The sequence below is a fragment of the Ambystoma mexicanum genome, chromosome 2p (genome assembly GCF_040938575.1).
Source record: "Ambystoma mexicanum isolate Mex_15411 chromosome 2p, UKY_AmexF1_1, whole genome shotgun sequence".
NCBI lineage: Eukaryota > Metazoa > Chordata > Amphibia > Caudata > Ambystomatidae > Ambystoma > Ambystoma mexicanum.
Window position 1 is genome coordinate 57,501,207 of NC_090923.1, and position 1,020,807 is coordinate 58,522,013.

General features: G+C 47.5%; 1 protein-coding gene across 5 annotated transcripts; it reads left to right on the top strand.

Annotated features, from left to right (window-relative positions):
• Positions 1 to 306,926: 306,926 nt before the first annotated feature.
• BRPF1 (bromodomain and PHD finger containing 1) lies at positions 306,927 to 858,244 on the top strand. 5 transcript variants are annotated; one of them, XM_069643245.1, is made up of 16 exons: positions 306,927 to 307,545; positions 316,329 to 316,385; positions 329,843 to 330,442; positions 373,859 to 374,818; positions 460,613 to 460,769; positions 474,215 to 474,313; positions 527,722 to 527,871; positions 587,918 to 588,064; positions 617,976 to 618,288; positions 656,796 to 657,104; positions 659,309 to 659,596; positions 661,556 to 661,703; positions 672,441 to 672,577; positions 746,013 to 746,149; positions 789,774 to 789,928; positions 857,128 to 858,244. In XM_069643245.1, exons 3-16 carry the CDS (start codon positions 329,853 to 329,855, stop codon positions 857,309 to 857,311), a joined length of 3,774 nt encoding a protein of 1,257 aa, XP_069499346.1. In that variant the 5' UTR covers positions 306,927 to 307,545; positions 316,329 to 316,385; positions 329,843 to 329,852; the 3' UTR covers positions 857,312 to 858,244. The 5 variants fall into 5 exon arrangements, with proteins under 5 accessions (XP_069499346.1, XP_069499348.1, XP_069499349.1 ...); XM_069643247.1 differs by having other exon boundaries at positions 746,013 to 746,131; XM_069643248.1 differs by having other exon boundaries at positions 527,740 to 527,871.
• The last annotated feature ends 162,563 nt before the right edge of the window (positions 858,245 to 1,020,807 follow it).

Consider the following 1,020,807-nt stretch of genomic DNA (forward strand, 5'->3'; position numbering starts at 1 on the left):
CGTAGTCTAGCAAAACTCCCGTTTACTCCTAAATTGGGGGAACTGATTAAAAAAGTAAAAAATAAATGGAAAACCAAAGCGCGTACACTAAAAGGAAAAATCTTGCAGAAGGATGCTGAAAGTATATTAGAGGCATTATCCAAAACAAATACGAGAAATTTTTGGACCCTGGTCAACAGAAGAGGTGAAACTCAAGTTAGAGAACACAGAGTGTGTATCTCCTCTGCTGTCTGGGAAGGGCACTTTGGTTCCCTATATTGTCACCAGCCTCCAACTGGCTGGTGCGGCTGATATTCTCACATGTCAATGGAACATCCCCTTTACATTGCTGGATATACAAAGACTTATATCTAGGTGCTCGTCTTCGCGGGCTCCAGGGCCAAACATGCTTGCTAATGTTGTTTTTAAGGGCAATTCGAATCTGTGGGCAAAAATGTTTTTTTCTTTTGTTTAAGGACATCGTCATATCCAAGGTTTTCCCAACTAGTTGGCACATGTCATATTTTGTACCCATCTATAAAAAGGGAGATAGGTCTATACCATCTAGCTATAGACCTATCGCCCTGCTGGAGGCCGATTCAAAAATCTTTGCGTCCTTAGTCCTGGAACACATCCACTCTTGGATGGATGGAGAGGCAGTACTCTCACCCCAGCAATTTGGTTTTAGGAAAGCCGTGGGTACTGACGCTGGGGGGCTACTATTGTCTATCATGCAGCACTAGACTAGGTTAAGAGGTAACCAACCAATATATAATTGGCGTCAATTGATTTGTGCTCCGCCTTTGATTTGGTTGATAGAGCCACATTGTGGCGTAAACTGTTTGCCCTAGATATGCCCGCACAGTTGTTAGCTATTACCTCCATGTTGAAACCAAAATTAGGGCCCGACTTAATACTGAGGGAATCCTCTCAGAGGAAATCACTACAAGTAATGATCTTAGACAGGGATGTATATTCGCGCCAACTATTTTTAATTTTTTCTATTGGATGTTGGCCCGTTTTTGGAAGATGCATCCTTCGCCGCTCCTAAAGTGGAGGGTACTAAGATTGTCTGGATCGCTTATGCCGACGATGTACTCCTATTTGACTTTACCCCCTTAGGCTTGCAACGTGTACTGTCTTCTTTTAAGAAATACACTATTGAAAACTCATTAGTCATTAATCGAACAAAAACTTTCATCATGCGATCAAGCTACAGGAAGTGTGCAATTAGATTTGCTTGGTTCTTAGATCATGCCAAACTCTCAATATGTCATGCCTTTCGTTATCGTGGCTACCCTATATTTGAGTTTGTAACCAGGGTAAACTTATGTACTTATTAGGATAAAAAAATCACTCCACTGATTTCCCAACTGCATAAAATTGATAACAAATATGGTAAATTTTCGCTGTTATCCTGCTTAAAAGTGTACCGCAGAAAATCTATTGCACAATTTTGCTATGGGATAGAACTGGTCCCCTCCTGGTTTAGAAGCGAATTCACTAAAGATGAGGCCTGCTTGCTAAGGTCTTTGGTCTGCTGCCTCCCGAAGTGGTCCCACTTGCGGCAGTACACTATGCACTTGGGTTATATTCTTTAGCAAGTATAATTGTCTGGCGTAGAGTAGCGCTTTACAGGAAATTGCTTGTTGGTAAAGACTCCAATCTGTATGAAATCCTGGGACTGTGCTTGGCTGCTGGCGAGGATTCGTCCACGGTATTGCAGGAATTGGAAAGGGAGGCTCAGGAAACCCTTGCAGAAGTTGGGGTTTCCAAAGAATTACTTATCATGAATCCCATGAAGGTTAAGACACTCTTACAACATGTGGACTGGAACTTGACGGTCAATCTAATTCACAGCAAAAAATTGTATGCGCATCTGGTCCACAATAACAAAAAAATGGGCACAACGGAACCTTATCTCATAAAATTCCCCAGCAAAGGGCTTAGACAGGAATTTATGAGATTTCGTTTCAACGTTTTGGCAACTGGCCAAATTATGAGTATAAGGCGAGGTCCGCTTACTGCAACGGCCAAATGCCGATTTTGTAACCTAGATACCAGGGACGTAACTCTGGAACACTTGTTGACTCAATGGGCCTCATTACATGGTAGGAGGTAACCATGCCGCCTTTAGCGGCATGGCTACGCCCTTACCGCATTCCGGGTCCGGGTAGGCGGTATGGGGACTTACCGGGTCATTCCAACCCTGGAGGACCCGGTAAGTCCCCATGCCAAATACCATTCCCCATTCCCATTTGAGCCCCCGTAGGGCTCAAATGGGAATGGGGAAGGAGCTAATAACGGTAACGCAATTTGCGGTACCGTTATTAGCTCTGAGGTCCCTCAGCGGGTCCCGTCAATAACGCCTGGTCAGACCAGGCGTTAAGGACGGGACCCGCTGAGGGACCTCGTAGTAGGGCGCTAAGGGATTACCGCACCAGTGACCTTACCGGTGCCGGTAATCCCTTACGCCTACCGTGTAATGAGGCCCAATGTGTGGGACTTAGACAAGCACGCATTGAATATTTTCTTAAATACGTGCCTAACCCAGAATGTGTCAACCTCAAAGCACTCTGGATAGATATGTTGCACGGCTTCAGGGTTAAACTGCAATTGGCGGTGTTATGCTTTTTAAAAACTAAATGTGAATTTCAAGAATTAATGCTGGTCACTGATTTAGGTTGCAACGGCAGAATTTGGTGTAGTAATTAGTCTGAGTGCTAAGGAAATGTTTTAAAAAAAAAGTATTAAGTGGTAATAAATTATGAAGATACGCAATATCTCAACGACAAAGATGCTAAGTCTTAACAGATATGTAACATGAAAAGTCATGGAGGAAGAAAAGTTATCAGATATGTAACATGATATTTTGCCTGTTTTTAGTCATATACAATGTGTATCGGTTTTTATCCATTGAAATTTTATGTATTTTTTCTGAGATTTCTATTTTTGTAAAGGTTGCTGTGTAGCCAAAACAAATTAAAAAAAATATTTAAAAAAAGAATATATTTACACTAAGCCCTTCAGAAATTTCACAGTCTCTTGTCAATGCAATGATCTCTACGCCTTGCGCAGAATTAAGCGGAATTCGTTTGATTTCCACAATAGTGCTTAATGTGGTGATTGCGTAAGCAGCAGTGGATGTACCATCCGGGAGTTTAAAGCAGGAGCCATCACAAAATAGCTCCCCTTGTGGATTCTTTAAGGGTGTATCACTTAAAATCAATTCTGCCCTTAGTTTCTTGTCCTGTGGTATAGAGGCAGTCATGTGACATCTTGTCACTACAATCCGTTTCTAGCGGAAGAGGCAATAGTTCGGCCGGATTTAATGAGTAACATCTCTGAATTTGGATATGCAGAGCAAATAGAACGAGCTTGTACCTTGTTAGTCGTGCTGATGTGAGATGTGGCATCTGCATTCTGTTTAATAGAACGTCTATGGAGTGGGGTACCATCATGGTTAAAGAATGACCTAAAACCATACCCTCACTTTGTTTTACAGAGTCAGCTGCAGCAGCTACATCTTTCATACATCTCAGCAAAGCGCATGTGACAGGGTCTAATGTGGAGGAAAAATAACTGCATGGTCTATTCTTGCCCCCATGTTCCTGTGTTAAAACAGCCAAAGCGCATCCCTCACATTCATGCATATATAACGCCAAGATCTTTTCGTAATTTGGTGTGCCAAAAACTGGTGCTGAACACAACGCAGCCTTGAGCAAATCAAAAGCATTCTGGCAATCCATGTACCACGGTAAAGGCAAAGAAATGCCCTTCTTTGTCAGTGCCAACATAGGTTGTATCATTGATGAAAAGTTTAGGATCCACTGTCTACAGTGTGAAGCCATGCCTATTAATGCACTGACCTCTTTCTGTGTTTTTGGGACAGACATGCTAGAGATGTTTTGTATCCGTTCAGGTGTCAGTCTTCTTCCCTCCTTCGACAGGAGATAGCCTAAATAAGCTACCTCCTGTTGACAATACTGAAACGTTTTTAATGAAGCCTTATGCCCATGCTCTGCTAAATGAATAAGCAGCAGCACGGTGCCCTCCTTGCATGCAACTTCAGAATCAGCAGCTAGAAGTAGATTGTCAACATATTGCAACAATGTGCAAGTAGAAGATAACTCAAGCGTATCAAGTTGTTCTTTCTATGCTCCACTATAGATGCTTGGACTCTCAGTGTACCCTTGTGGCACACGAGTGAATGTAAACGAGCGTCCCCCTAAGGTGAACACGAACAAATATCTGCTTTCAACATGTACAGGAATACTGAAAAAAGCATTTTTTAAATCCACAACACTAAAATGTGTAGCTGTGGCTGGAATCATGGTCAATATTGTAGTAACATCGGGTACAATCCGAAACTGTGGAGCAACAACCTTATTAACAGCGCGCAAATCAATAATGAACCGAAAAGGAATCGCATTATCCCCTTTTTTAAAAACTGGTAGACTCCAACTATTACACACGCTCCCTGCAATTTCCTCAATCACACCAATATGTGCAAAATTAGAAATAATACTCTTCAAAGCCTGTTCAACTTCAACCGAAATCTTATACTGCGGTATACGTGGCACTTTAACACCTGGTGGCAACACAATTTTAACTGGCTCAATTTGTAAAATGCCAACGTCATTGTCATTAACTGCCCATAGACATGTAAGAACCTTATTCAATTCAGGAGGTAAAGGTCTAGACAAAAATTGTGGAACGGAAGTTTGTTGAGGCGAAATCGTTAAGTGCACTCCATCCGGAGAACATTAAATCACAGCATTCAATTTCTTTAGTAAATCCAATCCCAACAAATTCTCACCACAATTTGTCGTCAGAAGAAATGGACATGAATCAGTAAATGGCCCCAGTGAAATCAGTACCGGCCGAGAGACCAGACTAACCACTGGTGTACCAGAGAACCCTACACTTCTGTGCTCCTGTATCTATCAAGAATAGATGCTCACTATTCCCCACCTTCATTTCAATGTAGGGCCATTTCTGATCGACAGGAATAGGTACCAGTTCCAGACTCTGCTTTGGGTTGTCCTAGCGGAACAGTAAATCGTGAAATGCAAGTTCCTCAGAAACATAGACAGTCGAAGGATTATTGAAAATGTTCCCACCATTAAAACCTTGTTGCTGAATGTCTTGTGAAGGTGTCTGTTGATTCTGAGCAAACTGACTTATACCATGACCCCCTATCCCAGGACGGCCTCTGGATCATCTACCCATGGCACCATATGTGCTATTCGATCTCTGCTGAAGGATTGGGCATTGTGCTCGCCAATGACCTTCATGTCTACAATATGCACATTGGTTCATGTGTACAGTACCCAGTTCTGCATTACTCTGTGGTGTAAATTGACCTCTAAACTGTGTATTCCCACCTCTGGCTCCTCTAGCAATCTGCTGCAACAATACTCTAGTTTGCAAGTCTCCCTTCTTCTTTTCCACTCTCTCCTGCTCTGTTTTAACTTTCTTCTTTTCTTTCCTCTCTCTTTCAGTATTGACCCTATTCTCATAATACTGAGCCATATGTAATACTTCAGGTTGTGCTTTTGCTTGCCAAGGGCTTTCAGAAGTCATTATCTGTGATTGGATTTCAGGCAACAACCCGCACACAAACCTGTGTACAAATAGCATTTTTCCTGAACCTGTACTTAAGTCTTGACCACTAAAATCTGAAAATACTTGCTCAAATCTATACAAATATTCAGTTGCACCCTCTGACTTCAATTCTATGTAAGCCGTAAGTTTATCCCATATGTTTTTTTTCTTAGGAATCAGAGTTTTTAATGTAACCACTATTCTATCTGGCAACATCAGTATCACTTGTGGCGGTTTCTCACCAGCATTCCTTTCCCCATCTATTCGTACTAAGTTATCCAATGTATCACCCATCACTGCCTGATCATCTACAGTTGTAAAATCTTCAAAATAATCCCCTGAAACAGGATGACAATTTCCCACGCATGTCAGAGTACTGGTTTTACCTGGCGTCGTTTGTATTCGCGAGTACAAATATGCAACCGATATCAGAATTCTTAGGAATCGGGCCATGACTCACCTGATTTCAAAGATACAAAGGGTCCGATCAGATTACAAATGATCATCATTGCTGGCAATTTCGGCAAAGAGCCCGCCTCAATATGGGGAACCACGTCAAGATGTGCTCTTGAACCGCATGCTCACCATCCAGGGATCGGATCATGAGGAACTGCTGAGGAGTTGTGTCTCTTGCAGGGGGCCCCTTCACTCTCCGAGCAACAACAGGAAGAGGAACAACAACAGGAAGAGGAGGAACTACAACAGGAGGAGGCATAACAACAGAAGGAGGCACATAAGGAGGAGGTGCAGTGGAAGCATTTCTATGTTCAGTTAACAATTTATTAATCAACTCATCTGAGGTATGAAAATCCTGAGGCGGATTTATCTTTTGCACATCAAGTGAAAAAGCCCTATCCATACTTCTAATAGATTCTGACTATTTCTGCTGATCATGCAATAATGCTTTTTCAGTATTTGTCATGTGTCTACGTGCATGCTTTTCTTTACTTTTAAGTTGCTGCATAGCTTCCTTTCTCCAATCTTTAATTGCATCAAATGATGCAGGCCTAGCCTTTTTCTTCAACAATATAGATTCTAAATACTCTAGACGGGCAATTTCGAAACTGCCATAGACTGGCCACTGAAGTTCAGAAACATGTCTAGTTTGTCTGTGCCAAATATCATTAAATATGATACTACTTAGGCCGTACTTAAACAAGCCGGCGATCCAACGGGTGGAGCCGGTGGCCTCATACCAAAGATTGGCTATCTCTGCGGAATAATACCCTGAAACAGGATGACAATTTCCCACGCATGTCAGAGTACTGGTGTTACCTGGCATCGTTTGTATTCGCAAGTACAAATATGCAACCAATAATTTCGGCAAAGAGCCCGCCTCGATATGGGAACCCTCGTCAAGATGTCCTCTTGAACCGCATGCTCACCGTCCAGGGATCGGATCATGAGGCACAGCTGAGTAGTCGCGTCTCTTGCAGGGGGCCCCTTCACTCTCCAATCCCAGTCCGGTAGCCGCGTCTCTTGTTCAGCAAGGTGACATCAACCTTGAGGGTCCATCTGAAAGACCAAAGACATATCGAGGCTTAATACCACCAAAATGAAATATGCCAATCACGAGTTCAGAGATACATGTATTATTTTTTTCTGTACAGATAGCTATCTGGCTCCCAACACCTCGCAGTGTGTACCAGCAGACACTGTGAGGGGAGAGAGTGCTGGACAATACAAAGCATGCATCTTTTATACACGATCCTGGTTACATTGCCCAGCCATTCTCCAAGTTAACAATTTACTAGGGTTCATACCCAGTTCACATGATAAATACAGTAATGTTGTCGTCAAAAACTGTTTTTCTGTACACAAAATACAATGGTAACGTTGGTTCTCCAGCTTAAAGTAAGTCCTGTTTAAAGAAACAGACATAATGGGTTTCTGCAAAGGCACACGGTTTTAGTTGTTCAGCATTCAGTTCTACTGTTTGAACTAGGGCTGTACCGAATAGCATATTTAGTATTCGGCCGGATACCGAATAGTTTGTCAACTATTCGGCCGGAGCCGAATAGTGAGCCGAATAGTGGCCCGACAAACACAACATTATTGCGGTGAGGCCGCGGGGGTTCCCTGTGGCCCCGCGGACTCACCGTGCTCAAGGGGTGAGGGGGGCACATTTCACAGCGAGGCCGCCGGGGTCGGCAAAGTGCCCCGGCGGCCTCATAACTCTGGGGGGGCCGCTCATGTAGGAGCTGCCCCCCAATGCAAAATAAACGTCGGGCCACCGGCTTTGCACCGGTGGCCTGACCAGCATACCTGCTGGTACTGCGGTGAGACCGCGGGGGTGCAGGGCACCCCCGCGGCCTCAGCGTGGTGAGGGGGATGGGGGGCACATTGGAAATCGAGGCCGCCGGGGTCGGCAAAGTGCCCCGGCGGCCTCATGAGTCTGGGGGAGCCGCTCCTGTAGGAGCGGCCCCCCAATGCAAAATAAACGTTGGGCCACCGGCTTTGCACCGGTGGCCCGACAAACACAACATTATTGCGGTGAGGCCGCGGGGGTTCCCTGAGGCCCCGCGGCCTCACCGTGGTGAGGGGGATGGGGGGGCACATTGGAAATCGAGGCCGCCGGGGTCGGCAAAGTGCCCCGGCGGCCTCATGAGTCTGGGGGGGCCGCTCCTGTAGGAGCGGCCCCCCAATGCAAAATAAACGTCGGGCCACCGGCTTTGCACCGGTGGCCCGACCAGCATACCTGCTGGTACTGCGGTGAGACCGCGGGGGTGCAGGGCACCCCCGCGGCCTCAGCGTGGTGAGGGGGATGGGGGGGCACATTGGAAATCGAGGCCGCCGGGGTCGGCAAAGTGCCCCGGCGGCCTCATGAGTCTGGGGGGCCGCTCCTGTAGGAGCGGCCCCCCAATGCAAAATAAACGTCGGGCCACCGGCTTTGCACCGGTGGCCCGACAAACACAACATTATTGCGGTGAGGCCGCGGGGGTTCCCTGAGGCCCCGCGGCCTCAGCGTGGTGAGGGGGATGGGGGGCACATTGGAAATCGAGGCCGCCGGGGTCGGCAAAGTGCCCCGGCGGCCTCATGAGTCTGGGGGGGCCGCTCCTGTAGGAGCGGCCCCCCAATGCAAAATAAATGTTGGGCCACCGGCTTTGCACCGGTGGCCCGACCAGCATACATGCAATTACTGCGGTGAGACCGCAGGGGTGCCAGGCACCCCCGCGGCCTCACCGTGATGAGGGGGTATGGGGGGGGTCACTTACCTGGTGATTTCTCTGGGTCCGGGTGCTGGCATCTGCTGGAATCCATCTGTTGGCATAGGAAGCGAGGGAAGGGAAGAACTGTTCCCTTCCCTCGCTTCCTATTTCAACACGTTAGGCTGGTTCCTCTGTGGTCAGACTGCAGAAGCCAATAGGCAAACAGCTTGTTTGGCTTCTGCAGCCTGAACACTGTCAAACATTCTATGATTGGCTGTCATCTCCCAAACAGGGAGAGGGCAGCTAATCATAGAAAGTGGACTTCGGCTTCGAGTCCCTAAACAGAAACTATTCTGCCGAAGCCGGATAGCTGTATTTCAGCCGAACTTCGGCAGAATAGGGACTCGAAGCCGAAGTTCGGTACAGCCCTAGTTTGAACAAGTATGAAGCTATTGGTGCAGACAACATCTAAATTGCAGTTCAGTTCAGCTCCAAGGTTTCTTAGTGCATGACAAACATTCTGCTTTCGGCAGCCTCAACATGTTGACATAGTCCAAAGTTCATTTTCTCAGCTCGAGCCAAAAACACAGTTTAACATGAGACAGACAACAGGAGTTTAATCAAAATGGCCGATGATTCTAAAATGGCTTTATTCAGGTTATTTTGGACATAGTTTTCAGTGCAATGCGAATGTGCTTAGGCCAATGTTCATTATCAGGCGGTATTATGTGAAATATGGTTTTACAAGCAGGCAGAGGAGATTGGCAAGCAACATGTCTAAGATGACAGAGCGTGTAATCACTCATCACAAAATGCATTCGGAAATCAATACAGAGTACCAACCAATACCCAGGCTATTACAGAAATACCATAAGGGATGTAGGGGGCTGGAGCAGGATTTAGAAGTGTGGATACCATCTTTAGTCCACCAAGAACCTCATCCACCATTTCCCTTAGAGATATATAAACAACCATGGCAGAATCAGAAGCCACACATGAATCATAACATGTGAATGGCTGTTCTCATTAACTGATCCATACATGAATCATAACATGTGAATGGCTGTTCTCATTAGCAGATCCATACATGAATCATAACATGTGAATGGCTGTTCTCATTAACTGATCCATACATGAATCATAACATGTGAATGGCTGTTCTCATTAGCAGATCAATACATGAATCAATACATGTGAATGGCTATTCTAATTAACAGATACATTAATGAATCATAACATGTGAATGGCTATTCTCATTAACTGATCCATACATGAATCATAACATGTGAATAGCTATTCTCATTAGCAGATCCATACATGAATCATAACATGTGAATGGCTGTTCTCATTAGCAGATCCATACATGAATCATAACATGTGAATGGCTGTTCTCATTAGCAGATCCATACATGAATCACAACATGTGAATGGCTGTTCTCATTAGCAGATCCATACATGAATCACAACATGTGAATGGCTGTTCTCATGAGCAGATCCATACATGAATCACAACATGTGAATGGCTGTTCTCATGAGCAGATCCATACATGAATCACAACATGTGAATGGCTGTTCTCATGAGCAGATCCATACATGAATCACAACATGTGAATGGCTGTTCTCATGAGCAGATCCATACATGAATCACGACATGTGAATGGCTGTTCTCATGAGCAGATCCATACATGAATCACGACATGTGAATGGCTGTTCTCATGAGCAGATCCATACATGAATCACGACATGTGAATGGCTGTTCTCATGAGCAGATCCATACATGAATCACGACATGTGAATGGCTGTTCTCATGAGCAGATCCATACATGAATCACGACATGTGAATGGCTGTTCTCATGAGCAGATCCATACATGAATCACGACATGTGAATGGCTGTTCTCATGAGCAGATCCATACATGAATCACGACATGTGAATGGCTGTTCTCATGAGCAGATCCATACATGAGTCACAACATGTGAATGGCTGTTCTCATGAGCAGATCCATACATGAGTCACAACATGTGAATGGCTGTTCTCATGAGCAGATCCATACATGAGTCACAACATGTGAATGGCTGTTCTCATGAGCAGATCCATACATGAGTCACAACATGTGAATGGCTGTTCTCATGAGCAGATCCATACATGAATCATAACATGTGAATGGCTGTTCTCATTAGCAGATCGCCACATTTTAGTGACAAATATAAAATGATCAACACGTACAACTAAAGTATGTTTCAAAACATGGAAAATGCAAAATGAAATCAACATGGCTAAACAATTCCAATCAGATCAGATAATAATTACCATGTTGTAGGGATACCATGAGCAAGTAATTACCTGTACTTATAATTCCCATGATAATTGGGAATTTGATACTTGGAAATTGGTGTTGGCCTGGTGTGCGCTAGAGCATACAATATTGGGAGGTGGTATGTGGAAAATATAACTCTACATTGAGCAAATGAATGATGTATCTAGATAAGAACATTTTTTTCTAAAAACAGATTAAATGGTTTTCGTTTTTTAAAATGAGAATAAATTAAGAGATTCAAAATGGCGTCCTTTATTTTTGGAATGAGGTCCAGAAAAAAAGGGGATCAATTAAAGCAGAGATGGCCAACTCCAGGCTCTGAGTGCCATAATCCTGACTGTTTTTCAGGATAGTCCTCCGAATGTTCATTGTTTGTTTGTTTTGTTTGTTTTTATTATTTATATTGTGCACCAGACCCAGAGGTATTCGGGCGCGAAGGCAGAAACAGGGTTATTCAACTTAGGTTACAGGTTACAGATGAAACATGGGGTACGGCTACGGTTACAGTGCTGTAGGCATGTTTACAAGTATACAGAATACAGAGTACAGATGTGACATATAAATAAAGCAGAACAAATATACAAGATATACATGAGATCACAGGTGTCAGTGGGGTGAGGTTAGGCATCATGTTCTTTTAGCCATTGAATCAGATTGGATCGGAATTGCCGCTAAGGGAGATCTTCCCATAGAGCAGGAGTAAGGGAGTTCCAATATTGTGCTGCTTTGACAGCAAAGCTACTCCCACCAGATTTAGTGAGTTTGAATCTGGGTACTAACAAAAGGTTGGAGTTAGCGTTTCTTAGGGGGCGAGAGGCAGTTTGCCTGGTGAATCTGTCTATAAGGTGTTGCAGGGCTGCGTGGTTAAGGCATTTGTGTGTAAGGGATGCTGTTTTGAGGAGGATTTTGTCTTTAGTGGAGAGCTAGTTAGTGGATCTCCTGCGGTCTGATATATGGGCGTTTTTTGGGAAGTTTAGGGCGGCTCTCAGGGCATTATTTTGAAGTGTCTGTATTCTGGCGGTTATGTATTTGTTACTGCCTATGTAGAGGGCATTGCAGTAATCTAGTTTTGACAGGATTAGTGCCCTTGCTAGAATGACGCAGTTATTAGGTGAGAGGAAGGGCTTGGCTGCTCTAATTAACTTGCGGGTGTAGGAGGTGGCTGAGGGCATGGCATTCACTTGTTTGTTAAAGGTAAGAGTGGAGTCTATGTAGAAGCCGAGGGTTTTAACTACTTTGGCCAGAGTAATGATGTTATTGTCAATTATGAAGGAGTCGTAGTTGGGTCCTAGTTTTTTGATGTTGGAGGAAGTGCCTAGAATGAGGAGTTCAGTTTTGTTATCATTCAGACATAGACCGTGGGAGGCCATCCATGCCTGGATGATGAGGTAGACTCTATTCACAAAGGCCAAATCCTTGTCATAATCTCCCGTCAACGGGATGAGGATCTGTGCATCATCTGCATAGTTAGTGTAGGTGATACCTAGACCGTCCAGATCATCGAAAAAGGGCTTTGTGGAAATATTGTAAAGGGTAGGAGAAACACATGATCCTTGGGGAACGCCGCATGAAATAGGTGCGGGGTCTGCGGCTGCTAGAGGAGAGAATACTCGCATTGTCCTGTTATCTAAGAAGGACTGGATCCATGCGACTGCTTCATGGGAGAAGCAGGCTGCCGTGACCAGATGATTGCTAAGTATTGCATGGTCTACCAGTTCGAATGCGGCAGAGAGGTCGAGGAGTAGTAGGAGTGAAGTCGTACCTTTATCTTGAGAAAGAATTGCATCGATTTAGAATCATTGTATGAAAATTTATCCCATGAATATTCATAAGTGTTCTCTTGAAAATCTGACATGTTTCTGGTCCTCGAGACCTGGAGTTGTAGGTTTCTGAAATTGTATTTCCTTAATGAGGACCTCCTCCAATATTCTAAAAACTAGGGAAAGAGATTCATAAGGTTGCCACATCACATGAGGTCTATTAATTCATCTGACACACCTGTGAAGTCAGCTGCAGATGGAAGTCACCACATTCCAAAAGATCTCTTGCTTCTTAGACAAACCAGATAAATTAAACTATTTATTTTGGTTGCAGAGGGAAATTTACCTCCGGCCAGACTTCCAGTATTCAAAATACACAATGGGGAGTGAGTTCACTTATGTTTTCAGTTGTTAAATAGAAGAACAAGTTACTTACCCCTGGTAACGTTCTTTCGACTGGCTGTTCCTCCAACATATTCCTCATCTTTGATATTCAATATCCAGCTACAGCTGCTTTGTAAAATTATTTTCAGCAGAGGGTGCTGTGCGTCGGTGCAGTCGACTTAATGTCCCTCGAGGGCCTCCGTCTCGAGGATTATGTCATTGAAGGGATATATAGCAAGCGCAACGCCCGTTGGCTTCAGTTCTGATTTTCTTAAAGTAGAAATACCTGCATAACCTTGGGCTTAACCATACTCATTTCTGAAGGGGGGAAAGCTGTAACAGCATGGGAAATTCTACTGAGGCGTAGGCTGGGAGGGAGATGAGGAATACGTGGGAGGAACATCTAGTCCAAAGAACGTTACCAGGGGTGAGTAACTTGTTCTTCAAATGGATTGTGTCCTTCCACATATTCCTCATCTTTGACAGACTCCCAAGGCAGTATTAGATTTGGTGGAGGGAGAAAGTATTTAGTTTTTTAATGGTTTTCAGGAACCGAGTGAAGGACAGCTTTCCCAAAGCTTCCATCCTGACTGAGGGAAGAATCAAGGCAGCAATGTTTTGGGAACGTGTGTTTAGTAGACCACGTAGCTGCCTCACAAAAGATTTTGATCGGGACACCTCTATGCAGAGCGGTAGAGGTAGCTATGCCCCAGGTGGGATGGGCCCTTAAACCTTCTGGAGGATCTTTACCCACCTGCCTGCAGCATTCTGAAATTGCTAGAATGATCGATCTGGATAAGGTCTGCTTTAACACAGCCTGACACAGTTTGTGACCTGTACAGCCTATGAAAAACTGATATTCTATATGAAGATTGGATAATCTAGAGATGTAGAAGCTTAAAGCTCTACGTGGATCCAATCTGTGTAATCTCTCCTCATCTTTGCCAGGATGAGGAGGAGGATATAAAGTGGGCAATACAATTTTCAGCCCTACATGAAAATCAGAAATTCATTTGGGTAAAAATGAAGGCTTAACTCTCTGGACAACCCTATCCTTGTGGAAGATAGTAAAGGGTGGCTTGGATGAAAGGGCCTGCAACTCACTCACTCTACAGGATGAAGTTAAAGCTACCAATAGAATGGCTTTAAAAGTTAACAACCTTAATGGACATGAGTTTAAAGGTTCAAAGGGTGCACACATTAGACATTTTAGTACCAGATTAAGGTCCCAAACTGGAACCTGGAAAGCAGATGGGGGGATACATTGGTGAGCTCCTTTAGAAATTGTGTCAGCAGTGGAATTTTAAAATATGAACATTCCTACGACGAGCACTTAAAGATGGACAGCGCTGCCAAGTAGCTCCTAATAGTTCCAACCTGGAGCCCCAGATTGGCTAAGGAAAGAAGAAAGGATAACACATTCAATGTTTTGCACAGAAAAGGGTCTACATTCTTCTCTTTGCACCAGTTGCAGAATTTGTTCCAACAGCAATGGTACAAGGACTTAGTTGCTGGCCTTCTGGCCAAAAGCAAAATCTCCATTACGTCTTCTGGGAGATCCCAATCCTTATATCTCAGCTTCTCAGAAACCATGCGTGAAGGCTGAGTGCCTTCACCTATTGATGGAGAACCGGACCTTCTTCTTGCGAGAGAAGATCCTCTCTTTATGGAATACAGGGCAGAAGGACATGTCCAGAAGGTCTGGGTACCACGTCCTCCTGGCCCAATTTGGAGCAATTAGGATTATGGTTTTCCTGAACTTTCTCAACCTCCTGATTACGCAAGGAATCACGGGGACTGGAGGAAATGCGTACAGGAGTGGAAACTCCCAGTCCACTAGGAACGCATCCCCCCGAGCTCCTCTTGGGGGAAATTCCCTGGAGCAGTACAGTTCGCACTTCCGGTTGGCACTGGTCGTGAACAGATCCACTTGAGGGGCTCCCCAAAGGGTGAAGATTTCTTGAAGGACTTCCGGAGCCAGTTCCCACTAGCAGGAGACTGTGCTTTGCCTGCTCAGAACGTCCGCCGCGTGTTCTCTTCTCCGGCTAGGTGAACTGCTCATAGAGAGATTCCTTCTTGAATTGCCCAGTACCAGAGCTGCATTACCTCTCTGCACAGTGGTAGTGACACTGTACCTCCTCTCTTTACATGGCCACTGTGTTGTCCGTCATTATCAGGACATTCTTTCTCTGTACAAAGGGCAAAAAGGCCTTCAGTGTTAGTCTTATTGCCCTAATCTCCAAAAGACTGATATGTAGTTTGGACTCCGAGGGGACCAATGACTGCTGACTGTCAAATCGTTAGTGTGGGATCCCCACCCCGTGAATGAGGCATCCGTCACTACTGTTATCTCCGGCCATGGTTACCAAAAAGGTTCTCCCTTCAGAATGTCGTCCTCGCAGGCCCACCACAGGAGATCCTGTGCAACCCTGCTTGGAGCCTGAAGTAGGTACGACATGTTTCCTGAGAACTGGGACCATTGTGTTCTGAGGGCCCATTGAAGGGATCTCATTCTCAGGCGGGCCTCTGGGAGAGGCTGGGAGATGCTGGGCACTCTGAAACATTGTGACCATCGGCAGATGTATCCAGTATCCAGTACAGCCCCGATGAACTGGAGACTTTGAGAAGGTGTCATATGGGACTTCTTGTACTTCAGGGAAAGCCCAGTCTGTGAAGGGAGTGGCAGGTCATGGTGAGACGATGCAGGACTTGTTCGGGAGAACGCGCCCTGATCAGCCAATCGTCCAGGTAGGGGTAGACGTGAATTTGCCCTCTCGTGAGACTCGCTGCCACCACCGCCATCAGTTTGGTGAAAACCCTCAGGGGGGAGGTCAGCCCAAATGGCAAAACTCGAAACTGATAATGCGATCTGCCAACAGAGAACCGCAGGTACTTCCTGTGCTTGAGATGGATTGGCACATGAAAATAAGCATCCCAAAGGTCCAATGACACCATCCAATCCTGGAGTTGGAAGGCCTGAAGGATCTGAGAAAGTGTGACCATCTTGAACTTGTCCTTCCTGAGGAACTTGTTCAAGTATCTCAAGTCCAAGATGGGTCTCAGTCCTCCGTCCTTCTTGGGAATTAGGAAATATGGAGAATACCATCCCTTGTTCCTCTCCGCTACAGGCACTGGTTCTATAGCGCCTTTCTCTAGCAGGGTTGATATTTCCTGCACAAGGAGCAGATCTGGAATCCTCAATGAGCGTTCTACCCAGTGGATAGCTCTGAGGTCTCTGAATTAAAGGAAGGCAGTACCTGTGGGCTACGTTATCTAGAGCCCAAGCATCTGAAGTAATGGCTCGCCATTCTTCTAGATGCCAAGACTGCTGCCTCCCACTGGTGAACTGTGACTGAAGAGCTCAGAGAGGTTTTGAGGCGGCTGATGCAGTGGTTGATGGCAAAGATCCCTGCTAGAGCAGGCTTAGCACCTCTCCCTCGTCCACCACAAGGGAATCTTCTTCAGCATCTTTGACCAGCCATTCCTCTCGCTTTTCCAACTGAGGAGTAATAGCCAAAAGATCTACCCCTCCAAGGTGGCGAAAGGGCTGAGGCTGCCTAATAGCGGCACCTAAAGATTTGGCTGCCGCCTTTGAGGTCTGCAACTTTCGTCACCCTTGTTGCCAAAAAGGTGAGATCCGTCAAAGGGCATGTTGAGGAGTCTGGATTGCACATCCTCAACCACGCAAATCTGCGTATTACAGTGCTAGTAGCCGTGGCTCTGCTGTCAGCAGAATCCAAGCCCAACTGAAGAGACTCACGCAACTTTTTTGCCGTCTCTTACAATAGCAAGGACCCATCTCTTCCCCCCGCCCCCCTCAGGAATGTGCTCTGCTGCCATGGAAATGCAGTCCCATAGAGTGGAAGAAAACTTTGCAAGGGCACATGTTGAGTTAGCTGACGTGAGCGCCATACTCCCTGCAGAAAATACCTTTCTTGCCCATCCATCTACTCTTTTGTCATCCGTATCTGGAGGGATAGTACGATATGCTTTCTGCTTGGAAGTTGCAGTAGCTTTCTGTATCACCAGACTCTCTGGGGTAGGGTGTCTAGGCAGGTAGTCGGGGTCACTACTGGAGGGACGGTATTTTTTGGTCAGATTTTTGTTCACTGCCGGATTAGTCGCTGGGGTCTCCCAATTTGCTGCCACCCTTTTTTGGAGAGCTGTATGAAAAGGCAATATAGGATTCATCTGTGGACCCTTATCCAGAATTTCCATCAGATCATCCTTTTCAAATGAGAGCTGGGTCTACTCCACCCCATATAATCTAATACCTTGGACTTTAGCTGTCTATATGAAGCATCAGTGTGCTCTCCAGCCACTGGACTTCCAAAATCTAGTTCAGGCGAGGTGTCTACCCCACTGGCCATCTGTAAATGATCATAAAAGTCTTTCAACCTTGATTACTCAGAAATAAAACTTTCAGGCACATTAGGTGTTTCAAATAAGAGACCAAAAGGTGCATCATTATCTGAAGGTTCATTCTTCTCAATATTGAGGTGAGAGACTTAAAATATTCTTTCCTTGGTATAGGCATCAAAGGTTTGAAAAGCTGTGGATTCGATGCTCAAGGAGTTGCCAAAGTGTTTTTGACTTCGATGGTGCGGGTCGCATCAATGGCACGGCTGGTGTCGCTGATGTGTCGCTGATATCAAGGCTTGGCTTGCATCGAGGGTGCAGCAGGCATCGATGGTGTTGATGGTTTCGATGACCTCGCCATATGTTTATGTTTTTGGCTCGAAGGAACCTTCAATGATTTGTCATCGTGTCGAGGCCTCGGCAGCTCGCGATGAGGATCCTATATATGGCAAAATATGAGGAGGACTATGTGTTTTCCCCACTCAACAACTGGCGAGACCAGGTGGGGCAGTGGCACAGGTACATAGATGGTGTGATCTTTATTTGGACAGGCCACTTGAACCAACTATTGCAATTCTGGGAATGGTTAAACACGTGCAACCATGATATCCAGTTCACCCTAGAACATAGCACGGCACAAGTTTCTTTCCTAGATCTGTGCATTCGCCACACAGGCGGCCGACTTACATGTGACCTTCACCGAAAGCCGACAGATAGAAACACGTTGCTACACCACACTAGCAACCACCCAACCCACACGAAAGAAAATGTGCCCTATGGGCAATTCCTACTTATTTGTAGGAATTATACTTCAATCAAAGATTTCAAAAGACACATGGCATCCCTCTCAAGTAGATTGTGGACCAGGGGTTATCCCAAAACACTACTAGACCAGTCGGTAAAGAGAGCACTTAACTCTAATAGAGAAGTGCTCCTGCAACCACTCAACACTACAATCACTAACAGTGAAGACCATTTAACCTGTGTTGTCACTCATGGTGTACACACAACACAGATTAAGAAGATCATTAACAAACACTGTCATACAGCCAGACGTAACTTACCAGAAGACTCCCCACCCAGGTTTGCATACAAAAGAGCGAAGAATATTAAACAACATTTGGTTCATTCTCTCTTTCAATTAGACTCAACATACATGGGGCAAAGAACACTACGCCCAATACATGGGCATCAGCCATGTGGCAACTGTGTGGCTTGTCAATTCACCAAAAAGATGAACACCTTCACAATTGGACAACGGGAATGGATACCCGAAGATCCGATGCAAGACCCTGACAGCACCATTAGTAACACATTTCCTAGAAGCCAGACATTCTCCAAATGACTTTACCTGGTGGGTATTGGAAAGAGTAAAAGGTGGGGCAGACTTTCAACATAGTCTGCTGCACAAGGAATCCAGATGGATTCATCGTCTGGACACGTGTCACCATGGCCTGAATGACATTGTTCAACTGGTAATACACTGAGACCCACTCCACTACCATGATTACAGCCTTCACAAATATACCCATTGTTCAAACGGGACAATTAAGAGATGCCCCCCACACATCAAGGTCCAGTTTTACTGCAAGCCTTACTCCAAACACAGGAATTCCCATTAACATACATATAGAGGGTACACAAGTTTATACAACATCACTAATTTTGCTGATAGCAGAACCTATAAATTGCCTGGGTGGGAACCCAAGTTCTATTGCTGCACCCTGCGCACCTGCGGTTGAAGTATCCACTTCACTAACAGCAGAGACACTCTGACAGCCGGTTCATCTCATGTGCATTCTACACGCAGGCCATATGAATACAAGCGCATGTTGGGACACACGCGGTGTACCAGTTACATACCGAGTATGCGTAGCAAGATGCGGGAATTCGTGAGACCTCGGCGCTTCGTACACACACTGTTGCTGTGACAACAACAGCAATGGAGTCCCTCGCCATTCCCAGGACCCTGCTTCCGCATCACGTGCACCAATAGGGAGCGGTATCCAGAGCATCATTTCCATGACGACCGCATTGGTATCAGGCAACCTGCCGCGCACGCACTCCTTTTGCTTGTGCTACACGCGGAGAACGAGAGAGCTCCTGCATCTGTAACTGATAGTAAGATGTAGGATTCCTCTTCAACCGTACCGAGTCGCGCACAGTAATGCTCCTGGAACCAATAAGTAATCTTGCGAGGGCCTTGCAAAGCTACGGATATACGACCAGGCTGCCACTGACCCTCTTCACATATCTTCTAACATTCTTCGGCGTTTAAGCCAATAACCTTTGATCTAATAGTCAGATTTCAGCTATAGTGTATTCTACTGCTGTTCCCCTTTGTGGATGATCTGATACACCACATCCTCTCTGTTCATTCCTACAGGAACAGAGACTGCCAGATTCAACACGTCTCTGAGTCAAAATCGTCAAGTATGAAACTTGGAACTTGACCCCACAGGTAATTACAAATGTTAGCCACCGTAACAGGTACTGCTAACATAACTATAATTAGTTGGCTAGTCCCGCCACATTAGTATACATTTATACAGACATATAATTGATTATTTTCTGCAGATGTGGTTGAGCGCTCCATTTACCTCCTAAAGTACGAAGAGGTGTTACTATAGCATGTCAACCAAACTCTGTTTGACCCGACTACAACCAGCTACGGGCCTCCACATCAACAGGTAAACATTGCAACAAGATCTTAGGGTTTGCCAAACACCTTAAGGCATTCAACCCTCCCCCTAACAGGCTATACACAATTTGTACTTATAGGAAGTCCAGAGGGGGGGCCAACACATGAGTACCCCAGATGGTTGGCAAGCACACAAGTCGCCAAAGACACAGCAACCACACAGCGACTAGCTTCAAGGATTGCTTTGTTCTCCACTCCAGACGCGACCCGACACTTGGGATCCAAGTACAGGCAGGTAAAATAATGGCCGCTCACTTAGAGTTTTAATTTATTTTGTTACTCTTTAATAACTATAGGCACGGATTGAAAGGATCTTTTCTGATTGCTCTTTATATATTCTCACACAGGGTCTCCAAATTGACACCCTGATGAAGGCGGCCCAATCGAGTCTAGTGACCGCCGAAAAGTGAAGAGTTTGGTTTGCCATCAAACACCATGTAGGCAAAGATATCTTTTACCAAAAGACCCAGACATAGGCCTAATACAGCCTCAGGACAAAATAGGACCACTTGGAAAATTCTCATAATAATAGCGAGCATTTCATACATTGGAACAGTCCTGCTTATTGTTGTAATTTCAGGACTCTATGCTATTCACTTAGCAGGAAACGGATGCTTGGTGACACTTTGTACACTGAAAGGCACTTTAACCAATGTGAACAATTAGGAATTTATGTGTGTCATTTAATTATTTTTCTTATGCTTCACAGTTTTGTTATTGTATTTGATTTATGATGATTTATTTTGCTTCATTTACTTTTGAGATTTAACTAACATGTAATATTGTGACTTTGTATTGTTTATTTTGTCAAAAAATATTCACTATTTACCGCACATGTTAATTAAACACTACATGATTTCTCATTGTATATTTTCTCATTTATCTTCTAGGTTTAGATATACAATAATTTAGTGAGCTTTATATAGAGTATTTTCCTCCATCAGCTTAAACTGTCCAAAGACCGTTATAAATAAGGAGTCTGGACAATAGAATACCAAATCAGACACCCGCAAAGAAAAGTGGGATAGTCTCACAACTAGTTTTATTTTATTTTGTTTTTCGGTTGGGATACATCAATATTAGCATATACTCGATGAAGACCAGGCCTTTGCCCCGTGCTCGAGAGCGTGCAGGATTTGGCTCAAGGCTTTTCCTTACCAGCTTCTTTGGAAGGCACGGTAGGAGCATTGCTTGGCGTGGGTTTTTGTTGTTCAGATATTTTCAGCATTTCTGCTCTAAAGGCTTCCCATTCGCCAGGTGTGGAGTTTTTAGTGGTGCAAGATACCCTCTCAGGGCAGGTGTCTTATGACGAAGTCGAAGAAGGCGTCATATGGTGCCTCTTCTTTGACTTCTTCGATAACGACGAGGAGTGGTGAGAGCCACTACTCGATCCTGATAACTTTCTTCCTCCACAGAGAGTCGTCTCTCGACACGTCGGTCAAAGGTTTTTTCATCGGGGTATATGAAGATTTTGTGGGGTTTCTACCTACCGCTAATTTCCCCTTTCGCTCATTCAGGGCCTTTCCCGGTCATGGACTGGCACTTGGGGCAGGCGGAGGTCTTATGCTCAACCCCGAGACACTATAGACATATACAGTGTGGGTCGGATAACAACATTTTTGAGTCACAATCTCGACACTTCTTAAACCCAGTCTTTGGGGTAGTCGGTGTCAATGAAGAAGACATTATCACGTAGATAACAATGAAGCACACTGTATTTCTCGAAGCGATAGATTACGTAGAAAATGAAATGAAGCCAACGGGCGCTGCGTGTGCTAAATATCCCTTCAATGACATCATCCTCGGATTATGGTCTTTCCAGCAAAGATTTTCCATCGAAGGTGAGTACCATGGAAATATTTCCATCAAAGAAATATGCATCGAATGCATGTTTTATTTTTATTTTTTTATTTTTTCGGGGGTCCCTCTGACCCCCTGTTTTTAACCCTTAAAAATACACCAAAAACAATATTAACCCTCTACCCCATCAAATATGCATTCGATGTATTTTTTCGATGGAAAGAATTTGATGGACTTACCTTCGATGGAAACTCTTTCAATGGAAAGTCCAGATACCATCACCCTCGAGACGGTGGCCCTCGTTAGACATCGAGTTGACTGCATCGATGCACTGCCCCCGCTGCCAAAAAAAGAATTCCGAAGCAGCTGAAGCTGGATATTGAATATAAAAGATGAGAAATGCGTGGGAGGACACAATCCATTCAAAATCTTTTACCTGAAATCTATTTCAGGCCTAAACCACTCTGAACCAGCTGTTGACGCTGTTCTATTTGTAGCAGGTGGTCACTGGACAACAGGTCATCTGGTTCCCTTTTTCAGCCCTTTGATCTAGGTAACAAGTTACCCTAAGCACTGTCCCCTTTCTTGCTCAATGTGAGAATTCTCCTGTGTGGATGGCCTCAGCTCCAAGTCTGGAAATAGGTATTTCCTTATAAGAATAGAATGCTCTCCCATCCGCATAGCTTTTTTATTCTCATTTCCTCCCACATCACTTTAATCTGTCGCAGCAATATTCGATTGAATGGGTCTTATGATGTGCTTCCTATTACCAATAAGCCCATAAACCTTCACAGAAATACAACTTCAATAGCGACACCTGTGTTTTCTTGCTAACCGAAGAGTATAAATTATGCCAAGAATTATGCCTATTTATTAAGTATAGTAAGTGCTTCTTCTTTGGTGGATATTTTCACCCGGTTATCTTTAACATAAAGTAATGAAAATTGAAGAATCTATATACAAATGACTGACATCCAGAAGAGAAAAAGAAACATTTGTGTTTTGTTTTTACAAACCTGGCAAATATTGGCATGATGTAACAGGCATTGAAATGGGTGGGGGAAATGTGGGAGGAGCTACTTAATGGTTTGGTGCCTTGAAGGCAGTTCAAGGGATAGAAAGGGATCATGGCTTCCTCAATTTCCATATCAGGAACAGCCTTACATGAGATCAAGGCAAGACCCACCTCTTGAAGGAGTCTCTCCTCCTCAACAACTGTGTCATCACGATGCCCATGTGCCTCCTAACTCGTTAGACACCGTCCCTGTACAGCTGTACCCCTCCACTGTTCACCTCTGTATCCTACCCCCTGTGCAGTAGCACCTGTGAGCATTCGCATGCACAGAATGGGATTACCACAATAAACGATCTCGGACCCAAATAACCGGACAGACTAAAAGCACATGGTAAAATACAACTTTATTATCAGCTCAATAAAGTAGCAACACCTGGAGAATAAAAAATCGTAGCTCACACACTCTAGACTACATTTCAGTTATGAAAAGGCTTTATACCTTGATGTGTGTCAGCTATGATGTCATCCTAACAGAGGGAATGGTTGGGAGAACATATCTGCTTATAGGGTCTAGAGTGTGTGTAACATCATTAGCTGCTCCTCACCTGGTAGGGATGCCTTGAACATCCGTCTAAATAAGTATAATACAGAGTATAGCAGAATAACAGTAGCGTATTGGTCCCTGCAACAATGTATGCTCACCATTGCATAGGCCCTCATGATTGATTGGCATTCTCTCTCATCTTTGGACATTCGGCTCGTTAGCAGCACGTAAGCAAAGCGAAACCCAGGTGCAGAGAACAATGTCAGAATACTGTTCACTTGCCTAATTATTCTACCATCTCCCATCAGCCAAGGCTTGTCAATTGTACTTGACCTTGCTGGATGTTCTCTGGTAATTTAAGGGGATTTAAGGTACATCGTTATCTTCACCTGGAGCTCATGAATAGGCCTGGTTTTCTGGTCTTACACCATGTGTGAAGACACCACGATTTTGTCCATCTTGCATTTCTATTTAGTGCTATTTTATTCAATTATCATGGATGTCATGACTCTCTTCGGCCTCCGGAGACTTGGTTGCTCCATCTCACATATACTTCCTGGATCTTTAATTGTCAATACTTGGCATTCACAAATATTCACTCATTTACTTAATCTAAGAGAAATATGCCCTCCGTACATTGCTTATCCTCGTTGACTCTCTTTGTACTTTACAATAGCTTCTTACTGTGGCCTCCTTGATCTCTGGCAAATGGCTATTCGTTGTTCATGCACAAATGTGCATGTCCAGCGTCTGTCAGCTCTGCAGCCCTGGTTTCTCTCCTTCAAGCTTTTCGCTTATTAGTATTCAGAGCCAATATCCATCTTTCCAACATGGCCTCTTCACCTGTGTTATGTTTTCTACTGCAGCAAGCTTCTACGTGGCTCATCTACCTTGCGTTTCTGCGTATATACATTCTCTCCTCATCTGGTTACTTATCTTTTGTAGATATATGGTGTCTTCTCACTTGTATGCAGGTTTACTCTTTTTTCTGCAGTTACATCTTTATTCTTTAAGTACTCTCATATCGTTTCAGTGCGTCATCGCATCTCCTCCTTATGACATCACTTCGAACCTGTCATATTTTCTTTACAGCTCTTCGATATTCAGTGGTGTCTGCAAATCCCCTGCTACCACCTCAGTTCAAGGGTACATTCGGTATAGTTTTCTGAGTGCACATGATGCCTGGTGTCATGCACAATGCCTTCTTGCTCTTCACCCAATATTTTGGAGGTGATGGGGCGGGTTCTATCAATGCTTCTCTACATTCCCCCCTCTGGTCGAGTCCTCGACCACCTCCACTTCATCAATTTTCTTCATTTTTCCTCCACAGAATGACTTCTTTGGGATCCATATCTTAGTTACCCTCCTCAGGTAACCTGCATTCTTTAAGTGTTCATGCACACTCCAGGTCCTATGGCATTCCCTAGTTGGTCGACAGAATACCCAATGCCCTACATAGTTCTTATGATCCTTGGGATCATAAATCTTTGTTCCTTGGGGGTGCCAGAGGACTTATCATGCGTGGTGTTTTTGGCATCTGTGTGCTTGTCAGCCACAGCATTCACATCGATGATTACCTTCATCCCAATTGCTTTCTTTGCTTTCTTCTTGCACTGTCGTTTAATTATTATTTTAAGGCAGAATCCCAGCAACATTAACACTAGTATTGCTCCAAGTAGTTTGAAAGCCTTTGCCAACCAGGTTGGAACCCATGAAAACACGGTCAAAAAACAATCTTCATCCTCAATCTTGTCTACTTCTTCCACCATCTTCATATTCAGTGTTGACAGCATAGTTATTGCTTCTGTCAGGGTTCCATTTTCTCCACCGTGGGCAGGTGTGTATGTACAGCAATAAGGCATGATCTTGGCGCACACGCCTCATTCCATTGCTAATATTAAGTCCAGGACATACCTGTTCTGGAGGACCATGTGTCTGATGACCCTCTGTTCTTCTCTGATTGCATTAAATCCTTTCATTGTCATGCTGATCGTTTGTAACAGCTACCATCTAGTGATTTGTAATCACTTGGCATTTACTGCGGTTTGAATTCCTAGCATGAATATAAAAGTAAATATTACTGCTGCTCTGCAGAACAATGTATGCTCGTCTGGAATGTCATTAGGCTTCTACTGATTTTGCCGAAAAGTAGTTCTCTCAATTCTGTCGTGTGAGACTAAGCAACCTCTTGCTCCTCTGGTGTGCATACATTTTTGGAAAGCTATCAATATGGAGATCGCTTTGTGGAATCACCAATGTAGGAACATGTATGATCATCATAGAACACATTCCTCCCTAATTTTTAGGCAATTGCATGTAGGCTTTAGATCCACAAACCAAATAATGGTCCATCAATATGGCAGTACCTCTATTAATTCCTGGTACATGCATTATTTTCTGCATTCACCACAACTCCTTCCTGTTGTCTTAACAATGCCTCAGGAGTAAGGACTGTTGCTTTGATTCATAGTTGGCCTCGTTCCTAGCATTCTGGTACTTCTTTCCCTTTGTTATCCTTGCATTGTAACATCCGATTTTCCTGCTCCATTTACTGCAGGCTGCTCATTTTGTACTATTCAGTCTCTTGCTTTGCTCTCAACGTCATCGCATGTACATAATTGTCTTCCCTTTGGGATGTCACTTTATTCACTCAGACTAATGATGCTGTCTTGACTTGGAATTGTCCTCTGGTGAGGAAAACTGAAAGGTGCGTCAGGCAGTGTGCCTTTTCTACTGGTACTTCTGTTGCTATGAATATTTTAGATGTTCCCATAGCATAGGGGACAAGGGAACATATGTGACAGTTTTCACCTGACAGGCTTCTCCCCACCTCTTTCACGTGTTGATACCACATGTTATTCATTAAATGGGCTAAATTATCAAGATATGAATTTATATCCTCATTATCCTCCCCAGCATCGACTTTAAGTCAGACAATTTGTTTAGAAATGTCAGGAAAAATATCACTTGTTTTTTTATCAGGGATAGAAAAAGCTGTCTCATTGTCAGAAACTACAGATGTATTATAAAACAATATATCACGAAATGTGATGAGCATAAGCAAATAAAGACAGCACATGAGGCAAAATGGAGTTGTAAGAAGTATTGCCATAGTATTCAGATGCCACATTATCTCTTTTGGAGCAGCTTGTCTTCATGTTAGCAATGTGAGTGTTATATAATGTAAAACTTCCATTTTCAAATCAATTGTTCACCTTCAATCACTTTTAGAATTTGCACTTTTTATGACAGAAACTGAGTTATAATTGCAATAATAACTCTGTGAGTAACAGAACTGTTTTTAGGGTTAGCAAAAATACAACAATGTCCACTTTTCGTCGCATTAGAGCTGGATATGTTCGGAGTATGTATACAAAAACAGCACGCAGAAATGCGTGCAACGTATAAGGCAACATAAAGTGTGTTGTGCAGTCTTTGTGTCTTATTTTCAATGTCTGTTTTTAGTTCAACTGAAAAAGTTCTGGAACTGTAGTAAGTTAATTTGTTTCCTTTTAAACTTAGGAAAAGTACATTTGTTCCACAATGTTTTTAGTCCATTTGTTTTTTGTCCTTGCTTTTGGTAGCCGATCTGGGCAGCATGTGCAGAATTTCTCCTGTTTCACTGTCAAGTGGTGCCGGAGGGGTTGTGGTCTCTCCTTTGTAGAGATTTATGTCATTCAAGTACAGCCAGGCTCTTCACCCTTGACGTTTCACAGAAGTGGGTATGACCTCCTCTGCTAGGTACGGTCCCTCAAATTGGGACTTGTTCCAAGTACAATCAAAGCTCTTTAGTAGTACTTGGTCCCCTGGGTAAAAACTAAGCTGCTTGAGCAGGTCTATAAAATCAGTTGGCTGACCATCTTCATCAACCCTTCTCTCTGATTTTTGATCTGTTGAGAAATAAAAGAAACACTAGCAGTAATATTTGTGAAATAATCATGCATCTCATCCCCTAATGTTGTCTCTACACTATGGGTATCAGTTTTTATTCGAGTGGGAGGAGAAAGGGGCATCCTGTTACCAACTCATGAGGATTTGGGTGGTGATCTGAACCAGGCTGCTTTCTCAGGGCAAATAAAGCAAGGGGTAGGCAATGTGGCCATTCCTTCTTCAGAATAATTTTAATCTTTGCTATCCATTCTTTGAGAAGTTGTTTTACCTCTCACATGCGCCATTCACCTGTGGGTGATAGGCAGAGAAAAACTTGTGTTTTATACCGAATATGGAACTATCTGTTCAAGTAACTCACTTACAAAATGCGACCCATTATAAGACCGTAGGACTTTGCACACACCCCATCTAGGAAACACCTCATGCATGACAAACTCAGCAGCACATGAGACATTGGGGTGCATGCATGGCCCTAGCTCGATCCATCTGGAAAGGGACATACTACCACTAGCACATACCTATGACCATTACAGACCTGTAACATATCCACATAATCTATATGCAGATGCTGAAATGGACAATTGGCTCTAGGTGATGTTCCTCTCATGGTTCATAAGGGGTGCACTGCTGTACATTTCTGTCACACAGTGCAATTTACAATAAACTGTGCAGCATGTTCTAACAAATTTGGTGTGAACCAATCTTCTGCAATCATTGCAGCCAGACTCTCTCTGGTGGTGTGCACAGGGTAATGAAGTTGCTCCAGCACCACCTTCCATAATACTAGAAGCATAACTAACTTTCCAGTGCTATCCTGTCTGCATATAGCCTCAGTGGGGGATAAGAAACAACCATGTCTCTTCCATAAATCCTGCTCTTCCTGTGGGACTCAACCTTGCAGATCAATTAAATGTCCAATGGACAACATATTAAAACCTTTCTGCATTAGCATGCGTAACCCAAAGCAGGCCCACCCTTAAAGAGTAAGTGCACACTTGTCCGTAAAGCATGTGTTTTATACACACAGCTGGGAGGAGTGATATGACATCAAAGAGTCAAACTAACCAGTCACCCTGAACCACACAAAAGAACACACATGTTATACAATGTGCAACAGTTAAAACACTCCTAGACATTTTGTTACAAAGTCAACCCCCACACATGATTGGTTAAGCCTATACAATGTAACCATATTCCCTTCAGTTCCCATACTTCTTATCAGATACATTCATATAAGCAAAATCCTCTTTAACTTAAAATTGCATGTTTCATATTTACACTGCACCCCTCTCTGGGTCCTTTCCATATTTGGTCATAGCTCCATCTCCTAGTTACACAGTTCAAACAACTTACAAACAATTTCAGTGATCACAGGTTCCATCTGTTTGGAAAACTTTACCCCTACTTGTGATGCATATGGCTATTCTATGGAAATTCAATTGATGAGGAGGGAAGCAAACACATTTCCTTTTGATCTATTGTTTCTGGTTATATCACCAAAACACGTAATTCTAAACTATGCAACTTACCATTCCTGCCCACATGGTCCCAACCCACACCTTGACAACTCAATTGAAAATCTATGATTTATCTGTGAACCTTTCCCCGCAAGCAACCCTCGCATCAGGATTAATTGTCCCACCCTAGAATCCAGCCCTACCAGGTGGCCGAAATCCATCCATGATTCAATAACAGACTCCCATATACTTACATAGATTGCATTTCCCCTTCACAATGCACCAATCCATAAAGAGGCCTGCCTGAATCTGACCATCTGATATTCATCACAACTGCTGCTGCCTTTCCTCAACCTTGTAAAACTAGTTTTTCAGTTACACAGAGTTCAATTGCCCAACCCAGGTTTTCAGCCAGCACAATTCCTAACTTATCAGAGAACTCTGCGGCAAAACAGATCTTTATATATCCCGCGCTCTGAAACACTTGTGTACGAGTGTGATACAAATAAATTATCATATCATATATTCATACTGCTCAAAACCGATTTCCCTAGAGACCCCCATGTATGTTCAGGACTACAACACCCTCTCACACTGATTTTCCCTTTGCAAATCACCTACTTTGCATGCACATGTGGAGCTACTCGCTGCTGATTGTTAGGCGCTAAGTGGCACGACCCACCTATATTACATTTATATTGCATCATCAATTTTGACATTTATCTTGCTGCGCACAAGCAATTCAAAAATGTATCAACTAAAACACAAGCAACATTACAAATAAAACATATCTCATTCCCATTAGCTACACTGGATTCATTCTAAATTTCAACATAATGTCAACATTGCTGTCACGCCAGTCACCAATATGGCACATGCAATACAAACTTCTCTTTACCCATGGGACCCTTATCAACTACCCTAACATCCCCCCCTTTAGTTAATGTATTAACTAACAAAACAATTTCCAGCTCATCGATCTCACCTTCTCGGGGGAATGGAACCTTGCAACCATCGCTCATACTAGTTCCCTCGTACCCATGTTCCTCTGCGGGACAATTCTAATTTTGCCCTTACACCAGTTCTGCAATCTACAAGCTGTTCCACATATTCACCCCAACCTGGTGGAGGACCAAAGACCACTCCAGCATTTATTTCAGAATCAGTCTGAGTATCCATGTGAGATGGGATGGCAGTGACTCTAGCTTTAAACAGGAAGGGGAAAATGTGCTCAGTGGGACTTCCACGGAGCTTCAGAGACGCCCTCTGTGTAGTAAATACTACTGCTACATTAAATATTTGTTTTTTCTTTTTTCAAAGTTATAGTTAATTCAACCATTAAAGGTTAAAATAACATAAGTCTAAAGGTCTTTGTGCAAACAATATCTTTTATTCTTTATTGTGGCATAGGCTCAAGCCGATGCATTTCGGACACTCTGTCCATCTTCAGGCCATGCTCTAAAATATATCAACAAACATAATATTATTTTAACTCCCGGTATACATTCATTATCCAAAAAAAACTCCAACTCATCTGCATTTCAACAATTTGTGGGCAACTTGCATACCTGTTCCAATAGAATCTGTGTGCAATGGCTTCTTCAGTCCCATAAAAGTATCAATCAAACACCAAGTTGTATCACGTTTGTTTGGCTAGCACTTCACTTACTTCACTTCACATATGCTGATTGATGACAAGTCCTCTCATTCTCATTCAATGTTTGAACAGTCAACTGAAAAACAATAATAAAACAATACCTCTCATGTAAAATGCATTTCTTTTTAAAAACAGGAAAATGTATCTGCTCAAATAGAAACGGCTATTAAGTTATGGTCCTGATAAGGTGTACCTTAATGTGGTCAAACCGTGATAACCTTCTCTGGGTCGAATACATGCGCGTGGCAAACCTACAGGTTCGTCTGCAAACTGCAGCTTTGATTGCAGATCATGTCCGGCAATCTGTAAACAGTATGCAGTGTGTAAATGGGGGAAACCCTCGGTCAATAATAATTAAGCATCCATCATTCGTTTAAATAATTGCCTGCTTGGAATGTAGGAAAGCGTATGGCTTCCGAGCTGAGTCTTCGTGGGTATCTGTATCCGCGTTGCTAATGGTAACAAGATGGTGCTCCAGTCTATTTCCTGTTTAAAGCCACACGTCATCACGTCTTGCGTGATGATGTGTTAACGAGTAAACTGGTTTAGGTATCATGGGTGTTGCAGTTCAAAGAATGACTTGTCACCTATACGTGAATTTACAACATTATGATCATCATCAATGATTGAATATCAACCATGGAATTGCCCTCAATCTGTGATCAAGTGATGTGCGCAATTACCTAGAGTAAACATTTACTATACATTGCTGCAAAGCGTAATGTTTACGTGAAAATTCATGTTCTGAAAACCGTGTTACAAAAAATGCTGATTAAAATTTTTCCATGTTACTGAGTGTGCATCATCACGTATAGCGCGGTGGTATATGGGTAAATAAACTGCCATAAAGGGTATTGTCATGGGTATTGTTGTTCGAGTCTACAGGAGGGAAAGAAGGATAATAAGGTAAAAATCATGACGCCCATGATTAATAGCGGTCAGTGTATACATGTATAATAGTAATGATGGACCCATGAGTTCAATACTCAAAAAGAATGTTGGTGCACTGGACCATTCCGCACTAGTACTATCAAGAACCAATCTCAGGTATATGCAGGGTGTTGACCACTTGCTATGTACTTTCTACAAATATCTACTGAAGAAGCCAATCTTAATGGTGTTGGATAGAAAACAGCTTAACAGTGACTACTTCCTAAATTGATTGAACAAACATCTAGTATACACCATAAACACAGCATCTGGTGAACAGCATCATAATTGGCATTTTTCAAAAATGTAAATGTCCACATTAGATTACACTTAGAGCATGCTATAAAAAACAGTGTAAGTCTAGTTCTTCGTTTAACCCAGACGGGGATACAGATTCAAGTTTATGAATCCAGAAGGCTTCTCGCTGTTCGAGTTTTTTGTTAGATGCTCATATTCAAATCTTTGCTGATGATGACATCTAGTATCTGAAAACGGATCTGTGATACTTGATGGTTGTGTTCTTGAAAATGTCTGGCTACTGGAGAGTGCTGATTATTAGTTCTGATGTTAGATTTGTGCTCATTCCACCTCAATTTAACTTTGCGGCTCATTTGCCCTACATATGTGAGTCTGCATGGACATTTGATGCCATAAATACAATTTGGGGTATCACACATTGCATGATCTTTCAGAAGTATTTTCTCGCCTGTCTTGGAATGAGTAATGGTGTTTCCTTTGGTAACATTATTGCAATTGTTGCATGAAAGACGGAAATGTTCCCGGATGTTTACTTGGTTTTTTCTTCATGCTTTCAGATTGTGTTTTCACCAATAAATCTTTGAGGTTGTGACTCCTTTTAAATGCAAAAAGCGGAGGCCTAGTAAACTGGTTCTTACATTTAATGTCACATGACAATATCGGCCAGTGTTTCAGAATAGTTTTTTTTATGTCTGGTTGTTTGTATGCTGTATTTGGTTATAAATACCAAAGGAGTTTTGGGCGTACTCTCCTTCTTTTTAGGTACCAACAAGTTGGTGCATTCTTGTATGCTAACTTGGGATCGTGCTTCAGCCAGTTCTGTGTCCTTATAGCCTATGTTTTTAAATGTATCCAACATTGCCTCTGATTCAGTTTCCCAATTGTCTGTGGTGTTGAAGATACATTTGACTCGTAACAGTTGGCTGTACGATAAGCTTTTAATCGTTGATGGTGGAAGAAACTCATGCGGTGCAAAGGGTTGTTGCGATCCGTTGGATTATGATATACATTGGTCTCAAAATTTGGTGCCTTAGGTGTAATTTGCAGATCCAGATAATGTAAACCTGGGTTCCCAATTTCAGAAATAAATTGTATTTGTGTATCAATACAATTGAGATATGCCAAAAATGAAGTAAAGTTTCTAGTGTATCATTCCAAATGTCGATATACCTTCCCCAGAGCTTCATGAATTTATCTGACAAATATTGGAGTAATGACGAGTGTCTGAAATATAATTCTCTAGCGTACTGGTAGCCAGTGAGAGTCACGTCTGGCGGTCGAGATATGGCTGGAGCATGGTATGTTCAAGGCACAGCAAAGCACAGTGAAGGGCATTGTTCTGGAGAACTTGTAATCTATTCAGGTTATGCGGGGAGGAACCAATGAATAGGGTGTTACAATAGTCCAGTTTGGACAATATCAAGGCCCTAGCTAACGTGAGGCAGCCGTTTGTGGATAGAAACGGTTTGCAGGCGTTGATTAGTTTATTAGTATATGCAGTGGTAGATGCTGTGAAATGTACTTGTTTTTTAAGTGAGTGAGTGGAATCTAAGTAAACGCCAAAGGTTTTAACCTCTTTGGTAACTTTGATGATATTGCCATCAATGTTAAAGGATTTGTACCTGTGGTCAAGTTTGTTCAGACGGGCTTGGGTGCCGACGATCAAGAGCTCCGTCTTGTTGTCATTTAAGCAAAGGCTGTGTGTGGCCATCCAGGCCTGTATTTCGTGATAGATTTAATTGAGCTTTACATAATCTCTCTCATAGCAACCAGTGAGGGTGATGAGCACCAGAGTGTCATCTGCATAGTTTGTTTAGGTGACACCTAGGTTATCAAGACGATCAAAGCTTAGTAAATATATTATAGAGCATAGGTGAAACACATGAGCCTTGGGGGACTCCACAGTGGATGGGTACTGGCTTGACAGCAGCAGTGGGGGCGAAGACTCAGGTTGTTCTATTTGTAAGTAAGGATTGAATCCAACTGGCAGCATGTGGTGAGAATGCTGCTGCAGAGGAGATGTTCAGTAAGGATTCGGCGGTCCACAGGGTCAAACGCTGCTGATAGGTCCAGCAGGAGCAGGATGGCCAAGTTGCCCTTGTCTTTGGCTTCGTCTATTTGGATCTTTAGATCCAGGAGGGCCGTTTCCGTTCCGTGTCTGGGTCTGAAGCCAGACTGCCGCAGGCCGAGAAGGTTGTTATCTTCCAGATGTTTTTGAATTTGGGGATAGGCTATTCTATCTATTATCTTTAACAGGAATGGGGCCATTGTTATAGGTCTGTAGTTTCTCGGTAGTTTGGATCTAGGTTGGGTTTTTTGAGTTTTTTGAGGAGAGGACCCATGCCTCTTTGAGGTTTTTGGGGACAACGCAGTCAAGGCGGAGTTATTCAAAGCCGTGATGAAAGGTGCTAATTTTTTTGCCCCTTCCTTAATGACTGAAGCAGGACAGGTGTCTCCCTTGCAGTTTGAAGGTTTGAGGCCTGAAATTATATTTGCCACTTCTTCACTAGATACTCGGGAGAAGTGGAAAGGAGGGCAGGGGGGCTGTTGAGGAGTAAGCAAGTTGGGTACATGGGTGTTGGAGGCGAGACTATTCTTCTTTGTCTCAATTTTGTTTTGTAGTTCACGTCACTACAATACTCTAGGCTAAAGTCAGCCTGCAAGAAGAAATGGCCCTCCTTTCCGGAAGCTCCACCCACTCACCCATTCTTAACTGATATTATGACACCAGCAGGCTTCACGGGTGGAATCTCTACCCTCTATGCAGCTGCCCAATGACATACCCCCTCCAAGAACCCAGCAAAAGCCAAATGGGAGAGAGATCTGGGGACCTCTATCGAGGAGGCCCAATGGGCGGAATACTGCCAATTCACAAAATCTGTTTCATTATGCACCAATTTTAGACTGATTCAATTTAAGATACTGAATCACCTGCATATTACGCCCGGTAAAATTGCCAAAATCAATCCCTCGCTAAAGCCAGGATGCCCAAAATGCAAAGCCCAGGGAGCGAACTACTATCATATGTACTGGAACTGTCCCCCGATCGAGCAATTCTGGAGCGTGGTGGCGGAAACAGTGAGTGACATTATAGGCCTCCAAATCCCAGCGTCTTCATTGAAATGCCTACTTGGCCACATTGGGAAGGTCCCAATCAAAGCAAGACGATTTGTTGCAGTAGCGGGGATGGTCTCTAAAAGGTGCATCCTACGTGCATGGAGGTCACAGGCCCCTCTCACCCAGCATGCCTGGCTAAAGGAATTAATATACGTTCAGGAAACTGAAGAATCATATGTCCAAAATGCTGTGTCCACCTGCAGACCAAAAGATATATGGGCTCCTCTGAGGAGATACCTGGAGACATCCCTCGACTCGTCTGATAATGATTCAACCGGTACTGCCGGTTAAATAACCACCTCGATAACAAAAACGAAGCAGACTCTGAAACGTCATAGCTTAATCTTTTCAATCAGTACACCTCAATACATGCCATTTATCTGTAATGCACTTGTCTCTTTTAAAATAAAGTTTTGTTTTTTTTAATGTTGTTTTGAAGTAAGACTAGTTTGTCTGATAAAGCTTTCTGGATGTTCCCACACCAAGCTTTGTCTTTAGTGCAATCCTCTGTGGGAGGTGCTGGAGATTCTAGTTCTCTTAGGATAGAGAAGAGCTCTTTGGTGCCATATTTGGCATCCTGGATCATGGTGTTATAGATCTCTCTTTTAGTGTCGGTGATGGCAGCTTTGTAAGTAGCTGCCGCAGAAGTGAATCTTTACTTGTTAGGGGTTGACATGGATTTTCTCCAACTAGCTTCAGATATTCTTTTGACGTTACGTGAAGCTTTAGGTCGGCGGTAAACCATTTGTTTAAATGGACAGCTGGTTTTGCCTTTCTGAGTTTCAAAGATGCAATTTGGTTTAGGGCGTGTTCAATGGTACCGTTGTACAGGTCGACCAAAGAAGAGGGATCCAGGTTTGAGTTGTGAGGAAGGTCAGTGATGGGTTGTAGCAATGGTAGGAGGTTGTCTAGTGTTACATTGTGTTTATTCATAGACAGAGATTGTGGACTGTGGACAGAGAAGTGTTGTTGTTCCTCCAGCCAGATCAGCGATGCGAAGCATGAGACTGCAGTTTCAATTCGTACCTACAGGCACTGTGGCATCGTCCCTTAAACACAGAGAAGAATGTGTAAGTAACTGTATCTTAACAGGTTTCTCTGGCTCCTTGTGTCATGTAAAAAAATAGTCAACATACTTTTCCCATACACTTACACATACTCAGTTTATTTGTGCTACCCCTTCTTCAGGAAGTCGTCCTGCTCTACAACTCTTCACCCCTTGCTCCCTTTTATTGTTCACGATAATTAGTCATTCAAGATTGAACTGTACTCTTTGCATGCAACGGACATCCATCTGTTTTTCCCCCTCTGCTGGTAAACATTCTTCTTGGACTAGAAGGGTCGAAGCTGCTACAGATTGCCCCTGAAACTGCCCTCGGTGCCTGCACAAGGCTAGGTGCACTAGACACAGTGCCTCCACTACCTCTACATCATCAGGAATAAATAATGTAGGGACATCAGAAGCATGGGTGATAAGAGAGCAAATATAACACTGTGGAGGAGGTGCTAAGTGCCTCTACCAGACGTCCCGCCCCCATTTTGCCTATATGTTGGGAACTAGAACTTGTGACATGCGCAACGCCAGTAATGGTTCCTATACCACGAAGAGTCCTTGAAACAAGGGATCCATTGAGAAAACCCTATATGATGTACCCGCAAAGAAATGACAGTCTTCTGAAGGAAATTCCGTAAGAAGTGTGAAGATGAATGAAAGAGAAGACTGGTGACGTCACATGAAGTAGAAATGATGCAACCAGAAGAGATGCTAATGTAGAGAGTACAAAGACCTTATAGAATCGGATGGTGAAGTAAAGAATTGTACAACATTTCATGAGCAACGCGCGGAGAGCACTGAAGAGAATGCAAAGCCGTTTTATAATTGTACATATGCAGTAACGCAAGCAGACTAAGTAATCATAAGTCTGGCTATACATAGTGAATAGACTGCAGGCGGTGCAGCCAATATATATATACATATGTGTGTATTGAATATGGATGTTCCACGACGTATTTTAGCAAACTTGGACTCCGTGAATAGAAGGGCTGAAAGTGTGGCACAGTTGAAGAAAACAGCTGATGTGAAGGCAGATTATAGAAGGCTTGTCTGGCCCGGTGTCAAGGGTTGGGGCAGCTAAGAAACTGGTTATCTATTCAAGGAGATACAATGAACGTGAGAAGCAAGATGGGCTCCTGTTGAAGTGTAATGGAAAAGCACTAGAAATGCCAGGTTTTATTCACTTGATAGTGTTAAATGCGTCCTGTCACTTGGTCAGATGAAAATAGACTTTGGGCAAGCTACACTGGGACCCTAAAATAAGGCCATGCTTACACTCCCTTTTATTCTCAGGCACAGTGATCCTTTGCAAGGCCGAGTTCAAAGGACTAATTGAATGGCAGACAGCAGGAGTGATGATGGATGTTGGGCTAATTGGGTGGGGAGACATGGTCAAGTACAACCCTCCAGCACCAGAGGTACCAGCTTGTGTGCTGCTAGTGAGTGGAATATTCCAGAAGGGTACAAGCCTGCCAACCAATTGTAGAGGGCCACGTAGCAAAGAGCCCTATAGTTTGAAAGCCAATGAAACATTGTGCATTTTTATGACACGGAAGATGACTTGCACTAGAGGTGGGCATAGCTTTCCACCTGATCTTAGGGATCCAATCACAAAGATACCCCCCATAGAAAGTATACCGAGATGTTCCCCTTAAGCCGATTACAACCCCAAGTAGGTTTTCTTATTTTGCCCCATAGCATGGCATCACGTATGACAAGTTTTTGCTATATAAACTGTGTTTTTTCATGTGAATCGTTGAGAGAGAATGCTTGTGCAGCGTCCGTTGATGCCCGTTGTACTCCCTGTTTGAGATCATTGTTAATACAACAGCTACAGTTTTGCCAACTTCCTGAGTCGGTCTGATTATTGGTGCGAAAGTAAGATATGCATCCCCGTACATCCATAAAGTGCTACCTCGCTTAAAAGGGCCTACGGGTTCCAAACGACTCTGTCGGTCTCTCCCCACCCTTTTCATATGATACTACGAATTATCTGATGTGAAGCTGTGTGCATTATTAACTGCTTCTAAATTGACATCATAATTATTATTTACAAAATAAATGTCAAGGTCTTATTGTGCTCATAATACTTTTTCTGCTTTATCCATAGTACTTGAGAACATATACCACAGAAATCAAGAGAGAAATAGATCTGCACATTCTCATATACATTTTTAAATGCATTCTTTTGTTTTGCAGTCTGAATAACAATTCTCGAGCTCCGCGTCTGCTCCTCCTTTGACTGGCATGACCTGCATCTCCTTTGGGCACACTTATCGGAAGACAGTACAACCAACATTTTCACAATTCACTACATAATTTAGAAAACTGCATTTTAAGCAAACCATTAATCCTTTCCACTATTCCATTGGCTTGTGAGTGATACACCGAGCACAACCTGTGCTTGATCCCCTCGCACCCATGTAATCTCAGCAAATAATTCATTAAAAAATAGGTCCCATTGTCTAATCTCAGGACCTCACTTATTCCCCGCCATGGAAATACCTCCCTCACTACAAGTTTAGATGGCAATTTTGCATCACAGGGTGCACGCAGAAACCAACCTCAAGCCATTGGGAAAATGGACATACAATTACAATTAAATCCCTGAAATTATTACACTTTTGTATCATAGCAACAAAGTCAATGTGCAGTTCTCTGAAAGGACCTGAATGCTGGGGAATTACCCATCTCACTGCTTTCATGGTATTACCGGGATTGAATTCTTCACAAACTATACAATTCACTACAAACCTACTTACCTGTTCGTGAATGTTTGGTATAAAACACTCCTCCTGGAGTTCTGTTGCTATTTGTTGTCAGGACATATGTGACGGGTAATGTAGTTGCCTAGAGCCACAAGAAGCAGTTCTACAGGTATTACTACCTTCCCTGTCAACTCCTGTCTCTACAACAAGTCTGTAGGTGAGAACATACACCCCCTCTTTGCCCAAACCTCCTTCTCCTCTTGAGGTACCTTTCCCTGCATTTCTACCATTTGAAGCAAAGAGACTGCAGTATATGGGACTGGCAATTGTACCTGTTGAGACAGCATTACCATTTTTGAAGGTTCGGAAAAGGGCAAATATGCGGCTTCCTTTGCCGCTCTTTCTGTGGCATCATTACCAAGCGCTATCAAATCAGTTCTATTGGTATGTGCCATGCACTTCACTATTCCTACCTCTAAGGGCAATGTTAGTGCTTTGATTAGTCGGGATAGCAGCGCGGCATGCAGGACTGGGGTCCCGTCCGAACTTTTAAACCCTCTTTTCTTCCATCTAGATAACCCAGAATGTTCCATGGAGGTGACATATGCAGAGTGAGAGTAGATGGTGACTGCCTTCCCCTTACTCATCTCTAGCGCCTCAAACAGTGCCTCTAGTTCTGTTGCTTGTGCAGAGCAATGGGGAGGCAGTCATTTCTGCACTCCAAACTGGCGTGCACCATCCACAAGAGCTACAACAGCTGCCCTTGGTGCCTCTCACCAGTGTCCTGATCAATTGTTCAGGGCCCGTCAACAAGGAATACCTTGCCTTCTTCCAAGGCATCCTCCTTAACATTCATCCTCTCTTCTTCTTCTCGCTCATAAGTTGTACAGTCGTGGACAACGTCATCAGGTTTCACTGGTTTGGCTAAGAATGTTGCCCAATTGACTAGGTGACACCTTACTGGATGTATGGAATCATTTGACAAAATAACTTTGTAGCGTGATACTCTTTGGGTTTTCAAAGTGGACTTAGCCTTTTCCAAGATAGCAAAAACTGCATGCTCCACATACAACATCACTGGGCAGCCCATAGTAATGGTTGAAGACTTTTCTATCACAAAATCTGCCGCCACAAGAGCTTGTTCACATGGGAACTGACCTTGCATAACTGAATCCAAATGTCTGCTGTAGTAAGCCAAGGGCTTGTACCCTAATGATGTTTTTTGAGCCAGGACTGCTATCATTACCTTTCCTTCTGTATGTGAAAATAGAAAAACCGTTTCTGGTAAATCAGGGTATACCAAAATTAGACCATTACTGATTGCAGTCTTAAGTTACATGTTCTCATTTCCTCTGACCATCTTATCGGACCCTTCTCCTTCTGTGCTTACTTGAGCGCTTGAAGTAAGTGCCTTGTGTAACTAGAGTAGTAAAAAATGCAGGACCTACAATAGTTACAAAGCCCCAGAAACTGCTGCATCTGTTTTACTGTAACTGGCTGAGGCGTATTCTGAACTGCTATGGCTCTCTCAGGCATCACCTTTCTCCCTGCAGACGATATTACCTGACCCAAATATACTTACTCTGTTGGGCAATACTGCAATTTATCTTTGTCCACTTTGTACCTCTTCTCTGCAAGCAGGGTGAGGAGTTTTATTGTGTCTCCTCGGCACTGCTTCTCAGAAGCACTACAGATCAATAAGTTGTTCATGTACTGAATTACAGTACTGGGCACTTGTAAGTTTCTCAAATCCATTTGCATGACCATGTTAAAAACACTCAGTGATTCACAGTACCCCTGGGGTAACCTTGTGTGCTCAAATCTCTGCCCACGATATGTAAACTCTGTGAGGTACTGGGAATTTAGGTGTAAGGGGACCGAGAAAAAGACATTTTTTAAATCAATTACTGTAAGATGATTCAACCCAGTAGGGATGTTACAGAGAATGGTGGCAGGATTTGGTACCACCGGAAACTCTGCTTCAACAATATTGTTCAGAGGTCACAAATCCTGGACCATCTACCAACAGGACCCCTTATAACATGAGGATACAGATGGTTGTGTAATACCTTGCTTTAACAATGCCATAATGGTCTCAAGAATCCCTTTGTCTGCCTGCCTAGACATGAATCAAAACTGCAGCCTAACTGGTGGCAATATTGCTCCTGGTTGTTATTTAATCTTACTGTTCCTACACTTTTCATCAACCCCACATCATGAGGACCGCTGTTCCACAGGTGGTCCGGCACTTTCTCCAAATCCTCCTTCCAATATGATGAAATTTTCCTAGCGACAAGCATGGTCTGTGATACTTCCCTTTGCTCTATCATTACATGGCAAGGAACCCCAATCTCAAAGACCATCTCTCCTGTGTCTTCTGCATCCTCAAGCAATTGCTCATTGGACACGTCTCTTAACAATGAGTCGTATTGATAGACAACCCTGTGTGCCATTTGCCTCCTTCCTCATCAGTGCTTGAAAGAACCACCCTGTCCTTCTTGATAACCACTGCTTCTAACAGAATAGTAACAATAGTCCCTTGCGCTATCTCCTGTGACTCAGCAGGCCAAAACGAAAATTCAAGAGGTATACACTGCCTTAAGATGGCCGCTGCCTCGAGTGTACCCTGCGCCTGACCCTGTCCACATTTCCTGCCTGACTTCCTTGCCTGCATCTACATGCTGATTGGTGGCTACTGCCTATCTAGGCCAATCACGCTTTGCCGGCAGGCGAGAGCCGGCCTACAAAGTAAAGACCTAGAAAGAAGGCTCCCTGCTGACACAGCTGACCGAGCGTGCCATGCTGCGTGTTGCCCACGGTCCCTAAACTCTGCCTCTATGTACTTTGATACCTTTGTCCAGCTTGCACGATGACCCACATGAAGCTGGGCCGCTCAACTTTTACATGGTGAGACTCTTACGCGCCCCACTACTACATAAGCCACTGTATCACCATACCTTGCACAAACCTTGTTATGAGACCTTCTTCTCTATTGCTACACTCGTCTGTTAATAGAACACTTCTACAATATAACTCGCCATTATAACTTTCCTGCCTGTACTTGTGCCCACTGTGGATTGCCCGCTTTTACATGCCTACTCACTCCATTGCCAATCTACTAGCATTAGCCCACCCATGTCAGCCTAAGTAGGCACCCCCCAGATATGCCCTTGCATAACTGAACTGCTTAGCACAGAACACTAGACAAACCCACTTGGTGCGACCACTGGCCGCCAGACGAAATTGCACCCTTAGTGCCTATTGTAAAATCGCATTTGATGGTCGCCTTGGGGTCTCCTGCTCAATGCTGTATCAAATGCACTCTTACCTGCCCACGCATAGCATCCCGTAGAGCACAATCCTGCATAATAGCAGCCCATAGCCCCTTGTTGCCTACTGCTATGCTAGCCACCAATAGCCCACTGCTAGACGTGTGCGCCTTCCTGTTGCCTATTGTTTGCTATTATATGCCAATTTGAAACAGCCCACTAATAGACCTGGGTGCCCTCCTGCTGCCCATTGTTTACTATTATGTGCCAATTTGAAACAGCTCACTACTAGACTTGTGCCAGCCACCCTCTACAATGCGCCTTAACAAGACACAGGCGGCCTCTCTACTGTGCCTTATCATATACACTATGACACTAATCATGTCATCCTCTAACTACGCACCTTGCCCAACTGTGGACAGAAACAACACACTGCGAGCTAGATTACCCCATCTCTACGAGCCTATATGTCATAGCAACAAGGACTCTAACCCCCAATATAAACCCACCTCACAGTACCCGAAGCCTTGCCCCAACATAACTATACTTTATTTTTATTTATTTATTTATTTATTTACATTTATAAAGCGCTCACACAGCCCACAGGCATCGAGGCGCTGTTACAGGAATTGTTAGTTTTTCTTAGTTGTGCAATTGTGTTTTTTTTTTTCTTTGTTTTAGTTACGTATTTATAACGCGCTTAAACACTCAGAGGTTTTTAAGCGCGGACCTGGGGATCGAACCTGTTGTTGCTTTGTGTCGTCTTGCTTCCAAGACGCGCACGCTGCCGCTGTGCTATCCTCCCGGGACATAGTAATAATATTACTCAGCCTAAACTCATTCCTATAAAAATTCAAAACACACCTAACTTCACCATATTATCTGGTGCCCTGATCAATTCCAGGTGCTTAGTGGCCCACGCCACTGAAATAGCTGACACCCTCACCTCCGACTACCTTGACCTCCTAGCAGTCACGGAATCATGGTTGCACGAAGCAGCAGGCCCAGCACTATCTCTAGCTATTCTTGAAAATTATCAATTAATCAGAATGGATAGACTTAACAGCAAAGGAGGTGGTCTAGCCATCATAGCAACAACCAACCTTGCCCTAAGATTAATAACCCAACCTCCTCTTAAATCATGCGATCTGCTCTTAGCCAAATTGCCTATCTCCAAATGCCATACATTAACCATCTACCTAATATATAGACCTCCTGGCCCCATTGGGACATTCGAGGAAGATCTATCCAGCCTCATAGCCTACAACACAAAGGATTCCTCCCAAATCCCTTACTAGGCGATCTGAATTTAGGATTTAATGACCCTGACGACAAACCAGCCCAATCCATAGCCACGATGCTAGCCGAACATGGTCTAAACTAAAAAGTGATCACGCCAACCCACATCAAAGGAAGGACCTTGGACTGGATCACTACCTTGAACTGCGATACCACTATTACCAAAATCCCCCGTCAACACTGGACAGACCACTACCTCATTGACTTTACATTAACTCTTAATAAGTTAAATACCAAAGAGAAAGTTATGGTACCACCCCTAACCACCAGAGCCAAAACAAACATAACCCCAGATAAACTTCTGCCGCTACTATTACCCACCATCAATGCTCTCCCCAATCATATGCATCCTGAGATCCTGATAGAAAGCTACAACAATGCCATGAAAAGAGCACTGGATACTATTGCTCATCTAAAACTTCAAAAAAGTAAACAACAAGCACACCTAAATGCTTGGTTCACCCCTCACCTAAAAGAATTAAGAATGCAAAAAAGGAAACTAGAATCTAAATGGCGTCATACCCCATCTGAAGAAAACAAACTGAAACTTAGAATCCTCGCCAATAACTATAAAAAAGAAATCCTCCTCACCAAAAAAAATCTCTTTAATGAAAGAATAAGTAATGCAAGCTCCAACACCGGGGAATTATTCACTATCCTAAGGGAGCTGGAAACTCCCATACCCCCATCTGACAACATTGCCAAAGACAAACAATGGTGCACTAGCATACAAAATGCTCTAACAAACAAAATTAAAACACTCCAAACCAAATTCACCCTAAAAAAAAGACATTCTAACTTCCAATGACATACCACCTGCCACCAGCCCCATAACAACGAACCTACCAGGCCCTAACCCATTAAAATTTGCCAAAATCTCCATTTTAGAAACTGAGAGGATCATCGCATCCTTCAAACCGTCCAACTGCAAGGGTGACAGCTGTCCAGCACAGCTAATTAAGGATGCTGCAAGGGACGTAGCCCCCTTCATAACCAAAATGATCAATGCATCCTTCTCCTCCAATACTATCCCAAGCAACCTAAAAGAGTCTTGGGTCTTACCTCTGCTCAAGAAGCAAACGCTAGACCCTGCAATTCCCACTAACTACAGGCCCATCACCACGGTGTCATTCCTTTTAAAAATAATAAAGTAGCATACCTACAAATCCAGCACTATCTTAAAAACTAATCAACTACTAGGCACCGGCAAATCAAGTTTCAGACCGCAGCACGGCATAGAGACAGCCTTAATTGATCTCAAAGTACAGATTGACGAACTTAATGACAAAGGAAACACCGCCATGTTACTTCTCCTTGATCTGTCGGCAGCCTTTGATCTGGTGGATCACACAGTCCTGTGTCAACACCTGGCATCGGCTGCCCACTTTTCAAACGAGGCCATAGCATGGATCCCATAGTTCTTGGATAACCGCACAATAAGACTCTTTTCCACAATTGCATCAGCAGACCCTATCAAAATAACCTGCGGTGTACCCCAAGGTTCTTGCGTCTTGCCAACCCTGTACAACATTTTACCAAGCCCCGATTTGACAAATTGGACAGACTGGGTGTCACCTACACCAACTACGCAGATGACACTCAGATCCTCATTCCCCTTTCGGGCAATTTCGACTCTTATACAGCCCTGGTTAACAAAATATATCTCATCATTCATGCATGGATGGCCACGCATGGCCTATGCCTGAATGATGACAAAACTGAAATCCTGCTGCTTGGCTCCTCTACCAACCTAAGAAAACTCAGCCCCAATTACTCGGCATTCAATATTGATGGCAACGTCATCACAGTTGCCAAAACAGGGAAAACACTAGGCTTTCACCTCGACTCGGCCCTAACACTAAAGAAACAAGTTAACTACCTAGCATCCTCTACGGCCTATACGTGCAAGCTTATCAGGGCAGGTAGAGCTTTTCTCACCCAAGCCAGCTGCATCGTCATTGCCAACGCCCTAATACTTTCCAAACTTGACTATTGTAATGCTCTGTATTTGGGAGACAACAAATACATCATTGACAAGATTCAAATATTGCTAAATAATGCCCTTAGAACGGACCTCAATTTACCCTCTAAAGAACACATCTCTAACAAAAGAAGAGAACACAAATGGCTCAAAATATGTGACAGAATCTCACTTAAAACAGCTTCACTTACCTTGAAATGTCTTAATAAAGCTGCCCGCGCTATCTGGCAGCAATAATAGTGAGAAAAACATCGACTCGCCCCACCAGAACTGCCAACTCCTACTGCCTACATGTACCAAAATTGAGACTAAAAAAAACAGGTGTCAGCAGCTTCCCAGTGAAGGCAGCCCTATACTGGAACGCTCTCCCACTTGACGTCAGAACAGACCAATCTTACTACAGCTTTAGAAGGAATATCCACACTTGGCTACAATCCAATGACCCCCCCCCAGATGAACCTTTGGTTTAATCAACACCTATCAATCGGACTGAATATATGTATATTCCTAACTGCTGTATATATGTATTCTCACTGCTGTATATATGTATTCTCTTTAACTGCTCGATCTTAATGTAATGCATCATATGTATATCTTGCCTTGTAACTAAGCTTTTAAGTAATCATGTTTTCCTGCTCTCTGTAGCGCCTGGTTACCGTTGGGTCTGGCGCGCCATACAAATTCAATAAACAAACAAACATAAACAAACATATACGCCATGTTCGATATTTTATTCCCAGGCCCCACTCAACACCATCCTCACTGCATTCAGAAACAAGGCTGAATGCACTGGCACCCCCCTGGTCCCACTATCACTGTAAAGGCGGGGGCAAGCGCTGCTTCTCTCACTGGGTACAATCCTGGAGTCGAGCATACTATGGAGTCTTTCTAAAAAGTAATCGACATATTAAGCCTGCTCAGGAGGTCTTTTCCCAAAAGATTTGTGCTGGGGTATTCTTACAGTATATACATCTTTAAAAACTAATTGGAGAATTGTAAAGAGTCACTCAGCGTCTTGGGCCTTCCTTTTATTACTGCCTGTTGCTCTTGAAGTATACCAGGAAGTATAACCCCCTCTTTCTTATAAATGAATAAGAAAAATGGTACTTCATAAGTTGCGCCAGGCACATTTATTAAGAATGAGTCCTTAGGTTTACACGTATTTCGTCCTTGGGTCTTTTTCAAAACCAGACCAGAATTAGATCATTCTAGATATATTAATAACAGAAATGTCAATTAGGTCCAGTCTGAAATAACTATGGCGAGTTTCCTAATAAAGAAAGTTCACAGATTTTGTGTTTTTTTGTTTGCAGCACCTTGCCCTTGAGTCACTGCGACTGGCCAGTGCTAATTAGACACTTTGGTGCGCTCCAAAAAGTTATTTTTAGTTTCAAATGATTTCTTGTTTACACTCTGTATTGCATTCATACAAGATATTTGTTCAGTTATACAAACTTCTTAACAGTCTTTAAACAATTCTTACTGTCCTTTTTGTTGCCATATTTACAAGTGATCAGTTCTGTATTGTATTCATACAGTGGATTTTTCTAAATTGTTCACAGTTTCGTTCAATCCTCAAGCCCAATTCTTGGCAATACAGATTTGCAGAGTATTTAATTTGCCAATATGCACATTGAAATCTTGATGCCTCCTCTTTATGACTCCCTCTCTTTTTGACTCCCTCTACACGTGTTTCTCCATCTCTTCAGATGCTTCATCAGGAGGGTACTATGGTCTGTTTTTAATTGTTTATTGCATTAGCTGCTTTTTCTGTGAAATAAGGGTACACGAGTTTTTGAATAAGAATCTTGTTCTAATATTGGGTCCATTGCACCTTGATAATATTACTTATATACATATCATACTCACTTGCAATGATCATTTCATTTGGCTCTAGTCTGTTGTGTTTTCCCCGGTTTCTGGTATTATTAATTAGGACAAACTATTCATTTGGCAAATCTCTCATGCCTGTATCATTGTTTTCACATGAATTGCCCATCTACTGAAAGAAGACAAAGGATTATGCATCCTATTGTATTGGCTGGCCCAATTACTGTATTCAATATACATTATAGCGAGTTGCTCATTCTTACCTTAAAAATGTATTCAAAATCATTTCCTGTGGTATTTCTTTTTCTCAAACTGCGTGAGAGATCCGATCGTTTTCTTCGATGCGGATCAAAAAAGAAAATGGCCGTATATATTTACATACGTCATCACGCTTTTGCGTGATGACATAATTGCGTACCCCGTCGTTAGTGCAGCATATGCGCGATGACGTTGCATCATAGAGCACACCGTAACGGCCTAATTTTTAGCGTGATGAATGTTGACGGACCCAAATGTGAAGTTAAATTGATTATGTATGGAGAGTATATCTCAAAGATACGGAAACAGGTGATAGGCTTGAGCCAGTGACATTTTTCTGATTCATCAATACACATTATGTAGACAAATGTGAAGGTTATGGAGGAAAAAATTATATAAGGAAAAGAAGAATTATTGTTTACATTCAATTGGATAATTAAACACATATGCATAACATTTTTCAATTGCTAATGATTTTTTCATCCCAACATTATAAGTTATAACAAAAGTTCTGTTATTTTATAAGAGTCACTATCCCATTTCTATGTAAATTTGCAGGCCACTTATGCATTAACTCATAGGAAATGTCCTAATTCTGTATCAAAGTTCAGGCCGCTATTGCAGCATTCTAGATTGCAAATCCTAATTGCTTCCCTCTGGCATAGTAATTTTACTCTGTTCCCTCCTCTGGGTGGAGGTCGAACAATTTCCAATCCATAGTATCTGATCTCATCTATATTTGCCTCAGCATGCTCAGTTTCAAAGTGTTTGGCAAGAGGATATCTATTGGCATGAATTATTATCGTTCTTAAATGTTCTGAAATTCTTGTTTTTAATGCTCTAATAGTGCTGCCCACATATAGTTTCTTGCATATACATTCAATTGCATAGATCACATGAATTGAATTACAGTTGATGAAATCCTTCATCTCATGTTGCTTTCCATTTGGTAAAATGATGTGCTTTTTTTCCATTTTCAGAATATTTACAGTAGTTGCACATGCCACATTTGTAGTTTCCTTTGCTTTTTTCGGTTGACCACAATTTGTTGCTTCCTTTTTGTGCTGATTCTTGTACAAAATGTGACGGGCATAGTATCTGTTTCAAATTCTTTGCTTTCCTATAGGTGATGCTTGGTTGGTCTTCTATGTGATTATTTAAGTCTTTGTCTAATTTTAATAGATACCAATGTTTCTTCAAAAAAATGCCCGGTCATGTGATCTGTGCTGTAGGATGATACAAATCGTGTGACTTTTTTGCTTTTTTCTTTGTGTCTCTGGATTTGTTTAGTAACAGCTCATTTCTCGGAAGTCTCTGTTTGGGTATATGCTTGAGTTAGTTGTGTTTTTTCATAGCCTCTTGCTTGGAATTTGTTGATGGCTGTTTCCACATGTTTGATCATTTCTTTCTGCTGGGTACAATTTCTTTTTATTCTTACGAATTCTCCATATGGTATATTGCGGATGATGTGTTGAGGGTAGTTGCTCGTTGCATGCAGTATGCTGTTCCCAGATGTGGGTTTGGTATAGAGTGTTGATTGTATGTTCTGGTTGTCTATGTATAATTCCAGGTCTAAGAAGTGTATTCTGTCTTTGCTTTCTTCCATTGTCAATTGAAGGTTGTATTCATTTGTGGTTAAGTACATATGGTATTCTTTCAGCGATTTTAAATCACCTTTCCATATGACTAGGACATCATCTATGTAGCGTCCCCAAAATACTGCATTGTTGTCTTCAGTAAATGCACGATTGGTCCAAGCATGTTTTAATTCAAAGTACTTCATGTACAAGTTCGTATGGGGGGCAAATTTTGCCCCATGGCAGTTCCTTGCCGTTTCTTGTATATGATATTGTTAAATAAAAAATAATTATTATTGAGTACAAAGTTTAGCATTTCAAGGATCATGTTGTTCTGGTCCAGGCATGAAATTGATCTTGCCTTCAGAAAGTAATTTGTTGATTCCATACCTTTTAGGTGTAGGATACTTGTATATAGTGCAGTGACATCAAATGTGACCAGTCTGAAGTCTTCCTGTTACGCTCACCTGGCTCCCACAGAGGCGTCGATCGGAACTGGACAGCTGCGGTCTCCACCAATGTGACGCGTAGGGCCGAGATGACAGACTGGACTGGCCCACCTAGCTTCGTTTGCTTGGCCCGTAGGAATATTCTTCTGCAAATGGAGAAAGGGAATTAACTACCCGTGGAGTTGAGCGTAAATCCCCCCACCCCTGCTGTTCTCCCCAGAGATCGCCTTTGATGTCCCCTCTTATAGTCTCACCTGATGGTTTGAAAAGATGAGCTCTCCATCCTGCATTGAGCGCAGGGGCGTCTTGATAACCAGTTGCTTCACTGGCTCGAAGGAATTGGTGAGTTCCAGAACAATATTGACTCCGAGATTCCCGGCAAGACGCCGTAAGTATAAAGTTCGTAAGAGTTCAAATGCCTGACTTTCACTCTTGTCCGATTCCTTGCAGGTTGCAGCTTGACCCTAATGAAGAGTTCCTCCGGGCAACCAGTAGTATTCTGGTAAAGATTTGTATTTTCAAACACAGTTCGATAAAATAAAGTCAATATGTAACCTGTTGCTTTCTCCCTTATTCAGGCGCTGAGAGAAAGTATGAAGTCTTGGGGAATAAAACCTCTGGCGGTAAAATCAGGTAAGTCTATTGTGTTAGTCCCTTTGTTTCACCTTGCTGTCCTTTTCTTTCCCCTTAGGGGCCGGGGTTCGGCGACGATGCAGTGGAAGCTGTGCCGACCCGTGAAGAGGAATAGTACCCCCGGTGGTAAAATCAGGTAAGTCTATGGGGGGGGTAACTAATATTCCTCTGTATATTCCCTTAGCTCGCCTTGCTGTTCTTGTCTTCTCCTTAGGTGTCGGAGTGCGGCGGGAACATGCAGGAGGATGCGGTGGAATGTGAAGATGCTGCGAAGGCCGGTGAGTTCAGCGCGGCGCTGCAGCAGGCGAGGCGACATGCATAAAATAACTTCTTTCTTCCAGCTCGAAGGCGCGATGGATCGGGAATTCAGGTAAGGATTAAAGGTATTGCTCTTGTTCTAACCTTTTCTCCTTCTTTCTCCCTTTTTCTAGGAGCTCCAAACTCGAGGCGGGCGTGGCAGAAGGCAGGATGCAGACTTGCAGGCACGGTGAGCGTTACGCTCCTGGATGCAGAATAACGCGAAGCGTGTGCTGCTCTTCGGGCGTGGTTTAAATAGCCTCCAAAGTAGTCCCAGGTAAGTATTCCTCCCCAACCTCGCCTGAGCAAAAAATAGTCCGTATGTAAAGTAGTCCCTTCCAAGCCTCTTTTGGCTTGGAGCTCTTGCAGCATGGTCTGCATCAGGTAAGTTTGCAGCATGGTCTGCATCAAGTAAGTTTTAATCTATGAGCCTGGCGCCTATGGCGCCAGGACTGACTCTCCATATGAACCTGGCGCCATAGGCGCCAGGACTGGACCCAAATAGCCCCTAGCAGGGGTTGTTGGGCTTGCTTAGGATAACTTGATGCCTGCTTCCGGGGTTGCTGGACGAGGTCTGGGTCGCTGGGGGTAGGCATCATGACAGCACTCCCCCCCAAGGCCCCTCCTAAAGTCGTTCTTCCCTGTGGTTTCGGTTTGTCTGGGAAATTTCGGTGGAATTTCTTCACCAATCGGGGTGCATGAACATGGTCACTATGTTCCCATGACCTTCCCTGTGGTCCGTAACCTTTCCAGTCGATTAAATAAAAGAGTTTTGACTTCATCAGCTTGGAGTCCAGGATGTTCTTAACTTCAAATTCAGGTTCTCTGTCTACAAAGATAGGGTCTAGTGGCTTGGTTAGTCTTGTCCCTGGTTGCACTGGCTTCAAAAGTGACACATGAAAGACAGGGTGAATTCGCATATTAGCAGGTAAGTCCAACTTGACAGCCACCGGGTTGATAATGGCTGAATAGAGTAAGGTCCCAAATATCTGGGGTTAAAGGTCTGTGTTCCCTTTAGAGGTATATGTTTTGTGGCTAACCATACTTGGTCCCCTATCTGGTATTGTGGAGTATCACTTCTATGCCGATCAGCATCTTTCTTGTATTTTTCTTTTGCCTGTTTTAAATGTGTAGTTGCTTCCTTAAAGGCTTGTGTAATCGTAGCGTGTAGATGGTCCACTGCGGGCATTTCTAAGTGTTGGGGTGAGTCAAGGTCTGAGGTTCGAGGATGGTGCCCATATAAGGTATAAAAGGGGCTTTGTCCAGTTCCAGAGTGTACTGAATTATTGTATGCATATTCGGCGATCCAAAGAATGTCTTTCCAATTACTCTCAGTCTGATGTAACATACAACGCAGGTATTGTTCGAGAGTCTAGTTGGTTCTCTCCGTTTGACCATCGGTCTGGGGGGGTGACTGGTCGATAACCTCACATCGATTTGCGCCAATTGACAGCATTTTTTCCAAAAATGTGAAATGAATTGACTGCCCCGGTCAGAGACCAATTCGGACGGAAATCCGTGTATGCGAACAATGTTTTCGAGGAACTCCTTGGCCAGGATTGAAGCTGAAGGTAATCCCTTTAAAGGAATAAAGTGGGCCATCTTGGAAAAAAGATCCACAATAACTAGAATGGTGTTAAATCCATTGCATGGGGGTAGATCAGTAATAAAGTCCAACGATAAGGTGTGCCATGGTGTAGGCGGAATGTCTAAAGGTTGTAAGAGTCCAGCTGGTTTTTTCTTTTGACTTTTGTTTTGGGCACAAATGCCACAAGACATCACAAATGATTTAATATCCTTTCGCCAGGTGGGCCACCAGAATTGTCTTTTAATTTTAGCTTCAGTTTTTGCAATACCTGGGTGCCCCTCCATTAGGGTATCATGATAACGGTAAATGACTAGCTCTTGTAGTTCCTTGTGTGGCAGAAATAGCCGCTCTTGGTAATAAGGCAGATCATTGTGACAGAGTAGTCCGGGCCTTTTTGTACACAGTCCTGCAGGGCTGTAGGATCAAAGAGTTGCTGGATCTTTACCTGAATGTCCTCTAGTGTCTGTAGAGTAGTCATGCCGAGAATTCTTTGCTCGGAAATTATAGGTACTGGTTCTGGGTTCACTTCTGCCTCTCCCATCCTTTTTCGGGATAAGGTGTCTGCTTTACCATTCTTACAACCTGGTCGATAGGTTATTACGAAATCAAACTCGGCAAAGAACAATGCCCATCGGAGTTGACGTGACGATTGGGCCTTGGCTGTCTTTAAATACTGTAAGTTCCGGTGATCACAGTAATGGTATGCCTGGCACCGAGAATAAAGTGCCGCCAAGCCTTGAAGGCGGATTTAATGGCTAATAACTCCTCGTCGGTAACCGCATAGTTTAACTCGGGTGCCGAGAACTTTCTGGACCAAAATGCTACTGGATGCAGCTGACCAGTTTCAGGGTCCTTTTGAGACAGGACAGCTCCCATGGCTAGACTGGATGCATCAGTTTCCACTATGTATGGAAGTTCAGGGCGCGGGTGCTTTGATACAGGTGCAGACGTGAATTTCACTTTCAGCTCCTGGGAGGCATTTTCACCTTCTTCAGTCCACATAAAGCATTTATTTTTTCGCAAGAGTGCTGTGATGGGATGTACGACAAGTGAAAAATCTGGGATGAATCTGCGGTAGAAATTGGCAAAGCCGAGCATGCTTTGTACTCCTTTAACTGAACTTGGTGATGGCCACTTAAGGATTGCGTCCACCTTTCGTGAGTCCATTCGGACTCCCTTTGGGGTCAGGATAAACCCAAGGAATTCAGCTTCTGTGGCATGAAAAACGCATTTTTCCAGTTTTGCATATAGTTTGTGCTGGCGCAACTTCTCAAGGACTGCTCGGACGTGCTTCACATGGTCAGATTCTGAAGAGGAATATACTAGAATATCATCGATATATGCGACAACACAAACGTCAATGAGTTCATGAAGGACATCGTTCATGAAGTATTGGAAGGCTGCTGGTGCATTGCACAACCCGAAAGGCATCACCTGGTATTCGAATAACCCATACTTAGTGCGGAAAGCAGTCTTCCATTTGTCGCCTTCTTTTACACGTACCAGATGGTATGCCCCCCGGAGATCTAATTTAGTGTATATACAAGGGTCCTTCACTTGGTCTAGTAGTTCAGGAATCAGAGGCAATGGGTATCGGTTCTTAACAGTTATCTGGTTCAATGCGCGGTAGTTTATGCACATTCTGAGGTCACCTTCCTTTTTGGGCACGAAGAACAAAGCTGAAGATGCAGGGGACTTGGATGGGCGAATAAACCCATTGGCAAAGTACTAGTCTAAGTATTGTCGTAGGTGAAAGTTCTCAGGTTCCGTAAGGGCATAGACCCTGCTACAAGGGGGTTGTGCACCGGGTATGAGATCGATTTGACAATCGTACGATCTGTGAGGAGGTAAGGTGTTTGCCTGTTCTTTTTGGAAGACATCCTGGAATTCTTGGTTTTCTGGAGGTAGTTGCATGACTGCTGTGGTTACTGTGGCCAGGCCTGCGTTCTGACTTTTCTTTGGGTAACAGTTTTGTGCACAATCCGGGAAGTTTATTCTCTTCTCTCGCCAATCAATACAAGGATTATGTGTTTCCAACCAAGGTATCCCCAGTATTATTTGGAACTGTGGGGCTTTGCTTAGATCAAACACAATAGTCTCTCGATGCCCATCCTGACCCAATAGTGTCATCTCTGTGGTGGAATGAGTTACAGGCCCAGAGGCAATTTCAGTTCCATCGACTGTGCTGATGACATCTGAGGTGGTTTTTCAGCAGAGAGGTAGATTCATCCTGGAAGCCAATTCATAGTCCACATAGTTTCCTATGGCCCTGCTATCACTGTATGCCCTTACTGCGTGCATACGCGATGGCTGCCCTGGATCTACGAGGACCATTGGTATGATGAAATGTGAGGTCTGAGTATCCTTCTTCAAGCTCGACAAGCGGACCTCTATGCTTGTCGGGCGTGGTCGTTTCCCGAGTCTGACTCCATATGGCTTTTATCAGCAGCTCCTACCACCTTCTTGGGTGGTTTTACAGGGCAATCCCGTAGAAAATTCCCAGAAGTTCCACAATATAGACACAATTGCATTTGCCGTCTCCTTTCTCTTTCCTTCTGGGTTAAGGATCCTTTAACCCCTCCGATTTGCATGGGTTCTGAAGCATCTGCTCCTTTGGGGTTAGCGTGGGTTTCGACCAACACCCGATTCTTAAACTTGGCTCGATCCGCCTTTCTGTTCTGAAGTCTGTGATCTAACTGGACCACTAAGTCTATATATTCAGCGCAGTCTTGAGGTGGGTTCACGACTTGAGCCAAGACATCCTTGAGTTCTCCTCGAAGCCCTCGATGAAATAACGTGATTCGTTTTACCTCAGGCCATCCAGTTTCCACTATCAACCTATTAAAGGTTGCGATGTAGGATAGAAGGTCCTGGTTACCCTGTCGTAGGGACAAAAGTTTGTTATCCAGGGCCTGTCCTTGGGAGTGCCGGGCAAATAGTCTTTCCATGCTCATTTGAAAGCCCTGAAAATCCCGAAGAATTGGGTCATCCTGAGTAACTAGTGGAATTCATCAATCAGCAGCACTGCCGCTGAGATATGACAATACAAAGTCTACCTTGGCTTGATCATTTTGGAAGGCTCCAGGTCTGCATAAAAAGTGCAAGCGGAATTGGTTCATAAACACAGCAAACCTTTTGGGATCTCCGCCAAAGCGTTCGGGTGGAGCTAATGGAATATTTCCTGGTAGGTTTATTTGCACAGGGTTACTCGATAACACAGGAGCTGGATTTCCCCCGGAACCAGGTAGGGGTGCTTGTCCAGCCTGGCTTTGCAATAGTTGCCTAGCAAGGTCATCAGTTCGCTCCTTTGACAAAATCAGTTCTCTCCTAAGAGCATTGGTTTCTTGACAGGCGGAATGAACTTCAGCCCTCAGTTCCCCTAGTAATTGGGCCAATTGGTCAGTCTCTGAGGTATCCATAACGCCTGGGTGGGAATTTGTGGGTAGGCTTTGCGTTCTGTTACGCTCACCTGGCTCCCACAGAGGGGTCGATCGGAACTGGACAGCTGCGGTCTCCACCAATGTGACGCGTAGGGCCAAGATGACGGACTGGACTGGCCCACCTAGCTTCCTTTACTTGGCCCGTAGGAATATTCTTCTGCAAATGGAGAAAGGGAATTAACCACCCGTGGAGTTGAGCGTTAATCCCCCACCCCCGCTGTTCTCCCCACAGATCGCCTTTGATGTCCCCTCTTATAGTCTCAACTGATGGTTTGAAAAGATGAGCTCTCCATCCTGCATTGAGCGCAGGGACGTCTTGATAACCAGTTGCTTCACTGGCTCGAAGGAATTGGTGAGTTCCAGAACCATATTGACTCCGAGATTCCCGGCAAGACGCCGTAAGTATAAAGTTCGTAAGAGTTCAAATGCCTGACTTTCACTCTTGTCCGATTCCTTGCAGGTTGCAGCTTGACCCTAATGAAGAGTTCCTCGTGGCAACCAGTAGAATTCTGGTAAGGAATTGTATTTTCCAACACAGTTCGATAAAATAAAGTCAATATGTAACCTGTTGCTTTCTCCCTTATTCAGGCGCTGAGAGAAAGTATGAAGTCTTGGGGAATAATACCTCCGGCGGTAAAATCAGGTAAGTCTATTGTGTTAGTCCCTTTGTTTCACCTTGCTGTCCTTTTGTTTCCCCTTAGGGGCCGGGGTTCGGCGAAGATGCAGTGGAAACTGCGCCGACCCGTGAAGAGGAATAGTACCCCCGGTGGTAAAATCAGGTAAGTCTATGGGGGGATAACTAATATTCCTCTGTGTATTCCCTTAGCTCACCTTGCTGTTCTTGTCTTCTCCTTAGGTGCCGGAGTGCGGCGGGAACATGCAGGAGGATGCGGTGGAATGTGAAGATGCTGCAAAAGCCGGTGAGTTCAGCGTGGCGCTGCAGCAGGCGAGGCGCATAAAATAACTTCTTTCTTCCAGCTCGAAGGCGCGATTGATCGGGAATTCAGTTAAGGATTAAAGGTATTGCTCTTGTTCTAACCTTTTCTCCTTCTCTCTCCCTTTTTCTAGGAGCTCCAAACTCGAGGCGGGCGTGGCAGAAGGCTGGATGCAGACTTGCAGGCACGGTGAGTGTTACGCTGCTGGATGCAGAATAACGCGAAGTGTGTGCTGCTCTTCGGGCGTGGTTTAAATAGCCTCCAAAGTAGTCCCAGGTAAGTATTCCTCCCCAGCCCCGCCCGAGTAGAAAATAGTCCCTAAGTAAAGTAGTCCCTTCCAAGACTCTTTTGGCAGCATGGTCTGCATCAGGTAAGTTTGCAGCATGGTCTGCATCAAGTAAATTTTAATCTATGAGCCTGGCACCTATGGCGCCAGGACTGACTCTCCATATGAGCCTGGCGCCATAGGCACCAGGACTGGACCCAAATAGCCCCTAGCAGGGGTTGTTGGGCTTGCTCAGGATAACTTCATGCCTGCTTCCGGGGTTGCTGGACGTGGTCTGGGTCCCCGGGGGTAGGCATCATGACACTTCCTCCCAGTGAATATGTTCGAGCTGTTGTATGATGTGCTTGGTATCCTGTACAAATGATGCTAGACTGGCTGCTAAGGGTTGTAGATGTTTGTCTATATATGCTGATATTGGTTCACATATTGAATCTATTCCATTGATGATTGGTCTGCTTGATGGGATTTTATTGTAATTCTTGTGAATTTTTGGAAGAACGTATATTGTGGCAAGTATTGGTTGTTTGTTTCTAATGAAGTCGAACTCATCATCCGTTAGTAGGTCATTCTCATGCCAATGTGTGCTCATGATATTCCATTCATCAAGGATGCGAGGCAGGGGGTTCTCTGATATTTTTTTGTAACAGGTTGCATTTTGAAGGTGTGTTTCTGCCATTAGTATATAGTCTGTTGTATTCAAGAGGATTCTTTTTCCTCCCTTGTCTGCCTCTTTTATGGTTATTTCATCATTATTTCTCAGTTCACGATTTGCTTTTCTCTCTTTGGTATTCAAGTTGTATAGGTTCCAATTCAGTTGTTTGTTTGATAGATAATTTTGTCTCATATCATGCTGTACAGCTTGTGCAAATATGTCAATTACATTTTCCATAGTTAGTTGAGGTGTGAATTTGGATTTAGTTTTCAATTTGGAGGTTTCTATTTGTCTAGTGTCAATGTTCAAATCTGATACAACTGTTTCCAAGGTATGGATGTCATCAATTTCTCCAATGTTAAGAAGACTGACTGTTTGTTCAGTGTCAAATACAGTTAGTTCTGAAGGTTTTTGATTTTTCAATGCATTATTTTTTTGTGGTTTCTATAAAAGCTGCAAAGTTTTTTTTCAATTTTAGTTCAACGTTATATAGCAGCCGGGAGTATTCAGATGTTTCATGGCCATTTCAATGTAGTCGTTCCCATCCACTATAACAATATTCCCTCTCTTGTCTGTTCCCTTGATGACAATTGAGATATCGTTTTTTTAGGTTGTTCAGTGCCATTATTTTGTGATGTGATAGATTTCCTGGTCTTTTGGATTTGGCTTTATTCCTATTCGGTCTGTAGACACGTTTATTGATTTTGTTTGTTACTGCTTTATAAAACGTGTCTATCACGTTATGTTGTGGCATTTGGGGTACAAATCTGGATTTCTCTGGTGTAATCCGTAATTCTTGGAATAAATTCCTAATTTCAAAATCTTGCGTCTCATCCAAGGACCTTAATAGAAAAGTGTTTTCAATATCGGTTATAGAGAGCTCAGTTGTTATAGACTACTGGATTCTTTCTTTGAATTTCTCTGCTTGCGTTGCAAAAAACCTCTTTAATTTTAGTTTGCGGATTAACTTGAACAGATCAATTTGAAGATATATCGGATCAAATGTTGAAGTCGGTGCAAAAACAAGTTTCTTGTTCAGAACAGCTAGCTCCTCCATAGTTATGTTTCTCTTGGAGAGGTTGACCACAAGTCTGTTCTTATGCGTCTGTTGGTCACTACTTTTATGCTGGCCCTTGTTATTCTTTTGCTTGGATTTTGGACGGAGTGTTTGTCATTTTAATTGTTTGCCCCCCTCTTTCCTCTCCTCTTGTATTCGGAGTTGCCATAATCACTTCAGGTGTAAGTTGAAAACTGACCTCTTTGGTCACATTGGTTCTGTTTCCTATTTTGAACCTGCAAATTTGGTTCATGTAGCCTTTATTGACAACAGCAATATTTCCTTCAGTGAGACTTGTGCCCACCTGATCAGAGTCGATATCTGAACTTTCAGTAGATGCATTTGGGGTGCTGACCCTAGATCCTGAAGGTCTTTTATGATTATCCTTGGTCTGAAACATATAGACACGATCTTCCCTATAATAACGTTCATCACAAAATATATTTCTCATTTTACGTAATTTCACTTTTTCCTGATAATCTTTTAATATATCATACATCTTCTGAAAAATCTTTTCCTTTGTGGTTTCTAGTGATTCCATCTCAGCAATCTCTTTCTTGATATTCTCCATTGATTCTTACAGTATAACAAGGGAGCAGATAACATTTGCTTACCTACCTTCATTCGCAGATCCTCGGTGTAAGGAACTGACAGGAAAGCCCCAGAAAATCCCTGTGTGTCCATTGTTTTGCCTGAAAGGGGAAACTCACCTTCTTTGATGCATGATTTCGTAGCCCCTCTATCGACCATAAATGAAAATGTCTGCTCACCTACCTTTACTCCTACCCGAGGCTCCTCTTCTGGATCAGTAGTGTAAGGAACTCATGGTGACAACATTAAAGACAGACGCAAGTGATCACAGTTCAAGGGTGTTTATTAAACTGTAAGTGCACGATGGAAAAACACATAACCTAAACCTAAATCTAAAATACATGTAAGCGTCGACCATCAATTGAAAAATAAGGCAGTCCTTGTGGAGTCTTGTAAAAGTAAAAAGCCTATACTTAAAAGATCTATTGCCAATTCCTTACAACTAATTACAGAAAGAGTGTGGAATAGGGTATTCAAATAAAGGAAACAATGTTCAAATAATGAGTCATGATGTGATTGCCTTGAGGTCTCCCTTCCCCACGTTTTTAGCACGGGATAAGGTGAGACTTTGGAGCACAGGACACGCTCGAGCCTTCCCAGCATTAGCTAACAGATCCATATCAGCTATCAGGTTCTTCGATGGTTAAGTCTCTTTTCAATAAAAGTCTCTCACCTTTGAGGCCTAATGCTCTCAACAAACAAACACAAAAGTTCTGTTCTACGAACTCTTTGGGTGATGGCTTCACCTCTGGGTCCCCCTCTTCTGGGCGCAGACCCCTCAGAAATTGTATTCAACAAATTCACAAGACAGCTCACTTCTCAGATTCACTATTCTACATCTAACAATTATGAATGCTGGAATTAAAATAATCACTTTGAATTGTGAGAAACCTGAAGGTGTCTCACCCGCTAGTCCCTGGGGATCTGTCATCCAGGTGACCAGGCCACGACCATCGCTATTCGATCCAGTTCCTGTGGGTGGACCAGTGCAGGAGGATCGCCTGGATGGTGTGTCTTCGGGTAGTGGGACACCGAAGGGAGAGGCGTGGTATCCATTCCCTTATAACACCTTTTCCCCATCCGACCAGGTAGGATACCTAGAAAGTCATCCCTCCCCTCCCCCTTTTCCGACACAAACACTTTCTCACGGACAGTACACCGTGAGCGACAACGGACTAAAGCCAGAGCTATATACCTGACATGTCTCAACACAAGGGTCAGGCAGAGTCAGGCAATTACTGATAATTACACACACCTGACTTCCATCACACTTCCCCACATAGATAAAAGGGGGAGCACGAAAGCACACTCTGGGCAATGATATACGCATGTGGAAGCAACAATCCTGAGATGGCAGTTTAAACCGAGGAGAAAGGCGGCAAGATCAGAGAGGACGACAAGGAGGGAATTACCTGTGCCCTTTCAACACAGAACTGTGACTTTCAAGAAGCCTCAAGGAAAAGAAACATAAGACCGGGAATTGCAGCGGATGAATGGTATAGCGTGTGTCAAATGTGCACGGGCCCTCCCGCATTGATGGCCAAGGCGGGAAGAACCGATTGCTACCGTGGTGCTGTCCTTGACTCCAACAGCATAACAACGCCAACAAATTCAGCACAGCCGGTGAGAGTTTGAGAATCTGATAGCAAGCCAGACTGTGTTGTGCTCAAGGATGCAAGCGGCAGCATTGTATGAAGAAAGAGAACTTGTATACAATCGAACTTTGTAAAACCGAAATAGGTACCAGGTACAGAGTGTTCCAGCACCATGTGGGTGCTCACTCCAAGGTCTCAGATTGGTGCCCTTTGCCCCCAGCATGGAAGAATTATTAAACTGTGAAATTGAAGTGGTCCTGCAGTGGTTTACGTTGAATCCCGTGCACATTCAAAAGTCTTTGATTATCTGTAAACTGAAATTGGTCTGAGCCTGGCTGAGGGAAACTAATTGTAGAAAAGGGGTCTGGGCCCGGAAGAGGAAATCCTGGGTGAACAGTAACACACCCGAGAAGATTGGTGTGGCAAATGTGAACCCGGCTGAGGGATGCCTACAAATTGAGGTTGGTCTGAACCCGACTGATGGAGGCTAATGATGAACGAAGGATCGGAGCCCGGCTGAGGGGGATCCAGGGTGAACAGTAAATCGCCCGATGTGAATATTGAGAAAGAAACTTTTCTTTGTTATACATCAAGTCCTCTGAGCCAAGACACTTTACACAAAAAAGACTTGTGCACAGATGGACCTGGTGTTGGTGAAAGGTACTGTGGCCTCGTGCCAGAGAAGCCCAGGAGTGTGCTATGCTTGAGTGACCCACCTTGTCCCGTGCAGAACATATGGGGAAGAGAGGCCAATGGCCTAAACATCCTGACTTGTGACATCCTGATCATCATTTTGTGAGCACTTCTTTCTTTCTGTGAACATTATCCTGCACTATTTTGTAGCATAGATGTAAGGATTGGCAATCGTTTTTTTTGTTGCATAGGCCTTTTTATTGGACTACACTAGGACTGTATTATTATTGTCTGATGGTCGTAGCTTGCTCTCATCTTAGATTTAGGCTTAGATAGGCATTTTTCACACCCCTGATAAAGTTCAATAAACACCCTTGAACTGTGTTCACTTGTGTCTCTCTTACTTGGATACCATACCTACAGAATGCAGGCACTCTTTGAGTAGTCAATGTACTTTTAGGTTTCTCCAAAATGGCAAATAGGGAATGCCCGACAAGTAACATTATTGAGCATCCCATTGTAATACTGGTAGCCATCTCAATCGTGAAAGCAGCAGCACCTAACACTTGTTTGGAAAGATAATGGGCCTCATTACAAGGTTACCAGTAAGAAATTAGATTTTCCGGCATGCCGGTATCACTGTGTCCGGCAACCCGTGATGCCGTAAACTCCGGCAGATTCCGTGTTGGCATACACGCGTATTCCGGCATGCTGGAAACAGCGGCACCAGCATGCCGGAAATACCAACAAAACCCTCCCAAAATGACAACACTGTCATCCTTGGTGCTGGTGACTCCAAATCCGGCGACACGGTTCTGGAGCCACCGGCACTGGTAACAACGGTGCCGCAAATACTCTCACCAGAAATACAATGTTTGCCGGAACAGCAAATCTTCCGGTGGCCATTACTAAAACACAATCCATTGCAATCCTGAAAGCGCAGTTGACATACCCCACTCTTGACCACAGAAACTCCACCCTTAACATGGCATCAAGGGCCTGTGAGACCCGGAGGCACAAGCCATGCTTCAGCGAGGCAGAGCTTAACATGTTGTCGGACACTAATTATGATAAGCTATTTGCAAATGACCAGCGCAGGCAGGCCCAGCTGTCGAAGAAGACCATCTGGGAGGAGGTTGCCCAGAAAGTCTCAGCAGTTGGCACAACCCGCTGCACTGTGCGAGACTGCCACAAGAGGTGTGACGACCTGCGCCTGAGGGTGAGCAACCTCCTCTGCGCCCAGCAGAGACAGGGCATGGCCACAGGTGGTGGAAGCGCATCCCCAATCCACCTGCTGCCCTTGGAGGAGGCGTGCAGCAGTGTGCTGCACCTCGAGGCGATAGAAGGTGTCGGTAATGTGGAGGCCAGAGCCAGGACACCTGAAGAGCCTGGTGAGTAGACATGGCCCCAATCAACCTCCCTGTTCACCCTGCAACCACTACTGCAGCAACATATGACATGAATGTCAAGTGCATCGTGCACAACACCAATAAAGTCTCAGGAGGATAGCTCAGCGGCAACGTGCTCGCCTTGGAAGAAAGACGACATGGAGCCACACAGGTTCGATCCCCGGGTCCGCGCTTAGAAACCTCTGGGTATTAAGCGCGTTATAAATAACCTATCATATCATATCATATCAAAGCCCGGCCTGCCTCCCCCAAGAGACCTGCAACCTGGGTGCACACACTGACATACACCCTCCCCCAAAACATTGCTCATACCATTAATACACCAAGAACTCAGCACATGCACCCTGTACTTCCAACAGAACATGCTTCTGCTGCCACTCAGACACACATCCACCTGCCACAGCTAAATTTGCATGTGCCCGCCATGCTTCCCCTGGCACTAAGTCACATCAGTGCTAAGCCCCTTCACCACCAACAAATGACCTCGTCCCAGCCAGCCTGACCCATGAGCAGAAATTGCCACCTATCCCTGTAAGTGCTACAGGCACATGGCCACCCCATCCAGGACTCCACAGCCTCAACAGGCACAAGTGCCACTGTGACCCCCGCTGCATCCACCAAGCCACCACCGGTCCCACAGGCTCAACCCATTCGGCCACCACTGGTCTGACAGGCTCAGCCCATTCAGCCACTACTGGTCCCACAGGCTCAACCCATTCAGCCACCACCGGTCCCACAGGCTCCACCCATTCAGCCAACACCGGTCTCACAGGCTCAACCCATTCAGCTCCCCCCGGGCCCACAGGCTCAACCTATTCAGCAACCACTGGTCCCGCCGTCGGCTCAACCCATTCAGCCACCACCGGCCGGCTCCACCCATTTAGCCAACTCCGGTCCCATAAGCTGCACCAACCCCGGCAGCCACAGCTGCAGCAGTACCACCACCGCAACCACAAGCACGTACACATGCACGCATTGTAGAGGACATAGCTGACGACGGTGCAGTGGACACAGGGGAGACCACCAACTACAGCACTGATGAGCTCTTGCTATTCAGCCCAATGGGCCCAATTAGCCCGCAACGCCCACCCGTTCCCAGATTAAGGAAAATTGATGGCAGACTCAGCCCTGTGGAACAACGCCAGGATGCCTTGAAAGCCCTGGTGCAGCAGCACCTCCAGTTGTGCAACATGGCACAGGCAAGGACTATATTTCCCACCTTTACAGGGCTATACATAAGTGCACCCCCAGTCTGCTCAGGGAGCGAAACCTAGCCTTTAACAGGCTAATTGTCTGTTCTATTGTACGGGTACGGATATGGGCACGGTTGTATCCCTGCTCCTGCTGGTTGAGTGGCTGCCTCACCGGGGTCATGAGCCATGGCATCAGGGGATAACCAGCATCACCTGCACGGGAGCAACAGAAAGTGTAGATACTGTCATACTTGTGCCCGTATCATGCTGGTACAGTCTGTATAGTGTTCACTAAACAATGCAAAATTACACATGTTAATTGCTGGTTACGTAGCATATGTCATATTCTGGGTAGTTGAAATGTGCATTGTGAGTGTGATGGGATGTCCATGCATTGTACAGACCATTTTGAGTATGATCAGGGTGATGTCAGGGATATATGTCTGCAGTCATCAATGTCAATAATGACAAGTGCTAAATGCAATTGTGGCTTCTCCAGGTGTAAGTGTGCAGGTGCCATCACCACGTGGCATTGTTTAATGGTCAGGAAAATAGTCTTCGGCCTGACACAGCCGGTGTGCCTGACACAGCAGACCCTGCTGGGTCCCGCAGACCTAGTAGGCATGGCTGACACGGGTAAGGACGTTAATCTGCGTTTATATGTGCTTCTACATTTATTTGAAATCTGCACATGCCTGAAGGCGTACTTGCATTCTGAGGTACATGATGTGCTGCATGGGAGTTTATGAACAGCTTCACTGATTATTGCAAAATGATGGATGTTGACATATTCACAGAGATACCATACAAAGAATTGGATAAATGGAAAAGGCGATGACAGCCTAATGATTGACATGAAGCAAATACGCCTTGTCAATATACGTGGTGGGTGTGTGGTGTGCAGTCGCTTTGACATGGCCCAATCACAGCAAGTATGACCTCTGCCCCTTTCACTACAAAACACACAAATGAGACTGGTGTGTTTTATTATTGTGTTCACATGCAATATTACTATGATGGGCATGTGTCACAATCATAGATATCTGTGGGTAATAATTTCAACTTTGGGTCACATGCATATGTGTATGTGCACTTCAAACAGGCAGATGACCTGGCTACTTGGTGTGTGGGACACTTTCGGTATGTAGGTGGGGTGTTCTGATTCATACGTTTTATCAGTCTGTGCATCAGGTGGTGTGGGTTTTGCTGATTGTGTTTGTGCTGGATTTTGGGAAATTGGTGTGATCCATTCTGGTACATGCAGTGCTTTTGATGTTGCTGTACGGATTTGATGTTGTTATGCATGTACATTATCAGTTTTGGTCAATTGAGACACGCCTGTCAAGGCCTTGTACTCAGGCATGATATTACTGTGTTGCACATTGAATTGCACACATCCACTGCTGATAGGTGTTGTACATGCCCCTTTTGAACCGTGCACATGCTCTGGTAGTTACACTCACTCAACAGTCAGGTACGCTATGGTGTTTTCCGCCCCACCCTCCCCTTAATTCAACAGCGCACATGCTCTGGTAGTTACACTCACCCAACAGCCACCTACGCTATGGTGTTTTCTGCCCCCTCCCCCACAATTCAACAGTGCACATGCTTTGGTAATAATACTCACCCAAAAGCCAGGTACGCTATGGTGTGTTCTCCCACCCCCAATTGAACAGTGCACATGCTCTGGTAGTTACACTCACCCAACAGCCAGGAACGTTCTCCATTGTGACCTGCCATGTACCCTGGCAGCGTGGAGTTCCGCAGCAGCATGTAGTGGTGGGTTGAACCGTGGAATCTGGCACAGCAGTTGGTGATGAGGTGGCGGGCATCACACATCATCTGCACATTGAGTGAGTGGTTGAGTTTTCTGCTCAGGTACACTGCCTTAAAGGCATGCCTGGCCACCAGCTCAACATGTGTGCAGTACAATGCACCTATCACATTGGGCATGCCTGCAAGAGCATGAAAGGTGATTTTGCTGGTACTGGCCTTGTCAGCTGTCCTGGGTAGGGTGATGTGATCTCCAACGTGACACAGAAGTGCGTTGATGACCTGAAACAGAACATGCGAGAAACAGGGTTGCGATAGCCCATGCAGTTCACCCACATTGTGTTGGCAGGGGCGCGTGACTAGGAAGTGTAGCACAGACGCTACCTTGAGCAAGGAGGGGATGGCTGTACAGAATTGTATGAGGCTGACCAGGTCATCATGGATCAGGTCGACTATGTAAGTGATGGTGTCCCTGTCTAGTCGGTACAGGGTGTAGATCTGGCTTTGGCTCAGGTTGAAGGGTGTGGCCCTTATGCATGGTATTGCTGGCTGCCTGCGGGCTGCAACTGCTGGCCATTGTTGTTTTGCTGGGCCATCCTTCTCCTCAAGTTCCTCAGCCTCATCCTCTGCCTCCCTGCCTCCTCAAGTAGTAGGCCTGCATGCAATGCCTCCAGCTCTAGTACTGTTATTGCTACTGCTAGCATGGTGGTGTGGGAGTGGGTGTGGGGTGTGGGAGCAGTCTTTTTGTGCTTTTGCTGTGCTCATTGGGGCCACCAGGGCTGAATTTGGGCACCTGTGGGGTGTTTCTGCACACCTGACTCTAGTTAACGCCTGGTCCGCGATGCCGGTGTTCCTGACGCGGTGTTCACAGTGATACCGGCAAGTCCATGCCAGTGTTTCTGTGTGCGTGGAGCTCGGAATATGCACTTACTAATGTCATGCCGGTGTCTCAGGCACGGCCGACGTGTCTTGTCTCAGATTCCGGTTACGGTGTTGTTGGATACGGTAGGTCACATGCGGTGACAGTGTTTGCGGCATCACGACTCAGAGTATGCCGAACCGGAAAAAGGTGGCAGTATGGTGTGACCGGTACTGATATTTCCAGACCGGCATTCTTGTAATGAGGCCCAATGTCCTCTCATTACAGGTTCTAGAATCCGACTATAATAACTTAATGGTTTGTATCCATGTCCTAATCTCGTCTTCTGTGTAAGTACTGCTGTCATCACTTCTCCATTTGAATGTGAGAATAATTAAAACTCTTCACTATAGTCTGGTATTCCTAATACAGGGACTGTGCAAATTGCCCTTCAGTCATATCATATGTCCATGTTTTCTTACTTTTACCTATCTATGCTTCCTTCAGAACTTTTAAAAGTGGTCGGCTCAAACATATGTACTGTAATCAAAAACTCAGGCCTTACAATAATTACATAGGCCTAAGAACTGTTGTATTTCCCTTACTGTCTCAGGTTTTGGAGTTCTCATGATTGCTTCTGCTCTTTCAGGTGTCACTTATCTCCTATGTACAGGACCTCATCTTGACAATAGTGTCGCTTTTCTTTGCCTACTTTGTATCCTTTTTCTGCTGTGCTCTAGCACCTTCAAGTCTCTCATGTGCTAGATAGAATTACCATTAATGATTTCGGACCCAAATAACTGGACAGACTCAAAGAATATGGCAAATTACTACTTTATTATCAGCATACAATGAAGTAGGGCAATCTGGCGAATAAGAGGCAGTAATTGTCATGATCTCTGCTTCCAAAAGGTCAGGGTTTTCCCAACTCCCTTGGAAGCAGATCCATAACCCAGGTTCCGAGTGCCAACCAGTCCCAATTGGGACCTTTTGGACCCAGTCCTGGCGCCAGTGGCACCAGGCTCATAAATATGCCCAGTCCCAGCGCTGGAAGCGCCGGGCTCATAATGCTTGGGTGGACTTACCTGCAGCAGACCATGCTGCTTACTTGCCTGCCAGTTGAGCCTCTTATCCTCTTCTGTTTGGAACTACTTTTCCTGTTGGGTGGGGCAGGAGCCACTCCCTAGATTCAGAACACTGGAACTCTTCTGGAAAGCAGGAACTCTTTTCTTACCTAGGCGTGGCTGTGGAAGGAGACACCTAAGCACTACAGGAGGCTATTTAAACCACACCCGATGGATGAATCTTGCTTTGCGTTATTCTGCATCCTCTGCAGCAGAACGCTCATCGTGTCTTCTGCATCTGATCCTGGGCCTAAGGAAAAAGGCTTACCATCCTGAATCCAGTGTCTTCAGCAACACCTATAAAGACAAGAAAGAACAGGTTAGCATTACGGTCTTCAGTGACCGCTCTTCACTTACCTGGTCCATCGGCTGTCACCAACACCTCGCGCTGCATTCCGGCATCTTAAAGACAAAGGCTTACCTACTCTTCGTGCGGTCCGGAGGTCTTCACACTGCATTCCGGCATCTGAAAGACAAAAGCTTACCAACTCTTCGCACGCTCCGGAGGCCTTCGGCGCTGCATCCCGCATCTGAAAGACAAAACAAGGTGCGTTTAAAGACATTGGGGAACTTTAATACTCACGTGCCATTACTCCTTTCCACATCTAACCCAGTGGGTATTCCGGCACCCTGCAGCCGCTCCGAACTTGTACCTGCAAAATAAAAAGACAGTTAGAGAGCATCGTGAAGCAGGCAACAAGCGCTTACTTACGTGCTTCCAGGCGCTTCTATTCATCACACGGGCTCCATCTTCAACTCACTTCAGCCCATCATCCGCCATCGCCGGAACCCTGCAAAACAAGAAACATCATTACTAAAGACTTTAAAGACATTAGAATTACTCGAAACTTACCGTTCGTGCAGTAAACGACGGACAGCAGTCCTCTGAAGTCAAGAGGCCTGCTCCCCTTATCCAGTGAAGAAACTGGTTACAGCACCCTGCCCCGAGGCAGATGGAGAGCACGGCGTTCACTTACCTAAGGTGAGAGCGTTAACCTTTGGGGTTCTACAGGAGAAGAGAAAGGGAAGAAGAGAGAGACATTCAATAACCCAGTTCCTTAATCCCATATTTTCTATCTGCAGACATCTTACCCTTCGAGTCAGACATACAGTGCACAGAGGTCCAGCCCAAAGAGCCAGCCGTGTGTTACACATCACCTTTGAAGATACGGTATACGCCCAGTCAAGACCGGCGCCTCTACGGGAATCAGGGGAGCGTTACAGAACGCAAAGCCTACCACAAAACTCCCGTCCAGGCACTATGGAAACCTCGGATACCGACCAGCTAGCCCAGTTACTTGGGGAACTAAGGGCAGAAGTGCATGCAGCCCGTCAGGAAACGAACGCTCTAAGAAGGGAACTGATTATTTCCAAGGAGCGAACAGATGATCTCGCTAGACAATTGCTACAGTCAGAAGCCGGACAGACCCCGTTACCCGCATCTGGGGGAAATCTTCCTTCTACATCCTCTATGAATCCAGTGCAGATCAACCTACCTGGGAATGTACCTCTGGCTCCGCCCGAACGATTTTCTGGTGACCCAAAGAGGTTTGCAGTATTTATCAATCAGTGCCGGTTGCATTTCTTATGCCGGCCAGCAGCCTTTCCAACTGATCAAGCTAAAGTAGCTTTCGTGCTTTCGTACCTTAGTGGCAATGCGGCAGACTGGTCGATCCCTCTAGTAAATCAAGATGATCAGGTCCTCCATGATTTTCAAGCTTTTCCGCTCAGTATGGAAAAACTGTTCGCAAGACATTCACAGGGGCAGGCCTTGGACAATGAGCTTCTTTCGTTGCGACAAGGTAATCAAGACCTTTTGGCTTATATTGCGTCTTTCAACAGACTGATAGTGGAAACTCAATGGCCTGAGGACAAAAGGATTACGCTGTTTTATAGAGGTCTACGTGGAGAGCTCAAAGATGTGTTAGCCCAAGTAGTGAATCCCCCACAAGATTGTTCGGACTATATAGACTTAGTCGTTCAAATAGATCACAGACTGCAGAACAGGAAGGCCGATCGTTCCAAGTTTGATGCTCGAGTATTTTCCAAACCGCCAACTCCTTCCAAAGGGGTAGACTCCGGGGAACCCATGCAAATAGGGGGTCTGAAAGGTCCTCTAACACAAAAGGAGCGGGAAAGGAGAAAAAAGTTGCAATTATGCCTCTATTGCGGAAACTCAGGGCACTTTCTTCGAGACTGTTCGGTGAAACCTGGCAAGAAGGCTGTAGGAGCTGCAGTTACCAAAGTTACAAACTCTGAGCAGGGAAACGACCTCGCCCAACAAGAATAGAGGTCCTCTTGCCGAGCGTGAAAACCAGTTCCGTGACCTCGCATTTCGTGATACCTATGGTCCTCATTAGCCCTGATAATCCGGATCGATTACATGCAATTGAAGCTTACGTCGACAGCGGTGCCATCAGCAATTATGTGGATCATGAAATTGTTTTGAGGATGAATCTAACTCTTTGTCCCAAGGCTGTAAAGGACGTCATTACTACGGTGGATGGTACGGAGATAGCCTCCGGGCCAGTAACGAATACCACTCAAGAGGTGACGCTAGTAAGTCAAGATGGACACCATGAGAAGATTGTGTTCGATGTGATCAAGGCCCCTCAGTTTCAGATTATTCTAGGAATACCTTGGTTAGAGAAACACAATCCTCTGATCGATTGGCGAGCAAGAACGGTCCAGTTTCCAGAATGTGTCTCTACTTGTCACCCTCCATCTGGTGTTGCACTGGCAGCAATTTCTTCAGAGACTCCCCAGTTACCTCCCGAATACCTAGAATACCAAGATGTTTTCCGGAAGGATCAGGCTAACTCTCTACCTCCTCATAGGCCTTATGACTGCCAGATAGACCTGATACCTGGATCTACTCCTCCTTGTAGTAGAATTTATGCCCTCACCGAGCCTGAGAACCTTCACCTTCGACAATACCTGGCAAATGGGTTTATTCGTCCTTCCAAGTCCCCTGCTTCTTCAGCTTTGTTCTTCGTTCCAAAAAAGGAAGGAGACCTTAGAACTTGTATAGATTATCGCTCCCTGAACCAGATCACCGTTAAGAATAGATATCCGTTACCTTTGATCCCTGAACTCCTGGACCAAGTCAGAAAAGCATGCATATATACAAAGCTGGATCTTAGAGGAGCTTACCACTTGGTACGAGTAAAAGAGGGCGATGAATGGAAGACGGCCTTCCGCACCAAGTATGGGCTATTTGAATATCAGGTCATGCCCTTCGGACTTTGCAATGCCCCGGCCGCCTTTCAATATTTTATGAACGATGTCCTCAGAGAGCTCATAGATGTGTGTGTTGTTGTTTACATTGACGACATCCTCGTTTATTCTTCATCGGAATCTGAACATCGGAAACACGTGAAAATGGTCCTCGAAAGACTGCGTCAACACAAACTTTTCGCTAAGTTGGAAAAATGTGTTTTCAACGTGACGGAAGTTGAATTCTTGGGATTCATATTATCACCTGGCGGAGTGCGTATGGATTCAAAGAAGGTCGATGCAGTTCTCAAATGGCCATCACCATCCTCCGTAAAAGGTGTGCAAAGCATGTTAGGCTTCGCTAACTTTTACCGCAGGTTTATCCCCGAATTCTCTAGAATAGTCCAGCCCATCACTGCCTTGTTAAAGAAAAACAAACGTTTTGAATGGTCTACCGAGGCGGAACAAGTTTTCCAGGATTTGAAGACTAAATTTATCTCTGCACCAATCTTAAAACACCCTCGCCCCGAACTCCCCTACATCGTGGAAACTGATGCTTCAAGCCTTGCCATGGGGGCAGTTCTATCACAAAAGGACCCGGTAACCAATCAGTTGCATCCCGTGGCATTTTGGTCCCGCAAATTCTCGCCTCCTGAAATCAATTACACGATTACTGACAAGGAACTTCTGGCTATCAAGTCTGCCTTTAAGGCTTGGCGGCATTATCTGCTGGGGGCCCGACACACCGTTACTGTGATTACGGATCACCGAAACCTGCAATATTTGAAAACCGCAAAAGCCCAATCCTCTAGACAACTCAGTTGGGCATTATTCTTTGCCGAGTTTGACTTCATAATTACCTATCGACCTGGTACAAAGAACGGTAAAGCTGATGCCCTTTCTCGGATGGGAGTGGAAGAACACTTGATCAACCCTAAACCTGTACCAATCATTCCCGAACAAAGAATTCTGGGTGTAATTGCCACAGAATCCATAGAGGAAGTTAAGGATAAAGCCAGGCAACTTGTAACTCCAGCAGACATACAGAATTGGCATCTGCAGGGAAAGGACTTTGCAGTAAAGGACAACTTATTGTATTTCCAAGAACGATTATACCTACCCAGCACAGATTTACAGAAAAAAGTAATCTCTTGTTATCACGATTCTTTAATGGAAGGACATCCCGGTATGGCCAAGACCTCAGAAAAGATCAAGCGCTACTTCTGGTGGCCGTCTTGGAAAAAAGATATCAGAGACTTTATAATGTCCTGTGGAGTATGCGCCCAAAACAAGAGTCAAAAGGAAAGACCAGCAGCCCTCTTATGCCCTATTGACATCCCACCTCGCCCTTGGCATACGCTTTCTATGGACTTCATCACCGATCTACCTCCATGCTCCGGATACAATACGATTCTAGTAATCGTGGACTTATTCTCCAAGATGGCGCATTTCATTCCGCTCAAAGGCTTGCCAACAGCAGCAACTCTGGCCCGAGAATTTCTCGAAAACATCGTCCGACTGCACGGTTTTCCTTTCGGATCGAGGTAGTCAATTTATTTCTCATTTTTGGCGAAGTTGCTGTCGGTCGGCTCAAATTGATGTGAGACTATCGACCAGTCACCACCCTCAGACCGACGGACAAACCGAGAGGACCAATCAAACTCTGGAACAGTATTTACGCTGCATGCTGCAACAAACTGAAAAAACTTGGAAAGACATCCTTTGGATAGCCGAATATGCCTACAATAACTCTGTCCATTCGGGAACTGGGAAAACCCCGTTTTTTCTTTTGTACGGCAGTCACCCTCGAACCTCGGAGTTGGATCCCCTCCAGGATCTTGAAACACCAGCAGTAGACTACCTGCATTCTACAATCACCCAAGCCTTTAAGGAAGCTGTTTCTCACCTTCAAAGGGCTAAAGAACAATACAAGAAAGGAGCAGATCAACATCGGAAGGAAGCCCCTCAATATCAAGTAGGGGAACAAGTCTGGTTATCCACCAAATATCTACCTCTAAAAGGGCCACGCACATTCAACCCAAGATACCTTGGTCCCTATTCCATCACTACCATAGTAAACCCAGTAGCGGTCAAGTTGGACTTGCCCCCGCACATGAAGATACATCCGGCCTTCCACGTCTCTCTATTAAAACCTGTGCAACCTCAAACCCGACTAACTAAATCTCCAAAACCTATCCTAGTTGATGGAGAACTCAAGTTTGAAGTCAAAAGCATTCTGGACTCCAAGATCTCCAAATCTAAACTATTTTACCTAATTGACTGGAAAGGCTACGGCCCCCAAGAGAGATCCTGGGAACCTGCTGAATATGTCCACGCTCCTCGCCTAATCAAAAGATTTCACCGAACATTTCCTGACAAGCCAAAACCCCCGGAGAAGCCCGGTTTGGGAGGGGCCTTGAGGGGGGGTACTGTCATGATCTCTGCTTCCAAAAGGTCAGGGTTTTCCCAACTCCCTTGGAAGCAGATCCATAACCCAGGTTCCGAGTGCCAACCAGTCCCAATTGGGACCTTTTGGACCCAGTCCTGGCGCCAGTGGCACCAGGCTCATAAATATGCCCAGTCCCAGCGCTGGAAGCGCCGGGCTCATAATGCTTGGGTGGACTTACCTGCAGCAGACCATGCTGCTTACTTGCCTGCCAGTTGAGCCTCTTATCCTCTTCTGTTTGGAACTACTTTTCCTGTTGGGTGGGGCAGGAGCCACTCCCTAGATTCAGAACACTGGAACTCTTCTGGAAAGCAGGAACTCTTTTCTTACCTAGGCGTGGCTGTGGAAGGAGACACCTAAGCACTACAGGAGGCTATTTAAACCACACCCGATGGATGAATCTTGCTTTGCGTTATTCTGCATCCTCTGCAGCAGAACGCTCATCGTGTCTTCTGCATCTGATCCTGGGCCTAAGGAAAAAGGCTTACCATCCTGAATCCAGTGTCTTCAGCAACACCTATAAAGACAAGAAAGAACAGGTTAGCATTACGGTCTTCAGTGACCGCTCTTCACTTACCTGGTCCATCGGCTGTCACCAACACCTCGCGCTGCATTCCGGCATCTTAAAGACAAAGGCTTACCTACTCTTCGTGCGGTCCGGAGGTCTTCACACTGCATTCCGGCATCTGAAAGACAAAAGCTTACCAACTCTTCGCACGCTCCGGAGGCCTTCGGCGCTGCATCCCGCATCTGAAAGACAAAACAAGGTGCGTTTAAAGACATTGGGGAACTTTAATACTCACGTGCCATTACTCCTTTCCACATCTAACCCAGTGGGTATTCCGGCACCCTGCAGCCGCTCCGAACTTGTACCTGCAAAATAAAAAGACAGTTAGAGAGCATCGTGAAGCAGGCAACAAGCGCTTACTTACGTGCTTCCAGGCGCTTCTATTCATCACACGGGCTCCATCTTCAACTCACTTCAGCCCATCATCCGCCATCGCCGGAACCCTGCAAAACAAGAAACATCATTACTAAAGACTTTAAAGACATTAGAATTGTTCGAAACTTACCGTTCGTGCAGTAAACGACGGACAGCAGTCCTCTGAAGTCAAGAGGCCTGCTCCCCTTATCCAGTGAAGAAACTGGTTACAGCACCCTGCCCCGAGGCAGATGGAGAGCACGGCGTTCACTTACCTAAGGTGAGAGCGTTAACCTTTGGGGTTCTACAGGAGAAGAGAAAGGGAAGAAGAGACAGACATTCAATAACCCAGTTCCTTAATCCCATATTTTCTATCTGCAGACATCTTACCCTTCGAGTCAGACATACAGTGCACAGAGGTCCAGCCCAAAGAGCCAGCCGTGTGTTACACATCACCTTTGAAGATACGGTATACGCCCAGTCAAGACCGGCGCCTCTACGGGAATCAGGTGAGCGTTACAGAACGCAAAGCCTACCACAAAACTCCCGTCCAGGCACTATGGAAACCTCGGATACCGACCAGCTAGCCCAGTTACTTGGGGAACTAAGGGCAGAAGTGCATGCAGCCCGTCAGGAAACGAACGCTCTAAGAAGGGAACTGATTATTTCCAAGGAGCGAACAGATGATCTCGCTAGACAATTGCTACAGTCAGAAGCCGGACAGACCCCGTTACCCGCATCTGGGGGAAATCTTCCTTCTACATCCTCTATGAATCCAGTGCAGATCAACCTACCTGGGAATGTACCTCTGGCTCCGCCCGAACGATTTTCTGGTGACCCAAAGAGGTTTGCAGTATTTATCAATCAGTGCCGGTTGCATTTCTTATGCCGGCCAGCAGCCTTTCCAACTGATCAAGCTAAAGTAGCTTTCGTGCTTTCGTACCTTAGTGGCAATGCGGCAGACTGGTCGATCCCTCTAGTAAATCAAGATGATCAGGTCCTCCATGATTTTCAAGCTTTTCCGCTCAGTATGGAAAAACTGTTCGCAAGACATTCACAGGGGCAGGCCTTGGACAATGAGCTTCTTTCGTTGCGACAAGGTAATCAAGACCTTTTGGCTTATATTGCGTCTTTCAACAGACTGATAGTGGAAACTCAATGGCCTGAGGACAAAAGGATTACGCTGTTTTATAGAGGTCTACGTGGAGAGCTCAAAGATGTGTTAGCCCAAGTAGTGAATCCCCCACAAGATTGTTCGGACTATATAGACTTAGTCGTTCAAATAGATCACAGACTGCAGAACAGGAAGGCCGATCGTTCCAAGTTTGATGCTCGAGTATTTTCCAAACCGCCAACTCCTTCCAAAGGGGTAGACTCCGGGGAACCCATGCAAATAGGGGGTCTGAAAGGTCCTCTAACACAAAAGGAGCGGGAAAGGAGAAAACAGTTGCAATTATGCCTCTATTGCGGAAACTCAGGGCACTTTCTTCGAGACTGTTCGGTGAAACCTGGCAAGAAGGCTGTAGGAGCTGCAGTTACCAAAGTTACAAACTCTGAGCAGGGAAACGACCTCGCCCAACAAGAATAGAGGTCCTCTTGCCGAGTGTGAAAACCAGTTCCGTGACCTCGCATTTCGTGATACCTATGGTCCTCATTAGCCCTGATAATCCGGATCGATTACATGCAATTGAAGCTTACGTCGACAGCGGTGCCATCAGCAATTATGTGGATCATGAAATTGTTTTGAGGATGAATCTAACTCTTTGTCCCAAGGCTGTAAAGGACGTCATTACTACGGTGGATGGTACGGAGATAGCCTCCGGGCCAGTAACGAATACCACTCAAGAGGTGACGCTAGTAAGTCAAGATGGACACCATGAGAAGATTGTGTTCGATGTGATCAAGGCCCCTCAGTTTCAGATTATTCTAGGAATACCTTGGTTAGAGAAACACAATCCTCTGATCGATTGGCGAGCAAGAACGGTCCAGTTTCCAGAATGTGTCTCTACTTGTCACCCTCCACCTGGTGTTGCACTGGCAGCAATTTCTTCAGAGACTCCCCAGTTACCTCCCGAATACCTAGAATACCAAGATGTTTTCCGGAAGGATCAGGCTAACTCTCTACCTCCTCATAGGCCTTATGACTGCCAGATAGACCTGATACCTGGATCTACTCCTCCTTGTAGTAGAATTTATGCCCTCACCGAGCCTGAGAACCTTCACCTTCGACAATACCTGGCAAATGGGTTTATTCGTCCTTCCAAGTCCCCTGCTTCTTCAGCTTTGTTCTTCCTTCCAAAAAAGGAAGGAGACCTTAGAACTTGTATAGATTATCGCTCCCTGAACCAGATCACCGTTAAGAATAGATATCCGTTACCTTTGATCCCTGAACTCCTGGACCAAGTCAGAAAAGCATGCATATATACAAAGCTGGATCTTAGAGGAGCTTACCACTTGGTACGAGTAAAAGAGGGCGATGAATGGAAGACGGCCTTCCGCACCAAGTATGGGCTATTTGAATATCAGGTCATGCCCTTCGGACTTTGCAATGCCCCGGCCGCCTTTCAATATTTTATGAACGATGTCCTCAGAGAGCTCATAGATGTGTGTGTTGTTGTTTACATTGACGACATCCTCGTTTATTCTTCATCGGAATCTGAACATCGGAAACACGTGAAAATGGTCCTCGAAAGACTGCGTCAACACAAACTTTTCGCTAAGTTGGAAAAATGTGTTTTCAACGTGACGGAAGTTGAATTCTTGGGATTCATATTATCACCTGGCGGAGTGCGTATGGATTCAAAGAAGGTCGATGCAGTTCTCAAATGGCCATCACCATCCTCCGTAAAAGGTGTGCAAAGCATGTTAGGCTTCGCTAACTTTTACCGCAGGTTTATCCCCGAATTCTCTAGAATAGTCCAGCCCATCACTGCCTTGTTAAAGAAAAACAAACGTTTTGAATGGTCTACCGAGGCGGAACAAGTTTTCCAGGATTTGAAGACTAAATTTATCTCTGCACCAATCTTAAAACACCCTCGCCCCGAACTCCCCTACATCGTGGAAACTGATGCTTCAAGCCTTGCCATGGGGGCAGTTCTATCACAAAAGGACCCGGTAACCAATCAGTTGCATCCCGTGGCATTTTGGTCCCGCAAATTCTCGCCTCCTGAAATCAATTACACGATTACTGACAAGGAACTTCTGGCTATCAAGTCTGCCTTTAAGGCTTGGCGGCATTATCTGCTGGGGGCCCGACACACCGTTACTGTGATTACGGATCACCGAAACCTGCAATATTTGAAAACCGCAAAAGCCCAATCCTCTAGACAACTCAGTTGGGCATTATTCTTTGCCGAGTTTGACTTCATAATTACCTATCGACCTGGTACAAAGAACGGTAAAGCTGATGCCCTTTCTCGGATGGGAGTGGAAGAACACTTGATCAACCCTAAACCTGTACCAATCATTCCCGAACAAAGAATTCTGGGTGTAATTGCCACAGAATCCATAGAGGAAGTTAAGGATAAAGCCAGGCAACTTGTAACTCCAGCAGACATACAGAATTGGCATCTGCAGGGAAAGGACTTTGCAGTAAAGGACAACTTATTGTATTTCCAAGAACGATTATACCTACCCAGCACAGATTTACAGAAAAAAGTAATCTCTTGTTATCACGATTCTTTAATGGAAGGACATCCCGGTATGGCCAAGACCTCAGAAAAGATCAAGCGCTACTTCTGGTGGCCGTCTTGGAAAAAAGATATCAGAGACTTTATAATGTCCTGTGGAGTATGCGCCCAAAACAAGAGTCAAAAGGAAAGACCAGCAGCCCTCTTATGCCCTATTGACATCCCACCTCGCCCTTGGCATACGCTTTCTATGGACTTCATCACCGATCTACCTCCATGCTCCGGATACAATACGATTCTAGTAATCGTGGACTTATTCTCCAAGATGGCGCATTTCATTCCGCTCAAAGGCTTGCCAACAGCAGCAACTCTGGCCCGAGAATTTCTCGAAAACATCGTCCGACTGCACGGTTTTCCTTTCGGATCGAGGTAGTCAATTTATTTCTCATTTTTGGCGAAGTTGCTGTCGGTCGGCTCAAATTGATGTGAGACTATCGACCAGTCACCACCCTCAGACCGACGGACAAACCGAGAGGACCAATCAAACTCTGGAACAGTATTTACGCTGCATGCTGCAACAAACTGAAAAAACTTGGAAAGACATCCTTTGGATAGCCGAATATGCCTACAATAACTCTGTCCATTCGGGAACTGGGAAAACCCCGTTTTTTCTTTTGTACGGCAGTCACCCTCGAACCTCGGAGTTGGATCCCCTCCAGGATCTTGAAACACCAGCAGTAGACTACCTGCATTCTACAATCACCCAAGCCTTTAAGGAAGCTGTTTCTCACCTTCAAAGGGCTAAAGAACAATACAAGAAAGGAGCAGATCAACATCGGAAGGAAGCCCCTCAATATCAAGTAGGGGAACAAGTCTGGTTATCCACCAAATATCTACCTCTAAAAGGGCCACGCACATTCAACCCAAGATACCTTGGTCCCTATTCCATCACTACCATAGTAAACCCAGTAGCGGTCAAGTTGGACTTGCCCCCGCACATGAAGATACATCCGGCCTTCCACGTCTCTCTATTAAAACCTGTGCAACCTCAAACCCGACTAACTAAATCTCCAAAACCTATCCTAGTTGATGGAGAACTCAAGTTTGAAGTCAAAAGCATTCTGGACTCCAAGATCTCCAAATCTAAACTATTTTACCTAATTGACTGGAAAGGCTACGGCCCCCAAGAGAGATCCTGGGAACCTGCTGAATATGTCCACGCTCCTCGCCTAATCAAAAGATTTCACCGAACATTTCCTGACAAGCCAAAACCCCCGGAGAAGCCCGGTTTGGGAGGGGCCTTGAGGGGGGGTACTGTCATGATCTCTGCTTCCAAAAGGTCAGGGTTTTCCCAACTCCCTTGGAAGCAGATCCATAACCCAGGTTCCGAGTGCCAACCAGTCCCAATTGGGACCTTTTGGACCCAGTCCTGGCGCCAGTGGCACCAGGCTCATAAATATGCCCAGTCCCAGCGCTGGAAGCGCCGGGCTCATAATGCTTGGGTGGACTTACCTGCAGCAGACCATGCTGCTTACTTGCCTGCCAGTTGAGCCTCTGATCCTCTTCTGTTTGGAACTACTTTTCCTGTTGGGTGGGGCAGGAGCCACTCCCTAGATTCAGAACACTGGAACTCTTCTGGAAAGCAGGAACTCTTTTCTTACCTAGGCGTGGCTGTGGAAGGAGACACCTAAGCACTACAGGAGGCTATTTAAACCACACCCGATGGATGAATCTTGCTTTGCGTTATTCTGCATCCTCTGCAGCAGAACGCTCATCGTGTCTTCTGCATCTGATCCTGGGCCTAAGGAAAAAGGCTTACCATCGTGAATCCAGTCTTCAGCAACACCTATAAAGACAAGAAAGAACAGGTTAGCATTACGGTCTTCAGTGACAGCTCTTCACTTACCTGGTCCATCGGCTGTCACCAACACCTCGCGCTGCATTCCGGCATCTGAAAGACAAAGTCTTACCTACTCTTCGTGCGCTCCGGAGGTCTTCACACTGCATTCCGGCATCTGAACGACAAAAGCTTACCAACTCTTCGCACGCTCCGGAGGCCTTCGGCGCTGCATCCCGCATCTGAAAGACAAAACAAGGTGCGTTTAAAGACATTGGGGAACTTTAATACTCACGTGCCATTACTCCTTTCCACATCTAACCCAGTGGGTATTCCGGCACCCTGCAGCCGCTCCGAACTTGTACCTGCAAAATAAAAAGACAGTTAGAGCGCATCGTGAAGCAGGCAACAAGCGCTTACTTACGTGCTTCCAGGCGCTTCTATTCATCACACGGGCTCCATCTTCAACTCACTTCAGCCCGTCATCCGCCATCGCCGGAACCCTGCAAAACAAGAAACATCATTAGTAAAGACTTTAAAGACATTAGAATTACTCGAAACTTACCGTTCGTGCAGTAAACGACGGACAGCAGTCCTCTGAAGTCAAGAGGCCTGCTCCCCTTATCCAGTGAAGAAACTGGTTACAGCACCCTGCCCCGAGGCAGATGGAGAGCACGGCGTTCACTTACCTAAGGTGAGAGCGTTAACCTTTGGGGTTCTACAGGAGAAGAGAAAGGGAAGAAGAGAGAGACATTCAATAACCCAGTTCCTTAATCCCATATTTTCTATCTGCAGACATCTTACCCTTCGAGTCAGACATACAGTGCACAGAGGTCCAGCCCAAAGAGCCAGCCGTGTGTTACACATCACCTTTGAAGATACGGTATACGCCCAGTCAAGACCGGCGCCTCTACGGGAATCAGGTGAGCGTTACAGTAATTCACACACTCACCCCTTAATGTGAATATATAAAGGTTTTATACCTCAAAGTGCATCATCTAGGATGTCATCCTACGTGGCAAACTAAAACCTATTGAAGGGAGGTTTTTGTAATTGGAACATATGTACCTGTAGTATACATAAGTGTGAATATCTTCAATGGCTGCCCCTTACCTGGTGGGCATGCCTCAAACTACCTCTAAATACGTACAATAATAATTATAGTGGAAGAAATGGCAACTGGTTGGTCGCTGCAACAATTCATAGCATATTGCTACATAGACCCTCTGATTGGTTGGCATGCGTTCCCAAACTTGGTCTTTCGGCTCTTTTGCAGCACGCAAGCAAAATGAAACTCAGATGTCTCAAAAAATGTCAGACTACTCCCCACTTTCCCAATTAGTCCACTATTATATTCATTTGGGGTTACTGAATAGCCCTTGTTTTCAACTTCTGAATCACGTGTGAGGAGACCACAAATTTGTCCATCTTGATCTTCTGTTTACTGCTATTTGATTCAATTGTGCTGGGTGTCATTACACTTCTCGGCCTCTGGAGATTTGCTCACTCCATCTTACATAGGTTTTCCAGATCTTTACTTGTCTAACACTTGGCTCTTGCAGATGTTTCTCCTTTGCTTAATCTAAGAGAAATATGTCTTACGTACATGGCTTTCCTTGTGCTTTGCAATTATTCCTTGAAATAGCATCCTTGATCCCAAGCCAACAGACTCCTCTTTATTCCTCACACAAAACTGTTTTACCAGCACCTCCTGACTCTGTAGCCCTTGTATCTCTCTGAGGTAGCTTGAATGGCATTAATACGAGTCCGATGTCCATCTTTCCATCATAGCAGCTGTAGCCATGTAATGCTTTCCTCTGCAGCAAGCTTCTATATATCTCATTTACCTTGCGTTTATGCGTATATACATTTATTAATCAGCAAGTTACTTTACCTTCTTTGCATATACAATTTCTTCATATTCGAATACATGTTTCTCTTGTTACTTCTGTTACATCTTCATCCTTTGAGTATTTGTATATCATTTCATTGAGTCTCAGTATCTCTCCTCGTATGACATCACTCTGCTCTCATCAGATTTCACTTATAGCTCTATGATATCCAATGGTGTGTGCAGACATCCTTCCACCCTCTTAGTGCAAGGGTACAATTGATACGGTTGTCTGAGTGCCACATAGGCTCTTCGCCTACTGTTCCATTATGACAGAGGTGAGGGGGCGGGAGCTGGGCATAACATGTCCACCTGCTCCCCTACATTCCTCCCTCTCGTCGAGTCCTCCACCACCTCCTTTTCTTCAATCTTCTTCATCCTCTCTTCACATCTAGGTTTTCTCAGGATCCATTCTTTATATGCTCATCCACACACAAGGTCATGTGAAGGAATTCTCCAGTTGGTTGACAAGATATCCACTGTCCTACATATTTCTTGTGATCCTTAAGGTAGTAAAACTTCATCACTGGGTGTGCCAGCAAACTCTTCTTTATGTTCTCACGGGTGGTGTCTTTGTTCGGTGGTATATGATCTCCATTCACATCAATCATTATCTTCATCTCAATAGCTTTCTTGCCTGTTTTTTGGCATTGTCCCAAGATGATTCTTAAGAGACAGAATCCTAGCAACACCAACACTAGTATTGCTCTAAGTAACTTGAAAGAATTTGCCAACCAAGGTGGAATCCATGAAAACAGGGATGAGAACCAATCATCTCCTGCCGTCTCATCAGCTTTGTCTTCCATTTTTGTATGCAGGGTCGTTAACATCGTTATTGCCTTTGTCATGGTTTCATTTTCTCCATCATGCGATGGTGAAATGTACAGCAAGAAGGCCCTGCCATGGCATAGATCCCTCCTTCCGTTGCTGTTATCAGATCCAGTACACACCTGTTCTGGAGATTCATCAGCCTGATGGCTCTCAATTCCTCTTCAATTGCATTGAATCCTTTTATTGTTGCGTTGATCGTGTGCAGCAATTCCCTCCTAGTGATCTGAAACCACTTGACGTTTACAGCAGCCTGAAGTCCTGGTATGAATATAGATGTCATTAACATGGCGGTCTTGCTGAATAGCTTGTATTCATCAGGAATGGCTTCATAAGCCTTTATTGATTTTGATGAGAAATAATTTGTTCTTTTCAGTCGGCGAAGATGAAATGATCTCTTCCTTCTGTTATATCAATTAATTTTCGGAAACTCCTTGATCTGGAGGTCACTTTTGGGAATCACTAGTGCTGAGACGAGGACATTTACAATGGAGCACACTTATCCCCAATCTTTAGGCAACTTCATATAAGCTCTGGATCCGCAGGCTCAATATCTATCCATCAGAACTGCAGTTCCTTCATTCATTCCTGGTACTTCAATTATTTCTCTGCAACCTTTGTTCCCCCCAACATAGATCTTGCCATCATTCTTGAAACAAGTTGTTGTGTTATTCAATTGAAATATATGCACTGGTCTTGCTTCGTTGGCAACGCAGGTAAATAGTTTTGCATACTTGGCCCATGATTCCAGGCATTCATCATTCACCTTTTGCACTCTCTGGGCTGTGTCTTTCTTCAATAGATGTGCAGGGCATGCTATTAGTCAATCTTCCCTTTCTGGTTGCTACATGCCCATACACCAACAGTTGTGCTGTCAGGTTTCAAGTTGCCCACGTAGTGTAGCTGAGGAATTCTTCTTCCCGATGTACCCCTCTGGTTTAGAGTCAAATAAGTAACCAGAGCGGTCAATCAGAGAAATGAAAGGATGCCAATGGAGTCTCAGGCACTGCGGATGATGCCAGATGCCACAGGAGAAGGTACGGGCGAAAATCGGATGAAACACCCAAACGGTGTAGGCGCTGGATCTGCAAGTGAAGTGGGTTTGTTAACACAACACTAATAGCATGGTCCAACCTACTTCTAGATGAGATAAAGAGCCAATTGCCCAGACAAAAACAAAGAGGCAGTCACAGTTTAGTGTGTTCCCCTAATTCTTGGTTTCTCAGGTTTGGTCATAAACCCCTCCTCTCCTTCCCATACACGTAATATTAAGGAATCTAGTAATGGCTTACCGTAGTTTTCCTTTCCTTTACCAAGACAGAATCCATGCAGCAAGAAGCAGGAAGGTCAAATGCAACAATCCAAAAGAACGAAATCCAGCAAGCTGTCCCGACGGCACAAGGACGCCTAAGTACACACTGGAAGTCTCTAGTCCTTGTACAGAACAAACAAGGAAGTCTCAAGTTTCAAAAAGTTCCAATAGTCCAAAAGAAGAACACACGATCCCAAAACACGATTCCAGAAGCAATCCAAAGAAATAAAGACAAAGCGGTGCGGCAGGCAGACAGGGTCCGGGAGCCGCCAAGGTAGCGTAGCTCAATGGGCGTAGGCAAGAGGAGATCCAATAGCGGTCTGAGGTCAAAATATGTGTCGGAGAAAAAACCAAGGCACAAAACGTTTCCAAAGGCAGTTCCAGGCAGCAGTCCGGGTCGAGGAGCCAAGATGCTTTCAGGGTCAAAGGGGGGGGGAGAAGAGAAAACAGCAACAGGGAACGAGGTACAAGGTAAACACAATACAATAGTTCATAGCGCCACTAATTCACAATCAGAAGCACCGGGGCAGAGTGAGGGAGGTGCTTATGAAGGACGGGTCACGTGACCACGATGCGCGTTGCTCGGCGTCGGCTGTAGGAAGGATAGAGGGGACGCCAGCGTTGCCATGCCAACTTCCAGGCACCTGGGTGCAGAGTCCTTAAAGGGCTCCCCGTGTCTTGGTAGTGCACGTACGCCCGTACATGACATGTGCTCTCTCCCATAATCCTGGCTCTCCTATTGTTTCAGTCATGTCTGTGCAGTTAATTTTCTTCATGTCAACAGTTTGTATCTTTTCTCCAAATTGGGATGGATACTTAAGTTTTTTGTTTGTCCACCCCATTCCAGTCTCCATTCTTTTTGTCTACACATATGTAAAAGTCTGTCTTGATCGCCATCTTAGAGTTGCCCATCTTCCTTCCAATTGTCCTCTTGTGGTGCATGCTGCTAGATGGCTGAGACATGTTGCATCGTGTGGGAACAAATCCCTTGCAATAAACGTTCTTGCTGCATTCATGGCATACAATATTAATTAGCACATGTAACATCTCTTTTACTATGTTCTCTCTCCCACCTCTTTCATGTGCTGGTACCATAGATTATATGCTAAATGAGCCTATAAATGAGTTTATACATTCACTGTCTTCCTCAGCATCTCTCTTTACTCTGGGAAAAATGTTTTTTTTAATATCAGAAGGCAGTGAGGGGGTTGGATTCTTAATAGGGACATTGGGGATAGTGGGAATAGTGGCGGATGTCTTGTTTTCTGGCTCCTCGCTGCTTATAACAAGTGTGAATACCAACATAATAAGGATAACAGTTAAAATCAAAATCCCACAGAACGCTCCAATAATTATCCTACGTTTGGTACATCTTTTTCGTGGGGCTACAGTTCTTACCTCTTGGAATATTTCCATCTCTCTGATTATGTTTGACATATACCAAATGTGCCAATTTATCAATTATTTATGACCTTATAGCAAAAATTGGAAAGTAATCGCCAATATAATTCTCAGAGCTAATGTATTACGTTCAGGGTTTCCAAGAAATGTCACTATATAGGTATTTCTTCTTATCAAAGGTGGGTAAGACTGCAAAATATATGAACAAACTGCAAGCAAGAATGAGTGTACAATGGGTAGCATAAGAAAATCAAGTATTCTTTTCTTCTGACTTCTACTGCTTATGTACCATTGTCTCTTGAATGTGTTCCCGAGATCACTGCATGTCCATCAGTACTTAAGAAACCCTAATCTAAAAATTGTGTTTCTTCTTCCTTTGTCTTGTCTTGATTTTTGGTCCATAGATCTGGTTTGCATTCGCTGAGGTTCTTCACTTGCTTCAGTAGGGGTAGCTGTAGGAGCAGCCAAGGTTTGTTCTTTATAGGGTTTAACGTTTAGCATAATTTAGCATAATTGGTCTTTTTTTTTTGGTCGAATGGTACATTTGACCGAATTTGGCCTATACCATTCGACCGAATAAAAACAAATGATTAGGCTAATACATACCGAACATGTGGAGCGGAGGTTGCGGGGGTGTCCCCCGCTTCCTATGATTGGTATGTTTTAGTCTTGGGTGTTTGCAGTGGTGTCCCAAGCTTTCTCGTCAGGGGAGACGGGGGACTGGAAAGAAAGAAGAAAAAGATAAAGGAACTCTGCAGCGTCAGATCCGACCCGCGTTAGAGGGACGGATCTGATGACGCAGGGCTGAAGTGGACCAGGCGGCGAGCAAACAGGTAAGTAGGTAAGGGGGTGGGGGTGTGAGTGGTGGTCTTTGATCATCCGATAATTGATCGCATGCGGGCTGTTTTTTCTAAACAGTTTGCTGCAATCAATTCTCAGACAACCAAACACCACCAAACTGGGTTTAACATCATGAAGATGTATCCATGCTCGTCTGGCTTGTAATTTCGCAGTAGTGGGGCTCACTTCATGGGGGCTGTCAAAACAGGCAGTGCTCCAGGTATGCACAAACATACTGTAGAGGAGGTCCCAGAAATGGCCTGCACTCCAGCCACCCATTTTGAGATACCAGCAACATACTCGCCGAGATATGTGATGTATGAGGAGCAAATAAACCAACAGAGAGCAGCACTAGGGCTCTGCCCAGTGCCCATCAGAAGAGCAATACTTGTTGAAGTGCCGATAACCAGACAACAATGGGCAGCATAGTACCCGTTGAGACAACCGTACCAGCAGCTGGCATGAAATGAAGACTACTTACAAACTGTCCCCGAAGAGACTCAAAGGGCCTTAATGGAAGGCGAATGGTGACGAGACAAGGGCCCGGACAGACGTACTCATGAACGAAATGACAAGCAAAGGATGACACGTAAAGACAATATATTAGGAATAATGATGTAATGGACTTAAAAGAAGAAGAAACGATGTTGCAACACAAAATACGTAACCATGAAAGAAAGATGAAAATATGCAACTAGCTAACGCCTGTAAATAGGCTTGGAACGCAAGAAGCTAAGAAAACAGTACGTCTTGCTAAGCTTAGTAGAAGAATAGAGCGGCAAGCGCCAAATATATTTCTACCTCAATGAAGCACAGCATACAAGTGCGACTCCATTTTACAAAAGCAGAATTAAGCCCAGGCTGATAGGGGTCAAACAGGCCAAGATTCATATTCCAGCTAAAGCTAGAAGGAACAGCGGAATCGAAACTTAGCAAAAAGCAGGTCATGCTTGGGAATTCTAGGTCAACCTAAGGAAGGGAGGAGAGCAGAAACTTCGAAGAATCGAAACTTAAGAGCATAGCAGCCTGCCCTGTGAAGGTCGAGATAAGGAGGCCCAGGCAGGTGGCGAGGCCGAAGGGGAATCAAATACGCAAAAAGAAGGAAATTCAAGCAGATTCACGGTGAACTAACACGTGACCATCCAAGCGCGAAGAGGTACCAACGTCTGATGTCACCCAGAACCAGAGGATGCCATAACTTTTCCTGATGAGAAGCTACAGTTTCGAGGCCAACCTCAGCCAACTAATTGACACATAGCCCTAAAGTACTGATTGATGGGAGGGAGGCAGTGTGAAACGTGGGGCACACTGCATCTGGGTGAACATTCTGCATGCTGCTAATTAAAGTGGAGATTTATGACTAGGGGTGTAACCAACCCAATCACAATGGACCAAATAATCTAGGGTCCTATAGATAGTAGAACCAATGAGACGTCGTACGTGTAGTGACGTCTACCACGAGTGATGTAGAGGGATGGGCGTAGACGGCCATCCGATAAGAGTTATCCAATCCCCACACTCCGTTACCATATACAGATATAGCACCTATACTCAAGTTACCTTTTCCCACCAATAGAATTGAATGACAAACTTTGGGTGTAACACGTCACCGATGACGAACATTCTCTATAACTATTGCTGTCTGAGTGAAGATTTTGGGAGTTGAAGCGAGACGGGTGATCGCATCACTGTTGATTTCCATTGTTTCCCCATTTTTTGTACTTGTCATTAAACAGACTTCCCTTTGCCAAACCATTGAGTTGTCCTTATCGATTGCTGTTGGAGTAAGAGAATCCTGCACCCCATCCTCCTCAAGGTGCAGCTCTCTTTTCTTAAAGTACTTGAGGGCGAGCTCTGATCCCATGGGCCCGTCAGAGTTTGCTCCGCCCTCTTGTACACTTGGTAGCAGAGGATGGTTTTGACCATCAATTAATGATTATTGATTATTGATAAGACACCTATTGAACGTCAACACGAAGTAACTCTAGGTCTTCGGCAATATCACAAAACCTTCGCCATTTGGCCAAGTAGACTGTGAAGCTTCCCCTGGACAATTATGGTTTAAATTTGTCCAAAGAACTGCAGTGGGTTTGAAGGGACCCATTTTATAAACATAAACCCTTCCATTCCTACGGGCAGTGGATCAGGCGAAAGACTAAAGGAGGCGGTAACGGAGGCGGTGATCCCAAGGATCCAGAGAGGAACGATGCGAGCGGTGAGTGAAACAAAAAACTGAATGCTTTGGCAAATGTTATAGGCATTAGAACAAGTAAGGGAAAAGGTAACGGAGGGAGGCGCAAAGAAAAAAAAACAAAATAGTCAGAAGTAGAGAAGACTGTATATATAAGGGGATAATGACTCAAGAATAATTGAATAAATAGTGGTTACCGGGGTAGACACCCGAGAAGAAACAGGTTACCGGGGTAGACACCCGAGAAGAGAGAGGATACCGGGATAGACACCCAAGAAGTAACAGATTACCAGGGCGGACACCTGAGAAGAGAGAGGATACCAGGGCAGACACCTGAGATAAAGTGAGAGGATTCGCCTTGTTCCTGCGCTTTAATATAGCGATCAGAAGAAACGTGAACTCATAGTCCCACATAATAGGGAATGACTAGGCTACTACCACGTTTACAGACGTCGTAAAAGTAGCTTGTTTATGTCGGGGTATTGATTAGAAGGCAGAGATATCTGTGTCCAGCTGGTGTCTGTCTAGTCTGTTTAATGTTTGTTGTACATGTTCTGTTGATGTGTCACATGTAAGGAATTTTGTCTCCTGTTTGTTTGAAATTGATTAGGGGTTTTACGCGATTCTATAGTTTAGAGAGAATCGCACATGAATTGATGTTCCTGAGTAAATTGGTGAAACAAAGGTTTTGGCGGGAAAAGATTGGATTGGAGCTTGCGATATTTGGTGCTCGCTCATATTTTTGGGAGTGTTGAAGTTACATGAAAGTATTGTTAAATACAGATTCAAGCATGGAAGACATTACTCCATTAGCACACTTATGTAAACAACTGCCAAGCTTAAGAAATACAGCACCAAGTGGGTAAAGTGTAACGTCCACAAGATGTTTATGCCGGGGCCACAGAATGGGTCCTTATCTAAAGCCGTCTTACAACATATGACGACATACTTACATGCCACATATTCAGGCAAGAAACTAGAAAAACACCTTGCTGTTCTAGAACTTTGGAAGATGTTCGAACAGTGAAAGGAGGAAGAGCCACCTGCAGACTGGATATTAAATGTATGCACGGAGGGGGGTGAGATGCCTACCGTGCCACCAGCCCCGCCTGAAACAGCAACCGAGCGAAATAAGCCTGAGGGACTCTACCCATTAAGAGAGCTTAAGGCAGCCACGGGGTACAGCAACCCCGCATATGAATCACCTACGTATAGTAGTGACGACAATAAAGGGAAGGAGCAGGAGAAGAATGTTACCTCTGCATTCCCGAGGGACAAGGAGAGACGCGACGATGAGAGAAAGGATGAGGCACTGACAAGTGCATCTCTTGATAGAGAGAGAGGGAAAGAAATGGATAGGAAGTGAAGACAGAACTGATGAGATAGCATTCACAAAAGACGAATGGATGGGAGGACACATATTGTTGAAACTCGATGGAAAAGGAGGTGATGATGTGAGACCTAAAGAGAGGTCAGACGAGGCACAGAGAAGGGAGAAGGAGAAGGAAAAGGAGTTAAAGGAGGAAAGGATAAGAAGGAAAGATAGGCTGAGGCGAGAGCAGCTATATCGCGAAGAGCAAGGAAAGCAGCTCAGTCGCAAACAGAGTGCAGCCAATGACCAGTACAGGCAGAACCTGCAAAGGTTGGAAGAAGAGCAAAGGGTACGTGAAAAAAGGATAAAGAGACGAGAAGATGAGGAAATTCGAAGGGCAGATGAACGTAGAGATGAAAGGAGGAGGGAGGAAGATAAGGTCAGAGAAGAGGCAAGGAAGCGCAAAGAATTGATGATGATATTGAACGTAAGTGTAGACAGAGGGCACGATTTTCTCAAATATCTGGAGCGGGAAGTTAAAAAACCCGATCCTGTTGTAGAATGCGAAGACAAAGAAGAATTCTTTCCTGCGTACGATTCAGTACCAGGCACGAGTGGGGCAAATATTGAAGATGACTTCGACACCAGAAGCATCGGGGAAACGATTGATAAAATCTATGATGAAATGGGGCTACAACAAATATCCCAAGGGGAAGACAAGCGCTTGGAAAGCTGTACGACACTGAGGACATCACCTGAAGTAGTGGGAGCAGGAGACTGTCCCTGAACAGGCTAGAAATCAGTAAGAATGACGATGACACAATAAGTTGCGTGAAATGAGAGCAATCAATGTCCGACTCTGGAGAGGAGATGGAGTGCCAAACAAATGAAGAAGGGAGACGGCACGAAAAGCGGCTCCCAAGGGACAAAGGGGTATGGTGGTCAGACACTAGCGAGTCCGCACCGAGGACATCAGAGTCTGCCACGCAGTCTGACCGGCATGAAGGAACAACCCATGGTCAGAGGGGGGTGTCAGCACCCGAATATGTAGACAGATTGAGGACATTGTGAGGCAGACGGCGATGCATGAATGTTACCTCAGCGATAGACAGGAGAGCTATGGGGAAAGAGAAAGAAGGCTACGCATTCCAATTTCCGCTATTAGAAAAGGGGGGAGCAAGACCGCAATATATTCCATGGCCGCACATGGATCGAGAAAACCTGAAAAACAAGCTTCCAATGCTGACATCGGGAGCTGGGAAGTGGATACACAAGTTAGAAAAGATGACAGGGGGTGTCACATTAGCTATAGGGGACATTAAAGGTCTCTTGATCACCATACTTGGTGAGAGAGCAGACGATGTGTGGAAACGAGCAGGGTACCCCGGTGTAACCATAATTAGCAATACCCACGATGGAGCACCATTTAACAATTGCAGAGGAGCAGTATTGAAAGCGCTACAAGTGCTGTACCCAGGCACTTCCGATATGGGAGCTATAATGACTCGAAAAATGAAGGAGTCAGAAGATCCATTGATTTACATTCAGAATTTCCAAGACGCGTGGGTGCTCGAAACGCATGAATCTTAGACGAAATCTATACTCGTATTTGACCACATATTATGCTAAGGGTTGCCAGAACCAGTGCAGAAACAGCTCAAGAAATTGGTAGGGGTAGAGGCTAAACCTTGGGCTGAATTACAGTTGACTATTGCACATTACTGTAGATTGTTGAAAGAAAAGAATCGAAAAAAGGAGGCAACTCGAAAGGGTGAGGAAGCGAAGCTGGTGCAAAAGAAATTATCAAAGTATGCTCTCGAAGGAGCCATGCTGACTAGCCCAGCTGAACAGAACATACAACAGGTGGCTAACCCACAGCAAAACAACCAGGGTATTGCAGGATTGTACCCGAGGGGAAGGGGATTTAGAGGAAGAGGATGGCTGAGTAATCAGTGAGGTTTCCAAAGTAATCAAGGAGGCTTTCAAAACGTGCAAATGGGCAATCCAGATATGTCAAATGGACAAATAGTCCGACCACTGCCAGTGTGTTGGCTGTGTGGAATGACAGGGCATTTGGCGCGCTCGTGCAGAAGCCAAGACGCGTGGCAAAATGGCCAAGGAATGGGAGCAGGCACAGTGAATCCACCTGCAATCTCACAACAGGGTGGTGCACAGAATCACACGGTGCAGTCGCAAGCACCAGGCATGCAGCAAGGTGCACAACAAGGGGTTCAACCCCTGAACATGGGGAATTTGCCACAAGGGCAATTCCAACAGGCACCACCGCAAACTTCTCAGAGCACAAACTCTGGAAGGGGAGGCAACCCTGGGAATGGAGAAAATCCACAAGTGTACGGTGGACCGAACCTTTACATGAACTAGGACAGCTCACTGGGAACTCTGATGTGCTCTATCCTATCAGTGACACCAGACCCTAACAGGGAACCAAGGGTGAATGTCGTCATAGGGGGTAAAGAATATTCCTTCTTAGTTGACACAGGTGCAACACGCTCGTGCATACGAGAAGGCAAGTTTTCCTTGTCCGGGAGGCCATAGATACTCAGAGTTTTACAGGAGCTCACAGTCGAGTTCCCTTTACAGACGCACTCCCAGTCTCCGTAGGAGAGTGCGAGATGAATGTACTTTTATTATATTCACGTCAGACCCCAGTAAACATTTTGGGTCGAGACTTAATGACAATATTGAACATGATGATCTCGTTCACAGAGGATGGCATAGTATGCTCCACTCCAGGAATGCATTATTCAAATGTGTGCAAAATGATCAGGGAATACTCAGGACACAAAGCCATAAGGGCCGTACCTCTAGAGCCAGAGGTCTTCGCATATGGCATGCGTGTGCTTATGGCAGGATTGCCAGGCCTCGCAGATAGAACTATGAGAACCCCTGATGAGTTTCGATTCAGACCAAGAATACCTATGCATGAAGAGGTGGGACAAGTATTTCCCTTGATGATACATGCTGCAGCAGTGCGAGGGAAAGTAGCATTGGACGAAGGATACGAAGATGAAGGCAGACAATGGTGCACAATTATCGCCATTGAAGAAGGGTATCGAGTGACTGACGTCACCGATGATGATCTGTTTGAAGAACAACCAGACTCAGAAGACGAGGGTGGAAGTGAGTCTCATATTTTGGGTAAAAATGATCAAAAGAGAAGTGCCTCAGAGAATGATGTTGGCACTGGTACGTCCGAAATACTTTGATGACGACATTGCCCAGGTGCCTGCCTCAGTATGGACTACAGGACCTTATGACGTAGGCCTCCTGAAGGGGGTGGGAGAAGTGAAAATTAAACTGAAACCAGGACCAATTTTACCAAGAGTGGAACAATATCCCATGTCCAGAGAGGTGGATGAAGGGATTGCGAAGACAATCTCTGCCATGATGGATCAGGGCATCCTAGTGACGTCAGAGTCACCCTGTAATATGGTGATTTATCCCGTCAAGAAATCAAAAGGAGGGTCTTGGCGTTTAATCCAAGATTTAAGAGCATTAAATGATATTGTTGAAGCCGAGTTCCCTCTAGTCCCTAATCCATCTACAATCCTATGTAACATACCCATTGAGACAAAATATTTCACAGTGATTGACTTGAAAAATGCCTTTTTCTCAATCCCTTTGCTCCGTGACTCTCAAGATCTGACGTCATTTACATTCAGACAAATGCATCTGAAAAGCACGAGATTGCCACAGGGGTACTGTGAGTCCCCGTCCATATTCAACAGAGTCCTACAGATGGACCTAAGCAACATTTTTGGCCTTTGTGAACAGAGTTTACCTCATCATCCAGGCATGGATGGCCTCTCACAGTCTATGGGCCTCATTACGACCCTGGCGCTAAGTGACAAACGATGGCGGTAAATGCTTACCGCCATCGTTTTCCGCCAGGTCCGATCATGACTCCTGACCGTAAACTACGATGCCAATAGCGGCATCGTAGTTAACGCTGCCGCTAACTGCGCTAAGGGTGCGCGCACGCGACCGCCCACACCGTACTTAGCGCCATGGCGGAAAGGCACGCAAATGCCGACCCAAGCGGACATGCACCTAACGCCATCACCGAGGCCGCAAAGTACCTTACCGCCATGGTGCAAATAACGCCATCGCGAACCAACCGTAAAGGGCCAATTCAAGTGAATGCAGCTGCCACAGGTGCACAGAAACAGCACAGGTGAAGGCAATACAGACTCAGGGGAGTACAAAAAGAGCACACCCCACCCCTACCCACACCCAGTCACACTCCACAATGATGCCAATACGACTAGCAATGTTGGGGCTGGAGGACCTGATAGCAATGCATGTGCTACTACAACAGCAACAACAACAACAACAACAGGCAGCACAGAGGAGACGCAGGAGGAGAAGGAGGGCAAGGCAGGCCCAGCAAGCCCCACCAGCACAGCCAGTGCCACCACGCAGGCAGCCCCCAATCCCACGCATCAGAGCCAATCCAAACAACCTCACTGCTGAGCAGATCCACACCCTGTACCGTTTGGACCGGGACACCATCACCGCCATCGTAGACATGATACACGATGACATCGTCAGCATGATAGAAAGTCCAACCGCCATCCCCCCCCTACTGAAGGTAGTGGCTGTACTCCACTTCCTGGCCACAGGCACCTACCAGCACACAGTGGGGCACCTGCATGGCATTTCACAACCATTATTCTCACGAACACTCATCCAAGTGCTCGATGCCCTCCTCAAGCACACAGACGACCACATCTCATTACCACGGACTGCCCAGGAGATTGCAAACACCAAAGTGGGTTTCCATGCACTAGCCAGCATACCCGGTTGCATTGGTGCCATCGACTGCACCCATGTGGAATTGGTGGTTCCACGTGCCATGGAGGTACCGTACCGCAACCGGAAACAGTTCCACTCTATCAACGTGCAAATGGTCTGTGACTCCAACAAGATCATCACACATTGTTGTGCCCGATTCCCCGGATCAACCCATGATTCCATGATCCTGAGGAACTCCACAATACCACGCTACATGGAGCGACATGCAGGCCCAAGATCCTGGCTACTCGGTGAGTGCTATGTCATGGAAGTGGGCATGGGAATGACGTACCAGTGCATACTCCACCTGGCAGAAAGGGGGGGGGGGATGCATACTCCACCTGGCAGAAAGGGGGGGGGGGATGATGCATACTCCACCTGGCAGAAAGGGGGGGGGGATGATGCATACTCCACTGGCCTGTGAGTAACACAGAGAACGGATACAGAGGAAGGGCACTCACAATGCACAAAACCCCTCTGCATACATAGGGTGATGGCATGCAAAACAGGCCATGGCAGCAATGAGCATATACTGGTTGCATAGTGTGAATCAATTAGTGCATGTAGAAGTGAGCCAAGGTAACAGTACCATGCCAGCCATGGTGGAACATCATGTTCCTGATCAGACAACATGACTGACACATACATTCTCGCCTACATACAGGTGATGCAGCCTACCCCCTGAAGAGGTGGCTCCTCACGCCAGTCCGGAACCCGCAGAACCAGCACGAGGAGGACTTCAACCGTGCACATAGAGCAGACATTCGGCCTCCTGAAGGCACGGTTCCGAAGCCTCAGCAGGTCTGGTGGGGCACTCCTGTATGGCCATGAGAAGGTGGCAAAGATCGTCATGGCATGTGTCATGCTGCACAATATGTGCGTCAGACGGAATGTGCCCCTGCCCCCTGACGCAGAACTGCAACCACCTGACGATGAGGATGAGGATGAGGAGGGTGCAGATGGGGCGCCACCACATGGAGGAGGCGATGTACAGGAGGGGCGTGCCATGCGCCAAAGTATCATCAACCACTGCTTCTAGCACACACGGCTGGTGTTCATCGCATGGAGACTGCACTTGGGGCACTGTGTGTCTCTGGGGCATGCACACTGTGGACTGTACACCAATAAAGCACACATACGCAATGAAAATGTCCACACATTTCCTTTTTTTGAAAGAAAAAAGTGTATTGGAACCATGAACTGTCGTGTCACACCCCCTCCCACCTCCCCCCTGCACACCCCAACACACCCCCTCCCACCTCCCCCCTCCCCCCTGCACACCCCAACACACCCCCTCCCACCTCCCCCCTGCACACCCCAACACACCCCCTCCCACCTCCCCCCTCCCCCCTGCACACCCCAACACACCCCCTCCCACCTCCCCCCTGCACACCCCAACACACCCCAAGTAGCTGTCAACAGATGCCTGTGACAGTGTCCACAGGCCGTCACAAGCCCCCTCTCCCGGCACCCGGGGCACCCCTGGCTGTGGAGCGCAGGTTGCGTCCGGAACGGCGCACGGGGCTGCTCTGCGCAGAACTGGCAGTGGAGGATGTCCCTGGCTGCTCCTGTGCATGCACGTCCTGTCGTGTGTGGGTGAGGCCAATGACCGCACGACGCAAGGCCGCAAGTTCTGCACAGATGTCCCTGGACATGGCCTGCATGGCATCCCTCAGGGTGGCAGTGCTCTGCGCCACTTCCGCCCTTAGTGTCTCCGTGGCCTGTTCAATGCTAAACCTAGCCCCCACACATTCCGCTGCATGCTCATCCAGCATTGCGGACAGTTGATGCTGCCGTTGAGTGATGTCCTCGAGGGACGGCTGGCCGTGCTGGCCCATGGCCAGTGCAGGTGGAGTGATGGAGGGGCTGGTCCCCTCCTGTGGAGTGTGGACAGGGCATGGGGTGGAAGGCCACTCCTCTGCCTCAGTGTGCCCCTGTGTGTCGCCCACATGGGGGCTGGCGTCTGAGAAACAGGGGGAATGTAGTTGGTCAGTGGGGCTTCTGACCTCCTGCTCCATGTCCGAGTCAGAACATGCAGCTGTTGCAGCTGTCTCCCCGATGTTGCTGCTGGCCGCTGACCCCCTGCCTTCTGTGGCAGGCAATGTCGGTGGAGGTGGAGCAGCAGCTGCTGGCCTGCTGCCAACAGGGGTGCTTGCCGGTGGGACCTCCGGTATGCCTGCAGTGGGACCTGCTTGTCATGGGGTCTGCCTCACTGCAGCTGAGGTTGAGGGTGCAGGGAGGTTGTTGGTGGACTTCGCCCTCTTCGGCGCAGGGGTCTCCTGGTCCTCTGGGTGTGATTCTGTGCCTGTGGTGGAGCAAAGGTGGGAGGGCGTTATTGATGGGTATACGGACTTTTGAATGACAATGGTTGACATTATTTTGGCCAGTGGATGAGGCAGATTTCAGGCAGTGCCATGCAGGTTGTCTCCTTTTGGTGTGGCATGTGGATGCAGGTGTGCGGGTGCCAGCAGTGTATGCAGGGTGGTGCTCGCATGTGGCTATGGGCAGTATTGATTTGTGTTGCATTTACACTCTAGGGCAACCTTGTGCTACACATGATTGGACTGCTGTGACTATGGCATGTCTTGTATGAGGCACCTACCTTCATCGCCTGATGTCGGGGCTCCCCTTTCCATCCCTCCAACGCCTTCGATGGATTCCATGCCGATGGTGGCAGCACAGATCTCCTCCCACGGTTGGAGTTTCAGGGGGGATTCTGACCCTCCACCGGTTCCCTGGGCAAGGTTGCGGTTTGCCGAGATGACGGCTCTGACCCGTATGCGCAGGTCATCCCAGCGTTTCCGGCACTGCTGTGGGGTGCGGGGTACGGTCCCCACCGCGCTGACGCGCTCAGCCACCAGGGCCCAGATGGCCTTCTTCTTCCCGATTGCTGTCCGGCTCATTTCAGGGGAGAAAACAACACCTGCGTTGTCCTGCAGGGTCTCCGCTAGCATGCAGAGTTCCTCCCGGCTGAATCGCTCCTGGCGCAGGCGGTCACAGGCCTTTTTCACGCATTTCGGCATTTTCGGGAACTTGGGTGGGTGGGTGTTTTGTCGGGACAGGTGTCAGGGTTGGGTCTGGTGTTGTTTGGTAGGATGGCGATGGATTGTGTTTTTAAAGATGGCCGACGGGCTGCTTCCCGTTCCGGCGCGATGACGCTATTTCCGGTTTGGCCTTTTACGGCCACCGTAAATTACGGTGGCCGTAAATTACGGTGGCCGCTACTTACGCTGGCGGATGGGCACCTTGCTCGCTTAGCGATGGCGGTAGGGGCCTTTTCCGCCATGGCGTTATTTGCATTACCACCATGGCGTAATGCTCGTGCGCGATGGGTCGTGATGTGGCGCTCTTTACGCCATCGTCCCACGGCGTAAACGCTCATTACGCCATGGCGTTAATGACGGGCGCTTACCGCCAGGGTCGTAATGAGGCCCTATGTCTGAATGATGACAAAACAGAACTCATCATTCTAGGTACACATCCAAAATAAAATAAATTAGGTCCTAACTACGCCTCCTTCATAATTGACAACAACATCACTGTGGCCAAGGTAGTCAAAACACTTGGCTTCTACATAGATTCCACGCTCTCTTTTGGTAAACAAGTAAATGCTATGGCCTCAGCCACATCCTATACCTGCAAGTTAATCAGAGCAGCCAAGCCCTTCCTCTCACCTAACAATTGTATCATTTTAGTGCAAGCCTTAATCTTATCCAAACTGGATTACTGTAACGCCCTATATATAGGCAGTAACAAATACATCATGTCCAAAATTCAGACTCTTCAAAACAATGCCCTGAGAGCTGCCTTAAGTCTCCCTAAAAATGGCCATATATCTGACCTTAGGAGATCCGTCAACTGGCTTTCCACAAAAGATAAAATCCTCCTTAAAACTGCATCCCTGACACATAAATGCCTTAACCACGCAGCCCCACAATACCTCACAGACAGATTCACTAGACAAACAGCCTCTTGCCCACTAAGAAAGGCCAACTCTAACCTCCTACTAGTAACTAGATTCCAGCTCACTATGTCTGGTGGGAGTAGCTTCCCCGTTAAAGCAGCACAATATTGGATTCCCTCCCCCCTGCCTTCAGGGAAGATCTACCCTACCTACAATTCAGATTTAGTCTCATTCACTGGCTAAAGGAACATGACGTCTGACCCTACCTCACATGGATCCATTTTGTACCTATTGTATATATGAGACCTCACTGCTTTTACTATATTTATGTGCTTCACACCTATCCATGCTACTTACTGTATATTTTCTTCTGCCCTTGCCTGTTGTTTCATGTATACAGCATTGTAACCCTAGCTGTATCTATTTCTGTACACTGTGTAACCTAAGCTTAACAACCCTCTCATGCTTTCGTGCCCGAATACCTCTGGATCTGGTGCGCAATATAAAATAAAGTAAATTAAAAAATTAAAAAAATAAATATTGCATTAGATAGTGTTGTTTTGCAGTATGTGGATGACATTCTAATCTGCAGCACCACTGAAGAGCAATGCAGGCGCAATTCTGTTCAGCTACTGACTATACTGGCTGAGAAAGGATATAAGGTTGACAAGGAAAAGCTACAATACTGTCAACAGGAAGGGCTGTACATTGGCCAACTCATCTCGCATGAGGGAAAAAAGGTGACCCCAGAAAGGGCTGAAGCTATCATGAACACGGCTAAGCCACTCACGATAAAGCAAATGCAGAGCTTTTTAGGCCTATGCAATTATGTTAGAGAATAGGTCTTTGATTACAGCTCGTATACTAAGCCCTTGCTCCAGGCTTTAAAGAAGGCCCAGGTGACAAAGGAAGAGATTGAATGGACTGAGGCAATGGAAAAGGGGTTCGCAGAACTCAAGAGAGCAATTTGTATGGCTCCAGTTCTCGGGATTCCTAATTATGCAGAGGAATTCTTTCTATTCTCATACACAGATGGCAGCGTCATGACAGCAGTGCTCGCTCAAAGGACCTCGTTGTGGTACAAGCCCCTGGCGTATTACAGTGGGAGCCTGGACCCAGTAATGAGAGGCCACTTCCCGTGCAAACAAAGCCTAGCTGCCGCAGCGTTCGCCATAGAGAAAGCAACAATCATTGTGACGGAATGTTCCATGACGTTATACGTCGAGCACTCATTATTCGCCATTTTAGAGAAACCAAAGGGTATGTTGACATCTCAAAGAGCTTCTGCCTATGAAATGATTATATCTAATCCATTGATCAAAATAGTTTGATGTAAAACAGTAAACCCAGCTACGCTCATAGCAGAGCCAGTCACTGAAGGAGAGCCGATACATGACTGTGCAAACTATGAGGAATTCGATGATGAAATCCCCAGGGTGAAAGAAAATGCCCTGGCGGGAGGAGAGATCATTTTTATTGACGGTTCTTCAAGAATCGACCAAGAAGACGAACAAAGATACACAGGAGTTGCCGTAATGAAACACATAGAAAACAGAGAATTTCGAGTACTCGTCAGTGCACAAATGTTTTCTCATTATTCAGCACAGGCTGCAGAATTATTGGCGCTGATACTCGCCATTGAGAATCACGCAGACCAGGAAGTTACAGTATACAGTGACTCTGCCAATGTGACACCCACAGTACATGTGGGCTTAGCGTGCTGGAAAAGAAGGGGCTACCTCCGAGCGGACGGCACGCTAGTGCAGCATGCAGCCTTATTGGACAGGCTGATTAAGGCACTACAGCTCCCAGTAGGCATAGCGGTCGTGAAATGCGCCGCCCAAACCAAAGGGACAGATTTCGTGTCACGCGGAAACCATGCAGCAGACACAGAAGCCAAGCGTATGGCATCTAAAAGTGAAACGATCATGGAAGTGGAAGTGGCATGTACCCATTATAGAATGATGGTGGCACGAACCACACCCGAAGCCTATAGTAATATGGGGCAGACGCAACAAATGGAGCTTCAAGGGAAGGCACTGCAGGACGAGAAGAACCTGTGGAAACGTCTAGGGTGTTCTTTAAACCCCTCTAATGGATTGTGATGGCAAAACAGCACTGGTAAACCAGTAATGCCTGTAGCCCTACTAAAAATAGCGTTGGAGCAATTGCATTACCCATTACACATGTCAAAAGAGAATCTAGCAGCAACGCTTGCAGAAGACTGGTTTATACCGAATTTAGCTGAGCATGTTGCAGTCTTTATGGTGAACTGCATAATCGGCCAGCAATACACCGCTGGGCACACATTAAAAGTAGTGAGAGGAGTCATCCCCCGGCCAAATGGGCCTTTTCAACACTTACATATCGACTATGTCGACATGATTCAAGTGTGTAACGGGCACAGGTACTTAATTGTAGTGGTGTGTCCATTCTCTAGATGGATAGAAGCAGGTCCATGTACACACCCAGACTCTACCTGTGCAGCCAAATTCCTGGTGGTGAGGGAAGTGTTCCCTAGATGGGCGGTGTGTGAGGTGATGAGATCAGGCAATGAGGCTCATTTTGTAAATACAGTCTTTGAACAGATTAGCTTGTTGCTTGGTATAAAGCACAAGTTCTCATCGGCGTATCATCCGGAAGGTAATGGTATCTGTGAGAGGCTCAATGGCTTGTTAATGGAAAGGATAGCCAAGTTGAAGCTTACTCTAAAGAGGGGATGGTTGCACTGCCTTCCACTGGCATTGTATGCTTTTCGGAACCAACCAGGCTCCAACCATCATCTTACGCTGCACAAGATAGTCACAGGAAGGAGAATGAATGCCCTCCTTACCCCCCGAGACAGAGCTAGATGTGATGCCCAGTCAACCTGAGAGGTCCTGGGAACCGAGTTGCAAGAATATCTGAACTGCCTTACTGTCATTTCAGACCAACTACAGCGACGACGAAAAGGGTGCAGCGCAGCACAAGACACAGCAGGAGATGCTGAAACAGACGCAGTTCAAGGTCTACGTGCTCCACTCATCTTCCCTGGAGACGCCATGTTGGTAAAAAAACCACACGAGAAAAAGGTGGGACGAGCCAAGATTCAATGGTCCTTTCATCGTGGAGGACTGCACTCCTTCAGCTGTGAAACTACAGGGCAGGAGAACATGGATTTTTCTCAATGACATTAAGCCCTATATCGGAGAAAGCCCTTTAGCTGCACACCACCCCGAAGAGACTATAGACAATGGGGAAGAACCTCAGTCTCATTCACTGGCTAAAGGAACATGACGTCTGACCCTACCTCACATGGATCCATTTTGTACCTATTGTATATATTAGACCTCACTGCTTTTACTATATTTATGTGCTTCACACCTATCCATGCTACTTACTGTATATTTTCTTCTGCCCTTGCCTGTTGTTTCATGTATACAGCAGTGTAACCCTATCTGTATCTATTTCTGTACACTGTGTAACCTAAGCTTAACAACCCTCTTATGCTTTCGTGCCCGAATACCTCTGGATCTGGTGCGCAATATAAAATAAAGTAAATTAAAAAATTTAAAAAATAATAAATATTGCATTAGATAGTGTTGTTTTGCAGTATGTGGATGACATTCTAATCTGCAGCACCACTGAAGAGCAATGCAGGCGCAATTCTGTTCAGCTACTGACTATACTGGCTGAGAAAGGATATAAGGTTGACAAGGAAAAGCTACAATACTGTCAACAGGAAGGGCTGTACATTGGCCAACTCATCTCGCATGAGGGAAAAAAGGTGACCCCAGAAAGGGCTGAAGCTATCATGAACACGGCTAAGCCACTCACGATAAAGCAAATGCAGAGCTTTTTAGGCCTATGCAATTATGTTAGAGAATGGGTCTTCGATTACAGCTCGTATACTAAGCCCTTGCTCCAGGCTTTAAAGAAGGCCCAGGTGACAAAGGAAGAGATTGAATGGACTGAGGCAATGGAAAAGGGGTTCGCAGAACTCAAGAGAGCAATTTGTATGGCTCCAGTTCTCGGGATTCCTAATTATGCAGAGGAATTCTTTCTATTCTCATATACAGATGGCAGCGTCATGACAGCAGTGCTCGCTCAAAGGACCTCGTTGTGGTACAAGCCCCTGGCGTATTACAGTGGGAGCCTGGACCCAGTAATGAGAGGCCACTTCCCGTGCAAACAAAGCCTAGCTGCCGCAGCGTTCGCCATAGAGAAAGAAACAATCATTGTGACGGAATGTTCCATGACGTTATACGTCGAGCACTCATTATTCGCCATTTTAGAGAAACCAAAGGGTATGTTGACATCTCAAAGAGCTTCTGCCTATGAAATGATTATATCTAATCCATTGATCAAAATAGTTCGATGTAAAACAGTAAACCCAGCTACGCTCATAGCAGAGCCAGTAAACCCAGCTACGCTCATAGCAGAGCCAGTCACTGAAGGAGAGCCGATACATGACTGTGCAAACTATGAGGAATTCTATGATGAAATCCCCAGGGTGAAAGAAAATGCCCTGGCGGGAGGAGTGATCATTTTTATTGACGGTTCTTCAAGAATCGACCAAGAAGACGAACAAAGATACACAGGCGTTGCCGTAATGAAACACATAGAAAACAGAGAATTTCGAGTACTCGTCAGTGCACAAATGTTTTCTCATTATTCAGCACAGGCTGCAGAATTATTGGCGCTGATACTCGCCATTGAGAATCACGCAGACCAGGAAGTTACAGAATACAGTGACTCTGCCTATGTGACTTCCACAGTACATGTGGGCTTAGCGCGCTGGAAAAGAAGGGGCTACCTCCGAGCGGACGGCACGCTAGTGCAGCATGCAGCCTTATTGGACAGGCTGATTAAGGCACTACAGCTCCCAGTAGGCATAGCGGTCGTGAAATGCGCCTCCCAAACCAAAGGGACAGATTTCGTGTCACGCGGAAACCATGCAGCAGACACAGAAGCCAAGCGTATGGCATCTAAAAGTGAAACGATCATGGAAGTGGAAGTGGCATGTACCCATTATAGAATGATGGTGGCACGAACCACACCCGAAGCCTATAGTAATATGGGGCAGATGCAACAAATGGAGCTTCAAGGGGAGGCGCTGCAGGACGAGAAGAACCTGTGGAAACGTCGAGGGTGTTCTTTAAACCCCTCTAATGGATTGTGATGGCAAAACAGCACTGGTAAACCAGTAATGCCTGTAGCCCTACTAAAAATAGCGTTGGAGCAATTGCATTACCCATTACACATGTCAAAAGAGAATCTAGCAGCAACGCTTGCAGAAGACTGGTTTATACCGAATTTAGCTGAGCATGTTGCAGTCTTTATGGTGAACTGCATAATCGGCCAGCAATACACCGCTGGGCACACATTAAAAGTAGTGAGAGGAGTCATCCCCGGGCCAAATGGGCCTTTTCAACACTTACATATCGACTATGTCGACATGATTCAAGTGTGTAACGGGTACAGGTACTTAATTGTAGTGGTGTGTCCATTCTCTAGATGGATAGAAGCAGGTCCATGTACACACCCAGACTCTACCTGTGCAGCCAAATTCCTGGTGGTGAGGGAAGTGTTCCCTAGATGGGTGGTGTGTGAGGTGATGAGATCAGGCAATGAGGCTCATTTTGTAAATACAGTCTTTGAACAGATTAGCTTGTTGCTTGGTATAAAGCACAAGTTCTCATCTGCGTATCATCCGGAAGGTAATGGTATCTGTGAGAGGCTCAATGGCTTGTTAATGGAAAGGATAGCCAAGTTGAAGCTTACTCTAAAGAGGGGATGGTTGCACTGCCTTCCACTGGCATTGTATGCTTTTCGGAACCAACCAGGCTCCAACCATCATCTTACGCTGCACAAGATAGTCACAGGAAGGAGAATGAATGCCCTCCTTACCCCCGAGACAGAGCTAGATGTGATGCCCAGTCAACCCGAGAGGTCCTGGGAACCGAGTTGCAAGAATATCTGAACTGCCTTACTGTCATTTCAGACCAACTACAGCGATGACGAAAAGGGTGCAGCGCAGCACAAGACACAGCAGGAGATGCTGAAACAGACGCAGTTCAAGGTCTACGTGCTCCACTCATCTTCCCTGGAGACGCCATGTTGGTAAAAAAACCACACGAGAAAAAGGTGGGACGAGCCAAGATTCAATGGTCCTTTCATCGTGGAGGACTGCACTCCTTCAGCTGTGAAACTACAGGGCAGGAGAACATGGATTTTTCTCAATGACATTAAGCCCTATATCGGAGAAAGCCCTTTAGCTGCACCCCACCGCGAAGAGACTATAGACAATGGGGAAGAACCTCAGCATGTGCAGACGAGATCCATGACGAGGAAGAAGGACTCATGAGCAACAAAGCCAAGACAAAAAGAACCCTTTTGCACGTTGTGGCTTAAACTGGACATTTCCTCTAAGCAAAAAGGGGATAAGGACATAACGGACACTGTGTGCATCCTAGTTGAAGGGTGAAGAAGAAAATTGCGCATCTAAGCCACAACACGTTCGTTGACACGAACTTGTAAATCGAACCACACTTAAGCGTTGTTGAGACACAAGACTCGAATAGACTGTGATGAAGGACTTTTGCCTTAAGAGCTAAACACAGTATCCTGAATCCTCAAAGATCAAGACTTCGTTTTGCAGCATTTATGGCGTCTCCCAGCAGAAATATCACAAGGGATGTGCTAACCTACTTCCAGTTAGTACTAGTCTCATATCCGTCACTTGTAGGGAGAGTCACAAGTGTCACAGACTTTATTCAAGATCCTGCCAACAAGAAAGTAATCTGGCAACTGCTTACTGTCATCGCGGAAGCCTTCATTGTGTTACCAGAATACAGTGATAACTACACAAATGCTTCCACCACAGGCGATACTGGATGAACTGGCAAATACGCTTTTCTTTTGCATCATAGAGGAGTGCCCAGCAATCGTCGGGAGAACCACTGACACTCTCACCTTTATTCGAGATCCAGCAAACTCTGAACAGTTGAGCCAGCTGTGGACTAAGCTCAGTTACTTAGTAGCAATCCACGCAGCAGGAAAGTGCAAAGACTGTTCACGTCAAGGGAAGGGCCCGTGATCCAGAACCCAATAAGGCAGGACAAATGGCCCTGTTGCCGGAAGACAGTAGATTTGCATACCACATCTTCTTTCACCTCATAGAGAACTTTCCAAGGCTAGTGGGAAGACCCACCAACGTTGACGTACTTACATTACTCGGAGATCCAGGGAAGAACGCACAGCTTAACATGCTCTTGCGGGCCATTGTAGCACAACACAGAAATAATAATGTCCATCGACTTCTGAGGAGATCCTGAAGAATCTTTCTGCCGAGGGACAGATCAAGAGACATAGTCAGAACACTTCATCTTTCCGCCGAGGGACAGATCGAGGGAGCAGAGAAAAGAACTTCACCTTTTTATTTTTTTTTATTTTGATTGATTGCCTCTTTTTCCATTTCTCCACATTGACCAGATTCCAGCATGTCCTCTGGGCTGAAGCAGATTCGGGGGGGGGTGGACTGGGAATTTGTCTACTTTGAGCATACTCAGTAAAAGGAACTTATCAAAATAGTCTTAGTCTAATCTATTTTCCATAGTCTAGCAAGGGAACTGTATCCAGACACAATCCCCACCCGCAAGAGGGGGAACACTTGCTAAGCACCAGACACTTTATGATACAAACTGTTCGAGAACAATAGTGGAGTGAGGGAAAAGAATAAAACGTTGACATTTTGTTATGAGCGAAATGGGGGCCCGGAACAGTAACCTGGTCCTCCCACATGCAGAGGGGCACCCCGCTTCTCTGGAAGGTAATGCTGCCATTTGACCTACCGTACCATCATGGGGTTATGCGTTGTGTTTATCATTATCGTGCTGTCTTTAACGATCAGAACTGCATTTTTTATTGGTGCACGAAGCGTTCCAATTTCAGTGCACCCACCAGATAATGTACCCATAAGTCCCACCAAAGCACCCAGACCCTATATAGTTATTCCAGTCCCGAGAAAATCTGATGGTAAGGTAAATGAACTGAAAATGAATGTAAATAGCAGTAATACATACACACTTGTGTTAACGAATGAAGAAAAAGGCTGGAGACAGGGTCAGCACGGAATGAATGAAAATATAGCAATGACAACTACACGCACCCACACACTGAATGCACACGAACCAGGGCAAGTGTCAATGGCCACAGAACCTCAAGCGAAGGCAACAGGGAGCACAAGACTGCCTACCGAACAACCAGTCCCAGCAAATAATGAAAGAGACCGAAAAGAATCAAGTGAAAGACCAACTAAAGCAGACATAGCAAAAGCCCTCAAGAAGACAGAAGCGGCTTCGGGAGAATTCACTGCAAGGACACAAATATTGATAGATCATTTATTCCCGTTTATAGCTAGAGCAAGTTACAACACAGGGAACAAGTACCATGTAAAAACAGCAGGAAGTTTGAAAGGAGTGATAAAAATTTGGACTCCAAAGAGACACTCCTTCACACCATCATGTACAAACCCAGAAGACGAAGAAATGGATGTGAAAGAACCAAGTAAGATGAACCCAAAAGAGGAAGCAGAAGTGGTCGATGAACCGACCAGAGGGGGGAGTGTAAAGGAGGTCCCAGAAATGGCCTGCACTCCGGCCTCCCATTTTGAGATACCAGGAACATACTCAGTGAGATATGTGAGGTATGAGGAGAAAATAAACCATCAGAGAGCAGCACTAGGGCTCTGCCCAGTGCCCATCCGGAGTGCAATACGTGTTGAAGTGCCAATAACCAGACAGCGATGGGCTGCACGGTACCCGTTGAGACAACCGTACCAGCAGCTGACACGAAATGAAGACTACTTACAAACTGCTACTTGTACTCATGTTCTGCTTTGTTCAGAGTGTGTCTCTAGGTTCTGGCTTTTATCTGTATGAGGAGAGATAATTGGTATCAAGTGTACATACTTAAAGTCAAGGGCCTGACTTTGCCTGACTTTGCCTGACCCGATTAACGGGACATGTCCAGTACAATGTATGAGAGTTTGTCTTGTTACTCTCAGTCACCCTCTTCCTCAGCCCAGTGTTTGTGTAAAAAGGGTAGGGGGTTGGGATCTCGGAGTATCCTAAAATATAGGATGGGTTAGGAGAACAAAAAAGGAGGGAGTACTGCATCTCACCATCGGCGGCCTCGCCCATACTCCCCAAAGACCCCTCACACAGGTCATCCCCCCGCACTGGACCACCCCCAGGAGCTGGATCCAAAAGTGATGGCTGGGTCCTGGCCACATCGATGACAAGTCCCAGAGGACACCCTTTGGTTTCTCACACAGCCAATATACTTGTAATCTTTGGTCTTCTGCTTCTTTTTGTTTCTCCTCTTCCAATCCCTCCTTCTCTTTTCTTATATCACACCTTTTTCGTTCCTCTCTTTGCTTACATTCTTTCTACCTTTCTTCTTTGTATAATCTCTCTTCTTCTTTCTCCTTCTCTCTTTTCTCTCACTTCTCCCTTTCCCCTCTTTCCCGTACTCCCTCAATGCCCTTATCATCTAGTTTGAGCAATATTTGTCCACCCATCCTTTCGTTCTGTAATATTGTCATGCCCTTAGCTGTATAATTTGTGTCCTTCTGTCTTTGTGCCCTTTCCTCTAACTCTGATTGGCTTGCCTATCTTTTCTCTCATCACGCTGATTATTATCATTGTGTGTTGATATATTTTGTCGTTCTCTATACCCGCTCTCTTTCATGTTATCATTGCTGTTATAATCAGGGGGCTGAAATATTGGATCAACATACCCCGTTGCTGCCTTTTATTCCTTTAAAGGATAACATCCCTTTTCTTCAACTTTTACACATTGCTTTTCAGGAGGTATAATAGGAGCCGATGGTATTACATCTTCTCCTTTATTCTTATTAAGCATCCACTCACTCTGAACTGGATCTTCTTTCTCACTCTGATACATTTTCCAGAGTTCTAAAACAGCCAACCTTTTCGCTAACTTTTTTCCTTTCTCAGTGGCTTGGAAGTATGTTGTCGGGCATACTGTGGATGTACTCATCAACTCTGACATCCCCATCTCTAACCCTCTCACCAGTCCTCTCTCTTGGACTGACCACTTTCTGCTCTTCTCTCATCTGAAACACTCTATCCATCAGGCAAAGCCCCTCCCCAGCACTGCCACCTTCCTTCTCGGTCATTCAGCCCATGTATTAGATGCTTCTCCAGGCAGAGAGTTTGGGGGTAGATCTCCCTCTTCGGCAGGTGCCTCCCTCTGAAATGGCCTCCCTGCCCCTCTCAAACTTGAGTCGGACCACCTGAAGTTCCGGAAGCAGCTAAAATGTTTCCTCTTTTCTGCTTTCTTTCTCTTCCTCCCCTGCTGACCTACCTGACTTACCTGTCTGCTGTACCAACTGGTTGCTTGGCTACCCTCAGAATCTCACTGGCTACCATGCTCTTTCTTGATCAGGCACCCTTGCACTGCCTCCGGGCCAATCATGCACTTAGGGGATGTAACTGTAGCCCTACAGTCCCTTGTTTTTCTTGCAATACCCAGAGCCGCGCTCCCCTGGCTGCACTTACTCAGAGCATTGCTGCCCTATTTTCCCCTCCCCTTTTCCTTGCACTTCCCCCCTCCCTTTCCCTTTGTACTTCTCATTCTCCCACATGCACAATCTGAATGACACAAGGCCTAGTAAGATTGTTTGTCTTGTCCTCCCTCTGTCTTCCCTCCCTTGTCTTGTTGCGCCTAGAAACACTTGTGTACAGGCACGTTATAAATGACATATCATATCATGTGACACAATATCGATTTTGATAATGAACCCTCTTGAGGCTATGACATAAGTGTTTTATTAGTTGTGCCCTTGACCCATTTCTAATGGTGTTTCCTAATTCTGGCTGTATATCTCGGCAATGTTCTGCATAGCTGTAAAAGCGGTTTGTCCTCCATGGTGACAAGTCAATTCAGACTGTCAATACTAACCCTGTCTGTTATTCCTCTTCCTAGGTTTATGAATATACTGTTTTAATCTTTTTGAGCAAGCACCATCAATCGCCGCTCATAATCTGTGAATCAAAATATTTTGAAAATGTTTTGCACCACTACACTTCTCGCTCCTTCGTTTACACTTTCTATCAATGATCGTTCTTGGTTTCTTAGTATTTTATGGGTCTCTTCTTTATGTACATATTAATTTAATCTGATTTTAACCTTCTGATTGACGTCAATCCTTTGTTTGAAAAGTGTACCAAAAATCGCTTTTATTTATTTATTTTTGTTGTTTTATTTCTATAGGTTTAAACATACTGGAAAATATACAGATACATATTATTCCCCATACACATGGGCACTTTAATTTATTCCCCTATGTACAGCTTCCTTTACTATTCTTAGTAAATGTATCTCATCTCTTATTGCCTCTGTCTCTGACGTTAATACACGCCCTTCTTTCAAGGCGCGACGTGGCAAGGGAGGGGGAACAAGGGAGACAGACAACGATCCTGCTAGGCCAGGTGTCATTCAGATCGCGCAAGTGCATGGGAAAGGGGGAGAGGGAAAAGTGTGTGGGGGAAGGGGAAAGTGCAGTACAAGGGATAGTAGAATAATAAGATAATAAAACAGCCAGCTGGTGGCAAGTGCAAGGTAAGTGCAGACCTAAGTGCTGGTAGGAGGACTGTAGGGATACAGAAAACAGTCCCCAGGTACAGGGGTTGCCAGGGAGGCAGTGCAGGTGGGCAACTGGCGAGTCCTGGGCCCGAGAATCAGAAAGGGTGGCCAGGTAACCAGTGCAGATTCTGTCAGGAATTCAGCAGGGGAGCGGGGGAGAGAAAGCAGAAGCAAAGAGGAAGGTTTTGAGGTGCTTCCGGAACGGGAGATGGTTCTCCTCAAGTTTCAGGGAGGCAGGAAGGCTGTTCCAGAGGGAGGCTGTTCCAGAAGAGAGAGATCTACCACCAAATTGTTGCTTGGAGAAGCGACTGACCCTGATGGAGTTGGAGGCGGATGAGCGAAGAGCTCGAGAAGAAAGACATTTAGGAAGAGTGAGTTGAAGGTATTACGGCCCCAGAAGGCCTTGTGGACAATGCAGAGGGTTTTGAACTTAATCCTCGCAGCCACTGGGAGCCAGTGCAGAGATTTCAGTCCTGGAGAGATACAATCACAGGTCTTGAGACCAAGGACAAGTCTCGCAGTCCTGTTCTGGATACGTTGCAGAGGGCAGAGAGTAGAAGCAAACAGATTTAGAAAGATGCTGTTGCAGTAGTCCAGCCTAGAGAGAATCAAGGCTCTGGAGACAGTGAGCTTCTGGGGGAAGGAGAGGAAAGGAAGATATGTATATATATTCAACACAATCCCCCAATGTTACTTTTTACCATATTCGATGGTCTACACACATCCGCTATTCAACTCGAGTCCCTCGGCATCGACTCTCCCACAATCGACTAGTTTTCCTTCAGTCCGTGGGGGGCCAGCAGAAAACGGACAGGAATGTCATCAAAGGTGGACCTACAAAACCAGATCTTGATCACATGATTTTTTATGCTCCATTCTCCGCAGGAAACTCTGCGATCATCTGGCTAGTGGTAGGTGCCAACAATTGTCTGGCGTCTGGATCTGGGCCTAGATCTAGGTTGTTAGACCCAAACCATCCTCTGCTACCAAAGGTGCTCTAGCACCTTGAAGTGTCTTCTCTATGCTAGATGGAAATAGCAGTAATTATCACAGAACTAATAATCAGACAGACCAAATGAAGATGGTAAAATACTGCTTTAATCTCAATGAAAGAAAGCAGTTAGAAATACAGCTATCAAGTAGATGCTCAATATGTTCACATCTACGTTTGCGTGCACAGAGTTTATTTACTTTTACATGCGTCATTCATAATGTCAGCCTACGTGGCATTTCATAAAAACCTTGCGCCAGGAGGGATTGGATTAGGGGACATACTTACTTATAGAATTTTATAAGTGTTCATATCTCATTGGATGCCTGTTGTCTGTAGGACACGCCCTGTCAATTACGTAAGAAACTGAGTGACTAGAAATGCAAACAGTGAGAACCCCACAATGTTCACCAACCTGAGACTGAGGTCCAAGTCGAGGGTGGATTGCAGAAAGGCCTCCCCATCCCCACTCAATCCCAAACCAAATAAACCGGAGATTAAAGTGAGGACAAAGAAACCCTCCTGGGGGAAAATAACAAGCACAGATACATGCTCTGTGAGGTTCTGATGAATCTTAGCAAAGGCTTAAGCAGACATCCATTCTGTGCGGGCAGATGGTAGGTAGTTTTGTACGGTTCTGAGAGCAGATTGGATTTGGAATGCTGCCATTTTTAAATTAACTAGACTGCTGAAGTAACTTCAGTTCTGTGGAACATATTTGATCCATTTTAGGAAGGGTGTGAATGTTCCTGGAATACCTCCTCTTCCATTTGTGCTATAAAGGCCAGAAGGGGGAGCGGGACATGACACGCCCTGAGCTACTTTTACTTAGGTCACATACTGATGATAGCAGAGAATATGGCAGTGAGCTAATAATTGCAACATTGTATATGAAAGTGTGTGGCAGGCCTTTCGATTTGGTTGGCAACCCTATCCAACCTTGGACTTTCGGTTAATCTTGGCAGCACGTGAACATAATGAAACCAAGGTGTTTGAGCTGCGTCAACTTGTTCTTTGTTTTCCCAATAAGTCCATCATATGTCATCGAACTGAACATTAGACAAGTTCTATCATTTCTAGTTGACCTTGTAGTCTGCTCACTGTTCTGGGACATTCGAGGGAGAGTGAGCACACCACTTTCTCATTTCAAAGCTCTAATGAATAGCCTTTGTTTTAAGCTCTTTATCACGTGTTAGGAGACTACAATTGTATCCATTTCACCATCTCCATTACTGCTATTTGATTTAAATAGGGTGCCATTATCCTCTCTGGCGTTTAGAGACTTGCTCACTCCACCTCACATAGGCGTTTGCCTTTGTGACTGTTCAATACTTGGCATAGGCAAATGTCCTTGCCCTCTTAATCTTAGCAGAAATATATCTTGTGCACATGATCTGTTCATTCGACTCCTTTGTGCCTTGCGCCCAACTCTCAAAATAGCCTCCTTGATTCAGGCCAACGTACTCCCTTATTCAGCACATGAAAACAGCTTCTCCATCAATTCTTCAATTTACAATCCTAGGCTTCTTTCGGAGGTAGCTGGGTTGACTCTTTAACACGGCCCTCATCCATTTTCTTCCAATGGCCGTCCTAAACATTATATATATATATATATATATATACCTCTTTTTAGCAAGCTTCCATATGCTTCTTCTACCGTGTGTTACAGCGTATTTACAGTCATGGTCAGCAAATTACTTCATCTTCTTATTTTCACGATAACTTCATCTTTTGGTACATGTTTCTCTTAGTGCTTCTGTTACATTGTTAGGCTTAAGTATTTTCATATTGTTTCAGTTTAGGCTTATATATCTTCTCTATGACATTATATTGCTCTCGTCAGACTTTTGTTTAGAGTCATCCATGATTCTTACAGCCGCTTCCTGGCACTTCGGCAGTGGACATCCTTCTTGATAACTTCCCTCCATTGTCTCAAAGTGAGGGTACTTCCTGAATGGCTGTCTGAGTGCATATTATCTTTCGTACAATCAACGCATAATGGACATGTCACATAAACGCGTGCATGAATTCCCAATTGTAGCCTTTCGTCTGCTACTCCAATAGGACTGTGGTGAAGGGGCGGGGACTAGGGAAGAGGCCTCCACCGGCTCCTCTACAGTTCTCATGCGCAGTATGGGATTACCATAATAAATGATCTTGGACACAAATAACCGGACAGACTCAAAGAATATGGCAAAATACTACTTTATTATCAGCTCAATAAAGTAGTTAAACCTGGCGAACAACAAATCGTAGCTCACACACTCTCGGCTACATTTCAGTTCCAAAAAGGCTTTATACCTCGATGTGCGTCAGCCATGATGTCATCCTACGTGGCAAATAATAAAACCTAGGAGGGCTATGTTAGGGGAACATATCTACTTACAGGGTCTATAAGTGTTAGTAACATCATTGGCTGCCCCTCACCTGGTAGACATGCAATGAACCTCCCTCTAACTACGTATAATACCGAGTATAGCAGAATAACAGCAGCGGATTGGCCCCTGCAACAATGTATGCTCACCATTGCATCGGCCCTCATGATTGATTGGCATTCTCTCCCAATCTTGGACATTCGGCTTGTTAGCAGCATGTAAGCAAAACAAAACCCGGGTGCAGAGAATACTGTCCTCTTGCCTAATTAGTCTACCACCTCTCATCAGCAAAGTCTTCAGCAAGGCTTCTCCTTTGTACTTGACCTTGCAGGATGTTTCCTTCTCTGGAACTTTAAGGGGAGTTAAGGTATATTGTTATCTTCGTCTGTAGCTTATGAATAGGCCTTGTTTTCTGGTCTTGCACCACGTGTGAAGAGATCATGATTTTGTCCATCGCGCCTTTCTGTTTAGTGCTATTTGATTCAATTATCCTGGGTGTCATTACCCTCTTGGGCCTCTGGAGACTTGGTTGCTCCGTCTCACATATGCTTTCTGCATCTTTAATTGTCAATACTTCGCAACCGCAAATGTTCGCTCATTTACTTAATAAAAGAGAAATATGTCCTGTGTATATTGCTTATCCTCATTAACTCCCTTTGTACTCTGCAATAGCTTCTTGCTGTGACATCTTTGATCTCTGGCCAACAGCTATTCTTTGTTTATGCACAAAATAGTATTTCCAGCGTCTGTCAGCTCTGCAGCCATGGTCTCTCACCTTCAAGCCTTTCACTTAGTTCTATTCGGAGCCAGCATCCATCTTTTCAATATGGCCGCTTCACCTGTGTTATATTTTCTACTGCAGAATGCTTCTATGTGACTCACCTACCTTGCGTTTCTGCGTATATACATTTACTACACATCTGGTTACTTATCTTCTTTGTATATATTGTTTCTTCAGTTACATTTTACAGTTACATCTGCTAGAGTGATTCCTGTCTTAAAAAAGTCCACTCTGGACCGCACGGTTCTGGCCAATTCTCGTCCCATTTCACTCCTTCCATTCCTTGCTAAATTACTGGAATCTTTGGTCTCTGCTTTACTCTCTTCCTACCTAGACTCATCTTCTCTTTCTGAACGGGTCAGCCGCTTCTCCAAACAACGAGTTGGGGGCAGATCTTTTTCCACTGCAGGGGCCTCCCTCTGGAACAGCCTTCCTACCTCCCTGAAACTTGAGGAGAACCACCTCCGGTTCCGGAAGCACCTCAAAACCTTCCTCTTTGCCTCCGCTTTCTCTCCCCCTCTCCCCTGCTAATACTACTGAAACTGCACTGAATCTGCAACTGGGCCATTCACCGTTCTCGGCCCAGCCACTCTCCCCTGCACTGCCTCCACAGCAACCCCTGCACTACGGGACTGTGTCTGTATCCATACAGCCCCCCTTCCCAGCACTTGTTTGCACTTACCTCGCACTTGCCACCAGCTGGCCCTTGTTATTTATCCTGTATGCTGTATGCTTATAACCCTGTACTGCACTTTCCCCTCTCCCTCTCCCCCATGCACTTTTCCCTTCCCCTCTACCCTTGCACTTGCGCGATCTGAATGACACCTGGCCTAGTAAGATCGTTGTCTGTCTCCCCTTGTTCCCCCCCCTGCCTCGTCGCGCCTTGAAACACTTGTGTATAGGCGCGTTACAAATGCCATATCATATCATAACCCGCGCAGGCCGGCTTTAGACCTGGCAGAGGCACAGAGAGTGTTCTGATCTCCGTCCAGGACGATATGGGCAGGCTGGTGGATTCAGGCAGGATGGGGGCCCTGATTCTACTAGATCTGTCAGCGGCCTTCGACACTGTCGACTACCCCATCCTGTTGTCCCGTCTTGCCCAGCTGGGTATATCTGGTCAAGTACTGGCATGGTTCACCTCGTTCCTGGCGGATCGTACTCAGACTCTCTCCATGCCTCCTTTTTTATCTACTCCATGCATTAGTCGGTCTCATCCGCTCCTTCGGCGTCAGGTGTTATTCGTATGCTGACGACACTCAGATTCTGATTCATTTAGATCTAGCTCAGGCTGAGATGGTGTCGTGCTTGCAAGAATGCCTGACGGCCGTGGGTAAGTGGATAAACCACAATTGGCTCAAATTGAACGGAGATAAGACTGAGGTTCTGGTGGTGGGGTGTCCCCCTGATCCGTCACTCTGGGTGTCTTCTTTCTGTCCTGCATCCTTGGGCAACCTTCCCACTCCCACAGGGAAGGCAAAGAACCTAGGTGTTACACTAACAGCTTCTGTCTCTATGGAGAGTCAGGTTGCTACTGTATGTTAAACTGGTCACCTGCAGCTGAAAGTTCTAAAAAAAAGTGCTGCCTTTAATCTCTGAACATCTTTGCCCCCCCAGTTGTAGCTGCCCTTATTCTATCACGGCTGGATTATTGTAATTCTCTATATTTAGCCCAACTGAGGGGCCTCATCCAGAGACTACAGCGCCTACAAAATCTGGCAGCTAGAGTAGCTACTGGCTCCCCTTATGGAGCACATATTTCCCCTGTTTTGCGCTCCCTCCTCTGGCTGCCAGTGTATCAGCGTATCAGATTCAAAGTTCTGTGCATCGTCCATCGAGCAATACACATTTTGGGAGCAGAGTTTCTGCAAGCCAAGTTTGTGCGCTATCTCCCTAGTCGCCAGCTTTGCTCTGCCCCTGCTGATCTGCTTCTGGTACCGCCATACCAACGCGCAAGGATAGGAGGTCGAACTTTCTCCGTAGCTGCTGCCATTGAATGGAACGAGCTGCCACCGCCTATAAAGAAACTATCTGGTAATCTAGCTTTTAGGAAAACGATAAAGACCCTTCTCTTTTAAATTTGTACTTGTTGGCTTTACCTTTCTATATGGATAGTTTGCCCTCTCTCTAGCGCCAAGATGCCCATGGGCGACCATTTGCGCTTAGGAAATTCCGAATAATAATATTAATAATAATCTTCATTCTTTAAGTATATTTTGTGCTATAGAGCAAAGTGGATGTAATTAATATGTATTAATTATGTGGAAACTATATATTCCTGGATATGCATTTTATATTGGTGTTAACCGGCATATTATGCAGATTCAGAAAATGTGCAGGATAATTCTGCCGCCCAGCTGGTGTCAAAGTTATCGGCATACTTGTAAATAAGTGGGCATTTCCAATGTAAGATTTCTTTTGTGCAAAATGCCTTAAAAGGGTGTGACCTTGTGATGTTAGTAAACCATCCACCTGGTATGAAAAAGAGGTTACAGGTCTCTCTAAACGCATGGTAGTGTGTGTGTTCCAGGTTTAAATAATATTTCAACTAATGTATCCATTTCTTCCAGCCATTAGCATCTTAACATGGCTTTAGACGTACATGGAAGACACTACTTTTACTCTACTTTTGACAGCAGGCCATCATCTTTCAGCTCATGAATGCACCCTGAAGGTCATCATGTCTTTTAGCACCATGTATTTTAAACCAGTTCCTCCATTTCTTTGCATTTCCTTCAGTAAGGTAAATGATATATGTGGCTTCCAGCATGCACATCACTGGCCATCCATCTTCCTTTCAGAGCCATGATGACATCATAATGTGGCTTGCGACTGTAGGTCAACAAAGGTTTGTTGGTTCAAGCTTAAATATATAATGTAGCTAAGTGCCACCTGCTTTCACCCTTGTTCACTTGCAGACATGCAGTGCATTTACCTGACATTCTCAACCAAGGGCTGGTTTGATCATTTTCTTTTAGACTTTAAAAGTGAACAAATGAACGCGTTACGTGTGATTTAAATACGTGAAGCCATTATTTGGTACATTTGAGCTGCTGCCAGCAGCTGAAATGTAAGAAAAGCATCAGCTTTTATCTGTGTTATCAATATTAGGGCATGGAGTGTACATCAAGAAGTGTTGCCTTGCCATGTAATGTGTAGGTAGTTGCAAGACTGATACACTCCGGTACTGTCAGTACAGCTATAACAGTCTTCTGGTATTTGACAAATGATTGGATTTGTTAGATAGACAAACAAATATTTGGAATCAATAGTCATTCCAATAGAGTAATCCAGAGGAAAATGATGCTTTGTGGATCATTATTGTCAACCATAATTTGAATGCTATTATCTTTCAGGGCGACTAATTGTGTTGGACGTAGTGGTAGTACTTGTTGCTGAAGAATGTTATTTAAATTAATGAAACGCTTTTTCCTCAGACAAGTTTTGTCCTTTCCTGATTTTAAAGGTAAAGGACATTGACTGGTATGTCCAGGGAATTATGTCAGCTTCTTTTATTTGGACTTCAACAGCATAAGGCAGAAATTGAGTGGACCGAACATTCTCAAGATTAATGAAATCCCTAAGGTTTCACTGTATTCAGGACCAGACCTTGCTGTTAATAGAATTCAAATGAATTGTTTATCAATGTAGTATGGCTTTACAAATAATACAATCATAAACAACATCATTCACAAGCCAGCAGTTGTGATTTATTGTTTAGGATCTATTTGTAATTTTCACCATACACCTGCTAGAAATAAGGGGTCCCATTATAAACAAGCCGGTCTGGAGATAAAGATACCGGTTACCGGCACCCATTCTGGATCACCTCACTTCGAGTCTGCCGTTAGTTCAAGCCGCTACCAGCAGGTTTTTCACTGAAGGATCGGCACTGTTACTAATGGTGCTGGTGCTTCTGGGTTCTATATTCCTCCACGGAAATTGAAACTTACCATTCCCCCGCCGTCTGTGACATCCCGGTAGCATCAGGATGTCAGGCGGCTGAAACGGTAAGGCGAGGTTGCCGGTAGGCTGCCGGTAATTCCGGTAATTCCGGTAATTCCAGCAACCTCGTAATGAGGGCCAAGATGTTTAGAATCGATAGTATCAAGATCAGATTTTCATTTAATTTACAAATAAAATGTGGCAATATTCAGATTTTTTTGTATTTTCTAAACAGTTTTGAACTAATTAAACTCTTTTCCTGGGACATAAATGTGAGAGAAGCAGGTCCATTAATTTGAATGGAGAATAACAACTGCACTCCTTTTGTTTAAATAGGAGATAGACTGCTTATTTCCATCTCTGAATTATCCATTGCTTGTCCTTGAACCTCCCTAGACGTCCGCCATGGATTCAACTTCATGTATTTCCATCCAAAGAGAAGGACCACTCATTATTGGTGGGAGGTTTATCTTTAAGGGTTCCATTGAAGCCCCCTCCCTATCATTATATTCCTTCACAGATATGATGATAATGATGATGATGCTACAGGAATGGTGATGTATGATTGCTCTGGCTGCTGTTCAATCAAGTCACAAGTACAGTTCAGGCAGACGTACTTGGCACTCCATTTTAGTTTGATCGGATGGTGGGTTTGGATCCGGGCTACTTGCTCTCCACTCAAATTCACTACTATCAACAGACACATAGGTCAGTGTCGCCATATTTTGATTTCAAATTCAGTAACTCCATCTATTGAAACTCCTACACATCAAATTTATTCAAGTCTCCATGGAGGGTAATGCAATGATTCTCACTCCTTCTTTCCTTCAAGGTGTTGAGTATTTCACGTGAGACCAAGATTGCCTGAGACACTGTATCTACGAAACCCAATAAAACACAGTGCCTGAACATGCATCGGTGAAACAAACCTCTTATCTTAAACTTCAAATTCACATAGGGCCTCATTACGACCCTGGCGGAAAGTGACTGACCGGACCGCAACAGCGTAAATAGCGTTTCCGCCATTGCACGAAGGAGCAAAGTGCGGCTAATTACGACCCATCGGGCACGAGCATTACGCCATGGCGGAATCCGAAAGGCTGCGATGGCGGAAATGACCCCAAAACGGCCCTTACCGCCGCCGTACGCTGCACCAGGTGCAATACCGCCACCCATCTTAGCGGTCACCGTAATGAGCGGTCACCGTAACGAGCGGGCACCGCAAATTACGGGCACCGTAAATATACGGAAACGGAAGTAAAAGCATGTGGCCGGAACGGGAAACAGCACGCCGCACAACTATAAAATCCGAATCCCAACACAACCATTAAAAATCCGACCCTGACACACATCCCAACCCGTTAGCAACCCCAGTTATAAAAATAAATATGGGAAAGGTAGCCAAGAAAGCGTGTGATCGCAAGCGGCAGGTACACTTCTCCCGAGAGGAACTGACCGTGCTCACCGAGACCCTCCAGGAAAATGCTGCCGTCGTCTTCTCCAGTCAAATGACCAGGACGGCCCTTGCCAACAAGAAGGCCATATGGGCCCTGGTGGCACAGCGCGTAATTGCGGTGGGGACAACACCCCGCACGCCACAGCAATGTCGCAAGCGGTGGGACGACCTGCGGATCCGCGTACGCAGCATACTTTCTGCGAACAGGAACATCGCCACAGCTACCGGGGGGGGTTCAGAGTCGCCCATCAAGTTGACCCCCTGGGAGGATATCTGCGCCTCCACCATAGGAATGGAGAGCATAGAGGGAGTCGGAGGGATGGAGAAAGGAGTGCCGACATCCGGAGAATCAGGTAGGTTGGCCAAGAGAAACAATGCGAAATCCACAAAACACGAACATGTGCAGTACCATGTGACCCCATAGTGCAATACATACTTTGCCCTGACAGCGCCCTCTAAAAGTCAGAATGAATAAACAAATCAATCAAGATGCCATAAACAACCCCTACATGTGCAGCATACACCCCCTAACTGCAGGCAGCCAAATGAATGCATCCTCAATCCACACGAAAATGAGACCACCTCCAAGGCCCAGTCCCAAATCAGCCTCATGTACCACCCCAATGCATTTGATACGTTGCCATTCCAAATCCGACAGACCCATAACTAACGCTCGCCCCTCTTTACTCCACCACAGGGTCCGATACCAACGACGAGCTGCAGGACACCCCTACCAGCACGCCTGCAAAGAGGGCCAGGACCAACGTCCCAAGAGCCTCCACCTCAGGTGCAAGGATCAAGACACGGCAGCAGCAGGAATCAAGTGGCAGCACACTGGAGGGGACTGCAACAGGCACCCCAGCAGCCAGCAAGTCCACAACCCCAGCACCACAGGTCCCCCCAAAGAACGTATCTGATGGCACTGCCTCTGGTGGTAGCAGCACCATAGGTGACACAGCTGTCATGCCAGCATGCTCCGACACGGAAAACAGTGCTGGCGACGTAGGTACCATCCATGACCTTTCCCAATCCCCCTGCATGTTCCATCCCCTACACCATGACGAAACCACGCAGGGGCACCCTGAAGACGACGACTGGCCAACCCCCACAAGTCCTGTGCCAAGGCAACATGTGTTGAGCAGCCCCCCTGTCACACCACCGCAAATGTCCATGGCCCAGCAGAGGCAACAGTCCCTCGACCTGCTGATCGAGCAACAGCAGGAAGTGTCCACGCTACTCAAGGACCATGCAAATGAATGCGGGGGTTCCAGGGCAGCCATGGAAACATCCACCGAGACACTCAGGGCCCAAATAGAGAAAAGTAGTGAGAGCCTCAGGGGAGAAATGGAGAAAAGCACCGAGAGCCTGAGAGCACAAATGGAGAAAAGCACCGAGAGCCTGAGAGCACAAATGGAGAAAAGCACCGAGAGCCTGAGGGGGGAACTGCATGCGACGTCCAAAGACGTTTGTGCTGAACTTGCTGCTGTGCGCCGTGTGCTCTCGGAGCTCTCACAAACCCTCAGAGACATGCATGGACGCGAGCAGGCAGAGACATCATCCGTGGCAAGTTCCGTCCAGGGCAGCCCCCAACGCAGATCTGGCAGGAACCTGCGCTCCACGGGCAGGGGTGCCCCTGATACCCGTAGGGGGGGCTTGCAATAGCGTCCAACCACGGACAGCATGCATATTTGGACACTGGTGTTGGGGGGGGAGGTAGTAGGGTGGAGGGGGTGTGTTGGGCTTCACTGGGTGGCGGGTCCATAGGGTGTATAAATCAAATCACATTAACAATACAGCACCTCATTATCATCCAATGACATGTGTGGACATTGATATTTGCGTACGAGGCCTTCATAGGCGTACAGTCCACAATGTGCCTGTACTACACACACACAGTGCCACAGGTCCCCTTTCCGTGTAATAGGCACCATGCGTGGTTGCTAGAAGCATGCATCTATGATGCTCTGTCGGATTGCACGTGCATCCTGTGCCTCATGGACTCCTTGAGGTGCCTCCACATCCCCACCCTCATCATCATCATCATCTTCAGGTGCATGCAGTACAGCGTCAGGGGGCATGGGCACATTCCTACGTATGCACATGTTGTGCAGCATGACACATGCCATGACCATCTTAGAAACCTTCTCATGGCTGTACATGAGTGCCCCGCCAGACCTGCTGAGGCTGCGGAAACGAGCCTTCAGTAGGCCGAATGCCTGTTCAATGACCACACGGGTACGTGAGTGGGCATGGTTGTAGTCCTCCTCATGCTCGTTCTGTGGGTTCCGGATTGGTGTAAGGAGCCATCTCTTCAGTGGATACCCGGCATCACCTGTATGAGACGAATAAAGGGTGTCAGTGGAATGATAGTGCTAAGTAGCCCCCCCCCCCTCCTGCAAGGTCATTGACGCATCAAATGGGCCACGATGTCATGCATGGAATGAGACTCACCGAGTAGCCAGGATCTGTGCCCTGCGTGTCGCTCCATGTAGCGTGGTATTCTTGTGTTCCTCAGGACCATAGAATCATGGGTAGATCCTGGAAATCTGGCACAACAATGCGTAAATATCTTGTTGGAGTCACACACCATTTGCACATTGATTGAATGAAATTGTTTCCGGTTGCGGTACTGGACCTCCATGGCATGTGGGACAACCAATTCAACATGGGTGCAGTCGATGGCACCAATGCAACCCGGGATGCCGCCAAGTGCATGGAATCCCACTTTTGCGTTGGTAATCTCCTGGTACGTGCGTGGTAGTGTGATGTGGTCGTCGGCGTGCTTCAGGAGGGCATCGTGCACTTGGAAGAGTGTCCGTGAGAACAGTGGCTGTGAAATGCCATGCAACTGTCCCACTGTGTGCTGGTAGGTGCCTGTGGCCAGGAAGTGGAGTGCAGACACCACCTTCAGTAGGGGTGGGATGGCGGTTGGGCTATCTATCATGCTCACGAGGTCAGCATGTGTCATGTCCACAATGGCGATTATGGTGTCCCGGTCCAAACGGTAGAGGGTGTGGATCTGCTCAGCAGTGAGGTTGAACGGATCGGCTCGGAGGCGTGGGATTGCGGGCCGCCTGCGTGGTGGTAGTGGCAGTGCTTGTGGGCCTTGCTGACCCTGCCTTGCCCTCCTCCTCCTCCTTCTCCTCCGTCTCCCCTGTGCGCCCGGTTGTTGTACCTGTTGTTGTTCGTCGTCTTCTTGTAGTTGTAGCACTTGCAGTGCTATCTGGTCCCCCAGGCCCAACATCGCTAGTCCTGCCGGTAGCATTTTGGAGTGGGAGTGGTTGTGGGAGGGGTTTGGGTCTGCTATATATGTGCTGTCGGCCTGTATGGCCTCCACCTGTGCTGATTGAATGAATCTGTGGCAGATGCAATCCCTTCTGGCCGAGCACGTCCCGCACGTAAGGCTGCATTTGGCCGCATGGCATCTTGGGATTGGAATCATGTATCAAATCCCGATGGCAGTGTGATGTACTTTGACTGATTTTCATGCTATGCTCCCATTGTTACACATGCTATGATTGCAGCCGCTTACATACCTGTGAAGAGTCAGTGGTATGTAGGGCTCGATCGATGGCCGACCCTCATGCAGCACAGTAACGTACTTCACCGACGGGCGTGGCGTCCCATTTGTGATTGCAGCCAGTTAGCATTATGACACACAGCCGCACTACATTGATGTAATTGTGAATGCAAGCGTTCACAGAAGCCTTTTCGACGTAATGTTGCAAGTGAGGAATTCGAAGGCCAGCATTTTTGGTTTTGAAGTAGCGGCGAGGATACGCCCACAGGTCTGGCTGGAAATGTAACGTTCTATTGTAGAATGTCCTTGGGACATGGCCCATAACGAGCAAGCAATGAATGATATGAATTGAATGGGATGCGCAATAGCGTAGTGGACGATAAGGCAGGACGTTCCCAAATCCATCTTGCTTCACAACACTACAGATCCGGCCAGGAGCACAGTGGTTTTTGCAGACTGCATTACGCACAGACGCGATGGAAGTTTCACATATTATGTGAGTGAATATTCATGCGTTTTCATTGCGGGATGAGGGAATGATGAATGGATGCATGGACAGATGATTCCGTTTAGGGTCTGCCATGTACATGGGTTTTTTGAATCACTCCCCTTCCCCTGCGCTATGTGATGCAAGGCTGCCATAGTGGGACTTACGTCTATCTGCCCTTGTCGGATCCTCCCTGTCTCGACGCGCCTTCATACACTTGTGTCTAGGCACGTTACTAATCCCATGTCATGGGTTCTATCTTGACGGACGCATGCACAGTAACCGACGTTGCCAATGGTGTATTTACCTCGATTGATTTCGTTATGAATCGATACTGATTTAGGGGTCTGTATATTCCTTTGGAGTGGGCTAGCATGCATATGGGTGTGGATTTGGTGTGTTGAATGAAGATTGTAATGCATCATGAGTCCCGTAATGCAATCGGTTAATTTGTGTTTCTTTTGGGTGACAGGTATCTCCTGCCCTATTGCAGATGCCATCTCTACGCCACTCCTCCAGATGGTTTTTACTCTCGACTCCTGCAGCTTCGGGTGAATCAGTGGAGCACCATTTCGATCTTATGGGACGATCGCCAATGGGCCACATGCCCTTACGCTGTACTGGTGGCTAGGTGCAACATTTCGGCCTTTCAGCTCGACTAGTGCCTGCCTCATGGGACGGACCTGCGGTTCTTGCCGCTTCCATGTTGCCTTTTGGAACGTTGATGTAGGCCCTGTGTGCCATGATGGTACAGGGCGTCACACAAGTGGAAGCTGGTCAATTATTGCAGATGCAGCCCTCGGTGATGATGGTTGTTTTGGTGTTATTTTGCAAATTGCTGTGGGGCCTTTGTCATTTGGATGTGCATTTAAATTGTATTCCGATATTTGTCGTGTTGCGTTGTTCTTTGCAGGTGATGTGGCGATTTTCGATTTGTGGCGGTATGTATTGCGAGATGATCTGCATTGTGTTCCGCCTTCTGAGTTGAGTTGTGTGGTACAGTACTGGCCGCGTTTGCCTACGTAGCACAGTATGGTCACGGATAGGGGCTGCCATTGTGACTGTTTACATGATGTGCTGTTCAGGGGCGGGGGATTGGCTTTTGGCCGACTGGTGCCTGTCAGCCAGGTCGATTGGTGGAATGATGGGATGTTCAGAATGTGGCTGGTCACAGGTGACTGTGTTTGCGTGCGTTTGTTGGAGGGGGACTGGGGTCATGTCCATTGGAATAGCTTCTGTATTGATGCCATCTGTGCCCTGCAGCTCCCATCGGTCCCTCTTGGGATGAGCCTGGCTGCTCAGTCACTCTGCCAACTTGTGTGGTACATGCTTCTGCTGATGGTTGGTTTGTTTACTGGCAAGAGTACAGGGCTGGTGCAATCCCCCTCAGGATGCTGTTTTGGATGTTGCCTTGCGCTGGTGGCAAGCGATGGGGGACTACTGTTGTTTTGTGTCATGTGTTCTTGATTTTCATTTTGATGTATTGTACCTTCACATGCCTGTGCTGCATCAGTACGGCTATGGTGACATGCCGTACATGGATGCCCACTCACGGGGCGCTTTGAGCCCCTGCATGCATTTCTACGTTGGCATGCATGGGTGATTTGTAGATTTCACTGGTTGCATAGTGTGAGTACATTGCGCCTGCCAGGAGTTGTGCAATGTGGCCAGGGAGTGGAGTACAGGCACTCAGTGGGCCATTTACGGTTGGTTCACGATGCCGTATTTCTCGCCATGGCGGAATGGTACTTTACGACGTGCTTGATGGCGTTCAGTGCATGTCCGCTAGGGTCAGAATTCGCGTACCGTTGCGCCATGGCGGTGATTCCGGTTTTGCAAGGCGCGCGTGCGCGTACTTGGTGCAGTTAGCGTTGCCGTTCACTGCGGTGTCGCTAATGGCATCGTACTTTACGGTGACGGGTCATAATCGCAACGAGCGGTGTTCGATGGCGGTATTGCATTTCCGCCATCATTTTTCCATTTCCGCCAGGGTCGTAATGAGGCCCATAGAATTATGATTTAATGGATGGTTTGCAATATAGTGTGTGCTGTGGTTTCATGAACCGTATCTTGAGTCGCCGTCATGGAGACTTCTTCCTTGAGATCAAGTTCAGGTGGCTAGTCAAGGACTAAGTAGGAATAAAAACATATTTATAAATATGAATGGACAGATGCCTTCTCCCTCTCCATAGGCACTATATTATAGCCACCACTCAGAGTGCAATATAGAGAATAATCTCGAAAGGAAGGTGGGTACATCCTAATTTGTTGTCGTTCAATCAGATCTATCTATCTATATATTTCTTTTATAGCACCATTCGCCCAAAGGCCTCAAGGCACTCACAAGACCAACAACAGAAAACATACAAAGGGGATGAAGAGAAACAAGGAAATCAGAAATTGAAATTTAACCTGTGCTCATATCAGAGAGATACGTTTTTAGAAATGTTTGAATTGAGTAGTCAACACTCATCCCTTGAGATCGGATGGTAATGAGTTCCAAAGATTCTGGGTCCAAGCATTGAAGCTTGAGCCACCAATCTTTTTTAGAAGAACTCGAGGTTGATAGAGTGAGATATCTTTATTGGAACGTAAAGTCCACCTAAAAGAAACCCTTGAGACTTGTGACGAAAGATCTGCAGCAGCATCGCCTGCCAAGCATTTAAACACCAAGATGGTGCCTTTGAACGGAACTCTTTGAATGTTCGAGTGCCAGAGCCATTTTCTACGAGCCTCGGGCACTTGGGACCGACGACCAATTCCACAAAACACTTGTGTATAGGCGCGTTACAAATGCCATATCTTAACATATATCAAACAGTGCGTAGTGCTCCATTTTGGATCACTTGTGGACTTTTCATGTTTGCTAGGGAGGTTCCAAAAAGCAAACTGCTGCAATAATCTAGTTTTGTGTTAATGATGGCTGCTGCAATCACGACCCTATTGGACTCTGATAAGTAAGGACGAATCTGCCAGAGCAGATGAACAAAATAAGAGCAGGACGACTTAAGGTAAGAAATGTTTTTCTTAAAAGATAGATGAGAGTTGAAGAAAACCCCCACTGTTTTGATAGAATCAGAGACCTTAATGGTATTGCCCGCGATAATAAAGCTATTGTAAGATACCTCAAGTTGAGTTAGTTTTTTGTGGCGTGCCTACAATGAGCAGCTCGGATTTCTTATTTTTTAAAGCCAGGGAGGCCATCCAAGACTGTACTGCCTTAAACAATTCATTGACCCTGTCTGATTCTTTACTGTAGGTACCAGATACTTCTATCACAATCTGAGCATCGTCCCCATAATTTATGAACTTTACACCGATAGAGGATAGCAGATCGAACAAAGGCCTGATGTACACATTAAACAATAATGGTAACAGGCATGAGCCCTGAGGTACACCACACAGAAGGGAGGTCTTTTGTGATTGCACACTACCCTTGGTCACAGATGCAGTTCTAGGGCCAAGAAATGTTCTGAAACAGCAGGCAGCAGAGGTCATCCGCCAACCTTAACCAATCTATCTGCCAGGAGAGCATGATCGACCAAATTTAAAGCAGCCGACAAGTCCAATAGTAATAGCAATGCCAGACCACCTCTGTCAATTATTTCTGCTGAATTGGATTTGAGATCCAATAGTGCAGTCTCGGTCTCATGATTCACATGGAACCCAGACTGTCCAGGAGCAAGGATATTGGTTTTTTTCCACAAAATCCTGATATTGAACATACGCCACTTTATCAGGTACTTTCAGCACAAAAGGGATATTCATGATGGGCTGGAAGTTACCATGGTCACTGGGATCCAAATTTAAAAGAGGTGTAATCCATGCTTCCTTAATTTTGCCTGTAACAGAGGCTTCAGAAAAGGAGCGGTTGACAAAAGTGGTCCTGCAAGGCACACGAAAACTCAGAAACTCTTGAAACAGAGAGGCTGGGAAACTATCCACTTTACACAAAGTTGGTTATATTTTAAGCACTATGTCACTAACCTCTCCTTCAGAAAGTTTGTGAAATGAAAAAAGGGAGATAACAGAACTGGTTGCTCTGGACCAAGAAAATAGGTTTCCGTGGATTTGAAGAGATATAAATTGATATGTTATACATTGTTGATGCAATTGAGTTTTCAGAACAAAACTGTCATGGATCAATTGACACCAATTGTTGTCATCCACAGGATGAGATTCCACAGGCCAGCCCTTTAGTTGCTGCCGAACTGCAAACAGTTCCCTGGGTTTAAATTATGCCACCTCAATCCTGGCGTTAATTTGGATTACCTTGGTTTTATACAAAGTGTCTTCAAAGACCTTCACTGCGGCCTTGTAGGCAAGAAGAGATGCATCAGACGGATGCTTGAGCCAATTGCGTTGGGCTTTACGTTTTTCTGTCCTGGCAGATAGAACATCAGATGAAAACCATAAATTATGTTGAACCCGTTTTTTCTAGGTTGGAATGTTTCAATGGTGCTAAAGATTCATAGGTCTGATTAACAGTGCGCCTAAACAGATAGACGAAATCAGCAATGGGAATGTCATTATCCAAAGAGGATAGTAGTGGGAGGATTAGGGAGGCAAAGGCCTCAGGAGCAACCTTCCTAGAATTCCTAGTAAGAATGGGTTGAGTGGATGGCTGGGTATGTTTCATAACAACAGGGGAGAGAGGGAACTCAAAGCCAAAATAGTGCTGGTGAAACCACATACAAGTTTGTGCTGCAGTCAATAGCACCTCCTGGTTTCTGGATAAAATCCAGTCAAGGGTATTACCACCAGTTAGGAAGAGATTTCATTTCTGTGCTAATTCCCTTCAACCTTAGAGACCTCCAGCTCTTTTGCTGGACTTAGGACTTTTTAATTATAACTCCTGAGTGAGTGGGACCTTTTTCTCACTCCCTCATGTGGTTTTACCTGATTTGGATTTTATGTTTCACTGTGTTAGAGTCTGACAAACTCCACAGTCATCTGCTTTTTGTATAGTGACACCTTCAGTGCAGTGCCACTGAGAAATCCTTGGGATGTCTCTTAAGGATTAAATACATTTTCTTGGGTGAACTACAGTTCCCAAGAATAGTCAGGTGAAATTGATCTCACTTACCTTTCTACATTGTAGGTCCAGCACACACCATTTTATGTGAGTGCTGGCGGGTTACTCAGTAGACCCTTATCCTACTTTTTCATGTAACATTTTTTGCTACCCTCACTATTTTAAATGGCTGGTGGCAGTGGTTTAATTTTTACTACCAGTGTGCTTTTTACTGCAGGCCGAACCCTCATCTGCAGTACAGCACCCAGGGGTGTCCATTTTGTCAAAATGGCCTCTGTCTTCTTTTTTCACCCTTTTCTGTTTGTGAGGTCTTTCTTGGCTTTTACTCTGTGCGTTGAGACAGATTTGAGCCCTATGTGTGTTTTGCCTTTGGCGGGCTTCAGCCCTGAAGCCCGCCCCTTGCTCCAGTGTGTCTGGAAGGACAGAATGTGATGGAGGGTCCCAAAACGCTCCTGTCCTTTGTCTCTAGGAGTGCCTGAACAAAACTAGTCCTGATTGGCTGGCTGTCCTCACAGGACAGCCACCATGCTGTGTGATTGAATGGGAAAACTTGAGCGTTTTGGGACTAGAGGCAGAATCGACCACTGGAAGAAACATCCAATGAAGAAACCATGAAGACAAGCCTGCTGCAACCTCCTGGACCTCAAATTGCCAGGTGAAGCCCTGCTGCTACACCAACCTCCTTTTTCACCTCGACAGAGAAGCTCCGGATGAAATGACTCCTCCCCCTTTGTTAGTGGGACCAAGTAACCCTGAGATGAACTCCACTTTGGTGAAATCCCCGACTTGCTGTGCCTCTCCGTTGCTGCCGAAGCCCAATGCCAGCGGTCGAGTGTCCATAGTCGAGTGCAACGTCTGCCGCAGAACAAATCTGGGCAAAAGCTCCAGGATCCTCCTAAGAACACTCCGGAAGCAGGAAATCCTGATACAGAGCCCCCTCACCAGAGTCAAGGACCGAGGGAGCAAGGAAAGTACAACCAGAGATATTCGATCTACATCAGTTCTGTTTGCGAAGCGCTGAAACCGCGAAGTGGCGCTGAACGAAGAGAACCCATAGCTGCCGAAGCCTTCTGAGTACTGTCGCAAGAGCCCTCCAGACATCCTCCCTCTTGTCTCGATGACTGAGGCTCAGGAACCAGGGTCTGCTTGGTTGAAGCAAGACAGAATCCAGCTAGACCACACTTCTACAACCAGATGTACTGTTTGGGCTTTGGGGTACTTACCTTCTCATCTTAAGTCATGCTGTTTCACTTGAGATTTGCACTTGCTTAACTTTCTCAGTTGATTTCAACTCCCCTTTGCACAGGCCTAACAGCTTCTGTGTCTTCAATGATTCTCCAGTGCTTTAGACGGAACAGAGGTTAAGTAATTCGAGAAAGAAATTATGCCACCATCGAATTAGAGGCACTGGCAATAAAGTGGGCCATAGGATACCTAAAATATTATCTAACAGGGAGAAAATGTAGGCTTATTGCTGATCATTCACCCCACACTTGGCTTAGTCTCCAAAAGGATAGTGTGAGACACCTGAGGGTATTCTCACTCCTTCCTCCCCTGGATCCTCTGCTCTGCTGGCCAGGGGACGGCCATCGCTGTTGGATCCAGAACCTGGGGGTGGACAAGCAGGGGAGGATCACTTGGGTGGAGGATCCTTGGGGATTAGGAGTGAGGTATCCCCTTTTCATTCGGACAGTAAATCTACCCTTATCCCTCCCAGTACCTCTTTAGGCTGTGGTAAATCTAGTCCCCTCATTTCCCCACATGTACCATTTACCAGCATTGAGGCATGGAATTCCCCTATGCCCAATTATCAATAACCCTACTCTCTCTCAGCCTTTGCAGAATATTGTAAATTCGATCCTGTCTCCCCCTCCCGAGTTTCAACTGGGACTAAGAAGAGGTGACCGAGAGTGCTGAGGATTACCCATAGGAAGAACACTCTGCAGGTAGAGGCCTAGGACAATCCACCATTAGGCTGTCCCGTAAATAGAGTCAGGCGAGGTCAGGCACTTAACAGCCATCCTACACACCTGCACTCTATTATACACCACTTCAGAATTGACAAGGAGAGAACGGGTCCTAAGGGTCAGCCATGTCTTATTCATTGGCTCAATGACAGTCAGGCAAGGGAGACCAAGGACTCAATCCAGAAGGCCATTAACAGGCATCATGTTTATAAAAGGGTGGGCATTCAACAATGCAGTGAGACGCTGCTGGGAGAGCAGAAGGGAGGCTACGTGGCTCTGAGTCCAGCAGGGGATCCCTTCTCAGTCCCATTCCAGATTTTGAAAACAAAGCAGAGCAAGCTGGGGGCGTTGTTTGGACCAGAGAAGCCAAGGAGCAGAGAGCAGCAGGATATACAGCCCAGAGGATAACTGTGTGCTGAGACACTGGCCCGATGTGTGCGAGGGGCTGCAGCGTGGCTAGAGAGCCATATCTCCAGAGAGTCGGGGTGAAGTATCCTGCCAGCTCCTGTTGGAGTTTGGAACATTTTTTGTTCCGTTGGGACCTGTGGCAGCCCCAAAGGTGTGTGAGAGACAGGTGGCGAGACCCTGACCTCAGGCCCACACAACCAGAACGGATCCCTTGTCACTGCGCTACTGCACGGGTGAGTCTTGTGAAAGTAAGAGAGAGAGAGAGACAGAGACAGAGAGACAGAGAGAGAGAGAGACTCGGGCATGCAGCTGACTGAAACAGAGTGGGTGAAAGGAATGCAGAAAGCGGCACGAAGCGGAAAAGAGGAAAGCAATGAAAGGAAACTAGTAAAGCAGTATAGATTGAAAAAGAGTGAAAAGATCAAGAGAATGTAAGTGGAAGCAAACAAAGCAGACCGTGCAAGGGGCGTGGATGTGAAAGAACTATAATAAAGAGGGCGCGATGGACACGAAACGAGATAGAAGGGTGCAAGCGACCCCGCAGAGTGGAAAGTGTTCAAGTGTGCACAGGAAAGTTGGAAAAGGTGCCAGTGGGCACAGAAAAGTAAAGAGTGCATGAGAAAGCTGGAGAAAGAGTCAGGGGGAACAAGAAGGACAAAGAAGGTGCGAGTGTGCACGGAGGAAGTTAAAGAAGGTGCCAGTGGGCACAAGAAGGAGAGGAAGGTGCAAGTGTTCAAGAGAAGGAAAGAAAGATGCCAGTGGGCACGAGAAGTAGAGGAAGGTCCAAGTGTACAGGAGAAGGAAAGAAAGATGCCAGTGGGCACGAGAAAGGAGTTCAGAAAACAGGGGGGAACCAGAAGGCGTGCAGAAAGTCCCTGAAGGCAAAAGGTTAAGAGAAGGAAGAGCAGGAAATAAAAGAGAGGGGTTAAAGCTCGGAGTGGTCACGCTTAGGAGGAGCAATGAACCTGGCATTTTTTTAAAGTCTCTGATGCTACCCCTTGAAAGAACTGCATATGGAAGAAACATATATCTATGGGAGGTAAAAACATCTATAGAATACTCGCTACTCTAGAGGGTAAGATAATTTGGGCAAAGTTAGACACCAGAAGCCAGAAATGTGCCTTCAGAACGGATTTGCTCTCTTGGGGATGGAAACAGGTTAGTGAGAAAAAAGTAGATTGCGCCCATGGTCACACTGAAGAATACCCACAGACCCAGGTTTACATCACTATCTTGGGTAGAAAGTTACATCTTAGCATGGCCATGATACCCAATTTACCATTCTCACAATACCAACCCTAGGGTCTTGTGCTGGTTCTTGGACCTACAGCTCTTCTGTTTTTGGATAGAACATAGGAGGGAAATAAATGGGGAAACATAGATGCCCTATCCCGTTTTCATATGGAAGTAGATGGGGAAGCGAGCAGCATTAGGGGAAGGGTATGTGACAAATCACTAGACGTCGTCCCTTCTTCCTGACGGAGAGCCCTTTCTAACGAGGCCAGGGAGGTGAGGGCGCTACCCGATAGTCCCCCTGGGGATGGCGGGAGGCTCTCATGGGGTGGAACTCCCCCCTAGGGAGAAGGACGACCATCTAGTTTATGCCCCTTATAAGAATATTAGATCCAAGCTCACCCTAGCCTCTCCTTCTTCTAACCTCTACGTAGACAGTAGACGTATGTACTGTTATAAGGAATACCTCAAAGTTCTGGAAAGTACTGAAACATGGAAGAAAATCAGGAACATAGGTAATCCAAGTACTGGGTGAGATGGGACACAGGAATAATGAAGAACAGTACCAAAATGGTCCTGCAGCGGTATAGGCTTCCACAGAGGCGTGGTTCCTCCTACGAGATAAAAACTAAAGAAGGACTGCCTATCAGCTAGATACAGCCAACCGGGACTAGAGGAAGTGTAGCCCGGGAGTGTAGCCCGGGAAGCAGGAAGGAGATGCAGAGAAGGCCTGAATGGAGCCGAGAGCAGTCTGTTCCCAGAGTTAGGCGGACAACACGACTCCTTTGCCCTAACAGGGTCCAGACAGTAACGGGAGGCCGGCAGATGGTGGAGCAATCAAATCAAAAATATTCAAGGGCACCCTTAGTCTCTCGCAAATATTTAGAAACATCGGAAGCTTGGTTTTCCCATATCATACTATAATAAAATCTTTATCACCATATGGGTCCAATTCTTCAATTTGTGCTCTGCGGATACATTTCGAGTCAGTCGGCCTTACGCATCAAGTCCCAACCCTATGGTGTAACCAGGCTAAACATTTGTTTCTCAATGCATCTCTGGGTTTCCTCTTTGCAGGTTCCCACATTAACGATGACACATTTCTTCTTGTCCTGAAGAAGATCATGAATGTTACCACTTCAAATTGATGGCATCTTGCTTTTACTAAGGCAGATATCCCCATTACTATATTTTGAAGAAGTTCAGCTACATCTTGCAGAGACGGTGGGCAACTTCTCAGGGGGACTATAGGAGCTAGTATACTTGACCGAGTTTCGGGCAAGCCAGCCTGAACTAAGGACAGGCTGGCAGCTGAAATTACGGATTATAAGGAGAAGGGAGTCATTCTCCTGGTAACTCGGACCAGGAGGAAGGCCCAACAGGCCTGGGGAAGGGTGTCATACCCCCAGGGTTTCTTTTAGACTGGCACAGAATGCCAGAAGAAGGGAGGCATTCTCCTGGCCTACAAAGTAAATATTGTTTGGAACTTTGTGGCCTGGGGAAGAGAGTCATTCCTCGGGCTGTCTGAAACTGAACGTCAGGAGAAGGAAGGCACTCTCCTGGCCCACCAAGGAAGCATGGTGTGGAGACTTGGACCATAACCCAGGAGAAGGGAGACATTCTGCTTTAATCAGAACAGTACTGCTTTATTCTTTCATTTCTAGTGTATGGAGCCCAGAGAGAGACAACTCATACCAACTGACTTTGTCTTAGAGCCCCCAAGGGAAACCCCTCTTAGGAATATGGAAAGGTTTTCTCTTGCTTGATTATTTAATAAAAGTCTTTAGACCCAAGCATGCCACCTTTTTGTCAGAGTCCTTCTTCTGCACCCTTATAAAGCACTTTGCTACTGTCTCAGTGTCATCTCTCTTAGAGGGATATGCTTTGACACATCCAGTGAAATGTCACCCACCAGAAGGATGTAGATGCATGAGTTCCCAGATGGTGACATGTGGTCAAAGTCAATATGAAGGGCACGGATTAGGCCAGCCAGGGGGTGGTGCCAACCCAAAGGGACCTTCTGGGCCTCCCCAGGGTTAATTGGTGGCATTTTGAACATTGACCAACAGGGTAACATGCTGTCGCTGGGAACCCTAGAGCTCACCATTGCGAATACACCTGTGACACCATGGCAAGTTCATTAACATGTGCTAAACTACTACTAGCTAACTGAAAAAGTACCGTTTGAGGCACCATAGGATTCCATTCCTGTCTCCAAATGCCTCCTGGATCCTTCACCGCTCCCTTCTTTTCCCATCTGGACTGTTCTTCTTTTGTGGCCAGTGTTTGTAACTTACTAAAATTGCTTGTCACATATACTTGACTGTCGTACACATATATGCTGACCATGGTGGGATTATCCCCAGTGGCACTCTCTGTGCTGTGTCATCAACTGCTTTATTACCTCTGCACACTGTGTCTTCTCCCTTTGTATGTGCAGAACATTTGACAATAGCGATGTTTGTGGGTAACAAGATAGCACCAATGAGGCCACAATATATGGCCCATTGAGGATTGGCGTCCCTGTAGAGGTTAGAAAGCCTCTCTCGTTCCAGATTTGGCTGAAATTATGAGTATATCAGCCATCTGTGTATATAAAACATCAGCGATATAAGATGACATTCGGATGATAATAAGCTCTGCAACTTGGGCTGAAGTAGAAACGTGCATTATTTGAGCCTTTAAAACAACAAATTTGTCAGTCAATTAATCAATAGCACCATATGCAGACGAGAGTGCACCAGAGGGGGGAAGGCAGAGGGCGGATCCATTCACAAAAGTAATGCGCCTTCTGTCCAAGGGGACCTCCTGTATGTCAGGCCTGATGGTAGTACATTGAGGAATCACAGTAACCCAAACATGCAAATCTTCTTCAGGCAGCGTAAGAACTAGTAGCAATGAGGCAATATTAAGAGGATCCATATGCTCTAAAGGGATGGAAGTATCATGAAAGAGCATTTCCTCATAGTGCAGCAAATGCTGCTGTGTTAGGTGTTGTGTTTTGCACAGCGTGTGAGGCTGTAACCATTAGAGGTGGCCCTAAAGCAATCGGAGCAACTTTTCTGGTGAGCAGTGCACATGCAGAGACTGCTCTAAAACGAGCTAGAAAGCCTTGAGACACTGGCCCTCATTACGACCCTGGCGGAAAGTGACTGACCGGACCGCCACAGCGTAAATAGCGTTTCCGCCATTGCACGAAGGAGCAAAGTGCGGCCCATTCCGACCCATCGGGCACGAGCACCACGGCATGGCGGAAGTGCAAAGTCCGCGATGGCGGAAATGACCCCAAAACGGCCCACACCGCCGCCGTACGGCGCCCTAGGTGCAATACCGCCACCCATCACAGCGGACACCGCAGTGTGCGCCTACCGGAAAGTACGGTGACCGGAAATATACGGAAACGGAAGTAAAAACATGGGCCCGGAACGGGAAACATCCCGCCGTACACCTATAAAACCACTAAAACCACACAACCACTAAAAACACTACCCTGAGACACACCCCAACCCGTCATCCACCCTAGCGAAACCAAGAAAAATGGGAAAAGTAGCGAAGAAAGCGTGCGACCGCAAGCGGCAGGTCCACTTCTCCCGTGAGGAACTCACCGTGCTAACAGAGACCCTCCAGGAGAATGCTGCCGTCGTCTTCTGCACACAAATGACCAGGACGGCACTTGCAAACAAGAAGGCCATATGGGCTCTGGTGGCACAGCGGGTAAGTGCGGTGGGGACCGCACCCCGCACCCCACAGCAATGCCGAAAGCGATGGGACGACCTGCGGATACGCGTCCGCAGCATACTCTCTGCCAACCGCAACATTGCCACAGCCACCGGGGGAGGTCCTGAATCACCCATCAAGTTGACCCCCTGGGAAGAAATCTGTGCCTCCACCATCGGAATGGAGAGCATAGAGGGAGTCGGAGGGATGGAGAAAGGAGTGCAGACATCCGAAGATTCAGGTAGGTGGGCCAGATAAAACAATGCCAAATCCACAAAGTCCATCCATGTGAAGTACCATGTGTCCACATAGTGCAACAGAAACACATGTCCAGGAGAACGTCCACACACATCGGCCTGATAGCGCACGTTAAAACCCACAATAAATACATAAATAATTAAAAACCCCTAAAACACGCACTACACGTGCAGCAGGCACACCCTAACTGCAGGCTGCCAAACAACTGCACCCTCACTCCACACACAAATGAAAGCACCTCCAAGGCCCCGACCCAAATCACCCTCAGGTACCACCCCAATGCATGTGATACAATGCCATTCCAATTCCCACAGACCCATCAATAACCCTCGCCCTCCTTTACTCCACCACAGGGTCCGATCCAAACGACGAGCTTCAGGACACCCCTACCAGCACACCTGCAAAGAGGGCCAAGACCAACGGCCAAAGACCCTCCACCTCAGCTGCACGCATCAAGACACGGCAGCAGCACAAATCAGGTGGCAGCACAGAGGAGCGAACATCAACAGGCACCCCAGCAGCCAGCATGCCCACACCACCACCACCACAGGTCCCCCCAACAGATGCCACAGAAGGCACTGCCTCTGGTGGCAGCAGCACCATAGGTGACACCCCATTGATGGCAGCATGCTCCGACACAGAAGACGGGGATGTCGAAGTCAGATCCATCCATGACCTGTCCCAATCCCCCAGTCTGTCCCATCCCGTACAACATGAGGATACCACGCAGGGGCACCCACAAGACGACGACTGGCCATCCCCCACAAGCCCTGTGGCAAGGCAACATGAGGTCAACAGCCCCTCTGTGACACCCCCGCAAATGGCCATGGCCCAGCAGAGGCAACAGTCCCTCGACCAGTTAATCGTGCAACAGCAGCAACTGGCCACGCTCCTCAAGGACCATGCCGATGAATGTGGGGGCACTAAGGCAGACATAGAAACATCAACTGAGACACTCAGGGCAGAAATGGAGAGAGGTACAGAGACACTAAGGGCACAAATGGAGAGAAGCACCGAGAGCCTGGGAGTCCAAATGGAGAGAAGCACCGAGAGCCTGAGGGGGGAACTGCATGCGACGTCCAAGGACGTATGTGCCGAACTTGCCGCAGTGCGCCGTGTGCTCACTGAGCTCTCGCAAACCCTTAGGGACATGCATGGACGTGAGCAGGCAGAGACATCATCCGTTGCAAGTTCCGTCCAGGGCAGCCCCCAACGTAGATCTGGGAGGAACCTGCGCTCCACAGGCAGGGGTGCCCCTGATACCCGCAGAGGGGGCTTGCAATAGCGACTGCCCACTGACAATGAGCATCTGTGGACACTGGTGTTCGGGGGGAGGTAGGAGGGTGGAGGGGGTGTGTTGGGCTCACTTGGGTGGCGGGTCGATAGGGTGTACAACATGATATCACATATGCCATAAACAGTGCTTGATCAACCAATGAGATGTGTGGACATTGATCTTTGTGTACTAGGCCATCATAGGCGTACAGTCCATATTGTGCATGTCCCAGACACACACGCACGAGTCCCGTGTCCATGTATCAGCCACCAGGCGTGAGTGCTAGAAGCATACATCAATGAGATGCTGACGAATGTCACGGCCCTCCGGTGCCTCGCAGACTCCTTGAGGTGCTGCCACCTCCCCACCCTCATCATGACCATCATCAGGTGCTTGCAGTTCTGCGTCAGGGGGCATGGGCACATTTCTACGTACGCACATGTTGTGGAGCATGACACATGCCATCACCATCTTTGCAACCTTCACATGGCGGTACAGGAGTGCCCCGCCAGACCTGCTGAGGCAGCGGAAACGACCCTTCAGTAGGCCGAATGCCTGTTCAATGACTACACGGGTACGTTAGTGGGCATGGTTGTAGTCCTCCTCATGCTGGTCCCGTGGGTTCCGGACTGGTGTGAGGAGCCATCTCTTCAGTGGATATCCAGCATCACCTGTATGTGGACGATAAACGTATGATGTGGAATGCCATTGCTACGTACGCACACCCCCCCCCCTTCCTGCCAGGTCATTGCCGAATCACATACCCCACATTATCATGCATGTAATGAGACTCACCGAGTAGCCAGGATCTGTTCCCTGCGTGTCGCTCCATGTAGCGTGGTATTGTAGAGTTCCTCAAGACCATAGAATCATGGGTTGATCCAGGGAATCGGGCACAACAATGTGTAATGATCCTGTTGGAGTCACACACCATTTGTACATTCAGAGAATGAAATTGTTTTCGGTTGCGGTACTGGGCCTCCATGGCATGTGGGACGACCAATTCCACATGGGTGCAGTCGATGGCACCAATGCAACCCGGTATGCCGGCAAGTGCATGGAATCCCACTTTTGTGTTGGTAATTTCCTGCTCCGAGCGTGGTAGGGAGATGTAGTCGTCTGCGTGCTGCAGGAGGGCATCGAGCACTTGCAATAGTGTCCGTGAGAACAGTGGCTGAGAAATGCCATGCAACTGTCCGACTGTGTGCTGGTAGGTGCCTGTGGCCAGGAAGTGGAGTACAGACACCACCTTCAGTAGGGGTGGGATGGCGGTTGGGCTATCTATCATGCTGACAAGGTCAGCCTGTGTCATGTCCACAATGGCGGCTATGGTGTCCCGGTCCAGACGGTAGAGGGTGTGGATCTGCTCATCAGTGAGGTTGAACGGATGTGCTCGGAGGCGTGGGATTGCGGGCTGCGTGCGTGGTGGTAGTGGCTGTGCTGGCGGCCCTTGCTGGCCCTGCCTTGCCCTCCTCCTCCTCCTGCGTCTCCTCCGTGCGGCCGGTTGTAGTTGGTGTTCGTCTTCTTCTTGGAGTTGGAGTACTTGCAGTGCTATCATGTCCCCCAGGGCCAACATCGCGAGTCCTGCCGGTAGCATTTCGGTGTGGTTGTGGGAGGAGACTGGCTGTGCAATTTATGTGTTTTCAGGCTGTATGGCCTCCACCTGTGGTGATTCATTCCACCTGTGCAAACTGCTCTCCCCTTTGGCCGAGCACGTCCCGCACACAACGCTGCAATTCGGGGAATGGCATCTTGCTATTGCAATCATGTATTTGTACCCGATGGCCGTGTAACATTGGTTGATATGTTCATTCTGCTGTGGTCCCATTGTTTCACATACTATCTGTGCAGTCGCGAACAGACTTGTGAAGGGTCAGTGGAACGTAGTACTCGAGTAACGGTGGACCCTCATGCATCACTGTACCGAGTTGCAACGACGGGCGGGGCGTCCCATTTGTGGGTGAAGGCAGTTGCCATTTTCACACACAGCCGCACTCGATGGATTAATTAGTGATTTCAAACGGCCACAGATGCCTCTTCGACGTGATGTTGCAAATGAGGAATTCGAAGGGCGGCGCTTTCGGTTTTCAGCTAGCGGCGAGGAAATGCCCACAGGTCTGACTGCAAATATAACGTACTATTGTTCAATGTCCTTGGGACAGGGGCCATGGCGAGGATGCAATGATTGATATGAATGGTTTGGGATGCGCAATAGCGACGTGGGCGATGAGGCCGGACGTTCCCAAATACATGTTACTTCACAACACTGGAATTACGGGCTGGGGCACTGTGGATTTTGCAGGCTGCATAACGCACAGACTCAATGGATATTTCTAATGTTATGTGAGTAAATATTCAGGCGTTTTAATCCCGGGATGAGGGAATGATGAATGGATGCATGGGCAGGTGATTTGATACAGAGTTTGCCATGTACAGGGCTTCTTGGAATCTATCCGCCTCCCCTACGCTATGTGATGCAGGGCTGCCATAGTGGGACCATCGTCTATCTGGCCTTGTTGAGCCCTCCCTGTCTCGACGCGCCCTCAGACACTTGTGTCCATGCACGTTACCAATCCCATCTGATGGATTCTGTTTTGACAGACGCATGCACAGGTACACTCGTTTGTGATGGTGTTTACACCTCGATATAGATAGTTATGAGTCGCAAGTGGTTTTTGGGTGGTGATGAACCTTTGGAGTGGGCTAGCATGCAAATGGCTGTGGATTTAGTGTGATCATTGAAGTGAGTTGTTCGAATGTAGTTCTGATGGCCATTCTGTTCTTTTTCTTTTCTTTTGGTTGACAGGTATCTCCTCCCCTTTTGCCACTGCCATCTGTATGCCACTCCTGCAGATGGCTTTTACTCCCGACACCTGCTGCTTCGTGTTAATCAGTGGAGCAGCATTACGATCTTATGGGACGATCGCCAATGGGCCACATGCCCTTACGCAGTACTGGTGGCTCGGAGCAACATTTCGGCCTTTCAGCTGGACTAGTGCCTCGCCATTGGGACGGCCCTGCGGTTGTGTGCGCTTCCATGTTGCCTTTTCGTACGTGAATGTGGCTCTGTGTACCATGATGGGACAGGGCGTCACACAAGTAGTGGCTGGTCATTTCTTGCGGATGCAGCCCACAATGGTGAAATGTGTTTTGGAGTTCATGGCCTGATGGCTGTATGGGCTTGGTGATTTTGTTGTGCATTAAATTTCTATTCTGATTTGGCCCGTGTAGCGTTCTTCTTTGCAAGTGATGTGGCATATTCCTATTTGGGGAGCGATGTATTGGGAGGAGATCTGCATTGGGTTCCAGCTTCGGAGTTTAGTTGCGTGGTACTGTACAGGGCGCGTTTGCCTACGAAGCCCGTGAGGTCAGGGATGGGGGCTGCCAATATGACTGTTTGAATGTTGTCATGCTCAGGGGCGGGGGATTGGGTTTTGTGTAACAGATGCCGGTCAGCCAGGTGGACTGGTGGAATGATGTGATTTTCGGAATATTGCTGGTCACAGGTGCCTGTGTTTGCGTGCGTTTCTTGGTGGGGGACTGTGGTCATGTCCATTGGGATGGCTTCTGTATTCGTGCCATCTGTGCCCTGCAGCTCCCATTGGCCCCTCTTGTGTTTCATTTGTTCGTTGGCATGCATGGGTGACTTGTACATTTCAATGGTTGCATTGTGACTTCATTGCACCTACGGGGAGTTGTACTTTGTGGGCAGGGAGCGGTGTACAGGCACTCAGTGGGGCCGTTTACGGTTGATTCGCGATGCCGTACTTCTCACCATGGCGGAATGGTACATTCCGCCATGCTTGATGGCGTTAGGTACATGTCCGCTAGGGTCGGAATTAGCGTACCCTTGCGCCATGGTGGTGTTTACGGTTTGGCATGGCGCGCGCGCGCGTGCTTGGTGCAGTTAGCGTTGGCGTTCACTACGGTGTCGCTAATGGCTTCGTACTTTGCGGTGACGGGTCATAGTCGCACCGAGCGCTATTCGATGGCGGTATTGCATTTCCGCCATCGTTTTCCGAATTCCGCCAGGGTCGTAATGAGGGCCACTGTATCTAGAGGTGCAGAAAAATAAGCAATGGGGCATGGATTGCCCCCATGATCTTGTGTAAGTACTCTAGATGTTACTCCTGAGCACTCATGACAATAAAGAACTACATTCTTCTCATACAATAGTAAGCCCGATGGCCAGGCAGTACATAATGCAGTTTACAATGCTGAGAAAACCTTCCTGAAACACTGGTGTCCAAACAATTTTATTTATTTATTTATTGTACATTTGTAAGGCGCTTATACAACAAGAAATTGTGTTTCAAAACGCCCCCAGGGCAACGGGGAGGGAACATGGGAACTAAAGGCAAATATAATAACAATGAAGAGAAGAAAGATGCAATCCAACTAGGCCTTGTGGGCATTCAGAATGTGCAAATGCAGAGAGAGAGAAAGTAGGCAGGAGGGGGGGTAAGTGCAATGAGTGCCACATAGGGGAAGTGCAAGGAAGTCAGTTGAAAGCAACAGTTAAGTGCCTGGCAGGGATCCCTTGGTAAGAGTGGTCACCTGCCAGTACAATACGTACTCATGTGGGGCGTCCTTCTTGCATGCACTTTGCAAATTCTGTGCCAGAATTGCAAAATATATTATCTAAGCCCGACAATACCCTACTACACCTATAAATTATCTTAATTCAACTTTTGTGTGTGGTGGAGACATATTCATTATGAAATTTACTCTGGAAAGATCTAAGTTAGAGGAAGAGGCATTAAGATGGGTCCCAGGCATTTTACTTAAGACTCACAAAAGTGCATCTTAGATGGAGCCACTGAGATGAATAGGGTAATGATTTGTCCCCGAAACCTGTCCTGGGTCCCTTCTCATGTGCCCAGGGAAAGGCAGGCGCTTCCTAAACCCAACCTTGGGGGTGGTGTACTATGGGAGGATCACACCGGGGGGAAACAGGCCACGAAGACTGGGAACCCCCCCTGTTTAACATTTCCCATAATCCCACACTGTTGATGGCTGTTTGCGAATCAGCAGAAGTTAAAAGAACTAACTTTGTTGCTGGGGACTACAAGTCCCATAATCCCATAAATACTGGGACGAGGAAGAGGACTGAAGAGGTATGCTGTGGTAGTAGTCAGGCAATTAAGCCTAATAGCCCACACCTGAAGGAACCTGAGAGGAATAAAAGGCACCCTCAGGGGCAGGCAATGAGAGAGAGAAGGAGCTGGTGTTAAACTGTATGAATATTGGCCTAAACCCATTCGCGTTGCACAGAAAACCGTGTTTGAAATGCTCCGATTTCTGATCAACTTTGCCGCCATTTTAAGAATCAACCGCCATTTTGATTTTAACTCTTGCTTTGTGTCCTAAAATGGTGGACTGTGTTTCCACTACAGCCGAGCGGAACAATCTTTGAGTTGTGTCAACATGTAGGCTGACCGAGAGCAGAATGTTTGTTGAAACCTTGTGACTCGTATGAACTGCAATACAAGTGTTGTTTGCGCTCACAAGCCTCATCCTCATATAAACGGTGGAACAATGTAGAGCAAAATCCAACTGTGTGCTTTGGTTGTAATAAATTGTGTTCTTTCTTGAAACTAGGCTTATTATGAGCCGGAGACCCAATACTGCCATTGCATCTTCATGGACAAGCAAACATGTTAAATCTGTTAAACAATATTGTCATATTTGTCATTTGAACTGGGCACGAACCCTAGCGTTTAAATTATTAGTTTGGAGAGGGGCTGGACAATGATTGCAGAAATGTATAAAAGAGCCCACATTAAGATGTCCAGCACTCTCACCCCTCACTGTGTCTGCTGGTACACACTGCGAGGTGTTGGGAGCCAGATAGCTATCTGTTTTGCTTTGAAATCTGAACAGAAATAAAGATACTTGTATCTTTCAACCCGTGATTGGCGTATTTCATTTTGTGGTAGTAAGCCTTAAAATTTCTTTGGTCTTTCAGATGGCGCCTGAATAGGGACCCTCAAGATTGATGTCAACTCACTGAAAAGAAGACGTGGCTATCAGACCGGGATCAGAGAGTGAGAAAAGGGGGTCCCTTTGTATGAGCCATGCACCTCGACAGTACTGCACGATCCGATCCCTGAACGGTGAGCATGTGGTTCAAGAGGGCATCTTGACAAGTGTCCCCATATCGAGAGGGGCTCTTTGCCGAAATCGCCAACCACAAGGATCCTTTGTAATCCGATCGGACCTCCTTAGGCTTTGAAATCAGGTGAGTCGTGCCCCCATTACTAAGAATCCTGGTATTGGTTGCAGTTTTGCACTCACGAGTACAAACGACGCCAGGTAACACCAGTAATCTGACATGCCTAGGAAATTGTCTACCTGTTTCAGGGGTTTATTCTGCAGAGACAGAGAATCTTTGGGACGAGGTCAACCGGCGCCACCTGCTGGCTCACCGGCTTGTTTAATGTACTGTAAGTACGGCCTCAATAGTATTGTATTCAACGATATTTGGCACAGACAAACTAGACATGCTTCTGAATTTCAGTGGCCAGTTCATAGTAGTTTTGAAATTGCCCGTATAGAATATTTAGAGTATATATTATTGAAGGCTAGACCTACAGTACTTGATGTGATTAAGGATTGGAGAAAGGAAGCTATGCAACAATTTAAGAGTAAAGAGAAACACGCACGTCGACATATGTCTAACACTGAAAAAGCATTATTATATGATCAACAGAAACAGTCGGAATCTATTAGAAGTATGGATAGGGCTTTTCAACTTGGAGTACATAAAAATATATCTGTCTCAGGATTTTCATACCTCAGACAAACTGATCAATAAGCTATTGAGTGAGCGTAGGACTGTTGCCACTGCACCACCTCCTTATGTGACTCTCCCTGTTGTTTTACCTCTTCCCACTGTTGCACCTCCTCCCATTGTTGTTCCTTTTCCTCCCGTTGTTGCTCATCCTCCAGTTGTTGCTCCTCTTCCTGTTGTTGTTTCCCCTTCTGTATCCTCGCCCTTGCCGACAGTTGTTGTTCCCTTAATTCTGCATTTACAGTCAGCGGTAGTGTCTCCACTGCCGATTGAACAAGATTTGTCTGAACTTTCTTTTCCAAGTGGTTCTGCTCCGCTTGTAGTGATTGAAGGGGTGAGTGCTGATTCAAGAATAGTGACTCGTAATACAGTATCTAAAGCTACAAAAAGAGAATTGTATGCATGGGCTAAGAAATCTATAGAAGAAGGTGAAAAATCAGCTGTCTTAACTTCAATATCTGACCAAGAAAGTATTCCCGAACAGAATATTTTGATAGAGGGGATGGGAATGCATTTGGCTGATGTCTGGAGTGATTTGATGGACATGAATGTTCCACAGGGGTTGACGAATTTGAATGTCCTAGCTCGCTCAAGGGACACTGGAGAGAAAGTACATGAGCATGTTGAGAGGGTTTTTGAGTTTAAGAGGGAGTTAAAACAGTTACAGAATGATGAAACAGATGGTAATAGAGTGGAAGCAGCCTTATGTGCTGAAACAATTTCTTCCTTCATGTAAACCAATGAGTGAAGAGACGCGTATTTGCACAAGAGACGCGCTTAGATGGATTTCAGTTGTTTCAATTCCTCCCATTGAAGTGTATGACACGTTTAGTCAGTATGCTACGGCAATGCAAAGGAAAGTGTTACAGGTAATGGTAGAGTACCTGCAGGATGACTTTATGAAGAAAAAGGTTTGTTGTCCCACAGATTTGATGGTCATTTATAAGAGAGCATTTTCGCCCGATACTGCTTTAACTACTTTGTCACTCGATTTAGCTTTGTTGCTTAATGAACGTTCAGAATTGCCTACTCCTCAATTGGCAATTAGGGAGGTTCCTCCGACATTTGTTCCTAAAGTAGAAATTCTGGCTAATGCTGCAACAGGCGCAGCGGCCACTACTATTGAAGCTCATTATGTCTCACAGTTTGTTCATTTCCCATTATATAATAATAATAATAATAATAATAATAATAATAATAATAATAATAATAATAATAATAATAATAATAATATAGACAGGAAGTGAATACCATTCGACAAACGATTCCAGATATTAGGAAATATCCAACAGGATTTTATAAAGATTTTGAATCTGTCTTGCATTCGTCAGTTTTCACACTGGGGGATATAGATTTCATGTTCCCTGTGATCCTACCTGCTGATTTATGGAAACAGATTAGAACTGAATATGATCAGGCAGGGCTGGGAGACACATGGGTTAACTTGATACGGATAGATGGAGAAAGGAATGCTGGTGAGAAACCACCACAGGTAATATTGACACTGGCAGACAGAATAGTAACTAAATTGAAAACTTTGGTTCCAGAGAGAAGAATAGTTTGGGACAAACTTACAGCTTGCAACCAGGGGAAATCTGAAGGCGCTACCAAATTTTTTAATCGGTTCGAACAAGTGTTTTCAGATTTTAGAGGTCAGGACTTAAGTACTGAGTCAGGGAAAAGGCTGTTTGTAGACAAATTTGTGTGTGGATTGTTGCCTGATATCCAATCACAAATTATGACTTTTGTGAGTGCCTGGCAAGTAAAATCGCAGTCTGAAGTATTGCATATGGCTCAGTATTATGAGAATAGGGTCAATACTGAAAGAGAGAGGAAAGAAAAGAAGAAAGGGGACTTAAAATCAAATGTTTTGTTGCAACAAATAGTAAGAGGAACCAGAGATGAGATGGGAATACACAGTTTAGAGGTCAGTTTGCACTACAGAGTAATGCGCAAATGGGTCCTGTACACATGAACCAATGTGCCTATTGCAGACAAGAAGGTCATTGGTGAGCACAATGCCCGATCCTTTAGCAGGGATCGAATAACACGTATGGTACCATGGGTAGATGATCCAGAGGCCGTCCAGGGATAGGGGTTCTGGTAGAAGTCAGTTCGCCCAGAATCAACAGTCATTTTCACAGGATAGTCAGCAGCATAGTGTTAATAATGGGAACATTTTTGATAATCATTTGACTGTCTATTTTTCTGAGGATCTTGCATTTGATGATGTACTGTTCCGTTAGGACAGCCAGAAGCAAATTCTGGATCCAGTACCTATTCCCGTCAATCAGAAAGGGCCCTACATTGAGATGAAGGTGGGAAAAAGGAAACATCAATATTTGATAGCTACAGGAGCAGCGAAGTGTTCCGTTGATCATTTGCGGGTTCCAGATATTCCACTGCCAGGGCAGAACAACATTTTTGTAGGGTTCTCTGGCTAGTCCGGTTTCTCAGCTGGTACCGATTTCACTGGGACTATTTACTGATTCATGTCCATTTCTTTTGACAACGAATTGTGGCGAAGATTTGTTGGGGTTGAATCTATTGAAAGAATTGAAAGCTGTAATTTACTGTTCTCCGGTTGGAATACATTTAACGATTTCACCTCAACGAGCTTCTATTTCACAATTCTTGACTAGGCCTTTACCGACTTAATTGGATAAGGTTCTGGCATGTTTATGGGTGGTTGATGATAATGACGTTGGTATTTTACACATTGAGCCTGTTAAAATTGTTTTCAAACCAGTTGTTACACTGCCACGTCTTCCACAGTACAAGAGTTCAGTTGACGGTGAACAGGTTTTAAAGAGTATAGTTTCTGATTTTGTACATCGATGAGTGATTGATGAAATTGCAGGAAGTTTGTGTAATAGTCCGATTCTACCGATGTATAAGAAAGGGGATAATGCAATTCCTTTCCATTTTATTATCGATTTACACGCTATCAATAAGATTGTTGCTCCAAAATTTCCGATTGTGCCCGATGTGACTACGATATTGACAATGATTCCAGCTTCAGCTACTCATTTTAGTGTTGTGGATTTAAAGAATGCTTTCTTTAGTATTCCTGTACATGTTAACAGTAGATATTTGTTCGCGTCCACCATAGGGGGATGCTCGTTTACATTTACTTGTGTGCCACAAGGGTACACTGAGAGTCCGAGCATTTATAGTAGAGCTTTGAAAGAGCAGCTTAATACACTTGAGTTGCCTTCCACTTGTACGTTGTTGCAGTATGTTGACAATAGCTGCAGATTCAGAAGCTGCTTGCAAGGAGGGCACTGTGTTGCTGCTTATCCATCTAGCAGAACATGGGCATAAGGCTTCATTAAAAAAGTTTCAATATTGTCGACAAGAGGTCTCCTATTTAGGCTATCACCTGTCAAAGGAGGGAAGAAGACTGACACCTGAACGGATAGAAAGCATCTCTAGCATGTCTGTCCCAAATACACAGAAAGAGTTCAGAGCCTTGATAGGCATGGCTTCATACTATAGACAGTGGATCCCTAACTTTTCATTAACGATAAAAAACAATGTTGGCATTGACAAACAAGGGCATCTCTTTGCCTTTACTGTGAAACATGGATTGCCAGAAAGCTTTTGATCTGCTCAAGACTGCGTTGGGTTCAGCACCAGTTTTGGACACACCAAATTACGACAAGGCCTTTGTGTTGTATGTGCATGAATGTGATGGATGCGCTTAGGCTGTTTTGACACAGGAACATGGGGGCAAAAATAGACTGTGCAGTTATTCTTCCTCCACGTTAGACCCTGTTGCATGCGCTTTGCCGAGATGTTTGAGAGCTGTTCCTGATGCCGCTGCATCTGTAAAACAAAGTGAAGGTATGGTTATAGGTCACTTTTTAACCGTGATGGTACCTCACTCTGTAGACATTCTATTAAACAGAACGCAGACGCAATCTCTCACACCAGCACGACTAACAAGGTACGAGCTGATTCTATTTGCACCGCATATCCAAATTAAGAGATGTTGCTCATTAAATCCGGCCGAAGTATTGCCTCTACCGCAAGAAATTGATTGCAGTGACAAAATGTCACATGACTGCCTCTATACCACAGAACAAGAGACTAAGGGCAGAATTGACCTAAGCGATACACCTTTAAAGAATCCACAAGGGGAGCTGTTTTGCGATGGCTCCTGCTTCAACCTCCCGGATGGTTTATCCACTGCTGCTTACGCAATCACTACATTAAGCACTATTGTGGAAACCAAAAGAATTCGGCATAACTCCGCACAAGCCGCAGAGATTATTGCATTGACTCGAGCTTGTGAACTTTCGAAGGTTTTAGTGTGAATATATTTACAGACAGTCAGTATGCCTTTGGGGTGGTTCATAATTTCAGTTGATTATGGGCAGAGAGAGGTTTCTTGACCTCACATGGAACTAAGATACAACATGGTACCCTGATAGTTCGGCTACTTTCAGCACTTGCGCTTCCTGCTCAGTTAGCAATAATGAAGTGCGCAGCACACCAGAGAGTAACAGATGATGTGGGGAAAGGAAACGCTTTTGCTGATGGAATAGCCAAACAGATTGCCACCGATTTGCAATCCAAAATGTATATAACGAAAGAGGTCACTAACCCTTGTGTGATAAGACGTAGGAATTGATTGCACAAAAAAGAATTCAGGCTGATGCCACTCCAGACAAAATTAAACAGTTGGCTGAGGGTTCAGCAAGTTTAGCCAATGAAGTTTGTTGGGTAGATAATGGAAAACAAAAATGGATGCTGCCCGATGCTTATGTCACCGCTATGGTTATGATGGCTCATGGTCCAACTCACATATGTGCCAAAAAGATTTGTAAATTGTTAGAACCTGTGTGGGTTAAAGTAAATATTTCAAAAACTGCTGAGCGTTTTATTCTAAATTGCATGGAATATTTACAACATAATGTTGGGAAAGGTACATCGACACCGAGGGGTAGTTTTGGCCCCCCGCTCTATGCCTTCTGAGATTATGCACTTTGATTTTATTTAAATGGATTGTCAGAATTAATAGGTATGTTCTAGTAGTTAGGATGGGAGATCCGAATACAGCTGTGTGGTTTTGAAACTACAATTTTTATTTCAAACCAATTTTTTGCACAGATGATTTTTCAATTATTTACAAGACTTTCGATAAGCACGAAAGTGACACGGACAGGTTTGATTATATACATAGGAAATACAGGTAAGTATCAACCTCTGAAATATCGAGGTAAAATTTCCAACATAGAGCACAGGCAAAAATGACAGTTGGGTGAAAACACGACTGAACAAGGTGCTACCCAGGATTGTAATTGGTCCGGGGGTAATCAACAAACAGACAAACAGTGTACACAACACTATCTACAGAACATACAATGTGGGCTAAACAGTTGTGTCACAAATTATCGACACTGCAGTGTTTCTGCCATAGAGGGCTGTGTTCAAGCCCGTCATAGTGGTGGCCTTCATCAGGATGCACGCAAAGTGTAGTTCTGTCCGTCTTATCTGTGGGGGAAAGGGTAGCTGTGAGGTTCTCAAATCATTTAGTGTTTTATTTAGGAATTATTAAATAATGGCTGATTGGTGCCACAAGGATACATTGAGGGGTGTATCGAAGTACAGTTTACCGTCTGCTAGGATTGCAGTGGTGACGCTGTGTATTTCAAGTCCTTAATTGAATGCAGGACTGTGGATTGCTCAATGCACTGAGATGGACCGTGGGTTCCCGAGTGAGTGGCTTGCTTCAGGGTCCCGAAGGCTGGAGGTAGGCCTTGGTAGGTCTCAAATCTATTACAGGGAAGACCACAATGTGTCAGTCTAACGTAGTATAGATGGTGATAGCAGCAACGGATGGTGCTCGTGCAGGCTGGTGAAAGGCAGCATGTGTCTCTGATCCATGTGGAGGGAGGCAGTGGGTGTCAGAATACATGGCCATACATTCAATAGTTTGTGGTTTCAGGTGGTGATGGTGGTATCACTGCGTGCAATTTTCTCATCATACCTGTCACATTCTGTAGTGCTCTTTCACTATTACTATTTAGGATCTGTACATGTGTCATGGTTTTACAATCTGTTATGCAACATCACGTTGTTTTTCTTATACTTTGGCATCAGCAACCATATGTGTAAAGCACTACATTTCCCAGAACTCCCCTTGCATTCCGGAGTCCTTTTGCAATCAGGTCGCACCACCTCTTTCCCAACACAGGGCCCAGTAACATAGCTGCTTGTTCGCAACCTACTTTTACTTTTGGTTTACGGCCGCTCCATTATTGGACACACGGTTGGTCACGTGTGTCCAACTCACAGCGATTGGCACCGCTTGAACCTGCAGCTGTGACATGTCAGCCGACGCGCACACCCCTGACTCCATTGGTCCACTACTCCCCCGTGGGCGGACTCTTATACCCCCAGCGTCCCGAGCTCCACAGCAACCATTTCATGCTGCGTGAGCTACAGGATCGTACCAGCTTCGAAAATCGGTAAGTGTCTGTGCTTGCCTAGGTACACACCCCGCTTTCCACGCTTAGAACGATTATCTGGGGTCTCACGAACTTATGAACTAATGCACTGAGCCCTATGCCATCAGTATTACTTTTTGCATTTTCGTTTTTTTGGCATGTCATGCTACCCGCAATACCAGCACATTCACAGCACTGCCTGATTAGTCTGACTTCTGACTTGCACCTCCAGGTCAGCACATAGTACTGGATCACGCTCCCACAGAATTGATCTTTAGTTTGGGACCACGCATGTATTAATTTCACTCGAGTTAAGAATCCTCTCTCACACACGCTTGCTTAGACACCCAGATTCACCTGGCACAGGCATACTGTGGTACGCTCTTCAGGATACCACCATCACCACCTGAAACCACAAACTATTGGACGTATGGCCATGTATTCTGACACCCACTGCCACCCTCCACATGGATCAGAGACACATGCTGCCTTTCACCAGCCTGCACGAGCACCATCCGTTGCTGCTATCACCATCTATACTAGGTTAGACTGACACATTGTGGTCTTCCCTGTAATAGATTTGAGACCTACCAAGGCCTACCTCCAGCCTTCGGGACCCTGAAGCAAGTCACTCACTCGGGAACCTACGGTTCATCTCAGTGCATTGAGCAATCCACAGTCCTGCATTCAATTAAGGATTCGAAATACACAGCTTCACCACTGCAATCCTAGTAGACGGTAAGCTGTACTTCGATACACCCCTCGATGTATCCTTGTGGCACCAATCAGCCATTATTTAATAATTCCTAAATAAAACACTAAATAATTACAGATCCTTACAGCTACCCTTTCCCCCACAGATAAGACGGACAGAACTACACTTTGCGTCCATCCTGATGAAGGCCACCACTATGACGGGCTTGAACTCAGCCCCCTATGGCCGAAACACTCCAGTGTCGATAATCTGTGACACAAGTGTTTAACCCCCCATTGTATGTTCTGTAGATAGTGTTGTGTGCACTGTTTGTTAATTACCCCCGGATCAATTACAGTCCTGGGTAGCACCTTGTTCAGTCGTGTTTTCACCCAACTGTCATTTTTGCCTGTGCTCTATTTTGGAAATTTTACTTCGATATTTCGGAGGTTGATACTTACCTGTATTTCCTATGTATATAATCAAACCTGTCCGTGTCACTTTCGTGCTTATCGAAAGTCTTGTAAATAATTGAAAAATCATCTGTGCAAAACATTGGTTTGAAATAAAAATTGTAGTTTCAAAACCACACAGCTGTATTCAGATCCCCCATCCTGATTCCTTTTATATTAATACATGTACCCTCCTGGGCATATCAGGATCTCGCCAGGGACCCTGTAGATTTACTTGTTCTAGTAGTTATTTGCGCTTTCAGTAAATGGGTCGAAGCTTTTCCTCTAAAAGATGTCACAGCAATGATGACGGCAAAAACCATGCTGAAGGAATATTTTCCTAGGTTTGGTTTGCAAAGAGTCATTTGGTCGGACAATGGTCCACATTTTATCGCTGCTGTTATCCTGCAAGTATGGTTGGGATTGCAGATCGATAAACAGTTCCATTAGGCCAGACACGCTCAGAGTGCCAGACTTGTAGAACACCACAACGGTATATTAAAGAATAAAATGGCAAAGATCTTTGCGGATAGCTATTTGAAATGGCCAGATGCCTTACCGATAGCTCTATTGTCAATGCAGATGACCGCACAAGCAAAAACGGGGTTCTCTCCCTATGAGATAATCATAGGGAGACCAGCCAGTATTTGGAATTTACCTAAACCCAAGCGGCTAAAAGATGTAGAGCATTTGCTCCTTTCTGAGTACTGTGACCAATTAACTCAAAACTTGTATTTGATTTATCAACAGGTGCGAGAATCCCTCGCAGTAAAATACGAGGGTCCAGGTCATCGACTGGCAACTGGGTGCTCATTAAATTGTGTGAAAGAGCCTCCTGTCTTGCACCTCGCTGGAGAGGACCGTACCAAGTCCTCTTGGCCACACAGACCACTGTACGAGTGGAAGGGAAACAACACTGGATCCACGAAACACACATCAAGAAGATACCTTTTCCTGTGCCCTATGACAAAGGGGAAGAGAAGGAAATTGATCACTTTGATGCTCACCACAAGCCTGTTTTGCCTACGGAAATCCTTCCTGTGTCCATGTGGCCTGGGGAAACTGATGCTTTGCCTTCAAATTCTTCTGTGTCTCTTTCTTCACCATTGGGCAATCTTGCTTTCCCTTCATCGCAGATCACACTGTGCCTGGAGTCTTGAGGTATGATCTGCGTCCGAGACACCGGACATACAGCACAGCATCGGCTGTGCCCACAAGGAATCATCATTGAGCCAGTCCCTTGTCACTCTTTCACTGACAAATAAATAAGAGGCAGGGACCGGCAAAGTTACCTTCAAGCAAGATAGGCCACGCGGTCAGGAGCCACCGATGGATGAACTAAAAGAGCCTAACGGAGAGGCTTCTAAACGGACTCTGAGAAACAATATCCCTTCCTAAATCCACTCATGCGGAGCAAGCTATTGGTCTTGTGGCTGATAAAGAATCTATTCATCAAAGATCATGGTAGTTGAGGACGCACTGTTTTGTAATCGTAGTACTGGTCTGCTTAATAGTTATATTTGTGGCTATTTCTGGTACATGGAAAGAGTGCATCCACTTGAGACTTTGTTACCCACTGAAATTATCTCCACTGTGTCTCCACCTTTTGTGCATCCGCACACTCTTCCACCTCAAGTCTCCCAACAAAGACAGGGTTATCATAATAACACTCTCGTAATGATCAAGAATGCGACCCATGCGATCCTGAACAGGACGAACTGCTGGGTGTGTTCACACTTGCCACAGCACGGGGAAAAGGGACTGGGCTGGTATATTCATCCTCTTCCTTTAACTACTGCATGCTATGCCTCGCTCAGGGCATTATTCTTTGGTCTTTGGAATGATAGTATTTCAGGGAACTTCGATAGGACTAATCTGAATGAATTCGAAAAGTGGGTCTTAACACCTCTGGAATTTTCTCTCTTTGCAAATAGAAGCAAACTCAATGTTGCGTCTATTAGGCCTTCTGATAGACTCTCTAGTCCTTTTCAGTCATTGATTTCCTTCAAGATGGCTCCCGTAGGCAACCGGGATGTCATGCCACCTTCCTATACAGTTAACCATAGCCCCACCTCTGTTTATTTCTGTATATAAAAGCAAGGTTCTCAGCCAATGGGAACATTTGAGGGTTGTACTAACATTGCGAATCTAACCAGTGAGGACAGACCTCTGTATGTAGGAGATCCCGTTTACGTTGTTTGTAGCAATGAAGCTTGTCCTTGGTTACCCAGCAATTGGCAGGGTACTTGTTACTTGGGTATCTTGTTACCAGGGGTATATGTGGCTACCACCCTTGAAGTTTCTAGAGCTCGTCCAAGGCGGGACGAGAATGGTGAAACACCTTCACAAGTCATGGGTGATGTAGCAAAATCCTTTGTGCCATTTTGGGGACAGATAATGAATTCAGAGGATATCAGAAGACTAGCAAGGGTATTGGAAAAAAACATCAATAGGACCACCGATATTCTGTACAACATGACGCTGGACTTATAATGATCATGGGGTTGGAAACTCTTTGCAGTCATAATGATAGTTCTTGGTATTCTTGGTATTCTATTGTTTTGTTGTTGTTGTGTACAATGTCTCCCTGCCATATGTTCGATGTTAGGAGGATGTCGTGCATGGACGATAGGTACGCTAGGACCAAGGGTAAATACGCCCAAGAAAACTACTAATGCTTTAGTAATGAAGGATATTACTATCAAGGAACTCATGGCGATTGACATTTCTGAAGAATGTGATTCAGGATGTACGGACATTGAGAGTGGGTTTTTGAGTAAAGCGAATGTTTGAGTAATACTCTTGTTTTAGGACAAAAGGAGGGTTTGTTAAACTGTATTTGTATAATACTGCCTTGTTATGAATATTGGCCTAAGCCCATTCACGTTGCACAGAAAACCATGTTTGAAATGCTCTGATTTCTGATCAACTTCGCTGCCATTTTAAGAATCATCCGTCATTTTGATTTTAACTCTTGCTTTGTGTCCTAAAATGGTGGACTGTGTTTTCAACTACAGCCGAGCCGATCGACCTTTGAGTTGTGTCAACATTTAGGTTGATCAAGAGCAGACTGTTTGTTCTGTGCAAAGAAACCTTGTGACTCATATGAACTGCAATCCAAGTGTTGTCTGCGCTCACAAGCCCCATCCTCATATAAACAGCAGAACAATGTTGAGCAAACTGAAACCGTGTGCTTTGGTTGTAATATATTGTGTTCTTTCTTGAAACTAGATTACTATGAGCCAGAGAGACCCCATGTTGCCATTGTATCTTCATGGACAAGCAACTTGTTAAATCTGTTAAACAATATTGTCATATTTGTCATGTGAACTGGGCACGAACACTAGCATGTAAATTATTAGTTTGGAGAGGGGCTGGACAATGATTGGAGAAATGTATAAAAGAGCCCACGTTAAGATGTTCAGCACTCTCACTCCTCACTGTGTCTGCTGGTACACACTACGAGGTGTTGGGAGCCAGATAGCTATTTGTTTTGCTTTGAAATCTGTACAGAAATAAAGATACTTGTATCTTTTGACCCGTGATTGGCTTATTTCATTTTGTGGTACTAAGCGTCGATATTTCTTTGGTCTTTCACTAGAACTGGGGCTGGAGTTCGTGCAGTTGCAGAGGCAGAAAGAAGAACGAATGGTGTTGGCAATTCAGGAAGACCGGACGGAGCCACCTTCAATGTGGAAGGGTGTGGGTCTTGAGTAAAGCCAGCAGCAGTAGATGTGTACACGAAGTAGAAGTTGTGCAATGAGTGGAACAAGGATCACAGAAGCCGGTGAGTCTAACCTGGCATTCTGATTCCCTACACGAGTCCTGCTGGCAACAGTATCCAGCGTAAACTTTCACTTGCGTAGAAGCAGAGCGAGCTGAAGTTTTTCGTAAAGTTATTGACAGTGGTACATGGAAAATGTAGCATTTGTGTGTGAATGAGCATTGTCCCAGTCACTAGCGTGAGCGTGAGAAGCTTGTAATCCATTGTCCAAATACTTAAAAACAGTGGTCGCGTGTGAACAAAAACGATTCTCAAGTGAAACACATTGTGTATAGGCGCTATATGAATAAACTATCATATCATATCAAGTTAACTTGAGAATCCATTGTTGGATTAAAAACACTGTAGCACTGAATTATTAGGAAAGACTATTCCTTACCGTGGTTGGAGAAAGAGCAAGTGTTGCCCAAGCCAAGAGTATTCCGGTATTAAGACTGACAGCAGATTTTCTTAAAGCCATAAAACCATCTAAAAAATAATGTGAGCCCACTAAAGGTTTAGCCTTGTCTAAAAAACAAGAGTGCAAGCATTACCTGAAGTCAAGAGTAGCACCAAGGCTTCTGGGTAATTATATTGGCTAATAGTTAGCAGCGAGATGAAGGCAAAGTTGGGGAAGGGAAACTTGCTGCTCATAAATGTCATTTGAAGTGGACACAACCTATATTGCCAAAGACTGTCAGAGAAAGAAAGAAGTGGATCCTAAAGAAAAATGTAGGTTGTTGTTGTGGCAGACAGACAGAAAGGCAAAAAAGCTTCCCCTTCAAAAGAGAGGTATTCAGAGGAAGAGTGCCTTGCCTATTTGAAGGTGTTGATGTGCCTTAAAGTTAATCTTGTAAAAACTAAAACCTATTTTGAGTCACAAGGTACTGAAGCTGGGGTTGAATCACAAAGTGCCGAAGCAGTAGCAGTATATCTAGTTGTCAGACTTCAGTAGAGTGGAGTACTATGAGACGAGGGAGAATGTTCTTGAGGTAAACTGTGGTAGAAGTGAAGTTCTTGAAGTAGATCTACACTAAGAAGTCATCCTGACAAAGATATCTATTGTGAATCCTAATCTTGTAAAGAGAGACATTATAACTGATGACCCAGAACTGTGTTCCACTAACATTTGCAGAAGTTGTATTCCCTGGGAATTGTGATAATACCTCTTGAGCATTGTGGAAAGTCCCATCACCAAGAGGAGAAGCTTTGTTGTTGTTGGGACTTTGGTTAACACAACTTTCCTTTGACATTGGAACCTCAAGAACTGAATTGAGACTGTTCTATGTACAAGGATTTCTGTGGCTCTTTTCATTGAACAATGGAGCTGAAGTGTCTTTAAATCCTGGGGTAGGGAGTTCACCCAGGTTACTAAGAGGTCATCAAGGAACTGTATAAGCAACAGTTGATGTTAATTGAAATGCCCTATATTTTCTTTGCGTTTGAATTATTTTATTTATTTATTTATTTATTTGCATTTTTAAAGTGCTCACACAGCCCGGGGGCATCGAGACGCTATTACAGGAATATGTCTCTTAGTTGCGTATTTATCACACGCTTAATACCCAGAGGTAACTAAGTGCAGACCCAGGGATCGAACCTGTGTTGCTTCGTGTCGTCTTCTTTCCAAGGCAATCACGTTGCCGCTGAGCTATCCTCCCGGGACGTTTAAGTTGATGTTTAAGTGTTAGGGACAGATGTCCTATGTTAAGTGTTTCTCTGTAGTTTTGTTAGGCAGGGAAATCCTCGACAGAGTAGGGATAGTGAGGCATTTAGTGATTGGTTATAATTTAATAAAATGACAAATGCTAAACATACCTACAAAAGTTGTCCGCCTCGCATTGCTGAACCCTCACACCACCTTATGGCCTGAGATGGCCAAATTAGTCCACTAATAATGAGCATTCCTTTGTGCTACTGCCTGATCAGGTGAGCATAGTAATAGATCATCATTTTATTGAATGATCATGAAATCTCCCGGGAAACAATGGAATGCTGTTGAGCATGCAATATTAAAGAAACGATGATAGAAGGGTGTATAAAACCCCAGGGGAGCCTATTTCAATTGATTTGGCAATTCGGGTATTTGTCCTCCCCCACCCTGGAAGGAGAAGGCAAATAGGATCTGAAACTGGAGTGCAACAGGCACTGAGAAAAATGCTGAACATCGGTCAACTAGACTGTAAACACTGGTGCTTCACGGAATTGCACAGAAGATCGTATGTGGGTTGGGCAACACAGGGACCACAATCTCATTAATTGACCTCAAGTCCTGAACTACCCTCCCTCTTAACTCTGTAGTTGCCCCGCCCTTTCACAGTGGGAAAATGGGGTACTGAAGGGAGATACAGGATAAACAAGTATACCTTGTATCAGTAGGTTGTGGATAAAAGATTCAATGCCTTGTATTTCCTGAGGTGTAAGGTGGTATTGTTAGACTTTGGGAAAGGTGACGTTTTCTTTTAACGGTTTCACTACTGGTCCCAAAGAAGTAATGAGCCCTACATCATTTGAGCCTGTGGACCATAATTGTTTTGAAACATCTTAAAGTCAATTTGGGTAATGTGTCTGAAGTTGCGAGCACCTCAGTATGTATGGCTAGAGTTTATGCTTCTACTGCTGTGGGGAAATCCACCGCCATGGCAGGATCTTGAGGTAGATGAATGTATGAGCCATTTGGTCTGCAGTAAATTGTTATGCCCATGGCACTGAGTCAGCCCAAACCCAAAAGATCTCTAGTGGTAGTTGGGCTGAGCAGACATGCCTGTGTAGTGGGGAGGGGCCCCAGGGTTAACGCGGTTGGGGGTCGTTAAAGGTAGGCATGTAGTGACACCCTCCACTGCTGTGGTAACTACAGCTTTCCCTGAATGTGGTAAGGGAAGGTTGTATGCTTTAAGGGTACTTTTTGAAGCTCCTGTGTCTACTAGGAGGTTTGTGTGGTGCTCCTGTATTCTAGCTGGCAACAACGGATTGGATGTGTCCAATTTGAATGTGGGTGCAATAATGTGCGGCCTTGGGGCATCCTCGTGTCAACCTGAGTGGTCTTGGTATCCAGTTGGGAAGGGAGCTGCTTGTGGATTTCATTCGGTCTTCTGATGTTGGAGTTTCCTTTGCATGTTAGTATTGTTAGGTGGTCCTTGTTGCTGTTGCTGCAGTACTAGGCGCCTGTTGCATTTGGATTGTCCATCCGTATGCATTGGGAGGGGCCTGTGTCATGTATGGTGTATACCATCCGGGCATTCTGCTTTCCAGTGTCCAAAACCTTGACAGTATTAGTCGGTCAATTTGAGCCAACCTTAGAGCAAGCAGCTTTTCTATCTTCTGATCTGTCTTTTGTAAATTCAAACTGTACATGTGCACAAACGTTGGCATTATTTATGATATCTCCTTACACTTCCAATCAATAACAGCCAATTTAACATCTCTTATTTTGCTGGGAGATGGCCGCTGTGAGAAACCTGAAGGTGTCTCACCCGTTAGTCCCCGGAGATCTGTCATCCAGGTGGCCAGGACAAGGTCATCGCTATTGTATCCAGTTCCTAGGGGTGGACCAGTGGGGGAGAATCACCTGGATGGGGGGCATTCGGGGAGTGGAAGTGGGACACTGACAGGTGAGACACGGCACCCCCTTCCTTATAATACCTTTCCCCCCATCCTCACACTAGAGCCATTTACCTGACTTGTCCCAACACACTGGTCAGGCAGAGTGAGGCAATTGACAATAACTACACACACCTGACGGCCCTTTCCCTTCCCCACAGGGATAAAAGGCAGAGCATGAGAGCACACTTTGAGCAAGGACAAACGCACAAGGAGGTGGCTATTCCAGGACAGCAGTTCAAACGGAGTAGAAAGGCAGTGAGACCGGAAAGGACAACAAGGAGGGAAGTGCCCTTGCCCTTTTCGACCCAAGCCTGCAAAGCGTCCGTGAAAGGAATCATAAGACCGGAAACTATAGCCAACGTGTTGTGTAACAGATGTCCACAGTACACAGGACAATCCCGCACTCATAACCGAGGCGGGGAGGCACGCTTGCTACCGTGGTACCGTCCTTGACTCCCGAGACAAGAACCGGCGAGGAGGTCAGCACAGCCTTTGAGATGGATGGAGAACCGATAGTAAAACTAGACCGAGTTGAGCGAAGGTTGCAAATGGCAACTTATTATGAACAAAGAACTTGTGTGCTACTGAACTTTTAAAACCAAGGGAAAAACCAGCTCCAGAGAGGTCTGGCGCCCTGTGGGCGTCCATTCGAAAGACTCTAGCTAGTCCCCTTTTCTTGCGAATAATATAATAACCAGAGGCCATAGGCAAAGGCTGACATACAGAGTTAAGGTGGTCATACACGGGATGAGCAAAAATCCCTTGTACACTTGAAAGTCCTTAATACACCAACAAAGTTGTGACATTGTAAAAATGGCATGTGTGCCCGGCTGAGAGAAAACGCTTTATGAACGATAAATGTGGAAAGCCTGACTGGGGGTTTGAGAGAAAGCCTGACTGGGTGCTAGAAAAAGCTAAGGGAAATGAATCCTGCAAGGTATTTAGAAAACGAGAACTGTGTTAAACTCGCAATTGTGAACCCAGCTGAGGGATGCTCGTGAATGGGAGCAAAGCGTAACACCCCGTAACCATTGTGTCGGCAAGCATGAAACCGGCTGAGTGATGTCCGCAATGAACGGTTGCTTAAACAAACATTGAGACACTTGAACGTTACAAGTTGCTGAGATCTTGAACGAAAGGCTGTAGTAAACCCGACTGAGGGAGGCCAACGTTGCAAAAGGATTGGAGCCCGATTGGGGGGGCTCCACGGTTGAAGGCAAATCACCCGACGGGAAGATAACTGAAAGGAACTCTTTATTTTGTTGTTTATAGTGCATCAGGTCCTCTGACGCAAGAGACTATGGGCCTCATCATGAGTTGGACAGTAGCCCCGGCGCTATTAGTGCAGGGGCTATTAGCGCTACTGCCAAACCCCCCGGTGCTATTAGCGCTGGATCACGGGTGTGGCTGAGCGGTTATTTCCCATTCCCCATTGGGCCCATTCGGGAATCCCTCATTCCCCATTTGGCCCAATGGGAGGAAATTTTCGTGCTATTACCGCTGGTGGATTTCTATGATCAGTTCCAGCCTGATTCCCAAATAATGGGTCTTTAAAGTTTTGGGGCCACTCTACCTTTTCTCTAACTGTTTTAAGCTGCTCTGGGGTAAGGATTTGATTAAGTAATCCTGCTAAATCTGCAGTAGTAGGGCTGTGGGAATCTATAATGCTTTCTAGCTCCCTGACAAACTTTTTAAGATGTTTGCAAAGTGGCAGGGATGCATCTTTGAAGGACTGTATTTGATTTGGTGTCCATGCTTCGTGGTATGGAACAGTTTGGAACCCCTCGGGTGCGGGTATTATTCTGACTGGGAACACATGTTCTCGCCTGTCTGCCCCCTCCAACTGTGGTATGTGTTTTTTTTTAATAAGTGGTGGTGCACCTAACCCAATGTCTTTCTCTAATTCATTTATAGCATCATGCAGTAATTGTGCATTGAAGAAACTGTAAATGTTGTTTTTTCCATTGTGCCTTAAAAAGTGTATAAGTATTTCCATCTTTGCCACCTCGTGGCTCCGTTAGTTAAGCTATCAACTCCCTCCCTCTTTAGCCCTCTTCTGGCTCCCGCCATCTGTCCTCCCCAAACCCTGATTGGGCACAAGACCTCGTTAGCTGAAGCATCCAGGCCAGCCACACTGCCTGTTGTGGCCCCTCCGGCAAAGGGCCCCAAGGCAAAGGACAGCTCAGGACGGCTCCCAAAGAAGCAGCTCCAGATGGTCTCTGCCGGTGTCAGCCAGGGAGGCAAGAAGCCTGCAGCTAGCAACCTGCTGTGACTGACAAAGTAGGTGTGGTAAGGACACGGGGTTCAGCAATCATTGCACCCCACTAAACTGACCTACCCCTCTTATTACTCTTATTTCTCTTATCACACCACCCATAGGCATTTCATGAACTGTATTGCTTATCCAACTCTCACATCTCTCGAGTAAAGTCTAATTTCTTGCATTGCTGTTGTGTTAAAACTAGGCCTTTCTCCCTCCTTTTAGGTAGGTTGAATCTGGGTCTTTTTGCATTGGTGTTGTGTTAAAACTAGTCCTTTATACCTCCTTTTAGGAAAGTTGAATATGGATGTTCCTCGCAGTGCGCTCCCTTCGCCCCTCCACAAGGTTCCTGCATTCCCCTCCTGTGCCTCTTGTGTGAACCCTCCCCCTGCGGTGCTTCCTGTGGTGTGTGGCTCTGGGCTGTGCCTCTTTTCCTCCCTCACTCTCCCCTCTTGCTTCCTCACACCTTCTATGGTGCACTCAATCTCTCCCATCTTCTCAACTGCTACTCTATCTCCTATCCCATTCTTCTAACCAGATCTGGAAGGAAAAAGTTCAAGAGGGATATCCTGGTCTCCAACCCAGGCCTCACTATCACTGATATCCACATCAGTGCTTCCTCCAGACAGACACTAACCAACATCCTCTTTATCATTCCCTCTTCAGACCTCTAGACCCCGCTTGTGGCCTCTGTTCTCTCTCTTTTCTACTCCTCTTCCATTAATGGTAGCACCGGTGGGATGTCCTCTTGGCCTCCTTCAAATTCTCCAGGACCATCATCAATGTCTGTCTAAATGATACCATTATTGTCCAGGGCTCTCAGCCCAATCTACTCCTTCTTGATAGGCATCTTCCATGTCTCATCAACTTCCTCCCTTGTCCTGCAACTCCTTCAAACACCTCTCTGGCTCCTCTGATACCTCCTTCCTCCTCTGCCTCCTCTCTGGCACCTACCTCCTCCTCTATCCTGGCCCCTATGCCACTTCCGTCTACTGCTACTGCCTGCTCTCGGGCCTTTCTACCACCTACGCTGGGTGTACTTCACCCCTGCACCCCACCCCAGATGCTTTTCAAATGTGGCAAAATGCTCCACATAGCTATTCTCAGCTATTGCTCTGCTGTCAAACACTCCTCTGACATCTGCCACCTCCTTGAAGACCTTGACCTCGACATTCTCGCTCTCACCAAGACATGCTTCACGGCCAGCTCTGTCAAGAGTTTTGACTGTCTCCTCTCTAAAGGCTACAAGATCCTCTCCAATCCCAAAACCAACTGGCTCGGCGGTGGAGTGGCCCTGATCCTTCCGGAGTGGGTCCCTGCATCTGTCATTCCCATGCAGTCCTACTCCTCCTTTGAATGCCTAGTCTTCAGGCTCACTATCTCTTCTGGCTGTGGTCTAAAGGTCACCTGGCCAGGTTGCCCTCTTCCTCTCAGAACGGGCTGACCTCCCTTCTTCTCTCCTTGCCTTGATATCTCAACTTCTTCTCCTCAGAGATCTCAACATCCACCTGGATGCTTTGAATCCCTCCACTGGGCTCTTACGCAACCTATGCATCTCTCTCTCCCTTTCCATTCTACCATCTGGGCTGATACACTCTGCGGGTCACACCTTGGATGTTCTCATCTCCTCGGACATCTCCCTCTCTAACCCTCTCACCAATCCTCTCTCTTGGACTGACCACTTTCTGCTCTCCTCTCACCTGAAGCTTCTTGCCCCTCAAGCAATGCCTACCCCAGCACTGCCACCTTCCTTCGCGTCATTCGGCCATGTAGCCAGTGTCAGTGGACACCTTTACCTCTACTTTCTCTGCTCCTTCTACTCCTACAACTGACTCGCACTCCGACACAGCCCTCCTTAACCTGCATCTTGCTATCTCAAAACATTCTGGACATCCTTGCCCCTGTCATGAGAATCCGTCTGAAGTCTACCTCCAAGTGTAACTCTTGGTACGACTCTGACCTCGCCGCCCTGAAACGCAAGTGCAGGGTGGCTGAGAGGAAGTGGAGGGCTCCGGGCACATCCTCTGACAAATTGACCTGCCGCCTGCACCAAAGGCATACAGACTCTCTGTTCTTCCCAAAAAGAGGGCCCATATCCAAGCCTGCGCCTCTGCGGCCTCTAACAACACGGCCAAACGCTTTAAAATCTGCAAAGAACTGGCCAGTCCTACTGCAGTTTCCCTCTCCTGTTCCCTCCCAGTCCCTCTGTATGGCTCTGAACTCTCATTTCACCACTAAAACTCAGGGCAGCCTGTCCTCGGTTTCCTCTTCCTCTCCCTCTATCTCTCTCAGGCCCCCTTTGTAATTGTAATTGGCTGCCTCTCCCTCTTCTCTTCCTTTATCCTCCTTCTCTCTGACAGCACCTGACGAAGTATCCATACAAGTCCAATGTATGAAAGTGTTGTCCAAACAGGTGCTCCCTACTCCTCCAGAACCATCAAGGACCACATTGCCACCCTCTCTACAGTCTTGGACAACTTCTGCAATCACTCTTCACCACTGGGTCTTTCCCCTCTCTCCTCAGGCACCCCCTTGTGCACCCACTCCTGAAAAAACCTTCTGCCGGTCCTATATATCCGGATACCTATCCCCCGATTTCTATCATTCATTTCCTGGGCAAACCCCTGGAAAAGCTGGCCATCTCCCGTTTTACCCTCCACACTAAATCTGTTGGCTGCCTCCGTGACCATCAGTTTGGCTTCAGAGCAGCCAGAGGAACAGAAACTGCTCTCCTTAACACCCGTGAAGATCTGCTCTCTAACCTCGACTGCAGCTCTCCCTCTGTGCTCAGCCTCCTTGATGTTTCCTCTGTTTTCGACACGGTCAATCATGCCACTCCGATCAACTGACTCTCTGTGAACCTGGGCTTTATTTATCAGGCCCTGGCGTGGCTGGCTTCCTTCCCCCTGGACCGTCCCTCCCAATTCCAACTTGGGTACTTTTTGACAAGTTTACACAAGGACAAAGTATCAACACTCCCCCCGAACCACAGAAGCCGAATGGATTCGACCTGCGCCACTGGGTTGGCATGGGCACCTGATTATCAAGACCACAGATAGCCATGTGGCAGCCAATGGGGGGAAGGTTATGGATAGGATGGGGGAAGTTAGGAAAACCGGAAAGAGGAGTAGGGAAATCTTGTTGGGATAGTTAAGGGGAAGCACAGGGAAAAAATACTTACACATACCAATAACCTATCACACTCCTGTGATCCTGACCCCTCCTTAACCTTTCTCTCCTGTACCCTAAACTTACCACAACATGTTCCTACTTTCCTATGGCATGTGCATATCTTGGTAAATACAAACATGTAACGTGAAACAAGATGAGCGTGGTATTAAAGCACACGCGTCCGAGCCGTAACTCAATTCCCCTGTCCCCCTACAAACAGAACAACCTATTATAGTCTGTCTTCCTTCCTCCCCCCGAATGTAATGGTTTTCATTCACACAACTGCCTTTGCCAACAAAGAAATAGCGCGTTCCTCCTCGCAGCGTATTAAGTTCCCAATCACTGAATTATACTTTCATCGTAATGAGTATTAGCAGGAAAAAGAAACAAGTATATCCCTCAGTTTTGAGATGTGGTGGCGAAACTGCTTCAGGCAGCCGGTACACCGACTGCAATACAAACATCCAGAATCAAACAAGCACTCTGTACTTTGCTTTTTGTCCGGGAGCCCCCACGGGACTACCCGGACCAGATGGCATTCAGTGTTAGGAGAGGGCTGTTCATCACCGCATGGCCTGGAGTCCTCTTTTGCGTTCCCAGTCCTTCGGCGTGCCGTTGCTGCATCAGAGATCCTCTGCATACTCGCCGTCACCACCCGTGCATACAAAATAATCCACACCTGGCACGAGCAGTTGATGGCTAATAAACCGTCTATCATTAGTGTCAGCTGCATCAGCAGAAAATGCGCTCAACTACAAAAAGGTCCCAAGTGCTGCTGGGAATTGCAGTTCCAAGGCTGATACAGTCTAAACACCCTTTCCCTTGCCAACTAGTTTATCTCCTACGCTGCACAACCCCTGGTCTGCCCCAGCCTCCGAATACTGACCTCCACCTCTCTCTCCACTTGTGGTGTCTCCAGGGCTCTAGCCTCTCACCCTGGCTCTTCAATGTCTATCTGGCACTTTTGACCCATCTGATCTCCACCTTCTGTTATAACTTTCAGTGTTATGCGGATGACTCTCAGCTCTCATTCAGGACTCCCTCAGACTCCTCTCCTCCCTCGCTTATTCCTGACTGTCTATCTATGATGCAGGATTGGTGTGCCTCCAATGATCTTTGCCTCGATGCCAGTAAAACAGAGATCCTTCTCATTGGGACCCCTGCTCCTGCTTTCCCTCTCTCACTCTGGCTGCCCTCCTTGAGCCCTCTATCCTTGCCTTCCTGGAAGGCAAAAAACCTTGGTGTCATCTTCAACTCCACTCTCTCCTTCCTCTACCCTTGCCTTCCTGGGAGGCAAAAAACCTTGGTGTCATCTTCGCCTCCACTCTCTCCTTCTCTCCTCACATCATGGAGCTTGCCTAAAAGGCCTATTTCCAGCTGCACCTCCTCAGAGGTAGTCTGCCTTTTCTCACTTTCCCCGAGAATCTCACTGTCTCCAGAGCCCTGGCTCTCTTCAGGCTGGACTACTGCAACAGCCTCTTTCCCAATGTTCAACTAATCCAGAACGGGACTGCAAGCCTCAAGCTTAGGGACTGTGGGCCTCATTACGAGTCCGGCTGTAACCGAGGTGGTAAAACTGCCTGGTTACCGCCGGACTCGTATTACCATTCCGCCTCCGTGACTCCTGGTATTACCGGGGCATTACAACCCCGCTGTCCCGGGAATTCCGGAGGCGGAATGGTGTTAATCCCCATTCCCATTGAGTCCTATAGGACTCAATGGGGATGGGGAGCATGGAAACATCGGCACCATCTCGTGATGGTGCCGGTGTTTCCTCGTCCGCCTGCAGGCGGGTGGTGTTAAACCAGCCAGGGTTTACCGCCACCGTTGTTTCCATACCTGGCGAGTTATGAGGCCCTGTGTCTCTCCAGTCCTGAAACCTCTCCACTGGCTCCTGGTGGCTGCAAGGATCAAGTTTAAGACCCTCTGCACCATCCACAAGGCGTTCTGGGGCCTAAGCCTGCATTACATCCAAATCTCTCTTCCAAAATATCTTTCTCTTAGAGCCCTTCGCTCAGCTACCTCTAACTCTGTGAGGGTCAGACGCTTCTCCAGGCAGCGCATGGGGGGTAGATTTCTCTCCATTGTCTCCCTCTGGAACCGCCTTCCTGCTCCTCTCAGACTTTAGCCAGACCACCTGAAGTTCCTGAAGCAGCTGGAGACCTTCCTTTTCTCCTCTGCCTTCTCTCTCTCGCTCCCTGCTAACTTACCTATCTGCTGCACCGAATGGTTGCTTGGTTCCCTCAGAGTCTCACGGGGTACCAGGTTTGCCTCCTGGCCTACTTCACAATCATGGGCTGTAATTGTGACCCCTACCTCCTCTCCTGCCTCCTTGCACTTACTCAAAGCCATGCTGCTCTGATTGCACTTCCCCCATCCTTTCCCTTGCACTTCCCCCTCTCCTGCCCCTCGCACTTGTTTGTCACACTTGCACGATCCGATTGACAAAAAGCCTAGTAGGATTGTTAGTCTAGTCCCCCTTTGTCTTCCCACCCTTGTCTTGTGTCACCTAGAAACACTTTTGTATAGGTGTGTTATAAATGCCATATCATACCATATCAGTCTCTATTAATGCTTGTACCAATGTACAACACAGCTTCCCTTAGCTCTTCTTCAAAATCATTATATCTATTCAATATTGTTATCCCCCTATTTTTACTGTACTCTCTTAACTCTCAAGGAGTCTTTGCGAAGAGAGAGACAACCCTATAAGGGCTCTGCAAATAATTCTGTATTCTCTGTACTGCACACAGCACTCGGGTGGAGTTGCCGGAAAGCTGAGTAGTGCTGTCAGGCAATGCTCCAGATGTGTGGGTTGATGGTGAAGGTGGAGAATGAAGTAGTGTTGGGGCTGAGGGAAGTGCATAGTTTTGCCGTTCTGCCGGGGATAATAGATAGCCGAAGGATCATCATCCTTGATAGGGGGTGCACTAAGGGGTGTGAGGACCGGGTAAAGAGCATGCACATTGTTCTCAGTTTCTGATTAATCCAGTGGAGTTATCACGTATTCTCCGGCGGTGACCCTCACCCATGTGGCATGGGGACGGGAGCCACTACCTGCTCCTGACCCTGCGGGTGGATATATGAGGGAGGATCACATGGAAGAGGACAACTACCGGGGAGACGTTTTGACTCCATTGAAGAAGACGCAGTATTCCCCCCTTCCCTATGAAGAAGGCCAGCTGACAACAAATACATCAAAGGCCTATTGTTAATTAACAGTACCCGCTGTTAGGAAGTGTAGAAAGCTATTCTCTAAACTTCTTTGGCATGAACTTCACCGTTGACCCAACCACCCACAACCCACAAATGTCACCCTTTGTTTCCTTTGTATCAAAAGTCCAGAAGAAAACCACTTAAGAATCAACATCATCTTTTTCTAATGTACCTTTATGTGAGAACCCTAAGAAAAATCACTTAAGAGTTAACACAAACATAACACCTTTTTCTAATATACCCTGATGTGAAAACCTGATGAAAAACCAGATGAGAGTTGAGAATTCAATGTCATCTTTGGACTCCAACTCCCATAATCACTCAGGTACCGAGACGAGGAAGAGGAGTAAGTAGTTTGTGCAAAGGAACAGGAACTCGAAGTCTCACATGCAGACTAGTTGTTTTGCCGTACCTGCAGTGCATGGGTCATTTAAAGATGGAAACTGCACTATGGCCAGTGAGCTGTGCAGGAGAGTATGGTAAGGCCCAGGTCGGGTCTCGTGAAGATGGAGAAGGCCGCCAAAATGGAGGAAGAGAAGGCGTGTGCGAGCAAAGAGTGTCATGGAGATGAGATGAGCCGTGATGGTGCTCCTATAGGTCAGACCGCTCGCTGAAGCAGCACTCTTCGTTCCCATACTAAAAGAGAAGCGGGCGAGTCACTGCAGAGCCACGTAAGCAGCTACAAGAACTTCTGCGAACTTCTGCACACTTCCCAATGGAAAGCAGATGAAAGAGATATCCCGGAAAGTGCAAAGAGTATCTGAAATGCTGGAAAAGCCCAGTGAGTCTACCCAAAGCAGTTGAGGAGCCTGGAGCAGTCCAACAAGTGCAAAAACACAGGCTGTTTGAATGGTACGAAACTGCAAATGTGGGCAAATTCCAAAGTTTACTAAATCAATACCCAACAAGAAGAATGTTTGAATGCAGCCAATACAAAGTAAGAAGAATGTTTGAATGTTGTCAAGACAAAGTCTAAAGGCAAACCCAACCTCATATAGAAGTGTGGGATGCCTATGTGGGGGAGAGGTTTGAAAAAGCATTGCCAAAGATAGATATACCAAGCACCTCATGGCATATGCTATTTTGAGAAATACAAAGTAGACCCGGCAGGCGAGTATACCAGGCATTTAAGATGGAACCAAAATGTATGGCAGGAGAGTATACCAGATAATCTGAAAACATACAAAAGAAGCCCTGGCAGGCAAGTATAGCAGGCAATTGAGAGTGAACTAAGATTCCTGGCAGGGCAGTATACCAGGCAATCTACAACACTACAAGAAGATTCACAGAACAACTTATCCAGAGTTGCTCCTTAAACAAGAGCTTTGAGAGTCCAAAGCATGTCTAAAGGAATTGTTACTTAAAGCAACATTTTTGCAATCCTATTTGAAGAATCTATGGGAAGGGAAACATCCTTTGGGTCGAAGGTCCTTTTACCTTGGTTAACATTTTCGTTGGAGTTATTATTTTTAGGTTCTTGAACACTTTTGCCATCATCAAGACAAAGACATTTCCTTGCACCCTTTATTATTTTATTTATAGTGTTAGGGCCAGGATAGGATGTTTTGGACACACGGACAGATAATTTACGGACTTCCTGGCACAGACAGATCCTTAGTTTTGCTTTCTGGGTTAGCAAATTCCTCTTAAGAATAGGGCTGGAAAGCCATTTCCCCAACATCCTTTTCACGGAAACATGAACACCTTGTGTCCGTCTCTCATTGCAGACCCCACGCATAGTATTCTTTTTATCGTGCAATTTCTTTTCTAACTTTACCTTTTCTTTCCTGTGTTTTTGTAAAAGTGCCTCTGCCTTATGTGATGATTCTTTAGCCCAAAGTGCAAAGGTTCACCATTCCTTTTGGTGAGCTTTATATCCCTTAGAGTCCAGTAGGACACAATATGAATTCAATTCCCCATGGTCAAAGGTCCCCATTTGTGGAAATTCCTTAATCCCCTGCATGGTAGCAGTATATTAATGCTATGTAACCCCACATTTCACTGATTCTGCTTCATAGATTGCTTCCATTTTGCCCACAGGTGTGTCAGCTCCGTATTCAACTTAACGTATGTGTGACCAGGTGTTACTGTCAGATCTGTGAGACGGTAGGCTAGAACGTACTAAATCCGCCTCCTGGGTGTCATAGAAGTATTGCCCTCCACTCCCCATGAAAGTGAGACCCTCTTGAGAGATGGATACCCTTCTCAAGGTTCTCACTCTTCCATGGGCAGAAGCGGCTTATCTCATGCACCTCTTAGTGGTACGCCTGGTACAATGGGCAGAGTGCGTCACTGCCAACGTCATCCTATGTGGCAAACTACTAAAACCTATCGGGCAGCGAGATTGGTTCTAAGTGAATAACTAAGCATAGGTTCTATATCTGTATGGAGTAATTGTATAGTTAACATCAGGTGGGGCAACTAAGCCCTCCCTTCAAATTGGCCACAATGAACATAACTAAATGTACGACGTTTCATTGGCTACACATACTATAGGACCCTCAACTACGTGGTCCCCTACAATTGGTTGGCTCTAACACCGTCAGTAGTTTTCCTACCTACGTTAGCAGCATGCAGACTGAACGGCCAGGTGGGGATAAGCTCGTCTTTGCACCAGCTTCCCACCAATTAAAATATCATCCATCATCACCTCAATGGGCCAGTGTTAATTAGTACTTTGAAGTTGGCATTGACTTTGTACTGTTCTCTGAGAAATTTTAAGGTCTATGGGCACGAGCCGGCTTCCGTGCGTAGCTGTGATCATCTTGCTTGTCCAACTTCCCTCTATCACATGACTGGACACCAGGAAATGTAGCCTTTTCGTGTATTTTATTTTATTTTCAATAGTCCTCTGACGTCTTTTGTTTTTGCTTGACCTTTCTGAACAGGAGCTTCTGTTCTTTCACGTTAATTGTACCCAAAGTCAGCCAACTCCAGTTTGTTAAGACGTTGGCTTTCTTGGCTCTGTGAACACCTTAGCTGAGCTCTTATTCTGTTTAATTCAATCGATTTTCTCAACTGCAACACTGAATGAGGCCTTCTTGTTTGTTCAGTACTGCTTAGTGGAAACATTTATTCTTCATTTGTCCATATGTATCTATTGATGTATATATGAATATATTGGCGCTTTCCGCGGTCTACTCTATTTAAAAGCATGTGGCTATCTTCATGATTGCTTTGCTGCTTGTGTTTCATTGCATCTGTACACGTTTAGACTATCTAAGTATCTTCATCAGGTCTGTGGCATAAGTCTTGTCATCTTGATCCCAAGATGTCACTTATCCTTTATAAATCGTCTGCCTCTCTGGTCTGGTTATCTTTCTGTATGGGTGTCGATTCAGCTTTGTATGACGTCACCATTCATCCTTGTCATTTAGTTCCTTTGCTTCTTCAGGAATCTCTTCTTGCGATTTCGCTCTGCAACTGCCCTTTCTCACTCAGGCGGCAAATGCGTATCTACCTATAATTGTGCCTATGGTCACTAGCAGACCACTATGTTGTGCCTTATGGTCACTAGCAGACCACTTTTTAGACTGTCTTGTGCCTTATGGTCACTAGCAGACCACTGTATTGTGCCTTATGGTCACTAGCAGACCACTTTTTAGACTGTGTTGCGCCTTATGGTCACTAGCAGACCACTGTGTTGTGCCTTATGGTCACTAGCAGACCACTTTTTAGACTGTGTTGTGCCTTATGGTCACTAGCAGACCACCACTTTCAGACTGTGTTGTGCCTTATGGTCACTAGCAGACCACTGTGTTGTGCCTTATGGTCACTAGCAACTGCCCTTTCTCACTCAGGCGGCAAATGCGTATCTACCTATAATTGTGCCTATGGTCACTAGCAGACCACTATGTTGTGCCTTATGGTCACTAGCAGACCACTTTTTAGACTGTCTTGTGCCTTATGGTCACTAGCAGACCACTGTATTGTGCCTTATGGTCACTAGCAGACCACTTTTTAGACTGTGTTGCGCCTTATGGTCACTAGCAGACCACTGTGTTGTGCCTTATGGTCACTAGCAGACCACTTTTTAGACTGTGTTGTGCCTTATGGTCACTAGCAGACCACCACTTTCAGACTGTGTTGTGCCTTATGGTCACTAGCAGACCACTGTGTTGTGCCTTATGGTCACTAGCAGACCACTTTTTAGACTGTGTTGTGCCTTATGGTCACTAGCAGACCACCACTTTCAGTCTGTGTTGTGCCTTATGGTCACTAGCAGACCACTGTGTTGTGCCTTATGGTCACTAGCAGACCACTCTTGGTGTTGTGCCTTATGGTCACTAGCAGACCACCACTTTCAGACTGTGTTGTGCCTTATGGTCACTAGCAGACCACCACTTTCAGACTGTGCTGTGCCTTATGGTCACTAGCAGACCACTGTGTTGTGCCTTATGGTCACTAGCAGACCACTTTTTAGACTGTGTTGTGTCGTATGATCACTGCCTTGGTCACTGACCATAGTCCACTGCCAAACACTGCATTCTACTGCACCATTTCCTCACAGTGCAACCTAGGCATACTGCCATTGCACTTGCTATGTACTCGCTACCCGTCCTCACATGCTTATTTAGCACACTACTCACACTCATGACCACACTACACCCTTCTATATCAAAACGCAGCCCCACCATCAAATCAGCCTGCGTCATCGAACTCACACGATGGGCCTCCTGCCCGTGCCATCACACATTCCAAATAACACTACACTAACACCCAACCTCCGCCTCAGACTAGACAGACTCAGAATCCGCACCATTCATATACACCACCCAGCATCACCTGCACACTTACTACTCAGAAACTGCAGACTCAGCTCACGCACACCCAAAGTGCACACACCTCACCACTGTGATAATACCTCCACACGTAACATACTTCAACCCACTCGTACAACACAGAACGGAAACCCCTACCCTCAAGTTACTACTGCACATAAAATAGACGCTCATACTATACCCACAAAAATCCCTTGCCCTCGCCCTGCACTATGCAAATGTGCATTAATCAATGTACGATCTCTCAATGCCCACGCATTAGAACTAAATGACCTAATAACTACGCAAAACTTAGACCTACTCACAATCACAGAGACATTGCTCAACGAAGCTTCCGGCCCAGCCATCTCACTAGCCCTACCTCAAGGATATGCCATCCTTAGACAAGATAGGACAGCTAGAACAGGAGGGGGAGTAGCCATTATCTACAAAGACTCTCTCTCTATCAGAACCGTACCCCACCAAGAGGAAGAGAATATTGACATCCTATCAGTCAAATTAGCACTCTCTCCAAACAGCACAATAAATATTCATACCATTTACCGTCCACCAGGCCCAACAGTTAATTTCTTAAATCAAATCAACCACCTCATAGGAAACAACCTAAAAAAATCCACAAAAACACTACTTATAGGTGACTTCAACCTGGGGTTCAACGATCCTAAGAACAAAACCGCTATCTCCCTAACCAAAGACCTCCAGGACCTAGGTTTCTCTCAAAAAAGCACATCGCCTACTCATGCTAAAGGACGCATCCTAGATTGGATTGCAGATCACAACTGTAACACAGCCATCACCTCAAATACCAGCCTCCCATGGACTGACCATAACCTTCACCTATTTGACATCCCTGTCTCACTAGGCGTTAAAGTGCCTTCTAAAGCACCTGCGACCATAGCCAGAAGTGCCAAAAAACTCACCGCAGACAACATCAGTGCACTCCTCAACCTACCTTGCCTAGCACCCCCATTCTCCGATGACCCTAACACCCTCGCAGAAATATTCAAAGACACTATCACTATGGCTGTCAACACTGTTGCTCCATTGGAAAACAAAAAAGAAAAAAAATCCTTCCACTCCAACTCATGGTTCACAGAGGAACTACAGACACTCCGCAAAGAGAAACGCTTAGCCCTAAAAAACTGGCAGCGTAACCCATGCGATACCACAAAAGCTAACTTCAAATCCTTAGCAATAAAATACAAAAACGCAATCTTCCTTGCCAAATCTGAAGCCTACAACCATCGCATCGCTAATGCCAACTCCCACTCTAAAGAACTCTTCAAAATATTCAAAGAGCTAACTGTACCTCTTTCATGCCCTGATGAGATTGTCAAAGATGAGGCATGGTGTACAAGCATTCAATCAGCCATGCTTACAAAAATAAACCTCCTCCAAAACAAAATATCCCATCACTTCAACACACTACCAAAGCAAAGTGCCAATGCACAGATAAGACCTAATGCAAATGTAAAAAATGTGCCCAAATTTGCATTTACTGAAATCTCTGAAACAGAGGTCACTGACATTCTCAGACACCTCAAACCTTCTCAATGTAAGGGTGATATATGCCCCCCTAAAATCATCAAAGATTGCGGAGAAACACTCGCACCTCTTCTCACCGCCTTCCTCAACGCCTCCTTCAAAACGGGCATTGTCCCAGACAGCCTTAAAGAGGCTTGGGTACGCCCTCTCCTAAAAAAACCATCACTTGACCCTGCTAACCCCAACAATTACCGACCCATAACCACAGTCCCTTTCCTCCTGAAACTACTCGACAAGGCCGCCCACAAACAGATTCAACTATTCATTGAATCTAATGCAATCCTTGGTAAAAGACAATCCGGGTTCCGTAAGGGACACGGAACGGAAACCGCCCTTCTAGACTTAAAAAATGAAATCGCCAACATCCTAGACAAAGGTAAACCCGCCCTCCTCCTTCTCCTTGACCTATCAGCTGCATTTGATCTGGTAGACCACTCTACCCTTACCAGTCACTTGACACACTCTGCACATTTTTCAAAGGGCGCAGCATCCTGGGTAACATCCTTCTTAGAGGGAAGAGCAATGAAAGTATTCTCCAACACAGCACATGCAGCACCATCCATCATCCACTGTGGTGTTCCACAAGGTTCCTGTACTGCCCCCACGCTCTACAATCTTTTTACGAAGCCACTATTTGATAAACTAGATTCACTGGGGATCACTCACACAAACTACGCCGACGATACCCAGGTTCTTCTCCCCTTGACAGGGAATTATCACCAAGACACCAACACCATACAGCAAATCTACGCTACCATACAAGCATGGATGGCCATTAACGGCCTCTGTTTGAACGGGGATAAGACCGAAATCCTCATTTTGGGTCAGAAATCTACCCTCTCCAACCTCAACCCCCTATACACCAATTTTAACATCGACAACTGTATCATCCCAGTCCTTTCTTCAGTCAAAACACTGGGGGTCCACATAGATGCAACACCATCCATGGACAAACAAGTAAGCGCAATAGTCTCGGCCGCAGCATTGAATATTAAACTTATTAACGCAATAAAACCCTTCCTAACCAAGGATGGCTGCCTGTCCATCGCCCGAGCAACTATTGGAGCCAAATTAGACTATTGTAATGCACTCCTAGCTGGCACTTCCCAAAAAAATTTATCTAGGCTCCAAACAACCCAAAACAATGCTCTCAGAGCAGCCCTCAGCATACCCAAAAGAGAACACATCACACAAGCCAGAAAGGCAGCGCACTGGCTCCCAGTCAAAGACCGTATATCCTTCAAAATCCTCACAATCGCTCATAAATGCATCAACCTCACAGCTCCCTCTTATCTATCTGACACAATAGGTAGATCTCAACCCACAAGACCTAGAAGAGTCCAATACACGAACCGGCTATCAATACCTCGCATCAACAGAACTAAAGCAGGAGGCATAGGCTTCCCCTTCCTCGCACCTAAGCTATGGAATGCCCTACCTACTGACCTCAGAGCGGATGCCTCTCTCTTCTCTTTCCGAAAAAAGCTCAAAACTGCCCTTTTCAACTGAACCATTTCTCACTTGCTCTCCTGCTGCTCATGCATATATGAAAAAAGTATATCTCGTCCAATGTAACCTCACGGACATATACTCACGGATATTAGCTGTATGTAACTAAGAATAAGCAACACTGTAACTAGCGCCACGATGCCTTCGGTCTGATGTGCGCTCAACAAATGTGAATAAATAAATAAATAAATCTCGTTCAAATGGCCATCATATTGTCTTGAATGTAAGTATGGTTTCCTCAATGGGTACTTAACCTCCCATATTCTCTTAGGTATAGGTATTCTTATGGGTACTGCACAGAGCCCACACTCTTCTCTTTGCTGATTTAACTTTTCAGTATACGTCACATACTTTGGTTCATACGTTTCAGGTAATGTAGGCGGGGCAGTTGGAGTCGGGGTACTTGGCTCCACCTCTACACTTGCCCCTCTGGGCGATTTATCGACCACTCTCACATCATCTTCCACATCCAGACATCCTGGTATGAAGAAATGCTTCTTAGGGATCCATATCTTTATGACCCCCTTCAAGCATCCAGCTGTTTTCACATGCTCATTCTTGTTCCATGTCATGAGCATGCACTGTCCATTTAGACTGCAGTATTTGTATTTGTTTTATTTGTATAGCGCAAACCAGGTCCGGATGCAACCGGGAGCATGTCTTCAAGAAATAGTTACAACATTACAGGAGCATAGTACAAAAGCCTAAGCATACAGGAACTATACAAGTGCAAGATATAAAGCATATGCAAAAAGGACGGGTGCAAGTTAGTTAGGCATACATAACCAAATCTGGGAAAACAACTATTCAGAAGACAGTTGGGCTCCCCGGGAACCAAGGTAAGGCCATGCATTCCAATGGGCACAGACGGGCAGTGCTCTGCGGGCCCCGGGCCCGCCTGGCAAAGGACCGAGGGCCGGCAGGTGCCCAAGGGCAGGCATGGGCCAGCACCGGCAGGGCCTCCCCGAGCTCCGGCCAGGCCCCGCCTCAGAGCTTTTCTCCCGCCGCATTAGAGCTTTTCCCTGCGGGGAGGGACGGGGACCCCGCCGGGCCTGGGGACCTTTGTAGGACCCAAGGCCGGCCTCGGGCGCCTGCCTGGAGCTCTGGCCCGGGCCGCCTTAGAGCCTCCCCCGCTCTGCATTAGAGCTTCTCCCTCCTGGGAGGGACGGGGACCCCTCCGGGGCTCCCCGGGCTGGTCCGGGGTTGCGTCGACAGGCGCCCAAGGCCGGGGTGGTCGCAGTAGCCTGGGGCCCCGGCCCAGGCCGCCTTGGAGCCCCACTCCGCATTAGAGCTTCTCCCTCCGGGGAGGGACGGGGACGCCGCTGGGGCTCCCCGGGAACCGCTGCCGAGCCCGGGGGATGGGACCGACGCGGCGCCCAGGGCCGGGGTGGTTGCAGCAGCCTGGGGCCCCGGCCCGGGCCGCCTTAGAGCCTCCCCCACTCCGCATTAGAGCTTCTCCCTCCGGGGAGGCCGCCGGGGCTCCCCGGGAACCGCCGCCGGGCCCGGGGGGACGGGACCGATGCGGCGCCCAAGGCCGGGGTGGTTGCAGCAGCCTGGGACCCAGGCCCGGGCCGCCTTAGAGCCTCCCCCACTCCGCATTAGAGCTTCTCCCTCCGGGGACGCCGCCGGGGCTCCCCGGGAACCGCCGCCGGGCCCGGGGGATGGGACCGACACGGCGCCCAGGGCCGGGGTGGTTGCAGCAGCCTGGGGCCCCCGGCCCGGGCCGCCTTGGAGCCTCCCCCACTCCGCATTAGAGCTTCTCCCTCTGGGGAGGCCGCCAGGGCTCCCCGGGAACCGCCGCCGGGCCCGGGGGACGGGATTCATGGGTACGGAAAAGGGGGGAATACTGTATCTCACCATCGGTTGCCTCACCCCCACTCCCTGAAGATGCCTCACCCAGGTGATCCACCCGCACTGATCCACCCCGAGGGTCTCAATCCAACGGCGATGGCAATGCTCTGGCCACCTGAGAGAGAGATCCCCGGGGACTGGTAGGTGAGACACCCTTCCCCTATGCTATTTAGTCACATTTGTTTCACAGGGAAATCAAGAAAGGAAATTGTCATTCCCCTGTTTTTTACCTTTTTGGTGTTCCTCAGTTAATCAGTAGAGTTGCAGGTCTAAGAACCATTGCATGACTTGAGGGTTAGAGTCCTTTCGTTGACTTATCCATACCAAAGGTGAGTGGTCAGTGAAGAGTGTGAATTTTCTCCCTAGAAAGTAGTACCTAAAATGGACAATTGTCCATTTGATGGCAATGGCTTCCAGTTCCAACACAGAGTAGTTATTTTCATGGGGGGAGAGTTTACGACTAGTGTATAGAATGGGGTGTTCTAATACATCATGCATTTGCGATAGTACTGGTCCTAACCCTGTGAGGGAGGCATTGGTCTGTAATGCAAATTCCTTTGAATAGTCTACTATTTTTAATATGGGATTTTGGCATAAGGTTTGTTTCAGGTTAGTGTAACTAGCATCGTCCTCATCCGTCCAATGAATTTTTCTGTGGTTCTGTGTTTCTTAGCTTGTCTGTTAGTCTGGTTGTTCTATCGAAACATTTGGGATAAAACTACAATAATATCCAATCAGTCCTAGGAATGTTCTGAGGTCTCTCTTGGTCTTGGGTGTGGGAGCATCTAGGACGGTTTTCACTTCTTCCTGTTGGGGCTGAACACTTCCATTCCCTACAAGGAAGCCTAGGTATTTCACTGCTGACTGAGGTAGCTTACATTTTGATGGATTGGCAGCTAAGCCGGCCTCTCAGAGTTGTTCTCATAATAGTGGACAGATGGAAAAGATGGTCTTCCCACGTTTTACTATAAAAGGACTATGTCGCCAATATAGGCCCCACAAAAATCGGAAAAAGGCTGTAATATCCTGTCCATGAGTCATTGGAAAGTTGCTGGTCCCCATGCAGTCCAAAAGGGAGGACTTTAAATTGGAATAGTCCTATTGGCATTCAGAAAGCTGTCTTTTCCTTATCAGGTTCTGCCAATATCCCTTGGTTAAATCTAAGGTTGAGAAGAATGTGGTGTTTCCATGTTTATATTTTAAATCATTGATACGTGGCAAAGGTTAGACATTGCAGGCGGAGATGGCATTGACCTGCCTAAAGTCTATGCAAAACCTCCAAGAGTGATCGGTTTAGTCACCAACACAATAGGGGAGGACCATGGACTCGAACAGGGTTCAATGATGTTTGCTTTTAACATTTTTTAACCTCATCAATCACTACCTTTCGTGCTTCTGGGCGTCTGTATGGCTTTAAATGGACCTCTTTTCCTTTTGGGGCTCTGTTATAGTAGTACGTACCATGTACTCTCCCTGGTTTTTCACAGAATACATCAGGCAATGCCTTAATAGGGTGGTTCAAAATATCTTGCTTATGTTTAGATAGTTCTTGGGGAATAAGTTCAGAGTTGTCTATGTCCTTGGGTACCAAACAAGAAAATATAGAAGATAACATTGCTTGGCTCTCTCCCCTAGAGTATTTCGAAAGAGGAGAAACTGGTGGATGCCTGAGGGGTCTTTCTCACTGCAAATATGGCCCACAGGATCATACAAACCCATCCCTTCCCATCCTCATCTACTAACTTTCTCAGAATCAATTTGAGGGTCTTATCTCTCTACCAATCCGTCCATTTGGGGGCGGTACAGTGAGGTTCTTAAGGTGGTAATCTGTACTAATTCCTTAACTTCACCCATTAGTTTACTTGTGAAATTGGATCCAGGATTCATTTGAATCTCCTTAGGGAAACCAACCCTAGAAGAAAATGGCAACAGGTGTTTAATATTTTCTGGGATGTGTTGTTTCCGCATGGGAAGCCTTCTGGGTACCGGGTAGCGTAATCAACGATTACAAGGACATATTTATTACCCAGTGTTGAAGTTTCCAACGGTCCAATGATATCCATCCCGATTCTATTAAAGAGGACTAATATTATCGGTAATGGGTTCAGAGTAGTAATAAACATGCATTATTCGCGATTTTAGAGAAGCCCAAAAGTACATTGACCACACAACGAGCACCATGATGAGGTGATTATTAACACGAAGCATGTTCTGCTGTTTGGGTGTGGTTTAAATAGCCCAGGTAAAGTAGTTCCAGGCCAAGTAGTTCCAGCCCAGCCACACCCAAAACACTAGACTGCATGGCTTGGTTCTAAAGAACTGAGCTGTGTAATAGGCCTCCATGTTGGATTAAGGTCCAAAACTGGTATTGCTTTATTCCTGATAATGAGCCTGGCACCAAAGGCGCCAGGACTGACTTCATGTACGTTTCTGATGGAGTTCTAAGGCCCTTGGGGCTAGTGTGAAGGGCTTTAGCCTCACTGCTGCCGGGGGGCTGTTATACCTGAGGGGGTCAGGGGCATGGATCGTGACAGAGAATTTGAAATAGTGATGAGTATGAGATTGTCGTCGAATTTTTCAGCACAGGCTGCAGAATTAGTGGCACTCATTGAAGCTCTGCAGAGATTTGAGGATGAGGAAGTGACAGTGTACTCTGACTCCACCTATGTGATGTCAACTGTACATGCAGGTTTGTCACGCTGGCAAATGAGGAGCTTCCTCTGTGCAGACGCCACTCCAGTGCAACATGCAGCCCTACTGAATAGGCTATAGAAGCATTAAGTCTCCCATTGACCCTAGCAGTCATAAAGTGTCCAAAGGACAGATTTAATCTCCTGTGGAAATGAAGTCACTGATTTAGAGGCTAGAAAACAGCCTATTTATTATCCACCCATATCTAGTATGGAAATAGAAGATGTTAAATAGAGGACAGGACAATGCATGTTGATAAAGGACATGCTGCCTATTGTCCAGTTCATTGAGATACAAGGTCGAGCCTCATATGAAGTACAGGATTTATGGAGCAAGCCGGGTGCGCTTTATCCCCCACTGAGGCAATTTGGAGACGGAATAGCACTGAAAAGCCAGTTATGCCTCTAGCATTATCGAGAGTAGTATTGGTGCAGCTTCACTACCCAGCACAAACGATTCGAGAGTCTTGCTGCTACCACTGCAGAACAATGGTTCTCGCCCAATCTATTAGAGCATGTGGCACGGTTTCGGCCAAAAATACTGAAACCAAATGACCTACCCATCTAAAAGTTTGAAAATAGGTTCCACCAAATGTTCTACCTACCAAATGTTCGAATTTTGGTAAGTAGAACATAAAAAGGACTGTGGAGGCTGCAGGGGTGCCCCCTGCACCACCCACACACTATACTGTAAAGTCGATTTAACCTTACATTCTCTGGGAAACAGTAGTTGATCCCTGATAAGGTATTTAAACCTTTTGGAAGTCTAAAACGACATCCCAGTGTCACTGCACTGAGGGTGCTGTGTAACACACATGAAAAGATGATGCCTATGGAGTTATATAAAACTCCATAATTAAAGAACACAAGAGTAAAACACACATCAAAAAAGTCCTCAAAATACAGCAAAGTTTCTGGGGGTCTCTAAGGTGAAGCGAATTAGCACATTTATGAGAATTCTCCCTAACAGTGATGACCGGCACGGCGGCCTGCCACTCGCCCACAGAACGGGATTCAGACATTCAGAAGCTGCAGCATCCCGCTCCTCCCCCCCCCCCCCCCCCAGCTGCCACATTAATACGCTCTGCCTCTGCTGCCATCGCCCCAGGTCCGCTGCAGAGGCGGGGAGACCCTCCCTCTCTGGAGGGATCATGTAAATACCAGTTCGGAGGAACACAGTGTTACCCACATACAGAAACACTACCCCTGTTTGGGGGCCAGCATAGAGAGGCAGCCAGTCGGGGCAGGCCTGCTGAAGAATTCTGAGCCACACTGCAATTCCCTGGATCGGCAGAATACGACATCAAACAGGCATAGTTGCACAAGACAAAAAAGCGGCGCCTGGGCACATGCCGAGAACTAGCACAAGGGCAATCATGGCAGATAAGTACTGCAGCGCTGCTATATGTTAACCCACCAACACAACTGTGCCCACAGTCCGCAGGCCTCCCATTACGAGCCCAAAGAGTGCAACAGGGGATTCCAAAGATGGTAACAAATGGTGTGCTTGACAAAAGGAATGCTGGGTTAATACAATGCTGCCTTGGTACCATAGTTAGTTACACTTGTAAAGCACATCACAGGGGAGCTACAGCCTGTGCCGAGGTGAATGAACAGGCTCCAACCGGACCGAGCAGAGACATATGATGCCCCACTGCTCTCACAGACCCCCAGGGCACCCATGCAGATACTTGTCAACAGGTGGACCGAAGGAGGACCCACCAACCCATGATCCCGACGACCAATATATCAACTTTATGAGGGGGCGTATGGAGGAACAGCGACCAGTACATCATCGGAGCACCAACAAGTCTCCCACAACACCCGTGTTTGAACCCCATGGAGCGCCTTCCACTCTCGGAACCGGCCTACAACGGCAAGTGTAACAATACACAAATTCACAAAACCTACGCCTAAACAAACGAACACTAACAGTGAGGATACTGGTGGACAAGAGATGGCAACATCGGCACCTCCCACAGATCTGCAAGGAGTCATCACTGTCATGCAACAGGGATTTGCTGCAATGAATGATAAGTTGGATGGCATTAATATCAACATTAACACAATGCGGGCACAAATGGAAAAAGCAACACAGCGTATTACTGAATCTGAAAAACGGATTGGTACAGTGGAAGACACTGTGGAAACCCTACAGAATACAGTGACAACCATGGCGAAGGACCTGGGCACCGTCAAATTAAAATGTGAAGATTTAGAAGCCAGGTTGAGGAGAAATAACATATGCATCGTGGGAGTCGCCGAGGATGCCTTGAAGGGCCCCATGGAACAGGCAGTGGAAGACTTCTTGAAAGACACTGGGAGACCCAACTTGGTCACCAATGTTTGTGGTCGAACGCACACATAGATCACTTTCAGAGAGACCAAAGCCAGAAGCGTTCCCTCGACCTATCATAGCTCACTTAATGAACTACAGGGACAGAGACCTGATATTGAAGGCAGCCAGAGAGAAGCGCAAGCACCGGCTAAGATCCAAAGTAATACGTATGTGCCCGGACTACATGCTGCGGTTCAACAAGAGCGGCGAACATTTATAGGGGTGAAGAAATTGCTGAGAAAACATCATATCCCTTACGCCATGTTATACCCGGCGAGACTACGTATGCAGTTCAAGAACAAGACCTATTTTTTTACATTCCGGGAGGAAGCAGCCTCTTTGTAGAGGCCAAAATTCCCCTGCCAGAGACCCGACCTTCTGGGGAAACAGAATAAAGGCACGACAAAGGTGCGCTCTGTCTGCGGTACCACCCGACAGGACCGGACAGAATGTACTGTAGCAGTGAGCAGCCCTTGCGGACGCTACGCTTGTAACTGAGCAGTAACCTGCAACCAGACCATTAAGTGTGTATTATATAGGGGGTTCCGGAGGATTGAACATGATGGTTGGGAAATGCATCCATGTATGAAGATCTCTGAAACCTGTAACACCAAAAGGTATTCATAATTGGTTTTTGAAATGCAGGACTATGCTGGTAAGGTGGTAAGCCTAGGAAAGTTAATCTTTGAGATGACAGCCGGTACTCCCGGATGCAACGGAAACAGAAGTCCCCAATGTGAGTGCATAGTTTAGTTAATTTTGTTGGGAGGGGGAGGGGCAACGAATGGAGGGTATCACATAGTCGAAGTTTGGGGCACTATGAGGGTGTGGGAGGGGAAGAAGTTGGGAATTGGGGTGATAATGTTAAAAAATTTAACAGACAGGGCACTACAGGTAACGACCAGGGTACACACAGGCACAAACTTGCGGAACCCAGCTGCCGATATATAAGGGGCAATGGATGACACTAGGTGCACTGGAATTAAATTACTGAGTTGGAATGTCAGGGGCCTTGGCCTCCCTATGAAAACACATTTCCAAGACTACCACGCACACACATGTTTGCCACTGGCTGGGGCGTACGCCGCTACTATACCTCCTACTCCACCAAAGCCAGAAGAGTCAGGGGCCTCATTACAAGGTAGGCGGTCCGGTAATAACGATACCAGTAAGTGAATACCGGCATTGCATACCGGACTGGTGCATTAAGACCCGCGATGCCGGTGCTACCGGCAATCGTAGGGATCCGCAGTGACTGGGTAGCACCTAGCCAATATGGGCGTGGGCACGCGGTAGCTGTGCCAGTAACACTGGCATGCCGCAAGGAAGCGATCATTACGAGCTGCACGGACATGCACCTACCGGCATCCAGATGCCAGTAAGAACGGTCACCATGATGCCGGCAATACTGGCATCATGGGACAGGCGTTAATAGCAATCTGCTGTTTTCCAAACTGCCACAGGTGCACACAATCAGCACAGGTGGAGGCAATGGAGTCAGGCAAAGCACAAAAGGAGTACACCCACACACCACACCCCTTCCAAGTCCAAAATGATACCACTAGCAGTAGCCATACAGGGGCTGGAGGACATGCCTGCACTGCTACTACTCCAGCAGGCACTAAACCAGGGGATGCAGAGGAGGCACATTAGGAGAAGGAGGGTGAGACTGGGCCAGCACATACCACCAGTGCAGGCAGTGGTACCCCGCAGGCAGCCACCAATCCCTCGCATAAGGGCCAGTCCATTTGACTTGCACAGACCCACACCCTGCACCGCCTGGACAGGGACACAATACGCACAATTGTGGATCTCATTCACGATGACCTGGTCAGCCTGATCAACATCCATACCGCCATCCCCCCTCTGCTGAAGGTAGTGTCTGTTCTCCATTTCCTGGCCACATGCACCTACCAGCACACAGTGGGGCAGCTGCATGGTATCTCACAACCATGTTTCTCCCGTGTGCTCAACCAGGTGCTGGATGCACTCCTGAAACACTCAAGGGCCCACATATCGCTACCACGGACCGCGGATGAGGTGAATGCCACCAAAATTGCATTCTATGCACTGGCAGGCATGCCAAACATCATTGGTGCCATCGACTGCACCGATGTGAAGCTGGTAGTCTGGCATGCCGTGGAGGTAGTGTACCACAACTGGAAGTTCTACCACTCCCTGAATGTCCAAAAGGTGTGTGATGAAGGCAAGATAATAATGCATTGCAGTGCCAGATTTCCGGGATCCACACATGATACAATGGTGCTGCGGAAATCCACGCTTCCCTGCTACATGGAACGACACTCTGCATGACGTGCCTGGCTGCTGGGTAAAACCAACCACAGGGCCATGGGGGTTATTGTTGGGGTGGACCACAAGCATACGTAACCTGTCTGCTGGCTGGGACATGTGGTTTGTTGTTGGGGGGCCACAAGCATACGTAACCTATCTGCTGGCTGGGCCATGGGGGTTGTTGTTGGGGGGAGGGCCACAAGCATATGTAACCTGTCTGCTGGCAGGAAAATGGGGGTTATTGTTGGGGGGGACCACAAGCATATGTAAGCTGTCTGCTGGCTGGGCCATGGGGGTTGTTGGGAGCGGGGGGAACACCGTCCTGGGTGCCAAACACTGTGACCCCAATGATTATGACGGGATGCGTGAGACTGACAATGGATGCAGACGTGCCATGACCTCACAGCCATGTGTAAATGGTATCTACGAACACAGCACCCACCCCTGCACATGCACAAGGTACATCATCAGACCTCAGCCACAGGTATCACAATCCACCAACCTGCAGTCACAATGCATACTTCACATGAGCGCAGCAAAGTACAGCGCAGGTCATGCAGACATGACAGAGCCTAATCCAACTGCCTCTCAGGGAATCCTCTGTCACTGCCCCTGCCCTGCCCGACAAGTACACCGCACACCACCATGCCATACACAACACCTTAAGGAACACCAAAAAACGAATGGGACATGGATGTACAAAATAGATTTCAGCAAGTGGAGAACACCACTGACACATGTGCGACTGCTGCAGGACCAATGCACAGTACCTCACTTCCACCATGCCAGTTGACACCCAGCACCATCACAGAATTGTCTCCGTACACTAGCGGACCATACCACCAAATCTATTGTGCCATGGTCACATGGGTGAAGGCGTTGACGGACATGTACATGGCGTCATTGTGTATATGGAAGCATGATTGGCAAAACAACGTGTATCATGTTGCACATCAGGGAAATCCATCATCCATTGCCCTACATGCATACTGGAACTTCCACTGCAACACAGTTATCACACGTGAGCACATCATTGGCCTACAGACATCATCCGTGTGAGTGCTGTATCGGGTGTCAAGGTCCCTAGGACCTGTATGTTACCCACGCTCCCCTACCGTGAATCAACACCGACCTGTGTGTTGCTCTAATTAAATGGCAATAGCTGGCAGTGAAGATCTCCTGCATTCGACCACGAACAATGTACAGCCAGTGTACACAAGGAATGCCAAAAACCCTCACAATGAAAATCTCAATTGCTCCTAACCAGGTGATGCTGGGTATCCCCGGAAGCCGTGGCTCCTCACCCCTGTCAGGCATCCACTCACCAGGCACCAAGAGGACTACAATCGTGCGCATGCACGCACTCGTGTGATGATTGAGCAGACTTTTGGGCTGTTGAAGGCACGGTTTCGCTGCCTCAGCAGGTCAGGTGGGGCACTCATATACGGCCCTGAAAAGGTGGGGAAGCTAATATTGGTATGTGCCATGCTGCACAACATGTGCATCCGGCGCAATGTACCCCTGCCGGTTTATAGTGATAATGTCGAAAACAAAATGTCGAAAGTCATTATTTCGAAGAAAAAAAAAATGTTGAAAAAAAAAATGACATTTTATTTTCGATATTTTTGTCATTCGACATTTTTTTTTCGAGATTATGACTGACCACCACCCCTGCCACCTGACATGGACCAAATTCCACCGGAAGATGAGGAGGATGATGGGGAAGATGCTGCATATCGGCCACAGCAGAATGAGCCTGAAGGACGTGCTCTACGCCCATCTTTGATTGCACAATATTTCTGATGTACTGGGTTACACAAGGCACTTGGAATGTTGAACACTGGGCACTGTTGACAAACAAATTCACAAACACACTCAATAATCAATGTCCAGTCAAGTGTTCTTCATATGCACACCAGTTGTATTAAGGAAATGTGAACTATACAAAAAACAGGCATTAATGTGGACCAAACCCATTTGTCGTCCTACAAAGTGCCACCCTGCCACCACCCCACATCCCTCGACTCCCCCACACACCCACGCCCACCACCCACCACCCCCCATCCCTCAACTCCACCACACACCCACGCCCCTGCACCAAATCCAAGACCAACCAGACTCACTCCTACATGTATGTACGGCTACTGACGGCCCCTTTTGGATGGAGGGTGTTGCCCCTCTGGCCGGCCGCATGTTGCGTAGCGACCTACGCACCGGGCTCATCTGGGTTGAACTTGCTGGGGTTGTGCTCGCCGATGGTGGGGGTTGTGGTTCGGCCGGTGCAGCATACTATTGGGCCATGATGGTGGCCAACTGTGTGAGCGCCTGCGTCACAGATTCCATGCCTTCGCGCACCCGCCTGGCCACGCGGTACACAGCACGGGTAACTGCCTGGGAGTTGTCCTGTTGGGCCTAGCGTGTGGCTTCCCCATCTGCGAGGTATTGTCTCACCATATTGTGCATGGCCTGCTGGCGCTGCTCCATGCGGCCCTCTAGGTCCTGTAAGGTGGGTCCAGCTGGTGGTTGCACGGGAGGTGGAGTGGGACTCCTTTGAGGGCTGAATACATCTTCAGGCATCTCCTCCCCAGAGCTGCGACCACCAGACTCATGTCCCAAGAAGTGCTGTGGTGTGGGCGGCAGGGATGGTATTGCCTCAATGTCCTCAGACATGCATTGGCCTGCTTTGTCCGCCTCGTCCCGTTGCCCGTCCTCCTCCGCGCTATGTAGGGCAGATTGAACCGCCTCACCTAGGTCACTTGTGGCCGCTGACTGTGGCCCCTCCACATCGCTGCCCGCTGGTGAACCCTCCTCATCCACATGAGGTGTCTGAAGTGGTACAGGGGTTTTCTTGTCCGTGGCCTTTGGGGCCGGTGTGCCTTTTGGCATGTGTGCCATGATGGCACCAATGTTTCCTGGCTGGGGCACATTACCAGGTGTCGAAGCTGGCTGCTCCTCAGGTTCTCTGGCCTGTAGGCCCTGGTTGCCGGGCTGCTGTGGCTTGGGGGTGGTGGTTCGCCTCGGGCCATCCCTTGACGTGGATGGCCTGGTGCCATCATCATCCCCTCTGCTCCTGTGTGCTGGTTTTGGCTTGGTTTTTGAGGTGTGTCCGGCATCACTGTCTGATCCTGTGTCTGTGGGGGATGGAGAGGCAGGGTATAAGTCATGGGTGAAGGTACATCCTACATACATTGATGTCTGTACATTTTGAGTCCTGTGCATTGTCGTGTGCATGTTGGAGGGGCAGCCATGGTGCTTACAGGAGTTGGGGGTGGGGTGCAGTTTCTGTGCATCCTTCTGGTGCAGCCATGCTGTCTGTTGGGTGGCCTGCGGGTGTGTCATGGATTGCGTGCGGCAGACATGCCTCAGGGTTTGCGTGACATGTGCTGTGTGGTTGGGGCTCAGGTGTGCACTCGGTAGTGGAGATGGGTGCACCATGCAATGAGATGTCACAGTGGTGAGGCCTGTATCTCTAAGGTGATGCATATGTGTGTGTCTGCATGCAGATGGTGCATGTGTTTACAATTGAGGACTCATGTGGTTTGTGTCAGTGGGGTTGGTTGTGTGTTTCCGAAACAGGGATGTGGCATTTCTGTTAGGATAGACTTTAGGTGGGAAGTGATGAGCGATCTATCTGCTGTCATCTACTTGCCATTTGGACTCCACCATTGTATTTGGGGTGTTGTCTGTGTGTTCACTTTTGTATTATGCTAACGGTGACTCACTGTCATCAGCCGATGATGGTACTCCCATCTCAACATGCCCGACTCCTTCGATGGCCTCCATGTCAATCACAGAGCTGCACGTTTCCTCCCACCGTGCTCACAGATTCTCATTGGTCACAGCTGTACGGCTTCATGAAACTGGTATCTCTTAATTCCAGGTTCAGGATGATCCACTTTAAAATACTAAACAGAGTGCACCTCACCCCAGCTCGCTTGAGGAGAATGTATACAACAGCTACAGGGAAATGCCCTAGGTGCGGGAGTGGGGAAGACGACCTGAAACATATGTTGTGGTCATGTGTGAAGCTCTCTGAGTACTGGAGTGGGGTCTGTCAGGCACCTGAGGCTATGGTGAACTGGGAACAATCTATGTGCATATTCGGCTATGTACTTAAAATGAATGCAGCGAAACTTAATATTGGACTGCTACTGGCTAAGCGTGCCATATTAATGAAGTGGAAAAAGGGGACGCTCCCTACAACAAAGGAATGGGTAAATGATATGGTATGGGCGAATGACCAAGAAGAAGTATACTCAAGCTTACTTCCCTGCACCAGCAGACCAAGGGATATGTGGGAAGGATTCCGTCAATACCTAAGCAACAGAGTTGATACGGACAATAGTGAAAACAAAACAGTGTGAATGCTTGCTATAACTGTCACAGGTTTCCCCCTTTCTCACCTGACTTTGATGTTTGCTGGAATTCTTAGAAGGAGTCTTCTTGCGTACGGTTCGGGTTTTATACAGCCCTGTGCGAGCGTCTTCGGTTTCCAGCATGCGTTCAGCGTTTTACATCCAGGAACACTTGGAATCTCCGGGAAGTCCAGGAAACGAGGAGGTGTACTCGGAGGCGGTACACTAGATCCGGGATAAAGCAAGATAAGGAGGAAGGGGAAGATAGAGGAAGGAAGCAAGGGTCCAGGAACCAGGAATTAAAGAGTTCAGCGACGGCGAACTACGGGGCACACGTCTAGCCACTGCAAGCGGTAGCGTTGAGAAGAACGGGCCGCGGGGGTGTGGCCTCTTTATAGTATGTGCTACGTCTGACGTGGAGGCTGGTGGAGAGCGTTCCATGTTGGACGGCATGTTGGAAGTACTAAGGAGTGCAAGCCCCGTTGCGTTGAGGACCAGGAAGTCCAAAAGGGACGCATCCTACGGATCATGACAATAGCATGCCTGTAAACTGTTTATATAATACTACCTGTGTAAAAACAAATCTAATGTACTAATGTTTTATGGCACCTACTGTGCAACTTAAATAAAGGTTTTAAAAAAAGAAAACAAAAAAAAAGAACTTGGCCATACAAAGTATCCTTGTGTCTGAGAACACATGGGAGTTCGGGCATTAACTATCATGTTCTAGGACTCCAAGTATCCACTTTATTTTCATCCTTGGCCCACGTGACAGGAGACCACAATTTGATACATTTTGCAGGTTTTAAATGCTCTAAATGAATAAAACTTGGCACTCTTGAATGATGTTCTTTCTTTGCACCTTAACAAGAGATGATTCATCCTTTGCACATTCACTCCTTTCCAGAATAAATAGCCAACATTGACTACTCCAATCTTGACAGCCTCGCCATGCAACTCCACAGTTCATCGTATTCTTGCTGCGACGCAATTCTCCCTCTCTTCTTCATGGGTCCTGGCTTACTCAAATTCATGATACCGATATCCAGCACCTGTATAATGGTGGCTCCGCCAGCATTCTTTTTACTACGTACAGAGCTAGCTTCTATGACGACTTAGTGTACGTTGCGTTTCAGCGTATGTACAATTCTTGAACGGTTGATTCTTTGCAACACTTGGTGCATGTGTAATCTTCTTTCTCATATTTAAGAGTTCACTCGATTCTTTACTTCATCATTAGTTTCTGTAGGATCCATACATCCTCTTTAGACAATATTCTGCGACGTCGTTCATACTCCCTTAAGACGTCACAGACTTCTTTCCTTGCTCTTTTTATATTCCTTCAGGGATTTCCTCCCTCGGATTGTTGTCTCTTCGGGGATACATTCGATAGGTTTGTCTCAATAGGTATCTTCTTTCAGATATACGCTGCGGTATTGGCACAACTGCTGGTGTCAAACACGGCACAATCTCAGGCTTCCAACATATTGGAGGTAGGGGGGGTGGGATTTCCTGCAGAGGCATTCAGCTGCTCCTCTACAAAGGTGCTGAGACCAGAGAGGACAATAAGGAGGGAAGTGCCCTTTGCCCTTTTGATCCAGACCCGCAAAGCCTCCATGAAAGGAATCATAAGAACGGGAACTACAGCTGACGTATGGTATAACAGATGTCAACGGTGCAAAGGACCCTCGTGCACTTATAACCAACGCTGGGAAACGCACTTGCTACCGTGGTACCATCCTTGACTCCAGAGACAAGAAACAACAAGGAGTTCAGCACAGCCGGTGAGTCGGAGGGAGAACTAATAGTAAACCGGACGGTGTAGAACGAAGGTTACAAACGGCAACATGATATGAACGAAGAATATGTGTGTTACTGAACTTTTACAGCCCAGGGAAAGACGAGCTGCAGAGTGGGCACTCATTTGAAAGACTCTGGCGGGTCCCCTTTTCTTGTGAACACTATAGTAACAAGAGGCCATAGGAAAGGCAGGCATGGAGGGTTAAGGTGGTCATATAAGGGTCAAGCCAAAATCCCTTGCACAATCGAAAGTCCTTAAACCATTACTAAAGTTTTCACATTCGGAACAGGCGTGTGCACCCGGCTGATTAGTACGCTATGCAAACAGTAAATGAGTGAAGCCTGACTAGGGGCTATGGTGAAGCCTGAATGGGTGCTAAAAGAAAGCCTGACTGTGTTAAACTGGCAAATGTGAACCTGGCTGAGGGATGCTCGTGAATGAGAGCAAAACATAACATCCCGTTAACATTGTGTCGATAAGTGTGAACCCGGCTGAGGGATGTCCACAGTGAACCGTTGTTTAAAAGACATTGAGACTCTTAAATGTTACAAGTTGCTGATATCTTGAACGAAAGGCCATAGTGAACCCGACTGAGGGAGGCCAACGTTGCAAAAGGATCGGTGCATGGTTGAGACGGATCCATGGGTGAAGGGAAATCACCCAAAGGGAAGATTACTGAAAGGAACTTTTTGTTTTGTTGTTTATAGCATATCAGTCCCTCTGAGGCAAGAGACTTTGTATAAAAGAGACTTGGCCATAGAAGGCCATGATTTTATGGAAACAACCTGTAAGCTTGTGCTGAGAAGCCCAGAAGTGTGCAGTGCTCGAGAGTACCTCCTTAAACTGTGCTAAAAACGTGGGAAAGGGACACCCCAGTTATGCCATCCTGACTTATTATTTTGTGAACACTTCTTTATTTTCTGGTGAACGCTATCCCACACTTTTCTGATGAACACTATCCCACACTATTTCGTAACTTAGCAGTAAGGATTGGCAACAGTTTTTTTTTTGTATAGGCCCTTTTTATTAGACCAGACGCCACTAGGACTGCCTTATTATTATTTGATGGTTGTAGCTTGCTGTGATGCTGGAAATGCATTGGAGGGACAGGGCCTCCATGTCCTTGTCCTATAGTCCTTTTATCATGTGTGTTCTGTGTGTCCATGCGGGACTCCTGGAAGTGCACCTCTTCCTCTTTTTGGTTTGGTGAACCGACCCATGGGACACCCTTATGGCACCCATGGGTGGGGGTACAACCCTGTACTTATAGTTTATGTTTTTGGGCACCTGTGTGTGGCCCACAGAGCAGGGTATGGGCTGGTGGCAACTCCATGCTGAATTTGACAGGTGCTCCGAGTATCCTCCATTTTGGGATACCCAGGCCCTGCCATTGGAATTATTTTATTCCTGATAGGAGACAAGATGGCTCCTGTTACTTTGTTTTCCCAAAGTCCTGGGAAGCCCTGACTCTGTCCCTTCCCCTGACTACCTGTTGGGTGGAAGATCCATATATGGTATTGTGGGGAAGTCCAGGCCAGTCTGGCTGGAGCCTTCCGAATGACTGTCTGTTGTGGGTACGCCCGTGGGGCAGGACCCGGGTGAATGGAGAGTGTGACCAATATGCATTTCATGTTATCGGCGTCTGGTTTCTGGTATGTGACACAAAGATTGAGACAGCCCTGACCGAAACCGGTATGAATGCAGTGTGGAGTGCTGAATGGCTGGGTAATTGTCCCAATCCAGATACCCTGTTGTGAGTGTTTGGATGGAGAAGAAGGGCCTGAATGCACTGTGAGCCTGATTGGCTGCCTGCCTGCATGAAAGCCCTTCTGAATGATTGGTTGCCTGAGTGTGACCCAGCAGAGTAAATGAGAGACCAAACAGTATATCTGGGGACCTCTCACTGATAGAAATCATTCAGAAGCTGAAGTCCAAACTTGATGCTTACTCTCGAAGCCGAGCCAGAAGAAGAAGGTTAACTGCTGTTTCCCTTCGATGCAATCTGAAAGCTGCTGTGCCTTCAAGAAACTGATCCAAGAGAGGACCTGGCTAGGAGACCTCTTCCCGAGCTACGAGGGAACATCGTGCACCAGCTAACCTTCACCAAGGCTCCCTAGAGGTCAGTCATCGAAAGGCTGCCAACCGGAGACCGGGACCGCCGAGGAATCTGAAGCAAAGCGCCCGGACATTGAAGACCGGAGCCGCAACGCTCAATCGACTAAGACATTTGAATCAAGGACTCCATTGCTCACCACCATCGACCGCTTTGTCCGGCCAGAGAAAGTCAAGGTCGCCGACGAACCGAGGAGAATCCGCTGGTGAGCTTCTCGCCACTCGAAGTCCTCAAAGACGCAGAAGATACAAAAGCCAGCCGTGGTCGAGTCCCAATCGCTGATGCCAGCCGCCGACGACCCAACGCCCTTGCTGGGCCAAAGTTCTTCATTGACTCTTTGCAGCAACAAACTATCGTCGCCGAGGTGAACCGCACATCTCATCTTCTCAGGACGCCCACGACTGATTGTCAATGAGCACCGCAAGGACCGAGCTGCTGCCTCGACGCCACTGTTCACCTTTTCTTCGAGGAATCTCAACGATTCGCGGCTCCTGCCTTAAAGGGAGTTCACTCAAGAAGGAGCCGTCGACGACCAGTCATTGAACTCTACTAAACCAGGTACATTGGGGTAGTAGAACAGACTCTGCTGAACAATATATGGACTGGGCTTGTCAATATTCTTTATTTACACGTTGCCCAGGTGGGGGGATCCTCACACAGAACTGTGTCTATTGGTAGGGGCCAGAATTCTGCCAATTGCTTAGCCAGCTTGTGTTCCTCCTCAAGTCTATTGTTGGTTCACTTTATTAATTGATTTGTATGCCATTGTGAAACTGTCTACAGTTGATGCATTCTAATGGAATCAAAGGCGTAATTGTGGTACCACGTAGAGACTGTATATATTTATCATTTTAGAATTGCCTGAGCACTAAGTGTGTTATTGTATGTGTACATAATCAAAGCCTTATTTATATAAAGAACAGTGTTTTCACTAACATAGTATGAGGGCATTCCTTTGTGGGTGCTTGGCGACTACACTGTACTTAGGAACCAGCCTGCATCACCTCCTGAGAGCTTAACCCTTGGTTGCTCGTCCACATTTACCAAATAGAGAATCTTGGTTGGGGTGCTTTGTGCCTCTACTTTGCCATATAGAGAGCAGGAGTACAGATACACACCTCCAGTCTTTACATGTGCTCCCATCTTAGATTTAGGTTTATAATAGGTGTTTTATCACCCTTTTATACAATTTCATAAAGACCCTTGAACTGTGATCACTTGTGTCTGTCTTTACTGTTGCCACCATGAGTTCCTTACAGTTGGAATACCATGTTTTGGACAGAAGATCGGCTTTCTTTAATAATTAACATCCTGCCACAGACTCCTAGTTTTAGTTTCTAGGTAGGGAAGTCTCTCTTTAGAATAGGACTAGAGTGGTATTATGCCAACCTCTTTTTGTTTAATAAAATGTCTGCTTTTTAGAAAAAGATACCTTTGTGTCCGGCTCTCCTTTCTGACCTCTCACACAACCTGAGAGTGTCTTGCAGTGTTGATCACTGAGGACTTGTTTGTTCCAAACCAGACAGAGCATGTTGCCGAATTTGTAGTGAATTGTTTAGCATGCCAGCAGTAGGTGTCCAGTCAAAGTTTTGAAAAAATAGTTTACAATAGTTTAGAATGACAAAAGTTCCAAAACAAAATTTTCAAAAAAAAAGTTTCAAATGTTTTTTTTAAAAATATTAAAGGGTTTATTTTATGTTTGTATGGTAAAATAAGTGTTTAAAAAATAAAACAGGGGTTGGGGGGCCCTCATAAAATAAATGTAAAACAAAATCCAAACTTTTGTTTTCGACACTTTTGTGTCAGAACTTTTGTCATTCGAAACTGTGACTGTCGAAACAGTCACTATGAACCCCAGCAGTTTACTGGGCACACTTTGCGAGCAGTGAGAGGCGCAATACCCTGTCCTACTGGACCATTTCAGCATTTGCACATAAACTATGTAAATATGCTCCAAATTTGTAATGGTTACAGACATATGCTAGTAGTCGTGTGCCCCTTTTCCTTATGGATTGAAACAGGTCCATACACACATCCGGAGGGCACATGTGCAGTGATGTTCTTCGTACGTGAGGTCTTCCCAAGGTGGGGAGTGTGCAAAGTGTAGACAAGAAAATAAAGTTCCCAAAGGTATGGGAATTCCCGTCCCCTACACACTATCTAAGGCCTATATACGCCAAATAATTTCATACAAGATATACTTATATGTTTACATAGAGATAAGCATGAAGTACATTATTCTTTGACAAACGTTCCTGAAAGAAATTCTTATGAGCATCACATTTTCTTTTGCCATGAGACAGACAAGTTTATTTATAAAAAATAAGTTTTGAAAAATAATTCGCTTCTTCAGGGGTACATTCCTCAAAAAGTGCTGAAAATAATCTGATAAAACTGATACCAGTAACTAATCATTGAGATATCACAGTGATTGTTTATAGCATATACAATATCACAAAGGCTGATATACCATAGGCTTGATATGTCATCTCACATATGTGTAGTTCCTTCCAGTGCTATGCTGATGACACCCAACTCATTTTCAGGCTTCCTTCAGCCTCCTCCTCTCCTTCCCTCATATCCCATTGTCTAATCGCCATTCAAAATTGGTGTGCCGCCAATGATCTATGTCTAAATGCCAACAAGACTGAGATCCTCCTTATTGGTATCTCTCCTTTCCTCTCACTCTCTGGCCGTCCTCCCTTGGCCCTCCTCCCACCCCTACCTGCGTGGCTTAGAACCTTGGGGTCGCCTTTGACTCTACACTTTCCTTCTCCGCACACATCTCTGATGTCTCCAAAAAATCAAACCTTTTACTTCACCTCCTTAGAGGTACTCTGCCTTTCCTCTCCTTCCCTCAAAAGCTCACTGTCTCCCAAGCTCTGGTTCTTTGCAGACTGGATAACTGTAACAGCCTCTTTCTAAAACTACCTGCCTCCACTCTCCGCCCTCTACAACTAATCCAGAACAGGACTGCGAGACTTGTCCTTGGCCTCAAGGCCTAGGATCGTATCTCTTCAGCCTTGAAATCCCTTCATTGGCTCCCAGTGGATGCAAGGATTAAATTAAAAACCCTCTGCATTGTCCACTAGGCTTTCTGGGGTCTGGGTCCAAAATACCTTCAACTGCCCCTCCGTAAATACCTCCCCTCTCGAGCCCTTTGCTCTTCTACTTCTAACTCCCTCAGGGTTAGTCGTTTTGCAAAAAATCGAGCTGGGGGTAGATCTCTGTCTTCGGCTGGTGCCTCCCTTTGGAACAGCCACCCGGCCCCCTTGAAACTTGAGGAAAAACATCTTCGGTTCCAGAAACTTCTCAAGACCTTCCTCTTTGCCTCTGCTTTTTCCCGCTTCTCCCCTGTTGATCTGTTTCTTCTCTTGGCACTGTGCACCTGGCCACCCTCTGTTCTTTCGGGCCCAGGTACCTGCTCACCATGCCACCCTCCTGCACTGCCTCCAGGCCACCATCTGCAGTAGGGTTCTGTATCTGTACCCATACAGTCCCCCTCCCACGTTTCTTCTGCACTTATCAGATATACCTTTCTGACTAACTTTCACCTGCCACTTGCTGGCTGCACTACCATGGTTTATCAACCTTATTTATTATTTATTCTATTTAATATTTATTTATGTTTTCTCTCCTCTGCCTCACACTTTCCACTCCCCCTTTCCATGCACTTTTCCCCCATTTTCCTTTCCTATGCACTTGCGCTTTCTTACATATCACTTCTCCTAGTAAGATCGCTGTTTTGCTGTTTTTTCTCCCTTGTTCCCCTCACTTTTTGCCTGGTCGCGCTCTGAAACACTTGTGTACGAGCGCAATAGAAATAAAATATCATTTAATTTCATGGGAATCTTGTAAGTGAGTGTCAAATCAATGGTCAATTCATCTATATTTCATCAACTAAAGCCGATGAGTGTGCGAAGTGCTCAGATCTGACAATGGACCACATTTTGTAAATGAAGTGTTTGAGCACATCACAATTCTGTTAGGTAGTAAATATAAACTCTCTTCCGATTACCTCCCACAAGCAAACTGTATTTGCAATGCCTCAATGGTCTCCTCGAGGAGCGCATTGCCAAATTAAAAGTAACCCTGAAAAAAGCATGACGTCATTGCCTACCTTGAGCCTTATTTGCATTACACAATCAGCCCAGCTCAGACCATCACTAGACTCCACGTGAGCTGGTGACGGGACGCAGTATGCGTGTATCTCTTGCTCCTTCTTCTCAAGCACAACATGGCACACATAGGGGGTCATTACGAGTTTGGCTGCCTCCAAACCCGTGTCCGTGGTGTTGGAATGGGGACTTACCAGGACATTCCTACCTTTGCGGACCCGGTAAGTCCCCATTCTGAATACCACTCCCCATTCCCATTCGAGCCCCCATAGGGCTCAATGGTAATGGGGAAGGAGCAAATAGCGGGCCCGCTATTAGCTCCCTGGTCCCTTAACGGGTCCCGCTAAGGGCAGCTGGTAAAACTAGACAGCCCTTGTGGGACCCGCTAAGGGACCTCGGAATGCGGCAGTAGGGGGTTAACGGCACCGGCATCCTTACCGGTGCCGTTAACCCCCTACCGCCGTACTCGTAATGAGGCCCATAGGGTTTTAAATGTATTGGGAACTGAAAGGCACAAGTATTTGACTGCTATTACAGAAATTGTTAATTTTATGTCTCGACAGCTTTGTGCGTAGCAGAGGAGATCGAAGAAGATTGATGAAGACAATCAAATTGATGCTGCAACAGTTCCGAAACCTTTTGCTATATACTAAGGGGATAAGGTCGTCTGTAGAAAGGTTACTTGCTGTTGGCACCAGCCATGGTTTGAGGGTCCTTTTTTAATGGCTGAAGTAACACGAATGCCTGTGAAGGTGCAAGGATGAAGGGATTGACTACACCTTGGTGACAAACCCTACAACGGAGAGATCCCCTGCTACAACCCCCTGAATCTGAAGATGAAGAAGAGATGAGATGAGTACAGACGAGAACAATGACGAGAAACAAGCATCCAGAATTATAGAGGGACAGGGTTTATTTTGTCTATATCTCCAAATATCTAAACAGCAACAGAGGAGATTTAATGAACACTTTTTCAATTGTACCTGCATGAAATAAGGAGAAGCCGTTTAATAGTAAAAAATTAAGAAAAAGAATATATACACTAAACACTTTCTCTAACCATTATATTTCTCATGGCTTTACCTTAATTAGTAAATATTTATCCTGCTCTAGGAGTGCAAAATATAACCCTCACTGTGTTGTGGGTAAACTGGAAAACGCATTTTATTTTGTAAAGAATTTTTCTTGTTGTATTAACACACTTTTTCTGTGAACACTGACCTTTTGAAAAAACAGAAAGGAACTTTTTGGGGGCATGGGGAAATGGGGCTTTTTAATTTTGTTAGATATTCGATTCTGGTGAATAGAAGAAATAATAATCCTAGCTATTATGGCTTTGATAGAGCTGGTCCTATATAATATAGCTAAACTAGTATATGGAAATATATCTACAATTACAACAAATGAAACTTCTACAAATGAATTTCCTATGGGAAACACACATGTGAAAAGATTGAAAAGAAGATGATTTTGGGCACATGAATAAATATATGATAGATTCAGCTCATGTTGCCAATAATTTATGGTATCAGCACATGAGCAAAGTGGGGAGGGAGACGTCTAAAGAGGGCTGCTACATCTGTCCCTTATCCCCTACACCATGAGTGCTTCCAGAGTGTTTATAGCAACATAAGTTCCCGCAGACGAAGCACATTGCCTAACGCACCTTTCACTTTGTCTGACTGGAGAGCAATTCCAGGGTCAGGTGGTTTCGCTGGTATGGGTAATGTGAAGAATCCTACAGATACCTCACTGAAACCCTACCCAAAGTCTCCTCCCAGGTGGCAAAGGAAAGGCTGATGCTTCTTGACCTTGTGAAGGATCACCTGGGAGGTGATAAGACCCAGGGTGGTGAGGAGAACCCGTGGGATGAGGCACAGTGTTTGTCCTTTAAAAGGGTGAACCTTTTAAAATTACCAGAACAGGTAATGGCCTATTGTCATTATGATGTATCTGACCTGTAAGGTATTTCAGGATAGAAATCCCCCCTTCTCCCGAAGTTATAATGAAAACGGAATCAGAAACAGACCATTTTCCTCTGTAACAATGAGTTTGAATGGTTCATCCTTAATTGACTTTAAGGGAAATAAATCTACCCTTAAAAATAAGAAATTGTTAAAAAGAACTAACTTTGTTGTTGGGGACTACACGTCCCATATCCCACAAGTACTGGGACAAGGAAGAGGGATGAAGAGGTAAGCTGTGGTAGTAGTCAGGCAATTAAGCCCACACCTGGAGGAACCTAAGAGGCAAAAAAGGCCCCATCAGCTGCAGGCAATTAAAGGAAGGAGAATGAGCTGGAACTGTGGCTGGGGTTCATGCAGTAGCAGAAACAGAAAGCAGAAGACACAGTGCTGGCAATCCCGGCAGAAGTGGGAGAACCAAAGGGACTCCGGAACATTGATGCAGCAGATTTCGCCTGCTTGTACTGGGAGGGTCCTGTTCCCCCCGAACTCTGAGTGCAGAGCTTGTGCAACAGAAGGAGTGCAGGAAGGATGCCTTTCCCCATGTGAGCCTAATTGTGGAGATTGCCATGCCAGAAGTGTGTCAGCGACCGAGGCAAGGAGCTGTTGGAAAGCTGTGGGTCTCAGGAGCAAGAGGGGCTCTTTTATTGAGTGGCTGGACCGGAGACAACTTCAGCGAGGAAGTGTGTGGGTTACAGTGAACTCAGAAGCAGTAGAAGTTGGACCAGAAACTGTGGAAGTTGTGCAGCCCGCAGAACAAGAATAACAGAAGCCGTTGAGTCAAACCTGGCATTCTGATTCCTTGCGCGAGCACTGCCGGCAACAGTATCCAGCTTAACATTCACTTGTGTATAAGCAGAAGCGAGTTGAAGTGGTTTTTGAACTTTTAACAATGGGACAATGGAAAAGTAGCACTCGTGTGTTTTTGGTAATTTCTGTTTCAGTCAAGTGAGAGCAAACGCTGCAGAAAGCCACTGTTAAACACTTCAAAACTCTCTGAATCTTATGAAGAAGTTGGCGCATGTGTTTAATTTTGCTTTGCAGAGGAAGAGTGATCTTTACATCTTTATTCACGCAAACAACAATTGTTAATAAAAGAAGTTAGGTGTTCGATTGTTGTTTGTATAGTGGAGAGAGAGCAAGCATTGCCCAAGCCAAGAGTATTCCCATATTAAGACTTGAAGTATCCTCTTTTAAAGCCAGAAAACCATCTAGCCAATACTATGATTCCAATAGAATTTTAACCTTGTCTAACATACAAGTGTGCAAGCATTATCTAAAGCCAAGAGAGTGGAACCAAGGTTTTAGGGTAATAGTTAGGCTAACAGCAGAGAGATGAAGGCGTTATTTGAAGTTGACACAACCTATATTGCTAAAAGACTGTCAGAGAAGGAGAGAAGTGAGTCCTAAAGGGAAACCTATGTTGTTGTTATGGCAGACAGACAAGAGAGGCAAAGAGGCTGCCACTTTTGAAGAGAGATATTCAGAGGAAGTGTCCCTTGCCTACTTTAAGTTGATGTGCGTTGAGGTAAATCTTGTCAAAACGAAAACCTACTTTGAGTCACAAAGTCCTGAAGCTGTGGTTGTATCACAAAATACCAAAGCTGAAGTTGTATATCTGGTTATCGGTAGATGCAAGACTTCAGTAGCATAAGTGGAGTAGAGTACTATGAGACTCAGGAGAATGTTCTCATGATAAAATTTGGTAGTAGTGAAGTTGTTGAAGCAAAAATAGCAGCACTGTGAAGTCATCCTGACAAAGATATCTATTGAAAATCCTAACCTTGTAAAGAGAGACATTATAACTGTTGACCGAGAACTATGTTTCACTGAAATTTACAGAATCTGTGTTTCCTTTGAATTGTAATAATTCTTCCTTATTGACTGGATGTTGTGGAAAAGAATTGTGGCCAGGAATAACATTGATGCTATTGTAGTGAAGTGGAAAGTCTTATCACCAAGAGGAGAAGATTTATCATTGTTTGTATTTTGGTTAACAAATCTCTGCTTTGACATTGAAACATCAAGAGCTGAACTGAGACTGTTCTATCAATAGGTGTTTCTTTGTTTCTTTTTGCTGAACATTGAAGCTGAAGTTTCTTTGAATCCTGGGGAATTCACCCAGGTTACTAAAAGGTTATTAAGAAACTGTAAAAACAATTATTGATGTTTGTAATGATAGGCTGGACAGCTGATGCCTGAACAAAAAAGGTAGTCTTTATTGACTCAGTAAGAAAAAAAATAAAGGTTCAGAAGAAAGGAAATCTGGTATGCAATCAGAAAATACAGTTCCTTGTCTCTCCTTTGCAGTTCTTCAAGGTATAGGGGTGGACTCTGGTCCTAGTCCTCATCCGCCCAACGGTGTTCAGCTCCTCTCTCCTCGATCTCCGAGCTGTTCTGAAACAGGCCAGAGAAACTCTCATTAGTCCCTCTTCAGTTTCGGGCTTGTATGTGGGCTGGAGTGACACCAACCAATACCATGCTTCCATGCTCAGAGGTCCAGATAAACCCCCAAAACCCCGCCCCCTTTCTTCCCCGATGAAGACAACCCTAATGCCATTTTGCCCAGCTGCTGCTTGGTTATGGTGTTCGGGTCGGCCCCTATGGAGTCTGTGGGTCAGTCAGGGCACCTGTGGTTTGTTTTTATGGGCGCGGGTGAAGCCGCGATTGTTGTCAGCTTCTTGCTACATGTGTTTTCCATGGAGCAACCGTCATCCATTGTGGCGTTGTTTCCTCCGTTATCAGCGTGGATACGCCGTGCCAGTAGAAAGCGGCCCCATTACCTGCATTCTGAACATCGGGGCTGTTACCGCAGCCCCACCACCCATCGTCCTCTTCTCTGTCTGTACCCTTCCCTGTTCCTTCTGTGGCTGTCCAGTCAGGCAGGGGAGGTCAGCTCAGACCTTCGCCGCTCAAGGGATAAGAGCCCACGTGGCCATTGACATAATCCCCCATCAGTGGAGCTATTCCGACTCAAGCCTGTTTCTCTGTAGCTCTTACAATGTTATTTGAAATGCCATACACTTTCTTTTTGTTTCTTAAGCGTGAAGGCCAGATATTCTGTGTTAGAGTGTGCTTCTTAGTTTTGATTAGGCAGGGACATTCTCGTCTGAGTAGGGATAGTGATGCATTTGCTAAGTCATTATAATTTTATAAAATGGCAAGTGTTGAACAAACATACAAAGGTTGTCCGCCTCACATTGCTGACCCCTCACAGCAAACAGAGCAAAGTCCCCATGGGAAAAGTGTTACATACAAGAGATGAAGATGATGACAAAGGCTGAGACACAGAACAGGGTGATACAATATATACCATGTGAAACAAAGAGCAGGGATCAGAATAGAAGAAACTAAAATGCTGCAGTGAAACGATCAGAAGGGGAAGGAAATATCCGGATGTTGGGAAAGGGGCCAATTACAAATAAAGGGAACTGCACTCACACCCAAGGGATAGACTGAAGGATTGGTGGTGTGAAAAGCACTAGCCCTCTTTGAGCAATGGGAAGAGGTTCTGTTGAACATAAATGCAGCATGTATCGGCCTATGGCCCAAAATCACAAGGTTACTGACAATGGTCAAAAATGAGGGGGACCAGTATACATACTACCACTGAAAAATGCCACTGTATGCTTCTGAAATAAGGATACAATAGATATTGGAAAGTGGGTGTTAACGCATTTTTTGATTTAACAGTCATGGAACAGATGGAACAGCAGTGTTAATGGATCACTATTGAGCTTGTGGTTCAAAAGCATATATGCAATTGCTCCAAAATTGGGGAGATCTGTGTTCCATAGTAACAATAGGGACACCAGCCCTGGTAGTACCTCAGAGTGACTTACAAATTGGCGACTTTCCCCGAACGAACACACACCTGAAAAACAGAAATGTCTCTTACCCTTCAGCGTAGGAGGAGGAGAAATTCTTTTTCCCCCAAATCAATGAAAGCATTAGATGACATAGCAGATGAGCATTAATTGTTCAATTGAGCAACAGCATTCTTTACGTCCCTCTTTTATCCTGGGTTGTATGCAAATATAAATGCAAAGTGGTTACAAATACCCAGGAGAGAATTGTTGCAAACAATTAATGCAAGTGGGAAAGGCTTCAATGCCATAAAAGAAGAGGTGAGGGCCATTTGACTGATTACTCTCCAAAGCAGGTACGTCCTTCATCTGATGACAGGCATAGAAAGGGGCATGTGTGCAAAATGTGGGCCTTTTTGCTGCACATATACCATCCCACGATGATTAGAGTGGGACCCTCTCAGAGGCCAAAGCCACATTAACAGACTTGCACACGGAAATGGTGGAGGAGGTAGATGTAACTGAGAATGATGATTGGTTAACTGATCTGGTCTCATGTATTCACACCTGGCTGGTGAATGCGTTGAGAATATGCATAGCAATTGTAATATTCAACCTAGTGGCATTTTGTGTTGCAAGAGTGGCAAAAAGTGGGTGCAAAAGGATAACAGAAAAAGGCAATTGGTATAGAAGTAGTAACAAAACGTGGACACTCACATAGCATACATGAATACACACAAACCGACAATCTACCTCATATCCACGTGAAAGAAAGCCTTTTTTTTCCTCCAGAATCCAAATGCACTTATCCCCAGAACCCTCACAATTACATTGGATGATGGGTATTATGAAATTTCAATGGGGAGTGTTGCTACATGACCTGGAGTGTGGATGAACACATAAGATGTGCAGGTGACCTAGGAGGGGGGTGTGACTCAAATATGGACACCCAAAATATCTTATGCATAGGAGGACAAGAACAAGGGTGTGGTTGAGTATTCAACCAGAGGGGGGAATGTTGAGGGACAGATGAATATGTCATCAATCGCTAATGCCCCTCTCCTGGCCCAACACCACTCAAGTGAGAAACGTTATTCACGTAGGCAACCATACCGGCCATATCCCAAGCAGGTGCCGCAAATGATGAGCATGATGTGAGCTAAAGATGGTGAGAATGGCCAGACAAACGATATAACCATACACACGCGTCCACTAGACATGAAGCTAAATTGCACACAACACGAAGAAAACATACTAGGACAAATAGGCATTTATACACAAAGAATATTGATTGCATACATTTAGACATGAACAATGTTAGCATAAACCATGTATAAGCTGAATACAAGACAAACGACACGCGAGTATAGCTCACTAACACAGAAATGAAACAGTGACGGCAGCCATAATTTTCTGAAATAGAAGCAGAATCATGCTTCTAAAGTGAACGAAAGGCCTCAAGGTATCACAAGAGTTCAAATGCTGAATAACAAAATGAAGATCCGTGCAGAGCACAGCCAGTAGCTCAGAGCCTCAGCCCAAGGTTACGAAGAATTTAGGGAGGGACTGTACACTGCAGAGGAGACACCAGATAAAGATTCCCAGAATGCAAGAATTATACTCCCGAATTAATCAAGGTCTGGAAAAGTACAACCAGCTGTTGTGAGCCAGATGTAAGATAATTATAGATTAAAACATTTTATGAAGAGAAAGCTCCAGCAAGCTCCTAGTGGTAGAGAAAACTATAGCACTTCAATTAATATTAGCTAAAATACTAATACATGCAGGATGAAGTAATTTAAAATGCGCTCCTCTCACACATGACCTACAATTGAAGATCACTGTCTATTTATTAGTACAGACACAAAGTATATGCCTGCTATGCCCCGCACATGTCATTCCAGACACATGGCGCCGTACAAGGTTAACTATAAAGCTGATCACTCTCGCTCATGGCCTAGGAGATGAGGGATGGTATTCTTCTTGAAGGAAATAAGCAACTTGCAGACTTTTCTTCCCCTACTTCCAGTGTGGCTAATGTTTTGATGACCTGTCTGTTGCTCAGGGTTGGTCAGCAAGATGACAACCAATGAAAACTCCCTATGCCAGGCTGCCCAATAAATATTAAACTAACCAATCATTAGCTGTAAAGGTGATGTGTTATGATGGTTATCACTTTACAGGTGGTTCCAGGAGGAGTTAGTAGATAAGTGTTACCCAATTAGAAGGTTAACCCTTATTGAAATATACATGTAGTTTATACCCCAACCAATCCCCTCACCCCATAGGTTTTGTATTTTGATATTGTCATCATGATGTGTTTTTGGTTTAAAATATGATGTTTTGCATGAAGAGCTCCAAGAGTCCCAAGATTTGATGCTTGTATGCTATACCTGCTTTATGTTGGATCGTTAATAACACAGGTTTTGCCTTTCACTTTGACTATTTCCATTATTGAGTTCAGGATTCCCGGCCTGTTATTCCTGCTTAAACTGTGGTTTTCCAAACCATCTTAATAATGTGATCATTTGGATCTCTGTCATCAGCATATAAAAACGTTTTCCTTATGCAAGTATATTTCTCATCTTAGAAGCAAGCAGCTAAAATGGCAAAGTATATGACAAAATGACATCCCCACCTAGCCAGAAACCAATGGTGATAGAGTACTTTAGTCGCCGTGCATGCACCATGGCCTCCAGTGTATTTTATGAAAGACTTTCCAAACATAAGAGAAGAACCAAGGCAATTTCCAGAGGAACTTTATATGACAATGCAGTGTTACAATCCATCCTGGGGAGGATGATATTTCTGCATAATAAATAATGAATTAAGTAATTCACTTTCTGCAGTTATGGGTAGCGTGCACCATTAAACCATGCAAGAAATAATTTATTGGCATCAATCCCTAAACTGTTCCCAAGGAAAACTGGCTGTTGAGACAAATCCCTGGATGTTGTCACTCCTCCCCTAGTGGGCGTCCCGTTCCATGAGGCTAGGCAGGTGAGGCCTTTACCCAATAGTCCCCCGGGGGATGGTACTCAGTGGGTAGATCTAATAGGGAGGGAAGCCCCCTATGGGATTAGTGACAATCTGGGGAGAACATGGTATCGCCATAGCCCACCTAATCCTAACCAGCCATCCTCTCTAACTCCCTACAACACCATCCATAGTGTTCCCATCTGTTTCCTTAAAACCAGGAAGGTAGGGAGAACTGGGATGAGGAACAGTCCAACTGACTCATTAGGATCAGGATCAGTACATAGACGAGAAGGAGGTGTGTAAGCATAGAGCACCACTGGGAATCACACTGAGCAGTCTAGTCTTTGTGGATTTCCTATTGGTCAAGACAAGAGTGAAATAGAAGATGGAAGTTCAAATTCAGTGAGAGATCCTCCCTGGAGGAGTTGGGGGCTGTGGAGCCAGCGGTCAGGAGCAAAGCAAAGCAATCACAGATGGGGCACTGACTGGTCTCAGAGACGCTCCAGAGAGCTTCACCATGGCCTAACTGTGTCTGGAAGCAGGAAACCGAAATGCCAGCTGATCAAGAGAGTTGGAGAGCCTGGTCGCAGAAAGCTGCTGCGGAGCCACTGAAGAAACTCAAACTTAGGAGGAGGTCTCCGAACAGGGGTGGGAGGCCCAGAAGCAGCCTCAGAGAACAGTGTGCAACCAGAGATGTGCTGGAAAACAGGAAGGCTTGCTTGCTAGGAACCCCGAGAGAATATACTGCAGTGGGACACGGATCAGGGATCTGTAACCAGTAAGGAGTCTCCTCCAAAGCCATCTTCTTCATGGGAGTCCCTGGGAGTGTGCAAGACCAGGGCTGCTTGTTTCCAGAGAACAAGAAACTAAAGGGGTTTGGGACACAAAAACAAGAAGCCAAAGGGGTCTCCTACCCCAAAGTCAAGAAACCAAAGGGGTCTGAGACCCAACAACCAGAACACCTGGCAGGATAGTGAACCGGGTACATACCAACTTTTAAAAATTAGGAAAAGACCAGGGGAAGAGTGATATACCCCCTGGCGTTTATTGGCATTGTAAAAATTAATCAAGAGAAGTGGCCCCTTCTCTTGACACAGTGAAAACACAAGACTCGTTGTTCTATCTGCATTATTGGGAACATTGTGAAAAATACCAAGGGAAGGGAGCTGAATCCCCTGGTGTTTGTGCAATCAGGAAGGTAGTGGTGGGAGTCCTCCTCTGGACATTGTGAAAATACGAGACTCTTTTGTTCTATGTGCCTTATTGAACCTTCAATCCAATTAACCTTTTTTTGAGACTTTTGATTTGTATCCCTAAAGAAGAACATTTCATTTTAAATTACCCAGAGGTGAAATTTCAGCTATAATCCTGAAGGAAGAAACCATTCTTCTGAATCAAGAAAACGTACCCTTTTCTTTAGATGCATCTATAGTGTAAGGGTCGGATATAGGTTTTGGACACAGGACGGTGGACTCTTTGCTTTAGACTGACATCCTTACTTGCTCCTTAGATTTGAGGCAGAGGAAATGCCTCTTAGAACTAGAGTCAGACAGGGATTCCTCTCTTATTTTACCACCATCAAAAGTATATAGCCAGAAACATGCCTCCTGTGTGCAGGTCTCCTCTTTCCACACCCTTACACTGTGCAATAATTAATTCTTGCAAAGAGAATATCTGACTCAAAATTGTGTTTGCTCAGCATTCTGCCATTCACATGTCCACAGATACAGCACAAGAGGTGCTGCGGGCTGCTTTTGTTCAAGGATTACAACCAAATATATGTGCTCGGCCCTCTCCTGTTTCCTCTTTATACTATCCGTCTATCGCACCTGGCTTCTTCCTTTTGATCTATGCTCGACTTCCTGCTGCCTAAACACGGAGGAAACAACACTTTCTTCATCTGACCCCATCTAAAACAGAAGTACATTTTCCCCAGTCTCACTGACTTCTTCCTCCCCTCCACCTTGTCTTTTCTCCCCATCTCTCCTCTCCTTCTCATCGACTGCCCATAACTTATTTTGACTCCCCCTCTCCTTCCTTACTCATATTTCTAACACATCCTGCATCTTTTGTTTTCATCTCTATAACATCAGTCAAGCTTGTGCTTTTCTGTCTTTCCATACTGTCAAACATCTCTTCATCTCTCTCATCTTCTCAGTTAAGATGTTATTGATTTATTATCCCACATTCTTATGCTTACATAATTGACAGTCTGTTAAGATTGGTGCTGATTCCTCAAGACCCGTCTGAAAGACCCCTCAGTACCCACTACACCCTCAAGCAGAAGAAGGAATAGAGATTGTAGTTAGTTCATTATTGCAGCTAGAAATGAGGTTCCCCACTACCAGCTCATGTAAAAGTCCCATTCTATCTGAGTAAAAACCCGGTGGTGACACATATAGCTTTGTACAGGACTTATGTGCATTAAACTCTGACATGCTACTTACTTCTCCGGTGGTTTCTAACCGTGCAGCTATTCTCTCCTGTATTACACCTTCCGCTACCTATTTTGCTGTTGTAGATCTGTGCTCTGCCTTTGTTTCTATACCAATGCACCCGGATTTTCAATATTGGTTCACTTTTATGTATCAAGGAGTGCAATGCATCTGTACTAGGTTACCACAGGAGTATACAGAATTTCCTACCTTGTTCACCCACATATTAAAAACCGATCTGGATGACATTGTATTCTGAGAAAAGTCTATGTTGGCACAATATTTATATACTTTTTACATAGCTTTACCTTCTTATAATGCTTGTAAACAATACACTCTAATATTTTGTATTGCTTTAAACAGGAAAGTTCATAAAACCTCGTAACAAAAACTACATGCATGCCAAACTAGAGCACACTATATGGGACAGTGTATTTCTGCTGATACCGAACATTTAATAGATACCTGTATTGCTGCCATTGTGAAAATTACCAAACCCACCTTCATTACTCAAATGCAATGATTTTTAGGAATGGCAGGGTATTGCAGACAATGGATCCAAGGCTATGAATATCTTCTTTAGCTATTACAAGAAGTTAAATGTTTAGACACACCAGAATGTTTACAACGGCTATCAGAAGCAGAAAAAGCATGTACAGCTGTTAAACACTGGGCTCTGGCATGCCGACAGTAGGGCTGCCCAACTATGAAAACCTTTTAATACTTTTCTGTCATGAAATGGGTTAAACAGAAACAAGCAGATATAGATCACTGATTGGCAAAGTAAAGCATCAGACCCTTGCTGCTAGTTTTCCTCCCTGCCGTCGGTGCGACATACAGGTTTTTGGGACTGGTCAAATAACGTTGCTGCTCAAGTATGTTCAGCCAAAAAATGGTACAAGCAGAGTGTTATAAGGAAACAAATCGTCATTAGAGACGTAAACATATACAGTAAACACCTGCATGGCCGGTTGGTGAGACCGTATACATGGTCAGCCTGCTCTATAGGAGGTGCCAGGCCATTGGCCCAGCCCAGTCCATCTGTCCTCCATCAGGTGCGGACCGCTGGGCTCATCATCTCCAGGGATCCAAGGTCGAGTTTGCAATCGGTTACTATGTAAGACAATGTTACTCTATCATTATGGCATGCACCTGGGAGGCTTGGGGACTGGCACAGGGGGAGGCTTAAGATCAGGCTGACCCACACATTCTTCACTCATTCTGTATCACACTATCAGCACTCAAGGCTTCCACCCTTGCTTTGGACTATAATCTATTCCATCCTGTACCTTGCATTACAAATCTTATTATGAAATAAGGTGGAATGGTCATGTTCTTTTAGATCATTTATGCCAGTGGGTTTATGGTTGGTGGTCTTGGGTCGCTTACTATCGTGGCAGTCAGGGGTCTTGGGACTGGGACAGCTGTGGGTACCATAACTCATGATTGGCTGGGTGGGGGGTCAGAGGCCTGCTTTGGCCTGGCTGTGATGAATGTGCACAGAGAGGTGTCTGCTACTGTCTCACGAGCTTGCAGGGCACATTCTTTCTCGGGAAAACATGTATTAGCAACAGTTGTGGAACAAAGGAGAGTATCTATGGGAGCTAGCAGCGTGGGTCTCGATCAGGAGCGATTGGGCCTATTCAGCTTTCTTTGTTAGGATTGTGGCCTGTGTCTACCACAAAGCCATGCAGGCCTAAACGTTTCTACCATAACTACAAAATGGCGCCTGTTTATATGCGCGCACTAAGTCTAAGCATCTACATTTTGCAATGTTCATCTCCTTCCCAAGAGGAGCGGCGACTTTAGAGGCAAATTTATCAGAATATGTAGTGCTGGGGGACCCATTAATTATTGCTATACCACCTGCTGTCAGTGCGTTGCTGCTTAAAACACAAATACGGTGCCTGTCCACTTACCATCTCAAGAAATGCGAACTGATTATGTTGCACAACCCTCTTAATACTTTATTTTGTTGTCTTGTTGTGGGAAATCTCCACGTGGCAAGGGTATACAAGCCAGCCTTATGTGATTTTTTATAATGATAAAATAATGCAGATAATTCTATCTTTAACAGTGGTGTCATCTAACCAGTGCCCCTTTCATCAAACTCAATTCCAAAAGCATAGTGTCCTGCTGCATCAGTACCCTGATCTGCAGCGCCTGATCTCCAATGACACAGTGCAGGTTTAGAGGTCACAGGCACCCTCCTGACAGGTGTGGTGACAGCAAAGTCACTTCAGCACCGAGGCTGCATCTAAAGACTGCACCCTCTGTTCGAAAACTGCATATTTATGAATTCTCATCCCACTCCCACTATTATTAAGTGCTGAGTACCTGATTGAGCAGGGCATCCGTGACATAATACAGGCATATAGAATAGGTCAGCAAGAAAATGCAGGCTTGCCTCCCTTTTACCATCACCAGAGGCAGGGAACCAGGGGCTGTTAGATGCCCTCGCTGGTTATACAGGAGCAGGAATCACAACTCACGTCCTCACTTCTCAGATAGTCATGAGGGCTAACATTGAGAAGACACAAAACTAAGAGTTAAGGGCACATATGTGATCCAAAAAGGAATATGTGATCGAAGTGGGTGGAAAAGTACTAGGAAACGTCAAACTCTAGCAAACCGCACACAGTAATTGAGGTGGGAGGCTGAATATTGGAGACCTTGGAACATCGGAAAAGTGGTAAGGAACCATCATACAGGAACAGGAAAGGAAGAGGTCACGTCTGCCACACCACTCAGCAACTCTTTGGCCGGGAGAGTGCAGGTCAGGCAGCGAAGAAGTATGAAGCCACACAGGTATACCAGCTAGCTCTACCACCATGAGTTCCCTGTCCGGGAAGGCTATTTGCCTCCCAGAGATGAGGGCGTTAAGGGAAGAAGGGACTGTGGGGTTCACATTTACTTCTCATAATATAATCTAGGTTCAAGGTATAATGGAATACATGTTCCATCTTTCTTGCCAGGTGATGAAGTGGAATGTTAGTGATGTAAGGGAGAATGTTTGCATGGAACCTTGCCAGAGGTTATGCTTGGAATATTCTGAGAAGTACAGTTGCCTGGAGGCTGGCGAGGTGATCTGTACAGCTGTTGGAGCAATAACCTTACTTATGACAAAGCAGCTGCAATCCACCAATTTACTAAAACAAGGTACGGTTTTTATTCTCTATTAATGTTGAAAGCTAAATATGCGTTATTACTGCGCACATTTCTAGTACAGCGTTGAGGGATTGACGTCATTATTTGTGGAGCAGAAGCAAACCGCGGCTCCTGTGTATCTGGCATTACCTCTGGCGGGAATTAGGAGCGAGTACACAGCCTGCCGCAAATCTAACTTCCACATGAGAAGCAAACTATAACTTTGCATCTTAATATGGCACACTATGCTTTAAATATAGTCTACATGTGTTGTAATACTATTTATACGTCCCCAAAGACACAGAGTTAAAATTACAGAAATGGTTGTATGTGGCTAGTTGCCTGGGTTGTCAAAAGAAGGCCTGGGTAGATATTCGTGGTTAACCTAAGCAGGCTCTTCCAGGCTACAAGCAGTAGATACATAGTCCTGAGCTCCTGCCAATTTAAATCTTACCCTTCTCCTCCAGGCCTGTGCCACACACTCCTCCTTCACACATATATCCCATCTGTCTCCTCTTCTAGCCAGGTATGCCAGTATAACTGGTCTCTACCCCCAGGTTGGTAGTGTATCCTTCTCCCGCTCCAGGCATCTATCCCTCACTTCTCTTCCATGCCAGGCCTGTGTGCCACCATTCTGTGCATCCATCCGTGTATCCTATCATTCTCTATCAAGTCTACCCCAGGCATAGTTCTCACTCTTTTCCTCCACAAGCAATGCATCACACAGTTCTCTTCCATGCCAGGCCTGTGTGCCACCATTCTGTGCATCCATCCGTGTCTCCTATCATTCTCTATCAAGTCTACCCCAGGCATAGTTCTCACTCTTTTCCTCCACAAGCAATGCATCACACAGTTCTCTTCCATGCCAGGCCTGTGTGCCACCATTCTGTGCATCCATCCGTGTATCCTATCTTTCTCTATCAAGGCTAAATTTTGCTTTAGTCTACCAAAGGCACAGTTTTCACTCTTCTCCTCCACAAGCAATGCATCACACAGTTCTCTTCCAGGTCGGTGTTCAGCTCTTCTCCGCCTCCATCCATGTATCCCAACATCTCCTCCTCTAGGCGTTCACCCCAATCTCATCCATGTCTTCCTTCCAGCCTGTATCTCATCCTTCTCCTACACATGGCATGCATAACACACTCTTCCACACTTCAGCCATCTACCTACACAACCACCTGCCTCCACCTTTCTCCGTCAGGCCTGCGTCTCATCCTTCACACTTAAGCCTGTATCCCATCACTCTTCTCTCACATGTGCTTTGGAAACCTCCTTCTTCATGCCTGCACCCACCCTTCATGTCTCTCACATTGTGTAAACCTGCTCCTTCATGCCTGCACCCACCCTTCTTGTCTCTAATATTGTGTAAACCTCCTCCTTCATGCCTGCACCCACCCTTCCTGTCTCTCACATTGTGTAAACCTCCTCCTTCATGCCTGCACCCACCCTTCCTGTCTCTCACATTGTGTAAACCTCCTCCTTCATGCCTGCATCCACCCTTCTTGTCTCTCACATTGTTTAAACCTCCTCCTTCATGCCTGCACCCACCATTCTTGTCTCTCACATTGTGTAAACCTCCTCCTTCATGCCTGCATCCACCCTTCTTGTCTGTAAACATCCTCCTTCATGCCTGCATCCACCCTTCTTGTCTCTCACATTGTGTAAACCTCCTCCTTCATGCCTGCACCCAACCTTCCTGTCTCTCACATTGTGTAAACCTGCTCCTTCATGTCTGCACCCACCCTTCTTGTCTCTCACATTGTTTAAACCTCCTCCTTCATGCCTGCACCCACCCTTCTTGTCTCTCACATTGTGTAAACCTCCTCCTTCATGCCTGCACCCACCCTTCATGTCTGTAAACCTCCTCCTTCATGCCTGCATCCACCCTTCTTGTCTCTCACATTGTGTAAACCTCCTCCTTCATGCCTGCACCCACCCTTCCTGTCTCTCACATTGTGTAAACCTGCTCCTACATGCCTGCACCCACCCTTCCTGTCTCTCACATTGTGTAAACCTGCTCCTTCATGCCTGCACCCACCCTTCTTGTCTCTCACATTGTGTAAACCTCCTCCTTCATGCCTGCACCCACCCTTCTTGTCTCTCACATTGTGTAAACCTCCTCCTTCATGCCTGCACCCACCCTTCTTGTCTGTAAACCTCCTCCTTCATGCCTGCATCCACCCTTCTTGTCTCTCACATTGTGTAAACCTCCTCCTTCATGCCTGCACCCACCCTTCCTGTCTCTCACATTGTGTAAACCTCCTCCTTCATGCCTGCACCCACCCTTCTTGTCTCTCACATTGTGTAATCCTCCTCCTTCATGCCTGCGCCCACCCTTCTTGTCTGTAAACCTCCTCCTTCATGCCTGCATCCACCCTTCTTGTCTCTCACATTGTGTAAACCTCCTCCTTCATGCCTGCACCCACCCTTCCTGTCTCTCACATTGTGTAAACCTCCTCCTACATGCCTGCACCCACCCTTCTTGTCTCTCACATTGTGTAAACCTCCTCCTTCATGCCTGCACCCACCCTTCATGTCTGTAAACCTCCTCCTTCATGCCTGCATCCACCCTTCCTGTCTCTCACATTGTGTAAACCTCCTCCTTCATGCCTGCACCCACCCTTCTTGTCTGTAAACCTCCTCCTTCATGCCTGCATCCACCCTTCTTGTTTCTCACATTGTGTAAACCTCCTCCTTCATGCCTGCACCCACCCTTCCTGTCTCTCACATTGTGTAAACCTCCTCCTTCATGCCTGCATCCACCCTTCTTGTCTCTCACATTGTTTAAACCTCCTCCTTCATGCCTGCACCCACCCTTCTTGTCTCTCACATTGTGTAAACCTCCTCCTTCATGCCTGCATCCACCCTTCTTGTCTGTAAACCTCCTCCTTCATGCCTGCATCCACCCTTCTTGTCTCTCACATTGTGTAAACCTCCTCCTTCATGCCTGCACCCAACCTTCCTGTCTCTCACATTGTGTAAACCTGCTCCTTCATGTCTGCACCCACCCTTCTTGTCTCTCACATTGTTTAAACCTCCTCCTTCATGCCTGCACCCACCCTTCTTGTCTCTCACATTGTGTAAACCTCCTCCTTCATGCCTGCACCCACCCTTCATGTCTGTAAACCTCCTCCTTCATGCCTGCATCCACCCTTCTTGTCTCTCACATTGTGTAAACCTCCTCCTTCATGCCTGCACCCACCCTTCCTGTCTCTCACATTGTGTAAACCTGCTCCTACATGCCTGCACCCACCCTTCCCGTCTCTCACATTGTGTAAACCTGCTCCTTCATGCCTGCACCCACCCTTCTTGTCTCTCACATTGTGTAAACCTCCTCCTTCATGCCTGCACCCACCCTTCTTGTCTCTCACATTGTGTAAACCTCCTCCTTCATGCCTGCACCCACCCTTCTTGTCTGTAAACCTCCTCCTTCATGCCTGCTTCCACCCTTCTTGTCTCTCACATTGTGTAAACCTCCTCCTTCATGCCTGCACCCACCCTTCCTGTCTCTCACATTGTGTAAACCTCCTCCTTCATGCCTGCACCCACCCTTCTTGTCTCTCACATTGTGTAAACCTCCTCCTTCATGCCTGCGCCCACCCTTCTTGTCTGTAAACCTCCTCCTTCATGCCTGCATCCACCCTTCTTGTCTCTCACATTGTGTAAACCTCCTCCTTCATGCCTGCACCCACCCTTCCTGTCTCTCACATTGTGTAAACCTCCTCCTACATGCCTGCACCCACCCTTCCTGTCTCTCACATTGTGTAAACCTCCTCCTACATGCCTGCACCCACCCTTCCTGTCTCTCACCTTGTGTAAACCTGCTCCTTCATGCCTGCACCCACCCTTGCTGTCTCTCACATTGTGTAAACCTCCTCCTTCATGCCTGCACCCACCCTTCTTGTCTCTAACATTGTGTAAACCTCCTCCTTAATGCCTGCATCCACCCTTCTTTTCTTTGGCTCTGTATGCATATTATACCACCGAAGTACCCCTCTGAGGAGGTCCAATACCCGTCTACTCCTCCTCCAACCATCTGTCCCACAGGATACCATCCCAAACTCCAAACCAGAGACAAACGTTTTGCCTTGCAGGCCCGCATCAGCAAATATGTAAAAAAAACAAAGATGTGGAAACGATTTATAACATATACGTGATTCAATCTGTAACCCAATAAAAAAAAACGTATGTTACTGTAGGCTTGAATAGCGGAGAGGACATATGACATAACGAAATATGTGTACAATTCAATCGGCTACAAAATAAAAACAAACAAATTGAAAACGTGGTCCTTCAATCAGGAATGGGGAGTAAGACACAGGTGCACCTCAGCCCACCCCTGTTCAATCTCCCCCTTAATGACCTCCCTGTGTTGGTAGAGGAACGGCAGGCCGGAGCTGAATGGCTGAGAAATCATGGAATTCCAAAAGAAGGCAAACGAAGAAGAGAAACAAATCCAAGCTCCCCCTTAATGGCAATGGCATTGAGACCGTTACAGATTACACTTACCCAGGTCTCCGAATATATGGGATAAAGTACCCTCTACCATAAGTTACTATTATTATATTTATTTGTATTTAGTCAATATATAGACTTTTACAAATACATACAAACTTATCAACACAGTAAAATACAATACACCAATCATTTTCAGACGAAAGATAATATATATACAGATCAAATCTTGATAACAATTCAAATAAATATGGATAATAAGACCCAAAAATCGATAGCAAGTCCGTTAATAGAGTAAGCGACACAGAAAATACCAGGGTGGGGGGGGGGGGTTGTATCATATTATCATGTCACTTCGGCATTTAATATGCCCTTCGGTTGACCCGACAAGCGCAGACTACCCCCCAGCCAACCTTTTCACTATTTTCAGCCAAAGTGGGTACAATATATGGACTGATGTTGAATTTACGTTTATACAGTAATTCCAAAAAATCAATGGTTCTTATGGTGTCATAGTTGCTGATCAGTCCATCAGACGCACACATATATGCAGATCCTCATACTCGGCATTCAGTGAACACATGTTTGACAGTTTTCGGTATATGCGCCAAGTCCCATATTCTACAGTATCTCTTATCCACTCTCAATTTTAGTTGTGGACCAATAGCTGTAAGGACCGACAGCGGATTCATTTATATGCCCTGCATCAGCTTCCTAATTGCCAGATTGGGGTACATCAGTAAATATGGCTGAGCCCTTAAATAAGTGTGCATGACATTCGACACCTGGTTGTAGTTCTTCAGGCTGGACAGATGGTCATAGTTTTTATTCCAGTCCCAGTTCCTTCACCTTATCGTAGCTACTGAACTCATTAAATCTCGGAATCCAGCCAATCTGGATGAACATGGACCCAATCATCAGCGTATCATTGGCACAATCTTTCACGATGTTCCGCCCTCCCGCTGCACACGCAGCCATTTTAGTAGAAGGCATCCGGGTGCAGTCATTGATTTTAAATAAAGGTTGCCTCACCTCTTCAATAGCAAACTACCCAAGGAGACTAATCCCAATTCTAGGCGTATATACTCCATGGACCGCACGCCAGAAATTGCCCTCGAGCCGGCCTAGCCATGATATATCGGTCATAACCATGGCCTCTAGGCCATATAACACTGCCGGGAAAAAACACTGCGTATACAATTTTAAAATGCCCTCAATAGAGTACCCTGCTGTATGAATCGCAAACTTTACAAAAAGATGTGTCAACAGTCTAGCCTTCCTGATCTTTTGCTCTTTGATGGCAGTATACTCAATTGTACCATCCACCTCTAGTCCCAGGTATCGATAGCTCCCTACGTATGCTAATATTCCCAGCAGGGTGGCCATAACTACTCTATTGATTCTTTTAGAGGTAAAAAAAATGATCTTCGATTTCTCAATGTTTATATTCACATCGAAATTAGTAGCATATGTGTACAATTCAGTCAACATATCCTTAGTCCTATATGTGTGATCAAGTATAACATGTTTACAATCCTATTATCGTCAACTCTCGGGGGGCAATGTTCCCTTAACTGCAAGCACACCAGGAGGTCGAACAGATAAATGTTGAACAACAGGGGAGACGGGACACATCCTTGCTTGACTTCCCTGTTGATCACCACCAATTCTGACACATCATCTTCATCCAAAGCTTAACCTCGCGCTTGTGTTAGCATGTAGCTGGATGACAATGTTCAACAACCAGCCCGGGCACCCTAGAGCAGACATTTTCTTCCATAGCAGGGCAAGATTTACCGCATCAAAAGGTGCTTTAAAATCGACATATGAGAGAGACATAGAGGCAAGATCAGTCCTTACATTTTGCCTCTTGAATAAGGCGATCTATCAGCCTAACATTGTAAATGGTGGAGAAGCCAAGAATCACAATATCCAATTTCTTATCATGTAAGGATATTGCAAGTCACCAAGGATTTTGAATAGAACTTACTGGACACCTGAAAGAATGATGAAAAGGGGGGTGAGTGACAGCTCTGAATGTTGGGCATGTTTGCATGAGGTGCGCACCTTGGAGCATATGTTGTGGGGATGCTCGAAGGTGCGAAGTTTGTGGTTTGAGTTTGAACAGATTTGTGAAAATATTTTGGGGGAGAGGGTTCACATGGATTTCAAGACCATCGTTCTGGGCTGTGGGGATTTGTTGGACGACCTGTCTACTTCTCAGAAGAAATGGATCTTTCGTGGGGCAACGGTGGGGAAGAGACTAATTTTGAGACATTGGAAAACGTCTACCCCTGTTACTATTGAGGAATGGATCTCAGAGATGCACTCTCTAGCGGATATGGAGAGAGTGCTGCATTGGAGAGAGATGAAAATTGTGTTATTTAACAAGATTTGGGGTAAATTTCTGTCATTATACTAGACCAGCTCATTGATTGTTTTGTGACTCCTGGGGGGATGGGGGGGTGGTTCTGATGTATATAGTTCTGCTGACCTTGTAATCATTATTTCATGATGTTGGATTATGTACATATTGTTTCTATGTTATGTAATTCTTGAAAATAAATAATTATAAAAAATATATATATCCAATTTCTTATCATGTAAGGATATTGCAAGTCACCAAGGAGGTGCTTGACCAAATAGAGGAAGTCGGCCAAAGGCCTAAAGGTCATGAACCCCTGAGATGACTTACCATCCTCTTTCGTATCCTTGGTAGAGGATATTGTATTCCTTATAACACATGAGCACAAACTCTCCTCCCCTCCAATACCTCGCCACTTGCTTAATGCAAAGCATCTTCTAGATGCTGATGCAGATCATGAATGTAGAATCGGTTTACATTAAAGCAAAATAATAATATGCAGCTTCCCATCCGGTACAAACAATAGTTTAAACGGTTTAATAAAAATGCATCCAACAATTAAACTATTTCGGGTTTAAAAATGAATTATAACGTGCATATGCGCCCCCTCATCTGCAATGCAGTCAATAAAGATATTACTGTAAACCGTCCACTGCTTGGTAATGACTTTAAAGTGTCACAGAAAGCTATTTAACAAGCACGGAGGTTGAAAGGCGTGTCAAAGCCTTAATTTAGTGCTGCAGTGACAGCTGGAATATTGCCCTGTGCGGGCTGAAGCATCAGGCATTGTGCTGTGGCAACTGTGTGAACTTATAACAGAGCAGCGGTGATGTTCTTTTCTTAGTGCAGGTCAGTAGTGATGCCACAACCATCATATAATAAGACAATTATTTACTAGCTTGTATATAGGCATTAAGTCTATGGGTAGGCTGCCATGCATTATAGGCGCATCGTGAAGTTTTAAGCCCGCAATAATAGAACTCCAATAAAAGCTATCTGTACATTCTATGCCATCCAGAAGTTTCTTTTTTTTTTAACATGTTAAACCCTTTTTTTAATAGGACAAGTGCCTTTTGTGAATTGTCTGCACAAATAATATTGCACAACTCGGATTATTCGTGCTTGTTTTAATGTCCACAGAAAGCTTGTCGGGCAGAAATAGTAGAAACGATAGGCAAAAGTAGGACAGACTGTCCTTCAGCAGTGCTGTGCCCAACGCAGTCCTTCCATGGAGTGCTGTTGCACGACTCGCAGCGAAGGAAGCATCAGGAACGAGGCTTCATGGCTGCAGTGACCACACCCACCATGATGGCAGCCACTGTGAATCCCTGGGCCAGGATGCGGGCCCGCATTGATAGTTGCGACTGGCGTGACTTCCCGTGACGAAAGGCTATGAGTCCGTCCAGAAGTTTCTAACATACTACAATCCAGCAGTATAATGAAAGCTAACATGTTCTGACAGTCCTTCTCGCCTATCCGACTTTAGGGCATGAAGTGTGTGGTCCAACACTAAACAAACACTATGCGGCATGGCACAAACCACAAACAGAATCCCTGCACCTCACATTTTGCCAACAGGTGCTTATTGTCCACAGAAACTTCCCAAATCCTGGGTGCCGTGCAGAGAAGACCTAGAGAGGTTTCTATTGCTGCACAACAACAACAATACATGTCAATTCCAGGGGCACATCAAGAGCAGTAACCCAAACTCCCTCCACCAACATGCACTGAAAGATGAAACAGTGCAATCCTCGAAACCAGCCCATGAACGATAAGAACCAGAGGCTTATCGCTGAAGTGCCCCACAGATTCCCAGCATAGGCAACCGAAGACAGGAGGATACATTAGAACAGGCCATAAAGAAGACATGCACAATCAACTGCAAAGCAGGACGAGAACCACACAAGTTAGAATGTTACAGATCACTGGAGCACACTTTCAACTTGTAGAGTGCATACATTTGCTAAAAGGAAAAACCCAGGCAAGCACTCACCAAATACAGATTGAGTGATGCCAAACTGGAAATCCAGGCTGGTCAACACAGCTTGAGCAGGATTTGTCAACAGTATGAACTAGGAACTGAGACACTTTCTCCTGCACTGTCCTGCATGCAAAGACAGTTAGGACACGTATTGCACCCCCTCCTAGAAGGATGAGGAAGTCTCTGCAGCGAAACAGGATAAGAGTCGCTCTGCATAATACTCAGATAACCATGTGACTTAGCAGCAATATACAGTACAATACGAGGTACATTATTGGCGTGATAAGTTAGACAAATATTGCCAAAGTAAATGTATAGGATACATAAAACGTTGCATTCCCTCCAGCAGTGATTATTTTGGTTTCTAGATGTTATAAAGATCCATATTGATGCAGGGCTGGTGTCTTCTGAGCTGGCATACATAAACACATTTTGCTGCCCTCGCTGGTAATTCTGCTGGTCCAAGAATGATGCAGAACTGTTAGTCTACTGTTTTACTCAGAAAGACAATCATACTTTCCCACAAAGTGTCTAAGTAAGTGTCTGGGGATATCCTTTCATACAGAAGAGTGCCCAAGTTAGAATATCCCAGCCTCCACTTTTAAGAAGGGACTGATAATATGGTAATAGAAGATTTTATCTTTTTGGTCACGTCTGGTGCGTACAGGAACAATATAGTGTGAGCGATAGGGCAGAATTTTGGTCCATTGATATTCATCAGTTGTGATTGGCAGTATGCACTCTTCGATCTGAGTGCAGCACTTTAAATGCACTTTGCACTTTATCAAGGGCAATGTCGGGTTAAGAAAACACATAATTGATTATCAATTGGAAATAATTGAAGATTTCTTGTGATATTAGATCTTAGAATATGTGTTTGTATTTACGCCATGCACACTGTATATTATATACATCCAGCCTCATCGACCATTAAGAATTACCCTTGTGTCTGAATTACTGATGCACTATGCACTTTAATTTCCAGCTTATGCTGTTTTTTAACGATAACGCACTATGCACCTTAGTTGCCAGATCTTGCTGATGACAATGGAAATAGATATTTAATTTCTTAGTATAACATCAATGGGAGCAAGCTATTTAGAGATAGTTATTTATTATTATTTTTTTATTGTTGTTTTAATCAAGTATAAAAAATACTTAATTTTTTCAACATTAATTCATATAAAATTCAATAGTGTCAAATTCAGCTAAAATTCATAAACATAAACAGAATTCATAAACAACATTTCTAAATATTATAACATTATATCAATTATTATTCTCTCTCAACTTTTGATTGCATAGTTTCAAACCATAAACAAAATTTAATATTGCATATCTAACAGATTTTCTTGTTGTATGGTATAATAGGTGCCACAACTCCAATGTTGATTCAATTAATGATCCCTCAAATAAAGGTTTGAAGTGTATGATTCTCTGAGGCAGCAATTCTACACATTCTGTGCAAAGATGGCTTAAGGTTTCAGGAGCGGATAAACAAAATCGACAAGTTAGTGCATCTGGTGGCAATACAATATTTTCCTTCTGCATAATACCTCATGAGTGGGCCATATGTCTAGACGAAAGCGTATGAAATCATCTCTTTGACGCGAGTTTGGAAAAAGTATCATATAATGTTCAATCATGCCATATCGTTTTAATTTAAACAGATTGTTTTTAAAATATTTGTACATGGAGCAAGCCTCCCTTGTTTTTATCCAGTCTAATTTCCATAATTGTTTTTTGACCGCATTGGGCCTCTTAATTAACGTAGCGTCAGAGATGTTTAGTTGTTTTAAGGTTCTCAGTGCTTTCGTCCACCATAATATAGGGAAACTATCTTTCGATTTTAGCAAGTAATTCGCTACGATGTACATCAATCCTTTATATGTTCGAGCACTTGCTATCAAACATTTTCTGTACATTGCGCAAAGTTTCCATTTGTAAATTGTATATAATGACAATAGTCCTAGTTCATGTCTTAATAACATTATAGGAATTGACATTGGCAGATTCAAAACCCGTTTCCAAAAGGTACTCTCCAAGGTGGTCCAGTACTCATAGGTTTTAATCTTAGACGATTCACTGCCATATGTGACAATCGGCACAAATTTTTGCTTGTAATATATTATGATAGGTTTCAGGGAAAACTTACAAAACTTAGCCTTAATTGCTCGTGCCTGGGATAGAGTCATGACTGCTTTTTTTTATATGGTTTTCATAACTCAGGGGACTCGGATGGTGGGTAATTAGTGTTCCCAGATAGACATAAGCATCTACTGACTCTAATTTTTCTGATAAGGCCATTGATGATGTTCAAGTCTCTGTCTGGGAGTGCCAAATTGAATAACTTTGGTCTTTGAGACATTTATAGAAATATAGTTTTGTTCGCAATAAATCCCCAAGCCATTTAATAAAACACGTAAGCCATTCGGTGTTTTAGAGAGCAACACCATATCATCTGCATACAATAAGTGCTTAACATGAACATTATCTATTTTCGGAGAATCCCTCACGATCAAATCAAATCGTGCTTTAATATCTGCAATGAAAAAATTGAACAAAGCCGATGCTAGAAGGCATCCTTGTTTCAATCCACGAGTGGTCTTAATTGGCTCTGATAAGTGACCTGTACTGTTCAATCTGATTTGAATTGAGGAGTTTGTGTGAAATTCAATTATCCATTTAAGGATTGACCATGGGCAACCTTTATTCATTAGTTTTAAATACAGCAGTTCTCGGGGGACAGCGTCAAACGCCGTTCGAAAGTCAATAAAGGCGATATATAGCGGTTCCTTCTTCTCTTGTGCTTGATAAATGATACTATTTAAGGTGATAATGTTTATTCCTGTACCTACTTCCGGTATAAAACCTATTTGGAAGGTATCACGCAAGTAACCGCTATACAGCCATTTATTAAATTTAGTAAGAACTAATCGTCCAAAGATTTTACCAGGACAATCTAAGAGAGCAATAGGCCTATAGGCTTTCGGATCCGCTCTATTGCCTTTTTTGAATATTGGCACTATTACGGATTGTTTCCAGGTAGGTGGTATTCGCATGGTTGTTAGTGTATTTTGAAATATTTGCATAAGAATGCAGGCCCATTCATACGGATACGCTTTAAACATGCCATTATGCAGACCATCAGGTCCACTGGCTCTGGAGTTGCTCAAGCCTTTGATGCATGTTAAGATGTCACTCAGTCTAATTTGGAAAGTGCATGGTATGGAATGCAGATGAAACTCTTTGTCTAAATTCTTAAAGGGTGTTTGATAAAGATGTTCAAAGTGCCTTTTCCAATCTTCTTTCTGTACTGAATTACTCAGAAGCGCTATTTGTGGGCTTGACGATACACTGTTCATGCACACCCAAATGCCACTGGTCGATTTCTTTACCAGTTGGATGAGCATTTGCTCACTATTCTGCTGATGCAGCTGAATTTTCAGCCCCTTCCGCCATTGGGCATAGGCTTTCTTAAGTTGATTTCGCATCATATTTCTTGAATTAACTGGATGGTGTATTAAAGCTCTTATGTCTCTTTTTTAGATTGATTTTGGCTTGTTGGATTTGTATGTTAAATGGATGGCGATGGCTAATCCTGGTTATAGATTTCGAGGAACTAGATTGTTTGAACAATTGCATTTTGGTCACATAGCAATTCTGGGTATTAGTTAGATTGTCATTGTACATCTCATGAAGTGTTTTCTCAAAGTGCCAGAGATTTTGAGGATTCCATCTAAGACGATTGCCTTGATTGTTAATAGCAATACACGCAACTTTTTCGTTGATCTCCTCCATATACCATGGAACTAGGTTCGAAAAAGTTAAGGCTAATTTGTTGTTGTCACTTTCAGTCGCTGGCACGACAACCATTGATTGAATTTGTGGCAGGAATTCTTTACTTACATAGATGTAATCCAGAATAGCACCGACGGTGCCCCTTTGCCATGTGTTACACGGAGAGTTGTTTCCCTTACAGGCATTGTTGAGCATAATTGAACCTCTTTCCTTCATAATTTTATTCCACATATTTTCATTGCTCGTCCATACGGTGTTTTGAGTTGATAGTAAGTGCAGATTTAAATCTCCCATTACGAAGACTAGCCCAGAATTCGCATCTGCTGCAATATTATCAAGATGCCACAAGAGAGAGGTAAAAAAAAAAAATTCTGGCGTAAGATTCAGTCTACTCCAGTATATATTCATAATGGTTAGATTAAAAGTTGTCGCAGAGAGACTAACAACTTGAAAGTACGGGGATGGAGAGTGGTGCATTTTCCCGATGAAACTACATGACTTTTTGATTGCTAGTAAAAGACCTCCTGATGGCCTACCTTTTGACTTTTTGAGCGCTGAAGTGTTAAAGATGATATGAGTATCCCACGCTGGAGATTCCATTAACCACGTTTCTTGCAATGCTATGACATCATAGTATTCAAGCGTACTTAATTTAGAATTTATGAAATGTCTATTGCCTCTTGTGTTCCATGATATTAATTTGATGGAAGTTTGAGCGATGAGTTGTTATGATCTCTTTCCATTATTCACTGGTAGCATTGCCGGGTTTCGTCTGTCATTGCTTGGTTGATAGATATTTACATGTGGTTTAACTGCCAGATCATTAGAAGCACAGTTTACCTGTGTTAGCGCAAATCCCATATCAAATAAGTCCATTCTGGCCTGCCATATTAGATTGTATATTAGGGCGGATTTAATATAGATGTTGGCTTCGGATGTGTTATCTTGACTGACAAATTCAATCAAGTCAAGATCAGACGATGTTAATTCTTTCAAGATTTCAACTTCCGTGGAGTAGTAACTGCCCAACTTCTGGAAAGGCTCCATTAGACTTCTTCGATGACATGGAGATATGATGACCTGTGTCACTTATGTATGATTCAATAGACGCTTTGATCAACTCACGAAGATCTTGCTGGGATGAGATGTTAGGCAAAAGATTGTTTACAGTAGTTGGTTGAATTTTGAAAAAGTCAAGATTGGCTTGCGTTTGGCACTGTGAATTAACTGCTAAGCTCGAGTTCTTCAGTACTTTTCCAATGTGTCCCTGGGCTTGCTCTCTCAATCCTTCTGGATTCTGAACAAAAGATGCTGTGGCCTTCAGAGAGTCAGGAGCTTTTGTAAGTATGGGTACATTATTGAATTTAGCTACCTGAGTTATGAAAGGGTCACTCTTCTGAGTGTTCTCAGTTTGATGATTCTGATATGCTTTAATAGATTCTCTGATTTCCTCTCTTAAAGCTTCAATCGTCGTGAGTCGGTGCAGCTCATTGGCACTAGCGATAGGACATGATTCCGTCACTATTGCTGGAATCTTTTCTTTGAACATAGTTGTATTTATTGCAGGAGTGATTAACTTATTTATATCTCGAAAGGCTAGCTCTCCGCTTGCTTGAGTTAATTGCTTGTTTAGAGCCACTAAGGAGTCTAGAGGTTCATACGGCACTGTTCTTTGTACTGATGCAATTGTTGTCTGTGGAAGCTTCATTTGCTTCGGGTTTTTGTGTTGTAATCTTACATACTTGCGCTTCTTCATTTTCGTCTTTTTAGAGCCACCTTGAGGATTGGCTTTATCATGTATTTGATTTCCAGACTCAGTCGTCTGAAGCTTACTGGCGTGGATTATTTGGCCTTTGTTACTCGATTCAAATACATCGAATATATTTTTACTTGATTGGAGTTGACTGCTTGCTTCCAAGGAGGAATTTACGACTGCAATTACTTCTTTCCCAGTATGTTGATTCGGGTGTGGTCGAACATCCAGTTCTCGCAAGTTCGTTTCGACTTGTAATATCGAAGGTTCGATGATTTCTACTATCGATTTTCCTGAATCTTTCAATAATAATAAATTGTTTTCATCCGTTCCTAATTCTTTCGAAGGCCCATAATTGCATGCAAGAGGTAAACACTCTGGTTTTCCCTTAGTATCCAATGGTTTTTCTGCATGATTTCGTGATGCTCCTGAGTTTCTTAATTTCTCCGGACTCGATTCAGTGATGACACTCTTTTTTTAGCAGTTTTTCGAGTAAGGTCGTTTGATTTGTCATTTTACTATCTAGCGTTTCATACAATTTCGCAATCGCCAGAAGAGCCGTGTTCATTGCGCTCAGCGTGTTGTTGAGCGCCGGAGCCTCCGGGAATGAAAAACGGTTTGTGTGCGCATTTTGAATGAAATAATCAGATTCCCATGGTTCATCAAGGAATCTTGTCCACCTTGGAGTGGGAGCAATGAATGAAGGAGATTCATTTACCATTTGAGCATCTGATTGAGCTGAGGTGTTAGGCTGAGGAGAATGAGCATCATCGATGGCATTGCAAGCGCACCCCTGTGGGTTAGTCATTGATATATCTGGTTTGTCGAACAAGCTCCGTGTGTGACTCTCTTGGAGCTGTATGAGATCTCCAGTGTTTGAGCAGATGTATAGAACATCGTCTTCCGGGTTGTCCGAACTCAAGGAGGCATCCATGAAATCGAGCGCGTCCTGATCAATTTCCCCCGTCAAGGTTAAGTGCTCATATGCCTTGCGCAATTTCACTTGGGCTTCGATTGAGCATATAATAGGCTCCATTGGTTGGAGGGGTGTCGGCATTGGCTTATTAGTAGCCATCTCGCTTTGTTTTGCTTCTTTGAATGCACACTCTTTTGTTATTTCTTCTGTAGGTGCAATACTTTGGTGTGTTTCTCCTGTGAAGATCTCCTGATGTTACTGCCAGTTCTAGTTTTGTGTCCGTAAACTCATTTTGATGGCCCTGGTTGGATGCCTGGTAGGAAAAAGATTGTAATCTTTCTTGTTCACCGAAAGTCTCTTTTTCTTTTTGCGCTATTGCCTCATGCTCCATTTTGTCAATGGATGAATCACTTTCAGCTGCAATCACTTCAGTGTTGACATTCGGCAAGTCTTGCGAAGTTACTGGTTCGTTAAATTCAATGGAAATCTGACTGGACATTGTCTTAGATAAGATTGGCAAGATGACTGGTAATTGCAAATTGCAGTTCGAATGATCAACTAATGATGGATTAGATAATTTGTTACTGGCGTGTTCAGGCGCTAGTTGTCCGTTGCTTTGAGGGTTCTCATCCTTCCTATCTCGGCTCTTTACTTGTGAGGTTGTTTCTTCTAGTTGTTTCTCCGTCATAAGTGTTTCTATTGGATTTTTGATTCTGTTTGCCTCGTGGCCCATACATGTTCCAGTTTGGATTTCCATATCGTAAAAGGAGCGAATGTCCGCAGATAGCGATTCTGTACGGCGGAGAAGGGAACTCCCCGCCCCCGCTCTTGGTAGTGCAGACTTTGCCTGGGAGCGCTTCGTTGTAGTAAGTTGTGGTTTGTACTGCAGCAGCGCGACAGTCGCCGTCCCTGGCATGCCAGATTTAAGTGTAAACTTTTTTGATGTCATGTTTTTTTTCTAAGTGTTGCTGTACAAGGAGTGGAACAATAGCAATCAATCACTTCAATGGTATAATTAAACAAAATAAGTTAATATAGATAAATGATCTAAGTACAAACAAGACACTTGATTTGGAAAAAAAGCAAAGAATGATGATAAAATTATACCCTCTCTCACTCGATGATATCGATTAGGCTTCTGTACTTATGCCTTAAAAATTATAGGAAGTTATCACATGCAAGTTTGCTTTCGCCCCTCTACCCCAGCAGACCACAGACAGCCACTGACAGCCCTTGTCGAACAGCGCTTTCCGAAAAAGCACGCGCGTAAAAGCGCGAGTCCTGCAAAGTTATAGTGCTTTGTGGGTAAGAGGGGGCGGGTCCAGCAGTCTTTCCTCGTGAATCCAATGGAACCGGAAATCGCTCGCTGAATCCTGAAAGTCCCGCAGATCCGGAGGTGCAGCCACTGACAGCCCTTGTCGAACAGCGCTTTCCGAAAAAGCGCGCGCGCAAAAGCGTGAGTCCTGCAAAGTTATAGTGCTTTGTGGGTAAGAGGGGGCGGGTCCAGCAGTCTTTCCTCGTGAATCCAATGGAACCGGAAATCGCTCGCTGAATCCTGAAAGTCCCGCAGAGCCGGAGGTGCAGCCACTGACAGCCCTTGTCGAACAGCGCTTTCTGAAAAAAGAGATAGTTATATGTACGTACAGCGATATACATTTAAATTCTGCTTCTTTGTTACCGCATCTTCCTTGCACCTTGCATTTTATCAGGCGCACCAGAAATTAACAACACAGGAAGGTTCCATGCATAATAATTGGCCAATGGGCATCCATTTCAGGGAATGCTCTGGCTTGAATGTATAAGTCAGGCAAGAGATCATATGGAATTGCATCTAATATTGTTTGGTTGCATTAGCAATCTGGCGTGATGGCCGCCCTTGGGACAGATATAATTTCGGGAATATAATGTGCACTTTGCACTATACTTTCCTTCCCAAATGTATTGTTTTTTTTAATACGAACACGCTTTTGCTGTCCTGGGTTATGATCTAATGGTCGCTTTAATAGCTTGTAATATACTTATCCCTGTGTATAAATGCATGCATGACGAACGCTTTGTTAGCATTATGCCTAATAAGAGAGACGCTATATGTATTATGGATATTTGTCACTATGATACACATGCTATTATAAATGGAACCTGTCCCTTCAAAGATGGCCGTTATAAATCCAATGTGTTATCAGTCACCTTTTCTATGTCTACCACGGTGTTGTTAAATTGGTCTCCCTGGAATGGGAGGGGTTACTGTGATGAAGCCACAAGTGTGTGGTGAAACGGATCAGGCTGCCAGCCGGCATAGATGTGACTGGGAAACCCACATTTTAAAACTGCAAAATTCACAAATAAAGGTTGTTTTACTATTTCAACCCCTGCAGTTTGCAAGTTGGCTTTTGTTTTGCTGCAACAACTTGGAAAGACTGTGAAATTCACGTATGGGAGTGCTGTTCGCCATAATGGCGTTTTTGCTGTTTGTTTCTTGGTCAATATATATATATATATATATATATATATATATATATATATATATATATATATGTACCAACATTAAGTGGTCTGGTAGTCTGCAGGTTTTCTGTAGCATTCTAGCGTGTTGTGTTGACCTAGTCCTGCTTTCCCAAACGTGGTGTATAGCTTTTTTGGGGGAATGTTCTAAATCCCTAGACAATTCCTCCTCCTGTTTTTGGTTACCTTTGCTGGTGACCTGTGAGGCGCTGATGCAGTAGAAGGCAGGTCTGGAATACATTGTTCAAGAGCTTCTTTCCGGGGGTTTCACTGAATACTCTTGCTGCGGCTGACAGTGGAGGGAGTTGGGATTACTGCTCTTAACATGGAATCAGAATTATGAATGTGCACTAAGACCCGAGAAGTCTTATGTTTGTTGTTTCTTAAATCTGGGTACAGTTATTCATTTTTCAGTTGAAAAATCACAATCGTAATACACTACACACCACCCAATGAATTCTGGACAAGTTAAGCTCAAAATGAAGTGTGAGCAAAATGGCACTTCAGCTATTTAAAAGAGAGAGAAAGACAAAGTTAAACAAAAGTTGAGCAGCACCAACAAGTAAGTAAGCAGGGCAATCTAGAAAAGGCAACTCCGGTGAGGAAATCAAATCAAGAGGCCAGGGCCAAAATCAATGGACCAAAGTCTTTGCAGAGGATCACCCAGTTCAGAGTAGTTTGCTAAGTACATATGAATGTTAGTATGAATTGATACGCGGGGGTGGGGGGGTGGAGCGAGGACGGACATAGCACTTGTGCACTTTGGCAAGAAAATGAACACTATTTTAAGGGTGAATTGCATGTTTTAATGGAATCATTACATTATAGGCTTATATTTTACCTCCATATTTGTTGCTCTTTATTTTGCTTGATTATATGTTTACTGTCGTTTGTGATTTCATTGTGATACACGTGTTATATTTTTATGTTTGTATAAAGGTGTTTGATAAACCATATATGCAATAAATAAATAAATAAATGTGCTTCTGAGTGTTGAGCAGCATTCGGAATCTCTCCAGCTCTGTTCAGCATACATGATTTGTGCAGTTTCCATGTACGTGAAGCACCTGTTTGCAAAACTAGAGGTGCACGATTTCTCTGGGAGAATGTTCCCATCCCATATACTCTTTTTTTTTTTAAGTTTTGGCCCCTACACATCACTCCTATAAAATAAGATATGGGAAATGGGGCTGTCAAAAAGGTTGTCATTAATAATTTTACTGGTGGAGTAAATCATAATATTTACTTCTTGGTGGCATAGATTGCAAGGTTTTTCTTTGCCATTTTTAAAATTCCAGATTTATTTATCCTGAGACCAAAGGAAGTGTAGACTGAAACATGCCCAAATTCTGTTCCATTGAGTTTGAATGGGTTACTCGTATTCTTTGCTTTATTATGAAATGCCATGATTTTGGAATTATTTGTGTTTCATTCGTTTTAAACTCTCCAGACCTCAACCACCCACGACCTCTCCCTGCACAGGTTTGCTTCGACTCAAACACATGCGAACCCCCAACCCCCCCGCCACCCAGGCATCATGCCTCTTGCACCTCGCATCATGCCTCTCGCACCTCACTTCAAGCCTACCCGCCCCTATCCACTGCCGAAGCTCGTTGGTTGCAACACCCACCCTGGAACCTTCTACCACTGCCCGCTGGACTCTCCCTGAGGTGCTCCAACTCAGTATCCCACAATACCCATCCCATAGTGCCACCACAACATGGCTCATCTCACCCAGAGGGTGTGTCTCCAGCCTTCCCGCCACTGTGCCCATCAAAGCTCCCCCTAGCATTGCCAACAGTACCATGCTACACCAGTAATCCCAGCTACTTCCCGGCACATAGGCTTCACCCGACCTGGCGGCCAATAGTCGCTCCTATCCCCAGCGCAACTAAATATCCCAAACTAAACCACTGCCATTAGAAACTACCGCCTAGGGGATCGGATTACTACCTCCCCCATCCCTAGCAATAAGAGGATTTCCACTCGCAGAAACTAGGAACCCTCAAAGCCCTTCTCCCTTCATAAATGATCCACTAAGACCCTTCCTGACCAGCAATTTGGCCTCATGCCCACCCCTCTATTAAAAAGTGCTCTTATCAATGCTAGATCCATCTGGGCACATGCACTGGACACCAACGACCTTTCACCACCCTTAATCTGGAAATCTTAGCTACCACGGAAACGTGGCTGCATGCCGCATCTGGCCCTGCCCTGTCCATTGCCCCCCCTACCCACAGGATACATCATCCTACGCTCTGATAGACCTAATGCCAGATGTGGTGGTGTAGCACTTATAGCTACGGACACACTGCCCATTAGAAAACTGAACTCCAGCCAGGCTGATAACTGTGACATCCTGTCAGTTAAACTGCCCCCCTCTGACTCAGACACCTTCATGCTTCACAACTTCTACCCCCCTCTGGGCCCAGCCCTTTCTTTTAGAAGAGAACCTCCTTCACATCCTGAAGACTTACATTAAGCCCACCTCCAAATCAATACTCCTGGGAGACCTCAACCTGGGCTACAACAACCCTGAAGACCCAGCAGGTGCCTCACTCTCTAACTCGCTATTAGCAACTCCACACATAACAAAGGTTGCATCCTCGACTGGATTGCTGACCGCAACTGCAGGTAGCCATCCACTCCAACAGCCCTTGCCCCTGGTCTGACCACAACATTGTGCAGTTCTCCATTCCCCCTTAGGACGTACATCAGCCGACGCTATCCCACTACCCCCCACTCTCGCACGCAGCTCCAGAAACCTCATTAGGGAACTTTCTGCTCCCTTGATCAGTTTACTCCTACCCAAACTTCCCTTTGCCACAGACTCTAACACACTGGCCGACCTGTATACATCTACTCTTACGGCCGCCATTGACTCCATAGCCACGATCAAACCACGCAAACTCAAATCATCTGCTCATAGAAACTCCTGGTTCACCCCGGAACACCAAATAATATGCTCCAACTAACGATTAGCAGAAACTAGCTGCAAGAAAGCACCATGGACGTCCAATAAGCTTATATTCACTGCAGCAGCTAAACATCCTAAAAAAGCCATCCTTTCTGAGAAATCCGCCACATACAATGATCGCACTGACAAAGCCAAATCCAACACCCGCGAGTGTTGCGTCCCATTACCGCCATAGGTCTTTTTTGCTTCGCAGCAGAGTATGCCGCGCTCTATTCCTGACTCCTCCGCTGTTTGTGCCTGCTTTGCTTCACCATTTGACGCTGGATGCTCATGTACAGCATGGATGCCGGCAGATGATCACGTGATATCATATACTGGCAGCAGTTCCGCAACCCAATGCGTCGCTACTCTCAAGCAAGACACTCTGTAAATTTTCCGTTCCTAGGAGCCTTTACCTGCACTAGTTCAGCTCTCTCTCTCTCTAATCTCTCCCTTGATTTTCAAAACCATCTCTGCTCGGAATCCCAACAGCTCTTCCGCCAAACTGTCGTTACTCATTTCCACAGACACATTCCAACTTCTGGATCACACACCCTTTCCAACGTCTCCCCTTGCCAGGACTTACCCTTCGAGGACTTCAGTAAGAGAATCTTTATCCGATTAGTTACCCAATTTACTTCTTCATCAAATCAGGTGCTAACTCTGTTATTTCCCGTAGAGTCTTTCCCGGACTTCAGACGATCGAGTCCAGGTCGGATACGAAACTCTTCCACGCAGAATTTCTGTCTGCTTTCCACTTCAGCACCATCAAAGTAGGTTCACTACCATTCTATCTTAACCTTTCATATTTAGAGATTCCTGGTCTTATTCTGTCCTCTCTTTCCCCTTTTAACAGAAAGGCATCAGAACCACCATTGCACGAAAATACAACTATCCTCTATGCTTTACAGGTGGGTTGTATCCTGGGTTCCACTATTCACTACTCTGAGGTTACATTTAGAAGTAACATCTTTTTCTCTCTTACTAGAGACTTATCTAAGGAGTTTTTGGGAGATTGTATGCTTCATAAACTTCCCAGATCCCTGAACCGAAGACCCTGAAGTTACTACACGCCGTGCCAAGTCTCTTCCCACATCGATCAGGGTTTTTTACCCGAGAGGGTTTCCCTGGGAGTTTTGCCTTCACCGTGCCTGACTTAGGACGGGGGTGGTAAGGATTCCAGGAGGATTCTTAATTACTTCATGCAGCTCGCTGCAGTCGTCTAAACAGGTTAGTGGATTCTGCAGATTTCGTATTTGGGCATATTCAGAAGTATAACTATAGTCCTAACGGTGAGATCTTCAACATTCTCAGGGAAGTGGAAACACCCCCCACCCCTTCAGTCCCTATAATCAAAGATGAGCTTTGGTGCTCTAATATCCAAAATGCCATGCTCACGATAAATCGACACCCTGCACAGAAGAATTGACACCGAATTATCCCTGGTCGAACTCTAGCTAGCTTTGCATACTACCCCATCCCCTCCTACCAACAGCCAGAAGACCACCCTATGTTATACTTCACTAACGTCTCTAAAGACAAAATCATAACTATCTTTAAAGACCTCAAACCATCTCAATGTAAAGGTGATACCTGTCCTGAGAGCCTTATCAAAGACTGCTCTGACATTCTTGCTCCCCTCATTGCCTCATTCATCAATGCTTCCTTCTCCACAGGCACAGTCCACACAAACCTCAAGGAAGTGTAAGGGAGGAAGGGTATTTTTGCCCCCCCTGTACATTCTGCATGGAATTAATCTATTGCTCATCCCATCGTGGGGAGACGTTCCCTTGTCTGTCCTCTGATGAGAGGGCAGAAGCCATTGAATGACACAAACAGTCTCCATTTTATGCCACCCCAGGACTCCATCTTTTTACTAGGCCGCACAAGGATTTCTAAAAAGTCATCTCTCCCATTGCCCAGCACCGCGCACAGCCAGCCCAGACACCACCTCCACCTCCTCCCCTGTCTACGCCGCACAAGCTTCTTTCTCACAGAAGTACAGCCATGTATTGTTGCAACTCGCCTGCATCTTTCTCTTCCTCTGAGCTCATTACCCTGTGTGTGACTGGGGTGGATCCGCATGTGCCCTATCGACCACCTCATTCGCACCCACCACTCGCGAAACACAGACCCCTCTGTCCCTTTGATGCTGACACACATCTTACCCCCTGAGTGACCAGAGCACACACCTACCACAGTCCTAAGTCCCCCTGTACAATATATTCAATGAAGAAACAACACCTATCAATCTGTATCATGAGGCACTAGGTAGATCAAACCCTTTCGTGGTGGGCGCTGGGATTAAGGCACTATGGTTTACTGTTCCTTAAGGGCAAAGTATAAACTGGATATATAGTTGTTAGCTGAAGTTTATAGCACCTCCAGTAAATGTCAGAGTTTAATGTGAGTAGTTGTTTCTAGCCTTTTCTCTATGTTGTCAGAATAAAGAGATTAGTTAGATGATCCGTGCCCGACGCCTTTGACCTTCACCCCTCTCAGATGAGCCCAGATGACCCACGTGCTGCGAGAAGCAACAGCTCTGCACCAACCAATCAAGCTGCACCAACCCAGTATAGCCCATACTGCAACATTGTAGTGAACCAATGACCATGTAATATTCATCACCTATATTGTTTGTCACTGATGATGAAAGTTGTACATAAAATGTGTTGTGTCTGTGTTGTTGGCAGAGCGCTCTCAGAGCAGCAGAGTCCTCTGCATGCATCTTTTACCTGATATAAACTTTGTTCAAGTTGCAATCTATCTCCTGGTCTCATTCCCTACTGGAGTGTGTCCATTAATTCTGAGTTTGGGATCTGCGTTTGGGGAATGACACCTTCATTTGTTGACCCCTTAGAGGGGATTGATCTGGGAAGACCCCCGTACTCTGCGGCGAAATCCAGGGCACCCCCATCAAGACCACCACCACCTGAAGTCGACCAGTATTTAAAACGTGTACGCTCCAGATCAGATTCTGCAGGTCCCAGCTTTGCAAATACCCAACTGCTTGCTGGAGCGGGTGACGGTTTGGTTGTGGGAGGCCCCCCAATTGTGGATAGACCATGAACGGAGGCTCTCGGACCACCACGGACACGTGAGTATCGATTGCAAGAAGAATTAAAGGGGGAAGATTTGTGGGAGAAGGGCCAGATTAAAATAGTTGGGGAACGTATCATGGGTTGGATTGGGTGTGAGTGAGATTGAGTGATTGTTGACTGAGGTGTTTTTCCTTTTTTATATGACCATTAGGTTTTTATATAAGGTGATGAAATAAGAGGAGATACGGAACATTGCTCCGAAAGGGGTTGGAAGACGGCACTGCATAGTACTGTCTCGACCAGTGCAGGAATATAAGTGAGGAAAAAGGAATAAGTAGGAGTCTTGTGTATTGAATAGACTCAGTAAATAGCAGCAATTCGTTCTTTTTGTAGTGATAAACTTTTTTTAGAGGTTGGCCCAGAAGGGGCCAGGGTGAGGTGGATGTGTAGTGTGAATGAAGGGGAAAATATAGCATTCTTGCAAGAGGGCAGAGGGTATATAAAGGGTTAGCATAAATACATGGTTCACGTTTTTCGTTGTCAGTAAGGTACATCAGTTTGTCAGGTCAACTTGTCAATTGGTTTATTTTCTATGTCTTTGTTCTGCCTGTGAAGTGATCAAAGCAATATAAGGCATGAGCAAAATATTTTGAAAAGCAATGTGAAAGGTTGATGCTATAGATATCAAATTATTGAAGTATTGACAGTGGTGACAGACGCACACTCCCACACACACACACCCAGACAGTGGGAAGAAATCATGGGAGCAAATACACCACTCCAGAACATCTGCCAAAAGCTCCCCGTGTATACTGAGAAAATAAAAAAAAGTATCATGTGCAGTGGCTAACTGAGATTAAGGGGGAAGGGTTGTCTCAAGTATGGCCGGAAGGGGGGGTCTTTCGATAAAATGGTGTTGGACCTTGTTGGAACATACTTAATGGCCAAATATAAAGGGAAGCGGTTACCAGACATTTGATCGAAAAAAAATGGTCGAATTTTTTATTTTTACCCCTTTTCTTTTTTTTTTTTTTTGGAGCGGTCCCCCCCAACCCCCTTTTTTTTCTAAAAAAACCCTTTTTTTCCCTAAACTACAACCTTAAAAATATATATATAAATAAATAAAAAATTCGACCATTTGGTTTTCGACGAAATTACGTCGACCAAATGTCCTGTCGACGAATTTTTTTCGATTAAATGTCCGGACACCAAGGGAAGCAGCTCCAAAATAGAATTGGATCTCTGGAGGATGTTCGAAGAGATGCCTCCTGCAAATAATAAGGGAAAGGAGTCACAACCTGTAGTGGCCACAAATCAGGAAGGAGGAGGGGGAAAGAACGAAGGAGATGAACCAAAAAAGCTGTACTCATTGCTGACAAAACCGGCTGAGGTATATTGTGATCCGTTATTTCTACCGCGACCAAGTGCACCCACTACGCCGGCAGTAGCCCCTCTCCCCCTTATGACCCTAAAGGTTCATACGGTCCAACAAGCACCCCCCCAACCCACATAAGATGCATCACTCAAAATTTAGAAGACCAAATGGCCAATACCCAAGCAGAGTTGTCACGACTAAGAACACTGTGTGAAAGTACACTACCGCAGTCCGAGGGAGGGCCGACACCGTCGCCACAACCATTGAGAAACCCCTCCGTTATAACAGAGGAAGAATGGAAGTCCGGGGACTTCCTCTTCCACATTGATAGTGCCCCGGTTAAGAAAGAAAGTGACCTAGTAGATGTAGAGCATGGTAGCACAACATCTGACAGGGGAGAAGAATGTTGGAGCCAGGGGTGTTGCTAGGTCTGGAAAAGACCCGGGGCTATGCTAATGTCGGAACTGTCGGGGCTGTGGGCTAGCCAGCCTTTCGGTTGTAGCTCCAGAGATTCTATCCGGGGCTACAACCAAAAGACCAAGGGCTATAGCCCCCTTAGCCCTCCCCTAGCGATGCCTCTGGTTGGAGCAACGTTGATGAGTATGAGGAGGGAGCAACAAGAGGGGGTCAGCAAGTGCAGCAACAAACCCCACAGGTGGAAGGGGAAGAAGAAGGGTGGCAAGGAAGGTTCAGGAACAGAATAGGGAAAATGGCACTGGCGAAGAAAAAAGGAACAAAAGTAAGGGCAGGGGGGAGAACAAATCTACAGATGCCCCTCATCCATAAGGGGGCGGTAAGGCCTCACTACGTGCCTTGGGCATTGATGGAGAAAACAAATTTGTTGAAAGCACTACCCCCACTTTCTGGGGGTGCGGGAAAATTGATATATGCCTTTGAGAAAAACACTGCAGGGGTCCCATTAGCCATAGGGGATGTCAAGAGCTTGCTGGTATCTGCAGTGGATGATCAAGCAGACGGGTGTGGGTGAAGGCAGGGTTCCCGGGAGTAACAATGGACTGTGACCGGCATGATGGGGCATCATTTAATAAATTGAGAGCATAGGTGTGGGATTCACTGTGGAGAACCTTCCCTGATACCCCCGATTTACAGCCGGAGATGCAACGCACAATGGGGGGCGAGGAAGATGCTGTGCAGTTCATTCTTTGGGTTCTGGAAATGTGGAAGGCGGAGACGGGCATGGCCTGGGACCAGCCAACCTCCCTTTTTTACTTTAGGAGGTACAGAAGGACCTTGATAACATTGCTGGGATAGAAGCCAAAGGTTGGCCAGAAATACAAAGCATTATAGTACATCATTGTAGGAGGATCAAAGAAAGAGAGAAAGAAATCGCACAGAAGAGATTGGCAGACAAAGCCAAACCTGTACAAAATAAGCTGGTGAAGGTCGCGCACTACTCCCAGAAAGGAAGGGAAATGGGGAGGAAGAGCTGACAGCGCTGCAGGCTAGAATGACAGCCACATGGGCAGTAAACGGTCAGGAAAAATGGGCTGCAGAAGAGCAGTATGGAGCGCTCCAGTGGCAAGGAAGGCCTGAAAGAGGAAGAGGTGGGTACCGGGGACAGAGAGGAGGGTACAGAGGACAAGGGCCCAGAGGAAGAGGTCAAGGAGCATGTCGGTCATGTGGAAGGTGGGGCCATTTTGCAAGTGAACATTCGTCGTATGGCGTATTATCCAAATGCACAAAGATTCAATAACGAACAGCAATATGGTCATCCCCACCCAGGCAGTCCTTCTGGGCTGCCTATGGGGAGTTATGGACAAGAGGAACAGACCGACACCTGGTTCACACAAGGGCCCAGAGCGCCACCAGAGGGAACACAACGATTAACACGCCAAAGACAAATGGGGAACACGCACAATAATCCTTTCGCCACCACCGCAAACGGTACACCAGCGCCATTTCAGGGATCAGCTATGGTTGGGGAAAATGTATTCTCTTTTCCAAGGACAAACACCCACCCAGACTAGGACAGCCCACAGAGAGCACTTGCGTGCCCTGTACTATCACCTACCCTACGTCCAGATAAGGAACCACTGGTGGGGGCGGAGATAGGAGACAGACAGTTTGTCTTCATGGTGGACTCAGTAGCGGAATAATCATGCCTAATTGAAGGCGGATTTCTGCTGTCGGGCAAGAATTTGGAAATGCGGGGGCTGTGGTCATGGTTCCTTACACTAAAGATTTGGATGTAAAGATAGGGGGGAAATCAGTGCGAGCACCCCTATTGTACCACAAAGACTCACCGGTAAATTTGCTGGTGAGAGGTTTCCTTAGTAAGCTTAATATGACAATTTCCTTTACTGAAAGGGGTATAGGTTGCTCCACCCCCGGAATATGCCCACTCCGGGCAATGCTGTTGATTAACGCAATAGCAAATGAAGTTGCAGTCGAGGGGTGCCCACTAATGCAGACATGTTTGTGTATGGGATACAGGTCCTGGCCAGGGTGGTGCCTGAAATAACACAAAAGGAATGGAGAGTACCCTCTGATTTTGTTTTCTACCTTGTAGCTGCCTACAAATACTACCAGGTACTTTCCTCTCATCAGATCTGCAAGGAGTACAAGTATCAGCTGGACATATTGTGGCAATAGGTTTGGACATGCACAGATGTGAGTGGCGAACAGTACTGTGCATAGACCCAAACATAGCATTGCGCAATCTAACAGACGAAGAGCTGTTCAGTAACTATGACAATGATGGGCAGATAATAATAGAAATATGCGTGCCATGCGATATAATGGTCCAAAACAGGAGAGTAACAAACCCCCTTCATGGCTGTTGTCAGTGCACCACCGTCATTTTTTGATGAGGATATGCAGCAGGTACCGACAAATTTATGGACCACCAACCCCCACGATGTAGGGCTCTTGCAAGAAGTGACACCACTAAAAATTCAACTTAAACCTGGTGCGGTGCTACCCCGGGTGAGACAATATCCTGTCAAAAGAAGCAGAGGAGGGAATAAAAGAAATGATACATGCACTGTTACAGCAGGGTATCATTGTGCCATTAAATTCCCCTTGCAATATTGCGATTTATCCGATTAAGAAAGCAAAGGGGGGGGCTTGGAGAATGGTGGAGGATTTACGCCCACTAAATGACATCATACAGAAGGAGTTTCCCCTTGTCCCAAATCCTCCATCCATTTTGGGCAGCATCTTAAAGAAAGCCACACATTTCACAGTTGTAGACTTGAAAAATGCTTTTTTCTCGCTACCACTCGATCCAGGTTCACAATACCTGACTGCATTTACCCTGGGAGGGAAAAGATATGAACATTGCAGATTACTACAGGGATACTGTGAAAGCCCAAGCATTTTTAACAGAATATTGCATGAAGATCTTGGCAATATTGATGTTAAAAGCACAGTGATACAATACATAGACGACTTTCTGATTTGCAGTGAGAATGAGGATCAGTGCAGAGCAGACTCGATAACATTACTGAATTTGTTGGCACGCAAAGGGTACAAGGTAGACAGAGTGAAGTTACAGTACTGCCTAGCAGAAGTATTGTATCTGGGAAAAAAATATCTAAAGATGGCAAAAGAATAATCTCAGACAAGGCAGCAGCAGTATGTGCAGTACGTGCAGCAGCTAGACCCCACACAGTGAAGGACATGCAAAAGTTTCTCGGCATATGTAATTATTCGCGAGCATGGATACTCGATTATGCAGCATACACGAGGCACCTAATACAAGCACTGAAGGAAGCACAAAGAGATAGTGTAGCTATCACATGGACACCAGACATGCACACAGCCTTTACAACAACTTACTAAAAGAACTTATTTCTACAGCCCCCGTCCTAGTAACCCCAGATTATGACCGGGAATTCTTCCTGATTTCGCACTGCAATGGGACATTCATGACAGTTGTCTTAACACAGAAGACATCCTTAGGGCACAAGCCATTGGCTTATTACAGCGGCACCCTTGACTCCGTGATGCAAGGGCATTTTGCATGCGATCAAGCTCTCGCAGCCGCCGCCTTTGCGATTGAAAAGAGGGCCACCATAGTAATTGGGTGTTCAGTTACACTGTTTGTTGAACACTCCTTGTTTGCAATTCTAAAACATTCTAAATCTACACTTCCGACACAAAGAACAACATCTTATGAAATAATACTTTCTAGCGCTAACATTCACATAGTACGCTGTGAAACAGCAAATCCAGCCACATTCATCACTGAGCCATGCACGGTAGAAGACATGCAAAATCATTTACTTTCTGGATGGGTCAGCATCTATTTGCCCGGAAACAGGTGAAAAACATGTGGGTGCAGCAGTAGTAAGATGGGAGGACGGGAAGTATGAGGTCTTCGTACAAAAAGGACTACTAATGCATTACTCAGCACAATCAGCAGAGCTTCTAGCACTAATTGAAGCATTGCATACAGTGAAAGGATGTGCAGAAACCATTTATACAGATTCGGCATATCTAACCACAACGGTACATGCCAGATTGTCTAGGTGGAGGAGAAGAGGTTTCAGAAGGGCAGACGGATCCCCAGTACAACATGCAGAACTTTTAAACGAACTGATAGAAGCTATAGCAGAACCATCAGTTGTGTCTTTGGTAAAATGCCAAGCCCATACCAATAACAGTGATGTAATATCACTGGGAAACGCGGCAGCAGATGCCGCTGCAAAGCAGGCAGCATACTTTCAAAAGTCCCAAACAACAGAGTATTTGCTTAAGGGTAGCGCGCAAGAGGGGGAAAAAGTAGGATATAGTTCGCTGTCTATCGCACAAATAATTGAACTACAGACAAGGGTCCCAATGGAAGAACAAGAGATGTGGTCAAAGAGGGGTTGTATACAATCACCCATTGATCTCCTTTGGCGGCAAGAAACAACAGGAAAGGTGGTAATGCCTGTGGAATTATTACAGCTTGCATTCCAACAACTGCATTTTCCAGCGCACACAACAGAACAACACATAGTTGCTTGTCACACTCACCTGTGTCTCTGCAGGAGCGATGGATGAACCACCCTTGACGCCCTTCCCTTCACTTTAAGATGTGCTGTGATGTCCGTTAAGGGCTTACCTTGATCATTAGTAAGGTGTGCACTCCATCCTGCATTCGCAGGGGCGCGATTCGCTCATATGAATGATGCCAATGTCTGTTGGTTGAGTTCAGATGCCACACGCTGTTATATGCCTTCACAGTGAGGCCGAGTGTTCAAGGCGCCAGTTTCTTCACTGCCTAGAAAGTCTTTCCACAAGTGAACGTTGCGCGGAGAATGTTTAGTGTCCTGAATTGTCTGTATTGTCTTTGTTTGCCAAGGTATTTTGTGGGTGAGTAGCGCTGCGTGTAGAAGTCAGCTGCTGGTAGGTAAGCGCAGCGTCTTAGATTCGAGCGTGCCTGTTAATGTCTCTCCTTTTTCTTCCCTTGCAGGAGTGGATTACGTGATATTAGCGCCTCGAGTCCGGGTTCAGCGCTACCAGAGACTTGGTGGTCTGGTAAGTTTGCACAGAGACTTTGGTAAGTATGTACTGTGTTATGAGAGGGAGCACAGTGCAATAGTCCCAGCGTTATTAGGGCAAGCACAATGACTGATGTCTCTTATTTCTTTTGCAGAGGTTTGTTCGCTCGTACAACTGACCTGGTTACCAGCGTTGCGGGAAGATTCGGTGAGTATGCGCAGCGTTATTGAAGTGCGCGTGCTAACGCTGTTCTTCTTTGTTCTTACAGGTGCCGGTGTTGAAGTCCCCTCTTGACCAGGGATAGCCGCGGCATGGAGAAAGCATGGAGTACCTGTAAGCAGAAGCAGAATGATCCGGAGCAGGTAAGCAGAAGCGGGAGGATCCGAAGCAGGTAAACAGAAGTAGGATGTTCCGGAGCAGGTAAGCTGAAGAAGGATGATCCGGAGCAGATAAACTGAAGCAGGATAATCCGGAGCAGGTAAGCAGAAGCTGGCTGATCCAGAGCACGGTAAGTGTGTTGCTGATGCAGCTCACAGCAACACGAAGCACTGGAAGAATCTTGGGTTTGCCTTATATAGCCAGCCACACCCAAACACTAGAGAGCTCATGGATTGTCATGCACTTCCTGTTTGGTAACAGGAAGTGGTAACCAGGAAGTTACTACAAACACTAGGAAGGAAGTAAAGGAGGGATCTGCTATGGGTTCTTTGTGTGCCTATGCTAGGCCTGCCAAGCTTCCACCCAGCTTGCCCCAACGACCTGCCTGAGACCCATGACACTGCTGACATCCAGGAAGACTGGTTTGTCCCAAATCTCCAAGAACACCTTGCCAAAATGACAATTGAATGTGTAACTGCTCAGACATACAACTCTGGGATGACCCTCAGGACACTGCAGGGGACACTGCCCCGCCCCATCGGACCTTTCTGTGAGCTGCACATTGACTACGCAGACGTGGGAGAAAGGTGCAATGGAGCTAGATACTTGATAGTGGTGGTATGCCCCTTTTCACGGTGGGTGAAAGCAGGACCCTGTGCCCACACCGATGCGAAATGCGCAGCAACATTGTTGGTGAGAGAAGTGTTCCCGCGTTGGGGCATTTGTGATGTCATACGCTCTGATAATGGAACACACTTTGTTAACAACCTCTTTAAAGAAGTAACGTCACTGCTTGGTATAAAACACAAACTATGTTCCATTTACCACCTGCAAGTGAACAGAATGGTCGTGAAAATAAACATCCTCCTTAAAAGCAGATTGTCAAAGTTATGCCACATCCTCAAAAGAAATTGGGTATATTGCCTGCCCTTAGCATTATTTTAATTACAAACACAACCAAGCAAGGACCACCACTTGTCCCTGCATGAAATAGTAACAGGAAGACGCATACAAATGCTGCTATCCCCAATGAGAAGAGCATCAGGTGCTCATCGGGCTGCCACAATACTAGGGGAGGAATTCAAGGAGTACCTGACACAGCTTACAAGGGCGGTGAGGAGCATAGCTAAACAAGTAGCCACACTCTTCACTAGGGATAACGAGACTGACACAAGCACTGCAGCAACAGACACCACCATGACAAAGTTAATGTCCGGGGAGCTATTATATGTGCAGAGTTTTGTGAGGAGATGGAATTCTCCAGGATTTCCTGGCCCCTACGAGGTGACATATTGCACACCTTCTGCAGTAAAGATTAAGGGCCTGAAATATGGGATACATATCTCTGACATTAGAAAAGCCCACAGCAGTGTGACACCAGAAGGAGAACAGCGCAATGCACATGAAGTGGCAGTTCCCTAAAGAGAATAAATGCGTCAGGATAGAATATTTGAAAATTACAAGGAATGGGATACTGGTGTAAATAAAGGAATTAATAATTAATTAATATGTACATAAAGTAGAATAACGATTATATGTTATGGTCTCTTTCGCTCTCTCTCTCTATGAAATAATATGTTTGTATAACTAATAATGCACTTAAGCCATTGTATTCCATTCTGTGAACGAGGGCCCTCAATGACAACGTGACAGAGATAGTTAGCAGTAGGGGCAATGTTAGCGCCACTAGAGCTTACTCGTACGAATGCGGCATCTATTTCACGGCCATTGTTTTTTCCACATTGTTATTATGTTTAGGACTTTAGTGGAGCGTATCTTTTATTTTAGATGACATAAAAGAAGGGAGGGTGGGGGAAAACTGGTGCAAAAGGGAACGCAGTTAATATGGGATGGTGTGAAGTTGATGTGGGACCACAATACGTCCACAAATCTCAACTCTCTGTACAATGCTGCAAAGCCTGTGGAGATGGTGGCTTATGCAGTGGGGATCATGGTTGGGTTAATGTGCGTGACAAGGAGAAATTGGTGATCAAAGGAGAAAGAAAGAGAAGAAGACCATGACCATGTAATATTCATCACCTATATTGTTTGTCACTGATGACGAAAGTTGTACATAAAAGGTGTTGTTTCTGTATTGTTGGCAGAGCGCTCTCAGAGCAGCAGAGTCCTCTGCATGCATCTTTTACCCGATATAAACTTTGTTCAACTTGCAATCTATCTCCTGGTCTCATTCCCGACTGGGGTGTGTCCATTTATTGTGAGTTTGGGATCTGCGTTTGGGGAATGACCACCTTCAGAAGCTTGCTGCTAATCATTGTGGATAGAGCAGCCTATCAGCAAATTCAAAGATATTTAGAAGCCAACCATATCCTGGCTATGCCCCAGTCAGGGTTCTTTGGAAGCCAATGTACAGAGTCTTCACTCCTCGATCTGAAGATTCAGATTGATGAAATCAGGGACAAAGGCTAGCTTGCCTTGCTGCTTCTCCTCGACCTATCAGCAGCATTTGACCTAGTGGACCACGAAATCCTAGTGTCAGGTCCAGTTTAAGTCTTCCTGCAGGAGTAATGCTGGCCCACCAGATCCCCCAAGTCTGCCTGCCAATCAGCCTCTGAACAGATATAAGTACCTAGCTTGCAAACCCAAGGGGAAAAGGGAAGTGGAGAATATAAAAAACACAGATCTTCTCTGGAACCTCTGACGCCCTCATGAACTGGACTGGATGACTGTGTCTGTGAGAATCTAAAAGATAATGACAACTGGTTACTATCTGCTCTGCCACAGTTCCTCTAAAATTATTATTAACCTTACCACCCACTTCCCTCAGTACCTGCTGCCTATGTCTTCAGCTGTTAGGCTCTTATTAGTCAGTAGCTGCTGAATCTTTGAAAGTCTTTTGTCCTTTTATCCTTTTTCTTCTTTTTAATTCCTAAATTCTAAAACATTCTTCTTAGTGTCTTGTGAACTACTTGTATTCACGCTGCCTCAATAGTGTAATACATTGCTCTCTGTTGGTTGCTAAAATGATCAGCTACCGCTTGCGTTGGTAAACTGAGCTATGACTTCAATTTACTTGTAAAAGTCTTGTCCTGCTCAGTTGTTTATTCACTCGCGTTGAACACTAACCTGCAGACACTGCTTCTGCTGTACAACCGCGATCTATTAGTCAACGCTACCTAATTCCTCCCATATCACTTCTTCACAACTAAGCTGTCTGCCTTTATCCTTCTGAGCAATCTTTATCTTTCAGCTGATTCGCCACAACGCAGGAAACACTGTTGTTTTGGGATGTGAATCATTCCTCAGGAAACACGCGGCACGCTTGTCACGTTAATGGGTTATTTCCTCTAACGCTAACCAATGAGGTACGCATAGAGGATAGAAACATACGATATTCACAAACTGTTAAAACTGTCAATAATTTCTTGGGGTTAGTAACATGGATTAATTTGCAGCGTCATAACTGTCTCAGACCGCGCATGTGGTTAATTCATTACATGCGGACGAAAACAAAAACAAACTCTTTCTCACACACGCTCACGCACACTCTCGCAAACGCCAGCTGACTGTTTCCTTGCTTTCACATTTAACCTTCCACTATTTACAAGGTAACAAGTTCTTAGCTCATCACGTTTTAATAAATAGTTCCTTGAAACTTCTACTCAGAAACTTCAGTACTAAATTAACTGAAGCACCTATCACCTGCGGAGTGCCTCAAGGATCTTGTGTTTCGCCTACTTTGTATAACATATTCACAATTCCGCTATTTGCCCTCTTAGAATCTATCTGTGTATCTTATACAAACTATGAGGATGACACGCAAATCCTACTCCTTCTCTCCGGCAACTACCTCAAAGACGCCTCCTCCCTTAACTCTGTGTATTCGACCATCCAGGCCTGGAAGGCCACACATCGTCTATGTCTGAACGATGAAAGGACAGAAATCCTTCTTGTGGGCCCCCCCCCCCCTCAGCGATCATTCAACATTGACGGTATATCAATCTCTTTCTTCCCGTCTGTTAAAACCCTTGGAGTATATCACGACACCACCCTTTGTCGTCATCACCTCCTCCGCTGCCTACACGACCAAGTTAATCAACGCATCCAGACCTTTCCTTTCCCCAGACAGTTGCCTTACCATAGCCCGAGCCACTGTAGGCTCTCTGCATGACCGGGCGCATTTAACAACAATAGGGTGCTGGCACCCTATAGAGATAATTACCTCCCCACTGTACCACAGGAAATGTGCAATTTTCATTAGAATAGGGTGCTGATGCTTGCATCAGCGCCCTGTTCCAGTGATTAACTCTCTGCTCCGGTGCAAGAGTGGGGAGATAATCACATTTATGGTGTTGGCACCTCGACCTACCCCCCCCCCTCCATTGATCAGGGGCTCGGGGGCTGCCAATTGTTCTTTTTCTGCCCAGGGTGCTTCCGCCACTAAAGCCGATACTGGCTCTCAGCTTGACTACTGCAACGACATCTTTGCAGGCACTACAAACAACATTTGTAAAATGCAAGTTATTCAAAATTACGCTATAAGAGCAGCACTGAATATCCCAAAAATTGAACATATCACTGAAGCAAGAAAAAAAGCCGACTGGCTCCCGGTTTGTGAACAAATTCTCTTCAAAACTCTCTCCATCACACACAAATGTTTGTCCAAAGATGCCCCACCCCCCTATCTATCCCAAATGTGTTCTAAAGCAACTTCCTTCAAACCCACCACATCTGCCTATTCCCACTGTGTTACCCAGCCCAAATTTAAATGAGCCGAAGGTGCAGGCTCTTGTTTTCCTTGCCGTTGCAGCCAAGCAATGTAATCTTCTCCCGCCCACCTTACAAGCAGAACATTTGTACTAGTAATTCCGGAGATCTCTAAAAACATTGATGTTCACCTAACCTAAACAGACAATCCAGAATCACGGCAATACCTGCTGACTCTTACTGTCAATCGTTTATACAATGTATGTGTACTTTGCTTGTTCTATCATGTAACTGGTTATGTTCATAACGCCTTGTGCCCTTGGGCGTTGTGTGCTCTACAAATGTAAAAATAAATAAATAAAGTGATAACTGTGACGGACGAAAAGGACGCAGCCCCTTTAAAGGGGAGGGAATGCAAAGGGACGAGGGGAGCCAGGAGAAGGAAGGGAAGGAGAGGGGAGGGGACAGAGGAGGGAACAGGCAGATAATGTATGGAGAATAAAGAAGAGAGTCGCATCATGAATTTGTCCCGTGTTGTCCTTTTAACAGTACGACATTGAGCCACAACAACTGGCAACGAGGCGCCGTGACCCACTTCTGCTGCAGTTCTACTGAGGAGACTGCGTGGACCAGGAGGGGAACCGCTGATACCAGAGGAGGTAGCCAGCGCAGGAAAGGTGATAGCAGGTGAAACCGCAGGAGGAGGCCGACACCCAGGAAGCAGTCCTAAGAGGGACCTCTGTAGCCCAGCATGCAGCTGAAGACGTGCTGCAGCCAGACGAGGAGACCAGCGTAAAAGGAGGAGAGGAAGGAGGTGCCACGGAAGAAGCCGGTGCCCAGAGGACCCTGTAACAGGAGGCCCAGCGGACTGAAGAGAAGACTCCGGAGCAGACCAGAAGCAGCACGACAGTGACTGACTACTGCAATGTGTGGCACAGACGTGCACAGGACAGCACCAGCACCCTCACCCACTGCACCGGTAAGGAGGACCGCCAGGCAGGGAAGGAGGAGGAGTCGAAGCAGCAAAAGAGTGCAACCCAAACAGGGTGACTGGAGCTACACGACAAGGTTGCATAGTAGACGCACCACGTGGCCCACCCTGATAAGGCTGCGAGGGCCAGGAAACGTCAGCATTCAACACCACGAGGGGGGGGCAGGAAAGATTATTAATCAACGCCACAAGGAAAACAGTATTATTGATCACCACGAGGGCCAGGAAGGCCAGGAACGTAGTACTGCTCAACACCACGAAGGCCAGGCAGGCCAGAAAAGCACTATTATTCGATGACACGAGGGGCACGCCAAAACGGAAAGAGGACACAGTAGAAACACACAGATGCTGCGTGTCTCAAATAAACCCACGGACGCTGCATGTTAATGGAGGCACGTACGCTCAGCCGAAGAAAGGGGAGGGGCTAAACAACACAGAGACAACAGCGAGAGCCACAGCAACACTAGGACATACTCCCTAACCACCACGTGCCTCCTACAACAACAGAGAGCATCACAAAATAAATAGAGCCAAAGAAGCAAAGAACTTAGCCACACAGAAGCCCAAGCCGAGGAACCCCACGCAGCAGAGAGCACGTGGGGATAAGGCACCTCAACCATATCCACCAAAGTAGACAAGCGAAACACGTACTCACATCAAAATGTTGCAAGATGCAGCAGCAGATGAAGGAGCACAAGCCGTCGCAGGTGTAAACCTCACAATATGTCAGGTTGACATATCCTTATTTACTCTGAGTCAGGTGTTAAATACATACATTGGTCAGGTGTTGCATACATTGACATTACATACATTGACATATTTTCACATACATTGGGTCAGGTGTGAGATATATATAGTATGGAAGGGTTTGGGTGAGTTATGATGGGTTTTTATTTTGAAACAGACAATTTGGCCTTAACCTTAATTGCAGATTATGGAAAATGCCCCAAGACAAGATGGAAGTTCTCAGCCTAAGTTCCGATTGGCTGGTGATTGTTTATGGAGAGGACAGTGAACATTCTAAACTGCCTTTCATCGTCGTAGCCCAGCTGAGAGGACGTGTGCTAAGCTGCTCCTGCTTACCTTGACCAGGGGCTTCAAGTTTCAAGCGGTCGAGCAGCTTCTTTGAGAAAATAACAGGAATTGAGTTTGGAGTTGTTTAGGACACAGGACAGGAGTGCGAACAATCCATTTTCCTGAGAGAAGAACTTATTCAAGACTCTTTCAAGAGATAAGTGCCTTTAAATTATTTCAAAGTGGAAGATTACTTTAGTCCTGAAATCGCTTTCTACACATTTTTTGTAAAAAGGTTAAATTGTGTTTAAAGGTTCAAGAGCGCGAACACGATCTTCTTATGAACGCATAAACTGAAGCGCGAGCGCATGTTTTCATAAGCTATGTGTTTTTTTAAAGCTAGCGCTTGTTCGAGTTATTAATAAGCTTCAGCGCGTGTGTGTGCTAGCGCGAGCGTGAACTTTGAGCTACGTGGAACTAACCGCGTGTGCATGAGAATATTGTTACGTGGATTCTACTGCGCGTATGCGAGAACATTGCTACATGAATTAACCACGCGTGCGCAAGTATATTGCTACGTGGATTCTACTACGCATGTGCAAGAACATTGCTACGTGAACTAACCGCGGGTGCGCGAGTATATTGCTACATGGATTCTACTGCGCGTGTGCGAGAACATTGCTACGTGAACTAACCGTGTGTGCGTGTGTATTTTGCTACGTGAATTCTACTGCGCGTGTGCGTGAACATTGCTACGTAAAACTAAAGCGCGTGTGCATGTTTTTTCAACGTGGGACTTTAGCGCGTGTGCGTGTTTTCCGCGTCTTGGATTAATAGCGCGTGTGCGTTTTTTTTCGCGACTTGGATTTTAGCGCTTGTGCGTGAATTTCGCCACGTGAATTTTTCACCGCAAGTTTCAAGCTCTTCATTTTTTAAAGACTATCTTTACATAAAAAAAAGAAGAAACTACAAAATTGGTTTTCATTGGAACTTCCTTTACTTCATAGAAAACTTTAAGACTTTGTTTAAGTAAATAGAAGAATAAGAAGTTACAAGAAAAGACTTCTAATTCATTCAAGGACCTAACTAAGAAGGCAGAATAATCATTGAGTTTCATGGAAACTAGTAAGGAAGTCTATTCTACTAAATCACTTCTCTGGGCATTTTGAAGAGAAGTACCAGGTATGGTCTTTACAACTTTTTAGTAAAGGATATAGTATTTTAAGGTCAGTGGCTCAATGAGAAATCGAGGTGTTTTTATATGCATATGTTTCAACTACAGGTGATGAACCAGCTAGTCGATAGCTTCCAGCCTGGAGTTTGTTAATTTGTCCCTTTCCCCCTTTCCCCTTGAAGTGTGGCAAACTGAGCAGTAATTTGTCCAGAGCTCTGGGTGCTACATTTTAGGTGGATTGTCGGGGGTTCAGCAGCTTCCGCAGACACAAGAGCAGAATCTCAGACTGACAGTATGAAAGGCCTATAAAATGAATCTGCCTGAGCTGTTATGAACCCCGAATAGACAACCATGGAGGAGTTGTGAGAAATGGTTCGAGAAATACGTGAAGAGTTACGGGTAGCTCATCAGGAATATTCAAATCTTAGTCTAAGAATGGATGAGTTAAACTTAAAGGTAACTCAAAGGCTAGATTTAGAAGTTAGGAGAGAAGTTGAGGTTTCGGGGGGTGCTGGGTCTCCTCCTGAGTTGGTGAGAGTGGGGGGAAGAACAAGAACCTAGACTTCCAAGAAGAGTGGAGAGGGTGGGGGGTTTAGGAACGTTAATTATGCCTGTTCCTTTGGCCGCCCCCGAGTGCTTTTTGGGAGATTCTAAAAAGTTTCAAATATTCCAGACACAGTGTGAATTGCATTTCTTATGTCGTCCTGAGTTATTCTCCACGGATGCTTCAAAGGTAACATTTACTTTTTCCTATTTAACTGGAGAAGCTTCTGCGTGGGAAAGTCTTTTGGTGACTCAAAAGAGTTTGGCGTTGAATAATTATTCTCTTTTCCTGGCCGAATTTAAGAAAATGTTTGAGAAGAGACAGGTATCTTTAAAGGTTGAAGGAGAACTACTGGAGCTTCGTCAGGGAGGGAAGGAGTTGATTTCTTATATCACCCAATTTAGATCTCTAATTCTTGAGAGTAGGTGGCCAGAGGAAAAAAGGGCTTCTTTATTTTATAGAGGCTTAAAGGATGAATTAAAAGATGCTCCGGGTGGAGTTTTGGATCGTCCAATTACTTTAGATGCTCTCATTGATTTAGTTGTTCAGTTAGATTTACGTCTAACTGAAAGATGTCTAGAGCGAAGACGCTCTCAGGGAGATGTAAGGTTTCAGGGAAGGATGGAGAGGTCTAGGTTTGAGATGGTGAACAGAGAAGTGAAGTCAAAAGGGAATGATCAGCTGAGTCGGGTGAGGGGTCCATTGTCCAAAGAAGAGAAGGCTAGAAGAAGGGAGAATAATTTATGTCTATACTGCGGTAGGAGTGGCCATTTTCTTGGAAACTGTCCTTTTACTCCCAAGAAGATCTTCAGTTCTTCAGGCAGAATGCAACAAGTGGCTAACGCTATACAGACAGCTGTTCTTCACATGACTATGAACGTATCCAACTCAAGGGAGGGCCCAAAAATAGATCTATGGTGGGCGGACTTTAAGAAATGGGTAATGACAGAGACAGCAGTGTGGATAAAGGCGGCACAGAAAGGAGTGGGGGAAAGAGGACAGAGAATGATGGCATGGAACTCTCTGATGCAGAACTTATTTGAACTAAGAGAAGACAGTGAAGAAGAACATCCGGGAGGGGGGGAGGAACAGTGAAGGACAGTCATTCGATAAGCCCCCAGAACAGGAAGGCGTGAAAAGTAAACAGTAAAACGGCCATGAGAAACGAGGTGGCCCAAAAGACTTGATCCCCCACCCACTCTGAGGCGAAAACGTGAAAGGACATATATGCCAGGTGCCATAAGGCCAGTTATGTTGTTGGTTAAATGTTATATGTTTTGTTTGTTTTTTGTAATGTTATTAAAAATCAATAAAGAGTTTTAAAAATAAAACTATGAACGTATCCTTGATGTTTGAAAAAGTAATTTTAGGTTCTGGTCCAATTATAATTGATTCGGGGGCTCCGGGAAATTTTATGGACAGGGGATTGGCAAAGACTCTAGGTGTACCCTTGGTGGCAAAGAAGGAAGTGGAGCAGGTCAGAGCAGTTGACGGGACATATCTTTCTTCAGGTCCGATCACTCATACTACAGTGTTACTTGTGATGGAGTTGACTGGAGGTCATAAGGAAAATATCTCTTTTGAGTTAATTGATGCTCCAATTTTGAAAATTATTTTGGATATGCCCTGGCTTACTCTTCATAATCCTAGAACAGATTGGGGTGCAAGAATTGTAGCCTTAGAATCAACCTTTTGTCAGGAACGTTGTTTCTCAGGAAAAGGTCCTGAAGATGAAGAAAGAGTTGTGAATTCAGTTTCATCTTTGCTTCCAGAAAGAGGGGCAATAGGTTTTGACATCGGAGCAGTGTTGGGTGAACTTCCTACTTTTGGGATGTATTCGATGAAAAGGAAGCTGGAGAGTTGCCTCCTCATAGGTCCTTTGATTGCAAGATTGACTTGGAGCCTGGAGCTATTTTACCTAGCAGTAGGGTTTATGCTTTAACTGAAAAAGAGAATGATTATTTGAAAGAATATTTAAAGGAAAATTTGGCTAAGGGATTTATCCGGCACTCTCAATCGCCGGCAGCTTTGCCATTGTTCTTTGTGCCTAAATCAGGTGGTTCCCTTAGAACTTGTATAGACTATAGGGCAGTAAATAGAGTGACTGTGAAAAATCGGTATCCTCTCCCTCTCATCTCAGAAATGTTAAATCAGATCCAAGGTGCCACCATTTTTTCGAAGTTGGATTTACGTGGAGCTTACCATCTTGTACGAGTCCAAGAGGGAGATGAGTGGAAAACGGCATTTAAGACCAGATTTGGACTATATGAGTACCAAGTGATGCCTTTTGGACTCTGCAATGCCCCAGCGGCTTTTTCATTTTTTATCGATGAGGTTCTTAGGGAATATCTTGATATCTTTGTTATTGTTCATATTGACGATATTTTGATTTTTTCTCAGAATTTAGAGAAACATAAAATCCATGTTAGACAGGTCTTAAGGAAATTAAGAGAGAATAATCTTTATACTAAATTGGAGAAGTCAGTTCCATACTGATTCAGTTGAATTTTTAGGTTTTGTGATCACCCCAAGTGGTTTGGAAATGAATCCCAGAAAGGTGCAGGCGGTTCGAGATTGGCCAACTCCAACTAAGGTGAAGGAGATCCAGAGTTTTTTGGGATTTGCAAATTTTTACCGAAGATTCATTGAGGGCTTCTCCAGTTTAGTAGCTCCAATTACAAGGCATTTGAAGAAAGGAGTTCCGTTTATTTGGGAGGCTAAGGCTGATGATGCTTTCCAGATTTTGAAGGAGAGATTTGTTACCAGTCTGATCTTGATTCATCCAGATACATCCAAACCGTTTTTTGTTGAGGCGGATGCTTCCAATGTGGCAATGGGAGCAGTGTTGTCACAGAGACATAATGTGACAGGGCAATTACATCCGGTGGCCTATTTTTCTAAGAGGTTTTCACCAGCGGAGGACAATTACACCATTTCAGACCGAGAGCTTCTTGCTATTAAAGCTGCGTTTGAGGAATGGCTACATTTCCTTAAAGGAGCACGTCACACTGTGACGGTATTAACTGACCATCGAAATTTACTTTTTCTGAAGACAGCAAGAACTTTGAATCCTCGTCAACTCAGGTGGTCATTATTTTTTGCAGATTATGATTTTGTAGTGACTTTTAAGCCAGGAAATCAAAATAAAAAAGCAGATGCTTTGTCACGGCAGTTTCCAGAAAGTGAAGTGAAGTCGGTCAGTGAGCCAATTCCGTTAATCGCTCCAGAACGTTTTGTTCTTGTTGGTATTGAAAAAGAGAGTGAAATGTTCAAGAAGGTATGGGAATGCATCACTGAGACGCAACTAGAAAATTGTGCTCGTTTGGATCCAGCTCGCAAGATTAAAGATAGTTTGCCTTATCTTGATAACAGACTCTATTTAGCATCTGTAGAACTTAGAGAAATGATTTTGAAGGAGTGTCACAAATCTGTTTTGGCAGGACATCCTGGGTATCGAAAGACTTTGGAGTTGGTCAGAAGAAATTTTTGGTGGGATAAGATTCGACAAGATACTGTTAATTTTGTTAAGACCTGTGAAGTTTGTGTAAGATCAAAGAACCTCGTCGGAAAGCCTTCTGGGTAATTGGAACCATTACCTGTTCCACCGCGTCCTTGGTACTCAGTGTCCTTGGATTTCATCACGGATCTTCCGCAAGATAAAAGGTGTACATCGGTGTTGGTTGTAGTTGATTTGCTCACTAAAGAAGCACATTTTATTCCGATGAAGGGAGAGGTTACCGCCGATAGTTTAGCTCGCAGTTTCTTGCAAGAAGTTGTTAGGCTACATGGAATTCCTAGTCAGGTCATCTCGGACAGAGGGTCTCAATTTATTTCCAAATTTTGGAAGGCATTTTGTACGAGGTTGGGAGTTAAGGTATGTCTATCATCAAGTTACCATCCCGAAACTAATGGTCAGGTTGAAAGTATAAATCAAGAGTTGGAGAAGTATTTGAGGTGCTATCTGCAGGCAGGTGAAGAGTGGGTAGATTTGTTGTGGGTTGCAGAATTCACATATAACAACTGTAGTAAAGATTCTACGTCTATGTCACCTTTTTATTTAGGGGGAGGTTTTCATCCTCGTTTCTTAAGTATTGAGGTAAATAGTGATTCAGGAAACCCTGAGGTGGAAAAAAGACTAGAAGCTATGAAAAGAAACTTGGAGAAGGCTAAAGGGGTGTTGGTGGAAAGTAAGCAAAATTACAAAAGGTTTGCTGATCTTAAAAGGAAGACAAGTCCTCAGTATAGTAAGGGAGATTTGGTGTGGTTATCAACCAAGTTTTTGAGAATTAAAGGAAGAAATAAGTTTTGCCCTTGTTTTGTAGGACTGTTTGTTGTTGAAAAGGTGATAAATCCTGTGGCAGTTCGTCTTAGGTTACCAAGACAAATGAAAACCCATCCAACCTTTCATGTCAGTTTGTTAAACCTGTGGTTAAAGGAAATAGATTAACACCTTCTCCTTTGGCAGTTGTGGTTGAGGAAGATGCTTCAGAAGAATTTTTGGTTAAGAGAATTTTGGATTCTAGAAGAGTGAGAGGAAAGTTGCAGTATCTTATTGATTTGGAGGGTTTTGGACCGGAGGAGCGCACTTGGGAAGAAGCAAGTGATGTGCATGCTCCTTGTTTGGTTGAAAGATTCCATAAGAAATTTCCTTTTAAAAGTGGCCTATCAGGAATCTGATTTGGGGTAGAGGACGGCGCTTCTTGTTTGCCAAGAGGCGATAAACTACATTTTCCATCAGGCGTTTGGATGCGTGTAGTTCCTCTTTTGCGCGGTACGCCAGCTGCTATTTAGCAGTAACTGTTGAAAACACGCCGCCGCCCGTGCCTCGGTGCAGGTAATTACAGATTATCAGCACGGGCGGCGGCAGCTGAAGAAGCAAGAGCATGCAGGAAAGTTATGGACGCCGAAGGACTTTTGGAGCTTTCCCCGGGCCGTGACGGTGATTAGCAGCCTGAACAGGAGAAAAGCAGTCGTGGGCTGCACCGGTGAATCAGGCTCCTTCCCAAGTGTTGGGCATCGAACTTCAGGGTCCGGATGTCCTCGTGAGGCATCCGGACCATCAGTTAAGTTTTCTACAACATGTTTCATGTTTTGGTGTTAGAGTATGCTTATTTTCGCTTGTTGATTTATGATACGAACACGGCGGTGAGACACGCCATGTGTGAGGAAACACGCTATGAATCCAAAACTGACAATACAGTGCCCTGGGAAAATAGGAGACTATCCTTTAAAGCGCACTTGTTTTGGAATCATTCTTTAGGGGCCATTCTTTTGTGTATTTGTTCTAAACCCTTGTTTGTTGCTTCATTGTGCCCAGCGGGCCATGAGTCTCGTACCTTCATGAAAAGGGACAACCCTTTGTTTGTGCCATTTTGCTTGTATGCAACCCTATGTGTTTTCAAGAAGTATATGTCTGATGGCGCATGTTATGTTATGTTCAATTTCTATGTTCAAGTTTATAATCCTATGTTTTGTGGTGTGCAAAGTGGAGTCTTATAGGGCCACTAATGAGGTACACTACTGTGGGTATGTAGCAGGTTCATTACATGTATAGGAGGTCAGGCTAGGTGTTCAGGAAGTAGAGGTACAGGTATAGGAGTCTTGCGTATATTGTATGTACTTGCTTGTTTATGTTTCCTTCCTTTCCTTTGTCACTCCATCCCCTTTCCCTAACTCCATCTTCCCCCCATTGGCTGCCACATGGCTACCTGTGATATCATTTTCAGGTGCCCGTGCCAACCACGGTGGGAGGGGTCAATCTATTTGGCTTCTGTGGTTCGGAAGAGGGGATTGAGACCCCTATTCCCTTATAAGTTGACATGGCCCAGGGACTGGGCTTTAGGAGGGGGTACTGTCAGGTTGACATATCCTTATATACTCTGGGTCAGGTGTTACATACCTACATTGGTCAGGTGTTGCATACATTGACATTACATACATTGACATATTTTCACATACATTGGGTCAGGTGTGACACATATATGGAATGGAAGGGTTTGGGTGAGTTATGATGGGTTTTTATTTTGAAACAGACAGTTTGGCCTTAACCTTAATTGCAGACTATGGAAAATGCCCCAAGCCAAGATGGACGTTCTCAGCCTAGGTTCTGGTTGGCTGGTGATTGTTTATGGAGAGGACAGTGAACATTCTAAACTGCCTTTCATCGTCGTAGCCCAGCTGAGAGGACGTGTGCTAAGCTGCTCCTGCTTACCTTGACCAGGGGCTTCAAGTTTCAAGCGGTCGAGCAGCTTCTTTGAGAAAATAACAGGAATTGAGTTTGGAGTTGTTTAGGACACAGGACAGGAGTGCGAAAAATCCATTTTCCTGAGAGAAGAACTTATTCAAGACTCTTTCAAGAGATAAGTGCCTTGAAATTATTTCAAAGTGGAAGATTACTTTAGTTCTGAACTCGCTTTCTACTAATTTTTTGTAAAAAGGTTAAATTGTGTTTAAAGGTTCAAGAGCGCGAATGCGATCTTCTTACGAATGCATAAACTGAAGCGCGAGCGCATGTTTTCATAAGCTATGTGTTTTTTTAAAGCTAGCGTGTGTTCGAGTTGTTAATAATCTTCAGCTGAAAGGGGCCCCTAGGGGACCCTGACGTCTATGGAAACAAGGCGAGTCACCACACACGATAGATACGCCAGACAAGAGGTTGTATTCCCAAAGCTAGGGTTTATTGCAAAGCAAAAGTCTCAGTTGGCCAACTCGGTCTCACGACCCGCGACGTGTATCTCTAGACCTCGAAGGACGCAAGAGAGTGAATTACGTACATCAGTTACATATATACAAAATGCATATCAAACAATCAGCTATGACATGTTTAACATCCCCCTTTTATTGGGTTTCTTTGAACTCGGTGTGATGATGGACATCTCCGACAACTATGACACCTTCAAACATCTATTCTAGTAACAATTTGCAATTTGTGAGTGCGAAGGCATCTTTCAGTTGTTGAATAGAACACAGCGCTTCTGTTCTTGGAAGCGGGCTGCATACGGGGGGGAAGAGTTGCATTCCGGACCTTGCTATCTATTAGGTGCTATTCGTGTCCTCGGAACCGATACGCTCTAGCGGGCTCAGCAAAGGGGGGCATAAGAAGAGCATAATCCAAGCCTTTAGCTGTATTATTCTAACATATTCTACCATATAACGAGACTGGCTGGCAGCTGCGAAATTATTAAATGCCCTACAGCTCTGCTTGAAGGCTATATTCGGGAGGGAGCTGGGCATTCTTCCTGGCGCTGCCTACATTTGTGTTTCAACAAACTCTTGTTATCCTCCCGGCCCTTACGTACAGACAACAATGTTTTACAGTCGAGCAGTATAAGCAGAAAATATACTGCGAAGCAATAGGAACAGAAAGCAATGAGCAATGGTTAGAAAACAAAATGGCGATTCTTGTTACATCAAAATGGCCGTTCATTGGCAAACTCGAAAACCTATATTCTGTCATATCGTGCATGAGACGTTTGGCCCACGGCCACCAAAATACGTTTGCGGTCACAAAGTAGAGGTTTCCATTTTTCTAGACAGACACAGCGCGTGTGTGTGTGTTAGCGCGAGCGTGAACTTTGAGCTGCGTGTAACTAACCGCGTGTGCGCGAGAATATTGTTACGTGGATTCTACTGCGCGCATGCGAGATCATTGCTATGTGAATTAACCGCGCGTGCGCGAGTATATTGCTATGTGGATTCTACTGCGCGTGTGCGAGAACATTGCTACGTGAACTAACCGCGGGTGCGCGAGTTTATTGCTACGTGGATTCTAATGCACGTGTGTGAGAACATTGCTACGTGAACTAACCGCGTGTGCGCGAGTATTTTGCTACGTGGATTCTACTGCGCATGAGCGAGAACATTGCTACGTAAAACAAAAGTGCGTGTGCGTGTTTTTTCTACATGGGACTTTAGCACGTGTGCGTGTTTTCCGCGTCTTGGATTAATAGCGCGAGTGCGTGTTTTTTCGCGACTTGGATTTTAGCGCTTGTGCGTGAATTTCGCCACGTGAATTTTTCATCGCAAGTTTCAAGCTCTTAATTTTTTAAAGACTATTTTTACATTAAAAAAAAAGAAGAAACTACAAAATTGGTTTTCATTGGAACTTCCTTTACTTCATAGAAAACTTTAATACTTTAAGTAAATAGAAGAATAAGAAGTTACAGGAAAAGACTTCTAATGCATTCAAGGACCTAACTAAGAAGGCAGAATGATCATTGAGTTTCATGGAAACTAGTAAGGAAGTCTATTCTACTAAATCACTTCTCTGGGCATTTTGAAGAGAAGTACCAGGTATGGTCTTTACAACTTTTTAGTAAAGGATATAGTATTTTAAGGTCAGTGACTCAATGAAAAATTGAGGTGTTTTTATATGCTTATGTTTCAACTACAGGTGATGAACCAGCTAGTCGATAGCTTCCAGCCTGGAGTTTGTTAATTTGTCCCTTTCCCCCTTTCCCCTTGAAGTGTGGCAAACTGAGCAGTAATTTGTCCAGAGCTCTGAGTGCTACATTTTAGGTGGATTGTCGGGGATTCAGCAGCTTCTGCAGACACAAGACCAGAATCTCAGCCTGACACAATCCCAGTGACGTTGCTACGACGCAGCAACCACTTCACCATAGAACCACAAGAATTCCATAGTCAGAGATGGCAGGAGTAGAAGGAGGAATTCGAGGACTTCATGAGGGCGTTAGGGAACCAAGATGTACCAAGCAAAATAGACATTTGTACAAACCTGGTGCGGTAGGAGATCAAAGGGATCATAAAAACCATCCCGTCCCAAGAAGAATCGACATACCAACACCTCACAGCTGTGATCAATGGAAAGCTAGTCGTCCTCCCCAACACGGACTACGAAAGATATACTTTCAACCAATGTACGCGAATACCGCACAAAACGATTGGCCAATTCATGATCCGTCTACAAAGGAAAATAACTTACTGCGACTTCGCAAACTTCAACGATGACTAAGCCATCAGGCTGGGAGTAATAGAAGGATGCATATCTTTGCAATTTAGGAAACATCTACTAAAAAAAAAACTCCCACTACAGGAGATAGCGGACCTCACAAAGGTGTATGAAAGTATGGATGTGCAGGCAGCCAACATAGAAAATCTGAAGAAAACAGACACAGTGGCTGCCATTGCTACCACCACCACTACACAAGGACAGACCAGATATCTCGGCACACTGACCCATCAAGAAACATGGAACACCATCTGACGGGCCCCCACCAGAGAGACAATGCTATCGATGCGGCTTCGAGTTCCCCCACAGGGGTCAATGCCCAGCCATCAGACAAATGTGCATGTGATGTGGCCAAGATAATCATTTCCAAGTCATGTGCCGAGAGAACACGCCATTGCTTCCTGCAAATAGACCACCTCCACAGCCAATATCCAACAACAGATATGATCCACCGAGACCTACCCCGTGACCAGACCAAGGAAGAGACAGCGGGAGATTCACTCAGAACTGGAACATGGTGACACATACCTCCCACCCAGGATTTATAAGAGCCGTATAAAATATGAACGTTGACCCACAGGGCAGACACCCTGAGGCACCAGAATGCCCCTCACACGCACAAATAAATAATGCGGACGAACAAAGGTTCGGACGAGAATTCACCATGGGCGACCCTTACGAAAACCCTGTGGTGGAACAGGAACTCTCGACAATGGAACCCTACTTTGATTACGACCGATACAGCAAAGAATATGTCTGACTGATATATGACACCTCGGACAATAATGCTGCGCTGAAAGTGACGGTACAGATGGGAGGACTATAAACCCCCTTTCTCATAGATATAGGGGCCACCATGAACGTCATTAATGAAAGGGCCTATAACATTGTAAAGACCGGAGGGGGGGGTCTGTACTTCCACTCTCTATATGGTAAAGGAGAGACACAGAGACCCCTGCCAAGATTATCTATTATTGGTATCGTGGTCGAGCAATCAAGGCCTAGCTTCTCAAGAGGTGATAGAAGCTGGTTCTTAAGTACAGTGTAGTCCCCGAGCACCCACGAAGTAATGTCCACACACTGTATTGGTTAAAACAGTCTTTATATAATTAATATTCAAAGTCATATACACGATCACGATAACTCACTTTGTACTCCGGAAATCAACAATGGTAAATATGTACAATTCTAAAGTGGTACCACTAACGTTATTAGATCTCATTAAAGTGCACACAGTCAGAATGACACACATCAAAATAAAGAGGAAAGCAGCAGTAGAGAGAAGAAGAAAAGCAAGATGGTTGAGCAACTGGCAGAATACTGGCCCCACTACCTAGACACAGTTCTGTGTGGAGATCCCCCCACCTGGGCAACCTGTAGAAGAAAGATACAAGCCCAGTCCATATATTGTTCACACTAGACTTTCCAATAGTTCTGCAACCCCAAAGTACCCTGGCGTTATAGCGTTCCTCGTCGGGGAAATCGTCAACCCTTCTTGAGTACCCTCCCTTTAAGACAGGAGTCACGGGTCGCCGAACGGCCGATGAAGAACAGGTCGAGCTACGACGGTGAAGTGGCTGCATCGTTCTTAGTGGTGCTTGTTGACAGGGAAGTGTAAAGGTCCTGCAAGAAAGAGGCTTGCGGGGCTCCTCGATGTCAATAGTTCTTGACCGCAAAGAGTTGAATAATTGTGGCCCAGCAAGGGCGTTGAGTCGTCGGCGTCTCTGTGGTCTTTGGGTGGCGGGAAACCCACCGGTGGCTGCTCCTCGGCGCATCGACGGTCAGGCCTTCTCCGGCAGGATACAGCGGCGACGATGCGGACGAGAGCATCCTTGGATCAATGAAGTTCTTAGGCAAAGGGAGCACTGCAGCTCCAGTCGTTGACGGCGGTCGGCGACAGTGGCGGCCAACAGTCTGGGAGCTTCTCCTTGGAGTTCCGCAGCAATCCCCGTATCGGGTCGGTAGCCTGTCGAAGGTCTGTCTACCAGGGAGACTAGGCAAAGATCAGTTGTGCACGATAGTCCCTCGTAGCTCGGGAAGAGGGCGCCTTACCATGTCCTCTCTGGGTCAGTCCTTGCAGCACAGCAGCTTTCAGATTGCAAAGGAGAGCAACAGCAATTCTTCTCGTCCTGCAGGGCTCAAGGTAAGCTTCAGTTACTCCAGTTACTCATCGTAGTGGACTTCAGCTTCCGAACACGATTCCTAGCAGTTAGAGGTCCCCATTCAAGAATCCAATCACGACTATGGGCATTCATGCAGGCAGGCAGCCAATCAGGCACACAAAGTATTCAGGCCATTCACTTCTCTCCAGACACTCACAACAAGTTATGTGTATTGGGACAAGTACCGAGCCATTCAACACTCCAAGCTGCATTCATACCGGTTTCGGGCAGGGCTGTCTCAACCATTGTGTCAAACACCAGATGCTAGACGGCTACAACATAGAATGCATATTCGTCACACACTCCATTCACCCAGGTCCCACCCACAGGTGTACCCACAACATACGGTCGTTGAGAAGGCTCCAGACAGTCTGGTCAGCACTTCCCCATGCTACCATGTACGGAACTTCCACCCAACAGCCAGTCAGGGGGAAGGGACAGAGGCAGGGCTTCCCGGGACTTCGGGAAGATCAAGGTAACAGGTGATGGAAGGCAAGATGCCATGGGGGCCATTTTGTCTCCATCAGGAATCTACCGATTCCAATGACAGGGCCGGGGCATCCTAAAATGGAGGATGCTCAGGGCACTAGTCATTTCAGAACGCAGCTGCCACCAGCCTATACCCTGCTCTCTGGGACACACACACAAGGGCCCAAAAACATACACTAGGGGCACAGAGTTGCACCCCTACCGCATGGGTGCCATAAGGGTATCGCATGGGTCTGTTCACCAAACCAAGAGAGAGAGCTGCACTGCCAGGAGTCCCACGCAAACTCCTGTGCGGAAAACACAATAGACCACACAATAAAAAGCAGTAAAGGACAAGGATACGGAGGCCCTGTCCCTCCGATTCATTTCCAGCATCACAGTCGCCCCCCCCAGACTGAGGTTAGGGTGCCTAATCTCCCACGGGATAGGCACCCTCATCCAGACGGTCAACATACCTTCTGGAAAGGCCAACTGCATTATCGTGACTCTTCCCTGGTCTGTGCTCAATGGTAAAGTCTAGCCCTTGCAGACTAATGGACCACCTGAGCAGTTTCGGGTTTTCACCCTTCATCTGCATAAGCCACTTAAGGGGCTTATGATCGGTTTGGACCTTGAAGGTAGACCCGGTAAGGTAGGGCCTAAAACGCCTAAGGCTCCAAACTATACTAAAACATTCCTTTTGAACAGTAGCCCACCTAGGTTCCCTACCCTTAAGTTGTCTACTGATGAAGATGATCAGATATTCTCTTCCTTTGTCAACTAACTGGGACAAGACAGCTCCAATTCCGGTGTCGCAGGCGTCAGTTTGAACGATAAAGGGTTTGCTGTAATCAGGCACACACAACACGGGTGTCCTACACAGGCTTCCTTTCAAGCCATCAAAGGCCCTCTGACAGTCTTCCGTCCAATTAACTTTCCTCGGTTATTTGGGCGAAGTCAGAGCTGTCAGGGGTGCAGCTATGGTTCTATAGTCTGCCATGAAATTGCGATAATACCCAGTGAGGCCCAAAAAGGATCTCACTTGGGTTTGAGTAGTGGGAGTCACCCAGTCATGTACGGCCTGTACTTTATTGGGGGAGGTTGGATTTGACCCCCTCCTACCTCATGACCAAGATACGTGACTTTCCCCTGATCTATCTGTCACTTGGTGGCCTTGATAGTGAGGGTAGCCCTTTTTAACGCCTGCAACACTTTATCCAGATGAGTCAAATGCTCTTCCCAGGTGGAACTATAGATGGCAATGTCGTCTAATTAAGCCACACAAAAGGCTTCCAGCCCACTGAGCGCATGGTTGACTAATCTCTGGAAAGTGGCAGGGGCGTTTTCAACCCGAAAAGCATGACTCTAAACTGGATCCTCTGGTGTTGAGAACGCCGTCTTTTCCTTGGCATGGTCCGTCAGAGCTATCTGCCACTAGCCTGAGGTAAGGTCGAAGGTGCTCACAAATTTGGCAGCACCTATCGTGTCCACGAGCTCATCAGCCCGGGGCAATGGGTGCGCGTCAGTTTTGGTGACAGCATTGACTCTTCGGTAGTCCACACAGAACCTCCAATCCTTGGTACCTGCTTGGGAACTTGCCTTGGGGACAAGGACCACGGGACTGGTTGAAGGTTCAATAACACCAGGATCCAACATCTTAGCGACCTCAGCCTGGATGTGGTTCTTGACGGTATCTGACATACGGTAGCACCTGCTTTTGACAGGCACACTGTCACCAGTGTCAATCTCGTGCCTACACCACGGTGCAAGGCCTCGTGTCAGAGAAAACAGAGAGGCGTACTGCCGGAGCAAAGCCCTGCAGGCCCTCTGCTGTCAGATCGGGAGAGAGATGTACTCCCTCCACGGAGCCATCCTGAGGGTTGCTATGCAGCAAATCAGGAAGGGGCTCACTCTCATCCTCTTCTTGCCCTGAAGCTAGCAAGAGGCATGAGACCTCGGCTCGCCTGTGTAAAGGCTTGAGCCTGTTGACATGGAATACCTGAGGGGCGACCCCCGAGGCTCCCATGTCAATCAGATAATTGACCTCGCCCATCTTGGAGATTATCCTGAAGGGTCCAGTCCATTTATCTGCCAAAGCCCGCGGCTTGGTAGACTCCATCACAAGGACCTCCTGTCCCGGAGTCCAATCCACTTGCCATGCTTTAAGGTCATGCCAGTACTTATTCAATTCCTGGCTGGCCTTAAGATTCGCTGTTGCCTGACCCATCATCTGTGTCATCCTCCGTCTGAGGCCTAAAACATAGTCCCCCACTTGCTTGGCGGGGCCTGGAGAGGTGGCCTCCCAACCTTCTCGGATCAAGGCAAGGGGCCCCCTCACAGGATGTCCAAAGAGTAACTCAAAGGGGCTGGAACCATCACCTCTCTGTAGGCAAACAGCAGGCATAGTAGGAGAAGATCCCACTTCTCGCGGTGTGTGGCACAGTGTGTCTGGTGAGGACAGAGGGCAGACCGCTGTGCGTTTCTCTCCGTGGACTCTGTGACTTTGCAGCAGCGAGCAACGTGTAACGAAGTCTCTCTTCAATTTCAATTTCAGCTGGGACCTTTGAACTTTCTACAAAAGCACCACGCAGGCACGGAGCGCGGCGTGGTGTGTGGCACAGTGTGTCTGGTGAGGACAGAGGGCAGACCGCTGTGTGTTTCTCTCTGTGGACTCTGTGACTTTGCAGCAGCGAGCAACGTGTAACAAAGTCTCTCTTCAATTTCAATTTCAGCTGGGACCTTTGAACTTTCTACAAAAACACTGCGCAGGCGCGGAGCGTGGTGCGGTGTGGGGCACAGTGTGTCTGGTGTCCGGTGGCTGGTGACGGTGGCTGGTGACAGGAGACAGGAGGTGAGACGAGCACCCCCCCTTTTCCTCTCTCCCTCCCCCCCTTTTTTGCCTTGTCCTCTCTCTTTTTCCCTCTCCCCCCCTTCTTCCTCTGCCCTCCTGCCGCTCCACCCCCACCGAAACCAGCAGCTCTGAACATAAACTCACACTGACTCAATTCGAACTCCTAACCCCATTGTCAACTGCAACTCAATGCAGACTCCTCACGCCGACACTTCATCACGGCCTTTTCCATTCCGCATCTGCCCATCGGCGTACACGTCGGCGTACACGGCCTGATGGCACCGCCATCACCTACTGAAGCAGACCCTGGCCGCTGGATGCGCAGCAACAAGTCGCAGCCTGAACCCGGCGTCAGAAAGCCGGGACCGCCTACCAACAGCGCAGAAGAAGAAGTCAACACAAGCGATCCAGAAGCCCCGTGCAGGGGCAGGAGCCGGACCTCCTCCTCCCCGGCCCCGGGAGAGACGGGCGAGAGCAGCCTGGCTCATGCGTCCAACATCCCCCCACAATGCACAGCTGAACACGCGGCACCAAACGCCCCGTGGATGTCAAACCAGCACGGGACGGAAAGGGTCAAACAGAAAGGGAAAGCAGCCTCATATGATACACCCAACAGCACCAGCAGTCCAGAGCGGACAACGCCTCCTACCGCTACATCTCAAACCCCCCGCCAGCTCACTGTCTCGATGAGTGACATCCGGCCAGAGGCCGTCGGAGGCCGGCCCCGGCAGGGGTCTTCATGGCGAGGGGTGCTTGCGGTGGAAGAGGTCAGCGACCAGCGACCCCTGCGTCGACAGCTTCAACCTACGGTGCCCCGAATGCAACTGGCAGCTGTGGAAAATTGCGGTAGCTGGGCTGGGCATCAAACGCCTGCCTCTGGAAATGGCCAGGCAATTGTAGCCACAGTACACAACAGCAACTTCATCCAAAATGCCCAGACGATAGGCCATGAAAAGACTCCTACAGCGACGACGCACAGTCTATCTGAAGCCTGTGCTTCAGGAACCCAAGACGTGGGGGACTCGCCTTCCAGGGGAAATAACGACGACTCGGTCTTCGAAGTATCAGAGGGATCAAACGCATCCTTCCAAGCTCCTACCATAGAAACAACAGAGACCGGTAAATTTACCAGAAGACCGGCGAGCAGAGAGTCCGGAATGCAATGGAAATGCAAGAGTAAAGAGCACCGAGGGCAGGGATCTCGTGGTACCATCTACAAACCACAAGTCCATCTCGTCCGCGGAGTCATGCTCCTCCCAGGAGGGGGAACACAAAAAAGTTAAAGAAGCCGCCACGAGGCCAAAAATCTTCAAAAAAATCACGAAAGGCAGGGCGAAAGTAAAGGCTACGGACGGCAAGGCACCAGCAAAAAAAAGCTGGAAAGCAGGCCCAAAAGCATCAGGTGGCACAAAGGGTCTATCAGTGCCGCTGCTATTGGCGTCTTTGAGGGACTACTTCATAAAACACAACAAGAGGAAATTGTGTTCAGACCATGAGATGTCGGACGCCGTAATACTGGAGGTGATTCAGGACCCACATCCTCTGAACAAAGCCCGTAAAACCGACCTAAACCAGGAAAATCCATCATCAAGAATTAAATGGCATGCACGCAACACACCCAATGTGGACCGGGACTCTGAAGTAGCAAGGGCCGAGTTATACCCTGCAACGACCGTTCAAGTCTCCATACCACTATCAGAAATCGCAAAGCCTGCATCATCCCTGAAACCAAGCGAAGGGCCTAACACTGAAGCAATGAGCTCTGTGCCCCTCCCTACAGACGAACCATCACAAACATCAAGCCAACAAGTACCTAACCACCCGCAGAAGGGTTCTAGGAATAGCAACCAGACACCAGAGATCGAGAAAGAATCACCTGCTCAATCACAGGACCACGTGCCTGCTCCCAGTGCCATCGTAGAGGCGCGGGACAGATCGAAAGTCAGCACTAGACATTCGCAGGGGGAAGACCCCTACGCATGGACCCGTCTACACATCCAGGCCAACAGTAACAGAACATGGGCGGAAACACCAGTAAACACCCAAGAGACACCAGCAGTAGCAGAAAAAAGACTTTCGGAGAGATTTTCCCAGCATCATAACGAAAGAGGTCTACACACACCAAACAGAATGAGAAGGCAAAGTGACATCTCGGGTGTGTCTGATAAAGAAACGCCATCATTAAAAAAAAAAGACAGACCTCTTATCCATCATGTCGGCTCTCACAATAGCGTTAAATCTTTTCAGTAAACTCTGAGTCGATCCACGAGGCACTAAAGGACAATACATCTATGATAGCCTCACTCAAGGACAAACTGACATTCATAGAAGGTTATGTAACGGCTGTCAAACGGAACTCTAAAAATATGCAATTGAGCCTCGAAGACAGAATAACAAAACTTGGGAGGGATCTGTTAAGCTCCAGCCCACGATCTTGGTATGCTAATACATCAACCACTTGAAGTACCCAGACGGAAGACGCTGAAATAAAAAAGAAGGACCTGGCTCCAATCTTCGCAAAAGGACTGGCAAAACTGCCAGTATCCCGGCCTGGCTCTAAACGAGTTCCGAAAACGTCAACCGGCACTAAAATCCCGACAGAGGGTCCGCTACTGTGCTTTTCTATAAGGGGGCCTCAGGACCACATAGCAAGAGCACCAATCAGTTCCCAAGTAGAGCGAGGGAACTCCTCAGACGTCAGGCCAGCTAAGGTAAGCGTAAACAAGGAACGCAGTGGTCCAGACACGGCCAGCAACCAACAATGGCAAGATCAGTTGGGCATCTCTCAAGGCTCCCTCGTCCTGAGCCCTGGCTTAGACTCACTGAACCTTTCCCATCACTCGGATTGTGTGGAAATGATCTCGACAACCATAACCCAGCAAACCGAAGAACCAAAGAAGAAACTGACAGACGCCCGGAAAAAAGTGGGTCAGCCTCTGCCAGCAAAAGAGCCCTATGAAGGACCAGATCTGACAAGTCGACCTGAAAGACCCTGCTCGAGCACCCCCAGTACCGGATTAGAGGCTATAAAAGCCATAACTAAATTAGAACGGAACCAGAAACAGAGCAGAGGACCTGAAAGGCAATCATGGCAGTCGCAACAACATGACTTAAGAAAGCACAGAAGACACTCCCACAAGGAAGACCACAGCCGAACAAAATCTACAGTAAAAAACGACCTAAAACTCGCCGGAACGTCGTTATTCAAACTGGAGCAAATCTCAGCCAAAGACAGTTACATGGTGCTGAACAGAAGGACAGTTCTAAAAATAACGGCGAAAATCGACAAACTACGACACCTCGCGACCGACGACCTGGTACTGGTGGAACGATATCATAGGGACCACAGAGCCAAAGCATACCTACACATAAAATCAAAGGCCCTAAAAGACTGGCCCCTCAAATTATCAAAAGATCTTCAGCGCCTGGGCATGAAATTAGAAAAATTACAGAACGCGAGAAAGGAGCGAGAAGACGGGGAAAGGACAGAATGTAACCCTTTAGCAAAACTTGATGATGGAACAAAATCAATATCCACCACAGAGGAAAACAGAAGACGAGGCGCCTCGCCGGAACGAGAAAAAGAAGAGAGGGGAAAACAGGGCGATTACCCTCCCAAAGGGCCTAGAACGAACTACACATCAATCAACTATTCAAGACGACGAGAGGGAAGTCCAAGGAGCTACCGCTCAAAGAAAGAACAGACACCCTACTCTAAACCAGCACCAACCACATCGACATCATCAAAATCTTGGAAATGGATCTCCGATACCTTTAGTCGCATGAAGAAGGACTAGCAGTTAACCCATGACGCCGTCACCTTGAAAAATCAGACAACAAACACGGACCAACACTTGAAAGAAACCGTATTACAGATGGAGTCATGGAACACAAGAGGACATCAGCACCTAACCAAACCGGGCGAAATAAATTGGAGCCAATTCGACCTAATCTGTTTTCAAGAAACATGGCTAGCGGATAAACCATCACTCGAGGGATTCACAATCGAAGTCTCTCCAGCCCAGAAGCCCACTTCGGAAATACCCTCAGCGGGACTACTAACCCCAGTACGATTGGGATCGGGAACCGTACCGAAGAGCACAATCAGTGAGGAGTACGGCATGTTAGTAACCCTGACGAGATGGCACCACCAAGACCAGAAAAGAAATGGGCGGACTAGCTCTGATCTCGCCATAATAAACCTATATTGGAACCCTGACAAAACAACAACGAAAGATTTCTGCGAACAAGTGGCAAATACCATCGATGAGATCAGAGTCAACTATGACATCCCGAACCTCATCATATGTGGTGACTTGAATGCAAAATGTGGATCCCACCTGGCAGACAAGACGGTTCCCCTGAGCCTGAGGAAAACGGATGAGAGAGGCCAAGCATGGCTGACCTTGATGAAGTCTAGACAACTCCACAACGTCTCAACACTCCAAGATGGCGGCGTTGAAATCCCCACATGGGAAAGAGAGCCTTCATTCGCCAACTTAGACTACATCTTCATCTCAGAAGGTCTAATCCCCTACTTTGAGGAATTCAAAGTACAAAGAACTAGTGAAAGCGATCATAACCTCCTACGCTTATCATGGAGGGGAGAAGTGAAAGAGCGACTATCCTACCCCTTTGCAAACAGCAAAACCGAATCCGCCTCACATCGGGAAACATTAACGCAGTGGAGGCAAAACTAAGCAGGAAACAAGCCATCTCGGGTAATGGCTCAGAAGATCCTCGGCCAGAATATGTGTTGCTACTGGTACCTCACAAAGTGAACTTTGGGGGGATAAATTGGCACCGACCCACCTACAGCCATATGTTCAACGCAACACTAGTAGCCAAGCGCAAAGAAGTTAGAAAACTGAAAAGAGTGGCGACCAAAAGCAACATTGAAGAAGCTTGGACAGCCTACCAAAGGGGGAAAGCAATCTACAAAACATGGCTCAAGCCAGAATGGCTAAACTTATACCAGAACGACGCAGAGGCCATGCTAAAAATTTGGGCCTCAAAGAACAGCCGTGACTTCTGGTCCCTATTAAAATCATCTAATGGCCAGAATTCCTTCCAGATCCTCAGCGATGTCACAGAACAACAGTGGATCGTACACTTTACAGAACTCTACGCCCTACCATCCCCCGGCACCTCGCCGTTCATGCCACTCCAACTCCCTGGGGGCCAAAACGATTGCTGGACCAACGTGGCAGTTCTGGAAGACATCTTGAGTGCAATCTCATGCCTAAAATCCTCTAGGGCCCCGGGACCAGATGGACTGACCAACAGACCTGAAACAGCATCCTAAAGCCTGGGCGAGTATGATCAGAGAGTTGTTCGACCAATGTGTAAAACGAAAACAGATCCCGAAGACCTGGACGGAGGCAGTCCTCGTACCAATCTACAAAAAGGGGATCAGAACCGACCCGTCCAACTATAGACCAATTGTCTTACTAGACATCATCGGAAAATATTTGCCTCACGGATACTCAGCCATTTCAAAGAGTGGGCCAAGAAATCACCGGCGCTAGACATTCTCCAGACCGGCTTTCAAAAGGGAGCGGGAACAGCAATAAACCTTCTGATCCTTAACACCATCAAGGCCAAAGTGAAGGGAGGCGCCCCAAACGTCCACATGGCCATGATTGACTTATCGCAGGCCTTCGATACAGTCGACCGAGACAAACTATGGTCCAAACTAGCAAATTGGGAATGTCCAGGGCCGATTCACGACCCAATCAAGGCCCTGCACACGAAAACATCACTCCGAGTTCGACTAAGCCAACAGGGAACCCTATCAGACAGGATTTACACAAAAAGAGGCGTCAAACAAGGCTGCCCGCTGGCACCTGCACTTTTCATAGCTTTTATCTGCGACTTTCAAACAACAGAAGATCAGATGCGAGCCTTCCCTCCGATGCTGGGAGAAGTAAAAATATCAAGACTGTGCTATGTGGATGACTTGATCCTACGGGATCAAACGGCCATTGGCCTCCAAAGACAGATTGCCAACCTATCCACATATAGGGAACATAACAACCTAAAGATCAACTCAAAGAAAACCAAAATCATTTCTTTCTGCAAAACCACTAAAGAATCACAGACGGCACACTCATGGTATCTTAACAAGTCAAAAATTGAATCAGTGAAAGAATTCAAATACCTGGGCGTTGTGATTGACAACACATTGAAATATAACTCCCTCTTGAACTCTCTGTGGGAAAAAATCCAAAGCCTAACAGCCCAAACTCGTGCTGTAGATAACAAATTTGGAAAATTCTCATGGTCACCAGCGCTCCAGTTTTACAAATCCAAAGTAATACCAGCACTAACCTACGGAATGGAGGCGAATCTGAACCTACCACCGGAAACCTGGACTAAGCTTGAAGGTTAGCTATGGAAGTCAGTCCTGGCTTTGCCAAAATCTGCACCTATGCCAACCATACGACGTGACTTAGGCTTATCATCTGGAGCCTCAGTGGTAACCCAAAGTGCTATACAACTGTACAGGAATATTCTGTCTCCCAGCTCGCCGCCGATTTTTCGACTCATGGAAACCGAAATCTCCAAGAGAACCCTGTAAACCTCTACTAGAATGGGTCAAAAAAATACACGAAAAACTGGGACTGAAACGCTCCTAAGTAATCCTGGGAGAGTAAAGAGGAAATTGGAAAACCAGGACTGGATCAACACCAGTGAAAGGATCCTGCAGTACAAATCCCTAGAGCACCTTCCTCCTACCCACAATCGTCTGAGGGTCCCTTTAAAATACTGCGAGAGATTCCCAGAGAAGAAGCTGAGGAAAATGTTTATGAGAGCGCGACTAAATTTACTGAACACAAAGGAAATCTTGGCTTCACAAGCTCGTGTCCCTGATTCCCACTGTCGCCTATGTGAAGATACAGTTCAAGCTGAAACGATCTACCATCTTCTTATGTCGTGCCCAGCCTTAGAAGCAGAAAGGCAAAAATACTTAGCACCACTTACATCAGATGAAACTACACTGGACGAAGAAACTCGCTGGTATCGGCTAATCGCAGGAGACTCCCCCAGATGGTCCAGGATGACAGCTAAATTCTTGGACGTTGCACTCAGAAGTGCCAATACTCCTGTTACAAGTGGCCTACCAGCACGCATGGAGTAGAAGTGCTTGCGAGCTCGACAGGGAGTCTGCTCGCCGGACAAAAGTAGTGTCCCAAGTTGGAAGATGGATTTTTGATTTTTGTAAAAACCAAAGAGGTTAAAACAAATAAATAAAAAAAAAATTAAAAAAAGATCCCACTTCTTCTGGAGAGGCTCTTCCAAAGCACCCAACATGCCCTTGAGAGTTTTGTTAAATCTCTCAACCAAACCGTTGGTTTGCGGGTGGTAAGAGGTGGAGAACTTGTAAGTTACTCTGCACTCTTTCCACATGGTTTTCATGTAACTCGACATGAAGTTGGATCCTCAATCAGAGACAACCTCCTTAGGAAATCCAACACGGGTGAAAATGCCCAGGAGAGCCCTGGCAACCACCTTGGCCGTAACCGTCTGAAGGGGTATAGCCTCAGGGTACCTGGTGGCATGATCTACCAAGACCAGGATGAACCGATGTCCACCCGACGTGGGAGGGTCAAGGGGTCCGACGATGTCGATGCCCACCCTCTCAAACGGTGTGCCCACCCCTGGCAATGGTTGCAGTGGGGCAATGACTCTGCCTCCAGTCTTACCAGACAACTGACAGGTTGGGCAGGTCCTGCAGTGGGACTCCACTTCTACTCCCATCCGGGGCCAGTAGAAATGGGCAGAGAGCCTCTGCTTAGTCTTCTTGGTACCAAGATGACCAGCAAAGGGCAGACCAGCAAAGGGCACCTCATGCGCCAACTGCAGCAGGAAGGGCCGGTAAACCTGGGGTACCACCAACCTCTTGAGGGCACCATGTTCAGGCTTAGTGGGCTCACTAACAAGGAGCTCACCCTCCCAATAAATCCTAAATGTCCTAGGCACTTCTCCTTGTGCCTGGGACAGGGCCTGTGTCCTCAGACCCTCGAGAGAGTGGCACTCTCTTTGTCCCTTACAGAAGTCTGCCCGGGAGGGTCCCCCTTCAGCTAACAAGCATTGAAGGTCGGGATGATCCTCCAGGTTAAGAGCCTCTCCCACAGGAAAGTCTTCTGGCTCTTCTCCCACAGCAGTTGAGACGGGATTCACCACTGGACACAGCCCGTCCGGAGCATGGATCCCAATGGGTGCTGTCGAAACAGCTGGAAGAGCAGGGGCTCCCTCCACAGAGGCGGCCTTCTTACTCCTCCATTTCCTTTGTGCCTTGGGTTTCCCTGTCGGCAAGGATACCGGGCTTGAAGCCGGACCCTGTGTCACCTGCGATCGGGTGACCGCCACGGCAGCCATGGGTAGACCATCCGTGATCATCCCCAACTCGACCAAATCGTTTCCCAACAAAATGTTCGCAGGCACGTTGTCCTGAAACAGGACCGGAAGCTTTGCTGTCTTGTCTCCAATCGTAATGTTGACTAAGGTGACAGGCGATAATTTGGGAGGCCCACCAGCTAATCTGCTGGTTCTCAGAGGAGCACCTACATAGTCCTCTGGCTTGAGCAGGGTCCTGTGTCAGGTCTCTGGCTGGTAATGATCAATAAACCCTTGACCCTTGTAACTCCTTGTGTTTGTTTTTTAAAATAGATTATTTATTTGGTTCCAGTTATCATTTCATTTTGATTAATCCTTAACTCAGTTTGTTCAGAGTGAGGTGGAGTTCCCAGGCCAAGATGGTGGAGGCAGTCAGAGGTCTTGATTGGCTATGATTATAACAAAGGGGCGGGCAGAACATTCTAAACTGCCTTTTATCAAGATTTGTTCAAGAGACTGGTCCTGTATTTGTTTCCTGGTGTGTTTACTTAATCTTTGAAGAAATACAATTTTTGAGAACTGCATTCCAGTTGTTAAAGAAGATATAAGGAGCAAACAAGCAGTGGGAGAAAAGCTGGAAGTTTTGGACTGTACCATCTTCTTTTCAGATAAGTGTATTCAATTTTTATAAAAAAAGAGAAAATAATTAGAACTAAATAGCTCACTTAGATTATAATATTAGAGTAATTCATTTTAGTAATAAGGTTCTTGTTTTTTCTGTGCCTTCGTATGATTATAGTCAAGTCTTGAGGAGTTTGGATTTGGAGCATGCACGTTGGATAAACTATCTGTTTATTTCCATTCAGGAAGTAGGCTAATTCAGTTCGCATTATTTTCTTTTCAGTGCTTCGCAGCTATTTGTTTACTTTCGTTTCATTTCCGAGTTCGGATTTCTGAAGCGTTCATTTACTTCACTTCAGGTTTGTGGCAGAGATAAGGTAAGAGGGTTATTTACCTTTTTTTAACATTTTAGTTGTGTTAATATTTAATCTGAAGTTAGCGTTTTCAGCTTAATCTTCAGTTACGTTACGCGTGGTTTTGAAAGTGCAGTGTTTATTCTGCAAGCAAGCTTGTGCGTAGTTTGCTCGTATTGTGCATTCTGTAGGACATATTTTCACGTTCAATTTCGTGCTACGGTATTCCTAGTTAGAATCTCATTTAAGTGTAGGTCTTCATTTTGATCAGTCAGTTCCAATTTTATCTGTGTGTTGATTTAATTCCTTACGCAGTGTTTAGGTGACTTCATGAGAATTATTCTTTATTTTGATTTTATTTACCCTACAATGTTTTAAGGAGTATAATGATTTTTAGTTTGCTTGGTTCTCTCGGGTAAATAATTCTAGGACTAGGAAAATAAAAAGAATTAATAATTAGGAGGTTATTAATCTAGTACTCCTGAAACACAAAAGATAATTCCATATTTACGAATCTGCAAGCGGAATAATAATTAACATAATAGAGTTTGGAATTAAGTATCCAGCTGAAGAAGAGTCTACTCTTTTCTAAATAACTTCAGAGTGAAGAAGGTGTTTTGGAGGACTTTGTGATTTTATAAAAAGAATACCAGAGGATTCTACAGATCAGTATGTCACTTCCCGCGGGATTCCCAATGTCTCTAGTGTCCCTCCGCAAACCTCCGATCCCCTCACCCTTACTCCTGCCCATCCACTTGCCCGGATCCGGGACCCACGTGTGTTCTCCGCAACCCCCCATATGCCAGGGTGATTGTGTCAGCGGTCCGCCCGCCTCTGAGGACGCCAGTTTCATTAGCATATTCCGTGGCGGCTGCGAGATTGGCCTCACTTCCTGCTTCCGCGCCGCGTGACCGGCGCATCCCGCACACGTGTTGCTGGATCTCAATCACGTGATGCGGGCGCTGGGCACGTAACCGGAAAACACTCGTAGCGCCACTATTTAAAGGCTCGCATCACAGTGTTCAGTGCTTTACAGCTGTTTACCTTGGACACTGTTGGGCGCTACGTCTGCTTTTGGTTTGGATCTTGTGGAAACTGACCTCGGATTGTTTCACTGACTGTTTTTTGATTCCCCTGATTATTGACCCTTGGATTTGGAACTCTTGCTACAGATCATGGACTGTTTTCTGGACTTCCATTCTGCTACACCCCTTGGCACTACATTTCTTGGATTTCTTGTTCAGATTCCAACTTCAGGTGGGCCCGGCGCACTCGGACCTCCATGTATCCTCCTGAGCTTCCACCCACTACTGGGAGCGAGACACTGGTGGGTCCCGGAACCCCTCAATAGGTTCAACTGCACCTCTACTGTAAACGCTTCGTAAGACCTTTCCATTTTCTTGTTGATTGGTTTGTGGATGTTGTTCTGGCTAAGTACTTCACCAGTGTTTCTTTACAGTGGCCCAGGGGTTCCCAGAAGTCCGCATCTCCGGAAGAACATCTCCCACCTGTGGCCTCAAAGGTTGTACATTGAGTGGTTTGGACTATCTCTGTGCAACACTTGTGGACAGAGGTTTCTTCTGCCTACACGACAGTCAAGACAGTCGATACACAACACAGTACAAAAATAAAAGTTAAACTTATCTCTTCATGAAAAAGACAATTAAGCATAGCAGAAGAGAATACATTTGAACAACTGCATTTTAGGAGACTCAGGTTTCCTGGTGTAATCCTGCACTGGTTCTATTCCTCTAAGCTTGAGCAGAGGAATTCTCAGGTATATAAATATACTTTTAAGGGAAAAGAGGTTGGAGAGGAGATTTGTTATTTCTTAAAACACATGTGTTTCTTACGTTCTTTCTTTTTCCCTTCATGAAGAAACCAACTCTTAAGCAGAGGGCAAGCCAGTGTCCGAGTTCATTATTTTATCCCATTTTCCCCTTTCCCCCAGGGGTGTCTTGCGTTCAACTGTAATCCTATCAGTTGGGCAGTGGATGCTTTTGTGGGTCTGTGGGGCTCAGCAGCTTCCGAGGAATTCCGAAGACAGGGCCTGACAGAATGAAAGGCCCAAGTAGTTAATTCCTCCTGAGCTGCTTGAGTTCTCTTGAGACCACTATGGAGGCCCTGGGAGAGATGTTATAAGAGCTAAGGGAGGAGGTGAGGGCAGCCCATAAAGAAATTGTAAACCTTAATCAGAAGATGGAGGAATTAAGTCTTAAGTTAGCGCAGATTCAGGAAGTCACTGGTGCAGGGAGGCAGAGTAGAGGTTTAGAGGCTGAAGCTACTCAAGAACCCCCAGTTTTGATTAGGGAGGAAGCGAGTGGCAGTGGGGATCCAGGAGGAACTTTTAGATCCGTGGTTGTCCTGTCCCTTTGGCACCTCCAGAAAGTTTTGGTGGGGAATCCAGGAAGTTTCAAAATGTTATTACTCAATGTGAGTTACACTTTCTTAGTTGACCTGAAGTTTTCCCTTCAGATACTTCTAAAGTTACATTCATTATGTCCTATTTGTCAGGTGAGGCTGCAGGTTGGGCAAGTTTGATGGTTAAGTTAAAAGACCCAGCTTTGCATGACTTTAGTCTTTGATAAACGACAGGTTTCTTTGCAGACAGATGGTGAATTATTGGATTTAAGACAGGGGAATAGAGATCTTATTGGTTACATTACCCAGTTCAAGGCTTTGGTTTGGGAGAGTCACTGGCCAGAAGAAAAGTGAGCTTCTTTATTCTATCAAGGGTTAAGAGAAGAATTAAAAGATGCTCTTTCTGTGGTAAGTGCTAGAACAACTTCTTGTGATGATCTTATAGACTTAGGTTTACAAATTGAGTTTCGTCAGAATGAGAGAATAGCTGAGCGAAGAAGGATTTTTGGGGAAGGAAAACAGGGTTTAAGGTTTGAAAGACCCAGATTAGAATTTGTGAATAAGGATTTCAAATCTAGAGAGTCTAAAGAGCCTGAACAGTTGATTAAAATTAGAGGGCCTCTTTCTAAAGAGGAAAAGGAAGGAAGAAGAAAGAATAATTTGTGCCTTTAGTGTGGAAGAAGTGGCCATTTTCTAGGAAACTGTCCTTACACACCCAAAAAGATGATGACCCCTTTGAGTAAGAATTTGCAGATTGTGGCCAACACTCTCCAGTCTGCTGTTCCTCACATTGCGATTAATGTATCCTTCGTTTTTAATCAGGTTTTGGTGGGAAGTGGTCCTGTGATGATTGATTCTGGGGCGACAGGAAATTTTATGGATTGGGGGGAGGCTAAGGCGTTGGGAGTTCCTGTGAATAAAAAGAGTGTAGTAGAACAAGTAAAAGCTGTTGATGGGTCGGCCTTGACTTCTGGTCCTATAACTGATGAAACAGCTTCTCTAACCATGTTTGTGTCTGAAAATCATGGAGAAGAGTTAATGTTTGAATTGATTGATGCTCCTCAGTTGAAGGTGATTTTAGGTATGCCTTGGTTAACCTTTCACAATCCACAAATTCATTGGGGACGACGAGTTGTAGAATTAAACTCAGATTTTTGGAAAAAGAATTGCTTTAGTTTTCAAATCAGTCAGGAATTAGAACCATCTATGGCTTTGGCAGTTCAGGGATTAGCTGAAGGAGGAGTTTGTTTTCAAGTACATTCTATTGGAGCACTGGTTGGAGAATTACCGGAGTGTTACAAGGAATTTTGGGATGTTTTCGATGAGGTAGAGGAAGGCGAACTCCCTCCTCCTAGATCATTTGACGGTAAAATAGAGTGAGAACCTGGGGCTAAATTGCCATGTAGTAGAGTTTATGCTTTGTCTGAGAAAGAAAATTAGTATCTTGCTGAGAATTTGTCTAAGGGTTTCATCAGACATTCGCAGTCCCCAGCTGCTTCTCCTCTATTTTTCGTTCCTAAGAAGAAGGGTTCTCTCAGAACCTGCATAGATTATTGTGCATTGAATAAAGTAACAATTAAGAATCGATATCCTTTACCCCTGATATCGGTAATGTTAGATTAGAATCACGGAGCGGAAATGTTTTCAAAGTTGGATTTACGTGGAGCATATCATCATGTGAGAGTGAAAGAAGGTGATGAGTGGAAGACTGCATTTAAGACTCAGTTTGGATTGTTTGAGTACCTTGTTATGGCTTTTGGACTCTGCAATGCCCCAGCAGCCTTCCAATATTTTATTAATGAGGTTGTGCATTAATATTTAGATATCTTTGTAGTGGTGTACATTGATGATATCTTAATTTATTCCCAAAGTCTAAACCAACATCAAGAACATGTGAGATTAGTGTTGCAAAAATTAAGGGAAAATAATCTGTTTGATAAATTAGAAAAAAGTCAATTCCACAAAAGATCGGTTGAATTTCTGGGTTTTGTGATTTCTCCAGATGGATTAAAGATGGATTCAAAGAATGTTCAGGCAGTGATTGATTGGCCATCACCCACCAAGGTGAAAGAAGTTCAAAGCTTTTTGGGGTTTCCAAATTTTTACCGTAGGTTCATTGAGGGTTTTTCTCAAATATTTACTCCAATTACTAGACTTTTAAAAAAAGGGGTACCTTTTGTTTGGAGTTCTGATGCTGAAGAGGCTTTCCAAAATCTTAAAAGGAGATTCATTTCTGGACCAATATTGCTTCATCCAGATCGTGAAAAACCATATTTTGTGGAGGCTGATGCTTCGAATCTTGCTTTAGGGGCTGTACTGTCTCAGAGGCATGAGCCCACGGGACAACTGCATCCTGTGGCTTATTTCTCTAAAATATTCTCTCCTGCAGAAATAAATTATACAATGATGGATTGAGAATTGTTGGCCATTAAATCAGCCTTTGAAGAATGGCATCATTATCTGGTGGGTGCTAAATTTACTGTCACTGTTTTAACAGATCATCTGAATTTGCTTTTCCTTAAATCAGCCAAAACTTTGACACCTCGGCAATTACGATGGTCACTGTTCTTTGCCGACTGCAACTTTATTATTACTTTTAAAGCTGGTAGATTGAATGAGAAGGCGGATGGTTTATCGCGTCAATTTCCTGGTAGTGAACAAGAGAAAGAATTAACTGTGCAACCCTTAATTGCTTCTGAGAATTTTGTTTCAGCAGGTGTTCAGAAACATGCTAGTATTTGTAAAGAGGTTCAAGAAAGCATGTCTAAGGAGCAGATAGAGAATTGGGAGAAACTAGATGTAACCAGGAACATTTTGGATGGATTGCCCTATCATGATTCTAAACTTTACCTTCCCACTAATAAACTTCAAGAAAAAGTTTTAAAAGAGTGCCATGACTCTATGTTGGCTGGTCATCCTGGTTTCGTAAGACTTTAGAGTTACTCAGGAGAAGTTTTTGGTGGAAAACAATGAGAGTTGATACCTTAAATTTTGTTAAGACCTGCAACGTTTGTTCCAGAGCTAGGTCTTTGAGTGGTAAACCAGTGGGGTTTTTGGAACCTTTACCTATACCTCCACGTCCATGGCATACAATTGTCCTCTTCTAGAGAGTCCTCCAACCCTCGTTCCTCCCCACTCTCCTCATCTGGTTCTAGGTCCTCCAAGTGTAGCTGTCGATGAGACAAGTAGTCCTTCTCTTTCTTGTGTGCAGAATGCCTGCCTCGGGAGGAAGCCACAATGAATGCTAATAAACAGCAGTCCTGGGGTCCCCTTCCCGCGGTCAGGCTGTAAAGAAGGTAAAAAGCCTTTACAGGCGGAAAAAACCCTTCCGGCGTGTTGAATAGCCGTGAGGCAAAGCCTGAAGTTCGTGTAGTTCGGGAGCTTCATGATAGCGGAGTTCTTGAGAGTAGGTAAGTCGGAAGAAGCAGGCTGCAGCAGAAGCGTGAGCGGAATGAGTACTGCAGGACTCTCAGTACTGCTGGAGGCAACACCAAGTGAACACCTTCCACCGGAGACTGGAGCAGAGCTGGGAAGCGAGCAGAGGAGGACACCGCTGCCGGAAGGCGAGAGGAGAGAGCGGGCACAGAGCGGACACCCGCGGCCAACCAGGAGGAGGGAGGAAGCAGGAGCCGCTGAGAAGGAGGTGAGCCGGAGCGGGAGAAAAGGAAGGAGAGCACAGGAAGGAAGGGAGGAAATCGGTCAGCAAGAAGGGCAAACCAGAAAGCAAAAGAGACGGCCAAAAGTGGCAGTGGAAAAAGAACACTAACGTATAACCCAGAAGGAGCGAAAACGCACAGCAATGGATTGCAACGGGACGACCGCTGGGGGAGAGGAAGCTAAGTACCTCCCAGCAGTCGCCATGTTGAAAACCTCTAGACCAGTAATCCACGCTGGGGGAAACGTGGCAAAACTATCCGCTCCGTTTCCTGCAGCGGAGCCGCCAACGCAGAAATAGGCGCTTAGAGCGCCGGTGGATGACAGTATACCCCCCTCCAGAGCGGTGCACCCCTGGTTTGTTGGGAAAACGAGAATGGAAACGGGCAAGTAACCTGGGAGCGTGGATTTAAGAAGCCAGTTCCCATGAGTCCTCCGACCTTGGGTACCCCTTCCATGAAATCAAGTACTCCAGTCTCCCTCGATAATATCTGGAATTACGAATGGTAGAGACCTCATATTCATCAGAGTGTTCCCCTTGAGAAATAGGTTGATTAGGTATAGGTCTCTGGTATGAGTCGGGGAAAAAGGGCTTGAGAAGTGAGGCATGGAAGACAGGATGAATACGACCTAGGTGAGAGGGTAGTTTAAGCCGAAAGGAGACAGGATTAACCTTGGAAAGAATAGGGAAGGGCCCCAAGAAACGAGGAGAAAGTTTAGAAGGGTGAACCCAACGGGGTAGGAACCTGGTGGTTAACCACACCATGTCTCCCTCCTTCCAATCCGGGCAAGGCCTGCGGTGGCTATCGGCCTGAGCCTTATTGCATCTTTGACTCTCCTCCAAACACTGTCTAGCAGTGGCGTGAGCTTCCACTATAGATTGCAGAACTCCTTCAGCTGTCGGGGAGTTAGTAGGCACCGGCACCAGAGGAAGGAATGCTTGGGGATGTACCCCATAGGTGCAAAAGAAAGGAGATTGACCGATGGCAGAATGTTTAGAGTTGCTATACGTGAACTCAGCCATGGGGAGCAAAGATACCCAATTATCCTGGAGTTCATTGCTATAGCATCTCAGATACTGTTCCAAAGTGGCATTGAGTCGCTCTGTCTGACCGTTAGTTTGGGGGTAAAATCCAGAAGAAAGGGCTTGTTCCATACCCAGACGAGAACAAAGAGCCTTCCAAAACTTGGAGACGTATTGACTGCCACGATCTGAAATTATTTTATCTGGAAGACCATGGAGTCGAAAGATATCCCGGGCAAAAACCTCAGCCATCTCCGTAGCAGTAGGCAGACCAGATAGTGGGGAAAAATGAGCCAATTTGGTCATGGTGTCAATGGTCACCATGATACACGTGCAGGAGCTGGAAACTGGGAGCTCGACAATGAAATCTGTACATACCAGACCCCAAGGACGTGTGGGCATCTCAGGTTGGGTGAGAAGGCCCAAGGGCTTGCCGGTGGGGGGTTTAGCCATGGCACAAACCGGACAAGCTTGTAAGTATTCTTCCACGTCTTTCTTGAGATCCGGCCAAAAAAAAAAGATCGAGCAACCAGTTCAGTGGTGTTGTGCCTTCCACGATGGCCTGCGGTGACTGTATCGTGACACCAGCCAGTGATCTTCCGACGCAGGGGACCAGTGGGAATATACAGACGATTGTTCAGGTATAGTAGACCTTCCTTTTCGGTATATGGTGTCTTTCTTTGGAGATTCAGACCTGATCTTTCAGAAGTCAAACCAGACCTTACTTCCTGGAGAAAGGTGTTGACCAGGCCCAATATTTTGTTTCTGCGGAACATCGGTTCTGTCGCTTGTATCTTAGCCTCAAGAATGGATTCTTTCCGAGAGAGAGCATCCGCTAACTTATTATTGGTGCCGGGTAGGTACGTGATTTGCAGATTGTATTGGGAAAAGAAATAGGCCCATCGGGCTTGCCTGGAGTTGACACACTCCATATTATGTAGAGCCTTCAAATTGTTGTGATCCGTTCTGATGATACACGTGTGACGTGCTCCCATCAATAGATGTCGCCAGATCTCACAGGCCCGTTTTATGGCCAACAACTCCTTTTCTAGGACCGAGTAGTTAAGTTGGCTAGAAGATATCGTCTTAGAAAGATAAGCTATGGGGTGTTCCAGACCTTCAAAAGATTGTAATAGGACAGCTCCGATAGCCATGGCAGAAGTGGCTGTCTCCACAATAAATTGTCTGGTCTGGTCGGGATGGCGAAGGTTGGGAGCTGAACAGAAGAGGTTCTTAAGACAATAAAAGCTTTGTTCCGCTTCTTCGGTCCAGCGGAAGAGATTAACCTCTTTCTTGAGCAGCCGGGTTATGGGGAGATCGGTTTCAGAAAAGTTAGGGATGAAACTGCGATAAAAATTGGAAAGTCCGAGGAATTTTTGTACTTCTTTGACAGTAGACGGAGAAGGCCAATCGAGAATGGCCGTCACCTTGCCCGGATCCATCAAAATTCCTTCCACAGATATAATATATCCCAAATAGGGAACGGAGGATGCGGCAAAAACACACTTCTCAGGTTTGACTAGGAGCTGATTGTTTTTTAGCCTTTCTAATACCTGTTGTAATTGTGTCATGTGATCCTCAAAAGTGGCAGAAAATATCAGGATGTCGTCTAGGTAGAATATTACAGAGACCGACAAGTCCGAAAACATCCGGTCCATGAACCGTTGGAATGCTGCTGGGGAGTTCACCAAGCCAAAAGGCATGACCTTATACTCATACAGCCCAAAGGGGGTACGGAAGGCTGTCTTCCATTCGTCCCCTTTAGCAATCCGCAATAAATGGTACGCATTCCCTTAGATCCAGTTTAGTGAACAAGCGTGCCCCTTGAACTGCCTCGATAATCTTGTGTATTAATGGCATGGGGTACCGGTCCTGAATCGTCACCTTATTGAGGCCTCGGTAGCCTATACAGGGATGCAATTCAGTTGAATCTCTTTTCTTTATGAAAAACAAAGAAGCCCCAGCTGGGGACTTAGAGGGTTGTATGAGCCCATTCTGCATATTGACATCCAGATAGTCCCGCAAAACTTGTCTTTCAGTTTGCGTCAAGGAAAACATCCTGCCAAACGGAACCAGTGCGTTGGGTTCTAAGTCTATGGTGTAATCCTCCAGCCTATGAGGAGGCAAAGTTGCTGGCTTTCTTTCAATTAACACTTCTTGGTAGGGAGAGTAGTACAATGGTAAAGCGTGAACACCGGTCTGCTCCTTGGCCAACATAGTTATAGTCTGGAGATCACTTCTGTTAGGAAAGCAATGGAGTTTACAGTACGAGGATCAGAAGTTTAGTGAATTATCCACCCAGTTAATATGTGGGTTATGCTTCCTCAGCCACGTGATACTGAGAATAACCGGAAAATGGGCAGCTCGTATTATGTCGAACTTGATAATCTCGGATTGTTGGAAGATGGTCACTGGAAGTTCCTCTGTAGTATGAGTAATGGGTCCTGAAGAAAGGGGAGACCCGTCAACTCCCTCCACCTTTTGATCTTCAATGCGAGGTAGCCTTCGGAGGCCCACCTGTTTGACCCATAGGGTGTCCAAGAAATTCCCTGCCGCACCACACTCCAAGAGTGCTAAGCACTCAACTGACCGTCCATAGACGTCGATGAGTACAGGGAGGACCATGAGCCTAGAATCCTCCTGGATACTGGGAGCCGTGATCGAAAGAGAAACATAGGGACTGAATGTCGTACCAGAAGCCCCTCGGAACCAAGTCCCTACTGGCACCGAGGGAGTCCGTTTCCCTTGTGTTTATGAGGAAGTTCGGGCATTCTTTGAGAAGGTGTTGATCCGAACCACAATAGGCACATAGATCCTTCTCTTTTCTTCTCCTTCTTTCCGCAGCTGACAAAGGTCCTCTCGTAGCTCCAATCTACATGGGCTCATCAGGAGAGTGGGAAGAAGAGGAAGAAGCGGAAGAGGAAGTGGCGGGGTCAGCGAGATAGACTGTCGGTCGATGTCTACGGCGTTCCAAACGACGTTCCTGTAGGCGATACTCAATTTGTAAAGCAGCAGAAAGCAGGTCAGAGAAAGATGGTGGTCGGGTAGCTCTGGCGAGTTCATCCTTAATTTCCTCTTTGAGGCCTCGTCGGAAAATGGTGTATTGGGCTTGTTCCGACCACCCAGCCCCTGCCGCCAATGTCTTGAACTCCGATAAGTACGTCAGAACGTCGGAAGACCCCTGACGGATATCCAACAGGTCTTCACTGGCGATATATGTCAATTCTGGCCTTTCTAAGGTTTGTTTTAATAAGGTTTGGAATCCTGTAAAATCCTGCAATATAGGGTTGGCACTGGTAACCAGCGGAGTAACCCACGCCAGTGCGTTGCTGGTCATGTTAGATATCATAGCCCCCGATCTTTGTCTGGTCTGTGGCAAACAAACGGGGCCTGAACGTGAAATTTACGATACAGGCCTCCAAGACTTTCTTACGGGATCCATCAAACTTCCCTGCAGCGAGTGCCATAACAGGTAGTTCTGGCGATGGAGGTTCACATGTCGAAATCAACTGCTTAAGAACAACATTCTCTGCCTTTATGGTCTGCAGCTCTTGGGACATTCCTTGGATGGCTTTCCAAAGTTCTGGAATCTGCTCTTCGGCTGACATCTTAACAGGGTTGCAATCTGTCCTCTTCTAGAGAGTCCTCCAAACCTCTTTCCTCCCCACTTTCCTCACCTGGTTCTAGGTCCTCCTAGTGTAGCTGTCGATGAGACAAGTAGTCCTTCTCTTTCTTGTGTGCGGAATGCCTACCTCGGGACGAAACCACAGTGAATGCTAATAAACAGCAGTCCTGGGGCCCTCTTCCCGCGGTCAGGCCGTAAAGAAGGGAAAAAGACTTTACAGGCGGATAGAACCCTTCCGGCGAGTTGAATAGCCGTGAGGCAAAGCCTGAAGTTTGTGTAGTTCGGGAGCTTGATGATGGCAGAGTTCTTGAGAGTAGGTAAGTCGGAAGAAGCAGGCTGCAGCAGAAGCTTGAGCGAAATGAGTACTGCAGGACTCGCAGTACCGCTGGAAGCAACACCAAGTGAACACCTTCCACCGGAGACTGGAGCAGAGCTGGGAAGCGAGCGGAGGAGGACACCGCTGCCAGAAAGCGAGAGGAGAGAGCCGGCACAGAGCAGACGCCCGCGGCCAACCAGGAGGAGGGAGGAAGCAGGAGCCGCTGAGAAGGAGGTGAGCCGGAACGGGAGAAAAGGAAGGAGAGCACATGATGGTCGCCATGTTGAAAACCTCTAGACTGGTAATCCACGCTGGGGAAAACGTGGCAGAACTATCCGCTCCGTTTCCTGCAGCGGAGCCGCCAACGCGGAAATAGGCGCCAAGAGCGCCGGTGGATGACAACAATCTCTTTAGACTTCATTGTTGATCTCCCAAAATATCAGATCTGTTCCGCAATTCTGTTGGTAGTGGATAGTTTGACTAAAGAGGGACATTTTTTACTATAGTTGGAGAAGTTAGTGCAAAAAATTTGGTTCAAAGTTTTTCCCAAGGAATTATTAGGTTGCATGGATTGCCCAGTGAGGTCATTTCTGATAGAGGGTCACAATTCTTATCAAAGTTTTGGCATGCTTTTTGTGAAAGTTTGGGAGTGGAGATTAACTTGTCTTCTGGTTATCATCCTGAAACCAATGGTCAAGTAGAAAGAGTCAATCAAGAGTTCGAAAAGTATTTACGCTGTTATTTTCAAACCAGAGATAGTTGGGTAGACTTGATTTGGTTAGCTGAGTTTGCTTATAATAACTCAATGAAAGACTCTACTTCCATGTCCCCTTTCTTTTTGACTTGAGGTTTTCGTCAGAGATTTTTGAAAGAGTTGGTTGAAAGAGAAGAGAAATCCAATCCAGCAGTAAAAGATAAATTGCAAAATATGAGAAAAATTTGGATTGTGCAATTAAGGACTTACGTAAGACTAAAATTAGTTACAAAAGATTTGCTGATTAAAAAAAGGAGACAAGGACCCGAATATTCTGAGGGTGACAAGGTTTGGTTATCAACTAGATATGTCAGAATTAAGGGTCAAAATATTTCGGCCCTTTTGAAATTAAGAAAATCATCAATCCTGTAGCAGTGAAATTGAAACGACCTAATACCCTCAAGATACATCCAGCCTTCCATGTGAGTCAGTTAAAACCCTTTTTGAAAGGTACCAGATTAGTAATTCTTCCGAAACCTATAATTTTGGAAGATCAATCTGTTGAATTTGAAGTAAGAGAGATTATTGATTCCAGAAGAGTTAGAGGGAAACTTCAATATCTTATTGATTTGAGGGGGTTTGGCCCAGAAGAGCATTCTTGGGAGGTAGCTCAGGATGTTCATGCCCCAGTTCCGATAGCCAGGTTTCATAGAAAAAAAATCCTTGTAAATCAGGCCCAAGGTCGGGGCCAAGGAAAGGGGGTACTGTCAGGTCTCTGGCTGGTAATGATCAATAAACCCTTGACCCTTGTAACTCCTTGTGTTTTTTTTTAAATAGATTATTTATTTGGTTCCAGTTATCGTTTCATTTTGATTAATCCTTAACTCAGTTTGTTCAGAGTGAAGTGGAGTTCCCAAGCCAAGATGGTGGAGGCAGTCAGAGGTCTTGATTGGCTATGATTATAACAAAGGGGACGGCAGAACATTCTAAACTGCCTTTCATCAAGATTTGTTCAAGAGACTGGTCCTGTATTTGTTTCCTGGTGTGTTTACTTAATCCTTGAAGAAATACAATTTTTGAGAACTGCATTCAAGTTGTTAAAGAAGATATAAGGAGCAAACAAGCAGTGGAAGAAAAGCTGGAAGTTTTGGACTGTACCATCTTCTTTTCAGATAAGTGTATTCAATTTTAATAAAAAAGAGAAAATAATTAGAACTAAATAGCTCACTTAGATTATAACATTAAGTAATTCATTTTAGTAATAAGGTTCTTGGTTTTTCTGTGCCTTCGTATGATGGATAAACTATCCGTTTATTTCCATTCAGAAAGTAGGCTAATTCAGTTTGCATTATTTTCTTTTCAGTGCTTCGCGGCTATTTGTTTACTTTCGTTTCATTTCCGAGTTCGGATTTCGGAAGCGTTCATTTACTTCACTTCAGGTTTGTGGCGGAGATAAGGTAAGAGGATAAGAGGATTATTTACCTTTTTTTTAACATTTTGGTTGTGTTAATGTTTAATCTGAAGTTTGCGTTTTCAGCTTAATCTTCAGTTACGTTACGCGTGGTTTTGAAAGTGCAGTGTTTATTCTGCGAGCAAGCATGTGCGTAGTCACGTTCAGTTTCTTGCTATGGTATTCCTAGTTAGAATCTCATTTAAGTGTAGGTCTTCGTTTTGATCAGTCAGTTCAGATTTTTTCTGTGTGTTGATTTAATTCCTTACACAGTGTTTAGGTGACTTCATGAGAATTATTCTTTATTTTGATTCTATTTACCCTACAATGTTTTAAGGAGTATAATGATTGTTTGCTTGGTTCTCTCAGGTAAATAATTCTATCAATAGGAAAATAAAAAGAATTAATAATTAGGAGGTTAATAATCTAGTACTCCTGAAACACAAGATAATTCCATATTTACGAATCTGCAAGCGGAATAATAATTAACATAATAGAGTTTGGAATTAAGTATCCAGCTGAAGAAGTGTCTACTCTTTTCTAAATAACTTCAGAGTGAAGAAGGTGTTTTGGAGGAATTTGTGTTTTTATAAAAAGAATACCAGAGTATTCTCCGGATCAGTACAAAAATGAAAGTTAAACTTATCTCTTCATGAAAAAGACAATTAAGCATAGCAGAAGAGAAAACATTTGAACAACTGCATTTTAGGAGACTCAGGTTTCCTGGTGTAAGACTGCAGTGGTTCTATTCCTCTAAGCTTGAGCAGAGGAATTCTCGGGTATATAAATATACTTTTAAGGGAAAAGAGGTTGGAGAGGAGATTTGTCATTTCTTAAAACACATGTGTTTCTTATGTTCTTTCTTTTTCCGTTCATGCAGATAGCAACTCTTAAGCAGAGGGCAAGCCAGTGTCTGAGTTCATTATTTCATCCCATTTTCTCCTTTCCCCAAGGGGTGACTTGGGTTCAACTGTAATTCTATCAGTTGGGCACTGGACGCTTTTGTGGGTCTGTGAGGCTCAGCAGCTTCAGAGGAATTCCGAAGACAGGACCCGACATCCTGTCCACCACTGTCATGCTTGCCCCAGTCTCTCACAAACCAGTAGAAGGCTGGCCGTTCAAGAGGACACTTCTCAAAAACCTACAAGTGTTTTGTGGGATAGTCGCCAGTGTCATGATCTGCAGAACACGCCCCTTTTGGACCTCATGGTCCTTGTCACATCGGGGCTTGCACTCCTTGATACTCCCAACATTGGCGTCTAATGTGCAACATCTTCCTTGTCCTTATGTCAGACATAGCGTATTTACAAACAGGCCACGCCCCCGCGGGCCCGCGCGTCTCAATGCTACTGCAAGCAGCGACTAGACGTGTGCTCCGTAGTTCGCTACACTGTTGTCCTTGTTCCTGGACCTCCTAATTCCATTCCCATTACCCTCTTCCTTCCTCCTTGTTTCCCGGACTCGTGTGCTGTGTGCTTACCCTCTTGGTTCCTGGAGTGTCTGAATCCTGGAGCTCTGAACACACGCTGGAGCCAGAACAGGCTCGCGCGGGTTTATACAAGACCAGGTCCGTGCGTAAGAAGACACCGCCCACGAACTCTTGACATGGAAGCGGCTGTTCAGGATCTCATGCGTGGCATGCAAGAACTAACGACCGAGGTACAAAATTTAAAGGCGGAAAACGCCGCTGTCAACCAATTAGTTCTATCCCGTGATTCTGCCACAAAGGAAAGCGTATTGCTGGGCGGCATTGTTGACAAATACGATGGGTCGGCAAAACCCCTTCGTGGATTCCTTGATTCTTGTTTGGTTCACTTTACTTTTAAGCCCTATTACTTTTCAATCCCTAGGGCTACGTTTGGCTTCATAATTTCAAACCTTTCCAGAAAAGCTCTCACTTGGACTACGCCCTTAGTCAATTCTGGTGATGCCCTCCTGGATGACTATGATGGTTTCACACAAGCCCTTAAAAACATGTTTGACCGCCCTGAGCAGGTCTATAGTGCCCAAGAGCGCCTGCTAGACTTTCATCAAGGATCCCAGGATATGCTTACGTATGTAACCCGATTCAAGCAATTGGCCAAGGAAGCTGACTGGTCCCCTGAAGCAAATTTTACACTTTTCAGAAGGGGACTGAATGAGGAGATCAAAGATGAATTGGCCAGAGTGGCTCGCCCAAGCTCGTTACAGGCCCTTTGGACCTTGCCATGCAAATAGATTTTCGTATCCAGGAAAGAAAGGCAGAAAAAAAGAAATCCAAAGTAACCCCCCCGAAGGCATCCTTCGAGATTTCCTCCAAGACTGACACAAATCCAGGGTCAGCTACTGAACCAAAACCTATGTAGATAGGAGCCTTCCGTGGACCCATATCCCCGCAAGAAAGGATGAGATGGATTCATACGGGGCTATGCATGTTATGTGCCTCGGATAAACACCTGGTTAGAGAATGCCCTCTAGCCCCTCCTCGGCGTTCGGGAAACGCCAGCTCCCGATCCTAGATGGAGCAAGGCTTTACAAGAGAGATGTTTGCTGCACGTCTTTTCCATCCTTGAACTCTCCTGGACAAAACAGCCTAGTGATTGTACAGGCCCTTATATCGCCATCCAAGAATAAGACCTACTCCATTTTGGCCTTGGTTGACTGCGGAGCTATGGGAGTATTCATTGATCAAGATTGGGTTACGCGTCACCACATTCCATACGAGACACGAAGTACCATGCAACCGGTGGAAGCGATCGATGGAAGACCCCTCACTTCAGGGCCTATAAGCCTGCAGACTAAAGAGATCCAACTTTCAATAAACCATCACCAGGAGCTGTTCAGATTTGACATCATTAAGTCTGCTCATTATCCCATGGTCCTGGTTATGCCCTGGTTACAGAAGCATAATCCTTATATCAACTGGGCAGCAGGATCCTTATTTCTTGGATCTGAGTTTTGTATGTCTCACTGTCTATTCCTGGAATCATCCGTCACACCTTCCACCGTCCACCCTTTGGACACTTCGAATATCTGGTAATGTCCTTTGGGCTTGCCAATGCCCCTGGCATCTTTCAACATTTCATGGATAGGGTGTTCTCCGATATGCTGTTCATCTTCGTCATCGTCTACCTGGACGATATCCTGATCTATTCCAAGGACCTTCTAAGGCATGAAGAACATGTTAAGGCTGTCTTACAACGACTACGTGAACATAGACTCCTAGCCAAACCCGAGAAATGCCCGTTTAATGTGACCTCTGTTCATTACCTAGGATTTATCCTTAGTCCAGAAGGAATTGGTATGGATCAGTCAAAGGTAAAAGCCATATTTTTCTGGCCGGCTCCCACTTCTGTGAAACAAGTTCAATCCTTCCTGGGCCTAGCCAATTTCTACCGGACGTTCATACCCACCTTTTCTGAGATTGTTCAGCCGATCATTGCACTCTTGAAGAAAGACACTCCCTTTCTCTGGTCTACACCTGAGGACAAGGCATTCCAACGTTTAAAGATAAGAGTTTACTCAAGCCCCCATCCTAGCACAGCACGACATAAATCGACCATTCATAGTGGAGACGGATGCCTCTAACTACGCCATAGGAGCAGTGCTGAAGCAAGAGATCGAGGGCCAAGATGGAACACCCCATTGCTTATCTTTCAAGAACTCTGACTCCCAATGAGACACATTACTCTGTCCTGGAAAAGGAACTGTTAGCCATCCGTCAAGCCTTCACCGAATGGCGACAACTACTCCTGGGAGCGACACATCCAGTCCAGGTCCGCACGGACCATCAGAATCTTCAAGTTCTACAATCCTTGGAGTGTAGGAACAGTCGTCAGGCCCGTTGGGCCTTCTTCTTTGCCCAGTACCAGTTCCACATCCACCATGTCCCCGGATCACAGAACATAATTGCTGATGCCTTATCCCGACGTCCTGACTACGAAACAATTGAAGACCGGACCTATCCCAAGATGTTTCCCCACATGATTTTTGTAGCCCAAGCAGTCAGTCTCCTCGAAGAAATTCGGTTACAAACCCAATGCTCTGAACTCTGGAAGGATATTTCAAGGAAGAATAAATGGAATCTAAGAATCAAGGAAGGATACTTGTTCAAGGATAATGCTCTAGTCATCCCCACACAGAAATTACAACAAAGGTAATCAGCCTCGGCCACGATACCTTTCATTCTGGACAACGTGGCATCACCAACACCCTCCGTCCTATACAAAGACAATTTTGGTGGCCTAGAATGAAGACAGACGTACAACTGTACATCCAAGCCTGTCCTATTTGTAGTCAGAACAAACACGATAACAAGAGACCAGTAGGTCTCCTACTACAACCTACTCTACCAACAAGACCATGGGAATTCATTGTGGAATTGCCACCTTCCAGGGAATACACGACTATCATGTTTACCATTGACTTGTTCACTCACATGGCTCACTTTACACCCCTGCATAAACTACCGTCCTCATCAGAGCTAGCTGGAATCTTCCTGGAACACATTATCCGCCTACATGGACTTCCTTCCAAGATCATATCAGACCGAGGACCTCAATATGTCTCAAAATTCTGGAAACATCTCTGTCGCATTCTGGGAATCCAACGCGCTCTCTCATCAGGTTATCATCCACAAACCAATGGAGCTACGGAACGTGTAAACCAGACCCTGGAACAATACCTTCGCTGTTTCGCCACTAAGGTTCAGGACGACTGTCACTCCTAATACCTGTGGCTGAGTTTGCGTACAACAATTCCGATCATTCGGCAATCAACACCAGCCCCTTTTATTGCAGTCAAGGATTCCATCCATCAGTGTTACCCTGTGTTCTTCCATATCCCACACCTGTTCCTACCATTGACTCCTGGATGGAAACACTCATCAATGAACACAGGGAAGCCAAGGAACACTTAGAGAAGGCCAGCATACGAACTAAACAAAATGCTGATTCTAAAAGAAGACCAGGGCCTTCATATGCAGTTGGTGATCAAGTCTGGTTGTCCTCGAAGCTACTACCCCGACACTTACGGCCAAACAAACTGGCCCCCCGGAACCATGGTCCATTTCCTGTCAAGGAAATCATAAATCCTGTCTCATATCGACTGAAGCTACCTGACTCCTGGAAGAAGATTCACCCAGTTTTTCACACTTCTTTATTAAAACCCTACATCCGATCTTCCTGGAAATCTTGCAGACCCCCTGCGGTGGTGGTGAATGACCAAGTGGAATATGAAATGTCCCAAATATGCGATTTCAGGTATAAATGGGGTCAGCTTCAATACCCAGTTGAATTGAAAGGATATCCTCCAAGTGAAAGAACCTGGGAACCAGCTTCTAACCTGAATACCCCTCGATTGCTCAGAAGATACCATCTCATACATCCGGGCAAACCCGATGGAACGAGTCTTCGGAGGGGGCATGCTGTCATGATCCGCAGAACACGCCCCTTTTGGACCTCATGGTCCGTGTCACAACGGGGCTTGCACTCCTTGATACTCCCAACATGGCTGTCTAACGTGCAACATCTTCCTTGTCCTTACGTCAGACGTAGCGTATTTACAAATAGGCCGCTGGCCCCCGTGTCTCAATGCTACTGCAAGCAGCGACTAGACGTGTGCTCCGTAGTTCGCTACACTGTTGTCCTTGTTCCTGGACGTCCTTGTTCCTGGACCTCCTAATTCCATTCCCATTACCCTCTTCCTTCCTCCTTGTTTCACGGACTCATGTGCTGTGTGCTTACCCTCTTGGTTCCTGGATCCCGGAGTGTCTGAATCCTGGAGCTCTGAACGCACGCTGGAGCCAGAAGAGGCTTGCGCGGGCTTATACAAGACCAGGTCTGTGCGTAAGAAGACACCGCCCAAGAAATCTTACAAGGATCGCTCCCAGGTGAGAAAGGGGGAATTCCGTGACAGCAAGTACTTCTGTGTACTGGTCACAGGCCCCAAGGGACACTAAGGAAATCTCTACGGGAGCACCGAAGGTGATTCCCGTAGAGGAGGGGAGGACAGTGGCCTCCACCTCAGGTACGGAGTAGGGGTACGTCAGGCTGGCAGCCTGGACTCCAAGTGCCTTACCCTTACACTAGTGGTCACCCCTTCGGTGGTCCAGAGCCCCAAAATCCCAACAAGTGCCAGTGATTCCGCTGAGGTCTCCACTCGAGCTTTCTCCAACTGGATTCGCTGACATTCAGTGTCCTTGTCTTTGAGTTCAAGATCCCTATTCTTGAGTTCCACTTGCGGTGCCAACTCCTCTTTCTTAAGCTCAGCATCTATTTCCAACTTGTGATATTCAAAGGCCAACTTCATCCTTAATAACTCAAGCTCTAAAGAACTGCTGGGGTTTGGAACAGAGGCAGCAGGAAGGGTGGCATTCCCAGAATCGGATTTGGCGACAACCCCCAGGGTAGAGTCCTCATTGGTTGCATCCCCGCCTTCAAGAGTTTCACAATCGATCTGGTAGTCCACCAGGGCAGCTATCAACTCAGCCCTAGACTTATCCACAAAGTCTAATTCCCTGGCTTCACAAGCACTCTGGGGAGCCTCTAAACTCATTCGAGTCAATTTACCATTCGCAAGAGATTCCATTGCTTGTAATAGTACATGACTAAACCTTAATTTAACAAAGTGCAGATATCCTTTGTAAGTGGCACGGTTATACACTGAGTCTTAAAACCAGAAGCATCCCACCGCTGCCACCAGCTGTAAAGACCGGAGGGGGGGGGGGGGTCTGTACTTCTGCTCTCTATATGGTAGAGGAGAGACACAGAAACCCCTGCCAAGATTCTCTATTATTGGTATCGTGGTCGAGCAATCAAAGCCTACCTTCTCAAGAGGTGATGCGAGCTGGTTCTTAAGTACAGTGTAGTCCCCGAGCACCCACAAAGGAATGTCCACACACTGTATTGGTTAAAACACAGTCTTTATATAATTAATATTCAAAGCCATATACATGATCACGATAACTCACTTTGTACTCCGGAAATCAACAATGGTAAATATGTACAATTCTAAAGTGGTACCACTAAAGTTATTAGATCTCATTAAAGTGCACACGGTCAGAATGACACACAGATCAAAATAAAGAAGAAACCAGCAGTAGAGAAAGGAATGAAAGCAAGATGGTTGAGCAATTGGCAGAATACTGGCCCCACTAACTAGACACAGTTCTGTGTGGAGATCCCCCCACCTGGGCAACCTGTAGAAGAAAGATACAAGCACAGTCCATATATTGTTCACACTAGACTTTCCAATAGTTCTGCAACCCCAAAGTACCCTGGCGTTGTAGCGTTCCTCGTCTGGGAAAACGACAACCCTTCTTGAGTGCCCTCCCTTTAAGGCAGGAGTCACGGGTCGTCGAACGTCCGACGAAGAACAGGTCGAGCTACGACGGTGAAGTGGCCGCATTGTTCCTGGCAGTGCTCGTTGATGGGGAAGCGTAAATGTCCTGCAAGGAAGAGGCGTGCGGGGCACCTCGATGTCAATAGTTCTGGGCCGCAAAGTGTTCAAGAACTGTGGCCCAGCAAGGGCGTCAAGTCGTCGGCGTCTCTGTGGTCTTTGGGTGGCGGGAAACCCACCGGTGGATGCTCCTCGGCGCGTCGGCGGGCAGGCCTTCTCCGGCAGGATACAGCGGCGACGATGCAGATGAGAGCGTCCTTGGATCAATGAAGTACTTAGGCAACGGCAGCACTGTGGCTCCAGTCGGTGACAGCGGTCGGCGACAGTGGCGGACAACAGTCCAGGCACTTCTCCTTGGAGTTCCGCAGCAATCCCCGTATCGGGTCGGCAGCCAGTCGAAGGTCTGTCTACCAGGAAGCTTAGGAAAAGATTAACTGTGCACGATGGTCCCTCGTAGCTCGGGAAGAGGGCGCCTTACCAGGTCCTCTCTGGGTCAGTCCTTGCAGCACAGCAGCTTTCAGATTGCGAAGGAGAGCAACAGCAATTATTCTCGTCCAGCGGGGCTCAAGATTAAGCTTCAGTTACTCCAGTTACTCGTCGTAGTGGACTTCAGCTTTCGAACACAATTCCTAGAAGTGAGAGGTCCCCAGATATACTGTTGATCTCCCATTCATTCCGCTGGGTCACACTCAAGCATCCAATCACGATTACGGGCATTCATGCAGGCAATCAGGCACACAAGGTATTCAGGCCATTCACTTCTCTCCAGACACTCACAACAAGTATGTGTATTGGGACAAGTACCGAGCCATTCAACACTCCAAGCTGCATTCATACCGGTTTCGGGGAGGGCTGTCTCAACCATTGTGTCAAACCCCAGATACTAGATGGCCACAACATAGAAAGCATATTCGTCACACACTCCATTCACCCAGGTCCCACCCACAGGCGTACCCACAACATACGGTCGTTGAGAAGGCTCCAGCCAGTCTGGTCGGCACTTCCCCACACTACCATATACGGGACTTCCACCCAACAGCCAGTCAGGGGGAGGGGACAGAGAAAGGGCTTTCCGGGACTTCGGGAAGATCAAGATAACAGGTGATGGAAGGCAAGAGGCCATGGGGGCCATTTTGTCTCCATCAGGAATCTACCGATTCCAATGATAGGGCCGGGGCATCCCAAAATGGAGGACGCTCAGGGCACTAGTCATTTCAGCACGGAGCTGCCACAAGCCCGTACCCTGCTCTGTGGGTCACACACACAGGTGCCCAAAAACATACACTAGGGGCACAGGGTTGCACCCCTACCGATGGGTGCCATAAGGGTATCCCATGGGTCTGTTCACCAAACCAAGAGAGAGAGCTGCACCGCCAGGAGTCCCACGTGAACTCCTGCGCGGAAAACACGACAGAACACACGGTAAAAAGCAGTGAAGGACAAGGATACGGAGGCCCTGTCTCTCCGATGCATTTCCAGCATCACAAACATCACCGCAAGTGCCTACTCATTACAACCCTCACAAGCTTGAATCTTCCAGTGGGGAGCAACGCTTCCTCTCCAATCCAAAGGACAGTTCAGCTGAGACCTGGTCCACAGAGGGCAACGTATACCCACCACAATCCTCGTCATACACACCCCCATGACGAGGAGATGCCTCCTAAACTACAAGTCAGCCACGGCTCTAGCGCTAATAATCATCCAATACAACCAATCTGAGACGATGTAAGGCCTGCCTCCAAATGTGCAAACCCTACAGGCACTATCACAATGAGTGTTGGACATGGACGAGTTGAAAGTCATGTTCCCAGAACTATTCAAGGGAGCCGGAAAGCTAAAGGACAATGTAATAAGACTCCATATTGACCTCACGATGAGACCGGTGCCACAACACCCCCTGGAAATTAGGATTCCACTTACAAGCTTAAGGGACGCACGAACTACAACTTCTCCTCGAGAACGACATAATTGAGAGAGTTGATGGACCCACCCCGTGGGTGTCCCCCTTAGTAGTGGTGCCCAAGTCTGGCGCCTGCTTATGCCTCTGCGTAGACATGCAGATCCCCAACACTGCAATTCAAAGGGAGAGACATCCAGGACCAAACATTGAAGAAATGCTGGTAAGACTCAACCAGGCCACTTGGTTCTCCAAGCTCGATCTCAACCAAGGCTATCACCAACTGGTCATCGACCCGACCTCAAGATCAATCACAACATTCATGTCGCACAAAGGATTGTTCTGTTATAAACGCCTGCATTTTAGAATATCATATGAGGCCGAGATATTTAGGAAGACGATACGAAGATTGATTGCACCCGTCACGAAAGCCTTCAACTACAGCAATGACATTTTGCTGTTTGGCATTACCCAGGAACAACATGATGACGCCCTAAAATCAGTGTGCAACATCCTACATGAGGCCGGCCTCACCCTGAATGGCCCGAAATGCACCATCAATAAACACAGCCTATAGTACTTCGGTCATGTCTTCTCCGACCAAGGGTTCATGGCCGACCCCGACAAGATAAGCGCCATCGTAAATCTGGAGGCCCCGAACGACGGGGCAGAACTGCGCTCCTTCTTAGGAATGTTAGGATATGTGTCCGCTATCTGCCCCAGTATGAAACGCTCACCAACCCCCTCCGACAGCTCCTGAAAAAGGACTTCCCCTTCGAATGGGATGAACATTGCCAAAGATCTTTCTCCACCATGAAGCAAGAACTGGCCAACAACCGCCATCTGGGGTATTTCAACACGACTGGGAAACCGATATCACTGTTGATGCCAGTCCTGTGGCACTGGGTGCTATACTCGCCCAAACAGACCCAAACAACAAAACCGGTATAAGAGTAGTTGCCTACGCCAGCAGAGCGCTCTCCACCATCAAACAGGCGGACACCCAGGATGAACGCAAAAGCCTAGCTGCGGTCTTGGGCGTGCAAGAAATTCCACCATTTCGTCATTGGAAGGACGTTTGTCCTCATCACGGACCATCAGGCACTCCTCTCACTCTTTTGGAACCCCAAGACCAAGATGCCACCACGCACAGAACGGTGGGGCATTTGATTACAAGAGTATGATTATACCATCGTTCACAAACCCGGGGGCGAAGCCAACCCAACGGAATATTTATCACGTGACCCCCAAGGTAGAGCAGAACACGTCATGGAGCACTAGGCGGAAGCCTACATTGCTTATATGTCCCTCAATGCCTTGCCCCCAATCATCACGAAGGACCTCTTCGCCGATAAGTTCAGGACCGACCCCACCTTCCAGGCAGCAATCCAGCTGAAAAACAACAACAGGTGGTGCCACCTGATGACGGAACACTTTGCGAGCGGGGAGGTGGACAGAAGAGACCTGCAGAGAATGGCTAAAATATGAAGAGAGCTTGCCACGACAGACCAAGGGACACTACTGCGAGTAAACCGCCTAGTGGCCCCCAAGAGCCTCAGGAAAGCCCTGTTTATTATTGCACACGAAGGCCACAGGGGAGTCGCCAACACAAAGAAAATACTGTGAAACCAGGTTTGGTGCCTGTATATGGACATAATAGTAGAGGAAAAGCTAAAGGAAGCTCACGGAAGCAATCACCATCCTAGCCATCAAATACAACCATCTGATCACACTCAGAGATTTCAACATTTGGTTTGACGAAGAAACCACAACTACACAAAATTCCTTAACAGCCCAACTAGCAGCCATGAACCTACAACAACTAGTCGAAGGAGCAACCCACTCAGCAGGGCAAACACTTGACGCAATCTTCGCCAACAAGGAACCACAGCACCCCCAATTGAAATACTTTGTAGCGACCATCTCATCATTCCATTCATAATCACAACGGCCGCTGCAACAAAAAAGCAACAAGAAAAACAACCCATCATGATGAAAAGAGATTGGAGAACCATAAAAAACTCCAACCTAACCGAGCTCCTAGAACTCAGCAAACCACAAGCATCAACCATGGAAGAAGCAGACCTAGACAGAAAAGTTTCCCTACTTCATACCTGGATCGCAACAACCCTAGACAACATCACCAAAGAAAAGCCCTTCACCCCACCACGTAAGAAAACTACAGCAAAATGGTTCACCCCACTACTCAACGCCATGGAAAGAAAAAAATGAAAACTAGAATCTGAAGAAGGACCAACAACACCACCGCAAACAAATTGAAATTCCTACAACAGATCCGCTCATATAGAAAGGAAATACAAAAAGCGAAGAGGAAACATTACGACAACCGAATCTTCAGAGCACCAAACGCTCAAAGAGAACTATTCAAAATCATAAACGAAATAAAAAACCCACCGGGCTGGAATAACACGCCAATTCCATCGATGAAACTCTGCGAGGACCTCGGAAACCACTTCAAAAACAAAATAACCTCCACCCAACACACCATACAAAACAGACCAAGCGATCACAGCTCAAACCCCACCGACACGGACGAGGAACACGCAAACAAGTTACGAAACTTCCCAGAAATATCAGTTGAGGCTTTCGTTAAACTGGTAAACCAAAGCAACAAATCAAGCTCTCCTGAATATCCTTGCCCCCCGGACATGTACAAAACAATTCTCAAACAAGGAACCCCCATGGAATACCACAGGGACGTTCTCAACCTCTCAATCTCAACAGGTAAAGTACCACAGGCCTTCAAATCAGCCCACATCAAGCCGCTTCTCAAAGACACAACAGGAAACGTAGAGAACTTATCCAACTACAGACCCATCTCCAACATACCCTACATAGCCAAACTGCTAGAAACGTACGTCTGCCAAATAACCCAAGAATTCACAGAAGAGCACTGCCTACTAGACTAGGCACAAGTTTGTTTCAGACCCATGAGAGGAACAGAATCAGCTCTCCTCTCAATATGGGGATGACCTAAAAACAAACGCAGACTCGGACAACAGCACCGCCCTGATTCTCCTTGCTCTATCTGCAGCCTTCGACACTGTCAACCATGCCGTCCTCATAAAGAGATTAGAAGGACTAGGGATAACAGACACTGCCCTACTATGGATCAAATCCTTCCTAACAAACAGAACAGAAACAGTATGGATGAAAACTTTTAAATACAAACCCAGAGACTCCACGTGCGGAGTACCACAAGGATCATCCTTCTCACCGCTTCTATTCAACATCTACATGTACCTATTAATCAAACTCATCAAAAAACACGGCCTCACATGCTACAACTACGCCTACGATACTCAAATAATCTTCAACATGCAAGATACCCGAGAAGAAAACACCACACTAGGGAATTGCCTCTGCGACATATTCAACTGGATGAACCTCAACCATCTCAAAATCAACCCATGCAAAACAGAGATAATGATTGTCTCAAAAAAAGGAGGAGACATCAACTACATCCCCTGGCCAAGAGAGCTTGGCACCACACCAGAACCATCATCAACTGTAAAAAAAAACTAGGGGTCCTGATGGATAACAACCTCACTCTAGAATCACAAGTAAACTCGGTAATCAAGAAATGTTTCTTCCTCCTGCGAGCGGCAAAAAGGATCCTACCGTTCCTGTCGTTCACCAAAAAAACACTTACCATCATCGCTCTGATCATTTCCAGAGTAGACTATGCCAATAGCCTATACCTGGGCATGCCCGAACGACTTCTAAAAAAACTGCAACGTATACAAAATGCAGCAGCCAGACTCCTCCTCAAGCTACCCAGAAGAGAACACATCACACCTGCGCTGAAAATACTACACTGGCTACCACCAAAACAGCAAATAAAGTTCAAGCCCATGTGCATCACGCACAGAGCAATACACAAACAAGTCGCACAATTCCTAAGCGACAAACTACGCCTACATCAACCAACAAGAACACTAAGATCAAGCACCGACATACGCCTGGAACCAAAACCCTATAACAGAAAAAAACTCGGAGGATCCTCTTTCTCTCACCAGGCACCCAAAACCTGGAACGACCTACTTATAGAATATACGGAACACAACAAACCACCTAGCATTCAGGAAACTCCTCAAATCATGGCTCTTCACAGCTAACCACAAAGGAGATGCGCTAGAATGCGCAGACATTAAAACAACGGTGAAAATAGCTCCGACCTCTGCCACTCTCAAATTGGACAAACATTCAAACCAAAGAACGAACCACTCGACAGAGCATAAGATATCATGGAAAATAGCCACTAAATGAAGGCTCCAGAGACTGATCACATACTTAGACCCAGACGAAAGCCCTCAAGTGACTCACCCACTCGTACGTACCGGACGGACCATACCCAGACCGGCAAACGCATTTTGATAGAAGTGTGAATATTAGCACGGCCACAATTAGATGGAGTTGTGGATATTGGCCTGCGTCGCATCTGGATGGGACTTTGAATGTTGGCATGCCAGCACGCGGATAGAATTGTGAATACTGGCCAGTGTCGCATCTAGATAGGACCTTGAATGTTAGCATGCCTGTTAAGACGGATTTCTGAACTGTGTCCTGGTGGCGCAGAAGTTCAGAAGGCCAACCTAATTACTTGGAACAGGGTAACCTCTGGACGAGCCAGACCAATCAAGGTAGCGATCGTGGCGGTCAAGACTAGGTCTCAAGAGGGGTGAGGGTGACTGAAAGCCCGCAATGAGCACACAAAGCAAGATCACTTACAAACTACTCCAAACAGTTGTTATATTAAAAATATATACACATTTATTCCAAGGCCTTTAAAACAATGACTGTAGCGGGAAAATCACAATATAACGATAGTAAACCAACACATACCATATCAATACAATATATATACAAATACGACAGTCTCAAGCGTTAGATGCACGAAATGGGTAGTCCACCTAAAAGGGAAGGAAGACAGGCAGTGCGAAATAATGCTTAGACCCAGTTCGCCTTCAGAGGCACCTAACTAGATGGAAGTCCCAGCCCTGCGAAGAGTGGAGCCTTGTGCTCAAAAGTACCTGCACGCGCTGGTGCCAACGGGCAAAAGGAGAAGCTCTTCGAGGGAAATCAGGCAGTTCAGTTTAGTGCACAAAAGAAGAACAAGCTCCGCGACTCAAGCGCAGCCTCCACAGTGGGCAGAAGCAGAGCGCGAGTACGGAAAAGGGTGCTGTTTGACACAGCGGGGAAAAGCAATGGGCTCCTGCAGGAGGGCGACCAGATCCTAGCTATGCTACTCACCGGTCCCCGATGCAAGCAGACCCAGGCTTCTCCGCGTCAGTTTCAGCAGCTGGCAGGTTCAGAAGAGCAGGGAACGCCTTGTCGTCGTGTTGAGTAAAAAGACGTCCCAATCGAAGAAACCTGCACAGTTTGTTACCACAGCAGGGCAACGGAGCGGCCGTGTGTATCTGAGCCAAATGTACACTACTCACTTCAGACCTGGGAACGCCAAGTGTACGAAGCGTGTGAGAGTGACAAGGACTCGAAATACTACACAACCTGGCGGCGGTTACAGAGCAAGACTCCCGTGTAAACTGGTCAGTCAGCTGGATGGCCCAGAGACGCTTCCGAAGGCTTACTGGCAGGAGATGGTGAAGATGCCGAGAATAGCTGTTCCCGCTATTCCAAGGGTCGAAGTACCAGTACAGGCCTTCTAGTTCGATCAAAGGTGAAAAGGGTTTCACAAGGCGACAGCAGTGCAGAGGAGAAGTCCTTCAGCGGGTCACCAGCGATTCCTCGGTCCAGCCTCTTGGTTGCAGGATACTTGGCTCCTATATTCCTTTGTTCGTGAGAACTCAGGAGATCGACATGGTAGTGGTGTTTCCAGCCCCTCTTAACCACGGTTCCCTTCGCGCCAAAACGGTGGGGACCCAATGGGAGATCCGCTCATCAACACGCACACCATTCGTGGACCAATCACGGACCACGGTGGTCCCAGGCATTCACACCACCCTAGACTCTCTGGCACCCAGGATGTGTATTGGGACCAGACATCCCAGCCCACATCCTGGAGGCACACACAAGACATGTAGAAGCCCGCGAAAGCATCCGTGTTTCGCGGGAAAGTACATGCCCAAATAAGGAAGGCCCCGAGTCGGCTCGACCTGGGGAAGGTGAAGGGAGCAAGACGGTCAGCGGACAGGACAAAGGGGCCTCGTGGTCTGGCCATTTTGGGAGCCAGGCCACCATTTTGGGTTAAGCGCGAGAAACGCGCTTAGAACGCCAAAAGGAGCTCAAAACACAAGAAATGATTGCTGCCACCATTCCTGTCCCTGAATCACTTGCACCGATCAGATACAATCCTAAACGAGTATCTAGGGCCTGTAGAAGGCTAGAGACCCAAGAGAGCTGTAACTTAGCTTACAGTGCCCTCTTGTGTCATGTTGCACGAAAGCCGCAACATGATAAAAGAAACTACGGGAAACAGCGTTCCCCGGTACTGACTGTCTTAAGGGCATGTCAGTTTCCCCGTAAGAAAGGAGCGAAAGCCCAGAGGAGTGCGGCAGAAGGCTGCACTTCTCTGGCAAAGTCAAGAACAAGGTGAAAAACAACAGCAAAAAGTTTAGGGGTTGCCACATGGAAGGAAAATTACCTACAATTACGAAATCTTTCCTAACAATGCCCGCACTTAGGTGAAACCTGAATGTCAACATGCCGACACTTATATAGATCTGTGAATATTAGCCTGCGTCGCATCTAGATAGGACTCTGAATATTAGCATGCCCGAACCTACGCTAAACATGAAGACTAGCACAGGCCACACTTAGAATTGTGGACAATTGGCCTGCGTTGCATCTAGATAGGATTGATTGAAGGGCATCATGCCCGTGCCTAGATGAAACTTGAATGCTCGCAGGTGCCACACTTAGAATTGTGAACACCAACCTGAGTAGCATCCAGATTAAGTTATGAATGTTAGCATGCCCACACCTAGACAGATTTCTAAACACTAGCCTGCGCCGCACCTAGAAAAGTCTGTGAATGTTGGCATGCCCAAATGTGAAGGCCAACAAGTGCCACACTTAGACAAAACTGGGAATGTTAGCATGCTAAAGGTCATGTAACCCACTAACCAATATAAGCTCAAACTCTGCATACTTATCTCACTCAAAAAACTCACACAACCATCTCTCGCACAACAAGCCGCACGCACTTCACAACACTGCAACAACAAATAAGCCGGAGCAACAGCACACGCGGACTGACACCGATCCAATACCTGCACCAAAGCTCAGCACCCGGTGTACACCGAGTTGAAGCTGCCAACAGAACACCACTCCTCTCACTATCCTACTCCCTCTTCACCCTACTAACCAATCCCCCCCTTATCACTTACAGATCCGCCAGAGCGCCTGGGGACCAATTCCGTTTGTGACAGCAGTGAACAGCCCCATGTGCCCGCTCCAAACAGTATCGCTACCAGAAGGACCCTGGCAAAGGGTGTTAATGGACTTCTATGGACCCCTAGAAGGAGCCCATCTGCTAGTAACCATCGACGAATACTCACGCTTTCCCCTGGTAAAGCATGTCAATCCACAGCGTTGCACCATGTTGTGGGAGTAATAGATGAACTGTTCAGTGAGTGGGGAGTCCCCAACACGGTAAAAACAGACAATGGTCCGCTGTTCCAGGGCCAAGACTTCCGGATGTTCGCAGCACAACTTGCGTTTCTCCATCAAAGGATCACGCCACTGTGGCCACAAGCCAATGGCATGGTGGAACGGTTTATGGCCACCATCAAAAGGACACGCCAGAGAGCTGCCGCAGACCTGATGTCGATGCACCAAGCCATCTCTCAAATGCTGAGGAGCTAAAGAAACACGTCACACGAGACAACTGGATGGATGCCCACAGAGCTCATGATAAAGTACAAGCCGAGGACTCAGCTACCACAGCTTGAAGACTACACCCCAGCAGAAGATGCAGAGATCAGAGAATGAGAGGCAGAGAAAAGGAGGAAGGTAAATGAGTGGACTGGACAGATCAGAAGAGAAAGGCGGAAGACCACCAACTCCCGGTGTGTGAAGTAGTGCTCGTCAGACAGAATCAGCAAAGAAAGAAAGGCGCGAGGTACGGCCTGAGCCGATTCTGATCACTGATGTCAAAGGGATGATGATCACGGCTCTGGGAGAAGACGGAGAGATAACCAGAAATGCCTCATTCTTCCGCAAACTGTTCCAAGAGGACTCTGATGGGGACCCACACATGAGTGAAGAAGGAGAAGAATCCAGGATGCAACATACTGGGGATCTCGCGCCGAGAACATTTGAAGGGGAAACACGTGAATCACCGGGCTGCCCGCAGCGGACCATACAGAGACCCCTGCCACATCAAGCAGATCTAGGCCATGAACTTCCTTGATAAGCAACGGTGGGGGTTGTTATGGACGAAAAGGACACAGCATCTTTAAAGGGGAGGGACTGCAAAGGGAAGAGGGGAGCTGGAGGAGGGAAGGGGACAGGCATGGAGATTAAAGAAGAGAGTCGCATAATGAAGTTGTCCCATGCCCTCATTTTAGCAGTGCAACACTGAGCCACAATAACGACTTCATAGTATGAGATTCATTGCTGGTGTCGCCATTCATTATAACAGGGCTGTCTCCATATGTATACATAGGGGTGATGAGCCCTTTAGAGCAAGTGTCTGGGAAGTGCCAATAATCTAAAATGATGTTAAATAGTTTCACTGGTGCCTTTCGGATTTGGTTTGCACAATATACATCCATTTAGTATGTTTTTGTGGGCCGCAAGAAATGTGTGGACGCATTTCACTCCCAGCAAAGTAGCGCATAAAGCAACGTGGACTTGTGGAAAAGGTGAAAGGCAAAATGGTTACTACTGGAAAGAATGACTTTTGCATCATTTGTCTAATGTGCCATGCCAAAACAGTGCCTTATACTGTCCCACCTCGTTCTCTAAACATATGCCCCATGCCCCGTGCCATACAAAGTATGACACGATGGAGGGCCTGGGGGGTTAGGCGCAGGGTGGGGGAGACGAACGGCGGGAAACAAAGAGGGAGGGGCAGCCAAAGCGGCGCACCCACCCTCGGCGTTGCCAGAGGAACGCGCCAAAAAGGTGCGAAAGAAAAACAGCAAAGAAGCCCGGCCCCCAGCAACACAACAAAGGGGGCAGGGAGTATAAATACCCCTGAAAAATCCAAGGTATGCACAAACAGTTCCAGAGCTCACCTCACTCGGGTAAGCTCCCCGGGCCTGGAAAAGGGGGATAAGGAAACGTTTTACCACCCAACCCACCCGGCAAACAAGAAGAAGAAGGAACCAGGATCTAGAACGCCAAGTACCCTTCACCGGTACATGGTAGAAGAAAAGTCGTAGGCAGCGGCACGTGTCCAGGAAGGGATGCCACAGGGCAACGAAAACTAGCCCAAGGGCAGGCTGGGCATCCAAAAGCGATTGATAATGTTTGGCTGTCATGATCATTGTGTGGCATTATTTTCTGTAGAAAATAAAAAGGCCTACGGCCACAATTTTTTCCACGAAACAAAAATATGGTCTGTACTATCATTTCATTATCCCAGGTAACAGGTATCAGGTACAAGAGCAGGGGGGAGCCCACACTACTCAGCCTATGCCGTTTGCATGGTTTCCCTCCTCACCATCTGCGGAGTTCTCCGGGACAGTGTGTCCCTCCTTGTCCCGGCTTGCCCGGCCCCGTGTCCCACCCTCGTCCCGTTATCCCGGCCCCCTCTGGGCCTGTGTAGAGCCAGCGTCCCGCCCTCCCTTGGAGTGCCAGGCCTCACCCCAGGCAGCGTCCCTGCCTCCTGGACCCGGCCAGCACTCCTCAGGCCCGCGTCCCTCCTTCTCCCTGGCCCGTGTCCCGAGCTCCTCCGTGCCCGGCCTTCCTCGGGCCTGCGTCCCGCCCTCCTCCGTGTGCCCGGCCTTCCTCGGGCCTGCGTCCCTCCCTCCTCGGCCTCCTCGGGCCCGGGCTCCACCCTCCCTTTTCCGTGTGCCCGGCCTTCCTCGGCCTGTTCAGGCCTGGGCTCCACCCTCCCTCCCGGCCGCGTCCCTCCCTCCTCCGTGCGCCCGGCCTTCCTCGGGCCTGCGTCCCGCCCTCCTCCGTGTGCCCGGCCTTCCTCGGCCTGCTGAGGCCTGGGCTCCACCCTCCCTCCTGGCCGCGTCCCTCCCTCCTCCGTGTGCCCGGCCCTCCCCGGGCCTGCGTCCCGCCCTCCCCCCGGCCCGTGTCCCGCCCCTAGCTCGCACATTCGCCAGCACTACGGCCCGGCCGCCGTTTGACTGTCTCCTGCCCGGTGTCGAGGGCCGCTCTCCCGGCCGCTGTGCAGGGCGCTCTTGCTGGCGCCCCTCCCGTGCCCGGGCAGCGGGGCTGCTGTGATGGCGAACTTGCCGTGGCTGGGGCCAGGCCGCCCGTAGCGAGCAGCAGCAGCCTGCCCTGCAGCCGGGCTCCATTGTTCCAGAGCCGAGCCGGAGTTAACCGCCGCCGCCGCCGGGAGCAGGGGCCTCGCAAACCGAGGGAGCGGGTGCGGGCTGACGGACCGGGGTCCTGCGGGGCCGAGGGTGACGGAGAAGCCCGAGGACGCGAGCAGAAGCAGCGGAGACAGGCCGGCTTCAGCCCGCCGCGCGCCGGCTCCACGCCGCCTCCTCCTGGGCAGGGCGCAGTACTCGAGTCCGCGGCTGCGGCCCAGGCTGGGCCTGCGTCCTCTGTGTGTGCGCGGCCCGAGCAGGCCTCGGCTCATGGGCCCGGGAGCCGGGACCCCTGCGGGCAGTAGGCGACCGTGAGCCCCGGCGGGGCCGCCATGAGCCGGAGGGCGAAGCAGGTGAGGGCCGGCACTTCTTTCTCTAGCAGCACTTTCTACTCGGGGGGCGGGGAGGGGGGACTCGGGGCAGCCCGGCCAGGCCCTCCCCGAGTGCCAGGGCCTTTGTGAAAGAGTGCGCGGCGTGTATTGTGACAGCCGCCCAGCACTTAGCCTGTACGTGTACCATTCACTGTGCATGGGGTCCCCTCCTACACTGCTGTGCAGCTCCCCGTGCCATGGCCTCCCCCGTGCAGTCCCTTCACTAATCTCAGAAGACTGTCCTTCTGCTACCCCCTGCTAATGTCAGCAGACTGTCCACCTGCCCCTTTACTTAGCCTGTACGTGTACCATTCACTGTGCATGGGGTCCCCTCCTACACTGCTGTGCAGCTCCCCGTGCCATAGCCTCCCCCGTGCAGTCCCTTCACTAATCTCAGAAGACTGTCCTGCTACCCCCTGCTAATGTCAGTGGACTGTCCACCTGCCCCTTTACCACTCCCCGTGCACAGTCCCTCCACGAATCTCAGAAGTCTGTCCTTCTGCTACCCCCTGCTAATGTCAGTAGACTGTCCAGCTGCCCCTTTACTACTCCCCGTGCAGTCCCTTCACTAATCTCAGAAGACTGTCCTGCTACCCCCTGCTAATGTCAGTGGACTGTCCACCTGCCCCTTTACCACTCCCCGTGCACAGTCCCTACACGAATCTCAGAAGTCTGTCCTTCTGCTACCCCCTGCTAATGTCAGTAGACTGTCCATCTGCCCCATTACTACTCCCCGTGCTGTCCCTCCACGAATCTCAGAAGTCTGTACTTATGCTACCCCCTGCTAATGTCAGTAGACTGTCCATCTGCCCCTTTATTACTGCCCCTGCAAACACCCCTTATTGTCCGTGGACTGTCTCTTCTACGGTCAGTGCGCTGTCCCTTCACTACTGCCCATGCACGCTCCATACTATTGCCCGTGCACTGTCACTCTGCTGTGTCAGTGGACTGTCTATCCCACTTCTACTGTCAGTGCGCTGTCCCTTTATTACTGCGCCTGCACATCTACTATTGCACGTGTACTATCCCTCTGGTACTGTCAGTGGACTGGCTGGCATTGTGCTACTACCCCCTTCTACTGCCCGTCGATGACTCTCTCAGCACTGTCCCTATACTATTCTGTGGCCTATCCGTCTACAACTGCCGGTGCACCGTCACTCTGCTCCTGTCAGTGGCTCTACTGCCCTTCTGCTAACGCTTGCTACTGCCAATGCTCTGTGCCTTTACTACTGCCCGTGCTGTCACTGTACTACTCTCAGCCGACGGACTGTCCCTCTTCCGATGTCGGGGGCTACTGTGGTTTTGTCGGTGCACTCTTGCTACCCCCCACAGCTACAAGTAGATTGTCTCTCTACTACGCCTGGCCTTGTCTGTCAATAGACTGCCCCTCTCCTACCCTCTACTGTGCACTGTCACTCCAATACTTCCTGGAAGTGCCACTGGCTAGCTCACCGCAGAGGCACTCTGAATCCGAAAAGCTCTACACATTTCCTTCTTCACTCAAAGATTGAGTTTTAAATGTATGTATTGTTATAGAGGCTGAAGACCCCATGCACGTGTTGACAAAAGCACGACAACGAATCGCAAAAAAAGAAATGGCACAAGATATTACCACTAGTCCTCCTTGCATTCTGGAGAGAGAGGCGTGTGCATGCAGCACGTACAAAACGTCAATAAACAGATGCTCAGTGATAATGCTTATTAGACCACGGCCACAGCGTTGCATATGGAGACCGGACTCGCATGAAGATATGGAGGGGAAGACGGTAAACATCTTCTCTACAAACATATGAGGAACCCTCACACCTGCCGTGTGCACGGGACGTTCTCAGAAGCACTTTACAGAACCCAATGCGCCCACCCGCTGTACGCATTGTGTACACAGCAGATGCCCCTGTTGTTAGCGCCCATGGTGTTTGATTCTTGGCTTGGCTGGCGAGGATTGACAGATGGCCCTGCTGTTAGCGCCCCTGGTGTTTGATTCTTGTCCTGGCTGGCGAGGATTGGCAGATGCCCCTGCTGTTAGCGCCCCTGGTGTTTGATTCTTGTCCTGGCTGGCGAGGATTGGCAGATGCCCCTGCTGTAAGCGCCCCTGGTGTTTGATTCTTGTCCTGGCTGGCGAGGATTGGCAGATGCCCCTGCTGTTAGCGCCCCTGGTGTTTGATTCTTGCCTTGGCTGGTGAGGATTGGCAGATGCCCCTGCTGTTAGCGCCCCTGGTGTTTGATTCTTGGCTTGGCTGGCGAGGATTGGCAGATGCCCCTGCTGTTAGCGCCCCTGGTGTTTGATTCTTGGCTTGGCTGGCGAGGATTGGCAGATGCCCTTGCTGTTAGCGCCCCTGGTGTTTGATTCTTGGCTTGGCTGGCGAGGATTGGCAGATGCCCCTGCTGTTAGCGCTGCTGGTGTTTTGATTCTTGTCTTGGCTGGCGAGGATTGGCAGATGCCCCTGCTGTTAGCGCCGCTGGTGTTTGATTCTTGTCCTGGCTGGCGAGGATTGGCAGATGCCACTGCTGCTAGCGCCCCTGGTGTTTGGTTCTTGTCTTGGCTGGCGAGGATTGGCAGATGCCCCTGCTGTTAGCGCCCCTGCTGTTTGATTCACGTCTTGGCTGGTGAGGATTGGCAGATGCCCCTGCTGTTAGCGCCCCTGGTGTTTGATTCTTGTGCTGGCTGGTGGGGATTGGCAGATGCCCCTGCTGTTAGCGCCCCTGGTGTTTGATTCTTGTCCTGGCTGGTGAGGATTGGCAGATGCCCCTGCTGTTTGATTCTTGTCCTGGCTGGTGAGGATTGGCAGATGCCCCTGCTGTTAGCGCTCCTGGTGTTTTGATTCTTGTCTTGGCTGGCGAGGATTGGCAGATGCCCCTGCTGTTAGCGCCCCTGGTGTTTGATTCTTGTCCTGGCTGGCGAGGATTGGCAGGTGCCCCTGCTGTTAGCGCCCCTGGTGTTTGATTCTTGTCTTGGCTGGCGAGGATTGGCAGATGCCCCTGCTGTTAGCGCCCCTGGTGTTTGGTTCTTGGCTTGGCTGGTGAGGATTGGCAGATGCCCCTGCTGTTAGCGCCCCTGGTGTTTGATTCTTGTCCTGGCTGGTGAGGATTGGCAGATGCCCCTGCTGTTTGATTCACGTCTTGGCTGGTGAGGATTGGCAGATGCCCCTGCTGTTAGCGCCCTTGGTGTTTGATTCTTGTCTTGGCTGGTGAGGATTGGCAGATGCCCCTGCTGTTAGCGCCCCTGGTGTTTGATTCTTGTGCTGGCTGGTGAGGATTGGCAGATGCCCCTGCTGTTAGCGCCCCTGGTGTTTGATTCTTGTCCTGGCTGGTGAGGATTGGCAGATGCCCCTGCTGTTTGATTCTTGTCCTGGCTGGTGAGGATTGGCAGATGCCCCTGGTGTTTGATTCTTGTCTTGGCTGGTGAGGATTGGCAGATGCCCCGGCTGTTAACGCCCCTGGTGTTTGATTCTTGTCTTGGCTGGTGAGGATTGGCAGATGCCCCTGCTGTTAGCGCCCCTGGTGTTTGATTCTTGTCTTGGCTGGTGAGGATTGGCAGATGCCCCTGCTGTTAGCGCCCCTGGTGTTTGATTCTTGTCTTGGCTGGTGAGGATTGGCAGATGCCCCTGCTGTTAGCGCCCATGGTGTTTTTCTTGTCTTGGCTGGTGAGGATTGGCAGATGGCCCTGCTGCAAGCGCCCCTGGTGTTTGATTCTTGGCTGGCGAGGATTGGCAAATCCCCCTGCTGTTAGCGCCCATGCTGTTTGATTCTTGTCTTGGCTGGTGAGGATTGGCAGATGCCCCTGCTGTTAGCGCTCCTGGTGTTTGATTCTTGTCTTGGCTGGTGAGGATTGGCAGATGCCCCTGCTGTTAGCGCCCCTGGTGTTTGATTCTTGGCTTGGCTGGTGAGGATTGGCAGATGCCCCTGCTGTTAGCGCCCCTGGTGTTTGATTCTTGTCTTGGCTGGTGAGGATTGGCAGATGCCCCTGCTGTTAGCGCCCATGGTGTTTTTCTTGTCTTGGCTGGTGAGGATTGGCAGATGGCCCTGCTGCAAGCGCCCCTGGTGTTTGATTCTTGGCTGGCGAGGATTGGCAAATCCCCCTGCTGTTAGCGCCCATGCTGTTTGATTCTTGTCTTGGCTGGTGAGGATTGGCAGATGCCCCTGCTGTTAGCGCTCCTGGTGTTTGATTCTTGTCTTGGCTGGTGAGGATTGGCAGATGCCCCTGCTGTTAGCGCTCCTGGTGTTTGATTCTTGGCTTGGCTGGTGAGGATTGGCAGATGCCCCTGCTGTTAGCGCCCCTGGTGTTTGATTCTTGTCTTGGCTGGCGAGGATTGGCAGATGCCCCTGCTGTAAGCGCCCCTGGTGTTTGATTCTTGTCTTGGCTGGCGAGGATTGGCAGATGCCCCTGCTGTTAGCGCTCCTGGTGTTTGATTCCTGTCTTGGCTGGTGAGGATTGGCAGATGCCCCTGCTGTTAGCGCTCCTGGTGTTTGATTCTTGTCCTGGCTGGTGAGGATTGGCAGATGCCCCTGCTGTTAGCGCTCCTGGTGTTTGATTCTTGTCTTGGCTGGGGAGGATTGGCAGATGGCCCTGCTGTTAGCGCTCCTGGTGTTTGATTCTTGTCCTGGCTGGTGAGGATTGGCAGATGGCCCTGCTGTTAGCGCCCCTGGTGTTTGATTCTTGTCTTGGCTGGTGAGGATTGGCAGATGCCCCTGCTGTTTAGCGCCCCTGGTGTTTGATTCTTGGCTTGGCTGGTGAGGATTGGCAGATGCCCCTGCTGGATTCACGTCTTGGCTGGTGAGGATTGGCAGATGCCCCTGCTGTTAGAGCCCCTGGTGTTTGATTCTTGTCCTGGCTGGTGAGGATTGGCAGATGCCCCTGCTGTTTGATTCACGTCTTGGCTGGTGAGGATTGGCAGATGCCCCTGCTGTTAGCGCTCCTGATGTTTGATTCTTGTCTTGGCTGGTGAGGATTCGCAGATGCCCCTGCTGCAAGCGCTCCTGGTGTTTGATTCTTAGCTGGTGAGGATTGGCAGATGCCCCTGCTGTTAGCGCTCCTGGTGTTTTGATTCTTGGCTTGGCTGATGAGGATTGGCAGATGCCCCTGCTGTAAGCGCCCCTGGTGTTTGATTCTTGGCTTGGCTGGTGAGGATTGGCAGATGCCCCTGCTGTTTAGCGCCCCTGGTGTTTGATTCTTGGCTTGGCTGGTAAGGATTGGCAGATGCCCCTGCTGGATTCTTGTCTTGGCTGGTGAGGATTGGCAGATGCCCCTGCTGTTAGCGCTCCTGGTGTTTGATTCCTGTCTTGGCTGGTGAGGATTGGCAGATGCCCCTGCTGTTAGCGCTCCTGGTGTTTGATTCTTGTCCTGGCTGGTGAGGATTGGCAGATGCCCCTGCTGTTAGCGCTCCTGGTGTTTGATTCTTGTCTTGGCTGGGGAGGATTGGCAGATGGCCCTGCTGTTAGCGCTCCTGGTGTTTGATTCTTGTCTTGGCTGGTGAGGATTGGCAGATGCCCCTGCTGTTAGCGCTCCTGGTGTTTGATTCTTGTCTTGGCTGGGGAGGATTGGCAGATGGCCCTGCTGTTAGCGCCCCTGGTGTTTGATTCTTGTCTTGGCTGGTGAGGATTGGCAGATGCCCCTGCTGTTTAGCGCCCCTGGTGTTTGATTCTTGGCTTGGCTGGTGAGGATTGGCAGATGCCCCTGCTGGATTCACGTCTTGGCTGGTGAGGATTGGCAGATGCCCCTGCTGTTAGCGCCCCTGGTGTTTGATTCTTGTCCTTGCTGCTGAGGATTGGCAGATGCCCCTGCTGTTAGCGCCCCTGGTGTTTGATTCTTGTCCTGGCTGGTGAGGATTGGCAGATGCCCCTGCTGTTTGATTCTTGTCCTGGCTGGTGAGGATTGGCAGATGCCCCTGCTGTTTGATTCACGTCTTGGCTGGTGAGGATTGGCAGATGCCCCTGCTGTTAGCGCTCCTGATGTTTGATTCTTGTCTTGGCTGGTGAGGAATCGCAGATGCCCCTGCTGCAAGCGCTCCTGGTGTTTGATTCTTAGCTGGTGAGGATTGGCAGATGCCCCTGCTGTTAGCGCTCCTGGTTTTTTGATTCTTGGCTTGGCTGATGAGGATTGGCAGATGCCCCTGCTGTAAGCGCCCCTGGTGTTTGATTCTTGGCTTGGCTGGTGAGGATTGGCAGATGCCCCTGCTGTTTAGCGCCCCTGGTGTTTGATTCTTGGCTTGGCTGGTAAGGACTGGCAGATGCCCCTGCTGGATTCACGTCTTGGCTGGTGAGGATTGGCAGATGCCCCTGCTGTTAGCGCCCCTGGTGTTTGATTCTTGTCCTTGCTGGTGAGGATTGGCAGATGCCCCTGCTGTTAGCGCCCCTGGTGTTTGATTCTTGTCCTGGCTGGTGAGGATTGGCAGATGCCCCTGCTGTTTGATTCTTGTCCTGGCTGGTGAGGATTGGCAGATGCCCCTGCTGTTTGATTCACGTCTTGGCTGGTGAGGATTGGCAGATGCCCCTGCTGTTAGCGCTCCTGATGTTTGATTCTTGTCTTGGCTGGTGAGGATTCGCAGATGCCCCTGCTGCAAGCGCTCCTGGTGTTTGATTCTTAGCTGGTGAGGATTGGCAGATGCCCCTGCTGTTAGCGCTCCTGGTGTTTTGATTCTTGGCTTGGCTGATGAGGATTGGCAGATGCCCCTGCTGTAAGCGCCCCTGGTGTTTGATTCTTGTCTTCGCTGGTGAGGATTGGAAGATGCCCGTGCTGTTGGCGCTCCTGATGTTTGATTCTTGTCTTGTCTGGTGAGGATTCGCAGATGCCCCTGCTGTTAGCGCCCCTGGTGTTTGATTCTTGTCTTGGCTGGTGAGGATTGGCAGATGCCCCTGCTGTTAGCGCTCCTGATGTTTGATTCTTGGCTGGTGAGGATTGGCAGATGCCCCTGCTGCAAGCGCTCCTGGTGTTTGATTCTTGTTTTGGCTGGTGAGGATTGGCAGATGCCCCTGCTGCAAGCGCTCCTGGTGTTTGATTCTTGTCTTGGCTGGCGAGGATTTGGCAAGGGAGTGTTGAACGATAAGCGTTCATTCTAGCATTTGGGCCGGTTACTGCTCTAATGTAGTGCTGATGGGGTACGAAAGTATGTCGCCAGGACTGCGATGTACATTAGGTTTTGAGTGTACGTGCAGTGCTAGCCCGTCTTTCAAGACAGCGATGTTACCAGAATATCTAAGGGGGCAAGTACACGATCAACGCCTATCTAGCCCGCCTAATGCCCAGAAGCCATCTGTTGACTTAGACTAGCACAAGTAGGCAACTTTCAAGAATATTGGACAGAATTAATATAAAAGGCAGCTCCAATGGGACGCCTTTAGATGGTTCCATCTCCCCTGTTTTCTAAATTCAAGACGCAACCCCGTGCCTGGGGACACTCCTCCTTGCATGCAGCTACATAGCTACGCGATAAGGCCACGCTTTTAACATTGAATTTGACAAAGATAAGGACCACATCTTCAGCTGTCTTTCGTATTCGCTATTTCCCCTTTGTGTGTTGTTAGAGTTTTGAATACATATTACGCTGTTTTGTAACGCCGCTACCCGAGATCTGTAACCTTTAAGCTCTTGAGATGTTTTGGGGACTACAACCCGCCCCATCCGCGTTAGCCAGCAAAGTCAATGGTGTGGTATCATTGGAGTTGTAGTCCGAAACATCCGGAGAGCCACCGGTTGCAGACTCCTCTCGCAGGTTCACCATGAATCCATCACCCGAAGTATATTTCCCTACGTTGCCCGTGTGCTTTTAGTTTTGTGTGTTATTTTGAATGGTTGGAAGTATGTTCTCTCTAGTGGAGCCCACCTGATTCAATCATCAGACCCCTGGCCCCTACCCGGATTGCCCCAAACCATGATTTCCACACTTGCATGGTTTTAGATGAGCATCGTTTTGTTTTGCTAGCCATTACACTACAGCGCAGACATTGTAGTTCACCGTAAATCAAAATAGTAATGCAGTTGTAACCGCAGTCCTTTCGTTTTATGAAATGTAAGTATAATGAATACAAGAAATGAGTCAGAGGTGATTAATGATGGCTGCTTTGTGTTCCTTCGCGGTGTATATTGCGGGTATGATTACAGGCCATGCAATTCAGTGTATTTACATTACAGGGCATCGTGCTGCATGCTGGCACTAACTAACCAAAGCTGCATCTGCTCAGAAGTGTTGAGTTTGCTCTCCCTGACTGACCCTCTGTTTATATGTCGTCTTAATGAATCGGAGACATTTTGTGACTTGTTAGGAGAGCACACTGCACGGTCTTTCAGAACAGGTGCGGCATCCTGTTTTTCCCCATAAACAAGCAACCTCTACATGGGAGTAGATGTGGTTTGGTGACATTGTTGGTGATTGGTTTCAAGTAACCTAGACTCTAATCCTTGCTCAACTACTGGCCCCTTTTTGACAGTCTAAGGAAACCTGTACCACAGTACGCACCAGGCGCCTTATTTGTCAAACTGTGAATGCTTAAGTGGTCTAAACACTAGTATTGTAGAAGGTGCACATGTTGGAAACGGGCAATGCTCCCTTCAAAGCCAGATGGATCCAGAGTTAGTTCATGTGCTGCATTGAAGAGGTACAATTGGTGTATGTGTGTGATGTTCTGTATTTAAGGGAAACCTCTAGTTCCTTACGCTTGGAAATAAAATGCAAGGGATCTATAGACACCCGTGTCCTTGGGGTTTTATGTAAGTTTCTGGAGTATGAAGTGTTCAAACGACTGTAACCTATTGGTTTCACTTTTTTTAGACGGACACTGCACCATGGGAAAGTTCCAGTAGTTTGGTCACCTTAAAGCACACAATGGTAAGCTCTGCCCAAGCCCTATTAATCTTTATGGTTTCTAAGTGAAGGTGCTTTCTTTGGAAAACGTCTTTCAGAATTTAGCTGTCTTCCTTGAAGGTCTTGTTTTCTACTTTATCCTTTTTTCTACTTTAACCTTTTCGTTTTGTTGGCCTCCACCCCTTAACCGTTTTTCTTTTTGATTAGCACACTCTATTTCCTCTTTTTTGTTTTTTGGGTCAATGTTATTGAGGAAGGTTCTATTTAGATAAGTTTTCTATGAAGCGTTTTTCACAGAATATCCTTTTGGAGTTAGCAACCAGTGCGGAAATGTATTGTTCTTAGTTTTGGCTATTAGGTTAGCGTTTCATTGCCACTTAGAAGCCAAATGTAATTGGAGTAGATGTAATGGAAAAATAGGTTCTCAAGGGGGGGGGTAAGTGGGGCACACAGCTTTTTGGTGTTTATGTACCCACACGTGGACCTGTCATGACCATGTTAATACTAATGGATGTTTCCTGCCATGAGCACACCCTGCTGGGATCTTATGCAGTAACATCAAACTTTGTGCTGCAAAGGACCTATTTTATGCAGAAACATCAAACTGTGTGCTGCAAAAGCCCTGCCCATGTTGTTTCCAAGCCAACTTCTGAGTGTTAAAAAAATAGCAGGATGCAAAATTTCAAGTTGCAAGGTACTACCCAGCCATAAGACACTTGCCACCTCAATTCTATATAATTGCACAAAGCACACTATTTCTTAACCTAACGGGTTTATTTGTAGTGTGCCCGTTCACCCCCAGCGGGGCATCTTGGCGTTATTGATAACCGATGTTTGTTTATTTATTTGGATTTGTAAAGCGCGCTACAGCCTGCAGGCATCGAGGCGCTCTAACGGAGCTTAAGGAGGCTTACTTAAGGGTTACAATGAAGCCGCCCAATGAGAGAACCTGTTGTTACCTAACTTAATGGTACTCATTATATCTACCTCAGAAGGATAAAGGGCTGAGTGGACCTGCCAGGATTCAAAACTGTGACCATGAGGCCAAATGCAGGCACCTGTAGTGGGTGCTTTTGTCCACTGAGCCACAAATTCGTCTTTTAAAACTCGCCAAGAGTCAAATATCGCTAGCCTATGGCACATTTTCATCCTGGAAATTGCTGTAATGTTTTAATCAAGCGTTTCTTCAGCCACTTGATTTATAATCACTGTGCATGTATTGTCATCTGCTTCTTGCAAGTCATGTTAAAAAAAAAATGTTTAAAAAAAAGCATTTGAAAATCCAACAGTTTTCACTTGTGCGCAGGTATTTGGTATTTGCAAAGCATTGACATCTTATACCCACGTAGTCAAACTATTTTCCAGCTGTTGCCATTATATGGCCTTTTGTACCATTGTGGCAATGTCTGTCATATGCCTACACAAAAGCCCAAACTGTTGACTTTGTCAGAATTTCTTTTTCGAAGTCACCAGCCTGTACGTCTTGTCAGATATGATGTGGTCTTTTGATTAAATTGGTCGCTGTGGTCTAAGTTGATGGGGGATGTCAGCCAGGACTTGCACACACGGCCATCATCCCATCACAGGATGTTCCCGTCACTGCTGGGATTGACAGCTGTTGCCAACCTAGTAAAACCCAGCATGCACTGCACCTTTTCGAGATGCTTCATTGAAGTACGCCCTTTGCTTATGGCATATACCATGTTCATCGTGGTGCATTCGCGTAGATTGTCAATGCTAGAACGATTTTCCAGGGAGCTAAATACATTTGAATAACCAGGATTTAAATACAGATCCTTGTTATCTCCCTTCAGCCATCGTTCAGCCTCTGTTGAACGAGGGACAGCTAGTACATGTTGTTTGCTAGTAACTTCCACATGAGGTGCACACTATATAGCATTTGTTTATTACAGTTCACCCAATACACTTTCTATGTCTTCTTAAGGCTTCCTAGTGTAAATACACAAGCACAGAGTTATGTCACCTAGATATAGTTGTTTAGCTCAAGATGGCCTGGGGAGTTTCTAGTAGTTGTGGGTAGCAGTTGGCATAAAGCACGCCAGGTGCTTTTCAGTTACAAGAAGGAGCTAAAGACTTGCCAGCAATTTACATTATGTTTTGTTAATACGGTCAAATTCTAGTCTGAATTTCCCACTTGACAGTATTTTGCGGCCCTAGGTAAATCATAGCCAAAAAATAGGAGCACCTAGGTAATAGGCCAGTACAGTGCTATTAGAAATTAACCAGCAATGGCAATGCCAACAGTTTGGGCTTTTGTATAGGCTTGGCAAGGCACTTGCCTAGGCACTGCCATAGTGGGTTCCATGTTTTAAAATTGCAGCAAAAATGGCAGTGCATGCAAAATATCGCAGCAAAACTACAGTGGTTTTGTCGCCCCAATCATGTACAGGATGCGGGGGACAGCCCCGCACCCCTCCGGACACATACCATTTTAGGGGAGTGGGGGACACCCCCGCAACCCTGCTCACCTTAAATGGTATAATGCGGTACACCTTTACTGGGTCAAATTTTGCCGCGACTTATTTTGCCTGCAACATTTTTGCCACGATTTTATTACCCGATACCCCATAGTGATACTAAATGGTCATTCATTGTAGAAGGTGCAAAATGGCGTGATTACATGGGCATCTAATAGCAGTACCTGGCAAATGCCTAACACTTGCACAACTTTGCCAATGCTTGCTCTTAACAGGACCTCAGTTAAGGGCACACACAATGCTTATAAAAAGTGGCTAAAACCAACCGGGAGAAGGCATTTTAATGGTACCGCACAAAAACAGAGATCAATGTTTATTATTTAATTATTTAGTTCACCAATTGATGTGTCCACTATATGCTAGTCCTAACCAGAAACGCACCCTATCCCTGTGGGGTGTGCTGTGCTGTCCCTAGACAAAGGTGGTGCACTGCCTATCTAATAGTATAGAAAGAGGAGAAGCTACCCCTATCACTACAGTGAATCTAATAGACCAAAGTAAAAAATCGCTGGGATCTAGTCCCGTAGCCATATGGCCACACACTGGACATTTCACGTGGGAGTATTTCTAGTTTCTTTATCACCCTTCGTGAAGCATATACCTTTTGTGTGGAAGAGAGCAATTCTCTAAAATAGTAGAGGTTAGACAATAATACATTTAATTCCTTCTTTTTATATCTTGGGTATTATGGTCTTCCTCAAACTAATAACAATTCGAAGCTTTTCAGCAGATGAAAAACTAGCTACTACGTTTTAATGCAAACAAGCCACACTTAAGATTGATACTTATACTGCGTATCCCAAATGCCACCCGGGGATATGGACTCATTCACAGGGTCGACCGGTTTCGATGAGTCTGCTACTGTGGCCATCTTCTTCAGGATCTATTTCTTGTTTAAATGCAGTATGTCCATCAGATAAGGTAGGGCATCCAACCCAGCCGTCATATCCTGTTCCACGAAGGAGTGACAGAGCGGTCCCTTTAGTTGCTTGGTCAGTCTACCAGGCTTCGGGTTGTTCAAAAGAAGGCAGCAAGACTCCTGCGCTGGATTCCCCAGGGAGCCTCGCTGCCTCCTCGCGCTGTGAAGCTTTTGAAGAACCCGCGTGAGATGTCCAGTGAGCGTACGGCTACAGGACTAGATCCCAGCGATTTTTAACTTTGTTCTATTAGATTCACTGTAGTGATAGGGGTAGCTTCTCCTCTTTCTATAATATGAGATGGGCAGTGCACCACATTTCTCTAGGGACAGCACACCCCACAGGGATAGGGTCTGCTTCTGTTTTAGGGATCGCATACTGGACACATCAATTGGTGACCTAAATAATGACATAATAAACATTGATCTCTGTTTTTGTGTGATAACATAGCTAATAAGTAAAATTAAGTCCTATACCTGATACAGGTGTAGAAACATAACGAGTAGTTCCCTGTAGTGGCCTGTGTACGACATTTCTATTACACCAGTAGCGCCTTTACAACTTCAATTAAGTAATTAACTCTTAGAAGATTGCTTTGAAAAAACCACTGGCAGCGTTTGATAGTACGGCTTGATTAAAACTAGCTTTAATAGTTGCCACGCTGAGTCCTTTTCTGCTGGGAGGATCAGGACCTGGGTTGGAATGGCCATGGGCAGTGATTGGGTGGGCATATAACCAAACCACTCTTTCCAGCTGTGTCCCTTTTCATATGCCATTTCTCTTATCTGTACTCTAATGCAATAGTTGGATTATAGGTGGCTTTTCCACCTAATAGCCCAAACTAAAAAGGGCATCTGTATTACATTTTTTGTGTGCATATTTTTATTTTATTGTAAGTAATGCTTTCTACTGGCAGTATTATGGGGGAATATGTGGACTCCTGGGAGATATGAAACATGCAGTAAAAAACGGATGAAAACTTTGCCTTTCACTGTAATGGAACCATGTGCAAGAGTCTGGCTTTCCCTTTGTTGTGTGCTCAAGTGACCCAGATATCCCAAGCAGAAGCCCGGCATAATGGTGGCCCAGCTTAGGGAAGTCCAGAATGAGCAGATTCTTCCACAAGCTGGGCTTGGCTTTTAGTATCAAGTAGTAGGGTTCTCAGCGGCCCGAGCTGGTAGATGTAACTAACCAGTCTATATCTAGAGTCTCGCTTACAGCTTCTCCTAAAACACCCTGCCTGACTCGAAGAAAAGGAGAGTCCTGGTAATGGCGCAGCTGAAAGTCTCTTAGTAGTTGAACAAAGGAGAGTATCATTGACATCATAGGGTATGTTTATCAGAAGTTTAAATAAAGAGGTCCTTTATATGTTGAGCAGCACCAGGCAAGCGTAGAGAGTGCCGAAGTACTCCACAGGGCTGGAGAGATGTGTGAACGGAATGCCCCACCGCTTGTATTATTTTGTCTTCCAAAAATGAGAACAGACTCTTATTATGGTCGAGCTGTACATATGGATCACCAATTCTAAGGTGTCAAATGGCAGACTGTGGTCCACAGTGTCAAAAGCTGCAGAGAAGTCCAGTATTTTTATTTTATTGTTTAAAGCACGGAACTGGCTTGAGAGCTGCTGAGCGCTGTACAAAGTGTGGGTAGCCAGCAATTTGGGCTGCTATCTCTTATCTTTTAACCGCGTAGTGCTGTGAAGTGTGTGCGCCGGTATTTTCATCCATTGACTACCAGAATCCTGTTCCCTTCATCTAGAATTGTCAGAGCATACGCTCAGAAACCCAATAGTGCATGCCTGCAACCAAACCCAGACTCTGTAACCAAGACTCTGGTATTGGAGTTGAGGAATGCCAGCAGGTGAGTGTCACTTTTGGTTACAATGGGTCAAGTTGGCTGAAATGTATTCGAATGATGGGGACCAGGGCCGGTTTCTGCAGCAATGGAGATATGATACCAGCTTTGAGTGCATGGAATAAAAACCCTTCTGAAAAGGGGAGATAGATTTAATGAGTAATAGCCTTTACAAAGACATATGGCAATATCAGTTCCAATGGAGGAAGCTGCTTGCCCCTCTAGCCAACAGGCAGATGGAACGATCGAGTACGTTAATGTCGCACCGTTATGAAGTTTGCTGTATCTACTGATGCTGATGGCTCACAGTTGCAATGCAGAAGATCTGCATCTCCTAACCCCTACCCTCTGAACATAACATAGGAATAAAAGCTCTAGGGGATTATAGGCGGGAAGTAGGGAATTGGTGACTGTTCTCTGCCAGTTTTGTTGTTTGTGGAAATATGACTATCGCACACGGGTGTGTATATATATATATATATATATTTTGATTTGCCGTTTTGTGGGCAAGGTCACAAGACTGGCATTCGCACTTTAAGCCGTAAGGGGATCTGACGATAGTAAACCCCTGTTGCCCATGCATGTGCAACTCCAATGAGGATTAAGAGAACATCCGGTTCAATATTTTGTAGTGAGGGTAAATGGGTAGACTGTATTGAATTGAGTGATTTATAGTCTGCATGGGGTCAAATAAACAGCATCCGGTCAAGCAATGCTCTCCCATGAGATGAATAGAGGCCATAGTTTCAGACATCTTAGCAAAAGAGATGAGTTATAACAACTTTTTGGAATAACTAAAGAGATTCTATTGCTTGAATGGCTAAGGAGATCCAAAAGCGAAGGGCACAGATGAAAGTGCCCTTGCTGCTTGTCTTCTAGAAATGCCACAAACTGGTTTTCATTTCCCGTTCCTTCTTAAGTAGCTATAGCCTTCACAGAACTCATATTATCAAGCAATCTTCTTTAAGCTATGGTATGGACGTTTTCATATCATAGATTAATGTTAACCACTTTGGGCTCAGTTTGAGATTATTAATAAGGCTCGACATACAGGACACCTATTCATATCAAAATCACACAATCAGTTCAAAATGTGCTCATAAAATCATTCATAACTAATATTCAAACATAACAAATTACCACATTCCTCTAATTGCCTGTCTTGTCTATATTCAAAATGGTTTACAGCAATAATCATAGATATGTGATTAGCCTTTTTAGATTCAAATCTTATCATATGATCATGTGTTTTTGATGTAAGACAATGTATGAAAAGATGTTTGAGCATTTCCAGCTTTGTTTGGATCTTGTTTAACCTACAATATCCCATGGATTGTTCAATGACTTTACGAGAACCCCTGAGATCTAGTGTACATAATAGATTAAACCGAAAATGTATGTTGTCCTAAATGTGTAATCCGGGAAGCATTCTATTTATTTTAGAAAGACGTTTGTTTCCTTAAACATATTCTTGTATTCCTTACTTAAAACTTCAAGGCTTGATTTTGTTCCAACCAAACCTCTTAATTATATTTAAAAATTTCACCTTGCCTGTGTTATTAACCAAACGCTAATGTGTTCAAATAGCTTGTGCGTTCATTCACTTATAAATGTGTTAAGGATCTCTGATTTACCTATAGGTACAGGCTGCTTGAAGGCTTCATACAGGGAATTCTTCCTAAGAGATAACATCTTGTTTAGTTACATTAGTTTGTTCCCCCTAACCTTAGAGTGTAGTTATTGTAGCCCACATTCTAGTATTATCCAAACTGCAGGTAGAAAACAGGGACCACCTTTAAATTCTAGAAATTGAGCAACGGAATTAAAGAAAGTACACAATATTTGGTTTTAATTCCCTTTGTTTGCGCAACCCAAAAAATACCTTTTTGATCTCTCAAAATTTTCTTTGGATAACCGAAATGCAAGTGCTGGGCGATGATTAATCATATCATCTTTCTGCCACATTCCAACTCGACTAGAACACTTTAAAATTATAACCATAATGACAGTTCTATCAGCATTTATTCAGAGTTGATTTACCAGAGTATAATTTCCCATTGGTTTAAGATATGTTCAGGCCTATTTGGATTCTGATAAGGCAATATCATCAGCAAATATCCATGCATTTATGCTCAGAGATCCCAATCTAGGGGGAAAAGATCATACTTTATCCAAGTTGAAAAGGCAAGGAGCGAGAACACATCTTTGCCGCAGGCCCTCTCTATTCTTAATTTCCATACAGCAAACTCCCTCAGAATGGAGTCTAACCAATATGTCTCTGTGTAGCTGGATAATAATTAACAGACCCCAGGAGGGATCCTTCAATTCCAGTTTATTCCACAGCTTTTCCCTCCAGTCAGAAGTTGCAGTGAGGTCTACATAAGCTTCATACAGCTCCTTTGTTAATACACTAACAATTTGGACACATCCGTTAAATGATGTTCGTGACCTTTCCTAAATCCTGTCTGAAACAGCCTCTTGTTTGTATATGCCCATTCTTCCAACTCCCCTAAAATGACGGACGCAAATAATGTACTTATTACATCATGTAAGGCTGTAGTTCTCTGGAATCAAGTAGTCTCCTTTTTTAAAGAACCAAGTAACTCAAATGCCAGGATGCTGAAAGTCTATTTTTAGAACCTATTCGCCTAAAAAAAAGGAGATGACGTGTCACCCTCTAAAATCTAATTTTTGACACTCATTGGAACCCATAGCTCGTGAATTACTCAATCTTGATATTTATTTATAATGGAACTTGGATAATAATGGCACTTAGTTATTCCACATCGATGTTCGCTGCGTTATTGCCATAGCAGGAAATGGCTGTTCCTGTGATTGCTCCTGACCCAAGATGTTTGTTATCTGCAAATATAAGAAGGTCAAACCTACTTTTATGCATTGTTTGCACTGCCGTTGCTGGCAACCCGCAGTGTTTGATTGGAAGCCTGGGGAACGTAGTAGAAAGACATGTTTTTCCATTTTTATTTCTTCTATATTTACAAATAGACAGAAAGCAGGTTTATTTCCATCTGTTTTTATATGTAAAAAGGGAAAACACAGTGCCTTATAATATTTACAAAGAGCCATCTGCTGACTTTACAGAAATTCCATCTGTATCATTGTCCACGCAGCTACAAATGTACTTTGGGTTGGATTGAAATGAACTCTGTCTTGATTTTTAAATGCAGGGAGAATACAGTGTGAACTTTCTTTTTGATATCACCTGCTCAAACCCACACACCTTCTGTGACATATTGGGAAAAAATTAAATGGCGGATATCATTTAATTTGGGGAAAATGTCATACTCACTTTGAATTACCATTGAAAGGTGCCCAGCCAGCAGAAATGTTTATAGGCAAGTCGGTCAGCAGGACTGTCTTGGTCTTGTGATTAGAACTGTCCTGGGTTCCCTTCTTTGCAGGTTCACTTGAGAACACCCCTTGCCTCTGTTGAACAGATGTCCTCCCTTATGCAGCACTTAAGGTGGTTTCCCTCATTTATACGATTTCCTATGGTCCGGGGTGACCACAAGCCCCTTATCACCACCTCTTGAGAGGCTGTGACAATTGTTAAAGCGCAACTGAACCAAAAGGCAACCTTCCGCTACAGGACTGAAGGCACTGGAGGCCAGGCACAGAAAATCAGAAGCGGAGAAGATACGTCTAAATTGCAGCTCGGCTACCATGTACCGAAGTGCAAGGGGCAGAGCATTCCACAAGTTGGCAGCTCTAACGGAGAATGAACGGCCACCAATACGGTGAACGGAATCTCGGCACAGAAATGAAACGCAGAGGGCAGCACGGGACATAAGGTCTGAACCTATGCTGCAGTTACACAGGCCCAACTGCATGGAAAGCCCTGTGAACAAGACCGAGATTTAAAATGGCCACGCTTGGCCACAGGGAGCCAGTGAAGAGCGTGCAAATGGGGGAGATGAGGTCCCGAAAAGGGGTGCTGGTGGCTAGCCGGGCAGCACAGTTCTGTAGAATTTGCAGAAGTTGAACCATATAGGCTGGTTGCGCCAGGTACAGAGAGTTGCAGTAGTCAATCTAAGAACTAAGGCTGCCACCACAGGGGCACAAAGATGACGGGGAATAAACTGCTGCACCTTTCTCAGAATCTTCAACTGGAGGTGGGTGGCCTGCCTGGCACTTTGAGCTAATGTTTGTTGGTTTGTTTGGCAATTTATATAGTGCTACGAACCCTCAGATATCTGAGCGCTGCTCGTTCCCCATGGTGTGGTGCTAATTTTTGACCTCAGAAGGCTGAGTTTGGACCTGACGGGATTCAAACCTGTTAGCAGGCTCTGCACGGATGTCAAAGCGAGCGCTCTACTCGCTGTGCTATCTAATCTGAGAAGATATAGAAAGGGAGAACGAAAATTTTACACCGAGAATTTTAACAGCCGCAGCATAAAAAGGAATAGAACCAATAGACAAAAGCCAAAGAGAGGGAGTCCAAAGAAAAGTGGAGGAAGCCGACCCCACAACCAGAACCTCAGATTTACCCCCATTCAATTAGAGTCCGTTGTTGCTCATCCCGCTCCCAACAGCCTGCAGGCAGTCTCTTAGTTGAGTGGCATGGGAGTGGTGAAAAAGGTCCAGCCATGCTGTGAGCGGAGTATCATCAGCGTAAGAGTAGCATCTGAAGCTGTGGGAGCAGATGAATTGTCTCTGGATCCTCAGTCATTCATGTTTAAATCGCACTAGGCCGCGTCCCAGCACTTAAAGACAGGTTGACTTAGTCTCTGATGCCACTAATCGGACACGAAATTCACATTCCATACAATTATTTGAAAAGGTAAACATTTAGAATGGTATGAATATTCTTTGCACAAATTAATTTTGCATGTGCAGGCAGACATTATTAATACCTAATGAAGATTGGGGATGCCCATTCAGTAAGTGTCGGACTATGAGGCAGGCCAATGGAAAGATCAAGCCAATCAAATCGGGTGACAATGACACAAACGTGTTCATATTTTACACCAACAGTGTTGTGGGCAGGCACCTGCTAGAGGCTTTCGATGTAGACAACATATATGATATGATATGGCATTTATAACGCGACTATACACAAAGTTTTCAAGGCGTGGCAAGACAAGGGAGCGGGACCGAGGGAGGACCGAGACAAACGATCTTACTAGGCCAAGTCACATTAAGATCACGCAGGTGAATGGGAGTGGGGCGGGAAGGCGAGGGAGGTCAAGTGCCGTACACGGGATCAAACACAACAAATAGTGCGGCCAGCTGCTGGCAGAGCAAGGGTAAGTGCAGGTAAGGAGACTGTAGGGGTTGCAGATATGGCCCCAAGTGCAAGAATTGCCAAGAGGCATTGCAGGTGTGCAACTGGGCGGGCAGGGAACCCAGGCCAGAATTCAGAGGGATGCCAGGTGACCAGTGCAGTATCGGACAGATCAGCAGGGTAGAGGAAGAGAAAAGGCAGAAGCAACGAGGAAGGTCTTGAGGTGTGTCCGGAACCAGAGGTGGTTCTGCTCAAGTTTCAGAGAGGCAGGTAGGCTATTCCAGAAGGAGGCGCCAGCCGAAGAAAGAGATCTTCCACCAACCCTTTGCTTGGAGAAGCGACTGACCCTGAGGGAGTTGGGGATGGGGGAGCGAAGAGCTTTAGGGAGATATTTCTGTAGAGAGAGTTGGAGGTAAAGAAGACCCTGGCCCGAGAAGGCCTTGTGGGCAATGCCGAGGGTCTTGAACTGGATCCTTGCAGCAACTGGAAGCCAATGGATGGATTTCAGGGCTGGAAGAGATACGATCCATGGGCTTAGGCCAAGGATAATTCTCGCAGTCTGGTTAAGTTGCAGAGGGTGGAGAGTAGAAGCCGGCAGATTAAGAGGCTGTTGCATTAGTGAGCCTATAGAGAACCAGAGCTCTAGAGACAGGGAGATTCTTGGGGAAGGTGAGGAAAGGAAGAATACCTCCGAGGAGGTGCAGTTGGTAGTTTGACTTCTTAGAGACATCAGGGATGTGACGAGAAAAGGAGTGTGTGGAGTTGAAGATAACCCTGAGATTCTTAGCCTCACAGGTGGGAGCAGGAAGAGGGCTAAGGGAGGCCGGCCAGAGAGTGACGGGAAAGGAAGGTGCTGATGAGAAGGATCTCAGTCTTACTAGCATAAAGGTAGAGATCATTGGCGGCACACCACTCATGGATTAAGATGAGAGAGGGAAAAGAGGTGACTGAGGGGAGCCTGGAAACGAGCTGGGTGTCATCCGCATAGCACTGTAAATTGGAGCAGAGAGCAGCAATGCAGTGGGCGACAGGTGCCAGGGACTGGTTGAACAACCAGGGAGAGGGGTTAGACCCCTGGGGAACACCACAAGTAGAGTGAGATAGAGGAAAGGAAGGACCCAAGTTGGACCTGGGAGGGTCGGTCGGAGAGGAAAGAGGTCAGCCACGCCGAGGACTGATCGGTTGAGCAGCATGGTGGTTGACTGTCAAAAAAGGCAGAAGAGAGTTTGAGTAAGATGAGGACAGAAATGGGAGATTCAAATAAATCGAGGTTAGAGAGCAGGTCCTTGTATATCCTTGTACACCCTCAGCCAGATTTCAAAACAGATTGGCCCCAGGACCCTGATGGACACAGTTGGCACCACTAAGCTAAAGAAGTCAAATTAGCTATCCATCAAATGATGCCACCCTACCTTTCAGTTTTCACTTCCTACTCCATATCAACAAAGGCTTCTCAGTTGAATAGTCTGTTGTGCTGAAGACTGCTCTACCCGTGCACCAAATGCTTGTTTCTACACATTACATCTGTCCTGAATCTTCACCTCAGTAGCTTGACATCCAGTTTCTACTTGCCTTTGGGTAGCCACACCATGACACATCTTGCAGAAAGGTTGGCACGCTATGACCCTCACATTATGTAGCATGCCAGCTTTCAACCTAAAGAACCTAAAAATAAAAAAGTATTCTAAATAAATGTACATTTGATGCCCTCTTGCAGGAACCACACAGCTAGAAAAGATCTTTTAGGACTCCATTTTTTAAGCTTTAAAAACGGCATGAACCCACGCTCTGCTGCTGACTCTATAATCTGGATTCCAGCCCAAACACCCCACTGAGACAATGCTCCTCCACATTGCCAGTTCTCTTACCACTTTCACCTCTCCTCTATTCTCATCCTTTTAATGCTCCTCCACATTGCCAGTTCTCTTACCACTTTCACCTCTCCTCTATTCTCATCCTTTTAGACCTTTTCAATTCCTTTTTGACACTGGATCATCTTTCCCTCCTTGGCTTCCAGTACACAGTGCTTGACTAGGTGTCCTGTCTCTCTTTGACCATTCTCCTTCTCCTGGGATTCCAAAACCAGTTGCCTGATGCACATTCCTGTCTGTGTTCCTCAAAGATCAGTCATTGGCCTGCCACTCGTCACCATCTGCACGTCCTCCCTTGGCAAACTAATTTCCTCGATTGACGCAACATCATATATCTTTTTCACTTTTCACTCATGCAGTGTCTAAACGCATAACCTATGCCTAACCTCCATCCGCCATTTGATGGCTCTACAGTGCTTCACGCTAAACACATCAGACTGATTCCTCTTTCTCCTGCCCTATATGCGTAACTGCATTTACCTCTTCCCCACCCAATGTGCACCAGTAAATCCAACAATGCTCTTGTGTAAAGGTTCATTATCCTAGAGCCCGCTCTGTTAATGCCTGCTTTCTATTCGAAATTATACACTACAAATGTGTTCTTTCTAAGCCGCTACTTCAGACTAAGTCCCTGCAACCCCGAAGTCATCTTGAGGACTTAATATTACGGAGATCCTGTAGTGAGTTGCTTGTCAATGTGTAACTATGCATATAGAAGGCTCTGTGGTGCAGACACAGTAGTTCAAAAGGCGTTGGAATGTTTTCAAGCATGCTTGTGTTTACCAGTGTAGACGTTTCAGAGTCCTGTGTATCATTGTTAGTAGCTAGCAAAATATATTCATGAGTTAAGCACTCACCTCATACATTTGTTTCAGCTTGCAAAATATTGGTACGAATCCTGACCGGGAACGAAACGCCATAACGCATCCTTCATTTTAATCTTGTCTTTTGATTATTATTGAGCAGTCTGCTAACTAGCTCACAAATGCCACTTTTACAAAAAAGCTTGATCTTAAAATGTTTTTTTTTGTCATTTTTTTAATATTATCCCATTTCACTATGACTGAACTTGCATTTATTTTTTGTCTTTTAGTTGTGACAGGATGGGTGTTGACTTTGATGTGAAGACATTTTGCCACAACTTGAGGGCCACAAAGCCACCGTATGAGTGCCCAGTGGATACCTGCCGTCGGATCTACAAGAGCTACAGTGGCATTGAGTACCACCTCTACCACTTTGATCATGATAACCCACCGCCTCTTCAGCAGACTCCGATCCGCAAACCCAAGAAGAAGGGGAGGCAGCCACGTTCAGCCAATAAACAGTCCCCAACTCAGTCCGAGGTGTCACATTCACCTATCCGTGAGGTGATGACCTATGCCCAGGCTCAGCGCCTGGTGGAAGTGGACTTGCATGGCAGAGTCCACCGCATCAGTATTTTTGATAACTTGGACGTTGTGTCTGAGGACGACGATGTACCTGAAGAGGTTCCTGAAAATGGCAGCAACAAAGAGAATGATGATCTTTCGGCAACTACTCCCAAATCGGGCAAGCACAAAAGCAAGGAAAAGCGGAAGGATTCAAATCACCATCACAATTCTGCCGGCACAACACCCAAGCTCCCTGAGGTGGTGTACCGGGAGCTGGACCAAGAAACACCCGATGCCCCTTCGCGACCAGCCTCCTACTACAGGTATCCAGACAATCCAGTGCTCAGAACTGAATTTTTTGGTACTGTCCACTGTACTGTGGGTGTTATCAATATGCTTTGTATATGCAGGAAAGTGGTGCATGTTTAATGTAAAAGGGTGTATGGCTTCAAATTGAACAGCCAAGGGTCAGGGTTAAATGGTGTAAAAGAAACCTACGTACATTAATGAATATAGTAATTACAGTAATCAACATTAATATAAAAGCATAAACAATTCTGTGTATGCCCATTTACTAACCCCAGGGCATATGTGTGCACCCACAAGTGAAGCTGTTTGAGCCCAGCATGCTCATTGGGCAAACCATGAAATATCAGAAATGATACTTTTTCCCCCTCCCAAGTCTTCTGAGAGGGAGAGTTCAGAGCCACTAAGACGAGAGCAGGGATCGAAATTCAGATTGGCTATACAGGAGCTAATCGCAGCTTCTGGGTATAAAGCATTAACCAATGACTGGAGCTACCACCGGGGAACAAGGAGCTAGTACATAGCATTCCACAGATCAAACTTCAACGTAAGGTGCAAACATATCATTTTGTTCATTATTTATGACCCCTTTTGCTTGCTATGTTGTGGATGGGGTTAAGGGTGAATGTGAATAACTGCAGCCATACTGCAAAATCTGGATCAGAGACTGGGTGGGTTGCAGGAACACACATATACTTATATTTGTATGTGTGTCTGAGTGAAGCACTGACCTACCCACGTTAGTCATATTAGATGGGCTTGTATAATCTCTTGGCATTAGACCAAAAAAAAGGAAAGTGCAAGTGAGTGATAAGCAAAGTAGAAGTTGGAGACAATAATGCAAGGGCAGACTATTTGCATGTGACCGATGCACATCAACATTAGTCCTAGCCACTCATGGTGCCTACATACACACATCTAATAACCCAGCATTTGTACATTCAGACTCCTCCCCATACTCCTTGTGTCCAGACGTGGTCAGGACATTATTCGGAACATCTCTAGTACCGCAAAGATCATCAAAGAATTTGCAATTTAGAGGACAAGGGACCATGTGCTCTGTGCAAACTTCATGCCTTCTCTATTTGCTTCTATAAGATCATTCTCCCGTGGTTTTCCCGTGTTTCCAGGCCGCAGCAATGGGCACATAAGTCAGTCTTTTTAGTGTACTGGCTGGAACCAATATCTTTTTCATAATTCTGATTGCTTTGAAGCCCTGGAGACTTTCATAACAATCAGTTGGAAGCTCTAGGAGTTGGAATACATGGATCCAGGTACCTTAACATTTAATTCTCCTGTGTATGGGTCCCACAGCCACAGAGGTATTTTGGCTAGTTTTGGTGGCCTCAAATAGTTATGGATAGATGTTTGGGACATCCTTTTCACCACATCATAGCTTATTCTATGCCAGCCTTTTCCATTAAAAGTATAGGAATGCTGTCTATGCAGTCTGCCTTCTGAGGCTCTCTTTTTAACTTTAAGCTCACTTCTTTGCACTGGCTCTCATGTGCAAGCCTGTTAAAAACTAGTTTATTTATATGGGTGACTCTGCTAGGAAGGAAACGTGGATCAGTGTCCTACTATGAAAGCCCTCTGGTCCTGCCAGTCACAACCCTGGAAACAAGGCAATCTATTCTCCCAGTTATGCCAGTCTAAGTACCAGGCCTGGACATGAAGTCCTACTGAAAGAGGGTGGTCTCGGTGATAAGAACCTCTAAATATCTACTCCTTTCTAGGTATTTTTGATGTTTTTTTTGGCAACAGAGTGGTGTGGGTGTCTCTTAAGGGAGCGGCACGTTGCCCTCTGGAGATGCCCTGACTTTACCTTACAGTTTTTGGAGACGTGTAGGAAATTGTGAGTGTCCTATGATGGTTTGGCAGAAGCTGCGTTCTTCTGTTGCCTAGAAGAGCCTGGTTAGCTTAATACCAACATCTACAAGGAGATACCTTTTGGCTCCCCGGGCCTGCTGATGTCAAACAAACAACATTTAAAGCATTAGGAGTCATAAATAATGGATACAATTATTATTATTTTTTTAAAATTTTTTTATTGAAAAGCTACAGTTTCTTCTCCTTTCTCTTTCCAACACCTAGGTGGAAATAAGAAAAGAAGACTTTTGTTTCAAATCGTCTAAACTTCCAATACATATTATTGTTATCAGCATCATCATTATGTCTTATTATGCTTTCCACAAAGTTCTTCTACGCAACATCGTAACATATAAGGCACTTAATAGTCAAGCAAACAGACAGACAAAGTCAATTAAACATTCGACTTATCAGTTAAACAGTTACACACTTTGAGCATCAACCTAGCACCCCTCTTGATTACGGGGGACATCTCAAGAGAGCGTTCATAAAATTTACAACCGCACAAACATGTTTAATGTTTTGGCCTGAGGATATCAGGCACCACCAGGTGATCATATCATCATTTAGTGGGGCATATTCGCCTAGGTGGACAGAACGTAAATTAACAATTGCTGGACAGCTTATAATCAGGTGTTTCAATGATTCAACCGATTCCTCACAGAAACGGCATAGATTGTTGTTTATAGCAGGCTGCCTCTTTGGAAAAGAATTTCTTTCGTAGTCAACGTATTTAAGCGGAAACAAAGAAATTGTTCCCGATAATGGCGATTGTAGCACTGCAGGAGGTAAGGTTGTTGACAGTTTAATTTTTTTTGAGCATTACCTAACTTATTGGAGAGATCAAGATTTGAGTATCTTTCCACATTTATGATCCATGCCCAAGATTCAAATTTTCTTTTTGCCACTTTTGGGCGTGAGAACAGGTCGAAATAATTAATGTCGGCTGCTACAATCCACTCTTGCACTCTTGAGCTCCATTGTGCCAACAGGTTACTAATTTTCGAATCGTCGGAGGCGGTAAATATTCTATATGCTGGCGCACCACCTACTTCTCTCATCTTACGCCAAAGTGAGATGGACTTCCAAACCACATTTGAGAAAAGAGAATTTAACGAAAGTTCGTGGCGTATTGCAATAATTGGAATACAATTTGGGAGATTAAAAACCCGTTTCCAAAAAAGACCCTCTACAGTATTCCAATTTTGTTCACTGATGTTCCATCCCGCCTCTGCACCAAACGTTAAAATAGGAACAACCTTTTGACGGTAGAACATTATCACCGGGGATAATGAAAATTTACCAAAGTTTTTATCAATCAGGGCTGCTTGCAGTGCCAGTCTTACTGCTTTCAGTTTCAGCGCATTTAGCCATTGGACTTCCCCGATTGAACTGTTGAATTCGATGCCTAGATAGCGAATCGAATTAACGGACATTAACTGTTGACCACCTACCGCCCATTTAAATGCACGATCTCTTCTACTCGTTAATGAACCAATCGACACAATTTTAGTTTTGTCTGTGTTATTGGCCAATTCATTTGCAACTATATATTCATGCAGGCAATTTAGCAGACGTTGAAGGCCGATTTGTGTTCTGTCAATCAGAACGAGATCGTCAGCATACGCGATATACCGAACTGGAGTTCCGTTTAGACGTGGAGGGAAACAGTGCGCTTGCTCCAAGAATAATGGGAGATCTGCCAAAAATAGTTTGAACAAATCCGCGGCCAATGGGCAGCCTTGCTTAACACCCCTTGTCGTTGGAATGCTGTCAGATAATATGCCTTGTTTGTTAAGGCGTACTCTAAAAGAGGTCTCCGTATGTAGTGCCATTATTGGGTTGAGAAGGGCCATAGGACATTTCCATTTCATTAGTTTGGCCCATAGCATCTGCCGGTTGACTCCATCAAAAGCTTGCCTCATGTCTATAAAGGCTAAATGCAATTTGGTTTTACTCTGTAATGCATGATATTTCAAAGCTGTCAAAATCGAAAGGTTGACTTTCACACCTGTACCCTTTGAAAATCCAGTTTGCCGGATGTCAAGGATTCCCGCCTTTTTAGCCCAACTCACCAATTTACATCTCAAATTGGAACCAAAGAGTTTTCCAATAGTGTCTAATAGGGCAATAGGACGATAATTTTCAGGTGCGTCCCAACAGCCTTTCTTATGAATTGGAATTACGATTGCTGTTAGCCACGATTTAGGCAAGCACTTGGATTTTGCGATTTTGTGGAACAAACACTCAATGAAAGGTGCCCAGATCTCTGGATTTTTTTTTAGTCTGACATTACTTATCGTATCCGGACCAGCAGCACGAGAATTTTTTAATGCCTTAATAGCGTCAATGATGTCTGACAGCAACATCTGGACGTCCCAGGAACCCAATCTAGCCACTGATTTCCATTTAGGAACCTTCAGCTCGCTATTGAACACTGACCCAAAGTGTTTACACCAGGTATCCCCTGAAATTGTGTTCTGCGTAGAATTGGAACCGTTGAAGGGGCCCTTATTTAATATTCGCCAGATGTTGCGTGTGTTCTTAGTAACCATCAGTTTCATCATAATCTCGGCGGAATCCTGTTCTACAATCGCTTTGTGGGATTTCAACCAGTTTCTATAGATAGCTCGTCTGGCCTTCACTTTCTCCAACATTGTCTTGGGTGATACATTTTTTTGCATTTTTATTTTACGGACATCTTTTCTTAGAACTTTCTTATTATCATCCAGCAATTTACTAAAAGGGTGGGTGTGCAGCTTATATTGCTGAGCGCTGTCTTTGATCGAGGTGATATGATTCTGTAGCAGTGGAATGTATTCCACAGCGTCAGTCAAATCACTTAGATTAGCCGTTAGAGCACGGATCTCATTTGCGCTCCGTCTCAATCGATTTCCACCCATGTTTACTTCAACTGCTACTGGGTATGGGGACAAAGTATCAGACACCGCCAGAAGACATTTCACTTTCAACAGCGAATGATCGCTCTTAGTCGTTGTCAGTGATTGCAGTGTCAGAATCTTTGACCCCAGGTTACTAGACACCCAGAAATAATCAATTATACTGTGATTCACGATGCCAAGTGGCCTGAGCTGGAATATCGCCACGCACATTGCCGTTCAACAAAACGCAGTCAAACGTCTCCATAATATCTGACCAACGTTGTTCTTTCTCGCCTAAGTCTACATATGGAATCTGGCTATAAACTTGATTGGGGAGATCGTAATTAAACCACGAGCCATTGAGGTCACCACAGCATATAATGCTTAAGTTATTGTGTTTCATGGCTGCCTCTTCCATTAAACAGCTGATTGCTGTGGTAAACTCTGTGACATTTATTTTGGCCGGATTCCAGTAACAATTTATGATCAACAGAGTTGCAACTGTATTTAGAGTATCTGAACATGCTTGCATAATTAAACCTTGGACGTAGGGATTAGGATTACGACAGATAGGAGTAGACCATACTCGTGAGATTCGAACCATTAAGAGTCCTGCCGAGGGTCAGCCCTGAGTATTTTGTATTGCAGGATTGATAAAAATATTGAAACCATCTCCGATTGGCGCATCAACTAACCAGGTCTCCTGCAGACAAATTACAAACACATCGTCCAATGGAATGTCAAAGTCCCGAAACAAATGTTGGGAGCCACGAGTATTCCATGATAGGATCGAGCAGATTGATTCCTGCAAATCCAATCATGGCTATTCCTGCTTCGGCTGTCTCTGCCGCCCCAGCTGTTTCTCGGACCGACGAGTCTTCTTGACGTATTTCAGAAGTCATACTGTGGCGAACAGATGTCACAACTGTTTGTTTTTTCGATTTTGAACCAGAAGTTGTCTGCACCGGATTTGAGCTTCTCCTGGCCACGTCTGGTTCAACTGAGATGTCAAAGCCGAATAGCAGAAAATCTTCAGCTGCCTTGAGAAGAATGTTACGTACCCCAACGGCATCAATATGAAGGAGCACCGCATCAGAGGCGCTTTCTGTCACATACTCGACTATTTTAATATCATCTGATTCAATCAGTCGAAGAGGTGGAATATGCTTAAATAACCGCAGAACATTTGCACGGTAGAAATTCAGATCATTGTCATCCTTAAGTATGTTTTGCAGTCTCAACTTACACCTGTTATCCTTTGTGCGGTGCAGCAGCTGGTCCTGTGACCTCAGTGGGGAGCAGCGCTGTTTGCTACGTTGATTAGTTGTGAATTTTGGGTTCAGTTTTGAAGAAATAACCTTTGAAGGCAGAACTTCCTTTTTCATAGTGGAGGCACGGCGACCTTGGACTGCTTGCCACTCTGAGGGCGGGCAGCTTAGTCTTCTATTGTCAAATTTCATAGGCAGATTTAAATCCAGTGGCTGTTCTTCAATAGAGTGTTGCAATGACTCCTTGTCGCTACGATGGGAATATATAGTAATTTCGCACAAATCATGAACGTCAGCTGCCACCATACTGGCTAACGTGCTGTCACTCGAATTTAAACGTCTACGCTTGACACCGTAGTTCAAAGATAGAGATGGTGCAGTATGCTGTGATGAGGGGGGCACCTTTGCTCCATTCGATGGGCGCTTGAACAGCCCCGGCCTTGGTGGAGTCGACAGGTTTCTTATAAAGCTCTTTGTTACAGCATGAGTTGCTAATTTTGTTTCCTTGGTTGTAGACGTCGTTTTGGTGGGCTTCACTTTCTCCTTCAACTTGGCCGTACCATTCGGTGCAAAAGATTTTGCCGTGCCTACAAAGATGCCAAATGTGGACAGCGCACCATCCTGAGAAAGAGCTTGTGTTGTTGCTTTGTGTGCCTGAGTAACATCAGCTGAGGGTACCATTGCGGCACCTATTGGGATGTCCGTCAGAGGAGACATGTAAGAGGACGCAATCAGATGAATTAGCATCACAGACCACAGACGATGGTTTAGCGCTGTGACAGCTCGTCGATTTATGTATTGCACCAACCGTTTGGCCTGTAGTTGCGTCCAATTGTTCAATAGTCTGCATCGTAGTCCTGGACCCTTGCTCAGAATTTTGTAATGGGGCGAAACATTGTACATCAGATTTGGGCCGGTTAGGACTATGACCTGACTTTAACAGAGGTACTAGTTCGGACAGTACCTCTAAAAGACATTTTAGCTGTAAGTCATGTCGCTCTTGTTGCAGGGTCACTAGATCATTAAGACGAGATTGCCAGAATGAACTTGTGTCTTTACCAGCTTGAACATCAAGTTGGATGAGCTTGGTAAAAGACTCTATTTGATCCAATTTCGTCGAAAGATTCAGAATGAGAGCACCTTGGTCTCTTATAGTCTCGTTTAAAGTCTCGTAGAGCTTTACGAACGGAATCATCGCCTGAGATGATGCAGCGAGAACTTTATTGTGTAGTTGAATGGCTGCACCTGCAGACAAGTTTATTTTTGAGGTCGGTGTTTTCAAAGAGTCTTTGCCCGGAGTTTGAATAAGTAAGGACTCATTCACAGAAGTTGTGCTTTTTGCAGGAGTGACTGGCGCTATTGATGGGGCATTCTTTTTTTAGCAGGATATCAATTGCGTTGTGCCTTTTTGTGATGCTGTTGTCTTCAGATAAGTTCACCATGCCTAGAGAGTGAAGAACTAACCCTTGGTCCTGCGCTCCAGAGAGTTCCAGTCGTGATTTTGGTGATGGCGGCGCTAACATGATGGAAGACAAAAGCACCTGCTTTTTCTGCGGCGGGCAAGACGGACTGGCACTGCACTTCAGACGGTCATTGATCGAAAGCTGCAGCAAAGAAGTATCTTGTGCTATCTTGTTTTGGGCGATAGCGCAAGCAAGCTTATTAGGGGACCGTGTTGAAGTAGTGCAGGAATCGCTAGAAGACGTTAGTTTCAAGTCTACATCGGTCATTTTTAGCCCTTCAGGGGCTTTGCTCAAAGCACTACCAACCCGTGTCGTCAGAGTTGACTTTTGTGAAATTAAGGGGGCATTGAGCATGAGTCCAGAGTGACCGACACCTTCTTTGTTTATTAGGCATGACACTAAACTTTCTGGAGACATCCCAGATTGCTCCAGCGAGGCCGTTCCACTTTCCTGATGTTCACTAGGGACACTGAAAACTCCAGTGCTTACAGCACTAGGGACAGAGTCAGTCGAAGAAAGGCCTCCCATGGAGTTGGCGATCTTCTGCATTGGAAGGACAGCGCGTCCAGTAGTCTTTAGTTGCATAGTTGAAGTGTGCGCTCGAACCAGCGGGCTCTCGTTTACATTGAGCTTTTCCTGTGTAGCAGAAATCGCACTTATTATTTCTGCATCCGTCAAATCAAATGGCGAAAACATTTTGAAAGGATGAGAATGCGTGGCTGGAGCCACTTTTGATAACACGTGCTCCGTTGACGGCGACTTCAGCAGCGGGAGTGGCATCGGCACAAGGTCAGCAAGAGAAAGCATACGTAGTGGTTTTACCAAGGGCTTATGTATAATCGCGGCGCTTGATGGACCTGTGTAGTTGTTTGTATCAATTGGACAGGCGCTGCCGAAGGATCCGGAAGCGCTGGGGGGGCCTCCTTCGAGCAAGTAGCAGGCTTACCTTGTGACTTCTGGCCGACCGCTGCATTGTTTGGCTTGGGAGTCCATGGATTAAGCATCCGACGCTGTAGCAAAGTCTTATGACGTGTCTGAGGCCCCCCCAACGCAGGGGCCTTCTGCATTGCAGCCATCGGCCCTTGAATATAAAGTTGGCCCCGGCCCTCGGACGCACTCGGGCGAACTGGGCAAACTGGGACTCAGCCGGGACTCCGCGCCGCGCTCTGCGCGGCAATGCAGTCTTTATGCAAATCCACTAGTAAAAGCAGAAAAGGGACTCACAAGTCGCTGCAGCACCTCACAGTGTTACACACACAGAGTCTCTGGGCAAACTGGGACTCAGCCGGGACTCCGCTCCGCGCGGCAATGCAGTCTCTATACAAATCCACTAGTAAAAGCAGAAAAGGGACTCACAAGTCGCTGCAGCTCCTCACAGTGTTACACACACAGAGTCTCTGGGCAAACTGGGACTCAACCGGGACTCCGTTGTTTGCATCTAATCTGGAAGTTTGAATTGAGGTACACTGTACTATCTCCTCATTCTCCAGTGATGGCTCCTGGGCACTGCTTAATGCCAGATACCTGGGAGCTACTTTTAGCTCCCGCTTATTCAATCGTAATTTCGGTCCCTGCACACCACACACTGTATTACCTCATTTAACCACATACACGAACCCGATAAGCACTGTACCCAACAACTGCTAATAACGCCAACGTCCAGTAAGATCTTCCTCTGCATGGCCCTCAGCACCGTCACCCTATCACATATTAACCCCATTGCTCCAGTCCAGTAGCTCTCCTGATAACCCAGAGCTGATCAATCTTGTGCGCTACTCTCTGGATAAACCGACACCTGATGGTTACCTCGCAAAACTAATAGAAACTTACTGGCACACAGGACTCTGCTACTTCTGGAATACACAATCAACCTCAATCCTCCCTCCACCATACTGCAGGACCATGTATCAAGGGGGTGAAATAAAACCACAAGTGTGCTGTAAAAGAATACTTACAGGGCCAGTCTGTTGTTGCTCTCCCAAAAAATGTGTTCACTGTGTGGATACTAGGCTAGATTCTCCTGCCGCTGAAATTTGTAGATGGGTTTTTGTGATAGCCCTCGGTGCTTTGTTTTGTATAGTCCTCTGGCTTCATGTAGGAGGTTAGTAGAATGTGTAGAGGCAGTTGAATACAAGCACAAGGTGCTCCTCTTGACCAAGATGATGACCGTAGTAGCAATGTGCCTTCTCTCTGCTGTGAGGTCCCATCGAAGTCCTTGGAGACTGACTGGTCCAGATTGGTCTGTTGGCATGGTTCCTTGCACTCACTTTTTCCCGGCTCACATGCTCTTGTTCAACCGAGGTCTTTCACTCAATGTGCGAAAGTCTTCCATGTTTCCAACTCAGCACATTATCTTCTGTTCAGGACAGAACAGGGCGGAAACCTGTTTGGTCTGTTTTTATTCACGTTGCGGCACTGGTTTCCACAGGCTTTCATGACCTAGCATAGTTTAGCTGGTAACCAGTCTATCCTACCCTGCCCGCTCCTCGCACCATACGGGAGTAAAAAAGTGCAGTGTTTTTCTGCAACCTGCATAGCGTTGGATATCTGCCCTTTTAGTTTAGGACACGTTTCCAGATAGTACAGCTGGAGCTGAACAAGGAAACATCCTGCTGGCAGTCTGTTTCTAGCACAGGCCTCCTGATTCCATCGCTACAGACCTCTTGGTGTCTCAGGTGGTGCTCCCGAAGCCATATAGTCCAGTCCTCTTTCTCTTCCAGGTATAGGTCTTGCAAACCTAGATCTCTTTGTGTCCGGAAGAACCGGTAGGGTGTGGTATTTTTGTTGGGTTCATGTTCTTCCTGAACGGGAAGTGTTAGTTTACTTTTAGTTATGTGTCCTTCCCAGTGCCCTACTTAACTTGAGCTCATCAAGCGCTTACAGATACTCTCCTCCTGTGGGCACCATCGTCCGCAGGGCTCATTCTTAATCTGCGCCCTCTGCATGGGAGTTTGGCTGTTTTGGGTCCTAAAGACCCAATTGGAAGCCATATTTATTGTAGGTGTGGATCTGCTAGAAAGTGTACTACTCGTGGCTTTGACTCTTTGAAGCCTAGCTAAAGAAATCAACCCATTATCGTGAGTCATTTTGAAGGACTCCACCACATGTTTACACAATCGAGGAGTTCTCACTTTCTGACAGTTGTTGGAGGAACACCCTTCTTGGCCTTTTGAGTGCCAGTAAGTAGAAGTTACTGTAGTACCCATACTGGTAGTACTTCTAACCCTTCTTCAAATCAAAGCACCTACCTTCCCCTCTTTGAACCCTGTGTGCAAGCTGAGGTAAATGTGCCTAAATATTGCCCTTCTGCTAATAATGTTGGCCTTCCTCTGCATGGCCCTGTAAGAAAGTCGAATGGGAGGTGTTAGTAGGATAGTGGGAAAGACGGATGCAGAAAAACCTGTATTGATTGACTGCAGGTCAGAAGCACCCATTACCTATGTGGCAATGTAACATTTGTATTTTTTTTTTGTGTGATGGGTATGGACAAGTGCTAGTTAGCCATAAGGGTAGCCATAAGGGTAGCCCTCGGTTAGCAAAGCATATGTTGAGAGAGCGGTTGTTGATATGAGTCTTAAGTACAGTAGAGTTGCAAGATTTTTTGTGATGAGAGGTGTAAGCATGTCGGAGAATAGGTTATTATTAATTCCTTGCTCTTATTAGTAGATTCCTTCTCGAGGTTCTGCTGTGGTTCAATGTCGCACATCCCAGTCCACAAATGGTAGTCTAGAGAGGTATTCACTTTTCAAAGCAGTATTTTATTGTGGTGTTCTATTTCCAGAGTGCACCTACACATATTGATCAGTGAGGAGCTTGGTGTGAATGCTCCTTACTAGCAGGATGAAAGGGTATGCTCTCTATTAAAAAGTGTTTTTGTTCCTTGTCTGTATAGAAAAAGTGGAGCTATGTTCTGGAACGGGTCATATTTGTTGCATAACATTTTGATGTTTGCTGTTCTTTCGTATCTTTTTAAGGAGGTTATTTAAAAAGTATAGTCTTGAGCTCTTTTCTGAACATCAGAACGTTCAGGTGCAGGCGTAGATGGGTGTTTAGGTAGGGAATTCCAGAGTTTTGTGTCCAGTAATGAGGGGGATCGCCCTTTTCTCTTCTTGGAACTAGGAATAGTGCATCATTACTGGACCTTGGTGTTTGAGAAGGAGTGTAGCCCTGAAACGTTCTCCTGAATGAGAGTAGTCCCTTCTATGGTAGGAGCAATGCGCGATGCTCAAAGTTTCAAATAAATCCTTTTTTTTTGATGGGCAGCCTGGCATGATATTTACAAATCATTTCATTCTTGGAAAGCAGCCGCTGCATTTTGAACTCTGTAGTTTATTCACCAGGTATTCATGGAGTTATGATGGAGGTAGTTGGCATAGACTAGTCTGGCTAGTAGTAGTGAAATCATGGGCATGGTTGTGTGTGAATGTTATGATATGATAATGGCATTTATAACGCACCTGTACACAAGTGTTTCTAGGTGCCAGAAGACATAGGGTTGACAAGACAAACGATCCTACTAGGCCATGTCATTCGGATTGTGCAAGTGTGACAATGCAAAGTGTAGGGGGCCAGGAGGAAGTGCAAAGGAAGACTGGTCGTGGTGGAGCCTGGTACCCAGTGAGACTGAGGGATCCAAGCAACCAGTCGGTGCAGCAGACGGGTAAGTTAGCAAGAGAGAGAAGGCAGAGGGGAAAAGGAGGGTCTTGAGCTGCTTCCAGAACTTCAGGTGGTTCGGCTCAAGTTTGAGAGGGGCAGGGACGCCTTTACAGAAGGAGGCACTTGCAGAGGAGGGAGATCTTAGCCCCCCTGCCCCACTCTGTGCCTGGAGAAGCATATGACTCTCTGAGAGTTGGAAGTAGCTGAGCGGAGGGCTTTGTAAGGTAGGGCAAGGCAAAATGCTGTGTACAGTGCAGAGTTGGGGGAAAAAAGCAGCTTCTTATGAAGGCTCAGAACTGCGGATCAAGTATGAGGGTGCTGTCCATTGTGGTGTCAAGGTTCCTTACTGCGGTGGATGGGAAGCTTTCTGGGCCCATCTGATCCGCCAAAGGGATTGTTTGTTATCTTATGTTGTTTATCTTATGTTGTTTGTTATCTTATTGTTATATGGCATTTGTATAGCGCTGACCGTCATTGGTATGGCCTCAAAGCTCTCTGGGCATGAATGCCCTTCGGAGGACTGTAGTTCGAGATGTGAAGGAAGGATTCTAAAATGCGTGTGTGCATTTTTAGCTAGCACAAAGGTCGGTAGGGAGTGGCAAAAGCCCCTAATATTCTAAAATGCGTGTGTGCATTTTTAGCCAGCATGAAAGTAGATAGGGAGTGTCTAGGTCCCTTATAGCAGCCCACAGAAATCCAATGAGGATGGGAGCCGTGATATACTGTTAGGGGAGTAGGAGAGTCATGGGAGAGTGGTTATGTGCACAGCTGGATCAAATTCTTTCATTGGAGCTGCAGTCTTTTTGAAGTAGTGATGTGCTTTTGGGTGGTTGAAGTCGAGCAGTGTTTGTTGCAGAAGTAAAGGGCGGGCTGACTGTGCCCAAGGAGGGACACCACCATGTTCCATTGTAATGGGCGCTAGACGTTCCAGTGAAGCAAGGTTGACACCTGGTTATAATGAGGTCTTGGCTGAAATATTTTCCTGGCGGGGCTAGGTTCCACCTTGACGACTCATCTGGTGCCCCTGCATCCCTTAGGGGAGGGTAATGGTTTGTCCAGGATATGTATTAAGTCTGTCAGGACGCTGAAGTGAAAAGCCCGGTTTTGAGAGCCTTCTTAAGGCGATGTGATCCTCTATGCGGCGGGTGGTGAATGGGATCTCATTCCAGATGGTGGGTTCTTGGACTGAGAAAGACAAGCTCCCTACTGGAATGATGACGATGTGTGCAGAGCCTGATCTCAGGTGGGTGATGTACTTTGCCTTGAAGGTGAAGCCTCCCCCGATTGGCAGCCAGTGGAGGACACAGAGGGTGGCTCTGATGTGTTCTCTAGGGCCTAGGGCAGGAGGAACCTTGCTGACATTTTTGGAGTTTTCTTAGTTTCATCCTGGGGACCCACACAGGTATAGGGTGTTAAAGTGGTTCAGGCGTGAGAGGACGAGCGCAACGATCACAGATACTGTGTGGGAACATCAGGTAGGGAAAGATGCAGCAGAGAATGCACATTTGTAGGTAGCAGCCTTTTGTAACGAAATCGATGTGTGGTGACGTTGTCAGATATTGCATTTGTGTCGGAAGTTGTTGGATAACAGAGCATGGAATCCGTTTTGGTGGGATAGAGTTTTAGCCTGTTTTCGGTCATCCATTCGTCACCACAAGCAAGGAAGGTTTTAATATCTTCTGGCTTGTTAATTGATCTTCATTTTGTAGACTGTGTTTCATCCATGTAGTTTTTCAAGTGATATACTGACTCAGACAGTAGACAGACCTGAGTTCGTAATATACAACGCCGGTCCCTCTACACCGGACGGGTCGCGATTGACGGGTGATTGCCTACACTAGCGACACCAACACATCCCTAACATCTGCATATGGTCATGAACTGAACCATTTTTTCCAAACAGGACTCCTTGGAAGAAAGCTTACCTTCCAGATAACTAATTCAATTTTGGACTGTTACTCCACCGGGCGATCAACCGCACAAGGTTGCCCAGTTACACCCAGAGATATATGAATGATGCTTCATTGAATGAAGAGATTGTAGTAGCTTTTTTTGACTCTAATATTGATGTGACTACTCCTGATGAAAGTCCCACCACGATAGAGGACTGAAACATGTGAGTTCATGACTTGGAGTAAAGCCAGGTTGTGAAACTGACCTAGAGATCCATATTGGGTCTGAAAAAAAAGACTGAACCCTTTACATACAGTTCTTGCTAATAATTGATGTATTTCTACATCTAATCTTCTATTTTTAGAAGTATTTGTTTTTGTCATTGTTATATTTGTATATGTTCTTAGTTGTTTTTATGAATTACTAAGGTAGAAGACCACTCCATTGAGTGAGTGGACATTTGGGTTCTCCCAAAACAATTTTTGAGTTGTTCTAGGGATGCCTGATCCTTCATTGAAGTCTAGTTGCAGTGACATGTAGACTTTGAATAGAAGATGCAAGGTAAGTGTGATTCCTGGGGGTACTCTGTAGGTGTGAGGTTAAGGCTGGCATTTGGAGAGTTCCTGTGAGGAAGCAGTTGATCCAGCGTAGAATGGTTTCTTTTCATTACAATGCCTACTAATCTTTTTGGGAGGATTTTGTAACGGAGGGGGTCAAAAACAACTGAGATGTCCAGTAGGACAAGGGTATCTCCTGAATTGTCATCTGGGGTGTATTTAAGTGTGTCTCAGATTGAGCACAGTGCAGATTCCGTATCCCTGGATGTTGTGAAGCCATGCTGTGCCTCATTCAGGAGGTTGTTTTTGATGAGCGTTGACTGTATATGAATTTTTGAAGTAGTTCCTGATGAAAGGGATTGGATTGGGCAGTAACTATCTGGATCATGTGGGTCGTTGTGGGCTTTTTAAGTAGATTTCAGTGATGCAGGGACACTTGTGGTATTGTAATTGACTAAGAATGTGAAAGGAGGTATAGTTTTATGATAGATTTGTAATTGTTCAGAGGACACAGATTCTCTGGCTATCTGAGTTGCATGACTCAAATGAAGGGAGTAAGTAGTCTGCAGTGAGGCGTTGAAAGGAGGATTGAGAGGAGTGTTACAGGGAGGTGATTGCAGGGCCTTGTTCATAACATGGGAGCCTGGACATCCATTATTGTCCTAGTGTTCATGAAATCCAAGGATATTGTTGTTGAAACGTGCAGCAATCTAAATCTTAGAGTTCTTAAATCAGAATGGGAGTTGTGTTGCAGACTATTGATATTTTGAATTCTTGGATTACCTTATTTTACTGTTTAAAGCGTGGTTCTATCTCGAGGGCAGCAGGGCGCTGTACAGATTGTGGGAAACTTGCATTTGGGCTGGCATCTTTCAACAGTAGCACAATATTAAGAGTTGAGGTCTGTGCTTCGGTATGTTCATCCATTGAAATTAGTCGTTGGTCAGGTGTTGTTGAAAAGCCATGTTTTCAGAGATATGCAAAATCGGAGAATTGTGGGGTCATTCTGAACCAACACCGGTATTGAGTTACAGAGAATGGGTGCATGATTGGATAAGGATTGTTTGCTAGCTCTAAATTTGTGGACGAGTTGTGATTCAAGCCGGTTGGTCGATTTGCTGCGCAAGGAGGGTTTGCCACCAGATATGTGGAGCTTAGCCACTAGGTATGCTGGTGTGCTACTCGTGACTGCTTTGTAGATAGATGATGCATGCACCCTTACCTGGCCTGGAGAGGAAGAACATTTATATTTTGTAGGAAGGGAGTGATTCAGTACAATTTCTGTGCACCCTTAATAAGGCATGCTGCAGCGTGGTGGGCTGCTTTAGGGGGGGCATCTGGGAGCCTTGCCAGGAGAGCATTTTCCCCATCGATGTGCAAGACCACAAGAGCCAGCAAGCACTTTGTTCTGGATGTCCTGCGGGAAGATGGGTTTGATTTTTTTAAAGGGTAGAGATTCAGAGTCAGGCGGTTTGGGCCTTTTTGGCTATGTTGTTTTTTAGCAGGGGGACCGATGAGGAGGAATTCCGCCTTGGATGGGTTTAGGCAGAGGTAGGCAGTCGACATCCTGGACTTGGTGATGGGTAGATAATCGTGGAGATAATGTCTCGCACGCGCTATTTACTCTCATGTACAACTGAGTATCATCCACATATTGGTTAGTGGCTATATTGGGATCTTTGAGAGTGCCCAGAGACTTCATGTAAAGGTTAAAAAGGATTGGTGAGAGGATGGAGCATTGGGGGACTATGCAGGAGACCTGAAGTCTGTTAGAACACAAGTTCCTCTAGACAGCCACGCGTCTGCCTGAGGGGTAGGAGGTAAACTAATTCATGACCGTGCCAGAGAATCCCATCCTGTTAGGAGGAAGGAAGGGAAGGATGCGGTCGATGGTGTCAAATGCAGCCGAGATGTCAAGGAGGACGAGGCATAAAAATGTTCCCTTGGCTATGCGGTGCCAAGTAAATGAGTTAGTTGTTTGCTTTCGATGATTGTAATTAATTCTGCCATGTAAAATTGTTACTGTTGAGGAGATGAAGAGAAGCGTGGGGGAAGCAGTGAGATGCGTATGTGCGTATTGCTTACATATAAACAACATTTTAATTTCCATGTCACGGAATTTGACAAACAAGGATGCTTGCAGGATGCAGGGCTGCCAGAGAGTAGGGAGCCGGGCTCCAATTGAGAAGGATCTGTCTTACTGGCATTAAGGCAGAGATTGTTAGCAGTACACCATGCCTCTATAGCAGTCAGACATTCGGGTATGAGAGGAAGAGAGGAAGAGGAGGAGGCAGTCGAGGGAAGCTTGAAGGAGAGCTGCGTGTCATATTCATAATGCTGGAAGTGAGAAGAGAAGGCAGAGATCAATTGGGCTAGAGGGGCAAGGTAGATATTGAAGATCCACGGCAAGAAGATAGAGACCCGAGGGATGCTGCAGGTGGGAGAATGCGACGGTGCAGAGTAAAGGGCCCAGTTGACCCTGGGATGGTCGGTCAGAGAGGAAGGTCGTCAACCAGTCCAGAGCCAGGTCTGTGATGCCAAGGGTATCTCAGAGCCGATTTACAGGGGTGGCATGATTGATCGTATCCAAGGCAGAGGGAGGGTCGAGAAGGATGCAAACAGAGGGAGAGTTGGAATCGAGATTTGAGAGATTTGAGAGCAAGTCTCCACGGCTGTTTAGGAGTGCAGTTTCCGCCCCTCTGGCTGCTCTGAAGCCAGACTGGTGGTCATGGAGTCAACCAAAAGATTGTAATTGTTCTTTCAGAACGTGTTTGATACCAGAGATTGGTTTCTAAGTGCAGGATTTGGATTCAAACCTGTATTGCTCTGCGTTGTCTTGCTCCCAAGACAAACACGTTGCCCCTGAGCTATCCCCCAATCTCAATGCCTGCTGGCACAAGGGTTTGTTTCTCTAGTTCGCGCCCTGGGCGTTTCCGTGTAGTGTGAGCAGCTGTGCCACACCCCAGACACTCTGGAGTATTTGCGCATTTCTTTTGCCCGAATAGCCCACTTTCACCAGAATCATTTTCAGTCCTGCCTTGCATTCAGGTACGGTGAAGATGGGACAGGGTTGATGCGGGAGGGTGGCATGGTGCAGGTGGTCACTCGCGTTCAGGCTTTGAAATTGCAAGGAGCTGTGAGTATTTTAACTCCTAGAAGAGCCGAATTAGCTTGACACGAACAGTTACAAGGAGCATCATTCATTTCCCGGGCAAACTGGTGCCATATACATAGACTTTTGAGAATGTGTACAAAGGTGCACTAGGGCACGTGTAGAAGACATTTATATACAGAGTAATTTGTGATGGACAAAAGGTTATAATGTGTACCTCAAGGGCAGGTTAGATTTGCGACTCCCTACCCAATAGCTACACACTCCTCATACTGGTTGATGCCAAGACCCATGGGCATTTTTTAGCTCCTGCTCAGCACATCCTTCTTTCAGTCCTTGCACACTCACTGGGGCTGGTGCGTTGGTGTGCTGGAGTTTGCAGGGATGATTTTCATATTCAGGCTGTGGAACAGCTCCGGATGTATTGCCGCAGCCAGGGAAGGGGGCGTGGTCTTTCACCTTTTCAATAGAAATGAGCCCCAATGTTCTGGGGTTGGGGTTGAGGGAGGGTCAAAGGAGCTGCCCCATTTCCCTAGTATAGTCCTTTATTCTGGACATTATATTGCAAGCCGTGCACGTTACAGGCTCCCTTTACTGATCTCGTCACAGTCCCCTTCCCCTCAGAGAATATAGCAACGTTTTTATCGCCTCTGAAACCATGATCAATCAATAGCTTTTCACTAGATTTTTGGTGTTTCAGTTCCCAACTGGCAGCCTGTGCTGCGATCAGTCACCTCGCTGCTTTCTTTTGAAATGTTTTTTGCACCTTTAAGACCAGGCGGGCCCCAAACAGCATATTGTAATGAACCCCCACCTGCCCTAACAGATCTTCAGCCAGCCCTGCATGCATATCATGGTGGTATGGAAGGGGGTGGGGGATACCGAAGCAGACTTTTGAAATGGGCCCCGCTCAACTTCAGCCAGCCGCAAGCACAGTGTCCAATCTGGCCTGGAAAGCCGGGATTCCGAAAATCTGTAGTGTGGCAGAACATCATGAAACCCTTGGGCCCAGACATGTTCAGGCTTTGAGACCTTCTGCAACTTCTTGGTGTCGTGCTGTGTCATGGTGGAAATCATGCACAGGACAGTTATTTCCTTTTGTCTCACTCCCTAGACAGAGCTGTAGGATTCACTAGGCAGGAGAGCTTGTCTCTTGGGAGCAATGCCCTGCACCAGAATGCCTAGAATTGCTTGAGGTGAGCTAGGGCTTTCAGGAGAAGGCTAAAGTAGTATGGGAGGTTGGATTCTTCTTGGGCTGAGCTGCCCCCTTGGAGTTATCTGTATACCGCAGCCTATTTGCCCTTCTCTAACAAGGCTGCAGTTACCTTCTCCTATTAAGAGGACAGCAGGGTGAATCTGACTTCCATTGAATCCTCAACATTTTTTATTTTTCTTTTGTGACCCACCAGCCCCTTTTCCCAGTAAGTCCCCATCCTTGGCCTCATTGCTGGTGCAAGTGCACATATGCCCATTGGAGTCCTAATGATTCCTAGGTCGGTGTGCCCCAGAGGAATTCTCCCTCAACAGGTAGCCCTGCTTGGCTCCTTGTGTGACTCGCTGGCTGTCGGCAGCCCTTTGTACTATTTTAGAAGGCTGCACGCTCATGGCACCAGATGACTTTGAAGCATATTACACATTTTTGGAAGTTGGGAATTCCTAGTGGGATTATTTTTTAGGCATATAAAAATATATGTTCATTCTAAAACTGTTTTGTAATCTGTACTAGTTTGCACCTAATGAATCATAGAAATTGAGATGTATGATTTTTCCTTAAAGTGATCTAAAACAGTGTTTTCTGAACTCTGAAAGCTTGTTTGAACTCTTAGTGACGTCTGGAGGAGTTGCTATCTTAAAGACCTAATCCTAAAAGCCTGCTCACCTGTAATGTGGTGCATTTCCATTTCTGCTAAAGCTATAAGAAGAGTATATTTTGGCGCACATGCACTGTGAGGATTCCCTTATTGTGAGTTATTAAATACCAACCTGCTCCCCGCTTTGGGCTATAGGCTTCACTCATACGCTAAGTCTGCCCGCGACAGTCTAGACATACACAGACATGCACTGGGAGGATAGCTCAGGGTCAACGTGCTCACCTTGGATGCAAGACGACATGGAGCAAAACTGGGTCGATCGCCGGGTCCGCGCTTAGACACCTCTGGTTATTAAGCACGTTCTAGATAACCTATCATATCACTGTAGCCGGGCTGGGGATATTTCTGACCTTCAAACGTAATGTCTAGGAAATTCCTAACATTGGATGCAAGTTGAGCTTACTAGAAGGAACACAGATGATCTTGTGCTAGATTCTGATACACTGCTAGACAAAGGGATTTTCTTATTTCTTTAAAAAAAAACTATATTGTGCATTTGGTTATTGCACAAACCATGAGCACAGTTTAAGAACATTCTTACAAAACTATTTAAATGCAATTAAAAGAAAATTCTATAATGATTCTATAATAATTCTAAATACAAATTTGCTCCAGTTACACTAGGAGAATGGTTGTGGGCTCCCCCAAAGGCCATCCTGAGTAAGGCTAGGGAACATCCGGTCCTCAAGGCACTCTGGGTATTATGAGATAGAAACCGGGCATGGTGGGAGTAACGACTTGGCCTTCCCCACTTAGCTGTATTTGGGCCCCTCCAATTAGGGATTCTATCCTGGAGCCCCTTCGGTTCCAACCCTAGTACGAACAGGGACTGGTCAGGGCAGGGCAGTTATGCAGGGATGGCTTGTTCTTGACTAAAGAACAACTTGAAGAGGCGCAGGGCCTGAACATCAACCTGCTGCCGTACTTGCAGTTGAAAGGAGTCCTCGCGGATCGCAAATGGAAGGATCAGAGAAAGCGTTCTTTGACTCCATTTGAACATGTATTGAATACACACTCTGGTACTAAAGGGCTTATTTCCTGCATGTACAGGGCGCTTATAGACGGGGCTATCTCTTCCTGCCCCCCGACCCCCCCGATCCCCCAGGTATCAAGGCCAAATGGAACCAAGAACTAGGACGGGAGGATAACCAAGCAGGCTGGGACGCCATATATAAAGCAGTCTGAAAGTCCTCGATTGCGATGCAATATAAAATGTACAATTGCAGAATTCTGACTCGGTGGCATCTGACTCTGCAGCGCTTAGCAAAAATGTACGAGGGCATGTCCCCTTACTGGTGGAGAGGGTGTACTCCGGTCTGCTCATACTGGCACCAATAGTGGAGTTGTCCTCGACCAGTTGTTCTGGAAGGAAATTGATGCTGTTCACAGGGAATTGACTCCCCTTTTTGGAATTGAACAGATTGAAAACAGATATCTGCTTCTCCCACATATGCCGAGAAACTTGTTATTAGCTGTCTGTGTCACCATCAAGTGGGAAGCATCTACCCTTCCCACTAAATTGGACTCGTTAAGCAAAGCTAAGGAAATCTATGACATGGAGAGTGTAACGGCTCTTATGATGGAGTCCCACATGCACATAGACCTACATTGGCTCCCACTTTCCTGCAGTACATCAGTAAGGGTTGTATACCTCAGGCCTAACCTACATCTCAATGCTACTGTTGAGGGAGGTCTTTGACAACAGTTTAAGTCCTTGCGTCCTGTACATCCTCTAAACTCGGCACATCCATGTCTATCAAGGTCCATCAGCCATCGCGGAACCTTACCTATCATGCAATTGGGCCAATGGGCAGAGAGTTAGCTATGAAGCAAGCTAAAGGCCCCTAATGGATGAGGCCTTCTCTCGTTTCTTGTTGGACAGTGGTTTGCTATCGCGGTTAAGCCCGCATAAGGATTGTGGGACGGGGAGGCGGTGATGTGGGTCTTTCTTCTTTTTGTTCTTTCTCTTCTCCTTCTGACAGTTACCTATTCCCCTTTCATTCTTCCCTTTCTTAACTTGCTTCTCCATTCCCCTCTTCTTTTTTCTGCTTTTCACGGTTAAGTGGCAGGAGGCTTCTCTTCCTTTTTCCTTTTCTTTTCGTTGTAATGTGTAACTTTATTACTATAAAATCGATGATCAAATGGGCATGTTTTGTTATTTGTTCTCTAGCTTTTCGGTTGATGTACCGGTTGATCACAATAAAAATATATTTGAAAAGAAAAAAAAGAACATTCTAGTAAGCAATAGCAGTATAGGCCAAACAGTTAAAATCACAGCCATATAAATACGCCTATAAAAAATTACAATAAGCACATTTTAATGTGCTTTTGTTCATCTAACTCAATAAGTGATTTTCCAATAGCAGTATCAATCTAACCAATAAGAATAATACATTATTGACCTTAAACATTTTGCACAGCCTTCTAGGTAAAATAAGCAGCCGCAGTGGTAACAATTGGTTCAACTCTGTAAAGTGCATTCCAAAATTGATAGATTCAATTTGTGCCATAGACAAAATAAATTTGTCATATCCCGGAACATATCGATATATTAGTGTGGGGCACTTTGTCAGAATTTGAAGATCACTTTCTATCTCCAAGTGGCAGAGTCTACAGAGTCTTACCTCCATGAGGGATATTCTTCCAAGCTCCATGATATTTCCAAGTTGGTAAAAGACCATATCGGAAATATAGAATAAATGTTTTCAAAAGCCAGATGACAAAGCTTAGTCAAATGGGTGCAAAGGGCAATTAAAGAGAAGTTTTGGGACAAATAAGCCTTCTACCTTTTCTTGGTGGTTAATACAGCCAAATTATTAATTCTGTCCAGTTATTTTGACTTCTTTTTTTTAAGATCTGTTCTGTATTTGGTGAATCATATGCAAAAGAAAGACATGCCCAGACGCGTCAGTAGTGAATTTTCTGAACAGTTATTTGCGTCTTGCTTTCTAAATTTTTTCAGGTGCTTGTTTGCATTGCTCAGGCTAGAAAATAATTTCAAATATAGAAGAGTATGTTGGAACAAGCCAAGAGGTGGTGAGGGAATAAGTACCAAATTCCATCTGCAATGCCCCAGCGGGGATGGAACTAGGCAAAATCATGACAGAGTGAAGTACATTTCCCTCACTTGACTTGCCTTGAAGAGCCTGAAATCCATAAAAGATTGCTGATATGTGTGTTCTGTAAATAGTTATCAAGCCTTCTATGTTGCTTCCACATTGTATATTGTCTAATAAGCAACCATTTGTTCCATGTCTTGGTGGTTACAATGTCCCTATACAAATAGATGGTAGGACTGAGACTTAGAGGAAATCCTAAGTAATATATAACTATCTACAGCTTCAAGGGGATCATTGCCCAATTGCCATGTGAAGGAGGGCTTTTTTGGCAATGAGACTGATCTTATTTTTCTTAGTGTTAATCATCATATGATTTTCCAGGGCAATGGCAACCTGGGCGTCTATTGAACGTTGCAGGCCCAGATGAGTCTGGTCAAAGATGTGTGTCATCAGCATATCCTAGCCACGATACTGCCTTGTTGTTAATTTGGGCGGGTGGTTTTACACAGCGTCAATCTATTTTTCCATATCCGAAACATATAGGTTGAATAGCAGGGGAGCAAGAAAGCACCCCTGTTCAGACCTCTGTTGGTTTCAATATGCGAACTGAGCTCGCCCTCTTGATTTACGCGAACTACAACTGTGGTAACAGTGTATAGTAATTTATGGAATAAGTGCAGAGCTATCACCCAAAAAATGAGTTTTGACCATAAATGTAATCAAAGGCCTTGCTGTAGTTCACAAGATAGAAGTAAGTGTTAGATACAACACTGCTTCTTGCTTCTGCTAGCAGATATTGTATTGTGCATATACGATATATGGTACAATGCACCTTTCTGAAGCCAGTCTGGAAAGGTTTGGTTAGACCTTGCTCCTGTGCCCATTCAGTTAGTCTTGGAAGAAAAATGGTTGAAAATATCTTTTGGCTGGAATTGAACATTGCATATAATTAGGGGTCATGTCTAGGACCTTTTTTTTTATAAATGGGTACAAGTATGAACCTTGTCCAACTATCAAAAATCCACCCAGTGGCCTCTCTTTGTCTGAACCAATCTAATAAGGCTTTGGCCCAAAATTCTGTATTTGTTTTCATGCTAATATTAGCTATTTTGTCTGGCCCAGGGTCAGAGAGGGTTTCTGTTTTTTAATTATCATAACTATATCCACTGCATCAAATCACTCTCCATATAGTGATAGCCAATTCGAAATTGCTTTTTTCTCATTCGATGAAAGCTTGTTGTTTTCTGATCTTCGCCCTGTCCGTATGATAAAGTATCTTACTCTGCAGGGTCACCGTTTTTTTTTAAAATTTAGTTAGATTAGTTTTGCTGGTATTGCTGATTGTATTATGCCTCTGAGCATCTACATGGCCCGCTGGATTGTTCACAATGAGCGCAATGTTCCAATCATGCAAGGCCAGCCAAGATTCAAGGGGATCTTTATTTGCTGAAATGTTTATAAATGTAGTCATTTTTCCAGACCACAATGTACGGTTTACAGTATTAACTTTAACTGCCGTTGTGAAAGAAGGGATAGGACAAAGGTATCCTAATCTTGTGACCCAAGAAAGTATGGCGTGATCACTAAGGTTGTTGTGCTTAATGTTAAATAAATCACAACTTCTAAGCATTTTTAAGTTTACCACGGCAAAATCAAAATAAGATTTTGAGCGGCCATTGGTCCAGGTGAAATTAAAGTCCGGATGGTCTTGGCTTTCTCTGGGCAGACAAGTCATTGCCATCAAAGCACCTCCATCCAAGATACGTGCCGCTAACCTTTCACAAGATGTACGTGTTTCCACATTTAAATCTACAGGCATATCTAGATGTCATGAAAGTTGAAGTCTCCCGCAATCAAACGCTTATCTGTAGTATATTTACTGTACCACATTAGAATAATGCTTGCTATTAGATGTTGTATTTTAGATGTGGCCTTGCCGTTTGGGTGATCGTAAATATTAATAATCAATATTCTTTTCATTGGATACTGGAAAAATAAAGAAGCCATCATTACATGTGGAATTGAGTATGCAACATAAATAGATTCTAAAGAAAAGCTAGCCCGAGCTCCAATAGCCAAACCTCTGCTTCGGTGACATCTGTGTGAACCTTTAGCAGGGTTACAAAGTATGTAATAACCTTCAATGTTGGCGTTAACAGCAAGCCAGATTTCCTGCCATAAAAGAAAATTCTGAGGAGGTTAATCGAAGTAGGCCTTGCGGTCGACCAAGAAAGGAGTGGTGACCTCTGGTGTTCCATGAAATCCAAGACAGTGTTGGGTTAGAGTCCGTCAGATTGTATTGCTCATTGCTGCTTCACACGACCATAGCTCAACTTGATGTTTCCCTAAAGCGTTGGTATCAACACTAACGGTAGCGGTTAGTAGAGATTCACGTTCAGAGCAGTGATTTCCTAAGTAAGGAATTGACTTTGCTAAAGGTAATTGCGCTGTATTATATGGCTTCGCTAGCCAAAGCAGACACTGCTTTCTACAAATTATCACTCTAAAGCCAAATAGTTCAAACTCAGAATCATAAGATTTTAGTAATGCCACCATCAATGGATAGACCATGATTGCCCAGTTCGACAGGCTACCAAACTTTGGAAGATCTATACGAATGTCAGCAGAGTTTATCATTGGTAGCTGGTTGATCTGTGAGATTTCCATGATGGTTGTACGATGTAAGAAAGGACTGTGATCAGTGGGCTATAGTTTCTCCAATTTGGCCAATTTACCCAATGAGCGTATGACCTCGTCGACGATGAGGTGTTTTTTTTTTTTTTGGCTGGTTTGGTTAATGCTTTACCAGCCTTTAGGGGTAAAATGTTAGACGATGGCATCTGGGTCTGTGTCAGTATAGAGGTCTCTGCTTTGAAAGGGCCCAAAAAGATGTACCGTTTCTGGAATTAAGTTATGGGTACTAATCCGTTTTTCAATCGCAGTGACCGCTCTGTTTGCACAAATTACAGATGTGACTGGGACTTTCTCGCCTGGTACCAGTAGCCACTGATCTATAGGGCTTTGTAATTTGTAATTGGTCTTGCCTGACTGTGCCATGACTTAAAGTATGTGACGATGTAGTCTTAGAATTCAAAGCCAAGTTTCTGCTTTTACAAACGCAAGGGGTGGGTGGTTTCCTTACTTGGGCTGCGTGATTGGACCTTTTGACCATTTTCCTATTTTTTTTGTACCCTGTGCTTACCATTTCTTCCGAGCGGTGCTGAAGCTTGTAATACATTTTCGTTTGTGGGTGGGTTATTTGAAAGAGGCGATAACATAACTTCCTCATAGGCCTAATCATCCTTTCCAGTTGTTAGAAGAACAATGCTGTCTGCTTCTTCTAACGCCAATTGACTGAAGTGTTCAACAGGTGAAGTGTTAATCATTTGGGGAGGTATACTTTTATTATGTCGAGTAGTGTCCTTTTTCCCCCTAATGGTTTCAGTAGTGCCCACTTGCATAGGCTTGGAGGAGTATTCCAGAATAATTTCAGATACATTAGCAATGACAAGTTGAAATTCCTTCTGCTCTTGTGCTATAGCGGAACACAGCATCATCAAGGCTTCCACGCTAGAGCCAGTCGCATTGAGTTTAGACATTATTTGTATGTCTTCTCTTACGTTCCGGCCACTGAAGGCGGAGGAGCATTTCAGATCACTATTGCTTTCCCTCACGCTGGTGGTAGTTTCCAGAGAATCGAAAGAGGAAATTATTCTTGCGAGAATGAGGGAAACCGAGTTAGTGGTGCCAATGAGGTTTTCAGTTTCAGCAAATATAGGGGTGGGCAGGCCAGAGTGTCCCAAATAGTGCTGTTGCAGCCCTAAGCACATGTTCAATAAAGAATGGATGTCATCTAAAGTGGCTGGGGGATGCATTGTGAATGGCTGAGGAGAAGGAACTATGTTTTTCAAATCTGTGATCTCTGGTAATGCATTTAAAAAAGTTGTGATAGGAGAGTTGAGTTCCAGCCACTTGATCAGGCCTAACCTTTTTCTGCATTCTAGTTTTGTCTTCTGGGCTTTATAGTTGTTTAGTGGAGCGAGACGTTGCACTGGGTATGACATATTTTCTGGTGGCTGTGTGCTTCATCGCTTTGTTGAGGAAGATCGAGGGAAAGATGTTGACTGATTGCTCACCAATTCCCTACTCTAAATGCTCACTGCGCAAAGTAGACTTTACTGCGATCTACTCCTCCACGATTTGTGTAGAACACCACCAATTATCAGAATGTGGCATAAGTGCAAAATGTTACCCGCCAATTTGTAGCTTCTCAGGCTTATCCCGCAAAGCGAATCTGTTACACTGGATTCAAGTGACGCCCTTTGAGGGCCATTGCGCCTCAAGTAGGGTTTTATGGGTAAAACCACATGGATAATTGACTGCCAGTAGCTCATTTGATAAGAGGCTCCGGTAGAGCACGGCCGTGTAGCAAGGGGCTTCTCAAAGCTGCAAATGCAATTCCACCAACGCAGGCAGTTTTCACTGCCACAACTGCCTTTTTAGCCCTTTGCCTTTTCAGATCCATGTTACTTGGGGTTTTGTCTGTTTGTGGGGTGCGCACCACAGACTGCTGGGTAGGGAAGCAATTGCAGCTGTGTGAGGAAACAGAAGACAAATTTGTTTCAGGGGATGTAGTGTAGTTGTGGCTTGGTTATTTCACATTAATGGTTATGTCAATATGAAGGAGGGATGCAAAACGAAAGCATTATAATCCACCCCAACTATGTCCAGGGATCTATATTTGGCAGTATCTTTGGTCGTTTTAAATGTGTGGCATGCCCAATTTCATGTATCAACTGGGTAGTACTCCTCCCGGTATTTCTTGAGCATGCGCTTCAACCGCTCCATTAAAGGCTAACTTCGCCCAGCTCCACCCAGAATTATTTAAGGCTTGTCTGAGGTGCAAATTAATGTTCACTCGTTACTTGGTCATAAAATTAAGTAAGTATGCTTATCTTCTTTTAATATATAATATCGATTTGGTCTTCATTATCAAAACCAGGCTTACTGATGCCTCGGGACCTGACCTACTCCAGGCAATACTACTGTGCTTGTAAATTATGTGTTAATCGATCAATCTCCTCTGGTGGTTGTGTAGCCTTTTGTTTAGAGAGCAGTACTCATTAAGCTCCCAGCAATTTAAATTTCTGGATGCAAAACCCATAGGCAGTCTAGCTGATAAGTCCTTATTCTTCATTCATTTGTTTCTACCTCCCACCCAGCATAAGTTGTCTTTTATCATGAATGTTGATTTGGTCACTCAGACCTTAGCCTGCGTTGCGTCCTCTTCGTTTTGGGCAACTTCTGTTTTCGGACCGAAGGCCTCACCATGCCCCTTGAGCTTCCATTTTTAAAGTGAGGAGCCACCTCAGCTTATCCAATGGAACTCCAAAGCCACCCATCTAGACCCTCTAGCCAAACTACTTAGCATCGTGGATCTCATCTAAAATGTAACATAGTAAGATAACCATGAGTTGGTGATCAACATTTGTGTATGTCTAAACCTACTTCCCACCACCTTAAATTAATATCTAGGAATCGGAAGGGCTATGAAGAGGAATTCGGCATCATTCTTCAGGGATCGACATGAAGATCGTATAAACAGGAGCTAAAAGCAACTGTAGGGCATCCAGCATTAACCAGTGAACAGGACTAGCACTGGGGAACAATGAGCTTTCAGATTGCATTCCGCAAATCTAACTTCCACATAAGATGCACATTTTATCACCCCCTCCCCCCTTATGTCTTAAATATCAAACAGGTGTGTCCTAAGGGTTATTTAAAGATTGCTCCAAACTCATAGTTACATTCACATAGTTGGTTTGGGGAGACCGAAGTAGCTCCTGGTAGCTGTTTGTGTCAAGCTAACGAGGCTCTTCTAGGCTGCAAGCAGGAGCTAAGTAGCTCCCATCACCCTTCAATTTTGCACCCGGTTCTTAAAATTTCCGACAGCTCGCTCATGTTGGTCTTTGGCTGCTGCATATTAACAATTCACTCATTGGATTTCCAGTAGCTCTGATAAAACTGGTCTTTGTCACTACTGTCGGTTCACAAGGATCTATCATAACCGCCATCTCGATTAGTCCTCTGCTCAATAACCCAATAATTGTGTCTAGTGACCTACTCAGTCTCTTGAGTGTAAATTATAGAATGATCTGGAGGCCAAATTGTCCTGTAAGGCCCAACTTGTCACTTAGAAACACACCAGCTTTCAAAGCAAAAGGGAATAGTCTTCGCCCAGAAATAGCAATGCTTCAATGTTGGCAAAGAAGTGTTGAATCTTGCTAGAGAGCTCTCTTCTAGAACAGCCTTGAGTCTCTTGCTCTTTCTCAGGACCTCTATGATCACACGCATGGCCACTTTCTTTCATAACAAAGTCCAAAATATTTCAGAAAGATATTAATGCCTCAAGCTTGCCGGCCCTTTCTCAGGTTCCCTATCTCCCCCGAAGTGACCCCTGCTGACTTGTTCTAAAGCCCTTACATCCACAGAAATCGCTTCTCCTATGCCCTTGACCCGCAGTTGCTCTCCACTTGACCCCTACTCAGTGTACATAGTCGAAAACCATTGATTACTCTTCTCCTAGCCATCGATGTGAAATGGATGAGAGAAATGTAATCAGATAGACAGTGAATTCCTGTCTTCTGGCACCATACAAGCTTACCAGAGTGATATCTCCTCTTAAGAAATGTTCATTGGATATGGAAAACCCCAGGAATTTGTACCCAATCTTTCTGCTACCATTTGTATGGTCAAACATGCAGTTATCAATAAACTGCTTTTCGGGGGGATTGTGTCCTCCGACGTATTCCATATCTGACAGGTAATGTCCACAGCTGTGCTGCTTTGGAAAATTTTCGGCGTCCTGTGTCAATGACGTTGATGCGCCGTCCCCGAGGACCTCCTCCGACGGCAGACGTCACCGGATGTATAAGTAGGACGCACGACGCCCGTAACCTCAGTTCCGTTTTTTCTGCGAAAGTGTTCACTTCGTGAATCTCGGTACGCCTCGACTCTTTGGAGTTTTTGTTGTATTCTTCTCGGTTCTTTGAACCTGTTCGGTTTTTGTGTAAACCTGTTCATGACGATGTCTACCTCGTCTTCAACCCCGCGTCCGGGCTTCAAGAAATGCGGGGACTGTGGGTCCAAGATGTCGGTAACGGACTCGCACGCCGCCTGCCTCTGGTGCCTCGGGGAGGCCCACGACACGGACGACTATGTCGACTGCCAGTCGCTCACGGCCAAGGCCTTGCGGGAGCGCAAGAAGAAGTTGTCAGTAGGTAGGGTGTCTAAGCCCAGGAAGTCGAGGTCTGGGAGGTCTGCGGGGCTTTCGACGGATGATTCGAGAGGTGACTCTCCGCGTCATCGTCGGAGGTCCAGTGGGTCTCCTTCCAGGAGTCGGTCTCTCCACTCCTCTGCCTCTTCGAGGCATTCCCGGAAGTGCCGGCATCGGTCGCCTTCCCCGAGGACTCCGCCTGGGCTTCCTTCGGGAAGAAGATGTTGGCAATTCTTGAATCGCAGGGCACCGGTCCGTCCACGCCTCTGAGTGGGGTCGGTCATGATCGGTCGAGAGACACCGCTCGCAAGCCTTCAGGCTCGGGTGGTCGGCACGGTTCGGGGGAGAGGTCCCGCTCGGACAAGGGTAACCGTTCTCGCCATGCCCGTTCCAGGTCGCGGTCCTCGACGCGCTCGAGACCGCGTGATCCTGTGCCATCTTCGAAGAAGACGTCGGAGCCCTGGCTTCGAGGCCTGCGTCAACGCCGCCGGTGCTAGCGGCGCTGCGGCTGACGTCGATACCGATTCTCTCGGCGCCGACTCGTTTGGCGCCCTCAACGCCTTTCGAGGCGGTGTTGTCAGAGGGGCCCTGTGGCACTGGGGTAGCCCCTAGAAAGGCTCTGGCTAAGGTCAGGCATAGCTTTGGTCCCCAGGTGTCTTCCTCTCACCGCCTGGAGTACGTTTCAGAGGGGGATGAGGGCTCTGATGAGGGCTTGGTTCCGGTTACGGTGTTTGATGCGCTTCTCTCGGGCCATAGCCAATTTGTTGACTGAGGCAGTCACTGCATGATGTCAGTGGACTGGACACCTCTCCGGAGGTGGAGATTTGTAGGCCGGAGCCTGGCACTCATGCCGATTCTTCGTACCGGAGCCTTATGTCTCGGGTCACTGAGTACCCTCCGGATAGGGACGACAAACGTTTTGATGGCTGAGCGAAGAAAGTGTTTTCTTCAGGGGGTATGGCACTTCAGGCGGCCAACTCCGTATGTGCCTTGTCTCGTTTCACACACACTCTGTGGAACTGTGTTGCATTAGCGGCTGAACATATTCTCGAAGGGGACGAGCGGGATGGTTTCCTTGCTATGGTTCAGGATGGCAAGGATGCCATGTGTGAGGCCGTTCAGTCAGGTTTGGACATGGCAGATTGTGTCAGCCGGTCCATGGCGGCGAGCACCGTAATACGCAGGTTTGCGTGGTTGCGGAAGTCGGGGTTTGCTCCTGATGTGCAGTCCCGGCTCCTCAACATGCCCTTTGACGGTGAACATCTTTTTGGCAGCAAGGCTGACGAGAGCCTTGAGAGGTTGCAGACCTCCAAAGCTGCAGCGAAGTTGTTGGGCACTGCAGTTCGCCAACCTCTGCCTTTTCGTCCTAGGGGACAACAATGGAGGGGTGGTTCCTTTCGCTATTACTCGTCCTTCAGTAAAGCGAGAGGAGCTGTCAGTCAAAGAGGCCACCGTAAGAGTGCCAGAGGTGGAAAACAGGGTACTCGAGGTGCCAAGGCCGCTCGGGCAGTTGCCTCTCTGCCCTCAGGCAACACCGCAGCCGCTACCACTAAGTCATGAGGCCAGGTCCCATGGTTCGCCGGTTGAGGGGGAAGGCTGGCGCAGCATCTTGTAGAGTGGCGTGCCATTACTTCAGATGTGTGGGTTCTGGAGATCATAACCCACGGCTACTGTCTTCCCTTTCGGCAGAGGCCTTGCGACAATCCACCTGGGAACCTCTCTTTGAAGAGTCCGGATCTGCTCCTTGCGCAGGAAATTCAAGCCCTGCTGGAGAAAGGCGCCACAGAACAATGGATGGTATTCCCCTTATTTTTTGATTTCGAAGAAAGACTGGGGATTGAGACCCATCATGGACTTGCGCGGTTTGAACAAACTCCTCAGGAAGTCAAGTTCAAGATGGTTACTCTCTCTCAAGTCCTCCAGGCCCTTCAACTTCAGGACTGGTTGGTGTCTCTCGACCTCAAGGACGCTTACTTCCATGTGCCGATCCATCCCAAGCACAAGAAGTACCTGAGGTTCGCGGTTGGCGACTCGCACTTTAAGTTTCGGTTCCTGCCGTTTGGATTGACCTCCGCCCCGAGGGTTTTCACCAAGCTCATGGTGGTGATGGCAGCGCATCTCAGGAAATGGGAGATTCATGTCTACCCCTACCTGGACGATTGGGTGATCAGGGGGAGCTCTCCCGAGCAAGTCATGGATCATCTGACCGTCACCTGCCACTCCCTTCACAGGCTGGGCTTCTCCCTCAATTTAAAGAAGTCCCATTTGACGCACCACAGCGGCTCCAGTACATCGAAGCAGTGCTGGACACATCTCTGGGGCTGTGTTTTCCTCCCCAGGTGAGGGCTCTTCACATTCAGCAGATGGTGCACAAGTTTCAACTTGCCCAGACGCTCCTGGCATTCGAGTTCTTGAGACTGCTCAGCCTCCTGGCATCCTGCATTCTTCTGGTGCCAGAGGCCAGGTGGCGGATGAGATCTTTGCAATGGGCACTCAAGCTCCAGTGGTCTCAGTCCTCCGGCAGGATGTCGGACCCTGTTCACGTGCCGCCCTCGGTCGCCCAGGACCTTCTGTGGTGGGCCATCGAAGGCAATCTGATGAAGGGGGCCCCATTTTGGCTGCCATGGCCGGAGGTGACAATCGTGACGGACGCATACCTCACGGGATGGGGAGCTCATGCCAACGAGTTGACAGTCAGCAGTCGTTGGTCTCCGTCGGAGTCCAGACTCCATATCAATCTGTTGGAGCTGAGGGCTGTCAGGCTAGCCCTGAAGACTTTTCTGCCGACTGTGCGAGGAAAGAGTGTCCTGATTCTAACGGACAACACGGTGGCCATGCACTACCTCAACAAAGGGGGGGGCAGGGTCACTTCCTCTGTGCATGGAGGCGATTCAGCTCGAGTTCTGGGCCATCCAGCAGGAAGTTTCGATCTCAGCTGTTCATCTGGCCGGAGACGACAACAAGCCGGTGGACGCTCTGAGCAGGCAGAGCACGATCTCTCACGAGTGGGAGCTGGCTCAGGAGATTCTCCTGGAGATCTTCGCCCTGTGGGGTACCCCTCAAGTGGATCTCTTCATCTCCAGTGTCAACCGGAAGTGCGAAAGGTTCGGCTTGTGGGAATTTCCTCCAAAAGGAGCTTTAGGAAACGCGTTTGTGGTGGAGTGGTCATTCCCACTGCTGTACGTGTTTCCTCCAGTCCCCGTCATCCCTCAAGTACTGCGGAGGTTACGGAGGGTCTGTTCCCGGATGATCCTCATTGCTCCGGTGTGGGCCCGGAGGACGTGGTACCCGGACCTTCTCGACTTGTCCATCTGCCCTCCATGTCGTCTTCCCTACCGAGATGATCTGCTCTCATGGGAGTGGGGTCAAGTTCTCCATCCAAAGGTCAGATCCCTCAACCTTCACGCTTGGCTTCTGAAAGGTTGAGGTATAAGGATTGGGACCTCCCTGAAGACGTGATGGAGGTGTTGCTCTCGGCCAGGCGGCTGGCAACAAAGTCTCTGTACCGTTGCCATTGGCGGGAGTTCTGCGACTGGTGCAGAGTTAAGAATGTGGATCCTTTTGAGTGTGACATTCCTGTGGTTCTGTCTTTTTTGCTTTCCTTGGCCCTCAGGGGCTTGCAAGTGGGGACCATTAAAGGTTACCTCGCGGCGCTGTCCATATTTAAGCGCTCGTCTGAAGAATGTTCCTATTTTAAGATTGGGATTTGAACCTGGTTCTTAAGTTTCTTATGGGTGCTCCGTTTGAGCCTTTGCATTCTTGCCATTTGAGACTGTTAATTCTGAAAACTGTGTTTTTGGTTGTGGTTACTTCCGCTCACAGAGTGACTGAGTTACAGGCACTTTCAGTTAAGCCACCCTTCACTGTGTTTCATAAGGACAGGGTTGTCCTTCGAGTTCATCCTTCCTTTCTTCCGAAGGTGGTTTCGGAATTTCATTTGGGCCACAAGGTTGTTCTTCCGGCGTTCTATCCTCCTCCACATCCTGGTAAGGAGGAGGAGAGGCTCCATAGGCTTGATCCTAGGAGAGCGTTGAGCTTTTATATTTTGTGCATGTCCCGGGTCAGAGTGGACGATCAACTTTTCATTGGTTACGCTGGAAAGCGTTTGGGACAAGCTGTGACGAAACAGACTTTGTCTCGTTGGATTATTTTAGCTATCTCCGAGTGTTACCGCTTAGCGGGTAAGGACCCTCCGGCTGGCTTGCGGGCCCATTCTACCAGGGAAGTGGCTGCGTCTACTGCCCTGCAGAGGGGTGTTCCTATTCGTCACATCTGTGATGCAGCCACCTGGGCTTCGGTACATACTTTTGTACGTCGCTACTCCCTCGATTCCATCTAAGGGCAGGATCCTTTGGCAAGGCAGTCCTTTATTCCGCAATTTGATTGGGCATGCTAAATTTGTGTTCTAAATTCTTTTCCCACCTCCTTGCTTGGTACTGCTTTGGGAGTCTGTCATAGATATGGAATACGTCAGAGGACCCAATCCCCTCGAACAACAAGTTACTCTCTTACCTGGCAACGTTCTTTCGATGGGATGGTCCGACGACGTATTCCATATCGCTCCCTCCCTACTTTCCCCGCTGCAGAATTTCTTATGCGATTTCAGCTTGCGTTCCGCAAGGCCTTGTGTGTCTGACTGGCCTAAAACTCTTGTCTCACTTGTTCCGGCGAAAAAACTACAACTGAGGCTACGGGCGTCGTGCGTCCTACTTATCACATCGGGTGACGTCGGCTGTCGGAGGAGGTCCTCGGGGGCGGCGCATCGACGTCATCGACGCAGGACGCAGACGCCGAAAATTTTCCAAAGCAGCACAGCTGTGGACATTACCTGTCGTAGATATGGAATACGTCGTCGGACCATCCCATCGAAAGAACGTTACCAGGTAAGAGAGTAACTTGTTCTTTCTACTCATCTTGAACCTCAGCAGGTAGGTGTTCGGCTTAACCTAGGAATGGTATCTGCCAGGGTGTCTCTCTTGGGAAATGTCGGCTCATGTTAATTTGTAGAGGCACTGCAGCTCTTACACTATTAAATCTATCTGTGTCCTTTGACACCATTGACCTCCAGATACTCCTATTGAGACGTTGATGCGAGAATCTGTGACTTATTCTTGGTTAGTCATTTTTGGCCAATGAGCTATGGAAATCATCCGTGCCAAAACATGTCCCACTGATTGCGTCGTCCCAAGGGATTTACTCCCCTGCCCTCCTCGCTTTTTAATATCTAGGTGCCAACTTGGCTGTTCTCCATTTCCATAGCTTCAGATGCTATTAGTAGGCAGATGATACTCCAATTCAACTCCTTATTGCCAGAGACATCCTATAAACGGCTGCTAAATGTTCTTACTGCACGTCTAATATGAGTGAGTCAATGGGAATACATTGTCCAACGCCTAACTAAATCCAAGGTGGTGGTTGTTTGGGGGAGTTAAAAACATGTGCAATGTTGCCCCTCTGATTGGCATGTCCCTGGCTCCTTTATCAGTAGTCGCATAAGATACTGATGTTCCTCACAACCAAATCCCGGACCTCCTTTGTGCAGAGACTATAATCTTGCGTGTGGACCTTCTTCGGCATCCTGCATACCCGATTAAATGTTTATCAACGGTGCTAAATGCTGTGGGTCGCCCTTTGACAGGTGCTGAGTCGGCTTCACTTACATGACTTAGCACTTGCAGTCCAAATTATGGCCCTATAAAAAGGCGCATTGCCATCAGTCCCTGGCTGCCTTCGGCCTATCCTCTTGGATGCGTGTGTTGGTAAGTTTGCTTGCCGTCTGTGATCTTCTGTTAGGCTTCTTGTGTGGAGGTTTTTATTTGGTGTCATTTACTGCGTGCATAGCGCCAGTAAGATCTCACTTTCACTAAACATGAAGATAAGAAAAGCACTTATGATTGTAATTCACGTTCCCACTTCCTCTCATCACATTTTATTATTTGATTACCTCTCAGATATGCTCGTTGTAATTTAAACTAACCAGTACTCCTGATTTCTCTTTGGCATCCTACCAAAGAAGACTAGAGCGGTTTTTGATATTTGTGTGCCAGATTTTCTCCTTTGACTGGCTTTTATATTGGCTGCCATCTTTGAGTTGGCAGCCCTTTCTCGTCCTGAACATGCTTTCTCAAGACATGGACATTTTTGGAGGGAGGCTAAGCGTCTTCTTTTTTGAACTTCTATTTGCATGCTCTCGGATAGGTGCTTCCAGTTTTTCAGGAAAGAGGGCACGGTTAGTGGTCAGTATGTAGACACTATGGTTTACTATGTGTCCGTGGCAGTGCCTTCAATAGATGCTTAATTGCTATAAGATCACCAGGGACCTGCTTTGTGTTTATATAGATCCTTCCTGGTCAGGGAGCTAGATTTCAGAATGGCGTTTCACTGCAAGTATCCTGCATAGTAACCAGAGAGCGTACACAATGTCCATCTGGTCCTGGTGCCTGCTTCCTGCTTCACAGGACCCTAAATCCCTGATCAAGAATGATATGGAAGGCGCAAGTCACATTTGCCAAAAGGAAATCGAATACAATTTAGTTTGAATTACAATGCACTTGTCTGTCTTTTACCGAGGTGTACTCGGTGGCAATGTTCAGTGACAGGTGATGGTTTGTAGAGCATACGATTTGTAGTGATCAATTTCCGTTCTGTACACATGCCCTTAGCATTTTCTTTTCTCACCTATTGGTTAGTGTAATAAAATTGTGCTGCTTGGAGAATTCTTTCGTCTCATTCTCTTTCATTAGTTGCCAGGGGTAACTGTTTTGTATCATTTCCTCAATTTATTTTTTTATTTCCCACTTTAGTCTAATTTTGTCGGTTTGTGAGCAAGATTGCATAATCGGACTAGCTACGTCCTCCAACAAAGATTATTTTTTGTAATGTGTTCTGCATCTTGCACTTGTGCTAAGCCTTTGTACTTGATCTGAGAGTTGTCTAGTATGGCAATGTGGTTGCATTACTAAATATTATTTGTGTTCTCCAGGGTTGCTTTAATTTGATCTATTTTGATTTTCGATTTGTATAGCGTCACTGTCACCAGGATGCAAAATGTGCACTCTCCACTAGCCATTGGTAAGACATGGTGAGCCGTAGTAGTGTGGTGTGGGTTGATTTTTCTATGGTTGGCTGATAGCTTGCAACCTCAATTTCTGCCCCCTGACTGTATTGCCGGGAGAATTCCAAATATGGAGAATAATCTTGTGCCAAAGCGAGAGAATGGAAGTGCAGATAAAATCAGGAGATTAGCCATGGACAGAGGTCCAGATATTTTGAATTGGGAGATGTTTACCTCCTATTTTTTTGGAATGGTGGAATGGATGTAAAACGTGTTTTAGCAAGTAAAGAGGAATTCCAATTGGGAAATGTTCAGGTGAGGAAAAAGTGTAGCTGGAACCCAATAGATAGTTAAATGATGCATTTTTACATTCCCATTTCTCTTCGAAGTAGTGGTGAATTCCCAGTGGCACTGCCCAGTAGGTACCATCGGTCAAATCTATCCTTGGCGCTGTGTGGGTGGAAGAAAATGCAGGATCCTATGTGGCCGTTCTTTCTCATTCTTCGTTGGGTGCATGTCACTGTTTTTAAGGAGCAAAGATAATGTGTTTGCACTTATCTGTGTCCTTGCTTGTGGGTGAACTGAGTGACTGGTGGGATAGCTTTAGATGATAGAAATGTTGTCCGATTGGAATGCAGTGTTTCAAAAAGAAGGTGCATGGTCTAAAATTGAATTTGCTTGGCGACGCAAGCTGAGCAAATTGCAGTACATGGACCAAGGGTTTCTGACTTAAGAGGAGCCGAGCATGAAAAGGAGAATTTGGGGAAGGCATATGTAAAATAAATCGCAATATTTGAGGCGACTAGGTTTTAAGGCTATTGATGATTAAACAGAAAAGAGATTAAGTATTTTCTGAAAAAAGCCACGATAAAAGAGCACACCCGGGGAAACTACTGAGATATGAGGTCTATGGGGATTGAAACATCTTTGTTCACAAGGTGTGCGTTATTTTATATATTATTTTTTTAAGCAACAGTGAATGAGCGCATACAAGCCATGTGGGCCACAAGGCTGCTGACAATTGGTCAGAATAGGCAAGTGAGCTGAAGCTTTGCTCTTGGCACATTTCATTTTTAACGGATCACGGCATATGCAGTAACCCACTGATTTAAGACAATTTGAACGTTTTCTGAGCTGCTGATTTAATTGCATTCAATCTCTGGAAGATTTAACTATCCGTACATTAAAAAAAGGTGCCCACTCAAAGGTTCAATGAGCTGCACCCGAAGAGATCCATATTAGGTGACAGTGGGGAAAGAAACCCTGAATGGTACCACCGCTAAGGTGAACCCAATCGGAGGTGAAGGGCAATGGCGTCTCAGCCTGTGGAATGTTAAGGTATGAATCCAATGATTCAACAAGCCTGACACTCCGAATGAGCGAGGTTGTTGGTAGATGGTGTTGATCTAAACGTATAGAGCTGCCACGCCGTCCCCACTATTCTGAGGTAATAGAGCACACTGAAAATAATGTGCTATTATTAGGATAGGTTATATGAAGTCCTACAAGACTTCTTAAAACCCCTATCTGAGGCAGTACATAGGCTCCACTCTTAGTATAAGGCTGTACCACCTGAGACTGTTGGTAGCATGGACAGAGCAGCCATACTTCTCTTAGGAGGGAGAGTGGGCTGTATCTCGGAACAAACAAATTGTAGCATATATATGTTCCAAAAAACAATGTGTATTGTAAAAAGAAAAAGTTTATTTTAAATGCAAGTAGACCAAGATAATGCTTGGTTAAGTAAATACTGTAACATAACATATATAAACACAATCATAAAAAACTCCATATCTGTGGAATGCAAACCAAGGTATAACTGTGTTTAGAGGAGCAATCGCAGTTCAAACCTACAACACATTCAGAATGCCAGTCAGCTATTCATGGGGAGTAAAAACCAGGTTAAATATACTTTTTGAATACAATCAGTAGTTCAAGGGTAGTAGACCCTGTCAGTCATGCAGTGACACTCTGTTAGGAAATCATCTAATAGCGGCTACAAGTATACTCCTTGCATCATGTCTTTTTAGAAATCAGTTCAGAGCAAGTAAAACGCCTCGTATACTTTGTGGAGGGGCCTCAAGCTACTCAATAGTATGAGCTCTTAACTATTTTAGAATGCATTAAGCAAGTCAGAGAAAGTCAATTCAGGGAAAGCAAATCCCAATTACACTTTAAGATGCAATGTATTTCAAGGTAAGTAATTGACCCTATTACTATTTTGGAAATGCTCTAAGCAGTTTCAGGGGAGGCACAACCCATTTTACAAGCTTAGAAGGGCAGCAGCTATTCACGGTAAGTAACCATATACTTTTTAAGAGGGACTTCTAGAAACTTGTAAGACAAGTATTAACTTCTAGACTGTTTTGGGTCTGTCTAAAGCAGATCAGGGGGAGCAAAACCCAATTACACTTTGAGAAGAACACTGCTATTGAAGGTAGGAAAACCCTATTTGTAAGCTTTTACACTCATTCAGTTAAGCAATGATAACACTGTACCAACACGTATTACTTCTCAGAACGGAGTGGGGCGGGGACACCATTCAAAGTAAGTAAAGCAACTTTTAGAGGGCATAATGCAACTCAAAGGTTAGTATAACTTAAGGCCACTTTGTAACTTCTTTCACAGAGATACAGTTACCACACTCCTTCTTTCAGCACGTAAGTACTATTACACTTGTTATACATTTCAAGACAAGCCTTTTCTAATCCAGTTCTTCCCTAGCCTATTGCATGAATTTTCTCAGAGGCAGAAGAGGGACCCCAGTGGTCTCCCAGCTGTAGGCAGGTTGAGATAGGTTTCAATTGCAGGAAAGTCAGAGTTCCTTGGGAGATCTTCTTTAACAAGTAAGTATTCACTTTCAGAGTTAGTTTAAGTGTTCAGAGACTTCTGAGAAGGCACCCTATGTGTTCCAGCATTATGCCTGGGCAAGTGGTATGGGCAAACTCTCAACCACACTAATCACCCACTCAGCCTCCTAGGATGCACACCAGACTTAGGGAAAGTATTACCCCTCCCCACACAGTACCTTAGGAGAAAAGAAGAACTTCTGAGTGGATGCCTTTAGGATGCAGGTAGCACAGGACACGTTCTCTGGATTATTGGTCTGGAGATGAAAGAACTGGACACTGGATGGGAACCTGCAGCAGCAGTTGTCAGAGGAGGCTTCCAGCAAAGGTCTCTTAATGGATTTGCGTGGCTCTGTGAATTTGGTGCCTTTTTACAGCAGCCTCTGGAGAACCAGGAGGAGGCCAACAAATTTTCGGACGGATTCAGTCTTCGGAAGAACATGCACGGCACAATGGTTTGAGGTCCCAGGGTATTGAGGTATTGCAAATCAGCAAGGTCGCAGCACGTCATGGGATACCTCAAAACGCAGGCTGTCCTCAAACTAGTGGATTCCACCAGGCTGTGGGTAGGAGTCTCATTCGGGATTCCCTGGCCCATTGGAAGGAAGGGTGCCATCAGTCTCCGGTTACACGTCAAGCTCTCCGGTCACTGGAAATGGCTACAGATGTCTTTTCTTCTTCTTTGCTTTTATCTCCACTGGTCGGCTTGTCAGCAGCTTTCAGGTTCGAAGTATTTATCTAGAAATGCAGCACAACCTCTGCAATCTCTCCCCGCATTTTACAGAAAACAGTGGCTTGGCTGTCCAATTCGGACAGCCAGCCCCCCACTGGGAGTTGGTTCCCTTCAGGCAAGGGGAAAGGTAAAGGGCTGCAGAGTTGTGGACTCCTCCCTCGCATCCTGCCTTCTCAGGCACTCTGGAGCTTTGGCGGGAAGTAAAAACTTCCACTGAGGTAGTTCCCGCCTAGAATGGCAGGGGGAAGACCTCAGAAGCAACAAGCATTGTTAAAAATGGTGAAAAAGAAGGAACCCACCATTCTAGGAGAATGGTGGCCCTTCTGTGCATTACCGAGGCCGAGTTAACAGCCTGCGAGTAATGAGACTAAAAAGGTAAAACCACTGCCACCAGCCATTCAAGTCAACTTGCAATTGTAACAAACATGCTACAGGTAGGTAAGCAAGGTTATACATTGGATCACCCCAGCACTCCACATAAGGTGCATAAGGTGCAGTATGCCTGCTCACTAAATAAAATGTAACGGGGGGGGGGGGAGTGAAAATCCTTCTTTGCCGCTTATGAACAGTAGTTCACCCAAGTACATTAAAGAGAAATTAACAGGGAAGCCAGAAGGGGCTACCCGGCCGAAGTCCAAAAGTTATAGGAAACTATAAAGCCAACCATACACTATGGAGAGACATAAAAAGGTCACCCATAAAAAGAATAAAAGGCTAGGTGAGAGGGGAAAAAGATTTCCCTTCACCCAGGGGCATGGTAAAATAATCCCCAAGTCCAAGCAGAATGTTCTGGGGTCGACGCAGCTCAGAAAGATTTATTACAAATATGAACATTTTACCAACGGCTCTCCGCATGGAAGGGCGAAGGCCAGCAACCGCCAGTTCATGTCATTGGTGGGTGGGTGGGTGGAGGAGGGAGACCTTTCAAAGTTCAGATGAATCCAGATTGATGCTTTTAAGCATGGGAACTACTTTGGCCTTCTGTAGATTAGCTGGCACTTGTCCAATGACCAGCAATGTGTTTTATTGGTAGGCAAGAATCAGTAGAGATGGACTCTAGTATAAAGATATTGAGGTTTGCTGGGCATTGGTGAAGTAGCAAGCAAGATGGTCTACAGTTGCACATCGGATTGCCATCTCATTGTGGCAGGCGGGATTAAATGCCAAAGATTGTACATTTCCTGGGTGAGGAGCAAGGAAGGATAGACTAAACAAGTCAGTAGGCAGCAAACCATCTTATACACATTCTTTGTTGTAGTACTGGAATAGTAATGTAGTGTTCTCCCACTGGCATGTTCTCAAAGTGCTGTAGGTTGACCGCCCTCTGGGGACCAAAGTCCAGGTATGGGAAATTCCTCAGAAGAATTCAGAATGCGTGTAGTCATTTAAACGAATATGAAGGTAGGTAGGGGAGGCCAAGTCCCTACTAGCCACCCATGCCAAGCTGGCATGTAGATGGATTTTCTTTAAAAAGAAATCGATATGGGAGTTTTAAAAGGGCGGCTTTTGGTAGAACCAAATTAGTAGTGACTTGGTGTGGATGACCGGTCCTGAACAATTTGAAAAATTGTAGTTGAAGTAACCACTTGATCAATTTTATTTGAAACGTACAATTTCTTGGTGTTGTGAATGCCATGTTTCTAGTTTCAAAGGCTATCAAGATAAGCTGCTTTGGCAACAAGACGGATACCTTGAAGACCATGATTTGAGGAGCAGTGTAAATGAAGCTTCACTGTAAGCCATTTATGTTTTCAAGGCTTTCAAGAAGGGAAATCCACTTTGTTTGGGAAATGGCATCATTGGCTGATGTTAGTTTAGAGTTGCATGTGAACAGGATGCAAATGGGGTCTGATGCAGTGATCTTTGTCTGTCTGACTTTGTCGAGTAACTAACTGCCAAGCCCGGGTTACAAGCCTACAGTGAGCAGCAGAATGGCGACAAAAACAAAGTGTAATTGCAAATAAAGTATGATACCCACCTGACGAATTGGCGCTTGATCGAAGCTGTGTTGTTGTTGGTTCAGGGTCGTCTTCTAAGCCTTTGATCAGATGAGTTAGCTTATGGACCAAAACCTCCCCCATAAACTTAGTACTTTGTTTCATGTGGCTAGTATTGGGTTACATGTATGTGTTGGGCCCATCATCTTGTTTCCCTGTTCCATAGACCACTGTGGATGCACATCTCCCTTCAAGACCTGCAGCCCACCGTATCGAACAGTGTGTCTTTACCAGACACGAAGACCGGGGATGCAAATGGTGTGGGATCAGTGTGCACCTGCAATGCCAAGAGTCTCCTGAATGGGGCCCCTCGGTCTTTGACTCTCCTTTTTCCTTTTTTTTTTGGCCTGTTGACTAGTTGGGGGGAGGTGGACATCTTCTCTCTTCTGTTCGTATTGAGCTTGATTGAGGTTTATACGAGTGTTTTATTCCTGACTTGTCTGTGATCTCAATGTACTGGTCTAATTATGAGAAGGTATGGTGTGCAAGGAATCAAAGCAGTCACACTGCCTGCTATGAGATTGTTCGCACAACATATTGAGGAACTTCAAGTGATCTGTTTTCCTAGAGTTGCAAGTCCACACCCCCCCCCCCCCCCCCAAAACCCACCCCTCCCCAATAACAGGATTTCTTCTCTGAACATTCTGCTTAGATGACAGACCTGGCTGTTGTTTTGAAAAGATCTGCAATTCTTTTAGGGCGTGTTTTCCAGTTTTCCACTTTCATTTCAGAAGTTTCCTTAGTTTTGAAGCTTTTCCAAAGAAGTGTTGGGGGGCCGTGTAAACACTGTTGTATTATTTGTTTTGGGGTTGGCCGGTGCTAATGTTTTGTTTTTGTTGCGGTTTATCTTGCACCCTTTACTGAAGCATTGTCCTCCATTTTCTTGCTTTATAGGTACATTGAGAAGTCTGCAGAGGAGCTGGACGAGGAGGTGGAGTACGACATGGACGAGGAGGATTACATCTGGCTCGATATCATGAATGAGCGAAGGAAAACTGAGGGCGTGAACTCCATTCCCCAGGAGGTCTTTGAGTACCTGATGGACCGACTGGAAAAGGAGTCGTACTTCGAAAGCCACAACAAGGGGGACCCAAACACCCTCATTGACGAGGATGCCGTTTGTTGCATCTGCAATGATGGCGAATGCCAAAACAGTAACGTCATACTGTTCTGCGACATGTGCAACTTGGCTGTGCATCAGGAGTGCTATGGTGTGCCCTACATTCCAGAAGGACAGTGGCTGTGCAGGAGGTGCCTTCAGTCCCCCTCCCGGGCAGTGGATTGTGCCTTATGCCCGAACAAGGGGGGTGCTTTCAAGCAGACGGACGATAGCCGCTGGGCACATGTAGTCTGTGCCCTTTGGATTCCGGAGGTTTGTTTTGCCAACACCGTGTTTCTGGAGCCCATTGACAGCATTGAGCATATCCCACCTGCACGGTGGAAGCTGACCTGCTACATCTGCAAACAGCGCGGGTCAGGGGCCTGCATTCAATGCCACAAAGCAAACTGTTACACAGCCTTCCATGTCACCTGTGCGCAGCAGGCTGGCCTGTACATGAAAATGGAACCTGTGCGTGAGACGGGAGCCAATGGCACTTCCTTCAGCGTGCGCAAGACGGCCTACTGTGACATTCACACCCCTCCGGGATCTGTTCGCAAGCTGCCAGACCTCTCGCACAGTGAAGGAGAAGAGGAGGACGACGATGACGAGGAAGATGGCAAAAGCTGGAGTTCCGAGAAAGTCAAGAAGGCCAAAGCAAAGTCCAGGATAAAAATGAAAAAGGCTAGAAAAATCTTGGCCGAGAAGCGTGCGGCTGCACCCGTAGTGTCCGTTCCCTGCATTCCACCTCACAGGTATCGCTTGTGTTTTTTTTCATGTTGATGTTCATCTGTTTTGTATGTTATTTGTAATGGGACGGGAAGCAACATAATCAACCATGGGAATGGCCAGAGCCTGTAGGATGAAATCTCTTTGAATATATTGTAATACTATAGCTGTAAGAATGGAATGTTCAGCTTGTCCAAAATATGAAGCCTGGGGAACTCTTGTATATAGGATATGGTAAGAGTGTGTTTCAAAACCACAAAAATGCAGTGGCACACGAAAATGCCCAGACCCTACGTGGTCATTACACAAACCTTTTGGTACAATCTTCCTGCACCAATCCGTTGTAATTCTTTACTATTTTTCTATTCTATATGGGGCCTTCTCTTGCTTTTCAGCGATGAAGGTTTTTAATGTTGTCGCTGAGGCTGCTGACCTGAATCTAGCTCTCCTATGTTCCACCATTGTCGCCTCTACCTTGGCATAGCTTTTTCTTTAGTATTCCCTCCTGGAACTCTACTCCCACTGCTTTCACTACTGTACTGCTGTGCTGCATTACCCTTGTCTTAAAATTGAATTTGGTTTTGCTCTCATCCTTCACTATTTTCTGTCTGCCATTTTAAAAGCAAATGTAGGTGTTTAGTGTCTGCCATTTGAAAATCGCATTTAGGTTTTTTGTGTCTGCCATTTGAAATGAGCATTTACCAGTTTTGTGTCTGCGAATGCAAAATCCAACTAACTCCCTTGTCCTCTGTATTGTTTCTGTTTTGATGCCTCCCTCCCACCCGCCCCCTTAGCCCTCACTGCTATTTACAAACCCTACTGTGTACCCCCTCCTGTCCACTCCCTCCCCTGTGCCTCAGCTGCTCAGCCTAGTTAAGTGTACCACAGTCTGTGCCTCCTCACACTTGCGCTCTCTATCCCTCCAATCTTCGCTAACTGCTTCTCCATCTCCTATCCGCTCAGCTCACTAAGTCTGGCAGGACGAAACTTATGAAGGACAAACTTGACTCCAGCCCAGGCCTTCCTATCGCTGACGCCCCAGGCCAGTGCATCCGCCAGAGAGACTCGCTGACATCCTCTGTCGTTGTTGGGGAGAAATCTCAGAAATGTGCAAATTCCCTTCTATCTTAGAGACCCCTAGCTCTTTTGCTGGACTTGTGTTTCTTTTGACTTTGGAGTCTGACAAACTCCATGGGCATCATCTTTACATTGTGTCACACAGCACCTTCAGTGCAGTGGCACATGGATGTCTTTCAGATTTCCCAAAGATTTAAATACCTTCTCTTGGATAAACTGTTTCCAAGAGCAGTAAAGTGAAATTGACTTTACTTATATATTGTGACATAGGGTGCTGGAGGGGTTACTTAGAATCCCTTTTGTCTAGTTTCTCATGTAACATTTTTTATGTTACCCTTTCTACAATTAATGGCTGGTGGCGGTGGTTTATTTTTTACTACCATTGTGTGTGTTTACTGCAGGGTGCATTGTCAAAATGGCCCCAGTCTTCTTTTTTTGCCATTTCTTGTTGGAGAGGACCTTCTTGAGTTTTACTCTGCGTGCCAAACCAGGTTTGGTCTCTTTGTTCATTTTGTCTTTGGCGGGTTTCATGAGTGAAGCCCGCCTCTGGCTGCGGTATGTCTGGCAGGTGCAGGAAGTAAGGGAGGTGCCTGAAACTCCCTGTGCTTGATCCCCTTGGTTACTGGAATGCACCCAAAGGTGATTGGCCGGCTGGCTGTCCGGCAAGGACAGCCACCCTGCTGTGAGATTGACAGCTGGGTTGGAATGAATGGGAGAAACCTGCATAAAAGGCAAGGCTTTTTGGCTTGGATGGCAGTCTCGACCACTGGACGAAGGAATCCGAAGAAGAATTTAGAAGAGAGTCCTGCTGCAACTCCTGGACCGTTGGTTTGTCCGGTGAAGCCCTGCTGCTTTGCTTAAGCTCCGAATTTGCTTCGACTAGAGAGGCCCTGCAAGGACAACATCTCCCTTTTGAGTTGGTGGGAACCAATAGACTCCAAAGTAAGCCCGTCTGGACATCCTCTCAAAGCTGGTTGTAATTCTACTGCTGCTGCTGGAACCGAAGTGCCAGGGTGAGGAACACCAAATCGTTTGCGTTGCTTTTAAGTTGGACCCGAGCGCACAGAAGATTTTCCGGACTTCCCTGATGCAGGACTGACCAATCCTGAGCCACCTCAACAGAGTGCTGGACCCCAGAAGTAAGGAAAGTCTGAAGTGGTATCCGAGTGTTGCTATTTGCTGTTAGGCGCGAGGAGATGAAACACTGAAGGACCGTCGAATTGAAGATTTTCCATTGCTGCCGCTGACCGTCGCATTGCAGAGCAGGAGTCCTCAGACGTCTTCCCTCATGTCCCCACGACGGAGACTCGGGAACAACAGGATCTGCAGAGCTGTACAGGAACAGAAGCCAGCTGGAACCATTTCTTCTAACCAGAGGTACTGTAAAGTCTAAGAACTTGCCTCTTGTTGTTTAGCCCTGCTTGCTCTCAGTTGAGACCTGTTCTGGTTACCTTGCAGAGTTGCTATAGCATTGCCCCTCACAAGCCTCCCAGCTTGTGGCTCTTCTAGTGTTCTAGTCTTCTACAAACATTTCTAAAAACACTTTGCAAGACTTTTTATCTACCTGCAACAAAGATCTTCAGTCCCTCTTGACATTGTGCAATTAACATATTGGCTGTCATGGCTCCCTGAGTGACTCTTCTTACCTTTTGATTGTGCTTTTATCTTTTCCCCAGGAAAGGGTTAATATACTGAACATTGGAAGGTTTCAAAAGTACTTAGCTGTTTTTGAATTATTTGTTAACCTATCTTTTACACCAAACTCAGTATTGCTCTTAATGTACCAGTGATAAAACAATGTCCACAGTATCCTAGCTATTTAAGTCACCTGAGGGTGTTGGAAGTGCCTGTGTGCCAACCCCAATGGGTATCATCTGATTTAGAGAAACCAAGTGTGTTTTGAACATTACTGCTCACATTGACCCCTCTTGAGATAAGCCGGGCTGCTCGTCCACACTACCAACCTGTGTGGTTCAGACTTATACCAAAGATGGTGTCCCTATTGCCAGGAGGTCAAGGTTATTGTAGTGCACCCAAAGGGTACTGCATACAATCTTGCCTAACAGTTGTTCCTTCCCCTGACCTATTGATGCTACATATGGTCCCTCTGCTCGCTCTCTACACTTCCTCACACATCAATGGGGGCACCCGCTTGGAGGTCATTCTTGCCTTTTACTCGACCTCCAATGTCATCATAAAAGTCTATAGAAATGGTACCGTCTTGGTACAAGGGCCTCAAACCAACCTTCTTCTCTTTGATAGGCTCCTCCCTCGCCTTAACTTTCCCGCTTGCTCTCTTGTCCACCCTCTTTGCACACAATTCCATCAACCTCTCCCTCGCTGGTGCCCTTACTACTCACTGCCGACACATCTGGGGCTGGCTCCCTTGCACCCTGCAGCACATCCGGCTCCCTTGCCAGCACTCTCCTCACTAACATCTTTGTTGTCTTATTTCCTCCTACTCCCCCACCCTCCAGTGCTACGCTGACGATACACAACTTTTCTTCTGACGTCCTTGCACCCTCCTACATCCCTGACTGCCTCTCTGCCATTTCTGCCTGGTGCACTGTCAATGACCTCTGCCTCAATGACAGCAAAACTGAGATTCTCCCTATTGGGTTCGTTGCACCATACTTCTTCCCTGCACCCTGGCCTTCTTCCATTCCACCCCCCTAACGCCACACTGTAGCTAGGAATCTGGGAGTCCTCTTCGACACCTCCCTTTTCTACATCCCTCATATTCAGGACATTATCAAGAAGTCCCACTTTCAGCTCTTCTCAAAGGGACTCTACCCTTCCTCACCTTCCCCCAGAGACTCAGGTTATCCTTGCTCTGGTTCTCTCCAGGCTAGCTAGACCGGTTTGTCCTATCCTTCCTTCGTCTTCCCTCCCTGGCTGGGTTGCGGCTGAAACACTTGTGCATAGGCCCATCATTGATGATGACCTATCGTTCAATATGAATGTCACCAGGCCTAGCACGGTAGATTATTGTTATGTATGTCCTTTTCCCCCTCTCTCCCCACCCCATCCTTCTTCCACACTCGTTAGGCCTAGCACGGCAGCGTATTGATTGTTTGTTCTTCCCTTCTCCCCCTCCTCTCTCTCCCCTCCGCTCCTGTCATGCACTTGCACTAGTAGAAATGACTATGGCCTAGTACACTAGTTAATTGTGTTAGATAATCTTGTTAGATTATTCTGTTAGATCATTCGGAAACTTCAAGGCCTAAGAAGGACTACTGAATTTCCCTTGTTCCCCTCCCCTGAAGCGCTTTACTTGTATATAAGCGCTTTACAAATAAACAATTACAATACCCATCCTTCTAAAACGTTTAACTCTTGGAACTAATCCTTTGAATGCATCTTGTATATATGATAACCATGTTGCTTTCTTCCAGTATACGCTTGTTAAAATGCGCATGCATCCCCCACCCCCAATAAAAGGGGCTACTATTTTACTTGGTCTGCCCCAGTGTGGTTGCATTTCCCTAGAATGCTTGTAATCTGTGTTTTATTCTTCGAGAAATGTGATTTCTTAAAAGGCACACTGTTCTAGAATTGGACACGCTATGCATTTTTTTTCGCGATGACTTGCAACATTAATTATGCTCCACCCCCAACATGTTTAAGCATTGCGAGGTGAGCTACTAGCATCTGCCCCTTCGGCTGAGTCCTCATCTTTTTGTGAATGAAAGGGAACAGGGACCTGAATGGCAGGATGTTTAATAAGTCATTGGCAGACATAACCTCAAGTTCCCCCTGGTCTGTTTTGTACTGCTCCTCCGGCTGTCTGTATCCTAAACACGTGGCTTGAAATACATTGCTTTTAATCGAAGCTGCCACTTCCACCGTTTATCGATCCTCCCAACACTGTGATATTGAAATACATTTTCTTTGCCAATTGGCTGCTCAGCCACTCATGAATGCATTGATGCACACCATTAATCAGGCGGTGGCTTTAATACGAGATGTCATGAAAACTATCTTATAAAGAAAACCTGCACGAGGCATTCTTTATTTTTATGCATGGTTGCTTTCCGAGGCAGCCCAGCAATTGCCTGGGTGTTGCATGCGCGTCTGCGTTTGATCAGCACGGGAGTCACTGGCTGCTTTGAATGTGGCCCTGTGAGGATTCTAGATTGTCCCCGTGGGATCAGCAGGGCAGCATCTCGTGCGCCAGGCAGCCTTAGTACAGGAGTGTAGAAAATGGCCGCGTCTCAGTGCATGATGCCTGTTTAGTCCCACTTGCATACTTTTCTATGCACTGATGGACGGTGCAGCATAGGATGTACGCAGGGGAGTTGCTAGGTCTGGAAAAGACCCGGGGCTAAGCTGATGTCGGAACTGTTGGGACTGGGGGCTAGCTAGTCTTTTGGCTGTAGCTCCTGAGATTCTATCCAGGGCTACAACCAAAAGATCAGGGGCTATAGCCCCTTTAGCCCCCCCCCCCCCAGCAACGCCCCTGGATGTATGCCCTAAAGATGGCATACCTTTTTTATTTTGGAAGTATTGCACTGATTTTCTTCCATCTTCACTATTATAGTTTTTGTAAGCTGGTTTAGGATACTCTCCAAATTGTTATACAAATGCATTTGTTTTTGTTAGGTTAAATATCTTTGAAAATGACATAAATAACATACATGTTTTTAGTTATGGCTGTTTCGATGACCCTGTATGCCAAAACCGTTGGCATGGGAAGTGAAGATGAAAAGAGCAGGGACTTGTAGGTGGAGTTTGGCATTTTACCCATTCCCTGACTCCCCATGGCTATGCTAGTCCCTAGACCTATTCCCACCCATTGCCTGCCCCTCTCTGCCCAAAAATTCTCTCCCTCCCGGGGATCTATTTGAGCTTGTTCTGTTGTGTTCCCTTAAGCGTTTTTAAAAGTATGGCAGTATTTCTAAGTTGTCTTCTGAATAGGCAGTGGCTTAATTACACCTCTAAATCAACTCCTAGCGCAATACAATGTCTGAATTAAATATGCCCTCAGCAATGTGATTTACTAGCAGTGTGTGTGTACTTGCATCTGTTCCTAGCACTGCATTCCCGTTTAAAAACAAACATTGGCATAGCCAAAAGTTTTGGCACTTGTATGGCCTTTGGGCATTTTCCAGCTGTTGCCTTCTAACGACCAGATATTACCATGACGGCAGTGACAGGGTATTGCATGCCTAACCACAAACTGTTGGCTTCCCCAATGCTTGTTACACTTCTAAATGCTGAGTCTTTGGAGCAGTGTTTGGAGTATTTTTGCAGTTTCATTTGAATGTGGGCGTGACTCTGTTACAATCCGACTCGCACCGCGGAACGGTTGCGCAGTCGAGCAGAGCCTTTGGAGTCCTTGGAGACTGCAGAGCTGGCAGCGGACCCGGACCAGGTGGTGACATCTGGCAGTTTAAAGATCTTATCTTGTTTATGGACAAAGTGATCCTCACCATGCGGGAACGTGGGAAGTCACTTCACCTACCTCAATCATTACCGCTGCTGAAGACGCAAGCCCAGCATATAGTCAAGGCTTGAGACGGGAGATCAAATTGAGTCGACGGATGAGCTCGCAAGCAATCTTCATCAAGTAAGTCACCTTATTACAAGTCAAAGCCGAAGTTTTAACCGTTTGCGATGTCCCCATGCCTGCATTTCAGCTCTCTGGCGCGGCACTAGCTGACTCGTGTGTCGGCTGGATCACTGTGGACAGATGTGGCCTGCCTTCGGAAGTGTTAGCTCAGAGTGCCCAGAGCGTTAACATCCTGAGTAACAAACAGCACTCCATACACAATGAGGATCCCTATCAAGAGGTGTCTAATGATAACATGGTCATCGACCTCACTGATGTTGGCATGATTACAGATCGCGCCAATGGCAATAAAAAGCCACCAGGAAAAACCACCCAAATTCCACAGCTACACGTGCTTGCGTGCTGTGCTAAAAAAGCTCTGAGAGGGGGTGATTGTAACCAACTGGACCAACTAATTGGACATTGCAACTACTCAAATAATCCAAAGAAATTGTGTGAGGATCGAGTATTCACAGTTTCAAACATGAATATGGATGTGCGTTGTAATCCTAAAGCAATTGCCTTAGACTCATTCAAAAAACTGCAGGACTCTGCGTCAGAATGGAATGCATGGGACCCTCAGCATGCAGGATTGAGTGAAAAAGAAGATGACGTATTTTTTGCTCGCTTACCCCATCTTCTCCTCGAAGACGTTGGAGTAGTGGGGCCATTACCTATGGCCGGCGCAAGGGGAGAAAGACAGAACTCATTAGAAAGTCAACAAATTACTAGTTGACTTAGCTCAACTAAACGAGGCACGTAAAAACAAAGAAATCAATGAAGACTTTTCAGAGCCTAGTGTACTGGCCAAGAGTCCAAAAACCCTCTATGCTGAGACCTCGCCCGATAAGAGTTGGCAAAGTGGACTACACAAACGAAGAAGGGTAGAACTTAGCTCGCCCTCTAGTCTGAGTTGCTCCCAACAAAAAAAAGAAACGACGCATTCTGACAAAACTGCCCTATATAACCAAGATCAAACGGCAAGACGGAAAAAAGGGTCTTTCTCAACCTCCGAATTATCATCAACTGATTTGTCGATAATGGAGCGTGAATATCCAAAGATAAGTCGATCAAAGTTCAGAGCTCGTGTAAGGCGCGATGAGTTCGGAAAGGAACAAACCAAAAAGATGATACAAGATTTGCCACCCATCCTGATGTCCACAATGGCTATAACCATCTCGCCTTTCATCAAGCTCTATGCATAAATCAACGACAACATCAAAGATTTAACAACGTTGGCTGCTCTAATAAATTCAAAAGTATTAAATCTTGAAAGTGATAACACCCTGCTTAAATATACTTACCACGAAATTAACAAATGGATTGATGGTTCTTTAAACACACTAACTGAACAAAAGAAAAGTTGTAACATTGACAAACTGTTAGCGGAAGTGGCAAAAGAAGCACTGGCCTTGCTAAAGACAAGAAAATCAACATCAGGCCACCTGACCAAACAGGACAGCCAAGCATGCCAATACTTCCAGACTAAAGAAGACGTGATGCCACAAGAGGAACGTTATTGTGTAAACAAAGATTATACCCCAGAAGGTAAGCCTCAAGGAGCAGATTTTAGTGTCAGTCTGACTAGCAGTGTGGACCTTGGGGGAACTCCATCAGAGTTGTCAGTTGCCTCTAGGAATACTGAGAACCCTGATTTCAGTATAAAAATAACTATTGGAATGGCGACTTTGGGAAGAACTAACCAAAAATAATTCAATTTACCAAAATCTCTGAAAGAATTGGATGCAAGGCCACATTGTTTGATGGTCTCTGACAGATGACACTGTTGCAACAATTGAGACAGCCCGGAATTAACAATGAGGTCCCTGTTCTCCAGCGTGATGAAAAGCAGTATGGGGAAAGGAAATCTTGCAATACAAGACTTTCAAACGCCTCCTACATCTGGAAACACGGTGGTTCACAGTGACGAACCTAATGGAGCTAATAGTGAATGCTCTGGAAAAGGAGCGAAGAACACTGGGAGATTCGCCATATTCAGTGAAGGTAACATGAAACCAAGGTTGAAGGCTGGCAAAAAACGGAATTTTAAAAAATGAAAAATCAAAACACAAAAAAATCTCCGATTTGTAATAAACACCAATAGTGACGTAGTGCGGAAAAACAAAAAAATAAATGAATAGGCTAAACCAGAAGCTGAAACGCTGGTGGAGGCAGTGGACCGTGATGACGCCTCAATTGACATAATGGACATGTCCACTTACGAAGATGACCCCACGGATGCACAAGTGCAGCTCCCCCTCTCCAAAGACGACTGACACCAAAGTATCCTCAAAGAATGACCTTGTAGATGTAGTCAATGAGCTGAATACGGAAGACAAGGTCGTACAACCACATCATACAGTCTTAAATATAACAAAAAACATAGCATCATCAAAAATGGTGTCGGTGAATGTGGGCAGTGATTTAAAACCAGTGTCTTCAGAAAGAATATGTACACTGATTCAACCGACGTCTGTAGACCGGGGCTTACTGCCAAATTCTAGTCCTTCACCACATTAAATGAAAAATGGGAAAGATTGGCTCGAGAACCACAGATGTTCACTTCAGGCAAAGGGAGCTCTGTAGCAGCATCAATCCGCACCTGCATAGAATCAATTGCTGTAGCAAATCCTACAAACGGACCCAGATTCTTGATAGGTCCTCAGGCATTGGCAACAAAACACGACGACAGACCGCATACAATAGGACGAGAGGCACAAGGACGGGGCTCTGTGACTCACAAAAAAGTTGCAGAAAAGATTGACAAAAAACCACAGGCGTCCTGTAGACTCTGGAACAAACAGAGGCACGTGTCGGATCTGTTGAAGAGTCCAAGGGAAGTGAAGACACCAAGGAATGTGACCCCAAAAAGAGGCAAACGAAACTACCAAAGGGAGAGTAGCTAATGGCGGCAAACCATCTAATTATTGGCAGACCAAGGAACAAATTAAAATAACCTTCCGATGTGGAAACAGGAGGAGGGTAGGGAGTTAAGATCACGCTGAAACTTCGTACACAGCCGAGATGGCCAATGATTGGCATTGGTTAGTTCTATCTGCAAACACTCAAAAGAACCGTGACAACTAAAGCCAGGCTCAAATGGAGGAGACCGCGATTGTGGTTGGCTCCTGGAACATCAGAGGCTTTCGGCATCTTTTTCAGAGCTGGCTGACTGGCATAGATTTAATGTGTTTACCTGGCTTTTGGATTGCCCTCCTTCTGATGAATTTGAGGATGGCCATAAATCTGGCAATAGGAGGACCAAAGGTAAGGCCCATGGCCGGCCTTCTAACCTTCGTTAGAAGAAACTCTGGGCTTAGAATGATTAAATCATGGAACGTATCTCCATACATACAGGTATCTGTAATTAAAACGTTGAGACATGGATCAGTTTGTCATCAATCTATACTGGCATCATTTAGCGGCAGGGACATCATCCTTCATCGATCAAGTGTCATTACTAATAGTTGACCTATACGAAAAAGTGAGCACACCGGGAATTATAATCTTTGGAGACTGAAATACCAACTATCTAAACCTAACTCGGGGGAAATAATAATCAGATAGCGGCTAGGTGGTGCCTTGAAATGGACTTGAGAAACATGCGGATGCTAAACGGAAACACCAGAGGTGACATTCCTGCCAACTTCACGTGGAGCAGAATTGGACAAAAATCAACCATAGATTATTTCTTTGTGGCAGAAAGCATACATGAGCGAGTAGCACACATGCAGGTGATCGCTGGGTCACACAGCGATCACAACGTGGTAAAGGTAACACGTGGCTAAAGACCCGAAAAATACGAGATGGAATGATAGCATTACTGACGAATCCAACAGAGTGAAGCTACAACTCAACGACATTGATGTAAACTTAATCGCAAGGAAATATTGCGAGGATCAAGATGAGGTTGCATATGGTCACTTACTAACCCAATTCACGGAAAAGAACCAAGGGCTGAAGAACCGCAGATTTGCACCTAAAAATAACTTTGATCTAGAAATCCTGAAGAGAAAACTGCAATTGCGCAGTGAAATCAAATTCACAAAGTGAGGACAGAATTAGTCTTGTAAAAAGAGTCGCGAAACAAAAATACAAGAACTGGGTCAAAGCACACAAAGTGCTAATGCTACTGAGAGATTCGGAACTCATGATGACAAAATAAAAAAATAAACTCTTGTGAGTTTTGGAAAATAAATAACAATGAGAGTGCGTCCCAAACAGCACTGTAGACCAGCATTGTATCCGAAGCAGCATGGATAATGTACTATAGCGAGCTATACAGAAAAAAAGGCAATATCAAAGAACCGGCCTTGCCCACCCTAACTTGTTGGAATTCAAAGTTTGAGAAAAAGGACATCCTAGACATTATCAAAAGGGTGAGCTTGTCTAGGGCCCCGGGCCACGGGCCACGGGCCACAACGGCCTAACTAATTACACCCTAAAAAAGAAACAGGAAGGGTGGGCTGAGAAATGCAATGTCCTTTCTAATTGAATCAACATCAAATGTGCAACCCCAACATCCTGGAAAAGTGCTGTTATTGTACCAATATTCAAAAAAAGCAACAGAGCAAACCCAAAGATTACAGGCCAATAGCGCTTTTGTATGTTTTAGGAAAGATCTACGCCACAATTCTGCAACAAAAGCTACTCAATTGGATTACAGCATCTCGACATGTAGACCTGAGGCAGTCAGGTTTTGTGAAAGGTGTTGGATGTGGATTGAACTTGTTAATATTAAATCTTGTCAAAATGGAGGCAATAAGAATTGGGGGTAAAATCTACTTAGCCTTCATAGAGTTTTCACACGCATTCGACAGCATAGACAGAGAAATTTTGTGGTCTAAGATGAAAAAGTGGGAGTGTCCATCAAGCTTATTAGTGGCAATCAAGGAACTACACACTGGGACCAATGTTGAGATTCATTTAGACCAGGCAGGCACCCTTTCTGCCCCTACTAGTACCTATTGCGGCGTGAAACAAGTTTGTCCCCTGGCTTCAATCATTTTTAACATGTTACTTAAGCAATGTCACCTGAGCGTTGGGGGCATTACCGACGAAGGCCCCGGGGCATTACCTGAGTCGCTATTATTGCTTTATGTGCGTGACCGGAGCACTAAAAGCATTTTTTATCTGTCACGAAAAGCTTGGGACAGAAAAAAAAAACGACCAGGAAAATGGCCGCGGGGAAAGGGAAAACGGAGTCAGTTTTCCCTTTCCACGGCGTCCGCTCACGAAAAAGGATCAAAACGAAGGTAAGTGGGGTTGGGAGGGTAGGAGTGGGACAGGGGGGGGGAAGTAAAAAAATAAACATTTTTTAAAAAGTACCTGCGTCCCCAACGATGGAAGCCTCCAGCCATGTGGAGGCGCGGAGCGGGGATGGCCCCGCTTCCAGCCTCCTCATTGGCTGAGGGGCTGCCACGCCCCCCACCGAGGACAAGGCGGCTGGAATCCCGGCCGAGAATCAAAGGATTCTCGGCCGGGTAAGGACCCGGCGAGAGCCAATCGGAATGCATGTTGCATTCTGCTTGACTCTCGCCAGGTACTAATTTCTGATATTAGACATGCATTTGAGGAGGTTTCCTCATATTCACCAAAAGTACATGAGACCCAAGTGAGCTGCCTCTTACATGCCGACGACCTAAGCCTTTTCATGCGACTCCGATCGAACTACAGGGGAAGTTGGACACTGTAGAAGTATACATCAAAAACAATGGCCTACAATTCAACCAAAAAAAAAAAATCTGAGCTACTGGTTCTACAAAACCCAAGGAACATCAAGAGAAGCAACGGGAACATTTTTTAGTGGTGTCTGGGAAAGGAAAAACTGAACATTGTAACTAACACCAGACACTTGGGAATGAAGATCAGTTCCCACATTGATGATGGTCCTTCGGTCGAAACAGCCAAAATCAAGTGTCGGCAGCTAGCATGCCAGGCAACAATCTTCAGCAAAAAATATGGGAAATTTTGGCTAAGATCTGTGATAAACCTTTACAACCAAAAATAAGTCCCGGCCCTGATATTTGGAGCTGAAAGTGAATTTGGATCCTCACACGATTTGTGGGCGACATTGGAAAACATCTTTTAGGTAAAGGTGCTACAGCTACCCAAAGGCATTCCAACTGCGTGCTTACGATATGAGCTAGGGCTTATATCTATCAACACACGTGTATGCTGGAACATGTTGGCACTCTTTCGTAAAACAACGATGAAAGACGTTGCTCCTCAATTCCAAATCTTGCATAATCCTGGCAATGACGATACAAAGAGTCTATTAGTTGTAGCATCCTGACGATGTGAGGTTTTGCTTGAAGGCCTAGAAATTGACATTACAACCTTACATTGCAATCCGAATTTAGCAAAGCTCAAACATTGGAAGCTCGACTGGATCTCAACTAGAGAATAAAGAACACGATACAGAATAATGAAGGATGTGCCTTGCGAAGTCAGAGCATTCAGTAAACTTCAAAACTTTGTGGAACTTTTTCCAGGTCCATATCGAAGAGCTTTGTATCTGAGCTTTCTATTGAACGCATTTAAAACCAAAGAAAGATGAAGCCTCTGGGTGAAGAACTATGAGATGGAACTTGCAGATTCTGCACTGAATCGGGGTGAGAGATCCGAAGACAGCTGTCAAGTTTTGAAGCTATTTTATTTTGCCTTCAAAACGATTTTGCACAGATGAATATATTTAAACATTTATAAGACTTTCGCTAACCACGAAGATTTTTGGACAGACATTTCTTTTCCAGGGGAAATACAGGTGAGTATTGTCCTCATCTATTGTTGAGGAGCAGTTTCCACAGTAGTGCACAAGTATGCAGTACAGGTGAGTGATGACATAGGATTAAACAAGGTACGAACCAGGACTGTGGTAGGTCCGGGGGTACTAAACACAAGTGTACACAACACTATCTATAAACACATATACACAGGGGTTGTGCCACAAAACATCGACACGGAAGTGTTTCGGCCAAACAGGGCTGGGTAAGAGCCCGAGGTGGTAGTGGCCTTCATCAGGATGATCACTTGATAGCGGTGCTGTCTGTACAGGTAATCGTCTGCTGTGGTGCAGCGGGGACGCTGTGCTGGGAGTTCTGTTATGGGTGCTGGACTCTTAGATACATGTGTGCATGTGACATGGTAGGACTCGTATAAATCGGGTCACTGAGGCTACTCCATACAGCCTTAGGTCTCAAGGAGCGATGTCAGTGAAAGGCGAAGGCACTCCTCGCGGCAATGAATTCTCTTACCCAGCCCTGACCGTTTGCAAGTTGAACGTTACAAGGCTAACATGTACCAATAGCGAACTGTGCTACTTGGAGAAGGGGAGCGCAATGGGGTGGTGTGGATCTGCTGGCAGACCATTACGTAATTGACCATTGCATGCTTGGATAAACATGCTTGATTGCGTTACCCATGCAGTCCTAGTCTGGTACTGTGGATGTGTGATATCAGTAACCATGGAGCACATCTCATTGAACTCAGAGGGGAAGGTCACCATCCCAAACCCCTATCTAGTCTTTCATCTTCTCTGATTCTGTCTGTATCCCGTTTTTTTCACATCCGAAGTTCATTGTCCGCTTGAAATCTTGGCATAATTTTCGGTTTTGCCATGGATCTCGCCTTGTGCACACATGTTGATTCCAACTGCTGGAGATTTGTAGTTTTCTGCTCGTTTGTTATTCGTTCTCTTTTAGTCTCCTGCAATTTGACCCCACTATCCATGTTTCTTCCTCACCACCCTTCACTGGCTCTCAATTTCACCGAGCGTATGCCATTTTATTTGCACAGTTTGTAAATGCCTTCTGGTTGTGGACACGCTGTACCTCTCATTACTGTTTGCTCGCCCGTCAGAAGCCTTTCATATTTGGCTGAAGTTGAGCCGTTCAGGGACCCAAATTATGGAATGCCTCACTACTGCATCTACTTATTGGGCCCACTCGTGTCTCAAGACACTCCTAAAAACTGTTATTTAGTTGGTAGGTATGGTATTGTTTATTTATGTAACGCCTATACACAGGCACATGTTTCAAAGCGCTCAAAGGTGCCCTGTTGCCAGCAGATAATTCCATACCATATACATTTTTCGTATTATATGGGATTCCACACTTCATGTTATCTACAGTCTTTTTGTTCCTTTGTATATCTCACACTTTTCTTCTTTTCGGGTCTGTGTGGACTATGCTTATAAAAAAATCTTTCTCCCACCGTTTGGCCCTAGTCCTTGTCGCACTCTTTCTTGCTTGTCACCAAGCACTTAAATGCCTCCCCAATACATGCTATCTGCTTCTGCACACTTTCCACTCTTTTGAAATCCCATCTTTGCAGTACTTCGATGTAAGCAGTTTATACGTCAAATGAAGTTTTGTGTTCATAGTCTTCATCGTGGCTTGGTGCTGTGGATTCCTTGACCAGTTTTAGTTTCTTTGAGTACGGACATTGGTGTTCCTACATAAGTAACCAGATGTTTCCTGGGGCTAATGGAATGTCCTAGTCCCCTTAACGCAATGCTAAAGAGATTGGTTGGGCAACTATGGTTTCAGCACAGGTTATAGGTAATCCAGCAGGGAGGATGTGTGAATTTCACTGAAAGTGGCAAGTCTCAATGATATTGATATCCAGAAGAGACCACATCACTCCTGCCCTAAAAACACTACATTGGCTCCCAGTAAAACATCGCATTACCTTCAAAACCATGTGCATAACGCACAGGGCATCAATGGACAAAGAGTAGAATTCCTATAAAAGAAAATAACAAACTACAAACCGAAGAGGACACTTAGATCCAGCAACGAAATCCTCCTGGAACTAAAACCATACCTTAAGAAAAAACTTTGAGGCACCTCCTTCTACCACTTAGCCGCAAAAACCTGGAACAACATCCCTAAAGAGATCAGAAACACCGAAGATCACCACAAATTCAGGAAATGACTAAAAACCTGGCTCTTCAAGACCACAGAGTCAAACTGAAGACCAAAACAGCAGAGAAAAAGGATGACTGAACTGGAAAGGACACTGACAGCCCTAGAACCGACAGGGAAGCTCCTGCAGTACCAGGACGGGTGACACCGGATAGACTGAAACACAGGTGACACCCATGGAGACGAAGTCAACTACCCCAGCAAATCCCACTAATATCTTCACCGCCCCTTAGTTGCTACCACGTACCAAAGTTTCAACTAATTGTCGAGACACTGGCAATCACCACACTAGCTGAGTGGTGGACATTGGCAGGTGCACTGGCCCCAAGAGTAGGAAGGGAGGACAGGTGGGGTTGGGATGGAGGCTGGCTGAGGTGAGGTCCAGATGAGAAAGGGACCTTAATGCAAGATGGGCCCAGTTCAGGACAGCGGCACATCAGGAGAAACTATGCAAGCCCAGCGCCTCAACTCTGGACAGAGATGCCAACTAACCAATTCCACTAACAATTTCCCCCTCTGCACACACCTCTCAAACTCCAAACCAAACAGAACCACAAACCTACAGCAGAACAAACCACACAAACTTCACTACATTGCAACAAAAAAACACACACAGACTTCCACAACAGCACACGACGACTACCGGACGCAAACACCCCAGGCCCAGCCAACGGACCTACCGGACTGTGGCGGCCAACAGCACATCACTGCTCTCTTCCTGCTTCCTCCCACTAACTCACCCTCCCTTCATCTTTCAGAGCCGCCAGTGCGCCAGGGGACCACTCCGGTGGTGATAGTGTGTGGTACAAATGTCCTTTAACATTTAACATTAACATTGATATTGATATTTTATTTCTATCGTGCTTGTAGACAAGTGTTTCAGACCGCAACAAGGCAGGGAGGGGAACAGGGGAGAACCAAACAAATATCTTACTAGGCCCAGTGACATTGAGAACAGGAGAGGGGGAGGGGGAAAGTGCATGGAAGGGGAAGTGGAAAGTGTGAAGCAAAGGAGAAAAAGATAAATAATAAATAAATCATAAAGGCAACAGTGGTAGTGCAGCCAGCAATTGGCAAGTGCTAGGTTTAAGGCAGTAGACAGTGTAGGTCTGATAAGTGCAGGAAGAAAGGGGGGGGCTGTATTGGTACAGATACTGAGCCCAGTGCAAGGGGTGGCTCAGAGGCAGTGCGTGAGGGTGGCAGGGTGGGCAGGTACCTGGGCCCAGAGGACAGAGGTTGGCCAAGTGCACAGTGCCAAGAGAGAACAGATCAGCAGAGGAGAGGGGGAGCAAAGGCAGAAGAAAAGAGGAAGGTCTTGAGGTGCTTCTGGAACCGGAGATGGTTCTCCTCAAGTTTTAGAGTGGCAGTAAGGCTGTTCCAGAGGGAGCCCCCAGCTGAAGACCGAGATCTACCCCCAGCTCGTTTCTTCGAGATACGACTGACCCTGAGAGAGTTGGAGGTAGAAGAGCGAAGAGCTCGAGAGGGGAGGGATAGCTGTGGGCAATGCATAGGTTTTTGAATTTAATCCTTGCATCCACTGGGAGCTAATGGAGGGATTCCAGAGCTGGAGAGATACGATCCCAGGGCTTGAGGCCAAGGACAAGTCTTGCAGTCCTGTTCTGGATTAGTTGCAGAGGGCGGAGAGTAGAGGCAGGTAGATTTGGAAAGAGGCTGTTACAATAGTCCAGCCTAGAGAGAACCAGAGCTTGGGAGACCATGAGCTTCTGGGGGAAGGAGAGCAACGCCTGAGGAGGTGAAGTAGGAAGTTTGACTTTTAGAGACTTCAGAGATGTCGGCGGAGAAGGAAAGTGTGGAGTCAAAGATGACCCTGAGGTTCTTAGTCTCGCAGGTGGGGGTAGGAGGAGGGCCAAGGGAGGCTGGCCAGAGAGTGAGGGGAAAGGATGGTGAAGGTGTGCTGATGAGGAGGATCTCCGTCTTGCTGGCATTCAGACAAAGATCATTGGCGACACACCAATCTTGAATGGCAGTTAGGCAATCGGAGATGAGAGAGGGAGAGGAGGTGGCCGAGGGCAGCCTGAAAATGAGTTGAGCGTCGTCAGCGTAGCAATTAAATGATATTTTATTTATATCGCGCTCGTACACCAGTGTTTCACTGGAAATTTAAGCATAAAATGGCAGTGCAGTGGGTGAGAGTTGCCAGGTATTGGTTGAAAAGCCAGGGCGATAGGTTCGACCCCTGGGGGAACACCACCCATAGAGGGAAAGATGGATGATGGGAAGGACCCAAGTTGCACCTGGGAGGGTCCATCAGAGAGGGAAGAGGTCAGGCAGGCCAAAGCCTGATCTGTGATACCCAGGTTATCACCGAGACGGTTGAGCAGGATGGTATGGTTGACCGTGTCGAAGGCAGAAGAGAGATCGAGGAGGATGAGGATAGAGGGAATGCTAGTCAAGGTTTGAGAGCAGATCTTCAGGAGAGCAGTTTCCGTGCTTCTGGCTGCTCTGAAGCCAGACTGGTGGTCCTTTTCCAGGAGTTTGCCCAGAAATGGAGTAATGGAAATTGGGTGATAGTTAGCTGGACAAGAAGGATCAGCTGTGGGTTTCTTGAAGAGGATGCCCAAGGGAGTGCTTCAGAGGGGAGGGGGAGGATCCTGAGGCAAAGGAGTGGTTGCAAAAATCAGAAAGGGCCGGAGCGAGGGTGTCAATGTGGTCCTTGATGGTTTTAGAGGAACAAGGCTGAACCTGTTTTGACGAGGCTTTCATAGATCGGACTTGTCTAGCGACCTTGTCGGGGGAGAAAAGAGGAAAGAACGAGAAGGATGGTGTGGTGGGTGGCTAAAGGAGGGTCAGCAAGCACAGATGGAGAGGAGTGGGGATGGAGACGCTGGACAGGATGTCCTGGGTTTTTGAGATAGTGAGAGGCAAGGGCATTGCAAAGAGCCTGGGAGGTAACAGGAGGTATAGAGACTGCAGCAGGGTTGGCCAGCTCTTTGTAGATTTTAAAGAGGTCGGCCGAGTTGTTAGATGCCGCAGAGACACAAGCTTGAATGTGGACTCTCTTTGGTGAGGACAGAGTCGGTATTGCCTTAGGAGCAGGCGACTGGCTAGTTTGTCAGAGGATGAACAAGAAGCCCTCAATATCCTCTCAGCCGCCCTACACTTAAGTTTAAGTGTAGCTAGGTCGGTAGCTGCTCATCACAACTTTTAATGCACATGGGAAATTGGCACCAAATTATTTGCCGGCCTCTCTGTAGCACATTGAAATGGTGAAAAGGCAAGTAGATTTAAACCATTTTGCGGGTCTCATTAAGCGCAACAAAAAATCTCATGTCGTGAAAATCGTATTTGGAAGACATTTCTCGACTCTGGAATCACTGGGAGCTGTTTAAGCTTTTGCTTGTAGCCCTAAGAGTTTGGTTAGACTCGCACCAACAATTTCCCAGACCCACTGGTGCATCTTGAACACATACCTACGTGAAATTAGCACTGGACTATTATGAGACAACTGGAATATATTTGTAACCTAATGGGTAATATAATGAACAAAATGTAAATTTGCATCTCGGGATTAGATTTGCTGCACTAGTTTTTCTTTCCCTTTAGGTAACCTACTGCCTTATGCCCGTTAAGATGGATTTCTAGAATCTGGCCTGCTGTATACATTTTAGAGGCCACGCTGGTTCTGATGAATGGGCCACTCTGAGGTAGCAATGGAGAGCATGCAAGGCTTGGTCTTAGAGTGTGATTGGGTTTAGGGGCCCGCAATGGAGGGTTCAGAATTGCTGTGAGCGATTTAACTCCTGCTTCTACCCTAGGAGAGCCTGATTAGTTTAGTTTAAAACCAACAGTTAGCAGGAGCTTTTGGCTCCTCAGGCCAACTGGTACCTTACAAACATGCAAATCTGACATTAGCTTTGAGTATTTATGAAAGTGAATAAAGAATAATTTGGGCACATCTAGGACCCACTTAAATTGTGTTTCATATATAAGGGGCAATAACTTGGTGAGTAGTGTGCCCCTTTTGTAGATTAGTTTGCTTTGTAGTTAGATTTGCAGTGGACTGTGTGCTCGCTCCTGGATCCACATCGATGGCTCCTGCCTACCGGGTGATGCTGAAACCCAGAAGCTTGTTTTAGCTCCTGCTCAATAAAAATGTATAATCCTTCAATGAGTACAAAAAATTCAGTTTACAGGGTTTGAAATTGAGATTCGATAAGCAGCAGGAGCTACTCCAGGGGAACCAGTAGCTACCAGAAATGTGCCTTTAACGTTTTGTCCACTTTGTAAGGACCTTGTGTTTAAAAGCGTATTAGATGTGTTCTGATTCTTGTTTATCAACATTAAAAAATATTCAAAGTTAATGTCACATTTCCATGTTTTAGCAGGCACCAGTTGGCACTAGGAGCCAAAAGTAGCTCCTGGTGACTGTTGGTTCAAGCAACCAGACTACTATGCTAGAAGCAGGAGCTAAATAGCTCCCAGCTCCCCTCAATTTCAAACCCTGAATGTAGGCATCAGTTGTTAAAACGTTATTTTAGGCCTTATGAACACACTGGAAAATGAATCCAACAAGTAGTATTATTACACAACACTCTATAATACAAATATATATAATCCCCATTAGGTTCACTGACTAACCTTAACATACCTTAATCAAGAAAAGCAGGAACGTTAAATGCAGTAAATGATGGGAACAATTCACAAGAACAATATCCTAAATTGAGAATTTGAAACCCTAAAAATGGGGCCTTGTGCCCAAAGGACACAGGGTTCAACCGTATTTTTCACCAGTATTCCCTTTAGAAAGGGTGCAATGGGCTTGTGCTGGTGATTAGTTTCAAACTGTTTTTACTAATTTACTAAAGAAAAGATAGGTGTTTTCCTTCCTTCTAGACCCAAGGCTAACCTAAGGCCACGTTACCGGATCCAGGTTCTACAACCAAAAGTGAATGGAGTGGAGATAGAAGACAAAGGGACTTGTTTCCTATGTTATCCTGATGAGGATTGGGTGACTGGTGCACTGAGTCTTACTTTACCTCCCTGACTGATTTTCCCAGATGTTTTTGTGGATGGGTGTCACTATGGGCTCAACCTTCCATAGTTTGTTTCAGTGAGAGGTGCCCAGTAGTTGGGGGATCGAGGATTCTTCTGGTCGGCTGGTAATACAGTGCAGAGTCCAACGATGGGTCAGGTCACGTGATGGAACAGGGCGAGTTATAGCAAGGATCACTGTTTGCAGGTGATGACATGTGTCCTTCCAGTCACAGCAGCTGCTTCAGGACAGGTTCCCTTGAAGGTGGGAAGCTGAAACTCAGGGAGAAGGCGACTTGTGAAACAAACTGGCAGCTACTACAGTTCTGGGCTTCAACTTGGAACAGTGACGTTCTGGCGAGTTAGCTCTCTAGGGAGCTGGACAGTCCAGGGAACAGGCTCTGAATGCCTCGAGACTAGTTGGTCCCCGTAGTCCAAGGGCTGAAGCAGTGCTCTGGGTCTTTGTAGATCAGGCAGAGGAGGGCTGCACCTGGCCGGATACAGGAACGGATGCTGAGCCACTTCCGAAGTAGTCTTCGGACCTTCAGCGGTCTCATCTTTGGGGAATTCTTGCTTCCACAGTATCTCTGAGGAACAGCTGCAAAGGTCCTTCTTTTATCCAAAACATGCTGGAAGCAAGACCAAGCCCACCAATGGTAAGAATATTCTCCATTCAACCAGCCGGGACAACTAATGGTTTCCCATCTGCCCTATCAGACTTTCTGGTACCAAGGATGTGGACTGGGAATGCTGCAGCATTCCTGGGCAAGTGCATGGCCTTATTAGGACTTTTCTTACCTGAGATGCCAGGAAGAAGACAAAACTACAATCTGGTCAAAGAACAAGCAAACGTCTCGTGGCAATGCCATTTTAGGGCACTAGCCACGCTTAGTAGCCATATGCAATAAACAAAAATATGCACACCAAAACGTTAAACATGTAACTGCTGCCACCAGCTTGTCTTTAGTTACACATAAAAGTAACCAAAAATCTTCTGTGTGAAAAGCTAGCGCTATGCAAAAGTATGCACTGTTTTGTAAGATGCACTGTGCAGTATCAACACGTTTCTTTATTGTGCATTTGTAAGGCACTTATACATCAAGTAAATTGTGTTCTGATGTTTGTTAATCTGCTTAGAATCACATGCTGTGCATAGTCCAATATCCATTGGTCACTGCAGAGTATTGCATTTTGTTTTTCGTAGTCGAAAAGGAGACGTCGACAGGGCGCGTCTGTAACACTATCCCTATAGTGACATACATTGTACCCACAATCCCTCATGCATCGAGGGCCCTCCGATTGTATTTTTCTGCCCAGATATTGGTCGCCTTAACGCGGAGGTCGTTCGAGAGGAATTGCAAAACATTTACTTGACCCTTTGGTCATTATTTATTATACATTACATTAGATCCCTCCTTCGACGGCGAAGCTGTTTCACCGCCGAGTAAGAACTTCAACGGCAGTGACTTAGACGGAGGAGATCCTTCGGCACAGCCGAAAATGTGGCCGGCCTCGCCGGCCTAAGACAGTAGGGAGAATGGGGTTCGTGGGACATCCCTCTACTTCTAAGAATGCCTTTCTCTTTCACCCCCCTTTCCTTCGGGGTCGTTATCACTCTTAATTGTATCCTCAGCTATGGAGAGGACTCTGTTTAGATTTTGCCCACGCTGTAAGGGTAAATTCACATGGAAAGATAAGCACAAGCAGTGTAACCGTTGCTTACACTTCCTCGACCACAACGAGGAAGGCTTTGCGGCCTGTAAACTTCTTCGCCCAAAAACTTTAAAGGACCGCAGGGTCAAGAGGTGGGCAGCCTGCGCTACGTCTAGAGCGGATTCCTCACCCACCGCCACCTAGTGTGACGAGGACAGTGATAACCCGACCCCCGTTTCGGAGGTTGTAGACCTCTCTAAGGAGCGTACCCGCTCCTCAACGTCTGTCCCCGGCCCCGACAAGTTCGGCTCACGCCCTACTTATGGGGATGAACACCCCGGTGACACTGATGAACACGGAAAACATAAACATAAGCACATTACCCACGGCACTTCTTCGAAGACGAAGAAAGCCCTTGCGCCAACGGAGACGCCGAGCCCACCGGCGTCCTCCACCGACCGTAAGGGTCGCAAGCCCTCTCCGCCACCGCAGACGCGACTGGGCTACCTGCAGACAAGGGCGCTACCACCAAAACGCCAGGCGACGTGCCTCGTAAGAGTGCGACCGTTGCCGAAAGAGACTCGGCACTGCCCAGCACAACGCCAGACGAACCCTCGGCGGAGAAATTAATCATCGAGAGCTTGACTCGGATAGTTTCCACTGACAGCCAGAGACGGATGGCGAGTGATACGCCGAAGCCCGCTCACAAGGAAAGGGAGACGCTGAGAATGACGGAATGGAGGCAGGAACCACTCCCGCCATCGAAGGAAGTCCCTAGCCTACGAGAAGGTTTCTCAGAAGGCGAAGGGACTTTATCCTCGACGTTATGGGACAGATCTAGATGGCTACAGACAGAGGAGTCTCCTTTTTCACCTCCAGACCGTTATGGGTTACCACATTGGACATTTGAGAGATTCCAATCATGTATGGACAAGCTGGACAGATTTATGTCCACTCCTGAACATAAAACACCCAAGAGGCCAAGGGAGGTACTTCATGAGGACCCCAGGGCTAAATATCCTAGACTATTTGACCCCCTTCAAATGGAGACTAATACTTATGACCTCACTGAAGAAGACTCTCGCTTCCAAGAGGATGAGAGTTCTTAAATAGTGAAGACCAACAGAACCTCGAAGGTTTTGAGGAAAACCCTGACATAGGTGGGGGGTGGGCTTCGAAAGAAGACCCAGATGAAGGTGGCTCACAGCCTTGGAAGTCCCCAACAGCGTCTACAGACCCTGAGATCCTGAACTTTTCCTCTCCTCGGACCACACAGGTCAGGAACCCGTCACCTATAGATGACCAACCCACTTTCAACGCGCTACTACAGAAAGCAGCAGCGCACTTTGAAATTGAGACTTGGGAAATTACTCCCGATATTGATTTTGTAGAAAAAATCATTAAGGAAAAACCTCCCACTAGCCAGACCAATCCCCTCCTCGCCTCAGTTAAGGGACAAATCATCCCATCGCTGTCTACACCTGCGTTGGTTAAAGGGGTCAACCCTAGAATTGAAAAACTGTTCACTCCCTCTCCTTCGGACCCATTATACATTAAGGGTCACTCAATACCAGATTCTTTGGTGGTAACTACCACAAGGAAAAGGGCAGAGGTTCCGCTATCAACTAGCGAAGCACCCCCGGCCAAGGAAAGAAAGAAACTCTACTCCCTCGGTAAGAGAATTACAGCCTCTGAAGCTTTTTCCACCAGAATTGCCAATAATAATACCTTACTGGCGAGTCATGCTGATGCCCAATGGGGAAAGTTGCGCCAGGATCTCGGAAGTCCCTGAGCCCTTAAGAACTTGCTTGTTAACCACTGAAACAGAAGGAACTCTGGTTAACCAGAGCATCATTAAAAACACACTTCATGCTGCAGAAACGGCTGGCCGTTCTTTAGTCCAGGGGATACTTCGGAAGCGTCATGTCTGTCTCCTCAACTTGGGGTTTAAGCCAGAAACCCAGGTGTCACTCATTAATAAACCAATAGAGGATTCTAACCTCTTTGGGAAAGCGGTGGATGACACACTGGAGACCGCGAAGACGGATTTCGACAAGATCTCAAGCGAGGATTCGGCAACAAATGCTTATTTTGAGGCCAACGTCAACAACCGCAACAACAGCAGTACAATGCAGGCAACTGGTCCTCTGCTCAGTGAATCAGTGGCCAATACACTCAAAGAGGACAAGGCCGTGGCATAGGTAGAGGTCGGGGCCCCACTCCCAGAGGTTCCCCTGGTACCAACACCAAATGACCCCAAGGTTCGGGTCCCCTCCCATGCATCGCCGGTCGGGGGCCAGTTAACATCTTTCCTACCAGCATGGGAGGGAATAACATCTGACCACTGGGTATTGTCAACTATAGCTTGCGATTACTGCATAGAATTCAGTCGGTCCCCCCAGTACAGACCCCCAAGGGGACGATGCCTATCACCGGAGCACCTTGCCATCCTTCAAGAAGTGGAACTGCTGCTACTAAAAGGAGCAAAAGAGGTTGTGCCTCTATCACAGGTAACGGAAGGTATTTATTCAGTGTACTTCCTTGTACCCAAAAAGGACTTAACCATGCTCCCTGTACTAGATCTGCGCCCAGCGAACAAATTTGTCAAACCTCAAAAATTTTGCATGGTGACATTACAGGAAGTAATCCCCCTGCTTTCACAGGGAGATTACATGACAACACTGGACATGAAAGATGCATACTTTCATATTTTAATGTTGCCAGCGCACAGAAAATACCTCAGGGTCATGATAGAGGGCAAACACTACCAGTTCAGAGTGCTACCCTTCGGCATAGCGTCAGCGCTGAGGGTATTCACGAAAGTACTGGCAGTGGCAGCGGCCCACCTGCGCACTTTGTCCATCCCAGTATACCCTTACCTCGACGATTGGTTCATAACAGGGGATTCTTATGAGACATGCTTCAAAAGACTGTAGACCTTTTGTTCCAACTGGGCTTCATCAACGAGAAGTCCAGCCTAGACCCCAGCCAGATCAAACAATTCCTAGGGGCTCTAATTCGAACAAAGGATGGCCTCGTCTTCCCCTCCGAGAGGGTCCAAAATAATCTGTTTTAGATCCCTCAATATGTGGCCGGTCGAGTGTTGACGGTACACAAAGCAATGCGTTTGCTAGGAATGATGGCATCATGTATTTATTTGGTACCTCACGCGTGCCTGTGCATGCTCTCAATGCAAGAGTGGCTCAACAGCCAGTGGTGTCAGGCCAGCGGACAATGGGACGATCTAGTGGTGGTCTTGCAGGCATTGATTCTCTCGCTACGGTGGTGGTCGAAGGAAAACCTTATAATAGGGAAACCATTCGCCACCCACGCAGTGGAAGCCACTCTAACCACAGACGCATCCCTCACAGAATGGGGGCTCACCTATCCCATCAGACTGCACATGGAGTTTGGACTCCGAATGTAGCGCCCAAACACATAAACTTGCTGGATCTGCTAGCAGTCTTCAAAGCACTGAAGGCTTTCCAGGCACACTTGCAAGGGAAGACAGTGATGGTCCTCACAGACCGCACCACAACCATGTACTACCTGACAAGCAATGGGGCACACACTCTCCAGGACTGTCCAAGCTGTCCCAGAACATCTGGAAGCGGGCTCTCAAATACAACATTTTCCTGTTGTCACAACATGTACCAGGGGAACTCAGTCTGCTAGCAGACGAACTCAGCAGACAATTCCCTCTGCCCGAGAGTACGAATGGCGGTTACGAGAAGACAGTCTTCGACGTTTTCACACAATGGGGATTCCCAGAAATAGATCTGTTCGCAACTCTGGAGAACTCCAAATGCCAAGATTACGCCTCCAGGTACCCCCAGAACCGATCCAAGTGGAACGGTCCCTGGTAACATGGTCAGGGAAATGTGTTTACGCTCCTCCCCCCGACTCCCCTTCTCAACAAAATAGTGCACAAGATGCACCAGGAACCAGTCACCATGATACTAGTGGCCCCTATGTGGGCCCGACAGCCATGGTTCGCTCACCTGATGGAGATGTCTCTATCTCCACCGGTGAAACTACCCTGGCCGTACAACATGCTGTCACAGGACAGGGGCAAGACGATACCCCCATGCCCACAGACCATGAACTTAGCAGCCTGGCTCTTTAGGTCTTAGAATTTGGACATTTAAAGCTCCCTCAAAGATGCATGGACATTCTTAGGGAGGCTAGAAAACCTAACACTCGTTACTGCTATTCTAGCAAGTGGAAGAGATTCGTCATCTGGTGTAGAGGTAAGAGCATCAACCCCGTTGACTGGTCTCCCACACAGATTGTTCTTTACCTGACTCACTTATTAGACTCAGGTTTGGTCTTTAATTCTATTAAAGTTCATCTAGCTGCACTTTCCGCATACACCACTTCTCAACATAAAGTGTCCTGGTGGAAAGTCCCACTTATTAAAGCCTTCATGGAGGGAGTAAAGAGAATACACCCTCCTATAGCTAACCCAGCTCCTGGATGGGACCTAAATGTGGTACTTACCAGGCTTATGGGCTCACCCTTTGAACCCATGCACAAAGCATCCCTTAAGAACCTCACTCTTAAAACTGCTTTCTTAATAGCCATCACCTCCATTAGGAGAGTGAGTGAACTACAAGCGCTCTCTATACTAGACCCCTTTGTAACAGTTCACAAGGATAAGGTGGTTCTACGCACACATTCTAGGTTTGCACCAAAATGTATTTCTAAATTCCATGTCAACCAGTCAATAGAACTACCATTGTTCTTTCAAAACCCTTCAAATTGAGGAGAAAGGAGCCTGTATACACTGGATGTGTGCAGAGCCGTCATGTTTTATATGGAAAGAACTAGACCTCTGAGAAGGACTAATCAGTTCTTTGTCTCGGTGGCAGCAGGAAGAGAAGGAGATGCAGTTTCAAAATCCACTATATCTAGATGGATTGTTCAGTGCATCACTCTCTGTTACAATCTTGCTAAGAGAGAACTACCCTTCAAGCTGAGAGCACATTCTACTCGAGGCACTGGGGCTTCCATAGCATTCATTGCAAATGTCCCTCTTGAGTCCATTTGCAAAGCGGCAACCTGGAGTTCTGTACACACCTTTACAAAACACTACTGTCTAGATGGCCACTCTAGATCTGATTCCCAGGTGGGACAGGCAGTATTAAGACATCTTTTTTCTACTGTTCCTTCTCACAACCCACCTCCAACTCCGGGTACTGCTCGCTAGTCTATGCACCGCATGTGATTCTAAGCAGATTAACAAACATCAGAAGACAATGCGTTACTTACGTAAAAGCATTTCTGATGGTTGTATCTGCTTAGATTCACATGCGCCCATCCTTCCTCCCCGCCCGGATGGAAGGAACATAGACAATTTGTATGTCTCTTTTCTGTACTCACTCATGTCTAATAGGCTCCCTCAGGGCAGAAAAAATACAAACAGAGGGACCTCGACGCGTGAGGGATTGTGGGTACAATGCACGTCACTATAGGGCTAGTGTTACAGACGTGCCTTGTCGACGTCCCCTTTTCGACTACGAAAAACAAAATGCAGTGACCACTGGATGTCGGAATATGCACAGCATGTGAATCTAAGCAGATACAACCATCAGAAATGCTTTTACGGTAAGTAATGCATTGTCTTTCAAAGCACCCATGGGGCAATAGGGAGGGAACATGGGAATTAAATTCAAATATAACAATGATAGATTGAGGCGGTCCTACTAGGCCTTGTTAGCATTCACAACGTGCAAGTGTCGAGAGAGGGAGAAGGGATGAGGAAGGGGTGCGAGGGGGTAAGCTAGGAGTACCACAGGGAAGTGCTAGGGAGCAAGCAGCTGTTAAGTGACTTGCTGACATTCAAAAAGGAATAGCAGTTTTCCAGCACTGATATTCTGCACGTCTGATCAGGTTCCACATAGCAAATTCCCAAAGGGAAGGGATGTGAAGCAAAGGCTTCACTGCCCTTCAAAAAGTTAGTACAGAATCAAAAATTGTGCAAAAAGAATGCGGTTCAATGGGATACTGTGGTGGGAATGTTGCAAAAAGAACATCTTTCCTAACAATTGGGAATCCTCAGAACTGCTAGCCCAGATGCCTTACGATCCCTACAATACGAAGTCTTGAGAATTAGTGATGCAGTTGGCACTGACAGACCATCCCTCAAAGAGTAGAGCGCTCCATGTAATATTGAAATGTTCCTCCCAACATTCTGTACCAATTCACTAAACCTTGGCAAGGAGCCACTACAGTAACACGTTTGTACTATTTACATCAGACTAAAGAGTGAACAAAGACACGTGTTGCATTGTGGGTTCCTAGGTTATTGGGCCCATTATGGCATGTGGAGATAATCAACTCCCCCTCAACATGGTCTTGGGAGAGACCATGTGACATGCTGCTGCACAGGGCGGAGTGTGTCTTCATGTAACTGTCTGCAGAGGGTGTTTTCCTTGGGGATCATCTAGGTATTTAACCATGTTTTTTCATCCTTGACTCTCTACTTGGGACCTCTTAAACTATTAGGCATCGACTCCCACCTATGTTTTCATCCCACGTTTTTTTGGCTGGGTGTGGCTTTTGTCCGGATGTTTCAAAACATTAATTGACTGTCAACATGATCTGTTTTTATGTTCCATCGCTTTTTTTAGGGAGCAATTTACTCATTTTTTAAAAAAGTGCTTGGATTTATTTATTAGCTATATCCCTTTAAACCAATCAATAAATCATTGCATTCTGCTTACCACTAAAGAGATATTGGCAGTCATGTGGGAGCAGTGTCTTACCAGGTCAGTTTGACATGCCATCCACCTTGAAAGGGAAAGGCGAGTGATTGAAGCCAGGCAGGTTCATTATTTGGAAAATGATATAAAACAAGATAAATGTTTGCATTTTCCTCAAATGGCTACTAATGAGGCTAGTAGCCTCAGATGGACATGCCACGAGATTTTTCACTTGTTGGACATATTGTTCTTTGGCCATCCTGTCCTCTCAGGTCAGGTAATGTCTCCAAATCCCCTTGCAGGGGAAAGATGTAGCTTTCACGGGCAAGGGGGCTTTGTGTATGTGAGCCAGAGGAGAGGTCTGAGACTGTCTGGCCCAGTCCATATCCCCTGGCACCCAAAACTATTTTCCTGGACAGATGTGATGGCCTGCGGCCCCTGGCTTTTTGGATGGTGCAGATCTGTACTATTGGTGGTCTTGGGCTTGCTCACAGCCTGATTCTTGGATAAAAGGACGACTCCTGCAACTGTTCTGCAGAACACCATTGCAGCTAAGACTTCAACGAAGACGAGCAGCCCACTGATGAAGGACAATGCGTGTACTGCCTGTCACGGAAAGAGGTGCCCATTTGGTGCTAGCAGTTGGAAGGCTCGTGCCAAACTGACCGAATAACCTTCATAAGAGCACTGGTTAAATTTACCCCAACTGGGAACCTCCAGAGGCCTGTGTTGCGTCGGCATTCATACCTCCAAACTCTCCTTCCCAGTTCTTCTGTGACTGGCTCCTCTCCAAATACTTCCAGATTTCTTCAAAATGAGTTCCTGCGTGGGGTCTCTCGGAGCTACGCCATCATCAGAAACCAAATTATGTGAATGAGGATGATGTGAGACTCCTGCATGGTCGGTAACCGCTGATTGGCCATCCCACTCATTGGGCCTGAACCCTTCACTAAGAATTACTGGAGGGAGAACAATCTCTCTCCTCAAGGGTTTTACAGACACTCCTGCACTAGTGACCCATCGCTAGATACCTCCATGTTTGCTGAACAACTAGCACAGAAACCGCCTCTGAAAATATCAAACCTGCTGCAGAACAGCTTTTTTGGTCCCAGGGTATCATTACTTACATTACTTTGCCACAAGTGTTTTCTTCATAGAGGTCTTCATCCATGGGCCTCTTCGTGTTCATGGACTCTTGGTCTTCCCTCCAACAGAACTCTGGGAAATGCTCCATAGGGCACTTGCACACAAAGGTAACTCTGTGTGCAAGTGCCCTATGGAGCTCCCCTCAAACGTGCCAACCTAGAGAGAAAAGTCTTTCCATGTCAATGGCTGCCTTTTCCTATTCAGGAAAGACTGCCTATTGGCTGTAAAAATAAAATAAAAGTAAAAAAAAACCCCTGTGCATTTCAACCGCTTACTTATTTGATACATTGTGACATCTTCTGTTTTGCAAAGGTAATGGCCTGTTAGGGCATTGCGTTTTCCTCTTTTCCTTTTATTACATAAACATTATTTTTTATAAAAATATAGTATGTAGACATTCTCTTTGTATAAAGAAAATGTAGTGTACCTGTGAGCCGCGGCCTGGTGAGCTTGAGGGAATCCTTAGCAGTACCCGAGTCAGGACGATCTACCTAAACACCCTAACATATAGTTTAAGGAAAATCTCCATAGAAATGGGAAAGCATACTAAACATGTAAATGTAGCTGGCCTATACCAGTGGTTTTATGGAGATAAGGAGCTGTAAGTGATTTCAATCTGGCACACATCCAAGTCTTGCCCAGCATGTAGTCCGCAAATGAAACCCTTATTTATTTTTATCTAGAAGTTCAATATTCTGCATGATATACCACTCATAGCACACCCTTCTCCTTAGACCCTCACCCCCGGTCACACTGAAACAGGAATCAGGCTAGTTTGCAAAGGTAAATATTTACTTATGTATTTAGAATAGGTAACAATCACCAATGGGGTGACAGAACACTGAATAATATCTTTAATGCACTAGGAATCAAGTAATGAGCACAAAAACAAATACAGCACAGAAAAGGATACTTTTGGGTTGGTTTGGAACAGATAGCACTATGGTTAGTGGTTCCCCCTGCAACACCCCTCAACCCACCAATAGGCAATTTAAATAGATGTGAGGAGAGAGCAGGTACTCGGGAATAACATAGATCAAAATGAATATCACTCCCACCTCCCCCTTTAAATACAAGAGAAAAACGGAATTGACTTTTCAACTGTCCGAATGGTTTTGAAATTGGCTGAGTAAAAACACCAAATGTGGTCAGAAATGCTTAAATTATTATAAATTTCTACGGGAGCCGCTTTGGACAGATGCAAGTAAACGGCAATGATTTAATCAAAAGAAAACAATTTAATCTCAAAGTCAAAGTGGGAAATAATTTAAAGCTAATTCACACGTGTAAACTTTTCAAAATGTCAATTCGCTGCAAACTTTTCCCTATGCGATTTTTGATCGGACGGGTCAATTCAATCGCACTGTGCCGCACTGCAAGTTTTGGATTGTAGTGATAGCTAAGGATGTTAGGTACACATGGGAGTTGAAATTTCGCTTCTATCTTAAAAATTGAGGGGGTTATGGAGGTTTTAGTAAGAGGTGTTTTTCGAAAATAAAGACAAGAAATTTGGACAATACTTCAGTTTAGAATCGGAAAATATTGCTTATGCTTTTACTCAAGGCTAAAGCGTTTGGCTACAAAGTCGGGACACAGTAAGTTCTGAGACAGATTCATGACTTCAGTAACAGATCCCCATCACTTTCCCGGCGGCACCAGTCCAAAGACTCAAAGTGGGATTTATGGATCAGAGTTACACAAATAAAGATGACTATGAAAATGGCGCTTTAGCAACTAGACAGAAGAAAATAGCATTAAAGATTTTGACACTGTTACAGTTTATGAAAGTAGGGATAGTTCAGAGATTAGAGTAGAACAAGATAAGCAAGGTATAAAATAGTTCTCTAGCGTCCTATTAATACTCGCGATCCATTGGGATTTAAGATTTTGGGACAGTCACGGTTCTGGTCAATGGATTAGGTCTATCAAGGAAGGACAGCACATCGGGCGCGGGACTGGATCAGCTAGGCCGGTCACCGGATTTGCACAGGATCTGCCCTTCTTATTTCTTGGTATTTCAATCAGCGGGATAGCAAGTTCATCAGGCAAACCTTATGGTAGCAAGCCGGATAGTTTCAGGATGCTAGTTCAGGATGATTTCCCACACCACAGCGCTTCACTTGGTTGTGGGAAAACGTTTGAGGATTGAGGCCTTGCTGAAAATGATTCAGCTACTGCTTGCAAGATTCTTGGCATCTGGATCGGAAGGATGTTAAAGGCTGGATATTGAATGCTGGAACAAAGTGCTTCACTGGAATCAGGAAAGTGAGTCTGTGAGTGAGTCCCTATGTGTTGTCAGCTGTCTCTATTTATCCTTTCAAATGACATCATAAAAATGGGTGTGTGGGCTGGCTTAACTAAGCTTGCCCCTGTGAACTGAGATTGGATCGGGACCTCATCTCAGCCTTGCATCTGAGTGAGTGGATGAAGGACGGATGATGTCACATTTATGGTTTAGCTTTTACAGTTCTTAGAAACAGCCACTAGTATCAAAATCGAATTTTGTCCTAAATACCAATTTATACATAAGTATCCTCTACAAAAATCACACACACAGATTCCATATTTTATGTAGTATCTGTTGATCAAAATCCCGCAGTTGAGACCTTGTTTTATCTTTCTGCAGAATTTTGTCCGTTTCGCCATGAACACATTTTCCAAACTGTCTGCACATTTCCACAAATGTGTGTGTTTACCATAGGGATGTGTTTGTAAAGTTTCACAATTCTAGCATTAATACAGTTCACATAAAACCACATATATTGCCATTCCTGTTCAGAATGTTACACAGATCCACTGCCTCTTGAAACGTACAGCCAAAAATTAGACTAACAAAGCTGTCCTTTTCAGATTTTTCACCACTTTGGATAACAAGTTGAGTCTCTAAAAATTGTTCATTATTTATTCTTAGCAGGAAATTATCCGCCTGTTGTCTCTCCCTGGAGCTCAAGGAGCAGCACTCTCCTTTGGGGAATTCCTTCAAGGGGCAGTTTACGACCCCTTCACACATCAGTTTCCTGGCCTGGGGATCTACCATTTTTCATTCCCTGGCTGTAGATGAAAGCCTGGCCTAACCCACAATTATCATCTATCAGTGAGTTTCTGCTGAGAGGATTTCCCTCACCCTGGGAGAAACCTGTTTTTCCACTCCTTGCAGGCCCAGCCAGGCTAATTTATTCTTAATTTCTTAAAATCCAGCAGAAACCAAACTAGTTGCATCAAATGGCATGGATAAGTTACTTTGTTAGCTTTAAACCTGTGGGATCAAAAACAACTGAGATCTGTATTCTTTTTCAGTAACAAATCCTTTTATGTTTGCTAATCCGGCAGACTTAGAGTTTAGGTCATTTTGAAGTTTCATCAGGAGAGCCCATCTGACAGGGCTGTCATTCACAGGCCCAGTGTGCTGCACACAGATTTTACCGGAGCTGTCATCCGCAGGCAATCCAGATTTTGTGAGAAAATGTTTTGCTCTTCACATTTTAGGACCTTGTACATTCACAATGCTTCATTAGATTAACTGAATTTTAGCGCCAAGCAAGATTTTTAATGTTGAGAAGTGGTGGGTACAGGCATTTTGGATTTTTTAGCAACAAAGTAAATGCATTTACAGGCGAATCTTGGCGTTTCACTTGCAAAATGCTGCTTTTCCTTCTGCACTCTGTTTGCTTGTCTTGGAGCCCACGGACACATTTTCTGCAGTGTGTGCTCTATTCCACCACATGTGCACCATGGGTGGCATGTTTTGCCTCCATCTTTTTGTGTTGAAGAACGCAGTTTTGGAGGTTTTTGGTGCGCACAAGAGTTTTGCTGCCATTGTTGCTGTTTCCTGCACCATAACTATCAGAGTGATGCCGCATAGTATAGAAGAGTGGGTCATTGTATCCCACAGAACTACAGGAAGTGACGGGAAAGAATACTAAACATGTAAATGTAGCATCTCGCATCCATTTGAGAGTTTTTATATGTTTAATGTTTTGTTGCTAAAATTGTATGTATTTCATTTTTTAACTTGGATGTATTAAGGGTGCATTGGCGGCGTGCACCATTTGGACGTATATAAAAGCTTGCGCTGGGGCTTGCCGCTGCGTGGAACTGGGCAAGGCTGGTGGAAATTATCACTCTGCTTTAGTCGTAGCTGATGTCCTAATGGTGCACTTGGCACTGGCAAATTAGGTCACCATGTGCATGACTCTACTATTACGAAGACATTTATACGTATTCACTGCCGGCAACGGGCATGTATGGTCGAGTAACAGAATTTCAAAAGCTGTTTGCCTTTCTTAAAGGAAGCTTCCTTTTTTAAATTTTTTTTTTTTTTTACTCTGATCCACTGTTGTCTTAGATGTGTCGCAAATTGCTCCATAGAGATTGACCTCTGTTTTCCAACCTTGCCACCAATACCTACCCAGAAGTAGCTGAATGGTCACTGCCTCTTTACAGGCGGTTGATGCAAGTTCTTCACGAGAAGTAGCCATCTGCTTCATTGGGGGGTTGGGGGGGGGGTGGAAGGGCATCCTGCTCAATTGAGCCACCACCTTTTTATAGGAATTTTGACTAGTGCCCTTTTAGTCTCAATTCTATAAATGTATTCACATGAATAATATTTAGTCTGGGTGTAATGCTGAAAAATGAGTTACATCGGCTACTGTCTTTTTCACTGTGTTCACTTTGGCATGTTTGTCAGCCAAAGCATTGTCAATTTCAAGAACATGCACTTGCGTGTGTGCTCTAATGTGCGTCACCAATAATTGATTTTGTGTTCAATGTCCCATAGCTGTTTTCAGGTTTGTTTTGTAAAGATCAATTTGTGCCTGCTGTCCCTGCAGTCATTCTTCACCCATCACTTTAAATCGGGGTTCTATGCTCTGTCAATGTTACTGTTGTAAAGTAACTTCATACTCTTCTTCATGGTTACTTGATAGTTCTTTATTATGAGTTACTTAAGCTGTTACAAGAGAAGGACCACCGGGTCCCATCACCCAGGCTCAACTGCTCGCATTGGAACTCTGGAGCGAAGCTCATAGTCAAACATTCCATGAACTCACAGTGTTCCAAGCCATCTCATGCTTCCTCAACAAGTAACATCACAACACATCTCCCTTTCTATTGACAATGCAAAAAGATGTCCCCTCAACAAGTAACATCACAACACATCTCCCTTTCTATTGACAATGCAAAAAGATGTCCAACGCAGTCCATATCACAACATATCTCCTCCCTTTTTTTCGATGACAACCTGTCAGAGAGATTCTTAACTTGTTCACACCCCTCCTAGACACAGACAACCAAAAAAAACGCTGTGCTGGAGGACCTAACTAAACATTTCACTGTATGCATACCTCTCCTCACATGACACAACCAGAAAGGACCCATCCCAAGGTAAACTTCAATGGACCTTTCACTAAGGAGAACTATGCTGATGAAATTTCATCTTTTAGAGATGATGCAACTCAAAACATATGGGCGACACCAATGACCCCATGGTATCGGTCACCCATTGACATATGGAAAGATCCTCCCTACCAAACGTGATACTAACCAAAATACTGGGAGTAACCACCTCCTTACACTTTGACCTACTCAAAAAAACGTTAACTCCTCACCAAGTGGGACGCTATCCCTATTGACATTGGGACGCTATCCCTATTCACAGTGGGACGCTATCCCTTAACATTGGGACGCGATCCCCTTCACAGTGGGACGCGATCCCTTCACAAATGGGACGCTATCCCTATTCGCAGTGGGACGCTATCCCTTCTCCCTGGGGCGCTATCCCTATTCGCAGTGGGACGCTATCCCTATGCGCAGTGGGACGCTATCCCTTCACATTGGGACACTATCCCTATTCGCAGTGGGACGCTATCCCTTTTCTCTGGGACGCTATCCCTATGCGCAGTGGGACGCTATCCCTGTGCGCAGTGGGACGCTATCCCTTCACTTTGGGACGCTATCCCTATTCGCAGTGGGACGCTATCCCTTCTCTCTGGGACGCTATCCCTATTCATCTTCATCTTCACTCTTTTCACCAAATTTAGTAATGAAATAACCAACAACTCCTACAGAGTACAATTATTTTTCTTCAACTCTAAAACATCTATGCTTCAAACACAACGTCTATAACTTCACACGTACAACCTTAACTCTATTTTCTTCCATGCATCGCATTTTGTAACTCATTTTTACTAAAAGACAATGCAACCTTTTAAACATTCCCATAAAGTAGCATTTCCATTTCTATGTGTCCATGTTGCTATTTGCAACCTAACCTGAAATGCCTCAAAGTGTTAAATCTAGCTGCTCGACACCACACCCGTAACTCACATACTTGCATAAATTGTGCACATCTATGAAAGTCCACATGAGTCCATTTTATCCTGAAATGCCTCAAAAATGTGTTACATCTATTACATTTTACTTCTCAACCTCACACACTTGCAAACTTCTTCAGACAACACTTTCTCAACCTCACGTGCAGTTCCCACACATACACTGATCATTAATTCTTAAACTGATCTATGCATGCATGAGACTGCAAATACAACAAAATTTTTAAAGGATACATGTTGGTCACTCGAACCTCTCCTATGAGTCCAGTGTTCGTGGCAGCGTGATTTGTAATCACGGTGCTGCCATAAGCTTCATGTTGTTCTTCCGCTTCCTCTGCTGTTGTGGCACCCCGACGCACCACTGCCTGCTTTCCGTACTCTTTCATTTTGAGACATTCTAACACTGCCCCTGGCCGCTTTCTCGACGGCGTAATTCGTCAGTCCGCCACTCTAATGCACCAAAACCAACAATATATATAACCTGTCAGCGTACAGTACCACGCACAAAACCTCTTCTCCCGATGCGTCATGGCGACAAATGGATCCGCATCCAATTCTTTCGCTGCATCCTTGCAAATCACTTTTGCTCCCTAGGGTGCCGCGCCGCATACTGTTCCGCGTCAGATATTTCCTTGTTGCTCCTTTTCTTTTATTTGGCTGAACTTCTAATTTGACGCATCATCGGTTTCTCTTTACAGGACCTTCTGGGCCACTTTACCGAAACTTCCTGATGATGACGGTATGGCGTTGGCACGCTTCTTTGGGTCCTTTACTCGAGTCATACACGGCTCCTTCCCATTGTATAAGTAAACAGTGATATTACATCCGTATTTCTGAACCGAGTGCCGAACTCTGCACCGATTGTGGAACTCTTCTGACAAAGCAAGTGTCAGGGTTCCATTGAAACGCCAACCCCAGAACATTCAAAGTGACGTCATCATTTGTACTTTGAGTCCCGCATCACAAGGAGCTCTGCAGCCCCAACGGCCTTTCGCTCCTGGCACACGAGGTATTTTCATTCCAGGCTCACTCTGGGAGCGCACTTCATTACTTCGAAATTGCACTTACGTCGCGCGCGGGCGACATATCTTCACCCAGCACACACACTGGTGTGGATTATTTACTTCTCACTTTCGCATTACCCCAGGGACACATCTCTTAAAGAAATATGGGGACAGCTTCTCCTCTCAATTCATGGAGCACGGCATTCCCTTTAACCATACGGTCATCTTCTCTCTTGTGCCCCTGGAGTTAGCGCTCCCTCATCCTTAGGGCAGCTAATTCCTCCTGTATGAGACTCTTTTTACTGGATCTTCCTTACGAGAGCTTCACCCCTTTCCAGCGTTACTCTTTGATAGCCCCAGTTCTTACAAACACCTTTGCCTCACGAACGGAGGACCCGCAGCACACTTCTCCTTGAAATTATTTACTTCCAGTTCTATTGTGCTCTACTTCTTGCTTATGGGGCTAGAGCTAGCGCATCACTATTAGGAGTTGTAATTATTTTAGGGAGCTTCTACTGTTTCCCTTCTTCCGCTTCCCTAATTCTTACTGTCCTTAACCCCTTGCGCTAATAGCCCCTCCCCTGGGTGATGGGACTTACTTGGATGACTGGGGGCAGTGGTCTCTCTGCTTCTTCTGCTGCTCCCCCACCACAGCTCAGCTTACTTCCTCTCTTGGTTCTTGGTAATCCTCGTCGCCATTGTTGTAAAGTAACTTCATACTCTTCTTCATGGTTACTTGATAGTTCTTTATTATGAGTTACTTAAGCTGTTACAAGAGAAGGACCACCGGGTCCCATCACCCAGGCTCAACTGCTCGCATTGGAACTCTGGAGCGAAGCTCATAGTCAAACATTTCATGAACTCAGTGTTCCAAGCCATCTCATGCTTCCTCAACAAGTAACATCACAACACATCTCCCTTTCTATTGACAATGCAAAAAGATGTCCCATCAACAAGTAACATCACAACAGTTACATGAATCTGAGACCAACAATGTGGGCTACTTTGGTTCGGCCTGACAAAGAGAATGCAATTCAGCAGTCTGAACATGCGTATCTTCCTAATTCTTACTTGCAGTGTCAGAATGAACAGTTATTCTAATGTGCAAAGTAACCCGTTTGTATGAATGGGCCCCCACCCACTGTGTAGCTTTCACTTGTGTTGTGTGCTAATGTATCCTGTAACCACCCCTATGTAACCATCTACGCTTACACTGTAAGGTGCTACGCTCACTGTAACCCCGAGCAAAGTATTGTCCATGTAACTAAGACACTTTCTTGCAACAGTGCCTCGATGCATCTGGGCTGCTAGTGCGCTTTATAAATTAAAAATAAAATAATAATATAACTTGTAATGGGAGCTCAAGCTGCTGAGTACTTGGATCATGGCCTATGAGCGGGACTACGGACCTGTCGCAATATATTTTTCTAAAATCAGACCATGTAGTCTTGAAGACAGTCAGCTAACATGGTCCAAACCAAGTCACCCTTTTTCCTAATGTCATCAGGAGGTTGAGGAAGTTTGTTAAGCCCATGAGTCTCATTGCCCCTGATGGGTGAGTAGGACGTGGTACCCAGACCTTCTGGACATGTCCATCCGCTTTCCAATTGGTCTTCCCCCAAAGAGAGGATCTTCCCTCGCAAGAGGGAGGTTGCATTCTTCTCCCAGAAATCAGGACCATGAACTTTCACGCCTGGTTTTTGCAAGTTTAAGATAAAAGATTTGAATCTTCCGGAAGATGTAATGGTGGTGTTGCTTTCGGCCAGAAGACCAGCAACAAAGTCTCTGTACTGCTGCCGTTTGAACAGGTTTTGCAGCTGGTGCCGAGGTAAGAATATTGACCCCTTCTCTTGTGACAGTGGTGGTGCCGTTCTTTTTTGCTTCATTGAGCCCATGCGGAGCTGCAAGTTGCGATTGCTAAGGGATGTTTGGCAGCATTGTCTATCCTGAAGTGCTCGCCAGAGCAGGGATCGTATTTTACGGTCCCCATCATGATCCAGTTTCTAAAGGGGTTAACTAACGTTTTCCCCCATCCCATTCATTGTACTGGTCTGGTATCTAAATCTGGTGCTAAAGTTTCTCATGGGAGCTCCATTTGAACCTCTTCATTCTTGTCCCTGAAGGATGCTGACCCTTAAAACTGTCTTTTTAGTGGTTATTAGACCGGCTCGTAGAGTCAGTTGCAAGCCTCATCTTGTACACCTCTGTTCACCACCTTTTACAAGGAAACGGTTGTGTTGAGTTTGCCCTTCGTTTCTACAAAAGGTGATTTCCGATTAATTTCATTTAGTATAGAAGATTGCGCCTTCTACTCTTTACCCGCCTCCACATCCTTCCAAAGAGGAGGAAAGGCTTCATCATCTTGATCCAAAAAGGGCATCGAGTTTCTACATCAATAGACTAGCGAACCTCGGACAGGATGATTGTTTTTTTTGTGGCATATGCTAGTCACAAGCTGGGCCATGGTGTGTAACCAAGCAAACATTATCTCGTTGGATTATTTTATGCATGTCCAAATGCTACAACTTGGCGGGTAAAGGTGTTGGTTATTGAGCTCATTCTACCAGGGGTGTAGCTACTTCTTCAGTTTTGCAGGACATCTGTAGTCTTCTATTCATACTTTCACCAAGCGTTATTGCCTGGATTCTGCTCGGGTCAGGAGGTGAGGTTTTTCATAGCATTAATGACAAATTCTCTGTTCTGGCCTGCTACAACATACGGCTATGGGAGTCCATCAAAGATGAGGAATACGTGGGAGGACACAATCCATTCAAATAAGATTGGTTACCCCTAGTAATGTTCTTTCGACTGGATGTTCCTCCCACGTATTCCTCATCGCCCTCCCAACCTGCCCCTCTACCTTCGGGAGAATTTCTGTGTATTACATCTTCCTCTCTTCCAAGGTCGGGGCATCTTGTGGACTTGGAGACGTCTGTGAATACGAGATAGAAAAAACTAAGAACTGCCGACGTTTAAGGCTTTACTGCACTGTAAAAATGTAAAAAGAACAGCTCGGATACAAAAATAAAAGCTAAATGTTTTGGGGTCCATAGAAATGGAAGTAAAGGTGCAGTAAAGAGGAATCTTTTCTAACAATATTCAGTCCCTGAATTGCTCTTTCCACTTGTAGAGTGCATCCATACTTGTTGCATCTTTCATACGTATTTCATATGTTTCTTAGGCTCATTTACCCTGTGTTTTGTTAATCTGTTTTAAGGAGTACAGATGGATGTCTAAGCAGAAAGCATTGGTTGTGCATGTTTCATGTATCGAAATGTGCACACGCCAATAGCCACTGATGAATGTTAATTGGGTTTTGGTGAGTAAGAAAGGGTTGATTCTGTGCATGTTGAGAACTGATGAGGTGCGACTCTGTGTACCCGATTAGTGGTTTCCACTAATCGGGCACACAACTTTTTTTCCTCTGCATTGTTTAACTAAAGATGGAATGATAAAAGTAGTTTTATGCCAAATTTCAAACTGGTGCAAGGAAAGCTACAATCAAATTCTCACTTCCAGACATCCCTAAATAGTTATCCTGGTCAAATCCGATGCGAGCATGAGAGTGCGGTGCAGACGTAGCATATGTGACTAGTGTGTTAGTATGGACTGTATAAAAGAGAAGACTGCATAACGGATAACTGTTCCGGTTTTATAACACGGCACACGCCATCCCCGACAATGTGGCGCACAATAAAAACGCTTTTTATCTTTAATAAACCACAGATTCATTTTGAGTAGGCCTCCAAACCGTCTCACACGCACCTTTACAAACACCCCGTGTCACAATGGACTAGGAACCAGGCAGGTGTGTATTAATAAGATATTTATCAATTTATGATTTAATGAAAAAGGAAAAATATTCAAAATACAATTTTATAACAGCCACCAATGTTGGGGCAACACAAATGCAATGATTCCTCCAGAACAATGGGTTCAAAATCCTAACATAGTTCACTTGGATCTTTAGTGACAAAACAGGAAAAACGGTTTTAATGCAAATGATAACACTAAGGTTAATCACTCCCCCTGCAACACCCACCCCCAAACATCAGCTAACTTAATACCCTTTGAATGGAAGGCAGTGGCAAGGAGTAAGGATAAAGAGAGGAAATCGGATTTTGGATACAGCCCACCACCCCAAGATGAAGAAGTCCGAAAAGAAAATGAAAACCCTATTTTAGAGCAAAGCGGCAAAATCGGATTTGGATGATTACTTTCACAGCAACTAACAACCGGGGTGGGACAGCTAGCAAATAAATTCTTGTTGCTACACTGGAGGAGATAGGGTGACTTCTAGACTACTGATCAGCATGCCATGGCAACGTGGAAACAAGGTAGAAAAATTGATTTTGGGGAAGACAGCAAATGCAAAAGAGAAATCCAAACGGCAAATGGAAATTCGTTTTACACAGGATTTGTAATGACGGGCAGCTAGGGAAAAGGCCTTAGCTGTCAAAATTGGAAATCGTTGTTTACGGACAAGATTCTAGACAAAAGGGGTTGCTCTCAATAGGATAGGATTCTAGACAAAAGGGGTTGCTCTCAAAAGGACTACGGTTTGGTTTTTTCAGTGGGACAGATGCAAGAATTACTCCTATCCTGGGATAGGACAGCCGACCATTCCTTTACCCGCCCCCTGGCATCATTGGCTCAAGGGGAGGGAGCATCATTGCTCTGTTTGTCATTTATTATAGTTCTTTGTTTTCTGGTCACCTTTTTAGCAAAACTGACTTATGTATCATAACTTCCAACTTATACTAGACAGCGCCATTAGAAATAGATATGTGGTTTTCAGGGGTCATTGGGAATTAGACAAGCCGATCGCCGACTCTGTGCGAGGTAGCATGGCCCCTTGGCACCTTTTTGTCCTTTTCATTAAATGCATAATAGTTATCACTTTGCAAATGATCAAGCATATTCATAATGTACATCTCCATCTTTCCACCAACTGTCATATTTGTCCCATTTATATATCAGCCAGAAACTAGTCTTTACTGGCCATTCAGTTCACAAAGTCCTAGGAACATGCACTTAGTCCCTAAAAAAATAAAAAAAAAAAAAAAAAAAAAAAAATTAAAAAAATAAATCCACCTTGCAATCACATGGATAAATATTAAACAAAATTATTTCTGCTGGGAAAACTGCCTAACATGAATAACTCCTTAAATGTCAATTTGGAGTTTCTTTCACATATGGGATTCTTCCCCCACAGTCAAATGTCTCCCCCTGGCTCAGCTTGCAACAAAAGGCTTTTATTGCACCCTTTGAAGTTTGTCAGTTTGTCCCTGGGAGTGGGTGCAAAAGGAACTCCCATTTCTTGGTCAAGCACTAGCCACACTTGCTTTCCTGGTCTTTCCTGCCAGTACTGCCTTCTAGTCTGGCAGAGCAGAGGATCTTCACGCCCTCCGCCGCATCACATGTCATTGAGGAATGGTTCACTTATTAATGCGACTTCCAATGGGCAGCCAGGCTTTCAATTGAGTTTTGTGCCTGGGTCCAACAACTGGTTTTACTGGTATTGTCTTTTTCCAACGTGACTGCAATCTTGTGGGGACAAACGTAATGTACATTGTGTAGCCAATGTACATTGTGTAGCCAACCCCACCCACACACTGACATTTCTGTGCAAGCAAAAGCTACCTTTTCACATTGGCTTTGAAGCGTATTTTTTCCTTATTTTCCTTCACACGTGTGCAAGCCATATTTCATTTAATGTTTGAAATGCGGTTCTGTAATTCATGGGATTTTTTTTAGTTTGGCCTTTTGAGTGGGTTTGCAATTACTGTTGGTTCGTGGACACAGAGGGGTATGGCACATGGTTCTTTGATGTGACATGAAATAAAAGGGAAACGCCAAGCCGTTTTTTCATTTATTATTTTGAGCGCGGCGGTTCACATGAAGGGGAAAACAAAAACTGTATCGGGTTGCAATTTAGAGATCCTTGCCCCTCATGTGAATTGACAGGAAGACCAGGCCGTTCTTTTGATGCAGTGCATCACTTTTGGTGATGCAGATGAAAGTGAAGCAAATGCCTGGTTCAAATGCTTGCCACGCATGTGCCAGGGAACAAAGCCCAGCCGGTTTTTGGTGGCAATGTTTAATGTAGTTTTTCAGGTGACAGAGATTTCTGTTGGGGCCTGTAAATGCACCCCACATAACGGACGGGCGTATGAATGACTGGTGAACAAAGGTGATATCCACTGTTTGTCCACATTTTCAGCTATTTTTCTAATTTTGCGATAATCATTGAAGCAATAATCTGTAGATACGACTACTGCAGTGTTTAGCATTTCCAGGAGTTGGGAGGTTTTTAGCTTCTACTTGTAGCTCAGAAGAGTTCAATTTAAATAGAAATCCACATCATTTAACTTTTGTATCCATGGGCCCGATGGTTGCTAAGCCTCTTTGACTATTACAACGTAAGTGCAGGTGTACTATATATGATTCATTAGAAAGACTGCTAGCATGACTACAAATTTGTTTTAGAATTTTTCTCAAACTGCACACGCAAGTGATTCATGTATCCTAGCGTTTGTGCTGGCGAGCCTGCTATTTTGACCTGGGAATGGAGTGTTTGTGTAAAAGTATCAGCAACTAAATGAAAAGAATCTATAACTCTGAGGGTTTTCTATAGCGTGGCCGGGGTCCTCTAGCAGTCGCCCCAATTATCAGAAGAGTACACTTGGGCCCCTCAAAGACTTTCCGTCACGGGAACGGAAGACTCGGCCATGGGGCAAAGTTACTGCCGTTTATTAGCAAATAAACAGGATCACACCAAGAAAACAAGCTTCATCTAGAGCTCTCAGCTTCTAAGCATGTGTCATCCGGTGTGATGTCGCCAATACAGGTTCGCTCCTGGAAACCCATCAGCCATTTGCATTGTTCAGTTTGGGTAAGTTAAGAATATATAGGTTAGTTTGATTTTGATTCATTTCTTAGGCGCACCAAGCAAGCAATTGCATTCGGGCGCAGATGTTAACTATATGTATGTTTAGCTGTGGAGGCTTAGGGTCACCATGGTTACTTAAGTTCATTTGAATAGGAATGTTTTTAATTCCTTTCTGAACGTTGCCAGTGTAGTGCATGAATGAATGCCAAAAGGCAGCTGATTCCACAGCTTGGGGCCGAACACAGAGAACATCCTGTCTCCTTTAGAGGTGTATTTTGTCCGAGGGACACATAGCAGGAGTTTGTCTCCTGAACGGAGGTCTCTGGTAGGGTAATACTGTTGGATGCTCGTGTTCAGGTGTCTGCGTGCGAGTTTGTGGTAACATTTATAAACCAGACACGCCACCTTGAATTTAAATCGGTCCTCCACCATCAGCCAGTGGAATGCTTTCCGAGATGTTGAAACGTGATCTCTTTTGCCCAGGTGGGCAGTTAACCTCACTGCCGCCATCTGGGCCTTTTGTAGTCTTGACATTTGTCTAGTTTTACAATTTGTCAATAGTTTTACAATTGGTTAGTCATATCCAGTGGCTCCTCCTAGGACCACCTCTACTAGCACCCGTTTACAATGTTGCAGGGTCTCCGAATGCCATTGCCCCATGCAACAAACTATAGCCCCACGTGAAAGGTGAATTTGGATTGGGCAGAATGAGTCCTTCCATCCCTGGGACCCTAAACAGTTCTGAGACTGAATGTACCTTTTCAAGGCAATGAGTAAGAACATGACGGTGCAAAGCGTTCTTGAATGTTGCTATTCTCTGATCACCTAAGCCTGGGGAAGTGTTGTGTGAGAAACCAGAATGTGTCTCACCCACTAGTCCCCGGGATCCGTCGTCCTGGTGGCCAGGACATGGCCATCGTTCTTGGATCCAGTTCCGGGGGTGGACCAGTGCGGAAGGATCCCCTGGGTGAGGAGTCTTCGGGGGAGTGGTAGTGGGACACCGGATGGTGAGCCGCGGTATCCCCTTCCCTGTAACACCTTTACCCCATCCTACCCGGTCGGATATTTAGGAACTCTACTCCCCCACCTCCACCCCTTTCCATCACGAAGGCTTTCTCACTGACAGCCCACTCTAAGAGAAAACAGACGAACACCCGAGCCGTTTACCTTACCTTTCCCAATACTATAATCAGGTGAGGTCAGGCAGTTATCGACAATCACTCACACCTGACTTCCATTACACTCCCCACAGCACGAGAGCACACTCTGAGCGAGGCAAAGCATACGCGGAAACGGCAGTTCCAAGTTGTCAGTTTAACAAGAGGAGAAAGACAGTGAAACAGAAGGGGATTGCAAGGAGGGAAGTTCCCTTTACCTTTTCGACAAACAACCTTTGCTTTCATGAAACTTCGAGAGAAAGCGCAAGACCAGGAAACCAAGCTAAAGAATCCTGCATTGTTTGTCGGTGGTACCCTGGGCTCTCCCACGTCAGTAAAGAAGACACGGGAGAATCTCCAGCCACTGTGGTACTGTCCTTGGTTCCAAGAACAAAGACGCTTTAGTGAAAGCAACACAGCCAATGAGTTGGGTAGACCGATACGAGACCGGTTTGTGTTGAAGCCCAGGTTACAAGCACCAACATTATATGGCAAGCTCTGGAAAGAAAAAGCTTGTTATAGGAGACGCAAATGGAGTTAAAATTGCTGATGAGTGATTGACCTTTAAAGCAAGTTCCAATACCTTTGACAGTGGTCTGGCACCGAGTGGGTGCTCAATCGAAGGTCTCTGTAAGGTACCAATGCTAAAAAGTGATAAAAGTAGATGAAGTTGATCTGAGCCTGACGGAGGGAGATCAATTGAATAACTGTGAATCAAAGTTGTCCGGCGACGGGTCAAGTCAAAATCTGCGCACAGTCGAAAAGTCTTCGATTTCGATGAAGGAAAGCAAGTTTGGAAACGTATATGAATTTGGTCCGAGCCCGACATAGGGAGATCATATTAAAGCTTTGTGTTCAAGTGGAAGGGGGCCCGTGGTGAATCGAGAATCGCCCAAGAAGTTGTCCATGAGAACCTTAAGGAGAAAGTAACTTTTAAATGTTTGTCGCATCAAACCCTCTGAGGTAAGAGACTTTGAACAGCAAAGATACTTTGACATAGAAGGCCCTGATACTGAGATTTGAATTGCATCCTTGTGCTAGAGAAGCCAGAGACTGTGCTAAGCTTGAGTGTGCTGCCTTGTCCCGTGCTGAAAACATGGTGAAGGGAGGCCAAAGGCTTTGAATATCCTGACATATCATTTCGTGAACACTTTTCTGTTTGCATAACATTGTTTCCCCACACTATTTGTATTTAGAAGTAAGGACTGGCAATAGGTTTATTAGTATAGGACACCACTAGGACTGCATTATTTTTTGGTGGTCGTAGCTTGCTCCCATCTTTAGATTTAGGTTTAAATAAGCGTTTTAAAAAACCTATTGAAGTTCAATAAACACCCTTGAACTGTGATCACTTGTGTTAATTTTTGATACCAGGCCTTCCTTACAGCTGTCAGTTAATGAATTGTGGGCACCACTTGTATCTTGCTCTCCCCGGGCTCAAGGGGAACGGCCCTCCCCGTCTTCCTTGGTCGAATGGGCATTGACCTGTTCAGCTGGGTCATGTGTGTTGAGACCACGAAATGAAGGCCTCTCGTCTGTAATTGAGTATTTTAGCTGGAATTTCTGCAGGTGACTCACTATCTTGGTAGCTGTATTTTTCCTGCCTCCACTCTTTACTTGGCTGGGTGTCCTGTTTCTGCTCGCCTCAAGCTGCGGCAATCATGTCCGCTTGTCTGTATTTTCTGAATTTCCATCTTCCCTTGTTGATTTCAGAGGCCTATAACTTCTATAGTGCAAGGCATACATTTGTTTTTAAAAATTGATTGGCAGGTTTTGCTGTTTAACATTTTCTTGATTAGCAGCCAAACATATTTGATTAGTAATTTTGTACCAATATTTTTAATGTCGCCAGAAGTTATTTGTATCCAAGACATAAAATGAGCAACAATACAGCAGTTTTGTCTTTAAAATGTAAAGTTTAGCTGCATGAATGGACATGATAAAGGCTTTTAACAGTTTCCAGTGCTAGGCTCTATGCAGCAGAGTCCAGTCAGTGTTGCACAAGACAATGTTGCTTATAGTGATCCACATGATTGCCCCATCATTTGCTCTGCAAGGAAAAGTTCAGATGTTTCATAAATCAAAAAGTTCACAATGTTAAAGGAAAGTCATAGCCGGAGACTAAATTGGTAGTATAGTGTTGCGTAAGGCAGAGTAATAGTCCACTTCAGGTGGACAAGATGGCCCTTGTCTGTCATGGTTATGATTTTCCATATAGCATTAAACGCTACTTTCAGGGCAAGGCACGGCCGTTAATAACCTCACCCCCAAGCCAGATAAGCCAAAGCACATAATCCCAGTCATGTACATCCATGAAAGTGATATTTATCACCATTAGTACTCGGAGCCACTATATTTGGTACGTGTACTTTTTTTTACAGGCTTTGATTTTTTTCTAGATTTCTTTTAATTGAATTGAATACAAACCAAAGTACCAACAATACAACTATATCAAGAATAGTCATTTAGTAACTTGCTCCCAGAACAAAATTGCACCCAATTCCTAAAGAATAAACCCAGTGACATGACATTGTCTAGAAGCTCCCACGATTTAACCGCTAGCAAACCACTTGTCCCATGTTTCCTTGTTTCTGGAAACAACCCCAGAAGTGTATACCGGCACCTCCATTATAATGCAGTAATTCTGCTACTCCATTCGCATGCAGTTATCCATGTCTCTTTCCCATTTGGACAGTGTGTGGGGGGAGAGAGGGGGGTGTACGTGCTCACCATAACATTACAATATTGCACTTTGCCAGGGTTCATGCAGTAGACAGAAGTTTGTGGTAACGTGTGTGATCAGAATACCCCCCAAATACCATGTCTGTTTGGTATACTCCATTTAAATCTGATGTATAACACTCTTTTAGAGATCAGGAACATGTAGTTAAGATCATTTCTGATGCTTGTGTATCTGCTTAGATTCACATGCTGGGCATATAGTCTAACATCTAGTGGAAATCAGAGTATTGCATATTTCTTTCGAAGATCGAAAGGGACGACGACATGGGCGTGACTGTAACACTATTCCTAACGTGACTTGTAGTCTACCCAAAATTCCTCACGGGTCGAGGTCCCTCAGATTGTTTTTTTCCACCAACCCAGTTGGTCGCCTATGGGATGCTCCTAAGGGTTTATATTGCTAAGTTCATTTCCACAACCTCCAGTAGTCTAGTCACTTCGACCTCCGGTGACCGACATCTACAACTGCTCCGCGAATGTTCAACTGCTCAACAACTGTCGACCGCATGGCCTTGGCCCTCCGGCTAGGCCCTTACAGTATGGAGAGTGGAGCCCTGGGCTTTATTCCTCTCTCTGAGAATGTATTTCCTTCACCCCTTTTTCTCTTCTTGGTCTGGCCTCTGCTATGGATAGGACTCCTTTTAAATTCTGCCCGTCGTGTAATGGCAAATTTCCCTGGAAAGACACCTATCGCCGATGCAATGTGTCTCTTCCTCGTGCCCACGAGTGCTCATGCAAGGCCTGTAAATTCTTTCGACCGAAGACGTTGAAAGCACTATGCAGGCCGAAAAACTTTTCAGCGTAGGCGCCGTTGCTTCGGACGACAAGGAATCTGACGTCAACCGAATTGGATGCCATCAACCTCTCAGCGGTGCCTGCATGCTCCCAGTTCCTCGGCCTGACAGACAGGCCACCGGCACTGTTATGGGAAAATCACACCCCAGCAACAAGGGCACCCACACACCACGTTTACACAAGCACACAACCCCTAAGGCCTCTTCGACTGAGTCATCAAAGAAGCACTGAACACCCACTGGACCGCTGAAAATTTCAACGACACCTGCCGAACCTCCCGATTCGACGCCCTCCATGCAACTACGTTCGCACCATTCGATTGGACATCCTTCTGGAACAGGCGTTACCCCTAGAAAAATCCTCTGTCAACCTGCCATCCAAGGTCGCACAAGCGCTGAAGGACCCGGTGGAATGGCCGACCACAACTGCGCCTTCAGGGACTTCGAGACTCTCCATACAGCCGCGAAGCTTCGCGAAAGCCTTTCGGAAATAATTTAGTCGGCCAAAGAGTACAAGGGCACGCCCTCTCATCCAGAGGACTATTCTGAAGCTCCTTAGCCTGTCTAAGGCCTTATTAGAAACCTATGCCCCTTCTTGGTAACCCATCCCTCCTTGTGACCATTCTGCTTCTTCTCTATGTAATAGGGAAAGGTTTGAGCAATACGTGGGCAAAATGTCCAAATTCATTGACTTTTCAGACAAATGTATTATACCCAAGAGACCTAGGGAAGTGGACTCTTGCGCCACCCCTCCAAATTGCAGAAACTCCCCACTTCTGCGCAGGGACATCAAGAAGACATCTTGCAGGTCCCAGATGACCCAACTCGGGAGGATTCTTATAAAGAGCTTAACCCCTTTGATCAAGACCCACCTGATCAGGACCCAGACTGGGACCAGGCGGAGAACCAGGGTCCTTGGCTTACACTGACACATAACCGCCATCAGTCTGGATCCCCCTTCTACTCTTCCACAAAGAGTAGTCACCTGTTGACAACCAGATTTTGTTCAACTCCATTTTAAAAAGAGCAGCTGACCATTTTAAAATTTCAAAGCACAAAGCCGCTAAAGACTCAAACTTCGTGGAGGATATTCTCAAGGAGAAGGCTCCAACTAGCCACGCCATTTCTTTACTGAATTCTATAAAGAAGCGCCTAGCCCCTTCGCTGTTGTCTTCGTCTCTCACACACAGTTAACCCCTGGGTTGAGAAAATATTCCACCCAACACCCTTCGACCCTCTCTACGTCAGGGGTCATGCCACACCAGATTCCTTTGTCGTTACTACCACTCGGAAGAGGGAGGGGGTATTTGTATTTATTTATTTGTAAAGCGCGACCAAGCCCTGGGGCATCTGGGCGGTGAATTTACATGTTACACAGTCATGAATATACTAGCAATCTTACAGGTTACACAGGCTTCTCTGTCATTGGCAGAATCCCCTTCATACAAAGACTGGAAGAAGCTTTACGCCCTGGGTAAGTGCGTCACCGCCCCTGCGGCCTATTCTACAAGGATCAAAAATGACACCATGCTCCTGGCAAGTTAGTGATGTCCAGTGGGGCCTAGTGCAGGATGGTCTTCAGGACGTTCCAGAGACCACCAGATCAGGCCTGCTGCCGGTCGTGGCTGAAGGCAGACACAAAGCCTACTAAAGAACACACGGGCGCACCCTCGCTCAGGGGATCCTGCTTAAGACATGCCCGATTAAAAAATTCTGGGTTCAAACCTGAAACTCGGGCCTCTCTAACAAGCCAGTGGGGGATTCAAACCTTTTTGGGAAAGCGGTTGACGGTGCTGTAGAGACGGCAAAGAAAGAACGCAAGACTCTAAAGTCACTTAGCCAGATCACTGCTAAACCCTTTCACCAGCGTGAAGGCTCTCTAACTCAAGCCAGTCCTCTTGTGGCCAATCCTTCTCCCGCTCACCCAGGGGGCAATACGGCACAGGAAATAATTCCTGGTCTTCCGGTCAAGGCTCCAATACCAACAAAGAGGATCTCGTAAGGGCAAGTGTAGAGGCAGAAACTCTACTCTCAGAGGGTCCCTGGCCCCCGCCTCAGTGACTCGCCAGTTCACATCCTTTCCCACACTTCCCCGGTCGGAGGTCGCCGGTCTTCATTCATCCATGCCTGGGAGGGGATCACTTCAAATCAGCGGGTACTAAACTGCATTGAGTTTGTCTGACCACCTCGCTACCACCCACCTAGAAGCAGACGCCTGTTGCCAGAACACCTGCGTAGCCTGCTGGAAGAAGTTCAGGTCCTGCTGGGAAATGGCTCAATGGAAGCCCCCCCCCACACCTCCTTCACCAGGTAAACAAGGGTTTTTTCAGTGTTCTTCCTTGTACCCAAAAAGGATCTCAACATGAGCCCTGTTCTAGACCTGCGCCCTGCAAAATAGTATGTCAAACCTCAAAAATTCATGAGAACACTTCGGGAGGTAATCCCATTGCTGCATACTTTCATATTTCAATGCTGCCAGCGCACACAGTACCTCAGGTTCATGTTAGAGGACACCCACTAGCAGTTCAAGGTTCTCCCCTTCGGCATTGCCTCAGTCCCAAGGGTGTTCACAAAGGTAATGGCGGTAGTAGCGGCTCACCTGCGCAGGCAGTCCATCCCAGTCTATCCTTACCTCGAGAACTAGTTCATAACAGGGGATTTGTACGGAACATGCCAGCAAATACCCAGAGAACAGTAGATATCCTCTTCAACCTAGGATTCTCTATGAACGATAAAAAATCCAGTCTAACCCCCAGCCACGTCCAACAATTTCTGGGGGCTCTAATTCGGACAGAAAGCCAGCTCGTCCTTCCCTCCAACGAGAGGGTCCAAAACAAGCTGTTCCAGATCCCTCGCTATGTAGCCAGCCATCAAGTGACCATACGCAAAGCAATGCGACTGTGGGAATGATGGCTTCCTGTCTCTACCTAGTTCCTCACGCTCATCTGCGCATGCGAACCATGCAAGAGTTCCTCTCGAGCCAATGGTGTCAGGCCAGCTGCCAGTGGGACGATCTAGTGGTTGTCTCGGCAACCCTCATTCAGACTCTGCAGTGGTGGTCAAGGGAAAACCGCCTGCAAGGCAAGAACTTCACCAACCCCGCAATAGTAGCCACTTTCACCATAGACTCCTCTGACGGGGTGGGGAGCTCACCTCCTTCAACAGACTGCGCACGGCTTATAGTCTCCAGCAGTAGCATCCAATCCTATTAACCTGTTGGAACTGCTAGCAGTGTTCAAGTCCCAGAAGAACTTCCAAACACACCTCCAAGGGAAAATAGTTCTAGTCCTCACGTACAGTACTACTGCCATGTACTACTTAAACAAACAAGGGGGGCTCTCACTCTCTAGGTCCGCCCCAAATGTTTTGTGACAGTTTGAAGTGGGTACTCAAACACATGTTCCTCCTCTCACAACATGTTCCAGGGGTGCTCAATCTTCAGGCAGACGTACTCATCGGGGCCCCCTCCCACCCACAGAGCATGAGTGGCGGCTACGGGAGGGCATCGGCGTCTTCACAGAATAGGGCTTCCCAGAGATCAACTTTACTACTCTGGAGAACGCCCAATGACCAGATTACACCTCCAGGTACCCACAGAACCGCTCCAAGGGGAACAGTCTTTGGATAACATGGTCCGCGAGATTTGTCTAGGTCCCCCTCCCCCGATTCCCCTGCTCAACAGAATAGTGAACAAGATTCACCAGGAACCAGTTACGTTAATCCTAGTGGCCCCATAGGTGGGCCCGCCAACCTATGTTCTCCCATGTCATGGCAATGCATTCTCCCCACCCAGGGAGCTGCCCAGCCCGTACAACATGCTGTCTCAAGATCCGGGAGAGAATACAGGAGAAACAATGGGCCTCATCACGAGTTGGGCGGAATCCTCGGCTGTATTACTGGCGGGACGCTGCCGGGCTAGTAGCATTACCACCACCTGGTCCAGCGCTATTGGTGCTGAATCAAGGTTTGGGCAGGAATGGATATTCCCTATGGACCGAATGGGGCATTTTCGACACAATTTGCGCGCGCTAATCACCCTATCTCCAAGCCAGCTCCTGAATGATGTTCTTACCAGACTAATGGGGGCCACCCTTTGAACCAATGCACAAGGCTAGACTTAAAGCACTCGCCTAGAAGACCGCCTTCCTGGGAGCGATCACCTCTAAGGAGAGCTGGTGAACTGCATGTCCTTTCAGTTCAGGACCCATTCGTCACAGTTCACATGACAAGGTGGTTTTGCGCACACACCCTCGCTTTGCGTCCAGATTTAGCTCAAAGTTCTATGTAAACCAGTCCATAGAACCACGCACCTTTTCCAGAACCCCACTAACGTGGCGGAAAGAAGCCTCCACACACTGGATGTAAGGAGAGTGTGGTTATCTATGATCTGTAAAAGACAAAGCCACTAAGAAAAACAAACCAGTTCTTTGTTTCAGTGGCAGATGGTAGAGAAGGGGACCCTGTCTCTAAATCGGATATTTCCAAGTGGACCGTAAACTGCATCACACTGCGTTTCTCTCTTGCCACGAGAGATCTCACCTTCACGCCTAGAGCACACTCTATTCAGGGCACAGGGGCTACCATAGCATTAATTTAAAATGTTCTCTAGATTCCATTTGCAAAGCAGCATTCTGGAGTTCCATACACACCTTTACAGAACACTACTGCCTGGAAACACACTCTAGGTCTGATTCTCAGGTGGGACAAGCAGTGCTAAGGCATCTCTGTGCTACTGTTCCTTCACACATCCCACCATCATCACTGGGTACTGCTGGCTAGTCTATGCACAGCATGTGATTCTAAGCAGATAGACAAGCATCTGAAGACATGCATTACTCACCATAATAGCATTTATGGTGATTGTATCTGGCTAAAGTCACATGCGCCCACCCTTTCTCCCCTGGTGGAGTTGAAGGAACTTAGACTTCTTAAACCTTCTCTCTTCTGTACTCGCTCATGCAGCCTATAAGGCTCCCTCACGGCAGACAAAAACAACCAGTGGGACCTCGTCGCATGAGGGAATTTGGGTACCTTACACGTCATGTTAAAGATATTGTTAGTCACACACATGTTGACGTCCATTTCGGTCTTCAAAAGAACAGTGTAATGCTCTGATTGCCACTAGATGTCGGACTATACCCACAGCATGTGAATCTAAGCAGATTATCAGAAATGCTATTATGGTGAGTAATGACTGTAATTCGAGGTCTAGGTGAGTTTTAAATGTCAAATATCCTGAGTAAACTTGATAGATTGACAGACTCAAGGGTCAAGGTTTCCAGGAACGGAATCTCAATTCCTGCTTCCCGGAAGCTGCAAGGTAGATGCTCTACCTCCTCGCGCTACACCCGAGTACCACCACCAGGACGTAGAGCATCCGACTTCAGCCGAGTTGGGCTTCCTATTGCCGACTTGCAGCCCCTCAGTGGGCTCCTACTACTAGCCAGTTCTGACGCAGCTGATTGGGCACCGGGCCCAACCTATACCAGGACTCCAAGATCGCCGGCAGGCTGTACTGGCCCCTCTTCAGGCCTAGGATGCCTGTCTGAACCTGTCTGGGAATGTATGGTGTTGGGTATGAATTGGTGCAGTCCAACCGGTGTAAGACTACAAAAAAGACTCATCTCTTGGTATTGGGTAACCCACCTTTTAATATTGGCCTGTACTACACTAGTGTGACTGAGCAGCCAGGCTTATCTTAAGAGGGGTGATGGGAGCTGTAGAGCTGTCCAATGAAATGAGTAATACAATATTTATTTATACAGATATTTAAAGCATTCTTTAAAAAGCAGCAATTGTAAAATTAATCTCAAGTTAGGATTCAATTAAAGTGAACAATAAAGCAGCTGAGTAAGTCATTCATATGTTGCACGTTCCAGCACCCAGGAATGATGTAATTTGAGACAAAAGGGGAAGGTAAGTAGTGCACACCTAGTAGTAATAAATGGAGACTTAAATAAGTAACTGTCATTTATGATGTAATTTGAGGTCCGTATTATATTGGTGACACTTTTGCAGTATTGTTATTTAAGGAAGCAAAGGTTAGGGTTAGATCATAACAGACTGATAAATTATAGGAGCAGTTAGATTCTCAGGCAGTCAATTATCCCAGCATTCAATTGTTCAACATTTAAAACCTGTAAGGGAACACGCACTGCCAAAGCCAATAGGTTCAGAAGGATGCCTTTAGGGAGCCAGGACATCCAAAGCCAATGGACAAAATCAAAGTTGTGATGCTCCTCTTAGAAAATTGTTCCTAAATAGTGAAGTGTTCAAAATAGAAATCGCAGTAACTCAAGAGTAGTTACCTTTAGAAAGCGCAAGCTGTAAGACCAGTGCAGGTATGTTGAGGTCAACTTGGTGTAGGGTTAAATCGCACTCCCAAATGTTGGAAGCACCCCAAATGACAAAAGGATAGTGTAGCCCGAACCCCACAGTACCTTTTTTAAATGAAGTTGCTCCAGCGGGATGCCTTCTGGATGCAAAGCTGCAGACCCTTGTTCCTAGTCCTTGGTCGGGTGACGAAAGGTAGGTCCTAGTGGGCTCCTGCGGCAGCACTCGAGATAAGTTTTTGGCAGCAATGGATTTCTGGCGATTCAGCATCTTTGTGGTTTTGGCACCTTTTTCTCAGTGCCAAAGAACGAAAAGCTCTGGTTTGGATTTCCTTGATCCCTCGGTCCTGGACTCTGGTGAGGGAACTCTGGTCACTGATTTCTTGCATCTGTAGGGTCCTCTGGATGCCCACGAAGATCTGGCCCGATTGGGACTTCGGAAGACAATGCACTCACAGATGGTTGAGGTACCACAGGTATTGGGCTTCTGCAGGCTAGAAAGCTGCGGCAAGTCGGGGTTTGCGCAAAATAGTTTGTCAAGACTCAAACCTGATGCAAACTGAGTAAAAGCCCAGGAGATACTAACTAACAAGAAGACGGGCCATTTTGAGAAAATGGTCACCCTTTGGTGCAGCACTGCACCTGGGGTATCGGGGTATCGGCCTGGGGTATCGGCCTGCAGATACACGTCACTAGATAGTAAAAACAAGTGAACCACTGCCACCAGCCATTCAAGTAACTAAGTGTAACAAAATGTTACATCAGGAATGGGTTAAGAGTTACTAAGTAACCCCCCAGCACTTCACCCAGGGTGGTTTGTGCTGGACCCATAAAGTAAAGGTAAGTAAGACAGGGGTCATCTTGCTATTCTTGGAAACAGTAGTTCACACAAGAAAATAGTCCAAGGGACTGCTCGGAGGCACTGCACAAAAGGTGCTGTGTCACAATACAAATGCAGATGCCTATGGAGTTTGCCAGACTCCATAAAACAGTAAAGAACATAGAAAATCATAGTCAGGAAAATGAGGTGAGTGAGTTAGTGAGCAAAAGTTCCCACACACTCGGGAGTAAAAATTAAAAAGCCCTGAGTCCAGCTAAAGAGCTGGGGGGGGGGTCTCTAAGGTTAAAGGGAATTGGCACAGGAATTAAAATTCACCCTAACGCCTGGTAGCCCAGCTTCTCTGTCTACCTTCCAGACTGACTCCGCAAACCCTGCATGACCTGCCTCCCACTTGAGATCCGCACTCCCTCAGCCTTCAAACACCTATTGGTCCTCACACCAGCACTAAAGTTAAGGTGATTCCTAGCAGGCCTCATTGGTTACTATGTCATAATCTTTCCACCTGTGTCCAATCACGCCCCCCTATGCCCTCCCTCACTCTGTTTCTGTCGGTGCTTTCTATAACCAGAACCCTGGAGCGCACTTTGCAGCTCCTAGTGCAACACTCCGCTGCCCCGCCAAAGTCAGCCACACAAAGCAGAGTGATCTCTCCCCTCAAGCCTAAACATACTATGGAAACGGCTCAGCTAGATCCCAAAATCCAGTTGCACAACATCTGAGACTCTGGGAACCTAGCCATTCTCCTCCTGCTCGGCCTCTGCACTGCCTTTGACCTGGTTGACCATGACACTCTCTGCCGCCATCTTATCTCTAATTTCCACTTCTCCTCAGAGGCTACCACTTGGGTTAAATCCTTTCGTTGATATCGCACATCTAGGGTCTTCATAGGCGACTCCGCAGCAGACCCCTTGGGAGTACCCCAAGGCTCTTGCCTGTTGCCAATCCTCTACAATACCTACACCGAGCCCTTATTTGACCACCTCGATTCTCCTGGCATTACCTAAAACAACTTTGCAAATGGCACTTTCATCCATATCACTGGCAACTACCATAAAGTTGCTACTGTTATAAGTAAGGTTTACGGCACTATCCAAAGCTGGATGACCACACACAATCTGTCTGGATGATGACAAAACAACCACTCATCGTGGGCTCCACCTTCAGGCTTAATAACTTAGATTCTGCTTTTTCCAACTTCTTTATTGATGGCACCACTATCCTGAAATATGTCAAACCTCTGGGCATCTACCTGGATGTGGACCTCTCCATGACCAAACACATTAACACTCTATCCTCATCCATGGCCTATACCTCAAAGCTCATCTCCTTGAGTAGCCCATTCCTCACTCTGGACAATTGCTTGACGCTCACGAGCGCCATCAACAGCAAACTGGACTATTGTAACGCGCTCCTCATGGGTAACTCGGCAAAAAACCTTGCCAAATGTAAACTCCTTTAAAACAAAGCCCTTCACGCAGTGCTAGCCCTGCGTTGTTCTGATCTCAGCTACCAGACAGCGCGTCCACTGGCTCCCCATTAAGGCCTGCATTGAATTTAAAATGTTGACCATCGTGCACCAATGTGTGTATATGTATATGTGTGTATGTGTATGTGTGTATGTATATGTGTATATATATTTCTGAGGCTTGTGGAATCTGCTTAGATCACATGCTGTGCATAGGCCGACATCTAGTGGAAGCTCCGGAGTATTAGTTTGTTTTTCGAAACTCGAAAATGGGCGTCGACACAGGGCATGCCAGTAATACTATCCCTAGTGTGGCGTCCTCTGTACCCATGATCCCTCGCGCGTCTAGGACCCTCAGATTGTTTTTTTCCGCCATACTGGTCGGAAGCATTTCAGAGTTCCCTGGCCTAAGCCATAATTTTGCAAAATATTGATAATTTTACCCCTTTCTCCACCCCAACGTCGAGATACTGAATTTCTACACGACCCCGGATCAGAGAGGATTTCGACCGTCGACTGCATGACGGATTTGGGCCTCGAGGCTTCCGTCTCGGCCCGGGCCTGGGCCGCTGGCCTCAGCCCTGCAAGTAGGGAGAGTGGGGATGGTCATACTCTACACTCTTGTAATATATAGATACACTTATATATTCCTACATTTACCAGCCCGCTGCCACAAGGTGCGTATGGAGGGTACCCCTTTCCAATTCTGCCCCAAGTGCAATCGCAAATACCCTTGGGTCGACAGGCACGCCACGTGCAACCTCTGCTTGCCGAGGGACCACCCCGAGGCAAATTGCAGAGCCTGTAGTAGGTTTAAGCCTAAAACACTTAAGGACCGTTCAATCAAGCATTGGGCCCACCACGCCAGGCGTCAAGAGGCCATGGCAGCGGAGGGCGCCTTCAGCGATGGCAGCGACGCCTTACTTTCGGACGGTGAGGGCTTTATGGCGTCGAAAGACAGCCGCGCGCAAGTCCCCGACCTTGGAAGGTCGACCGGCCGGCCGGCTATGGGGAACACCCCCGGCGACACGAACGCTTCCCATGACACTTCCACAAAGCACATAAAGTCCAACCGAGACTCGACGCGCACGTAGAGAACGGTCCGAATCGGCGTCCTCTGGGCGCTCTCGATCTAGATCGCCGCACGACGCCAGACAAACATCCACTATTGCCAAGAGTGCCTCGCTCCCTAAGGTCACGGAAGCTCGATCGTCGGAAAACGAAGCCGACATCCACCCTCAGGCCGCTCTCTAAGAGTCGGCGCCCGCAGACCGAATTACTACAGATCCCGAACCCCTACCTCCACGCTCGAAGGATAGGGTCAAGACCCCCGAACCTCGACGCCGGGCGTCTAAAAGCTCAGAGGGCCCTAAAACACACGGGAAACACTCCTCCAGTCACGGGGAGGGAGGGAAACAACAAAGGAAGCAGTCTCTACCCACTTCCAAGCCCGTAGAACACTGCACTCCTCAAAAACAGAAAGACAAGTTCAGGTCTTCTGATAACACCAAAACCCCTGCACAGGCTACCAAGTCTAGTCAGGATAAATTTGAAAAACTCCCAGAATGGGTAATTCCTAGTTCCAGAGAATGGACCAGTGTTGACATAGATAGGGAATGTCAAGAATGTCGTCTTTGGCAGATTTTTATGCACAAAACCCAGAGCACTTTCTTGCTTATACTCCCGACGGGTCAGCACCCTCTGGCTCTAAGGATCCTATACCTCCAAGTACAAGGTCCCACTTTGAGACACCAACAGGGTCTTCAGACCCCTTCTATGTCCAGCCCTACTCTCATTAGCAGGGAGAGACATCCTTTGTTGAGGATCCAGATTTGGGCATGGTGGAGGAACAAACTGGGACAGGCTACTATGGGGATGATGAGGATCAAGATGAGGAGGAGGAAGACCCCTACAGGGTACACTCCCCAGTAGAAAAAGAGGCCCCAGTCACCGACTCACCTGTCGACAACCACCCTCTCCTGAATGAAGTGCTGTCTCGGGCAGCTGAACATTTCCACATTGACAACCAGGGTGCCCAGGAGGAAAGAGACTTTGCAGAAGAGTTAGAGCTGTTGCTCAAGCCATCCCTATCCTAAAATCTATTCAGAGAAGAATAGACCCGTCACTCCTCAATCCTAACCTCACCAGAGCAGTGAACCCTAGGATTGAAAAACGTTTCAAGGCGGCCCAATCAGACCCACTGTCTATAAGGGGGCATCTGAAGCCGGACTCCCTGGTTGTTACTAACACCCGTAAGAGGGCTGGAGCACCCTTATCGTCCGAGGCTCCTCCCGACAAGGAGAGCAAAAAACTGTACGGGTTACGCAGGAAAGTGGCCTCCACTTCTGCCTACCAGGCAAGGATTGCCAACTCCACCACCCTGTTGGTCAGCTACAACTTCCATCAGTGGGAAGAGGTCGCGGCACTCATAGACTCCGCACCACAACCCTTAAAGAGCCAATTGGCACGAGTTTCAGCGGAGGGAAGAGCTGTGTCCGGTTGCATTTTAAAGGCAACCTTTGATGCCGCGGATAACGCCGGCAGATTAATAGCAGAAGGAACTGTTATTAAGAGATACGCTTGGCTACACCAGTCTGGTTTCAAGGCTGAAACACAAGCGTCATTATTGGACAAACCTGTGGAGCCGGATCTGTTTGGTAAGGCGGTCGAGGAAGCACTAAAGAATACGAAGGACGAGTATGAAACACTCAAATCCCTTGGCCAGCTAACCACTAAACCCCCGAATCAGAGAGGGAATGGCAATTTTCGTTGCCCACGCGGCCAATATTCCCAGAGAGGTTCTAACTATTCCCAGGGGCAGGGTACGCAGTGGAACAATAATAACCAGCAGTCTACCCTGGTTTACGGCAGGGGTAATCGGAGAGGATGTGGTAGAGGCAGCCCCAATAAAGGAGGCGGCACGCCTCCACCGAAACAGTGACGCTCCGTTCAGGGTCCCTTCTCACGCAACTCCAGTAGGGGGACGCATTTCCAACTTCACCCAAGCTTGGGAAGGGATCACATCAGACAGATGGGTGCTGTTAACAGTATCCGCAGGGTACTGTATAGAACTACTAGAGCGTCCCCGAGACCATCCTCCACGACAAAAAATACATTCTTTGGAACACCAAAAGATCCTCCTAGAAGAGATTGTCAATCTGCTAGCAAAGGACGCGATAGAACTCGTCCCGGGACACCAGGTAAACAAGGGTATTTATTCAACTTACTTCCTTGTGCCAAAAAAAAGATTTGACAATGCGCCCAGTATTGGACTTACGGCCTGCCAACAAGTATGTCCAGCCCCAAAAGTTTCGCATGACAACTCTCCAAGAGGTAATCCCCCTCCTAAAAAAGGGGGATTACATGGCAACATTGGACATGAAAGATGCCTATTTTCATATTTCCATGTTCGCAGCGCACAGAAAATACTTGCGCTTCAAGATGGACAGTCGGCACTACCAGTTCAAGGTACTGCACTTCGGGATAGCTTCGGCCCCAAGGGTATTCACCAAGGTACTGGCGGCGGCGGCAGCACACCTATGCAGGGAGGCAATCCCGGTGTACCCTTACCTGGACGACTGGCTCATCACGGGGGAAACCCCAGTAATCTGCAGAACAAACATTCAAAGGACTATCGACCTCCTCTTCGAATTGGGCTTCTCAATAAACGAGAAAAAGTCAAGTCTAGTGCCAAGCACATCCAAACAATTCTTAGGAGCTATCCTAGACACTCGAGGGGTTGACCTTTCCTTCAGAGGAAAGAATTCGGAATATACTGCTGCAAATTCCGCAGTACCAGTCCGGTCGCCAGATAACGGTACGCAAAGCAATGCGTTTGCTGGGCATGATGGCGTCATGTATTTACCTGGTCCCACACGCGCGCCTGCGCATGCGTCCCATGTAGGAATGGTTGGCGAAACAATTCTCTCAGGCAAGTGGTCAGTGGGACGATCTAGTGGTCGTTTCGCCAACACTGGTACAAAGCCTTCTCTGGTGGACAAGAGAGAATCTGTCCAAGGGAAACCCTTTTACGATCCCGAGATACAGGCAGTAGTCGCAACCGATGCATGCCTGACGGGGTTGGGAGCTCACCATCTCCACACAGCCCAGGGTCTCTGGTCTTGCGCAGTGGCCAAGAATCACATCAACCTGCTAGAGCTTCTGGCAGTATTCAGAGCGCTCCAGGCTTTCAAACCCTACCTTTTAAACCTGTCAGTGCAAATCCGGATGGACAGCACTACAGCCATGTTCTACCTGAACAAACAAGGAGGGCCTCGCTTGCCAAATCTGTCTAAGCTTGCCCAGAAAATCTGGATATGGGCACTCAGACGGAACATCTTCCTGTCATCGCAACATGTTCCAGGGGAATCTCAATTCCCTAGCGGATGCTCTGAGCAGAGACCCCCTCCCAGAGGAACACGAGTGGTGTCTACACAGAAGTCGTAGAAGATATCTTCTCTCAGTGGGGTTTCCCCACTATAGACCTATTCGCCACAAGCGGAAACTGACAATGCCCAGGATTCCCATCCAGGTTCCCCCAACCAGACTCCCAGGGGAACGCCCTGTGGATGAACTGGTCAGGGATGTTTGCGTACGCTTTTCCACCAAGTCCTCTAATCAGGAAGGTGGTCAACAAGATGAACAGAGAATCAATGACGCTCGTCCTGGTTGCTCCCATGTGGGCGAGACAACCGTGGTTCCCACACTTACGCAGACTGGCGGTGTGCGAACCCATCAGACTTCCGAGCTGGTACAACCTATTGTCCCAGCACCAAGGTCAAACAGTGCACCCTCAACCCAACTCAATGAACGTGGCAGCATGGCTCCTGAGGTCATAGAGTTTGGACATCTCAAATTACCGCAGAGGTGTATGGACATCCTAAAAGAGGCTAGGAAGCCCAACACGAGGCACTGCTACTTTGACAAATGGAAGAGATTCGTAATCTGGTGCCAGAGTAAGCAAGTCAACCCAGTTGATTGCACTCCTTCCACTATTGTTACTTACATGCTCCACCTGCTGAATGCGGGGCTGGTTTTTAACTAACTGAAGGAACACCTGGCAGCCCTGTCAGCACACACCACTTCCCATAACAAGGTGTTGTGGTGGAAAGTACCAGTAGTTAAGGCATTCATGGAAGGAGTAAAGAGACCTCACCCTCCTATTTCTAACCCACCACCAGGATGGGACCTGAACATGGTGCCATCTAAATTCATGGGCCCCCCATTCGAGCCCAGGCATAAAACGAGTCTCAAACACCTGACCTATAAGACTGCCTTCTTAGTAGCCATTACATCCATAAGAAGGGTCAGTGAAATTCAGGCTCTGTCAGTGCAGGATCCTTTCTTTACTATTCATAAGGATAAGCTGGTTTTACGGACACACCCTAGGTTCTCACCTAAGTTTATTTCCAAATTCCATGTAAACCAGTCCATCGAGCTTCCGGCTTTCTTCCAAAACCCACAAAGCTCGGCTGAGGTTAAACTACACACCCTAGATGTGCGTAGGGCGGTCCTTTACTACGTAAACAAGACCAGACTGCTTAGGAAAACAGATCAACTGTTTGTCTCCGTAGCCACAGGCAAGGAGGGAGATCGCGTCTCTAAGGGTGCCATCTCCAAGTGGATTGTCAACTGTATCCAGTTGTGTTACTCTTTCTGACAAAACTTTGCCTTTTACGCCCAAAGCCCACTCGACGAGGTATTGGGGCCACTCTGGCTTTCATTGCAAATGTTCCCCTTGACACCATTTGCAAAGCAGCTACTTGGCGCTCTATTCACACTTTTACTCAGCACTACTGCATTGACACCCATTCCAAGACAGATACTCAAGAAGGACAAGCGGTTCTAAGACATTTATTTGCTCATGACCCTTCTCAAATCCCACCTCCTAACACTGCTCGCTAATCTATGCACAGCATGTGATCTAAGCAGATTCCACAAGCCTCAGAAGGGATACATTACTCACCGTAATCGTATTTCTGATGCTTGTATCTGCTTAGATTCACATGCGACCCACCCTTCCTCCCCTCTGAGAGAAGGCGCATGGATGCTTGTAGTCTTATCTTATCTATCTTCTATCTGCTTGGATCATCTGTACTCGCGCTACTCCTCATGCTACCTCATGTCAGAAAAAATACAATATGAGGGTCCTAGACGTGTGAGGGATCATGGGTACAGGGGACGTCACACTAGGGATAGTATTACTGGCACGCCATGTGTCGACGTCCATTTTCGAGTTTTGAAAAACAAATTGTAAGACTCCGCAGCTTCCACTAGATGTCGGCCTATGCACAGCATGTGAATCTAAGCAGATACAAGCTTCAGAAATACGATTACGGTGAATTACGGTGAATTATTATTAGCAATTACCGATAGTTTTTCTTGCTATCCTTTATATACAGTCTATCGAGACCATCCGACGGCGGTGAAGAACAAGACATGACCGTCGAAGAGTCACGTCGAGGGATCCGTTCTGCCCTTGGAAGGCTGCTCCCGCCCACACAGAAGGAAGAGGAGCCCGGGGGGACATTTAAGAATGTATTTAACCCTTTTCAAACCCTACATTCGCCTAGTTGCTGTGTCATTCTTTTATGGATAGGACCCCCTTTAAATTGTGCCCTAAGTGCAACAAAAAGTTCCCGTGGGTCGAGAAACACCTTGTGTGTAAACTGTCTCCCCCGGGACCACATCAACGGTTCCTGTCGAGCGTGTAGACTCTTCAAACCCAAGACATTCAAGGACCGCTTATCTAAACGCTGGGCCCACCACGCCAGGCAGCTCGAGGCCATGGAAGTGGAGGGTGCCTTCAGCGACGGCAGCAATTCTGCGGTATCTACAGCGAAGACGACTGGGTTACTCCGGTTTTCCAAGCGTCGGCCGCCGGCCTTGTTACGGGGATGACACCCAGCAGCAAAAATGCTCTCACTACCCCCTCCACCAAACACACAAAGCACAGCCGAGTCTCGACACACGTGTCGAGCAAACGGCAACGCACAACCTCTAGGGAGAGGTCAGTTGAATCGCTGTCCTCTGGGCATTCCAGGCTCGACTATCGAAGGACAGACCAGACGTCGTGGATAAAAGCATTCCCAAAGGTTGTGAGTCAGTTGACAACACTTTTGATCTGACCATCTCCTTGATTCGACTTTCTGCATCGATAGCAGTAAAAAAAAAAAATACAAGCCGGACTAGCCCATTTAGTTAAAATGCTTGTCCCAGAAGGCCTTGTTAAGTCAAGGAAGTCCAAGACCCCTCATGGGGATAAATCGCAGAAGGATAGGTCCCCTCAGAAGAGTAAAGAACCTCAGGTGAAGATTTCCCGGTCTTCAGCCTTAAAGAAAAAAGGCTGCCCCTTCTACTGTAGTTCCACCTACTCCAGACGATTTAGGTCTCCCTCCTCAACCAATGGTCATTCCTAGTTCTGCCCAATGGTCAGCTGAAGATATAGATAGGATCATGAGTGTAACGCTCACCTGGTATCCACAGGGACGTCACTCAGCCTGTTCTGACCTCTTACGACCTCAAACCCTTCCCTGTAGTCTACTCGACTGGAGACTTGGCCTGAAATACAGTATTGGTAGAGTTTAACTCCCTATTGTCTGTGTGCTTGAACCCGTTCTTCTCTGAGGTCCATCCCTTCCCTTTGATCCACAGCTCCCCTTGTTTTCTTGGAAAGTGTGCTCTCCATCCTGCTTCCAGCACAGGGGCGCGTTGATTGATGCGGGCTTGTTGCTGCCTAGTTACTTCACTGGCAAGAGTCCGACAGGTAAGTATAATGATTCTTTTGAACAGTTCTCCAACTTCGTTCCTTTCCTTCCTTAGATGATGGCTGGCGCCCGGGTTGGCGACGTGCTGCTGAGATGAGTAGCGCTGAAGGTGAGTGAGAGCGCGATGCGACCCTTTCGTATTTGTATTGAACGGAGTTCTTTTTCTGTGTCTTTTAGGTGCTGTGACGCTTTCAGCGTGGATGCCGGTTATGCATAGGAAATGCGGTGAGTAAGCGCTGTATGCGGCGCCTCTAGATGTTTTCGCGCTAACCTGAGTGTCTTTTCCTTCTTGCAGATGGATGAGAAGTTCCGGAGACAGAGTTCCCCCCCGAGCGCCTGGATTCAAGTAAGCGTTTGAAGCTTGTACAGTCTTTAAAAATAAACAAAGATTTGCTGAATGCTTACTAATGCCTTTTTCTGTTCTTTTCCCTTTTTCTTAGGAAGCGGCGTGCCAGGATAGAAATGACGCTGCTGAAGATGCCCGCAGAACAGAAGGAGCGATGAATGATGGGCAGAAGCGCCGCAAGGTAAGGCTGTTCCTAACGGTGTTCTTGGTCTTGCAGGAGTTGAGCACGGAAGAAAGATGCAGGCCTACTGAAGAGTGAGTGGCACGCTGCAGGTGCAGAAAGCGCAAAGCATGTTTCTCAGCCTGGGCGTGGCTTAAATAGTCTCTGGGTATCCCAGGTGTCTCTGGGCTGAACCACACCCAAAAGACTAGACTGCACATGCAGTTCTGGGAACCGAAATATGTGGGGGCATCCATCTTGTCCCATCAATGCACTACAAGTCCAATTCCCCAATGTTATCCTATGGGAGTGAGTGAGTCTGGTGCCACAAGTGCCAAGTCTGACTCCAAGTGGGTCTTTGGAGGGATGCAGAGGCCCTTGAGGGCCATGTAGGTGATCGTGGCCTGGCTCCAACCTGACATCTTGGAGGGCTGTGGACATGAGGGGCAGGAATCATGACAATGAGAAGAATGTCCTTCATGGCAAATTTCTATGAAAAAGACCCTAGCTACTTAAGTTTTCACTCCACACCCCCACCTCCCCACATGCCCCCACAACAGCGGCCTCTGGGTCTCAGAACTCTGTTGAACCCCCTTCTAAGAGGTCTCGCCCAGTGAGCTAGAACAAGAGCCCACTCATCGACCTATATGACCCAGACACTGATCTTGAAGACCTCTATAGCCAAGAAGCAGCAGACCCTTATTATGTGGATAATGAGGACGTTGAGGGTGATCCAGATACAGACATGTACAACATCGACTCCCCAGTTGATAAGGAACCCCCCCTGTTGTAGACTCGCCCATAGATAATCAGCCTCTATTGAACGAAGTACTCATCAAGGCTGCTGAGCATTTCAAATATCTACCCAAGAGGATCCACAGGACAAGGATTTCGTTGACGAGATCTTGGGAGATAAAAAGGCTGTATCTCAATGTATTCACCTACTAAAGTCTGTCCAGCAAAAGGTACAACCCTCGCTGGAAACACCTACTCAGACGCGAGCGGTGAACCCCTGCATAGAAAAACTTTTCAGACCTGCACCATCAGACCCGCTGTACATCAGGGGGCAGCTAAAGCCCGACTCACTCGTTACTACGACAAGGAAAAGAGCAGGTACTCCCCTAGCCGCCTCCTGAGCCTCGCCCAGACAAGGAAAGTAAAAGGCTATACACAATGGGCAGGATGGTTGCATTCCAGACCAGGATGGCGAATAACTACCTTGTTAGCCAGTTAAATGGGATGAGGTCTCAGCTTTACTCACCTCAGCCCTGGAACCCCTCAAGACCCAATTAGCACTGGTGGCTTCAGAAGGAAGGCAGTTTCAAGCTGCTTGGTAAACATTCTTCACACCGCAGACAACGCCGGCAGAATCGTAGCTGAGGTAACCATTATTAAGCGTCACACTTGGTTATGCCAATCTGGGTTTAAGCCAGAGACGCAGGCCACTCTCATTCTCATGCCTGTCGAGCCCAATGTGTACTCTTTGGCAAGGCCGTCGAGGTCGCCTTGAAGACAGCCAAAGAAGAATATGATGCACTGAAATCATTGGGCCAATTGACCAATAAGCCTCCTAGCCAGAGGGGAAACAGCAATTTTTGTCACTCGCGGGCAATTTTCCCAGAGGGGTTCCAGCTATACCCAAAATCAGTGGACCGCATGGGGAACAATCCAGGCCAAGCCTCGCAGAATTACCAGAGAGGACCGCGCAGATCACGCTGTCTGATAAGGGCTCCCTCCTCCAGAGGTGGTACCCCATCTCAAACAGTGACATCCCGCTTCAGGTGCCCTCGCATGTCTCTCCAGTAGGAGGGCGCATTTCCAACTTCACCCAAGCATGGGAGGGAATCACCTCAGACAGATGGGTGCTGTCCACCGTAGTGGGCGGATATTGTATGGAGCTCCTGGAGTGACCCCAGAACCACCTTCCACACCAGAAAACCCACTCTAAAGACCACCAGCGCATCCTCTTCGAGGAATTCACCATGCTGCTACAAAAGGACTTCTCCAAAAGGACGCCATAGAAATCGTCCTCGCCAACCAGGTAAACAAGGGCGTATTATTCAACTTAATTCCTTGTGCCAAAGAAAGATCCAACTATGCGCTCAGTATTAGATTTACGCCCTGCAAACAAATATGTTATGCCAGAAAAGTTCAGCATGACTATGCTACAAGAGGTAATCCCTCTGCTAAAAAAGGGGGACTACATGGCAACACTGGACATGAAAGATGCCTATTTTCATATTTCTATGTTCCCAGCGCACAGAAGATTCTTGCGTTTTCAAGATAGCGAACCAGCACTACCAACTCAAAGTGCTGCCCATCGGAATAGCATCTGCTCCAAGGGTATTCACAAATGTACTGGCGGTGGTGGCAGCACACCTGCGCAGGGAGGCAATCCCTTACCTGGACGACTGGCTGATTACAGGGGAGTCTCCCCTAATTTGCAGGCAAAACATTCAAAGAATTATCAACTATCTTTCAATTGGGCTTCTCCATCAAAGACAAAATAAAGCTAAGCACATAGTTCCTAGGAGCTGTCATAAACGCAGAAGAGGGGTTGGTCTTTCCGTCTGAGGAAAGAGTCCAAAACATGTTACTGCAAATACCACATTCTCCAGCATGGGGTCTGGCATGGATTCGCATGCTCATGAATATTCCCAGTCGGCGGCTGGGAATCCTCGGTAAAGAAAAAATCATTATCAGTTTTGTTTCTGATCTGTCTTTCTTAGTAGTAACCAATCACTGATCTCTGGGTCATACTGCCCCCAGCCAATGACTGGCCTCTCCCTAAGCCCCGCCTCTGGCAGCCATCCTCAGATTTTTACTGCACGCTCAAGTGTTGGGAGTTTGCTGCGTTTTCGCGCTTTTTCAGGAGATTCTCATTTTTTCGGTTTAATCGAGCCTCGAACTCCACCGTTTCTACTTCCAATAACAGGGACCCGTTTCGGAATTCTTCTACGCCCCTCAAGGGTGAAGTTTTCATCGTGTTTACGCTTCTTGGAGGATTCCGGAAGATCTGCGGCCTACCTCAACAGACATGGTCCAGGACAAGGGAAGCTCGACACCCGGATCCAAGCTGTTCAGGTGCTGCCCTGGATGCGGATTACAAAACGTTTTCAAGGAGGACGAGCATTCGCAATGTTTCTACTGCCTTCATGAGGACAAGACGCACGTGGAGAAGGACTGTGCGTTCTGCAAGAACCTTTCGGAACGGACCAAACAAGATTGTCGTTGTCGCCTAGCCGCCTGGCTGGAGAAGGGCACAGCAGGTGAGAAGACAAAGAAAAAGTCTGAGCGGGCTTCTAAGTCCTGTGAGGGCGCCCCGGCGGCGGGGGCCCAACAGAAGGCCAAGCACCGCGAGTCCGCGGGCACCGGGAGCGCCAAAAGGTCGGGCTCTTTGGCTGCCAGGCAGGGCGCGACTTCCCCAGCACGTTAAACCACGAGCCAGCGCTCTGGTTCGGGGAAGAGGAAGTCGGAGAACCCGGGTAAGCTGCTGGAGCGGCCCCGGTCGATCTCGAAGGGGGAGCGAGGCGCTGACCCTCCCCCCAAGGCGAAGGCCCAGGACGCACCTAAGGTGGTGAGGGCTTTGATCCAGCCGGCAAAAGCCTCTATCGAAGTGGTCGCTACGACCCTGCCGAAGCCGGCTGAGACTACGCCAGTGGAATCGGCCTCTGGGCACAGAGTATCCCTGCTACTGCGGAGGGAATCCTCTTTCCATCCCATCGTTAAGACCCCCGTGAAGTCCCCGACAGAAAGAGGGGTGGGGCGGTGGCCATTACAGACTCGGAATCAGCCTCTGAGGAGGAGCTAGTGGAAACTGAGAAGTGCCTCAACGAGAGGTTCATAGGCCTCAACGAGAGGTTCGACAAGGTTCCATCCCAGGGGACGGTCCCCTCTGACGTGATCGAAGATGGCGACGAAGAGGGCCCAGTGGAAGGGCCATCCTGTCCGTCGCAGCCATTACCCGAGCCCCAGGATCCAGAACCGGGCTCGTCGGGAAACCCTCCGAACAAGCGGAGGAGAGTCCACCCCTCTCCGCCCTTCGTGCCCGCAAGGCCTGTGGACCCCTCATCCCCCTCGCCGGACCCTAGAGAGGATACAGCGATGGATACAGGGGCGGACGATGACGACGGCGATGACACAGCGGACATCCTGTCATCACCCCATATTCCCCCCCCACCCTCTGGCTTCTCCAGCCGACGAAATTGGCTGCTTTCACGCCATGATAACCAGGGCATCCGAGCTCTTCTAGCTCTGCCCTGAAGAACAAAAAAAGGAAGGGTTTCTTTACCAATGACAAGAACCCTTCCACGACACCCGCCAAGAGGGACAGGTACGAGAAGAAGTACCGAGTCCCCGATGCCGCCCCCTTGTGCTTCAGGGCCCATCCCACGCCGGACGCTCTCGGCAGCGGCTAAGAAGAAAGCAGCGGGTGCGGCGGCTTCTACTTCCACTTCCCCGCCGCACAGCGAGGGCAAGAAGTTGGACTCCATGGGACGACGAGTCATCTCGTCGGCGGCGACGACGATTAAGGCGGCCAATGCCTTAGCGATCGTGGCCCGCTACGACTGGGAGCTCTGGTTAAAGAAAGCTCCGCTGCTAGACTTTCTACCTGACAAGAGGGCGGAGGCTCTACAAATTCTGCAGGAAGGTGAGGTGGCGTCGGATCATGCCATAACGGTGGCAATGGACATTGCCGATACCGGATTTCGCCAATTGGGCAACGGAGTTTGCCTCCGACGACGAGGATGGCTCAAGGCGACAGACTTTCGCCAGGACGTCCAGACCAGAGTGTTGGATATGCCGTTCGATGGCAACAATCTTTTTGGTAAGGCTGTGGACGAGTCTCTCCAGGCCATCAAGACCGACTCGGAGACGGCCTGGGCCCTAGGGGTACTTCAACAACGATGGCCCTTTCGGAGCTCCGGAAGCAGACAGGGTGCCTCCAAAGGATCCAGCGGTGGCTCTTCCACTTACTGCCAGGCGGCCCGCTCCTCTTCCTAGGAGGCCTACAGAGGTCGCGGCAAGCAAGGGGGGGTCCCCTCCATCGTCGCCAAGGAGGCAAGGCCGCCTCCAAGCAAGACGGACCCGGCCGTGTCGTCGGGCCCCCACCGAAGCACCCCGGTGGGAGGCCGGCTGACGAAGTTCGTCAGCCTGTGGGAGTCCATCTCCTCCGACCGTTGGGTGCTGGACACCCTGGCCAACGGGCACTCGCTGGAATTCCAAAAGAAGTGCCCTCGCATTCCTCCCGTGGCCAGGAAGGAGAATCACCTCCCACAACTGCTGTTGAAGGTAGGGGCGATGCTCAAGAAAGGTGACTTCGAGCTCGTCCCCAGAAGGCTCCGGGGCTTCGGAGTGTACTCAAGGTACTTCCTTGTCAGAAAGAAGACAGGTGGTTGGCGCCCCAGCCTGGACCTGCGTCGGTTAAACAAATACATCAGGGTGCAGAAATTCAGGGTGGTCACCCTCCAGCACGTGCTGGGACAGCTGGAGGAGGGTGACTTCCTATCGTCGTTGGTCCTGGCAGATGCTTACTTCCACATCCCCATTCTAAAAGGGCACAGGAAGTTTCTCAGGTTTGTGGTTCAGGGACGCCACTATCAATTCAGAGCCCTACCCTTCGGATTAAAGTCGGCACCCAGGGTATTCCCCAAGTGCCTGGCACCAGTGGCGCTGCGGCTGCGACAGCAGGGGATCCACGTCTACCCCTACCTGGACGACTGACTAATCCAGACAAGGACAAGAGAACTCGCTGTCGAACACACAGCGAGGACCGTCCGGCTGCTCACGGAACTGGGGTTCGCCATCAACTACCCCAAATCCCACCTGGTTCTGTCGCAAGTAGCACTGTTTCTGGGAGCGAAGCTCGATACAGTGGGGCAATTGGCCTTCCCGTCGGAGGAGAGGGCGAAGACCATCCTGGGCAAGGTGCAGCGCCTGTCAGCCACAGACGTGGCCAGGGTGCGGTCCATCAAGTCCCTCCTCAGGATGATGTCCTCATGCATCTATCTGGTACCCCTTTGCAGACTTCGGATGCGTCTGCTACAGGAGTTTCTCGACGTCCGCTGGTTTCAGGCGATGGGCTGCTTCGAGGACAGGATCCCTCTCGAGGAGTTCCGTCGGGTGATCCTATGGTGGGGTACCCGTGCTCACCTCACTACAGGCATGGACTTTCAAACCCCGGCGTTTCAGGAGACGGCGACGACGGACGCCCTTCTGGAGGGTTGGTGGGCCCACACCAGAGATCTCCATGCAAGAGGCCTTTGGCTCCCGGAGGAGAGGTCTCTCCACATCAACATTCTGGAGCTCCGAGCAGTGTTCTGGGCGCTCAAGTCGTTCCTTCCGTCCCTCAAGGACAAAGTGATGATGATCTTCACCGACAACACCACCACGATGTTCTACATACGGAAGCAGGGGGCACCAGATCCCCAGCCCTATCCAAGGAGGCCCAGGATCTGTGGCTCTGGGTCGTCGCCCCGGGGATGTTTCTGATTCCCTTCCACTTGGCAGGAATAAAAAACACCATCGCCGAATCGCTCAGCAGGGAGCTGCGCTCGTGCCACGAGTGGGAACTACGTCTGGACCAGGTGGATCGGCGTCTTTTTCGACGATGGGGCAAACCCTGGATCGACCTTTTCGCGACGACGAACTCCAAGTGCCAGAGGTTCGCCAGCAGGTTCCCGCAGCCGAGGAGCATGAGAGATGATTTCTCGTTCCGCTAGGACGGCCTGTTTCTATACGCGTTCCCTCCGTTGCCGTTGCTGCTCCACCTCATCAACCAACTCAAGAAGTCCAGGTGCAGAATGATCCTCGTCGCACCGGCGGGCCGAGGCAGATCTGGTTCCCGGACCTTCTGGACTTGTCAACGTCCCCACCAGTCAAGCTGCCGGCGGACGCGGATCTTCTCTCCAGAGAAGGAGGCGCCATTTTCCATCACAACCCACAGTCGCTGAACTTGCAGCCCTGGCTCCTGCAGCACTAGAGTTAGGAGGGTACGATATCCCGGCTGACTGCGGAGAGGTTCTTGCAAAAGCCAGGGCGTCCTCAAGTGTTACGGTCATAAGTGGAAGAGGTTCTCTGTCTGGTGCCGTGCACAGAAGATTAACCCTCTGCGGATTACGGCCCCTCAAGTACTGCCGTACTTACTGTAGCTGGCCAAAGCTGGTCTGGCTCACGCCTCCATCAAAATACATCTGGCGGCCATCTCCCGATATACCAGGACTACGGGACGGGCGTCCTTGTGGTCTCATCGCCTGGTGAAGGAATTTATGAAGGGACTATTCCGATCGTTCCCACCGGTGAAGGCTCCTGCCCCGGCGTGGGAGCTTAATGTGGTGCTGACCAGGCTCATGGGGGCCCCATTCGAGCCTATTCATTCGGCGCCTTTGAAGTTCCTGTCATGGAAGACCGTGTTCCTCGTGGCCATCACCTCCGCACGACGAGTGGGAGAGACCCAGGCCCTATCTTGCAAGCCTCCATACTTGACTTTTCATGACACGAGGGTGGTGCTGAGGACGCACCCCTCCTTCATGCCCAAGGTGCCGTTGGACTTCCACCTCAACGAGCCCTTGGTGTTACCAGTTTTCTTCCAGTCGCCTTCGACGCCGGCCGTCTTTGTACTCGCTGGATGTAGCTAGAGCGCTGAAGTTCTACGTGGACCGCACAAAGAGTTTTCGGAAGACGTCACAACTGTTTGTGAACTTTGGGTCTGTGAATCGAGGGAAGGCTCTCTCGAAGACTTACATTTCCAGATGGCTCTCCGGCTGCATCATGCACTGTCACCGGTTGGCAAACCGACCGCTGCCTGGCCGTCCGAGAGCCCATTCGACCAGAGCGATCGCTGCTACCACGGCGTTCCTGTCTGGTGTGCCCCTGCTGGACATCTGCAGGGCTGCTACGTGGAGGTCGACGCACACCTTCACAAGATTCTACTGCGTCGATCGTGACTCCAGGGAGGAGTCCAGGGTCGGCCAAGCAGTGCTGCGCAACCTGTTCGCCTAAGGTGAGCCTGGTGAGAAGGTAAGAATTGCTTAATGTTGAGCCTTTGCCACCTCCCGTGATTGTGCATATGTATACTGCTATGTATTCTTTTATTCATGAGCATGCGAATCCATGCCAGACCCCATGCTGGAGAAGGAACAAGTTACTTACCTGTAACTGTTCTCCAGCATGGGTCTGGCATGGATTCACATGCGAACCCTCCCACCTACCCCTCTGCGGCTCTTCACTTGGTCATACTGCCACTTTGCGTGCTACCAAATCTGAGGATGGCTGCCAGAGGGGGGCTTAGGGAGAGGACAGTCATTGGCTGGGGGCAGTATGACCCAGAGATCAGTGATTGGTTACTACTAAGAAAGACAGATCAGAAACGAAACGGATACTGATTTTTTTCTTTACCAAGGATTCCCAGCCTGACGACGGGGAATATTCATGAGCATGTGAATCCATGCCAGACCCATGCTGGAGAACAACAGTTACAGGTAAGTAACTTGTTCCTTATCAAGCCGGCCACAAGATAAGCGTACACAAAGCTATGCGTTTAATAGGCATGATGCCATCTTGCATTTACCTGGTAGCTCACACGCGTTTGCGACTCATGCAGCAGTGGTTGGTGAAACAATGGTCTCAGGCAAGTGGTCAGTGGGACGATCTAGTGGTCGTTTTGCCAACACTAGTACAAAATCTACGTTGGTGGAAAAGAGAAAATCTGTTGAAGAGGAAACCCCTCCAAGATCCGAAAGTACAAGTGATTGTCACGACAGACACCTCACTCTACGGGTGGGGGGCTCATTACCTTCAACACACAGCTCAGGGTCTGTGGTCTCATGCGGCTGCACAACACCACAGCAATCTGCTGGAACTACTGGCAATATTCAAAGCCCTTGAGGCATTTGAGTTTCACCTAGCGAACCAATCTGTGCAAGTCCTGACACACAGCATCACAGCAATGTTTTACATTAACAAACGGGGGAGACACGTTCTCCAAATCTGTCCAGGCTTGCGCAACAAATTGGAGTAGGGCACTCAAACGGAAAATATTCCTATCGCCACAGCACGTTCCAGGGGAACTCAACTCTCTGGCAGACTCACTGAGCAGAGATCCCCTACCAGAGGAACACAAATGGTGGCATTTGTGTCCCCCCAACACCTTTCATGAGGAAAGTGGTGAACAAGATCCACAAGGAACAAGTGACGCTCATCCCAGTTGCTCCTATGTGGGCAAGACAACCTTGGTATCCACATCTGCGCATACTGGCGCTGCGCGATCCCTTCAAGCTCCCGTGCCCGTACAATCTGCTCACTCAGCACGGGAGACTAACCGTGCACCCTCAACCTCTCCATGAACTTGGCAGCATGGCTCCTGTAGTCAGAGTTCGGACATCTTAACCTACCACAGAGGTGTATGGATATCCTGAAGGAAGCAAGAAAGCCTAAGACTAGGCACTGTTCTTTCGACAAGTGGAGGAGATTTGTAATTTGCTGCCAGTCAATACAAATAGAATGTACTCATTCCCACATTCTAACTTATATGCTCCACCTGCTAGATTCAGGGTTAGTATTAAACTCCTTAAAGGTTCAGCTGGCGGCCTTGTCAGCCTATACCACCTCCCACAATAAGTCTCATGGCGGAAGGTACCTGTCATCGAAGCATTCATGGAAGGGAGTAAAGAGACTCCACACTCCAATTTTAAACCCGCCGCCAGGATGGGATCTCAATATTGTATTAGCTAAGCTCATGGGACCTTCTTTCGAGCTGATGCATAAGTCTAGTCTTAAATACCTGATTTGCAAAACTGCCCTTTCTTAGTGGCTATTACTTCCATAAGAAGAGTTGGTGAAATACAAGCTTTGTCAGTGCAGAATCCTTTCTTTAGCATACACAAGGACAAGCTGGTTTACATACTCGCCCTAGGTTCTTCTCCCCTCAGTTCATCTCTTAAGTTTCACGTAAACCAGTTTGTTGAGTTATCGGCTTTCTTTCAGAACCCCACCAGCTAAGCTGAGCTAAAACTCCACACACTAGATGTGAGGAGGGCGGTCCTTTACTATGTAAAAAAGACCAGACCGCTAAGAAAAACAGACCGACTGTCTCCATAGCAGCAGGCAGAGAAGGAGACTGCATTTCAAAAAATGCCATCCTCAGGTGGATAGATGTATACAATTGTGCTATTGCCCGTAAAACAAGACACTGCCTTTCACTCCCATAGCTAACTCCACAAGGAGCACAGGAGCGACTCTGGCTTTCATTGCAAATGTCCCTCAACAGCATTTGGAAAGCAGCTACATGGAGCTCAGTACACACTTTCACTCATCATTGCTTCATTGACAGTCGTTCCAAGACACACGGGTGGCACAAGTGGTTCTAAGACACCTCTTTGCACATGAACCTTCTCGCATCCCACCACCTTTTCCCCAACGCTGCTCGCGAAAGCATGCACAGCATGTGATTTAAGCAGATTCTACAAGCCTCAGAAGGGATGTAATACTCACCGTAATTGTATTTCTGATGCTTGTATCTGCTTGGATTCACATGCATCCACCCTTCCTCCGCTCGAAGAGAAGGCGCATGGATGCTTATAAGCTTGTCTAATATGTATCTGCTTGGATCTGACTGTACTCGCGCTACACTTCATGCTACCTCGTGTCAGAAAAATAACAATCTGAGGGACCTCGACGCGTGAAGGACCATGGGTACAGTGGACGTCACACTAGGCATAGTATTACTGGCACGCCCTGTCGACGTCCCTTTTCGAGTTTCGAAAACAACTGTAATACTCTGCAGCTTCCACTAGTTGCCGGCCTATGCACAGCATGCGAATCTAAGCATATACAAGCATCAGAAATACGATTACAGTGAGTAATGTATCCCCTATATAAGAGCCACCAAACAGCATTGCCCCAAAATCCCATGTGCGTTTCTAAAGATCTGCAGCTAGCCTGGTACTGGTCAGTAAAGGAGCCGGAGGTGTCGGCTTCTTGCCGCCTTACATCAGAAATGAGCATTCGTACCGGTCTTTCAGAAAACTGGTGAAAACCAGGCTATTCTATATGGTGTTTTTTTACTTGCCGTTTCATGTCTTCTGTACAAACGCTGTAATACCTCCGGGTCTGGGCATCACACAAATATAATAAACAAACTACCCTCTTAGTTTCTTCCGAAAGGGTGATGTTATCAGTCAGAAGGTGCAGCATCCCCATTCTTTACAAAACATTAAGTAAATGGCTGTATAGTTTCCATGTTTTGCCTTTGAAGTGGATTGGAAATAGCCACACATCTAAGGGCTCTACATCCTGTTTGTATTAGTGAAATGGGAGTTCTAATGGGTAGGTTAAGGCTGTTATTTATACATTTATTTTCTGTCATGGACATAGAGGAAATATCATCATGCGCCCAGAGTTTGCCGCTGTCAAGACGCGTGCCTGGGGTGAGTAGACCTCCACTACTGTTAATGGAAGGTTGTATCCGGTTTGTGCATTTAGTTTATGTATAGCATCGGATCGTCATTTATTTTGTAATCAATATACTGTATTATAAAGTATTGCACCTCATCGTACATCAATGTGGTAATTCTCAAGAGTTCATCGTACAATGTCAAGTTTAAAGTGCTTTCATCTGAAGTTCTTCAAGAGGTATGCCCCAACCCCTCATTCCAATTTTACCCAATCATTGACTATTGTACAGCTTGTGTCTGACAGAGAAAGTTGCCGGAGTCCATTCAAATTTCCTTCGGTCTGGATGTCCTAGGTAACATTGCCACAAACCGTTCCTCACAATCGTTTGCCCACACTAAGCCTGCAGCCATTCCTCTCTTTGCGGTGTTTTATAATCTTTCCATTCTCTTAAAATGCATTGCTTAGCCAGTATGCATCCGATGTTGAGAAACCTTCTTTTTACGCTTCTCCAGAATATTGCTCCATATCCCAAGAGCAGCTCATCATGTACTTGGTGCCAGAATTCCGCTCGTCTAGGGCAACTCCACAGTGTATGTAGGTAACCTGCGATGTCACGACTGCAACACAGGCTCTTGACGTCAGTCCTGGTTATATTTTCTTAAGCCTGCCCGTAGTGTAGTGCAACCTATTCAGGATCTCAAATTGGATCCGTTTGAGCCTAGAGTTCAATGAAACCGACCTGGTGAGCGAGCACATTTTACCCCCATGTTTCATCTGCCATTCCAACTTCTATTTCAAAAGTCCATTGCTCGCTTGTTTGAACTGTTTGTGCTTGGATTTTATCCATAATCATTTTATAAAGGGAGGTTAATATTCTACGGCAAAAGCATGAATTGAATTTAAAGGCTACACAGTGGTTTTCTGGTGGTTCAGTTGGGCAACCTTCCAACCGTTTCGAAAGTGCCGCCCTCTATGGAAGTACCCTTGTGCGTACCTTTCTGCAAAGTTGAGTGTTGCCCCGCAGGAAACCTGTCCCCTTGCGTGTGGTACCCCAAGCCGTCCCATTGCTGTCTCAGTGCCGTCGCAAGTAGTGGGGAGGGCAGAGAATCGCTACAACAGTAACCATTTATAGTAGGGTCGCATCGTTATTTTTTAAAAATAGGTGTTGCCTTGCAGTGAGTGTAGTTTGTACTATCGTATTCAGTCATCCATGTAGTCACCATTACACCAGTTCGTCTTTTGAGAGCGAGGTCACTTTTGCAGAATTGGGCCGTCCATTTAGCATGACATCTCACTCCCAAGCAGTCACAGAAGCTCACCTGTTGGAGTCTCACGTCTTCAATGGCTATGTTGGTGTTCATTTTACATGTGGCATGGCCTACCACCACCATTGTTTTTGGCCAGTTAATTGAGAGTTTTCTTTTCTTACAAAACGGAGTACTTGGAGTGGTTTTAAAAGGACCTTTGTGAAAACTACAAATGAAAAAATCTGGCATACCAAAATTTGGTTTGTTTTTGTTTTTCTGCACCTTTCATCACAATTGTATGAGGAGGGAGAACCTCTGAAACCACGCCCACACCCCCGCCCCACCCAATGTATTTATTACCCAAATCCGCCCCACACATAGATTTGCTCTGAAATGCCCAGCAACCTTTTTCAGCCAGCATTTTGAGCTGTGATAATTTATGGTGTACATAAAGGTGATGTTTTAAAATGTGCATCTTAGTCTTAGGATGGTGTCATCTGCATACATGAAGATGCCAATTTTGCCTTTAGCGATTGATGGCGCATCACTATTTGTGTCAGTGATTTTACACAATCAAATAATTTATTAAGAAAAGTAAAGGAGGGGTAAGCCCACAGCCCCTGTGCGCTCCGATTAAAATAGACAGAATAAGTTGGTTCTTTCTCCACCCTGCCCACATCTGACTGTGGCTGAATTGTTTCCATAGAGCTGTTTTTTTTTTTTTTTTTTTTTATAGGGATTAACATTTTGAGGAGGAATTTTAAGATGGACTAAAACATTCCATAAAATAGTTCTGTTTACTTAATCAAATGCTGATTTTAAAATCGCCAAAAACAAGAAAGCGCCCTTATTGGAGATTGCATGTTTACTAAGGATGGAGTGTAAGCAGAAGGCCTGATCCATCGTATTTAGCCCACTCCTGAAACCTGCCTGGCGATCGGCAATTATATTCTCATTATCTGCTCATTTCTCCAGACATGAGACTCTTTCCTGTGGACCTGGGAGAGGCTATTAATCGGGCTGATTGGTCTGTAATTTCCTAGTATCCCCTTTTTGTAAAAAATTGGCCCGATCTTAGCCTGCTGACAACTGGAACGGACAAAATCTAACAGTTCAGAAGATTAAAAATTGTGTAAGAATTTGCACCCAAATGTTTTCAAATTGCTTAAATAGGTCGATGGGATACCATCAACTCCAGGGGCTTTACCATTTTTTTTGATACCTTGGAGCATTGCACGTTTCATCCTAAGAGAATGTTAAAGTTGCCTACAAACCCACATTGTTATAGAGCTGGGGAGCTAATGGGCTGAGTGGTGATAGCATAGAGGGTGCTAAAGTGCTGGAACCCAACTTTTGTCTGGATAAATGATTCCCTCTCACGATTGGATTTGCAATCAGATAGCATTTTGGAAACAAGATTCCAAAAAGAACGAGTGTCATTAATATCAGATGTAATGGTTTCTTTCCAGCTTCTCTAACTTATTTTTAAATTAGTTTGAATCTGTTTGGATAATCTATTAGTTTGTATCACCATAAGTTAAGTAAGTTCTTCTTGGCCAGCCGACATTCCGAATCATACCATGCATTTCGTGACACTGCTTGGTTCTTAGTCAGAGTGCAAGGTTTAGTAATTATTGGGGATAATTCTAGAATTACGGTTGTATGAAAAGCTTCTACGGACTTCGGCCTACATTTTACTGAGGCTGAGACCATCTCAAAGACAGGAATGGCTGTTTCGAGTATCATTAAGGCATTGCTTTCATAATCAAAATCTAATTCTCCTGCGATTACTTCAAAGTATCTGGCTGGACATGAAAGTAATTCCCAACTAGTTTTATTCATACACAGTCGTGATCACTTTCTGCTTGTGCTATGATCTCCAGCGATTTCACTGCATTCCAACTTGCTACATCAGAAAGATGTAAACAATATGACTTATCTGAGATACTCTTTAAAGGTATGCGCTGCTGGGTGATCGCCAGGCTAACGTCTGTTGCATGCACACATACCAAGTGCCTCATCACAAAATTGGTGGTAACCCTTAAATGCGGCGGTAACGCTATTACTACTGCATTTAAGGGGCCGCCAAGGTTTTGCCAGGATTTACCCCAGCTCTGACCTGGAGGCAAATCCGCCACAATTTTGGCGATTTTCGGCGCTATAACCGCCGCGCTAATGCCGCCGGTGGTCGTAGCGCCGAAAGTTCCCCATTGGGCACAATGAGTCATTTCCAAATGGGCCCAATGGGGACTTACCGTTCCGCCAAACCAGTGATCCAGCGCTAATAGCACCAGGGGGTTTGGCGGTAACGCTAATAGATCTGGCGGTAAAACCGACGGGGATAACGCCCAACTCGTGATGAGGCCCCAAGAGACGCTTTTCCCTGGTAGTAGAAGCACTTACGGGGTTGACAGTCTAAAGCTGGGATATTCCAATGGAGATCTTCATCAAGCAGACTATCAAAGTTCTGGATTGGTTCAATTTCTGTTAAAATATCCCAGTACAATTATCTTCATTGGTGCTTTCTTAGGGCATCAGAAATCATATTGCCGTATCAGAGCTTCAAGTTGATTAAAGACTGGGGTATCATTGCAGTGTTGACCAATATGGAGATTCGGGTTAAATAATAACACTGTTAGATTTTAAGCATTGTAGACCCCTAGGGGTAGTTTTCACCTCTTACATGTCCACACTGAAGATTGTATTTACCCATACAAACAAGGCATAACAACAAGCCCCCGCTAGGTCTACCTCTATCAGCTGGAGTTGCTGGCTTAAAAAAAGCTAAAAAAGCCTTCCCTCGATATATTTTTGCTGAAATTGATCTAGGAAAGAGCCATTCTAGATCTGAGATTTTTGGCTTTCACATTGGTGGGTAGACCCTATTGGATGGTGTGGATAATGGGTGGATGGCCCGGGTGTCCGAAGTGAAGGTCAGACAAAGAAAAGGGCAATTCCTGTTCGGACCAGAGGACCCAGGGTCCAAACCCCTGCTCAGACAGCAGGTAAACATGCACCAACATGTGTTTACTCCCTCTGTCCCCACAGGCCATCCCCACAAGCCATGCCTCCCTCCCCCCTCCGTGATGTTCCCTTGTGCCCCTCACCCTTCTCGCAAACAGGTGTTGCCTGTTTTGCTTGATTCTTTTGCCCTGCTCCCCCTCTCTTCCCGTCCAGCCTACTTCTGCAGGAGTCTATCAGGATACATTCTGGTTTGATCATCACTGTCTTGTGGCCAATGCTGGACTTGACTTTTATGGACTACATTGTTTCATGGTGTGTCAGCCTTTCACAACTCTCATGCTGGACTTCCTTTGCATCTTGTACTCATGGTGGCCCTGTGTTGGGTAAGATTTGCACAGAACTGGTAAATATTCCTGACCTGGGTCATCCCCAGAACTTTTTGCTATAAGTGGGATATTGTTCATTAATACCTCCAGAGTGGGAACCTTTTTCCACACTCACATAATCTTTAACTCTTTTTATGGGTGTCATTTTAAAGACTCTCCATAGTGTCTTTTTATTGTTATCCTCTTTAACAATGCATTGGCAATAAGTGCCTGTTGTTGCTGGGTTGCCCTAGAGGCTCCTCTTTTAACTTTCTTGTGCTAATCCTCAGTGAACTACAGTTCCCATGGGTAGAAAGGATCTTTGGATCCCTTTTACATTATATTCTGTGCAGCCAGCACACCCCTCCTTATGTGGAGTGCTGGGGAGATGCAATGTGTCCCCTTTCACACTAAAACTGTAACAATTTTGTTAAAGGGACAAGCAGTGGCTGGTGGCAGTGATACCTTGTATTAATTTGGTGCACCTTTACCCTGGGCTGTGTTCACAGCTGCAGTAAAGGGACCTAAGGGTATCAATTTTACCAAAATGTCCCGTCTTCTTTTTACGCCATTTTAGTGTTTGTTGTTGTTTCTTGTTCCTTCCCCTGACATCCAGGGTGGGAAATTCTTGTGATTTTTGTCTTCGGCTCCGTCTTCGAGTCCGCTGGCTCCTGTCTGTGAGAGCAGGAAGTGAGGGAGGAGTCCAAAACTCCCCAGTCCTTTGTCTTACCCCTTGCTTGAATGCGGACACATCTCAGTGGGGGGCTCGCTGTCCTGATTGGACAACCAGACCACCCCTTCTTGTAAAATGCGGGGAGAGAATGCAGAGGGTGTGTTGTAATTCCTGATAAATACTGCGAACCTGGAAGCTGTAGGAAACACGGCTGGAATGATTTTCAGCGACCGGAGAGCCTGCTGTGTAACCAGAGCCTGCGGTAGCCCGTCTTTCCAATCGATCTGGGGACTCCAAAAACGATGACCCAGAGCCTGTTGAGAGCCACTAACCTCAAGAAGACCTGCATTTTGAGCCATCCCACGCGTTTCTGCGACCTTGCGTTATTGCAATACCCTGGGACCTCAACCCATCATGCAGTGCACAGTCTTCCGAATCTCGCTGAAACTTCGTGGGCATTCTGGTGGATCTCCAGAGATACGAATCGAGTCCCGAAAAGTCCCCTCACAGACGGCTGGACCTTTAAAACGACGAGAATTCAACTGCAATTTTCTGTCTTCTGTGCTCCTTGAAAAGGCGCTAAATCCGCAGGACCGCATTCAGCCGCGAGGGATACCTTGCCTAGAGCCGCCTTCTTCGATCCCTGCTGCAAAGTTCCTTCTGAGGTCTTGTTTTCAGGCACCACGACCAGGAATCCACTGACCGGGTATTTGGCTGAGACCCTGAAGTTCTCCTGCAAAATCTTCAATGCTGCGGTACTGTGTTGGCTTGAGTATGTACTTACCTTAAGCCCGTTAGGATTTCTGTATAGCTGTGGGTTGTTTCCTGTGATGAGGAGGCCTCTCATCCAGTGCACCCAGTCCCACTGCTAGAATCCTGCTAGGGTGTCTTCTGCGAAGCCACTGGACCCTCTTCTAACTCAGAAGTAAAGTGCTCACCTGTTTGCCCAGTTTTCCTAAGGAACTCTGAATTTTGCTAATAAAGAACCTATTCTGACACTGCCAACTAGTCCTAGTGACCCCCATTCTTCCCCCGAGAACACTCATGCTTCAAGAATAAGGGAAAGACTTTCAAGGGATTGGGACTTCTGCCTAAAATAAGTGTTTAAAAGTAACTTACTTGTGAGTTGGTTGGTAACTGTAATTCTAAGAGTGACCAGTTACAAAAGTTCTTACTGATCTTGAATGTGTGATGAACGATTCATAAAAGTATGGTTAACATCTTTTCTTCCTTAGCAACTGTTTTGCCAGTCTAATAGAAAGTAGATGTGAAGATGTTTTACTCTCCTGTGATTAGGTTGTGCCTCTTCACAAAAGTAAAGTGTTGGTATCACCAGATTAGTCCTTTGAGGATAATTGTATGAGTGTCCCCCAACTGGGTCTTGCTTCCCCTGACTTGCTGCTAGCCTGTCCAGAATAAGTCTGCATTAGGTTGTTACCTACCTAGAATAACGTTTAGTCATTCAGTAAAGTGTAACATTGGGTTTTACACTCCCCATCATTGTGAGGTTAAACAAAGTATGTGAGTTTTACTCATCTTGTGTTAGCTGTGTGCCATCCCAAAAATAAGTTGAGTTACTGCTTACCTCAATCTGGGGTTCCCTGATTTCAAAAGCACCTGTGTGTTATCACAAAAGTAGTTATAGGTGTTTACTGTACCTAGAATAAGTGTTCCACTATTCACCAAAACTATATTGTCCAGTTGACTGATTACGTGATTTGTACTGAGAAGCATACAACTGGGAGGGTCTACTGACCTTGCATTACTGAATGTAATTGTAAAAAGTAACCATTGTTTTTTACTCCCGAAGAATAGGCTTGATCTATACTGAATGTGTATGAAAAAAGTTTTTGACTTCCCTAGAACTACTGTTAGGTACTTCAAATAAGGTCTATACTTGGGTCTGTGTACTTTAAAGTATAGTGTTGTTTTTTATACTGTTTTAGTGCTTATTTACCCCTAGACTTATCTGGGCCTACCTGTATTTAAATAAATCCTTTATTTTTACAATACAAAGTGTTTCAGTGTTTCTTTGGACTATTTGTATTACAATTTCATTTGTACTGATTCTAAAGCCCTCTCTCCCTCCCAAGAACAGCCTGGCTGCTCTGTCCACGCTACCATGAACTCAGGTGGTACGGCCTTATACTAAGAGTGGAGTCTTGTACTGCCTCAGTTGAATGGTTTTACTAAGCCCTTAGTTGGACTTCAGAAAAACTGTCCTAACACCCTGAATCATGCTGTTCCCGTCTTCATCTTGTATCCTGGCTTGCAACATTATGTGTACTTATTCTTCTTGACCACTCTGCTGCTTTGGACCACTCTTTGCTTCTGGATTCGCTTTCCTCATTTGGTTTTCGTGCTTCTGTCCTATCCTGGTTCTCTTCTTATCAATCTGACCGCCCATTCGCTGTATCCTGGGGTGGCATTATTTCTCTTCCTGTCTCTCGATCAGAGTCCCACAAGGGTCTGTTCTTGGTCCTTTTCCTTTTTTCTTTATACACTTATTTTCTTGCTCCTGCCATCTCTTCCTTCGGAGTGTCGCAGCACTTTTATGCGGATGACACTCTGCTTTTTCTCTTTCTCATCCTTCACACCTGACATCCATTCCACCCTCTCTTCCTGTCTTACTGCAATGAAGTCATGGATGGCTTCCCATTTTCTTTCCTGCTAATACACTTCCATCTCCCTCTCCTCCTCCTTCTATTCCCTTTCCCACTCCTTCTATTCCCTTTCCCCCCCTCAACCCTGGTGATTTCTCCTAATGCCCGCAATCTCGCTTCTCTTCTCTCATTTTATTCTACTTCTCTGCCTCTACGCTCTGCTGGATTCTTCTTACTTACTGTTCTCCGTGCTCCTTGAGCTCAATTTTGCTTTTAATCTTTTCAACTGCAGGCCCCTCTCCACTGGAACCTCCTTCCTCTATCCCTCCGATCTATAACTTCCTATTCTGTTTCGCTCCTCCTTAAAATGTCACCTACTTCAGTCACCTGTCTGATTTCTACTGGCTGATTTCGAACAAAATTGTTAATGCTGATTTTATTGTACTGTGTTCTTTGTGAAGCGCTTTGGCAAAAAGCGCTATATAAAACCTAATAAAATACAAATGTGTTACTACTGACTTCTTCAATTGTATTCACTCTCTCCCCTCTTGCTTCTCCACTCATTTTGACTGCTCACTCTCTGTTCTCGTCTCCTTTAGGGCTGCTTTATGACCATGGGTATTTCATGTTCATCCTTTTGTGGTGCTAGTTTCCAGGAATAGTTGTTACTTAGGCTTCGTTTCTTTTCTCTCCTAGACTCAGTAAGATTACAAACCGTTTAGCCATCCAGCGCAAGAGTCAATTCATGCAGAGGTTGCATAGTTACTGGACACTAAAGCGGCAGTCTCGAAATGGGGTCCCTTTACTGCGGCGCCTACAAACGCATCTTCAGTCCCAAAGGAACTGCGAGCAGGTAGGTGGTGATTTAGAGGGGCATAGCAGCCCCTGTACAGTCTAAATTAAGTCTATTCTCCACGGTTCTGAGTCACAGAAAGGGATGAAACAGACCTCTCGCTCTGTGAGCGTACATTTTTACATATAAGGAGAAAGTCTGATATTTTTATGGGTGTATTTCGCCCCTCTTACCACAACAACACTAGTATCAAATATTACAAAACTTTATTACAATTCATTATATTTCATAAAACAATCATAAAAAATGATCATAGTACATAAGACCATTATGTTTAAAAACCACACACGTTTTAACACCATAAGTGAGTAATGTTTGTAAATATACCGTAAGGATCTAACACTGTGTGTATATCTCACACTCTGATTCCTGTGCCACACTACTAATGGCCTATTCCCTATCAATGTAATACAAACTACCCAACTTGTACAAGTTTCTGTCCTTGAACCACAACAATGTCGGACATTCTTCAGGGGACAAATTGTCTTGTGTCGTAATCTAGAACATTCTTCTTTCCTAGGGGAGAACCCTGTTGATCAAGAAATAATGGACACCCTATTAGTAACTTATAATCGAGTATCAATCTCTACTCACATGAAAAACATGTGAAACATGTGAAACATGAACCCTCATCCCTCAAAGGGTGCGGGGTATGTCTAAAATTACGTACCTCTGTTCCCAGTAGTGAATCTTGGGCTTTTTCTGTACAGTGTTGTAGATCCCCAATTTCTTCAGGAATTCTTACATATCCTTTCTCACCCCTGTCTAAAATAGTGTGCAATGTAAGCACAAATTAATAAGGGATATTGCAGAAAACTCCCGCAATCATCCACTTGCTAGGCTAATCAATACATACATAGGTGCTAGATCTTACCTATTTAAATGTAGCATTATGTTGGAAAATTGTCTAACCTCTCAGTTCCAAGGACTCCTTTGCACTTTTTCCCAAATCCGGGTCAGTGAAACACTTCTCTACTCCCCTTCATGGGTCACCTGTCTGTAAAAAAATTGTCAGAAACTTATTCAAGTATCACTCCTCTCAACAAAGACAACTAACTAAGTATACAAGACCCTCTACAGGGACCTTATGCTCACTTACATATAGGTGTTGTCTCGTTCACCCTCACAGCCAGCCACAAACAAGCTGCCTCTGTGTCCCTGGAGGATCCAAAAGCTCGGCGGACTTCGCGGGTCAAAAAACGCACCTCAAACGTGACGCAGTGACGTCATCACGCATCATAGACGCGCAATGACGTCACTGCGCCACCGGCGCGTCCGTGAGCGCCCATACCTGCGTACACCCATGTAATTCTGGGAAATGTAGGTGCCATGGTCAAAACTTCCCCCAACGCCAAAGAAAACCGACAATTATGTCGCCCACACTGTGATCGTAATGCCCAATGAAAATCATTTCATAATGACTCGCCTGCAAATTGCCCTTTAGAAATCCCAAGTGGACTCAAACGCCACTAAACTGGTGTTTTAAAAAAAAAGGTAAAAGGACATCTATGATGTAATTCGGAGAGCAGAGATACACAGCTTATAGCCCTAACCTAAAGTTATCTTTTAAGGTATGTTACTTGTCACATCACCCTAGTGTGGTACACAAATCTATCCAAATAGGAAAAAACAGCACCAACATACAAGTGTTCACACGCTAAGGGCCACATATGATTGAAATTACATTGCGTGTGTTGCATAAAGAGTGAAACCAAAGTAATGGATAGTACTATATATCAGGTCTACATTCAGCATGATTTTGTGACACAACCACATTGCATAACATGATGGGTGAAAAAACGAGCGTCACGGGATGAGCTGTACATCAAACTTTCCGTAGGCATGAATTTATGCCACAGTAACTCTGTATTACATGATGCAAGACATACTGAAACCCCAAATTAAGCATTTTTTGAAAGACAGTGTCACGGGATGAGCTATACATCAAGCTGTCCATAGATATAATTTTGTGTCACAGTAACTTTGTATTACATGATGCAAGAAACACTGCGACCCCAAATCAAGCTTTGTGCCATTCGACACCTTCATTCATCCCTTTGATGTAACTTTTAGACAAAAAAATAAGTTTCTGTTCTAGATGTAATAATTTTCTATTGATAGCCATCTGGGATTGCCCCTTCACCTGTTTCAAAATGCACCACTGAAAGTCGTTGCATGAATGTTTCATTTCTATGAAATGTTTAACCATGGGAGCCTGTTCTACCTTATTTCTAATGCAGCTCTTATGTTCTATCATTCTGATTCTACATTTTCTGTTTGTTTTGCCAATATACATACGTTTGCAAGGACATACAATCAAATAGATCACATTATTCGTATTACAATTGGTATGTTCATTGATATTCCACAGCCTATCCAAACCCAAATCTACATTCACTGTTTTGCTTGTTTGAGAACACATTGAGCAATTTCCGCAAGGAAAATGCCCAACCACTGGAGGAATGCCCCACAAAGTGGTTTGTTGCATAGGCCTCTTTTTGGCATTCACATCATTTCTCATAATCAAATTTCGTATGGTAGTACTCTTTTTGAAAGCTACAATAGGTTTTCCTATTTCCTTGGTCATGATTCTTTTCCAATTTCTTGTCACAATGCCTTTCAGTGGTGCATTTTGAAACAGATGAAGGGGCAATCCCAGATGGCTATCAATAGAAACTTATTACATCTAGAACAGAAACTTATTTTTTTGTCTAAAAGTTACATCAAAGGGATGAATGAAGGTGTCGAATGGCACAAAGCTTGATTTGGGGTCGCAGTGTTTCTTGCATCATGTAATACAAAGTTACTGTGACACAAAATTATATCTATGGACAGCTTGATGTATAGCTCATCCCGTGACACTGTCTTTCAAAAAATGCTTAATTTGGGGTTTCAGTATGTCTTGCATCATGTAATACAGAGTTACTGTGGCATAAATTCATGCCTACGGAAAGTTTGATGTACAGCTCATCCCGTGACGCTCGTTTTTTCACCCATCATGTTATGCAATGTGGTTGTGTCACAAAATCATGCTGAATGTAGACCTGATATATAGTACTATCCATTACTTTGGTTTCACTCTTTATGCAACACACGCAATGTAATTTCAATCATATGTGGCCCTTAGCGTGTGAACACTTGTATGTTGGTGCTGTTTTTTCCTATTTGGATAGATTTGTGTACCACACTAGGGTGATGTGACAAGTAACATACCTTAAAAGATAACTTTAGGTTAGGGCTATAAGCTGTGTATCTCTGCTCTCCGAATTACATCATAGATGTCCTTTTACCTTTTTTTTTTAAAACACCAGTTTAGTGGCGTTTGAGTCCACTTGGGATTTCTAAAGGGCAATTTGCAGGCGAGTCATTATGAAGTGATTTTCATTGGGCATTACGATCACAGTGTGGGCGACATAATTGTCGGTTTTCTTTGGCGTTGGGGGAAGTTTTGACGATGGCACCTACATTTCCCAGAATTACATGGGTGTACACAGGTATGGGCGCTATCGGATGCGCCGGTGGCGCAGTGACGTCATTGCGCGTCTATGATGCGTGATGACGTCACTGCGTCACGTTTGAGGTGCGTTTTTTGACCCGCGAAGTCCGTGGAGCTTTTGGATCCTCCAGGGACACAGAGGCAGCTCGTTTTGTGGCTGGCTGTGAGGGTGAACGAGACAACACCTATATGTACGTGAGCATAGGGTCCCTGTAGAGGGTCTTGTATACTTAGTTGTCTTTGTTGAGAGGAGTGATACTTGAATACGTTTCTGACAATTTTTTACAGACAGGTGACCCATGAAGGGGAGTAGAGAAGTGTTTCACTGACCCGGATATGGGAAAAAGTGCAAAGGAGTCCTTGGAACTGAGAGGTTATACAATTTTCCAACATAATGCTACATCTAAATAGGTAAGATCTAGCACCTATGTATGTATTGATTAGCCTAGCAAGTGGATGATTGCGGGAGTTTTCTGCAATATCCCTTATTAATTTTTGCTTACATTGCACACTCTTTTAGACAGGGGTGAGAAAGGATATGCAAGAATTCCTGAAGAAATTGGGGATCTACAACACTGTACAGAAAAAGCCCAAGATTTACTACTGGGAACAGAGGTACGTAATTTTAGACATACCCCGCACCCTTTGAGGGATGAGGGTTCATGTTTCACATGTTTCACATGTTTTTCATGTGAGTAGAGATTGATACTCGATTATAAGTTACTAATAGGGTGTCCATTATTTCTTGATCAACAGGGTTCTCCCCTAGGAAAGAAGAATGTTCTAGATTACGACACAAGACAATTTGTCCCCTGAAGAATGTCCGACATTGTTGTGGTTCAAGGACAGAAACTTGTACAAGTTGGGTAGTTTGTATTACATTGATAGGGAATAGGCCATTAGTAGTGTGGCACAGGAATCCGAGTGTGAGATGTACACACAGTGTTAGATCCTTGCGGTATATTTACAAACATTACTCACTTATGGTGTTAAAACTTGTGTGGTTTTTAAACATAATGGTCTTATGTACTATGATCATTTTTTATGATTGTTTTATGAAATATAATGAATTGTAATAAAGTTTTGTAATATTTGATACTAGTGTTGTTGTGGTAAGAGGGGCGAATTACACCCATAAAAATATCAGACTTTCAGTCTAAATAAAGTGCCTGTCCTTTGTTTTGCATACTCGTACACATAGCACATAGCCTAATTGGGAGAGTAAAGAAGAGGAGTCCTTAGTCAAAGAATGGAGTCATTATGAGATGAAACCACATAGAACCCAGAGAGATGCCTAGGTAATGTGTTGTAGGAGATTTTTCCAATCCAGGACGCATGAGCCATCCATTGGGCTATGTGTAACCTAATGGTGGCCTCCCAAATTGGAGAAAACAGTTGTGTCTAACTAAATGCAAGAGGTTATTCAGTCCCATCACAAAAATGAGGATCTCTCAAAAGAGCTAAGGTGATGCCAATGTCAACCTACAAGAGAGTCTGACCTCCAAAATCATGGTGATGCATGAGCCATAGATATGATTGCTGCTACATGTGTGCGCGCCGCCGCTGTGATATGTGGATAGACCAGAGCTGAAGGGATGGCTGTGCTCAGGCCAATCAAGAATTATCCTCCAGATCATGTGCACTCCAAGAACCCAAAGGCATTGTTGAGGCTTTCCCCGCCAGTCCCTTCACACACACACACAAATTTCCCCACTTCCCCAAACCACTTTACCAAACTGGGTCCAACTCGTGGATTGGACACCAGTGTGGAAAGTGACTGACCTAGACCAAATAACTAGATCAGTTTGCATTGGGAAATCATTATTTGTCTGAGAGTAGAAGGGATTCATATAGCCCTTGATACGTTTTTATTGATGCAAGCTGCTGTTCTTGCCTCTCCCTCCCATTATTCGTAGCTCCACCAGACACAACATGGGACTCTCCTCGATTGACCATCTGCACCAATGTGAGGTTTGATTTCACTCTTCCCCTTGACAGCCCAGCTCCACACATGCTCCTGCAAGCAAGGGAGACCTAGCCCACTCCCAACACACATGCGCCTAACACAAAGAGCGAGGAAGAGAGCGGCTGCGCCAGGACTCAATCTCCCACGCTTCCCTGCTCCTAATCTGCCGGCTGCTGTTCCTGCCTCCTCTTTTTTCCTCCATTAGTGGCTCCCCTCAATTGGGGCGACGTAGACCCGGGCGACTCAAGTGAAGCGCGAGCAACTAAAGGGCAACCCAACAAACTGCTCCACTCAAATTGCTTACCCACCCTGCCTCTCCCACTCAGGCACCAAACTTCTTTACTCCCCCCTTTCACCTCAGATGAACATCACACTCTGAAATGCTAATTCGAATGGATTGTGTCCTCCCACGTATTCCTCATCTATGATATCTCCTAGATTCAGCTTCAGCTGCATCGTAAAAGATTTTCGGCAGAGGGTGCTGTGCCTCGATGCGGTCGACTCGATGTCCCTCGAGGGCCTCCGTGTCGAGGATGACTTTATCGAAGGTATATATTTAACACGCATCGCCCATTGGCTTCAGTTCATTTTTTCCAAGTAAGCTTTCACTCCGTGAACTACAGCGCAATTCATATTATTACTTTGAAATTGTGGAAAATGTTAGTTTTTCGGCTCAGACCTCCCCGAAGACTGGTTTTAAGAAACACCAAGACTGCAGCGCTAAAATATCGCTGACTGACCCACATGGGGTGTGCTTGTGCCTTGGTGCGGAGTACAAGACCTCGACCTGTCAGATGTGTCAATAGATGACTGAAAAAGCTATGAAAAAGCTCTGAAGGAGCGTAAAGAGAAATTGGTGATAGGTAGACTCCCCAAAAAATCCCCTTTGACTACCCCATCGAAACAACTTTCCTCTGACGAAGTGAGACACCGCTCTCCTCGACGGAAGAAAAGGACTAGCTCGTGGAGTGGCACTCCTTGCATCGAGGAAATGGAAAAAAAAGGCAGCATAAATCGCCTACTTCATCTTCCTCATCCGACTCCTCTCCAGAGAGGAGTATATCTTGCCCTAGTATGGCCTCTAGTCTGGCTGAATAGGCATCATTCAGACAGGAAATGCTTAACATTTTCGAGAGTCAGAATCCCTCTAAGCAAGTATGCCATGCTCTGCGTGCCCTCGAGCTCAGGACAAAAGGTCAGATTCTCATCGAGAGCCAACGAGGCCTTGACATGATGAAAAGTCATTGAAGACTCTGGTGAGTCATCGGAGTCCGTCGCGGACAAAGTCCATGTAAAAGTCGACGTCGAAGCCATTGACGCCATCTTTGCCCAAGGCGTCTTCATCAAAGATACTGGTGCCAAAATGTAGTTTGGTGACGACTCCACCGGCATCTGGCTGGAAACCATCAAAGCCATTAACGCCTTTACCAAACATTCAAACATCCTTTGCGAAGAAAGGGCTTTTTCAAATCTCTCACGTCGATTTATGAAGACAATGAGCCTTTAGACGCCAATGATCCACCTTTTGGATTACAATATGGCACACCTAATGTTCCTGATTTTATATCTGAGGAATCTAGGTGCTGGACCTGCGTGACAATTTATAAACAGCCAGTGGGGTGGACACCTTACCAGAGTTGGATTTTGGCAAGCCAGACCCATATGATCGTGCAGATGCCTCTCACAGGCAATTTATGACCAGGGTCACAGATTTTCTTGGATGGAGCAGGCCAGCCCTCCTGTTCGAACAGGATGACCTCACGGATATCCTGTACGAAGGTCCTCATAGGGATGCAATCCTACCTTTTCGTGTCGCTCTACAAAAGAGAGTAAGTGCACACAAGTCCGGAATTCAATACAAACTTGACAAAACAATCTAGGCCGTCAAGTAGTGATCTCAGCTATTTGTCTAAAAACACTACACTAGAAAGTATAGTGGTGCAAGCAGCAACCTCTACCTCCACGCTAGCTGCTTATCCGACCGTTAAACCAGATCGGGATAAACGTATAGACACCTGGTCAAGGAAAGTCTTTTTTGCCAGGGCATGGCTCTCAAGTCTGCCAACTCAACATGTGCCCTTGCATACATTACCTTCACCCTATGGGACCGAGTAGCCATGGCGGCTGAACATATACCCAAAGAGGAAGAAATAGACTGCTTTCTGGTCATTGTAAAAGATGGGAAAGAGGCCATTGGTATTTTGCTGACAGTATCGGCAGAGCCATAGCGGCAAGCACCGTAATACGCAGGATTGCGTGGTTAAGGAAGTCGGGATTTGCAGCAGACTCCTTAATATGCCTTTCGACAGGTCTCATCTTTTTGGCAGCAAAGCTGACGAAAGCCTTCAGAAGCTGCAGACCTCGAAGGCGGCAGCCAAGACTCTACATTCCGCCATCAGGCAGCCTCAGCCTTTTTGCCCCAGTGGACCTTCTTTGAGGGGTAGATCCTTTTGCTACTATTACTCAGTTGGAAGAGTGAGAGGAATAGCTGGTCAAAGAGGCCAAAGAAGATTCTCGTGGTGGACGAGGGAGAGGTGCAAAGCCCGCCCAAGCAACTGCTACTTTACCATCAGCCGCTGCTTCACCCGCATCAAAACCTATGAGGTCTTAACTCTCAATACCCCGGTGGGAGGCAGACGGTCTCAGCATCTGAAAGAATGGCAGGGTATTACTTCAGATGCTTGGGCATTCAAGGTTACTGCTTCCCCTTTATTCAGAGACCTCAAATCATCCACTGGGAAACCATTCGTTAAAGATTCCAGAACTGTTCCTTTTGCAGGAAATTTTGATCCTGCTAGAAAAAGATGCTATAGCGCCAGTACCTGTAATGGGGAGGAACATAGGATGGTATTGTCCATATTTCCTAATCCCCAAGAAGGACGGAGGACTGAGACCCATCTTGGAGTTAAGATACTTGAACAAGTTCCTCAGGAAGGATAAGTTCAAGATGGTCACACTGTCTCGTATCCTTCAGGCCCTCCAGTTCCAGGATTGGACCTTCAGGATGCTTATTTTCATCTCAACCACAGAAAGTACCTGAGGTTCGCGGTTGGTGGTTCTCATTATCAGTTTTGAGTTCTGCTGTTCGTGCTGACCTCCGCCCTGAGGGTATTCACTAAACTGATGGCGGTGGTGGCAGTGAATCTCAGGAGTGAAGGGTGCGGGGTGGGGTTCACTTCTACCCCTACCCTGGACCCCTACCTGGACGATTGGCTGATCAGGGTACATTCTCCTGAACAAGTCCTGGATCATCTCAGCATGACAGGCCACTATCTCCACAGACAGGGCTTCTCCATCAATTACTAGATGGCTCACATGATACCATCTCAAAAGCTCCAATTCATTGTGGCTTTACTGGATACATCCTTGGAAAGGCCTTGCCACCCGAGGTGAAAGCTCAACACATTCCGCATATGGTCACCAAATTTCAGAGTGCCCAGCGTCTCCCGGCCTTCGACTTCTTGAGGTTGCTCGGCCTCATGGCATCCTGCATTTTCCTGGTGCCAGAGGCTTATCTGAGAATGAGATGCCTCCAATGGGCTCGCTCGGGTGACATGTCAGACCTATTTCAGGTTCCAAACGGGGTCTCCTGAGGTGGGCCTCCGAGGGCAACATTCTGAAGGGAGTGCCTTTTTGCCAAAACATGGCCGGAGATCACGGTAGTGAGGGATGCCTCACTCACGGGGTGGGGAGCCCACACCAACAATCTGAAAATCAACGGTATTTGGTCTCCATTGGAGTCCAAACTACACATCAATCTTTTTGGAGCTGAGGGCCATCGGACTAGCACTGAAGCCCTTTCTGCACTCTGTACGGGGAAAGAATGTCCTGATAATGACTGACAACACAGTGGCCATGTACTACCTCAGCAAGACAAGAGAAGAGGAGTAGGGTCACTACGACTGTGCAGAGAGGCAATGCAGCTCTGGTCCTGGCAATACAAGAAGGAATCTCTCCATAGACCCTTCACCTAGCCGGAAAGTAGAATACGGCGGCGGACACTCTGAGCAGGAAGAGCAGTCTCCCATGAGTGGGAACTAGCTTAGGAAGTCCTTCAAGAGATCTTTACCCTTTGGGGAACCCCTCAAGTGGATCTGTTTGTGACCAGTGTCTACCAGAAGTGCAAACTGTTCTGCTCCAGGGAATTTCCCGCAAGAGGAGCTCTAGGAGACGTGTTTGAGGTGTACTGGGAGTTTCCACTCTTGTACGCATTTCCTCCAGTCCCGTCATTCCTCGCGTGATCAGGAGGTTGAGAAATTTCAGGAAATTCATGATCCTAATTGGCCAGGATTGGGCCAGGAGGACGTGGAACCCAGACCTCCTGGACATGTCCATCTGCCCTCCAATAAGTCTTCCACAAAGAGAGGACCTTCTCTCGCGAGAGGATGGTCTGGTTCTCCATCGGAGGTCAAGACACTCAGCCTTCACGCATGGTTTCGAGAGGCTGAGATACAAGGATTGGGACCTCCCGGATGATGTAATGGAGATTTTGCTTTCGGCCTGCAACCCAAAGTCTTTGTATTGCTTCCGTTGGAACTAATTCTGCAGCTGGTGCAAAGATAAGAATGTGGATCCTTTTCTTTGAAAAAACACCAGAAGTGTTATCCTTTCTGCTGCATTTGGCAATCTGGGGCTCCAGGTTGGAACTGTTAAAGGTTATTTGGGTGGAAGACATGCCACAGACCGAAAGTGGACGTGTGGTGGAAAGATTTGCAGAAATGGGCGGAGGCGGAAACCATCGTATGGCAGTAAACGAGCAATGCAGGGGGGTGGAGGAGGAGACAGAGTCCCTGATGGCCTGGAAATCATTGATAGCAGAGCTGTTTGGGTCAATACAAGAACCGGCAGGACCCATGGAAGGGGAAACCCTACCACAGGAAGCAGAAACAGAATGTGCAAAGTAATAGGCTCGTAAAGGGGAGTGGGATAAGGGAAACAGTGGCTAGAAGTAAGCAATGCACTATGGAACTGTTGATATATGCACTGCCTGTTTGGCTTGTATTGTTTGGTTGAATTAAATAATAAAAATGGTTTTAAAAAAAGTTATTTGGCTGTGCTTTCCATCTTCAAACGATCCCCTGAGGAAACGTGATTATATTTCTAAAGGGACTCAATAATGTATTCCATCCATCTCCTTTTCAGGTTCCTGTTTGGGACCTTTAATCTTGTTTTGAAATTGCTCATGTGTGCACCGTTTGAACCACTCCATTCATGTCCCTTAAGACTACTTACATGTTAGTAGCGTCAACATCAGCCCGTAGGGTGAGTGCGTTGCAGGCACAAACTTCTAAACCACCTTTTACGTTTTTTAAGGACAAGCGTCCTTAAGGTGAAACCTTCATTCCTTCCTAAGATTATATCAGATTTTCACTAAGATTACCTACTTTTTACCCATTAACTCATCCTGGCAAGGAAGAGGAAAGGTTACACAGCCTTGACCCGAGAAGAGCTCAGTTTCTACATTTCAAGGATGTCAAAGTTTTGCCTAGATGACCAACCGTTTATAGACTGGCAACGGATGTAACTAAGCAAACCTTGTCCAGGTGGATTATTTGAGCTATTATTGAATGCTGTAGACTGGCCGGGACTGCCTTGCTTCCACCTTAAGCTTTTGGGAAAGCAGTCCTTCATTTGGTTCATAACCCCTGAAGACAAAATTCGTACTCCCTCCGCCTAATCTAATACTGCTTTGGGAGTCTATCATAGATGAGGAATACATGTGAGGACACAATCCATTCGAAGAACAAGTTTCTTACCCCTGGTAACGTTCCTTCGACTGGATGTTCCTCCCACGTGTTCATCGCCCCTCCCAGCCTGCCCCACAGTAGAATTCCACTCCATATTGTTGCAGTTTATGCTCCTTCAGAGTGTAGTATTGTCTAAACCTCATTAATGCTGGTAGTTCGACTGTTAGAAAAACACAAAAAAACAGAACTGAAGCCAACGGGCGCTGCACGTTCCATATATACCTTAGATGACATTGTCCTCGAGACGGAGGCCCTCGACGGACATCAACTTGACCGCATCGACGCACAGCACCATCTTCCCAATATTTTCAGAAGCAGCTTAAGCTGGATATAGGAGATATCATAAATGAGGAATACGTGGGAAGAACATTACCAGTGGTAAGTAACTTGTTATTATGTATGTAACAAGGCTTCCTGTATCTGACTGCTCTCCTCTCCTTGATTATCTTGCGATCCCGGAAACCCAGATCTCCCCATCTGACACTGCTATCCTGGCTGCCCTTCAGGGCCCCAAACCTTTCTTCTATCACTATCCTCTCCTAACTGGCAAAGGTGGTGGTGTCAGACATGTATTTCCTTCCTGCTTAATATCTCACTCCCCCCCCCCCCCCATATCTCATCCTCTCCTACCTCCTTTGAATTTACACACTCAACCCTTGCTCCTCCTCACTCTACTCACTTCGTTTTCATCTGTCGCCCTTCCGGCTACAACTGGTTCATTCTTTGAGGAACGATAACCGTTCTTGATTCTCTGTCCCTATCACATCACATCACCTAATCCTCTTTGGAGACTTGAGCTTTATTTTTTCCTAACACCCCACAATAATCTGATCTTCAATCCTTTCTTAATAACCATTCTTGCTTCAGCTATGTGGAACTTGCATACACCTGAAATTCGATCCATGGTCTAAATCTGTTTTCAAAATCGCTACTTCCTCACTTCTACCCAGCGTTTACTTATGCCCCCTCCTTCACTCTAGCTTTTACAGCGAATGACCTCCTCCCTTCCCCAGCCTGCTAGTCCATATACTCGCTCTCTAACAGTTGACATCTACTTGTCCAAAGTAGGTCAACCATCGTCCCCAGTATCTGTCCCGAGTTACCCTACTCAGACCTAGTCATTATGTCATTGGAAGACTTTTCTTTGCGAGAGGCTTACTGCCTTCCTGACAACACCAATATTGACTCTGTATGCACTTTTGTGATCAAAAGACCTTTTATTTCCCTATATTAATGCAAATAAATAAAATGATGTACTTTTCTATTGCTGGTAAAGGGATATTGTTCTTGGCAGTATTTGAACCAGTAACCTTCAGGTTACACTTAGCTATCTTCACTGAACACACTAACCTTGTGTATCAGAAGACGCAGCACGTCTCTGAATGCCCCCATCCACCTCTCATCTCAATGACTAGACCACAAAACCTAACGAGATTGTGCTGCTGCCCTGGACAAAGTTTGTCTCCACAGCCCTTCTCGCCTCTTACACCTTTCTCCCAAAGTTGGAGTTCTCTCACATTAACACTGGCTTGTAAGGAGAAGCTATATGCAACAGTGGTGAATGGGAAGTGCTAGGACATTTCTTCACACTAAAACGGGACAATTCCTGGGTTTAAATAGGATGTATACAGAGGTTTTTGCTCCTTTGCCAGCCATGCGGCTAGGCCACAATGGCTGAGCTGGCCGATGGTTCTCAATGTCTGTGGTGGTTAAAAAGGTGGGCATCGAGTATCTCATTTTATTTTCATCATTAACTCACCATTGTTTATCCGGACCACACAGGTCAGATCCACCACCTATACTCCAAACCCTGAATAGACCACAAGAGCTAGACCCTTACCTAAAAATATAATGGGCATAGATGCATCTTTTTAAAGCTTCCGGAATAGCCATAGTAGCCAAATCAATGGCTCTGCCACGCACCACCCATGAATGCTTTGCCTTTTCATGGTCGTTTGTAGAGCCGAGAAAAAGCAAAAACGTTAGGCAGCGATTTGTGCATTTTCAAAGATTTGGGTCTCTTCCTTTCAACCATTTCAGCTGCTGACAAGGCAGCTGGCATTGAAAAACTGTTTCCTTGAAAAAAATACTGAACATGTCTGATCTCTGAAGCCCTCCTCTTTCTGTGCTGTAATACAAAGGCCCATAGCGTCATTCATCAGTGTAAATTGTTGGCCATCATCACCCTGCACGTGCGAAAGAACGAAGGTGATTCATGTGCTTGTGTATCCGACAGGAGATGAAATGGCTCATTCCTGGAGCAGTCGATGACGATGATCTGCTTTGGGGAACAATTGCCAAACCAAATGAGGAAACATCCGAACCCGGCAGTAAGGTAAATAACTACCTGCAACAATACTAATAACTTGACTTTCTGTTTTTTTAAAAAATTTTATTGGGGAGCATCTATGGAGCTTTATACAAACTGACTTTAAACTATTTTTTGAAGGGGGTGCATAATTGATAACCTACCGACAAATATTGACCAAACCTGCTAAGAGAAGAATGGAAATGATGTCCTAGGCTACTGTCCTTAATTAAGCTTTTCAAGTAAGGAATGCTGCAGAGAAGGAACCGCCCCTTTCAGATACTAGTACTTTGATGTATTTTGAAAATGTTTCCAGTTATAATGCCTATGCCAGCAAATAATTTGTACATTACTCTTGTCAAAAATAGGGTGATTAAAACAAACTTTTCAGCTGTTGGAAGATCTGTTGTTTCCCCAATATTGGAGAATGTTAGATAATTTAATAGGCCAATCATTTCACCTATCAATGTTATTAAATGTTCACTTGAACCTCACATAGGAAACTTAAAGCAGCGCACATCTGACATATTGAAGTCGTGTTAGTTTATCTTTCGTAAATCCTGCAGCCTCCACAGTTTTGAATGCATTCAAGGGATATTTCAAACTTCCGTACTTTGCCTCCAAGGAGACACGTGTGGGAGTGATGGGGTGGGCGAGAAAGAGAAAAAAGATGGACTTGGCGAGAATATGGCTATCCACAATTTCTTAGAAACTATACAGTACTATCTGTTTCTCGCTGTGCTGTGCGATGCTCTGGAGCAGCCAATCTTAAAAATTCACTCTGCAAAATCTCTGTCCTAAAGCTTGGTCATGGTGGTATTATATAGGCCGACTAGTTCTGCTGGGTCTTGTGATTTAGATGAGTTTAAGGTAGGGAGCAGGATGGGCATCAACTTGTCAGTAGTGATATTTTGTTTGTTTCTGGTAAGGAGTGGTGGGGCAATTATGTTGGATTTGTTGGCTGGTCGATTGGCACAAGTAGTAAAGGAAATTAGAAAGTGGTCTGTCCAGGTCTGGGGTTCGATGGCTGTGATTAAGGTTTCGCAATTAAGGGCAGCAACCCAGTCTAGGGTATGCCCTTTCTCATGGGTAGGTTGGACGACTCTTTGCGAGAAGGCTAATTCAGTTAATGAGTCAGCGAGTACCTTAGCTGAATAGTCGTTGGGGTCCTGGAATCCTAAATTAACAATATTTGGGAGGTGGGTTTGGTATTGTACAAAAGTATGGTGATAAGGTCTTCCTCAAGGACCCAACTGGGCCAGGAGGTCTGTATATTAGGTGGATGGTTAAGGTGCTGGATTTATAGGTGGCTAATTTAACTTTGAGGAGTTCACATGACTTGACCATGGGGGCAGCAGTTACTCTAAGCGTTAGGCTTGACTTGGCGATGAAGGCAACCCCTCCTCCTTTTGTCGTTTCTCTAGCCACTCTTACAATGGTTTAGGGGTCAGCAAAGGTCAGAAGGAAGGATGGTCCTACTGCAGCGTGGAACCAGGTCTCAGAGATAGCTAGGAAGTTTAGTTCTCCCTTATTGATCATATCAGCTAGATCTGTTTCGACGGTGAAACAAAAGGACAAGGCTAGGGACGCGTCGGAAGACAAGTCGAAACACCATGAAGAGCGGAGAGCCATCTATTCTTATCTTGACGTTCTAATGAGAAAGATCAGGAAGAGCCCTTTCCTCCTCTAGATTCCTCTGGCTCCTCATCGTGGACCAGAGAGAAGTTTGGGGGTTGCATGAACGTGCTGGAAAAGCTTGTAGAATTTTCAAAAAGTTTGCTCCTAAAGGGCACCGTAAAGCCCTTATACACCTATGGCTAAGTTCTAGGGAACTTCTAATCCACTTCATGAGGAAGAGTTTTTTGACCTTACTGGTAATGGAGATCCTATTGACCCATAACTACAGGATGAGGATCCATTTGAGGATCCTGCTGATGATCCTACTGAATGCACACAGGGATGGGGGGGACGAACAGCCAGTGGACGATCTGCCTTGGGCGTCACCCACCCATACCCCAGACCCTGACACCTTCTGTATGAACCCCCCCCCCCCACCATTACGTCGGCATCTGTTGATGACCAAATGGTGTTTAACGCCATCTTAAAGAAAGCAGCAGAACCCCTCCAAATTGCCACACTGGAAGCAGTGCCAGATTCAGATTTTGTTGAAGACATTTTAAAGGAGAAGCCTCCTGCCGGCAGTCAGGCTATCCCATTACATAATTCTATTAAAAGACACATTGTCCCTTCATTACCGATGCCCTCACAAACCAGGGCAGTTAATCCATGGGTGGAGAAACTTTTTTGCCCCTCCCCTACTGACCCCCTCTACATTAGGGGACATGCCACCCCAGATTCGTTGGTGGTCACAACGCCGAGGTAGAGGGCAGGTGTCCCCTTGTCCACACGCGAGGCACCGTCTGACAAAGAATGTAAGAAATTGTACGCTCTGGGAAAGAGAATCACCACTGAGACAGCATACTCCACCCGTATAGCCAATAATGCCACGCTGTTAGCCAGCTATTCTGACGTTCAGTGGAACCTGCTATAGGAGGGCCTACAGGAAGTCCCTGAACTGAACCGTACTCTCCTGCTTACGATTGTATCTGAGGGTAAGCAGGTGAACCACAACATTCTCAAAAATTCATTAGACGTTGCTGGGGCAGCGGGAAGGACTTTAGCACAGGCTACTCTGCTAAAACGTCACGCCTGGTTGAAGAACTCTGAGTTCAAGCTAGAGACTCGGGCATCCTTAATCAGCATGCCGGTGGAAGACTCCAACTTGTTCAGCAACTCGAAACAGCAAAAAAGGAACACGAGACACTGAAGACTTTGAAATAAATTACTCAAATACCGTTTCAACAGAGAGGGGGAAGTTCTTGTCACTCATTTCATGGGCAATCCTACTCTGGCTCCCCTCACAATCAATATGGTTCTGGGAACAATTGGTCCTCCGGACAGGGTTCAACCTCCACCACCCCGTATCCTCCTAGAGTCCAAAGCTGCGGGAAAAGAAGGGACTGTAATTCCACCCCCAGAAGCTCCCCGGCCTCCAGTCAGAAATGACTTTCAGATCCGAGTCACCTCCCATGCTTCCACGGTCAGGGGATGTTTAACATCATTCCTGCATGCATGGGAGGGGATTACTACAGACCAGTGGGTGCTCAATACCCAGTGCATGGCCACCATTAAAGACATTAACCAGATCACGCTGCCATTGGAGCCGGAGCCACTCCTACTGGGGACCCCGATCCCGGGCATCTTTCCAAGAACAGGCCCGCTAGCGGCCCTCATCACACTACCCCTCCTGGCCGCGGAAATCACAATAGCCAGGACATGGAAATCCCCAGAGGGCCCCCTAATGGTACTGTGGTGGTTGAAGCTCTGGGACATTTTCATCTCCGAGAAAATCATGGCGGCAAGCAGAGGCCGCCTCCACCGCTTCACAAACATATGGTCTCCGTTGATAGACTATGACCAACGCTTTCCAGCCCTGACACATAAACAACGCCTGGTGTCGAATGCACTGCGGGCAGCAGACCGGAACCGGACTGCAGCGGTGGATGAGCAGGTCCCGGAAGGTAGACAGAACTAAGTGGTGGGGGGCGGAGGCTCAGAGACACATGAAAAGGACCTAATGAGGTACATGACTCGGAGGGCTGGAGAGCCGGTGTTCGGACTCAATTGGCGAGGGAGCTGGCCTCGGGGGACAGCCAGTAACAAAGTACGGGGGTGGGTACGGCGGGATGCACGTTTAAGAGTCAAAGTTGTAAGGAAGTGCTGAATTGATGTCATACTTTGTTTTCCTGTGTGCTAACTAAAATAAATGTTAAAAAAAAATAAGATGCATGGGCATTCTTAGGGAAGCAATAAAATCTAATACCTGACATTGCTACTCCAACCAATGGAAGCGCTTTGTCATCTGGTGCAATTCCAAGAGCATCAATCCCATTGACTGCTCACCTACTCATATTTTGTTGTACCTGACTCACTTACTAGACTCTGTACTTATTTTTAATTCCATGAAGGTTCACTTAGCTGCACTCTCAGCCTACACTACGTCCCAACCAAAGGTATTGTGGTGGAAGATACCAATTATTAATGCATTCATGGAAGGGGTTAATAGGATTCATCCCCCCATTTCAGGCAAAGAAGCAGCCAACCCAATCCCAGTCCCCATAGGAGTGCCCCAAGACTCTTGCCTCTCTCCTACGCTGTACAACGCGTATACCAAACACTTGTTCTCAGCACTTGACGATATGGGTGTCATATACACAAATTTTGCGGATGACACCCAGATCCTTATACCTCTTACAGGCAACTATGACCAGGACACCATAACAATCAATAAAATTTACGTCATCATACAAAACTGGATGGCGCTGAACAGCCTATGTCTTAATGATGAGAAGAGACAAGTCCTCATCGTAGGATCTCCAGCCAAAATAGCTACCCTTCACCCAGAATACTCAACCATCAATATCGATGGTACCAATATTCCAGTGCTGAAGCAAGTCAAAACACTGGGTGTGTAAATTGACGCCAGCCTGACCATGACTAAACAGATCAACACGCTTGCCTCCTCCACGGCTTACACCTCGAAACTAATTGCTCTCGGCCGACAATTTCTGACCCCAGCTAACTGTCTCATCCTAGCCAGAGCTCTGGTCCTATCGAAATTGGACTATTGTAATGTTTTACTACTAGGCACCTCCAACACTAATCTAGCCAAAATGCAACTCTTGCAAAACAAAGTTTTGAGGGCTGCACGAGGCATAAAAAAATCAGACCATATCTCCAAGATTAGGAAAGACACTCTCTGGCTCCCCATCAAAGCCAGAATTATCTTCAAAACATTATGCATCACACACAAATGTCTGACCAAAAAGGACCCATCTATCTCAACAATACTCTACACCACAAAGTTGACAGGAGATCACTAAGATCTAATGACAAACTCCTCCTGGACCCCCCTCGATTCAAAACTACCAGAGTGGGGGGAGGCAGTTTCACCACTCGCCCCCAAACACTGGAACACCCTACCCATAAATATCAAGAAATAATCCTCCTTCACGGTTTATAAGAAACTGTTAAAAACCTGGTTATTCAACCAATATTGGCACCTAAAGATAGGATTCCGTTCCACTGTATTTCGGTCTGTATATCTGTAAATTGTATTTTTGCACCAACTGTCCACTAATGATGTAATATAACTAATGTAATGTTGATTTTCACTAATTGTTAAGCTGTCTTATAACCCCGCTGTGACACCCGAGGGTCCGGGAGTGTAACAAATAACAAAAATAAAATAAATAAACCTGGCTCCCGGATGGGACCTGAACGTGAGATTAACTAGACTTTTCCAGTATTGGGTCTGGCATGGATTCACATGCTCATGAATATTCCCCGTCGTCAAGCTGGGAATCCTCGGTAAAGAAAAAATCAGTTTCAGTTTTGTTTCTGAACTGTCTTTCTACTAGTAACCAGTCACTGGTCTCTGGGTCATACTGCCACCAGCCAATGACTGGCCTCTACCTAAGCCCCTGCTTTGGGAGCCATCTTCAGATTTTTACCGCATGTTCAAGTGTTGGGAGTCCTCGTGCTTTAGCTCTCAAACTTTACTGCGTTTTTTTGAAGAGTTTTCATCTTATATTTTCGGTCAATCGAGCCTCAAGCTCCACCGATTCCACTTCCGATCAACGGGGTCCCGTTTAGAGAACTTTCTACGCCCCTGAAGGGCATCTTTTCGTCGAGTTCGACTTCTCGGAGGATTCCAGAAGATCTTTGAGGCCTACCACGCATGGTCATGGCCCAGGACAATGGAAGCATGACGCCTGCTGGACCCAAGCTTTTCAGGAGCTGCCCTGGATGCAGGCTACAGAACGTATTTGAGGATGAGCACTCTGTGCCTCTACTGCCTTCACAACGACAAATCGCCCGTGGAGAAGAACTGCGTTTTGTAAGAACATGTCCGAACGGACAATGAAGAATCGTCGTACTCGACTTGCCAACTGGATGGAGTGGAAGAGCCCAGCAGCACGTGAGAAGAGGAAGAAGTCCGAGCGGTCTTCTAAGACCTTTGAGGGCGCTCCGGCGATGGTGGTCCAACAAAAGGCAATGCCCCCCCAGTCCGCGGGCACCAGGAGCGCAGATCGGTCAGGCTCCTCGGCTGCCAGGCAGGGCGCATGATCACCGACACCATCAACCACGAGCCATCCCTCTGGCTTGGGGAAGAGGAAATCGGAGAACCCGGTTAAGCTTCGGGAGAAGTCCCGGTCGATCCCGATGGAGACAGCTGAGGGGGGAGCGAGGCGGTGACCCTCGCCCCAAGGTGAAGGCCTCAGGTGCGCCCAAAGTCACAAAGGCCCTGATTCACCCGGCTAAGGCCTCGATCAAGGGAGTCGTGGCGGCCCTGACTAAGCCTGCGGACGCTTCCCCAGTGGGGACGACCTCTGGGCCTAGAGTTTACCTGCCACCGTGGAGGGAATCCTCTTTGCAGCCTATCGATAAGACACCTGTGAAACCCCGAGCAGAAAAAGAGGGGGGGGGCCTGGTGGCCATTACGGACATAGATACCATTTTTGGAAAGTAGCTGGCTGATGTTGCGAAGATCCTGAACAAGAAGTTCGAGGCGCTCCGGTCCTACGGGAGGGATCCCGATGAGGCGGATGAAGAAAGCAACGGCGGTGCCGACGAGGAACCGCGGGCCGTGGAGGGGGACGGAGGATCCTACTGTTAAGGAAAGCGTCTCGTGGGCGCTGAGTACCTGAACTTCCAGTTGATGGTCGTGGTGAAGTAGCCAGGCTGTCCGACTGATGGTTGCTGAATGTGTGACGCGAGGAACCAGCGCAACACCAACCCTGAATCAAACAAGGTTAGCGGTGTGCCGGCTCCCAACGCCACGGATGCGCACTTCCCTGATTTGCGTGGCGTCGGGACAGTGCAAGCACTGACAGGGAAGGCGGGTCTTGACTGGATGGATCCACGAATAGTAGCAAAAGGAATGCTCCAGTAGTAGCAGTAGTCCGATGGATGAAAATGGCAGGGGAGGAAGCAGGTGGAAGAGGCGGAGAACACAGGAAGGCAGGAGGCAAGAAACCGAACTAACAAGCAAGGGAAAAGGAAGGATCAGGCTCCAGAGCTGAACAAGGAGAGGAGCAGACAGGCAAAAGGGGGCTGGAAGGGTTTGGACCCCTGGGGCAGGACAAGGAACCGGGGGACCAACAGGAACAGGAAGGAACTAACAGGGAAGGACGAGGAGCAAGGACTAGAAGACTGGACAAGGTGTTACTAAAGAGTAACACGGGCGAGGACGCGATCCGTAAACAAACCGCGTTGAGACGCGGTTTGTTCCAACAAACTGGCCCTTAATATAGGGCAGGCAGCACCCGGGAGGCTTGGAACGCAATCTGCGCCGTCCCCGGGTGCTGACGCGCCCAGAACGAGGCTTGGGAAGCAAGCCTGCAACTTCCCAAGCGCTCTGTGGACTGCGCATGCGCGGAGGGCGAAAGACGGCCTTCCGCGCCTGCGCGAACCATGCAAATGGGATAACCCAGAAGCGGCATAAGCCGCAAATGACCGAGGGCCCCCCAACCTATATCGGGGGTAGATGCGCCAGGATGGGAAGCGCCGGGACCTGCAGATGCGTCCCGCACCGCGCCCCATACCCCAGGTGAGTGGCATGACACTATGTCCCCTCCCAGAAAGGCCAGGGGACCCAGGTTTCCAAGGGAATCGGAGATGGAACTCGCGCACCAGACGGGGTGCATGCACATGACTGAAAGGTTCCCAGGTGCGATCACAGGCAGGGTAACCCTTCCAGTCTACCAAGTACTGAAGTACACCCCGTCGTATGCGCGAATCACAGATCTCTTGTACTTCAAATTCAGGTACTCCGCTGACATCAACAGAGGCAGGACGGGAAAAGGATCGCTGGAAAGTATCAACCACGTAAGGCTTCAAAAGGGAGACATGAAAGACAGGATGAACCCGCCAGGCCTGGGGCAATTGTAGGCGATATGCTACAGAGGACAAACGCTTGGTAACCTTGAATGGGCCAAAATAACGGGGAGCCAATTTGGTAGGAAGATTACGCACTGGTAGATTTTTGGAGGACAACCATACTAAATCACCCACATGGAGTATGGGTTCAGGAGTGCGCCGCCTATCAGCTTGTTGTTTCATGCGTTCCTGTGCCTCTGCAAGAGTTCTGCGTGCCAACGAATGTTGCTTCTGGAGAGTAACAACCAGATGATCAGCAGATGGAACTGCACTGGGTGGTACAGGATGAAAAGGCACCAATTTAGGATGCTGACCAAAAGAACAGAAAAACGGACTAAATCCGGTAGCGGAATGTTTTGTATTGTTGTAAGAGGCTTCGGCAAGAACCAGATGTGTTTTCCAATTGGTCTGAGTGGCATTAGCAAAGCACCGAAGGTAGTGTTCCAATGTTTGATTAGTTCTCTCAGTCTGGCCGTTGGTGTGTGGATGATAACCCGAACTCAAGGCTCTGTGAATGCCTAGATGATTGCACAACTGACTCCAGAAAGAGGACAGAAACTGGGATCCACGGTCGGATATGATTTTCTCTGGTAGTCCATGCAACCTATAAATTTCTTGGAAGAACGCTAAAGCCATCTGGGACGCCGTGGGTATCCTGGGGAATGGGACAAAATGGGCAGTCTTGGTAAAGCAGTCTACTACCACCATAATGCAGGTATATCCATCAGACGGAGGAAGGTCCACGATGAAATCTGCGGCAATGGTATGCCATGTGTATGAAGGTATCTCTGTGGGATGAAGTAACCCCAATGGCTTTTTTCTTGGAACCTTGGTCTGGGCACACATAGGACAACTCTTGACATACCGCTCGATTTCTTCGGCCCAGCCTGGCCACCAGAATTGCCTGGAAATTAGTTCTTGAGTGGCTTTTATGCCACGATGTCCACCCACTCGGGAACCATGGAACCCGTGAAGTACAAGAGTCCGAAGAGAGACAGTGGGTATGTATAATCTGTTCCGATAAAAAAGCAACCCATTGCGTTCGGTGATCTGTGGTCGTTTCAAGAGACTCGACCGAGCTGGATCTATTCGGGTGTCTTGTACTATTGTCTGGAGATGAGGGGTGAGCGTAAGTAGAAAATGCTTCGGAGAGATCAATGGCTTGTTATTACAGTCGCTCTTAACGTCTCCTTCCATGGAACGGGATAAGGCATCTGCCTTCAAGTTCTGAGCACAAGGAATGTAGGTTATGTGGAAGTCATAGTGAGAGAAAAAGAAGGCCCATCGGGCTTGGCGAGAGGTACGGCACTGAAGAGAACGTAAATACTGTAAATTGCGATGGTCGGTACGAACTTCCACCGTATGTCGTCCTCTGAGGAGATGATGCCTCCATTCTTCAAATGCTGCTTTTATGGCTAACAGCTCCTTCTCTATCACGGCATAGTTCCGTTCACTGGGAGTGAGTTTACGGGAGAAATATGCCACAGGATGTTCCATGCCAGATTCGGATTGCTTCTGCAGGAGAACAGCACCAATAGCGAAATCGGAAGCGTCTGCTTCTACGATGTATGGTGTCTCGTCATTGGGGTGACACAGAATGGGTGCTGTGCTGAAGGATTTTTTCAAGGTGTCAAAGGCCATGGTAGCCTGCAAATCCCAAAGAAAAGGTACTTTGCTGCTGGTTAATCGAGTTAAAGGAGTCGTAAGCTGTGAGAAATGGGGTATGAACTGTCGATAAAAGTTGGCGAACCCTAAAAATCGTTGCAGAGATTTCAGATCGAGAGGTTGGTTCCATTCCTGAAAGGATCGTATCTTAGCGGGATCCATGAAGACGCCTGATCCACTGATTACATAGCCCAAGAACTCCATGCTTCCCTTGTGAAAAGAGCACTTCTCTGCTTTTGCGTACAGTTGATTCTGGGACAACCGTCGAAGGACCTCTCGTACGTGTTCCACGTGTTGTTCTTGGGAAACAGAGAAAACGAGGATATCATCCAGGTATACCCAAACTGAGATGCCGATCAGGTCACTAAATACGTGGTCCATAAAGCGCTGGAAGACCGCCGGGGCATTACATAAACCGAATGGCATTACCCGGTATTCGTAATGCCCGGATGGTGTTTTAACGGCCGTCTTCCATTCATCGCCTTCCTTTATCCGGATCAGATGATAAGCTCCACGGAGATCTAACTTGGTGAAGACTTTAGCTGTTCGAAGTGATTCCATGATATTCCGGATCAATGGCAGTGGGTATCTGTCTTTTCGTGTAATATCATTCAATTGGCGGTAGTCAATACAGGGACGTAAAGTACCTTCTTTCTTCTTCACAAAGAATAAAGGAAAACCAGCAGGAGATTTCGAAGGTGTTATGTATCCTTTTTTGATGCAGTCATCCAGATATTCCTGTAAGACTTGTTTCTCGTTTAGGGACAAGGCGTAAATCTTCCCATGAGGTATTACCGAACCTGGTATCAAATCAATAGAACAATCGAATGTTCTGTGAGGAGGTAGAGGTATATCCCCAGGCTCGGAAAAGACCATCCTAAAGTCATCGTACTCTTGAGGAATGGGCAGCAATGAGCAAAGACCAGGTGGACTACTGCTTCTAGCAAGAGGTGTGGAGATGACGATGTTCTGAGACTTGCCAGGCGAACAACAATTCTGAAGGCAATGAGCGGAAGCAAAAACCAAAGTGCGTGTTTCCCAATCGATGGTGGGATTGTGGCATAGCAGCCACGGTAAACCCAAAACTACTGAATATGATGGTGATTTGATGACGTCCAGGGCGATTCTCTCACCATGTTCCTTAATCTGGACAAATAGACCCATGGTATGTTGACGTATAGGCCCCGAAGATAAAGGAGTCCCATCAATCACCTCCACTGGCAGAACATTCTTCCGGGAAAACAAAGGTATACCATGCCTTGCTGCGAAGTTCTCATCGATGTAATTACCAGAAGCTCCACAGTCCAATAAGCCGAGAACTTTCACCTCTTTGCTTAACCATGTCAATTTGATCTCCAGAACTAATAAAACAGCAGGTTGCATGGGCTGAAGCAAGGAGCAGAGGCCGGAAAGGACTGGAGGCGAAGAGAGACCTGTCGTTGCCTTTCCAATAGACGACAGGTCTTTTAGTTTTCCGACTTCCTTTGAGGGCGTGAAGGGCAGGTACCCAAGTAATGCCCAGCGGCTCCACAGTACAAACATAGTCTTAGAGACCTTCGGCGTTTCCGTTCTGCTTCGGATAACGGACCCCTAACAGCCCCCAACTGCATGGGTTCTGGACCGGATTCCGAAGACCCAGGAATCCCAGTAGACGTGTTTGTGGGTCTGGAAAACAACCTCTCGATTCGACGTCTCTCTCCTCTTCGTTCTGCTAGTCTGTGATCGATCCGCAAAACTTGTTCCACAAGTTGTTGAAGGGTGTCGGGCTCAGGAATGTGTAATAATTCGTCTTTATATTCTTCTCTCAATCCCCGACGAAACAGAGTCTTTTGGGTTACTTCAGGCCACTGGGAATCGGTGGCCAATTGCCGAAAGCGGCCAATATAAGCTATTATGTCCATGGCTCCCTGCTTGAGGTCCATCAATTGATTCTGAGCCGCGGAGGCCAGATTGGGTGATTGAAAAACCTCTAGAAATGCTTTTTCAAACGCTGCAAAATCGTTGAGAATGGGACTATTGGCAGCCACCAAAGGCGTTGCCCAAGCAAGTGCGTTCCCAGTCAAATTACCCAGAATATACCCGATCTTGGCCTTGTCAGAGTTGAAGTAAGTGGACCTGAAGAGGAAGTGTATCCTACAATGATTACAAAACTCGACCACACGTCTTGAATCACCATCGAATTTGATTGGTGCAGTATGAGCCATTGCACCTTCACCCTGAGGTGTAGTCCCGGTACCTTGTGCCACCAACTGTCTCAGACCAATGTTCTCTTGATGGAGTGCAGTCATCTCGGCTCGAAGGGCCCGCATCTCTTCCCTGAGTTCCTGGGATTCATCCATCTCAAAACCAGAAGGCAGGCGTCTCAATCTGTTAAGGAAAGCGTCTCGTGGGCGCTGAGTACCTGAACTTCCAGTTGATGGTCGTGGTGAAGTAGCCAGGCTGTCCGACTGATGGTTGCTGAATGTGTGACGCGAGGAACCAGCGCAACACCAACCCTGAATCAAACAAGGTTAGCGGTGTGCCGGCTCCCAACGCCACGGATGCGCACTTCCCTGATTTGCGTGGCGTCGGGACAGTGCAAGCACTGACAGGGAAGGCGGGTCTTGACTGGATGGATCCACGAATAGTAGCAAAAGGAATGCTCCAGTAGTAGCAGTAGTCCGATGGATGAAAATGGCAGGGGAGGAAGCAGGTGGAAGAGGCGGAGAACACAGGAAGGCAGGAGGCAAGAAACGAACTAACAAGCAAGGGAAAAGGAAGGATCAGGCTCCAGAGCTGAACAAGGAGAGGAGCAGACAGGCAAAAGGGGGCTGGAAGGGTTTGGACCCCTGGGGCAGGACAAGGAACCGGGGGACCAACAGGAACAGGAAGGAACTAACAGGGAAGGACGAGGAGCAAGGACTAGAAGACTGGACAAGGTGTTACTAAAGAGTAACACGGGCGAGGACGCGATCCGTAAACAAACCGCGTTGAGACGCGGTTTGTTCCAACAAACTGGCCCTTAATATAGGGCAGGCAGCACCCGGGAGGCTTGGAGCGCAATCTGCGCCGTCCCCGGGTGCTGACGCGCCCAGAACGAGGCTTGGGAAGCAAGCCTGCAACTTCCCAAGCGCTCTGTGGACTGCGCATGCGCGGAGGGCGAAAGACGGCCTTCCGCGCCTGCGCGAACCATGCAAATGGGAAAACCCAGAAGCGGCATAAGCCGCAAATGACCGAGGGCCCCCCAACCTATATCGGGGGTAGATGCGCCAGGATGGGAAGCGCCGGGACCTGCAGATGCGTCCCGCACCGCGCCCCATACCCCAGGTGAGTGGCATGACACCTACTCCCCAACCGTCGCAACCGGTGCCTATGCCACAAGACAACTCAGGAGCAATCTTGATGGCTATTCAGGCCTTGTGTACGGAGAGAAGGACAAGGTTGCCCTTACACCAGTCTAGACGATCCAGCGGAGCCTGGGAAGCCCTCCTATCAAGCGGAGGAGAATTCCTCCCCCTCCTCCTTTCCAGCCTTCACCTCCTTCCCCTCTTCTGAGGGATGAGACGAGAACGGAGACGGCGGGGACGGATGACGACTGTGGTGACGACGGAATGGACCTTCCATCACCACCTGCTCGGGCCTCTCCTCCCGACGAAATTGGCTCCTTCCACGCCATGAGCGCCAGGGCATCTGAGCTCTTACAGCTCTGTCCTGAAGAGCAGAAGAAGGAAGGTGTCCTCTAACAACGGCGGGAGGCTAAGAGGAAGACTGTCCTCTCAGTTACATTACTGGACAACATCTGGGATGAAGGGCTGGTGCTCCTGAAGAACCCGTCCACGGCTCCTGCTAAGAGGGACCGGTACGAGAAGAAGTACTGAGTCCTGGACTCCACCCCCATGTGCCTTAGGGCACAGCCGTCCCCGGATTCGGTAGTCTCCGCAGCGGCCAAGAAGAAAGCGGCAGGGGCGACGGCTTCAACCTCAACTTCCCTGCCGGACGGCGAGGGGAAGAAACTGGACGCAATGGGACGGTGGATCATCTCGGCGGCGACGACTATTAAAGTGGCCATCGCCCTCACCATTGTGGCACGCTACGGCAGGGTGCTGTGGTTTAAGATCGCTCCCCTGCTGGACTTCCTCCTGGGCAACGAGGGCTGAGGCCCTGGAAATCCTACAGGAAGGCGAGGTGGCGTCGGACCATGCCATTACGGTGGCCACGGACATCGCTGACACCGGCTTTCGCCAGATGGGCAACAGCATTTGCCTTCGTCAGCGCGGCTGGCTCCAGGCCTCCAGCTTACACCGGGACGTGCAGGTCAGGGTTCTGGACATGCCCTTAGACGGGAACAACCTGTTCGGCAAGACAGTGGATGAGTCACTGCAGGCCATTGTTAGGCAGAATCCTGTGCAGTTATCTTGGGGAACACTGCAAAAAGATTAAGACTACAGGAGTAAGCAGTAAACCCAATTGGTAGCAGTCCGCACCACCCAGATTTACCTGGTAGCTGTGGCTGAGCAGTCGGACCTCTCTCAAGAAGAGTAGGGCAGTATATAGAGTATACACAATAGGGCTAAAAACACAGTAGAGCAAACAAACACTGACCAGAGCTTTGTATCAAAAGTATATAATTATTTATTTAAAACATCCTTTAGGCATTACACTAGCACTCTAAATTAAAAGCAAGTTAAAACACAGTCAGGTAAAGTATAAACACCTCCCTTGATAACTATTAGACAAGTCTCCTGCAGCACTACAGTTCGGCGGGTACGATATCCCAGCAGACTGCAAGGAGGTACTTGCAACGGCCAGGGCGTCCTCGACTCTCAAGTGCTATGGACACAAATGGAAGAGGTTCTCTGTCTGGTGCCGTGCACAGAAGATTAACCCTTTGCGGATTACGGCCCCTCAAGTGCTGCCGTACTTGCTATCGCTGGCCAAGGTGGGGCTGGCGAATGCCACCAAGATCCATCTGGCGGCTATCTCCCGCTACACCAGAACTCCGGGGTGCTCGTCGCTATGGTCCCATCACCTGGTGAAGGAGTTTGTGAAACGACTGTTCCCATTGTTCCTGCCGGTGAAGGCTCCGGCACCGGCGTGGGAGCTCAACGTGGAGCTGACCAGGCTCATGGTGCCGCCATTCGAGCCTCTGCATTCGGCACCGTTGAAGTTCCCGTCATAGAAGACAGCGTTTCTTGTGGCCATCACCTCTGCACGACGAGTGGGAGAGATCCAGGCCCTCTCCTATAAACCTCCATACCTGACTTTCCACAAGACGAGGGTGGTGCTGAAGACACACCCCTCCTTCATGCCCAAGGTGCCGTCGGACTTCCATCTCAACGAGCCCTTGGTGTTACCTTTTTTCTTCCCGTCGCCTTTGTCGCTGGCTGAGAGGACTTTACACTCGCTGGATGTAGCTAGAGCGCTGAAGTTCTACGTGGACCGCACGAAGAGCTTTCGTAAGACATCACAACTGTTTGTGAATTTGGACCTGTGAACCAAGGGAAGGCCCTCTCGAAGGCTTCCGTTTCCAGATGGCTCTCCGGCTGCATCATGCACTGTCACCGGTTGGCAAACCGACCGTTGCCCGGCCGGCCGAGAGCCCATTCGACCAGAGCGATCGCTGCTACCACAGCATTCTTGTCTGGTGTGCCCCTGCTGGACATCTGCATGGCTGCTACGTGGAGGTCGACGCACACCTTCACGAGATTCTACTGCGTCGACCAGGATTCCAGGGAGGAGTCCAGGGTCGGCCAAGCAGTGCTGCGCAACCTGTTCGCCTGAAGGTGGGCCTGTTGAGGAGGTAAGAGTTGCTTAATGTTCAGTTGATAGAATGCTTAATGTTGAGCCTTGCCACCTCCTGTGATAGTGCATGTGTACTGCTATGTATTCTTGTATTCATGAGCATGTGAATCCATGCCAGACCCCGTGCTGGAGAAGTTACAAGTTACTTACCTGTAACTGTTGTTCTCCAGCATGGGTCTGGCATGGATTCACATGCGAACCCTCCCTCCTACCCCTCAGCGGCTCTTCTCTTGGTTCTACTGACACTTTACGTGCTACCAAATCTGAAGATGGCTGCCAGAGGAGGGGCTTAGGTAGAGGGCAGTCATTGGCTGGGGACAGTATGACCCAGAGACCAGTGATTGGTTGCTAGTAGAAAGACAGTTCAGAAACAAAACTGAAACTTCTTTTTTCTTTACCGAGGATTCCTAGCCTGACAGCGAATATTCATGAGCATGTGAATCCATGCCAGACCCATGCTGGAGAAACAACAGTTACAGGTAAGTAACATGTTCTTTATGGGGTGTCCTTTTGAGCCTATGCATAAAGCAAGTATCAAAGCTCATGCCTACAAGACCGCTTTCCTAGTGGCGAGTGGCCGTCACTTCAATAAGAAGAGTCGGTGAACTACAGGCCTTCTCAGTTCCAGACCCTTTTGTTACAGTTCAGGGATGAGGTGGTTTTGCATACTCATACTTAATTTGCGCCCAAATTTATTTCCAAGTTCCATGTGAACCAGTATATAGAATTGCCAACTTTCTTCTAGAACCCCACTACCGTGGCGGAGAGCAGTCTACACACGCACTAGATGTGCTTAGGGCAGTCATGTATTACCTGCAAAGAACTAAACCACTAAAAAAGGACCAGTTTTTCGTTTCAGTGGCAGCTGGTAGAGAAGGGGATCCGGTCTCTAAATCGGCCATCTCAAGGTGGGTTGTCCATTGCATCACACTCTGCTATACTCTTGCTAAGAGAGAACTGCCCTTCAAGCCTAGAGCACACTCGGGCACTGGGGCTTCCATAGCATTAATTGGGAAAGTTCTCCTAGAGTCCATTTACAAAGCGGCAACCTGGAGTTCTGTACACACTTTTACAAAACACTATTGCCTAGACACTCCTTGTAGGTCTGATTCTCAGGTGGGACAAGCAGTACTAAGACATCTTCGTACTACTGTTCCTTCTCACATCCCACCTCCAATTCTGGGTACTGCTTGTTAGTCTATGTACAGCATGTGATTATAAGCAGTTTATCAAGCATCCAAAGACATGCATTACTTAACCGTAATAGCATTTCTGATGATTGTATCTGCTTGGATTCCCATGTGCCCACTCTTCCTCCCCACTCGGATGGAAGGAACATAGACATCTTACTACTATTCTCTCTTTTCTGTACTCCCTCACTATAGTCATAAGGCTCCCTCATGGCAGAAAAAATACAATCGGAGGGACCTTGACGCATGCAGGATTTTGGGTACACTACGTCACGTTAGGGATAGTGTTACCGGCACGCCCATGTCGACATCCCCTTTTGATCCTCGAAAGACGCGATGCAATACTCTGCGCTTACCACTAGATGTCGGACTATATGCACAGCATGTGAATCTAAGCAGATATAATCATCAAAAATGCTATTACGGTAAGTAATGCATGTCATCCCTTGTGGTAACGTTTTATCATTGTCCAAGAGCATCTTGCAATTCAGTACAATGAGGTGCTGCGCTCTTACCTGGCTTTTTGTATAAGAGCGGGGACCCCTGCACCGACTCTAGAGAGATCCTGGAAGAAACTGAAGGTGCGAAGACTCCTGTCCAGCTACAAGACTTCCGAGGAGACCATTGAACCGTCAGACGAAGGCCTGGTGGACAACTTCTGCTGATGCCCTGGTAGAGCCCTGCCCTGTGGGCCATCGCCAGCAGTCCTGGGAAGGCGCTGTGGCCCTTGGAGTAGAGGGAACATCCATTCTCTGCGTCAGCTCAGTGTCTTGCAAAGAAGAGACTTCAGAAGTGCCACAGGCCCGCCCTGTGACTAACCAGCTTTGAGTTTGGGTTACCGTGCAGCAGACTTCGCCATTCCGAGCCCTGGAATTTAGGGAATCCTCAGCGTGTACAGCAAGACTTGCCGATGCCAAATTTCGTGCTCCCAGCATCAAGGAGGACCCGAGATAGGAGGGAAAGTCTGACTGCGACAAGCGAGTCCCTTTGTTTCGCCGGGCATCGCTGTCCCAAATTGCTTACCTGTGTCCATTTCTGCCCCGAGAGGGTTCCTGCATCGAGTTTTACTGCATTCTTCCACTGGGCCTCCTTGCACCGCCATCAGACTTGACCAGAGATGTTCTTGATCCTGCAACCCCTGGGGGATCAAGGGCTGAGGCTGTTGGCGGGAAAAGCAACCTCAGACCTTCTGCAACCGACCTGCCAAGTCTCCTGAAGAATCGGAGTAGGCGGGGGTGAGTTATTAGGGATACTTACCTGCTCCCCTATCTCCCTTTAAAAGTTTGCTACCTTTTATAAAACTTTTCTAACACTTTGGCTTTGCCAATGCTTGTTCACACAAGCACTCCGAATGTTGCGAACACGTTTGTTAGCTAGTTTAACTTGTTCCCTGATACTTGGAACTGTTCACTGACCCCAGAGACCATCATTTCATTTTTTCGAGCTTCTCAAACTGCGTGTAAACTAATTTTTGGGCACATGGCCTCAGACAACTTACATTCATCAAGTTAGGGTTCATACGCTGTGGACTTGTACTGCTAATACTAATCTGTACCTTTCTTTTCAGGGGTTTCAGGGGTTTAATGTGTATTTTGCCCTACACCAGTAGTTTAATATATGTATCTAATTGTAGTGTTGTGTGATATTACCTGTTTGTAGTCTTTTTTTTCCACTGTGTGTCTTGGCCATAAGTAATTTTTTATACCTGCTTGCCTAAGTGTGTTCTTTGACTTCTATGCTGTGTGTGCTCATTGTGGACCCTTACAAGCTCACCATAATGTCTCGGGAGGATAGCTCAGCGGCAACGTGCTCGCCTTGGAAGCTGGACCACACAGAGCAACACAGGTTCGATCCCTGGGTCCGCGCTGAAAAACCTCTGGGTATTAAGCGCGTGATAAATAACCTATCATATCTCTCGACACTTAGCCTAGACCACTTGCTTTGCTACCTTGAATTGGTTTGGCTACAGCTCCCCAGAGTTGTCCTTGTCACAACATAGGTTGGCCTTCTATACATCTGTATTAGGACAGTTTTTCTGAAGTCCAGCTGAGGGTTTAGTAAAAATATTCAACTGAGACCATACAAGACTCCACTCTTAGTATAAGGCTGTACCACCTGAGTTCATGGTAGCATAGACCGAGAAGTCCCAGGCTTATCTTAGGAGATAGAGAGGGCTGTAGAATCCGTACAAAAAAAGTTAGTACACATATGGTCCAAAGAAACACTGAAACACTATGTATTGTAAAATAAATGCAACACAAGCAGGTCCCAGACACACTGCGCCAAGGAAATATGCAATTGAGAACTTGTAGTCCAAAAGATTAATTCAGCACAGGAACAGCCTGACACGTGTTTTCGAGCCTGTAACAGCTCTTCATCTGAGGCTTGACTCGACTTCAATAAAGGAACTTGGAAATGCAATGTGCGGACAGTGCCAAGAAATTTCTCAATGCTTGACAATTGCGGTAAAACTAGACGGCCGTGGGGGATTGACAACAAGGAGTACAGCGCGTGTAAAATAAATGGTTTATTTAAATACAAGTAGGCCCAGATAAATCTTGGGGGAAATAAGTACCATCACAGATCATATAAACACATTATAAAAACACACTATGCTCTCGGCGGTCCTCGTTCTCTGCAGTGGTGGTCGAGGGAAAACCTCTTACAGGGTAAGACCTAAAACCACCCCCGCAGGAGAAGCCACTCTCACGACAGACGCTTCTCTCACGGAGTGGGAAACTCACCTTCTTCATCACACGTGTTGGGGAGAATTCTAAGAAATGTGCAAATTCCTCTCTACCTTGGAGACCCCCAGGACCTTTGCTGGATTTTGAGGACTTACATTTTTTACCTGGAGAGAGTAAGAGACTTTTTCCCACTCATGTTTTTTTTTCTATGACTTGAGCACCGTTTTATTTTGGTTGTGGAGTCTGACAAACTCCATAGGCATCATCTTTTACATTGTATCACACAGCACCTTCAGTGCAGTGGCACAAGGAAGTCTTTCAGATTTACCAAAGGTTTAAATACCTTCTCTTGGATAAACTGTTTCCAAAAGTAGTGAAGGGAAATTGACTTTACTTATATTGTAACTTTCTAGACACAGCACACACTATTTTACGGTTTCTCATGTGACATTTTTATGTTACCCTTTCCTCGATGAATAGCTGGGTGCAGTGGTTTACTTTTAACTACTGTGGTGTGCTTTTACTGCGGGCTGTGTTTGCAGCTGCAGAAAAAGCAACCTAGGGTGCCATTTTTGTCAAAATGGCCCCGGTCTTCTTTTTTCGCCATTTCTTTGTGGAAAGGTCATTCTTGAGATTTACTCTGCGCTCCAAACCAATTTTGGTCCCTTTGTTCGTTTTGTCTTTGGCGGCTTTCACAAGTGAAGCCCACTTGTGGCTCTAGCATGTCTACCGGGGGCAGGAAGTGATGGAGGTGCCCGAAACTCCCTGTGCTTTATCCCCTTGGTTACAGGAATGCACCCAAAAGTTATTGGTCGGCTGGCTGTCCGGCAAGGACAGCCACCCTGATGTTTGATTGGCAGCTAGGCTGGAATGAATGGGAGAAACCTGCATAAAAGTTGAGGCTTTTTGGCTTGGAGGGCAGAGTTGACCACTGGACGAGGGAATCCGACTAAGAACTTGGAAGAGACGCCTTCTGCAACTCCTGGACCGTTAGTTTTCCCAGTGAAGCCCTGCTGCTTTGCTGAAGCGCCGAATTCGCTTCGACTAGAGAAGCCCTGCAAGGATGACTTCTCCCCTTGATTTGGTGGGACCAGTCAACTCCAAACTAAGCCCGTCTGGACATCCTCTCGAAGATGGTTGTATTTCCACTGCAGTTGCTGCTGGAACCGAAGAGCCTGGGAGAGAAACACCAGATTGTGTGCGTTGCTTTTAAGTTGACCAAGAGCTCCAGGAAGATCCTCCGGACTCCCAGGAAGCAGGACTAACCGAGCCGCAGCCACCTCAACAGAGTGCTGGACCCCAGATGCAAGGAAAGCACATCTCAACAGCCGCAGTGGTGGTATTTGCTGAGACGCGATGAGCTGAAACCGCAAAGTGCCACTGAATAGCAGTTGGTCCTTTTCTGTCGTTGATCGTCCCGTTGCAGTGCAGGAGTCCTCCAGACATCCCCCTCTTGTCCCCATGACTGAGGTCCAGGAACACAGGATCTGGGAAGCTGCACAGGAACAGATGCCAGCTGGAACCATTTCTTCTAACCAAAGGTACTGTACAGTGTAAGAGAATGTACCCCTTGTTGTGTAGCCTCACTTGTTCTCAGTGGAGACTTGTCTTGGTTGCTTTTGTAGAGTTGCTAACAGCTTCTTTACCTCACAAGCCTAATCAGCTTGTGGCCCTACTTTGATTTTTTCTTTTCTACAAAGACTTCTAAAACATTGTTAAAGACTTTTACCTACCTGCAAGAATTGCTTCAGCTCACCTAGACTTTTGTCAAATTGACTTTGTTCTGGCCTGGCTCCCTGAATGACTTCTTCCCTCTGACTTTGAGTTTGGTCTTCCTTCCAGCAAAAGGTTAACTTACTTTGCATTGGGGGTTACCAACAGTTCTTACCTGCTTCAGAATATTTGTGAGATCGCCTCTTGTTTTAGTCTAATAACCTTTTTCTTTGAAATGCTCCTAAGTATTGCTCTAAATGCAACAGCGATATATTAATGTCCACAGTGTCCTATCTATTTAAGTCACATGAGGGTGTAGGAATGGTCTGTGTGCCATCCCAAATGGGTATTTGCTGATTTAGAGAAACTAAGATGGTGTATTTTGGAGTGCATTTGTGTTACTATTATATTGCCCCTACTGAAGAAGGCTTACTCAAACTGGAAGTTAAATTAATAATTGTATAATCAGGAAGCCTTGTGTGTCAGAGTTTATTTGAATACATGTCACTGTGAATCTCTGTAAACCCCCACTGCTCACATTGACCCCTCTTGAGATAAGCCTGGCTGTTCATCGCACTATCAACTTGTGTAGTACAGACTGATACCAAAGGTCGGGTTCCTATTGCCAGGAGATCAAGGCTTCGTAGTGCACCCAAAGGGTACTGCATACAATCTTGCCTAACACAGCACACATCATTTGGTCCCCAGCAGTAGCATCCAAACACATAAACCTGTTGGAGTTGTTTGCAGTGTTCAAAGCCCTAAAGGCTTTTCAAACACAACTACAGGGGAAAACCGTATTAGTCCTCGTGGACAGCACCACGGCCATGCACTACCTGAACAAGCAAGGGGGCACTCATTCTGCAGGACTATCCAAATTGTACCAGAACATTTGGAAGTGGGCTCTCAAACACATGATGATGCTCCTGCCTCAACACATTCCAGGGGAAAATTCTTCTGGCAGATGTGCTCAGCAAAGACTTCCCACTGCCCACAGAGTACGTATGGCGATTACACAAAGGCATCGCCTCCAAAGTCTTCGCAGAATGGGGCTTCCCAGAGATCGACTTGTTCGCAACTCTGGAGAACGGACAATGGCCAGATTACGCCTCCAGGTACCCCCAGAACCGCTCCAAGGCGAACGGTCTCTGGATAACATGGTCAGGGAAATTTCTATACTCCACCCACCCCCCTTCCCCCCGGTGAAATTCCAAGAGCCTCAATCCCATAGACTGCTCACCAACAAATAGTGTCTTATACCTAACTCACCTACTTGATTAGGGTTTGGTTTTTAATTCCCTGAAGGTCCACCTAGCTGCACTTTCAGCTAATACTACGACCCAGAAAAAGGTGTTGTGGAAGATCCCAGTGATCAAGGCTTTCATGGAAGGGGTTAAAAGACTTAATCACCCTATTTAATAATAATAATAATAATAATAATTAGCATATACATAGCACTACAAACCCTCAGGCATCTATTACCCACGGAGTGTGGTGCTCATTTATCGACGTCGTAAGGATGAAAGGCTGGGTTTGGCCCTGTAGGGATTTTAACCTGCGTCAGCAGGCTCAGCATGGATATCCAAGCAAGCGGTCTACTCGCTGTGCTATCTGACTGGCTGTTTCAAACCTTGCTCCCGGATGGGACCTAAATGTGGTATTAACTAGACTAATGGGGATCATAAAGCCAGCCTTAAAGCACTTGCTTACAAGACTGCCTTCCTAATAGCAGTCACTTCAATAAGACGAGTTGGAGAACTACAGGCCCATTCACTTCAAGACCCGTTTGTTACAATTCACACGGACAAGATGGTTCTGCGCACTCACCTACGGTTTGTGCCTAAATTCATTTCAAAGTTCTTTGTGAACCAATCAATAGAATTACCCACCTTCTTCCAGAACCACACTAACATGGCAGAAAGAAGCATCCACACACTTGATGTGCGCTGGGCAGTCCTTTATTATCTGGAAAAAACAAAACCACTAAGGAAGACTATTAAGTCTTTCATTTCACTGGCAGCTGGTAGAGAAGGGGACCTGTCTCTAAATCGGCCATCTCAAAGTGGCTTGTAAACTGCATCACACTCTTACCAAGAGAGATCTGCCCTTCAAGCCTAGAGCACACTCTACTCTGGGCACTGGGACTTGCATAGCATTCATTGCAAATGTTCCCCTCATTTGCAAAGCAGCAACCTGGAGTTATGTACATACCTCTACAAAACACTACTGCCTAGATACTCACTCTGGATCTGATTCTCAGATGTGACAAGCGGTACTAAGACATCTTTCTCCACCATTGGATCTTTCTTAGATACAGGTGCTTGAATATTCCCCGTCGTCAGACTGGGAAACCTCGGTGATAAAATAATAATTATTATTTTTTTTAATATACACGCATTGCTACATAGAAATGCATGTACATAGTCCATTATGGGCTATGAGCCATTCTATTCTCCAGCATGGGGTCTGGCATGGATTCACATGCTCATGAATATTCCCTGTCGTCAGGCCGGGAATCCGCGGTATAGAAAAAAATCAGTATCAGTTTCGTTTCTGATCTGTCTTTCTTAGTAGGAACCAATCACTGGTCTCTGGGTCATACTGCCCCCAGCCAATGACTGCCCTCTCCCTAAGCCCCGCCTCTGGCAGCCATCCTCAGATTTTTACCGCACGTTCAAGTGTTGGGAGTCCTCGTGCTGTAGCTCTCTAGCTTTTGCTGCGTTTTCATGCTTTTTCAGGAGATTTTTCTCATTTTTCGGTTAAATAGAGCCTCAATCTCCACCGTTTCCACATCCGATCAGCGGGGATCCATTTCGACGTTTTCTATGCCCTTCAAGGGTGAAGTTTTCGTTGAGTTCCGCTTTTGGAGGATTCTAGAAGTTCCGAGGCCTACCCCGGACATGATCCAGGAGAAAGGAAGCTCGACGCCCGGGAAGCTGTTCAGGACCTGCCCTGGATGCCAGCTTCAGAATGTTTTCAAGGAGAACGAGCATTCGTTATGCCTCTGTCTCCATGAGGACAAGACGCACATGGAGAAGGACTGTGCATTTTGTGGGAACATGTCGGAGCGGACCATGAAGGATCGCCACCTCTGTCTCGCCAACTGGCTGGAAGGGAAGAGCCCGTCAGGCGAGAAGAAGAAAATTAAGTCTGAGCGATCTTCTAAGTCCTTTGAGGGCGCCCCGGCGACGGGGCCCAACAAAAGGCTAAGCACCGCGAGTCTGCGGGCACCGGGAGCGACGAACGGTCAGGCTCCTTGGCTGCCAGGCAGGGCGCACCCTCCCCGGCGCCCTCAACCACGAGCCAACGCTCTGGCTCGGGTAAGAGGAAGGCCGAGCAGCCGGCGGAACTCCTGGAGAGACCCCGGTCGTGCTCGAAGGCCTCCTCAGAGGTGGAGCGAGGCTCGGACCCTCCCCCCCCCAAGGTGAAGGCCCCAGGCGTCCAGAAGGTGGCGATTGCCTTAATTCACCCTGCTAAGACCTCGATTGAGGATATCGTTGCGGCCCTGGCTCAGCCTGTGGCGGCTACACCAGTGGTGGCGTCCTCGGGGCCCAGAATCTCCCTGCCACCGCGGAGGGAGTCCTCTTTCATGCCCATCGACAGGACCCCCGTGAGACCTCTGACGGAGACGAAAGGGGGGGGGGGGCAGGAGGTCGTCGTGGATTCGGCCTCAACCTCTGAGGAGGAGCTGATCGAAGTCTTAGGCCAGTGGAAGAAGACCATCCTGTAGGGAGGGACCCCGACGTGGGAGACGACGAGAAAATCGAGGGTGCTGACGGAGCTCCCGATTCCCGTCGGAACCCCCTCAACCAGTGCCGCAAGACAACTCGGCGGCCATTTTGTTGGCTATACAGTCCTTATGCTCGGAGATAAGGACGAGACTGCCATTACCACCAACGGAGGAACCGCTCCCGACTGGGGACCCGGAGCCAGGCCCTTCTGGGAGCCCTCCTCTTAAGAGAAGGATTCATCCTCCACCTCCTTTTCAACCTTTGCGCCCTGTTCAGCCCTCCTCCCTGTCCACGACACGTGGGGATGATACAGGGACTGACACGGCCGCGACGGGTACTGACAACGAGGTTTACGACAAGGATCTCCTGTCGTCACCTCCCACCCGGGCTTCCCCGCACGACGAGATTGGATCGTTTCACGCCATGATCGCCAGGGAAATCCGAGCTTTTCCAGCTCTGCCCGGAAGAGAAGAAGGAAGGTTTCCTTTATCAACGGCGCGAGACCAAGAGGAAGACGGTCCTCGCTGTACCTCTACTGGACGATATCTGGGATGAGGGTCTCGCCCTCCTCAAGAACCCATCCACAACCTCCGGCTAGAAGGGATTGGTACGAGAAGAAGTACCGGGTCCCAGACGCGGCCCCCTTGTGCCTTCGGGCACAGCCGACCCCGGACTCGGTCGTCTCCGCGGCGACCAGGCAGAAAGTGGGGGGGGGGGGGGCGCAGCCTCTACATCAACCTCCCCGCCGGACGGCGAGGGAAAGAAATTGAACACGATGGGACGCAGAGTCATCTCTTCGGCAGCGACGACGATTAAGCCCGCTACGACAGGGAGTTGTGGTACAAACTCACCCCCCCCTGCTGGTCTTCCTACCAGACAAGAGGGCAGAGGCCCTAGGGATCTTTCAGGAAGGAGAAGTGGCGTCGGACCACGTCATTACGATAGCGACGGACATCGCGGACACTGGATTTCGCCAGTTGGGCAACGGCGTGTGCCTTAGGCGGCGTGGATGGCTCAAGGCTACTGACTTCCGTCAGTTCGTGCAGACCAGAGTCTTGGATATGCCCTTCGACGGGAGCAACCTGGTTGGGAAAACAGTCAACGATTCCCTACAGGCCATCAAGGCGGACACGGAGACGGCCCGGGCTCTTGGTGTTCTCCAGCAACGACGGCCGCCCTTTCGGAGCGGTGGAGGCAAACAGGGTGCCTCCAAAGGTTCCAGCGGCGGATTTTCCACCTGTCGTCAAGCAGCCCGTTCGTCGTCACAGGAAGCCTACAGGGGAAGAGGCAAGTCGGGCGGACCCTGCCGTCGTCGCCAAGGAGGACAAGGCGCAAAGCCTCGTCGAAGCAGGACTGAACCGGCCGTGGGGTCGGGCCCCCACCGAAGCACCCCAGTGGGAGGCCGACTGGCGAGCTTCGTCAGCGTGTGGGAGTCCATCTCCACAGACCGTTGGGTGCTGGACGCCCTGGCTCAGGGTCACGCGCTCGAGTTTCTAAAGAGTGCCCGCGCGTCCCCCCTGTGGCCAGGAAGGAACATCACGTCCCTCAACTTTTCTTGCAGATGCTCAGGAAGGGCGCCATCGAGCTCGTCCCAAAGAGACTTCGGGGCTCCGGAGTTTACTCAAGATACTTCCTCGTGAAGAAGAAGACGGGAGGATGGCGTCCCATCCTGGACCTACGACGACTGAACAAATTCATCAAGGCACAGAAGTTCAGGATGGTCACCCTCCAACATGTCCTGGGTCAACTGGAGGAGGGCGATTTCCTGTCGTTGTTGGATTTGGAGGATGCCTACTTCCATATCCCCATCCTAAAGGGACACCGAAGGTTTCTCAGATTCGTTGTCCAAGGGCGTCACTACCAGTTCAGAGCCCTTCCCTTCGGATTGAGGTCGGCACCCAGGGTGTTCACCAAGTGCCTCGCACGTGTGGCGGCGCGGCTGCGCCTAGAGGGGATCCACATCTACCCCTACCTGGACGACTGGCTCATCCGGGCGAAGACGAAGGAGCGTGCCGTGGAGCACACGGCAAGGACCGTCCAACTACTCACGGACCTGGGATGCTCCATAAACTATGCCAAGTCCCACCTGGTGCCCGCGCAAGACGCGCTGTTTCTGGGAGCGAAGCTCGACAGTGTCGCTTCTGGCCTCTCCGTCGGAGGAAAGGACGAGGGCCATCTTGGGCAAGGTGCAGCGGATGCTGGTTGCGGATGCGGCCAGGGTGAGGTCCATCAAGTGCCTCCTCGGAATGATGTCTTCTTGCATTTATCTCATCCGCCTGTCCAGGCTCCGGATGCGCCCGTTGCAGGAGTTCCTGGACGCACGCTGGATCCAGATGACGGGCAGCTTCGAGGAGAGGATCACACTCGACGAGAGTTTCCGACGAGCGATCCGGTGGTGGGGCACCCGCGCACATCTGACGGCGGGCATGGACTTCCAGAACCCCGGCCACCAGGAGACAGTGACCACGAATGCCTCTCTGGAAGGGTGGGGAGCGCACACCGAAAAACTGCACGCGAGAGGCCTTTGGCTTCCGATGGAGAAGTCCCTCCATATCAACGTCCTGGAGCTCCGTGCAGTGTTTTGGGCCCTCAGGTCCTTTCTTACGTCTCTCAAGGGCAAGGTGGTGAGGATCTTCACCGACAACACCACCACCATGTTCCACATCAGGAAGCAGGGCGGTACCAGATCCCCGGCCTTGTCCAAGGAGGCGCAGGACCTCTGGCATTGGGCCGTCGCCCAAGGGATGTTTCTGGTGCCGTTTCACCTGGCAGGAATAAAAAACACCATCGCCGACTCGCTCAGCAGAGAGCTGCGCTCGTGCCACGAGTGGGAACTACGGCAGGATCTAGTGGACCGCCTCTTCCGATGGTGGGGCTGGAGGTTCGCCAGCAGGTTTCCCCAGCCGAGGAGCATGGGCGATGCTTTCTCGTTCCCCTGGGAGGGCCTGTTTCTATACGCGTTCCCTCCATTGCCGCTGCTGATCCGGCTCATCAACCAGCTCAAGAGGTCACGGTGCAGGATGATCCTTGTCGCACCTGCGTGGCCGAGGCAGATATGGTTCCCGGACCTTCTGGACTTGTCAGCGTCCCCCTCAATCAAGCTGCCAGTGGACGCAGATCTTCTCTCCAGGGAGGGAGGCGCCATCCTCCATCACGACCCGAAGTCGCTGAACTTGCAGGCCTGGCTCCTGCAGCGTTAGAGTTTGGAGGCTACGACATACCGGCCGACTGCAGCGGTTCTTGCAAAGGCCAGGGCGTCCTCAACTCTTAAATGCTACGGACACAAATGGAAGAGGTTCTCTGTCTGGTGCCACGCACAGAAGATTAACCCTATACGGATTACGGCTCCCCAGGTACTGCCGTACCTACTGATGCTGGCCAAGGCTGGACTGGCGCACGCGTCCATCAAGATTCATCTTGCTGCGATCTCCCGATACACCAGAACCACGGGGCGGACGTCTTTGTGGTCTCATCGTCTGGTGAAAGAATTCATGAAGGGACTGTTCAGATCGTTCCCGCCGGTGAAGGCTCCGGCCCCGGCGTGGGAGCTCAACGTGGTGCTGACCAAGCTCCTGGGACCTCCGTTCGAGCCTCTGCACTCGGCTCTGTTGAAGTTCTTGTTGTGGAAAACAGCGTTTCTTGTGGCCATCACCTCCGCACGTCGGGTGGGGGAGATCCAGGCCCTTTCCTGCAAGCCTCCGTACTTGACTGTTCACGACACGAGGGTAGTGCTCAGGACGCACCCCTACTTCATGCCCAACGTGCCGTCGGACTTCCACCTCAACGAATCCTTGGTATTGCCTGTTTTCTTCCCGTCGCCGGCTGAAAGGACTTTGCACTCGCTGGATGTGGCTAGAGCGCTGAAGTTCTACGTGGACCGCACAAAGTGTTTTCGGAAGACGTCACAACTCTTTGTGAACTTTGGACCTGTCAATCAGGGGAAGGCTCTCTCGAAGACTTCCATTTCCAGATGGCTCTCCGGCTGTATCATGTACTGTCATCGGTTGGCAAACCGACCGCTGCCTGGCCGTCCGAGAGCCCATTCCACCAGAGCGATCGCAGCTACCACGGCGTTCCTATCTGGTGTGCCCTTGCTGGACATCTGCAGGGCTGCTACGTGGAGGTCGACGCACACGTTCACGAAATTCTACTGCGTCGATCGGGATTCCAGGGAGGAGTCCAGGGTCGGCCAAGCAGTGCTGCGCAACCTGTTCGCCTAAGGTGAGCCTGGTGAGGAGGTAAGAATTGCTTAATGTTGAGTTTTGGATATAATGCTTAATGTTGAGCCTTTGCCACCTCCCGTGGTTGTGCATGTGTGTACTGCTATGTATTCTTTTATTCATGAGCATGTGAATCCATGCCAGACCCCATGCTGGAGAAGGAACAAGTTACTTACCTGTAACTGTTGTTCTCCAGCATGGGTCTGGCATGGATTCACATGCGAACCCTCCCGCCTACCCCTCTGCGGCTCTTCACTTGGTCATACTGCCACTTCACGTGCTTCCAAATCTGAAGATGGCTGCCAGAGGCGGGGTTTAGGTAGAGGGCAGTCATTGGCTGTGGTCAGTATGACGAAGAGATCAGTGATTGGTTACTACTACGAAAGACAGATCAGAAAAGAAACCGATACTGATTTTTCTTTACCGAGGATTCCCAGCCTGACGACGGGGAATATTCATGAGCATGTGAATCCATGCCAGACCCATGCTGGAGAACAACAGTTACAGGTAAGTAACTTGTTCCTTGTGTAGTCCCTCCACCTCACTTTTGTCCTTTATGACCCCAACCAATGAGGTGGCAGAGCGTAAGCTCTGCCCCAGGCAGCCAACTTCAGATTTTCACCGCAGTCTAATTGACACAGGGAATCCTCAAGCTCTCTGAGCTTTTTCGAATTTTCTTCATTTTTCACAGTAGTTTATATTTTAATATACTCTACAACATTGCCTGGCTAGGGGCTATCCCCACTGGGTTTTGGGGTTTCAAAACTAAGTTTTGACCCAGAATTCGTCGAGTGAACTTTCTCTTCAGATGGCTGACCTTCAGACTACCAAGAAGCCTTCCCTATTCAGGGATTGCACGAGGTGCAGGAGAAAGGTGGTTTACATGAAAGATCCCCATGATCTGTATATACTGTCTTTATCCTCATGACATCCAGAAATGTCACATTTACAAGTCTTTTTCAACTAAGACCCTACAAGACAGACATAAAAGGCTTCTCCTGCATTTGGAAGCCAAGAGGCTTTCTTCTGACGAGGAATCTGCGAAGACAGCCCCTCTTCACTCCAGCAAATCATTTGAGAAGCAAACTTCTAAAATAAGGGCTTCTTAAGTGGAAAGGAGCTCCTCTCCCACTCCCAAGAGGAAGCTGGAAATTATACCTTTCCTACCTCCCCTAGATTCTGCAAGCCATAAGATGAAGCATTCTACGGCAAAAACTACCTCCAAAGGTAAGGAGGAGTTTGCAAAAAACCAGGGGGTTGGGGGGTCAGTCGTCGATGGAGAGGCCATCTAAGAGTGGCAGTAAAAGTAGAGGCCTGTCGTCCACCAAGCCGTCGACACCCTCATCGATGACCACGCGACAAACTGCATCGTCCACGACTAAGTCCTCGTCAGCGAGTTTGTCATCCACAAAGCATTCGTCGACGAAGGAAGCTCATCATTCGCCCATGAAGCACTCGTCCACGAGATATTCGTCCACAAAGTACTCGTTGGCGGATAAGTTACCATCCACGAAATCTTCCTCCATGCACTCGTCGACGGATAAAGGCAAGCCACCATCCACGAAATCTTCATCCACGGACCCGACATCGATGAAATCTTCCACCACTGCTCCGTCGACGGCACCGCAAGTTTCTTCACCAACGGAAGAATTAGGGCCCAAAACGTCCCTCGCTGATGCCACTGTTACTCCATCCAATGAAGACAGTCTTCCTGAGTCTATAGAAGCGCCGCCTCAGTTTGTGGACCACAGGGAACACAATTATCTCCCTTAGGAGAAATGCCAGAGCTACCGGACATCATCCTGCAAGAGGATTTTTCAGACACTGAGTTAGTTGAGGAACAGCATTGTCTTACACCTAAGGAACACAGCCCTCCTTGGCAACCTACTACAGAGGTGCCTGCTGATCCTTATGATCCTGTGCTCATGTTATCAATATAAAGGATCATTGAGGAGTTCAACAGACATCAATATGAAAAAAGCAAGTCAGCTGTACCAAGGGAGCCTAACCTCCCGCAGAGGGATTTTTCACCTTGACAAAGCATGCCAAGACATTCGCCTTCCATGAGTAGGCCACAGAAAAGGGTGCGTTCACCTGAGCCACCGCGCAGGTCTAGGAGCAGGGCACTGAGTGCTTCACCGACAAGGGTCGCTTCTCCAGCATCGTCACACAGGACAAGGTCTCCAACCAGAGATCCAACGATTGTATCATCCTCTGTTTCGGTCTCAGACTGGAAAGATCCTTTCAGAGAATTTTCAGAACCAGAAGAAGGCAAGATCCCGCAAGAGCCGGATACTAGCGAATGGGACGATTACATGGTCGAAAAGCCCAGATAGAAAAATTCTCCGGGTGGCTCTTCACCGCGGATGATCTAGTCTCTTGTCATACTATCATCGGCAAAGCCGCAGAATTGTTTCAGTTACAGGTCACTTTGAAGGAGAAGAATTCGGTGCTCTATGAGCACGGGGACAAGCGTATGAGAACTGTTACTACCATTCCCTTCCTCGACACCATTTACGAGTCCGATCCAAGTTATTGGCCACACCCTTATCCACTCCGGCTCTAGTTTCCCGGCAAGAGAAAAAATACAAGGCTCCAGAGTCTGCACCTCTTTGTCTACAAGGTCATACAAAACCAGACTCGGTCATCACAGTAGCAGGTAGGAAAAAGTTGACCAATCCAGCATCACCTCTATCAGCCCCACCGGACAAGGACGGTCGCAAACTAGAGGCTATAGGCAGGACAATGTCTGCATCGGCATCACTTACCATCAGAGCGGGAACACGCTGGACATGACGGCGAGATTCGACCGCAAGCTTTGGCTCTGCATGTCCAAGCTGGCCAAACGGCTACCTGTAGAACTCCAGGAGGAAGCAACGTTGATTATCGCCGACGGGGAAGCAGCTTCGGATCACATGATTGACACTGCAGTCGATGTGGTGGAGTCAGGTTTCTGGCAGATGGCCCACGGCACGGTGCTTAGAAGACAGGCCTGGATGAAGGCTACCAATTTCAGGCCTGAGGTCCTAGCGCAGATATTGGACATGGCCTTCGATGGTCAAGAACTCTTCAGTAAAAAGATCGATGACCACCACAAGGGAATCAAAAAGGGACACGACACGTGCCATCAGCTCCTTGAAAGACAGACCAGGATCGCCGGTCGTTGTCCTTTTCGAGGTTCATCCTCGAAGTACAGAGGTTTTAACCGCCCTTCCTACTGCCAGAAGTCGCAAGGTAGTTCATACCAGGACACCAAGTACCAATTTTCCAACAAGTACGCCCAGAGAGGGGAGCGAGGCTCCGCCCAAGGGAATTCGCAGAGGAAACAAAACTGATGGTCCAGCTCCTCCCACTCAACGTCACACCCGGGTGGCGGGGGGCGAGCCAGTTCTTTCAACGCTGGCAGTCGATAACATCAGACAAATGGGTGTTACAGGTGGTGCGTGAGGGACACACATTAGAATTTCTTAACCAACCACCTTCCTTGCCCCCGACTCCACGCAAGGTGCATATGTTAAAGCAAGTCATGTCCGAAATCCAGAAACTGCTGCACAAAGAAACAATAGAGCCAGTACCTTACTCTCTAAGGGGGCAGGGTTTTTACTCCCGTTTCTTCCTCATCAAAAAGAATGGTCAATGGCGACCCATCTTGGACCTGAGAGCACTAAGCAAATTTCTGATGTTTGTTAATCTGCTTAGAATCACATGCTGTGCATAGGTCCGACATCCAGTGGTCACTGCGGAGTATTGCATTTTGTTTTTCGTAGTCGAAAAGTGGACGTCGACAAGGCGTGTCTGTAACACTATCCCTATAGTGACGTGTGTTGTACCCACAATCCCTTACACGTCGAGGTCCCTCAGATTGTTTTTTTCCGCCCAGCTACTGGTCGCCTTTACGCGGAGCTCCTCGAGAGACATTGCAGATTTCATCTCCTCTACCTTTGGTCATTTTCCTATATTAATATAGAACATATCGATCCCCCCCTCGACGCTGTTGTGAAGCTGTCTCTGCCGAGCAAGATCTTCGGCGGAGGAGATCCTTCGGCGTTGCCGAACACGTGGCCTGGCCTCGCAGGCCAAATACAGTAGGGAGAGTGGGGGTCGTGGGACATCTCTAGTTCTTTTCTGAGAATGCCTTTCCTTTTCCCCTTCCTTTCCCTTGGGGTGGTTATCACGTTTTATTGCCTCGGCTATGGAGAGGACACCCTTTAGGTTTTGCCCGCTTTGCAAGGGCAAGTTTACTTGGAAGGACAAGCGTTCACGGTGTAACCGCTGCTTGCCCCTCGATCACAAGGAGGAAGGTTGCACGGCTTGTCGGCTTCTTAAGCCGAAGACTCTAAAAGACCGTAGGGTCAAGAGGTGGGCGGCCTACGCTATGTCGAAGGCCGACGCTCCACCCACCGTCGCTACCTCCGACAGTGACGATGAACGCGATACCACGACCTCCGCTACGGAAGTCGAAAACCCCCCTAGAGAGCGCACACGCGCTTCGTCGTCTGTCCCCGGCCCCGACGGGCTCGGCTCACGCCCTGCTTATGGGGATGAACACCCCGGCGACATTGACGCACACAAGACCACACATAAGCACACAACCCATGGCTCTTCTTTGCCAAAGGCAAAGAGAGCATCAGCGCCCAAGGAGACGCAGGTTTCACCGGCGGCCTCCTCAGACCGTTCGGGTTCGAAGCCCCTCTCGCAACCGCAGCCGCGACCAGCGACTGGGCTTTCGGCAAATAAGGGCGCCGCCCCCAAATCATCGGCCGGAGCGCATCAGCAGAAAGCGCATGCCGCCGTAGAGCGTTCGACAATCATAACGTCGAAACCACAGCTCTCCGCTGACAAACGAGTTGCTGAGAGCTTGGCGAGGATCGTGGCAGCCGACGCCCACAAGCGTACGCCGAAAGACTCGTCGAGCGCTACGCAAAGGTCGAAAGACACACCGAAAACACAGGGACGATCTCCTTCAGTCGAAGGGATTCCCAGCACACCTGAAGGCTTTTCGGAGGGCGACGGGACACTTTCCTCGACGTTGTGGGAGAGGTCGAGCCGTTTTCAGCTACAAGACACCAATTTTCCCCCGCTAGACCGCTCAGGGGTACCTCATGAAACCATGGAAAGGCTCCATCTCTGCATGGAAAGAATGGAGAGGTTTATGAATGCCCAAAACCCTCCCACTCCAAAGAGAATAAGAGAAGGGCCTCAGGAGGACCCCAGGGCCAAAATTCCAAGATTAGTCAATCCCCACCAGGACACAGCCTCAGATTTCCATAGTGTGTATGACCTCGCTGGGGAAGAACATTATTTTGAGGAAGAGGATGATTTTATGGACGAGGAAGAGGGACGGAACCAGGAGGAAGGTCTGGAGGACAGCCCAGACTTGGTAGGAGAAGGCTTCGGAGAAAATCCAGAAGAAGGACCTTCTCACCCCTGGCAATCCCCATCAATATATTCCGACACTGATGTCCTGAACCTTAATCCTCCTGACGATTCACCTGTTAGAAACACGTCTCCCATTGACGATCAACCCACATTTAATGCCCTGTTGCGCAGAGCAGCAGCACACTTCGAACTGGACACTGGGGAGCTCTCCCCTGAATTAGACTTTGTAGAAAGGGTAATTAAGGAGAAACCCCCGGTCAGTCAGACAATTCCCCTCCTCGCTTCGGTGAAGAGAAGAATCATCCCTTCGCTGTCCACACCCGGACTAATCAGAGGGGTCAATCCTAGAATTGAAAAACTTTTCACTCCTTCACCCTCAGACCTGCTGTACATCAGGGGACATTCCATTCCGGATTCCCTGGTAGTAACCAACACAAGAAAGAGGGCAGGGGTACCACTTTCCACCAGTGAGGCACCACCTGACAAGGAGGGCAAGCGGTTATATGCCCTTGCAAAAAGAGTTACATCCTCGGCCGCCTTTTCGGCAAGAATTGCCAACAACAATTCTTTGCTCGCTAGCTATGCGGACGCGCAGTGGGCCAAACTGCGCAAAGACGCCGAAGAAGCGCCGGAACCATTACGTACACGCCTGCTTTCAACTATTGGCGAAGGAACCCAGGTCAACCAGAGTATTGTAAAGAACTCTCTGGATGCGGCAGAAACTGCGGGACGTTCCCTAGTTCAGGGAATAGTCCTAAAACGACACGTATGGCTGCGCAACTCAGGGTTCAAACCGGAGACACAGGCGTCTTTAATAAATAAACCTGTTGAAGACTCAAACCTCTTCGGGAAAGCGGTGGATGAGGCTCTGGAGATGGCTGAAAAAGAGTTTGATACTATCAAAACTCTTGACCAAATCTCTAAGCCCTCAACCAGGCGCGGTTATGGCAACAAACGCTTTTTTTGTGGCCAACGCCAACAACAAAACCAGCAGCAACAGTACCCTGCCACCAATTTCCAGACCAATAGTGGCCAGTACAGCCAAAGAGGACAGCGCCGGGGCAAAGGAAGAGGGCGAGGGTCCACCCCCAGAGGTTCCCAAGCCCCTAACACCAAGTGACGCGAAGATTCGCGTCCCCTCCCATGCAACACCGGTCGGGGGCCGGATAACATCCTTTCTTCCAGCATGGGAGGGTATAACGTCAGACCGCTGGGTACTTTCCACCGTAGCCCACGGATACTGCATCGAATTCAACAGTTCCCCAACATACAAACCCCCGAGGGGACGACGCATGTCACCTGAACATCTTGCCATCCTTCTACAAGAAGTACAACTACTGCTGGAAAAAGGAGCCATAGAGGTCGTGCCTCTATCTCAGGTAACGGAAGGGATTTATTCAGTGTACTTCCTTGTACCCAAAAAGGATCTAACCATGCGCCCTGTATTAGATCTGCGCCCAGCGAACAAGTTCATCAAACCCCAAAAGTTTCGTATGGTGACCCTGCAGGAAGTGATCCCACTGCTATCACAGGGAGATTACATGACAACATTGGACATGAAAGATGCATACTTTCATATTTTAATGTTGCCAGCGCACAGAAAATACCTCCGGTTCATGATAGAGGGCAAACACTACCAGTTCAGAGTGCTACCCTTCGGCATAGCATCAGCACCGAGGGTATTCACAAAGGTACTGGCAGTGCCAGCGGCCCACCTGCGCAGGTTGTCCTTCCCAGTTTACCCTTACCTCGACGACTGGCTCATAACAGGGGATTCTCACGAAACATGTTTCTCCAATACCCAAAAGACGGTAGACCTTTTGTTCCAGTTGGGCTTCTCCATCAACGAAAAGAAGTCCAGCCTAGACCCCATCCAAATCAAACCATTCCTAGGGGCTCTAATTCAAACAAAGGACGGCCTCGTCTTCCCCTCCAAAGAGAGGGTCCAAAACATCCCTCAATATGTGACCGGTCGCGAGGTGATGGTACGCAAAGCAATGCGCTTGCTAGGCATGATGGCGTCGTGTATTTATTTGGTACCTCACGCGCGCCTGCGCCCAATGCAGGAGTGGCTCAACAGCCAGTGGTGTCAGGCCCGCGGACTATGGGACAACCTAGTGGTGGTCTCGCAGGCCTTAGTTCTCTCGCTACGGTGGTGGACAAAAGAAAACCTAGAAAAAGGGAAACCCTTTGCCACGCCCGCAGCGGAAGCCACTCTAACCACAGACTCATCCCTCACAGGATGGGGGGCTCACCTATCCCATCAAACTGCTCACGGAGAGTGGACTCGAACGTAGCATCCAGACACATCAATCTTCTGGAGCTACTAGCGGTGTTCAAGGCGCTAAAAGCCTTCAAGGAACACCTACAAGGCAGGACAGTGATGGTCCTTACAGACAGCACCACAGCCATGTATTACATCAACAAGCAGGGGGGAACCCACTCTCCAGGACTGTCCAAACTGGCCCAAAACATATGGAAGTGGGCTCTCAAACAGAATATGTTCCTTCTGTCACATGTACCAGGGGAACTCAATCTGCTGGCAGACAAACTCAGCAGAGATTTCCCCCTGCCCGAAGAGTACGAATGGCGACTGCACGAAGACATCGTCTTCGACGTCTTCACGCAATGGGGGTTCCCAGAAATAGACCTATTCGCAACCCTGGAGAACTCACAATGCCAAAGTTACGCCTCCAGGTACCCCCAGAACCAATCCAAGGGGAACGGTCTGTCGATTCAATGGTCAGGGAGATTTGTTTACGCTTTTCCCCCCGACTCCCCTTCTCAACAAGGTAGTGCACAAGATGCACCAGGAACAAGTAACCATGATACTGGTGGCCCCAATGTGGGCCCGACAGCCATGGTTCGCTCACTTGATGGAGATGTCTCTATCTCCCCCAGTGAAACTCCCCTGCCTGTACAACATGCTGTCACAAGACAGGGGCAGGACTCTGCATCCATGCCCCCAGAACATGAACTTAGCAGCCTGGCTCCTGAGATCATAGAATTTGGACATCTACAGCTCCCACAGAGATGCATCGACAACCTCAGGGAAGCCAGAAAACCTAACACTCGCCACTGCTATTCTAGCAAATGGAAGAGATTTGTCATTTGGTGCAGAGGAAAGAGCATCAACCCAATTGACTGCTCTCCCACACATTATTCTATACCTGACCCATTTATTGGATTCAGGTCTAGTGTTCAATTCCATTAAAGTCCACCTAGCGGCACTTTCTGCATACACCACTTCCCAACTCAAAGTGTCGTGGTGGAAGATCCCTGTTATAAAGGCCTTCATGGAGGGAGTAAAGAGAATACACCCCCCGATAGCTGACCCAGCTCCCGGATGGGACCTTAACGTGGTACTTACCAAACTCATGGGCTCACCATTTGAACCCATGCACAAAGCATCTCTTAAAGACCTCACTCTTAAGACTGCTTTTCTAATAGCTATCACCTCCATCAGGAGAGTAAGTGAACTACAGGCTCTTTCTGTTTTAGACCCCTTTGTTACAGTTCACAAAGATAAAGTGGTTCTACGCACTCACCCAAGGTTTGCTCCAAAATTCATCTCAAAATTCCACGTAAACCAGTCTATAGAACTACCAGCGTTCTTTCAAAATCCTTCCAACTTGGGAGAAAGGACTCTGCACACACTAGATGTCCGCAGGGCGGTCATGTTCTACATGGAAAGAACCAGACCACTGAGGAAGACTAATCAGTTCTTCGTCTTGGTGGCAGCAGGAAGAGAAGGGGATGCAGTTTCAAAGTCCACTATTTCTAGATGGATTGTTCAATGCATCACTCTCTGCTATACTCTTGCTAAGAGAGAACTACCCTTTAGGCCAAGAGCACATTCTACTCGAGGCACGGGGGCGTCCATAGCATTCATTGCAAATGTTCCCCTTTAGTCCATCTGCAAAGCGGCTACCTGGAGTTCTGTGCACACCTTTACAAAACACTACTGTCTAGATGCACACTCTAGATCTGACTCCCAGGTGGGACAGGCAGTATTAAGACATCTTTTCTCTACTGTTCCTTCTCATAACCCACCGCCAACTCTGGGTACTGCTCGCTAGTCTATGCACAGCATGTGATTCTAAGCAGATTAACAAACATCAGAAGACAATGCATTACTTACCGTAAAAGCATTTCTGATGGTTGTATCTGCTTAGATTCACATGCGCCCACCCTTCCTCCCCGCTTGGATGGAAGGAACATAGACATCCTTTTCTATATTTCTCTCTTTTCTGTACTCACTCACGTCTAGAAGGCTCCCTCAGGGCAGAAAAATACAGAGGGACCTCGACGCGTGAGGGATTGTGGGTACAACACACGTCACTATAGGGATAGTGTTACAGACACGCCTTGTCGACGTCCCCTTTTCGACTACGAAAAACAAAATGCAATACTCCGCAGTGACCACTGGATGTCGGACCTATGCACAGCATGTGAATCTAAGCAGATACAACCATCAGAAATGCTTTTACGGTAAGTAATGCATTGTCATATCCAGCGCATCAAATTCAAGATGATAACTTTACAAGGAGTGCTCCCTTGGCTAAACATGCACAATTTCTTGGCCACTCTAGGACGCATACTTCCACGTACCAATCCACCCAGCACACAGAAAATTCCTCAGGTTCACTGGGCGATCTTCATTTTCAATTTCGAGTGCTCCCATTCGGTCTGAGACCAGCACCGAGAGTGTTTACAAAATGCCTAGCACCAGTGGCTGAAAAACTTAGGACAGGAACAGAAGTCTTTCCATATCTGGACGACTGGTTGATAAGAGCAAGTTCCGCCTCAAGCGCACGCTTGGCAGTTTCAAAGACAACAAATCTCCCAAGAGGGTTAGGTTTTGCCATAAACAACACAAAGTCCTGCCCAGTTCCCAGCAAGACAGTTTCTTTCCTGGGAGCCGAGCTCAACACCAACATTCCCAGAGTGAGACCGTCGGCAGAAAGAGCATCAACAATTCTCCGCTTGACCTCATGGTTCTTAGGGAGAGAAACGACATTGGTGCGCTCTTACAAATCCCTCCTGGGTATGATGTCCTCATGTATATTCCCAAAACCAAATTGCAGGCTTCGCATGAGGCCTGTTCAGAAGGCTCTGGACCACCAATGGAAACAAGCTCTCGGCTCGTGGGAGGACATCGTCCAGATTCCAACGACGCTGCACAAGGCTCTTCGATGGTGGAACGCTCCGCAGAACTTCTTACAAGGAATGCTGTTTCAGGCACCAACGTCGACCCTTCTCTTGAGGACTGATGCTTCTCTTTCGGGCTGTGGCGCTCATCTTGCGGACCTACAAACCGAGGGCTCCTGGTCACCCCAGGAGTCCCAACTCCACATCAACGTGTTGGAACTCGGGGTCATACGGTGGTTTCCTTAAAGCTTTCCTTCCGGTAGTAGCAGGGCAGGTACTCACTGTACAGACAGACAACACGACCTCTATGCACTACACAAACGAGCAAAGAGGCACGAGGTCAGAGATCTTATCTCAAGAAGCTCAACTACTATGGGCATGGCCTTGCATCACAGAGTCCAAATCAAGGCGGAACACCTTCCGGCAGTGGACAGTGTCCTAGTGGACAAACTGAGCAGGGACTACACATCTTCCCACGAGTGGGAGCTGGACGAGAAGGAAGCCCAACGGATCTTCGCCTTATGGGGCCATCCACATCTCGATCTTTTTGCCAACAGGCCAACAAGAAATGCAGAATGTTCACCTCCAGGTACCCAGAGAGTCAGTCAGTAGGAGGCACTTTTTCTGTGGATTGGACAGGGAAATTCCTATATGCCTTTCCCCCCTTTCCCCTCATTTCCAGGATACTGCACAGACTGAAAGAGCAGAAGTGTTCTATGATCCTAATTGCGCTGGACTGGGCGCGACCGGTCTGGTACTTGACCCTACAGCACCTGTCCCGATGGCCCCCGATTCGTCTCAAAGCGCATCAGTATCTATTGACGCAACAGAACCTCAAGGTTCTACATCATGATCCAGCAAGCTTGTCTATCAAGGCGTGGTTCCTGAGCAGCATAAACTGATGAATCTCAATCTGCCTGTGGAATGCTGGGATATAATCAGGGCCTCAAGGGCTCCTTCTACACACATCACCTACACTAGGAAATGGACTCGCTTTTCCAAGTGGTGCGAGACGTATGCTATTGATCCTCTCACCGCTTCGGTGGAGCAAGTACTTCCTTATTTATTACACTTAGCCAAAGCAAGTCTTTCACCGTCTTCGATCAAGGTCCCACCTATCCGCCATTACGGCATACACGACGGCCCCGGAGATGCAGTCCTTACTCTCCCTTCCAGCCGTTGAGGTCTTCCGTAAAAGGATTTTTGCGTACATACCCGCCTACGCCGGTTCCAACCTGGAGTTTGAACACTGTGCTTACTGTCGCCTTCCTTTTCCTGAAGGGCCTCAAGATCAACCACTGGGAGCCAACTCTGTAAAAATTCCAGACCCGCTCCTTCTGCAGGAGATTTTAACCCTGCTAGAGAAAGGTGCAATAGAACATGTACCTGTAGCGGAGAGGAACAAGGGCTGGTGGTACTCCTATTTTATCAACCCCAAAAAGGCCAGAGGATTATGACCCATCATGGACTTGAGAAATTTGAACAAATTCCTCAGGAAGGACAAGTTCAAGATGGTGACGCTGTCTCAGATCTTTCAGGCTCTTCAGCTTCAGGACTGACTGGTTTCATTAGACCTTCAGGATGCTTACTTTCATGTGCCCATCCATCTCAAACACAGAAAGTACCTGAGGTTTGCAATTGGCGGATCTCATTGTCAGTTTCGAGTTCTGCCATTTGGGCTGCCCTACGCCCGAGGGTCTTCACCAACCTAATGGCAGTGGTGGCAGCGAGTCTCAGGAGGGAGGGGATTCACATCTACCCTTACTTGGACGACTGGCTAATCAGGGCAGTTTCACCCGAACGAGCCTAGGAACCTCTAGCCCATGACCTGTCGCTTCCTACACAAGCTGGGCTTCTCCTTCAATTCCAAGAAGTCGCAAATGATTCTGAGCCAAAGACTCCAATTCATCGGAGCTGTCCTGGACACCACCTCAGGGAAAGCCTCGCCTCCTGAGGAGAGAGCTCACCACATTCTGCAGATGGTAGCAAAGTTTCAGAATGCCCAACATCTACCGGCCTTCGACTTCCTAAGGTTGCTAGGCATCCTGCCAGAGGCACGACTGAGGATGAGATCCCTGCAATGGGCCCTCAGGACTACAATGGTCCCAGTTTTGGGGAGAGATGTCAGATCTTCTACAAGTCCCGTCCAAGGTAGCTCAAGATCTCCTATGGTGGGCTCGCAAGGAGAATATCCTCAAGGGGGAACCTTTCTGGAAACCATGGCCGGAGATAACTGTAGTGACTAACGCCTCACTCACGGGGTGGGGAGCCCGTACCAACGATCTGACAATCGGCGGTCGCCGGTCTCCATCGGAATCCAAACTACACATCAACCTTTTGGAGCTGAGGGCAGTCAGACTAGCGCTGAAGGCTTTTCTGCCCTCTGTACAGGGAAAGAATGTCCTGAAAACGACGGACAGCACGGTGGCCATGTACTACCTCAACAAAAGAGGCGTAGGATCACTTCCACTGTGCAGAGAGGCAATGCAGCTCTGGTTCTGGGCAATGCAAGAAGGAATCTCTCTATCGACAGTTCATCTTGCCGGAGAGCTGAACACGGCGGCGGATGCTCTGGGCAGGCACAGCACAATCTCCCACGAGTGGGAGCTAGCTCAGGAAGTCCTTCAAGAGATCTTCACCCTTTGGAGAACCCCTCAAGTAGATCTGTTTGCGACCGGGGCAAACTGGAAGTGCGAACTATATTGCTCAAGGGAATTTCCCCCTAGAGGAGCTCTAGGGGATGCGTTCGTAGTGCACTGGATAGTTCCACTCATTTACGCATTTCCTCCAGTCCCCGTGATTCCTCATGTAATCAGAAGGTTGAGAAAGTTCAGGAGAACCATGATCCTAATTGCCCCGCTCTGGGCCAGGAGGACGTGGTACCAGGACCTTCTGAACATGTCCATCTGCCCTCCAATACGTCTTCCACCAAGAGAGGATCTTCTCTCGCAAGAGGAAGGTCGGGTTCTCCATCCAGAGGTCAAGACACTCAACCTTCACGCTTGGCTTCCGAGAGGTTGAGAAATAAGGATTGGGACCTCCCGGATGACGTTATGGAAATTTTGCTTTCAGCCAGAAGGCCAGCAACAAAATCCTTATATCGGTGTCGTTGGAAGAAATTCAGTAACTGATGCAGGGATAAGAATGCGGATCCTTTTCAATGTACCATTCCTTTGGTGCTTTCCTTTCTATTACATTTAGCCAACTTGGGGCTCTAAGTTGGAACTATTAAAAGATATTTGGCTGCGCTATCTATCTTCAAGCGCTCATCAGAAGAAGTTTCATATTTTAAAATGCCTTTTAGTTATCCAGTTCCTTACAGGGTTAACAAATGTGTTCCCTCCTACACCTTTCCAAGTTCCCATTTGGGATTTAAATGTAGTTTTAAAGTTTCTTATGTGTGCCCCTATTGAGCCTTTTGCATTCTTGTCCTTTAAGGCTCCTAACTTTAAAAACTGTTTTACTAGTGGCTTTAACTTCAGCCTGCAGGGTGAGTGAGTTGCAGGCACTCTTGGAAGCCTCCTCACACGATTTTCCACAAGGATAAAGTTATTTTAAAGGTCAAGCCTTTTTTCCTACCTAAAATAGTTTCAGATTTCCATCTGTCACAGAAGATCAGTTTAACTTCCTTATATCCTCCTACGCACGCTAGTAAAGAGGAGGAAAGATTCCATAGACTAAACCCTAAAAGGGCTCTCAGCTTCTACATCTCTAGACTGGAAAGATTTAGACAAACTGATCAGTTATTTGTCTGTTACACTGAACCAAATTGGGCCTTGCTGTGTCCAAACAAACCTTATCCAGATGGATAATTCTAGCAATATATGAATGTTACAAATTGGCTGGGAAAGGGCCTCCAGATGGTTTAAGGGCTCATTCAACCAGGGGCATAGCAACTTCCACGGCTCTTCAGAGGGGTGTCCCAGTGCAGGACATTTGTGCTGCGGCCACTTGGTCATCCATGCACACCTTTGTAAAACATTGTTTAGACTCCACTTCTTACCAAGGGGGCCTGTTTGCAAAAGCCGTCCTTCATTCAGTACATAATTAAAAACTCTGGTAATCCCTACTCCAAATTACTACTGCTGTGGGAGTCTATCTAAGATGAGGAATACGTGGGAGGACACAATCCATTCGAAGAACCAGTTAGTTACCAACTGTAACGTTCTTTCGACTGGATGTACCTCCCACGTATTCCTCATCGCCCTGCCAAACTACCCCTCCGTACAGTTTTTACACTTTTTGCACTTGTACTTCCTTAAGAGTCTGACATCTGTTGATGCCTAATACAACTGATGCGACCATTAACATCGAAAAAACAGAACTGAATCCAACGGGCGCGGTTCGATCCCTTTATATGACGGATGACGTCAACGATCGACTGCGGCCTTCGAGGGACCAAGCTACGTGGCCTCGAGCACAGCGCCTTCTGGCAAATTTTTTTTCCCGAAGAGAAGCAGCAAGCTGGCGAATATATCTAAGATGAGGAATACGTGGGAGGAACATCCAGTTGAAAGAACTTTACAGTTGGTAAGTAACTTGTTCTTCTCCAGCATTGGTATCTTTCATAGATTCACATGTGCCCACCCGCCTCCCCTGAGAGGCTGCTCCTACGCTCTGCACCCATCATACTATAATTACGACGGTTCAAAATCTGAAGTTGGCTGCCTAGGGCGGAGCATGAGCCCTGCCACCTCATTGGCTGGGATCATAAAGGACCAAAGTGAGGTGGAGGGATTACACAATAGATTGGTTCATAGGCCATAATGGACTGTACATGCATTTCTATGTAGCAATGTGTGTATATTCAAATTTTTTAAATAATTATTTTATCACCGAGGATTCCCAGTCTGACGACGGGGAATATTCAAGCATGCAAATCTATAAAAGATACCAATGCTGGAGAAATACAGTTACAGGTAAGTAACTAAGACTTACTACTGTTCCTTCTCACATCCCACCACCAACTTTGGGTACTGCTGGTTAGTCTGTTCACAGCAGATTCACAAGCATCAGAAGACATGCATTACTTACTTTAATAGTATTTCTGATGATTGTATATGCTTAAATTCACATGCGTGCCACCCTTCCTCCCTGTTCGGAGTAGAAGGAAAATAGACCTCTTACTACTTTCTCTCTATCTGTACTCACAATAGTCCTGAGGCTCCCTCACGGCAACAAAAACACACCCAGAGAGACCTCAATGCGTAAGGTATTTTGGGTACACTACACATTACGGATAGTGTTACAAGCAGTAAGGCTTCTATACTTCCCTCAAGCCACCGCAACTTCGTGGGATGCAGGACCATCCCCGCCATGACGCTGACTTGTTCACAAGGAAAGCAGCAATGGCTGAAATACAGAGGAGGCAGAGCGATGGGGGGAGGACTGCCTGGCGGCTGCATCTCTATCTAACAGAGAGATCACTCCGCGCTACAGCGTTGCAAGTTGCACAGACATGCGACAGAAATCCTGATGGTTAGAAAATATGTTAAACAAGCTCAGAGTGAAATGTATACACTTGCATATGCTACTGCCTGGATGAGCGTGTGATCTCCCTTCTTGAGGAACTCATTAAAGCACTTTGAATGGCGGAAGTACATGGATAAAAAAACAAGCCAAAACAGATGGAAAAAACAAGGTCCAGCTGGTGCTTCGTCCATGTAATCACCAAGTGTCGGCAAGTTGCCATTCTGACGCCATAGACTGCTCCCAAACTCTCCTTCTCCTTTTTGTTTACAGTAGCAATGTATTTGGTGGTGATTATTATTTTTTTACGTTTATAAAGCGCATAAAGCAGCCCTTGGGCATCGTGTCGCTGTTACAGACAAACTTACTTAGTTACAGAAGTGAATACAAAAACACAGTGTGAGGGTATAGCACAGAACACCGAGGTTCATACGGTTACAAGCGAACCTGGTAAACTCTAGTTGACGGTACATGAGTCAAGCAGATAGTCAGCTGGAGCTGCGGACTGTGAGTGTGTTTTAGATGACTAACCAAGTTTTCAGGACGTTGCGGATGGAATAGTGAGAAGATTAATTCCTGAGGGCAGGTGGCAGGGCATTACATTGTTTGGAGGCAATGAAGGGGAAACTGGCACCACCCGCCTTGGCGCACTTAACCCTAGGGGTGTACAGCTGGTTAGCGTAGTGGGTCCTGGTAGGCCTGTTTGAGACTGCTCTGACTATCTTCTCCGAAATGTATGCTGTGTGTGTGTGTGTGTGTGTGTGTGTGAGGCATTTGTGCGTGATGGCAAGTGTCTTGTACAAGAGGCGTTCTTTGTGGCTTATGTCACAATGCGCGAAAACCAAAAGGTGGACAGGATTGATCCTCCAACTATCTGTTGCTGGCAATGCTGGATTCTACCTCCAAGATCTTTGCTCCCTTATCGTACAAAAGCTGAACACATGGGCCAACTAACCGAGGGCTCAAACAGGGGTGCGTGCTGGCATCCCCGTTATTCAATCTCAATGTTGCTAAAATGGACAAAACACTTAGCTGTTGTTCCGAACTAAGGTGGACTGTTTCAACAAGTTTTTTTTTTTTAGTTTGATAATGCGCACCCAGCCCTTGGGCATTAGGGCGCAGCAGTACAAGAAGTCTCAAAGCGTAGTTACAGTGCATGTAACAGGCTAGTGCATACATGTGAATACAATGTATAATACAGTATATGAAACAGTACAGACATTTGCCATTTGAGGAGCATGGAGGGTATAACTGATCAGATACATGACAGGGTCAGGCTTAACATTGCAGGACATTAGGGAACACCTGCGGCTACAGACAAACCGGTCCGGTGTATAGGTTGCAGTAGTGATGTTAGGTGCAATGGTTGTCTAGGTAGAGTCACAGTGGGAGGGAGAGGTAGTTATGCGTCATTAGTATGAAGCCATTTGAGAACATTGATTCTAAAGCTGGAGTAAGGCAGGGGACTTCTGAGGTCAATTGGGAGTGTTTTCCATGCTTGCGCAGCTTTGACTGGGAAGCTAGTTCCTCCAGCCGTGGTCAGTTTAAATCTAGGGATTTCAAGCATGAAGGTATTGGCAGATCTCAAGGGTCGGGTTGTACATTTCCTGGAGATTTATTTCGGATAATTAAGGAGGTGCTAGATTGTTTAGGCATTTGGAAGTGATGGAGATAGTTTTAAGGAGGATTCTATCCTTTATTTTTAGCCAGTGGGCCTCTTTCTGGAATTTAGAAATGTGCTCTCTGTATGGGATGTTCAACGCTGCTCTTAGGGCGTTGTTTTGCAGTCTTTGGAGTTTGTCAGTGACGTACTTGTTGGCACCTGAGTACAGGGTGTTGCAGTAGTCCAGTCTAGACATAAGAGCATTAGCCAGGGTGAGACAGCTGCTACTAGAGAGGAATGGTCTGGCAGCTCGGATTAATTTAAAAGTATAAACTGTTGTGGAGGAAAGGGAATTGACTTGCTACTTCAAGGTGAGAGAACCTAATGTTTTTACCTCGGGCATAGCCTTAATGATATTGTTGTCAATGTTGAAGGAAGCCTAGTTTGGGGTTCGTTTTTTAGGGCTAGAGTCAGATCCGAGGAGCAGAATCTCAGTTTTATCGTCACTCAGGCAGAGGTCATGGGTCGCCATCCATGCATGAATGAGGATGTATATCTTATTCACCAAGGCCAGGTCCGCTTCTTAGTTGCCCGAAAGGGGTATGAGGATCTGGGTGTCATCTGCATAGTTAGTTTAGGTGACACCCAGTCTGTGCAACTTGTCAAATAGTGGCTTGGTGAAAATGTTATACATGGTGGGTGAGACACAGGATCCCTGTGGGACTCCACATGTTATTTGGATGGGATCAGCGCAGGTGGAAGTAGTGAAAACTCTCATTGTCCGGTTGGCTAGAAAGGATTGGACCCAGGCTATAGCTTCACCCGTGAAGTTAGCCGCGAGCATGAGGTGGCTGCATAAGAATGCATGGTCCATCAAGTCAAAGGCTGCTGACAAGTCCAGTAGCAAAGCTGTTTTACTGCTATCCTTTAACTCCTCCATTTTTGTCTTAAGGTCTAACAAGGCTGTTTCGGTGAAATGGAGGGGGCGGAATCCCGATTGGCGAGAGCCTAGCAGACGATTAGCTTCCAGGTAGTCTTGAATTTGTTAGTAGGCTACTCTGTCAATAATTTTGAGTAGGAATGGCACAGTAGTGATGGGTCTGTAGTTGGTTGGGATGGAAAGGTTGAGGGTTTGTTTTTTGAGTAAGGGGAGGACCCAAGATTCTTTTGGGTTGGTAGGTACTGTTTGATTTAAAGGAGGAGTGTATGAGCTTCGAGATAAAAGGGGCTAAGTCTCTGGCTGCATCCTTTATTATTTGCGCTGGGCAGCTGTCACCCTTGCAGTTGGTTTCAGGGAGAGAATGACCTTTTCGGTATCAATGATTGAGATGGTTTTGAAACTGAAAGGCGGAATAGTATTGTGCTCAGTGGGCAGTGGTGTTTGTTGATCAGAGAGGGGCAGAGAGTCTTTTTTTGTGGTTATCTTGAGTTGGAGGGTGGAAATTTTATTCAATAGGGCATTTTGTATGTTGGTACACCATATCTTGTCTTTAGGGACAGTGTCTACTCGTTGTAGGGGGGATTCCATTTGACGGAGGATGGAGAAAAGTTCCTTAGTGTTAGATTTGGCTTTTGTGATTCTATCGTCAAATAGATTTTTTTTTGTACTGATAATTTCTTTCTTATAGTGTTTGGACAGTTGGGATAATTTGACTTTGTCAGTTATGCAGACAACAAAGTTCTGTTAGTATGCATGCTCGTCGGCCTAGAACATTCCATGGATAGTTTATCGGAATACGCCCAGCAGAATGGAAAGGGAATCAACCCCAAAAAATGATGGTAGTAGGCGACTGTAGCGGAAGGTCACTCCCCTTTCAAGTGATCTTTGGCCAACCAAATTTTGGAAGTAGTCAACGACTATGCCTGGGCCATCCGATTAGGCCTAAACCCATTCTGTTTTGCTATGGTGACCGTATTAATTTAAAAGTAATGAAACAGTTGCTACTTTTAAAAAGATTAATTTCAAACAAGGGAGGCCATAATGTAGGACTATGCACGATCTACAATACTAGCATAAGCATTGTACCAGGTATTGTGTGTACGGTCTTGAAGCCCTGTCCTCCTCCATTCCTCATTCCTCCTGGTTTGAAATAACTGAGGCGGAAGCTCTTGCGTTCTATCTTGGCCGTACCTAAGGCCGTCCCAGTGGAGGCTTTGAATAGTGAACTTGGCACAACATCCATAAGGGCTCTCTGGTTGATCCAGTGGAGCACATTTCTTGTAAATCTTCATATGAGCAGTTCCGACACCTTACTGGGGCATTGGCTTGCCACTTGCAGGATAGCATATGCCAGGGTTTTTGGAGCGACCTGCAGATGTCTGTATTATCTCAATTTGAAAACATAGGGCTCACTTTCGACCAAGCACTGGCTCTTCCGAATATTCATGTAGTATTGAAGGTAAGACAAAAACCTAGTACAGTTGTGAAAATACAGCAACATTGACTGTGGAAAAACGATACTCTCAGTATTGCATGCAGAGTTGTGTACCTAATGCTCATTGTACTTAAAACATTCAACTCTAGGTCACTTAAAATAGGTTAATTACCTATCTTTGTTTTAATGTACTACCTACCATATAGGTGGTTGGTACGGGTACCATGCGAGGAAAGGACCTGTTGCTTGTGTGTGTCACAGCAATTGAAACAAGTAGACCTATTTTGACTTAATTTAATGTATTACACTCATATTATACCAAGGGTTATGGGGTCATTGCCCACAAGGAACATTTCACTTTGCATCCATTCTCGAACATGGTCTATAGTGGTGGTCTCTGGTCATCACCTCTGAGGCATATCATGTTTGGAAAATTGCTAAAGTTTTACTTGAATCTCGAATTTTAGGATACGTTACTTTGCACAATACGTTTTTCCCAGGTTTTCTTTTAGGAATTCTGGCAATAAATTAGACCATGGCTTCACTTGGTAGCGTGCACATGTCACTATACATAGAAACAATTTCTTGGGATTTTAAAAGCAATATATCAATGATTTTACTTGACAAATGTGCAATTTCTTTTTTGCGATGTGGCTTTACATTACATCAGTCTTGGGAGGATAGCTCAGGGGCAACATGCTCGCCTTGGAAGCAAGACGATACGGAGCAACACCGTTTCGATCCCCGGGTCCGCCATTAGAAACCGCTGGGTATTAAGCGTGTTATTGATAACCAATCGTATCATTTATCATTTGAAAATTGTTCATATTATGGATTTTATGTAATCATTTTTCTTTGTGCATATATTTTGTTGCTTTTGTTTTAGTGAGAAAGGTTGAATATGTTCCAAATGCACTATACATTTTTTAAAATATATTGGTGATCTATGGTTTTATGTGGTACTCCCTGCTAGTTTCATCTTAGTTTGTTCTCAGTCCTAATAAATAACTGTATGTGTATACATACTGTCTAAGCTAAATTATTGTTACTTCTGTGTGAACTCATTAGGGTCTTAGACCACTCTTTCACTCATTATTTTTCGCATTGTTAGGTGAAGCTTAATATTGTCATGCCTTCCAGAATTCCAGGCTAACATTTTGACTTGGGGAAGCTTTTGGCTCCAAAACAAACATTTTAGCCACAATTTTAAAATAATTTCACATTCAAAATTACACTGCATGAATACAAGTAAAACAAATTCCTTTATCATTTAATCAAGTAGGAACCACAGGAACCAGTTAATCACTTTTGCTTCTTCTGTGTAGTGTGTTGAGATGAACTTTGAAGACTGTCGCCTCAGTCTGTTTTGAGCGGTCTGTACATGAATGTCTTTCACGCCCTGGCTGGGGGGTGGATATGACTGGTTAACGGCCCACCAGGCCGAGCCAAGGTAGACCCAGATGAAGCGAGGGCTCTGAGCTGTTACCAGCCATGTCTGCCCCGCCCGCCACCCAAGTTGATTAATTGCGCGAAAGAGGTTCTGTATCAATTGTTTTGTTGTCTGCTTCTGCTGTGGTGTTTTGATAGTAGGAGGCCGCGGGTGGCTCAGAGTTCTTTTGAGGAGCGCCAGGTCGGAAGTGTTCCTGGAACGGTGCCAGGTTTTCTCCTTGTTTACTGACAACTCTTTTGCTGAGATTAAGTTCTTGCATGTACCAGGGTGCTGATGGTTTCGATTTGCAGGTGCCTTGTTTCAGAGACGCTTGTCTGTCGATGGAAACTGAAAGGGTGGTGTGGAGTGCTTCCAGTAGAGTGAGTCGTGGTTCGGTTGCAGGTGTTCGGTCCATGTAACGTGGAGGTTGGTGAGGTCTTCTGTGAGGGCTTCCACAGGGAAGTTCTTAAAGGGCGTGAAGGTTTGTCTGATGGGTTTTTTCTGTGTGACTGTGTGTAGGATGTTGAAAGGCACGGATAGATGGTCAGACCAGTCAAGAGGGAGAGGAGAGTTGTAGTGAAGGTAAGAGTGCAGGGATGAGTAGGTCAAGAACGTTACCTTTCTCAGGTGTTGCGTCTATCGTGTGGTCTGTGTGGCTGAGGGTTTCAAGAAGGCTGAGGAGAGCTTCCTTGATCGGTTTGGTGGCCTTGTTGCCTGGGAGGTTGAAGTCGCCTAGGAAGATGTAGGCGTGCACGAGGGACATGGTGGTGATCAGGTCAGTGAAGTCTCTGATGAAGACGGTGTTAGGTTGGGGTGGTCTGTAGATGAGATGGAAGGTGACTCTGTCCGTCAGAGAGAGCGGCAAGTGACAGGAAAGAACTTCAAAGCAGCCAATGTTGTCAACGTCAAGTCTGGTGCAGGGCCGCAGCGCCTTGGGAACGATTGCGAGACCTTGCCTGCCTAGTTCGGCCGGTCTGTGTTGGATGCTGTAGCCGTCGTGGACAAGGGCGTCTTAAGATGTGGGTGGAGGTGGGTGTCAACCAGGTCTGTGATGATGGCGTCAAGGTTGTGTGTAGTGATGGCATCAGCAATATCTGATGCATGGGTGATAGCTGAGCGGAAGTTGGCGAGCATCAACTCCCGTGTTGTGGACAGTGAGGGGGTGCTGATGGGCTGGGGCTGATGTAGGTGAGGTTCCATGACCTAAAGGAGGGGCGATGTTGCCGACATTGCCCGATGATGATGGGCATGGCCTGTGGGGACAGAGGGAGGAAAAAACAAACACATGTTGGTTGTCTGAGCAGGGGTTCGGACCTCCCGGTCCAATCAGGAATTGCCCTTTTCTTTGTTTGCCCTTCACTTCGGATGCCCTTGATCTAAGAGTTGAGAGCAGAAAGATAGAGGCAGGGCTAAGAAGGTGGGTGGGGATTAGGCTAGATGACCTCGATCCACTTGCACCTCCTCACCAACTGCCCTCGATCCACTTGCACCTCCTCACCAACTGCCCTTGTTTGTGCAAGTCTGTCCTGAGTGCCTTGTGAAGGATGGACAGCCACTCTACTGTTTGAATGTTACTCTGTTGGTGATTAGGTGCTGTTAAATCCTTGCCTCCTGAGTGGGATAAAAGCAGACCACATCTACTCACCTTATCTACTGCTGCTAGATCTTTGTATCCACACTTCTGGAAGACCTGCTGCTTGTGGAGGGACAGATTCTCTGTCCCAGCAGCCAGAACAGACTTCAGTGCTCCTTCTCCCTCATCTGGTGGCCTAGACCACCTTTCCTGATTGAACAACCCATCTTCAGTTTATGTATTGCTTTATCAATCTCCCCCATTTAGGAAGCTGCAGGAGGCTATGCTGCCTTTGTCCTGGAAGCTCCCTGCCAAACTCCATGAATGGTCCCTCTCAAGTATGTCTCCGTGGGGAAATCTTTCACAGTTCAGTGTTTTCCTCAAGATGTTCCCCATCCTGAAATCCTGAGCACAAGGACTATGAAGGAACCCTGAATCACAGACATTTGCCTCTTTGCCAACTTCTCGGCTGGCTTGGAGCTTTGTCCTGGCACTTGATCTCCAATGATAGTTTTCCCCCCAGTGTCTTTTGGGGTCCCTCTGTCCTGGTGACATTGCTGCAACTCTAGGGCTAAATGTACATAATGACTGCCTATGGACATTGCAAGCCTCCTGCAGAACCGCTTCTGGGCCTCAGAGTATTCATCTCCTGGCACTCCTCTCTTGGCAAGTCATTTCTTCAGCTGGATCTCCATTTGGGGTTCACTTCCTCTTCCCCAAGGGTGTCTGTGGCTTGACCTCCACTGGAAGTCTAGAAATGTTCCTTTGGACATTTTCACAAAAGAAAGCTCAAATCTGCATAGCTGGTTTTCCCTGGCCTTTTTAACTAGTCTGGATAAAACCTTTTTATATGCCTATTACTGCATATTCTCTTCTAGGAAAGACTTGTTGAATTTTGAAGAATCCTTGAAAACCTGATCGTGTTAGGTTTGATTTATTTTCTGATATTTACTTGCCGGTAAGTGTAGTGCATTATATAAAGAATAGATTTCTATAAAATAAATTTGTGGTCATTCTTTCATTTGATACTTTTGATTCGCCTGTATTTTATCAGCCATTAACCACCCCACTGCCCTTCTTGAAAATGTATTCGGGGTTGCTGTTTCACAGTACCGCTTAGTGCCCGTTGAAACGTGGGGAATAAGGAAGACCTACCTAAAGACCCTGAGAACAGGGCCAGAGGAAAAGGTCCCCAACACTAGGTGTGGGTTCATCTTCCTGAACCCAAAACCTACTCTAGGAAATTCTTTTGACAATATATTAGGACAGTAGTCACTGCAGCGAGTAAATTTACGATCACTAGCACATACTATTTTGAAGCTACTTTGCTGCTCCTGCACAGTTGGTATCGTTGGTGCATTCTCTAACCAGTAATCTTCAATGTATTTGTTGATGGTTAGGAAAATAAACGGAATAGGACGATGGCCCTTCGAAGGGGCAATGTCTCATGTTGTTGCTTCTCTTACAGTCTCCACTGTTTCCACAGAGAGATTCAGATGACAAACCCTGGACTCTTAAAGAACAGCTGAAAGCATGGCAGCGTCTCCGCCATGACCTTGAGCGAGCAAGGCTGCTGGTTGAATTAATCCGCAAGAGGGAAAAAATGAAAAGAGAGACAGTAAGTCAGCTTCAGTAGTGAGCACTTTGTGTGTTCTATTTGTGTGTGAATTTCTCGGTCATTCTAATCTTCCTCCTTCCCAACTGGATGGAATATGCTGCAACTGCAGGCAAGATTGGGGGGGGATAAGGTGAATCCAAAAGAAGCTGTTACTTAATGCTTTAAACCTGACGTGTGTGCATCCCTCACGTGCCTGCCCTGCTCTCTAACAGTGCATCACCAACTGCTGCCTCCAGCCCACCCCGGTTGTTTTTACCCCCTAGCGGTGCGTGGGAGTAGCTACAGCTCCCTGATATCGGTTTTGGGTGTTAATATCAAATTGTCTTGACTTCTGATGTAGTTACATTGTTTCTTTCTTTCTAGCCTGAGTCGTCTTCTGGGGCATCCCATATACAGCCTTCTTTTATTCTGTACATTCGCTGCAAGAAGCATGAGCATTTTACTGGAACCCATTCAGTCCTCTTGCAAAGGTCTCTCCAGTGTCTGCGACCATATGTAACCGAGCGCCGCCCCACACACCCACCCCATTTCAGGCTGTTTCCCCAACTCCTGACAAACTTCCAAGGCCTGGGAAACCGGGCAAACGTCATAGTTAAATACCAGGCCATAGTTTTATCAAATACATGTCTGCCCCGGGGTATCCTGGCTGGGTGTACGGCTTGTTCCTTTGTTGGATAGTTTCCTGACCTAACTATGCTGCCCTAAAACCTCCTCCTGAAACATGTGCTGCTGCCATGCCACCTGCCGTTGCCTCCATTGTGACTGTTTCTTGCTGATGGCCTTCTCCTTTCTGTCCCCTGCACTGTCCTGCAACCTTGGTTGACGTGATTTGTAACACCACTTGATTGACGCCCCCATGCCCCCCCACCCCCAAGTCTACCGTCCGACCCCAGGGGAGTGTCCATTCCGCCCCCAGCAGGTGCAACAGTAAAGAGAGCAGGCAACCCCTGCAGTAGGCGACTACTCTCAGTTGCCAACACAGGAGATGTTCACTAATGTAATATTATTTTTCATGCTTGTGAATCTGGTTAGAATCACATGCTGTGCATGGGCGCTGTTGCGCTTAGGCGAGGATGGTTGCATAAACGAGAGCTCCGTGCTGGGAATATGAATATCCTCGTGGCTGATAAATCTGGTGTAGTCCTACTAATCCCTTCAACATTGGACCACCTTCAACATTGGGGACATCTGAGGTTGCCTGCTGACTCCTGGCCCTGTGGGTACTACTACTGCTGCGAAGATACCTCTTCTCAAATGCTCCATTCGCCCTGCCTACACTGACACCTGAGTGTGCGGTGCAACAGGCCTTTGGGGGGATGAGCTTCACCGACCCTGGTGTGTGTTGCGAGCTTCCACCCTCCAGCCCTTGGCGGATAGGGGATGCTGCTTTTCTCCACATGCCTGGCGCGATGCTCGGGGACTCCTGGGTCGCCACCGGAGGGCCCTGCAGACAGCGGTTGGATTGTGAGCTGGGACCCCGGCGACGCTCATTATATCAGCCATCATCGACCAGGCTTCGGTTGACCTGCTTCCGGGAGGGACCTTCCCCAGCTGCGCTACCGAAGGGCACAGGATGTCCGTGGCATTAATTGTCCCCACGCCTTTACCGGAATACCCCATGAGGAGGCGAATGCAGACCGTCATTAGCAGCAGTGATCTCGCAGCCGTGTACCCACGGGTGCCAGCTGGGCTGTGCTGTTGGGTCCGCTGCACCCCCTGTGGGGCCTCCGCCCTCACCTGCACCGGGTAATATCCTGACTGTCAGCGCGGCGCTGCAGGTAGGAACATCACCGGTACCCTCGCGGGCCTCGCAGGGTTTGGTGGCCCCTCCTGCGGGCGGCCCATGCGGCCTGCTGTTCACATCCTCCCCTCTACGAGAGAACCTAGTGGTCGGCACACGTGGCCAGCTATCGCCCTGATCAACGGACACAGGAACACGTGTTCACAGGCACTAACTGTGGAGATGAGCCCGACCAGCGGAGTGATCATGGCTCCATAATCGGATTGCTTGAACTACGTGGGATGCCATAATCCGTCCGAGAGGTATGAGACTTTCTGCTTGATGACAGATCACATCCCTGGTCCCACAACAACCACTTCCACGACGGTGTGAACTGAGGGGAACTTCCACCTCCATTAACACAAGACCATACACATCATAAAACTCCCCATCTCTGTGATATCACAACCGCCATCTCGCAGGCCGCCAGGCAACAAACTCGCGCTATACTGCGTACCGTGGGGGTCACTCCACCTGCCCTCCTGGACCTAGTGTGATGCACCTGAATGTCTACCTTTCTTCGCCCAAATACAGAGGCACCTGAACAATGGGCAGCAGCCAGTAACCACAGAACAGGAGCTGGACATCAACACCTACAGAACCCAAACCTTGTACTACCTGGTTGGTGCTGTTGTTCTGTCCCACATTCTGCTGAAATTGTTAGGTTTGATGAGATGGCAGTGCCCTCGCTAGCGGGAACCTCGTGACTGCTCCCCTGTTGTGCATCCAGATGTGCGGGCCCGCAGCCCACTGGGAACACACAGACCAATCTGCTATAACCAGGTACACCTCCCCTTGCCCAGTATAGCCACCGGTCCCTAGGGTAGCGTGAATTTCGAAACGACTCCAAAGCCTGCCACTGTAACACTAGTCTGGAATAGCGGTACCCTCTTCCTTCTACTTAAGGCTGAATCTACTGGCCTCCTTCTGCTGCCCAGCGATCTCCAGCTGAACCCTCACGGACCAACCCCCGGCGTCGGAACACTCTTTAGGTGCAGTACAACACTGTCTATTAAACCCTAAGGACGGCTACATGAGGGCTGCATCCCATCTTCGACAGTCTGCGCCTGCAAAGGTGACCTCACACCACTGAAGGCTGCAAACTGGTCCCATCATCCATAACCAGAGCTCCATCAGCATGTACACAAAGACAACGCAGAAATCAGTGGAGCCGCAGGCGGAACAGGAGGTAGCCACGTCGTCGCCCCCTGACGACCCAGAGACATTGAAAATGTTATAGTACATGCGCGAGGGGTTCACTACCCTCCATTCAAAGTTAGACGACATAAGTGGGACGATTTTCTCAATCAAGGCTCATATGGAAAAGACAGACAGCCGAGTTACGGAGGTTGAAAATAGAGTGAGCACGGCCTAGAAAGATATTGGCTCCCTTCGGGCTGAAATGAATACGCTGTCCAGACGGGTTCAGGAGATCAGCAAGAAAAATGAAGATCTCGAATCACGCTCTAGGCGTCATAACATTTGCATAATTGGTATTCCAGAGGACATTGAGGACCCCATGGAGGACTACATAGAGCAAACCATACTGTCCCTGCTGGACTCCGCGAAATTGTCTCCTCAATTTGCTATTGAAAGGGCCCATCGGTCTTTAACAGCTAAACCTAAGCCAGAGGCCCCTGCCCGTCTGATCATAGTGAGGGTGCTGAATTACCGCGACAGGGACCCCTGCTACGTGATGCAAGGATCAAAGGTGATCTGCTCCTGGGGTCCTCCAGGATCTATCTCTACCCAGACTTTTCCACTGCAATCCAGCAGGAGCGGAAAACCTTGACTGTGAAGAAGAGACTGCTCGACCTCAGAGTTCGATACTCTGTTGTATCCTGCGAAGCTCAGGGTGGAACACACCAGGTTTTTTTCTTCACCATCCCAGAAGCGGCAATCAAATTCATAGAGGAGCACTTTCCCAGATGACTGGCCAAGCGGGATTGCTCCCGGGGACACTCCCCGGATACTCCTTGTGATGTTCGATCTCCTTCGTGGGCCAGGCCTCGTAGTGTCTCCTGACATTCATCCTTCGCTGAAGTGATTTCCTTGGCTCTGTGCCAGGTCCCACATGTCTGACCCGTGTTGTTGTAACAAATGTTTTATCAGTGACTCTATGCCAAAGTGATCTAGTCAGTATTTTAGCACAAGTGCGTTCCAGCTCTGTTGGCGCCAAGGCCCCCAGGCGAAGTCGCTAATGATTGTGTTTTGGTTTAGTTCCTGTTTGGGTTTCACCCTTCTGATTGGGAGAGGGGTGTGGGTGGGGGAGGGAGGGATGTGGGTTATAACTGGAAAATTGCTTGGCAAGCATCTGGGAATTGAAATCTCCTTACTATTTTTAATGAGACAATAGAGCCTACTGCCTTATATACATCGACTAGGATGGAGGGCTGTAACAAATGGCCTATAGTACTATCTACTGGTAATACACAATTGGGGGAATGATGGCCGACACTGTCGCTTGCATGAGCTGGATCATAAGGGGACTGGGTAATTTTGCTAAAAGGCGGAAACTGCGGCTCTATGCAAGAGGCACCATGTTAATTTGACCTCATGTGGAACTCACACTGAGGAGTGCTGACTGCTGATGCAACCGAGTAGATCCAGACCAAGGAACATTTGCGGCCCCTTGCAACTCTGTTTCCTCTTTGTCTGACGATGCACGGGAAGAGACCAACACACCGCCTTCCCCTCTCCCCGACATTGACTAGAAGATGCGGGCAATGATAGTATGGTTGACTAGCTGCTCATTTCCCCCCGTATGTTCCAATTGTTGCTCTGGTTGCCTCATGTTCCTGTAAGTGTACCACGAAAGGACTCACTGGTCTGAAATGTTACAGTTCTCTGTTGCGATGGCAAGCTAATTATAAATAAAAGTTAAACAAAAATAAAAAATCACATGCTGTGCATATAGTCCGACATCTAGTGGTAATCGGAGTATTGTATCTTGTCTTTCGAGGATCGAAAGGGGATGACATGGGCGTGCTTGTAATACTCTCCCTAACGTGACGTGTAGTGTACCCAAAATCCCTCACGTGTTGAGGTTGCTCAGATAGTTTTTTTCCCTCCCAGCTAGCTGGTTGCCTTATGCGGAGCTCGTAACTAATCACGCTCACACCAGATTAAATATCACCTCTCCAGGGAATTAAGGCCAAGGGTTTTTATCTTGCAAGGATAACAAGTTTCATGTTTACAGAAAATGAGGATGGGGGGGGGTCAAAGAACTCTGCTCCCTGAACGGCGTTATGTCCCTCACCATTCCAAGCTCCTGCAGACTGGTGCCAAGCAGGAGCCTTATATACTGTTTAACTTGGGTTACTGGATACTGGCATGGCTCATCCAAAAGTCCTTTCCTTACAAGGGATGCTGCTGTCTCCCTTCCTGCATGGCCGGGTTTCCGTTTAGGGCAAACTACTTATGCAGAAACCCCCCATTCATCAGTCCTAGCTGTCACTCAAACATGCTAAGTGGTGAGCCGGGCGGCTCACAACTGGGCCAATCACACAAGAGTGCGACTTGAGTTGCCGAGGCAACTCAGTCCAGGGTGCCTAAACCCCCCTCCCACACAACCTGTAGACCCAGAGAGGCAGCACTTTTGGAGGCTTCTGTGGAGAAGCCCGCCAGAAAAGTGGAACAAAGGGCTCGACTTGGGTTGGAGTTACAGAGGCGAACACAAACGCCATTTTAAAACAGAGTCCTGGCAAAAAGACCCAACCGGGGAATAAATATTAAATAAATAACCCGGCAGTATCTTTAACATTGCACCAAAAAAAGTGGTGCGTTTAAAATGAATGGGAAATCCCATAGGAAATATTCTGCTGGAATATTTCGCGTGGTAACCACTGCCACCAGCCAGAAACTCGACGAGGGGGGACGGCACAGTGCCCCCTCGAAAACAGATCCAGGGACAATCTAATTACCCCTACCAGTATTTCCACAATATGATGGTTTGTACTGGTTCTGTTCACAATTTAAGACTAGTAAAGTCAATGGTGACTTTACATGCCCTGGGAGACAGTAGTCAGTCCCAGGGTATGGAGTCTATGTTTGGGGGTCACTATGACACCCCTGTGTTACTGCACTGAGGGTGCTGTGTAACACACTTACCAAAAACACATAAAACCCTATGGAGTAAAAGACCCCATAGCCCATAAAACACATTGTAAAGTCAAAGGACATTCTCAAATCATGTCTAAGAGTGGGGGAAAAAGAGTCTCACTCTTAGCAGGAGATAAAAATAAACACCAAAAATCCAGCAAAGCTGCTGGGGGACTCACTAGGTTTGGGAAATTAGCCTTAACAGAGAATTCTCCCTAACACTGGGACTATCACATACAATTAGGACTATATGTGTAAGCAAGACCAACCTTTGGTATAAGTCTGTACCACGCAGTGTGTTGGTAGCAAGCTGAGCGGCCAGACTTAACTCAAGAGTGAATGTGAGCAGTACATGTAGTTACACAGAGGACTTTCAATCACATTGGTTCAAGTAGATGCTTATACTCAAGGTATCTTGGTAAAACACTTATTAATTTTTTTACACAATCCATTTATGAAACATTGCACTAGAAGACAACTTAATATTATAGACCAATACACTTCAATACAAAACTCCAAGTTTTTGGGACAGTTTGAGCTCCCCTGAAAAAGGAGCCAACTGGCAGTTCAGTTACTTAACAGTGAGAAAAAAGGACAAAAGTAAGTAGAATAGATTATATATACTTTCTAGGCAGTGAAAATAGTTTCAGTTCACCAGAATAGTTCAATTCAAGTCAATAGGCCAGGCCAAAGTCAATGGGCTAGTGTTCTGTATAGGAAAGAGCAGTTCTGGTATCCAACGGTAAAGTGTTTGCAAAAGTTCTCAGAAGTAGTTTAGGTGAAAAAGAATCATTTGTGGGGTCACAAGCTGATTAGGCCTGCAAGTTGGGAAGGTTACATGAACTTTATACGCGAGAGTGGCATTCTCTCAATCGGGTTGGCACAGTACCTTTGTATGAAGAAAACAAAGGTTGCTGAAGTCGTGGTTCCTGGCAGTTCCTGAGCATCGGTAGTGGGGACAAGAGGGAGGACGTCGGGGGACTATGCACTGCACGGGATTGTTGAAGAAAGCAAACAAAATGGAGTCACTTCAGTTCCGGTAGCTGTAGATTCAAGAACACAAACTGGTGTCCCTCTCCCTGGTTAAACCTAACCAGCCTTGAGAATGGTATCCAGGTGTTAGGCAGAAACCTGTGCAGTTCCCTTCGGGACCACTGCAAAAGATTTAAGACTACAGGTGTTGGCAGTAAACCCACTTGGTAGCAGTCTGCAGCACCCAGATTTACCTGGTAGCTGTGGCTGAGCATCAAACTTCCCTCAAGAAGAGTTAGGCAGTATGCAAAGTATACACAATAGGCACTCAGGTACAATAATACAAGCAAACACTGACCAGAGCTTTGGTATCAAAGTATATAATTATTTAAAAACACACAGTTGAAACACTCCAGCACTCTTATTGTAAAATATTCTAAAGTTACTATTGTAATATCTACACCCCTTTTTCCTTATCAGATAAGTCACAGTAAAACACCACTTATTTTCATACAGAGGTGAGCGCTTAACTAGATTGCACTCCAATATGTTTGTGAGAAAGGGAGGGGAAAAAGACAGAATATGGACACCACTCTAAGATTCAGGAACACTGTTAGCAAGGCAGAAGAGCAAAAGTCACTGATGAGCCAAAGTCCAAAGGCTGGGCCCACTCTTAGAGAGAGCAGAGCACAAATGCGCCCAAGATCACACAGTTACACTAGGCTTAGAAAGTCTTGCAGAGGGTTCAAAAAGAGTTTAGAGAGGCTTTAGGAAAGTTTAGCCAGGGTGTCCCAGACTAACCCAGGTTCGAAAGCCGGGGGCTAAACCTACCCCGTACAGTCGGTAGCAAGGGCAGCCAGGCGGGACACGGTACCTTAAGTGGGAAGGATCCTCCAGCGGTGGCAGTTGTTCCTGGTAGTGGGTGCAAGTTGCATCGTTGTCCAGGGGAAGAGAAGATCTCGACTTGGAGGAAAGATGAAGGTCGTTGCACTACCAGGGAAGAAACCAGCCGCAAAGTTTTCCGGTTAAAGGTGGTACCTTTGTTTCGCGGTCGTGGAAAAACGTGGTATCCCGGTTGCCGGGGTGCTTGCCACCGGCAAGGCGGCCACGAGGTACGTCGGGAAAGCGAAAAGACGGTGAAACTGGTTATCCCCACCAGTCAAAGGAAGAAGACTCTCCGGCGGGAGATCTCCTCTGTCGTTGGGAAAAGTGGTGAGGCAGTCCAGCAGGGTTCCACCGGTGGTGGTGTTGTGGCAGGTCGGCTCAGCTTCTCCCTCGTCGGATTCTTAGGTCCTGTGGCGACTTCTAAAGTTCCAGTCTCCAAAGCCCTACTTTTATGCAGAAAACCCCCATTCACTCAGCCTAGCTGTCACTCAAACATGCTACTGGGCCAGTCAGGACGGAGAGCGGCTTGAGTTGCCTAGGCAACTCAGTCCAGGGTGCCTAAATCCCCCTCCACTCCTCCTAAGTACCCCAGACACAGTGGCACCACTTTGGAGGGCTTCTGTGGAGAAGCCTGCCAAAAAGTGGAACAAAGGGCTCGACTTGGGTTGGAGTCACAGAAGAGAACACAAACGCCATTTTAGAATCAAGTTTTGGCAAAAAAATATCAACCGGAGAATTAATATTAATTAAATAAACCGGCGGTATGTTCGAGGCTACCGTAAATAATTAAATAAAGATAGTAGCCTAAAACAATGGGACATCCCATAGGAAAATATTCGCCGTTGAATATAAAAAGTAGTATCCACTGCCACCAGCCAAAACTCGATCAGGGGGGACGGAGACGTGCCCCCTCGACTAACAGACCCTGGGGCAATTGAATTGCCCCAGCCAGTACGTCCACAATATGATGGTTTGTACTGGTTCTGTTCAGAATTTAAGACTAGTAAAGTCAATGGTGACTTTACATGCCCTGGGAGACGGTCAGTCCCAGGGTATGGAGTCTATACTAGGGGGTCACTATCACACCCCTGTGTCACTGCACTGAGGGTGCTGTGTAACACACATCACAAAAACACATGAAGCCCTATGGGGTAAAAGACCCCATAGCCCATTAAACACATCTAGATTCAAAGAAACACACTCAAATCATGTCCAAGAGTGAGGGTAAAAGAGTCTCACTCTTGGCAGGAGAAAAAAATAAACCCCAAAAATCCAGCAAAGCTGCTGGGGGACTCACTAGGTTAGGAAATTCAGCCTAAACAGAGAATTCTCCCTAACACCAGGTTTATGAGTTGATTGGTCCCACCAACGGAAAGGAAGAAGCCGTCCTTGAAGGAGCTTCGCTGTCGAATGGAGTTTGGCAATTCGGACCTGCAGCAGGGCTTCACCGGGCAAACCAATGCTTCAGTGGTTGCAGCAGCCGTCCTCTTCCAGGTCGTCTTCAGTTCTTTTGTTGCAGTGGTCGACTCTGCCTTCCAGTCCAAAAGACTCGCCTTTTAAGCAGTTCTCTCCCTTTCATTCCAGCTTAGCTGTCACTCACCCAGCAGGGTGGCTGTCCTTTCCAGACAGATAGCCAGTCAATCATGCCAGAGTGCATTTGGGTCTCTTAGGAAACTAAGCGCAGGGAGTTTCGGGCACCTCCCTCCCTTCCTGCCCACCCCAAACACTCAGGCGCCAAGGGCGGACTTCAGTCCTGAAGCCCGCCAAAGGCACCCAAGCAAAGGGACCAAACCTGGTTTGGCGCACAGAGACAAACACTAGAAAGACCTTTCCAAAAAGAAATGGCGAAAAAAGACCGGGACCCGTTTAAACAAAGGGGCTTAAGGCGCCATCTTGAAAAACATGGCTCCCGTGATTTTTAGTTACCGGTGTTCGCGGTCGGGAAAAATCATGGTAGTTAGTTGTAAAACCACTACCACCAACCTTTTCAATTGGAAAGGGTAGCATTTGACTACTACATGAGTGTTTAGACACAGGGGATACTATGTAACCCCTTCAGCACTCCATTGTAAGACGGTGTGTGCTGCGTCTATGAATTTGGAAAAGACTAGTAAATTCAATTTCACTTTACATTCTCTGGGTAACAGTAGTTTATCCCAGAGAAGGTATTTAAACCATTGGGAAGTCTAAAACTCTATAATAAGGGAACACAATTGTAAAACACATGAAATACAAATACATGAAAGAGTGGGGGGAAAAAGGCTCACACACTTTCCAGGAAAAGAAATCGCGTCCTCAAAAATCCAGCAAAGTTGCTGGGGGTCTCTAAGGTGAAGGGAATTAGCAAATTGCCGAGAATTCTCCCTAACACCTCTCCTCCCCCTGGACTCTTGTAGTGCGTAGAAATAGTTAAAAGAAGACTTGCCTAATTGTGAAGCGCCGGCTCCTCCCCAACATTTTCCCCTTTCGTTACTTCTACATTATTAAACTCATTCCCATCCGACATATCTACAACCCCAGAAATATTAGTTTGAGTTTCGCTGTTTATTGTATGGCAAAGTGTTTTAGACCCCCCCCCCACCCTCAATTGATACCATAATCTTTGCACTATTAGGGACTATATGAACACAGCATCGGAGACCCAATTGGCACGTGCAGAAGAGGACCAACAAGAACACGATCACAGGAACCAGTATTTTTACTGCTGCCCCCAGCCATGACGGGACCCAATCAAAGGCAAGCGATAGCCAATCCGTGTTCTGAACTTCACCTTCTTTCTTCATTTGAACACCTAGATTGTGCACCGCCTCGATGATGTGGGATAGTGACCCATCACAGTTCCTGTACCTTTCGTCATATCTCCCACTCTCCCCATCACCCTCTGCTCTACTCCTCAATTTCTGATACTCTTGATGCTCTTGCCCCTGTCATGAGGATCCGTTGGAAGTCCAAAGCCAGGTGCAATTCCTGGTAACGATCTGACCTAGCTACACTTAAACGTAAGTGTAGAGCGGCTGAGAGGAAATGGGGGGGCTTCTTGTTCATCCTCTCACCAACTGGCCTGTCGCCTGCTCCAAAGGCAATACCGACTCCGTTCTCACCAAGAAGAGAGTCCACATTCACTCTCGTCTCTGCGGCATCTTAACAACTCGGCCGAACTCTTTAAAATCTGCAAGGAGCTGGCCACCCCTGCTGCAGTGTCTACCCCTCCTGTTGCCTCACATGCTCTTTGCAATGTCCTTGCCGCTCTATCTCAAAAACCCAGAACATCCTGTCCACCCTCTCCACCCCTTCACCCCCCCAGTCTGTGCTTGCTGACCCTCCTTCAGCCACCCCCCTCGTCCTTTCCTTTTTTCTTCCCTGATGAGGTCGCTAGACAAGTCTGATCTATGAAAGCCTTGTCAAAAGAGTTTCATCCCTGGTCCTCTAAAACCATCAAGGACCATATTGACACACTAGCTGATTTTTGCAACCACTCCTTTGCCTCAGGATCCTTCCCCTCCCCTCTGAAGCACTCCCTTGTACATCCTCTTCTCAAGAAACCCACAGCTGATCCTTCTAGTTTGGCTAACTATTGCCCAATTTTCATTACTCCCTTTCTGGGCAAACTCCTGGAATAATTGGCCATCTCTTAGCTTAACCTTCATTCCAATTCTGTTGGCTGTCTCCATGACCACCAGTCTGTCTTCAAAGCTGCCAGAAGCACAGAAATTGCTCTCCTGAACATCCGTGAAGATCTACTCTCCAACCCTGACTCTAACATGCACTCTGTCCTCGTTCTCCTCGATCTCTCTTCTGCCTTTGATGCGGTCAACCATACCATCCTGCTCAACCGTCTGTGATAACCTGGGTATGACTGATCAGGCTCTTGCCTGGCTGACCTCTTTCCCCTCTGATCGACACTCCCAGGTCCACCTTGGGTCCTTCCTATCATCTATCTTTCTCTCTATCTGTGGTGTTCTCCAGGGGTCTAACCTCTCGCCCTGGCTGTTCAACCAATACCTGACCACTCTCGCCCACTGGATTGTCATTTTCTGCTCAAATTTCTCCAGTGCTACGCTGACGACATTCGACTAATTTTCAGGCTGCCCTCGGCCACCTCCTCTCCCATCTCTGATTGCTTAACTGCCATTCAAGATTGGTGTAACTGCCATTCAAGATTGGTGTGCCGCCACTGATCTTTGTCTGAATGCCAGCAAGACGGAGATCTTCATCGGCACACCTTCACCATCACACTCTGGCCGGCCTCCCGTGGCCCACCTCGTACCCCAACCTGCGAAGCTAAGAACCTCTGGGTCATCTTTGACGCCACACTTTCCATCTCCGCCCACATCTCTGATGTCTCTAAAAAGTCAAACTTCCTACTGCACCTCCTCAGAGATATTCTGCCTTTCCTCTCCTTCCCCCAGAAGCTTGTGGTCTCCCAAGCTCTGGTTCTCTAGGTTGGACTATTGGAACAGCCACTTTCTAAATCTACCTGCCTCTTCTCTCTGCCCTCTGCAACTATTCCAGAACAGGACTGCGAGACCTGTGCTTGGCCCTCATGCCCTTGGATCATATCTCTCTAACTCTAAAATCTCTCCATTGGCTCCCAGTGGATGCAAGGATTAAATTCAAAACCCTCTGCATTGTCCACAAGGCTTTCTGGGGCCTTGGTCCAAAATACCTTCAGCTATCCCTCTTCAAAATACCTCCCCTCTCGAGCTCGTCGCTCCTTTACCTCGAATTCCCTCTGGGTCGGTCATTTTTCAAAGAAACAAGCTGGGGGGTAGATCTGTCTTCGGCTGGGGCCTCCCTCTGGAACAGCCTCGCTGCCACTCTAAAACATGAGGCGATCCATCTCTGGTTCCGGAAGCACCTCAAGACCTTCCTCTTTGCTTCTGCCTTTGCTCCCCATCTCCCCTGCTGATCTGTTCTCTCTTGGCACCGTACACCTGGCCACCCTCTGTCCTCCGGGCCCAGGTACCTGCTCACCCTGCCACCCACCCGCAGTGCCTCCGGGCCACCCCTTGCACTGGGGTCTGTATCCGTACCCATATAGTGCCGACCTCGGCAATCCCTTTTTCTTCCTGCACTTATCAGACCTTCCCTGTCTGCTGCCTTAAAATAAGCGCTTGTCAATTGCTGGCTGCACTACCACTGTTTGTTGCCTTTATTATTTATTTATTATTGATCTGTTTCTCCTTTGCTACGCACTTTCCACTTCTCTCCCCATCCATGCACTTGTCCTCTCCCACATGCACTTGCGCGTTCTCATTGTCACTGGGCCTAGTAAGATCGTTGTTTTGTTCTCGCCTGTTCCCCTCCCTTGCCTTGTCGCGCTCTGAAACACTTGTGTATGAGCGCAATAGAAATAAAATGTCAATATCAGTCTCTTGGTATTAGGGACCCAACTCTTAATATAGACCTGTACTACACAAGTCGGTAGAGTGGCTGAGCAGCCAGGCTTATCTTAGATTGGGTAATGTAATCTATAAAGTAGCACAATCAAATCTGTAAACACCAGGCTCCAAGTAAACACCCAAACGCTTAGAGTAATATTACATTATTTATATGTACATAACTCAAAGTAAGCTAAATTACAAGGTAGCAACTAATAATAGCGTTATAAAAGATAGAATTCATTTATACTAGAACCAATAATGCAGGTGAGTAATTTCTTGCTATGCTATACAGTTCCAGCACATGGAGCGACATCAGTAAAGGTCAGTAATCGTGTGTGTGTCTGTGTGTGTGTCTTTGTGTCTGTGTGTGTGTGTGTGTGTCGAAAAGGGGCATCGAACTAGGGCGTGCCAGTAATACTATCTCTAGTGGAACGTCCACTGTACCCATGATCCCTCACACATGTAGGACCCTCAGATTGTTTTTTTCCGCCATACATGTCGGAAGCATATCGCTGTGTTTCCTTGGCTTTCACCATTTATCAATTATAATTACAAAATGTCCCCGTTTCTGCAACCCTACGCCGAAGATCGACATCGCTGAATCGAGATTGAGGAAGTCAGTCGTCGAGACTACACAACAGACTTCGGCCCTGTTGAAGTAGGGAGAGTTGGGGGGGGGGGGGGGTCATACACTAGTTTCCTACGTATAACCGCCCGCTGCCAATTAGTGACATATAGAGAGTACTCCTTTAAATTCTGCCCGAAGTGTAACAGTAAGTTTCTCTGGATAGACAAACACAATACGTGTAAACTGTGTCTCCCATGAGACCACCCCGAGGCTACCTGTAGAGCTTGTAAGCTTTTCAAGCCCAAAACACTCAGACTGCTTGACGAAGCGCTAGCCCCACTACGCCAGGCAGCTAGAGGCCATGGACGCCGTGGGATCCTTCAGCGATGGCAGCAACCCCGCCTTATCGGACGGCGAGGGCACAGGGGTGACCTCAGACAACCACGTGCAAGCCCCTGACCTCGGAAAACTGACCGGCTGTTCAGTTATGGGGACAACGCCCAGCGGCATGAGCGCAACACACACCACTTCCACGAAGCACATTAGCCCCAGCTGAGATTCGACATGCATGTCGAGCAATCTGCAACAGAAGGCACTGAGAGAGCGGTCCACTGATTCTGAGTCCTGGGCGTTCCCGGTCACGTTCGCCTCACGACAAACAACCGTCCATGGTTGGGAAAGGTGCCACATTACCAAAAGTCATTGAGGCACGGTCGTCAGACGAATCCGACCTCTTCCCCCAAGTAGCACGTTCAACGTCTACTTTCGAGATTCAACGCCCCTCTTCCAAGACTTCTGAATCTCGTACCACCACCTCCGAATCTCGAAGCCAGGCGTCAAAACACTCAGAAGAGCCTAAAGGTTCATGAAAACATTCCTCTAGTCATGGGAAGGGGGAAAAACAACATAAAAAACCTCAGAACACCAGGTTCAAAAGGAAAAACAAAGACCCTAAATCTTTAGGAAAATCCAAGGTCCCTGTCACCAAGGGAAATATTTCCCACTCCTCATGATCTGGGCATGGATGAGGAACCACAGCAAGAGAGGCTTATTCCCAGTTCAAAAGAATGGAACTCTGAGGACTCTGCCCCTTCGGGATCCAAGGACTCTCAATCCCCTACTAAAAGGCTCCGTTCTGAGATTCCAGCGCAGGGATTGGTTCAGACCCTTTAATAATTCAGCCTTACCATCCCGAGTCATATGGTGAGGAGACAGAAACACAGATGCTGGACGACCAGACAGGGGTTGATTACAATGGGAATGATGAGGAACAGGAAGAGGAAGATGAGGCTGAAGCCTACAGTCTTGACTCCCCTATTCCGTAAGATCCCCAAGTGAATGACTCACTGGTTGATAATCAACCTCTACTCAATGAGGTACTAGCTAAAGCTGCAGCCCATTTTCAAATAGACACACAGGGTGTCCAAGAAGATGGAGATTTTGCAGAAGAAATCCTAGGGGACAGGAGAGCCATTGCCCAAGCTATCACCACATTAAAATCAATCCAGCGCAGAATTGATCCCTCGCTGGTAACCCCTAATCTTACTCGTGCAGTTAATCCACGAGTGGAAAAATTATTTCGGGTCGCTTCCTCCGATCCCTTGTACATAAGGGGTCAATTAAAACCCCGACTCATTGGTAGTAACATCCACCAGAAAGAGGGCAGGCACACCACTAGTTTCTTCTGAAGTACACTCCTGATAAAGAGTGCAAGAGGATATATGCTCTGGGGAGGAAGGTGGCATCCACGTCAGCATATCAGGCACGTATTGCTAACACTACTACACTGTTGGCAAGCTACAAATGGCACCAGTGGGAACAAGTAGCTGCTCTAATAGCCTCTGCACCTGAACCACTAAAGGACCAGTTGGCCCAAACTGCATCAGACAGAAGATGTGTCTGGATGCATCCTTAAAGCAAACTTCGATGCAGCAGATAATGCAGGAAGATTAATAGCAGAAGGCACAGTAATAAAGCGCCATGCTTGGCTAAGACAGTCCAGGTTCAAGCCCGAGACCCAAGCCACCCTCATAGACATGCTGGTAGAGCCGAACGTTCTATTTGGGAAAGCAGTGGAAGAGGCACTAAAGACGGCGATGGACGAATCTTACAATCTCTCGGCCAACTGACAAGCCCTCAAGTCAAGGGGAAATAATAATTTTCGTCGCTTTCGCGGCCAAAGCTCCCAGAGGGGTTCCAACTAGTATCAAAATCAAGGAACCTCATGGGGCAACAATCAATCCCAGGCTACAAAGGGTTTCACCAGAGGTCAGCGCAGGGGCCGCACTAGGGGTAGAGGCAGCCCCGGTAGAGGTGGTACGCCACCCAATAAACAGTGACATTCCATTCCGGGTCCGTTCCCATGCATCCCCAGTAGGGGGGCGCATTTCCACCTTCACCCACGCATGGGAAGGGATCACTTTGGGCAGATGGGTGCTGTCCACAATGTCTGCAGGATACTGTATAGAGCTACTAGAACACCCCCGCAACCATCTTCCAAGACAGAAAGTACACTCCTTAGAGCACCAGAAAATCCTTCTCGAGGAGATGGCCATTCTACTTGCAAAGGATGCAATAGAACTCGTCCTGGGCAACCAGATAAACAAGGGTATTTATTCAACCGACTAACTTGTGCCAGAAAAAGATCTAACGATGCGCCCAGTATTAGACTTGCGCCCTGCAAACAAGTATGTCAAGCCACAAAAATTCTGCATGACTACACTCCAAGAGGTAATCCCCCTACTGAAAAGGGGGGATTACATGGCAACATTGGATATGAAAGGTGCCTATTTTCATATTTCAATGTTCCCAGCGCACAGAAGATTCTTGCGTTTCAAGATAGCCAGCCAGCACTACCATTTCAAGGTGCTGCACTTCGGAATAGTCTTGGCTCCAAGGGTATTCACCAAGGTACTGGCGGTGGTGGCGGCACACTTATGCAGTTAGGCAATCCCGGTGTACCCTTACCTGGACGACTGGCTCATCACGGGGGAAACCCCCGTAATTTGCAGATCAAACATTGAAAGATCAACCTCCTCTAATTTGCAGATCAAACATTCAAAGAACAGTTGACCTCCTCTTCCAATTGGGCTTCTTAATCAACGAGAAAAAATCAAACCTGGTGCCAAGCACATCAAAACCGTTCCTAGGAGCTGTCCTAAATACCCAAGAGGGGTTGGCCTTTCCATCAGAGGAAAGAATTTGAAATCTGTTGCTGCAAATTCCTCCATTTCAGTCCAGTCGCCAAATAAGGGTGTGCAAAGCTAATTGTTTGCTAGGCATGATGGCATCTTGCATTTACCTTGTTCCCCACATGCGCCTGCAACCCATGCAGGAATGGTTGGCGAAACAGTGGTCTCAGGCAAGTGGTCAGTGGGACGATCTAGTGGTCGTTTCACCAACACTAGTACAGGGTCTTCGCTGGTGGACAAGAGAGAATCTTACAAAGGGGAAACCCTTTTACGATCCAGAGATGCAAGCTGTCGTCACAACAGATGCCTCCCTGACAGGGTGGGGAGGTCACTACCATCACCACACAGCTCAGGGTCTGTGGTCTCACACAGTGGCTCAGAACCACATAAATCTGCTAGAAGCTCTGGCAGTCTTCAGAGCGCTTCAGGCATTTCGAACCCCTCCTATCCAACCAGTCAGTGCAGATCCTAACAGACAGCACGACTGCAATGTTTTACTTAAACAAACAAGGGGGCACTCGTTCGCCAAATCTGTCCAAGCTTGGCCAGAAAATTTGCAAATGGGCACTCAGACGGAAGATTCATCTGTCATCCCAACGTGTTCCAGAGGATCTCAATTCACTAGCGGACGCTCTGAGCAGAGATCCCCTCCCGGAGGAACACGAATGGCGTCTACACGAAGAAGTCATAGAAGATCTCTTCTCTTAGTGGGGTTTCCCCACTATAGACCTATTCGCCACAAGCAAAAACAGACCATGCCCAGACTTTGCATCCAGGTTCCCCCAGCCAGGCTCCAAGGGGAATGCTCTATGGATGAATTGGTCAGGGATGTTTGCCTACACTTTTCCACCAAGGTGGTCAACAAGATACACAGGGAATCAATGACGCTCATCCTGATTGCTCCTGTGCGGGCGAGACAACCATCCACACCGACGCAAACTGGCGATGTGCGACCCCATCAAACTCCCGTGCTGGTACAACCGACTCTCTCAGCATGAAGGACAAACCGTGCATCCTCAACCCAACTCTATGAACTTGGCAGCATGGCTCCTGAAGTCAGAGTTCGGCCATCTCAATTTACCCGAGAGATGTATGGATATCTTAAGTCAAGAAAACTTAACACAAGTCACTGTTACTTTGGTAAGTGGAGAAGATTTGTTATTTGGTGCCAGAATAAACAAATCAATCCAATTGATTGCACTCCTTCCAATATTGTCACATATATGCGCCACCTACTGGATGCAGGGTTGGCATTTAACCTCTTTAGTGCCAAGGACAAGCTATCTCATCCTTGGGATTACCTCCCTGTTGCCAAGGACGAGATGGCTCTGTTTTGTGCAATCCCTGCAAAGCAGGGGGAATGCACAGAGGTCTGACTTGCGCGAAGCGGGCCAGAATTTATTACCCAGAACCCCAGACAAAGTGAACATTGTGTTTTTTCCCCACCAAATATCACACTTTGTCGGGGATTGTGGCTAATAAAAACTGGGACAATTTGCGCAAGGCAGACCTCTGTGTATTCCCACGGGTGTCCTCTTTTGGGAAATGCATGGGGTTCCCTATTTCCCTTGCTGGCTTCGACACCCTAGGCCCAAATCTGTAGGTTGCCCACATGAACAAAATGGGCAGTGGCGAAAGGCTTGGGGTTACCAGTGTGTTACCCTTTTCCTTTTGCGCCCCCGGTAGGTGCACCCACACATGAGGTACCGTTTTCATCGGGAGACCTATGGGAACGCGGGACGGTAGGCCATGTGTTGTTGGGGGCGTATTTCGAAGGGCGGAAAATGTTTTTTTTTCCAACATTTCAGACTTTGCGGGGGTGTCTGGGTACTAAATTCTGGGGCGGTTTGCCCAAATCATACCTCTGTGGATTCCCACGGGTGTCCTCTTTTCGGAAATGCATGGGGTTCCCTGTTTTCCTTGGTGGCTTGGACACCCGAGGCCCATATCTGTATGTTGCGCTTGTCTGGGGAAAGTGTGAAATTTGGGTGTGAAAACAGACTTGGGGTTACTTGTGTTTTAGGCTTTCCCCTTGGCGCCCAGGTAGGTGCAGCCACACATGTGAGGTACCGTTTTCATTGGCACACCTGTGGGAATGCGGGAAGGTATAACATTTGTTGTGTTTGTGTAGTTTTCATAACGTTTTGACCCATTTGCTGGTGCCCTTTGTCACACATCCCTTTCATTTCCCAAATGTGACCTACATTTAGTCGCTGCTTTAGGCACCATACACTTTTGTAACCTGCACAAGTCACCTACCCTTGAAAAGGTCTGCCTGTGCTCTTTCAAAAAAATGTTCCCGATTTACACATGCAAAGTGCATCTGTTCAGGCCGTGAGCGTAAAACTCCTGTGTACCATGGCTCAGTGTTTGGCTTGTGGTACTGCTTGTTTTATAAAACACTACAAAAAATGTGTGTTTTCCTAACTGCAAGAGTCGGGGGAATGTAGCGGAGCATTGCTTTTCTCAAAATTCATAGAAGCCATTGCCGTACCAAGCCAACCATGTCAAACACATGCCTTTTTTTGGGTCATTTTCCCGCTTTTCCCCCAATCTATGGCATTTTCCCCTACCTAGTGCTTGCCTGACCTACGCAAATCACCTCTTCCTAAACGTGGAATTTTGTCTACTTTTCAGAAATATATGCCTTTCTGTCCTCCAATTCGGCTTTCCTACCATTTTCTTCCATTCCGTCCATGCATGTCCAATTGGCAAAAATGGTCAAAATCGCCTACCTCTCACAAAACGGTTGATAACCACATTAAAATATTTTCTTTTCGTTTCCACTCAACCTGTTCTTGAAAGCCAGGAAATTGGGGAATTCAGCACAGCAAACCATCCGTTCCTAGCTCTTACAAGGAAAAAACCACAGGCTTCTTTGTACATCATTTTATTGGCATTTTTTGAAAAAACCAAAATGTTCGCCCTTTTTGCTTATTTTCTCTCACCCCCCCTACAGCAACCTAGGATTCCTGGGTGGCGTTACGACCGCCTACATGTGGGGGAAAAAAGGAGCCAAATTTGGCCAAGATATCTCATGTAACAAAAAAGTTACAAGCCATTGAATGGCCACATACCGAAATCGCCAAAAAAGGCCCTGGCACTGGGGGGAGGGGGGGAATACCCACGGCAGTTAAAGGGTTAATTAACTCGAGGTACACGAGGCGGCGCTGTCAGCCTACACCACCTCCCATAACAAGGTGTCATGGTGGAAAGTGCCAGTGGTCAAAGCCTTTATGGAAGGGGAAAAGAGACTCCACCCTCCAATTTCTAACCCACCACCAGGTTGGGTCCTTAATGTGGTGCTTGCTTGCTAAACTCATGGGACCTCCCTTTGAACCCATGCATAAAGCTAGCCTCAAACACCTGACTTATAAAACTGCCTTCTTAGTAGCAATTACATCCATAAGAAGGGTCAGTGAAATTCAAGCTCTGTCAGTGCAGGTTCCTTTCTTTACTGTTCATAAGGATAAACTGGTTTTACGCACTCACCCTAGGTTTTCGCTCTGAATGCTGTGGCTGTGCCCTCGCTGGGGCCTGCCTTCTGAGCGACGCGCGCCCCTGTGGGATTGTCCGGTGCCTTGGCCTGGCGGAGACGCGATCCATCTGCTTCGAGGGCTGGGCCCTCCTCCATCTGCCTGCGTTGCGGGCCTGGGATTGGCCGGCCCCGTCTTGGGCCCCCGCTGTGGCCGCGACATCTGGGGCCACTCTGCTCCCTCGTGTGGGGCATCCCCGATCCCTGCCTTCCTGCGCCTGCGGCAGGCCCAGCCCGAGCTCCGGATCCACGGCGCTGTTCTGGGCGGCCCGGGTGCCGGACTGCTATCTCGGGCCCCAGAGGGGCCCTGCACCTGGCCTCTCCGCTTCTGCAACGGGGCCCTCTGCCATCCGGATTCGGCGGCGCAAGGATCCCGCAAGGCAACGACTGCGATGCAGGTGAGGAGCGGGGGACTGCACCGGTTATATGCGGCCGTGCCTGCCAGCTGTCCCCGCTAGACTGCTGTGATACAATTACCCTGGCAGGCTGTGCTTTCCCGGTGCTGCAGCGTAGCATTCATTAGTAACTGTGTTTTCACCTGCCACATTGGGGGGGGGGGGTGCATACTCCAACCCGCTAAACTCAACAGCAAAAGACTGTGTTCCTCGGTGCTGCCACTGCCACACCAAGTCTCACTCGCCTCTCTACTGCAGGCCCGCAGAACCCTGTTGCCCTTCACGTATACTCTGCAGGGGGCGCCCACCCTTCTACTGCGACGGCTGGCGGGCCACTGGAGAGGTGTGCCCTGGTGGGCTGCCCCATACAGCACCTCCCGACCATACATAGGTGAACCACCGCGCACCACAACTACCACTTGCTGCTGCCTGATAGCACCTCCCCCCATTTGACTGCATGAACGGCCCAGCGCCTGCTACCCAACTGCGCCCGCCTCGCCTCGGCTTCCCCTGGAAGCTGGTCTCCTGTCTCCCACTGAGGTGGTGCCCGTGGTCATTTGTCATCGTGGTCCATTGGCTGCCCTCTTTTTTTCTCTCATTGACTGATCTGTTGCCTCCCCACCAACACCGAGTTGGTGTCAATAATGCCAAATAAGTCTAGGGGGGCTTCTGGGAGGGGAGCCATGGATAAATTCGCCAAGTCTGTTCCGAGAGCTGAGACGGCACACACATCATCCCTGCAGGAAAACCCTGAGAATGAGGACCCCGATTTGACTACACTCATGGAGTCCATGGCCAAGAATTTTGCCTCCTTCCACGAGAAGTTAGATGACATTAATGCAAATGTTGCCTCTTTAAAAACCCGAGTGGATCAGGCAGGCACTAGAATCACTGAAGTTGAAAGCAGGATATCCACTTACGAGGATGAGATCCATGTGCTACAGAATACCGTCGCCTCCTTGTCACGCGACATGAAGAGTGTGAGAGCCAAGTGCGATGACCTCGAATCTTGCTCTCGTAGAAACAACTTACGTATAATTGGGGTCCTGGAGAACGCTCTTAAGGGGCGCATGGAGTACTCCGTCGAGGCCCTACTTAAGGATTTACTAGGTAATCCGGCTCTCTCTCTCCGTACTTCACTGTCGAGCGTGCACACAGAGCCCTATCACCGCGCCCTAGGCTGGGGGACATCCCAAGGCCCATCATCGCCGGGATTCTCAATTACCGGGACAGAGACCTTATCCTCCTCCTTGCACGTGAAAAGGGAGACCTCTGCCTCGAGTCCCACACCATCAGGATTTTCCCAGACTTCTCAATAGCGGTACAGCAGGAACGGCGCCAATTCCTTGGGGTCAAGAAACTGCTTAGAGAGCGTGGTGTCCCATACGCCATATTGTTTCCGGCATGCCTCAAAATTACTCACAACGGCAAACTGTACTTCTTCACTGTCCCGGATGAAGCGGTGAATTTCATCGAGGTGCACATACCACTTCACAATCCGGCAGCTGACCGTGCCGACGATGACTAAATGTGACTCAGCCCGACGAGGCTCATTTCGGCTGGTAATCCTTCATGTCATATGTGACGATGGCCAGAATCTACCAACAACCATGTGAACTGGGCCCCCTGGACACGCTCCCGGGCCGCAGCCCGGCTCAAGCGCTGGGGTCATTGAACTCCTTCTCCCTCGCTGGGAGTGGCGCTGGTCTCTTACTCTGGACGCCTCTTCAGCTGCGCCTTGCTTCTGATAAGCTTACTGGGTTTGGGGCCCTACACAGACTCAGTCTTCCGCAGAAATCTGTTTCTGACAGCCCACACTGTCTTCCATAATGCTCAAGTAGCCGCCCACACGGCAACAGCGCACCCCACTGCAATTGCAATGTCTGTTTTGTTGGTTGCTACTGCTTGTTGGGCCCTGGTTGGGGCATATCCCCGTTGGATTTTGCCCTCCGACCTCTACTTCTTAGTGAGAGTCGGTTTAGCTGTTGACACCTTCATCCGGGGTCGGGGTGGGGGGGATTTCCACTGCAAGTTGGGGGTGGGCGGTGGGGGTGGCAATGTTGGGGATCTGGGTAACAGTACTATAAATGACGGGGGCAGTTTGGCAGAACGCGCAACATCGGGGCACCCCTACGGGGGCTTCCTTCATTCTACATGTAAGCTTCACCGACAGTTGTGGGATGTACCCTAGTCTTCTGAAATGCCTACAACAGTAATGTCCTGGAATGTACAGGGGTTGGGCAACTACACCAAGGCCCGCAAGGTTATGGCCTATGCCAACAAGCATGGATGTAAAATATTACTCTTGCAGGAAACGCACTCTAAGGGCCCTCTGACTAGGTGCATGGCACCATCATGGAGTCCCCATAGATATTCCACCTCTTACTCGACCCGTGCCAGAGGGGTATTGACATTGATCCATAGGTCACTTAAGTTTGTATTCCACAAGAAGATATATCATCCTATACTGTGCAATAGCTAACAGGGAATACCTACTGGTACATACATATGGCCCTAATGTGGACTCCCCCGATTTTCTCGACCAGGTGGTATCCATATTGCTAGGCTATGTGAGTGTGGAGATCATCTGGGGGGGGGGGGGCGACATGAATTTAATATTAGACGTCGCGCTGGTCAGAACAGGCACAACCCCCTGACCACTTTCCAGTGCGGCGCGCCGACTCCTGGCGCATAGCACAACACTTGACATACGAGATGCGTGGCGGGTGCTGCATCCGCAGACACGTGAATACTCACTATTCTTCTGTACATGACAGCTCATCTATAATCGACATGTTCCTGTTGTCTAGTACACTGCTGGGGAGGGTGGTGGATACTCAAATATTGGCTCGCACCCTTTCACCGATCTGGATATCCTTAGAATTGGGAGTACCTGCCCCTACCATCAACACATGGCGTTTCAAGTCCTTGGCCCTATAGGACATAGTGTTTAGGGCCGACATTCTTTCCAACATCCAGTCCACCCCCTTGGCGGTCCGTTGGGAGGCCTTCAAAGTCTTCATCAGGGGAATGCCTATATCTAGAGAGACGGGAGTCCTCAGAGCTGTAAGAGCGGCCCTTGCCCGCTCCAAAGCCAAATTACGAGAACTAGAGAGTGCTCATCCTACATCTGTTGACCCGGCCACCCTTTCTCTGATCAACAAGGAACTCCAATTCTTTAATGAGCAGGCCACCAGGGAAGTTCAATATTTCAGCCGTCCACAGGCAGCTCGCAAATATGGAGAGGGGGACAGACCGGGCAGGACGCTGGCGGCATTGGCTAGGGGTGAGTGGGGCCAGACACCGATTACTTGCGTCAAGGATGACCTTGGTTCGCAACGGTGGACTGACCAACAAATCCTGGAAGTCTTCACAGACTTCTACTCAAAGCTGTACTCCCAACCCCCCGAGCACAGTGAGCCCCATATGCATGACCTACTTGAGCAGATCCCCATGACTATCGTCTCCCCCTCAACTAGAGACCTATTAGACTCCCCCATCCTGCTGGATGAAATAGTCTAGGCGATATCCAAACTCCCCAAAGGTAAAGCACCTGGCCCGGATGGGTTGACAGCAGAGTTCTATCAAGAGCACGTGGCCATCCTAGCCCCCAAGCTCCTCGAAGTTTGGGACGAGTCAGTCCGGCTGGGCACCCTTCCCCCAACACTGAGTGAGGCCGTTATTACGGTCTTGCTCAAACCCGGTAAACCCACTGATGAGTGCGGATCATATAGGACCCTCTCGCTAATGAATTTGGACACCAAAATCTACGCCAAAGTGATTGCCAACCGCTTCCTCCCGGTCATGTCGTTCATGGTCCACGATGATCAATCAGGCTTTGTACCTGGGAGATCAACTTCACACAATATTAGAAGGCTGCTTAATGTAAAGTCGCGCATCGACCAAGGTGCGAGTGCGTGGCGGTCACGCTGGATGCCCAGAAGGCATTCCATATGGTGTCTTGGAAATATGTTTGGTTGGTGCTAGAAACTGTGGGTATAGGGCCTAATATGATCTCATATATTAAATTGCTGTACACTTCCCCGGTGGCCAGGCTTAGAGTTAACTCCCAGACGTCCGGATTGTTCCCTCCCTTCAGAGGTACCCGACACAGATGCCTGTTTTCCCCGATCTTGTTCGCCCTGGCAATAGAGCCAATGGCTGACTACGTCAGGGAGCGACACGCGCGCAAAGGGGTACGGCTGAAAGACTCCCCTGAGATCATTTCGCTCTACGCGGACAATGTTTTACTCTTCATAAGGGACCCAGCGGTTCATCTAGACCCAATCCTACGCGATATCACCCGGATAGGCACGTTCTCCGGGTTTACTATAAGCTACACGAAATCCGAGATCTTCCCCCTCACTAAATCCACGCAACAACCCACCACTGAATATCCGCTCCGTTGGTCCCCGGATGGGATCAGGTACTTCGGAGTCCTGGTGTCCCTGACCAAGGACTCGCTACTAGCTGACAACTACCGGACGGTGGCAGAGCAGGCTGAGGCCAAAATTATGCGCTGGCGCACCCTTCCACTATCACTGGCTGGAAGACTCTTTGGTGAAGATGATCCTGCTCCCCAAGTTGCTATACATATTCTGTAATGCCCCACGTCTGGCCGGGTAGGAGATACTTCCTGCACAAGCTGTTCGCTCAGTTCCTATGGACTCTGGCGCGGTGCGCAAGAAGTGGTCGGACATGTCATTACCCTATCATAAAGGGGGCTTTACCGCCCCGGACTTGCAGCGATATTGGCCTGCATCGCAGGCACAGTTCGCATCCTATTGGTACCCTGGGCCCCCACCCCGCCCTCACGTCAAACTGGAAGTTCTGCAGCGGCAGACACCAATGTCATGTCCCTGATTCTAAACCGGCAGTATGAACTGGATTCTCCCATTGATCCGGTCGAGGCCACGGTGCAGGCTTGGGGCCAGATATTCAAGACCTGTGACGAACTATACCCATACTATACATACAGGCTCCCCGCCTGGAACTTCCCCGGGTTAGAACCCACACATGACATCGCCCTGGCACGGCACTGGGAAGCTCTGGGATATCGCGCCCTAACTGATTTCTATCCAGAGGGGCAGTTTATAAGACAGCAGACATGGAGACCAGGCCACTCGGGGTCCGTCCTGGAACTCCTGCAATTCTACAAACTCCGTGTTGCGTTCCGAAAGTCATGGCCTGACTTCCCCAATGAGCCCCAGGACTCCCCTGGAATTGCCTACATCGCCAACTCGGGTGGCGCCCGAGGGGTGGTTTCTTCATTATACAAACTCCTACTGACCACTGCCTCCCCCCCCGGCCGTCCAGGGCCCGGGATGACTGGGCTTCCAAGTTGGGGCTGGAACTCACTGATCAGCAGTGGGAAAAGATGTGCTCTCATACCAATAGGGTGTCTCTGAATTTCCGCTACCGCACCATACAATATAAACTGCTCAACAGGCTATACTACACTCCGCATAGAATCTCAAGGTTTACACGCTCGGATCTTCGGCTGTGCCCTCGCTGCGGTGTGGGTGAAGCCGATCATTTACACATGTTTTGGGACTGCCCGGAACTGGCCACGTTCTGGGGTAAGATTATAGAAACGCTGTCTGCAACTACTGATTCTGTCTGTTGTTGATCCTGACCCTATGGGGGCTCTGTTTGGGGTGTGGCAGCCTGGGGGAGCCAAGGATGTTGTGAGGTTCCTGAACGTGAGTTGTGTAGTAGCCAAGAAATGTGTCCTGCAGAGCTGGAAGAGCCCTACCCCCCCCTAAATTCCAGAAATGGTTAAATCTACTCGCGTGGTCCCGAAATTGTGAGGAGTTCCTAGGTACGCTCCCAGCCCGCTCTCGTCCTCAAAACATTTGGTCCTCCTTCAGCAGCTATTTGAATAGCTTGAGGGACACTTCCTCGGTGGACGAGTCCCCCCAGTCCTCTCCACTTAGGGTCTGAGAATTGCTTGTTCCACGTTGTGTGGCCACCCAACTACTGTAGGCCTACTGTTGATTTTATGCCTCTGTATTCAACTATACATATACCATATTTGTTTAATTGCTCCGATGTATGTGTGTGCTACTTGCCTCTTTCAACAAAAATAAAAGTAAAAAGAAATGAGCTACCGGCCTTCTTCCAAGAACCCAAAAGCTCTGCTGAGGTGAAACTCCACATACTAGATGTGAGGAGAGCGGTTCTCTACTACGTAGACAAGACCAGACCGATAAGAAAGACAGATCAACTGTTCGTCTCCGTAGCTCTAGGCAGAGAAGGAGATTGCGTCTCTAAAGGTGCCATCTCTAAATGGATAGTCGGATGTATCCAACTGTGGTACTCCCTTTCAGATAAAACACTGCCTTTTATGCCAAGGGCCCACTCTACAAGAGGTAATCGGGCCACTCTGGCTTTCATTGGAAATGTACCGCTTGACACCATTTGCAAATCTGCTACATGGAGCTCTATTGACACCTTTACTTAGCACTACTTCATTGACACTCGTTCCAAGACAGATACTCAAGTTGGACAAGCGGTTCTAAGACATTTGTTCGCTCATGACCCTTCTCACATCCCACCTCCTTCTAACACTGCTCGCTAATCTATGCACAGCATGTGATCTAAGCAGATTCCACAAGTCTCAGAAGGGATACATTACTAGCCACAATCTTATTTCTGATGCTTGTATCTGCTTAGATTCACATGCGCCTGCCATTCCTACCCTCTGAGAGAAGTCGCATGGATGCTTGTAGTCTTATCTATCTATCTTATCTGCTTGGATACTCTGTACTCGCACTACTCCTCATGCTACCTCATGTCAGAAAAAATACAATCTGAGGGTCCTACACGCGTGAGGGATCATGGGGTACAGTGGACGCCACACTAGGTATTACTGGCACGTAATGTTCGACGCCGTTTTTCAAGTTTTGAAAAACAAACTGTAATACTCCGCAGCTTATATATTTGAGGCTTGTGGAATATGCTTAGATCACATGCTGTGCATAGGCTGACATCTAGTGGAAGCTGCAGAGTATTAGTTGTTTTCGAAACTCAGAGGGACGTCGACAGGGCGTGCCAGTAATACTATCCCTAGTTTGACGTCCACTGTACCGATGAGGGATGTACGCGTGTAGGTTCCTCAGATATTTTTTTTTCCGCCATACTAGTCGGACGCATGTGTGCGGAATTCCTTTCGTGTAAAGCCTTTATCTACTTTCAATTACGTTAGATTTCCTCATATCCTTTGTCAACCGAACGCCAAAGAACGCCACCGGTGAGGAGCGGAGAGACTTCCGCCAGAAAATGCTGCAACGGACCATTGGCCTTGGAAGGCCATGCCGGGCCTCGGCCCAGTCAGTAGGGAGAGTGGGGGGAGGTCATATAGATTATATTCCCCTTTTCCTACATATTATTCGCCCTGCTGCCTTACTTTGATCTTATGGGCAGTACTCCATTTAAATTCTGCCCCAAAGTAACCGAAAGTTTCCATGCGTAGATAAACATTTAACTTGTAATCTGTGTCTCCCTCAAGACCATATCGAGGCATCTTGTTGGGCCTGTAGGCTCTTCAAGCCTAAAACACTAAAGGACCGCTCGACCCACTACGCCAGGCAGCTCGAAGCCATGGACGTAGAGGGCGCTTTCAGCGATGGCAGCAACTCTGCCGAATCGGACTGCGAGGGCGATGGGGCAGCTTCGGCTAACCAGGCAAAGGCCCTCAACCCCATAGGACAGGCCGGCGGCCATGTTGTGGGGACCACACCCGGCGGCAAGAGCGCAACACACACACCCACCACCAAATAAATTGGCCCCGGCCATGACTCGACACGCGTGTCGAGTGATCGGCAACGGTCGACACCTGAGGAGCGGTCCACCGAATCCCTGTCCTCTGGGTGTTCCCGCTTGCCTCACGACAGGGCCCAGCCGTCCTCGGGCAGAAAAGGTGTCACCCATAAAACTACCATCGAGACCCGATCGTCTGACGACAATGCCGTGTCAGAACACCCTTCCGAGACTATATGCTCCGCATCTAATCACACATCCGAAATTCGACGCTCCGCGTTGGATCCCGCCTCCGAAAGTCGATGCGCTGCGTCGGACCAGGCGGAAGGCCCCAAAAAGTCTGGAAAAACCACTTTTGGCCATGGGAGAGGGGGTAAACACCATAAAAAGTCCTCTAAAGATCCCCACACTCCTAAGGAAAAGCATGGGGATGACAAAGCTGCAAAAAAAATCTAAAGAACCTCAGCCTGCCCCTAAAACCAAGGTTACACCTCCCACAGATGTGGACATGGGCCTCACCCCTCAAGCTGTTACTATACCAAGCTCCAAAGAATGGAGCTCTGCAGATATCGGCAGAGTAACGAAAAGGATGACTTTTATGGGCAACTTTTATGAAAAAGATCCAAATTATTTTCAAAGTTATATGAGCACCCCTCCTACCTCAGCTCGGTCTGGTTCCAAAGCCACACCTGTGCCTCCTCAACCACCTCCTAAGAGGCCTCGCACTGAGCCTCCCTTTCAGGGCTTAGTTATGGACCCCTTTGTTGTGGAGCCTTATGACCCCGTTTCTTACCATGATGACCCTGGCCCTCAATTCGATGAGGACCAGGATGCTGACCCTTACTACGGGGATGATGAGGAACAGTAGGCTGAAGCTGAGGCTGACGTTTACACCTTAGACTCTCCAATTCCTAAGGACCCTCCTGTAAATGATTCTCCAGTCGATAACCAACCCCTCCTTAATGAGGTGTTGGCCAAGGCTGCTGAACACTTCCAAATCGATACTCGGGAAGTTCAAGAGGACAAAGATTTTGCAGAGCAAATCCTGGGGACAAGAAGGCAGTAAATCAGTCCATCCCGCTTCTAAAATCAATTCAGCGCAGGATTCAGCCATCTCTACAAACCCCTAACCTCACACATGCAGTAAATCCGCGTGTCGAGAAATTATTTTGTGCCGCTCCCTCTGACCCTTTATATATTAGGAGACCACTAAAAACAGATTCCCTAGTTGTCACCACCACAAGGAAGAGAGCGGGCACCCCACTTGATTCCTCAGAGGCTCCCCTGGATAAAGAAAGCAAGAGAATTTATGGCCTAGGTAGAAAAGTCGCCTCCTCTGCGGATTCCATCTCGGCGTTGCAGGTGAGTGCGGGACTCCCAGGTAAGGCTGGGCATGGCCTGCCTCCATTTTGGCCAGCAGTGGCCCCGGCAAGCCACCGCCATGCCCCGAAGCGTCCCTCTCCTGCGGCTCCCCTTCCCTTCCTCCTCCCTGCCTGCCCCCGTCCAGTGATTGGCCAGGCTGCGGCCTATGTTTTCAATATAGAGTTGCCAGCGCTCCCTGCACGCCTGATTCCATCTCGGCGTTGCAGGTGAGTGCGGCACTCCAGGTAAGGCGGGCTGCCTCCATTTTGGCCAGCAGTGGCCCCGGCAAGCCCCCGCCATGCCCCGAAGCGTCGTCCTCCTGCGGCTCCCCTTCCCTCCCTCCTGCCTCCCTGCCCACCCCCTCAACCCTATTGGTCCATCAAGGCTCTTAAGCCACCTTCCCAGGGCAGCCCCTGCCTAGTAGCCCCTACAGCTAAGGACCCCGAGGCGAAGGACGGATACACAAAGTGTCTGCCGGTGTCAGCAGGGGAAGCCAAGGAAGCCAGCAGACACCAACAAAACTGTGAGTGTGGCAGGGGTGGGGTGTAGAGCAATCACTCTACTCCAGAAAGCCCCTGTCACTCTACCTTACCTTCCGTAGCGTAGACTGCCATAGACTTTAATAATATATACTTATGAAGACTTGTGACCTCTGTAAATTGAATTTTAATGTTGCCATGAGATGAATATGCTAGTGCCACACATCTATGCAACTGAACCCTAGCCTGCGCCGCAACTAGATAGAAACGTGACTGTTGGCATGTGCCACACTTGGATGGAATTTCTCAAGCCTAGTCTGCGCCCGATCTAGACAGAAATGTGATTGTTAGCATATGCCACACTTGGATGGAATTTCTGAAATGTGACTATTGGCATATATGATTCTTAACATGCACCATACTTAGTATTCTGAACCTAGTTTGCGTCACATCTAGATAGAAATGTGACTGTCTGCATGTGCCACACCTAGATGGAATCCCACAATTGCAAGGACAGCAATGCCAATGAACCAACCAACTAACAATTCCATCCCTCTGCATACACCTCTCAAACTATAACCAAACACAACCACAAACCTAAAACGCAGCAATACGCACAAACTTCACAACAATGCAACAAAAAGACAAACCACACATAGACTTGCAGAACAGCACACAACGACTACGGACCACAAAACACCCCAAGCCCAGCCAACGGACCCACCGGTTGAGGCTGTCAACAGCACATCAATGCTCTCTTGCACTTTTCCAGCTTATTCCCACTAACCCACGCCCTCTCCTCCCCTTTTTCAGAGCCGCCATAGCGCCAGGGGACCACTTCGGTGGTGATAGTGCGCTGTACAAATGTCCTTTAACATTTAGAAGTGTTCCCAATTGCATTTAGAAGTGTTCCCAATTGCATTTAGAAGTGTTCCCAATTGCATTTAGAAGTGTTCCCTAACTGCATTTAAAAGTGTTCCCTAACTGCATTTAGAAGTGTTCCCTAACTGCATTTAGAAGTGTTCCCTAACTGCATTTAGAAGTGTGCCCAACTGCATTTAGAAGTGTGCCCAATTGCATCTAGAAGTTGTGCCCAATAGCCTCTCTGAGAAAAGTTGCATTTAGAAAATGTGCCCAGGGGCGCTGTTGCGCCGAAACAAGATGGCCGCCTGAGTGTGAAGCTCCGGACGACGAGGGCACATCTTTGCAGATTTAACCGCTAAAATACAGCTGCGCCAACTATCACTGCTAGGGCCGTGGTGTAAGCTGGCAGTCCACCGATATCCTAACTCTGGGACCCGGAGACCCTCTGTGAGCCCTGCTATTGCTGTTGGAAGCGCGGCGCCGCGGACGCCAGGCTCTCCCCGTGACGGAGCTCCAAGGGCTGCTGATTCGTGCTGCTACTCGGCGCCCCGGCGTGTGCGGCCTCTGTGGGGGAGGGGCGCCGAAGCCCTGGAGGCGCGCAGAGCGTCCCTGCTACCAATCTGCCAGACCAGCGGGCGGACTGGGACTGCCCTGTGTCGATACGTACTGGCGGCTGGTGCCCGGGGCTCTTGGCTCCCTTCGCTCTGGATTGCACAACGCCGCGCGGCTGACCTGCTCGTCTACCCGCGTTCCCCTCCCTGAGCGTTCCTGCACACTCCCTTGGCAAGGTAAGGGGGCCGGGTGACTGACGGTGGGCGGACCCCCCCTTTAGTTTGCTGTGCTCCCGTGGCCGCTGCCTTGCTCTGGACACCGCTGAGGGAAACTGCCGGGGATTACTGGTCCCATCACTTGCAGGGCCCTGGGGGGGGCCTGTGTCTGGGGCGTCCCACGGGTCCTTGACTCTGTGGTGCCACCCTGTTTCAGATCGCTCGGGCCGTGGTGGTTGCGCTGCACCCCTACTACACCGAGCTGAGAGTTCCCCCCCCCCCACCAACTAGCCACCAGCCTCAGCCCACATTGACTCTGGTGCCTCACCGGCGGGTCCGCCCTGTGAACCTGGGTGAGTACCGCACTTCATACTTACTGTGCGAGCTCTGGGGTTGAGAAGAACCCGGCCCTGGAATTTTTTAAGGCCTGACTTGTACAGTACCGGTCTCGAGGTGCGGCGACACCTGTGGCCGAACTCCCATGTATGCTCCACGGCTGTGAACTCAACCTACTGCAGCATGTGCATACTGAGCTAAACTATACTCTGAAGAGTAATTTTCATCGCAAACGGGACACTGACCCACTGGCCACATACCTACCGCCCCGAGCACTCCGGATCTACGGCTGCTACCGGGCACTACGCTACTTTGCTCATCCACTTTCCTCCAGGACCCCAGGCCTTTGTCCTGTTCCAATCATGACTAAGGGAGCCGGTACAGGGAAAAAGCAAAGTTCGTTGAACATGTTTGCTAAAACGCCATCCAAGCCGCCCCCCGATGATACTGAGGAGCCCCTGTCCATCTCGGCCCCATCAACCTCAGACGACTCACAGAAGATGCTGGAGTACATCCGTGATGGCTTCACTATGCTGCATACTAAACTAGACGATATGAATGGGTCCATCTCCTCCATAAAAGCCCATATCGAAAAGACAGATGGGCGTGTGGCGGAAGTTGAAACTCGAATGGGGGTTGCCGAAGATGTACTTGGCTCTCTACGGGCTGAGGTCTCCACGCTCACCGACCGTGTGTCGGCAGTCGAGAAGAAAAATGATGACCTCGAATCCCATTCGAGACGTAATAATCTGCGTATAGTTGGAATACCGGAAGACAATATTACAGAACCGATGGAGGATTACTTGGAACGGATCCTCATGACACTCCTGGACTCCCCTAAACTTTCCCCAAAGTTCGCCATCGAGAGAGCACACCGAGCCCTAACCGCGAAACCTAGACCAGGCGCCCCCCCCCCAGCCCATTATAGCCAGGATCTTGAACTTCCGGGACCGTGACGCCCTCCTACGGGCAGCCAGGATCAAAGGTGAACTTACACTTGGAGCGGCCAAAATCCACCTCTACCCAGACTACTCGGTGGCGCTGCAACGGGAACGTCAAACATTTGTAGCTGTGAAGAGAAGACTCCGAGATCTAGGAGTCAAGTACTCCATGCTGTTCCCTGCAAAACTGCGTATCGAACACTCCAACAAAACCTTTTTTTCACGATCCCAATGGAAGCCTCTAAATTCCTGGATGAGCAATTCCCTGGCTAATCCCTTGTCATCGCCAGTCCCGTCCAGTCTAGAATGTTGCCTGTTAAGTTGGGCTGAGTCGGCAATAGACCTTATTTAGCCTTATTCATGATGGCTCGATGCTATGCATAAAGGCATTGAATGGCTATCTGTTTATTGTTGTATTGATCCTCTCAACCATGGCCCCTTGGGGCGGTTTCATCTCACTATGTTTCAGTTATTGACGCCCTACCGGTGCTTTAGACTATAAATGCACGCAGGCTTCCTGACGGGATACCAAGGCCGGGAAGGCTCATGATTATAAACTGGCATGTCTAGCGCTTATGGTAATGCATTAACATGTTATGGTAGCCCCACTTTTTTTGGTAATATCATGATCGCTTCACATATGGACTCTATACTGTATGCACTAGAGACTCCAGCTGTATGCACACTTTTGCTTACCCTCTACAGTCCGTTGTGGCACTGCTCGGTCAGCTAACAGCCCCCCAGGCGCTGATGCCGAGAAGTTTGTTATTGTTGTGGGGAGGTTTGGGATTCATTCCTCAGGTTTGGGGAGGGATGTGGGTGGGAACCGGGGGGAGGGGAAGTTATGTTAATGTCTTGACGGCCACCAGAGAAATCACACATGGCACACTACCGCAACACAGAGGTATAGATAGAGTAGAACGTTGGTCCAGGCCGCATTGGACTAGACCGACCCTAATACGCAGAACAAAGCCCAAGCATACCCTCCATATTAATGGTGGATAGTAACGTAACCGATATGAGCCGGAATATTATGGGACTGGGCAACTACAAAAAGATGAGGCCAATACAACTCTACGCTGAGCGCCATGGTACACAAATCCTTTTTCTATAAGAAACGCACGCCTCTGCTAAACAGTGCGAGAGGTTTGCCAAGCAGTGGGGATCCCAGAGGTATTACATAACTTATTCTACCCAGAGCAGAGGTACCCTCATTTTAATTCACAGAAGTCTGAAGTTCAGCTGTTGCCAATCACATGTTGACCCCCTCGGAAGATATATACTCATTGTTGGTACATTGCAGAATCAAGAGGTAGCTATCCTTAATATATACGGCCCTAATATTGACGACCCTGAATTCTTTCTTCACCTAGCATCGCTCCTTGAGAGTTACCCTCAGATCCCGATTATATGGGGCGGGGACTTCAACACGATTCTGGACGTCACCTTAGATAGATCGGGCTCCAGACCTCGCCAGCTTTCAAGGGCTGCCCACACAATCCTCACAACCCTCCCCCGGCTGGCAGTGGTGGACGCCTGGCAATTAGTGTATCCTGATTCCCGCACGTATACCTACTATTCCTCGGTCCATGACTCACATTCTAGGATAGATAGATGGCTGTTGTCTGATATACTAATTAGGTGCCTGACCCATCTGGCAATCCTTCCCAGAACTTTGTCTGACCACTCCCCGGTGGTCATCTCCCTGAACTGGGCACACGACCTTGAAAGATCAAGGCAATGGAGAATGAGACCCCATGCCCTCCTTGACCATACCTTTGCCTCCGAACTTGAGTCATCCATCGAGGAGTTTTTCGAAGTCAACACAGATTCAGTCCCCATTCGAGCCACCCTCTGGGAATCATTCAAGGCCTATATCAGGGGTATCGCCTTATCCAAAGGGAGTGGCATCCTAAAAAGCATCCGGGAGGATATCGCTGACAGCGAGTCGACCCTTGCTAGCTTGGAGTCCCAATACGCACACGATCACTCCCCCGATGCACTGGCATCATTGGGTCGTGAACTGGATAGATTCCGTAATCTTGCTGAGCGCGAAGTTAAATTCCTTGATAACCCTCAGGCAGTTAGACGCTACGGGGAGGGAGAGCGTCCAGGCCGTGTGCTAGCCAGGTTAATCCGCCACGAGTTTGGAGCGCCCAACATCCCAGCGATAGAGAGATCTGACGGTACACTAGCCACTTCGCCCCAAGACATCAACACAGAGTTCCTTACATTCTATACTTCCCTTTATTCGAAGGTTGATGGGCCCCATGTTTCAGAAATTGACTGCTACCTGGAGGAACTCCCTCTCACGGCCCTGTCCTTTGACGCCACTGCTTCCCTAGACAGACCCTTCACTGCGGAGGAACTGACTGAAGCCATTGAATCACTTGCTGCAGGGAAGGCCCCCGGACCGGATGGTCTTCCTATGGACTTCTATAAGCGTTATAAATCTGCCCTGGTCCCGCAGCTGCTAGCTCTATGGGAGGAGGCATGCGAAACAGGCACACTTCCCCCTTCGCTTCGCGAGGCCATGATAACAGTCCTTCTTAAGCCTGGTAAACCTCCTACCCATTGTGGTTCATACCGCCCCCTCTCGTTAATAAATTGTGATGTAAAAATATTTGCTAAACTATTGACAAACCGCCTGGCTGTATTCATGCCTGATATCATACACCCTGATCAGGCAGGATTTGTGCCGGGTAGGTCCACGTCCCTAAACCTTAGACGACTTTTCAACGTGATCAGTAGAATTAATCCCCAAACACAGGCGGTAGCAGTCATGCTGGACATGCAGAAGGCATTTGACTCAGTATCCTGGGAGTATCTGTGGCGAGTCATGAAAAAAATGTAAGTTTGGCCCCAATTTTCGTCCTGGGTCAGACTGCTATACACCAACCCAGTGGCAAGAGTCCGTACTGAAGATAGGTGCTCCACCCTCTTTCAGATAGCCAGAGGGACGCGACAGGGGTGTCCCTTCTCCCCGTTTGATCTTCGCAATAGCAATTGAACCCTTCGCAGACATGATGCGCCAGTCACACTCTCATAGAGGCCTACGTTCTGCGGGACAGGCAGACATTGTCTCCCTGTACGCGGACGACGCCTTGCTCTACATCCGCTCTCCCGAAACAAACCTCGCTCCAATTCTCAATGACGTTACCCGTTTTGGGCATATATCTGGTCTTAAAGTTAACTGCTCTAAATCGTCCATATTCCCACTCACAGACAACACACAACCACCCTCTGACCTGTTGGGCCTTACTTGGTCCCAATCCACCTTCACCTACCTGGGAGTATCGGTCTCCCGTCATGCTGAGAAACTGCACGCCGATAACTATCAGCATTACCTAGCTGTTTTGACCACCAAAACCGCAAGTTGGGCCCGACTCCCTATTTCCCTAGCTGGTAGAATAGGAATACTAAAAATGGTCGTGCTGCCCCAACTCCTATACCGCTTCACAAACATTCCATTATGGCCGGGCGATGGATTCTTTAAGACGCTGCGCAGCATTACTAACACCTTTATTTGGCACTCAGGAGCGATCCGACTCAAACTGAATACGCTCACTGCTCCCAAGGAACTGGGCGGGTTCGGTGCCCCTGACTTTTTCAGATACTGGGTAGTTGCTCAGTCCCAATTTGCCTCCTATTGGTTTAGCACAACGAATCCCCCTCCTCATATCCGTCTTGAAAAACTGAAGGTTAGAGAGCGTACGATTGGTTCCCTCATTCTCAAGCCAGCCCCGCCAGACCCCGATTCCTCAGACCCTGTGATAAGTACGTCACTTGCTCTTACCAAAATGTGGACAGTGGTTGCAACCCCTAATCCGTTTCATGGTGACCTCCCACTTTGGAATTTCCTCCCTGATGTCCCTTACATTCCTCAATCCATTGTTGTCCGTTGGACGGTGGCAGGTTTGTTGACTCTTCGGGATGTCTTTGTGCGGGGCAATTTCCTGGAGTGGTCAGATCTCCCCCCTGTCCTCAAGCGTAGACCATCAGCATGGCTACAGTACTCCTCAATTCGGAAGGTCCTAAAAGCTAAATTCCCCGAATTTCCTACAGTTCCACCAGATGATCCTTTAATAGCTGAACTCTGTACGTCCGATTCCTTCAGAGGGAAAGTATCCAGACTCTATGATCTACTACAGATCTGGGCCGCACCCTCATTTATTAAACTTAGAGTAAAATGGGAGGAAGATCTTGGAGTTGAGATTGATGACGAGCGCTGGGCCCGTATGTGTGCGCGAACCCAAGAAGTATCGTACAACTCCAGGTTCAAACTACTGCAATTCAAGATGCTGCACAGGTATCACCACACACCGATTAGACTGCATTGTATGTTTCATGAGACCTCTCCTAACTGTCCCAGATGCGGCGCTGACCAAGCTAATTACATTCATATGATTTGGCACTGCCCGCACCTAACACAATACTGGCAGGACATATGCCCCACTATATCAGACATATTAGACTGCACCATAGACCCTTCTCCAATGCACTGCCTTTTTCATGACCTTCCCGGTTTGAAACGTGATTCTAGGAAATTGGCAGGTCTTTGTATGATGTTGGCAGTCCGCTGTATAGTACTGTGCTGGCTTCGCCCCAATGCGCCCACATATGCGCAGTGGCTCCGGGCAGTCACCTGGGCACATGACACTGAGGAGGCCTGGGGGGCAACACAACACCCACATTCAAGACCAAGGGACATATGGCGCAGATTTCGTGATTATGTCTGCCCTGGCCTGACTCGGAAGCCTCTTCTCCGCCCCACTCCCCTCAGTGACCCTCTATGGCAGTGGTCTTCAAAGTTTTTTGGCCGGGGCCCCCCGGAGCAAAATCTGGGCAGGTCGGGACCCCCCAGAAATGCCAAATGGACAGTATGTATTGCACGCCGTCACCTGCTCTCATCACAGTCGCTGGGCTCCCTCATCCCACTCCTACCCAGTCCCTGGTCTCTCCCCCCCCATTACACACCCTGGGCTCTCCCCACTCTGCTCCCCCCACTATCCCATGGTTCCCGCCCATTGTGCTCCCACCATAGTCCCTGGGTTCCCCATCCCGTTCCCAACACAGTCTGAGGGCCAGTGGCGGCTGCTGATTTTTTTAAGTGGAGGGGCATAACCCCCAAAGAACCATAGCAACCGAGCATAGTGAGGGAGCCCGAACCAATACAGGGGTGTTCGGGGGGGGGGGGGGGGGTTTCTCCCTGTGATTTTTATTAAAATAATGGGTTAAAATTTTGCATTGTAGAGCATACTTTTAACAAAAAAATGGGTAAATAGCCAAACAGTTTGCAATTGGTGCTGGGGGGCCCAGGGGTCAGGCATGACATTTTTTACTGGACATCTATGATAGATGTCTAGTAAAAAGATACCATCGCTGTCCCCTGGGCCCCACTGGGCCTAACACAATCAACATGATTGTGTGTATGCAAGGCGCTACACATTCATACAGCAATCACTCTATCATTCACTCGAGCATCCATCACCATACACTCACTCATAACATAAGCATACACTCATCCATACACATGTTTAAATAAAAACAATGAACATAAACGTACCTTCTGCATTGGCCTGCGTGTGGGTGCTGAAACGCCCTGCTCCAGGCTGCTCTGTCCCTATGTGCGAGGAGGCGAAGGAGCTCCCCCTCAGACATACAGACATGCAGTGCCCCAGCCAGCATTTATAATGAGCTATGCAATGTTGGCAAAGCAGAACGCCCCAGCACTTGCATGGCTCAGTGAGCATGTGCGGCTGGGGAACTAAACTGAACTGTCAAAGGGAAACAGTGTTTCCCTTTGACAGTTCAGCCAGCCCAGGAGCACTCCATTATCTGGAAAAAGCAGCTGAGGGGGTGCTCACTGTTTCACTGGGCTGGCTCCTTAGCTCCTCCATAATGGGTGAGGGGCCACTGGGTGGGCGCCCCCTCGCCATTATGGATGAGTCGCCGTGCTCGGACTGGCCTATAGGGCAATGCTGGTACCAAAAATGTAAAATATTAGTGTGGGCCAGTCAAAATGGGCCACCATTGGCCAATGTGGGCCAGTTTGATGAGTTACTTAACTATGCAGTTAGTAATTTTGAACATTGTTGCTGAATATATCACAATTTATTTACATTTTAACACAAAGCACCCCCGTGGGTACTTTTGAAACAGTGGGCCTCATTACAACTCTGGCGGTAGATGTGCCGGTAAAACCGGCACGGCTGCCGTCGGAGTTGCATCCGGGTCTGGCACCCGCAAATGGGCAATTACCGGGTAATGCTGAGTTAGGCGGACCTGATAATTGCCCTTTCGCGGGTGCCGGTACCGGTAAATCCCCATTCCCATTTGAGCCCCATAGGGCTGCCCCCATAGGGCTCAATGGGAATGGGGAGCTCGGATACACTGGCACCGTTAATAACAGTGCCAGTGCATCCAACGAGCTGTGCCGCACGGCCTGCCAGGTCAGACCTGGCGGGCTGACAGGCACCCGCGAGCACAACTCGTACTATGGCGGTGCGGTAGCAACAGGCACCGTTGTTACCGTACAGCCATAGTTGTAATGAGGCCCAGTCTGTGACTAAAGGAATTAATATCCATTTACAACTGCGGGCCACTTTTTCATTGTTGCCTGAGACAGTTTCATGCTTCAGCCCGACCATGTGAGCCACCCCTGCCCATTTCTTCCAATCTAAAAAAAAACCAAACAAATAATAATATATATTTTTTTATATTTCATGCTGAGCTCCCAGGGCCCCCCAGGGATGCTCCCGCGGACCCCTGGGGGGTCGCGACCCACAGTTTGAATACCGCTGCTCTATGGGGTATATACCCTCCTCATTCTGGTTGCAACTCTTTCCTTATTATATGTTCTTGTGCTCTATTTGGTTATGATGCACTGTACAGTGATGCCTTTGTATTGTTGATCGCAAACTGATTTCATGGTGTGCTTTTACTAACTGTGTTTCTCTGTGTGTTGTCAAGATGAATAAATAAAGTTTTCAAAAAGTTGTGCCCAATAGCCTCTCTGAGAAAAGCTGCATTTAGAAGTGTGCCCAATAGTCTCTCTGAGAATGGCTGCATTTAGAAGTGTGCCCAATAGTCTCTCTGAGAAAGGCTGCATTTAGAAGTGTGCCCAATAGTCTCTCTGAGAAAGGCTGCATTTAGAAGTGTGCCCAATAGTCTCTCTGAGAAAGGCTGCATTTAGAAGTGTGCCCAATAGTCTCTCTGAGAAAGGCTGCATTTAGAAGTGTGCCCAATAGTCTCTCTGAGAAAGGCTGCATTTAGAAGTGTGCCCAATAGTCTCTCTGAGAAAGGCTGCATTTAGAAGTGTGCCCAATAGTCTCTCTGAGAAAAGCTGCATTTAGAAGTGTGCCCAATAGTCTCTCTGAGAAAGGCTGCATTTAGAAGTGTGCCCAATAGTCTCTCTGAGAATGGCTGCATTTAGAAGTGTGCCCAATAGTCTCTCTGAGAAAGGCTGCATTTAGAAGTGTGCCCAATAGTCTCTCTGAGAAAGGCTGCATTTAGAAGTGTGCCCAATAGTCTCTCTGAGAAAAGCTGCATTTAGAAGTGTGCCCAATAGTCTCTCTGAGAAAAGCTGCATTTAGAAGTGTGCCCAATAGTCTCTCTGAGAAAGGCTGCATTTAGAAGTGTGCCCAATAGTCTCTCTGAGAAAGGCTGCATTTAGAAGTGTGCCCAATAGTCTCTCTGAGAAAGGCTGCATTTAGAAGTGTGCCCAATAGTCTCTCTGAGAAAGGCTGCATTTAGAAGTGTGCCCAATAGTCTCTCTGAGAAAAGCTGCATTTGGAAGTGTGCCCAATTGCATTTAGAAGTTACCCAATCGCATTTAGAAGTTGTGCCCAATAGTCTCTCTGAGAAAAGCTGAATTTAGAAATATCCCCAATTGCATTCAGAAGTTGTGCCCAATAGTCTCTCTGAGAAAAGTTGCATTTAGAATTGTGCCCAATTACATTTAGAAGTGTACCCAATCGCATTTAGAAGTTGTGCCCAATAGCCTCTCTGAGAAAAGTTGCACTTGGAAGTTGTGCCCAATAGCCTCTCTGAGAAAGGTTGCATTTAGAAGTTGTGCCCAATAGCCTCTCCGAGAAAAATTGCATTTAGAAGTGTACCCAACCACATTTATAAGTTGTGCCCAATAGCCTCTATGAGAAAGTTGCATTTAGAATTGTGCCCAATAGCTTCTCTGAGAAAAGTTGCATTTAGAAGTGTGCCCAATAGCCTCTCTGAGAAAAGTTGCATTTAGAAGTGTGCCCAATTGCATTTAGAAGTTACCCAATCGCATTTAGAAGTTGTGCCCAATAGTCTCTCTGAGAAAAGCTGAATTTAGAAATATCCCCAATTGGATTCAGAAGTTGTGCCCAATAGTCTCTCTGAGAAAAGTTGCATTTAGAATTGTGCCCAATTGCATTTAGAAGTGTACCCAATCGCATTTAGAAGTTGTGCCCAATAGCCTCGCTGAGAAAAGTTGCATTTAGAAGTTGTGCCCAATAGCCTCTATGAGAAAGTTGCAGTTAGAAATGTGCCCAATTGCATTTAGAAGTTGTGCCCAATAGTTCCTTTGAGAAAAGTTGCATTTAGAAGTGTCCCCAATAGCCTCTCTGAAAGTTGCATCTAGAAGTAATATGCTTTGGAATGCAGGGAACATTTGAAAGAGCATGTACCATTCCACACCCCACGCTTACTCTCTTCTTTACACCACCACTCAACTAGAACACAGAGATACTATGTCACCATTCGGTATAACTGTTCTCATACCAACATCTCCCGCTCACTCCCCATCACCCTGAGTAAACACTGCTGGTTTCACACCCCCCAGCCAGGCGTTCTCCTCAGGCCTAACGCAGCCACACTCGGTCTAGATAAATCCTGCCAGAGTGAACACATACTCCTGATCTCTCAACACCACACCTACCGCTAAGAAGCAGCTACCACATGAATTCCGCACCAGCTGCACACATACCTGGTGCGCACATGCACCTTTGGACTCTCTCTACTCTCTCTACTGACCCGAACTTCGGTTCCCAAGGGCGTTCAACCTACCTGTGCCTTCAGACCATACCAATGGTATATAAAGCGCTATATAAATGCAAAATAACATAACATAGGATAGCCAACGGTGCCACCCTCTTAGAGAGTTATAATTTAACAAGAGAGAGGAAGTTTTTGCTTTACTCTCCTCTGCGCCAGAACCTTTAAAGTCCCAGTTAGCACAAGTGGCAGCCGAGGGGAGGGCAGTGTCTGGCTGCCTCCTTAAGACTAACTTCGACGCAGCTGATAATGCCGGTAGAATAATCGCAGAGGTTACGATCATTAAAAGGGCTGAGACAATCAGGATTTAAGCCTGAAACTCGGGCAAAACTAATCGACAGCTTTGCCGAATAATACATTGGGCTCGATCGGCATGTCTAAGATGCCCTCAAAACAGCGAAAGATGAGTACGACACTTTAAAATCCCTTGGTCCACTCACTAACAAACCCTCTGGACAGAGGGGAAGCGTTAATCTTTGCCGCTTTTGAGGCCAAAATTCCCAAAGAGGGTCTAGCTATATCCAGGATCAGAGCTCATTGTGGGGGAATAACTAATCAGTCTTCCTAGAGCTACCCGTGAGGGCATCGCAGGGGTTGTGGGCGGGGAAGGGGCAGCTCCGCTAGAGGTGGTACACCATCTTCCAAACAGTGACGTTGCCCTTCAGGTCCCCTCCCATGCTTCCACAGTAGGGGGGCGCATTACCCACTTCACCCACGCATGGGAGGGAATCGCCTCGGACAGATTGGTGCTGTCCACAGTATCCGGCGGCTACTGCATCGAATAACTCGAGCTCCCCCACGACCACCCTCCACGGCAAAAAGTACACTCTCGGGAACATCAGTGGATCCTCCTTGAGGAGATTGCGGTTCTGCTGGCAAAGGGCACCATAGAAGTGGTCCCGGTCAACCAGGTAAACAGTGGTATTTATTCAACCTACTTCCTTGTGCCAAAAAGATCAGGCAATGCGCCCAGCATTAGATTTGCGCCCTGCAGTATGTGAAGCCACAAAAATTCTGCATGACTACACTACAAGAGGTAATCCCTCTTCCAAAAAAGGAAGATTACATGGCAACATTGGATATGAAAGATGCCCATTTTCAAATTTCAATGTTCCCAGTGCACACAAGATATTGGGTTTCAAGATACACAACCAGCACTAACAATTCAAGTTGCTGCCCTTCGGAATAGCCTTGGCTCCAAGGGTATTCACCAAGGTACTGGCAGTGGTAGCGGCGCACCTACGCAGGGAGGCAATCCCAGTGTTCCCTTAGTGGACGACTGGCTCATCACAGGGGAGACCGCCTCTAATTTGCAGAATAAACATCCAAAGAACTATCGACCTCCTCTTCCAATTGAGCTTCTCAATCAATGAGAAAAAATCAAGCCTGGTGCCAACAGTTCCTAGGAGCTGTCCTAAATATCCGAATAGATGTGTGGCCACCCTGTCTTTTGGGCCCAGGTACCTGCTCATCTTGTCACCCTCCCGCACTTCCTCTGGGCCACCCCTTGCACTGGGGTCTGTATCTGTACCCATACAGCCTCCCCTTTTTCTTCCTGCACTTATCGGACCTACCCTGTCTGCTGCCTTAAACCTAGCACTTGCAAATTGCTTGCTGCATTACCACTGTTTGTTGCCTTTATTATTTATTTATTGTTATCTGTTTCTCCTCTGCTTCGCACTTTCCACCTCTCCCCCCTTCCATGCACTTTCCCTAGGCCTAATTTATGTGGATTTTTAGCATGAAACTTAGCAACTATCCTAGGAGCATGTACATCAGATGAATCTTCCCAAGTATGTTATTCAGGTCCATATCCCTCCCAGTCAATCAAATATTGCAACTTTCCCCTCACTGTCCTGGAATCCAAGATCTTTTTAACCACAAACTCCTCAGATGAGTCCTCCATAATCACAGGAGGAGGAGGTGTTCATGCACTTTCCCCTCCCCCCCCCTCTCCCATGCACTTGCGCGTTCTCAATGTCACTGGGCCTAGTAAGATCGCTGTTTTGTTCTCCCCTGTTCCCCTCCCTTGCCTTGTCGCGCTCTGAAACACTTGTGTACGAGCGCGATAGATATAAAATATCAATCAACAAAACTGTGAGTGTGGCGTGGGTGGGGTGTAGAGAAATTCCTCTACTCCAGAAAGCCCCCGTCACTCTACCTTACATAGCGTAGACTGCCGTAGACTTTAATAATACATACTTAGGAAGACGTATGAACACTGTAAATGGATTGTAAATGTAGCCTTGTGATGCATATGCTAGTGCCACACATGTAGGGAATGGAATTTTAGCTTGTCACATCTAGATAGAAATGTGACTGTTAACATGTGCCACACTTAGAATTCTGAACCATAGCTTGCGTCGCATCTAGATGGTAGCGTGACTGCTAGCATGTGCCACACTCGTATGGAATTCTGAACTTTAGCTTGCGTCGCATCTAGATAAAATGTGATGGGTAGCATGTGCCACACTCAGGATTCTGACCTTTAGCTTGTGTCGCATCTAGATAGAAATGTGATTCTTAACATGCACCACACTCAGGATTCTGAACTTTAGCTTGCGTCGCATCTAGATGGAAGTGTGACTGTTAGCATGTGCCTCACTCAGGATTCTTAACTTTAGCTTGAGTCGCATCTAGATAGAAATGTGAATGTCAGCATGTACCTCACCTAGATGTAATCCCATAATTGCAATGGACAGCAATGCCAACTAACCAACCAACTAACAATTCCATCCCTCTGCATACACCTCTCAAACTCTAACCAAACACAACCACATGCCTAAAACGCAGCAATCTGCACACACTTCACAACAATGCAACAACAAAACAGACCGCACATAGACTTGTACAACAGAACACGACGACTACGGACCGTAAAACACCCCAAGCCCAGCCAACGGACCCACCGGGCTGAGGCTGCCAACAGCACATCACTGCTCTCTTGCACTTTTCCAGCTTACTCCCATTAACCCACCCCCTCCCCTTTTTCAGAGCCTTCAGAGCCACCAGGGGACCACTTCGGTGGCGATAGTGCACGTACAAATGTCCTTTAACATTAACACTTTAGCAACTGTTTCAATAGATGGTGTCTCCGGGAGGGATGTAGACAGTCTTTTATCCCAGCAATAATTGTGTCCACAATTAAAACCTGTAAGAGAAAAAGCACTGCCAAACCCAGTAGGTTTCAGAAGAGGGGCTTTTAGGAAACCAGGACAGCCAGTCAGTTCCAGTTGGAACAGTTCCAGTTCTGAAGCAGTTTTTCTTAGAAAATGTTAATCAAACAGTCAGGAGTTCTTTGAAAAATCTCAGGAGCTCAAGAGGAGCCTACCTGTTGGGGTACAAGCTGGATGGCCTGCATTGGAGAGTTGAGGTCAACTCTAGTTGGGTGGAAATCATGCTTCCCAATCCAGTAAGCACCACCAATGACAAAAGGTAGTTATAGCCAAGCCCCACAGAACCTTAGAATTGAAGACGTGGTTCCAGCTGTATTCCTACCTGATGCTGTGATACAGACCCTTGTTCTTGCTCCTTGATCTTGCTCCTTCATCCTGGTGACGAAAGGGTGGACGCCTGGCAGACTTCTGCAGCAGCACTCTGTAGAGGGGCTCGGCAGCAATGGATTCCACACGATTCAGCAGCTCTTTGTGGTTTTGGTGCCTTATTCTCAGTGCCAAGAAGGAACAAATGCTTTTGGTTGGATTTTCCTCGGTCCTGAACTCTGGTGAGGGGTCTCTGGACAAGTAATTCCTGGTTCTGGAGGTCCACTAGGGTGCCCACGAAGGTTTGGCCGGATTCGTTCTTCAGAAGATGATGCACTTGAAAATGGTCAGGGGTCCCCGGGCATTGGGATTCTGCAGCCTAGGAAAGTCAAAGCAAGTCAGGGGATGCGCCAAAATGAAGCGGGTCTCGAGGATAGTTGGTCCCACTGTTAGGGAGTATTCTCCTTTCTGTGCTAATTCCTTTCAACCTTAGAGACCCCCAGCTCTTTTGCTGGACTTTAGGCCTTTTTAATTTTAACCCTGGAGTGAGTGAGACCTTCATCCAGAAGCAGGATGACCAGAGCTAGAGTCCCCTCACCAGAGTGCAGGACCCAAGGAGTGAAGGAAGCCGAACCCATATCCGAGACCCGTGGTGGTGCTGTTTGCAGAGCGCTGAAACCGTGAGGTGCCGCTGATCCGAAAAAAGCCTGTAGCTACCGACGACTGCCAAACTGCTGCTGCAGGAGCCCTCCACACGTCCTCCCTCTTGTCCCCATAACTGAGGCTCGGGAACCCAGGGGATGCATTGCAGCAATGGGACAGAATCCAGCTGGACCACACTTCTTCAAACCAGAGGTACTGTTTAGGCTTGGGGCTACTTACCTCATTGTCTTTTTGGCTGTACTCTTCTCTGATGAGATTTTCATTGGCTGCTTTTGAGAGTTGATACCAGCTCTCCTTGCAAATGTTTTACAACTTGTGACCTTACAAGGGATTTTCTACAATCTCTATAACTTGGCGCAAAACCTTTCTATTGAAAAGGTGCCTCAGCTCCATAGACTGTGCTCCCATTGTCTTTGGCTGTCCTGGCTCTCTGTAGACTCTTCTAGCCCATTGACTTTGATATTTCTGTCCCTCATTGGTGGTAATTTGTTAAAGACTGTTATTGCTGGGAAAGTCTTGTCTAGATCTCGTTGGAAGATATAATTGTCCTCACCTATACTGAGAGCCTGTTTAACCTTTTTACTTCCTTTAACCTTTCCTTTCTGCAACCTCAGAATTTGCAAATATATAAATGCCATTACTGTCCTTGTCAATGAAGTCACCTCAGGGTGTAGGAATTGTGTAAAAAGCATCTCTAAAGAGTATCCACTAACTTATGCTGATCCTGAAAAGTTTGTTCAAAGTACATTTTGATTGTTACATTAATTGCCCTTTTTAAAGAATGCTTATTGAAAAATTTATATTAAATTAATAACTATTTATAACGGAAACCTTGAGTATAAGTGTTAGTTGGGTAAACAAATTTCCTTGCTACAGCTCTACAGCTCACGTTCTCTTCTTGAGATAGGTCTGGCTGCTTAGTCACACTACCAACTTGTGTAGTACAGACCTAAACCAAAAGGTGGATTACCTATTTCCAAGCAGATAAGTGTTGTGTAGTCTCGCACAGTGTGACTGCATCAATTCTTACCTAACACTCACTAGCTCAAGGGAGGAAGTCGTCCTGCACAGACTTTCCCGGTCGAAACGAAAGCCGCACAAGGCTTCACTGGTACTTCTGCATTCCTGGAAGGTGCTGCTGATGTCTCTGCTAGTCATCGACCTCTGTCGGATGTCTTGTTCCAGTGGTCTACACTTCCTGTAGTCCCAAAATCAACATCATTTTATATGCAAAATCCCATTCACAGCCCTACAGCTGTCAATCACTCGGGAGGGGGGGGGTTGTAGCGTTTAGTTGGAACTGGTTTGTCAGGCATGCCTACAGACAAATGCCAGTAAGGTTCTGGGCCCCTCCCTCACTTCCTGCCTTCCCAGACACACTTCAGCCTTGAAGGAATTCAGGGCTGAAGCCTGCCAAAGGCAAAATACACACAGGACTCTCAAACCTAGTCTAAACAGAATAAAATCCCAGAAGGAACCAACAAACAAATGGTGAAAAAAGAAGACTGGGCCCATGGGTGCTGTACTGCAGCTGAGAAAATCAGCCTGCTAGTACACTGCACAAAAGGTAGTAAAAAGAAAGCACTGCCACCAGCCATTCAAGTTAGTGTAACAACATGGTACAAGAGAAGTGGGATATGGAGTTACTATGTAACCCCCAGCACTCCACCTAGGGGGTGTTGTGTGCTGGACCCACAGAAGGGAAAGGGTAAGTAAGATGGGTTTGCTCACTATTCTTGGGAACTGTAGTTCACACAAGAAAATGTATTTAAACATTAGTGCTGTGTCACTATGCAAAAAGCAGATGCATATCGAGTTTACCAGACTCCATTTTAACAGTAAGAAAATGCAGTCAGAAAAAAACACATAACTGAGTGGAAAAAAACTCCACTTGCTCGGGAGGTTAAAAATCAAAAAGATCCCAGAGTCCAGCAAAAAAGCTGGGAGTCTCCAAGATTAAAGGGAATTAGCACAGAAACTGAAAATTCTCCCGGGAGTCTCTAAGGTTAAAGGGAATTAGTACAGAAACTGAAAATTCTTTAAAACATCCTTGGTCTGAGACCTAATGTGTAGAAGTTCTGCAGTTCCCCCACAAGTCTCTGAGATCATTCCCTAACAGAATTTGTCCTCGAACTTGTCTCTGCACACCGATGGGTATCCTGACCATTCCACCATTCACAGCTGAAGTGAGAGGCATAACCGGAAATCTGAGGGGTCCATCGGTTAACCTGGCAGTCCTAGGAGCTCTTGCCAGAGCCTCTTAATTTACCGATGTGGTATTGTGATGCTGGAAAAGCATCGGAGGGACAGTGCCTCCGTATCCTTTACTGCTTTTTATCGTGTTCTGTCGTGTTTTCCGTGCAGGAGTTCAGGTGGGACTCCTAGCGGTGCAGCTCTCTTTTGGTTTGGTGAACAGACCCATGGGATACCCTTATGGCACTCATGGGTAGGGGTGCAACCCTGCGCCCCTAGTGTATGTTTTTGGGCACCTGTCTGTGACCCACAGAGCAGGGTACGGGCTGGTGGCAGCTCCGTGCTGAAATTACTGGTGCCCTGAGCGTCCTCAATTTTGGGACGCCCAGGCCCTGTCATTGGGATTGGTAGATTCCGGACAGAGACAAAATGGCCCCCAATGCCTCTTGCCATTCATCACCTGTTACCTTCATATCCCCGAAGCCCTGCCTCTGTCCCTTCTCCCTGACTGGCTGTTGGGTGGAAGTTCCATATATGGTAGTGTGGGGAAGTGCCGACCAGACTGGCTGGAGCCTTCTCAACGACCGTATGTTGTGGGTACGCCTGTGGGTGGGACCTGGGTGAATGCAGTGTGTGACAAATATACATTCTATGTTGTGGCTGTCTAGTATCTGGTGGTTGACACAATGGTTGAGACAGCCCTACTCGAAACCGGTATGAATGCAGCTTGGAGTGTTGAATGGCTCGGTATTTGTCCCAATACACATAACTTGTTGTGAGTGTCTGGAGAGAAGTGAATGGCCTGAATGCCTTGTGTGCCTGATTGGCTGCCTGCCTGCATGAATGACCGTAGTCGTGATTGGATGCTTGAGTGTGACCCAGCGGAATGAATGGGAGATCAACAGGGGACCTCTCACTGCTAGGAATCATGTTCAGAAGCTGAAGTCCACTACGACGAGTAACTGAAGCTTGATCTTGAAACCCTGCTGGACGAGAAGAATTGCTGTTGCTCTCCTTCGCAATCTGAAAGCTGCTGGGCTTCAAGAACTGACCCAGAGAGGACCTGGTAAGGCGCCCTCTTCCCGAGCTACGAGGGACCATCGTGCACAGCTGATCTTTGCCAAAGCTCCCTGGTAGACAGACCTTTGACACGCTGCCGACCCGATATGGGGATTGCTGCGGAACTCCAAGGAGAAGCGCCCGGACTGTTGTCCACCACTGTCGCCGACCGCCGTCGCCGACTGGAGCTGCCGTGCTCCTGTTGCCTAAGATTTTCATTGATCCAAGGCCGCTCTCGTCCGCATTGTCCCTGCTGTATCCTGCTGGAGAAGGCCTGACCATCGACGCGCCGAGGAGCATCCACCGGTGGGTTTCCCGCCACCCAAAGACCACAGACGCCGACGACTCGACGCCCTTGCTGGGCCACAGTTCAACTCTTTGCGGTCCAGTACTATTGACACCGAGGTGCCCCGCACGCCTCTTCCTTGCAGGACGTTTATGCTTCCCCGTCAGTGAGCACCACTAGGAACGACGCAGCCACTTCACCGTCGTAGCTCGACCTGTTCTTCTTCGGACATTGGACGACCCATGCCTCCTGCCTAAAAGGGAGGACACTCAAGAAGGGTTGTCGATTTCCTGACGAGGAACGCTACAACGCCAGGTACTTTGGGGTTGCAGAACTATTGGAAAGTCTAGTGTGAACAATATATGGACTGGGCTTGTATCTTTCTTCTACAGGTTGCCCAGGTGTGGGGGGGGGGGTCTCCACACAGAACTGTGTTTAACGGTAGTTACCAGCATTCTGCCTATTGCTCAACCAGCTTGCTTTCCTTCCTCTCTATACTGCTGGCTTCCTCTTTATTTGATCTGTCATTCTGCCCGTATGCACTTTTAATGAGATCTAATAATGTTGGTGGCACCACTTTAGAATTGTACATATTTACTATTGTTGATTTTCGGAGTACAAAGTGAGTTATCGTGATCGTGTATATGACCTTGAATATTAATTATATAAAGACTGTGTTTTAACCGATAGTGTGTGGACATTCCTTCGTGGGTGATGGCGGTATTTACAGGTATCCACTACACTTTCACTGGGCCCAGTGCCCCCAATAGCAGAGGTGTCTACACCATATACCAGTACACTATCCTTAAAGTAATGTTTGGTATTGTTGGGGATGGAAGCATAAGCTTCAGCAACTCTAGGTTCCCATGGAAACTAAACCTACTTCAGATCCAATCCCACTGGGCAAGGAGTCTGAAGAGAAGGGTGCTCCTGTGAGCATCTCTTCCTCCTGCTAAGGAAGTACCAGGTTCACAGAATGGGACCCCATGGTCTCACCCTAACATCTGTTGTCCCCTTACTGTAGTCACTTCCTCCACAGGTTACACATGATCCATTGGACCTTTGTATCTAAGGAGGCTTCAACCTTTCTTGATTGGGATGGTGGGTCCCTGTCAAGTACTGAAGTAGTTGGATCCTGCAGGAGTGAAGCTGGTCCACCAAACCCCCTAAGGCTTCCTGCTCAACAATCCTGTTTCCTTTAAAACTATTGGCCAGGCAAACCCAAGGGGAAAGGGGAATGGAGAAAATAACAAAAGACAAGAACTCCCACTGCAGGTACTTCAGACTGTCTTCCCTGGAGTTTTTCAACACCGTTGAGTTCCTAAAAGGGAAATACAACTTTATATATACAATGTCTACTACTCACTTTCAAATTACTCTTCGACTAATCCTTAACTCTAATTACCTGTTGCCTAAGCTTAATCTGCCCTTAGGCTGCTTCAAGAAGATCCGTGCTGCTGTTTGTGGATTTTCAGATTACTATGTCTTCAACTTGACTATCGTCTCAACTCTTTTACTTCTTGAATCCTTTTAATAATACCCAAGCAACAATGTGATTATTATAATTGAATTGATACTTGTGTGATTGATATTACTAATCATTCTATGTAAGTTACCTGCTGATTTCTCTGTACTTGTAGACTTTTAATTATATTCTGATAATGTTGTTTCCACGAAAAATATTGCGTGTAGTTCAAAAACAATGTCTTAATAAAACTTGTCAGAAGACACTCACTTCATCAGCTGCTATAATGAACATACGCTTGCGTGGTATGGAGATGACACCTTTCTGTATTCGCTCATTTAGACGCGCTATGCAGGATAAAAAGGATGGCAAACAATCCACAAAATGGCCGCGACGCACTCGCGACGTACAAAAGTCCTTTTTTTTAATCCGCGCTATACGCGTCAAAAAACTAATATCGATACAACTATTCTGTTAGTTTTTAGGGTCAAGGTGGGTTATTTTACATTAGTTCTACGGCGATTACGATCCGCACGCCTTATTAATTCAGTTGGTATTTACACAAAATAAATGTAGAATCCTTCTTCATGTATCTTTCCTTCGATTTAAAACTCTTGTTTAATCCTCAAATTGAAATACGAAATACAGTTTCTTACTTAAAGGTAAAATTACAACAACCTCTCCAGAAGTCTTAGTTCAAAAGTCTTGAGTATTTTTCCTAAAAAACGAAAATTCACTTAGCTCAGTCTTAGTCAACAATGCAGGGCAACTCTGCAGCTCAGCATCCTGGTTTTCTCTTGGAATCTTCACAGTAGATTTCTGCAATCATATTCTTGATAAAAACTGTAATGATCTAAAACTAAAAAACTAAGTTTCTATATATCGTTTAAATAACTTTTACTAGATTTACCCAGAGCTAAGAAATATACGACCTACTCTAATGAATACTTTAATGAAAGGTGGTTTAGAACTGCTAATAACATTCCAAATGACAACACAGTGCTGCCTGCAGAAAATGAAACCAATCACTGCTAGGAAAGTGTTCCATCATCTTGGCTTGGGAGCATTTCATCTTTCTAAATGAAAGTTAGTTAAGGAAAGTAGATTTAACTTACAAATGAAATTCTCTACTCTCTAACCAGGTTTTATTTACTATTTTAACAAATCTTCTTTTCTAAGTTTCCTGGAAAAATATTTGAAACCACCTATTCTCATAGAACCCTTGCCAATGTGATGTACAAAATGTGAAAACCTGACAGTCCCACTACCCTTTATATGATTAACTTACTCCCCTTATTGTGGGCCTTATGATTTTACTCCTACGTCCCATCCCCTTTCCTCCATACTTATGGGACATCTCTCTGTCCTGTGGGACGGGACTGGAGCACTTTGTGAAAAGCATCCAAATTGTTTCCAAAAATGTGTCCTTCCCCTCTTTCTTGCGCGGGGCCCGGCACGCTGCTTGGCTCTGCCCTGCGCATCGCCCATCAGTCCTTTTCTCCGCTCGATCGGGGCCAGACGCACTTGCATCCTCGGAAGTTTTTCTTCCCTTTTTTCCTCTCTGACTCTCGCTAGCGTTCGTTTACTGGTCTGTCTGTCGTTCAAGCTAGACTTTCCTGATTGTTCATCCTGTCACAGTCGCTTCGTGAGAGCGGATCCCCATCCTCTTTTTTTAGAATGTTTGGGTCTGGGTCACCGTTGGGACTCCTGTTTTTACTGTGACTCCCTTTCGGTCCGGGCACTTCAACGTCGGTTAGAGCGGTGAGAGGAGGTGTTCCGACATACTCCTCCTTCACATTTTCAGGCGTTCGACAAGAAGAAGAAACGGCCGGTAAGTTCTTTACTTTTCAGAGCACCCCGGCCGGGGGATACCTTTCCGGGTTCCTCTCAAGCCGGGAGGGGCGTTGATCGCTCTGTCACCGGGGTTCGCCCTGAGGTGCCCTTCGTGCCTAATAATTCTATCAGAGTTTTCTCCGAGGGTCTACGTAAGGGGCCAGTGAATACCAGAGTACGCTCCGAGGCCCCTCCTGTGGGGGCTCTCTGTAGACCCAGTTCTACTGAGTCGTAGGGTACCGGAGCTCGCTCTGAGGCCTCTGTCGGCTTCCCTCAAAGATAAGACCGGGGTTCACCCCGAGGCCTTGGCTGGGCTTGTTGTTACCGAACAGATGTTCAAGGCCCGCGCAGATAAGGCTTTTACCGGGCCTGGGTCCGAGGTCCCTCGTTCAGAGGCTAAAGCTACCAACAGCTCTGAGAGGCCGGTCAAGGCTTTGTCGGTGAAAGCTGTTGCTCTCCGTTCCCGCTCTTGTGGTGACACCAGACCTGTTGAGGGGGCAATGAAGCAAAGTTCTTCTTTTACCGGCAGTGCCAAGGTCCTTCCTTCGAAGGCTCAGTTGGCGGTTGGTATGTCACAAAAACATTCCAGGCCTCATAGTATCGGCTCTGCCGAGGTTCCTTATGTTAAGGCTAAGATTAAGACCCCTGATCCATAGACGGGGACCCCTGCCTCACTAGCTCACGTGCCGCAGTTTCCCTCAGATGAGGACAAAATGGTGCCCGTTCCCGCCACGACTGCAGCGGCTATTTTAGGTGCTACCCCTAAAACTACGCCATCGGCCTCTGGTGTAGGGCTTGGTCCCTTGGGTGAACCTAAGGTCCCTTGTGCGCATCCTTACCAGCCGGTTTATGATTGGAACGCCTGGATGCCTCTTCCGCACAATGTTTTGTTGCCCGCGGGGGCGGCACCTTTGATTTATGTGGATACGTCGGTGGAGGGGCCGGTGTGGCACCCTTCCCCCGCTACGTCCTTGGATTTGTCCACCCCATGAGAGGCCTCCTCAGGTTCCGAAACAGTCTCCGGAGGACGCCTTTTTTGGTAAATTTCAAGCGATTATGCTTTTCAGGGAGATATGTCCACCTACGCCTTCGGTTCCACCCGTGCCTCCGGTGGTTCCGTCGGGGCCTCCCTTGCCCGTGGTGCCTCCCCGGCTCTTCTGCCTTTGCCTCCATTGTCCCCAGTGGACAAGGCAGTGCAGTGACACGGCTCAGCAGGATCCTGACCTGTCAGATGACTCTCAAGGCGATCAGGACAACGAGGACCTTTCCCGCTCTATCACAGCTTTTCATGACCGGGTACTGGCCATGAGTTTTAGATGTTCCGGTGCCCGAGGCACCCGCTCTGCAGGAGAGCGTGTTTTCTGGGGCGTTTACCCTGTCTCCCTTGGAGTGTACCGGCCTGTTCCTGCAGAAGGATGTTCTGGCCGAGGTCCGAAGAGTCTGGGGAAAAGTCACACTCGGGACTTTTTGTCTATAAGAAGATTGACGCGAGGTACAGGCTACATTCGAGGTGGCCCTGTCGTCTTGTCTGCCTCCCTCCTCCACAGTGGTGGCTGCGGCGACTTTGCAATCCAGACCTGCAGCATCCTCTTCCACGACGGCTACTCAGGTCCTGGGTAAGGAGGACAAGCTCCTCGACTCCCTAGGGAGGAAAATCTTTGCCAACTCGGACTTGCAGCTCAGGCAGGCCAATGCTGAGTTGATATTAGCAGGAGCTAACATGCGGATGTGGAAAGGTCTGTCGGAGGTTGAGGAGCACATCCCGGTGGAGCAGTTGGAATACTTCAAGGGAGGCCTATCCGACGCCAGGGTCTTGGCCCAGGATCTCCTGGAGGCTGCGGCTCATCACGTAAACACCTCGGCTCGGGGCCTTATGCTGGGGGTTGATACCTCACGGCAAGCGTGGCTGCATGCCACTATATTTTCTAAAGAAGTGCAGGACAAGGTGTTGGACCTTCCGTTCGATGGTAAGGAGCTCTTTCATTCTACAACAGATGTAGAGCTCACCATGACAGCTAAGTCATTGTTTGTCCTGGTTAAGGCTCCTTTCAAAATCCAGAGACCGTTGTCACAAAGTCAACCCTCCTCTGGCTTTAGGGGCATCCTCGACCGCAAATCTCACAGAGTGGATACCCCTGCGGGGAATAACCGCCATAGGCAACAACGGACGCGGTTTTTCTCCCGCTCTTCAGCCTCCTCTTCAGGTGGCACTGCCACCGATAAACCTACTAAATGAGGATTTTCCGCGCTCGCACAAGACCCCGGTGGGAGGACGCATTGCGTCTCATTGGGAGGCGTGGCAGACCATCACAGAAGACAGATGGGTCTCGTCAGTCGCTCGAGCGGGCTTCCGATTACCTCTACCCCCTACCCCACCCCGCAACCCTCCTTTTCAGCTGTCGGGCTAGCCCTCCCTCAAAGCCGAGGTTCAGAAACTTCTGGACCTCAGAGCTGTGGAACCTGTTCCCCTCGGGGAGCGAGGGGAGGGCTTCTACTCCCGGCTGTTTACGGTGCCCAAACCCAACCAGGCTGGCCTGCGCACCATTCTAGACCTTTCCCAGTTCAATCTTTTCCTACCCCAAAAGAAATTCAAGATGATTACGCCCAGCCAGATACGCTCCTTACTTGCAGGCAGCAGATTGGCTCAGCGTTGTGGACCTTCAGGACGCGTACATGCATATCCTGATTTGGAACCCACACAGGAGATATCTCTGCTTCTCTTTGGGAGAGGAGCACTTCCAGTTTCGAGTGCTTCCTTTTGGCCTCAGCTCGGCGCTGCGTGTCTTTACGAAGATGATGTTGGTGATTGAGGCCTATCTTCGTCTCCAGGGTATCCATGTGTATCCGTATTTGGTCGACTGGCTCTTACGCAGCTCTTGTCCGCTAGCAGCAGCGGTCAATCTCCAGTCTCTCCTTCAGCTCCTGTTCCATCTTGGGCTGTCAGTGAACTGGCAGAAATCTTCCATGACGGTCTTGCAGGACCTGATTTTGCTGGGTTTTCGCTGGAACACGATCAACTGCAGAGTGCACCTGACCGGGGACAGAATGGTGGATCTGTTAGCCACTTGTCAGATGTTTGTGCAGTCGGAGAGCATGTCTGCCTGGTGGTTCCAGAGGCTTCTGGGCCTCATGGCCTAGTGCGTGCTGGCTCTTCCTCTTGCTCGTCTCAAGATGAGACGGACCCAGATGGCTCTTCGGAGTTCCTGGCATCAGGCTGTGGACCCGGATTCCAAGCGGATAATGATTCCGGATTCCATGAGAGTGGACCTGGACTGGTGGTCATCTCTCAGCAACCTTTCGGTGGGCGCTGGGTTTCAGGACCCGGTCCCCATGGTGACGATCACGATGGACTCCTCCCTTCTGGGGTGGGGTGCGACATTAGATCTTCTTCAGGTCTCGGACCTCTGGTCGCCTCAGGACAAGCTCCTGCACATAAATCATTTGGAGCTTCTGGCGATCTTTCTGGCGCTCAAGGTGTTCAGACCGCTCATTGCCAACAAGGTGGTCCGCATACGCACGGACAATGTGGTGTCAATGTATTACATCAACAAACAAGGGGGTACGAAGTCTCCCCCCCCCCCCCCTCGTGGACCTGTCTACCCAGATATGGGAGTGGGCCGTGCTTCATGGTGTCTGGCTGCTTGCAGTACACATCCCGGGCCAGCTGAATGTCACAGCGGATGTCCTCAGCCGGCGGACAGTGGTCAGCTACGAGTGGGAGTTGAAGGCGGAGGTCATCTCATGGATTTTCTCGCGTTGGGGCACACCGTAGGTGGATCTCTTTGTGACGGCAGTAAACAAGAAGCTTCCTCATTATGCCTCCAGAGGGGGGCTGGGAGCCTCCTCTCTGGGGGATGCTCTCGAGATTCCATGGCACAACATGAGAGCTTACGCCTTCCCGCCTCTGCCTCTAGTTCACCGGGCAATTTGGAAGTTGAAGAATTCAATGAACTGTTCCCTTCTGCTCGTATCCCCGGGGTGGCCAGCCAGGTTTTGGTTCTCATTCAACACCTGTCGGTGTATCCGCCGATCAGGTAATCAGTAACTCCTGATCTTCTTCACCAAGGGGAACAGCAGCTGTTGCACCCCTCCCCTCAATCGCTCAGCTGGGTGGCATGGTGCCTGAGATAAAGTCTTTAGAGCATCTGAATTTGTCTACGGATAACGTGTATTATCCAGGCAGCAAGGAAACCCTCGACCAGATCCCAATACAGGAGTAAATGGCTCAGGTTCTGTCATTGGTGTTTGGAGAAGAGGTTGGATCCAAGGGTGGCCACGATTGACACAGTGCTGTCCTTCGTGTCCTCCCTAGCAGAGTCAGGGGTTCATGTTCTGTCATGCAGGACTTATCTCTCAGCGGTTTCCGCTTATCTTTCTACAGACCAGTGTTCTTATTCCCTGACTAACCCAGTGGTGAAGAGGCATTTTGCTGGCTTGACACGCCTCTACCCTCCGGTTCGTAATCCGCACCCGCCGTGGGACCTAAATGTGGTCATGACGGCGCTGTGCCATAAACCCTTTGAACCAATGGCTACTGTGGACCTCAAGTACTTGTCCTGGAAAGTGTCCTTTTTGGTCGCAGTTACGTCAGCAAGGAGAGTGAGTGAGCTCCAGGCATTGTCGGTGGAGCATCCTTTCTTGGTCTTTCACAAGGACGAGGTAGTCCTTCGGACGAACCCGGCCTTTCTGCCGAAGGTTGTGACTGAATTCCATCTGAATCAGTCTATTTCCCTACCGGTCTTTTTTCCAAACCCTGTCTCTGAGGCTGAGAGGGTTCTACACTGTCTTGATGTCCGAAGAGCTCTCAAGTTCTACCTGGGCAGGACTTCCGAGCTTAGGAGTCCTCAACTTTTTGTGACCTTCGGTAACCCTCGGGGCAAGCAGGCGTCTAAGGCAACTATTTCTCGGTGGATCGCCGCTTGCATCACGGAGTCTTTCACCGTCCAAGGGCTGAAATCTCCTAAGGGTATTCATGCACACCTGGTGCGGGGCAAGGCAGCCGCGGTTGCTTTTCCGAAATATGTCCCCTGGGAGTCTATCGCTAGGGCAGCAACTTGAGCCTCCCCATCTGCTTTCTGTAAGCATTATTGTCTCGACATGAGCTCAAGGGCTGACGCTCAGTTTGGTCAGGCTGTGCTGAAGAACCTGTTTCAGTGAGGGGTATTTCCATCCACCCGTAGTTCCTGTAAGGAGTGCTTGGAAATCTTCCATAAGTATGGACGAAAGGGGACTATGGACTAGGAGTAAGGTGGTCCAATTATCACATATGTCTGCATTTCTTTCTAATATTGTACAATAATGTACAATTGTATCTGGGTAGGCACTGCTTTGTAATGTTTTAGTTCTGATTCTCTGTTTTGATACTCTGCTAGGATACTGTCGCATAACATATTGTTTGTTTAATGTTCTGTCCAGCGCCTTGAAACTGGTTTAGTTTTTTTTTGTATTTTTTTTGTATATGGTTGAAAAAACCTTTACAAAATGTCACAATCACAAATAACATACTTCCCAAAAAAATGTAAGCAATACTACAAATTCATAAACTAAAATCTAGTAAAATCAACTTCCACTCAATACGAACCTGAGTATCCGTTTCCTCTAGTGGCTACACGCTGCCTCCTCATTGCAGCCTGGAGTCTTGGTTTTTCGACCTCAGACAAATGTAGCATTCATTTTGTTCCACCGTTCTAAAAGAACCAGTTACTGGCCATGTCCGTTGGGCTTAAGTGAGGAAATTCAAAGGCTTAAGTATTTCAACCACCACCACTGCTGCTGTTAGCAGTACTTCTGGACCTGAAATCACTCTGTCCCAGATATGTTCTGATAGAATACCATCCTCTCTTTGGACCGAGCTTTGTAACTTGGCTAACCTCAGGGGCCAAGTCCCTTCAAACTCCATTAATAAGTGGCGGAGCGACTGGTTTGATGCAGTAGCACAGATGTTACACAGTTTGATTGCTGTATCCCCCTGCTTGCGTATATTCAGGATTTCCCCAGTGGGTAGAAGATTTAGTCTTATCCTTAGGAAATTACTCCTTATCTTTTGATCAGGGTGTTTTACCAAATAACGAGGGAGATGGCCTTGATTTTTTTCCGCTGTCAAAAACTGGTTTATTGGTAAAAAGCTTGTGATAAATCATTTCACTACTTCTACTGTGATCACTACTTCTACGACCCCTACTCTGATTATCGCAGGAAAATCCTTCTCCTACCCCTCTCCTCTGAGTGCGCTTTGAAGGGGTTCTGCTGCAATATGAATGCGATAATGAATGGCTGCTGTCCTCTGCTTCTAAAGAACTTGGCCACCTAACAAGCAACTGGCAAGGAGGGAGAGCAGGATGATGGAGAAATGGAAAATTGTCGTCCTTCACAACACCCACCTTGCAATCCCAAATGAGCATATACTGTAACACAGCCAAAAATTAACATAAAGGGAATTGGATGCGATGGTTGGTGATGCACAAATAGAGCGCAGGACCTTTGCGTGGAGAGCCAAACGCGCAAATTAAACAGTTTTAGTACCACTTTATTCATAATATATGTGCTTATCTTCAGTGTATTGGTATAACTGCTTATTTTCGGGAGAACCTGTTGTTGGCGCTACTGATATTGCAGTATATTTTGTCTTGGGGTCTGCACCATTGTGAATCGGTAACAATAAAGGAGTCGCATGAGTAAGCTCTTACTGCCTGTCTATCCCCATCACAGATCAAAGTTCAACAGGTGGCGCTCGAAGTGCAGTTGACACCTTTCCTTATTCTTCTCCGTAAAACTTTGGAGCAACTCCAGGAGAAGGATACCAGCAACCTCTTTACTGAGCCTGTCCCTCTGTCTGAGGTAACAGAACTCTACCAAGTAAGAACCATCCTCACCATCCATTTATCCATAACTCATTGCACTTGTTTTCTTTGCATGCAGTGTCCAATGAACAGTGTAACCTTCATAGAACTGAATTAGTAGACAACAAATACACTATTGTTTATGCCAGGAAAACCGTTGTTTGGGTACCACTATCTGGCTTCTTTGTACGTGCAAAATGCATACCTGGGAGATTGATCCCAGGGCCAGTTTCTAGGCTCATTGAAATTATTTAATGTCTGGCATTTCTACTGCGTTTGTGCCAGTGGTCCTATTGATGTGCCTTAGTCTATTATGACATTGATCTTAATGCAAACTGAATATTTGGCTTGTAGGCCTCAATTATTCACTTTTCTTCCCTTTCAGTACAATTGAATTGATGTTGTGCATACAAAGGAGTGCGTGGGTGTTGCACATGCACATTTTTGTGTTTGTCATGTTATCAGAACATGACATAATGCTGACTTGTGAAACAAATCACTGCATTGATGTGCAAGACTTCATGCCAGTCATTGAAACATGACACAAAAGAACATTAAGAAATGAAAGCGGGAAGGGCATGCTGCCACATCTACAGTAACCACCAATGAAAACAAATGAGTAGCTAACTCACTGTAAACTGTTGTCTGTTATCAAAGATGGCGGCATGCTGTTGGTTTTTTACCACAGTCCTATTATCGATCTCAAGGATAAGGCATGGTAATCGCAAAGCAATAACCAAAATCATTAAAGAGTGGAGAAGGCTTGTGGATAGGAACCGCTATTGCCAGTAACCCAAAAGAAGCCTTCACAAGTATATTGAAAAAGGAACTCGTATTACACAGTTGAATGCAATCGTTAGAAGTTGACATAAGTGCTGTTTATGTTTAAGAGATGTTGGGGAGAATTTTCAGTTTCTGTGCTAATTCCCTTTAACCTGAGAGACCATCAGCACTTTTCTGGACTCTGGACGGTTTTGATTTTTACATCCTGAGTGAGTGGCTGTTAGGCAAGAATTGATGTAACCCTGGGGGAGACTACACCAGCCTTGTCCTCTTGGTATTGGGTAACCCACCTATTGGTATAGGTCTGTACTACACAAGTTGGTAGTGTGACTGAGCAGCCAGACTTATCTCAAGAGGGGTAAAAGTGAGCTGTAGCATCGAAATTCACCAATACAAATATACAAATAGCACTTAACTCAAGGTTTTCTGGTAAAATAATTATTTAACAGTCAGTTTTAAATGAGCATTCTTTAAAAAGGGCAATGTGCAACAATGCAAAATACACTCCAAAATACCTCCTCAGAATCAAGGCAAAGTAAGTAGATACTCTTTAGAGATGCTTCATATGCACTTCCTACACCCTGGGGGCACTTCAATAACAGTAATGGCATTTATATATCACTTTTGCATTTTGTAAATTCTGAGGTCGGTCGAAATGAAAGGTTAGAGGAAGGAAAAAGGTTAACGGGTTCTCAGAGCATGTGAGCACTTTAAAATCTCTCAATAAAGTCTGTTAGGGAGAATTCCCAGAAATGTGCTAATTCCCTTCTACCTCAGAGACCCCCAGCTCTCTTTGCTGGACCTGGAGAGGGTGAGGGCTTTTTCCCCACTCCTATGTATTTTTCTGTGATTTTGACTGTGTTTCTTTTGAGTTTGGAGTCTGACAGACTCCATAGGCATCATCTTTACATTGTGACACACAGCACCCTCAGTGCAGTGGCACAGGGGAGTCTCTTAGATTTCCCAAAGGTTTAAATACCTTCTCTTGGTGAAACTACTGTTTCCAAGAACAGTTAAGTGAAATTGACTTTACTTACATTTGTAACTTTCTAAACCCAGCACACACTATCTTACAATAGGGTGCTGGAGGGGATACCTAGAATCCCCTTTGTCTAGATTCTCATGTAAAAAATGTTGTTCTCCGTTACTCCCATCCCCTTTCCTCCATACTGTATGGGCGTCCCTCCCAAGAGACGGGAGACAATCTTTTTCACCAGAAGAAACCTCCTTCCCTTTTAAATTTAGAGACACGCAGGGGCGCGGCCCATGGAGCATACACTGCCCTGACTCCGCCCTCTGGCGCCACACCTCAGTTCCCTTTTCTGCGTCAAAAGGAACGGGCCGAATTCACCAGCGCTCCTAGGTTTGGCTTTGGTCACGTAAATCCACGCGCGGATTGAGAGTTGGGGGAGATCCTATTTATGGGAACACCACCTTCCGGGATCAAAGGAAGCGTGAAGGAACGAAAAGGGAAGGCAGTGACCACGTCTCTTAATGCCACAATCAGGTGAACAATGTGCCATCAACAGAAGAAAAAGCAACTAAAACACCAGGTAAAGGCATGTGTGTATAAGAGTGGCTTAAAGTTTATGAGGGGAATGTAGCCGCAGTCCAATAACAGAGGACAAAAAACCACAACCACTATAAAGTCACAAAATCAATTTTATTATTAAATTTCACTAAAAACTATATAAAATGTCTTTGTTTAAATAGAGAAAAAAGAAGAAAAAATGAAACTTCACACAAATTGTAAATAAACATCAATAAATCAACAGAACCAGACAGGAAGTCTGATATAGCAGAGTAAGAACTATGGTGGGGTTAGTACGTGAGTGTTGTCTTGTGGACAATGAAAGTACGAAATCAAGCACAACAAAGGAGTAGAGCACTTCTTGATCAAACAGCTCTATCGAAGGCAAAAACCATTAGATATCTTAGGTTTGAATTGTGGAAGTCGACATATGAAGATGATCTTGGAGGCGTACGGCAAGAAAATCTACTCCGCCTCATTGCACCTGCGTCAGGCCAACGCAGATGCCATGCTGCCTGCCACCAACCAACGGTTATGGTGGAAAATTGCGGACTTCCTCCGTGAACTCCCCACCCAGTGCCAATCACGCTCTAAGGCGGGGCTAGTGGAAGCCAAGCTTGTGGCGCATGACCTCATGGAATCCACAGTGGTTCATATCGATACCTCAGGCCGTGCCATCTGCATTGCCACGGACATGAGGAGAACAGCCTGGCTACGGGCAAAAAAATTCAACCCGGATGTCCAGGAGCACATTCTAGATCTACCGTTCGAGGGGGGTCCTCTTCCACTCCTCTACGGACAAAAAGAACAGCTCACAAACGGCAAAGTCTTTTTCCATTCTTACAAAGACCACACCCAAATTGTAAACCCAATCTCAGCAGCGCTCGGAAAAGGGTTGTACATATGGAGGGTCCGCGGCTTTGAGGAACGCATATGCAGGCAGCCGGACCACTTGGTGTCTCGGAACCAGCGCAAACAACAAAAAGGGGGTGTTGTGGAGGGGAGTAAGGGCTTTTCCCAGTCCCCCTCCTCAGCGTCAGCCTCAGAGGTAAAGAAGGCATGACGTGCCCCTTCGGGTCCACGTGTCTCCGGTGGGGGGCAGGCTTGCTCTCCATGCTCAATTCTGGCGCCAGAATTTTGCAGACCCCTGGATCCTCTCCGTAGTATTTACGGGGTACCACCGCCTTCCTATCCCAGCCTCTCCTCCCTCCACCCCTCCACCCCCACAGGTTTGGGCAGCAACTCTTTTGTCAGAGATCCGTCGCTCGTCGAGAGCCAGGCAGTGGAGGAAGTCCCAGCGAGGCTTTGGCTTCTATTCCAGGATTTTCACCATTCAGAAGAACCACCAGGCGGCCGTGAGAGTTGTGCTGGACCTTTCCACCCACAACCTCTCCCTACCCCTGCAAAAATTCAAGATGGTTATGCCAGCTTTTATAGCAGAGACATTGGCCAAGGGAGCCTGGATGTGCTCCCTGGACCTGAAGGACGCGTACCTACATGGGCTATCATTTCCAATACAAAGTCCTTCCATTTGGCCTTAACTTGACCCTCAGGGTCTTTACCAGACTCATGAACGCTGTGGCGGCCCTCCTCAGAGCACAGGGCCTCCACATCTACCCATACCTCGACGACTGGCTCATCAGGGCTACATCTCCGGAAGCTGTTCGCCAATCTTCCCATGCCCTTGTGAACACACTGCACAATCTGGGCTTCTCGCTCAACCTCAAGAAGTCACAGCTGCAGCCTACACCGCCCACTTCATCAGCAGAGAGGTGACCTTGGCATGGTGGTACCAACATCTCCTGGGTCTATTACCGGCTGTCCTGTTAGCCATGCCGCACACGAGACTAAGAATGAGAAGGATTCAGCTGCACTTTGCAGCATCATGGAATCGGGAGTGGCGCTCGCAATCCGAGATCAACGTTCCTCCATCTCTCCACCCGGACCTAACCTGGTGGTCCATGGACTGCAACATACAGGCAGGCAAGCCCTTTCGGCCGCACTCTCCGCAGGCCACCATCACCACAGACTCCTCTCTCGAGGGCTGGGGATCCACCCTGGACAATCTCTCGGTCCACAGCACCTGGACTCGACAGGAGCAGGAATACCACATCAATTGGTTGGAGCTGAACGCCATCTGGCTAGCGCTCAGAGCATTCCTACCACATCCAGACTGACAACTCGACCAGCATGTGCTATGTCAACAAGTATGGAGTCACAAGATCCCCTCCTCTGTGCAGACTGGCGATCAGCATGTGAGAATGGGCCCTGGAAAACGACATTACCTCTCGGGAGTCCACCTCCCGGGGGACTCCAACCTGGAGGCGGACAGGCTCAGCAGGCCGGGAGCTGACAATTACGAGTGGCATCTAAATACCCTCGGTATTCAGGAGATCTTCAACAGGTGGGGTTCACCCCCAAGTCGATCTCTTTGCCACCTGGCACAACAAGAAGTGTCCCCAGTTTGCATCCTGGCAGTCAGGGCCCCAGCTTTCTGGGCGACGCGCTTCACCTCCAGTGGACCGGCATGAAGGCATACACCCTTCCTCCCCCTCCCCTGATTCACAGGGTAATTTGCCAGATCAAGGAGTCTCACCGACTCTTCATCATTCTGATTGCTCCAAGGTAGCCGGCCAGGCCATGGTTTTCGGGGGCTCCTCAGCTTCTCGGAGGTGCCCCCTATACACCTTCGGATGGGCCCAGCACATCTTCTGGCACAGCAAGGTGGCAGAATCATCCACCCCGTGCCAGGGAAACTAGCCCTCACAGCTTGGTACCTGAGCAGGTAACGCTTCGGCACCTTAGCCTCTCACAAGCCAATCTGGAGATCATACAGGGCGCCAGGAGCAAAGCCACCAGGGCCCAGTACAAGAGCAAATGGACCAGATTCTGCCACTGGGCAGACTCAATGGGAATTGACCCCTTGGCCTGCAATTTGGACAACGTGCTCTCCTTTTCGGCACACCTCGCTCATTTCGGCGTACAGGTGGACATACCATGCAGCCATTGGGGCTTCCAGGAACTCTGAGGAAGGTATTATTTCCTCCTCCAACCCTATCGTCGCACATCTGACTGGTCTCGCTAGGCTCTACCCGCCCGACAAGAGACCGCACCCAATGGTGTCCGTGGACATTCAGCTGGTCACCATCAAGACAGCCCTACTAGACAATCCGTACCTCGGCTCGCAGAGTCAGCGAGATCCATGCGCTGGTAGCCTCTGAACCATATACCACCACCTTTCACAAGGACAAGGTAGTCCTGTGGACGCACCCGGCATTCCTGCCCAAGGTTCCATCTGTATTTCACTTGAACAAAGAAATGGTCCTTCCTACGTTCTTTCCCGATCCCAAAGAGGAAGCACAGAGTGCTGCACTGCCTGGATGTCAGGCATGCCCCACAATTCTACTTGGACAGGACCAAGGGCTTCCGCAAGTCGGACGCCCTGTTTGTCACTTTCGGAAGCTCGAGGCCAGGCTATCGGGCCTCTAAGGCCTCCATATCCCGCTTGGTGGTCTCTGCCATCAAAGAAGCGTATGAGGGCCAGCACAAGCCGCTCCCGGCCAACATGCATGCCCACGCAGTCGGGGCAAGGCAATGGCCATCACATTCCAGCGCCATGCCCTTGGCAAGTCATAAGCAGGGCGGCCACGTGGGCCTCTACCTCAGCTTTCTGCAAGCATTACTAGCCGGTATGTGCTCAGCTAGCTGTGTTTTATTAGGATGATGAGGTGTTTGTGGGGTCATGTTAGTATGAGAACAGCTAGGCCAAATGTGTCATAGTATAGCTGTGTTCTAGTTGAATGATGGTGTATAGGACAGAGTAAGCAGCGGTTATCAGTGACCAAGCACGAGAGCAGGACAGGGGGCGTACATAGCGGTATGCGTATGTTATGTTGGCATTTATATAGTGCCTTATGTAACATTGGTATGACCTCTAAGCGCTGCTAGGTTGAACGCCCTCGGGAACCGCAGTTCAAGTCAGTAGTTTATAAAGCGACAGTATGGATAGGGGTAAGCATGTGATACAGATAACATGGGGATGCAGGTACATAGCATATGCATAGCATATATAGGAGATGAAGAGATACATCCACTGCATCCACTCTGTCCTTTCCATCCACCTGTTCCATCCACTTCATCCGTTCCATCCACTTCATCCGTTCCTACAGCGATGCTGTTAGGCACACGCAGTGTTCTTTCGAGCAATTTCTGAATTCAAACTTTACCACAGTGATGCTATTAGGAACACTTTCAAAGTTGAATTTTAACACAGTGATGCGACAAGGCACACTTTCTAAATTCAACTTCAGCACAGTGACTATATAATGGGACATTTTCTAAGTTCAGCTTTACCACAGTGACGCTGATTAGGGCACACTCAATGTTGTTGGAAGTACAGTCAAGAAACGAGGTTTAATATAGCAGAGCTATTACAGAACGAATAATCGGTTGCCCTTAGTATGTGATTGAATGATGTAACACAATAAAATGTTTTAGACTTTTAAGTAAGGGTGGTAGGGATTTCTAGCATGAAGTAATTGTTTCAGTCCCCATCCTTGCCACACATTTTGTTTGGGGTTGGTTGACGGCAGGCTACTGGCTTCTCCTGCCTCTGCTGCAGATACTTCCTCTGTTGGAGCCGCCATTGGCCTTAGGGCCCTTAGCCTGGAAGCGTCAGATATGTCTTGGAGACACGGTCCTTGGACCGATGAGAGCAGGGGGGGGCGGGTCGGGAGCGACGGGGAAACGGGAAGAGGGCGTATGGTGGGGTGGCACTGGTTTCATTTTAACTACCGTGGTGTGCGTATACCGCGGGCTGCATTCACAGCTGCAGTTAAGCACTCAAGGGTGCCATTTTTGTCAAAATGGCCTGGTCTTCTTTTTTCGCCATTTCTTTGTGGAAAAGTCCTTCTTGAGATTTAGTCTGCGCTCCAAACCAGGTTTGGTCCCATTGTTCTCTTTGCCTTTGGTGGGATTCACGAGTGAAGCCCGCCTCTGGCTCCAGGGTGTCTGGGGTGGGCAGGAAGTGAGGCAGGTGGCTGAAACTCCATGTGCTTGGTCTCCTAGGAGACCCAAATACACTCTGTTGTGATTGGCCGGCTATCTGTCCAGCAAGCACAGCCACCCTGCTGGGTGACTGACAGCTAGGCTGGAATGATTGGGAGAAAACTGAATAAAAGGCGAGGCTTTAGGCTGGAAGTCAGTCGACCACTGGATGAAGGAACCGAAGAATAACTTGAAGAGGACGCCTGCTGCAACTCCTGGACGGTTGGTTTGCCCGGTGAAGCACTGCTGCTGTGCTGAAACTCCAAATTCGTATTGACAGATGAGTTGGTGGGATCAAACAATTCCAAAGTAAGCCATCTGGATATTCACTCAGAGCTAGTTTGATTTTCCACAGAGTTGCTGCTGGAAACCGAAACGCCAGGGACAGGAACACCAGATTGTATGCATTGCTTTTAAGTTGGCCAAGAGCTCCAGGACGATCCTCCGGACTCCCAGAAAGCAGGACTGATCGAGCCTGAGCCCCTTCAACAGAGTGCGGGACCCCAGAAGCAAGGAAAGTCCATCTTGAGAGACAGAAACCACGGTGTTGCTATTTGCGGTAGTCCAGAGGAGCTGAAACACTAAAGTGCCACTTGTTGGAAAGATTGCCGGTTGCGAGCGGGGACTGTCCCTTTGCAGAGCAGGAGTCCCCAGAAGTCCTCCCTCTTTTCCCCACAACTGAGGCCCAGGAACAGTGAGATCTGCAGAGCTGCACAGGAACAGGAGTCATCTGCTGCACTTTTTCTTCAATCCAAAAGTACTGTAAAGTCTGAGAGAACTTCTTAGAGTTGCTTGCATCTTCTACTACTCACAAGCCTAAACAGCTTGTGGCCGTACATTGATTCTTCTTTTCTTCAAAGACTTCTAAAACATTGTGCAAAGACTTTTCTACTTACCTAACAAAAGTGCTTAATCCTATATAAGACTTTTGCCCATTGAACTTGGCTTAAACTATTATACTGAATGACTCTGCTCAGGGGATCCAAAATTATTTGTCTGCTTAAGAATATTTGTGTTATCATATTTGTTCTAATAAACTTTTCCTTTTACGAACTTCTAAGAGTGTTCTAAATGCCAACAGTAAGATATTAATGTCCCCGGCACCCTAGCTATTGAAGTCACCTGAGGGTGTAGGTTATGACTGTGGGCCATCCCAAAAGGGTTTTTACTGATTTAGAAACTGAGTTTACAGTATTGAAGTATATTTGTGTGTTGCTTTGATATTGCTCCCTTCTGGAGAAGGCTTATTCTAACTGACTGATAAATTAATAATTCGTTATTCAAGAAAGCTTGTGTGTAAGTGTTTATTTGAATACTTGTCACTGTGAATCTCTGTGTAACTCCCCTACAGCTCACATTGACCCCTCTTGAGATAAGCCTGGCTGCTCATCCACACTACCAAACTGTGTAGTACAGCCAAAGGTTGGGTTCCTATTACCTGTAGGTTAGGGTTGTTGTAGTTAGCCAAAGGGTACTGCATACAATCTTGCCTAACATCACCTGTAACCTAGCTAGGTTTACCCATACCCTGTGGGACTGTGTTAATATGGCGGCTGAACATATTCCAGAAGGTGAGGAAAGGGAAGGTTGTCTGAATATAGTTAAGAAGGGCAAGGAGGCAATGGGAGAGTCTCGAATCAGGATTGGATACTGCTGACTGCATTGGCAGATCCATTGATGCAAGCACGGTACTGCACAGATTTGTGTGGTTGAGAAAGTCGGCGTTTGCACCGGACAAGCAGGCCAGGCTACTCAACATGCCTTTAGACGGCTTGAGGTTGTTCGGCAGCAAGGTGGATGAAAGCCTGGAGAAGCTGCAGACCTCCAAGGTGGCAGCTAAGTCCCTTAGTGCCTCCATTCGGCAACCTTATTCGGGCTTATCTTCCTGGAGAGGTCGTCCTTTCAGTTACTATTCCTCAGCTAGTTGAAGAAGAGGACAGGCCGTACAGAAAGGACAAAGAAAATTCCCTCGTGGTGGAAGAGGAGGTTTTACTACCTCAACCCCAGCGGCGGCATCTTTACTCTCAGCCGCTGCTGCAGCTGCCTCTAAGCCACTCTGAGGCCTTGACATACAAGGCCCCGGTGGGAGTCAGAATCTCTCAGCATCTGAACGAATGGCAGGGAATTACTTCAGTGCTTGGGCACTGGAAACAGTAGCTCAAGGTTACTGCCTTCCGTTTCTAAAAAGGCCTCCGGATCATCCTCCGGGAACCAACTCTGTCAAAATTCTAGATCTGCGCCTTGTGCAGGAGATTTTAACCCTGCTAGAGAAAGGTATGATCGAACAAGTACCTGTAGCTGAGAGGAACAATGGTTGGTATTCCCCCTACTTTCTCATTCCCAAGAAGGACGGAGAATTGAGACCCATCTTGGACTTAAGAAACTTGAACAAGTTCCTCAGGAAGGACAAGTTCAAGATGGTAACCCTTTCTCAGATCCTTCAGGCTCTCCAACTCCAAGACTGTTTGGTATAATTGGGCCGTCAGGATGCCTACTTTCATGTGCCAGTCCATCTCAAGCACAGAAAGTACCTTAGGTTCGCGGTTGGATGTTCTCATTATTGGTTTCGAGTTGTGCCATTCGGGCGGAACTCCTCCCGAGGGTTTTCAACAAGCTGATGGCGGTAGTGGCGCAAGTCTCAGTAGGGGGGGGGGGGAATTCACGTCTAACCCTACCTGGACGATTGGCTGATCAGGGTTCGTTCATCCAAACAAGCCCAGGAGCATCTCAGTATCACCTGCCACTCCCTAGACAGAGTAGGCTTCTCCCTCAATTACAAGAAGTCCCATATGGTACCATTTCAATGACTCCAGTTCATCGGACTGGTCTTGGATACTTCCTCGGGCAAAGCCTCGCCTTCCGAGGTGAGTGCTTAACACATTCCGCAGATGGCAACAAAATTCCAGAATGCCCAACATATTCCGGCCTTTGATTGATTTTTTTTATATTTTTGATTTATTTTTTTTATTTTTTGATGATTGCTCGGTCTCAATGCAGCCTGCATTTTCCTGGTGCCAGATGCCTGATTAAGAATGAGAACCTTTAAATGGGCACTTGGGACTGAGCGGTTCCAATTTTCAGGGAACAGGTCGGATCTTCTGCAGGTTCCGAGCACAGTTGCTCAAGACCTAATTTGGTGGGCTTGCGAGGACAACATTCTAAAGGGACAATCTTTTTGGCAACCATGGCCGGAGATAACTAGTGACGGACGCCTCATTCACAGGGTGGAGAGCCCACACCAACAAACTGACAATCGGTGCTCGTTGGTCTCCATCTACACATCAACCTTTTGGAGCTGGGCAATCCGATTGCCGCTGAAGGCCTTTCTGCCCTCTGTACAGGGAAAGAATATTCTGATAATGACGGACAACACAGTGGCCATATACTACCTCAACAAGAGAGGTGGTGCAGGGGGTCACTACCACTGTGCAGAGAGGCAATGCATCTATGGTTCTGGGCAATACAAGAAGGAATCTCTCTATCAGCAGTTCACCTAGCCGGAGAGAAGAACACGGCGGCGGACACTCTGAGCAGGCAGAACAGTCTCACACAGGTGGGAACTAGCTCAGGAAGTCCTTCAAGAGATCTTCACCCTTTGGGGAACCCCTCAAGTGGATATGTTCGCGACCGAAGTCCATCGAAAGTGCGAACAGTATTTGTTAGGCAAAGTTTGTATGCCGTACCCATTGACCACTACACACAAATAGGACTACAAGTGTAAGCAAAACCAACCTTTGGTATAGGTCTGTACTACACAGTTTTGGTAGTGTTGCTGAGCAGCCAGGCTTATCTCAAGAGGGTAATGTGAGCTGTAATGATGTTACCCAGAGGTCTATAATTTACAAGTATTCAAACAAACTCTTACACTCAAGGTTTCTTGGTAAAACACTTATTAATTTATTTCACAGTCAGTTATAAAACATTCACTAGAAGGAGGCAATCTATATCACACAAAAATATACTTCAGTACTTCACACTATCAGGTTCTGCGGCATTTAAACTACTTTGAAGGAGGCGCAAAGTGGCATTCAGAATATTTGAAGTAGGAGCAAAAAGGCATAGGTTAATAAAAAGATTAGTTATTCTTCGACAGTGCAAATACTTTGAGTTCACCAGAGGAGTCCATTCAATGCAATAGGTTAGGCCAAAGTCAATGGGCTAAAGTCTTGTATAGGATAAAACAGTTCTGGAGGTTAACGGAAAGGTTTTTGCCAAAGTTCTCAGATGTAGTTCGTAAAAGAAAGATTCATATGTTGAGTCACAAGCTGACTATGCCTGTAACTTGCCAAAGTTACAAGCACTTTCGCAGTGAGAGGTAAGTTCTCTCGGTCGGGTTTTCACAGTACCTCAAAATGAAGAAAAAGATGCAGCTAATGACGTCTGTTCCTGGCAGTTCCTGCAGATCTCGCTGTTCCTGAGCCTCAGTCGTGGGGACAAGAGGGAGGACGTCGGGGGACTCCTGCACTGGGACTGGTTGAAAAGCTGGCAAATGGCAATCTTCAGTTCCGGTAGCTGTAGTCAAGCACACAAGCTGGTGTCCCTCTCCCCGGTTATTCGGTTTCCTGCAGCACTCTGAGGAAAATACAACCAGCTCCGAGAATGGTATCCAGGTGGCTTAGTGTTCGTGATTGGTCCCATCAACTCAAAGGGAGAAGTCGTGATTGCAGGGCTTCTCTGTCGAGATGAACTTGGCGATTTGGACCTGCAACAGGACTTCACCGGGCAAACCAATGGTCCAGGAGTTGCAGCAGCCGTCCTCTTCCAGCTCGTCTTCAGTTCTTTCGTCCCAGTGGTCGACTCTGCCTTCCAAGCCAAGAGGACTCGCCTTTCATTCAGTTCTCTCCCATTCATTATAGCCTAGTCCCTCACCCAGCAGGGTGGCTGTCCTTGCCGGACAGTCAGCCTGCCAATCACGCCAGAGTGCGTTTGGGTCTTCTAGTAGACTAAGCGCAGGGAGTTTTAGACACCTCCCTCACTTCGTGACCACCCCAGACACTCGGGCGCCAGAGGCGGTCTTCAGTCCTGATGCCTGCCAAAGGCGTTGGAACAAAGGGACCAAACCTGGTTTGGCGCACAGACAAATTCTAGAAGGACCTTTCCAAAAAGAAACAGATGCCATCTTGAAAAACATGGCTCCCGCGATTTAATGCTACCTTTCGCGGTCGGGAAAAATCATGGTAAGTTTGTTGTAAAACCACTGCCACCAGCCGTTTCGCGAGGAAAGTTAGCATTCGACGGCTACATGAGTTTATAGACATAGGGGATACTAAGTAACCCCTCCAGCACTGTGTTGTAAGATAGAGTGTGCTGGGTCTAGGAATTTGGAAACAGTAGTTTATCCCAGAGAAGGTATTTAGACCTTGGGACAGCCTAAAAGGCTTCCCTGTGTCACTGCACTGGGGGTGCTGTGTGACAGAAATGAAAAGATGATGGCTATGAAGTTTTCTAAAACTCCATAACCAAATAAAACAAGAGTAAAACGCATCAAAATACGTGAGAGTGGGGAAAAAAAGGCTCACACACTCTCCAGGTAAAAAAATCAAGTCTTCAAAATCCAGCAAAGTAGCTGGGGGTCTCTAAGGTGAAGGGAATTAGCACATTTATGAGAATTCTCCCTAACAGTGTTGTACAAGGGAATTTCCTCCGAGAGGATCTCTAGGAGATGCGTTTGTGGTAGACTGGGAATTTTCACTCCCGTCCCCGTGATTCCTCAGGAGGTTGAGAAAGTTCAGGAAAACCATGATCCTAATTGCTCCAGATTGGGCCAGGAGAACGTGGTACCCGGACCTTCTGGACATGTCTATTTGCCCTCCAATACGTCTTCCACAAAGAGATTCTTCTCTCACCAGAGGGAGGTCGGGTTCTCCATCCGGAGCACTATACATTCAGCCTTCACGCATGGTTTCTGAGAGGCTGCGATATAAGCATTGGGATCTCCCGGACGACGTAATGGCGGTCTTGCTTTCGGGCAGAAGGCCAGCATTCAAGTCTTTCTATCGGTGTTGTTGCAATAAGTTCAGTAACTGGTGCAAAGACAAGAATGTGGACCCTTTTCAATATGGCACTCCTATGGTGCTCTTTCCTGTTGCACCTTGCCAATCTGGGGCTCCAGATTGGAACAATAAAAGGATACCTAGCCATGCTTTCCCACTTTAAGCGCTCCTCTGAAGAGGTTTCCTTTTTCAAAATGTCATTGGTTGTCCAATCTTTGAAGGCGTTCACTAACATGTGCCCTCCAAAACCATGTCTTGTCCCTGCTTGGTATTTGAATCTTGTGTTGAAGTTTTTAACATGTATACCTTTTGAGCCTTTACATTCCTGCCCATCAAGGCTTTTAACATTGAAAACTGCACTTCTTGTTGCACTAACATCAGCCCACAGGGTTAGTAAGTTGCAGACTCTTTCATGCAAACCTCTGTATACTACCTTCCATAAGGATAGTGCTTAGAGTTAAACCATCTTTCTTGCGAAAGTAGTTTCTGACTTTCACTTGTCACAAAAAATAACACTCACAATTTTCTACCCTCCTCCTCCTCATTTGGGCAAAGAGGAGGCGATTGCATAGACTAGCCCCAAAAAGGGCTCTGAGTTTTTATATAGCTAGAATGGCAAAATTGTGCCAGAATGTCCAACTCTTTGTGGGTTATACCAGTCCTAAATTGGGATTGGCGATGACAAAACAGACTATATCCTGCTGGATTACTCTTGATATTGGGGAGTGTTGCAGGTTAGCTGGAAAGGAACCGCAGGAAGGGCTTAGGACTCGACGAGGGGCATGGCAACTTCTGCGGCTCTTCAGAGGGGACTCCCTGTAATTGACATCTGCTCAGCTGCAACTTGGGCGTTAATTCATACTTTCATTAAGCATTATTGCTCAGACTCTTCTTCTTCCCAAGAAGGCCTTTTTGAGAAGGCTGTACTTCATTCCATTCATGGTAAGACTAAATAGTACTCCCACCTCCAAAATGATCACTGATTTGGGAGACTGTCAAAGAGGAGGAATACGTTGGAGGACACAATCCATTTAAAGAACAAGTTACTTACCAACTGGTGACGTTCTTTCGACTGGATGTTTTGCCCACATATTCATCATCGCCCCTCCCATCCTACCTTGCTTTACAATTTACGCAATCTACACTTTGCGTTCCCGAAGAGCTTAGTCTGGGGCACGCCTGGATGGGTCCTCGAAATATAAAACGAAAAATCAGAACTGAAGCCAATGGGCGCGGCACAAGCTATTTATACTACTGGTGATGCAGACACACCACGGCGGCCTTCGAGGGACATCAACGCACATTGTGCACAGCGCCGTCTGCCGAGAATAATTTTTTTGCGAAGCAGCTAAGCTGGCGAGATACGGGTATCAAAGATGAGGAATACATCGGATGAACATCCAGTCAAAAGAAAGTTACCAGTTGGTAAGTAACTTGTTCTTCTTAACAAGCATGTTTAATTTATTTAAGGTTACCACTTCTCCTTTGTATTGCTTAGGATCGCAAACTGATTCATACACAGATGAATCAACAGATTGCACTGCTATAAAAGGAGGATTTTGAAGTTTCCATAGTACTTTCTAATGTTTCTTCCTCAATAACAGGCAGGTCCAACGCAGCTTTGGCTTTTGCCGCAGCAGAACCGATTAACCTGTTTGTAAGGTTGCCAGATTTAGAGGCATCTCTTTATGCTCTTCTCGCGGCTTTCTTCCTGGCGCGCTTTGAGCAACGTTTCACATGGGGTATTAGATCTGCTACGTCTCTCACACTTCTTTCCACAGAAGCCTGGGGTTTATTCCTAGGATAATTATCCAGCTTGCGCTTCCGCATCCTTTGTTTGCTAGATGACCATCTTCACCTCCATCGTTGTCACTACACAACACAATTTAAACTTTTGTTGATTCCAAATTTTCAGGTACAATTGGTCTTCGATCTTGAATTGACTTCAACAGTAGGGTCTAGCGTCGGTTGGCCAATGCATCCTAATGACTGTTAATTAGGGTTACCTTTTCCAAGACCAGCAAGGAGTGATGCATTTTTTTGTACTTGACATGCAATGTTATGCGTCAACTTTAAAATAATTCTTAGGGCAAAACTTGTTGCTTCATTATAGACCTCCAGTTCTTTAAGTTTCTCACCAATTAAACATTCAAATGGTTGAGGATCATGAGGTGACCTATTTTTCTTTATCCTCTTTAGTGGTATTAGATGTTACATCATTCAAAGCTGTGAGTCGGGGAGAGCAGGACAATCTTGTAGAAGTTGAACTATAAGTGACGTTACCTACCCTATTCTGATTACCGGAGGTTGCTTGAACATTATTTATTGATTTCAACACATTGTCTGTCGCCGCTTTTTCAAGATTTGTAATTTGTTCCTCCAGGCTGTAACATAGATTTAATAATGAATTGTTATCAAACTCTGCTGTCGTACAGGCCACCTCATCAGCAGGCACCACAATTTCACCTGGTTCATTGTGAATTTCAACCGGGACAGTAGAGACAGTTGCCCTACAACAAAAATCAGTCATTTTTGTTGTACCTTTAGTCAAATCCACCTCTTCCTGAACAGGAGCTCTTTTTTTTTTGCAGCTTTTGTTTTGGCGCCAGTCTTCTGTTTATTTCTCAATTTCATCTTGAGGAGATAATCACTGTAAAATTCCTTTCACACGACAGTCAGTGCCTCAATTTTTTTCTTTCCTCCCACCGATTGTCACGTATAGCTCACTGCGTAAGAAAAAGGACCGTGCCTATAACACACCCACCAGCTGACTAGTGGCTCAAAGACTTTGAAGTCTGTAGTCACCGTGTTCTAGAATGCGTTTACACACTGTTATGCAAGATTTGGAGCAGTACCCTTTGGGTGCACTACAACAACCTTGACCTCCTGGCAATAGGAACCCAACCTTTGGTATAAGCCTGTATTACACAGGTTGGTAGTGTGGCTGAGCAGCCAGGCTTCTCTGAAGAGGGGTCAATGTGAGCAGTAGGGGCGTTACACAAGGGTAACATAAAATACATGTGAGAGTGGGGAAAAGGGTCCCACTCTCTCCAGGTTAAAAATTCAAGTCCTTAAAATCCATCAAGGTTGCTGGGGGTTTCTAAGGTAGAGCAAAATTTGCACATTTCTGAGAATTCTCCCGATCAGCTGCTTTCCCTCCTCCTTTTTGTGAGTGGCCCCAGACTCCTCATGAATGGCCCTGTTGGCCACCCATGAGACAGCTGCTCTTGCTAACTTTTTGGCATCAATCTCATTTGAGTCAGCCAAGTGCTGAGATCAGGCAGGCATCAAAAATAGATTCCAACACAAATAGATTTCTCATTCCTTCAAAGGAGTTCACTCTGTGACCCTTAACCCAACCATATAAGTTCTTCAAATATTCACATACCCAGGTAGCCCAAGGGGTTCCATCAGTCTTTTTGAGGGCCCTAAACCTCTTAAGGTACTGAGAAGGAGTTTTACCAAATGTGTTTATTTGGATACTTGTCACTGTGAATCTCTGCAACTCCCCTACAGCTCACATTGACCCCTCTTGAGATAAGCCTGGCTGCTCAACACGCTACCAATTGATTGATTGATATTTTATTCCTATTGCGCTCGTACACAAGTGTTTCAGAGCGCGACAAGGCAAGGGAGGGGAACAGGGGAGAACAAAACAGCGATCTTACTAGGCCCAGTGACGTTGAGAACATGCAAGTGCATGGGAGAGGGGGGAGGGGAAAGTGCATGGAAGGAGGGAGAGGTGGAAAGTACGAAGCAGAGGAGAAACAGATAAATAACAATAAATAAATAATAAATAATAAAGGTGACAAACAGTGGTAATGCAGCCAGCAATTTGCAAGTGCTAGGTTTAAGGCAGCAGACAGGGTAGGTCTGATACGTGCAGGAAGAAAAAGGGGGGGCTGTATGGGTACAGATACCAATGTGTGTAGTACAGACTTATACCAAAGTTTGGGTTCCTATTGCCAGGAGGTCAGGGTTGTTGTAGTGCACCCAAAGGGTACTGCATACAATCTTGCCCAACAATGTGAATCCTGTAACTCCTGTTCTCCAGCATTGGTATCTTTAATGGATTCACATGCAACACTCCCTCCTATCCCACTGGCTCTTCTTGGCTCATACTGCCACATTTCGTGCAGTGCCAAATCGGAAGATGCCACCAGGGGTGTAGTTGAGTGGACCTGTCTAGTTGGCTTTGGGCTGTATGATCCAAAATGAGACTAATGGAGAATGCAGGAACAGTACTACGAGTCACAATTGTTGACCCTGCACCGGGATCTGTTTTAACGAGCACGGGACTCCCCGGAATCGAAAGTGTAGGTGGACATAACAAGGGTGCAGGGGAGAGAGGCAGTGAAATAGACAGAGGAGCGACTACCAAAGAACTAGGAGCAGTAGGCTGTGCAGGGGGAGTAGGAATAGCAACGGGAACAATAGCAGGAACGGGCAAGGTGCCCACAACAGGAGCATACGGAGGTGGCGCTGAAGAATCAGGCCTCCGTTCGTTCAATATTTTCTCAATAAACTCCTCGGAAACATGGAAATCTTTAGAGGGGTAAATTTTCTGGACCTCGAGCGAGAAAGCTCTATCCATTTTCTGGGCTTCTTCTAATCGTTTTTCCTTGTCATACAACAATGCCTTTTCGGCATTCGTTTTATGACGACGTGCATGTTTATCCCTACTTTTAAGCTGCTGCAATGCTTCCTTTTTCCAATTTTGTAACACATCAAAGGCTGCTGGCCTAGCCTTTTTCTTAAGCAAGATCGATTCTAAGTATTCAATACGGGGGATCTCAAAACTACCATTGATTGGCCACTGAAATTCGGAGGCATTTCTGGTCTGTCTGTGCCAAATGTCATTAAATACAATACTACCAATGCCATACTTACAGTACATAGTACACGCCGGCGACCCCTCCTGTGGTGCCGGACGGCTAAATTCCAAAGATTGTCGATCGCTGCGGAACAGAGCCCTAAAGCAGCTAGACAATTTCCCAGGCATTTCTCAAAGAATTGGTGTTACCTGGTCCAATAATTGTGTCTGCAGATACAATACGCCAAATTCAAATTGTCAGGGTTAAATTAAGAGCCGGGTCACGACTGCACCTGACCAAACCTAAGGAGGACCGTACGGTTTACAAAGGACTTCAACTAACGAATTTTTACCTGCGTTCGGTGGTTTCGGCAAATCTGCCCGCCTCGGATTTGGACCCTCGTCAAGATGCCGTGTCAGACCGCACGACTATCGCCCAAGGATCGGATCGTGCAGCGCTGCCGAGGTATCGCGTCTCGATCGGTCGGGCCCGCAGAATCGCACCGTCCGATCCCGATTCGATAGTCTGCGTCAACCTTCAATGATCCGGCATCAATCTTGAGGGTCCCTATTCGGGCGCCAACTGTGGAAACAGAGAAATTGATATGAGGCCGGGAAGCCCAAAAGGAAACACACCAACACAGGTTACAAAGGACATACAAAGCGCTTTATTTCAAAGTTACAAAGTTACCAAAGTCAATTGACATACGGATAGCTATTCGGCCCTCTGACTAACACGCGAACCTTCAACGTAAGGTTCGCACTGAAAGTGGGCGAGACCGATCATCGTGATGCTTGGGTTTTTATACGTTTTGTCCTGCATTGGCCAGCCCTCTCGAAAGTTAACCATTCTTGGAACTGTGGCTAGGGTTCGTAGCCAGGTCGAACACACAATTTACATAATTTGATCAGTTCCGCTGATAGTTACATATTTACACACAGGTTAAAGAGAGGACAAGGGCTTAGTTCGTGACCCTAACAAGTGGCCTGCGGACATATTGTTTATTCACGTGTGCGGAGGTCACCATGGCCGGAGTCTTACTCAAAATGTCATTCGGCCTCCATTTTGTGATTCAGGGTGACTTCCACACTGCAAGAGTACCTAAAATGGCGGCTAGATGCAAGATGGCGGCTTACACAATACATTAAGGTCAAGACCTTGCCGCGGAACCTATGTACATGGTATTCTTTAGACAGCTTGGCGTAGGCCAACATACATTCAAACAATGCGATTGGGGTCACAATATTATATCGATTTCCACAGACCCTCCTTTTTGGCCTATGCCAAGTGCTAATACATCATTTCCTAATACTTTCGAAAATAACTGAAGGCATTATCATCCATAGGTTCCGCATCATTGTCCGAAATGTCAATAGCCATAAAGTTGTTCATAAGAACTTCTTGCAACATGAACTCTTTAGATGCTGTCTTTGGGGTGTATATCTTATGCCCTATTGCGCTCATTACCTGAGCACAACATCCCCCCATCATTCCACATATACTCGGGAGGCATTGAAAACAACAGCAAAGAACTAACAGAATCCCTAAAATACCTAAAATGACAGAAAGCACCTTCCACCCCCAAGATCGTAAAGAATCCCAAAACCAAGTACTAAGGTTCCAGTCTCCTACAGGGATATGAACTTCAGAACTGAGAGTGTGTAAATTCTGAATTGCTTTAAAAATTGTTGGCGAAGAATCTGGTACGAAGACACAACAAGCGGACCCCACTAATTTACATACTCCACCTCGTTCGGCTAAAATGACATCTAATGCCATTCGATTTTGAAGTGCTACCAATCTTATCGCCTTTTGCTCTAAGGTCATATTGTAAAGTATGTCCGTGGTCCGGTTGATCGTTTTCTCCAACACCCTCGCTAATGTTTTCTGAATTTGCTATTTGTCCCCAAAAGGGCACTACTGATTTGGCTATATCCCCGAACACTTGTCCAGGGGTGTCTCCATTACTATCCCGTCGCGGGCGAGCCTTAGATACCTCTAAGGTACTGGCTATAAATACACCTGGTAACAATATCCCTAAATAACAAGTCCCCTGCCAATCCTTGGGCAACCAGGGAAAAGCTAAACTACCACAAACAAAATAAACGGGTCCCCCTACATACAAAGGCCTATTTTCCCCAGTCAAATTTACAGTATTTACACAAGGCTCGAAGTCTCCCATTGGCCTAGTGCCATTTCTTTGTACACAGAAAGGAACTGAATCAGGACTATGATTCACAGAATAAGGAGGCATGGCATCCTTATTGCCTATCGGAGCCATCTTAAAAGAAACTAGATTTTGGAAAGGAAAAGATAGTTTATCAGACGGCCTAATAGAAGCGACGTTAGGTTTACTTCTATTTGCGAAAAGCGAGCATCCCAGGGGAGTCAATTCACGTTTTTCAAATTCATTCAAATTAGTCCCATCGAAGTTCCCTGAGATGCTATCATTCCATCGGCCAAAGAAGAGTGCTCTAAGAGAGGCATAGCAAGAAGTTGTTAAAGGTAAGGGATGTATATACCATCCCAGTCCCTTGTTCCCATGTTGTGGTAAGTGAGTGCAGATCCAACAATTACTCTTATTAAAAATAGCATGCGTAGCATCCATCGCTATCATCAAAGTGTTATTATGATATTTCTGTCTATGCCGAGAGTCCCTAGGGGACAGAGTGTGAAGGTGTACAGAGGGAGTCAAAACAGTTGGTACGATTTTGGTCGGTAACAGAGGCTTCAAAGGATACATTTTTTCAAAATACCAAAGTCCCACGGCAGCAGTTGCAAAAGTAACAATAATCAGAACGAGAACACAACAGTACGTTTTCGGGGCCCAGGCACATTGTTCATTGTTCGATTTGGTCACCTCCTTATCTAATAGTTCAATACGGGAAGCAGCGGTGAAGGCGGCAGGCATCATGGTCATCCCGATCGACGGCCCCAATGTTCGTTGCTGGCGGCACTTCGGCCGCGCGATTTCTTAGTCCTTCCCAACCCTAGCCAACAGAACCCTCCTTTTCTTTGTTCGAAAAAAGAAAGACAACAGTACTTCAATCACTCTTTTCCTTCCAGATGCACGACACTCGTGCGGTAGTTCTATTTCCGTGGTCGAAGGTTGTACCTGATGGTACCCAAGTTTGTTGAATCCAAAAGCAAAGTATCGTCGCTCCCTGAGGGGAGCGTCGTGTCGGTGGCGACGGAAATCGCAGAGCTCGAAACAAGATTTTCCGGAAGTGATTGATCAAGGGAGTGCGGAGACAAAATGGACGGCTCCCCGAGCTCCTCAGGCTCAGAACTTCTCCGACGCACTCACAATGCTGCCTGCTACTCCGAGATCAGAGATTGTAGCACCAGCGAGGGGTTCTGTTTCTTCTGTAGCATGTGGCGCCGGGTGAGGGATCTTCTTAACGTGTGTTGCATGTATCCAGTTCTTCTTTCCTGCCACCCGCACTGCCGTCCTGGTGACCAATAATACCTGGTAGGGTCCGCGCCGGCGGGGCGCAAGACAGGAAGACCTCTCGTAGGCCTTAACCAGGATCCAGCTACCGGGCAGTATATCGTGTCCTGGGCCCGTAAACCGTACAGGTAAGGCAGCATTCACCTGGTGGTAAATGAAATACAGATTTTTAGTCAATTGATTACAGTAATCTATGAGCAATACATTATCCACATCCCTCAGGGCTTTAGGTTTAGGGAGACCCCAAATATTAGCAGGCCTTCCCATTACCACCTCGAACGGAGAGAGCCCAGTTCTAGTCTGGGGTGTGGTGCGCATAGCTAACAACACAATAGGTAAAGCGTCGGGCCATTTTAGCTTGGTGTCGGCACATGTTTTTGCAAGTTTGTTTTTCAGAATACCGTTGTGTCTCTCTACCAACCCCGCACTTTGAGGGTGCCTAGCTGAATGAAAACGTTTCTCAATCCCTAGGGCAACACATATTTGCAACATTACGGCTGCGATGAAATGGGGGCCGTTGTCCGACCAAATTATCCTCGGGAGCCCAAATCGAGGGAAGTACTCTTTCACCAGGATCTTTGCGGTGGTCATGGCGGTAGCATCTTTGACAGGGAAAGCCTCGACCCATTTGCTAAAAGCACAAATGATGACAAGAACATATTTCAAGTTATTACATCGCTCCATTTCAATAAAATCAAGGTGAATGGTTTCAAAGGGGACAGAGGGGGGCCCGAAACTTCCCCTTGGAGTCACTGTCCCTTTACCCACATTGTGCTGCAGGCAAATCATGCAATTCTGAACATGTCTCTTTGCAGTTTCCAAAATTTTATCATTCACCCAAACCTGCTGTAATATCTTCGTAATTTGCTGGGCACACACATGCGTTGGACCGTGTGCCATTGTAACCATTGCTAACACATAAGAATCAGGAAGCAACCATTTCCCGTTGGATGCGTCCACCCAACACCCTTCATCATCCAATTTTCCCATGCCTTCAGCCCACTTCCTAGACTCTTCAACTGAGGCATCAGTCTGCATGTCTCGCACAGACCCAATGCCTTCATCTATTATACAAACATCTCTCACTTCCCTCGAGGTGTACATGTCTGTGCTAAGGTCTGTGGCTGTTTGTCTAGCTATCAAATCTGCAAAAGCATTTCCTCTGCCCACATTGTCTATGACCTTGCGATGTGCTGCACATTTCATGATCGCTAATTGTTCAGGGAGTGAGAGCGCTGAAAGTAGTTGTACTATTAAGGGACCATGCTGAATCTTGGTCCCATGTGAGGTCAGAAACCCTCTTTCCGACCAGTTTTCCGAAGTTGTGAGCCACCCCAAAGGCGTAATGGCTATCCGTATAAATATTGACTCTATGCCCTTGGGAGAGCTCACAAGCGCGGGTCAACGCTATAATCTCAGCGGCCTGCGCGGAGTTATGCGGAATCCTTTTAGTTTCAACAATCTTTTTCAAAGTAGTAACTGCATAAGCAGCTGTAGATGTGCCATTTGGAAGTTTGAAGCAGGAGCCATCGCAAAACAGCTCCCCTTCCGCATTCTCCAAAGGAGTATCTGAGAGGTCTATCCTGCCCTTTGTTTCTTGTTCGGTGGCATACAGGCAGTCATGTGATCCTTCATCACCGCAAACAATATTTTGCGGGAGAGGTAAGAGTTCAGCCGGATTGAGAACACAACACCTTTTAATTTGGATATGAGGAGCAAATAGGACTAATTCGTACCTTGTCAACCGGGCAGAGGTAAGGTGTTGCGTTTGAGTTTTATTCAATAGAATATCAACAGAGTGAGGTACCATCAGAATTAAATCGTGGCCTAGGACCATCCCCTCACTCTGTTTTACAGACGCAGCGGCAGCAGCAACAGCGCGCAGACATCGCTGCAAAGCTCATGCAACAGGATCGAGGGCGGAGGAATAATAGCCGCACGGCCTATTCTTCCCTCCATGTTCCTGTGTTAACACAGACAAAGCACATCCATCACATTCATGCACAAACAACACAAAGGCCTTATCGTAATTTGGTGTACCCAGAACCGGTGCTGAACATAGCGCGGTTTTGAGAAGCTCAAATGATCGTTGATGTTCCGATTCCCATGGCAGTGGCAGAGAAATGCCCTTCTTCGTCAAAGCCAACATCGGTTTTACCACTAGGGCAAAATTTGGGATCCACAGTCTACAGTCGGACGCCATCCCCATCAGGGCTCTGACTTCCTTCTGTGTTTTTGGGACAGACATGCCAGAAATGTGTTTTATTCGTTCAGGTGTCAATCTTCTCCCCTCCTTCGACAGGAGGTAGCCTAAATAGGCAACCTCCTGGCAACAATATTGAAATTTTTTAAGTGAAGCTTTGTGACCATTTTCAGCTAAATGAACAAGCAACAATATAGTGCTTTCCTTACAAGCTTTCTCAGAGTCTGCAGCCAAGAGCAAATCGTCTACATATTGAAGCAGCGTGCAAGTAGGTGGCAATTCAAGGGTGTCGAGCTGCTCCTTTAAGGCTCTACTATAGATACTAGGACTTTCAGTATACCCTTGAGGTGCCCTTGTGAATGTAAACGAGCGTCCCCCCAAGGTGAACGCGAACAAATACCTGCTCTCCTCATGTATCGGAATACTAAAGAAGGCGTTTTTCAAATCTACGACACTAAAGTGTGTAGCCGTAGTAGGGATCATTGTTAAGATCGTTGTTACATCAGGCACGATTGGAAATTGTGGGGCTACCACCCGGTTAATAGCACGAAGATCTATTATAAACCGGTACGGAATTGCATTGTCGCCTTTCTTATATACTGGCAAGATCGGGCTATTACATAATCTACCTGTTATCTCTTCGATCACTCCACGATGTACAAAATCGGAGACAATGCATTTCAGAGCACGCTCAACTTCAATTGAAATTTTATATTGCGGAATGTGCGGTAGCTTAACCCCATGTTTCAAGACTATCTTAACAGGCTCGATGTGCAATATCCCGACATCATTGTCGTCTATTGCCCACAAACATTCCGGGACAATGTCAAACTCGGGAGGTAGAGGTCGGGTCAAGTACTGGGAGTTAAAGGGTTGCTGTGGTGAAACTGTTAATCTTATTCCGTCAGGGGAACAATGAATCACTGCATTCAGTTTCTTTAACAAATTCAACCCTAGCAAATTTTCTCCGCAGTTTGAAGTAAGAAGAAAAGGGCACTGGTCTGTGAAAGGACCCAAAGAAACAGATACCGGCGCAGAAACCGGACAAACAGTTGGTATACCAGAGAACCCTATAGAAACGTTTGTTTGCCCTGACAGTGGGATGTTTGGAACCCTAGAATGGTCAATGGAGCACTTTTGTGCTCCAGTGTCAATCAAGAACTGGTGTTTCCTATTCCCCACCAATAATTCAACGTAGGGGCCCTTCTGAATAACGGGAATAGGTAAAGGTTCCAAACGCTGCTTCGGGCAATCCTAGTAAGGCAGAACTTCGTCAAAGGGAAGTTCTTCAGAAAGATAGGCAGCAGAAGGGTGATCAAATATATTTCTCGAGTCCATACTCGGAGTCTGATTTTCCCGTGAAAAAGGTTGTTGTGGATCTTGTAGAAGCTGACCCCTATCAGGGCCCCCTGCTCCGGGGCGGCCCCTTGGTCGCCTACCCATACCTCCAAATGTGCCTCCTGACCTCTGACGAAGGGCAGGGCACTGTGCTCGCCAGTGACCTTCCTGGCGGCAATAAGCACACTGATTAATATTTATAGAATTCGGAGGAGTATTTCCTCTTGGAATGTACTGACCTCTAGTCTGTGTCGTACCTCCTCTGGGGTTTCTGACAATTTGCTGCAACAATACCTTAGTCTTCAAGTCGCCCCTTCTTTTTTCGATTTTCTCTTTTTCATTATTAACCCGATTCTCATAATACTGAGCCATATGCAAAACCTCTGACTGAGATTTTGCCTGCCAAGCGCTCTCTGAGGACATAATTTTTGTGACTGGATGTCGGGCAACAATCCACGTACAAATTTGTCCACAAACAACCTCTTCCCGACTCTGTGCCTAAATCCTGTCCACTGAAGTCAGAGAACACCTGTTCAAATCTATTAAAGAATTCAGTAGTACCTTCAGTTTTCCCTTGGACGCAGGCCGTAAGCTTGTCCCAAATAATCCTTTTTTCTGGGATTATAGTTTTTAGTTTAGCAACTATTCTATCGGGTAAGGTAAGTATTACCTGGGGTGGTTTCTCACCAGCTGGTCGTTCCCCATCTATTCTAATCAGATTTACCCATGTATCCCCTAGCCCCGGCACATCATCTACTGTCCGTATCTGTTTCCATACATCAACTGACAAAAGCACTGGAAACAATAAGTACATGTCACTTAAGGTGAACACAGAAGACTGTAAGACGGATTCTATCTATTTATAAAACCCTGTCGGGTTTTTCCTAATATCAGGGACTGATTGTCTAATCGTGTTCACTTCCTGTCGAGAGAACGGGACGTGAACAAACTGCGATACGTAATGTGCAGGGATATCCGTCGCGGGAGTACCAGTCGCCGCGTCGGCGGGGATTTCTACTTTTGGGACAAGGGTCGGAGGGACCTCTCTCATAGGCAACTGAGATATAGGGACCTCCGACCGCTTACTGAGCAATAGGGCCAAATCGAGCGCTAAAGCAGCTGTAGAAGTGTCGGGCGAAAAAGCTCTTTTACAAATACCCAATAACTCTATGGGGCAACCAACCTTCTTCCTTATACATTCCTCCTGTAAGTGCTGTACCATCACTTGGATTACCTTTCTTTGCATCTCTACTGTGTATTGACTGTATGTGTCATACACCTCATCTGGCGGTATCGATGAATCCGAGATCCATCGAATCGCGTCTTTGGTACAAATTCGTACTTCCTCAGGTGCTGATCTTCGGCACGAAAGGAACCGTTTCTGTACATATATCCTATCGTCCCCATCATCCTCGTTTTGTAACCTTTCAAAATCCCTCCTAAACTCAAACAACCTATCAACATGTCCACATACTTTCTGCTCTGTATCCCTCGAAAGTGCCAAAGCATTCAGATCTCTCACCCCTTGTGGGAGATCCGAAGTCTGCAATCTACCCCACATTACACCTAAGTGAATCCCCAGTCCTTCAATAAAAACATTTTCCTCGGGAAAATCGAGCAAATTAGATAATGTTGAAAATGCATCAGTTTGATCACCTTTTTCCATGCAATGCTTAGCCCAAGCAAATAGTTCCTGTTTCCTGCCCGCAGGAACAGTACTACGAGTCACAATTGTTGACCCTGCACCGGGATCTGTTTTAACGAGCACGGGACTCCCCGGAATCGAAAGTGTAGGTGGACTTAACAAGGGTGCAGGGGAGAGAGGCAGTGAAATAGACAGAGGAGCGACTACCAAAGAACTAGGAGCAGTAGGCTGTGCAGGGGGAGTAGGAATAGCAACGGGAACAATAGCAGGAACGGGCAAGGTGCCCACAACAGGAGCATACGGAGGTGGTGCTGAAGAATCAGGCCTCCGTTCGTTCAATATTTTCTCAATAAACTCCTCGGAAACATGGAAATCTTTAGAGGGGTAAATTTTCTGGACCTCGAGCGAGAAAGCTCTATCCATTTTCTGGGCTTCTTCTAATCGTTTTTCCTTGTCATACAACAATGCCTTTTCTGCATTCGTTTTATGACGACGTGCATGTTTATCCCTACTTTTAAGCTGCTGCAATGCTTCCTTTTTCCAATTTTGTAACACATCAAAGGCTGCTGGCCTAGCCTTTTTCTTAAGCAAGATCGATTCTAAGTATTCAATACGGGGGATCTCAAAACTACCATTGATTGGCCACTGAAATTCGGAGGCATTTCTGGTCTGTCTGTGCCAAATGTCATTAAATACAATACTACAAATGCCATACTTACAGTACATAGTACACGCCGGCGACCCCTCCTGTGGTGCCGGACGGCTAAATTCCAAAGATTGTCGATCGCTGCGGAACAGAGCCCTAAAGCAGCTAGACAATTTCCCAGGCATTTCTCAAAGAATTGGTGTTACCTGGTCCAATAATTGTGTCTGCAGATACAATACGCCAAATTCAAATTGTCAGGGTTAAATTAAGAGCCGGGTCACGACTGCACCTGACCAAACCTAAGGAGGACCGTACGGTTTACAAAGGACTTCAACTAACAAATTTTTACCTGCGTTCGGTGGTTTCGGCAAATCTGCCCGCCTCGGATTTGGACCCTCGTCAAGATGCCGTGTCAGACCGCACGACTATTGCCCAAGGATCGGATCGTGCAGCGCTGCCGAGGTATCGCGTCTCGATCGGTCGGGCCCGCAGAATCACACCGTCCGATCCCGATTCGATAGTCTGCGTCAACCTTCAATGATCCGGCATCAATCTTGAGGGTCCCTATTCGGGCGCCAACTGTGGAAACAGAGAAATTGATATGAGGCCGGGAAGCCCAAAAGGAAACACACCAACACAGGTTACAAAGGACATACAAAGCGCTTTATTTCAAAGTTACAAAGTTACCAAAGTCAATTGACATACGGATAGCTATTCGGCCCTCTGACTAACACGCGAACCTTCAACGTAAGGTTCGCACTGAAAGTCGGAGAGACCGATCATCGGGATGCTTGGGTTTTTATACGTTTTGTCCTGCATTGGCCAGCCCTCTCGAAAGTTAACCATTCTTGGAACTGTGGCTAGGGTTCGTAGCCAGGTCGAACACACAATTTACATAATTTGATCAGTTCCGCTGATACAGTTACATATTTACACACAGGTTAAAGAGAGGACAAGGGCTTAGTTCGTGACCCTAACAAGTGGCCTGCGGACATATTGTTTATTCACGTGTGCGGAGGTCACCATGGCCGGAGTCTTACTCAAAATGTCATTCGGCCTCCATTTTGTGATTCAGGGTGACTTCCACACTGCAAGAGTACCTAAAATGGCGGCTAGATCCAAGATGGCGGCTTACACAATATATTAAGGTCAAGACCTTGCCGCAGAACCTATGTACATGGTATTCTTTAGACAGCTTGGCGTAGGCCAACATACATTCAAACAATGCGATTGGGGTCACAATATTATATCGATTTCCACAAAGTGACACACAGCTTAAAAATGTAAAATAAACTGCTTTAATGTTACTGAGGATTCCCAGCTTGACAGAGAATATTCAAACAGCATGTGAATCCATGAGCAATACCAATGAAGGAGAACAGAAGTTACAAGTAAATAACGTATTCCTTACACTGACTTGTTGGCTCTGTTCATCCTTCGTAACACTCTAGCTCTTTGCTTTTAGGGCACGAGGCTCTATCTCCTTTAGCAAGTAAGTATAAGGCTTTATCGTTCTAAGGCAGTTATTGTGTTTTCTGTTCTTTGAAGTATGCACACTTCTATAAATCTGATCTAACTGTGTGAAAAGTAAAGTGTTGGTGCTCTGTAGCCAGAACACCCCAGGTGGATGTACGTTTGTTAATGGTTAATGGTGTATGCTTTAATTGTTAAGTTTGTTTGAGGCCTAATAAATATAACAGTATTTTTTGCCTAACTTGGAATTACTATGCTCTGTGTGTGTTCATCACCCCCAGGCTCTTCTATGTTGAAGTATTGCATTGCAGCTATGCCACAGAGTTTGTCTAGACATTAGTGACTTGTCCTGTTAAGGTGGCATCTCTGAATCTGCCCACAGTGCTGATTCTGAAAATCCATCTCAACACCACCCCTTCACGCTACTGTGGTGAGAGAAGGGGTGATGGGGGATGGTCCGCTCAATTACTACCAGAGCTCATTTTCGCAGCGCTAGATTGTACTGCTGTCATGAGGTGCACTTCTCCCGGCCTCACAAGACCCTTCTCTCTGCGCTTCTTTATTTTGCTGCTCTGCATCAGTGTATGTCCACATCTAAAGTCGCCTGCTATGCTCCTGCCCATGACTGTGAGCCAGTGCATTTCTACTTGTTCTCAAGTTGTGTCTTGTGGTCATTGCCAACAAATATTGCTCTGAGATGGGAGACATCTGTCTATAGTCCCACCAAGTCCTTCCGTTCAATGTGGGAATAGGGTATCCTAAATTCGCTCATAACCTACTGCACGAGGGAGGGGGCTTCTTGTGGATAGTCCTACCAAACTGTTTGTTTCAAGAATTGCTATAGGAAGGTTTTGGTGGTGGGTTCGCTTGAAGACTACATGGCGTCCTGGAATACTGGAGGCATCTAATTTTGGCATGTCATCCTAATGTATATTGAGGATATTTGTATTTGCTTATATCATTTTCACTTCTATTTTTTAGCCTTTCATCTTTTTTATTTGTAGGTACCAGACTATCTGGAGCACATCAAGAAACCAATGGACTTCCAGACCATGAAGCAAAATCTTGAGGCCTACCGGTACTTGAACTTTGACCAGTTTGAGGCAGATTTCAATCTCATTCTCAGCAACTGCATGAAGTACAATGGAAAGGACACTGTTTTCTATCGCTCTGCCCTTCGCATGCGTGAGCAAGGAGGTGCAGTGCTCCGGCAAGCCCGCAAAGTGGCAGAAAAAATTGGGATTGATTTTGAGACTGGAATGCATACGCCACCTTCCATCCCGCCAGAAGAGGCCAGTCCCTGTGGCACTGTGAATGGTAGGTATTGAAGTTCTTTGCTTTGCATTTTGCAGTTTACTTGACAATAATTTGTGAGGGTACTTTTCAAAGACTATCACCATCTGATAACTGATCAGCAGATTTGTCTTCATTTTAATTAAACATGCATTTGTCACACTACAAGTAATGAAGTGATACTGGTGCACTGGCATGACCAGTCAAAGACTCTCCATGAAACCAATCAAATAATGAGTCATTTTCAGAACTTTAAAATGTGTCTTGTATGTTTGTGAAACATGCAGTATGTAGTGAAAGGCCTTTAAAACATATGGTAGAGTAGAGCTTGGATGTGGTCAAACTGATGTTTTGACAGATGTTAATGTGGGTTTCTAAAATGTACCCTGGCGGTGGATGTTGAGAGGCCAACATATTATGGTGGCCAGGAAAGACACCGAAGTCTAGCCAACTCCAGTCAAGGTAGCTGGCAGAGTAGTAGGGAGTTTTCTAAAGTCCACCTTGAGTTAGGCCTTTATAAAAGTGCCCCCTCGGTATACAGACCTCCAACTTGGAACATAGGCCTGTACCACTCAAGATAATGGTAGCTGTGACAGAGCAGCCAGGCTTATCTTAGGCGGAAGAATGTAGGCTATATATTCTTTCAGTACAAGGAATTTGAAGCATATATAGACCCAAAGACACACTTGCAAACTTGTATATACACAATAGTTATTTATTTATTTAATTTATACACAAGATAAAGTTAATTCTTCAGGTAAGTACTATATCAACTATTAAACACAGTGGAAAGCCAATGCAATATTTCAGGTGAGTAAACCACAGTCTATAGATTTGGTAATTTTAAGGTAAGTAAAACCACTGTTAAAATGTCTCAAAATAGCCAACCATAGCAGATGAGCACTTTAGAATTCCTGTTATACTTTTCAGAGGCCTTAAGGCTTTAGTAGTCCTTCCCTATTGTTAGGTAAGCATTGGTGTAGTCGCGCCGTGTGAGATTGCACAACACTTCTCTCCTTTTGGTATAGGTCTGGACCAATGTTCCCTCTAATTAATTTTCCCTAAGTGCGGAAATGCTTAGCTTTCGTGCGCAACATATTTTCCATGTGCGCAACATATTTTCCATGTGCGCAACTAAATTACAAAGTAAGCTACTTTTTGAGCATGCGTAGTTGGTGAGCTACCATCTCCAAAGAGTTTGGAACAGTATTTCTCCTTCCCAATCAGTGCAATTCTTTACGAGTCAGTGTAAAAGGTGCATATTGAAATAATTTTTCCAAACCTATAAGCTTTAAAAAAAAAGAAATGTATGTGGTTATAAGGAGAGCTCAACAACCAGTCCAAGACTTCAAGATATGCCATAGTTCCCTACCAGAATTACTCATGTACAGAGAAAAAAATGTGTATGCACAAAAAAGCTTTGTATGGTCGGGATAAACAATAGGTTTAGTTGTGGCTATTCATTTGTCGACACTGCTTTAGAGACAATGCAGAAAGTGTGTAAAACCATTTGAAAAAAAGCAAATATTACTTTTTATTTTTTATTTATTTATATATAGCCATTAAGATTTTTACAAAGAAAAGATTCTGCAGGATTCTACAGTTAGTTGACTGAAAAGAGAATGACTGGTAAATAAATCACAGAAGACACAAATTTGTACTTCTCACGAAGTTAGTCTCTGAGCTCTGTTAGTCGTGAGTAGTATTGCCGGCTAATGATTTGCCTGGTAAGTCGATGTGATGAAGGATTTTGTAAGTGACTAACAACCACTTCGGATTGTCCTCACTAATCAACTTTGCCCAGCACGTTGGTTCATCCCTCAATAAAAAAATTCAAAAAGATCGGCCTCAAATATCATGCTCTATTCTGTTGATTTCCCAAGCACTGAAGCAATAGATGACAAATGGTTTCTTTTTCATCGGTTGTGGTACAGAATCGGCAGATACTTGTCGTCGAAAGGCCTCTTAACTGCCAAAATTGAATTGGTTAGGAACAAGTTTAAGCAAGCTCTTAGTAGGAAGTCTCTGCCTTGTCTGTGAGGATTTTTTTTTAATGTACGGCTGCAGTTCATTTAGCTTTCTTACACTAATTGGAAGATGATTGGTCAGTTTGTTGCCCGCTGCAGCCTCTAATGTCTCTGTCCAGTCCAACTCTGTTTTTTGGGGATTCTCACCGGGTTGTTTAACAGCGTCTCTTCGTCACATTCAATTGACTTGAGAACCTTAATGTTGTTCATTTTCCATAAGGACATTGGGCCTCATTACGAGATGGGCGGAATGGAATTAACGGCGCCGGTAATGGTGCCGGTGCCGTTAATCCCATTCCACCCTATTACAAGGTTCCCTCGCAAGGGACCCGCTATGGACGTCTGGTTTTACCAGACGTCCATAGCGGGTCCCGGGGGCTTGAATGGGAATGGGGAAGGACCGGTTCCGGGTTCCCTGAAGGAGGAAATACCGGGCCCTCCAAAGTCAGAATGGCCTGGTATTTCCCCATTCAGGGAACCCGGGTAACCTTACTAAGGGCATGGCTGCCTCCAATATCGTAATGAGGACCATTGTCTTGTTCCTTTGGTTCTCTATTTCTTGATTTGTTAAGTTGTAGACTGAAGGAGATTACGCCATTCAGCATTTTCTGTAGAGCATCAAGGTTGCATATCTTACTGTGCCCTGAAGTGAAGGTAGACTGAGTTCCCGCCGGATAGAAGCCACCGCCGTTGAGTTTTGCAAGGTCAAAACCTTTCTCCAGAATAGAGCTTCAAGTTTTGGCCAAATGCTCGTTGGAATATTAGGGGTTGTTTCAGCCCCATAAGTTAGCGATGGCACCACCTTTTTCTTATAGAATTCTAATACCAGCACTGCAGAGAACCGTCCATCCTTTCTATCTATGGCCTTTCCTCGCGTAGCTAGTTTTGCTTTTGTCTTGAGAGCCTCTTGCATAGCTCTATCATTCCTTGAACTGTCCAGCATGACGCCCAGATATTTGAAGTCTTGGACTTTTTCGTTAGATTTCCCATTTAAAGTCAAATGGATTTTCTCTTTTTTCTTCTTAGATTGTTCTAGTATCAGAAACGTAATCTTTTTTTCATTGATTTCTAGATTACTTTTCTGGGCATATCGAAATAGACTGTTCAGCTGGCGCTGTAAACCGATTGGAGTGTGATCTAATAGTATCAAATCGTCGGCGTACAGTAGACATGTAATTGAAGTTATATTCCTCTTTAAAGGAAAGGCTTGCACTTCTGAGCCAGATTCTTTTACGTCTCCCAAGTATGCTAGGAAAAGGGCTGGTGCCAAAGGGCACCCCTGCTTCACTCCTCTGCATGTTGGTATCTCCGAAGATAGAGTTCCATTCTGGTCTAAGCGGGCATCTGTATGTAATGCCTATATTCGTTCAAGATGTGTCACTGATGTGGCTGTCAAAAAATTCAGACATGATAATATTTTTGCAAATGAAATAATGGCAACTAAAAGGAATGTGTCAGAACACATGCAAATAGGAATTCATGCACCACAGAATATGATGATCAGAATTCCTGGGCCTCTGCTTGCTATCCACATTACATGGTCCTGTGAGTTGACATTTGCTCAAAACCAGCCTTACAGCTAAGAGGCATAGACCCGATACCTTGTTACTCCCTAAAAATAGGAAAATGTGCCCAACAAACGTGGGAAACCATGAACATCTCAGAACCTACCCCCTGCTTCTACCCACAAAATTCCACTGATATTTTTTTTTAAATCAGTGACCCACAGAGCAGTGACATTGGTAAAAACTCATACTACTGCTCAATAACAAGAGGAATTTTAAGGTGAAAGAACATATTTTAATAAACATGAAATATCCCTACTGGCAAAGCTAATTACTTCCTTACTCCCTGAAAAATCATTTAATTTGGAGTAGGAAGTAACATCATATCAGAGCCCTCCTTGTAGCCCTGATCGAGGAAATTATATGACAGGATACATAATACAGCTTGCAGTTTTTCCCACCCTTTCTCACCAAAGCCCAGACACAATTACTGAGGCTTTGACTGGAGCACTGTTGAAGAAAATCACATATATTTGCCTTTCAAGTCAATAGCAGCAATGTTCATAGGAACAAAAGATTCAATGCTTTCTTCTTTAACTACGGACCCCTCTTATGAAATGCGCTGTTATCAGTTGTACAAGATACATGGGGATGCTACAGGCAATAAACACAAACACATTATTATATTGAAAGCAGCTGAGCAAAGAAATAAACCGAAGGCACAGTTTCCCAGACTGTTCCTTGTGTATCCTATCCTTCAGAAAACAAACACATTTCCTTCACTGTATCACCCTGCCAAAACGTCTGATTTGTTTTTTTGAACATTGCTGATTTGTTTTTCACCCTAAAAGGAGTGTTCTCCATGTGCTCTTCCATCTGGACCCCTTCCTGGCTCCGGTTCTAGCCTCCAGTATCAGTTGACAGGGCTCTGTAAAAAGTGAGGGAGTGTAGCAGTAAAACACGAACTGGGATATTTGCATACCCACAATACTTTGTAATGCAAAACATATTTAAAACCGCACCATGATATTATGTGCAGTTTAAGAAAATGCCATGAATCTAAGTGCACAATTACCATGACGTGTATACAAGATTGTTTGTAACATACCCCACCTTTAAATTGTTTGGTAGGATTATAAAAATGCTCAGTGAAACTGTTTTTGCATAGCAGCGAGTTGGCATAGTATTTGTTAAGGTCATGCTCCATGTAACTTTGGAAACTTGGAAAGGTGGCTGACTGTGTCAAAAGCATTCTAGTAATCTCTATATCAGTTGCCCTAATACTATATACGAATAATGGCGGGCATATTCCATACCCATTATCCCTTGCAGGCCAGGTAAATGATACAAAAAATCCTTGGAGGGCAAATTAATATTTGACTTTTAGAATGCATTAACTTGCAAGGGGTGGCTGCTTCAGAGTGCTTGTGTTGCATATGTACAAATAGGAATCACAATACACATTAAAGTAGCCTGGTTACTTGCACTCAGTATCTGATATTTGAGCTGACCGTTGGGCTACATAGTCTGGGTGACGCTTTTGCAAATTCTTGTGTTTAAATGTAATTCATACGAGAAACATAAAACAAGTGGATGTAGGTACAAGTCTGGTAACCTTTTGTAGAGCCAAGGTAGGCAGACTCAGGGTTGTCTGGTAATATATCTGAAGGAGGCCTGGGGCGGAAGTTCGAGTCATAAGGTGCAAGTGTGGTAGTCAAATATAGGTGTCATGGGTAGGGAGGGGAAATAATTTGGTTAATGTTTTCAGAAATCTCTTAATTATATCTTCTGTTCATGCAGTACCTTTTTCATATTAGTTTTGAACCTATTGTGGACGTATTCAACTTTTAGGGTTTGGGGGCTTTTAAGGTCAAGCTTGCATAGTAGGGCAATGTAAATAAGCTAGACCAGAATATTAATACTACTTCATATAATTTAGCTTCATTTTGAGAGAAAGCAAATATTAGGTACCTGCTGTGCCTTGTGCATTATTAAATCTTTTTGAATAGATGGGAATTGTCTGTGTGCGCTGCTGAAATTCTTCTGAGCGGCACCCAGCAGGAAGTTGCTTAGAGGGAACATTGGTCTGGACTACACAGGTTGGAAGTGTGGCTGAGAGGTAAATGTGAGCTGTAGAGCTGTACAAATGAAATACTTAAATACAAATAACCAAGTAAAACTCATACACAAGGTTTCTGTTATAAATAGTTCTTTGTTTAACATACATTTTTAAATAAGCATTCTTTAAAAGGGCAATTTATGTAGCAATCAAATATACTTATAAATACTTTTCAGGATCAGCACAAGTTAGTGGATACTCTCTGGATATGCTTTTTACACAATTCCTACACCCAGAGGTGAATTCATTCACAAGGACAGTAATGGCATTAATATATTACACTTTGCAGATTCTGAGGTTTTAGAAAGGAAAGATGAAGGGAAGGAAAAAAGGTTTAACAGGTTCTCAGGGCATGCAAGTAAACTTAAATCTTCCAATGAAGTCTAGACAAGCCTTTCCCAGCAATAACACTCTAAAACAGGTTACCACCTATGAAGGACAGAAGTATCAGTCAGTGGACTAGAAGAGTCTGCAGGGAGCCAGGACAGCCAAAGTCAATTGGAGCACTGACTGTGGAGCTGAGGCACTTCTTAGACGACAATTGCTCAAAGTTGGAGAGTTTGTAGAAATAATTTGTAGGGTCACAAGCTGTGAAGCCTGTGGAAAGCAGAGTTAGAACCAGCTCTAAATTACGTAAGCCAATGCAAGTCTCAACTAAGAAGAACACAGGTAAAGGGACAATGAGATAAGCACCCCAAGCCTCAACAGTACCTCTGGTTTGAAGAAGGGTTGTCTAGCTGATATATGTCCTGTTGCAGCGGTGCAGACCCGGGGTTCCTGAACTGTATGCGAGCTGTAGCACCGAAATTCACGAATACAAGTGTTCGGCAAGATTGTATGTAGTAACCCTTTGGAGACTTAGACCAGCCTTGTCCTCTTGGCAATAGTTAACCCAACCTTTGGTTTAAGTCTGTACTACACAAGTTGGTAGAGTGACTGAGCAGCCAGGCGTATCTCCAGAGGGGTCAATGTGAGCGGTAGGGTTGCAAAGTAGACTTTCACAGTGACAAGTATCCAAATAACACTTATACACAAGGTTTCTTGATTAAATGATTATTTATTAATTTAACAGTCAGTTTTAAGATAAGCCTTCTTTAGAAGGGAGCAATTGGCAATAAAAATACACTTCAAAATACACTTCTTCAGTGCAATAAGGTAAGTAGATCCCCTTTTGGGATGGCAGTGTTTCCTACACCATGAGGTGACTTCAATAACAAGGACACTGTGGACCTTAATATATCACTTGTTACACTTAAATGGTAATACTGAAGTTGTGGCAAAAAAGGAAAAGGTTAGGGAAGCAATCACTGGTTAATATGTTTATCAAACCGGTAAGCACTCCCTCCCCAATGCAGTGTAGATTAACCCTTTCCCGGCTATACAAATAAGGTATGTATGACTTTTTGGAGGCATAGTTAAAATACAAAGTCAGAGGTTAGAAGAGTCTTCAGGGAGCCAAAACAGACAATGTCACTTGAGCAAAGTCTAAGGGAGCTGAGTCATTCTTGAAGATAAAGTCTTACAATAGGGTGCTGGAGGGGTTACCTAGTATCCCCTTTGTCTAGCTTCTCTTTTTGTTACCCTTTACTCACTGAATGCCTGGTGGCAGAAGTTTTGTTTTAACTACCGTAGTGTGCATTTACTGCGTGCTACGTTCGCAGCTGCAGTGAAGCACCCAAGGGTGCCATTTTTGTCAAAATGGCCCGGCTGTCTTTTTTAGCCATTTCTTTGTGAATAGGTCCTTCTTGAGATTTATTCTGCGTGCCAAACCAGGTTTGGTCCCATTGTTTGCTTTTGGCAGGATTCAAGAGTGAAGCCCGCCTCTGGCTCCAGGGTGTCTGGGGTAGGCAGGAAGTGAAGGAGGTGCCCAAAACTCCCTGTGCTTTAGTCTCCTAGGAGACCCAAATGCACTCTGTGATGATTGGCCGGCTGACTGTCGGGCAAGGACAGCCACGCTGCTGGGTGACTGACAACTAGGCTGGAATGAATCGTAAAGAACTGAATAAAAGGCGAGGCTTATGGCTAGGAAGGCAGAGTCGACCACTGGACGAAGGAACCAAAGAAGAACTTGAAGAGTACGCCTGGTGAAGCCTTGCTGCTGTGCTGAAACTCCAAATTCATATTGACGGAGAATCCCCTGCAAGGACGACTTCTCCCCTTGAGTTGGTGGGATCAATCAACTCCAAAGTAAGCCAGCTGGACATCCTTCTTGGAGCTGGTTGAATTTCCAGAGAGTTGCTTCTGGAAACCGAATAGCCAGGGAGAGGAAGACCAGATTGTGTGCGTTGCTTTTAAGCTGGCCAAGAGCTCCAGGAAGATTCTCTGGACTACCAGGAAGCAGGACAGACAGAGCCTGAGCCCCCTCAACAGAGTGTGGGACCCCAGAAGCAAGAAAAGCCCATCTTGCCATTTGCGGTAGTCCCGAGAAGCTGAAACACGAAGTGCCACTTGTTGGAAAGATTGCCTGTTGCGAGCGGTGACTGACCCATGGCAGAGCAGGAGTCCCCAGAAGTCCTCTCGTGTCCCCGCGACTGAGGCCCAGGAACACTGAGATCTGCAGACCTGCACAGGAACAGAAGTATTTGTATTTATTTTATTTGTTTTGCGCACCTGGGCGCATTTCTTAAAAACGGTACAGTTGGTTACACGGAAAGGTACATAGTCATCTGCTGCACTTCTTTCTTCAATACAAAGGCACTGTAAAGTCTGAGAGTACTTACCTCTCATTGTAGAGTTGCTTGCATCTTCTACCACTCACAAGTCTAATCTGCTTGTAGCCCTACATTCGATTCTTCTTTTCTTCCAAGACTTTCCTACTTACCAGAGGTGCTTCATCCTATATATGGCTTTGCCCATTGACTTTGGCTTAGCCTGTTATACTGAATGACTCTGCCTAGGGGATCCAAAAGTATTTTCCCGCTTAAGAGTATTTGTGGTCTCTTGTTGTTCTAATAATCTTGACCTTTTATCGACTTCTAACAGTATTCTAAATGCAAACAGTAAGATATGAATGTCCCTAGCAATCAGTCATCTGAGTCTGTAGTTTGTCTGTGGCCCATCCAAAAACGGTCTTTAGTGATTTAGAAACTAAGTGTATAGTATTGAAGTGTATTTGTGTGTTGCTTTTATATTGCTCCCTTCTGAGGAAGGTTTATTCTAACTGACTGATAAATTAATAATTGTTTATTCAAGAAACCTTGTGTGTAAGAATTTATTTGAATACTTGTCACTATGAATATCTGTGTAGCTCCCCTACAGCTCACATTGATCCCTCTTGAGATCAGCCTGGCTGCTCAGCAACTCTACCAAAACTGTGTAGTACAAGCTTATACCAAAGGTTGGGTTTCCTATACCTGTAGTCAGAGTTGTTTGTAGTGTTCCCAGAGGATACTGCATACAAACTTTGCCTAACAGGCACCTTATAGGCTTTCCTTGCTTCTGGGGTCCAGCACTCTATTGAGGTGGCTCAGGCTTGGTCAGCCTTGCAGTGAGGGAATCAGAGGATCTTCCTGGAGCTGAGGTCCGCCATCAAAACGATGCACTTTATTCTGGTGTTCCTGGCATTCAGTTCCTGCAGCAGCAATGGAAGTACAGCCAGCAGAGAGAGGGTTTTCAGTCGAGTTTGTCTTGGGGTCGATTGGTTCCACCAACACAAGGGGAGAAGTTGCGTTTGAGGGCTTCTCTAGTCGAGGCGAATTCGGAGCTTTGGCACTGCAGCAGGGCTTCACCGGGCAAACCAACGGTCCAGGAGTTGCAGCAGGACTCTTTCAAGTTCTTCTTCGGATACGTTCGTCCAGTGGGCGACTCTGCCCTCCAAGCAAAAGACCTCGCCTTTTATGCAGGTTTCTCCCATTCATTCGCAGCCTAGCTGTCAATCACACATCAGGGTGGCTGTCCTCCAAAGGCAGCCAGCCAATCTCCTTTGGGTGCATTCCTGTAACCAAGGAGACTAGGCACAGGGAGGTTTCGGGAACCTCCCTCGCTTCTGCCCTTACAGACATGCTGGAGCCAGAAGCTGGCTTCACCAGTAAATCCTCCCAAAGACAAACCGAGCAAAGGGACCAAACCTGGTTTGGCACACACAGTAAATCTCAAGAAGGACCTGTCCAACAAGAAATGGCAAAAAAAGACGACCGGGGCCATTTTGCCAAAATGGGCACCCACGGGTGCTTTACTGCAGCTGCAATTGCAGCCTGCTGTAGAAACACACAACGGTAGTAAAAAAGTAAACCACTGCCACCAGCCATTAATTGTAGAAAGGGTAACATAAAAATGTTACATGAGAAACTAGACAGAGAGGATACAAAGTAACACCTCCAGCACCCTATTGTCAGATAGTGTGTGCTGGGTCTAGAAAGTTACAATGGTAAGTAAAGGCAATTTCACTTCACTGCTCTTGGAAACAGTATTTTATCCAAGAGAAGGTATTTAAACCCTTGGGAAATCTAAGAGACTTCCCTGTGCCACTGCACTGAAGGTGCTGTATGACACAATGTAAAGATGATGCCTATGGAGTTTGTTCGACTCCAAAGTCAAAAGAAACAGTCAAATTTAAACAAAAATTCATGAGAGTGGGAAAAAGGTCTCACTCGCTCCAGGATAAAATGTAAAGGCACATTTCTGAGAATTCTCCCTAAAACTCGGCACCACAGAGGAAAAGGAATAACCCTGTTTGGATTTTCCTCAGTCACTCTGTCCTGAACTATGGTGAGAGACCTTTTAAAGAATTCCTGCTTCTGTTGGACCACACAGATGCCTGCGAAGGTTCAGCCTGATGCATTCTCCGTAAAACGATGCACTCGATGATGGTCCAGGTGCCCCGGCTATTGGGATATTCCAGCCCAGGAAGGTCACAGCAAGTCGGAGGTTGAGCGAAAATGAAGCAGGTCTCAAGGCTAATTGGTCCCACCAGCCCAAGGGAGGAGTTTGTCCTTTGCGGGTCTTCCCGGTCTATGTGAAAACGGCATCTGCTCAGCTGCAACGCTTCCCCGGTGCTTTCGCGGCTATGGAAGGTGCTGCTGGCGTCTCTGCTCGTCCTCTGCATCAGATGTCTTGTTCCAGTTCTCGACTCTCTGTAGTCCCTAATTCCTTGCCTTTTATGCAGAATTTCATTCTTTCAGTCATGCAGCTGTCTCACCTGCGGGATGGCAGGTCTCCAGGACAGCCAGCTGCCCAGTTAGAGCTGGTTTCAGTCAGGCATTCCTCCAGATATAGGAAAGCAAAGTTTCGGGCTCCTCCCTCACTACCTGCCTTCCCAGACACACTGGAGCCTTGGCAGGCTTCAGGGCTGAAGCCCGCCAAAGGCAAAACATACAAAGGTCTCACACCTAGTCTAAACGATAAAGTAAACACCCAGTAGGAACCGACAAACAAATAATGGCGAACAAAGAAGACGGGGCCATTTTGGAAAAATTGTCACCCATGGGTGCTGTACTGCAACGGAGAAATCAGCCTGCTAGGACCCTGCAGAAAAGGTAGTAAATTCATCACTGGCACTAACCATTGAATCGGTCAGTGTAACAAAAAGGTTACATGAGAAGTTGGATAAGGAGTTACAATGTAAACCTCAGCATCCCATATAGGATTGTGTGTGCTGGACCCACAGAAGAAAAGGTAAGCAAGAGAAAAGTGATCCTACTATTCTTGAACAGTAGTTCTCACAAGTAAAGGTATTTAAACCTAACGGAGTGTGCTGTGTGTCACTATGCAAAAACCAGATGCCTATGTAGTTTACCAGACTCCATAAAACAGTAGAATCAGAAAAATCCTAGTCTGAGAAAATACACTAGTGAGTTGAAAAATCCAGAGTCCAGCAAAAGAGCTGGGAGTCTTGAAGGTTAAAGGGAATTGGCACAGAACTGGAAATTCTACCTAAGCGCCATCTCTTCCCTCTTTGTTCTATTTATAACTCTTCTGTTCACCTTCTTTTTTCTTTACCCCCTCGTGCCTCTATTACATCATCACCTACTTTCAATTTCACTACTTCCTTTTGAATCCTGTCTCTTGTATCACTTTCTTTTAATTGTTTTCAAATGCACGTATGGCTTGGCCCGTCTTTACCTTTCCTCTACTCTAGTTCTGTGTCCCTTCACACCTCTTGCAATCTCAGAATCTATTTCTCCTGACTGTTCCTAAGCACCTGTGTGCCTCGTCTCATTTCCTTTCTTTTTCTCTTTTGGCCCTCAAACACTGAAACTACCTTTCTATTTGGCTTCTCTCCTCGTCGTTTCTTATCTTCCAGACTAATCTTAAACTCTATCTCCTTTTCTCTTTATCTTCTTAAAATTCTGTTTTTCCTCTGATGAGCTAACCTTTCTGATTTGTACCCACATAATTGTACTTTTTTTTTCCTTTTTTTTTCTTTTGTTCAGCGCTTTTGGTGAATGGCTCTCTATGAATTTAATGAAATACAAATAGGTCCCCCTCATTCTTAAGTACTGACTGTACAGTAGATTTGTGTCTGATAGTTGCTTCTGAAATGCAGAAGGATATTTCTGTTGCTGCATTTGTGAGATGTAGGCTGCATTTATTTTCCCACTGGGATGTTTATTCATGAGGTCCAAGAGGTGTATCTGAGTGACTGTATTTCATCTTGAATTTAATATCGGGGGTAACATTAATTGAGCCAGTTGAGGAAACGTTTTTATATCTTTCTTCTGAATCATCCCATTTGAATAGCACGTTGCCTATATACATTTTCCAGCACTTAATCTGTCCCCTGAAGGGGTTACGATTGGATAGGACATATTCTGATTCCTAACTGGCCAGGAATAGAATTGCCAAACTAGGGGCAAAAGCTGCCCCCATTATGGTTCCTTTGGTCTGTAAATAAAACTGTTGGTTGAACATAAAGAAATTCCTGCATAAGGCTATACTCTGCTCCACTATGAAATTATATGTAACTCTAGTCTGCGGTTTGTGTGCCCATATCCGTTTCATAGCCCGGGCTTTTGGGTTGCTTGTATACAGTGATTTTATTTATTTATTCACATTTGTAGAGCGCACAGCAGCCCGTAGGCATCGTGACGCTGGTTACATAGATGATGAACAGGCTTAGTTACATAGTACATGAGACATAGTGAAAATGCAACCAGTACAATCCTAGTTACAGGGCAAATCGGTGGCAGGCTTGGCGTATAGAGGGGGCGAACCTGTCTGTCGCGGAAGGGTTAGTTGAAGAGGGTGGTTTTTAAAGCTTTCCTGAATTCTGGGAGGGAAGGTTCATCTCTTAGTGAGTTAAGGAGGGCATTCCAGAGTTTAGGAGCAATTTGCGGGAAGGCAATGCCTCCTGCTCTGTTACTTTTTATGGTAGTGATGCAGAGTTCCACTGTCTTTTTGGGCGTGTGGAGACCTTTTGTGCAATGGTGTCAGAGAGGTAAGGTGGAGCATTAAGTGTAAAGTGTGTGTGTGTGTGTTGTGTGTGAGGGTCTTGAATGTGATTCGTTCTTTTACGGGGACCCAGTGTGCTGCACGTCTAGCTTGGGTGATGTTCCCTTTTAGGAATGTTAAGCGCCGCTCTTAGGGCATTGTTTTGAATAACCTGGAGCTGATTTAGGTTGAAGGTGCCTGCAAGATGGACGTTACAGTAATCAAGCTTCGCTCCTATGGTGGCTCTAGCTATAGTAAGGCAATTTTGTTTCGATAGATATGGCTTCACTTGATTGAGTTTCGTAGTGTGTGCAGAAGCTAAGGCTATGGCATTAACCTGACGTGTCATGGACAATGTGGAGTCTAGGTAAACGCCTAAGGTTTTGACAGCCTGAGAGACAGGGATGATAGTGTTCATTGAGTCAATTAGTAGCCGTCCATGCTTGGATTGTGCTGTATATCCGATGAATTGCCGCTGCGTCTGTGTCATAGGAGCCTGTTAGGGGGAGGAGGACTCGAGTAGCATCGGCATAGTTTGTGTCAGCTATGCCGAGGGAGTCCAGTTTGTCAAAGAGTGGTTTGTTGAAGAGGTTGTATAGTGTGAGGGCCATGCACGAACCCTGAGAGACTCCGCAGTGTATAGTAGTGGGTGTAGCGTTTGCATGACTAGAGAACACTTTCATGGCTCTGCTGTTTCGGAAAGAGGTAATCCATGTGGCCGCCTTGTTCGTGAAGTGGGCTGAGTTTACAAGGTGTGAGGTGAGGGTCTTGTGATCTACAAGATCAAAGGCGGTCGAGAGGTCTAGGAGAAGGAGAGCTGGCTTGCCTTTGTCCATGATTGATGTGATTTCATTTTTAAGATCAAGGAGAGCAGTTTCTGTGCCATGGCCCTTACGTAATCCTGATTGTCTTCTGCCGAGGATATTGTTAGTTTCCAGAAATAGTTGGATTTGGTTGTGAGCTGCCTTATCGAAGATTTTTAAGAGGAAGGGGACAGTGGTAATGGGGCGGTAGTTAATAGGTGATGATGGGTCTAGTGATGTGTGTTTTAGAAGCGGGCGTACCCATGCTTCTTTGATGTGGCTGGGACAGACATGGAAGAGAATGAGGTGTTGATGAAGGCTTTGATGAGTGGTGCCTGTTCCTTGGAGCATTCTTTGACTAGGTTAGGGGGACAGATGTCACCTTTTGCACATGGAGTGTTTAAGCTGCTTGAGGATGTTGATGACATCTAAGTCTGTGACATCCTGGAAGAAGAAGAGCTGTTTCGGGGTGTCTTTAAGATTTTGGGTGGATTGTGACATGTGGTTGAGCTTCAGAAGGGTTTTGGCTTGTGCTAGGATTTTGTCTTGGAGTAGTTCTATTTTTTTTAAGCATGGCTGATTGAATGTTCGAGCACCTGGGTTCATCTTTAACAATGTCATCAGGGTAGTGGGAGGAGAGTTCCTTGGCTTTGGTGATGCGTGCGTTAAAAGAGAAGGCTTTGGCGTGTGTGATGGCTTTTTTGTATTGTGACGATATTGGTTTGAAGTTTTCTTTGGTGGTGGTGTTGGAGTTGGATTGCCAAGTATTCAGGGCTTGATGCTTGGCTAATCTTAGTCGCTAGTTTGTCTGTGAATCATGCGTTTGAGTGAAGTGATTTCTTTTCTTTCTTGTTTTGCAGAGGGGCAATGGTATTAATGGCTTTAGTCATTGTGCTGGCATAGATGTTGGCCAGGGTGATAGGGTCATTCGAGAATGGAAGCTTGAGTGCAGGGATCTCCAAGAAAGGAAGGACGTTTTCCTTGGTCGGTTTCTTAGAGCTTCTGGCTAGCACGGGAGGTGCTTTTATGAAAAGTTTGGCTGGTTGAGATGCTGGAATCGAGAATTGTATGCAATTATGGTCAGTCCATGGGAGGGCTGAGATATCGGTGATGAGGGTATGGCAGTTGTGGTCCGTCACCCAATCTAGGGTACGGCCTGTGGGAGTGGTGACATTTTGTTGGAATCCCATGTTAGAGAGCTCTCTGTCAAGGGCAGCTGCGCTTTTGTCATTGGGGTCGTTGAAGGCACGATTGCGGTCTCCTGATAGCAGTGTTTTAATGTTTTTCTTTAGGTTGTCCCCTAGTAGGTGCAGGAGTTGTGCTTGGAATTCAGGGGTGGCGGTGGGGGCTCTATAGATGGTGTGAATATTTATGGTGCAGCTAAGTGATAATGAGAGTTTAGCAGATATCATGTCCGCATGACTATCCCAGTGGTAGTTGACCTGTCTAATGGAGAGCGAGTCTTTTGCGATGAGGGCTATGCCCCCTCCTCTGGACGATTGCCTGTCTATTCTTAGAATAGAGTAGTTTGGTGGGAGGGCTAGGGCTAAAGCCGGACCTGGGGCATTGTGGAGCCAGGTTTCTGTTATGGCTGTTAGGTCTAGGTCGTGGAGGGAAAGCAGATCATGTATTTCCAAATCGTGGGCGGCGAGCGCACATTTATGAGAGCACATTTAAGCTGGGAGGGTGGTGAGGCATTGTTAAATTTAGCGCGGTGCAGCGGTTTGTGGATGGATTTCTTATCCGAGTTAACTGGCCTGTTAGGGAGTGTGCAGTCTGTTTGCATTTGAGTTGAAGTTTGGGCCTGTGCAGTTGGGTAGTCTGAGAAGAAACCCTGGAAATATCTTTTATCTTGGGGCCTAAGCAGTCTTTAGAGCGGTGAATGGGCTGAAAGTGGCTACTTAGACTGGTGTTCCTTATGGCAGTGCTCTCAGTATAGAGACAGTGCCGTGCGTGCCCTGCGCCTGAAGAGTCTAGATGTGGTATTAGGTGGCAGGCAGGTGGTGGCAAGTGTGTTGACCGAGCAGTGTCAGCAATTGTGATGCTAGTGCAGTTGTGGTTTGGAACTGGCTGTTCGGTGGGAGGATGGAGGTGGGGGTCAGCAGTTAGTCATTATGAGGAGGGTGAGGATGTGAAGGGTGGTTAAAGGTAAGTGCGATTGCTTGCACTAGGTGGAGGATTTGGTGCTGAAGTGTTTGCCTGTTCTGCATAATTATAGCGTAGGCGCCGATGTAGGGCAGGGTATGCAGTGTGTGGGGGGGGGGGGCGAGATGCCTAGTAGGTTGAGCCAACTTGAGAGGACTGGCTGGAGTAAACGTGTAAGTAAAGGTACGTGGTCAAAGGTGGAGGGGAGAGTCACGTAAAAGGAATAGGTAGTTTAGGCAGTTCAAGTAAGTGTACAATTAATATATAGCGAGCACTGGGAGGGGCAGCAGTTAATATAAGTATGTTTCTGTCAAGACACTTGTAGGTTTTAAGAAAGTATCGACACATTTGCATATGGATTCCAAAATTGAACCACATCCTAAAGCAGTCGGTCTGCCAGTGTGATGGGGGGAATTTGCAGGATCTTTATGAATCTTAGGTAGGGCATAGAAGGTAGGAATACATCCCTGGGTGCTGTTAAGAAATTCTGCTTCCTTATTGGACGCCCAGCCCCTTTCGAGTCCGTAAGCGATGTTCTCCGAGATACATTGGCATAAATACTTTGTAGGGTCCTTTCTGAGTGGTGTATAGCGGGCTGTCATTCAGAAGTACATAGACTATTTATTGGTACTGGGCAGCCATCATTATTACTATGACGCCGCCTTTGATAACTAGTTTTGAAAGTCCTGCCAGCGAATGTAGGGCCTCCCTTTCTTGTTTCGATATGTTATGCTGAAGAGTTGTCTTTTGCTTGTTTGGTCAGGTCTCTCGATACGTTTTTCAGGATGTCTCGATGGACCTGATTGTGCAGTGGAGTGAATTTCGATGGTTAAATGAAGGCCAAGTCTATTTCTCTCATGCGGTCTGGTTGTTCCTTGAAAAAAGTGCACAATTGTACAGTCCTTGGCAATCTTTGAACTTGTATCTGTGTCAAACCAATTTATTTTATTTATTGGTCACTTATTAGGCGCTTGTACAATTAGCAAAACTGGTTCAAAGCGCCCACAGGGCAACAGGGTTGGATCAGTGGAAAGTAGACCATGAATTACAACAAAGGATAAATAATGAAATAGTACAAACGAATCATGAGAATAAAAGGGTGGGGAGACAAACCTACTATGCCTTGTGAGTGTTCAGAACGTGCAAGTGTAAGGGGGAGTAAGGGGTAATAGATGGGTGCGGTGGTGCTAATGGAGAAATGCTTGGGATGAAGTGCTAAGAAGAGAAAAGTGAGTGCAACCTCCTGTGGGGACGGTAAGCCAAAGCAAGCAGACAGCGGCTAGGATGAGAGATGGTGGGGGCGGTGGGGTCAGAACCCCGAGGATACATAAGGGCTCTGCAGATCAGTCACGCTACTGTATGATTAGCTGGGAAGAGAGGAGGAAAAGAAGAGGTAAAGAGATCTTGAAGCTTTTCCCAAAACTTGAGGAGGTCCTGCTCAAGACGGAGAGGTAGAGGGAGGCTATTCCACAGAAGAGCCTAACGAGGAAAGTGAACGACCACCAGCTCTCTGCTTAATAAACTGCATCACACAAAGGGAGTTGGTGCCAGAGGAACGCAGGAGTCTAGATGGAGAGTATTTGGTCAGGAAACTTTGAAGATAGCCTTGTGGATGATAGAGGGATTCAAATGTAATCCGTGCAGAGCCCGGGAGCCAGTGAAGGCTTTGTAGGGTAGGACCCTCCGGTCCCTGGGCTTGAGGCCAAGGATAAGTCTGGATGCCCTATTCTGAGTTAGCTGGAAGAGTTGCAGGGTGGACAAAGGAAGATTAAAGAGGAGGCTGTTGCAATAGTCCGCCTGGAGAGAACCAGAACACCGGTCACGTTGAGTCTCTGGGGGAAAGTAAGGAATGATAGAGTTCCTTTGAGAAGGAAGAGCTGAAAGTGCGACTTCTTGACAACGTCCTGAATATGAGGGATGAAGTAAAGGGAGGAGTCGAAGATGACTCTGAGATCCCTGGCTTCAGGGGGGAGACCCCATGCAGGATGGCTAGAGTGAAGGGAAGAAGTAGGGTGCCGGGGACCCAATAGGGACAATATGTTTTGCTGGCATTGAGGCAGAGGTCATTAGCAGTGCACCAGGCCTGGAAGGCATAGAGGCAGTCGGGGATGAAGGAGGGTGTAAGGGCATCAGTGGGAAGTTTGAAGAAGAGTTGTGTGTCATCTGTGTAGCACTGGAAGTTGGGGGAGGATGAGGAAATGAGGCGTGCCAGTAGAGTAAGGTATATGTTAAAGAGCCAGGGTGAAAGGATGGACCCCTGGGGACGCCACAGAAGGAGGAGTAAGTGGGGGAGGAGAAAGGACCCAATATGGTTTTGGAGGAACGGTTAGTTAGAAAGGAGGTAAGCCAGTCCAGGCCTCACTCACAGGGCCATTTTATGAGGATGTAATGGTTCACTGTGTCAAATGCAGAAGAGAGATCAAGGAGGAGGACGACAGCAGGGGAGTTGGAATCAAGGGAAGCAAGCAGTTCTTTATGGGTGCTAGGGAGAGCAGTTTCCGTGCCTCTGGATGCTCGGAATCTAGATTGGTGGTCGGGAAGACCACCAACAAGTTCGTTAGTTGGGGGAGGGCCAACTTCTGGAGCAGTTTCCCCAAGAAAGGGGTGTTGGAGATGGGGCAGTAATTGGTTGGCAGGAAGAGTCTGCAAATGTTTTTTTTAAGGAGGTGTCACGACCCTCGCCCAAAATCCCCTCTGGCAAACCCATTGGCCAGGTGGAGTCAGGACTCGGGGCTCTAGAGCCTGGCATCCTCTTCAAAAGCCCTCATGGGGCCAGTCCTGGCACCTATGGCGCCAGGCTCGTACACCATGAACAACAATGTGCTTGGGAACTACTTTATTGTATTGTCAGCCAACATGGAGGCATCCACATACCTTGGTTCCTAAGAACCAAGCTATGCGGTCTAGTGTTTTGGGTGTGGCAGGCCTGGAACTACTTTCCCTGGTACTACTTTACCTGGGCTATATAAACCACACCCTGACTGCAGAACATGCTTCGTGTTACTTTGCAGCTTGCAACGTGACGCTCACTGTGGCCAGCTATTCCCTCGAACCTTGGAGAAGCAGAACCTGCAAGGAGACAAAAGGAACATCATTAGCAGCAGCATCTTACCTGCAGTCTTCATCTTTAAACACTCACAGCTACTAAGAACAGCTTCCTCGAATCTGCACGCCTCTCGGACTGAACGACCTGAAAGAGGAAGATGGAGGCAACATTAAAGAAAGCTGTAGAGACATTTACAAATTACGAAATGCTCAAAAGGCTTACCTGGCTGGTCGCCTCTCGGCTGGCACCACTCCATACATTCCACTCGCGCTGAAGAACACCGCCACCTACAAGGAAGGAAAACACAGGTTAGCAAAGGCAAGACTTTGCAGCGCTGCGCATAACGCTTACTTACCGCATCATAGCGCTTTTAATGCGCCATCATTTACCAGTGGGGGCTCAACCAAGCCAGTTTGCCACGCTGAAGCTCCGCATGCAGGATAGCAACAAAACTAAAGAACAGCAATAAGACCTACCTGAACAATATCAAACGGGCCGGCGTCAGTGAAGTAACTGGACCACACTCGCCCATGAAAGATAATGCGCCCCTGCAAAGAAGGCAGGATGGAGAGCACGCCTAATTCTACCACAAGGTGAGGAGAGGGGCGCCAGAGAGACTGAAAGCATACCCCCGTGTGGAGGGAGGATACTTGCCCCAGTCGGTCAGTCTTGAACACATTCCTCCTGTATTTTCAGGCAGATCCTTCCCCACAGACCACATCAGGAAAAGCTGAGAAGCATACCAGCGAGTAACTCAGCTGGGTGGCGTCCCTGTGGATACCAGGTGAGCGTGAGAGGAGGGGCTCACAAGGAGTGCTTGAGGGAGGATGGAAAAGAACAGTAGCAAAGGAGTGATTGCAGAGATGAGCAAGAACAGGGATGAGAGAGGAGATTTTGTCCTTGATGGTTCTGGAAGCTCATGGAGCAACCTGTTTGGAAGAGACCTTCATGGAGTTGACAACTCTAGTGACTTCTTCAGGGGAAACAGGAGCAGAGGGGGATGAGTGGTGGGGCAGAGGGGGGAGGGTTGGGTTGGAGGAGTGCGTGACATAGCTGTTCAAGATGTCCTGGGTTTGGAAATGAAGTGAGCGGAGAGTGCACGGCAAAGAGCCTCGAAAGGAGTAGGGGCATGAGATACTGCGGACGGGTTGGCAAGTTCCCTACAGATTTTGAGGAGTTCAGCCGTGTGCTGTTGGACGCATTGTACACTCGTCCCTGAATGTGTGCGCTTTTTGTGGCACGGATGGAGAGTCTGTAGTGTCTCTGGATCTGGCGACAGGTATGTTTGTCAGAGGGTGAGCATGAAGTGTGCACTTATATTTTTGGTCTGCACGTTGGAGTCGTACCAGGTGTTACGCTTGGAGGCAGGTTTCAGTCGGATCCTCATTACTGGGGCAAGGATGTCGAGGGTATTGATAATGGGCAGATAAAGGTTGCTGAATCAGTGGTAGTCTGAGTTGGGTGGGCAAGGTGAAATGAAGGTGGAAGAGAAGGCAGTAGCTGCCACTCGTTTCTTCAGACGGATGTTCGTGAACGAGGTTGGCAGAGCTTTGAGGAGACGTATGGTGGGATGGTATGAACGAAAGACCTTTTGATAACGGTTACCTGTGCTGGAAGAAGTTCTATTTCCACCAGGTTAAATATCGGCATAGTCTAGGGGTAATTTATTACTGGAAGGACCGTCTACTCTGTCTCATGCCTGTTCATCTCCTCCCTGTTCCCTATGGTTGGGTCCATGGTGAGGGTCTCCAATTGCCTCGTCTTTATCATCTGCCTAAAAAAGTGGGTGGGAAAGGTGGTTAATTTCTAAATGAGGGTTACATTCAAGTCCTACACATAACACTGAAGAGATTATGTACCCTTTTCTTGAAACAACAAGAAGTTCATGGACAAAGGAGAAGTTTCAGCAAACTATGGACAAGGTCACATGCTTTGTGTCTTTTATGGAGAAATATCCACTTAATAAAAAATAAATTGAATTAATGCAAGGAGGGCCTCTCTAAATCCTCTAGATTACTGGTATGATATGATAAAAAAACATTTATAACGCGCCTCTACACAAGTGTTTCTAGGTGCAACCAGGCAGCGGGCAGTGGGGGAGGGAAGCAGTGGGAGGACAAAACAACAATCTTACTAGGCCTCGTCTCATTTAGATCGCGCATGTGCTGGGAGGAGGGTTGGATGGAGTGCAGGTAACTCGATAAGTGCTGCCGGAGGGTGGCTCATAAGTACCGATAGACAGGGGACTGTTGGGTTGCAAATACAGATGCTTAAGTGCAGGGGGAGTCTGAAGGCAGTTGCAGGGCAACTGACCATGCAGGAGCCTGGGCTGCGTTTCAGTGGGTGGCCTGGTGACTAGTGAGCACAGCAGTCGGAGGCATCGGCAAGGGAGTGGAACAGAGCAAGCTGAAGCGAGGATGCGGCTCTTCTCAAGTTTGAAAGCAGCTGGGAGGCTGTTCCAGAGCGAGGCCCCAGCAGAGGAAAGAGATCTACCCCCCACTCTCTGCTTGAAGAAACATATGACCTTCAGAGAATTGGAGGTGGATGAGCAGGGGGCTCGAGAAGGAAGACGTTTCAGAAGATAAAGTTGGAGGTAGTGCCCCAGAAAGCCTTGTGAACGATGCAAAGGGTCTTGAACTTGATCCTTGCAGCCACAGCGAGCCAGTGGAGAGATTTCAGAGCTGGAGAGATATGATCCCTGGGTTTGAGGCCAAGGACAAGTCTTGCAGTCCTGTTCTGGATAAGTTGTAAAGCTTGAAGAGTAGAGACAGGCAGATTAAGAAAGAGGCTGTTGCATTAGTCCAGCCTAGAGAGGACCAGGGCTCTGGAGACAGTGAGCATTTGGGAGAACGTGAGAAAAGGCAGAATACCTCTGAGGAGGTGCAGCTGATAGTGTGGCTTCATAGAGATGTCGGAGATGTGAGGAGAGTAGGAGAGGGTGGAGTCGAAGATAACATCATGGTTCTTAGCCTCCAAGAAAGGAGGAGAGACAGAGAGAGACAGAGAGAGACAGAGAGAGACAGAGAGAGACAGAGAGAGACCGACCCAGTAAGGAGGATCTCTATCTTAACTGGCATTAAGGCAGAGATGGTTGGCGGCACAGCATTCCTGAATTGCAGCCAGTCAGTCTGGTATATGAGAGGGAGCAGAGGTGGCTGAGGGGAGCCTGAAGGAGAGCTGGGTGTCATCTGCATAAGAGCAGAATGTAGCGATGCAGTGGGCAAGAGGTGCCAGGTAGTGGTTGAAAAGCCAAGGAGAACGTTTAGACACCTGGGGAACACCACTAGTCGAAAGAAAGATCCATCCTTTGAGCCTATGCAAAAGGCCAGCCTAAAACATCGAACTTACAAAACAGTGAATTCCTAGGAGCTCTCACCTCTATGACGAGCTACAGGCTTTCTGTACAGGACCCTTTCTTTATAATACACAAGGACAAGGTTGTCCTTAGAACGCATCCTAGGTTTTCACCTAAATTCATTTAAGTTCCATGTTAATCAATCCATAGAACTTCCTACCTTCTTTCAAAATGCATCCAACTCTGCTGAAAGAAGCCCCCATACACTGGGTGTATGGGAGTGGTATTGTACTATGTGAAAAAAACTAAACCTCTAAGCAAAACAGACCAACTCTTTGTTTCCAAAGGAGCTGGAAGGGAGGGCGATCACGTATCTAAGAACGCCATCTCCAAATCGATAGTCAAATGCATACAGCTCTGCTATTCCCTATCCAAGACAGTCTTGCCTTTAGCCCCCCAGGGCTCACTCTACCAGAGGTACAGTACATGCAGTAGCTTTCATTGCAAACATCCCTCTAGATGCCATTTGAAAAGCTGCTACATGGAGTTCCATCCATATGTTCACACAGCATTATTGCATTGGTTCACTCTAAAGCAGATTCACGGGTGGGACAAGCGGTCCCAAAACATCTCTTTGCTGCTGTACCTTTTAACTCCCCACCTCCTTCTCCAGATACTGCTCGCTAATCTTTGCAGAGCATGTGATCTAAGCAGATCCACAAACACTGTAATCTTATTTCTGGTGCTTGTATCTGGTTAGATTCCACCCTCCCCCCCCCCCCTCTGGAGTAGAAGGCGCATAGATGTTTTCTGGGCTATCGCTACTTCTGCTTTATCACATCTGTGCTCGTGCTACACTTCATGCAACCTCATTTCAGAAACAATCTGAGACACCTCAACGCCTGAAGGACCATGGGTACGGTGCACGTCACATTAGGGATAGGATTACTAATGCTCCTTGTCGACGTCAGTTTTCAAGTTTCAAAAACAAATCTTTTAATACTCTGCGACTTCCACTAGACGTCGGACTATGCAGAGCATCTGAATCTAAGCAGATAAAAGCACCAGAAATAGGGTTACGGTGAGTAATGTATCCCATATACAATCACTAGAGTAGGGCATAATACGAATCAAACTCCTGTAAAGGAAAGTGCAGATTAGTTTATGTACTACAGGTGCACAGATAATTCACCCTAACTTAAAGTCTTTCCCTAAGTTGTCTAGGGCCTTAAAGTTTAGGAAAGGTTCTGACACAGTTTGTGATGCAGGAAAAATTAAAGTAGGATCTCTGGGTTAGTATAGCAACAGTTTTATAAAAGTTAGGCAAACCTTTAAAGGGAGTTAAGGGACAGGTAAGAACCACTGTAACTTACCGCCCGTACTCCGATTCTTCCCAGGACTTGGCATGTCAACAGAAGGTGGTCTGAGGTTGCTTTTCCCGCTGCCAGCCTCAGTCCTTCATTTGCAGGTTCGAGCTGCTCTCTGGTCGATGTTTTTCGCTGGTGCAAGGACTCTCCGTTGAAGAACCCCTCTCGGGACTGAACTTAACACAGGTAAGCTGTTTCAGACGGTGGTCACCGCAGCACGGCAACGTAAAGGGCCTCACTTGACGCGGTGAAATGTTCGCTCCCATCTCGGGTCCCCTTGAAGCTAGGACAGTGACATTTGGATGAGTTGAGTCTTGTAGGACAAGCTGAGGATCCCCCAAGTTCCAGGTCAAAACTCGGAATGGCGACGTCTGCGGCACGGTAGCCCAAACTCAGAACTGGTCATCCACAGGACAGTTCCGGGACACTTCCAAAGGCTCTTCTTCACAGGCATGACAGAGCAGACGTCGGGAATGGATGTTCCCTCCACTCCAGGGTCGCAGCTCCCTTGCAGGACTGCTGAAGATCACGAGTAAGACAGGGCTCCACCCGGAAAGCAGCAGAAGTTGGTCACCAGGCCTCCTTCAGACAAGTCTCCGGTCTCTTCACGTGTTTCGCAACTGGAGACGCACACACAAACACACAGACACACACACACCCCCTCATAATGTCCGTATAAGGATTTTGCTGGCCTCACAGGCCAGGAAGATGGCTAAAGAACAAGGTGGCCAAAGGACAAACGAAAAACCATGTGGCACGGCCATGTTTGGACACTAGCCATAGTTAGTAGTCAAACTCGGTAAGCATGGTAAAGCTGTTAGGGAGAATTCTCAGAAATGTGCTAATTCCCTCCACCTTAGAGACCCCCAGCAACTTTGCTGTATTTTGAGGACTTGATTTTTTTAACCTGGAGCAAGTGATGCCCTTTTTCCCCACTTTCTCTTGTAACGTTTGTGTATAGGCACGTTATACATGCCATATTATTTTAATGTGATTTTTAACTCTGTTTCTTTTGGTTATGGAGTCTGACAAACTCCATAGGCATCATATTTTACATTGTGTCACATAGCACCTTCAGTGCAGTGGCACAGGGAAGTCTTTCAGATTTCCCAAAGGTTTAAATACCTTCTGCGGGATTAACAACTGTTTCCAAGAGCAGTAAAGTGAAATTGACTTTACTTACAATTGTAACTTTCTAGAGCCAGCACACACTATCTTACAATAGTGTGCTGGAGGGGTTACCTAGTATCCACTTTGTCTAGCTTCTCATGTAACATTTTTTGTTACCCTTTTCTCACTAAATGGCTGGTGCCAGTGTTTCGTTTTAACTACTGTGGTGTGCCTTTACTGCGGGCTGCGTTTGCAGCTGCAGTAACGCACCAAAGGGTGCCATTTTTGTCAAAATGGCCCTGATCTTCTTTTATTGCCATTTCTTTGTGGAAAGGTCCTTCTTGAGGTTAACTCTGCGTGCCAAACCATGTTTGGTCCCATTGTTCGCTTTGCCTTTGGTGGGAGTCACGAGTGAAGCCCGCCTCCTGCCTACCCCAGGATGTCTGGGGTAGGCAGAGTGAGGGAGGTGCCCGAAACTCCCTGTGCTTAATCTCCTAGGAGACCCAAATGCACTCTGTGATGATTGGCCGGCTGACTCTCCAGCAAGGACAGCCACCCTACTGGGTGACTGGCAGCTAGGCTGGAATGAATGGGAGAGAACTGAATAAAAGGGGAGGCTTTTGCTTGGAAGGCAGAGTCGATCACTGGACGAAGGAAACGAAGAAGAACTTGAAGAGGACGCCTGCTGCAACTCCTAGACCGTTGGTTTGCCTGGTGAAGCCCTGCTGCCGTATTGAAACTCCAAATTCTTATCGACAGAGAAGCCGCTGCAAGGACGACTTCTCCCCTGGAGTTGGTGGGACCAATTCACTCCAAAGTAAGCCACCTGGACATCCATGTCGGAGCTGGTTGAATTTCCACAGAGTTGCTGCTGGAAACCATCTAGCGAGGGAGAGAAACACCAGATTATGTGCGTTGCTTTTAAGTTGACCAAGAACTCTATGAAGATCCTTCGGACTCCCAGGAAGCAGGACTGACCGAGCCTGAGCCCCCTCAACAGACTGCAGGACCCCAGAAGCAGGGAAGGTCTATTTCGACAGCCAAAAACCGCGGTGTTGCTATTTGCGGTAGATGCAAGGAGCTGAGACACTGAACAGCCACTGATTTGAAGATTGCCGGTTCCAAGCGGTGACTGTCCCATTGACGTGCAGGAGTCCCCAGAAGTCCTCTCTCTTGTCCCCACGACTGAAACCCAGGAACAGTGAGATCTGCAGAGCTGCACAGGAACAGAAGTCATCTGCACTTTCTTCATTAAAAAGGTACTGTAAAAAGTCTGCGAGTACTTACCTCTTACTGTAGAGTTGCTTGCATCTTCTACTGCTCACAAGTCTAATCAGCTGGTGTCCCTACATTTCATTCTTCTTTTTCTTCCAAGACTTCTAAAACTTTGTGCAAAGACTTTTCTACTTACCAGCAAAGAAGTGCTTCAGCTCATATATACTTGCCTATTGACTTTGGCTTAGCCTCTTTCACTGAATGACTCTTATTGGGGGATCTGAAAGTATTTGCCCGCTTAAGAATATTTGTGGTTTCTTGTATGTTCTAAATAACCTTTTCCTTCGACTTATTACTATATGTTTCTAAACAGTGCAACAGTGATATATTAATGTCCCCAGCAATTGAAGTCACCTGACGGTGTATGTAGTGTCTGTGGACCATCCCAAAAGGGTATCTACTGATTTAGAGATTAAGAGTCTGTATTTCATGAAGTGTATTTGAGTGTTACTGACTCTGACTGATAAATAATTGTTTATTCAAGAAACCTTGTGTATAAGCGTTTATTTGAATACTTGTCATTGTGAATCTCTGTGCTAACCCCCCTACAGCTCACATTGACCCCTCTTGAGATAAGCATGGCTGCTCAACACGCTACCGAAACTGTGTGGTACAAGCTTATACCAAAGGTTGGGTTTCCTATACCTGTAGTCAGAGTTGTTTGTAGTGTTCCCAGAGGGTACTGCATAAAAACTTTGCCTAGCAGTGGTGGCAGGCGATGAGGATATATTGTAGAGTTGTTAAAAGAATTTGCTTTGCTTTGTTCAACTAAAAACCTTCACATGGCTACGCTCCACTAGAAAAGGAATTGTAACATGCCAGATATGGATAACTTCAGACAGGAAGCCCTGATAATTTTAACAGTAGTGCAACTGAAATAAATGTGTAAAGTCAGGAATCTCCCTGTTAAAGGAAAGAAAAAATGAACTGATTGCAAGATAGTTGAATAATCAAAGTCTGGGTAGTAGGCCTGTCAAACCTACTAACCCAGGAAATGTGAAAATGATAATTCAGAATCGAACTCTAATATTGTTGAAGAATCAGAGGAGTCTCAGGAAGAGAGTCCCTCTTTACCTCAACAGGCCCTTTTTCCTCAACATTTAGACACAGGGACCCCGCAGGGTCCATCACTGAGTCCAGAATTTGTGTCTCTTCAAAAACTGAGACTTGAGGTTGAGTTCATAAGATTACAGATCCAAGCTGAAACCAAACATCCGGACATCAAACTAGGGGACATGGAAATGCAACATGCTCTTGAAATGAAGAAATTGTCTCTTGAAAATGTTTCTATCCCAGAGTCTTCTAAGTCTTCCAGTCCAAAGAGACATTGCATGCCTAAAGAAGCAGTGAGTAGGGATGATGTGAAACTTGATATTTTGGATTGGTTGGGTGCTTTTGAATATAAAACAGGGGGGGGGTGGGTCTGGGCAACTCTCGACCAGCACGAACACAGCCCATTGACTTGTTCTTGGGTGGATGGCCCTTGGGAGAGTCTCAACCAAGTCTTTAACTCACTGTTCTTTTCACAGAGAAGACATTTCCCTGTATATGTCTTTGTCCTGCCCTGGGCAGTCCAGCACCGAAATGCTAGGCGATTCTCCTAGGCTTTCAGATTTCCCAAAGGTTTAAATACATTCTCCTGGTTAAAATACTGTTTCCAAGAGCAGTAAGGTGAAATTGACTTTACTTCCAATTGTAACTTTATAGACCCAGCACATACTATCTTACAATAAGGTGCTGGAGGGGTTACCTAGTATCCCCTTTGTCTAGCTTCTTGTGTAACATTTATTATGTTGCCCTTTTCTCACTGAATGGCTGGTGGCAGTGGTTTCGTTTTAACTACTGTGGTGTACCTTTACCACCCAAGGGTGTCATTTTTGTCAAAATGGCCCCGGTCGTCTTTTTTCGCCATTTCTTTGTGGAAAGGTCCTTCTTGAGATTTACACTGCGCGCCAGACCAGGTTTGGTTCCATTGTTTGCTTTGCCTTTGGCGAGAGACGTGAGTGAGGCCCGCCCCTGGCTCCAGGGTGTCTGGGGTAGGCAGGAAGTGAGGGATGTGCCCGAAACTCCCTGTGCTTAGTCTCCTAGGAGACCAAAATGCACTCTGTGATGATTGGCTGGCTGACTGTCCGGAAAGGACAGCCACCCTGCTGGGTGACTGACAGCTAGGCTGGAATGAATGTGGACAACTGAATAAAAAGTGAGGCTTTTGGCTTGGAAGGTAGGGTCGACCACTGGAACGAAAGAATCGAAGACTAGCTTGAAGAGGACGGCTGCTACAACTCCTGGACCGGTTGGCCCGGTGAAGCCCTGCTGCAGGTCTGAATCGCCAAGTGCATCTCGACAGAGAAGCCCCCACATGGACGACTTCTCCCTTTCAGTTGGTGGGACCAATCAACTCGACGGTTCAAGCCAAGAGACTCGCCTTTTATTCAGTTCTCTCCCATTCATTCCAGCCTAGCTGTCACTCACCCTGCAGGATGGCTGTCCTTGCCGGACAGACAGCCAGCCAATCACGCCAGAGTGCTTTTGGGTCTCCTAGGAGACCAAGCACAGGGAGTTTCGGGCACCTCCCTCACTTCCTGCCCAACCCAGACACTGTGGCGCCAGAGGCGGTCTTCAGTCCTGAAACCATCCAAAGACGTTGGAACAAAGGGAACAAACCTGGTGTGGCGTGCAGAGACAAATTCATGGCTCCCGCGATTTAATGCTACCAGTGTTCGAGGTCGGGAAAAATCATGGTGCTTTGTTGCAAAACCACTGCCACCAGCCATTTTGAGAGGAAAGGGTAGCATTTGACTGCTACATGAGTTTCTAGACACAGGGGATACTAAGTAACCCCTCCAGCACTCTATTGTAAGATGGGGTGTGCTGGGTCTAGAAAGTTACAAAATGTAAGTAATGTCAATTTCACTTTACTGCTCTTGGAAACAGTAGTTTCACCAAGAGAAGGTATTTAAAACTTGGGGACATCTAAGACGTCCATGTGCCATTGCACTGAAGGTGCTTTGTGTCACAATGTAAAGATGATGCCTATGGAGTTTGTCAGACTCCAAAGTCAAAAGAAACAGAGTCCAAATCACAGAAAAATACATGAGTTTGTGAAAAAGTTCTCGCTCTCTCCAGGTTCGAAATTTAAAGTCATAAAGTCCAGCAAAAAGAGCTGGGGGTCTGCAAGGTAGAAGGGAATTAGCACATTTCTGAGAATTCTCCTCCCTAACAGCAACACAAGCCTTCAACACTCTTTCTTCAATCAATGAAGAACATGAACCATCTGATGATGATCAGATACATTTTGGTGTTCAATAAGGCACTCCAAATGTGCCATACGAGTTAATTTAGAATTAATCTAGACTTAAAGATCTCTGACAAACTACAAACAGCCAGTGGAGTAGATGCATCTCCTGAGCTGAAATTTGGGAAGCCAGATTCTGCAGGTCATGCTGACAGATCATATAGACTATTGATTAGCCAAGGTAGTAGAATATTTGAGCTGGAGTAGACTTGCTCCTCCTTTTGAACAGGGTGACTTGACAGACATATTGGACCAGGGTGCACAGAGGGATCCCATTTTGTCCTTCAGTATTGCTTTTCAAAAAAGGGTTACAACAAATTGGGAAACGCATGATTCTACTACTGCAGTTAATAAGAACTTTCCCAAGAAATTTTGACCATCACGCAGTGACCCAGATTATTTACCAAGCACCCGACTCCAGAATGTTTGGTGATCCTAGCAGCCACGTCCACAAAACAATCTGCTTACCCTACCAGTCCTACAGACAGGGATGATAAATGGGAGGACGCTTGGGCACGGAATGTATTTACTGCCTGTAGCATGCCCTTGAAATCGGAAAATGCCACTTGTGGCTTGTCTAAATTTTCATTCATCCTGTGGAATTGCGCAGCAATGGCAACTGACCAAGAGGGAGACGGCTTCCTGGCTATCATCAAGGATGGTAAGGAGGCAATGTGTGAGTGCTTCCAGTTAGGTCTGGATACTGCAGATAGTTTTAGCGGATCCATGGCGACTAGCACCGTGCTATGCAGGTTTGCATGGCTGAAGAAATCTGGATTTGCATTGGACGTGCAATTTAGATTACTCAATATGCCCTTTGATGGCTCGAGACTGTTTGGTAGCAAGGCTGATGAAAGTCTGGAAAGGCTTCAGACCTCAAAAGCGGGTGCTAAATCTCTTAGCACCGCTATTGGACAGCCTCAACATTCATACTCGCTACGTCATCTTGGAGGGGTAAGTCCTTTTGTTTCTACTCCTCAATTGGAAGAGGGAGGACAAGCCATTCATAGAGGACAAAGAATATTCCCTCGTGGTGGACGAGAGAGGGGTGCTAAATCAGCCCATGCAGCGGCAGCTTTACCCTCATCCGCTGCTTCAGCTGCCTCAAAACCTCTCTGAGGCCTTAATCTACACGACCCCAGTGAGAGGCAGGCTCTCGGAGCATCTAAAAGAGTGACAAGACATTACTTCAGATGCTTGGGCACTAGAAACAGTAGCCGAGGGTTACTGCCTTACTTTTCTAAAAAGGCCTCGGGATCATCCACCAGGGACCAGCTCATTTAAAATTCCAGATCCACTCTGTATGCAAGAAATTTTGATCCTGCTAGAGAAAGGTGCAATAGAACCGGTACCTGCATCACAGAGATTTTCTAATTCTCAAAAAGGACAGAGCATTGAGACCCATCTTGGACTTAAGAAACCTGAACAAGTGCCTCAGGAAGGGCAATTTCAAGATGGTTACCCTTTCTCAGATCCTTCAGGTCCTCCAACTCCAAGACTGGATGGTATCATTGTACCTTCAGGATGCTTAGTTTCATGTGCCTCACAAGCACATAAAGTACCTGAGGTTTGCAGTTGCCGGTTCTCATTATCCGTTTCAAGGTCTGCCATTTGGGCTGACCTCCGCCCGAGGCTATTCACCAAACTGATGGCAGTGGTGGCAGCGAGTCGCAGGAGAGGGGGATTCACGTCTACCCCTACCTGGACGATTGGCTGATCAGGGCTTGTTCTCCCGAACAGCCCCTGGATCATCTCAGCCTGACTTGCCACTTTCTCCCCTAACTGGGCTTCTCCCTTATCTACAAGAAGTCAAACATGTCTCAAAGACTCCAATTCATCGGAGCAGTCCTGGATGCCTCCTCTGGAAAAGCTCTGCCAACCGAGGTCAGGGCTCATCTCATCCTGCAGCTGGTCACCAAATTTCAGTGCCCAGAGTCTTCCGGCATTCGATCTTTTGAGGTTGTAGTCCTCGTAGCATCCTGCGTTTTTTTTGGTGCCAGAGGCTCGCCTGAGAATGAGATCTCTCCAATGGGCTCTCAGGACTGTGGTCCCAATTCTCAGGCATGATGTCAGACCTCCTTCAGGTTCCGAGCAGTCTCGCAGGACCTTCTGTGGTGGGCCTGCGAGGACAACCTTCTGAAAGGAGAACCTTTTTGGCAACCATGGCTATAGATAACAGTAGTGACAGACCCTCACTCACGGGCTGGGGAGCCCACACCAATGATCTGACAATCAACAGTCGTTGGTCTGCATGGAGTCCAAACTCCATATCAATTGTTTTGAGCTGAGGGCATTCAGACTAACACTGAAGGTCTTTCTTTCCTTGTACAGAGGGAAGAATGTCCTGATAATGGACAACACAGTGGCCATGTACTACCTCAAGGAGAGAGCAGGTGTAGGGTCACGACCGCTGTGCAGAGAGGCAATGCAGTTCTGTTACTGGGCAAATGAAGAAGGAATCTCCCTATCGGCAGATCACCTAGTAGGAGAGGAGAACACAGAGACGGACGCTCTGAGCAGGCAGAGCACAGCCTCCCACGAGTGGGAACTAGCTCAGGAAGTCCTTCAAGAGATCCTCACCCTTTGGGGAACTCCTCAAGTGTATCTGTTTGCGACCAGTGTCAGCGGAACTGCAAGCAATTCTGCTCCAGTGAATTTCCCCCAAGAGGAGCTGTAGCAGACGCGTTCATGGTGGACTGCACGTTTCCACTTCTGTACGCGTTCCCTCCAGTCATCGTCATTCCTCACATTGATATTTTATTCCTATCACGCTCATACACAAGTGTTTCAGAGCGCGACAAGGCCAGGGAGGGGAGAACAAAAAAAACGATCTTACTAGGCCGAGTAAACTTGAGAATGCGCAAGTGCATGGGAGAGGGGGAGGGGAAAAGTGAACGGAAGGGTGAGAAGTGGAAAGTGCGAAGCAAAGGAGAAACTGATTAATAATAAATAAATAATAAAGGCAACAAACAATGGTAGTGCAGCCAGCAATTGACAAGTGCGAGGTTTAAGGCAGCAGACAGGGTAGGTCTGATAAGTGCAAGAAGAAAGGGGGGGGGGGGGCTGTATGGGTACAGATACAGACCCCAGTGCAAGGGGTGGCCCAGAGGCAGTACGGGAGGGTGAGCAGGTACCTGGGCCCGGAGGACAGAGGGGTGGCCAGGTGCACGGTGCCAAGAGAGAACAGATCAGCAGGGGACAGGGGGTGTGAAGGCAGAAGAAAAGAGGATGGTCTTGAGGTGCTTCCGGAACCAGAGATGATTCTCCTCAGGTTTTGGAGTGGCAGGGAGGCTGTTCCAGAGGGAGGCCCCAGCCGAAGACAGATCTACCCCCAGCTCGTTTCTTTGAGAAAAGACTGACGCTGAGGGAGTTGGAGGAAGAGGAGCGAAGAGCTCGAGAGGGGAGGTATTTGTGGAGGGATAGCTGAAGGTATTTTGGACCCAGGTCCCAGAAAGCCTTGTGGGCAATGCAGAGGGTTTTGAATTTAATCCTTGCATCCACTGACAGCCAATGGAGGGATTTCAGAGCTGGAGAGATAGGATCCCAGGGCGTGAGGCCAAGGACAAGTCTTGCAGTCCTGTTCTGGATTATTTGCAGAGAGAGGAGAGTAGAAGCAGGTAGATTTAGAAAGAGGCTGTTACAATAGTCCAACCTAGAGAGAGCCATAGCTTGGGAGACCATGAGCGTCTGGGGGGGAAGGAGAGGAAAGGCAGAGTACCTCTGAGGAGGTGCAGCAGGAAGTTTGACTTTTTAGAGACATCAGAGATGTGGGCGGAGATGGAAAGTGTGGATTCAAAGATGACCCAGAGGTTCTTAGCCTCGCAAGTGGGGGTAGGAGGAGGGCCAAGAGAGGCCGGCCAGAGTGAGGGGAATGGATGGTGAAGGTGTGCTGATGAGGAGGATCTCCGTTTTGCTTACATTCAGACAAAGATCATTGGCGGCACACCAATCTTGAATGGCAGTTAGACAATCTGAGATGAGAGTGGGAGAGGAGGTGGCCGAGGGCAGCCTGAAAGTGACATCAGCGTAGCACTGGAAATTTGAGCAGAAAATGGCAATGCAGTGGGCGAGAGTTACCAGGTATTGGTTGAAAATCCAGGGCGAGAGGTTAGACCCATGGGGAACACCACAGGTGGAGAGGAAGATGGATGATGGGAAGGACCCAAGTTGGACCTGGGAGGGTCGATCAGATAGGAAAGAGGTCAGCCAGGCCAGAGCCTGATCAGTGATACCCAGGTTATCACAGAGACGGTTGAGCAGGATGGTATGGTTGACCGTGTCGAAGGAGGATGAGGACAGAGGGAATGTTAGTCAAGGTTGGAGAGCAGATCTTCATGGATGTTCAGGAGAGCAGTTTCCGTACTTCTAGCAGCTCTGAAGCCAGACTGGTGGTCATGGAGACAGCCAACAGAATTGAAATGAAGGTTAAGCTGAGATATGGGCAACTTTTCCAGGAGTTTGCCCAGAAAGGGAGTAATGGAAATTGGGCGATAGTTTGCTGGACAAGAAGGATCAGCTGTAGGTTTCTTGAGAAGAGGATGCACAACGGAGTGCTTCAGAGGTGAGGGGAAGGGAAGGATCCTGAGGCAAAGAGGTGGTTGCAAAAATCAGCAAGGGCCGGAGCAAGGGTGTCAATGTGGTCCTTAATGGTTTTAGAGGAACAGGGATGAACCTGTTTTGACAAGGCTGTCATAGATCAGACTTGTCTAGCGACCTCGTCAGGGGAGAAGAGGATCGGACGAGAAGATTGGTGGGGGGTGGCTAAAGGAGGGATCAGCAAGCACAGATGGAGAGGCTGGACAGGATGTCCTGGGTTTTTGAGATAAAGTGAGAGACAAGGGCATTGCAAAGAGCCTTGGAGTATACAGGAGGGGTAGAGACTGCAGCAGGGTTGGCCAGCTCCTTGCAGATTTTAAAGAATTCGGCCAAGTTGTTGGATGCCGCAGAGACACAGGCTTGAATGTGGAATCTCTTCTTGGTGAGGACAGAGTCGGTATTGCCTTTGTAGCAGGCGGCAGGCCAGTTTGTCAGAGGATGAACAAGAAGCCCTCCATTTCCTCTCAGCCTCCCTACATTTATGTTTAAGTATATCTAGGTCTGAGTCATACCAGGAACTGCTCTTGGCTTTGGACTTCAAACGGATTCTCATGACAGGGGCAAGAGCATCAAGAGTATCTGAAATTGAAGAGTAGAGCAGAGACAGGGCTGTGTCAGGATGTGAGACAGCCAAAGGTGGAGGAGGGGGGGGAGAGAAAGTGGCGGCAAAAGCCTCAACTGAGACACGCTTCATGGGTCGGATGTCCGAGAAGGTAGGTGGCAGTGTTGGGATAGGCTTGGCTTGGGGGGAAGAGAGGTGAGAGGAGGGAGTGATCGCTCCAGGAGAGGAGTGGTCAGGGATGGAGAGGGGAGGTCAGCGGAGATTAAGACATCGAGTGTGTGCCCTGCAGAGTGAGTCGGGCCAGAGGGGAGGCTGGACAGGGAGCAAGAGTTGCAGAGGTCACAGAAGAGTAGAGAGGAGGAACAAGGATAGTCTAAATATATATTCAGGTCACCGAGGAGAAGTAGTTGAGCAGTAGAGGCCAGGAGGGAATAGGCGAGGTCCGCCCACTCCGAAAGAAATGAGGTGATTTGACCAGGAGGCCGGTAGATGGTAGCCACAGTAAGAGAATGGGTAGGCGAGAGAGAGAGCCTACAGACAAGGCATTCAAAAGAGGAGTAAGTCTGAGTGGGATTGATAGAGGCAGGAATCCACTCGGGGAAAGTTCAGGTCTACCCCCCTCTCCACTCTTATAAACCCCCCTCCCTCCCACGGACCGGGAGGATCTGGGTGCAGAAAGGATCTTGTAGCCATCAGGGAGGAGGGTGTCAAAGCTCGTGACAGAGCTGCCCGTGAACCATGTCTCAGTAAGACCAAGAAGATCAAGGTCTAGTTCTTCAAGGAGGTGGCAGATGTCAGAGGAGTGTTTGACAGCAGAGCGAGAATTGAGAGTGGCAATATGAAGAAGGTTGCCAGCTTTAAAGGCCCTCCGGGGAGGGGAACGGATCAGAGGTACGCCCTGCGGAGGAGAAAGAGCCCTAGGAGGGGCAGAGTAGGAGAGAGAGAGAGAGGGCAAGGTAGCCAAGGGGGGAGAGGAGGGGACAGCAGGAGCTGAGCGGAAATTGATGAGGTGAGGGAAGCGCCTATCAAAGAGGAGGAGGAGATTGGCCTGAGGGCCTTGGACCATGACAGTTCCATTTAGGTAGACAATGATGACTTTAGAGGAGTCGAAGGAAGTCTTGAGAACTTCCCAACGAGTGCCACCATTAATGGGAGAAGAGGAGATGGGGCAGAGCACAGAGACCATATGAGGAGTCCATAGATCGGGCGAAGGAATGACAAAGAGGATGGCGGTGAGGGTCTGTCTAAAGCATTGGAGTAGGTGTCGGCACTAGAAAGACCAGGGTTAGAGGCCAAGATATCCTTTTTGAACTTCATCCTACCAGACTTAGTGAGAAGGGAAGGATTGTCAATGGAGAAGCAGTTGGAAAAGATAGGAGATAGGGGTTTAAGTGAGGAGAGGATGGAGATGGAGAAACTGGGGGGGGGTAAGGGAGGTAGGTGTGGGACAAAAGTGGTGAGGTCACTGGTCTGGCAAGTTACAGAGAAGCATCCGTATACAAGGAAAAAGGATCAGGAGATTGAGAAAGATTGGGAAATCCATGATCCCAATTGCTCCGGATGGGGCTTTGGGGATGTGGTACCCAGACTTTCTGGACATGTCCATCTGCCCTCTGATACGTCTTCCACACACAGAGAGAGTCAGCGAGAGAGAGAGAGAGAGGTTCTCCATCCAGAGGTCAAAACACTCAACCTTCACGCATGGTTTCTGAGAGGCTGAGGTATAAGCATTAGGACCTCCCGGAAGACGGAATTGAGATTTTGCTTTTGCCCAGAAGGCCAGCAATAAAATCCTTATACCGCTGTTGTTGGAACAAGTTCAGCAGCAGCTGGAGGGATAAGAATGTGGATCCATTTCAGTGCGATAAACTCAGTGTTCTCTTTTCTACTTCACTAAGCAAATCTGGGGCTCCAGATAACAACAATAAAAGGTTCATCTAGCAGCGCTTTCGATGTTAAAGCGCTCATCGGAGGAAGCATCATACTTTAAGATCCCTTTAATCATTCAGTTTCTTAAGGAACTTCCTAATGTGTTTCCTCCTACCCCCTTTCAGGTACCTGTTTGGGATTAAATCTTGTATTAAAATTCTTAACATGCATTCCTTTTGAACATATGCATTCATGTCCGTTGAGACTAATGACACTTAAAACTGTTAGCTAGTTGCAATCATACCTGCCCGCAGGGTGAGAGAATTGCAAGCTCTGTCTTGTAAACCTCCATATACGGTCTTCCATAAGGATAAGGTTATTCTTAAAGTAAGACCTTTCGTTTCTGCCACAAATAGTCTTTGAATTCCATTTGTCCCAAAAAATAGTTTTTGCCAACTTTCTATCCCCCTCCCCATCTTGGAAAGGAAGAGGAGGAGAGGTTACATAGACTGGACCCTACGAGGGCTCTTAGTTTTTCACTCGCGAATGTCAAAAATTCACCATGACGACCAATTATTGATTGGATATACAGGTCATAAATTGGGATTAGTAGTAACAAAACAGACTGTATCCAGATGGATTGTTCTGGCTGTCCAAGAATGCTATAGACTGGCTAGCTCACTCAACCAGGTGCATGGCTAGTTCTTCCGCTCTTCAAAGAGGAGTACCTATTAAAGACATTTGTGCGGCAGCCGCTTTGTCTACCATACACACGTTTGTGAAACATTACTCCCTGGACACTGCTACTGAAGAGGGAGCTTTTTTTGGGAAAGCTGTCTTGCACTCTGTCCATGATAACTGCTAAAGACAGACCTAAATTCTTTTCCCACATGCAAGACTGTTACTGCTTTGGGAGGCTCAAAGATGAGGAATATGTGGAAGGACACAATCCATTCAAAAAACAAGTTACTTACCCCATGTAACGTTCTTTCGTTTGGATGTTCCCACATATTCCTCATCGCCCCTTCCCACCTACCCCGCTGCAGAATTTGTGTTTTACAGTCTGCGCTCGGTCTTCTGAAGTCTATGGATGCATTAGTAATTCCTCTAAAACATGGAAAAACAAGAACTAAAGCTAACGGCGCTGCAATGCTACATATACTTCGGATGGCGTCGACCATCGGACAGAGCCCTTCGAGGGACATGGTCATCGATGCTACCACACAGCGCCCTCTTTTGGGAATATTTTGCCGAAACAGCTGAAGCTGAAAGATAATTATCAAAGATGAGGAATACGTGGGAGGAACAAACGTTACCAGGAGTAAGTACCTTGTTCTTCTAAAGAATTCTCTTTGCCTGTGTATACCTGTGTATTTATAAAATAAACCATCATTTTTACAATACATAAGTATCAGGATTCCTTTGGACCGGTTGTATGCTACAGGTTCTTTGTACCTATTTACAGCCCTCTCCCTAAAATGAGCCTGACTACTCCGTCCACGCTACCAAAATAAGTATTACAGGTCTATTCTTAGTGTTGAATTTTCTGTATTGCCTCTAGGTTAGTTTTATTAAGCCCCTTGTGTGGACTTTAGCAAATCTGTCTTGACAAGCACTGCGCACATTTATTCTTTTTTCAAATTGTGAATTATCCATTGTTATATACACTTCTGGATCCATTTCCAGGGCAGCTGAAAGGACAGGAGTAAGAAGGAAAAGGCACTATGAACTTACAGTAGTCACTAAGGGGAGTATTTTATTTTGCAGTGGTACAGGGGACGTTTTATGCACTAGATGTAAACCTTTGGAAGTTACTCTGGGTGGAGTGTACAAAGCAAGAACACTGCGAGACTAGTTTTTACAGGTTAGTAACCTTTCCTTTACTGGTACGTCCTACTCCACCGCCCGCCAACTCTTTGCTATGGGATCATGTTGTAATGACAGTGCAGCGCACCAGGGTTTACGACCTTGGGTATTTCCTTATTTGATCAGGCATTGTGTCGTGGTTGATTTCCTTTTTGGGGTCTGCACAAATTGATTTCATAGTTGGATGCTTTATTCTCAAAATAAGATTAAACTGCTTCCTTGTGCCAATCCATTCTTTCTCTTTGGATCTACTCAACCAATGCAATTGTGTTTTTCTTTGTAGAAGATGAGCCGAGTCCAGAGAATCGAAAGCACCTGTCCTTGGAAGAGCAACTTAAGGTTCTTCTGGAGCGTCTGGACGAGGCAAGCTCAGGCAAGCACAGCATTGGACGCAATCGCCACGCCAAGATGTTAAAGAAGGAGATCACGGTCATTAGACGCAAGCTAGCTCACCAGCGAGACTCTAGGAGGGAAGCTATGGACAGGCACAGCACATCCGGTAGGGGGGGGATGCCACAGCATGCCCCTTCAGAAAAGGATGGACAGACGGACAGTGCTGCAGAGGAGAGCAGCAGCCAGGAGACTAGGCAAGGTACTGACTCACTGCTCGTTAAGAAGCTTCCTGCACTATAACATCGGAAGCCTCTTCTGCAGCCCAGATCGCTTATAGGCTGTTAAGGTTTTTTTTCTGTTATAATATACACAGCTACCTTTACTGTAGGTGAAGCCAAAAGAATGTCGTCAAATCTGTTTCAATGTGAAAAGGGCTCTTTGATTGTAGGTGGTTCTCAAAGACAAAACAATCTATAGGCTATAATGTAAATGCTGCGATAAATTCAATAATGTGAATGAACATTGGATTGAATTTTAGTAGTGGCTCATTTCTTTTGTGCTCAATATTAATTAGATTAGAGGAAAAGCAAAGGCAAGCAGTCTTTCAAAGTACACCCGTTTCGATTGTCATGATGTACCCAAATAAAGATTTCAAAGATTTATAATAATTATCTGAATAGATCACCCAATCTTCTTACAGTGGGCTTGTTTTTCATATTTTCTGTTTTGCTACTACAGCCGATTCCAATAATATATTGTCGTGCAAGTGAGATTTTTTTGGGCTGGGTTATTTGTAATGAAGTTGATGCCAATTAAAGTAGCACTGCATTCTACTACTGTTGGCAGGTCTATGGGCAGTAATGTTAACTGTGCTGCATATGTAGTTGCATGTAATGCATATGTTTGAAAAGAGGCAAGAAAGTAAATGATTGTAGGAAGGGATATTACATTGCATAACTGAAATATAATCTCCTTTGGTTGCTCCATCTACTGTTTTGGAGCAGTTCTACTATTTACAACTTTGAACTACCATGTGTAGACACCAACCATAGCAAGTACAGAGCTAGGATTGCTGCAGTAACATGCGGAGATGCGTAGTCACTATCCTGCATGCTCATCACTTTTTGGCAGACTAATTATTTCACTCACACCTACCCTGACATGCTTCTGCAGGCAGTAAATTGTCAGAGGGCAGATTACCTAAGACCTGTTTTTTGGGGGTGGGGTCCTCTACAGTAGGTAGCTCTTCTCACCAAACTGCTGTTTTGACCATGCCCAAGTTGGCTATAAGGTGGCTTCACAGAAAGCCAGTTAAGTCCTCTCTGAGATAGAGCTCCTTGATTACCTCTTTGCATCTGTAGAAGGACACAAGTGCTCATTTTGCCCACATGTGCTAACCTATGCTACCTCTTCTGCAAGCCATCACCTTACTGTAGAATCTGTAGGGCGTGGGGTTGCGTTCTTCAGATATATATCCCTATTCCACACCCTTCTTTTCTCATTCTGTTGATCCCTTACTCTCATTACATTTTCAAGTACATAAACCAGCCCCGGGACATGCTCTTTATCGGCTTGAGAAAATGGTTATTTTTTACTAATGAGCAGGGGTTGCTATTCAGGCACTCCACACCCCCTTAATTGTTTTTCAGGTTTTGCACATGCTAGCCCAAAACCAACACAGGTTCTTTCTTTTTAATTGTATTTCCTATTTTGTTAATGGGATATTGTGATACTGTGAGATGCACTTGGATAGGAGAATAGCAACTCTATCCGCTTTGAACACTGTTTCTAAACTTGAATGTGTACTGCTCTACCAGGGTAAGTTTTGCTTCTTAAATAACTGAATTTCTCAGTTTGTATCCTTGGTATCCAAGAAGTCTATAGCTTTTACAACTGAGGAGAGTCCGGCTGATGGACTGCCCATGTGCAAAATCATGTGGATAGCTAACACCATTGACTTGGCAAGTGATCCATTTACAGATGGTTGTATTGCACACCTGATTGAAGAAGTTGGTTGGGGGTGGGGGCCTACGGAGGATGGGTTAATTTGCCTCCTGGGGTTTTATCACTGAGCATTTTCAGTTTTCAAGTTGTAATTGAGCACTTTGTATTTTTGGGAAATTTTTGAAATTCTTTTCAATAAAGTATGTTTATTTAAAACTGAAAAGCTGCTGATTTTGTTTTTTGAATTACCGAAAGATTTTACTGTTAGATTTTTGAACGTTCAGTTCTTTCGGTACTGTCCAATGTCTGCTGAGAACCTTGTGTGAGTTTGTGTCTGCACACGCTTTGAGGAGCTCTGTTTTTGCTGTTAATGTGATGGGAATTGGTACATTACTCATCCTTCCTTTTCTTTCTCTCCTTTCTCTTCCTCCTTGTTTGTTTCACTCCCTCATTTCCATTCTGCTCCCTCCCCGTCTGTCTCTCTGCTCTCTTCTTGCCATCTTTTTCTTTTGCTCTCAGGACTCGGGCCAAACTCCTCTTCCACCCCAGCACATGAAGTTGGCAGGAGAACCTCAGTCCTTTTCTCCAAGAAGAACCCCAAAACTGCTGGACCCCCAAAACGTCCAGGGCGGCCCCCAAAAAATCGGGATAACCAGCTAGCTCCAGGACAAGGGAGCAATCTAGTAGGACCCCCACAGCTACCTTCGATGGGGGGATCACAAAGACCACGCAAAAGAGCAAGGAGCCCCCGCCAGAGTTCCAGCTCAGAAAGCGACAGTGACAAGTCCACCGCGGATTCCCTGATAGGTGAGTGCAGTGATTGTCTCCCATCTTCATGTACATTAGTTTCAGTTGGCCTAAAAGGGAGATGTGTTTGAAACCAAAGCAGGGGGGGATTTGCACGCCTACAAGCATGTGTGCAGTGTCAAAAACACAAGACCTAGCATGCATACTCTCATTTAACAGAGTAGAATGCGATTGCAAGCTTTCAACAATGTATATTTTTGAGGAAACTGTTAAGTTACAAGCAAAATTTCACTGGTGCATTTTCCTTGCAATAGTGTTTTGGTGAGTGGCCATTTTCTTGTGAAGTAAGGAGGCATGGATCTATTTTAAATATAGGATAAAGACTAAATAGCTCAGTTTATGGGGAAGGCACTGAAGACCATCCGAAATCTGTACATGCTACTGATATCCCTATTTCCTGTAGAATTAGTTTCCTATCCGACTGTTGAGCTGTTGATGCCTCTGCATCAGCTTTTAGAAACCCTGTGGCTATTTAGCCTCCTCATGTCCATAACACTACCCTACCCAGTTCTGTCCCGATTGCAGATCCCATGAAAGGTCCGGGACATGGCTTATTCTCTCCTGTCTTCTGGCTTGGGACCTTGACCATACCGGATTTCCCCTTTCTGTTCCCTCAATTATCTGTAATCATGTGTGCACTTTCACAATTGGTGAACTTATGCAAAGATCTTCCTTCATACTAAAGTGTACTTGGGCCCTACCTACTCCCCATCTTCTCTGTCTTTTCACCATTCTTTTTCTCTCTTAAAAGTTCTTGATGTCTTGTCGGTGTTAGGCGTCGTGTGGACCTCTCTCTCCTTTCCTCCTGTACATGAGCACTGTGTTTATTATCGCATGTTTACATCCATGTTCTGAGTGTCGCAACCGCTGTGGATTTTTTATAGCATTGAAAGGCTTTCACTTCTGAAAATATTGTTGCCCGAAAGCGCTCTACCTAATGTGTATCCTTTTCAGTTAGGGGACCTCTGTATTGACGCTTTCCAGCATTCTGTCACTGTGGAAGTATAGTTGATTTTCTTGTCATTCTCAGGAAGTCACTGAACACTTTTCTCCTGTACTTTTAATTCTGACATCAGTGCTGAAGTATCCATTTTGTACACTGCTGTATGCTGTTAAATGTCTGGTCTTGTTCTGTCCTATGTTTGACCTGTATGTGTTGCAATGTTGTTTAGTTGTCCCTGAAATCTAAGGCCATCAGCATGGCCTACAAAGTGGTTCCCAAATTTCCTCCCATCTGAATGCAATTGAATTGCACTCGATTAGACCCTGTAAGCAGAAGAATTTAACTGACAATAGTTTGCCAGGACCACCCAGTCGAGCAGATATCCCAACTGCAATTTTCTCATATGTTCTGCACGGCCTCAAGTGTATATCTTGTGGCATGATTTTGCTGCTCTTCTGTAGAAAGGTCTTAGTTTTCGCTGCATATTGTAGTGTGACATATTTCATTGGTTTGCTGTTTCTTTTGAAAGTGCTGTCACTTCTGCATACCTGTTCATGCATTCTGTTGTAGTAATAACATTATTTTTCAGTCTCCTGTTCTGGGGGAGGTGCGTCCATGCCTCTTCCGTGCACCCTCTAACAATAAATGCACTTGCCTTTCCTGCTATGCTCTGTAAACAGGCCATGAAATGGATACTGATATTTCACTTTTGGCGAATAAGAAATGGTATGCTTTGTGCGTGTGAAGTAGTGGAATTCGTTGTAGGGGGAGAAGTGACTTTTATGTCTGGCTTGATTGGAACTGCCCCTTACCCTGATTTTCCTGCTCATGTTACAACTACGCAGATTTTTGTTTTCTCCAGTTTGTGGATCAATCAGTGTTGACCTACTTGGTGTCCCTTCACTGTTCCTAGGTTTCCTATAACATGGCTGCCACTTTTGTCTTCCTACCTCTGTACCCTATGAGTGTGTTTAGCATCAAATGTTTTATCTATCTTAATGCATTCTTTAATACAGACTTGCCGGCAAATGGGTTCAGTAACAGTAACCAGCCTGTGAAGAAGAGCTTTCTAGTCTATCGAAATGACCCTAATCTCCCCCGGAGCAGTTCTGATTCAGAGTCCAGTACCACAAGCAGCAGCAGTGCTGCCTCCGATCGGACCAGGTACTGCCCAGCTTGGCTCGCAAGTTCATGAGCTAATCCATGCTACATTTTATCCACGTTGTTTTTTAAATGGTTCAAATCTTTTTTTAAACATTTATATGCAAATTAAACCTCTGCTATGCTGCGTGTAGATTTGAAAAGGCATTTAGCTGCTTCAAGATCCGAAAGACCGAACCCCTTTAAGGCATTGCTGTGATTGTGTGCAATATACCTTGATGCCCCTTGAAACTGTCTTGCTCCAAAGGCCTATTTTCTCATCAGCACTCCCATTTTATGGGATCTGATCACTTATGTTCTCCAGTATTGGTTCTTTTATAGGTGAAATGCTTTGAACATTGCATCCTCTCCTGCTGGCACCCAGAGAACTTCAATATAAAGAGGAACATTCTTCCTATTATATTTGCATAACCTGCACTAGTTTGTCTCTGTCTCTTTAGGAACGTTTGTGTTAAGGCAGTTTTATTTGTGGATGCTATAACGACTAACCCTCGGGGCAAGGCTAAACAAAGGGAAGTGTAACCTCTGTTAAACTTGGGTAGGCTGGTCGGAGTGACCAGGTTTACCCTCAGGTGTGTGCAGTAGGTCGATACATAGGTACAATTGGTCCATACACAAACATCCAGAAAATACACCAAACTGATGAACGATAGATGCTTTATTGATGTGTCGCACACAAAACTATCAGGTCAAATAAGTACTTGAGTCATAATGCATAGGAGTAAAAAGATGCCAAGTATATTTAAAAACAATAATACCTAGACAATGGCACACCTGATCCCAATGTCAATATGTGGCCCTTCACCAAGGGTATGTAAAATAACAAGATTGGGGAGAACTAGGATACCATACAACCTACCAAAATGGTAAGTACTTAGTAGACTGCACAACTATGTGGAAGGTCCGAACGATCCAACCCTAGTATATGTGGTTGGCCTAGACCTGATGGTCAACCCCAAACATGTATGGCTCTGTTCACTATAAAATTACCTATGACTTTATAACCATGTTAATACCCAGTTGCCCACCACAGAGAAGATGAAACCCTAGTAAACTATCAAAAGCTTTCAAGAATCAGTAAACCTTTAAGTATTCGTTACCTTCCTAATACATTTCATAGAAAAAGGAAAGGCATTTTTACTAGTTGCCGTTGTAATTGTCTTTTCAGATGTTTGTTAATCTGCTTAGAATCACCTGCTGTGCATGTAGTCCGACATCCAGTGGTAAACGCAGAGTATTGCATCTTGTCTATCGAGGATTGAAAGGGGACGTCGACATGGGTGTGCCTGTTACACTATTACACTATCCCTAACATGACGTGTAGTGTACCCAGGATCCACCACGCGTCGAGGACCCTCAGATGGGTTTTTTCCGCCCAGATAACTGGTCACCCTAATGCGGAGCTTATAAAAAGAAATTGCGTTATTGTTATAATTATCGACTTTGGTCGTTTATTCCCTTAAGTCACTTCGACGGTTGAATCCTGTGCAATGCCGAAGACTGCTGCGGAATTTTGACACCTTGTTGATCCAGCAGCGCTGCCTTTCACGTGGCCGCGCCTTCTGGCCGGCCCTTACAGTAGGGAGAGTGGCGTCAGGGTGGACATATTCTTTCAAGTATGCCTTTCCTCTTTCACCCTCTTTGTTCACTGGGTTTTGTCTTCGCTGTACCTGCCTTGCGCTATGGACAAGATGCCATTTAGATTTCGTCCCTCGTATAGGGCCAAATATCCGTGGCAGGGCGAGCACCGTCGGTACAACAATTGTCTTCCCCTCAGCCACAACGAGGCGGCTTGTAGACTCCTTCGTCCTAAGACGATTAAGGAGTGCCGCCTGAAGCGGTGGGCGGCCTACGACATGTCGCAGGCCGACAGTTCTTCTCCCGCCACCACAATCGCTGAGTGTGATGAAGGGACGAGCAATGAGCAAGGCTCCATTTCGGAGGCCATTGACGTAACGGCGGAGAGTTCTTGATCCGCAGCGTCCATCCCCAACCCTGACGGGCATGACGCGAGTCATGCTATGGGCAAGAAACCCACGACAGTGGCACACAAGATTCAAAGACAAAACCCAAGGCTCTGCTTCAGCGGCATAGTCGAAGCGTTCCAAAGTGCTAACAGACCCGTCGAATGCTTCGACGGGGTCCGCTAATCGTTATGATCGGCAACCGCAGCAGCGGCCTGCTACTGGGCAATCTAGGCACTAAAACACACGCGGCCTTCAAGGCGCTACAGGAGACAGCGCAGACGCCGCTTAAGGCCCTGGTGGTGCTGCAATCCACCGCGCAGCCTCCGGTCCACCTGGCACATCTCCCCATTACCGTGAGCATCGGTGATAGCATCTCTAGGATCGCATCAGAAGGAGAATAGTCGAAAGATGCAGCGAGACGCACGGAACGGCCGAATGACGTGCCGAAAGACTCGCCACAGCACCCGGAAACCTGCAAGGACTATTCGAGAGTCCTGTGCCTTTATCCAGCACACTAGGGAATACATCTTGACGTTCAAGAGAAGAAAATTAGCCCTTTCCTCCCCTGGATCCCTCTGGTTCATCCTCATGGACCAGGGAGATGTTTGAGGGGTGTATGGACAGACTAGCGAAATGTCTCTTATTCTGAAAGGTTTGCTCCCAAGAGGCCTCAGGAAGGACCTTCCCTTTACACCTATGGCCAAGTTTCAACAAAACTTTGACGATCCTCAATATATAGGAATATACCTATGACCTATCTAATGACGAGGTCCTGTGGACCCTTATGTGCAAGATGATGCCCCTTTGGGGACAATTACAATATGGATGACCTTGCAGACCCTATGGACAATTGGGAAGACAGCCGCCAGGTTGTGGATAAACCTTGGGAGTCCCCTACTCCCACCTCGGACCCTGATGCCTTGTGTGTGGGATCCCCCCTACACCCCTGTCCGTCAAGCCTCCCCTGTGGACGTTCAAATGGCGTTTAACGCCATTTGAAAAAGGCGGCTGAACATTTTCAGATCGCCACACAAGAAGCTTTGCCGGACTCAGATTTTGTGGAGGACATCCTCAAAGAGAAGCCTCCTGCCATCTAGGCTATTTGTTTGTTGAACTCGTATCAAGAGAAGATTGGCACCCTCATTGTTGACTTCAGCTCAAACCAGAGCAGTGAACCTTCAGGGTGGAGTTGTTGTTCCGTCCTTCTGCTACCACCCCTGCTTACATTAAGGGCCATGCCACTCCAGATTCTTTAGTAGTTACAACTACTGGGAAATGGGCAGGTGTGTACCCCTGTCTACAGGAGAGGCGCTGCTCGATAAGGAGACCAAGAGGCTGTAGCACTGGGGAAGAGGGTCACAACTGCTGCTGCATTTTCCATTCGGATAGCCAATAACCACCACCCTGTTGGCTAGCTATGCAGACGTGTTGTGGAACCTACTGCAAGAAGGCCTTCAAGAAGTACCGGAACCTTTGGGGGCTAAGTTGCTCGCCATCATGTTAGAAGGCGAGCAAGTGAATCAGAATGTGCTTAAGAACACTTTAGACACTGCTGAAACAGCGGGAAGAACCCTGGCACAAGGTACCTTGCTCAAGCGACATGCCTGGCTGAGGAACTCCGGGTTTAAGCCAGAGACCCAGGCTGCCTTGATAAATAAGCCCGTTGAAGAAACCACCTTGTTCGGCAAGGCAGTGAACGATGCACTTTAAACAGCCAAGGAAGAACATGAGACACTCATTTCCCTTCAACAGATTACCCAGAAACCTTCTGAATAGAGAGGGCGGCTCTCGCCGGTCCTTTCGTGGACAATCTTGCTCCCCTCAAAACCAGTGTGGTTCTGCAAACAACTGGAATCCAGGGCAAGGATCTAATACCACCACCACCTCCTATTCGCCTAGAGGACAGCGCGCGTGGAAAGGGTAGAGCCCGAGGCTCCACCCCAGGGCGCTCCCCACCTCAGGTCAGAAATGACCTTCGGATCCAGGTCCCCTCACTTGCCACCTCGGTCGGGGAGGAGGAATTTAACATGTTTCCTACAAGCATGGGAGGGGAATAACAGACCAGTGGGTACTGAAGACCGTATCCCACGGGTACTGCATAGAATTTTGCCGTCCACCTCAATTCAGACAACCAAAATAAAGACGCCTGACTCTGGAACACCAGCACATCCTACTGCAAGAGGTGGAGATCCTTCAAGAAAAGGGTGCCTTAGTAGTTGTCCCGATTCTACAGGTAAACAAGGGTGTTTATTCAGTGTACTTCCTTGTATCCAAAAAGGATCTCCCCATGCGCCCTGTGCTAGACTTGCGTTAGAAACAAATTTGTCAAACCAAAAAAGTTTTGTATGGACACTTTAAAGAGGTAATCCTGCTGCTGAAACAGGGGGCTTACATGGCAACACTGGACATGAAAGATGCATACTTTCATATTTCAATGTTGCCAGCGCACAGAAAATACCTAAGGTTCATGATGGAGGACAAGCACTATCAATTCAAAGTACCCCCCTTCGGCATCGCCTTGGCGCCAAGGGTGTTTACGAAGGTACTGGCGGTGACAGCAGCGCACCTGCGCAGACAATCTGTCCCAGTTTACCCTTACCTCGATGACTGGTTCATAACAGGGAAATCCTACGGAACATGCCTACTGAACACTCGGAAGACTATAGACCTCTTATTTAGTCTGGGTTTCTCCATCAACGAAAAGAAGTCCAGCTTAGATCCCAGTCAAGTCAAACATTTTCTAGGGGCTCTAATTCGAACAAAAGACGGCCTCGTCTTCCCCTCCAGCGAGAGGGTTTAAAACATGCTATTTCAGATCCCTCAGTATGTAGCCAGTCGGGAAGTGACTGTACGCAAGGCCATGCGACTGCTAGGAATGATGGCGTCCTGCATTTACTTAGTTCCGCACGCGCGTCTGCACATGCAGCCCATGCAAGAGTGGCTTATGGGACGACCTGGTAGTTGCCTCACCAGCCCTCGTTCTCCCTCTGCAGTGGTGGTCGAGGGAAAACCTCTTGAAGGGGAAGACCTTCACCACCCCAGCAGTAGACGCCACTCTCACGACAGACGCATCTCTCACAGGGTTGGGGGCGACTCACCTGCTTCAGCAGACGGCGCACGGAGTGTGGTCCCCAGAGGTAGCATCCAACCACATAAATCTGCTAGAGCTAATAGCTGTATTCAAAACACTGAAAGCATTTCAGACACAGTTACAGTGGAAGATAGTCCTGATCTTGACAGACAGCACCACAGCCATGTAATACCTGAACAAGCAAGGGGGCAATCTCTACAGGGCTATCCAGGCTGTCCCAAAACATTTGGAAATGGGCTCTCAAACACAGGATGTTCCTGTTGTCCCAACATGCTCCAGGGAAACTCATCTTCTGTCGGACGTGCTCAGCAGAGACTTCGCACTGCCCGCAGATTACGAATGGCAACTACACAAAAACATTTTCTCCAACGTTTCCGCACTATGTGGCTTCCCAGGGATCGACTTGTTGGCCACTCTGGAGAACACCGAATGCCTAGATTACGACCTCCAGGTACCGCCAAAACCGCTCCAAGGGGAACGATCTCTGGATAACATGGGATGATATGATGATATGATTGGGTATTTATAACGCTCTTAATACCCAGAGGTTTCTAAGCGAGGAAATGGTCAGGGAAATTTGTTTATGCTCGCCCCCCGACTCCCCTACTCCACAAGATCGCGCACAAGATGCACCAGGAACCAGTCACCATGATATTGGTGACCCCCATGTGGGCCTGCCAACCCTGGTTCTCTCATCTGATGTAGATGTCCCTCTCTCCTCCTAGGAGACTGCCTTGCCCCTACAACATGTTATCTCAGGACAAGGGAGAAACGCTTCACCGATGCCCGTAAACCCTGAACTTAGTGGCCTGGCTCCTGTGGTCATAGAGTTCGGACACCTACAACTTTCTCAGAGATGCATGGACATACTTAGGGAGGCAAGAAAACCTTACATCCGATATTGCTACTCCAGTAAATGGAAGCGCTTTATCTGGTGTAATGCCAAGGACGTCAATCCCTTTCATTGCTCTCCTACTTACATTGTGTTGTACCTGACTCACTCACTAGACTCAGGCCTGGTTTTTAATTCCCTGAAGCTTCACTTAGCTGCTCTCTCAGCCTACAATACGTTACAACAGAAGGTGTTATGGTGGAAGATACCAGTTATTAAGGCTTTCATGGAAGGGGTTAAAAGAATTCATCCCCCCATTTCTAACCCGGCTCCCGAATGGGACCTAAATGTGGTATTAACTAGACTCATGGGCTTCCCCTTTGAGCCTATGCATAAGGCACGTCTCAGGGATCTTATCTTTAAGACATCCTTCCTAATGGCTATTCTATAAGAAGGGTTAGTGAACTACAGGCCCTTTCAGTTCTAGACCCTTTTGTTACAGTTCAGAGATAAGGTGGTGCTGCGCACTCACCCTCGATTTGCTCCTACATTTATTGCCAAGTTCCATGTGACCCAATCAATAGAACGGCCTACTTTCTTTCAGAACCCCACTAACGTGGCTGAAAGAAGCCTACACACATTGGATGTGCGGAGGGCAGTCATGTTTTACTTGGAAAAGACTAAACCACTGAGGAAAATGAACCAGTTTTGCGTTTTCAGTGGCGGCTGGTAGAGAAAGGGATCCTGTCTCTAAATCAGCCATCTCAAAGTGGATTGTAAAATGCATCACACTCTGTTACTCTTTCTATGAGAGAACTGCCCTTCAAGCCTAGTGCACATTCTACTCAAGGCACTGGGGCTTCCATGGCGTTCATTGTAAATGTTCCCCTTGAGTCCATTTGCAAAACGGCAACCTGGAGTTCTGTACACACCTTTACAAAACACTATTGCCTAGACACTCATTCTAGGTCTGATCCTCAGGTGGCACAAGCAGTACTAAGAGATCTTTTCACTACTGTTCCTTCTCACGACCTGTTGGGGAGAATTCTCATAAATGTGATAATTCCCTTCACCTTAGAGACCCCCAGCAACTTTGCTGGATTTTGAGGACTTTATTTTTTTTACCTGGAGAGAGCGTGAGCCTTTTCCCACTCATGTATTTTGATGTGTTTTACTCTTGTTTTCTTTGGTTATGGAGCCTAACCAACTCCATAGGCATCATCTTTTCATTTGTGGCACAGTGCACCCTCAGTGCAGTGGCACAGGGATGCCTTTTCAGGCTTTCCCAAGGTTTAAATACCTTCTCTGGGATAAACTACTGTTTCCCAGATTAAGTAAAGTGAAATTGACTTTACTAGTCTTAAATTCCTAGACCCAGCACAACCTATCTTCCAATAGAGTGCTGCAGGGGTTACTTAGTATCCCCTTTGTCTAGATACTCATGTAGCAGTCAAATGCTACCCTTTTCTCTGAGAATGGCTGGTGGCAGTGGTTTTACAACGAACGACCATGATTATTCGTAGCTCCGGTAACGTTAAATTGCGGGAGCCATGTTTTTCGAGATTGCGTCTGAGCACCCTTTGTTTAAACAGGTCCCGGTCTTCTTTTTTAGCCAATTCTTTGTGGAAAGATTCTTCTAGAGTTTCTCTATGCGCGCCAAACCTGGTTTGGTCTCTTTGTTCATTCGCCTTTGGCGGGCTTCAGGAGTGAAGACCGCCTGTGGCGTCTGAGTGTTCAACAATGGTAAATATATACAGTACTAAAGTGGTACCACTAACGTTATGAGATCTCATTAAAGTGAAAACAGTCAGAATGACCCACAGATCAAATAAAGAGGAAACCAGCAGTAGAGGGAGGAAGGAAAGTAAGATGGTTGAACACTTGGCAGAATATTGGTCACTACCGTTAAACACAGCTCTGTGTGGAGATCCCCCCCCCCACCTGGGCAACCTGTAGAATAAAGATACAAGCCCAGTCCATATATTGTTCCCAACAGACTTCCCAATAGTTCTGCAACCCCAAAGTACCTCGTCGGGGAATCGACGGTCCTTCTTGAGTGTCCTCCCTTTCAGGCAGGAGTCACGGGTCATCAAACGTCCGATGGAGAACAGGGTGAGCTACGACGGTGAAGTGGCAGCATCGTTTCTAGCGGTGCTCATTGACGGGGAAGCGTAAACGTCCTGCAAGGAAGAGGCGTCCGGGGCACCTCGGTGTCGATAGTTCTGAACCGCAAAGAGTTTGAAGAACTGTGGCCCAGCGAGGGCGTCGATTCGTCGGCGTCTCTGTGGTCTTTGGGTGGCGGGGAAACCCACCGGTGGATGCTCCTCGGCGCGTCGACGGTCAGGCCTTCTCCATCAGGATACAGTGGTGACGATGCGGACAAGAGCGTCCTTCGATTCGAAAGTTCTTAAGCAAAACGGGAGCACAGCAGCTCCGGTCGGCGACAGCAGTCGTCGACAGTGGCGGACAACAGTCCGCGTGCTTCTCCAGTTCCACAGCAGTCCCCGTATCGGGTCGGCAGCCTGTCGAAGGTCTGTCTACCAGGGAGCTTTGGCAAAGATCAGCTGGTGCACGATGGTCCATCGTAGCTCGGGAAAAAGGCACCTTACCAGGTCCTCTCTGGGTCAGTCCTTGGAGGCACAGCAGCTTTCAGATTGCGAAGGAGAGCAACAGCAATTCTTCTCGTCCAGCAGGGCTTCAAGGTCAAGCTTCAGTTACTCGTCGTAGTGGACTTCAGCTTCTGAACACGTTTCCTAGCAGTGAGAGGTCCCCAGATATACTGTTGAGCTCCCATTCATTCCGCTGGGTCATACTCGAGCATCCAATCACGGCGAAGGGCATTCATGCAGACAGGCAGCCAATCAGGCACACAGTGCATTCAGGCCATTCACGTCTCTCCAGAAACTCACAACAAGTTATGTGTTTTGGGACAAGTACCCAGCCATTCAACACTCATACCGGTTTCGGGCAGGGCTGTCTCAGTCATTGTGTCAAACACCAGATACTAGACACCCACAACATAGAATGCGTATTCGTCACACACTCCATTCACCCAGGTCCCACCCACAGGCGTACCTACAACATACGGTCGTTGAGAAGGCTCCAGCCAGTCTGGTCGGCACTTCCCCACACTACCATATATGGAACTTCCACCCAACAGCCAGTCAGGGGGAAGGGACAGAGTCTGGGCTTCCCCGGACTTCGGGAAGATCAAGGTAACGGGCAATGGAAGGCAAGTGGCCATGGGGGCCATTTTGTCTCCATCCGGAATCTCCCGATTCCAATGACGGGGCCTGGTCATCCCAAAATGGAGGATACTCGGGGCACCAGTCAATTCAGCACGTAGCTGCCACCAGCCCGTACCCTGCTCTGTGGGTCACACACAGGTGCCCAAAAACATACACTAGGGGCACAGGGTTGCACCCCTACCCATGGGTGACATAAGGGTATCCCATGGGTCTGTTTACCAAACCAAGAGAGAGCTGCACCGCTAGGAGTCCCACATGAACTCCTGTGCGGAAAACACAAAAGAACACACGATAAAAAGCAGTAAAGGACAAGGATACGGAGGCTCTGTCCCTCCGATGCATTTCCAGCATCACAGGCCACAAGCTGGGAGGCTTGTGAGAAGCAAAGATGCAAGCGACTGCGCATTAGGCAGCCAATGCAAGTCTCCAGTGAGAACAAGCAAGCTACACACATCCAGAGCCAAGCACCCCTAGTTACACAGTACCTTGAGACTGAAGAAAGGGATCCAGCTGGCTTCTGTTCCTGTTGCAGTACTGCAGATCCTGTCGTTCCTGAGCCTCAATCGTGTGGACAAGAGGGAGGATGCCTCGGGACTCCTGTGCTACGGTTTGAAGATCAGCTGCGGCAGCAATAGGCATAATTCAGATCAGCGGCATTTCACGGTCTCAGCTACACGCAAATAGCACCACTGCGGTTCGTGGACAACCTTATGGGCTCCCCTTGCTTCTGGCGTCCAGCACTCGGTTGAGGTAGCTCAGGCAGTCCTGCAAGGTAGCTAGGGCTTGGACAGTCCTGCTTCGAGGGATTCCAGAGGATCTTCCTGGAGCTTGGGTATGGCTTAAAAATTATGCACTCTATTCTGTTGTTTCTGTCCCCTGGCGCTCTGTCCCAGCAGCAGCGAAGTACAGCCAGCAGGGAGAGGGATTCCAGTCAAGTTGGTCTCGGGGTCAGTTGGTCCCACCAACCCAAGGGATGATGATGTCCGTTCCAGGCGTATTTAGTCTGTTCGAAATATGGAGCTTCAGCACTGCAGCAGGGCTTCACCGTGCAAATCGACGGTCCGGGATGGTGAAGCAAGCTTCTTCCAGTTTCTTCTTCTGTTACTTCGTCCAGTGGTCGACTCTGCCTTCCTTGCAAAAGACCTCACCTTTTTATGCAAGGTTCTCCCATTCATTTGCAGCCTAGCTGTCACTCGCATAGCATGGTGGCTGTCCTTGCGGACAGCCAGCCAGCCAATCCCCTTTGGGTGCATTCCTGTAACCAAGGAGACTAAGCACGGGGCGGTTGTAGAATGGTGGAAAGACTTATGCAACGGATGGTAGCGGTTGATTAACTGACAGGTAGAGGGGCAGGGGTCGTGTGTGAAGGGATGTGCCTGCACATGCAAGGCCTTGCCTGAGACCTGCCTGTGGATGCAGGCTGTCCTAATCTGTTTTGAAAGAGGGGAGAGCAAGGGTTAAGCAGACCAGAATTGCTATGATAATTTTTCCTATTTACTTGACATTGTTTTTGGTGCCAATGTTTATGCGTTCTTACTGTGGTAGTTGTTGGAATCTTTTGCGGTGGGTAACAAACTGAACTGACTTTTATTTTTGTTCAAGTACAACACCATCAAAGCAGGGCAGGGGAAAGTCCTCCTTTGCTAGAGAAAGCTTCCCAGATTACACCAGCGAGGACACATCTGGCACGGAAAATGAGTCCTACTCTGCTGAAACTGGAAGACGAGTTGGACATGGCTGTAAGTACTTGAAAAGGAAAACCATTGGTGTAGGGGTGGTGGGTTGGAGAGCCTGGGGAGACTGGGTCAAAAATGCAGATGCAGTAGCTACCTTAAGTGTTGTGGTGGAACGAGATATTGCTACTGTAACTGGCAAAATCCTATTGATATTGTAGAGTTCCAGCAATTTTAAAGTACTTCCTAAAGAGAAGCAGAGTTACTGGCTGTGTGGTTGCCAGCGATAACCACTGCTCAAATTGTTTTTGTGGAAAATTATTGACATAACTTATTATTTTTTCTTTTTTTTTTTTAAACCATTTTTATTATTTTAAACAAACACACCAACATTACAACCATTTAGGACGTTCAGAAGTCAGTATCAAAACATCACATTATATAATGTTATCCTCCGTCCTCCCCCCCCCCCCCCCACCCCTACAAACTCGAGTCGCTTCAACTGTACCCTCTGCATGAGCGTCTCAGGTATCTCAGTGCTTGTCAATACGTCAGTCTTCCATTGTGTGAGTGACCTGGTGAGGGTTTGCCATTGAGGTCACCAGTTGCCTCCAGGCTATCAAGGGGCCCACTTCTTCTTCTCCCCCCCTAGTAACAGCTTCATACCAAACCACAGTTTCTGCTTCCGCCCATTTCAAGAGGTCTGCCCACCATGACTCCATCCTAGGCCTGTGGGCCGCTTTCCAGCACATCGCTATTCTGCGCTTGGCCAAGATATAGGCCAAGTCCTTCATCTTGCTGATGTGCTTTGAGTTACGTGGTCTGGGAAAACCCCCCAGCATGCACACCCAAGCAGACCCCACTTCCAGCACCACTCCCCCACCGGCTATTTTGGTCTTTATCTCATCCCAGAATCTGTGCACCTCGGGGCAAGCCCAGAACATGTGCAGCAGCCCCGCCTCCTCTCCACACCTGGGGCATTTCTGTATGGTCGAGCCTCCAAACCTGGCTATATTTCACACGAGCTCCAGAAGTGGCGCGGGCAGGAGCCCCCACCAGCAGCCACCCACGCGCTCCAACTCCTGGAGGCAGCGACCGCAACTCTACCGCGACCGCAACGGGCCATCCCTCCCACCCTGGCTCGGAGGTGCAACGGCCAGCCCTGTCAGGGCCCCCCCATCTGCCCACACTGCCCCCACATGAAGTCAAGCACCGGTGACCCATCGGGGCACGCACCGCACCGCGCCGACATTCCCTTCCTGAAACAAAATGTCAGGCGCGATGCGGCATGAAAGCGAGGCTCGGCTTCCCCCGGTCGCCTAGCAACGAGTTGTTTTAAACTCGCACTTCCGCCGGCAGGCGGAATAGCCGGCGGCCACTCGAAGGCCAGTACAAGGCCCTGTTTTGCCCCTGTAGGAGCCACACGAGCTCCAGAAGTGGCGCGGGCAGGAGCCCCCACCAGCAGCCACCCACGCGCTCCAACTCCTGGAGGCAGCGACCGCAACTCTACCGCGACCGCAACGGGCCATCCCTCCCACCCAGGCTCGGAGGTGCAACGGCCAGCCCTGTCAGGGCCCCCCATCTGCCCACACTGCCCCCACATGAAGTCAAGCACCGGTGACCCATCGGGGCACGCACCGCGCCGACATTCCCTTCCTGAAACAAAATGTCGGGCGCGATGCGGCATGAAAGCGAGGCTCGGCTTCCCCCGGTCGCCTAGCAACGAGTTGTTTTAAACTCGCACTTCCGCCGGCAGGCGGAATAGCCGGCGGCCACTCGAAGGCCAGTACAAGGCCCTGTTTTGCCCCTGTAGGAGCCACACGAGCTCCAGAAGTGGCGCGGGCAGGAGCCCCCACCAGCAGCCACCCACGCGCTCCAACTCCTGGAGGCAGCGACCGCAACTCTACCGCGACCGCAACGGGCCATCCCTCCCACCCAGGCTCGGAGGTGCAACGGCCAGCCCTGTCAGGGCCCCCCCATCTGCCCACACTGCCCCCACATGAAGTCAAGCACCGGTGACCCATCGGGGCACGCACCGCACCGACATTCCCTTCCTGAAACAAAATGTCGGGCGCGATGCGGCATGAAAGCGAGGCTCGGCTTCCCCCGGTCGCCTAGCAACGAGTTGTTTTAAACTCGCACTTCCGCCGGCAGGCGGAATAGCCGGCGGCCACTCGAAGGCCAGTACAAGGCCCTGTTTTGCCCCTGTTTAGCGCATGTGAGCGCAACACCCAATCTACATTCCCTCCAAAAGATTCTGCTGCATTGGAGAATCCAGTACAGAGCCTAGACTGTTCCTTGAAGGAGATAGGTCTCCTGACGGACCCTATAGAAAGAGACTATTCTAACCGTGGGACAGCCTCCGCTATGCCGAGGAGGAAGCAGTACTCTCTACTTGCACTGTCTGGACTCAACCCATTGTGAGTAAAGCATGACACCCTTAGTTGCTTAGTCTACCCTACGATCCACATGTGAATGTCTACTGATTACTGCTAGTATATACGCACAAACTTGGTGAATTTACTCTTGCTAACTATTTGTTAATCATGTGCATCAGGCTATTGCTACTATTCTCATGCAACATATCGCGCCACGCCTACTAGTGTCGCTGCAATCATGTTGTGCCCTTTGGTCGCTCATTGACCACAGTAATTGTGTTGTGCCCTTTGGTCGCTCATTGACCACACTAATTGTGTTGTGCCCTTTGGTCGCTCATTGACCACAGTAATTGTGTTGTGCCCTTTGGTCGCTCATTGACCACAGTAATTATGTTATGCCCTTTTGGTCGCTCATTGACCACAGTAATTGTGTTATGCCCTTTTGGTCGCTCATTGACCACAGTAATTGTGCTGTGCCCTTTGGTCGCTCATTGACCACAGTAATTGTGTTGTGCCCTTTGGTCGCTCATTGACCACAGTAATTGTGTTGTGCCCTTTGGTCGCTCATAGACTATAGCAATTGTGTTGCCCATGGCCATATATTCACCACACTGCCATCTGTACGAGCCCTATGATTACTGCAACTTAACACTATGTGCCTGACCTCATTCTCTAGATAACAACATAGCAGACTTAGCAGTTACTCTGCCTGCACTATACCATAACTAAAACTCTAGCCACCTATCCAGATACAGGACGCTTACACATTACACAATGCTCCTTATACTATCCTATCTAGTATACCTGGCCTCCTCACTTGCCTCACTCGCCCCATGGGAACATCTCACTATGTCGCCTCTTATAGCAACTACAATACAACAATCCACTACACAATACAACATAGCTGACAGAAACCTAAGATTACGAGCAAGACTACCCAGAATCTTTGATCCGCTCATCAAATACGAAACTAACACCACTCGAGAACCCACTCGCAAACCATTCACCCATAACCACGTTAAGCACAATAACTACCAAACTAACAAAGAAACATTTGCCACTCCCAATGCTGCAAAAAATACTACTACACATCTTAACCGCACACCTAAACTCAAAGGAGCCTTAATAAACGCTAGATCCTTAGTCGCCCACGCCATAGAAATATCTGAAGTTATCCTGACAGAAGACTACGATTTCCTAGCCATTACAGAAACTTGGCTGCATGAGGCATCAGGCCCAGCACTATCCCTAGCCGTGCCCAATAATTATACTATCCTCAGATCGGATAGGTGCGGAGCTCGAGGTGGAGGACTAGCCATCATCGTCAAAACTAAACTCCAGATGAGACTCACCCCCTCACCAACCATTGAATCTTGTGAGATAATGTCCACCAAGACACCTACAGCTAACTCACAAACCCTTAACCTTCACTTGATATACAGACCTCCAGGTCCAATCAAGAATTTCATAGAAGACTTAACTACCATCCTATCAGAAAACCTTAAAGATACTACTCAATCAATATTACTAGGCGACCTCAATATTGGCTTTAATGATATCAACGACTTACAAGCCACAGCAGCCTCCAACACCCTAACAGAACTGGGTTACAAACAAAGAGTGCTTGAGCCCACCCATATCAAAGGGAGAACCCTTGATTGGATTGCTGACCACAACTGCATTATAGCGCCACTCACCATCTCACCCCAAATCTGGTCAGATCACCATCTAATCTCATTCTCCTTGGACACTGCCACCCCCAAACTGCAACAACCGTGTGCACCTCCTGCACTTACCAGAAACAAAAAAAACATGACACTAGACAAACTACTCCCCGGCATCATGCCCACTTTGGACGCTCTACCTGACAACCTTAACCCAACAGCCTAGTGGAAGAATTTAACAATATCATGAACAAAACTCTTGACAACATCGCACCACTCAAGCTCAGAAACAGCAAGCCAAAGAACCACCTGAACAACTGGTTCACCCCTCTCTTAAAAAATCTGAGATTAGAAAAAAGGAAATGGGAAAATACATGGAAAATTAACCCCAGCCCAGAAAATAAACTGAAATTAGCTAAAATCTCTTCTCATTACAAAAAAGAAATCATCTTAGCTAAACAAGAGACCTACAATAACAGAATCGCACAAGCCAAATCAAGTACTAAAGAACTGTTCACCATACTCAGAGAACTGGAAAACCCAATAACACCTCAAGACAACTGTCTTAAAGATAAAAAGTGGTGCTCCGAAATCCAGCAAGCCCTCTCTAACAAAGTCCGAAACCTCCAAAAGAAAATAGAACTAAAACGTGAGACCCTAGCACCCAATATATTACCGCCTATCAAGACACTTCCTAACTCCAAACCCACTACGCAATTCCACTTCTCCAAAGTCTCCATACTAGAAGTAGAGAAAGTAATACTCTGTCTAAAACCGTCCAACTGCAAAGGAGACTTATGTCCAGCACAACTCATCAAAGATGCCGCACGAGATCTAGCACCATTTATCACCAAGTTAATTAATGCCTCCTTTACCACAGGCATTATCCCCAGTAACTTAAAAGAGTCCTGGGTGCTCCCACTCTTAAAAAAGGCTACTCTAGACCCCACTATACCCACTAACTATAGACCTATTACTACAGTACCGTTCCTTCTGAAGATACTGGACAAGGTGGCATATATACAAATCCAGAGCTTCCTGGAACAAAACCAACTACTAGGCTCCCGACAATCTGGCTTCCGCCCTCTTCACGGTACAGAAACTGCATTGATTGACCTGAAAGCCCAAATAGACAAAGTAAGAGATTCTGGAAAACCAGCACTCCTCCTGCTACTAGACCTATCGGCCGCTTTTGATTTAGTGGACCATAAAGTCCTATGTAACCACCTAGATTCAGCAGCACACTTCTCCACTGAGGCTATAGCATGGATACAATCCTTCCTCAGTGACCGCACCATGAGGGTTTTCTCACCTATAGCAGCTGCAGACCCCATCCCTATTACCTGCGGTGTGCCACAGGGATCATGCGTTTCACCAACGCTATATAACATATTCACTAAGCCCCTGTTTGATGATCTGGACCATCTGGGTATCAGGTATACCAACTACGCTGACGATACCCAGATCCTCCTCCCACTCACAGGGGTTTACGAAAAAGATCTAGCAATGGTGAACAAAATATACAGCATCGTTCAGGCATGGATGGCAACCCATGGCCTATGCCTGAACGATGATAAAACTGAGCTTCTTATCCTAGGCACCGCACCCCTCATCAAAAAACTAAGCTCAAACTACTCTTCCTTCATCATAGATGGGAACTGCATACAAGTTGCCAAAGAAGTTAAAACATTAGGCATCTACCTTGATTCTACCCTATCATTCTCCAAACAGGTAAACTCCCTAGCTTCCTCGACAGCCTACACATGTAAGCTCATTAGAGCAGGAAAACAATTCCTTTCCCAGCACAGTTGTCTAACATTAGCCAGAGCCCTTATCATCTCTAAACTAGATTATTGTAACGCACTGTACATAGGAGCCACTAAATCTATCATAAACAAAATCCAGATACAGCAAAACAAGGCCCTCCGAGCGGCATTGAACATCCCCAGGAGAGAACACATTACAGTAATAAGAAGGAAACACAAATGGCTCTCCACCCATGAGAAAATCAGACTCAAAACTGCATCTCTCACATACAAATCCCTACACAACAAAGCCCCCCAATATCTTAAGGACAGATTCACCAGAACACACCCCACAAGACAAACCAGACTTGCTTACACCAATCGCTTACAAGTACCACGCTTTAAACTGACCACCATAGGCGGAGCTAGCTTCCCAGTCAAAGCTGCTCAATTGTGGAACGAATTACCTACTACTGCGAGGCTAGAACACTCCTTTTCCAAATTCAGGCAAATTGTAATCAACTGGCTAACGACAGCAACTGCTAATTGAACCCATGATAATGCTCACGCCTGTTTGCTACACAGTATCTGCACCATACGATTGTAAACTTGTATTGTAAACTTGCACCTGTAACTGGTAATGTCTGTAACTGGTAATGTCTGTAACTTGTAACTGTAACCTGTAACTTATGCTCTAAGCTGTACATATTCTTACTTTCTGCGCCCTTATACCCCAGGGTCCGGTGCGCACAATAAATTCTAAACAAACAAACAAACAAACAAACATTTCCGGGGGTCAAATAAGCTCTGTGGGTGACGTACAACTGGATCTGCTGGAGTCTTGCATTCCGGGACACCTTTTTATGGTACCTTTGAGCTCTATCCCACTGTCCATCGGTCATGGGTTCTCCCACCTCCTCCTCTCAATCACGCCTCAGTTGGAGCAGCTCCTTCCCCGCCTTCGCCCTCAGGAGCTCATATAGCCTAGATATTTCGTGTCCACCCTCCGAGACATCATACATCATTTCCAGGGTAGCATCGGGTTCTTCCACTAGCACCATCTCAGGCCACCTCTCTCACCCGTTTCATGAGCCTGGTATAAGTAATGTATTGGCTTCTATGCACAGAAGTCTCCTCCTGCAGCCTCTGGAATTCCACTGCCTCCCCCTCCTGCCATATATCTCCGAGGGTAGCTAGGCCCACCGGTTCCCAGTATCTGCGGATCCCTTTGAACAGTTGGAAATCATTCCCGCATAGTGTCACCAGCGGGACCTGTTGAGAAAGCGGACCTGGGTCTCCCACAGTGCTCCATGCTCTGCGCCAAACTTCTCAGCCCAACACCAATAATCTTCCCATCCCCACTATTTTAGTTTTATGCAACCACACTGTCTCTCTCAGGAAGTGTGGCGCTGCATCACTTTGCAAAAGCCTAGCTTCTGCCGAGTCCACTGCAGACAATCACCTAGTCACATACAGCAGCTGTCCCGCCAGGTAGTACAGTTCAAAATTCTGCAGGTTTATGCCCCCCCTTATCGCGTGTGTTCTGTAGCTTCCAGAGGGCCACCCTATTCCTGGAGTTACTCAATATGAAGCCCCTGCACATAGTCTGAAGTTTCGCAAAAAAGCGTCTGGGGTCAGGTACGGGACATTCACAAAAAAGTGCCAGAGCCTGGGCAGGACCACCATTTTGAGCAGCGCTACTCTTCCCATCATAGCCAGGGGTAATCTAGACCAGAACGTCATGCTACTCTTGATTCCCTCAATTGCCTTCTCCGTGTTATGTTTGTGCTCTGTCTCTATCCTATGGGAAATGTTTACGCCCACATATCTGAAAGTCTCGGTCTGCCAGGGTATCTGCAGGACGGGCAGCCTCCTCAGTGGGGTATTCCTGTACCTTCCCAGGGGGAACAGACTAGACTTCCCAGGATTCACCGATATGCCTGAGAGGGTGGCATAACGATCCATCACCTCCAGCACATATTGCAGATTCTCCTCCGGGTAGCGCAAGTAAAGGAGCATGTCATCAGCGTACAGTGATATCAGGTGTGTACCTCCTGTCGTGCGAATCCCCACCTCCCCGTACTGTTGCCTCAGGCAAATTGCCAGCGGCTCCAATGCCAAAATATACAACATGGGCGACCAGGTGCATCCCTGTCTGGTCCCCCTACTGAGTTGCCATTTATCTGGAATTTATAGCTCCTGTTTTAACTCTCACAATCGTGGAGCCGTATAACATCCGGACCCACCTGATGTATCCCAGTCCCATCCCGTATCCTCTCAGGGACGCCATCAACCATGGCCACCGCACTGAATCAAATGCTTTAACCGCGTCCAACGACACAATAGCCAACTCGCCCGAGTCTTTGTCGCTTGATCAATGATATGGTGCAGCCTCCTGTGGTTGTCTGTAATATTTCTACCAGGAACATAGTCTGTTTGGTCCGGGTGTATCAGCCCGCTAATCACCCTCTTAAGCCTATTAGCCAGCACTGCTGTGAGTATTTTACTGTCCTGATTAAGCATAGACAAGGGCCTATAAGACCCGCACTCCACGTCCGGCTTGCCCGGTTTCAGGAGCGGGATGATCACCGCTTCACGGAGGGACGCCGGCAGTTCCCCCTGCTCATAAGCTTCATTAAACATGGCCAACAGCGGTTGGAGTAGCTCCTGCTTGCGAGTTTTATAGAACTCGCTAGGTAGCCTGTCCGACCCGGGCGCTTTCCTTGTGGGCTGGTGTTGGATCACTGCCTCAAGCTCATCCGAGGTGATCGGGGCATCTGGATCTGCGCGTTCTAGGTCATCCAAAGAGGGCAGCCCTATGTCGCCTATTGTTTCCAGTATTTCTTGACTCATATCTTCCCCTGCATCCTCATATAATTGTTTGTAATATTTGAGGAACTCTTCATTGACCCCTTCTTGAGTATTACAGATATGTCCTTCAGCATCCCTGACTGCTCTGATCACCTGGTGGGGTGTCTCATTTTTATATAACCAGGCCAAAAGTCTACCCGGCTTGACCCCCCCCGCATGTTGCCGCTCTATAATCCAGCCTCATGTGCAGATCATGTGGTGCTGCGTAATGCGAATAACGCCTTTCCATTGGGTGCAACCGTCTCCACACATCCTCTAAACCAAGGTCTATCAACAGCGTCTGCAGTGCCTTGGCTGCTGGCACAGGCCTTTCTAACCTGTCATCTGACCTGTCAATGCTGGGGTTCAGGGTGCAATTGAAGTCCCCTCCCCACACCATTGCGCCACCCACCAAGGGGCTAATTTTGCTATACAGGGACCCAAAATATGCCGCTGTATCATGGTTGGGGGCATAAGGATTTATAATAACTTCTCTGTTCTCCAGGAACCCCGCCACCACCACCACCAGTCTACCTTCTGGGTCTGACATTGATCTGAGCAACTGAAATGGTACATGTGACACCACCCATGTTATCACCCCTCTCGCATATGCGGAGTATGTGGCCCCTATGACGTTGCCCTTCCATTTTTTCTTAACTATCTCCAATTTCTCCTTGGTGAGGTGGGTCTCCTGTAGCAGAGCTATGTCAATTCGCATCCTCTTTAGATACATCATCACATTATTACGTTTTAAGTAACTATTGAGGCCCCGCACGTTCCAGGTCACAACTCTTGAGATTACCAGACGCCATTGACTTGATTCCCTTCCTTTCCCCACTTCCTCCAATGTCTTCCTAGAAGGCCCGATTTCTGACTCTTAACCCTCCCAACCTCAACAACTCCCCATTCCCTTTTTCACAGCCCTACCCCACTGCACACAACCACCTCCCTCCTCCTTCCCAACCCCAACAAATGCCCAGCTCCATCCCTAGATCTCAGGCCCACCCGCGTCTTGTCCTGTCTCCCGAGCCGAGGACTAGGACCCTGCGTCACCGAACTAACAGTGACCTAACTAAGCGAGATGCTATGGGATTCGAGGGGTGTCTCCCAGGAGCTCCTGCTTGTTTGCTTTTAGCGGGTCTTGCAGGTAAATATTTCTACTACACATTCCCCACAGATTTATTTAGCACTATACTCTAGTCCCAGTGTCTTGTGCTGTGTCACCTAAGATGACCCAGCTGCATGTTACTTATCTTCCGCAGCTTCTGTCTGTATCCCCGGTTCATGGGGGCGACCCTGCATGTCCAGCCAGTCCATAGCATCCTCCGGCGTCTCGAAAAACAGGGTTTTGTTCTTATGGAACACTTTCAATTTGGCCGGATAAGCAGCATATATCTGTGGCCAGCCTCTTTCAATCTCCTTTTCACTGACCCAAAGTTCATCCTGCTGCGTTGTACGTGCAAAGTGTAGTCTGGGTACACTGTGATTTTCACTAGCCCCCTTTCGATCGTACCTCCCTTTCGGAAGAATTCAAGTATCTTCTCTCGGTCCCGGTAATTTAGTATCTTTGCGATCAGCAGCCGCGGGGGGTTTCCCTGGGGTGGTCTCCTCGTTACTGCCCGGTGTGCCCTTTCAACTGCAAACCCCGGGGTCAGTGCACCACCAGCTATTTCCTGCAGGAGCATGGACTCCACATATTCCGTCGTGTTAGGCCCTTCCATTCCTTCTGGCAATCCAACAATTCGAATGTTATTGTGTCTGGCGCGCCCTTTTGCATCCTCTGCCCTGTTCTCCAGGTTACCCATGCGCTGCACCAGGGCAGGAAGTTCTGATTCGTGGCCGGCGCATGCCGCCGCATTTGGGTCCATCTCCTTTTCCATGTTTCCGGTGCGCTCCGCAAGTGTCCTCACGTCCTGTCTCCGCAGGTTAACTTCTTCCTGGACCACTCCGATCGTGAGGTCAGTCCTACTTTTAGGTCATTCATTGCCAGGCCAAGTTTAGCCTCCCAGGCAATCTTCAGGTCCGCTATTGCTGCCAGCACCTCCTGGATCGTGCCCGGTGTCTCTGCTGCCGCCATGCGGTGTTGTCTGTGCCTTTGGCCCCTTCCGCCCCGGGAGGTGTCCTGGCGTAGGTCTCCAGCGTGGGCTGCATGGTCCTGGGTCTGACGATTTTGTTGGACATTGTGTTGTGCCGCACGGACATGAATCAGCAGCGCCAACCCACTACGAGCTCCAACGTGGCGTCAGACCACTCTCAGCATTCAAGGGCTGCTTTTAGTCGTGTTCTGGTATATCCCTGTTGCACGCCGCCCTCCTAGAATGGGCTGTGTCTTCCCCTGTATCTGCACCCATGCAGTATTGCTCATCCAGCCCCTGCCGTGTCTCCTTGAGTAGCCAGTGGTTGGGTGTGCGCACCGACCCTGCGCTCCTCAACTTTGGCCCTCCGCTGGCATCAGGGCACACCAGCCTGCAATCTTGTCCTGGGTGTTCCAGCGGCAGTCAGTGTGCTTTGTGTGTTGTTGCAGAGAGTGTCCACACTTGGGCTGGTCTTCCTGCAACCCGCCTACCATGCAGTCTGGTCCTGCCCACAGCGGGGGAAAGGGGTCTGCGCTGCTCGCGCTCTTGTTTTTTCTCCGGTGCAGCTTTCCAGCACTCAGGGCCAGTCCTCCTTGTCACCTGGTCCCAGTCACGCACGGGATGCTTGGAGCCGGCTGTATTACCGGTCCCCCAGCGAGCCAGATCACATTCGCTTCATGATACAGTGGCAGGGCACCTCGCATTCGGCAGGCTCTGCGCTCCACATGTCCATGTACCACAGTGCCGCAGCTAGCAGCGGTCAGAGCATTCCAGCTGCTCTGAGTTACGATCCTTTGTCCACAGGCAGGTTGCCATTTTGGATCTGTCGTGTGCACACCGTGCCGATCTTCTCCGGGCTTCTTTGCCTAGGCTGTTCCACCGTTCGGGGTCATGTCCTCCAGCTGTGCCCTGCAATTTCGCACACCTGCTCCACCAATTATAGCACGTTGCAGCAGCAAATACACATAGCTTCAGTCCGGATCATATCAGGATCGACGGGAGACCACCAGGACACGTCCTCCTACATGGCCTTGTAGCCAAGCCCCCGACATAACTTATTAGCAATAATTATGGACTTTTTTTTCCAGAGGTCCTCAGCTGAGGGCTAAGGTAGTCCAACTAGTAACGTCAGGATTCTCCTTGATTTATTTCTTAAGACTCCTAGTATTAGCTGGCAGAGAGATTTGCCTTCCCTCTCCAGAGCGAAGAGAGTAACCGATTGCATGCGTGCAACCATAGGTAAGTACTGAAAAAGAGCATCAAAATGAGTAAAGGGACTCTTTCGGTGGGTGGTGGGGTTTACAGGACAGAAATCTTAACATGTGTTCAAATATGCATGTGTTCTTTTCCATACTTTGGAAGGTTAAGATTTGTTTAAATTTGTGTCCAACTGAACCAATTTGGCAAAGTCAGTGGGAAGCCCGTAGTTATAGGGAAAAACAGGAAAAGTAGCCAAGTTTCAAGGTGCCAGGAAGAAAGTCCTCTTAGGCGCATTGTTGAGCCCCTTCCACTTTTTGCTGTTGGTTTTTTGTTGTCCTGGCTATTATTCCCCAGTGAACCCATCCAGATTTCTTACATGTTTGTGGTCCCTTTGTGACTCCCAAAGGTGGGGGAGGATCTACCACAAGATGTCCCTTAGTGCCCCAGACTGCTGATCTGATGGCTGTGTACGTTCATATAGCGGCTCTACGAGCTGTAGCCCTTGTGGCTCACAGGGAAACCTTTTCTTCTTTGAGGCTTTGCAAGCGTAGCCTCTGATATGATATGGCATTTGTAACGCGCCTATACACAAGTGTTTCAAGGCGCGATGAGGGAAAGAAGGGGTAACAGACAACGATCTTACTAGGCCAAGTGACATTGAGATCGCATAAGTGCAGGGGAGGGGGTTTAAGTTCTATGGGAAAGGGGAGGGGGCAGTGCTGTACATGGGATCAAAACAATAACAGCCAGACCTCATCCTAAGCACCGAATCCAAAGGATCACCCCTGTCTTGGCCTGTGCATTCCCCAGCGATGTCGAGGAAGGGCAGAAGCCCCTCCTACCAGCCTTCCTACGAACGCCGTGCTGACTGAACAACTACAACGGCGATCACAAGGTAGCCGCTCACAGCTACATATATTACATCTGTGCCCATATGCACGCTCAGCTCATCGATCTATATGCCACTTGCCTGCTGAATCTAGGCTTATTTGGGATAATAATACACCATTTACCAGAGCAGACACAAGTCCTGCCTTAAAATGGCCGCCGCTGTGTATGTTTACCATGGTTGCTAAGCAACCCATTGCAGCCGATGCTGCCTCGTGCCGATTGGAGGATTTGCCCTACTTCCTCCCTGGTCCCACGCCGGAAAGGCGTCAGCCGGACCGCATCCTAAGGACCGAATCCAAAAGATCACCCCCTGTCTTGGCCGCACAGGCCGTGGGCCTGCCACTCTGCCCATCCGCCTGCCCCTAATTCTGAGGTAAGAACTCCTCACCCGATCTCATCAAACCCTGCTCTCCAGAAGTCGCTCACCATGCCTACTACTTCCCATCCTGTGGTCATTGGTTGCAGAAGACATGCAAGAAACGCCAGCCGGCATACTGATTAAACACTGTAATGATTATCACCCATGTGACAATACGTGTATTAGCATAAAGTTGTGTCGCACTTCTGCCTGTTAACATTAACTACCACTGCCTCTTATACTGCACTACTAGAAAAGTATTTCACACCACTGTTGTATTTTATTGGCCTTAGCGTTACGCCTATAAGCAATTCTGATTTGACATTATTAACATGCCTAATCCTTGCCTGTATGCCAGTACTGATCAGTAACCATAGCTAACTACCGCCACGAGAACTTAGTACACTCTCCACGTCTATACATCGCTCGCCCCCTATCGGCCTCTCAGAGCTAGGACTCCTACCTGCTCAACAACTCTCAGCTTTGTTACGTTGACTACCCTTGCCGCATACCAGCTGCATACAGCCACTTTGGCAATCCACCCCCATCATGCTGCCTAATATAGCACATACTGCACATAACATAGGCCCACTCACCTTCGCTCCTCCCAGCCAGCCTTGCAGCCTATGCTATGGCCCTCACAATGATGATACCTATACCATCACACCCAGACCTAACATATCACACTCATTGCACATCATTGCACTCTCCAATACACACTACCAATGACATATTTACTCCCATCCCACTCCACTAGACTGTCATCATACAGTCTCAGCCCCCTACTCCAGCTGATAGACTTCACAAACTCAGAAACCGCACATTACCCAGACACCTGCCATGCTCGCCCCACCTCTCCTTCTAAGAAATTCCAGATTAAGCACCCGCACATCTCCTACACCTTGTACCCACCGTAGCAAAGCTCATACCCCTCCCTTCGCCACTCCAATCTTCTCCAGCACTCCCGTGCACTAAGCCACACAAGACCTCACATAACAATAAGTCAACCACCTCATAATCTAAAATAAAAATTAAAAAAAATCACAAACTACCTACACCTCAAATGTGCACTGCTGAACGTACGCTCACTTCCTGTATATGCTTTAGAAATAAAGGATTTATTATCCACCCATAATCTTGACTTACTAAGCATCACTGAAACTTGGCTCAATGATGCCTCCGGCCCTGCTGTCACACTAGCCCTGCCTCCAGGCTACACCATCCTCAGACCAGATAGACCCGACAGAATTGGAGGTGGGGTTGCACTTATTTACAAAGACTCCCAGGCTATCGGACTCTAGCACGTGGGGTGGAAATACCGGCATCCTATCTGTTAAACTAACACTCTCTCCTAATAACTCAATTAATATTCACATCCTGTATAGGCCTCCGGGCCTCCCCGCAGACTTCCAAGACCGCCTCTCCCACTGACTCAGTAACAATATCAAAAAATCCTCGAATATTCTACTGCGAGGAGACCTAAACTTAGGCTTCAATGACCCCAAGGATGAATCTGCCTCAGCTATAGCTAAAGAATTATCGGACCTAGGTTTCTCCCAAGGGGTACTCACCCACCCATTCCAAAGGCTGTACCCTAGATTGGGTCATGGATCAAAATTGTGTATCCAACATTACTTCAAACACTGCCTACCCATGGACCGACCACACTTCATTCAATTCTTCATCCCTACAGCCCCGAGTTCCAAAGTTCTCACTCGCGCGCCACCAGCCAAAACAGGAAGCTCAAAAAAAACCAATGCGGATAACCTCCGACCATACCTGAACAACCTATGTCTAGCTCCACATTCTCTCAGGATCCCAATGTGCTAGCAGACTTCTTTAAAGAAACACTTACCAATGCTATACACTTAATAGCCCCTCTCGAAAGCAAGAAAGAAGAAAGAAAAAAAAAAATTTCACTGCAATTCCTGGTTCTCGAATGAGCTCCAAACCCTCCGCTCACAAAAACGTAAGACACAAAAAAACTGTCAAGCTGACCCAAATCACTTAAATAAGAACCTCTTCAAACAGATTGCTCTCCAATGCAAAGAATCTATTATCGCAGCAAAAGTCAACTCTTAACAGGATCTCCAAGGCCAATTCGCAAGCCAAAGCGTTAACGAGATGGTCACACCCCCTGCCAGCACAGATGAGATCACAAAGACAAAACTTGGTGCGCAAGCATCCAGTCTGCAATGCTCAACAAAATAGATCTCCTTCAAAAAAAATTCAAGACCACTGCAAAGCCCTCCCCAACCAAAAGACAAACCCACTCACACGAGTGAAGCATAGCAATCCACGCCACTGCCAATTCTTCTTTAGAGACACTACTGAATCCAAGGTCATCGATCTCATTAAATACCTCAAATCATCTCACTGCAAAGGAGACACATGCCCCCCTAAAATTATCAAGGAATGTGCCAATGACCTTGCCCCTCTGGTTACTGCCTTCATCAATGCTTCATTCAGAACAAGCTCTGTTCCTGCTAGTCTCAAACAAGCATGGGTACGCCCCCTTCTAAAAAAACACACTAGACCCAGCTCAGCCCAACAACTACAGGCCTATAAGTACAGTCCTATTCCTCCTGAAAATCTTGGATAAGGCAGCTTATAGCCAGATTCAACTATACATAGAATCCAACTCCGTTTTGGGCAAAAGAAGATCTGGATTCCGTATAGAGCATGGAACAGAAACCGCCTTACTAGACCTAAAAAAACAAATCTCCCAGATCATGGACAAAGGTAAGCCTGCCCTCCTCCTCCTTGATCCATCGGCAGCCTTTGATCTGGTTGACCACAAGACTCTAACTACACATCTCACTCCCTTCCTGGCAGGCAGAGCTATGAAGGTGTTTTCCAACTTAGCAAATGCCGACCCCACAACCATCCATTGCGGAGTATCCCAAGGCTCCTGTAAAGCCCCTACCCTCTACAACCTCTTTACTAAACCTCTCTTCGACCTACTTGACTCTATGGGTATAGCATATACAAATTATGTGGACGATACTCAAGTACTCCTACCACAATCTGGCTCCGATCACCAACATGCCACGGCCTTACACAAAATATATGCTACAATCCAAGCATGGATGGCTTTCAGTGGCTTATGCCTAAACGGGGATAAGACTGAAATCCTTATCCTCGGTCAAAAAGCCACAATAGTTAAGGTAAATCCTCAATACGCCAACATTAGCATAGATATAATTCCACCATCACGGTCTCTTCCTCTGTCAAGACACTAGGTGTTTACATCGATGCTAATTTATCTATGAACAAACAAGTTAGCGCCATAGCCTCTGCCTCAGCATACAGCACCAAACTTATCAATGCCATTAAACCCTACCTATCCAACCCCAATTGCCTTCAAATAGCTAGAGAAACCATAGGCGCCAAACTCGACTATTGCAATGCTCTCCTGGCTGGCACCTCCTCTAAAAACCTACATACTACAAACCACACAAAGCAATGCTCTTCGAGCTGCTATGAGCATCCCCAGAAGAGACCATATATCTCAAGCTAGACAATCAGCGCAGTGGCTCCAGGTCAAAGACTGCATTACACTCAAAATCCTCATGATCACGCATAGATGCATCAACTGCACAGCTCCCACATACCTATCGGTAGCTGTGTCAAGAACCGTATCTGCGCGCCCAACCAGAACTCAGTATACCAACCAACTGCACATCCCCTGCATCTGGAGAGCCGAAGCTGAATCATCCATCTATGCTTTACGTAAAAATCACAAAACCACTTTTCTTAATTAACTCTGTTAGCACCCTACTACCACTCTTCCTCAAATTGTATATTGTAATATAAATGTAATGTAATCTATATACATATATCTTATTTCTAAACAATTCATATGACAAATATATAATTATGCTATACAAATATGCTCACTCTGTTACAAGTGTCATGTGATAATTCTGTAACTAAGTATGTTAATTCTCTGTAACAAGTGTCACAATGCCTCTGGGCAGTTACGCGCTATACAAATACGAATAAATAAATTAGTGTGGTCAGCAGTTGGCAGGTGCAAGGATATGTGCAGACAGCAGGTGTCCAAAAATACAGCTAGGGGCGCTGCAGGCTTACCAATACAGACCCAAGTGCAAGGGTTGCCGGGAGGCGGTGCGTATGTGCAACTGGTCGGGAAGGGACCTGGGCCCGAACTCAGAGGGTAGCCAGGTGACAGTGCAGTATCAGACAGGAAATCAGCAGGGGAGAGGAAGAGAGAATGCAGAAGCAAAGAGGAAGGTCTTGAGGTGCTTCCGGAGATGGTTCTCCTCAAGTTTCAGAGAGACAGGGAGGCTTTTCCAGAGGGAGGCCTCAGCCGAAGAAAGAGATCTACCACCAACACGTTGCGACTGACCCTGAGGGAGTTGGAGGTGGAGGAGCAAAGAGCTTGAGTAGGAAGGTATTTATGAAGAATGAGTTGGAGGTATTGAGGCCCCAGCGAGCCTTTTGGACAATGCAGAGGGTACTGAACTTAATCCTTGCACCCACTGGGAGTCAATGCAGAGATTTCAGTGCTGCAGAGATACGATCCCTGGGCTTGAGGCCGAGGACAAGTCTTGCAGTCCTGTTCTGTGTGAGTTGCAGAGGTACCTTACCCAAGATGGCCGCTATACTTTCTCCGACGGAGACGCCAGGCACGACACTGTGTTTAGTCGGGACCCCAGAAATCACGCATTCTTCGATGGAATCAAGCAGGACTTTGCATAGTTCACCGAGAACCCCAGATCCATCAGGAGATGGAGGGTCCTCGCTGTGTGTTCGACGGCGATGTCCTTTCAGCTTGTCCTGATGAGCCAGTTATCCAGGTAAGGGTACACGTGGATCCTTAACCGGATGACTGGCCATCTTGGGCAAGGTACAAAGGCTGTTGGCCCTGAAGATCGCAAGGGTGAGGTCCATCAAGTCCCTGCTCGGCATGATGTCGTCATGCATTTACCTCATTCGGCGGTGGAGGCTTTGGATGCGTCCACTGCAAGAGTTCCTTGACGCCTGTTGGATACAAGTGTCGGGATGCTTAGAGGACAGGATCACACTCGACGAGGTGGGGAGTTTTCACACATCTGTCCGGCAGTGTGGTTTTCAATAGACCCCAAAATTCCAGGAGACGGTTATGACAGATGGCTCCCTGGAAGGATGGGGAGCTCACACCGGAAGCCTACACGCAAGAGGCCTGTGGCAGCCGGAGGAGAAGGCGTTACACGTCAATGTATTGGAGCTGCGGGCAGTGTTTTGGGCCCTCAAGTCTTTCAGTCCATCCCTCAAGGGAAAGGTGGTGCGGGTCTTCACGGACAACACCACAACCATGTTCTACATCAGGAAGCAGGAGGGCACCAGGTCCCCGGCGCTCTCCAAAGAAGCGCAGGAACTGTGGCACTGGGCCATCGCCCACGGGATGTTCCTCATCCTGTGTCACCTGGCAGGGTTGAAGAACACCGTTGCCGGGAGCTGCGCTCTTGCCACGAGTGGGAGCTTCGGCAGGACCAAGTGGATCACCTGTTCCGCTAATGGGGCAATTCCCAGATCGATCCATGTGCGACAGTGACGAACACAAAGTGCCGGAGATTTGCCAGCAGGTTTCCCCAGCCGGGGAGCATGGGGGACGCATTCTTATTCCCCCGGGATGGCCTGTTTCTGTATGCGTTCCCTCCGTTGCTGTTGCTTCTTCGACTAGTCAATCAACTCAGTTGCACAGACAGATATGGTACCCGGACCTTCTCCACTTGTCAGCGGCCCCTCCAGTCAAACTTCCGTTGTGGTCGCATATCTTCTCGCCAAGGAAGGAGGCTCAGTTCTGCATCACGATCCAGGATCGCTGAACCTGCAGGCCTGGCTCCTGCAGAGTAAGAATTTGGGGGTTACGATCTCCCAGCGGACTGCAAGGAAGTGCTTGCCAAAGCCAGAGCATTGTCTACTCTCAAATGCTATAGTCATAAATGGAAAAGCCTCGCCGTTTGGTGCCATGCAAAGAAGATCGAGCCTCTGAGTCACGACTCTGCAGGTACTACCGTATTTGCTGTCGTTGGCCACAGCTGGACTGGGCCATGCTTCCATCAAAGTTCATCTGGCAGGCAATCTCCCGCTACACCAGATCTCCTGGACGATCATCTCTGTGGTCGCTTCGATTGGTCAAGGAGTTCGTCAAAGGACTATTTCGCTAGTTTCCCGTCGGTGAAGGCTCCGGCCTCGGCGTGGGAGCTCAATGTGGTGCTTACTAGGCTTGTGGTTCCTCCGTTTGAACCTATGTGTTCGGGCCTTTTTGTCGTGGAAAACAGCTTTTCTTGTGGCCATCGCCCCCGCCTGACGAGTGGGAGAGATCCAGGCCCTCTTGTAAATCACCTTATTTGACATTCAACAAGTCGAGGGTAGTGCTGCGGACGCACCCCTCCTTCATGCCCAAGGTGCCGTCTGACTATCATCTAAACGAGCCTTTATGTTACCTGTATTATTTCCGACGCCTTTGTCGCCGGCTGAGAGGACTGCACTCGCTGGATGTGGCTACAGCGCTGAAGTTCTATGTGGACCACACAAAGAGTTTCCGGAAGATGTCGCAACTTTTTTTGAACTTTGGCCCTCTGAACCATGGGAAGGCCCTCTCCAAGGCTTCCATTTACAGGTAGCTCTCCGGCTGCATCACCTATTGTCACTGATTGGCAAACCGACCGTTGCCTGGCCGTCCGAGAGCCCACTCGACCAGAGTTATCGGTGCAACTACGGCGTTCCTGTCTGGTGTGCACCTGCTTGACATCTGCAGGGCTGCTATGTGAAGGTCGACGCACACCTTCACGAAGTTCTACTGCGTCCATGGGGGTTCCAGGGAGGAGTCCAGAGTCAACCAAGCAGTGCTGCGCAACTTGTTCGCTTGAAGGTGAGCCTGGTGAGGAGGTAAGAGATTGCTTCTGTTGAGCCTTGCCACATCCCGTGGTTCTGAATGTGTGTACTGCTATGTATTCTTTATTCATGACCATGTGAATCCATGCCAGACCCCATGCTGGAGAAGGAACAAGTAACTTACCTGTAACGGTTGTTCTCCAGCATGGGTCTGGCATGGATTCACATGCAAAGCCTCCCGCCTACCCCTCTGCGGCTCTTCTCTTGGTCCTACTGCCACTTTACGTGCTACCAAATCTGAAGATGGCTGCCAGAGGAGGGGCTTAGGTAGAGGGCAGTCATTGGCTGGGGGGGCAGTAGGACCCAGAGACCAGTGATTGGTTGTTAGGAGAAATACAGTTCAGAAATTAAACTGATTTTTTCTTTGAGGATTCCCAGCCTGACAATGGGGAATATTGAGCATGTGAATCCATGCCAGACCCCATGCTGGAGATCGGCGCACCTGCACCCTCCTTTCCTGTCACTCTGGCCGGCCTCCCTTGGCCCTGTTCCTGCTCCCACCTGTGAGGCCAAGAACCTTGGGTTATCGTCGACTCCACACACTCCTTTTCACCTCACATCTCTGATGTCTCTAAGAAGTCAAACTACCAACTACATCCTCAGAGGTATTCTTCCTTTCCTCTCCTATCGCCAGAAGCTCACCGTCTCTAGAGCTCTGGTTCTCTTTAGGCTGGACTACTGCAACAGCTTCTTTCTAAATCTGCCTGCTTCCACTCTCCGCCCTCTGCAACTCATCCAGAACAGGACTGCAAGACTTGTCCTCGGCCTCAAGCCCAGGGATCGTAGCTCTGCAGCACTGAAATCTCTGCATTGGCTCCCAGTGGGTGCAAGGATTAAGTTCAAGACCCTCTGCATTGTCCACAAGGCCTTCTGGGGCCTCAATACCTCCAACTCTTTCTTCGTAAATACCTTCCTACTCAAGCTCTTCGCTCCTCCAACTCCCCCAGGGTCAGTCGCTTCTCCAAGCAAAGAGTTGGTGGTATCTTTCTTCGGCTGGGGCCTCCCTCTGGAACAGCCTTCCTGCTCCTCTGGAACAGCCTTCCTGCCTCTCTGAAACTTGAGGAGAACCATCTCTGGTTCCAGAAGCACCTCAAGACCTTCCTCTTTGCTTCTGCATTCTCTATTCCTCTCCCCTGCTGATTTCCTGTCTGATACTGCACTGTCACCTGGCTAACCTCTGAGTTCGGGCCCAGGTCTGTGCCTGCCCAGTTGCACATATGCACCGCCTCCCCGCAACCCTTGCACTTGGGTCTGTATTGGTAACCCTTCAGCCCCCCTAACTGTACTTTTGGACACCTGCTGTCTGCACTTACCCTTGCACCTGCTAACTGCTGACCGCACTTCTTATTATTTTGATCCCATGTACAGCACCACCCCTTCCCTTTTTCCCCTGGCACTTTTCCCTTCCTCCCTCCCCTGCACTTACGAGATCTCAATGTCACTTGGCCTAGTAAGATCATTGTCTCCGTTATCCCTCTGTTACCCCTTCTTTGCCTCTTCGTGCCTTGAAACACTTGTGTATAGGCGCGTTACAAATGCCATATCATATCAGAGGATACGCTTGCAAAGCCTCAAAGAAGGAAAGGTTTCCTGTGAGCCACAAGGGCTACAGCTTGTACAGCCGCTATATGAACGTACACAGCCATCAGGTTAGCAGTCTGGGGCACTAAGGGACATCTTGTGGTAGGTCCTCCCTCCCCTTTGGGGGTCACAAAGGGGCCACAAACATGTGAGAAATCTGGATGTGTTCACTGGGGAATAATAGCCACGGCACCAAAAAAACAGCAAAAAGTGGAAGGGGCTCAACAATGTGCTAAAGAGCACTTTCTTCCTTGCACCTTGAAACTTGACTACTTTTCCCGTTTTTCCCTATAACTAGGGCCTGCCCATTGACTTTGCCGAATTGGTTCCCTTGGACACAAATTTACTGTCCAAAAGTATGGACAAGAACCCCTGCATATTTGAACACTACCATCACCATAAAACCTGCAGACGAAGGAGGGGCAATTGTTATTCAGAACATCTGTGATTACATCAAGATGATAGGAGACTTCCGCAGCGACCATACTAGCTACCACGTCCTTCCCAATTATCCCACACCGTCCCTACAGGCACCGATCGCCGCTATCATTGAAGAAGCAGAGGCAGAAGGCTACTTAAGCTCCAGGGAAGCATCGTTCCTGACCCCTTCGCATCCAAGAACCTGTTTGCCTGGGCAAAAATACACAAGGGATTTTTTCCCTACACCTGGCCGACTGATTGTCACAGGGATTCAGTCCATTCTGGAATCCCCATCACAATACAGAGACTTTCATCAAGAATGAAATTCACAAGATGAAATCCTATATAAACGACTACAGCCATGCTAATTCTATTTGACTCTCTGGCATTTGATCCAGAACTAGACTGGTTGGTGACCATTGATATAGAATCTCTTTACACCAAGATTCCGCAGCAAGAGACCTTGACGATGCTCAGCCAACTCTTGGATTCAGGCATTGATTTGTACAAGGTTTATATCCTCCTTGGCAGAGATTGCATTAACTAAAAACTACTTTTTGTTTAATGACCAATTCTACCAGCAAAATTCCGGCACAGCCATGGGTGCGACTTTTGCACCGAGCCTGCCAATTTATACGTGAACTCCTTTGAGCAGAAATACATATACCCACATATCAATCCGTTTCTTGAGAAATTGCTAATCTGGCGCCACTACATAGCTATCTTTGTCATCTTCAGAGGGTCCAGGGACGAACTGACAGCCTTTCATGCATGGCTCAATACGCAGAACATCCATCTGCAATTCACCATGGACATCGATAAGAAACACACTCACCCTCCACGTACTCTCAAACTCAGCTGGCCTCCTAGTCATACCCAAAACAAACTGAGTCCGGCTAGGCGGATCATCATTCTCAGCCTTGGCCCCCACGCTGTGGAACGCACTGCCACCCCACATCCGCCTCACTGAAGATCAATGTCTTTCCACAAACTACTGAAAACTTGGCTCTTCCCCTAAAACCAACCTGTACGCAAACTAACCCAAACTGAATAACAGCAGCTCAATGACACCAACCCAACAAACTACTAAATCTTGAATAACAATAAAACAAATAATACAACATCACGATCCATGCGATAAATTGACAACTAACAGCCAATGTAAATTAAAAGGACAAATGGAATAGAACGAGTAAACTAGATCAAAGCAGTGAAATGGATAAAAATAATAATTTGTACAAAACAGTAAGGAGGTTTAAATTAATGAAATGGATGTAATAAGTGCAATGGACAAAATCAACAAAATGGTTGAAATGAATAAAAAGAGGAGGATGGAAAGATGAATTCAAGAGACTGATGAGTACACAGACTGATGACACCGACTGTATGAGTGCATGGCATAAATGGAGAGTAAAGAATGGACGATTCAAGTACATGAGACGGGGTAGTACATGAAACGGAGAGAGAGCACGGAACGAATCCAGTGCGTACGAAAGGTAACATGGCCTGAATCGATAATGCATGATGAATGAACAAAGTGAATGGAGCGGATGAAATCGTTGGAATGGATGAAGCGCGTTGAGCGGATGAGTGCGCAGAGCGGAGGAGTGCGTAGAACGCAGGAGTGCATAGAGCAGATGAATGTATAGAGCGGACGACTTTGTAGAGCAGATGAGTACATATAGCAGATGAGTGCGTGGAAAGAACATGTGCATAGAGAGGATGGGTGCGTAGAGCAGATGGGTGCGCCGAGTAGAGGAGTGCGCCGAGTGGAGGAGGTGCGGGTAAAATACGTGGATTGAGTGCATAAAACAACTTGGAAATACACGGAACGGATCGGAGTACATGGAACAGATTCGAGTGCGTGGAGCGAACTGGAGTGCATAGAATTACGCGACTTACATGGAATAGTTTGGAGTGCATGGAACATTTGAAAGAGCATGTAACCCATCATATCACATCACCATGCTTACTCTCTTCTTTACACCACCATTCAACTAGAACACAGAGATACTATGACACCATTCGGTATAGCTGTTCTCATATCAACATCTGCCTCATACTCCCCATCACTCTTAATCACTGCTGGTTACACACCCCCCAGCCAGGTGTTTTCCTCCGGCCTAACGCAGCCACAGTCGGTCTGGATAAATCCTGCCAGAACAAACACATACTCTTGGCGCCTCAACCACCACACCTACCGCTAAGAAGCAGCTATTACACGAATGCCATACCAGCTGCACACATATCCGGTGCTCACACGCACCTTTGACTCTCTCTACTGACTTGAACTTCGGTTCCCAAGGGCGTTCAAACTACCAGCGCCTTCAGACCATACCAATGGTACATAAGGCGCTATATAAATGCAAAATAACATAACATAACATTTAGCCATCGCATCAACGGACGGAGGTCTGATCTCCAAGGTCTACCGAAAAGAGACTGACAAGAACTCACTGCTTTCCTACTCGAATTACCACCCGCACCCTCTTAAGGACAATTTGCACTTTGGACAGTTCTTGGGCTATAGTCACCTATGCAGTAGAACAAATGACTACACCGCCCAGGTGGGCCTCTTGTAGAAACAGTTGATCCAGCGTGGGTATCCATCCAGAATTGTGAATCATGCTTGCAAAAGGGCTAGACACATACCACGTATGTGTACCCTTGAGCAACATGACAAAAACGATGATCCTGTGATCACAGCAGTACTAAGCTACTCTCTGCTTCTCAACAAAATCAAGAAAGAGATCAAGACTCTGTGGCCCATCTTGAATACAGGTACATTGACAATACCACCACATTGTTTCGCTCTCAAAAGGAGACACAACCTGAGAGATGCACTGGTCAACACCGTACGAACAGATGCAGCCATCCCATCCAACACTCAAGGCACACTATGGACTTCAAATTGGCCGACTAGACACGGTCCGTGCGGGCAATGCTCCATGTGCATCCAAACAACATGCAACACTGCACTAGACATAGGCTGGAAGGCTCCAAAAACAATTCACCAATTGTAACGCCAAGGACGTGGTATACATGATTACATGTCCCTGCAATTTGAGGTACATAGGCATAACAGCACGTGAGGTGTGAAGAAATGTATGATAGAACATCGCTCATGTATTAGAACAAACAGCTCCCCTTGTCTTGCATTTTGTGGCCGAGGGACACATGGCGGACACTTTCAAATGGACCATTCTAGAGAAAATCAAACAGCCTAAACGAGGAGGTAATTACCATGATTTGCTCTTTGCACAAGAAGAAAAATTGATCTTTCGATTGGACACATGTCAGAAAGGCCTTAATGAGCCCATACAATGGCAGGAGCTGGCAGTACTCCCAACGCTGTTTTTCTTCCATGCGACCGGCCTCCATTTACAGCTTTCCACCAGAGGCATCACCTGCCCATCCTCGCAGCTACACCCCCTCCACTGCGTCCGCCCAATGGCTAAGCGCACACGTCCCTGACAATAGCGCGACCACCCCCACCCATCCTCCCAACCCCCTGCCGGGGACGCACGCAAAAGTATTTTTTCTGCAGCTGCGTTTGTTACAAGCCGAGTCTTAACTAACGCGAGCCGGCTTGCGCGGGTCACCTCCAGGGACCCGCTCAGGTATGTGTCTGTACTTTTTTGTCAGTCTGGCATTGTATTACACAACCTGCCATTTTTCCGCTATGATGTGATCGTCCAATTCACTCCGGCAGTGTGCCACATTTTTTTGCAGGCATTGAACTCCTCACGACTACATAGCTTTCTAAGCAGGCGCCGCCACTTACTGGATCATACTGAAGTATCCACGTGGGCACACACGACCGCATGGGTCTATTGCCACCCGGTGCTGGGCACATTCATTTCCTCACGTTTGTCCGCACCTCAGCAGTTATATTGTTCACCCCTTCCCACCTCCTCCCACGGGTCCTGGTGTTGACGCTACGCCACGCAATAAGTGGCTATGCATTACTCCAGTGTGCATACTCAGTCCATAGCATTAATAAGCCTTCAAACTAGACTATGAGCAGGAATTGGCTGGTCTTCATCTATTGTGACATGGCATTGCAGCACTAGGTAAATTGATGCCCCTCCTGCCATGTTTGTGTTTCCCAATAGGATTACAAGCAACCTGCCGACGCTGCCCAATTCAGAGGCCAGCAGGAAGACCTAATAGTGGGAAGAAATTTCATCCTGAAGAAGATGGTCTGATTGACAGCGTACCATTGAAACCGGTCGACCATATCAGTTGTGACTCTACAACAACTTAATAGATACTCCTGATACAGTCAGGGGGCACAGTGTAAAAGAATTAGACTCGTATACAGTGAGCCATTTTTTAGCAATTCCCATAGCTTTGGGCTTTGTGTTTTAACATTTTATTTTGTTCATTGTTTTCTTTGACAACCACCGGCATGCAGATAATAGGAGCCATTAGGGTGATTAAATATCTAGAAAAAATCCTTATGGCCCTAGCTACCACATGTTAGTTGATGCAGGAGATCTAATTACTCTCGAAGAGACCCTCACCTTGAGTGGTTGCCTTTTGGCTGCTTTTTTAGCGTTGAGTGTGATCCTATCTTAACAATCGGAATACATTGTATAGAGTCAGGGACAGCCTGTTGACCTATCCCTCTTAGATAGGCGTTGCATCATCCGCCATCTAGGGGCAGGCACCTCTGCTAGGGCTAGGGTGTTCTTCCTGAGGGCCAGATTAGCTCACTATCTTGTTTCCCTTTGTGGCTATTATAAAGCTCTGACAGCCACTTAACTTGATTCTTTCTCACAGAGAACAGTTTTTTTGTGTACCAGAGGGGAAATAAGGCCATTGCCTAGCAAGGTACAAGCTGCACAAGACTGGGCCACCCCTACTACTCAAACCCAAGTGAGAGCCTTTTTAGGAGTCACAGGTTACTATAGGAACTTCATAGAGAACTATGGGACCATAGCTTCTCCCTTGAATGTGACCTCCTCACCCAAATTCCCCAAAAAGGTCAGGTGGAATGAGGAATGCACAAAGGCATTTGAAGGACTTAGGAAAGCCCTTTAAGTTCCAGTCTTGAGAACTCCTAACTTCATCCCTTTATTGTTCAAACAGATGCTTCCAATACAGGTATAGATGCAGTTCTGAGTCAACTGGATGAGAAGGGCAGGGAACACCCAATCTGCTTCATCAGTAGGAAACTGAAGGACCCTGAAACAAGGTGGGCAACCATAGAACGTGAGTGTTTTGCCATTGTGTGGTCTTTGAAGAAGTTTAGACCATAATTGTATGGATCTACTTTTGTGATTCAAACAGACCACCAACTTGAGATGGGTAAGGCAGATGAAGGGGGAGAATCCTAAATTATTAAGCTGGTCAATCAGCCTACAGGGGTTTGATTTTGCCATTGAGCACAGGTCAGTGTGTAATCACCAAAATGCTGATGGTCTCTCCAGAAAGTATGACCGACTGGAGTAAGGAGATTCATCCAGGGGTGGATTAAATCCTCCTGTGCCTTAGTCTAGGGGGACGAGTGTTGGGGAGAATTCTCAAAAATGTGCCAATTTCCTCTACCTTGGAGACCCCCAGCAACTTTGCTGGATTTTTGAGTACTTGATTTTTTTTAAACCTGGAGAGAGCGAGACCCTGTTTCTTTTGGTTGTGGAGTAAAACTCCATAGGCATCATTTTTTACATTGTGGCACACAGCACCTTTAGTACAGTGACACAGGGAAATCTTAGAATTCCCCAAGGTTTAAATACCTTCTCTGGGATAAACTATTGTTTCCCAGAGCAGTAAAGTGAAATTGACTTTACTTACATTTGTAACTTTCTAGACCCAGCACACACTATTTTACAAAAGGTTGCTGGAGGGGTTACTTAGTGTCATCTTTGTCTAGCTTTCCATGAACCTTTTTTGTTACCCCTTCCTCACTGAATGGCTGGTGGCAGTGGTTTCGTTATTACTACCATGGTGTGCATTTACCGCGGGCTGCGTTCGCAGCTGCAGTAAAGCACCCATGGGTGCCATTTTTGTCAAAATGGCCCCGGTCTTCTTTTTTTGCCATTCCTTTGTGGAAAGGTCCTTCTTGAGATTATTCTGCGTGCCAAACCAGGTTTGGTCCCTTTGTTCATTTTTGTATTTGGCAGGATTCACGAGTGAAGGCTACCTCTGGCTCCAGGGTGTCTGGGGTAGGCAGGAAGTGATGGAGTTGCCCGAAACTCCCTGTGCTTAGTCTTCTAGGTGGCCCAAATGCACTCTGTGATTGGTCGGCTGACTGTCCGGCAAGGACTATCCTCTTCAAGCTCGTCTTCGGCTCTTTCGTTCCAGTGGTCAATTCTGCCTTCCAAGCCAAGAGACTCCTTTTATCCAGTTTTCTCCCATTCATTCCAGCCTAGCTGCCACTCATCCAGCAGGGTGGCTGTCCTTGTTGGACAGTCAGCCAGCCAATCACGCCAGAGAGCATTTGGGTCTCCTAGGTGACTAAGCACAGGGAGTTTCGGGCACCTCCCTCACTTCCTGCCCACCCCAGACACTCAGACGCCAGAGGCGGTCTTCATTACTGAAGCATGTCAAAGGCATAGAAACAAAGGGACCAAACCTAGTTTAGAAGACCGGGACCCGTTTAAACAAAGGGGCTTAAGGCGTCATCTTGAAAAACATGGCTCACGCGATTTAACGCTACTGGCACTCGCGGTCGGGAAAAATCAAGGTGGTTCGTTGGAAAACCACTGCACCAGCCATTCTGAGAGGAAAGGGTAGCATTTGACTGCTACATGAGTATCTAGACACAGGGTATACTAAGTAACCCCTCCAGCACTCTATTGTAAGATAGGGTGTGCTGGGTCTAGGAATTTAAAAAGACTAGTATAGTCAATTTCACTTGACTTACTCTGGGAAACAGTAGTTTATCGCAGAGAAGGTATTTAAACCTTTGGAAAGCCTGGAAAGGCTTCCCTGTGTCACTACATGAGGGTTCTGTGTGATACAAATGAAAAGTTGATGCCTATGGAGTTGGTTAGACTCCATAACCAAGAAAACGCAAGAGAAAAACACACTGATTTGAAAAGTTTCTAAGTCCCAAAGTTTAGCAAAAGAGCTGGAGGGGCTCTAAGATGGGAGGAATTGACACATTTATGAGAATTCTCCCTAACATCTTCCCTGCCAGACACACCGGAGGCAGAGGTGGGTTTCAGCACTGAAGCCCGCCAAAGGCAAAAAGAACAAAAGGGTTAAACCTGGTTTGGCACGCAGAGTAAAACCCAAGAAAGACCTCACAAGCAAGAAATGGTGAAAAAAGACGACCGTGGCCATTGTGACAAAATAGTCACCCAGGGGTGCTATAATGCAGATGAGGATTCAGCCTGCAGTAAAAACGCACAATGGTAGGAAAACTAAACCACTGCCACCAGCCATTACATGTAGTGAGGCTAACATAAAAAATGTTACATGAGTAAGTAGGAAAAGGGGCTATTAAAGTAACCACCAGTTCTTCCGGATAAGTTGGGGTGTACTGGACCCACATAGGAAAAACAGGTAAGTAAATTCAATTTCACTTTGCTACTCTTGGGAACAATAGCTTACCCAAGAAAAGTTATTTACATGATTCAAGGCCCTCAACCCAACTGTCAAACCAGATGCTGTGGGATTCTGCAGGAGTGAAGCTAGCCCTCCAGACCCCCTAAGCCTGCCAGCCCAACAATCCTGTTACTGTAAAACTATTGGACAGGCAAACGAAAGGGGAATGGAGAAAATAACAAACTCAGGAACTTCTACTGCTTGTACTTCAGTTTGTCTCCTCTGGAAAGATCTGCTCAGTAGTGGTCTCAAAGGAAAGTACAATCTTTTAAATGCACTTCTCAATTTAACCACCTGATAAAATCTCTCTACAGTATTACTTTTCAATTAAAAAGGGGAATGGAGAAAATAACAAACTCAGGAACTTCTACTGCTTGTACTTCAGTTTGTCTCCTCTGGAAAGATCTGCTCAGTAGTGGTCTCAAAGGAAAGTACAATCTTTTAAATGCACTTCTCAATTTAACCACCTGATAAAATCTCTCTACAGTATTACTTTTCAATTACCTGATGCCTAAGCTTGATTGCCTTTAGGCTACTTTAGAAAAGGATTTTCTTGTGCTACTGTTGATTCCTGTACAAAAGTCTTTTCACAGCTTGTACTCGTAAATACTGAAATTCTCGCTCTCATATCATCTTAAAGTCCTTAAAAAGTAAATGTTTAGCCCAAGAGATGACTGTTACTAATTATATTTAAATAACTCCTGTAATTTTGTTTTTTATATATTTTTTCTTTCAAAAAATACCTCGTAGATATGCTTGAAGTCTCTAACTCCTATTGTCAGCTGTTTTATTTTAATTTCCACACAAACGGCGTCTCCTCCAAGAAATGTCTTTCAAAAGATGTTTTCCATATGGAGCGCAACGAAGGCAAGAAAAAAATCAATGGAAATCCGAAATGGCCACGGCGCACGCACCACGTCGTTGGGTCCTTTTCTCTAACTCGTGCGCATAATAATAAATCCTTGCACAATGCGCGCTGTAAGCTCGACTCGCTTTGCAACAAAAATTAAAGCTGTTAGCATTTAATGTATGTTAAAAACACAGCAAAATCGTTCTGCACGCCCTGTTAGTACAAGTTCTCCAGCATGGGATCTGGCATGGATTCACATGCTCATGAATATTCCCCGTCGTCAGGCTGGGAATCCTCGGTAAAGAAAAAACCAGTATCAGTTTCGTTTCTGATCTGTCTTTCGTAGTAGTAACCAATCACTGATCTCTGCATCATACTGACCACAGCCAATGACTGCCCTCTACCTATGCGCCCCGCCTCTTTGCGAATTCCCCTGGCGTGGTGAGTAGGCCCAGGCCCCCAGCCCCCCAGAGCATCCCATCTTTATTTTACTTGTGCTTTAAAAGCACGTGCAGCGCACTCGGCGACTGTTTGTCCCAGCAAGCCCCACCGCTTCCTGACTCCCTGTGCCCGCCTCCCGCACCGCCCCCGCGACCGGATTGGTGCCTGGAAGCACCCAGCAACAGAGGCCCCAAAAAACCCTGCTGGCTCGCCGCACCCGCGCCATTTGCGAATTCCCCTGGCGTGGTGAGTAGGCCCAGGCCCCCAGCCCCCCAGAGCATCCCATCTTTATTTTACTTGTGCTTTAAAAGCACGTGCAGCGCACTCGGCGACTGTTTGTCCCAGCAAGCCCCACCGCTTCCTGACTCCCTGTGCCCGCCTCCCGCACCGCCCCCGCGACCGGATTGGTGCCTGGAAGCACCCAGCAACAGAGGCCCTAAAAAACCCTGCTGGCTCGCCGCACCCGCGCCATTTGCGAATTCCCCTGGCGTGGTGAGTAGGCCCAGGCCCCCAGCCCCCCAGAGCATCCCATCTTTATTTTACTTGTGCTTTAAAAGCACGTGCAGCGCACTCGGCGACTGCTTGTCCCAGCAAGCCCCACCGCTTCCTGACTCCCTGTGCCCGCCTCCCGCACCGCCCCCGCGACCGGATTGGTGCTCTGCGCGGCCATAAGGAACACTCCAGGGCTGCCCCCTGCCCGGCAGCCCCTGCGGCTAAGGGCCCCAAGGCCAAGGGCGGCTCCGACATTGGCGGCTCAAAGATGTGTCTGCAGGTGTCTGCAGGGGACGCCAAGGAAGCCAGCAGCCAACAGACACCAACAAAAACCGTGAGTGTGGTATGGGTGGGGAATAGAGCAATCACTCTACTCCAGAAAACCCCCGCCACTCTATCTTACCTACCAAGAACATAGACTGCCATAATACTTACATGTCCACTCTTTATAGAATTGTGATTGTTAACACATCCACTCTTTATAGAACTTTAAATGTTAGCATGTCCACTCTTAGATAGAAGCACCAAATGTGATTGTTAGCATGTGCCACACTTAGATGGAATTTCTCAAGCTTAGCCCGCGTCGCATCTAGATAGAAATACGATGGTTAGCATATGCCACACTCAGATGAAATTTCTCAAGTTTAGTCTGCGCCAAATCTAGACAGAAATGTGACTGTTAGCATATGCCACACTTAGATGGAATTTCAGAAATGTGATTGTTAGCATATGCCACACTTAGATGGAATTTCTCAAGTTTAGTCTGCGCCAAATCTAGACAGAAATGTGATTGTTAACATGTGCCACACTTGCATGGAATCCTCAAGCTTAGCCTGCGTCGCATCTAGATAGAAATACGATGGTTAGCATATGCCACACTTAGATGGAATTTCAGAAATGTGATTGTTAGCATATGCCACACTTAGATGGGATTTCAGAAATGTGACTGTTAGCATATGCCACACTTAGATGGGATTTCAGAAATGTGACTGTTAGCATATGCCACACCTAGATGGAATTCTCAAGCTTAGCTTGCGCCAAATCTAGGCAGTAACATGATTGTTGGCATGTGCCACACTTAGACGGAATTCTCAAACTTAGCCCGCGGTGCATCTAAATAGAAATATGATTGTTAGCAAATACCACACCTAGATAGAATTTCAGAAATGTGACTATTAGCATATGTGACTCTTAGCATGCACCACACTTAGAATTATGAACCTAGCTTGCGCGACATCTAGATAGAAATGTGACTGTTAGCATGTACCGGACCTAGATGGAATCCCACAATTGCAAGGACAGCAATGCCAACTAACCAACCAACTAACAATTCCATCCCTCTGCATACACCTCTCAAACTATAACCAAACACAACCACAAGCCTTAAACGCAGCAATCCGCACAAACTTCACAACAATGCAACAACAAAACAAACCACACATAGACTTGCACAACAGCACACGACGACTACGGACCATAAAACACCCCAAGCCCAGCCGACGGACCCACCGGGCTGAGGCTGCCAACAGCACATCACTGCTCTCTTGCACTTTTCCAGCTTATTCCTACTAACCCACCCCCCCTCCTCCCCTTTTCAGAGCCGCCAGAGCGCCAGGGGACCACTTCGGTGGTGATAGTGCGCGGTACAAATGACCTTTAACATTAACATTAACATCTTCAGATTTTTAACACACGTTCAAGTGTTGGGAGTCCTCGTGCTTAGCTCTCGAGCTTTACTGCGTGTTTCGCGCTTTTTCAGGTGAATTTTCACATTTTTTCGGTTATTCGAGCCTCAAACTTCACCGTTTCTACTCCCGTTAAAGGCTACCCGTTGCAGGATTTTTCCTACACCCCTTAAGGGTGAAGATTTCGTCGAATCAACTTCTTGGAGGATTCCAGAAGATTTGCGGCCTACTTCGAGATGGCCCAGGATGCGAGTTCGTCGCCCGGACCCAAGCTGTTTCGCAGCTGCCCTGGATGCGGGCTGCAGAATGTGTTTAAGGAAGACGAACATTCGCGATGCCTCTACTGTCTTCATGGGGACAAGACTCATGTAGAGAAGGACTGCCAGTTCTGCAAGAACTTGTTGGAGCGCACCATGAGGGACCGTCAATCCCGTCTCGCCAGCTGGTTGGAGAAGGGCTCAACGGGTGAGAAGAAGAAGAAAGGGTCCGAGCGGGCTTCTAAGTCCTGTGCAGGCGCCCCGGCGACGGGGGCCCAACACCAGGCCAAGCGCCGCGAGTCTGCTGGCTCCGGGAGCGCCGAACGGTCGGGCTCTTCGGTCGCCAGGCAGGGCGCACCTTCCCCGGTACCGTCAACCACGAGCCAATGCTCCGGTTCGGGGAAGAGGAAGTCCGAGACCCCGGGTAAGCTTTGGGAGAAGCCCTGTCCGATCTCGGGAGAGGGGGAGCGAGGCGTCGCCCCTCCCCCTAAGGAGAAGGCCCAGGACGCACCTAAGGTGGTGAAGGCCCCTACCCAGCAGGCAAAGGCCTCTATCGAGGCGATCGCGGCGACTCTGGCCAAGCCGGCAGAGGCCCCGCCAGCGGAGACTGCCTCCGGGACTAGAGTTTCCCTGCCGCCACGGAGGGAATCCTCTTTTCAGCCCATCGTCGTGGCCGCCATGATGGAAGAAGCGAGGGGGGGCACGGTAGCCTCCTCGAGCTCGGAGTCGGCCTCGGAGGAGGAACTGACCGAGGCCGTGAGGAACCTCGAATTCGAGAAGGTTCGATCCCGTAAGGAAGATCCTCGGGAGATAACCGAGGAAGACGATGATGGCGAGGAAGAGCAGCCTTCCCTTCCGGCACAGCCGGAACCTAGGCCTCAGGATGGCTCGGCAGCCTTTTTGTCTGCGATCCAGTCCTTATGCTCTGAGATAAGGACGAGATTCCCACGGCCCAGGCCGCAGGACCCGCAACCTGGCCCGTCGGGAAGTCCTCAGAACAAACAACGGAGGACCCAACCCTCTCCTCCGCTCGACCCCGTAAGGCCTACAGTTCCCTCATCCTCCCACGAGTGGTGAGATAACGGTGCGTGGAGCTTGACGACTGGTTCTTAGGGCGACGTCGACAGCCTCGCCGCCCGACGAGATTGGCTCTTTCCACGCCATGATCTCCAGGGCGTCCGAATTGTTCCAGCTCTGCCCGGAAGAGCAGAAAAAGGAAGGTTTCCTCTATCAGCGCCGGGAGGCCAAGTGGAAGACTGTCATCGCGGTGCCTCTAATCGATGACATCTGGGAGGAGGGCCTGTCGGTTCTCAAAAACCCCTCCACGGCACCAGCCAAACGGGACCGGTACGAGAAGAAGCACCGGGTCCCCGAAACCGCTACCCCGTGCCTCAGGGCCCAGCCAACGCCAGACTCGGTCGTCTCGGCGTCGGCGAAGAAGAAAGCGGCGGGGTCAGGAGACTCGACGTCGAATTCCCCGCCGGACGGCGAGGGAAAGAAGTTGGATGCCATGGGGCAGCGGGTCATTTCGTCGGCGGCGACGACGATCAAAGCAGCCAACGCCCTGGCGATCGTGGCCCGTTACGACAGGGAGCTCTGGTTTAAGCTGGCCCCCATATTGGACTTCCTGCCGGACGACAAGAGGTCTGAGGCCCTGGAAATACTGCAAGAGGGCGAGGTGGCGTCGGACCACGGCATAACGGTGGCAACCGATATTGCCGATACCGGGTTCCGCCAGCTGGGCAACAGTGTTTGCCTACGACGACGGGGTGGGCTCCGGGCGACCGACTTCCGTCAGGACGTCCAGACCAGGGTGTTGGACATGCCGTTCGACGGCAGCAACTTGTTCGGGAAGGCGGCGGACAAATCCCTCCAAGCCATAAAAACGGAGACGGCCCGCGCCCTAGGAGCCCTTCAGCAACGACGGCTCTTTCGGAGCTCCAGAGGCAGACAGGGTGCCTCCAAGAGATCCAGCGGTGGCTCGTCGTCCTACCGCAAGGCGGCACGCTCCTCGTCTCAGGAGGCCTACAGGGGTCGCGGCAAGCAGGGAGCGCCTCGCCGCCGTCGGCAAGGTGGCCAGGGCGGCAAGGCCACCACCTCCAAGCAGGACTGAACCGGCCGTGGTCTCGGGCCCCCACCGAAGCACCCCGGTGGGAGGCCGGCTGACTAATTTCGTCGGCGTGTGGAAGTCCATCTCCACCTACCGTTGGGTGCTGGATACCCTGGCAAGAGGACACTCTATCGAATTCCTGAAGAAGTGCCCTCACGTTCCACCTGTGGCCAGGAAGGAAAATCACGTCCCGCAACTGCTGTTGGAAGTACGGGCGATGCTCAGGAAAGGAGCCATCGAGCTCGTCCCGAAGAGGCTCCGGGGTGTACTCCAGGTACTTCCTCGTCAGGAAGAAGACGGGCGGCTGGCGCCCCATCCTGGACCTTCGTCGTCTGAACAAATACATTAGATCACAAAAGTTCAGGATGGTCACCCTCCAGCACGTACTGGGACAGCTGGAGGAAGGAGACTTTCTATCGTCGTTGGACCTGGAGAATGCTTACTTCCACGTTCCCATCCTCAAAAGTCACCGAAGGTTCCTCACGTTCGTCGTCCAGGGACGCCACTACCAATTCAGAGCACTGCCGTTCGGATTGAAGTCGGCCCCCAGGGTCTTTACCAAGTGCCTAGCACCAGTGGCGGCGCGGCTGCGCCTGCAGGGGATTCACGTCTACCCCTACCTGGACGACTGGCTCATCCGCTCAAGGACGAGGGAACTCGCCGTCGAACACACTGCGAGGACCGTCCAGCTACTCACAGACCTGGGATTCGCCATAAACTACCCAAAGTCCCACCTGGTGCCGTCGCAGGTGGCCCTGTTTCTGGGAGCGAAGCTCGATACAGTGAGTCGCCTGGCGGCCCCGTCGGCAAAGACCATTCTAGGCAAAGTGCAGCGCCTGCTAGCCACGGACGTGGCCAGGGTGAGGTCCATCAAGTCCCTCCTGGGGAGGATGTCCTCTTGCATCTACCTGGTGCGCCTCTGCAGACTACGGATGCGCCCTCTTCAAGAATTTCTCGACGACCGTTGGATGCAGGCGACGGGCACCTTCGAAGACAGGGTCCCCCTCAACGAGATGTTCCGGCAGGCGATTCAGTGGTGGGGCGTTCGAGTGCACCTCACGGCGGGCAAGGACTTTCAGACGCCGGCGTACCAGGAGACGGTGACGACGGACGCCTCCCTGGAAGGTTGGGGTGCCCACACCGGAGATCTCCACGCAAGAGGCCTCTGGCTCCCGCAGGAGAGGCTCCTGCACATCAACATCCTGGAACTCCGAGCCGTGTTCTGGGCTCTCAAATCGTTCCTCTGTCGCTCAAGGGCAAGGTGGTGCGGATCTTCACGGACAACACCACGACAATGTTTTACAAACTGAAGCAGGGAGGCACCAGATCCCCAGCCCTATCCAAGGAGGCACAGGATCTGTGGCACTGGGCGGTCGCCCAGGGGATGTTCCTGGTTCCCTTCCACCTGGCAGGAGAAAGCAACACCATCGCCGACTCGCTCAGCAGGGAGCTGCGCGTGTGTCACGAGTGGGAACTGCGCCAGGATCAGGTGGATCAACTCTTCCGACGATGGGGCAAACCCCAAATCAGCCTGTTCGCAACAGCGACGAACTCGCTGGTTCCCGGACCTTCTGGACTTGTCAACGTACCCTCCCATCAAGCTTTCGGCGGACGCAGACCTTCTCTCCAGAGAAGGAGGCGCCATCTTCCACCACGACCCGGCGTCGGTGAACCTGCAGGCCTGGCTCCTGCAGCGCTAGAGTTTGGAGGCTACGATATACCGGCCGATTGCAGAGAGGTTCTTGCAAAGGCCAGGGCGTCCTCGACTCTCAAATGCTACGGTCATAAGTGGAAGAGGTTCTCTATCTGGTGCCGAGCACAGAAGATCAACCCCCTACGGATTACGGCCCCTAAAGTGCTGCCATACCTGCTATCGCTGGCAAAGGCTGGGCTAGCCCATGCCTCCATTAAGATTCATCTGGCGGCGCTCTCCAGATATACCAGAACCACAGGACGGACGTCCCTGTGGTCCCATCGACTGGTAAAAGAGTTTATGAAAGGACTGTTCAGGTCGTTCCCGCCGGTGAAGGCCCCGACGTGGGAACTTAACGTGGTGCTGACCAGGCTCATGGGGCCCTCATTCGAGCCGATGCACTCCGCACCGATCAAGTTTGTGTCGTGGAAGACTGCATTCCTGGTGGCCATTACCTCCGCACGACGAGTGGGAGAGATCCAGGCCCTATCCTCCAAAGCACCGTACTTGACTTTCCATGCCTCCAGGGTGGTGCTTAGGACGCACCCCTCCTTTATGCCCAAGGTGCCGTCGGACTTCCATCTTAACGAGCCCTTGGTGTTACCGGTTTTCTTCCCGTCTCCTTCGTCGCCGGCCGAGAGGACTTTGCACTCGCTGGATGTGGCTAGAGCGCTGAAGTTCTACGTGGACCGGACGAGTTTCCGGAGGACATCACAGCTGTTCGTGAACTTTGGACCTGTGAATCAAGGGAAGGCTCTCTCGAAGTCTTCTATTGCCAGATGTCTCTCCGGCTGCATCATGCACTGCCACAGGTTGGCTAACCGACCCCTGCCAGGCCGTCCGAGAGCCCATTCGACCAGAGCGATCGCTGCTACTACGGCGTTCTTATCTGGTGTGCCCCTGCTGGACATCTGCAGGGCTGCTACGTGGAGGTCGACGCACACCTTCACGAGATTCTACTGCGTCGATCGGGATTCCAGGGAGGAGTCCAGGGTCGGCCAAGCAGTGCTGCGCAACCTGTTCGCTTAAGGTGAGCCTGGTGAGGAGGTAAGAGATGCTTAATGTTGAGTTTTTTGTATTGCTTAATGTTGAGCCTTTTGCCACCCCCGTGGTTGTGCATGTGTGTACTGCTATTTATTGTTATATTCATGAGCATGTGAATCCATGCCAGACCCCATGCTGGAGAAGGAACAAGTTACTTACCTGTAACTGTTGTTCTCCAGCATGGATCTGGCATGGATTCACATGCGAACCCTCCCGCCTACCCCTCTGCGGCTCTTCACTTGGTCATACTGCCACTTCACGTGCTACCAAATCTGAAGATGGCTGCCAGAGGCGGGGCTTAGGTAGAGGGCAGTCATTGGCTGTGGTCAGTATGACGCAGAGATCAGTGATTGGTTACTACTACGAAAGACAGATCAGAAACGAAACTGGTACTGGTTTTTTCTTTAACGAGGATTCCCAGCCTGACGACGGGGAATATTCATGAGCATGTGAATCCATGCCAGACCCATGCTGGAGAACAACAGTTACAGGTAAGTAACTTGTTCCTTAACAAATATACACGCCAAAAATGAATGTGAAGGAAAAAGCCTCAACTTTCTTTCAATGTCTTTCCTTAAAAATACATAGTTCTTTTGTAATTCTATTTACAATCCTCTCTTCAGTCTATTTTAATTATTTACAATTCCAAGTTGATAAAAATGACTCTATTAGAAGGTAACTGTTGATCACTTAGCTTATTCTGTCTTCTGTGGGTTTAACAGATCAGCTGCTCAGCAATCTGGTTCTCTCAGGATATCTTCTTCTGCTGCAAACATCTCAAACTACTTCCTTGACTATTACACTAGATTGGGCTGGAATTTTACAATAAATATTCTACAACTTTAAATGGTAACTTTAAAACTTTATTTTACTGGAGCTAACAAATATATGACCTACTCAGATGATAACTTCAAAGAAAGGCAGTTCAGAATTATAATTATGATTCTAAGTGACGATGCTGACTACACTAGTCTAAACCAATCATTATTGAAAAGGTGTTCCACCATCTTGGCTTGGGAGAATTACATCTTCCTAAATGAAGATCAGTTAAGGGAAGATAAACAAACTTTAATATGAAACCTGCTACACTCAAACCAGAATCTACCTAGTACTTAAACCAACCTCCCCTTCTAGTTCCTAAGAAGGAATGCCTGAAACGGCCACATTTCCTAGGGCCCTTGCCAATGTGAAGTACATAATGTGGGAACCAGACAGTAAAGCCCGGGGGCCTGGTTTACAAGGTTGTAACTGATGAAACTTCTTGGTCAATCTAGGGGCATGAACATCCTCACTTCTAATCCAAGACCTCTCCTCAGGCCCATACCCCTTCCGTCCACTAAGTATTGCAAATGACCTCGAACTATCCGAGAATCTAAAATAGCCTGAACTTCATATTCACTATCATCACCAGAAAATACTGGACCAGGAACTCCCAGTAATCTAGTGTCACTTCTACGTGGCTTCAACAATTTGACATGAAACATAGGGTGTGCCTTCATTCCAGATGGCATCTTCTGTCTCAGAGTAACTGGAGAAAATACTTGTTCAATTTCAAATGGTCCAATAAAACGGGGACTAAATTTGTTCTTCCCTTTAAGAGCTAAATTCTTAGTGGATAACCATACCTTATCTCCTACTTGATATTTAGGAGCCTCTCTCCGTTTCCTATCAGCACATTTCTTGTAACTCAATTTACTTACTTTTAAAGCTTGAACTGCCTTCTCCAAATTTTGTCCCATAGTTCTCAACCTGCTCTCCTATCAGGAACTTCTTCCTCCTCTAGAATAACTCCCCTCAGAAAACGTGGATGAAATCCCTGATTTACAGAAAATGGTGACATTGAAGTTGAATCCTTTACTGTATTGTTATAACAAAATTCCGCCAACCACAACAACTCTACCCAACCGTGATTTGAACCCAAATAACAACGAATGTACTTTTCTAACTCCTGGTTCACCCTTTCTGTTTGGCCATTACCCTCGGGATAACTAGTAGTCAAATGAATCTCAATCCCCAACCCTTTACAAAAAGCTTTCCAAAACTTTGAGACAAACTGTGCTCCTCGATCTGAAATCACTTGACTCGGCAAACCATGAAGTTTCACAACATTCTGCAGAAAAGCCTGTGCTAACGACATAGCCGTAGCAGCACCCTTAATAGGAATGAAATGTCCTGCCTTGGAAAAAACATCTACCACCACTAAAATGGTCAAACATCCTTTGTCAGATGGTAATTCCACAATGTAATCCATAGATACAGTATGCCATGGATGAGGCGGAATCGGCAGAGGTACGAGTAAACCAGCAGCTTTTTGATCTGATTTTGCACGAATACAGATTTCACAATTTCTAACGTAGTTTTCTGCGTCTTCGCACATCTTTTCCCACCAAAATTCTCTCCGAAGCAGTTCCAATGTCTTCTTAACTCCTGGATGTCCAACCAACGGTGAGTCATGGCAATTCTTTAACGCCTCCTCCTGTAACTCCTCCGAAGGAAGATACAATCTTGCATCCACATAAGGCAAACCTTCCTTAATACTTCGCACAGGATCTCCAGCTTCCCAGTCTTCAAATTGTTTCTTAGAGAATGACTGTTGAATTTGTTCTCGAAAATCAACTTCTTTATGCAATTCACCCACTACAAAATTCTTCTCGGACAACAGTGACACTGGAGAACAATCATCTGCCTTTAAACTTCCTGGAAAATATCAGGATAGAGCATCAGCCTTTCAATTCAAACGTCCAGGCTTAAACGTAGTCACAAAATCAAATTCTGCATAAAACAATGACCAACAAAGTTGTCTTGGTGTTTAAGTCTTGGCTGAATGAAGAAAAGTAAAATTTCTATGATCGGTCAAAACTAACTCAATGACGTTCACCCAGAAGATAATGTCTCCATTCCTCAAATTCAGACTTGATGGCCAAAAGTTCTGTCTGTAATTCTAAAATTCCTCTCGGCTGATGAAAACTTCTTTGAAAAGAACGGCACTGGATGAATCTGTCCAGTTCTTGGATGACGCTGTGATAAAACTGCTCCCATGGCACAATCGGAAGCATCAGCCTCCACAAAGAAAGGTTGATCGACATCAGGATGTAACAAAATTAGCCCCGAAATAAACTTTTCCTTAAGAAATTTAAATGCTTCTTCCAACTCCTCACACTATACAAACTTCATTCCTTTTTTCAACAATTTGGTAATCGGAGAAACCACTTGAGAAAGGTTCTGAATAAATCGACGATAAAAATTTGCAGATCCAATAAAACTTTGAATATCTTTCACAGAACCTGGTTGTGGCAAATCTCTTACTGCTTTTACTTTACTTGAATCTGTCTCAAGACCTTCCGGAGACAACACAAAGCCTAAAAATTCCACACAATTTGTGTAGAACTGGCTCTTTTCCAGTTTTGCAAAAAGATGGTTCTCACGCAATTTCACCAAAACCTTTTTTACATGTTCCAAATGTTGTTCTTCTTTTGAAAAAATCAAGATGTCATCAATGTACACAACTACAAATACATCCAAATATTCACGAAGAACCTGATTTATAAAAAATTGGAAAGCTGCTGGTGCGTTACAAAGACGAAATGGCATCACCTGGTACTCAAAAAGTCCATAACGCGTTCTAAATGCTGTTTTCCACTCGTCTTCTTCACGAACACGAACCAGGTGATAAGCACCTCTTAGGTCCAATTTTGTGAAAATTTTAGCTCCTTGAATCCTATCCAACATAACTGATTTTAAAGGTAACGGAAAACGATTCTTATAGTGATCTTATTCAAAGCTCTGTAGTCGATGCACGTTCTCCGAGTTTTGTCTTTCTTTGGGACAAAGAACAAAGGTGAAGCAGCTGGTGATTGCGAGTGTCGAAAAAAACCTTTAGCAAAATTTTCCTCTAAATATTCTTTTAAGAACTCATTCTCCTTCTCAGTAAGAGCATACATTCTTCCACAAGGAATCTGTGCTCCATCTTCAAGATCAATTTTGTAATCAAATGGCCTATGAGGTGGTAATTCATTAGCTTCCTTCTGATCAAAAACATCCTGAAAATCTTTATAACACTCAGGTAAAACTCCAGCTACAGCCCCCACTACATGCTCCTTCACCAAACCTGCTGCCTAACAGACTCCAAATAGTTTTAGACCTTCCATCCTGACCTTCCTCAGCTAACTTTACCAAACATTGTTCTTTACAAAAACCTGATTTAAACTCCTGTTTTTTCCCCAATCTATCATAGGATTATGTAATGAAAGCCATGGCATGCCTAAAATGATCTGCATCAATGAGTTCAAACACAATTTCTTGACTATGTTCTTCCCCAATCTTCATCTCCAGTAAAGCTGTCATTTGAGTTATCAATCCAGAGGTAAGTTGTGATCCATCTACAGTCCCTACATGCTCTGGTATTCCCTTTTGAACTACAGGAATTCCCAATTGACTGGCCAAACCAATATCAAAAAAATGTCCAGTTGCCCCAGAATCAATAACACATGGTCCACCACACTTTATTTAGCTTACCTTCCCAAGTAAAGGATATGTTTAATGGGATGTGTGGAACAGCTGTCTGGATTGTATTCGCCACTTGTTGTCCTTTTCCAGCAAATGATTAAAACGCTTTGGGGTATGTGGACATCTCCCTACAAAATGGGTACTATCACCACAATAAAGACACACATTTTCTTTTCTTCTCCTGTCTTTTTCTTCCTTAACCAACGGTAGTCTCACTGAACTAACTATCATTCCGCATTGAACCCTTAACCTCCTTTATAACCTGCTCTGTTCGGTAACGGTCACTCCTGAACCAAACCCTATTCTCAGAAAAATGTCTTCGCTTTTCCAATCTTCTCTCCCCCAATTCATATCCAGTTGCATAACCAAATGAATCAGATCTTCACTAGAGGTTGGTCTCCCTACTATATTTGATACAACATCTTTTAACTCATCTCACAGGCCTCTATAAAAGATGGAACCTCTTTTTTCTTCTGGCCTACCACTTTCTAACACTAATCCCCTGAACTGTGTGATGTAAGAAATCCACTCTCGATTTCCTTGGCGTAACTCTAAAAGCTCTCCATCTACACTCTGTGAATGTGTTCTTCTATCAAACATCTTTCCAAAGACTGCCTTACAATCCAACCAACTATGTAAATCAACCGCTCTTCTCTCAACTAAAGGCACAGACCAAGCTGCCGCTTCTCCAGTGAGATATGAGATTAAAAATGCTACTCTAGAGGTTTCTGTTGGAAATGCCTCTGGTCGGCACATGTAGTGCAATTCACATTGCAGAATTTATTTGAATTTTCGGAAATCCCTCCAAATCTTTCCGGGAGTGCTAAGGGTGTAGAAACCATTGTTCCTCCCGAAATAATATTAACTCCTCTTACTTTCTCAGTAACTACTCTGGATTCTTTTACATCTCCTCCTTCTGAATACAAAATGGGTGGTTCGAGGGGATTGGGTCCTCGACGTATTCCATATCTTTTACCGTAATCATCACAGCTGTGCTGCTTTGGAAAATTTTCGGCGTCCTGCATCGATGACGTCGATGCGCCGTCCCCGAGGACCTCCTCCGACAGCCGACGTCACCCGATGTGATAAGTAGGACGCACGACGCCCATAGCCCGAGTTCTGTTTTTTCCGCGAACGTGTTTGCTTCGTGAATCTCGGTACGCCTCGACTCTTTGGAGTTTCTGTTGTATTCTTCTCGGTTCTTTGAGCCTGTTCGGTTTTTGTGTGAAAAGCCTGTTCGTGACGATTTCTACCTCGTCTTCAACCCCGCGTCCGGGCTTCAAGAAATGCGGGGACTGTGAGTCCAAGATGTCGGTAACGGACTCGCACGACACCTGCCTCTGCTGCCTCGGGGAGGCCCACGACTGTGTCGACTGTCAGTCGCTCTCAGCCAAGGCATTGCGGGAGCGCAAGAAGAAGTTGTCGGTACGTAGGGTGTCTAAGCCCCGGAAGTCGAGGTCTGCGGGGCTTTCGATGGATGATTCGAGAGGCGACTCTCTGCGTCATCGTCGGAGGTCCGGTGGATCTCCTTCCAGGAGTCGGTCTCGCCACTCCTCTGCCTCTTTGAGGCATTCCCAGAAGCACCGGCATCGGTTGCCTTCCCCGTCCTCTTCCGAGGACTCCACCTGTCGGCGGGTCGCTTATCCCACCATGCAAGCGACACCGGAGGAATGGGCTTCCTTCGGGAAGAAGATGTTCTCGCCAATGCTCCAGATAAGATTTTGAGGTGGGAGTATTTTACGCATGCTTTTTCAAATTAGAGAGTAAATGCAATATCAAGAGAGTAAAAATGTGTTTTCTCCTCTGCAAGAGAGCAAAATTATCGAATAGTATATTTTAAAGCGCAATATGCAGAGAGGTGATGGAAGTCTTTCTTGAAAGTATTTTATGCCCAATCACAGGCACCCAGCGTTGAAAACAAAAGCACACCAGCGCTGATGGAAGGAAACTGCCATCTTGGAATGGTCATGCCTCATGGGGTCAGTGAGGCCAGCACACAAAAAAGCACATCAGCAGACACACGACTCTGCCAAAATTCTCAAAAAGTACACAATCATAACATGAAGCAGATGCCACACCTCAGAGTTCAATTTAGCCAGAGTCGCAAAGTCAACTGTGGCGCCATCGTGCACTGGAACATAGAGCCCAGAAGGGGGCTTAGTTACAGATGTTAATGCAGGGCCTCAGGTTGTGAAGAGGAAAGCATTGTTCGCTCTGGACGCTGTAGAACAGGCTTGTCCAACCTTTTTGAATGTGGGGCCGATGCATTAACTTTTTTTCAGCCTGTGGGCCGGTGAGCCAAAAGTCAACAACCTCACCCAAAGCAGTATATTAAAAAGCGATATTGTGTGACCTTTGACACAATAGCATCACAGGCAGTGATGCGCCATGCAGTCCCAAAGATAGATTTTGGTGTCAGGAGCAATGAGTATCTAAGGGAGGCCCTCCATCAAATGATCCAAGGTCAGTTGTTTGCGATTTCTTTCAGTGTGTATGTGTTAATATTTTCCTGAAATAGTGGGGGCGACCGAGCGTAGCGAGGGAGCTATAAGGATCTAGGGAGGAGTTGGGGGGCGAGGGGGTTCCCCCCTCCAAGCATTTTTTTTCAAATATGGGGTTGAAATGGTGCATTTTACAGCAGAAAAACTGACCAAAAAGCCATACGTTTATAATCAGTTCTAAAGGGGAACATGAAAATTCCATGTGACCAACAGCAGACAACATTTTACAACACAACACATTTTAATTATCTATGTGTCCACAGTGTAAGACAGCACTGTCACTGATGTAACACATTGTCATGCTGGTTGTGCCCAAAATATGCCTCTGTAGTAACATGTTTATCCTGGTTGTTCCCAATTTAGGGCAACATTGTCCTTTACAAAGCATGATTGATGCTGCCTGAACATGTGCAGTGTGGCCAATACATATGCCATCTTACCTCTGTAATACACATTCATGACTTCTGTCTTAATGATTGATGCTACCTGTGCAGTGTTGTGCCCAATACATATGCAGCTTATCTCTGTAATACACATTCATTACTTCTGTGTAAATGAGAGATGCTGCCTATGCAGTGTGCCCAATACATATGGCAGCTTATCTCGCTAATACACATTCATTTCTTCTGTGTTAATGGTTGATGCTGCCTGTGCATTGTGCCCAATACATATGGCAGCTTATCTCTCTAATACAGATTCATTACTTCTGTGTTATTGATTTGATTGCTGCCTGTGCAGTGTGCCCTATACATATGGCAGCTTATCTCTGTAATACACATCCATTACTTCTGTGCTAATGAAAGAAGCATAGTCTAATTCAACAGATAAAATGGGGGAAAAGCGATCACCCAAAGGTGAACCTAATTGAAGAAACGCAATGTGAGCACAATCTTAAAGTATGAAGAACTAGACATGGCCGGGTGCCCTCCTCTCCCAGCGCCCAGGGGTGGCCGGTGTGCTGGTAATCGGATCACTCCAGCTGAGCTGAGGGCCATGTTGTAGGAACCGGGGAGGGAATTGACCTCATGGTGTCTGCTGTAAAGCCCACAGTGCATTGGATCTGGTGGGGTACGGTGTTATGCGCTGTGAAGAATCACTCCTGCAGCTGGCCTTCCTCCGACAGGGGAACGGACACCTGCCAAGGGCTGTTTTGCCTCATCCAGGTTAGCACTTGTCAGCTGCAAAAACAAAAACTGGATAGAGCCCCAGGCATTTTACCCACTGTGCTGCTTTTCCGTATGTGGATGGCATGAATGGCGTGATTGTGTTGCCTAGCCATTTTGGCAAGGAATTAATTTCCACATGCGGTAAAATCATGTGGGAATTCATTCCTTTTGTGATGCAATTTGAACAGTACCCACGGGGGAGGTTTTTTTCAAAAAGTGATGCAAATTGTACCCTCACTCCCGAGGCAGAATGTACAAACATTAAGGCATCCCAAGCTGCATTTGAGCCTCCGAGATACTGCTGGCCAGATACTTGTGTTTCGGTGTATCTGGCCAGCAGTATCTCGGAGGCTCAAAAGACTGCATGCCGCAAACTTACATCGGAAATATGTCAGGCAGTACTTCCCACTGCTGGAGGCAAGGAGAACTAGGCCTCGGTGTGCACCGCACGTAGCACTGTGAACCTGGGCTGGGCTGAGCTGCTGGCTCACGCAGGCTCTGCCCTGGGCTCGGCAACGCAGATGTGTGAAGGTGGCGCTGTGTGCCTGTCACTCCACCCACACACATTACGTGATTATGATTTCCATTGGCTGAAAAACAGCCAATGGAAATACTGTTACCATGCAAGGCAGTTATTTATTTTATTTATTTCCACTACAACGTGCCTTGCATGGTGACAGTATTTCCATTGGCTGTTTCTCAGCCAATGGAAATCGTAATGTGTGTGGACTACAATTCCTACCCTGAAACTGCAGCCATAACGCTTGCTGTGTATAAAATAAATACAAAATGTACAAAAGTAACCCCAATGCTTTGTCTGTGCTCTTGGGCTTCGAGGGCCACATAAAATGGCATGGAGGGCCGCATTGCGGCCCTCGGGCCGCATGTTGGACAACCCTGCTGTAGAAGGAGGAAATGAAAGCTAGCATTTGCTAAATATGTGTTCCAGCGCCATCTACTGGAATGAAAGAATAGGGGACTTCTCAACAAAGTACTGTGGCCAGTCTGCGTAAATGGTACGAAAATAAAAATAAAATGTGGCGTATTTACATTATTTTAATGCGTAAAAACAGCAATAAGCTCCTTATCTGGAGGGCTGGTTCTTGCCATGCCTGTTCCAGGTCCCGGTCCTCGACGTGCTCGAGACCTTGTGAACCTGAGCTCTGGCTTCGAGGCCTGTGTCGACGACGCTGATGCTGGCGGCGCACCAGCTGTCGTCGATGCCGATTCGCTCGACGTCGATGTTAGGCAGAAACCTGTGCAGTTCCCTTAGGGACCACTGCAAAAGATTTAGGACTACAGGTGGTTGGCAGTAAACCCAATTGGTAGCAGTCTGTACCACCCAGATTTACCTGGTAGCTGTGGCTGAGCAGTCAGACTTCTCTCAAGATGAGTTAGGCAATATGCAGAGTATACACAATAGGTACAGAGACACAGTAGTACAAGCAAACACTGACCAGAGCTTTGGTGTAAAAGTATATAATTATTTATTTAAAGACACACTTGTAATTTACACTAGCACAAAAAGTGGTAAGTAAATTCAACACAGTCACTATTACTAGATGTACATCCCTTATTCCTTATTAGACAAGTCTTAGTTAACACCACTTATTTCCAGACAGAGGTGAGCGCTTAACTAAAGATGGCACTCCAATAAGTTAAGAAAAAGGGAGGGAAAAGGCCGAAATTAGGAAAAGCACACAACACAATACTTTAGAAGCACCCAGCAAGGCAGGAAAGTCAAGTCTACTTGTGAGCAAAAAGTTTAGAGGCCAGGCTCCCTCTTTGAGAGAACAGAGCACCAATGTGCCCAAGATCACACATTTTTAAAAGTCTTGAAGTCTTGCAGGGAGTTCAGAAAAGAATTAAGTCAGCTCAGAAAAGTTCAGTTAGCCAGCCTAGGGCCAACCCAAGTGGTAAGTGGAAGCTTCAAGAGTCACCCCACACAGACCGTTGCGAGGGAGGCCAGGCAGACACAGTACCTTCAAAGTGGAGAGGATCCTCCAGCGGGAGCAGTTGTTCCTGGCAGCAGGTGCAAGTCACGGCGTCTTCCAGAGGAAGAGATGGTCTCGACGTGGAGGAAAGCTGAAGGTCGTTGCACTGCCAGGGAAGAAACCAGCCGCAGAGTTCTCCGGTTAAAAGGTAAGACCCTTTTATTCGCAGTGGTGGAAAAACCGTGGTATCCCGGTTGACGGGGTGCTTGGCACAGGCAAGGCAGCCACGAGATGATCCGGGAAGGCGAAAAGATGGGCAAACTGGTTATCCCCACCAGTCAAAGGAAGAAGACTCCCCGGACTGGAGATCTCCTCTGTCGTCGGGAAAAGTGGTGAGACGGTTCAGCAGGGCTCCAACGGTGGTGTCGTCATTGCAGGTCGGCTCAGCTTCTCCCTCTTCGGATTCTTTAGGTCCTGTGGCGACTGCTGAAGTTCCAGTCCCCAAAGCCCTGCTTTTATGCCGCAAACCCCCATTCATTCAGCCTAGCTGTCAATCAAACATGCTAAGTGGAGAGCCGGGCGGCTCACCACTTGGGCCAATCACACAAGAGTGCGACTTGAGTTGCCAAGGCAATTCAGTCCAGGGTGCCTAAACCCCCTCCCACACTCCCTGTGGTATCCAGACAGAGTGGCACCATTTTTGGAGGCTTCTGTGGAGCAGCTCGCCAAAAAGTGGAACAAAGGGCCCGACTTGGGTTGGAGTCACAGAAGCGAACACAAACGCCATTTTGGATCAGAGTTTCGGCAAAAATTACCAACCAGTGATTTTATATTAATTTAATAAACCGGCGGTATGTTCGAGGCTATATTAAAAAGTTGTAGCCTCGAACAATGGGAAAATCCCATAGGAAAATATTTGCGGTCGAATATAAAAAGTAGTATCCACTGCCACCAGCCAAAACTCAATCAGGGGGGACGGAGACGTGCCCCCTCGAACAACAGACCCCGGGACAATCGAATTGCCCCGACCAGTACGTCCACAATTTTCATAATTTCATAATTTGGGACTAGTAAAGCCAATGGTGAATTTACATGCCCTGGGAGACAGTAGTCAGTCCCAGGGTATGGAGTCTGTTTGGGGGTCAATGACACCCGTGGGTTACTGCTGTGTAACCCACATACCAAAAACACATGAAGCCCTATGGGGTAAAGGACCCCATAGCCCATACAACACATTACAAAGTCAAAGGATATCTCAAATCATGTCTAAGAGTGGGAGAAAAGAGTCTCACTCTTAGCAGGAGAAAAAAATAAACCCCAAAAAAACCAGCACAGCTGCTGGGGGACTCACTAGGTTTGGGAAATTAGCCTTTACAGAGAATTCTCCCTAACAGTCGACGCCAATTCTCTCGATGCCGGCGCCGACTCGTTCAGCGCCCTCAACGCCTTTCCAGGCGGTGGTGTCGGAGGGGCCCCGTGGCACGGGGGGTAGCCCCTAGAATGGCTCTGGCTAAGGTCAGGCATAGTTTTGGTCCCCAGGTGTCTTCCTCTCACCGCCTGGAGTACATTTCTGAGGGTGAGGAGGGCTCTGATGAGGGCTTGGTTCTGGTTATGATGCCAGATGAGCTTCTCTCGGGCCATAGCCAATTTGATGACCTGAGGCAGTCACTGCATGATGCCAGTGGACTGGACACCTCTCCGGAGGTGGAGTTTTGTAGGCCGGAGCCTGGCACTCATGCCGATTTTTCGTACCAGCGCCATATGTCTCGGGTCACCGAGTACTTGGGATGGTCGGTTCCCCTAGGGGAGTTTGTTCAGGATGATCTCACGGACATCCTCGATCTTGGTCCTCCCACTGACCCGGTACTGCCGTTTCATATGGCTCTGCAGAGAAGGGTGGCGGCGGCTTGGACTGCTCCGGAGAGTCTCCCGGCAGTGGGCAAGTCTTTGTCGCAAAAATACCGTCCAGCCAGTAGCGACCCCTGCTACTTGTCCAGGTACCCCATCCGGAGAGTTTGGTGGTGCAGGCGACTACGGCCCCGGCAAAGCAGGCATCGTATCCTACCATCCCTCCGGATAGGGACGACGAACGTTTTGATGGCTGGGCAAAGAAAGTGTTTTCTTCAGGGGGTATAGCGCTTCAGGCGGCCAACTCCGTATGTGCTTTGTCTCGTTTCACACACACTCTGTGGAACTGTGTTGCATTAGCATCTGAACATATTCTCGAAGGGGACGAACGGGATAGTTTCCTTGCTATGGTTCAGGATGGCAAGGATGCCATGTGTGAGGCCGTTCAGTCGGGTTTGGACATGGCAGATTGTGTCAGCCGGTCCATGGCGGTGAGCACCGTAATACGCAGGTTTGCGTGGTTGCGGAAGTCGGGATTCACTCCTGATGTGCAGTCCCGACTCCTCAACATGCCCTTTGACGGTGAACATCTTTTTGGCAGCAAGGCTGACGAGAGCCTTGAGAGGTTGCAGACCTCCAAAGCTGCAGCGAAGTCGTTGGGCGCTGCAGTTCGACAACCTCCGCCTTTTCGTCCTAGGGGACAACAATGGAGGGGAGGTTCCTTTCGCTATTACTCGTCCTTCATTAAAGCGAGGGGAGCTGTCAGTCAAAGAGGCCACCGTAAGAGTGCCAGAAGTGGAAAACAGGGTACTCGAGGTGCCAAGGCCGCTCGGGCAGTTGCCTCTTTGCCCTCAGGCAACGCCGCAGCCGCTACCACTCAGTCATGAGGCCAGGTCCCATGGTTCGCCGGTTGGAGGAAGGCTGGCACAGCATCTTGTAGAGTGGCGTGCCATTACTTCAGATGTGTGGTTTCTGGAGATCATAACCCACGGCTACTGTCTTCCCTTTCGGCAAAGGCCTCACGACAATCCACCTGGGAACCTCTTTGAAGAGTCTGGATCTGCTCCTTGCGCAGGAAATCCAAGCCCTGCTGGAGAAAGTCGCCATAGAACTGGTGCCTGTAGCGGAGAGGAACAAGGGATGGTATTACCCTTATTTTTGGATTTCGAAGAAAGACTGGGGACTGAGACCCATCATGGACTTGCGCGGTTTGAACAAACTCCTCAGGAAGGACAAGTTCAAGATGGTTACTCTCTCAAGTCCTCCAAGCCCGTCAACTTCAGGACTGGTTGGTGTCTCTCGACCTCAAGGACTCTTACTTCCATGTGCCGATCCATCCCAAGCACAAGAAGTACCTGAGGTTCGCGGTTGGCGACTCGCACTTTGTTTCGGGTCCTGCCGTTTGGATTGACCTCCGCCCTGAGGGTTTTCACCAAGCTCATGGTGGTGGTGGCAGCGCATCTCAGGAAAGGGGGGATTCACGTCTACCTCTACCCTACCTAGACGATTGGTTGATCAGGGGGAGCTCTCCCGAGCAAGTCCTGGATCATCTGTCCGTCACATGCCACTCCCTTCACAAGCTGGGCTTCTCCCTCAATTTAAAGAAGTCCCATTTGACGCCAACACAGCAGCTCCAGTACATCGGAGCAGTGCTCGACACATCCCTGGGGCTGTTTTCTCCTCCCCAGATGAGGGCTCTTCACATTCAGCAGATGGTGCACAAGTTTCAACTTGCCCAGACGCTCCCGGCATTCAAGTTCTTGAGGTTGCTCGGCCTCATGGCATCCTGCATTCTTCTGGTGCCAGAGGCTCGCCTGCGGATGAGATCTTTGCAGTGGGCACTCAAGATGCAGTGGTCGCACTCTTCCGGCAGGATGTCGGACCCTGTTCAGGTGCTGCCCTCGGTCGCCCAGGACCTTCTGTGGTGGGCCGTTGAAGGCAATCTGATGAAGGGGGCCCCATTTTGGCTGCCCTGGCCGGAGGTGACGATCGTGACGGACGCATACCTCACGGGTCAGAGGTCGTTGCTCTCCGTCGGAGTCCAGACTCCATATCAATCTGTTGGAGCTGAGGGCCGTCAGGCTAGCCCTGAAGGCTTTTCTGCCGACTGTGCGAGGAAAGAGTGTCCTGATTCTAACGGACAACACAGTGCCCATGCACTACCTCAACAAAAAGGGGGGGCAGGGTCACTTCCTCTGTGCAGGGAGGCGATGCAGCTAGAGTTCTGGCCCGTCCAGCAGGAAGTTTCGATCTCGGCTGTTCATCTGGCCAGAGATGACAACGAGACGGCGGACGCTCTGAGCAGGCAGAGCACGATCTCTCACGAGTGGGAGCTGGCTCAGGAGATTCTCCTGGAGATCTTCGCCCTTTGGGGGACCCCTCAAGTGGATCTGTTTGCCTCCAGTGTCAACCGGAAGTGCAAAAGGTTCTGCTCGCGGGAATTTCCTCCAAAAGGAGCCTTCGGAGACGCGTTCGTGGTGGAGTGGTCATTCCCACTGCTTTATGCATTGCCTCCAGTCCCCGTCATCCCGCAAGTACTGCGGAGGTTACCGAGGTTCGGTTCCTGGATGTTCCTTATTGCTCCGGCGTGGGCCCGGAAGACGTGGTACCTGGACCTTCTCGACTTGTCCATCTGCCCTCCACGTCGTCTTCCCTACCGAGACGATCTGCTCTCACAGGAGGGAGGTCAGGTTCTCCATCCAGACGTCGGATCCCTCAACCTTCACGCTTGGCTTTTGAAAGGTTGAGGTATAAGGATTGGGACCTCCCTGAAGACGTGTTGGAGGTGTTGCTCTCGGCCAGACGGCCGGCAGCAAAGTCTCTGTACCGTTGCCGTTGGCGTAAATTCTGCGACTGGTGCAGAGTTAAGAATGTGGATCCTTTTGAGTGTGACCATTCCCATGGTTGTCTTTTTTGCTTTCCTGGGCCCACAGGGGCTTGCAAGTGGGTACCATTAAAGGTTACCTGGCGCCGCTGTCTATATTTAAGCGTTCGTCTGAAGAATATTCCTATTTTAAGATTCATTTAATTTCTCAGTTTTTGAAAGGGCTCACTAATGTGTTCCCTCCGTCACCTTTTCTGGTGCCCGGTTGGGATATGAACCTTGTTTTAAGTTTCTTATGGGTGCTCAGTTTGAGCCTTTGCATTCTTGGCCTTTGAGACTGTTAACTCTTAAATCTGTGTTTTTGGTTGTGGTTACTTCCGCTCGCAGAGTGAGTTAGTTACAGGCACTTTCAGTTAAGCCACCCTTCACTGTGTTTCATAAGGACAGGGTTGTCCTTCGAGTTCGTCCTTCCTTTCTTCCGAAGGTGGTTTCGGAATTTCATTTGGGCCAGAAAATTGTTCTTCCGGCATTCTATCCTCCTCCGCATCCTGGTAAGGAAGAGGAGAGGCTCCATAGGCTTGATCCTAGGAGAGCGTTGAGCTTTTATATTTCACGCATGTCCCGGGTCAGAGTGGACGATCAACTCTTGGCGGGTAAGGATCCACCGGCTGGTTTGCGGGCCCATTCTACCAGGGGTATGGCTGCATCTACTGCCTTACAGAGGGGTGTTCCTATTTGTAACATCTATGATGCAGCCGCCTGGGCTTCTGTGCATACTTTTGTACGTCACTACTCCCTCGATTCCATCCGAGGACAGGATCTGGCCTTTGGCAAGGCAGTCCTTTATTCCGCAATTTGATTGGGCATGATAAATGTGTGTTCTAAATTCTTTTCCCACCTCCTTGCTTTGGTACTGCTTTGGGAGTCTGTCAAAGATATGGAATATGTCGGAGGACCCAATCCCCTCGAAGAACAAGTTACTCTCTTACCTGGTAACGTTGTTTCGATGGGATGGTCCAACAACGTATTCCATATCGCTCCCTCCCTACCTTCCCCGCTGCAGAATTTCTTATGCGATTGCAGCTTACGTTTCCACAAGGCCTTGTGTGTCTAACTGGCAGAAGACTGGTGTCACACTTTCTGGGGGAAAAAACTACAACTGAGGCTACGGGCGTTGTGCGTCCTACTTATCACATCGGGTGACGTCGGAGGAGGTCCTCGGGGACGGCGCATCGATGTCATCGACGCAGGTTGCAGATGCCGAAAACTTTCTGAAGCAGCACAGCTGTGGTGATTACTGTCAAAGATATGGAATACGTCGTTGGACCATCCCATCGAAAGAACGTTACCAGGTAAGAGAGTAACTTGTTCTTCTCTTTCTAACCCCAACCTCAAACCTGAGGGTTCTGCTGAATCTCCTTTTCTTACTTGGCTATTCAACTCCTCCATCTTAACACCCAGGGACAACGTCTCCTTCCTAGTCTCCCTTAGTTCTTCTTTAACTTCTAATAAAATCTTTTCCCAAAACTGCCAAACTCAACCCAGCCTCTGGATCCATCTTCACTCAGGCAGGATCAATTTCGTGGGCCTTTCATTCTGTCAAACCAGATGCTCTGGGATCCTGCAGGAGTGAAGCTGGCCCTCCAGACCCCCTAAGCCTGCCAGCCCAACAATCCAGTTACTATAAAACTATTGGACAGGCAAACCCAAGGGGAAAGGGGAATGGAGAAAATAAACTCAGGAACTTCTACTGCTTGTACTTCAGTTTGTCTCCTGTGGAAAGATCTGCTCAGTAGTGGACCTAAAAGGAAAGTACAATCTTTTAAATACACTTCTCAATCTAACCACCTGATAAAATCTCTCTACAGTATTACTTTTCAATTACCTGATGCCTAAGCTTGATTGCCTTTAGGCTACTTTAGAAAAGGATTTTCTTGTGCTACTGTTGATTCCTGTACAAATGTCTTTTCACAGCTTGTCCTCGTAAATACTGAAATTCTCACTCTCATATCTTCTTAAAGTCCTTAAAAAATAAATGTTTAGCCCAAGAGATGACTGTTACTAATTATATTTAAATAACTCAAAAAATAACTCGTAGATATGCTTGAAGTCTCTAACTCCTATTGTCAGCTGTTTTATTTTAATTTCCACACAAACGGCATCTCCTCCAAGATGTGTCTTTCAAAAGATGTTTTCCGTACGGAGCGCAACGAAGGAAAGAAAGTCAATGGAAATCCAAAATGGCAGCGACGCACGCACCACGTCGTTGGGTCCTTTTCTCTAACTCGCGCGCATAATAATAAATCATTGAACAAATACGCGCCGTAAACTCGACTCGCTTCGTAACAAAAATTAAAGCTAAATTAGCATTTAATGTATGTTAAAAACACAGCAAAATCGTTCTGCACGCCCTGTTGGTACAAGTTAACAAATATATACGCCAAAAATGAATGTTAAGGAAAAAGCCTCAACTTTCTTTCAATGTCTTTCCTTAAAAATACATAGTTCTTTTGTAATTATATTTACAATCCTCTTCAGTCGATTTTAATTATTTACAGTTTCAAGCTGATAAAAATGACTCTATTAGAGGATAAGTGTTGATCACTTAGCGTATTCTGTCTTCTGTGGGTTTAACAGATCAGCTGCTCAGAAATCTGGTTCTCTCAGGATATCTTCTTCTGCTGCAAACATCTCAAACTACATCCTTGACTATTAAACTAGATTGGGCAGGAATTGTACAATATATATTCTACAACTTTAAATGGTAACTTTAAAACTTTATTTTACTGGAGCTAACAAATATGACCTACTCAGATGATAACTTCATTGAAAGGCAGTTTAGAATTATAATGAAGATTCTAAGTGACAACAAAATGCTGACTACACTTGTCTAAACCAATCATTGTTGAAAAGGTGTTCCACCATCTTGGCTTGGGAGAATTACATCTTCCTAAACGAAGATCAGTTAAGGGAAGATAAACAAACTTTAATATGAAAACTGCTACACTCAAACCAGAATCTACCTAGTACTTAAACCAACCACCCCTTCTAGTTTCCCAGAAGGAATGCCTGAAATGCCCACATTTCCTAGGGCCCTTGCAAATGTGAAGTACATAATGTGGGAACCTGACAGTAACCTTCTCTTTGACAGGCTCCTTCCTCGCCTCTCTAAGCTCACCTCTCCCTCCGGCCAGGGTCCCTTGCCTTCTGTCCCTTCTTCCTCCACTGTACAGGCGCCCCTGCCTTGCCCTATTGTCCCGCTCCCTTATCGCCCTTGGCACCTCCACCATCCTCCACTATCCCCCTGGCCCTCTTGCTACCCTCTGGGGGACCACTTTCCCCTGTACCCCACTGAGGAAGACCCTCAAAGTTGGCAAGCTGCTCCACATTGCCACTCTCAACACTCGCTCTGCCGTCAAACACTCAACTGACATCTGCAACCTCCTCGAACTCGTGGATCTTGATGTGCTCGCCATCACTGGTTCAAGGAGAGCTCCGTCATGCGCTTTAACATACTCCTCCCTGAAGGCTACAAAATCCTCTTCGACCAGGCCTAAGAAGACGGTGGGGGAGTGGCGCTTATCTTCCCAGAATTGATACCGGTTTCCATCAGGCCTACTCCTCCTTCAAGTGCTTAGTTTGCAGACTCTCACTATCCCCAAAATCTTCTCTCATTATGGCCATCTTCTATCGGCCACCAGGTCAGTCCACTATCTTCCTCTCGGAATGGGCTGACCTGGTCTCTTCCCTACTCCTTCTCCTCCTCCTCCTACCTAAACGCAAGTGTAGGGCAGCTGAGCAGAAATAGAATGCGTTGGGCAAACCATCTGACAAACTGGCCTGCTGCCTCCTTCAAGGGCATCATCGAATATGCATCTGCACCAAGAAAAGTCTTTATTCTAGTCCGCATCTCTGCAGCAACAACACGGCCAAACTCTTCAAAGTCTGCAAGGAACTGGCTAATCCTGCAACTGCATCTTCTTTTGTCACACCCACCCAGGACCTTTGCTCGGCCCAGTTTGCACACTCCTCCACAAAACCCCAAGGCATCCTTTCCTCGATCTCTTCCACACCACAGCATATGCCAACACCTTGGTCCCTTGTTAGGGAGAATTCTCAGAAATGTGCTTATTCCTCTCTACTTTAGAGACCCCCAGCAACTTTGCTGGATTTTTAGAACTTATGTTTAACCTCGAGAGAGTGAGACCCTTTTTCCCACTCTCTCATGTATTTTAATGTGATTTTGAACTCTTATTTCTTTTGGTTATGGAGTTTGTCAAACTCCATAGGCATCATCTTTTACATTGTCACACAGCACCTTCAGTGCAGTGGCACAGGGAAGTCTTTCAGATTTTCCAAACGTTTACATACCTTCTCTTGGATAAACTACTGTTTCCAAGAGCAGAAAAGTGAAATTGACTTCACTTACATTTGTAACTTTCAAGACCCAGCACACACTATCTTACAATAGGTTGCTGGCAGGGTTACTTAGTATCCCCTTTGTCTAGCTTCTCGTGTAACATTTTTATGTTACCCTTTCCTCGATGAATGGCGGGTGGCAGTGGTTTACTTTTAACTACCGTAGTGTGCATTTACCGCAGGCTGCATTCGCAGCTGTACTAAGCACCCATCGATGCCATTTTTGTCAAAATGGCCCTAGTCTTTTTTCGCCGTTTCTTTGTGGAAAGGTCCTTAAGATTTACTCTGCGCGCCAAACCAGGTTTGGTCCCTTTTTTCGTTTTGTCTTTGGTGGGATTCACAAGTGTCTCCAGGGTGTCTGGCGGGGGCAGGAAGCAGGGGAGGTGCCCGAAACTCGCTGTGCTGCCCAAAACACCCTGTGCTAATTCTCCTAGGAGACAGGAATGCACTCTAGGTGATTGGCCGGCTGGCTGTCCGGCAAGGACAGCCACCCTGCTGGGTTATTGACAGCTAGGCTAGAATGAAAGGGAGACACCTACATAAAGGATTGGAAGGCAGAGTCGACCACTGGACGAAGGAATCCGAAGAAGAACTTGGAAGAGGAAGCCTGCTGCAACTCCTGGACTGTTGTTTTGCCCGGTGAAGCCCTGCTGCTGTGCTGAAACTACAAATTCGTATATACAGAGAAGCCCCTGCAAGGGCAACTTCGAGGGGATTGGGTCCTCCGACGTATTCCATATCTATGACAGTAATCACCACAGCTGTGCTGCTTCGGAAACTTTTTCGGCGTCTGCGTCCTGCGTCGATGACGTCGATGCGCCGCCGTCGAGGACCACGTCCGACGTCCGACGTCATCCGATGTGATAAGTAGGACGCACGACGCCAGTAGCCTCAGTTCCGTTTTTTCCGCGAACGTGTTGCTTCGTGTTTCTCGGTTCTAGCCTCGACTCTTTGGAGTTCTGTTCTTTCTGGTTCTTCGAACCTGTTCGTTTGTGAACCTTCACAGGCTGGGCTTCTCCCTCAATTTAAAGAAGTCCCATTTGACGCCGACACAGAGGCTCCAGTACATCGGGGCAGTGCTCGACACTTCCCTGGGGCAGTGTTTTCCTCCCCAGGTGAGGGCTCTTCACATTCAGCAGATGGTGCACAAGTTTCAGCATGCCCAGACGCTCCCGGCGTTCGAGTTCTTGAGGTTGCTCGGCCTCATGGCATCCTGCATTCTTCTGGTGCCAGAGGCTCGCCTGCGAATGAGATCTTTGCAGTGGGCACTCAAGATGCAATGGTCGCAGTCCTCCGGCAGGATGTCGGACCCGATTCAGGTGCCGCCCTCGGTCGCCCGGGACCTTCTGTGGTGGGCCGTCGATGGCAACTTGATGAAGGGGGCTCCGTTTTGGCTTCCCTGGCCGGAGGTGTCGATCGTGTCGGATGCATCCCTCACGGGATGGGGAGCTCATGCCAACGGGCTGACAGTCAGCGGTCGTTGGTCTCCGTCGGAGTCCAGACTCCATATCAATCTGTTGGAGCTGAGGGCCGTCAGGCTAGCCCTGAGGGCTTTTCTGCCGACTGTGCGAGGAAAGAATGTCCTGATCCTGACGGACAACACAGTGGCCATGCACTACCTCAACAAAAAGGGGGGGGCAGGGTCACTTCCTCTGTGCAGGGAGGCGATGCAGCTCGAGTTCTGGGCCATCCAGCAGGAAGTTTCGATCTCGGCAGTTCATCTGGCCGGAGTCGAAAACGTGACGGCGGACGCTCTGAGCAGGCAGAGCACGATCTCTCACGAGTGAGAGTTGGCTCAGGAGATTCTCCTGGAGATCTTCGCCCTTTGGGGGACCCCTCAAGTGGATCTCTTTGCCTCCAGTGTCAACCGGAAGTGCGAAAGGTTTTGCTCGCGGGAATTTCCTCCAAGAGGAGCCTTAGGGGACGCGTTCGTGGTGGAGTGGTCGTTCCCGCTGCTGTACGCGTTTCCTCCAGTCCCCGTCATCCCGCAAGTGCTGCGGAGGTTACGGAAGTTCGGTTCCCGGATGATCCTCATTGCTCCAGCGTGGGCTCGGAGGACGTGGTACCCGGACCTTCTCGACTTATCCATCTGCCCTCCACGTCGTCTTCCCTACCGAGACGATCTGCTCTCACGGGAGGGGGGTCAGGTTCTCCATCCAGAGGTCGGATCCCTCAACCTTCACGCTTGGCTTCTGAAAGGTTGAGGTATAAGGATTGGGACCTCCCTGAAGACGTGATGGAGGTGTTGCTTTCGGCCCGAAGGCCCGCAACTAAGTCTCTGTACCGTTGCCGTTGGCGTAAGTTCTGCGACTGGTGCAGAGTTCAGAATGTGGATCCTTTTGCATGTGACATCCCCATGGTTCTGTCCTTTTTGCTTTCTTTGGCCCACAGGGGCTTGCAAGTGGGTACCATTAAAGGTTACCTGGCGGCGCTGTCTATCTTTAAGCGCTCATCTGAAGAATGTTCTTTCTTTAAAATCCCTTTAATTTCGCAGTTTCTGAAAGGGCTCACTAATGTGTTCCCTCCGTCGCCTTTCCTGGTGCCCGGTTGGGATTTGAACCTTGTTCTTAGGTTTCTTATGGGTGCTCCGTTTGAGCCTTTACATTCTTGCCCTTTGAGGCTGTTGACTTTGAAAACTGTGTTTTTAGTTGCGGTTACTTCCGCTCGCAGAGTGAGTGAGTTACAGGCACTTTCTGTTAAGCCACCCTTCACTGTATTTCACAAGGACAGGGTTGTCCTTCGAGTTCGTCCTTCTTTTCTTCCAAAGGTAGTGACGGAATTTCATTTGGGCCAGAAGATTGTTCTTCCGGCATTCTATCCTCCGCATCCTGGTAAGGAAGAGGAGAGGCTCCATAGGCTTGATCCTAGGAGAGCTTTGAGCTTTTATGTTTCTCGCATGTCCCGGGTCAGAGTGGACGATCAACTCTTTATTGGTTGCGCTGGTAAGCGCTTGGGGCAAGCTGTGACGAAACAGACTTTGTCCCGCTGGATTATTTTGGCCATCTCGGAGTGTTACCGCTTGGCGGGCAAGGACCCACCGGCTGGCTTGCGGGCCCATTCTACCAGGGGCTTGGCTGCATCTACTGCCCTGCAGAGGGGTGTTCCTATTCGCAACATCTGTGATGCTGCCACCTGGGCTTCAGTACATACATTTGTGCGGCATTATTCCCTCGATTCCATCAGAGGGCAGGATCTGGCCTTTGGCAAGGCGGTCCTTTGCTCTGCTATTTGATTGGCTATTCTAAATTTTGTTTCTAAATTCTTTCCCTCCTCCTTGATTTGGTACTGCTTTGGGAGTCTGTCATAGATATGGAATACGTCGGAGGACCCAATCCCCTCGAAGAACAAGTTACTTTCTTACCTGGTAACGTTCTTTCGATGGGATGGTCCGACGACGTATTCCATATCGCTCCCGCCCTGCCTTCCCCGCTGCAGAATTTCTGTTGCGATTGCAGCTTACGTTCCGCAAGGCTTTGTGTCGGACTGGCAGTTGACTAATGTCACACGTTCTGGGGGAAAAAACTACAACTGAGGCTACTGGCGTCGTGCGTCCTACTTATCACATCGGATGACGTCGGACGTCGGAGGAGGTCCTCGACGGCGGCGCATCGACGTCATCGACGCAGGACGCAGACGCCGAAAAAGTTTCCGAAGCAGCACAGCTGTGGTGATTACTGTCATAGATATGGAATACGTCGTCGGACCATCCCATCGAAAGAACGTTACCAGGTAAGAAAGTAACTTGTTCTTCTCCCTTTGAGTTGGTGGGACCAATCAACTCCCAAGTAAGCCACATGGACATCCTCTTGGAACTTGTTAAATTTCGCTGCTGGAACCGAATAACCAGGGAGAGGAACACCAGATTGTGTGCGTTGCTTTTAAGCTGCCCAAGAGCTCCAGGAAGATCCTCCGGACTCCCAGGAAGCAGGACTGACCGAGCCTGAGCCACCTCAACAGATGCAAGGAAAGCCCATCTCGACGGCCAGGAACTGCAGTGTTGTTATTTGCGCTAGACACAAGGAGCTGAAACACTGAAGTGCCACTTGTTTGAAGATTGCCGGTTGCGGTCGGTGACCGTCCCATTGCAGTGCAGTAGTGCCCATAAGTCCTCCCTCTTGTCCCCACGACCGAAGCCCAGGAACACCAGGATCTGCAGAGCTGCACAGGAACAGAAGTCATCTGCTGTACTTTTCCTCAACCTAAAGGTACTGTACAGTCTAAGAGAACTTACCTCTTGTTGTGTAACCTCACTTGTCTTGGTTGCACCTGTAGAGATGCTATCAGCTTTTTTACTTCACAGGCCTAATCAGCTTGTGGCCCTACTTTAATTCTTCCTATCCTACAAAGACGTTATAAACATTGTGCAAGACTTTCTACTTACCTGCAAGAAGTGCTTCAGCTCACCTTGACTTTTGCTAACTTAACATTGGCTGGCCTGGCTCCCTGAATGACTCTTTTGTCTTCTGCTTATGTGTTTTGCCTTCCTTCCAGGAAAGGGTTAACTGATTTTGCCTTGGGGGTTTATTTTGAAAGTACTAATAATTGTGTGAATACTTGTCTATTCTGAACCCTGTTTTCCTTGACATCCCTCTCGAATATTCTAAATGCAACAGTGATACATTAATGTCCCGAGCACCCTAATTATTGAAGTCACCTGAGGGTGTAGGTAGTGTCTGTGGGCCATCCCAAATGGGTATTTGCTGATTAGAAAACTAGGAGTGTGTATTTTCTGAAGTATATTTGTGTGTTGCTTTCTATTACAAGGCTTACTCTAACTGACTTAAATAAATTGTTTAATCAGGAAACCTTGTGTGTAAGAGTTTATTTGAATACTTGTCACTGTGAATCTCTAACTCCCCTACAGCTCACATTGACCCCTCTTGAGATAAGCCTGGCTGCTCAACACGCTACCAACCTGTGTAGTACAGACTTATACCAAAGGTTGGGTTCCTATTGCCAGGTGTTCAGGGTTGTTGTATTGCACCCAAAGGGTACTGCATACATTCTTGCCTAACACCCTTCCTCCACTTAACCCTCTTTTCTCTCTCACCTGTTACATTTGATGAGGTTACCCGACAGGTCCGATCTATGAAGGCTCCATCTAAACAGGTGGAGCCCTGCTCCTCAAAAACCATTAAAGACCATATTGACTCCCTCCCCCCCAACCTTGACTGATCTCTGCAATCTCTCCTTCTCCACTGGAGTTTTCCAAACTGCACTGAAGCACTCCCTTGTGCACCCTCTGCTCAGAAAACCCTCTGCCGACCCTTCATTTCCGGCATACAACCGTCTTTTCTCCATCACACCCTTCATGGGCAAACTCCTGGAGAATCTGGCTATCTCTCAGCCGACCATACACACCGAGTCTATTGGTTGCTTCAATGACCATCGATCTAGCTTTAGAACATCCAGAGACACAAACTGCTCTTCTGGACACCCGTGAAGACCTGCTCTCAAACCTTGACATTAACACCCCATCAATCCTCATTCTCCTAGACCTCGCCTCTGCCTTTGGCACAGTTAACCACAACATTCTAATCGTTACATCTCCGTGACACCCTGGGAATCACTGGTCAGGCTCCAGCGTTATTAACCTCCTTCACCGACCGCCCATCCCAGGTGGAACTCTGAGCCTTTCATTCGACTATCACTCTCTCAACCAGTGGCGTTCCCCAGGGATCTAACCTATCCCCCTGGTTCTTCAACGTCTATATGGTTGCTCTGGCATGGGTGATTGCTACCTTGACCTCCAACTTCCATTGCTATGCAGATGATACGCAATTATCTTTCAGGCTGCTCTCAGCCGACTCCTCCCACTTGCTCATATCTGACGGTCTGTCCACTACTCAGTCATGGTATGCTGCAAACGACCCCTGCTCGCGGTTTCCAACTTTCACTCTGGCCGGCCAGCCTCCTTGGCCATGCACCCACCTGCGAAGCAAGAAACCTTGGAGTCATCTTTGATTCCACTCTATCCTCCTCTCATTTCATAAATCTCTGAAAAGTCTAAAGATCAGCTACACCTCCTCAGAGGTACACCTTTTCTCACTTCCCCTAGAGGCGTGCTGTCTCCAGAGCCCTGGTTCTCTCCTGTTCCTCAACCTCCCTTCTTCGGCCTTGCGCCCTCTGCAACTCATCCAGAACAGAACTGTGAGACTTATTCTTGGCCTCAAGCCCAGGGAGCACATCTCTCCAGCGCTGAAATCCCTCCACTTGCTCCCCGTGGCTGCAAGGATCAGATTCAAGACCCTTTGCATTATTGACCAGGTTTTCTGGGGCCTGGGACCCACCTACCTTCAATGATGCCTACCTAAATACTGTCCTCACGAGCCCTCAGCTTCTCTACCTCCAACCTTCTGCGAGTGAGCCAGTTCTCTAAGCAGAGATTTGGTGAGAGATCCTTATCCTCAGCAGATGCCACCCTCTGGAATAGCCTCCTTGCCGCCCTACGTCTTGAGCCAGATCTCCTGAAATTATAAAAACTCCTCAAGACCTTCCTCTTCTCCTCTTCCTTCTCTCTCCTGCTACCCTGGTAACCTAGTTCTCTGTCCTTTCCCTCTCTCCTCTTATTCCTTACAGCATGCGGACTGGCCGCCTGGTGTACCTCAAAGTCTCATTGGTCCCCGACACCACCGCCAGTCCTCTCTTGTGCTTGCCGCGGGGCCTTACACCCCACTCACACTCAACGCGCTGAGAAATTAACCTAAGATAGTGGCTCTCTCTACAATTACCCCAGTCTCAACCGACCGGGTGCACTTGACCCTCCCCTCCCTGCGACCCTCTGTGCACTTATTTATTAATTACATTTGTTAATACGCCCAAACCCGGTGGTATCACAGCGTAGGTTAAAGGATCATAATGGTACTTGCTGGTTATAAAGAGGGATGTACATACTTAAAGCAGTGATCGCAGTCATTGTAGTTGCAGAGAAGTGTGGTGAAACAGGTAATCACCTTTGGGTGCATTCCTGTAACCAAGGAGACTAAGAAGAGGGAGTTTCACAGGGAGTTTCAGGCACCTCCCTTGCTTCCTGCCCTGACGGACACGCTGGAGTGGAGCCAGAGGTGGGCTTCAGCAGTGAACCCCGCCAAATACAGAACGAACAAAGGGACCAAAACTGGTTTGGCGCGCAGAGTAAATCTCAAGAAGGACCTGGGTACTGAAGACCGTCACCCACGGTTGTTGCATAGAGTTCCACCGGCCACCTCGAGATCATCCACCAAAGGGCAGACGCCTATAACCAGAACTAGTGCAAATACTGCTGGAAGAGGTGCAGATGCTTCAGGAAAAGGGTGCCAAAGAAGTCGTCCCCATTCATAAGGTATTTATTCAGTGTACTTCCTTGTACCCTAAAAGGATCTCACCATGCGCCCTGTGTTAGACTTGTGCCCAGCGAACAAATATGTCAAACCGCAAAAGTTCAGAATGAGAATATTGCAGGAAGTAATCCCACTGCTGGTGCAGGGGGACTACATGGCAACATTGGATTTGAAAGATGCATACTTTCATATTTCAATGTTGCCAACGCACACAAAGTACCCAAGGTTCATGATAGAGGACAAGCACGATCAGTTCAAGGTCCTTGCCTTCGGTATTGCCTCAGCCCCACAGGTGTTCACAAAGGTACTGGCGGTAGTAGCTGCTTCCCTGCGCAAGCAGTCCATTCCAGTCTACCCTTACCTTGACGACTGGCTAATAATGGGGCCTTGTACAGAACATGCCTAACAAATACCCAAAAGTCAGTAGATCTCCTCTTCAGTCTAGGGTTCTCTGTCAACGAGGAAAGTCTAGCCTAGACCCCAGCCAAGTCAAAGCAGTTTCTCGGGGGGTCTAATTTGCACCACAGACGGTCTCGCCTTCCCCTCCAATGAGAGGGTTAAAAAGATGCTGTAGCCAGTCACGAGATGACCGTACGCAAAGCCATGTAACTGTTAGGGATAATGGCCTCCTGCATTTACCTAGTTCCACATGCAAGTATGCGCCTACGCCCCGTGCAAGAGTGGTTCTCGAGCCAATGGTGACGGGCCAGCAGACAATGGGACGATCTAGTGGTAGTATTTGCAGCCCTCGTTCAGTCTCTGTAGTGGTAGCCAAGGGAAAACATTCTGCAGGGGAAAACCTTCACCACCCCCGCAGTAGAAGCCACTCTTACCACAGACGCATCTCTGACATGGTGGGGGAGGGCTCACCTCCTTCATCAGATGGCGCACAGAGTCTTGTTCCCAGAGTTAGCAACCAACCACCTAAATCTGTTGGAACTGTTAGCAGTGTTCAAGGCCCTGAAGGCATTCCAGCCACACCTCCAGGGGAAAACAGTTCTAGTCCTCACATTACTACGGCCATGTATTACCAAAACAAACAAAGGGGACACTCCCCCTCCTGGGCTATCCAAACTGTCACAAAACATATGGAAATGGGGCTCTCAACCACAAGATGCTCCTCCTGTCCCAACACGTTCCAGGGGAACTCCATCTTCTAGCGGATGTACTCAGCAGAGACTTTCCACTACCCGTAGAGTATGAGTGGCGATTACACAAAGACATTGTTCTCAACATCTTCGCAGACTGGGGTTTCCCAGAGATAGACTTGTTTGCAACTCTGGAGAACGCACAATGCCCAGATTACACCTCCAGGTACCCGCAGAACTGCTCCAAAGGGAACAGTCTCTGGATAACATGGTCAGGAAAATGTCTACGCGTAAGCCTCCCCCTTCTGACTCCCAAATCTCATCCACCCTCCTGCCCCGACTCCCCTGCTCAACGGGATAGTGCACAAGCTGCACCAGGTAACAGTCAGGAGGAGACTGGTGGCCCTGATGTGGGCCCGCCAACATTGGTGCTCCCATTTCATGGCAATTTCAGTCTCCCCTCGCAGGAACCTGCCGTTCCCATACAACATGCTGTCGCAGGACAAGGGGGAAAGGCTTCATCCATGCCCTCAAACTCTCAACTTAGTAGCGTGGCTCCTGAGGTCCTAGATTACAGGCACCTCCAACTCCCTCAAAGATGTATGGACATACTCCGGGAAGCACGGAAACCCAACACCAGACACTGCTACTCCAATAAATGGACGCGCTTTGTCATCTGGTGCAATGGCAAGAGCATCAATCCTATTGAATGCACACAAACACATATTGTCCTGTACCTAACTCACCTGCTAGAATCAGGACTAGTTTTCAATTCCCTTAAGTTCAGTCTCTGTAGTGGTAGCCAAGGGAAAACATTCTGCAGGGGAAAACCTTCACCACCCCGCAGTAGAAGCCACTCTTACCACAGACGCATCTCTGACATGGTGGGAATCAGGACTAGTTTTCAAGTCCACTTAGCTGCCCTTTCAGCATAAACCACGTCTCAGAAGAAAGTCTTGTGGTGGAAAATTCCAGTAATAAAGGCATTTATGGAGGGAGTAAAGAGAATTCACCCCCCATCACTTCCAACGAAGCTCCCTGATGGGACCTGAACGTTGTGCTTGCTAGACTAATGGGGTCTCCCTTTGAACCTTTAAACCTTTCAAATCTGCAAGGAGCGGGCCAATCCTGCTGCAGTCTTACTCTCCTGTGCCCTCCCAGTCCCTCTGCACGGCCCTTGCTTCTCATTTCATCTCTAAAACTCAGGGCATCCTGTCCTCTCTTTCTCTTCCTCTACCTCTCCTCCCTCTACTCCCCTCTCTTTCTCTGGCGGCCCCTCTTCGGCCACCTCTCCTTCTCTGCCTTCCAATTCTCCCCAGACGAGGGTTCTAGACCAGACTGGTCTATGAAATTCTCGTCAAAACAGGTTCTCCCCTGTTCCTCCAAAACCATCAAGGACCACATTGACACCCTGGCTCCTGCTCTGGCTGACTTCTGCATTCACTACTTCGCCACTGGAGTCTTCACCTCCCCCCTGAAGCACTCCCTTGTGCACCCTCTTCTTAAGAATCACTCTGCCGGCCCCTCCTGCCTGGCTAACTATCACCCGATTGCCATCACTCCTTTCCTGGGCAAACTTCTGGAAAAGCTGGCCATTTCCCAGCTTAATCTCCACACTGAATCTGTTGGTTCTCTCCATGACCGTCAGTCTGGCTTCAGAGCTGCCAGAAGCACGGAAACTGCACTCCTGAACATCCATGAAGACCTGCTCCGCAGCCTCTATTCCAATACCCCCCTGTGTCCTCCTCTTACTTGATCACTCTTCTGCCCTTGACGCGGTCCATGCCATCCTGCTCAACCGCCTCCATGATAATTCGCGTATCATCGATTAGGCGCTGGCTTGGCAGGCCTCTTTCCTCTCCAATCGATCCGCCCAGGTCCAACTTGGGTCATTCCTCTCTATCACTACCTGTGGTGTTCCCCAGGGGTCTAACCTTTTCTCCCTGGCTATTCATTCAATACCTGGCACTTCTTGGCCACCGCATTGCTGCTCTCAGCCCTAACCTTCAGTGCTATGCGGATGACACTCGACTCACTTTCAGGCTCCCTTCTGCCACTTCTCCTTCTCTCATTTCTGACTGTCTGCTATCCAGGAGTGGTGTGCCACCAATGATATCTGCCTTATTCCAGTAATACTGAGATTCTCCTCATCGGCACACCTGCTCCTTTCTTTCCTGTCGCACTCTGGCAGGCACTCTTGGCCCTCTTCCTGCTCCCAACTGTGAGGCCAAAAATCTCAGGGGCATCTTCAACTCCACACTCTCCTTCTCTACTCACATCTCTGATGTCTCTAAGAAGTCCCACTACTAGCTGCACCTCCTCAGAGGTATTCTTCCTTTCCTTTCTTTCCCCTAGAAGCTCACCGTCTCCAGAGCCCTGGTTCTCTCTAGGCTGGACTATTGCAACAGCCTCTTCCTAAATCTGCCTGCCTCTACTCTCCGCCCTCTGCAACTCATCCAAACTGGACTGCGAGACTTGTCCTTGGCCTCAAACCCAAGGATCGTATTTCTACCAGGACGGAAATCTCTGCCCTGGCTCCCAGTGGCTGCCAGGATTAAGTTCAAAACACTCTGCATTGTCCACAAGACCTTCTGGGTCGTAGGGCCTCAATACCTTCAACTCTCAGTATCTTCCTACTCGAGCTCTTCGATCATCCGCCTCCAACTCCCCCAGATCAGTTGTGTCTCCAAGCAATGAGTTGGTGGTAGAGCTTTCTTCTGATGGGGCCTCCCTCTGGAACAGCCTCCATGCCTTGCAGAAACTTGAAAACCATCTCTGGTTCCGGAAGCACCTCAAGACCTTCCTCTTTGCTTCTGCTTTTGCTCTTCCTCTCGCCTGCTGAACTCCTGGCTAAACTGAACTGCACTGGTCATCTGGCTCCCCTCTGATCTCAGGCCCAGGTCCCCTCCCCGCCAATTGCACACCTGCAATGCCCCCCTGGCAACCCTTGCATGTGGGGGCTGTTTCTGTATCCCTACAGTCCCCTACCAGCACTTGACACTTGATGTCTGCACTTGCACTTGCCAACAGATGGTCGCACTTTTATTTATTGGTTTGTATTTATGGGTTTTTATTTATTTTTTACTGTTAATCCCATGTACTACACTAACCCCTTTCCCTTTTGCCCCTTTCCCTTTTGCCCCTTTCCCTTTTGCCCCTTTCCCTTTTGCCCCTTTCCCTTTTGCCCCTTTCCCTTTTGCCCCTTTCCCTTTTGCCCCTTTCCCTTTTGCCCCTTTCCCTTTTGCCCCTTTCCCTTTTGCCCCTTTCCCTTTTGCCCCTTTCCCTTTTGCCCCTTTCCCTTTTGCCCCTTTCCCTTTTGCCCCTTTCCCTTTTGCCCCTTTCCCTTTTGCCCCTTTGCCCCTGGCCCCTTTGCCCCTGGCCCCTTTGCCCCTTGGCCCCCCTCGCCCCTTGGCCCCCCTGGCCCCTTGGCCCCCCTCGCCCCTTGGCCCCCCTCGCCCCTTGGCCCCCCTCGCCCCTTGGCCCCCCTCGCCCCTTGGCCCCCCTCGCCCCTTGGCCCCCCTCGCCCCTTGGCCCCCCTCGCCCCTTGGCCCCCCTCGCCCCTTGGCCCCCCTCGCCCCTTGGCCCCCCTCGCCCCTTGGCCCCCCTCGCCCCTTGGCCCCCCTCGCCCCTTGGCCCCCCTCGCCCCTTGGCCCCCTCGCCCCTTTGCCCCCCTCGCCCCTTTGCCCCTTGGCCCCCCTCGCCCCTTTGCCCCTTGGCCCCCTTTGCCCCTTGGCCACCCTCGCCCCTTTGCCCCTTGGCCACCCTCGCCCCTTTGCCCCTTGGCCACCCTCGCCCCTTTGCCCCCTCGCCCCTTTGCCCCTTTGCCCCCTCGCCCCTTTGCCCCTTTGCCCCCTCGCCCCTTTGCCCCCTCGCCCCTTTACCCCCTCGCCCCTTTACCCCCTTGCCCCTTTCCCCCCTCGTCCCTTCCCCCCTCGTCCCTCCCCCTGCACTTGCATGATCTCAATGTCACCTGGCCTAGCAAGAGCGTTGTCTGTCTTCCCTCTGTTCCCCCTTCCTTGCCTTGTTGCGCCTTAAAACCTGTGGATAGGCGCGTTATGAATGACATGACATATATATCATAACCGAAGTATAAGGCTAGCCTTAAAGCACTCACCTACAAAACCTCCTTCTTAGTGGCAATCACATCAATAAGGAGAGTTAGTGAACTGCAAGCCCTTTCAGTTCAAGACCCATTCATCACAATTCACATGGATAAGGTGTTCCTGCGCACTCACCCACGATTTGCGCCTAAATTTATTTCAAAGTTCCATGTGAACCAGTCTATGGAACCGCCCACCTTTTTCCACAACCCCACTAACGTTGCTGAAAGAACTCTCCACACACTAGATGTGAGTTAAGTGGTGATCTATTACCTGGCAAAGACAAGACCACTAAGCAAGACAAACCAGTTTTTAATTTCAGTGGCAGCTGTTGGAGAAGGGGACCCTGTCTCTAAATCAGCTATTTCAGAGTGGGTAGTGAACTGCATCACACTGTGCTACACTCTTGCCAAGAGAGAACTGCCCTTCACGCCTAGAGCACACTCTACTCGGGCACTGGGTCTACAATATCATTCATTGCAAATGTTCCTCTTGAGTCCATTTGTAAAGCAGCAACCTGGAGTACACACCTTTTCACAACACTGTTGCCTAGATGCACATTCTAGGTCTGATGCGAAGGTGGGACAAGCGTTGCTAAGACCTCTCTTTGCTACTGTTCCTTCACACATCCCACCACCATGTTTAGGTACTGCTGGCTAGTCTATGCACAGCATGTGATTCTAAGCAGATTTACAAGCATCAGAAGACATGCGTTACTCACCGGAATAGCATTTCTGATGATTGTATCTGCTTAGATTCACAAGCGCCCACCCCCTTCCTCCCCTCTTGGAGTAGAAGGAACATACACATCTTACACCTTCTCTCTCTGTACTCACTCACGCTGGCCATAAGGCTCCCTCACGGCAGAAAAAACACAATAGAAGGACCATGACGCGTGAGGGATTTTGGGTACACGTCACGTTATGTATAGTGTTACAATCGCATCCATGTCGACGTCCCTTTCGATCTTCGAAAGAAAGATGCAATACTATGCGATTACCATTAGATGCCGGTCTAAATGCACAGCATGTGAATCTAAGCAGATACAATCATCAGAAATGCTATTACAGTGAGTAATGCACGGCTTGTATACACAAGGATAAGGCGCTTTTTGTATAATCGCCTATCAAGCATACGATACATAAAAAAAGAGAATCTTTCAAAAGCAGCAACTTATAGTAACATTGACTCAAGTTATTATTCCATTTAACAAAAGCAGTGAAGTAGGCGAACACTTTTTTCTTATGCTAAACTTGTTCCAGCACCCTGAGTGACATTATTTGAAGTCAATATTGGCACTGATTTGTGATCACCATTACAATATTGAGTTTCAAGGTGGGAAAAGTCATTGTCAGATCAGAACATACTTGATAAGTCTTTTATCCCAGCAATAATAGTGTTCAAAAATTAATATCTGGGAAGGAACAATCACCACCAAAGCCAATAGGTTCAGAAGAGGAGCATTTAGGGTGCGAGGACAGCTAAAGTCAATAGGACAGTTCAAGGTTCTGATGCACTCTTCTTAGAAAATGTTTTAAAATAGTAAGTACTTCAGTAGAAAAAACATCAGCTCAAGAGGAGCCCCCCTGAAGAAGCACAAGCTGGGGGGCGAGTGCAAGCGAGTTGAGGTCATCTAAAAAGGGTTGGAAACAGTCCTCCCCAAGCTAGGAAGCACACCAATTGGCAAAATATAGATGTACCCCAAGCCACACAGCACCTGAGAATTGCAGAATTGGTTACAGCTGGATGCCTTCCCGTTGCAGTGGAGCAGACCCTTGGTCGTGGTGATGAAAGGAAGGATGTCTGTCAGGCTACTCGGCAGCACTACAGAGAGAGACTCTGCAGCAGCGGATTCTCCTGGATTCAGTGCCCTTTTGTGGTTTTGACACCTTTTTCTCTATGCTAAGGAAGAACAAATAGCTCTAGTGGAAGTTACTTGATCCCTTGGTCCTGGACTTAGGAAGAAGATTTCCTGCTTCTTTAGGGTCCTCTGGATGCCCACAAAGTTTTGATTGGATTCTCACTTCTGATGAAAATGCACTCGATGATGGACAGGGGTCCCCGGGCATTGGGATTCTGCAGCTTTGGCAAGTCACAACATGTCAGTGGTTGCCCCAAAATGAAGCTTGTCTCGAGGCTAGTTGGTCCCACCAGCCCAAAGTAGGAAGTAGTCTCTTGCGGATCTTCCCAGTCGAAACGAAAACTGGGTCAGTACAGCTGCATGGCTTCACCGTGCACTTATCGGTCCAGGAGGGTGCTGCTGGCATCTCCTCACATCATCTTCGTTGATGTTGGTCTCCAGTGGTCGACTTTGCCTCTAGTCCCAAAAACCTTGCCTTTTAAGCAAGTTTCCATTCATTCACAACCCTAAGGTTGTCAATCACCCAGCAGGGTGTCTGTCCGGCTGGACAGCCAGCAGGCCACTCGGAACCAAATTCACTCAGGCACAACTAAAGACAAAGGACAGTGAAGTTTCAGCACCCTCCCTCACTTCCTGCCTTTCCAGACACACTGGAGCCTGGGCAGGCTTCAGGGCTAAATCCCGCCGAAGGGAAAATGCACAAAAGTCTCAAACCTGGTTCAAACAGAGTAAACGCCAGAAGGAACTAACTAACAAGAAATGGCGAAACAAGAAGACGGGGGCATTTTGGAAAAATTGTCACCCTTGGGTGCTGTACTGCAGCTGAGGAATCAGCCTGCAGATGCATGGCACATGGGCAGTAATAAAGAAACCACTGCCACCAGCCATTAAAGGTAGTTAGTGTAACAAAATGTTACATGAGAAGTGGGATAAGGAGTTTACTATGTAACCCTCCAGCACTCCACAAAGGGTGGTGTGTGCTGGACCCACAAAAGAAAAGTTAAGTAAGACCCAAGTCATCTTACTATAATTGGGAACAGTAGTTCACCCTAGAAAATATAAACATTAAGAGATATCCAAGGGACTTCTTCGTGGCCTGCGCAAAACTTTGTGTGTCGCTATACAAAACAGCAGATGTCTATGTACTTTACCAGACTCCATTAAACAGTAAGAAACCAAAAATCCTAGTCAGTAAAACACATGAGGGAGTAGGGGGAAAAGTCCCACTCACTCAGGAGTACAAATTAAAAAGCCCCAAGTTCATCGTAAGAGCTGGTTGTCTCCAAGTTTAAAGGGACTTGCCACAGAAATGAAAATTCCCCCTAAAGCCCAGAGCAACACAAGCATACCCATATACGCACCTCGGACTGATATCTACACACCAAGTGAGATGTTCATACAAACGCACATTCCAAGAGAAACCACAAGCAGTGGTACACACCCACTCATGCTGCTTTGCCCGCCCTCCACCCCAGCAGACAGCCCTCTGAAATCAGCCACGCTTGGAGTGGTTATTGGTGAGTGGTTTGAATGAATGTTGGCCTGAGAAGACTTTGGATCACGAGCACAGCTCTTATGTTTATATAAAGAAAATGACTGTTTGTTGGCTGAACACTGGATTGAGTGATGGAAAGGGACTAGAAAGAATGTGACTATAAAATGAACTTGAGCCTTTTGTATATGTGAGATATCAGCCCATCGTTCTTTTCTCTAAGCTCCTGTCTGTCCTTTTATGCAGTGGCACGTAAAGGTATGAGCCGATCATCTGGGTGGCTATCGGAGGATGAAGATTCCCCTCTGGATTCCTTGGACCTGGTGTGGGCAAAGTGCCGAGGATATCCTTCTTACCCCGCACTGGTAGTCTCTCTTAATAACGTAATGTTTTTCAATAGTTTGTTGTACTGCTCTTGGTTGAAATGTATGCCACTAGAAATGTGTGGGAGGGTTTTAATGTTGATGCATTACAAAATACTTTGTTGCTGGACAATGCTCACAAGTGTTGCCAAATAATGTACAAGGGTGGGGGTGGGCAGTGGCAAATGTAACATGTAAATTGCACACAGATAGTTATTCTGTGAGTTGGCACACTCTCTGCTGACTGTCTTTCACATGCAAGTCGCATGTTCAAATCCGAGGTCTATTAGCATAACATTAATTTGGGCAATAGTGAGATGTCATGTACAGCACTACAAAATGGTGATGCATAGCATTGTGTAAACAGCACATTATTGTGCCAGCAGTGTGGATGATGTGCAAAGTGAGATGAAAACAAATATTCCTGTCCTAATCCTGTTTTTTCCCAGCATAATACCTCAGCAGAAACGTGCAGTCTCTTCTGAAATTCCAAATGTTCATTTCTGCTGCGAAGGGAAGGTCTTATGACAAGTTACAAAAAAAAATTATAGATTTTTAAAGTAGCTGAAGTCCAAATAGGGATACTTTTCATTAGAACGGTTGCTTTCAGCAAGATCCCTACAGCATTGGGAGTAGATTGTAGATCAGGATTCGAAATTCAGGGGAGCTGGGAGCCATTTAGCTCCTGCTTATAGCCAGGGAAAGTTCTGATTGGCCTGGCAACATTACCAGGAGCTACTTTCAGCTCCACAGGCGAACTGATGCAGAACATGCACAACTGTGTGAATTTAACTTTGGGACAATCGATAAAGACATTAGTACACATCTATATAAAATTTTAAATGTAAGGGATTATAAATAATTTAGAAAGAAAACAATAGGTTTACATCTTAGGTGGAAGTTAGATTTGCGCAATGCTACGTACCAGCACATTGTTTCTCAGTGGTGGTTCCTAGTCACAGTTAATTCTGCATACCCAGGAGATGTTGTTAGCTCCAGTTTATTAAATCTTGATCCCTCACTCCTGGATTTCCTCCCCGATGACAAACGGTCGAGGCTTTGGAGATCCTCCAGGAAAGCGAGGTGGCGTTGGACCACGCCATCACAGTGGCCCTGGACATTGCAGACACGGGTTTCCGCCAGATGGGAACTCGCTGTCGTGGCTGGCTCAAGGCCATCGACTTTAAACAGGCGGTCCAGACGAGGGTCCTGGACATGCTGTTCGAATAATCACTCCAGGCCATCAAGACTGACACGGAGACGGCCCATGCCTTGGGCACTCTGCAACAACACCGGCCATCCTTTCGTTCCTCAGGCGGGAAGTTTAGCAGGTCTTCGAAGGGTTTCGGCAGAGGCTCATCCTATTAGCGCCAACCCTCCTGTTCTTCGTCCCAGGAAGCCAACAGGGGTTGCTGCAAGTCCTTTGTAGTTGGCCGTCATTGTCAAGGCCCCCAGTGCGGCACGCCGACTTCCAAGCACGACTGAACCTGCCAAGACATCGGGCCCCCATCCATACACCCTGGTGGGAGGCCGGCTGGCGCACTGTGTGGGAGACCATCTCCACTGATCGATGGGTACTGGACGCTCTCGCCCACGGACACACTTTGGAATTTCAACTGCAGTGTCAGCGAATACCACCGGGAGCCCGACAGGAACAACACATCCCTCAGCTGCTGCTGGAAGTTTGGGCCATGTTAAAGAAAGGGGCTGGAGGAGGGAGACCTTCTTTTGTTGTTGAATCTAGGTGACGCGTCCTTCCACATCCCCATAGACGGAAAACATTGCAAGTTCCTGCGCTTCGTCGTTCAAGGGAACCATTACCAGTTCAAGGCTCTCCCCTTCAGACTGAAGTCAGTGCCCAGAGTCTTCACCAAGTGCGTAGCTCTGGTGGCAGCAAATCTACGACTACGGGTGATTCATGTGTATCCTTACCTGGACGACTGGCTCATCTGAGTCTTCACCAAGTGCCTAGCTCTGGTGGCAGCAAATCTACGACTATAGGCTATTCATGTATATCCTTACCTGGATGACTGGCTCATCCGGGCCAAGTCAAGGGACATCGCTGTCGATCACACAGCGAGGACCGTCCGACTGCTGACGGACCTGGGATTCTCTGTGAATTATGCAAAGTCCTGCTTTACTCCATTGCAGGACGCGCTGTTCCTGGGATCCAGGCTGGACACAGTGTCCTGTCTGGCGTCACCGTCGGAAGAGAGGATAGCGGCCATCTTTGGCAAGATGCAACGGCTGTTGGCACTGAAGTTCGCCACAGTGAGGACCATCAAGTCTCTTCTCTGCATGCATTTACCTGATTCGGCATTGTAGGTCGTGGATGAGTCTACTTCAGGAGTTCCTCGACGCTGTTGGGTCCAGGTGTCCGAAGTCTTCCAGGACAGAATCGCGCTCGACGAGGAGTTCCATTGAGTGATAAGGTGGTGAGGTGAGCGCGATGGACATTTCTATGGAAGGATGTGTTGCCCACACCGGACGTCATCATGCCAGAGGCCTGTGGCTGCCGGAAGAGAAGACTCTACACATCAACGTCCTGGGCCGTTTTTTGTGCCCTTAAGTCATCTCTGCCGTTCCTCAAGGGCAAGTGGTGAGGGTCTTCACGGACTATACCACCACAATGTTTTACATCTGGAAGCAGGGGGCACCAGATCTCCAGCGCTCCAAGGAGGCGCAGGACTTGTGGCACTGGGCTGTCTCCCAGGGGATGTTCTTCATTCCGTTTCACCTGGCAGGAGTAAAGAACACAGTTGTCTACTCTCTCAGCAGGGAGCAGCGCTCTTGCCAGGAGTGGGAGCTTCGGCAGGATCAAGTGGATAACCTTTTCCTCAAATGGGGCAGTAGCCAGATTGATCTGTTTGTGACTGCAACGAACACCAAATGCGGAGGTTTGACAGCAGGTTCCCCCAGCCGGGGAGCATGGGAGACGCATTCTCCTTCCCTTGGGAAGGCCTGTTTCTATATGCGTTCCCTCAGTTGCCACTACTACAATCAACTCAGACAGTACAGGTGCAGGATGATCCTCGTCGCACCAGCGTGGCAGAGGCAGATCTGGTACCCTGACCTTCTAAGCATGTCGGCGTCCCCTTCAGTCAAGCTGCCAGTGGTCGCGGATCTTCTCACCAGGGAAGGAGGTGCAATTCTGCACCACAACCCAGGATTGTTAAATCTGAAGGCCTGGCTCCTGCAGCACTAGAGTTTGGTGGTTATGAGCTTTTGGCGGACTGCAAGGAGATACTTGCCAAGGCCAGCGCGTCTACTTTGAAGTGTTACGGACCCAAATGGAAGCGTTTTGCGACTTGGTGCCGGTCGCAGAAGATCATCCCTTTGAGGGTCACAGCTCATCAAGTACTTGAGTGTTTGTCTTTGGCCAAATCGGGGTTGGCACACGCCTCCATCAAGGTACATCTGCCAGCTATTTCCTGCTATACCAGCGTTCCGGGACGTTCTTCACTGTGGTCGCACCGTCTAGTTAGAGTTCATCAAGGGACTGTTTCGCTCGTTTCCGCCGGTGAAGGCTCCAGCCCCGGCATGGGAGCTCAACGTGGTGCTGACTAGGCTCATGGGGCCGACAGCTTTCCTCATGGCCATCACCTCTGCAAGAAGAGTAGGTGAGATCCGGGCTCTGTCCTACAAGTGGCCTTACTTGACTTTCCACGAGACGAGTGTGGTGCTGCGGACGCAACCCTCCTTCATGCGCAAGGTTCTGTCGGAATTTCATATCAACGAGCCCTTGGTGTTGCCTGTGTTTTCCAACGCCTTTGTCGCCGGCTGAAAGGACTTTGCACTCACTGGATGTGGCCCGATCGCTGAAGTTTTATGTTGCCCTTACAAAGAGTTTCCGGAACACTTCTAAGTTTTTTGTGAACTTTGGTCCTGTGAACCATGGGACGGTCCTTTCCAAGGCTTCCATTTCCAGGTGATTCACCGGCTGCATCACTCACTGTCATCGGTTGGCAAACCAACAGCCGCCTGGCCGTCTGAGAGCCCATTCTACCAGAGCGATCGCTGCTATGACAGTGTTCCTGTCTGATGTGCCCCTGCTGAACATTTGCAGGGCTGCTACGTGGAGGTCCAAGCACACCTTCACGAAATTCTACTGCATCAGCAGGGATTCCAGGGAGGAGTCCAGAGTCGGCCAAGCAGTGCTATGCAACCTGTTCTCTTGAAGGTGAGCCTGATGAGGAGGTAAGAGATTGCTTCTGTTGAGCCTTGCCACCGCCCGTGGTTGTGTAATTATGTACTGCTGTGTATTCTTAGTTCATGAGCATGTCAATCCATGCCAGACCCCATGCTGGAGAAAGAACAAGTTATTTACCTGTAACTGTTCTCCAGCATGGGTCTGGCATGGATTCACATGCAAACCCTCTCGCCTACCCCTCTGCGGCTCTTCTCTTGGTCCTACTGCCACTTTACATGCTACCAAATCTGAAGATGGCTGCCAGAGGAGGGGCTTAGGTAGAGGGCAGTCATTGGCTGGTGACAGTATGACCCAGAGCTCAGTGGTTTATAGTAGAAAGACAGTTTAGAAACTAAACCGTAACTGTTTTTTCTTTTACCGGGGATTCCCAGCCTGACGACTGAGAATTTCATGAGCACGTGAATCCATGCCAGACCCATGCTGGAGACCAACAGTTACAGGTAAGTACCTTGTTCCTTACTGAGGGACTTCCTCAATGAAGTCGTGGGTATGTTTGGGACAAAAGGCTAGGAAAACACGAAAGAACAAACTGTGAGAGGGCCTTCTTGCACGGATGGACCTCCTAACAAAATGGACAAATTTGCCATGAAAGGTTGTGGGGTGAGGGTCTTGGCGAAGCTTGGAACAATAGAGAATTCAGTCGATACTTTCACAATTCGTATTTTCAGTGCGCAGAAAGGAAAATAAAAGAACAGTGTACCCTCACTCTCTCGCTCGGGAGCAAGTAATCATGGGTTGGCCTCTGCTGGGATGTAATACTATTTGCTGTTCTTTTTGTTCTTCTTGCGGGATGTTGGCCCTTTCGCTGTTGTTGCTAGGAGAGTCCGCTACTCGACAGGACTTGATATCACTGAGAAAATTCGTGGCTTTCTTGCCCTTTATCTTCACCGCCGATCAGCTACCTCCTCTATTATATGTGGTCCTGTGAATCTGGCCTTGAACCAGGTATGGGTGAAGTTCTGGAGGATTACAGCATCCCCAGGGTAGAGTTGTGGTGGTTTGAGCCGTTCTTCATTTGTTTCTGTATCGTTGCCACCTTTGTTTCCTTTGGGCCTCTCACGTCGTGCCTGCAGATGGTGAGAAATAAGAGGCACTAGCCATCAAGGCAGCAGTGTAATCATACATTTCCTGTCCCAACACATTAGACATTGTTTCTGCATCTGTAAGAGCCCTAGTGGGAGGAGCCAGGGGAAGTCTAATGCACCGTCCGGTTACCACCTCATGTGGGGTTTAATGGTAGTCAGACCCTGGTGTGTTGCGCAATGCTGTTAGGCAAGATTGTATACAGTACCAACCTTTGGTATAAGCTTGTACTACACCAGTTGGTAGAGTGACTAAGCAGCTTGGTCTAACTCAAGAGGGGTCAATGTGAGCTGTAGGGTTGCAACATAGTTTCACATTGACAAGTATCCAAATAACACTAAGCAATGTTTCTTGATTAAACTATTTTTTAAATGTATCAGTCAGTTGAATAAGCCCTGCTTAGAAGGGAGCAAGTATGTAACACTTAAAATATACTTCAAAAATACTCTCAGATTCAATAAAACAGTAGATACCCATTTGGGATCGCACACACACTTCCTACACCCTGAGGTGACTTAAATAACCATATTCCGAGCAATACTGAATCAAAAGATGTCAAAAGGAAAAGGTTAGGTAATCAAACAATGGTTAACAAATATTCTTAAGCAGGTAAGTACTTTTGAACCCCCAATGCAATGTAGATTAACCCTTTCCTAGCTACACAAGTTATAGAATGTGTGACTTTTTGGAGGGATAGTTAAAACACAAAGTCTGAGGTTAGAGTATTTTAGGGAGCCAGGACAGCAAATGTCAATTGAGCAAATGTTTAGGGGAGCGTAAGCATTTCTTGAAGGTAAGTAAAAAGTCTTGCACAATATTTTAGAAATCTTTGTAGAAATTGAAATCACTGTTGGCCACAAGCTGGGAGGCTTGTGAAGGGCAAAGCTGCAAGCAACTCTGCAACAGGCAACCAAGAACAGTCTCAAGTGAGAGCTAGCAAGGCTACACAACAAGTGGTAAGTACCCCTTGGTTTACAGTACCTTGGGTCTGAAGAAATGTTTTCCAGTTGTAGTATGACGGATCCTGTTGTTCCTGGGCCTCAGTCATGGGGACAAGAGGGAGGACGTCTGGGGACTCTTGCACTACGATTTGAAGGTCGGCAGCAGCAATGGGCAAACTTCAGATCAGCGGCACTTCACGGTTTCAGCGTCTTGTGAATAGCACCACCGCGGTTCTCAAATACCTTAAGGACTTTCCTCGCATCTTGGTTCAGCACTCTGTTGAGGTGGCTCAGGCTTGGTCAGTCCTGCTTCATGAGAGTCTGGAAGATCTTCCTGGAGCTCGGGTCTGACTTAAAGATGACACACTCGATTATGGTGTTCCTCTCCCTGGCAAACGGTTCCTGCAGCAGCAATGGAAGTAAAGCCAGCTCCGAGAGGCTTTCCAGATGAGTTAGTCTTGGGGTCGATTGGTCCCACTAACCCAAGGGACAAGTCTTCTGTTGCAAGGCTTCACTAGTCAAGGTGAATTCGGAGCTTCAGCAGGGCTTCACCAGTCAAACCAACAGTCTAGGAGTTGCAGCAGGTGTCTCTTCCAAGTTCTTAGTCGGATTCCTTCGTCCAATGTTCAACTCTGCCCTCCAAGCAAAAGGCCTTGCCTTTTATGCAGGGTTCTCCCATTAATTCGCAGCCTAGCTGTCACTCACACAGCAAGGGTAGCTGTCCTCTAAGGATAGCCAGCCAGCCAAACACCTTTTGGTTGCATTCCTTTAACCAAGGGGACTAAGTGTTAGGGAGAATTCTCATAAATGTGCTAATTTCCTTAACCTTGGAAACCCCCAGCAACTTTGCTGGCTTTGAGGACTTGATTTTTTTTACCTGGAAAGAGTGTGAGCCTTTTTCCCCACTCTTTCATGTATTTTTGTGTGTGTTTTACTCTTGTGTTCTTTGGTTGTGGAGTTTTAAGATAACTCCATAGGCATCTTTTCATGTGTGTTACACAGCACCCTCAGTGCAGTGACACATGGATGTCTTTTTAGACTTCCCTTCTCTGGGATAAATTAATGTTTCCCAGAGAAAATAAGGTTAAATTGACTTTACTAGTCTTTTAAAATTCTTAGACCCAGCACACACTATCTTCCTATAGAGTGCTGGAGGGGTTACCTAGTATCCCCTATGTCTAGAAACTCGTGTAGCAGTCAAATGCTACCCTTTTCTATCGAAATGGCTGGTGGCAGTGGTTTTGGAACAAACTACCATGTTAAGCCCCTTTGTTTAAACTGTTCCCGGTCATCTTTTTTCGCCATTTCATTTTGGAAAGGTCCTTCTAGTGTTTGTCTCTGCGAGCCAAACCAAGTTTGGTCCCTTCGTTTCCATGCCTTTGGCAGGCTTCAGGACTGAAGACAGTCTCTGGCGTCTGGGGTGGGCTATCGGGTAATATCCGCAACAAAAATATCACCGTAAATATGGCCGTTTGGTTTTCCATAGGCGATATTTTTATTGGGGATATTATGTGGGAGCGGGGGTGTCCCCCGCACATTAAAAAGTGATGCGAGGGTTGCGGGGGTATCCCCCGCAGGGTCCATTGTGAATTTCGCCGCAAAAATATGCCAATATTTTTGTATGGCGATATTTTTGTGGGGAAATTATCACATGGAACCTGGGGTGAGCAGGAAGTGAGGGAGGTGCCCGAAACTCCCTGTGCTTAGTCTCCTAGGAGATCCAAATGCACTCTGGTGTGATTGGCTGGCTGATTGTCCGGCAAGGACAGCCACCCTGCTGGAATGAATGGCAGAAAACTGTTTAAAAGGTGAGTCTCCTGGACTGGAAAGCAGAGTCGACCACTGAACGAAAGAACCGAAGACGAGTTGGAAGAGGATGGCTGCTGCAACTCCTGGACTGTTGGTTTGCCTGGTGAAGCCCTGCTGCAGGTTCGAATTGCCAAGTTCATCTCAACAGAGAAGCCCCTTCAAGGACGACTTCTTCCTTTTGAGCTGGTGGGACCAATCAACTCGTAAACCACCTGGATACCATTCTCAGAGCTGGTTGTATTTTCCTCAGAGTGCTGCAGGAAACTGAATAGCCAGGGAGAAGGACACCGGTTTGTGTGCTTGACTACAGCTAGCACAATCGAAGATTTGCCAGTTTGCCAGCTTTTGAGACCAGTCCCCCAACGTCCTCCCTCTTGTCCCCACCACTGAGGCTCAGGAACAGCGAGATCTGCATGAAGTGCCAGGAACAGAAGTCCCAGCTGCATCTTTTTCTTCAACATATAAGGTACTGTGAAAACCCGACCGAGAGAACTTACCTTTCACTGCGAAATTGAGTGAAACTTGGGCAACTTGCAGGCCTAGTCAGCTTGTGACCCGACATATAAGGCTTTCTTCTATGAACTACTTCTGAGAACCGTGGCAAAGACTTTTCCGTTTAACTACCAGGACCGTTTTTACTTATACAAGACTCTAGCCCATTGACTTTGGCCTACCTATTGCATTGGAACAACTCCTCTGATGAACTCAAAATATTTGCACTGTTTAAGAATAATTCTACTATTCGTTTTATTAACTTATGTCTTTTTGCTCCTACTTCAAATGCTCTGAATGCCATGTTGCTTCTCCTTCTAAATAGTTTAAATGCCTCAGAACCGGATGTGTGAAGTATTGTAGTATATTTTTGTTTGATAGTGATTGCCTCCTTTTAGTGAATGTTTTCTAACTGACTGTAATAAAGTGTTTTCTCAAGAAACCTTGAGTATAAGAGTCTATTTGAATACTCGTGATTGTAGACCTCTTTACAACTTCATTACAGCTGACATTCCCTCATGAGATGAGCCTGGCTGCTCGGCTCACTAACAAAAACTTTGTGGTACAGACTTATACCAAAGGTTGGTTTTGCTTACACTTGGTAATCCTGTTTGTGTGTAGTGGTCCCAGAGGGTACTGCATGCAAACTTTACCTAAAAACCACCGGAACTGAAACCGAAGAGGATGATGAAGGAAAAACGCCTGACACGATTTCCGGCGACCTGAGAGCCTGCTGTGTAACCTGAGCCTGCTGTAGCCCTTCCTTCCAATCGACCTGGGGACTCTGTAAACGATGACCCTGATGCAGAGCCTGGTGTGACCCACTAGACTCGAGAAGACCTGCGTTTTGAGCCATCCCACGCCATGCTGCAACCTTGCGGTGCTGCAATACCCTGAGACTGGAGCTATTGTGCGGTGCACGGTCTTCCGAATCAAGCTGAAACTTCGTGGGGATCCTGGTGTATTTCCAGAGACACGAATTGAGTCAGAAAAGTCCCCTCGCCAGAGTGCTGGACCTTTGTAACGACAAGAATCCAACTGCGATATTCTGTCTTCTTTTGTGCTCCTTTAAAGGCGCCAAATCCACAGACCCGCATCCAGCAAGGAAAACCTTGCTTAGAGCCTTCTCCATTGATCTCTGCTGCAAAGTCCCTTCTAAAGTCCTGTTTTCAGTCACCACGACAAGGAATCCACTGACTGTTTATTTGGCTGCAGATCCTGAAGTTCTCCTGCTGCAAAATCTTCTTCAATGCGGAAGTACTGTGTTGGCTTGGGTATGCACTTACCTTAAGCCTCTTGGGATTCCTGTGTAGTTGTGGGGTGTTTTCTGTGATGGGGTGGCCTCTCTTCCAGTGCACCTGTCCCACTGCTAGAATTCTGCTAGCATGTCTTCTGTGACGCCCCTGGACCGTCTTCTCACTCTAGGAGTAAAATACTCACCTGTTTGCCCAGTCTTCCTGAGGAACTCTGACATTTGCTACTTAAGAACCTGACACTGTCTGTTGGACACTAGATCCTAGTGACCCACCCTCCCACCCCCTTCTGCCACTGAGAACACTCGTGCTCCAAGAATAAGGGAAATACTTTTAATGGATTGGGCCTTTTGCCTAGAAAAGATAAGTGTTTAAAAGTTACTTATTTGAAAAAGAGTTAGTTGGTAACTGTTACTCTGAGTGTCAACAGATACAAAATGTTCTTACTTACCTTGGATGTGTGATGCACTATTCTTAAAAGTATGTGTAACATCTTTCTTTCCTTATAAACCTTTTTGCCATTCTAGTAGAAAGTAGATGTAAAGATATATTACTCACCAGTAAGAAAACTTGGAGGATCCTCCTTCTCTCACCAAGCCCCGAAAACCTGGAACGACCTTCCAAGTACATATGTAACACAAGAAACCACCTATTATTCAGGAAATTACTCAAAACCTGGCTCTTCACATCATAACTAGAAAAACTGGCCACAGGGGCACCGACATAACTAAAAACATCAATGAACGTAGAGCGACCACCATAAACACCAATCAATCAATGGGAAAAGCAGAGGCAAATAACCCACGACATACTAAAGAACCAAACGGGAGACAGTCCCAGTACGACCAAAGACAGTAAACATAGCAAACTAAGACAGAACGACTAGAATGAATCAAGAGGACCATGACCTTAACTATTACCATCCCCAACAGCCCTAAGGACAAAACATAAAGAGGGAAAGGACGTAATGCACCACGGGCCCCAATGCAATGGTTGAGAAACTGAATGTTTCATCATTACACACTGTCCACCAATAGAAAACAGGAAGCACAATGCCCCACCACACAAAAATAAACAGTCCCAAGGATGTTCACCCCATGGAAACCAAAGACCCAGTTAGGACAGAAGGCTAAGAATATCTGTATACAGGCTCACCAAGATGGATCCACTAGGACAACACATCAACACGACCCTGAACCATCCAAAGCCTTTACCGACCAGGGTCACACTAGTTCAACTGAGAATAGATATCACTCACCCAGTCCCACACCTGAAGATTAGGTTCAGACGCACCCACCAATCCAAACCATACTCAGTAGGATACAGCTGGATCAGCGCAACATTACCAAAGCGAATCGGCCCATGAGGAACCAGCAACATCCGAACCCACAGGTATACAACTCTAACGGAATCATAAGTACCTGAATCAGGATACAGACCCCACTAACCCAACCCTCAACCTTCTGCATACTTAAACCCACACAAAACCACACAACCATCTCTCCCCCAGCAATCCGCACGCACTTTACCACACCACATCAACAACACATATAATTCACCCACAGCACTCAAGGCCTTTGCCAGATCCGATACTAGCACCAAAGCCCGTATACCGAGCTGAAGCTGCCAACAGCACACTACTTCTCCCACTCTCATTCTACCCTCTTCCCGACTAACCCTACCCACCCTTCCTGTTTACAGATCCGCCAGAGCGCCTAGGGACCAATTCCGTTGGTGACGGTGCGCTATACAAGTACCGCTGAAATAACATAACTAGTGATTTGGTTTTACCTCCGCCTAAAAGTAATGGTGTTGGTTTCACCAGATTATTCCTGTTAAGATAATTGTATGAGTGTTCTAACATAAAGTATGTGTCGGGGGTATATTACTCTCCTATGATTTGGTTGTGCCTCTTCCCAAAGATAATGCTGTTGGTTTCACTTAGTTATTCCTGTTAGGATAATGGTATGAATGTTCCCCAAATGGGTCTTGCTTCCCCTGACATGCCTGTCCAGAATAGGTCTGGATTAGGTTTTATCTACCTAGAATAACCTTGAGTCATTCAATAAGTGTAACACTGGGTTTTGCTTTCCCTGTGCGGTCTTAGACACAAAAAGAGTCTTATATTTCTACCTGCCCCAAGTTGCTGTTAGCTCCTTGAAAAGGTGCCTGGGTTTTACTTACCTGACTTAGCTGCTTGCCATCTAAAAATAAGTTACAAGAGTTACTGCTCATCTCAATCTGTGTTTCACTGATCTCAAAAGCACCTGTAATTGAATTTCGAGGGGATTGTGTCCTCCGATGTATTCCACAACTGACAGTAATCACCACAGCTGTGCTGCTTCGGAAAACTTTTAGGTGTCCGTTGATACGCTGTCCCTCAAGGGCCTCCGTCGAGCCGATGTCTCCGGATTTATAAGTAGGACGCACGATGCCTGTAGCCTCAGTTTCGTTATTTCCGTGAATGTGTTTGTTTCGGAATCTCGGCGCGCCTCGGTTCTTCTCTTGTTGAATCAGTTCTTCGTACTTGGTTTTGTGAGAATTCTTCTTCTACCCCGAGGTCGGGCTTCAAGAAGTGCCGTGATTGCGGTTCCAAGATGTCGCTTACAGACCCTCACGACGTCTGCATTTGGTGCCTCGGCAAGGACCACGCCACCAATGACTGCGATGAATGCCAGACTTTGACATCGAAGGCCTTGCGGGAGCAGAAGAAGATATCTGTAGGAAGGGTTTCCAAACCCCTTAAGTCGAAATCCGCTGGGCTTTCGACCAATGATTTGAGGGGCGACTCTCCAGGTCGGCGTACGTCCAGGGGGGGGTCTCGGTCCCGGAGTGGTTCCCGCCATTCCTCTGCCTCTTCTAGGCACTCTCGGAAGCGCCGTCACTGGTCGCCTTCCTCATCCGAGGACTCCGCCAGACGGCGGGTAGCTTGTCCCAACAAGCATTCTTCTCCGGCGGAATGGAACGCATTTCGCAAGGAGATGATGGCGATTTTCGAATCGCAGGGCTCAGTTCCATCCGCGCCGTCGAGGGAAGCCGCAAGGAACGCCCTAGGGCCACCGCTCGCATGCCTTCGGGCTCGGGTGGTCGGCACGATCATCGGGAGCCGTCGAGGTAGATCGCTCTAGCCATGCCCGCTCCAGGTCCCGGTCCTCGATGCCCTCGCGACAGTTGGAGCCTGTGAGGCCTTCTAAGAAGGCATCAACACCATCAGCGCCATGTCCCTCGAGGGGTTCTCTCGAGGCTCTGCCTCCGAGGAAGTCATTGACGCCAAGGCCGTCGAAGGACATGCTCGGTGCTCCGGCCTCAAAGCCGTCGGCGCCTCGCTCGACGCTGATTCCATTGACGCCCTCAACGCCTTTTGAGGACGCTTTATCGGAAGTGCCCCGGAGATTGTACCCTCATCCAGGGATTTATACCAGCCTTTGGATTACATTTCAGAGGTGATGGGGTCAGATGTGGAGGGGTTTCTTCCCCCTGAGGTTCCTGATGACCTGTTATCGGGTCATAGTCAGATGGAAGACCTGCGTCAATCTTTACATGACGCCAGTGGTCTGGTCACCTCTCTGGAGGTTGAGTTTGGCAGGCCTGAGCCTGGTACACACGCCGAGTCGTCGTACAGGCGTCTCATGTTGAGGGTGACGGAGTACTTGGGGTGGTCTGCTCCACCTGTGGATTTTCTGCAGGATGACCTTACAGATATTTTGGACCAAGGTCCACCCACTGACCCGGTGCTGCCATTTCATATGGCCTTACAAAGAAGGATGGCAGCGGCGGCTTGGACTGCTCTGGAGAGTCTCCTGGCAGTGAATAAGTCGCTACCGTAAAAATACTGTCCAGTCAGTGGCGACCCTGGTTACTTGTCTTTGCACCCAACTCCAGAGAGTTTGGTGGTGCAGGCGGCTACGGCCCCAGCAAAGCAGGCTGCGTACCCTACCATCCCTCCGGATAGGAATGACAAGCGATTTGACAGTTGGGCGAAGAAAGTGTTTTCATCTGGGGTATGGCTTTAAAGGCAGCCAACTCCGTTTGTGCCTTGGCAAGATTCACTCACACTCTGTGGAATTGTGTATCTTTGGTGGCTGAACATATTCCCGAAGGGGAGGAACGGGATGGTTTTCTTGCCCTCGTTCAGGATGGCAAGGATGCCATGTGTGAATCCGTTCAGTCGGGTCTGGACGTGGTAGACTGTGTCAGCCGGTCCATGGCAGCGAGCACCGTGATGCACAGGTTTGCGTGGTTGTGGAAGTCTGGGTTTGCTCCTGATGTACAGTCCTGTCTTCTCAACATGCCCTTTGATGGTGACCATCTTTTTGGCAGCAAGGCTGACGAGAGCCTTGAGAGGTTGCAGACCTCCAAGCTGCAGCGAAGTTGTTGAGTGCTGCAGTTCGTCAACCTCTGCCTTTTCGTCCTAGTGGACAGCAATGGAGGGGAGGTTCCTTTCGATACTACTCTTCCTTTGGTAGATCTAGGGGAGCTGACAGTCAAAGGGGCCAACGTAGGAGTACCAGAGGTGGAAAACAAGGTACTCGAGGTGCCAAAGCTGCTCGGGCAGTTGCCTCTTTGCCCTCAGGCACTGCCGCAGCCGCTTCAGCTCAGTCATGAGGCCATGACCCATGGTTCGCCGGTTGGGGGAAGGCTGGCACAGCATCTTGTAGAATGGCGTGCCATTACTTCAGATGTGTGGGTTCTGGAGATCATAGCCCATAGCTACTGTCTTCCTTTCCGGCAGAGGCCTCACGACAATCCACCGGGGAAGCTCTCTTTGAAGAGTCTGGATCCGCTCCTTGCACAGCAAATCATATCCCTGCTGGAGAAAGGCACCATAGAACTGGTGCATGTAGCAGAGAGCAACAAGGGATGGTATTCCCCTTATTTTTTGATCCCGAAAAAAGACAGGGGATTGAGACCCATCATGGACTTGCGTGGTTTGAACAAGCTCCTCAGGAAGGACAAGTTCAAGATGGTTACTCTCTCTCAACTCCTCATGGTGATGGTGGCAGCGTATCTCAGGAAAGGGGGGATTCACGTCTACCCCACCTGGATGATTGGTTGATGAGGGCGCGCTCTCCCGAGCAAGTCCTGGATCATCTGTCCGTCACCTGCCACTCCCTTCACAAGCTGGGCTTCTCCCTCAACTTAAAGAAGTCCCACTTGACACCTACCCAGCGGCTCCAGTACATCGGAGCAGTGCTCGACACATCCCTGAGGTTGTGTTCGCCTCCCCAGGTGAGGGCTCATCACATTCTGCAGATGGTGCACAAGTACCAACATGCCCAGAGTCTCCCAGTGTTCGAGTTCTTGAGGTTGCTCGGCCTCATGGCATCCTGCATTCTACTGGTGCCAAGGCCAGGTTGCGGATGAGATCTCTGCAATGGGCTCTCAAGATGCAGTGGTCCCAGTCCTCCGGCAGGATGTCGGATCCCATTCAGGTGCCGCCCTCGGTCATCATCTTCTGTGACCGGCCGTTGAAGGCAATCTGATTAAGGGGGCTCCATTTTGGCTACCCTTGCCGGAGGTAACGATCGTGATGGACGCATCCCTCATGGGATGTGGCACTCATGCCAACGAGTTGACAGTCAGCGGTCGTTGGTCTCCTTCGGAGTCCAGACTCCATATCAATCTGTTGGAGCTGAGGGCCGTCGGGCTAGCCCTGAAGGCTTTTCTGCCATCTGTACACAGGAAGACTGTCCTGATTCTGACGGACAATACAGTGGCCATGCACTACCTCAACAGAAAGGGTCATGGTCTCTCCCACTGTGTAGAGAGGCGATGCAGCTCTGGTTCTGGACCATCCAGCAGGAAATTTCAATCTCGGCAGTTCATCTGGCCGGAGATGAAAACGAGTCGGCGGACGCTCTGAGCAGGCAGAGCACGGTCTCTCACGAGTGGGAGCTGGCTCAGGAGGTTCTCTTGGAGATCTTCTCCCTTTTGAGGACCCCACAAGTGTATCTCTTCGCCACCAGTGTCAACCGGAAGTGCGAAAGATTCTGCTTGCAGGAATTTCCTCCAAGAGGAACCTTAGGGGATGCGTTCATAGTAGTGTTCCTTCCCACTGCTGTACGCGTTTCCTCCAGTCCCCGTTATTCCTTAAGTGCTGTGGAGGTTACGGAGGTTCGGTTCCCGAATGATCCTCATTGCTCCGGCACGGGCCAGGAGAGCATGGTACCCGGGCCTTCTCGACATGTCCATCTACCCTCCACGCCAACTTCCCTACCGAGACGATCTGCTCTCACGGGAGGGGGGTTGGGTTCTCCATCCAGAGGTCAAGTCTCTCATCCGTCACGCTTGGTTTCTGAAAGGTTGAGGTACAAGGATTGATGACGTGATGGAGGTGTTGCTCTCGGCCAGATGGCCAGCAACAAAATCCCTGTACTGTTGCCGTTGGATAAGGTTCTGCGCCTGGTGCAGGGTACAGAATATGGATCCTTTTCAGTGTTAAATTCCTGTGGTTCTGTCTTTTTTGCTTTCTTTGGCCCACAAGAACCTGCAAGTGGGTACCATTAAAGGTTACCTGGCAGCGCTGTCCATATTTAAGCGCTCGTCTGAGGAGTGTTGTAATTTTAAGATTCCTTTTGATTTCTCAGTTTTTTAAAGGGCTGCCAAATGTGTTCCCACCGTCTCCTTTCCAGGTACCGGGATGGGATTTGAACCTAGTTCTGTAATTCCTAATGGGTGCCCCGTTAGAGCCCTTACATTCTTGTCCTTTGAGACTGTTGACCTTTAAAACTGTATTTTTGGTTGCGGTTACTTCCGCTCGCAGAGTGAGTGAGTTGCAGGCACTCTCTGCCAAGCCACCTTTCACAGTGTTTCATAAGGACCGGGATGTCCTTAGGGTTCGTCCTTCTTTTCTTCCGAAGGTTGTGTCGGATTTTCATTTGAGCCAGAAGGTAATTCTTCCGGCGTTCTATCCTCCTCTGCATCCTGGTAAGGAAGAGGAGAGGCTCCATAGGCTGGGACATAGGAGAGCTTTGAGCTTCCATCTTTCACGGATGTCCCGGGTCAGAGTGGACAATCAGCTATTTGTGGGATACGCTGGAAGCCATTTAGGTCAAGCTGTTTCTAAGCAGACCTTGTCCCGATGGATCATCTTGACAATCTCTGAATGCTACCGTCTTGCTGGTAAGGACCCTCCGGTAGGCTTATGGCCCCATTCTAGGGGTGTGGCTGCCTCCACTGCTCTGCAGAGGGGTGTTCCCATTCGTAATAATTGTGAAGCAGCCACATGGGCCTCTGTCCATACTTTTGTAAAACACTACTCCCTGGATTCTATCTATGGGCAAGATTTGGCCTTTGGTAAGGCGGTCCTCTATTCTGCAATTTGATTGGGCATTCTAAAATTCTAAATTCTTTTCCCTCCTCCATACGTTGGTACTGCTTTGGGAGTCTGTCATAGATGTGGAATACGTCAGAGGACACAATCCCCTCAAAGAACAAGTTACTTTCTTACCTGGTAACGTTCTTTTGATGGGATGTTCCTCCGGCGTATTCCACATTGCATCCCTCCCAGCCTACCCCTCTACAGAATTTCTTATGCGATTGCAGCTTACGTTTCTGCAAGGCTTTCTGTAGTCATACTGGCAGAAGATTGGTGCCACACGTTCTGGGAAAAAACTACAAATGAGGCTACGAGCGTCGTGCGTCCTACTTATAACATCCGGTGACGTCGGCTTGACGGAGGCCCTCGAGGGACAGGGTATCGACGTCATGAACGCAGGACGCAGACGCCAAAAAAATTTCCCAAGCCGCACAGCTTTGGTGATTACTGTCATAGATGTGGAATACGTTGGAAGAACATCCCATCGAAAGAACATTACCAGGTAAGAAAGTAACTTGTTCATTACATCCTTAGGTTTTACTCACCTAGTATTACTGTGTGTTATCACATAAGTAGTTATAGGTTTTTACTGTACCTAGAATAAGTGTTCCACTATTCACAAAACATATATTGTCCAGTTGACTGATTATGTGATTTGTTACTGAGCATCACTGTACACCTGGTAGGGTCTATTCCCCTTGAATTACTTAATGTAATCTGAAAGTAACCATTGGGTTTTACTCCTCAAGTATAGGTATTACCTATACTGAATGTGTATGAAAAGGTTTTGACTTCCCTAGAATTACTGTTATGAAGAGGCTGGCGCAGTCAGGTAAGACATGTAACAGTATTTATTTAGGTTACATATAAGGGAAGAAGACCCCCAACGATCAGAGGCTCCTCTCCTTCAACACTTTCCTCCAACTGACCCACTTAGAACATTATCTGTAAGATGCAGCCAGAACATTCCATGACATCACACAGGGTTGAGACATCATCATATAGGGAAAGCATTGAACGCTCCCTGCTTCCCTTAAGACATCACAACACATCTCCCCCTTTTTTTTTTTTAACTTATCCTATGAGCTTAAACCTTTAATTCAAATGAAAAATCACACGCACCCATTCCCAAACAACCGAAACACACAAACTAACAACAACACAGCAGCAAACAGTCCCATGGCGTTCCACTCATCTATACATGGGCTCTCCTCACAGTGGCAATTCTATCCTTATTCCACACTTGCCCTCCGGTCACACGTACAGCCCCTTTCATGACTGCCACGACCCTGACAGGATCCGAATACAGGGATTCCCCTTTCCTTTTGACAACTCCCTTCCTTATCCTGACCCAATCTCCACACTCCACGCGCAATTCTTTCTTCCCTCTCTTGCGATTTTCGCGCATGACCCATTCGGATTTCTTCTTCACCAGTGACTTTCTTACTTCATCAACGACCAGATCCGTTTCTCTACTCCTACCAAGCCAAGGCGGACATGCCATGGAATATGGCTTCCTGCCCCTCATAAGCTCGAACGGGCACAGACCTGTTGTCGCATGAGGTGCCATCCTCAAAGCCCATATCCTACTCTGTATCATGGCTATCTTATCCTGACCACACTCCTCACCCATCCGAATACTCTCCATCACACACCTATTCATTCTTTCAACTACCCCGTTGGATTCGGGATGGTACAATGAAGTTCTTTTGTGGTCAACTCCACACTTCCTTAAATAACTGGTAAAGTTGCCACATATGAACTGGGGACCATTGTCCGTCAATATACTTTCCGGTAGGCCTTCATTGGCAAAAATCTCCTGCAATGTCTTTATCATACTCTCTCCAGTGATATTTCTCACAATCTTAAAATGCACCCATCTAGAAAACAGGTCTACGACCAGAACAATGAACTTTCCTCGACCGTATCCTAACTCCACAGGACCTAGAATATCCATAGCTATCTCACTCCATACCCTTGACGGGAGGCCCACATCCACTAACGGTTGCTTCTTGGCCACACTTCCCTTTCCACTCTTGATGCAAAATTGACAATTAGCTAAGTAATTTTCAATCTCTCTATCAAATCCAGGCCACCAATATTCTTGTCTCAAAACCCCTTTGGTTTTTGTAACGCCTATGTGACCACAATGCGCTAACTCTATCACCTTTTTCCTCAACCCTATCGGGACTACCGCTCTTCCCCACCTGAATAAAATCCCATCCATGACAGACAACTCATCCTTCACTTCCCAAAACGGCTTCACCCCCTCTGCCAGATTCACTTTAATCGGCCATGCAGTAGACACCACATAAGGAATTACCTTGCTCATGGTCTCATCTTTCTTCACCTCATCCAACCACTCCTGTTTGGACACAATGCCGTCTGTATTGATGAACACTAAATCCGTTTCTTCACTGTCCACAACATCAGAATCAGCAACTCTCACCCTCGACAAATTATCCGCGAATATGTTATCCTTCCCTGGAATGACCTCCATCTTAAAACAATGCGTCTGCATCCTGGTGACCCAACCTGCCACTCTACGGGAAACTTTATCTAGGCCCTTGCTTTCGAATATAGCCTTTAGAGGTTTGTGATCTGTGCGGATTACAAATTCTACTCCCCACACAAAATTCCTGAATCGTTCTACAGCCCAGAAGCACGCCAATGCCTCCTTTTCAATAACCGAATATCTCATCTCTGCTCCCTTGAGACCTCTCGATGCATGTGCTATCACCTCTTCAGACCCATCATCCTGCTTCTGCGATAATACCGCCCCGAGTCCATACTCACTGGCATCTACAGTAATGATAGACAGTCTTCTTGTGTCTAAACATCCTAAAGGGCGAGCTAAGTTTATATCTTCCTTTATTCTATTAAATTCCAAGTCACATTGACTATTCCACTCAAAATCAACGCCTTTCCTCAGAACTTTTCTCATCTCTTGCACTTTGTCAGCGTAATTTACCACAAATTTTTGATAAAATTCCGTCATTCCGAGAAAAGACCTCAATTCACTCTTATTACAAGGCCTCTCCACTCTCCTTATGGCATTTACCATCTCCTCTTTGGGTCTAATCCCGTCCCCCGATACTTCATGTACCAAATAGTCCACATTTGTCACAGCAAATTTGCACTTCTCTTCTCTCAGCGTGATACCCCTATCCTTAAATATCTTTAACACTTTGTACAGACGCCCATCATGCTCCTCCAAAGTCACTCCACTCACCAAGACATCGTCTTGAAAACAGAACACGCCCTTCACTCCTCTCAAAAGGCGATCCATTATTTTCTGAAACACAGAGGAGGCAGATGCCAACCCAAAAGGCATCCTCCTAAACTGGAACACTCCCTCATGCGTAACAAACGCTGTGACCTTTCTGCATGTCTCCTCTAACTCCACCTGATGGTAGGCCGACGTCATATCTAGTTTGGAGAAATACTTCCCCCCACCGACCATGGTCAGCAACTCACCCATGTTGGGTAGCGGGTGCCTGTCCACTAGCACGCACTTATTCAACTCACGCATATCCACACACAATCTTATGTCCCCTGAACTTTTCTTCACTACTACGACTGGGGAAACCCATTCAACACCCCCAGCTCTCTCAATTACTCCTGTCTTTAGCAATTTTTGCAATTCTTGTTTAACACTATCCCGCAAGGCAAAGGGCACCGGTCTGAGTTTGGCTACAATGGGCACACTCCCGCTTTTTAGCAATATTTGATGTTGAAAACCCTTTATTCTTCCCAAGGTTTCATCAAACACTTTACCAAACTCTCTCGTGTATTTGCAGGACATCGTGGATGCCTCTGACACTTGCAAAACTTGCTCGGGGTGGTTGGGGTCTAGTCTGATTCCTAAATTCTTCTGCTCTCTCCATCCCAATAAGGATTGCCCTTTTTTTGCTACATACACTTTCCCATCACAACTGCGACCTTTAAACTCCAATATACTCCACACATATCCTAGTAAATCAATCTTATCTTGGTTGTAGCCTCCCGGATTTATGTCAGGTTCAGACAACGTTGACACCTTCCCCTTCATCTCGTCTTCAAAAACACTCCTGGACACTAACGTAACTTTTGATCCTGAATCTGCCATCATTGATACCTTGCACCCATTCACTGCCACCACGGCATAAGGCCGCTCACAATCATCCGTGTTTCCACCACTGGCTACAACATTAACTGTGTTCACAATAACATTTGTCAATGCCAACGCAGTGTCTTCTTCCGACGATTCTCCATCATCCTCATCCTCTGCAAACAGGACCTTCCTTTGTCCCGTCTGGCCAAATTGATAGTTTTTGCAACACGTGGAAATATGTCCTCTCCTTTTGCATTTATTGCACACCGCCTTTCGCCCTGGGCACATTACAGAGGCTGCAAAATGCGTCGCACTGGCACATCGATAACCCAATCTCTCGCCCCTTTTTTCCTCTCTTTTCGCTTCTCTGTGCCGACACTTGGTTTCTCTTCTCTTCTGCGTTGTTCCTCTCCTTCTGCTTTTTTCTTCCTTTCCTTTTGTTCTTTCCTTCACCCACACTCAGCACCTCCTGCCTGTTTTCCTTAGAATCACTTCCTTCAGTCTTGGAGAGCTTCGCAACACATGCCAGCGAGTGCTCCACACGTTTGGCCAAGTCCAATACCTCATCCAGATTTGGCTCGTCCTTCAGCCAAAGTTCCTCACGTATCTTATTTGAGTGGCAATGCGTCATGAATTGATCGCGGATATGCTCATCAAAACTTCCTTGAAATTTGCACGTCAGTGCAAGGTGACGGAGAGCGGTGACATAGTCTTCGACGGATTCCCCGTGAGCCTGAATCCGCATGCGGAAGTTATACCGCTCCAAAATTGTACTCCTTTTGGGGTTGAAATGCTTATCTAATTTGAGCAGTGCCGATTCAAATTCATTTAAGTCATCTCCGCTTCCATCACCTACCAACTGAGGAAGTGTCTCGAAAATCCTCTGTCCCTCGTAACCTAGGAAGTGTAATAGCAATGCCACTTTTCTTTCACTAGAATATGCTGTTCCGCCAGCTGCCCTCATGTAGTGCATGAAACCTTTTCGCCACTGGGGCCAAGCAATCTTCGCCGCACCTGGAGTGGCCATGAAAATGGGCGGGCCAGATATGCCAGGCAATGCTGCCATGCTTCCGTACGAAAATATACTTCTCCTAGCTCGAACCTTGCAAGATCTGTTGCACCAGTTCAACAAGGCGTGTATCCGCCGTGACAGTTCACCTTTGGAACTCAATGCAGTAAGAGATCTTTTTTTTCTTTGTCATCTGCTAGGGACATACGGTAGCGAAGTCCGGCGTCTTCCCTACGCTGGCGAGTGTGAGTGTGGGCCGGGATCAGCAGGGGCACTAACCGGAGTTGAAGGCACTTACTTGCACAAACGTTGCAGGGACACGGTGGTCGCTCGACGCTTCGGGAGCGGAGCGACCTTCCCTGAGGCCGTGATCACTCGACAGCTGCTCGGCGCGCTGCTAGGAAGCGGTGCAGTCCTCCTTGAACTTCTCTCTCGGCAGCTTCGGTCCTTTCTTCAGGGACGCTGGAATGGGGCCTCAGCATCCGTCGTTGTGTGTGGCGGGCCGCTCAATGCAAAGAGGAGGCGGAGCAGCCCACTGCCAGTCGATTACTTCTCTGGCGGCGCCGACACTTCTCCCCGCAGCGGCTTCTATCTCACAGAGCACTTCCAAACTCCGTCCTCCCGGCTGCTTAGGGGAAGCACGAGCGGAGCAGACGTCGGGGCGATGCAATCGCCTACTGCGGGCCGCGACTCGACGTTGGCAGATGCTGGGGGTCTCCTTTGACCTGTCTGCGGGACCTCAAAATCCCATCCTCGTCGCCATTGTTATGAAGAGGCTGGCGCAGTCAGGTAAGACATGTAACAGTATTTATTTAGGTTACATATAAGGGAAGAAGACCCCCAACGATCAGAGGCTCCTCTCCTTCAACACTTTCCTCCAACTGACCCACTTAGAACATTATCTGTAAGATGCAGCCAGAACATTCCATGACATCACACAGGGTTGAGACATCATCATATAGGGAAAGCATTGAACGCTCCCTGCTTCCCTTAAGACATCACAACAGTTTTGACTTCCCTAGAACTACTGTTAGGTGTTCCAAATAAGGTTTATGCTCTGGTCTGTGTACCTTCAAGGATAGTGTTTTTATAATATGGCTTTATAGACCTGCAGAGAGGGCCGTACCGGGCGTTATGGGCCCTGAATACCGAGTTAATGGCCCAAGCAAAGCGAGGTCCTTTAACGAGGGACCATAACGCCCGGTACGGCCCTCGCTGCAGGTTTATGAAGCTATTAGAACACCCTCAGGGCTCAATTCTGAACATGGCGCAGTGGATGTGCTAAAAAGCAGGATTCACTGCGTCAAATCAGTACACCCAGGCTCCACCAGTATTTTCAAGTGGGCCTGGGCGTCCTTGTAGTGCACAACAGTGCACCTTCAGGATTGCGCCCGTTTGTCATAACGGGCGCAATCCTGAAATGTTAGCAGCATTTTTGTAAAATAACGACATATTCGTTATTCTACAAAAATGCTGCTGAGAACATGGGTGTATATGAACACATTCATATAAACCAAAGTAAGCAGCTTCAATGTTGCAGAATACAACGTTAAAGCTGCTTGCTTTGATATATGTGAAAGTGTTCATATACACCGGTGTGGTGTATATGAACACTTTCATGCACACCAAAGCAAGCAGCTTCCACGTTGTATTCTGCAACGTTGAAGCTGCTTACTTTGGTGTGTATTAAAGTGTTCATATGCACCACGGGTGTATATGAACACTTTCATATACACCAAAGCAAGCAGCTTCCACGTTGCAGAAACATGGAAGCTGCTTGCTTTGCAAACACCTGATTTGCGGGCTGTAATCAATCTGCAGGCTATACACAGAAACACCACTAGGGTGTTCTAATTTTGATTACATATAATTGTGATTACATATAATGTGTGATAGTACTTATTTCCCCCAAAATGTATCTGGGCCTACTTGTATTTGAATAAACCATTTATTGTACAATACATAGTGTTTCAGTGTTTCTTTGGACCAGTGTATTACAATTTCATGTGTACTGATTCAACATCCTTCTCTCCCTCCTAAGATAAATAAGCATGACTGCTCTGTCTACGCTGCCCTGAAATTAGGTGGTACAGCCTTATACTAGGAGTGGAGTCTTGTACTGCCTCAGTTGAATGGTTTAGCTGGACTTCAGCAAAACTGTCCTAACACACAGCAGCAGAGCTGGACGTTCTAGAGAGACTTTTCGGGAAAATTAACGTAGTCCAACCCTTCAATATATGAAAAAAGTCAGTGTGGGAGCGGATCCAAAGTCTTAAGAAGTAGCAGAACAGAAAAAGTTCCTCAGGATACTTTGTCTCTAGGATTGGTTAATTAGCACTATAACACGAGGGACCATGCAAACTGACTCCCAAAAGTGACACCGGTAGAGTGAACACCATGGACACCTCTTCGCGCACGCCAGTCACTCTGGAGCAACTTCTCGGTTCAAGCTAAGTTATACCTTTCATCCCACAGTACCTTAGGTTAGAAGAAATGCTTGTAGCTGGTTTCTCATCTGTGCAGCAGCGACAGACCCAGTCTCCTGATTCTTCGGTCTGGTGACGAAAGGATGGACTCTGAATGGGATGTCTCAGCAGCATTCTCTAGAGAGGAACCATGGCATGGATTTCTTTGGTCTCCTAGGTCAGTCTGTGGTTTGGCAGCTTTTTCTCAGTACCAACAAAGGACCGTATTTGTCTGATCGATCTTTGCTTCTGAAGTCCTGCACTCTGGTGTGGGGACTTGAATGAGTCGGATCGTGCCTCTAGAGGTCCAACAACCAAAATTCTCTACGGATTTGGCCTTGTTAAGACAGACCACCAACCCTTAAGATGGTCAATCAGCCTTCAGGGGTTTGATTTCACCATAGAACACAGGTCAGGTCAGTGGCGGCCGCTATCATAGAGCGGCAGGGCGCCACCCCACCTAGGCCACCACCAGGTGTGACAGTGTTCCAGTAGTAAACAGATTCAGAAGAAGTTCTTATGTGTTTGCATGTGCCAGCAGCACAGGAGTGCTGTTGCGAATACCGTCCTATGGACGCGCCCCGCTGTGGCAGCTGGCCACTGATAGGAGTCCTGTCATGGGCCGACTGTTAGGCAGAGTTTGTATGCAGTACCCTTTGGGACCACTACACACAACTATGACTACAGGTGTAAGCAAACCGACCTTTGGTATAAGTCTGTACTACACAGTTTCGGTAGCAGAGCTGAGCAGCCAGGCTTATCTCAAGAGGGGAATGTGAGCAGTAATGATGTTACACAGAGGTCTACAATCACAAGTGTTCAAACAAACTCTTACACTCAAGGTTTCTTTATGTTACTTTGTATTTATATAGCACCTTATGTACCGTTGGTATGATCTCAAGGCGCTGGTAGGTTGAACGCCCTCGGGAACCGAAGTTCAAGTAGAGAGAGAGGGAGAGAATAAAAATATATGAATGTGAGCACCGGATATGTGTGCAGCAGGTATGGTATTCGTGTGATAGCTGCTTCTTAGCGGTAGGTGTGGTGGTTGGGAGATCAAGAGTATGTGTTCGTTCTGGCAGGATGTTATCCAGACCAATTCTGGCTGTGTGAGGCCTGATGAGAACGCCCAGGCTGGAGGGTGTGTTACCAGCTGTGCTTTAGTTAGGATGATGGGAGTATGAGGCCAGTGATGGTATGAGAACAGCTATACCGGATGGTGTCATAGTATCGGTGTGCTCTAGTTGAGTGGTGGTGTAAAGAAGAGAGTAAGCGTGGAGATGTGATATGGTGGTTTACCTTATGTGCTTGAGGTCGAGCACACTCCAACCGTTCTATGCACTCCAACCGTTCTATGCACTCCAACCGTTCTATGCACTCCGTCTGTTCTATGCACTCCGTCTGTTCTATGCACTCCGTCTGTTCTATGCACTCCGTCTGTTCTATGCACTCCGTCTGTTCTATGCACTCCGTCTGTTCTATGCACTCCGTCTGTTCTATGCACTCCGTCTGTTCTATGCACTTCGTCTGTTCTATGCACTCCGTCTGTTCTATGCACTCCGTCTGTTCTATGCACTCCGTCTGTTCTATGCACTCCGTCTGTTCTATGCACTCCGTCTGTTCTATGCACTCCGTCTGTTCTATGCACTCCGTCTGTTCTATGCACTCCGTCTGTTCTATGCACTCCGTCTGTTCTATGCACTCCGTCTGTTCTATGCACTCCGTCTGTTCTATGCACTCCGTCTGTTCTATGCACTCCGTCTGTTCTATGCACTCCGTCTGTTCTATGCACTCCGTCTGTTCTATGCACTCCGTCCGTTTCAAGCACTCCGTCCGTTTCAAGCACTCCGTCCGTTTCAAGCACTCCGTCCGTTTCAAGCACTCCGTCCGTTTCAAGCACTCCGTCCGTTTCAAGCACTCCGTCCGTTTCAAGCACTCCGTCCGTTTCAAGCACTCCGTCCGTTTCAAGCACTCCGTCTGTTTCAAGCACTCCGTCTGTTTCAAGCACTCCGTCTGTTTCAAGCACTCCGTCTGTTTCAAGCACTCCGTCTGTTTCAAGCACTCCGTCTGTTTCAAGCACTCCGTCTGTTTCAAGCACTCCGTCTGTTTCAAGCACTCCGTCTGTTTCAAGCACTCCGTCTGTTTCAAGCACTCCGTCTGTTTCAAGCACTCCGTCTGTTTCAAGCACTCCGTCTGTTTCAAGCACTCCGTCTGTTTCAAGCACTCCGTCTGTTTCAAGCACTCCGTCCGTTCTATGCACTCCAAACCGTTCCACGCACTCCAAACCATTACATTCACTCCAGACTGTGCATTCACTCAAACCATTACATTCACTCCAGACTGTGCATTCACTCTACAGCGTTCCAATCACTCCATTTTATGTACTCCAATCACTCTATGCACTCCGACCATTCTATGCTCTTTGATAATTTTATGCACTCCAACTGTTTTATGCACTTCAGAATGACTAATTACAGTAGGAAGTTCATTGAGGATTACGCAGAGATCACAAGATCCCTGATCCATCTGTTGAAGGAGGAGGAGGGGGGTCAAGTGGGAGTGGGGTCCAGAACAAGCCAAGGCAGTAAAGCAACTGAAAAGAAGCCTCTCACATGCGCCTTGTCTAGCTTACCCTGTCAGAAACAAGGAGTTCTTCTTGGAGACAGGGTTCTCGAATACATGCTTGACAGCAGTATTATGTCAAAAGCATGACAAGGACAATAAAGTCATCTCCTATGCAAGCAAGACTTCATCCTCTGGAGGAAAAATTCAACGATTGTTAGAAGGCACCCCTGGCAACGGTGTGGGCATTGAAAAATTACCGCCCGTTCATCCAGGGGGAACACATCATAGTGGAGACTCCACACCAGCCTTTGCAATACCTCCAAAGTGACAGAATCCAGGCCGGAAATGTGAGTAATTCCATAATTACCTTCCGGATTCTTTGAATGCAAGGCTTTCCTGTGGCGGTCAGATATGGCCAAAACAAGAAGAGTCACCTCGCGCAAGGTCTGGCTGACTTGCAAGATTGTGCCAGAGAAAACTGTCTTGAGGACGAAAGTCTTAAAATCCAGGACAACATGGAGGCGTACCTGAATTCCACACACAGTCTAAGAAGAAAAGTGTGAGGGAATGCCCACAGTTTGTGGATGGGTGTTCCTACCATGTTGACAACTGGGAAAAGGAACTGGTGGTCGGCGTTGGGAATGCCTGGGTGAATGATGCGCCGGAGCCCTCCGCCGGGTACAAAATCGGTCCCCGGGGTAGTCGGGTGGCAGAGTTGATGACAGTTCATCAGGCCATCCTTAGTGCCATCCAAAACCACTCCACGGACTGGTCATAATCACCGATTCAGATTGACCAGAACCGGTTCGCAGAGCACCAGGTTAATTGGAAAAACTAGAGGCATGCTGTGTGCTAATCACAAACCGCTGAAACATGGCAAGCTAATCCAAAATATAGCTGATCTGGTCACCTCTAGTGGAATGACCATCTATTGGAAGATGATCATGGGTCATTACAGAATAGAGGGGCCAGACAAAACTGGAAACAACCTAGCTGATCAGCTGGCCAAAACCGGAGCCATCCAAGGGGGTGGGGGGAATCTCCTCGAGATCGAATTCCTGTTGGAGGAAATCCAGGTCACTGCTATCACTAGGTCCCAGACAAATGCTCACAATGAACTCTCAACTGCCCACTGGAGTAAGGAGACTCGAGACTTATTCATGGATTTGTCTGTCAGTTATAAAACATTCATAAGAAGAAGGCAATTATATAACACACAAATATACTTCAATACTATTTTAGAATACTTAATAAAAGGCAAAGGTTATTAGAACATAAAAGGTTACAATTATTCTTACAGTGTAGATATTTGTAGTTCACCAGAAGATTCAATTCAATAGGCTAGGCCAAAGTCAATGGGCTAAAGTCTTGGATAGGACAAAGCGGTTCTGGTAGTTCAACGAAAGTCTTTGCAAAAGTTCTCAGAAGTAGTTTGTAGAAGAAAGGTTCATATGTTGGGTCACAAGCTGACTAGGCCTGCAAGTTGCGACAGTTTCAAGAACTTTCACCGCGAGAGCTAAGTACTCTGTCTGATTTCAGAGTACCTTACAATGAAGAAAAAGATGCAGCTGATGACTTCTGTTCCTGGCAGTTTCCTGCAGATCTCACTGTTCCTGGGCCTCAGTCGTGGGGACAAGAGGGAGGATGTTGGGGGACTCCTGCACTGGGACTGGTCAAAAAGTGGCAACTGGCAAACTTTGATTCCGGTAGATGTAAAGCACACAAACTGGTGTCCCTCTCCCTGGTTATTTGGTTTCCTGCAGCACTCTGAGGAAAATACAAACAGCTCTGAGATTGGTATCCAGGTGGCTTAGTGCCGAGTTGATTGGTCCCACCAACTCAAAGGGAGAAGTTGTCCTTGCAGGGCTTCTCTGTCGAGATGAACTTGGCGATTCGGACCTGCAACAGGGCTTCACCGGGCAAACCAACGGTCCAAGAATTGCAGCAGCTGTCCTCTTCCAGCTCGTCTTCAGTTCTTTCATTCCAGTGGTCGACTCTGCCTTCCAACCCAAGAGACCCACCTTTTATTCAGTTCTCTCCCATTCATTCCAGCATAGCTGCCACTCACCCAGCAGGTTGGCTGTCCTTGCCCGACAGCCAGCCAATCACTACATAGTGCATTTGGGTCTCCTAGGAGACTAAGCACAGGGAGTTTTGGGCACCTCCCTCACATCTTGCCCACCCCAGACACTCGGGCGCCAGAGGTGGTCTTCAGTCCTGAAGCCCGCCAAAGGGAATGGAACAAAGGGACCAAATTAGATTTGACGCACAGAGACAAACTCTAGAAGGACCTTTCCAAAAAGAAATGGCGAAAAATGAAGACCAAGACCTGTTTTTACAGAGGGGGCTCAGACGCCATCTTCAAAAACATGGCTCCCGCGATTTAAAGTTACCGGAGCTACGAATAGTTTGCAGTCGGGAAAAATCATGGTAGTTCGTTGTAAAACCACTGCCACCAGCCATTCTGAGAGGAAAGGGTAGCATTTGACTGATACATGAGTACCTAGACATAGGGGATACTAAGTAACCCCTGCAGCACTCTATTGTAAAATAGGGTGTGCTGGGTCTAGGATTTTAAAAGACTAGTAAAGTCAATTTCACTTTACTTAGTCTGGGAAACAGTAGTTTATACCAGAGAAGGTATTTAAACCTTGGGAAAGCCTGAAAGGCTTCCCTGTGCCACTGCACTGAGGGTGCTGTGTGACACAAATGAAAAGATGATGCCTATGGAGTGGTTTAAACTCCATAACCAAAGAAAGCACAAGAGTAAAACACGCATCAAAATACATGAGAAAGTGGGGGAAAAAGGCTCAGACTCTCTCCAGGTAAACAATTCAAGTTCTCAAAATCCAGCAAAATGACTGGGAGTCTTTAAGGTGAAGGGAACTAGCACATTTTTGAGAATTCGCCCCAACACCGACTGCTACAGCGGAGGGCGTCCTGGTTTGCACTGCTTTTCCCATAGTAAAGTTCATGGAGCTCAGAGCTCCACACTCTATGTAAAGTTTGTAAATTCATTAAACTAGGAGGCTGGCGGGGTGCTTGAGGGGTGGTCCCGCCAGTCTTAATGTGTGTGCAAACAGCGCGATGAAGAATCGTTAATCTTCCCCTGGCCTGCACAGATGCAGTAATGTCATTGGCTGTTTGTGAGCCAATAACATTTAGGGTTGGGGTGATGGCACAGGGTGCACGTGTGCCACCTTCACACTTCTGTTGGTGTTCATGTAGAAGACTACGAGCAGAGCTGCCCACAGAACAACAGACCTCTTCACGTGCGGTGCACCGCGGCCTAGTTAGTTATGAACCCAACCGCTGCCAAGCGCCAAATCCGATAAGCTAACTATTGACCTTACTGTCCTGTTCAGGGGCATTAATATGCTAACGTCTCGGACCTAGTTGGCATATTTAATGCCTCTTTGACAGTCTGTCTACAGGTAATGTCGCACTTGTGGGTTTGCATGCTTATTGAAGATTGACTACTTTAAATAGTCAATCTTCAATAAACGTGTGTGTGAGAGATTATGTGCCTGCTGCGGATATCTCAGCCCTTACTTTAAAAAACCCTGCAGTCAAGCCTCATTATGTCGGGATGTCAATGCTTGTTTTTTTTCCCCTCTGGGGCAATTTATGGTCCCATTAGAAGGGAACTGTGGATTGGCAAATCCTGCATTCTACAAGCTCTACGGCAGTAAATCAGCAGAAAACAGGTTTCCTGTATTTGCTCTGCGTCATGTTAATAATGTATTGTGTTGAGAAAATGGTGGATCCACATTACTATAAAAGGTTTCCAGTGGATACATTTATTAGCTCACATGCACATTTTAAAATTTGTATTTTATTGATTTTATATAGCCCTTTACTCCAAAGTGCTTTACATGAGAACAAGTAACATACAGCAAGCATAAGATGACAATTGAACCACACCCTGAAAACAGTATAATGAACAACGTGCAATATTGCAGAGGTGATGAGGGGAGAGGTGTGCAAGGGCGTAGTAGATGTTAGAGGAGGTAAATCCAGTGTCATGTAGAAAATGTCCTCTTGGCATTTGTTTCTGGACCATGTTCAGTCCATCTCTTCCCCCCACCCTAGGGGTCCAGTTCAAATCACCCTGAAGCACAATGCTTGTATCGCGGTGCCTTGCCAATGTGCTTGGCAGCTGGGCCGTGAACTGCCACACGGTACGCAGTCTCTCAGGGTATCCTAGACTATGGCGTCAATATGCGGGAACCAGACCTGGTTGTGTAGTTTCTTCTTGGTGTTCGTTCTACTTCGGTGTCCCTCGTCCACGATCATCACAAGGGGTTTCCTGAGGGTTTTGGGGGCCACTTGCTGGTTTCCTCGCAGGAGTGTTCCTTGCTCTGTTGTGGCCAACTCGCCCTGTATTTTTGCCATTCTTAGTAGGTCTCTACTGCCTGCTTCCCCCCCACCGTCTCAGTGTTCCGTGGCCAACTGTCGCCACTGGTTGGTGTTCGTAGTTTGACCGCGGCCCGTATTGTCGGCTCAGCTCTGCTCCGTTCCACTAATTACTCCGTCGTGATTGCCGGGGGAAGGACGTTCAGGGATAGGTAGGCGATGTACTCCTCTGCCTCACCCTGCATGGTGGTGTCTGGGGCCTTGTCCGGATGTCTCGATAGGTAGTCGGCTGGGTTGGCATCACCTCCCGTCTTGTGAATGATACTCCTGGAGGCATATGCCCCAGTGTGTGTTTGTTTATTTATGTATTTGTTATACACGCCGGACCCAAGGTTATCGGGGCGCAGGTGATAAGAGTACGTACAGCTTAGTTACAGAGGTTGCAGATCATGGTTAAAACAGTTTTCCTCGGAGTTAGAGGTTGAGAGCAAGTATAGAGGACATACATGTGTTGACAACACGTCATATTTAGCCAACATAAACATATTAAATAACTGGCATAACATTTATCAAGAGTACATTAGAGGAAGCCGAGATACATGCAGACAGGGCCGATATTAATGTAATAGGAGGATACAAGTTACTTGTCTGGTCTTTATCTATGAGCCATTTGATTAGATTCTGCCTGAATTTGATGATGGTTTGGTCTGATCTTAGTGTATGTGGTAGGGAGTTCCACAGTTGTGCTGCCCTAACTGGGAAGCTAGAGCCTCCAATGGTGGATAGTTCGAAGCGTGGCACTTGAAGATAGTTGGAGTTGGCTATTCTTGAGGGTCTGATTGAAGATTTTCTGACAAATCGATCTGTTAGTTAGCAAAGGGCTTTTTTGTTTAAGCATGTGTGGATGAGGGAAGCCGTTTTGAGATTGATTTTTTTTTTTCTTGGGTGGATAACTATTTGTTTCCTTCTTATTTCAGATGTGTACTCTTCTAGGAATGCTTAAGACTGCCCTAAGCGCATTGTTTTGGAGCACCTGTATTCTATTGATAGTTTGTTTATTCGCCCCTATGTACAGGACATTACAATAATCAAGTTTTGATAAGATGAGCACTCTGGATAGGATCAAGCAGCTGTCGGCTGACAGGAATTGTTTCCCAGCTCGTATTCATTTGCATGTGTATGCTGTAGAAGAGGCCAGTGAGTTTACCTGTTTGGTAAATGATAGGGTTGAGTCTAAGTAAAAACCGATGGTTTTTACTTCTCTGGCAACATTGATAATGTTCGCATCAATAGTGAACGATGAGTATCGGGGCTAAGTTTGATAAAGTGCGATGCGGTACCCAGGATGATGAGCTCGGTTTTGTCATAGTTTAGGCACAAGCCATGATTGGCCATCCATGCCTGGATAATGCTATAGACTCTGTTCACCATAGCCAAATCCTCCTCGTAATCCCTAATGAGTGGTAAGAGGATCTGGGTATCATCTGCATAATTGGTGTAGGTGATACCCAGATGGTCAAGATCGTCAAAGAGTGGCTCGGTGAAGATGTTGTAGAGCGTTTGGGAGACACATGATCCCTGGGGCACTCCACAAGTAATGGGTATGGGGTCTGCTGCAGCTCCTGGGGAGAAGACCCTAATAGTCCTGTCACTGAGGAAAGACTGTATCCAGACTATAGCTTCTTTCGAGAAGTGGGCTGCTGAATCCAGGTGGCTGCATAAGACTTTGTGGTCCACCAGGTCAAAAGCAGCCGAGAGGTCAAGTAGGAGAAGTGCTAGTTTTCCCTTATCTCTGAGTGTGTCTATTTGGGCCTTCAAATCGATAAGTGCTGTTTCTGTGGTCACAGAAAGGGGGAAATGAAGCCAGTGCATGCAAGTTTCACTGGGTTACTCATGTTGCTTTTTTGGGTTTGCATGCTTATTGAAGATTGGCTACTTTAAATAGTCAATCTTCAATAAACAGGTGTGTGTGTCTGAGATTGTACCTGCTGCTGCAGATACCTTAGCCGTTGCTTAAAAAAACCCTGCAGTCAAGCCTCATTCTGTCATTGTGACTTTTTGAGCACGTGCCAGCTGCCAGATTGATTACAATTCCACTTGGCGCTAAAATAGGCCATTGAGTTGACATTTCCATGCGCCACTAAGAATATGTAACACACTTTACACCATGAATACGTGTCTTGAAGCACACACCCTATTCCCCCCTCCGGATACTCCCGGGCCGAGACTATTGTAAATGGTAGCAGCGTGAGGCAATTGCATTGTCCAGATTGTCAGGGGTGGACTGGGAACTAAGAGGCCCTGGAAATAATTACTGGGGACCAAAAGAGGCCCTGGAAATTATGTTCAAAGTGGCCCCATATGACACATTTTCAGCAAGCCCAATGCTTTTCCTATGAGAATATTTGGAAATACCACACAAAAGAGGCCCAGGGTGCAGAGGCCCACCGGGAAATCTCCAGAGTTCCCTATAGGCCAGTCCACCCCCCCCCCCCATTGAGATTAGCAAAGATGTAGTGAAAACAGATCCATTACCACTGCTGTTCTGCAATTGTGTAATGAAGGGATCAGTCTGTGCTCATAGAAAGCATCCTGTTTTGAGCACCCGCCCAGTCTCGTGAACAAGAGCGCACCCCGCTCCTCTCTTCTGCTAATCACGATAGAGCGCGCGACCATGAAAGGGCTACGTTGAAAAACACTATTTACATTAGCCCTGGGGAATTGCAACCATTCTGGTCAGATTGCTTTTTATAGCTTGTTTTCCCCCCAACGATTGCTACCAGCACACTGCATTAATTTTTGTCATTTTTGGAAAACGATTCCAAATATGCGATTTATTTCTTCAGAAGGTTTCCCCCCCACACTCTGAGCAGCTGCAATTAAAATAATTTCCCTTGCATGCCAACTATTAAAAGCAAATTAAACCGCAAGCAAATGATTGGTGCTGTTTACTGTGGCTGACTGAAATAAAGTGAAAGCAGATAATACGATTTTAAAAGGCGGCATCGGCCAGAATGAGTCAAGAAACCCTGGATTCGCTTTTGCAAATATTGGCTCAGTGCAAAACATACTCGCGTTCAGAATATGACATGCACAAAAATCACTCGTAGTTCTGAAACCATTCCTGTGTCAACATTACAATGCCTTGTGAATCGCATGGGCATGTCTTTCTGGCGTCATAGCTTGCTTCAACCAACCCGTTCATGGGAAACATGCAAAGGCCACATTATTATCCATACATTTTCAAAATGAGTTCTGCTAAATTAGTGGTGCTGCACCTGCTTATTGCTATTTCATATTGCGATTAGTATGTCTGTATTGCATAGTACTTGTCTAATTCAACTTCTAATACAGCTCCATAAGCATTCAGGCCCAGTTTTTTCTTAACCGAATGGGCGGATGCTGTTTAGAACATCTCATGGGTTGGTAGTGTTTTATTGGTTCCAATTCAAAGCCTAGTAAGTGGATGATCGCATATGAATGCCAGCAACAGCATGACATTATATTTCTCCTGGTTATCTATATAATGAATTGCTTTATGCATACACCATAGTACAGCTATTCTCAAAACAAGCTGCTGTAAAATACACCATCACACTTGCACACGTAAGAATTATGTACAACCATTAGTATGTAAAACCTAATACTTTTTATGTCATATTTATGTGGGGTTGGGCAGTAAATTGCATATTTTGGATGCCATTTTTCAAAAATGTTCGCAGGCGGGAGAACCCCCTCGACCTCTTTGTACCGCCCTTGATAGGGGGGTGGGCTTGCTAATTCACCCAGAGAAATGTACGCCACACTACCTTTCAAAGTCACCAGCCGCCACTGGTCAGTGTAATAACCAAAATGCTGATGGTCTCTCCAGAAAGTATGACCTACTGGATTAGGAGATTCAGTACTTTGAATTGGAGTGTTCAAAAGTCCTTCCCACTTAAGAATATTTGTGTGATCTCTTGTTGTATTCTGAAACCTCTTTACTTTGACACTCATCTCAGGATTTCTCTAAATGTACCAGTGATGCATTAATGTCCACAGTGTCCTAGCATTGAAGTCACCTGAGGGTGTAGGAAGTGTCTGTGTGCCGTCCCAAATGGGTATGTGCTGATTTAGAGAAACTAAGTGTGTATTTTTGGAGTGTATTTGTGTGTTACGGTTATATTGCCCCTTCATAAAAAGGTTTATTCAAACTGGCTGTTAAATAAATAATTGGTTAATCAAGAAACAAACCTTGAATGTAAGTGTTTATTTGGATACTTGTCACTGTGAATCTGTGTAACCACTCTACTGCTCACATTGACACCTCTTGGGATAGGCCTGGCTGCTCAGCCACACTACCAACCTGTGTAGTACATACTTATACCAAAGGTTGGGTTCCTAGTGCCAGGAGGTCAAGGTTGTTGTAGTGCTCCCAAAGGGTACTGCACCAAATCTTCCCTAACAATCCTTGGAACTTAAAAAGAGATTAGAAATTGACAGTCATGACGCACACTTTAGTTACTCTGGAGAGAGACGCAAAACACTAGGTTAGTGCAGTTAATTATCGCTCGCGTTATTACATTAGAATTGGCATTGCACTTTTGAATCTTTCACTGGTTGGACCTTAGTTTGAATGCGAGCAAGTTAAGGAAAGGTTATCCATCTTTCCAATGCTGAGTTTCTCCATCAGCTACACAACACTGGTTATTTACACAATACCGTTTTTTTAACTAGATACTTTTTCACTGTAAAATAAATCCACTTAGCTTTTGAAATTACTGAAGTTCACTTGACTTTATTTCCTTATTGAGTTCATATCTTCAAATTATGAAATCTTATTCTTCTCCTGACCAGGCTTTTCACTTGAATTTCTCTGGAGCTCAAAGTTCTGTGACCTTCACTTGTTGATAGCTGAATGAAAGGCAGTTTAGAAGATTTAACATGATTCCAAACTACCTCACTACTGCGGGCTAACCAATCAACTCTAAGAATCACCTCCACCATCTTGATCTGGGATCACACCTATCTGCTAAATATGCAAGTTAAGGGGAACTAGGCCTTGAATATCTTTTCAGAAGAAAACATTGCCAGATTCCAACCTTCTTCCTGCAATTCACCACCCTCTATTACACCTCAAGGGCCCTTCCTAGCCTGCAGTTTATAGGGGGACCTGAAACACTTGTGTACAAGCACAATAGAAATAAAATATCAATCCAATGAACTGCTCTCAAACCTTGATTCCAAATCTGTTTGTTCTCATCCTCCTTGATCTCTCCTCTGCCTTTGACAGTCAATCATGTCACCCTCTTAAAGCGTCTCCATTACACCCTCAGCATCACAGACCATGCACTAGATTGCTTGACGACCTTCCTGTCTAATCGACCCTCCCATCTGCAACTAGGCCCCTTCCTCTCCTCTTACTTAACACTCTACCTGGGGCATCCTTCAGGGCTCTATACTATTACCTTCAGCATCTTTCTTGCCCCTCTGGCCCACCTGATTTCCTGCTCCTCCCCACATTTCCATTAGGGTGATACTCGGCTCTCCTTTAAGCTTACCTCCTCTATCCCCTCTTCCTCCTCTCTCATTCCTGACTGCTATTCAGGCATGGTGTACAGCTAATGATCTCTGTCTTAATGCCAGTAAGACTGAGATTCTTCTCATTGGAACATGGACCCTAGTACCTTGCTTCCATCCCGCTCTCTGGCCACCCTCCTTGGGACTCGTCCCTCCCCACACCGTCTAGTGAGGCAAAAAGCCTTGGTGTCATTCTCTCCTCACATCACAGACCTTGCCAAGAAGGCCCACACTCAGCTTCACCTCTTCAGAGGCATTCTCCCCTTCCTTTCTTTCCCCCAGAAACTCAATGTCTCTCTAGAGCTCTGGTTCTCTCTAGGATAGATTACTGCAATAGCCTGTTCCTCAATCTACCTCTTTCCACTCTTCACCCCCTTCAACTAATTCAGAATATGACTGCAAGAATTATCCTCAAGCCCAAGAACCACATCTCTCCAGCCCTTAAATCTCGCCATTAACTCCCAGTGGCTGCAAGGATCAAATTCAAGGCCCTCTGCATCATCCACAAGGCCTTCTGGGGCCTGAGACCCCTCTACATCCAACTATATCTCCCTAAATACCTCCCCGCTTAGAGCACTTCGGTCCTCTAGCTCCAACAATCTGCAGGTCTGAAGTTTCTCCAAACAGAGAGTGGAGGATAGATCTCTCTCCTCGGCAGGTGCCTCCCTCTGGAATAGCCTCCCTGCCCCTCTCCGACATGAGCCAGATCTCCTTATGTTCCGGAAGCTCCTTGAGGCTCTTCTCTACCTCCTTCCCCCTCCTTTGCTAATTGCCCCCTCCAGCAGATGTGACCAGTGGCCTGGTTCGCTTAGGAATCACACAGAGCACAAAGCCCTCCCTGAATAGTCTTCACCAGAGCGCCCTACGAGCACTGCCCTCGCCCCTTTCTCCTGACCAGCCTGGCAAGACGGGCTAGTCAGGGAAAGGACCCCACCCCAGCCTGATCCATGCTGCCCGCACACTTAAATGGTGGTCTCCCTCTCCCCCTGTCATTCCCTGGAACTTGCCCCCACTCTCTTCCCCAGTCCCCCTCACCCCCATTTGATCGCTGCCTAGCCCTTGGTACGGGCCCCCCGCCCGAGGACGTGCAGATGACTCTTGGATACTGAAGCATGTGTGTACTGCAAAATAATTAAAATTATTATGAAGCAATTACATGGCTTTGAAGCTCATAGTTATATCATGCCTCAATACCCAGGAGTGTCTATACATGTGTTGATGTATATACAGTCTATAGGCTGTTGCATTTATTTACATAGTACTTCTATTGAAAGAAGGCAGTGTTTTGCTGTGCTTTCTTTCCTTGTTAGGCAGAGAATTGCAGTAGTGCTGTGCAGCTCTTTGGTAGAGGAAAGCAGAGAATTGCAGTAGTTCTGTGCATTTCCTTGGTAGATGTTAAGAGGGATTTGCAAAATCCAGAGGCCAACCTACTATGGTGAACAGGAAAGACACTGAAATCTAACCAAACCCAATCAGGGTAGATAGAGTGGTAAGGCTTAGACTTCGGAGAGTGGTCTGGTTCTTCAATGAGATGCACACACAGTTCTCCAATAATTCCAGTTACATAGGTAAGTACAAAAATATACAACGATTTATTAGGCCTTTAAAATACACGCTGAGCAATTAAACCTGTAGGTAAGTATTGCCATACGACGATGACGAAGTGTGAAGGAGCATGGATAACTGCACACGTAAGTTAGGGATAGTGTTAAATTACCTCCCCTGTTGACGCCCTTTTCGTATTCAAAAACAAGATGCACTGTAATACTCTGCACCAGCTACTGGATGTCGGTAAATGCATAGCATGTGATTCAAAGCAGATACAAGCCATAGCAAGACAATTACTGGTAAGTAATATTTGCCTAATAAATTCACTCTTGTGAGAAGATTGAAAAGCGTTTGATTCAAAACGAGTAATCTGATTGAGAAAAGGTGGTAGAACACATACGAGCAACACTAGAATATTTCCCTAAAATTTAGGAAGTCCATCCATGAGATGGAATATGGCATTTATTACGTGCCTATATACGAGTGTTTCAAGGTGCGATGAGACAAAGGAGGAGGAAACAAGGGGAAGACAGACAGCGATCCTACTAAGCCGGGTATCATTCAGATTGCGCAAGTGCATGGGAAGAGGGGGAAGGGAAAGTGCCTGGGGGAAGGGAGAGGGGAAAGTGCAGTACATGGGGTGGTAGAATAAATGAAATAAAAATGGCCAGCTGGTGGCACGTGCAAGGAAAGTGCAGACAAAAGTGGGACTGTAGGGATACAGAAAACAGTCCCCACGTGCAGGAATTGCCAGGGAGGCAGTGCCAGTGGGCAACTGGCGGGGCCTGGGCCAGAGATCAGAAAGGGTGGCCAGGTAATCAGTGCAGTTTCTGTCAGGAATTCAGCAGGGGAGAGAAAGCAGAAGCAAAGAGGAAGGTTTTGAGGTGCTTCCGGAACCAGAGATGGTTCTCAAGTTTCAGGGAGGCAGGAAGGCTGTTGCAGAGGGAGGCCCCTGCCGAAGAGAGAGATCTACCACCAACTCGTTGCTTGGAGAAGCGACTGACCCTGAGGGAGTTGGAGGCGCAAGAGCTCGAGAAGGAAGATATTTAGGAAGAGCGAGTTGAAGGTATTGCGGGCCAAGGCCCCAGAAGGCCTTGTGGACAATGCAGAGGGTTTTGAACTTAATCCTCGCAGCCACTGGGAGCCAGTGCAGAGATTTCAGTCCTGGAGAATTAAGTTGCAGAGGGCGGAGAGTAGAGGCAGGCAGATTTAGATAGAGGCTGTTACAATAGTCCAGCCTAGAGAGAACCAGGGCTTTGGAGACAGTAAGCTTCTGGGGGAAGGAGAAGAAAGGAAGAATACCTCTGAGGAGGTGCAGCTGGTAGTATGACTTCTTAGAGACGTCAGAGATGTGAGGAGAGAAGGAGAGTGTGGAGTCGAAGATGACCCCAAGGTTTTTAGCTTTGCAGGTGGGAACAGGAAGAGGGCCAACAGATGCCGGCCAGAATGCTGCAGGGAATGAAGGAGTGGGTGTGCCGATTGAGTAGAATCTCAGTCTTACTGGCATTAAGGCAGAGGCAATTGGCGGCACACCACTCCTGGATGGCAGACAGACGGAGATGAGGGAACGAGAGGAGCAGGCCGAGGGTAGCCTGAAAATGAGCTGGTTATCATCCGCATAGCACTGAAAGTTGGCGCAGAGAGCGGCGATGCAGTGGGCAAGGAGTGCCAGGTATTGGTTAAACAGCCAGGGAGAGAGGTTAGATCCCTGGGGGACACCACAGGTAGAGAAAAAGATATCGGAGAGGAAGGTCCCAAGTTGGGCCTAGGAGGGTCGGTCGGAGAGGAAAGAAGTCAGCCATGCCAGAGCCTGGCCAGTGATACCCAGGTTATTTCAGAGACGTTTGAGCAGGATGGCATGGTTGACAGTGTCAAAGGCAGAAGAGAGATCAAGCAAGATGAGAACACACAGGGTGTTAGAGTCAAGGTTGGAGAGCAGGTCTTCACGGATGTCCAGGAGAGCAGTTTCCGTGCTTCTGCCGGCTGTGAAGCCAGACTGATGGTCATGAAGACAACCGACAGTTTCAGTGTGGAGATTAAGCTGGGAGATGGGCAGTTTCTCCAGGAGCATGCACAGGAAGGGAGTGATGGAGATTGGCCGATAGTTAGCCTGTCAAGAGGGGACGGCAGAGGGTTTCTTAAGAAGAGGATGCACAAGGGAGTGCTTCAAGGGGGATGGGAAGACTCCAGTGGCCAAGGAGTGATTGCAGAAATCAGCCAGGTCAGGAGCCATGGAGTCGATGTGGTCCTTGATAGTTTTGGAGGAACAGGGGTGAACCTGTTTCAATGAGACTTTCATAGATCAGACTTGTCTAGAAACCTTGTCTGCAGAGAAAAGGAGAAAGGCAGAGAATGAGGGAGGGGGGTTGGCTGCAGAAGGGCCAGAGGAAGAGCAGGGAATAGAGGGAGGGAGGGAGGCAATATGAGGTCAGTGAGGAGAGGATGTCCTGAGTTTTGTAAATGAAGTGAGAAGCCAGTGCCGTGCAGAGGGCCTGGGAAGGTACAGGAGAGGTAGAGACTGCGGTAGGATTGGCCAGTTCCTTGCAGATTTTAAAGAGTTCAGCCGAGTTGTTAGATGCCGCAGAGATGCAGGCTTGGATATGAGCTCTCTTCTTGGTGAGAACAGAGAGCCGCTATTGCCTTTGCAGCAGGTGGCAGGCTAGTTTGTCAGAGGATGAACTTGAAGTACGCCATTTCCTCTCGGCCGCCCTGCACTTGCGTTTTAGGGTGACGAGGTCTGAGTCCTACCAGGAGTTACACTTGGCTTTGGGCTTTAGGCAGATTCTCATGTCAGGGGCAAGTTTATCAATAGTATCAGAGATCGAAAAGTGGAGCGTGGAGAGGGCTGTGTCAGGGTGAGAGTCATCCAAAGGTGGGGGAGAGGGTGAGAAGGTAGCGGCGAAAGCCTCAACTGACACACGCTTCATGGGTCGGATGACCAAGAAGGTGGGTGGCAGTGATGGAGGTGGCTTAGCCTGAGGGCTAGGGAGGGTAAGGTGGGAGGATAGGATGAAGTGATCACTCCAGGAGAGAGGAGTGGATAGAGGGACAGAGGGGAAGGTCTGAGGAGATCAGAACATCGAGAGTGTGCCCTGCAGAATGAGTCGGACCAGAGGGGAGAATGGGGAGTTGAGAAAGAGTCGCAGAGGTCGCAAAAGAGTCCAGATGGGGGACCGGGGGCATCCAGGTGGATGTTGAAGTTTCCAAGAAGGAGGAGTTGAGTGGTTGAGGCCAGGAAGAGGAGTGAGGAGGAGAGGTCCGCCCACTCAGAGTGGAAGGAGTAAATCTGACCAGGTGTTCGATGGATGATAGCCACAGTAAGGGAATGGCTAGGGGAGAGAGAGAGCCTGTAGACGAGGCATTTAGAATGAGGCCTAGCGCCCTACAGTCATCAGTTTCAAAATATATACATTTCATGTAGGTTTACAATTGATTTGGATGATGCAAGTGATTGGGATTCTGAGTTCCAAAAATTAAGGAAAGTTCAGGTAAGTAGCTCTCTGGCCCACTTCACCAAGGAATGCTTACGATGTGATCATAATCTACCCCACTACCGATCTGAGTCGGGAAAGAGTGATCGGGCCAGGACTTTAACCTATGTAACCATATGGAGGATGGGGTTGGGGGGGTTGTTTTAACTGAACCCCCTTACTCCGGTTTCTCCAGAAACCACTTGTTCTGGATTCCATTTCAGACACATTCTTCTGTGCTTGGTCCGTTTGAGGGTATGCCCAGGGGTCATGGGTGCAGAGGTAATTTCTGAAAGCAGAATTTTGTTTCAGTTGCGGTTCCTGAATCACAGTTCAAGGGACTGCAACGAAAGGAAGACTACCTCCATTGAGCGAAGAAGATTGATTGCAAAATGCATTACCACAGGCAGGCGGCGACAGGTGATTTTCGGATGGTGTCCAAAGGAGAAAGCCCTGATGAACATCCGTTGGGACTAGAAGGGGGAATATGAAGGAGCAACTTCTTGTAGCACAAGTTGAAGGTCCTTCAAGTCCCAAGTATGCACTCGTAACAATAATGACTGCAGCGAGGTAGCCCAGGACAAGAGCTGGTCAGTCCACTGGGTGGTTCAGGGACTCTTCTGAACGCTCAGTAGGCATGTATCTGATCAATCTCTGAGCAGGGGATGAGCCTGGTTGTTCCCATCGGTCCAGTGGTCGAAGCACTGACAAGGACCTTCTTGTGATCAGGACAGAGGAGTAGGGTTTCCATGCGACTTGGCTGGAGTTGATGCTGGTCAGCCGCCAATGTCTGTGGGCTGCTCTTCATATAGGGGTCTTGGTTCCACCGACAATCTGTCAAATGGTTGCAGGAGACCTACTTTTGTCGAAGTTCTGGACTGGAAGCCCGCCCATCTTCACCAATGGTAAGAATCTGCACCATTCAGAATGGCAGTGGCTGTCCATTCATGGATAGCCACTGGCAACACACTCTGGGTCACAGATGTGGACTGGGACCGGACATTCCCAGCCCCCACATCTGTACGTTACTAAACAGCATGTTTTCTAATGGGTGCTGATTTTGGAAGCCTTAAACCGTAAATTCATTTAACCTGACAGATGGTAATTCTTGATCTGCGGCATATGGGGCTAAATTGGTTGCAGGATTAGAACTCCATGTTCCTACTGCCACTACAGATGATTTCGAAGGTAGTCCATGTCCACTGCTCCCAATGTTCACGTTTTTTGTACAGTGATGCATGGATGCTGAAGTGGTTATTAACAAAAGTAGGTTGAAACAGTCCAATGAGGCTGGTCCTTGTGCCATATCGAACCTATTTTAACCAATCTATATTCTTGTTACCTTCCCTTTCTCTAATAGTCTTTCCTTAGTTCCCGCATGCCCAAATCATCTGAGAAAACACTTGAAGTCAAAAAGTCTGTGCGAAACTTGACCATGGTTTCGATGGTGTTGATATTTTTCCTCTCCACACAGATTATTGACCCAAAAATGCCAAGAGAAGGGATGTTCCATCATGGTGTTCCAATCCCGGTCCCTCCAGTGGAGGTCCTGAAGTTGGGTGAGCAGATGACACAGGAAGCACGAGAGCATCTCTTCCTCGTACTGTTCTTTGACAACAAGCGGACATGGTAAGAGCGTAACTAGTAGTTGTGCATGTGAACTACAGGTCTGCTGAGAAGTAGAGCAGCTTAGATTTTCTCCATTCTTAATTTGCACTTTTATTGCAATGCATGATTTACCGGAGGAGGGTTGGGAGGCAATTAAAGGGCATATCTGCAGACAGTTGCTATATACCCAAAGTCGCTTCTTGCAACACATATGCTTCGCTCTCCCTCTCCAGTGGCTCTTTTCGGCAGTGGGGTTTGTACTTCACCATTCAGTGGCGCATTTCAATGAAGTCCCAAGTTTCATATGTGTTGGCATGCTCCCAGCCTATGGAGTCTTGGTGGCTGAGTAATAGGCATTGGAAATGTAAGAACATCTCATTGCTTTTGTTGCCTACAATGTGGGAAAAGAGGGAAGGGAAAATATTTTCAGACTCCAAGGATCCTAATTCAGGACCATTACCTAACACTCATAGCTGCTTTTTTCACAGAATTTCAGCTATGCCAGTTTTCCTGCAACAAGAATTTAAAACCGATTTTAGAAGCTGAGAATATCGCATCTAGGGAAGCTTTCTCTATGACATACCTATTTTTAGTAAAATATTTCCTTTACATTTGCTTATACTTTTCCCATGTTGCTAGCAGGACGTTTGTATTATTAAATCGCTATGGATTTTGAGTAGAGGGCCAGTCTTCTTCCTAATATGTTACAAAGGCCCAGGCAACACTGAGTTTACTACTGTGTGTGACAAACCCCCTGCTTGGGTTAGACGATGGGGCTGCCTCGAGAAAGTGGACTGGCGAGCCCCTGAAGAGAGTCAATACTGTAGTCAGCGGGAGTCCGCTGCACCACTGGAGGAACAGGAGCGATCAAGAAAGGCAGACTAAGCAGTCGAGACACCCACCCCAGTCCTAGCGAGGTCTGGAGACGTGCCAGGCGTCCCAACAAGGTAACGGGAGGCACAGGTATCCCAGTGGGAACACGGGCGGAGAGAGGGTCTTGGATTGGCCCCTGGCTCAATCCTAGTGACTTGAACATTGTAATAAGGGTCGAGGACCCCAACAGTCAAGATAACAAATCTGTGCAACTGAAGAAATCTTCCTCCGGTCAGGGGTAAACACCTAACCACTGACCATCAGAGACGAGTCACCAATATAGAATAAAATTCTAGAAGATATCCACCAAGGGTCAGCGGAGAAGAAAACCCATGTGACCGTAATAGAAGAGTCTGGGACCCGAGTCAAGAGAAAAATACCAGTTGTCTTCCGCGTGGCAGTACTTGGCAGGTTAGTGAACTAGGTCTGCCGAGTCGAAGGAAAAGAACCTGGGTTTGGGACCCAACCATATTTGAACCTTGATCTGGTGTTCAACAGAGGAGATACTGAAGAGTCCAGGGGCAGGGAGTAATTCCCCCTGGATCTAGTGTGACTGACAAGTTGTAATGAGAAGCATCAGGAGGAGGGAGTGATCCTCCTGATATCAAATGGCGGAAGAACAAGCTTCCAGCCAAGGGGCGGGTGTCATTCCCCCCGGCCTTTGACTACAAAGTGTTAAGAGAACTTTCCAAGTGACCTGATAAGAGAACTTTCCAAGCAGGGGAAGGGAGGCATTTTTCCCTCATACATCAACGACCCAGGAGGAAAAGAGTTGTTGGGTTTGTTTGTTTTGTTTCAGGACATTTCCAACCAGGGGGCTGGAGTCATTCCCCCTGGTGAACATGGTTTGAACTTTGCTGTGTTGAGAGTACGCTAACCAGGGGAAGGGAGTCATTCCCCCCTGGTGAACATGGTTTGAACTTTGCTGTGTTGAGAGTACGCTAACCAGGGGAAGGGAGTCATTCGCCTGGATAACAGTTTATCCTTATCTACTTTAGTTAAAGGTGTGAGGGAAAGGAAATGGGATTTTGACACTGGACGGGGGACACTTAAGTTAATTAGACATTCTGACAGATCCTTTTTAGTCTTTAGTTGAGGCAGGGAAACCCCTCATAGAAATGGGGACAGATATGCTTTTCCGTTTCTTTTTACGAAGATTACAAGCCTTTACCAACCACCATGCCACCTTTGTGTCAGTCTCCCTCTTCTGAACCCTTACAGTAAGCATGAGCTAAAAGCATCTCATGTGTATCCAGCATTTACCAGTGACCAGGAGGTAACACTGGGGAACGAGGAGCAAGTACATAGTGTGTGACCGTGCCAGCGTTGTGGCCCTGTCCGGATGAGGGGGAGCCCACCCCAACCCGACCATGGTGCCAGAGCGTGGGCAAGCCCACCTCCTCCCCACTCTACCTGCGCAGATGGTACACACTCAAAATGGAATCCCAAGCTAAAACTTCGAGCACAGAGGAAAAGGGGCCAGAACTCTAGGGACCAGTTTTTGTATGCCCAGGGTGACTTCCTGGAAGATGGGTACCTGGTGCAGGTACATGGGAAGACCACCTGGGTCTTCTTAGACTCTGGCAGCACTGACAGCAGCATCTGCCCTGAGTTTTTATCTGTTAGGCAAGATTGTATACAGTACACTTTGGGTGCACTACAACAACCCTGACCTCCTGGCAATTGGCACCCAACCTTTGGTATAAGTCTGTACTACGCAGGTTGGTAGCGTGTTGAGCAGCCAGGCTTATCTCAAGAGGGGTCAATGTGAGCTGTAAGGGAGTTACACAGAGATTCACAGCGACAAGTATTCAAATGAAGTCTTACACACAGCGTTTCTTGATGAAACAATTATTAATTTAACAGTCAGTTTGAATAAGCCTTCTTCAGAAGGGAACAAGATAAAGCAACACGCAAATATACTTCAAAATACACTTAGTTTTCTAAATCAGCAAATACCCATTTGGGATAGCCCACGGACACTACCTACACCCTCAGATGACTTCAATAGTTAGGGTGCTCGGGGCATTAATATATCACTGTTGCATTTAGAATATTGTTGAGAGGAGTGTCAAAGAGAAGAGGTTTCAGAATAAGACAATTGTTCACACAATTATTCTTAATCCGGTAGGTACTTAAAAAAAAACAATGCAAAGTCAGTTAACTCTTTCTTAGAAGGAAGACAAAACACATAAGCAGAGGAGAGCAGTCATTCAGGGAGCCAGGCCATCCAATGTTAAGTTAGTAAAAGTCAAGGTGACCTGAAGCACTTCTTGCAGGTAAGTAAAAGTCTTGCACAATGTTTTAGAAATCTTTATAGAAAAAGTAGAATCAAATGTAGGGTCTCAAGCTTTTAGGCCTGTGAGTAGTAGAAGATGCAAGCAACTCTGCAGGAGCAACCAAGACAAGTTTCAACGGAGAACAAGCAAGGTGGCACAACAAGAGGTAACTTCTCCAGCATGGGGTCTGGCATGGATTCACATGCTCATGAATATTCCCCGTCGTCAGGCTGGGAATCCTCGGTAAAGAAAAAATCAATATCAGTTTCGTTTCGTTTCTGATCTGTCTTTCGTAGTAGTAACCAATCACTGATCTCTGCGTCATACTGACCACAGCCAATGACTGCCCTCTACCTAAGCCCCGCCTCTGGCAGCCATCTTCAGATTTTTACCGCACGTTCAAGTGTTGGGATCCTCGTGCTATTGCTCTCGAGCGTTAGTGCTTTTTTTCACGTTTTTTCTCAGAAAATGTTCTCTTTTTTCGGACACAAGAGCCTCAAGCTCCACCGTTTCTTCATCCGATCAACGGGGACCCGTGTCGGATTAGTCTACGCCCCTCGAGGGTGAAGATTTCGTCGAGCCACGCTTTTGGAGGACTCCAGAAGTTTCTCAGGCCCATCTCGGACATGGTCCAGGAGAAGGGAAGCTCGACGCACGGAAAGCTGTTCAGGGTCTGCCCTGGATGCCAGCTTCAGAATGTCTTTAAGGAGGACGAACACTCCCTTTGCCTTTACTGCCTACATGAGGACGAGACGCACGTGGAGAAGGACTGTGCGTTTTGCGCAATATGTCGGCGCGGACCATGAAGGACCGCCATCAACGTCTCGCCAACTGGCTGGAAGGAAAGAGCCCGTTGGGCGAGAAGTAGTAGTAGTCAGAGCGGTCTTCTAAGACCTTTGAGGGCGCCCCGGCGACGGGGGTCCAACAGAAGGCCAAGCACCGCGAGTCCGCTGGCACCGGGAGCGCCAAACGGTCGGGCCATACGGGCGCCAGGCAGGGCGCATCCTCCCCGGCGCCATCAACCACGAGCCAACGCTCTGGCTCGGGTAAGAGTAAGGCCGAGCACCCGGCGAAACTCCTGGAGAGACCCCGGTCGTGCCCTAAGGCCCCATCGGAGGGGGAGAGAGGTGGTGTCCCTCCCCCTAAGGAGAAGGCGGTGAGCGCACCTAAGGTGGTGAAAGCCTTGATCCATCCGGCCAAGGCCTCTATCGAGACAGTCGCGGCGGCCCTGGCTCAGCCTGTGGAGGCTACACCAGTGGTGGCGACCCCGGGGCCCAGAATCTCCCTGCCACCGCGGAGGGAGTCCTCTTTCATGCCCATCGACAGGACCCCTGTGAAACCTCCGACGGAGAAGAAAAAGGGGGGGCAGGAGGTCGTCGTGGACTCGGCCTCAACCTCTGAGGAGCTGATCGAAGTCTTAGGCCACGGCGCTGGCGTGGAAGAAGGCCATCCTGTCGGGAGGGACCCCGACGTGGAAGACGACGAGGGCGTTGAGGATGCCGACAGGGCTCCTGATCGCCCGTCGGATCCCCCTCAACCAGTGCCGCAAGACAACTCGGCGGCCATTTTGTTGGCTATACAGTCCTTATGCTCGGAGATGAGGACGAGGCTGCCGTTACCACCAACGGAGGAACCACTCCCGATGGGGGACCCGGAGCCAGGCCCTTCTGGGAGCCCTCCCCCTAAGAGAAGAAGGATTCATCCTCCACCTCCTTTTCAGCCATCGCGCCCTGTTCAGCCCTCCTCCCCGTCCACGACACGTGGGGATGATACGGGGACTGACACGGCCGCGACGGGTACAGACGACGAGGTTTACGACGAGGATCTCCCGTCATCACCTCCCACCCGGGCTTCCCCGCCCGACGAGATTGGATCGTTTCACTCCATGATCGCCAGGGCATCCGAGCTTTTCCAGCTCTGCCCGGAAGAGAAGAAGGAAGGTGTCCTTTATCAACGGCGCGAGACGAAGAGGAAGACGGTCCTCGCTGTACCTCTACTAGACGAGCGGGGGGGGCGCGGACTCTACGTCCACCTCCCCGCCGGACGGCGAGGGAAAGAAGTTAGCCACGATGGGACGCAGAGTCATCTCGTCGGCAGCGACGACGATTTAGGCGGCCAACGCCTTGGCTATCGTAGCCCGCTACGACAGGGAGTTGTGGTACAAACTGGCCCCCCTGCTGGACTTCCTACCAGACGACAAGAGGGCGGAAGCCCTAGAGATCTTGCAGGAAGGAGAGGTGGCGTCGGACCACGCCATTACGATTGCAACGGACATCGCTGACACTGGATTTCGCCATTTGGGCAACGGCGTGTGCCTGAGGCGGCGTGGATGGCTCAAGGCTACTGACTTCCGTCAGGACGTGCAGACCAGAGTCTTGGACATGCCGTTCGACGGAAACAACCTGTTTGGGAAAACAGTGGACGATTCCCTTCAAGCCATCAAGGCGGACACAGAGACGGCCCGGGCTCTTGGGGTTCTCCAGCAACGGCGGCCGCCCTTTCGGGGCGGCGGAGGCAAACGGGGTGCCTCAAAGGTTCCAGCGGCGGATTTTCCACCTACCGTCAAGCGGCCCGTTCGTCATCACAGGAAGCTTACAGGGGACGAGGTATGTCAGGCGGACCCCGTCGTCGTCGCCAAGGAGGACGAGGCGGCAAAGCCTGGTCAAAGCAGGACTGAACCGGCCATGGGGTCGGGCCCCCACCGAAGCACCCCGGTGGGTGGCCGGCTGGCGAGCTTCGTCGGCGTGTGGGAGTCCATCTCCACCGCCGTTGGGTGCTGGACGCCCTAGCGCAGGGTCACGCGCTCGAGTTTCTAAAGAGGTGCCCGCGCGTCCCCCCTGTGGCCAGGAAAGAACATCACGTCCCTCAACTTCTCTTGGAGGTAAAGGCGATGCTCAAGAAGGGTGCCATCGAGCTCGTCCCAAAGAGGCTTCGGAGCTCCGGAGTTTACTCAAGATACTTCCTCGTGAAGAAGACGACGGGAGGATGGCGTCCCATCCTGGATCTACGACGACTGAACAAATTCATCAAGGCACAGAAGTTCCGGATGGGCATCCTCCAACACGTCCTGGGTCAACTGGAGGAGGGCGATTTCCTGTCGTCATTGGATTTGGAGGATGCCTACTTCCATATTCCCATCCTAAAGAGACACCGAAAGTTTCTCAGGTTCGTGGTCACTACCAGTTCAGAGCCCTTCCCTTCGGATTGAGGTCGGCACCCAGGGTGTTCACCAAGTGCCTCGCACCGTTGGCGGCGCAGCTGCGCCGAGAGGGGATCCACGTCTACCCCTACCTGGACGACTGGCTCATCCGAGCAAAGACGATGGAGCTCGCCGTGGAGCACACAGCAAGGACCGTCCAACTACTCACGGACCTGGGATTCTCCATAAACTACGCCAAGTCCCACCTGGTGCCCGCGCAAGACGCACTGTTTCTGGGAGCGAAGCTCGACACAGTGTCGCTTCTGGCCTCTCTGTCGGAGGAAAGGACGAGGGCCATCTTGGGCAAGGTGCAGCGGATGCTGGTTGCGGACGCGGCCAGGGTGAGGTCCATCAAGTCCCTCCTCGGAATGATGTCTTCTTGCATTTATCTCATCCACCTGTGCATGCTCCGGAATTCCTGGACGCGCGCTGGATCCAGACGACGGGCAGCTTCGAGGAGAGGATCACACTCAACGAGAGTTTCCGACGAGCGATCCGGTGGTGGGGCACCCGCGCGCATCTGATGGCAGGCATGGACTTCCAGACCCCCGGCCACCAGGAGACAGTGACCACGGATGCCTCCCTGGAAGGGTGGGGAGCGCACACCGAAAATCTGCACGCGAGAGGCCTCTGGCTTCCGACGGAGAAGTCCCTCCATATCAACGTCCTGGAGCTCCGTGCAGTGTTTTGGGCCCTCAGGTCCTTTCTTCCGTCCCTCAAGGGCAAGGTGGTGAGGATCTTCACCGACAACACCACCACCATGTTCTACATCAGGAAGCGGGGCGGTACCAGATCCCCAGCCCTGTCCAAGGAGGCGCAGGATCTGTGGCATCCGTCGCCCAAGGGATGTTTCTGGTGCCGTTTCATCTGGCAGGGATAAAAACCATCGCCGACTCGCTCAGCAGAGAGCTGCGCTCGTGCCACGAGTGGGAACTACGACAGGATCTAGTGGACCGCCTCTTCCGACGGTGGGGCACACCCCAGATCGATCTGTTCGCGACGGCGACGAACTCCAAGTGCCGGAGGTTCGCCAGCAGGTTTCCCCAGCCGAGGAGCATGGGCGATGCTTTCTCGTTCTCCTGGGAGGGCCTGTTTCTATACGCGTTCCCTCCATTGCCATTGCTGATCCGGCTCATCAACCAGCTCAAGAGGTCACGGTGCAGGATGATCCTCGTCGCACCTACGTGGCCGAGGCAGATATGGTTCCCGGACCTTCTGGACTTGTCGGCGTCCCCGTCAATCAAGCTGCCTATGGACGCGGATCTTCTCTCCAGGGAAGGAGACGCCATCCTTCATCACGACCCGAAGTAGCTGAACGTGCAGGCCTGGCTTCTGCAGCGTTAGAGTTTGGAGGATACGACATACCGGCCGACTGCAGAGAGGTTCTTGCAAAGGCCAGGGCGTCCTCAACTCTTAAATGCTATGGACACAAATGGAAGAGGTTCTCTGTCTGGTGCCACGCACAGAAGATTAACCCTCTACGGATTACGGCTCCCCAGGTACTGCCGTACCTTCTGACGCTGGCCAAGGCTGGACTGGCGCACGCGTCCATCAAGATTCATCTTACTGCGATCTCCCGATACACCAGAACTACGGGGTGGACGTCTTTGTGGTCTCATCGTCTGGTGAAAGAATTCATGAAGGGACTGTTCAGATCGTTCCCGCCGGTGAAGGCTCCGGCCCCGGCGTGGGAGCTCAACGTGGTGCTGACCAAGCTCATGGGACCTCCGTTCGAGCCTCTGCACTCGGCTCCGTTGAAGTTCTTGTCGTGGAAAACAGCGTTTCTTGTGGCCATCACCTCCGCACGAAGAGTGGGAGAGATCCAGACCCGTTCCTGCAAGCCCCCGTACTTGACTTTTCACGACACGAGGGTAGTGCATCCCTCCTTCGCCTTTGTCGCCGGCCGAAAGGACTTTGCACTCGCTGGATGTGGCTAGAGCGCTGAAGTTTTACGTGGACCGCACGAAGTGTTTTCGGAAGACGTCACAACTTTTTGTGAACTTTGGACCTGTCAATCAGGGGAAGGCTCTCAAAGGCCTCCATTTCCAGATGGCTCTCCGGCTGTATCATGTACTGTCATCGGTTGGCAAACCGACCGCTGCCTGGCCGTCTGAGAGCCCATTCCACCAGAGCGATCGCAGCTACCATGGCGTTCTTGTCTGGTGTGCCCTTGCTGGACATCTGCAGGGCTGCTACGTGGAGGTCGACGCACACCTTCACAAAATTGTACTGCGTCGATCGGGATTCCAGGGAGGAGTCCAGGGTCGGCCAAACAGTGCTGCGCAATTTGTTCGCCTAAGGTGAGCCTGGTGAGGAGGTAAGAATTGCTTAATGTTGAGTTTGATGTAATGCTTAATGGTGAGCCTTTGCCACCTCCCGTGGTTGTGCATGTGTGTACTGCTATGTATTCTTTATTCATGAGCATGTGAATCCATGCCAGACCCCATGCTGGAGAAAGAAGAAGTTACTTACCTGTAACTGTTGTTCTCCAGCATGGGTCTGGCATGGATTCACATGCGAACCCTCCCGCCTACCCCTCTGCGGCTCTTCACTTGGTCATCTGAAGATGGCTGCCAGAGGCGGGGCTTAGGTAGAGGGCAGTCATTGGCTGTGGTCAGTATGACGCAGAGATCAGTGATTGGTTACTACTACGAAAGACAGATCAGAAACGAAACTGATACTGATTTTTTCTTTACCGAGGATTCCCAGCCTGACGACGTGGAATATTCATGAGCATGTGAATCCATGCCAGACCCATGCTGGAGAACAACAGTTACAGGTAAGTAACTTGTTCCTTCTCTTAGACTGTACAGTACCTTTAGGTTGAAGAAAAGTGCAGCAGATGGGTTTGGTTCCTGTGCAGCTCTGCAGATCCAGGTGTTCCTGGGCCTCAGTCGTGATGACAAGAGGGAGGACTTCTGGGGACTCCTGCACTGCAATGAGACGGACACTGACCGCAACAAGCAATCTTCAAAAAAGTGGCACTCTGGAGTTTCAGCTCCTCGCATCTACTGCAAATAGCATCGCGTTTCCTGGATGTCGAGATGGGCTTTCTTTGCATCTGGGTTCCAGCACTCTGCTCAGGTGGCTGAGGCTTGGTCAGTCCTGCTTTCTGGGAGTCCGTAGGGTCTTCCTGGAACTCTTGGCCAGCTTAAAAGGAACGCGCACGATCTGGTGTTCCCCTCTGGCTATTCTGTTCCAGCTGCGACTGCAGTGGAAATTCAACCAGCTTCGAGAGGATGTCCAGGTGGCTTACTTTGGAGTTGATTGGTCCAACCAAGTCAAGGGGAGAAGTCGTCCTTGCAGGGCTTCTCTAGTCGAGACAAATTCGGAGATTCAGCACAGCAGCAGGGCCTCACCGGGCAAACCAACGGTCCAGCAGTTGCAGCAGGGGTCTCTTCCAAGTTCTTCTTCGGATTCCTTCGTCCAGTGGTCGACTCTGCCTTCCAAGCGAAAAAGCCTTGCCTTTTATGCAGATTTCTCCCAGTTACCCAGCAGGGTGGCTGTCCTTGGCGGACAGCTAGCTGGCCAAACACCTAAGAGTGCATTTCTGTCTCCTAGGAGACTAGGCACAGGGAGTTTTGGGCACCTCCCTCGCTTACTGCCCACGCCAGACACCCTCAAGCCAGAGGTGGGCTTCACTCGTGAATCCCGCCAAAGACGAAACTAAGGAAGGGACCAAACCTGGTTTGGCGCACAGAGTAAATCTCAAGAAGGACCTTTCCACAAAGAGATTTGCGAAAAAACACGACCAGGGCCATTTTGACAAAAATAGCACCCTTGGGTGCTTTACTGCAGCTGCGAACGCAGCCTGCGGTAAAAGTAAACCACTGCCACCAGCCATTCCTCAAGGAAAAGGTAACATAAAAATGTTACATGAGAAGCTAGACAAAGGGGATACCAAGTATGATATGGCATTTATAACGCCCCTATACACAAGTGTTTCAAGTAACACCTAAAGCACCATTTTGTAAAATGGTGTTTGCTGGGTCTAGAAAGTTACATATGTAAGTCAAGTCAGTTTCACTTTACTGCTCTTGGAAACAGTAGTTTATCCAAGAGAAGGTATTTAAACGTTGGGGAAATCTGAAAGACTTCCCAATGTCACTGCACTGAAGGTGCTGTGTGACACAATGTAAAAGATGCCTATGAAATCTCTCAGGCTTCATAACCAAAAGAAACAGTATTAAAAATCACATTAAAATACATGAGTGGGGGGAAAGGGTCTCACTCTCTGAGGTTAAACATTCAAGTCCTCAAAATCCAGCAAAGTTGCTGGGGGTCTCTAATGTGGGGGGAATTAGCACATTTCTCCCTAACACCTGCGAACAGCCAGTTTCGGGTGTTAGTCAAGATTTCTCTTTATAGTACCTTTCCTTCCATTTCTATTGACTCCCAAATGTTTTGCTCATTTTGGCATGTTTTTCCTTGGTCTTGTTACTTTGTCATTATAAAAAGAAGATTGCAGACAATGATCAACCTATTGGCGAGTCCAGGTTAAATTCAGTGATTCATCAGGAGGGTTTGCTTTAATTGCGGATTTTGTCTGAATAAAGATTACATAAGAAGAAAAGTGAGCTTAATAAAAAATCAAAATAGTTAATTGTAGCTATAACCGCTCAAGCGTGTTCATATAGGCTCTCAGATATTATCACTTATTAGAACTCAAAGTTGGAGATTACTCACCCTTTGTAGATTCCTTTGTGTTGTTAGTATGGGTTTGCCTTAGAATTTTGAGGCCTGTCTGGGCTTTCTTACAATTGTTGGTCAACCCTTTCGACAATCGAAATGGATAATATTCAGTGGTGTTCTCTTAGTTTGGGGATGTATTGCAGTGGTTCAATACAGGTTTCTGTGGCTTGTTGGTTAAGAAGGGTTGTTTCTTACCTCTGTTTGATGCTGAGCGGGATTCAGTTGTCCCGTGGAGTTCTAGGAATCGTACTTCAGATCAGTAAATTCAAAATGGCCACCTCCATATGCGCATACGCAATGACGTCATTGCGCTGCGAGGAGACCATCTTGGATTGGGTTAATAGCTGGACTTTAACTGAATAGTATTTGGAGAAATCTAGAAGACTGTTTAGTCATATACTAGTGACTTTGAAATTTGTTTCTACCAATATAATGTTCTGAAGGGAACACCATATTGTTAGTTTTGTAGAGGAATGCATATCTTAAAATACAGATGATAATGCATAGTTTGTATTGGTAGAAGTGGTTTCAAGTAAATTACAAGAAAGAACACATCTCATTGTCCTGGTTCTGTTCAGAATTATAAGTGTCCATTAAGTTATTCCATTTTGCTTCTTGTCTGCTCAAAAGAAGTTCTTTGTTTCCACCTCTGGGTGATAGATTAACTTTCTCGATTCCAGAAAAGAGCATCTGTTCAGGTAAATCTTTTGAATGTTCACTTGAAAATGTTTGGCCATTCGGTATGTGGGGTCCTGATTTTTATATGGCTCTCAAGTGTTCCATAATTCCTAGTTTAAGGGGGCGTATTGTACTCCCTATGTACACTTTTTCACACAGGCATTGTTAACTTCAAAATCTTTTTAATTTTGCCATTTGGTAGCTCTATTGTATCCTTCACATTTTTTATTTGTGGGCACATTTTACAGCTGCCACATTTATAGTTACCCCGAGATAACTTTTGTTTCCACATTGTATGCAATGTTGTTTGGCCTTGTGTGGAAGTAAAGTCGTTTGGGCTGATTTTGTTTTTGTTGGTAGGAGCCATTTTAAATGTCACTGAGGGTTCCTTATTCAGATGTTCATTGTTGTCTGGCTCTAGTTTAGGTATATGCCACTGTCTGTTCAGAAATGTCCTTCAATTCTGTGCGTCGTAAGTCGTTATTAGTCTTATTTTGTTTTTTGATTGGTGGGGGTTGTCTTTGATCTTGTTGGTAAGAAGATCCCTTCTTATTTTCATGTTTGCTTTTGTGAAGGATTTAAGTTCTTTTCATCATAGCCTCATTGCCTGAATTTGTCCATCATATGATTGGAATGTTTTAAAAATTCCTCATTGTCTGTGCAGTTTCTTTTTAGTCTAAGTAGCTCTCCAAATCGGATATTTCTGATAATGTGATGTGGATGGTTGCTGTTCGCATGGAGAATGCTGTTTCCATCTGTCGGTTTTGTATATAAAGTTGTATAGCTGGTGGTGTTCTCCACATAGAGTTCTAAATCTAAAAAGCTTATTCTGTCTGTGTTTTCATTCATGGTTAGTTGAATGTTGTATTTGTTTGTATTTAGAAATTTGACATATTCTGTGAGGGATTTTTTGTCACCATCTCAAATTATGAGGTTATCTATGTAGCATCCCCAAAAGGCTATATTCTTATTGTCTGTGAGCGCTGGGTGTTGCCATTCATATTCTATTTCGAAATGGCACATGAAGGGTTTGGCATAGGAACGGGCAAATCTTGCTCCCATTGGCGTTGAAGGTAGATTTGGTCATTAAAGCAGAACATTTTATTATTTAGTGTGAATTCAAGCATCGTTGAGTTAATCTTATTTTGTGACTGGTACGAAATTGATCTGGATTTCAAAAAGTATTCAGTTGTTTAAATTCCTAGTGCATGCTGGATGCTGGTGTATAGAGGGCCGTTACATCTAGTGTAACCAGTCTGTAGTTCTGTTCCCATGTGTCGGACTGCAACTGTTGGATTAAAAGTTTGGTATCTTTATACAAGGATAGGCTCGAGGCTAGTGGTTTTAACTGTAAGTCAATATATTGTGATATCCTTTCTGTTAGTGACACAATGCCATTTATTATTGGTCTGCATGGTGGAAAATGGGGAAATTTGTTATGGAATTTTGGGTACAAAATAAATTTAGTATTGGAAATTCAATTTTCATGTATTGGTATTCATCCTCTGTTGGAAGTCCTTCTTCATACCCATTCTTGCTCTGTCAATTCTGGAAGTGGGTTGTTGGGCAATTTTATATAGCACTTTGTATCGTTAAGGGGTTGTTCAGCTTCTCGAATATAGTCTTGTGGGTCCATAATGACTATTTCGCCACCTTTTTCAGACATTTTAGTGATTTTACTGCTTTATTTAATCCAGTTAGGGATTTCTTTTCTTGTATGGGTAAATTGTGATTGACTTTTTTTTTTTTTGCCGGATAGGTAGTTATCTTAGATCTTTTGAGACAGCTTTGTGTAAGATATCTATCACATTTTCATTTTGCAGAATCTGGAGAAATCTCAAATTTTGTTTTAAGGTGGTTTCCTCAGAGAGGTTTAATGGTTATATCTTGTTTTTCCGTGAATCTCGAAATGTTGTATTCTTCATCTGAATCTTGTACAATCAGCAGCATTATGGTTTCTGCAGTATGTTTTACTGAAAGTTCTGATGGTATTAGTGGTCAATCATAGCTTGTCCTTTTTTCATACATGTTTGCAAAAGATTTTTTCAATTTCAGACATCTGCTGAATTTAAAGTTGTCAAAATTGGTTTGGAAGTAGTCTGAAAAATTTGAGGGACTGTAGGTAAGGCCTTGGTTAAGGGCCTTTGAGAGGTCTGGAGCAATGGTCATATCTGATAGGTTGATAACCAAATCTATCCTTTGTGTCCTTATTTCTTTGATCTTGTTTGTATTCCTATAGTGTTGCCTCCTTGGTTTTTTACTTTTGTTACTACTTTTAGTAACTTGTTATCACTTTGGTATAGTTTTTATCATTGTACAATGCATTACAATGAGGTCCACTTTTTTGTTTTGCCCTAGACTAACACTTTTTTTGTTACTTTAGGTGTGCCTAAGGAACAGGCTGGTGGCAATAGTTCTCCAGTATGGGGTCTGGCATGAATTCACATGATTATAAATATTCCTCGTCAGGCTGTGAATCCTCGGTATAAGAAAAAATCTATTTGTTTAATTTCTGAACTGTCTTTCTCCTAACAATCAATCACTGAGCTCTGGGTCATATTGCCCCAAGCCAATGACTGCTCACTTCCTAAGCCCCTCCTTAGGCAACCATCTTCAGATTTTTACTGCATGTTCAAGGGTTGGGAGTCCTTGTGCTTAGCTCTCAAGCTGTTACTGCGATTTACAGAAGAGTTATACTCGTTTTATTTATTTATGCTCAATTGAGCCCATGTGCTTCATTGATCATCCTTCCAATTAAAAGGGACCCGTTTTTCGGATTCTTCAGCGCACTTCAAGGGAGTATTTAGTATTTCTTTGTGGAAGCTTCCAGAGGATTCTTCAGGACTACACTGCATGGATCATGTCAGACGAGAAGATTTCCCCTTCCCTTTTCATGCCTTGCTCGGACTGCGGTTTGCGGAATGTTTACATGGACGACAAACATTTCCAGTGCCTGTACTGCCTGTACCCAATGCATAAGGAGGAGAATTGTGCGTTTTGCCGTGAAACGCATGTTGACGGATCGGCATAAGCGGCTGGAAAAGTGGCTGCAGGCCAAGGCCTCTGCACTAGGTGGTTCCCAGGAGCAGCATGCCTCTCCCGGATTCAGGAAAGCTGAACGGGCTTCTAAGTCCTTTGAGGGTTCCCCTACCACGGGGGTCCTACAAAAGGCCAAGCACTGCGGGTCTGCTCCTGTCGGGAGCGCAATAGCAGCGGGTTCCTCGTCGGTCAGGATGCATTCAACATCTCTGGCTGCATTAGTCTCGAGTCAACGCTCTGGATCTTCATCCAAGAAGAAGTCTGATCACCCGGGCAAGCTGAAGGAGGCCCCGGATATGACCACGGAGAAGACCAAACCGGGTACGGCGGCCTGCCTACCGTCGGCGGATAAGGCCAAAGGGGATCGAGGGTCCGACCCCCAAGGAGAAGGCCTAGCAGACCATGAAGGCCAAGCAGGCCAAAGGGCCCTGCCTAACCGTGAAGGCCCAGGTGCACCAAGCGAAGGCAGCGTTGTTCGAGGTGGTGGTAGCGTTCCTTTCGAAGGCTGCAGGAGCAGACCCGCAGGGTGCCCCTCCGACAGCAAGGGTGTCTCTTCCTCCCAGGAGGGAGACTTTGTTCAAGCCCATTGAGAAGACCCCGGAGAAGAGGATGCGATCACCCTGAGACCGTCCCCTCTAGATGTGAAAAAAGGGGGGGGAGGCGTTGAGGGCCTCCAAGGCATGCATATCTCCTCTGCCGAGGAGGATGAACTAATTTACCTCCAGAGAGCATCCAGGAGGGCGATGATGACAAGGGAGATGTCTGAGTCACGCCCTACGACGCAGGCGACGAGGATACCGTCGAAGAAGGTGATGGAGGGCCTCAGGACGACGAAGGCCTTGGCCCTATTCCTACGCCCCAGCTGCCTATCCCTACGCCTCAGCTGCCACCTAGACAACTTTCAATGGACATTCTCTCGACCCTTCATACGCTTGTATCCGACATACAAAGGAGAATGCCAGCAAAGCCGACACCCGCTCCCCACCGCAGCACCGGTGTCAGCTGCCCCGCTGACGACCGAGGAACCGGTTTCCAAGAAGAGGCAGAGACACCCGCTGCCTCCTTGCCACCCTTTACCGCCTTCTCTGCTACTCCACGCAGGTGAGATGGGGTCAGACACCGCGTCGACGGCAGGCACGGATGACGACGGCAGGATGGGGGACCTCCAGTCGCCTCTGCCCAGATCCTCCCCGCCGGACGAGATAGGATCGTTCCATGTGATTATCTCCAGAGCATCCAGCCTTTTCCAGCGCACGCAGAAGGAGAAGGAGGGTTTCTTATACCAGCGCTGCAAGGCGAAGAGGAAGACCATTCTTTCAGTGACGCTTCTGGATGACATTTGGGATGTAGGGCTGACACTCATGAAGAACCCTTCTACAGCCCCAGCGAAGAGGGACCGCCTAGATAAGAAGTACAGGGTGCCGGATTCTGCACCAAAGTGCTTGCGGGCTCAACTGTCACTGGACTCGGTGGTTTCTGCAGCAGCCAAGAAGCAGTTAGGCTCTACATCTTCTGCTGCGTCCACCCCTCCTGACAACGAGGGGAAGAAGTTGGATGCGATGGGTAAGACCGTTAACTACTCTGTGGCGACGACCATCAAGGCCGCCAGCGCCCTCGCTATCGCAGCATGTTACGACCGGGAGCTGTGGTTCAAGCTTGCACCTCTACTGGACTTCTCCCCGACGATAAGAGGTCAGAGGCTTTGGAGTTTCTTCTAGAGGGCAAAGTGGCGTCGGACCACACCATCACTGTGGCCAGGGACATCGGGGACGTGTTTTTCCGCCATTTGTTCAAGACTACCCAACTTTCGACAGGACGTCCAGAAAAGGGTTTTGGACATGCCCTTTGACAGAGACCATCTTTTCGGGAAAGCGGTGGATGAGTCCCTAAGGCTATCTAGGCAGACACAGAAATGGCACGTGCCCTGGGCACGGTACAGCAGCAACGGCCATCCTTTCGATCCTCAAGTCTGCCCGGTGAGGGGTTTCGGCGGGGTCTCCTCTTATTACCGCTAACCCACCCGCTCCTCGGCCCAAGAAACCATCAGGGGCTGCTCCAAGGCTGTCAGAGGAGGATGCCGTCGTCGTCGGGGCCCGAAAGGGCAACCAGTCGTCCTCCAAGCAGGAATGAACCGGCCAGGACGATGGGCCCCCACCCATGCTCCCTGGTGGGAGGACGGCTGGCGAACTTCGTCAGCGTGTGGAAGACCATCTCCACAGACCGTTGGGTGCTGGACGCTCTCGCCCATAGACACACTCTGGAGTTCTCACAAAGGTGTCCCCAGATACCACTGGTGACCCGGCAGGAAAACCACAACCCTCAGCAGCTGCTGGAAGTTCAGGCCATGCTAAAGAAACGGGCAATAGAGCCTAGTTCCAAAGCGACTCCGGGGCTCCAGAGATTATTCAAGGTACTTTCTTGTGCGAAAGAAGACCGGGGCTGGAGGCCCATTTTCGGCCTGCGACGACTGAACAAATAAAGTCCCAGAAGTTCTGAATTGTCACTCTTCAACACGTGCTCGGACAACTGGAAGAGGGAGACTTTCTGTCGTCGTTGGATCTGGAGGATGCATACTTCCATATCCCCATTCACAAAGGACACCGCAAGTTTCTGCGCTTCGTCGTTCAGGGGAAGCATTACCAATTCATGGCCCTTCCTTTTGGGCAGAAGTCAGCGCCCAGAGTCTTCATCAAGTCCCTGGTGCCAGTCGCGGCCCATCTATGACTACAAGGGATCCACGTCTACACTTACTTGGACGACTGGCTCATCTGGGCCAAATCAAGAGACCTCGCTGTCGACCACATGGCGAGGACCGTCCGCCTGCTGACGGATCTGGGGTTGTCAGTGAATTATGCAAAGTCCTGTTTGACTCCATCGCAGATAGCGCTGTATCTGGGATCCCGGCTCAACAAGGTGTCATGACTGGCGTCGCCGTCGGAAGAGAGGGTAGGTGCCATCCCAGGCAAGGTGCAATGGCTGTCTGAAGATCGCCACGGAGAGGGCCATCAAGTCTCTGCTCAAGATGATTTTCATGCATTTACCTCATCCAGCTCTGCAGGTTACGGATGCGCCCACTGCAGGAGCTCCTCGATGCCTGTTGGATACAGGTGTCCGGAAGCTTCCAAGACAGGATCTCGCTCAGTGAGGGGTTCCGTCGGGCGAGGTGGTGGTGGGGCGTGCGCTCGCATCTGACAAGGGCCGTGTATTTCCAGGCCCCACTGCACCAGGAGACGGTCACGACGGACGCTTCCCTGGAAGGATGGGGAGTCCACACCGGAAGTCTTCACGCCAGAGGCTTCTGGCTGCTGGAGAAGTTGTTGCACATCACGGTTCTGGAGCTAAGGGCTGTGTTTTGGGCTCTCAAATCGTTCCTGCAATCCGTCAAGGGCAAGGTGGTGCGTGTCTTCAGACACCACCACCACAATGTTTTAAATCGGGAAACGGGGGCGCCAGGTCCCCAGCGCTCTCCAAAGAGGTGCAGGACTCATGGCACTGGGCCGTCGCCCAGGCGATGTTACTCATTCTGTTTCATCTGGCAGGAGTAAAGTACACGGTCGCGGACGCTCTGAGCAGGGAGCTTCGCTCTTGCCACGAGTGGGAACTTCGGCAGGATCTAGTGGAGAACCTTTTCCTCAGATGGGGCAATCCCCAGATCGGCTTTTTTTGCGAAGGCGACGAACACCAAGTGCGGGAGGTTTGCCAGCAGGGGAGCATGGGGGGACGCATTCTCATTCCCTTGTGAAGGCCTCTTTCTGTATGCGTTTCCTCCGTTGCCGTTTTTACTTCGAGTCATCAGTCAACTCAGATGCTAACGGTGACGGATGATCCTCGTTGCACAGGTGTGGCAGAGGCAAATCTGGTACCCGGACCTTCTCAGCATGTCGGGTCCCCACCAGTCAAGCTGACAGTGGTTGTGGATCTTCTCGCCAGGGAAGGAGGCACCATTCTTCACCACAATCCAGGGACTCTGAACCTGAAGGCCTGGCTCCTGCAGCGCTATAATTCAGTGGCTACGATCTCCCGGCAGATTGCAAGGGCTCCCGGCAGACTGCAAGGAAGTTCTTGCTAAGGCTAGAGCATCGTCTACTCTGAAATACTACGGACACAAATGGAAGCGTTTTGCGATTTGGAGCCAGTCTTAGAAGATTAACAACTTGCGGGTCACGGCTCTGTCGTGGAAGAGGGCTTTTCTCGTGGCCATCACCTCGGCACGATGAGTGGGTGAGATCCAGACCCTATCCTGTAAGTCACTGTACTTGACTTTCCACAAGACGAGGGTGGTGCTGCGGATGCACCCCTCCTTCATGCCCAAGGTGCCGTCTGACTTTCATCTAAACGATCCCTTGGTGTTACCTGTGTTTTTTGCGACGCCTTTGTCGCCGGCTGAAAGGACTTTGCATCTGCTGGATGTGGCCAGAGCGCTGATGTTTTATGTGGGCTGGGCCGCACGAAGAATTTCTGGAAAACTTCCCAGCTGTTTGTGAACTTTGGTCCTGTGAACCATGGGAAGGCCCTGTCCAAGGCTTCCATTTCCAGCTGGCTCCCCGGCTATATCACCCACTGTCACCGGTTGGACAACCGACCGCTGCCTGGCTGTCCAAGAGCCCATTCTACCAGAGTAATCGCTGCTACAACGGCATTCCTGTCTGGTGTCCCCCTGCTGGACATCTGCAGGGCTGCTACGTGGAGGCCAACAGGGATTCCAGTGAGGAGTCTAGAGTCGGCCAAGCAGTGCTGCGCAACCTGTTTGCTTGAAGGTGAGCCTGGTGAAGAGGTAAGAGATGCTTATGTTGAGCCTTGCCACTGCCGTGGTTGTGCATGTGTGTACCGGTATGTATTCTTTATTCATGAGCATGTGAATCCATGCCAGACCCCATGCTGGAAAAGGAACAAGTTACTTACCTGTAACTGTTGTTCTCCAGCATGGGTCTGGCATGCATCCACATGCAAAACCTCCCGCCTACCCCTCTGTGGCTCTTAGTCCTACTGCCACTTAATGTGCTACCAAATCTGGAGATGGCTGCCTGAGGAGGGGCTTAGGTAGAGGACAGTCATTGGCTGGGGGCAGTATGACCTAGAGCCCAGTGATTGGTTGTTAGGAGAAAGACAGTTCAGAAATGAAACTGATTTGGTCTTTTACCGAGGATTCCCAGCCTGACTACGGGTGTTAGGCAAAGTTTGAATGCAGTACCCCCTGGGAACACTACGAACAAGTATGACTACATGTGTAAGCACACCAACCTTTAGTATAAGTCTGTACTACACAATTTTGGTAGTGTTGCGCAGCCAGGCTCATCTGGCAAAGGTTATTAGAACATGAAAGGTTACAACTATGATTACATGTGTAAGCAAACCAACCTTTAGTATAAGTCTTTACTGCACAGTTTTGGTAGCGTGTTGCGCAGCCAGGCTTATCTGGCAAAGGTTATTAGAACATGAAAGGTTACAATTATTCTTACACAGTGCAAATACTTTGAGTTTACCAGAAGAGTCCATTCAATTCAATAGGCTAGGCCAAAGTCAATGGGCTAAAGTCTTGGATTGGATAAAGCGGTTCTGGTAAGTAAACAGTAAAGTATGTGCACAAGTTCTTGGAAGTAGTTTGTAAAAAGAAGAATCATATGTTGGGTCACACGCTGATTAGGCCTAAGAGTTGCAAAAGTTTCAAGCACTTTCACTGCGAGAGGTAAGTTCTCTGTCTTGTTTCACAGTACCTTACAATGAAGAAAAAGAAGCAGCTGATGACTTCTGTTCCTGGCCTCAGTCGTGGGGACAAGGAGGATGTCGGGGGACTCCTACACAGGGACTGGTCAAAAAGCTTGCAACTGGCAAAACTTCAATTTCAATGGTTGAGTAACGCACACAAGCTGGTATCCCTCTCCCTAGTTCTACGGTTTCCTGCAACAACTCTGAGTCCCACCAACTCAAAGGGGGAAGTCATCCTTGCAGGGCTTCTCTGTCGATGTGAAAATGACGATTCGCACATGCAGCAGGGCTTCACCGGGCAAACCAACAGTCCAGGAGTTGCAGCTGTCGTCCTCTTCAAGCTCTTCTTCGGTTCCTTTGTTCCAGTGGTCGACTCTGCCTTCTGAGCCAAGAGACTCACCTTTTATTCAGTTCTCTCCCATTCATTCCAGCCCAGCAGGGTGGCTATCCATGCCAGACAATCAGCCAGCCAATCACCACAGAGTCCATTTGGGTCTCCTAGGAGACTAAGCACAGAGAGTTTCGGGGCACCTCTCTCACTTCCTGCCCACCCCAGACACTCGGGCGCCAGAGGCGGTCTTCACTCTTGAAGCCTGCCAAAGACGAATGAACAAAGAGACCAAACCTGGTTTGGCGCGCAGAGAAAAACTCTAGAAGGACCTTTCCACAAAGAAATGGCACTAAAAGAAGACCAGGACCTGTTTTGACAAAGGAGGCTCAGATGCCAACTTGAAAAACATGGCTCCCGCGATTTAATGTTACCGGAGCTAAGAATAGTTTGCGGACGGGAACAATCATGGTAGTTTGTTGTAAAACCACTGCCACTCTGAGAGGAAAGAGTAGCATTTGACTGCTACATGAGTACCTAGACACAGGGGATACTAAGTAACCCCCCCAGCACTCTATTGTGCTGGGCCTAGGATTTTAAAAGACTAGTAAAGTCAATTTCACTTTACTTACTCTGGGACCTGTAGTTTATCCCAGAGAAGGTATTTAAACCTTGGGAACGCCTGAAAAGGCTTCCCTGTGCCACTGCAGTGAGGGTGCTGTGTGACGCACATGAACAGATGATGGCTATGGAGTTGGTTAGACTTCATAACCAAAGAAAACACAGAGGTAAACCACATATCAAAATACATGAGAGAGTGGGAAAAGGTCACACACTCTCCAGGTAAAAAAAAATCAAGTCCTCAAAATCCAGCAAAGTTGCTGGGGGTCTCTAAGGTGAAGGGAATTAGCACTTTTATAATAATTCTTCCCAACAACGGGGAATATTCATGAGCATGTGACTCCATGCCAGACCCATGCTGGAGAACAACAGTTGCAGGTAAGTAACTTCATTACTTTTTCCAATTTTTTTGGTTTAATTTACTTTAAACTTTGTGCGTTTGGCTACTAACTGTGGCTAGTGCCGAAGCATGGCAGTGCCACATTTTTAGTTTGTTCCGTGGCCATCTTGTCTTTCTCCAGCATGGTGTCTGGCATGGATTCACATGCTCATGAATATTCTACCCCAGCCAATGACAGTCCTCTCCCTAGGCCCCTCGTCTGGCAGCCACCTTCAGATTTTTACCGGAGGTTTCAGTGTTGGGAGTCCTTGAGTTTTGCTCTATGGGCTACATCTAAATTATTTTGTTTTTCGATGGAAAATGTTTCTATTTTCGTCAAAGAGCATGTGTGCTCTTCTCTCCATTTGCTGACAGTGGGGATCAGTTTGTCTGTGAATTTCAGTGCCCCACAAGGGCGCGATTCGTCAAAGTTTCTTCTCTAGTGTCCAGAAATCCATCATGCCTACTCCGCACCTCCGGTCATGACGGAGGACGACGGACTGAAGATCCCTTTTCAGGCTTGGCGCCAGATGCGCGCTATGGAACGTGTTTGTAGAGGACAAACGCCTCCAATGCCTCTCTCTTCACCCAGACCACAAGGAAGGAGAGTGCAAGATCTGTCTCGGCTTCTCCAAGAAAAGGAAGGATCGACACAGTAGACTGGCGGCGTGGTTAAACGCCATGGCCTCTGCCCCATGCTCCGAGCAGGGTCATGCCTCACCCAGTACTAGCCGGTCCAAGGAGCAGGCTTCGAAGTCCTTTGAGGGCACCCAAGACGAGGCCAAGCACTGTAAATCCGGTTCCATCGGGGCCGCCGCGCAAGTGGGTCCCGCGATGGGCAAGACGTGATCTACATCACCATCCACCTCCATTGCCAGCCAGCGATCGAGCACCTCCTCAAAAAGACAGTCTCCCAACCTGGCTAAGCTGCTGGAGAAGCCTGAGAGGCCAAGGATGGAGGAGAAGGTGGCCGACCTGCCCTAGAAGGCCCAAGCGGCGCAGAAGTGTTCGTCAACGATTGAGCTGGTGGCAGCTGCTCTCTCGAAGGCAAAAGGGGCTTACCCCGTAAAGGTAACCCCTACTGCGCCCAAGGTGTCCCTGCCACCGAGGCGAGAAGCCTCCACTGTGGCAAAGCCTGCTGGTACGCCGGAGAAGAGGATGCCGTCTCTGCGCCAGGCTCCAACCCCTCTGGGTGCAAAACAGGAGGGGTGAGAGGGCCAAGAAATCCCATGCCAGCCACAGGCCATGCCCCAGGCCATGGAAGTTTCATCCACAGACTGAGGACCTGGCATCTCTGCATGCGGTCCACGGGGACATGGAGGATGACGGTGGCAACGGCGCAGGGACCTATTAATCCGATCACGCCAGCGCACCCGAGGCGTTTATCCATTGACATCCTAACGACCGTATATACTTTGGTGTCTGAAATTCAGAAAAGAACTCGGGCTAAGAAGAGGAAGCGTCATCTGACGCCCCGTTTCAGCCTCAACATCCGCGTTGGGCGCTCTACTCCAACCACCCACCAATCCCCCGATGGACCCAGACATGGGGACGGCCACAGCGACGACTACGATATTGTCTCGGTGGGCGAGCCTGGCGGTACCCCTTCTGGACGACACGTGGGAGGAAGGCCTGGTCCTCTTGAAGAAACCTTGCACGGCCCCGGTCTAACGGGATCGGCTGGAGAAAAAGTACTGGGTGCTCAAGTCCGCACCCAAGGGCCTACGGTCACAACCATTGCCGGACTCGGTGGTTTTGGCGACTGCGAGGAAAAGGTTGCCAAACCCTTACTCGTCCTTGGTCCCTCCAGACAGCAAGGGGAATAAGTTGGACGCCATTGGCAGGAAGGTTATTTGCACCACAGCGTCAACCATCAAGGCAGGCAACGCACTGGCGATCCTGGCTAGGTACGACAAGGGAGCTGTGATACAAGCTGGGCCTGATTCTGTAGTTCCTCCCCCGACGATAAGAGGATGGAGGCGATCACCCTTTTCAGGAAGGAGAGATGGCTTCGGACCATGCCATCACGGTGGCGCTGGACATCGCCAACACAGGGTTTCGGCCGATGGGGATGTCTGCCTCATTCGTCAAGGCTGGCTAAAGACCACACATTTCCGCCAGGACGTCCAGGCGAGGGTACTGGACATGCCATTCGATGAAGGAAACCTTTTTGGGAAGCCCGTCAACTAGTCCCTGCAGGCCATCAAGGCGGCTACAGAGACAGCCTGTTCCCTAGGCACACTCCAGCAACACCGCGCTTCCTTTCGCTCCTCTAGAGGGAAGTCGGGCAGATCGACAAACGGTTTCTCCTCGTCGTACCGCCTGCCCTCCAAGTCCACGACCCAGGAGGCCTACAGAGGCTGTCCCAAGGCCTATGATGGAGGTGGTCCGTGCCGCCATTGCCCTCAAGACAGGGCACCGAAGCAGGACTGAACTGACCAACGCATCGAGCCCCAACCCATGCACCCCGGTGGGAGGCCGGCTGACTGGATTCGTCATCGAGTGGGAGAAGATCACCACCGGCAGATAGGTGCTGGACTCTCTCGCCCACGGAAATACTCTAGAGGTTCAGCACAGGTGTCCGCGGATCACTCCGGTGGCCCGGCAGGAGCAGCACATGCCTCAACTCTTGGAAAAGGTACGAGCCATGCTACGAAAAGGGGTGATAGAGCTGGTTCGAGAACCACTCCGGGGCTCTAGTCTATTTCAGATACTTTTTAGACAAAAAGAAAACCGGGAGCTAGAGGCCCATTCTAGACCTGCAGCGTCAAGTACCTCAAGTCCCAAAAATTCAGGATGGTCCTGTTGCAGCATGTGCTCGGCCAACTGGAGGAAGTATACTTCGAGGGGATTGGGTCCGCCGACGTATTCCATATCTATGACATGTAATCACCACAGCTGTGCTGCTTCGGAAACTTTTTTCGGCATCTGCGTCCTGCGTCGATGCGCCGTCGTCGAGGACCTCCTCCGACGTCATCCGATGTGATAAGTAGGACGCACGACGCCCGTAGCCTCAGTTCTGTTTTTTCCGCGAACGTGTTGCTTCGTGAATCTCGGTTACCGCCTCGACTCTTTGGAGTTCTGTTCTTCTCGGTTCTTCGAACCTGTTCGTTTTTGTGAAAATCCTTCGTGTGAAGATGTCTTCTACTTCGTCTTCGACCCCGCGTCCGGGCTTCAAGAAGTGCGGGGAGTGTGGGTCCAAGATGTCGGTGACGGACTCGCACGACGCCTGCCTCTGGTGCCTCGGGGAGGCCCAACGACACGGATGACTGTATCGACTGCCAGTCGCTCACGTCCAAAGCCTTACGCGAACGTAAGAAGTTGTTGTCGGTAGGTCGGGTGTCCAAGCCCCGGAAGTCGAAGTCTGCGGGGCTTTGGACGGATGATTCGAGAGGTGACTCTCCGCGTAATCGTCGGAAGTCTCGTGGGTCTCCTTCTAGGAGTCGGTTTCGCCACTCAGCCTCTTCGAGGCATTCTCGGAAGCGCCGACACCGGTCGTCTTCCAGGTCCTCTTCGGAGGACTCTGCCCGGCACGTCGCTCTCTCCCATGCCCCACACAGTTCCACAGAGTGTTTGTGAAACGAGACAAGGCACAAATGGAGTTGGCTGCCTGAAGGGCCATACCACCAGAAGAAAACACTTTCTTCGCCCAGCCATCCTGAAGGGGACGAACGGGAAGGTTTCCTTGCTATGGTCCAGGATGGTAAGGATGCCATGTGTGAGTCCGTTCAGTCGGGTTTGGACTTAGCTGAATGCGTCAGTAGGTCCATGGCGGCGAGCACCGTGATACGCAGGTTTGCGTGGTTGCGGAAGTCGGGGTTTGCTCCTGATGTGCAGTCCCGGCTCCTCAACATGCCCTTTGACGGTGAACACCTTTTTGGCAGCTAGGCTGACGAGAGCCTTGTGAGGTTGCAGACCTCAAAGCTGCAGCAAAGTCGTTGGGCGCTGCAGTTCGCCAACCTCCGCCTTTTCGTCCTAGGGGACAGCAGTGGAGGGGTGGTTACTTTCGCTATTACTTGTCCTTCAGTAAAGCGAGAGGAGCTGGCAGTCAGAGGCCAACGCAGGAGTACCAGAGGTGGACGGCAGGGTACCCGTGGTGCCAAGGCCACTCGGGCAGATGCCTCTTTGCCCTCAGGTAACGCCGCAGCCGCTCCCACTCAGTCATGAGACCATGTCCCATGGTTCACCGGTTGGGGGAAGGCTGGCGCAGCATCTTGTAGAGTGGCAAGCCATTACTTCAGATATGTGGGTTCTGGAGATCATAACCCACGGCTACTGTCTTCCCTTTCGGCACAGGCCTCGTGACAATCCACCGGGGAACCTCTCTTTGCAGAGTCCGGATCCGCTCCTTGCGCAGGAAATTCAAGCCCTGCTGGAGAAAGGCGCCATAGAACTGGTGCCTGTAGCGGAGAGGAACAAGGGATGGTATTCCCCTTATTTTTTGATTTCGAAGAAAGACGGGGGATTGAGACCCATCATGGACTTGCGCGGTTTGAACAAACTCCTCAGGAAGGACAAGTTCAAGATGGTTACTCTCTCTCAAGTCCTCCAGGCCCTTCAGCTTCAGGACTGGTTGGTGTCACTCGACCTCAAGGATGCTTACTTCCATGTGCCGATCCATCCCAAGCACAAGAAGCAACTGAGGTTCGCGGTTGGCGACTCGCACTTTCAGTTTCGGGTCCTGCCGTTCGGATTGACCTCCGCCCCGAGGGTTTTCACCAAGCTCATGGTGGTGGTGGTAGCGCATCTCAGGCAAGGGGGGGGATTCACGTCTACCCCTACCTGGACGATTGGTTGATCAGGGGGAGCTCTCCCGAGCAAATCCTGGATCATCTGTCCGTCACCTACCACTCCCTTCACAGGCTGGGCTTCTCCCTCAATTTAAAGAAGTCCCATTTGACGCCAACACAGCGGCTCCAGTACATCGGAGCAGTGCTCGACACTTCCCTGGGGCAGTGTTTTCCTCCCCAGGTGAGGGCTCTTCACATTCAGCAGATGGTGCACAAGTTTCAGCATGCCCAGACGCTCCCAGCGTTCGAGTTCTTGAGGTTGCTCGGCCTCATGGCATCCTGCATTCTTCTGGTGCCAGAGGCTCGCCTGCGGATGAGATCTTTGCAGTGGGCACTCAAGACGCAATGGTCGCAGTCCTCCGGCAGGATGTCAGACCCGGTTCAGGTGCTGCCCTTGGTCGCCCGGGACCTTCTGTGGTGGGCCGTCGAAGGCAACTTGATGAAGGGGGCTCCATTTTGGCTTCCCTGGCCGGAGGTGACGATCGTGACGGATGCATCCCTCACGGGATGGGGAGCTCATGCCAACGGGCTGACAGTCAGCGGTCGTTGGTCTCCGTCGGAGTCCAGACTCCATATCAATCTGTTGGAGCTGAGGGCCGTCAGGCTAGCCCTGAAGGCTTTTCTGCCGACTGTGCGAGGAAAGAATGTCCTGATCCTGACGAACAACAGTGGCCATGCACTACCTCAACAAAAAGGGGGGGGCAGGGTCACTTCCTCTGTGCAGGGAGGCGATGCAGCTCGAGTTCTGGGCCATCCAGCAGGAAGTTTTGATCTCGGCAGTTCATCTGGCCGGAGACCAAAACGTGGCGGCGGACGCTCTGAGCAGGCAGAGCGCGATCTCTCACGAGTGGGAGTTGGCTCAGGAGATTCTCCTGGAGATGTTCGCCCTTTGGGGGACCCCTCAAGTGGATCTCTTCGCCTCCAGTGTCAAACGGAAGTGCGAAAGGTTTTGCTCGCGGGAATTTCCTCCAAAAGGAGCCTTAGGAGACGCGTTCGTGGTGGAGTGGTCATTCCCGCTGCTGTACGTGTTTCCTCCAGTCCCCGTCATCCCGCAAGTGCTGCAGAGGTTACGGAAGTTCGGTTCCCGAATGATCCTCATTGCTCCTGCGTGGGCTCGGAGGACGTGGTACCCGGACCTTCTCGACTTGTCCATCTGCCCTCCACGTCGTCTTCCCTACCGAGACGATCTGCTCTCACGGGAGGGGGGGTCAGGTTCTCCATCCAGAGGTCAGATCCCTCAACCTTCACGCTTGGCTTCTGAAAGGTTGAGGTATAAGGATTGGGACCTTCCTGAAGACGTGATGGAGGTGTTGCTTTTGGCCCGAAGGCCAACAACAAAGTCTCTGTACCGTTTGTCGTAAGTTCTGCGACTGGTGCAGAGTTCAGAATGTGGATCCTTTTGTATGTGACATCCCCATGGTTCTGTCCTTTTTACTTTCTTTGGCCCACAGGGGCTTGCAAGTGGGTACCATTAAAGGTTACCTGGTGGCGCTGTCCATCTTTAAGCGCTCGTCTGAAGAGTGTTCTTACTTTAAAATCCGTTTAATTTCACAGTTTCTGAAAGGGATCACTAATGTGTTCCCTCCGTCACCTTTCCTGGTGCCCGGTTGGGATTTAAACCTTGTTCTTAAGTTTCTTATGGGTGCTCCGTTTGAGCCTTTACATTCTTGCCCTTTGAGGCTGTTAACTCTGAAAACTGTGTTTTTAGTTGCGGTTACTTCCGCTCGCAGAGTGAGTGAGTTACAGGCACTTTCAGTTAAGCCACGCTTCACTGTATTTCACAAGGACAGGGTTGTCCTTAGAGTTCGTCCTTCTTTTCTTCCGAAGGTAGTGACGGAATTTCATTTGGCCCAGAAGGTTGTTCTTCCAGCATTCTATCCTCCTCCGCATCCTGGTAAGGAAGAGGAGAGGCTCCATAGGCATGATCCTAGGAGAGCTTTAAGCTTTTATGTTTCACGCATGTCCCGGGTCAGAGTGGACGATCAACTCTTTATTGGTTACGCTGGAAAGCGTTTGGGGCAAGCTGTGACGAAACAGACTTTGTCTTGCTGGATTATTTTGGCCATCTCGGAGTGTTACCGCTTGGCAGGTAAGGACCCACAGGCTGGCTTGCGGGCCCATTCCACCAGGGGTATGGCTGCATCTACTGCCCTGCAGAGGGGCGTTCCTATTCGCAACCTCTGTGATGCAGCCACCTGGGCTTCAGTACATACATTTGTACGTCACTATTCCCTCGATTCCATCCGAGGACAGGATCTGGCCTTTGGCAAGGCGGTCCTTTGCTCTGCTATTTGATTGGCAATTCTAAATTTTGATTCTAAATTCTTTCCCTCCTTGCTCTGGTACTGCTTTGGGAGTCTGTCATAGATATGGAATACGTCGGAGGACCCAATCCCCTCTAAGAACAAGTTACATTCTTACCTGGTAACGTTCTTTCGATGGGATGGTCCGACGACATATTCCATATCGCTCCCGCCCTGCCTTCCCCGCTGCAGAATTTCTTTTGTGATTGCAGCTTACGTTCCGCAAGGCTTTGTGTCTGACTGGCAGTTGACTAATGTCACACGTTCTGGGGGAAAAAACTACAACTGAGGCTACGGGCGTCGTGCGTCCTACTTATCACATCGTATGACGTCGGAGGAGGTCCTCGACGCCGGCGCATCGACGTCATGGACGCAGATGCCGAAAAAAGTTTCCGAAGCAGCACAGCTGTGGTGATTCCATGTCATAGATATGGAATACGTCGTCGGACCATCCCATCGAAAGAACGTTACCAGGTAAGAAAGTAACTTGTTCTTCTTGAGGTAGCTGGACCTGGAGGATGCCTACTTCCACGTCTCCATTCACAAGAAGCACCGAAAGTTCAGAGGCTTCGTAATGGGGCACTCGATCCCCAGTGCTCTCCAAAGAGATGCAGGACTTGTAGCACTGGGCCATCGGACAATAGATGTTCCTCATCCCCTTTCATTTGGCGGGAGTTGAAAACACCATTACCGACTTCCTCAGCAGGGAGGTGCGCTTTTTCCGCTAGTGGGAACTTCGGCAGGACTAGGTGGACTGCATCTTCATCAAGTGGGGAAGGCCCAGATCGATCTGTTGGCGATATCGGTGAACTCCAAATGCCAGAAGTTTGCCAGCAGATTCCACCAACTGAGGAGCATGGGGGACGCATTCTCCTTTGTTAGGAGAATTCTCATAAATGTGCTAATTCCCTTCACCTTAGAGACCCCCAGCACCTTTGCTGGATTTTGAGGACTTCAATTTTTGACCTGCAAAGAGTGTGAAACATGTTTTCCCACTCTTTCATGTATTTTGATGTGCGTTTTACATTTGTGTTCTTTGACTTTGGAATTTTCAGATGACTCCATAGGCATCTTTTCATGGGTGTTGCAGAGCACCCTCAGTGCAGCGACACAGGGATGTCTCTTTAGACTTCCAAAAGGTTTAAATACCTTCTCTGGGATGACACTACTGTTTCCCAGAGAATGTAAAGTGAAATTGACTTTACTAGTCTTCTAAATTCATAGACCCAGCACACACCATCTTACAATGGAGTGCTGGAGGGGTTACCTAGTATCCCCTGTGTCTAAAAACTCTTGTAGCAGTCAAATGCTACCCTTTCCTATTGAAATAGCTGGTGGCAGTGGTTTTATAATGAACTACCATGATTTTTCCTGACCGCGAACACTGGTATCTAAAAATCGGGGCCGTTATATTTTTCAATATGGCGCCCAAGACCCCTCAGTAAAAACATACTCCGGTCCTCTTTTTTTTTGACGTTTCTTTATGGAAAGGTCCTTCTGGTGTTTAACTCTACGCACCAACTAGGTTTGGTCCCTTTGTTCGTGAGCCTTTGGTGGGCTTCAGGACTGAAGTCCGCCCTTGGTGCCTGAGTGTCTGGGGTGGGCAGGAACTGAGGGAGGTGCCCGAAACTCCCTGTGCTTAGTCTCCTAGGAGACCCAAATGCACTCTGCCGTGATTGGCTGGCTGACTGTCCGGCAAGGACAGCCACCCTGCTGGGTGAGTGGCAGCTAGGCTGGAATGAATGGGATGAAACTGTTTAAAAGTGTCCAGGACTGAAAGGCAGAGTCGAGCACTGGAACAAAAGAACCGAAGACGAGCTGGAAGAGGATGGCTGCTGCAACCACTGCACCGTTGGTTTGCCCGGTGAAGCCCTGCTGCAAATCCGAATTGCCAGAAATCCATTCAACAGAAAAGCTCCTTAAAGGACGGCTTCTTCCTTTGAGTTGGTGGGACCAATCGGCTCAGAAGACACCTGGATACCATTCTCAATGCTGGTTAAGGTTTAGCCAGGGAGAGGGAAACCAGTTTGTGTCTTGAAGCAACGGCTACTTAAACTGAAGTGACTCCATTTTGTTTGCTCCGACGACGATCCCGTGCAGGAGTCCCCCGACGTCCTCTCTCTTGTCCCCACCACTGAGGCTCAGGAACAGCAAGATCTGCAGGAACCGCCAGGAACCAACGTCTTCAGCTGCATCTTTTTTGCTCACTTTAAGGTACTGTGCCATCATCCGGCTGAGAGATCCCAACTTTCGCGGTGAAAGTTTGTGGAACTTTCCCAACTTGCAGGCCTAATCAGCTTGTGACCCAGCATATCATTCTTTTTCGTCACTACTTCTGAGAACTTTTACAAAGACTTCTCCATGTGTTACCAGAACTGATCTGTCCTATCCAAGAACCCTAGACTATTGACCTTCGCCTGGCCTATTGAATTGAACTGACCCTCCTGGTACACTGAACCTTTGCATTGCCTAACAGAAGTGTTTTTCTAATCCATTGTACAAACTTATGTCTTTCTATTCCCATTGAAAGTAATTGAAGTGCCCCTACATCGTATTTGTTACTGTAGTATTTTGTACCAAGAAACCTGGAGTGTAAATGTCTACTTGAACCACTGTGATTGTGATACTTCTGTGTAACTTCAACTACTGCTCACATTCCCTCTTGAGATAAGCCTGGCTGCTCAGCTCGCTACCAAAAAGGATGTGGTACAGACTTATACCAAAGGTTGGTTTTTGCTTACACCTGTTATCCTAATTGTGTGTGGTGTTCCCAGAGGGTACTGCGTGCAATACTGCCTAACATCCTTCCTGTGTGAAGGCCTGTTTTTTTGTACGCGTTCCTGCCTTTGCCACTCCTGCCATGAGTTATCAACACACACAAACAGTGCTGATGCAGGATGATACTCATCGCCCCGGCATGGCCAAGGCTGATTTGGTACCCAGACCTTCTCAGCCTGTCAGTCGTCCGGACAAATTGGCAGTAGTCCCGGATCTTCTCACAAGAGGAGGAAGCGCAATCCTGCATCACGACCCCGGACCGCTGAACCTGGGGGCGTGGCTCCTGCAGCCCTAGAGTTTTGAGGATACGAGTTGCCAGCGGACTGCTGGGAGGTCCTTGCCAAGGCCAGAGCTTCCTCAACTATGAAGTGCTACGGTCACAAGTGGAAGCGTTTCACACCGTGGTGCCGGTCGCAGAAGATTTACCCCTCGGAGGGACACGGCCCTACAGGTTCTTCCATACTTGTTATCCTTGGCCAAGGCCGGACTGGCGCACGCCTCTATCAAGGTGCATCTGGCGGCTATCTCCCACTACACCAGATCTCCAGGAAGATCTTCACTTTCGCCTCACCGGCTTGTGAAGGAGTTCCTCAAAGGACTGCATTGATCTTTCCCACCGGTGAGACGGGACTCATGGAGGGGTGGTGGGGGCCTTCGAGCCTATGCATCAAGCCCATATCAAGTTCCTCTCATGGAAAACCGATTTCCTTGTGGCCATCACCACTGCCAGGAGGGTGGGTGAGATCCAGGCCCTATCCTGAAAACATCCATATCTGGCATTCCAGGAGTCGCGGGTGGTGCTGCGGACTCGCCCCTCTTTCATTGCCGAATGTTTTGTCGGAATTCCACCTGAAGCAGAATTTGGTGTTAACTGTGTTTGTTCCGAAGCCTTTTCACCGGCTGAAAGGACCTTGCACTCGTTTGACGTTGCTCGTGCCATGAAGTTCTACGTGACGCACACAAAACGTTTTCGGAAGACTTCTCAATTGTTTGAACATTGGCACTGTGAACCATGGGGAGGCCTTGTCTAAGGCTTCCATCTCAAGGTGGCTATCGGGCTGCATCACGCACTGTCGGCTGGGGAACCGACTGCTACCCTGCCGTCCGGGAACCCACTCCATGAGAGCGATCGCTGCAATGATGGTGTTCCTGTCTGGTGTGACCCTGCTGCTCATCTGCAGGGCTGCTACGTGGAGGTCCACGCACACCTTCACAAAGTTCTACTGTGTCGACAGGGAGGAGTCCAGAGATGGCCAAGCAGTCCTATGCAACCTGTTTGCTTGAGGTGAGTCTATTCCATAGGTAAGAGTTTATTGCTTCTGTTGAGCATTGCCACCTCCTGTGGTTGTGTAATGTTGTACTGCTATGTATTCGATATTCGTGAGTATTTGAATCCATGCCAGACGCCATGCTGAAGAAGGAACCTGTAACCATTGTTCTGCAGCATGGGCTTGGCATGGATTCACATGCCAACCCTCCCTACTACCCCTCTTCTTGGTCATACTGCCACTTTACGTGCTTACCAAATATGAAGATGGCTGCCAGACGAGGGGTTTAGGGAGAGGAGTGTCATTGGCTGTGGGCAGTATGACCCAGAGGACAGTGATTGGTTTAGAGGAGGAATACAGAAGTGAAACGTTTTTTTTTTCTTTTTTCTTTTTATTTTACAGAGGATTCCCGGCCTGACAGGAAATATTCATGAGCATGTGAATCCATGCCAGAACCATGCTGGATAACACTAGTTACAGGTAAGTAACTTGTTCCTTAACCCTTCTTCATGGCCTGTTATGCCAGGAAAATCCTTATATGGGCTTCCAGTGTCTGGGAAAGCAGAGGCTTTTGGCGGGGCTACTGCAGGGCCATGAGTGTTTCATGCCAGGAAGTGGGTTGGGAATGTCCGGTCCCAATCCACAAACTGGTTTTGATGTGTCTATGGGCCAGATCTGCCATTGGCTAGTGGGAGTTTTAGCTCTTATGCGGCTTTTTGGATAGGATGAGGATCCCTGCACCCACTCTAGAAAGGTCCTGGGAGAAACCGAAGGAGCCAAGAATCCTGTCCAGCTGCAAGGACCACAAGGAGACCGGACACCCGTTGGAAGGTCTGGCAACCAATTTCTGCTGCTGTGCTGGTAGATCCCTGTCTTGTGGGAGATCTCCAGCAGTCCTGGCTAGGACCCTTTGGAGTGGAGGGAACCTCCATTCCCAACTACAACTTGGAGTCCTACGAAGAAGAGCCTTCAGAAGTGCCCCCAGACCGCCCAGTGGCTGACCAGCTCAGAGTTTGGGCTACTGTGCTGCAGATGTCACCGTTTGAATTGAGGCCTGTAAAGTGGGGTATCTTCAGCTTGTGCTATAAGACTTACCTCTGCGGAATTTCGTGGTCCTAACATCAAGTGGATTCGAGATAGGAGGCAAAGTCTGACCGCGGCAAGTGAATCCCTTTTGTGTCACAGTGCATCGGTGGCCGTCGTCCGAAACTGCTTACCTGTGTCAGCTCCTGTACTGAGAGGGCCCCTGCATTTTTCAACTGGAAGACCTTACACCAGCATTAGTCGCCGACCGGAGAAGGGATCAAAACTGTATGGGACTTTATTGATCTTTTGGGCACAAGGCCCCATACATCTTAGGGATGGACTTCTGAAGCTAGGATCGCATCTCTGTGGAACTCTGGTGCTAATACTAATTTGTACTTTTTCAGGGGTTTGATGTGTTCTTCCCTACTCAGTGATTGTATATATGTATCTATTATTAGTGTTATGTGATAGTATTACTGGTTAGTAGTAATTTTTCACTCTTATATGGCCCTAAGTAAAGAAGTATGTTTATACCTTATTGTCCAAGTGTGTTTCTTGAATATTTCACTGTGTGCTCATTGCGGACCCCTTGCACGCTCACCACCTTTAGAGACGTAGACCACTCGCCTTGCTACCTTGAACTGGTTTGGCTACAGCTCCCAGTTAAATAAATGTTGATTTATACCGCTCACGGCTACCACCCACAAGCAGTCTTGTCCCGGTCACTATACTAGGTTGGCCTTCTGTACATCTGTCCAGCATGCCAAAGTATAGAAAATCAGTCTGAACATCGTGGATATCCTGAAGCCACCTGTTGCGTCCACAGAGACCGGGAGTTCTATGTCTCAACAAAGTCCCCATCTAATTTGGGGAATCGTTATGGGAAATCAAGGTTTTCATGAATCCCAACCTCCCGGAAGATCTGATAATTGGATGAATATTTCCAGGTTTTGACATTTAGATGAAGGCCATATGCCATCAAAGGTTATCCAACCAAGGCGGTACACGAGGTACCGAGCATGCTCCAAGATGGCCGACAGTTTTTTTGCATCCAGCCTCCACTGCCTAACCAGGCCCCCAGCAGACACTGCTATCCTCCGATTGGCTGCCTTGCCTATTTTCCCCCCTATTGGATGCCGGCAGGCGAAGCCGGCCCACTCCCTCCAAGGCCCAAGGGAAACAAGGCCATCGCCTGTTTTAGCCGATTCTGCCGTCTGCCAGACCCCCTGGATCACGCGCCCTGGCCTCATCCAAAGGTAACATTACAATCCCACTTTGGTCGCGGCACCTCTTTGCGTGACCACCATTGCTGCTTATGTGTCCACAAGAGTACATGCCCTACACGTGTTACTGCCCGATCTACGTTTGTACAATCTGTTGTTATACATGTATACCGGCGATCGACTCCAATCACAAATAGCATCATGCGCTATATGATCTTTCCTGCCCAGTTTCTAGGCATGCACTCTTACCTCCCCCACCATCATCACACAACATGGCCCTATTGTTTGTTACCCGCGCACACACTGCTTCCACTCCAACCACCTCCAGCGGTCGCAGTACTCCTAAGCGCCTCCCCGCAATCTTCCTGCACTGATACCCGTTCTAGCACTACTAATTACCATTGTCTGTGAAGGAATACTAATCCTCCTCCTGCACAGTGACGACTAGCCAAACCTATACCAAGTGCTTTTAGTCTGTAAACCATTAAGCAGTCCTTCACCCGCATTTCAATGTTGCTCCCACCTTTCTGCTATTGCGAAGTCGAGTTATCCCATATCAGTAAAGTTGCTCTGTGTGCTTAAAAAACTGCTTTAGCGATATTCCTCTGCAAACCCACTCCAGCCTGCAGTTGTAAGTTACTCTTAGATGGTGTGCAAAAGAAATTGTCTTAGTGACTGCCATTGCAAACCCATTCTAGCCTACAGCAGTAAAGTTGCTTTTAGATTGTGTGGAAAAAAAATGTTTTAGTGACTGCCATTGCAAACCCACTCTAGCCCACACTAGCAAAGTTGTCTCAGACGGCAAAAAATAGTATTAGCTCCTTGCTACAGAAAAGCATTCCTCAGCTAAACTGATTATCAGTCATGATATTGATACTGCAAATTATACTTAACATGCAATTGTGACTGCTATCATGTTTCCCTTCCTATTACCAACCTCAAGGGAGCACTCATTAATGCCCGTTCCCTAGGAGCGCACGCAACAGAAATTCACTATCTTGTACTTGACTCTCATCTTGATCTCCTTGTCATTACTGAATCCTGGCTGCACCAAGCCTAAGGCCCTCTGCTGTCACTTGCTATCCCAGATGAATATACCATATTCAGAGCGGATAGGACTCACTCCCAGGGAGGTGGAGTCGCTATAATAGCCGAGACTAATCTCCAACTGAGATCATGCCCCATTGTAAGTGTCGATGGTTACGAATTACTTTTAACCAAACTAGCTATCAATGATAAAACCACTCTTAACTTTGTTGTCATCTACAGAACGCCCAACTCAAATAGCCATCCTGAAATAGATCAATCACCAGTGATAACCCATGTCTCCTAGCGGACATCTACAAACACTGTCTTCTACCATCAATGCGGTAGCACCCCTAACCACCAAAACGAAACGCACCAATAAACGGTCATGCTTCTGGTTTAATGATGATTTAGTCGATCTTCGAAGAAAGAAACGCGCTTTGGAACATGCCTTCAGAAATAATCCAACACTAGAAGCAAAAAAAACACCTTCTTATTGTCTAATAAAAACTAAGTCAGCAATAATTTCAACCAAAGCAAATTCCTATAATACAGGGATCAATAACGCAGCGGAGTGGTGTGAGAGTGGGCAGTCTGTGGCAGTCCCTCTCAGTCTTTCTCACAGTCTTTCTACAGTGGCTACAGAGACATTTTGGCGCCTTTTTCCTTCAAAATCAGAAGGCAACAGCGAAGCAGAGCGGAGTGGTGTGAGAGTGGGCAGTCTGTGGCAGTCTAATGGCGTCTAAGGCGGATGGGGGCGAGACCCTGGACCTGAGACACATCACCTCTGAAGAAGAGGATGCTCCACGAAGACTGCGGAGCGCCACCAGCTCGTCTGCCCTTTTGTTGGTGCCCTCACCTTCTGGAGAAACTCACTCTACCCTGCTTTCTAACACTTTAGCCTGTGCAGGCTCTCTGAAAAGATCAGGAGGTAAATTACAAAACATTCCAATAAAGAAGCTATTCAAACCAACTGTGCAATAGCACGCCACTAAAACCAACATCTCCACACAGAAGCAAAAACAACAACTACTTCCAGAGGAGTGGATCGAACATACCTCTGGGTTCCCAATGGCAGAGGACGCCGCTGGTAGATCGAGGCGACTGGAGCATCGTAGCATTCTTACCCTAGAGCCGGTGAGGGGCTCCAGCCCCAGAGGTCTCACGATGCCACGATCTCCGGCTGCATCGGTGGACGGCGTGGGGGGTCCCCCCCTCGTAGGAGGGGAGGCCCCCCGGGCCGGAGACCGGGTGGGGCTGGGGTCGGATGGCGCCGACAAAGAGTTCACGAGCAGGACTGGCGGCGGGGCTAGCCGCGGCTCCCCGGATCAACGGAGCTGCGGGAAAGCCTTGCCTGAACAGCTGTTGGAGGCTGGGGCCGAGCGCGGTCGGTCTTGCACAGGAGCTGGGCAGACTGGGGCCCGGTGTCCGGTCCCGGTGGACGACGCGGAGGAGCCGCCCCTCGGAGGAGGGGGGGCCTCCCGGGTCGTTGACCGGGGGGAGCCGAGGTTGGGCTGCACTGGTCCTGCAGCACTCGAGGGACTTCCGTGTACGCTCCAGCACCCGGATGAGGAAACCAGAGTCTCTGGGGCAGAGAAGCCCTTAAACTTGACTCCTCCTGGCTTAGCAGCCCCACAGCGCCATCAGGCGGTCACGGACATTGTGACAGAGCCCTTCCTGCAAATTCTAACAAGGGCTCAAGTTCACAATAAACTTCCTGCACCATCAGCAGAACGTGCTGAATTGCCCATTTACGAAAAAAACGGCCAAAAGTCGCCAGAGGGAGGGGACAAGATTCTTGAATATTCAGTTGAGACGATCTCAACCTGCCCCGCACTAACCCTCTCGCCTTTGGCCCCCATAAGTCCTGAGCCCATCGATCCTGAGGTTGCCAAACTTATAGACCTGAGGAGGGGTAGTAAACAGGGGGATCCAACTCGCCAATTACATGGAATCCCATTCAGACTGCTTTCTAAGAAAAACTTCGACCTTCCAAAGCCTACCAAGCGAATAGCTGCAAAAAAACCTCCGAGACTGGCGACCCCAATGGCGAGTCAGCGTTTGGAAAACTCACTAAAAACGCTTTTTCATAGACAAGCCAAAAAGAAATTGCACCATGCAGGACTTGGGGAAATTTCAGACGCAGACCTCTTGGAAGTTCTCTTAGAACCTCTACTCACTGCAACATCGGACTCCCAGAAGAATTCCTCTAGCTGTGGGTACATGGCTCCAACAACTCACACAAAGGCGCACCCAATAGATACTTCTAACTTTGGACCACCAGGCTCACTAACGATCTTGGAAGCACAAAAAACTGGGATAGAGAAATTGGTAACTCCACCACCATCACCAGTGCATAACGAGCCCTGTGGTGAAATCCAAGAGTCTTACAGCGAAGCCCCAACTGTTTTGGAAGCTGAGCCTTCTATTGAACCTCTACTGGGAAGTGGGAATTTCTTGGAGACTGAGCCTTTAATTGAACCTCTACTGGGAAGTGGGAATTTCTTGGAAGCTGAGCCTATAATTGAACCTCTACTGGGAAGCAAGAACTTCTTACCCCAGCCAGACAGCTCAGGACCAATACCACCTCTACCAATGTCACCGGATCTAAATAGTTTGGGGCTAGCTGACAGCCCAAATATGAAGGAGTTCCCTCTTGAGAAAAGCAACCCGGGATATAAGTCCACTCCTTTGGTAGCTCCCTCGGCCAGGGAAGTACATGAGGACAATGGAAACAAAGAGGGCCTGCTGGACCCCCGAGAGGGCTCCACCCCAAGGTTGACGACCTCTCAACAGAAAACAAAGGAACTGCCACGGCTATGGCCGCCTGCAACACCTGTGAGTTCCGCATCTAATAGAAGATCAAGTGAGGCTTCTTACACTATCCCTAAGGAAACTCCGTCAAAAAAAGCGGATTTCATGTACATCATGTCCGCTGTAACCATCGCTCTAGCACCTTTCTGCAAACTCTATGAGGCAATAAACGATTCTTTGAAAGACCATACTTCCATCTTCGCGATGATGAACTCTAAGCTTATCTACTTAGAAGGTTACATCAACGCTTTAGAGAAAAGAATATCTGACCCAATTGGTGCTTTGCAGCTCCAGCAAGTTGAGTTCACGGACGCCTTATCAAGCTTAAAAAAAACCAACAAAGATAGGCCAGGGATGGATATAAGTACCCAAACAACATCACCTGTCACTCCGTGCAACGACGTATCATACATTGATTGTGGGACAAGGCCAAAAGTGGGCTTACCCTCCACGTCAGGCTCTCTCAACACACTGCCAATCAGAGCAAATCTGACATCTAACAACTTGAGCGTAAACGATGTAATTTGTTTAGACGCCATCCTTCCACAGAAAGACAATTTAGGACCGAAACTCACCCAAGGCCCAGGTCACAAACAAGGGCCGAATTCCGTGGGGAATTTGGACATGAGATCAAAGCAACAGACTCTTAAAATGCACACATGCCTCAAGCCGGCTCCTTTGTTTAAAACATCTCCAGTAACGCCGCAATGCGAACTCCAACATAAAGATACCTTACCAAAGACGCCCCAAAGTTGGGGAGGGATGAAATCAGTGACATCAAAAGTGACAGACACAGAGGTACATCTAGAAGTTCCATCGCAGTCACCAAAAACACAAGAAGACTTTCTTATGCAAAAGGACTTGATGGATATAAGCCAACACTTTGATGACTCCCCGGATAAACAGAAAGGGGCGAACTCTCATCTAACTAAGATGACATACAACCAACAGTCAGTTACGAGAGACCTTTCAGGCTTCAGCTCACTGGATGAGCGTTTTAAATCTCTACGTAGCACTCAAGGGGATCAATCCAGGAAATTTACTGAAAAGTGTTCTGAACAAAATCGTGAAGTGGTTCCACCTCCTCATCGGCCTCAAGTGACGTATAGATCAAGAGCTCATACTCAATCAAAATCTGACCTACCGGATAATTCTAAAGACTTGACGCATTTCTATAAGAGAAAGGGACCTCAAGAATACAAACAACACGAGAATAGGGATCATAGATTCCACTATACGAAGAAGCCGCACCAAGACTCGAAACATCACAACAAGAACCCAGTGGCCAAGATACGTCAACGGTCTGGGAACCAAAAATATATGGTACTAAATAGACGTACGGTGTTGAGACTGCTACATAGTATTTCCTCTTTAAGAAACTTAAAATCAGAGGACCTCACAACGGTGGAACCTTTCCACAAGGACCATACAGCATACTGTCTGCTATACACATCATCAGCTGAGGTGATTACAGCACTTCTAGCAGCAGAGGAACAACTATTCAAACAAGGGTTTGAGTTAACAATAACCGGACCATACAGAATAGTCAATGACAAGTCAAAGGATCGCACATGGGAGGAAAGATCAAACGAAGAATGTCAGCCCACTAACTCAAAGGAAAATTCCGCAAAGAAATCACCAGCTACCCTTAAGCCCAATTCGATCAACTCTATTCCTCAGGGGAAAGCAAATCCCCCTAGTATCTCCGCTAATACAGAGGTTCCTACAACCTTAGAAGAGACTCAAAAAGTGACTCAGTCCAGATCGTCTTTGGAATCGTCCTCATGGGCCTGGCTACCAAAAGTTTTATCCACACGCCTCCAGAGATAGCCATCAGAACCTACAAAAATTGACCAAAACCAACAACAACTGTCTCTGGCAACATGGAACACAAGAGGGTTCTCACATTTGACAACTTCTGGAGACATTAACTTAGGGGACTATGACATCTTATGCCTCCAAGAAGTTTGGTTACAATCCAAACCTACATTGGATGGTTTTGAGATTGCCTTCTCAGAAGCATTAGTGGGCCCTAAAGGAAGACCCTCATCAGGCCTAATTGTTGCAGTCCGGATGGGTGTGGGTTTAGTAATAACCAAAACCATCTTGAAGACCCCATACGCCATCGCGGTACTTATCTCGTGGCAACGAAAGGAGGCCGGGGAAGAACATCAAACATGCACCCCCCTGCTGGTGATGTCGATCTATTGGAACCACAAAGGGATTCAACAGACCTCACTGTTTGACATAGTAACCTCCACACTGGACTCAGTCTACTTAGAATTCGGGGTATGCGATGTTATAATATGTGGGGACTTAAACATCAAGTGCCCATTGGTTAATAACAACAGCACAGACCCCGCACAGAGTAAGCCTTGTAAACAAGGCTTGGCCTGGCAGAAGCTAATGACGGCCAGACATCTTTTCAACTCGGCAACTATATTTCTTGATTCTATCTCTCTACCAACATGGAAAAGAGGTTTGACCAGCTCAACAATAGACTACATATTTGTCTCTGAGTTGCTGTTAGCCCGGCTGATAGACTTCAACATTTGCCAGTCACAGCAAAGCGATCACAACCTGTTGGCCATTAAATGGGCCTCCACAAAACCAGATACAGATCATTACTGTGAAAGAATTGAACCGGTGGGGAAAGGAAACCGGGTAAGGATCTCACGGACCAACATTCAAGAAATTACCTGTTTGTATGGAAGCGGTAAGGAGGCCGCAAAGGTGGATTACAGACCATTTTTGGAACCTTACAGAGCCTCGTTAAAAAGATCGAAGGGGCCTAATACAACCCAGACCTACCACGCACACACTTTTGACTCGCTTTTGGTGGCACAGCGTAACATTCTTCGCAGAGCTAAAAGAATGGCTGCAAGAAATAACTCGCCCGCTGCTAGGGCTTACATGGAGGAGACAACAAGAGCCTACAAAAACTGGCTACGGGGCCACCGTTTGAAATTACATCAACAAGACTCTGAAAACATGTTAGAACAAATCGGAAAATCCAACTCTAGAGACTTTTGGAGTCTGGTTAACCCACGAGCTAAGGAGGCATCTACAATGATGGTAAACAGCATATCGGAACCAGCATGGACTGGGTTCTACTCATCACTCTTCAAATCTCCAGACTCTGAGGAAGGACCTTTAAATCCCCAGACGACAGCGAGGTGGGTCGACCTTTCGGACAGAGCCGAAATTCTGGATAAAATCCTCAAGCTAAAGAAATCAAGGGCTCCTGGGCCTGACGGTTTGTCAAATGAGAACTTGAAATCCGCACCAGAAGAATGGGCAAACCTGCTGAGCATAATCTTCTACAAATGCACCACCTCCCGCTCAATCCCGCCCACTTGGACCACAGGAGTCATCATTCCCATATTCAAAAAAGGAAGGAAGGACGACCCTAGAAATTTTCGCCCGGTGGCCCTCCTTGATGTTATAGGGAAAGTTTATGGCTCCCTTCTGCTGGATCACTTCAATCAGTGGGCAAAAAATGCACCTTGTAATGACCCTCTCCAATCGGGGTTTAAAAAAGGAGTAGGAACTAGCATAAACATCTTTATCCTCAGCCTCCTAAAAGCAAAAGCCCGCGAAAAAAATCGGAACCTGTTTCTGGCATTTATAGATCTGTCCCAGGCCTTCGATCTGGTCAACCGAAGGAAGCTCTGGGGAAAACTTTCCAGTTGGGACTGCCCTCAGGAGATCCTGAATCCTATCAAGGCACTGCATGCTGCCACATCAATGCAGGTACGACTGAACACCAGTGGCCTACTCTCGTCATCCATAACAACAGACAGAGGGGTCAAACAAGGTTGCCCTCTAGCACCAGCCCTTTTTCTGTCCTACTTTGGGGACTATAAAGACTCTCTAACCAGCTCACGAGTATTTCCCCCAGAACTGGGCAAGGAGAAGATCCCGAGACTCCTGTATGCAGACGACCTCATTCAATTGGACCAGACCCCAATTGGTTTACAACGGCAACTGACTGCATTGACCACATATACAGCCGCCAACGATCTAGAAGTAAACAAACAGAAAACGAAGATAATGGTATTCGGAAAGAACCAAAAAAAGACAAAGAAGAAGAATATTTCGTGGTATCTGGCCACAAACAAAATCGAACAAGTGGCTGAATTTAAATATCTTGGAGTCCTCATTGATTCCACGGCCAAGGACTCAGCGATGCAGCACCATCTGTCTGAAAAAATGAAATCTCTAGCCTCGCAAGCAAAAATACTGGATAACAAATATGGACGTTTTTCATTGCTGCCACTACTCAAATTCTACAGGGGCAAAGTTATCCCGGCCATCACCTATGGAGCTGAGGCCATGCCATCTTTACCTCACTTCATATGGGCCAGACTGGAGAGTCAATTCTGGCGCTCAGTACTGAACATGCCATCTTCTACGCCGATTGCTCTGATTAGACGTGAACTTTCCCTTTCCTCCTTAGAGTCAATTGTGAAAAGAGCGTCAGTTATGCTATATCGGAAAATAATAGATCCTTCTTCCTCTGCAATTTTCCGGATGGTCCATGAAGAGATGACTTCAAGCAAATCCATGTTATCGTCCAAATGGGAGCAAATGTGTTTACAGCAACTGGATATCTGCGGCAGCTCGACTGAAGAACTTCTGGGGAATCCGACAAAAACTAAAACCCGACTAGAAGAACTGGACTGGATAAATACACTGGAAAAGGCATCTGAGTACAAGGCAACTAGCCACCTTCCACCAACAAACAGAAAACTGAATGTACTCCAACCCTTCCTGATAAAGCACCCAGACAAAAAAACCAGGAACATCTTACTTCGTGCGAGGCTAAATTTGCTACCTACAAATGAGATTCTGCACAGAAGGGGCCTCTCAACAACAAACACTTGTCGCTTTTGCAATAACATTGAACAAAGCGAAACATTACGGCACCTTTTATTACTGTGTCCAGGTACTGACAAATTTAGATCATCATACATTCTCCATCACTTAAAAAACTCCTACCTGAGGGAGGAAGAGCTCTGGTGGGAGCGCCTAATAGGAGGCTTGAGAACATCTTGGTCTATTGCAGCCACAAAAATATTGGATCAGATTTTCGCACATGTACCCGCGTCTTAACGGGCATGGCCACAGTTAGACAGTTTGACAGATAATTGTTAGAACTGAGGAGCGTTTCTTGTTCATCTTCTTGTAAAAATCACCACGGTGATTATACACTCGTAATAAAATAAAAAAAAATAAAAAAAAAAAAAAATAACGCAGCCTCTGATTCAAGAGTTATTTTCCATCCGGAGAGAATTGGAAAACCCAATCCCCATTACCAACCCTACTAAACCGAGTAAAGAATGGTGCACCACCATACAAGATGTTCCTCGCAACAAAAATTAATTTGTTGCAAACTAAAATTACCACGAAAAAGGATCTGCTAGCAAGTAAACCTACCAATTATAAACACCCTCTTAACCCCGTTACTAATACCAGCCCACTATTCGCCTTCACTCCAATCTCCCAAGAATTAGTTTGTGACACCATCTCCAAACTGAAAGCTTCCAATTGCAAAGGAGACACCATCCCAGCTCACATAGTTAAATCCTGTGCCCATGCACACACACCCATTATCATTAATGCCTCATTTAAAGCCAATCTGGTCCCAACTAGTAATAAGGAAGCCTGGGTCACCCCTCTGCTTAAGAATCCTTCTCTAGACCCAATGGTACTTACAAACTACCGGCCAATAACAGTCCCCTTTCTACTTAAAATCATTGATAAAATAGCCTATAATCAAGTACAAACCCATTTAGAAAATAACCAACTTCTTGGCTCAAGACAATCTGGATTTAGGCCAAACCACAGCACCGACATGGCGCTACTGGACCTCAAAATCCAAATGGATACTATTAGAGACTCAGGTAAACTATGTATTCTCCTGCTATTAGACCTTTCTGCTGCGTTCGACTTAGTGGATCATGATAAACGCTGTGCTACCCTAGCTAATGACTTTAACTTCTCCACAGATGCAACCATGTGGATTAAATCCTTCCTAGCTGACCGAATTTCTAGAATCACCATAGGTAAGGAAGAAGCTGACCCCATCCCTGTCCCCATTGGAGTACCACAAGGCTCCCATCTTTCACCCACACTTTACAACACATACACTAAGCTCCTTTTCTCCGCCTTAGATGATATGGGTGTCATCTACACCAACTTTGCGGATGATACCCAGATCCTCATCCCGCTCTCAGGTAACTACACCCATGGCACACTACTCATTAATAAAATCTATGCTATTATCCAAAACTGGATGACTCTAATCAGCCTTTGTCTCAACGATGAGAAGACCAACCTTTTGATAGTGTGCTCCCAATCTAACATTAGTACCCTTCACACTGACTATGCATCCATCAACATTGATGGTACCGCCAAACCAGTCTTGAAACAAGTAAAAACCCTAGGAGTTTACTTGGATGCCAATCTCTCCATGACCAAACACATCAGCAGCCTCTCATCCACCACAGCATACACAGCGTAATTAATTTCACTAAGCAGACAATTCCTCACCCCTACCAACTGCGTCACCTTGGCCAGAGCACTGATTCTCTCATGACTTGACTATTGTAATGTTTACTATTGGGTACCTCAAAATCTAACTTAAAAAAATTACAACTTATACAAAACAAAGCTCTAAGAGCAGCTCTAGGTATCAGGAAATCAGACCATATATCTAAGATCAGGAAAGATCACCATTGGCTTCCTGTTGCAGAAAGAATCATATTTAAAACACTCTGCATAACTTACAAATGACAACAGGACACAGCTCCTAAGTACTTCAACAAAGCCATTAAAAAAAAAGGATTCACAAGAATACTAAGGTCTAACAACCTCTGACCTCTAGAGACACCCCGATACAAGAATACTAAAGCAGGGGGCAGCAGATTCCAATATTTAGGCTCCAAACATTGGAATTCCCTCCCCAACAGCATCAAAGAAGTTTCCCTCACTGGATTTAAAAAATCACTCAAAACATGGCTCTTTAAATAGTAGCAAGGACAACGGTTTTGAGCGGGTTTAAATATGCTGCATGTAACCTGCATCGCCCACCTGTGTTTAACTAATTGTAATCATGTTTTTGAATGACTGTATTGTGCATCATGTGAATTATTGTGTAATATGCTCACCTTGCTCTGTAGCCACGCCGTGATACCTAAGGGTCTGGGCGTGTAACAAATGTAATAAATAAAATAAATAAGGCACTAAAACTTGAATACAGCAAATAGGTTAGATGACGAAGTGCTACACCTGTGGAGGAAGAGGGCACATATCTTGCCAGTGCCTAAGAAAATCCATAGTTCCAGCCATGCAGAACCTACCAGGAACAGTGATAGTAACCGAGGAAGAGACCAGGGGCTTTACAACAGGAGAAAACCTTTTCCTGAAATAAGAAACATCCATGGGGGAACTATTAGAGCGCCTTAAAGAACCCCAAAGGGCTATGTTGTTTCAACACCAAGAGACCCTAGCTTTATTAAGCAAGACCCTTTCCAAAACCCAACAAGAGATAGGGCAAAAGCAGGGACAGATGATCCCAGAAACCAACTGCAAAGAAAGGGTGGAGGTATGTGACGGGGCAGCAATTGTGGCCCAGTCAGAGGGAAGGAGTCCACCCCAACCAGATCAGAGCACGGGCTCTCTTCCCCATCTTACCTGTGCAGATTGCAGCCTCCATGCCACAACAGGACTGGGAAGACAGGTAGCCTGGAGCAGCGGGACACCGACAACAGGACTAACGCAGCGGGAGCCGGAAAATGTGGCAACACCAGCCTCTTAAGGTTTAACAACTCCTAGCCCACCGGGGATAAAATGATTATATTAAAGGGCCACCATGGAGCCCGTCCATATCCAACGTCCCTGGACCCCATCAGGGTCCATGTGGGAAGGGGCAGGGCTTACAAGCCATCCCATGGCCTTCCCCATCACACCCCCTTAGGCCAGGTAGGTGATTCGCTAAGGTAAGTTCAACAATCGTGGCAGGGGGTGGGGTATGTACAGAAGTGTGTGAGTGTACAAGTGTGAGTTGTTTGAGGACAGGAGATGGTGGAGGGCGTGCGAGAGACCAGAGGAGGCGAAAGTCAAAGGAGTGTGGAGGCTATTATCAGGAGGTAGAGTAGGAGTAGCAGAGTTTTGGTGGTAGTAGTGGTGGAGGAACTAGTAGTAAGTACTTGGAGACAGTAGCTAGTGGGAGTAGTGGAGTAAGTGAAGTAGGCACTAGAGCGGTAGTTGGTAGTAGAGTGCTATAGCAGGCATTGATGAGTATAAGCATCAGTAGTCTGGCAGTAGTCGAAAATGCCGAAGTTAATAGTGTAAAACAGCAGTAGAGTAGTAAGAGCGACTGAGTGGGAGAATAGGAGTAGCTATTTGGAAGTGAGAGAGAAAGTAATAGAAGAATTGCAAGAGTCAAGGAAGTAGTTGGAGGTAGGAGTGAGGGATCAGAGAGGTAGTGACGTGGTGGAAGGAGGTCTTGGGTACTCAGTGTTGGTTAGGTAAGAACGTGTATGGAAGCAGTGACAAGTTCGAAAGGAGGCACCGACCCCAATATCCCAAGACTACTGAGTGGGGTAGGTCAGGGAAATTCTAAAAAAATCCCCAAAGAGGTAGGCAGCCATCAAATTAGGAAAAGCCCATCAGTCCCAGAAGAACAGACAGGGGTCATCTGTTGGAAGTACTAAAATCCTGTTAACTATGCTTGGGCTATGGAGGGAGGGAAAGATCTAGGAAGTAGAGCTTGTAACATCCCAATAAACACCCTTGAATTTACCATTCGAGTCAGCGTGCTTCTTTGTGGTGGGGCCACCCCATCACAAGCGTTCCTTAAATCTAACTTCCATGTAAGGTGCAAAAGTAAAATTTTGTCCATTATTTATGACGTGTATTTCTTCTCATTGAACCCTCTAATCCAGTTTTACTTGGTGCAAGTAGAACCAACTATGTTATACAGATTACATTATCTGAAACGGATTGGGAGAAAAATTCAACACAACACAGGAGATGCTGTGGAAAAAGACATTCGGTCTGGCTAACTCTGTCCCCAACTCGGTAGTGAAGCATGAGTTTGGGCTTGTCTCCTTGGCTAGTAGAGCCAAATGGAGGAAACTGTCAGATTATGCCAAGCTGCTAAATCTACCGCCACAATCGCTGTATGAAGGATGGGGTATAGAACAAGCACGTTCCTCAGGTCTCACAATCATTCAGTTTACGGAAGAACTGAACACCCTTTTGGTTCTGATAGGGTCCTCTAAAGTTTGTCACAAATCCTGTTGGTGCAAAAAAGAAACTATTCCTGTATGACTGGTCCAAAACCAACAAGGAGCATTTTGCCTGTTCAAAAAAGAGGAACTTATATTTGCGTTTTCGCCTCAATCAGTTCCCGACTTTAGGGAGGGGGAGTAGCTGGCTGGTTGGCTCAGGCAATAAGAACTGCTGCAGGCTCTGTGGTATTACTGATATGAGAGAAACCATGAAACATCTGGTAATGGGGTGCACTGCCCTGAAGGAAGAGTCAAGTATCTGGGTACCACTATAGGGAGTTAAGCTTTCTGGAGCAGTCTGATGGGTGGCGGGGGGTGATCTACAGAGCATGATACTGACATTATGTGGACTCCTCAGTACAATATTGAAAAAGCTAGAGATGTTAAACTTTGTAGTTATAAATGATGAGCATGCAGTGACACCTCTTTCTCCTCCTTTTCCCTTCCTCAAAATTTACTATGTAACTTATGAGATACCTTGTTGCACAGTTCTTTTATCTTATTTTATATTTTCTTCGTAATGTATATTTCATGTTTTCCTTTTTTTCCATTGTATGTGAAAAGTTCTCACTAGTTTTGAAAACAAAACACATTAACACCCATGGGTGCTATACTGCAGCTGAGGGTTCAGCCTGCCATAGAAAAGCACAATGGTAGGAAAATGAATCCACTGCCACCAGCCATTTAAAGTAGTGCGGGTTACATAAAAAAGGTTACATGTAGGTAGGAAAAGGGGCTACTAAGTAACCCTCCAGCACTCAACATAAGATGGTGTTTGCTGGACCTACAAAGAGAAAAGGTAAGTAAAGTCAATTTCCCTTTACTATTCTTGCGAACAGTAGTTCACACAAGAAAAGGTATTTAAACCTTATGAGAAATCTAAAGGATTTCTCTGACAATGCACTGAAGATGCGGTGTGTCACCATTCATAAAGTAGAGGCATATGGAGTTTGTCAGACTCCAAAAAAAATGAAACATGTCATCCAAATCAGGTCAAAACACATGAGAGAGTGAGAAAAAGGGCTCACTCACTCCAGGGTTAAAAAGTCCTAAAGGACAGCAAAAGAGCTACAGGTCTCTTAGGTGGGAGGAATAAAGCACTAAAATGAAAATTCTCCCTAACACCGGCCAAAAGCCAAACCGCCAATCACTAAAGGGGGCTTGGGGCAAATTTTCACATGACTGGACATTCTGTATGGTCAGTGGACCTGTCAAGTAGACAAAGCCCCCTCACCCCCCACAGGAATTTAGCCGAAGGGACCTACAATGGCCTACATCAGTTAGGACCAAATGGAGGCTGCCATTGTGGGCTTACAAAGAAGTCATGTGGTTTGAACAGCCATTTTAAGGCCAGCCTGTCTTCACCATGAACAAAATAAAGCCATGAAACAAAGGCAGAAAGCTAGATTTTAAAAAGCCCATTGGTACCCTAGTGCCTACCAACACTGTACATTGGGGGTCAGTGCAGTAAAATAGCGTGCACCCCTGGTGAAGCCAAAACAAACATTTTGCTTCCAACAGTCTAGGGCAAAATTGGGTATCTTGGAGTCACCCCTAGGACTGGATGTCTTAGGGGCGAACCTGTAGCACATAACCGAAGTCAGGAGAAGTCCCGATAGCCACCAAAAAGTAGTAAATGATCCAAAAATACACAAGGGGGGGGCAAAAAGATGGCAGGACCTAAACTGTGTCAAGAATACCCAAAAATTAGTAATTCTTATATAGCTGACCTTTTCCAGCATGGGGTCTGGCATGGATTCACATGCTCATGAATAGTCCCCGTCGTCAGACTGGGAATCCTCGGTGAAAGAAAAAATCTGTTTCACTTTCACTTACAAACTGTGTTTCTCCTCTAAACCAATCACAGAACTGTGGGTCATACTGGCCCCAGCCAATGACTGCCCTCTCCCTAAGCCCCTCCTCTGGCAGCCATCTTCAGATTTTTACCGCACGTTCAAGTGTTGGGAGTCATCGGGTTTTGCTCTGTAGGCTATTTTACATTTTTCACGCTTTCTCGAGAAAAGCTCCTATATTTGTCAAACAGAGCCCGTGAGCTTTTACTCTACATAGGCCGACAAGCAGGGATCCGTTTGTCAGTGAATTTTGCACCCCTCAATGGCGAGGATCGTTGAGTGTTAGTCGAAAGTTCCAGAAGCCCATCAGGCCTACTGCGCACTCTGGACCATGTTGGAATAGAAGAAAGAGGGAAGCTCCCTTTTCAAGCTCTGTTCCAGCTGCGGACTGCAGAACCTGTTTGTAGAGGACAAACACCTTCAGTGCCTCTACTGTCTCCACCCTGACCACCGAGATGGAGATTGCGAGATCTGCCTCGGGTTCAGCAAAAGAACCATGATAGATCGTCACAGTAGACTGGTGGTGTGGCTCAGCGCCAAGGCCTCTTACCTGTCCCCCAAGCAGTGGGAAGACCCTGCACAGGACCGGCAGGTCTGAGGAGCGGGCTTAAGTCGTCCTTACTCCACCTGACCACCTTGGGGAATTTGGGTGAGGAGATTACATTCAAGGAAGAAGCTACGGTCCCATAGTTCTCTATGAAGTTCCTGTAATACCCAGCGAGACCTCGGAAGGCTCTCACCTTGGTCTGAGTAGTAGGAGTGGCCCAGTCTTCGACAGCTTGTACTTTGCTAGACAATGGCCTTATTTCACCTTCTACTACCACATGGCCATTGTAGACCACTTTGCTCTGACCAATTTGACATTTACTAGCCTTTATGTTCAGATGGGCATGTTTCAGAGCCTGCAAAACATATCCTAGGTGGTGAAGATGCTCCTCCCAAGTGGGACTGAACACTGCAATGTCATCCAAGTATGCCATGCAGAAGTCCTCTAACCCATTCAGAATTTGATTCACCATACTCAGAAATGTAGCAGGTGGATTTTTGAGTCCAAAAGGCATAACCTTAAACTAGTAGAGGCCTCCTGGGGTAGAATATGCAGTTTTCTCTTTAGCATGGTCGGTCAGAGCTATTTGCCAATAGCCTGAGGACAGATCAAATGTACTGGGGAACTTGGCTGAACCAAGTTTGTCCACCAGCTCATCCATCCAGGGTAAAGGATGGGGATCAGTCGTGGTGACTGTATTTATAGCTCTATAGTCCATGCAGAATCTCAACTCCTTGAATCCTACCTTTGCCACTAGTACAACTAGACCATGGACTTGTAGATGGCTCTATTACCCCGAGATCAAGCATCTAGCTGACCTCTTCCTTTGTGTGCTCTTACCTGGTCTGACATCCTGTAACCTCTGCTTTTAACAGGTAAACGGTCACCAGTGAGAATACCATGCTGGCCCCAAGGGGTCACGCCTGGTGATAGTGAAAACAGAGGGGCAAACTGATTTAACAGATTTGCACTTCTCCTGTTGTTCCAGTGTCAGATTAGAAGAGAGATTAACTCATTCTATCTTCCCATCTAAAGGTTGTTCTCTGAGGAGGTCAGGTAGAGGTTCACTCTCCTCCTCCTGAGCAGAAGCTAGAAGCAAATCTCCCACTTCTGGTCTTGAGACATAGACCTTTAGGTGGTTGGTGTGAAAGACACTGAGGGCCTCCTTAGGATTGCCTAAGTCCATCAAATAATTGACTTCTCCAAGTTTTCCCACAACCTTGAAGGGTCCAATCCATTTGTCCTGTAAGGCCCTCTGCTTTGTAGGCACCATAACTAGAACTTGCTGGTCTTGAGTAAACTCAGCCATGTTGGCCTTCTGGTCATGCCAATGCTTCTCCAGAGCTTGACCTGCTTTCAAGTTATCGGATGCTTGTCATCATGTGTGTCATTCTCCTCTGGAGACCTAGCACATAGTCAGTGACTCTCACTGGCTTGGAGGAAGGAGCACTCTCCAACCCCTCCTTAATTAGGGCCAACGGACATCTAACTGGATGACCATAGAGGAGCTCAAAGGGACTAAATCCAACTCCCTCCCGAGGGACTTCTCTATAAGCAAAGATTCTCTATAAGCAAAGTGAAGGCATGGCAGTAGAAAGTCCTACTTTCTTCTGAGGGGTTCTTCTAAAGCACGTATGCTCTTCATAATTCTATTAAACCTCTCTAACAACCCATTCGTCTGGGGATGGTAGGCAGTTGAGAACTTGTAAGTCACTCCACAGTTTTTCCACATGGCCTGCCAGTAGTGGGACATAAAGTTTGTTCACCTGTCAGAGATGACTTCCTTAGGAAAACCTACCCTGGTACAATTACCAAGTAGAGCCTTAGCATCTGCCTGAGCTGTAACAGTCCTCATGGGTCTGGCTTCAGGATACCTGGTAGCATGGTCTACCACAAACAATATAAATCTATTGCCTGAAGAGGTTGGAGGGTCTAAGGGACCAACAGTGTCGATTCCTACCCTCTCAAAAGGGACTCCCTCCACTGGGAGAGGCACCAAAGGTGCCACATTCTTGGCTCCACTCTTGCCAGATGTCTGGCAAGTGTGACAGCTCCTACAGAATGTATCTACATCAAACCCCAACTTAGGCTAGTAGAAATACAGAGAAAACCTTTCCTTGGTCGTCTTAAAGCTTAAGTGACCAGCTAAAGGAATCTCATGGGCTAACTGTAGAAACTGTGGTCTTATCTCTAGAGGCACTACAAGTCTTCTGTAGTCCCCTGGGATAGACTCAGTAGGTTTGCTGTACAAGAGGCCATCCTCCTAGTACAACCTGTGCTTCTCTGGCTTTTATCCGTCCAGCTGGGAAGCTGCCTGTTGGCGAAGTCTTTCAAGAGTAGGACGCTCTTTGATCTCTGCTGACGTCTGCCCTACACGGGCCACCTTCTGCCAGTAAAGACTGCAGCTCAGGATTGTCTTTAGGATCCAGATCTCCAACAGGGGGAAGGTCTTCTTCCAGCTCTGAATCTTCAGCAGCTGATTCAACTTCTCCTGGTTGTTTCTCACACTCAGCCTCAGCTGATGGAGCAGTCACAGGTGTGACTTTGGACAGTCCTCTCGGGGATGTCCTTGTTGGATGCACTGGAGTGCTATCTTGCTTTTTCCTTGAGACTTTGGGTTTCCCATTTCTCTTTCTCCTTGGAAATAGGAGTTGGCATTTCCTGTGGACTGGGTGTTGTAGGTTCTCCTGTAACAACCTCTTGAGTCTGTTCCGTTTCCTTTTACTGGGAGGCCTGGGGGTGCTTGATACAATTCCAAGAGTTTTTAAGTCATTCCCCAGCAGGACTCTCCCAGGAACCTCACTTTGTACACTAACATGTATTCTGACAGTCATGTTGTTGCACTGGATAGAGCTGGCAGTCTTGGAAGCAGTTGGACAGGGCCTCCAGCAAGCTTAGTGAGGCCTTTGGGTGCTTTAGCAACATCCTCAGGTTTTAAAAAAGTTTCATCCACCACTGTAATGCTGGCCTCATACTTCAAAGTACTCTGCCATTTTGCTCCTCTTTCAAAGTAGTTTAAATGCCTCAGAAATGTACAGTATAAAGTACTGAAGTATATTTGTGTGTGAGGTATATTGCCTCCTTCTAGTGAATGTTTTATAAATGACTGTGAAATAAATTAAGTGTTTTACCAAGAAACCTTGAGTGTAAGTGTTTATTTGAATACTTGTAGAACTCTGTGTAACATCATTACAGCTCACATTCCCCTCTTGAGATAAGCCTGGCTGATCAGCAACGCTACCAAACCTGTGTAGTACAGACTTATACCAAAGTTTGGTTTGCTTACACCTGTAGTCCTAGTTGTGTGTAGTGGTCCCCAAGGGTACTACATACAAACGTTGCCTAATGCCAACTCTTTGTGGACGACAACCAAATCTTCTTCTCTTTGTATTATGTTGTGTTATTTGGTATTTGTATATTGCCTACTGCCATTGTTATGGCTTTGAAGTGCTGTGGTGGATGAACGCTCTTTCGAAGACCATAGTCTGTGCAAAGATGTAATAAAAGGAGCAATGAAAGCGAACATTATTTAGAATTTGGTGATTAGCAGAGATGCTAGGTTAAAATAGAAGCTATTTTAAATCGTGCAGCACATATTGCTCAGGTGCAGAGAAGACCGCTATGTCAGTGACTGTTACACCTGGACCTAATCTTTCTTGGGTCTTTGCTGTATTCTATGAGTTGCAGTGCAAGAGGGGTCATATGCATTTTTAAATAGTGTATCAATCCTTTGGACAACTGTCTACAGAGCTCTGCTATACTTTACGTTCAGAACCATGAACAATGAATTAACATGGTCACATGCAAATTGCTTGCACAATTGTCACTTAAAAAACAGATCCATTCCACGCATGTCCTCTTGTCTGTACCATCTCGTTATTGCAGTAAAAAGTGTATTGTTTTGGATTCAAACTTTACCTGAACTAGCCGCTGATCTTTTTTGTCCAAATGTCCAACTGTCTCTGCTGTTAAATATTGGATGGGTTTGCACCACGTTAAACTGTACCGGAACATAGGTGCTCTTCTTCCCTACAAAATACTTTTTCATATCCCCTGCCTATCCAGTTCCCACCTGACACTCTTCCCCTACTCTTCTTCACTAGAAACCTCTGTCATCTATGACCCTTCTCACACCTTCTCTACTTTCCTCTCCAAAACTGCAAAGGTGGCTTGCCTCAACCACCTAATATTAGGGAAATCGAGCGCCTCCATCCTTCCAACACCACCAAGCATCTCTTAACCAGTCTTGTCTTCTCTAAACTGGACTACTGTGCCAGTATCCATTTTTGGTCTCCCCAACTATGCCTTCTGTCCTATGGACAAGATCATTTACTTTGCAGCCAGGACTCTTTATTTTATATATTTTATTTTATGTATTTGCATTTGTAAAGCGCGCTTGCAGCCCATAAGACATCGAGGCGCTGTTACAGAAGATGAAAGGACTTATGAATTACAAACAAGTGACCAGAGGTCTCATGGTTACATAGAAACGAGAAGTGACTTATGCAGATTCGTAGTAGAGTGATAGGCAATTTAAACAAAGAGCCTGGTCTTGATAGCTTTGTGAAAGGCTTGGTGTGACTCGATTAATCTTAAGTGAGGTGACAGTGCGTTCCAGTGCATGGCTGCCTGGGTTGGAAAGGTGGAGCCCCCAGCGCGCACCTTTCGCGTTGCGGGCGTGACAATTGTGTTGGCATAACACGATCTTAGGGGTCTTGTAGCAGTGAGCTTGGTAATTCTCTGTCAGATAGGGAGGGGGCAAGTTCATGAAGGCATTTGTGGGTGAGGGTGAAGGTTTTGAAGACAAGTCTCTCTTTGAAAGGGAGCCAGTGTGCCTGTCTTCTGATTTCGGAGATATGATTTCTTCTTGCGGTACCTGTGGCTGCCCTCAATGCGTTGTTTTGGACTAGCTGTAATTTGGCAATGTTTTTGTTGGAGGTCCCAGCGAGAAGGGCATTGCAGTAGTCTAGCCTTGACCCGATAATTGCCCTGGCAATGGTGAGGCAATTATGGGGGGACAGGAAGGGCCTGGCAGCGTTGAGGACTTTAGAGTAGTAGGCTGAGGAGGCGGCGATAGCATTGACCTGTCTGTCCATGGACAAGTCGGAGTCCAGGTAGACTCCGGGTGTCTTCACGTGGTTCGAGACCTTGATGGGAATGTTGTCGATGGTGAAGGAGGCGTACTGATCTCCGAGGCTGCCCAGTGTGAAAAGTGACCCTATAAAGAGGAGTTCAGTTTTTTCACTGTTGAGGCAGAGCCAGTTCTCTGCCATCCATGATTGGATGGTAGAGTAAATGGTGGTGAGGGTTTTGGTATCTGCTAGGTAGTCGCCCGTGAGTAGGATAAGTACCTGTGTGTCATCCGCATAGTTAGTATGAGATGCCAAGGGAATCGAGGATGCTGAATAGGGGCCTCGTGAACAGGTCCTAAAGCGTGGGCGTGATACAAGAGCCCTGAGGAACACTGCAGGTGATGAGGCGAGGAGTGGCGGAGGCTGAGTCAGAAAAGACTTTCATGGCCCTTTCTTGAAGAAAGGAGGTGATCCATTGACAGGCTTTGGTGGAGAAGTTAGCTCGGGTGGCTAGATGGTGGCACAGGGTGTTGTGGTCGACCAGGTCAACGGCAGCGGATAGATCCAGGAGCAATAGGAGAGCCGGTTTGCCTGCGTCTCTAAGATCGTCCATTTGGTTCTTTAAGTCTAGGATGGCCGTTTCGGTGCCGTGTCGTGGGCGGAAGCCAGATTGCCGCAGGCCGAGGAGACTGTTTTCTTCCATGAACTTTTGGACTTGCAGGTATGCTGCTTTGTCCAAAATGTTTGAGCAGAAATGGTACAGTGGTGATGGGCCTGTAGTTCCCCGGGACTGTTGGGTCGAACGAGAGTTTTTTGAGGCGTGGGCGTACCCAAGCTTCCTTGAGTCCAGCCGGGACATGGCCTGACTGGAAGGAGGAGTTAATAAATGCTGTTAGGAAGGTGGCTAGAGCGGGTGCAGAGTCTTTGATGAGGCTAGCTGGGCAGGCATCACCCTTTCAGTTAGAGGGTTTGATGGAGTTGAGCAGGGCGATGACCTCTATCTCAGTGATATCCTTGAAGTCAAATAGTGGGGAGGAGGCGGTATTGGTGGGTGGTTCAGCGTGCAAGTTCGCTATGAGGTTAGATGGGGCTTTTTGGTGGCCGCGAATTTTGGTTTGGGGAGCGTTAAGCTTCTCTAGCATGGCAGATTGAATACTATTACACCACTTGTCTTTGATGGAATCAGATGGTTTTTCCAGTTCCCTAGAGATGGTGAATAGCTCCTTAGACTCCGACTTGGCGTCATAAATCGTAGCGTTGAAGGAGGCAGCTTTGTAATGTTTGTTTTGTAGGATTTGGAAATGGCTTTGAGCATCTGTTTGGTGGCTTCAGAAGGGTTGGCTTTACATGTGGAGAGGGCAATCCTCTTTTGCGCACATTGGTCAAGAAGTTCTTTAGAGAACCATGAGTTTACGTGTTTGGCTTTTTTAAGAGTCAGTGGAGCGATGGCGTCCACGGCTGAAGTGATGACATCCTTGAAGGTGTTAGCTAAGGTTTCAGGGTTAATAGAGGACGGGGCCTGCAAGGCGGGGTTGAGAAGGTAAGGTGCTAAATTCTCAACTGTGAGTAGGCGTGAGCTCCTTGTGTAAGTGGCTGGGCTCGGTGGGGGAGGTGAGAGGGCTCTTTGTTGAACTCTTTGAACTCCCACACTTCACTCCTACTTTTTAATACCATCACCAGGCTGGATGGCTGAAGATGCAAAATAGGGCCAGATTGAAATGTAGTCTCTTTGTTCACATATCTGTCCACGGTAAGGCACCACTGTATCTAGCTTCTATCCAACCCGGCAAGCCTTTTCATAATCTCTGCTCTGCCTCCTCAGCTACCATTGTGGTAGCGCACCCTCCCTGTGATTCCTCTCTGTTTCGCTCTCTCTCTTCTTGCTCCAATTGCATGGAATTCTTTCACCGGACATCCGAGAAACCGTCCACAGCGATTTGTTCAAAACAAAATTAAAATCCGACGACCTCACCTCCGAGTTACCCTCTTAACCTACCTCTCATCTGCATTCTAGCTATAAAATGTCCCTCGCTTCCATACCTGCCTCACTTTCTCCGCCTCCACTCTAGCACTTCATCCATCATGATCACATCCCTAAAACAGCTGTCCGTACAGCCTGCCTGCACTTACAAATGCCTAATGTTGGTTTGTACAACAGGGCGGAGCGACCTCTGACAGGCCCATGGGATCAAAGCTCACCCTCGAGTACTTTAAGACGAGATAGCTGCACCTTGAGGTGGGTGGGGTGCGGGATTCTCTTACTCCAACACCAATCAATAAGGACAACTCAATGGTTTGGCAAAGGGAAGTCTATTTAATGACAAGTACAAAAACGGGGAAGCAATAGGAAATCAGCAGTGATGCAATCGCCCGTCTCGTTTCAACTTCCATATTCTTCATTCAGACAGCAATAGTTATAGTAAATTCTCGTCATCATTGACATGTAACACTCAAAAGTTTGTCATGCAATTCTATTGGTTAAAAGAAAACTTAAGTATAGGTGCTATATCTGTATATGGTAACAGAGTGTGAGGATTGGATAACTTATCGGGTGGGCGTCTACGCCCATCCCTCTGCATCACTCATGATAGACGTCACTACAACTACGACGTCTCATTGGTTCTACTTGCTATAGGACCCTAGATTATTTGGTCCATTGTGATTGGGTCAGTTACACCCCCAGGCTTAAATCTCCACTTTAATTAGCAGCATGCAGAATGTTCACCCAGATGCGGTGTGCCACACGATTCACCCTGCCTCCCTTCCATAAATCAGCACTTTAGGGCTATCTGTCAATTAGTTGGCTGAGGTTGGCCTCGAAACCGTAGCTTCTTATTGGGAAAAGTTATGGCATCCTCTGGTTTTGGGTGATATCAAACGTTGGTACCGCTTCGCGCTTGGCTGGTCATGTGTTAGTACACCGTGAATCTGCTTCATTTTCCCTCTTTGTGTATTTGATTCTCCCTTCAGCCTTGCCACCTGCCTGGGCCTCCTCATCTCGACCTTCATGTGGGCAGGCTGCTATGCTCTCCTCCCTTCCTTAGGTTGACCTCGAATTCCCAGGCATGAGCTGCTTCTTGCTAAGTTTCGATTCCGCTCTTTCATCTGGCTTTGTGCTGGTATATGAATCCTGGCCTGTTTGACCCCTACCATTCTGGGCTTAATTCTGCTTTTGTAAAATGGATTCGCACTTGTATAATGTGCTTCTTTGAGATAGATATATAGTTGGTGCTTGCCGCTCTGTTCTTCAACTAAGCATAGCAAGCCGCACTGTTTTCTTAGCTTCTTCCGTTCCAAGCCTATTTACAGGCGTTAGCTAGTTACAGATTTTCATCCTACTTCATGGTTGCGTTTCTTTATATTTCGACATAGTTTCTTCTTCCAAGTCCATTACATCATTATTCTTTACATTTCGTCTTTGCGTGTCATCTTTCGATTGTCGTTTACGTTCATCTGTGCGTCTGTCCGGTCCCTTTTGTCGTCACCATTCGCCTTTGATGAAGGCCCTTTGGGTTTCTTCGGGGACAGTTTGTAAGTAGTCTTCATTTCGTGTCGGCTGATGGTACGGTTGTCTCAACGGGTACTGTGCTGCCCATTGTTGTCTGGTTATCGGCACTTCAACAGGTATTGCACTCCGGATGGACACTGGACAGAGCCCTAGTGCTGCTCTCTGTTGGTTTATTTGCTCCTCATACGTCACATATCTCGGTGAGTATGTCCCTGGTATTTCAAAATGGGGGCCGGAATGCAGGCCATATCTGGGACCTCCTCTACAGATTGTCATTAATCTATGTATATCCACCCATGCATTGTTCCCGGGGATGTTTCCATTTACTCCCCTCCGCAACCTGGTCAGAATGTCACTCGAACACACCCCATTGTAGGAAGCTCACTGCTTCCAGTCATATCTGATGTCTTCTATTATAATTTATTTTGTGATCAAAAGAGCATTGTTCCTCCCTGTGCATAAAGAGGAGGAATCTGTGAGTAGGGATACTGTATCCATCAGAAAGAACATGCAAATAGAACCAGTATTCACTCTTTTGTTGGACTTTGTCAGAGGTTTGACACAGAAGATAATTTTGCTGTATGTTACATGGGAAAATCTGCCCACGGTCAGAAACTATTTGCCCCATTCTTATGCCATAGGACTTTTAGAAAGTGTTGCATCGCAAAGAAACTTTTTTTATAAAAACTAGTTTACAAGAATGTTGCCACTGTGTGGCACAAAACACATGCCTGAAATGCTATCGTGGCACACGGTATGTACATAGGGACTGTACAGAGATGATATTAGGGGCTTTAGGAAGCAATGAACACCAACATTAAAAATGCACTGAAATGCAGGTTCACGGAAAGAGGGACTGAACTGAATCAATTGTGCAACTCTTTTTTTTTTTTTTTATAACTCTGTTTATTGAGTTTTACAACATAACAACATAACAAGCAACATGAATCATCGACATTCAATAAATGAGAAAGGCATAGCATAGCAGCAGCAAAAACAATATCTGAGGCAAGAGGGGCAACACCAGGCCAGGGGCCAAAGGCAGTTGCATGTCGGGGCAGGCAGGTGAAGTTAAGCAAGATGTTGAGCTGTATCGACCGGCGGGGCTTACTACGCATCTAGCCATTTGCCCCATATTTTCTCAAATTTGCGGGGGCAACCCCGCGCATTGTAGATCCGGCGTTCCGAGGCCGCACACCTGTCTAGGTCATTCCTCCATCGGTTCAGGCACAGTGGGTCAGCGGAGCCCCATTTAGCCGCGATAAGTCTCTTACCGGCCCCAAGCTCTATTGAGAGGAACATTTTCCCATGTTTTGTCAGGTCTACTTCTCCCCAGATGCCCAGGAGTACCATTTTGGGGTCCCTAGGGATTGGTGTTCCCATGGCAGCCGAGATCCTACTAATACAGTCCCCCCCAGAAGAGCTGTAACACTGGGCATTCCCATATCATATGGTAGAAGGTGGCGGGCTCGATTTGGCATCTGATACATGTCCCATCATCTAGTCCCCCCCACCTGGCCATCGCAGCTCGTGAGTGATACGAGCGGTGGAGTATTCTCAATTGTATTAGTCTAAGTTTATCTATCCCAATTTCCCTGGGGGACATCAATGCATCTACCCAATCTTCCGGCTCCAGTTGACCCACATCCCTTTCCCATTTCGCCCTGAGCTCATCAAGTTGCGTAGTCCCGAAAGAATTGAGAGCCTGATAGAGAGTGGAGGTGACCTTTGAAGGAATGCCTTGGGGGAGGATGTTGGTCTCAATGGGAGAGCACGGGGGTATGTCCGTCATGTCTGGGAATTGGGCGTGGATGGCGTGGGCCAACTGTGCGTGTCGGAACCGGTCCATGGGCGTCAGACCAAACTGTACTTGCATAGTCTCGAAGTCTAGGAGGCGCCCCCCCTGTATTACATGTGCCAGTGTATGTATCCCTTTTGCGTGCCAGTGAGCGAAAGCGCCCATTTTCACTACTTCTGGGAGGAGTGCGTTGTGCCATATAGGTTGGGACAGTGTTGGGATTCCCTTCCAGCCGACCAGTTTGTGTGCCTCTCGCCAAGCTCGGCGGACGTGGTGAATCGTCTTGGGAAGCCTCGGGAGTTGGTCGTGGGTGGCATACAATGTCTGGAGTGGGGATAGCGGGGTTATAGTCTCCAGCTCGATACGGATGTGCGGTAATGTGGGGTCTGCATGCAGCCAATCGTTTACTACACCGATCTGTGTTGCAAGGTAGTATGTACGTATGCAGGGCAAGCCGATCCCTCCCTCCCAGACCGATCTTTGGAGAGTATCAAGGGCGATTCTGGATTGCTTCCCTCCCCATAATAGTGTGCGGAGATTCCTATCGATAAGTGCAAAGGTTTCCTTGGAGATGGAGAATGGGGCGTTCTGGAGGACGTGGAGGAGTCTGGGGAGGGTCATCATCTTAAATAGTGCGGCTCTGCCCAACAGCGATAGGGGGAGTGATTGCCAGTGGGAAGTGTCTCTGTTGAACCGTTCAAGCACAGGGTGTAGATTCAGTTGGAGGAACCTTTCAAGTGTCGGATCGAGTCGTATGCCTAAGTATGTAAATTCCCTGATAGAGATGTGGTATGGGCAGGGCTCAGGGATCGCGGAATGACCACCCTGGACTGGGAAATAAATAGTTTTGGTTTCATTCACTTTCAGACCCGCAAAGATCTGATATTCCCTAAGGATATGGGAAACAATAGGGCATGAGATGCAAGGGTTACTAAGGTAGACGAGGAGATCGTCCGCGTATAACGAAAGGCGGTCTTCACCCCCCCCCGGCCAGGCGAACCCAGTCCAGTTGGTGTTAGCTCTGAGCTCAATAGCAAGTGGTTCGATCGCCAGGAGAAAGAGAAGCGGAGACAGCGGGCACCCCTGTCTCGTACCCCTACCCAGTGGGAATGATTTGGAGGATCTACCATTTACCCTTACCGTGGCCTCTGGGAATGCATATAGCAGCCTGACCCAGGATATGAAAGCGTGTCCCAGGTTCATCCGGTCCATGATCGCCCACAGAGCATCCCACCCCACCGAGTCAAATGCCTTTTCAAAGTCCACCGCCAGGAGGGCTAGTGGGGCCGGTATCTCTTTGGCTCTGCACAGCGCCAGTTGGACCCTGCGTAGGTTCATACGAGTGGACTTGTTAGGCATAAATCCACACTGGTCCGGATGAATAAGGGTCCCTATTACTTTCAGGAGTCTGTTGGCGAGTGCTCTGGCGAGGACCTTGGCTTCCCCATTAATTAATGAGATGGGGCGATAGGAGGCACACTCCTCCGGAGGTTTCCCAGGTTTATGTATAACTATGATGCATGCCTTCCTGAGGTCCGGGGGGAGCGCCCCGAGTTCTTTGCTACGTAGGAACATGCGGTGCATATGGGTCGACAGCCCACCTCCGAGGTATTTCCATGTTTCTGTGGGGAAGCCGTTGGGGCCCGGGGTTTTCCCGGGTTGGAGCTGTGTTAGCGCCTCTTGCACCTCGGCCTCTGTGAGTTCCGCATTCAGGAGTTCCGACTGGCGTCGCGAGAGTTTCGGGATCTCAATCCGGTCGAGGTAATGGGAGGGTGCAGCCGGCGAGTTCTCGGCGGGTGGGGTATAGAGCTTCTTATAGTAGGCGGCAAATGCTTCGACAATGTCAGGGTCGTCCGTGAGTAGTGTGCCATCCAGTGACTTGATGGCGCGTACATGTCCCCTGATTTGTTGCCGCCTCTCCAGCCAGGCCAGTGTTTTATTTGCTTTGTCGCCACGTTCATAGATTTGACTCCGGACGAGCTGGTGGGCAGTTCGTGCTGTGTCCAGGGCCAGGTTACTGAGGGCATCTTGTGCCGTGGATAGGGCATCCTTTGTCTCTCGGTCGTTGCGCTCCAGGGTCTGTTTTTCACACTCCAGGACGTATGCCTCTGCCTCTCTGATCCTCTGGATTTGTCTTTTTTGGTGGGCCGAAACCGCCGAGATAGCTTCTCCCCGAAGGACTGTCTTATACGCCTCCCAGATCGCGATCGGGCAATCTACTGAGCCCACATTGAGGTCAAAAAACTCTGTTGTCTTTTTTTCCAGTTCCTCTGCTATCTCGGGGAGTCGCAGATGGTATGTGTTCAGACGCCAGTTGCGATCCGGACCTGGGCGAGCGCTCTTTAGGGTCAAGAGGAGTGGAGAGTGGTCCGAAACTCCCCTTGCGAGGAACTCAGCCTCCAGGAGTCGGTGGTTTATGCTACTAGGAATGAAGGCATAATCGATCCTGGAGAACGATTTGTGCGCGCCAGAGAAGAATGAGAAACCGGCCTCGTCGCCATGAAGTGAACGCCAAGTGTCCGTCATTCCCAGGGTCTCGGCAAACAAGGCGAGTGGCGTGGAGGCGGGGCGGCCTCCGGGTCTCCTATGAGATCTATCAAGATCGGTGTCCATGACCTCGTTAAAGTCCCCTCCTATCACCCACAGATCGGCCTCTTCCTCCAGGAGGACATGTCGCAGTTCAGACAGTAGTTCCTTCGTGAGCGTGGGAGGGGCATAGATCGCTGCGATGCCCCATTTTTCGCCCCAGACATTGGCAAGTAGCAACACATAGCGGCCTCGGGGGTCAGCTCTGACCTTCCTAACCTGTAGGGGGACGCGTTTGTGGACGAGGATCATCGTGCCTCTGGCGCCTTTCGTAAATCCGGCCTGGTAGGTGTGTGGGTAGTTGGACCTTTTGAAAAAATTGGAGTTCGTACCGATCAGGTGTGTTTCGTTTAAAAGAGCTATGTCCGGCGAGTAGCGATTAAGATATTGGAGCACCAGCCTTCGTTTTATGCTGGAGCCTAGTCCATTAACATTCCAGGATAGTAAGGAAATCTTGTTGGAGGTCATCCTATCTGCGTGGGTGCCGTGGCTCGTCGTCTGGACGGATCAATGGCAGGTGCATAGTGTCAGGGGAGCGCAGGGGTGCTCCCGCAGAGGAGACGCCCGTGGGTCGATCCATGACGACCCGCCAGTCGCTTGGAAAGCAGTAGTGTTAGTAGCCATTTCGCCCGGAGGCCGTGCGCGCCCCCCTCGCCAGTATCCGCCGGTGTCATGCCTTCTCGATCCATAAATCGGATTCCTTATGTGTCTAAAACGCCCCCCTCCCTGTACTTCCCCCCCCCAACTGGGAGCACCTGTCGCCCAAACATCAAACTTCTAACTTATTGAACTTCTTCGGGGTCACCCGGACTGCGATAGCGCTCGCACCGCACTCGGTGTGGCGGCCGCTAAGTGAGCAATCCCACATTGACTTGTTGCAGAATCGTCCCCACGTTGCGTAGAGTTTATCCCTTTTCTGTAGGGATTCCAGTCGTGCCGTCGCCTGCATTAGTCAGGGGTCGAGGGGGCGAGGGTCGCTCAGGCCAGGGTTTCTGTATGGACGGGCCCAGTGGTGTACACCTTGTTCCGGGGCCCGAGAGGATTTGAGTTTCAAGCCAGTCCCATGTCTCCTTGGGGTTGTGGAAGAGGTGGGTGGTGCCCTCGTAGTAGACTTTGAGTAGTGCCGGGAAGAACAGGGCGTATTTGATTGATAATGACTGGAGTTTCTTCTTAACCGAGTCGAACGATTGGCGGGCTTTTTGGACTTCCTTGGTGTAATCGGGGTAGAATCCAACCTTATATCCATTGTAGGTGATCGGGCCGGAGGCCCTTGCCATTTGCAGGATCGTATCGCGGTCTCGGTAGTTGAGCAGCCTTGCGATCATTGTTCTGGGTGGGGCTCCAGGGGTAGGTGGGCCAGTGGGTACCCTGTGTGCTCTTTCAATAGAGAAAAATTTGGATAACTTCTTAGGGGCAAAGACGTGGGTCAGCCAGTCCTCAAGGAACAGTTCGGCGCAGGGGCCCTCCTCTTTCTCCGGTATTCCGAGGATCCTCAGGTTGTTGCGCCGCGCTCTCCCCTCGCTGTCCTCAGCGCGGTATTCCAGTTGGGAGACTTTCTGAGCGATTGCGGCGAGGTGTTGTTCCAGGCGATGGACGGTGTCTTCTGTGACAGACACCCTTTGTTCCGCCTCGCCCACCCTGGTGGAGAGGTTGCGTAGATCCTGTCGGATGAGGGAGACCTCTGAGGACAGGCCGCCGATTTTGAGTTCCAGCGACGTTCTCGAGTCCCCAATCGCCTTCATGAGATCGGAGAGAGAGATAGGGGGATCCTGAGTCTCCTCACTGGCAATATCCTCTTCCGGGGTCTGCGCTCCCTGACGGGGCCCAGTTGTGTAAAAGTCCATCTTACTTTGGAGGGTTTGGCGTTTGGATTTTTCTTTCCCCATGTCGTGGGTGGCTAGCCCAGTGTGGCAACCGGCACGAGTGTAACACGAAGTTGGGCCAGGAGTGACACGAGGGGGCCCTGGTGCGTTCAGGCCTCAAGAAGAGCGGGGTGTGGTTCTCTCGTACCGGCTGGCGGGTGAGGCCGGTGGGGGGGAGCTCACCTCGTGGTTACGATGTCCTGGGGGAGCTGTCTCGCAGGACGACCCTCACATCCGTGCCCCCGTCGCAGATCCGGTGTAGTAAAACCCCGATCCGAGGGAGATGTCTTGCCCCCACAAAGTTCCCAGGGCAGTTATTGCGTGCTACGATCCATGGGAGTCCCAGTCACCGCCAGGGCCTTGTCGCCGGACCAGGATTGTAAGGGGTCGTGTGGAGAACTGGGGGGGGGGAGGCGGGGTTGGCGCCTGGGGCACACTCACACCCCTACCTGGCCGTGATCAGGTCTCCGCCGTCGTGGTGTCTTTCGGATGGGGAGCGCGCGGCACTAGATCTTCTCCGGTGTGCCGCGGCTCAACCCTGGGTGGTCTCGCTGATGGAGGGGGGGGGAGACCACCGATGAAAGGCCTGTGGCTGGTCCAGGAGGGGAAGCGACTGGGCGCTTCCCGCGTAGTTCTCCGGTGGCACTAGGGTGATCGCAGCGGAGCTCCTCAGATAGTGCGTCGTTGTCTCGTGGGCGCCTCTCCAGCGCGTAGCACGGCTGCGCCGCGTTGGTGTGTCCCGGGGGGGAGGGGCGAGGAGCAGCCTCCCCTCACGCCGCTGTTGCGGGCCACGAAAGTTCCGATCCCAGGCAGCCTGGGCCCCGGCGCCGGATCAGGACCACAAAGGGATGCGCGGAAGCGAGGTGGGACCTGGGGCTAGCACACACCCCCGTCCGGTCGCGCCCCGACCCCCGTCGCCGTGATGCCTTCTGGATGGGGAGCGCAGCACTCGGTCGTCCCGGTGTTCCGCCGCTCGACCCTGGGTGATGTTGTCTCGTTGATGGGTGGGGGGGGAGGGGAGACCGCCTCCAGGCGAGGGGGGTGTCGGAGCGCTTCACGTCCACCCCTCCGGCGGCACTCCGGCGATCACTGCGGAGTTCCCAGGGGAGTGTTGCTTTGGCCTGCCCCGGAGGGGGGAGGGGCGAGGAGCCGTCTCCAGTCGCGCTGCGTGGGCCGTGGCGCGCCCGCCAGCCGGCCGATGGTTTTCCTAGTCGGCGTTGGGGCCCCACAGGTCCGATTTGGCCCAGTAGTGCGTCGACCGTAGCCCAGGTGCATTCACCAACGGTCTTGGGGAGGTATGGTACCTGATATCAAAGAAGAGAGGGTATTTTTAAAGGATAATTGCCGCGGCCGCCGGGAGCCAGAGAGTTTAGGTCCGCATGCGATGCTCGCGCATGCGCAGTCAATTGTGCAACTCTTGTTTGGATTAATGCACTTTTTCTTGCTTTGACAACAAACACGTTTACAGCTAAGGTCATTGTTTGTTTTTCACAATGTTTCTTTTGTATTGAGAGCATTAACTTTACAAATATATGGCAGGGGGTTGAGAATCGCTCCAAAATGTGTTTACAAGGCCATGAAAACCATTTTGCTTGATGGGACATTGAATCGGATATTTAGACGACTATTGCTGATCTGTGGTGTTAATAACTTGTCTGCTTTCTTCCATGTAGGCAATGGCTGCCCAGGTCTAAGCTTGTTCCACTTGGTGTTAACCAGGAAATGGACAAGGAGAAGATGCTGGAAGGCCGAAAGTCGAACATCCGCAAGTCTGTACAAATTGCCTATCATCGCGCCATGCAACACCGCAACAAGGTCCAAGGAGATCAGAGCAGTGACTCGAGCGAAAGCGACTAGCATTGGCCATACATGTGCCCTGTCCACATGGCAACACTGTGATCTAGGAGCTTTTGTGGTTTTCCCCCTGTAAAGAAGCCCACACCTTTTTGTATGTATTGTTCATATTGTCAGAAAAGTAATATTGAAGGCATTTTTGTGTGGACAGTTCCGTCATCTTCTGTCTTGGCTAGGGAGGCGAGGGCACCGAAGATACAGAGGCTCTTACTGCTAATCAAGAACTCTGGAGAAAGTGAGCTTCCCGCCTGGGCGGCCATGACAGCTTGGCGACATAGGATGCTGTAAAGAGCAAACCAGAATTGTTTACATTTTAACCCAATGCTGGAAGGGGACGAGACCAAGGGTTTGTGTGTGTTTTTTATTTTTATTTTATTTGTGATACATGCTCTCACAAGAGTCTGAGGAACCATTTTGGAAATGGGAGGCTCCATCCTAACTTTGAAAGAGCAGATTGAGGATAACCACCTGCTCCGCCGTCTCGGATGGTAATGTTGGCCCTCCGCTTTCTACAGATGGATGAATGTGGTCCCGACGCAGCGGGCTGAGATGCACAATGTGACTGCCTCGTTATTTCTGGTGAGTCTTAAGCTATGAAGGAACTGTGAATCCAGTATGCTGATGTTTCCGCCAAACAAAGCACCCCTGCAACTGACAATCTGACAGGAAATGGGATTACTCGGAATGTGATTGCCATAATGCAAAGGGTTCTCGGTGCCCCAACTGACATTGTTCTTTTCAGTCTCGTCCCCTTCTTGTGACTGTAAATATTGTACATTAAAAGGAGGATTTAAATTATTCTCATTTGTAAACCATTTATAGGAGACTGGCCTTTGCACGGTACTTTACTGTCATATCATGAAGTTTTATTTTTTATTTACAAAAACAGTACTGACTGCAGATTGTACCTTTGCAATACAACTTTTCTAACTTGGAGCCTGTGATTGGAATTGGACAGTGTACTGTGCAGTAGTATTCCTTGACTGGTTTATTTTATGTGGCCGGTCTTTCTTTTTGGAATCTTGACAATTTCTCTTTGTATTTATTTTCAAAAAGGAAAAATATATATTGTTCTTAGGGAAAAAACACAGTTGCAAATGTTTACTTATTTAGGATGCATGTGTGTGTTGGTGAGTGTAATTGATAAAATAGGTAAATCTAATTTTATAGTGAGGAATAAACTAGAATGCTTGTGGTGGGGAGCTTCAGGGGAGAAGGGGTGGAGTTTCTGGCTTCAGATATTTCTTGAGTATTCCCTCTTGGTTGGGATCCTGGAGCCGTTCTTGACACAGCCAAGAAGGGGATCTCCATGGATTTCCTGTCCTTCGCACCACACCGACTGTGGAATCAGATGTTCAATGGCTATGAAACCATTTGCACCACACCATTTATTTTTCAAACCCCTCAGACTTTCCAGGAGCACGTTATGTTACAGGGGCATTTTAAAAACATGATTTTTCCAATACATTTTGAAAACCTGTTTTCCAAAAAACAGTTTGAAGGGAGATTATGAAAGTGTACTCAAATACATTCTTAAACTACTGTGTTTGGATTTGTTGGGGGTGGGCTCCGTTGGTGTTCAGATATGTGGCACTCTGACCTCTGCAGCAGTTGCATGAACCTACATAACGTTGATTGACTGTCGCTGGCAAATTCAACTGGTCTAGGAAGCGGTTACAATAATCGGACATGCTGGTTGGGCAAGTGCTCACGGTTATAGAAAAGAAACTGGGCTGTCAAAGTTTCACATTAATTTGGAACGTGAAAGGCCACTTTGTCAGGAATAAAAGTGATCAGATGCTGGGGTAAGTTGCTGCTGCCAGGTATCACACCATGCAAGGCCAGTAGCCAGGCAGTGCAGAATGTGGCTAAGTGGTGCAAATCAGGTAAGTCTAGGCTGCTTTGCTCTGCCAGGGGTTTGGGTGAAGGGTTCAGTCTCAGTTGTAAGTAGGCTTTTTGTAACCCTAGGCGGCCAGCTGTACTCGTTACTTGCCCTCAGTCATGTGGTGCTTATGCTTCCTCATGTCCGCACAAGCAGCAAGGCTTCTTCTGTGAGCAACAGGGTCTTGAGGATTCCCCAACCCTGCTGTTCTCGCTGAGTTAAGGCGAGGGAGCCTCATTAATGGTTCCCTCTGTTCAATGTGAAGGTTGCAATACTCGGATCCCAGCAGCGCTTCGACTGTGTTTTGGAAGATTTCTCTTAAACCCTATCTTGGTGGCTAGAAATAGTTTTTCAAACAGCAGGCCAAGAAGCGGCCCTGACTAAATGTCACACAATTAGAGTGTGCCCTATCACGCTAGTCCTCTAATGCTTTTGAATCAAATTAATGTTGTTTGAAAGAAGTACAGCAATTCAATTATGCATATCCATTCTCATTCATTAGATGGGGGACTTGCAAGATGGGGCACACTGTAATTGTGTATTATTGAGGTGAGTTGGGCAGAGTCGCTAATTTCCTGTGCACAAACAGTCCCTACACCAGACCAGTATATTTATTCCGATTGGCGCGTCTTGCTTTGTTGATCTCAGTGCCCTGCACCAAAAGTTGGTCTAGGCTCTTGGAGAGAAACACACTTTGTACTTTTCAGCTGCACACAGGAATCGCTTAAACTAAGTTCTCAACATAAGACACTGGCAGATTGAGTCCTTGCTTTACTGGTTGTAGCATTGAAAGTTATTTGCCCTCTGTAACACCGACATCAAGAACAACACACAATCCAAAGGGGTATTCTTCTGGAAGAGAAATTGTACATTTCAGCTCTGGACGACACACATTATAGAATAAAGATTTTTCATAATAACTTACTAGAAAGTCTTAATTCTATTAAAGACACGGAGGCAAGCATTATGCTTCTTTCTTTATTTTAACATGTAAAGAAAGCTCAGCAGCAAGATATTTTTCAGTGCACCTGAGTGCCATAGATCATATGCATAGAGAAAAGGTGCACTAGAAAATATAACAAATATACATATTAACATCTGATAATATGTCCATAAATCCTTAATAAACTCAATTTCCCAGAGGGCTTGCTGAAAGGTCATCCCGAGGCCACCAACATGTGACCTGTGTTCTCCAATGGTTGTGTGAGTCCCCTCATAAACAGTCTTGAACATGATGCAACTTCCTCTTTCGAGGCTGCGAACTTGGCCGATAGAATAATTGCAACTGGAGCCATCTCATACCAGATTAGAGAAACGTGCTGCGGATTAGGCAGACCTGTCTGTTGGTGCTGTCAAGAGAGAGATAAAGAGCTCAAATGACCTCATGTATGTTACAACCCTAGTTCCCTTAGAGGGGTGGGAGAGAAATTCATTGTCATTTTGAGGAAAATACATACGTTCAAACTGATCAATTATTCTTAGTAATGTATATAATTATCAAGCGTGGTACATGCTTCATTTCTCGCTGGGTCGGATAATGCTTGCCTCTGTGTCTTTAATAGAATTAAGACTTTCTAGTAAGTTATTATGGAAAATCTTTATTCTGTGTCAAGACCGGAGGATCACATTATGCTTGTTTAAAGCTTACTTGCCACAATGGATGCCGGCTGTTCTACCGGTTTCAGGTAGAATTGCTTGAATATAGATTCACCTGCCCAGTCCTTGTTACATATCGGCCCTGTCCTGCAGTACCTCCCCTTTCTTGTGGAAACATACGGGGGCAAGCGCGTTCCAGAACTTCGTTGTGACTTCGGTATCGGTTGCCATGGCATCTGGCCGTACAGCAGAGAACGTCGCATCAGCTGAGATGTCCCTTGCGCAGAGAACGCGTAAGATAGGCTCCGCCCCCCTGCACCATAAAAGCAGAAGGGACTCAGTAGCTTTTTGCTGCTAATTGTGGCGTTACGTTCCTTCGGTTTCATCCCGTTCCAGTGCTTATTCCCTTTTCCTCTGGATATTTGACTTCCCGGTTCTTCGACCCACCTTTGTCTACTTGGATTATCCTTGCCTGTTCCTTCATCCTGATTTTTGAACTCTGTTGCCGACTTCGGATTGTCCTTGGATTGCATTTGCTTTTCCCTCCATTTTTATCAGTGAACCCTGTTGCCGAACTCGGCCTGTCCCTGGATTCCCACTGTGCTTTCGCCTGTCTGGTGAGATTACTTTTTCTTGCCGCTCTAAGCATCTTGAACTATCTTCCTAAGCGGAGTACCACGCTGCACATTACAAGACTGCCTCACCAACTTGGCCTGTGTTTGTGTAATTAAGGTAAAACCCCTCCAATTCTCCTGTATTGTTCATTACCTGAAATTCATCAGTCTTTCTCATACGTGTTGATTCCTGGAACTATATAATTTATTCTTACCTTTTCTACATCAACCAAGTGCATAGTAGTGACGCTTTCCAGTGTATGCAGCATCCCGTCACTAGTGCGACCCTTGTGCCGCCCGGGTATATTCTTCCTTACTAACCTTCCCATTTGTTGTTTTGTACCTGCCGTTGTTTTCCTTTCAACTGGTACCCATTTTCCCTAGGAATCCCACTTATCGGGTTCATCTATTAAGGTCCAACACCACCTCAACCATTGTCTAGGTACTTAGAGAATTATCTGATTGTCTAAATAACTCCATATTGCCTGATTGCTTCTAATCATACTGTGTTTTCTTTGCAGCATTGGTTATTGACGGTGTGTTCTCTCCAGCTCTTTTAGGCGATAGACATCTCTGCTGGTTTTTACTCAAACGGCAGAGAGGTACATCGTAGAAAAGAGCCCCTCTTAGAGGAAGCCTGAATCACAGAATTCAAGGGAGCTGGAATCCTGGAGGCTGAACCCGAACCTGTTAAATCCTACCTCCCTCCGTGAGGTCTTCTTACACAGGCTCCAATCCGCATACAGAGCGGTGAGTAACAGAATTAACAGCCTTAAAATGTCTACAGAGACAACCGATGCCCTGAATCAGATTGTGCAAATTGTCACGGATCTATGTACCGATTTGACCAACGCACAGGAGGCATTGCGTCAACGGGTGGACGTTATTCAGTCTTTGGTGACTACTCCAGTCTCACAACCCAGTGGCACTGCAGCTATGGCTTCGAGGTCAGGGTTTCCAGCTCCCAGTCAGGAATCAGCTCCGTTAATTCTTACCACTAAATTTCCTCTGGCCCCCCCAGAACGCTTTATGGGTGATCCCAAGCAATACAGAACTTTCGTCAATCAATGCAAATTGCACTTCCTCTGTCACCCGGCCTCTTTTCCCCTCTTCCACCACTAAGGCCGCGTTCGTGTTGTCACTCCTAGGTGGTACTGCAGCCGCATGGGCAAACCCATTGTTGGAGTCTTAAGTCATGTGCTCTATAATTGTGATGCCCTCCTTACCATCATGAGTAAAGTATTTGATGTGAGATACACCACTGAAGCCACCGACCTGGAGTTGCTGAAACACCGACAAGGGAATAATACCCTACTGGTTTATCTAGCCCGCTTTAATCAGTTGGCATGCGAAACCAACTGGCCTGAAGAGAAGAAATCAGCACTCTTCTATCAAGGTCTATCTGATGAACTGAAGGACATTTTGTCCACTGTTCCAGTCGTTTGCACTGCATTTGGAGAATTACTTGATTTAGTCCTCCAAATTGATGCCCGTAAGGCTGAAAGACGCGGGGAAAAAAGAACTGTTTGCCCCGGTAGCAGCCGAAGCCACGTCCACAAACCTACCTGCCCCTGAACCCATGCAGATAGGAGCGGTTAGGGGTCCGCTGACGCCTGCTCAACGGGAATATCGCAGGTCACACAACTTGTGTATGTACTGTGGAGCCTCAGTTCATTTGTTGCGCGAGTGTCCTAAAAAACCCAAACGTCAAATCCCGACAGTAGATCGAGTCCCTACGTCGGGATGTTTTACTCCGGACTAACCTTTGCAGGATCCTGTTCAGCTTTTTCGTCTCCATGTTGATTTTTCCTCAAACCAGGGATTGTCATTAAAAGCTACGGCGATAATAGATTCTGGTGCAACAGGCAATTATATTGATCAAGGCTACGTCTCTGAGTCAGGAATACCCTTACTCTGCAAAAAATACCCTGAAACTGTCAATGTCGCAGACGGCTCTATTCTTGCTTCTGGCCAGGTCACCCATCAGACGGTTCCTTTAATTATGAGTACTGAGGATGGACATACTGAGAAATCTCCTTTGACATTATCAAGGCTCCAGTTTATAAACTCATTCTTGGTATTCCGTGGTTGCAATTTCACAACCCTGCCATTGACTGGTCAACAAACCAGATCCAATTCCGTCAACCATTTGTAATACCCAATGCACTTCATTGCTTTGGATAACTCAAGACGGTCCTGCTAGAATACTAGCTTCTTCTTCCATTCATTATTGGAGCGATCACTAAATCTTCCACACCCGTGGTCCCATCTCAATATGCAGAATTCATGGACGTATTCGACTAAGGAATGGCAGAAACACTACCCCCACATTGGGTCTATGACTGTCCAATAGATCTTGTACCAGGGGGAAGGATACCAGCTGGAAGAGTGTATTCCCTCACTCTCAAAGAAGATGTCATGCTCAAGGAGTACATAGACAAAGCACTTGCTATGGGCTTTATACGACCATCAAAGTCCCCAGTTGCTTCTCCTCTCTTCTTTGTTCTGAAAAAAGGAGACCTGCGTCCTTGTATTGATTATCACGCCCTGAACGCAGTAACGATAAAGAACCAATATCCCCTTCCGTTGATCTCTGTTCTCCTCGATCAGTTGGGTTAATCGCAGGTTTTTATGAAACTTGACCTTAGAGGAGCGTACAACTTGGTACGCATGAGAGAAGGGGACGCATGGAAGACCGCATTTAAAACGCGGTATGGTCTATACAAATACCTGGTGATGCCCTTCGGGCTTTGCAATGCCCCGGCCACTTTTCAGGCTTTCATGAATGACATTTTCCACAATGTTTTGGATCAATACGTCGTGGTATATTTAGACGACATTCTAATATACTCACAGAATCTCACCGAACATGTCCAACATTTCAAAACTGTGCTTCAACGCCTGCAAGACCATAAGTTGTTCGTAAAAGCAGAAAAGTGTATTTTTCATGCCTCTGAAGTGGAGTTCTTAGGTTACGATTTAACTAACCATGGGGTTCGGATGAGTCAATCCAAAGTGAAGGCTATCTTAGACTGGCCTATACCTAAATCAGTTAAGGACCTACAGTGGCACTACTGTTACTTCTTGATCTCTCGGCTGCCTTCGACCTGGTCGACCACGAGATCCTATGCAACAACCTTCAAAAAGCCGCCCACTTCTCGCAAGAGGCAACTGATTGGATCCAATCCTTTCTAAATAACCGCACGATGAGTCTCTTCCCTATTAGCAGCAGCCGACCCAATTCCTATCACCTGTGGCGTGCCTCAGGGATCCTGCGTCTCCCCGACCCTGTACAACATCTTCACAAAGCCCCTTTTTGATGATCTAGATGGTCTGGGTATCACCTACACTAATTACACCGATGATACCCAGATCCTCATCCCGTTGACGGGGGATTATGACAAGGATTTGGCCTTCGTCAACAAAGTGTACCTCATCATCCAGGCATGGATGGGCTCACACGGTCTATGCCTGAATGATGACAAAACAGAACTCCTCATTCAAGGGTCCTCACACAACCTTAACAAACTAGACCAAAACTACTCCTCTTTTGTAATTGACAACAATAAGATCACGGTAGCCAAGGAGGTCAAAACCCTTGGCTTCTACCTAGACTCCACTCTCAACTTCAAAAAACATGTTAATGCTATGGCATCCGCCACATCTTATACATGTAAACTCTTCAGAGCAGCCAAACCTTTTCTCTCCCCGTCTAACTGCATCACCCTAGCCAGGGCTCTGATTCTGTCCAAGTTGGACTATTGTAATGCACTCTATGTAGGATGCAATAAATATATTACAAACAAAATTCGGATCCTTCAAAATAACGCCCTAAGAGCAGCCCTCAGTATCCCAAAGAAAGCCCCCATCTCTGATTCTAGAAGGTCTGTCAACTGGCTTTCTACCAAAGACAAAATATTCCTCAAATCGGTTTCCCTGACCCACAAATGCCTCCACCAAGCAGCCCCTCAATACCTTATCAATAGATTCACCAGACCTACTTCCTCTCGCCCCTCTAGAATGGTCAACTCCAATCTCCTCCTGGTGCCTAGGTTTAAACGTTCTATGTCGGGTGGGAACAGCTTTCCTGTTAAAGCAGCACAATACTGGAACTCCCTTCCACCTTTTTGCAGGGAGGACCTCCCCTACCGCCTATTCAGAACTAAGACCATCCACTGGCTCAAGATTCACAACACATAACGACCTCTTGCTCTCTAGTTGCCCTGATGCTCCACCACTGACTGTATATATGTACATTTAGGTTGTCATTTGCTCCGTGTAGATACCTTTTCATGAGACAACTGATTTTCTTTATATAGTATTGCTTATATTGTATATTTCTGTAACACATGCCTCATCGGCATGCATTGTTTCTTTTTGACGCGTCCAGCACTGTAACCACGGCTGGACCTCATTCCTTGTATGTAACTAAGCTACGCAATCCTCTTGCTGCTTCTACGCCTTGCTACCCTTCTAGGGGTTAGGTGCGCAATATAAATAAATCAATACAAATACAGTCTTTCTTAGGTTTTGCTAATTTTTATAGGCATTTTGTGAATGGCTTTTCTGATCTGTCAGCTCCCTTGACCTCCCTGACTAACGCCAAAGTCTCTTATGTATGGTCACCAGAGGCACAGAAAACATTTGATCAATTGAAATCTGCTTTCACTACTGCTCCTGTTCTTATGCATCCAGACCCAGATCTTCCGTTCGTTGTAGAAGCGGATGCCTCAGGTTATGCAGTTGGTGCTGTTTTATCTCAACAGTGCTCTCTTTCGGGCGACATACATCCCATCGCTTACTTCTCTCGCAAGTTGACACCATATGAGAGAAATTACTCAATTACAGAACGTGAACTTCTGGCCATCAGGGATGCCTTCTTGGAATGGAGGCATCAACTTCTTGGTGCTCGACACCCTGTAACCGTTTATTCAGACCACAGGAGTTTGTTGCCCTTCAAATCCATGAAATGTCTCACTGCCAGGCAGGCACGATGGCATTTGTTTTTCTCACAATACCAATTTGTTATTACCTATCGTCCTGCCAAGGCTCAAGCATCAGCTGACGCTCTCTCTCGCTCTTGTGCGGGTGACCGGCTCATACAGGCGGAACATAAGCTGCTTCTACCGAACAGTCATATGTGGCTGTTCTGTTCAAGCCCCCTTGCGATCCGTTATTACGGATTGGGCCTCTACTCATCCTATTGAGATTGCAGAACTGAACTTGGATCTGGTGCAAGGTTTACCATTCGTTCAGGGATGTGTTTTCATTCCGCTTGGTCAAGCTCGCACTTTAGCCCTTCAGTGGTCTCATGATTCACCTGTTGCTGCGCATCCAGGTAACTAGAAAGCGTTGGAAGCATTACGACGTTGGGCTTGGTGGCCGTCTATGGCACACGCGATGTACAAGACTACATAACAACGTGTGTCATATGTACTCAATGCAAGACTTCCAGAACCAAACCTGTGGGGTTATTACATCCCTTGCCAGTTCCATATAAACCCTGGCAGTTGATGTCGATGGATTTCATTGTCGAATTGCAAGAGATTCAAGGACACAACACAATTTGGGTAGTAGTGGACTACTTTACAAAGTATGCTATATTTCTCCAGCATGGGGTCTGGCATGGATTCACATGCTCCTGAATATTCCCCGTCGGTGGTCTGGAAGTCCATGCCCGCCGTCAGATGCGCGCGGGTGCCCCACCACCGGATCGCTCGTCGGAAACTCTCGTCGAGTGTGATCCTGTCCTCGAAGCTGCCCATCGTCTGGACCCAGCGAGCGTCCAGGAACTCCTGCAACGGGCACATTCGAAGCCTGCACAGGCGGATGAGATAAATGCAAGAAGACATCATTCCGAGGAGGGATTTGATGGACCTCACCTAGGCCGCGTCCGCAACCAGCATCCGCTGCACCTTGCCCAAGATGGCCCTTGTTCTTTCCTCCGACGGCGAGGCCAGAAGCGCCACTGTGTCCAGTTTCGCTCCCAGAAACAGTGCGTCTTGCGCGGGCACCAGGTGGGACTTGGCGTAGTTTATGGAGAATCCCAGGTCCGTGAGTAGTTGGACGGTCCTCGCCGTGTGTTCCGTGGCGAGCTCCCTTGTCTTTGCTCGGATGAGCCAGTCGTCCAGGTAGGGGTAGACGTGGATCCCCTCCAGGCGAAGCCGCGCCGCCACCGGTGCGAGGCACTTGGTGAACACCCTGGGTGCCGACCTCAATCCGAAGGGAAGGGCTCTGAACTGGTAATGCCGCCCTTGGACCACGAATCTGAGAAACTTTCGGTGTCCCTTTAGGATGGGGATATGGAAGTAGGCATCCTCCAAATCCAACGACGACAGAAAATCGCCCTCCTCCAGCTGACCCAGGACGTGGAGCCGGCCTCCCACCGGGGTGCTTCGATGGGGGCCCGACCCCACAGCCGGTTCAGTCCTGCTTCGACGAGGCTTTGCCGCCTTGTCCTCCCTGGCGACGACGGCGGGGTCCGCCCGACTTGCCTTGTCACCTGTAGGCTTCCTGTGACAACGAATGGGCCGCCTGACGGTAGGTGGAATATCTGCCGCCGGAACTTTGGAGGAACCCTGCTTGCCTCCGGTGCTCCGAAAGGGCGGCCGTCGTTGCTGGAGAACACCAAGAGACCGGGCCGTCTCCGTGTCCGCCTTGATGGCTTGCAGGGAATCGTCCACTGTTTTCCCAAACAGTTTGTTCCCGTCAAACGGCATGTCCAAAACTCTGGTCTGCACGTCCTGCCGGAAGTCCGTTGCCTTGAGCCATCCACACCGTCTAAGGCACACGCCGTTGCCCAACTGGCGAAAACCAGTATCAGCGATGTCCGTCGCTACCGTAATGGGGTGGTCCGACACCACTTCCCGTTCCTGCAAGATCTCTAGGGCCTCAGCCCTCTTGTCGTCCGGTAGGAAGTCCAGCAGGGGGGCGATCTTGTACCACAACTCCATGTCGTAGCGTGCTACGATAGCCAAGGCGTTGGCAGCCTTAATCGTCGTCACTGCCGATGAGATGACTGCGTCCCATCGTGTCCAATTTCTTTCCCTCGCCGTCCGGGGGGGAAGTTGACGTGGAGGCAGATGCCCCTCCCCGCTTTCTTCCTGGCCCCTGCGGAGACGACCGAGTCCGGGGTTGGCTGTGCCCGAAGGCACAAGGGGGCCGCGTCCGGGACCCGGTACTTCTTCTCGTACCGATCCCTTCTCGCAGGCGTTGTGGATGGGTTCTTGAGGAGGGAGAGACCCTCATACCAGATATCGTCCAGTAGGGGTACAGCGAGGACCGTCTTCCTCTTGGTCTTGCGCCGTTGATAAAGGAAGCCTTCCTTCTCCTCTTCCGGGCAGAGCTGGAAAAGCTCGGATGCCCTGGCGATCATGGCATGAAACGATCCAATCTCGTCAGGCGTGGAAGCCCGGGAGGAGGTGACGACGGAGGATCCTCGCCGTAAACTTCGTCGTCTCTACCCGTCGCGGCCGTGTCCGTCCCCGTGTCATCCCCCCGGGTCGTGGACGGGGAGGAGGGCTGAGCTCCGTTGATCGGATATAGAAACGGTGGAGCCTGAGGCTCTTTGACCGAAAAAAGAGAATTTTCCTATGAAAAAAGCGCGAAAACGCACTAAAGCTCGAGAGCAATAGCACGAGGATCCCAACACTTGAACGTGCGGTAAAAATCTGAGGATGGCTGCCAGAGGCGGGGCTTAGGGAGAGGGCAGTCATTGGCTGTGGTCAGTATGACGCAGAAATCAGTGATTGGTTACTACTACGAAAGTCAGATCAGAAACAAAACTGATACTGATTTTTTCTTTAGCGAGGATTCCCAGCCTGACGACGGGGAATATTCATGAGCATGTGAATCCATGCCAGACCCATGCTGGAGAACAACAGTTACAGGTAAGTAACTTGTTCTTCGTGCCTTGTTCTGAGATGCCTTCAGCACCCGAATTGGCCAGGCTGTTCATGTCTAATGTGTTTCGCTACTTTGGGCTACCGTCTGTCATTGTCTCCGAATGGGGAACGCAGTTTACTTCACGCTTCTGGAAAGCTTACGGCTTCTCTTGGAATCGATGATAGATACTCTTCATCTTACCATCCACACAAACAGATGGGCAAACTGAAAGGGTTAATGCTACTATTGAACAGTACCTATGCTGTCTTTGTCTCCAATTTCAACAGACCTGGTTTACGGCGTTGCCACAAGCTGAATTTGCGTACAATAATTCTATGCACACCTCTACTGGAGTTTCTCCTTTCTTTGCCCTTTATGGATGTCATCCCAGAACATTACCAATTGATCCATCATTGCCAGATTCCAATCCAGATCACGGACGCAGTCACGCGCAGCTGGATCAAGTGCATAAAGATGTACGATATCATCTCCTTAGGGCCCAAGATCGTGCAAAGAAGGCAGCTAATGCACATCGTTTGCCGGCACCTACCTATCAGATCGGCATGAAGGTGTGGTTGTCTTCCCGTAATTTACGGATTGCCGGAAAACGCTCGTCGTTGCCTCGCTTCGTGGGTCCTTTTTCCATTAATAAGGTCATCAATCCTGCTGCAGTCCGGTTGTCATTGCCCAGATCCTGGCGTATACATCGGGTCTTTCACGTTTCCCTCATTAAGCCTTTTGTTCCTTCCACTAGGCTCCCAGCGTGTACACCCCCTGTTGTGGTAGATGGTGAAGAAGAATATGAGGTGCCTCGTATCCAGAGGTACTATCCTTTATCTGGTCGATTGGAAGGGTTTTGGTCCTGAGGATCGTACTTGGGAACCTCTTGCTAATTTACATTGTCCTACGATTTTGAGGGAATTCCATTCCGCCAGGGGGTGGCCGGTGCCTTTGGGGGCAGATGCTGTTACATATCGGCCCCGTCCTGCAGTACCTCCCGTTTCTTGTGGCCACATACGGGGTCAAGCGCGTTCCAGAACTTTGTTGAGGCTTCTGTATCGGTTGCCATGGCGTCTGGCCGTACAGCAGAGAACGTTGCATCAGCTGAGACGTCCCGTGCGCAGAGAATGCATAAGGAGGCTCCGTCCCCTGCACCATAAAAGCCGAAGGGACTCAGCGGCTTGTTGCTGCTAATTGTGGCGTTACGTTCCTTCGGTTTCATCCCGTTCCAGTGCTTAGTCCCTTTTCCTCTGGATATTTGACTTCCTGGTTCTTCAACCCACCTGTCAGGATGCCTACCCCCGGGCATCCGGATCAAGCCCATCAGCCCCGGGAGCAGGCAGGGCTGTCTGGGTTCAGTCCTGGCGCCTTAGGCGCAAGGCTCATAGTCTTTACTTACCTCATGCAGACCATGCTGCAAATGAATCCAAGCCAACGTAAGGCCTGGATGGGACTATTTTACTACAGAGACTATTTTTTACTCGGGTGTGGTTCTAGGGACTTCTTACCTGGAACTACTTTGGAGGCTATTTAAACCACGCCCGAACAGCAGCACATGCTTCGCGTTATTCTGCATCCAGCAGCGTAACGCTCACCGTGCCTGCAGTCAGAATCCAGTCTTCAGCCACGCCCGTCTCGAATCCAGACCGTCTCGAATCCAGAGCTCCTCGCAATAGAAGAAAGAAGGAAAGGTTAGAAAACAGATATTATTTCAATCCTTACCTGAATTCCGATCCATCACGTCTTTGAATTTGAAAAGGACATTATTCTACATGCGTCCCTTCGCCAGCTGCAGCGCCGCGCCATACTCACCAGTCCTCGCAGCATTTTTCGATCCGGCGCAGCCTCCACCATTTTCTCCGCCGAATTCCACCATCTAGGGGACAAAAGAAACATAAGGTGAGCTGAAAAAGCCAACAAATACAACCTCTCCACCATAGACTTACCTGATTAACAACCGGAGGCATTATTCTGTAACAAACCGCAACTTCTTACGCCGCACCTGTAAGGAGAGAGAAACCAGCAATTTAAACACACGCATCTTTTGCCGGACAGTGTTGGGTAATACAGACTCTTACCTGAACACCATCAGCTGCCACAAGACAATCTTCCCTTGGACCCAGCTGCAACACAAGAAAGGAATGTACAAGAGTGAACATCGGACATATTGAACTCTTTGAACTTTATACTTACGGGTTCTCGGCTGGAACCTCGGAGTCAATATTCATCCGGAACTCTTCCAACGCCTTCAAACCAGTGAAGTAACTGGCATCTACGCGCTCCTGCATTCCACGCAGGATGGAGAGCTCATCATTTACAAACATAAGGTGAGCTTACTGAAAGTGAATCGGTGGTGATTAGTGGGGAGAACAGTGGGGTGCCATTACTAGAATCCACGGGTGGCTAAATCCCTTTCTCCACTTGCAGGAGAATACTTCTACGGGTCAAGCAGACGAGGTTAGGCGGTCCAGTCCAGTCTGTCATCTCTGCACTACGGTTCACGTTGGAGGAGGTCGCAGCTGTCCGGATCCGATCGACGCCCTTGTGGGAGCCAGGTGAGCGTAACACCACCTTTGTCTACTTGGATTGTCCTTGCCTGTTCCTTCAACCTGATTTTTTAACTCTGTTGCCGACTTCGGATTGTCCTTGGATTGCATTTGCTTTTTCCTCCATTTTGATCAGTGAACCCTATTGCCGAACTCGGACTGTTCCTGGATTCCCACTGTGCTTTCGCCTGTCTGGTGAGATTACTTTTTCTTGCCGCTCTTCCTACGCGGAGTACCACGCTGCACATTACAAGACTGCCTCACCAACTTGGCCTGTGTTTGTGTAATTAAGGTAAAACCCCTCCAATTCTCCTGTATTGTTCATTACCTGAAATTCATCAGTCTTTCTCATACGTGTGGATTCCTGGAACTATATAATTTATTCTTACCTTTTCTACATCAACCAAGTGCATAGTAGTGACGCTTTCCAGTGTATGCACCATCCCGTCACTAGTGCCACCCTCGTGCCGCCCAGGTATATTCTTCCTTAGTAACCTTCCCATTTGTTTTGTACCTGCTGTTGTTTTCCTTTCAACTGGTACCCATTTTCCCTAGGAATCCCACTTATCAGGTTCATCTATTAAGGTCCAACCCCACCTCAACCATTGTCTAGGTACTTAGAGAATTATCTGATTGTCTAAATAACTCCATATTGCCTGATTGCTTCTAATCATACTGTGTTTTCTTTGCAGCATTGGTTATTGGCGGTGTGTGTTCTCCCACTCTTTTAGGCGATAGACATCTCTGCTGGTTTTTACTCAAACAGCAGAGAGATACATCGTAGAAAAGAGCCCCTCTTAGAGGAAGCCTGAATCACAGAATTCAGGGGAGTTGGAATCCTGGAGGCTGAACCCGAACCTGTTAAATCCTACCTCCCTCCGCGAGGTCGTCTTACCCAGGCTCCAATCAGCATAGGGAGCGTTGAGTCACAGTCCGCCATCCTCCTGATATCTTCCAGTCGGACTCTGACCTGAAAGGCCTTGGAAGACGTGGCTCCTCTCATGGAGTGGGCTCTGAAGTGCAAAGTATCTATTCCTGTTTGGGTTAAAGTCAACTGCACCCAGCGTGCTAGGGTTGGACCGGACACTGCTTTATGGGGCTTGCACAGAGCTATCAATAGCTGCCCATTAGGGGAGGCCTTAAGAGGTGCCGTAACCTCTGCATAGGCCTTCAGGCATCAGACTAAGCAGAGCTTGGGCTGGTCCCTAAAAGTGGGGTAAGAAATCACCCTAGAGTTGCATTTCGTTCTCCTATGTATATGGAACACAATGCCATCAGGGGAAAAGGTTCTGCCCACTAGATCAAGGGCTCTGACGTCAGAAACTCTCCTGCAGGAGACAAGGCAGAGCAGTTTAGTGAGTTTGCCGGATAGAGCAGTGCCGGAGAATTCCTCATTATCTGGCCAAGATAGGAAAAGCTTTAGCACTTTGTTAACTTCCCAAAGCTTATCGTAGCGGGACGGAGGCGGGCCTGTAAGTCTGACACCCTTGAGCAGTCTGCAAACAAGGTGATGCTCTCCTGCTGGGATCTCTTGGATGAGGTCGTGGCCTGCGGAAATAGCAGAGCGGTAGGCGTTAACTGTCATGTAGGCAAGACCTCTTTCCACTAAGGATGCTAGGAAATTTAGAATTTCCTCTATAGGTGCTGAAACTGGATGTAATCCTTTGTCTCGGCACCAGGTGCTCCAGGAGTTGGAGTATCTTTTGAGAGTAGCGGGAGTTCAACTCTCCTCAATGAGGCTGACTGCAATGTGTGACATGCCGGGAACTCTCCACCTTGACCTGAAATCCTCCAGGCTGCTAGGATCAAGGATCCGTTGAGGAGTAGGGGGTGACGCTACCCCGATGGATTCAATAGGAGATCGGGAAATCGGGGTAGAAGGATTGGACAATCCGAAGAAAGTTCCAGAAGAACTGGATACCAGTCTTGAGATTTCCAGACCAGGGCTATGAGGACCAATTTTGTTTGTTCCTGACGGGCCTTCGCCAGGGTCCTTGCAATCATGTTGAAGGGGGGAAAGGCATAGTGTACCCATTCAGTCCAATGTTGCAGGTAAGCGTCCGTCGTAGTTGCTGCTGGATCTGGTTTCCAGCTGAAAAACAATGGTAACTGTGTGGTGAGGCAAACAGGTCTTTGGACGTGGGAACCCAAGCCTGCTGAAGGCGAAGGAAGATTTTTCTGTCGAGCCTCCAGTCGCAGTAATCGACTGCATACCGGGAGTACCAATCCGCCACTACATTCGTTCGGCCTGGGAGATACTCAGCCGTGACCTTAATCCGGTGCTCTAGATAGAAATGCCAAAGGTGTTTGGCTAGTTCCGCTAGGGGGCGAGATTTGGTGAAACCCAGATGATTGATGTATCTTACTGCTGAAATGTTGTCCATCTTCAGCAAGATACAACTCGCTCTGGCAAAGGATCGTACTGCGAAAGAGCCCGCGAGGAGCTCTAGACAGTTTATATGCATCTCGAGTTCCTGAGGCGACCATGTTCCTCCTGTGGCCACCGGGCCGGATCTTGCTCACCAGCCGGAGCGGCTGGCATCTGACTCTATCACGATATCTGGAGCAGATCTGAAGATTGCTCTGCCGTTCCAGGCTTCCATGTGTGTGAGCCACCAGTTGAGCTCCGTCCCTGCTTCTGGCAAGAGTGTTAGTCATTGGGAGTAAGAGAGACTGTGTCTTAAGTGGTGGCCCTTTAGTCTCTGCAATTCCCGGTAGTGAAGAGGCCCGGGAAATATAGCTTGGATAGAAGAGGAGAGAAGTCCTATTACCTTCGCTAGCTCTAAGAGGTATGCAATCCTTTTGTAGGAGTCTGCAAATCTCTCGTCTGGTGGAGTGAATTTTGGCCGTCGGGAGACGGAGCTGAGCAGCTTCGGTGTCTACTACAAATCCTAGAAACAGGTTCCTGCATGAGCGATGGATCGTTTATTTTTTTTTCTCCCCCATTTTATGAAGAATCCGAGACTGTGTAGCAGTTCTATGGCCAGCCTGGTGTGGTGTTCTACCAGAGCTTGAGATTGTGCCATGAAAATATCGTCTAGGTATACTATCAGCCGGACGCCTTGTTCCCTTAAATGCGCTACTACTGGTCTCAGGAGCTTGGTGAAAGCCCAAGGTCCTGAGGAGAGTCCGAATGGCAAACTTGTGAACTCCCAGTCTCAGTCTCTCCAAGAGAACCTCAGATAGCTTGCGTGGTCCTGATGTATGGGCACCGCGAGGTATGCATCCTTCAGATCCAGAGGTATAAGCCAGTCGTTCGGTCTCTGGATATCCCTGAGCATGTAAATAACTTCCATTTTGAAATGGCGGTAAATGATGAAGTCGTTGAGTGCCCTTAGGTTCATCACTGGGCGCACTTTCTGCTTTCTGTGTACCAGAAATATGGGGCTGAAGAAACCGCCTTCGCTTGGGCGAATCGCTTGTTTCGAAGCTAAGCTGTGTATTTCCTTGCCCAGCGTTTAGTCGTCCGCTTCGGTCATCGTAATTGGGGCAGGGCGACCTACTTGCAAGGGTTGTGCGAAGAATTCTAGGCGCATACCATGAATCGTGTCTCTGACCCATGCGTCCCCTGATGAGGAATCCCATGCATGCGCAAATAGAGCTAGCCTCCCTCCTATAGGCGTTTGCTACGCTGACGCTGCTATAAGCAGACTGACCTGTTTGTTGCTGGGCTAGATATCGTGCGGCTCTCCTCCAACCGTGACCTCTTCCTCGCCCTCTTGAAGGGAAGAAGGTATCTGAGCGATCCTGCCAGGCGTTGTGTTGATCCCTGGATTGTTGAGGTCTTCGATCAAAAAAATATCGGCCGGAAGAGTGACCTTTCCTCGTTCGGCCCTGGAGAAAATTTTAGAGGACAAAGCTCTTTTGATGGAGGCTTGAGCATTGTCTAGAGCTGTGAAGGTGCCAACACATTTCTTTCATGAAGGTATCGCCGAAGAGCAGACAATGGGCTGCGGCCCCGGATTTGGTGTCTGCTAGTTCACTTAGTTTGGCGTCAATCTTGTAAAGGATACCATTGCGGCGCTCTGCTGATATGGCACAGCTGGCGTTACCCAGCAAACAGATGGCTCTTTGGTCCCAACCCGAGAGGATTACTGGATCGATGGGGTCGCCTGGAGCTATGGCTGCTTCGGCTCAGTCCATCATCTTCGCTAGAGGACCATTGACATCCAGAACCTTGTCCTTACAGGACCTCCAGGCACGATCTATGCCCTTTCGTGGATCTTTGACATTCTTTCCTAGAAAAGTAATCATTTTGGAGTCTAACTCCGGCGTCAGGGCCACTTTGCCTGGAGTTTCCGGGCGTGGGCATTCTGCCCTGGGTCTCGCTCTAACCTCCTTGTCCAGGGGTTTGCGTAACCTGTCTTTGATGTACTCAGGTGTTCTCGGAGACGGTTCCCAGTCGTAGAGTTTTTAGAGCCGGAATACATCCCCCATCTGAAAGGTGCTTTCTCTTTTGCATCTTTTTTCTTGGTAGGGAGTTATCTTGTAGGTGCTCCTCCATGTTGTCTAGGTGCTGCTGAATAGGCAGGAGCATTTCTGATATAGCTCTTTTGATACTGGTCTCCACTGTAGAACCCAGCACCTTTTCCAGGCTGTTTGCCATTGCCACTTCGTCTATTTGGTAAGTATCTTCCTCATATTCAGACCAATCCTGGCCATCATGAGGGAAGTACTGGGCTGCCATTATTACAATTGTATTGCACCTTTCTGTTCTCCCTTTTTTGAATGTTATATATATACATATATATATTTTTTTTCTGTGGGCACAGAACGCCTTCTCTCAAGCCCACTGTATAAATATGGAGAGCTTCAGTATAGCCCTTGACTCAATGGGCTATGCTTTTATTTGTGTCTCCCTTTTTTTTTTTTTAAAAGAAATATTGAAATATTGCAAAGTAAGCTATTGTATGTTATCTCAGCTTCTGACGCTCGCAATCGCAAAATCCGTTATGGAGACGTAACGGAAATGCGCTTGCGAGTGCCAAAATGCTGAGAAAGGGCGCCGCCGCCGCAGTCACACGGGAGTTGGAGCTGCTTCCCCGGGCTCCGGCAACTCAAGCCGAGTCGGGGAAGCGAACAAGTGAAACGCGCAAGGGTTTACAGAAGCAGGCCCTCGCGTTCCACGTGTAAACGGCTTAATAAAGCCAAAATAGTAACATTACACGTGCACACTATCCTCCGACGCTAGCAGCTGCCGTTGGAGAGAGGGGAATCACGGAAGCCGACAGGACGCGCAATGCGTTCCTCAGAATTACATGACAACAAGTAAATAACACGGAAAGTGCGTGGCCATAATTAATAATAAATGCGATAAATAACGTGACTGAAATACATTAATTTTATGAATACAGTTCTAGAACATGATGCTGTGAGCAGCAAAGAAAGAGGAAGTTGCATCATGTTCAAGACTGTTTATGAAGGGACTCTCACACCCATTGGAGGACACAGGTCACATGTTGGTGGCCTCAGGACGAACTTTCAGCAAGTGTTCTGGGAAATGGAGTTTATTAAGGACTTATGGACATATCAGATGTTAATACTTTGTTGTATGTATTTGTTATATTTTCTAGTGCACCTTTTCTCTATGCGTATGATCTATGGCACTCGGGTGCACTGAAAAAAATATCTTGCTGCTGAGCTTTCTTTATATGTTAAAATAAAGAAAGAGAAGCATAATATGAGCCTCCGTTCTTGACATAGAATTGCATTTGTTGTTTTAGTAACCATGAAGTCAATGTAATCCATGTGCCATGAGTGTATCTAGGACTAAGGCTTTCTATGGTGCTGCTCATAATGACCAGTTCTTCATGAGTCCTCATTCCCACACGCGTACGAAATGTGTTAGTTCCTCAGAAACTGAAGTTGTTTATTTAAACACATTTAAATAATTACCACTAGTACCTTGGAGCGCATTAACAGAGTTGTAAGAAAGTGTTAATTAGCCCAAAAGTTTTGCTATCTTTTCCGCTGCCTCGCTTGTTGCCAGGGCTGCTCCTGTTACAAAGTATCAATTATACACTCAACTGATCACCAGTTTCTACACCGAGAGGCAACAGCTGCTGCTACAACAATCAAGGACGTGATTGTAGTAAACATTTTCAACTATGAATAGCAATGATATATTTTAGAAATTGACCGATTCACAAGTAGTGCAGGTATAATGCAGTTTGCCTTTGTGTTCTGGCTCACATTCAGAATATCTTTCCTTCGTCCTAGTCTTGTTCCTCTCTTCTTGCCTTAGTGCTTTGCTTTTTAATCTATCCTCCCATCCCACTATGGTTTTTCATTCCATCTTTTCATGTAGCCCTGTCCTTTCTTCATTTTACTTTCTATTTCTTTAGTTCTTGTTTCTTCTCCTTATATTGTGCATTTTCTTATTTCTCACTGTTTGGTTCCCTCCTTCTCTCACTCATTTTTCTTTTTCATTCTTTCCTACTCCCCCCAACTGTTAAACCACGAAAGCACCACCATGTTTAACTGTCTCCTAATTTGTGTCTGTGAAGTCTTCTAGTGCATTGGAGCATTTGAGGAATTGCACTGAAAGCTCTGCGAGTCTTTCTTCAGAAAGTGAAGACCAACTTTGAGGCACTAAATATCGATGCAATCGGAGCAATAACTTAGCCTTTTTTGAGATTGGTATCAAGGTCTTTGCACTCTTCCAACCTGGAATAGCAGAAGGGCTGGAAGTTGTACCTTTAATGCAAGCCTATTACACAGGGTAACAGTTCACAATTCAAAAGTATTTCCTGTTTTTCATTACCACCCTTATTCTACCCCCGCCCCTCTTCTCCAGGATTGGATTCACATGCTTTGATATTCCACGTCTTCAGGCTGGGAATCCTCGATAACCTCATTGTTACATTATAGATTAAAGAAATAATTGCTCACTTTTGTAACCCAACACTGTCCTTTTGGGTGCATTCAGCCTCGGTCAATGGCATGTCGAGTATCTAGCCCCACCCGGGAGGCCAACTTCAGATTCTAATCATGTTGTGCTGAGGAGTCCTCTAAGCTCTTTACTTCGGTGAGTGAGAAAACGTATCTACAAACCTTTAATATAACTTTATACTGCAACAAAAGTTTCATCCTTCGGTCATCTGGTAGAGGATTTAAACTCTCTTCTTACTTCAGATAAGCGGGAAGGGTTTAGGATGGAAGGGAATTCTAAGAAATCCCTCTTTAAGCCATGTGAGACCTGTGGCATTATAACGTGTATGAGGATGATAAACCTTCTGAGTGCATTTATTGCCTCTACCTCAATCAGCAACATGAGAATTGCGAAATTTGCCATGCTTTCAGGCCAAAACGTTAAGCGATCAGCACAGACGCCTTGTATGTTGGCTGAATGAGGCCATGTCCCCTCCTTTGGAGGCACAATCCTCTAAAACCATGGCTTTTAGAGGGACAAATAAACTCCATGCTTGTCCCTCTGTAGCTCGCATCGGGAGCCACCTCAGAGCCAACAGACATGCAGGAGCATGTGAATATCCTACACCGTGCGGGCACTCCTGCCAAGATGGCCGCACCAGTAGCCTCCAGCTACAACACAGTCCCACTAAGCCATCCGATTGGCCTGACGTGGCTGATGGGCACGCTGCGAATCGAAGCCGGGAGGCAGAGCCAGCCGTGAAGTAAGGCCATCGTCCCTCTCTGCAGCTCTCCGCTGCTCGATGAGGGAGACGCTGCCAACGACTGTCCCAGCGGCCGTACAAAACACACAGTGGTGCTCAAGGTAATCCCCTTGTACTGCATTGTATTCATTGTACTAATGGCGCCTGTGTAGAATTGTTTAATGGGCTCTTGACACTCGCCCTTACCCTGCCTAACCCCTTTCTTACCCACACTACCTGCGCCGATTCCTTATCACCAGCCCAACCCCCACTCAGTCACTAAGTCCAGCCAGTCAACACCTACTCTATCCCTAGAAGCGGCGACTCCAACGGCTAGTCCTCTAGACAGCCCTCTAGTAGTACCGCCAGTCCTCCACCTGTGAGATCCCTCACCAAATGCCCTATTGCTGTTACCAAATGTAACACAAATAACCTAAGCTGTTGACCTGTACCAGCAATGACCCAATCGGCAACCTCCATGCCAAACCACTGTTCCTACCGTGCTCAACACTCAAGAACAACTCACAGAGCACGCCCATGTATCTCGACCCCCTACTCGGCAGACATCCAGGAAACTGACCACCCAGTGATACAGCTAAAAATACCACTCAACCCAACTCGAGATCTACCTGCCTGCACCCACTCCACCACATCCACCCACTCACACGCCAGACCTCAATCCCCTTATACACTGCCTTTGTTATGCTAACTGCAGAGGTTGTCCCAGCCACCTCAGCCTCCATTGCTCTCAGAAATTCCCGCCTACGCCTGAGAGCCATAGCAGCTTCCCGACAATGCCATCCTGCCACCATCTTAACCAGAAACGCACACCTCAGAGCCAGAACCTTGACCAATAACAAACCTTCCATCCCTCACACAGGCTATGAACCCTCACACAGGCTGTCCCTTACAACCTACACTCAGACCAGGACCACTGAGTTGGAACAACCCACAAGCCCATCAACACATACAGTCCCCTTATCCAGCCTACTTGGGCTCATGCAACCTAAGAAAACATCCTCTACACAACTTAACATCACAGACAGTCATCATACCAAGACCAACGTTACTAACTCAGTACTGCCTAAATACAAGAGCTGAGACACCTCAACACAGGAGCCACAAACAAACAACCCCTAGCTGCCCCCAAGCTCCATTTACTCCACGCCTGATCGCTCCCCCCTCATGCCGTGGACATCTATGATCTCACATCCCAGAATCTTGACTTCCTGACCATATCAGAAACCTGGCTCCATCCTGCTGCAGGTCCGGCACTCTCGCTGGCTCTGTCAGAAGGTTTCACCACACTAAGGCAAGACGGAACAAACTCAAGGGGTGGAAGCATTGCCCTTATACACTCCAGTTTCGCATCATCCGCTCCCCAACAATAATAAACTGTGAACTACTCTCGCTCAAACTCTTATCCTCCTCATCAGATGCTATCACCATACGTGTTATTACAGACCTCTTGGCCCTCCCTTCCCGTTCATAGAAGAAATCCTACACTCAATAGGAACTAACATCAAACCTAACTCCAGAGTACTCCTAGAAGACCTCAATCTATGCCGCCTTATCTGCAGATACACTTGCAAAGGATCTCACTCCGGACATACCCATATCAAAGGGAGATCCCTGGACTGGATATCAGACCTTAACGGCCAAATCTCCATCACGTTTAACACCCCATGCCCATGGTCGGACCATCATGTCTCATGCTTCTCTCTCCCTGTACTGAAACACTCATCAACTAATACTAAGAGCCTACCACCTACTGTAGCATGCACCTCCAGGAGCATCACCAAAGACGCCATTGCGCCTTTCTTTACCCCCCCCTCCCCTCCACCCTCTCCCTTGTTCAGTTCACACAGACTCAATCGACCTAGAACTATTGGCCAACCTATTCATCACTACCCTCACAAATGCAGTGAACACAGTAGCCCTCCTCCTTCCGAGGAAAGCCAAACCATCTAGTCACATCAACTCCTGGTTCTCTCCTGACCTTGTTGCCCTACGCTCTATTAATAAATCAGCTAAAAGTGCCTGGAAGAAAAACCCTTCAACCAGCACTAAAATCACCTTTACTAGCCTAGCCAAAGAATAAAAGCAGGCCATTATTGTGGCTAAAGCCTCAGCTTATAACTTAAGGATAGCTAATGGCATATGCAATTGGCATGAGCTTTTTAAAATACTCAAAGAATTAGAGACTCCCTACACCCCGCCTAATACCCTCATCAAGGATCAAACCTGGTGTAGAATCCAGGACGGAAATCGCAACAAAATAACATTCCTCCAACTCAAAATTGCTAAGGAACCAGCCCCAACCACCAGCATACCCCGTTAAAGTCCCATCAAACCACTCCTACCTTCAAATTCAGAAAGGTGACAGAGAAGGAACCAGCCAAGATACTCAAAACCCTTAAACCCTCGGTTTGCCCAGCCACGGTCCTCAAAGACTGCTTGGACATTTTAGTCCCTTTCCCAACCAGTTTCATGAATATCTCCCTCGTTTCTAGCCTAGTCCCAAACAGTCTAAAAAAATCCTGGGTAATACCACTGCTTAACCATCACTTGACCCACTCTTCCCCCAAACAACTATCGCCCAATCACCACAGTACCGTTTCTCCTTAAGATCCTAGACAGGGCATCTTAATTACAAATTCAAGCCTAACTTGAAGCACACCACATCCTGAGAGCTCGACAATCGGGCTTCCACCCAGGAGATGGCACAGAATCGGCTTTCCTTGATTTAAAGATGCAACTGGACACCTATAATGATGAAGGCAAACCAGCCATCATCCTCCTTCTAGACCCAGCTGCCTTTGACCTGGTAGACCATGATGCCCTTTGCCACCATCTTACTGCTTAAGGCAATTTCTCACCGGAAGCCACCTTGTGGGTCAATTCCTTCCTAACCAACAGATCCATGAGTCTTCTCAGACACACTGCCCCCTCCCTATACCCTGTAGGGTCCCAAAAGAGTCTTCCCCTCATAATACAATATCTTTACCAAGCCCTTGTTCATCCTCCTAGATTACATGGGTGTCTCCTACACTATGCTGATGACACCCAAATCATCCTTCCTGATCTGGCTCCTACTCTACTGACACCCTTACCATTAACAAAATATATTCCACAATCCAAATTTGGATGGCAAACAACCACTTATGCCTGAGTGATGAGAAAACATATATTCTTTTGGTGGGTTCCACCAACTTGCTGGAGAAACTCGGTGAGGGAATTAACTTCCTTCCTCATTGATGGTCTACGGATACCAATCTCCTCTACAGTGAAGACACTTGGTGCACACCTTGACTCTACTCTCTCCTTCACCAGGCAAGTGAATGCAATCTCCTCTCGGCCGCATACACGACAAAATGTATCAATGCAGCCAGACATTTCCTCTCCCCAGCAAGCTGCCTAACCATTGCAAGAACAATCATCGGAGCAAGACTTGACTATTGTAATGTCCTTCTCGTCGCAACTTCACAACACAATGTGAACAAACTCCAAGTCATCCAAAACAATGCTCTTCATGCAGCATTGAACATCTCCAAAAGAGACCGTATTTCAGAAACCAGAAGAAAAGTCCATTGGTTACCTATTTGAGAAGGATCATTTTCAAAACTCTTGCCATCACCCACAAATGCCGGGCCAACACGGCTCCACAATACTTATACCAGAAGATAGAAAGATCTACGTCCACTAGACCAGTAAAGACAATATATGCGAACTGCCTAAAAGCACCTCAGACAAAAAGGGGCAAGATGAGCTGGCTCCAGCTTCCCTTCAGTTGCAGCGAAATACTGGAACTCCCTACCGCCTGAACTGGGAGCAGTGACTTCCTATGGGGCTTTACGTAAAACGCTAAAAACATGGCTCTTTGTCTAAACAAAACCTCCAGATTTCCTACTTAGAACTCAATTCAGTGTAACCGGTTGCAAAAGCGCACTGATGCCCTTGAGCGCTTTACAAATGTTAAAAAATAAATAAATAAATAAATAAAAGGGCCAGATCTGAAGAGAGACTTTCATTCTCTTGTAAAAATCAAAAGCCGGAAAACCAGGCCTTGCTGCGAAAACTGCCTGTTCGTCGATGACACACTCAATGACAACCTCATCAACAGGCAAAGTAACATACAAGAGTACATCAGAGAGGACCACGTCAACGATATGAAACATTTGTCGACAACAAATAAATCAGCCAAGGCAACATCCGTGTCCATGGTTCCATCTCAATCGGCGGGCCCGTCGATGGCACTGGCCGCACCAAAACTTAAAACCCTGTCGCTGATGTCCAGCACCACAGTCGCGTCCACTACAACCTCGTTGTCACCAACAACACTACTGGTTTGTTTGTTTTATTATTTATAATGTTCTCCAGACCCAGGGGGTATCAGGGCGCAGGCATAGCAATAGGAAGATTTTCAGCTTGGTTACAGTGCTGTACAAGTACTTGCATGTATAAACGGAATCAAATAAAATATATAAGGTACAACTAAACTAACGATAGACCCGGGAAGGTCAAGAGTGTATACATCAAGTAAGTATGCCTAAATGTGAATAATTACAAATATCAGTAGAATGAAATAAAAATACATGGTACACATAATATACAAGTATCAATAGAATCGAGTAGAAATACAAGGTGCCAATAATATACAGTGGGAGCCAAGTGGGTCAAGAGTATATACATCAAGATGAGCAGAGATAGATTGCGTCAGTTGGATAGGTGATAGATACCACATGTGTTATACAGAGACAGCAGGGCAAGCAGCATGCAAAGAGTCTACAGTATGTACAAACTGGGCTGCAGATTATTGATCATTTTCTTTGATCCAGTTAGTAATATTAGATCTGAAGTGTGGATATGTTTGGTCCTCCCTTAACTTGGGGGATAGAGAGTTCCACAACTGAGCAGCTTTTGACTGGGAAGCTGCATCCTCCAGTTTTAGAGCGATTACATCTAGGTATGGTTAGTAGGGTGGTGTTAGCTAGTGTTGTTGGGCGATTGGAGGATTGTCGCTTGAATCTGTCTATAAGATAGCAAAGGGGCAGCATTATTTAGGCATTTGTGTGTGAGGCTGATTTTAGTAGGATTTGTCACTACTGGTGAGCCAATTGTTACTTCTTCTTATCTCCGAGATGTGAGTTATTTTTGTTATACCTAAAGCCGCTCTATGGGCGTTATTTTGTCAAATCTGGATTTTATTAATAATGTGTTTGTTGGCCGCCAGATATGCAATAATCCAATTTCGATAGGATTAGTGCTCTGCCCAGTGTAATGCAGCTACTTGTAGAAAGGAAAGGTTTGGCACCTCTGATTAATTTGCAGGTGTAGGCCGTGGCTGAGGCCATGGCGTTAACCTGTTTGGTAGAGGAGAGGGTGGCATCTAGGTAAAGTCCTAATGTTTTAACTTCTTTGGCAACTTTGATTGCAATGCCACTGATAATAAAGCTGGAATATTTATCATCTAGTTTAAGGTTAGGGGTGGTGCCGGGGATGATGAGTTCTGTTTTGTATGCTAGTCAACAACAAAGACCTTGTTGCCTGTGCATAAGATCATCTCAAAACCAACCTCGTAGGGGAGAATCGAGCAAGAAAACAAATGGCCCAAACATCGAGTTCACCGTCCACGGTACCAGTGACACTACAAAAGGATCCTTCGTCAACGAGGCAGTCAAAATTCCAAGACCAGAGGGAAAAAGAGGAGCCCTACGCACGTGACACAACCCCATTTACGGAAGTAAATAAGATGCTATTCAAGGGGACCATCAAAAAAGTTCAGAACGACGAACTGGAAAGGGTGTTTATTCCTGCTTCTTTGATGGAGGCCTATATTAGACCTGCAGGGCCTCACCAAGTCCATCAGAAAACAACAATTCACGATGATCACATTGGCCAAAGTCTTCAAGGCAGTGCAACAAAGCAACTTCTTGGCGTCACGAGACGACGCATACTTACATGTGCCAATCCACAAGGCCCATAGGCGATTCCTCCGGTTCACCAAAGGATGCAACCACTATGAAATCAATGTCCTGCCATTTGGGCTTTGGTCAGCACCAAGAACCTTCACAAAGTGTCTGGCTCCAGTGGTGGTGTACTTGAGGAGGGGGGGTAATCACGTATACCCCTACCTCGACGATTGGTTAATAAGGGTTGACCACAGAGCAGAGTGTGCGATTCAAATCACTATGGACACCCTCAAGCGGCTAGGATTCGCCATCAATTAGGACAAATCATGTATAAAGCCCTCCATCAGTTTGGTCTTCTTGGTGGTCTTCTTGGGAGCACAATTTGATACCAGTAGGGGCTGGGTCTGCCCCTCACAGGAAAGAACAGACAAGATACCCCCCCACCCCCCATCTCCTTAATGGCGTTCCAGCTGGGAAACAGTCCATCAGTGAGAAAATGTATGGCGCTTCTGGGATCAATGTCATCATGCATTTCCACTAATTCCTCATTGCAAGCTTCGTACAAGACCGTTACAGGAATTTGCCAGACCGATGGTCTCAAGTGGAACATGGAATGACGGGGTGGTGATCACAACACAACCTCTCCCACCTGCTTCAATGGTGAGCCAACTCTCATCACATAACATAGGGGATGCCGGGCCAAGAGATCCCGTTTCAGCAGACAATAGTAACAGACTCATCCCTAACAGGATGGAGTGCCCACATGGGAGACTTGTCCATCATGGGGCAATGGAAATCCGAGGAATCAAACTTGCATATAAATATCCTAGAACTGAGGGCGATATCCCAAGCACTTTGGTCATTCCAATCATTACTCAAAGGGAGAGTGGGGAGAGTGTTAACAGACACCACCACCACATACGAAAATAAGGGAGCACCCGTTCCAGGACATTCTCAGGAGCCACAAACATTATGGCGCTCGACCAATAACAATCTAATAACATTACAGGCCTTCCATCTGCCAGGCAAGCAAAATGAAACAGAAGATCAGCTCAGCAGATCGACGAATCAGGGATTTGGGCTGTTTGACCGAAGTGTAATAGTTGGCAGCAGAATTTACTGTAGTCCATGTCACTGCAAATTGTTTTGCACTTCTACCAAACAAACCCACATGTGCCTTACACCCCTCCCCCCCCTTACCTCCTTGCTCGCCGCGGCTTCCCCTGCACCACTGCAGCGTCAGATCTGTCCCTCTAACGTGGGTTGGATACGATGCCGCAGGGACACTTTATCTTTTTTTTTTTTTTTTTTTTTTGCCCCTGCCTCCAATGTTGAGGAAGTGAGGGACACTCCAGCAACATTCAAGTCCAAAAATACCGAACATGAGGAGCAGGGGGACACCCCCACAACCTCCACTCCACATGTTCAGTATTTTTTTAAATCGATTGAATGGTACTGCCCGAAATCGGTCAAATGTACCATTCTTTCGATTTTAAACTATCAAATTGGGTAATTCCACAAATCAGTGCCATTAATGGCAGCTATCAAGCGAACAGCTGAAAAAGCTATTCAAACAGTGGGGCTCACCCCCAGTAGATCTCTTTGCGACCTGGGAGAACAAGAAGTGTCCACAATTCGCCAGCAGGTACCAGCAGAAATGTTCTCTAGGAGACGCTTTGCACTTTGATGGGAAGGGATGTTTGCATATGTGCCCGCTTCCCCCTCACCCCCATCCCAGTGATAAGTTCTTTAAATGATGATGTACCGGTGCAAGATCATTCTCATAGCCCCGGCGTGGCAGAGTTAAGCTTGGTATTTGGACCTTCTTCATCTAGCTCAAGACCAGCCTATCTCCCTGGTGAAGGAACCAGACTTGCTCTCATAGCACAACGGACAAGTCCTTCACCCCCCGATACAGGGTCCCTAGACCTCAATGCATGGCTCCTGATTTCATAGAATTCGGTCACTTACCACTACCCCATATTTGTAGAGAAATCCTAAAAACAGCTATAGCAAGGTCTTCTAACAAATCATATGAATACAAGTGGACCCGCTTCTGTACGTGGTATGCACGGGAGCAGCTCGACCCTCGTCATCAGGCCACACCATAAATTGCCATACTTATTAAACCTGGCAAAAGAAGGCCTTTCGCACTCAGCCATCAAAGTGCATCTTGCTTCAATCTCCAGATATAATAGAAGTGAGAACCAACCCACCCCCCCTCTATAGTGCAGCGGTCTACACTTTAAGGGGGATTTTTGCACATACCCACCAAAGAGAAATCTACCACCACAATTGAGTTAAAATACATTCCTAACCGCACTTACAAGACGCTTTTTGAGCCCATGGCCACCACTCACGTTAGATATTTATCGTGGAAGGTGGCTTTTCTACTGGCAGTTACTTTGTTCAGAACAACATCAGAAATACAGGCGCTATTTATAAAAGAACCATACCTTAATTTTGCGACAAACAATGTGATTTGGAGAACTAACCCTAGTTTCATCTCAAAACAGTTGCACTCATTGTTTTATCTGGACAGAACATAATTGTTTAGGCACACGTCACAATTGTTTGTAGCCTTTGGTCCTCTGAACAAAGGTCACTCCATCTCTAAGCAAGGCATAGCCCGGTGGGTGATATCTGCTATTTCAAGATGTCATGCAGAAGCAGAGAGACCCCTGCAAGGGCGATTGGGGTCATCGGCAGTGTTGAAGGCAGGTATCCGGCTGGCCGATATTTGCAGAGCGGCTACCTGGGCAGTGCTGCACATCTTTGTGAAACACTGCTGCCTGGAAGGATAGAATGCCAAGGAGAGCAGTGTTATAGTGCCTCTGTCAATAAGGTGTAGGCCTTTCTCCCCTTTCACCACCGTTTGCATCTACTGCTGTCTATTCAAAGAATGTGAATCCATGAAAGATCCAATGCTGGAGAAGGAGTATGTTGCTTACTTGTAACTCTTGTTCTCCGGCATTGGTATGTATCATGGATTCACATGCTACCGCCATCCACCCTGGGTGGGGAGGTGAGGAGAGAAGTTAAAATGCAAGTAGGTTCTCTGGGGTTAGAATCTGAAGACGACCTCCAGGGTGGCGGCTAGATGCTCTATGCCCCATTGGCTGAGGCGGAACGCACCCAAAGGACAGTGATGCATTACAAAAGTGAACCATTTTTTGTTTTGTTTAATGTAATACTGAGGTTACCGAGGATTCCCAGCCAGACGACCGGGAATAATCAAAGCAAGTGAATACATGAAAGATACCAATGATGGAGAACAGAAGTCTTGTGAGCCTAAGTGATGTTTTTGAGAGCCTTTTATGGTGAGGGGGTTTTGAATAAAGTGCTTTGGTGATTAATTCCTTTGAGATCCTCATGCATGTAGTGGAAGTAAAATTGGGGGAATTTAGTGTTTTACTACCCCACTCTCCCCAAACCTTCCCAGAGTGATGTTTCTGAATTTGAGTTCCAATGTGGATTTAGCAGATGACCTTCCTGGTGAAAAAAAGAAAAGAAATGTCCATCCACTGAGGCTAAAGGAAAAAGGCATAATAATTAACACAAAAGTGCTTTGTTGGTGTTGAACCACTCCGTTATTCATCCAAACCTCCTTCAGGTGTAATACTTTGTCTGTTCCACATAGGAAGAGTGGTACTACTACCCTGATCCAATTAGCATCCTGCCCACTTTTGGGACTATGGAGCAAGGGCTGTACGTGTACATAATGGTCTCATATTCACTTTATATGAAAAATCAGCCGGTGTATTTGGTGTTCATGGACCCAAGCACCGCTTTTGAGAAAGAAAATAGAAGTTAGTTATGGCAGGTGCTTAGGTTCTATTTTTGCCCACTTGGTATTATTGCACTACATAATAACAATGAGGCCTGTGTAAGGTCTGGAGGGGCATTGCACTCCTTGGTTCCCAATACGGGCTGCGGTCAGACAAGGGTGTGTTTTAGCCATGTGGCTGCTTTCCTTGTACATTACTACTCACTTCAAGGAGCTGGTAGACGGTAACACTGATGTACACAAGATGGGGAACATGTTAATTGGAGTACTGATCCATACAGGTGATTCTGTACGTATTACTCACATCCCTACAACGCCTAATCAATAAATATACATTATTCATGCCGGAACTGGACAAAGGTTAATTTAAAAAAAAATCTGCAGGTATGATTTGCCTCCCTACGAAGAAGATGAATCTTCCACAATGTGGTGTAAGGTTGATCCTATCCGGCCAGTGAATTCCTTTGATTATTTGTGAATCCGTCTTTCGAAATGTATATGACAAGTTTATTTTGGAAAGCATCTGCTTCTAATGAGAAAGTCCATAGGGAGTATCTTTCATGTCATTAGGCAACACAAGCAGCAACACTAAAGATGATAGACCATTGATCGCGTATGAATTCTCGGGTGGGGAGGCAGTTAAATATGGGGCGGTAGTGTGGGGTTCTGTGAGTCAAAGGGCTATCGAGAGAGAAGAGAATGCTTTTTTTGAAGAAGGGGTTGGTTCTAGGAAGTTCTGCCCCGGACTATTGCACCCATAATTGGATGGGCCTAGCCTATGTACAGGATGAGATGACATTAGGACACATCCTATTATGGATAAGGGTGTGGGCTCATCCGAAGGCCACAAAGACTCATATTTTGGAAATGTATAGACCAAAACAGGAGAGGATAATACCAAATGGTTCTCACACATAGAAGCTGTGATGTATTTTGATAGTCCAATTTTACTAAATAGATGGATGATTTGTGATCTTAGAGAAAGCGCTAAAGCCTAGATGAGAGAGAGATGGGAGACGCAGGAAATTGTGAAACTAGTCAACAGGCGTTTCATGATCTTAGTGAACCAATAACCTAAAGGATTATCTGGGTTGGACTAATGGCAAATTCCAAAGGTTTCCCATTACAAGAGTGTGCCTTAACTGTTTTACCACTGGGGAAGTCATGTCAAAAGGGTCCGTACTTAGTTCTCAAGGAAGGCGCCCATGTGTGGGGCAGAGGTGGACGATCTGGCTCATTTCCTCCTCTTCTGCTCTGCGTACATAGCACTGAGAAAGCGGTTACTGGTGCCAGTTTTTAAAGATAGTAGTGTTTTGCAGTACCATCCACCATTATATTTATTATTAAATCTAAGAATGAGAATTATTGCCTTGGGCTTGTCCCTCCACATACGTCAAACTTGGCTAGCGCGACAGAGGAAATTGATTGGTCATAAAAACCACAGTAGCCCTAACTGGTACAGGATGATACTCCAATATGGTGTTGTTTTAACCATACGAAGTAGATGTATTCTAGACTTCGTAACTTTTTTGCGAATACTGTCACTTGTTGATTTTATCTACAAGGAGGGGTGGAATAGACTTGCGACCATATTTCCTTTTGCTGCTTTGTACTTTGATATTTAATCATTTCAATTCCCTCTAAGAATGTGTATACATGTGTCCCTAACAGATCCTGATCGAGGATATCTGGTCTGGGACAGTAATATTGGGCAGTGCGTGTGTGCATTTTGTCCCCATTGAGGATCTGGGAAGAGGGAAGATTTTTGTATTTGTGATGCTGATTTTGTAACCATTTTGTCTTTCTTAAGAAAGGTATATATGTGTGTTTCATAAGTTTGTTATTGTGGTTGCTTTCATGGATGTTTATCCGAATAAAGTATTGCTGACTGTAGGAAGTAAAACATTAAATAAAATAATTGGTACATGATCCAGGACAAAAAGAGATTAAAGAACTGAAGAATTAATGCAGGAAGAAGAACCTATAGAAAGATGAAAGGAGAACGTTTTAAGGAAGGAAAGAATAAAATATAGGTAGAAGGAAAGCTTGCACTGGAAGGAAGGAACAAATGAAAGAAAATGGAAAAAAGATATGGAAACAAGATGGAATTATGGACATCAGAAAGTCAAAGAAATTCAATAGACGGAAAGAAGAAATGCTGGAAAGAAAGCGGGTATTAGGTAAAGGTATAAAAGAAGGAACGGCAAAGGAAGAAAGAGGCTAAAAGAAAGAATAGCAAGGAAATGGAGAGATGAAAAAAGAAGTAAAGATTGAAAATACAGATGAAAGGGAAGGATAGTTGCAAAAGAAGGATTTGAAAAGAAATGAAGACTAGATGAAAATAAAAAATAAGACTGATAAAAAAGAAGGAAGTAAAAATGACAGAAAAGCAGGTAGAGAGACAAAATACTTACTGCTTGTGAATTAATCTATTTCAAATGTGCATCATTACACTTTGTAAAGGTACAAATCCTGAGTCCCAAAAGGGGGTGGTGGTGCAAGGTAAGGCTCAGAAAACTGCTTTAGCAAGGCCTTGTGCCTGACCAATAATGCGGAGGTAACATGGTTGGGTGATGTCACATGGTAATTAGAATATGCACCTCCTCCTGTTGCTGCACCGGATTGGCTGCCCATCAGCCTATCCCCACGCCCGGATCACCGGCAGGCACAAACCGGCTGCCGCACAAAGGCTCCTGTCCCGAGCCATTCCATAATACCCAGGAACCCGGAGGAGCAGGAGCACCCTCCTCATGGTGCACTGCAGGAGCAGTGCCCAGGATCACAGCCGAAGGAAGCCCAAGACACGAGGTGAGCCCATGTGCTACCTCACCCTGCAGCCTGCTCCTCGGCACGAAGAATTGCTGCATCCCACGCCAGACACCTACGAGGTCCGTCCACTCTAAGATGGCCGACCTGTAGGTCTTTACACGCCCAGCCCACCTCCTCCTGCTGCACCGTATTGGCTGCCCATCAGCCTATCCCCGTGCCCGGATCACCGGCAGGCACAAGCACAAGCCGGCTGCCGCACGAAGGCGGAAGCACAAAGGCTCCTGTCCCGAGCCTGTCCACAGCCGTACCACGGCCTCTGCCAGGCCCCCTGTCCAGGCTAACCCAGCTACAGTCAACCACCTCAGCATCTCCACTGTACGTACCTAGGGTAATATTCATCTCCCACTACTAACTCTGTTCTGCCACCTCACCTGCCTGACCTGTCGCCGCCCAAGCTGGTATATGACACTGCTCGCATGTTTCTGCAAATGCCCCACCGAAGCTTGTACAAGCTAAACCTGCACAGTAAATGCTCTTCTTAGGTTATGCTGCACATGCAAATCTGATTATACTCCTGCTATATCTGTGTTCAGCTGACCAGTTTAGCTGTAACATGCAAATACTGGCCTGTAGCAAGGCCTCAGCCCTGTAACTGACCAGACCTAACAGTGCTCCCAGACCACTCCTGGAAATGACTCCAGCCCACTCCTGTGCAACTGCAATGAGCATTTCCCAAGAGTGATCCGCGACCACTCCTGCTCCTAGCCAAAGTCAATCCTGCCTATTTTGTATGCAACTAGCCAAAGTCAATCCTGCCTATTTTATATGCAACTAGCCAAAGTCAATCCTGCCTATTTTGTATGCACCTAGCCAAAGTCAATCCTACCTATTTTGTATGCATCTAGCCACTCCTGCTATTTTGTATGCACCTAGCCAAAGTCAACCTTGCCTATTTTGTATGCACCTAGCTGTAAAGGCTGGTAGGGGGTGTCTGTACTTCCGCTCTCTATATGGTAGAGGAGAGGCACAGCGGACCCCAGCCAAGATTCTCTATAAGGTAGCAATGGATGAGCAATCAAGGCCTAGCTTCTCAGGAGGTGATGCAGGCTGGTTCTTAAGTACAGTGTAGTCCCAGAACCCCCACAAAGGAATGTCCACACACTGTATTACTGAAAACACAGTCTTTATATAATTAATATTCAAAGGTATGTACACGATCACAATAACGCACTTTGTATTCGGAAGTCAATAATGATAAATATCTACAATTCTAAAGAGGTACCACTAGTGTTATCCAATCTCCTTAAAGTGCATCAACTGTACGGTTAAAATGTCACACAGATTAATAACGAGGAAACCAGCAATAGAGATAGGCAGGAACGTAAGATGGTTGAGACAATAGGCAGAATGCTGACCCCTACCACTAGGCACAGTTCTGTGTGGAGATCCCCCCACCAGGGCAACATGTAAAATAAGATATATCGCACAAGCCCAGTCCATATGTTCAATAGTCTCACTTCTTCCTATTAAGGGTTTTACCCCCCCCCCAATGTACCTGGTGGAGTAGAGTTCTCTGACGATGCGTCGACCGATCCTTCTTGAGTGCCTCCCTTTCAGGATCGTCGAAAGGTGTCAGGGAACTTGGCGTTCGGTGTCGGGGATTCGACGGCCCTTCTTGAGTGCCCTCCCTTTAAGGCGGGAGTCACGGGTCGTCGAACGTCCGACGGTGAACAGGGTGAACTACGGCAGGGAAGTGGCAGCTTAGTTCCTAGCGGTGCTCGTCGACGACAGAGCGTTGGCGTCCAGCAAGGAGGAGGCGTGCGGGGCACCTCGATGACGATAGTTCTGGACCGCAAAGAGATGATGAAGAACTGTGGCCCAGCAAGGGCGTCAAGTTGTCGGCTTCTCTGTGGTCTTTAGGTGGCGGGAAACCCACCGGTGGATGCTCCTCGGTGCATCGTCGGTCGGGCCTTGTCCAGCGGGAGACAAGCGGGTGACGATGGAGACGAGAGCGTCCGATGATCAATGGAAGTTCTTAGGCAAACGGGAGCATAGCGGCTCCGGTCGGCGATGGCGGTCGTTGACAGTGGCGGACATCAGTCCGAGTGCTTCTCTTTGGAGTTCCGCAGCAGTCCCCGTATCGGGTCGGCAGCCTGTCGAACGTCTGTCTACCAGGGAGCGTTGGCAAAGGTCAGCTGTGCACAATGGTCCCTCGTAGCTCGGGAAGAGGGCGCCTTACCAGGTCCTCTCTGGGTCAGTTCCGCAGCAGTCCCCATATCGGTCAGTCCTTGAAAACACAGCAGCTTTCAGATTGTGGAGGAGAGCCACGGCACTTCTTCTTGTCCAGCAGGGTTTCAAGGTCAAGCGTCAGTTATTCCAGTTACTCGTCGTAGTGGACTTCAGCTTCTGAACACGATTCCTAGCAGTGAGAGGTACCCAGATATACTGTTGATCTCCCATGCATTCCGCTGGGTCACACTCAAGCATCCAATCACGACTACGGGCATTCATGCAGGTAGGCAGCCAATCAGGCACACGAGGTATTCAGGCCATTCACTTCTCTCCAGACACTCACAACAAGTTATGTGTATTGAGAAAAGTACCGAGCCATTCAACACTCCAAGCTACATTCATACTGGTTTCAGGCAGGGTTGTCTCAGTCATTGTGTCAACCACCAGATACTAGACACCCACAACACAGAATGCATATTCGTCACACACTCTATTCACCCAGGTCCCACCCACAGGAGGTACCCACAACATACATCACCGGGAAGGCTCCAGCTAGTCTGGCCAGGCCTTCACAACAACACCATATATGGCATTTCCACCCAACAGCCAGTCAGGGGGAAGGGACAGAGTCAGGGCTTCCCAGGACTTTGGGAAAACAAGGTAATGGGGAATAGAAAGCAAGAGGCCACAGGGGCCATCTTGTTTTCCATCAGGAATCAACGGATCCCAATGGCAGGGCCGGGGTATCCCAAAATGGAGGATACTTCGCGCACCTGTCAATTTCAGCATGGAGCTGCCACCAGCCCATACCCTGCTCTGCGGGCCACCCACAGGTGCCCAAAAACATACACTAGGGGCACATGGTTGTACCCCCACCCATGGGTGCCATAAGGGTATCCCACGGGTCCGTTCACCAAACCAAAAGAGAGAGAGCTGCACCGCCAGGAGTCCCACATGAACTCCTGTGCGGAAAACACGACAGAACACAGGATAAACAACAGTAAAGGACAAGGATACGGAGGCCCTGTCCCTCCGATGCATTTCCAGCATCACACTAGCCCAAGTCAATCCTGCCTATTTTGTATGCATCTAGCCAAAGTCAATCCTGCCTATTTTGTATGCACCTAGCCCAAGTCAACCTTGCCCATTTTGTATGCACCTAGCCCAAGTCAATCCTGCCTATTTTGTATGCACCTAGCCCAAGTTAACCTTGCCTATTTTGTATGCACCTAGCCAAAATCAATCCTGCCTATTTTGTATGCACCTAGCGCAAGTCAATACTCGTATATCTGGACCCCTCACCCCTACCCAGGCCACACCCACTACACCTAACATGGCCTCCAACTACCCCAATAGGCTCCCATCTTCTGACTCCGTTCCTCCTACTCCCTTCTTACCAGCCCTACTCATACTCGAGCGCCAAAACCACCAACCCACCGCCACCCCACCCACCAACGCACCCCCGAAGCCTAAAACCACTGCCAGTATCACATCCCATACACCACCAGTGCACATAAGAAACACCAGATTAGGAGCACGCACATCCTCAGCACACATCAAAAACCACAAACTCACACTGCAGTCGCCCATCCCACCCACTACTATAACTCCCACTCCTAATCCCCAACATCCCACCACCAAACACCATACCAACACCGCTAAATCGACCACACATGAACCCTCCCATATCCAACTTGCTGTCATTAATGCTAGATATTTACAAGCCCATGCCACGGAAATACATGATCTAATCTCTGATCTCGAGCTAGACGCTCTAGCCATTACAGAAATTTGGCTTTATGAAGCCTCGGGACCAGCCATATCCCAATCCCCCCCCCCCCGGGTACAGCATCCTCCATCAAGATAGACCAACACACAAAGGCGGAGGTGTGGCCCTACTAGTCAAAAAACACTGAAGGCCAGACAAATTAAGCCCACCACATCCGAGAACTTCGATGCCCTATTAGTAAAAATCTCCTTCTCACCTAACAACACCATGACAATGCACCTTATCTACCGACCTCCGGGCCCACTCCTGAACTTCCAAACCGACATCCTACATCTCTTAGGTAACAACCTCAAGCCAAATACCAAAGCCATACTCCTAGGAGACCTGAATCTCGGATTCAATGACACAAAAGACAAGCACAGCAAAACCTTTGCCAAAGCCATTCTGGACCTACAATTCATCCAGAGAGTTGACTCTGCCACTCATACCAAAGGCTGCATTCTAGATTGGCTAGTCGACCACAACTGTAGGGTAGACATCAGCTCAAACACGCCACAACCATGGACCGATCATCACCTCATCCACTTCTACATCCCAACGAACACAGTTATTACTCAAAATCTACCCATGCCAGCTACCCTAGCCAGATCTAAAAAACTATTCACAAAAGAGAGAATCTGCCCACTCCTAGAAGTCTCAGCACTAGCATCACCCATCTCTAATAACCCTAAAGAACTAGTCAAACTTTACAACACTACTATTAAAGAGGTCATCGACACAATTGCCCCTCTAGAGACAAAAAAAGCAAAAAAGCTCTTCCACGCCAACTCATGGTTCAACCAAGACCTCCGAGACCTAAAACACTCAAAAGACAAGCTCTAAAAAAATGGCAATCTTGCCCCTCCGCCCCTCTACGTGATTCATACCTAGCTATTGTTAAACAATACAAAAACGCTAGAATCGACAATGCCCAATCGCACTCAAAAGAACTATTCGCTATCTTCAATGAGCTAGTCATACCTCCCGCGTCTAAATATCAAACGGTCAAAGACGAGAAATGGTGCAACGACATCCAGAAGGCTATGCTTGACAAAATAGACCTACTCCAAAAGAAAATTAAAGCCAACCTTGACAATCTACCCAAGTCTCCTCACAAAACTGGGACCGCCCCTAACCCTAAGCACCCCATCCAACACAACAGCAATCGACCACCACCTTTTACCTTTAGAAAGGTAACCACTCATGAGGTCTTACTCATCATGAAACAAATAAAACCCTCAATTTGCAAAGGGGACATCTGTCCAGCAAACATAATCAAAGACTGGGCTGAATCCCTAGCGCCGTTCACTGCAACCCTTATCAACGCATCTTTTGCCACTGGCTCAGTACCATCCTCTCTCAAGGAAGCCTGGGTTCACCCACTGCTAAAAAAGCACACGCTAGACCCAGATTCGCCGAACAACTACAGGCCCATTACAACAGTGCCATTCTTGCTGAAAATCTTGGATAAGGCTGCTTATCTACAGATACAAGCCTACCTTGAATCTCACAACATCCTAGGCAAGAGACAGTCCGGCTTTCGCCCACGCCACGGCACAGAGTCTGCGCTACTCGACCTAAAGAACCAACTCCTAAAAAACATGGATAAAGGCAAATGTGCTATCCTCCTACTCCTTGACCTGTCGGCTGCGTTCGACCTAGTTGATCATAAAACTTTAAAGACACACCTCCCCAATACAGCTCACTTCTCCACTGAAGCCACAACATGGATCTCATCCTTCCTGGAGGGCAGAGCCACGAGGGTCTACTCAGACCAAGCATCAGCCATTCCCTCCCCCATCAACTGCGGAGTACCACAAGGTTCCTGCACCTCCCCCACACTATACAACTTATTCACACTCCCTCTATTCAATGACTTAGAAGAATTCGGCATAACATTCACCAATTATGCCAACAATACACAAATTCTTCTCCCATTAACTGGGGACTACGAGCAAGACCTAAAAACCCTACAAAACACATATGCCATCATCCTAGCATGGATGGCAGCCAATGGCCTCTGTCTCAATGGAGACAAAACCGAGATCTTACTGGTGGGCCCTAAAGAATCCCTCAGCAAGCTAGACAACAAATACAGCACCTTCCTAATCGAGAACTCGGTAATCTCTGTCTCCTCTGCGGTAAAAACCCTCAGAGTATACCTAGATTCTACCTTGTTCATGGATAGACACGTTAGTTACATCTCCTCTTCAGCAGCACTAACAACCAAAATAATCAATGCAGTAAAGCCTCACCTATCCACTACAAACTGCCTCAACATTGCCAGGGCCACCATAGGCTCCAAACTGGATTACTGCAACGTCCTCCTACTAGGCACTTCTGTCAAAAACATCAATAGACTTCAAATCACACAGAACAACGCCTTGAGAGCAGCTCTCAACATTCCTAGGAGGGAACACATCTCCCTAGCAAGACAAAATGCCCACTGGCTCCCAGTCAAAGAGTGCATCCAGTTCAAAACTCTCACCATTACCCACAGGTGCAAATCCCAATCTACCCCTAGCTACCTGACAGAACGTATACAACCGGTGCAGACACTCAGACTCAAAAGGAACCGTTAGGCTAACCAACTCTCAGTTCCCAACTTCAATAGAGCTAAAGCTGGCGGTTCGAGCTTCGAAGTCCTAGCGCCAAAAGCCTGGAACTCCTTACCGCCCAAACTGAGAGCTGAAACATCCATCACGGCCTTCAGAAAGGCACTGAAAACCACTTTATTTAAGTAATTCCTATGTAAAATACTTCTGCAATGTGACCAAATTCGGTAATATACAACTGTACTCACGATCGCTGTTCCCATGTAACCTCGGAATTTTATCTATGTTTGTAACTATGTCTCCATTGTTTGCATGATACTCACCCATGCCAAGTAAACCTTCTTGTAACAGCGCCACAATGCCCAAGGGCAGCAGTGCGCTTTAAAAATGCAAATAAATAAAAATAAATAAATATAGTGGCGCCACGCCTCAGAGAGCAGTTAGGTTGAGAGCTGGGTAGAAAAACAGACGTCGGGGGATAGTTTGAGGGACCTTGGGTGAGTCCACCTATAGTATTAGGTAAAAGGGCAGGTAGGTGGGGCTGGGTTGTATTATGAAGATTGAACGGTATTAAGTAATATTGTTAGGTGCTGCAGGGAGCAAGAGAATGGCCATATTGGAGCCAATCAATGATGAACATTGCAGAATATCATGGTTTAGCTAAAGGCTGCAGAATCCGTTTAATTGAATTTTATTTTCATAGTTGAGGAGAGACACTCATGGGGTGAAGGTCAGAATCAAAATTGATGCCAAATGAGATCCAATTAATTGTTGCAAGGGAGTATAATTTTCTCATGGGGATGAAGTTGCTCTCCAGACAGCAGGTGCCCAACGAGACGATAAACGAATGAATACACAGTGATCGTGATGGACACAGTATGATGCAAAAGGGGACTAAAGTCGCAGCAATGCCAAAATATAGCATTAGGAGGGGTGCAAAAGCACCCCCATCGACCACTTAGATCAGGAATAAAAGTGTGTGGTAGAACGAATACATGGAAGGCATTCATTTCTAGCAGCAGGGTCGTGCAGACTTTTTCCATGCAGATGTTTTTGATGCAAGTGTTCATCGTGAGAAGATAACTAGAAGGTGGGCCCAAAGTTGGCCACATGCATCAACACGAGGGCTGCAGAACAATCATGTGCATGGGGAGAGGGATGAGGGGATCCAATCAGGAGAAGGCAATGGTGTGTTCCAAGGGCTGCACCATAGTTTTGCTCTGGATGATTTCCACACATAATACCATTGGTCAGTTTTGGTGAGATGCTACTGCCTACGCTATCTCCAACATAGTGGTCCAATTGGCATCAAGCATTTTATCACCTTGCGCTATGAATGATGCAGCCAATCAGTAGGCCGGGTTTTGTGCTGCTCGGCAGAATGTCCTCATCAAGGGACAGTATTTCTCAAGATGATGAAAAGTTAGACCTCCAATTGGATCATTCATTTCATCTATAGGGTTCGTTAGGGGGTCAATGATGAGCAGCCAATCAACATGTTGGAATCCTAATTGTTGCAATTGTAGAACATGTTAATTTAGCTGTAAAAGCTGTAGCCCAGAAGTGGCAAGTTGAGAAATTGTTGTCCAGTTCAAATCCACGGAGCTGTCTGTATTTCTGCCACCTGTTTAAAAAATACTTTCTTGCAACTGGTACACTCCATTTTTGATTATTTCTGTGAGTATGTGGGGGTCCGGCGCTTTACAGCTCCAGAATTAAAAAATAATCTATATTCCACTCCATTAATGATGCATTGTAATAACCGTCCTACCTCCATTGGTGCATAGTAGCCTGCTTTGGTCAGTTGAGTCTTCTTGATGGTTTGTAACGGGATATATGACATCATGCGAGGCAATGTGAAAGGTGGCAGTCCCCAGGAAAAAACTGAAGGGCTCATTTCTAGAGCTATTTTTCTCACAATTCTGTTAGTGTTCTCCAAGGTGCTATTAACAATTACTTTAATGTTTCAAAATAAAATATTTCACGAGAGCTCTTCTTTATGAACTGTTCTGTTCTAAACCATCCCCCATTAAACAGCTTTAACATTTAAGATGAGTCTCTTAAATTAAGCATTGTCAAAAACACCAGAAGATTACAATGAAAGTCCACCAGTACACAGTCCTTTACCTAAGTACTTGGCCATAAAATACTCATGGTTGTTAAGGACTCTTCAAACCCATTAGTCACACTGATATCAAAATGAGGTTGGTAGGTCATTGGGGATTTAAACGTATAAAAAGGACCCCGGGAAGCAGTCATCCTCTGTGGACGGCTTGGAAATACATAATATTTCTGGGACTTGTGATTCTGCTTAGATTCACATGCTTTGCATCAGCTGCCATCTAGTTGTTGGTGCAGAGTATTACATAATGTTTCCATAATCAAAAAATGGGCGTTGACATGGGCATACCTGTAACACAATCCCTACTCTACGTGTACCTATAATCCTTCAACAGTGGACGTCCTAATATTGTAATTTTCTGCCACCGAGGGTGGATGCAAAGTGCTTTGTTCAGAGAGAAAGTGCTTGCAGAAAGAACTCTAAGGCCTTCCCCACCGGGTGACAAATGCAACCAAAGAGCGGCGCAGCGAAACATCCCTGGATGCCGAATTTATGGCACACCATGCTATAAAGGTGATCCAGTAGGGCGAGTGGGGGATGGCTATATTTGACTCAATACGCACATGTTTTTTAGAGAATGCCTTTAACCCACATTGTAGATACACCTACACACAATAGTGTGAAGGCATCATGAAGAAAGACACAGACAACAGATTCAAAGTTCAAACAAACCCGGTCTAGGTGCAGTTACGGTCCACCCATTACAGGTCACGCAACCATGAACCCTAGGCTATCTAGCCCACACAGGTTCTTCTGTATATGTACCTGTGTGATGGTTCACACTCAGTAGGCTTTTCCCTGTCAGCCTCTTGGCTTTGCCACAGTGTGTTTTCATATATAGTTAACTTTATGGTGTTTGTGTTCCTTAACCATCTTGCTTTCATACTTTCTTTCCACTGTATTTCATATGGCTCCTACTTTCCTTTCCATGGGCGGTACATAACTTTCACACAAACATTTCATCAGATCATAGCTTTGCCAAAATCCTTAATTTAGTTTGGTATTCAATAACTTCTCGTTTTTTAATCTGCTGTTTGCATTTTATTTCAGGGCTCGCAAAATCTACTAGCCCACTAGCATTGGTGAGTAATTTTTATGCAGGACAAGTACCATTTGCATGATACTTGACCTTGCTGGCGAGTATGGGGATGTTCGAAACTTATTTTTCATATACTAACATATACTAGCTAACACACAACACCCGGCTCCTATCATCGCTCCAGCGACCCGGACTAAAAATAAGAAAGACATTACACCGGATAAACTCTTACCACTACTTCTCCCCCTTCTTAACAACTCTGCCACCTCTGATCCCACAGTCCTAGTGGACATTTACAACCAGGCAATACTTAAAACCTTGGACACCATCGCCCCCCTAAAATTACGGAAATCCAAACCACAACGCCACCTGAATACCTGGTTCACGCCACATCTTAGAGAATTACGAAAAACTAAGAGAACTGCAGAAGCACATTGGAAAAAGTGCCCAACAGTAAACAATAAAAATGAGCTTACTCTAGCAACCTCTAGCTACAAAGAGGCCATCATACTCGCTAAAAAAGACACGTATAACAAAAGGATTGTTCAAGCGGAATCCAACACAAAAGAATTGTTCAAGATTCTAAAAGAATTAGAATCCCCCATTGCCCCCATTGATAAATGCGTCACAGATGCACTATGGTGCACTAACATTCAGAAAGCACTATTAGATAAAATAGCCCGATTACAAACTAAAATCAATGCAAAAAGAGACCTGTTACTATCTGACCCTGAGTACAAACAATTCCCCAACAAATTACCTACCTCTGAGCCAACGTGCAAACCTTTTAGTTTCTCACCTCTCTCAATTTGGGAAGTAGAAAACATCATTAGGAAACTCAAACCATCTAACTGTCAAGGTGACGCCTGCCCTGCTCCGATTATCAAAGCAGCAGCACACAACCTGGCACCATTTATCACCAACTTTATCAATGCCTCCTTCAAAACAGGAGTAGTGCCAGATAACTTAAAAGACGTGCGGGTCATCCCCCTAATCAAGAAACCAACTCTTGACCCAGCCAACCCTGCCAATTACAGGCCGATAACAACTGTACCCTTCTGTGACGGAGTGAGACTCTACAGAATAAATGAGTAGTAATGTACATAGACATTAGTCATTCAGGAAGACCAGGAAGTCTAAGATGTATGGACTTTCCTCTAATGTATACTCTGTTTGGGTTGCCTAGGAGACGACTCGTGAAGAGGGGAATGCAGAGGAGGAGGGGTTGACGTGGGCTTACGGAGGAGCAGAACGACGGTTGAAAGGTGGCCGATGAAATGAAGGAGAGAGAAGAGGGGGAGAAAAGAGTAAATGAAATTGACGAGGTGATTCTCTGCGAGCGACACAGACGTTACTTCGAGGCATTAAAGCCGGCTGACAACGGAAAGTGAAATTGACGAGGCGATTCTCCGCAGGCTGCAGAGGCGTGGCTTCGCGGCTTACACAGTTGGTGGACGAGGAATGGTGAAGTTGACGAAGTGATTCACGACGAGCCGAGACAAAGTATCCGCAGGCTGCCGGGTATTAGATTCAAGTGCCAAGATGCAAAGTCGCCGGAGGTGAGCGAGATAGAAGGAGGGAGAGAGAGAAGGCTGCGTGTTCAAGATAAAGGAAAGAGAGAGCGAGAGTATGCTGCCGTAAGACGACTGTTAAAGTTAGCGCCGTTGCGCATTTAGTGAAGATCTCACGGATGTCGAGTGAGATTTCCAGGGCAGTTTGAAGTTACGAAATAAGCGCCGTTGCGCCAGCATTAATTTTAAATGGGATAAAGAGCCGTGCGACAGAGAAGGGGAGATACAGACGTCACGAAAAGGTTGCACAAATCTTAATCAACATTGCGACAGAGAAGGCGAAGTCAAGTAGGGCAAAGTAAAGTTCGAGAGGGTTACTGGAAAGGAAAAGAGAGAGAGAGAGAGGAAATGGGGAGCGCTGTAGGAGGTAATAACATCCATACCTGAAGGACGAGGTTTGACCGTGAAAGTAATGAAAGAGCTACTCCCAAACTGTTCAGCTTCAGGGGATAGAACAGAAAGATTCCAGTAAAGGAATACATGTAACGTGATAATACAAAAATACTTATCACTGGCAGCAACTAAGAGGCCTATGCTAACTGGAGTTCTGAAATCACAAGGGAGTTAAGAAAGAGAAAGGAGGAAGAGATATAGACAGTTCACTGCGAGAAGGCATGAGGAAACAATAAGAAAGAGAGCTGAAAGAAAATAGACATTAAGTCATAGTCTTAAAGAGTTCAAAGGAAAAGAAGTTGGAAACATACATCCACAGACTCTTAGTTGAATTTAAAGTGGCCACTTGTTCCTACTGAAGTGCATCCAGTTCAAGAAAAGACGTATCCTTTTAAAATATAAAATAGAAAAAGAAAACATTAATAAAAAAATAAAAGAAAGGATTACCGTTGTAATCCACAACCTACGTATTGGCTCTGAGTCTCATTCATGCTTTAAAACAATAGTGTGACAAGTGGTGTCAGAAGTGGGATTCTGAGAACGTCATGGAGGACCTTATTAAGACCCTTTCCGAGGGACAACAGATGCTACAACAGGCCATACAGATGCAGAATCAGCAAGCACAAGCAGATAGATTAGCGTTTCAACAGGCATTACAAATGCAGCAAGCGCAGTTGTTGGAAGTCACCAGTATCAGGAATAATCCACAAGTCCCTACATCAGTATTACAAAAATACTCAGTAGGAGAAGACCCAGCCCATTTCTTCGTGAACTTCGAGAGAGTCGCTCGAAATGCCCAATGGCCTACCGAGAGATGGTGCCACTACATCGCACCATTGATGACCGGTGAGATGCAGTCAGCTTATCAGACCGCAAATCCCACGGGGGATACCACATATGGAGACATGAAGAAGGTGGTCCTAGAACGGATGGGACACGATGAGGAGACCTATGGTATCAAGTTCAGAGAGGTCAAACTGGGGGGGGAGGAGACCCCAAGACAGTTGTTCTACCGAGTGAAGGAACTGGCCGAGAAATGGTTGCAACCCACTGTGTCTTCACCGGCTGAAATAATGGAAAAGGTCATAATGGAACAATTCGTAGAAGGGCTACCCGGCCCAATACAACGATGGGTCAAACAACACCATAGATTAACGTTGTTGGAGGCAGTGGAAGTAGCGGCAGCATACCAAAAGGCGGGACAGGGCCGGATGTTAACCTACGCAGCAAGTTCTAAACCACATGTCATGATGAATAAACCCACAACCCAGTCAAGGTGGCCTCATTCCATGTTGAGAAAACCCGAAGGGGAGAACCTCAGGATCAGACCTAGCAGTGAGGGACCTTCAAATTATCGTACCACGACAACGTCTATTCGAGGCCCACAATGCTTTGATTGTGGAGAATGGGGACACCTCGCCAGATTCTGTCCAAAGAAACCAAAACCAGAACCAATGGACGTGAGTGTACTTGAAACTATGAAAGAGAGAGACTACCCAGAAAATTTACACGGAAGACAGTCTCAATACTTGTATACCTGTGAGGCGGAGGTCGACGGGAAGCCTACCACGGCTCTAGTTGATTCAGGAAGTCTGCAGACAGCGGTGACATCAGATCTGGTAGGTGATAGTCCTCATTCAGCAGGGGAAATTCCTATTAGATGTGTGCATGGGGATATAAAAGCTTACCCTGCAAGAAAGATACAAATCAGGGTGGGTGGAGAAACAGTCGGAGTGAAAGCAGCAGTACTACCCAGTCTACCGAAACCCTTACTGATTGGCTCCGATCTACCGAAATTCTCTAAACTAATTCATGAGATTGAGAAGAGCTGGTGGGAAATGGCCCCTTTTCATGGAGAGGAAATAACCTCCCCGTACCCCAAACCTCAGAAGAGCCGGAAACTAAAACGGAAGATGAAGGAGGAGTGGAGAACTAGGAATGTGTGCCCAGTATCCGTAGATTGGAGGTTGGATGAGGAGGGCAATACTTTCAGAACCGCTCAGGACCTAGACCCATTACTCCAATATGCACGAGACCGGGCTAAAGAGGTTTCCCATGGAGAAGGTCCTCATTTCATCAAGGAAAAGGGGCTACTGTATAGAGTGAGTCAATCTAGGAGTGGAGATGTGCTGAAGCAGTTATTGGTACCCAGCAAATATTATACCACGGTTCTAGAAGTTGCTCATTTACAGGTCGGGGAGGGACATCTAGGAACTGAAAAGACCTCTAAGAAGATTTTGGATAGATTCTACTGGCCCGGGATATACCAGCAGGTGGCTCGATTTTGTCAGGCATGCGAGGAGTGTCAAAAGAAAAATAGAGCGAACATCAAGAAAGCTCCTTTGCAACCAATGCCGTTGGTACTTGAACCCTTCAGCCGGATAGGAATTGATGTTGTCGGACCCATGGAGCCCACCCGAAGAGGTCATAAATACATACTGGTTATTGTAGACTATGCTACAAGGTATCCGGAAGCTTTTCCCCTAAAGGCAACAAATACGCAACAAATATGTGATGTCCTAGTTCCCTTCATTGGACGAGTGGGAATTCCTAGAGAAATTGTCACGGACCGTGGAACCAACTTCATGTCCAACGTTCTGAAGCAAGTCTGTGAAACCCTAAAAATTGATCATTTAAAGACAGCAGTATATCACCCACAGACCGATGGTTTGGTGGAACGCTATAACCAAACAATCAAACAAATGTTACGGAAGACAACTTCGCCCGAGAGCAAAGACTGGGACAGAATGCTACCCTGGATATTGATGTCCCTGAGGAACACTCCCCAGTCCTCAACGGGTTTTTCACCCTTCGAACTGTTGTTCGGGAGACCGGTAAGGACTCTATTGGATGTGTTGAAGGAAAACTGGGAAGAGCAGTCGGATAATGAGGTATCGTTGACTGAATATGCCTCCCAATTACGGGAGAGAATAGAGAAACTACAAGCTATAGCTAGCAATAACCTGCTACAAGCTCAGATAAACCAAGAACGGTATTACAATCAAAAGGCCCAGCTACGTACCTTCAAAACAGGAGATCAGGTCTTGGTGCTACTACCCACTTCGGACAATAAGATGTTGGCTACTTGGAAGGGGCCTTTTGAGATTCAGGAAGTGTTAGGACCGTTAACCTATAAAGTGAAACAACCTGGCACTAGACTGTTGTGTCAAACATATCATGTCAATTTACTAAAAAAATGGATACCACCGATTCAACCTATCGCTATGATTTCTAGTGAACCCGCATCGGAAGAACATTTTCCCCAGCTTAAAGAAAGAATAGGAGTTGAAAGTTTGAATATTAATCCTGAACTGAAACCTACCGAAAAGTCGGAGCTGTACCATCTCTTGCAAGAGTTTGCAGAAATCTTTTCTTCTCTTCCTGGGAGAACTAATCTAACGTGTCATCATATAACCACCAAACCCGGCTCTGTAGTCCGTCTCAGACCCTACCGAATTCCTGAGGCAAAGATACAGGCTATCAACCAGGAAGTGAAAGAAATGTTAGATTTAGGGATCATTGAACCATCATACAGTGACTGGAGTTCTCCGGTGGTCTTAGTACCAAAGGCGGACGGCACCGTAAGATTTTGTATGGATTTCCGGAAGGTAAACGAAGTTTCTAAATTTGATGCCTACCCCATGCCACGAATAGAGGACCTCTTGAATAACCTGGGAAAGGCCAAGTTCCTCACTACCATTGACCTAACCAAAGGTTATTGGCAGATTCCTTTGTTACCATCGGACAAAGAAAAGACGGTGTTTGCAACACCTACCGGATTATATCAATTCACGGTACTACCCTTTGGCTTACATGGGGCTCCGGCAACATTCCAGCGGCTGATGAACCATCTGGTAAAAGGACATGAAAATTACGTCGGAGCCTATCTGGATGACATCATCATTTACAGTCAGAGCTGGGAGGAGCATCTAACCCATCTACGGAAGATGTTTGAGACTCTGAGGGGGGCCGGATTGCACATAAACCCCAAAAAGACTCATGTGGCAACGTTTCATACGAAATATCTGGGGTACTATGTGGGTCAAGGGATGATAAAGCCACAAGAGGAGAAAGTGAAGGCCATAAAGCAATTAAAATTCCCTGAAACACCGAAGCAAGTAAGGGCCTTTCTGGGGTTTGTGGGGTACTACAGAAGGTTTATTCCGCATTTTTCCACGTTGGCTTCTCCTTTAACGGACCTATTAAAGAAAACCACTGGGAATAGAAAAGCTTGGAAAACGGATGAAACCATGAGGGCCTTCAATGGCTTAAAGGAAGCTCTAACTAATCAGGCGGTTTTACACTGTCCTGATTTTAGTATACCATTTGTTCTACAAACGGATGCTTCACGTACAGGATTGGGGGCCGTTCTTTACCAAAATGAAGGAAGAAGAGAAAGGCCTGTCCTATTCATAAGCAGAAAATTACTACCTCATGAACTAAGCTACCCAACCATCGAGAAGGAATGTCTGGCAGTCAAGTGGGCCATTGAAACACTTAGGTATTACCTACTTGGTCGAGAGTTTACACTAATCACTGACCATGCACCGTTAGTTTGGTTATCCCGAAACAAAGACTCGAACCAAAGAGTGTTGAGGTGGTTCCTTTCCCTTCAGCCCTTCTCATTTAAAACTGTTCACCAACCGGGAAAGATGCTTTCACGGGCTGATTTCTTGTCCAGAGCAGAAACCCTTCCCGAGCGTAAGGGCTTAGTAGAGGGGGTGTGACGGAGTGAGACTCTACAGAATAAATGAGTAGTAATGTACATAGACATTAGTCATTCAGGAAGACCAGGAAGTCTAAGATGTATGGACTTTCCTCTAATGTATACTCTGTTTGGGTTGCCTAGGAGACGACTCGTGAAGAGGGGAATGCAGAGGAGGAGGGGTTGACGTGGGCTTACGGAGGAGCAGAACGACGGTTGAAAGGTGGCCGATGAAATGAAGGAGAGAGAAGAGGGGGAGAAAAGAGTAAATGAAATTGACGAGGTGATTCTCAGCGAGCGACACAGACGTTACTTCGAGGCATTAAAGCCGGCTGACAACGGAAAGTGAAATTGACGAGGCGATTCTCCGCAGGCTGCAGAGGCGTGGCTTCACGGCTTACACAGTTGGTGGACGAGGAATGGTGAAGTTGACGAAGTGATTCACGACGAGCCGAGACAAAGTATCCGCAGGCTGCCGGGTATTAGATTCAAGTGCCAAGATGCAAAGTCGCCGGAGGTGAGCGAGATAGAAGGAGGGAGAGAGAGAAGGCTGCGTGTTCAAGATAAAGGAAAGAGAGAGCGAGAGTATGCTGCCGTAAGACGACTGTTAAAGTTAGCGCCGTTGCGCATTTAGTGAAGATCTCACGGATGTCGAGTGAGATTTCCAGGGCAGTTTGAAGTTACGAAATAAGCGCCGTTGCGCCAGCATTAATTTTAAATGGGATAAAGAGCCGTGCGACAGAGAAGGGGAGATACAGACGTCACGAAAAGGTTGCACAAATCTTAATCAACATTGCGACAGAGAAGGCGAAGTCAAGTAGGGCAAAGTAAAGTTCGAGAGGGTTACTGGAAAGGAAAAGAGAGAGAGAGAGAGGAAATGGGGAGCGCTGTAGGAGGTAATAACATCCATACCTGAAGGACGAGGTTTGACCGTGAAAGTAATGAAAGAGCTACTCCCAAACTGTTCAGCTTCAGGGGATAGAACAGAAAGATTCCAGTAAAGGAATACATGTAACGTGATAATACAAAAATACTTATCACTGGCAGCAACTAAGAGGCCTATGCTAACTGGAGTTCTGAAATCACAAGGGAGTTAAGAAAGAGAAAGGAGGAAGAGATATAGACAGTTCACTGCGAGAAGGCATGAGGAAACAATAAGAAAGAGAGCTGAAAGAAAATAGACATTAAGTCATAGGGCCTCATTACACGGAAGGCGGTGGTCCAGGGTGCTATTAGCACCCTGGACCATGCCGGTAAAATACCGGCACCGCCTTGGCGGAAAGGGGATTTACCGCCCCATTCCAAGGTTGGAGGGGCGGTAAATCCCCTTTCCGCCATTGCCCTTCCCCATTCCCATTTCTGCCCCATAGGGCTCTATGGGAATGGGGAAGGCGCTAATTACGGCACCGCAATTTTGCGGTGCCGTAATTAGCTCCGAGGTCCCTTAGCGGGTTGGTATTTAACGCCTGCAAAAAGCAGGCGTTAAAACTCCAACCCGCTAAGGGACCTCGTAGTACGGCGGTAAGGGTTAACGGTCACCGTTGCCATTAACGGTGACCGTTAACCCTTACCGCCGTCCGTGTAATGAGGCCCATAGTCTTAAAGAGTTCAAAGGAAAAGAAGTTGGAAACATACATCCACAGACTCTTAGTTGAATTTAAAGTGGCCACTTGTTCCTACTGAAGTGCATCCAGTTCAAGAAAAGACGTATCCTTTTAAAATATAAAATAGAAAAAGAAAACATTAATAAAAAAATAAAAGAAAGGATTACCGTTGTAATCCACAACCTACGTATTGGCTCTGAGTCTCATTCATGCTTTAAAACAATAGTGTGACAAGCTTCTTATTAAAAATACTAGATAGAGCAGCCTACCTGCAAATACAGGCTTATCTTGAAACAAACAATCTCCTGGGACTAAGGCAATCTGGATTCCGACCTAGACACGGCACGGAAACCGCCTTAATAGATCTCACTACCCAGATCCAAATCTTAAAAGACAATGGCAAAATAGCACTCCTCTTATTGCTTGAGCTGTCAGCAGCTTTTGATTTGGTCAACCATCAAACACTCTGCCATCATCTGAAATCGGTAGCACACTTCTCCGATGCAGCCACTGCCTGGATCAGCTCCTTCTTGGCGAACAGAACTATGAGGGCCTTCTCGCCCACTGACTCGGCCGAACCTTCATAGGTACCCTGTGGGGTCCTGCAAGGCTCTTGTGTGTCCCCAAAGCTATACAATGTATTCACCAAGCCCCTCTTTGATATCCTTGACTATCTGGGTGTCACGTACACCACCTATGCGGATGACACCCAGATACTCATTCCTATCTCTGGTGACTAAGCAACCGACAGCAAAACCCTTAACAAAATCTATGCAATAATACAAGCGTGGATGGCACACCATGGACTTTGTCTCAATGACGAACAAACTGAGTTGCTCATCCTTGGTACTCATGCCAAACAAAAAAACTAAACTCTGACCTCAAATCATTCATCATACATGGTAACCCCATCACGGTGTCAAACAACACTAAAACCCTTGATATCTACCTGGATGCCACCTTATCCTTTACCAAACAAACGAATGTAGTATCATCATCAGCCGCGTACACTTGAAAACTTATCACTGCATGTAGGCCGTTTATCTCCACACCCAACTGTATCACACTTACCAGAAGGTTAGTTTTGTCCAAAGTAGACTACTGCAGTGCCCTCTACTTAGGCACTAGCCACAAAAATATCCACAAACTAAAAGTAATACAAAACAATGCCATCAGGGCAGCCCTCAACATCCCCAAGAAATCACATATTTCTGAGACCAGACGTAATCTGCACTGGCTCCCTATAGAGCACAGAATATCCCTCAAAACCCTTGCCCTAACGCACAAAGCTAGGGCTAACCTTGCACCTACCTACATCTCTAACCAACTCACCCCACACACATCTTCAAGACCTCATAGAACAGCGCAAACAAACACTATGTCCATACCAAGATTCAAACTCCAGAACTCGGGACGGACTAGCTTCCCGGTACAAGCTTCTAAGTTATGGAACACACTCCCTGCTCTCCTCAGGTCAGAACCATCCTTCAACCTATTCAAACGCAATACCAAGCGTTGGCTTCATGACTTGAACACGACAGCATAACACCCTAGAGCCCAGACTCACTGCCTACCCATTGTAATTAATATATCAGCATATTATATAATATACTACTACTTGCTCCTTCATTGCCCACTGTATATGGATGTATGTACCTGCAGACTATATTAACTATCTGTAACAGCAACCATTGTAATGTATGCCCATCATATGCAACTGTAACTTGATTACCTGTAACTTGTACTAAAAACTATGCGCCCGTATGTCCCTGGGCCTGGCCGCGCTTTATAAATAAACTAAATACAAATACTGCATACACAATTTGCAGTAAATGGAAAATACAGGTTTCACTGTGCATTCTCGACAGCATTGCAGCAAATATGAAGTGTGCTCATAGCGACAGACAACATTTTACAAAAAGCACTGGGAAATATTTTGTCACCAGTCCGCTTGGGGGAAGTGCATTGCAAGGCCTGTATATTCCTACTTTTCCTCTCAACTCGTTGCTTTGGGTTAATTTCATCTTATGCATACCTTTCCAATCATTCAGCATCTATTTTGCTTTCCCAAAGCCCCCAGGAGTGCCCCGGTTCGAGTGCTCTTGCCGTTTCACTCACTGGTCCCGGGCGTCTGTTCTGGGCAGCTGTGCTTTTGGCTTCTTCTCTGCCAATACGCCTTCCTCTGACCACGAGCCCTGCTTGCAGTTCACCTTCTCGCTGTATCTTGACGGCAGCTCCGCTTTCTCCCTGCGGATGCTGTCAGTAACTCTGTTCCTTTCTTCTTTGTCCGCAGCTCTGTCAACGAACCTCCAATGAAGGAGGCTCCCAAACCTGTGGCCTTGTCATGGCCCACCCGGCTCTTGGCACCACAGCTTCTTGGGGCTGTCTGCCGGCACCTTGTGCCTTCTTCAGGACCCACATTGGCTGTCTCTTGGTATGCAGGATTCTCACTCCAGGCCCGTAATGACAGGGCCTCCGCTCCCTCTGGCTGGTTGTTCCACCTTTTATACACCGGCAACCACTTGACAGGTTGCAGGTGTGAGTCCACAATTGAAATTGACTGGTCATAATTAGTGGCACATTTGGGACATGCCTGGCCATCTGCAGGCCTCTTCCTCGTCTCAGTACTAGAGTGCTGAAATGACTTACTAGTGTTCATTTCTTTTAGTCGCCTCTTCCTCATCCCATTACTATATTGAGTTGAATGAAGGAAGCTGGTTTGCAATAGCCCATAAGGGCCGGAGGAGGGGGAGGTTGGTTCTCATAAGGGAAAGGGGGATACCATGTCTCGCCTGTGGAGATCCTTTCACCAATCCCCAAGGACCCTTCACCCAGGTGATCCTCTCCCGCTTCTCCACCCCCAGGGTCAGGATCCAAAAGCAATGGCCTTTCCCTGGCCACTTGAGAAGAGGATCCAAGGGAAGTAGGTATGAGGATACCCTCAGGTTTCTCACAATAGCTTGCCCGCTTTCTGGTTCCTGGTTACCCAATGGAGAAGACCCAATTTAAATTCTGCCCTAGGTGCAACACAACAATTCCATGGAATGATACACACAGGCCGATTCATGGAATAATTAGCGCGGCGCAAGTGGCCAAAAATGTGCGAATCGCAGTGGAATAGCGAAAATCGCAGTGCAAGTGCGAAAATCGCAGGAAAAGCAGCGCACATCGATTCATGGAAGGCCGTGCGCGAGAAAACCATCGGATGTGCGATAATAAAGTGCGCAGCGCACGTTAGCGCACAGGCCATCTAACTGCGTGCGCCAGGTCACAGCGAAAATCGCACAGGCCACAGCGAAAATCGCACATAGCGCGGCGCACGCAACAAAAGTAGGCGGAACACGGGGCGTAACACTCGGAATGGGGAACAACTTGCCAAAATGTGGGCGTCACGGGGGAAGTACAGGGTACAAGTGCGCGGAACGCCCACACGCTCGCCTACAACATGTATTCATGGAATAGAATAGGGCAAAAAAGCGCACGCTCAAACCAGCGCACAGGCACAAACACGACCGCCACAAGAAAGCAGGCGGTAGCGTCTCTGCGCCTGTAAGAAATGTGCGCCAAAAGGTGCGGCAAAAAATAGCACCTATATACTGCCATGATGAATATCCCATACTGTGGCCCTCCAGGACAAATGACGTGCAAAGGGGTACCCACAAACACGGACACCCGCTGACAAAAAATACGTGTGCGTGTAGACCGGGGTGCGTGGGAAGTCTCACACGCGAATTGGCAGGGCGTGTGAATTCCAGGGGTTTGCGGGAAGTTCCACACGCGATTTGTCAGGGTACGTGGATTACAGGGGTGCGCGGGAAGTCTCACACGCGAATTGGCAGGGCATGTGAATTCCAGGGGTTTGCGGGAAGTTCCACACGCGATTTGTCAGGGTACGTGGATTACAGGGGTGCGCGGGAAGTTCCACACGCGATTTGGCCGTGTACGTGGATTCCAGGGGTGCGCGGGAAGTTCCACACGCGATTTGGCCGGGTACGTGGATTTCAGGGGTGCGCGGGAAGTTCCACACGCGATTTGTCAGGGTACGTAGATTTCAGTGGTGCGCGGGAAGTTCCACACGCGATTTGGCCGTTTACGTGGATTTCAGGGGTGCGCGGGAAGTACCACACGCGATTTGGCCGGGTACGTGGATTTCAGGGGTGCGCGGGATGTACCACACGCGATTTGGCCGGGTACGTGGATTTCAGGGGTGCGCAGGAAGTTCCACACGCGATTTGTCCGTGTACGTGGATTTCAGGGGTGCGCGGGAAGTCCCACACGCGATTTGGCCGGGTAAGTGGATTTCAGGGGTGCGCGGGAAGTTCCACACGTGATTTGTCAGGGTACGTGGATTTCAGTTGTGCGTGGGAAATTCTACACGCGATTTGGCTGTGTGCTCCCAGGTATTCCCTGTACACCCTCCACGGCCCCTGCAGACAGCACACACCACAGGGGACTACCCCCACCCCCCAGCCACCATGGACAGCCCCCACCAGGCCCCCACTCATGTCCCCTATCACCCCCACCCCCCAGCAGTGCAGGGGCACCCTCCACCAGGCCCCCACTCATGTCCCCCTGCACCCCCACCCCCCAGCAGTGCAGGGGCACCCTCCACCAGGCCCCCACTCATGTCCCCCTGCACCCCCACCCCCAGAATCCAGGGGCAGCATCCACCAGGCCCCCACTCATGTCTACCACCACCACCACCACCCCCCAGCCACCAGGGGCAGCCCCCACCAGGCCCCCACTCATGTCTCCCACCCACCCCGACCCACCAGCCACCATGGGCAGCCCCCACCAGGCCCCCACTCATGTCCCCTATCACCCCCACCCCCCAGCCACCAGGGGCACCCTCCACCAGGCCCCCACTCATGTCTACCACCACCCCCACCCCCCAGCAGTGCAGGGGCACCCTCCCCCAGGCCCCCACTCATGTCTCCCAGCACCCCCACCCCCCAGCCTCCAGGGGCACCCTCCACCAGGCCCCCACTCATGTCCCCCTGCACCCCCACCCCCCAGCATCCAGGGGCACCCTCCACCAGGCCCCCACTCATGGCCCCTATCACCCCCACCCCCCCGCCACCAGGGGCAGCCTCCACCAGGCCCCCACTCATGTCCCCTATCACCCCCACCCCCCATGGGCAGCCCCCACCAGGCCCCCACTCATGTCTCCCACCCACCCCCACACCCCAGCCACCATGGGCAGTCCCCACCAGGCCCCCACTCATGTCTCCCACCAGGGGCAGCCCCCACCAGGCCCCCACTCATGTCTCCCACCCACCCCCACCCCCCAGCCACCATGGGCAGCCCCCACCAGGCCCCCACTCATGTCTCCCACCACCCCCACCCCCCAGCCACCAGGGGCAGCCCCCACCAGGGGCAGCCCCCACTCATGTCTCCCACCCACCCCCCCCAGCCACCATGGGCAGCCTCCACCAGGCCCCCACTCATGTCTCCCACCACCCCACCCCCCAGCCACCAGGGGCAGCCCCCACCAGGCCCCCACTCATGTCTCCCACCCACCACCACCCCCCAGCTACCATGGGCAGCCCCCACCAGGCCCCCACTCATGTCCCCTATCACCCCCACCCCCCAGCCACCAGGGGCACCCTCCACCAGGCCCCCACTCATGTCTCCCACCACCCCCACCCCCCAGCAGTGCAGGGGCACCCTCCACCAGGCCCCCACTCATGTCTCCCACCACACCCACCCCCCAGCAGTGCAGGGGCACCCTCCACCAGGCCCCCACTCATGTCTCTCACCACCCCCACCCCCCAGCCACCAGGGGCACCCTCCACCAGGCCCCCACTCATGTCCCCTATCACTCCCACCCCCCAGCAGTGCAGGGGCACCCTCCACCAGGCCCCCACTCATGTCCCCCTGCACCCCCACCCCCAGCCACCATGGGCTGCCCCCACCAGGCCCCCACTCATGTCTCCCACCCACCCCCAGCCGCCCAGCCACCATGGGCAGCCCCCACCAGGCCCCTCTCATGTCTCCCACCACCCCCACCCCCCAGCCACCAGGGGCAGCCCCCACCAGGCCCCCACTCATGTCTCCTACCCACCCCCACCCCCCAGCCACCATGGGCAGCCCCCACCAGGCCCCCACTCATGTCTCCCACCACCCCCACCCCCCAGCCACCATGGGTAGCCCCCACCAGGCCCCCACTCATGTCTCCCACCTACCACCACCCCCCAGCCACCATGGGCAGCCCCCACCAGGCCCCCACTCATGTCCCCTATCACCCCCACCCCCCAGCCACCAGGGGCACCCTCCACCAGGCCCCCACTCATGTCTACCACCACCCCCACCCCCAGCCACCAGGGCAGCCCCCACCAGGCCCCCACTCATGTCTCCCACCCACCCCCACCCCCCAGCCACCATGGGCAGCCCCCACCAGGCCCCCACTCAAGTCGCCCACCCACCCCCACCCCCCAGCCACCATGGGCAGCCCCCACCAGGCCCCCACTCATGTCCCCTATCACCCCCACCCCCCAGCCACCAGGGGCACCCTCCACCAGGCCCCCACTCATGTCTCCCACCTCCCCCACCCCCCAGCCACCAGGGGCAGCCCCCACCAGGCCCCCACTCATGTCTCCCACCCACCCCCACCCCCCAGCCACCATGGGCAGCCCCCACCAGGCCCCCCACTCATGTCTCCCACCACCCCCACCCCCCAGCAGTGCAGGGGCAGCCTCCACCAGGCCCCCACTCATGTCTCCCACCACCCCCACCCCCAGCCACCAGGGGCAGCCCCCACCAGGCCCCCACTCATGTCTCCCACCCACCCCCACCCCCCAGCCACCATGGGCAGCCTCCACAAGGCCCCCACTCATGTCCCCCTGCACCCAGGTCCTCACAATCACCAACCATGTGCGTAATGGTCAGCCTCCACAGCCAAAAGGCCCTACCAAGTAACCCATTCACCCACATGGAAATGAAAATTACATGTTACACCCCCAACGTACATAAAGCAAATGAACCCATGTCTGTCACACACAATGGTTGCAAATGAATTTGAAAACACCCAACATGACATCCATGAAACCAATGAGGTGATACCACACAGTGAAGTATGAAAACAAAAATGTATTAAAAAAATATGAATGCAAATGAAATGAAACAAACTACAATTCCAATGAAAAAAAGAAAAGGTGCATGTCCGTCCCAAAAAATGAAAAACACCAAATCCAAAAAAATGTACTTCAAAGTCACATTAAAAATGAAATCAATCCGACAGAAAAAAAATAAAATCCAAACACCATTGCTCCATAGAGAAGAATCCAATGAAGAACTATGTACAAAATATCCAAGGGTCCATGAGCCCAACTGAACAAAGGAAACCTACAAAAAACCCTAACAAAAATGCAACTATATACAAAAAGTGGAGCTGTGTCCGTCGACTCCAAATCATAAGAATTAACAAATGAAACCTAAAACTAAAGAACTATATACAAAGGCGGCGGGCAAGTCCAGCAGCTCACTCCGTAGTGTTCCGGGCCAGGGCATCATCAAACTCCTCGTCTATGTCCCGGAGGCGGTCCTGTTCCATGGCCCCCGAGGGTCCGCAGGGACGACGCCATCTGCTCCTTCAACCCCCTGCGGATTGCCTCGAGGCACTCGGCCCGCCTCAGGCCCTCTGCATGGAGTTCTCTGCCCTGACCATCGTGAGCCGCTCCTCTTCCGCCCGCCGCCGCTCCGCACCTATCTGCTGGCCCAACCGCAGCCACACGGAAGACACTTCCTGTCCTGGGTCCTCCTGCCCTCTGGTCGATGCCTGCCCCTCCGATGTTGATGGCCCCGAGCCATGATGCCTCCCACGTTGACTCTGCTGCTGCCTCCGACGCAACTGCCTCTGCCAGCACGACAGCATCCAGGCTGCTGGAATCCACCGACGCCGTCGTGCACGTGCCCTGCCTGATGATGCCGGCACATCCTCCATCTGCTGGGGTACAGTTGCTGTGGTGTCCACCCCTGCTTGACCTCCGACTCCCGACTGTGGCAGGGATGGGATCCCCACCGAGCTGGCTGCATAGGTCAGGGCACGTCCACAGGGGGCCCTGGTGGCATCTGGGCCGGAAGACGGCAAGGAGAACGACTGGCGTATAGCCTCCACAGAGGAGGAGAGGGCCGCCAGATTGGCCGACACATGCAGGAAACCCCCGAACATGGAAGATCCCAATTGGGCCACGTTGGCACGGTGCTCTTCGTGATGATGTGCGTGCTCCTCCCGGGAATCACGCACGTCATCACGAATTGCACCCGCGCGCATCGCAACCCCAATCAGGACCTTCTCCATGCGGACACGGGTCCCCTCGTCCGCAGGTGGAGGGGAGTCAGGTGACATGGACATCCCCTCTACCTGTGGACGGGCCTGAGACGGGGCAACCCTGCTGGTGCATGGTGGTGCACTCACAGGGTCAGGGACAGCAACATGCACAGGCCCCTCCATGGTGACCTGTGCTGCCTCCTGCCCCTGGCCCTGGACTGCACCACTTGCACCAGCAGGGATGCCCCCACCAGGCCCCATGTGTGCCCCTGTGGCGGCCTCCTCCTCCTCTGTGGAAACCACCAACCTGGATGGCTCCTCACCGTCTTCCACCGTAGCAGGCCCCTGTGGGGGCTCACCCACCCCTTCCGCTGCAGCCGTGGGGGCATCCCCGCCGCCTTGCTCCACAGCGCCGTCTCCGCCCTCTTCTTCACTAGCCGCTGCGTAGAGGGAGACAAAGAACACAAGCATCAGGGTACTGTTCAATGGTCCCCTAGACAGGAAGCAATAGCAGATGAGTATCACTGTCAAAGTACACTTCCATCATGTCCCTCCACAACACATGGGTCAGTCCAGGCAAAACACACACAGTAACAGGCATGGTGCATGCCATGGACATTTCCATACATGTCCAATGGACTCTTGAAACATACAATGATATGGAACTCACATGCATCATGGGTCATGCCTATCACATGTACACACTTCACCTCAGTCACATCCATCTGGCCCCATACACCCCAAACACAGCGGATACAAGGGTAACTAGGCTGCATCAGTGAATCTGTGCATTGTCACACACATGTGTCATTCATCCATGGCATGCACAAGACACAGACACGCAGATCAGGTACACAGACATGGCTACCATATATGTACCTGCCATCAGCACCCATCCCTCACCCCCACCCATGTCCAGGAACAGAGACTGGCATGCTCTCATGTCTAAAATCTGCATAGGGCTCCCCATGTGGCATTTAAACACATGCAACAACCATGTGGTTCACACATCACTGGTCGCACATGCATTACCATGATGTCCCTGCACACATACATGCATACATGGCCTATGTCACACATACAGGCAAGTATCAGAGAACCAGCACACCGCAACATGCCCTGTCTCACACAGCAATGCTTGGACACTTACCGCTCAACTCCAGACGGGTCTCCCTCTCAAGGATCTGGGCGTGGAGCGCTGGGCGTACGTGTTCCAGGACCCTCATCTGGATGGAACTCATGTGGTCCCGGCCCCCCTCCACGAGGCGCCGGGCCTTCACGAGGGTCCTGGACCTCAAGTCCTCCCAGCGCTTCTTGATCTTCTGGACGTCGCGGGTTGCCACCCCCTCCGCGTTGATGGCAACCACACAGTCGGCCCAGATCCTCTCCCGTCCTTCCTTGCTGGCGCGGGACGATCCAAAGAGGGCATCATACTGCCCCAGGACATGCTCCACCAGGACACCAACTTCGGTGGCAGTGAAGCTGGTGCCCCTCTGCCCCTCTGGCCTGGGGTTGCCACTGGTGCCAGATGTGGAAGTGCCCGACATGGCAACCCCAGAGGCAGGTGTGGGTGGGCAACTGGGTCCTGGGGCTGGGCTGTGGAGCGATGTAATCCCAGTCGGGATTCTTCAGTTCCAGCAGGGGTGGACACAGCAACTGGACCCCTGCAGATGGCTGATGTGCAGGCACCAAATGGCAGGGCATGGTGGCAGCAGATGGCACGTGGGAGGCTGCTCGGGACACTGGGGGGCAGTAATTCGGCCTTCTGGGCAGGAGCGTGGTCTTCCGTGTGTTTTCGCGTGGCCAGCTTGATACGGAGTGATTTGGCACGTGAAAATCCTGCACGTCAGCGTGAAATTCGAGGAAAGGCCCTTAGCGTAAGCGCGTCAGCACGCATACGCAATTCTATTAGACCAAAGGCCCTCAGCGCGTAAGCGCGTCTGTGACGTGACCCGCACGGGTGTTTCCCACACAGCAAGTGATGACAGAGCACACGTGGAAAGACTGCACGTCAGAGTGTCATCGCGTGTAATTGGACAGCACGTCAGAGTGTCATCGCGTGTAATTGGACAAAAGTGCGCGTAGACGCGATTGGCCTATGTACGTGTATATCAGGGGTGCGCAGGCACTTACACACGCAAGTACGTCAGCGCACCTGTATCCCGGGGGGCGCGGGAATTTCCACACGCTATTGGAAGGGGTACTGGATTTCAAGGGTGCGCGGGTCACACGCTCGCCTACAACACGCGCAACGCATACATTTGCGCGCTAACAAAATAACAAGCTCAGACCCAGGATGAACATACCGTTCCTAGCAGCAGTGGGCGTGGGCTACCAAAGGAGGAGGAGGAGGATAGTCAGGGCCAGAATATTCACACCCAGAACCAGCCTTTTCGGGATGCCTGATGACCAGGTGTATGGGCGGTACAGGTTTCCACCACACATAATACTGGACCTGGTGAGTGAGTGGGAGGATGACCTCACATCACCCACCCTGTGCTCCCAAGCACTCAGCCCCCTGGAGAAGGTCCTCAATGTACTGCACTTCTTAGCCACTGGATCATTTCAGCAGACAAGTGCCATAGTGGGTGGGGTATCACAGGCCACCCAGTCACGCTGCCTACACCAGGTCTTGAACATCATCACTGCACGCCCATCAGTCCGCAGGCACATAAAAATAAATCAAAAATGGCCATTGATGGGCCCGGGGGGGTTGTGGAGGCCACCCAGGAGGTCCGAGGACAGGGTGCACACCAAAACCCACCTGTGTGGATCCTGGGAAAAAAAATCACCTCCATGGGCTCATGGCCCACACGGCTACCCTATTGTGGGAGTATCACTGCTGTCGCTATTATCACCCTGTGCAGCTGCATCCGGAGGTGGTTGCACTACGGGAGGCAGCCCACGCAAGGCCCTAGTCTGCTCCTCCATGGCTGCAAGCATGTGGGTGTGGTAGGTCTCGTTCTGGAGGATGAGTGTGCGGAGGTCCCCATGCAACAACTCATGGGATGCCCGGACCTCCGCCCTCATTGCCTGCATCTCAGCTGAGAGCGTACGGGTGAGACGCTCCAGCTGCTGTTCTGTCCTTTGGTGTGTTGAAGCCTCAAGCTCAACAAGAGTCGTCCTGAGGTGAAGGAGCTCCTGCCTCAGGGCTTCGCTGTGGCCCTGGGACTCTATGGAGATGGCCTCCTGCAGAGTCACCAGTGCCGCCCGCCTGTCCCTGTTGGACGTCAACATGTCCTCCCTGTGTGACTGGCAGATGGAGTCGTTGCCTGCTGTAGTCGCTCCATCAGCCTTTCAGGGGGGACAATGGAAGTGGCCACCCTATCCATGGCCTGAGCCATCATCTCGGATGATGCTGCCTGTTGGGTTGCCATACCGTAAATGGATTGCTCCCATGCGGTATTGCCAGGTGGCGTATGGCCACCACGTCGGCGGGTACCACACTTGTCTGGGGCAAGGCGAACTGCGCCTTGCTGTGCCGGCACTGCCTGAGGCTGCAGGACTGCATTCCCCCTCTGATCTGCTGGCCCAGGAACAGGATCAGATGTCGCGGAGTGTGACCCTGTATCCGTAACCACCAAAGGCGTAGCTGCCAACACTGACATCCCCATTGAGGGTTCTGACCCTGGTGCAGGTGGGTGAGACAGAACAGAATCCCTCCCTGGAACACTCACCTGCGACGGCACGTAGGTCTCATCATCCGAATCAACACCTGAGTACAGCTCGGGGGAGGTGCAGCCAGAGACACCCCTTGAGAGCACGACCTGCAGCACTTGTGGGTTCTCACCCACCACCACACCACGTCCCTCACTGGTGGTTGGTCGGCCCTCGGACCCCTCCTGGGTCTGCACCATCTCCACAACCCCAGCAGTATCAGGTATACCTGCCCAGAACACCTGCAGAAAGGCATGCTGCCGCCCTGGATTTTTACGGTGTGGCACGATTCCCCAAAGTGCTGGGTGCCATCGACTGCACCCATGTGGCTCTACGTCCCCCCAGGGCATCAGAGCACATCTGTAGGAACCGCAAGCACTGGCATTCCATCAACGTGCAGGTAGTATGTAATGCCAAGGGAATCATCACCTCAGTATATGCCAACTATCCCGGGTCCACCCACGACAGCTTCATTTACCGAATGTCCACCCTAAACCGGGACCTAGAAGCTGGGCGGCATGGCGATACATGGCTGCTTGGTGAGTATGAATGCCACTGCACATGCATGCATGTCAGATACTGAGCAAGGTCACAACCCCACCAATGATACCAATCACCACCTCCACAGGGGACAGTGCCTACCCTCTCAGCCCCCACATGATGACGCCAATTCGGAACCCCACCACGCCACCCCAGCTAAGATATAACACAGCCCACATTACAACCCGGGGCATAGTGGAGCGCACATTCGGAGTGCTAAAGTCACGCTTTCGCTCCCTTGACCATTCTGGCAGGCAGCTGTTGTACGCTCCCCCAGTAGTGTGCAGGATCATAGTGGCAGCATGTGTCCTGCACAACGTTGCAACACGCCGGGGCCTGGCCGTGGACATGGTGGTGGCCCCACATCCCCAACCACATGCACAGCCGCTGTCATGACCACTGCTTCCAAGGAGTCAGAACCAACCCAACACCCTTGGAAGCAGGCTCATAACATATACCATCGGCGCCAGCCAGTCCCAATGGGGACCTTTGGACCCTGTCCTGGCACCGGTGGTGCCAGGCTCATAAAATGGACCAGTCCCGGCACAGGAAGCGCCGGGCTCATAACAAGTGTGAAAGTGCTTGGGTGGACCTACCTGCAGCAGACCATGCTGCTTACTTACCAGCAGAATGATGTTTCATTCTCTTCTGGCAGGGACTACTTTTTCTTCTGGGTGGGGCAGGCACCACTCCCTGGATCATTGATGCTGGAACCCTTCTGGAAGCAGGAACTCTTTTTTTTCCTGGGCGAGGCTGTGGAAGGAGACACCTAAGCACTCCTGTGGGCTATTTAAACCACACCCGATTGGTGCAACGTGCTTCGCGTTATTCTGCATCTGCAGCAGGACGCTCACCGTGTCAGCTCCAGGGAATCTTCAGCTCCGGATCCTGTGAATAAGAAAATTACCTGCTGGAACCAATCTGCAGTCTTCAGCAACTCCTGCAAAAACAAAAGGCACAGGTTAGGCAAAAGCAAGGTTGGCGCTTCAACTTACCCGATCCATCGGCAGCATCCAAGGCGTTTTTTCTGCATTTCTCGTCCGGCATCGGGCCTGCAAAGACAAAGAACATTGGTTACTAACGCTTAGTTGCAAAACGACTTACCTGCGTTACGCTCGCCCCAACTCTGCTCGCGCCGCATTCCATCACCTGTAAAGACAAAAAGAGACATTAAGGTGCATTCTACAGCCCTAGAGCAGCCTTTCTTCTTACGTGCAATCCTTTTCTCCATCTTCTTGCTTCGTTCATTGCCACGAACTGGGAGGGCATCTTCTTTGGCACCGGCAGCAACTGAAAAGGAAAAAGACATAGACATTAAAAGAGAGCAATCTAAAAAGAACTTTAATACTTACAAGACACGCTCGTGCAGCAAACGGCGGCATCGCTCTCAAATCACCCTCTGCAATCAAGAGGCTGAACTCGAATCCAGTGAAGTAACTGGACCCAGCGCCCCTGCACAAGACGCAGGATGGAGAGCCCGGCATTCACCTATTTAAGGTGAGCACGACTACAACCCAGTACCACGGGGAGAGAGGGAGAGAGGGGCTTGGAACTTCTCCCAACCTTCCAGCCACTAATACCTAGATTTTCTACTTACAGACACCTCACCCTTCGGGTCAAATTCTCAGTGAAGAAGGGGCCTAATCCGGGAGCCAAACGAATCCTACGCCTAACGCTGAAGACGGTTTAACCGCCTAGTCAAGACCTGCGCCTCCGAGGGAATCAGGTGAGCGTTACAGAACGCGAAGCCTTACCACATATTTCCCGCCCAGGCGCAATGGAAACTTCAGACACAGACCAATTGGCCCAGTTACTTGGGGAGTTGAGGGCAGAAGTACACGCAGCACGCCAGGAAACGAATGCCTTAAGGAGGGAGTTAGTGGTCTCAAAGGAACGAACAGACGACTTGGCTAGACAATTGCTGCAAGCCCAAGCGGGACAAACTCCTCTGCCTACTCCTAGTGGGAGTCATGCTCCAACGACTTCTACTAATCCGGTGCACATTAACCTACCAGGAAATGTACCTTTGGCTCCGCCCGAGCGCTTTTCAGGTGATCCGAAAAGATTTGCTGTGTTCATCAATCAGTGTCGCTTGCATTTTTTATGCAGACCCGCCGCTTTCCCAACGGACCAGGCTAAGGTGGCCTTCGTGCTCTCATATTTTAGTGGCAGCGCCGCAGATTGGTCTATTCCTTTAGTGACTCGAGATGACCCTGTTCTTCATAACTTCCAGGATTTCCAAACTAGTATGGAAAAATTGTTTGCAAGACACTCGCAGGGACAGGCCCTGGACAATGAACTTCTTTCACTACGACAGGGCAATCAAGATCTTCTGGCCTACATTGCCTCGTTCAACAGATTAGTGGTTGAAACCGGATGGCCTGAGGACAAGAGAATCACCCATTTCTACAGAGGACTGCGTGGAGAACTTAAAGACGTTCTGGCTCAGGTAGTGAATCCTCCACTAGACTGTTCCGAATACATCGACCTGGTGGTTCAATTGGATCATAGAATACAGAATCGGAAGGCCGATCGTTCCAGATTTGAAACTCGAGTTTTTTCTAGACCACAGAGTTCAGCTAAAGGAAATGATACCGTGGAACCCATGCAGATTGGGGTTGTGAAAGGACCTCTAACCCAAAAGGAAAGGGAAAGAAGAAGACAATTGCAATTGTGCCTTTATTGCGGAAGCTCGGGACACTTCCTTCGAGATTGCCCAGTGAAACCAAGGAAGAAGATAGTAGGAGCTTCTGATAAAGGTGCCGAAGGTTCTGAGTCGGAAAACGACCTCGCCCGACAAGTGTAGAGGTCCGCTTGCCGAGCGTTAAAACCAGTTCTTTGACCTCGCATTTCATCATGCCCATGGTCCTCGTGAGTCCAGAACAACCTAATCGTATGCATGCCCTTAAAGCATACATTGATAGTGGCGCAATCGGCAATTACGTGGACTGTGAATTGGCCGCCAGGATGAATCTATCTCTTTGTCCTAAGACGGTGAAAGACGTCATCACCACCGTGGATGGTACGGAAATAGCTTCCGGACCAGTAACTCACACCACCATGGAAGTGACATTGATAAGCCAAGATGGACATCAAGAGAAGATCGTGTTTGACGTGATCAAGGCTCCGCAGTTTCAAGTTATCCTGGGAATCCCTTGGCTGGAGAAGCACAATCCTCAAATTGATTGGCGAGCAAAGACAATCCGGTTTCCAGAATGCGCTCCTACCTGTTATCCTCAGCCCCTTACTAAGCTGGCAGCAACTACTTTTGAGAACCCTCAACTGCCTCCAGAATACCGGGAATTTCAAGATGTCTTTCAGAAAGATCAAGCTAATTCTCTGCCTCCTCACAGATCCTACGACTGCCAGATAGACTTGATTCCGGGATCCACTCCTCCGTGCAGTCGAATTTATGCCCTCACAGAACCTGAAAATCTTCACCTGAGGCAGTATTTGGACCAGTACCTGGCTAATGGATTTATCCGTCCTTCGAAGTCCCCAGCCTCCTCAGCTCTGTTCTTCGTTCCAAAGAAAGAGGGAGACCTAAGAACATGTATAGATTATCGTGCCCTAAACCAGATAACGATTAAGAACAGGTATCCGTTACCATTGATCCCTGAACTTCTTGACCAAGTTAAAAGTGCCTGTATCTACACAAAGCTGGACCTCAGAGGAGCTTACCATTTGGTGCGAATAAAAGAGGGCGATGAATGGAAGACGGCCTTTCGTACTAAATATGGACTGTTCGAGTATCAAGTAATGCCCTTTGGATTATGCAACGCCCCGGCTGCCTTTCAGTATTTTATGAATGACGTCCTCAGAGAGCTCATTGACGTGTGTGTAGTTGTCTATATAGATGACATTCTGGTCTACTCGTCCTCTGAGGCGGAACATCGAAAACATGTCACAGCAGTACTGGAGAGGCTCCGTAAACACAGACTTTTTGCAAAGCTGGAGAAATGCGTTTTTCAGGTCACTGAGGTCGAATTTTTAGGATTTATTTTGTCACCTAATGGAGTCCACATGGACTCAAGGAAAGTGGACGCTATCATTAAGTGGCCCTCACCAACGTCTGTGAAAGGTGTTCAAAGTATGTTGGGCTTCGCCAACTTTTATCGTAGGTTTATTCCAGATTTCTCTCGAGTAGTCCAACCCATTACAGCCCTCCTTAGAAAAAATAAACGTTTCGAGTGGTCGACAGAGGCTGAACAAGCTTTTCAAGAACTAAAAACAAAATTCACCTCGGCTCCGGTTTTAAAACATCCTCGTCCGGAACTCCCCTATATCGTTGAGACCGATGCTTCCAGTCTCGCAATGGGAGCAGTGCTTTCGCAAAGGGACCCAGAGACAAACCAGTTACACCCAGTGGCATTTTGGTCCCGCAAATTTTCGGCTCCCGAAATCAACTATACCATTACAGATAAGGAACTTTTGGCTATTAAGTCCGCCTTTAAAGCCTGGCGGCATTATCTCCTGGGAGCCTGACACACAGTCACTGTCATTACGGATCATCGTAATTTACAGTACCTTAAATCAGCCAAAGCTCAATCCTCTAGACAACGTCGCTGGGCACTATTTTTCGCCGAATTCGACTTTGTGATAACCTACCGACCTGGCAACAAGAATGATAAAGCTGATGCCCTCTCCCGAATTGGAGTAGATGAACTCACGACCAATCCTGAACCCGTGCCCATAATTCCGGAACAGAGAATCCTGGGTTTGGTTAATGCACAATCCATTGAAGACATTGAAGTTACAGTTAAAAAACTTCTGACTCCAGCAGAGGTGCAAGACTGGCAACTCAAGGGAAAAGACTTCACTACGGATAAGAACTTACTATACTTTCGAGGAAGGTTATATCTACCTTGTACCGATTTACAAAAACAGGTGATCTCATGTTACCATGACTCCTTAATGGAAGGACATCCAGGTATTGCCAAAACGTCAGAAAAGATAAAAAGGCATTTTTGGTGGCCGTCTTGGAGAAAGGACATTAAGGATTTCATAAATTCCTGTGGTGTGTGCGCCCAAAGCAAAAGCCAGAAGGAGAAACCAGCAGGCCTCTTACAACCCCTAGACATTCCTCCACACCCGTGGCATACGCTCTCCATGGACTTCATCACGGATTTACCACCATGCTCCGGATTTAATACAATTTTGGTAATTGTGGACCTATTCTCGAAAATGGCTCATTTTATCCCATTGAAAGGGTTACCCACAGCTTCAATTCTGGCCCGAGAGTTCCTCGAAAACATCGTTCGGTTGCACGGCTTTCCTTCAGTTTTAATCTCAGACAGAGGAAGTCAATTTATTTCCCACTTCTGGCGGAGTTGTTGTCGCCTAGCCCAAATTGATGTAAGGCTTTCAACCAGCCATCATCCCCAAACCGACGGGCAGACCGAGAAGACCAACCAAACCCTGGAACAATATTTGCGCTGCATGTTACAACAATCGGAGAGTACTTGGAAAGACATTCTCTGGATTGCGGAGTACGCTTATAATAATTCAGTCCATGCTGGAACCGGAAAGACTCCTTTTTTTCTTTTATATGGAAGCCACCCCCGCACCTCAAATCTTGATCCACCTCAGACTCTTGGGACCCCAGCTGTAGATCATCTGCATTCTACAATCACTCAAGCCTTTAAAGAGGCCACGTCTCACCTTAAGCAAGCCAAGGAACAATACAAGAAGTGTGCAGACCTACGTCGAAAGGAGGCCCCTCAATATCTTGTGGGAGATCAAGTCTGGCTATCAACCAAACATTTACCTCTCAAAGGACCGCGTACTTTCAATCCACGATACCTGGGACCTTACCCAATCACTGCCATAATAAATCCAGTGGCAGTTAAGTTGGGTCTACCTGCCCATATGAAAATACATCCAGTTTTCCACGTTTCTCTACTGAAGCCCATGCAACCTGGAACCCGTTTGACGAAATCTCCAGACCCTATTCTTGTGGACGGAGAACTGGAATTCGAAATACAAGACATCCTAGACTCCAAGATTTCCAAATCAAAACTATACTATCTGATTGACTGGAAAGGTTATGGCCCTCAGGAAAGATCTTGGGAACCGTCTGAACATGTTCATGCACCCCGTCTGGTTAAGAAGTTTCATCGAACTTTTCCTGATAAACCGAAACCCCCGGGGAAGACGAATTTGGGAGGGGCCTTGAGGGGGGGTGCTGTCATGACCACTGCTTCCAAGGAGTCAGAACCAACCCAACACCCTTGGAAGCAGGCTCATAACATATACCATCGGCGCCAGCCAGTCCCAATGGGGACCTTTTGGACCCTGTCCTGGCACCGGTGGTGCCAGGCTCATAAAATGGACCAGTCCCGGCACAGGAAGCGCCGGGCTCATAACAAGTGTGAAAGTGCTTGGGTGGACCTACCTGCAGCAGACCATGCTGCTTACTTACCAGCAGAATGATGTTTCATTCTCTTCTGGCAGGGACTACTTTTTCTTCTGGGTGGGGCAGGCACCACTCCCTGGATCATTGATGCTGGAACCCTTCTGGAAGCAGGAACTCTTTTTTTTTCCTGGGTGAGGCTGTGGAAGGAGACACCTAAGCACTCCTGTGGGCTATTTAAACCACACCCGATTGGTGCAACGTGCTTCGCGTTATTCTGCATCTGCAGCAGGACGCTCACCGTGTCAGCTCCAGGGAATCTTCAGCTCCGGATCCTGTGAATAAGAAAATTACCTGCTGGAACCAATCTGCAGTCTTCAGCAACTCCTGCAAAAACAAAAGGCACAGGTTAGGCAAAAGCAAGGTTGGCGCTTCAACTTACCCGATCCATCGGCAGCATCCAAGGCGTTTTTTCTGCATTTCTCGTCCGGCATCGGGCCTGCAAAGACAAAGAACATTGGTTACTAACGCTTAGTTGCAAAACGACTTACCTGCGTTACGCTCGCCCCAACTCTAATCGCGCCGCATTCCATCACCTGTAAAGACAAAAAGAGACATTAAGGTGCATTCTACAGCCCTAGAGCAGCCTTTCTTGTTACGTGCAATCCTTTTCTCCATCTTCTTGCTTCGTTCATTGCCACGAACTGGGAGGGCATCTTCTTTGGCACCGGCAGCAACTGAAAAGGAAAAAGACATAGACATTAAAAGAGAGCAATCTAAAAAGAACTTTAATACTTACAAGACACGCTCGTGCAGCAAACGGCGGCATCGCTCTCAAATCACCCTCTGCAATCAAGAGGCTGAACTCGAATCCAGTGAAGTAACTGGACCCAGCGCCCCTGCACAAGACGCAGGATGGAGAGCCCGGCATTCACCTATTTAAGGTGAGCGCGACTACAACCCAGTACCACGGGGAGAGAGGGGCTTGGAACTTCTCCCAACCTTCCAGCCACTAATACCTAGATTTTCTACTTGCAGACACCTCACCCTTCGGGTCAAATTCTCAGTGAAGAAGGGGCCTAATCCAGGAGCCAAACGAATCCTACGCCTAACGCTGAAGACGGTTTAACCGCCCAGTCAAGACCCGCGCCTCCGAGGGAATCAGGTGAGCGTTACAGCCGCTGCGCATGGGAGGGGAAAGGGCACGGGGGAGGCAGCCCGTACACAGCTAGTGGCTAATTACTTCACATAGAAATCACACCCCTGTGGAGTGCACACTGCCCTGGCACATTCCATCTGACAATCAATGATGACTCAACCTGACACTGATCCTGAATGTCTGAAGAATCAACCGTGAAAACCATATCAGCCTGAGATTGTTCACCTGGAAGTGTTACAATGTGTGCATCCATACCCACACAGACACCACCAATGCAGTTTTGTGAAGAAACACATTCAAGCAGCTAAAATGAATACCCACTTGCAAAATGCAACAAGAGGACAGTGCCATGTTAGCCAAACCATCCCCAGCACCGCCACACGACACACCGTGCCCTGTCATGCTATTTGCAGGTAAACAAAGTAATCCCCACAACATGACACTAGTGTCACAATGTACAGTGTCCCTAATTGAAACTTGCAACACCTTAAATGCTCACAGTAATGCAGGACCAACAACAAACTTGAGCAGGTACTACCATTAACATGACATCAAAAATGTAATAAAATAGTAGTCTCACTACCTGGAAATGCCTGCACTCCCACCACTACCAACTGTGCAGTGTTGGCGCCATGTAGAGTTGTAGGTGCACTGCTGCCAACATGGACCCCATCTCCAAACTAGAGGGCCTTGTGTAGACATAAGGAAGGGACCTGCAAATTGGGAGGTAGACACAGATGATGAGTTACACATCAATGCAACATGCAGTGTACAACACAACAGCAATATGCACTAGGAATCTATACACAGTATTGACTAGACTACCCACACATGTAGTGGGAGCCCAATGTCACCATGTACGTCAATGTCACTTGGGCACACCCTTTGAAAGCCCATGGAAACGGGAAGCAGGAGGGGTGTGTGTGACTCAAACCCAAGCATCTGAACCAAATACATGACAAGCTTGCATGTGCCCAGCCACAATGCAGCGTATGCCCACAGGAACCACGGAAGGCAACAAATTGTCCCAAAAAATTGGGAAAAAAATAATTAAAAATAAAAATAAAAATAAAAATAAAAATAAATCAAAAATGGCCATTGATGGGCCTGGGGGGGTTGGGGAGGCCACCCAGGAGGTCCGAGGACAGGGTGCACACCAAAACCCACCTGTGTGGATCCTGGGAAAAAAAATCACCTCCATGGGCTCATGGCCCACACGGCTACCCTATTGTGGGAGTATCACTGCTGTCGCTATTATCACCCTGTGCAGCTGCATCCGGAGGTGGTTACACTATGGGAGGCAGCCCACGCAAGGCCCTAGTCTGCTCCTCCATGGCTGCAAGCATGCGGGTGTGGTAGGTCTCGTTCTGGAGGATGAGTGTGCGGAGGTCCCCATGCAACAACTCATGGGATGCCCGGACCTCCGCCCTCGTTGCCTGCATCTCAGCTGAGAGCGTACGGGTGAGACGCTCCAGCTGCTGTTCTGTCCTTTGGTGTGTTGAAGCCTCAAGCTCAACAAGAGTCGTCCTGAGGTGAAGGAGCTCCTGCCTCAGGGCTTCGCTGTGGCCCTGGGACTCTATGGAGATGGCCTCCTGCAGAGTCGCCAGTGCCGCCCGCCTGTCCCTGTTGGATGCCAACATGTCCTCCCTGTGTGACTGGCAGATGGAGTCGGTTGCCTGCTGTAGTCGCTCCATCAGCCTTTCAGGGGGGACAATGGAAGTGGCCACCCTATCCATGGCCTGAGCCATCATCTCGGATGATGCTGCCTGTTGGGTTGCCATACCGTAAATGGATTGCTCCCATGCGGTAGTGCCAGGTGGCGTACGGCCACCACGTCGGCGGGCACCACACCTGTCTGGGGCAAGGCGAACTGCGCCTTGCTGTGCCGGCACTGCCTGAGGCTGCAGGACTGCATTCCCCCTCTGATCTGCTGGCCCAAGAACAGGATCAGATGTCGCGGAGTGTGACCCTGCATCCGTAACCACCAAAGGCGTAGCTGCCAACACTGACATCCCCATTGAGGGTTCTGACCCTGGTGCAGGTGGGTGGGACAGAACAGAATCCCTCCCTGGAACACTCACCTGCGACGTCACGTCGGTCTCATCATCCGAATCAACACCTGAGTACAGCTCGGGGGAGGTGCAGCCAGAGACACCCCTTGAGAGCACGACCTGCAGCACTTGTGGGTTCTCACCCACCACCACACCACTGTCGGGGAGAAGCTGGATCCCCCCCCACCCCCAGGGCAGTGGGGGGCCAGCAGCCATACCCTCACCAGCTATGGGAGGCCCCAACACCTCCCATATGGCCCCCAGAAATGCAACAGAGTGCCAAGCAGGCAGCAGCATGTTTTCAAACTGCATTTATTTCTAGGCGAAGAAAAGAAAAAAAAAAACACACAAAGCATTTTGCACACCGCGAATTCAGGCGCCGTCTCCCCCGGAGCTGTCTTGCAAGTAAGTTTTATAATCACACTGCAGGCTGACCTCACAGAATTGGATCAGCTCCCAGAAACCTATCTCCTCCTGTTATTGGCTGCAGAGTGGTGGGTTACATATGTAGCCCTTGTAGAGAGCCTGATAATTGGATATTAACCTCCTGCGTCAGTGGGTTGATTTAGCTGTGCCAGCCCCCATTACCTAATTCTAATCTTGTTGCAATGTGACTTTGTTCCCATAACTTTTAGCTGAACAAGCAGTTCGCACCTGGGCTCTGGCTTGTTACAAGTTATGTTTCAATGTTGTGCGTGTCCTTGAGAAAATGTCTTTCTTTCCCAGAAAGAAAAAAAAGCACACTGGGTTGCCGTGATTTACTCGCATTTGTGGATAAAAAAAATGTCTGTCTGCAGAAAGCAATTTTATCTTGAACTTGCGGCCTTGGCAGGTCGGACTTGTTTTGCGAGGAATGTTGATAAGGCTCCCGCAGCCAGTGTTCAGTGTTCAGTGAGTGAAATGAACTTAGCTGTAATTTTCCTGAAACATAGCTTTACACTGTGCATTTAGACCATGTTAATTCATATAGGCATTAGCAAGCCTTTAAACAGGGATTTTTGTGTTTGTAGATTCTGATATTGCAGCATTGATTCTAATGTAGCATAGAAGTTGCACTGTTGGTGAAGTGGGTGTGTTTCAGCATATTTGTCACCCATGGGTGCGCTGGGGCGCTTGGGGTGCGGGGGCATGGATTTGGTCTCCATTTTCCCTCTTCAGTCCCCCCTCTGGTCGACTTTGTCGACCACACCACCAAGCAACATTCACCTCCTTCCGGTCTGCATATCTTTCCCAATTCCTTGAAGTGTCCATAATTTTCTGCATTGTTGTTGATCAACAGTACATATAGGAGTGTTCCCCTTCTGTGTTCCACCACACTCACTTCCCTTCGTACTTCCTCTGATCACAGGGAGTGGCCACCTTTATTACTGCTGGAACCATGTTGCGCACCGCTATCTTAGTCCGGCTCTTCCTTTCACCATGTCTCTTATTTGAATTCCGATGTCTTCTTCTGTTGTTCTCTTGCAATGTATCTCTATCTTGCACAATGGTGCTGTGCTCGGTACTCGTCCTTCCGTTATCACCTTCAAGCAACCAGGCAGTCATGATGTCATCCATTACCATGCAAGCACTAGCTAGTTCTTTGCTTTCTCTTTTCAGATGCATTTTTTGCTGATCATTCTTTGGTATGCTGGTACTTCACCCACTCATCCTTCTGTCTCGCTCGAGAAGTAATTCCCCCCTCTTTTTACTTCTCTGTCTGTTTCTCTTCTTCCGTTGTTTTCCACCTTGGTGAATGTGTCACTCTTCACATCTTCCTTGGTCATCACCAACAAGGGCATGCTGATGCGCACCAATGAACACTCTCCTCCCCAATTCAGTGGTAGTTTCTCTTGATCTTTGGATGCATGTGCTCAATAGTAGTCCATAAGCAGTGATGTTCCTGCTCTCATCTCGCAACTTCTCTCATCCTTCTTGCATCCAGCATGATTGTCCACTTCTTGTCACTGTTGTGCTGGTAACATAACGTTGGTACCTTAACAGTATACGTCCTTCTTCAGTGACCATCTTTGCTCTTTTCTCCCACACTGTTAGGCACTTATCATATTTTTGTCTTTTTCATTTTATTTTTTCTTCTCTCTTTTTGTTTTTCTTTCTTCTTTTATTATTTATTTATTTATGTATTTATTTATTTTTTTCAATCTCAATGTTGCTGTCTTCCCTTGCAATCTTCTTCGCACCTTGTCATACATGGGCGTCGTGCTCTGCTGTAGTAATTTCTGTTGTAATCAATTCTCTTCCGGCATATGTTAAAGAACAGTCAGGACAGCTCTCTCCAGTGGTGTCCCTACCAATTTTGTACATGTGTGCATGTTGTTGGTCACTTCTGATATGTGTGTTATGTGTATGTTTTACTCCCCTTGTGTCTGCCTTTAACTCTCCTTACTTTAGCAGCAGCTTTTCCTTACCCACTGACGCCGTAACTGTTCCTGCTTAGGTTAGGGAATGTTAGCAGGGGATACAGCGGTAATGCTCACTATTACAAATAATTTTCAAAGTACCACCCCCATAATTTTGTTCATCATTAATAGTCCCATCGTGAAGGTAAAAGTCCTTATTTGCTTGCCCATAACCACTTACGCTGCTGGGTCCTTGCAGCTGATGAGATGATAAAGTTGCCCGCCTGAAAATCGCAAGAAAAGCGTTAATACGTTAGTACTTGTTAGTAACCTCAAGCTCTGCGAACTAAACAATCACTAAGGGCAAAAATCAAACCTTCCCCCGGACATTTCGGGTTTTCAAAATTTCTCAATATGGGTAGGGAAAATCTTGGGCTGTTTATTCAATGGAAGCAAGGAAATATACTTCAGGGAAACATGCTCTAAGGGGTCTGAGGTTCTTGATAGGGTGGGCAATTGAGTGGGGAATGCTACACAATGTTTTAATCAGTAGGCCTCACAGTTTCTAATGGAAGATAACATTAAGGAAATTTCCTACACATTTCTAACAGCATACATACGCAACAACCTGCATGTGCGGGGAAAAGAGAAGAAACAAAACAGTGTTACAGCTGTAGGTGCACAAAATGTAATATGAAACTCAATTAAACTTTGGAAATGCGTGTGTCAGTCCCTATTCTAGTTGCTAGTGTGCGTTGGACCATGGGATGGCCATGTTTCCCTAACTCGGGAGAGTTCGTGCTATTTTGCAGTTCATGAAAATCTCTTGCGTTGGCCCTGTTGATCGTTGCTCCCTCGTTGCCAGGGTGGCCACCGCTTTGTAGGGCTTGACGCCTTACACTTCTGACAAAGTCTGTCAGGAGGGGAAAATGTCCCACTGTAGTCCATAGCCATTGGGTGTTGGTTGTCCGTTGTCTTCAGGCCTGCCCTGGGTCCTTTGGATCTGGCGAGAAATGAAATGGAAGCGCTTGAGACCTGAGAATTTACATATTCTTCATTTTCTTGACCTAATCTCTCTGCGCTACTCTCACACTATTCAGTGTCCTAGTGGGAGGAGCCAATGGTACACCTATGCACCATCCTGTCACCACCTGGTGGCGTTCAATGGCGGTCTGACTGTAAATTATTACACAATTCGGAATGTACCCAGAAAATGGGTAGGCACTTAATTTTTGTGAAGATACTCATTACACACTTGGATCATATATATGCAATTTGGGTGCTAGTGTACAAATGGGCCTTTGGATCTTTGTATTTACTGTGCTTTTGTTATAAGTTATTTATAGTGCGTGCCTTTGTCCCGTGGGGCATCAGGCACTGACAAGCTAAATAGGGAAACATCAGGGTGGTAAATTTGTCATATAGGGTGGCTGTGTTTCTAAATTAAGTGCCATGTTACTTAGTTAAGATAATCGCAGGGTTTTTTAAAACTTTTTTTTTATTTATTTATTTATTTATTTTTTTTCTATGGCTCCTCTCACACTTCTCAGGGCGTGCCTCGCAGTGAACTGCAGGCACTTTAAGCTGGTACTAATGAAATCCGCTACCAATTTACTCTCATTCTCTCTATCCCACCCCATGTCCACTTTTTAAAGCTTACCTACTCTGTTAATTACTCATTTAGTCTAGTATTTTATTACTCCACTACTGTAATTACTGTTACATTTAAACAATATATATTTCTAATTACTGTTACATTTAAACAATATAAATTTCTCCCCCCAATATCTGCTCTCAAATTTTAATACAACCATTATGCTCCAGTTCGTGCAGCAATGACCTCTTTCCCTATGTGTGTTGGCTAATGCATTTGTGCCAGTGTTATTTTCAAAAGCGCTAGTGGCAGTACCACTTGCACTGTTATTTTGTCGCCAAATTAATTCTGTTGGGAACATGGATCATCCACCCTTTACCCCTATTTCTCTCCTCCTGTCGTGAACTGTCAATGAAATGTAGGCCCCCCCCTCAAGTGCACCTTCTTCCACCTTGTGTGTCTCATTTGATTGTTCTGTGTTAATCGTGTATTCATGAGCCCAATCCCCTCACTGAAAGATGTGTGCTCAAAAATGTAGCTAAATGTACTCTCTTGTGATGCGCTATCATTATGCACCCCCCTCTGTACAGTGCACCCCCATTATTCTTAAACAATCTTCCTTACTTTCAACATGTGTATGTCTGGTGTTTAACAAGTTATGGATTTCTCTGTTAATAAGGTGGTCATATCCACATTGCTCATGATGTCACAAATGTCTCTTCCCTAATGTATGGCCTAGTCGCCCCACTGTCACCCAGAAAAGAAAATGTTTTGATACCTATCACCACCCCTATGCAATCGTCCTCTGCATTATTGAGTGTGCGTGAGTGTGTGTGTCGGCGCGCGTCTCGCCCGCTCTGTCGGGGAGGTGGAGCATGAGTGTGTGTGGCAGAGTCAGTCAAATCAAGGTTGTCTTGGGCTGTCCTATTAGCGGTATAATGTCAATCTATGTCCTTTGAAAGGTTTGTTCCCCATCAGGAAGACCCCACCCAGTCATGTAACCGGTACCATTGCTATTGTGTCAGTGTTCTGTATGGGTGCTGGCTGCTGTGCAGTGCCCCTGTGTTGTCATTCTAGTCAGTCCTGGGGTAGTGGTGCTGTCATTTGTTGTGTCTGTACATGTAGTGGCGTTGGTGCTTGTGGTGTCTGCTGAAATGATCCCATCCTGCCCCATGTATCCTCCCCACATGGGCGGTGCATATTGTGGTGATTGTTGACACTGCTATTGTGATTCTTGTGCGTGTGTGTTGAAGCTGTTTTTAACTGCCCCTCCCATTGCATGCTTGAATTATTTATTTTGTGCCTACTTGTCCTCATCTGCCTTTCTCTGCCCCTGTGTCATCAAATATTACACTCCCGGAGGTTCAGAAGGGTGAGTCCCCTCTTCCCTATGCTCGCGCTGGTTCAGCATCAGCTGACCCCTCGCATTTTCCCTTTCCTTCGTGCACACAGTTCAACTGTAGCCATGTGCTTTTAAAGCTATTCCCGTGTAAGTGCTGTGTATGTGTGTCCTTAGCGATTACTGCACGCTTCTGGAGAAGCCGCCTATGAGCAGCCATGGTCTTTTTAATTTACCTTCAGTACTTTTGAATCTTTGCACACTATGTTTTACTAACTTATTTCAGCATGGAAGCTGTGTGCTACACAACAAGTGAAGGGGAGTCATTTCTGTATTGTGTGATACATTTTACCTCTATTCAATTCGAAAATTTCGATAGTCCGCTGTTCAGGGAGCAAAAGTTAGAACATAATTGAACATTTTTTCAACTTCTGTGAGCCTTCTTTGCTCCGCACCTTAGCCAGTGCACTCCACGTGCAATCCATCTTCACCAAACCATTGCCTTCTCCGACACACTCCCACAATCTTGCGCATGTGTCTTCCACACACCGCCTCTGGGTCACCTATTCTCCAAATCCAAAACCACACCACTATCTCCTCACCATCAAAACTTTGTGTCCTTATGCATCAATCTGAAGGTGACGTCACCAAACTAAAAACACAATGCAAATGAAAAGACAAATGTGCATACACAGAACAATAACCCATTTCTCCCAACCCCACAAAAAATCCCAAAATAAAACCCCACAATCCCCACAGCTGTCTTCCTGTCTCAACTGGAACAAGGTAAACCACAATAAACTCTTATAATTGGACTGCACACACTGCGTCGCGTAGTGCATGATACGCTCCTCACCAGGGGACCTTAACCAGCCAACTATCTTCCGCACTCGGGAACAATCTAGCTACCTCCTGCGGGAAAACATCATCCACTCACTGAACTAAAACGCTCAATTAGCAGGGAACCTCATCTACTCATTGATCTATAACGTCAATTCATAGGAAATCCAGACCCCGTACATGAAATCACCATCCAGACCAATCAGCGCGGCACTCCTGTTCTAGACCAATCAGCGCGGCACTCCTGTTCTAGACCAATCAGCGCGGCACTCCTGTTCTATGTGTAGGCAGTCACTACCCCACCCAATATGCTCAAAAACACAAGAAGGGACCACTGCCACCACCCCAGTCCCAACTACAATTCACGTGCCGATCACTACCAATGCGCTGAATTTTGTGACAATGTACAATCACCCACCACCCAATTTACAATCCCTCCCTAAAAAAAAAAACACTAACATTTCTACTTCAAACATTTCCCCCCCTCAGAGCCCATGTTGCTGGTTTACTTACATTTTCCTATGCTGCACTGGCAGTTGCACCACTGCTGGACACTCCCTCAATGCGCTTCACCGGACCCCTTCTCCTGCAGGGCTCTCACCTGCCCTCAAGCGGGGTATTTCCAAGTGGCCCCCGAAGCCTTTAGCCGGTTACGCGTTTTTCCGGTGGTCTTCAGGTGCAGGCGAGGGTCTCACAGCTTCCTTGAGTCGGCGGCAGGGAGCTCAGTCCATCGCAGAGCTTGCGCAGGCAGAGCTCAATTACCCATGTTACAATGAGCAATGAGCCTCACAGAGGGCACCAACTTGTCGGGGAGAAGCTGGATCCCCCCCCACCCCCAGGGCAGTGGGGGGCCAGCAGCCATACCCTCACCAGCTATGGGAGGCCCCAACACCTCCCATATGGCCCCCAGAAATGCAACAGAGTGCCAAGCAGGCAGCAGCATGTTTTCAAACTGCATTTATTTCTAGGCGAAGAAAAGAAAAAAAAAAACACACAAAGCATTTTGCACACCGCGAATTCAGGCGCCGTCTCCCCCGGAGCTGTCTTGCAAGTAAGTTTTATAATCACACTGCAGGCTGACCTCACAGAATTGGATCAGCTCCCAGAAACCTATCTCCTCCTGTTATTGGCTGCAGAGTGGTGGGTTACATATGTAGCCCTTATAGAGAGCCTGATAATTGGATATTAACCTCCTGCGTCAGTGGGTTGATTTAGCTGTGCCAGCCCCCATTACCTAATTCTAATCTTGTTGCAATGTGACTTTGTTCCCATAACTTTTAGCTGAACAAGCAGTTCGCACCTGGGCTCTGGCTTGTTACAAGTTATGTTTCAATGTTGTGCGTGTCCTTGAGAAAATGTCTTTCTTTCCCAGAAAGAAAAAAAAGCACACTGGGTTGCCGTGATTTACTCGCATTTGTGGATAAAAAAAATGTCTGTCTGCAGAAAGCAATTTTATCTTGAACTTGCGGCCTTGGCAGGTCGGACTTGTTTTGCGAGGAATGTTGATAAGGCTCCCGCAGCCAGTGTTCAGTGTTCAGTGAGTGAAATGAACTTAGCTGTAATTTTCCTGAAACATAGCTTTACACTGTGCATTTAGACCATGTTAATTCATATAGGCATTAGCAAGCCTTTAAACAGGGATTTTTGTGTTTGTAGATTCTGATATTGCAGCATTGATTCTAATGTAGCATAGAAGTTGCACTGTTGGTGAAGTGGGTGTGTTTCAGCATATTTGTCACCCATGGGTGCGCTGGGGCGCTTGGGGTGCGGGGGCATGGATTTGGTCTCCATTTTCCCTCTTCACCACGTCCCTCACTGGTGGTTGGTCGGCCCTCGGACCCCTCCTGGGTCTGCACCATCTCCACAACCCCAGCAATATCAGGTGCGTCTTCCCCTGCAAAGACATAAAAACAAAGAAATGGAAACAGGCATTAGCACCATGGCACACAATGAGGGCTGAGAAGCAAGAGAACCAGTACTTGATTGACACATGTCCCACATGACTAAAACCCTCCCATGCATGCACCCTCACTGCGTATGAAGGGGAGGCAAATGGCACACATTGATGACACCAAGATGGAAGATGACACATTTTCTGGATGCTGCCTGGCAGTGGCATCACACATTGGCCTGTGATTGCCAGGTGAAACACACATGCCATCACACAGATGGCATGTACCATTGCTATTGAGTGAAGATGGAGAGGAGGGCAGCACCTATTCATTCAGTCCAGTTCCCGCATGTAATAGCTTTTCTAATTCAAACAGGTCAGATTTTTTCACCTGGAGCTGCCAGTCCAAAATGGTCCAATTGCACAGGGACATGTGTGAACAAATGATATCCAGGTAACAAAGTCACTCCACTTTACCATAGCCATGTCAGACATGTGACTAGAGGACTGCGAAATGCCTAGTAAAAGTGGTGGAATGCAAACAATCTGACTGAATGAACAGTGAAAAATAAGCAACAATGTTGTGGCAAGGTGACACTTCAAGGGCAACTGGCGTGCAGTTGGGCTAGATGTCTACTGTTGGCAGAAGGGATACTGCTATGGCCAAATGCAGCTGCGCAGGATGTATTGCATGAAGCACATGGCTGACTCATACGACTCAGGCGCACACACTCTCACCTGGCACACAAACAGAAGCCCTCACACACACACCATGCACATGGATGACACACACATGCATGTGCACTCACCGGACAATGCCTCGTAATCAGGCAGATCTCCCACGCCTTGGATCTGTTCCTACGTGACGTAGGTCCCAGCGACTGACTCATGTGGAGTGAGTTCCATGTCTACTACTGGAGACCCACCTCCAGTCACTAGAGTTGCGGCATGACTTGAGGCCAGCTTACTCTTTGCCCTGCGCTTTAGGTCATTCCAGCGCTTATAGCAATCATTGGCTGTGCGCCTCAAGATTCCAAGGGCACTTACGATGTCTGCAACAGTCTGCCAGTGTGCCTGGCGTTGTGCAGGTGTGGTCTTGGATCCTGCAACAATGACCATCTCGTTATCATGTGCGGACACATACTCGACAAGTGCATTCATTTCGTCATCCGTGAAGCTGGGCTTCCTCGACGGGCCGGACTGTGTAGCCGTGTCTGGGGCATCAGCCTGTGCCGGACGAGCACTCTTCCTCTTCTGCTTGGAAGGTGGTGGTGATCCTGAGTGTCCTGCGCCGCTCTGGACACTAGGGGCAGGAGCCCTGGTGGACTCTGTATCAGGAGTGTGGGATTGCACACTCAGCATGGGAGTTGGTGCAGGCATTGGCTCAAGCGTAATGGTGTCAGGGGGAATGTCAGCAGGATGGACTAGGACCGACACTGTCCTGGCTGGGTGTGTGAGAGCTGGGGTGGATGGAGCCGCAGCTGCCCCTGCAGCCTCTCCGCCCTGCCTACTTGGGGCAGCAGATGACCTTGCTGCCCCAGATGCACGTGGCATGATGACATCAACGTGCACCAGCGCACGTGTCATAGGCCTGCTGACCTGGAAGTCAGCCATGGAGTCAGCCAGGTCTGGTGCCACAATGGGCTGGTCCAACAAGGGCTGAGCATGGATGGTGTCAGCCACATCAGCCTCAACGGGAAGGGGGGGGGGGATTATGGGTGCCCTTGACTGGTCCTCCACACATGGGGGGACAGGCTCACCCTGCAAGTAACGACCACGTCCCCTACCGGATCCACCACGGCCACCACTTGTGGCTCTTCCACCTTTGCCACCCTTACGGAATCCTCGCCTCCCATCCATGGCACTGATGTTAATGTGCGTATGGGAGTGGCTGTAAACTATTGTCCTGGGCAATTGGGGGTCAAAGGGGTTGGGTACCAGATGGTAATTGTACCCTAGTGCTCTAGCAAGGCTGAATGTAACCCCTGGGGAAAGATGACCGATCACGCTACGCACAGGAGCCCCAAAAAAGGGAGATGACGTGCACGCAACCCTTCCTAGACCACGTGTGCAGAAAGAAAAACCTGCACTACGCTGTGGCACCCAGTAACACAAGAATGAACGTATGCGTGTCACACGCAGCCTAGAATGACCTCTGAAGGGGTAGGCTACACACGGGGCAAGCACAGATGTTAGATACGTGCGTGACTCACCGTCTGCCAGGTAAAAGAGCGTGAAAAAGGAGCGCGTTTGGTTGGCAACATCCCCGCCAAAAGAGGATTTGTACGCTGTCTGAGGAGACAGGACAACAGTAGAAGGGAACACTGTTTGAGGGAACAGGCCCAGGTAAACCAGTAAAAGAGAAAAAAGAGAAAAAGCTGTCAGAGGTAACAGGGAATACGAACTTGAAACGCAGTGAAGTAAATCGTGTGTGAAACGACAAGAAGTACAGAATTCACCCACTCGCTCTCCACGAAAAGCACGTACAAGGAAATGGTGTTCTACATGTACCTTTTATACAGGCCCACACGTCCAGCGTCACTTACACGGCGTGTACGCGCTAGGGCCATTTCCACCAATTACACGCTTTGTCACTTCTGCGTGTAGGGCCATTTCCACCAATTACAAGCTTTGTCACTTCTGCGTGTAGGGCCATTTCCACCAATTACACGCTTTGTCACTGCCGCGTGTACGCGCTAGGCCCATTCCCACCAATTACACGCTTTGACACTCGGACGTGTCTTTCATTTTTTTAACACGCAACATTTTCAAACGTGTGCCGAATTCAACGTGCACGTGACTTCATAGACGCGCATACGCTGGCGACACGTTTACGCGCTAAGGGCCTTTGGTCCAATGACATCGCATATGTGTGCTGCCGTGCATACGCGCATGGCCCTTTCCTCGTATTACACACGGACGTGCAGTTTTTCACGCGCACTGAAATGCGCATGCACGTCTGTACGCGTCACGTCACAGGGGCGCTTGCGCTTGAGGGGCCTTCTGTCCAATGAAAATGCGTATGCGTGCAGACGCGCTTACGCGCTAAGGGCCTTTCCTCGAATTACACGCTGACGTGCAGATTTTTCACGTGCCAAATCACTCCTTATCAAGCTGGCCACGCGTATGCACACAGAAGACCACGCTCCTGCCCAGAAGGCCGAACTACTGCCCCCTAGAGCCCCGAGCACGCTCCCACCTGCCATCTGCTGCTGCCTGACTGCCTGCTGCCCACGTGCACTGCCATTTGCTGCCTGCACATCAGCCAGGGGTGCTGTTGCTGTGACCACCCTTGCTGGAACCGAAGACTCCCGACTGGGATTCCATCGCTCCACAGCCCAGCCCCAGGACCCAGTTGCCCACCCACTCCTGCCTCTGGGGTTGTCATGTCGGGGCAAACACCATCTGTGACCACTGACAACCCCCGGCCAGAGAGGCAGAGGGGCACCAGCTTCAGTGCCACCGAAGTTGTTGTCCTGGTGGAGCAAGTCCTGGGGCAGTATGATGCCCTCTTCGGAAGTTCCCGCGCCGACAAGGAAGGACGGACTTGGATCTGGACTGACATCGTGACTGCCATCAACGCGGAGGGGGTGGCAGTCCGCGACTTACAACATGTCAGGAAGCGCTGGGAGGACTTCAGTTCCAGGACCCTGAACAAGGCCCGGCGCCTCTTGAAGGCAGCGGATGCCAAGGGGCGCCGGGGCCACTTGTCGGAAGAACAGATGAGGGTCCTGGAACGCATATCCCCAGCGCTCCACGTCCAGGTCCTAGAGAAGCAGACCCGTCTGGAGTCGAGCGGTGAGTGTACATGCATCCTGATTGTGAGCAGTGCGTGTGTTGATTATTCGGTAGTGTGCAGGTTGCACATCTGTTTGTATGGGGTCGAGTATGGGTGGGGGTGTACAGGGCCGTGGGGCTGACACATGCGAGGGCTGTAATATGTGAGACATGGATGGTGCTTGTGTGTGTAGGCTTGCATGCCAAATGCAGTTGTGTGGGCACACATGTTTGGATGAATGTGTATGCGAGTAGACATGTCCGTGATGTCACGCATGTATGTTGTTTTCGGCTGCATGTATCAGCACTGTGTACATGTGCATGTGTGTGTATTTGACAAGGGTGTAACAGTGATGCAACATGGATGCATGTGACAGCGGTATGTGGAAGCCTGATTGGCAGATGTGACATGGATGCCCGTCTGAACAGTGCGACACTTGGCAGAGGTGTACACATGCATGCAAGTGTGGTGGTGTGTGTACATGTGTGGTGCACTTCCTGTGTTGCATGTGATGTCGGGCTCAACTTTGGCTGCTCATGCTGTTGTATGTGTAGGGATGGTGGTGGCAGTTGCGATATGGCTGTGGTATGGCTCATGTGTGCGAGTTGTAATGACATGTGTGTTGGGGATTGTGATGACATGTCTGAGGTTTGCCAATGTATGTGTCCATTGTACAGTGCCCTGATGCCTGTGTTTTGTTTCTCCCTGTCTGCAGCGTCAACTGATGAAGAGGGCGGAGAAGGTGCTGTGGAGCACAGCAGCGGGGATCCCACCGCCAGCCGGAGACGCAAGGCCCGGCTCCCCTCCCGTGTTGTCATCTCGTCGGGGAGTGAGGAGTCCGGTGCCGCGTCCCAGGCCGCAGCTGCCAGGGGGAGGTCCAAGAGGCGGAGGTTGGAGTTGGACTCCTCGGCAGCAGAAGGGGCAGCTGGGACCCCACAGGGCCCAACAGGGGAAGATGGCACGGAGTCATCCAGGTTGGTGGGGGGTTTGGTGGAGGAGGAGGCCGTGCAAGCACCAGAGACGGGGTCTGGAGGTGGGGATCCCACTGGTGCTAGTGGTGCAGTGCAGGACCAGGGACAGGAGGCAGCACAGGCCGCCGCGGAGGTGCCTGTGTGCAATCCTGTCCCCGATCCTGTCCCTGCATCATCTTGCACCAGCAGGGATGCCTACGTCCAGACCCGTTTTCAGGCAGGGGATGAGCTGACGTCAACTGGCCTTCCTCTGCCTGCGGACGTGGCTATCCAGGTCCGGGTTGAGCCTGTCCTGGCTGGTGTGGCGTTGCGTCAACGGGCCATGCGAGGTGACCTGCAGTCTTTTCATGGAGAGACTGCACGTCATCTCGAATGGCTCGTTGACCACGTCAGCCTGCTGGGACAGGTCACCCAGGCCGGATTCCTCCGTCTGATGGGGCTTGCTCCGACCCCCTCCTCAACTGGACCCCCTACGCGCCAGTCGTCCTCTGTGCCATCTTCCCACCCATCAGTCACCTGGGTGCCCTGTGGAGCTGCCTCTGACGGTGCGGCCAGGCTGGTGGAAGAGGCATCCCTGCCACAGTCGGGAGTCGGACGTCCAGCAGGGGTGGCCACATCTACGACTGCACCCCAGCCGGCAGAGGATGTGCAGGCAGCAGGAGGCAGTGCACGGGCAGAGGCAGAGCAGCAGCAGCAACATGGTGGGAACCATGAAGGCTCGGGGCCTTCGACATCGGAGGGGCAGGCATCGGCCGGAGGGCAGGAGGACCCAGGACAGAGAGTGTCTTCCGTGTGGCAGCGGTTGGGCCACCCCATAGATGCGGAGCGGCGGCGGGCGGAAGAGGCGCGGCTCACAATGGTCAGGGCGGAGAACTCCATGCGGAGGGCCCTGAGGCGGGCCGAGTGCCTCGAGGCAATCCGCAGGGGGTTGGAGGAGGACACTGCGTCGTCCCTGCGGACCCTCGGGCCATGGAACAGGACCGCCTCCGGGACATCGAACAGGAGTTCGATGATGCCCTGGCCCGGAACACCACGGAGTGAGCCGCTGGACTTGCCCACCCCCTTTGTATATAGTTCTTTAGTTTTAGGTTTCCTTTGTTTGTTCTTTTGATTTGGAGTTGACGGACACTGCTCCACTTTTTGTATATAGTTGCATTTTAGTTAGGGTTTTTTGTAGGTTTCCTTTGTTCAGTTGGGCTCATGGACCCTTGGAAGTTTTGTACATAGTTCTTAATTGGATTGATTTTATTTTTCATTTGACTTTGGACAACATTTTTTTGGATTAGGATTTGGTGTTTTTATTTTTTTAAACGGACATGCAGCTTATCTCTTTTTCATTGCCATTGGCCATTGTAGTTTGTTTCATTTCTTTTGCATTCTTATTTTTTTTAATACAATTTTGTTTTCATACTTCACTGTGTGGTATCATCTCATTGGTTTCATGCATGTCATGTTGGGTGTTTTCCCATTCAATTGCAACCATTGTGTGTGACGGACATGGGTTCATTAGCTTTATGAACATTGGGGGTGTAACATGTAATTTCCATTTCCATGTGGGTGAATGAGTTACTTGGTAGGGCTTTTTGGCTGTGGAGGCTGACCATAACGCACATGATTGGGGATTGTGAGGACCTGGTGGAGGCTGCCCCTGGTGGCTGGGGGGTGGGGGTGGTGGGAGACATGAGTGGGGGCCTGGTGGAGGGTGCCCCTGGTGGGGGGTGGGGGTGGTGGGAGACATGAGTGGGGGCCTGGTGGAGGGTGCCCCTGCACTGCTGGGGGGTGGGGGTGATAGGGGACATGGGTGGGGGCCTGGTGGAGGGTGCCCCTGGTGGCTGGGGGGTGGGGGTGGTGGGAGACATGAGTGGGGGCCTGGTGGAGGCTGCCCCTGCACTGCTGGGGGGTGGGGGGGTGGGAGACATGAGTGGGGGCCTGGTGGAGGCTGCCCCTGCACTGCTGGGGGGTGGGGGTGGTGGGAGACATGGGTGGGGCCCTGGTGGAGGGTGCCCCTGGTGGCTGGGTGGTGGGGGTGGTGGGAGACATGAGTGGGGGCCTGGTGGAGGCTGCCCCTGGTGGCTGGGGGGTGGGGGTGGTGGGAGACATGCGTGTGGGCCTGGTGGAGGGTGCCCCTGGATGCTGGGGGGTGGGGGTGGTGGGAGACATGAGTGGGGGCCTGGTGGAGGGTGCCCCTGCACTGCTGGGGGGTGGGGGTGGTGGGAGACATGAGTGGGGGCCTGGTGGAGGGTGCCCCTGCACTGCTGGGGGGTGGGGGTGATAGGGGACATGGGTGGGGGCCTGGTGGGGGTGCCCCTGGTGGCTGGGGGGTGGGGGTGGTGGGAGACATGAGTGGGGGCCTGGTGGAGGCTGCCCCTGGTGGCTGGGGGGTGGGGGTGGTGGGAGACATGAGTGGGGGCCTGGTGGAGGGTGCCCCTGGTGGCTGGGTGGTGGGGGTGGTGGGAGACATGAGTGTGGGCCTGGTGGAGGGTGCCCCTGGATGCTGGGGGGTGGGGGTGGTGGGAGACATGAGTGGGGGCCTGGTGGAGGGTGCCCCTGCACTGCTGGGGGGTGGGGGTGGTGGGAGACATGAGTGGGGGCCTGGTGGAGGGTGCCCCTGCACTGCTGGGGGCTGGGGGTGGTGGGAGACATGAGTGGGGGCCTGGTGGAGGGTGCCCCTGCACTGCTGGGGGGTGGGGGTGGTGGGAGACATGAGTGGGGGCCTGGTGGAGGGTGCCCCTGCACTGCTGGCGGGTGGGGGTGGTGGGAGACATGAGTGGGGGCCTGGTGGAGGGTGCCCCTGGTGGCTGGGTGGTGGGGGTGGTGGGAGACATGAGTGTGGGCCTGGTGGAGGGTGCCCCTGGATGCTGGGGGGTGGGGGTGGTGGGAGACATGAGTGGGGGCCTGGTGGAGGGTGCCCCTGCACTGCTGGGGGGTGGGGGTGATGGGAGACATGAGTGGGGGCCTGGTGGAGGGTGCCCCTGCACTGCTGGGGGGTGGGGTGGTGGGAGACATGAGTGGGGGCCTGGTGGAGGGTGCCCTTGCACTGCTGGGGGGTGGGGGTGGTGGGAGACATGAGTGGGGGCCTGGTGGAGGGTGCCCCTGCACTGCTGGGGGGTGGGGGTGGTGGGAGACATGAGTGGGGGCCTGGTGGAGGGTGCCCCTGGTGGCTGGGGGGTAGGGGTGGTGGGAGACATGGGTGGGGGCCTGGTGGAGGGTGCCCCTGCACTTCTGGGGGGTGGGGGTGGTGGGAGACATGAGTGGGGGCCTGGTGGAGGGTGCCCCTGCACTGCTGGGGGGTGGGGGTGGTGGGAGACATGAGTGGGGGCCTGGTGGAGGGTGCCCCTGCACTGCTGGGGGGTGGGGGTGATAGGGGACATGGGTGGGGGCCTGGTGGAGGGTGCCCCTGGTGGCTGGGGGGTGGGGATGGTGGGAGACATGAGTGGGGGCCTGGTGGAGGCTGCCCCTGGTGGCTGGGGGGTGGGGGTGGTGGGAGACATGAGTGGGGGCCTGGTGGAGGGTGCCCCTGGTGGCTGGGTGGTGGGGGTGGTGGGAGACATGAGTGTGGGCCTGGTGGAGGGTGCCCCTGGATGCTGGGGGGTTGGGGTGGTGGGAGACATGGGTGGGGGCCTGGTGGAGGGTGCCCCTGGTGGCTGGGGGGTGGGGGTGGTGGGAGACATGAGTGTGGGCCTGGTGGAGGCTGCTCCTGGTGGCTGGGGGGTGGGGGTGGTGGGAGATATGAGTGGGGGCCTGGTGGAGGGTGCCCCTGGTGGCTGGGTGGTGGGGGTGGTGGGAGACATGAGTGTGGGCCTGGTGGAGGGTGCCCCTGGATGCTGGGGGGGTGGGGGTGGTGGGAGACATGAGTGGAGGGTGCCCCTGCACTGCTGGGGGGTGGGGGTGGTGGGAGACATGAGTGGGGGCCTGGTGGAGGGTGCCCCTGGTGGCTGGGGGGTGGGGGTGGTGGGAGACATGAGTGGGGGCCTGGTGGAGGCTGCCCCTGGTGGCTGGGGGGTGGGGGTGGTGGGAGACATGAATGGGGGGCCTGGTGGAGGGTGCCCCTGGTGGCTAGGTGGTGGGGGTGGTGGGAGACATGAGTGTGGGCCTGGTGGAGGGTGCCCCTGGATGCTGGGGGGTGGGGTTGGTGGGAGACATGAGTGGGGGCCTGGTGGAGGGTGCCCCTGCACTGCTAGGCGGTGGGGGTGTTGGGAGACATGAGTGGGGGCCTGGTGGAGGGTGCCCCTGCACTGCTGGGGGGTGGGGGTGGTGGGAGACATGAGTGGGGGCTGGTGGAGGGTGCCCCTGCACTGCTGGGGGGTGGGGGTGGTGGGAGACATGAGTGGGGGCCTGGTGGAGGGTGCCCCTGGTGGCTGGGGGGTGGGGGTGGTGAGAGACATGAGTGGGGGCCTGGTGGAGGGTGCCCCTGCACTGCTGGGGGGTAGGGGTGGTGGGAGACATGAGTGGGGGCCTGGTGGAGGGTGCCCCTGCACTGCTGGGGGGTGGGGGTGGTGCGAGACATGAGTGGGGGCCTGGTGGAGGGTGCCCCTGCACTGCTGGGGGGTGGGGGTGGTGGGAGACATGAGTGGGGGCCTGGTGGAGGGTGCCCCTGCACTGCTGGGGGGTGGGGATGGTGGGAGATGTCATGATCTCTGCTTCCAAAGGTCAGGGTTTTCCCAACTCCCTTGGAAGCAGATCCATAACCCAGGTTCCGAGTGCCAACCAGTCCCAATTGGGGCCTTTTGGACCCAGTCCTGGCGCCAGTGGCACCAGGCTCATAAATATGCCCAGTCCCAGCGCTGGAAGCGCCGGGCTCATAATGCTTGGGTGGACTTACCTTCAGCAGACCATGCTGCTTACTTGCCTGCCAGTTGAGCCTCTGATCCTCTTCTGTTTGGAACTACTTTTCCTGTTGGGTGGGGCAGGAGCCACTCCCTAGGTTCAGAACACTGGAACTCTTCTGGAAAGCAGGAACTCTTTTCTTACCTAGGCGTGGCTGTGGAAGGAGACACCTAAGCACTACAGGAGGCTATTTAAACCACACCCGATGGATGAATCTTGCTTTGCGTTATTCTGCATCCTCTGCAGCAGAACGCTCATCGTGTCTTCTGCATCTGATCCTGGGCCTAAGGAAAAAGGCTTGCCATCCTGAATCCAGTCTTCAGCAACACCTATAAAGACAAGAAAGAACAGGTTAGCATTACGGTCTTCAGTGACAGCTCTTCACTTACCTGGTCCATCGGCTGTCACCAACGCCTTGCGCTGCATTCCGACATCTGAAGGACAAAGGCTTACCTACTCTTCGTGCGCTCCGGAGGTCTTCACACTGCATTCCGGCATCTGAAAGACAAAAGCTTACCAACTCTTCGCACGCTCCGGAGGCCTTCTGCGCTGCATCCCGCATCTGAAAGACAAAACAAGGTGCGTTTAAAGACATTGGGGAACTTTAATACTCACGTGCCATTACTCCTTTCCACATCTAACCCAGTGGGTATTCCGGCACCCTGCAGCCGCTCCGAACTTATACCTGCAAAATAAAAAGACAGTTAGAGCGCATCGTGAAGCAGGCAACAAGCGCTTACTTACGTGCTTCCAGGCGCTTCTATTCATCACACGGGCTCCATCTTCAACTCACTTCAGCCCGTCATCTACCATCGCCGGAACCCTGCAAAACAAGAGACATCATTACTAAAGACTTTAAAGACATTAGAATTACTCGAAACTTACCGTTCGTGCAGTAAACGACGGACAGCAGTCCTCTGAAGTCAAGAGGCCTGCTCCCCTTATCCAGTGAAGAAACTGGTTACAGCACCCTGCCCCGAGGCAGATGGAGAGCACGGCCTTCACTTACCTAAGGTGAGAGCGTTAACCTTCGGGGTTCTACAGGAGAAGAGAAAGGGAAGAAGAGAGAGACATTCAATAACCCAGTTCATTAATCCCATATTTTCTATCTGCAGACATCTTACCCTTCGAGTCAGACATACAGTGCACAGAGGTCCAGCCCAAAGAGCCAGCCGTGTGTTACACATCACCTTTGAAGATATGGTATACGCCCAGTCAAGACCGGCGCCTCTACGGGAATCAGGTGAGCGTTACAGGAGACATGAGTGGGGGCCTGGTGGAGGGTACCCCTGCACTGCTGGGGGTGGGGGGGGGTGGGAGACATGAGTGGGGGCCTGGTGGAGGGTGCCCCTGCACTGCTGGGGGGTGGGGGTGGTGGGAGACATGAGTGGGGGCCTGGTGGAGGGTGCCCCTGCACTGCTGGGGGGTGGGGGTGGTGGGAGACATGGGTGGGGGCCTGGTGGAGGGTGCCCCTGCACTGCTGGGGGGTGGGGGTGGTGGGAGACATGAGTGGGGGCCTGGTGGAGGGTGCCCCTGCACTGCTGAGGGGTGGGGGTGGTGGGAGACATGAGTGGGGGCCTGGTGGAGGGTGCCCCTGCACTGCTGGGGGGTGGGGGTGATAGGGGACACAGGTGGGGGCCTGGTGGAGGGTGCCCCTGGTGACTGGGGGGTGGGGGTGGTGGGAGACATGAGTGGGGGCCTGGTGGAGGCTGCCCCTGGTGGCTGGGGGTGGGGGTGGTGGGAGACATGAGTGGGGGCCTGGTGGAGGGTGCCCCTGGTCGCTGGGTGGTGGGGGTGGTGGGAGACATAATTGTGGGCCTGGTGGAGGGTGCCCCTGGATGCTGGGGGGTGGGGGTGTGGGAGACATGAGTGGGGGCCTGGTGGAGGGTGCCCCTGCACTGCTGGGGGGTGGGGGTGATAGGGGACATGGGTGGGGGCCTGGTGGAGGGTGCCCCTGGTGGCTGGGGGGTGGGGGTGGTGGGAGACATGAGTGGGGGCCTGGTGGAGGCTGCCCCTGCACTGCTGGGGGGTGGGGGTGGTGGGAGACATGCATTGTTGATCAGTAGTGCAAGGTGACATGTGGGTTGGCTGGGGGGCATGCCCATGGTGGATGGGCTGCCTGCGGGACATGAGCAGGGGTGCAGGGTAGTCCCCCGTGGTGTGGGCTGTATGCAGGGGCCGTGGAGGTTGTGGAGCATACACCTGGGAGGACCCACACGGCCAATTCACGTGTAGTACTCCCCAGAACCCCTGAAATACACATACCCTGCTGAAATCACGTGTGGAACTTCCCGCGCACCCCTGAAATACACGTACCCTGCTGAAATCGCGTGTGGAACTTCCCGCACACCCCTGGAATACACGTACCCTGCTGAAATCGCGTGTGGAACTTCCCGCGCACCCATGGAATACGCGTACCCTGCTTGCACTGGGCCAATCGCGTGTGGAACTTCCCGCGCACCCCTGAAATACACGTACCCTGCTTGCACGGGGCCAATCGCGTGTGGAACTTCCCGCGCACCCATGGAATACACGTACCCTGCTCGCACTGGGCTAATCGCGTGTGGAACTTCCCGCGCACCCCTGAACTACACGTACCCTGCTGAAATCGCGTGTGGAACTTCCTGCGCACCCCTGAAATACACGTACCCTGCTGGAATCGCGTGTGGAACTTCCCGCGCACCCCTGGAATACACGTACCCTGCTGAAATCGCGTGTGGAACTTCCCGCGCACCCATGGAATACACGTACCCTGCTCGCACTGGGCCAATCGCGTGTGGAACTTCCCGCGCACCCCTGGAATACACGTACCCTGCTGAAATCGCGTGTAGTACTTCCCGCGCACCCATGGAATACACGTACCCTGCTCGCACTGGCCCAATCGCGTGTGGAACTTCCCGCGCACCCCTGAAATACACGTTCCCCGCTTGGCGTTTGCTGTTTGCCAGCCCGGTGAACTGTTCCAGGGTTAGCGCAGCCCTTTGCGATGATTTAGCGATTTTGATGGCTTTTCCTTGCGCGAGGGCGTTCTTGGGGGCGTTACTGGCGCTGCTGCAGGGTCGCTGCGATTCTCTGCGCCACGGCTGGTTTGGGAGCCTAAAATCCATGAATACGCTGTGCGCGGAAATCGGTTTTAGCGCACGTGCCTGGCGCAGACAATCGCACGCGGACACTCTGCGCCAGCCGCTTGCGACACTTTTCTGCGAAATTCTATAAATTACCCTGACAGTGTGTGTAATAACTGGTCTCACAATGAGCCTTCTGCCTGGACTTTCAGAAGGCTGCAATCGACTCCAAGCCCAAAGGAAATCCAGACAAGCATCGAACAAAACCACTGCCCGTCTGACCGCACCAAAAACACACGTCAGCTTGACGCACTTTGTGTCAGAAGTCGAGCTGCCACAGGGATGAAAAGCATTACCTTTGTTGAGATGCGCTGAATCGGGTACCGCTGCCACTGATATGTAACGAAACCGGAAGAACCGGCACTGTTGCTGAATGCGGTCTGAACACTAGATCGCTACAAGTGCAATTGCATGTGATCGCGGGCGCCATCTTGGGAGAATAAATGGCCCCCCAATACGAGAGACGCGTCTCCATGCCAACCTAAAAAACACACTCCACCTAAGTGCACAAAACTAAGACCCAGACAGAACACGGCGGGGGCAGATCACAAATATAGAACCACGTCCAAACACCTGGAGCCTGCACATATGAAAATGACAACACCTGAACAAACGTCCAAAAGAGACATCTAAATCCCAAAAAATAACACCCTTCAGTCAGAGGGCAGGGGAACCTTGTGCATAGGGCCTGGGTGGGGAGAACATAATTTCATCTTTTATGCAGAAAAAAGTGAGCACCCTGTCTACATGGCTAGATTTTGAAGAGGAGGAAGATAGTCTCTAACACCCACACCAATCTACCCCACAGGGAAACCCCTGGGACGGAAGAAATGTTCAATTTCCTCATGGGAAAAATATCCTTCATGGAGATTGGTGACAGATGCACAAAAAAGAGAAAGAGTCAGAAATACAGCCCCAAGAGACAGAAGACAGTATTCCAGCCTGCTCCCCCAACCTGAACCACTTCAGGAAGAGGAACTGTTAAAAGAGGACCTATACTCTCAGGTGGAAGCGACTATACTCTCGAATCCGCAGACCAGGTAAAACCCTCAATCGCATCCTTTCCTACAGAGGACCAAGTCTTGTATGCAGACCTCTTAAAGAGAGCTGCGACAAGATTTAATATACAGAGAGAAGAACCCCAGGAGAAACAGACTTGGAGGACGCCCTCAAGGAGAGGTCAGTCTCTCAATCCATTCCCTTACTAATTTTAAGATATGCCCAAAAATACCAATAAGAAGGAAACACCCAATAACGGAGTAACTCCAGTGCACGTGAAAACTTTTTTTTTTACAAAGAAATTGTCATAAATGACATCATAGTTGGTATAATCATAAACTTCTATGAGGTAGAGTATACAACATATAGTTCTCTATAAGTGAACATTTTCATAATTGGTTCTTCTGCAACTAATGACTTTTTCAACTGAACAACACAACAATACCTTACCCCTGCAGGTATTTTTGTGCATGGATATACTTGCATTCTATGATCCTTTCGGTCCGTCGGCTTCGAGTCTCCTCTTTCTGCCTGCTTTGCCCTCTCTGTCCAGCATGCCACCCGCAAGACCGGGCAGGACTTTTGCAGAAACTGGGCTCTTGCCAACTTCCTCTCGAGTGCGAACTTGAATTTCTCCCTGCAGCAAGACTCTGCTGTCCGAGGGAGCCGAAGCAAAGAGTTCTCGACCCTTCGCTAGACACTGGGTATCTCAGCAGTGCCTCCAAATGTTAAAATAGGCCCAAAAATAACAATGATATGATGTGGCATTTATAACACGCCTGTACACATGTTCAATAAGAAGGAAAACTCAATAACAGAGTAACTCCAAGAGCATGAGAACCCAGCTTTATTCCGATACAGACGGTTGCTGGACGAGCATTCAAAGGAAAATCTCCAAATGGCTTTAGGAACACTAAATCTTTAGGCAAAGAAATCACCATAACTGACATAGTTATTATGATCATAGCATAGTTCTATTCTAATACTTGATTCATTTGTAGAGTATAGAACATAACGTTATCTATAAGTAAACCTTTTTATAATTGGTTCTGCAAAAATTAATAACTTCTCCTAGGTTCAACCTTCTACAAATGATACATTTCAATCTAACATGCTATTGGTTGTCATTCTACTACACTAGTTGATAAGAGGAACCAGGATTGATTGGCTAGTTATCTGCTCATTTGCCTCAGCAATTTTGTACAGTGTCAAAATACGTGACAAGGAAGGAGACATGACGAACCGCTATGATCCAGTTAAAAGAAGCTACTCTGCTCATGTTCCCATGCCTGAGATGTTATCTGCCAGTTTGTTTGTGACCTTGTTGTTGTCTCTGGTTGTACTAAGGAAGGAGCAAGTGCACTATCTAATTTGGCCCAGAATAAATGACCATTGTGTTGATCACGTGGTAGCGAATCACTATTCAGAGCTCAATTTCATTTAATTATTGGATTTTCTGCTCTGCTAACATATGTTTGCTTTCCTTCAGCTGCCACTCGGGGCACTGTGCATTAATGTGTTATCTGATCAATTGGCATGGTAACCACTTGCACCTGGCATTCAAGCAGATGTGAATTTTTCACTGCTAAAAATTGAAACTAACTTTAATTAGTGTATGCTGGGAAACGGTATCTGCTGTGGTTTCAGCTTGCTAAGTAGAACTCCCTGTGGCGCACTGACCTTGGTGTCTGGGTTCGCCCGAGCATTGTGAGGCCTAGAAACTTGTTTTAAGCAATTTCATGTCAGGTTTCAGTATTTCAGAATCAAGACCTTGCAAGGTTAGGTCTGAGCAGTGGTGGTACTTTTGTTCATTCGCCACCATGTGTGTTCTTTGTGTCTTGTTATTTGTGTCTTTGTGTAAGTGTTCTTCATTATGCAAATCTCTCTACCTGTCCATCTCTATACTACTTCTATATGTAAACTACTTTGAGCGCTACTTGTGTTGCACAATCTACTCTCCTCTTAATGGCATCTACATAGCCCTTAGAGTTTTGCTGGCGGCTTATTGAACTTTTCTCAGCTTATACTTTCGTTCATGATTGGGAACAGGTGGAGCCGTTGGGGGCAAGCCAGTACTGGAGCAACTCTCGTCTCCAATACCACACTAAAAAGCATACTTAAGAGCGTGACTCCATCTTTCGCCAATCCTGTACAGACTAAACCAGTGAACCCAAGCACTGAAAAGAAGTATAGACCAGCGCATAAGGGGCCATCAAAGGGAGTCAACTACAGCCAAATTGAGGGACGGGGCCCCCCTATCCAACAGCGAATATGTTGCGACAAGGTGAGTAAGAAACTGTACTCCTCTGGATGAAGGATTGTCACATCAGCAGACCATGGAGGTAGGATTCCAAGGTCACTGAACATGAGATACACCAGAGACAAATGGGATGAGATAGAACAGCTTACCGTCCAAGTTGCATTACCTGCAAGAACAGCCATGCTAAAGATTGTAGCGGAAGAGAAAAACTGCAGTCATTAAAAACACTCTAGACATGGCGGGAAGAATAGTTGCAGGATTTATCATCACAGAGAGGAATGCATGGCTCTGAGGCGCAAGCCAAACTCACGGACAATTCCTTTTGGGCCAGTAGTAGATTATGCACTAGAACAGAGTTAGAAAGAACTCAATACGCTAAAGAGACTAGGTAAAATATTGGGTAATTCATTCAGAGGCAAGTGGCCCTTTCGAGCCCAATCATGCACCTATACAGAAAGACATGCAAGTACACCACTGGGTACCCTGAGTTACCAAAGCACCTACATCCGGGGAAATAGCAGATATTTAACTGTCTGCCATCCCCACAGAGGACAAGGGCATTGTGGCAGAGGGTAAGCCTCTAGAGGCACAGCTCCCGCTGCAAAGTGACTGCACAGTAGTGGTCCCCTCCCATGCAACACCATTTGGCGGTTACATAATATCATACACCCACAATAAAAGGAGGTCATTGCATCGAGCTGATAAAAAAGCTGCACGATTAATGACGCAGAACAAGAGCTATACCACAGGAACACCTAAAGGTACAGGAGAGGAGATCCAAGCACTCATTCTAAAGGGGGCAAATAGAAGTACCAAGAAACCAGGTAAACACAGGAATCTACACTGTTTATTTTCTAGTCTCCAAGAAGGTCAGAACTATGAGGCCAGTACTAGACGTAAAACCTGCAAACAAATATGTAAAATCAAAATAATTCAGAATTACAACCCTTTAGTAGGTCATACTACTCCTACAGGAGGGGTGTATATGACATTAGTCTTGAAAGATGTATACTGTTATATTTCAATTTTCCAAAGTCATTGAAAGTACCTCAGATTAAACATACAAATACAACCAGTTCAAGGCCCTTCATTTTGGAATTTTGGAATTGCATCAGCCCCTCGTGTATTGCCCAAGGTGCTAACAGTGTTTTTGCTGCAGAGCTACACTGCAAAGCAATTAAAGTGTACCTGGACGATCGGTTAGCTGGTTAATAACAGAAAGGGATGCACTAAATTGCCTGACACACACACAGTGAACCTGCTGTACAGCCTAGGCTTCTCAATCAACGAAAAGAAGTCACACCTCACCCCAAGCAAGGAAAGGGTATTCCTAGGGGTAGTACTAAACAAACGGCAACAGCATACCCAACACCAGAAAGTGTGCAGGCTTTACAATCACTCATTCCCCTGTTCAAAGCAGCCAGATGATAACAGTCAGGAACGTTATAAGATTCCTAAGCATGATGGTGTTGGGGTAGATTGGTTTTATCCAAATAGAAAAGAGAACTTCACATCATGCACAATATATTAACATTAAGAATGGATCCAATATTGTTAAAGGTCACTTTTAGTGTTCTTTTTGTGTAATACATTTTAGATTTGCATACATGTAGCAATATAAAATTGTGTGAATAGGAGAAGACATTGGCATCTTAGTACGATGACATTCAAAAGCAAAGGTTTCATATTCTGTAGTCTTGAACACACATACATACAAATAGACAAAGCACAGACGCCTGTTGGCTATGAGATGGCAGGGTGCCAGCTTCAAACCACATGGGAAGGGCTATTTCAATCTGAAATAGGAAGAAGAACATGGCCCAGGGCTTTTCGGCTTGGAAATTAAGCAGGGATCTGGAGAAGCATCTGCCACCTGGCACTGTCAATCTAGAGGTGGTAGCTAAATTTGTAACAGGATGACTGGGAGCGGAGAATGACCACAGGTCTTTGACAAAGTTAACTGGATTAGCAGTAAAAGATTACAATGGGATCATAGCCCACATGAATTAAACTGGTTGTAGCGTTTGATGGGAAGGGGAAGGAACGGCAAAATCTAGAGTGACAGAATGCATGAAAAATTTAGGTAGTGCCCGATTAAAGCAGCCTTTTGTTAAACACTCTAGCCTGATAAAGTGTTCATACTTAAATCATGCATGTCAGATTTAGCATGGCAAGTCTGTGACCAAGTAGAAAGCTGTACTAAATATGTATTGTATTCCATGTAAGTGGTGGGTGTTTTACAGAAGGAAACTACAGAAGAGGGTTGGGCTTGTTTGAAATGTGATTAAAATTGTATATTCACGGGGATGGTGCTACAGTGGAAGTTATCCAATGGAGTTATGGGGATTAGATTTCCTTGTATAGGGCCAACCCATTTGTATTTTGAGAAATTACTTGTAAGGGCACATGAGGGAAATGTGGGAGTGTGTTAAGTGTTCTGGAAATGTATATATACTGTTTCAGTTCTTTGGATGAGGAGAGACTCGAGTCAGTTCAATCTCCAAGGAGTTGTCGAGCCTCTCTCCCAGCGGCCGTTGTCAAACACACTTGGTTTAATAGCAATGTGCATTTAATTCTTTTTAAGAAGTAGGCAATTTAAGAGTGCAGAGATCTGTGGTTAACCCTTACATTTGGTGACCCCTTGACTGTGATCTCCAGGCTCCCCAAGACGTTTCCTTTCCTCACGTATTGCCTGCAGCGCTTTTTCTGAGGGACCAGTTATTCTGCACATAGAAAAGGAGCATTTTGCAAGCACCATATTGGTTAAAAGTGTGTCTGCTCCCTTAGGCGCAGTGCTGCGGCCCAGGAGTGAGGACAATTAAACGGAGCACCACATTAGAGTGCTTCGGTGGAAATCTAGTTTATGTGAGTGCATTTTGGCAAGAAACCAGGTGGGGTTTTGATAGTGTTGTTTATTGTATAGTTTTGGAGAATAATAATAAGTGATGTGTATTTATGAAGTCAGATAAGGTGGTTGTGTTAGATGAGTGTTTGGTGGGAGTGAATGAATTGTTATGTTATAAGTCATTTTTAATTTTCTTTCCCATTTTTTATTTATTATTTCTTTTCTTAGAAGTAGTGATCGGAATCTTTCTGTAATCAGAGAAATGCAGTGTTGTAGCAGAGAGCACTGTAAAAGAGATGAAGAAATAAGAGGATTTTTGGTGGCCATGACGGTGTAGTAACATGTATTTTGTGTATGAGCCTCTTGGGAAAGAATAGCGAAAAACAAAAAGTTAGCGAGACAATTGTGGTGTGGCTAAAAAGTGTATGAATGATTGGGGACATTCATGAAATTGTGAGGAAAGAATTGGCTTTGTTACGACTTTTTGTGCTGCAGATTCAGCTGTTAAAATTTGGTAGAAATAGATGGTTGTATCCAGATTAATTTAAGTATGGATACTTGCGCCAAGTGCTTCTACGGCATAAAGTACAAATTCTTAAGTACTACAGGAAATGAGTAAAAGAAACTATGGGGAAAATGTTTAAATCATGGCTTGAGGAAGGGACATTTGATAGGGATGTTAGAAAATAAGATATGTGATATAAGGGTTCTAAATTAGAAAAACAATGTCATATTTTAGACTTATAGAATATATATGATGTCAATAAGGTGACCACATGGATGTGGAATGGGGGTCAACTATGATAGGCACAGAGGGTCCCTCAGTGCCACCACATTATGGGTGTTATTTTCTTGGAGCCCGCCGAAGGATATGCCAATACAGAGTATGAGCCCCAGGCAACTACTCCAGTGGCAGTGGATAGACATATGCAAGATCCAACGCCTTCAGAGAGGAGCTATGAGAGATTGAGAATGGGGGGTGGTGGGTAGAGGAGGAAATGGTGCCTTCATCAGCCCAATTTCAGCCCCATTACCAGAGAGGTTACGACTAGCAGAAAGAGAGGGTTGTGCCCCAAAAGGAGAGGCTTCTGGTTAATTCCAATTGGAGAGAATATTAAGGGGATATGCCACTGACCGAAAGGTTAGTCAATAGACTAATTGTAGAAAATGAGAGAATATCAACGTTCTCAATGGGTAGGACCAATTAAGAGGGCTGAAAGGCCCCTCAGCAGCTAGAATAGAAGACTTATTTTAGAAAATGAGAGAATATCAATGTTCTCAATGGGTTGGACCAATTAAGAGGGCTGAAAGGCCCCTCAACAGCTAGAATAGAAGACGGGTTGAGAAGGGAACTTGAAAAACAGATGCAATGAAATTGGGACAAAAAAAATCACAAAGAGAGGAGGAGATACTGGGACTATAACAGCAAGGCAGGGAAGAAGGGAATAGAAAGAAATGAGAGGCTGAATTGGAGAAATGGAGGTATGGATAAGTACTTTAAAGATTTGATACATTTTTCATCAAAGATGCTGAGGTAGACCTTGATGAAAATAGCGTTGCTTTAGGTCTAGGATTTGAACAAGAAGGGAGAGAGGTGGCTTCAGCAACAGAGGAGGAAGATGAGGATTGGAAAGATGTGAATGGAGAGGTAGCTCAGGGCACAGCAGCCTCAGCATTCCCCCATAGCAGCGTGCACAGAATCTACATCATGGGGTCTTAGAACACGCTGTGATTGGCGCATTGGTGGTTGTAGGTAAAAACAGAAGACCAGGAAAAATGTGTTTTTGCTTCAGAAGGCACATGGAATAGCTTATTATGTTCCCTGGTTGCACATGGACCAGACTAATTTAATGAAGACACTGCCCTCGCTCACTGCAGGAGCAGGAAAGTGGATTTATGCGGCAGAAAAAATATGGCTGGGGTCATGTTAGCTATTGCAGACATGAAAAGGTTATTTTCAGCTTTAATCGGGGAGCAATCCGAAGAACTCTGGATGAAAGCAGGATACCCCGAAGGTAGATTAGAATCAAATGACTCACTTTTTAATAATTGTAGGTGGATGTGTGGAAGGCACTAAGGGTAATGTACCCCAATATGCCAGAAATAATATTTTAGCTAAAACCATGAAATTGGAAGATGATCTTACTATACATATTCAGACAATTGAGGAAATGTGGAAAGCACAAACAGGAGACACATGGGATTAGAACATAGCAATTGTTAATCATATGTTGAAAAATGGGTTTCCTAAAGAGGTCAAGCATGACTTGCACAAATTGTAGAGATAAAGCCCAAGGGGTGACCAGAGCTACAGGCACATGTTGTTCATTTTTGTAAAAAAAAGAAGATTGGGAAAAAGAAAAGGAGATTGCTGAACAGGCCCAAAAAGCAGAGGCTAAGCTTGCCTAGAAAACATTTCCTAAAATTAGGAGCTGTGATTACCGGCTCCATAGACGAATAGCAGAGCTGGTGCATTTGGCCAGTTTGGTGGGATGAGGCCCCAGATGATTGGACTGATAGGAGGTCAGTATGAAAGGTTGTATGGAGTTCTATGCTGGTCTTGCTGACACATGGGATTTGTGTCAAGAGATTGGTGCAGTGGACCTCCATATTTTTCCAACCCACGTGCTAATCCAGGGGGCCTTGTAGGTAGGTTTCCATGTGGTCCTTTGCAGCAGATGCAGACCCTAACCCTGCCATTTGTCAGAGGATCTCTGCATCCACAGCAGGTTTGGGTTTCTCAGAAGCCAGTGACTGAAGTTGCACTGAACAATATACCTCAGTCGGTCATGCCAGTGTAGGAGTGGGCCTTTTCATCACTGTAACCAAAAACAGGCCCACCCTTAAGAGTGCGCACACACTTTGTCCATAAAGCAAGTTTATTGTACAAACAGCCGGGAGGGGTTAGATAACAAAGAGTAAAACTAACCTGTCTCTCGGAACCACACAAAATACGCATTTTATAGCATTTATAACAGTTAAAACACTCCCAACGGTTTTGTTACAGAGTCAACCTCACACACATGATTGGTTAAACCTATACAATGTAACCATATTCACTTTAGCTCCCACACTTCTTATTGGATACATTCAACTAAGCACCATCCTCTTTAACTTATAATTGCATGTTTCCTATTCATACTACACCCCTCTCTGGGACCGTTCCATATTTGGTCATAGCCTCATCTCCTAGTTACACAGTTTACAAAAATTACAAACAATTTAAATTATCAAATGTTCCATCTGGTTAGAAACCTTTACCCCTACTTGTGACACACACAGCTGTTCTATGAAAATACCATTGATGCGAAGAGGAAGAGAATAAAAAAATTCCTTTTTGATCTATTGTTGTTGGTTTTATCGCCCAAACATGTTGGTATCCACATTTCATTCTACACTATGTGACTTACCATTCCAGCCCATATGGTCCCAACCAACACCTTGACAACTCTATTGAAAACCCATGGGGGGGGTGTGGCTATTTGGCCACGGTATAGAATGTGATTCCTATGTGCTCCTGCTGATCCTCCAATGATCCTGAAGATTAAATGTGCTTGGAACCGGCCACGTGTTACTAATATGTAACTGCAGGAGTATGAATATAAGGAGTATGCTGAAAGTCCAGTGCAATTTGAAGGGCGAGAAGTAGACTGTGAGCTGGGGAAGTTGGCATTGTCCAGTTGGCGGACAATAACAAGTTGGCGTCTAGCAGAGAACAAAGCGATGAGCCGTGAGACAGTCGCACCGCAGTGAGAGGAGCCGAGCCGAAGTCTAACAAAAGTTGACTCCGCAAGCTGACTGAGGGATCGGAAAGTGAGAAAAAGCTATGGCGGTTGCGAGTAAGGTTGTTGTGCAAGAGAGTACCTGAAGTAGCGTGGAGGAGAGGCAATGAAAACCACAAAGTACCGACGAGTATTTAAGAGGTCAGGATGCTCGGGACTCGCACGAAGGAGGAGCGCACACTGATTAATAACATCGAAGGATGCGGCAGAGAGATGGAATGAGCACATATCTCTGGGGAGTCACGCTGGTGAAAGAAAGTAAGAGTGCTGCCTCCATAATAACAATAACTTTTACAAAGTCGGTGGTCGGGGCAGTAATAGACGTGATTTGAGCACCTCCCTGAAGCAACGGATGGGCGGTGCAGTCCGACGACTCTGAAGCGGAATACATCTACTATCGGTGAATACACTGTAACAGACATTGGGTGAGGTGACAAAGTATCAAGCACAGACCTGCAGAGAGCGGGTCTAGGAAAACAGTGAAATTGACGCCCGAACAAGGTGACTAGAAATCGCATATATTGCTGGCCACAGCAGTAGGGGTTCCAGGCGTGTGGCGACGACATAGAACGCTCACAAGGAGGCATGGTCACTGAATAAATGCGTGCAGCAGAACCTAAAGGCCAAATAGGGGTATGTAGCAGGGGCACAAGGAAAAACACAACAGTCTAACCCACGTGCTGAAAGTATTACAAGATACCAACAAAGACCCGAAGTGCGGCATACACCAACTGGATACGACCCTCCAGAGGACAAACAGTGAAATGTGCCAAGAGGGAAACGACCGATAGACGCTGGCACAGGCTACAAAAGTCAAGTCAGGTTAGGTGCGGAAGATCATTAGGAGATTAAAACAGCCCAATGGCTGGAAGTGAGCTCATCAGAAGTGTGTCTGCCACCAAACCGCACAGAAGTACGCATGCATACAGGTACGCAGCAAAAGGAGTGGAAACAGTACCCACACAACCCCCAGCTGAAGGAGAGACCCACAGCAACCACTAGTGCACGAGAACAATAACACAGGGGCTAGATAATTCCCAGAGGCGCGGGATAACACAGAGACTCCGGTGAGGAGGACCGCCTACACAAGATAAGACACATTAACCTAGCACAGTGGGCTCAACACTGACCCTCCCAGAAGAAGGCTAGACCAGCCTGGGTGGGAGCACAAGACGGGCAGTGCCAAGCACGGAGGCCGACTGGAGGCAAGTCAATTGCGAGAGGAACTAACTGTCTGGAAAGCCCGGAATGCACAGTGATCGCAAAAAGCAATATGGAGGGGCGCACAAGCATAGTGCAAAGGTCGTTGAACTGTGGAGGACAACAATTGCTGGGAACCCACCATCTGAACTAGAGGCACCAGTCGTTAAGCACATGGACAACAGGATGAGATGAGGCAATACAAAAAGCTCCCTGCTACAGAGGAAGTTGGGGGGAGAAGCTGAAGAAAGAGTGAGGAGCGTGAGCAAAGGGCAAGATCCGGTAAAGAGTAAACACGGAACGTGCTGCAACACTATAGTAGTATTAATCGCCCAATACAGCGCAGTAATAGCCAAGTGGCCACACCACGTGAATTTGAGCAAAAAGGAGGGCCTAGGATGAGGAGGTGCTACAATGGCATTGAAAGCGAATAAGAGCAAAGGGAAGCAGTCGTTGATAGAGGCATTTGCCAAACCTGCTCAGATAACGTACGGTGCGAAAATGACAATGCAGGATGCATGAGAAGGTTAAACACCGGGTTGAATGGACTAGCAAATATTAGAGACTATAGCAGAGCTAAAGGTGATGTTGGAATTCAAAATCGATGCAATGAGTATTTATATAAACCTCTTGAGACAGGATGTCTTAGCACTGACAGAATGCACTGTGGTGTTGGAGAAGGAGGTGAAGGCTAACACAAGCAGTTACAACCAAAACTCCCAGGAAGTTTCTGTGCTGAAGCAACAGGGCGGAATCTTGAAAACAGAGCTGAAAAAACAGAGGGACATGCACTGAGGAATAACGTGCAGATAATTGGTCTCCAGAAGGCGAGGAAGGTCTGAATATGACCAACTATATAGAAGATATGCTTTTGCAAGAAATAGTGGCCGGGGTTTACTGTGGAAAAAGCGCACAGGGCCCTAACAAGGAGACCACCGCATGGAGCCCCCCCCCCCAGCCGATAATTGCCAAGATATTAAACTACAAAGACAAGGAGCGGAGAGAATTCAGGAACACTTCCGCAAAGGAGGAACGATTAGCCGGGCGTCGGCATTCATCACATCATACCCGGATTACATTTTTTTGGTGCAAAGCCAAACAATGCCATTAAAAGGAGGTAACATGACACCAATCTCATGTATATGTTGCTGTACCCGGCGAAGATGAAGGTCCTGCATAAAGATTGTGCAGTTTTTTTCGAGACACAGAGCAAATGGATGGACTTGCAAAATATGCCGATGGAGAAAGAAGACCAGATGGGTGAAGGAAGTGATAAGTGAAGCTGCAATGTGTCATTAATGTACTTTGGCGTGACACATAATGAGTCGATAGAGACATTTAAGCTAAAAATATATGCGTTTCTTACTGTTGCTAATTGCAGGAGGCACAGGTGTTGCTTAGCCATAAGGGGTGCTGGGAATGGCATTATTAACCACATTAGGTTAGTTTAGTTAGGATACTAGTAGTTCAGTATCCTCCTACTGCACTCCGGGTACCAGCAATGGGCCGGGAAAAGTGTGAGATGCGGTGATGCCTGCGGTGATGCCTGAGATTCAGTTTGGGAACTAAGCAAATGTTGGGGAGGAGGGAGGAGCGGGAGTTGGGGTTGTTAAAGGGAAGTTGGCCTACGGAGACGCATGGAGAAATAAGAGATGAGTTGTATGGGGAGGGATGATAGTGGAAGAGACTGGAGAATATGGGTGAACTTAAAATAGAAATCTGGAATGTCAGAGGCTTGAAACCCACCTGACCAGAGAAATAAGACATAATAGCACGAAATTGGAGCGGAGTGACTCTGGGCTCAACATACTTGGCATATTTGGGTAGCACCAAGGGTCCCATTCAAGATCCTCCAGACCTTTCTAGATAAAGGTGGTAGGATGGTAATAATTCGGGGATTGGTCGAAAGCAAAGAAATATGTGTCATTAATATGTATGCCCTGAACCAGGACACTGCATCTTACTTTAGAGCTTTATATCCGAAGATTAGTCTTTATAGAGATGGGCAGTGATATGGGGTGAAGATTTTAACTGCACATTGGACCCGATGAGCGATATATCAGATAACAAGTTTGCTTACCCAACTCCTTCGGCCAAAGCTTTGAACACGCTGTTTCACATATTTAAGTTAGTCGATGTATGGAGGACAATGTACCTCCAAGACCGAGTATACTCACACTATACTGCCGCAAAGAACCTATACACGAGGTTAGACTACCTGTTCGGAAATGCTGAGTGAGTTCACATGAGCTGAGTATATAGGTAGGGTCCTATCGAACCATGGCCCCCTGCTTGTTACTTGGCAGGTCCATCCCCTCGCCCCGAAGCCACAATTCCAACCTGGAGACTTAGAATTGAAGCAATGAAAGACACAAGGTTCGAGAACACTTGAGACCTGAGGTGACAGAATATTTTGTGAACAATAAGGGCAGTGTAAACTCAGCCAGTACACTGTGGGAGGCCTTTAAAGTACTGGTTAGAGAGACGGCTATAGCTAAGTCGAAAGGGATGCAAGATGTTATAACGCAGGATCTACAAAATACAGAGAGGAAATTAGAAACCATATTGCGGGCAGGAAACAGATGCCTAGATGAAGCCAAGGAAGTGTCCAGCCTACAACAGGGAATACTGGGAAAGGTTAGGAAAGCTAAGTTACAAGAAATACATTGAGGGACAACACGCAGAGGGGGACACACCAAGCAAATTATTAGCATGGCTGTATAAGAGTGAGACCACACGGCAGACAATTAGAGCAGTAAAGGGGATGGATGGGAAGTTGCAGGAGACCCAAGAAGAAGTGAATAAATGTTTATACGACTATTTATAGGCACCTCTATAACTAACCCGCGAGAGAGGAGGCGATGAATATACAAGATGCACTGACTGAAATTAATCGTCCCAAACTAAATAAAGAGGAGTGCGACAGCCTAGAAGTACCTATCACGTTAGAAGAGCTAGAGAGTGTGATAAAGGACTTACCAACCAGTAAAGTCCCAGGAGCAGATGGGCTACCCGGAGAATTTTATAAAGAATATATGGCCGATTGGCAATGCTAAACAAGGCACTAGACACGGGTAAATTGCCTGGGACTCTGCGGGAATCGATAATTATCCCACTCCTCAAACGAAATAAGCCGGATACGGAATGTGGCTCATACAGGCCCCTTTTGCTACTGAATCAAGATAAGAAGATTCTTACAGCAGTCATGGCAAAGAGGCTTAGACCGGTCATAGATAAACTTATACACCCAGATCAGACAGGGTATGTTCCACACAGAAATATCACCAACAACTTGCAGAGATTATACCTCACAATAGATTATACCAGAGGGATACACAGGAAGTAGCAGTAGTGGCACTTGATGCAGTGAAGGCATTTGACACAGTCAGATGGCTGTGGCTGCTAGTGGTCCTGAAAGAATTTGGTATTTGGCCCACACACATTAAATGGGTAAGGCTGCTGTACATTGAGCCCATAGCAAGAGTCAAGACTGGCTCTACAGTCTCTGAGCAATGGCAACTAAGTAAGGGCACAAGACAGGGATGCCAATGGTCTCCGATGCTCTTTATTCAGCTAGTGGTTCATGCTCTAGCGCAGGAACCACTAGCGGTTTATTTAAGTCAGGAATATGTATAGGTTGATATAAGCACTTCAGGGGGGAAATACCTGATCTCGTTGTATGCAGATGATATACTCCTATACCTGAAGTACCCAGAGGAGAATTTACAATATATCCTAGATGTAATGGAACGGTATACGGCACTGTTGGGTATTGTTATCCACCCCCAGAAGTCGAGTCTGTACACCCTGGGAGTGTACGTGTGGAAGCCTATACACACACTGCCGGTGCTACCAATTAAGTGGGAAATGGTGACGTTTAGATACTTGGGAGTGGATATATATCATGACCCTCAGTTAGAACATGTACATAACACTGTGAAGGCAGTGACTAAGATTGAGAACTGCGTGGCATTTTGTACTAGGCTACCATTGTCCATGATGGCTCGCGCATCATTATTGAAGATGGGTGCTGCCGAGACTCCTACATTACTTTGCAAATGTTCTGTTTGCGATACCTAAGAAGTTGTTCAGGAAATGACATAGTATATCCAGGAGCTTCATATGGCACAATTTTAGGTGTAGAGTGCCACTGTGGAAGCTCCAGAATTCTTAAGAGCATGATCATTTTGAGGTATATTTTATGGCTAGTCAGCTGCAATTTGTGGCCAAATGGCTGTCAGACAGCCAGATACCTGAATCAAGGTTGCTACGAGCAAAGAGCGCTCCGTTCTTTTTGAATGAAGTGATATGGTTACCCGATTCTCACACCACCAGCGAGAATCTACTGTTGCGGTTGGGAGGCACGATATGGCACAGGGCATGTCGATTGGTGGGTAATGCAACACCGTATTCCCCAAAGATACCACTAGTGGCGCTGGAAGATGAACAAGTCAGGCTAAAAGTGAGGAGGTGGTGGGAACCCATGGAGGTAGCAACAGTGGGAGATATACTAAAAGAGGAGAGGCCCAAGGATTTTGAGGAGCTGATGGGAGACATAGGAGTGCACCGAGGGCAACACATCACGTATCCCCGACTCATGAAGAGCCTCAGGCATACGTGGCCAGAGATGGAGTTGCCCCTAACGCCAGACGAGATTATAGAGACATTTTATGATGTGTCTGAAGGGGGGAAACGAAGTCTCACTTATATATGAGTTACTGATGTCTAAGGCTGGGAAAGAAATGGGACAGACGAAGCAGAATTAGGAGGCAGAATTAAAGGAGCCAATGTCAAACGAGATGTGGAGCAAAGCTATGAGATATCACAAAAAGGTGTCGAGGAATGGGCGACTGCAATAGATCCAGCTGTACATTACCCATAGAGCATATCTGACCCTGAACACAATAGCCAAGTTTAATCAAGCAAATGTACAGAAATGCCCAAAATGCGGGGAGGTAAATGCAGATCTGGTACATATGTTCTGGGCATGCGCAGAGATCGGCAGATTTTGGGGAGAGGTAGCCCAAACACTGGCAAAAGCAGACACTATATTGGATGTGGGATCCCCCACAGCCTGTCTGTTAGGAGACTTTCCGAGACCTAAGAGAGCAAAGCATGTGAGCAAACTCAGGGACTTAGCATATATACAAGCAAAACACAGAATAGCGATGGCATGGAAGGCACAAATGAGGCTGGCAGTTGGAGGATGGTGGAGGGATTTGTTCAAATGGGCCAACGCGGAGTCTGTGGTGTGGCAGGAAGCGAGAGGTAGGAATACAGAAGAGGAGGGAGGATTGGAGGCAATTAGTAGCTGATCTGGCTGTTTCTGAACAGGGTGCTCAGGACCTGATATAGACCCTTAGACATGATGAAAAGGTAGCGAGTAGAGTTGCTGTAGGAAAAGAGGGGTGTGGAATGATGGATGCGATGTGGGCCGGGATTGGGCGGGGAGTGAAAACAGTCATATCTAATGTGTAATGTTTGTAATGATCCATAAATTGTAAGTTGGTATGGTTATCTGTAAAAAAAAACACAATACATTTTTTTTTTTAAAACTCTATTGAAAACCCATGATCTATCGGTGCTCCTTTCCCTGCAAGCAATCCGCATCTGGTTTAATTGTCCGGCCCTAAAATCCAGCCCTACCAGGTGGCCGGAATCCTCCTGTGATTCAATTACAGACTCTTATATACTTACAGAGATTGCATCTCCCTTTCTCAATGCACCTAGGCCATACAAAAGGCCAGCCCAAATCTGACCATCTGATATTCTTTGCAGCTGCTGCTGTCTTTCTCCAACCTTGTAAAACTTGTCAGAGTTCAATTGCCCAACCCTGGTTTTCAGCCAGCACAATTCCTAAATTATCAGAGAACTCTGCGGCAAAACAGATCTGTATATTCATGCTACCCAAAACCTAGTTTCCTAGAGACCCCCATGTATGTGTACCTATGCATTTATGTTCAGGACTACCACATCCCCTCACACTGATTTTCCCACTGCAAATGTCCTACTTTGCATGCACATGTAGAGCTCCTCGCTGCCTGGTTGTCAAGCGATATGTGGCCTGACCCACCTATATTACATTTATATCGTATCAGCGGTTTGGACATTTATCTTGTTACGTGCATGCAATTCGAAAATGTATCAACTAAAACACAAACAACACTACAAATAATGCATATCCCATTCCCATTAGCTACACTGGATTAATGCTGAATTGCCACATTATGTCAACATCCCTGTCACACCAGCCACCAATATGGCGTGCGCAATTCAAACTTCTCTTTACCCGTGGGACCTTTATCAAGTACCCCAACATTCCTCCCTTTAGTTAATGCATTAACTAACAAACCAGTTTCCAGCACATCAATCTCACCTTCTAGGGGGAAGAAAATGTTAGTCATCTCTCATACTAGTCCCCTTGCCCCCATGCTCCTCCGCTGGACAATCCCAATTCGGCCTTCCACCAATTTTGCAATCTACGTTTTTTTCTACATATTCACCCCAACCTGGTGGAGGACACTGTAAAGACCGGGGGGGGGGTCTGTACTTCCGCTCTCTATTTGGTAAAGGAGAGACACAGAGATCCCTGACAAGATTCTCTATTACGGTAGCAATGGACGAGCAATCAAGGCCTAGCTTCTCAGGAGGTGATGCGAGCTGGTTCTTAAGTACAGTGTAGTCCCCAAGCACCCGCAAAGGAATGTCCACACACTGTATCGGTTAAAACACAGTCTTTATATAATTAATATTCAAGGTCATATACACGATCAAGATAACTCACTTTGTACTCCGAAAATCAACAATGGTAAATATGTACAATTCTAAAGTGGTACCACTAACGTTATTAGATCTCATTAAAGTGCATACGGTCAGAATGACACACAGACAAAAATAAAGAGGAAACCAGCAATAGAGAGAGGAAGGAAAGCAAGCTAGTTGTGCAATAGGCAGAATACTGGTAAATACCGTTACACACAGCTCTGTGTGGAGATCCCCCACCTTGGCAACCTATAGAAGAAAGGTACAAGCCCAGTCCATATATTGTTCACACTAGACTTTCCAATAGTTCTGCAGCCCCAAAGTACCTGGCATTGTAGCGTTCCTCGCCAGGGAAATCGTCAACCCTTCTTGAGTGTCCTACCTTTCAGGCAGGAGTCACGGGTCGTCGAACGTCCGATGAAGAACAGGTCGAGCTATGACGGTGAAGTGGCTGTGTCGTTCCTAGCGGTGCTTGTTGACAGGGAAGCGTAAACATCCTGCAAGGAAGAGGCGTGCGGGGCACCTCGATGTCAATAGTTCTGGACCACAAAGAGTTTGAAGAACTGTGGCCCAACAAGGGCGTTAAGTCGTCGGCGTCTCTGTGGTCTTTGGGTGGCGGGAAACCCACCGGTGGATGCTCCTCGGTGTGTCGATGGTCAGGCCTTCTCCAGCAGGATACAGCGGTGACAATGCGGGCGAGAGCGTCCTTGTGTCAATGAAGTTCTTAGGCAACGGGAGCACGGCGGCTCCGGTCGGCGACGGCGGTCGGCGACGGTGGTGGACAACAGTCGGGCGCTTCTCCTTGGAGTTCCGCAGCAATCCCTGTATCGGGTTGGCAGCCTGTCGAAGGTCTGTCTACCAGGGAGCTTAGGCAAAGATCAGCTGTGCACGATGGTCCCTCGTAGCTCGGGAAGAGGGCGCCTTACCAGGTCTTCTCTGGGTCAGTCCTTGAGGCACAGCAGCTTTCAGATTGCGAAGGAGAGCAACAGCAATTCTTCTTGTCCAGCAGGGCTCAAGGTTAAGCTTCAGTTACTCCAGTTACTCGTTGTAGTGGACTTCAGCTTCCGAACACGATTCCTAGAAGTGAGAGGTCCCCAGATATACTGTTGATCTCCCATTCATTCCGCTGGGTCACACTCAAGCATCCAATCACGACTACGGTCATTCATGCAGGCAGGCAGCCAATCAGGCACATGAGGTATTCAGGCCATTCACTTCTCTCCAGACACTCACAACAAGTTATGTGTATTGAGACAAGTACCAAGCCATTCAACACTCCAAGCTGCATTCATACCGGTTTCGGGCAGGGTTGAATCAACCATTGTGTCAAACACCAGATACTAGACAGCCACAACATAAAATGCACATTCGTCACACACTCCATTCACCCAGGTCCCACCCACAGGCGTACCCACAACATACGGTCGTTGAGAAGGCTCCAGCCAGTCTGGTCGGCACTTCCCCACACTACCATATACAGAACTTTCACCCAACAGACAGCCAGGGGGAAGGGACAGAGGCAGGGCTTCCCAGGACTTCGGGAAGATCAAGGTAACAGGTGATGAACGGCAAGCGGCCATGGGGGCCATTTTGTCTCCATCAGGAATCTACTGATTCCGATGACAGGGCCTGGGCATCCCAAAATGGAGGACGTTCAGGGCACCAGTCCTTTCAGCACCGAGCTGCCACCAGCCCGTACCCTTCTCTGTGGGTCACACACAGGTGCCCAAAAACATACACTAGGGCCACAGGGTTGCACACCTACCCATGGGTGCCATAAGGGTATCCCACGGGTCTGTTCACCAAACCAAAAGAGAGAGAGCTGCACCGCCATGAGTCCCACATGAACTCCTGCGCAGAAAACACGACAGAATCCATGATAAAACGCAGTAAAGGACAAGGATACAGAGGCCCTGTCCCTCCAATGCATTTCTCGCATCACAGTCACCCCCCACCCCCCAGACTGAGGTTAGGGTGCCTAATCTTCTACGGGATAGGCACCCTTATCCTGACGGTCAACCTACCTTCTGGAAAGGCCATCTGCATTATCGTGGCTCTTCCCTGGTCTGTGCTCAATGGTAAAGTCTAGCCCTTGCAGACTAATGGACCACCTGAGCAGTTTCCGGTTTTCACCCTTCATCTGAAGAAGCCACTTAAGGGGCTTATGATCGGTTTGGACCTTGAAGGTAGACCCGGTAAGGTAGGGCCTAAAATGCCTAAGGCTCCAAACTATACTAAAACACTCCTTTTCAACAGTAGCCCACCTAAGTTCCCTACCCTTAAATTGTCTACTGATGAATATGATCAGGTGTTCCCTTCCTTTGTCATCTAACTGGGAACATACGGTAGCACTTGCTTTTGACAGGCACACTGTCACCAGTGTCAATCTCGTGCCTACACCACGATGTAAGGCCTGGTGTCAGGGAAAACAGAGAGGCGTACTGCCGGAGCAAAGCCCTGCAGGCCCTCTGCTGCTCTGCTGTCAGATCAGGAGAGAGATGTACTCCCTCCACTGACCTCTATGGTTGCCGAGCTTGGTAGTTTTCCGATTCCTTAACTTCATCCTTTTCTGTGGCCCTACTGTCCTCCTTGGGAGTTTTATTGCGCAGTCTTTCAGAAAATGTCCTGGTTTTCCACAATACAAAGTTGCTGTTGTTTTCTTTTATCCCGCTCTTGTTTTGTTAATGGAGGTCGTATCCCTCCAATCTGCATGTGTTCTAGGGCGTTGTCTGGCCCCCGTGGCGCATTGTCTTTAGGCCGAACATAAACTACTCGAGAGTCTGCTTTGGACCGGTCTGCTTTTCGGTCCTGCAACCGATGGTCTAGCTGCACGGCCAGATTTATGAATTCGGTACAGTCTCTGGGGGGATCAACTACCTGGCCAAGACGTCCTTTAATTCGCCTCGTAGGCCTCGATGGAATAACATGGTTCTTTTGTTTTCTGGCCACCTGGCTTCATCAACCAGTCTATTGAAAGTCGCAATGCATGTTAACAAATCTTGGTTCCCCTGCCGGAGGGATAAATGTTTGTTATCCACTGCTTGTTCCTGGGTATGGCGAGCAAATGGTTTTTCCATTTCTCTCTGGAACCCCCCATAGTCCTGTAACAATGGATCATTATGGGTCATCAACGGCACGACCAATCCGCTGCACTTTCACTCAAGTATGATAGGATGAAAGCTACCTGAGCTTGGTCATATGGAAATGCCCCAGGGCGACAAAGGAAGTGAAGGCAACAATGATTTATGAATGCTGCATACTTCCGTGGGTCGCCCGAAAACCTTTCTGGTGGTGCCAGGGGAACTGTTCCAGGCAGCGTGATCTGTACTGGTGTGGGGGAATAAGATGGTGATATAGGATTTTGCTTCAGTGGATTTCCTCTAGGCAGAGGAGTCTGCCCTGCCTGCGATTACAAGAATTGTCTGCTGATTTCGTCGGTGAACTCCTTGGTCACTATTAGGTCTCTCCGGAGTGCATTATTCTCTTGTCGGGCTGAATGAACCTCAGCACAATGGTCCCCCAACAATTGGGCCAATTGGTCGATTTCTGATGTTTCCATGGCGCCCAGGTTGATTATTTATGTGAGGCTTCGCGTTCTGTTACGCTCACCTGGTATCCACGGGGACGCCACCCAGCCAGTTGGTCGTTGGTGCCCTTCCCAATGATTCCCTGGTGTGGTCTTGGTGTCGATGGGATTCCGCATGGAAATGAAGACTATATTAGGACTGGGCGACCAAGGTAAGTTTTCCCCCACCTCCCTTGTGTTTCCAGCCCCTCCAGGTTCTCTTCTCACCATGGTTGTCGGAATCGGTGGGCTCTTTGTCCTACTCTCTGGGCAGGGGCGCGTTGTCTTTTGTGGGTGCGGCGGTCCAGTGATTTCACTGACTGCTGCCCTTGTAGTGTCTTTCAGGTAGGTCTTATTGCGATTGATGGCGTTGTAATTCTTGCATGCCTTTTCTCTGTTCTAAATGTCTCTTTTTTTATCTCCCTAGGAACGCGCAGTGTCCGCTTGGAGAACTGGATATGCTGGTTCTCATCGGGAGATGATGGCTCGCTATAGCGCTATGATGCGGTAAGGAGGCGCTTTGCATAACGCAGCAATGTCTTGTTCTCACTGACCTGTGCTTTTCTCTTTTTGTAGGTCGCGGTGAGTTCCCAGTGCAGATGGAGTTCCAGAGCTATGCCGGCCGAAAAGCAACCAACCAGGTAAGTCTTAAAGCGCTTTGTGGTTGTAATGTCTCCACTACCTCCTTTAATGATGTCTTCCTCCTTTTCTCAGGTCCTTCGATCCGGGTGGTGAACTCCAACAACAGAGCTGCTCAGGAGCTGCGAGCAGTGAAGGATGATGAATGCAGGCAAGATTCTGCTGCTAACGATGTTCTTGGTTTTTCTGCAGGTCCGTAATTCACCAGTCTCGTGAGAAAGCTGGACACGGTGAGCGTCACGTTGCTAGAAGCAAAGTAACGCGAAGCGTGTTGTCTTGTTCAGGTGTGGTTTAAATAGCCACTGTAAAGTAGTCCAGGTAAAGTAGTCCCTAGGCGACCACACCCAAAACACTAGACCACATAGCTTGGTTCTAGGAATCAAGCTATGTGGATGCCTCCATGTTGGCTGAAAGCCTAAATAAAGTAGTTCCTCAAGCAGATGTCTTTCCTTACTGATGAGCCTGGCGCCAAAGGCGCCAGGACTGACCCCAAGAGGGCATGAGAAGTGGATGCCAGGCCTTATTAGTGATCCGAGCCCTGATTCCACCTGGTCAATGGGCTTGCCAGTGGGGATCAGGGCTGAGGGTCGTGACAGCAATCTGAAGCTGAGTGTGGAAGAAAGGGGTCAGTATGAGTGCATGAAGTCTGCTTTAATTGCCAAGTTTGGCAAGACGCCTACCCAATATCTTAAACGGTTCAGGGATTTTAAGAAACAAGAGAATGTGTCTTGGATTGACTGGGTGAGTGCTGCGCACATGAACATGATGGGGTGGATTAATGGTATGGTTACAAAGTGAAACCATACCATTACAAAGTGAAACCATACCATTAAAATTTTTTTTTTTTTTTTTTTTTTTTTACGCTACTTACCTTGTACTGCACTTCCCCCCCACCTCCTCCCCCCTGCACTTCCTCCTTTTCCCCTTACCTCTGCACTTGCGCGATCTGAATGACACCTGGCCTAGTAGGATCGTTTGTCTGTTTTCCCCTTGTTTCCCTCCCTCCCTGCCTCGTCGCGCCTTGAAACACTTGTGTATAGGCGCGTTACAAATACCATATCATATCATATCATAAAGCGTTTGTTGAATTGTTTCACCTCTTAGTTTTTGAGCATTTTTCGGAAGCCTGTTCACTGGAGCTGCGTTAGTATGTTGCTGACCAGAACATTTTGGACCCCTTTAAGCTGGCTAGGCTGGCTGACAAGTGGGTCTCCCACCGGGTATCCCCTAAGGACTCCCGTGGGAAGGACATGGACAAAGAAAAGGGGGTCTCTCAGAAAGCTGAGGAGTCCCAAAAGCAGTCACAGTTGGGTAAACCCAAACCTTCCTCTCCGAAGACCCAAATACCTAGTGGGGATAAGTCTGTTGTGGGTGGGAGTAAGAGTAGTGTCCACCTGCTGCAAAGCAGGGTCCTAGTGGCTCCAGTACTGTACCCCGCACTCCTGGCACTTGTTGGGATTGTGGGGCTTTGGACCACTGAAGGGGTGACCCCAAGTGTAAGGATAAGGCACTTGGAGTCCAGGCTGTCAGCCTGACCTATCCCTACTCCGTACCTGAGGTGGAGGCCACCGTCCTCCCCTCCTCTACTGGGATCACCTTCGGTGCTCCTGTAGAGATTTCCTTAGTGTCCCTTGGGACCTTGGACCAGTACGCAGAAGTATTGGCGACTATCCCACAAAACACTTGTAGGTTTTTGAGAAGTGTCCTCTTGAATGGCCAGATTTCTACTGGTTTGAGAGACACTGGGGCAAGCATGACAGTGGTGGACAGGACCCTGCTCAAGCCAGAGGACTATGTAGGTGCTCCTCTGAGAACCACCAGGTTAGCCGGTGGGCCTCCCAAATTATCACCTGTAGCCTTAGTCAACATTACGATTGGAGACAAGACAGCAAAGCTTCCGGTCCTGGTTCAGGACAAAGTGCCTGTAAACATCTTGGTAGGAAACGATTTGGTCGAGTTAGGGATCATCACGGATGGTCTACCCATGGCTGCTGTTGTGGTCACCCGATCACCGGTGTCACAGGGTCCAGCTGTGAGCCCGTTATCCTTGCCGATGGGGAAACCCAAGGCACGAAAGAAACGTAGGAGTAAGAAGGCCACCTCTGTGGAGGGAGCCCCTGCTCTTCCCGCTGTTCCGACAGCACCCATTGGAATCCATGCTCCGGACGGGCTGGGTCCAATGGTGAATCCCGTCTCAACTCCTGTGGGAGAAGAGCCAGACGACTTTCCTGTGGGAGAGGCTCTTAAGTCGGAGGATCATCCCGACCTTCAATGTTTGTTAGCTGAAGGGGTACCCTCCCGGGCAGACTTCTGTAAAGGACAGAGAGAGTGCCACTCTCTCGAGGGTCTGAGGACACACGCCCTTTCCCAGGCACAAGGAGAAGTGTCTAGGACGTTTTGGATTTATTGGGAGGGTGAGCTCCTTGTTAGTGAGCCCACTAAGCCTGAACCTGGTGCCCTCAAGAGGTTGGTGGTACCCCAGGTTTACAGGCCCTTCCTGCTGCAGTTGGCGCAGGAGGTGCCCTTGGCTGGTCATCTTGGTACCAAGAAGACTAAGCAGAGGTTCTCGGCCCATTTTTACTGGCCACGGATGGGAGTAGAAGTGGAGTCCCACTGCAGGACCTGCCCCACTTGTCAGTTGTCTGGTAAGACTGGAGGCAGAGTAATTGCCCCACTGAAACGATTGCCAGTGGTGGGCACACCGTTTGAGAGGGTGGGCATCGACATCGTCGGTCCCCTCGACCCTCCCACATCGGGTGGACATCGGTTCATCCTGGTATTGGTAGAGCATGCCACCAGGTACCCTGAGGCTATACCCCTTCAGATGGTTACGGCCAAAGTGGTTGCCAGGGCTCTCCTGGGCATTTTCACCCATGTTGGATTCCTCCGATAGAGGATCCAACTTCATGTCGAGTTACATGAAAACCATGTGGAGAGATTTAACAAAATTCTCAAGGGCATGTTGGGCGCTTTGGAAGAACCCCTCAGGAAGAAGTGGGATCTTCTCCTGCCATGCCTGCTGTTTGCCTACAGAGAGGTACCTCAAGAGGGTGTTGGTTTCAGCCCCTTTGAGTTACTCTTTGGACATCCCGTGAGGGGGCCCCTTGCCTTGATCCCAGAAGGTTGGGAGGCCGCCCCTCCAGGTCCCGCCAAGTGAGTGGGGGACTATGTGTTAGGCCTCAGTCGGAGGATGACACAGATGATGGGTCAGGCAACGGCGAATCTTAAGGACAGCCAGGAATTGAATAAGTACTGGAATGACCTTAAAGCCTCGCAAGTGGATTGGACTCGGGACAAGGGGTCCTCGTGATGGAGCTTACCAAGCCTCGGGCTTTGGCAGATAAATGGACTGGACCCTTCAGGATAATCTCCAAGATGGGCGAGGTCAATTATCTGGTTGACATGGAGCCTCGAGGGTCACACCTCAGGTATTCCACGTCAACAGGCTCAAGCCTTTCCACAGGCGAGCCGAAGTCTCATGTCTCTTGCTAGCTTAAGGGCAAGAAGAGGATGAGAGTGAGCCCCTTCCTGATTTGCTTCATAGCAACCCTCAGACCAGGCTAACACATTGCCGCCGCATAGGCCTTATGATTGTCAAATTGACTTTATCCCTGGGGCACAAATCCCTTGCGGCAGGATCTACGCTCTTACCGAACCAGAAAACCTTCACCTTAAATCCTATTTGACCAGTACCTTGCAAACAGATTTATCCGCCCATCTAAGTCCCCAGAAGCCAGTCCTTTCTTCTTCATACCAGAAAAGGAAGGGGACTTGAGGACCTGTATTGATTACCGCACAATAAACCAGATAACCGTGAAGAACAGCTACCCCTTGCCTCTTATCCCGGAAATGCTAGACCAAGTCAAAGATGCCCAGATCTATACCAAATTAGACCTTCGGGGAGCATACCACCTGGTCCGGGTCAGAAGTGGAGATGAGTGGAAAACGGCTTTCCGTACCAAATATGGCTTGTTTGAATATCAAGTCATGCTTTTTGGTTTATGTAACGCTCCCACAGCATTTCAATATTCAAGAATGATGTCTTGAGAGAACTGATTGACGTTTGCGCCTTAGTGTACATTGATGACATCTTGGTCTACTCAGCCTCAAAACAAGATCATATCAGGCATGTTCGTTCAGTCCTCACCAAGCTCCACCAACATCGTTTGTATGCAAAGCTGGAGAAATGTTTTTTTCACGTCACCGAAGTAGAATTCCTTGGTTTCATCCTTTCGCCGAAAGGCGTCAGAATGGACATACATATGTTTGACGCTATTCTAAAATGGCCATCACCAACATCTCTGAAGGGGATACAGAGCATGCTATGCTTTGTGAACTTTTACCGCCGGTTTATCCCAGACTTCTCTCAGGTTGTCCACCCGATCACAGTACTGCTACGAAAAATCAATAAAAAGTTTGCTTGGACTGAGGAAGCACAAAGAGCCTTTCAGGAACTGAAACAAAGGTACACCTCCGCTCCAATCCTGCGGCACCCGCGTCCAGACCTCCCTTATGTCATAGAAACTGATGCTTCCAGTATGGCAATGGGAGCGGTCCTTTCACAAAGGGACCCAGAAACTGGCCAGCTGCATCCTGTGGCCTTCTGGTCAAAAAAATTCTCACCCTCGTAAATTAATTACGTAATCACGGACCAAGAACTCCTAGCCATCAAGTCCACTTTCAAGGCATGGCGACACTATCTTCTGGGAGCAAGACACACCATTACAGTGATCACAGACCACCTGAACCTGCAATATCTCAAAACAGCCAAAGCCCAGTCTTCACGCCAGTTATGGTGGGCCCTCTTCTTTGCCGAATATGACTATGTGATCACCTTTCAACCAGGGGTCAAGAATGGGAAAGCTGATGCCTTATCTCGAATGGGCATCAATGAAACAGTGTATACAACTCCAGACCCGGTACCCATCATACCTGAAGACAAACTCTTGGGTATCACAACAGCGTTATCACAAGCCGAATTACAAAACAAAATTTGACAGTCAATGAACCTGGATGCTTTCCTCGCATGGCAAACCCAAGGAGAACAATATTGCATCAAGGATCAGTTACCTTATTTTAGGGACTGGCTATATGTACCCGAAAAGGAGTTACAACAGCATATCTGTCATGATTCCTGCCCCTCATGTCCCCAGCCCTCCAAGATGTCAGGCTGGAGCCAGGCCACGATCACCTACATGGCCCCCAAGGGCCTCTCCATCCCTCCAAAGACCCACTTGGAGTCAGACTTGGCGCTTGTGGCACCAGACTCACTCACTCCCATAGGATAACATTGGGGATTGGACTTGTAGTGCATTGATGGGGACAAGATGGATGCCCACACATATTTTGGTTCCCAGAACTGCATGTGCAGTCTAGTCTGTTGGGTGTGGTTCAGCCCAGAGACACCTTGGATACCCAGAAACTATTTAAGCCACGCCCAGGCTGAGAAACATGCTTTGTGTTTTCTGCACCTGCAGCGTGACACTCAACGTGTTCGGATCGGTTTCCAGTAGGCCTGCATCTTTCTTCTGTGCTTAGCTCCTGCAAGAACACCGTTAGGAACAGCCTTACCTTGCGGCGCTTCTGCCCATCATTCATTGCTCCTTCTGTTCTGCGGGCATCTTCGGCGGTGTCATTCCCATCCCGGCACGCCGCTTCCAAAGGAAAACGGAAAAGAACAGAAAAAAGGCATTAGTAAGCATTCAGCAAATATTTGCTTATTTTTAAAGACTGTAACAGCTTGAAACGCTTACCTGAATCCCAGCCACTCTGGGGGAACTCTGTCTCCGGAACTTCTCATCCATCTGCAAGAGGGAAAAGACACTCCAGGTTAGCGTGGAAAAATCTAGAGATGCCGCATACAGCGCTTACTCACCGCATTTCTTCTTCATAACCGGCATCCACGCTGAAAACATCGCAGTACCTAAAAGACACAGAAAAATAACTCCGTTCAATACAAATACGAAAGGGTCGCATCGCGCATCGCACTCTCACTCACCTTCAGCGCTACTCATCTCAGCAGCACGTCGCCATCCCCAGACGCCGGCCATCACCTAAGGAAGGAAAGGAACGAAGTTAGAGAACTGTTCAAAAGACTCATTATACTTACCTGTCGGACTCTTGCCAGTGAAGTAACTAGGCAGCAACGAGCCCACATCAATCAACGTGCCCCTGTGCTAAAAGCAGGTTGGAGAGCACACTTTCCAAGAAAACAATGTGAGCTGTGGATCAACGGGAAGGGTTGGACCCCGGGGAAGAAGGGGTTCAAGCACACAGAGACAATAGGGAGTTAAACTCTACCAATCCTGTGTTTCAGGCCCAGTCTCCAGTCGAGTAGACTCCAGGGAAGGGTTCGAGGTTGTAAGAGGTCGGAACAGTCTGAGTGATGTCCCCGTGGATACCAGGTGAGTGTTACAATATCATTTCAGGTTATCATGACTCTCTGATCGAAGGACACCCTGGAATCGCTAAATCTTTAGCCAAGGTAAAAAAATAACTTTTGGTGGCCTACCTGGAGTAAGGACATTGTCCAGTATGTTCATTCCTGCGACGTCTGTGCACAAAATAAATCACAGAAACTATCGGGTCTCCTACAACCACTGGACATCCCTCCCACTCCATGGCACATTCTTTCCCTCGACTTTATTACTGATCTACCACCGAGTCAAGGCTTTAACACCATTCTTGTAATCGTGGATTTGTTCTCAAAGATGGCACATTTTATTCCTCTCAAGGGCCACCCGGACGCATCCACCCTAGCAGAAGTATTTCTGGAAAACATTGTCAAGCTGCATGGCTTTCCATCAGTCCTGGTCTCCGATCGAGGCAGCCAAATTGTATCCAATTTTTAGAGAAAATGTTGCGCAATGGCAGAGATTGATGTCTGGGTATCCACCAGTCACCACCCCCAGACAGACGGCCAAACCGAGAGGACCAACCAGACCCTCGAGCAGTATTTACGGTGCATGCTGCACCATGAATTGAGAGATTGGAAGGACTTACTGTGGATAGCCGAGTATGCATATAACAACTCCGTACATTCTAGCACGGGCCAAACATCTTTTTACGCCTTGTATGGCAGACATCCACGTACATCAGAACTTGACCTTCCTGCCAGCTTGGAAATGCCTGCAGTAAAGACTCTTCATACAACCATCACTCAGGCGTTCAGAAAGGCGAAGGAACATCTTATTCATGCTAAAGAAAAACAAAAGCACTTCGCCGACCAGCATCGGAAAAAGGCCCCAGACTATCAAGTAGGAGACCAGGTTTGGTTAGCCACCAAATACTTACCCATCAAAGGGACCCGGACCTTCCATCTTCGATATTTGGGACCCTATACCATCAAGGCAATTATCAACCCAGCAGCCGTCAAATTGGACTTACCACCTAATCTACAAATCCATCCGGTATTCAATGTGTCCCTCTTAAAACCAATGCAACCCGGTACACGAATCAAGACACCACCTCAACCTATACTAATAGATGGAGAACCAGAATTCGAAGTCAAAGGCATCCTGGACTCTAAGTACTCTAGAGCCAAGTTGTACTATCTCGTCGACTGGAAGGGGTTTGGGTCACAAGATAGATCATGGGAACCCAGTGAGAACATCCATGCACCACGTCTGATCAAGAGGTTTCATCAGAACTTCCCAACTAAACCTGGACCAGGCAGGAGACGCACCTTGGGAGGGGCCTTAGGGGGCAGTGCTGTCACGACCCTCAGCCCTGTTCCCCACTGGCAAGACCATTGGTGTCAAGGCGAAGTCCGTCCCAACGCGGAAGTAGCAAGAACTCCTACCTCCCCTTGACGGTCTTGGCGCCTGGATTAGTTAAAACACAGGTCACCGCGACCCCCACGGGGAAAGAGGGTTAGGGTCCACGGATTGGATAGGTTTCGGGGTGGTAGGATGACCGGATTGAGGATTAGGGAGATGTAATGGATAGGGAAGGGGTTTTAGGGTCAAGTTGTTCCCAAACTCCGACCTTCTGAGTCTGGACTACTGCCTCTTGGTAGTTGTCTTTGTACTTCCAAGGCCATTCAGTCATGCATTCTTACCACATGCATGCTTTACCCTCAGACTGGAACCCAGCACTTGTTCACCACATTCACAAGTTTGCCCAATCTTGGCCTTCTTCCCTAGAAACACAATATTCTATCGGGCTTCTAAATGCCTGTCATGTTCCCCTCTTGTTGGGTATTTCACAAGCAGAACATGTATTCAAATACAATGCTTTTGGTCACATAATGTACTTAGCTCTAGTGTTCTGAGGTTTCCTGTGCGCTTCTTCCGCCCGCCGGCTCCGCAGACTGTGCGTTGCACAACGATCGAGTCGTTGTCGATAGCAGCTCACCCCTGACAAAAAGGGAGAAAATTAGCCTTTCCCTTCAGTGCCTTATGCCTTTCACAAATGTGCGCTACTATGAGTATGGCATAAACGGCCCGCAACTGGCGAGCTTATTACTACGTTTGCACCCGCAACAGGCGAATGCATGTCACATGCAAAGTTTAGTAGGTTGGTTAGTTCGCGAGCTTCCGCGTATCTCCCCTGTAAGTTTCTCCAAAGTCACGGGTAAGCGGACTCCCTTTCCAATGCACACTTCACTCTGGGTAAGTTTAAATGGCAGGCAATGTACTTATCTTTAACATCGCGGGGCCTGAAGATGAGTCCAGTGGCGAGGGCGGCCCCGCAAGAGGTTTCACCGGAGATCCGTAAGATGCGTCCTCTCGGCAGCAGAGTCGAGCACGGACGAGCTTTTGAGGATTGCGCATGCGCGGCAGCATCTTCGCGCATGCGCGTTGTGTCGGGCGTGGTCCTAGGCGTTTCCCGGAGTGCCGGAGCTGTAGTTTTAGGCCCGGGGCTGCTGGGAAACGTAGTGTTTCTGGTTTTCTATGTCCTGCACACCTTGTACCCCTGCACCAAGCACATCTGCAATGGGGACAAAGGTGGCAGCGACTTAGGAATGTTCCACCCACCATCCCAGTAACCACCCTACCTCCATTCCTACCATGTGGGCGTAATGCAGCCCGTGAGTTCCTGACAGTACATCCCCTCCCCGCAGAAGGGCCAGGTTTCGTGGGATGATTGTGATGAAACAAACGTACTAATCTTGGGGCATGCACATTAATGGCGGGTTCCCAGGATCTATCTTCAGGGCCAAATCCCACCCATTCAATCAAGTAATGCAATCTACCTCGTCTCACTCGTGAGTTTAGTATGGCCTTAACTTCGTACTCTGGGTACCCTTCAATGAAGACCGGTGGTGGTCTTTCCATGCGCATATGGGGCTTCGCTGGTTTTAGGAGCGATACATGAAATACAGGGTGAACCCTCATGTGATCTGGAAGGCAAAGTCGCATCGCTACTGGGTTAACTACTTGTGTAATGCGAAATGGGCCTATGAAGTGGGGCTTCAATTTTCGGGAACCTGAGAGGTGCAAATGTCGTGTTGAGAGCCAAACTTTATCGCCCACTTTATATTCGGGATTAGCACGGCGCTTTCTGTCAGCATACTTCTTAGTTGTGTTCTTGGCTGTGATCAGGTTTAGTCGGGCCTTTTTCCAGACCTGCTTTAACTGGGCCGCTTTAGTTTGTACAGAAGGCAAAACATCTGGAATTCGTTCTCCGCTTGGCTGTATCAATGGGTTGTATCCGTAAGTCATGAAAAAAGGAGAATATCCTGTAGAAGCATGTTGAGAATTGTTATAGGCTAGTTCTGCTAACCACAAGAGTTCCACCCAGCCCCCTTCAGAGCCTTGTGTGAAACAGCGAAGATATTGTTCTAGCGTCTGATTCAGTCGCTCAGTCTGTCCGTCGGTCTCGGGGTGGTAACTACTAGACATCTGCAACTGTGTTCCCATTTTCTTACTGAAATGCCTCCAAAACCGTGATGTAAACTGCGTTCCCCGGTCCGAGACTATGTGTTGTGGTATTCCATGTAGGCGAACAATATGCTGTAGGAAAAGATTTGCAAATTCCTCCGCCGTCGGCTGGCCGCTACTGGGTATGAAGTGAGCAAGCTTAGTAAATGAATCTATCACTACTAATATCGTGGTTTGACCTTGATCCGGGGGCAATTCCACTATGAAGTCCAATGATATGGTATTCCACGGCTGTGAGGGAGTGGGCAGAGGTCTCAATAGTCCTGCTGGTTTCTTATGATCTGTCTTGTTTCGAGCACATATTTCACAATTTTCCACATGCTCTCGCACGTCTTTGCGCAAGTTGGGCCACCAATAGTGTCGCTGAAGTAGTTCTTGTGTTTTGTGCACCCCCGGATGGCCAGCCAGTGGAGAATCATGGCACCATTTGAGGGCTTGAGCCTGTAGGTTCTTAGTCGGTAAATACACTTCTTTGTCTTGGAATGGTATGCCTTCTTGTAACGAGCGTCTTAACTGTGGGTTTTCCCATTGCAGTAATTCTTTGGCTGTCATGGCATTTCCCACTTGTTCCAGTAAGGTATTGATTACGCTTCCTACGATCTTGGTTAAGGGCACAATGGGTTTTGCCGCTTCCTCCGGTCCAGGAGAGACTGATGATTCTGGATATCTGGAAAGTATGTCTGCCTTTTTGTTCTCCTGTCCGGGTCGGTATGTTACCAGGAAATCAAAGTCTGCAAAATACATTGCCCATCGTAATTGCCGTGGAGTGAGAGCTCTTGCTGATTTTAAGAACTGGAGATTACGGTGATCCGTCAACACCGTTATGGTGTGCCTTGCTCCCAGCAAGTAGTGTCTCCATTCTGCAAAAGCCGCCTTAATGGCTAGTAACTCGCGATCTGCTATGGTGTAATTTTGTTCTGCAGGGTTAAGTTTTCTTGAGTAATAAGCGACCGGGTGTAAATGCCCAGATTGGTCTCGTTGAGATAATATCGCTCCCAACGCATAACTTGAAGCATCCGTTTCTACCAGAAACGGTAACATTGGATCCGGATGTAACAGAACGGGGGCTGTAGTGAACGCCTCCTTTAGTGTCTTGAAACTGTGTTCTGCCTCCGCATCCCACACAAATTTTTTCCCTTTCTTGAGCAGACGGGTAATAGCTAAGCTTTTCTCTGCAAACCCCTGGATAAACCGTCGGTAGAAGTTTGCAAATCCTAGTACTGACTGTAGCTCCTTGACATTCTGCGGGGCTGGCCAATCCAAAATTGCTTGTACCTTATGCGTATCCATCTTAACGCCTTCGGGAGAGAGTATAAAGCCCAAGAATTCCACTGTGGTGCAATGAAACGTACATTTTTCTAATTTCGCGAATAGATGGTGCTCTCGCAAACGTTGCAGAACGGATCCGACATGTTGTACATGTTCTTCCTTATTCCTCGAGTAGATCAATATGTCGTCGATATAGACAACGACAAAAATGTCTAGAAAACCTCGTAGAACTTCATCCAAGAAGTGTTGAAAGGCGGCGGGTGCGTTACAGAGGCCGAATGGCATGACCTGGTACTCATACAGTCCAAATTTCGTTCTGAAAGCGGTCTTCCATTCGTCCCCTTCGCGCACCCGCACCAGGTGGTAAGCACCTCGTAAGTCCAACTTAGTGTAAATTGTGGCTCCCCGTACTTGATCCAACAGAACCGGTATCAATGGTAGGGGGTATCGATTCTTGATAGTTATGCGGTTTATCGCACGATAGTCGATACACGTCTTGAGATCTCCAGTTTTCTTCGGAACGAAGAACAACGGCGAAGAAACAGGAGAAGTGGAATGACGAATAAACCCATTCTGGAGATTGGTGTCTATATACTCTTTGAGGTGTTGGTTCTCAGATTCCGTCAAGGCGTAAATCCGGCTGCATGGCAGGGCAGCTCCTGGTTCCAGATCTATTCTACAGTCAAACGACCTGTGCGGTGGTAAAGTTTCTGCCGCCTTTTTACTGAAAACATCCTGAAAATCTTGGTATTCTTGTGGTAATCCTGCTAGCGGCTCTCCACTGTTTTCCTGTGTGGCCCCAAGTACCTGCACCATATGTCCTGGTTCTTTCGTGCACTGTGTGCGGCAGAGACTAGAAGAGAAGCACACTGTTCCACGTGCCCAGTCAATCGCCGGGTTATGTAACGCCAGCCAAGGCAGCCCCAGAATGAAACCGAACTGGGGGGCGGCGATGACATCAAACTGAATGCACTCTTTATGCCCTTGGATGTTCAAAATCATCTCCCCCGTTTGCTGAGTCACCGGTCCGGATATCAACAAAGATCCATCGACTGATCTAACCTCTTCATGTATGTTCTTAGTGGCAACTGGTAAACCCAATTTAACAGCACAATCCAAGTCCACAAAGTTACCGGTTGCTCCTGAATCCACCATTAACGTGATGGTTTGATCCCTTTGGCGTGTCTGAAGAATTCCAGTGACGGTAACATGGGCTTTGTGTACTTGTGCCACATTACCCAATAGATGCTTGGGGGTACTGTGATGATTTTGGCTCGGCAGATCCCCCCTTCTCACTGGCGAGCATTGGCGTTTCCCGACGAAATGGTGTTCTTTGGTTTAGCCCCACATTCCTTCACGAAGTGTCCTGACTTGCCACAGTACATACACAGTTTTTCTCTTCTGCGTTTTTCTTTTTCTTCTTTGGAAAGCGGTCCTCGGATCGTTCCGATTTGCATGGGTTCTACTTCCGTAGTTCTCTCTGTTGCTTTTGAACCAGGTGCAGCCCTTGGGTAGTCCGCTCTTGACGAATACTGTTTGGTTTCCCATTTACGCCTGTCTTGCTTCCTTTCTCCTTGCCTGTGGTCTAATCGTAGAGCCAACTCAATCATGCCCGTGCAGGTGGTTGGTTGCGGGTCCACCTGCACTATCAGATCTTTCAATTCCTCTCTAAGGCCTTGATAAAAAAGAGCCAGTCTTTTTTCGTGGGGCCAATCTGCTTCAACCACTAATCTATTGAATGTTGTTACATACCAAATGAGTTCCCTACTTCCCTGCCGTAAAGTGAGTAACTCTCGGTCCCGGATCAAGGAGGCCGCCTTCCTATCAAACATTTTCCCGAATTCCTCCTGAAATCCCCCCCAATCATACAGTAAGGCATCGTCTTTTTGTACTAGAGGGGTAGCCCATGCCGCAGCATCCCCCGTGAGATATGAAATCACAAAGGCTGTGCGGGACTGGGCCGAACGAAAGATTGTTGGTTTTGTCAAGAAATGTAACTGGCATTGGGTCATAAATATGGAGAATTTTTGTGGGTCTCCCCCGTACCTTTCTGGGGTGGCTAAGGGCATGGGCGGCTCCGTGGTCACTTGAACCTGTACTGGAGTGGGAGGAGGCCCATCCGGCAGGGGTCTACCTTGTGCCGTGATTTCCTGTACACGGTGAGCCAACGTAGCATAATCCTGCCTAGTCGCTTCTAAAGCATCTTTCAGTTCATGTAGGACGCGAGCTATGTCCTCCATGGTGCCGGAGTTCGTGCTACTTGGGCGCGTGAAAATACGTGGGTCCGTGCTTCTGTCAAGGCGAAGTCCGTCCCAACGCGGAAGTAGCAAGAACTCCTACCTCCCCTTGACGGTCTTGGCGCCTGGATTAGTTAAAACACAGGTCACCGCGACCCCCACGGGGAAAGAGGGTTAGGGTCCACGGATTGGATAGGTTTCGGGGTGGTAGGATGACCGGATTGAGGATTAGGGAGATGTAATGGATAGGGAAGGGGTTTTAGGGTCAAGTTGTTCCCAAACTCCGACCTTCTGAGTCTGGACTACTGCCTCTTGGTAGTTGTCTTTGTACTTCCAAGGCCATTCAGTCATGCATTCTTACCACATGCATGCTTTACCCTCAGACTGGAACCCAGCACTTGTTCACCACATTCACAAGTTTGCCCAATCTTGGCCTTCTTCCCTAGAAACACAATATTCTATCGGGCTTCTAAATGCCTGTCATGTTCCCCTCTTGTTGGGTATTTCACAAGCAGAACATGTATTCAAATACAATGCTTTTGGTCACATAATGTACTTAGCTCTAGTGTTCTGAGGTTTCCTGTGCGCTTCTTCCGCCCGCCGGCTCCGCAGACTGTGCGTTGCACAACGATCGAGTCGTTGTCGATAGCAGCTCACCCCTGACAAAAAGGGAGAAAATTAGCCTTTCCCTTCAGTGCCTTATGCCTTTCACAAATGTGCGCTACTATGAGTATGGCATAAACGGCCCGCAACTGGCGAGCTTATTACTACGTTTGCACCCGCAACAGGCGAATGCATGTCACATGCAAAGTTTAGTAGGTTGGTTAGTTCGCGAGCTTCCGCGTATCTCCCCTGTAAGTTTCTCCAAAGTCACGGGTAAGCGGACTCCCTTTCCAATGCACACTTCACTCTGGGTAAGTTTAAATGGCAGGCAATGTACTTATCTTTAACATCGCGGGGCCTGAAGATGAGTCCAGTGGCGAGGGCGGCCCCGCAAGAGGTTTCACCGGAGATCCGTAAGATGCGTCCTCTCGGCAGCAGAGTCGAGCACGGACGAGCTTTTGAGGATTGCGCATGCGCGGCAGCATCTTCGCGCATGCGCGTTGTGTCGGGCGTGGTCCTAGGCGTTTCCCGGAGTGCCGGAGCTGTAGTTTTAGGCCCGGGGCTGCTGGGAAACGTAGTGTTTCTGGTTTTCTATGTCCTGCACACCTTGTACCCCTGCACCAAGCACATCTGCAATGGGGACAAAGGTGGCAGCGACTTAGGAATGTTCCACCCACCATCCCAGTAACCACCCTACCTCCATTCCTACCATGTGGGCGTAATGCAGCCCGTGAGTTCCTGACAATTGGCCAGGTGCAATCAGGGCTTCGATCACTAATAAGGCCTGGCATCCACTTCTCAGGCCCTCTTGGGGCCAGTCCTGGCACCTTTGGCGCCAGGCTCATCAATAAGGAAAAACATCTGCTTGAGGAACTACTTTATTTAGGATTTCAGCCAACATGGAGGCATCCACATAGCTTGATTCCTAGAACCAAGCTATGCGGTCTAGTGTTTTGGGTGTGGTGGCCTAGGTACTACTTTACCTGGACTACTTTACAGTGGCTATTTAAACCACACCCGAACAAGACAACACGCTTCGCGTTACTTTGCTTCTAGCAACGTGACGCTCACTGTGTCCAGCTTTCTCACGAGCCTGGTGAATTCCGGACCTGCAGAAAAACCAAGAACATCGTTAGCAGCAGAATCTTACCTACATTCATCATCCTTCACTGCTCGCAGCTCCTGAGCAGCTCTGTTGTTGGAGTTCACCGCCCGGATCGAGGGACCTGAGAAAAGGAGGAAGACATCATTAAAGGAGGTAGTGGAGACATTACAACCACAAAGCGCTTAAAGACTTACCTGGTTGGTTGCTTTTCGGCCGGCATAGCTCCGGAACTCCATCTGCGCTGGGAACTCACCGCAACCTACGAAAAGAGAAAAGCACAGGTCAGTGAGAACAAGACATTGCTGCTTTACGCAAAGCGCCTCTTTACCGCATCATAGCACTATAGCGCGCCATCATCTCCCGCTGAGAACCAGCATATCCAATTCTCCAAGCGGACACTGCGCGCTCCTAGGGAGATTAAAAAAAGAGACATTTAGAACAGAGAAAGGCATGCAAGAATTACGACGCCATCAATCGCAATAAGACCTACCTGAAAGACACTACAAGGGCAGCAGTCAGTGAAGTAACTGGACCACCGCGCCCACAAAAGACAACGTGCCCCTGCCCAGAGAGCAGGACGGATAGTCCACTAATTCCGACAACCAGGGGAGAAGAGAACCTGGCGGGGCTGGAAACACAAGGGAGGTGGGAGAAAACTTACCTTGGTCGCCCAGTCCTAATATAGTCTTCATTTCCAGGTGGAATCCCATCGACACCAAGACCACACCAGGGAATCATTGGGAAGGGCACCAACGACCAACTGGCTGGGTGGCGTCCCCGTGGATACCAGTTGAGCGTAACAAATTGTCAATTTTCAGACTTGAGGACTCTTCTGTCTCTAATTCAGACAATGCCCCCTCCTCCTCACCTGTTTCTTTGGATGTGCTGTCCTGTTGATACTCCGTCTTTCGTCGTCCTCTTAGTTTCTTTTTGAAGAGATAGGGTCTTCCCCGGAGCGAAGCCACAACGGAACCCCCTTCAAAAGGGGCACCAATGGGCCCCTCCCCGGAAAAGCCCTTGGAGAGGAAAAAGCCAGGAAGGCAGAAAAAACCTCTCGGATCGGATATCTGAAGACTGTGAATAGTTGGTAGTTCCTCCAGCAATCAAGGGCGTCGGATGGTCCAAGCAAAGGCAGAAAAAATCAGGACGCCCGGCTCCGCGAAGGAGAAAAAAATAACCGGGATCCTTTAAGGAGCAGAGAAAAAATAACAACAACAGCCGCCTGAGAGAGAAAGCCGGTTCTGGCGAACGGAAAGAGAAGACAGAAAGTCTAGGGAAAGGCAGAGGGGCAAGGACTGCCGCGGGCAGGTAAGAACTGGCGGAGTAACAAAAAACCACTGCGGGAAGAAAAGGAAGGCTGGGAATAGCAAGGAGAGGGAAGACTGAAACAGCGTGTTAACCCAAGGCAAGCAGGCAAGCAAATAGGTTGCAATGCGACACAGGAAGGGGAGGGGTTTAATGCCGGAGGCCCGGCGAGCAAGAGAAAAGAGAACAACTAGACCCACAAACCCGGAAGTAGTGAGGGTAGAAAAACGGCACCACCTAATGGCCGGAAAACCTCCAAGTCCTCCAAGTCCTCCACAGCCTCCACGCAGGCAGGCGCCCTCGGCGCATGACACAAATACAGTCATATCCAGTTTGAGGCACTCTGCTTAACAAACACTTAGCCCAATCTCCCTTGTCAACATCGTAAATTGCACAAACCATTTCAAACGCTTCAATGCATTGGAGGATATCAGAACCCTCCGCATACACACCAACCAAATCTTTCATAAACTTGGTTGCTGGGGACCTGACACTCTCAACTGGTTTCGCTGAAGTCTCCACCCAAGCTTTCTTTCACAATCAATCTGGTAGTCCACCAGGGCAGCTATCAGCTCAGCCCTAGACTTATCCACAAAGTCTAATTCCCTGGCTTCACAAGCACTCTGGAGAGCCTCTAAGCTCATCCGAGTCAATTTACCATTCGCAATAGATGTCAAACTCATAAGGGAATAGGGGTCTCAATCCCCTCTTCCGAACCACAGAAGCCAAATAGATTGACCCCTCCCACCATGGTTGGCACGGGCGCCTGAAGACTGATATCACAGGAAGCCACGTGGTAGCCAATGGGGGGAAGATGGAGTTAGGGAAAAGGGGATGGAGTGACAAAGGAAAGGAGGGGAACATGCACAAGCAAATACATACAATACAGCGATATTCCTGAACCTGTACCTCTATTTCCTGAACACCTAACCTGACCTCCTATACCTGTAATGACCTTGTTACATACGAATCATAAGAGCTCTTTAAACTCCACCTCACAGAACATAAACGGATAACCTAGAACATGGACTTTGAACATAACATAGGGCTTGAACATAACGTAGGACTTGGACAGTCAATTCTTGAACGCACATAGATTGGCTTACAAGCTAAATGGCACAAACAAAAGGGTGTCCCTTTTTATGAAGACACGAGACACATGGCCCGTCGGGCACAATGAAGCCACGAACAATGATTGAGGAAAAAAGACACACACGAACATGCCCTTGTACTGTGTGGACCCATGCGTGTTCTTTACATAGTTTCTATATCTTTCCCAGTGCCTAGCTTTATCCGTTCAGAGTTCATGTTTTCTCCACATGGCGTGTCTAATGCATGGCATGTATCTTAGGGCGTGTTACCTCACACACCCACTACAGCGTTAATTAATAAACAAGCAACTCCAGAATATGAACACTGGGGTCAAAAACACTTAACTGATAGTCCGGATGCCTCCCAAGGACATCCGGACCCTGAAGAGCGATGCCCAAAGCTTATGGGAGCCTGCTTCACCGCCGTGGCCCGTGGTTATTCAGTTGTTCGTCACCGTAGCGGCCCGGGGAAGCTCCAAGAGTCCTTCGGCGTCTGAGAATTTCTGCATGCCTGCTCCTAAGCTGCTGCCGCCGCCCGTGCTGTAAATCATTAATTACCTGCCCTGAGGCATGGGTGGCGGCGAGTTTTAACAGTTGCTGCTAAAGAGCAGCTGTTGTAGCGTGCGATAGGAGAACTACACCTTTCCCAACGCCTCATGGGAAATGTAGTTTAACGCCTCTTGCAAAGCAAGAAGCGCCGACCTGAAGCTTTCCTCAGTTTCCTGACAATAGATTCCATTGCTTTTTTTGCAGTTATCTTGTACACGACTAAACCTTACTTTAACAAAGTGTAGATATCCTTCGTAAGTGGCACGGTTATACACTGAGCCTTAAAACCATAAGCATCCCGCCGCTGCCACCAGCTGTAAAGACCGGAGGGGGGGTCTGTACTTCCGCTCTCTATTTGGTAGAGGAGAGACACAGAGACCCCTTCCAAGATTCTCTATTACGGTAGCAATGGATGAGCAATCAAGGCCTAGCTTCTTCGGAGGTGATGCGAGCTGGTTTTTAAGTACAGTGTAGTCCCCAAGCACCCACGAAGGAATGTCCACACACTGTACCGGTTAAAACACGGTCTTTATATAATTAATATTCAAGGTCATATACATGATCACGATAACTCACTTTGAACTCCAGAAATCAACAATGGTAAATATGTACAATTCTAAAGTGGTACCACTAACGTTATTAGATCTCATTAAAGTGCATACGGTCAGAATGACACACAGATCAAAATAAAGAGGAAACCAACAGTAGAGAGAGGAAGGAAAGCAAGCTGGTTGAGCAATAGGCAGAATTCCGTTACATAGAGCTCGGTGTGGAGATCCCTCCACCTGGGCAACCTGTAGAAGAAAGATACAAGCCCAGTCCATATATTGTTCACACTAGACTTTCCAATAGTTCTGCAACCCCAAAGTACCTGGCTTTGTAGCGTTCCTCGTCGAGGAAATCGACAACCCTTCTTGAGTTTCCTCCCTTTCAGGCAGGAGTCACGGGTCGTCAAACGTCCGACGAAAAACAGGTCCAGCTACGATGGTCAAGTGGCCGTTTCGTTCCTAGCGGTGCTCGTTGACGGGGAAGCGTAAACGTCCTGCAAGGAAGAGGCGTGCGGGGCACCTCGATGTCAATAGTTCTGGATCGCAAAGAATTTGATGAACTGTGGCCCAGCCAGGGCATTGAGTCGTCGGCGTCTCTGTGGTCTTTGGGTGGCGGGAAACCCACCGGTGGATGCTCCTCGGCGCATCGACAGTCAGGCCTTCTCCTGCAGGATACAGCAGCGACGATGCGGGCGAGAGCGTCCATGGATCAATGAAGTTCTCAGGCAACGGGAACACGGCGGCTCCGGACAGTGGTCGGCGACGGTGGTGGCCAACAGTCCGGTCGCTTCTCCTTGGCGTTCCGCAGCAATCCCCGTATCGGGTTGGCAGCCTGTCGAAGGTCTGTCTACCAGGGAGCTTAGACAAAGATCAGCTGTGCACGATGGTCCCTCGTAGCTCGGCAAGAGTCCTCTCTGGGTCAGTCCTTGAGGCACAGCAGCTTTCAGATTGGGAAGGAGAGCAACAGCAATTCTTCTCGTCCAGCAGGGCTCAAGGTTAAGCTTCAGTTACTCCAGTTACTCGTCGTAGTGGACTTCAGCTTCCGAACACGATTCCTAGCAGTGAGAGGTCCCCAGATATACTGTTGATCTCCCATTCATTCCGCTGGGTCACACTCAAGCATCCAAACACTACTACGGTCATTCATGCAGGCAGGCAACCAATCAGACACATGAGGTATTCAGGCCATTCACTTCTCTCCAGACACTCACAACAAGTTATGTGTATTGGGACAAGTACCGAACTATTCAACACTCCAAGTTGCGGTCAGGGTTGTCTCATCCATTGTGTCAAACACCAGATACTAGACAGCCACAACATAGAATGCATATTCGTCACACACTCCATTCACCCAGGTCCCACCCACAGGCGTACCCACAACATACGGTCATTGAGAAGGCTCCAGCCAGTCTGGTCGGCACTTCCCCCACACTACCATATACAGAACTTCCACCCAACAGACACAGGGTTGCACACCTACCCATGGGTGCCATAAAGGTATCCCACGGGTCTGTTCACCAAACCAAAAGAGAGAGAGCTACACCGCAAGGAGTCCCACATGAACTCCTGTGCGGAAAACACGACAGAATACACGATAAAAAGCAGTAAAGGACAAGGATACGGAGGCCCTGTCCCTCCGATGCATTTCCAGCATCACCGACACATGACTACAACTGTATTTATTTGAGAATCAGTCTGAGTACCGATGTGAGATGGAATAGCAGTGGCCCTAGCTTTAGACAGGGTCATGACCATCATAGCAGCTGCTCTAGGCATTTGGAGAGAGCAGCACCGTAGATATAGTTGACGGGAACAAAAGATAATTCAAAAAGAGATAAAAAATAGGTACGATCATGTTCATAGTCATGCTCATCCATGAAGACATCCAAGAAAAAAAGAGTAAAAAAAAAGTCCTCAGCAATTCCCGCCACCATTTTCATGGCTCCCCTCAGGTTGTGCAATGCGGCAATCGTTCGGGCTGGTGTTCCATTGTCCGAATCATTGGGAGGTGCGTATGTGCAACAGGTACTCCCGCCCTCCTGGCAAACCCTGCCCTCCATAGCCGTTACGAGTTCGAGGATATGCCAATTCTGCAACACTACAAGCCTCAAAGCCCGAGTTCTTCCTTAATTGCACTAAAGGCTGATTCAGAGGAATTCATAAATAAAAATAATTCATAGCTGTCAGGAATAATGATCCTGACACAAAACGAACCTCCCACACTAAACTACCTAGCCATTATAGCAGACTGTTACCGGGGCGTTTAAGGAAACCACTTTGGACTATGAGATATGGTTCAAGATAGGTATTGTTCCCATTCTCTTTTACTTATGTTCATGCCATTCCAAAATGGCAACATCGGAAGTTCTAATCCATGCCCTTCTATGAATGGCCGCTGTATTACGATACTGACCTTCTTTCCTTAAACCAGAAGGACTTGATACTGTACTCCGCTGCATTATGTTACTACTTAAGGACGCGTCGGCAGGATCCACACGTCTTTCAAACCGGAAAAAAAAACAATGACACACAGACTGTGTCTACTCATCCAGCAGAAAAGCAGACCCAATTGTGTTTAGGTAATTAGCCTTCGTTTTCATTTCTATTTAAACACTATGTTCCAGATCATGGAAAAGACTTGTCTACATTTTCGTATTTCCTATGTTTAACTTTACCTGTCATAAGAAACCATTGCCCTTGAACTAGCACACATAAATCATTTCTTGTGTGTTTTCTTAGTTGCTCACTGAGATCAAAGGAACTGCTACAAGCCACGACTCGCATTCAGCAAAAGAAAAAGATCAGCTTTGTTTCCAGACATTCTACTTTAAAAAAACAACATAGTATGAGTACAGTTTTTCAAGCACTTGTTTTTGTGAAACCAACAATCCTTGAAGCGTCATTAATTCAGAAAACAGATTGACCATCCACATCAGGTATTATTCACTACATTGGGGAAACTGTATAGGAAGGAAAGAACTTCTGCAGCTCATTAATACTTTTCCTCTCCCGTTTTGCCTGCTTAGATCTTTGTACCAAAAGACCTGAATCCTCCTGTTAAGTGTTCAGGAATGTATTGTTCACATTACATGCAGGTGGAGTCTGGGGAGAGAAGAGTACTGGAGGTTAATCTCTTCGGGCCTTTTTTCCCTTGGTTTTGCTTGTATGTGCTCACTACATGGGTCAAGAGAGCTGGTGAGTTATAGAATCTGAGAATAGTGAACAATTTGTAACCACGTCTATTTCGCTAAAGTTTGTACACCAGGGGCCAAAAGGGAAGTAAAAAAACATTTCTGTCAGGCTAAATAATCAAATTGTTCAGGAATGTTCATAAGGAATGTTCATAAGAGCCTCAGTGAATACTGATGAGATGTAGTTTGATCTTCTCAATCGTTTCAAGGAGTCAGTTTGTACGAAAGTCGGTAAAGTTCAGAATTGTCGATATCTGAGGCACGGGGACAAAAGGGGCACAATTGTAGACTCAGATTTTGAATTTGCAAATGTCCGGGTGGCTCTGGGGAACCACAAGGATGGGCACATGCAGGGTGGTAAGACTGCAAACGCCTCGCCAGGCCGGAGGTAACTGCTTGTAAGAGAAGGGTCCACAGGACCAGTATAAGTGCTGCCGTACCTCGAGCCAGATCAGCGATGCAAAGTGTGATGCTGCAGTTTCAATTCGTGCCTACAGACACCATGCTATCACTCTTAAAAACACGGAGAAAAATGTGTAAGAAACTGGATCTTAACAGGTTTCTCTGGCTCCTTGAGCCATGTTAAAAAGTTCACATACGTATTCTATACACTCCACATACTCTGTTTATTTGTGTCACCCCTTCTTCAGGAAGTCCCACCAATCATCCTGCTCTGCAACTCTCCACCCCCCTTGCTCCCATTTATTGTTTATGATAATTAGTCCTTCAAGATTGAACTGTACTCTTGGCATGCAACAGACATCCGTCTGTTGTACCCCCTTTGATGGCAAACATTCTTTTTCGGCTGGTAGGGTAGAAGCTGCTACAGATTGCCCCTGAAACTGCCCTCAGGCACTGTACAAGGCTAAGTGCACTAGACACCATGCCTCTGCTACTTCTACCTCATTGGGAATAAATAATCTAGGGACACCAGAAGCATGGGGGATAAGAGATCAAATATAAAATGACTGTTGCTCTCTCCCCACCCTACCACAAAACTATCTGATGCAAAGCCGTGAGCGTCATTTACTGTTTCTAAATTTACATTCTCATTATTAGTTACAAAATCTATTTCAAAATCTTACTGTGCTCTTAATAATTTTTCTGCCGTATCCATAGTACTTGATAACGCAGACCCATTTACATTCCTACTATTGAGAACATATACCACAGAAATCAAGAGAGAAACAGATCAACAAATTCTCATACACATTTTTAAATGCATTTTTTACAGTCTGAATAACCAGTCTCAATCTCTGTGCTCCCTCCCCCTTTCACTGGCATGAACTGTGTCTCCTCAGGGCACACGTTTCTTTTTAGGTCTGCTCTTCCCCAGGTGTCAGTGGAGGGGCTCCAGTATCCTTTTATATGTCATGGATCCAAGTTTTGTTTCCCTCCACTTTGACTGCAGTCGTTGTAGCAAAGGTCACTCGATGAGGCCCATGGAAATGCTGTTCATTCCAGAGTAGCAATGGTTTCTGTTGAACTTCTTGTTCCTTGCTGTCTTTTCCCGTTGCTTGCTGATGTGATGCTGTAAGTTGTAAAGAAACAATCTTAACTCTCTTTGTCAATGCCCAAAGATATTTCCCAAACTGTTTTCCAAAGATCTCTGCTGACTTATGTGTGTCTGAACCTGTGCGTGCGGGTGAGAGTGGTGTATACAATCTATGTCCCGTCACCAACTCATGAGGAGTGAGTGATCTTTTCCCCGGCCAACGGAAGACAGTACAATCAACCTTTTTGCAATTCACGACATAAGTTGGACAACTGCATTTTAAGCAAACCACTAAGCCTTTCCACTATTCCGTTGGCTTGTGGTTGATACACTGAGCACAGCCTGTGCTTGTTCCCCAGAAGGGATGTAATCCCGGCAAATAATGCATTAAAAAATAGGTCCCATTATCTGATCTCAGGACCTCACATATTACCCACCATGGAAATACCTCCCTCACCAGAAGTTTTGCTGCCCATTTTGCATCAGGGTGCACGCAGGGACCAACCTCAGGCCATTGGGAAAATGGTCATACAATTACAATCAAATACTTGAAATGATTACACTTCTGTATCATAACAACAAAGTAAATGTGCAATTCTCTGAAAGGACCTGAAGGCCGGGGAATTACCCCTCTCAATGCATGCATGGGTTACCCGGATTGCAATATTTAAAAACTATCCAAGTCCCTACTTACCTGTTTGTGATTTTTTTTATAAACCACTCCTCCTGGAGTTCAGTTGCATTTTGTTGACGGGACACGTGACATGTATTGTAATTGCTCTAGAGCCACAAGGAGCAGTTCTACAGGTATTACTACCTTCCCTGTCAACTCCTGTCTCCATAACAAGTCTGTAGGCGAGAGCATACATCCCCTCTTTGCCCAAAGCTCCTTCTCCTCTTGAGGTGCCTTTCCCTGCATTTCTACTATTTGAAGCAAAGTGACTGCAGTATATCCGACTGGCAATTGTACTTGATGGGACACCATTTTCATTTTTGGAGGTTCAGAAAAGGGCAAATATGCTTCTTCCTTTGCCACTGCGTCTGTGGCACCATTACCAAGCGCTATTAGATCAGTTCTAGTAGTCTGCACTGTGCACTTCACTAGTGCTACCTCTAAGGGTTATGATAGTGCTTTGATTAGTCGGGATAGCAGCGCAGCATGCTGGACTGGGGTCCCGTCAGATCTTTTAAACCCTCTTTTCTTCCATCTAGATAACCCAGAATGTACCGTGGAGGTGACATACACAGAGTCAGAGTAGATAGTGACTGCCTTCCCCTTATTCATCTCTAGCGCCTCAACGAGTGCCACTAGTTCTACCGCTCGTGCAGAGTAATCGGGAGGCAGTCATTTCTCCACTCCAACCCGGTGTTCCCCATACACAAGAGCTACAATAGCTGCCCCAGTGTGCCTCTCACCAATGCCCTGATCAATTATTGATGGCCCGTCAACAAAGAATACCTTGCCTTCTTCCAAGGCATTCTCCTTAACATTCATACTCTCTTCTTCTCCCTCATAAATTGCACAGGTGTTGACAACGCCGTCAGGATTCACTGGTTCGGCTAAGAATGGTGCCTGATTGACTAGGTGACACCTTACCGGATGTATGGAAGCATTTGACAAAATAACTTTGTACCCTGATACTCTTTGGGTTGTCAAAGTGGACTTAGGCTTTTCCAAGATAGCAAAGACTGCATGCTCGTCGTCACCGGGCAGCCCATAGTAATGGTTGAATACATTTGATCGCAAAAGCTGCTGCTGCAAGAGCTTGTTCACACAGGAACTGACCTTGCATAACTGAATCCGAAAGCCCACTGTAGTAAGCCAAGGGATTGTAACCTAATGATGTTTTTTTTAGCCAGGACTGCCGTCATTACCTTTACATCTATATGTGAAAATAGAAAAAACGGTTTCTGGTCATTCGGGGTCGCCAAAACTGGAGCATAACTGATCGCAGTCTTGAGTTCCCGAAAACATGTTCTCATTTCCTCTGACCATCTTATCGGACGCTTCTCCTTCTGTGCTTCCTTGAGCGCTTGAAGTAGGGGCCTCCTGTAACTAGAGTAGTCAAAAATCCAGGACCTACAATAGTTACAGAAACCCATAAACTGCTGCACCTGTTGTACCGTAACTGGCTAAGGCCTATTCTGAACTGCGGTGGATCTCTCAGACATCATCTTACTCTTACGTCCCGTCCCCTTTCCTCCATACTGCATGGGCGTCTCTTCCTAGGGATGGGAGACAGAACCTTTTTCACCAGAAAAAAACCTTCTTTCCCTTTAAGTTTAGAGGCGCGCTGGGGTTCGGCCATGGGAGCATGCGATACCCGGCCTCCGCCCCCCGGTGCCACACCTCAGTCCCCTTTTCCTAGTCGATGGGAATGGGCCGATTTGACCAGCGCTCCTGGGTTTGGCCCAGCCATGTTATACCACACACTCTTCCCTGGATTGTTTTTCTATCTGTTTGTCATTCAGGTACTCGGTCCTCCGGCTTCATGCTCCTCCCCGGCGCATGTCATCTTCAGTGGGCTTCAGCATGTGTCCAGCCTGCAAGGGGCTCTGTCCTAAATCCGACCCCCACGCTCTTTGCCTCTGCTGCCTTGGCCCGACCACAGCTGGGACGGTTGTACAACGTGCAACGCACTGACTCCACGCGTACTGAAGAACAGGCTAACTAGGTGGAGAAAGCTCTTCGAAAGGTCGCCTCCAGAGGACTTGAATTTAATCAGGCAGAGATCGAGGCCTAAGGAAGGGCTGCTATTTTCTATCGCACTCTGTAAGGGCGACTCCTTGCCGGCTCAACGCCCAAGCGGGAGGAACCTTTTGGGTTCTTGTACCAGAACACGCACCGAGGCTAGTCCAGCTACCAGCCTCACGGCCGAGGGGTCATCAGATCCTTCCGGACGCAGTGCTGAGGGACCGCAAGGTTCTTTTACCGGGTGTACACCCAAGGGGCAATGCCCTAGTACCGGCTCAATGTCCAAGGGGGCGCCTGCATGCAGCACTACCGGCAACACTGCCAAGGGCAATAAGCCTTCCAGGCCTAGACCTGAGGTGCAGGGTAGGCCTCACGCTCCACCACCAAGTGTCTTGGAGGAGGCCAGGCCCAGGGAGCCATGCACGAGGACTTTGGCACGCAGGTCGACAAAATAGTTGCTGTGCCAAACAACATGGCCGCTCGTCCGATGTCACTCCTAGGAACAGAGCAGGTGGGTGAACAAGTTTCAAGGTGGGACTGGTGTCAACCAGGTACGTAGCCTACAGTTTATCCATCAGCAGCGCAGGACAGGTTCCCCCTGCAACCTAGACAGAGTGTGCTCTGGCCCCAGCAGCCCCGGCCACTCCGTCAATATCTCTGGCCACCTCTTCAGCCTCGGAAGACAGGTTCTTCAAAAGGTTCCTGGTGCTGATGCGAACTCCCCCAGATGGGGGCCATCATGCGGGATGCAGTCAGGGACTTGCTCCCTCCGGTCACTCCACCAGCACCATAGTCATTCCTCCCATGGCTCTGGCGCCACAGGCCCCAGTGCAGCCCCCGCTTCCCCTACCGGCTCCTTCGATTCTGGCTTCCCTGCCTCCCACAGTACAGGCGGTTCCACACCAGCCTCCACAGCAGCCTCCGGTTTCCACACCGCAGCCCACGGCGCCCAGCACTCCACCTGCTCCAGACCAGCCGGACAATCCGGTGGACACAGACGAGGAAGACCCTGACACACCGTCGCCGGCAAAGGCCTTCCACGACCGGCTTGCAGGTTTACCTGAATATCTGGCCCTTCCTCAACCGAGGTCGAGCAGCCCGAGGAGGGGGGTCTTAGCAGAATTCCTCACCCTACAACCCCCTACAAAAACAGGTATCCCAATGCAGAAGGACGTTATTGGCTTGGCCAAGAAGGGGTGGCTCAAGCCACACTCGGCCTAACCTGTCAATCGGCACCTCGATGCCAAGTACAGACAGTTGGAGGGGGATCCACTCTTGCTGTCGGCGCACCCTCAACTGAACTCTTCAGTGATCGCTGCAGCGTTACTTTACTCTAAGCCTCAGTCGTCCTCGTCCACCTCGTCCTCGGCACTGCTAGGCAAGAAATAGAAGATCTTGGAGGCGTACGGGAAGAAACTGTACTCCAACGCCTCGTTGCACCAGCATCAATCTGACGCGAATGCCATGTTAGCAGCCGCTAACCAGAGGCTTTGGCGGAAAATAGCAGACTTCCTTCCAGAACTTCTGGTGCAGAGCCAGGCACGCTTCAAAGCGGGTCTAGGAGAAGCCAAGCTGTTAGCGCAGGACATCATGGAGTCCCCTGTGGCCCACATCGATACCTCTGGCCGGGCCATCTGCATCGCCACAGACATAAGAAGGAAGATCTGGCTTTGGGCTACTAAATGTAACCCCTATGTCCAGAAACGCATATTGGACCTTCCGTTCGAGGGTAGTGACCTCTTTCACTCTACCACAGATGAGGAATTCGATAAAAAGAAGAACAGCTCGCAAACTGTGAAGTCTTTATCTATCCTAACGAAGGCCATGCCCAAGGCATACACCCAGCCGTATTAACGTTCTGACAGGGGGCGGTCATTCAGCGGGTTACAGGGCTTCCAGGAACCCAGGTTAAGACAACCTGACCGCTCGCCCAGTCAGCACTGGCACAAATAACAAAAGGGGGGAGCAAGAGCTTCTTACAGTCTCTCTCCTCAGCAACAGCCTGAGAAGCAAAGGAAGCATGACGCGTCCCTTCGGGTCTACATGTCTCCAGTGGGTCGCAGGCTTGCCTTCCACGTGCAATTTTGGCACCAGAACTTTGTGGACCCTTGGATCCTCTCTGTATTCTCTTCGGGGTACCGCCTACCGGTCCCTTCTCCTCCTCCTTCCTCCCCTCCACTCCCACAGATTTGGACAGCAACTCTGTTGGCGGAGATCCAGTCGCTCGTCAAGAGCCAGGCAATGTAAGATGTCCCAGCCTTCCAGAGAGGATTGGGCTTCTATTCCAGGATTTTCACCATACAAAAGAGGAACCGGGCTTGCCTGAGAGTTGTGTTGGACCTATCCACCCTCAACCTCTCCCTCCCTCTTCAGAAATTCAAGATGGTTACCCCAGCACTCATTGCGGAGACACTAGACAAGGGAGACTGGATGTGCTCCCTGGATCTGATGGACGCCTATCTGCATGTCCTGGTTTGGCAGCCACATCACGTCTTCCTGCGCTTCAGGGTCACGGGCTGCCATTTCTAGTACAAGGCGCTACCCTTTGGCCTCAACTCAGCCCCCAGGGTATTTACCAGACTCATGAATGCGGTGGCAGCCCTTCTCAGGTCCCAGGGCCACCATGTCTACCCGTACCTGGATGACTGGCTCATCAGGGCAAGATCTCAGGAGGGGGTTATCCACACTTCCTCCGCACTTATGAACACACTTCACGACCTGGGGCTTACTATCAACGCCAAGAAGTTGCAGCGGCAGCCCATGCAGAGCCTCACCTTCCTGGGCCTCATCTGGGATACGAGCTCCGAGAGGGTATTTCCCTCGGGGGACAAGATTACAGTTCTCAAGAGAGTCACTACGCACTTCCTTACCAGAGCAGTGACCTCGGCCTGGTGGTACCGACACTTACTGGGTATCATGGCAGTGGTCCTCCTGACCGTGCCACACACGAGACTCAGGATGAGGAGTTACAGCTGCATTTTGCAGCCTCATGGCATCAGGAGAAGGGCTCCCAAGCCTCCTTCTCTCCACCCGGACCTCTCGTGGTGGTCGAAGGACTGCAACCTGCAGACGAGCAGGCCCTTCCGGCAGCCGGCCCCACAAATCACTATCACTACGGACTCCTCCCTGGAAGTCTGGGGGGCCACTCTGGACAGCCACACTGTCCATAGAGTTTAGACCCTGCAGGAGCCGGAATCACATATCAACTGGCTGAAGCTCAGGGTCATCTGGTTAGCCCTCAGGGCTTTCCTTCCTCTCATTGGAGGCAAGTCTGTCCTTATCCAGACCAACAACTCCACCAGCATTTACTATGTCAACAAGCAGGGGGTTTAGGTCCCTTACGCTGTGCAGCCTAGCGGTCATCATATGGAAATGGGAGAACAACATCTACCTAACGGCCATCCACCTCCCGAGGGAGGCCAAGTTAGAAGCGTACAGGCTCAGCAGACTGGGAGCGGACAATTACATATGGCAATTGAACGACCAGGTACAGAAGGTTGTCTTCAACAAATGGGGCCACCATCAGGTGGATCTATTTGCTTCCTGGAAGAACAGGAAGTGCCATCAGTTAGCATCTTGGCAGGGCCCCGGGTCCCCGGGCGACGCATTACAGATTCGGTGGGATGGCATGACAACCTATGGATTTCCTCCCACACCCCTGATCCACAGGGTAATCCACAAGATAAAGGAAGCTTGTCACCTCAGCATCATTCTGATAGCTCCATGGTGGCCAGCGAGACTGTGGTTCTCCGAACTGAACAGCCGTACAGACAGACCACCCCATTCACCTTCCGCTGGGTCCAACCCAGCTCTTGTCCCAGCAGGGGGGCAGGGTCATCCACCCCACACAACAGAAGTTAGCCCTTGCAGCGTGGCTCCTGAGCAAGACACTCTCAGGCACCTGAGCCTCTCTCAGGATAACTTAGAGATCATCCAGGGTGCCAGGAGCAAGGCTACCAGGAGCCAATACAAGAGTAAATGGACTAGGTTCTGTCATTGGGCAGATTCTAAGGAGTTCGAGCCCCTTACGTGCATGCTTGATGACGTACTCTCCTTCTTAGCACACCTCGCGCACTCAGATGGACACATGGCGCACCTATCTGGCAGCCATAGGGGCCTACAGAAATTTGGAGGAGGAAGTATTCTCTTCTTCCAACCCGATAATCAAGAAACATCTGGCGGGCTTGTCCAGCTCTACCTGCCCATCAAGAGGCCACACCCCATGTGGGACCTCAATGTGATGTTTGGGTGCCTTGGCGCACAAACCCTTCAAGCCAATGGCGTACGCGGACATCAGGCTGGTCACCATAAAGACAGCTTTGTTGGTGGGCCTCTCCTCCACTCGCAAAGTCGGCGAGATCCAGGCTCTGATGGCCTCAGAGCCCTATATCACTTTCCACAAGGATAAGGTTGTCCTGCGGACTCACCTGGCATTCCTACCTACGGCACCAATCCTCCTTCCAATTTAACGAGGAAATAGTATTGCCTACGTTTTTTGCTCACCCCAAAGACGAGGCTCAGAGAGTCTTGCACTGTCTGGATGTCAGGCGCACTCTGACATTTTATATGGACAGGACCATGGGCTTCCTTAAATCAGATGCACTTTTGTCACCTTCGGGGGATCCAAGCCCGGGTATCAGGCACCCAAGGCTTAGATTGCACACTGGATGGTTGCGGCCATCAGGCAGGCCTATGAGGGGCAGCGCAAGCCACGGCCATAGCATTCCAGCGGCAGGTTCAGTGGCAGGTCATAAGCAGGTCGGCAACCCCTTTGGCTTTCTGAAAGCATTACTGTTTGGACACCGGGTCTAAGTCAGGCGCGGCCTTCGGACAGGAGGTTCTAAGGAACCTGTTTGCTTAAGGGGGTGTCCTCTCCACCCATGGGCTACATTCAGTTGTAATCACCCATGCAGTATGGAGGAAAGGGGACGGGACTCAGGAGTAATTATAAGTTACTCACCGTAGTGACTAACATACTCTTAGTCCTTACTCCTCTTTCCTCCATACGTCCTGCCATCCTTCCCCTTAATAATACTGGTGTCATTAGGCAATGCTGAATATTGTCGACATGTCAATGGGGACTGAGGTGTGGCACCTGGGGGCGGAGTCGGGGAGCGCATGCTCCCGGGACCGCACCGCTGCGTGCCTCTAAATTTACAGTGGAAGAAGGTTTTTTTCTGGTGAAAAAGGTTCTGTCTCCCGTCCCTAGGAAGGGACACCCATGCAGTATGGGGGAAAGGGGACTATATTAGTCACTGCGGCGAGTAACTTATAATTTCTCCGTGCAGATGATATTAACTGACCCAAATATACTACCTCTGTCTGGCAACACTGCCATTTATCTTTGTCCACTTTGTACCCGTTCTCCACAAGCAGGGTGACGAGCTTGATTGTGTCTCCTCGACACTGCTCCTCTGAAGCACTACAGACCAACAAGTTGTCCACGTACTAAATTACGATACTGGGCACATGTACGTTTTCCTAAATCCATTTAAATTACCCTGTTAAAAACACTCTGGTATTCACAGTACCCCTGTGGTAACGTTGCGTGCTCAAATTTCTGCCCATGATATATAAATGCAGGTACTGGGAATGAGGGTGTAAGGGGACTGAGAAAAAGGCGTTTTCTTAATCAAATGACTGTAAAATGGGTCAACCCAGTAAGGATGTTAAAAAGAATGGTGGCAGGATTTGGTACCACTGAAAACTCTGCTTCAACAATGTTGTTCAGAGGTCGCAAATCCTGGAACATCCTCCAAGTGGATCCTTTTTCTTTCTTCACAAGGTAGATGGCCGTATTACATGTGGATACAGATAGTTTTATAATACCTTGTTTTAACAATGCCATAATTGTCTCAAAAATCCCTTTGTCTGCCTCACTATACATGGGGTGTTATGTATCTCGTGGCCATATTGCTCCTGATTTTATTTTAATCTGTACTGCTCCTACACTTTTCAACAACCCCAGATCATGAGGTTTGCTGGTCCACAAGTGGTCCGTCACTTTCTCCAAATCCTCCTTCCGATATGGCAATAGTTTCCTAAGGAAGTGCATAGTCTGTGGTACTTCTCTTTGCTCCATCATTACCTGGCAAGGCACCCCAATCTCAAAGACCATCTCTCCTGTGTCTTCCACATCCTCAATTGCTCATCGGACATGTCGGAGGTCGGATCGATAGACACCAATGTGCGCCATTTACCTCCTTCCTCATTAATGTCTGAAAGAACCACCCTGTCTTTCCTGACAACCAATGCTTCTAGTAGTATGGTAACAATAGTCCCTGGCACTATATCCTGTGACTAAGCAGGCAGAAACAAAAATTCCAGAGGTATAGGCCATGCTCGATCTTTTATTCCCGGGACCCAACTCTACACTATCATCACCCCATACAGAAACAATGGTGAATGCACTGGCACCGCCCCCCTGGTCGTGCTATCACTGTAATACGCGGGGGGAACACTGCTTCTCTCACCAGGTACAATCCTGGAGTCGAGCATACTATGCCATCTTTTGAAAAAGTAATCAACATATTAAGCTTTTATTAAGCATAAAAGATTTGCTGGGGTATTATTACAGTATGATATGACAGGTTATTTATAACGTGCTTAATACCCAGAGGTTTCTAAGCGCGGACCTGGGGTTCGAACCTGTGGTGCTCCGTGTCATCTTGCTTCCAAGGAAAGCATGTTGCCCCTGAGCTATCCTCCCGATAACAAGGGAGCATATAAAATGTGCCCACTTACCTTGATAGGCAGATCCTCAGTGTAAGGAACTGACAGGACAGCCCCAGAAAATCCCTGTGTGCCCATCATTTTGTCTGAAAGCAGAAAATCACCTTCTTTGATGCATGATTTCGTAGCCCTGTACCAGTGCCTGGGGTGAGACGGTCGGTAGGGGTGCATAGATCTGTGCCATACCAGCTCCTGGGCTCTGATCAACCTGGACTTGCTGTGATGGCACAGAACTTGGGGCATATGGCAAAGTTGGGGGATTGATTTGTGGGGGACTTGCATTGAAATATTGCGGCCGGCTTTGACAGTCTTGTGCGACGTGTCCCATTCTCCCACACACCCAACACTGAACTCCATACCCTTCATAACCTCCTACCTTCGGCCGATTACGCCGGGGTTCCATCCCTCTAAACCCGCCAAATGACCCACCACCCTGTGAAAATCCACCCCTATCCTGTGGAAACCCTCTCATTGGCCTTGGTCCAGGTACGTACCTGTCCATCCAGCCTGGTCCCATTCCGGTTTCCATTTGTCCCTGCTCTCATGATTGACTCTGCTGTCCCTCTGTGGAGCTTGTTATCATTTTTCTTTCTAAACAGATCTTTGCCAGCTTTTTCTGAACCAGCTTGGCCTCAGCCTTTTGTGCTTGCTCCATGCTTTCCTTGTCCTGATGCCTTTTACAAAAATGCACAATGTGTGCTTGAATATCCTGCCAACTCGTGGCCTCTATTTCTACCACTTTATCCAGGGAGTGCTGGACTTCTTTTGGGAGTCCCTTTTTCAACATGTGGTAAAAGATGCTCACATTCTTGTCCCAACCTGATCCAGTCTCTGCCTTCCACATTTCTTGAATTAATTGAATATGGGCGGTAGAATCCTCATCTAGTGTTGTTGTTGTTGAGAAGATAGAGTTTATCTTGGGCATACCGGGGTACATCATTCTCAATGCCCCCCAAACTTGTGCCCAATAATTATTAAAGGCCGCTCCTTCATGGGTGTTTGTGTACAATTGAACCCCTGGATATCCCGCTTTTTTCCAGAGCTCATCTGTCCGTTCCCTCATCAAGTGGAGCAAAATACAGGCTAACCCACCCTTTCACACAATTTGGTACAGGCAGGAACCAACAGCGGGACAGAGGTAAGGATCACTCTGTCATTAAATAACAGGTAGTAGTATAGATCTGATCAAACAAAATGTATTAATGTTTTAACAAAACACCAAAATCAACGCATGGACCAGAATCGAACAGCATTTCTAGTGAGTTCAAATCTATTACACACAATAGGACAAAGAACACAAAGATGTGCTGAGGTTAGTAGTTGAGGTGACTTTGTGTGTTGTGCTTATTAACAGCACACTTCAAGAGTCGACATATTTTGTGTTTCCAGTACCGAAATATCTGAACATGGTTTCAGTTAGAATGTGTATGGTATCTTCTGTGCTTTCCTCAGGACTGTGTTGCTGAAAATTATGTGGTCTCAATGTGGACTCCCTGTTAGGACCGGGGGAGTTGTTTCTGAATAGAAACAAAAATAAAAAGGTGTCGAGATGGAGTATACCTGTCAGGAAAACCTAAACTATTGAAGGTGATAACATGTACCCATATAACTGTTGATTGCTACCTACCTTCTAATACTTCTGTGTCTCTTGGGCTGATTTCGTATGGGACTGTCATCAATACAGTGCTTTGTCTTGCTTGTGATCTGGGAAATGATGCATGGAGGGGAAAGAGAGGACAGTGTGTTCTTCGTTACTTGATTGCTCATTCTTAATAATATGAATTGTGGTTGTTCATTTATGTTGTCAGGTGGAGAACTGTAATTTACCTGATTGTGTGGTGAACCAGGGTGGTTAGACGGGTCTGCTGTGGCTACGTAGATGCTCTGCGAGCTATGTGTGCTTTCTACCTATTTCGTGGAACTGAACTGCCAAAGGGAAACAGGGTATTCCTTTGACAGTTCAGCCAGCCCAGCAGTACTCCCTCAGCTGGAAAAAGCATCTGAGGGGGAGAACTTAGTATTTCACTAGGCTGGCTCCTCGGCTCCTCCATAAATGGGTGAGGGGGCCACTGGGCTGATGCCCCCTCACCCATTATGGAGGAGCCACACTTGCCCAGGGCTCCCCTGTTCCTGCTTTTTCATGGATCTATGTGATAACTGCCAGCCCATAATGTCGACTTTCATTTCACCGACTTTCATTATGTCGCCCAGAGCAGTGATCACATAGATCACCGCGCCTCACATCACCCTACCGCCTCCTTACTCTCTCCTACACCTCTGCAGCATCAGTTTTCTCCCACTAAAATGGGTCAGAGCTGCCGCTCCAAAGTACTTTTTTCTTTTTACAATTGTTTCTTTATTGTCCCCCGCACCATCTAATGGTAGCGGGGGACGCTCCACAACCCCCAAACCCATTACATCAACTAAGGGGGTTAGGGGACACCCCTGCAACCTCCACTCTCCTTAATCAGCATAATGATAGTCAGGATTATTTTCTGTGCAAGGATGCAGTATTTATAATGTTGTCACAATTGTGGTGACATTTTGGTACGTTTTGGCTTGGACTGGCCTATAGGGCAATACCAGAACCAAATAAACACAAAATTCTAGTATGGACCAGTTTTTGGGTCAAAATGAGCCAGTTACTTCACCATTCAGCTAATAGGTTTGACACCTGTTACTGAATAAATATTCTTTAAAATGTAAAATTTGCATCACATTTCATCAAAAACCTCCCCCTTGCCTACTACTCAAACAGAATGTCACAAAAGGAATGAATTGCTATTTGCAACTATGGGTCACTTTTTAACTGGTGCCTGAGACACTTTTATGCCCCAGTCTGACTCTGGGTATGTTTCCCTTTTTCAATCCACCCTAAAGGAAAGTTGTTTAAAATGTCAGGCTGGTGATAAGTGCCCCACGGGGGGGTGCTCTCAGCCCCACCTCCTCCTTCTCGATAGGCATCTTCCATCTCTCATCAACTTCCTCCCGTCTCCTGCCACTCCTCCTTCTGCCACCCCACTGGCCCCTTTGCCACTACCGACGAGTGTACCACATTTCTGTACCCCTCCTCGGAAGACCTTTCTAAGGTGGCAACCAGCTCCACTTAGCTACCCTCAACTCTCGCTCTGCTGTTAAACACTCCTCTGACATCTGCCACCTCCTTGAAGACCTCGTCCTTGCTCTCACTGAGACGCTCTGTCACTATTTGACACCGTCCTCCCGGAGGGCTACAAGATCCTCCTTAAGCCCAGGCCTAACTGGGCTGGGGGCGGAGTGGCCCTGATCTTCCCTGATGGGGTCCCTGTTACTATCATACCCACTTAGTCCTACTTTTCCTTTGAATGCCTCGTCTGTAGGCTTGGTGTCTCTCCAATCCTCTCACTGATCTTTTACAGGTCCCCTGGTCAAATCTCCTCCTTCCTCTCAGAGTGGTCTGTCCTCACCTCTTCTCTCCTGGCCTCCACCTTCAAGATTCTCTTCCTCAGAGACTTCAATATGCACCTCTACCCCACTGATACGGCCTCTGGGCTCTTCCGCAGCCTCTGTGACTCGCTTACCCTCACCATTCTTCCCTGCAGTCCGACGGACTCAGCCGGACACACCTTGGATGCTCTCACCCCAGCAGACAGCCCCATCTCCAACGCTTTCACTAAACCTCTCTCCTGGTCTGATCATGCTCTCCTGTCCGCTGACCTGGATCTCTTGGGTCCCCCGGCTAAGCCTCCGTCCAGTCTGCCAGTCTCCTTCTCTAGCATTCGACCGATGAAGCAAGTGTCAGTTGCTGCTTTTGCCGCCACCTTCATTTCATCTCCCACTCCCGCCACTGACTCTCACACTGACACAGCTCTTGCTAACTTTCAATCTCTAACATTCTAGACATACTTGCCCCTGTCATGAGGATCCGGTTGAAGCCTGCCTCCAAGTGCAACACCTGGTACAATTCTGACGCAGCCGCTCTGATTCGCAAGTGCAGAGCTGCTGAGCGAAAGTGGCAGGCTTTCAGCACATCCTCTGACAGACTGGCTTGCCGCCTGCTCCAAAGGCAATACAGACTCTCCATCCTCTCTCAGAAGAAGGCCTATATCCAAGCCCACATCTCTAGGGCCACTAACAATAACTGAGAAGGAGACTGGCAGAGCGGACAGACTTAGCCGGGTGCCTCCCTCTGGAACAGCCTACCTACCTCTCCGTCTTGAGCCAGACCTCCTTAAGTTACGGAACCTTCTCAAGACCTACCTCTTCTCTTCTTCCTTCTCTCTCCCTCTACCCAGCTAACTTCCTTTCCCCTCGCTTCCCTCCCCTTTTCCTTCTCTTCCGCAATCTGCACAGTTAGTTGACTGGTCGCCTGGTGCACCTCCAGAGCCTCACAGGTTCCAGGTTTCCCCGTCAGTCCTGCACTTGCCTCCGGCCCTCCGCACTCTGCCTGGCACTATGGCAATATGCTCCATTAGAGGGGCACCCAGATCTGCACTTAACCCAGGCCCCTGCTGGAGTGGGCGCACTTGTCCCCCTTCCCCTCCCTCGCACTTCCTGTTTTGCGCACTTGCACATTCTTAACCTTGAATGTTCTACACCTTGCAAGTCTGTCTGTCCTCCCTCTGTCACCCCGCCCTAAGTTGGACGTGCTTAATCATAATCATGCATAGGCTCGTTGATTACCAACTATCAAGCAACCCTGTCTGCTGCACCCCCCCCCCACTCCCTTCACCCCTCACTGTGTCAAGCACTTCACTAGATTATATGCCTCTGGCCTAGCATGCTAGCTAATGTTGTAAATCATTTGGTATCTTCAAGGCCTAAGAATGACGACTGTACTCCCTTATTCCCTTCCCGCCTTGAAGTGCTTTGAAGCACGTTACTTGCGTATAAGCGATTTACAAATAAACATTTACAATTGTTCAAAATCTGCAAGGAACTTGTCAATCCTACTGCTGTTGCCACTTCTCCTCTGGGACAACACACAGTTGGTCAAGGCGAATCTGGACAAGACCCGATGCAAAGGAGAAATCAATCTACTCCAACAATTTTTTAACCACAATTATTGTGTATTTCTTATATAACAATGTAATTTAGAAAAACATATATAACATACTACCAGGTAATAGTGAGTCCAACGCAGCTCATATCGCACTTAAGCACATGCCTTTCCCAGTACAAGCACATAACACATGGTCAATTGTACTAAGACACTAGGCCAACATGGACGCCCCATTTTTCAAGAGACATCGTTGATACGCGTGAGGGGTTACCTAGGCAACGCCGGGTAAACAAATACATAATATGAAAGCGCTGTCTGACTTGCTCGGCCGAGAATGCAGCCGTTAGACTAGACTGTTTTTTAAAAATTTGGCTAGATCTGCTCCATGTGTCTTTTCACTGCATATCCCTTCACTGGTGTTAACAAAAAAATGCATTACGGGACTGATAGAGTTAAGAACTGGGATGAGGAAGAGGAGGCAATGGATCATTATAGGATTCTTTTTTTAGGTATATTTTTGTAAGGGACAGAGTAGGGGCCTCTTTGACTCTTCCCCCAAGTTTACAAACAAAGTGTAAAGTCAGTTAGTTATATTACAAATGCTGACAAAGACCCATCCAGGCACAATATTGCCTCCTTATCATATCCGTGCCACACAAATTAACTTTTGGGCTCCATTTTCAAAGCTAACCTCTGAAAGGTGCAGAGCTCAAGTTTCACATTGCCATGCATGAGAAAGACGGTGTTGGGGGGGCATGTCCAAGCGCCCTGCCCCCAAAAACAATTTAGGTTGAGGAAAATATATTAAGAGCGTAAGGGAACCAAGGAGAACTGCTGTAGGGTCGAGGGGATGCGTCCTGAGCTGACCTATGGGCGGGGTATGGGAACAAGGGAGTAGTGGGTTAGGTGTTCTTAGACGACCCAGGATAATGGAGGTGTACATGTATGGTGAGGGAATACAGGAGTAAGCATTACAAATAAAATCGGCCATAATCAGTTCCATACCACAGCAGAAAACACTGACACGCCGCCACCTTGAAATTGAAGCCTAGAACGGCCAGGCCCCGGTACCAGCAATAGTACAGTGTGGCATTTAGCATTAATACACTTTTCCATCCCCATTCCCAGCCCAGGCATTAGACAAGAAGGCCTTCAGGCCGAACAGATACAACTATCCGTTGTCTCACGTTGCAGGCCAATGCAACTGGAAAGGAATGCGTATAGCTGAGTGTGGGTAGGGCTGTTTCAGCACCCTGAAGGACGATCTCATGGGTGTCAAGGGTGAGGTCTTGAGTCGCCAAAACAGGCAAACCCATATTTAGGCCCCTAGCGCCCCAAGATAATGGTCACTCCATTTGAACTGCCAGATGCCTATCCATAAAACTCCTAAATCTCTCACCAGAGGACTGATTAGTGTGGTCCTGGAGGAACCCAGGGGATGATTAAGGGAGCCGAGCAGGAAGTTCTGTGATTTGTCCTATGAGGTGCATGGGGTGAGGCTAACAAATTTATGTTGGTGCCGGGGAGGCCTATGTGTCTGGGATTCAAAGAAGCACCTCTCCTTTCAAAGGGAAACTTTGACCTCAAGATCCACTTAGCTCTCGTCTGATTGCCAGGTGTATATCACATGAGGTTTTTGAGAAAAGGGACATTCTCAAGCAGACCGCCAATCATGTATTTAGAATCAAAGTGGTAAGTCCAAAGACCACATGGAAGGGGGAGGGGCACGAAGAAACCATAACCAATCATCTGCCATTCCAAACGGAGCAGGTGGTATGTATATAGGGGACGACAATTGAGCTAGGGGAATTAGTACCATATATTGCTTATATCATTTGTGACGACAACCCCCTGTAAAATGTACAGTCCTGCTTTGAACTAACCAGTGCGCTCCATGGCAGTCGGGTTTGAATGCCCATAATGACATGCCCTTTTTTTGTATAAGAAATAAATCTTAGTTATCCTTGCAAAAGGTGCACCTATCCGTTTTCCTCAGAGGATTGTCTTTTATTATCCGGTTGTCAGTGGTTTTCCCTACAACGGCCTGTCCTATTTTTACTTTGAATTCTGGGTCTTGTAGGTGTTTCCATTAGGAAATAAGGAAAGCTACAAGTCCCAGAGAGATGTGCCTATATTAGTCCCTGTTTTATTTCATTTTTTGCACTCCCGCGGATGCTCTGTGAACTGAAGTGGCATTGAGGACTGGTCCTGCGAAATTCTTGGCTTTTATCAGCAACATGAACAAAAACACTGTGTTTAACAAGAACTTCCAAAGTCTGAAGAATCCTGTTTAGAGAGTTAATGCGGGAATAGATCAGCTGCTGATTGGCGGTATAGTGAAGCTAATATCACACTTTTGTTCCTGTGAGTGTTAGAGCTTTAGCCTCGCAGCGTCTGCTTGCTCTTTTTTTAATGAAGATTTTTATTTTTAGATTTACAATATCATTTGCTTTAATACACCATACATATACTTCCGTTACTGATCAGCAGGTGTGTCTACGAAGCCGAATCTTACCAAACCCCCTCCTTCCTAACCCAACTTTAACAACAAATGCACAGTCCCCAGCTGCTTCCCAGTCTCTGCATTCACACTGGTGATGGTCCATGAGCCCAGGTATTAATTGCATATAGGCCTTAATTTGTGTATAAAACTTGAGACATTGGGCCTCATTATGACCCTGCCGGTCCGGAAACAAGGGTGCCGGTAAACTTACCAGCACCGTTGTTTCTGGACCGGCATATTACAGGTCTGCCTGCTGGAGCCGCAGGGCCCAACAGGTCTGCCCTGCTGGGCACAGAGGCCGACACCGGTCACGTAATCACTGGCACCGTTGGCAACGGTCCTGGGACTCTAAGGGAATGGGGAATTACATTTCACTGATTGCTGACTTTCCGGGCTGTTGGGGTTGTAATCTCCCGATGGCACTGGGAAGTCAGGCGCCTATAAATATTTATGGGAACCGGCAGAAACCTGCCGGTAGCACCGACACAGTTACCGCCGGACCCGTAATGAGGCCCATTGTCTAATTGTGTCCACTCCTAGGTGCAAATACTGATTGTATGAATATCTTCCATTCTTGCAGGTTCGTTAAGCTGTCCGATTGGGCCATATTAACCGCCCTCTGCCATACCAGGGTTTCGGCCGTCGCCCATTTATACTGGTCCGCCCACCAAAGTTCCATCACCAGTTTCTTCTGGGATTTCCATTCCATGGCTATTCTACGTTTGCGTGTGCTTGCTTTCTTTTTGTATACACTAGCACTCTGCACACCCACCCAGTCCTCACATCCAGGCTTCAGCGATTTGCACCAAACATTTCAGTGGCATGCTGCTCGCCTTTCATAGCCACTGGACATAAAAGAGCATGTGTAGCCCCTGGTTTATGGCCCTGGTCCAGGAGTGCACAATATTAAAATACCCCCGGGCCAGTAATGGACCACATTGGAACCATCCCACCATCCCAGTCCAGCTGTTCTGGTGAGGCACTAGGCAACCTGCAAATACAAATGCTAATATAGGAGATGGGCCACACCTTGAGTACATGATATTAAATAAGGCACAGTACAAGGGGGAATGTTTTGGCAGCCTTACCGGCTTTTATATAAATCCCATCAACTCCCATCTTTCTTTCCCATGTCGGTATGCTCCTTTCATGATCCCCACCCAAACTCGCTCAGGTACAAAGTAGTGGATACAATATGAAAACAGCCCCTCAACATATGTACTTTAGACAAGTCCCTTGTTGCACTTTCCATGGGCCCCATACCTCCATTCCAACCCTTACATTAGATCCCATTCATTTATCTTCTGCATTTCTGTCTTTAACATAAACTTGACAGCTGCAGACTGGCATTACTTTTGTTTTAACTCTAGTCCTACTAGTACTGTATAATGTCAGCAAAACGTTAGTAAAGTACAGTACCTTATTGCGCCCTCTCTGTTCATTGCCCCCATAGGCTCTGCCCAGGTGGCTGGCACGGGTATAAAGGTGGCCCCTTAAGGTCTTACTTTCTGTCTCCTCTGCTTCTCCCCATTGTGGCAATGTGGGCAATAGCTGGGCTTGCTTAGCCGCAGAACTCTTTTTGTATGGGCTCTGTAAACCCATGTTCTGTGGCGGGGTTTTTGGCAGACCTGTCCTTTCCCTCTGTGGCGGTGCACGCCTTAATGCTGGCCTAGTTCCAGGATTTAGGGAGCCCTTTGTTTAATTTCCTCCGTGGAGCTGCACGCCTTGATGCTGGCATAGTTCCAGGGTTTAGGGAGCCCTTTGTTTGATTTCCTCTGTGGCGGTGTTGTGATTGAGGCGAGCGGGGAAGTCCTTGTTGGTCTCCGCCCAGGTCCCGTCCATCATGCTTTCTATGGCACTGGACCTGAGTGTTTACAAGCAAAGTTTTTGTCATGCCCATTCCCAGAACTAACCCGCACTTGCACACCTCCCCACCATCAAGGGTTAGCCTTCCCCCTCAATTACACACTAAGGGCCCTCCCAGAGTCTGGAAAACTGGTGTAAGGGCCAGTTGGGCCCATTTATGGGGCAATTGGCGCTTATTACGCTCAGGAGACAAGAATGGTAAGGAACTTCCTGGTTCCACCAAGATGGCCGACCATCAGGCAAGGGAAATCACCACGAAGTACACATCTAGCTGATGGAGTGTGCATATCTAGTATGTTGCTAATCGCGGCAGCGATTTCCTCCCAGTATAGTTGAATAGGTGGGCATTTCCAGTACATGTGAATAGAGTTTGCTGCTGGGGCATCACATTTTGGGCACAGTGCCAGTATGGAGGGGTCAAACTTGGAATTGTTGCTGGGAGTGATGAGTAAATGATTTAGTATTTTGAATTGAATTAATCTTATTATTGGGGAATGACGACCATTGTTTTTTGCATGCTGCCCTCAGGCGATGATATTGGAGTGTTGTGATAAGGTTTGCTCCCACTTTGTCCTGGGCCTGTTACATGGTGGCAAATTTCCTTTCCGGATACAAGTCCCCCAGGTGCATTTCTTTCTCAGGATCCCATCTCTTTTGTAGTGTGGTATCTAGAGTGGGTTTGAGGCCTCGGTAATGCCATAGGGGGAATGGGGCCAGTATAGGTCTTCGCACTTCACTCTACTAAATAGTTTAGACCAGGTTCGAACCGTGGAAATCAGGGGGTCTGCGACCTCTCTGTCTGGCAAATATCATATTTCTCAGGCTCAAGGGGGAAGCCACCAATTTCTCGGCTTGTATGTGTGCGTAGTGTTCTGTGGAGTCTGTCCCGAATTTAGCAAAATGTGCGGCGCCACTTAGAAGTAGAGCAGAAAATCTGGTGTGACCAGTATCATAGCTTTCACACATTTTGGACAAGCTAAGCCTAACCGTGCCCCCTCCCCACACAAACTTTGCGGACAGTGTATGTACCTTGTCAAAGAATTTGCGTCCCAGGCAAATTGGGATATTACTAAACAAGTATATTAGCTTCGGGACAACTACCATTTTTAACAGGGCTATTCGGCCATATATCCATAGCGGGAGTTTGTTCCACGTATTCAGCTTGCATTCTAAGAGGGCTAGATATGGTTCGTAATTATTAGTGAACAGGGCACGTTTGTTTATCTGTGGCCAAAATAAAACTCAGATATCTTGCCGATGTCGGGGACCAGCGGAATTGCGAAGCGGCATCTCATTGTTTTGTGGAGGGGGTCAGAGGGATTATTTCTGATTTATTGCGGTTTATTTTATACCCTGAATATTTAGCAAACTCAGTTATCTCACGCATAACTGGGGGCAGATTGGTGTCGGGGTTCCTAATATACAGCATTGTGTCGTCTGCATATAGCGAGATGAATTGTGGGCCCCCTCTGATACGAATTCCCCTCCATGCGTGTTTGTAACATAGTCTTGCTGCCATGCCTTCTATTGTGAGTGCAAAGATGAGGGGGGATAAAGGGCACCCTTGTCTCATGCCTCCATGGCGGTTGAACCCAGATGATGGAGTCCCGTTAGTCTGAATCGTGGCTGTAGGGTCTTTGTACAAAAGCTGAATGTAGCTTAGGAATCCCGGTCCAAATCCCATCTTGCGTAAAATGGCATACATGTAATTCCAGGATACGGAGTCAAATGCTTTTTCAGCATCTAGTGCTATCGCCACTGTATTTGCTTTAGGGTCTAATTGTGAGGATATGGCAAAGAATCTATGTAAGTTCAGGGCTGTGGATCGGGTGGGGATGAAGCCAGATTGATCGGGTGTATTAGTTTATTCATATAGGGGAGCAGACGATTGGCAATAACCTTGGCATATATTTTAGTGTCTATATTAATTAGTGACGGGGGTGGTATGAGGTGGGTTCATGTGAGGGCTTATGTGGTTTGAGCAGTACTGTAATAATGGCTTCTCTCATAGACCCTGGTAGGATTCCTTTTCCCAGGGACTCCTCGCAAACCTCCAGGAGTTTAGGGGTGAGTTTTGTTTGAAATACTTTATATCAGTCTGTGGGAATTCTGTTCAATTTTCTCTATCCCCACGGGGAGGTCTAAGGCTTCCCTGTCAACAGGTTCCAGCTGGGGCAACGTGAAGGATTCCATGTATTCCCGGAGTTCGTCTGTCGTGACTTTGTCCGCATTTGCATACAGGTTAGTGTAAAATTCCAAAAACACGTCACTCACCCCCTGAGCATCTGTGTGAATTATACTGTTGTGGTCTCTGATGCTATTGATATGTGTATGCTCTTGCTCCGTTCTAATGAGATTAGCTAATGTTTTACCCCCCGTTTCCCTCGCTATATCGTCTTGCCCTGACCGTTTGTGACATACAAGACCTCCCTCTCCGCTAGAGCTCTGAACTTAGAAAGTTGTGTATGTAGGAGGGCTATTGTGTCAGGACCTGGTGCTTGTGCATGTGCAGCTTCTAGCTCTTTCAGCAGGCTTTCAGGTTGGGATAGTCCTTTCCTGGCAGTTTGGAGAGTACCATATACTCGTGACATGAGATGTCCTTTCAGCCAAACCTTGAATACCTCCCAGATCGTGGAGACCGAACCCACCGAACCCTCATTACACACGAAAAACCTACTATGTCTGTCCGCAACGGTTCTATCACCTCTTCGTCCCTCAACAGGTCCGGTGGCCTTCGCCATGCGGGCCTGGGCTGTTCCGGCTCTGCCGGCAGTAGGTCTAAAAGCACCGGGGAGTGATCCGATAGTGTGTGTGGCAGTATCACACATTCTCCTATATATGTAAGGAGGTCCGGGGAGCACAGCCAGTAGTCTATTCGGGAGCTGGATGCATGTACGTGTGAGTGAAATGTAAATTCCTGTTGAAGTGGGTGTAATTACCTCCACGCATCTACCATCGGTACCGTGGCAATGGCCTGCTGAATGGTCAGTGCTCATTTGGTGATGCTTCTGTGGCTTTTGGATGATCTGTCTTTCAAGGGATCCAAAATTGTATTGAGATCGCCTCTCCAGACTATTCTCGCTTCTCCTATTGGGGAGATTGGTGCCAGTATCTGAAGGTAGAATTCTGGAGAGTCGATATTCGGGACATATGTGTTGATCAGGATCCAGGGCTGCCCCTGTATTGTCCCCCATATAGTAACATACCTTCCTTCAGTGTCAACCTTGGAACCAATCATCTGGAAGCCAATGTGACAGTGGATTATCGTCAACACCCCTCTGGCTTGTGTAGAATAGTCTTTCGCTATCTTTTGTTGGCCCCAGCTAAGGGCAAATGAGTTAGTGACTTTTCAAATGGCATGGGTTTCCTGTAAAGGTAGGATATCTATCTTGTGTCTGTTAGCATATGTCACAATTTTCCTGGCTTTTATGGGATTCGCCAGACCTCTGATGTTTCAGGTTAGTAGTCTAATTCTTTGGGTCATCCTGGTTGCTGCCTTCCATGGTATGCAGCTTCGTGTGTCATGATGCTATATGCTCGGTTGGGCCTTCTCCAGTTTTGTGCGTTCGTCAGATTTTTAGAAAGAACAATTAACCCCCAACTCTCCCGGACTTATTAATACATTTCCTGTGTAAAATCAAACTCCTCCGTAACTCTCCCATTCATAAACCTACGGCTTGGCCCTTTCCCCACCGCCCTCCCTCACCATCCCTCCAACTGGACAGTGTATCCTCATTTATAACCTGCAAATACTGCAACTTTGAGGGGTTCTGTAAGGCCACCACAGTTCTGAACATTACAGGCTGTCCCCTGGGGCTGTTGCACCATTTTCTAGCGGATCCGGATTGACGTAGCTAATGTTCTACTCTAGGAGGCTGCTATCTTGGTCAAGTGTTGGGTTGCATCGACGGGTCCTTTCCGTGCGGTGGGAGCAGGATTTTTCGTTCTATGTAGCCCATGGCTTCCTCCGGTGACTCAAAGAAGTGGGCTCTTCCCGCGTGTTGCAGTCGAAGCTTGGCTGGGAACATCATGGCATATGATATCGCCCTAGCTTTAGTGCTCTTTTCAC

What these genes read in the sequence shown, in the direction of transcription:
- BRPF1 (XM_069643245.1), top strand. Translation starts at nt 329,853, where the DNA reads ATGGGTGTTGACTTTGATGTGAAGACATTTTGCCACAACTTGAGGGCC. An exon ending in CAGCCAGGAGACTAGGCAAG is followed by an intron (nt 657,105 to 659,308) that starts GTACTGACTCAC and finishes TTTTGCTCTCAG; the next exon opens with GACTCGGGCCAAACTCCTCT. An exon ending in TGGTAGTCTCTCTTAATAAC is followed by an intron (nt 746,150 to 789,773) that starts GTAATGTTTTTC and finishes CTCTCCACACAG; the next exon opens with ATTATTGACCCAAAAATGCC.